Source organism: Serinus canaria, chromosome 4, assembly GCF_022539315.1.
Source record: "Serinus canaria isolate serCan28SL12 chromosome 4, serCan2020, whole genome shotgun sequence".
Classification (NCBI taxonomy): Eukaryota; Metazoa; Chordata; class Aves; order Passeriformes; family Fringillidae; genus Serinus; species Serinus canaria.
In genome coordinates, this window is record NC_066317.1 from 59711013 (window position 1) to 60847619 (window position 1136607).

Below are 1136607 nucleotides of genomic sequence, written 5' to 3' on the forward strand. Positions count from 1 at the left end.
AAACAAGTGCTGTCACCTACCATGCACACCCACATAGTTGTTCTCAGGGTGCAGGTTGTCACACAGAGGCAATAAAAAGGGTTCCCATAGAAAACTTCCATCTTTGATAGCACTTCAGAAAGCAAAAGCTTTGACTGCAGCTCACGTGCTCTATCCCTACAGCTTTTTGGAGGAAAAGTTCATTAGCTGCTTTGCATGCCAAGGGACCAGCTGTCCTTCAGCACATGGAGCTACTCTGATTGACCAGGAGGACAAGTGGGAAATAAGCTCACAGCAGTGCCAGCACGGCATATGGTCATGTACCAGCTGTTTCTCAAATGCTTGCCAAACGGAGATCAGAACTGGGTTGGTTGTTAGGAAAATAAAACCCAACAAAACCAACAAACAAACAAAAAAGTTCCACTGTCGGGATTCCTGAGATCTGACCACAAAACCAGAACTGTCAATTTGAAATGTCACACAGCAACTACGTGAATATTCAGAATAATCTGTCATTGGCCTCCATGCTCTGATTTGCTCCATTAGGAGAACACCAATGTTCTGAGCATCTGTTCCTTCTACAAACCTCCAGAGAAAAAAATGTTTAGAAAGGGTGAAATAGAGTGGATTCGTATTGATGATATACATTACTAATACATTGAGGATATGTGCAGAGGACCGCATGGAGATTGATTTAAATTGGTGCCAACTGTTACTACAGACAGATCCCAGGTGCCTCATATTTTAGTATATCTTATTCTACCTTGAAAAGGGGAATTCAAATTCTGAGCTCCTGAACAAAAGGAGGTTTGATTGTGATTGGTGCGAGTTGTGTTACAGTGGTGGTGAAACGCTTCTGATAAACCCGGGGAATGACTCAGCAGAAAACAGTCAGCAGGATTTTTCCCCCAAAGCTTTTCAGTTTCAGCTCTTCATAACAAGAAAATAACTTGAACAGTAATTAAATAGTTCAGAGAACAATTCTGTCCTTTTATCACACAGTTTAAAGCACTACTTTCTCTTTAGATTTCTCCCAAAATACTCCTGCAAGGTTTGGAGAAAGTAATTGATTAACTGCACGTTCATACAACATCAATTACTGCCTCAGCAACATTTAAGAGAATGCTGGTAGTTCACGTAGCTACACAATCTTGCATACTTTTGGCTAGCCTAAGTCAGATTTATGACTAAATTAAGTGGTAAGGATGTTCAAAATTGGCAAACCCTAACCAAAACAAAAATAAGAATAATGTTGCTCTGTATCAGGAAATGAGTATATAGGCTGGGAGGCAGTGTTTGCATTCATGCTTCTTATGAGATGTATTTTTTACATACAGACTTAACTTGTTGAAAGGCCTAAATGGGACCACATCCGGGACTGGGGATCATGTTTTTAAAGGCAATCTTGGTTCCATTGACTGAGAATGTTGTGCACAAAAGAAGCAGTGTGAGCCAATATGGATGACATACTGCATTTTGGAACTCTAGGAGCCACACGTTGAGCAGTAAACAAAAGGAAGAAAACCTCAGGATTACACAGATAGAAGACTTCTTTTGACGTCTTACACAATATTGACTTTCCTTAGGCCCGTATGTATTCATGTATTTGAGAAATGTGGGGTGGTAGTGTACACCTGAAAAGGGCATCATTATTTTCCCAATTAAGAAGCTTAATGAGTACTTTGGTGTGTCTTGTCATATTTTCAGCCTTACAGTGGCCCATTTTCACCCATCTACTATGCTAAAAATGTTGCCCTTTCATTACTCTACGGTTGTGTAAACAGTTGTGATTAAACTGGCATTTAATCAATTGGAACAAAATCCCCGCGGCTCCGAGGAGCTCACCTACTAAACCCGACTTTCAATGGCAACAATCTCCCAATAGACGACTTCCCTTACAGACGGGCTTTCCTTGCGCAGTAAAATAAACTTTTATTTGCTAACCTTGCTCTCGGAGTCGTTCAGGATTTCAAAAGGACCTCACATGACAAACACCGCTACGCTCCATCATTATCCCCTGCTCCCTCCCTCGCATTCCAGCGCCAGCCCTGCCTGGGTGTTCCCCTCCCGGCGGCACAGCCCTCCGGTCGGGCGCGGGTGCTTCCGGCCTCCGGCTCTCCCGCCTGAGCGGCGGCCCCGCGGCCCGGCGCCGCTCCCGCCGCCCGCCCGGTGACTTCCGAGCGCCTTGCCCGCCGCTTCCCTCCTCAGGCGGCCGGCAGGCAGGGCGGCGCTCTCCCGGCGGGCGGCAGGCTGTACAACCAGGGCAAAGGACACTTCCCCTCCTCCCCCCGCCCTTCCTGCGCTGCGGCCCCGACATGGAAGGCGGCTCGCCGGCGCCCGGGCCCTACAGCCGACTACAGAGATAGGGACAGGGATGAGTACGGAGCAGAGCAGAGCGGACCGGTCCCGTCATCTCCCGCCCACCGGCGCGATGGTAGCTAGCCCATTCCCACCCGCCCGGGGCAGCCCCACGGATCGGGATCACGGATCCGAGCCGCCCTCTGGGCGGAGGGATACGGGGCGGAGCCGGCGGCGCGGTCCGCCGGGGCGCTGAGTCCCGTTGCCGGGTGACGGAGCGGCCGGCCCGGCCCCCTCCCTCCCTCCTTCCCTCCCCGTGGCGCTGGAACCGCCGCCGCCGCCGGTTTACGTAACGCCTCCCGGGGCAGGTCCCGGCTCCGTCCCGCCCGCCTCACTCGGGGACGGCAGCAGCGGGACGGAGTCCGCTGCCTCCTCCGGCTGCCAGAGGCCCCAGGGCCCCGCTCTGCGCCACCACGGCAGGTAAATGCCCGCCGCGGGCCCGGGGAGCAGAGGGAGGGGCAGGGCTGAAGGGAGGGAGGAAGAGTGGCAGCCGCCCTGCCCGTGGAACGGGAGGACGGAGCCGGGAGGCGGCGGCGGGCGCCCTTCCCCTCCCCCGCTTCCTTCCCACCTCTGTGTTGGGACAGGCGGGCTGGACCCCCGGGAGCGCCGGGCCGGCGGCTCAGGGCCCGGCCGGGAAGGCCCGCGCATCCCTGCGCGCTCCGCTAACAGCCCGGGAAGAGGAGGAGTTGCGGGGCCGGGCCTGCTCCCGGTCCCGCCGGGAGGACGATTTCCCGGGACGGGGCGTCCCGCTCTTGGGTTGCGCCTGGCGCAGCGCGGCAGAAGCGTGCCGGGGGGCGCGGGAGGAAGGGGCCGGGGAGGGGGGTGACAGGAGCGCCGGGGGCCGGGCGGGGGGCGGCTGCCGGCCGGCGGCGGGCAGGGCTCGGGGGCGGGGCCGGGGGCCCGGCCGGGGTGCCCCGGTCCGAGCCCTGCCCGGGAGGGGAGCTAAGCCATCCCTGGCTGCCGCCGGCTCCGCGCTCTTCCATCCCGGCGGGACCCGGCGCCAGGTGAGCGGCTTGTGCCGCGGCCGGGAGGAAGGCGCCGGCCTGGAGCGGGAGCAGCGGCTCGGTGCCCTCGGGCTGGTTCACGCCCGGGAGCAGAGGAGGAGAAGGAGGGAGGGAAAGGCGGCACCCAGAACCCACCCGCCGCGGGTGCCGGCCCGCGCCGGTGTCATCTGGCGCCAGCAGACGGCAAAGCAGAGGATGCGGCGGTTCGGGGTTGGAGTAGGGAGATCCCGATCCGGGCAGCGCCTCGCCTGCCCCGCCTGACCCCGAGGTTGAGGTGACGGGGTTGTACCGCTGCCGGGCCCGGCTGCTGCTCACGCCGTGACCTTTCATCCTGTGCGGGCGTTCAGAGCGCAGCGGCGGCCGCGCACCGGGGAGGGGGAGCTGGGGACGGGCTGGGGCCGATGGAAACCGCCCCGACTGAGCCGCGGTGTTACCGCGCTGCCCTGGGGGCCGGTCTGGCGGGGCTCGCTCCCCCTTTTTTTTTTTTTTTTTTTAAATTTTTTCCCTTTTTTTCCCCTTCCAGCAGCATTGTCCTTTAGGGCCTATTGAAGGCAAAAGGCGGATAGGAGGGCTAGGGCTGCTGCTGTTGGAGGAGGCGGAGCTGGGCTGATGGGAGACTGACGGGAGCCGCATCCTATGGGCGCTGGGTGCCGGGCGCCGCTGGGGCGGGACCGCCGGCCGCGGCCTCTCGCGGGCGATGGGCGGGGTGGGGGACAAGGTTTGGCGAAGGTTACAGCTGAATGCAGAAGTGACACAAACTGACACTTCGCTCCAGCAAACTCGTTTCCATCTTCTCCTGGTGTCGTCTCGATTAAAAATATACACGTATTGAATCGTGTTATGAAACTTTAAGAAAGCCAAAGTGCGCTGCTTTTTTTCTGTCTTGTCTTTGTTTTAATTACTCATTGCAGTACCTGATACTGATCTGAAGGGTGAAAATAGTACGATTTGCTTGTCCTTCCTTTCAAATAAAACGCATTCCTGAAGTCTAATGTTTTCTGTGTATAAGTGATTTGGGCTGTAATTTATAAGCTTGGGATCAGAGGCCTCCGTGGTATGTGTAGTTGCTTTTCTTCATTCAAACCCTTTAAAATGTTTATGGTTTCTGTTGTACACCATATATTTCTTCTGTATTCCTGGAATGAAGTGGGAATTGCTGATTGACTTTGGTTTCTTAGCTGTCAGAAGTGAACTCGTGATGATTCAGTAGATAATTGTGTAAAACAAAGTACTTCACTGCAGTGCTTAAACCCTAGGTATTACAAATTCCTCACAATCCATGGTAGTCTGTAATTGACGTTTTCCTTTATTATTTAAGACAAACATATGCCTTACAAAAGTAAATGACATGGAACTTGACTGTTACTTGACATGTAACTGTACAGATCTTATTTTGTACTAATCCTCCATCTGCTGTTTCTTGTTAGTATGGATATGCTAAAATGGTAGTGTACAATCATTCTCTTCTAGTCAATAAAACATTTTAAATAGGTATCAAAATCTTCTCTTTTCATCATTGAGATATAAGAGGGGATGTAAGTGACTTGATAAAATGAGTAGTATGTTATATGTTCATAATGTTATTTATTTTCAAAGACTTGACAATTGTAGGGAAAATCCTGAGACAGGCCATTAAAAGCCTCAGCAGTGTATATCACCATCATGTTCTGCTTGGCAGATTTTAACACGTGTACAGTGAGAGAACTTTATCCATCTGTTTGGGGCACCATTGGGATTAAGACCCTTTGAGTCCACAGATTCTGCAAATATGGGTTGGGTATATGACCCTCCAGCTTTTCTGCTCATGAGCAGTGGAATCAAAGCAGTGGAAAGTAAGGGTCAAAGAGATCTATATGTGACCCAAGAAGAAACAATGGAGGCCCTGAACTTCTCTTACCTTATTATGCCTGTTTCATAGGCATATTTCAGCATTTCCCACTGCTTTTGTTGTTGCTATTTGTTATTCTTCCACATAAGAGAAATTCCATAGGGGTAAAATGATGTCAGCATTTTCCTTTGCTCATTTGCTGTGCCTTCTAGCAGGTATAGCATCAGAGGAAGATCTAGATACTGTTCAAAACTTCGTTATTTGTCCATCTTGAGCATCTTGTTTCTAGGCAAATAGGGGGAATAAAGCAACCTTTAACTTCACCTGTGCACAGGTGAATTTTCTTGAAGGATTTTTCTAGGTTTTAGGCATAGTGTTGTAGAGTCAGAATAGAGACTTTATATACTTTGCTCAAATCCTAGCAAAATCGTGTCTCAGTTTGCTGTTTCTTTAAGCAAGAGGTAATAACTGAAATTAACAATTTAGCGCTATAATAGGATAGGCAACAATGTCTGGTAAGGCTGAATGTGGTGAAGGCAGTAAGACTTAGAATTCCTGTAGAGTTGGAGAGTTAGCAGGAAATATTCCCATTATCTGCATTGCTAATGGAGCTTGGAATACAAATGATCTTGTAGAAGCTATTTAATATGTTCTGTTTATTGGGATAGTCTGTTTTTAGTATATTCTTCTGTCTCATGGAACAGAGATTGGAATCTTTCATTTTTGTCCAAGAAAAGTGGCAGGTTGGTTGGATAATTTGTAAATGGAATTGCAGAAATTAGTTGTGTTGTCCAGCCCCATAGTCCTGTCCAAGAATTTTTTTTCCAACTGAAGTCAATTAGATGATACAAAAGAAAAATGTTCAAACGAGTATTGATGTGCTTAGTTACGTTTCAATACACAGACAAAAGGAAAACTGTCTGATTAGAAGGAAAATAATGGGTTTTTTTTATTAATTTGGAAATAATTTACCAGATTTTTCTAGTCAGAAGTACCTTATAACTGCAGTACTGTCCAAGTGTTTTAGTAGAAAAAGATCAAGATGGGCTAGTTATAATATTTTTGCTAAAAAGCGTCTTGCTCTACTTTCCTGAAACTTGATTGGGTACGTTTTAAGGAATGTTAAGAGATTGAATATGTATTTTATTGGCCCACAGACGTGGTTGGGGGTGGGGGGAAGGGTTGAGTAGCTTAAACATTCAGTACAAAGATTATTCTTCAACAGACATCTTACTAGCAGCTATTTCTGTAGCTTTATTGGAACTACTGAGTATTTTAAATTTTTAATTATCTACTTCCTTTATATTTCATATGCAGGATGTTTGGATCTACCTGCATAATACTAGACATTGTTTGTTTTGTTTCTGCATCTAAATTCTGTTCATAACTTTGATACCAAAGAGAACATATGGAACGTATCTTTCCAAGAGTGTTATTTCTGAGGCAGTGGTGTGGAAATTTAAATAATGAAGTATTTCAATTCATTTTTTCCTCTTGTGATATTACATGTGATCTTTTAATTATATTAGTGTGGAAATATAAATTATGTATTTGAATTAATTTTTTCAGTTCTGATATTACATGTAAGTTTAATTATATCCTGCTAAGTCTGTGCTCAGGTTTCCTGTAGTGGTTTTCATTTTTACTGTAATTTGGGGAATGTTTAAATTTCTGGGTTTTGCTGTATTGAGGAAGTAATTTCAAATATGCAGTCCATGCTAATGTTAATTGTGTCTGTAACTTTCTAGGCCTTATTCTAGAAAGGATTGCATGTGAAAATTTATACTCTGTGCAAAAAGTTTTGTTAATAAATAAAAATACATTGTAACAGGGATGAAATCTGAATAATTTTGTGGAGTTTTTACAGCTTTTAAAAATCTTTCTCTAGCTACTTTTAAATTTACCAAAGGAACAAGGTCTGCTGGATAGAGTGCTTGGCTGGGATTGAGAAAAGAGACCTGCATGAAGTTTTCTATCAGCTGTACCACTGAGTGAATTCAAGTGAAATTTCATTTTCATGTGCTTGCGTTTAAGGTGCTGTGTGGAAAGCAGTAGCTGTTATCCCTTTTGTAGGTTGTTAAATTGTGTGAGTTTGTTTTAATGGTTTGGTTAGATGGACTAGCTTGCTTGTAGAAGAATTCTGAAGGGAGACATGATTGCCTTGCTGATGAGATTTTGCATGTATAGACTGTGGAAGAAAGTACAGAGAGACAGATAAGGGAGTAAGAGACTGGGGGTGGCTGAAGGCCAGAAAAAATAAAGCAACCTGACATAAGATGGTAGAGCTTTAACATCAGAGCAGCAGAGACGAGTTGCAAGATCTGTATCCTCTGCAGGGTTATTCCAGGTAGTGTTAGCATAGTCAGGGCTTGGATTGAGATAATAATCAACAACAGTAAAATGGGAAAACATGCTAAAACATACACAGATTGATTAAAGTTATTTTGTTCATTTAGTGTGTGTCATATGCACTTTTTAAGAAAAGAGTGTGTTTTATTAGCCTAAAGGAAAAGGTCTGCTTGTGGAATCACTAATGAAGAAATCAGTAAAGCCTATTGCTGTCACTGGATGAGTAATTAATTCTCACTAGGTCCTTGTGACACTGTAATGTGTTATAATGAACTTGAACCAAAATTGAAGACTGAGTGGATGTGCAACTTAAAAACATTGCATTGTATTTAGGACACTGGAATGTCCTGAAAGAAATGGAACCAGCTTCCAGTTATTTTTTGGGTTCGTATCTTTACTTTTTAGGGTACAGGAAAAGCTTTTACTGGTTCATGATATTTGATTCTGCTCTCTGAAGACTTTGAGCTAATTACTGCTACTAATTAGCTAAAGACTACTGTTCAGTGTATTCCTCTTCTGGTTCTGTTCTCTAAGGTAGAAGTTCAATCCACTGTGTATTCAAGTCCTGCATTTGACAGTGAAACTGAATTACCTTTAGTAATTTCTGGTTTATTGATGTTTTTATAGCAGTTTTGATGGAAGTCACATTGAATTTTGTGAGATGACACAAAACTTTTAAAATGCCTCTATAAGTTCAGATATTAGTTTATCATATGTAGATGATTTTTTCACCAGCTTCTCTGAACTGAATATCTTACTGACTTCAGGGAAACCTCAGAGTTCCAGTTTTTAGTAACTTTGTTCTTGAATTGTGAAAGAAATGCCTTGGTTAACAGTACAGTAACTTCCTTGAAGAGAATTAATGCAATACTGACCTGCTGTTTTTGTAAGAGGTTTTCTGGTTGTATTTTACTAAAACGACCTTTTCATCTGTCATTTGAAGTATCAAGCAGCAAATGTATTATTTTAAGAGTAATATTAAATTGTCCTACTTATTCAGTTAGTGAATTTTTTAAAATAAGTAATGTTTTTGAACAACATACTTAACCATAAAAGTGGAGATATGGTAACAAATATCATCAGTGTTTCTATGGAAAAAAACAGCCTGGCAGCCTTACAACATAAACTGAACAATAAATGCCTATGCAAATTCATTCAAATGCTAAAATATAAAATATTTCATGTTGACTTGCTATTCTCTTCAAAATTGCAAAGTATCCTACTTCGGATCTCAATTTTCTAAATAGAAGCTCATTTACTAATATTTTGGAATAAAAATCAGAGGTGGTAGAGGGGCAGGGGAAAAGTATTTAAAACTATTTCCTTTGTAGGCCTACCATATTTTATGTGCTGTAAATTCAGTATCTTCTCTGCTGGTTAAGTTGTAGAGCTTGCAAATTCAACTTGTCAGAACTCTTTGTGTTTACTGAGCTTCCTGTGGCTGACACATCCAGTAAGTTTTTACACTCTTATTAATGAAAGCATTGTCTATATATGATTTCCAACTGAATTTAGAGCAACTTATTTTTATTAAAATAACTGTTAAAAAGGCTATATAGTTAGGTGAAGTTATATTTGTTCTTAAACTCTTTATGAGTATATTTAAAGCTTTTCAGCAAGATAGTAATTAACTCCCTGAGCTGCAGACCAAGTGTAGAAAACATCAATAGTAAGTATTCAGAAAATACCTTCATACAAATTAAAGAAATTAATAAACCAGACTAAAATATATAGTGTGGTCTTTAACGAGTTTGCTGTTTATATACAGATGGATTATTAACCTTGCAAGTATAAATAGCAGGACAAATATTGTAGCTTTTAAATGAACCCTGGTGGTTGGATCTTTGGCATTCATAATTCATTCTCCTTTTCCTTGCCTGACTGAAAGATGCAGTGTGTGCCTGAGTGTAAATTGTATATTAATTGAAATAAATCTTGTATGGTTGCACTACAAGAGTGGCCACTGGATTGCAGCTGATATGAAGAGCACTGAATATTTTATCAGGGTGGTCCCACTGGTGGCCTGGCGGATGACTCCCCCTGGAGGTTGCCGTGCCTTGGAGGTGTCTGCAGCACACACTGGGGTACATGGGTGGGTGCCTGTGTCTCTCACTGAGCTGTTCACATCTGGGGTCACATCTGTTTTAATGCACACATGTGTAACTTGGTGCATGGGCCTCTAAGCATTAGCATCCCACTTGGGAATGGAGTTCAAAAAGAGGCAAGTACCTGTTGGTAGCAGATAGTTTGAACTGCTCTAAAAGTTAAGAATATTAATGACATCAGGAGGGCAGGAAAGAAAATGATCAAATAGTCAAGAGCATATATCTAGTCTTTCCATTACTTGGCTGCATCCTGTATTGTGTTTTTAAGTCCTGCATATATTCTAGGTGATGGTAAGGCTAGTAAATATAGTGAAATACAAGAAGTAGAAAGCTTACGGAGTTTACCTGCCCAAAAATCCTGAAGATAAATGTCTTGGTAAGCTCAAAAAATGTGCATCTGTGCGATCACAGTTCTATTTGGTTTTGTTGTCTGTTAACTCCATTAATGTTTCCCTAAATTTGAGGAAGTATTATTGAAGTATGATGATGGTAATCAGTGATGTGTAGTCTGTTGCTTGTGTACATAGTAAAAGTACTGCTTTTGATAAATAGTGTCCATGTGAAGATTCTCATGGCACTGAACAGAAAAGACTGTAGCTATCTCCTCCTTGAAGTTGCATCTAGAAAAGTATTTCTCCCCCAGGATTTCTCTGGTCCAGTAACAGCCCATCCAGGCAATCCCTGTGTAATAAACTGAGGTAAACAAGGGAGTACAAGATGCATGTCTCTGGCATTGCCCTGGTACACTGTTAAGATCTGCAAGTTCAAACTGAAAAACTTCAATCATACCACTGTCTTTAGTAGTAAAAGACATGTAGCACAAAAAATATGAAAGTTGATGTTAGTGGTTCTGAAATGACACTGATGATTGGAGGGTAACCTGTGAGGTGAGGCAATGCCTCAGTGTTTGAAGTCTGCACTACCACACATTCTCTTGGCTTCTCCACACTTGGGTGATCCATCCTATTCTCATTTAGTTACAGAGCAACACCTACCTCTCTCCCAGCAAATCTGAAGGAACCAGTAATTTCTTTGTTATCACCAGGCTACTGTTTGAGACTGAGTCTGCTGGATGTTACAAGTACAGGGTGTGGTTGCATGGGTGCCTAGTGAATTTCTCTAAAAATATTGGAAGTAAATATCATACCTATTGAAGTACCTGAATTGGCTTCCACACTTCATGTTCCTAAGAATAATCATTGTCTGAAAGATTTGGATTTGAATTAGCTAAAATGTAGCTTCTGCATTCTGCCTTCCCAATGTTTTCTTGTTATTCTTAAGTCGATCTAATAGTGGGTTGCCGCTGAAAGGGACAACCCCACTTCCTCTCTTATGCCACATGTAGAAATTCTGTGGCGAGAGGGCAAGTTGATCACTGATTTGTATTTTTTTAGGACTGGGTTACCAGAAATAAAATCTTTCCATTTGGAACACAAGACTGATACAGTTCATCTCTGCAATGGATGTGTTAAGTACAAGGACAGAAGGGTGGAAACATGGAGGGGACAACATGAGAGAAACAGTGGAATGTCTTGTCCTCTCTTGGTGGCAGTGTGTATGGTGGTGCAGTTCCTGTTACCCTAACTCACCTTCAAGTCATTCACAGAGGTTTCTCTGTCAAAGTGCTGCTGCTGTTGTTCTCTTGGAAGTTAATAACTACTGTTATAAAAATGATCACTTCTGGTTTTTGCAAACTGATTCTTGTGCTGGCAGCAGTAGTAATTCCTTTAAGTCTTTGTGTGACATTGTTTAAATTAATTTTTAATGTGAAAAATAGTTACCAAAATTCTTTGTCATTAGATGCTGATTTGTATTTTTAAAGTTCTAAAAAGTTATCGTACATCTAAGTTATGCGATATGTGTACATTTTTTCTTTTTCAGATAAGATTTAAAAATTAGTCATGTTTAAACAAAGTAAAATTTGGTTTTAAACACCAGTATAGACAGTAACAAACTAAATAGGAAAAAAAATTCCCATGTCAGTTTATGTTTGTTGTTTTTTAAAGATAGAATGGAATTATTAGTACTGTACTGGTAGCTAGATAACCTTTTGGAGAAATTCTTAAATAATGTAATTGTTGCCATTGTTAATGGCAGATGGGCATTTGATAATAGTGAGGCAGCATTTCACTTCTCTAGATTCAGGCAATTTACAGATATCTTCCTATTTCTTAAATCTGGTCAATGGAGGTATTTTTAATAGTTTCAAGTCCTTCTTAAATAGCAAAATTTTTGGAGATACAATTCTTTGGGTTGAGGTGGTTGCAGGTTAAGATGTGCCGTACTTAAACTTATCTGATGCAATTGCATAATCTGTGGTACCAGAGATTGTTTTGTCATGTTTTATTTTGTCAGAGATGCTCTGAGCTCCATCCTGTTTGTTGAAGTGGTATCTATGTGCTGCATAATGACATGCTTGCTTTTGGGTTTTTTAATGCAGCTTTCATATTGAGTTGACCTCCTGAAGCAGTTTCTTGAGTGATGCTATGAAATAAAAATGCTTCCATCTTGAAGATAAAATTTGCTTCCCAAATTATCAAGACTTCCATTGTACCATGATCTGCAAAACTTGCCAACTATTAGGCTTATTAATGATTTTTTTAAGTCGTATTATATATACTGAAGGATCACTTCATAAGTTTCCACTCTGCAGAGATGATTCTTTACAAGCCTGCTGTAATGAGGAACTTTCCAAAAGAGTCTTGCTTATGAAGACACATTCAAACCTTGCAATTCTATAAAATGATGAAGTTTTGGGGTGTACATAGTGTCTGCAGGATTTGTTATTAGGTCATGCTTTTCCCCTTTCTGTCTTGCCTTTTTTTCTTAGCTTTAAAGTTTTACATTTTCAAGCTTATACCCATATTTGTTTTGCAGAAGTAAAGAATACGCTGATGACAAGAATTTGGTGTCTTTGATATGCAACTGACCCCCTAGTGCAAGTGTCTCACCTGCAAATTCTTCTATCTGTTAACAGTTGTTTCCCATAGCTCAGTTTTTGCTCCCTGACAGGATTGATGTTTTGACATCTTTAAACAAAGTCCTGTGTACTAATAATGTGCAGCCCTGTGAGTGGATCAGCTTGTTGCACTCCTCCAGCAACTGTTTTTTGAAGTGTTGTTCTTGTATGATGGTAAACATAAATGTTTTATAAGAACAGCTGTACTGGTTAAGACAAAGGCTTTGACAATCCCTGCACTTGTCTGCAGCATGATCTCTGAAGGAGCAGTTAAGGACAAAAACAGAACAGGAAGAATGATACGTCCCCTAAATTCTCCTTTAGCCATACACTATTTTCAGCCTCGGGGATTTCCTGACTCTGATATGGTTTGTCTAGTTGAAAATTCTCAAGGGATCTCTCTTACTCCATTTCCATTGAAGGCCATCTTTTTACTTTTTTTACTTTTTTAACTTTTTTTACTTTTTTATTGCCCAGTCCCGTTTCATAACGGCCTTCTGTATTTTTTCAGTTGCTCTGAGGTCACTATTCCTGGTCACTTGCTTTCCTTTGGTGGCTTCTAAACTGTGTCACCCATCTCATCTTCCAGGCCACTTAGGAATTTATCAGGTAATACAGGTCCCAGAGCAGAATCTTTTAGAATTGTACTGGTGACTTCCCCTGGTGTCATCTTGATTATATCTGTTCTTTTTCTTTGCTAACCTAAATAACTAGGGCTTGCATGGTAGCTCTTGAATCCTTTGAGTAATCCATTAAGCTTTTATACAGGATTAGCAGCTTCAGATTTTCATTTGGATAAGTGTTATGAAAATAAGATTGCAGATTTGCAAGGGAAAAAATCTTGCAGTAACACCCAGGCACTGGCTTCTGTCTCCCCTGTGGGTTGACTTGAGTTACCCTAGAACCGTAAGCTCAGCCTCATTAGACATCAGTTCCCTATAAAGCATAAACCCATTACAAATAAGACTGTATCACTCTTGTACCTCTTGGTAATGCTTCTTAAGAAAGATGGTTTCTCATTGATGGTTTTATTAAAAGCAAACAATATTCTCTGTTTTTCCTGGCAGGACAATATTTCTGTAGTGTTTCAGTGCCTTGGTCATGAATCAAGCTGCTGCTCTTGCTGTTTGTTGTACAATAACATCAGCCGTCACTAGTGCATAAAAAAGCTGTCCTTGCTCTGAAGACTACACAGCCAAATTTCTTAGATTATCAAGGAATGTGGTTAAAAAATAACAACTTCTCTTACTTCTGAATTCACGTCTTTTATATACTGTGTGAAATTAAGCACTCAAATTCCATTGTTTGCTAGATTTTAAATAGGCTTTGGTTTTGGACTTTGACAGTGCTTTTCCCCATGTGTAGCTGCTTGGTTTGTCTATTAAGGATTTGTTCAGGGTTTTTGTGGAAAGAAACAAAAGAAATTAGGGTAAAATTGCAGAATCTTCCACAATATATAAGAACAATTTGGAATTCTATTGCCATCATATAATGTGGTCATGCTTTTGACTATCAGTTTTCTAAAGGGGACTAAAATTTACTGCACTGTGTATGTGATTTTAGTATGTTGTTGACCAAACTTTATAAAGTTTTTACATTTTTTAATATTAATTAGGATCTTCATAGTTTTTCCTTACCTGTAGTTGCCAGAGAGAAGACATATTGTTTGCTTTGAATAAAACCGTTCTGGGGAAAAACATTAGTTTGAAAAACATTGTCCTGGTCAAAAAATGTGGACTATCCACAAAAATGTGCTCTATCCACATTAAAAAAAAAAGCATATATATATATAAAATCTATTTTTTTTCCTCTATTCATTGAATAAATGAACAGTGTCAAAGTGGAGAAAAAAATTTCTGAAATGAGAGCTAATAAATTAAACTATGTAATGCATTGGTATATTTAAAAGAATAATAGAGGAAACTTTGTATAAAACAGCAGTTTTGGCTTAACTATTGTGTGAGAATATGTTTAGTCTAGTTATTAATATGTAGCAGGAGGCAGCAATGAAACACTGAAAACAGATGTTTTCACTTTTGAGAACTGAAGGAAGGAAAAGAAGTATCTGTGGATTATCAAAGAGATTGGCTTCTCTGTAGAAATGTATCAAAATGTGTGAGGAGTAAATTTGAGTTTTTAGGGACTCACTTGCAGGTTGTACAAGTAAACAGTGTATTAGTTTTTAACCTCTTTCAATATGTAATCCTTTTTTTTTTTTTTTTTTTTTTTTTTAAAGTGATGGTATAGACCCCAGAGTAGTGAATTTAAGCCTGCAAACGATTTGCTTCCTTTTCAAGTTATCTTTATGATCCCCAAGACATTTTCTGTGGACCTTTATTTTACCTGATAGGACAGTTGTAAGGGGTATAGTTTTCGCTTTCTTATTCCAATATCTTCTACTGTTTTAAAAGTTGATATTTAAGAAAACTTGAGTGTTAAATCATTATATTGTTTTGAGGTTTTTTAATGTACAAAAAATGTTGATTTGGGACCTTGCTGCATGGATACACAATTTTCAGAGGCCTCTTGGTGCTAATAAAATAGAGATTAGGTTACCTTAGATTAATTCAGTGGGTTTTGTGGTTTGGCTTTGGTTACTGTTTTCTAACAGTATGCAAGAGAATATGGAGAAAAAAAACTGTTAAAGACATGGAATTTTCTTGCTTGGCATGAACTTTTAGTTAATCTTTCTGTTGATAGTCCATACATTAGCACTTTCTTGGCGTGCTTGTATCAATCTTCATTGATGAGTGATTTAATTATTCCTTTCTTTTATTGCATTCTTTAGTAATCTCTGATTTTATGCTGTCATCCTGTATCCCGCAGACACAACTGCCACAAGAAGTTGTTTGTGTTACTTTGATTATTGTAGTACCGAGACTCTTAAAAAAAAAAGAGTTCTGTGTATTTGTTATGACAGTACCATATTCCAGTTATTTTATGGAGAAGACTAGATTACTTAGTCTTCAAAAAAGGTTATTTACCATGAAAGAGCAACTGTGTTGTAGGGAGCAAACCTGGAGAGCTCCAGCATCACTTTCCATATCATTGATCCTCCTTTCTGTTGCTTGCTATAGGTTATTTAAAGTTGTTGCTTTGCTATAGCTGGATATAAGGAGACTAAGGCTTAGTTATTTTCTTCTGCTGTCTATTGTAGATCAAAAGGGTATTTAGTGTCTATCACACAAAATAGAATTTTGAGAAATACATGTATTCTAAGACAGTCTGAGTTGAACAATTGGAGTGTTTATACATTATTGTGTTCTCAGTCCTTAGAAGACATTTCATAAATTGGCCCTGGTGCCTCTGCTGGTTAAGCTGCTGACAGTTTAACTAGTGTGACCTTCTTAAGGTCATTGATTAGTATTGCAAAAACTGAAGGTTACTTAAAAGGAAAAAATATACTAAGAAGTGGAGTAAGGAGAAATTATTTTGAAATAGTTTCAACATGTATTTTTTACTTTGTAAATAAAAAGTAGTTTTCAGAAAGTATTGATGCAGATGTTTAAATTTGTATTCGGTAATTCTTGTTATAAGGCATGTCCATCTGTCATATTTTATAGCTGGAAATGGAGAATTCTTTCTGACTTAGTTAAAATAACTAGGCTTCCACTAATTATTTAAGATGTAATGTGCTTCCTCTGTTCAGATTACCCCTGGCCTTGTGAGGATGGAAAAATTATTTTTAGTGAGACAGTGTGAAATAGATTTAAGAGGGATAATAACTTATTTGTCAGAAAGTGTTATTTCTAAAATCAAGCTTCACATCTATCAGCAGAAATGTTTGCTCTTTGAGTGACTTTTGTTAATTTGATATGGAAAATCTCTCTAGTACTGGGATAGAAAAATACTCTTTATGAAATTTTGTTAACTCTAAAACATAATGGAAATGCTTAAGACCATCTGTGAAATAAAGTACTTGAGAGTTGTAAAATGAGAACTCTTAAATAATTAATTCATTTGTTTAGATTTCCAGGTTTTATATCATAACTGAATGAGGTAAGAGAAAAAGGTAATAGAATATGATGTTCTAAAAAGCTGGAGTGCAAACCAAATAACAAAAATTTTGTTGTCTGATTTCATAATTCCTCTTATAATCTGTGTCTCTCTTGCTGCCTTTTCCCTCTCCTCCCCATCTAATAAAAGCAAGACACGCTTTAGCTGGTCAGCTGAAGTCAATCAGATTTTGTTAGTTTATGTCTTAAGAACTGAATTTCTCAAATGTCTCACTTAAATTAAGTGTTAAGATAGAAAAGAGAGGCCCCATTATCATCTCATTCATGGAAAAGCTGAAGCATAAACTCAGTCCTTACTAGGTTTAGCTAAGGAGCTAAACGATGTGTCAAAGTTTAGATTGAAGTGACTCAGTTTCCACAAGTTTTACCCATATAGAATCAGAGTGGTCTGAGTTGAAAGGAATCTTTCAAGATCATCAATGCTCACTTCTGTGGGTGGGGACATCTTTCATTAGATAAGGTTGCTCAAAGCCCTGCTCAGTCTGACCTTGAATACTTGGAACAGATCATGCACAGCCTCTCCGGACAACTTGTTCAGAGTCTCACCCCTTCAATGTAAAAATACCTTCCTAATGTCCAATCTAAATCTACCAGTTTTTAGTTTAAAACCCTGTTACTACAGACCCTTATAAAAAGTCTGTCCTCATTTTTCTTCCAAGCACCTTTTAAGTTCCCTCAGTATCTAGGGGTGCATTTCATCAGGTTCCATAGACTCATGTCCTTCAGGTTCCTTAGATGGTCTCAAATCTGACCTTGTGCTGCAGTGGGCAGTTCTTCATTCTCCCAGTCCCCACATTTGCCTCCAGGGACTGGGGCAGTGTGTCCAGAGCACTTGCTGGTGAAGACCAGGATAAAGAAGTCATTAAGTACCTCAGCCTTGTCCGTGTCCTGGGTCTCCTTTGAGATAGGGGCCCTTTATCACTGATGTACCTATAGAAGCTTTTTCTTGCATAGAGGCTTCATCAAGCTTGATGTCCCTGGCCAGATTTAATTCTATCACAGCTTTAGCTTTCTTATTCTGATTCCTGGCTGCTTGGGCAATTTCTCTGTATTCCTCCCAAGCTACCTGTCCTTGCTTCCACTCTCTGTAGGCTTCATTTTTCTGCTTGTGTTTGTCCAGGAGTTCCTTGTTCAACAATGCAGGTGGCTGGTGTTTTGCCCAACTTCCTTTGGTAGGCATGCATTGCTCCTGAGCCTGGAGGACGTGATCCTTCAATATTAACCAGTTTTCTTGGGCCCCTCTGCCAAGCAGATCCCCGAGAAGGCCAAACTGTGCTCTCCTGAAGTCCAGGACAATGAGTTTGCTGTGCACCCTTGCTGCCCTAAGGATCCTAAACTCTACTGTTTCATGGTCACTGCAGCCCAGGCTGCCCTTGAGCTTCACATTCCCCAGCAGCCCCCACATTTTGGTGAGAAGGAGACCCACCATAGCACCTCTCCTTGTGGGCTTCTCTAAGTCAGGGAAGGAAGGTATTACCATTATTACATTCCAGGCACCTCCTGGTCCTGGATTGCTTATGCTCTGCTGTGTCATCCCTCTAACAGATATGGGGGTGGTTGAAGTCCCCCGTGAGGACCAGGGCTTGTGAATGTGAGGCTGCTCTTATCTGTCTATAGAGGACTGCATAGTTCAGTATTCCTGGGTGGGGACCCTGTAGCAGACCCCCAGTATAACATGGCCTGTCCCTGCCCTCCCTTTCGTCTTGACCCATAACCTTTCAGTCAGCTCCTCTTCCGTTCCATGGCAGATCTCCGTGCATGCCAGGCAGTCACTGATAAAGAGGGTAACATCCCCTCCTTGTCTCCCATGCCTGTCCTTCCTAAACACCCTGTATCCTTCCATTCTAACACTCCAGTCATAGGAGGCATCCCATCATGTCTTAGTGATGCCAGCAAGATGATAGACACGTAGGCATGTGCATGTCTCTAACTTTTTTTTTATATTGTCTTTGCTTTCTGTGTTTCCATACAGGCATTTTAGCTGGGCTCCCAGTGGAGCCAGCTTGCTGTCTGGAGTGGCAGAAGTTCCTTTGTGCTGCTCCTGCTGACCTACGATCCCTTTCCAGGCTCTGAGCATCCTTTGGTGGCTCTAGCATCAAACTGGTAGCATAAGGATGGATTGAGGCTCCTGTTCCTTTGAACCTTTAGGTAGTTCTGCACCATGTCTCAAAAAAGAGAAATGAAAAGTGTCAGTTTTCCCATATCTATGAAATGTAGGATCTGGGGGGCCAACAAGGGCTGTGGCATTGACTTGGGGAGAACATTGATCACATGCTGTGCTGTGGAGAGCCAGCAGGACGGAACAGATTTTCTGGAATGTTGTTCTTCAACTATTAAGATAGTTGAAGAACAACATTCAGAAGAACAACATTCATTGAAGAACAACATGGAATTCTTAGGAGTTTTCACCTGTGGCTCTTGGATTTGGACTACCTTGGATCACAATGCTAGACTTTTCTTGTACTTTCTGTTCTCTAATTATGTGATGAAGCAGTAACCTCTAGTGCTTTGCAGCATATTTCTACCTACTGTTATTTGTGCTTACTTAAAATATTTTGACTAATTGAAACATGCTGTTGAGCAATATTGAATAATGTGTTATCCCTTTTCTCAAAATGAACACTGCCACCAGAGCAGTAAGGTCACTTTAGGAGAGGTAAAGGGTTTTGTAAACTCAGTAGCAACTGACGGTAATAGGTTTCTGTTTGGTGATGTTGCAATTGACTTAGAAAAATCTGGAATATACATTTGTACCTGCATGGTGGTGTAAAGAAAGCTCCTAAAAACTATCATCTTTTGTTGTATTGATGTGTATCGACTTTCAGTTTTGTTTGGCCACAGAACACGTGCTGCCCACATGAAATGCTGCCCCCAGTATCTAGTTCAGATAGTTGTATTAGGTGATGTCTGTCGTGTGCTGGTTACCTTGGGGTTGAAACAGAACAGATTTTGCTTAGTCACTTGAGTCTATTTTGTTTCCTTTCAGTGAAGGGATATTTCCTGCTTGGAGTTGAGCTTTGTTTTCTCATGCTAAGAAGCTGGAAAGGAGAAAGAAGGCCTACACAAATTGGCATGTGGTTGATAAGTAGACCAATCCAAAAATGCCTTTTTTGGGCTGACATTTTCTGTGTTCGAGAGCAGAATGCTGACGTGTGCGGTGCTTGCACCTTCTGCCCCTGGCTTATCAAGTTTGATTTGTGACTGTGGGTGGTATAAGTCTTGGGATAGTTTGTCTGTTTTAGGACATGGTTTAGAGTTTAAGCTCTCAGGTAGGACAGGTGTATGCGTTGTGTAAAGAGGGTTAAATGGTAATTTTTGGCACAGATAAATTATGCTCTGCTCAAATTTTTGAAGTTATTTCAGAGATTTACATTTTTATAAGGACAGATTTTGGATGATAAAATGTTTTACTGTCCTGGAGCAAGGGAAATAATTGAAACATTTTTTTCTTGTTTCAAAATAATTGAAACAAGGAAAAAACCCAAAAACCACCACCACCAAAAAACCTGAACCTGAAGGTAGTAGTACGTATTTAGTAGTAGGATTTATGAAACTCCTGATCAGATGGATTTCATTAATTCAGTGTTTTATAAACAAAACACTTCTATTCCAGAAATGGGTATCACTGCAAAACAGCAGGATTATACTGTCTATAGTGATGCAAAATATGCAGTCTTCATTCAAACTAACATAGATTTCTTTTTTCATGACAGTGGGTTTTTTTCAGCTGATAGTTAAAGTAATAAAATCTCAACTTTCCCGTAAAGCTAGGTCAGCCATATGTTTCAACTGACAGATTACTTGTGAAGTGTCTGATGAAAGTGTCTCTCTTCCTACAGTAAAAAGCACCTTTTCTAAAAGTCACCTTTAAACTTGTAATAATTCCTGTCACTCTTCAAAATGACACTGAGTAGTTTTACAATCTCTGTAGATGTTTGCAGTAAGCAGTATGTAAATGACTGCTTTCTACTTTGGGTGTTTTTTTTTCTCTGTTTAATATTATTCATGTATGGATACATATTGTCACAACTTATCATTTTTTCCTCTTTATAGGTCCTGCTGGGGACTTGCATCTGGCCTCAATGTGAAATTAAGGTAGAAAAACACATCTACATATGTGTTTGCTATTAGGATTTAGTTTATTCACTGGTCATGCCTGAAGAGTGATGTTCGTCTCTAGTCGGCTAACAGCCAGGAAATATAAATGATTGTCCTAGAAGTCAAGCCTCTCTCCTATTTACTGGAGTGAAAATCACCTCCAGATATCGACGGAAAATCAACTACAGAAAATGCTTCACGCTATAAGGATGCCAACCACCTAGATTCATGCGCCCTATCTGTACAGTTGTTGTGGATGGTTTGCCATCTGAAAGCTCCTCAAGCTCTTATCCAGGCCCTGTATCTGTTTCTGAAATGTCTCTGCTACATGCTTTGGGTCCAGTGCAGACCTGGCTGGGACAAGAGCTAGAGAAGTGTGGCATTGATGCCATGATTTATACTCGGTATGTCCTCAGTCTTCTGCTGCATGATAGCTATGACTACGACCTGCAGGAACAGGTATTTACATATTTTAGATGTTGTCCAGTGAAAGTGAGTTTTTGTACCAGTTATGTTTTGTGTATTATACCTGGGTATGCTTCAGTTGCGGGGGTGGTTGTCTTTAAGTGTGTGGGTGGAAGGAGGGTATAAACCACACAGGAGTCAGAACTGATGGGTGAACTGAGATTAAAGTAGTTAGGTTGCTGTATGGGCAATTACTTTAGATAATGTTTTCACATGGCTACAATTGATATCAGAATTGTTATCACTGGGATATCTGAGTCCTTAATGGAGAACATCACTACTCATGATTAGAAGTTTATTTAATATTGGACCATTAGTAAATGAATGTAATTCTTGTAAACTGTGTCAAATTGCTCATCTCCACAGTAGTTTGTAGACCCCCCCATCACTTCCCATGGATTTCATGTTGTGCTATTTTCAGTAAAGAATAAACACCCCCCAGATACCTTTTAGTCTTCAGGTATTTGAAATACATTATTATACATACATAATTGATTACTTCTAAAATAATGTTTGTGCTGAATGCTGATAAAAAGCATACAAGAGAGTTGTGACCCTAGAACATACTGTTCAGTCTCTATACCTTTTTTCTTTTTTTTTCTTTTTTATTTGTCTGCATCATGAACCTGTATAGAAATGTAGTAGTGGTGGAGTTACCAGATTCAGGACTCAGAGAAATTACAGTGTTTTCAGAAAAGGCTGATGATGCTGTTAAACATAGGCTTTGTCTTAGAAGGTGGCTGTGGTGACAGTGGGAAGGAAGAAAAGCAAATACCTATTATTTGATAGCTTAATTATTAGTCCTTTTTCATTACTGTTGTTTTGGTTATACTTCAAGCATTGCTGCCTAACTGCTTCAGAAATTCTATTGTCACCTAGTTTATATTTTTAAAAATCCAGCAAGAGCAGAGCAGGTTATTGTAAGATAGATGTAAGTGTAACTGAAGAACAAAAAATTAATGTCAGATGCTGTCAGTGTTTGAACTCTTAGCAACCATTACCATTTGTAAAAGCCTTCATGCTTCCCTTGTGCAAACCAGAAAACTTGTATCTGTAAATGTTTTTTTGTTTCTTTTTTTCAAAAGTGTATCTGGCACCAGTAGGTGACATCAGCAACAACCCCACAATTAACAATAATAATAATAATAATAATAATTTTAAAAACCCAGTGTAAGCACTTTCTGGAATGTGCCTTAACATGTACAGAACATGTTCATGTCTAACCTTGGTCAGACATGAATATCTGTGTTTTATAAGGGGGCAGAAAAAGGTTCCAAAACCTGTTTGAAAGAAGCATGTGGATGAGGACATTAAAAATGAAACCAATTGAAACCACAGGAGAACTTGAGGAGCTTTAGAGATAGGCCAGTGGCCTGGGGGAAATGAAGACGTGTTTCTTTTCAGTCCGTTTCAGACCACTGTCATAACTTTGAAGTTGCTACTGTGATATTTCAAATTACTGAAGTGCCAAAATTAGTTTTCTTTTTATCAGGCTTTGCAAAAAGCAGGGTAACTATATTATGAAAATCTCATTCAGTTTATTTCTCATTTTGATACTTTAACTGGATCCTTTGTGGGTTTGATAACAGAGCTTTTAGGAATGTGTCTGTTCTCTTTCCAAGTTGATTATCTGAACCTAATGAGCCAAAGGGAGAAGAATACCACATGCTGCCAGGGTAGCCAAAACCTGTGTTGCTGAGTGGGTGCTGTGGTACCAGTGTACAGGAGGTCTTCTGAACAACATTGGGCTTTGAAGCCGGAAGATTTTTTTCCCACCTCCTCCAAGTTGGTCCTGTTTATAACATACTTTTACTCTATTCGCCCTACTTCAAATAACTATTTTCCAAGTTTTGAGACCTAATATCAATTTAGTTTTGGGATTATGTTCTGTAGTAATGGTTAGATGCACCTGTTACGAAACATACTGCTCCCAAATTCCTTTCTCAAATAGCTTAGTCTGTAAAGCCTGCAAGTACAAATTTCTAACATAGAATTGAGGAAATATTTTAGTACGTGTGTTTTGTTATTTATTTATTACTGATTTGAATTTTTTTTCTTGTTACTTACTGGTTCTTTGTATCGCCTGACATTTGAAATTAGTTTTGTTTGGTGAAGTTATTCAGAAATAAGAAAATTTACTCTAAAACATGTATTTAGGTATAAGCAATTTCAATCCAATTTTGGGGATGTGTACAATATTAAGACAAAAGGGAAAAACGTATACTAGTGTTGCTTACAAGTAGAAGTCAAGGAAGAGAACAGGAATTAAATACCAAATGAGAAGTAATTTAGGAGTAAAATACTTAGAGTTGCTGAGCTTCTTTGACCCAGATTAATTCCCGTTGAAGATTTGGTCCTTGGCATCTCAGGAATTTTTTCTCCTATGTGATTCTTTTAATTCTTAAGAAAGATAAGAGAATATCCGTGGAAAGAGCTATTCTCAATAGTGGGCTTATTGCAATGTTTTCTCTCCAACTTAGAGGACAGCTACAAAAAGGACTGAAGCAATCTAATCACATGGAGAAGACAAGGGACAGTGGGTACATGTTGCATTGGGGGCAGTTTCATCTTGATATGAGAATTTTTTTCTTTTTCTGTTTTCTTGTAGTGAGAACAGTCATTCACTGGAACAACCTCCTCAGGAATGTGATAGAATCCCTGTTGCTGGAGGTTTTTGAGATGCAGTAGAGTGTTAGATAGTCTTGCCTAGTTTCCTTTTCCCTTGGAAGGCTAGACCACATGATTCTTGAGGTCCCTTCCAGCCTGAGCTGTAATGTGATTCTGTGATTCTTTGCTTTTAGAGCTCTGTTTTTGGGATAGTTAGTAGCCATCCCTTTCTCCTCAAAATCCAGCCGTGGTTTCTGTTTAGAGCAGGTTACAAGGAATGTATAGTCCCACAATTGGATTATGCATAGGAACAATCCATTGCAGTTTGCTTTTTGGTGGGGGTGGGAGTGAAGAGGACTAATTTAGGAAGTCTTAATCTTACAGATACTGTCATTTTCATTAGAAATGTTACAGACTGAAGTGAAGATGGTCATTAAGATCTTTCCACCTCAGGGTGTTGATGGTATCATTAGCACTGTTTTAGTTGCTTCAGGGAGCCTCCTTCAGTGCTTACTTTATGGTGTTCTAGTGTCATCAAGTGTAGCAGGGAAATGGAACTCTGAAGTCTGGACTGAGATTCTGTCAGGTAAGTACAAAAAAATTTAGTATCAAAAGTAAGTAAGAGAACCCATTCCCAACCTTACTAGGCATACACAGCTATTTAAGATATCACTGTTGTCACACTATCAGTCACCTCTGTTTACAGTTAAAATAAGAATTTCAAAGGAATATGGGAATCTTTATTGATTAGATCTTCAGGGTTATTTTTGCAGATAAGCAGGATGTTCCCTTCTGCTCTGTTAGTAATATTTAATATGTGGGTTTTGGTCTTGGTTCTGATGCAGTCTTCTCCAGTGTTACTCTGGTGCAGATTTGTGTGGCTTTCTCCAATATTATCTTTTTTTGTGCAATGAGCTAGTTTGATGTCTGCATAGAAGATAAGACTAAGGATGTGTTTGTGGGGGGGTTGTGTTGGTTTTCATTCCCCTTTATGTATGTGAGGGTAGGATTGTTTTGTTTGGGTTTTTCAGTGGTGTTACATCTGTGCCTTGCCCAATTAGAATGGTCTTTGTTGGGTATTGTTATATGGATTCAGGCTCAGTATCACAAAATGTTAGATTGGTAAGTCCTGAGTTTCCAGAGAGTTCATAGCAGATTTTTGCAAATACAGAAAAACATAGGTGGAAGTAAAACCCTAGTACACTGCAACCAAATTTACTGGAATGTTTGCAGTTTCTATTCTGGCTCATTGGCTTAAACTGAAATAGCTGTTAAAATATTGGGAAAATTTATAGGCCAGTATGTTTTGCCCAGCTGTATTTCAAAAGAATAGAGAATTTCAAAGAAAGCAGTCTTGTTTATGGTAAACTGTACTGTGGAATCAGGGTCTTCAGGACTGCTATGGTTATACATGTTATTCATACCTATCAAGAATTACTGTAAAATTCTCTAAATATACACACTTTAAATGCATGTTGGTTTGTTTTGAAATACTCGAGTACTGAAGGTAACTGAGTTATTGCTGGCACCTAGAGCACAATTCTTATCCAAGCTGTACTTGCTACTTTTGGAAGTGAGTCTGAGAGCTCAAGATGTAAAAGTTCTAAAGTACTTCATTCTGACTGTGTACTCTTTTTTCCTTTTTTTAATTTCCCTCTCCCCTCAGGTTTGTTTGGCAGCAATGATATTGCTGATGGGGGGGTTTAAGTGGGTGGAAGTAGGAGGCTCTTTGGGATTTTTTTCCCCCAGTATTGACTGATGGAGTAGAAAATACAAAGATATTGGCCTTGCACAATAGATGAATTGGTCTTGCACATTTTCCTTGATTCCTGTGATACAGTTCGTAGAAATAGTTTTGAGGGTTTTGTGGCTAGTTGAGGTTTGTCATATCAGAAGACAAGTAAGGATTTCAGTGGTAGACTTGCCTTTTTTTTTCCTACAACTGAAGATATTGCTTGTGTACCATCTTTCTAGAGAAGAATTCTCAAATTGATTTGCACTTATATTAGATGTCTACATGGCCTAAGATTACTAAAGAAATCTCTTGAACAATGCTATATAAGATGCTCATTATTTGGGGAGTGTGTTAGGGAGTTTACTTGGTTCAGTTTGGTTTGGTTTTTTTGGAGGCCTGTCAATGGTCTCTTCAAAATGTTTGTAAATCACTGGAATTTTGTGCTGAGATAGATGACTTTTTAGGCACTTTTGGTCCATTAAGGAAAACCTCATAAAATTCGTGTGGATTTACAGACTGTTTAATGTCAGTAAAGTGAGGAATGTTTCTGCCAAGTATACATTTGCATTTTATTACTGAATTCACTTACTTTGAATAAATTAAGCAGAAAATCATGAAATTGCTGTCAAGTTTTTAACTTTTGGAGAGCCACAGAAATGCTGTTGGTGGAGATCTGAACATTGTGAGACAGCCTTTTGACTTCACACTAGACTAATTTTTGATGAGAATATCTTGCTCTTAGTTTCCTAGTAGCAAACTAACTAGGTGCTTTTGAGATTTGATTGTTGTTTAAATGCTGATTAAAAATATATTTATAGATGAATGTGTTCTCAAACTAGTTTATGATACAGTAAATATTGCATTAAGATAATATAATCTGTGTGAAGCAGAAGGCATTGCCTAAAAATATACTTTGTGTGAAACATTATTTCATTGATCATTCTTTATACAGTATTAAAGTCAGTGTTCTGTGTTGTATCTTTCACATAGTAATTGTAAGCCTAACTGATTTTGAATATAACAAATTTATGCTTTAGAGCTATAGATTTGTTCCTGTGGACTGTTCTCCCTTATAGAGCCTTTATTTAAAAACCCCAAAACCTAACCCCAACAGCTAGACACTCTGTGAGATAAAGGCTTTGTTTGTAAGCCTTTGGTCGTGCAGCAGGAAGATTGAAATGCATTTGTTATGCAAACTTCCCATATCAAGTGTCTTCTGTTGCTTTTGATCTACTTCTTTCAACTTGTTTTTCGAAATTAACAGTTTTTTTTCTGAACCTTAAAAGTAAAAATACTTTTTTTTTCTTTTTAAGATGATGTTTTCCTAACTGTCAAAATTATTTGGCTATTGCACTGCAAGCTATGTACTTTTGTGACCAGGTTGAGATTTTTGCTTTTGATTTTTCAATTTTTAACAGATAAGCTTTTTTTGCAGGAAGATTAATTATTTGTAGACTGATTTGAAGTAGTTCCATTCAGATAATCTTTTATAGGGAGGCATAAAAAGTCTTCAGAATGATAGTTACACTTCTGCTGACTCTGATCAGAGTTTTTATTCTTGCTTTTTCATCATTGTCACTTATATTTTAAAGTCCAAAATGTAGTTTCCTTTTTTATATTAATAGAAAAAGAGCCATGGAAGGGACACCTCAGCCCATATGTGATATATTTGAGGGCTTGACCTTGTGGTTTTAAGTCCATAAATGATTTTGGCCGATCCCTCTGCCCTAGGATGGCGATATCATTGCCAACTTTAGTCTGTGTTTGGCTTGCATGTGCTAAGGACACAGGACACTTTGGTAACTGAACTTGGGATGCACTTGCTAGGTTCCCAGATCCAGTGGAATGTGCTGTTAGTGTTCCTGCCATCCCATATTAACCCAGTAGAGGGACCTGATGTCTGGATTTATATTCTAGTAATAGATACTAGTTTTTCCCATGTATATTTTGTGTGGAAGAGGATGTGGGGTTTTGTATGTGTTTAGTGTTTGTATATCTCATACATAACCTAAAGAGAGGAGGAGAAATGAAAATTTGGTCCTCTGCACTCCACGAGCCATGTGTTAAATGTTAATCTGGCTGGTATGCCTATTTCACAGCATTGTTATTTTCCTAAATAACAATGCTGCTTCTAGTATAATTACACCTTTTCTTTTATCATCCCTAAGAAATGCTTCTGGGTCAGGCAAACCCATTTTTTGATAAGGCATAAAATGGGCAGAGTGGGTTCAGCTACAGTAGGGAAATGCTGTGTGACTGCTGTACACAAGTGTCAGTAAATTTCAAAGTTCACCAGCAACATGTAGAAATAAATTTCTTGAATGCAAAGCATTTTCTGTTTAGTTTGTATTTGTGTTACTGCTTATTAAGCTGTATAAACTTAAGCTTATGCTTATACTGCTTATACTGCTTATGAAACAGTCCTGTAGGAACAATTTTTAAAATTTTCTGACCATAGTTTTTTAGTTAGTACCCCAACTAAATATGTAAATTTCAAACTGTGGGAATCAGTTTTTAAAGAAAAGAGTAGGTAGAAGGGGGAGCTGTGAGACCAAGACTTTTAGCTGTACCTTTTTATATGATTAATTTGAAATCCTTAGATTACTCAAATGTGTATGTTTACAGCAATGGGAATAACCCCCTTCTTCTTCCCATACATAAACATGTGAACTGAAGAAAGGACCAATTAATCATATTTAGAAACTGGTATTATATCTTGAAATTAATATGCCCATAAAGCTTATTAATTCAGAAGTTGAACCACTTTCTAAAAGCTCAGATAACTAAGTTTTAAAGTTTATAGAGGAAAACTTAGGTGTGGTACTGCCCTCAATCCCTTTCTAAGAAGGGGGTGCTATATCTGAGAGCTATGTAATTCAAATTTTGGGAAGTAATTTTTTGTGTGCTATATTAGTTTTTTGAGAAAAATTGGGTGGATATGGATTCTTCTTAAGCAATGGAAGATAGCTGAAATGTCTTTACTGTAAAAGCAGGAAACTTATTTATTGATTTTTAGTAGGCATTTGTCTTCTTAATTGTGCAGTAACTGAGCTGTTCTGTATTTCTCTGTCCAGTGACTGTTATGGGACAGATTTGGAGTATCATGGGCTGTGAGTTTGTATTCTCTATTCTGTTTTAGGGGTGGGAATTGTGGTGGCAGGGATTGGAGCTCAGCAGTAGGCTCGTGTAAACTGTATGGGTTCCAGGGCAGTCAGCTTCAGCTGGTGTGTAAGTGCAGAAGAAAAGCATTCATTCTCAAGGACTGTGCTTATCTGAGAAACTTTATTTCCACACTCTCTTCTGTGTTTGTATTGGTGTGAGTGATCATGTTGAGCTGCTCATTTCTTTTTTACAAGTTGTGACTGCTAATGTATTCTCACAAAGGCTTACATAATACAAAGCAGAGATGGAAGCTCAAGGGCCAGGTTAGTGAGTCCTCCTAACAGTCAAGGTTTCTTTGCAGCCATCTCTGTGCTATTTGGATTTCTGGGCATAATTGAGATACTTCCTTTGTTTTCTTTGGGTATATGTCATTGCATGACTGTACACTTGCCACATTTCTCCAAGCATAGACATGTCCTGCCTATATTCTCTGAAATCATCTTATTACAATGGTCTGTGATGCTTGACACACAACTTTATCTCTAAAGCCAAGAAAGCAACCATAAATGTTATGAAATAACTTCTCCAGTCATGACATGTCTCTTTTAGACACCTTGACTCTGTAGTGACAGTTTCTGTTGAGTTCCTGGCTTTCTTTTCTACAGTGTAAGTCAGACGTGTAAGTAAAATGATGCCTTTATAGCTCCAGCTATAGCCTTGCTAAATTTTCTTCTTTTCTGCTTTTACTTTAATAGGAAAAGTCTAAAGGCAGTCTGCTCAACAAACATAAGATTTTAACAGATGCAGCATTTGCATGTTCTCTCATTCTTTGGAGTGGGTGTGACAAATTTCTCCTCCTTAGTTTTAGCCTAGAAGTAATTTCTAATTAGTGAACATCACATAGACTGCCCTTTCAAACTGGTAGGGTTATAAACAAAAGTTTATAATTGACAGAAACTCAGACTAAGGATTTTATACTTGGATTGATTAGTTTTGATAAGGAGAATTCTTTCCTGCCTGCCCTCAGTCCCGAATGCCCTGAGGTCATAGCAGTGCATGTTGTGATCTGCTACATTATCAGCTGTTCTGTTACAGTCAGGCTCTGCAGGGTTATAATGTTCTGGTTGGGACATCTGGGAAAGAGGTGACTGTAGTGGCCAGATGGTTTCCTGGTTTTTCACTATGAGTCCAAGATGAATTCTTTCTATGATAATACCTGGATTTGGAGTTATTATTTAACATTAAAGGATGTTTCCCAGTCCTCTCTATTCTGTGTTTAGCAATGGGTTTTTGCTATGGAGAAAACTTTTGCTGTTCTCTGAAACGTACTCTTCATCTGCATTTCCTTTGGGGCATATTAGCTGAGTTTGAGCCAATGTTCTTGTATTTTTTCCTGAACTGTCTCACCTATGTATTATCTCTTTGTCTTTGTCTCAGTCTGAGGCAGTCTGTAAGGAATTTCTAAGCTGATCCAGGCCCACCAGACCTTTCTCAGTATTTATAATAAATTTCATTATGAAAAGGTATCCATCACTGTGGCTTTAAGCAATCTATGAGAGTTTTTCCTGAATCTCAGTTAAGTGGAAGCATTTTTTCAGGCAAGATCACTGAAGGTCCTTATACATTGTTAAATAACCAATTCCTTATCCACTGAGTGGTCCATCTGTCAAATCTATGTCTTTCAGAGGCAAGGACAGTGTCACAAGCTTTGCACAGGTCCAGGTAGTTGACATCATTTACTCTTCCCTTACCCAAAAAGCTTGTTATCCTGTCTTAGAAGGCCATGAAATTTGTCAGGCATGATCTTTTTCCCTCTTTATTTTCCATGTCCTTTAATACAGATTCCAGGAGGATCTGTGCCATGATCTTGCCAGGCACAGAAGTCACACTGAACTGGCCTGTAGTCCCCCAAGTCTTCCCTTTTTTCCCTTTTTAAAAACAGGTTATGTTTCCCTTTCTAATATTGCCATTTATGTGGATCATGAGCTTCATAATGTTTTTATTTCAGTCATATTGTGAGGTGTCACATTTGTTTTCTTACGGATAGTAGATATTTCTTTTTACAGAAAATGAAAGGAGAATCACTGTCAAACTTCCTTTCCTTTTTTTTTTTTTTTTTTTTGTGCTTCTTCAATTACTTGATAGTTTAGAGGGAAGTGGTGGAATTGCTGCTTCTGCTTTTGCATAATTGTATAGAATAAACCATTTCAAAATCTTTCTAAAATTTGTGCTTGTATCTCAATTTAAAATTGAACTAAGCACTCAAAATACTGGCTTTCTTGAGGCACTAGTGTGAAGAAACATGAAGAAAATGTTTTTTTAGCCATATTTATAGTTATTAAGTTATTTTTGTCAGGAAACTGCACTTTCAGTGTCTTCATTATTGAAAATCTCTAATGAAATTGTCTGGTTATGTAGTAGGTAGGGGATAGTAGGACTCTGAAGAGTAGATGTCTGAATGACAGTTTAGATATAGGAACTTAGGGTTTTTTCAGTATCCAGAGGGCATTGGCTTTCTCTTGATACCTCTTTAATATTGGATGGTCATCTCTTGAAATGGTAGTCTGGTTTAAATATTTAAAGTCTGTAAGCAAAATTTTAGTTTTTCTTCTGTATGCACACTTTTAAAATCTGTAAGTTCAGAGTGGCATTGCTGTTGTGAAAAGTTCAGCGACCAGTGTAGAGCTCTTGCATTAAAATGAGCATTACATTATAATCTCTAGTTCTGTTAGGAAACATGGTAAATGAAGGCATCTAGTAGGTGAAGAGATCAGAAGTCCTTGGTTATTCTTTCCACATGGAAGAAGTAGTTTACCTGTCTTCATGCATACAGAATGTTTTGCTGAGCTGCTTTCTTTTCTGTTTGTTATGGATTTGATACTTTTCAGTCTAAGGAGTAAACCTGCTAATAGGCTCCTGACTGCTGAAGACAGGGAGCAAAAGAGAGGAAAAAAATTAAGATACTTGTTTAACTAATTTAAACCATTGGGAACTACTGGGTTGTCTTTTTTTTTTCTTTTTCTTTTTCTTTTTTTTTTTTGACAACTTAGTCTCATAAAAGAAGAGGATCACCCTGTTTGTGTCTCATTGTTCTGCAAACTCACTCTACAGGGTGTATTACATTTCCTTGTTTCTCAGGCATTTTACTGTAATATTGTGCTTTGTAAAACCTTTTTGGTTTTGATCCAGAATGGTTCTGATACACAATAATTATGCTTAAGGGTTTTTTTTTTTTTTTCACTGTTCTGTAGGGTTTTATGGGTGTGGTGTTTGATTTGTGTACAGAAGGTGCAAGTCCTCAGTAACATAGGCTATATCCAATACATATATGGTGCTGATAAATACTGTAGTTTAGATGAAGATTTTAAACTGCAAAATTTATCATGGAATAGCTGTAATCCATGGTGTTTGCTAGTTTTGCTATAAAACTCATGAGTTTGTCTTGGAAAAAAAATCCAAACCCAAGTTTTAAACTTGGCAGCCAGGTGTGACTGAAAACCATGTCTCCAAATTTTTTTTTTTTTTTTTTTGTGTGTGTATCATATAAAGAAAACAAGAATTCTTTCAGAGCTATGTCTTCAATCACTGCATCCTGAAGGACAAGCCTGTTGTTCCCAGAGTGCTCAACAATCCACTCACACTGGAAGGAGGGATGAGACCATGATACCACAGCTCTGGGGTGGGGGCCTGAGAGAGAATTCCATTTAGCTTCCCCTCCCCCATTGAAAAAACTGCATATCTCTTAAAAGATTTTTCAGTTTTTAAAAGTTGAAAACTGTGAAAGTTTGTAGACAAGTGTCAGATATTTTTGAAATCACATGCGTGAAGGACTGAATGAAATGCTTTATAAATTTCTGTGATGAAGGTTCTTGCTGCACTGCTGACAGATAGTTGGTAAAGCTGTGATCTATCAGTACAAAGCAAACCTTTGTTAGCATGGAGAAAAACAGTAATACATAGCATTTTGGGAATGTTTTCCTACTGTCTTTGTGAACTTTCCACGTAAAATCAGAATAAATGAAGTTAACCCAGTGCAAATTTGCTGGTGTACCTGGATCTTCACCCACACAAATGGGTCTATATTTACTTATTTGCAGCTGTGCCCATGTGAATGAGCTGGAGGGGTTTTGGGAGCTGGTGGGGAGTAGGAGGTTCTCATCAATTTGTTTTCTTTCCCATGAATATTGGGAAGAGTAAGAGTGCTTTACAGCATTGTTGTATAAAGAAATATATAAACTGCAATTTTGGAAAAGACTTAAAAATTTATTTTTTCATAATGAATTGTAAATGGGCAGTCTTTTAAACCTATTCTCTGATTTTTTTTCTTATTCTTTTTTAATACTTCTTTTGTTATTCCTTCTAATAACAGTACAGTAGCCTGTTCAAATTTCTCATTTTCAGTGAATCACTGGCACTTTGCACAAGTGCTAGGAAAATCAGAGTGACTGGTAGCTTTTTGCTCTTTCAGCACTAAATGCGGTTCTCCAGTTTTGGTGCTCAAATAAGACTTTAAGCAGTAAATCCAGCAAATTGCTGTGCTCAAATGGCAGCTCTTTGGTGGCTGTTCTGAATATGATTGGTCTCTGTTGGCCCCCTTTTTTTTCCCATCTTGTTCTTTGCACAGGTACAATTATTTGCACTGACAACTTGTTTTGCTTTGTTTTAAAACCTTGGGGAATTAGGAATTCTTTTAAATGAGGGTAGTCCTTAGCCTACTGGTTTTCTTTGGAAGCAGTAACAGATACATTGAAAAGATTGAAACAGGTAGGCTGGAAAGTATCAGATGTTTGTGGATCTCTCTGGAGAAGATGATTTTAGACAAGCATACATTTTAATATGTTAAAGATTATCTTAACTGACAGCCAAAATACTTATTTCATGAGATGAATATAGCAAATCATGTATATGTACATGAACAGACAGTGAAGAACAAGCAAGTCTGGTAATAAATTTTGTAAATTCTGAAAAGCCATATAAAAGGGATGCAAAGGGATGCTGTATCTTCAGATGATTGCATATAATACAATAGCATTCTACTCTGATGTTATTGTTCTTCATTGTTCTTACATGTGTTAGAAGCCAACCCCACCTACTCACCCTCACTTCTCAATTACTTGAATTTTCTCCTGAAGTAGTTCAGGTTTATTTTATGATAGCTACTGCTATCTCTAGCTGTAATCATGTTCATTTTAACACTGAGTTGAAGGCTTCAGGATCTAACACAGCATTTTCTTCTTCTGGCTTGTATAATTTTCTCTTAAGTTTGATCTTAACTCTCTGAACTACTTGCTTTTCATTCTTATGATTTCAGAGATCAGTGAAACTAACATATTTTGTGTAAATTACAGTAATACATTCAACCATAAGTTGGCCATAAAATTGCCTTTGTGGATATACTTTGCAAAAATTGGAAAATATAACAGTGAAGTGTGAGTTGCCTCCATGTCCTGTGAAAGATGCATGTGCTTTTCTGAATTGTAAGTGCAAGTTGTATGTAATCAAACTAATCTTTAATTTGGCAAAAAGTAGTTTTTAGCAGATAGGAAGGGGTTGGTTTCATTTTGCTCAGTATGTTATTTGTAGCCCTGCTCTGCTATAGTACTTAGATATTAATGTATTTAAATAATGTAATTTCTTTATTTGATTTTAGGAGAATGACATCTTCCTGGGCTGGGAAAAGGGAGCTTACAAGAAATGGGGAAAGAGTAAGAAAAAGTGCTCTGATCTAACACTAGAGGAAATGAAAAAACAGGCTGCTGTCCAGTGTCTTCGCTCTGCTTCTGATGAAGTAAGTTTGGACTATTTAATAGATTCTTAAGGCTTGATGTCCTTCTTTGTGCTAGATATATTTTGCTTGTGATGCTTATATTTTAATTTGTGGCTTCTTAAAGTGCTAGTTTGCCAAGAGTTCTCCAAGAATTCTTTATTCCTATTCAGTAAATGATATCAGTGTATGGTAGAATGATTTCACAAGAGATTCTGTACTATGTGGTGTCATGTTTTCCTTTCTGTAAACCCTTTCCTATTCGTGTCAGGGGCACCAGTTTTGAGCTGAAATGAAATCACAAATCTTTGCATAAAGGTAATTTTAAAAATTCTAAGTTGACTTTGTGTTGTGTGTGGATAGAAAGGACTGGAATATGTCAGAAGTTATCTTGCTCTGTGCATACAACATGTGTAATCCAGAATTCCTAAATAAAAAACCATGTGTAGTAGCAAGTGTTCACTTTCCAGATGACATGATTGAGTGGCAGTGAAGTGCACTGACTAGAGCAGGTGAAGAGGGTGAAGGCAGCAGGTTGAAGGAAGATAGCAGAGGCAGCAGATATTTTGTAGTTGAGCAGAAAAGTGGACAAAGGGAGAGGCAGTTGAAGGCAATGTTTAAAAAGAAGGTATGATCTGTAGCACAAGTCAAAGGAAGCTCTCCAGGGAGATTTTTCAGACAGCAAAAATGAGAAACTGTTTTTTTTTAGTTTACAGAACTATAAATAGTCTGATCTGTCACTGCTGTAAGAAAAAACTACCCCACCTCTGCAGCCTGGTTGCGTTACTGCTCTCCACACCTTCCTAGTCATAGCTTGTGCTTGCACAAGCATTTGGGAGGTTATGTGGACAACTGGTTTAGGAAAGTGAATCAGTTTCCTGAGATTAACCTGGTTGGGGCAGAGGAAATGTTAACCCAGAGAGGTTTCCTGGTCAGATTTGTGGCACAGGCACTTGTGCCAACAAGGCTGTGGAAAAGTAATCAGGGAAGTAGGGAAGATGTGGTGGTTATTCCTGCCACCTTCAGCAGTATTACCATCACATTCTGCCTCATTGTGAAGCTACTTGAGTATTTGTTCAGTTACTAAATTGCTAATTGACTAACTGGGAGATTTCTGACCTTCCATTTTTCCATTACTTAGTATCCTAACAAAGGGATGCAAAGTAGAATTTTGCTGGTAATTTGCTCTGCTCTCAAAGTTACAGAATATTGAGGTCAGCACTCCAACTACTATAGAAGTTAATTTGAATATGAAGCAAATACAGAGAAATAATTGCAAGAAGCAATGTCTTTCTTGAGGATATGTTTGTCTTTGTATACTCATTTTATGAACAATAAAATGTAGGTCTCATATATAGACTGCAGGAATACTGATGGTTGATTCTTAACTTCAGAAGTTACACTCTTGATGCATCTCCACATAGCTGAAAATCAAGAATTATCACTTAGAACTAAATTTATGTTATATAAAATTTAGTTGCAGAGCAAAAGGAAGGAGATGAATTTATTAATAATCTTTAACAGAGAAGGAAAGAAACTATTCAGCTACAGTTTTGAAAGAACAGAAATACATGAGATCTGAAAGGTTGAAAAATAACTTCATCTTTGACTTCTGTTACCCTATTGGTGTTCAACATTAACATATAATCTGCAACCTGTAGATTTGAGTTATTTCAGAGCTATTTTGACTTCTGTTGCCTTCTCAGACAATTAAGCTTGCACATTTTTTGTCATTAATGAAATTGCAGGTCATAATTTTATAATGTATGTTCAAACACAGAATTGAACCTTTAAACCTTTTAAAAAAACTTCTTACTTAAAGCTGCTTTGTAGGTAGTTTAACACAAGCATTGCATGAAATAAATACAGACTTTTAATTTTTCCCCCAGAATTAAAGGGAGGGGTGATCCTACTTAAATGCTAGTAATACTTTAAAGTATTAAGTATTGTATTATTGTAAGATGTCTTTTATTTCTGATTTTTGTAACACATTTCTGATGCTGTTGTGTTTTTGTATTTAAGTTTGTGTGCTGATCTGATGGGAATAATGAATAGATTTTGGACTGTGAAGGATAATGTTAAAATAATATTTCTGCTGAGGCATTCAAGCTGTTCCATACAATGTTCATGGTTTTGTCTCTACAAAAAGATAAAAATACTCTGTGAACTGTAGTTGAAATGGTAGGTCAGTTGTGTGTAAGGAGTATTTATAAAAATTGTTGAGATACAAATAAATACTTTTTTCCAGTGCCACTTGAATTCTTTAAAATAGTTTTCTGAATCATCTGAGGAATGTTTATCTGTGATTTTTTTGTTGTTGTTGTCAGATGAGGTAGATGTGTTCATTAGGATGTTGTCTTTTTGCAAGTGGCCTGATAAATAGTCCACATGGGCAGTTATGGAGTTTTTTTATAGTTTTACTTACCTTCTGTGATCCCTTTTTCAAAGTAGGTGGATGCAGAAATGCCAGTCTGCTCACAAAGATAGGGAACACTTGCTCTTCTAGCCTAACCTCTTCTTTCAACCTTAGTATTGTTGTAAAACAAAAACAAGCAAGTTTGAGTCCCTTTATTGGGAGTAATTGGGAAAAAGTCTTAGTGGATTTCAACTTGAATATATTTAAATAAAATTATATTTAAGTGAAGTGATTGTAGTGTTTACCCTGTGTGTGTCTGTAGACAGTATGTATACACACATGTGTATAGGCACACACAAAAGAGCCAAAACAGGGTGACAATTCAGTGAAGAGTTTAGGATTTTTCAGCCTGATCATTTTAGAGAGAAAAGTGTGCAGAGGATGAAAAGGTAATGAGGGTCAGTAGTAACTTTTCTAACTCTCATAGGAAATTACAGACATATGGTTAGTGTAATTTTGATTTTTGTATTTAACTATTTAAACAAATAATGTGTTAAGAAATGGCAGACAGTCTGCCTCCTCCCCTACCAGTAACCAAAAGCCTTAAAATTGAGTGATCACTTCAAAAAAGTACTTGATGGAGAGAGGAAGTGGTAAAATAGATTATATGAAAATTTGCTTGATAGCAGTAAGCAGACTGCTTTTTTGTCAGACTTCCATTTAGTAGTTAAAACAAGTATTTTGGAATAACCTCTTGTGGATTTTCATTTCCACAGTATTCATTCTTAGAGTACTTAATTTATACATTTATACTTCATTTATATTTTATATTCACACTTAGGTGCTTCATTTGGTAGCTTAGTTTTGCTTCAATTCTGTTCTTCCTCATGTGCTAAAGAGTAATGCTGTAAAACACTAATCTGAGACAGAAATCCAGGGTTCTAGTTTTAATTTCACAGTGCTGTAAACAAAGATCTGACTTGAAGAAGCCCAAGTTTGGTGTTTATTTCTAAAACATTTCCTACATTGTAGAGAATGAAGAGTCAGAGAGGCTGCTCTGCCTCTCTGTGTCTTTGCCGTGGCAGAGCCTGTTGTGGACTGAGTGTGTTTGTGGGGGGAGGCCTGATTCTGACAGGCACCATCTAGTATATGTAAAAATGCAAATTGTTAATGGGTGTATGTTCTGAGGACAGTATTTTTGTGTGAGAAGCATTTTGGTGTCTCAAATTGTCTACATTTGTATGAATGAGTCTTTGGCTGCAGATGCTCTTGATGCAGTCAGGGGCAGAGGAAATGTAAATACATTGCAACTCTCCAGAAAATGGAAACAGAATGGTGGTGAGAAAGACTTGGAAGACAAGTACTTTACTGTAGCAATCAATTGCTATTCTTACTGTAGTTTTAAAGTTTACCTTTTCTGAAACACTTGAATAAAGAGCACTTTAAAGATGTGCTGAAGAATTGCTCAAATTTTAAAAAGCTTGTTAATATTGACTTTGAGTAGAGTTTTTTCCTTAATTTTTATCCTGCTAAAGTATGGAAGAAATTTTTAAAGATTGTTTTGCAATTAACTGCTCAAGTAGGGATAGCCATTCTAATGAAACATTGGGTAAAAAATCCTAATGTTTAGGACTGGGGAATATTTATATAAAAGTACTTTGATGAAAATAAGAAATATTATCCTGAAATTACTGCCTCAAATTTTAAGTAAAAATGGCTGATCTGTCAGCATTAAATAGCTTGGTGATTAGTTTTATTGTTGTTGTTTGTAGAAACATGATCAGTTTGTTCAGGTGCAAGTGGAGGTTCTTTTTTTTTTCTTTTTTTTTAAACCTCCTAATTCTGAAAGTACATTATTTTGTATTTGAATAATGAAACTTGTCATTACATGTCTTGTTACTGTAAAAAGACAGAAGGCAGTATCTTTAAGACTCAGAAATTTATTAAATAAATAAGAGTTTAGGAATTCACATGTCTTCCTTTTACAAGGTGGATACTGGGAGCAAGGTTGGAATTAGAGGTTACTTATGGAGACTGATACATGTAAGACTTTTCAATAAGTATATTTCCTAGTAATAATATTGAAATTACTTACGTGCCTGTCAATTGGTCACAAATCCAAGCTTTATTAGCTGGTACTTGACTACTTTTCTGCTAAAATTTGCATTGTTCAATAGATTGAGCAGGTCTCCAAGCTGTGTTGTTGCAGTTCAGACACCTGCAGTGTCACACGTGAAGCTGCACCCCAAGATGGTGCCAGAGTTTCAGTTCAACCAGTTGCTGAGTCCTTCTGCTGAAATGTGTGAGGACTTATTAAGAATGAGCAAAGAAGACAACTCCTGTGATCTTACTTTCTGCATGGATGGAACCTGTGCTCCAAGACTCTCCTTCTCCCCGTGTAGGGGGCAACTTTCCCTAAGCTGGTCCACAGCACATCCTGAGACATTCCTAGTGTCCAGTGCTGCTGATGTCCCAAGGCCTGCCATAATGGGCTTCAGGCAATGTGGTCCATTCTGAACTAACAAGCTCTCAAAATCTGCTAACATGAAACAGTGTGCAGCGTGTTAAAGCAAGAGCTAGTCTTGGTTGATAGATTCCGTGATGAATTTTGAGTGAGAACTACTCTAATATATTTGACAAGAACACACAGTGCCTTCCATCCCACTGTAAGAAATTACTGCTTGGAGATAACATAGAAACATAATTGGTGAAACTTTGTAACAGTAATTTATTTTAAATTACCCAGGTGTGGCACGCTAACAGCACAGAGCATTGGCTTTGCTTACTTTGAGTCATGATGGGGGAATATAATTCTTCTGATACTTGTGTTATCATATGGAACCACATAGAGGAACAAGTGTGGCTCTAGTGAACAGTTTTGTTAAAAATTTAAAATGATAATTTTATTCTCAAATGTGCCTTGCTTTCAGCACAGATTTGAGATGTGTCTAAAATAAGATTTTGTTAAAATTTTCTTAGTGTTTGTCATCTTTCTTACTTGAAGTGTAGAACTGTCAAACTTTCATGGCATCATAGAATCCTAGAATGGTTTGGTTTGGAACCTTAAAAACCTTAAGGACCTAAAGAGCCTTAAAGACCATCTCATTCCAACCTCCTGCCATGGGCAGGGACACCTCCCACTAGACCAGTTTGATTGGAGCCCCATCCAACCTGGCGTTCAACATTTGCAGAGGTGGGGCATGCATGCAGTTATTACAGTTCTGCACATAAACCTACTTTAAAGAAATAATCTGCTAGTCCAGACCAAATGAATAAATTGGTTATGATTGTACATCTGAGCATGTTTTTATTGATGGGTTACTTTGGTCAGCTATTGCTGCCTCCAGAGATTATGGTATCTGTGTGACATTTGGCCTAGGGCACTGTTGCATAATCTTCCTTACACTTTGCAATAGTGATAAAGAACTGAGAAAAAAGGACTTCTGGAATTTGTAGCAAGGGAACAGACTTTCTTTTCCTCTTAAGTAGAATGGCACCTTAACTAGATGATTTAAAATTAAATTTAATCACTGATTTATTCCTGCTCTTCCCTCCTTCTCTAACGTAAGCCAATATTAATTAGGTAATACACACAGACCACTACACTGGGATACCAGGGAATCAGTTGTAAACATCAGGTGGTTTCTTGAGTGATTTAAATGACACATTTTTGTATAAGTAGAAGTGACATGAATGAGAGTGTTAATGTAAAGATATGGGACATCACAAGAATGAATCAAGTTATGTAAAAGCCATCTTAACAAATCAGAAAAGTGAAGTGCATGTTGAAAATTTGAATTTTTTAAAGCAAAAAAAATGAAGTTTCCAAAAGAGCCTTAATGGTTCTTGAAGCATATGTGCTGTCTAACTCAGAAGTTAGCATTTCTGTGTGTCTGATTGTTCAGAGTCTTTTACTGGAAAATGCCAAAACACTTCACAAAGTCACTGAATATTATCTTTCTTCTGAGTTGTATCCAATTGCCCTTATTGAAAGGGATATACTAGCAGTTTCCAGAACATGCAGCATTATTTAGAAAAGAATTTTTAAAATAACTTTAGATACCATATAGGAAATGAAAGTCATTTGTCTTGCCAAGGTAACCATCACAGAATAGATTAATTACAATAAATCAATTTCTTTTTCTTTATGGCATTGAACAGATATTCAAAGTACCACATATCTGATTTGTTACTGAAGCCTTGTTGCTGTCTGTAATAGTAACATTAATTGAAGTTGACAAAACTTTTAATTATTCCAATTTTTGTATGCATTTTCTCAGTATAGAAAAGATACATATTGAACTGGTGAAATTCTTTGTGGGAGCTTAGTCTACACAAAAGTGGCTTCATAAGCATTATTTCCAATAGTACAGATGACTGTCTTGGAGGCTGAAAGTGTATGTTCGGTGTGATTGAAAGTTATTTCACCTTGTATGTGCTTCCAATGAAAACTGGAACAAACTGGGGCAAGGCAGATCTGTCCTCACACAGCTTCTCTTCTGAGCCTGGGACAGAAGCAAAGTTGGCATATGCATTTCTTGGAGGGAGGAGCAACACAGTCTTTCAGGCACAAAGGAGTGGCCAGGAAAATGCCAGAGGAGTTGGTTGCAGAGCTCTCCTGAGTAATGCCCTGTGTTCCCTCACAGAGCAGTGTTATTAGATTATCATTTTCCTTAATGCAGAACAACGATTTTCACCAAAAATTTGAGTTGGGGATCCATTATGAATTCTTATCATACACACAAGCAAACTTGAACAAATTTGGCAGAGCACCTGCTGGAGAAAATTCAAGTGTCCTTTCTGCAATTCCCTTGATGCAGAAAGAGCCTTTGCATAATTGGTGGGAACACACTTTACAAGTTTCTCCCATTTCATTGATAATACAGATAAGAACATTTTAGCATGGGCAAGCTGAAGTACTGTGATTAAATGAAATCTCAGCAGCACTGCTTGCAAGGATACCAAGTCTGTTGTGGCTTTGAAGTCAGCATGTTGGTTTATATGTGATGAATAATAATCAGAAAGAATAGCTTCTAGTGAGGAATTATGCTTTCTTGGGGGGATAACTTCTATTTCAGTGTGGCGTGACATGGGAGGGATCTAAAAGAATTAAGTTTTAAATAACAGAAGTCAGATTAGCTGCTCTAGTAACCTACATTTAGGGATAGCATGTTCATTTGAAGTTAATTTGAGGTGGCAGATGATCTCTTTTATCTAGAATTAGTAAATAACATGCGCTATTTATTATCTCTCTCTCTCTCTTTCTCTCCCTTAGAAGGTGTTGTGTGAAGTGGTGAATCATAGCTCTGAAATCTGAGCCTGATCCTAGCTATGTGCTAGATATGTAATTTACCTTTCCTAATGTTGTTTTAATACCAAAGACAGAATTAAGAGAGCTGTAGGGAAGCATTTTTATTTTCTTGTTGGAGAGCTATTGCTCTCTTATTTTTCAAAATAGCTTGGATTTTTGTGATATTAAGTCAGTTTGCTTGGAAATTGATATTCTGCGGTCACACGTTGATTGAAGATTACTTTGGATCAAGTATTCATGAGCTCCAAAAGGAGAAGTTAATAAATAGAATCTGTTTTTCTGACTGGTCCAATATCTTTGCTGTAACTCATTATGTATTCAAGTGAGTAGATAAAGATTTAATTGTGTTCTTGCTTCTAAAGGGTCAAAAAGGTTGTACATACTCTTAGATGCTTCTTAGTGTCATCCACCTTATTATGATGGAAAAAAATTCCATAAAGCAATCTGGAACCTTATTTTGTTCCTTTGAACTCCACCTGGGTTGAACACCCCAGAGAAGCTACTGTTTTAATGGATTTATTTATTTATTCATTCATATAGTGCTGATCTTCAGCCAAGATTTTTTTTAGTCTTTTTTTCAGTCTGTCTTGAGCACCTCTTTTGAGAGTACTTGTAATCAGATGAATTATACTGTGTCAGAATGTTAAAAAATGAAAACCTAGACTTTTAACTTTCTCTCATCATCCTACAAAATATAGAAATAGATGTGTGGTTGCAGTGAATCACATTTTGTGCCTTACTCAGTTCACGTGGCTTAACAGCTGATTCATATAGGAAAGCTGTCTAATCCTGCACTTGGAGACAGGAGACGTGCCAAGAAAACGGTCCTGGTTCAGTCACAGTGCCATCTTCTCTGGAGAGCCTATGGCCTGTTAAATCAATGACTTGAAACTATGAATATATTGATTTACTTTAATTTCTAGATTGCTTGAGCTTGTATTTTGTGAAAGGAGTGTCAGTGTTCTCTAGGTTATTCTCTTTCAGCAGGGATTTGGACTAGATGATCTCCAGAGGTACTTTCCAACCTAAACAAATTCTGTATGTTTGGGAAAAGGAAATAAGGATTTGTTTAGAAAGTGTAAGCTAGAAAGCTCTCAAAAGCCTAATAGCAAATGAGTGATTATTTTAATTGTTCAAGTAAAAGGAATTGTAATGCTTTTGCTTTTCAAAAAGATTGAAGAGGGGCAAGGACCTTTCCCGTACCTTACAGGCCTGAAGTACCAAACCATATTTAGTAAATATTTGCACAGCACAGTTCAAAGCTTCTGGAGAAAGCTTTTAACTTATGTTAGACTAGAGGCAAAAAAACTGAACATGCCAAAAAACCTAAAGCCAAACAGCATCTCCCTAAAACAACACTTGCCTTGGAGTTGTACAATATGACGGAATTTCTCAGTTTCTCTGTCTATATTCATGGTCTGTCAGATGTGGAAAATCTCCTTCTAAGTACTGCTTATCAGAAGTTTTGTTTTCCTTTGTTTGTCCAGAAGGGTTGGCTGTTATATATGTGCAAAGCTGCAGGACAAAGTATATGTTTGCATGGCATTTTTTTGTTGAAAATATGAAACCCATAACCAGATGATATTACTGGGTGATGGGAAGAGGTGAAATCTCAGTGAAAATGAAAAATTTTGTTGAACAATCCCCTTCTCAGTTCCATAGTATAGCTATGTGAAATAATAGTGGTGCTGTTTGTGATCAAATTCAGGAAAAACTTACTAAATTCTCTGGATGGTGACTGTGCTGTACTTGTTTGCAATATTCAGAAGGAACCTGCTAGTAGAGGTGATTATCAGTTGAGAATTCAAGTGATTAGTCGAGCATATGAGAGGAGCTGATGTTTCACAGCTCCTTACTCCAAACTGTGAACACAAAGAAGCCAGTGCCCACTGTTAACATAGGCAACAGTTTTTAGTGAATTTCAGTTTGGTGCATATAATACAGGATTTCTCCACGGTTCATGATAAAACTGAATATTTGAAATTTATAACAACTACATTCAGAAGTAACTGCACTTACAGATTTAATATCTTCTGGAGACATTTTCTGCAGCTATACAGAGGTGTGAATATATATACAAAAGCAATTGGACTGCTTTAGGCTAATAAGTTACCACTTGTCATCTCCGACTGCTTTACTTCCAAAGCAGAGTATGTTCAAAAGGTCTTTGATTTAATATTTGACTATATATATATATATATATATATGTGTGTGTGTGTGTGTGTGTGTGTGTGTGTGTGCTAGTGTGTTTAGGAAAAAAAAAAATCCAACCTCAAAAAGAAGTCAAATGTACCAAACGTATTTTGAAATATGTATAAAAATGTGTGTGATCTTTGCTCTTTTGTTTTCTTTTTTTTTTTTTTTAATTGGTGTTATTCTTCATTATGCAGAACTGCATTAATTAGGCTCTGAGTAGGGTCATGGTGGTCAGTAAGGAAGACAGTGGTTATTGTAGTCCTGTAACTCCAGCAGTTAGATTGACTGTTCCTGTTCATGCTGGGTGAGTTCAGAAGCTTAATTTATCTGTTAGCACCATCACTCCTATGCCAGTAACATAACACCTATCCTTTATGTAATCCTTCCCTTGCTGCAGCCAGCTGATAAAAAGCCAAAAAGAAAAACTTTTGGTGAAACTGGATGTATGTTAAAGTAGGGGAAGGAAAGAGAAATATGTTAAAAACAGTAGAAGACAATAAAATGTGTTAGGTGTGCAGGAAATATTGTTATGCAAAATGAAAAATAGTAATTAAAAATTATGCACTGTCCTTTGTAATTCAAATGAGAGAAATAGGTTGGTAGAAATCTGGGCCAGACAAATTCGAGATTTAAGCCTTTTGGGATGGAATTAAAAAAGCAATCATAATTGGGCACTAAAAACTTCCATGTTTCAAAATGTTTATAAGGTGCTCCAGTATTTGTACTGTATGGGGACTGCCTTTAAATTTGAACATAAGCAAAGTAATTCAAGCGGATCACCTAGCTTTGTTAGCTAGCTGTGTCCTATTGAACCAAGCCAGTGCCTGGAACGTGTTACTTTCAGGCCATGGGGTTGTTACAGCTACAACGCATTAAGGTAAACAAGAAAAAAAGTAACTAAATCTCATATTCTGAGAACACCAGTGTCATAAGTGAAATAACTGCCGTGGCATTTGTTATATGAAGTCTGCAGCACGTTTTGATGTGCTGCAGTGGGAAGTTGGGCAGGGGGTCTCTGGAGTCCTGGCGTTCTGCTCAGTGGGTCCCACCCCCGTTTTTTCCAAGCGAGCGCTGTCTCCTTCAGCGCCGTGCAGGACAGCGGGCGGCGCGTCAGCTGACTCAAGTATTAGTTTCATGGTCCAGGAGGAAATGAAACGTTTGATTCCAAAAGTTTTCACTTCTTCGGTGCAATGGTGAGCATATTGTTGCTGGTTTGGGGCATTTTTTGTGGCATGATGTTATATTAAGTTAAGGAAGTGAATCTGTATTCCTTGGAGTGTTTGCTACAGGTGTCTGTTCGATTAGACAGTTTGGGGAGCTCAGGAAAACCAAGGCCAGCTCCTCCTCTGTTGACCTTTTTGAGGGAGGAGGGGGGAGTCAAGAGTGATAAGGGCATAAAGTGACAAATTATTACAACTACATAGCTTAGTCCATATTACTGACCTGCCTGGTTCTTGCTGAATGAATAAATTTATACTGGTAAATGTACTGATATAGAAGATGCCTTCTGAAGTTTGATATTGCTAAGTCATCCTCAGTTAAGTATGCGGTGTAAAGGTTTATATTTAGCACTTCAGTGCAGCAATACAATTAGGAATAGAACATTGCTTTCTTTCTCACTTGACTGCAAATAATTAAAGCTTAGAGTTAGCATATAAGTCATTGCTTCAGTGTATGATTTTTTAAATGTGTTTTTCTGACAGTGAATTAAACAAGCTAGTCTGACTGAACAAATGAGTATTCTCTTTTTCCTAATATTTGCTTCTGCTTTAGCAATATATATTCACATTTCTCAGCAATTTCTGGACAGCAGTCAGGAGAGATGAGAAACTCTTAGATCTGGGGAAAATGAAATCTTGTATACCACCAGGGTGACAGAGCAAGTCAAACTCTTTTCTGTGCATTTCTGTAACTTGATACTTGATTGGCATTGCCTTTGGAGAGAAAACATATCCCATAACTATATGCACAATAAGACCATGTTAAATTCAGAAGATGAGACCATTTTCTTGGAGTTTGTGTAAGTTTCTCCAAGTATAATTGGAACTAGACTTCCAGCAATGGTGTTGATATTGAGGAAACTGTGCATGGGATACAATAAGCTGTATGGTCCTCCCTCCTTACCACTCCCAGCTGCAGGATGACATGCAGGGCACCTCTGGGATCTTCCTCACTAGTTCCACATTGCTGTGTTTAGCTATGATTCCAGCTCTGTTTGCTGTTATGGAAAGTGTGAAGTGCAATCTCTGAGCACAATTCCTGAACATCAAATAATGACAATGCAAATACCCACACAGTACCCACCTCACTTAGTTTTCCTTCCAACAGGACGGGTATTTCAGGCTCTAAGCTGGTGTTTAATATTTCACTGACTGGAATTCAAATTTTATTCCTTTGGAGTGACATGGGGTTTTCCTCTGTGGGTAATATATTGGACTGGTTTGTGTGTATGTTTATTATGTGGAGGAAGAAGGAAAAATAGAAACTTCTAGGAATAGGAAGAAGGTGTTTATTTTTCCCTCTCCCGTCCTGTGTTGTTAATAACACAATGTTTAAAAAGAAAAAAATACCTGGTCATTTTAATTTGGCCAGACTGTGTGGTGGGTTTTGCATACAGATGCTGTGGAAGCATTTCCTCTCCCTCTCTGCCACATATGTGGGTGTGCCTTCCTACTGTTCTCCTTTCCACCTTTGTGCCTGATTTTCTGTATCCTTTTAACAGTCCCATTCCCACAGGTGTAAATTGGGCAGCCAAAAGGATCAGGCCTAGCTGTTTGAAATGCATCTTAGTGATCAGTGGGTCATTGAACTTCTATCCTGAGACTCCAGGCTAAATCTGCAGCAATATGCAGCAATACCATGCAGTAAATGTGACATGCTGTGTTTGCAAAGCCTTGGATATCCAATGATGCAACAATGTGACCTGTAGTTTGAAACCTCTGTGTGAATGTGTCTTCGTGTTCCATGGAATCATTTTGACCTCTAACTAATGTATTTATAGGATTGGATTTATACTAGGAATAATTTTTGTTGATTTTTTCATATGTAGTTACTGTGCAAAAAGAACAGTATGTCTGCTGAGATATGTTTACTGAATTGGTATATTTCTATGACATTAAAATTCTTTTTAGTAAGTTATGTTTTTTGTTTTTTCTTTTCTTTTTTTCCCACGTGGTTTTGTTGTCGTGCAGAGCTCTGGGATTGAAACGTTAGTGGAGGAGCTTTGCTCCAAACTGAAAGACCTTCAGAGTAAGCAAGGTGAGGAAAAAAATGTTTAAACTTCTGAGGCCATGTATTGTATTAATCAACTCTGCAACATTCTGAGACAGGGGTGGGTGTAGGGGAGTAGGCTGTTTTTCAGTAGCTTTTAGTACAGGCCATGCAATTTTTAAATACATTTGAATAATTTAATTCAATTAATTTAAGCAATTTTGTGTTGGTATGCTTTATTTACTAAGAAATAGCCAGTCACAAATGGAGCTTTCTTCATGAAAAGCTATAACTATTCCTATCCAGCTGTGCCTGCTTTTTTAGTAAATATTCCAAATTCACCATCTCCCCTTCCTACCAAAAGTAATGAAAATAAAGTAGGCTTGATTCTACTCCTTTTGTGTATTGGTGCTTGCTAAGAGCAGGTTTGCCTCAAAATAATTATGTGGAAATTATTTGTGTGAAAAGCATCCAAATAACCACCACTACTTAAAATTTCTGGGCTATAAGGGAATGATAATGGGCACTTGATGATGTCAAGCTTAGAGGGAAGGGAGCATAATGTAAAGTTGTATTGTCTCCAGTGAAAGTTCATCAGACATAAATGTTTGCTCAGGCACACAGCAACAGCCTTGGACAGTTAGAGTCAAATTAATATGCTTATTATGTAGGATAAGTAGCTGTAATCAAGAGAAACATTTACCTGCTTAAAGCATGGTTTTAGCTGTTTCCATTCCCTGTTTTTTTTTTAACAGTAATCCTTGGTCAGCTGTTAGTATTTCATAATGCTGTGAATTTCTTCTTGAGCCAAGGTGATATTGACCATTTATTTTGAAAAAAAATAAAATTAAAAAATAGTATGTCTCACCTTTTTTTATATTTTAAATGTTTGAATATAAAGAATTAGAAAATCTTCAGTCACCTCTCACACAGGAAATATGACTTTACATCCATTCAATGCTCGAAAATTACTGCAAGGATATTTCCTTTTAGTGGAACACATGAGAAGTGTGTGACCAATGACAAAAACATTTAGTTAAATATTTGATTTTTAAGAAATATTTTTTGTGTCTGTAGCAATGCAAGAATGAGATAAGGATTTGGATATGGAACAATTAAATATTCAGCAGGAATCCTCCCAGTGGGGCATTGCTAGCCATGAGGTTGCATGGAGCTGCTGGCCAGTCGTGTTTGGTCAGATTTGCAGGACTGGACAACTGTGAAAAACTTGAATCTTGGGTGGTAATTCATAATTTCTTAATTTTATTTACAGTGTTGTATGGAAATTCAACTGCTAATAAGTTATACATCCTGGTGCTTTTTGTTAAATACTGTTATAAAGTACACTGGCTTTTTTGAATTTTTCTGTTAAGCATTTGGAATTTTCTTCCAAAACAGAGGAGAAGATTCACAAAAAGTTAGAAGGCTCTTTGACTCCTGAGACTGATTTATCTCCCACAGCAAAGGATCAAGTAGAAATGTATGCACTTTTTTCTTATTATTTTCTGAGATGCTTTTCTCTTTTTATTCACATATTTTAACACAGTGAAGGTAGCTTAGTGGGGAATCTGGAGTTTCGTGGATATTAAGAAATACATTTCTTTTCAAGCCATCTTCTTTTGTTAATCTTGTATATTTAAATATAAGCACTTGCTGCCATGGGCTAGTTTAATTTCTGTCAAAGCCCAGACTGCTTTCATTTGCCTATAAACAGAACTCAAACCATACTTTATTTGAGTTTCCTGAAGACTAAGTCAACCAGAGAAAAACCTTTAAAACAACATTAATTGGCATGGAGATTTACAAGGAGGGAATAATAATAATCTGTTTCCTGGATTCAGATCTCGCTGTCTTCTATTGCAGAAATGGCAAACAAACTCTCTTATAACCTTTAAACTCTTGATAACCAAAGTGATCTCCTAGTTAGCAAGTACCTGAGTCCAGTGTTACTGAACTACCCAGGAGTTTTGTCATTGACCTCTCTTGGAGATACAACTGCTTCTCTATCTCTTAATAGTAGCAACACCAACAGCCTAGTAGAAATGTTACTAAATGGATGATCTGTCTTCAGGGAACTGATTGTGCTAATGTGCATTTCATTTAACTGACTTCTAAAACTTTTTAATAAGTTTTTGTTGAAATTTATGTGATTCAGTAAAAAGCTCTCTACCACCAAGCACATACTACTGTAAATGTTACAGAAAACCATATTTTAATCTCATACCTCTTGCATAAAGCTGTTAAGCATCTTAAACTACTCAAAAACTAATCTTTTTTTAATAGCTTTTTCTTAATAACTGGATGATCTACATAGAACTTAACAGATAGGGTCTCATTTCATAAATGAGAATTTTAAAAACAGAAATTTAGGACTGAATTAACTGAAATTCAGGACTTCCTCATTTATAATCTAAATCAAACATTTAAGAAGACTGTAGTGAATTACCACATTATCTAATAAACCTGGAGCCACTGTTGTCAGCATCTACAATTTCTCTCTACAGTGATGTTTAGTAGTCTCTGAAAAGGAAACTGTTTTACTTGTATGCAGTATATTTCTAAACATAAATTAATATAAGTACTTTTAAAACTCATTTTAATTTTCCCTTTGATATCATTCAAATAGTGCAGTGAGTAGCATGTGCATATGTACTGCAAACTAGATTTTTAGTCATTAGTCTGGTAGTGTTTTTCTGTGTTTCTTGTGATGCTTTCTAATCTTATTGCTTATCTGAAGCTCTGCAATCCAAATGTTCCTTTTGTTTTGCTTTCAGGTACTATGAAGCATTTCCTCCTCTTTCTGAAAAGCCAGTTTGCCTGCAGGAAATTATGACTGTATGGAATAAATCCAAAGTATGCTCTTACTCTAGCTCCTCATCTTCATCCACTGTTCCACCAACTAGCACGGATACATCTTCTCCAAAGGACTGCAATAGTGAAGGTGAAGTAACTAAAGACAGAAGTAATAAAGTATCTGCCACTGTACAGGAAAGAACCCAGCAGAAGAAGAGTAAAAACGAGAAAGAAAACAAGTTCAGTAACAGCACCGTTGAAGAGAAGCCTGTTTTGTACAAAAAGCAAGTCCGACATAAGTCTGAAGGGAAGATGCGTCCCCGCTCCTGGTCATCGGGTTCCAGTGAGGCTGGCTCAAGTTCTAGTGGTAACCAAGGTGAATACAAGGCATCAATGAAATGTATTAAAGTAAGACACAAAACAAGAGAGGTTCGGAGTAAAAAAGGGCGGAATGGGCAGAGCAGGCTGTCAGTGAAATCGGGTGAAAAGGTTGATAGAAAAGTCCACAGCGGAAGCAGCAGCAGCAGCAGCAGCGGGTCCATCAAACAACTGTGCAAAAGAGGTAAAAGGCCATTAAAAGAAATTGGAAGAAAAGAAGCTGGCGGTAGTGATGGAAAAGATTTGTATTTAGACAGTAGAAATGAAAAGGAATATAAAGAAGAGCCCTTGTGGTATACTGAGCCGATTACGGAGTACTTTGTTCCTCTTAGCAGAAAAAGCAAGCTGGAGACAACGTACCGCAACAGAGAAGATATATGTGGAGTAACATCAGAGGCTGTAGAAGAGTTGTCTGAATCAGTGCATGGTCTTTGTATTAGCAACAATAATACTCATAAAACATACCTCGCAGCAGGTACTTTCATCGATGGTCACTTTGTAGAAATGCCTGCAGTTCTAAATGAGGATATTGACCTCGCTGGGACCTCAATATGTTCTCAACCAGAGGACGACAAGTATTTAGATGATGTTCATCTGTCAGAACTAACGCACTTCTATGAAGTGGATATTGATCAATCCATGTTGGATCCTGGTGCCTCAGATACGATGCAAGGGGAGAGTCGGATTTTAAATATGATTCGACAGAAGAGTAAAGAAAAAACTGATTTTGAGGCAGAATGTTGCATAGTGTTAGATGGAATGGAGTTGCAAGGGGAAAGTGCAATATGGACTGATTCGACCAGCTCTGTTGGTGCTGAAGGGTGGTTCTTGCAAGATCTTAGTAATTTAGCTCAATTTTGGGAGTGCTGTTCATCTTCTAGTTCTGGTGATGCAGATGGGGAAAGTTTTGGAGGAGATTCTCCGATCAGATTCTCCCCCATCCTAGACAGCACAATGCTTAATTCACACATGCTTGCTGGCAATCAAGAGCTCTTTTCAGATATTAATGAAGGGTCTGGTATAAACTCTTGTTTTTCAGTGTTTGAAGTGCAATGCAGTAACTCTGTTTTACCGTTTTCTTTTGAAACACTCAACTTGGGAAATGAAAATGCAGATTCTAGTAGCACTGCTAATATTCTTGGGAAAACACAGTCTAGATTGCTAATATGGACCAAAAATAGTGCCTTTGATGAAAATGAACACTGTTCTAATCTTTCAACAAGAACCTGTAGTCCATGGTCACACTCGGAAGAAACACGTTCAGACAATGAGACTATAAATATTCCATATGAAGAATCCACGCAATTTAATGCAGAAGATATTAATTATGTAGTTCCTAGAGTGTCTTCAAATTATGTAGATGAAGAAATTCTAGATTTTCTGCCAGAAGAAACTTGCCAGCAACAAGCTAGAAGTTTAGGAGAAATGCCCACTTTGATTTTCAAAAAGAAATCTAAGCTAGAATCTGTCTGTGGTATTCAGCTAGAACAAAAAGCAGAAAGTAAAGACTATGAAACTACACAAGGGTGTAGGGAAAGCAGTCCACATGGAGATGGCTACAGCTCAGGGGTTATTAAAGATATTTGGACAAATATGACAGACAGAAATTCTGCAGCAATGGTAGAAATAGAAGGAATAGAAGATGAATTGTTTTCAACTGATGTAAATAACTATTGCTGCTGTTTGGATACAGAAGCAAAAGTTGAAACCCTCCAGGAACCCAATAAAGCAGTGCAAAGATCAGAGTATCACCTTTGGGAAGGTCAAAAGGAGAATGTAGAGAAGAGAGCCTTTGTCTCAAATGATTTATCAAAAGTAGATGGTGGTGACTATACCACACCATCGAAACCCTGGGATGTTAACCAGGATAAAGAAAACTCATTTATACTTGGTGGTGTGTATGGGGAGCTCAAAACATTTAACAGTGATGGAGAATGGGCAGTGGTGCCACCTGGTCACTCAAAGGGGAGCTTACTGCAATGTGCAGCTTCCGATGTGGTGACAATAGCTGGCACAGATGTTTTTATGACTCCAGGTAATAGCTTTGCCCCTGGCCACAGGCAATTATGGAGGCCGTTTGTATCATTTGAACAGAACGAGCAATCAAAGAGCGGAGATAACGGATTAAATAAGGGTTTTTCTTTTATCTTCCATGAAGACTTACTGGGAGCTTGTGGTAACTTTCAAGTCGAAGAACCAGGGCTTGAATACTCATTCTCTTCCTTTGACCTGAACAATCCATTTTCACAAGTTCTTCATGTAGAGTGTTCGTTTGAGCCAGAAGGAATTGCATCTTTCAGCCCTAGTTTTAAACCTAAGTCGATTCTGTGCTCTGATTCAGACAGTGAGGTGTTACACCCCAGGATATGTGGTGTGGATCGAACGCAGTACAGGGCTATACGGATTTCTCCCAGGACTCACTTTCGCCCAATTTCTGCATCTGAACTTTCTCCAGGTGGTGGAAGCGAGTCAGAATTTGAGTCAGAAAAAGATGAGGGAGGTATTGCTGTCCCTCCCCAAGTAGATGTATTTGAGGATCCACAAGCAGATCTCAAACCTCTGGAAGAAGATGCAGAAAAAGAAGGGCATTATTACGGGAAATCAGAGCTTGAATCTGGAAAATTCCTTCCCAGATTAAAAAAGTCTGGAATGGAGAAGAGTGCACAGACATCATTGGATTCCCAAGAAGAGTCAGCCGGGATGTTGCCAGTAGGAAACCAAGATCCCTGTTTAGAATGCAGTATGAAAGAATCTCTAGAAGGGAGAGTGGTGGAGAGCTCTAAAGTAAACTGCAGAATAGTGGAGCCACGTGAGGAGACTGGCAGGTTTTGCAGTTGTAAAGCAGGGTGTCATTTCCCCACGTATGAGGATAATCCTGTTTCTTCAGGAGAGCATGAAGAGGTATGTGGATATATAAAATTACAGAATTTGCAGCTGGCAGCTGATAACCAGCAGTTTGTCATGTGACACAGTTCAGTTTAAATGTTTGTGGTTGTATAGATCTCTAGAAAATACAGTTTTGTAGAGAAACTGGAGGTTCCATCTGAACATAAGAATTAACTTGCTTATTGTAAGGGTGACCGAGTGCTGGCACTGGTTGCCCAGGAAGGCTGTAGAGTCTCCATCCTTGGAGATTTCAAAAGACATCTGGACAAGGTCCTGGGCAGCCTGCTCTACTGGGCCCAGCTTGAGCAGGGGGAGTTGGATGTGATGACCTCCAGAGTTCCTTTTGAACCTCAGTCGTTCTGTGATTCTGTGAAAAATTAGCCATCTTCAGGTATTTTGGTGTCATCTTGCATACCTTTAGAAATATATGCATGTGTACACTCATGTGACTTTAAAAATCTGTTTACCTTAGGTTTTTAGGTTATCTGATTTACATATAAAATGTTAAAATGTGCATAAATTTTGAGTAATGAAATATTACTGATTTTGATTCAAACATATTTTAAAATTCTGAAGAAAAAGATCTGAAGCCAGTCTTTTCAATATAGTTTCTTCCAAGTAGAAGAATTTGGAGTTGAACTACTGGATGTAAACTTCAGCAAAGAAAGACTTGCAAAAAGGCTTAATTGTCTGGAAATTAAAGCATCCTCTTGTCAGCATATAGCCAAAAAGAAATAAAACGTGGATGCAAAATATCCCTCACTACCACAGTACCATAAGAAAGCCTCAGCATGACTATGAGCTAAGCTCAGAGGTTTCTTTCTGGTAATTGTAGCCATAAGTTAAGTAATAATCAAGATAAAAAATCCTTTCTAGCCAAGAATACCCTGAGTTTTTCTAGCTGTGAGCTGCCTCTGTTCTTGAGTAGAAACATTTAACTATCAAAATGAATTAGATGTGTGGCCAGCCCAGAGATATTGTCTGGATAGCTATAAGTTACATCTTACATTTTCTTTTCCTTACTTTGTACATTTTCTTTTCCTCTTCAGCCTCCTCTTGCACATACTCAGCAATTGTAGTATTTACATTTGGAGGAAGTTTTTCCATTTTCAACTGAAGAGTTGCACCCAGCTTATGTTGTGCAATTGCATATTTCTCAATTATAAGTTTGAAACACTAACTCATACATAGGCAAGCTAACCTTTCTCTTGCTAAAACTAAAGCTCACCTTTTTGTTTAACAAAATCAGACTTTCTTATTTTCCTTCTTTCTTATTTGTTTCTTCTCTCATCCTCCTTTAAATTAATCACTTCTTTTCCCAGCATCAGTAAGTTGATATCTGCTGCTTGCACAAGAGAATCAAGTTTGTGACTTTTCCAGACCCTTTCTAGACATCTTGGTTCCTGCAGCTCTGTTAAGTTAACAGAGAAGTGGCTTCAAAAATCTTTACTGGAGTTTGGGAAGTTTCTGTATTTGTACCAGGCCTTGCAGAAAGAGTCATCAGAAAACTTAATGAACTCAGACTGTAAGTCAGAACAGATTCTGGAATTGCCTTTTACCAGGAGTAAGTGAAATCTTAACTTCATCATGCAGTAGGGCATAATGAATGAACAAGTGATTTTACAGTTATTTGTGACAGCAAGAGCCTGAAGTTCCTTCCAGCCTTTTTCAGATCTTCTTTCTGGATGTGTAGTGCTTTGTGAGGTTGCTTATTCTCATCTTCACTTCAACCACTTATCCATTCAAGAAACTAGTAAGTGGCTGGTATATACAGTGGTACCATAGCTTATGGTAGCTCTGAGGCTTGTAAATGGTCTTTTGGTAGTGAACAGTGCTCAGAAAGCCCCTGGTATTTCATTTTATTTGAGTTCCTTAGTGCAAGAGGAAAACTTACTGCTTGCCTTGCTCAGGTCACATGATTTTGTAGGCCTTTTCATAGCTTCAAAGTGATAAACCACTGAGAAGTACCCAGGGCCAACAACCCTCTCAGCAGTCTAGACTCCAGTTTGGTTTGCAGTTCAGCTCTTCCTGGGGGGCTTGGGGAGCTTGATTACCCCCTAAGCTCAGACAGCCTGGGTTAACTTGTCCCCCTCTGTCTGCCATGTCTCAAGAAGGTGTGTGCACTCTCCAGGCTTTTCTAAGCACCTGTAGTTGGAGTCTGAAGGTAATTGGCTTTTGGGCTCAAGAGCATTTATTTAAATTTCTTACTGTGTTTAAATGTCTGTAAAAGATGTGTGTGAGCTTTTTTCTTTTTAAGAGTGATATTATTTATTTTCGTGAGCATTAAGCTAAATCAATATAAAATACCTAGAATTAGGACAGTCTAGGAGCAACTTTCTTCATGGACACCCCACACATAAACGCATGGGGGAAAAGCAGGCACTATGGTGTGGATTTATTAGTATAGGTCAATATTTGTAAAGATTTTGTTTTTAATGAAACTTTCTGTGTTTCTGTGCTTGACTTTGAACAGAAATGAAAGTCATTGTTTAACTCAGTCATCTAATGTGAAGTTTGAGTTGTGTTCTGAGGTACTTACAGTATTTTTGCATAAATAATGGATGTGAAAATACAAATATAAATCACAGTGTAATAGTAACACATTCTGTTTTGCATCACTTAAACTTGAGTTATATATGTGCTCTGGAAACACACATCTCTGAATACCTCCTATTTATGAACAAGACTGTAGGAGAATGTGGTTCCGTTTCCTCCCTCTTACCTTCTATATTAGAGCACTTGTTTTAGAATTAGAGTGTATTTTGCAGCAGGAATTTGCAAATAGCTCCTGCAGAATTTTTTCAGACATGAATGATATTTATATATCTAGCCATAAGATTAAAAAACCTAAAATTAAAGCAACAACAAAATGAAACCAACAAAACAATTATAAAAAAGAAGTCCAAACCAAACAACCTCTACAAAAAAACACCAGCACATGCCACCCAAACAACTACATAAAACTCCACAAGCACAGCTCCCTTGCCCCCCCCCAAAATACAGTCCTTTTTCTTCTGAGTAAATGCTCCTACTGTTTAGCTGTGGAGTCATGGGTAAGTACACAGTCTGCACCAGTTAATGGCCTGTGAATATACCAACACTGCATCTCCTGTCAACAAATTTTATATGGGCTCCAGTCCAGCAGGTGTGCTCAAGGAATGCTCATACTGGTCTGGTCCTTGATATATATAAAGGGACCTCTAGGGTTTTAAGGTCTGAACATGCCTGAGGCACTGGTTTTGGGGATGAGGAAATTTTACTGACAAAAACTGTGTTTGTGTATCTCATGACTGAATTTGCCTTGAGATTTGGTGAGGTTCTGTGCTGGAGTGGAGTAATGCATAACCCCTTTAGAAGTGCATAACCCCTTTAGAAAGGGCTGTCAAGAGAGGAAGGGAAGAGGGGTGCTTTATAAACATTGGTTCTGAGGTCAGCAGGGTAGAAGGTAAGCTGTCATAAATCCAGGTAGTGGTAAGAGGGAGACAAAATTTGGAGGTGTCTACTGTGTGCCTTAAAATCAGGGAAATGAAGTGGAAAAAGAGCATGTAGAGTCATGATGTGCAAAGCAAAGGACTGACTGTAAATAGTGACTAATTTGGGTCCAGATAGTCCTTGACAAGTGCTGATCATGGCACGTGATGAAAACAACTACAAAGACTCTTAAGCTCTAACCTTCTAATTATGAGAACATTATTTTGCAGAGGTATTGAAGGGCTTGTATGAAAGGACTTTAAAAAGATAAGAGTTCATGATAACAGTTTAAAAATCCTGAGGGAAAACCCCCAAGGTTTAAACAAAGCAAATAAAAAAGATTTGGTAAACCTGAAAGTTCTAGGAGTAAATCAGAAACAGAAAGATGACAGAAAGATATTTGATAAACAGAACTAACAAGATTGGAAAGCTATGAAAATGTAATATCCAAAGTATTGATTGGTGCATCTATTGTCATTTTAATGAAAATACAGATATTACACTGTTTCAGTTAGTCACAGCAGTGTTAACCTGAGTATCAAGAGCACAACTAATTTGAGAAAAGCCTACTAGAATGTGTTTGAAAACACATGGAAGATAGAAAATATATAAAGAAGCAAATCTTGTTTTTAAAGAGGAAAATGGAACTCAGGGAAAATGGAACCAATGACCCTCTTCATCTGCCTAAACTGTACTCTAAACTGTAAATGGCCCAAATGTGTGAGTAACAGGAAGTTTCCAAGTATTAATTTAGGAGAAAGATTGCACTCTCAAAATAACAGTCAGTGGCTTACTAGAGGACAACAGAGATGATTATTTTTTTTAGTATGTGGCATGTTTATGAAAATCCCTGATAATAACAAACAGGGAAGGTCTGCAGTTACACTGGAAGACAGGATTAGAATCAAAAAGTTATTAAATCTGAACAGTGTCTGAAACATAAAATGCAATATTGCTGGGACAACTAAAATTTCTACAGAAAATAATAACCCTCTGTACAAACACTATGGGAGGAGTGACAGGTGAGGAAGTGATGTGAAACAGAAAAGCATTTTCAAATACATCATAGTTAAGAGTATATCAGGAATTATACACTGCAAAGGACAGCAACATGGAGATCCATGAACAGGAATACCCTTCTGTGAGAGTAGAGTTGCTCTGCTGGAGTACTGGGCTCCTTGTATCAAGAAGGATGTCTTGAGGAGAAAACAGGAAGGTCACTACTTAGGAAAACAATGAAGGAACTGGGGGTGTTTTTTCTCAAATAAGGGAGACTGAGCAGAGGCAGCAGTTTTGCAGAAGCCATGTTCATAGTTAGAGGAGATAAGGGAAAAACTGTGTTCTCTGTAGGCTCCAGTAAACACAAAGGAACTGGATATGATTACCTTAAATCACACTAAGTGAAATTGAGGAATAAGAATTGTAACCAGACAAGGAGCATACTGTAAAGCTCAGGTATTTCTTAGGGAAGAAGTGGAAATTCTGCCTTGATGAGACTGAACAAAGGAATAGTGCATTGTAATTGATTCCAGCTTCGTTCAAGAGTAGAGGCTAGATTATCTCATAGAATCCTTTCCACATATATTCTCAGTAAAATTCAATAATGAGGTTACTGCCAAGTAGATGTTAAGAATATAAAGTCTATACTCAGCTCCCTTTTTTCACTTGTGACTGGCTTCTTGAGCCAAGTGTATCTTCACTGGGTGGCTGATGAACTAAAATTAGGACCTGATCTTTTGGAATGGGAGTCAATGGGTTCATTGCTGCTTTGGCTTCTGAATTATTCATGTGTTGTATTCTTCCTGATAGTAAGGGCTTGCAGAGCAGGTTCAAAGAAATATTTGCTTACAGATTAATGTGATTTTTTCTGTCATTTGTAACACTTCTGATAATATTCATTTAGACCATACTGAGGCTTTAGTGCTTATTCTGTTCACATTCTTCAAGCCTCTTGTTACCTTGTCAGCAAGTGTTCTGAAGCAGTACAACTGTGATGGTGTTTCCAAATTAGTATCTGATAGTATGGGAGAAGCCTCAGTTACCCTATGCCTAGCTTTAAAACCAGAAAGGAAACCCATCAGTTTTCTCTCCAACCTGCAGCAAAACTGGGAGTGAAACAGCATTGCAGCTGGTTTTGCATTGCTGTCTATGAGTTTAACTAAAGAATAAAGTAAAATAAATATTAATAGTTTCAGAGAGGAGAGACTTCCAGTCACAATATTTAATATCAGGACTATTCTAAATAATAGCTATTTAGATGGTTAGGGGGAAAACTTAATAAAACTTTTCATAAAACACTGGAAGTGTATAGGAGTATGTGTGAGAGAGGAGGAAAAGGAGACATAAATTGAAAATCCTGTTTTAGAAGGGAAAGATTGCCAACAAAGGAAGGTAGACTCATGCTGTTTGGGAGTTGGTATTTTGTATTTCCTGATTGGGAGTGTCTCTTTAATTCACAAAAAAATTTCACAATGTGAGACAGCATTTCTAGGAAACACTTAAGCAACTGTAGGAAAAAACTACTTCTGCAAATGTATAAAATGGATATTAAAAGTGTCCTCTATCCCTCCCAAACAGAAATTCAGCAATGAGCTGGGAGCTCTCTGTGACCTGCCCCAGGTCTCCAGGTGTTGGGGCTGTGATGGAAGCACAGGGGGCTGAAGCAGCCAGTGCTGGTTCAGTCACGGAGCCATCCCAGAGCAGGGACTGAGCTCTGCTGGTGCCTCAGCCAGGGAAGCAAGGCTGCTGCAGCTTCTTGTGCCCTGCCAGACTCACACTGGCTTTGCCAGTACCTGCTGGGGTTCATCCAGCTTATCCCATGTGCAGGTGTGACAGCAGCAGGGGAGAGACTTTGAAGTTAATAATACATTGTGCCTGTGGAGTTTAGATGCCTCTATCTATAATCAGCACAGAGTGAGGCTTCCATGATTGAATGCATTTGTAAATGCACATATTTCTTACTATGCCCTGCTTATACCCTTCAGCTGCTTCTTTTTTTATCTTTTTTTTTTTTTGATGTTAAAAAAAGATACCAACCAATGGTTTAAGTTCCTAAGAATGTTTTTTTTCTGGAATTAAGGCTTTGAATTTTTGGAGGGTGGTTCCAAAAAGACTGTTCCTGGGTCTTATGACAGGAAACCAGCATGGATAAGTTCAAATAAGTTGAATCTAGGACATGTTTCTAAATACAGCACTCTTGAGTCACTCCTTTGGTTTGAGAGGGGCTTCTCTTTATTAAGGAATGAATGTTTGTCAGTTTAAGTTCTATGGGTGTGTAGTTCTACAGCAGGTTAAGGAGGAACCAAAGGGTACTTATTAATCTTCCATGTTTAAACATCCTTGCAAGTTTAAGAGGAGGAAGCTGGCTAGAAAGTCAGTGTTGAAGTTCATTTGTTAATGTTTGTTATAGGCATTTGCACTGTTGTTTGTTTTTTGAATCATTCTAATATCTATAGAGCATGTTACAATGTGGCATAATCTTTTGAAAGCTAATGGGGTTACCTGAGGTACAGCAGTGAAACTGGGGACATGTGTGTTGTGACAAGCCCTTGCTATTTTAGCCATGTCCATCAATGTCATGAGGAAAGGCCTCTGGTAAAATTAAACTAATTAAAATATGGGGAAAGGGAGAGAATTTTGGCAGTCTTAGTGAATCGATTGCTTCTATGATAAAGACAAATCATTGATCATCCTCATAACCTCTTTTTCCTCATGTTGACACATAATTCTCTGATTTTATGTTTTTCCATTGAGTAATGGTACTGCAAATTAATCCTCCCAAACTTTAAACGTGAAATTTTGCCACTTTTTGTTCACTGTCTTCTCTGTTTTGTGTTACACTGAACTGTTTGTCACGTTGGCTAACATTTCACTGTACTTCCATCTCTTGGGTAGCTCTCTCTAGATAGAAAGTGTAGGGCTGGAATTAAAATATTTTTTTCTGTATTTGTATAGCTCTGTATGGGCAAAGTCTGAGCCCCAGCATTGAGCTCATATTGGCTGTAAGAGTTCAGAGAATGGATGTTCTACTGTAGTTTGACAATCATTTCCCATTAATGTTACAACTTGAGCAGTGTGACCTGTAAGACTTAGGAAAATTCTTTGTAATACCAGAATTTCCTCCTTTACATGTAAGTATATTATTTATGGCAAAATGAAGTGTGATTACTGTCTAAACACTTTCCTATATTGAATACTAATCTGCAGAGAATGAGTGGCAGCCAGGAAAAGCAATGCTGGTGGGAAAAGGCGCTCTATTCTCCCCTTTTTCCTGCATCACAGTGTGAAGGTAAGCACCTCTGCCTGTTAGAACTAACTTGCTGTTGCACCCATTTTAGAATGAAATGCTCCTTGTTATGGATTAGAATTGCTGCAGATGAGTTGGATTTACTGTCTGTATTTAAAAAACCCACACCAGTAAGCTTCCACAAAAAAAAAAAATCTCTAATCCGAGAGAGAACTGGGATGCTTCAGTTGCACTTGTAGTAGACCTCTAGCATGATTTTAAATTGGTTTTAAAAGAAAGTGGTTTTAAAATAATCTTAACATTTACACATATTTACTTAATTCCAAAGCCTGAAATTAAATAAACAGGAAATATCTGGTTATGAAAACACTTTATTACATTTTTTAATGTTTCATCCTGAAAAATACTTCTTAGGTAGATAAGTCTAAAGAAATGTGAAAACATGATGATTACCTTTTATGGGTGTGCATAAATAACATGCCAGTTATTCAGTGAATGTGTGGAATCTCTCTGAGGCTGGGAAGGAGAGGGATTTGCCACTTGCCCACTCCTTTCACACTGACACTCTCGGAATTTTTCTGACCTGCACAGAGAGCAAGTCCAGTCTTAGTTGGCAGGCTGCTCGTGACCAGAAGCAGGTGTGCTTCCAGCACTCCCAGGAATCCGTAGCATCTGACAACTGACTCAAGCCCGGGTTTTCAGTGGACAGGCAAGAATCCCGGCAGCTTTTTTTGCCTGCATACCAATTCACCTTCTCTGTCTCAAAGGCAAGAAGCTGAACAAGACCATTCTGAATTAGTATCCTGAATTGACAGGATCTCTGGTGCTTTCTGTTGGTACATGCTCAGGGTGAGAAAGTTTTGATTTGAGACTTGGTTTCTTAATAATCTGAAAGTAGATTAGCCATTTATTATTTTTAAAGCACACCTTTAAGTGCAACCAACTAAGCTTTGTTCTTGGTTCCAGAACAGCCTTACTTTGGTGTTTAGGACAGTTTGGATGACTTCCAAGAACATCTTAACTTTTACTTCACTCCCAGCTATAGAGCCGTGCCCAGCGCAGGAGCAGATGGGCGCTCAGGGGCTGCCACATTGGCCAAAGCCGTCAGTCTTCCCAAAGCGGGGGATCGGGGTCCCCTGCAAAGCCGCGGGGCCGTGCCCGGCAACGGGGCCGGGGCTGCCCCCTGGCGGCCAGCGCGCGTCATTGCGGCAGCGCTTCCCCGAGCCCAGGCGCTGCTGATGCAGAGCCAGGGACAGCCCCATGTCTGTCAGGGACAACAGAGCCACGGTTTGCTCTGTGCGACTCAGTTTTTAAACAAGACCGGGACTTGATCCTCACAGCTGACGTTATTCTTCCACGAATCTTTTTGTGTATCCAGTTTTCAGTATGGGTACTTTTTATATGTGGGTGTTGATGCATGTGATCCATATGTATCTATCTACATGATAGATGTTGATAATATATATATAAGTTTACTCTGGTAAGTAGAAATCATAGCCATTCACATCAATTGGGGTTCTTGAGTTTCAGTGAGGAGCAGGCTACTGTTTCAGTCTATACAGTATGGATATAGAAATAGGAGTGATGTGGAACAAAATGCAATCTCAGAATTGAAAAATGTGCTGAGCCATTTATCATTAAAAAACAATTCTTGTTCTTTGGTATTTTAGGTGTTTTCATTAACTAAGTAGCTTCTTTTACTATTAGTTATCCAGGTAGGATCTGATGAAGTTTCTGTGAGGTATTATGGTGATTTCTTTATGGGTATCAGACCATAAAATGCCCCACAAGCACAGAGTTTATATGGCAGAGAGTGTGAATCCAAGAATACATCTCTGGATGCTTTCATTTATGGTAAATGTAAATAACAGTGTTCCTCAATTCTGTTTTTTCTTCCTTTGCATCTGAAACACCCCCACAAAAACAAAATAAGAGTGCTATACAAATGCCAAGGGAGAGAATGGTGTAGGAGAACTTGCAGATGTAAAGGAAGTATCCAATGATGATGAACATCTTTTAGATTTTAATATGGTAAGTTTGTCAATGGTTTGGGGGAAGAAGTTTTCTTCTTTTTTTATAAGGGTGGGCTACTGCATCTTTTCTTTCATCACAGTTCTCAGTCTACCCTCAAATGAAATTCCTGCAAAAACCTTCAAAAGCTTCTCTTCTCTTACTTTGTTTTTTAACCTCCTCTGCATCTTGAGCATCCTTCTGAGAGTTCCTCAGGGTGTTGTACTTTGGGGAGTACAACCCTTTGTACAAACAGCTGTACTTCTAGTAGATAAGCAAAACCAGTTTCCTTTGGGAGCACTTGCCGTTTGCTTGTCATGAGTGTTAAACATAAGTCTTCTTTTCCTTCAACTTCTAATTTCAGTAAGTGTAGAGTGAGCTGAAGTGCACTATGAGGGCAGAAAGGATCAGCAAATAAAGGCATAAAGATAGTATATGCTGAATACTGTGCTCATTACAAGCAAAAAAACTCTTTGTTTTTTTTCTCTAGGGAAAAAATTTCATGTATACATGTATTTATTGGTATACCTTTAAACTTCAGTGATGATAGTGCTTAGTTTAACATTGTGACATGCTTGCTATGGCTTTACTCATTCAGATGAAAATATATTTAAAATACGTTTGCTTGAAGTTTAGTCAGATCTGTGCTGCGTTTTCTTACTATTTAATACTTACTATCAAGTTTTGGAGATAACTTTTACAGTAATTTTTCTAACATGAACTGTGATAAAGATACATCCTGAGTTCACTTTTGAGTCTCTTGCTGTGTTGTGCAAATCCTAAAATTAAGGAATAGGAAAAAATAATAAAAGCACCACCTTTGTTCCCTGCTGTTCTGCAGTCCTTTCTACATAATAGACTAAGTCAGGAAAGAGGAGGACTTGCCCTGTAATCGTGGCATCTCTCTTGGACAGCTAAAAATCCATATACCTCCTAGCCCAGAGAAAAGCAAGCATGTTCTTTATTGTTCCCCATCAACACTGTCAGTTTAAATCCTTAGGTTTCTTCTGTTTATGAAGCAAGATGTGCAGATGATATAAATGCTGAAGCAAAACCAAATGGCTTCAGGAAGAAGATCTACTCCAGTGATAGCTCCAGCTCTGAAGACACAGCTTCAGAAGGTGGAAGCGAATGGGCTGATCCATGTGAGGAGGAGCTTTTTTCTCGAACTCAACTGTAAAAACTGCAGAGTAGAGCAGATGATTGAAAAGTAACATGAGATGGAAAACTATCTTTCTTGAGGGTCTGTAGCTCTAAAACAACAACTTGAGTTTCCTCTTCAGTTAATGGATTCAGATGTGTATTTATCTTTCTCTTCTTGCTTATTTTATAGATGAGGACACAGCTGTCCTGTTGAAGATTTTTTTTCCCAAAAAATACTGTTAAATTCTTGGCTATTTGAACTAGACTAGATTGTGTTGTCAAATCAAGAATGGATGTGCATGTGCTTGTCTTAGTAGTACCACTGCTTTTTTGCATCTTAATTGCAGTTATTTTCTTTCGTAACTGTAGCCCTACCACTATTACGATCTTCTTAGCATCGCAGTGTCTACAACTACTTCTGCTATTCAGAGACTTCAGCTTTCTGCACATTAGGCTTTGTTCTTTAAGAACTGGGAGATAAATACTTAACACTGTAATCTATCAGTGCCTTCCTGAATGCAGGAGAAAAGCATGAATGACTTGTCCAGTCTTCATTCAGTAAATCTCATAACTTTGAAGTAGGAACAACAGGGTTGTGCTTTAGAGACTTACAGAAACTGTGTTTTCTATCCTATGATTCCCCCCTCCCACAAACCAACACTGAGGATACCATGGTTTGTATTTTTGCTAACTGGAGAAGCCAAGGATTTTTTTTGTAGGTATGGAGGCAATGTGGGGTTTTTTTTTCCTTTTTTTCTTTTTTTTTTGTCCTTTTTAGCAATTTGCCAATGTGGGGCAGAAGTTCAAAAAGTAACACCAAAAATTATAAACCACTGGGGTGATGTGTGGATTGTTGTGAATTTTGTTAATGAGTAATGAGAATGTTGTCTTGTTGCAGATGAAGGCATTCATGTAACCTGCAAAAGCATCCTGTAACTGAACTTGAGCCTGAATGACTGAAACTCTCTAAAATGCTCAGTGTTCAATGTTTTAAATGCAAAGGGTCAGTGCTTCACTTGAAAGAAATCCTGTGGCTGCTACAGTTAGCTGCTGTTGTGGCTGTAATTTAGTAAATCTCGTAGTTCATTTTGTGTTTCTGAGAGAATGTGTGGGGCAAGTTATGTGTGTGGTGGGTGGGGGTAGGGAAGGTGATGACTTACAACATACATGTGTGATTGCAGTAGTGATTGTTGCTTTATGTGACTTGCTTTTAAATTTTCTTTTGTTAACTTAGAAAGTCAATACATTGTCAAGTTGCATCTGTACAAGACTATCAACTCCTTCTGCTTTTAACACATTATGCAAAATGTATAAGCCAGGAGGAGCAATATTTGCAAAACTAAACATTCTGAGTTTTTAAGAACTCCTAGTTTAAGAAATGACAACAACTAACTAGTCTACACGATCGCAGCATGTCTATAACACCAGGAAGTGCAGAAAGTCCAATACTGACTTGAAAAGCTTCACCATTATTTTTGACAGGCAATAAACCTCCCAAGAAACATAGCTGTTTGAAATGTGAGCTGAACTGCCTTTGAAATATGTTCTGCGCTAGAAATGCTTTCTGAGTAACTGGGTTTTGTTGCCTTTATTCAATTGACAGTGTAAGAATTGAAATACATGGTTGGGAAACCATGCCGGTCTTCGTGCAACGCTTTTGGTGAGATCCTTACTAAAACTGGCTTGGTTGACTTTATCCAAGGACTTTCTTTTGGTCCTCCTCTTAGACTATGTTTTAGGGTTTGTATTCATACAGCAAATCTTTTGACACTTTACAGTTTCTTTTCTTAATTTATTTGCAGACTTTGAATAGATTTTATATATTTTACTTTCTTCTGGAGCTTCCTTGAGAGGTTGTTTAGCACCTGCACTGAAACTAGTTAACTGTAACATGAAAAGAAAAAAGAACTTTACACGCAAATTCTTCAAATCACTACAGTGAAGAACGGCATAGAATTCATTTGAGAACAGGAAGTGACCAAGTGGACATATTTCAAACACAAACTTCAGCTCAGTTAATTCTGGCTAGAGCTTCTTTGTTGGTAAGAAAGGGCTCAAAAGTAACAAAGGTGTTGCTCATAGTTACACTGTGGCATGTAATGATTCCAGCACCTTTGGGGAAAATAAAATCCTATCTTGAGCTAGGGCAATAACAAATTGTCTTTACTCGTTTTCATAGTTTAATGGCTAAAGCTCTAAGGCTTTCAGTGAGAGTTGAAGTGTGGTTTTTAGTTTTTCTATATGGATAGAAACACACACCAACAACAATAACAAGAGCATTAAAGGTTGGCATACGCTGAACCGCACTGTGGGATGAAGCGCATTGCATATCCATAGCATTGAAGTATCAGTTTTCCATTCCTGGGCTGAAATTTGTTTCTACTTTTTGCTTCAAGTGGTTGTATTGTTCTGATTTCACGTACACCAGAGTAACTGATTTTGTTTTCTTGTGGAGTTACTTAACACCGAATAAAAATATAAAAGGACAGTTGGATGGTGTGTGTGTGTCTTCATTTTCTTCGGCTAATGTGTATAATATAGATACAACATGCAGTTAAGCATGAAATAGTCTGGAGAAATAGCATGAGATACCTAATTTGGGAGTGCTTTTCATTGCTGTAATTTTTTAAACTATTTTTAGGATGTAGGAAAATTAAATACATTGCATATGTTCTTTAAAAAAAGAAGACAAAATGACCCTTGTCCACACTTTATTTCTGTAGATATTAATTTATAATGACAAATTCATGTTTAGAAGACATGAGACCTTTTAAAAAAAAACTCAAACCCAAGCAAACCCAGACCCTCTCTCACATAACAGTTACAGAATTTGTATGTAATACAGGATCTAAAGCAGGAGATTTCTATTTCTGCTTTTAACTTGTGTTCAGCCATCAAGTAACCAGTATCTCACTAATTCCATGGCTGTATCTCCTTTCAGAGAAAGGAAAAAAGCCTCAACAGCTCACATTCTACTTGGTGGAGCCTTGTGCATTTTGTTGCTGTAAGTCTGCAGCCACAGTAACCTGGGATTCTGTGTAGAATGAATTGTGCTGAATTAGAAGTTCAGTGAAAACAACATGGAAACACACTGGGAAATAATGGAAGTCCCTCCGTAAGGTCCTTGGGTAAATGCTTTTCTTCAAACTTGGTAGCTGAAACTTTGAAAAGCATATGTTATTTTCAATTATTTCCTAAACACAGCAGAAGTAGTACCTTTTCATTGCATTTATAGAAGATACTTGGTAAAAGAACTACATTTCACCAGACAGGCTTTTCAATTCCTGTATTTGAATTAATATTAAATACACATAATGTAAATAATTAGTTTTCAGTGTAAACAGTGCTTCTGTCATGCAAAAACCAACTCTGTATAGCCCTAGAGCAAGTGCATCTGTCAATGGTAGGACAGGCTGGCTGTAAATGCATGTCACACTGTGCCTTCATGGGAGTGTCTGATGTGAAAATACATGAGAAGGCAGTGAACCTTCTAGAAAGACAGGATTCCTTCACAGTAACTCGTTCTTTCCCTGCCAGGACCAGCATAGTTAAGTATTATCCCCAATGAATTAGTCATTACCTTCCACACACAGCATCTCACATAATTTTCCTTTATTACCTGTGAAACTAATAGCAAAAGGACTCCAGAGGTTTGGGACAAAGGAGTCTTTACTGATACATTTTAGCTTCCTACTGTAAGACTTCTGTTCCATTGTTCAAGTACCTCTCAAAATTTAGTATTACATGCAGTATTACATACAAATGCTTAATGAATTTTATAGTCTGCCTCTGCTCCAATGGGATGATAATGGGATGAACAAGAAAAAACAGCTGACAGAGCTGACAGTGGGCCAACATGCTGCTGAGAAAAAGCCACTGAGTGACAAAACACTGGTGTCCCTGCCCTGCTGCATCCATGTATAACAACTTCACCTTCAAACAGTGAGGACAGAGGCTGAGCTGAGAGGCTGCCACGGATGCTGCCTTCTGCCTGACAGCCTTCTTGTAGGGCAAATGATTCTGGAAGGACAGTGTCTGTTGTTACTGTATTACTGTATTTGCAGCTAATCCAAGAACGAGGGGCTGCAAAAGCAGTACAAAGACTCTGTGTCCCTCTGTTAACAGCAGGAACAGCCATTTAATAGTGCTAGAACTGCTTGTCACATAAAGATTTCAGGATTTGCTGATGCAGGGTTAACTGCAATAATTTTTGCACAAGCCTTATTTTACTCACTGCAAGCAGAGATACAGGAGAAGCAGCAACTCTCCTTGTCTCATAAAACTAAGAACTCTCAAATTCTTGAATTTCTTCTAAAACCATTTTACTTCTAAGCAGTAAAAATACTGTTAAAAAGTTTTTTTTTTTTTTAGATTCATCTCTGCTTTCCTGTTGGTAGCCATGGAAATGCTTAAGCAAAGAACAGTACAGTACAGTAGCAGTACTGAAAGCAAGTACATAAGCACCACCTAAAAAAAGGGATGCCACTTCTACCGCTAGAGATTTTTAGGAACATATTAGACAAATGTGTGAAAAAAAGTCCAACTTGTGTGTTGTTTAGGCCTACTGTCTGAAGAATAATTTGCCTCATTAATCTCTACCTGCTATGATGGGCCAGCCTGATCCCTTACAGATACAGGACAGAAACTGGTGTTGAATTTTTCATTTTTGCAGTTACTTTATTTGTGCAATAAAAAAAATTAAGGACATCCTTTATGTTTCCAATACCCTTTCAGTAGGATTTTGCCTTTTTACTATTTTTCTTACATTTCATAACTTCTAATTTTCTCATTGCTATTTGGCTTCTAATGGTCCTCACTTTGCAATGGAGTTCTAGCCCTCAATCATTTGCCTTTGGAATCTATTTGACAACAAAGTCTTCTTCAGGCAGTCTGAGTTGTCATTCATTCACCATTTTTCCTGTTATTGTATTCAGTACAAAAATATAAAATTCCTCGAATCATTGCAGTTCTATGGAGACATAGTGATTTTGTTACCTGCCCAAACTGAATGTTACTTAGTTTCCTTCATCCCTCCTAGGTCTAGACAACAATTGAGTTTTAGTCCACTGATATTTTTTTTTCTTTGTAGGGAGTTCCAGTAGATGTTGCCATGTTGGCAACTGCTCCAGAATAGATCTGTTTTCCTTTGGAAATGTAATTTAAATAGTGCTTGCTTAAGAGAATAAATCTGTTTTAGAACTCCAGCTTTTCATTATGCAGCTGTGCATAATAACAACCATGTTTCCTTCTCTGGCATGATTTAGTGATGAGTGAAGATCTGTAACAGAGGTGCCATGGAGGCTTTGTGAGTGATTATTTATGGGCATTCAGGATTCTGCAATTCTGAGATATTATGCAAGGAGTAATGGTTTTAGTTGATATAGTTTTACTCCTTCACACCTTATTACTCATGTTGTCTTTCCTAAACAGCTTGTAGACAGCGATAGAAACAATCCTGTCACGCATCGTGTTTCAGTAATATCAGTTCAAACATGCTGGAAAGTCTCACACACTTTCCCCCTGTCTTTCCTGCTCTTCATTTTCTTGCTGTCTCATGGAGGGAAACCATCTCAGTCTGTTCTTACCCAGTGGTAACAGAAGTGATGGTAGCTATAGATCAAGCTTCCTCATCCTTTATCAGGTCTAAGTTCCTCTAGGAAGAGGCAGCCTTTTGGGATAATCAAATAGCATGTTCTCCAGCTGTTCCTGATACTATTAAAATGGCCTGGTGTACAGATAGTCTACCTCTAGTAGGAACGCCCATGCAGATGGTGGCCATGCTGAAAATGGACTGCTATCAAATACAGACAGGCAAAAATAGTTTTGTGTGAACAAAATTAATTTCTGATTAATCTGAAGTAGAAGAGCATAATATTCATTCCTCAAAAGCATCACCATTTGCTTCCAAGGTATTGAATTTTTCACAGAATTATTACCCTTTTCATTGCTATGAGTAGAAACCTGAATATATTCATTGTTCCCTTTTCTTGTGCCATATAACATGAATGGGATGGGTTATTTCACTATGCCTACAGGTAATTCTGTAAAGGAGGAAAAGGAGCAATGTCTTGCTCTCCTTGGGCTCCTGTCTTGCTAACATTTGCTTTTCAGAGAGAGCTTTTCTGTCATGGTCTGATGGATAACAACTGGGAGTGTCCAGCATTGCCACCCTTGGTACCTTTGCACTCAGGCTTGGGTGAGCTAGAACTGCCTTAAATCACAGCGATGGCAAGTGGAGGCAGGAGCTGTTGGTCAGCTAACAATGATGCACAACTGCTGTACATTCACAACATGCTAATCTTTTCTTTAAACTAAAGAAAAAAAAATTGTCCTCTAGCTTATGACAGAGAATTACTGACTTTGAAGAGCTGCATGGTGAATTCAAATGAAGCTCAAGTTTGGCTGGCTCTGAAAGCTGCTGGCATCACACTTGGCTTGTGATGAATTAAAATTCAATCTAGATGTTCTCATCTAGCTCTTAAAAAATAAATTTGAAGTTGTATCAATTGCAAAATTGCTGAAGCTTCAAAACAGAACTGAAAGCCTAAGCAGAGAATGCTTTCTCACATCTACAGGCATTAGAAGCATGACAGAAAATTGCATTTCTGTTTCTTGGCTCTAATGAAACAGAGGAAGGACTGGTATTTGATGTACTTTTATCATATGTTGCATATTTTAAAGAAATCACCAAGACAGAAGAGAGCAAAAACTATTCATGCTTTCTTGCAGAATAACCATAAACCTGGGATATGGAACTCTGCTGGCATTAAAATGAGTCAGCTTTTGAACAGAATGTTTAAAAAAAAAATAATTCTCTAGCACCAGGCTAATAATAGACATGTTGAAGTTTTTTTGCCCACTAGGTGAACATCAATTGCCAGTTTGAGGCTGCTCTATGTAACATTTCGTTTCTACACAACAGCTGCATGCAAGACACTTAAACAAGATTTTATTCCACAATTTTTTTTATAAAATTAAGTGTGCTGCAGGTTTATTGACCCTGAATCAGTGGCAAAAGACTGATATAACCATGCTGATTTTATATGCCACAATTAACTTCTTATCACATTACAACCCACGTGTTTAAACAGGAAGACTTGCTTTCTCTGTGGATTAAAATTTTGCACAGCTGCTGCAAAATAAAGGTGCTAAAGGTCCCCTTTACGCTGAGTTATGCTTTTAGACTTCCTGTACCTGGCAGTACCTGTTCTGTTTCCTTTCAGTAATTAGCACATGCCACACTTCATCACAGCTAGTGGTGTGACATTGTATTTAGTCACAATGTGAGCCCTTCAGCTTTTCCCCAAACAGAGAAGTAATAATACACAACATTTGCAGACAGAAATTTACCTTATCTGGGATGGAGGGGGCACAAACAAACTGCTACTAACTACTAATGCAAAACACCTTTTGGTAACAGCTCATGACTACCAGAAATGCTACTTTCCTTTCATATGAGTTACACAGCATTCATGTGCAATAGAGGGGTGGTTCTTTTATATTGACTAGGCTGCAATTTCTGTGACTTTCCACATGCTCAGCTACTGCTGAAAGATTTTCTGCAGCAGGTGTTTCTAATTGTTTCTTCAGCCTAAATTATATTAAGCTGGGAGCATCATTATTTCCTGTGCAGGTACTCTGCAGAATTAGGGAGTTCCTGTCTGTTTCCATTGTTTTATTTACCCTGGGAACCAAACAACTGACCTAGGTACACATCATGATAACAATACTCTCTTCTGGCTGCTCCAACAGAAGAATTGATTGATAATCTCCAACACAGAAGAGAAAAAATTAATACGGAAAAAGGAGTTAGTGTGAGTATATGCTCCAAAAATCTTATGCATATAAACGAGTTTATAGTGCCTCAAAATTGGTTTGCTTTTATTTACATTTAATATGGAAGCTCTCTTACAGAGACAGTAGTCATATTCAAAAGAAGATATAGAAAAATTAGTGCCAATCTTAAATAATTTTATGTTGAAACCGATCTTAGAAATACAGCAGACTAAGAACTGACCCAATCACAGAAACAAACTATCTGCAGAGGCATAATTTTTCATTCATGGTAGATTTTCAGAGCACTTTCATAACAATGTAATTCTTATCTTCGTAGTATGGAATTGGTGTCAACAGGGTCATGGTGGCAAGTACTTCTGTACAGGTCTGCCTCAGCCTCTTACGATTCATTCAAGTGTAACTTGCCCATATCAAAGCCTGAATAATCATGGGTTTGCACCACTTCTTAGCGAACCAACTACCCCAGCACAAGTTCAGATATTTCTGCGTCTGCTGCCCTCACACTTCCAGCTTCAGTGTAGACAGAAGTGTGAGGTGACAAGAGTGCTTAAATCCTCGGTTCAGATGGGGGACAGCTTTATCTTATCACCGTTTTAGAGACATTATCACCGACTCTAGGTGCAAAACATGTGACCTTTGCAGAAAACAAAAGCAGAGCCGAGTTTCACAGATGATAAGGAAACACGACAGCTCTGCTCCTGTCAGGTGCTGACTGCTTGGAAATCAGTGTGGGGGTAGAGCAGGGTGTGCACACACAGCTCCACCATGAGAACAGCAAAAGGGTCCACTTTGAGACGGAAGGTGCAGAGAGTGGAAAGATAAAAATCCAAAAATCGCAATTACCACCCTAGAGCTTCCACTTTTGGTATTACAGAGCATAATACCAAAGTTCCACTGAGCTAGGGACACACCTACACACGATGTCTCCACACGTTCCGCAGCCCACACTTGCAAACCCACTGAATTTTGTTTTCCCCCTAAACGCAGGCGGCAACGCGAGTAAAGCCCACCTGCTCCCCCCGGGGAATGCCAGAGCCGCACGCCAGCCCCGGCAGTAACGCGGGACGGGCTCCAGAGCCTGGCGGCCAAAAAGTGGCTCCCGCCAAGACCAGGGCTCCGTGGAACAAGCGCTCTCAGCCACAGCCCCTTTTCCCTCCGTTCCGGGGACTCCTCCGAACCAGCGCCCAAACCACAGCCCCGCTACCGGGGCGCCTCTGCTTCTGAACCGGGCCAGCACCACCACCCAGCCCGCCACGGCCACTGAGGCGATTCAAAATGGCGCCCGGCGGCGGACGCCCCTCGCCCCCCTCCGCGCAGGCGTTCCCTTTCCCGGCGGGCGGGGCTTCCCTCGGCGCGCCGGGCAGGGGGAGCGGAGGCGGGGCGGGAGGAGTCCGAGCTGCGGGGGTTGGAGCATCGCCGGAGGAGCCCGGCACCTGTCCCGCAGCCAGGTGTGCGCCGCCGGCGCCATGGGAGGCCCCGCGCCACGCCGAGGGGTTGCCCGGCGAGGGGTGGCTGCTCCGCCTCAGCCGCGCTGAACCGTGCGCTGCTCCGCGGGGACCGGAGAGCAGCGACATGGACTGCCCGCCGCAGCCGCCGGCCGCCTCCTAGTCCCGCAGCAGCGGCTGTGGGGCGCGTCGGGCATGGCCCAGCGTGACGAGAGCGACGGAGGGCAGCGCTACCCCGGTGAGGCGTCCGGGCTCCTCGGGGCTGTTCCTGCTCGGGCAGCGGCGCAGCCCTGCCGGTGCTGGGGGTGTTGGTGGTACCTGTTGGTGCGAGAGGCAGAGCCTGGGGCCGGGTGGGGCAGGCCGGAGGGGAGCAGCCTCAGCACCGAGGGGCCGCGCTGGCTGCCCTATACTGACTTGCCTGGCCGTGGCCACGTAAAAAAGTTAAAAGGAGCAGGTGGGCTGAGCCCTCGGAGTGTTCACCGAGTGGGTTGAAGACCGCAGAGAGCAGTGAGCGCTGCTTCCTCAAGGAAGGCTTTCGTTATGGCTCTTTTTTTTTTTTTTTTTCCGTTGTTTCAGTTTCTTTGGGTTGTTTTGTAAGCGAAGGCCGCTAGCTCGGAACCTTCGCAGGGCGAGTTGGGCTCAGCCCGTGAGAAGTAAGCAACTTTCATCTCGCTGCCTCTCTTCTAGTCGAGGTCTCCCAGGCAATTCCCAAAGACCAAACAAAACTACATCTCCCAGTAGCTGAAGTTCTCCTGACGTTGCTGCTAATTTAATGTGGTTCACAGAGTTTTCAGTAATAATGGTGTGGGGAGAGGAAAAGCACTGTAAAGCGCTTCTGGAGCAGAAGCTTTAGCAGAGCACTGTAACTTGTTTGTATTGTCTGCCTGACGAAGCAAAAACAGTGGGAAAGCGGTGAATGGCTTACTTATGATTACTCTCCGAGCACTCCGCTCGGAAGCCAGCTTTGTAATGCCACGCTTCTGAAGGGTCACCAGCTGAGAGTTAGATAATAGTCATGTTAATTAAAACAAAACAGAAAAATCCCTACTAGTTTATTTTCTTTTCGCCGGTAAAGTTTCGGCAGTACTTACATAGGTAGCCTTAATTGTTGTGTCCCATGTTTAGTTAAAAGGCAGACTTTTTCTAGTTTCAGGAATTCTCCACTGTTGGCAATGCTGTGGCTATTAGAACCTCCACACAAATGGAACAAAGAAATCTTTAATAAACAAAACTGAGTTTGATGCTCTTGTGCACCAAGGTCACCCAAAGCTGCCCTTGATAACGGCAATGTGTTTTTTGGTACATGCAACAAAAATAATATTAAAAGCATGACGAATATAAGCCATTAATTAAAAAAAAAAAACTTTTAAGAAGAAAAAAAAGTTCCAACTTTGTAATTGAAGAAATTCCTTGTTCTTAAACATTTGAGAAAAACTGGCAGAAGTAAGTGTTGAAGAGGTAATGTGTGATGTTAACTCTTTGAGAACTCAGCTGTGTATGCAGTCATTCCTCTTCTCATTCGAGCGAGGCAAGAAAGTATAAAGCCTTTTTTTGCAAGTGATTATCTTACCCTTGTTGCTTACCTAAACTGCATCATAACTCCCAGCAAACTTGGAATAACGGGCCTTGAGTTTGCATCTTTCTGGTTTTGTTTTACTCTAATGGTTTGGCATTGCTGTTATCTTTAATTTTTATATCAAAGTGGGTTGAAAAGCCATTTTATTGTAGATCTTAGAAATCATAATCAAATATGACTTGTTCCCTCTGTATGGTTGAGTTGTATGCAAAGCCAAAATGTGTTTTAAAGCCTCTGGTTATTGTCAGAACATGCCTTCTTGCATGCTGTGATCAGAATCTGGGGAATGTGAGGCGGTATAGACGGCCCTACTGAGACAGATGGAAACTCCACCTGTCAGAAAAAATTGTACCTAGGAGAGGGTCTGAAAGCAGAACTAATGTATGTTGATGTTTTCATGAAGGTCTGATGCTTGCGGTTTAGAGCCTTTCTGAGTTTCTCTTTGTTTAGGAATCATTAGTGATTTTGTATTCCCAAGTTTACATGTAAATTTCTTGCTTCCACAGTGTTCCCTGACAAAGAGTTGCCCAGGTTAGCTATCCTTTGTGTCAGTAGTTGTGTCCTGATGTTTGAATCTGGCTACAAAACTGTCTTAATCATTGTGCTCCTTAGCACTTAAGTTGGAGGTGTTAATGAGTAAATAACATCTACCTGCTCTCTCATTGCCACTTGTGACCTTGGCTGTATTTTCCTAACTCCCTTTTCCTTGTTATTTCTTGTGGGATGTTCTCTCTTATGAGATTGTGTTCTCTAGAACACATAGGATGTTAAGACTTTACAAATATTGATTTTTTTTCAATCTAATATATTTAAATAAACAATGGGGATTATAAATCTTGTGCAGACAAAATTACATACAATTTCTCAGTAGTTTATGGTACTCAAATGATAATGTTTCAACATTGTTATGTTAATAAGTGTTTTATGGAAAGAAGTTATCATTGGAGTACATGACAGAATATTTGACGTAAATTGTCAGATTTTGCACTTACCAGTGAGGCAGCTAAAACAGAGTATAAATATCACTCCATCCTTAAAAACAATCCTACAACAACTTAACTCAAAATGAATCAAGGGGTTCTCCTGTGTGTTCTTGAGAGCTGACTGCATCTCAAATTTTCATTTAAAACCCTTGATGAGTACACTTCAAAGCCTCCCACAGTTTTGCTGAACTATGTAAAACCTTTGTAACTTGCTGTTGCATAATTTGCTCCAGCAAGCTGTAGTGTTGTATACTTCTGCATTTCTTGCTTGCCCGTTTAAAGGATCTCTTCCTGTTAAATTTATTGCTTGAAAAAATACCAAGTCAAGTTAAAATTCCACACCGGGTACAGAAGCTATTTTCACTTCTTTTTCTTGTAATTCTTTTGTTTACAGTATTTGGCCTCTTGAGCTGCTTTAGTTACTGCCTCTGCCAAGGTCACTTGAATGCTTACCATTTGTAAGCTTGGTTGAGAAGAGCAGTGCAATTAAGCTAAGGACTGGCTGCTGCTTGGGAAAATCATTGAGCAGAAGTAAAGGCAGTCATGGGAGGAATTCATTATGGGAACATGCTTGTACTGTTTACCCAAACATCATCAAAGCTGCTCCTGACAGATTACAGTTGTGTTTTGTTTCCTGGACTGCACTTTCTAGATGCATCCAAAAGTTTGAATTCTTGTAAGTCAAACCCCTTGGCTACCCTGTTCTGGAGTGTATATGTGTATATGCTTTAGAGTAACAAAAGGGGTTGGGGTGGGCTGTGGGTTTGAAGAGCAATGTGAAGTATACGAAGGAATAAAGGTGAACACAGGAAGAAGAACAAAGTCAGGCTCATGTTAGAAAAACAAGTGAATTCAAGTAAGAAGGTCTGAGAACAGGAGATTACAGTATATACAAGAGTAGTTATGTAATGCTCCGTGTTTCATCTTATTTGTATGCTCAAGCTACCACTGGAGTTGACTCCTGGAGTATAGTTTGTTGCCTGCATTCAAGAATTGCTGTTTAGGGTTGTTTGTTTTTTTGTTGGCCCTTGCAATTTTAATTTAGTGAATAAAGAATTTATAACGTACACAGTTGGTATGCCAGCTATTTCAAAACATACTTTAATTGCAGGGAATGTAAACTTTTCAAACCATGGTAATATGAAAAAAAAAGTTGCTATAGCAACTCTTTTAAGTAAAGACTTCACACATCTTCCCAAGCTTTTTAGTCAAAACAATACACTTGAAACCTCACTTAGGCAGAGGATTAGGCAATTGATGCATTGATTGATTTGGATGGGTAGCATATAGTTAAAAAGTTCTGAAGAAATCTAAAAGATGAGGTATCCAGGGTTGTTGCTCCTTGACTTTTACCTGTACTTAGGAATGGATTGAACTGGAGTTTCATATCTGCTAGCAAATATTGTTTGGGTAGTAAGTTAAAGATTTAGTGTAGCATACAAAGTAGAGTTGGATTCCTGAACTTTCGACATGACTGAAAACTTACAGAAAAAAATATTCTGTTTGGACTTGTGAGATATGTTTGAAATTAGTTTTCTCTCACTCACAGCATGTTGGTATCACAATGCTAAACTGTATTGATGTCCTCAGATCTAAGAATGGACTGTGTGTCAAACCCTGGTGTTTGGCAGGGCTCAGGTGACATTAACCAGGGGTTTAGAACTGCTGTGAGATAGCAGTTTTCACTAATGTTTGAAATTGAGAAGTTTGGGTTTTCTTTTGGGGTATGTGTGTATTTGTTTTTAAAAACAGAATGTGAGGAGGACCTTCTAGAGAACAACCAGGATCTTTAATTGAGTGCTCTACTTGAGAGAGAATAGGAGACCAGGCTTCAGGAGCTGAAGAAAAATCTTTCTAGAAAGCAGTGTGTTTGCAAGATGGAATGAGTGTTCTTCACTCATTCACACTTACCCCAGAGTGTTTCAAAGAGAAGAAATTGAAGCAATATGTGCATATTTGTTCTGCCAACTGCTGCAGAGTAATTGCATTGCAAACTGCAGAAGAGCTGTAGACAATTTACTATTCATATGGAAAAAGAAGATCTGTGTAATATATAGTGTTATATAGCTCATATAGTATTTAAAGGGTCAGTAGCAGTTCTGGAAGCCAGGGCAGTATTCCTATTGGTGTTCCCAGTGTATAAAAGTTGCCATTAAGTTTGGTGCATCCAACCTGTATTCAGACTGGAAGTGGGGCACTGACTACATTAACTGACCTGCTGGCAGCCCCTGGGGAGACAGCATGGATGGAGGATCACAATCCCTGAGTGCAGTAAATACAACGTATTTGCAAACATCATTGCTACTGGATGTGCACAGATGAAGTGCATTGGTGTATTGTCAAAACATTGACTGCATGGATAGCTTTGTAGCTGTTCAGATTTTGCATCTCTTCCTTAATGCAACTATGATACATTATGCATTCTCTTCTGTGACAGCTTTATTATCAGTTTTATAGTTTCCAAAAGAATGCTGAGAAATTCTGTTTAAATGAACAATTACAAATCTGGTCTATGTGTATGGAAACAAGTTTTGTAGCTCTCTGACATCAGCAAATATGAATTTATGACTATAAAAATGAATCTCATATATTTGCCTCAGTATTGACATGGAACATTAAAATACTGCAGGTTTTATAGTACGTAATTTCACTTTCAGGAGGTGTGTAAGGAGCAAACATGGGCACACAAACTGCTTATGAAAAGCTTTTCATGCTTCACATTTGCTAGAAGCCTTATTTAAGTTGCCGTTGTCCTGGTTGTTCATGCTGGGGGAAGGAATAGTAATCATGTGCAAGAGAAGACAAATAATTTTTAATTAGAAGCCTAAATTAGGACAGGACTGAGTGCATTTAAAAAACAAACCAAGAAACAACCATGAAAAAAAACCCCAACCCTACAAAACAAACAGTCGAGAACAAACCACAGCCTTCCTGCAAACTCCTAATCTTTTGTTTCTTTTTAACCAGTTACCAGCTGGGCCAAGACAAGTGATTCAAATTTATCCAACTCTTTAAATGGTGTGACCTTCGTGGGAATTCTGGATGCAAGAGTGGGCAGCAGTATCCAGGGCCTTCAAAACTTGAACTCTGGGACCCCGAGAGATCTCTCATTGCCTGAGTATGGACCTGGCCTGCTGTCCAGTGCTTTAGAAGATTGTCATAGCCTTAAATCAGTGGATTCTGGTATTCCAACTCTAGAAATAGGAAATCCAGAGCCTGTTCACTGCCGTGTGTTGAATGTGAAGAGAAAGCAATCAGAACCTGAGCTTGTGCCTGACAGGGCTTTTCAGAGCGCGTGCACGCTGCCGCCGTATGTGCCTCCGCATTCGCTGACTGCTGAGCACGACCATACCGTGCGCAAATCCTCGACTTTCCCGAGAACTGGGTATGACACTGTCAAGCTTTATAGTCCAACCTCAAAAACTCTAAATCGAAGTGATGATATCTCTGTTTGTAGCGTGTCTAGTCTTAGCACAGAACTGTCAACAACTTTATCAGTTAGCAATGAAGACATTTTGGACTTTGTGGTCACAAGCAGTTCAAGTGCAATTGTGACTCTCGAGACTGATGAGGCGCACTTTTCAGATGTTACCCTGAATTCCTCTAGAGACAGCAATGACCAGAACCAGCAGCAGTATTGCCATGGGACAGATGTGGACAGTAAACGGAAAATACTGGGACCTTTTACAAACTTCTTTGCCAGGTAATGTTTCCATAAAATATATTTTAATGGATTATGTAAGATCTTAGGAGACAGGTCCTCTTTGATGTTGTACTTTGAAAGACATAATACCTTGGTGTTTTAATTTAGATTGGTATTAACATATTTTTTCTGTTATAAGTAAATAGGCAAATATTGCTGCATCCTATTCTATTTTTTGTTTATGGTGTATGGAAGCATCTTAACTCTTGGAACATTCCTTCTATGTTACAGTAAAAGGATTTCTGAACAAGGTCTTTTTTCTTCTGAACAGTGGCTTCTCTAGTGACACCTTTTGTGATTTTGGCCAAGGTCTTTAATCTTGTGTCACATAAATAGATTAATATAGGTAGAATCCATACCTGTATTAAAGAACTTTGACATCTGAAGATTCATAAGTAGTTCAGTAGTGATGGAATATTTTATTGATCATTCATGAAGTTTTAAATACAAATACTTTGCAAACACTTGGTACGACTACTCTGATCTTTCCAAATCTCAGTTACTGCTTTTTTTAGTATCTTTTTCCCTCATTTTTGTGTGGAATGAAAACATCTGACATTGTGTCACCCACTTGTTGAAATGATGGCACTGGCTACCCAAAGCAGTTTCTAAATGTGGCCTCTGTATGAATGATAAGGTTCTAAATGCAGAAACCCCAGGGAAGTGGGGAGTAAGGAAGAGAACTAATCTACTTTTGGGGGGTTGAGCTGTTTGCTAGTGGGTTCTTTTTTTAAAGTTATGTAAGGCCTTCATAATGTTTCTTACTTTTAAGTTATATCATCTGAAGTTTGAAATGTTTTAAATAAATTGTTCTAGAAAGAAATTTTAGACATCAAGTGGAGTTGGCTGTAAATAACCTGTTTTGCACATGGCTTCAGCTAGTATCTCTTTCTTCATGCGATTTTTCTTTTGCATGAGACAAGTAGGCTAATAAAATACATCAAGAATTAGCAAAAATCATTCTTTGAAAGGCTGCCTTATTTGCAAAGCTTAAGAAAATCAATTTGTTTAGACCTACTAGGCTGACTGAAGCCTTTGTTATTTTTATTCTTAGGTTAGAGTACTGTGCAGTAGAACTCCAGTCATCAGTCGTGTTTGAGGTGCTGATGCTTTTGTGGACCCTTGTCTGTTTGTTGCCATGGAACCAGACTTAATTCTGAAGCAGGAGGCTTCTCAGCACTTCAAAGCATAAACTTTTGTTACCCGTTCTGGTAGCACAGCTGCTAACTCAAACAAATGCTGTCCTTCAGCCTGGAAGGGAGCAGAGTGGAACAGGCACATTTAGACCCCACTCAGAGTAGGATATTTAACCACTTCTCGACTTTTCTTATCCAACACAGCAAAGCCACGTGTCCAAATTCTGTTCTAGTGTAGTCTGTGGTGGTTTTACCAGTGTTACACAAATTGTAGTACTCACTAGACAGCTTTTTCATCTGAATCTTTGCAGGTACATTGAATGCCAGGAAAAGGCTGTCATTACTGCCTTTTAAATGGGGAAGAGATAATCTTGGTCACTGGGTGATGTCATTGTAAGAATATGAGGATTAAGTTCAAACTAGGTGATCGGCTTTGAAGTTCCAGGTGCTCAGTCTGTAACCTGACCTTGAATATCCTCCTCTTTGGCATCCTCTTCCTGCTCTGTTTTGGAAACAAGACCTGCCCACTTTTTGTCTGTACTTGCACACCACACCCCCGTATTTTATGCACTGTCTCATGTCATGAGACCTGGTGGTGAGTTTCACAGGTATTGAACAAGCAGGGAGCCTTGGAGGCAGTTCTGTGCCACAGGGAGTACTATTTATATTTATACTGGCAGCATTGTAAGGGTTCAAAACACGCCGTTGCTAGTTTTTGTTGGTGTTTGTAATCTGCCATGGGTTTGAAAACTCCCTGTTCCCTGGAGTTCCTGTGGGCTCCTTGGATTCTCAGGATTTATACCAGTACTGAAGTAAATGAATCTGGGTCTTCCAGTGTTATGTTTTAAAGTAGCTGCTTTCTAGAGGCCTTCCTACCCAGCCCACCCTGTGCTCTGTACTCAGGTTTGTGTGCAGTGGGAGATGAAGAGGAGGCATTTTGAACAGTATTGTTAAAGACCAGCTTGCTGAGAGGGAGCTTCCTAACGCAGTTTGTTCCAAGTGCTACAGTGGTGGGTGTAAACCAAGTCCCAGAAAGGAGTGTGTTCTTAGCACCACACTCTGTGCTGAAAGTTGTGATTCAGTCTCACAGGTTGAGTGCATAAACTTCACTTCAGCAAGTGAACCATGGCAGGAGAAAGCCAAATTGTCTTTGCCTTGGCCAGTGGCTGGCACACGTGTGTACAACATGGAATAATGAGACCTGAGTGCTTTGTACACTACCTTCCAGCAGCCTGATGGTCATGGGGTAAGGCTGAAGTGCAGACACTCAACCTTAATCTCCAGGTTTAGCTCTTCGAGGGCTTCTCTGGGTAATAGGATACAGGTTTGAGCCACTGAGAGCAAAGATGAGTCAGCTTAATTTTTTGCACAGGTTGTTGATATTTGGTAAAAGGGAGAAACCTTGCTTCTTGAAATGGTGCCTCTGCTGGTATTGAACCCCATCTGGCCTCTGAGAATGTGCTAATTTCTCTGATCTTATCAGAGTAAACTTGGCCTTGACATGTCAGTTAAGATTTGTGGCTGCCTGTAGAGATAATACTGACAATAATTAGATGCCTCCACTGCCTGGTCACATGTGCTTAAGCTACTTACATATCAGCTAGGGATAAGTCTTTCGCAGTACCAAGAAAATGCTTAGAGAAGTAGTTGCTTTAGAATATAAAGTTATTTTTTGGCACACTGTACATTCATTTTTCCCTTTGAGACTGTATGCATATGTGCATGTGCACTGTGCACAAGGTCGTTTATTCCACGTCAGTTCTGTGGTGTGTTATGAACTTTTGGTTTGAGACTGCATTTACAAAATGAGTTGTAGAAGAGATTGAGATAAAAGAAAACACTGTTGGCTTATTTCCTTCAGTTCTGACACCTTCAAGATCAATTGGGAATGGAGTGCTCCTGCCCTGCCTCTTTGAGCACTATGGTGAAGAAAGTTTCCTGGACTGCTTCTCTGGCTGTTTGTGTCTTCAGCAGTTTGAGTATCCATAAGGTCTGGTTGTTTCCTCAGGCTGCTGGGTGCATCTTTGGGTGTGGCCTGGAAGATCAAAAGTGAGAAAGAGGTCGCTTTCTTGCTTACACACAGATTTCCTCTTGGAAGAGCTTAAGGCACCACAGGTACAGTGCTCTCATTAGGCTCCAGTTTGGCATATGAAAATTAATTACTGCTTCTGAAAGAAGCTGTAATGCTGACTGTTGACAAAAAACCCTGACATGTTGGTTGTTTTCAAATGTCACTTGTATCAGCTTTAAAAGCCCAGAGGTCTTTCATGTAACCCTGAGTTGGATTTAATTTCCTTCATTTGAATATATGCAGGAACTTGGGTTGAAAACTAGTGTGAGCAAATAACTGGGTGGGAGACTAAAGAGTCGGTGGCTTGTCTGCTCCTTTGCCTTACTGACCCAGAGTAGTGTGGGTTAATGAGTTTTACCTTTGGACTTTACTTCTGTACAGTACTGCTGAAACTTTTTAAATGTGTGGATCTTAAACAGCTTTGCTGAATCAGGACTGTAGTGATCTTACTGCAGAAATTGCCCTTTTCATTTATCATTTTCAATTATCATTTTGGAGACTGAGAATGAGGATTTTTGTGCTTATGTGGAGAGTGACCATAAAGGGGTCACTCTGTGTACAGTTAAATAATAAGCCATGCAGTTTGTTTCATTTTAATGGATTACAAGCAGCCTAAGTCTTTACTTAGTCCACTGCCATGGATATTGACTATTTTCCCAAGAATCTGTATCTTCTTTCTTTTCAGGCTACTCCTAGAAGTTTTTAATCCTAGTGTTCTAAGTATTTGGATGTCAGGAAGCCTCCAAGGAGCTTAGGGACTGCACATTAAATAAAGGGCTTTAAGAAGAACATTACATTTTACTATTTGCAAAGAATCTCTACATTTCTGGAAGAAAGCTTCTGGAGCAAGATTGGCATCCTATACCATACGTAGAAGCATGTACCAGTGACCTTACTTGTAATCTGATAAGAAAAAGGTCTTAAATTTCAAAATAGTAGCTACTGCTTTCAGTAACTGTTTTAAGTTTGAAATCATGTGACTTTAATATGTTTATATCACATATGTACACCCATGTTTTGAGATTACTGGTCACACATAATTTGGAGTTCTGAATTTAGGAATTAGGTCCATCAATGGCAAAAGTCAGTCATCTGTGTTAATGGATAGGACTCTTTCATAATGCGGTTTGTTGCTTTTAATGAGAGGACAGCTTACTGTACTTCTATAATTTTGGTATTAAAAGGAAGGTAGAATGACAAGGAGTACTGTAGTGCTGATTTCCCGCTTTCATGTCTCCAAAAATGGGAATTCAGTGACCAAAGGAGGGAAGAAAAATTGTGAAAATAATTGCAGGTGGCTAAGCTGAGATATTACTTATGATGCTGTCTCCTCTTCTATGCAAGTTTCTGTTCACTGAAGCCTGTTAGAGTACTGGCTGTTCAGGAGGAGACAGGCTGAGAACAGGACTGAAGTGTGTAGGCAGAGGAACAGAAAGAGCTGGATGCACTGTGAGGGCAGATGTAAGTTCAGTGCTTCTAACCACAAATGAGCAAAACCAACCTCAGCTGCAGGTGCAGTTGTCCAGAAGCTGATGGGAAGGACTCCAGAAACCAACCTGTGGTGGAGGGAACCTGCATGGCCAGCCAGCACAGGCTGCTTCCCTCCCCTGCTGTGGGCTGGGCTCCCAAGTGCTGCAGTTGCCTGGCCCCACAGAGTTCACTGCCCTGTTGGAGGGAAGAGAGTAACTGAGTGGCAGTTTTGTCCTTCCCTGCTGCTTTACCTGGCTGCATTTCTAGCAAATTGTTGCCAATAACCGGTGGCTGAAAGGGCGGGGAAGAGAGGAGGGCAAACAAGCTCATGCTTCCGTGGTGTGGGAAGCAGCATAGGCACTGAGGATCTGTTTAACACAGGATGCTGGCAGCAGTATTTCAGCAGCCCATGAGGCATTCAGGTGTGCTTCACCTTAAAAGGTGAAAGGTGCTTCAGTCTTAAAAGTGTGGTTTTGGATAGTTCTTCTTTGAAAGCCACTCTCTCTACTGGAACTGACAGACTAAAAGTCCTCTCCCCACCTACATTTACTACCACAGCTCTGTGTGGAACAGAAGAAATCAGCAGAATTTTCTGAAATAAGCATTCTCTCACAAAGCAAATCTTCCACTGTTGGAAAGTTGAAATTCTACAAAGGTAACAGCCTTTGCTTTTGATAAAGATTGAAAACTGTATTATACAGTTTTCAGAATTCCTGTCTTATCCAGAGAATGAAGTTTTGAACTTTGTCATGCGGCCTGTTCTCCACTAGGTGTTGAACTGAAACTGTCTAAATTAATTGCAATTCTTATTTTCCCTTTTTGTGTTGGACAATGTAACTCTTTACAATTACAGTTCTCTTAGTTCTACCTTAAACTTTTCACTGAATTTTGAGATGTGGCTCTTTAGTATAAAGACTAGTAGATTAACATCTTAGTTTTGCTGTTGAGTAACTGGAAACAGTTTTACACAAACAAGACTTCAAACAAGGAGGTTTGTTGAACTTATTTGTTCATTATAGAAACTAAATTAAATTAAAATCTGTTCAGTGACAGTTTGAGTTTTGGAGTTATTTTTAGTAACTGTACAAAACTATGCAGTAAGTGAGGACTTAATGTGGTCTAGTTATTACTTCAAAGCAGGTGACACGTGTCTGTTTCATTTCTAGTGGCTGGTGGGAAGCATTACAGAAGTCTGATATGGCTGGTGAATGAAATTTGGAACATAGATGGGTGTTGAATGTTGTTTGCAGCATTGAGCTGTAATGCTTCCTCCATCCTCCCTTCCCTTGCGGGGTCACAAGTCCTGCCAGCAAACCTGATCCAACATGGGCTCCTTGTTCCAAGGGGGCACAGGTGCTGCCAGGAGCCTGTTCCAGTTCTCACGGGGTCAGTGTCCTTGAGGCGCATCCACTTGCTCCATTTGGGGTCCTCCACAGGCTGCAGGTGGATCTCTGCTCCATCCTGGACCTCCATGGGCTGCAGGGGCACAACTGCCTCACCATGGGCTGCTCTAGGGGGCTGCAGGGGAACCTCTGCTCTGGCACTTGGAGCACCTCCTGCCCCTCCTTCTGCACTGACCTTGGTGTCTACAGGGCTATTCCTCCCACATGGTCTCATTCCTCTCTTTTGACTGCTGCTGCTGTTGTGCAGCAGATTTTTTTCCCCTCTGAACTGTTGTGCCAGGGAAGCAACCATTGTCCCCACTGGACTCAGCCTTGACCAATGGCAGGCTTGTCCTGGAGCCAGCTGGCTTTGGCTCTGTTGGACCTGGGGAAGCCTCCGACTGCTTTTTGCAGCAGCCACTCCTGTAGCCTCCTGCTACCAAAACTTGGCCAGGCAAACCCAATACAGCACTGCACACACTTGCTTTTGAATAGAAAGTGAGAACTACAAAAGTTTCTCACAGATGTGCATGAGACTTTAGGAGCTAATTCAGATTAATGAGGTTAAGCTCTGGTTTCATTCTGATTCACTGTCTCTATGAAGGTTTAATGAATGGGTGGGTTAGATGGTCTTTGTATCTTCATTTAATTTGCAAGAGCTTTACTGCTGTTTTCCTCTGTTAAAGGGAGCTGTGAGAAGTAGATGACTTGAGGAATGGAGAATATCAGCACAGTTACTGCTATGTGATGCTCTATCTCTCCATCTGATCAAAGTACTGTTTAATGTTCTGTGGTATTGTCCACAAGGGTTCCCAGGATGAGGGAAGAGACGAGACTCCATATATCAGAAGCTTGGTTTATTATTATATGATAGATAATATATTAAAACTATGCTAAAAGAATAGAGGAAAGGATTTCACTAGAAGGCTAAACTAAGAATAGAAAAGGAATGAATAACAAAGTCTTGTCTCAGACCGAGACCATCCGGCCAGGTGATCTGTGATTGGCCCTTAATTGGAAACAGCCGGATGAGGCCAATCACAGATTCCCCCTGTTGCATTCCACAGCAGCAGATAAGAATCGTTTACAGTTTGTTCCTGAGGCCTCTCAGCTTCTCAGGAGGGGAAAAATCCTAAGGAAAAGATTTTTCATAAAACATGTCGGTGACATCGTTCAGCTGACTTTTTCTTTCCTGAAAAATGCAGTGAGCAAGATGAAATTAGATGGAATAAATATAACTTTTGCTCCTTGATGCTTTGATTTATACAGTATCCCTGCCTGTGTTACATAATCTGTGAAAGAGTTGGAGACAATATTAACTTTGGCTTTAAATGCATTTTAAAAGGCTCAAACAAGAAACGGTCTCTTAAAGTTTTCATCCTTACACAGAGTTTTATTAACAGAACTGGTATATGGATACCATAAATTTTCTGAATCCATTCCTTATTTGTATTAAGTCTCTCTTTTTAGTCATTAAGTGCCTCCAAAGTTCTCCAGCTATATCATAAGAATAATAATAAAAAAAACCCTTCAGTAAATATTAGGGTCATTTACACTTTGAGCTGACAGAATAAACTCAAGAACTTGGCTGCAGTTGGAGGTAGGACAAGGCATGTACTTTGAGCAGGACTCCCCTTGGGGAGCAGGAGCCTCCTGTGAGTGTGGAATCCAGAGCAGCTCAGCTCAGGGGGATTTCAGGAGCTGTGCCTAAGCCTCTGCTCAGTGAGGGGCCTGCTTCAGCACCAGAGCGTGTTCCTTGGGACCCCGAGCAGTTATGAGTACATCCAAGCTTGGAGCTGACCTCCCTGGACTGCACAGTTCAGGATTTATATTCTGCCACTGTGGTGGTTTTTTTCCTCCCCTTTTATCCATTTCAAACATGCCTTGTAGCAGCTTGGGATTTTTTCCTCATTGCATCTCTGAGGATGGTCATCCAGGCTAAATGAAAATACCTTTGTCAGCATCCCTGCTTGTGTGGTGTAGGCCTCAGCACCCGGCCATCGTAGTTGTCATCCATTGGACTTCCTCCAGTTTTTTATTCTTTGTTGTAGTCCAGGAGCCCCTTACTAGATAAAGATATGGTCTTGTAGGTACCAGACAGAGCTTTTATTCACTTTTTCCTTTTAATCTTAATGCAGACAGGTCCATATTTAATTTCTATTGCTGCAAGGTCTTAGAGTTTACTTGGGTTCAGCTTTTTGCTTAGGATGACACTTCATGTATTCTATTTTTTTATTTGTGTGGTAATAGTGCTTCAAATCAATGAAGAAATCTACTTTGAAATTTTAGGAATTGAATTTCAATTACTCTGGTAATATGAGAGTAACTGGGAATTTGGCCAGCTAGAAAAGGATCATTAATTATAGCTGGTTGATGCTAATATATTAGTTTGAAGCTGGACCTGAGTGTTGATTTTGTGTGACAGTCCTTACTTGCTGAAACTCCAGTTTCTGAGAATTCTTCAGTGTTTGCATGGTAGACCAGCACTGTGCATTATCCATGTGCAAAACATGGCAAGTTCTTGGCTTGCTGCAGCCAGTTCTAAAGCTGAACTTACCAGGTTACTGCCTGATTTGTCTTTGCATGTCTTGGGTACTTCAGTGCAGTCAGCTTTGCTCCCTTGTAAAATGAGGGGAACCTGTAAGAAGATAGATGCAGAATACTGTAGTTTTGATAAATAGTTTATTAAACCCTGCTCTTTCCCCCAGAAATCTAGAGAAATTTCCAAGTTACCCTATTGCAAACAATCAGGTATCCTATACTGCTAACTTATATTGTATTACTGCTTCTCTCAGCTGTGAAGGTCTTTTTTTTTCCAGACCTGCAGGTATCTGTTACACTGTAAAGTGTTATTGGTTTTGATTCTTACTGAATGTACTGGAATGTTAGCGACTGGAAAACTTTGTTTATTAACTGTGGTAGGAATTTATAAAACATAGTTCTGTGATTAGTTACCTCTTTCATAGGCAGGTCAGCTTGTTGGCTGTCTGGCTTTATTTCTGTTGATTTGTTTATCCATAAACCAAGCATTATTCTTTCTTTAGTCTGACCTTTGGCAATCTTGCAGAGACAAAATTCTGCAAACCCTACTTTTGTATGTAATTTTGGAATCTTATTCAAAGCATAACTTCTGACTTGTTTATGGAGGTTCCTGACAGTAGCCAAAGTACTTGAACCTTTTTGATGGTGTTCTGTCTGTTGGTTGTTTTGATGTATAGGTTGACTGAGAGGTGATCTGGGTTTGAGAGGAGGGCATGTTAGAACTACATCTAGTGAATTATTTCTAGAAACCAGCATTACTGGGTCATGGGTACCAATTGTTGCTTTTCTCTTGGAGAGTGTAGATTTAGGGCATTTCAGGAGACTTTGGTGGGTCTCCTGACATCTGTGCCTTCTCAAGTCCATCAGTTCTCCAGTCATCATGATTTGTGTGTCAGTCTTGTTCCTCCACTAATCAGGTAACAAAAATTCCTTTGATAGAATATGTTGCTGATTTTTCAGGATTTATTTTCTCAGTCTCTGGAAATTGTTTAAGTGAGCAAATTAGAGTCTCACCTCTAGGTGTTCCTTTCTTCTGCTTTTTTGGTAAGTTAGTAGTACCAAACAGAAAGAGTCATTGGCAGATGAGAAGAAGATAATGTTGTTGTTGGGAATGTTTCCTAGATAGTGTTAATTAAATTAATACCACATCAGACAAGATGGCTGGACATTTTTTCTGACAATGCAGCAAATATTTAATAAAATTTATCTTAATGTATTTTTTGTTTAATAGGTGCTGTATGTTATTTAAAATGTCTTGTTTCAGTGTAGTTTTCTGGATGCCTTGTGGAGTAACAGCTGTGGAGACATGTCTTACATTGCCTGTGTGCTCAGTGTGGGTTTACCTGGTTCTTATGATTTATATCTGCTGACTTATCTAAATATACATGGACCTTAGCCTCAACCTGGCTCAAGGGTTCATGACCTTGGCGCTCTCTCCTTGTGCAATTTAGAGTTTTCAGGGGAGTTTCAGGGTCTTCCTTCAGAAGCAGCTGAAATGAACTTTGACTTGCCTCTGTTTCTTTCTTGCTTCTTAAGAACACATGCCAGACTGATACTCATTTGAAAAATTGTCTTTCAAGATAAAATTGTTCTACAAAACTGAACCTTTTGAACTTTCTCCACTGTCCTTATTTTGAGTCTGTTGTGCTCATGAGACTGGTAAGTTCTTCCAATAGTTAATTTGCATGACTGATCCACTTGTTTTGTCTTCTGAAAATAACCTTAATTGAAAGACAATTAAAATTTGGAGCATGCATCTTGAGAGCTGGAGGTGATGTGTGTATTTTTAAAACATGTAACAAAAATTTACTTGTATTTGCAAATCAGTGTTGGTTAAATGCAGATAAGAAATTGCATCAGTTTGCATGAGCTGGGTCACTTTCTAGACAATTTTCACACATGTTTCTGTACACCAACCATCTTTTTAAGAGTAAGGAACCCATTTACTTGGAAATGTTATCTCTGTGCTAGGTCAATGTATATCTATCAGAGAGCAGCACATGCCATCTCACTTTTGCTTGCAGTTGTGATTCTGTGCTGCATGCCAGTAGTTCATGTACTGCAGAATTTCATCTAAGAAGCCCTGGCAAAATAGTCACATCAGTAAACTTGAAATTCAGATTTTCTGAATAACCCAAATGCTCTAGTTGCAAAAACTCCTAAATCCTAAGCTCTTCTACCCTTTTGTTTCAGTAAACTGCTTATCTTGAACATTTTGGTAAAAAGATATTGTGTGTTGCCTGTAGTCCAGAGGGGGGTGTGTGTGCCTGCCTGACTCAGCTTCACCCTCTGACAGCTCCTGGGAGCCCATCCTTTTTTCCTGTTGTTTCAGTGACATGTGCCAGAGAAACAGTTCCTTGACTCTGGTGGTACCAAACTTCTGAGATATCTGAATGGGCTCAATGTTGGGCCTACCTGGCTTGAGAAGACTTTGAGGCTTTTCAGGAAGGAGCTTTGCAGGTGGCTTCAAGACTTGGAGTAAATTGGCAGCAGAAGCCATGGCAGCACTGTCTCTGCTGCTTTAGTGGGTAGGTTTGAGTGCTGAGCAGGGGGATGTGGTAGAAGGGAGTAACCTATTAAGAGGTGACTTCACAGAAGTGACTGACCTTGCATGGAACAAAGCACAGCTGAAATGTGGAAAAAATGAATAGCTGAGTGCTTGTGGAGCTGCTACTCTCAACTCCTCCCAGAGCAGTAATTGCTGGCAATTGTGTTGCAGACCTCCTGTCTTTTTGGAAAGAAAATTGGACAGAGCTAGATAAACTTTCTTTAGTGGTGATGCTGGATTTTTTTTTTAAAGCAAAAACTTAAAAATGCTCCAACAGATGCAGTATGGATAGGTTTGACTTGATTACTTGTTATTGATGTGGTTCTAACATCTTTAGAAACACATTTTTAAAATTTGATTGAGGCTTCAACCTGATCATGATAGCATACAAGGCTACATAAAGAGTAGCAATATACACATGTGCAGTGCATGTATTAGCAGCTATTTTATAAGTTTATTTTAGCAGTGCTTAGAGAACCAAAATGGAATTGTTTCTTAAGCTTTATTCAAAAATAAGGTTTTCCTGATGCTGCTAAACTTGCCTCTTGGTGTTAACTTCCTCTTTTTCCCCACAGAAAAGGCAGCTGGGCAGATCAGTATAGAGTGGTGATGCAATATCTGTGTGCTCAAGCAAAAGATTGTTCCACCTCTGTCCTGTACCACAGGATGTTCTTTGTATCTAAAAAATAACTCTGGAGTTAGAATTAAATTCTCTTCAGGTAGGTAATCCCTCTCCACAGCTCAATTAAAATAACATGGTTAAACAGCTGTTTGGTGCCAAGTACTGTTAGTAGGGGACTGTGAAAAAGAGTTTTCTAACTGAAATTTGATCTCAATTTAAATTCTGTGCATGGCTTTTCTGAAATAAGCAGCCACAGATGCTTAGTGTAAAATAGTGGCACCTACAACGGGAAATGCAGATGTAATCCATGACACTGTAATGACTCCACACTAATGAGACTGCAGACATCATACATCATGTCAGATGTTCTTGTTAATATTCCTATTATAAATCATAATGATGTTTTCTGATAGTTTTGAAGAGGACAGTGAAACTGATCTAATGATGAGCATGTAATCTTTTCTTTCAAGTCTTGTCAGCCCTTTTTTACAATCAGGATCTCAAATTTATTTTTGTTATCTTAAAACACTTGTAATGAAGCTTTGATGTTTTTTACCTTAGATTTTCTGGGCTCATCTTCAAAGTAAAGATCTGTTTGTTTAGGGTTTTGTTTTTTCAAATAAAGAAGTTTTGCTTCTTGTTAATATACATTTTCTGTTAGTAAGCTTTTCTTAAGTTACCTTTAGTGTGGATTTTTTCTAAGTGAATTTGCTCAGAAGCTAAATAGCTTAATGCTTTTCTTGAAAATCCAAGGGAGTTGTGTAGAAGTAGGAGAAAAATAATTCCTTTTGGTGCTGGAGCAGCAGAAAAATGAAAGGTTTTGCTATGAGTTATTTGCTCTGACATATATATCCTCCTAAGGCAGTTGCATATTTTAAGGGTTTACTTTCAGTTCCGGAATCTCAGGTAGGGGCTTTATCAGGACCCTGTGGTCTTGTCCTGATTTATTGCAAAGCTGTGTAGAAATTGAACCATAATTCCTTTTTGGTTGGTTGGTTTGTTTGTTTGTTTGTTTGGTTTGAACCAGGGTTTTTTATTTTTTTGTTTTTTGTTTGGGTGGCTTTTTTGGTTTTTTAATTATTCTTTTTTTGGTTTTTTTTTTTTCCCTTAAGTTTTCTCAGAATAGGTGCAAATTAGGTGGCATCTCTTCTGCTCCTTCCCTGCCATCCTGACATATATTATCTTTGCTGTTTTTCAGTCTGGGGCAGATCAGGGTTTAATGCTGTGTGTCCTCAGTCAAAGCAAGAACGCATTGTATTTTGCTCTTCTACATCTGCTTTGCTGATTTGTGGCTGCTGATAATGTTAAGCCTTTGGGGGATTTTGAGACTTTTTGGAGTTTGTAAAGAGTATGGACACCAGCCAAACACTGGGATTTAGGCCCAGACACAGGGTGGAGGGGAAGGACAGGAACAGAATGAAATTTGCCTGCTGCTTTCAGTTCAATTTATATATATATTTTAAATTAAAAGTGAACTGGAAATCCCTGACGTAGTACTAAGGGAGGAAGAGATGTCTGGTGCCCTAGAATGTAGGGATAGAGAAGAGTGAGCTGAACGAGTGCTGTTTCATCTTCTAGATAATCTGTAGAACAGGTTATTTATTATGATGCTGCTGCTAAAGTGTGGTTGCAATGGGACAGAGAGACAGAAACGGCAAGAGTTTCTCGTAGCGGCTTGTGAGAAGTTTTAGGGAGCTGGAAAGATGTGATTACTTGTTGACTGTAAACAATTTGCAGGTGGTGTTTTTCTACTTTATTTTTCTGTTCCTCTCTAGGACAGTGCGTGAGAAAGATGTTTCTGTTAGTTAGCCAATGGAATAGAATGTATTGTACCACTCTATAAAAACCGCATGGTTCTTTTGGTTGAAGCCTTCTTTGCCTTTCTGCGATCCTGCCTCTCACCTGTTCCTGTCCTGACCTCGGCACGGGAGTGACACGAAAGGGAAAGTAGATAGTTAGGATTGTGGAATTGAGTTGAGAGGAAGTGTGTGAGATTGGCTTTTCAGATTTGGTTCATTTTATGCAGGCACTTGCAGCAGAGAGCTGTTACAATTTATCATTCCAATTCATCTTTACTTTGCTCTGAGGATAAAGACCTACTGCTGTTCTTAAAATGCCTCAGAGGAGACTGAAGGAATTGTTGCTTGTATATATGCTTGTGCTAGGAACCTCTAATGTGGATAGAGAGAAAATTGCCTTTAATTTTTGTGTTATTGCAGTGCTAATGAAGTGTGATGAAAGCCTTTTACTTGCAAAAGGATTTGAATGTGCACAGAGCTCTCACAGAGATGTGCCTCCTTACAGGGCTCTTCCAGTGGCGCTGATGCTAGAAGTTCTTGTTTTCTCTAAGGATGGTTTGGAGTCTGGATTTTGCTTGCTTCTACAGTAGTAACAACCTGAAAAAAAACCTTTTGCGAGAGCTGCCAGTCTGTCTTGCATTGTGTATCCTATTTGCATGCAGTAGATTTTATTATGTTATTTTTGCCATGCTTTCCTTTTTATTCATAGATACATTTTAGAACTTGCTTGGTGCATCTTCTTGGGCTTTAGTGACCTTACAATCTCTGCGTAGCTGAAAGGGTTTGGAGAAGTTACTACTTAGCTTTGGCATCAGTTGTAATTGACTTGCATGGTTCATATACATAAACACTTTGTCCTTATCTTTTAATATGATAATCTGTTCTTAGTTTGAATTTCAAGGTAACTGTACCCTTGTGATATGGAAGCATGTGATAATTTGTATAAATATATGCATATTTAAGGATGGCAGTGCATACTATTAACCTTATAATATATTTCAGCACACTTTGATGTTACAAACTTAATTGTTTTTCACATATGAAGCATATCTCTTGTATTCCAGCAAGGTTATCTCTGTTGGTATAGCTATGGTCTTTTTTTATGGCAACTGATACAAAGTGACCAGGAAAGACAGCTTTTTAGTGCATAGATTGTTTCTGTTGCAGACATGTATTCAGCTCTTCTAGAATGTGAAACTCAAAATAGTTTTATTTCCCAAACAATCACACTTTTTATGTTAAGAAACAATGTGTACTTGATGGACCAACACACAGGGCATTAAGGTGGTAACTTTAAGGAAAAGCAGTAATGTCAGAATGGAAGCATCTGTGATTTGAAGGTGCTGAAGCTGCCTGCTGATTGCAGTAGGAAAAATGCTTTTTCTCAGTGGATTTATTTTTTCTTTTGATGAGGGAGCAGAAAACAATAGTAATTTTCCAGGAACATCTGCCTTGAGGTGAGTAAATAACAGAACTAACCTGGATGTATCTGAATATGTTAGAAACGGGACAGTAGGACAAAAGAAAATTTGTAACTTTAATAATGCAGGCATGCCATGGGGGTAGAATATCTGTGCTCTTGAAAGAGCTGACTGCTATCAAAATAATGAAGATTGGTCTGTACTGTTTCTCCAGTTTTGGAAAAAGTAGTTGTGGTGTGAATATGCAAGTCTGGCAAATTGCTTTATGATTAAAAACTAACAATGTCAATGAAACTAATCTAATTTTCAATGGCTTTATGTCTAGCTTTATAAACTGTTCCTACACTGTTTAAGCTAAATATTGGATGTTTCAAAGAGACTTCAGAATTAATGTGTTTTGATAGCTGCTTTTAAGCTTATTTAGAAAAATAATCTTTTGTGAAAGCAGATGAAATACAGTAAAGGGGTCTCCAAGGTTTTTGTGGTTTTTGGTAGTAATGTGTTATAACAGGTGGGTAAAGAATGTGCAGCATGAGGTTTAGTGTCCTAGTTGTTTTTTAAAAGAGTGGGGCTGAATGATCTCCAGGAATGCTAAAGAAAGGTGTCCACTTTTAGACAGTTGGAAAATTAACTTTTTTTATCTACTAAAAGCTATAATTTAACAAAGTCCATTGCCTGGTATGGTGATAATACTGTATGATGTACCTTTTGAAGCTGGGAAGCAGTGTCTATCAGCACAACCACAAGAGAAGTTGCAATATATCATTAGGATACATAAGGTTAGCAAATGTTCATCCTTCTTATTATAATTAATAAACCCTTATTCTTAATAAAACTTTTATTTTTTTTAGGAATTTGTTTACCAGAAAGCAGAGTGCAAGATTTGAAAAACAAAATGATGTGCGATGGAAGTTGTTTGGGAAAGTACCTCTTGGAGAAAACTTACAGAAAGACCCAAAGAAAATACAAAAGGTATTTGTTTAATTCTGTGTTAGGATTAGTGGTAAATGAAGAAGCCAGTTAATTTTATCATCTGTGTATAGGACTGTGCAGCCAGTTTGTTGGAGTTGCACACAATTTCAGTACCAGAAAAGGCTCTTCGTTGAAATTTTACTTCTGTTACAGTAGTGCTGTTCAGAAGAATGTGTTCCACTTGGTCATTACACTGAGTACATGAGGCATGAAAAGCCTCCCTTGGTGTGTCATAAGAGAATAAAAAACCTAAGTGAAACCTATTTTTTTCCAGCATTGTTGAAAGCAATATTTCAGAGAACTGGTTCTACTACAGATGAACCCAAGCTCTTGGCTAGTGAATCAAATGGTTTGTCTCTCCTGTGGGGAAATCTTGTGAAATCCAGCTGTGTGGTCAGTGGCTCATGAGCTGCTCTTTCAGTGACAGGAAAACAGCCTCTTTTGATCTGTCTGACTTGATCTGGGATTTTTGGATTGCATGTTGCCTTTTTATGTTTGGAGTTTTTCTGAATTTCAGTTGTCACTTCCTTGTTCATACAACTGTGGGAATAGTAATGCTTGCATGGAAAGAGACCATGTAGTGAAACTTTGAAACCAGCTACTGTGTGTGAAATGCAAATACTGATTTGAAGGATTATGCTGCTTAATTCAGGGTAAAATATTCTGGAAATCCACATGTCATGTGACTGTTCTTAACTGTAGTTGGGCTGTTAAGATGAAGCTGAGGTGGCTTTTTGAAATTGTCACTGTACTCAACCATTCAGACTTTATCTACAGCTTGTCTTGATGCAATTTGTGGTTTCTGAAGTGTCCACCAAAGATTTTTGATGACAAAATTGAAGAGGCTTAATAAGTGCAGTACCCTGACGTTTAGCAGTATATTTTATTTTCGTGCATGTTCTTTAATAAGGGTAAATAATTTACTGGCATTTTGTGATTGTTGCTGGTAGTGTGACTATTTTACATCCAAGCTCTCTTACATTACAGCTTTGAATGATTGTATTAAAATTGCTACAAAACAGTCACTATTAGTGTGGTATGGAATTCAACCATTAATAAGTTTCTGGCAAAATTGCAGCCTAAAACAATTGTCTCCAGTGCCTCTTGGGTAACAATAAGTAATCCTTCCTAAATGATTTGGTGCTTTTTTTGAAGTTATTTTTGACATGTAGACTTTGAGTCATGAGTAGTGCTGTAAGTCACTAATTGAGTCTCAGCAGCATCTAAAAACACAGCCTGATTTGGGTGACCCCTCACCAAACAATGGTCAGACAGGCTTTGTGAGTGCATGAGCCTTTCCTCAAGCCCTGTAAAAACTCTTCTGACAGCACTGTCTTGTTCAACCATGGTATATACAACATAGCATCATACTGTAATTTAACAATATAGGAATTAAAATCACTCCAGCTAAGATGTTGCTTGTCCTGTTTTTAATGCTGAAAATATATTTATTAGTCTTCTGATAGAGATGCAATACTGGTATATGCTCAGGCTGGGTTGCTTTACTGGGTCACTGAGAGCTTTTGTATAGTTTTTATCCAGTTAAATGTTTTAAAACTTAGAAGCTGTCAGGATGAGTAATCTTGGAGAAGCTGGAAGTGCATTTGCAATGGAGGCTTGCGTGATTAATTTTTTATATCAGTTCTCTTCAGGAATTCTGCTTGAGCAGAACTGGTTATGCCAGTTGCTTTTGCAGTTGGTGTTTGAAAATCACTAAGTCAGTCAGATGACAGAACTTCACCAAGAATAGCCACTGAAGTTTAGTTCTCTTCTCTCGCAGTAGACTATAGAACTGAACTAAGCTTTGCAGCCACTGTTTCTTTCAGAAACTCTTTTCAAGCCTGTCAAGCACAAAAGTATATGTAAATACTATTTATTTGCACCAACTTTTCTCCCCCCAGTTTTGTTAGTGAATGCTCTTCAAAAGAAATTCCTTTAAAAATTCAAGAAGAGGTAACCCTCTTATCATTTGATTGTCTCTCTCATGTGATCTGTCTTCACAGAACTTGTTTGCATGCAGCCAGTCAAGATTTTGTGTATTAAAAAAATAAATCATATAGAGGAAAGCCAGATTTGAGCTATATCGTAGAGACATGTTACATCTTTCATCCCCAGTGAAATTCAATTGCCTTTTTTTTTTTTTTTAATATAGTATAAGTCGGGGAATTTATTTTAATTTTCTCTAATAGGAAAATCAATTTTTATTCAGCAAACTTTGGAGTTTTTTTTTTTTTCCCTTCTAAGTGTGCTTTGACCCTATGAGGGTTGTACAATTTAGCTTTCAATATATGAATTCCTCTAAGAGCTCAATGGAATATCTTTATTTTTTTAAGTTTCAATATTGGTAAAATTCAGCACATATAACACTTGAGGCCTTTCAATTACAATCTTTACTCAAAAATTCAGTTCTGAATGTTTTATGATCTCATTTGCTGATATTCCATGTTAGAATATTAAAAAAATTTAATGGCAGTTCCTCAATAATTAAAAATAACTGTGATTTTTAAGTTGGGGATAGTAATTTTCCCAAATGTTTTTCTGTAATAATTAGGATATGGCTATATGTGGGGGGTCAACATTCCAGTCAATTAAAATCAGTTATACTGAAGGGGCTCACTCTGAGGCATATGATAAAGTGAAAATGAGCTCTTGAAATAGGAAAATAAATTGCTTGGCTCACGGGTTATGCTTTGTTATGGGATGAACAGTAAAGCTTATAATATTACTGTAGAAAAAACTTTGTAAGTTGAATTTGGTTAATTATAATTCAAATTTCACCTGATTTAAGCTATAATCCTGTTTGATGAAGTAAAGTGATTTTATCAAAGTCTGTTTTCTGGCTTGGATCTGTTAGATGGAAAAGTGTTTCACTGCAACAGCACCCAGCAAGACATATTGAAAGAATTTACTACAACCCATGCTTTAAGTGATAAACTCTCCTGTTACAAGCAGTGTGTTTTCTCCAGGTTAAAAAAAGCACAGAGCAGAGCAGAGTCCCCAGAGTGCTGATGTGTGGAGGTTCTCATGCAGCTCCGTGTGTGCGAGCGGCGCGGGTGGGAGCTGTGCAGCGTGGGGAGCTGCTGCGGTTGGAGCTGTGCAGCGTGGGGAGCTGCTGCCTCCTGTCCCGGTGGGAGCTGCGCAGCGTGGGGAGCTGCTGCCTCCTGTCCCGGTGGGAGCTGCGCAGCGTGGGGAGCTGCTGCCTCCTGTCCCGGTGGGAGCTGCGCAGCGTGGGGAGCTGCTGCGGTGGGAGCTGTGCAGCTTGGGGAGCTGCTCCGCCGTGGGAGCTGCGCAGCGTGGGGAGCTGCTGCCTCCTGTCCCGGTGGGAGCTGCGCAGCGTGGGGAGCTGCTGCCTCCTGTCCCGGTGGGAGCTGCGCAGCGTGGGGAGCTGCTGCCTCCTGTCCCGGTGGGAGCTGCGCAGCGTGGGGAGCTGATGCCTCCTGTTCCACATCCACATCTGCAGCCTCTGCTGATGGCCAGCAGTGCTAAAAATACAGAGCTTTTCTGAGCGCTTGCCTGAGCTGTGCTTTGCTACATTCCCGTGGCCCCTTCAGGGCTTTTGGAGGGGAAGTGGTTGGTTCAATCTGGCTGCTGGTTGTGGCAGGAGCCAGACCTACAGCTCTGGATAGAGCACTGTCTTCTATTGGTACAGAGTTTGGGTATCCTGGGTAAGTCATTGTGACTGATGGCTGTGGCTGCCAATAGGGTGTTTGTATATAGACTTCACTTTGAAGGTAGAAAATGTGTAGTCCCTATTTTGTGTTCTGCATGAGCAGTCCAAGGGTGAAAATGAGTCACTTCCCATGTTCTCCACTGTTGGGTTCATTTCTATTTGTCAGCCTTTAGAAAGGCAGGATTTAGATCTGAGTGGCAGAGTTCCTTTTTTTTTATAACAGGAAGCAAGTGCAGTATAAAAAGGTATAGTTAGAAGGTTAGTATAACCTATGCCTATTATTTATACATTCTCTGAAAATAAAGATGTAACTAACCTCATCACCTGATAATTATAACCCAAAACTTGGAAGTTGCCTTAATGCACAGCTCTTTGGTGTCTTTCCTTCTGATCCAGTTATGAATACCTTTATTTTATTGTAATCATATGTAAAGGGCATATAACTTTTGTGAAGGTAAATATAAATAAGTAAAAAAAAAAAAAAAAGACACCGATTATGTCAATGATGTCCCAAAAATATTTTCTTTTTCTCCAGCAAGAACAGTAATAAATAGATCATTCAGCACTTCCAATAGGCTGTATTAATCTACAAAGAGTGTGTTGCCCTTGTCCTGTCTTGAAAATCACCTGCCTAAAACAAAAATACTATCATATTTAAACAGAAAAAGCAAGAGTAGTAGCTTCCATTCACAGTAAATAAAAGCTATGTCAGGATGATTGTTCCTCAGTATTTTAATAATAAAAGCATTTAGTATGACTCAATCAGGTATCATAATCTAGCAGAGTGTAGCTGACAAAGTGCTGCTTTAGATGCTGTTGGAACTTCTTTCCATACGTTAACAACATGTGAAAGTACAAATTATGTTACAAGCATTAGACTAATAGAAAACAGTAAGGTTTGAGTATTGGTTTAAATAGCTATGACAAGCTACCAAGTGTTTTTGAAAGGAAGTGTGAGAGGGTTTTTTTTCTCCTTTTCCAGATTTAAAGCTTTTATTTTAGCTTTCTCATTTTCTAGAATGCCTTTTAAATTGTGGGGGTCAAAAGCCCTGGAAGATGGAGGGATCCTAAAGAGGTGTAGCAGGCAGTGTTGGAAGATAGGTATCTGCTTTCACAAAGATACTGAATAGAAGGATAAGCTTGGTTAGTTGGAACTGCAGTTACAGTGTCAGCTGCTGGTCTTTGCTGCAGGGTCTGTTTCAATGCTGGTGGCATGTTTTGGGGGAAGGGCCGGAACTTTGAAGTTTTTCTCTTTTCTCAATAGGGACAGTTACTTTGTAGCCTAGGTTGATAATTAGCATTAACTGGAATATGAATGCTGATAGTACAAGATTATTTTTAAATGCAGGAAGCCACAAATTCATGAATCAACTTTTGAGTATCAAATACATAATTCTTTCTCAGCCCAAAATTTCAATGCCAGAGATTATAACTATTCAGGACAGCTGATACATCAGTGGAAGTTTGTTCTCATTTGTGTTAAGTAAGAATCCATCATGCAGCTGGTATTTGTGTGGCTTCCAGTGGTAATAGAAATATACTTAAATGCTTACTTCTTTGTGTAGGCATTAAACTTTTTTCCATGTAGTAACCTTCCACTGGCAATACACAGGAGGCTTTCAGATTGCCCCCCTCCCCTCATGGGTTTCTGAATGAAAATAGATGTCTGTAGAGACCAAGCCTGGAAATAACCCCATGTGCCTTTGGCTGTTGCATTGCACAAACACTTGGCAAAGCATTGCTGTGAAGCAGAGCTGGCATTACATTTTTGAAAGCAGGTGTGTAGCCCCTAAATATTGTGTTGGAACTGCCTCTTCTAACTGGAGACTGGAACTTTCCCTTTGCTGACATGTAAAATTGAGAAAGCTTTGCTAGACTTCGTTGTGCTAATTGTGTGTTAGGCAGAAGCAAGCTCCCGAGAAGCTTGACCCAAAGGTTTTCTTTGTCTGTCTTCCAGTTTATACATCTCAAACTTCATCTATAATTAAAGAATGGAGATAGATACAGGTTTTGAAAGGGTAACTCTTACCACGCTCACTAGCAGCAATAAATAAAACTGATTTTCATTAGCTCTGCAAAATGAATGGAGGTGCTGTGTGTTACTGGAAACCCTGAACACGCAGTACCTGAAGATATGGATGTAAGGATTTTGAAAAGCCAGACTGGTGCTTTTTCCTGAAGTGTCTTTCTGAAGGAAGACTAGCCAATTTTATGTTCGCTTTCTCTCTCTGAGGATTCTTGGTCCTATTTTTTACCTTGATTTTATTACAAATTTTCATGCCTGTCAGTATTTTCAAATAATTTTCTTGTGCTCTATTGAGAACTTGTCACTTGAGCATGACAAAGTTCAGTGGAAACAGCTTCATGAATATTAAACCCTGAAAATAGTCATCACTTTAAGCCACACTACTTAAGGTATGTTGCCCTCCTTCATATATTATATTTGTGTGTACCTCTAAAAAAACTACAATTTCTTTTTGTCAAGACTGAACTTTAAGTTGTGAAGATGATTGTATTCAGGAATATTTACATTTTTATATGGGTGTTTTTTTTTGTAAAATAAAGAATACACAAGGATCTGGCCAAGAGATGAGAGAAAATATGGTGCACACTCAGTATGAGTACAAAATAAGCTTTTATTAAGCTTGTAAGAAATTGGCATCAGTAATGGCTTCTAAGGTAATTTCAGGGATCAGAGAAGCAAACATGGGTGGAGAAAACCACTCCGAGGTTTTAATGTAGTAGACTTATTTTTATTATTTTTCTGTAATTTCCAAGGGCAGACAAGCATTAAACTTGAAGAGGTCTGAGACCCTTAAAGATACCCAAGTCTTGATGAGGAAGCAGAAGGGAGATTAGCAGAGAGATTTAAAAACAGGGGAGAAGTAGAATATGGTTAAAAGATTTAAAAACAGGGGAGAAGTAGAATATGGTTAAAAGTATCAGGTGAAGTAACTTTCCCTACACTAATATGGTGTACGTGCTGGAGTCATGGAGCTAGATACAAGTGTGCACGTACTTACCTACAAAGACAACTGTTTGCAAAGAAAACAGTGACTGTGTGCTGTGGAGGGTCTCTGAACAGCGTAAAATACAAGTTGTTGTGCATTGCAAAGTAGGTGGCACTCATGGGGGACTTCTACACTGTGTTGAAGATTACAAGTATGGGTATTTGCAACTGATTTGAGAACTTGCAAGATGAAATGTGATATTCCTGTGACTCCTTTCCTCTATATCCTGGAGTTAATCTGGATTTTTGGCCATTTCAGAGTGGTGTTAGCATCAGGTTGATGTGGCGTGGAGAATCTTTATTTTAGTGTCTCTCAGAATGAGGGAGACAGTCCTGACATGGTCTTCATCCACAGTAAGAAGTGTTGAGACTAGATAGGAAAGGTTGGTTTTCTTCTGCAATATCAGCACTAATGTGAAATGTCAGAAGAAAAAGTTGCTGAGAGGTTATTTGGAAGGGTATGATGCTGAGACTACACAGATAATAAAGGTGGAGAGATCAGTGATGTTTTCACATGAAGTCCATATCCAGTGGAATTCCAGTCCCTGGAAGTAATGTTAATGGGATATGTTGAAAGCAGGTGTTTATAGTGTTTTATTCTGGCAGATGCTCACAAGAAAATAGCAGTAAAATAAAACAACCATTTAGCTTGTGTTTTCTTGCGCAGACATTTCCCAGATGCTTGTCCTGCTGGAGGCCTTTCTCGCAGATGTTTCCATTTGATTAATGCTGCAGTGTACCAGATAGTGTCAGTACCTGGGGAAAGTGTGCACACTTTTGTATGTGCAGATTAAATGGTGTCATTTGCAGGATTCTAAGCAGGAGGGTGTTGTTTTTTGTTGTTACAGTGACTCATGTTGGAGTCACTCATAACATTACACTGCACAGTCTGATTGAAGATCCCGCTTTTGACAGTAAAAAGCTGTTCTTAAGCAAAATGGTTCAGGGTATGCTTTGTCTCTCAGTACTTCAAATATTTTCCTTCCCTTTTTTTTTTTTTTTTTTAAATGAAGCATGTCACTCTATATAACCAAAACCCACTTAAATTATTAACGTATAGCACAAACGAAATGTGAACCCTGAGGGTGAGAACCACCTGATACATAATATGTTGAATGATTAGAGGCAACAGACTTCGAAACAGCAAGCTGTTATTCTTTCTTGGAAGAGCTTACCTGGCCTTGTCTATGCTTAGGTTTTAAATGTTCCTTAATTTAAATCTTGCTCAAAATATGATGTTATAAAAATATGTATATGGAAAAACTGTTAAAATAGTCCAGTGGCTGGAGCACAGGACTGCAATATAGAGTATGTGGCTTCTCACTCTTTTGCTTTACTTGTAACTTTCTGTAACATGTATGGATTACTTTATTCATTTAACTTTAGTGTGATTGTGCAGGATCACATCAGTTGCCAGCCCAGGTTGTGTATTCCCTGTAATCTGAAAGGAAAAGTAGCTGCTTCCCAGGGGAAAAGAGAAAAATTTCAGAGCACTTGAAATTATGCCTAAAAATAATGTGAGGTTTTCCTCACAGCCTGGCCATAGTATCTTATCTTCTACATTGCTTAGGCATTCCTAATTTTTAAAGTATGGAACAGGAGAATACTGTGGCACTAAAGATGAGAAAGATGTCCTGGTGGAAGATAAAACTTCATTCATATGTTATTACTGTCAAGTTCTGTCATGTCATTGCTATCTTCTGCTCATATCCTTTCTTTAATGTAAGAGGATTAAACATAAATGTATTCACATACAGAGAGCTGTGTAAAGCAAGTAGGGCTGATGGGTTGTGAACCATTAATTATTCATAGAGCTTGGCAGATCTCTAAAGTGTACAGGTTGAGAGTGCAATTCTGATTTCTCAGGTTGTTAGATCAGTAACTAATAAATTAATTGCATTACAGAATACTTCTGTACTAGTTTTAAAGGTATATGTGAAGATCCCTAAGAAATTGTTTGACAGTATAATATCTGAACTCAGAAGTGTTGTATTCTCTGTTAAGTTTTGAAGGATAGTCTCATAATCTGATCTTTGCCTGAAGTTTCAGTCTCCTTGATTATTGTATATATAAGGGTCTTTATTAAAATTATTAGTTTGTGGCCTGGTGCCATGTGAAGATTCAGATCTTAGTTTCCCAACCCAAAGATCATTACAAATTTCGTTATCTGGTAGTCCTGCTGCATATTCCTTTTCCTTTCCTTTTTCTTTCACGTTTACATTGCCCCACAGCAGGCATTGCAGAGTAACCAAAGGAATGGAACAGAACAAAAGGTATGATTTTGGTGGTGTCATTTCCCCAGTCCAGCATATTGCAAGTCACATGGCTGTATAATGGTGGCACAGAAATAGTGTGAGGGGCCAGAAGGGGAATGGGGAGAAGTGAAGTGCTGCTGAAGTGCAGCAGTGTGTGTACCAGCTGGAATTTGTCTGGCATACAGTTCCATGTAGAAAAGATAAGAGATTTCAGATAGAGATGTATTTGACAGTCATGAAACAATGGAAGAGAACATTGAAGTACTGTTGAGGTAGTGGTAAGACTTAAAAAACACGGAAAAAATGGGGGTTTTTTGCTCGTGCAATTCTGGCCCAGTTCTTACTTCATATGCTGGGTGAGGCCAGTGGAAAAAAAAATGTAATTAAATCTTGTACATAACCTGTTTATGTAGTCTCAGGTACTGTTGTAAATGCAGCAACCTAAAAATAGTGACTGCTACCAACTCTAACATGTGGCCAGCTGTGGTTTGAGTTACAGGGCATACTTCACTTTTTACCCTGTGTCAGCAGGCATCCCTCTCTCCCAGTCTGCTTTGCAGAAGAGCTGCAATATAATTCTATTTTGAGTGTGAAAGCACAGACATCTACTGCAGGAATACCACTGCCCTTCTTCCTCAGGAGCTGCTTTTTGCCTGGATTAATAGCTATAACTTTACATGAATGGTTTTTTGATATGTGTGATAATAGTCACACATATCAAAATAAAATCAAATTTTTTGATAGTTTCAGATAGTTCATGAGATAAAGCATTAGCACTGGAGCCTGTAGTATTTTTATGAGCTGTGCTGACTTTTGCTTTGACGTGAGATGTTTGGATGGCAGGTGCCTGCAACTAATTGGCATTGGTGGGAATGGGGCTGAGATACTTTTAAGCAGTGAGTTGTTCTGGATTTGGCATTGTATCACTGAATCTGTGAAACAGATGTGAAGTCACAGGTTGAAAGCAATAGCTGATATAACACCTAGCAGTTCTTAGAAAATAATTTAGCTTCTGGAAAGCCACCCTTTGAAAGCAGAATAATTAAGTCACTGCTTGTTTTCAGATCAGTCCTTGCTGATTGTTTTGGGATTGAGGGTCAGACTTTGATAAAAGATCATGAGCAATTCACCCTGGCAGCTGCAAACCACAGCCAGTGATAGTTGAGAATATGAAATCCTTAGTGCAGAGCTGAGAAAATGGCAAAACTTGCAGGTCAGTAGATAATATTTTAAAGTGCAAGTCTACCAAAGATAAAGCCACAGCAACTTGGGTGTCTCTACGGAGTTAAATGACAGAGCCTTTGGACAGATCAAAATTAAGATTGATATTCTACCTGGATTGAGGCAAAATATTTAGTAAGAGGTGATGTGGAAGTTGTCCGAACTGTAGAAGAGATACATATCTATCTCTTACAGCTGTCAGAGGTGGACAGAGCATGAGTGGTACTGAAAAGATGTTTATGCCGTAGGGAAGTATTGCAGCACAACGCTGCTGCTGTTCCTTCGGCAGTAATTTAGGGGTTGGTGAGTTTTAGCTGCTCTTGCACTTCGGACCGGTACCGAGGCTGTCTCACCAAGGCAGAGCGTGACTCGGTAAAAGCAAACGCCTGGCTTGGAGCCAAGGACGCGGGGACGGGAAGCGGCAGTGTGGGAAACCAGTGGAGAGAGGATGTCACTGTTAGAGGAATGCAGCTGCGTCCTAAACGCACCCGTAATGCTGAGCTGACAAAGACTGCGGCTAATGCAGACGAGCTTGTGTGAGGCTTGGGTTGTCCGTCATGGACCCGGATCTGCACCGGGCAGGGCAGGGCTGTCGGTGCGGCTCGGGAGGCGGGAAGCGTGTGCCAGGCGGTGCCGTGCGTGCCCAGGCAGCGCTGGGCGAGGCGGAGAGAAGCGATGGTGTGCGGCGGCTCCGCGGGTGATTAGCGCGGCTGGAGGGGCGGGGCGGCCCGGCCGGACCCACCCGCGGGAGGCGGCCCGGGCGGGGCGGGCGGCCCGCGAGGCCGTGCGGGCCCGGGCGGCGGGAGCCAGGCCCGCGGTGCGGGGCGGGCAATGGGGCTCCGGTGCCGCCGCCCGTGAGGGACCGCAGCGTTCATGGTGAGCGGAGCGTGGCAGCTGCGGGGCGCGGGGGTCGGGATGGGCGGGCGCGGACTTGAACGCTTGCGGGTGAACCCGGCCTCGTCCGCTTCTCAGTCGCCGCACCGAGTCCGGGGGAGAACCAGCTAACCGGGAAGGGGATTCTCTTTGTGCGAGGCGGGGCTCCGCCGGGATGGAAGGCGGCAGCGCAGCTCTGCCGGGTGTTCGGGGTGTCGGAACGTGGGGGCTGCCGGCTGGAGCCCGGCTGGAGCCCCGGCTATCCCTCCTGCCCTGCACTGCTGCCGCCCGTGGAGCCAGAGTCCCGCAGCCTGGCGTCTGCCGCTCCGGCACCCAGCATGAATATTTCATATTCGGCTCCGTCGGAAAGTGGCTGCCTTTAAACACGCAGGGCCAAAACAAGATGACCTTGATAGAGCAGTTTGTGTTATTGTAGGTTCAGTTCTGCCGTGCTGCTGGTGCCTGGGGAGGCTTGGGGCGTGTGGGAAGTCCCACAGCGTTCTCCCGGGTAGAGCAGTCTGTCTTTCGGCGCTTGCTCTGGGTTCTAGAGGGTTATTTGTGTCTCTTGGCAGAGATTGTTGAGGATCCCTTTGTAGGTTGGCTTTTCATTTTTGAAGAATCGCAGAGGATCACCACAGTCAGAGCTTCTTGTATCTTAACTGCAAAGCTGGCAGGTTCCACCCAGAATTAAACTTGGTTTCAGGAGGCGTGTTTCTGTGGGTTTTCTTTGTTTAGTTTGGATTATTTAAATCAGTGCTTTAATCTACAGCACGCTTTTAATAGAACATCTTCAAACCCTTGTTCAGCTCTTGTGAGCAGCTAAAGGTGAAACCTGGAAGAAAGCCTAAATGATCCTACTGATAAGGCTGTATTTTAAATCGTAAACGGTCAGCTCATCCTGAGTTGATCCTAAAATTAACTTGCAACCATATCAGGTAGTAATCCCTAATTGCAGCATAACATTTAAACAGATCCTGAATTATTTGTACCTGTGAGAGATTTGAGTCTGGTTTAAAAGAAAAAGCTTAAAATGAGCTATTGTGTAGCTCAGCCTATTGCAATATGCCTGTATGTGCAAATACTTGTACTTGCTCAGTCAGCAGATACTCTTAATATGAGTTTGTGGAGGCTTCAAGTGTGCTTCATTGCTGTATCATACATTGTGCTCTGAAATTGCATTTTCTTCTCACTGGATTAAAAGATAATTTTCATGAGCTTTTGTTTTCTGTGAATTTTGGGGTGTTAGGTTTTTGTGGGGTTTTTTGTGGGGGAACTGGGGTGGGAGGTTTTGGTTTTTTGGGTTGTTTTAAATTTTCCCTTAATAAAAAGCAGTCTTGTAGATAATATCACAAGAGGACATTTTTAGTCTTTTTTGGCTACCACTAAAAAGGATGAAATTGGTACAAAGGAATCATACTTGTAATCTGATCAAATGTGCCACTCCCATTTTTGTGCTGGTCTGGCTTTTTTACTGTAGGGTACTGCTGAGTAGAACACCAGTGAATACTTGCTGAAATGCAGGGTGGGCTTTGGCTCTTCTGAGAGGTTTGCGTAATTGTACTGATGTACTGATACTGTAACTAGCCATCCATATTTAGAAATAAAGCATTTTCTTAACCAAGAAATTCTTGTAAGGAGATGCATAGTGCTGATCTGGAGAACTTTGTGCTTAGCTGAAAGGGATTTCCAAATCAATTTGGGTGTTCAGAATAAAATTCCCATTGCAGTCCAGTGTGGACATTATTTTCTCACTTTCCAAAAGCAATTTTGCTCTCCAGTTGGCTTTCAGTGAAAGAAGACCCTGAATATAATTTTCATAAGTCAAAATTAAGCAGCTTTTCTGGAGCTTCTGCTGTAATAAACATTGAGTGCATATGTTTTAATGTCAGATTCTGAGATGCTTTAGAGAGTGAGAGAGGTTAATATTTGACTATGTTAATTTGTGAAAAAGGGCTCATTAAAAAATCACTCTCTTAATAGAAACTGGGAGAAAGAAAAGCCATTTGCTTCATTCCTATCAGCACAGTGGATTTATTTTGCATCTGGTGCAGCTAAAGCCCATTATGATGGTGCACTTACACACTGGTCACTCTCAATTGTTTGCTGGTGCCAGTGACCAGTGTTAAGCCTCTGCTTTCTGAGTATGCTCTCTATCTCAGTACCTTTTTTATCGTATTATTTTGCTTATTTTCTTTCTGGAGGTTTTTTTTAGCTAATGGCTTTGTCAGCATGAGCATTGTCCCTTTACTTGACAAAGCTAAGTACTAGTCCGTAATTTAAATGCATTTTCCTTGGTTCTTTTCCTTGTTTTCCAACTGATGTCATGCACAGCAGTATTCGCTGGTATTAATGAGCCAGACATTCCAAATTCATGACCATGTTTCCCATTACAGCAATGTAGTCATCATAGGATTGATTGTTGAGGCAGTGCCCAGTTAACAGACAAGGAAGAATAGGGATTTTCTGTGTCCTGAGGGCTGTGCAGACCTGGTGCCTATGAGTCCCATGGAAGTAGTTTGAACTAGGACTGAACTGTACAACACAGAGTGGAAGACCAAGGCTGTGTTGGTCCACATTCATTGCAACATGTCTTGTTTTTATCATCCCCTTTTTTAAGGTGTGATTTGAGACAGCCTTTCTGGAATGGATGGATCCCGTTTTAGTCGCTGAATGAACCTCACTGGTTGGAAATGCCGTATCTATTGCCCAAGGAAGTTTTGATGAAATGGAGAAGTTAGGTTGAGAGAAAGAAGGCAGAACCATCTGAGGAACTCTTTGTGCTAGCAGGAAAACGTCTATGGCTGGAGCACTCTTCATAGTGCTCATTGCTAGTGTACATTAGTGTTTTTCAATTTTTAGAAATGGTATAAAAAAGCTGTGCATTAAAGCTTTTGAGTTTTGGAAGTGGCAAGAATCATTACTAAGTTGAATGTAGAAGTAACTACATATAATGTGGATGTGATTTTTCCATAGGACTGTTTGACTGTGTTTGTTGTTTGTATGTCCTGATACTTTGCATATTTAATATTTGCTGTAATACTTCAAGCACCGAAGTACATGGAAGTTGTGTAAAGGTTGTTTTATCCCATTAGGTCATGGGTTTAGTATACTTTCTTTTAAACCAGTGTTTGTAGGAAAAGTAAAACTAAAATGCTACCTGAATGCCAAGTCCTCTCCTGTAGGTCAGGGTGGTGCAGTAATTAAGGGTAGAAGGACCCCGGGGGGTGAATTCTCCTCTCAGGACAGTTTACTTAAACCAGGTTCTCAGGGCTCATCCACCTGAGCTTTGAATGCTTTCAAGGTCAGGAGTTCTGTCCCATCTCAGGCAGCTTGTCCCAGTGCTCGCCTCCTCTCCCTACAAAGCTTTTTCCTCTGGAGGCTGAGCAAGCCTGGTTCTCTTGGCCTCTCTTCATACGGCACTTGCTCCATACCCTGACATCTCAATGCCTCTTGCTAGGCTTGCTCCAGTGTGTCAGTGTCTGATTACAGACACAGGTATGCTCTTCTGTGATTTAGGATTGTTCAAGACATTGTACAAATTGTGGTCTTTCTGTCTAACACTGATTTTAACCTTTTTTTCTCTCCCCATTGTTGAGCTGTTGGATATGAAAACAGCTTGTGTAGGAGAAATCTTACAATGAGATTTTAAGACATGGAGCTTGTGGTAATTTTTTACTTTATTTAAAAACTGTGTAAATAAAAAAAAAATTAAATAGGTTTTTTTTTTTTTTTTTTGTACCTCAGAAAATTTCTGCTGTTTGTAAACTCCTTCTTAGTAATACTTTGTAAAAGCTGGCTGTCAGCCAGAGGAACTTAAGATGTGTTTACAAACAGAAGGAATGGATAAAACCATCAAGATTCACTCCTGAACATAAATTCTGTCAGTGTTTTCAGTGTTGAGGTTACTCTAGTTGAAAAGCTTCAAAGGGACTGTAGTAGGGCTGAGATGTGAAAGCATTGTTTTGAAAACTTTTGTAGATTCCTTTTTAAATTCTCAAGTACATCATCTTGGTGCTCTCCACTTGTGTAAGTTTCCCTGTCTTTTTCTTCTCTAGGAATATGAAGAAAAAACTGGACGAGCTCAGAGACCACTCTCTCCTAAACAGAATGTGAGGAAGAATCTTGATTTTGAACCACTCTCCACTACAGCACTTATTTTAGAGGACCGACCAGCGTAAGTTTTGGAAGTGCCACAGTGAGGGTCTCTTTAAAGCCTAGCAAGTATTTTCTAACTCAGTGTATTTGCTTACTCTAACCTCAACAGATAATTTAAAATCTAAAGTAGATTTTTTTTTTTCAGACTAGTGAATATGAAATTGGGGTGATTATGAGAAAAATTATTCAAACAGAAAGAACTTTATTTTATAATAAAAGCAATGGCTTTTTGTGAAGGGAGTTAATTAGAATAGCAGAGCTTTAGTTTCGAGTAATTCTACCTTCTTAACATGATTAAGGGATTTTTATTTTCCAAGAGATAACCTAAGCATAACAACAAAGCTGGTATATGCTACAGAAATTGAGAAGCTAGAATACAATGTCCTGTTTACACAGAGAAAGGCCACACCTCCATAAATAATGAAACAGTATAGTGATTGCTCTGCAGGGAGTTCAGCATCATATTTTAAGGGTTGTCAAGCACTTGATGAGTTGTTTCATACCTTTTACTGCAAGGAGATTTTTGCATATGCAGAGTGACTCCAAAGCAATTTACTGACAGTTGCTTTACCGTGTTTTTCTCCTGAATTACACAAATTCAGTCATGCTTAGTCAGTTTATGATTATGAATGTGAGCTGGATTTATGGGCATGACATCTGCATTTTTAGTATAGCTGTGCATTGGTGTGAAGAACTGGCAAAGCATGGATTTTCATCAACAAACCTGTATGAAAAATACTCCCATCAAAGTAGTCTAATTGTAGGGTTACTTAAGGAACTTTCTGTCTTGGCTGATGGACTGTGTGGCAAGACATTGGGAGATGTAGAAAAATGTTAGAGTGATTATTTGTTATAGCAGGCTTTATTATGTCCAGCTGGAAACAAAGTGTACTGGGTTATCTGTGGTATTTAAAACTTGTCTGTTAAAAATCTCTTTTTTTGTGGGATAATCTGAGTAGTACAGTGTTCAGACAGATGAAGTTAGTGTTACATTAGAGGGAATGTTCAGATTTTGCTTTCTTTCCTACTGTTGATAGAGTGAGGAACTTGTAGCAGAAAGGTATTTTTAAAATTGAAGACAATTGAAGCATCATTTCTTTCATCTAATGGGAAAACTGCTCTGGACTGCAGTGCTGTTATCTGACTCTTACTGTGGAATCTTTTTTTAATTGTTTAGCTACACTTTTTTATGTTTACCTATTAGTCTTTGAGTAGTTTCCTTTTTAAGACTTCAGACAGAATAGTGGAGTGAGATGATTTTTTTTCAAAATACCCGCTCTTGATTTCACACTCATTTGTAGGGCTTAGGTAAAACTTCACAGTAAAAAATCAATAAATATTCCATAGTACCTCTAGCTTCAACTGGAAAAAGCACTAGTTGAATTTTGATAGATACTAAACACCATCTCACATGTTTCTTGGCAATGTTAAGACATAGAAGCAATAATTTCTGTGGTACAATTTAAGTTAGCAATACTTGACTTTTTTTGTCTGGTTTTCCTTTCCAAACTTCCCCTAACTTAAATAATTTCTAAACACTTGGATTTAAAAAAAGGATGCAGATCAATTTACCAAGGTGAATCTGGATAAAGAATAGATTGGTCTCTATGGTTAACAAATCAACATTTCAGCAAAGTGAAAATTTACTTTTGTTTTTCTACTAACAACCTTGATTTGGAAAAATACTCATGGGCCTGTATGACATACTTATGTGTACGTTACAGACACTGTGATTACATAAATAGTAATGCATGCTAACTGTTAATGGTGTTGGGGGTTGTCAGCTGCCTGATGTGTGACACCTTACAGGAACATGAAAGTGAATTTTTGCATAGCTTTTCTATTAACCAAAGATATAAACTGTTCTAGGAATAAAATACAGTGTTCTACAATACAGAAGAACAAAATAGTTAGTCATTTCCTGTTTTGATGTTTTGCTGATCCTGTAATTCTAAGAGATACGTATGGTTATGTTCATTACTAATATGATTAGCTGAAAGGTCGTGTGTTCTGACATACGAACACATGCATTTGTATGGCAGAGACTTAATCACAAATCAAAATGTTTTGTTAGTATTAATAAGTGAAGAATATTGAGGATGACTCCAGTGCTACTTGTTGCTCTAGAAGAGAGGGGAATGAGTCTTTAAAATAGAAATGTGGTTTCAGAGAGCAGAGGGGAAAAGGCTAGGTTAGGGAGTCATTACGTGTGGATGAAGAAAGTTGTGGATGTAACTCTTAAACAAGGTGAACAGTAAGAAAGAGTACAGTCCTGTATCTTACCAGCTCAAATCAAAACCAGCCAGCTTTGTATATTCCAGTGTATTCTCTTTATGAAGATCAGCCTGTAGGTTCAGTTGGTTTAATAATAAAAATGCTGAAATTACCAAACGTAAGGAAATTACTCAGCGTATTTTGTGTATAAACGTAGTCATAACTGGTCAGTGTTCTTCCCTTCTGCTGACTCTGGCAAAAGAAAAGATTCTTTCCAAGGATCTCTTGTTCTGCTCTTTGACTGGATATTTTGACAGGAAGCAGAGTGTGCTTTTCATTTAGAAGGGTCTAGAATTTTATTTAGACAGTCATGCCAACTGTAAATATTATTTCTTTTTTTAGGAACCTTCCTGCAAAACCAGCAGAAGAAGCTCAGAAACACAGGCAGCAGTACGAAGAAATGGTGGTTCAAGCAAAAAAAAGAGGTGATGGAATTTCTTGTCTTGAGAGTTGAAAAGTATAGGGATATTTCTAAACCTGGAATGTACTTGTGTCAGTCTGTTGCTCTGTAATGTGAGGGATCTCTGCTTCCTCAAAGAGGGATCACTTCCAAGAGAGAGGAACAAAGGTAGTTCAGTTGAAAAGCCCAGCCCCAAGCTGAAAAGAAAACGGTCCTAGAATCCAGCAGGAAATAATTTTTCAATCCATAACTCTTAAGTGAGTGATTGACAAACCCACTATTTGTGGATTTAAAAACTTAGTAATATATTGAAGTAGATCGTTGGTCAAATTAGTGAAGACTGGACTTGAAACTGCAGGATATTTGTCAGTTTCATGCTGGAAGCAACCTGTTTAGGCTGTACATAAACACATAATTTTCCACATAGGAAAATGTATACAGTTATGTTCATTTGATAATCTCTCACCTAAAATTTACACATTTCTCAAGGATTTACTCATAATTTCTTGCCTGATATTTTTTGCAGAAGTGTCTTAGTAACACTGTACCATGAATGTGAGGTAGAGGTGATGGTTGTGGTTTCTTTTGGCTGATATTTTTGACCATCTGGGTTTTCTAATTCAAAACAAGCATTGCAATATTGGAGATTTGGGACTTGGGTTTTGCATCTCATGGGAGCTACTGGAAATATATTTTTTCAGCTGGCCAGGCCCTTGAACCATATGAAACAGTGAAAAGGATATATGAACACAGGACTTAACTGCAGAATACAAGTGACACACTAATGGAAGTATCCTCTTGTGATCTTGAACATCATGCACCTACCAGTGAAGTTCTAACTTTGTGACTCTTGTTCAATATATCTGCTACTCTAGGTGTAGTCTAAAGGAGTTTCCTTGTTCTTTCTTTGCTTGTAGGGTGGGTGGATTGGGGAAAATGGGATGATTGTTAGGCGATGAATCAGGCATTGGACTGGAGTATGTCATTCTGTCCTGATAAATACCATGACAAACCCATTTTCCCTGAAGCTACTCCAGATGAACAGCTTTGCAGGGCAATACATTGTCAGGACGTCAGGAGATCAAAGACTGTAAACAGCCTCTTGTTGGTTAGAGAAAAATTGAAAGCCTTCATTTCAGTGGGCTTGCAAAGAGCTTGTGTCAGAGCTGAAACATTATGAGGCAGTTGCTATGGTTCTGCTCAGACATAGTTTCTGTGGGACTTTAAAGTGAATCCATCAGGTAAAATGTGTCCATTCCAAGGACCTTGCTCATGGTACTGCTGTTCTTCAGTGCGTTCTGCTTGCCAGGTGAGCACCCCCTCATACTGTAGATAGCACGTGAATGCACACCCATGTCCTGCTATAGAGAGTGCCTGCATTTGTTTAACAAATTTGCCAGTGGAAAAAGCAGTAATTGATAATGCAGGAAGAAATACCGAGTGATAATTCAGACTGCAAAATACATCTAAACTAAACATGAAATACGGGGTTTTTTCTTAGTAAACTCAAGGTTTCCATTTGGTATGTGTAACATTTAGATTATCCGTATGTGAAGTAGCATCAAAAATGTGGCTCTTGTGTTTTCTTGAAAGTATACCTGAATTGTAATAGAAGAATGAAAACAAAAATAATTTGTATTCATTTGGCCTGTAGTTTTGGGTCTGCCATAAAAGGGGTGGGGCTTTATTAGGAAATACTCTGACCTGTTCTACTAGGTGAGGCTGTTGACTGTCTGAGGTGTTAATTCAAAGTTAATAGTGTGGTTAGATTTGAAGAGTCAAAGAAGTCATACATTATCCAATTCCCATTGTTCAGTCTGTGGAAAATGAAGCCTATAGTTCCAGTTAATTCTTCCTTCACTTTTGCAATCACTGCTCAGCTTGCTGTGTGCTTGGGAAATTTTCAGAATTTGAACAGTCCACTGTACTTTAGGGTGAGCACAGTGGGCTTTACATGGTTGGTTAGCCATGACTAACTGAATATTTAGTTTCTGGTTTTATTAACTTAGAAAGGAAATTCCTTTTTTGCAGAGCTTAAAGAAGCCCAGAAGAGGAAGAAACAACTGGAAGAACGCTGTAAACTGGAAGACAGCATTGGCAATGCTGTTTTAACTTGGAACAATGAAATCTTACCCAACTGGGAAACTATGTAAGACAGTATGTTATACTGAGTTTTAATTAAAAATTGCAGTCTGTATCCTGAAGAGAAGTTACAAAGTTAGGAAGCATAAATTTTAAATGGTCTTGGAAGCTTTTGTTAGAAAATCATTCTTGAACAGCTACAAAAGAAATAAGCAACATCTTTATTTCTACAAGGTGGTTGGAAGTGTTGCTGTGCTGAGACTTATTTCTTGTCTTTAATGAAAGCTCAAGATAGTCAGAAGCTGTGAAGCGCTGAGGAGTGATCTGTGATAGAGAATGTAAAAGCATAAGGCATAGTACTTGAACGTTATCCATTTATCAGAAATGGAGCTTTCCTTGACTGAGCTGTTGATGTAATATCAATGTAGATTGAAGTATGTGAATGGTTTATGAAGCCTCTTTAATTCTAGAATGGTATGTATGATGGAAAAGAGAAATAGGGAAGAAGTTATTTATATTAAATGCTAGAAGATTTCCTTCAAAGACGTGGCACAGCCAGTTGATAAAATACCTTGCTGATCTTTGCTAGTTATCTTAAAAAAACAGCCCCCAGTGCTCCAAATACAACCAACACAACATAAACTGTAAACCAACAGAACTGCAATTTGCTTAACAATGGAATTCAGTTATCCTGAGAATATATATTAAAAAGATGGACAGAATTTATTGGAAAATGTGTTTCTGGAGAACTGAAGGGTAATAAATTAAGTCTAAACAAATTGTAGATTTACATGTTCGTCTTTAGTATTTGAATATGCATCTGTTATGGTTGCTGTAAAAATTAGGTCACCTTTTCCTTTATTGGTTTATAAATTGAGAAGTTCCCCAATGTATTCACTGTTTTATATTTTAGTTTTCAGAATCTGCTGAAGGATAAATGGATTGTTGTGGTTTTACCACTTTTCATTCGTGCTTAGGTGCGAATTTGTTTCTCCTCTTGGGCTCTCAGATTGCTGAACATCAGCTGCATCCATTTCAAAGCCTGTTTAAGACATTTAAAATGTCTTTCAAGCTCCCACCTAAAAGTTAATTCTTGTCACACCTTTGTGTGTTTTTCCAGAGGCACAGAATTGCAAAGAGAGGTGGGAAGCTGCTTGTCTTTGCACTGCAGGGTGATGGCAGAGGGTAGACTTTCATAACTTGTCCCTGTATTTAGTCTTGTATGGAGCTGTCCAGCCTTTGGCATAGGCAGTGACATAGGTGTGGACTTCCTTTCCATTTGTTTACTTTTCCCTATGATTTTTGCTAATCAAGTGTGGCTGCAGATTGAGTATTGTGATTGCTATGCTTCTGTCAATCTAAAGCCATTACATTAGAAGGAAGAAAGCTTTCTTTTGCCGTTCAAAGCAAAATAGTCCTTAAGAATGTGCAAGTTGTATTATATTTCTCAGGCCATTGATATTCATTTTGGTTTGAATCCCTTCAGCAGTGGTAGGATGATATATTTGCAATTCAGCTGGCAAGGAAATATTTCTTAGAATAACCTGTTTTACTTTAAACAGGTGTTGTTCACGGAAAGTCCGAGAGCTGTGGTGGCAGGGCATTCCGCCAAGTGTGAGAGGCAAAGTCTGGAGCTTGGCAATTGGGAACGAGTTAAACATCACCCACGGTGAGGCTGCTGTTTTGGAGACATTTCTCACAAAGTGAATTAGCAAGGGGACATTCTTGTATCTGTTGTGGTATGGGTGTGAGGAAATGTTATCTAGTTATGCTTTTTTTTGTGCTGCTTTGATGTGTTTTGTTCAAAAATACAGAGTCTTTTAATCTTGTAGCTGCTGTGAATTGTTTCTGAGTATTGCTGTCACTATATCTTGCTTTGATGTTGGATGGAGATGGTCAGAACTAATGACTCAATTTTTTAAATTTATTTTTTGAAACATGAAATTGTTGTTAATTTTGAAATGCCTATGAGTATGTGTATAGTGTGCTTTCTTTGATCTGAAGTAAGACAACAGGTTTGTAAGAGATTAACAGACCCTGGCAAGATTTGTACTTTGATTTGTGAGAATAGAAATCATCTATTACTTCTGAGTACAGAAAAATTCAGCTCTGAAGGACTACCTTATGTAATAAATTCCAACATGGAAATGTGATAGACTGCCTGTACTCCTGCTGTATTGTCCTGCTTTTCTGTGCATTGCTTGGTTATCTTGGGTATAGTTCTTACATAATTTACTAGACTTTCCTAATTATCCATTTGGACTGTCGTTTTGAGCACCAGTGTTCTGCAAGAAAAAGCAAATATTTGAATGTTAAATGCAGCTTAGATTGCCTTTCCTGTTCACTTAATATGAAGTTACAGGTAAGTAGAACCGGTCTTTCAAAACTGTAACCCAGTTAGAAGTTCTGCTGCTGTTAATGCCTAGGGCAGCATTGTCCATGTGGTAGGTAGTTAGTGGACATGAGCATGTACAAATAATGGACTTGGTTTTGTGTTTTACTTTTTCCAGAACTATATGATATTTGCCTGGCTCGTGCCAAAGAGAAGTGGCGATCACTTAGTACAGGAGGGCCTGAAGTAGAATGTGAAGGTATGCTTTTTGTAAATTATTTCTCCTGTGTTATAGAATAAGACATTTTGTAAACTAGTTCCTTAAAATCAAATCATGTATTTTAAACAAACAAACAAAATCAGCTATAAAGTTGTGTTCTGGTAAAAAGAAAATGTCTTTTGTGAAAGCCAGGAATAGCTGTATTTTTCTCAATGAAATTCTGGTGTTGTACAAAACACTTTGAGGTTGTTTTTAATAAGCAATCTCTGGGTACAGGCTTTATTTTGATGCACATTTGTAGGAAAACTAAAAATAGTAGTTTGGGGATTGTCATTTGAATTGCAACACAAAAATACTTTTCTGCATGTATACTTTTGGGATTGCAACTCAGGTTAGAGCAGAAAAATTGCATTTTAGTCCCTTATTGCAACTTAGAGCTCAAGTCATTGGTGTGTTTCAGAGAGCAGCAGGTTTTTTTTTTTTGCAAATGAAGTAGTTTGAGATTTACTAATTGGAAGAGATGAGGAAACTACATGCAAATGATTGAAATTGCCTTCAGTAAGTAATTATACTGAGCAGAGAAGAAAAAAAGGACAACATTACATACTGGCATTTATAATCAGAAAAATATTTTTTTATTGGGAATTCCCACTTTGTTCCCTTGAGATTGTTTATGTCTTAAATAAGATAACACATAGTATGTTTCCAGCTTCCTCTTGCACTTTATTTTCTGGAGTGTAGATGCTCATGTGATTGATGCTCATTGTCTGTTGACAGCTTGCTCAGTAAACAGTAGTAGGTAATTCCCATCTACACAGAACAGACAGAATACCAGTAAGACATCTTGTTACTAGAATGAAGACTAATGCTATAGAAATATACTTGATGCAGAATCTGTTTCAGTTATGGAGAGGTACTGATACTATACTGATGAAGTATCAGTTACATGCTCTACAAAGGCTAAATAAACATGAAGCTGAAAGGAGAGCTTTCACAGTAGCAGAGATAGGTGGCATCCATCACAGGCTGCCACTTTAGGACTTCCCTCTTCCACCACAGCTTTTTCACAAAGGCAGGTACTTCAGGATCCACTGGGAAGCCTTGGTGGTGAGGGGTCACAAGTTAACAGGCTTGTATCTGTCCAATGATTTGTCAGCAGATACAGAAAAAGTGCCTGACCTGCCTTGCCCTGTATCTTTTCCCACTTTGCTTCAAAACATATTGAGTGTCACTGGGCACTGTAGGCTTGCTGTAGGTCAGGACCTACTCTCTGCTTAGCCTGTCTGCTGAATGTGGGGAATTGTTTTGTCTGTAGCCTTATTCCCTAGCATTCACATCAAAATACATGAGCAGTGCAAAAGGTAAACCTTGCTGGAAAATAAAAACAAGAGCGAATGTTCACTGAATGTAATAACTTTGGCTTTTGCAGATGCTGGGTTTTCTGCAGCTGACAGAGAAGCAAGCTTGGAGTTAATAAAATTGGATATCTCGAGAACATTTCCTAGTCTCTGTATATTCCAGCAAGTAAGCAATGAACTTTTGTCTTGACATGTTGAGGAAATGAAGTTTACATATTCTGGCCTGTTCCTTAGTTGGGACAGGCTGTTGAGTTCTGAAGGAGCTATCCATCTTGAGAGGATAAAGTTCCTAGAGATTTTGGAAAACTTGAAATAATCTAGAGGAGAGTAACATCAAGGTACATACAAAACCCCTAACTGGTAATCACTGATTTATCTAACATAGTTTATGCTGGTTTCTGTCTGATGAAGTGATGCAGGTGACTGTTCCAAAGTCAGTGAAATCAACATTGCTGGTTATAAATTCACAGTGAGAGAAAATGGGACTGATTGGCCTTTTTTTGGTTTGATGCAAAACCAAATTAGCTTGATTTAGCTTGATTTAGCTAGTATGGTTTTAGTGTGCTTTAGTGACTCAGTTTAATCAGATTTTGTCCTTCTATGCACAGATTTCAGCAGCCTTGTAAAAGGTTTAGATTGTGATAAATCAACATTTTTAGGCAAAATCTTCTCCCTTTGGAAATTCTCAGTTATTTACAGTACACAGTGCAAGATATGGCAGCTGTAAATAGTCAGCAATATGGAATTCTTTTTAGCTGTACATGTCCTTCTCAGTATGCTCTTTCTGTGTTATGGCATATTGTTGTTTTGACTGTTTTCTTCATGATTTTGCCTCCAGTCTCAGAGACAATTATGTGGTTTGCATTATTGTTCTACTTCCTTGGCACTATTGCCAGAGTGCTGCTGAGCTGTAAAGAATCTCTTAGGCTTGCATTCCTATTGTATAAGTATTTAATATCTAATCAATGTATTGGATGAACTGTATGTATTTATAATAAATGGGGTTTGGATAGTTGTTTCATTCTGTTAAAGCTGAAATTATTTGGAATAGTTCAGCTGTTCTGAGCTACATTGGGAAAGAGTATTACTGCTACTTTGTCAGCAGTGGTAGAGACCATCTGTAGCACTGAGGGTTTTTTAACATGCTTGTTGTATAATCAGATGTATTGTGCTGTTTTTGTTTAATTATAGGGTGGTCCTTACCATGACACATTGCACAGTATTTTAGGAGCCTATACTTGTTACAGACCTGATGTAGGCTATGTAAGTAAAGAATTTATTTTTTCAGGGGTGGAGAGGGAGATGAAAAAAAAAAATTTATTTTTTAGGGGGGAAGAAGGATTTTATTAATTAGTCATTTTTAGACCTGTATTAAATGCTTTGGGGGGGTTTGTGTGTGCTTTTTTTCTATTCCAGTACATGCTTGAGAAGTGTGTATAACATTTATTTTGCTGGATTTAAGCTTTTTACAGGTTAAGTAATTGGAAAATCCATATTTGTACTGAAAAGTACATAATTTGAAAATTGGAGTCCAAGACAAGGTGTAGTTATGTCCTTGTCGTCAGTACCAGTCTTACTGAGACTGCTGTTGAATTGAAATGATTGTTATTTCTGTCCCTTAGCACTGTTTCTCCACCAGTCTCTAAAGCAATGCCCACTGAAGCTACATGAGCTCAGTCATAGTGTCTAAGTAGTGATTATGAGAGGGCTGAGTGGATTTCATGTAGTCTCTGTATGCAGAGCAGGATTATACAGAGAGGAGCAGTATATTTTTATTTTTTATACAGAGAGGAGCAGTATTTTTTACTGAGGAGCAGTCTTAGACAAGGCAGGTGTAGAGAGGGGACATTCCTACTTTGTAGGTAGCACATAATACTTGGCAAGAGCTGCTGAACATGACTGCTGGGAAATGAGACAAAGGGCAGATCAGCTGCTGTGCCTCATGTGGCACAGCAACAACCTGTTGTGTTGGGAAGGAGCTTGTTCCTCAGGTTTGCAGGAATGACAGTCACACCTTGCTCCACATGACTCGCAATGGCAGCGCTGCACCCTCTGGGTGAGAGAGGTTTGCCTGGATTCCACAACAGACTTTGTAGAGAAAGGGAACAGTTTCAATAAAACAAGAGTATGATCTTAGAATGGTTTTGTGTATCAAATGACTCAGTGCCGTTGTTTATAACTGCTGGTAATTTACTGAAAAACAAAAGTGCGGGCTTTGTCTCTAGGGTTCAAGTTCAGCTTTCCTCAAATAAGAATCTAGATGACCCATGCCTGGGAGAAAAGGGATTACTTCAAAACACCTGATTGTTTAAAAAAAAAAAAAAAAAAAAATCTCTATTCTGTATATTTGAAGGTGTTGTCAACCTAGCCTATCATAGGAGTTCAACTTGGAGCCTTTGAAAGAAGACAACATGGGAATTGTTAGCTTCCATGCACTGAACATGTGATATCAAGGGGCATGTGGGTTGAAAAGTCACACTTTTCTGAACATTTCTCAAGATGCAGCAGCTCAGTGAGGGCATCAAATACTAGTGAACACGAGGACAAAATGAGGCAATATAATAGAATTACTGCTAAAGAGTAACACTTCTCCTTTCTTCAGGTGCAGGGCATGTCGTTCATAGCAGCTGTATTGATCTTGAACTTGGATACTGCAGATGCCTTCATTGCTTTTTCTAACCTTTTAAATAAGCCCTGTCAGATGGCATTTTTCCGTGTGGACCATGGCCTTGTAAGTATGCAGAAAAACCTGTAATCAACATGCTGTGGATAATGTGTAGGAAAAGTTTTTTAAAAAAAAAAAAATTATGATTTCAGTGGCTTGGAAAAGAAGTCAGAATTTATTTTAAATCAACACACTTTATAAAAAAAACCAAAACCCAACACACATATGCAGAATGCCTCAAAGAAGTCAAACCAAAGATCACCCTGTCAACCTTTTTGAAAAAGACATGTGAATGAAATTGTCGAGTAGCGATTTTATGATGCTCAGAGAATAGTTATGAGAATATTACTGTGGGTGGTTTTGAACAGCTTCAGTTGAAAGCTGAAAGCACCTTAATGAAAGTATCTTGAAAGCACTTTTTATCACAGGCTAATGGGTTGCTAAAAACAGACTGTTGCAGGGAGGACCAGGTTTTCCATATCTTCCTGTAGGAGCTGATGTGTTTGAGTTCCACAGGCTTCTTTTCAGAGAAAGAAACCTCTCACCCCCCCTAAGTTTTCACTGGGAGTTGATTCTCTTATTTTCTCTAGAGTCTCTAAAATTACATGTCACCAGGTACACTAGCAAAATAAGGCACATCTCCTCAGATGTGAATTTAATTTATTTTAAAGGTATTTTTGTGTAAAGTATAAGGTATTCTGTATTTCTTTCTTGCCTCTTAGCACTATGAAAATAGGATCTGCCTCTTAAGAGTTCAAATGCAAGGGAATGAATGATGACAACAGTCACTGTTTTTGCTTAAAAAGTAGACACTAGAAATCCTATCAATATTCCTGCTGGAAAGGTATTCCCTGTTCAGTCCCTGAATTTCATCAGTTGTGAATACCATGGGACAATGTGCCACAGGGCAGACAGCATTGCTAGGAGCAGTATCAGCTATCTCCATTACAGTACTTGGAAAAGGAGGACATGTTCATGTATTCAGTGTGTAAATATGGTTTTTGTGAAGATGATTTTGGAATTGAATTGGATAGAATAAGATAAATATTTTTTTAGCTGAGCTAGTGGGGTTTGCAGTTCTTTCAGATAGTGCTGTGCAGCTCTGTTAGCCTGGCCAAATAGGGACTATGAGATAACTGTGTGCTTACAGAGGGCAGAGATGGTGGTCCATGAAATATTAATGTCATGAAATCAAGCCCATGATTTAACAACACAAAGAAAATGTCATCTAATATTTCAAAATGGCTTGTGACACTTGAGTAAGACAGTTTTTGCTTTCTGTGGTGAACTTACTAATCTGCAGTCTACCCTTATCTTTTTGTGTCAGCTTAATAAGCAAATGCTGATTTCTTTGTATAGTGAATGAATAAAAATTAATACCAGCGTATGTTAGTTGTGTGAATAATAGTAATTTATACAGGTTTATCCTGACTTCTTTTGTTGGTTAATTTTATTAAACAATATATTTTTTTTATTACCACTAAGGAAAAGTCTTGTTGAATGTTGATTTGATTAAAATACTACTTGTACTGCTGCCCACATTGCTATCAATAGAAATGACTGTAGCAGTTATGTGTAAGGTCCTGCCTCTGCAGTACTTTTGAAAGTGGGGACTTCAGTAGAATTGTCTTATAGTGGTGCCAGCAGCTTATTTTGAAAGTAGGACTGTCTAATGCATTACCTGCTTCTTTCTTTGTACTCATACGTCTTATAGGTGCTTGGAGTTCATGCATTTAAAAATCCACACTGGGGAGCTCTTTCAGGGGTATGGTTTTCTAAAGTGGGTTCCTGGATTTCTGGTGTCATGTTTGACCTGAAGCTGTTTTTCAGTAACTGACGGTTCAGAGATTTCAGTAACTTCAGTTATTTCTCTAGCATGCACCCATCTCTGATTGACTTAAAGCCTCATACTAACTACCAGGCTCAGTATTTGTCACTGTTAATGAAAGTAGTCCACCATCTGTCACTTCATTCAGAGGAAATGGGAAATACTTCTGTAAGGACATTAAAAAAGCCTGGGAGATAAACTTTTCATTCTTTAAAAGGATTTTACACAGAAGTTTCCAAAAAGATACCTTTTCCCTTTACTGTCATGATGTTTTGGGGGCAAGTATGCTGTTACAAGTCATACTTTGAAGAAATCATAGCCTTTCTTTATTGCTTTTATTGGGATTTGTATTAGTGAATCAGTCAAGGACTTTCCTTTACTTTCCTCCCTATAGTATTAGGGACAGTGATTAAATACTCTTTTGTTTTTGACTCTTGCTTGAATTGGAAGATATTTTTAACATGTTCTCTGTTAATAAATTTGACTAGATACTTGAATTCTAAAATAGCATTGAAGTCTCTGTGTTAAAAGCAATGAAGTTCAGGGGTTATGATGTCAGAGAGTTAAAAACTGTTTCTCTTGCATAGATGTTTTGTCCCAGACTTTGAATTTTTTGTGTGAAACTCTTATCTTCCTTTTTGCAAAAGAAATGCCTATTATCTAAATGTAGAATGTATGGTATTACATTGGTATTAGACTACTAGAATAGCTTTAGTATTAGATTGTGATTTATGACTGGAGTATACTGGACTCTTCACTGTTGCCGTGGAGTATTAACATTATTTTAGTTTTGTATTTCATTATGTTCCATTGGGTCTTGGATTTTATTCAGTATAATATTAAATTACTGCCACAAGCATAAAACACCATTCTGTTATAATTATTTTGAGAAATCAGCCAGAAACTTCCCTCCTGCTGGTATTTTTCTTTCCAAAGGAAGCTGGCCAAGACCCAAAGAAAATGTTACATTGTTTAGTATGAGAATCGTATATAGAGTGGATCTTAAACTCTTAGTGCTTGCAGATGCTGCCTTTTATGTAAATACTTAGCTCTTTATAGTATCATGTAATTAATTGATCTTATTTTTGAAGGGTGTTAATCCTACAACAGATAATACATTTAAGCTTATTAATAACACAGCTAACTGCTTGTTTTCTCCCCCTTATATTTTCCCAGATGTTGACTTACTTTGCTGCATTTGAGGTATTCTTTGAAGAAAATCTGCCAAAGTTATTTGCCCACTTCAAAAAAAATAACTTAACTCCAGACATCTATCTAATTGATTGGTAAGACATTGAAAAAGTAATTACTAATTTGTGTGACATACAGCTCCGTGTCAGTGTTCATGACAGAAATGGGAACTCTCTTACCTGGTTTAATTTTGTTCTAAGATATAAGTTTTATTTTTTGTTCAGTACTTGAGTTGTCAAGCCAAATCATTGTCACATACTTCTGTGATGTTTAACATTTGCCTAACCTTTATTACTGTACTTGTGTCAAGTTGGAAGCTTGTTTTGAAATAATGCTGACCTTCTGAGAAAATTTGTCTGTTGCATGTGCAGGTGTGTACCAGGGTTGTCTATTCAGAAAATATTTTCAGTCTTGCATTTGAAATATGTACTTTGTCCTGCACAGATCGGGAAAAGTGTAATTAAAACATTTGTTCATACAGCATAAAACTCAAAGCTACAGAAAAGCTATTCCACTTAGCAGATGGGCAATTAGAGTCTTTTTATTAGATGAAACTGTCTTTCCTTTAAGTTCTAGTATAATCAGAACATTTTCCTTAGAGAGGAAAAAAGACAAAGATCTTATTTGCACTTCTGCCAAATTTTAGTGAGGTATTATGCACTCCAAATTGAGCGCTTGCATTTGGGACCTTGGTTTGGGGTAGTTAAAAAGTTTTTTTTCAGAAAGGCTTCATTGTCGTTTTGGGATGACGTGAAAGATTGTGGTTTGCCCTTACATTGTTAACAATTTCCTCTATTCTCAGGTATGTGACAAATACCTTAAGTAAGAGAATAAATTCCCAGTGGTAACATTGGGATTTTTTTCCTGAGATTAATAAGTTGTTCTTCTGGAACAGCTTATTATTCTGGAAAATATTTGTAGTGTTAATGTGATTATACCTGAGCATCTTTGGCAGTACCCTGATCTTTAAGACCAGTCTTTTTTTTCCCTGCAGATGCAGGAAAGCCCTTCTTGTTGTCCTTAATGTCCTTTGGTTGATTCAGCTCCCAATGGACTTCTTGTACTGCCTTTGCTTGATTTGCATGGTTTGTATGTGCCTGTTGCACATACAACAGGTGGTGTAACCCTCTGTGCAATAGGCATATACAAACCATGGGCTTTGTGATTTGGCTGTTACCCTGGGATTAAATTTTAATGCATCATGTGTAGGGCAAGTGTTGGGGATTGTAATGAACAGGCTCATTTCTCCCAACATTTAATGGGAGAAATACCATGGGGAAGAATTTGTGATTGAAGGCTGACAATATTAAACTGAAGTAGATTTGTGCACAGAGAATAGAAAAAGTACTAGGATAAGGTAGAAGGGAAGAAAGAGAGCAGAGGCTGGTGTGTTCAGTGATAAGAGGAAAGATGTTGAAATTGTGTGCCTCAGTGTTGTGAAAGCCTGTGTGTAGAGAAAGCAATTGAATAAAAGGGACATCAGAATAAGATGACTGTAAACATACTTGTGGGAGAGTAAATGGATAGACAACCCTGAAATCACCAGGTTATTGTATTTTTAATGGACAACAATGTCAATAGCAGTCCAGAAATTATGTCAGCCTGTTACATGATGAGGATGGTCACCTTACCAGCAGGGACACAGACTAGCAGAGATATTTAATGCTGTCTTCACTTTGGTTTTTAACTATGGTGATGATGTGCTTTGGGAGTCCCAGAGCCCTGAGCTGGAAGACCATGGCTGTGAGGATGATAAACTTCCATTTGACTCTGAACTTGTGGGATTTGCTGCTCCAGCCTGATGGTCTGTGGGGCCTGATGGGATTCATCCAAGGGAGATATCATCATGACATCTCTCTCAATGATTTTTGAACAGTCTTGGGAATCTGTAGAGGTTCTGTTTTTCTGGAAGCTGGCAAACATTGTCCTGATTTTCAGGAAGGGTGTCTCTGGAAGCGAAAGGCCTGTACCAGTCACTACAGTGACTGGTAAAATTACAGAGCCTTAAGGTTATCTGGGACATACTGAGACACCTAGAGGATAGCACAGCCAGCACAGGTTCACGAGGTGAAAGCCCTGCTTCACAAACTTAATTTCCTTTGATGACAAGGTTTCCCACCTAGTTGGTTAGATGTGATATTTTTAGACTTCACTAAAAATACCATCTCACAGTAACCTCTCCAGATTCTGCAGCTGGGATGGAGCAATCCTGGATGTACAGACAGACTGGGACATGAGATGTTGGAAAGCAGCACCATAGAAAGGGTCCTGGGGGTCCTGGTCAGTGGCAAGTTGAATGTGAGTCAGCAGTGCCCTGGCAGCCAGGAGGGCCAGCCCTGTCCTGGGGGGCATCAGGCACAGCATTGTCAGCCAGGCAAGGGAGGGGATTGTCCTGCTCTGCTCTGCACTGGGGCAGCCTCACCTCAAGTCCTGAGGGCAGTTTGGGGCACCACAATATAAAAACCATAGTAAATTATTAGAGAGTGTGCAAAGAAGAGCACTAAGCACGGTGAATGGCTTTAAGAGGAAGCTCTGTGAGGAGTGGCTGAGGTCACTTGGTCTGTTCAGCCTGGAGGAGACTGAGGGGAAACCTCACTGCAGTTACAGCTTCCCTGTGAGGAGAAGAGCAGGGGCAGGCACTGATCTCTTCTCTGTGGCAACAGTGCATGAAGCTGTGAAATTCAAACTAAATATTAGAAAAAGATTCTTCTTCCCAGAGGGTGGCAGGGCACTGGCACAGGCGCTCCAGGAAGGTGGTCAGAGCACCAAGCCTGCCAGAGTTCAAGAAGCTTTCAGACAGTGCTCTCAGGCACATGATGTGATCCTCGAGGTGGCTCCTGTGCAGGACCTGCAACTGGACTCCATAATCTTTGTGGGTCCTTTCCAACTCAGGGTATTCTGTGATAACTATGGATCACTAATTAGATATGATGCTGTCATAAATAAGGCAATTGCTAGTAGGAGGAACTAAAATTGAGCATCCTCATGGTACAGGCATGTTAATATCATGCTGTTGTTTAACTTCACACTGTAAAGAAGAAATCCTGAGAAACAGTACCAGAAATTAGAAAAAAATAATACTGTTTTGACAGAAGATTGAAGGTTTACATTCCCTTCAGCAATTTTGCTTTGATAGAATACTCTTTATTTATATTTATATTTCTTGAGTAAACATTTATATGATTAGTTGTTTTCTCTTAGTACATATATAGGGAAAAAACCAAACACAAAACCAAAACAAACCAAAAAGAAAAATGACTGACTTGTTAGTGATACCTGTGTTAAAGTTTTATTGAAGTCTTGAGGCATATCAGGTCCCCTTTTGTTACCTCTGGGGGTGTTGTCAAGAGCACTTGAAAGAGAAGTCAATGAGGAGTGACTGTGGATGATGCTTCTCAAGGTCTTTGCATCAGTGAACTGACAATTAACATTTCTTGCTGACTACCTGCATCCATATTCAAGCTGTTTCTTTTAATTCCAATGACAATTTACTGTGTTCCTTCCCATCCCTAGAGAGTTACAGCACTGATCATGCACAGGAGTGTAGGCTTTTCGAGACAGACCTGCCCAATACTGGATTAAACTTTTCCACACTTGTCTTGAACTACACTGCTCTGTAACAAAATTAAGGACAGATACTGCTCTGTCCTTAATTTTGTTATACAACTGTAAAGGTTGTATGTATGTAAAACTTACATATTTTACTTAAATATATGTGTAAAGGTATTCATATGTGTGTGTGCATACATATGTATACTTTCTACTTCAAAATACTTTGATCCTGTAGGAAGCAGATTTAGAATTTTTTTTTCTTTAAATTGCCACTGAGAGTGTGACTACAGTGTATTTAAAGTCGGGGGAGAATATGGTACAGCATTGCTTTGAGTAGGCAGACCTTTTGCATGTAGGTAAAAATCTCTGTGAAACAGCCTTGCTCTAACATTACTTTAATTTAAATGAGCATTTGTTCAGAGCTCCAAAGGGATTCCTGCTGCTGTTAGAGTGGCTGGGGTGGTTACTGTGCAGGCACATGTGCAGTAAATCTTTGCTGGTACCAGCTCTGGGAGGCTCCAGTAGCCCGTGCTGCACAGACTAGTTGCTGGGAAACCTTCCTGCTCCTCCCACAATTAGAATGGAGACAACTAGTCTGCTTTGTGCTTCTTCCTGTCACCTGTGCTGCAGGGAACAGCAGTAAAATCGTTGTGCTTAAATCATTTTTGAAGGGCTATGTTCCAAGAAAAAGAAATGCTGTAGGTGGACCCAGCTGTGCAGTTTTTCTTGGAGCTGGTAGAGGACTTAGGGAGGAGAGCCTCCTGCCAGTTTAGTTCCATTGCTGCCTTCTGTGATGGGAAAACTCCAAGGACTGGATAGTTTAATTAAAGGTACTGTGACATGATTATTGGACGATACCTGCCACTGCTAAGGCATCTCATTTAAAAAGGACCCATGTGCTCTAAGCCTAAACTCCAACTGATAAATCTTATAGAAAGAATTCAAAAACTATACAGGGTTTTACTTTTTTTGGTGAATATAAAGGAGATCAAGTGTGAAAAAGCTGGAAAGAACAATGTGGAGTCAGGTTCACAAAGAGCAAAGGGGAAATAGTGTGTCTGAATAGCCCAGTTTTGGCCTCTCACTCTGTCAGCTGATGTTCTGCAGGCTCTTGTGAGCAGAGTGGAATGTGGATTTGCCAAGGACACATGCTGTCTATTTATGGCCTGCTGCTGCTATACAAACACCTCTTTATCCCTACTCAGGAAAATAATTTTGGCAATAATTATAGCTAAAGGCTGTGTTTGTACTGATGGATTGATCACTGGTTCTTTAGTATCACATGGAGTGTGATTGTGCTCTGTGAACACGAAGTTTCTATTCACACCGTGTGCTTTTTAGGATAAAGGTGCAAACCACTTTGTGTGGCCATTTTTACTGGGCACTTCCAGTAAAGTATATATAAGTTTGTTTCTGTTACTTTGAGAAAAGCATAGTCTGTGCCCCCCAGAAACAGGGCCAGGGTGGAGCAGGAGCATCTGGTGCTTCTTCTCTTCCTGTTCCACCCAGAGAAAGGCCAGGAGCCTGCATTGCTCTGACACTGGACATCTCTGTGTGAGTTAGCTGTGGTGTCTGCCCCTGTGACTTAGAGCGGGTTGCAAGAGAGCTGCAGACAGAAGTCACCCTGTGGTACAGTGACAGCAGGTCATGTGCAAGGACAGTGCCAGTACTGCTGAAAGATGCTGCTGGAACTGCCCCAGTCTGGCAGCTGCTTTATTGCTACGATAAATTCCAGCAGAGTTTCAGACCAGTAGCTCAGATGTCTAATAAAAAATGTCTTTCAGTAGGAAATGTTTGAAGGGATGAAATTCTGTATCTGTTCTAGGAATCTAAACAGTGATTCCTACTGGCCTTTCACTGCTTATTCTAGAGGGGCTAGTCTCTGCTGTTACATCTTGATGCATCAATTCCATGCAAATATTAATGAAAGTTAATTGTCTTGTTAAGTTCCTGTAAATAGCACTTCCTTCCAAATTATGAAGAGCTCATTGGCAAATACCTGACTTGATGTGACAGCTTTTTTGATGTGAGTAAATCCTTTCATACAAAAGAAGTGTTCTCATAAATAGTTCTGTCTTTTGACAGTTAATTTTCTGCATAGTTGGAGATTTAATACAAACGGGTTATTCAGGTTAGGTCTGAATTATTACAGAATAATGGCTTTTGTGAATAACAACAGGTCTATAAAGTTGGCATTGTTACTTATCTTTAACCAGGACTTGTTTCTGGCTGTAGTAGTGTTTCCCTGCTACTTGGTGACCAGGAAAGGACTCAGTTGAATTGCTTCCTATTACGCTGTTCCTTTTAAATTGAATGCCTGTTGCTGTTTCCTGTGTGTGTACAGACAGAAGTCTGTATTCTGCCATGTAGGTGTTCTGTGGCAGTACAGTTTTATATGGTCTGTGACTGCTCAGAAAGATTGAAAGAGTGTACAAAGTAAATGAAGTCTGCAGTGCAGGATCAGCCAGTAACCCAAAGAAAGAGCTTGTATTGTGCTCTTCTTACACCTTCATGTATGTGTGATGAACAAGTGTGGGAGTTCTTAATCTCAGACCTATACTTCTTGTTTATTTTATAATTCTAACTTAGCTTTTTGGAGAGAAAGATTTAAAATGCTTCCACTTGTTATAGGAAGATTGCAATGAGATGTAAAAGTAGGAAAACCAGTAAAATCCTAAGGATCTTAAACCTGCAATTCACTTGTCACCCGAATTTGTGCAAATGTTAGTTTCATCAGAATGTTAATCAAATGAATATATTTTCTCTTTTTTTCTAAAGTGTGGTGATTCACACAGAAGCTATATATTTAACAACACATAATTTAAATAAGTTTTTATATAGCAAAAAGCAGATAATGCAGAAAACCTTTGATTATTAGACTTTGCTGTGAAAATACATTACTTCATATTCTATACCCATATAGTGGGTGTATATATCTGTTTCATTTTATCTTTTTGATGTGAATCCAGATTTCCCAAATAAAAAATTAGAGGGGATAGAGGGTAGTTTTAAACACATGAAAACTACTGTTCAATTCAGCAAACGTGAAAAGGAGTTTTTTGTTAAAAGCTGTAGGAAGATTTGATTGAAGTTTGAGCCTTTGCTGACCTCTGCTGGGGAGAGAATTCTTTGCAGTTTTACAGAGATTTTTGTGCAGTGCATCTGCGGAAAAGTTATTTCTGAATTCTGAAGGATAAAACTACCATAATCCTTTCCCCTTGTATACTGTAAAATAATTCCAGGAAATGATTCTCATCACCTGCTGTTAGGTCATTTTTGGCAGCAATGCTCCTGCTCTGCTGTGCACCGAGATCACAGCATCACAGAATAATGAGATTGGAAGAGACCTCTAAGATCATAGAGTCCAACCTATGCCCTCTACTAGACTATTGCACCAAGTGTCATGTCCCGTCTTTTTTTAAACACATCCAGAGATGGTGATTCTACCCCTGGGAAGAGCATTCCAGTACTTTATTATTCTTTTGGTGAAAATTTTTTTCCTTATATCCAACCTGTACCTTCCTGGTATGTAGCTTGAGACTGTGTCCTCTGGTTCTGTCAGCTGCTGCCTGGTGGAAGAGACCTCCCTTCAGGAAGTTGTAGAGAGCAATAAGGACACCTCTAAGCCTCCTCTTCTCCAGGCTAAACAACCCCAGAGTGTTTGTGTTCCAAGCCCCTGACCAGCCTTGTTGCCCTCCTCTGGACGCTCTCAAGCATCTCAACATCCTTCCTAAACCAAGGGGCCCAGAACTGGACACAGTAATGAGATTTTGGATAAAGGAGAGAGGAGGGAACAACTTTTTGTTTCTGGCTTGCAAGGCTGTCAGCATCTTGGTGAAGGAAGAAATGTGCTCACGCTAGTTAATGAGAATAGAGTTTTAGCAACTGGGATGAGGCTGTTGCTTTTGCTATTACCCTTTCTCTTTGGAATCACATCTGTACAGGGACACTAAGCCACCATCTTATCACCACTATCTACACCTCTCTGGACATCCTGCCTTGCTTTTTTCTCTCAACTCAAGGGAGTTCAGGCTGATCCTTCCTCCAGAACTCATGCTAATATTACTTTGCCTGTCAATCAAGCCTGGAACACAAGAGTTAATTTTACTCATCTCCTTTATCTGAACCACAAAATGCCAATTGCAGTTTGTCTTCAAGTTCAGCTTTTTGAGTTTTTGCAACTAAAACTGTATCAATCCTCAGGTCTGAAGTGATGATTAAATAGGCCTTTGATTATAGCTGTGGTCATCACATGCCCATTGTAAAACCATGTATATTGTTTCTTCTGGTATGATGCAAGAAAATCAAATTTAAAGATCACGTCTTAATGGTTGTACAACTTTATATTGTTTCATGGATTGATGTGCTTGAACTAACAGACATACTTCTGAAATATAAAAATGTATAGTCAGTTACAAATATTTGAGAATCCTCAAACTTACTGATTGATGATTTGTGTGTGTACTTCTGTGAGTATCCAAGACTTCTTGTCCAATAACTGAAAATCTTGTTCTGTCTTTCAGGATATTCACATTGTACAGCAAATCTTTGCCACTAGACTTGGCTTGTCGTGTCTGGGATGTGTTCTGCCGTGATGGAGAAGAGTTCTTATTCCGTACAGCGCTGGGAATACTAAAACTTTTTGAAGATATTTTGACCAAAATGGACTTCATTCATATAGCTCAGTTTTTAACAAAGCTACCAGAGGACTTGCCTTCGGAAGAATTCTTCACATCTATTGCTGCCATTCAGATGCAAAGTAGAAATAAAAAATGGGCTCAGGTAAAGAGGATGTCAATGTTTGGTAACTGATAATTTTACTTTACTCATGAAAATGGGGTTTGGCAACATCTGGAAGAATGTTTTAGCAGAGCTAGTGCTTGATTTTATGGGTAGGTAGGACTGTGTAGCTCACTCCATGCTTTTAACATGCATTGAGATGAGTGGACTAGCTTAGCTTAATCTCCTCTGGAAAGGGAGAACTCCGTCAACATTCAAAATTGAAATATTGAGTGAAATTTATGAAGTAAAAAGTCAAGACAACTTGGAAATTTTTTTTAATTACAGGGGCTGCTAGCAACATTACAATTTGACACTTAAAAGCAGATATCCCCTCTTTGGGAGAAGTTGTCAGGACATGCTATCATTTTAATCTTCTTGAAGATCTCTACTCTGCCTAATTTTGGCCTCTACAGAAGTGATTGCATCTCTGACTTCTTTATTGTGATTTCAGAAATTGTTTCATCGCTGTAATTTCAACTAAATTTCAGTTTAAAGAAAAAAAGATGTGTCATCTGAATTTGGAAATCATTAAGTGGCTGTGGCAGCCATTCATGTTGGAGAGTTGAAACACACTTTTTTTTCCTTTGTTCAAAGCAGCAGTACAGCCCACTTTGTGAGCCATTCCTTAATAGAGCTCTGCCTATTTCATCCAAGTGCTTTTTTGCAGAGAAAATGAAAGGTGGTGTTAAACGTAGGGGTTGGGGCAATTCAGCTGCAACTGGGTGTTTCTAGTTCTCTCCTGGGGTAGCAGTGCCTGTAGAGGCTGGGGATTGCTGGTTTTCTCTTCAAGATGAGCATTTCTAACCTTCACTGCAGGAGTGACTCCACAGGTTGTTCAGTTGTCTCACCTTCCTTGAACATGTCATGTATGCATGAGGATTGCATTCCAAATAAATTGCCAGCCTGCTGCTGCGTCCCTGGTGGGGAAGGGGTCCTATAAGGGTCCTATTCTGCCAAGTACCCCAAATAACAGGCTTCAAAAGTGTGTGCTGGGGGAGATGGAGTTTAAATCTTCGTTACATCTGTTTCTATCCACCATGTCACAAGGACTTACGGGAGAGGTCTCTTGTCAGGGGAAAGGTTCTCTAAATTTAATTACATTAAACAGTTCAAGTAGTGTTGTTTGGACATAATTGGAAACTCTTCAGAATGAATTTTTTTTTTTTTTTTTTAATCTAATGCTTTTTCTTCTCTCTCATTTCCTGAAATGTCTAGATACTGGCTGCTCTGCAGAAAGATAACCGGGAAATGGAAAAAGGAAGCCCTTCACTGAAGCGTTAACGTTGGTTTGCCTCCAGTGACTCCCAGGAAAAGAGCTAAAGTGGCAAAAGTATTGATTACTGTTTGACATGTATGAGCCTGCAAATCAAAGTGTTAGTTCAGAGTTACATTTAGTAGTAGAATAGCCTTAAGGGGGGGAGAAGAAAATCGAGGAGGAGGAGTGAAAAAAAAAGAAGAAAGGAAATCAGGGGATACACCCCTTAAAAATTAAACCTAGGCTTAGCCTTAAACTTTAGTGGTATGCGCATATGCTGTTGAGAGCATTACACATTCTGTACTTCTGGTGAGGGCAGTAAAACAAAATAATATCAAGGGTTTGGGGGTTTTCTAAATTTTTTTCTTAGATGTTTTAAAAGACTGGACATTCAGCAATGTTGGTTGCTTTGACAGCTATTCCCGTTCCATTCTTAGGCAGGATATATTTCCAATACCTGTAACAGTAGCTGGATCTGGATTTTAGATAACTGGTGCTTGAATACTAAATGATGTAAGGACCATTTCTTTAGAAATGCTTCTGATTTTATAGGATATGGGTCCCATTTACCAAAGAAATCATGTAGACATAGAACTGCATTCCTTTCTTTAATAAGAAAAAGTTAAGTAGAAAGTAAGCTTGGAAGAGAAGTCAAACTAGCAGTGCATAACTAATTATTCTTCAAGATGCCTTGGAAATTTATTTTCCAATCTGGATGCATATGGAGGAAATTCATCAGACTGGATTCTAAACTCACCAAGAGGGTTCTGGTATTAAGGTGGCATAATTTCTCAATTGTGCTTTCTTTCCTCTGTTGAAAGCCAAGGTCACATACCACTGAATGCTTGTTTCCATGTGTCCCTCTCCTGGGGCACTGCTGTTTCATGATGTTCTTGCCTACCATCCACTTACTGTGTGCCATGTGTCCAGTCATGGAGATAAAACTGGACTTAGCAGATAAACTGAGGAATGGTAAAAGCAATTTTGGTAGCTACTTTAAACCAAGCTTTGCTCACTGGCAGAACTAAGGACGAAGGGTGGTAGGGGAGCTGTTAGCTCTTGCCGGTGTTGCTGCTGAAAAGCAAAGGTTTTGTGGAATCTCCTGAAGCTGCTGCCACAGTGGGAAAGTTATGTGGAGCAGATCCATAGAGCGACAAGTGAAAGAAGTTTATTGGGAAATGTGCCAGACACCATCAGGATAAGTAGAAGCTGTCATTTTTGAGCTTTATATCTGACCTCTAATACATGAGAGCAAGTTACAGCGGCAGCAAACAGCCATTACATAAACCCCTCATAGATTGTAGATCCTCTCTGCATTCAGGTGAATGTTGAAGGGCAAATCATGAGTGCCTCTGATTGACAAGAATGTTTATTGCATAGTGTGTAGTGTAAAACTTATTTTATGCTAATGATGATCATTGCAAAGGGAAAGGTAACTGAAGCAATATTTGTGTTAACTGTGAACAGGTGTTACTAAATCCTCTAGCTGTATGGTCAGCAGTTTCCCAGTGCTCTTCAGCTGCTTTATGCTGATTATTTTGGCATTGTCTGAATAAAACCAAGAAGAATAGTTGCACACTGCTCAACTCAACATACAGTGTAAAGGACTGTGGGACATAATCAAAGCACTGTCCTTTGGTACAGACGTTATTTGTGTGAGGTATACTTTGATTGTAATATTAAGAAGAGAACAAGATTCTCTGGTAAGTGAGGACTCATAATCACTTTGAAAGATGTGTAATGCAAATGCAGCCTGCAAGTCCGATACCTCATTGACCTCTTCTCCTGTCCACTTTGTGTAGCTGGTGTAATGGATGTGGTTTTTTGTTGGTCATCTTAATTCCACCACAAGACATCACTTCGGTCATCACTTACTGAAAATAGACATTAAGATGTGATAGGAAACATGTTAATTCTCTCAGAATTTGTACAGAATCTGTCCTCCAGTGACTGGTACTTGTATGCTCCATTGCTTTGAAGCGCAATAGAAAGCAGGAAGGTCAGTAAGTGTTTTTTAATATTCCTTTTTCTATTAGTACAACAAATATGCCTTTCCATGAAGAATACGAGAGGCCTACCATCCAAAACATTTGCACTATGCTTTTAAACGGTTTATGGAACACAGAGATCACTTTTTCCTCAATATACATGTTTAGGTGGTACTGTAACTGGCTTTGTGATTTAAGTCTTCATTGCAACTACATTTGTATTTTCTTTTAAAGCAAGTCTACAAGTGTGGCTCATTCATTTGGTTAAAAAAGCATTTTTTTCGCTACTAGGTATCTTGGCAGCCATTGACAGCCTGTTCTTTTTCTCTTCTCAATAAGATGTTGAATGTAACAGTGACAGTGGGCATAGTTGTGGGGAAAAGGCCTGCTGCAACACTTGTGCACTGTTTGTTACTTGCAATGTAATTACTTTGTGATTTGATCTGTTCTTAGAAGTTGTATATATTTTCTAAATGATTTCTTTGTGTATATAAGGTATGTTCTTTAATGAAGAAACAGCAATGCAATAAGGAGCTTTGCACAGTTTATTTTCAAACAAAATATATGTGAAAAAAATCACCTGCCTAAACATGCAATTATTTCAACTTCTCAATTACTTGATTTGAAGGTAATGCTTGAATTTTGATAAAAACAGAGCTGAGTAGTAATGGCATAGAATTTGTTGCCACTGAGCTTTTCAAGTTTCTTGTAGTATACCAAATCTCTTAATTAGCTAATACAGAAATCTTCTCTAGAGAAATTCAGGGAATTGCATTAAAAAATTGACAATTTTATTGTTCGGGTACTTGAAAGTATCTGTAACAAGATGCATGAGATTTTCTTTCATGGAGCAAATGTCCCCATCAAGCAAACTTCTTTTCTTCATGGGTGTAAAGAAAAATGAATCTGCTGCAATACATGAAAAGTACCACTGTATGTACAGCAGATCAGAGAAACCAGAAAACTCCAGCCAGCTTTGGGATTCTTTACAATCTGCACTTTATAATAAAGCAGTTTTGCAACTTTGATCTGCAGTCAATCAGTAATATTATTTCATTTAGTAAACAATTTCATTTGGGGAAAAAAGGTACCTTGTAACAGCTTATTTTTGAATGTTTTGAAACAAGAATGATACATAGAGAAGTGTTGGTACATCTCCTGTACATCATGTTTAAATTGGGTTACGTAGTTACCAGGTTTGTTTTGTTTAGATATGTGTATCAAACTGGAACTTTTTTCAACTGTAAATATATGGTTTTGTTAAATAAAGTCATGTAAAGTTATCTTAATCACCTATTGTCAGTGTAATTTAGATACTGAAAAATTCCAGTACTAGTCTTTTTCTTCACAAGTGGCTTTAGCAATTTTCTGGCTTTTATCTGAACTCCTCTACAAGTAGGGGTCAGCCCAGCATAGTGACATTTCTGCATTTCCAGCTGCCGACTCAGCAGCTCTGCAGAATTTTTCCTCAAAGTCCTGAAGTGGTATCTCAGTTCCAAGCACCCCACGTTTCTTGCTGCAGTTTCAGTTTTGTTTCTCCACAGGCTTTCAGGGTGTTTGTCTGGCCGGCTTTGCTTTGGTCGGGATTTAGCTCTCTGACACATTTCCATGCTGATCAGTTCAGCCTTTCTGCCTTGGCTTTCAGCTTCCATTAACTCCAGTTTTTCCATGAAGTGGCTGTTTATCCATGACGTGCATAGTCTTATGGACTGCGCTCGATACGTTCTTTTTGAGCTTCAGGATTTCATCCCAGCTGGTTGAGCTCTTTCTTCACGTGCTCGCAGTCCATGGAGCGCGGAGCAGTTCTCTCCGAGCAGTCACGGTGGCTCCGCAGTTTGGATTTCACATCTCAGCCTGATGTTTTCTGCGTGGGCTGACAGGAGTAGAGCTAAAAGAAGAAATTCTTTATTTCTTTAATCCTCACCTGCCCGGGGAAGGGCTGCTTCCGTTTGGAATGTCACACCGACAATGACAATGCCAAGGCTCCGCCCGCGAGGCCCGGCCCGGCCCCGCTTCCCCCGTTGCCGGGCACCCGCGAGGCCCCGCCCCTGCTCGTGCCTGGCCCCGCCCCCTGGCGGGCGGCCCCTGCGCGGCGGCTCCGCTCAGGGCGGCTCCTCCCATTGGCCGCGGGAAGGGCAGATGGGTCCGGCTCCGCCAATCGGAGCCGTCCCCTCGCGCTAACACCTCCCGCGCCCCCCAGCCCCAGCCCCATTGGCCGGTGCTGGCCGCGGCCCCGCCCCCCGAGCGCGCTGCCATTGGCGGCGCGGACGGCGGGGGCGCGGCCGCGCGCGCGCGCGGGCGGGGTAAGATGGCGGAACTGGGGAAGAAGTACTGCGTGTACTGCCTGGCCGAGGTGAGCCCGCTGCGCTTCCGCTGCACCGAGTGCGCCGACATCGAGCTCTGCCCCGAGTGCTTCTCGGCGGGCGCCGAGATCGGCCCGCACCGCCGATGGCACGGCTACCAGCTGGTGGACGGCGGCCGCTTCACCCTCTGGGGCGCCGAGGCCGAGGGCGGCTGGAGCAGCCGCGAGGAGCAGCTGCTGCTGGACGCCATCGAGCAGTTCGGCTTCGGCAACTGGGTAAGGGGCGAGGGACGGGGGCGGGGTTGATCCTTCTGCTCGGGCCGGCGGCCCTGACAGCAGCCCCGGGGGCGCGTCCTGCGCTGCGGAGCCCGGGCTGCCCCTCGCTCTCCGGGAGGGCTCCCCGCCGGTCCGGGGAGCGCACCCGCAGCTCGGAGCTGTCGCTGCTCGAAGTTCTGCGTTCGCCTCCCGCCAGCCCGTCCGTGTCACAGACCTGGCACCTGCCTCTGAGCCGTGCTCGGCCTTTGCCTCAGTGTGTCCCAGCTGCGGGCCGGCTGTTCGCCTTCAGCGTCACTGCACAGCCAGACGTGGGTTTAAAAGCAGCAGTAAGAAAGCATCTCACAGTCACAGAGTGGGTCAGGTCGGAAAGGACTCCAGTGGGTCATCCCGGAGTACATTGCACAGAACTGCATCCAGACGGTTCTTGGAGTTCTTGGCTATTTCCAGTGAGGGGGAATCCACAGCCTCTCTGGGCAGTGTGTCCCAGTGCTCGGCCACCTGCACAGTGAAGAAGTTCTTCCTCATGTACATGTGGGACTTCCTGTGCATCAGTTTCTGCTTGTTACATTTTGTCCTATTGCTTGGCACCACAGAGCAGAGTCTGGTCCATCTGACACCTCCCTTCAGAGATGGACTTTGGTGATGTCCCCTTTCAGTTGTCCCTTCTTGAGTCTGAACAAGCCCAATTCCCTCAGCCTGTCCTTGTAAGGGAGTTGCTCCAGTCCCCCAGTCATCCTCATTGCCCTCTGCTGGACCATTTGATTAATTTTTGATTGATTTGATTTTTTGTTACTTATGTTTTGCTTCATTAAATATAAAGACTGTTTCAAAAGTGTATAATCATTGCAGCTTGCTTAGTTCTTAAATAACTAGAAAAGAATAAAAATGGTTACTCTTTCAGTAAACACTGTTTGTTTATTTCCATGTTATTCCTCAGCAATATGATATAAACAAGCAAAACCTAATCCATACAGTGCTATTGGTGTTGGCTTGGGACTTGGAAAGCTTCCTGGTTATGGTGAGCTGGCTTTGTGGGAGTGCCATGGGTCCTCTGGAATCACCATGGGGTGCTGTTTTCATGGGTTACTTGCCTCCATGCACTGTAAACACTCATCCAGAGCTGAAATCATAGATCTGATAGAAATGGGACTAGAGAAGTATTGCTAGAGAAGTTTAGGTAACTGGGAGTTGGCTTTTGAGGAGCAAGGAGAAAGTCGTGCTCTTTCCTGAGTGCTCATTATGCTGGAGAAGTAATGGGAAATGTATTATTACCCCTCCTTTTTTTCTGTTTAGGAGGACATGGCTGCTCACGTGGGCGCATCCCGAACGCCTCAGGAGGTGATGGAACACTACGTGAGCATGTACATCCACGGCAACCTGGGCAAGGCCTGCATCCCTGACACCATTCCCAACAGGGTGACGGACCACACGTGTCCCAGTGGCGGCCCGCTGTCCCCCAGCCTGACGACGCCGCTGCCGCCGCTGGACATCTCGGTGGCCGAGCAGCAGCAGCTGGGCTACATGCCCCTGCGAGACGACTACGAGATCGAGTACGACCAGGACGCCGAGACGCTCATCAGCGGCCTCTCCGTCAACTACGACGACGACGACGTGGAGATCGAGCTGAAAAGGGCTCACGTGGACATGTACGTCAGGAAGCTCAAGGAGAGGCAGCGGCGGAAGAACATCGCGCGAGATTATAATTTGGTACCGGCCTTCCTGGGGAAGGATAAAAAGGACAAGGAGAAAGCTCCCAAACGGAAGATCACAAAAGAAGAGAAGGAGTTGAGGCTGAAACTGAGGCCTTTGTACCAGTTTATGTCCTGCAAGGAGTTTGAAGACTTCTTCGAGAACATGCACAAGGAGAGGATACTTCGAGCAAAGATTCGGGAGCTGCAGCGGTACCGGCGAAACGGGATCACCAAAATGGAGGAGTCGGCAGAGTACGAGGCGGCCCGGCACAAACGGGAAAAGAGGAAGGAGAACAAGAACATAGCTAGTTCAAAGAGAGGGAAGGAAGAGGGTAAAGAAGGTGAATTTGCTGCCATTGAAAACCTGCCTGGCTTTGAACTCTTGTCAGACAGGGAAAAGGTGCTCTGCAGCTCTCTGAACTTGAGTCCTGCACGTTATGTGACTGTAAAAACTATCATCATTAAAGACCATCTCCAAAAAAGACAAGGAATTCCTTCAAAGAGTCGCCTTCCCAGTTACTTAGATAAGGTACTGAAGAAAAGGATTTTAAACTTTCTGACAGAAAGTGGTTGGATATCCAGGGATGCTTCATGAAATTCAGCTGATCTGAAAAAACACACCAGAGGCCCATTAGAGCCTCAAGGACTCCGTTATTTTTTCCTTCCCTCCCCAAAGATACAGAAACCATGTCGCTTAAAAACACAAAAGAGCAAATACATAAACCTCCACAGTCATCATGATCCATGGTGGTTTAAGTAGACTTTTGCTTTGGATCATGAAAAATACTTAATTGTGAAACTTCTGCATTGGATTTCACTGCTTTTGGTACATTCTTAGAACAGATTTTTTCATATGAACTTACTCAAGTCCAGTAGTCCCAGAGTAGTTGCTTTAGTCCGTACTATTGGATAAACGAATATCAGTGCTTTTCTTTGAAGGTAGGAGATAGTTTCCACTGAATGAAACTTTCTTCACCCTTTGTTTTGGTTTTTTTTTGGCATAATGCTGGCAGCAAAGTGAAGCTTACAAAAGTCCTGTGCTCAGGAGGAGGTGAGCAGGGACTTTTGTGACCAGTGCTAAGCTTTCGGAACATTCTCCTTAGTAACTACAGCCGAGGTGTGGGGACGCTGGGATGAGAGTTCCTGTCAGGAGTACAGCAGGGCTCAGCCGTGGCAGGGAGTGGAAGGAAGGAAGGAAGGAAGGAAATGGGGTAGCTGAGATGCTTCCAGGGACTTGTGCTGTGGAGGGGGGTTCTTGAAGAGCTCCCAGCTGATCTGGGCATTGTTTTGACCTGAGTTTCCTGAAACAGACCCCTCTGAAGAGTTGAAGTTTCCTGCTTGCTACTGGAGTGTCAGGAATTCCCAGCAGCTGTTTTGCTCTGTTCCAGAGGAGGGGTCACCTACAGCAAGGTACCTGATTTGGGCCAGAAATGGCATGTGGGAGAATAGGCAGTGAGGTGTTTGGCAGAAGTTGAGAGCCTCAGGCAGTAAAATCACTTTTTCCTTACTGGGGGACCCTGCGTCTCCTCTTTTGGGGTCTTAACTGCTGAGCTCATAGAGGCTGAGGAGGTATAGCTGCCTCCTGAATTTCATTGGGAAGTCAGGGAAAGGGAGCAAGATTCTCAGATGGGGTGTGATCGCTGAGATTGGTCTTTAAAAACAAAAATAACAATTGATGCAGATTTGGTCAAAAGGCACAAAGCGTTCCTAAATTTGGAGAGCTTAATCCAGCCACTGTGGGGTTCTAATTGCACATACCTTGAAAGGTACCAGCCCAGGCACATTGAATCTGACTTTACTGACAGGGAGAAGAGCAGTGCACCTTGGGAGGGATCTCCTCCAGTTCTGACAGCTGCTGCCTGGAGTGCTGCTGGAGCCAGGCACCAGCTGGGATGTAACACAGTGGGAAACACAAATGCCCACCCCACAGTACTGTTCTAGTTAGATCTGTTGATTAAGGGAAAGATGTTGAAGGAGGATTAGAAAAAAAATTTTTGCCCATTTCATCCTTCAATTCCCTGCTGGTATTTAACCAAATGAATAAAAACCAGTGGTTGCCATGTGGAAGATGGAACAGTTACTTGTGCCTAAGCCTCTCTGCTGGTCATGTCTGGAGCAGGAAGCTGTGACTGGAGGCAAGCTGGGCAGGTTTTCTAGAGTGCAGGTGTACCAAACTTGGGTACTATATGACTGGCTTCTATATGAGTGCAAGACCTGGGAATGTCATCTTGCTTTGATGCTTTGGACTGTAGTCAGTGAGGATACCACAAAATCTTAAAACAGTATTAATTCTGCAGTTTGGCAGAGGTATTCTGATCAGAACTGGGTTTCATTTAATACATCCAGCATTACCAAACTAGTGTTACCAGTGAGTTAAGAATAAAAGGGGTACAATTACAAAGCCAGCATTTCTAAGGAAAAAAAAACCAAAATTCTAGTGCCTTTTTCTTTTGAGCTTATGTTATGTCCCTTCAAAAAAGGTAAGGGCTATGTCCTCTGGGATGTAATACTTCATTTGGCTTATCTGTAAGTGGTTTGTTGTGGCATACTTGAGACAAAACTGTCTCTTCTTGGCAGCGGTGGAGCTAACTGCAGTGTGCTGAGTAGCTTTAATAACCACTTCCACCCTATATGCATGTACAAGCAGCACACAAGTTCATAAGGTGTAAACCCTTGGTTATTTTCTCTGTCCTACTCCTTTCTTTTCAGCAATCTAGTTATGCAATTTGGTTCTTCTGTAACTTGTTACTTAACTGCCATAACATGCTGTTTTGAAGCCTCAATTCTGCATGTAGCTGGGAGTTTTAAGAGAATTGTTTTGGTTTTGGTTCTTCTGGGGTTTTTTCCCTCAAATCTGTGATTTTCATATTTCTATACTGTTTTGGCACATCTAAGTTAAACTGAAGCAATAGCATAAAGCCCATCTGAACAATAACTTAGGAAAAAATCTAGGCACCAATGAGTCATTTAAATGTTGAAGTGAATTCTGCATTTACACTTTGCAGCTTCTTAATTCCTCAATCCCTCCAAAATGTTTCTTTGGTGCTAGATGTAACTTATTGAACATCAAAATGAATGTAAAATAAAAGTATTTTTAATGTATGCAATATGGATATCAATATTTATTTTGTACTTGCAAGCTAACTCAAGGTGGTAAATGTTTGCTTTAGCAAATATTAGTCCCTTGGAACGGGCTTCCCTAGAAGCAATGTCTCATTTTCAGCTATGCTTTTAATTTTAAAGGTGACTTGCACTAGAGGATGCTGCTGTTCCATATTTCACATGGAACTAATTTAGTCTAAGCATTTCTTTGTTATGAGCTGCTGGTTTTCTGTTTGATTGCTTATAAATTGAGATGCAGTTAATGTTAATCCAGCAATTTACTACAGCTGTGCTGCTTCTCTTCTGTGGTGAAGGGGCTGAGGTGGCAAAGAGCTCTTTCAACTTGTATTTTGTGTTGATCTGGAAGTGCTTCCTGTACTGTACAAATAATCCAGCCTTCATGTTGCTAATGACAAGGTGTTTTATATGCTTAATGCTCTTGACTTTTCTAATTAAAGTTATTACTAATGATAGTATCTGTCTTAACACCATTGATGTAAGCCTGTGGAAAAGCAACACTCTAAGCTGTTGAAAATACTGATCTTGTGCTCTGGGTGGGGGCTGTGCTGTGTGTCCCATCCCAGTGCTGTGTTGGAGGGAGCCTCCATGTGCACTGCCCAGTGCTGGGCTCAGATGCCACAGTGCTCTGTCTCATTCCCTCCTGCCCCTGCTCCTGGCAGGCCCAGCAGGCAGTGAGAACAGTGTTTGTAGGTTTGCACTAGTCTGTGACCATGAACTGCCTTGGAAATCTCCCAAACTAAGCTCTGCCCTTGTCCTCTCCTGCAGCCGCTGCATTCGATCCCTTTGCAACTGGAACAGGTTTCAGGAACCTTCTGGTTTACTCTTCTCACAAAATGGTTTTGCCTGTGCCCCAGGCACTCCTCTAAGTGATGACACATTCAATACTGTGAAGCAAGATACCCCACGAGCATGTTCAGCTCATCAGCTTCTTTCTTCCTTAAAGGGAATGTTGCATTCATTTGAAGTTTACATTTGTAGCTGTGCCAGACACACAAATGCCTTTGCTGAAATCACACAAAGCCTACTGATGTTGTGCACACAGCCTTTTACTAGATTTCTGCATTGTGAATTGGTAAATAAACTCATATTAAAGTTTCTTTCCATGATTGATTTAACAATAATGTAGCTTGGGCAATGAGGAAAATGGCTTAAGTCTTTGCAATAACAATTGGAGCTGCAGTGTAGCTAAATGTGATGGGTGCAAATGTGGTGTATGAGATAGCTAGTACTGCTGGTAGCTTTGTTGGGTGCTTAAATTTCAGAACTACCTTCCTCTGTTCCTTGATTTCTTCAGTGCTCCTTCCTGGGCTATGGCAGACTGCAGAGGTGGCTGGAGCTCTCCACAGACTGACCCACTCCAGCCAAAGCCTTTCTGAGGGCAGGCCAGGGAAGGGGATTCACTTAAATGAGAGACACAGTTACCAGCTTTAAAGATTACTCTTGTGCTGAACATGAACAGGAGCTTGTGTTTGAGAACACCCCCAGCCCTAATGAATTGATGTAGCCCAAAAATGACAGTTTGTTTGAAGCTCATTAACATAACCTTCATCTGCTAGGGAACAATGTGTCCCTTTGTTTTAACTCTCTACTACAAAACCTTCTATACTAAGGACATTATTATTACATTTAGTTTAGATCCAGAGGGATTGGGGGGGGACATAACACATGACAGTTCTTTAAAGGTATATTAAATAGAACCTGGTCCCTTTTTGACATCAGTTATGAGAACAGGTCCCAATCAAAGTGCAACAAAACCATTTCTTCAATCCTTCAATCCTACTTCACACAAGTGCAGTGTGCTCTTAAACCCAGAGGAAGGAAAGATACATCCAAATTCAACTTCAGTATAGGAAATCCCCTTTCCCCCCCTCTATTTTGAAACTTGATCTTTGCGGTTTTTTTCCCTGTACTTGATTAGTTTAAAAAAAATTAACATTGTAGTTGTCTTCACACATCAGATAATTACTCTCCTTCCTCTGCCCAGTCCAAGCATTCTTTTGTAGAGTTGAGAAAGAATGAATCCTTAAATCTGATTAATATGAATAACCTCCAAACAGTTTTATGCACTTAGGCTGTTCCTGATTAACTGCTTGATTCCCATGAAGGAAACCATGTCTTAAGGAATGACCAATCACTTCACACCATGAGTAGGTCGTGTTCAGTAAGCTCTTGGTAACTCTATCTGAATCACAAAAAATATAATACTTGACTTTAAGGTAAGATGCTCCTTAATCCAAAATAACCAGAAACATGGCAAAAAATTCAGAATTACTTACTTTTTACAGGACCTAATAATTTCCCTAAGTTTGAAGATCCTGTCCTGTGTGTTAATAGTGTGGACTTTCAGAATACAAGAGAGCAGATCCTTTGTCAGTTGTGTCACTTGCCAGGTTCCACCCATTCCTATCCAGGTGACCAGACAAATGTCATTCAGGTAACCATGTGCTGTATTTTATGCTGATTCTGCAGGACTGTGAGCAGCAGGTGGAGTTAGACATGGCAAGAGCTGCATAGAGAAAAGTTCTGGTGCAACCTAATAACCAAACTGAGTAAATGTAAGAAATAAAGAAAATGAAACTAAGTTCACACTTTGGTTTGAGCACTTACATGCAATTATTTATATAAGTCTAAAAAGAAATCACATACCAAACTCTCAGCAACTCACTTCTTTGCCTGTTCTGGCTCTCATCAGGATTGTAACTACAGTTTGCATAACAAACTGATTGCAAAGCTGGAAGTTACAAGACTATAAAAATTATTTAAACCATCTTATACAACATTAAATTAAAAATCCAGAGATAGGATAAATTCTATTGGTTCTTCAATGCCATACAAGTATTAGATGGTTTTCCTGATTCAATGTTACTACAGGACAAAAAGGTTGAACAATTACAAAAGATATCTGATCTCCATTGCCATTTATTTACAGTTCAGAATTCACACAGGTTTCAGTTTCAGTTGTTGAGAGATTATTTTTGAATAGACAAAACAGGGCATTTACCCCATCAGTGTGTAAAAGCTGATGGGTGCTTGCAGAAGGCAGGTTATTTGTACTACATCACCCACTTCTGCAATGTGAGATTCTAAAAAACCAAAGGAAGTGTCTGAACCACTATCTGCATTTTCAATCTACACACAGTGATAAACTTGAAATTGCAACATTCTCGTGAGCGTTTCATTCTTTTCAATTTAATTCACCATCTCAGGAGCAATAGTTGTAAAAAACATTATCTAATCTAAAGCATTAGAGGGCTTAATGGCTCTCTTCACACTGAAGAAGAGCTTATGGGAACAGTGATGTTGAAGGCCACTAAGCAGGAGAATTTCATCGGTTACTTCATTTTCACTGGGACACCTCAACCAACTCATTTAAACCTCTCAGGGAGCAGAGGAACGAGGGAAGCATGGTGTGAGAGAAAAACCATCCAGCTGTTTAATAGGTGTATGGCATTTGAAACTCCAGCTGGAGCAGCTAAGCGTCCTTCACCACGCCCACCAGGGCGGGCCGCAGCGTGCGCCCGTGCAGCTTGTAGCCGATCTTGGAGACCATGGCGATGGTGCCGGGCTCCTGCCCCTCCACGGGCGTGTGGAACAGCGCCTCGTGCTCGTAGGGATCGAACTTGGCCCCCACAGGGTTCAGTCTGAGCAGGCCATGCTTTTTAAACACTTTCTGAATCTGCACTTCTGTCATGACAAGACCTTCGTACAAGCTCTTCAAGTGAGGATTTTCATCTTTAATTTCTTCTTTTGGAACACTTTCTGTTGCTTTCTCCAAAATATCTGCAACTTCTAGTAAGTCCTTACAGAAGCTCTGGATCCCTGAAAATGAATAAAGGAGGAGAGAATGGGATTAGTCCACTGAGGGAAACGAGTGTTAAAGTCCCCCAACCTCACAACCCCAAAAGCTACAGCAATAATCTGCACTCTTAGACTTTTAAGAATATATGAGATACTGTAATCATTTGGGGTAAAATATCCTTTCCAGTTCTGGATGATAATAAAGAGCTATTAGAGACACCTTGAAATCCACACCATCTCCTCTACTTCTATGGAGAAAAAAAAAAAAGTGATTTTAACTCAAAAGAGTAAAAGGCTGATGACCTAACAATAATAGAATTCTTACCAAAGCTACCGAACCTTCAGATGGTTTCAAGTAGTTTCCTCTTGTCTCCCTCATCACCCAACATTCAAAGCATTGTTGCCCTATTCCTACCTTTTAATGTGATGTCATAAAAACATTTGCAGAAGACAAGCATGTAATCAGACTCATGAGGATTTCAAGAGATGAACAATGATTCTTCCTTGAATGAAAAGAACTTGCACCTCTCCCTCCCTCTACAAACCTCTTTTACAGAACCAGCAGCTGTGCCTTGTAAATACTGAGCAATTTCCAAATTAATCACAGTCCCTGTCCTAAGGCTGTTCTCTGGCTCACACTAAAAGAATCTAGACTAATCTCACTTAAGGCATTAGCAATCAAGAAAAAATTAAAACAGTTCAATAAATTAACACATTTCTACATAGAGCTAAGCAAAGGACAAACAGTGCTGGGGTTTGGTTTGGTTCTTTTTTAAGCTGGATTCAGCCTTTTTAATTCTAGCTCATATTTTGGATGTTTTTTTTTTTCTTACCAAGAAGTGATATGACCATTACCAGAGGCTGATTTTTTGGTTTAAACAAAAAAAGCCCCACAATTGTAGAAGCATGTTACAAGATCTGTGGGAACCAGCTAGTTCTCAGGAACTGCACAGCTCTGTCAAGACTCAAGCTCCTTACAGAACAGTAACTAGCAATGTCCAAGTAGTTCCAAAAATCTGAAAAAAAACTGTCACAGTTTTAAACTAGAAACTAGAGCTGTGATTGGGGCTGAACTGTACCAAGTATAGACAGATCAGCTGTCTAGTTATCTGGATCAAACCAAATAACCAAACTCTTCAGAAGGTGGTTTGGTTCGGTTTTTTACTGCATACGTTATGTTTGCAAATATCTGACTGAAACTCAGAATTTATGCAAGTCTCAGAAATGAGTTTCTCCTTTTTCAACAGAACAAGCACTCATCCACAAGCAGTAAAACTTAAAGATTTAGTAAAACTTACAGATATAGTTTTCAAAATAAATTAGTTTCCATTGTAGCACCTCTGAGCTCAGACATGACTCCAAGTCCTTTGCAGTAAGTAGAACATTAGTGAAACAATGCTTATTGCAAATCAACCTCAGGATGAAGCAAACATCCATGAAAAAGAATGCAAGAGTACTATGTACTTTTTCTTAAAGTACACTTTAACTGAAGACCCTGTATTCAGGATTTAGAACTTGAATACTGAGAATTAAACTACAGCTGTGTATGGTGTACAAGAGCAACTCATTTTTCAAACACCAGGATAAAACAGCACTCTGCTGCTGCAGCACTTGCACACAACTTCTGTTTTACAGATTTGTGCTGGAAATGTCAAAAAGCTAAATCAGATGTTACTGGCCTGGCTCTTGAAAGAAGATGTGCTTCTAGCACTCTCACAGCCAGTGACTGTGCATTCCTACACTGAAAAGAATCCATTCATTCAGAGGTACTACTTCTATTTGAAAGCTGTCATCTTCAACAGAACAGTTATTCGACTGTAAGAGGCTAAAAAAACCCCACAAAAATATCCCAAAATCAAAAAAGAATCAAATTCAAAACGAACACTAGGAACAAAAAACAACAAAACCCCCCAAACAAAACAAACAAAAAAACCCCCAAAAAGCAAACAAAAACCCCTTAACCAACCCCAAAAAACTCCTGAAAAACCAACCAATGAACCCAACAAAAAAGCCCCCAAACAACCAAACACCCCCCCTTCCCCCCAAAAAACCAGAAGCAAAAAAAAAAAAAAAACCCAACCAGAAACCCAAACCAGAAGGCAAACCAATATTCTATTATTGTGTGCTCTTGATTAGATCTGAGACCAAAAATACGTGACAAAGGCAAACTTCAGGCTGCAAAACTTACTAAAAAATCTACAAATGCAGTGCACATTGTAGGAAACCAGATTCCCAATTTAGAGAAAATGTCAGCTGTCGACTTCAGCAGTTTAAGTCTTGCCCTTGGCTGGGGAGATGATCACAATTCTGATTCAAGTTGAGGAACTGTTCAAACCCCTCTGCCTCAAAAGCATTATTTAAGCAAGTAGTCAGAATCACTGGCAAGTACAACTTGTCAATACTGCAAGTCAGCTTCATTTTTCCAGGTTTTGCATTTCCTGGTCTCACTGAGTAAACACCAGAGAAGCCCCCACTGACCGTATAACTTTGCCTCTTCTACCAGTTTCTGGCTCCTTTGCCTCACGTTTTCTGCATCTGCCAAGGCACGCTTGTACTTCTCCTAAAGAAGAAAAACCAGTAACAGAAGTTATTCCTCCTAGTCAGGCAGCTGACAATAATCCAGCATATTCAGTATAAAACAGCATTTTAAACAGTTTCATACTCTAAATCTACCATTTAGGGTAATCTGAAAGATCATGTCAATTATCACATCATCTCTCCTAGCAAGACAAAAGTTTGCTTCGCTTCAGAAGGACAGAAATAAGGGAAAGGAAATTAGATAGTTTTCCAAACTCTTAGTATTTGTCAACAGATTAACTGGAAAAAAAAATTCACTCTACAGACATATAAAGTTCTATGAACCCAGTATTTCTGCTTATTCTGCTGTGTGCTCCCAGAAATCCTTCATCAGTCATGAGGTACATTGGCACTACAGCAAATCAGATTCAACCCAGCCATGGCTTTCAAACTATCCCTTCCCTCTCCATAAACACCACAGAGTGCCTTCAGTCTTCTCAGCCTTTACAAACTATAAAGCCTAACTCCTCTGTTGTTTAGGTCAAGTTTTGGTCTATTCCTAGAAATATGGCCATTTATCAGCAATGCACTATGATGTGAAATACAATAAAATTAGTAAAATAAAAATTCACGCTGAGTGCTTTACCAACTAACCCCAAATGGCTTCCACCCTGAACATGCTTGAGCTTTGTATGCCAGTGAAAAATCTCAAAACAGAATAAAAATAGTCAACAAGCTGGTCGAAGAGCTGCATTAAGCAACCAACAGCAAACTAAGATATTAAATGGCACCTCAAATCTTTCCTGTAGAGCTTTGGGAAAGGCAACAGAAAGCAAACTCAATCCACATATGATCCACAGGTGCTGGTTCTATAGAAGGTTCTGGGCTACCTCTTGAAGTCTCAAATGTCAGAAAGACATTTTATATAAAGCACTCATTAATATCTTAGCTTAATGCCCACCTCTCAGGGCATCCTTCAGCTGCTGCACAGGAGAGAAGGCAAGATAGGCCGCAAGGACACACAGCAGGGATGTGATGCTTCAGCCTCGAGTCTGAAGGGCTCTCCCACAGAGAAAGCTTGAAACTTCCTAACTACAGCCTAAGTACACTATTCTACAAAAGCTAAGCACCATTAACTCTGACCTTTGGTAAGTCAGCAGCTGTTTCCATGAAGTCTACTGTTAACACACACAAATGCACACACCAGAGACACAATCATACCCTTCCATGGCTCCCAGAAATTACTTCTTCATTGAGCAAAACCTATGTGAAAATCAGTAACAAGTTTTCTGGCAGGAAAAGGTCCAATTCCATCCAGAAACTGGAAATAAATTAACCAAGATCTTAATTTTTGACCAGGGATGCATTCCAGGTCTTGCAGGACATGTACTTAAAAGTTTAAAGAAATTAACAAATTGCGGATTTTACACAACTAAACAGGAGTCACATAACCATATTCAGACTGCACACTGAGAACCCACAGTGCAGGCTCTTGGGCACACAGCTTGTAACATGTGCAACCTAATAACCCAGGGGCACTTACAGTAACTTCTTTTAGTTGTTCTTCCAGTTTGGCCTTTTCTTCAGCTAGAAGTTTTTCAGCAGAGCTGGGTTCCACCTTGTGCTCATTTTGGCTCTGACTCTGGTCCTCTTCCAAGTTCTGGCCAGTATTTTTCTGCTGTGTTGCTGCACAAAGCAGTCGTGGCGATGTTCTAAGGCAAGAAGATGGGCATTATTATTCTGTTGCTAATTTTGCAAGATATCAGCACTTTCTAGATATAAAAGACACTTTGACACATAACATCCACGAAGTACTAATTCAAACAATTCTAAGTCTGTGAATATTGCGTGCAGAACCCGCCGTCAGAAGCAGCAGATCTCCGATCATTTAAACTGCAGTAAATAACTGCTACAAGATATCAGCTTGTAAGTGTCCACTACATTCAGTTTACAGCCACAGAACTTTTAAGGGGAGCACGCGTTTTCAGCCCTGTGCTCTATGAAGAAATTCCGTGATGCAATCGCCGGCAACCAGAAAACCCAGGCGCAGAGCCGGGCCCGGCCGCTGGAGCGGCACCCCCGTGCCTCCCGTCCCCGCCGTACAGCGACACCCCCGTGCCTCCCGTCCCCGCAGTAGAGCGGCAAGCCCGGGCCCGCCGGCACAAACAATGGCTCTTCATCGCTCCGCGGCGTTCCCGAGGCTGAGCGAGCTGAGCCACCCAAGGACGAGGCCGCTGGACCAGCGCCGCACTCACACACGGGCTCTATCCCGGCCCGCCGCACGGACACCCCGGCCCTGGAGTCTCCGGGCTCCCCGCAGTGCCGGCCCGAGCCGGGCCGCTCTCCCGGAGAAGGGCAAGGGAGAGGAGCGAAGAGCGGCGGGGGATGGAGGCAGCTCCGGGCCGTCCCGTCCCGACTGTCGGACGGGGCTTCCCAGGGCTTGGAACCCAGCGTGGCGGGACCGCGCGTCACTCTCCTCCCGGTGCGGCGGTGAGCGCGGCCCCGGCCCTAATACCCGGTGTGGGGCGAGAGGCGCGGCGCGGCCCCCTCACCTCAGTGCGACGCTCAGTAGCGGGAGGCGCGGGCGCAGCGCTCCCCGCACGCACTGGGCCACGGCCGCCATGGCGCTTTCCTGCCCGCCGGCCCCCTCGGCCCGCCCCCCGAGCCCCGCCAATCAGCGAGCGGGCGGGCCGGGAGTGACGCGGCCGAAAGCCAATCAGCAGGGTGGACGCGGCGCCCCGGGCCGAACGGGCGGCTATTCCGGGGCGAGGCGCGCGTGCCCCTCTGGGCGCTCCGCCGCGCCCCACCGTGACGCGCGGCGGGCGGGGCCGCGGGCGGGGCGCGAGCCGGTCGCCATTTTGTCTGATGGTGGGCACGGTTGCAGTCGGCGTCTTGTAGGCGCTGCTCCCGTGGTCATCCTGTCCCAGCTGTGACTGGAAAAATTTGAAGATTTTAGCTCATTTTAAGTGCTGGATATCCCGTTACCCATAATACCTTGTAGCACCCGCCAGTAATTTGCAAATCTCCACAGAGAGGTTTCGATCCACACATGCTTGCTGTAACTGCTGTGTATACTCGTGCTGGACAATAATTTCATTTAATAAAATCTTGAGCTTTCATTAAGTGGGATAATGTTGCTAATCCGCTAGTTCCAGATTGGGCCACCTGCTTTTGCAAGCTGTTTGTGCAAGTGTCCTGTGTAACTGGAGGCTGTGGGAGCCCTGCTCCGTGATGCTGGGGTTGCTGAACTCGGCAGTTCCTCAGTTGCTTTGTCAATATCTTGTTAAAGGGGAGGGGGAAATACATCAGGGTCACGTATTTATCGTAGAGCCATGAGGCTGAGTGCTAGATTATGCACAGATGCCTGAACACAAGCTGTTAGCCTGATTCCTGCATGCATTTGTGCACTCTCCTAATGAAAGCTGTAGGATAAAGATGCGAATTCCATAATGCAAATTTAGTAGTTGTTATACTTAAGTGAAAAATTAAACTGCATATTGAAAAAGAAGGTTCAGAAGACATTTTTGGCTTGCTGCTTGAGGATCCTGTAGGACCTTGCTCTGTACAGAGGAACTTAGCCAGGGCGCACCAAGGTTCCAACGTGGCCTTTATTCAGCAGTGGTTTGCTTGGCTTGGGCTGTGCCACAGCCTGTGCAGAAAGCAGGATAAGTGGTACAGGTCCGTGGCCTCATACCACAGCAAGTTTAGATCCCGCTGAGCCTTGTTTTGCCTGTGGCTGTTCTGTGATGTGACACTGGTACATTTCCATAACACAGCAAAGAGGAAGGTTGCGTGCCATGTCTTGTCCACATGGAGTGGTGGTAAATATCTGCTTTCCAGAAAGCCGATGAGCCACAAATTTCAAGCTGTATCCTCAGAAATACTGAAAGAAATAACTGATGAAATTTGTTAAGATAATGATGGGAAAGAATCATAGAGAACAAGGAGAAAACAAAGAGCAGCTATAAAGGATGATATCTACAGGAAGCCATGAACTTGAGACAGAGAAGACAATTGGATCTTTAGGTCTGATGTTTTTAAAATGTTTCCTGAAAAGATTATTCCTTGAAAAACCTAGACAAGGAGTGTGTCTGTCTCATAGTTCCTGTGGGTTGTTTTTCCCCACATCTTTGGATGTAGATTCCTGTTTCAGGCTTGTCTCCATTTCTTTGCTGCCCACCATCTTTGGAAGTTGTGCTTGACTAATGATTGATCGCAAAATCACAGAATTGATAACAAAAGACTGAGAAGAACCCACTGCCAACATATCCAATAACTGAGAATATATATTAGACTTTTTTTATATGTCTGTGGAAATATTCTGCTTGGATTAGAAGCCATTTACCCCAAATGACATTTCACTGGCCTTCTGTGTGTAACCTTTCAAGATAAGGGACAGTGAAAATGCATTTTGTTGTGAGTTGTGCAAATTGAACAGCTGTCGTGAAAAGCCTGGGCTTAGATGCTGATGGGTGAAGACCAAACAACATCTGCAGCTTCAGAAGAAAAACATGTGAGTTTACTGAAGCTTGTTTGCATCGTGGCTGATGTTGGCTGTAAGTACTGTCCCACTCAAGACTTTTTCATGTCTTGTTTTGACTCAGGCTGTTGCAGGTTCTTCTGAGTTTATTGCAGAGTCAGCTCAGGAGTTGGGTGTTTTTAAACTCAGTTACTGAGTATTCAGCATCTGTTGCTGGATCTGGTTGGCTGTCATAGTGTTCAGGAACAAGCAGTTTTTTCTCATCCAGTCTTCTCCCTATCAAGCAATGTTTATTTCTTCACATAAATACTTGGTTTGAATATGAATTGAAGACTAATAATGCTTATTCTGAATTCTAAACAGTCAACCATAATCCCTGTGTAGGCCATTCACTTGAGTTGGACTCAATGATTCTTGTGAGTCCCTTCCAACTCAGAAGATTCTGTGAACCAGCAGGCACTTTTCAACTTGTGGTTTGAAAGTGATTTTAACCTCTAATTTCTCTGAGCTAGTGATAGAATGAAATAGTCAGGATAGCATTCCCACTTCGTCTAGTGATTAACTTTGTGGTCTTGGGCAGTTACTTAACCTCAATTCTACATTTCTACAACTACAATTAAGGGCAGTAATCTTTCAGGACCTTACAAGAAGGTTGTGTAGCGAGCACGAGAGAATTTCTGTGATATTTTGAAAATTCAATTATTAATATTGCAGTTGCAGTAAAAAAACCCCCGCAATACTTCATGATGAACAACGCCACAAATATAAGATCTGTGCTTAAAAACTTAAATGAAAAATTAAGACATTTCTATTTCTCTAAAAAAAACCCCAAACCTTGTTCAGAGTCCAGATGCTGAGATGTAGTTTATTGATATTCAAGCAGCAAACAGAATGTCATTACATTTGTGTTTCAGATATGAACTTTCTTATTAGTGTTTTGAGGCTAAAGGAAAAAGGCTATTGTATCTTCTCCAGTCAAATGTTATATCCCAGCCAGAACCAAATATTGAGCTGTGGTGGGAGCAAGCTTGGGGTGGGGGGGAACCACCAAAAATATCTCTGTAAATATTCCAGCAGTGACCTTTCAGGCCAGTAACCAGGAAATACCTAAATCAAATTAAAAAATATTAATGTAGCTGTAAGCCTGTTACTGAACCATATAGCAGTGAAGACAAACACTCGTACCTCTGCCCTTTAGAAAAGATCACAGATCAGACAACACAGCCACAGTCTTCCATAGTATGCTCTGGGAAGATGCCTAGTGGCAAATTAAGGGACTGATCCTTGTGTATAAAATAATAGCAGTTTTTCTTCTGTAAGAGTTATCAAGACTGAGGATCAGATACTCCATGGGTCCATTTCAGACAGAGGACAGTAAAGTTAAAATCAGTACTTGAATTTCAGAAATTTTAATCCTGAAATGCAGGTTGGGATGTGCGTTTAGGGAGACAATCTTATTTGCTTTTAATGAGAGCAGTACTAAAATAGTTAATCTGTACATTCAGAATTTATAATTTTTAATGTAAACATTTTAAGAAAACTCTCCCAGGAGTGAATGTGTAATACTTTCATTCTGCCTGGTTTCTCCCTAGGCTGAAAATACAGAATCGTGCATCTTGCTCTGATTATAAAGAGTGCTTTTGAGTTCCCATAGCCTTTTGCTAACTAGTTTGAAGGGTGTATTTTGTAACCATCTTGTTGCCTGGAGAATGTTGTCGCTGTGTTGGAAAGCTAATAGCTATAGCCACAGGGCTCTGAAGAGCGCTAATTAGAGCAATTTAGAATAACAAAAGTTCTGTTCCTGGGAGGACACCGAAGTGTTCCTTCCCCAAAGCAGCATGCCACAATTTCAGAGGCAATTTATTGTAATATAATGCATAAGTCATCTGGTATCCCAAGGATTTACAAATCTGGCTATCTATTACAGTTCTCTTAGCCCTCATATTATTGTGGACACTAGTGTATGCTTCGTGGAGCATTCCTGGAGTGATAAAAATGGAAAAAACTCTGCCAGTCAGGCATTGTCTATCTTTCTTTATTTAGTTACCAGTCAGAACCAAGCTGTTTAAATGCACAGAAACAATTTACTGTCATGCTGATGTGGCTTTCCACCTTGAGACAATATTATTGAGCACTGAGAGAAGTGTTGTCAAATCTATTGTGATTCTGAGTGTGGTGTCATGGCTTTTCTTAAGATTTTTTTAAATAAAAATCAATTGTTGCCTCTCAGTTTACCAGAACAATTGGACAGAAGTGGAGATCAGCTCTCTGAATGATCACATTCAGATTTGCCAAGAAGATGGCAGTTGTTGGTCTCTATTTCTGCACATAGGCTAACAATGGAATGGTACTTTGACATTCAGATCTACATTTTCCTCTCTTAATTTTTCTTTAAGGTTTGATGAATTAGTTGCTGTGGGTTTGTTTCTGCTGCCTTTGTGTACAAGAGATTTGTATTAGTCAGAGCCAGATGCTGGCAAATAGGCTGCCAGTAGCACCACAAAAACCTGAAGTGGCTGTTTATTCCTCAGATGTAACTTTTTTCTTTGCTTATGACATATTTTTTTGGGATGACTGACAGGATGTTGAGCAGCAGGGTTGGTTGGGCTGGTGCACAAAGCTCTGTTTCATCACAATGTTTCAGGGCTCAGAATCCCAGTGTAGTGCCATAGGCTGTTCTCTGAGCTCCCTGGTGGTTGACAAGGGGGGATTCTCATTCTGCTGACATTGCAATGGTTTTGAAAAGCGATGAATGAAAGAAGTTTAAAGCAAAATTTAAAAATTTTATCTTCTGCTTTTATTTAACTCTAGAAAATGGCAAGATCTTTTAATTGTAATTCTATGCCTAATTATTGAGGGGGTGAACACTCCTGTGGGACCACTGCTGTGCTCCATTTAATCCTAATCCGGCTAAATAAATTTGACCAGAATGGGGACAAGGAGTTCAGCTAAAAGTAGCTCTAGTGGGAGGGAATAAAAAGCTTTCAAAATTTTGCCATATAAAGAAAATCTGCCTAACACATTTTTGGTGCTTTGGTGAAGATCACAGTCTCTGAAGCTGGATTTGAACCTGTCCCTAAAGTGAATGCTTTACACTTTGTTTGCTTTCCACAAGCATCTCTGAAGGTGCAACTTCAACCATGTTATAGAAGTTAATATCATCATTAAAGCTATGCCAATGACATTTAAGGCAACTGTGGTTTTTTTTGTCAGATTTCCCTCAAAATAATTTGGGTTCTGTCACTATGGTATATCTCCAAGTTTTGGATATAAAATTAGAATGCAAATCTCATGCCAGGCAGATACAGACAGAACTGAAGGAAAACACCTAATTACATCCGCAGTGTTTGCACCTTGTTCAGAAAGCAAGAATATGGCTGGTTTAAGTTTTTAAACAATTGTCACACTTCCACTTCTGTTCTAAAGGTCACCTCAGATTCATGAATCACCTCGGGTTAATGTGTTATTAATCATCAGAAACTGCGTGAAAATTACTGGTTCAGCATTGTGAATGCTCTTGTGCTAGATGTTTATAAAATAAAATACAACACCAAGAAGGAAATCTTGTTTAATGATTGGTGTTAAATAGGAATTCTTCTGCTGTAGCTGAAATTGTGTAGTCTTCCCTTCAGGCTCCATTTCCAGTTCCTGGTCTCTGCACTGTTTTCTGATCTGATCTGATGATCTGTTTCTCATTACCACTAAAACACATCTCTGGTCCTTGGCTTTTGTCCTTATGTTGTTCTTTCTCCTTCCTCTTCTTTCAACTTCTGCTGTTCGCTTTCCACCACCACATCTGCTGTGTTTAGAGTGGAAGAATCTCTTTAACACACTGCTTCCATCTCTGCTTACTCATTTCTGGGTTTTGCCAAAGCTGTGTTTCCTTTAGATCTCACTGTGATCAAGAACATCTTCAGGTTTTTGATACTGACTAGTGCTTCAAGAGCACTGTGTTCATCCCTAGAGATGGTGTGATCAGCACCTCCTGCTCTGCTCCATGGTGTTGCTGTTGGGTGGTAACTATGCCTGTGCTGTGAGAAAGCATCGAGGTGAAGAATCTCTGCTCCACCATGGCTTCTCTTTTAGTTCATCATAATTACCAAACAAAGCAGGCTCCTCCATTTCAAATAAATAGCTTTGCTTATGATGTCTGTATTCTTATTCTTTGCTTGTTTAATTTGTATTTTGATACTTTAAAAAACAAATATATATATATTTTTTTTTTTTTCTATTGTGTCTTTTTTCATGTGTGTATAACTTCTTTATGAGTCTCCAAGTGCTTTGGCTGGCATAGTCTTAATGAATAAAATTACTTTCATGTTACAGCTATAAAAATCTGGTCCCTCCTTGGAATGGGACATGCAAGTTTGAGGATGCTGAGGAAAGTAAGAATCATATAATCATAGAATTCTTGAAGTAAAATAGGAATGCACAGGAGAAATATTTGTAATATAATCGTGCAGTTACGAACTGTTGAAGCATTGGTCTTCCCCGTTCTGCATTGAGCACATATACTGAATGGTGTATTTGTGCTATTTTTACAGTGTTGGCTCTGTAGGACAGATCCACCCAGACTAACTTGGTGTAAGTCAAAAGCTGACAGTAGTCAGGAAGTACCAAAGAATTCTGTGCCAGCTAGAAAACCTGTTTAAGTGTCCTGGTACATTGTCGTGCTAATTAACTCTGAGCTGGTTGCGCTTTTGGAAAGCTGGAGTACCCCAGGCAACTTCTATCTCATTCAGCTCTACACTGCTCTGCAGATAAATTAGTAACTGTCTACACATTGATCTGACAGTTCTTCTGTTATTTGGGACAGAAGGAGCTGCTTGGGACTGTTGGTTGTTTTTCAATAACTATTATTAATACTTTGGTACAAACCCAAGAGAACAAAGTATGGATAAACACGAAGTTGAGGATTCAGAGATAACTCTGAGAGCTGTAAATAGATGCTATACTTTTCTGCCAGAAGACAGCATGACAAACTCAGAGGATCTGTTCTCATGGTCCTCTGCATTGCAAATAACTGTGTTTCAGAGCCAAGTTCTCCATAAACTCCAGCTAAACTATGTAGATCGTGTTAGCAGTTGGCCAGCACAGCTACAAGCAAGGTCAAGCAACAACATAGCACAGAAAATATTTATGCATTAATGGCAATTTTGTTATAACAGCTTATGGTTTGTTAGGAATAATTTCCCAACTGGGGGCAGTTCCAAGGCAGAAAGCAAATTTACCCAGCTTTTTACTTTTCAAATATTACCTGCCTTTGTAAGGGCTCTGCAGATCATGAAGTGCATGCAAAATGCTGATAAAAGTCAAGTGATGACTTCAAGTCGGTCTCAGCTTCTCCAGCAGAGCCAGTGCATGGCAGAGACAGGGTACATTTGTCTTCCTCTGGTGACACAATGTGATGGGTTCACCCTGGCCAGCAGCAAAGCACCCACCAGCCCCACTCTTACATCCTCCCACAGCAGGGACCAGGGAGAGAATTGGAAGGGCAAAAGCAAGAAAAACTTGTGGCTCAAGAAAAGGACAGTTTAGTAAATGAAGAAGAAAAGGCAATCACCTCTCCTCACCCACAGGCTCATGCCCAGGCAGTGCCTGAGCCGTCACTGCCTTGGAAAGATTCCTTCCCCAGCTTTATTGCTGAGCAAGGCATATGGCGTGGAATAACCTGGATAACTTGGGTCAGCTGTCCCAGCCATGTCTCCTCCCAGCCTCCTGTCTGACCCCAGCCAGTTTGCTGGGGGATAGATGGAAAACCAGAAGTGGCTTTGGCACTCTGTAAGCACTGCTCAGCTTTAGCTAAAAATGAGTGTGGTATTAACACTGTTTTAACCATGAATCTAAGACATGGCATCTCTTACAAGTTGTTGTGAAGAAAATTTACTCCATCCCAGCCCAGAGCCTGTACATAAAATAATAGGTAAGCCTGGCCTTGAAGTTAGGTTAACACCCTGCTAACTCTAAATATGACCTGATTCTATTTTCTCTTTTTTTTTAAATTTTCTTTAGTCCTTGTTAATGACATGTGTCCAGCTGTCATAAAGAAATACCAGTATTTAAACTTCTAATACATTTTATGAAAGCTATAAGCAAAAATTGCAAATGGAATAGCTAAAATTGTGCACCTGATCTTTACTTATGCACATAAATATTTTGGTCTTCAGACATGTTCTTCACTTAATAGTTCCAGAAAATTTGTGTTAGGCTTAATTTTACAGTGGTTGTGTATTCATTAGTTTTTATTTGCTTTTCATGACATATTTTCATTGTATTTAGGTGAAATTCTACTTAAGTAAATCTAAAACCTAGCTAAATATAAATCTCTGGTTTAGAGAAACTTTTTCCTGTAGAACTGTCTCAGTTTTTTTCTAGAAGAGCCTGTGGTGAAATATCACCTTGTTTAGGGACTTTCTGGAATTTAATTTAAAGCAATCCTCTATTTGACCTCTAAGCACTCCTAGTTTACTTGAACTCATGTTTTTATGTGAAATGAGTTACATTTATTTCTGCAATTGAGGACTACTTGAAGCACAGAAGCTGAGATGACATATAATGTGAGATAGAGGTGGTATTAGGCTGGAAACAGTAATATTTTCAAAACCAAGCAATGTTTTAACATACAAATGCCTAAAGGATAAGGGGACCATCAGGCTTCATTTTGTTTGTCCATTGAGACCACTGTGGAACTTCTGTGTCACTTGGGCTGACTGAGTTTTGTCTTTTCTACCACGTCAGTTACAAAGTAAGTGATGCAGGTGCTAAACCTGTGCAGTCCTGTTGTAGACAACTCATACCCACCTGGCCTCCAGCTGCTGTTCCAGAAGTGGAAGTCCTGTTCTATTTCCACCAGTCCTATACTGATATCTTTACATACCTGCTTTTAGGCACCCAAATGACTTTTCAAGTTCTGGTGGATAAGTCTACAGAAATCCTGTAAGCCACAGTTCTACGGGTGCCATATCAGCCATATCATTGGAGTTCCTGTACAGGCTCCTCTGCACATGTCAAAGAAGGGCCTCTCAAATGTATTTAAGACTCAGCAAGTTGCTCTCTGCCTTGCAGTTGTCACACAACTTTGCTTCATTTGGGTTTGTCTGCCTGTGCATCCCCTGTGTTTGTGTGTCTGCTTGGCTTTTGGCAAAATTATTGATGCCCTTTCCAGTCTGCCTTTCAGAATCATCCTGAGGCCTTTGTTTGGCTCAGTCCTCTGGTCTTCAGTCTGTTTTTCCTGGCTCTTCTCTCATCTGCTTCACAGCATTTCTTGTGACTCTGCCTCTTGTCAGTGGTTTACCCAGCTATTTCAGGAGGTGTTTTCAGTCTTGACTCTTCCATTTTGTGCTCTGTCTTGTGAGTTGGAAAGAAATGTGAGGCTCACCATAACTTGGATTTAAGTCATCTGAGTGCATCCTTTTGTCTCATGTTGAATTGCTAGATACTTTCCAGCATGTTCTTCTTGCTTTGAATGCTAAGACACATCAAAACACAGACTTCTAAATGAAACCATTGGCCTAAGAGGGCTTTGTATGCTTCTTAAGTTCCTCCTGTAGCTTTGGATAACTCTTCTTTCTAAGTGAAAAGGAAGTGAGATCAAATATTTGGTGCTTGGACCATATTGAAAATAAACCCCATTGCATTTCACAATAAATGCTGCCCCAAGTGCCACAGAGAAGCGGCAGCCAGCATACAGCAGATTGGAAAGACCTTCTGTTATTTTTCTGAAGTTCTGAAATGAAAATAACATGCCTGTGAATATATTTAAGCAATATATTCTTTTTATACTGCACTTTGGGTTCTGTAAATGCCCCTGAAAATCAATAAAAACAAATTGTACCTAATGTATTCTGTGTTTTGCAAAGAGACCAAGCCTTTCCTCCTGATTTATTAATGTTTGAAAAAAAGTTGTTGCACATAAAAATCTTATATTAAAAATAGTAATTCATGATGGTTTAATATCTTTTTCTCATAGTTAAAGAAAAGTAGGAAGTATAGGGGTATTTTTTTTTTGTTGCTCTGAAAATATTTCTATTTTTTGACAGTAACTGGCATCAAGCACAACAACAAAAACAATAAACCGTACTGAATATTTGTCCCCTGATGTTTTATGTCTACTCAGAAAAGATAAGGTACAGACAGTTGTTCACCTGCAGTAAAGTTCTCATTTTTATTGTGCAGAGCTAAATTTATCCTTGCTGTAATTTTTCTGAAATCAGCACAGTTATTTCTGCTAGGCAGGAGAGGGACCTGCTCTGATTGTGTTGCTGTTCCAGGAGGAGCTGCACTCCTGCAGAGCTCCTCCTCTTTGGTTTAATACACCTGTACAGGTAATTGTGCTTGCCTGTACAACTGCTTGTAGGATTGCAGCCAGCACAGGCAGGAGAGCACAGGGACTTGAATCTGAGCCTTTCAGGTGCAGGAGATGAGCTCCTGTTGTTCCAGGGGAAGGATGCTGCTCCTTATCACATGCTTCATCTGAAAAGATTTACCACAGACATGATTAGGCAGAAGCCTTCTTCAGAAAAATATTTGGGTTAGTACTTAGATGTCCAGGCTTGATATTTTCCAGAGAGTTTCCTGAAATCAGGGTGGGGAAAGCCTTGGTTTTTAAAATAAGCTTCTCGTGTTGTAGCAGAATATTTTGTGATTATTAAAAAAAAAAAAAACAGCAAAACCAAACAAACAGGTGAGACAAAAAAAACATAGGCCAAAATAGGAGTTCTTCTAAAGCTTCTATTTTAATAAGTATGTCAGAAAGGAATAGAGGAATACAAAGTTTAGACAAAAGTAGGATCAAACTGAGATTTTTACATCCAATTTCTATTTTGATATTATTCATTTTCTCCCTCTTAGAACTGTACAGACCCAAATTGGGGAAGTTCCCCACAAAATGAAGATTCATAATTGACTCCCAAGATTTCATGTTCCAGTCTCCTTTGCATTGATTTGAAAATCTGGACTTTTAATAGAGCTGATTAATTTTTTCATCTTCTTTGGAAGTATCATGTTTCCAGAAAGGAATATGGGTAATTTCTGTGCTTATTTTTATTTATTTTTAATGGGTTCTTTTACTCTCATCAGTAGCATATGTATGATACAGGTTGCCATGGTAAACAATGAATTTTTTATTAACATTGTAAATATTAATTTAAAACATGAGTAGCTGGTAACTGTGATGTTAACAGTGCTTTAGAGATTTTCCTGCTCTTGAGGTGACAGAAATTATATAAGGAGTTACAAATGTGAAAAGCAACGTGTCTTGGGAAGGAGGTTCTTTAGTGATAGTACAGCAGCCTAAGGGCACAGAAATGTAGGATATCTGGACTGTGAAGCAAAGACAATAGAAGATCAGACATAAGCTACTGAATGTTATTACTAGAGATGATATGGAACCAAGGCTGAAGTTGTAAATTCCTTCCTTACATTTCTGGGTCTCTTGCTGTCAGTTCTTTGCATCAGAGTGTGACCAAGTGGCTGAGCTGAATTGAGAATTAAAAAAAGAGTATAGAGTGTAAAGTGATGTGATCAGCTTCAGTGCAGGGATGGGCACAGCGTTGGCCCCCTGCTGTTTCATTTATGACGTTACATCTAACTTACTGCTCTAAACAAGTCATTTTAGGCACATTTTTGAGCACTCCTTACCCTCATTTCAGTTACCCTCATTTCACTGAGCTCAGTGGGACTGTCTGCTCGGACATTCTTGAAAATTCACTTTTCTACACATAGAATATCTCTTAAACTCATGTTCTTCATCCACTGTGAAATTAGTCCAATGCTTTCTTTCTTGGAAGATAAGAAAATAGAAGTATTTCTGGGTAGGAAGTTGTTTTGTCCAATGGCTTTTTTTGCATAACCTGTGGTTTCTCACCAGTTTCTATTCATCCATTAAGTCCTTGGTGACAGGGTGTTAATTTTTCACTGTACATTTGCTTTTGGAGCAGAAAGTTGCAAGGTGGTTGTTGTATTTCCTTGGGACTTTGACTCATATTTGATGCTGTCACTGAAGAGTGATTTTAGAAGAAGCTACATGATAAGAGGTACTATCTTTCAGTTGATATGTTAAATTGAGGTCGCTTCTGTCAATGGCCCTCTTAAAAATCACCTCTGTGTCTTGTCAGACATTCCATTTCCCAGTGAAATTAATTCTAAAAATCAAGGACTGTGTCTGAGATATTACAAAGCCCTTAATAGTGGCTCTGTTTGCCCCATCATCTTTGGCACTACTGGTATTTCACTTACTATTTTTGTCAGGACTTATATTAGAAAACTCAATTTTCCTCTGTTCTGTATCACAAAGCAGCATATGTCACCCTAACTCTACTGAGCAGAGTAAGATTACTACATGGAATCTTATATCATCCTGTGATATATACGTACACAGAAGATTACTCAGAAAATAACTTGTCACTATTGTAGACACTTCATGGTTGCTGGAAAGAACACTCCATGCTGAAGGTCACATGTGTATATACACTGATTTAACAGCTCTATTCACCCTTTGCAGAACAGTGCTGCTAGCAGAATGACAAGAGACCAGTAAAGCTTCATACTTCCAAGGAAAACTTTCTGTTTTAAGGGCTGAAGTTCATTATACTGGAAGGAAATAAAACTTATTCACTACTGTTTTGTAAAAGTAAAAGCACTTTCAACTCCATTTCACCTTGTACTCTATTATAATTGACTCCAAATATGTGACAAATGTTGCTATACAGAATACCTTATTGATTTCAGCATTAGATTTGACTTTCAGAGTGTTAATTAATTGATTTGAATAATGTTGGGGATTTTTTTTTTTTAAGTATTGATAAACAGTTTGGGTAGTTCAGTTTCTCTTTTACCTGAGATGTTATAAAGCACTGCTCCTTTCAGATTCCTTGTGGAGTGAAATCTTACAACCCATTCACAAGAATAGGACTTTGGAAAGCTGGTTGTGGTGCATCTCTCTCCTCCATACTTTTTTTACTGTCCAAAGGCAAGAAGACTTTCCTTCTGTTGGTCTCAGGAAAAGCCACATAGATTTTGCCATATTGTAACCTATTGAAATGTAAGATTTACTATTAGTGTCCTGTGCCTCTGAGCTGTCTCCCAAAAGTCTTTCTTTTGGTGTTTTGACTTGCTGTAGGTCTAGAACTAAAGTTTGTTTTGCCTATGTGATGCTGGTTGTCTTAAAACATTATACAAAACCACTAAATTTCTTTTACTTCTGTGGAATGTATTGGACAAGAAGCAAAACCATTTGGCGTTCTTATTTTGGCCACAAAAATTATGTTCTGAGTGATTTATTTGACCTCTAACAGACCCACACTCAGTTTCTTTCGCAAGGTTCTGTTCTGGCTTTGTGTTAATTGATTTTGTTCATGGTTCCAGTGATATCTTACAACAGAAGAATGTTAAATGTGACCCAGAATTGTTGTGTTCTTTGTAGGCCATGGAAGACCTGAAAAACTAAGCTCTAAAATCATTAGTTATAGATATAGGCAAAGGTGGTAGACACTCACTGTCAAATTTCTCTCCCTGTCCTATTTCCTAAAGAAAGAAATTATAAAACAGTGTAACATTTATGAAGTCTAGTGACAATGCTTATTTTTATACATAAATTAGACAGTACTTGTTGCATTTTGGAAATGCAATGGAAAAATTTCAGTGAGCAAAGTTTCTGACTTGTTTAATAAAAATGGAGGTCTCTTTCTGAATTATGTAACAACAACAACAAAATCCAGAAACATCATTGTGTTCACGGTCAGTATCTCTGTGTGGAACTACTTCTTGATTTTTAAATGGCAGCAGAGTCTCTTAGAACTTTTACAACAAGCAAGCTGGAACCTAAATTAATATTCTACCTCTTTCATATAAATTTTAGCAATTATATAAAATAAATAGATAGACACCTTTTGATATTTATTCAAGTGCTGAATGTTGAATTGAAATGCAGAACTTCCTAGTTATGTCAAATGCTGTCATGAAGAGTTCACTTGAAAGCAATTCAGCCATTTCAGTGGAGTATATGGCTTAGTCCGCTTATTTTTCTTTCATTTAACTTGAATTCTAATGTGAAATTGCTTTAAAAGCTTTGTTTCTTTTTTAAATGTTTTGTGGGCTTTCTTTCTCCACAGAAATTTTAGTTGTCATATTTAATTTCGCAATCTTTCCTTAATGAAATTTGTATTTATAAAAATTGGCAAGCTTGTAGGCAAAATGCTGTGTTTATTCTCAGGTCAGATATAGCGTAGACAAGAATGTAGTGCTGTGGCTAGCTGGGCATGGTAATTTGGGTCAAGCTGCAGTTTTGGGCACCACAATATAATAGGGGTCAGGTAGTGAGGAAAAGAGGGCCATGAGATGCTCTGGGGGGAAGTAGTATGAGGAGTGGCTGGGGGCAGTTGGTCTGTTCAGCCTCAGAGGACACTGAGGGAAGACCTCAGTGCAGTTACAGCTTCCTCCTGAGGGGAAGCAGAGGGGCAGGTCCCAGTCTCTTCACTTTTGTGACCAGTGACAAGAGTTGAGGAAGTGGCCTGAAGCTGAGTCGGGGGAAATTTAGGTTGGGCATCAGGAAAAGGTTCTTCACCCAGGGAGTGGTTGGGCACTGGAACAGCTCCCCAGGGAAGGGGTCACAGCACCAGCCTGACAGAGCTCAAGAAGCAGTTGGACAGTGCTCTCAGGCTCGTGGTGTGACTCTTGGGGATGTCCTGTGTAGGGCCAGGAGTTGCACTCAGTGATCCCTGTCAATCCAACTCAGTGTATTCTATGATTCTATAAATTAAAATCATCTAAAGTCATCCCTAGAGCCCTTGGTAATAGCAGCACTGTGTCCAGTGCTCTGCATTGTGCAGGTGCTCTCAAAGCATCTCCTGGAAAAGTCAGCTGAGACATCCAGCTTTGCATTGAAGGAAAGGAAGACCATCTGCTTGTTTCTTCTACTTGCAGAGGTTTGGGGGCAGCAGACTGTGGTGAGGGATAGGAACAACCCTCTGTAAATAATTGATAACTGAGACATTTTTCTGCAACCATGCATGTGAACCATTACCTGAACTTCCATTTCACTTATTCAGTGATACTTCAGGTCTTACTTTGAAGTAGAAGAACAACTTCCAGCATTACAGATGTGCTCATTTTGTTCTGCAGCTTTCCAGCATGGCTTGTGATGCAAATTGCCAGCACCAGTGTAATAGGAATGAAAAGCATTTTTGCTGTGAATTAATAATACTGAACACTTTTGCTTCATTTTACATAGCTGAAAATTATGTAGAGCTATGAGCTATATGTACACAGCCTGATTTTTCTATAGCAGACATAATTTTGTTTGTTTTTAAGGCAGTATTTACAAGTAATTATTGTTCTACTTTTTGAAACGTTAGCTTCTGCATAAGAACTGCGCTACCCACTTTTTTGTTTTTAATTTTATCATAAAGTTTTCTACCAAAACCTGCAATTTTGGTTTGAGCTAAAAGGGCACAGTTGAACTCCTGTTTGAGTCTCTCCTGAGCCTATGTAAATGCTGATGAAGTGTGGGTAGACCTGCTGCCCAGCAGGTGGGTAAAGGGAAAGACACACTCTTCAGCTGGAGGCTGGCACAGCTCTTGGAGAGCATTCAATTGCTAAGTGTGTGGTGTGGTGCAAAATCAGGCACTGTAGCCCCAGCCAAGACAGGCATGGTTTAAGGTAAGCTTTGACCTTGTCCTGGGGAAATGAGGACTCACATATTCTCACTTCCCTGCTCTAATGCAAAGAGAGTAATTTCAGCCAAGCAATGACAACATACAGCTCTAGGGCAGTGACACTGCCTAAGGCAATGTTAGGGCAGTAACTGCTCCAGACAGCTGCTAAAAATCTAGTTTTCATTTGTTAGTTTTACATACAAAAAATATACACGTTCCCATAAAAATATACATGTAAACTCCTAGAAACTCAAAGAAGCAGATGTAAACTACACAGGTGCTAACCAGATTAGATGTAGCACAAGAATGCCATAATATTCATGCATAATACTTCAAAATAGTATTCATTAATCCCATTCAAGTCACAAAGAGATTTGTGGGGAAGAAAAGATACTATATTACAAAGATTAAGCCCCACTGTCTAAATTAGCTTGAGCACTGAAAAGAATAAATGTCATGGAAAGTCAATAATATTTGGCTCCTGGGTGACCCATGTTATTTTAAATGTGATGCTCTGTACTAAATTGTGACTCATTTTGTGCATGTTACTGGATTTTTTTGGTTGTTTTGTTTTTTTGGTTTTTGGTTTTTTTTTTTTTTTTTTTTTTTTAGAAATTATCTACGTTAGGCAATTGTGAATTAGCCTGTGAAAGGAATAGTCACTCCCTGGCCATCCATTTCTGATTTTTTCATTCTTGAGTATTGATACCCCTGCAAAGGGTCTAAGAGAAGAATAAACTAAAGATGACTGAAATGCCTACTAAAGATCTGTAGCAAAGAAACAAAAATATCAAATACTGTGTGAATTCTCAGACAGAAGTGTTGTGTAGAGAGGCAGATACACTCACAGCTCTTAAGTGTAGTTTGGGTGTGAAAGAGGGTTTCTGCATGTACTTCAAATTTTCCAGAAAAATATTTCACTGAAGTTGTATTTATGCTAAAATAAACATCTTTAATTTATTGAGGTGAAAACTGTAGTGTTTTCCAGTTATTTCTCTCTGTAAACTGTGCTTAAGTGTCCTCCATGTAATACAGATGGTTTTGATTGTCAAATCGTTGTTAACTTTGAATTCCATGTTGTTTTCTAGAGGAAGGTTGTTTTTTCTGGCTCTCTCAGAACAACTTCAGATTGAATATATGCTGGTCTCTAGGCTTTCTTCATATTAGTCATGTACTCAGTGGCTTATCAAGTGGCAATCAATGGCTTCGTCTAACACATACTGAAAGCAGTAGGAGGTATTCTGTTGTTTAATAGGAGCTGGACTTCTGAAAGAAAAAAAATCATCCTCTGAGGTGAGATTCGAGTTTCCTTTGTGCAATTTTAAATATATTTCCTGACATTTTCTATGAACCTGAGAGAGATTTTAGAGAAGCATCTTTAAGTCTACAAGAGAAGTTGAATAAGCAGAAATACCTTGTCTTGTTTCTGTTCTAGCCAGATAAATGCTTGATTATAGTGTCCTCCTATACGACACCATTGAAAAGATTTGGCAGTTAATAGCTCTGTTTCAATAATTGTGTGCTTTGGCTTCAAATAGCATTCCATGTGGAAAATCTGCACAGCAGGTGTCTGCTCAGGATATTCAGAATTCTTCCTTCCTCTGCTGCTGCATCAGACACAGGAAACATTGTAAGGATTTTGTAGTTCCACTGGGCTGTTTTCCATTCTAATTGTGTCTATTTTGCATCCAATCAATTATTCCACAGCTTTATTAAATTAATGAGGTTCTAAAAAAATGCAAGCAGGGGCACTGTGTGAACCACAGGCTTGGTAGCATCTCTCAGTCCTTGAAGAAGTTGTGGAGGAAGTCATGTTGAAAGCTACTTCCCAGCTATTTGAAGAGCAGGAAGATGACTGAGAACAGCCCTGATTTACCAGGATACATGATGCCTGACCAAGTGATTGCTTTCTAGAATGAAATGAATGCTCTGTTGTAAAGGAATAGCTGTGAATGTTGTTTACCTTGACAAGGCTTCTGATGTGATCTCCCACACCATCTTTGGGGCTAAGTTGGTAAGACCTAAGTTGGGTAGTTTTGAAAAATTGGACTGTTTGCTCAAAGAGACTTCTGTATGGTTTGGACTAAAACTGGCAGGTAATCTTCCTCAGCAATCAGTATTGGGGCTGATACTGTTCAACATCTTCATAGGTTTATAGAATTACAGAATCATTTAGTTTGGGAAAGACTTGTAAGATCATCGTATCCTGCAGTTAAACCAGCACTGCCAAGTCCACCACTGAACCATGTTCCTAAGCACCACTTCTACATGTCTTTGAATACTTCTAGGGATGGTGACTTAACCCCTTCTCCAGGGCAGCCAGTTCCAATACATCAGCCTAAAGGTGCAACGTGCACCCTCAGCAAGTTCATGAATAATGCAAAATTGTGTGTGTGGAAGGAGAGCAGTTGATATGCTAGACTGGGTCAGAGCTTCCATACAGAGTGAACTCAACAAATGGTAGGGATGGGCTGGTAAATTCCTCATAATGTTCACAATACAAAGGCAGTGTTGTGCCAAGACAGATTTGTGCAGGTTGGGGGCCACCTGTCTAGAAAGTGATGCTGCAGACAGACCTGAGGGGTCCCAGTGCGCAGTAAGGTGATTAAAAGTCAGCAGGAACATGCTCAGGGCAATGAAAGCCAGTTGCATACTGGGCACCCTTGTCAAATCTGTAGCCAGCAGGTCAAGTGGTAATTCCCCTCTGCTCATTACTTATAATACCCCATGTAGAGAACTATGTTCAATTTAGACCTCCTGGGCAAGAAAAAGAGGAATAAACTGGAGCAGTCCAGCAGGGAGTAAGATGGTTGGAGAACTGCAGCGTAGGAAAATTGGGGTAGTGCAAGGAGAAGTTGAGAACACTGTGGTTGTTTATGCTGGACAAATTAAGGTTAAGGGAGGATCTAACTGCAGTCTTCCACTACCTCTAGGAGAGATAGAGAGAGAATAAAATTAGGAATGCACAGAAGAAGGGCTAGGTGTAATGAATACAAGTTTCTGCATAGGAATTCAAAGGCATTAGTCAAATTTTGTAGATATGATGTAGGTTTAATTTGCAGGGAGTGGACAGTATTTAAGTACTGGAATAGATTATCTGGAGAGGTTGTGGAGTCCCCATCCTTGCAGATACTGTAATTTGTTAAGTCCTTGGGCAACCCAGTTTCACTTTGGAATTCACCCTGTTTTGAGGAAGAGGTTGGTCTTAAGAGGTCTTTTTCAAACTGACTATTCCATAATTATCCCATCCTATAGCAAGTCTTTACCTCTGGACATGACATCCTTCTGAAATGCAGGACAGGTAAAATGGAGATGGGAAAGAAGTATGAGGTTTTTAAGTTATTCTATGCACTTTCACAGAAGATGTTTTAAATTTTAGGTTAGTCCTTGAGTCATCCTTCCCCCAGATTTCCATGGATGTATCTATCCTTAGAGGTGTCACAGAGCTCAGGTAGTGCCTGAATAACAGCATGGTCCCACATGGAAGTCTGAGCTGGCTTTGGACTTGACCATACTTCTGCCTTGATAATGTATAAAAGTCACTGGTTTGTTTTCCTCTGCCATTCTTTCCCTATTTAGACTGCAAACCTTTTGGCTCAGGAAGTGAATTTTAACTAGCTGTTTAGCATACAGCACACCAGGGCCTCATATTGGGTAAGCCTCGAAGTAAAACAGCATCCGAAAGTGAACAATACTGTAAAAATGCAAAATGTTATAGCTGGAATTTCTGTCTGACTACATTGGTTTTTAACGATGAGAGAAAATGAAAGTCCTAACTGTTGTATTGCTCCCAGAGAGAGACTTAAATTAACTTGTATTATAAATGGAAGTGCTAGCAATGGTGACTGGAAACTGGGATTGAATTAGAGTTATGTGGAGTAGAGAGGCTGGAGAGCCTTGTTACAGTTAATGGGGCAAGACAGGGGAGAAGAATCTATATTTGCTCATAAGACTCTGCTTGTATCTTGGCTCCCTTCCCTTCCCTCCTCCCAAAATAAAAATAAAACCACAGGGCTCTATTTGAGACTCAAATCCTTATGTTACTTGGTGGAAGACTTTCTGTGCCTTCTGTAGTGTTAATTCCTGAAGGGTACTGTGAACCCTTGACTTCCAATTAATGTTGATGTAAAGTGCTCACAGGATTTATGAGCCATAATTAAGAAAAATAACTGAAGTGGACTGCTGCTATAGTCTGTTGAGATACTTTTGCAGCCAACTTTGCTGCCACTAGAATTGTTTCTGGTGAAGTACTGCAGCTTCCTTTGCTTCCTTTTCCAAAACAAGGAAATGGCTGATCATATTTCCCTGCAGCTTCTTACAAAGGCAGCTGGAGCAACTGTTTAAATGAAGAGGTCAGAAACCAGCAAACAGTTCTAGTTGTGCTGCCAACAATGAGGCTATAGCAGAGCAACCACAATGCCCTCTCCATGGGCAGGGGCAGGTGAACTCGTGAAAGGGCACTGTTTTTACTTTCTCCTGATCTGTGCAGCTGTGGGTACCATCAGGACATGATGGGGTGCTTCAGCAGTGTTAAATGCCTGAAGAGCCTGTCCTGGGTCCTACCCACAATACTTGCCTCAGCAATATCTGACCATTGGGTAAGGGATGTGTGAACTGTTTGCTGATTTTTTTACTTTCCCAAACTGAAAGCCGACATCTGAGACAGCTCAAGATAGGCTGAAACTTTTAAAAATATTAGTTCCCAGCAATTCTTTTTCAGAATTTACCCTTCTCATTAAAAAACAACAAGGATTCTTACCTACTGAGAGTATAAGCTATGATTTAAATTACTCTGGAGATGATATTTTTAAAAAATACTATTTTTGGGTTTATATTAACTTATGCTTTGCTCAGTTTTGCTCTGATAGAACTCCTATGAACATACAACAGGTATGTTGAAACTGGGAAAGCTTTAAATTTTATTTTGTTACTCCCCCTGCTTGTCTCATATTCCTTGTGAAGTTCCAGGATGTGATCTCTAAGTTTTATATATATGTGATTACAAGTGATGTGTTATTATATGCAACTAATATGGTAATGTTGGTCTTACAGAAAATCACGGGACTTGATGACAGGAGATATGGGTTTTTTCAGCTTTGTTATCTTTGGGGCCTCCAGAAATTCACTGGATTTTGGTGTCTCATTGTACCTATCCACCTAAGTGGGCCCTGTCAAGTACAACAGAGACTCAGTATTTATGGTGAACTTGTAATGGACTGTTGAGTGAAAGTTATTTATATGATTTTTTTAAGTCTCGACCCAAAATTTAGAGCTCACCCAGGCAGCACATGTCTGGTGTAAGCATTGCTGTTCTCAGCTCTGTTCTTTGGAGGCTGGGTTAAAGTGTGTGCAAGGGAGGAGAGCCAGCAATGGTTCCTGAAGTCTATGAAGAGGCTGCACAGTGCAGCTTGTGTCCTTATGTGCAGCCTCATTGCTGTCCATAGTTACAGTGGCTGTGTGATGGAGCTGGAGCTTCAGAAGAGGAATTTACATCCTTCTGAAATTAATCGGCTAGAATTGAGTATCTTGACTAAATATGTAGGTGAGGAAAGGTCTCTTCCAATAGCAAATTTTCTGACAGAAAATTCTTGATCTGTGGTAATGCTGGGAAAAAATGATTTACGGTGTAATCCTGCACACAAAATAGATTAATAGATGGCCAGCAGAAACCTGATGACTAAAGATGACAGTCCTATTAGATTAAAGCTTTTTTTGGATGGTTTGTTTTGTTGTAGATTATGATAACTGTTGTGCTTGGTGATACCTGACAAATAGGTGAGTAAAGAGAGACCATTCTAAAGCATAATCTATATTCTTTAATTTTTTGTCGAAACACATTTGTGATCGTAGACTTGATTGTTTTGTTTGCTGAAAAGGAAATATCTTTGCACATAATTCTGTAAAATTCTGTTTGACTTCTATTACTTCTATATTTTTATATGATTAAGAGAGGGAGATAAAGTGATTAAAGAGCCAGAAAAACCTGTTGAACTATACTGATCTCAAACTGTGTGCTGGAGTCACAGGTCCATTTAACTGCAGTATGAAGAAGTCTGATTCCTGAATACATTTTCTTTGGTCTGATGATTTTTAAATAAATCTTTAAAATTTCTATATTTTTAAGGATTCAGTAGTTTTCTTTAAATTATGTAGGGCTAATGGATAGACTTGTAGCATAGAGAAGGCTGAATAAAATTTTTTCCTTAGGCTTATGATTCTGATACCTAGAAGCCTGTCCTTCCAGCTGATTAAAATTAGCATTGATAAAAATTTGATTTGAGAAAGGATACTAGCCTTGGTGTCCTTGACATACCTACACTCTACAAGGATAACATCTGACTCCTGTTTTTTGCAAGTGATCTAATTAATTTCAGTGGAACGTGTCACAAGAATCAAGAATTTTTATGGGTTTAGGGACTTTTAAATTGATTCCAAATTAGACAGTTAGATGAGTTCTGTTCTATGTTTTGGCATTAAAAGGCATAGCTCTGTGCTGCTGACTAGCTGCTGTGTTCCACTCCACTGTTTGTGATTCCTCTGTCTCCCTTTAATTGTTTGATTAACTGGGAGGTAATACTGGTGTCTGTCAAGGGCTTTGAAATCCACATATGAATGGTGGTGTAAAATTGAAAAGCCATTCTTTGGAAATGCCATAAAAACAGGCATTGCTTTGGATGTGGCCCTTGGAGTTATCCTCAGTCACTCCCTTATCATTACTTGGTTTTATGAAAAAATAAATAAAACAATGGGATATGACTGTGCTCATTAAAAACATATTTTATTATTAGGCATCTTATAAAGAACATACTGTAATATCAATTTTTGGCTTCAGCAGTTTGGGAAAAGGGAGCATCAAGGTGCATGAAAACCAATATGCACCAATGGTATAGTCATTGATTTTCATAGGACTATGGGAGTCAAAAATGGAAGTTGATATTGCAGTGATGACCTGGGTAATTGACCATTTAAGTGATTCAGGAGTAGTCCTGTAGGTAAGGGAAGTGATGCCCTTCTTTGCTGCCTGTTCCATATTAATGAGTTTTGTACTTAGTCTTTTCTGCTTGTTTCATTCACAGTAGAGCTCTAAGTACCCTATCTTGTCTTGAGAGTACTTGGCACCTTGCAGGATCAGGAACTGTGCTTGCTGAAGCTTGCTGCATTTAATTCAATTGTATCATTTTATTCACTGTTACTCACTCCATCTGTCCCAAAGGGAACATAGAGAAAGGAAAAGAGAAAGGAAAGAGTGCCAGTAAACTATAATAGCAGAAAGAAGGAACTAATTTTAAACTGCTTTGAAACATTTTTTCTGTAAGCAATGTTGTTCTCCCAAGTGACAAAGTGCTTAATATAGAGGAGAACTGCAATAAACTTTGGTTTCCTTCCAGCAGCACAACATAGTGTATTGATAACACCTGCTTATAAGCACTGTCTAAAATGGTTTTTTTTAGCCTTGGGAAATAAAATTGTCAAGTGGATAGGATGCAAAAAACCACAGAAATCCATGTTGTGGTCATAAGTTACAGTCAGGATCATACAGAGGGTCAATAAAAGACTTCATAGATAGTTAGGTAAAAGGAAGATCAGCCATTACAATCCAGTAGGTTGTTTATGATCATTGCCTTTAACTAGAGATTAAATCTTCTAATGATATTGTCAGCCTTAGTATGTAAATCTTATATCTAGAAATCTACACCATCTTTATAACATTATTCTCATTTAACCTTTAAAAACTATTTCTAAGTGGATCTTTATTGTAACTGCAGCACATATTTTGTGTTGTTGGTTTCCACCCTGCAGTATGCTGCGTGTTGTGCAGATCAATATTGTCTTGTGTGCAATACTGTGTATTCCCTCGTCTACCTATATGTAAAAAGAGGATTTTTTGCTTTTTTTTAGATTAGTATCCCTTTGCTCCTGTGGAACTGTGCAAATGTATTTAGTTACACAAACAAATATTGCAAATGGCTTCCAAGAGAGCAGTTCAGGAAATGTCAGAATGGATGTTACCTGTTCCAAAACAGGAACACGCAGCCTCGATGTGAAGGGCTCCCATCTCACAGTGGCTGAAATTAGGAGTTAAGCGACTGTGTGGTGTTGTACATGAAGCAGCGTTTCTTCCCTTCTTCCTATGCCTTGACATGGATGTGTCAGGACCAGCCTGATGGTCTGGGTGGAAGGAAGATCCAGGCTCCAGTGTGTCATTGGTGGTTCTCTGTCAGCCCAGATTGAAGCAGAAGAGTATTTTTGAAACAGATCTCCCAGTTGTCGACACTTACTATGCATTTCTTTCCATCATAGAGCAGTTGCAGTTCGCATGACCTAAATTGCTTCCAAAGGGAACTAAACCAGAAGATTTGCTGTGGGTATGTACCAAATTATCATTATCCCTAATGATGATGACTGAAACCATGAATTGTCCTCAGCACCTTGAAGTTCTCTAATATGAATCGAACACACACTGTGAAAAACCTCCTGGACATTTGGCACTTTGTGCTGCAGCCAACAAGCACCTCCTGTGTGCTCAGCCTGTCAGAGCATGGTGCTAAGAATGCCAGGGTCGTGGGATTGTGAATGACCCTGTGTGGGTCATTCACATGGGAGATGGACTCGAAGATCCTTGTGGGGCCCTTCCAACTCAGACAATTCTTTGACAAAGTCTGATATGGAAGGTATGCCTTGATGTTTGACTGCTGTTTATCACCTTGACATTTGCTCCATTTTTTTTTCTTTTCTGGGACTACTCCTTCTTCAATATTGCTTTTTCTTTTTTCCCCTTTATAAGCATTTTCTTGTCTTGCAGTCTCTCTTTGCTGAACCCTGGTCTCTTACACCATATCTCTCCTTTTTCCCAGCTTATTATTTTGGTCCACTCATGTCTTGCTGCTTCAGACTCACAGAAGGTCCAACAAGGTACATGCTGAGGCCCCAGGAATATGGTTATTTTTATTACCTTATACTGCATGAAAATGTGTTTCTTCTTTCTTGACCTGTGGAATAATGAAAAATCAATTCTAATAAGTTATTTATCAAGCTGGCTTGTAATGATAAAGTAAAACAGAAACCAAGTAATTTTAAATTATTTTAAAAATTTAAGCTAAAACTATTTTCTTTTGAAAATATATCTTAAAAAAGCCCTATGTTAAACATGAGAATATAATAAGTTATGTTTTTAGTAAAATATATTTCTGGTTACTTTTCAGTTATTTTTATTCCACAGAGGTTTATTATATTGACAATATTTTCAGTTGTCAAACCACTGCAGTCACTGAGTAAGTGTTTTAAACCATTGATTACTGAGGCTAGAATATAGGTTTAGTTTAGGGTGGGTTTTTTTTGTTTGTTTGTTTGTTTGTGGGTTTTTTGGGTTTTTGGGGGTTTTTTTGGGGTTTTTTTTTGTAATTACAAAAAATTCTGCCTTATTTTGGACTTTTCAAATAGTTCAGTTCAATAATTATATAACGTCAAGCTGAGAACTTAACCTGTGCTGAAAGAGCAGATAAAGTTGGTTTTCTCTCAAACTGTTGATAGGATGATCAGATCTACTAATTAAACACTTGGTGACAACAGGAATAAGAGAAAATCAGATTAGTTTGCTAATTTTAGATTAGGAAAGCCTTCCCTATCAATTAGGAAGTTTTGTAGAGAAAATATTAGTTGACATTTTTCTTCAGGTATACAGCAGACTGAGGATTTTTACTTTTCATAAATTAGCTTCAAATGCTGTATTACACATTTGGGATGAATCAGAATTTATAATTCTAATTCATTTTGACAGAAGTTACAAAGAGGCAGACATTTAACAAACAAGACAGATGCTATTCACAGGAGTCTGACTCTAAGACCCTGAAGAGTCCAAACAATTGTGTATTACTCAAATAAGTTCTTAATTTATTTTTGTCAGTAAAGAGAAAAGACCAATGCATAGCAACAATGAAAATGAACAAAGTAAAGAATACAATTGTAAAACAAAAGCAATGATTATTTAAGGTTTTCTACATGGTAATTCAAATTATCATTAAAATCTGTGGCATTCAGCAGAACTGCAAATTGTCAGTAGTTCAAAGGCAACAGCATAGCTTTCTTTACTTTTCAGACAGTCTCACTATTCAAAGATAGAAATTTCTGTGACAAAATGGGAAACAGGAGAAAGATTCAGTGGCAGTGGCCTGACGATTACATTTCCAGTAATTCCTTAGTGGCACAAGGAATTACTCAGCAGTTAAAGCTGAATTGAAATGTTCTTCCCTATATTGAAATGCTAAGTTACTCTGCTGGAAATCCCATCCACTGCAGCTTTGTGTTCAGTTGCATGGTGTTTGACTAGTCTGTGACTATGGATGGTCTCTTGCTTTTTTTTTGTATTTCTTTCTTCTTACTCCTGGTAACACCTTCACTGTATTTTTAACTATAAGTACATAAAATAAACTGATCACCATAAAGAAATTGAGCCAACAAAAGCAGCTCACCTTGGGTATGAACAACAACGAAGAAACAACAACAAAAGCCCTCAGGAGATCATTAATTTGGACTGAAAATGCTGAGCTGTGTTTTTAATTGAAGCAGTTTTAAATTCTGTGCTGTTACTTCAGGTTGTTTCACAATGGATTTAAAGGGTTTGTGATGAATAAAATATTGATTGGTGGTTTTGGATGACAGATGCTTCTAAATCTGAACAAACATAACTAATATGAAATTCAAATTCTGATCAAACAAAAAATTAATATGAATCTATTATTTTCTTGCTTTTAATAAGCACAGATGTCTTGCCAGTGGCTCAGGCACTTTCAAGCATCACTGCATCACTTTTTGTGGGCTCAGACATGAAGGTGTAGAGCTCTTTCTATGTATGTGCCTTGCATGCAGAATCAAACTGATGGATATTCAAGCATAACTGATGTTGCCTTTCTTGAAAGGAGACTTTGGTCCTCATGTAAAAATCCTGAAACCCTTTGCTTTTCAGGTACAGTATGTATTTAGTAATTTAAGACCAGAAGGGTCCTGCCTCATCAGTGAAACCTGTCCAGGTCTTGCAGGCAGTTTGAACATAGAATCCCATTAACAGGCTGACGCAGTTCTGGGCCTCTTACTGACTGACAATGGTTAAAAAAGATAAAATTGCTGATATTTGTTTTATCTTCTGCCGGGTTGCTGAAGATAACCAATGCCCTAGTCTAAATGAACTATCACTTTAGTCACCAATAAAGTGTATGAACACAAGAATTGCCATGTATGTCAAAATATCAAGAATTGCCATGTATGTCAAAATTGCCATGTATGTCAAAATATGTCTCTAGTCTGGTATCCCAGGTGTGACAATGGCCTGTTCCACAGTGAGGTTTGAGGAACCCTTTTCTAAAATCACACAGTGACCTTCCTCTGGGAGTGGCATTTTTGTAAGGGCTGTCAGTGAGAAATCCACCCAAATATGAAGTTAATTTTTTTTTTTGCTTCTGCTATAAAAATGGTGTGTTCATCCTGTTTATATAAACATTTAAGATTTGCTTTCAATACCTGATGGTGATGAATTTCAGAGGTTAACTGACAAATTTTTGTATTTAAAATCCTTCTGCCATTTACCTTCACTACTTCCCTGAGTGAAGGTATGCCAAACCTTGGCTGACAGTGGCTATACCATTGATTATATATGTCCATCATATGTCTTTTCTTGTTGACATCTTGCTGAAGCACTTATTTTCAAAGATAATAGAGGAAAGTAAGATTCTCAGAACTAAATGCACTATTTCAGCTGAAGACATACTAATAACTAAAATAATACTAAAATATATTTTTTACATCAATCCATTACAAAAAATAAATCTGAGAATCTCAAGAAATCATGTTTTCCCCTCCCATAATCCTATGCATTGTTTGCCTTTTTATTTGCAGTTGATCAGAAGCTTTTGTATTCAATCTGTTTACAGTAGTGCTCCTGTCTCTTTCCTGAAAGCTTCTAATTAATTTAGAATTTATCTGTGCCTAATTAATTCAGACAGGATTAATATATAGTGAACTGTGTCTGGATTAAAACCCTCACGTGTTGGATTGCTGAGTGGACTGGTGAAGGCCTTTCAGTTCTAAGGCATTTTTATATGGTAGTGAAAAAAAAAGCTTCCCCAATGGGAACAGAAGTTGTGGCAAGTTTTTCATAATTGGTATGTTTTTTGGAAATCTTCACCAAGAGGCCAAGGCTGATAACCAGAGCCTGTGCAGGTGTCTTTGAGTGGTGGGCTGGGAGTGAGGAAGCTGACACTGGTGCTCGCTCTGCATTATTGATACTCAGAAGGCCCTAGGGAAGGGCAGAGAAGTATCTTCTTTTTTTTTTTTTGTCAGCCAGTAAATTAAAGATATTTCTGTCCTTCCCAATGAGATGTCCTGACTGTGTTTTCACAGAAATTGTAGAATCCTAGAATGGTTTGTGTTGGAAGGAATGGTAAAGATCATCATTTACGACCCATGGGGAGGGACTCCTTCCACTAGACTGAGTTGCTCAGAGCCTCATCCTCCCTGGTTGCCTTGAACACTTTCAGGGGTGGGGCTTTCTCTGGGCAACCTGTGCCAGTGTCTCACCACCATCACAGTAAAGACTTCTTTCCTAATACCTAATCTAAGCTTTGTCTCTTTCTGCTCAAGACCATTTCCCCTTGTGCTATTACTTCATGCCCTTGTCAAAAATGGGACATTTTTGACAAGGGCATGAAGTAATAGCACAAGGGGAAACCCTCCACCTCTATTAAAGGCCCCCCTTGGGTACTGGAAGGTGCTGTAAGGTCTCCTTGGAACCTTATCTTCTCCAGGCTGAACAACCCCAACTTTCTTAGCCTGTCTTCACAACAGAGGTGCTCCAGCCCTCTGAACACCTTCATTGCCCTCCTCTGGACAGGCTCCAGGAGGTCCAGGGATGTGCCTTGGGTCAATGAGTCAAACAAAAATGTTACGTCATTCCTTTTACAGCCTGAGCAAACTCAGCTAAAGATGGGCTGGTGACTGCAGCCATGGCCAAAGGATCCAGCAGGGATATTACATCCTGATTGGGAAGCAACAGTGCCTGAGAATTGTAGCTTCATTATCTGCAATTAGCATGAATAAGCAACATGCTGAGATATGTTCAAGAGTGCAGGATGAGAAAAATATGAAGAAAATTACATCCTTTTTCCTCAAAACTTAAAATGGGCAAAAAATGTATGCCTGTGCAGGAGCAATACAGTGCATAGTCTATTTCCTGGTTGAGTCCTGATGTGCATATAGATATGAAAATCTCATTTCATGGCAAGAATGTACACAGTGTGTTCAAAGAGTAAAAGGATACAATACACTGGGTACACAAATTAACAATGTATGAGTAGTTACATATCATTTTAGAGTGACACAGAGAGTAGAAATGCAGTAGATTGATATATCTAGTATATGCACATTTATATTAGATACAGGAATAAAATAATTTTTTTTTTTTGCCTAGTAGTATACATGTGATATCTTATTAATTGCACACATTTAATCTAAACAGCTGGATGATGTGATGGAAAAAAAGAATTTATTGTTTCCAGAACTTTCAAGTGCACAGCAATTAAAAAATCTGAGGGTTTATGATATACTTTCTGTGGTTATAAAAGAATCTTCACCTAATGCATGAGTCAACATGTCATGATAGGTCTTACCACAGATCTTCAATTGTCACTTACAAATTATTCAGCATTCATCCCCAGTGTTCCCTCCTTGTAGGGAGGGAAGTGGGTCCATGCAAGGCTCACCTGAGATACACTGGAACAACATGGCTCTGTCTTGTACTGAGTTGTTCAGGACTCTGGCCCTGATCACCACTATCAGTGTCTGTCTTACTTGGAGGAGCTGCAGAGGACCAGGGCTTTTCTCTGTTAAATGCTACACGAGGCTGATAGCAAAGTGTCTGGCTTCTACAGTCTAAGGTTGAAGTGGAGAAACATAAAAACATCCAAAAGAAATGGCCATTCCACGTGTAGAGTATGCATGTTCATGTATCCAGGCACACATTCTTGCTAGAGTAAGTAAAAAACCCAACCATTTAGCTTAATTACATGTTAGCTCACTTCATCTAGGCATCTTGGCAGAGGTGGATAATGATAAAAATCTCTGTATCAGCTAAATAAATTCTAAAGTGCTAAACCACTGATAATGAAAGAGACCTGCTGAGGTTAGGAGTGTCATTCCTTTGTCCCAGTCTTTAGGCTTGAGTCCACAGAAGGACCTGGCTAAATTGGTCGTCCTCATACAACCCAAACTGGGATTTGTTCTTTCAGTGCTCATAACATCAGGTACCCTGTTCAACTTCTGTAGTATTTTCATAATTAATTATTTGCATATTAATTATGTAAAGCACAGGTGCCCAAACTGGTAATTCTTCATGACACTGAAAGACTGATTTACTATACTGAATAAGCAAAATCCAGCCCTCTTTCTGTTTTTCTCCTCCTCACATTGTTTCTGTAGCTGATGCATTATCAGCCAGCTAGAACAGTTTTGTTTGCCTTGTTTTTTGCCAGTTTGTCTTCAGATTAGGTCACAGCACAGCAAATGCTGCAGCTACAGTTTCTAGTGAGATATTTTAAAATTCTAATGCAGTCTTGCTGCTGCTCAATATGTCTGCAAACTGTCAGATTGTTCATAGCCTTCACATCACTCAGTGGTCCTCTGCGTAAGGACATGTTGCAGCCCTTGAGCAGCTTTCATGCTTTCAGACTACTCATTTCTGCTGATAAACATTTTGCATGGAACTCAAAATTCACCAGCATTTTTAGAAGGAGAAAATAAAAATATTGTGGGAAATTTATTTTTAAATCTGTTTTGTTTATTACATCTTATTTTGTGATTATAAATTACAGAATCCACTATTCCTTATATCAAGGAATGGGGATTTTAATAAGGGTCCACCTGAAGTTTATGGTAAAACATTTTTAATTTTAAATGCATTTTCAGTTGGGTTTTTTTGTTTGGTTGGGTTTTGGTAGTTTGTTTGATTTTGGTTTTGTGGTTTTTTGTTTGCTTGTTTGTTTGGTTGGTTGGTTGGTTTGTTTTTGTGGAACATGAATTATTTATTACTTGTCTTCTCCTTATCATGGATTATGAAGATCTCAAGATCTTATGGAGCTGTATTTCCACAGTGTACCTCCAGCAAAGCTGCTTTTGATTTCAGTAGGTATCATTGCAACAAGAATTGTCCCTCTGATTTTAAAACTGCTGAAAATAATTTGCTTTTATTCAGAGATTTGAAAGTGAGAATTCAAGAGAATGCTACAAATTGACCTAAGAAGAATGCCAGTGCCAGATGCAGTCATAATGTGAAAGAAGGGATGCTGCTGGATGCATCTGACCAGTAATATGTGCTCCTCCTGGCCCACTGCTTTCTTGGCACCCGCAGTACCTTTATGAAGTGTAGGGAAAGAGAATGGAGTGAAGCACCATGCCCTGACTTTCCTCCACAGCCACTCTCACAACAGCAAGAAGCTCCTTCCTTTAGGGTCAGATTCTGACATATTAGAAATAATCATTCCACCCCTGCTCCTTTCTGGTTTATTTCTTGCAGCTATGTCTACTCTATTTTTCTAGACAATGGTGTGTTCTTGCAGATGGATGTTCCACTTTTGATTTTAGTTTCCTTTGTCCTTTGAGCACCATCCAAAAGTTTTTTTGAGTTATTTAGTGACAATAAATAATAACAGCCTCTTTGCTAGGGAAAGACACAGCCAATAGTTATGCTTAAGTCACCAGAATTTGAAAGGGAATAGAAGTATAATATTCCTGCATGTTCCTGCATGTTTTCATGTTCCTGAATGAGAACAGGTTGACTGGTGAGGGAGGTGTAACCTTTTGTGTTGGAATAGCTTTGATTCAAATGTGTTCAGGCATCAGTGTCAATCCATCTTGAGTTTTTTAATGCTAGTAGTTGTTGAAATATATATTTTAAATCAGGAGAGCTCACTAAAAAACATGGTTTATTTTGATTTTTTTATAACTGGAAGGCTTTGTCTGAGAAAAACTGGATTTTCTGACACTTTTTTTGCAATTGCTTAAACTAGACAACCTTTTGAATATACAAGAAATACTTGTTAAAATTGTAAATGTTCTCAATGTCCTTAAAAACTATTGAAAAAAATTTCTAATTTATTTATTTGTAAGAGAGAGTTTCTACTGCAAGAAGCTGAAGGGGATATCTCAGCCTCCCTTATCACCTCCCACGTATTTTAAGAGCATACTTTTAGATATAACACTCAGATCCTTATGTTAGATCCATTTTTCAGACTCACAGAAATCAGATACATCATGATGCTTTCAGAATGTAAATATTTAATACAGACTTTTTGCAGGAGATGAAACCATATTGATCCTGTGTTCCTAATCTTTACAACTTTGTCATTTGTCTGACTGAAATTTGTCTGACTGAAATTTCTGGGGTTTGATGTGCTCTTTCCATTTCTGTTGAACAACTTGACAAAACCCCAACCATTAGGACTTTATTGCAATTCAGCTCCTCAGCTTTGTTGGAACAATGTGTTTTGATTCATTATTGAAATAGACTGCACTTCATAAATAAACTGTAAGCTGAGAGTCCAAGTGTGAATGAAAAATTCTGAATTTTATACTCAGAAGGTGTAATTGAAACAACAAAGCAGATATTTTTCAGAAGGAGTACTCATTAAACAGAGTAAAATCAAAGCTTCCAATACTATTTCTATGTTGAGATTGTAAGTTAGGATAATAAAAGTTTTACTAAAGAGAATTAATTAAATGAAGTTACATGCAGACCATAAGTAACAGAACATTCACTATGACTATGATGAGAGGGCACTTGATTTTAGTAGTATCTGCTCTCTTTTTATGAAATTAATTATATATGTTTTCCATGGCTTAGAGCTAGAATTTTAATAAGTAGCAACTACACCTTAATTCTATTCAGATTGATATTAATTATATGATAGAGACCATAATTATCTGTTGGTGACAAGGCTTTGCCCAATCAACCTGGAATAGACTTTGCACCTTATTATAATGCAAAGGGGCAAGTAGGTGCCATGTAATGTTTTAGGAGAATAGGTAATATAGAGAAGATTGGTGTGAGCAAAAACCCTAACACTGAAGTTGTCATCCTGCATGAGGCTAAAACTGAATGTTTAGAAACCTAATAGTTTGCAACTCCTTTTTCCTGGTGAACATTACTAGAATTTTACCATCGCTGTGCATTAGGAAGAGTTCAATAAATTTTAACCTAAATTGCTGCTGAAAATGTCTAGTAGCTGATAATAATCTATCCAGCAGATACAGATTTCTTTGTACAGATCTGTTTTTGCCATTATATCTTTAATCCTATTTGTCCAGAGCACATACTCCAGTCTACCCTCACAATTTCTGAGACATTAAATTATGTAATTTTCCTAAATTCCTCTGTGAGTAGATGATGATTTCTTACAATTCAGCAATCTTCCACCACTTCCTTCACTGAAATAACACATTCCTTAAGAGGGAGACTTCAAGCTTGGTGCTTTTGCAAGTTTCTTGGGCCACAGATGTTCACATGGCTGATTTACTTATTATCTTGCAAAAGTCAATTAAAGGTCATGAGATTAATACCATTTGGACAAGATTCTCGTAGTTGTCTGGCTAGTTTGATAATGCCATCATGTCAAAGCCATTGAATTTCACATGGCTTTGTTGTTGTTTAGTTACTATTGCTTTGTATCTGAGTGTACAAAGGGAGAGAAAGGTGTGCTTGCTGCTGTGCTCTCTTTTATAGTATAGCTACTTTGCATTTAAAAAATTAAACTGATGACACAAACAAAGCAGGGAGATATAAATAGAACACTTTCTCTCAATATCTAGTAACAGATGGTTGGAGAAAAATAAAGGAAACAGGGCAAATACTGGATAATCTTTCCCTGGTGCCATCCAGCCTTTCTGTAAATTGCAACTCATGGACTTTCAGACCTGGCTGGATGTTCCATCTGTATCATGATGCTCAAATGCCTTAATGTGCCATTACGTGTCTCTACTCTCTCTTTATACTTCTGCTTCTACAACATCTCATGTGGAGTGTAATTATACTAAGAAGTGTTCCTTTTAAAATGTTTTAGCCCTTTTGCATGCCAAATTCATGAGCTATTTTCTCCCTACCAATTATTTCATAGAATTATATTGTACTCCTCTTTAGTCATCCTTCAGCCAAGCTCAAGAATCTGACTAGCCTCTTCATATACATACCAGTGTTGCTCATACTTTCAATCATCCTTGCACCTTCCCTTCTCCAGGTTCTGTTACACCATTTGTGAAATCCAAGATCAGCACTGCACACAGAATTTCACAGACTCATAGAATGGTTTGGGTTGGAAAGGACTTTATCCACCATCCCCTGCCATGAGCAGGGACACCTTTCTCTAGAACAGATTGATCAGAGCCCCACCCAACCTGGCCTTGAACACTGCCAAGGATGGGGAATCCACAACTTCTCTGGGTAAAATATAAAGACAACACTGAGAGCTATGTTTGCATCTATGCCCAATTTCTTTTTTTAAAAAATGTGCCCGTACTAGGGGAAAATAATGTTTTCATATCTTGTCATGACATTTACAAGGTCTTTACTGGGCATTTACCTTACAATCAGCTGTGCAGTTCATCCAGGAAGATGAGAATTTACCCTTTTAATCTCATCCAATGCACCCTTTCCTACTTTTAAGAATTTTCAGAGCACCCAAATGGTGAAATTCTCTTCCCTGGATACAATGGGTTCTATAGGAGACACTTCTTTGATCTGTACTTCCTTTAGCCCTTTCACTTTTGAGTTCCACAGCTGCCTCTGGCTGCTTCTTTGGTGTCACTGCTGCTCCCTAGGTTGTGTATGCAAAAGTTCTCCCCAGATTATACATGCCAGTACCTGCCATGTATATGCCATATTCTGGTCTATGCAGTATGTGTATATATATGTGTGTATATATATATATATATATATATATATATATATATACACACATGCCCATATGTACTCTAAGTATATACATATACTGTATGTGCTCCTTCTCATTACTTTGTTTATCAAGTGATAACAATTACAATTGAGATGATATTTTTTTGTGCCTTAGACACATCTTCAAATGAAGATGTCAAAAACCCCGAGGTCTCTGCAGCTACAGTAATAAACATACTAAATAAATTGCTAAATACACAGTAAGGTTAATAACAAGCACTTCCTATCATAGTATTGGATTCATGGTTTTATGCACAGGAAGTCTTTTGTACTCATGACATGATAAAAAGTTATTATTGTTAGTTGAAACATCTGCTTAAAAAAGCTACAAAATATTCCATGACTAACAAACTTCTACCTAAGATACATTTTTCTCCTCGTAATCTTAGACCTGTATGTACAACATGTAAGGAGTTTTGAGAATAATCAATGAAAGTTGCTGTAGAAATAATACAAGAGTGGTTAAGAATGACTTTTAAATGGTTCGGTGAAGTAGATACTGGAAAAGCAATCTAAATTCTATCAGACAAGGTAATGGAGGGTAAAGAAGCTGGCAAGCAGAGTGACTGGAAAACTAAATGATAATATAAGCCTAAAGCATAGAAGAGCTTTGAAAATCTGTATGCAAATGGACCAGGAGACCAAGGAATACAAGAAGGACTGTAGCTTTAAAGGAGTTAAAGGAATACCTGGTTGGAAAGGGATAGAGAAAAAGCTGAGCCAAAGGTATTGCTCAGTACTTGTGCTCTTCTGGGGGCTAAATTCACATTTGTGGTGTTCTGGTTTAAAATAAAGCCTATGCACATGTAAAATATAGCTGGTAATGGCCATCTGGTGAACCTCTTGGCTCTGAACCAGGGTCAGCTGTACCTCAGCCATTCTCCAGAAATCCTTGTTCTACTCATGCTTTAAAAAGTGCACAGGGATCTGCAGTCACCAGAGGCATTCTCTTCCAGGTGTTGGCAATTCACCTTATGGAATGTTTCCTGATATCTAACCTTAACATTCCTTTTTGCATTTCAGACCCTTTACTTCCAGCCACCTCCTGAGCTGATGAGAATGAGATCTTGCTGTCCTATTAGCTTGAATCTCAAACTTCAGTTCTCTGCTCCCCAAATCATCCCTAATGTCTGTGTGATATGCTTGGGCTGTAGTCTGGAGTGATCTGACCACCTCTGGAGACAGGGAACATGTGTCATCAACAAAACAGGAGATGCTGCATTTCTTTCTAGTGTCGTTTACACAGAAATACTTGCATATTGACCTGATAGCTACATCTAGCTACTTCTTTGGCTGGATATCTAGTACCCAATTACAAATGAATGCATCATATTCATCCTGGAAGAAATGCCTGGCTTTAAAAGGAGAATGCTTCTTAGAGAAATCCATGGGAATACAACCTGGCGGGAAACATTCATGGCTGGTGAATTCTAATTTGAATATTTTTCATCAAAAGTGTTGTGACAATAGATTACTGATATTTTTTTTTTTTGAGAAATGCATACTAAAAACAGCAGAGAGACAAATTTAGTTCTCATATGAAAAAATTGCTGAGAAAGGTGTTCCCAGTGCTTTTCTAGAACTAGACAAGTATCCACAGGTTTCTTTAGCAATAAAAAGTGCTCTGATCAGAAGGCTCAGCACCACAGTCCAGCCACATGACAAGGTATCCTGAGTGAGTGAATCAGTGTATCACATGCCTATCACAGGAGGGTTCTGTGGGAGTTTCAGAGATTTGGTGTGTATTGATGGCCTTGCTGCTGTTGAATATAGTAAAATAACAGATGCTGTGTTGGAATTTTGTGTGAGGAGAGGACTATTTTTAAATATCTTATCCAGCATGGCTCCTTGAGGATTTGGAAAGAAGGATGTTCAGACAACATGCCAGATGAATGCCCTTTTTGTACTGGTCAGTCCTACAGCTGCATTCAGTCTATAACCAAGCCTATATTCAACCCATATGCTGTTTGGCACAATTAGCTCTGTTGACTTCAAAAGGGGTAAGAATTTGATGTAATTTTCTCTGTTTTTAGCCAGTTGGATAGTGCCACATATTATTTAGTTTTGATTAGCTTTGTGAATGCACAGAGCTAGTACATGTTAAACACTAAAATTAATCATGCAGCAGTGCCAGTTACCAACTCTCAGCATTCTGATGAGAAGAGCAGCCAGAAGTGCAGGTGTGCAGATGAGCCAAACCTTGTGCAGGTGTAGCATTAAGAGCCAAACCTTTCTGCCTCTTACACCTGCACATGTGTGGAAAATAAATAGAGCCAATGAAAGCTCTTCTAAAAGAATATTGTCCAGGGATTCCCTACCCAAACCCTTGTGACTCACATGTATTAAAGAAGCAGATGCTATTCTGAGAAGTGTAAAGCATGTTATTGCACAGAAGGTGATGTGATCTACTTATGCTCATCAGAACAGCAGGAGGTATTTGATTACCTGCAGAATCTGGCCCTGACTCAGTAGACTGGTGTATTGTTATCTAAAAAGCCTCCTCTTGCTCCCTATTAAACCAATGACAGTGTTCTCATCTTGTAGTCATTAGTGGGTCAACTCTTGGCAATATTTGATTGGCAAGATGAGATTTTATTCACATTCATGATCTTTCAACTCAAATCTTTGCAAATATCTTCTTTCTCGTTTATTTGTTTTAAGAGAGACACTTAAACTTTCCACCTGTCTTCTGTCTTTTTTTTTTTAATCTTATTGTAGGTTCATTTATTTAACACTCAGAATTAGAGGGTCAAACTAACTACAGAAGAAAGGGGTGTATTCATTGATTCAGTGATACATGCCTCCTTCACAATCTGCATGGCAATATCTGGTTTTTGTAAGAAAACTTACTCTGAAAACTGTTGCTCAACTTTTGAAAATGTTGATTCAGATTGTTTTAGAAATTGGCTCAAGTGAATTTGTGGAAACAATAAATCCCATGGGATAATATTCTCTGAAAGTTGCACAGGCCCTCATGAAAGTTCTGCTGCTGAAATGCAAGCTCCTCTTGTAATACAGGAAGCACAGATGCCTAATATGTATCTTCTGGAAGTCTGGAGGAGGTAAGAAGATAAAGAATGGTACAGAACATTCATAATCAGTAAACCTTTTATGATGAAAAGTCAGATCCTGACTTGCCACTCCAGGAAGCTCACTAAGGGAAAAAAAACCATGGATGTGAATCTCTGCCTGGTGTCCAATGAGATATCTCAGGGAGGAGTTGGTGCAGTCTCTGCTGGAGTTTCAGCTGGCTAAGTCAGCATAAGCCCAGCAGCCTGGGTCACAGCTGGGGCCAGCACACCTGAGCTTAAGCAGAGCTGGTTGGGTTGGCTCTTTCAACCCCATGTGTGCGTCTAGTTTAATAAGTCTAGTTTAATTACAAGATGACAATGATGAGGAATACTGACAGGATTCTTTAATAAAAAATAAACCCATGAAGAGAAAGAGTTAAACTTTTTGGAGAGATTGTAAGGATATCTAACTAACTGGAAATAATGGAACCTAGTGAACAAAAAAGTTAGGAAACATATCTTACTTGCATTGTGGCTCTAATGGAAACTTTCTTGCAACATTTTCTTCCACTTGAGCTTATGTAAGGCTTACATCCACTTGAAAAAGATCCCTGTATGTTTGGTTTGCATGTCAGTAAGGCTATCTAAGGGTTAACCCCAACATTTATAGTAGGAGAAGCAGGAAGTGGATGGCTGTAGCTATTAAGACATTATTTAAGTTGATGTATATGTCAGAGGTGGTAAGCTTCTGAATGGCCAGAGGCTGCGTTTATTCTCTGGTAGGTGTTTGGTGGCCAGAAGGAGCAGCAGTATTTCTGTTGCACTGCATGACCTGTCCTAGATTAGCATCCTCTGCAGAACCTATACACTGAAATAGCCTTTAATTTGCCTAGTCTGTTGACCTGATGGCATACTTGGGATCCAGGTGTCTCTAAGGTGTCATCCCTCTGGGACCTAAAAACCTTAGATTACTAAGTGGCCTCTCCCTTTGACTGTGCTGCAAATGGGTTTCCAACCTGGTTTAGGGGTCACAAATGGTTAGCATGAATAAGGCTAATAAGGTAAATAAAAGGTCCAGATGACCAATATGACAGCTTACACTGAGGTATCAGTAGTATGGGAAATACAACCATGAAGTGTATCCTTCTCTGAAATGCTAATGCTTAGTGGATGCAATGGACATGAAGTGAAGAGTTGCCCCATTTTAACCCTTTTAGAAAACTCATTGAAATGTTTTATTTCAACGCATGCAAAGGAAGATTCCTAGTGAAATCAGTGGATCCATTTGCATGACTTAAGTTAAATCAGTTAAATATCTGTTCAAGGTCTCTGCTGATTTGTGAGCCTTGGTAAGGATCTTCCTTTGCTGTTTTTTTTAATTTAATTTTTTTTTCAAATTGCAAAATCAATAATGTATTCAATACACTCTCCGTAATTTATAACCTAACAGTGACAAGCACTGTATCAAATGCTGCTGTGGTGACTGATTAAACTAATGAAGTCCAGGAGCCATATGCAATACTCCACAGCTGGACGAAGAATTAGACTGGTTTTGGAGATGGAAGGATACTTGGGCATGCACCTGATTCACAGGAATACTCATATCCCTAGGGATATGATATTACTACTAATACTGAGGTGGAAAAACTAGGAAATTAGGGTGCTTTGAAAATGAAGTGGTAGAAATAAACTAGAGATGTGAAAAATTTTGTAGCAAGATATCTACAACTGAATCTCTTCACCAATATTTTCTGCTGACAACAGAAACCCCAGGAGAAGTCTTTTTTTTAAATTTTTTTCTCCCAAATCAGAAGATTTGTATCCTTTCATGCAGTTCTATGCAGGCTGAAACTACAAGAGCTGGAACTGCTGCTGGAAAATTGCAGGAACAATGATTTATTCCTGTATCAAAAACTGAACAAGGGAAAACATATAAACACTGCACTATAGGCACAAAGGATGATTATCTTTGCCACATAAAACAGTTTTAAAATTCATGGGGAAAAGTAATTTTTGACAGTATGGTGTAGGTGGTTTCAGTCTTATAAAAATAGCTATGGATGGTTTATTTGCTTTTCAGGCTGCTATTTTTGCTCTGCCATTCAGGTATTTTTAATGGCTTTTCTTGAATAAGACTTACAGTAGTTAAGTTTATGGATGGATAAATTTATATGATTACAGCAGACTAAAACTGCAGAATCTTTACAATAGCAGAAACAAATCTGTGGGCTTACTGTATTTTTCTTGAGCAAGTTGTCTTTGAAGAAAAGATATGATCATTCTGTTTGATTGGTTTTTTTTTTAACACTCTATTTTAAGTATTTTGGTGGATAAATGTGCTACTTCTCTGGCTAGACTCTGAATCATATATGAAATTAGAGTGAGGTGTGGGACTTAAGCTGTAGTGTTGTCACTAAAATCAATATGAAAGTCATTCTCTGTTTCTTTGTCAATTTTTACAGTTTGGGTGATGCAAATTCAGATTTCAAATACTCTTTCATGAGCCCTAGGCTATTTGTTTTGTTAGGTGTTTCAAATGTAATTTTCCTCAGATTTTGTGTTCTGTCTTTTATAGTTCAGGGATACAGAATTATCAACCAAAGATGGAAAAAAAGAATTCTAGTTTAAGTTCCTTTTTCATAAAAAATTACTTCTCAAGGTGCGGCTGGATGGTGCTTTGAGCAATCTGATCTAGTGGAAGGTTCCCTGCCTGTGGCATCTAGTCAAAACTAGATGATCTTTAAGATCCCTTCCAACCCAAAGCTTTCTATCATTCGGTGATTCTAAATTTCATTTCAAAAGCAGAAGGAATCATCTCAAGTCCAGTAATGTGATAAACACCAAACGCTTTTGCAAGTTTAGTCAGGCAGAAGATGGTGAGAACATCATGCTAGACCCTTCTGCCACAGCACTGTGAAAGAAAAACTAAAATGTTGAAAAATCATGAGAATGTATTAAATAATGTAAAATTAAAATTAAGTTCTCGATCCCTCTTTCTTTGTTTTCCAGAATCCTGAGTGTAGAGAATTATTTTATTCTGTGTTTTCAGTCTTTCTTTGAAGACATGAGGACTGTCATACTTGCTAAAGCCAGCACTGAGACTTTTATGTAATCTCCTGATCTTACAGCTGGAGCTCTATGAAAAAATATTGTGACTCTATAAGCAGTTGTATAAACTTTATGTATTAGAATCACTGGATGGTTTGGGTTGGAAGGGACCTTAAACATCATCCAGTTCCACCCCCTGTCATGGGCAGGGAACCTTCCACCAGGTTACTCAGAGTCCCATTTAGGTTGGTCTTGAACACTTCCAGGGATGGAGAGTCCAAAGCCCCTCTGAGCAAGTGAATTGTTTCCTATGGACACACATTTGCTCTTCCTTACCTCTCACATGGTGCTTATTGCCAGGTTCAAAGTGAACAATGTACCAGGCATATGGAAAAACCACAGATGTTTGCCAGACTTCCCTGTTCTTGATAATTCTGAAGAAAACTGAAACAGCCACTAATGCCAAATTTCTAAATGCAAATTCATTTTCTAATGCATATGGGCTCATAGCTTCCATTGATCTTCCTAGAAATTAGGAACCAAGAGCATTGAAAATGTCTACCTGCATTTTTAGACATTCATACTCTTTCAAGATTCTGGGTGAAGAAAACTTCACAGTAGGCCACAAATGTTTGGGACTGGAGAAAAAATATCAGATAGAAAACAAAAAAGATAAATCTTTTATAGATAAAATCTTTTAAAGATAAACCTTTTCATCTTTTGTGTTTATATGAGGTACCAATGATAGGATTTATAGAGGGCTGTTCAAAACAGTATGATATTTATGTACCAGTTTGTTTTTTCTCAGGTTAGTTGGGTCATCCTGTATTCATAGGACAATGACAAAAGGTACCCTTTCTTTGGGAAGAGTAGTATAGTGTCTTGATATAAGTAACCTGGCTTGGTGCATAAAATAAGATTTTTAAGATGTTAAAAATATGGCAGGGTTTTGTTTAACTGGCTCAAACACAGAGCAAGAGTGACTTAAAGGAAATGAATTCTTAAGTGGAGAAATGGAATCGATAAGGGGTGCCTTGGAAAGTGTGAAGTGCTTTGTATTTCTCCACTTCGTGATTCCAAAGCCCTCCAGCCTTTTACTTCCATAAAACATCTGCCTCCAGCTGTTTTGCTTTTCAAAAACAATAGTTTGTAGGAGAGGAATTGGCACCAGTTGTCTATTATGTTTCTATTCATTTAATTTTCACTATTACTCATACAGCTTTTTTTTTTTTGTTTTTTTGAAAATGATCTTCTCCAAAATGTGTGGCAGTCAGGTTCCCTGGCATCTGATAGTACACATTTTTCACAGTGCTACGTTATTTCAGTAACTTCCTTTTTTGGGGAAAGACTTATCTCTATCTATTCACTGAGACCATGCAAATTTTTACAGCAAGCAAACAAGGAAAAAAAAGGAGATGAAAAAGAATAAGCCAGCTCAGACAAAAAAAAAAGTACCACCTAAACAAAATTCATGTACAGTTCTCTTAATTATTTAAGGAAGACGCTCCTGAAGGTTGTTACTTTAAGTAAATCTATTTCACAGCTTAAAAATAGTGTGGTTTTCTATGATGTTTTAGCTGAATATGTCTTCTGCAGAAAACCCTCTCATTTTTCTTGGTTTGGCTTTGAACCAGCCAGTGCTGTATCTGCAGACCTCAGCCATGAGACAAAATTTAGCACACTCCCTGGAAAACTCAGAGCAAAAGCCTTCCCCATCCCTGGGAACAGGCATGCAAGACCACACAGTTAGGTCCCAGTCCCACACCCACTTAAGCTTGCATGCAGTAGAAAGGATTTGCTCTATGGTCAAAACATCTGAACCATAAACTGGAGCCTACTCACATCTGCATTCCTTGCTAAGCTCTTTCCATGAAGAGTTCAAGGGGACTGAGGTAGCTGTAAACATGTCATACTGACTTCCCATTAAACATCTACCAGATGGGAACATCTAGAAAAATGGTGCCTTTATGTGGTCTCCAAATCTTACAGCTGGAGCTCTGGATACTTTGCAAAAGACTAAAACTGATTTAGAATGGTTTGGCTTTAGGTGAGCTTAATATTTATTTTTCTCACACCATTTTCTCAGAAATGCTGCTGTATTAGCAAGCTGTTTAATCAAATGACACTGATAAAAGTACTGTTAAGAGTAGATCAGGATTTAAGTGGTTGGTAGGACATTAATATTATATTTGAAATAAAAGGAACTTAATAGACAAATATGAAGATGAATCTAAACCTGAGGATTACATCCTTCACATCACATTGCGATTATCTAAATACCCAAATATTTCTCAGCTTTCCATATTTTGCCAAATAAGGTCCATGAAATTTTAGGGCAGAAAACACTCAAGTGAAAGCTATTCTGGGAAAACCAAGTTCCCACAGTCCAGGTGGCCACATAAACCAAAAATGTTTTGTTCTCTTGTGAGCTCTTAAGGTGTAGACAACTCCCATGTTTTCAGAACTCTGCTCATTAATTGTTGATGAGAAATTATGAAGGTTGCAGACAGATAATCTTACAGTAGCCACCACAACATAACATTTCACGTTTTATTTTCTGCTTCAGACTAAGCCACTTTGTGGCATAGCAAATGTGTACAGGTTAGCTGGGTTTTTTCTTTTGATTGATGGAAGATAAAACCTAAGGACATCAAGACAGCTTGAATTAATTGGCAGCCTGTTTTCTCAGTGACAGTGATTGTACAACTTGTTTTCTCTTTTATTTTATGAGCTAGAACTAAACAAGATTATAATGTATATTTACCTACTCACTAGTAAAAGTGCTGAGCTGCTCAATTTGATTGAATCAGTGACTGCCTACTTACAGGCTACTGGCCAAGGGGTGGTTATGTCAGTTTTTTCTGTGTACATGCTGTTTGCTATCTGGATACTGGTAAAATTGGAAGCTATTTAGTTTTTCCTTAAATCACTTAGAGCTCTTCCAAATTTTTTCTCCTAAGTGCATGCCAGCTAGTACACCCATACCTGGAGAGAGCTCTCTGTAATAATCAGAGATAATACACTATACTGAAATCCACTCTTTTATATTGTTCAAATTTGAACAGGATAATTGAACATGTACTTTGTAGCTTAGTCAGTTCTTCATAGAACAAAGGCAGTTACTCACTTTTTTTTTACTTCACAACTTCCCACAGCAGTAGAGGTTTTTTTTTCTTTGTGACAAGGAATGCTACCTATTAATTAAGCTTTCTTCTGTGGGCATCTGGACTGGCTGCTGACAGCAATGTATCAATTGCTGAATTGATGATAATGAGAATAAAACAACCTGAAACCTGCTTTGTTTTTTTTTCTGTCAACTACTGAGCAACTACTGAACAACTACTGAGAGAAGTGTTAAGACACATAGATTTGTTGACTAAAGAAATATTTTTTTGGTAGTTGCAGTATACAAATAAAAATTACTTTGGAATCTCAGAGGCATAGCTTAATAAAAGCTCTGCTGTTTGGCATAAGGGTATGGCATTAGATATAATAATTCTCATTAAGAAAAGAGGAAAGCATTTGGGTTTTGTTAATTGAGTAATGAGGAAGTAAAGCTTTGCTGTTTATTAAGTTGTTATCTAATTATATGGTCAGAATGAATCATAAGGTGTTTTGGAGTTGGGCATTTTGATGAATGTGTGAGAATAAATTGCTTTCAAGCACAAGCATTTTGTCAAAAAGCCTGCAGGTCCCTGTGCTTTTAGTGATGTGATCAACATAAACACAATGTAACTGGAAATTGTTTTGTATCTAATGAATAGAATAAGGTATCCTAAATGCACCTTGATACATTAATTTAATTCAACCTTTAAAAGAGGAGTACCTTTAAAAGAGGAGAACAATATATGAGGAGCATGCTTAAGTGGGTAATTCTTCTGAGATTTTTCACCATATTGTACATCTGCAGTCATCTTGATTTATCAAGCTAAGGCAGCTGTGAGGATGAGACATGTAACAAATTGTTAGCAATATTTTTATTTGCAAACAAAAGGAGTATTAGTATTGCATCTTAGTTTCTGCCTGAGCAGAATTTGAAGCTTTTTGTAATATTTCCAGTATTTGATCAGAAATAGATGTGGTAAAAATAAAGTGGGCTAACTGAAGCCTTTTAATCTAATATGACAGTCAGTAAAAATGTTAGAAAATGTTATTAGCATATCACTAATAATTTTGCCATTAACAGGAAGAAACTTGCCTTGGATTTTTGAGCCATTTCTATTTTGGGACTAGAGGAGCTTAGAGGTTTGTGATACTCAGTAATTTATCTTTTTGTCTGCCCCTGTGTATTTGCTGAGCCAGAGTTTAGAAGAGACATAAAAGATTGCAGACATTTAGGGAAGCCTCTTTGTTTTAGGAATTCTTAAACTAAATCTAAACCATCCTCTTGGCAACTCTTAAAAAGCTCCAGTTAAAGAAGATCTGAAACCGGGAGAGCTCCTCACTTATCAGAGTTGGTCTCTTACATTGCTTAGCTTGCTTGGGCTTTCTAGACAAAATGATATTTGCATGTCTGTCAGTTAGCTTCCTTCCTTTATTAGCAACCTTGATGCTAACAAACCCATGAAAATCAGTAGCACTTCTCTTGCGTTTGCATTTCACCTAGAATAGTCACAACAGAATAAGAAATAATTAAGTATTCTGTTCATGCTTTGGACTAGAAGTGTGTTGTTTTGATTGTCCTTTGCATAACCAAACATTGTGGATGGAAGCTGGATCAACCTTTGTTTCTCTTTTTGTACAGTACCTACCTAAGACAATTGGGCTCTGACCTGTGATGCAGTCACCTGACTTTGGACAAAATAAAGACATCATTTTATCTCTTAGGTGACTTAGCTACAGGACTTTGAATACATTAATGGGAGTTATATAATGAAGCTTCTTTTCCAGTTTTGCAAATCTTAGCATTTTCATCCAATCTGCTCCATACTTAGTAGGTATTTTGGAACTCTACTGTCATTAAGTGTGCACCACAGTGAAATAATACCATATAGGTATTGTTTCTACAGCATCCCTTGTCTAGAGATACATTTTATTACTGTGAATTACTGATATGTTAAATATGAAGTATTTATTGGATTGCAGTATTCAGAAAGTATGTATTAATCTTGTTGGTATAAACCCAGCTTCAACAGCCATTGAAGAAGCCAGGCAAAGTGTTTCACTAAGTGACAGAGACAAGAGATGGTGCAAAGATTTCATTGTGTTGCCCACACATCTGTCTTGGTTATGATAATCTCTAAAGAAAGGAAAATGGAGAAGTTACTTTTGGTTCCATTAAATCCTTGACCTCTTAAAAGCCTGCTACTAAGGGATTCAATTAGTGACAAGTATAGTTGTAGGTTGAGTGATTCATCCCCATGCATTCAAGTCTCACAATTCATACATAAGAATTACATCAATTTCTCTCAGCTTTAGCATTCTTTAGGTAAAATATTTAATTAACTTGCCTAAGAATAAAAGGCTTGATTAGTCCTTTTCAGTGACTGATTCATTGGGCTGTGGATTTGTCCATCCACCTTGGTCAGAGTCTTCTGAGCCCTTAATTTCAACTAAATTGGTAAACTGGGTGTGATTGCAAAAATAAATGGCAAGATTTGTGATTGGGCAGACAAGGAGAATTTTATTGGTGGGTTTTGCTAGGTTCCTGTGAAAATCATGGAAAAGATATTCAGACAGTGGGGAAAGATTTGAGCAGAACTTGCAGCTGACCACAAGGTGCAAGGCTGGAAGAAACCAGGCTTCATTAGTTTTGCAACAACTACTCGATTTTCTTTTCCTTTTTTAGTCTCATTATGGGAAGTGTCAGTAACTGACAGATACAGAGAGCTTGACTTTTAGGAATGTGGATGTTACCATCTCTTTGCTGCTGCTCTTGGGAGCCCAACCTGTCAAACACAGTGGTGAATGCAAAATGGATGAGCATGACAAAGTCCAGCCACATTTATTCAGATGAAGTATTAGGTTTTGCATGCCAGTTTTAACATGTAGGGACTTGGGCCCTTCCATCTCTTCCGAATACTTTCAGGTTATTCTACAAACTTTGGGTAATATCCACAGTTATAGAGGAGACAGGCCATGATGTAAGAATCAAAATTATTTTATTCCTAATAATGGGGAAATGACCCCTTCATGGTGGTTGATACACTTGTGATTGGTCAATGTTTTCTTAATAATTCTGCATGGCATTTTTTCTCTTGTTCCTCTTTGGCCAGAGGTGCAAAAGATGGCAGGTGACTGAGTATGGACCTGTTATTCCAACAGGAATCACTTTTTGCTGGTGTCTCTTCTGTGAACTGTTGAATCACTGCCCAGCTTCTGTGTCCCTAAAGAACATGCCCAAACAGCAGTGATTCAAACAAGTGTTGGACCACAGCTGTCGTTGAGACCAGTTTACAAGAGTCAAGAGGGTTTTGGAAAATTAACTTTCTGCTCACTTAAACCCAGGTGGTTTTTGCTTTACAAGAGTAGTGTTTCATAGGGATAAGATACTGTGGGAAACCTAAATGGATGCAAACTTGTCTCACGCTCCTGTTTCATCTTCCTTAGCTCCCTATAGCTTCTCCTTGGCCTTCTGAGCTTTTGATATTGTCTCCAGAATCAAGACATGAGACCAAAAATTAACTTTCTCTTTACACAAGATGTACTTCAGAAATGAATTTTATCCATGCCCCTTCAGGAGTCCCAGAGGCAGCTACTGGTGACCTGGGTCATGTGGTGCTGCCTACCTGAGTTTCTGTCACTGCCTGGGCTCCTGTTGACAGGGTGTTTGGAGCAGAATCTCCATACCTGGCATCAGGAGACTCCTAGATAAGGGGCAATATCTTCTTTTGGTTCAGACACTGTGCTGGAGGAACAAGGGGAAAGGCTGCATGGAGGTTGTTTTGAGATTGTGGGGCTGTGCTTGGAACTCTGAAAGAGGATTTTATTGGGAGCTGCAGAAAAAGCACATGTGATTTTTTAAAAAATACAGGTTTAACTTTTATTCTGCATTTCTTTTGAAATGGAGAGTCACCCTGAATTTGAAACTGCCTTCTAGTTCGAGCTCCTACAATAATAACAGTGAAGGTTACCATAGGTTTCCTAGCACTGAAGGTGTGCAGCTAATACATAGTCATATAGCTTGCTAAAAGTAGTTTTTACACGAATTTGGTATAATCAGGTCACTTTAGGTCACTGTGGTAGTCATCACAGGCCTGTAAATGGTACAGTTAAACCAGTGGATACTATTTTTTCTATTAATCTTCCTAGAAAAGCCTTTGTAATCCTAATTTTCTAGGCCATTAGGGTAAAGGCAGATTACAGCTAAAGCTGGTTTATTAACTTTACTCACCTTGGGTTTAACCAGCTCAGATCTCCTTTGTTGGGTGCCTATACCTGGAGTTATTACTTTTGTCAATGGTCTTCCAAACTTGTTTTCTTACATTTAGGCCTGAGTATCCTTATCTTACTGTGAAGTTAGATTGAGCTTCAGAGTTGGCCCTCAAGTGAGCAGCAGGTTGCACCAGGGCTTTCCCAGAGGTCCCTGCCAACCTCAGTTATTCTGGGTTTCTAACTTGTGCCCTTTTCACAGCATGTGAGGCAAACCGCTTCACGAGTCCCAATTTATTCACAGTTACACAGCACACTGCAGTGAAGCAGCAAGAGCATCCAAACTGTGGTGGCTGAATCTTCTTCTGCCACTTCACCTGTCAGCTGAGTGATGCCACCCTGCATAGGTGCAGTCATTGTCCCTCCTGGCCGTGCCTATGCCAGGAGAGCATTTCTTGGGGCTGCCATGGAACAATCCCAAATTGCAAGTCAAATGTCCCCACAGTGGGCAACAACGGATTAGCAGCTGGCTCTGGACAATGCAGGTGACCAGTCTGGTTCCTCCTACGAGCTGAGGGGCAGGAGAATGGACAGGATCCTTTTCCCCATGGAAGCGCTTGTCTTAATGACAGGAATTGTATTTTTGCACTGGCTTTATTTGCTCCTCAGCTCTCAGCTTCTGACCACAGACCTCTTCTGACTGTTTCACTGCAGCCTCCTGGGACGGACGGCCAAATCAAGGCCGTCCATCCCTCGTGTACAGAGAGGCAGCGGTGGCTGCTTGCCCCGCGCGCCCCTCGGGCTGCAGCGCACTCGCGCCGAGTGTCTGCGTGAATTTTGCTGGGGTCCTCCCGGGAAGCCTCTCCCTGGAGCTTTCGGTGAAAGTTCACAAGCGGCGGGGCTCCGCCAGACCCGTCCCGGCAGCGGCTCCCGCGGGGCGCGAGTGCCCGTGTCCGTGAGTGCCGGAGTCCGCCCGGCGTTTCGGCGCGGACCAGCAGATGGCGGCGCCGCCCCGGCTGGTCGCGCAGCCCCGCGCACGGCGCTGCCGCTGAGCCCCGCTCCGGTTACAGCCCTCCCCCGCCCCCGCCCTCCGCCGCGGTGTCTCCCTCCCTCCCCGCCACCTCCCCGCCTGTCACTACCACGCCGGAGAGCCACCATGGCGCACGGCGGGCCACGCGTGTCCGCCGCTGCCGCTCCGCGCGGGGCTGCCCGGCTGCCGCCGCCGCCGCTGCTGCTGCTGCTGCTGCTGCTGCCGCTACTGGGCGCCGCCGCCGCGCCGCGCTGCGCGGAGCCCTGCGGCCGCCCGCGCCCCGTAGCCCTGACCCGCGGGGCGCGCAGCCCGCCGGAGCCGCGGCGCGGCGGCGGAGCGGCGGCGGGGAACAGCCGCTCCAGGAGAGCATCCTTGGCCGGCCGGGAGCAGGTCTCCCTCATCAGCACCTCCTTCGTGCTGAAAGGGGACGCGTCTCACAACCAGGCGATGGTGCACTGGACGGGCGAGAACAGCAGCGTGAGTACGAGGGACAGTGCGGGCGGGGTTTGGGGTCCCTGCCCTTGCCTTTGCTTTGCTCTTCCAACTTGCGGGTAGCAACCTGCGCTCCGCCGGCCTCGGTGCGGCCGGAGCGCGCTGCTCCCGCCTCCCGCTGGCCGGCCCGGGGCGGGAGAGTCCCCGCGGGCAGCGCTCGGGGTGCTGCGGACGGTGAGGTGCCGCCGGGAGGCGAAGCGCCGCCGTTGTCGGGCCGACCCCGCGTACCACCCTCGCCACTTCCCCAGAAGTTTGGAAAGTTTGCGAGCGCGCATCTTGCAGAGGCGCCGGGTGCGCAGTGTGCGCCGCGCTGCGAGGAGGAGGAGGAGGAGGGCGGCTTAGCTCCGGACCGGCGAGACGGTGTTCGTGTGCGGTCGGGGTGCCCCCGGGTCTGTGCTAGGGTATCCGGGCAAAGGAGAGGCACGGACGAACTGCGGTGCGAGGATTATCTCCTCCAGCTCCGCATGAAGTCCCAGATTAAATTGTCGAGGCTTAATCGATTCACCGCGATTCAGTCATCCCCATGTAATCTCCCCCGCGCCGCGCTCTGCCTCCTCAAGCGCCGGGGACAGAAAAACCCGAAGCAAACGGAAAATGAAATAAAACGTAGCTCTGGGCTTGAGGTGATGCGAACAGCAGGAGTTAGAGAGCGGGACGGCCCCGCCGAGCGCCGCAGCTGCGGAGGGACGTCCCGCAAAGATCCGGAATAGCAGCAGCTCTCCGAGGGGGCTTTTACAGCCACATCGGTGCATAAAAACCTTGCGCTGGGACCAGTGATACTGCATTAGGGCATTAGTGTTCACAACTTTTCACAGTAAAAGCAATGTGTCTTGCCTTTATTATCTGTTTTAGATAGCAACTCTTACGGTGGAGGCCACTAATATTTTTCAAACTAATTTTCAGTTTCAGCTAGTCTTCACTTCTTTATGTATTAATCCATTAATGGTTGTGCATTCGCATGGGCGGTTTCAGGGATTTGCAGCTTCTAATTTATTCTTCATTGAAACATTATATCATAACAGTGGGTGTCACGGGTAAATATTACATAGCACCTTGCACTGTCTGTGTAAGTTCATAGTCAGGAAAACATCGTTGTGAAAGCTTAAGATGAACTTTCTCCTGGAGTATTTTAGTGTTTCTGGAAAACTCACGAGGATTTTAACTACATTCAGCTAAACTCTGATTCTGCTTGAACTTTGTGAATTTAGTATAAAGTTTACTTAAACTTGGCTCAGTTCAGAGTGTGTGTGTTATACTTCCCATAAGTGTGTGGGTTATCATCCTTTCTCTAGGACCTGAAGTTCTGGGTTTTTGCCTGTTTTGCTAGGGAGCCAGCCAGGATGTGGAGCTGCTAAGACTCCACTGATGAGGATGCAGTGATTCCCTGGAGCATGCTGAGCACTTATGTTAATGCTCTTGTATAATCGGGTGTCAGAGTCGAAGTCAGCATCATAAAGCTCGACACTTTCAAAGGCAGTTTTTGATTTGCTCAGGAAGGAAGTGTAAGATGATGGTCATTTTCTGTGAAAAGAACGTGTTGCAAATCAGCAGCATCAGCTATTCTGATTCTGTCCTTCCTCCATTTCTCTGCTATTAGACGGCTGCCATTTTTTGTGGACAGTGCTTGCAGGCTGTTAGGACAGCTTCCTTGAAGCATTCAGTATTAAAAAGTTGGCATAAGTTCATTTTTTGACATAGAAGGCAAGTAACAGTTTTCATGCAAAGCATTCTGCACTCTAAAATGAATACAGTAGAACCTTGCTAATCCACAGTTATGACTAGCGGTCTCGCCTCGCCTCTCTGCAAAGATTTAATAACAGATGCTGCAGTGAGGGCTTGTATTGCTAAAATGTTATTATTTTTTCACAGTATGCTACAGCTCCCTTACAAGAATACTACCATATAGTCTCTTCAAAAGCAAAGATAAATGGCAACTGTCAGAAGAAATGAAAGTGGTTACAGTCTTCGCTGCAACTTAGCTCTTTTTTTTGTTTGCTTAGTTGCTATCTACTAATTCAGTATTGCAGAAGGACACACTCATCATGAATGCCTGCAGACGGACTGTACATTATTTATACATTCAATAAAAAATACTTTTGCAAAGTTCCTTACAAATTATGATGCTTGCTCTGCCTGCCATCAGCTGATTACTGTCAAGCAAGATAGTATTTGAACAAGTGGCTTGTTAATAAAAGACTTTGCTGCCTTAACCCAAATGAAAGCAGCCAGTCTTTGCACTGGATATTTTACAATATGACTGTCAGCATTTTTTTAGCTTCCTTTCTTGTTAGTTAGCTTTGTTTTATTGCATGCTTCTAGAAGAAGGGCTGATTTTAACAAAGGCTTCCAGAAAAAAATGATTTGTAAAGACAGTTCATAGAATATTTTTTCTTTATTATTATTTCTTTTTTAAGGAGTGGAAGAAATACATTAAGCTCAAAGGAAAGAGGATGGCCCCCAGAGGACTGGAGAGAGTTTTGCTGCATGTCTGTATATTATATTCAAACAATTGAAAATAAGCACCTGATCGCAAACATATTTAAAGTAGTCTTGAATGTCTATTTCTTTAAGTAGATATGTATGAATTTATTTATATTACTCTGGGTTTTTGCAGGTAGGAACACTATGATCCAGTGCTTCTCAAACCTGCCACCTTATCCCGTGTTCTTAAATCTGTGCAAGGTTTTCCTTGTCTTGGAAGCACAGGCTTGATTCTCGAAGCTCTGTTCTGTCCCAGGCGCATTGCAGCGATGGGAAGGGCTGTCATTCCTGCAGTGGGGCTTTGGATCAGGCCCTTCGAACCTCAGGAAGCACTCAGCAATCTGAAAGTGTCACCACACACATTTGGCACCTCATTGGAGGTACTCAGCACTTTGTAAACCAAGGAGCTAAACTAGTTTCTTTACCCTTTACAGCTGTGGATGAAAATTTGACAGTGATGAGGTCCAGATGACCACATATCCTCTTAAACACCTCACCTAGTAAAATAAATGAAGAAGAAATATGCAATAGGATTTTTCCTTTGAGCTCCATGATGAAGAGATAAATAACTGTAAAAGCAGAGGGGCAGCTGCATTCCTCAGGGATGTTCACCTGCATGAACAGTTCATTGAAAGTGCTGTCATGGAGTGCTTGCGTGTGGATCAAGGGCAAATACATAAATGTGAGAGGGGCAGAGGTTAGGTTGGTGTGCACATGGAGTTTTAAAAAAATAATTTGCATTGTGTAAATCATCCTGTGCTGCAGTACTAGGAACATAAGATTTTTGGGTGCATGAGATTTCTTGAGAGAAACTAGGGAGGTTATAAATTAAATTGATCCTCTCTCTTTCCTCTTTTCTGTACTGTAGAAGTCTGATGTTTACTTATTACCCTCTTGTAATGCTGTTAGTTTGGTGAGCTAGAGAAATTGTGGCTTTGATGGCAAAGCAGAGGATGTTGTTGCATGGATTGTAAAGTGGGCTTGAATCACTGGGAAGATCAGGGTACAATTCCTTGCTTTGTCAAGAGAGAGCTGTATGAGGAGATAGGCAAATTGCTTCTGGCTTTGTGTCCTCGTTACTTTATTTTGTAGTCTAATAATGATTTACAAATCCTATGAACAAGAAGCATGTCCCCAACCTTTCTTTGCAGCGGGATGTTAAGTCAAAACCATCACTGGTGATGTAGGTCTTGCAAAGCCAGTACTTGTCACAGCAAGAATGTATCTGGTTAGTGAATTCCTGCAATTAGTATTTCTGCTCTCTGTCCCCTCTGCCCACAGAAAGCTGTTGTGTGGTCTTACTTTCAAACAAAGGCTCATGCAAGTGGAACTAATTGTCCTGCCAGTCTTAAAATATCATAAACTGAAGACATGGCAGGTGGGTGGTGCAACAGACCATTTACTGTGGGAAGGGCAAGTAATTGGCATCCATGTAACTGATAAATATCACAGAGAATTGGGACATATATAGGTAGCATGCTAAAAGAATAGCCCTTAGTGTGTTAAGCTAAATATGCGTGTGCGCAGATTTGCTAAAAATATGCAAGCCTTTCTGATTTGGGGGAAAAGTAGTCAACTCATGACAGCTTTTAAAAATCATACTTTTCCTTTGAAGAGACCTTAATCATCCCAGGAGCTTTTTTTTTGGTGCTAGATAAGCAACTTTGTTTGCAAAACGATATTCTTTTTGACTCTCTTGAAGAATTCCCGTTCTGCATTCATACTAGTCAATTAAAAAAAAAAAAAAATCAAAGCCAAAGCAGAAATAGGGGGAGAATGAGACTTGTATTCACAATTGATTTTGATTCAGGGACTGCTCTTCATGCTGTGTGCAGACTGCTAAAGTAATGCGAGCAGGACTTTGGCCAGCTGCTTCCAAGTCTGCAGTTTCATGGTGCGGGTATTTAATTTTTTTGTTTGTTGTCAAAATATTAAGTCCATGCAGGCACTTTTTTGTCCAGTAACTTGATGTCATGATCCCCCATAAAAATGTTTGTTATGGAAAATAAATATAAATATGCACATAATTTTTTTTTTTTGAGTCCTAAAATACAGTGGCTTACCAAAAAGAAAGACTTATTGCATGTCTACAGATATTGCTACACACAAAAACTTTAGCTGATACGGACTTGTTTATATTTGATATACAGTTACTTTGTTTAATTTAGAAACTTATTCTTTTTGATACAGTTTCACCCTTATGATTTATAGAGGCTAGTGATCCCTACATGTATTCTTCTGGCAAATATTTTATTTAATTGGTTTTCTGTTTTGTTCAGTTGCAATCAGTTGTGGGGAAGACTATAAAAAGCATTGAGTTCAACGTTACTGTAGCAGTACCTGTAATGGTAAATGTAGTTATCTATGCAAACATGGGCTAAAGTCCATTTCTGGTAAAGTTCGGGTGGTGTTTCTGCAGAGTAGTCAGACTACATTTTATGAAACAAAAGGGAGCATGAGGTCAAAAATCCTGACAGCTCAGACCTTTGATAAATGGCAGATATATTGCAAAGTGAAAAGTAGATTTCCCATTGGGAGGGTTTTTCTTAAAATTCCTGGAGATGATAGTGTGATTATAAAAACAAACAGAAACCAAACCCAATAATCATATTTGAATGGAACAGCAGAATCCCACATGGAAAGCAGAATGATTATAATCTGATTGAAGTAACTCAGGAGTTTAAAATTTCTTTTTCCTTTTTCTTTTTTATTGGTATAAAGTTTCTGGCTTACTTCATCTATTTGCTTCTACCAGCCTCTGTTTTCCCTCTTTTACCAGCCTTACATCTGGCTGTAAGTCATATTGCTGCCTGCTGAGCTCTATCCACATTTCAGCAAATTTCAACTGCTAAAGAAAAGATAGCACCTCTTCTCATCCCCTAAGTAGACACTTAAAATTGATATAAACTTTGATTAGTTAATGTGTATTTCAAACATGCTTCCACATCCTCCTCCATGAACCTTCAGCCATACCTGGTTTTACCTGGTTTGCTGGTTTGACTGGCATTTCCTGGCTTGCTTAGGAACAAGCTATTATAGCAAAACTACTGTGCTGCCACTGGGACAGGCTCAGTTTAAATCTAAGAGGGAAAATTGGCAATGTACATTCTACAGAGAGACCAGATTGAAATCCTCCCTGTGATACTGCTGATGTATTACACGTGCATGATAAACAAAGCAATCATAAGGGATGTGTTTAGGCTGGGGATAGCAGTTCACATATCCCTGTGGGAACATAACGAGTTCTTCCCAAGCTGATGGTCTGAGAAATCTACTGATATACATCTCTGGAGAAAGAATTGAGGACATCCCTTTTGACTTTATTAAAATTCAATAAGAGTAGAAGATCCTTTTTTAAAGAATGGAAAGGGGAAATTATGAGCTTTTCATAAAAACAGTAATTGTTCTGCTAAAATGGCAAGCTCTGTAAGGTATGGACCACCTTATGAATTTAAAACATGAAACTGCCCAGGTTATAGAAGCTTTTATGCCATGTCCTTTGCCTGTCCAAATATAATATTTTATGGTTGTGTCAGTTAAGACCAAAGGTTGTTCACATAAAGGAGAGAGAATTGGCAGTACAATGAAGTGGGATCCTTCTGTTGTTCTGAAAACTCAACTTCATTTATGCAAAAGCAGAAAGTATAGGTTGAAACTATTCTGCAGTGTATGACTTCTTGCTGTAGCTCAGAATGAAACTAGATAACCTGCAACGTCTTCAGAATTTTTATTCTCAAAGTCTCACATTCTGTACCAAACATTCCCATCCCCAACCCCCTGTCCCAGTAATAATAATTTAAAACTCTAACAAATCACCAATGACAAAAGCACTTTTAAAGAAATAATATGTAGGATCCTTTGCTGTGCTTTACTTCTGTAGGAAGGAGAAAATTCTCCACTGCAAGGGTGTTGAGACACTGTAAAGAGTTGCCTGGAGGAGCTGTGGATGTTCCACTCCTGGAGCTGTCCAAGGCCTGGATGGATGGGGCTTTGAGATACCTGATCTGGGGGAAGGTTTCCTGCCTCTGACAAGGGGGTTGGAACGAGATGAACTTTATGGTCCCTTCCAGACAAAACCATTTTGATTCTATGATTCAGCCATCAAGTCTAAGCTTGGACTTCTGCAGTAGGAAGGAGGTGGGGATGGTCTCTGGATTGACTCCTGACAATGTTAACATGCTTGAGAAAGCTGGGTACATCTGCTGGACTTGCTGACTTTAGTGTGATGAGTAGAGAAGTGCTGGGCTAACGAATCTTACTGGGTGTCACCAGCCCTGGGTGAGGCTGTTGTGGAAAGAGGGGAGAAGCTGAGGTGCTGCTGCCTTGCAGGACTGAGAGCCCTGGCAGAGCTGGTGATGCTCTCTGCAGCCCCATCACCACTTCTGTGAGCTCTAAGCAAGAATTGAGGTGCAGCTGATGCCTGGGGTAAATTTAAGGCTTGGCCAGACACAGAGCATGAGGTTCCAACAGCTGTTGGATTAAATTGAAGCTGAGTAGTAGTGCTAAAGAACTTCTGCCAGTTACCTCACCAGTATCTTCTGAAATACCACTTCCTTACATAGGTGATTTTGCAGTTTCCTACCTGCAAGGTGAGAATAATAGAACTTCTCCATCTCTTAGGATGGCTTTTGCCTTAAAATCAACTTTGCACTTTGATATTAAAGTTATGGTTATAACCTTAACACTAAAAAGAGGCAGGACTATCACAACTATGATTTCTTTGTTCCTCTGACAGTACAGCCCAGGAATTAGAGAAGAAAGGACTTTCACAAGTTATGCAAACTTGTCTGCTTGTTCTGATGTTTGTTTTGATCAGGGCTCCTTTTAATGTGTAGTCCAGGTTAATTTAAATGCCTAGACTCTGGCACTTCAAGATCATTGAACAGTCTTAAGATTCTGTGACTAAAAACAGTATCAGTGAAACTTAACCTGTATTTAATATGATTTTTCTGCCTTTGTTTGGCAGTTTATTCAAACAACTATGTTTCTTTCTCAGTCTTCATACTTTTTCTGCTCTTGTAGACTAATAATAGACTCTGTAGACTCTGAATAACATTTTTTTTACCTTTTAAGTTTTCTTTTGTAGCTTACTTTTGCTAGCTCTTTAATTGCACCATCTGGATAGGACAGTACCTAGATATAATAGTACCTATTGTGTATCTGACAGGCACATTTTTAGAAATGTTCTTGTACACAGAGATTTTTGTTAATTTCTGGCATCCTTCTAATCATCATCATGATTATCTGTTTTCCTAAAAAGAAAATCACAGAACAGTAAATAGTTTTGTGGTTATTTTTTTTAAGGGAAGTCATAAAAACACTTAATTTGTTCATTAGCAAAAAAAGCTGTTTTTTGTGCTTTTTGTGCAATAACATTATTAAATTTTTGTTCTAATAGATGAACTAGATGTATTTAATTTTTTTTCCCCATTCACTTTATGAACTTTGTTTCTTTGTCACTGGAGGCACGGTAAAGCTGCATGAGTGTTGCAGCATTGTATTTGGGAGCACCAACCCCTGTGATGTGTCCTTGCTCCTGTGGAGCAGCAGGCCCCATGTTTACTGGCCAGTGTGTTAAGTTTTAGCAGATGGCAAGCTACACTCTGTGAAAACACCTTTTTTTTTATCACAGTCACTGTCTATGGTTTGGTCCCTGGACTGAAAGTGCCCTGGGAAAGAGCAATCTTCCCTCTGCATCTGTATGAGCAAGATGTGTTCTGGGGTTCTGCTCTGAGTTGGTAACATGTAGGTGCTGTGTAATCCCAATAAATGATGATGATGATGATTGAGAATCAAGCTGTTCCACCTGTAAATTTTACCAATGTGCAGCTTGGCCTCCTTAACTCAGCTATGGTGGAGAAATGTTGCTTTTCTCAGGTGGTGAAGAAGAGCCTGTTTATGATTAATGCATTCCCCTGCTTCCCTCCACCAACAAATGTCACTGTAAGACAGGTGCCCAAGGGAATGGAGCTGGAGGCTGAGAGGAGTATGTTGGAATCACTCTTTGAGCTTTCAGCACTGTTTCACAGTGGTAAATGTGACTGATTCTGAAGAAATTGTTGTTTCTTCATTGAAAACACAATTGTATCAGTGGTAGTAGGGGTAGTAGGTTGCCATAAAATCCTCAAGGGGTGCAATAAGGTATTTTTCCTGTGTTTGCTAGCAGAAAGATACCTTGTAACTTGGTCTTTTCAGAGGATTGGAACTGTTTGTGACTGACACATCTAAATCTGCAGCAACACTCATTAAGTCTTGCCTTTTATGGAGAGCAGAACACTTCTCTCAGCTCTTGTTTTATGCTCCCAGCAATTGTTTTGGGTGTTCAGCCAAAGGAGACAACAGTGTTAACATAGTAGAAATAAGAGTATAACCCTGAGGGAACTCGTGAGCCCCTTTAGTATGGGCAGCTCTATTCTATGCATGACTTTTGAAGGGCTCCATGGGTGAGATCTAAAACCAGAAATAAACCAAACAAAAGCAGCATGGGCCAGGAACAGGTGGATTAGTGGATTTCATTCTCAGTGCAGAGATCTTTACTTCCATTACCACCACCAGTGGATGGGGGTCCAAATGGATGTCATGCACATATGCAGTGCTCTAACAATCAGACTGGTACAGAGCTCAAGAGGTGATTTCTGGGGAGATTTGTGGCAGCAAATGCCTGGAGATTCCCACAGACCTGGCTGGTGATGCTAGAGCACATTGGACTGCTGGAGCAGTTGGATGTCATAGAAAGACTGATGCTCTCATGCCCACCTCACCTCAGCCTGCAGTGATTTTCCCAGTGGAAAAGGAAGTCAGAATCAGATTATTAAGATCTGCTATGCATGTGTGTGTTTGTAGTTACAGGCTCTAATCTGGATGATTTTTAACTAAAGAAACCCCAATATCCTACTCCATAGCAGGTTGGAATCAATAAACTTCTATCTGTAAGTTGCCAGCTGGTTTTGAGAGGGCTCCCTCTCTTTCTGAGCACTTTGTGGGGCCCTGTTGAGAGCAGTGAGGGTTCACATTAGATGTGGCTGCCATGCACTGCTCTGCACATGTGCTAAGTGAACTTTATTCCTTCTGGCCTCTCATTTCACTCTTGTAAGCTGCATTCGTTTAATTGCTGTGCATAGGGCTTTGGAATCTTCAGTATTTTAAGAAGTTAGAGCATAGAAAAAGCTTTCTTCTCCTAAGCACAGATGCCTCCTTAGAGGCAGTAGGACTTCATCAAAGTTGCAGCTTTTGATGTAAAAGGCATTTCTTATTTTGCTAATTTATTTGGCTTTTAATCAGTGGTTTCCTGTGTTTCCCTGTCTGTTACCCAACCACAAAATGGCTAGTATGTGGAAAGGTCTCAGCTGCCTTGAGAACAGTCTTGAAACATGTTCTTTGCCCTGAGTGAGAAGTACAAGATGAACAGAAAGTATGCAAAACATTTATGCTGAGAGCTGTGTCCTGAGCACCAGTGACAGATTACAGGGGACTGACAGTGAACTCTCTGGTTGCCCTGAACTGTATTGGTCCTTGGGGTAAAAAATGGGGAAGCTGTTACTATTAGTGGTTCTGAGCTTTTCTTTCTTCCTGGGTGAGGGAGGCCAATGCTGGTGGAGTCAGCTGAGATCTGATCCCCTTCTTTTTGTAGTTTCCCAGCCTGATAGGAAAAACAAACATGAAAGAATCTAGAGTTTCTTCTTTCCTCTCTTGTGTGTGACATCCATCAAGGTGCTGCTGACCACATGCTAGAGAGAACAGGATGTGTGGATAGAGCAAAAGTGTCCATATTTTTTAAGCAAGCAGCCCACTTTCAATGTACTAAATTTCTCTCAGGTCACAGATACTATTATTTAACACTGTCAGAAACCACTGTAAAGAAGAGAAGCAAAAAAAAATGTTGCATGTCAGCTAAACAGCATTTTTGTAGCTCTGTGAAACCCACTTTCTGATTCACTGATTAAGTTGTTGGTTCCTGTCAGCTTCTGTGAAGTAAGATGCAGAAGGAACACATTCCCTGCATATAGGCTGAATCAGGCACCTTTGCTTAAAAATTATAGGATGTAGCTCAGTGAACACGTTTTCAGTTCTTAATGAAATACATGTTTTCATCTTCCTGCAGCATCTCTCAAGGGCTACTGGGCAGAGCACTGAGGGCTACTAACAAGATCTTCTTTTCCTTCCTTCCTTCCTTCCTTCCTTCCTTCCTTCCTTCCTTCCTTCCTTCCTTCCTTCCTTCCTTCCTTCCTTCCTTCCTTCCTCCTTCCTTCCTTCCTTCCTTCCTTCCTTCCTTTCCTCTTCCTTCCTTCCTCCTTCCTTCCTTCCCTTCCTTCCTTCCTTCCTTCCTTCCTTCCTTCCTTCCTTCCTTCCTTCCTTCCTTCCTTCCTTCCTCCTTCCTTCCTTCCTTCCTTCCTTCCTTCCTTCCTTCCTTCCTTCCTTCCTTCACTTCACTTCCTTCCACCACTTCCTTCCACCACTTCCTTCCTTCTTCCTACCACTTCCGCCACTTCCTTCCACCACTTCCTTCCTTCTGCCACTTCCTTCCTTCCGCCACTTCCTTCCTTCTCTTCCTTCTCTTCCTTCCTTACTTCTCTTCCAACTGCTTTAAACCAGATGGTTTTTTAATAAATTTGGCTTCATTTAGAAGGCTTTGAGCCTTTTAATAATCTCATTGCTCCTGGAAAACCCTATGAGAGAATTTTTAAAATTTATTATATAAGCACCTCGTGCCCTCTGTTCCATTTCTTGATTTAAAAACCCTTGGTAGGGAGATGACTGATATCAGATAACCATATATAATCCATATGAGAACTGGGTTGTTAGCTGGTAAATTATCAATATAATTTTTTTTTGTAGTTTAGTTAACTGCAGAAAGGCACTTCTTAAACTGATATGAACTGCTACAACATAAGAATTGAATAAAAGACAAGTTTCTTCGTCAGTGGGGGGACTTGGTTTAGTTTGATCAGTCTGCAAGCAATAGGAATGTTCAGGGTGCTTTTGTGTGTGTTGCTGAGGCAAGAGATGCTTTATGAACACTAGAGCTGCATGAAAAGAAGTGCCTCCACTTCCTGTTTGAGTCAATGTCCATCTGTTGGGAGGGATTACATCTTGGCTCTAATGTTCCTAACTGTGAAGAGACTGTTCCTGAAGATGGGAATGTAAAGCTACAGAGGGATGTAATTTTTATCCTGTTTGCAGAAACTGCCAGCAAGTCTGGTTATTGCATTGCTGTACTTTGTGAAGTACATCAAGGCTTCCCTGAGGGAGCAGAGCTCAGCCCAGTGTGATGTTTCACAGGGGTTGGTGGCTCAGAAGTTGAGCCCATTGAGATGAGAGCACTGAAATTCCCATTTAGGCATAGACTGTGCCAGGGAATAATATGAAGAGTTCATAGTCTTTGATCCACAGTCTGTTGTATGTGGATTTTGCACAAAATGGGCAAGCTTTTTATTTTTTGTAGCCACTAAATAGACTTGTATTCATTAAGTGAACCTAATTGTCACAGTCACTATCAGTGAGTCTGAAACTTTGCTCCCCTTCAGGCAAGTTCTGCAGCTGTCCTTTGTTTCTGTTACTTCCTCATCTGTTTTTTTTTTTTTTTTTTTAATGTCTCCTTCCTCCTTCCTTTGTCTCTGTGTGTCTTCTCTGTTATTCTCCCTTCATTCCCTTCTCAGTATTAAATCACCTTTCTCACCCCTGAGGGCCTGAATAGCATCACTTTCCCCATTCCATCTGAAAAAAAAAGATCTTGAAGGACATGGTTAGCTATGACACTGACATGTCATCAGTTTGGGAGTTGTCTTCCCTATGAAAATAGATGTTCACACTTGGTCACATGTTGTGTTAGAATTGGACACACTGCATGGCATTGCTTAAGGAAATCTTGTGTTCATGGCAGGACCTGTAGCTCTAGAGCACAGCAATAGCAGATTGTTTAAAAAACAATGTTTCCCAAAATACATCATCTTACTTGAAACTGGCCTGGGAGTGGTATATTTCACCTAATGCCCCAAACTGAAAGCAGTGAAGGGATCCCTTAAACTTACCTAGGGTTAGTTTTGGACTGGGGACATACTGCTTCTGTGTTAAGCTTCCAGGTGAGTTTAAATAATCATAATTAGAAATGAAATACTCGAAATTCTATTTCCAGTTCTGTGATCTGCAAATGCCATCTAATAAGAATTTGAAATGACTTGGTTGATCATCCAGGTGTAATTGAAAAATAATCATAATCTATTCAGTGTTAGATTTAATATATAAAAGAGGTACTGTGAGCAAAACACAGCTTCTGAAATGTCAGAAATGCTGTGGATTTTATTGTCTGGGTTAAGTTCAAATATTAGTGCATGTCATTCTCATACTTGGGTGATGTCATTCTGAGGTGGGACTTTGCCAAGTATGCCTCATTATTATTTTTTGCAGCTGATAGGCAATGAATTCTTTTTCCTTTAAATGAAATTAAATATTTACAAGCTGTTACTTATTGCAGGAATTTAAATTAAGGAAGCTTCTTTTGGAAACAAACACAATTTGAGGAAAGCAGGGACAGCAAATGAGTTTGAAGCTGTCACAAGAGGCAACTTTGAATCTCATATAGCCAAGCTGTCACTTCATCAGAGCCCTCAAAACATGGGAGTCAAAAGCAGAAACATGTAAGGTCTTAGTTTCTGGCATAGCTGATTTCTCTGATGCAAGTGCACTTGCTGTGTAGTCACTGAGATTCATGGACTGAAAGAAGATGAACAGAGTTAGAGTGCTTTTATCTAACATGAAATTGATACTGTCTTATGGGAATGACTTCTAAGAAGAACATGAGAATGTCTGTACTCGGCTAGACCTGTGGATATTTAGACTCAGATGAAAATTTTGTGATCCTTCACCAGACAGCTTTTCTGGCCAACAGCACTGTGTGGCTCAGAGGTAACTGTAAAAGCTTCTCAAGCTTTTACAAGGTGCAAGAAGCACCTTGTTTGTAAGCATGAAATGAGAGGGAAGATGAGCTCATGTACTTGATAGTACTGGATTTCTATTCTCCTTTCCATAAATATAAATGAGTTAAAATTTTGGGTTATATTCTCTGAGTAATTTAGATTTTGTGGATTTGTCTTTACATTTTAGAATTTTAAAACCCTTTATTGATTCTCATTGATTTAAATAGTATTTAAATTCAGAAAAATTATATGAAGTAACAAGTAGATCTATCAACACAATGTACAAATGATGTATTTTTTTCTATTGTAAGTTTCTCACCAATTTGGGTAATTTAAGGAGTGTTATTTATCTTGAGTGAATGTTGTTTCTGGAAAGAAAGATGCATGGCAAAAGCAGTTTTAGATGTCTTTTTGTTTCTATGGAATTTATTAAAGCATCCTTTTAGATCAGTGGATGATGGTGCTGTCACATGCAAAAAAGTACAAAGTATCCCACATGTTTTCCTTGGTTATTTGAAGCTGAATAACTGTTCATTAAATGGACAACCTCTTCTAAGCCAGGATTAATTTTAAATTCAAGCCATTATTTCTTTGGTAAATAACCAATACTTTGTATGTTCTTATCAACAAGTGAGTCTCATTTTTAATTTATGGAAGCTTACCTGAGAGTGTTCAAATGTCTCATCCTTTCCATGTATGAAAATATGCCTTTGATGTCTCAGCATTTGATTTTAAAACAGCTGATCTTCTGGTGTGCTGTATAATAAAGTTGTTTTGATACATACAAGAAATTCTGCTTGTTTGTTCCAAGTTTGCATGGCACAGTTAAGCTAGGTTTTTGTTCTGTAAGAATTGGTGATTCTTTTGAAATGGAAATCAGTCCTTTTCTCTTAAGTTGCTTAAAAGGTTTATTAAACAGGCATGATCAAGTTTCTTAGATTTTAAGAAGTGCTGAAGGTGAATTTTGAAAATTTTGCTCATTATTATTTACAAATAGCTCGTCATTTTTAGAGATTACTAGTGCTCTCTTTCAATTTTAAAAATTGTTTTGAAGGACATAAATTCAATTAAATAACATTCAATTACAGTGTTCTATCTATAGACTCTCTGGGAACCTAGGCTGTGATTGTATTTCTCAGCAATGTATGAAGCATCACCGTTTCATTGACTTAAATTTCATCCACTATGGAAGAATCCCTGGCTTTAATTTGTCTTACAGGTAATGGAATGTTAGCAGTAATGGGAAGAAAGAGGTGCAAGAGCCTATAAAATGGACAAAAGTAAACAGAAACAGAAACAAGTAATAACCCAAGAATTGTATTTTAATTGTTGAATTCCACATTGTTCTTTCTTACTGTTTTTCCTCTTCATTTTATTTTCTCTAAAATTCTATATTATTGCATTTATCTAGAAGAAACAAACCTCTTAGCACGAGATGAGGGTTGCTGGTTTTTGCTTTTCTTTGTCTTCTTACTCTCTCTTACTCCCCTACCTTCCTTTCTATGGATTGGTTAATTTAATCTTTCTAGCTGCTGCATGTTCACCATCACTAGGGTCAGCATGTTACATATGGAAGACACATCAGCTGAAGGAAACTAATATCCCAATCAACTTACTACCAGTGCAGATGGAAGGAAACCAGCTGGCATCAGTGAATTGATTTCTGCATCAATCTCCTTGCTCAGGCAATCAATTCAGCAGAGAGAAACGAGACCTGAGTCCTCAGCACTTCCCTGCAGCAGAAGGCTCCCTGTAGTGGAGTTTCATTGTCCTGGGCTCTCTGCTGCACTCACTGAGCTGTGAAAGCAGGGCTTCTCCATATGGTGTCACTGAGCCCAAAGGCTGTGCAAGGCCACAGCAGCTTCAGTGTGTTTTGGGTCAGATCCTTGGGCTAATGCTGCAACCACAGTAGTCACCCTGCTAGTTAACAGCTATTTAAGCTCCTAAAGCATTGGGTGGCTCTCATCTCTCTTTGCTAACAGCATGAGGCTCATCCTGACAATAAAAGCAGCACCACCTCTATTTGTAATTTTTTGTAGTTTCTGAATCACATGCTAATAATTCTGAGGAATGACACAGAAGTAGGCATCATTATTATATCTACATGGGGAAAAAATGGTTTTTTTCTTTAACTTTTTTTTTTGTTGAAGGAACAGTGATGCAGCAAACCAAGTCTGTTCAGTAGTAAAAATTTTCAGGGCATTATAGTGTGTAACTTAGGTAATTGCTTAAATAGTTAAGTTAAAGAGAAAATAATTAGAAGGCTAATTTGGATTCATCCTTCCCTATTACCACTTAAAGATGTTGACTATAGAGTTCTGTTACTGCTTCATTTAGCTTGACTATTGCAATGAACTAACTCCTTGCATGTCAGGCTGTCCTTGTTCAGAGGGGAGCTGTTGCAGGATCAAAGCATGTGGCACTTGTGGCATTCCTGGTACCACAGAATTGGGAGCAAATAGGCTGACATTGGTTTACACAAGGGAACAGACTTGCCCTGCTTTGGTCCCAAAGGTGTCATTGATTCTATTTACAGTACATGGTCAAATATTTGTCCATGGTATCAGAGAGGTTAACAAAAGGTTGTTGTAGGGCCGTGTTTGTCACAAATAGTGACAATAGGACAGTATAATGTCAGCATATTGTGGTGAAAATGTCATCATTTTGTGATGTGACAACTTGTCCCCAAGGACAGACTCTTTAAGAAATCCTAACAGATGCTGGAAAAATGAGTAAGTTTAGATTGATTTTATTTGTGTCATATTCAGGAACAATCAGAAGTTTAGAAAGCAAAGCTTGCAGCAATTTGTATCACTTTTCATTCTTGAAGGGTCTTTGCTAATGTCACAAACTTTGGTCAATATATACGTGATGCTTCCTTAGCAGGCAAATCTGTTGATCCATTGTGCTTCAAGGCAGCTCCAGAGATGACAATTTTTCAGTAATAAATATGTTTAATTGGACTGTTCTCCATTTATAGCAGACTAGATTTTCCTATTTTAACCACAAAATAGTAAGAGAATTTGGACAGTTTCTAATCTGTCAAAATTTAAGTGCAACAGGAAGTAAGATAATTTTGTTTGTATTTGTTCTGTCCTTCATTCAAACCTTGTTAGAGGCAACTGTGAGGCATACTAAGCAGTGCTGCTTATACTTTATCTTCAAGGCAAATTCAGCTGGGATGGCTATGCTGTGTTAACACAACTAAACCCAACCACATGTAATATTTGATATTGCAGTATATTCCTGGGTCCCTCCTGTGTATGCGTGACACATACTGTGAGAAACTGGAGGAGAAAATGTTCAGTAGTTTCCAGAAGACATTTTAAATGAAATTAACACATACAACTTACACTGAAATCAGGGCCTTTGGGAATGCTGACTGGGTTTCTTAAATATGAAGGAGATAATTCTGGTGAGAATGGAGGGCTGCAGCTTTTTCTGTGGAAATAGTAGATTTCCTATTGTGTAGAAATAGACTAGGTGGAAAATTTGTTTGTTCAAGCAAAAAATAATTGAATCATACATTTGCTCTTTAGGTGAGGTATTTCTGGATTAAGTAATGAAATGTAGTCTTAGACAGGCCTAGTCATTCTTCAGGGTGGTGGCAGCATGCAAGGCTGATTCTGTCAAACGTGGGTCAGAAAAGCAACATGTAACAGCACTAGCAGGCTGTATCTTGGCTCCTCTTGCTGAACAATTTGTGCTCATTCTAAACTGGACTTCAGGTCTTGTATGAAACTACCTCCCCATGGGTCCTTGCATGAAACTACCTTCCCATGGGTCCTGCTTCCATCTTGGAGGGGGCATGGCTGGGACACAGAGGTTATTCTATATCACCTCTTGTCATTGCTGGGGTGGGGGAAAGGGAATCCCTTCTGGGGAGAAAAGATTCCTTCTGTTCAAGAAACATAGTGGAGGGATCCGCCTGATATTGTCTATTATTGAGAGTTTTTATGTGTGAATAATTTATTTTCTTATACCTTTTGTTATTAATATAGTTGCTGTTATTATTATTTTTATTTTTTTTTCTCATTGCTATTTCCAGCAAATTGTTCTTACCTCAATGCCTGCCTCCATTTGGAGGGGGGAGGGGCATGTGGTTTTAGAGGAGTACTAAAATGGAGAACACCATTCCTAAACCACAACAGTCTTATTTGGCAACAAAAAGGATTGTCATGGTTTCACCTCAGCTGGCAACCAGCCCCCACACAGCCCTCACTCACCCACCAGTGGGACTGGGGGAGAATTGGAAGGGTAAAAGATAAAAACCTGGTGGGTTGAAGATAAAGACAGTTTGATAGGGAAAGCAAGATCCGCACACCCACACAAAGAAAACAAAATAATTAATCCCCTGCTTCCCATGTGCAGGCAGGTGTTCAGCTACCTCCAGGACAGCAGGACCTACCATGGTAACAGTGACTTGTGAAGACAAATGCCACCACTCCAAATATCCTACCCCTTCCTCCTTCTTCACCTCATTTTATATACTGAGCATGATGTCACATGGTGTGCATCATCCCATTTGTCAGTTTGGGTCACCTGTCCTGGCTGTGTCTCCTCCCAGCCTCCCATTCACCAACTTCCCTGCCGGAGTGGAGGGTGAAAAAGCAGAGAAGACCTTTGCTCTGTGTAAGCTCTGCTCAGCAATAACAAAAACATCTCTATGTTATCAACCCTGTGTTCAGCACAAATCCAAAACACAGCCCCACACCTGCCACTGGGAAGAAAATTACCCCAGCCAAAACCAGCACACACTAGATATGGAAGATCTGTTGAAATTTGTGCTTTCCAAGTCTGCATATGCTCAACTTTCTTTTCACACAGAAACACATTTTATGTAAAGCACTTACTCTGCCTATATAGTTCGTAGATTTAAAGTTTGAGCTGCTGTTCTTTGAAAACACAGATTGATGTAAGTAAAACATAGTATATTCTCTTAAGTGAGGCTGGGATGGGCAGTCCTTGGACAACTCCTCCCCAGGAGCTGGGGAAGCCTGTCCACTCATGTTTAGCTTTAACTTTGATGCTATTATCAAGAGAACTGTGCTCCTGTGAACTTTCTTGCTGTACTTGGCCAGTACTGAGCTAATTCTCTGAAATTACGCCTGGCTGTAACTTCCTGTTGAAGAAGAGAAATTGAATAAAGAAAAAACATAGTGTTTGATGGATATGAACAGTGTTGAACAAACTTTAAACAGCTTTCTAATCAAGATATTTGGACATTGGGCTCTTTTTTCAGGATATTTGGTCCAGAGCTGATGCACAGCCAATCTTTCTCCTCAGTCAGATCCTAAAGTAGGAAATTTTTGCTCAGATTGCCAACAGTGTAAGCCTTTGTTTCTGTAGTTTCTGTCTCAAAACCAAACTTGAGGTGAGTTGTGATTTCTCTACAGAGTACTGCCTGATTGCAACTTGATGTGTTCCTGCAGAAATGGCAAACAAGGTGGGTCCAGTTGTTTTTGAATCTCTTGGGCTTAAAAGCCAGTTTTGGTTTGCAGGGCTGCCAGAGGCTTTCTGTTCAACCTTGAGCAGGTAACTTGACTCTTTCTATATCTAAATGTCAAATGTGGAAGTCTTTTTGTTATAAGGACAACATCAAAGATCATTAAGTTGTTGGATATTTTGGAAATTTATCATGTTTCCATAGGTAAACAGAAAGGAAATAGTGGCAGTCTACACAGGGAAGTTATTTTTCTGATGTTAGTCTGATATAAGGGAATCTCATTTTACAGTCCCTTATCCAGAGCTTTTATGTGGCTTTACATCCTCCATGGTATTGCTTTTAAATGCTGTACTGTACAAACAGTAGAGCATTGTGAATGGTTTTTCATTTTCATATATTTTTAACATCTTATACTTGCATTAGTGAAAAATCCTTCTTATTATGCCTTTTAATTTTGATACATATTATTTTCTCTCATAATAACATATGTTTTAAAAATTCTTGGGAAATTTGAACTTCCTTAAGGAAAGGTTTGGTATTTTAAAAATTATTTTTCTCAGCTATATGTTTTTTTAAATTTTAGTTTGGTAAGAGTTATAAATTTATTAGAATCATTGCATACATAATAATTTGAAATGTGTCTGGCATTAGTTCTGTAAAAACAATCTGGATGTTCTCTGATCTGGATCTCCAGAGTCATAAAATATATATGGCACTTTATTAAGTTTTATAATGCTCATTACTTCACTGTTGTACCTGTTAGGTAGAAAATCACTGAAGCGAATGAAGAGTATTGCTCTTTGAGCAGCAGAAATATTGGAAGTGCTTTCACATGGCCCTTTCTAGAGATGAGTTTCACTGCAGGGTTCAGCAAAGAAATAATTAGTATTTAAACTGTTGGTGAAAGAATATGACTTCTTCTCACAAAGAAGAATTACAGATCAGTGAAGTGCTGCAGAAGTTTTATTTGAGCTAAAATAATTGCCACATGAGGTCTTCACGTTATAATGAGGGATATCTGTGGTCTAGGAGAGTGAGCTTATAACTCGTTATAGTAGGACCTTGTTTTGATTCCTGAATCTTTCACATGGCCATCATTGCAATTTGGGGTAATGCTTTTGTTGCTGTTCCACTTCCTAGAGCTTTATTAGTAATGTAATCTGTGTGTCTTTAATATTAACTGGTCCTTCGTATTTAGTTACTTTCAGGGTCAACTGCTGAGCTGCTTAGACAACAAATTTAACTTACCTGATTTGTAATCCTTGTAACTCTATTCTGGAAGGCCTGAGGGGTCTACATGTGTTGTACAACATTGACCATTGTACTCTAGCAATGAGGTTAAATATTTAGATAATGCTAGCCAACCTTCTGCCTATAGCTATAGCCTTCATAAAGTTCAGTAATTGTCTTGACAGCTTTTATTTTTGAAAGGGATTTTAATTTATGTTCTGTGGTAGATGTATTTATTTAATGAGGATTGCATTAGCATTGCTAATGGTCATAATACGTTTAGTTTCAAAAGATACTTGCTTTGAAATTTACTGCAAATAGTATAAGTGCAACCATTTGCTTGGGAGTTTCTAGGAGAAAGTCATGCTGGTATTTTAATTTTAGAATATGTCCTTGTAGCATTCCACTTTCATTACTGAAGAGCCAGTTATTTGTTCTCAGGAGAGCTGTATAGGGCATGAAACAGCCCTGAGAGCATGGTGGTGCAAAGCCATCAGAGAAAATGTAAGTTTGTGGTGGGTGTATAATCCCAGTGCAGTTCTGTGTGATGAGAGCTTGCACTCTAGGTCTTGGGTGTAAGCAGTTCCTGAGTGTCAAGCATGGCATGCAAGTCCCATTTATGTGAGTAGCTGAGGTTCACTTCTCTGTTGGTGGGTTTAAATGCTTTGCAGTATGTTGAGTTTGCGTTTTCCCTCTTAAAACAAACCCTCCAAACCCAAGGTTATTTTAAAGTGTGCTGGTGTTTGGTGCAGCTCTGCAGCCACTGTGCTGACACACCTAGATAGATCTGACACAGGCAAGGGGCAGAGAAAATTTGGCCAAAGCAATATGGGAACATGAATGTTGGGGGAGTAGCTTCACTGCTGAATCAGTGTGTTGTGAAGCAGATTCCTCGATGTACAGTTTGCTACCTGTTTGTCTGGGTAGCAGTGCTGCCTTAAGCAGCTACAGGGTATTTCCAAACTTATACAAACACTCCCAGCTGGTTCCACTGTAGTTGTTTGTGGAGAACTGAATTGGAGAGAATTTATTGTGATAACAAGAACCTGGACTGCTGAGTTAGACTATTTGCTTTAATGTCTGATTTAAATCTGCTTTGCTTCAGTTTACTTCTTTCCCTATCCACTCCATATGGAGAAAAGTTTATTTCCTGTCTGTTTTCATCAAGCTGTAATATCTCTGAAAGCCTTTATTAGACTTCTCCTATGTACTGTGTTCTTTAGATTTAATACCCTCAACTTTTTCATCCTTTCCTTGTTGCTTGCTTGGTGCTGCTTTTCTGGACTGCTCATCATTTTTACAGTCCTCTTCCAGGCTCTTTCCAATTAATCAGCATTAGTCCTGTGATGCTCTGGCAGGAACACACTCTTTTTTCCAACTGTGGTCTTCTAGGTAGCTTTGTTCATTTTATTGGTAAACTCCATATTTAATTCTTTTTCTTGCTGAATAAAATAATGTATAAGGAAATGAATCTTTTAGAAAAATAGGATTTTTTTGTATTTCTGTGGCTTTTACTTCTCATGGCAATCTCTGCTTTGAATTAGTGCATCTCCTTCAAGTTTTGCAGAGTGTCATTGGGTTTTGCATGCTGTTGCCTGGATGTTCTTTCTTTTTGGCATATGGGCACACAGCATATGTCCTCCCACATCTCCTTTTTGGTTTTTGGGTTTTTAAAATTTTTTTATTTCTTCTATTTAATCTTCTGGCACTGCTGGAATTTTGTTTCTATCCCCCTCTACATCCCTAATTTTTCAACCTACATGAGCTTCGTAATACATTTCTGGATTATAGACCTTTTTTTTTTTTGGTAAATTTTGTATAAGCAATGTACACAAGTAAAAAAAAGTTCTGTTAAAATTAGAACCTCTGTGTGCATGCAGAGATATACTTATTTATGTCTCACTTGAATTACTTTGTAGATAAACCTCTGCTTTATTTTCTTCACAGAAAATCATTGAAATGTTTACAAATAATGACCTCTGTTGCTTTGGTTTGATGTTCCCTTTTCTCTGTCACTTTTCCCATGTGGCCAGTGTGAAATCTGTGCTTCTCAAACAGTACCTTGTGCATGCCTTAGATTTTTGTTTTGCAGTAGGGCATATAGATGCTATGGTAAAGCAGGTAATAATATTCAGCAGCTGTTAATGCATTAAACATAGGAGTTCAGAGGCAGGATTCTCACTTTTATTATTATTACTGCACAGCTTTTAAGTGTCCCTGCATCTTCCTAGCCAGATATCTGGAATTTATTGAGTGAAGTAAATTCCCTCTGGGTGTTTACAAGAAAGTGACAAATGTGATTTGATAACACTGATGATTGGAAAATTCCCTTTCTGCTGATGAATTCAAAACATCTTCTGAGAGCAATATGAAATTAAGTGTTACCAAGACCAGACACAGAATTAAAGTAAAACCAAACGTTGGTTGAACCCTCATAGCAGCAGAATTTCTTGTGGAGATATTCAGAGAACAGAAGGAAAAAAAAACCCAGAATATTAAACTTTACATCTATAAGAATTAAACTGATTTTTTAGATAAATAGGAGTGCACAGCTTGCTGAACAGAACAAAGAAGCAGCATTGCTAGTGCTTCTACCAGGTCATTGCTACTGACAGGGCAAAGAAATTGTTGAGAAAAGTCTATTGAAGAATAACCAGTGAAACGTGGGACACCACTGAGCAGATTGTGTCTGCTCTGCACACAGGAGTGCTGTGGGAACTGCACACCACATTAGGTGAAGTTTCTGGTGCAGTTCATGTGTAGCAAAATGCCCCACTGTCTTCTTGCATGTTCTATATTGGAAGCTGAGGAGGTTTCACAGGCTGCTACTGGCATCACTTTAGGTACAAGATGACTGAAAACTACAGGGCTTGCCATGTAGTTTTGAGTTGTGAGGAAACTGAAATGCTGAAGGCATGGAACTGTGTGTTTCCCAAATATTTTTTCAGAGGTCAGTGCAGCTTTCTCAGCAGTTGTGTATGCTTTCCTGGGGGACCTGTGTTGTGAAGAAGGTGTTTGAGTTGTAATATGAGAATTACCTCTGGTAGGGTCCAAGACTTCATTAGCCAAGGACAGTACAAAGCCAAAGTGCTAAAGGAAAGCTTAGCATCCCAGAAGCAAGAGGTCTTGGATCTTCAAAAGACATTGTAAAAGATTTGGCATTAGGTAGTTTCACTGAATATTAAAGATTGCTCTGTATTTGACATTTTTACTGCTTGGACTGTTTTTTAATGCAGTCAGGAAGTTTTTGGAGCTCATGGTGTTCTTGTTGTAGGAAGAAACAAAGGTGAAATTTGTACATACCTAACAGAGGCTCTGAAAATAATTTGGGACCTGGAAACAAGGAGCAAAGGAGATTGGGCCAGTGAAAGTTCCTATTGCAATTTAAAGTCTGCTGCCTCTCTTGGGAGTCAGGGAGTTTAGCTCTGAGAAGGAATGTGGGCTCGTGTTGAATGGGTGGGTGTATTTAGAGATGTGGGAGTTTTGTGATGGGGAGTAGTGATACAGTTGTCTTCAGACTCAGTTTCCCACTTTAGCTCTACTACAGCTGGGTTGGATTTTTCAACCCTGAAATCAGTCTCTTTTGATTTGGATAATCTACGTTTTATTTTGATTTTGATGCCTTTAATCTCTCCAGACAAAACTTCAGGGAAAAAGCAGTTTCTTATCATGCATTTCTGTGGCACAAAGTGCAGAGGAATCCCAAATTTGACAGAGTTTTGAAGTTTTATAATGTGGAGTTCACCCAAAGCAGAGTCGATGCCCATTATTTTGCCTGCAGAACTGTAGCAGATCTTTAGAAAAAGTTTACAGAGGGAGCATTGGCTCCACTTGTCTAATAATCTCTGCTTCAGTAGTTTGTGATCCCACATATGTTCTGCTTCAGGCTACATAATTAGTGTTGCCAGTGGTTATCTCTTTCTGTGTAATAACTCCTATCTGTCCTGGGCTGCTGGATGAAAAGCTTCTGTGGCATCTAAGGGTTGCTGTGCATCCTCATGCCACTGTATATACAGTATGTAATCAGTAATAGTCTCTCTGGATTTTCTTGCTCTTCCTTTTCTGTGCCAGTGAGCATCTTTCAGGCTTTGAGAGAGAGACAGTGAGTGGGTGATACGTTGCACTGGGGAATGAGGACTGCTAAGAACAGGTCATACTATGGTATTTTGTTAACTTGGGCAGACAAGACATCCTTTCACCAGGGACCTTATTTTAAACTTTCAGGGTGAGAAAAAATGCCTGTGACTTTGCTTCCCGAGTGAGAGACATGTCATACAGGGCCATGCAGCATGTAGAGCTTAACAGGAATATTTAGCCATTGGTCTGTATCAGCACACATGAGATCAGCCTTTAGAGTTTCTGGTAGTGATGGCAGCTTGTGTAAAGATGGAACTCTCTGTGTCTGGACAGCACCAGTGGCTTGGAGCGGGCACAGGTTTGACTCTATGCTCCCAGTTTTCTTGGGAGAAATGCCACAGCATCCAGGAGAAATGGAGAAATGTCACAGCATCCAGTTATGACTAAGGAGTAGAGAAAAAAAGTAGGGAGCAGGAGACCATTGCCACAATTTCTAATTGTAATACTGCTTCAGTTAGTCATTACTCTGTACTGAATCTAAGTCAATAAGGAATAAGCAATGAGGAATAGGCAGAAGTTATGAGTGAGATGTACAGTGTAACTGAGTTCCAAAATGTTTACAAGATCACACTTTGATTCTTAAACAATTGCTTAGATAGTTTATTGATAGAAGGACATTTCTTGCATTTGAAAATGATTTACAGTTTATACAGTAATTGAAGTGGCAGTCACTTCATCACACTTAAGTTTATTGATTCCATTAGTACATTGACCTTCTTTCTGCTGAATCACCAGTTTGAATGTTTGTGCTGCGTGGGATAAATGAAAAGGAAAAGATGTCATTTTTCCCACTATGCAGGAGCCAGTTTTCTGCAATAAATAAGGAAATGAAAACAAGGAAACTAGTGGAAAATTAAACATTACAGGAGAAACAATGTTTTGAATCTCTCTAATATTTGATGGATTTTTGAAGTAACTTTGTATCCATCACAGAATGGGTTTTTGCAGGTCAGTCATGGGTGCTGCGTTAGCTTACTCTGTTACAGTGGCCAGCATCTGTATTCTGGCAGCTCAAATACACAGAATTCCAGAAGAATATGAAAACTATCATATGAATGGAGAACAAGGCCAGCTGGAAAATTATTTCTGTGTGATTCCACTTTGTATATTCTACATGTTAAATAACAGTTTCCATACTTTTATTTTTCCCCAGAAAGATTGCTCATAGTTGGGTGACACTCAAAGCTGCAAAAATAAAATTGGAGAGCATTGGCACATGTGAGCTGGAAGACAGAAATCACAGAAAGATAGAAATTGCAAAAAGACAGAAATCCCTCTTTGCTTATGTTCTGCTGGGGCAGCAACTCCCTCCTCCTCTGGCCTCTTTAAGAGCAAGCTGCCTTCTGCACTCTTGTTCAATCTTATCTCTCCTTTGGGAAGATAGTGGTTTTCTGCACCAAACTGCCTGTAAGAGCAGGAATTGCTACCTTGGCAGAAGCAGGGGATTCTTTGTCAGTCCTCCTTGGGTTCCTGGCATTGTTCAGCTTCTGGCAGTTCCCTGGGACAGAGTGCTGTGAAAGTTGCTGCTGCTCTGCCCTGACACTAAGTGCTCATCCAGCCCAAGCATAGCACTAAGGAGGGAACATTTTGGCTTGTGCTGTGTGTCCCTTAGATTTGATAGGTTTTCTCTTTCTCCCCTTAATCACTGATGAAAGTCAGCCAGACTGAAAGGACATGTTTTGCTCTTTGTAGCTGGGAAACAGAACAAAACAAGGTAAAGATTTGGCCCTTGGGATAACTGAAATGAGAATAACCCATCATTCTGTGTCTGTTGGAAGGATAGGTAATATTTTTACCATTGATAGTATATGCTGGGCTAATGGATTTAAAGCTTCAAAAGCTCCTGTAGGATATTATGGCCATTTAATAATGCAATTTTGAAAAATAAAAGACTTTGATTACAATCAAGTCTCCATATAACACTGTCAAGCTAATGTTCAATGTCTCAGTTGTACTTAGTTATGGTAGAAGAGATATTTAGCAAAGTCATCTTAGGAGTACAGTATTTTTAACAGTATGGTTTGTGCCTGGGTTACCACAAAGTGGGTTTTGACATGATTCCAAGAGCACCTTTTCATTGGACTTGGCCCAGGCATGCTGTGCTTTCACTGGAATAAGCCTGGAAAAGCTAAAGGGGAGAAAAAGAAATTGGGAGCTGTCATGCTCTTTCCAAAATTTTTTTCAAGCGGATTTGTTTTCATCCTATTGTATCCTATTGCAAGAGGGAAACTTTTGGATGCAGAGTCTGATTCAAAAGGATCACATATTCTTGCCTTTATTAAATTGTGATGTGAGTTGAGCCATATGGCACAGAAGTGGAACAGGGAGACTGTGAAGGGTTTTCTCCAGGGATCCAACTTTCTTTCTGACTGCAGTAGATTTATTGCCATTTTATGGTGCAGGCATGCTCAGGTGCTGTGCTGAGAAGTGCAATACAGGAATCTGAACTGAACTGAATTAATTTCTTCTGTATGACAACAAAATCTCCGGCCATATTTTGAGGTTGGCTGTATTAGTGTTGTTGCTCAGAAGTTTACAAGCTTTCTAACAGCCAAGTGGAAAGGGCATTTCTCATTATTCTACTGATGCATGAGACATTAAATGCTTGATGTTGTGTTCACAAATGAGTGTACAGATTTTTGGCAAAACCTTAGAGTCAGATTCAGTCATGCAGATTAAGGTCATATTGCAGTATCTCCAAGGGGGTTATATACACCCAGGTTGAACCACTGGGTCTTTCATGTGAAATAAGGAGTTGGCTTTTGCTAAATGATACCACTGACATAATATTTTATCAGACCTTTCTTTTTTTTTTTAATCCATTTGAATAAACAAGAAAATAGGATTTAATTTAATTTCTCTTCCTGCTCCCTGTAAAAATCTGTTTTACTCACAAATTAGAATTTCTGAAAATCTTATCAAGCAAATACTTTCCATCTGACAAGGCTGAAACTACAAAGTTGACAGGAAACCAAAAATCTAGTGAGATGTTAATTAGAGAAGATGGTCTGGCTTTTGCTTTTGCCATCTAACTCCATTTTTCTATCTTTGCATCATTTCCAAAGCTTAATAACTATTTTAGATTCAGTAGCCAGCTGATTGTCTTTTCTTTACTATTGCATAGCATGAATGAAAAAAGAATTCATTTGCAGAAGTATAATGCAATAGTTGTCTGTGCTACCTATGAAAATGCAGTATATTTTTCAGATTTTATGTGGCCTGTGCTTAAATGAGAAAAGGTGGAATAGTACCCAAAAAAGTGGCTAAGAACATATAAACTGCAAGAAAAGCCTTTAATAGGCTCATTGTTTACCTTTTATTAGAATGATGATGAGGAACCAATATGAATACTTTGAATACAGAAAGGTTGTGCTTTCCACCTTCTGATTTAAGGAGATACATGAGAATGAAATTAAAGCAGATACACCTGTAATTTACTGTGTTGTGTGCATTCAGCAAAGTTGCTCTTTGACAAGTATCCAGCTCTGTTCAGTGCCAGCTACTTCCTCACCAAGTAATAGATGAGGCTGGAAGGAGCTGCTCAGCATATTCTGGTTGAGTTTTGCTGCTGGGTAAAGAGGTTTAAGGGGGCCAGATGCAGAATAAGCAAGATGAGGCAGGATGCTATAGGAGCATGGATGCTGCTTCAGCTGCTTGTTGTATACTTTTTTATACTTTTTTTTCTTGAAGGATCATTGGTTGAAGTGCATAATAGGTGATATTAAAGCAGTGGATTTATTGTCTACAGTTGTTTTGTGTGTACTTGTGTCAAATGAAGTGATCTACCATCTCCCTGGCTAAGGATTGCAGGACTTTTGAGAATAGGTGATTTTTTGGATAGATCTATCTTGTCTTTGTTGCTAGCCTGAATATTAGTTACCTTTTTTTGACATTTAGTTTGCACTGTAGTGGCCTCTCAGCTTGTAAAATTTATAAACACCTGCTTTCAAAAATCCCAAACAACAAATTAAGAAGAAAATATGAATTTAAACTGAAGCTTCTTAAGTCCTGGTATCACAAGGACTGACCACATTAATTGATCCACAGTGTTGGATGTATTAGGACTGCATCTTCTTCAAAGAAAATTCAACCACATATTAGGGATGAGTTTTTACCATCCTGTAGAAATATTGCAGAATAGTGCAAGTTTAGACTGTGCTATAAAGTGTATCTATTTTTCCTGGAAGTATTTATATGTAATTTTTTGAGAATTTTGGTTAGAAGCTTGAGAATTTTGGTTAGAAGCTTTAATGGAATCCTTTAAGTCACAGTAATAGAGATTGCTTTGTGCTTGATGATGGATGTCATAGTCTTGGATCAACAGGAGCCAGATCAAAGTGACCAATCCTGGGATCTTGAGCTTCTGCTTTGACTCTCTAAAGTGAGAACAGCAATGGTTCCTTATGTACATATACTTACCCTGAAAATTAATTTATTAACCACCATCTGCTAGTGGTGGTGGTGTGGGTATTGAGTATAATTGCATACACACTATATCTATGGAATACACAGTAATATTTTTGAGGTTTTCTAAAGTTTGGTACATTGTAGTACACTGAGATGAGGTCAAAAGTGGAATCAGAAGTTCTTGTTTTCCTTGAAGACTACTCAGTTCTCGTGACTCTTCTTTGGAACCTGAGATTCTGTTCTTTCCAATCATGGTCCAGGTTAAAACAAAAGGAAAATAATGTTTTGCATTGTCTTCCAATAGGCATTGGACATGCATTGGATGTGTGCATGTGCCTTGATTATGTTATAAAATCATGTAATAGCAATAGGTCTGGTTTGTGTTAGAGAGCTGAGTCCTGCAGTGTGCTGGACGCTCTTGCCAGTTCTCACTGTCCTTGCCTTGGAGTGTTCAGTGTGCCCCTTAGGACTGTGTAACCAAGCAGAAACACAATGCATCCACAGTATTTATGTTTTCATTCTACTGTTTTTCTTTCTCTCTTAACTGTTTTCTTTGTCAGGCTTTGGGCTCTGAATATTCTCAGTTCCATGGATTGTTAACAAAGTTTTCCACTACCTGTCTACTTTGTATTCCCTAATGGGAACCCTGTAAGAGTAGAAACCTTCAATCTGTGAAGATCTGGTGAGCCAAGAAGACGTTTTTCAGCCAAATGAATTTTTAATGGTGTATTGATTCAGTGTTTAGCTGCTTACATGTCAGAGTGTATGAAAGTCACCCTTTGTCCCATCACTAATGCCTTTCCTTTGAGCAGTCACTCTTTGTGCATCTTTTTTGTTTTCATTTTTTAAATTCAGGACTTTGAAATGCTTTGGTGCTGCTTCGTTACCTTTTCTTGAGTAAGAGTGGATGTGTTGGCAGCCAGGGAATTGGTGAGGAGCTGGGAGTGCAGACTTTGGCATGCTGGTGCTGGTTGTCCTGCTGATCTGTTACTGCTGCTCCTTCCCAGAGTGTCTAAGCATCCCAGCCAGGGAGCTGACCGTCTTTGTTTTGTGTGTTCAATACACATAGCACAAAATGGGCCTTGGAGAACACTTTACAAATTTGTATGAATAAAATTAAATCTCTAAAATTCATGCTCCAGGTATTTAGATGAACTTGGCTGTTTGTTTGTTTCCAGAAGGGGTATTCTGCTTTTTTCATTCTTACATAGACCAAGGGCCTATCTCTTCCAGTAACAAAAAGAAGATAACAAAACCAAGGGTTTTAGAAGTGATTAATTATAATGATATATTTACAGCTATTTAATTATTTCAAATATTTAAGATTTTTGGATACCCATTTTGAGGGTTTTTTTAAAGGATCATTTGAAAGGACTGAGAACACAATACTTTCTAAAAATAAGATCTGCTTAAGGTTTCTTAAAGTGGAGATGAGTGCAAGTCAGTTCACCAGTCATTTTTGAAAATCTGCATCTATCTAACATTGAGGAGCCTAATTTAAGGTTCCTGTTTGGAAACAATGATGCCTTTTTTTTTCCTTGCTTCATTTAATCACTCTGTGCAGGGTATTAAAGAGATGTACTTCATCATATTCTTGTCAGAGTTAATACTTTTGAAAGATTCTGAATGCTTCCCAAATTACAGCTCTCAAGTATTACTTTACAAATTGTTGTGGCCCCTGATGGACACATACTTTGCCTATCTGTATCTCCCTAAAATGAGCATGATGGTATTTTTTGGTATTAATATTTTTTTTTCCTGTGGAGAATGAAAACCAGTTGACAGAGATAAGGAATTTTCATGAGCTCCCCCTTTTCAGGTTTTGAAGCTTAAGGGTTCCCTGTGCCACACTGCTAGCCCCTTAAACTGAAATTTTAAGCTATTTCCATCTCTTGTTTTGATGCCTACTTTGTAAAACATTCCTATTAATATCACATTTGTGTCCTGCATTATATCTGGTGCTGCTGTGTAGCTGAGAGATGCAGGCATTTCAACCCAGAGTGAGTTTGTGGCTTGTATTCATATTCAAATTTTGGTATCATCGATCTATGAAATTATTCATCAGATTCCTGTGTGAATGCTTTTAATGGTTTAATATGTTCAGCTGATAACAAACTGCATGCTCAAACCTAATGTTGCTCTTTTTAGACTTGATTAGACTCTATCCTTGATTGTGATTTAATGGCTGTTCACAAGCTTGTTCGCTCTTGCTGTTGCATATTAAGTACCAAAGTATCCAGCCAGGTCTGCCAAAGTCTTTCAAGAGACCACGGTTTCTCAAGGAGATGAAAAGCCCTAAGTAGGCTAACATTTTGATTCAGGATTTGGATTGTTCTTGATCACCAAAGATTTTGTCCATAAATCCCTCTGGAAATGTTTGAAGTGTTCAAAGACCTGTCTCAGTGCTTAATTTTACTCTCCTAAAATGCTATCTAAACAATCAAACAAAATCCTTTTAAAAGCAATTAGTACAAGCAATAGCAGTCAAAACAATTCCAAATACTAGTTTTATTCACTTCCTTTTCCCAAATGCCTATCTGAGCTATTGTGCCAGAAAAAGCAGTGTATGATTAGAAGTCAGCTCCTTCTCATATGCTTTGGGATCATTTCTAACATCTCATAGTTGTGTATCATGGGTACTTGCATGGACCTGGTTACCAGAATCTTTACCTTTTAGCAACTCAGATGTTTGATGTACTGACCTGGTGCCCCTCTGGCACTCTACAAGCACCATATCCTATTAATATGCATGGAATTGGCCTAATACTGGCCCTGGGAAGAATACATGTCTGTTTAGATCAGCTGGGTGTGGTACTATAAGGCATCTGAAATTTCGCTAAATACTTATTTTAATTCCAGTTTAAATGCCTGGAACTCTTCTGGCTCCATCTATGCACAGTTAGTTCACAGCTGGCTGCACACCTGTGCCTGGAAAAGATATCAAGCCACCAGCCTTTCATTAGGCAGAGATATGTACCTAGAAATTAAATGCAAAGTTTTGTACACGAAGGAATGATTTTGCAGTAATAAGTAATGTGGTAAATACCAGTTATAATGGAAAAGCCATAGGAAAGATGCAATTTCAAACCCTTGTGAGGTGCTATTGACTTTTGAGATTAATCTTACATGGAGGCAAGTTCTTCTATCCTTCTTTAAAATGCTTCCAAAGAGTAAAACCTTCAACATTCCTGTTCCCATCCAAGTGGCTCTTTTCTGCTTGCATTCAATCCCATGCCTTTGTCACTGCCTACTGAAGGTCTTTGATTCTTCTGTGGGGAAATAATCACCAGCTGAAGTGGATCAAGAATTACTTTTACATGGATCATACTCAGCAACAAGTTTAATTACAGTTGAAGTGGCAGATATTCCCCTTGTGACATATACTCCCTTTATTGGCACCAGAAGAAACATTTAGCAGTGGAGGAACTTCTAACTTCCAGGAGAATATTGTGCATTTCTGCTGCTCAGACCAAGTAGCTCTTAGAGCTGCCCATTTCAGCTTCCTTTCAGGAGAGAAGCAATATATATCTTGTATTTTATTGTGTACCCAGCACAAGGATGGGATATGGAATTTTGAAATCAGCAAAATACTCTTCATACTTTAATAACATGATAGTGTTTTATTAATGCAACAACTCTGATTTTTGCTAAGATGTAGTTAGACATTTAAATTTTTTTATCAAATCCCAGATATGTCAGGAACATGGTTTTGTTCCTACTTAATAATCCACTAAATGCAAATATTTGATCTCTTTAAACAAGCTAAATATTTTTCACTTGAGCTTGATGAAGCTGATTAAGAAATATCTGCAATAAGTTGTTTTAGTTCCAGTGTAAACTATTGGTTTAATAAAATAAATTACCACCTCATGAGAGTGAAAAGAGAAACAGTGGAACATACTAAGGGCAAGGTTTTCAGAAGGCACTTTGTAGTGGCTTAGCTCTGCTCTGTGAATTTTATCCTTCACTTCAAACAGAGCAAGGTGAGGGAAGTACCCAGTGTCCATCTTGCACAGAGTATGCATAAACATTTTTCTTCTGTGTTCTTTCTAAAATGTTCAGCATTGCTATGAAATCCTAGTTGTTTTGCTAAAATTAAAAGTCTTCTGCCAAAGGCAAGGACAGGTTAAACTAAGTGAGCTGAAAAACATCTGTTAAGCTCACTGGCAGTACTTTATTGTCTGTGTCTTGTTAGCTTTTTGTTGGATTTGGCTCAGTTCCTTGAGAAACAATCCCATCTCTTGAAGAAATAAACCTCATGTTACCACCTTAAAATAATATGAAAAGTACTTGATTCTTCTTGCTAAATTCCTCCCATCTTGTCTTTTTAAAGCTGTGTTGTTTGACCTTTTTAATGTCACATTCTTTCAGTACTGAACCCGATACCTGTAGTATTTTACATTGCTATGCTCTAAAAACTCAAGCATATCATAGAGCTTGCCAGGAGCCATTCTAGCAAAACACTACCAGATCATGAAATATTTTTAATTAACATGCACATACTTATGAGAAATAGGCAGTATTGAAGAGTGTTCAGCCAAACTAAGCATTGTGCTGTTGTTTTTATCCACAGATCTTTCCTCCTTTCCCTGAATCTCTGTTGAATGATAGCATTAAACTGCAGGTCCTTCAGAGGGTGATGGCTTTGGGTAGTTTGCCATGGGGCTGGGCCCCACCCTGCTTTCTGGAGCCTGGGAAATATTAGACCGTGCTAGGGAAACAATGTGGATCCAATTTGAAGTCCGAGAAGTGAGGATGTTCTGTGGCATATCAGAAATTCACAGCTTTTAACTCACTTTCTCAGGCTCTTGCCAACGTCCTTGAGAGCACGGCGATCCAACCTGACACACAAGAGCTCAACCTCAGCTAAACACACTGGAGTGGGAGTGGGCAGAGCTATGCTCTTCCCTTTGAATTTTCCATGGCTTGGCAATAGATGGAGCCTAGCTTGGTGTGGCTGCTGATTCACACATGCATACTGTGCATTCGGGAAGGGAAGGCACCAGGGCTTCCCTCATGCTCCAGGTGGCTCCGACCTCCTGGAGAGCAGCACAGGCTTGTCAGGCAGCAGCACTTTACAAGCTTAGGAACCAGCAGCTGTTCACAGCCACCTCCTTTGCAGAGCACCCAGATTGCAGGTTTATTAGTTGTTATTAATGTCCTTCTGGATGGTGATGAAATACAGAGTGAAAAATAAACTAAATGGTAGCTGCAGTTTCTTTTCTTTTGGACTCTGGTGTTGGATGCATCCTGTAATGTCAGTTGCACACCGTAGAAGTGTGGGGTGAATAAAGTGTCCACTGCAAGGTCATTGCTGGAGAAACTGGATGCAATTGCCTTTGGGAAGTGGATGTATTCATTTCAGGACCCTGCTTTATTAAGCTTCCATAGAGAAGGCAAAGGAGCTTTCTGTGCATGATTCTTTTCACACAGATTGTGGACACCTCTCTTCAGCTCTGTTCTTTAGTTCCGTGCTAGCTCACAGATAACTGCATTTGCACGCTGAGAAGGCTTTGGTTAGGCAGAGGCCTAAGTGAGGTCCTCTGGTTCCATGCCCAGTCCTTAAGCCTGACTGTCTTTGCAGACTTAAATAAATCATTTAGGCCAACATTTTTTGAATGTTGATATCTGAAGTTAGACATCCAAATTTGTAGTTAAGCATAAAGTAGGACTGCTCTGATTTTTATAGATGCTAACTCCCACTGTGTCTTTATGTGTTATAGTGTGTGGGGGTTTGCAGCATTACTGAAAAACTAAATGAGGATTTAGGAGTGTAACATAAGTCAGCCAAGTTTGAGAATGTCAGCCTTGACGTACTGGAATTTTTTGCTCCTCTGTTCAGCTAACCCAAAAAGGCTTACCTTGCTGAAGAGGAATGCAGAAAGACTAATGGACAGTGTTTTTGATCAATGAGTAACTGATATTTTCTAGTTTATAAATAAAGACAGTATTATTACAATATAAGGAGGGAGATTTCTTCAAACCTGTTGCCCAAACATAATGCAGTTGTCATGTGCAAATGTAGCCATCTAATACATTCCTGAATATCAAGACTGTGCTGTTAAACACAGCCTGGTTTGATCCACCCTCTACCAAAGCAGATGAACTGCAGTTTCTTAATGAGTAGTTAGACAGCTTCTTAGAGACATGTGCAATGTCATACTGATGAGATAAAGGCTTCTTTGTGGTACTTTGGATTCATAAGTATGCTGGCTTGATGGGCTGGAGCAGAATGTTGGAGCATTTGATTGAAAAAACCCATAATTTCCACTGTTTTGGTAGAGTTTTGGGGCCACATTCCAATCTCATTTTCTTGACATAACTCTGGCATAGAGAACAGAAGAGCTTACAGCTACACTGGGATCTAAATTCCTTTTCATCACATGGGGACCAAAGTGTAGAACTCTCCTTTTAAATTCTTCTAGTCAGGGTTTACAGTGGCAAGGCCTTGTTAATTTTGCGGTATATTAATATGAAGGGAGTGAGTTCTGTGGCACATTTTAAAGAACTAGATCTGATGGTAGCAGGTAAAGTTGTAGCTTTCAGCTTGTTGTAGTTATGCTCCAGAGTGTACATCTTAAAATAGAAGTTCCCAGTGAATATAGTATTGTTTGCAGGCAGAAGTGTCTTCAATTCTAGCATCCCACTCCCTTCCGTTTCGTGAGGGCTGTCACAACTCTGCCCCTTTTGGGGACAGACCAAAGTCTGATGCCAGTTTGTGTGGAACATGTATCAAAGCCTACTTTTGTCCTGCTGAATTCAATGGGAATTTTGTCTTTAAATGTAGTGGCAGCCTGACTGGATTTCTTCTGTTATAATTTATTCTTTAGGGAGTTTATGTCCAAAAGTACTGACTGCCTCTTGCTGTCAGAGACTTAAACATGAGCTGACTGCTCACTACTCTTGGAAGGTGTGGTTCTTCACTGCAGAAGATTCCAGTTTAAACAGACAGACATAATTGCTCAGAAACAAATTTTTTCTCTGCTTTGATGCAGAGGTGTGACAGTGCTTTTCCTGTAGTTGGGTAAACCCTGAAAGTTTTGTCTATTTTGACTATCATGGTACAATTTTTCCTTTAATAGGTGGAGAATAAATACAGAGACAGTATCATTCTGATTGCCAGAAAAACATTCTTCAAGAAAATAGTTTTATCACATACTTGATCAATCTTTTAAAATCCAGCTGTTGAGCAGAATCAGCACAGACAATTGTGTTTTTCATAGTTTAAATAATGTATCAGAAAGGACTTTGACTGTTAAGAAATGCACTGCCTGTGTTGTTTTCTCATTCTGAAGCGATGGAGCTGCTTTGCTCCAATTTGGATTCAAGTGTCTTGTGCAGCACAGGGCTGTGTGCAGTACACAACTGCTGGAATTGTTTCTTTTTTTAACTTAAGTGATTGGCAGCCACTTGGATGAGTCACAATTATGAGCCTAATTTTAGCTGGTATGTATGTGTTGGGAGAATCTACTGGAGACAGTTGCATCTGAAAGGTTGAGAGGGGTGAAGTCAATTTAGTTTTGGGCTTCTTAGAAATCAGCTTTTGTGTCTGAATTCTGTTTCTTCTCTTTTGGTTCTGTACAGTCATATCATATGACCTTTCTGGTGGAATACACCTAATTCCTTCACCTCCAAAGAATTTATCAGAAGGAGACAATTTAAAGTGACAACATCAATACTTCGATTGATGTTTGTTTGGTATGTGTTTGACTTGTGTTTGTGTTTTGAACATAATGAAGTGCAGGGTTTAAGCTGCCTGTAGTGTCCCATTTATTAATTTGTCCATATGCAGCCTCTGCTGGTTTCCTCCAGCTGACCTGGGAAATAGCATCCAGGCAGGTGTATGGAGTTTGAGAGGAGTTTAGTGTAGGCAGTCAGAGCCCTTCAGTCATGAGGGCTGCATTATCTGGCTGCCAGCACTTAAACACTGTTTAACAGCTGCTGCTGTTAGTTTAGGCAGTTCTGTTGAATCCTGCTTTTTGCTCTTTTGGTCCACCTGTATCAAAGTAATGCAACTTCTGGTAGGAGCTGGTTCCTATTGTGTCAGTCTGTCAGGAGAGCAATGTGCACAGTGATCCCTGCCCTTAAATGCTGTGTATGTAAGAAAAGAAAGGTGTGTGCTTTTCATGGCACCTTGCTGTTTCCTAATGCATTAGTCCTGTTTACTGTGAGGCAAAGGTGTCAGACTGGGTTGTGCAAGGAGATGGAAGCCAAGTTGTCATTTAGTGCCTGTTCTGAAAGCATTAGCAGTACCCAGGTCCCTCCTCTGCTTTGTGTTCTGCTCAGCCTCTGTGTGTGCCTAGGTAGTAAACTACCATATGTTGTTTATAGAGAATGCAGAGGCAGTGTATCATTCTCCACTTAATCAGGGGGTTCCTAATCGGGAAATTGCCCAGAGAACTAATAAAGCCAAATGCACTCAATAACCACTGTTTAAGAGACACAGTAATTCTGCTTAGCAGGAACATCCTCAGGTGATTTACAGGTACCTGGCCATGTCCCATTTTTAACTTGAATGTGGCCTCATTTCTCCTGGGAGAGCTTTTAACGTTTGTCTGAGTTATGATGCAAGGAGTTGTACAAACAACTTATCTCACTGTCTGATCAGTATTGAAACTCTATCTTTTCTAGACCAGGTGAGCAGAGTGTCCTCACAGTTGGTTCTGTGGCTGGGCAGCAAGCTGGGCTCTTGCCCTGGGCAGAGACACTTCTTTCATTGCCCTGGGGAGTCTCAGGCTGTGGGCTGCTGGTAGTGATGTGATGGTCCTGCTTAAGCTTTGCTTATGCTGAGCATAAACATGTCCTGGCCCTGGACACGTGTTCCTGATTTGTGCTGCTTCTTGTGTAGTCGTGGCAAACTATTTGTTCAGCTGTGCAGCAGCTAAATCTGCAGCACAGCTAAATCTGCATACTGATCTGGCTGAAAAATAACTTACAGAAAGGGGGGAGGAGAGAAGAGAGATGTCTCATCCAAATGGTTTTCTTGCCTGGTTCACGATGTGGCTACACAAACAGCTGTACAAGCACAAAGAAGGGAGTGGTGGGAATAAGTGGGCGAGGTCAGGGAGAAAGGAGGCTATTTAAACCAGTACTGCTGCCAAAACATTACTTGCCAAATTACTTTTCAGCTCCTCTGTTTTCTTGAACATTTCCTCACATCTGTTCTGTCACAGTAAACACTTATGGATGTTACCGCTTCTGCATAATAACAGCTGTACTGGTTCAGACAAAGCCTTCATCTAACCCAATATCCTGTCTCCAACAGTGGCCACAGTAAGTAGACCCAGGGGCAAAAAGGGGACAAGCCTGTCTGATGTTTCCATGAATGTTCTCTCAGCTTCAGATATTTAGCTCAGGGGATTTCTTGAACCTGATATGGTTCATTTACACAGTAACTGTCAGTGGATCTCTTATGTACCTGCCCAATTCATGTTGAACACCATGTAAATTTATGGTTTTTATGACATCTTTTGGAAGGGAGTCCCACAGGTTTCCTACTTGGAAGTGTAACCATGAAGTTCATAGGCAGGGCACACCTATAATTTTTATTAATATGTCTTAGAAATAATGTTGATTCACCTGTACAACAGAAAAACTATTTGAGAAAAGACTTCCCTGAAAAATTGGAAGAATCATGGGGTTGGTAGCACCTGCTTACTCCTGCTCAGTGATGGTGAAATGTTTTGGTTGTCTCAGTCCAGTATGGGAAAGAGAGATGTGAAAAGATGCTAAAGACGCTAGTGAAGGGTAATTAAGTTCTTGGTGTGCTAAGCCAAGATGACTGGAAAGGAGAATCAGGATGTGCATTTCTGCTCTGAGATGAATGAGTTGAGTTTATATCTAAAAACACACCAGTCAGTGGAAAAATGTACAGCCAGCATCAATTCTGTGAGCAAATGAAATTTTTTAACATTTTGATGCTTGCCTAATTCCATTTAGATTCATAATAGATTATAAAGTGGATAACTCAGAATGCCATCATTGTCTGTGCACATCTGTGCTTTGTGACAAAGTTAGTGAATTGCAGTGCTGCTTGGGAAGGGTGGAATCACTGAGAGAAGACTGAGCTGACAAACTTGGGCAAATTTTAAATGTTTTTTTGGGGATGTGTTTGCTGGAGATTGTAATTCTTCCTAGAACAGGCATACTCATTTACCAGGATGAGAGGGAAAATTATCCATCTTTTTCCCCTGGTGTTCATTGTGTTTCTCACAGTGACCAGGCCAGGGATGCAGTCCTGGTTGCTGCAGTGCTGCCTGAGCCACCTGAGTTGCTTTGTCAGTGATGAACACAGGGACAGAGAATGAAATTACCTGGTATCTATTTGCACAGTAAAATCTTTTTATGAATGGAATGTACATTCCTTTCTCTGTCCCCTTGGGATGTGATCCCCCCTCTGTAAGGTGCTCACCATTTATGTAAATGATTGTGATTGCCAAACTAATCAAACCAAGGACAAAAGCTATCACAAGCACTCATCTAGCATCTAGCTCCCACATTAGCTTCTACTTCATTAAAATATATATGACCCAATTCAAGAGCTAATTTGGACAAAACCATTAGGCTTCTGTCCTCATCACTGGTAGAAGTCTGAGGTTCATTTTCACACATGAGTGAGCAGTTGCAGCTTTAAGATGCATGAAGGTTATTGCTGTGTATGTGATGCACATGAAAGGGAGAGGGAAAGCAGCAGACAGTGGTCATACTCTTGATATCTTTGCATCATTTTATAAGGTCTTATTTGTGCTCCACCTGTGGAATTCTAGACAGGATATAAAAATATATGGCCAAGTTAAACACAGGAAAGGAAAATCGAGCCTCTGAGAAGGGAGAGTGACAAGATCATCATAGTGCATTGTGATTGTTGCGTACCCAATACAAAAATTGCTTGTGATCTCAATAGAGTCCCTGGGGGAAGATGTGTGGTTGGATCTCCAGAGGTGTTTGGACCAGGTACAGAGAATCTCTACAGACTCTTCAAAGTTGTTTGGATTTTTAGTTGCGTTTTTTTTTTTTTTTTTTTTTTTTTTTTTTTTTTTTTTTTTTTTCATATTAGGTAGCTCTTTTAAATGCCTGCACTTAAGCCCTTAGCAGAGAGAGGTTGTGAAAGTACCTTGAAAGTCCACAGATTCAGAATCTCATGATATTTTTTAATCCAGCAAATCTAAGTAATTTATCCCCATAATATCCTAGTCTTGGGAAGGATGCCATGCCTAGATTGCGTCACTAATATCTGCTGGCATGTGTGGCTGGCAGGGGTTGCTTTCCTGGAGCCACTATCTGGGGTATCAAATTGCTCTCCAGACTGATGGATGAGTCACCAGAATCTCTGTTTTGTTTGTGGGTTTTATCAGAACTCATCAGGTAGCCGTCAGTATGATTGACTAACTCTGTGCCAAGTGTCAGGCAAAAGGAGCTGAAGTGAAGTAACACAAGTGACAGCTGAAGAATAAGCAACAATCTGTCTTTTCAAATGAGTTGTTCTGTTGGCAATTTGACAAATTGTACGGTGTAACTGAAAGTTCTAGTTAATGTGTTGCATTACTTTATTTCAAAATATTCTGTTATGAATTGCTTACATTTAAATTCTGGCAGATAGAATGCTTAATGAAATCAGTACAAATATAGTAGAATTGACATAAAAATACTGAGACAGTTCATGACTTCTGAGATTTATTCCTAAATATACTTGCAAAGTCCTGCTTCAGCATTTTTAAAAATAATTTGACAATTTTGTCTTGTACCAAATAAAATGTTATGGGATAGTTCTCGAATATAAATGGACAAGAGGGAGAAAGGGTGGGATTAGAAACAATTTGTTTCCCTGTAGAAAACCTCCTGCAAACTTTAGCTCAGCAGATTTATTTGGGTGCCACACAACTGTTTGATCTAATTTATTTCCCCTGCATGGGTAATTCATGTTTTTCCCATTCTAAAAAAACATCTGACTTCCTTTTTTTAATTTAGTTTCATCAAAATTACTCTGATTCCATGATATTAGGAAGAAATTTTAATGGGACATGTAACTAAGGAGTATCATGTGAAATCCAGTTTTGTTGTACAAATATGTCAGGAATGTTAAAAGAATTTTCTCCCAAACGTTTGTTTTTCCTGTCTGGTAATGCTTTGGAAAAGTTCACAGCTCTTGTGAATGTCAGTGATCACCCATAGTTTTTTTTGAAATTACTCTCGTTGTATAAGAAAGTGTGAATCATGGTGGATTGAGCACTGGCTGCGTTATGACCGTGTTTCAAGGTCTTATAATTTATTTCTCACAGGCTGTCCAGTCCATGCTGTTTTTACATGGCCAGCTTGTAAAAAGATTTACTGGAAAAATTTAAGTGTGATTTTAAACAATTCCAGATTTACTGATATATGTCTCTATGGGGATATCTGTATTCTACAGTGATTTTTTTTTTAATTCCTTTTTTTTCCTAGACTGACAAAACAAATTTGTGACTAAATTGAAATAATCCCCTCTGATTCCAGAGGAAGCATCCCCACATGAAGAGCTGCTTGCAAGCAATCAAGTGGTCGTATGTTAAAAACTTGCTGTGAAAGGATTTTGTATATCTTTGTTTTATTTTGTAGTGGAAAGGACTGGGAGTGTACTTTGTCAGCTACCATGCTCGGCTGAGAGTGCTGAGTCTATCACTTGAACATTGGAAATGTTCATTAAATTGCTGATACTCCATTTTGGGCTAAGATTGTTTGGAGGTTTGCATCAGTTTGCAGTATCTAGGTGCTTTAGGTTGCCTGTCATGCCTGTTAGTCGTATACAGTGTGAAACACACTGCTTCTCTTGGCAGGAGTCTCCATGAGAGCAAGAGCAGAAACAGCTTTTCATAATGACCTTGCAGACAGCAGAGGTATTTTTTTTGCACACAGCCTTGCCTGAGTTTTAATCTTCCTCTTGATACTGCATGGTTGCAGGGAAGAAGCACAGAGTGCATTATCATCATTATGTTGGGGCTTGGGACTAATGCAGAAGACAAGGGAAATCTACTTCCTAGTTCCCCTGCTGAAAGCAAGGCAGCATCTTCTCTGTGTCAGTCTTGTGGGGCTGGTACTCTCCCTGCTGATGCAAAAGCTCTTCCTGATGTTTTGGTATGGTTTAAGCAAATTGGTATCAAAATGTGTGACTCTCTTCTAGTGTAGTGAGATGACAAGTTTCTTCCTCAAAATGTGTGATACTGGAGTTCAGATAGTGGCTAGGTGGTCATGGCCTAGCATAGATGAGAAGGAGGAGTGACCTTTTAAATAGAAGATTACCAACAAGTGATTGCAGAGAATATAACCACTACTTGCCCTGAAGATATTTATCTCTTTTCTAATAGCTGAATTTGCAACGACATTTTAATGCCTGTGGAAACTAGAGCCACAGGAACCTTTTCTTTCAGATACCAGCTTTGTACCTCAGCCTTTCAAAGGCAGAAGCTGGTGCAGTGTGTGCTGGAAGCAGTCAGGCTGAGCTAAGTTTGGCAGCCCCTGCTGCAGCTGCAGCCAGGATGGTCAGTGTCTGCCTGACTGGTGGCCCTCACTGCATCCTCTGCCTTGGGACTGCCTGCTCTGCTGCTGGGGAGGCAATTTCAGAGAGGGGAGGAAGAAAAGGGAGAGCTCTAAAACTTCCCTCTCCCCTAGTCAGCCTGTTTCTGTGCAAGGCTCTCTGATAAGAGGAAGGGTTTTTTGGAGGACATGTACCTGCCAGCATCATTCCAGAAGGACATGACAATGCTTTTGAGATCCATCACAGAGAGCTGTAGGTTGAATCTCTTGGCAAGAGTTTAAAAAAGAAAAAAAGACAATTGTACTAACCTTGCTTCTCTATCCCACTTAAAAAGAACTTGGATGTTGGCATTTTCTCTTCCATTTTCATGAGGATGAACACTAACCCAGAGGTGATGATGGTAATGATTGATGGGTTTACCTTTGTTATGGAGTGAGTGTTGTATTATCATTTTGTTCCATGACTAATGATTAAAAGTAAAACTGGTGATAGTTCTGAGAATGCAGGGGAGATTTGGCTAACATACATATCAAAATTTTAAAAAATTGGCCTGAAATAAAATTGCATTCTTTATTAGTGAAAATATTTCTTTCAGCCTAGTTTTTCCAAGGCTGATAATAAAATTATGTTATCTAAATTCAAACAATTATATTTAAAATATTTTATTACTTTGTTGGCTGCCTTTTTTATTATATATCCCAACTTTTGAAACAGAGGTCATCTTCCTTAAGAATCCCACCATTGCCTTAGTTTGAAAATTAGCTTCTTGAAATATCAGTTGTACATATCTTGCATTTAATAAATTAATATATTAAAGAAGCTAGAAATTGATAATTCAGTAACTGTGAATCAAACATCCTAGTATGTCAGATGAAGCATCAATAAAAATCTATTTCATCAGCATTTCTTAGCAGTGAACTAGCTGCTTAGGAACAAAGGAGAGCACACATACGCAAACCCCTGTCTCTAAATGTTTTCAGATATGACATGACTGAAACACAAATGTCCTGTGCAGTACATCTCTGTATAATCATAGGATTTGTTGTGTGTGAAATGCAATTTGCATTTCACTCCTGGAAGAAGGTTATATACATTTGTTTGTATTATGTATGTCTGAGTGAGAGATATGGATCCCACTAGCAAGAAACACATTGTAAAATCTACATGCAAAGAAGAGAATGTGTATTTAAACACTAAAACTATGCTGAGTACTGGCAACAGTCCAGAATCAAAACTGTTATGGTTTGTATGTGTCTGCCTGTTTCCTTCTTAAAGATTCTTAAATCTTTGCTTGAGAGCAGGCTCCTCCAGATAGTTCATAGAGAGTGCTGCCAAACACTTCTCATATAGAAGCCAAAGCCAGTCTTACTATGGACTGCATGAGAATGAAAATATATGTTTATTTTGAGGTGTGGACAATGGAATATGACGACCTTTAGCTTTCTGTTGTTCCACTTGGATTTTAAGCATGCAAGCACCAGGCCATTGCTTGCCATTGTAAATGTCTACAAAATAATGATTGTGCTGGGCAGTAGTGAAATTATTGCACTTTTGTTGGCATATTTGTTTAATAATCTGCTATTTGGATTTGCAATTTGGATTCTCCAGGCCAGGTTTTGTGTTCTTCTAGGTAAGTCTCAGTCCTCTGATCTTAGGCAAATGTTGACTGTAGTTTGTGTAGTGTGCTGAGATTAAGGTCATGCCAGTGCTCTTTTTCTAGTGGCTTCAGTAGAGTTCCTTCCCATTTACATCTGAATAACTAAGATCAGAGTCAGGTAATTGGTGTTTGGAGCCTTATTTTCTTTTCTTTCTGTGAGAAAATCCATCTAATGATATTCATCTGCTTGACGAGTTTTGAGGAAACCAAATTAAATATTGCTTTGTGCTATTGAAGTCTTTCCTATATTGGATAAATTTTATTTTGAAAATAAAATCATGCAAACTAATTCTAATGCATTTTGCAGAACTCTGCTTGTGATCTATGGTTTTGTTACTGGTATATTCTCTTCTAGCCTGAGATCTCCCAGATAGTCCTGGGAGATGTTATAAAAGTAGAAAAAACTTTATTCCTCTTTCTGTGAATCTGTAAAAACTATTACCACCACCACAAATCTATGCAGATGAAGGAAGCAAAGCAAGTTAAACTTCAGACAGATTATTGTCCTTCTTCAGCCAAGTATTTCAGCATGCATTTGACTACAGACATGGCTTTAATCCATTCTTAGTCAACAAGTCACTTCAGCACGTGACAAAGTCCCACTGCCTTCCCATGAGAGGTGAGTGTGGGTGTGTGTTCCTTGCTGGCTTGGAATCTCTTCCAGTGTAACTTCAGGAGTCTGATGGTGTCGTGTGTGTGACATTTGTGCCATGGCAGTTAGGTGTGAGGCCACAGACTAAGTGTGAATCATCAACATCACCACAGCAACACAGTTCTGAATTCTCAAAACCCTTCTCTCTTGTGAGACACAATCTCTTCCTACACAGCCTTGGGAGAACATTAAGGTGATTTTTATTGGATCAAGCTGAGCAGGAGGCTTGCATGTGTTGAAGTTCAACCACCAGCCCTGCTTTGCTTTGCACAGGACATCTCAGTAACTTCAAGTTCTGTAGTTGCCTTCTGGATACTGCCCCAGCACTCTCAAGCACTTGTTAAATCTGGGGTCATCCCCATGCTGATCATGCAAGGAGGAGAGCACTGGAGGCCCTGCTGCTCCCTGTGTTGCTTCTGCCTGCAATCCAGAAAGGATCAGATTTGGTTAAACTCACAAACAGTTGTGTATCAGCAGAAAGTGCATCTAACTGCACCACGTAGGGCCATACATGAAATTGAATTATTTAATATACCAGATTGTCAACTGGTGAGATGCGGTGCCTGAATTAATTACAACAATGTAAGCATGCCAAGGGGAGGACCCATCCTTCTTCCATTTGGGGAGTTTTCTCACTGAAGCAGACATCTGAAGTGTTGTTTTGGGCTTTTTTTAAAATAGAAGCATAAACTGATTATTTTGAGAGAATGCAAATGTTCAGAATGAACCATGTTTTTACCTGTTTTGGGATTTGAATGATTGTTCCAGAAACTGCGGCTGGTATCACTTCTAGTCTCCAGCAGGATTTGCACTTTTGTAGCATGAATCTGGTGTTGTCCTGCTCTCACAAGCTGGGGTACAAATGTTTCTGTGAGGACTCAAAGAGAAAAGATACTTTTTCAACTATTCCATCTCTTTTTCAACTTGATGCTTTAAAATTATTTAAAAACCATGATGAGTCAAATGTTTTTGAAGGATTTTTGGCTTCAGTATGCTTTTCTTGATATGGATGAAAGCAGTTGAAGCTGAATTTAAAGCAAGAGTCAGAAGAGTAGTTATGATGAAGTGACCATCATGGGAGTCCTTTTTTGCCCTTATAGTATTTATTTTGATAATAAAGCTCTTGATGGTGGCAGAGAAGAGATTCACGTCTGCTTGTGAGCAGAAAGGCATTGCAGGCATAGCAATGATGGGTACCCATTGGAAGAGTTGGCTGATATTTCATTTGTTGTGATAATTTGAGTTTTTTTTCTCTTCCTGAAAAACAGCAGAGAATATTAAAAACTATAGTGAAGACAGAATTATAGAACTGTAAAATGGTTTGGGTTGGAAGAGATTTTAAAGACCATCTCTTGTTACAACTCTCCTCCTGAAGACAGGTACACCTTCCACTAGACCAGATTTCCTGAAGCACCATCCAGCCTGGCAGTACTTGGATAGTGTGTTAAGCACATATTAGCTCTGAGCTTTAGTTCTGGGAACTCTTAAGGTTTGCTTACTGACTATATTTATAGTTGATATTTTGAATTTTTAAGTTCAACACTGGATGTGTTACACTGTGTGATGCTCATTATGATGAAATATTTGTAAAATCTGCTACCTATCATACTTAGTTTTTATCAGTTGAACAAAAAGATAACACTAATTCCTGAGAACAGTTGTTCTGTGTTAATGGATGAGATGAAAAGGGTAGAAAAGAGTGTATAGTATGAGTCTGTTAACACATGAAAGCACAGGAGATTTTGGAAACATGTAAGAGGACATTTTCCCCAGGTAATATGGACCCTCTAGATTGTTGCATTGCAAAGCAGGTGATGTGTTAAGTGTACAGCTCAAGAGACACACTTGCAGTGTAGTTTTTAATCACTTGAACTGCTCACAACCCTCATGACTTCTCAGTCGAAGAAAAAGATTACTTTTTTTTATCTTGAATTTACCATTACATATGTAGTTCAGCAATATTTAAATACTACATAAACTTGCAGAGCTTTCATATTTCTTTTGATGCACAGATTATAGTAATTTTTGGAGACAGAATAGTCCTTTCCAATCACAATGTAAGAGTTGCTGATTAGTTCACATTATTTCCTGAAATGTTTACATTTCTAGGTATATTCCTGGAGAGGAGGCAAATGTAACATAACATTATAGTTTTCTTTTCCATCCATGTGATTAATTTTTTTTCTCATGATCTGGATACAACCTAAGATTTATCTGTTTCAATTTATCAGGTCATAATGGCCTTCTCTCCAGATGTAATATATTGAGCTCAACAGACAGCAGCCTTTTAACATTTCTGTCTTTTAAATTGCTATTTATGTGGCGAAGATGAGTCAGTGGAATCAGCTGGAATCACATTTTCCCAAGTCTTCAGAATGGAAGACACAGAGGGAAAATAAACTTCTGAGTGCCTTCTGGGTCTAACTGGCAGAGGTGGATTATTCTCTGCCTGCACTAATATATCATAAGTTATTATTTGTGATCCACAAGCTAATAAATTGTACTGTGTGCTAGCAGGGAGTGTAAAATATGACCTAGAGAATTTGATATCCTTTTGTATTGGGGGCTAGATAAGACATGGATTCTTTATTTACCATGAAGATTCAGAAATAGTTTCATATTTAGTGGCAGCTATTGATTTACAAGGATTTGGAAAAAGGAGTTCTTTTGCTCATGCGTTAAGTCACAGCAAACAAAATTTTCAAATCCCAGACACGTCTAAAGGCATATCCCTAAATCAGCATAAATTGTTAGTCTTTGGATTCTTGTATTCCTCTGTCTTTCCTGGAGAGGAATCAGAGAAGATGGACTTTAGCTCCCCCTTGTACATGGAAAGGCACTCAGACGTGTCACTCCTGCATCAGCCTGGCCCATGAAAACCTCCCAACCCCAAATCTGGCATGTGTCGCCCATCTCATAGATGAGATTTCATCACTCCCTCTGAAATAACCAAGTGACCTGATCTGTATCACTGCTAAGCACTCATACCTTCTAATAACTTTAATTAAAGTTTCATGGTGTTCGTAATTTAGAAACCAGTTACTTTGATAAATTTTTTCCAGCTTTAGGATGAAGTTTTCAGTATTTCAGTCTCTATTTTAATGATTTAATCATAGGCTTCAGTGCTGTTTTCTGAATAGTCTTTTAGGTGCATCATCTCTTTGGCTGCTCTTATCTTCACTCCTTCCTTCTCCTGTCCCTCTCATCTGCAATCCCCTGAGCAGTTACAGCTGCTGTTCTTGCACTGCTCTGGGTCAGCTGTCATGGATTCTGCTGAGTGAACACAAAACCATCATTCCTTCCCACCAGGATATTATCCATTCTCTCATCCACAGCTGCCTCGAAGAGCAGGGATGATCTGAGCAGCCGTGTGTGGGTGCAGTTAAAGTGTCTGTCAGTGTTTGCCAGAGTTCTGGCAGCTCCAGGCTATTGTGGCTCTGCCTGTGTTCAGAGGTTGAGGAATTGCAGTAATGCTCATTTTGCAGCTTCACAATGCAGCAATGTCTTTGCTGGATGCTTCTGTTCATGACCAGTTGCTTGCTTGCATGACAACAGCACTTCAGATACTCTGGAGATTTCTGCTCGCAAGGACACCTTTCCATAGACAACCTCATCCATTCAGTCTTTTAAGGAAGGGAGCACAGGCTTTTTATATGTAAATTTGTTAATGAGGAATTTATATTGTACAAGTAATAGTGCAGTGATTCATTGAAGCAGGAGATTTTATTTGGTTTTTGTATTTACTAATGTTATTTATTGTCTTCTTGTCTTTTTATACATTCATGTGCAAGGTGACAAAGTAAGTTGAAAAAATGAATTTATATAAAGTATTATCGTTTGAGCAAATAATTGAAGGGACTAACTCATTTCCAAAAAAGGAATATTTGAAATACATTAAAGAAATTCTGTGCAAATTTTTCAAAACAAACTGTTGAATATCTTTCAGTGAGTGTTAATGTTTTCTCTAGCTTTGCTCAACTCATTGAAAGGATCTGCTTTGTGATATACCTGAACTCTATATACCTCACTGGGAATTTAATCCAATTGTAAACGACATTTGTATTTATTAGGTAGCCTGGTGTGTTCTTAGAAAGAAAACTTCAAGATGTGTGAGAAGGATTTGGTATGTATTGAGTGAGTACATGATTTGTATACTGCAGAAGGGGGAGAACTGATTTACCTTGTGATCTCTTGCCTATCCAAAAGCTTGCAATATGTTAACAAACTTTGGATATTGTTGCTACAAATACTGGAGGAAAGCCAAGCTACTCCTATTTGGATTCAAGTCTAGTAAGTAATTTTTAATGATTTTAATTAAAATATTCAGTTCATGTAATTCCATAATGCCTTGATAACACACAGGCCTGTCCTGCACACCTGCAATGTCAACTTCACATAATAGCTACTATTTGGGAGGAACATAATTGCAAGTAGTAGAATAAAAAAAAAAATAAACTTGTTGGTTTCACCTCTTGGTTACACCAGGAGTTTTACAGCATTCTTGTTCTCTAATACATGTTTCATGTATTCTGCCAACACCCTCAAATAAACATAACATTTTTGAAGAATAAATGATCAATTTCTACTTAAATAGCTCTTCGGGACATCTATTGTCTGGTTCCATGCTGGGGTGCTGACTGAACTTAAGGCAAGGCTGTAGCTGTTCCCCACAGCATTTCAGGACAGTGGTTTCTGGCATCTGGGATGTGGTACCATCCAAATGCAAAGGCATATGGCTAAAAATGAAACAATATTTGTAATACTAGTTTCAGAGCATAAGCATGAGTTCTCTTATTTCTTTTTTGTTCGGAAACATGGAGGTCTCTCAGTGATGCCTGTTGATTCAGAATAGCCCTATTCTTCAATGAACAGAATTCTGTAATTACCATAATGCCCCTGCTGGGTTTGCTGACAGGGCTGGTGTATCTGGAAGGGCTGTGCCTGGAATTGCAGCTGCTTCTGTCTTGGGCAAAGAAGAAAGGAATTGTATTTCTTAGTGGAGATAGTGCATGGCTGTTCTTTAAAGGGGGAATTTTTTAGAGAGTCATAGATATTAATGTAGATACAAACTTCTGATAGAGTACTACCCAATCAGACAGCCAGGCTGTTGCTTTCTAAGCTTAAGATACTTGCATTGTTGGACTGTAAATATAAAGCTGTAATCAATAGGCTGATCAGTTTTCTGCAAGCAAAGACAGCAATAGTGTATGCAATAATCACTTTGTGTGTATGTACCTTGTTGAAATGATTAGAAAAATGACGGCATCAGCCTTTTTATTGCAGCTGCTGGATTAGTTAGGGCTTTGGTTTGCAGTATTATCTCAGAGATAGCAAGGAGATAAAGCAGCTGTTAGGGAAGCTTTGCTTGTTTCCATTTACAAGGAGCTTGCACCTGTACTTGTTTGTTTTCCAGTGTGTGGGAAAAAATGCTGAGAGCATAAAGCCACTAAGTGGCCAGAAATGATACCAGTCCATTACAATTTTCATGGTTCATATTTTTTACTGTGCTATGCGTAATTAATCCAAGCCACCCATGGAAACACACATAAACCATGTGCCTCCCCTATAATAGAGTGTGGAAATACTACTGTTCCCTTAGTCTCTTGTGAGTGATGTATTCCTCCTTCTTCCATGTTTAACAGTCCTTCCTTAAATGTGATCCCAGCTCAGCAGGACCCTCTCTAGAAGTACAGCTTTGTGTGTAGGAGAAGCTGCTGAGTCAGGCTGTGATTTCTGTTTCAACTTCCCAGGTGCATGGATTTCTACTGCTTATTGATCAAAGGCAGTAGAAATAATTATACCCATGCCAGGACTAAGACATATAGATATCATGCAACCCTTCCTTTCTTTGATTGTATATGATTTGAAAGGTAGACTTTAAAGTTTATTTGGTTTTTGGGTGGGTGGGGTTTTTTCAAAATTGCTGCTTAAATCCTCCTGGACTTTGAAGTACACAGTTTGATTTTCAAAGCACTGAAAACAGAGTCACCTGACATCAGACACTAAATACTTTCAAAGATCTATAGATGAAGACTTAGAAACTCAATTTAGTTTCCATTTAGGTGTGAGTCTTAATATGTTTATTAAGCTTTATTAAAAAAAAAATAAGACTATCAGTATTCATTCCCATCAAGGCTCTTATTTCTCTGCATTCATGAGGATTCAAACATGCTTTTTTCCCCTTGTGGGGATGATTTTTATCAATGGTTTACCTAGAGAAAGGTTTCCCCAAAATGTAGTTTATGTTTGGAGTTAAATATCAGTCTTTGGCAAATTTCTTTTGACAGGGACTTTAATATTTGGCGTCCAGCCATTGAAAATACGTGGTCCTTGCTGCTTCACTGAAAGCTGCATTGTTTCTCAAGAGCAGAGCTATCCTGCAAGACTATGGAAAATGAGGGGATTGTAGAGGCAGCCTGGTTAAAGGATTTGCAAATTTAAGACAAGGCTTTAAAATATTTTTGAAATTAAAAAGAAGCATTCATGTGCTGCAGAGATGTGTTTGTGTAGGTTCCTATTTGCCACGTGTGTATCATCATAGTCATCTGCCTTGTCCCAAACACAGACAGATAGAACTGTATCAGATCTGTACAGAAACAATAGGCCACTGTTAAATCTGCTTCAATAAAAATGTCCTGCTGTTGATATTATTAATTAAAACTAGGAGGCTTCCTTTAACATTACAACACTCTGAAGAAGAAAGGCGATCTTAAAAATAGCTTGAACCTAACCTTTCATAGCTCAGCACCAAGATCCTGAGCTGTATTAGGCTTAACAGGGCAAATATATGGTCTGAAAAATTGTTGTGTTCCTTGTTGATGGCTGCTTTCTCCATTGCTTACAGCTTTTAAGTGATCCACAACTGCTCCATGTAAAAATCAATACAGTAATCCTGTCTGCAGGTCCCAAGGTGTAACAGCAGTGGCAATTATGTTTTGACAATAGACTCCTTGTGTGTGTGGGATGGCTTCATTACAGTGAATAACTTTAAATATACTGCCAGGTTTCTGATGCTACTCTGATCAGGGCTGAGCTGAGGTGGAGATCTTAAATCAGGACAGCTCTATCTAAGCAGTCCAAGCAAAAGGGTATTAATGGTGGCAGCTAGCATGGTATTGAAAATCCATTTGCTTGGTGTAGCACCTATTGCTTGGTGCAGCAGAGATGTCACAAAAGTTTGTCTTCAGATGAGTGGGGGCATTATGATTTGTTTAAGGCGGCCAGGACAGATGGTTAAAGAAAATTTCCCACCCTGCATTTCAGGGGAACAGGAAGATTTCATACTACTTTGTGCTGCCTTTGTTGCTTTTTTAAAATTGTAGACATTTGCGAAGATTACTTTAATGTGTACATAGCTATAGAGAAACTTGTAGTTTATGCAAAGAAGGAGTCTAACTTGCACATTTATCTGAGATACAGAAGATTTTAAAGCCATTAAGGAATTAAAAACATAATGATAGAAATACACCCATATGGACATGAAATGATTGTATTTGCTATTCTATTTACACCCTTTGAGTTGTAGTGTTTTGCTGTCTTTAATATAAAGATGTGGCCACTGACTCAGGTGGTCAGATTTGGAAGTTACTTAAATCAGAATTCAGTGTTGCCTGTTGAGACTTGCAGTTGTAGGGGACTGTACTTTCATCGATCAGATCAAGATGGATGGCTGCAAAATTGGATCTCCGGCCTCACTGAGCCACACTGGAGTGTGAAGGATGCAGGCAGAGGAATTATGCTCTGGCTTGGCCATACAGCTCCAGCTGTAGCCCAAGGGCTGCTGCTGCTGTTCCAGCAGTGCCTCTTTTGGCCAAACTGCCCCACCCTTGAGGAACTGAAGATAAAGGAATATGTGTTCTAGTATTAAAAAAAAAAAAAGTGTTTCTAGCTGTCAGTACAGTGTGTGTAGCAGGCCTTTTCTGCTCTAACTTCAGGTTCACATGGGAATTAAAAAGGTCAATCTCTTGCAAAGTAACTGACAAGACAAAGTTAAGTTGCTCAAACAGATATCCCTCTGTTTCTCTGAAGTGTAATCTGTCAATCAGTTCTCAGCCTCTTTCTTTGCTGTCATGAGATGATGGAAAATTAATTGTGTGTCTGAACATCAAACTTCTAAGTGCATCTATGGGCTCCTCTGCAAAAATGTGTTTCAAATGGCTTGGCAATTATAATTCTAGTGAACACTGTCCTTCACCCTTCACCTGTTATCGTTTTGAGTCTTTAGAAAATCATGAAGAAGAATTTAACCCAGTTTTAAAAATAATTAAAAATTTTTAGAAACTGGTGATTATTAACAGAGAAGGATGACTCCTAAGTGATCTTATCTGCAGAAAATGCAACCATCTCCCTAAGAACTGAAATCTCTTTGTTGCACAGATTTCTCAAGCAAGCTGTCCTTATCAATGGGGAGGAATTTTCCATGGAATTGATTCCCTTGACAGTGTGGCAGCGGTGCTTAAAATAAATCAAACTACAGTATTTCTGACCATTTTTGAAAGGGCAGCAGGCTCCTGTGAGTTTGTGTGCCTAGCTGCAGCAAATGGGGGTCTTGGCTGCCTGTGCATTTGCTGTAGGATTGACCTGCAGAGCCACATGAAAGGGTACAGATGTAGTTTCATGGGAAAGCAAGCCTTAAAAATCCCATTCTTTATTGCTTAAACTGATTAGAAAGACCAGCACCTTTTGCAGGGCATTTGTAAATCCTAGTTCTGTTAAGATAAATATCTAAGTCAGAAGCTAGAGGTGCCATCACCTGTTATTTCAAAGGTATGGTATGTTTGAAAACTCTTTAATAAAGTTGGATTGCTATAAGGAATACAGTGGGTTTCTAAAGGCCTCATTGAATTTAACCTGTAAAACTCGACTTCCAGCAGGTTAGCTGAGGATTGTCAGCTGATGCTTTCATCTTGGCTTAGCCTGACATGAAAATTTTGAGAAAAAGCAAAGAAAAAATTCAGTGTTCTCTTTATCCTATTCACATGCTTTTGGAGCTCTTCTCATTTAGTTCACTTCCTTCATTATGTTGCAAAATCGAGCTTACCTGTCTGTCATGAGCAGTGCAGGGCACTTAGCCCTGTGTCCCCATTCTGCTGCAGATGGGGGTAGCAGTGAGCACCGTGCTGACAGGCTGTGGCTGCTGGCACTGGGGACACCCAGCAGAGCAGGAGCTGCCAGCACAGCCAGGAGTTGTGTTCACTCCATGGGGCTGAGTCTGGATGGATGCAGCAGCTCTGCCTGGGTTGTGCAGAAACAGGACACCCAGTGTGTGCTGGTTAGGGCAGAGAATCTGTTATTCTGTCATTATATGAAATGAGCATCTTTGTCCTCCAGGACTTTTTGGGACTGTATGTACTTTGCTGGTGACAGTCCTTTTTTTTTTTTTTTTTTATGTTATGAAGTGGTACTTGTTACTTTGGAAGTCAATTTAGAGAATCAGCTGACTGTGACCTCTGCAGAAGATGCATTCTGCTGATATCAAAACACATGAATTCTTGTTTAGATATTTTTTTCTCTGACTTCAAGAAAAGAAGATTTTTAAGAGCATCTAGTTACTTAAATATTCAGACAGAGGCCTCATGAAATTTTAAAAACAAACCTGTTCTTAGCCTGCAGTTACTGCAGGTGCTTAAATGCCTTTAAAATTTGCCCCTGGCTTCTCTACTCTAGATAGTGCTTGAGTAAAATGAAAATAGAACCAGAATTAGTTCACTAATAGAAAGTGTGCGGCAGGTGTGCAGAGTGTTGAGGATAAAAACTAACTTCCAAGATATCAAGGAATCCAAGATATCCAAGAAATGTGAAATTCCCACAATGTGAGAATAAAACCAAAATGAAATAACAGGTCTGACATGGTGCAGGTAGTAGGAAGAGGAGGTTTTTTCACATACACTCTTAAGAAACAACACCCCCTTAATGGCAGAACTCTGGGGTCCTGATTTTCAGGAAGCAGACTGACAGTGTTTGTAGGTTAAGTGAAATGAATTAGAGAACGAGTAATTGTGTTTGCATGTAACTTTGTTAGGATAATATCCTGTCCATCAGACCTGTCATTTCAGACATATTTAATCTTTGTGAGGCATGGAGTGCTATATTGTGTTTGACACCTTCCAAAGGAAGAAGGACGAGAGCCTGTAATTGGAATGCTGCCATTGGATAATAATGAGGAGCACTTCTCATCCTCAAAGGGCTTTCAGTCTCCCCAGCTAATCCAGACATCCTGAGTTAGGAAGGTAAGTTTGATCTCTGTTTTACACATGGGGAAGATAAGATGGAAGGAGTCACTGCATTAGAACTTGAAGTGCCTAGGTGCTAGTCATCCTGTGTAATATCAATATTAATTTTATTTGTGAGCTCAAATGAAGTAAATGTGTTGTTTAGATTTGGATTACATGGACTACATTGATCATCCTGACATTTGACCTTTCAAATATAAAGCTGGTCTCAGCTGTACCAATGTAACAAGTGTTCTCTAGTATTCATATTACTGTTGAGTTCAATAATCTTTACCAGCAAAATGTGCAAAATTTCTGAATGTTTGCACTTGAAAGTGAAGATCTCTCTCTGAAAGCCTTCTGGATATAAAATCTGTTTTGTAATTCTGGAACTTCAGACTCTGAAAATTGTGAGAGTATCACCCATTGCACTGGCAAACCTTTCACTAGAGTGGGGAGCTTCCTGAGCAATTTTGGTTGTTGGATTTGATATGTTAAAGCAATTTGAGTTTATTGGTTATTCAAATGGCAAAACGAACTCAGTTGCTGAAATGGAATCTTCTTCTCCCAAAAATGATTGCTTTTGGTGTTAAACCACTAGTGGTTTAAAAGCAACATTTTCTTTTTAATTCTTTCCCTTACATGTAGAGTTACTTATGGTTCCTTAAAATGGAAAATGTTTTGAATGAATTTTGCCCACTACAGTTCATGCTTTGTATGACAATTTTTTTATATAAAAAAGAGGTAGGTCAGTTATCACACATATTATTTTCCTGTGGCACATTCCGTTGTCCGAACAGCTAGTGAGCATGAAATAAACATTAGAGATATTTACAGAAAGTTGTCATGAAAAAATAAATACTTGACTATTTTCTCCTCATTTTCAATTTAGTAAAACTTCCCTAATTTTATTGTACAGATAAGCCATAAACAAACATATTTTTGTTCCTTATTGGAACCGAGTGGATTAACTTAATTTCCATGTCTGGTGACCAGACATGGAAATATTCTGACTGATGACACTGGTAATTACTGCCTACCTGAAGAAAGCTTCACATATACAAAACCCACAAGCAAAATTTGCAACATTGAAAAACCTCATTAGTAAAACCCAAACCACTGCCTTTTCCTTTTTCTCATCATCTTCCTTCTCTATGCAACCATTCCTTTTTTTTCTTTACCTTATTTCTGCAGAAATTCCTACATGCACTTGTTAGTTCCCAAATAAAGGAAAACATTTTAGTCTTTACCTGAGTTCTATTGGCTGAAATGACAGCAGTGTTAAAAATCAATGTTTAGAAAGCTGGATCATTACTGAGGTTTCCCCTTGAACACTTCATAGATACAGAAAACTCAGGAAAACAGCCTGGGTACACTGCATCATGATTGATTTCAAGTACATCTGATGGAGTATAATTATCTACCCATTCATTTCTCTTCATTCTCCTCTCTACATGCTTCCTCTTTTGGGATCAGATAATCAGTAGCAATAATGAAAAGCAGTAAAAAAAAAAAAAAAGCCAAAAACCAAAAATCAAAAAAAAAAAACCCTGAAACCCCAACAACAAAACAAAAAAACCAACCCCCAAACCCCCAAATCCCCATAGAAATAATTGCCCATAAAGGATTTGGCTCCAAAACTAAATAGCAGTAGCTTTATATTTAATTTATTAATTCCCCTATTCCACTATAATACCATCACAATCTCTGGGAAAGCCCAGACTCCACTTTAGGTTAACTTAATAAAAATGCACACTTGGGTTTATGTTACTGGTTATGCTGTTAGGGGCATTGAGAGTAAATTTTCAAGCATGTTAACATCACCATCAACACCTTCTCCCTCTTAATTTCTTTTGTAATGTGGCAAGAAAATCAGTACTTTGAGAGTTTAGGATCCTGACATTTCTGGGTGGGTGCTTGTTTGTTTGTTTTGTTTTCCTGTGTTTTTTTTTTTTCCTTAATTTTTTCATTTATGAAAACATTTTTGGCTCTCAAAATGAAATCTCCAGTTCCAAGTCAGAATGTATGACTCTGAACAGAGCATTAATTGTGGAATATGCTCTGATACTTACACATTATAAAACCAGAGTATTGAATTTATATTAGTAAATTTCCTTCAAAAGGAGTCCAAATTAAAAGAAATTGAGATTTTTCTCATATTCCTTAACTTGTAAATTTACATGATAAAATTACATGGGCCACAAATCTGTTTAAAAAATTACACCCTGCTTAAAATATTATTCTAGAAATTATTTATGGGTTGGTATTCTTGTTTTCAGGCACAAGCAAATATTTTAAGGCAAAGTTTTAGTTTTCTAAGAAATATCTTATAATACTGCCATCTTACTTATGTATAGGTACAACAAACCTGAAAATTGCTGTTGCTGCACTGAAAGAATCTGTTGTCATGAATGCAGGAAGTTTTGGTTCCTCATGTACTTCTTGCTGTAACTGCTCTCATACCATTGAGGGTATTGTCTGGGCATTTCTTGACATTCTTTGCTCTAATGTTGGATGTTACTTTTGAGTTCTCTTTAGTTCTAAATTGCTCTCTCAAATAATACTTTTGTTGGTACATTCTTGGGTTCTATAGTTGCAACTTGTCAATATTTTAAGTATTAAGTTTACCAGTGAAAAACTTTCTTTTTTTTTTTTCTGCCAGACCCATAAACTCAATTTTGAAATGTGAAAATTAAGTTATGTTCCTTCTTTTTCTCTGTGTGTGCTTAAATCTATTTCTAGTAAGAGATAAGCTGCTTGTGGTAGGAGGTTCATTGACTTATCAGAAAAGAAAAATCTACTTTTTTTAGATTATGCCTTCAGTGATCTCACTCACTGAAGGTGATGGAGCTGTGCAGTGAGAACAAGGTTATGAGGAATGAAAGAAGTAATATTTTGTTTTGTTTAAGTGTCTTGAAAGGAGCAGATACTGTGGAAAATAAGGTGTCATTCTATTTTGAAGCTCTTCAGAACAAAACAATACTTTCAAGTATCTGAAGAGTCACATCTGCTGTCATTTTTACAGGGAGATCATTATACACTTTGTAGCTATTCAAATGGTTTCTCCTTTAGCACTAAATTTTGGGGGTACATAAATCCTCCCCTTCTTTCCTCTTTATTTTTCACCTAGTTAGTAATGAACTACATTGATGTTTCCTCCTCTCTTCTGCAGCTCATAGGTTTTCTTCCTTTGCAATTTGATTGTTGGTGAGCTCCTCCAGCACTGAGGACATTTTGTAACCCTCTGTGAGAGCTCTCCAGTTTAAAACACCTTTCAAATAATACAACACATAGAAGTGCTGGTTGAGCATCCAGAACTGTGTTAATACAGCCTGTTAAGAAGTGGCTTAAATGTTTTCAGCTGTGTTAATACCTTGATACAGCGAAATTTGACCAGTAAAATATTTGTGAATATTTCCAGTTCTGAATTACACAAACCTTTCTACATTTTCTTCCTATTGTTTTTTTTACTTCCTTTAGGGATTTCTATTTACTTTTGCCATTTTGGATGGGTTGTTATATCTGTTTATAAAAAGCATAAGATGAATTTATGGTAGAGAAGGGCCTATCCACACTGAGACCTTCAGAGATAGTGAAGTTTTAGAGAAAACAGCAATGAAATGTTTTCTGAAGAGAATTATAATTGCATGAATTAATTACTTAATTATATCAATTTTAGAATACAAGCTGACATTGTGTGTCTTTTCATTGTCTCAAAATGTGTTTTCATTTCAATTAAGCAAGATAGCATAAGGCATAACTCCTCTCCAGTTGAAAATAAAGGAAAACATTTGAGTCTACTCAAAAATGTGTAGATTGTGTGTTTGCTATCTACTTTCTTCTTGTATTCCCTTGCTTCTTGTTTTTCAGGGAAGTTCAGATGTATTGGTATAGTCCATGAAAAATGTTGAGCAAGGAAAATCTGTGGATTTTGACTCTGAGTTGAAGATAAAATTCCACACACAATTCTATTCCTATATTTAATGAGATTCCAGCCTATTTTTTATTTTATTTTATCATTATTAGTAAATAAATTATTATTAAAGTATAGAGGATTAAATTGCCTTGCTTTAGCTAATTAAAAAAGAGAAAACAAAAAAACCTCAAACCAAAAAATTCACTGTACGTCAGAAATAAACCTGGCATTGGAGAAGAGACTTTGAGGTGTGGTTCACAAAGTCGAAATTTTGGGCCATGATAAACCCCTTTAGTTACATATCCATAATCAAACAGACAGTTGAATTCCTGGGAGAAAGGTTCTTATAACAAATGCAACAGCTGATGTTGCTTGGTGTGACTAATTCATAGGTTTGTTCCAATTGCATATTAAAACACAGGAACAAACACTTCTGATTTCATCTGTTTCCAACCACAAAATTACACACTGTTCCTCATTAATACCATTCTTTTAAAATGTTAAAAATAGTACAAGGATGAAGACAAAACCTGGACTATCTCTAATAATGATATCCTGGAACATTAGAAATTCTACAAACTTCTGATCTTGATGTGAGCAAATGAAAACTGTCTGTGTGCCAAGAAGGCAGTGAAGTCTTCCTGAATACTCTTCTGTACTTTTTTGTTTTGGTGGATTTGGATCTACACCACTGTGGTTTAACTCTTGTCCAACATAATACATTAGTTTCTAATTACACTGCTCTTCAAAGCAATACAGCTCTCCAGGCTGTTTTTAGAGGTGATGGTTAACATATAATCATCTTATTATATAGATATTAACATAGATTATGAATCACAATAGTTGTTTGTTACTGGATATACAGAAGCTGTACTGTTCATAGAGAGGGAAGTCCACCTTGTGCCTCTGAAACTTGAGAGACTGAGACTTATTTCTTTATCTTCCACAAATTTCCTGTGCTATTATAGGCAAGTTTTTAGCCTCATAAAAGGACTTGGGTCCTAGCATTTGCTTCTTCTACTGCTTACTTTCCCTCTTACTTTTTTTTTTTAAATTTTCTTCTTTTTGAGTTGTAAATACCTAAATAGTCCCTTATATGGACAGTATAAGTGTTAGAAAATATCTCTGTTCCAATCTTTTTAATGGTCTGGCCATTAGAAGACCTTCTACCAAAGCTAGAGTGCATGTTTCATTGTAGGACCAGAATCTACTGGATAAGTGTTTTCTCCTTTGTATTAATAAATAGAATTTTGAGTAACTGAGAGTTGAGAATGACAGTAAATGCAAGTACCTGCATAACTGAATTCAGAATTAACCCCTTTGCCTGGAAGCTTTGCATTTTCCTTGTTGCTTTCAGTTATTTAAACTTCTCAAATGAAACTTGTTCTGTGACACTTCTGAAAAGAGGAAGAGGAATTGGTTTGAGCAAAAGTCTGTGCCATTGGGATGAAGTGCTGTCCTCAGAGTCCTTGAGAAAATGGTTTTGGGAAATCTCCCTTTTGACTGAGCCAAGAAGAAACTATAGAGGGGCCATAACAACAACGATAATATCAGAAGCAAACAGAAGGACATTTTGGAAAGTAATACAGGAAGACTGAAGAGCAAGATACTGGAGCAACCTGTCAGAACAATCATTCTCTTGCTGCCATTATGATGGTATGTACTAGACAGAGAGGTGAAAGACTAAAACTGAGTCACCTGTAATGGAGACAAAAAGGTGCAAATCTCTCTGGCAGGGACATCATAGCTGATATTTCTAAATTGATGCTTTCAGCTCTGAATACTGCAGAGCTGTCAGGGCAGTTGGCTAGGCTGAGACTAGCAAGACAGATCTTTGTAGGGGAAATATATGTGGTTCTTATAGCTGGGAAAGTGCTACTAAGAAAAATGCCTTCAAAAATGAAGCATCCCTCCTACAAAGCCACTATGATTGTCACCAGTTTTAGATTGCTCAAAACTACTGGATTTCCTCTTCAGTTCCTTTTTCAGTGCTTTGTTTTTTCCCTCTTTCTACCAAGGCTGTTTACATTTCACTGCTGTGTCTGGCTTGTAGGCTATTTAGTCTCTATAAAGGACCTGTAGTAGAAAAATGTCTAATAATGTGAGATGCTCAGTTCTTGTTAGTGCAGCTGCCAGTGGTGCTAAGGGAATTCTGCTTGGGTGGCTGTAGGTGTGAATTGAAAAAAATGGGGAGGTGTTGAAGAAATCGAAGGTGTTGTGAATGGGAATGGAAAAATTGGATTGTTGAACATTTCTTGTCCTTCAGCAAAAAACAATTATTGATGAAAATTTTACTCTGAAAAAAATCTGATTTCAGCTTTGTGCACATGAGTGTTTCTATTTGATGTGCAGATTTAAATGATGTGGAGAATGCAGTCTCTTTTAGAAAGTATCCACTGATGATAATGGCACTAACCTGGAATTTGTTTCTATTTCCTGTGAGTTTGGCAGAACTGGCTAGAAAAGCACTGAGCATCCTTTGCTATTCTCACAGTGAACAGGGCTGATCTTTCACACTGTGCTTTGGGTTCCTCCAACTCTGCCGAATAGATTATCTGTTGCTTTTTCAGGAAGAAGTTACAATAATTGTATTGATTGTCTTTCATTTGACTCTTGACTGAGAGGAATAAAAAGCTTCACGATTATTGATTTAGTTTGCACTCAAGTATGTTACTTTTGTTTTCACTTCCCACAGGACCTAATCCCAAGGCCATTTATGCAGTTGTGTAAGGCCTTAATGCAGTAGAGGCAATGCAGCTTGAATCAGCAGACATCCTGTGTGCCTATCTCCTTGCTCAGGCATTTATAACATCTCAAAATATACCTAAAATTGATTAAGAGAAGTTGAAACAGATGGATTTGTTTATTCTTTTTATGAACTTGTCTTTTCTCTTATGCACTCAAATGACTTCTAGGTAGATCTTTGTTGTATCTACCTACCAGAGGGGCAGGAACTCAGGGCTAGAGATTTTCAAGTGCCAAGCCTACCCTGATCTTATTGCTCCTAAAATGCTGTATCTGTCATACTAGAAATGGTCAGTGAATTGTGCTTTGGAACACACACTAGAAGGACTTGGGCAATGTTTTCACAGTCAGCACTGAAATTTTAGTGTTTAAATATTATTTTCTTCTCCTTACAGCCAATTCTGCATCCTCAAACAAAGCAGAGCTCAGAAAATACTGATCCAAATAATTCTGTAGGAAAAGCAGTTGAACTCCATGCGAGCTAGAAAGGAGATGCCCAGCTCAGAGGCTGGAAATGAGAATAATTTTTTCAGTCTCTCAGTGCTTCAGTGTTTGTCCAAAATTGTCTCGTGTAAATGTTTTGAATTTTATGCTTAGTACTGATTTCTCCAATTCTCTTATTTGGAAAACTCATTAACACATCTTCTTTATCTGGCAGCTTATGCACTGTGCCTATATAAATGTAGTGCCAGTATGTGCATTACTAAAATCACACAATCCTGTAATGATGCAAATTTGACTCAGGCTTCTTGGACACCTTTCTTCCATCACTTTCAAACTTTTTCACAGGAGTTACATTGGTGCTATACCCCTCTGCCACTTCATTTTCTTGATGTTGCAAGTAAGGTTTTCCTAAACACTAGGAAATCCTTTAGGGCAAAAGGTGTGTGTGTTTAAAATTATTTTATTATATTAATTCAGATTCCACTCCAATCTGAAATACTGCCTTATGCACATCAAAATTTTAGGAAGACGATTAAATATATTTAAACCCAAGTCAGATATGGTCACATGAACAAAGTCCTTTTTCCCAGGATGGCTGGTACCTAATAACACAGTCAGGTTTTCTAGTCTTAGTTTTCACTTAGTGTATGTCCTTGGCAAGTCTTTTCTATCTTGTCTTCATTTAAAGATAAGGAGGCAGAGATCCATTGTACAATCCTTTGTCATCTTTTGATGAAAAATGCCATTCCATTTCCAACTTTTTGTTGTTTTTGTTACCATTCAAGTGTAGTTGTTAGTATGGTGTTTCCTTGAGAACATTAAACCCTCTCCAACCTTTTTTTCTCCAAAAAATTGTGTGTATTTACCTTACGTCCATGAACCTCCTGGTGTTTTGGAAAGATTGGAGGATAGCATGTTCTCTGTTTTACAGATATAACCATGAGGAATCTGTAAGGAACAAGATTCTTCTTGAATAATTTACATCTTGCTCAGTGGTTATGTTCCTGTTTCCCAGCAGCTTTAATCGCTGGACAACTTTGCTACCCTTTGTAAGAGACAGAGGGAGAGGAAAAAGCCCATCTGCTGCTTGTGGTTGCTAGGGAGTCACATGCTGCCCTCAGGTTAGATTGAGCCACTTTCTCTCACATTTGTCTTGGTTTGGACCACTGCTCTGTACTGAGCTGAAGTTAATTTAGCTCTTGGTTTTTAACTCCCCTGCCCAGTAGGATGGCAGCTGGACTGTTCAGGGTGGGCTGCATGAATTTAAATGTATAAACTCTTAATACACACATGCAGAAAGGGAGAGCAAATGTAGATTTTGTAAAGTGTTGCTCTTCTACTTTGCCTGTTGTCTGAGGTATGCAGCATGGATGAGGAAGAAAACTGCTTTTACTGAAGAATTCTCTCACCCGAGACACTGGCAGAATACTGAGGTTTATAGAAATCTGTTCATTATGGCTCTGTGGGGAATTTCCAAATGTATTAGCATTTTTAGGTCCTCTTATCAGCACTTCAAAGATAAAGTGGCATGAGATGAACGGTTCTCCCTTTGTGTGCTGGGTTTTACATACACAGTGCACCCTAAATAGGTAGGAAAATCTAAAAGGGATTTATAAGCAGATGTTAAAAAATGCAGTGAATGATTTTTTTGGAGGGTTTTTAATTATGATTTGTCAGATGGCTTCTCATAGGAGCATAACCACCAGGCACATATTCACTGATGATTTATTTAAAGAAAAAAGAAGAGAAGGAAAGGCAGGCTGGGTAGTGTTTTTGTGAGGAACTGCTGTTGGGGGCTCTGTGTGTCTCCATAATGTTTATCTCCCTGCTCACTGTCGTCATGGAAGCTCAGAACCAACTGGAAGATCCTGCTCTGCATGGGACTGGATTACTGACCCTAACACATGGAAAATTGAATGTATTAAGAAGCAGCCGCATTTTCAACCCTAAGGACTTCACAAGGAATTTGAAACAAAAGGCCAGAGACCTCTGAGGAGATTTTCATCCCAGGGGGGAGTCTCATTTTTAAAAAAACAAATTAGCATCACCATAGAGAAGCAGCTTCCAATGACCAAAAATTAGAATACAAAATGAAAGATTTTTTTCATTCTCCTGGGTGTCGCTTTCTATCTTTTTTTGCAAGCTGAAGGAGCTCTCTTGTCTTAAATGTAGCTGAGGTGAGCTAAGCTCTGACCTCAATGCAGTCAGTTGCACTCATATTGGAAGTGGGAAAACTAGTGACATCAGAATGTCTTGCCAATCCATGGGTGAAAGATAAAAGAGACTCCTTCTTTTATAGAGAATGTTAACAACATTCTGTTAACAACAGCACTCTCTTTATTTATATGTATATAAACTCACTAAGGTCCATGAAAGAAGAAATCTACAGGAATTAATCTAGCAGGGACTGTTAGGTGGGTATTTTCCCTCCTTATCCTCCTTGTGGCAAATATCACAAATGCCTAATAAAAGACAGAATTCTGAAAAGATCTGTGAAAGAGAGCTCCTGAGCTGCAAAACTTGGCTTGCATGTACTACCAAGTGGAAAATGTGGATATCCTTCAGAACAGGGATAGCCAGGAGCTTTGGGAAAAGGGCTTAAAGGTTTGCCTTTGCAAGTGCAAAGGATGGAATTGCCAGATGTAAGGCATAGGCAATGACCACGTGTCTCCTGAATTGCAGTTTGCTGCTCAGCTGCACAGATTTGTGTTGCAACAACTTTCTGTTGAGGTGCACGGAGAGGTTAATGGCAGATCTGTGTCTGTGTGTGTGAAATGGAGGGCACAGCACAAACCTGAGAGGCTTGTTTTGCCATTTTGCCCCCTGAGGCAGTGGCAGGATAGCTTCTGCCAAGGAATTCTGTGGGGACTGTGTACTGAATTAATGCAAAATGCGTTTCACCTCCCTTTTTCCGTGACAGATGCTGTCCCCTGAGTTGATGGTATATGTTTTGAACTCCTCTAAGGAGCTGTTTTAGCCTTGTCGTAAATGGTAGATATTTATAAACTAACAAGCTTATACTGATGAGTATTTTCACCTTAGGCCTGGCTATCCAAATGTAATAATACTCTGCAGATTTCTCCCTGAAGGGTGCCTGTGTAGCCTGTCACTTTAGAGGTTGTGCATTAAGCCTGAAACAACACAAAGAATAAGCAGATTTTAATGATAGCTGTTGTCATATGAGATTTTGCAAGTGAAGCATGAATTTTTGGTGCTACCAAACCAAGACCAGACCCAGCAGTAGTCACTGTTTTCTGATTCTTTGCTGTAGAAAAATACTGAAAATATCTACAGCTCTTGGTTTTTATATGCAAAACACTTTACAATTATTAAACAACAAGTTCTCACAAAATATACACTCAAAGCCAAATTAGTAAGAAGGTCTCCTCAACTCTCAGATTGTTTCTTAGTTTCTGTCATCCCAGAGTTATTCATGCAGTGCTCTGTGTTGATTTGGTTTGGATGGGATAGTACTGTAGTATAGTAATGAAATAGATAACTGCAAAATTTACTTTAAAATATCATATGCTACAGCATCCTTCAGGATACTTGTGTACAAGTCTATGTGTGGGCATGTGTCTCTGTACAATTCACAATAGTGAACTGACACAGCAGTTTCACCACCAAAAGCTGTGGGTTTAGACACTCTGTAGGACATACTGAAATCTTTTATTGTAAAGGTGGCAGCAAAATATCCTTTTTTGGCTCTGTACACTGAACACTTAAAGGTCACAGTTGTCAGAAATAGCAACTTTATTTTTGCAGCATAAGTGAAGTGTTTTGTACTGGTTTAGGCATTTTACTCTGAGTGAGTGGTGGTGTTTCTAAAGTGACTTTGCACTGTTCAAATTCAGTGAGTGTTGGGTGACACACTGCACCCAATGGGGGCTCAGGCAGAGCAGCACCAAACACTCTGCTGTGATTTTGATAAAGAAAGATGCTGAATCATTGTCTACTCTGAAGAAATCTCTTCCAGCAGCACAGTTAAGATAAAAGGAGAGCAGCTTCTCAACTGTGATACTTAGTGTTTATTAGTATGGGCATGTAGTAATGGTAGGAAGTGGGATAACCAAAACATTGCACAGGGTAACATTGGAAAGAGTAAAGGTAAATCATGATAGGGGAAAAAATGGAACAGAGATCTTTTCTCCAGTGCCAAAGGAATATGGGAACATGGCAGGGGGGAGGGGGTGAGAAAGGATAAGAACACCCCCCCCCCCCCTCCAGAAAAAACCCAAACCAAATCCATAAACCAACAAACAAATAAAAAAAAAAAAAACAACAACAAGAAAGCAACAAAACTCAAAACACCAAACCCTCACTATGATTATCATGGCAAAAAAGCAGAGATGCTGGCATGCCTGTGTGTGAATGAGGAGAAGCCAGTGGTGACAAATGGACCCACGACAGCCCCCAAAACATTTGCAGCTGATTAGAAGCATGACAGACGAGCAGCTGTCATGCCAATGAAATATTACAGACTAGAAATGAACTTACAGCTGGTTGGGGTGACACCCCTGGTACTTCACTTTTATCACTACAGCTCCAGGCTCCTACTCTTTACCCAGTCAATGAGTCTATCTCCCTGCATGCATCCCATTTAATTAGGTTCACTTTAAATCAAAATGGGGCTCAATTCCAGCAAATATGTGTTTTCTGAGGTGGTGAGGTGTGGAGTAGACTCTAACTGTTCTCCTGGAGCACAGCTGAGATTGGGTAGGTTATCACTGGTACAAGAGTGCTGCTGATCAGGTAATAGCTGGGAAGGTTTGGAGACCACTAGCTTTCAAAAAATTCTGCTATCACTCTACTTTCTGCTCTTCATTTATCTTGTCCTTCTTTCCCATGATCTTTTTCCTCTAGCACTGCACAGAAATCTTGTTAATATTTTGTTCAGCTACCAGCTAACAGAATGAGGTTGCAAATAAGGGAGATACTTCTGAAGTAGCTGTATCCTTAAAAATATATGCCTATATACTTCAAATGCTGAGCTTTGGTGTAACATGTGTAAAATATATTTGCAGATCATTTAGTTCAAGCCATGGTGTGAAAGGTAAGTCTAATTGACTGCTGGGAAATAAGAAGTGTAGCCTCTCATTTTCTGCCTTCAGTGCTGAGCTATTCATGGAATCTGCAACTTTTTTTTTTTTATTTTTTCAGTCTTTATTATTTTCCAATATTCTCTAGATTTAGCAGCTTCTAAATCCAAAGGAATACTCTGGATTTAAAATATTGCCTCCAGGAACAGAAAATCTGTTTTCCTGTAGGATGGATGTTTTGCTCTTGAGTCTATTAATTATGGCCTTTTCTTTCAACAGGAATAATTGTGTTATTAATAGTCTTTTCATGAACAGAAGAAAGGCCTCTTTGGAAGGAGAATGCTTTTGCTTCACAAAAGGTTTCTGATAGCCTTAAGGTGGATTTATCTGGTAGAGCCTTGCCTAACCTTCATATTAAACAGACAGAAACAGTTTAGGGAATTTGGGGATGTGAAGCAAATTAGAAAATAAATTAAAAGCATTATAGCTCAATAGTATAAATTAATGCAGCTGCTGTAAGCTTCATCCTGAGAGAGTTGTCAATATCTGCAAAGCTCCTGCTATGGGGAAGAAAATTAATGTGTATTTTAACATTTGTGTTTTGCCCCACAAGAAGCAATTTGAAAGAGTCCCCTGTAGCTTTGATGGTTTTCCTTATCTTAACTCTTTCCACACCAGTGCCCTGGGTATCCCAGGGGACTGCAGAGGGAAGGGTCTGATAGCCCATCCCAGGCAAAGCATGTTGTGAGTAAAAGCTGTGCAAAACAGCTGCTGATGGCAACACTGATGCCCAGGCTTCCCTCTGCAGATGCTTCTCTGTGTAGGTTGTGGCAGGCTTAGTCCAGCAATTTCCCCATCTTGGAAATCATTATTTGTTGAGTCTGATGATTCTGCAGAGTGAAAATCTCTTCTGTTCTGCTAAGGTTTCATCAGTGCTGGTAGGGGAAGGGCACTAACCTCCCTCCCCCTCCTGCAGCCCAGCCCTCTGCAGTGCCATTCTCTCTCTAGCAGCTCTTTGTGTTTGCTCTTCCCAACAGAGATTTTACTGTTGTGGTTTTCCTCCCCAACTCCTGGGGACACCTGGGTGGAGGCTCTGCCAAGAGATCAGAGAGGGTTGTGGTGTGCCTTTTTTTACTTACAGGACAGAATGAGGAGTGCTGGACATCCTAAGGCTGCATAAGACAAACCTCAAAGCAGAAAAGAGCAATATAGCAGGAATTCTGTCTTCAGCATGGATGGAGTCATTCAGAGTGCTTACCTGAGAATTGAGGAGAATAGAAAATACATGCTCAATTGCTGATTGTAAAGATGATTTGTATGGTGTTTATTTTGTCTGGTACTCTTAATATGAACAGAAACAGAAAACTGGCTGTATTTATACTCTTGTACTGGGCATTCTTAGTCAGATCTGGTCCATAGTGCTCCAAACACATAGTGGTAAATGAGAAATTATGTTTCAGGGAGCTTGTCTTGATCAAAAGAAGATGTTTCAAAACTCATGAAGGGATGGAAAGTTGAGATGACAGCCATGATGTGGCCCATGGTTGGCTAGGCAAAAATCAGTCCCTAAGGGTAAGCAGAAGGAGGTGGTGTCTGGCCACAGTTAACTGCTAACCTCTAAGAGAAATAGATTTGACAGAGGAACCTTTTGAGCTGGTCCCAAGACAGTGTTTCTAGGGCTGGATGTGTCAGAGTGGTAGGTGACAGGACAAAAGGCTATTTGAGGTTGCTGTTACTGGTGTGTTCAAGCATACTGGAGTGAGACAAGCAGTGGAAATGTAGGCAGTGCAAAAGCTTTCTGCAGAGGCCAAGGAAGATGTCCTTGAATGAAAGCCAGTGGAGGGAGTTCAGTGGTAAGAATGATGTGTCAGAGCTTTGTGATGGTCCTCATGGGGATGAGATCAGTGCTGTGAAAATGTTGAGTTTGTATGCTGGGTGCATGCTCCTCCTCTGTGATGAGAAGGAGAAGGCAGTCTGTGGCAGAATATGTCAGCAACAGAGCTGTTGAAAATTTCATACATTTATCTCATTTGCTGATATCTGTGAGGAGATATCCTAGAGACACCACATTCCACAGTTGTAGATAACATAGAAGATGTTTTTCTGAATTTTAGCTTGCAGGGACTTTTTAGGGGTTTTTGTGTCCCTTAATTTTTAACAAAAAAGAATGACTTCTGTCTTTAATACATGCTGCTAGTCTTTGAGTTCTAGTCCTAGCACTGTGAAATAGATTATAGCCTGCTTCTGATGAAACATGACTTGCTTCCAGAGCAAACAAGGAAACTCATATCTTGAAAATCCGACCTTTGCTTAATTTCTGCCTACTTCTCTCTGTGTTTCTCCTGTAATTTTCTTTTTATTTAAACCACGAGAAAGGGTGAATATTGGCTTTGTCTTTCTGCCTTCTTGGAGGCACTCAGTGAACTTTAGATGACTTGTGACTTTCTGTGTAAGGAGAAGGATGTTCAAGGAAGACAAGGAATTGCACATATGAGGAGAAAGATGAAATAGAGTATTTGGAACAATGTTGGACTGAAAAATTCATGTTAAATGAAAGCTCACCTAGGCATAACTTTGCATCTGGTATGCAGCCTAAACTTCTTGCAGCCTCTACCCTAAACTAGAGAAATGCTGTCTGGGCAATTTGTGTGAGCTCCAAACAGTATGAATGGAGTAAGGAAGCTTCACACGTGACAGCAGGTGGTAATATCTTTATCCTGCTGCACCTGAAACCCTGACATTCCTCCTGTAATGCCTCTGAAAATGCAGGTCAATTAATAGGAGTAGAGTTCTTATTTTTGATCCTGTATTTAATTCCCTGAAGCTATTATTGCCTTGAGGGAGTGGGGAAAAAGTAGAGAAGATAATTATACTTGACCTTGTGCTATGGACCTGTGCAAACTCCTGGCTTAGCAATGAACACTGTCAAAGCTAGGTTAGGAAGCAGTGGGGGATATTACTCTTTGTAAAGCTTGTTGCTGAATATGCAAGTGACCAAAACTGAAATGGAGAGGACAAGAGGGAAGCAGAAAACAAATATTGAGGCAAACTCTGAAAGTGCAGTGCTGTCAGGAGTTAATGCCTTTTTCTTTCTTGTTGTCTGAACATCAGTGATAATCAGACAAAATGATACTTATGTAGAGCAACAATTAAGTTGGGCCTTCACAACCCAAGTGATTAAAAAAAGATAGGAATTACACTACAGGAATGTGTTAGAACAGAACCTGTGATGGCTAAGCAGCAGCTGTACATCAAATAGATGGAAGAGAGAATTGATTCTTATCACCTCTGCTTTTCTTTACCATGTACCACTGCACTTTCTCTCACATCATCCTACTATTAGCATTACCAGCTTCTATTTTGGTAAGGATTGCAATGTCTTGAATAAGCCTTTTTTGGGAACCATCTGGCCTCAGATGTCAAAGAACAGCTGTAGATAGAGCTGGCTTCTAATGTAGCTAAAGTTCACATCTCTCTGTAAAATAAAACAGAGCAGTGCCCACATTGATGCTGACATAGCAACACTGAGCCTTGGGGAGTTCCACTTCTTTTGGTTTTCTTTGCCTTCAGCCTCTTCCTCCACAAGGGATTCCCAGCCAAATCCTGTTCACCTTGCTTGTGTGAAAATAGTTTTTGTTAACAGTAGAATTATTCACTTGCATTTTTAGACCATACAACCTGTGCCCTAAATGTAGACATTGTTTATCAAAAACGGATGAAAGGAAAAGAAGGTGATATGAAACCCTGCATAGATTTAAAAATTTTGCTATGATTTATATTTTGCTAAATACTTTTTTTGGTTTGTCTGTGTTCTTGTGGCACATGCAATCCAAAATCAAAAGCAGTTCAGCAAATTGAACATACCAGAAAACACTTCAAAGAGTTGGGCTGGATTCTGTTCTCATTTCTTGTAGTGTAAATCTGGTGCATTGTGGACATCTCAGAGATTTATGCAGCTGTCACAAACTGTACCCAACCTAGGAAATGAATGTGATTATTGTTTTCAAGACTGGACTGTGTGCAGGAGGGAGAATTTGAGAACTTGACATGATTTATGAAAATGTAGTAATTTTCTGAATTCCTAGGACTTAGCAGTAGCATTACAGCTCAGCTGGAGCTTAATGTGAAGTTAGAAAATTTCAAAGGCAGAACTAACAGCCAGACTGCTTCCAAGAGTGGGCACGTGGTTGTTGCATTCCCTGTGCATGGCTCCATGGAAAGGAGAGCAGTGCCATGACCCTTTCCTTTCTTTCCTGCCCCTGGGGCTTGGCACAGTGAGTGATGCTGATCTGACCCAACCCACTGCAAAAGGATGCAGAGCAGAACATAAAAAGATATGTTGTCTCCATACCCTCTCCTGCTTGCTTTTGAGAATCAAATAGAATCTGGAAATGACCTGTCTTGCTGCTCATCCCTTTCTACTTCCATTTCAGTAAGTAAAAGTACCTGTGACTGCTGTGTACTGTGGAGCAAGCAGAATTGTATTTGTGTTATTGCTTTAATAATGGGCTGTGCTGTCAAAACAGAGCAAATGGGGACTGAGCAATGAGAGAGGAAAGTAATCCCCTGTTTATACCAAATCATTTTCCATAGCCCTCTCTGAAAGGAACAAAGAGAGAGTAAAGTCAAGGGAAGAGGGTGCTGCAAAAACATGTTTTGATTGCTTTATGAAGTATCTGTTAACATTTGTCTTTAAAATTCACTAAGTTTCATTGATTAACACTGCACTTAACATGGGCATCTTCCTCCAGTGCAGCTAGATTTCCCTACCCCTGACCTCTTTCCTTTGTTTGTTCTTTTATTTTTCAAGTGAATTTTTGATAAAAAACGGCAAAACAAAATGTGATTCACTGTTTTAAGTGCTCTCTTTACTTTTCTGTAGTCTTTGGCCATCGAAGTAATTGCTTGTAGAAGACAAGTATGTTCATGGTATGAAAATCACTCCCTATAAGTATAGTGTACATCTAAACTCTTGTCCTTAGCCTGATCAGAATTATTTTTTAGATAAAGGGCCCTTGCATATAGTCTCACATTTAACAAAGTGTCTTGACCAATAAATATTCCAGTGAACATTAAATGGAATAGGTATTGGGCTGGATGAGTTTTAATATTTTGTACTTCCTCCATGGAGTCCCTGAAAGTTAATCCAAACCCTGCTTCCCTTGGGCTGCCAAGTAATGAGCAACAGAAAAAATGGGAAAAAAAAAAAGAAGAAAAAAGCTTCAGCAAACTGCAGGGTAAAAGGCTATTACAGGATGAATTAAGTACTAAAAGGAGAGGTTAAAAACACTGCCCAGCCATACTGTAGGTTTATACCAGGATTACTTAATGAAAGCACACTGAGAGGAGCATGTATGGAAGTGTGATGTAAATGTAAATTATGTTATTATCATCCTACATCTAAAGACATAACAGTGCTTCAGATGAAAGTTTATATACAAGATATATTTTGATTAAGTACTATTGAATTATCTGAATTCAGGGGGCTTGGGTGATGTGCTGTAGCTCCTGGGCCAGATGTAGAGCTGAGATTAACTCTGAGTAACCTCAGAGCAAGGGACTGTGGTGTCCGGTGGATCTGAGAGCAGAGCTGGGATTGGAGTATCCATACATTAAATATCCATCAGGATAAAACTGCAGCTCCCACACAATGTTCTGTTCAATTAAGACTGAAAATAATCATCAACTGTTGAGGATTTTTTTCATTCTTTTCTGTTTCAGTTGTTCTGGCATTTCTCTGGGGACCTTTTTTTTGCTGTGAGATCTCTCTGTGTGTCTGTGGTGCTGTGGTTAGGCAGCAGTCAGTGTTCAAGATGTATTCATGATCTTACCTGGTGCTGAGAAGCCAGTTTTCACAATTGTTCACTTCGTTCAAAAAGAAACAGGTTGTGATTCTGAATTATCTTCTGTAGGCTTTTATCTTCTGGAGACTTTGTCATCCATGAATTTATTTAGAATTTACTTCTTTCCCCAGGCCATAATTGGCTTTGTAAGTGACCGTCCAGGAGTCCTGCCTGAAGACAAGGGAAGGATAGGTACTGCCTTAGCTATTTCATGTTCTTTTGCTGGTATCTAACCAATGACTTTCTGGGTTTGGGTTTTCTGGAATTGAGTCTCATTTTTCTTTGCACCATGGTTCTTCAGAAGATTCAAAGTCACCACAGGTGTTGTTAACCAGTAAATCAGCTGAGCCATGGTGAACTCCTGTGAGGGTGTGTTCATGAGGCTCATCCCTTAACTGTGCCCTGACTGCTCACAGAGATCTCCAGTGAGATGGCAGTGATTTGACTGGCTGCACTAGCTTGCTATCTGCTCTCCTTGTTTTTCAATGGTGTTTTAGTAATCCTAAATCAGAAAAATGATTGAAGTTTTCATTCATGCTAGTCTTTAAGAAAGCATATTTTTTATTCATCTTAAAATTCAGTTTACTGTCTTTTTTCCCCCCTTTCTTTTAAATCAGGATGTGTATTACTTGATAATTTGTACTCTTGGGCAACAAAGGCCAGCCAGTGCCTCATTGCATGTTGTGCCCTCTGGTTTGAATAGTAACAGCACATTTTCATGCTGAGTTTAGATGAATTGGCTCCTGCCTGTGTGTGCTGGGTAATGTCCTTTCATATTCTTGGCATTGGTAATGAATAGGATATTGAACACTGCTGTAGATGTTAAAGCTTTTTGTAGGAAAAATGCTCACAAAAACTCTAAGCTTCTAATAAGTGCCAAAAGCCAAAGAGGTTGTCAGAATTATGGTACTAATTCAGTTGCTATTGGTTGCTTACTTGATCTGTAATTGCCTGTACATGCACTTAAACTCATTTGCTGATAGGTGATTTCATTTTACAGTTCTCAGGGTTTTTTTCCTGCCCTTTTGACCATACATAAGAGAACTTTGTCAATCTGTTTGCTAATAGGTATGCATTCATTTTTAAAATCTCAAATATCTTCTTGAATCTTGGTAGTATTCTGGTATCTTAATTATAAAGAAGTTTGACCTGGGTTTTTTTGGGGAAAAAAAATAGCTCTTTTACTGATACCATGGTTTTCAGTAGGGTGAAAAAACCCCATCAAGAGCCATAACAAAAAACTGATAAACCCCCAAAACCCCAAGACCCTACTGAAATGTCTTTTGCCTGAAAATGGTCAGAGTATTTGCCACTGTGTGATTTATTGTTCAGAAAACAAGAAACTGTGAAAACTGTCCACTTCTTATTTAACAGAATGTATTTCTAAATAGTAACACAAATTATAAACAACTAACAAATAACAAATTCCCATTTTTGAGGAATTACTGTGATTTTAATATCCTATTTGATTTTACAGCAGAGTAATGCTATTGAAAAGCTGGATTTAACACAGACATTAAAGAGGGATTCTGTATGTTGAGGTTCTTTTTTTTTTTTATTGTGAGTTTGGGTTTTATTCCCCAGAGAGATGTTTATTTCAGCTGTGGATTTAATCCTTCCTTCAAAGAGAACTGGAGAATAAAGCGAGTGCCAGAGCAGCACTGTGGGTTCCTACTGTACTTTTGTTCTTTGCTACTGCACTGTTAAACAAGTTTCTGTTAATGTGGTCGTGCAGGTGAAAATGCTGGAACTTCATTAATGGTCCTGCTGATGAAGTGTGGGCCAGAATAAAATCCAGTTCCTCCTCTGTTCACTGAGTTAGATTTGCAGGATGAGCAGGGGCAGAAAGCAGCATGCCCTGCTCATGTTATTCCACTGAACAGATTTCCCTGAGACTCTACAGGGGCAGTAGAGTAAAACAAAAATAGCAATAAAAATGTGAAATCTTTATGTAGTCACATTTCTGAGTAAAACCAAACATCTGAGACCTTCCAAGTGAGACTTTGCAGGCAAATTACAATGGGTCATCTGTGCTGGAGCCAAAATACACTGAGGAAAATGACTGGAGAATGACACATTAACAAGGAAAAGGTAAGGAAATGAACACATCGTTTTACCTTGCAGTCTGTGTAATTCAGCAAAGTGTCAGAGAAGGGGCTCAGACTCTGACACAGGCATCTGTGCCTGATTTGGTACCTCCTTAACTCTAGCATGCATAAAATGGATGGTCTTGTGGCCACCATCCTCTCTAGGTCTTGGGAGTAAATCTGAATGAATAATAATGATCCTTCTAATTTACTGCTTTGAATGAATTTTAAAAAGTGGAAACCAAATAAAATGTTTTAAATTGGTTTAAAGCCACTGATTTTTTTTCTTCCTACCAATTGCTCCCCAGCTCTCATGTGAGAGTAAATTCAGAGCTCTGTATGTACTGTTGCAATGGATAGTTTTAAGAGACAGGCAGTGACAAAGAAAGTCCTGTCCAATTAAAGAAGCAGCAAGCTCATTGATGAATTACAGTAGATGCTAAAGGAAAACTTGGTTTTGTTCTGCTTTTCATCATCTTTCTGGTAGAGCTGTTTTCTAAACAATATTTTGCTTAAACCAATTTAACTCATGTTAAAGAGTGCCACAACATGTTTTTTAAGGGACATGAAGAAATAAAACATTTTTCAACAATTGGAGTGCATCTAACAATTTGCTGTTCCTAAGTATCACAATACAGAGGAAAATGAAAAATAGAAAATCACAGTCAGGTGAAGAGGGTAACAACAGAAATTCTTTAAAAGCCAGTGCTTCTGGTCTCTTGGTAATGCAATCAGTATATTCTCTAAAAGATTTAAGGCAGTAAGAGTTTCTTTAAATAGTAGAGTAGATTTGAAATTCCCTTTTATACCTGGGTAGAGCAACATTAAATCAAGAGGCAGCATCATCAAACTTGCTTTGACTGATGAAAGAAAAGGGGTATTGGTTTTTTTTTTTTCCTCCAAGAGATCTTGCTAGCTGAAAGTCATTTGTGACAAAAATCAGATTTTGTATCCCTATTAGCTCCCTAGGGAGATCTCTGCAGTTCTAACCAGTGCTTTGCCTTTCTCCCTAAAAATCACCAAAATCTTTCCTGTTTTTCCATCAGTCATGTATACTTTGCTTATTTCCCAGGGCACACTTCAGATGATGCATAAAACTGAGGTCATGAGCACTGGTGGTAATTAAAGATCTGTGGTATGTGTGTTCTAGGTTGTTAACTTGGGTATCTGGGCAAAATTCCAGTTTGGGTAATTATGTGCTGTCTCACTGACTTCTGTCATCAGCTGCCACTGATGGCAAGGTATTGCATTCAAGTCCTGTCCTACAGGAGTGTGTAATGTTACTGTGTGTTGGTGTATGAGATCCTCAACATGAGTTGGCCATGTGCTCTCACAGCCCAGAAAGCCAAAGTTGTCCTGGGCTGCATGCAAGGCAGTGTGGGCAGCAGGGCCAGGGAGGGGATTGTGCCCCTCTGCTCTGCTCTCCTGAGACCCCACCTGCAGGGCTGCCTCCAGCACAGGAAGGACATGGACCTGCTGGAGCAACTCCAGAGGAGGCCACAAGAAGGCTGGAGCATCTCTGCTGTGAAGACAGGCTGAGAGTGTTGGGTTGTTCAGCCTAGAGAAGAGAAGGAAGTCTCCAGGAAGACTTTCCAGTACCTAAAGGGGGCTACAAGAGAGGTATAGAAGGACTTTTGACATGGGCATGTAGTGACAGGACAAGGGCAAATGGCTTTTAGCTGGAAGAGGGCAGGTTTAGGTTAGATATTAGGAGGAAATTCTTTACAGGGAGGGTGATGAGACACTGGAGCAGGTTGCTCAGAGAAATTGTTGAAGCCACATCCCTGAGAGTGTTCAGAGCTGGGCTGGATGGGGCTTTGAGCAACCTGCTGTGCACTGGAAGTTGTCCCTGCCCATGGCAGGGGAACTGGAGCTAGATGACCTTGAAGGTCCCTTCCAGCCCAAAATATTCTATGATTTTGTGATTCTATTGGTTGCTCAGTCTCCTGGGCATGTGTTCTAGAACAAATTTACTCTTTGAAAAATCACTAATGACTTTATATGTCTGTCTTGTTGCCTCATAAAAACATCCTCCCTCATCAATTACTGAAAGACAAGTCTTTCAGTATTCCTTGTGAAATTAAGCATGTGAAATCATCAGTTATTTTGGAAAAAATAAGCTTTCATCAGAAATTCATCAATTTCTGAGCAGGTTTTGTTGACTCCTTTTTTCCCCCAAATATTTCCTCCTCTCCCCACAGTAACATTGAATTTATGAGAATACATGTATCTTAGTGTCAGAGAAGAGTCAAGGAGAACTGCAGTTCATGTTATCTTTATGGAAAAGAAGTCAATTAGTAGAAGAGAATTCTTATTGCTATTGTCTTAATGTATTTGTATATTCATAAATATTGACATTATGTTCCACTATCTTATCTGTATGTTAGTTGAAAGCTTTTGAATATCTAAATCATTAATGCTGTAATAGATTCTAGTTCAAGGAAAATAATGCCACTTTTTATTCCATCAGATACTTTGTGAGAACTGTATTTTGTCTTGTTCATGCTCTGCTAGCAATTACTGCTAAGTAGCAAATTCCTGAAGATATTGGAGGTGCAGTTATAACAGCATCTTATGCTGCTTGGAACAGAGGGCTAAATATATCTCTGGTCATTTTTATTTTTAGATTTGAGTTTTATCATAAGAATACACTTCAGTAAAGTATCCCAAGGGACTACTGTGATGAAGGTAATATAGCAGAGATTTTATGTTGTAACATCACCTGCAGCAAACTGTGCTGGAACCAAAAACATTCTGCCATTATGGAAATAACCTCCTCAGGCATTTTTTTTTTTTTTTTTTTGAATAACAGGAATGGAACTCCATAATGAAAATTTAAAAAAAAATCAGAGACTAGATATTAGTGTAATTATATATATATATATATATATATATATATATATATATATATATGCATTTATATATATATAAAATGCCTCAGAGAATAGGATACCCACAGACAGCCTCACCATCTGTAAGTCTGTTGCTGGGACTGTTGACTGCTTACACAGACTTTCCTTTCTGGTGTTGGAGACAATCATAGCAGTTAGTGTCATAGATTCTGAGATGTCAAAAAAAGCACTTTTTTTTTTTCCTTTTTCCCCCTTTTTTCAGCTGCATTTTTTCCTGTTAAAGAGGAGATAAAAATGGAGAGGATACAATATGTCATCAGATATGATTGGAAACTCTCTTTCCTATTGAGGTGCGACTAGCAGCAGTTCAGGAAAATTCTTGATTCTTTGCTTATGTTCTATAAAAAACATAAAAATATCATTAGATATTAGTATAAACTTTCCATGAAAGCCATTGGTAGTTAAGCACTACAACAGTTGTCCAGACATGTTGTGGGATCCTCACTGTTTCACTTGGTACAACCCACAACAGCCTGCTCTGACTTGGTAGTTGACCCTGCTTTCATCAGGGCATTGGATCTTATGACCTCCAGAAATCCTTTCCCTTATATTTTAGGATTCTAAATATGCATCTGGATATTTGGTTGTGAATTAAGTACTTATTTTTCTACTGGCTTCACTAAATTATAACTAAAAGATCTGTCCATGTGGCATTACAGCAGGTGGAGATGTTAATTTTAACTTCAGTTGGAATTAGTACATGTTCCAAGTCTCGGTAGTCCTGTTCTATTGCCCATTAAATCAGACCTTATGACTCTTACTCATTTCTTTAATTTCTCTAATCCATTTATATATGTGACATCTATAATAGTGTGTGGGAGGCAGTTCCACAGTATTACTGTATGAAAGAAACATTATTTTGTAGCCTTAAAGTTTAGCTGCTGTTTTATTTGCATTCTTTCCCATTGGCTTCCCTCTGAGGCTTGATACAAGTTTGTCAGGCCATTTAAATGAAGCAGAAACAGTAAGAAAAACATCTTGAATAAAAAAGCTTAGTACATAACACTGGATTGGGAACTGTCAACCATGACAAAAGATGAAAGTGTTGAAATTTAAATAAGCATCCTGGGCAGTGTATTTCTACCTCATCCTCAACACTAATATGCTGTGGCTGTGATGTTGAGACATTCTGCAGACAGAAGTTTCAGCCTTTGCTCAGAGCAGGACTGGTGTGCAATGGATTATTTCTCAGAACTCGCTGACTAGCAGTGAGGGCTTGGCTGGTTGATGAGCATCCTTCCATCCAGCTGAGGAGCAGCCTGCTAGTCTTGTTGCTTCTGAGAGGAGCCAGATTTGAGCTTGTGACCTGGAGGTGAAAAGCTCTGTATCCCATTAGCTTTTCTCTGGGGTATGTTCAGTCTTTCCATTTTTAAGTGTTTAAGGTTTGCTGGATTTTCTCTGATGGCTGCATTTGGCAGCAGTGAACCGTTGATAAGAAATGAGATCAGACCTGTTCCCTTGAGGTTTCCTCCCTCACCCTCTCGACTTGTAGCTCAACAGTTTGGATAGTGAAGAAATCAGTTATTTACCTACAATGTATAGTAATTGAGCAGGAAAATGTCCTCACATCTCTCTAAGAGTCTTTAGCTCCAAATCATGCAAGACACTGCTTGAAATGGCTGGAAATATGCATGACTGCAGCAGGACAAAAATGGTAATGGCTTTGTAACCAAGTCAAGGTGGCTGTTGGAACCTTCTCAAACTTGCCTGTAAGGCGATTTGCTGGTGGGAATGGGATCCATCATGTGTGTACCTACTTCCCAGACTGCTCTTTAAAGCACTAAGCCAATGGCAGGACCTCCCTGGGGGATGGGAGAATGTGGCATCTCTGTGTCTATGCAAGAGACAATTGAAACAAATAAAAATGTTGGCCATAATAAGAAAATATGGACTGTACCATGAGCCTAATTGTTTATTACTGGAGGGTTTATAGTAGAGGGAATTATTTCAGGCATTTTTGTCTTGAATGAATTGTGAAAATGAGTGGTCCTGCTTGAAAGAACATAAGATAAAAAATGAACAGTGATATGGGTACTTTTTTAACAAAGCAGCTGGTTAAATTTTTCTCAGGTGCTTCTCAGTACAGCCATATTCAGCAGCCTGTTATAAAGAAACCAAGGAAGATCTCTCATGCTATGTATGGAGAATCAATTTGAGCACATAACCTGGAATGTGGGAATCTGCCACTACAGCTGATATGCCACCACTGAAGCTGGGTGACATTCCTTGTGGAGCCTGACAGAAGGCCTCAGTGCAATGCAGCTCTGCCAGCTGTCTCTCTTCCATGGAGTGTAGCACAGCCCATTTAGATTCAATTTTGTTTTTATTCTTTGATGAGTGTTTAATAACCATTTCCAAATCTCTGCACAGTTGGGAAGTGACGTTGTCAACAACAGGCGCAGTCAGCTAAAACTGAGTGGTAATGCTTGTTGTAACAGCCTTGGGAAGATGTAAAGCAGAAAAGTTTTACTTCAATCAAGGCAGAGTTAGCTAAATGGAATTGAGTTATCCCAGGATAAAATAATTCCCCTCTTCCTTTGTCTCACTTTCCATCATGAGAAGAATGGGATGGGATTTTTTGTTAGGGATAAAAATTCATATATTCTCATCCCAGCTTTGAGATCAGCTTGCTGGATAACATTTGAAAAATCACATGGACAAAATTTTGAGTTTATTTTTCTGCAGCCAGGTGCTTATATAAGCCACCTAGTTTCTTAATGTAAGCCCACAACTCTCCTTTTCATTCTGGACACCCAACATTCCCAGCAGTTGCTATTTCTGTAATTAACTGTATGTTCATACAGACGTTCGTGACTGAATGTTTCAGCTTTATGTTTGCTGTAGGAACTCTCTGGGTTTCCAGGAAAATTAGTGGAATTTAGTGGAAGCATGCAGTATGTTCTGAAATCTTTTATTTCTTAGGTTTTTTTCCTGGTTAAATTTCAGACAATAATTCATACATCCTTGCACTGTTTTGAGGCTTTTAATCAGTTAGAGTTGGGTCCTGCAAGATCCTGAACGTTGTTGGCCCTGATGAATATTCATAGCTGATCATGAAGATCACCTGGTGCAAGAAGGAACCTTAATATTTGCAATTGCTCTGAGATCTTTGCTTTGAGATGCTTTTCAAGTGCTCAGGCTTATTAAGCTGTATCCTAATGGTAGGAAGACACTTCTCTGTCAGTGGGGATGACCTGTTTGTGGCAATGTTCTTTTATTCACTAAATGTTTTACTGCATTTTCTTTGAACTTTTCCACTGACTGTTTCATATAAATGCAATGGCAAACTCTGTGAGCACTCCAAAGCCTTCCTTCTTGCACCACTCCACTCTTCTGTTTTCTTTTTCAGATACCCCACCTTTTTGCTTTGCTTCTTCAGTACAGCAAAACAGCAGGCACAGAAATCTCTGTCCTTCAGAGCAAAAGGATTGCAGGGGTTAGATGTTGCAAAAGTGTGCATGGAATGAATAATTCCCATTAGAAAATCAGTTTGTTGACTAAGGGAAAGTAGCTGGGAAGGAAGGGAAGAAAAAGATTTACTCGAAATTATTGTTTCCTATTAAGTCTTTGTTAGTGTGAACAGCTGATGTCTGTGGGAACTCTCTAAACTCCTTGCCTTAACCATGAATCCCCTCTTCATTGCATTAACTCCCTGTTTGCCAGCAGAGGGGTTGCCTCAGTAGATGGCAGTCTCTTTCCTCAGTCAGGGCAGAGGCTGTGAGCTGGAGCTGCAGGGCACTCCCCTCTTTGGGAGAAGACACAAAGGCCACACCCCAGTGACTGGGCTCAATCATATGTGTGTTCCACCCCAGTGGCCTGTAGCTCCCATTAATTACATCTCATCTTTCCAAGTGAACAGCTGCTCTTTTTTATTGCACCATAAAGTTTGGAAGCAACAGGGACAGGAGATCCAAGCTCTGTCTCACTAACAGTAGCTTTGCCTGGCTGTTGAGCTTTGGAGCTGCTGCTCATTTACACAGAGGAAATGGAAGGTGTGTCAATCCCAAGCACATTTAGCAATGTGTTTGTCCAAAATGATGAGGAAAAAGCCCAAGGAGGAAAGTAATATGGGTAAAACCCTAAGGACAAATGATGTATGAGGAGGTGTTCTGCTCCCAAGCAAAGCTTCTCACACAGAGATAGATTGGAAGAGAAACTATTTTTTATTTCACTCACATTATGATAGTTGCAGCAAAAACTGCACCATTTTTAGTATATCAGAAAAAATAATTTACTTTGTAATTGTTAGTAATACTTAATTGAATGTTAATATTTTATTAAAATATTTTAGGAAGAAATAAAATCTGATATGCATTCCTTGGTAAAATATTAAAAACTTTCAGTACTAAATTAAGGCCTTATTTTTAAAAAGTCATTCATGAGAGTTAAAAAGAATACAAATTATACCTTGAAGTTGAGAATTTTTGGCTTCTGGGAGAGATTCGCCATGATTTTACTTAAATCCAAGAGAAATTCCAGTGATTTTAGACTGTGCTTTTGGTTTTCTTTATGTTAGCTTTACAAGGCAATTCATCTTCCCGTCCCAGACACCATCATACAATTGCAGAAACCCAATCCTGGAGATTCCAGTTGAGAGTCAAATAGTAGGATAGATTTGAAGATAAAAACTCTGGTGTTTTTGTTTTTGTTTTTGTTTTTTTTTTTTTTTTTGTTGGTTCTTTTTTTGTTGTTTTATTTTATTTTGTTTTGTTTTGTTTTTGGGTTTTTTTGGTTTTTTTTTTTTTACTTTCATCAACAAGTACAGTGTCCAGAGCACCAACGTGTCTGTGAGACAGCAAACCCATTACTAATTGGGCAGCTGCCTGTTACATCAGTTGGAGTCTGTTAGACCTCTCCAGCTTTCAGTCCCATGCACTGTGAGCTGCAGCAGTCAGGCTTGGAGGGCACAAATACATAAATGATCCTTGTCTCTCCTCCAATAGTACAGAAGGACATATAGGCCTGAATGGATTAGTTACACTCCAAAATGTCCTGGCTTATTATAATTTTTGCCCTTGGAGCTTGAAAAATAATTTAAAAACGTTACCAACTAAACAATCCTTCTAATTTTGGAGCCTCTGAATACATTTTAGTTAAGTATTTTGCACCCTGCATTTTGACATACTGTATGCTGTCACAGTGTTACTACAACACCTGCTTCAAATTCTTCTCTCTCCTACCTGTCAGTGCATCACTTCATGCTCCACTAAGTGGTGGAAATAGCAAACCCATCTGTTCATTACTCATGTAGCCATTGTGTGATATATGAATGAAACATCTCATGTCTGAAAGAGTCATTGACAACTGAGTCCAGCTGCTCTGGCTGTGTTCTGCTCAGAGTTTAGAGTCCAGTTGCTTCCTGCAGTTGTGCTTAGTCTCAACTCAGGACTATGCAAGCAAATGTCTAATCTGTTACTTAAAATCCTCTGTTTATTCACCTTCTCCCCCTTGAAGTGTACTTTGGGGTTGAGATCCTTGCTAGGAAATTACCTGTGGCATGAGGTCATTCTTTGATTTTAATCATTGTAGGCATAGATAAGTGAATAATGTATGTGTGTATGCTTACAAATGAGGGAAAGAGATGAACTTGTTATGTGCTACAGGAAGTTAATGAATGTTTTAAAGAGCCTGTTTTTCCTCCCACAGTATCTTTACTGAAATAAATTCCATTTGCATCAAAAGTTTTCTTGACCAGCTCTAGAGTTCCATTTCCATCAAAGCTATTTGTACCAATCAATGGTTTGGCAGAAGGAATTGTTCCTTGGGAAGCCATCATTGTCAGTACTACAGATCAGATGGCAATGGCTTCTAAAATAGCAGGTTAATATCCCTGTCTGACAGGATTAAATGCCTAACAGTGATTCTTGCTTTTACAGCTATCAGGGTAAGTGATGCCATATGCAATGATAAAGATGTGACATTGTTCAGCTTGTCTTTTGGAGAATGATTAAATGACATGCTTAAATCCTTTGTGGCCTTACAGTCTGCAGTGCAACAGAACAGCTAAACTGTATGTGAGGAACAATGGCTAAGTTACCTACCTAGAACTTTTTTTAACTTACAAGTTGCAGGAAGAAGGAACAGCCCACACTACTGTCATTTGTGACTTAACAAAAGAAAAATTGTAAAATCTGTCTCTGGTGCGATGTTCCCCACACTCCTCATGAAAGCACTCCTCTCTTTGGGTTGGAAAAATGTGGATGACAGTTAATTCAGTAAAACCTGAGCTTGCATCGTCCCTCTAGACCTTAAGGTGAGATTCTGCTTTTAAATTTAAATATATGTATAGAGTTGTCTACATGTGAAGGAAGCAACAGGCAAAAATTCTTTTACAAAGTCAGTAAAGATCTCATTGTAGCAGTCTAAAGTTATCCAGCCTGTGAAGTAACACAGTCTAGGGCTGTTCAGCATTCTGTGCTGGTTGCTGACATCAGATCTAAAAGCAGGTTTGGAGTGGTAGTTTGGTCTGCTTCTATAGTTTTTTTTTTTTCCTAGCATAGAATTAATAATTCATAATAAAATATTGCAGAAGATAGTGTTGGGAAAGAGAAATCTCAAGTGCCAAAATGGTCATCAAAACTCCAAAGTCAGGATTAGCTGTACCAGCATATTTGGAGAAAGCCTTGGAAGGGTGGACCACTGCTGATGGGTGCTTTGGAGCTTCACCCACCACTAACATGCTGATAATCCCATTAATGTGGATTCTGTTACAGGTGTTTGAGGAGCTTCTCTTCATGCTTAAATTTTTCTCCAGTATGGAGGTAGGAAAAAAGTTCTTTAACTTTGGTGTCTTTTGGTTGCTAGTTTGTAGTTTCTTAGTGTTCTTCTTTTGAGAATCACGTATTATTTCACATATAGAAATGACATCATTAACCAAAAATATTAGGAATTGAAGAATTTTTAAATTCAATTTTAATATAAGATTATGTGTTTCTTTTAAAATGAGAAGTATGTCTGGCATAAACCTTCTTTATCAAGAGCAAAACCTGTGATTCTTCAGTCTCTCTGTTGTCTGGCTTTAAGAGATCCCCCTAATGGTAAATTAACCCTTATATAATCAGGCAGCTAACAATTTTCAGCAGGATAAAATATTGCCTGCAGGATTGCATTATGTACAGTTTCCAGCCTTGTAGGACATGAGCAGTTTTGGGTCAGCCCTAATGCTAAAAAACGACTCAAAGTTCAGAAAGCTGGAAAGCTGATGGTGTTTGCTTTGCTTAATAAAGCAAACTGTAAGTCAAACATTTAATCACAGCACTCTGGTAACAGGGGCCCTGTTTTAATACAGCTCTTTTATTGGCCTCTTTGTACTTCAGGAGTAATAAAGGCAATCCTGACGGATAAGGTGTTTTCAGTGCAAGTCTCATGTGGAACTTTTATTTCCAGACACAGGCCTTGTATAACAATATGAATCACTGATGTGAGAGCTGTTCTGATCTATGGTGGTTTTTCCAGTAGGGAAATAACCTGCTGAGTTTATTAATGTTTGTCTAATTTACATCATTAGAGTAATTTTTTAAATAGCTCTGACTGTTTGCTTTATTGCTGGCACGTGTGTAGGGAGGAAGGATGCCAGAGTGAGAGGCTGCTCATTTCTGAGTGGGGTGGGAAGCTCAGCCTCACATCCTCCTGGGTGCTCCCTGAGCAGGGAAAATATTTGAGGCTTCAAGCTCTGAAGGCCTGCACATCCACACAGATGTTCATGTTTCAGTGTGGTTTTCCTGGTTCAACAGACATTTGTGGCATGGGGAGAAGAGCAGGGGCAGGAGAGGCAGGAGAATGGGGCTTGTGTGCTCAACAGGGAGAGACAGCACAACACCCATTTGAGATTCAATATTTTAAAGGGGAGTTGGTGACATTCCTCTTACAGGTGTTGCACATCTCAGCTGGCATAGGGGGATTTTTGCAGCTCTCTGTGTGCTGGTCATTGGCAGTGCCTGCAGACCTCAGCAGGATTGTTCTTGTACTGCTGTGCTGCAGAGGGGGCTCAGCAATGGCCCTGGGGAATGCTATGGTCTTTCTGAAAGGCTTGCCCAGCTCCCACCCTCTCCTCTCAGAGGTGGATGGCAGGAGACAGTACCACATCTGTTACTAACACTGTTAGCAGTAATACAGTTTTTTTTTTTCCTTTTTTGATGAAAAGACTTGATTTGCAGTTCAGACTGAAATTCTGGGGTTTTGTCCCTCCTTGTTTATTCTCAAAGGGAAATAAAGAAAGGAAAAGGAAATAGTACAGTTGGACTCTTGCATACCGAGTAGTCATCTTATTCTTAGTGAAAATTTGGAATCTCTCTTTGGTTTGCTAGTTACTCTGGATTTACTGCAAAGAGATAAGAATTTGATGAAGCTGCTGTAATTTCTGTGAACTGTTTGTTCTTGGTATCTGTCTCTCTATCTACACATGCATAGGCAATATATGGACAGTTGTCTGTACTTCACTAAAATTGTACTTCATGGTTGTAGTGGCAGAACTAATTCACTTCATCATTTCTGTGACTAAATCCTTTTTACCTGAGTGGGAAAACTTGAATGAATTCTCCAGTCTGAGCTGTAATGCCTGTTGAGTTGGCCCCCAAGAAGCAGTGAGGTGCTCTGCCCCATAGTGCATCTAGCCAGGCAGGTAAAGCAGAGGCTGAGAGTTGGAAAAATCCTGATCATCTCTGTTTCTGAGTTCTTTTTAAGCTTCTGAGTTAAATTTAACTCTCTCACTCGTACATTGTTATACAGATTGCTTGAAGAATTGTGTTTGAATGACTGACTCTCTTAGTGTAAATACATTGCAGATTTTAAGGTTTTGAGGTTATTTAGATTTTGGATAAAAAGGAACTCTGAAGGAGCTGTTTAATCAGGTACACTGGCTATACTTAGTTCTGTATTTGTAGACTGTAAGGAAGAAGTTACAGGCAACATATTTTCTTCTTTTTCCTGGGTAGGAAATTTTTTTCTTCACTTTGTGTGGACAGCTGCTCAGCTGCAGGTAAAAAATGTTATAGTTTATGGGACTGCCAGCTGGAGCCAATTAAAATCTAATGGCCCAGAGTTGGCACTAAAATATCTTATTCTGCCCTAGCAATGTAGAAGTTTGTTCTGCTGCTTACACGTGATTTAAAAGGTTTACAGTCTTGTTAAGGAACAAATTTGCTTACCATTTTGCAAACCAAATCATGTTTGAATTTAAAATCTGACACAGAAACATTATCATTTGGGTTCTTTAATGAGGTCATGGTTCTACTGAACATGAAGAGCTGGGATGGAGGGACTGTCCTTGCCTCACGTTCTCTCCTAAATATATGAGATGGAAGCAGAGAGCTGAAGGACTTGCTCTGGTCACACCAAGGGTCTGCTACATACCTAGGAAAAAATGTGGGTCTTAAAATAATCTGTGTTAGTTCTGACTGCCTCAAGCAAAAGAAACCTCGGAAAAGATGAGGAGATTGAGTTACAGTGCTGGAGAGCAAAAATCATCGTTATTGAGAGTAACACGGGCAAAGGGAGACATGGATCAGTTGTGCCAGAGGGACAGAACAGAGAGTTGGAGCTCAGCAAAAAGAATGGAGTTTTTGAAATAGAATTCAGTTCATTTGAACTGGAAGGAGCTGTTGCTTGTTCTTGAGAGTATGATTCAGACAAGGTTCTTTGTGCAAACCTGAATGCTTAAAAGGTATTTTTTGCCTCTTCAAAATGAAGTATTTTCAGAAATTGAATTGAAACTTTTTCAGTTATTTTAGAAGGTGAGGAGAACTTTTTTTTCAAAACATACAAAATTCACCAACAGTGTGTGAAAAATGGCTCATATAGGCAATCTTTCCATCTCAGAAAACTTTCAATTTCTTTACTTGGCGGTAGTTTACACTAATTTAATTTCATGTTTTCAGTGAGAACATTTCATCCAAGTTTTATGTGATAAGCAGGAACTCAATTCCATAGGATTGTTTCTCCATGTTCTAAAAGATTGCTCAGGGCACAAAAGATACCCTGACAACAAGAACATTGGCAATCCTGTAGATGCATGAAAAAGGAAAGAGATTATTTTTGGGGCCTAATCCTGGAGCATGTTGTCCCATGGTTTCTACAAATAAACAGTTTCTGCATTTGAAAGAATGAGAAATGTGAATAGTGGGCATTTGAAAGTGTCCAATTTCTCTGTTTTTCTATTCATGGGACAGATCTAAGCTGCTTTTAAGCATTTAGTCACTTATTCAAAGATTCATGTATTCAAAGATTGGTCAACCGTTGCCACTTTTAATCCTGAACTAACCATTTTTAACTCAGAAATGGGCTATTCCATGCCTGTGTTCTTCTGTGCTGAAGGTGGACAAGCTGCTCTAGAGGGCAGAGAAAAGAAGATTAGGAGGAAAATAAAAGAGCATGAGAAAAAAATGAGTTTAGAGACAATTGTGTGGAAAAACTTGTCTTTGGATGAAGTGCTTCAAAATGTCCAAAGAGAGTCACAAAACCTAGAGTGCATCTAGTGTAATGATATCTACAAACAGTTCTGTTTGTCTTGCTTTTACTTGTCACAGTGTTTCACTGCTTCCTGGGTGACCACTCTGCTTATGGATGAAATACCTTCTGCTCCTGTTGGGATACAGGCAGTTTCTTGATGTCTTGATGGAATGCCAGCCTTGGATGGGTTTGCATTGAGGAGCATTTATTGTTAGACCACTGTGAGGTGAAGATGTGGAGCTCAGAGAAAACTTTCCTTAGTGGAATGAGACTGGGATCAGGCCTAATTCAGTCTTAATTTTCATTGTTTTCCATAGCTTTCCTTTTTTTGTGAACCATTTCTAGGTATTTTTGAGACAATAAGTTAATCAAAATACAAATAATTTCTTAGAGCTTTGCACAGTTAAAACTAGGTGGTTTTCCTCCTTATGATATGTTCAGTTCCCCTCAATACTGAAACCAAGGATTCCAGGAGAGGAGATCACACAGGTACAGTTTGGTTCTCAGGCACAGGATTGAGACACTGTCACAAAACTATTGAAAATACTCCATAGATGCTATTACTGTGCCTCTATCAAAGCCAGAGCACTTCCTTCTCTGAACTTGTCAGTGTCACTTAAAATAGACATTAGTATTTGAAGAGACACAAAACTTCATTCATAACATTAATAACAGCTTCATAAGGTTAAAGAGAAATATATAACCTAATTGGGGGATGAATGTAGACTTTTTTGGCTGCTCTTCAGACAGGAGATTTATTAGAAACACTGTAGTGTTCTAATTCCTAACATCTCTTTTCCCTCAATTCACAGTAAGGTTCTCCATTCACCTCTCTTGAAATTGAATCTTTTTAGGTACCATTGTTTTAGTGAACGTTGTGGAGGAAAAGGAAGAAACCAATCCAAAGCAGAATATGGCTGATTCACAGTAAGAACTACTGAGGCTGTAAAAAACCCTGGTAGGGATTCTGACGAGTTGGCATATCTCCTTCCACATCGATAAATTTGTCACTGGTGAAGCTGTTTATTCCTTTGCAGTTGTATGATTTATGCTGGACCTTTTGTACTGCTTATGTGGACCTATAGCTCATCCTCAAACAGTAGAAGATGAACTCTGACTAATAGATCCCAGTGACTGTCCTAAAATTTATGCAGGATCAGTGTTTTAAAAGGGTAGTGTGCATGATTTAAGTAGGATTTGAGTATATAGCCATGGTTTGTCCTTTGCTGTCAGCAAAGCCATCCTAAGTTCATTTCTTTAAAGAAGCTCCAGGCCAAATGTCAGGAAAAATTAAATCAAGCAGTGATGTAGTCCCATAGGGAAAATGTATTTCAATTGTGAGGTATTCATGGGTATAATATGTCATCCTGTAGTCTGTGACTGTTGGGTGCACTTAGAGGCAATGTGGCTTGGTAATTGCTACTTGTTAAGAAATTTGGGTATGATAAAAAATGACCTGCCAGGGAGAGAGACAGTTTTGTTAATTTTATTTATGAGACTTTCATCAAAATTGGAATGATGTGTGTATGTAGCAGAAAATCCTCTTTGTAGCAGCTTCTTTTATTAAAGAACATAGTTTTTGTCTTCCAGCAAGGAGATACCATAATCTTTTAGAGCTTTGGTTTCTGCACTCTGAGAAACAATTTGGACACAAGCTCCTTATTTTGCTCAACCAACATTCTGATACACAATTTGCCCTTCCTGAGGGCAAGTGCAAGCAAATTTTCCATCCCCCCAACAGATGTGGGATAAAGCATGGCTTGTTGGATCAGCCTGAATCCAAACCTAGAAAGAATTAATTCTATTTTCTGTAGTTTTGTAGAAAGTTTCTTCTTTTTTCCTGGCATATTCTAAATAAATCAAGCCAGAACCTACAGTTCAGATTATTTTTTTATGTGGACATCTGACCCCAGGAGCAAGACTGAGGAGATCATAGTTGGAGGCCTGGTGAGCTGAGATGGAGCCACGAGCTGCCTGTCCATGAGACACTTCCCTGCCCATGCAGCTGTATCAGCTTATTCCCAGCTTTTCTGGGGGCGTAGGGGCTTGCAGTGGCTTTCTAGATCATCCTTAATTGCAGATAGGTAACTGTGCAGTATCAGTAACCATAAGCAGTCATGTGTAGCACTGAAGCATCTATGTCATTCTTAGCCCTGTTATTTGATTACTGTGAAGCATTGCATGTGGAGCACACATATAATTTAGAATCCTTTCAGATGCAAATGGATGTTTAAATCAGAAGAAGCTGATGCACATTTGACAGCAGCATCCTTCCAGAATGGAAAGTTTTATCACCTTTTAGATCCTTACAGAACAATAGACCTAATCTCTCAGCTGGATAAAATCATTGTATTGCTTTGGTCTTTAGCAACTCTCTGACATTAATGATCTAACCCAGTATTGCTCCCATATCTGAGGAAAAGGATGATGAAGACATATTTCACTGATTTATTTTAAGGATGTGAGAAGTGGAAGAGGCCAGATTCTGCTTCAACTTGTGTCACCCAAAGTCCAGAAGAGGTGAAATAAAGACCCAAAGTCATTTTAATCAGAGCACTCGTGTTATTCCACAGTAACACTTTCCTAGCCAGCAGCCTAAAACCAATGACAGAAAATGAATGAATCACAAGAGTTTCTGAATACTTTCATTGTGCTCTAACACAATGCATGAGATGTTCTGGGTAAGGAAATAGATTGCACAGAGTTTTGAATAGGAATAAATCCTGATGTAATTAACCCTTTAGAGTCTGCTGCAGGCAGGAAAATTAAAGATGGGCTATCATCAGACAGTTTCATCTGGCCATTGCATGTCTGGCAATCCAGTCCTTTTAGGGAGCATTTTATTATTCATGGCCTATTTAAAAAATAGTTATTTTCATATCAGACTCAGCTTTATTGCATTTTTTTTTGTTGTTGGTTATTTTTGTTGTTGTTCTTTGGCTTTTGCTGTTTTTTTTTTTTTTTTTTTTTTTTGTGTGTGGATTTTTTGAATTAAAAAACCCCTCTAAAGGAAGACAAAGTTTTTGCTGCATTCTTTAGTATTCATGTGTCTTAGAAGAACCATGAATTACTTTAGTTCTCTTAGAACTAAAGCATTTCAGGATACAGTTAACCAATGCCTCTTCACTGGAAAGGAGCTTGGTTCACAGATCAAAGTGCATCTTTTCCATAATAGTGAGCAAAAGATTTTAATCAAGCAGCCCTTATGACCATAAGGAGATGATGTCTTTCCCTGAGGAGTCAAGGCTGATTGTGAATTCATTGAATCTTTCCAGAGTGCATTTCATTACAGTGGCTTTCCTTTGTTGTATTGCTAGAATTTGTTGTATTGCTTGGATTTAGGATTTTTTCTCAGGTTGTTTCAGTGTCCAGCCTCAGTGACCCACAAACATCTGTTTTAACTGTTTAGCTTTCTAATAAAGCTGTTACATAAGCCATCGATTACAGGATGGTTTTTGTGTTACAACATGTTTGTAGGTTAGTTTCTTATATAAACACTTTTCTAAACAATGGTACTGTTTAGACCAAAACCTAATGTTCTCAGCTCTTGGGTTGAGTAAGCATTCATTACCATCCTTTCTTCCCCAGGGTCTCCTTTGTTCTGTTTCATAGCAGTTTGCCTGCCTTTGATATTGCTGCTTGCAGTATTTTTCTCCTTTGTTTTTTCTCCTTTCCAGTTATTTACCCCTTCCTTCTCTGGAACCAATATTACTAATTTTTTTCTAGATTATTGATTTTCTCAACTGTTTTTCCTAGTTCCCTCTTTTTTTTTTTTTAATATGTTCACTCTTGTTTTGTTTATGGAGATCTTCTTGCCTCCATCTTAATTATCTTTCATAGAGGTAGTTAAAATATATTTCCCCTTTTACCTTCATTATATTGGACATGAGATTGTGCTCACAGTAGCTGTTACCTCTTGTAGAGTTGATCAGCAACACCTGCAGGTATTTCCTTCCTTTTTAGAGACTCATTCATTGCTTAGTGACCCTGGCTGAGTTTCCTGAGAGATGGAAGCTCCCCCTGGAGCTATGAGAAAAGGTTTGTTAAGAGGCAAAGAGAGAGTATTCTCTAATTGGTAAATGAAGCAATCTCTGCTGGAGAAGATGGAAGACAATGCAGTTGTTAGTAATTGTGATTCCTAACTGTTCTCCTTTGACAAGCAATTCATGGAGGTGTAGAAAAGGATGTTCTAGTGATGATAGCACAGCCCAGAGCCCACCTGTGCTGCAGATGGCAGTGGGACTCAACCAGCTCCTCTCCCATCAGGGAGACTGAGCTGTCCAGGCCTGCAGCTTTCTATTTCTCTGCATTTAGCCTTTAAAAAGTGTGGTTACATTTTTCAGACTCATTTATGGAGTTTGGTGCCTAATGATAGATGTGCTTTTTTACAGAAGCCATTTGTAGCACAATGGTTGTGTTACACTGTTATTTCTAAAGACTTCAGGGATTCTTTTCGGGCCACATGACTCACAACTTTGAAGTCACTGAGCAAAGGGTCAAGCCCTTCCTCACTCAATAGATGCTTTCAGCTCCAAGTGCTACTAGTACATTCAGGGCTAGAACTCTTGTTATTGAAACAGCTGTAGCTTCCAAATGTCGTGAAGCTGCTCTAACGCTTCATTTCCTGCAGTGAATCATTTTACTTATGAAAGTATAAAAGCCAGGGACATTTAGGGGAAAAAAAAAAAAAGACAGAAACAGAAAGAAATAAACCTTCTGTGCTCTGAAATGGAGCTTTTTTTTCTGCCATTGGATAAGTTTGTCCTATCACAGCAGTAAAATGCAATGATATGGAATAATTATATGCTCCTAAGCCTTTCCAATTGATCTACTGTTGTGAAAATATATTCAGTAAATTCACCTAAGTGACTTTGGACAGCAAAACACAAGGACATTATGAATAAAAGAAACACTAATTTGGCTGATACAATGGAGTATTGTGACCACAGGAACATCATTGTCAACCTCTATTCTAGATTAGAGTAGGTTTGTTGTCAGAAAAATCAGTGTGGTTCAGAAGGTGACCTCAGTGATTACTTGTGGGCTTCCATATTTATTCCCTCCCTCTACTTTCTGTTCTTAAAATTTCATTTTGATTGGAAAATAGAGCTCACTTTTTCCTGTTACTGATAGCAGGAAAATGATTTTATTAATTAAGTAATCAATTAAATCAAGAATTTATTTATGCTTTTGGCAATTTTTCTGTGTGAGGAAACAGGAAAAATAAAGCCTAGATTTCGTCTCCTGATTGGCTTTCTGATGCTGCTCATATTTAAAGTATAATTTAGGTTTAAAAATACTCATATTTACGGGAGGACATAAAAAGAAGAAGGTACCATTATTAGTGATTTGCATCTCTCAGTAACTGCATTTTGAAGCAGCACTGTATTAGCACTGTGAACAATGAAAACAGAAAAATGCAATGTCATAGATAAGAAGGATACTCATTACTATTCCCCTGTTTTCCTGGAAGTATTCATCTTCTGCATTTGTCAGCCATACTTTAAAATATGAGGTAAAAATGGTTTAAATGTTTGTCAAATGGGGATGTAGGAGTTAGGAAATGCTGTAATGAGAAGTTATTTCAATACGTGAGATAATATATATGCTTTGTAATATACACAGTTTGATATTATTAAGACATTACTGCAGAATTAACAGATTTCAAAGGACACTATGTAACAGCCAATGAATATGATATATTGCAAATAAGGTCATCTTGTTATACAGCTAGAGGTAATAAATTTATAGTGCTCATGATTGTTTTTCTGTATACATTTATCCTTCAGTGGCATTTGAATGTTTTTCTTTGTGTCTTAAAACAGCAGAAGAACTTAGAGTCAAACATCAGAAGCAATGAAAATAGAAGGAAAATTAAGAAAAGAAAGGAGGCAAAGTGCATTTCAGAGGCTGAGCAGTAGAGGAGAATATGCCTTCAAAAATATATGTTTATGTACTTTAATTTCAAGAGTGTAATTTTAACAAGACACTGTAACTTGCCCAGATACAGAGCTGTTTTAACAAAGAGAAAAGCAACCCTTTTGTGCTCTGAGTTTTTTGTACTATTAAAAGTTTCAAAATTTCAATAGAAAGTTTTACATTTTTAGGTTTTAATTAAGTATTTGAATTTTAAATGCCATTTTCATCTGCCTCCTACTTTTTGATTTGACTACAAGAAATGAAAGGATCTGTGAAAAGAAGGAAAAAACCCAACTACAGAAAAAACTAAAAAAGGAGGCCATAAGTTTTTCAAAGCAAGTAACAAAATCTCCCAGCCTCTCTTCCAAAATTTTGGTCTTTTCCCCCCCTCTTTTTAATATGGAGAAGTCAATTTTTGTCTACAAACACCTACTTTGAAAAAGTAAAACCTGACTAGTTTTATTTGTTAAATTATTATGGTAGAAGTGAGCGTTTAGAAGGTTTTTGAATGGTGTGACAACTATAATTACCCACAGAGGGAATAATTTTTGAGAGTAGAGGGATCTTCAATCCTGTTGTCAAAGACATGGCAAGAACATTTGGCTAGAAAGCAAAGCATGACAAATTCAGAAGGTAAAAGCACAGGTTTTTAACTTGTGTGTGTGTGTGTGTTTTATCTAGATGAACTTCTGCAGAGCTAATATTTGAAGTAGCTGAAAAAGTGGGGAGATGGGAGAAGAATTTTGCTTGCTTTTTCTTGGCTCTGTATCACTTTGAATGCGGTGACAAGAAGCAGGGTAGTGTTACAGATTTGTGGACTAGGAGATGTAGTTCCCATTCACTGAATAACACAGATCATGGCTGTCCAGAGGATGAAGCAAAGTAATTTCAGGTTTGCAGTGTAAAGCAGGGAGATTGAGACAACAACATTTGACCAAGGCAGGGGACTTTTTTATGCTACAGTCAGCTGCAGTTGGCTCCAGCTCCTGCTTTGCCCAAACTTGAGCCTGGGTGATGGAGCAGGCAGGGCAACATGCTGTCTGCTGGGTTCCAAGTCTTCCCAAGGACAGGGGAAGGGCTTTTGAGTAGAGCTGAGGCTGTGACTCTGTGCCTGCTCAAGACTTTTGGGAGGAGACAGGAGACTGTTTAGTGAATTTTTTGCAATCCCAGTGGATGAGCGGGAAGCAGTATCAGGTTAACTTGCATGCTCCAAAAGAATTCATGAGTTGAATCGTGATAGATCAGAGGGTTTGTGCAGGATTAGTCAGCATTAGTACTGGGCCATTAGGAGTTAAATTGTTTTCCCACAGTCTCAGAAAGGAGTGGAATTGGAGCCAGCATTTGAAGCCAGGATTTGAAGCCAGGTCCTGTGGATGGACAATGAAGCTCGGCTCTTTTTTCATGGGGTACAGAGCAGCTGGGTAGAGACATTTGTAATATATGAATTCAGAATATCTCCACAATTAAATTGTAGCATCAATCCTTTTCCAGTTGCATTTGAGACCTCTGTGGACTAAGGAAGTAAGACTTTAGTAGTAGATTTAGTAGATTTTATATTTTCTAAATTGATATTGTAATCATGTTTTCACTATTTACAATTTTCCCCCTGAAACACCAACATTTGATATGCTTCCTCCATCTGTCTCTGTCCAGATTTGAATGGTTTGTGAGGTAAATTTAATCTCTCTGCTGCACCATTACATTCAACAGCTTCTCAGAATTTCCATCCTGAGCTGTGTTATGGAGGTCTTTGCAACTCAGCCGTGTACTGGTGAAATTGGACTTAAATAACTGAGATGTGAGTGGTTCCCCTCCCCCCGTTGCTTATAGGTAATTAAAATAAATTGGTAAGGAAAGTATCTTTAAATTTGAGGAAGACCTAATGTTTAGAGAGAGAATTGCTTAGGAGGTTGTCTTTTTGCTGCTTACACTTAGGTAACACCTGCCTCATTAGTGCAGATTGCAATTAATGTTAATTAGTCCATGCAAAACAAACCAAGGAGATTGCCTAATTCTTTTCTAAATCTCACCTTTTTTAAACTGGTGTTATTCCAGCTTCTGTTATAGGATTACTGCAGATTTACACCTAATGAGTACCATGACATCCTGAATAATGCTCTCCAAGTCAGATGTATTTCTTGTTTGGTAAAACCTGAACTGTCTAATCTTCAGTTGCACTGAGTAGTACCTCAGGTCAAACAAAGGTATAGCTCATTCCCTTGTGTAGTTCAGGCACCTCTGTTTTACTCCAGGCATTTACTGCTGTAAGCACTCTATGCCCAGAGGGTGCAGATTTACACAGCTGTGTGCCCTCTTAGATGCAATTCACTTAAGCTGTTTGCTGCCCTGACACATAGAAGTAAAGTGTTGACCCAGGGCTTGTGGCAGCATGATGTCTGAACTCTGGCTGGCACCTTACTCAAGGTATCCTCACTTGGAATAACTTCCAACTTTTGCTATGATCGACCTTATTTATCCATCTCATTAGTCTTTTGAAATCTAGGTATGCACAGTGTGTACCTTAAGGACATTAAATCAGCTTTTGAAGTCAGAGCTTAGCAATCCTGCCTTGTGTGTTCCGTGTGTTCCTTGGCATTATTAGTCCCTTGCTCTAACCAGCTGAGCTAGCTTACCAGGAATGAGCAGAACAGAGGTAAAGGATATGGAGACAAACAAACAACTATGGTAGTTTAAAATGTTTTGAAATCAATTGCTCCCTGATTAGGTATAGGTGGGAGAGATCTGTGGTGTGCTGAGATGGGCAGAACCTGGACCCATTGATGCAGACTGCACAGTATCTTGTACTATGCCTGACATCCAAGAGGCAATGAAGGACCATTAGAAATTAAAATCAGAAATTAAAAGTATAAGTAAAACTCTTTCTATGCTTCCATCCACAATATAGAAAGAAGACACCTAAAGAGAAATCTATTGCTTCTTACCAGAAGGATTTTAAATGAGAGTAGCAGTAATGAGGAATAACCCCCAAACATTTGTTGTGCTGAAGCAGGGGCCAGCCTGTAGCATTTGTGCTATTCTGCTGCAGCCAGTGTCTGTTTCACTGCTCTGGAGGGTCCTGCAGGCTCTGGAGGTTGATTGCCAGCAGTCCCATTTTGAAACTGCATTTCTTCAGTTGCTTTGTGCTGCTTGATGTTTGCTTGCAAAATAAATCTCCCACATTTAATGTTGGGTGAAATGTTGACTCATCTGAAATCACTTGAGCCAGGATTTCAAGGCAGGTCTTTCAAGCGTTTATGCTTTCTTCTGCTCTGAGAAGGACTGGGGATACTTCCAAGCCTCTGTACAAGAGCTGAAGATGAGCCCTCCCTTTCCACTCCAATTCCATGGGATGGTTATTTAGGAATAGTCCTGATATTGTCAGAAATATTTACTGTATATGTTTTGATTTTACGCAGGCATAAATAATAATTTTTTTCTTTTTTCGCTTGTCAGTCAGTTGTGTGCACATACTGTAATCCAATACTCAGAGAAGGAGGAAGTCTCCAAAGTGCTTTTGGCTTTTCAAGAATTTTAAGTATTGTGAATGAAGTAACTTTTGGCAGATGTCTAGTATGAAGGGAATTAGTAGAAAATAACAGTCATTTGTATCTACTGTCATTGTTTCTGTGTTTGTTCAGAGCTTGGCAGTAAGTAATGTTCCGGTTTGCGTTTTTTGGGTGGATATTTTGTTTATGGCACAGGCAAGAGTTGCAAAAGCACACTTGTTTCAAGTTTCAGAGGAGAGGTAGGAAAGGATACTTGTTGTAAAATGAGATTTAAAATGTGTGTAGGCTGGGACCACAAACCTTCTTGCTTAGACTGGTGCAGCCATTGCCTTGTGGGACTCGTAAGCACATGCACATCTCTTGGATCCATGACATTGCACTTGTGTACAAAACTGGGAAAGGGAAAGGGTGGTGGTGGTCTTCCAGATTTGCTGAAGTATTGATAAGTTTGTTTGCCAGAGTCCTTTTATTGAGCTCACTGAATTAATGTGCAGAATACAATGGGCTACATAGTTGCTTTGTGCTTGAATTGGTCTGTTTTATGAGGGAATAAAAACTAGGAGCTGAATTAAAACAACCAAACCTCTGAAGAGCTATTCAGTATCTTAAATTAAATTCAGTGGTTTTGTAGTGCAGGCCTGCCTTATGCTGCATATTTTTTCAGTCAAATGAGTGGCATCCTTGCACAATATTTAACAGGTAGAGCTGTGTGAAACAAGATGCTTCCTTAAAGCATAAAGCAGAGAAGCAGAAAACTGGTGGTGATGTATCAGTTCAGCTGTGTTCTCTCTGTACAGGCTGAGAAAGTTATTATGTGGCCTCCTGGTGAGAGAAGTTATCATTAAATAGTTAAATTCAGTATGGTTCAAATCAAAATAGAGATTTTATGCAGTAGTCACAGAGGGTCTTTGCTGCTGCTGCTATAAGTGTTTGTGACTAAATAGCTTTATATTTTAGATGACAACAAGTCCAACAGTTCAGGCAAAAAAAAAAAAACCGATATAGAAATACAAAACCTATGGATATGGTGTATTAATATTGACCAATATCTTATATTTAAGTAACTCAATTACAGCTTGTTTGTGTATCAACAGACTGGTGCCAAAAAACCCAAAGCTGCACAAGCTTATCATGGTTTCTTACTTGAATTGTTTTCCCTGTTTATCTTGAAAGCTGACACATTTTTGTCATCGATATCTCTGTATTACCAAAATATTTTAGATAACAAGTTCAAACTCAATTTGTGGAACTTGACTCGATTTCTTGGTTTTCTTGGTTTTGCCACTTTGTGTGAAGCTTAAACTGCAGATAGGCCAAAAATGAATTAAAGGGTATTAACTGTCCCTTAATATTAACCTTGCATATGGATATTACTGGGGAGTCCAGTGACAGCTGTGGCTCTAGGGACTTTTGGTGAAATAGAAAATTGAAACCAAGAGATTCTGTAATTTGGTTTAGCCTGAGGCAGTAAGCACTAGTATTTCTTAGGTCTGCTGGAGTGCTGCAGGAAATTGAAACTGGGCTCAGTGCAGCACTGAAAGGTGATGGGTGTCATTGTCCAAATCTTTCTTGCACTCTTAGGAGAAGTTTGAAAGAACCCAGAGAGTAAGTAAAGGACATGCCAATGGGGCAGTCATGGAAAGATGCTGCTTTCTCTCTATGCACTTTTAGCTGGTCCTATGTAATTTGTTGGTATCACTATTTTGATATGGTGGAACCATTCATTCAACTTTATTCAGCTTTTTCCAGGTATTTTATTTCCAAATGTGTGCTTTCTGTCTGTGACAAATGAAACAGTTTAGGAGCCTAAAGGAAGAGGTAGCAGGAAGTGGAGGAGTTAGGTAATGAAAATACAAGAATTTGTCTTCAGTGCAGAAAGAAAAAACAATAATTTCTTGATCACTGCATTTTTGTAACTGATTTGACGCAGGTCATTGGTGACTAGAGCCTACTAGAGCAATGTGGTCATTTCACACTGACAATCAATATATAAATACAAGACATGTAAGAGAGGCATGGTTTTCTTGGCTCCTTGGCTGTTTCTTGACAAGTGTAAAATGTAGTGGTCTGCGAGTGCCCTCCTTGCCATTTTTTCAGTGTGTGTGTATGGTGAGTGATACTGAGAGGTAAAAACAAACTGTTTAATTCCCCTCCTTACGCAGTTCTTTCTCATCTATTTTTATTTTATTAATTCTCCTTTCACTGTTATATGACATCAAGGAATGGCATTCACATTGGAGGCTGCCGGGAATTTAGTTAAAAAGATTAGGAGTTTGACATGGGGAATATGCAGACAGATGTGTTTGTGGCAGATATTTCTTCTTCTGCTGGTGAGTTTGGCTCCTGAGCTTTTGTATATATCAGAAATATAAACTTGATCTGACTTTGCAAAGAGCCCCTAGCTGTTGAGCAGCTGACTTAAAACCTCAGGACAGAAGTCTTCTTGGTTTCCTATCAGCTACAGCTTTGAAATGTAAATTAGGTCATATTGATTTTGTGGATTTGTGGGAATGTGTTCATACCTACATACTTCCTTCAACCTCCCCGCCCTCCCCCAAGTATTTTAGAATTCTCTTTTCTGTAATTTTCCTTTCCTTCTGTTTTGTCCAAGGCCACCCTGCCACTTCAATACATACAGGATGCTGTGGAATAAAAATCTGTGTAGAGGTAACACCTGTACTGGCAGTCAGCCCCTTGCCAGCTGTGTGGGCAGAGGCACAGACCATTTGAAGGCATTCTAGTTTGAAGACAAAGCCACTTTCAGAGGAAATATTATGTTTGAGAAATAAAACTCAACTTTCAAGGACTGGGGCACGGGTTGGATACCATTTTGATTTTTCTTCACCTTATTCTTTCTAAAATATTCTAGTTTTAGGTCAAAACCATGCTTCTTGCAGAAATCCAGCAACTTCAAAGTCATTCTGCTGACAAAAGTTTCACAGCTTGGGCTGAAGTTCCTGATATGATGGAAACTGCTGTGGGCTTTGAGACCTCATGGGGTGTTCTAGCCAAAATCTCTTGTCCATTAAAAATTGAAGCTAAGAGATGAAAGCAAACCATAGGAAAGAATATGTAATGTTTTTAAAAGACTATAGTTTTAAAATTAATGTATTTAATTCTGTTTTCTCAGTGTTAAAAAATGTCATGCAGCATTCAGAACAACCCATTTTACTATATCTGTAATTTGATTTTTTTATACTGGTGGCATCTACCTGTTCCACCATCAATTAATACCTTGTCTGTTCCAGAAATGAACCAAGAAACCATTGTGATTGAAAGGATTCACAGTCTAAACATACAAATATTAGCAGCAGACAAAGGAAACATTAGTATCTTCTTGTGTAATTGGGGTAAATGCACTGGGAAATTCAGTAATTTGGGTTTACAGAATCTGCTTCTACTCAAGACCTGGATCCCTAGTAACAGAGCCCACATTTTGCAAAATCTCTGAAGATATGAACCTGTTTTGTATGACTGGGTGTGCCACTGAACATGCCAGAATTATTTAAGAATCACATAGAAGGTGGCCTCCCCAGTGGAAGCTTCCCCACAATGTAATTTAACTGTGGGTCTTCTAAGCCCCATTTCACTGGAAGGAACTGACAGAGAAGTGAAACAGGTTTTCTATGGCATTCCCAAGGCCAGATATCCCAAAGAGGAGTTATAAGGCTAATGCAAGATTTTCCTTGCTTTCACAGTACTTCACCTGCTCAGCTTTCACCACTGAGATATGAGCAGAATCACAGTCTTCATTACTGAATGCCACTGATTAGTTAAAAGGCAGCTATGTGAAACAGTCTAATTTATGCTTATATATGATCAAAGCAACTATAAAATTCCACCACTATGCTGTATTTAAAAAAAATTAAAAGAAAACCAGTTGTATCTGTTAGTACTGAGTTTGTCCAGGTTCAGGAGTTTGAGTCCTATCTAGCCTTTTAGTTCTATGTAGAGCTAAACCATATAATATTGTAATATAATAAATACAACTTTACCTTGTAATTTTTTGGTATTTATTCTTATCTGCTTGCAAAAATCAATACTATTTTTTTCCTGTGAGGTCTGTTAATTGATCTGATCAAAATGATATAAAATCTGATCTCAGATTTTTATACAGTAGCTTCTGCTTCCTAATATTTCACTGAGTTGGTTTTGAGGCAAAATAAATTTACCTTTTTGAGAGCAGTTTTCCTTTTTTGTCAATCATCTTTGACTATATAGAAAGAATTGTCTGAATGCTATTTTTTGCACTAAATGTTTATTTCATTATATTTCTTATTATAAAAGCACTTTCTGTAACAGGATTTGCCTTTATTTCAACAGTACAAAAATGTTCTGTATCATTATCAAAGTAACCACCTGGAGTGCTGTAAGTAATGCACATACATGGAACAAAACTGTGCTTTGTTACAAATTTTCAAATGCAAAGTAGCTGCATGTCAATTTAAAGTAACTTTTAATTCAGTAGAGTTTCTCAAGATTTATACATGTGTAATTGAGAACAAAATGCAGCTTCATGTATACATCTAATTTTGGAGCAGCATTGCAGGACAAGTAAATCTAAACTTTATTGCTGTCTAATAAATTATCTGGTAAGCACTATAATTAAACTACAAACCAGTTCATTAGTTGCAGGCGACATCACTAAATTGGGCCTAATAGAAGCTATGTAGTTGCAGAATGTGAGTGTCTGATTGTGAATATTATTGCTGTGACAGCAACAGTTAATTCAAATAATGATGGAACTTTAATGAATGAGGTTGTGTGACAGAATTAGCAAAAGCAGATTTGCTGAATAATTGGTTCTTTCTTGGTACAGTAAGTCATTGATTTCTAGTCTCTTTCTTTTCCTCCTTCCTCTTACAGTTGTTATCATCAGTCTGGTCATATGTGCACAATGTCCTGAGACCTCAGCTACAGCTGCACAACAGTCTGGCACCTATCAGAACAGAACAGGCCTGGCAGAAGAAATGCCAGACCAAATCCAGCACCAAGCCTGCAGGCCTGTGGTGCCAGGGGGGCAGGTTGTGGAAGAAAGGGAGGGAAAGCTCTTGGGGGTGAGGAACAACCCCCCTGCTCTGCTCAGCCAGAGCTGGCACAACAATGGGGGTTCTGCTGCAAAGCTCTTCTACCTGTTCCTCATTGTTTTAAGAAATGAAGTTGCAGCCTAATGTAGTACTTTCCAAGTGATAAGTGATGTGTCTGCACTGCTGATCTGATGTATTTGTTTTCTTTGTTCACTTTTCCTTGATTTGATATGTTGCTATTTTGCTTACAGATCAAATACATTATCCTTTTCTCTTAGAGTGTGGGTACTCATCCATTTATATACACATGAGCCATGGCAGAGTGTGTGCTTGCAGAGGAGCTCAAGAATGTATACATCTATACATAGCACATGCTGCAGTGTTTGCAAAGCTATAATGTCACAGTTTCCCAGCAAATGCTTTCTGGGTGTGTAGAATCATCTAATACATAATCCTGTTTAATACATTTTTTTAATAGTACCAGACTATGACTTGTACTGCCAGATTTAAATTGAAAGAAGTTACTGTAATAGCCATATTAAGAAGAAATGAAAAATATGAGCTAAACCACTGGAGGCAGTTGGTTAAGATGTGGCTTGATAGGCAGGTGTCCAAAGGTCAGATGTAGCTCTAGACTCTGTATTAGAATGAGTCAATTTTCTAGTACATTTCATCTTTTCTTAACATTTCTCAGAAAGTTTAGATTTGGAGCTATATTTAGTCCCTCAAGGGCCCTGCTTTGATTTTGTTTTCACATGCTGCAGGCTTTGATTGGACCTGTGTGTTAAGTTGCCATCACTTGGAGGAAGTGTTACACAGACTCATCAGTACTCATCTTGCCGTGCCCTGACTCCCTGACGTGTTTGCAGCAGGCGGGTGGAATGACAGCTCCCTGCTGCTGATGCCACTGCAGCCTGTGCACTCCTCTCACACACAGAGTCTGGGTTTTAATGCCATATAACTGTCTTTAAGTGTTCAGAAATGTGGGACATCTACTTTGCAAACTCTGACAGTGCTGAAACAAGGCTCCTAAATAATTTGTGGAAATAACATTCTCCATAGGTCTCCACACATTGGAGTGACAGGTACAGGCTGTGCAGGCACAAAGAAAGCTGTTCCTTTTCTATGTGCTCTGTGTCATATCCTCACCAATATTATATGTTCTGGTATCACAGATGATTGCACATAGATTCTAGAATTCCTCTAATTTTGGGTTAACCTTTTGGCTTCTAATTTCATAGAATAATGAAATATTGACCCAACAAGGGATGTAAGCGTCCACAGAGCTGGAGGAGAGGTAGAAATGATTTAGGTAATACACACTTTTTTGGTTCCTCTGGTGGTAGCATGCAAAATTTTTACTGGATTCTGGAGACTTATCTTCTGTCTATAGGATTCTTGCAGATGCTTTGCAAATACTTTTGTACTCCAAGGGCTCTGGACTGACCTTCTGTCAAAATCCAGGAGGTGTTCTCCTGCTTTTTCTGATAAAGTAGACAGTCTTGTTTTGGTATTCTGTCAACTGGGATCAAAAGTAGCATAATGAAATTTGTGCTGCTGTATTATAATATTTAGTGATTACATTTTAAATTATTTTCAAATGGTAAACTCAGTTGCAGTTCATCACTATGGCCCCTAAAAGTATAGGATTAGGTACAACAGAGTAAAAGATCAAAACTTTGTTTAAATACTATAAAATCTGAAAACTTTCTACATCTGTAACTTTATGCTTTGATTCTGCAAAGAATTGGGCATATATTGTTTATATTGTGTTCAGACTTCTGTCATTTTTCCTTTCCATCTGAGTAAGGTTTTTAAATGACAATGATTTTTGTTTTGTAATAATTTGTAATATACCAAAGACAATCAGACATTTACCCTTTGGCAGCATTTAGATGCTACTAGAGAGCTTCAGCTTTGACTCTGGCCATTTGTGTTGATAAAGCATCAGTTGCTGTTTAAACAGATGCTCAATAGAAAACAGTTTTCATCTACTTCCTTATGGACCTTTTTTTACCAGGGCTCACTGCAGCATCCTGTTGAGGAGTGCTGCCAGGAACCACTGCCACTGTATTTTGATAGTCTGCATACAAGCATCAGACAGCTCTTCATCCCAAATTCTCTTCATGTTCCTAGTTTTGCAGCTAATAAAATAAATGAGCAGGTGTTCCCTTTTGAAGATCGTGGATTTACCAACATTTTCTCTAAGTTTAGTCTGTTCCTTCTGGAACAATAATAGATGTGAATTCACTAATGAGAAGATACCCGAATGAGGTTGTGGCCAGATGGGGATTGGTCCCTTTTCCCAGGCAGCAAGTGAGAGGACAAGAGGAAAAGGTCTCAAATTGCACAAGGGAGGTTTAGGTTAGATACTAGGAAAAGCTTTTTTACAAAAAAGTTGTCAAGCATTGGGACAGGGAGTTCAAAGAAGTGGTGAAATCACTATCCCTGGTGGGATTTAAAAAGCATGCACAACTGGGGCTTTGGGACATAGTTTAGTAGTGTTCAGCACCTGGATTAATTCTTGGACTTGATAATACTGAAGGTCTTTTCCAACCTAAATGATTCAGTAATTCCAAGAAATCACAGAATGGCATTATATATACATGGTTATATACATATATATATACTGTATATATATGGTATATACAAACTTTACAGCAATTCATTAATGGTAGCTCCTGAAGGATATTTAAATTTAATTCAACTTTTCCTTGCTAGATTAGCTCCCATCTTCTATATCAATATAATGAAGGTGTACCTATAAATTGTATATAAAATAGTATCATATAGTTGCTGTTTGAATCTTTGATAACTACTATTGTTGGTAATCCTTAAAGATCCAAAAAGCTATATGAAGCAGGTATTTTAGAGCTCTACTATCCAACATACTCTAACTATAGTCTAAAATTTACCTTCTTTAGAATGAGGAAAAAGACACAGATGTGTTTAAATGGATTCATAGTCTTCCATGCACAACTGTTTATTTCTTAAAAAAACAGTTACATGAGTTTAATTTGCATTTGAATGTTTACTTATGAAAATTAAACGTATCTGACTCGGATATATTTTTTAAGGGCAACTGGATGGTGTTCAACGATGCAGTTTGAAATTGCATTGTATATGGTACAGACACAACTGAGTGTGGAATGACTAATTGGAAGTTAAATTGATTTAAACCACCCCTAGGGATGCTTCTTATAAGTATCCACACAGAATGGCTGGTAAGTGCTAACTTCTTAAGGGATTGTAACTCCATGACTCTCAGCAACTGCTGGTATCTTCAGGAGAAACTTAGGGCTTAGACTTGTAATCAGTTTATTAAAGCTTAATAAATGACCTTGGATCAGCTGAGGTACAAGACTGAAAGCCCAACAACATAATCTACCTTAAATCTCAGTGTAAGAGGTTTGTGCTTCATGGGATTACCTGGCTGTGGGCTGAGAGAGTGCATAAGGATGTCAGAGTTGTGGTAAAGTGAAGTTGAGATGATAATGAAGTGTGTTGGGATAAGTGTTTGTGTTTTTCCTGGTGCATTAAAATACCTCAGTAGATTACAGCCACCAGTATGTAAATGAAGCATCTTTAGTAAGATTCTTCCAGTGGTACTGCTCAAGGCCTGTAAATTAATTACATAGGTATTTATTAGAATTTTCTTTGAAAATTCCAGTAAGCTTGTGTTTAGATGTTTAAATTATATACCTTACTGTTTTTCAAAAATCTTGAGCTTCAAAATCATTGCAAGTTGCTAAAGGTTCAGCACTTTGAAAACCAAGCCATGTGTTTAGGCTTTTAATAAAATAGGTGGGCCTGGTTTAAGCACCCTCAGGATATGATCCATAGTCTATTACATTAATAAGAAGCCTTCCATTTATCTTAAAAATATTAACTCAATCTATAATCGATTCTGATTACTGCATATTTAAAAATGATTTATTTTAAAGACTGTCTCATTCTGCAGTGGATGGATTTCTGGAGAAGTATTCATGTACAGTGATCACATCTGTGTAGCTGTACAAAACAAACCAGTGACTTGACTTAGAAAGAATAGTTCAGGGACTGAAGTCTGTACAATACAGGTCAGCAGGTGAAAATGCAGACTCAGTGTAATTGGTAGTGGGTTTGTTATTCACAGGTGTAATGTTTCCTCTGAATTGTTCTAAAAGATAAAAGATGTTGAAAGCCAATATTTTTTCTTGGATTCCTCTCTGTGAGGTGAAACAATGCTCCAAGCTCACCTGCTTCCCAGTAGTGTCAAAAAGGAGCCTGAAGTATGCTCCTTCACTAGTGCTTGATTTAAAAAAGGAAAAAAAGTCAGGATGTCAAGACTGTGGGCATTGTCCCATTGACTTGAGTCCAGTCATTTCAGTAATTACAACCCAAGCTGCTGTAGAGTACTGGTATTTTCCCTGTTGGATGGGTGGAAGGATGTAGGCATTAAGACCTGAGTATAGTTCTTCTTGCACAAGCATTTATCTTGCCCTACAAAGAAGTGGCAATGATGCTGCACCAGCTGCAGGAGCCAAACCCAACCCTCTTCTGTTGAACACCCTTAGGTGAGCTCAGAGGGTCGTGGTTGGGCATGCTTTGTTACACCTGCTTTTTTAATAGCCCAAGGACAGCAGGCCATCTCTGTCCATGTGGATCTCTGGTATCCTGACTATCTGGGTGATTGGGGAAGCAAGTAAGTCGAAATCTAAAGCACACTTTTGAGGCTTCATTCATTTAGGGCAACACTCAGGTTTTCTGTTTCTTTGATTAAACTTCTTTCCAAGTTTAAGTACTATGTGTTTTTAAAATTAAGATATATAAAATCAAGATGAAGTAGTAAGCTGGAATGATATTTTTTAGAAAATTAACCAAGTTAGAATCTTACTGTCATCTAGTATATTTTTAATAATGTATTGAAATTTTCAAATTGGATATGATCAATTAATGAGATTGATGCAAATTTCAATTCATTGTTACTGTAATCACCTTCATGTGCATTGTAATAACATCTGTGTACTGAGCTACTTCAAAAGGAACTCTGCCATAGAATGCAGTGATGAGCACAGTTGGGAAGAGTCTTGGAATGAGTCAGAATTGTGTATTTAACACTGAAAGATTTCTATGGTACTGTAGTGATCTGTAAACACTGAGCTTGAAACAGTAGCTCATTAATGAAAACCATGCTGTCTTATGAACAACAGTATAGATAACAACCCCAGACTGGATAAAGGATAGGTTTTGATTTCATTCTTTGTTTCTTTCCAGATTTCACTGTCTTCCATTAATTATTGAGCAGAAATATTAGGCTGAGAAAACTTCATTATTTTCTTCACCTTTTTCAGTGCTTAATATAATCTCAGGGAAAGAAATCCACATAACCAAATAAGACATTTCTTATTCTGAGGTCAGCAAATAACGAAGAGTTGATAGAATATGAAAGAACTAATAGTTTCTTATCAATCCCTTACTCAGTTTCTGTTCTCTTTTCAGTTATACAAATAATTTTTACTTGAGGAGCCACCATATGTATTTCACCTCTAGCTCACATCTTCTCTGGCCTTACTTTATAAGATAAATATATGCTTGCCTTTTCTTTTTGTTATAACCAATTTTTCTCCTCTTTCAAGGGATATGTTTTATATTAGCATTACAATCTGTAGGAGAAAGAGTCCAAGACACCACCTGAAAGTACAGGTTTAAGAGTATGTGCTGCAAATGTCATTATGTGACTGTTTGTTGATAGACAGTGTCTTTGTCATCCTTCCAAAAGGCTGTTTGGCTTATTTGGATATTATTTGAAATTAAATTGAGGTGGGAGGAAAAACCCATATAAGTGTTTGTACTGGAAGTGTGAAGGAACTCTTTCAGGACCCCACCTATGAATAACAGTGTCAGTGGAAAGAGAAATAGGACTGCTCCTGATGTGTTTCCTTTCACCATTTATTGTCCTGGATTGTCAGCAGCAAACTAGAGGCTGGAAGCTTCAGTGGCACTGTACGGTGCTGTGGCTCTCCTGATGAGCCTTTCCCAAAGTTATCCAGGTATGAAAAAGCCTTTGAACGCTTTCATAGATGTGGCTGAGTGTGACCTTTTCTGGTAATTCTATTCTGTGCTTGCTTACTCAGAAAGAGGGGCAGCTGCCTCTTTTCTAGGATCTGAAAGTGGGTAGTGTTCGTAGCTGTCTTTCATCATTCTGCTTGGAGGAAGAGGTCAGGACACTTCTCAATGATGAAGACTGATGTATCACGGACAGGGTCAGAAGCAGAATTTGCTTTATTCTCCTAGAATTACATTAACTCTTAAAGAGATGGATTTTGCTCCAACTTATATTCTGTAGGCAATATCTTCACTGATTTTTGTGGAACAGTTTACAGATAAAACATCTACTGTCAAGCTGAACAGTTCATCTTAATCATTGCTTATATAAATCTGTTTGTTCCCACCTATCATGACTTTGTGAACAGCTGTCTTGCATTTTCCTTCTCCAGAGCTTTAGAGCTTTTCAGTCTGCTTTAGTCACAGAGTTTCATAAAATGTTCTTCTTGTAGCCAAGGTAGGAATTACAAAATTCCACTGCATAAAGTTTCCTCCATGGCATAATGTGTCCATTTATACTGGCAAATTCAGTTGTGTGAAATACTGGCATGGAGTCTGTTTTAAATCTGCCACTGATAGGAGCTTTGTGAACAGGCCCTTAGTGAATCCTCAGTAGAGAGAAGTTGGCAAGGTCAGGATCACATAGTGACCATGGTAGACCAAATGCTTGGCTGAACCTGGATTTTGCTAGGAATTGTCAAGGTTTCAGGAGATTACTGCCGTATGATAGCTAAGCAGTAACCTATCTTACTGCTTCATTTTTTCAAGTCCCTTTGAAGCCAGTCCCTTGAAGAGCTGAGTCCTGTAATGCCCATTTGCAAGAGCAGGTTGAAACATTGCTGTTCCAAATACAGAAAGGCTGACATTGCTACAGTTTTCTCTACCAGTGCCATGGCTATTGAGTCCTTGTTGGTCTTTAATGTTGTTAATGTGTCATGTTTAATAAAAGTAATTACCTCTGCTCTGATTTAATATCTTGACCCAGATCTGACAATCTTGGAATCATCTATCACACAGGAGTTTCTCTGCTCCTTCTCTTGACAGGTTATGTGCTTTTGTTTCGGACAGAGTTGATCTCTGCTCTGATGCAAATACACAGCCACTTTCCAGACAGTATATCTTGTGAAAAAGATTTATTAATTCCAAAAGTCCCTTTCCTTGGTGACTCTCTTAACCAATTTGTACTAGCACCTTTCTTATTCATTTCCTACCTATCTTTCTTATCCATTTCCTTCTGGAAAGTTCATAAACCAGCAGTGTAGTTAAAGGTGAATTGACAATGAAAGGTGAGTCCATGCAGGTCCAGAGGTCCTAGTAGTGGCACAGTGTTCTTGTTGGAAAGATTTTGTTGTTGTTGAAATCCAGTAAATGAAACTTTCAAAGGGAATGTGGCTCCTACTTAGAACAGTTTAATCTTTTGTTTCCTCTAATAGGACAATGAAAGAGTATCGAAAGCTTGCTTGTTATGATCATACCCAGTTCATAATGAACCACAGTGCAGCAAATTTTGTGGGTCCATCTGAGGTGGGAATTTTCATGACTTCTGATCATGTTTTTATTGGAGATTCTTTCCCAGGGATTCAGAAATTATTCTTAATCCCTATATATGTAGGATTACATTTTCAAAACTGTCAGTATAGTCTGCTCCCATTGGTTGCAGTCAAGGGTAGTTTTACTTCTGACTTCAGTGATAGAATTATGTTCCTATTCTACATGCTTTTAACAGTCAAATTCCCTAGTTGTTTTAAATTTGGATGTACTTATTCCTGACAATTGTACTTTGCTTAATAAAATTCCTTCTGGACTTGGTTCTTGACCATATCCCATGACCAGTATAACCTTGCTAACAAGGAATTATAAACTTGTAGGTGGTTTCATCGGACCCAACTTTCCATGGCAGTGCCTTTATATTCTCACTGTTACTATTTGATAACCATTTTGTCTTCCTTGAGCAAAGACTTTTTGAAACATTTCAAGCCTTATAAGAAATTCAATGGCAAGGGATTTGAAAAAGGTTTCTTCTTGAACATCCCATTATCCAAAGAACACATGAAGGGAATAGTTATGGTACCATGAGGCTTCATATAGGAGTAATTGATTGGAAGGTAGTATTATAGTGTAGAGATTAGCGCTCTCTAAGAGACTTTACTGAGAATCACCTTGCACTGAATACACCATTAGGTGAGATCATCATTTAGGTGGTCACAGAAATGACAAGGAATATCTGTCTATTTCCTTGTTATTCTCTCCTTCATCCTCTGCTATTCTTTTCCTCTTGGTCTTCCCATTCAAATTCACCATGCAGAACAGCTGCCCTGGGCCAGCTCCTGCTGAGACAGGCTGGTGGGAGAGCACAGGTTTTTGTTACTTTTCTGTGCTAAGTTGTGGGTGAGTGTTGCACATAATAAACCCTGACAAAAAAGAAAAAAAAAAGAAAAAAATGTAAAAAGTACTAAAACTGAAACAGAGCCTGAGTGCTTTTGGGGAGGGTGGAATGGTGTTCTGGGAAAATGCAATTGCTGTGTATTGCATCTGTGCTGGCATCTGAGAGGAACGGTTATTAGAGCAGGACCCAGAGCATCACACCTGCAGTCCAGTCTCTGTGGGATCAGTAATTACATGTTAATTAACAAGTCTGGAATGAGTGAGAGTTTGCATGTCAGCAGATAATCTGTATAGTGACTAATAAACTGCAGAATGTTTTCAATTAGCAGGCTTGAAAAGGAAATCCCAGTGAGTGTTTTGCTTGGTTGGGAAAGGACGGAATGAATGCACTCTGTTGTTAGTTACCCTCCAAATAGGAAAGTGGCAGATTTAAAAACTACATCGTAAAGATTAAGATCTGAGAACAGAAATGCTTAAATTACTTGCTGCTACTGTGCATTGATGAAATCATACAGAGTAAACTTCAGTGAAATGAAATTTTTCACTTGATTAAATAAGAGCAAACATGGGAAAAGTCCATTCTTGCATAGATTCCTTCAAGCTTTAAGGTATAAAATGTATTTTTATTGCAAGTTTTTTAATGGAATGAAGTAGGGACAACTCCAGAACCTGTTCACCAGAGAAACAAATGTTGCATTCTTTCTTTGGCCCAAATTCTGGGAATCATTGACTATATTCCACCTCTCTTAGGCTTTTCATTGTGATCTCAAGGTGTTAGATTCCCTCCATTATATGTTTACATAGTAATGTAAGGAGAACTTATTTCTTGGTGACCTGGCTTTTCTGTTTTCACTTGACTTTATTTCTGGTCTGTCCTAGGTTGCACTCAGAGGCAGCATTTTAAAATGTAATTTCCAAAAGTGTTGGAGCAATTTTATAATTTTAAATTTTTTTTCTCCCTAGGATGATATTACAAGAGCAGGCAATTTGGGACCCTGCTTTTTAATTAGCTACAATTAAGGAGAGATTTTACAAGGGAAGAATGAGGAAAAATTTTTTTGGGATTTACAATTTATAGAAGTGAAATATAAAACTTTTTCATGAAGCACCTCAAGATATATAGTACATAATTTTGAACAACTTTCTAGCACTGCAGATGGATCAGAACCATTCAAATCAAACTGAAGTCATTGTTTTTAAGTTAATTCTTGATAAGTGAGTTAGAGGATGTATATAGTCATGGCCATCATGTATTTAGAATTACTGTTATGGAGATATACTCAAAATATGGATGCTTTTTGGCCTTGTGAATATCCAGAGCTACCTGTTTCTGGCTCTATGTTGTGCAGGTGCTTTTAACATTTTGTGCCAGAGAGGATGCTTTTGGGAAAGGAAAGCTGATACAGATCTGCTTTGTACACTCTTCAAGTGCATGGCTCATCTTCAGCTCCTCCCAAGCAGGATTGGAGCTGTGTGGAGCCCTGGCTGTGCTGAGCAACAGAAGCAGGATTACAAACTCCACTCCTGTGCTATTGCCACATCATATATCTCTGATAACGAACATTTGGCAGTAAGAGATTTTTTTTTTAAAATCTTGGAATAAGTGCAGCTTTGATATGAATAATGTCAACAGTTGGAGGTTTTCTTCTTAATAATCATCAGTCTTCAGGTTGGCAGTGAACTGTTGGCCTGTCTGAAGTACAGAGCATAGAATCCCCCTTTACATCCTGTGTGGTACATCTTACCCCATTTAGCCACTCAACTAGATGCGTTCAAAGCATGAGTTGCCCTTTCTGGACCTTCTGTCAACATCAATTTCCCTCCCTCACCCCCATGTCTCAGATTGCTGCTGCCACTCGAAGGGAAGCAAGGCAAAGGCACATGGAAAGGTGCTAGATCTCACATGGTGAGATGTAGCAGTGTTGGGTCAGTTACTTGAAAAGTCCGGATGCCGTGAGAAGTTTTCCCCAATTTCTCCTTTATGTTTTCCTGCAGATCCCTTCCTGGCTGCTACACTGAACTGATGCTGGATACAAGAGATCTCAATACAATCTAAGGGATCATTTCCTTCATTAGCTTTTAATTAATTTGTATGGTTCTCTGTAGCACCTGTTCAGAAATCAAACTGGATTTGGTCAAGCCCTTTGTAAGGCAGGCAGGCAGGTTTTCTGCCATTTCAGATAAACTATGATCCCTGACTTCAAGACTTTTCAGTTCTTACAGGGGCTTATCAGTGCTCACTTCCATCAAGTGCATGGTGGTAGGTTATTTGTAATCAAATTAATCTAGTTCACAGTCTTCCCCTCCTCCCTTCCTCTTTCCCCCTTCTTCCCTTCCTGTATTTCTGAAGGATATCTGACCTTGCATCTCACTCACATCAGCTTGCAGATTTTTTATTTTTCTCGTCGTGTTAATCCAGGGTTGGTTGGAACACAAGACATGGGTAATGTTTTTCACTCTGAAGACAGCATGCGTCTAGAATTATGTCCTCACAGGTAATTGAAGTTGCAGCTGTTGTATCAGCCACCTCTTTTCACACTGTCAGGGAAGAGGTACTGTGGAAGATTACTAGCACTTCAAAACAGCAGTTGGTGTCTCTAACACATGCAGACCTTCACATGTATTAACGTGACATTTGTATTTACAAACACTGAGGTTGAAATTTGAGGTTCCTTTGGATACAAGATGTTATTATGGTCATCTTATGTTATCCCTTGGGTTTTCCACCAGTCTGACAGTTGTCCATAACTCACTGCCCAGAATGTTTGTAAAGGGATAGCGAGTTATAGTTTTCCTCCCTTACATGATTAATTCTAGATTGAATTGATCTAATTTAATTATTTGTAAATTTTAATTTATCTCCTAATTTTGGGTACAGGTAGAAATGATGTACTTACTTGGGACTCCTTTTAGAAGTTTGCACTCTGATAGGTTGTACTACACAAAATGCTTAAATAAAAATATCAGTAGAAAATAACAGCAGGACAGGACTTTTCAATTGCTATGAAATAAAACCACATGGAAGTGGAGTGGAAAAGACTTGACTTAGGTTTTCAGATGTTCAGCCAACCTCATGGAAGTCATTTAACCCTCTGTACCTGTTTGTCTCTTGTTTGCCATCACCCATATGATTTACAGTTTCTAGAAATTCCTCTTCCAAGTGTCTCTAAAATGCTCTGAGACACCTGGATGCCAAACAACTATAAATATTAGCAACTAGTCATCCGCTCACATTGCTGCCTGAGCTGGGGTCACCACCAGAGCTTTAAAAACAGGCTTTCAAAGCATGCAGTCTCAAATTAGAAGTAGTTTTAAAAAGCTAACGCTTTTCCCAAGGTCTATAAAATCAGCTAATCCCAAAGAAAAGCTGATGTCCTTAATTCATCTTGCTTTAATTTCTGCCATGTTAATGCCTCTTGTCCAGGCTGTCAGTGTGGCTCCGCGGTGAATCCGTCTGTATCCTGTTTGCAGGGGCTGCTGGAAATGCTGTGGGATTCCTGAGCTGAGGGGCCTGGCCAAAATCCCGTCCTGCTGTCTGCTGTGGGAGAGTGCATTACCCCACCAGGCAGGGGGCCATGCTGAACCTGCTGGGTTTTTAACTAGGCATCATGAGTCAGACACTTTGCTGTTAAAAGTGCAGGGTTTGGGCTATTTAATTATTTGTTAGCCGTAAGAATCTGAGGACTCACGAACCGTCTCTTTTGAGGAATGCAGTGATTTCATCAGATAAATGTTTAAAGCAGGGCTAAGATAGCAGACAACCACAGCAGAAAAATATTTTTTCCTTTGAGATAACCTCTTAAATATATACATATTTAAAACCATTTTATCTTTTCTGTCTGATTCTAAGCACCCCTTCTGTCAGCAGCAGACAGAATTAAAAAGAGAAAACCCTCAGTGGATGCCTTTCTTTTTTTTGTGAAATGTGTCGGATGATAAGCAAAATGTAACTGGGTATTTATTCTACTTTTCATGTGCCCTGCAAACTGTGGAAGGCAGCAAGAGATAGAGCAGCAACAGCCTGATAAGCCTGGCTTTTCCCTTCTTGCTGCTTGCTATTTACTTTACTTCCTATGAGGGAACACTGGGCTAGAGACCAAATGTCTTTACTCATCTGGGAGATTTTAAAGCTGCTGGGAATAGACTGGTGCAAAAAGCAATGCCTTGATTACAAGATTTGTAGGTAAATGTTACCCTTGCAATAATCATCATTTCCCCTTCATCTCCTCTACAGCACATTCTGTTCTAGCAGTCTTTAACAAACAATAATAGCAAAAAATAAGCCATATTTTTTTTTACACTGGTTATTTTCTCTCTCCTTACTGAAAAGGACACATAATGGAATGAATCTGGTTTCCCATCTGTTGCTAGGTGCAATTCAAAGTGGCAGTTTTGACCTATAAAGATTTGGCTGTTTTGCGTCATGCGTACCCTAGAGACAGCCTCTCCCCTTTAATTTCCCTGTGTCTCCATTTTCCATCTGTGAAAAATCAGGATAACACCACTTTTCTACTTCACAGGGATTTTACAAGGACACATTTATTAGCAGGCACAGAGCATAGGCTTTGTATTAGACATCATGCAAAAAATCTATGTCTAAAAACTTGCTGCCACCCTCAGTCCCACAGAACCCAAGTTGATTGACCTTCATTGTTTGACAGAAGGTGATTTGTTGTCCTAGGCTGCATTATGTATGTCCATCTCTGAATCTTGTCATTTTAAAACACATTCATTATAAGATACTTGCAAGTAATCCAGCTGAGTTTGGTCTTTCCCATTACATAGTTGGGACATCCCAGGGGTAGGAAATTAACCCATCATTAGCCTATCATTAAGTGTGTTTATATGTTGCACTTGTGGGTCCCAAATAAAGAAAAGGCCAGCGGGAACCACAGACTATTGGACTGGAGGAGGTGTGTGTGAGATACATGCTCTGAGGAAACATTCCCAAATAGGTATCTCCAGAGCTGTGGTTGCCTGTTGTATTAGAAGGGAAGTAGTTCTTCAGTCAGCTCCATAAATCAGTAGTTCTCAGGTGCATTTTTGCAGTCACATGCAGGTCAGGTTTAAGCAGTTCAACATGCCTGTTTGAGAGAAGACATCTCCGGGGCATGTTGGTTGATCAAAGTGATATTTTAGACTTGTACTAAATTATGGACTTAGTACTGCCAGAGTTCAGGGGGTGGGTAGGGGTGTTTTGAGGAGCAGTGGCTTTACAGCAGCAATCCTTCAGTGCAGACTCAAGGTATTTCATACACCTCCTATTTCCAATGAGATTGTAGGAATGACAAAATTCAAGTTCAGCAGTGATAGTAGTTCTCTGACTGAACAGCAGACAGGGCAGCCGCTTTCCTTGTGGATGATTACAAGACATGGTCCATCAGCTAGATGAACTGTCTTGCTCATTTATATGGGCTCTGTGCCTACCAGCTCTTTATGACCCTTGGTAAAATCTTTGGAGTCTTATTTCCAGGCTGTGCTAAGCATGGCTGGCACATATGATGTTAGCCCCCAGTGGGGATATTGGTAGCTATTCCCAGTCTCACAGTGACAGAAAAGATGCAGGCTGTGCCAAAGTACCACATGGGAAACTGTTACAGGGTCTATTAAAGATCATTGCAGTGTTTTAAGTTTTTCACCATATTGCATCCAATATTACTCTATTTTTTCATAATATTATCTTTGTAACAGTAATGAAAATTGACCTTGTTTAATAAGAAACTCTTTATTAAAACTCCATTGCGTTCTGTGTGTATGCATACACAGGCTTTACAGAAGATGGAAAGTCTTCTGCAGAGAGCTCTAACAGCTTAAAAACAGGAAAATTGGAACTGCCACTTGACCTCTCTAACTCCCCTTAACTGTATTCTTTGCAGTTATAATAAATGTAGAATTTTATCCTTTTTAGGTTTAGCTACCTTTTAAGAATCTGTTTGAGAGAATTTAGAATGAACAGACAAAAGGAAACTGCAGCAGAGATTTCTTCAATCAACCTGTGTTTGGGAACGTTACCCTAAGTGCAAATAAGTGGTTAATTAAAATTTAGCTTAAAATGTATTCACTTTAGTTCACTAAACAAAACAGAAGCCCCTTCATGAGAACATCAACGATGTGGAAGCCAAAGTTTTGCGGTTTGGCGGTGACACAGCTTTTGAGAACTGGAAAAGAATATCAGGGAAAGATAGAGACAGGGCCTCATCCTGCAAGGCTTTACTGATTTGATAGCTCTTCTTATTTCCTTAGGGCATGTTTGCCTGTAGCACTGCATTCCAGTGGAAAGGCTCTTAATTTTGCTCAAAGGATGGGGTCAGGAGGAGGTGACATCTCCCTGCGTATGAGGGAGCAGGCAGGTCGAGCCTCCTCCCGCTCCTCCTGCTGCGGCAGGAGCAGCGCCTCGGCAGCACCATGTGAGCTATCTCACAGCACCTCGTTAGCATGGGATGATGGCTTTATTGGAGGAGCAAGTCATAAAAAAGTTTCCTTCGGTTAAAAATGAGCAGTTTTATTTTAGTGTGATGACAGCCTCATACTGAGGATTGAATTTTTGCATTGCAGCTAGTTTTGTCTGTGTGTGCAGGCAAGGGAAGGGAGCAGTGGGCATACATAGCTAAAAAGCAGGGGGTGAAATCCAAAGAAGAAAAACTGGCAGTGATTTTTGTATTTTTATTTTTTAAACTTCTGAGTTTTTCATGGTCCTGTCAGGTGAATGAATTTCTCTTTGAGTAGCAAACTGCTTGTGTGGAAGTCCTGGCTCTGGATCTCACTTAAAAGAGATCATTTGCAGCTATGGCTGAGATAACTACCAAGGATGAAGGTTTCAGATGTAGTTTTTTTACTGCTAGTTGTAAAGCAAACATTTAATTGAGGTATTGTGCCGTTCTGTATCTTGTCATCATGGAAACACAGTCTACAGAAAGATTCAGTGTTACCTGTTCCAGGGAAAAAAGCTACTGTACAAAAATGTGTCAAAAAACCTCCCACATAATGTAATACCAATGTTTAAAAATCCTCTCTTTAAAATTTTAAAATGCTCACCTTTCCTGTGAACATCTCAAAGTGCTTTTCAGGTGGAGAATCTGGAACCCAAATTAATGACACAGTACTTCTGGCACCCTATTAATTTATATTTATTTCATTTTTCTTTTGTTACTCAGGAAGGCCAAGCCTGGTTTTTGTTAAGGGATCACACCAGAGAAGTGCCCTCACCCTGCTCTGGAGGTCCCCAGGTGCTACTGCAGTGTAAAGAAAGCATGCCAGCAGTCATGGGCCAGGGCAGGGGCACAGCCAACAAAACCCAGGCTCCAGGACAAGTTTACCTGGACCCTCGACGAGATTGCCTCCCTAGTATTGGTTTTCATCACTGATATGAAGTCTAAGGAAAATGGCACAGAGAAGGAGCCAAGTATTTGCTGAAAACAGGGTCAGCAGGATTGTTACATTTAGGACACTACATGCCTAGCTCACCCCAAAATACACGTGAATATCTGCTGTCTGTCACGAGCTAATATGAATGTCACTGCATAAACTCAGACATGCGCCAGATTATGGAAATTCTTCAATAGGAGGAGGAGGAGGAGGACCGGCCTCTCCGCCTGCCGGGGCAGCGCGCTCCGCCGGAGCCGGGACGGGACCCGGCCCGACCTCCGGGCAGCGGCTCGTGGTTGGCGCGCTGGCCGCCAGCAGAGGGCGCCGGCAGACGCCAGTCCCGATCGGCGCCTTCCCGGAGCCCGAAGGAGCCTGCGCCCATCCCAGAGAAACCCGCGCCCATCCCAAATAAACCCTCCCCGATCCCAAAGGAGTCCGTGCCTATCGAAACTGGACGCCAGTAATGTGTTGCTTTTGCTGCCACGGTGCTTCACCCAGCAAGCGCTTAGGGCTGCTGGAGCTGCCGCAGGCAGATTTAGCTCTCGGCACTCACTGTAGACCTCGTGCTTCAGGTCAGGAGGTCTGCGTCTAACTCCACTGGCAAGCACAGCCGTAGTGCTTGTGATAGAGGATTTTCTGCTGAAATAGCAAATAATAGATGCAGATAATGAGTTGGGATATGCATGCATCTGTATTTTGAGTATCCAATGTAATATTCGTATTTAGAGAGTGGGTGGGGAAGGGGAGAAAGTGTTGCAGATCTTGTACAGTTCAACTGCCTTGATTGGAGATGAACCTAACTGGAAATACTCCATTTCTGCCCTCAGTGATTAAGGTTTTAGGTGCAGCTATTCTCTGTGATGCCCCTACTTGCCTGGATGGTGTGATGTACAACTAATATACATATATACTACCTGCAAGGGAGGAACTAATTTAAAAATTTTCTAATTTAAGAGGTGTTTAGAGTTGTGGGAAGATGAGTAAATAAACAGATCGATTGTATAGTCTGTAATTCTCATGCGAGATGCTGTGACCCTGGGGCTCTGGCCCGTTCTCTATCATATGTATTTATCTCTGTCCTATATATTTAATATATTTTTTCATGTGATGGTTCCATTTACCTCCCATTCTTTGTAAAATAACTAACACAGTAGTAGCCAGGTTATTATCATGTCATATCATACCCAGAAGCCCTGGATATTATCATGTCATGAATAACAGTAATGTCATTTCCATCTTTAAAGCCTGTCCTGACCTCATCATGTTCTTTTATAAATATCGATCTTTTAAATGGGGTTTATTGTTACTCTTCAGAAAAACTGAAAGAGGACCATCAGCTTGCCACAGAGAATGCTGAATCCTAGAGCACACGGATCAGTTATGACCATTTTGGGGTGTTTTGATGCCTTTGTATTCTTTGGGGTAAAGTGCTATATATTCTTAGTGCTGCTGACCTGATTTTAATCCTAGCTAATGTCTTGCAGCCACTGAATGGAATATATTGAGTAGAATAATGAATTCAGTCTTACAGAGTGATGCTATAAGAGCAGTTTAAAAAAGGTCAAAGATGGAATTTATTTTCTCTGTATTGTTGGAACTCCTGTGTTTGAGTGTTTAGAAACTTGATATGCCTTTCTAGCAAGTGAATAAATCAGAGAGAAGCCAAAGCCTTACATTGGCAGTTCCTGAGTAGCTTCTCCTTGGAGGTAAATCAGTGAAAGGTAAAAGGTGTTGAATGTCTTCACCTCTTTGTGGATATAGAAAAGATCAGAGCAGGATAGAATAGAATCCATCCATGAATTTAGTCACCACAAATGGTTTCCAGTCAACACACAGTTTCTGCACATACTAAAATAATAAAGAACAGGGGTGGCCATATCAGAGGTCAAAAGGAAAAGCTGAAGTGTGTTAAATGTTCATATCTATCAATCCTGTTCTTTTTAGGAGGGATGGAAAATAGCTCAAGAAATCATGATGCCTGTCCCAAATTACTCTGTGCATGCTATGGGAAGTCTCCAGGGATGGTATTTGATTCTGAACACAATATCTTTTCTCATCAGTCATCAAATTGGCATTGCATGTTGTTATCAACCTATTACCCAGTTTTCTGTGAAACACACAGAGTCTTCTCAACAAGATAAAGCTCTGGATGCAAATCTCCATGGGTCCCAAGAAACACTTCTTGAACAAAGCAAAATTCATACTCTGGTTTTCTTCTGATAATGTTCTGAGCCCTGTACATTTAATAAACAAACATAGCAGCAGTTGTAATCAAAATGAGAGTAAAGGAGAGCCTAAAGACATGAAAATATTTCATGAAACCTATTAATGAAAGTGAGGATTTTTTAGATTGCTCCCTGGAACTGTAAGATCCACTTACATGTGAGCACTCATATGTGATTCCTGTAACCTGACACGTGAAGCTTGGGCATGTGAAGATGTTCTTACAGGAGAAAGGAAAAGGCTTCCTAGAGGATTCAGTGTTGTTTCTTAAAAGAATTATTGGTGATTATAATTATTTTTTGAGAAATGGTTTTGACTCTACAGAAGTACTTAATCATTTGTGGATTTAAAGAAAATGCTGATGACTGAAGGTAAGTATTTTTATTATCTTGGAGACTGGAAAGACTAAAGGCTTAATACTATCTGTCAGATTTCCATTGACTATGGTGGTATAGGACAAAAAAATTTCTCTGTTTAAGGGGGAAACCACTTTGGCCTTTTTTCCAGTTCTTATGATGTTTAACTTACTAGACACACATTTGCTTTTTGTTTTGTAAATTAATATTTATCTTGTACTGTTTTTTGATCCAACTAAATAGACCTTTAGTTTTATCTGCTCTTCTCTCAAAGTTAAAGAGGAAGCTCATTTTAAAAATGGTATTTTTAATGGAATCTTAAAAAAAGTATCAAAATAGAAGTATCAGAAATACTCAAATTACACAAATTTTTAGAAAACCTTTGTTCTTTATTTTTTAGATAGTATGTCTTAATTCTAAAATTATGGCACTCATCACTCTTTAATATAGACATAGACAACATAGACACAGGGAAACACAGACAAGGAAGACAGATAAATGGTTCTATGTATTTAGTAAGTTTGTACACTGAAACATATGATTCATTCTTCTGGTGTTCAGTTTTCTACAGATGGTTTAGAGCATATATTAATGTACAGTGGAGGCACGTGTATGTAAGTCCTCAACATTTGGAAACAAACTTTACTATAATCTGTACAGAGTATTTAAAAAAGGACCAATTTCTCTTCCTTGCTGTTCAGTAGAAGTGGCTCTTTGCAACAGGACAACAGCATTTCTAGCAGAACTTTGCCAGATGTGTAGTAAGTAACGCCTTTGTTTCAATTTGAGAAGGCTTTAAAAATGGCATTTCTAATTCAGTATATTTTGATATTCAGTAATAGTTCAAAAGATTATGGATTAGAATTAATGCCTTTAATAAATGTATTTTAAATTCAATAGGATTAATTTTTTTTTTTTCTGCCTAGCTCCAAGTTGCCCATCAAGGCATAATTTTGGCTAGCTCCAGATTCTTCCCCATGTAAAGTCACAGGGGTCAGCAGAGTTAATATATGCAAATGTTTTTGCCCAATGTAATTTTTGGTAATTTATGCTTAATTGCTCCACATAATTACAAAGAGTACTTTATTGGTAGTTTATGAGAAATAATCTCAATGAACCATTGCTAACACCATGGCTCCACAAATGAAACATTTCATCACAGTCTGCTAGTTCTGGTACCAATTTCTGTGTTAAATAAATGAAAGGTGACATGAGTGGTTCAGCCTGCAAAAAAGAGTAACTTCCCCCATATCACATGAAGATTTCTTGCTCCTTGTATAAATTCCCTGCCCTGAGTGTAAGGGCTTCTGTACAAGCCATCTCTGCAGTCTGAGAACCTGTTCAGTTAGGCTGGTGTATTCCTGCTTGGTATCTCTGGGCTTTGGATGGGTTATAATAATGGCACAGTGCTGAGCACTGGTGTTATAATTGTATTGGAGAGTCTGCTGCTTATAAGTTCCACTTGTCCAGTGCCTGTTTTGCAGGGGGCTGTGTGTTTTAACTTGGGAAATAGCATCTATTATAAAAGATTGGGCTGGTTTAAATTGATACTGCAACTCAGAGCACCAAGGAGAATGACTCCACTAGTATAGCAATGCTGTGAAGGATGAAGGAGGAATGATGAATAGGACTCCATTGATATCAGAGGCTAATTAATTACTTTATTATACTATATTATTCTATACATCTAAAACTGAATCTGCCAATCACTTAACCCTGCACACAACCTCTCACACTGCACTGAATCTCGTGACTGTCACCTGACAGTCCCGACACACGCACACACAGACACACACACACACACACATGGTTGTGACAGGCCAAGGAAACAAAACACCATCACTTTGGGTAAACAATCTCCATATTGCATTCTACTTTTGTACAAACACAGGCACAGCAAATGATAAGAATTGTTTTCCTTTCTCTGAGGTTCAGAGAATGTGAATCCCAGAAATATTCTTGGGAAGAATTGTGCCTTTTTTTTCTCTGTGAAGATAAATGTGGGGCTACACACTAGCAGCTGTGGTGCAACTGATATCTATTTTGTAAGTTATCAAGATGTATTTCTAGATATAAAATAATACAGGTGTATAAATACATCTGTCTGTTAGGACATAAACTTGCAGTAGATATGTATTCTCTTTTCTTCAGTTAGTCACAATATTTTCCTTTGTTTCTCTGTATAGCATGACGATTTCTGAGGTTTCTTTTAAGCTATTTCCTTAAATATTTTATTTTATTATTATTATGTAAATACAAGGAATCTGGGGCAAGATTCTGGTCTGCTTTCATTTGCCAAGGTGTGGAGGAACTGCTCAGCTGAACTATTTTAGACTTGTGTGGCAAGGGAGGTCACGGTCTGGTCCCTACCGGAAAACGTGAATTGCAGTCTCCCACTTGGTTCATGTGCATTGCTCTCGTTATCCTTAATGGATGTTTTGGACATATATTAGGGGAATGGGCCCTATTAGAAACTGTCTAAGGAGTGAAATGAAAATGATAATCACTTTCTCTTGGATGAGGTATTGTATTTATTCTATGGGATTTTAAAGGCTATTTTAGTGTTTAAATTATCTGGTGCATTGTAGAATGGTTTAGATAGGTTTTGGTTAATTGACAGTGGTGGGTATGTTTTAGGAAATTATTATACACACTGGGACTTCCATTTTGCTGTGAATTATATTATTTTTGGAGATGTAAATTGCAGTCTCTCCCAGGAGACAGAAATAATGTGCTGCTTATTTGATTTTTAGCAATAATTAAAATGATGTGTTAAATTAGGCGCAGGTATTGTCATAGAACAGGACAAATCTACTTGTGTGGGGGAGTTCAGAATCCTTGACAAAGCCATGGCGTTTTTGTAGTAAAATAAACTGTGTACCTTGTGGTTTGTATCCTAGAAATTGTCCTTCTACATGTATATCATCACATAAGAAGGCCAAGTAGTCTGGCAGAGAGACAAGGCAACAGAGCTGTTTGCTGAGATGAAGGGTGGATGCACTCCAAATGGGAATTAAACTAATTGAAGTGGACTGGAGCTATTGCCTTGCCTGACACTTAGCTGACACAGAAGACTGTAATTTTGAATGCTGTTGATCCTTTAATTTTCATCCCTTGCCATTCAGATCAGACAAGGCTGTGACTGAAGCAGTAAGTACCTTTGTAAGGGCTTCGAGGGAGGATTCACTGCCAGCTGCACAGTGCAGAGATCTGCAGGTTACATCTCCCTTCCCAGATCACCAGGCTTTGTGCTAGGGCTGTAGGAGGGAACAAGGTAAAAGAAAAATAATTTTGTCTCCTTGTTATTTGGACTTCATGGCTCCCTACCAGCAGCCCCAATTTAGATAAGGTTGTTTTTCTCCCCCCAAGAGAAGAGAAATAAGGAACATTTGTTACAGCTGATGGGAAGCAAATTGAGTGCAGTGGAGTGGGTGATCTTTATTGAGAACTAGGTGGCAATGTCACATATCACCCTGTGTGCAGAACCTGCAAACATAAAGATCCTCTTTCCTTCCTAACCAGAGCAGGGGGGATCACGCTAGATGGATGGAGTGAATGTGTGAGGACTTGGAGAGTTCTTTTATGCTGTAATTGAGAAGAATCTTAGATAAACTGGTAATCTCCAAGGGACAGCAAAGAAAGTTTTATCAGCCAGCTGACAGCTTTGTTAAGAGAAAGAAAAAGACTTAAGTGTGAGTACTATCAGTGCAGAGTAAGTTGTTTCTAAAGAAGGCTATATGTGTCTGTGCACATCCTGCAATGCTCTAAGCCCAAGGTGTTCTTCTGAAGCACAGGTGTGGGATTTGGAACAGCATTCACATCATTTCCTAAATTCCAGCAAAGCCAAACCTATCATATAGATAGATATAGATATACCTATAGATAGATCCCTGGATCTATGGAATTAAGTCTTAAATTAGTTTCTGTTGTACAGCATTGTCTGCAGATGCTCTATTTATAGTGAAATGCTTTGCAATTTAACCATGCCACTTCTTAATGAGGTCATCCAGTGCTTTGAGACCACTTATTATTCAGATACTGCAAGGAACACTAAGAATGACTCTGAGTTTTTTCCCTTTTTTTGTCCTGGGCCTTAGCACAGAAGGCTTTTATTTAACTTTATTACAAATCACTTAATGTATTTTTAAAACATGTAAATGACAATGTGTACTCACAAGTTAGGATGTTGAAATTCAGCTGTGCTTGGAACCCACAGTCTCTGAGGTCTCACATTAGATTTCTCAGTGTTTGTGAAGCATAAGTTAGCAATGTGGTATTCAAATTTTGTTGAATTAAGGACTATCAACCTAGGCATCTCTCTAAGAAAACTCTGATTGCAACTGTCAACCAAACACAGGGAGAATGCAAAACTTGCAGTGTTGCATCAAAAGAACTGTAGAGACTCCTGTGGTCTCTACTGCTAGGAATCTCTACTTGATTTTTCCAAAGACAGGGATAGAAAGTGGCCAGTAAAATGTAAGTGCCAAATAAATATAAATTTCGGCATTACTGAGCCTTATCATATGCAGACTGAAAAAAGTAAGTAGTAGTATGTCCAAAACATTATTTATAATGTTTATGTATTGATTGGATATTCTCTCAACCATTGTTTTTATTGACTTTGTGTTCATTGCTGTTCATCATAGTACTTATTCCTTTTCTCATTCCTTTTCTTTTTAATACTTAAAGGCAAAAGTGTCATTTCATCTCAATAACAATAGGACTTGATGATTTTCACACTCAAAAAAATAAAAAAAGCTGGAGAGGTTCCACAAATCTTCCACTTTCTCAATTCATATTTTTCTCTGTCACTTTTCCCAGCTTCCTGTGCTTACATCTTGATGACTACTTCCTTGGCAAATCAAAAAGTCTTCTTGCTGTCAGAGAAACTCCTTATTTCTTCTATCCTTTGGAGCAATTTTTTCACATCTCTCCAGCTCATCAATTCACATTATTGACAGTCCTCTGTGCTTCACATTTTGTCTAAGAGTGTATCTTTCTCCCTTTTCTCTGTACCTTCATTTCTATGTCATTCTGCTCTGTATTGGTATTGCAGTCATTAAGTATATATTTTCAAGGTTTAAAAAAAAAGGAAAAAAGGGTAAATTTTGTTTGAAAAACTCAAAGTAAGATGAAATTTTATAATATTTCCTTTGTTCTGTCAATTCCCGAGGCTGCTCCCTGCAAAAATGTTCTGTAAATTTTCCCTATCAGTTCCCAGCTCTGTCATGCAAAGTTGCATCTTGATGTTGGTTTATCTGTGTTGCTTATGGCTGTGTAGAAAAAGAGGGTGAGCAGCATTATTTTCCTACAGTTTCTGTTAAACAAATGAGAATCATTCCTTCTCAAAACCTCAGGCAAATAATATGCAGCTATTTGCTGTGTGGCACATGTAAAAAAAAGCCATCAAATGAAAATATCTTGACCATGAAATATTGGTACCGTTTTTCTAGAGCTGAAGCTGTAAGACAGAATCACAGAATCATTTAGTTTGGAAAAGATGTCTGAGATCATAGAGTCCAACCTTTGACCGATCTCCACCTTGTCAGCTGCATGCCACATCCAGTTGTTTCTTGGACACCCCCAGGGACAGTGACTCCACCACCTCCCTGGACAGTCCATTCCAATGTTTAGCAATCCTTTCCATGAAGAATTTCCTCCTGCTGTCCAGTCTGAACATCTCCTGGCACAGCTTGAGGCTATAACCTCTTGTCCTGTCAGTAGTTGCCTGGGAGAAGAGACCAGTTCTCACCTGGCTACAATCTCCTTTCAGGTAGTTGTAAAGAGCAATAAGGTCTCCCCTGAGCCTCCATTTCCACCAGACTGTTTTCCAGCCACTCTGCCCCAGCCTGTAGCACTGCCTGGGGTTGTTATGACCCAAGCACAGGACCCAGCACTTGACCTTGTTGAGCCTCCTGCCATTGACTTCAGCCCACTGATCCCTCTGCAGAGCCTTCCTGCCCTCCAGCAGATCAACATTCTTGCCCAACTTGGTGTAGTCCATAAATTTGCTGAGGGTACACTCAAATCCCCTCATCCAGTTCATCAGAGCAGGACTGGGTCCTACATTGATCCCTGGGGAACACAACCAGGATGCTCACTGGATGTTTTCCAAAACAGCAAATTTAGAGCTGAAGGGAAATTTGAGCTGGAATAAATCCTGATGCTGTTTTTACCATAGTGAGAAGTGTTTTGTACAGTGCAACAGTAAATGGCCAAAGTAGCCAGAGACCAGGGTCTGCCCCAACCACACCTAAGCTTGCTGTGTCTGTTAGCACCCTCATCTGTCCTAAGTGCTCTGTAAATAAGAGCATTACTTGTCTGTTGCCCCAGATGGCTTTGTGTTAAGGAGCTGTGCTGTCCTGTGGGCAGGCTGCATTTTAGACAGTCTTGGCACAGAGGAACTGTCTGGTCTTGGGAGTGATGTTTTCCTCTGCTTTTGAGTGTATCATATGTTTTTCACAACAGAATTTCTCAGTCTGAATGTGATGCCATGGCACGTGGATCAATAGTGTTCCTCTGTGGCAAGGTGTACTGAATGCCAAATGTCTTTGGCCGTCTGTTATTCTGAGACAAGTCAGCAGAGCCAAGAAGCCTGCACCACCACTTTCATTAGGGGTAATTATCCCTGAGCAGCTGGGATAGGAGCTGGAGCCTGAATGGTAATTAGCTGCCATTGCTAGGAGATGCATTTGCAGGTTTCTGTACCATTTTACTCTCTGTTTAAAGAACAGACAGGGAATTGTGATAAATCTTCAGCCCTTGCTGTTGGAGAAGAGCTGCCTGCCTACAGATCAGCTTTAATTAGGATGTTCTTTGCATGCCCATCCATGTGGTCTCTCTAAAGTGAGATATCATCCTGCACTTGGATAGTTTGGGTCTTTGCAGCAGCATGAACATTTTCCTATATGTTTTCTCAACAGATTTGCTGCTTTATCAGGATTTTTAATGTTGTACTAAAGTGACAACTACTGCAAATCTGTTTCAGTTTTGTCAGAGGCAGAGGTATGTATGTATGTCACCTGTGAACAGAATCAACAGACTGGAAGAACCAAACAAACCTCAGTCCAATGTAAGATCAATGTGTCTCTATCCATCAGTATTTTCAAAATGTACATTTTCAGCAGAAATTTTGTGCTAGACTTAAACAGAAGAATAAGTTTAGAAAAACATTTTCTTCCCCACAACTATGTTTGGTATTGTGTTTTGGTATCAATAAATAGTATTGAGAGAATTTGACAAGTAGTATGTCCTTCCTGCAATATCTTTCCTTGATATGTAAGAATTTTTAGAGAGATGGGAAAGAATATGTAAAGCTTTTTTCATGCAGAACAAATCTATTTGACACTTGATGACCTCTGCTTTGTTCTTTGATAATAACAATAGTCATCCCTATCTACCAATGTTCATCTTCAAAACTTTTTACAAGTGTTAGTTAATGAATTTTTGCATCAGTATTTAACAAATAAAAAGAGGAGGTGCATGATGGAAAACTGAAGTAAAGATGTTAGGCAATACACACTTGTCCTGTATTGTATTGTTTTTCTGTGTAGGCAACACTTCTTATTAGACTGGAAGGAAAAAAAGCGACTGAGGGATTGTTTCTGTGCTTCACTAAGGAGCTCTGAAGAATTGTGTCAGTGAGAATAAGGGCATTCAGCATGACATTGCTAGATGCTGGGTATGGTAGGATTTGTCCTAAATGTACACTTGTGTTTTCTGGTTGCCAAATTAAATTTTCCAAGACTGGCATTTTTAGTGTAGTATGCAATTGTTGATTTCTGTTAACATTGCATATGAGAATAAACAATAACAATCTCTGTTTATTACAGATTTTTCTTTATACCCTTAGAAATACCTTTTATCCTGCAACTTCAAACATTTGAGTTTAGGTTTTTCTGCTTTCTGTGGGAAATCTAAGGCCAGGTTCATTTCCTCCTCCAGTTATAGCAGAATTTCAGTGTACAGTATTTATGACAGTATTGAGAATCAGTGATGCATTGCATTGGTGGGCATGGAGAGAACTTGCCAGAGACTGAAGTGTTTGAGGGGATAGACACAGGTTTGATTTTTCTCTGTGCCTTGAGGTGTGTTTTTCAGCTTTCTGAAAGCCTTTGTGGAAGCCTGCAGATCTCTGGAGGGGAGGCTGTGCTTGTCTATCTGTTAATCAGCAGCCACAGAATTCATTGCCAGGGACATTTCTTCCTTTGATATTTTTGCTCTGCAAACCACAAAGTCCAGCAGTTCATGTTCTGCTGTAAATGTGCTTTGTTAGTGCTGGTATTACTTTGGCTGCTGCCAATTTGTATAGAAAAGGATGTGGTATGAAGGCTTGGTTATAGTGAAGCCTAAAGGAGGAGAGCTCAGAGGATGGAGCAGAGACTTCCTGACTTTAAAATAATGATCCATTTATAAATAACAACATCTCTTCACATACCTTCCCTTGCAGCAAATCTTCTCCCTGCCTTCTTGCCTCTTTTTGGCTGGTCTTGGTGTCCAGAAGCTTATTGCTTGTTGGTCCTGTGAAGTTACAACTTAATAATTGAAATTTCCCTATTGTCGGCAACATATAGGCCCCCTGGTGCCTTGTTAAGTGCTCTGTTACCTGTGAATGTTCTTAATTATGTTAGGGAAGATGTTGTTCAAGTCACAAGTCATTTATTCAAGGTTTGGGCCCAGCAGGTTAAACATTTTCAAATTAATTTCAGTTGCTAAACAGAAACAACTTAGATCTCCTGAATGCTGATAACTTGCAGTTTCTACTGAATTCTGTGGGAGATTATTTTCTGTATTTTACAATCAGACTAATTGCTGGTTAAATGACAGGATAGGCTGGTTCTAGTCTCCCACTTTAGAATATGCTGAGTATGATTTTGCTAGAGAGAGGTGTCTATAAAGTCTCTGATTTGCATATTTAGAAGGGACATTATTATGTGCTATTGAAAACAGTCACCTATAAAGTTCTAGGAACAACTTCTGATCATAGATGACTAAACACAAAGCTTTGTTGTTCTTTATCTTACCAGTTTTACATGAAGTAAAACAGTAAAGCTGTCTAAGAATTTTGATCATTCCTTTGTGCATGCAGATATGTACTATAGCAAATGCTCTAAGCATGGTAGATACTAAAGGTATTTGTAGGTGAATTTTTTTAGATGATTTTATCTAAGGACATATCTGTTTTTATGGATCTTCACTTATATGTATTTTTTTTTCCTTTTGTTGGAAGTCATAGAATCTTTCTAATTTCCGTGATGTCATTATCATAATCAGCTTTGTCCTCTGCCCTTTTTAATTAATGAATGAAAGAAATTAGAAACTCAGACTCAGAAAAATTGCTACAGGATTGTGTGTAGCATGTAGGCCAGGGCAGACTTACATCTGGCCAAAACTAGATGCTGACAAATAATAGGGGAAAGTGCTCCCCTGCCTCCCATACTCAGTTGTAAATAAATCAATAAATAATGCTAGCAAGCAAGTAAACTAAAAGCCTCTGAACAGATATAGATCTTTAGCCAAGCTTAAATAATTTAATGAGTTTTTAGTAGAGAAGAGCATCACTATATCTTGCTGACCAAGAAGGGAATGTAAGGGTGGGAGTTTGTCCTGAACACGGCCTCAGTTTATGATGGAAATGTGCAACAATTATGATTATCCCTGAATTTCCATCATCATAATTTCAACACGTTTTGTTAGCAGAAGCATAGCTTGTATTAAATATTGTCATGGGTTTATGTAGCAAACTTCAACCTGGGCATATTATTATTTTTGTCTCTGGGATTGAGGATTCCTGTATCTTGAAGTACATGCAGTTTTGTTTTTTATTCACTCTTATGAATAAAAAGAGTTTTGTTTTTATTCCCTCTTGCTCTTGACAGCCTTTTCATCCTTGGGAAACCATATTAGCTGTTTTAATCTGAGCTAGTAGTGGTCAATATCAATACTTTCTAGTGCTGTACTTCAGTTTCCATCTGTGACTTTTTAAGTATAGAACTTCTGACTTCCAGCAAAGTGATTTTAATCATAGGAAGCATTGAGCTCCCAGAAAAACTGTCAGCCATAGAATTTAATATTATAAATAGCTGTAATGCTATACTTGTTAAGATTACTTTGGGAAAATACCACTTCAACACACATTCACATCCACCCACAGTGAAAAAGATTATATTTTTTTCTTTTTAGCTAGATAAAGCCAAAAAATTACTGTCAAATACTATTCAGGTTGTTCTGTCTGGGTTTATGAAGTAAAAGCTCTTTATATGTAAGTGAATTTATAATAAAAATTTGGATTTTCATCAGTGAATCTTACCTAAAATACTGTACATGGAGGGCAGGGATGGGAAACATCAGACCCTGTGAAATGTTTAAGAAATAGAGCCCCTGACTGACCTCTCCTGCAAACAAGTGGGAGAGTTGAGAGGCATCTGCCAAGAAAGCTGTATGTGGATGGAGTGCTTAGTCACTGGGAGGTGGGTGGCTCTAAAAATGGTTTTGTGAGACTGGTGGTGTGTATTGAGATCATACAGGTTGTTGGGTATTTGACAGCTGGGTGTTGGTGGAAACTCAGGGGCTGCTGCTGTTGATGATGGGGATTTGGGCTACTTCGGACAGAAAAGCAAGTAAGTGCTTAGGAAAAAAGGGTCCTGGGTTCTTGAGGAGTATAAGATACAGCTGGATTTGGAGGAACATGAGACTTATCAGTCAGCAGCAGGACCTTGAGCTGATGATTGTGCTGCCTCAGCCCTCTGGTCTCTGCTAGTAAGTACAAGGCAGCTGGAAGAGAGGTCTCTGCCCTTTCTCTAGATGTGGCTGTGGCTTGAAGCTCTGGCTGTGCACTTGCTGTGTTCAGCAGGACTTGAGCTATTGGTCAGAAGTGGTCTGAAGTGTGGTGAGGACTTCTGGTGAGTGGGCAGTGCACCAGATTTCCCCGAGTGAGTGGGCCAGAAGGACAGGGCTCCTGCTTCAGTACCTACAGGCACTTGGATACGTGGTTAAAATGAAAGAAATACCTCAGTAGAGCTGAAAGGAAAGGCAAAAGCTGCAGTCATTGTGGATGTAGTGGTTAAAACGCTTATGAAGGTGGAAACTGATTGCTTGATCCTTGTAATAGGGATTTCAGCCTCTTAATTTTTAACATATGGGACACTCTTCTTATTTCCATTTCCTCTGAGAACAGAGAGATAATGTGTCTCAGGTTCTTCTGCCCTGCCATCCTCCCAGGTCAATATAGATAAGAACTTCTTTCTTCTTCCCCAGCCACTGCTGAAATCTGTTTTATAAATAATCCCTCAAATATTTTCTTCCATCTGAAGTTCTGTTTGCTTCTGAGCAGCCTGCCATAATGGAGTTATTCCTGTGTGCCAGATGCCTTCCCCAGTTGTTTTGTCTCCAGAGAATTCCCACTCTTCCCTTTTGCATGGGATATGAAGTTGTGCCTCTGCCTTTCCTAAGTGACCTACATCAAAAGGGACAAAGTTGACGAGAGTTATGGTGGCTTTCTCTGCAGCATATTTGTCCAACTTGCCTGCTGATCTACACATGGTTTCCTCTTTTGCCACTCTTTTTTTAGTCACTTCAATGGGACAATGTCTCCTATAATATTCATACATTGATATCAAAGGGTTTATTGGAATTCAAGAAGCAGCAGTTGCTGCTATGTATCAGCAGTAATTAACATTCTTTAACTCCTCATCCATAACAATACAACATCAAAGACCTTGAAGATAAAGGAGCAGTAGCATCTAATGGTGCAGAGACTCTTTTCACCAGTTCATCTATCTGCATTTGAAAGCAAAACTAGAAGTTCTATTATTTTTATTAGTTAACAGAAATCCAAATCCAACAGAAGCCCATCACACGTGCAGAAGGTGTGTACATCTCCCCACTTGTATGAGGAAGAGCAAAGAGATCATGGGTAGATTGCAAAAAGCTTCTTGAAGACTTCCATGAGTTGAAGCTCTGGAGTTATTCTGCCAGTTCTTAATATCTGATACCCCACTGCTGTGAATGAAACATGCTGGGGAGTTACCATACTTTCCTCCCTACATCCCTGTGTCATGGTTCATCTCCTTCCTTTCAGAGAAACCTGAGATAGTTTTTGTTGTATGAACTCCTCCATGTTTTCAATCACCAAGAACAATCAAATTATCTTCCACAGAGCAACAACATACACCTGGTGGCCATTATCTGAATAACTGGAGATATGAGATCTGCACTGTATCTGCATGGTGCTCCTGTACCATGGAAACCCCCCTGGATTGGGATCACCTTCCTGAGAGCACAGTCCTGCAAAACCTGCAAACAAAGGCAAAATTGTTAGCTAGACCAGTAGGCTGAACTGCTATTGAACTATTCCAGGCTCAGCAGCATTGCTTTCCTTTGGCAGATATATTGATGAGCCAACACTAATTCCTCAGGCTGTTTATGTTGTCAGAACACCATCTAATGCTTTTTTACTCTCTTCTGGAGGCTGAGAGAATACTAAACTGCACTTTTCTTTCCAAGTTAGTATTACACTGGAAGACATGTATTTAGCTAGTTTCAGCTGCTCTCCTTGTGTTTCAATCTTCCCAGCTGTCCTTACTGATCACTTGCGCTAGTTTCCCTTGCTCAGCCTTTATCTTTGTCCACCTGGCATCAAAAATTGGTGAAAACAGCAGTCCCAGCTGGAGCTTTTCAACTTAAAAATGTGCATCTGTGTTTACTGCAACAATAGCCCGGGGGACAAGGCTTGATTAGGCTATATGGAACTTCAGTGAACCACCAAAGGAAGCATTTAATCACTTAGTAAACAACCAAAAAGTCTGAGAATGAAAGGTGACTGCTTTGGAGGGACATTGGATGGGATCACCTTCAACATCCCCTAAAAGTAAGTTTGCTCTGTCAATATGCTATGAAGTGATGAAGTCATGAAGGGTGAGCTTTATTTTTAGTACAGCAGTATTAGAAATACTGTTTCCAAAGTATGTGTGTATATACAGTGAGCAGAGACTTCTCATTCCATTGCAAGTAAATTTTTTCTTGTTGCAAAGGCTGGTGATGAATTATGGCTACTCCTTAATTTTTGGATAAGTAAAGGCAAAAAGTCTCCATTCATAGTTCAGGAGTTTTATCTCAGGTATGGAATTGCTTCAGGACCTTGTATCAGACCACACTGTGGTTCTGCAGCATCTCAGAATGCTCAGCCTCTCCATGTGTCTGTGTGCCAGATACCAGCAGGTACCAGGGCAGCATCTTGTGTAGGCTGCTCTCCCAATTGCTGCTGGTTACTCTTCTGCATCAGCCACTTCTCAGTTCTCTGGCACCACTTGACTCTGCAGTTCAATCTCTGGTGTTTGTTGACTTCATATTATTGTTAGATGTCAGCTGGTTGGGGACTTGCCTTGTAAATGATCTTTCTCATCTGATCCTCGTGATGCCAGTAACTAACATATGCATATATTGCATAACACTTGCATATGGACCTTTTCATTTTTTTTTATCCACTTCCCTAGCAGTTGTTCCTTGAATTGTTACATCTGGTGTGAAGTAGTTGCCCTGAGGCTAAGAATTAGAGCTGATATCTTTAGGAAAAACCCAGATTTGGAATCTACTTTATAGGTCTGCACACAGCACAGTCTGCAGCTTTGTGCAGTGTGTTTGCATTGCTCACCAGTGCATTAGGAAGCTCCCTTAGGAATTGTTTGCAAACTGACTTTCCACAGACGATGTCTTGTGTTTTACATCTGGGCACAGAACTCTGGCTGGGATGCCCTTGCTAGGCCTGGCACAGCTGGCTTCACTTCACTTGAGCTGTCTCTAAAGACAGCTGGCACGAGGAAAACTGCATGAGTGTATTAGCAGTGCATACAAATAGGCATTCTGAATTACTCCTCCTGTCTGCCTTCTGGCTTGCCATCCCTTTCAGTGTTTCAGAAAGCCAGTTTTAAATGCCTTCTCTCCTCCCTGGGAGAGCTGTAAGCTTGCACAGCTATCTCTAAGACTCACTGAGAAACCACAAGCAACAGGTTTTGGTATTGCTATTGAAAGTTCTGATAGATGCAATGCAATGCAGCTTTTTCTTTAGCATTTTCATATGTAGAAACAACAACTCCAAAATCTGAGAATAGAGATGCTTGCTTTGATCCATATGATCAGTAAGTTTACTCTCATGAAAATGCTTTTGCTGCTGTTGGCAGCACTTGTGATTATTTTGAAAGATCAGAATTTTTGGATGTGAAAATCTACAATTTCAGACATCGTTAGGATGCAACTATTTGTCATCTACTGTAATAGATAGCCACTGTCTTGTTATCCAGCTTTAACACTAAGATACAGATCTGGAAGGTTTTTTTGGCTGGGTTTTACCTGGCAAATGCAGCTGGCTTGCTGTTCTAGTTCACCCAGAAGTGATGCAGCAGATGAGACTGGTTATCACAGCCAATATGGCAGGGACAAGGTAAAGAATTTCAGGATGTAAAAGAAATAAGAGGGAAGAATAATAATCTTTTATAAAATATTTTAAAATATTTTATTTAAAAATGTGATCTATGTTGCAGAGGTGAAAATGTGAATTGTCTGTGTTGCAGAGGTGAAAAGGCAAAGGGCCAAATCATCTTGGTGCTCATGGTAGTGCAGTTTTGTGACAGAATAACAGTATTTCCTCATTATACAGAGAGGTCACAGCCCAGCTGCATCCTTATTATACTATCTATAACAATATAGAATTGGAAATGCTGGATTTTTGGTTCAGGAATGAGCAAAATAAATAAACCAGGAAAGGCAAGGATAGAACTATGTGTGTTGGTGGTAACTGCATCAATAGCAGTAATACCAATTGCCCAGGGCACTTGTCATGTCAGGCAGATGAGATGCATAAAGCAATTTTGTAACAAGAGATACATCACCTTTTACACTCCTAAAAACAAGCCAGCCATGGATGGAGTGTTATAGGGTAAAACTGCACCAGATGCTTGTGGGTTGTACTGAACCCCAGTGCAGAAAATGAGAAAATCAGAAGAGTTTCTGCACCTCAGCAAAGGCAAAATAGGTGTTTGGAGAGAAGGCTGATGGAGGTAACAAAATCACTGCAATATTCTGTCAGGTGCCATCATAATGTGGCTTGGTGCCAAGCCTGAATGAGCTTCCTGGCCCCATGTCCCCACACATGACTGTGGCCCCTGCTGCTTCAGGACCCAGCTTGTCTGCACAGCCTGCCAGCATCTCACTGCAGCAGTGGGCAGAGGTTGGCAGGCAGAGGCTTTCCACAGAACAATTTAGCCTTGAAAAGCTTCATCCTGCCTGCAGTAGTTCAGCTTTGGAGGGCAGAAGGTCTCTGGTTCAGGATGCATTGCCAGTGCACATGGCCTTGCACTTAGCTTAGCTTCCTGTTTGTGAGGAAAGCATCCTGCAAGCCTCATATATTCAGAGAAAATAAAAGCCCAAATGTGAGCATGGTTTCAGCAGTGCACATCTTGATGCAATCCCTCTCCTCCTAAGCTCTGAAGCTGGTCCCACTTTGGGGGGTTAGCACTGGAGGGAATGTGGGCAGTAGGAATTAGCAGAGGCCCAAACCACACCAATTGCATAGAAACTCTCCCTTGATGTAGTTTGCCAACATCTTCCCAAGGGGACCTGGCTCATGTGTTGAGAAAAACACATTGTTGTCCATACCCAATGATTTACAGTCTCTTGAAATGTTCTCTTTAAAGAGATCTTTCATGCAAGCAGAGGCCAGTGACTTGAAGCTGTCACAAGCTATGGGAGCACAGGACAGAGGTCCAAAGAGCCTGCCTGTTTACAGACACAAAGGAGCTGTTCAGGATTTTTTTTTCTTTGTTTTTTTTTTTTTTTTTTTTTTTTTTTTTAACTCATCACATGCTGTAGGTGCTAAATATATTTTTATTCCTTAGAACAATAGACTTCAAACATATTTCTTAGTATTGCATGGCCTGGAGTTCTAAGATACTTTTACAGAGTAATTAGGTAATTAAGGCACTTTTAAAATATGTGTAGAATTGAAAAGATTTTTGTTTTGTTCTTTTTGCTCGTAAGGCTTTTATATATATGTGTGTGTGTATATATGTATATATACACACAGAGGAAGAATCACTTAAAAATTCTGATTGCATTTTATTGACATGGAACTGTAATATTTGCAAGAACTTAGGTGAAATGGGAAGCTTTGAGAGGTTTTTTGGAAGTCTAAAGAGAGCTGCTATTATTTTTCCCTGGTTGGCTGAACACAGTGTTTCCTGCACATGCAATAAGACCTCCTCCTCCTGTTGGTTTTATTTTAGCAACTCAGTGCACTCAGCCTCTACACAAGGGATGGAGATCTTGACTCCTTTGAATAAGAAGTATTGAAATCATACAAACAGCTCGTGCACATTGATTTCTCCTATCATCCCAACTGGCCCAGGAGAGACAGCTTTTCCTGCTGGCCTTCAGTGCTTCTCATTTCAGCTGTGAAGTAAGATGCTCTGATGGGAATATCTGTAATGCAAGTTCCTCTCAAGTTCTTATCAACAGGGATCAAAGTTATTGGCATCCACTGCCTTTGAGGTGGAAAACAAATCTCATGATCTGGAACTCAAGGAAAACGTTTCTTGGTTTTTGCTTGAGAGCACTAATCCCTCTTTTTAATTGGGAGGCAAAACTTTAACAGGAGGATTTTATTAGGCTGCATGTTCCATGAAGTAAAAGAGCAATTTGTACAGCAGCGGCTTTGTATTCCACTGGTAGTGAAAGAAATATCTGAAATGAGCATAAAGGTTGGATAGAGATCCAGTTCAAGTGTGTTAAACATCTTTTATGAAAATGTTTCTGACATGCTGTGTTGTTGGTTTTGTGGGTTCTTTCTTAGGTTTTTGTGTGTTTGTTTTTGTTATTGTTGTTTTTTTGTTTTGTTTTGACTGTACCTTTGGGGGGAGGGGGGGAAGCAATATACCTGATATGAGTTTAAGGGCTGTTTATTCCCTCTTGCTGGCTTCTTCATGTTTTTACTTAAAGCCATAGAGCTTTCATATTCTGAGTGTATCTGGAGAAATTGCTGTGCAGATTTTTTTCTTATACGGAAGACCCCACCTCTTGAGGATTTTCATGGACAAAGAAGTTCAGTTGCTGGAAATTAAAGATAGTCATTGCAAAGACAAACCAGAGTAACTTTGTCATCTTACTGCCAAGGAGAACACTCTATTTTGGGTTGGATTAGTCTCAGTCTGCAGGTTGGAAGGGTTGACATGAACTTCTCAGAGTCCATGCTGTCAATAAGTATCCTGCTAAGGCTGGCCTTGTTTTTCCCCAATTTCCCTTCTTAATGCAGTTGTAGTGGGTTCTTAACTTTAGAGCTTGCAATCTTTCTGCCAAGTTTGCTGCAAAAGTGGTGAACTTTCAGCTGTGAAATTCTGAGTGAGGGGTACTGCAGAGACACAAAACCCTGAGGTAATTTCTCCTCATTTTTCTTCTTCCCCTGAAAAAAATGGATGAAAGTCTTATCTCATATTTCCAATGAATTGTCCAGATTCTGCATCTCCCACTACACCTTGCAATACAGAGTAAGCAGCTGGGACTGATTTTACTGTAGTAGGACATATCTGTGTTTCCAGGGGAAAGGAGGATCTTTAACTTACTTAAATTCCTTAGCAGCTCTATTCAAGTAATTCAAGACCTAGCACATCTCCTGTACATCTGATAGCTGAACCATGTGTCAGAGAAACACAATTAAATGTAATAAAATGTAGATTTGAATCATAGTTTGGCCTGAATGTAACCCTGGAGTATGTGCCTTATAGTAATATTTACAATAGATATAAATCATTGCAATTAGTAATAAACCTAATGAGACAGAAGCAAAATAGTAACCTTATTAAAATTCTCATTTCAGTAATGGAATGTGACTCAGACATTTGAAGTAAAAATGGATGCACGCTGATTAAATTTGAAAAATATTCTTTGAGTCTTTTTCTTAAAAAAATTCTTATTGCTTGATTGGTCACTAAGCTTTGCATTTACTTATAGTGAAAATGCAGAGCTCTGTTAAAGTAAATGGAAGTCATCCCTGGAAATGTTCAAGGTCAGTTTGGATGGGGCTCTGGGCAACCTGTTGTAGTGGGAGTTGGAATGAGATGACCTTTAAGATCTCTTCCAGCCCAAACCAGGCTGTGATTCTGTGATCAGGAGAAAGAATAGCTGGAAGGTCTAATCTTGCTGGAACAACTTTGATTATCATTTATCTCTGGGGTTAGGTGTCTTGCAAGTTAGACACCATTGCATAACCTAAAGTCCTTAGGGATTAGGAATATTTATGGGAATCCTAAAACTTGTGATCATGTTGTCAGATTTAGTCAGACATCAGGTGTGGTAAATATGTAGTGATCAAAATACTGGGTTTTCGATTACTTATCCTATTTTTATAATCAAAACAGCACTATAAAATTGAAGCACTTATTTCTTATTGCTCTTACAAATTTTCTGACAACTCAGACAGTAAAAGGGCAAATCCTTCTCACCACATCTTAACCAAGAAATGCATTTTTTAAAATAGATTCTGAGTACTTTCTGCAGCTTTCTGTGTTCTCCTGCCAGGAATCCCGGGTTTTGATAATGATTATTTTCAAGTTGCAGTCATGTTAGTCATAATGATATTAAAAGATACTTGGTGCTCTAAGGAAATACCATAAGCAAGAGAATAGAAAATTATTTCAGTGCTGTCTTGGGTTTCGAAAGCTTAACAATGTGATGTGTCTCATGGCTGCAATTTTTGCAAAAACTTTTTTCTCACAGATTCTTTCCCAGCTTTTGATTTTAGAGAGTCTCTCTGTCTTTTTTCCCCTCTTCATTTCAGACTTTCTTAATTGCTACAAAACCTAGCTCACAAAAGTCTCATCTGAATGCCTCATGCAAAACCTTCTTGGCAGTAGCTGAAATGTCTGCCCTGGTTTTGGGGGTTTTGTTTGTTTGTTTATTTTTAAAGCCCTTACTATATTAATTAAAGGCTTCCTTCTGTTAATATTTTAAGGGTTGCATACAAAGAAATTAATCAGCTTCTCTCTGTCAGCTGTAAACCTGTCTTTTCTCTTATGGAAAACATTTTCTGTAGCAGGAAATTCTGCTGTTGCCTGATCCTGTCAGCTTTCCACATTTGGTAAGCATGGAGAAGTACAGCTGGCAAAATTCTAGGTTAACTGGGATTTTTGAACCACTTCCTTGTACTCTTTGCTATGAAGAATCTTCATTATCCCTTGATTTTGGTGAGATTCTCTCTCTACCTCCCCATTCTGGTGTTTAGAGTCTTGGAGAATTTTTTTGTTCAGGTTTGCACTTTGGCTGGTCAAAATTCTGAGAGGGCCTGGTGAATGCTGCTTTTTCATGTCACATCTGGACTCAATATTTGATTTTGAGATTAGTCTTCTGGAAGAGGGCTTTGTTTTGTTCAGACCATTAGCATGCTGGATTAATTGCTTATAGAATGAGGAAGAAGTCTGTCATCAGTCTTTGGGTGCTCCTGTCTCATTTTGCCAATTGCATCCATAGATGTTTGTTATTCTCCATGTGCATTTACAGGTGGGTGGCTTCCCTGGGCCTGTGAATGCAGTGAGCAAGAGCTGCTGTGCCTTTGGTGCCTTTTTCATAGCCAGTATGGAAAGGTGGCCTTGGCACTTCAGCAGAAGTTGCTGTATCTGAAAAAGGGCACCTATTGACCAAGCAAAGACTGAGTGATTCCAAGTTATTTCTGCATATGTGAAATGAATTTCTTTTCCATGCTGCCTCAGTTCATGGGTTAGGCACTCTGGCTCTAGGGTCTTCTAGAATTGGTAAATCTGCTATATATACTCTTTATATGAGCTTGTCTAGACTTATCTTTGGGGTGGGGATCTTTTGGGCTTGGTGTTTGTGCAGCATCTTGAACTGTGGATTTAATAAGAGACCTATTGTGCAGTGTCATCATGAAAGCTAATGGTCTGGTAAAGCTCAGGGGACAGCTTAAACCAAGCTTGTACCAAACTTTAGTAGGTTCACTGTCCTCTCAGGAAATCTTTGCCTTTAAATAATTCCACTTAAATCAAAAGCAGAATGTACAGAACGACTACAGAGGAGATGCAGGTCTCCATACTCTGTTGGTCTGTTCACCAGACTAACCATTCTGACTGTCTTGCCTGGCATTCCTATTTATTTTCACATGCTTTCAGAAAGCTTTCATCCTTTCTCACAAATTGAAATTCAGTTTGGTTTTTTTTTTTTTTTTTCATTTGTCACAACACTTCTGAACTTCCAGCATGTTGTTAGAGCCTCATCATTGTTTTCTTGGATAGGACTTTTATTGCTAACTGGGAATTTGACAGGAGAAATGGTATCATTTTCTTGCCTCTCTCGCTGGTGGTTTGGAAGAGAAATTTATGACACACCCGTACATGCATCAGTCACACGAGAAGGGGCGTTTTCCTTGATGCTCAGTGTGGGGAGATTTCTTCAGTCCTTAGTTTTTGGTTTGTCAATGCCCCAGGAAAGCTGAGTCCCTTGTGGCCAGCCAGTCTGTTGGTGTCCCAATATCTCTATATGTCCCTTTCTACAAGGGCTGAGCTCGCTGCTGGAGCACAGGGGGGTTTGACTGATTTAGGGGCACTCCAACAGCAAAAGGGAGAACCCCTCAGTGGGTCCTCCACCTTATTTGGCTGTTGCCCACTGCTGGCATCTACTGATGCCCATGAAGGACTCACACCAACAGCTGATTAAATAACTCTTTATAAATATAAAATTGTGACAGGTTAAGCTTCAAGAATTGCTGGTGATAGTATCTGAATGCAAAAGCATTTTCAAAGTAATACACAGGCAAACTCTAACCCCCATTAAGAGTATTCTGCATCCACAGAGTATGGTTCTTAAACAATAGATGTCCCTGTGAGGGAGAGGAGAGTTCAGCCCATCAGATGATCCCAGCAGTTATGATGGAGTCTTCCCTGGCTTTTCCCCATTCTCAACTTACTTTTGTACTATTTTTTTGTTTAGGTGGAGCTCAAGTGACTCTAGTCATGCATACCTTTGTTACTGCTTGGTGTAAAGTTCTCTCACTCTGCTCCTCAAGTCAACAGTCAATAAATTCAGAGTGTATACTCAGTGCAAGGTGGTTTGTACCTTGGAGATGAGTAACTTTGGGATGGACATGTGTGTTAATATTACACTTATGTTTTAATGAACCAAGGTCATCTGAGGAGAGCAATTTCAGCCCTGACTTGCTGGCTCAGCAGCAGGACTTCTTCCCCTGGCTGACAGGTGCTGTGTGTTTATCTGGTACCATCAAGGTCCCCTCCCTGCAAGGAATTCAAAAGAGCCTGGCAGTGGTGCTTCTGCTCTGCTCCAGCCTGCATTCATCCTCCTTAGCAGGTGCTATGGTTGCAGGTTCTGTGTATGGGGGAGCATTGTGGCAGAGGTTTTGAGCTGCCAAATGCGTTCCATCCAGGGAGCAGCAGCTGCATTTTTTCCTATAATTTCTGTAGCATTGTAACTTTTGTTAGGATGTGAATACAACTTCTCAGTTTCTTCTAATTTTACCCCAAGCCATCTTTCCATACTCTCCCACTGGAGTTCCATATAAATTTGGTCTTATTACTGCAAGTTTTTGTTGCTTGATAGCTCCTGCAAGTCATTCCCTCATGGGAAATATTTTGGCATTTTAAATTTTATTTACATCTGGATATTGTGCCTGCAGACTTACCAAAGTAAGATGCTGACTGATTAAAAGTAGTCTTTTTGTATTCCTGTTAAAGACTTCACCATCTGTGAACTGTAATCAGACTTCTTACTAATTAGATATAACAAAACTGCATAATGCCAATTGTGAGGAAAAAATTATTAGAAATACAATGTACCATATGACTGATTTGTTTCTTTAAGTGCTTAACTGTAAATAAAATGTTCCTTTAATGTCCCAAACATCCAGTTTCTCACCCCTGTAGGCTTTAAAAATTCCTTTCAGCCATTCATGATACTGTGTTGGTTGCTATAGTGATACCAATTTCCTGTCTCAAATTATTGTACTTCAGAGGTACATGAGGCCTTTTAATCTTCTTTACTCATTTCCCCTATTTCTCTCTTTGATTTTACAGATGCTCTTACTCAAGGACTGGAATTCCTATAATGCTGGTCTATTTTTTTCCACTATGTGATGGAAACCAGAATAAATATATGCCTTTCCCCCATAGGACTAATGAAGATTCCTGCTGCCTTATTGGTACCCTCGCTGAATATTGCTCTAAATCAAAGCCTTACAAAATTTATGATAATTTTTTTTATGGATCACTAAGCTAGGCAAGCACAGGCTCTTCACCTTGACCAAATCAAGAACAGCTGCACCCAGCCAAGTGAAATTTAAACACTTAGGAAAACCAGCTTGTCAGCCATGATGCTACTGAAAACCAGTATGAGACATCCAGTTGGGCCAGGCTTCCATGAGGTGACTTAATGGGGAGTGAACCCTGGCTGAGACAGTTTGCTGTTCCTGTGATACATGTAATAGAAAAAAATCCTGAAACAGTGTTAGCTGATCAATATTCCCTTTATCTACCTATGACAAAGTTTGTGTGGTGGTTGAATTTTCTGTAAGGTTTAGGGTCTTTTGTGGGGGTTGTCACTGTGCTGCTCTATATTGCTTCCCCTTCTCAGTGTACATCCCTGTGAGGGCTGCTCTGATCAGACATGGGTGTCCATTTGACCCATTATCTTTTATTGCAGCATTCTTGTTGGTTATGACACCTCAGTCCCTCTAAATTTTGTTCTACCCATGGTATGCCATGGCCACTGTAACCTTGATCATAAGTGTATGCAGAATTTGGTACATTTTGTGAGATGTGCAGCCCCAAGTAGGCAGAGTTCAAAGGTGTGTATTGCTAAATGCCTTTCTGGTCAGAAGTCACTTGTACAGATGAATGATGTTGTTTCTGATAAAGATCACATCCTGAAAAATCTGTGGGACCAAGTAGAGACTGCTGGAGTTTCTAAGCAGCAAGAAAAAAGTCATTACTGCATAGATTCCAGATGAGATTGTTGGATATCCAAATGGACAAAACCATGTGGGGAAGGTGTGCATAGAAAACATTCAGGAAAGTCAGGAAGAGATCCATGTGGCTGGGAAGCAAGTGATGTATTTGTATTTTAGGAGATAATAAATGATAAACTGAAGGAGAAACAGGAAATGAACAAGATGGATGTGTGTGATCCTAGGATGAATGATGATCTCACAGAATTAAGCAGGTTGGCAATGGTGATTGTATAACTGACGGAATGTATAATAAGCTCTTTATGAATGTCTTTCTCATTTGTATATATGCTATTCTACCCCTTTTCTTTCTAATTTAGGTTCTCTTCTGATTTTTCTCCCTTGAGTGGCTCTCTAGTGTGGTGGATTTATGCTGTTTGCTCAGTAACATTCCTACTCTTCTGAATTCTGTCCCATGTGCATTTAGGATAATCTTGGTTTGCATTTCCCCTTTCCTGCTTGTTTAGCTTTTCCCCCCAGGCCATTAGTTCAGTTCTGTTTTCTTGTGGGGGAAAAAAATTTCTTTCTGTGGTAAAAGTAATTAAGTCTCCTATGCTAAAACTCTCTCCTCCAGGATACTCCAGATTTATTCTGTTATGATTCCCTTGAAATCCGTATATAATGTTTTGGATTGGTTATAGGAAAAACTTGACTTCTCCTGCTCCTTTTCCTTAGGAAGGAAGTTTTTGTGGCTGAGCTGGTTGGCAGCAGGTGGGTCCCAAAGCAGTACCTGCTCCACACCATTAACAGCTATTTGCTGTGGCTCCAGAAGCTTAGCCTGTGGTGTTGTCTTCTTTTTATTTGTGTTACAGTTCTCGGTTAGCAGCTGCTCACATCGCTATCTTTTTCAGCTGCCTGTGTGTGGGCATAAAATCCATACAAGGATCACTGTCCTGTGGTTGTAATAGCAGAAAATAGATGTATTTTAATATCTCAAAAGATCTTTAGATCTTTTCAAAGAGAAGTGAACTGTGATTGTGCAGGGTGAAAAGGGTCTTGTGCTTTTTAACTTCTATATGATGACACAAGGGACAACTGCATTTCTTTCTTCTTTTTCTGCTCTTTTTATTGATGCTGGGAATTCAAGGCTTGTTTGGCTCAGGGGAATCCACAGGATTTATCTTTTCTCTCTCTTTTGTACTTGTTTGACTTTTTGCCAATGATTTGTTTAAAAGTATTTCTATTAGCTTTTTAACATTAATTAAATGATGGTGCTGTTTCTCCGCCTCAGCTGCAAGTGTGTGCTGTAACCACCTCTCCAAAACTGGAAGAATATTGTTAAAGTATAAAGAGCAGGTCAGCCAGGGTCTGAAAATTTGTAAGCTTTTATATTTTTCTTGCTTTTTAAGTTTGATCTGGATTAAAAATTATGTAGAAAGAGCATTTTCCTAGTTGCAGGAAAGATATTGAGTCAGGTCCAAAGTAAAGCCAGGAGATCCAAGTAGGGTTCAGGAACATCAGAGGCAGGGATGGGGAGCAGGCACAGCCATGACACAGCTCGGGGCAGAACAAACAAACTGTCTGGGTTCAGAGCTGAAATGAAGATGGCAGGCTCTGCACTAGGAAGTGCGTGGACTGGGCTCCAAGGTGAGACTGAGCATGGCAAATAAAGGCTGGTGGTGCTTCTCAGGACTGACAAATACAGCTTGCTGAAAGCATTTACTGGGGGAATCTCAGGGCCAAAGTCACTGTGACAAACTAGAAGTGCCCAGTAGAGCTGAAAGGTGGATGATGCTGGCTGTGTTGAGAACGAGCATGAGAATCTCATGCTGGCTTTCAAATGGAGCAATGATAAGGAAACATGTAGAGGAGATAATGTCATTGCAGCATCAGGCTGGACAAAGCCACCAGGAACCTGTGATTCCAGTCCATGCTCTTTTGTAACAAGACTTCTTGTGCAGCAGAGGAAGAGGGAAGAGGACAACTACAATTCTAAGAACAGATGAAAAAGATGATAATTGCAACAGATTTACTCTGAAAATAATCAATGGACTTGCTACAAAAGCCCATCCTTCAAAAATATTTTTGTGCTTTTGATCTGTGAAAGCATCTGCAGGGGATACTCAGGTCATGTTCATATCAAAATACCTGGTTTCAGACAGAAATCTTCAGACTGTGGTAGTATCATTTTGGTAAAAGATATGGATGTAAAAAGAGATGACAGTGGAGAACCAAGGTCAAAAGTCAGACTCTTAATATTATCTGACTAATATTTGGTTTCCCAAGGCATTTGTCTTTTAAGTAGAAGACTCTTGTGGTAGGGGTATTTTCTACACAATGCAGTTGGCCTTCTGCCAGCATATGAGTGCTCCAGATGGATACTAATGAAAGAAATATTAATGCACTGTAGCATGTCAATTATCTTGAAAAGGTCTCCAGCAACCATTTATCACTTAAATTTCACATCTTATAGCTTGGTACCAAATTGTGTTACATGTTAGAATAGTTCTGCCAAATTTGATCCATCATTAACTTTCATTTGTTGATAATTTGAACATGAATTTTTATTTAAGTTATGCATCTTTGTCAACTTGATGGAAACATCCAGAGTTATCATGCTGTCATAGATAAGTAATGCTGTTTCCCAGCATCAGAGAAGGGACTGAGATTTGACTGTATTCTGAAAGGACTTTGAGGGCAAAAATCCTGAGGCCAGGGGCTTTTTGTTGTATTTGAGAGGAATGGGGTAGAGAGGGAAGGAGAGGGGAAAAAAGACACAAGGAGACAAATAGTTTTATGACTTTAGTTGTATACTCAGTTGCTGAATCACGCCCTGAAACTTATGGGTTCGGGTTTGTTTTTTTCTTTTTTTTTTTAATCTTATCAGAATGGTGGCTTTCATTGCTAGGGTTACCAGGCTACCAAGCAAGACAGAACAGTTATAAAGCAGAAAGGTAACAGCAGAGTAAAAATTATTTATCTAGGTGGGTTTTTTGGGTTGGGTGATGTCTCTCAGGTGCAAAAAAGCCAATGAACCCATTGCAGAGGATGTGATGCAGTTACACATTTAGGCAATAAGGAATATTAACATCAGTGGTCTCTGACTTCAGATGAAGGCAACAACCCAGAGAGCCAACCCAGAAGCATCTCTCCCCATTACATTGGGGAAAATCCTTTGGCTGAAGGACAGTGTTGGACCTGTGCAGTATGAGATGGCTACCCCTGCCTTCTAGTGTGAGACAGCATGTGGTAGGCTGTGGACATTTGGATCTTTTTGGGTAATATTTCTGTGCATATAGACCTCTGCAAAGCTCATCAGCTAATTTTGCCTACACCAGGCATGCCTCATCTGCTTGCCTTTTAAAAATCAAACACTGAGCAGGTTAGATTTGTGCTGTTTTATTAAAGCTCTTAAAATTCTTGGTGGTGTGCAGAATTCTGGCCAAGAGAAATCTTGGAGAAGGTTACATAGTATTTTTTAATCACTGCTTAGATTACTTCTCTAATGTGCTCAGATACTGTTTTCAGGAGTGTGGGCTCTGTTGAATAAACAGAATGAAAATCAAAGTGCCTAAGCAGCCAGCAAATAATTTTACAAGCTTTTAAGTTATATCAGATGATATAAATTAAATAATATATTTATGATTTAATATATCAATGTATACTTATATACAACATCAATATATATCAGATTATATAAATTAAAGTCAGCAAGAAAGGGATGACAGAGGGTTAAACAGAGACTGTAGCTGAATGCAGCACCTTGGAAATGGAAGCAAATTCTTGGAATTAGGAATATACATGTTTGGGTTTTTTTTCTGGAATTGCTGTATCAGATCAGTATTGTTGCCTGTGTCTAAATGGATAATGGAAATGAATTCTTCATGCAAAGCTCAGGATTGCTGCGTGTGTTATATTTGTGCCCGTGTATGATCTAATTTTCTCATCTGAGAAACTGTAGCACTTTAAAGGCCTCAGGTGGCCTTTCTCATCACTTGGTGTAGTGATTAGATCCTTGCATTGTAAGTCAAGAGATCATGCTTGTAGTCATTTCTCTATTACCCAGGGTATTGGGAGGTTGGTGTAGGCCTTGGATAATATGTGTCATCCAGAATAAGCTTGGAGTGAAGTTTAAAGACCCTTGAACCACTGTTCTAAGCCCCCAGGATTTTGGAAAGGCTAATTAGCTCCAGTTGTGAACATGAAATACCTCTGCTCTGCTTCTAGACAAAACCTAGGTGAGAAGCTGCAAAAATGAGTTGTTGCTGCATCTGAGCTAATAAACTTTAGTTTAGTGTGCTCTGTGTGGAGCTGCATCCATAACCCAGGACAGTTAATTGGCAGCTTAAATAGTCTGTCTGTGGCTGGGCACAAGTGACAGAGCTGTCAGCATTTTGCACATTTGTCACATGGACCTGACTTTGCAGTGACCAGCAGCTGTTTGTCACTGTGTGAGTTGTTCTGACCCCTCTGCAGCAGCCCTTGTGGGTAGGGTTGGGTTTTGCTTGAGTGGGTGAAGTCCTGGTGTGTGACAAAAACCCTTGTGCAGGTTAGAGAGTGAAGTTGGATTTCTCAGGCACCAGACTGAATGAAAACCTGACTGGTTTTGGTGATGTCTCTTTAGGGAATTTTGGTACTTCATGGGGGAGTTCTTTTCTGCTTTCCCCAGCTTCTAAAGCTGAAGGCAGTGTTGTTAGGGCAGACTGGGTTCAGAGGGACCACTGCTGAGACATAGGGGCAGGTTTGTGGCTGTCACAAATGCACAAATATCAGGTCCCCTCCATTACCTTGTGTTAACATCCCCTGAACACTTAATACATATGGTTTTAATTTTTTGTTTCTTTAAAAGTACCGTGATTCCTTAGTGGTACATGAAGAAAATCACTGAAGTTTGCTTGTTTTGCAGCAGGTTGAATAGTGCTATGACAATGAGAACATTTCTTTATCTAACAGTAGGTCAGAGATATCTGATACATTATTTCTTAGTGTAAGAAAACTTTCAAATTTTCTTAATAGTTTGGTTTTTTCTGGTTTGTGTCTACATTATTCTAGAGCTTATCTTACAATTTTCTAATATATTTTGTATATATTTGGTACATCTTTCTGGGTCTCTTGATATTTATAGTTTATTACTTCTTGGTGTTAGTATCTCATCTGCTTAATCACCTAATCTCATTTACATAATAACATTTAGAATTGTGCTTCTTGTTTAGGTTTGTTGGGGAAAAAACCAAATGTGGGCCATCAGAAGAATAATAACACACCAATCATGGTAAAACTGTTTTCCCCCCACTGAAAAAATTAAAAAGAAGAAAAATAAGCATTGACTGTGTATTGCAAGTCTCTGCAATTGTATATATAGTCTAAAGAAGGGGGATGCTCCTTTAGTTCATGTATGTCTTTGAAACAGGGAAGATTTGAGTCTGGCAATCACAGGAACAATTTTTAGAATTTTTTCTTCATAGTGATGATGCATATATTTCATTTAAAGTAAGTAGGGAAGATTTTGGTGAAGCTTATTTACTTGCTAGCAAAAAACTGTGTGAAAAACCAAAAAATGTGAAAAACTTCCTAGTAGGAGTAAGTCTTTATATTAACAAGCTACTTAGCTCATTAGTGCATTAATGTGACTTGGTCACCCTCCTTCTTGCTGTACCATGGAAAGCAGGTGGATGCAGAAACTTCTTGTTGGGGGAGAAGTCACGGGCAGTCACCTTAGCAGTGAGACATAGGGCAATTGTTGTGGAATTGATTTTACTCAAAATACTCTGTATAAGGGAATAACTTAAATTTCAGTTGTTATAAACTTTCTGCTTGTTGCCAGTGTTAATGGATTTTGCAACAAAATTGATCCTCAGGGAAGCAAGAGTGACAACAATCTCAGTTACACCAAACTTTTGCTTCCTATATCCCCTATGGAGCTTCTGCTGTCTCCCATTACACACATACATTGTTCATAGAAGTTTGTTATTGATTCAGCTTTGCTTTCCCTGCCCAGGAGGCTTTTAGAAAAAAGAAATTTAAATGTTAGGGATCTTTGTTATCAGCGTATAGTACCATTAAATTGGATTCAGGAATGAGATCCCAGACTGACGGTGTCTCAGTGTTTTCCACTATAGTATTTGCAGGGTGCCCCAATGAAGGAAGGAATGATGCATCTGACTCTATCTTATCAGAAAGCTAATTAATTACTTTATTATACGTATTATTCTATACCATATTACATCTATATTACATTACATTACATCTAAACTGGATCTGCCAAGCACTCAACTCTGCACACAACACTGAATCTCGTAACTGTCAGCTGACAGTCCCGACACACACACACACACACACACACACACACACACACTCTTAGCTCTGACAGGCCAAGGAAACAAAACCCCATCATTTTGGGCAAACAATCTCCATATTGCATTCTACTTTGGCACAACACAGGCACAGCAAATAAGATAAGAATTGTTTTTCCTTTCTCTGAGATTCAGAGAATGTGAATATCAGAAATATTCTTGGGAAGAATTGTGCCTTGCTTTTCTCTGGGAAGAGAAATGTGGCTTCATTCTACTGAATGGCAAATAACCTGGATGGCTCTGAAGCATTTTGCAGCACTGTGTGGCTCAGACTGGTCTGGTCAGAATTACACCTGTACAGCTCTGCTCAGCCAAGGATGGCTGGGGAGCAATTCACCCCCATCTGGGGCTGTGCAGTGTGGATCAGCTGCTGTGAGGCTGTTTCTTTGTGCCTGTGTCCACTTTAGGTAAGAGCAATCTGACTGCTGGAGTTGCAGAGCAGTGAATGAGCCCTGACAGCCTTCACTTCCTCGTGACTGAGGTTGTCTTGGTGCACAGCTGTGGGGGAAGGTTTTCCTGCAGGCTCTGGGCATGGCTGTGTGTGCTCTCCCCTCTGGTCCTGGGCTGTGTGATCCCACAGGCAGGAAGGTGCTGGTTCTCATGCTGTTCTTCTGTCCTCCCCAGGAGACTGTTGCTTCTCCCAGGCTGGTGTGAATCAGAAATAAGAGTCCAGCTCCATGATTGTTAATCCCAGACCAGGTGCTCCTTTATCATCCAGCAGACCAAGTGTGATCTGGAGCACTGCTGTCAAATTAGCCAGGCAGCGCAGCGTGAAATCCGTGCTGGCTCTGTGCCTGATGCTGGAAGACAGATGTTACCTGATCCATGGGGGTGATTGGAGTGGTGCAAGAGGATAATACCTGAGCCAACATAAAGCTTGACAATAGCAAATTAACTTTTCAGCATTTGCTTGTCAGATTTGAACTGTCAGGCTGAGTTAATACTGAAGCAGGGCTTTGGTGTTTTTTTAGGAGCCCGAGGGGTAGCTCTGCAGTAGAGTCAAACAACAGCCTCACTCCAATTCAACAGCTATTTATGTAAATCTGCTGGTGAAATGTTGAAAGAAAATGAGTGGTTGTGTTTCCTCAACTGCTTTGGAAACTTTACTGTGAGAGAGGCTTGAATGCAGTGAGCGCTGCAGCTCCTCCTGACCAGCAATCAGATTCTGCTCATCTTAATTTTAGATGTAAAATGAGCAGTCTGAGCCTGGCTACCTGTGTGCTGCCTGGGTGCAATGGCACTAAATGAAACCAACTGCAAACCAAGCACAAACAGGCATGGTGCTGAATACTTTTTATTTCTTATCTCTAAGTTTTTAAGGACATTTTACTATTATTTTGGGTTCTTCCTATTTTTTTTTTCCACGGCAGGAGCAGGAGATTAAAGTGAGTTTTTTCTTCACATTAGTAGCAACATGATTTGCTGTTTTAATGGTGATGTTTGTAGTTTAGCAGTGTGTCAGATATATAGGTTTCTCTGTGTTTCTGTGAAAGAAAGGAATGCTTTGAAATAAGTCTTTCCACCAAAATAAAGAATATCAGAGATGCATAATATACCAATTTATGAGGAAAAACTGATTGTAAATTCATGCAACTTATTTGTGCAATTTTAAGAGCTGTTTAGTGGTTTACAGCTAGTTAATACTCTCACTTTAAAATCCTGATCAGCTGCCACGAAGCATCATTTCAACAGATGATAATTTTGCAGTCTGAAGAAAAAGTTGCTGAAAAGTCTTCTTTTGGTGTTCTTACTGGTGCAGATAATTTGTGTAAATTTAAAGACTAATTCTTTGCAAAATTAGTTCATTTTCCAGAATAAAACTACACCAACTATCAGAGCATTGTCTTAAGGAAATACATGAGTCTTAAAAGATTAATAGAGGAAGGCTTCCTTTTAATGGTGCTATTTACTATTGCAAAGTTATCCTAAGGGGAGAATTCTTTCTTTAACATATCTGGCATTGTCCTGTTGGAAACAGGCTATTGTTCATTTTTTTTCTAATGTGCTTTGTAGTCACCAGATGTTTCAACAGTAAAATAAATAATATTATTTAGGTTTATTTTAAAATATAATCTATAGGTAACCTGAATGTTGTTTTAAAGTTTTATTTTCAAGCCGTCAACATTTTCTGTTTGAAGTGAAATAATTTGATTCAGCAAAAGAAATGCATCTTTAGCAAGGTATAGGTTTTTTTATTTATTCATGTATGATCTAAGGGGACTTACTCTGATGCATCACAATGGACTGTGTAAGTGGTCACATTCATGTGACAGGAGATATTCAAATAACACTGACTGAATCTGTAGAGAATGAAAACAATAAGAATCGGACCAGACAATTCTGATTTTGTGGAAATAATTTTATCCTAACTGCAAGTCATATCTTTCACCCTGACACGTTCCTGAAAGCAGAATTTCATTGGTCATAAGCAGACAGTCATCCTTGTGGCATGAGAGTTAGATGCTGAAATGAAGTGTTTGGTTTTGTTGGTTTTTTTTAATTTATTTTTTTAAATACAAGCCCATGAGACCACTGATACTTACAGAAACAATATTACAGCTTATCCAATTATATGTTAGTACTATAAATAGATTTGAAATATTTGGGGCTTCCAAGGTGCTACAGGTACCTAGGAGATCATAACAGAAATTCTTGTGTTGTACAAAACAAATCTTACTCCAGCATCAATAGAATAGCACTATTCTTTATTGCAATAAAATTCAGTCACATTCAAAGTATTTACTCTTACAGGAGAATTATCAGAATTTAAAAATAAACTAATAAAACCTCCACTTTTTGCAATGCATTTTTTCTTTAATTCTAAATTGCAGCTGATCAATGGCATTCTCTATCCCATTGTATGAATGGAATAAAAGTTGGGCTGGAACAAGTTGCTGCTTTCTAGGTCAGCAACATAGTTGTCCTTTAGAAAATGAGTGTTAGAAAGTTGAGCCCTTATTTGATGAATACTTGGTATGTGCCTGGGTGCACTGCTGAATCATGGTTTCTGTGCTGGAATTACAGCCTTGGCTCCTCCTAACTGAGTCCCCTTTGGGCTGTCTCAGAGTGTTGGCTGGCAGGGATTTAGATCCTGGGAATCCTGCACACTTAGAGCTTTTTTAGTTGAGGGAACGTCTTGTGCAGTAGGGAGCTGTGTGAGCTTGTCCCTTCCGTGGGACAACTGATATATTAAACTTCTCTTTTTAAATAGAAGTCTGTGTTTCCATGTTTCCTAAGGTCATTGATTCTGTCTCTTTCCAGCACCCTGCAGAGGGCGGTGGGGAAGGGTCATTTGAAGTTTATGATGAGTATTTGAGAAAGTCACCATTCAGGCTTGGAAAACGTTGCTCACACAACTGAACAAGTCCATGCTTGTTGCAATGAGCTGTGGCCATTTGCTGCAGCTGCACTGCTCTAATTTTTTTTTTTCCTTAAGTATGGGTCTTTCTGCTCTGAAAGGTTCTGAGTTCTTTTCTGTGTGTTTGTATGCAGTTTAACAATAAAAAGTACTTTTGTAGTGGCTTTTTATTTTTTTTTAAATTACCAGCACTGATTAATACAGCAGTTGTCAATTTGGCCATTAGCCTCCATTGTGGTTTTCACAATACATCATTATTTTGTTTCTTCTTCATAGTGGGCTACTAGCCTGGAACCCTTCCAGTTCTGCTGCAGTGACAGGATGGGCTTAACAGAAAGCTCTGGGCTCAATAAAAAAAGTGACTCATCTCCCCTTGCTCATCTGCTCATGTACATCTTATTAAAAATAAGTTTGTGTGATCATTTTCTTACTAACGTCAGGTAGAGATTCAGTCTTCTCTTTGCAGTCTGTTAAATTTTTCATTGAAACCAATGTGTTCAAAGGAGTTAATGCTATCTTAGAGGCAAGTGAGTGCTCAGGGCAGATCCTGTCACCCACGGCAGCCCCGCTGCCCGTTCTGGCTGCTGCACCTCTTTGCAGGAGAGATGTGAAAGAAATGCTTTGCAGCTACAGCCCTGGTCGCTCTGGGAAACCAGGCACCCTAGCTAAAAATAGGCTCCTCTAAGTTAGCAGCTTTGCTTGTGAATGCACAGCCAAGGGAAGCTGATTTGTGTAATAAATGATTTCCATGGACTGGGAACCAGAGCTAGTTGGGAAGAGACAGGCAGGAGAAAGAGTTGACAAAATGTAATAGTTTTAATCCTAGCTTTGGCTGTATATGGAGTGCTTGATATTTCATCCTTTAATTTTGCTAAGCACTGTGCATTTCCTGAAGATCTCAGTCAATGTCAGAGTTTGATCCCACTGAATGCTTTACTCACATGAGAAAAAGCGTTTGTCTTGGAGACTGCAAAGTTTAAGCAAATCAAGGCCTGTGTGAGGAAAACAAAGAATTATTGTGTCCATTCTCTGATCATGGGGAGTTAAGTGAAGGAGACTTCCTTGAGGCTGAAAATTCACCATCAGAGGAGCTTGATCTGAATTGTCTGTGTTCAGGATGTGTGCCTCCAGAGCAGTTTCCCTCTTCTCCTTATTCCTGCTTGGCTTGGCCTCACCCCTCCCTCTGCAGAGCTCTCTGTAACCCCTCTCCTTTTCAGTTGTGCAGCTGAACTGAGCTTGCCCTGCTGCTGGGGGTGATTCCTCTGCTGTAGGGTGAAGCTGTAGGCATCAGTGTTTCATTTGGTACTGTAAATGACTCAATTTATCAGCTAGGGAAGATTTTCAGCTAGCTAGTTTGTGATGCAAGGAGAAAAATAAAAATGAGGGTTGGGAAGTGCAATAGATAAAGTCTTAAGTGGTCACAATTTAAACCTTAAATTGCCAATTGCATGACTGGCTAAAGAAAGGAAATGTGAGCAGAAAAAGAAGGCAGTAAACACGATGATTAAATGGATCTTACTCAGAGTAAATTATAGCATTCCCAAATGAAAGTCTTCTCCTTTACAGAGAAATCATTAAATGTTAAACTCACACTATTATTTGCGTTTCATTGGGTAGACTTGCATGTGCAGAAATATCCATTTTAATTAGTGTTGAAAAGAAGTCTCGTGTACAGAGCAGTGCCTGGTAGGTATTTTTATACTCTCTCTCCGTGAACTCATTTTATATGATGATGATTTCTTCTAATTTTTAATTAACATGTCTAAGTTAGAGTTGGGGAAAATGATCAGTGTTTCATTAACTGCCTCACACTTGGAGATCTATGCAAACTTAATTGATGTGGTTGCTACAGGGTACTTTGTCAAATGAGCCATCCTGCCACTACTTTTTTCCCCTTGCTTTTCAGTTCTGTGAATTTGAGTGAAAGGCATACTGCAACAGCATATAGTTTTACCTCCAAAGTGACAGTGTATGATGTGATGTTATATTTCAGTGCAGTATTTCACCAAGAATATTTTGAAATATTTTGTAGACTGTGTATTGGAAGATCTGGTATATAGTGCCCCCCCTTAGCAAAGAGTGTACATAACAGTGTTTTGGAAAAGCACTGAGACTTTTTCTTGTTCCTTCTTTGGGGAAAATTATTAGCTCAACTCTGAACTAATTTTAAATATACTTGCTCATGTATAACAAACACCCCTGAATTAATAATGTTTAATATCACAAAATATTAAAGCTTGTTGTTATTTATTGATTTATTTAGCCATATATACAAATGAGCTATTAGTATTTCACTAGAAAAAAAACATTGAAATGTGTGAAGGCTGCATGGTCTAGTGGTAAAGGAGGTGTCCTTGGCTCTGGTCCCAGATCTGCCACCAACCTGTCCAACGACTGGCACCAAATCAGAGAATCTCAGAAGGAGTAAGGTTGGAAGGGACCCCAGTGGGATCATCTGATCCAACCTCAACTGAGTACTATTATTGGCATACTAGAGAAAATAATTTTTGTGGAGGAAGAGGCTGTTATTAATCATACTCCTTAGTAAGTGAATATGTTCCTACTTAGTATTATTCAATGGGTTTAGGTTATTGTAGCTGTAGTGTTACTGTTGCCATAATGTGATAATGTAAAAGGATAGGAAAACAGCAAAGGCAAAGAAGAGCTGAAACCCAGTGATGTACTCTGTACTCTGACCATGAGTTATGCCTAGAGACTGAGTTAGAGATTGTTAAGTCTGAGTAGCAATGCTATGTCTGAACTTGCTATATCTAAGAAAACCAATGCATTTTACTGTGTGCTTATCATAGTGATAACAGCTAACTGCAGCAGCAGGGAGAAAGTTGGTAAGTTATAAATTATTCAAATATTTTTTATGAAGTCATTATTAAAAGGATAGAAAAAATTGTTTTCCTTACAAAGTGAGGAAAGTGGTTATGATAATAAAATATACTTGGCTTCCTGTAAAGTTTTTGATTTAGAAATTTGATCAACACAACTCTTAAAATATTATATTCACATAATATATTAAGGCACATGAGATTCATTTTAAGCCATCCATGTGGCATGGAATTGCAGAGTAATTGAGGTTGGGAGGAACATCTGGAGGTCATCTGGCCCACCTTCTTGCTCAAGGTAGGGCTCCTATGAGAAGTGAGGTGAAGCTGTTAAGGGTCTGTCTGGTTCAGGTATAATTTGAGAACACCAGGGTTAGAGATTTGTCAGCCTCACTGGGTGACCTAGTCCCTAACTACTCTCAGGATGCAATTATTTTTCTTTTTATATCCCCATGGAATTTACCCTCCAGCTTGTGGTTTTATTTCTCTTGTTCTCAGACCCTGGGAAGAGTCTGTCTCACTCTTCTTTTTAGGTAGTGGAAGGTGCTGCCTTACTGTTCTCTTCACTAGAAAAATGGAGCTACCTTACTTTTCATTTTCTGACACGTGCTTCAGCTCTCTCATCATGGTCCTCAACTGGAGGTGACAGCTCCAGGCTGTCAGTCTGTTGCAGCAGGATCCCAAAGAGGGACACAGTATTCTGGATTGTGTGTGTTGCTGCTGTAGGGAATTACTGAATGATAAATATCAATGAGAGGATCCCCACACCTACCTGGATGTGAGGGGACATAGTTTATATGCCAGATTTGTCATGAGAATCTGAATGCAACCAGGAAGGATGAGTTACTTAGATCTTTGCCTTTGCATATTGTATTCCATTTCTGAGGGGAAAAACCAACCAAAACAGATAGGGAAGAACCCAGTTTGAAAGAAGAGTGTGCTCAGTTACAGTGCTGATATTAAGTACGAATTCTAAAGCTTCATTTTCCTGGAGACGTGATGAAGAAGCAAGTTGCAGAGAGATGAGTGAGAGTGTCTTTTGGCACATTGCTCACTGGAACACTGGAGCCACTTTAGTGCTAAGCATGATGTAATGCAGGGAACAGTTTCTGTTTTAACTGTTTCCAGTTCTGCAATTAGGAATGCAATGCATTGCGTTATGAGAATAAAATTTATTTTTCCTGGTAGGCTTTTTAGTGTTGGGTAAATATGACAGTTGAAACACATGGTGTTTCCTTAAAAGCTGTGAATTCAAATGATGGCTTAGTGTTGAAAAAAGGATATTGGGTGTTTACGATCCAAGGCAGGTCTGTCAGCTACAGAAGTCAGAGCATGTTTTCCACAAGCTGGAATAGTCCATTTGGGGCAAGTGCCAGGAAAGAGGGAAAAACTCCCTTGAGGAAGCAGTGGGGACATAATTCACAATTTTGTGAAAACTCATTAACTTAGTTTCTAAGCATTCATTCTGAATCCAGTGCCAGTCAGTATTTCCATATTTTCAATCACCAATATGGATAGTGACATGAATTTGCTGATAAGTTTGTAGATAGCACAAAAATTGCTAAAATAATGAATGTTGTTGCAAACATAATCTGAAATGGTTGATTAGATGAAATTTCAAAAATTCACTTTTATGGAGACAGATGGAGAGCTGTACCTGCAAAGATATAAGGCTTTCAGGATGGAAGGCTGCTTTGGGAATTAGCAACCCTCGAGTCAATGTAAGGTTTTTGGGGGTAGCTTCCTCAACGAGTAAATCAACTGAATTAATGGGAAAGAGAGCTCAAGAGGTTTGTTCTTGATGCTGATATTTTCCTATATATGTATTTGTGAACTGAACCTGGAAGATTTTGCTTTCATTTTTTTTCTCCTTGTCTCCTGCTGCAGACTCTTTTCTTGACAAACTTGCTTGCCCTTCTGCAGAAAATCAGTTGAATTCTGCTGGCAATTAGCCCAGGGAAGCACAGACTAGTTAGAATAATTATTGCTGGAGGTGTAGGTTTAGGTCTACAAAGCCTAAGGCTGAGCAAGAGGAGACAGATTAAAACCAGCTCTTTGGAGTCTGAGAGATGAATAATGTCTGGGCTTAGAAAGTTCTGGACTTCTCAGGGAGAACCTGGTGGAGTAGTTGAAAAAATGCTGATTATTTTTGTATGTATATGCATTCATTTAGTCCGTCCTCTGCATGGCCCGATTTTATTAGGCATTCTTGCCAAGTGAGCTTTAACTTTTAGGGAAAGAAGAACAAACTGTTTTAAGTTAGTTTTCCAATAGCAGCGCTATGCTGGCTTATCCCAGAATCACTGTTCCTGGAAACCTGTGGTGAGGTTCCTGTAAAGCTCTTTGTGGGTTGGCCATAAAGGGTATATCAAGAACAAGTAAGAAAATCAACTTGGCTTTGCCTTTGGTAGCTGCTGCTGCTCAGATCTGGTACTGTCACCTCAGAAATGTCCTCGGTTCTGGAGAATATATTCTGAAGATAAGGGGTGAGGAGTAGGAATAGGGAGATAGCCCCAAAAAATCATGCAGATGCTGAAAAGTAATCTTTATGAGGTGAATTGCAGGGAGGCCAGTCATTAATCTTAACAAAGAGAAAAGGTCAAAAAGCAATGTGATTACTGTGTGTAAGTACTTATTTATGGAAAATATATTTGTCAGAAGAGGTCTTTTAATCTTCTATAAAAGCACATGACATGATCCTGTAGATAAATATCGAAGGTAGATAAATTTACTCAAGGAATAAGTCATCGTTACTTGCTTGGCTGCATAAATAAATGTGGAACTCATTGCTAGAGGAAGAGGTAGGAGCAATATATTTTTTAAAGTGTAGATGGCTGCATTTTGTGTGATGTGCTTTAAGTATGTTTCTGATTTGTATGGATTTGGGTTTGGAAGTGTAGGAGGAGAGAAGAATGGGCAGAGAGGACCAAGGGATCCTTTCTAGCTTTGGATTTAGCATCTGAGCTGCCTTCAGCTTACTTCTTTCACTGGAGGGTTATTTGTGTTTCTAATGGCTGCAGATCTAAAGCAACATGATAATTACCTGACACCACAGAATATCAGTCTACAGGATGTCACAAAAGATCCCTTTTTCTCCTCCACATGTTCTTGGCTCCTGTTGCAGTTGCACCTACCCATGTGCACCCCTCAACAAACTTTTGTTCCTTCAGGGAGCTGAGGACAGCCACAGCCTGGGAGGAGGCAGTGCCTGAGGTAATGCACACAAAGATCTGGATTTCTGGCTTACCACCTCTTCTTAAAGGGAGCTTTTTTAGGAAATGTGATTGTGTATCATGCTTTTTGAGGGCCATTTCCACTGTTCAGAATTGTTCCTGCCTCATTGCTTTGAGAGACCATCTTCTCCTTAAGCCTGAGTCAAAGCAATCTTGATTATGGGAATTTTGTCCCTGTCTTCCCATCCCAATGTAAGAGCAAAATATCAAATTAATCAGTTGGAATAAATCAGAATGATTCTGACGCATAAACCTTCTGGAACAATCACCATATCTTACACAAAATACAAACAGTTTTAGGGTCAGTTAAACTACAGGTACATCTTAGGAGCTAGAACCTACAGTTTAGAGAATCTAGAAGCTAACCTACAACATGCCTTACAGGCTCTCTGAGATGTGCAGAAATCCTTCATTTTACAGGAAAAAGGAACCACTGTCAGGAAGCAAAAATACTTTTTTAGTTCAGGAAAGCATTACCTCCCCTGCCACCCTAGTAACACTTTGTAGCCTTTATCCTCTTGGATTCATTATGAATTTAGCCAGAAAACATTTGGCTTTGTGATCATTATCTCCCATTACCTGCTATGAGGACTGTTAAATTTCACTGTATTGAGCACTATTGGAATTAAGGTTATAGTTGCAGAAATATCTATTTCTACAGATTTCCAGCTCAATTCTAAGCAGGAAACATTTAGCTCCAGGCAGTTATTTAATTTTTTATTTCTGTCTTTTTCCTTTGGTGTTGAAAATAAAATTTTCATAATCTTTGAAACGAAAATAAACAAACTCTCATGGAAGCTTGCCAATTCCCACCTTCCCCCTCCTTTTGTCCATCCTCCTACCTCTCTTCTAGCTGCAGTGGGATGGACCCTTTTCTCTGGTTTATCAGTGTGAAATAACCATGAGAGTCACTGCAGAGCTGAAAGGTAATTAATAATTAAAGACAGATCCAGAGAAATGTATCTATAATGCATTGATTTGTGGGGGGAGGAATAGGTAAGTTGCTTTCTCCTTTTTAAGTAAAAGAAAGAATTGGCAACTAGTCTTCATTTTGGACATAAATCCATTTCGCAAAATTCAGATTACACTTCTTATTATCTTTCCATAATGCTGTTCCTGGGCAGTTGTGACTGAAGTTTGCAGATCTCTGTCTTTCATGCACAGCCACAGACAGTTAGTATTCTGTGCTCTCAGAAAATAAAAAAATAAAAAGAAGGGAAGGAGGGCCAACCAGGTACCAGGATGCTAAAACCAAAACAAAAATTTGGCTGAGCTGTGATCAGAGACCCTGCATGTTTCTCTCAGGTATTTTTCTTAAGGCACCGAGGAGTAAAAAATTCTTAGGGACTGTCAGATCTCCAAATAGCTTATCTCACTGAGAAAATAGGCACTGCTTTAGTTAAGATAGAAACCAAGAAACTGAATTTATGTGTTTGAGTGTCTGTTTCCCCCTTCCTGGCTGATACATTTCTCTGATAGCACATTTACTGCCTGTTTATTTTATTCGTGGAGGACTTGCATTATTTCCAGATATTGGATAATTTCTACTTATTCACTATAGTCCCCTGACCTTTATGTCCATAAAATGGATCTCTTCTTTCTTTTGGGAATTTTTTTTTGTTTTTGGATCATCATCTATTGGTAAGTTAGTTAATAAGCACAACTGGGTAAGAGGTGTACATATTATGCCTTGTTCCTGAGAAATGCACTTCAGGCTGTTTGTGTGGTGAATTGGGGAAGGGATAGATACACTGCAAAAAAAAAAAAAAATTCAGGTAAATTGCTGTCAATTTGTTGTCACAGAGATTAAAGGATTCTTTCACCTTCTCCAGACCAGGGAATATTGAGGAGACTTGATTTCTTTCCTTGCTGATTTGGAATCAATGCCCCAGAAATTGCTGAGGTGTCTGTGGGTAGTGCTCTGAGCTGGGCATTTTGTGATCACAGGTAGAAAATCCCTGGACTGAGCTAAAATCTCCCAGCACTGAATTTTAACATTTGTAATTTCTCTCTTCACATAGCAGTAATAAGGATACTCTATTAATGAACTAATGTGATTGTTATCCTTGCTCATTTTAAGTCTCAGAAAGAAAGCTTGACCCACTTTGCTCTGTGTTTTTCATGTATCATGCACAAACATTTTTGTTGGGGTACCATTCATACAACTGACTATTAAAAGTCAAATTTTAGCTTAAACAAACTTTAGTTTCCTTATTTTTAACACTGTGTTTCCTGAAGAAATGTCACTGGTCTTCCATTTGGAAAAAGACAATTCATGGAAGAATTGGCAGGGAAGATAGAAGTTTCTTTGGATTATTTTTTCCCTCCCCTAAACTTTGTCAGTTTTGACATGCTTCTGTCTTCAGGAGGTGGCTGAGTAGTCTTGAACAGATGTTTTATTTATTTTACTGTGTCTACAAAATAATCTTCAGCAGCTATTTCTTGGGCTGCATTGAAAGGTTCTTTTTCCTTCTATTTACTTCTGAAAAATACAGGCCTACTGACTTGTCTAAGAGGATGATGGGCTTGGGAGAGGTTTGAAAATAATTTCTACTGATGAAAAGCCATTTCTTCTTCCAAAGTGGGGAAATTAAAGGAATTGAATGTTGTTTTCGACATATGGGTGATGCATTTTTTCCTGTGGCCTCTAATCTTATAAAATTATTGCAAAATATAGTATTAAAAAAATAACAATGTGTGTAGTTGATCAGGGATTGACATAATAGGTCTGAGGTGATTTCCAGTAGTTACTTCTGCTTGCTTTCTCTTGTACATTGGGAGTGAACTTCAAGAAATGTCTATTTAGAGATACCTCTGGCAGTGTAAGTTCCCACTGTTTGGTGGAAAAGCTTGCATCTTTAAGTTTAGCTCTGGGTATTCTCTTGCAGTGGTCTCATGACCATTATAACTTGACATTTAAAGTCAGAAATTTGTGCAATTACATGCATTTAATGGAAAATACAATGTGGTTGTTTTTCCTGTGCACAGAATGTGTGAGACTTGCAAAAACATGTTTCATCAAAACTGGATCCTTCTCTTCATATAAGAAATTTCAAGATCTGATTTATTTTTCCTGTGTTTAGAATGGGCTTAATCCAGATTCTAATTGGTTCAGACTTTGGGTCAGACTGAGTAAATGCATGGGTATGGAAGGGGGAGGAGGAAGCAATGAAAACATCCATTTGCTAGTCAATATTGAGCTGAAAAGCTGCCACTGGTTTTGGACTGTAGCTTCTGAGCTCTGGCTATCACTGTCTTTCTGTCATGGCATCACTTAAACCCCTAGTTTGAGGAAAAACAATTTGCAAAGATTTAAAGGTTCCGATTTTTTTCTTTGTTTTGGGATAAGTTGATTTCCATAAGAAAAAGACTGTTGACTGGTAAATAGAGAAGACTATTCTCTTAAGTTTCAGAAATAAAATATAAATAGAGACAGGCATTTGGAATTAAAATATAGAAAAAACTCGTTAGGAAAAATGATTGGAAAATAAATAGCAGTTCCAGAAAGATGCTCAATATAATGGAGGACAACAGTAAATGTCATGTACACTTTACAAAAGTTTTAACTGTCTGATAGTATAAAGTTCTATTGTAAAGAACCTTGGAATTAATTATATGATAGTCATACCTACCATTTTGAAGAAAGTAAATATGTGGTTTTTTAGTAGTTGAAGAATTTAGTCTGCTGCACCTTCTGAGATGATATATAGAATTTTGCAAATTTCTTCAACTCTTTCCTTTTTTTTTTCTAGGAGGTAAGGGAAAAATTTTTTTTTCCATATTAAAGATGTTGCCTCTTTGGCACAGTTTCTCTTACATGTCAGGACATTGGTGTTACAGAGGCACATTACTGCAGACCTCCTGGCTCCATGTGTGGGTGTGTTGCTGTGTGTTGTGGGTAGGAGTGATGAGGGAAAGGGTCTTGGGATCCTGAAACCTTTTGGGAGCTGTGGGAGTTGGGTCTAGGAACATCATGGATCAGAAAAGAAGATCCTTGGGGTTAGGCATATGAAATTTAGATGTGTCTATTGATCCTGCTTCTCAGTTTCTTCTCACTTTATATGATGTTTTCTGCTCTGCCTGGACTTCTCCTGCAGCTTATTTAGACAGGGATTCATCCAATCTTTCTGAGAGGGTCAAGCTGGAAGTTTAGGTCCTAAGTATGATAAATCACTAGGAAACACAGTACTTCCAAAGAACTGTTACATCTAGATGGGCAAAACTGATCTCTAGAGGTATCTCTCTCCTTTCCTGTCCTAAAGTTGGGATAAAGCAGGGTAATAAACCAGGGTGATATATCCATCTCCATCTCTCAACTGTAAAATAAACATTATATTAAGGGCAAGAAGCCTGAAATTACCACATTTCTACAGAAAAGAGCCATGAGAAGGTGTAACTGTTCAGAAGAGTTCTAGGCATGAATTTAAAATATTTTCCTTCCACTTCTTGTGCTGCTAAACTATTGGATCTATCCTTAAATCCATGAAGACAGAAAACAGTAGTGCTCATAACACGAAGAAAAAAGTACTTAGCATATTTCTAAAATAATCTGTGATCATAGGGAGAGACCAACCATGAAAGACATCAGTCTTTAAGGGGGAGAATTTCACATTAAGGGTTTGTGAGTGAAACTGCTTTGCAGCTCTAGCTACAGCCAATTAAACGCTGACATGCAAAAACTGCCTCTAAAGAATCTGTTGAATACCTAAGTCTTTACTGGAGTAAAATAAAGAAATATAGATCTCGTTTATCAGGGCCTACAATCTTTCCCTGCTTGTATCAACTTGATCTGAGGGTCATTTAAAATGTATTAGAGGTTTAAGATTGGAATGCGAGGCTAATTTGAAACCTGGCTCTAAGATGACTGATTATGTTATTATACTTCATAGTGGTTCAACTAAAGCACAGTGTCTGTATGACGAGAGGGATCCAAAATGATGTGGTGAAAGAGCTGTTCCTTTTCACAGATAATGCTATATAATTCCACTTAGCTTTTTTATGTCCCCATGGCTCTTAAAGTAATGGACACCTAGGGCAGAGGCTGGGTGAGGAAACACAAAAAGCTGGCAAAAACTCAGTGCTCACAGATTGGAAATCTCCTGGTTTGGCTTCAGACTGAATCTGGAGAACTTTCCAGCACTCCCTCAGTCGCTTCCAATGTTTTCTTTGACGTATTTGGCCCCTGACCAATTTTCCCAACTGCTCCCAAGCCCTCTCTAATAGTCTCCTAACCTACTTGGATGTTCCCTCTGCTCCTTTACGCCCTTTCCATTGGCACGGATATGAAGTTCTGCTGCTTCAGGAATAATGCTGAAGATAAATGTGCTTTCATCCTTCTTCTCAAAGGGGTTCATTCCCAGTATTTTATAGTAGCTGAATTCTGTTAATGCCATTTGAGGTGTTCCAAATTTATTGTGAATGGGGCCACGGGGAGCAGGCAGGCTTGGCATTAGAGTGGGAATGGTTCCCTCTCACATTACGCTAGGGGCACTGTGTTGGTACTTCTGAAATTAATTATTTTAGCAAGATAAGTAAGATGAAACAGTTAAAATGAAAGGCAGTCCTAGAGAGACTGACTTCCACCCAGGAAAAGTGGGTGGTGTTGAGCCTTGTCTATCCCTGTGTGAAACTGCAGGGAGTATGATCCTTGTTTGGAGAGGCACCCAGGCACTCCTCACTGGAAAGGTGATCAAGCTGGGGGACTAGGGGACTTTTGTTAGACAGTACCTGGAGTATCAGCCCCAGATCTGTTTTGGGTTTTTTCTGTTTTACTAGGCAACATGAATTTTTTTTTCTTTCTATTTAATCCTTTTTTTTTTTTTTTTTTTTTTTTTGGTGTGTGTCATTTTTCAGCCTGATTTTGACTTTAGAATAAGCAAATTATCCCTGACCATGTAAATGCTGATTAGTACAACAGACACAGTCACATCACAAAAGGTGTGAAACAAGTTTTTCATCTGCCTCTGGTTTGTCTCTAGTCTTCTGACTGAAATATTAATCAGCATCACTCTTTCACTGTAACAGAACTGCCTCGGTCTTTAGCATGTTTGTCCTGGCAGAACTCCTTTCAGGCAGTGGTGTGCCCATGTTCCTCTCTCTAGACCATGTTCCTATGTTTATCTTTCTCATTCATACAGGACAAACTCAGGCACCTACAATATTCAGTTAATATAAATTTTAGTCCTTATTCATGATGAAGGAGGATATTAAACAGTATGGTTCTTTGACTGATCTTCATAAAGTATCAAAGTCCCTGCTTCTATGTACAGTGTTTATAAAGCCTTTTTATGATAGACAATTAGGTCTCATTTGAACACCATTAGCCATTTCAGAGATAATTAAATGTTATTTTGAGGTCATTGTAGGTTGATGAAACCTCTGGTAAATATGATGCTATTTGGTACAATGATACTTAATCCTGTGGTTCTGGTGAAGACGGAGCAGCTGTGAGGGAGAGTAACCAATATGAACACATCTGCCAAAAGCCCTGCGTCAAAGGAATGCTCTGCCCAGCTTGTGGTATCCTCCTCTATTGCTATTTCCATATGTCTTACATAATAATTTCATTTTTGAAATAAGAAGCATAGTTATTTATATATGTAAATGTTTTTTCTTTAAAAAAAAAAAAAACTCTGGCCTTGAGAAAGCATTTAGTGATGCAGATTAGAAGCTCAGTTTCAATTTTCTTAATTTACTATTGGGCTGTAACACTAAATGAGAGACTGGAAATATTTCACTAACTGCACTTAAAATCTCATTTTTCTTTTCTGGTGGTGAATAGCTATATAATAGTGATGATGGAGGTAAACAGCTTATTTATAATATTGAATTCCTGAAATATTTGGAAGAGACTAAAGATGCTTTACATATGGCATCTTTCAATGTTAGCTCTGCTTCCTCTTGAATTTTCATGGGAATGAAAAAGAATATTCACATAATAAGTTTGGTTCTGCAGGAAGGATTGCTAATTCAATTTAGAATACATTAGTAGGGAAGCAGCAAAGCTAGTCTGTATTTAAAAAAGAATCACAATTAGGGGACTAGAGAGACAGGAAAAAAATATCCTTGCTTCATGCTTTAGAAATTTATTCTCTTGGCATGTTTGCAAATGTGGTTTTAAGAACTTATCAAATGCTATGTTAAATATTTAAACCTAAGAATTCCTCTGGTTGTGTAGTAAAAGGCAATGACAGAAAACCGGAGATTTTTGTGTCAGAGGTGACATTGTTTGGGGCTGTTTGAAAAAGAACAGGAAGTTTAATTAAACAACTAGTTAAAATGTTAGGCAGTTTCCAAAGCTGCAGATTTGATTCTAATAATTCAGAATGAGCTCCCTCCTGTTTGCTTGAGCAAGCTCTGCATCTGCAGCATGCCCAGAAATCTTGGACCTGCACCTAATGGTTCTAGAAAGGAGCAGCAATGTGAATATGTTGAAGTAGCAGCAGTCCACATTGGCTGACCAGTTCTGCATAAGCTTTGATTTTTGGGGACTGATCATCAACAGTTACATAATAATAGTCTCTGTTCTTGTGTGGGTGAGTCAGGCAGTGCCACAGAGAAACCTGGGCTTATCCAGCAGCCAGTTGCTAACAACTGCACTGGCAGGCCAGCTGCCTGAGTTGCAAATTACTGAAGATAGGAAAATATATTTGGGAAGCATCTTTATTTATATGCCTTCCCCATTCTTATATTTTTTGTAGGTTTTTTTTTTTTTTTGTTTATTGCTGTTCTAGATGCATTTGTGCCATGGATTTGTGGTATAAACTGATATGGCTACTTCAGCCATATGGCTATCTACTTCTCTGTTAAATATGATTGAAATCAGTCAGTGGATTTAGAATTAATAAGTAGGGATGAGGAGCCAAACCCATACATATACAGTGTCATACATATGGAGTGGCATCACAGAAACATAATTTTCTTAGGACTTGCATTGAAAATCTGGCATGAGCTGATAAAGGTTGATGGTGATGGTGTTGAAGACTTCTTGTGTTCTTTGCTGGAGCTGTAGGCTCCTGAAGGCAGTAGGTTGTCTTTTTGTCCTGTGTTTGTACAGAGCTAACAGAGAATAATCCTGTTCTGTGCTAGACAGTGGATTAAATCTATTTGATATCTTAAAGCTACTTTTCTGTATGAATGTTTTCAGGGTCAATGTGTGAACTACTATGTTTAAAATGGTTTTGAATCTGGAAGCAATCACAACCACTGCTTTTAAGACTATGCACTTATTCAGCTCTTGTGGATGGAAATACCTCTTAGAGAACAGGAATTGAGTCATTATTGTGTCTTACTTTGAATTATGAATTAATTCACTGTATGGAATTATTACTAATGTTTAATACAAGTGCACTGGTATAGTCAGTGACTTCATACACAGTAAGTCCTCTCGTCTCCCAATACAATTTAGTTGGAAGAAATAGAAATCTAATTCTTTCAGTATTTCATATTAAATCATGTATTGCTTTTATGAACTTTATTACCAGAGAGGAGTAGAAGCTTATACAGTGAATTCTTAATACCTTAAGTAATGGTTTAAATGTTTGCTTTTTTTACCTTTTATCATAGTGCTGCAACAGAGTCAACCTAAATGCCCTTTTTCTGTTTAGTTTTCCTAGCATAATCAAATTATGAAGTAGTTATTAATAGTAGTATGTTAGTCTATATAATAGCCTTGTAGTAATGTACCTTCATATTCATAATTTCCTGAATTTTATTTTTCTCTTAAGAGTCTTTGTTTTAAATAAGAGATGTGAAAATTAACATTGCTCTTAGCATGATGATTGAAGAGCCTGCTGCTGCAAAAGTGGAAATGGCTTGAGGGATTTGAGCAGTAGGTGGTTGCCTATAATTTGTTAGGGAGTTTTTTGATTATTAGGTGTCAAAAAATTTGTGGAATTACAGGGAGTGGTAGTGAAAAATTAATAGGATGTGCCTAGAACCTCTTGATCTCCCCAAAATAGTTGTGGTGTACAGTGGAATAGTAAAATAGCTGAAAAGGTGAGTGAGGCTCTGTTCTTGAGCAAAACTGCAGCTTATGTTCCAGTCATACAGGGTATTAAGTGGCTCTCATAAACACTTCTTTGGATTTCAGTGGGTTCATTCACATGAATTAAATTAAGCAGATGCTAAAAGGTTTGCAGAAACTTGAATCTGTCTGAGGAGTTTATTTTCCTGGTAGCTCTGGCTGCCCAGAAGTACTTACAGCATGCTGTCACTGTCTAAAAACTTGAGAAAATACAAAACCTCGCAATCATAATTGTGCATTTGAAAGGATGAGATTTTTGCTATGAAACTTCTAAATAGATTTAAAAAAATCCCAAAACCTAAAATCACAAAATTCAGGGGTCAAATAAAACTTTATCAGTAACAATCTGCTTGTAGTTAGAAAAAGAGAGATCTTTGTAAAAAATGGGCCATGAAAAAAAATCATCATGGAGGGAGCATGGGGAAAAAAATAAAATAGTTTTCCAAAAGTTGATGGTTATCAAAAAAGGACCTTAGCAAATCCTCCACAGAAAGATAAAATATAAGCACCAGGAATGGTGATTGATCTAGAATTCATTCTTTTTTTTGCTTCTCAGCCCTCTTAGCTGACATGGTGATGAAAAGAGAGGATTAAAATGGGCTTCTTAAAGCCAAAATTTTATTAGGAAATTATTAAAAGCACATTGTGTCTTGTAAAGTGAAGTTGTGCTCTTTTCAGCCCAGCCTTGCTGCAAAGCATTTTCAGAGGAGAGCAACAGGAAAGGAGAGGGGATAAACATAGATCATTCTAACTTTCATTATTCACTGGTAATAATATCTGTGGAATTTTCCATTTGTTTTCCTGGTCTGTCATTCACTGAAAACCCAGTGCACCCCTGAAGACAGGTCTATATCCAGAAAGGATTTTGGATCAAACTGCTTCCAATCCTTTATTTGGAGAACAGTTTGGACCTGTGACTACTGAGAATTCACACAAGCAGGAATGAAGTTATGGAAGCAGGGGAATGATGTGGGAGAACCAAAGTTCCATCTGTGCACCCCACTGTCCCTCTCCCCACAAAAAAAGGAGGGGGAGGACAAGGTAGAGAAAATTCTGAAGGCCCAACACAGAGAAATTGCCTGAAGCGAGTTATTTCTTCTATGGAAAACTAACTTCTAATGCACAATGCATTTGATTCTTAGAATTCATAAGGGATTTATCTTCCATACCATGGCACACAGAGAGAAATACTGGCTTTATTGAGAGGCCTTTACCAAAGGCTTTGGTAAAGAAGCAGATAATAGAGTATCAATTTTGTGATAAAAGCTGAAAGTTTTCACTTTCTTTTTTTCTCTTTCAGTATTTTTGTCCAGAAGCACCATCAGGTGTTCATAGGTTCCTAAGCACACAACAGTAATCACTGTTGTCACCTCCATTGTCATACTCTGGGAGGGAACTGAAAGAATTGTGGGTGAATTTAAGTTTAAATGGTTTCACAAGTCTCTGGAAGTCTGAATGGAGTGGAGATTTCTAGATAAACCTATAAATCCAACTTAAAGTAAAAAATCTGATAAATCTTAATTCTCCTTCATTGCCTACATTTATTTTAGCTGTAGAATAATAACAGAAAAAAGTTAAATTTGTTGTAGCTGTCCATGACTGATGGTAGTATGAACTGGCTGAGATCATTGCTCAGTTGCTGCTGTGCCTCTCCCCAGCACAGGCCACCCAAGCACTTTCACCAGGAGAGCCATGTGTATGAACCTCTGGCTTCAATCCAGCCTGTAAAATGCTCGTAATTATGGAGTCTCATTAAGATTAAATCAGTGAAACAGGCTTCTGCTCTTAAAAATGATGGGTAGAATCCAGAGATCCTGAAGACCTTTATGCTTTCATTGTGAAATAATTCCTTCTGTTCTTTGGATCTATGTATTAATTTAGCAAAACTGCCTTTATGGTCAGCCTGGATCCTGTTTTCAGGATTACCTGAAAAGATGCCCACAGGCTAAAGGACTGTGCTGTGAAATCTGTTAAATAGCTGTCCTCCATTATTCAGGTACTGAGATGAAATCCACTGGCAAAGTTGACATGATGGTCAGCCCCTCAGCAGCTTCATTCTTCTTCAGGTGTGACACAAATCTGCTAATGTTGTTTGAGAGTTAAGAGATGGCTTCTTATGGCTTTGTTTTTCCTGCTAAGTCATTCTCTCCACTTCCAAAGTGCAAAATAAGGTATTTAAATTTTTACATGAGTTTCCCAGTCAGATTGGAAAGTACTGACATCTATTTTTCAGAGCTCTGACTCAGTTTAAAGCACCAATCCTGCAGCATCAAGATGTTTTACTGCTTATGGCTGCTCCCCACTGCAGTTTGCAGTTACCTGAAAGCCATTCAGTTGAAGTGTGAGGAACAGCAGTGCCTTTCTAGTTTGGTGTGTGCGTGCCCAGATGAACTGCAGCTAGCCAGCAGTACCATAAGCCTGGCTTTAACATTCCTGACAGGTGCTGAGCCACAAAAAATGGCTTTTCTGGAACATTCCTTGTTGGTGCATCCATACAGGTTATGCTCAAAGCAGGTAAACTGAGGGTGACCCCATAGGATTTTCTGTTTGTGATTTGAATCTGTTTAATTCAGGAATGGAACATTTGGCTTAGTCTGTGGCAGGATGGCTCCAATACACTTTGCTGAAAATTATCTGAATTTTAAAATTTCTAATTCTAGGATGTACAGGGATGAAGAAAGTTGGTTCACCAAGTTCAGGATTCAGCCTCCATTTCTGCATAAATGGAAGGAAAGAAAGTATAATCTCTTGTATTTTTAGGGATTTTCTTTTTTATTTTCATGTACCAAGTATGCATACTTGTATCTCTTAAAAAAAGAAATTCCAGGTCAGTTTTTGTGACTTAAGAGGGATTATACTTGTTTGGAGAGGCGCTGTCTGAAACTTTTCCCTTAATAATTGGAGCCAATAGATGCTCCCAGTAGTGAAGTTTCTTTCTTTTTCTTCTTAACTGCAAGCACCAGAAAAAGCTGTAGTTAAGACACTGATGATACAATAAATAGCCGACCTGGTAGAACGTGCTTGAGCTGTAGCCAGGAATCTCATCCACAGATACACTCTCCTTTGGGAAATGGTTCTTTCCCTTTGCTTTGTAAGTCTTGTAGTAACCTCTTTTTTTTCTTTTTTTAATCCAAACTTTTATTTTTATAAATAATCAAATTTTAAATAAAGTGATCTGGTAGATTGTGGCTCTTTTGAGAATAGGAGTGAATAATACTTGTGAATTATGGATTGTTTCCACTTTTGCTTTTATCAATATACATCCAGGAATATGTGTTGTGAGTTTATTAGGTTTGGCTAACCCTGGGTGAGACTGGTGTTATACCTCAGTTCTGTAAAACACTGCATTATTTCCATGTAATAACATCCTCAGTCTGTAATTCTGTTCTCTCACAATCTCCAGCATACAAGGAGTGCAGCATAAATGTATCATTGGCATATTTAATTATGTGAATAATCAAAGTGAACACCTACAGTTGCTGTTTGCTGTAGATTTCATCTGGTGGTCAGAGCAGAGCAGTGCCAGTTAAATAACAGCTTGCCCCAAACTGTTGGAGACTGGTGTAGACCCAACATTAAAGAAAGCCTCCAGCTGTGCAGGGGACCAGCCTGTTTTGCCTCTCTGGCCTTGCCGTGGGCATTTGGCTCGAAGAGCCACTTATATGGACTGGCAGCAAATGAAAGAAACCTGTAAAAGATCCAAACATAAACCATTGTATTGAGCTGGATACACTGGTTGTGGACTAGTGCTTCACATTATTTGACCAGTGAATTTGTCAATGTTGAGAAGATGGAAAATATTTCTTGCTTACTATTTTAATAGGATGAAGATGTTTTGTGGATAAAGTTTTCTTGTGTGTTTTGTTGCTTGTTGCTGATGTAGATGAGCAACTTATTGAGCACAGAGCTAGTTCATGAAGGGGGAAAAGTGATTTTTCAAGAAATGGAAAGTGATAGGTATGACAGTTGCATTGCTGATCTTGTAAGGAAGACCAGAGCTCTTTTCCTCCCTGATTTTTTAATCTGGATAATCAAAGTTAATCACCATTGTTTAACGCTTTGGATTAAAAAAATAATTGTGTCTGTAGAGTTGCCTTCTAAATTTAATCTAGCAACCAGGTTGGTTTTTCCTAATCAGAAAGTCATAAAGAATGCTTGAGGAATGTGATGTGGTGGTGGTATTTATGTGGCAATTCCAACTCCACTACTTATGTGAGATGGGCAATCTTTCACAGTCACCAGGTTTGCAGAAAACTTCAAGTGCTGAAATCACTCTTCCCAGAAAGAGAAATGAAAAATCCAGGCTCAAAAGCAAAACTCTTTAGAGTTAGGAATGAGGTCAAATGCTTTTCAGGTTTTCAGAAGCCTCACTTTTGTTTTTCCCAAAATCATGCTGCTTATGTCTGTTTCTGCTTTTTAGGTCAGTTTATATATTTAAATCTATTTATTCTCATTTTCTTTTAGGTGATCCTGATCCTTACCAAGTACTATCATACTGACATGGGGAAAGTTCTGGAGAGCTCTTTGTGGAGGTAAGTCCTCTGCTTTTTCTATAGTCTTCCCTCCTGCTGTTCTTGGAAAAGATCCATCCCTTCCTCTTCCAGACTGCTGCTGGGTTGTGTTGGTAACTGATTGATGCTGATTGATGTAGTAAGATTATCCAGGTTGTCTTCAGCTCCTACTCCTTCTCTTCCTTGAATGCATTTCCTGTTGTTGAATTAGAGTTGGTAATGAGTTTTAACAGTAGAAACAAAGAATGATGGAGAATATAAGGTAACCTCTTGATGCTACTTTGCAAGTTGCCATGTTTTTCCTTTTCCTAGAAATTCTGCATCAAACTTACTCAAAAAGTTTGAAATGCTTACTGTGTTGGGATGTGTCCTTTGGGAATTCTTGCAGCTTGAGTAGTGTACTGAGGTTAGTAAATAATCCTGCTTTGGAAGTAGTTAGGATTGTCTGGATGAAGTATACCAGCAGGGAAAGTTATATTATGTTTTATGACAACTGGGAATAAATAGTAATCCAAATAAATTTCTTAACTGATTCTCATTCCCATAATACTTGTGAATTAAGATGCTTGTTGCCTGTGTATGCAAAGATTGCACAAAATTTTCCATAATGAATTTTTGCTAGATCCATCATGTACATTTGGGAAGTAAAAGTATTTCACTGTTATCAATAAATGTGACTGTGCAGTATTTGCTCTGCTAGTTTTTCTGGTTATCTCTAGCAGTAGAAATAAATGACAGGATAGTTAAATTCAAATGTAGCTCATAAGCTTTGGGTCTAGAAACAAATAGTTTATCTAAAACCTCATGGCTTAGGTACTTACAAACTTCATGCTGTCCCAAGACTTGGCCTTCAGCTGTGAGTGTAACGACCTTTACAGAGACAATCCAAGAAAAGGACTGGGTGAGGGAATAGGGAGTGGGAAAAACAGGACGTGCTGCAAAACAGCCTTGTTACTTATTTTGAAAGAGGTGGCATTGTTTTAACTCTGTGGGGTTTCTCAGTGACAGTACTTCTGCAATAACTTGTTGTCATACCAGTGTCTGAGTAGTGCTCAGTCTGGCCAGGGCTAGTGGTCCATGCAGAATAAGGGTATTTCTAGTTATAAGAAGGAGGTATTCAGGAAAGAGAGTAAGATCAAATGGAGACTGCTTAGCATTGGCTCAAGATTGGCCTTTTTAGGGCTGGGACAGTTCATTTGTAACTATCCTTTAAACTTACACGATGAAAAATTTATTGCACATTTGTTTCTGTTTTAATTTTTGTCCAACATCTTGTGCAAATAAGACTACCAAATGACAGTTTGGGTACTCCCAACTGCGTAAGCACACACTGCTCTCCTGTTACTTGTCAGTGGCCCATACAACATATGCAATGTATTTCCAGTTTTCCAATTCATACTTCAGAGTATCTATCATAGTCTTTTAAGCATTTTCAGTTGGATTCTTCAAAATAAACTCTTTGGTCTTTTAAAATAAACAAAAACCAGGCTTCAGATAATGTTTCTTTCTTTGGAGAACATAAACACTTAAAACAAGGTCATCCAGTCCTTGCTGACAGCTGGTGTAAAGAACTGGTGTGAACTGCATTCAAATAAAATTGATACTAGCGTGCATCATCTGGAAATCATGCCTTTTTACTTACAAGGAACAGATGTACCAGATGCTTTGGTACTGGCACAGGTCAGGTCCTGCCCCAAGGGCTGGGCACAGATGTCTCCAGGGCTCTCTCTCAGTGGTGTCAGGCTTTGGGGATGTGCTGAGTGTCCAGGACTCCACTTAAGTGCAGCAGGGATGGGGCCTTGGAAGACTCTCCTTGGGTATGTCTTGCAATTTCACAGGACACAGCCCAGCCAGGGTCTGGGCATCAGTGTGCCTTGGGCTGTCCACTCTGTCAAGAGCACCCTTGGGAGCTCACTCCTTGATGTGATGGTGCCAGAACCTGCTGAGCCAGGGATGCAGATGGAGGCTGGGGCTTGTTGACCAGATGGGTTGGATGGGTTCTGAGTCACCTGGTCTAGTGGAAGGTTCCCTGCCCATGGCAGTGGGGTTGGAACTAGATGGTCTTTCAGGTCCCTTCCAACCCAAACCGAACCATTCCATGATTCCGTGGTTTCTAAAACCAGGGCTGAAAAGCTGAAAGGGAGTGAGTGCTTAAGATGAGCACTTGGGCCAGGGGTTGCTACCTGGGTCATGTGTGCTTGGATACGTTCTGGGCTCACCTCCTTCCTCCACCTCTGTCCTCTGGGACATAGTAGAGACACAGCTGTCAAACTGGAAGAGTTACAAAGTGCTCAGATCTGGAAAAGTGCAAATCAGACCAACTATTGCAAAAGCATCAAATAGTGCCCCTCTCTTTTGAGATGTAACTCACTATTTGTACTAAATAACTGAATGAAGCTGAGGTCCCTTTACAGTCAAGGGACTTCTGTGTTTCTCCCTGAGTAAAATGATTGGAGCTTCACCAGTTTTCATCCATGTTTGCAGATGGAACTGGGGTGTATTCACATTGGCAGCCTGCCCAGAATGCATAGTGTATATATTTTTCACCTTTTCTGTTTAATTCTCTTTTGCATTCTTCTTACTTGTATCAAACAAAAATGTGTAAAACAGGTGTGAAAAATGATAGAGGTTTTTTTTTTTTTTTTTTTTGTTAGCAGAGAAATGCCATTAATCTGTTTCTGTGCCCTATGCCCTAGTGGTAATAGACCCTCTCCAGTTATTTCCTGAAATGGCCCAATGTTTTTGTTCCTATGTTGCTTGGCTGGGTAATACCAGAAATCATATTGTCTAAGTCACTATGTGACTTAGTCACTAAGTGAAAATAAATTAGTTTTATGAACTGATCAATTCAAAGTGTAAGTTTTTAATGTTACTATCCCAATTTCTCTTTCTGGTGAGTAAATATTAACCTACCTTGGTGTTTATCAGTTATTTCGTTACTTGAAACTGTGTCTTTCCTCTTCAAAAGCATATTTCCACTTCATCTCTTTCCTTATCTCCCATCACTCAAAAGAATTTTTTCCCCTTGTTTAGTGGAACAAAGAATAAGAAAAGATGGTGTAGTGTTCCTTGTTTGTTCTTAGTGACCTTGGAGCTGCAGTCAGACTTTTAAGAGTGATGCAAATGGTGGTGGAAAACACCAGTCAGAGGTACATGCCTAGCTGGGGGTACTCTGTGTGAAGAAGATATGTGGGTGGATCTTGGTGATGCATTTTTTTACCTCTGCAGAGCATTGTCAGTTTGTGTAGGTAATTTATGCCTACCCACATAAGTCAGGTTACAGGCTTGGGAGACCTAAATTTGAGTTATCTTAGAATTTTTCCTTGTAGAAAAAAATAGGGAAAATAGTGCTGTGTAATTAAATTATTAACAGGGTTTTTACTTGTAACAGCTGTGTCTGGTTGCACTGAAGAGGTGAAGATAAAATGCTGATGGAAGTGTGCAGTTAAAAAATACCAGACTGTACTTCTTTAGTTAGCTATTTCTGATGCTTTCCTAATTGGCTTATTTAGTAATTGTCAAGGTATAAATTTTATAATTATTTTACTCAAAATAAGGGAGGGAAATAAATAGAGATAACATTGGTTGCCTCTTGAATATAAACTAAAGTAACTTTTTGAGAAGGAGCAGAGTATTGTTTTCAGGTCTACTTTTAGAGTTTCCAAACTGTGTTACATATTGGGAATACAGGTTGGTTGTCATGTTAGAGCTCATTAGCATACTGAAAAAACAGAATTCAAATACTAAAATTATTGCAACAATTTGGGTGTGCATAGAAGATACTTTACATACTAGAGCTGTTTGTGTCAGAGTTCACACACATATTTATCCAGCATATTTACAGTATTAAGGAGCAGAAACCAACCAACCATTTAGGTTGAGTGTGTGTTTTCATTTGCTTTATGGGCCCATTTGTGCACAAATATGTAGGTGTACATATTTTACAACCTCAGATAACTCCTTGCATCTGTTGAATGCCTGCAACTTTAGAGATAAACTATTTGATTGTAAAATTTAATACTTAACTTTGAATTAGTAACCACTATGAAATTAATGATAATACTTATCTAAGTTAATTATTCCTAATAATATTGGAAAAATAGATTATTATTATTATTCAGTTTTGTCCATGGAACAACTGAGATGGTAATATTGCTGAAGGTTGTGCAGTGGTGACTCAGCACTATATGGCCATGGAATTACCTTCCAACCCTGTGCTTAGACTGGCTCAGAGTCCTGTAACTGGTAGGCATACAGCCTTCCCTTTCTTAGCTTGATCTCAGCAATGAATAATAGATGCTGCTGATGATTGCTAATAACGTTTTGATTGCATATTATCAAGCTGTAATGATAGAGTAATGCTAAAGTGGCTGGCTGTGTAATTGCCATTGTTCCCAATGGCATCACCATGTTGTTACTGCTTCACCACAGCAAAACAAACGGCATTGCTTGATGTTAACTGCACTGTTGGATCCTCTGAGCTTTGCCTGCTGAGTGCTAGGTAGCCCTAGATGAATGCTAGGTAGCCCTGTTTTCAGAGATGCTGGGTTGTTTTGCCCCGTGTTATCACTAAAGAAATACTCAATGAAGAAACAGACTTCCCCACCTCCTTAAATATTTTTGGATGTCCCAGTGGAACCTTCTGGGAGTCCTTACTCCAAAAGCAGCCTGAGGGGGAAGAAAAGTTGAGTTGCTTAGGTTGAAAGTCTAGATCAGTGGTGGCAGGTAGAGGTGAGAACAGTCTGGGGAGCCTTACAGACAGCATTGTGCTTGCCAAATCCCAAGGAGCCAGGAATGTCCTGGCTGTGGTGGCACAGCTTTTTCTGTCTTCATCCGCAACAAACCACCTATTCAAGGACAAGGCTCACTTGTGCAAGCCTGCTGGCCATCAGGAGTTATTGGGGCACAGTGACTGCAGGGGGCTTTGAACATTTACAGAGTTCAGGCCTACACTAAAGCAAAAATCCAGACTACAAAGAGCTGGAGATTCTTTTAAGGTGGATAGAGTGAACAGCATAAGGCTCAGGAAAGTAAAATTTCCAGATGGCTCACAGAATGTGTGAAAATGAATATGGACATTTGTTTCCAAAATCTTTGGACTTGTAGGTGAAACTCATTTCAGCTGTTTCCTGAAATTAATTTTAAAAGGAAAACAAAAACCCCCAATATACAGTTCAGTGCCCCAGTGAAATTTTTGGTATGAAGTGCTGCTTAATAAATGAGCAACTGTATTCTACAACAACTTGCACTTCCAGATGGCCTTATATTGTGGCTCTGCTTTGAAAAGTGACTTTGTAGAAATGGCCCCAAGGGATGGAGTTACTGAGTCTGTGATTTTCATATCAAATTTTCTCCTTCCAAGTTAAAAAATAAAAAGAAATGGCTTTCTAATTATTAGCCCAGTGAACTCAGCTTGGGATCTAATGTCTAGCTGTGCTTCTCTAGCTAATGCATCATCATGAGTAATGCAAGTGCTGCAATCAAAATAGAGTGTTCTCAATTATACCTGTGCAGCTCTATTGTGCTTGTATTATATCCTTATTTACACCTGTTCCACTGAGCAAAGGTTTTGGGCAGCATTGAAGAGGCAGTCTTACAATTAGAATTTTTTTTCTCTTACTGAACAACAGATTTTTTTATGCTCTCTTTGATCATATTTCCATATTCATGTAATGGTATTACAAAGACTTTCATTGTCTTTGCAGCAACTTGCATTGTCTTGCGAATACTCAACTGTGTGCCATTATGAATCGAAATCCGCAGGAAAATCTTTATTTTAAATTTATTTTGGAAATATAAAATGTGCTGTAAAACCACAGTTAAAAGCTGGATATAGTGGGTTTCAGTATTTCAGCAATGTTTAATTATGGGTGTCATGAGGAAAAATATGTAGAAGGTAAAGGAAATTAAATAAACATATCTTGACAAACCTTGGAATGTGCAAGGAATTGAAGAGATGATTATTGGTGTTTTTAATGGGTAGTGGAATTGATTCAGGAGCACAGAGGGTGCTGCTGTGTGTGCCCTAATGGACCCATGATCTACCACTGACTTTCTGAGCCCAAGCCCAGCACAATGGGTTGGCAGTAACTTTGTTGGTGCCTTAGTGTTGCACTTATCCTGCCATGTTTTGGCTGTAGCTTTTTTTGGCCGTTCAACAGAGGAAAGATATTTGGCTGTGGATATTTGGGACTGTTCTCTGAGTTGTGACCTGTAGACTCCTCTGAAGGAGATGTCTTTTAAAAGGCTTCCCAGTACATGGGATTTAGCTGAAGCAGGTAATTTTTGGTTTGTGTTGCCATATTAGCATTTAAAAATTATTTTGATGTCTTAGTATGTATGAAGGTCCGAACTGAAAAAAATATATCCTACAAGCAAGTAAAAGCTACCAAGTAAGTCTATCCAAATTCCTTACTGAATATCTGTTGGTCACAGATGAGAGTGCTGTCACAACTACTTTTCCATGTCTTCAACAACTTGGTGGATGATGATTTTCAATGTTAACATGTTTCTGCACTAGCTTGTGATCACATAGAGAATATGTGACATGCAAATTAACATCCAGTTAGAAAGCTGTGATTTATGAAGTTAGTAAAGGGCTCTTGCAGTACACTTGTGCTTATTGAAGCTGATTGCAGCATGGCTGCTGAACATGTTAAATACATCTTGGAGCATGAGAATTTTGCTGCTTTACAGGTTCATTTCCACCCCCCCCCCCACCCCGTTAATCCTCCTTCTGGAAAATGAATTAAGTCATTGCAAGATATAACTCATAATGAGTGAGTCAATTTATTGAGAAAGAATAACCATTTATTTTAAATGGCTTAAGAATCCTTTTCTCTTGTTTGAGTAACTTGAGCCCAAGTAATAGAATTTCTGATTCCTTTAACTAGTGCAGCAGACTTTGTGGGAATTATACCACAGGTTCTTGTTTTAAGCAGACTCTGCTTGGCCAAGACTGATGGTAACAGAGTTGATCTTTCCTTCCCAAGACCCATGCAGGTTGGTAGCAGTAGGATGTTTAGGAAAGTTGCTTCGCTGGTGTTTTCTCAGTTTTGTCATGGTATTTTATTGAATAAGCCTCCCTACAAGAAATGATCCTCTTTCTTGCCAGCCTCAGCAGACAGTTTAAGGTGAGAAACAGGAAATGCTGTCTTTCTATGCATTAGACATCCATGGGGCTTGTGATTTCTTTTGCCCTCCCTCCCTGCATAAAAGAAGGAAGTTTTGCCCATGATCCACGCTTCTATGTGAGCAAACTGAGAACAGCAATCTTGGGGCTTTTATTGTGGCATGATTCCTCTGTCCTAAGTTCATATGAAAACAGTTGAGCCGCCAATTTTTTGGTAATCAGAGGTGCTTGCTGGATTATCATCCATTAACTGCCACTGTCAGCAGGCTGGCACAGCAGGGAGGCACAGGGCAGAAGGAATGACACCATTTCTTCCTCTCTCTCTCTGTGTCTCTCTATATACCTATATATATATGTATCAATGTTTCCACACTGTGAAATGAAATAAATGAGAAACCACAATCAAAGCAGCTAGTTTCCTTGCTCATTGCATTTTCATGATGATGAATGAGGTATAAAACCTGGGATGGGATAGTTTTTAAAATCTGAAGAGGGTGAAGTCATGGTGTCAGGGAGCTGGTGATAAGGTACATGTGACATTCCACTCAGCAGTCAGTGATGGTGCTGCTCCCACCTTCATCCCACCAGCCTATTGTGACCTTTTTTGAGAACCTGCCATTACACTTTTTCCTCACTTGGTCTTTTGTTTCTTGGAAATACAGGTAATTTGGAGAACTGATTGTGGGATTCCTAACAGTGCTGGGGCTGTAATACTGCATTAATACAAATAATAGGAAGGAGCTGTAATGATTATGGATGTTTATTGTTTGTGTCCTTAAAGCTTTTGGCTTGAGCCTGAGAAGGACAGGAGTCTATCAAAGAGCATGGACACACCATGAGGCTCACCTGAAAATACCTATATTTTCCCTGTGAGGCAGCTGATGGCACAGTGCCTTTTCATAGCTGATCTTTGAAAATACCATTTTGCACCCCCCTGTTGCATCTCTTAGAGTTGAGCACCTTGTGCACTGATGTGGTGTGTGGAATGTGAGCAGCTTCACTTGCTTCTGCAGTACGTGCAGTCTGCTCCAGAGCATCCACTGTGAACTGATTGCAAATTAATTTGGTTGTTGGGACTGAATAAATGAACAGCTGCATGGTTAATTATGCAGAATGGTATAGAAAACTGTAGTGTTAATGTTTTATACCCTCATTATCTCTGCAGTGTGGAATGTATTTTTCAGTGTGAAAATAACAAAGGCAATATTTCCCACATAATTTATTTATTAAGATCATCGTATTGTTAGGCAGCTTTCTCTGATTTAATTTGGTAAGAATTAGGAAAATTAAAAACTCAATACAGTTTCTAAAAGGTAAATATAATCTTACATGCTGAAAAATTTGAGGGTATGGGTAGATGACAAAAATGAAATACTTTTTACAGTAAGATTTAGATGTCTTGACTTTTTTTTTGGGGGGGGCTTTCTGAAATACAGAATGTTAGTTGAGGGCTTTTCCTCACTCTCCCTGCAGCCTCTCATTGTAAAGATGACTGATAATATGTCAATTAGTCAATTGAATCTTTGCTCCTGCTAATTTTTAAAAAAATTATTTGGGGGAGGTTTATATATAAGTTGAGTTTGTTCCCTCCTGCTTCTGCTCTCCCTGTTTCTTCCTTGGTGTGTTTTCCTTCTATTGCATATAGAACAGGGATAGCAAGTTACTGTGTTTTACCAAATACCTATTCTTGAGCTAACCTTCAAAAAGGATATTTCACTTTCTCACTGATTTTTCTCTCCTAGTGGCCTTTTTTGCTAGCCCTTACCCTCCCTCTGTCACAGAACTGGTTTATCTCTTCTGGGCCTGATTGCTTCAGTCCAGACTGGAGAAGCTGCTTTTTAGATAAGGTGTGAAGTAAGTTTTGGTATTTTGGCCTAATATATCAGCTCAAAACCTGTTTTTTGGAGGCTGTTCCAGAGCTGATATCCTTCTGATGGCAGGGCTTCCTCTTCATAGTTGCTTTGACAGACTGAAGGTATTTCAGTAACCTGTGAATACATTTTATCCCAACTTTCTATCATAGGATCTGTAATTGTCATTTTGGGCAGGAGTGGGGCAATACTTGTTATCACCTATTTATTGAATAGCATCTGTGTGAGTAAATTTTTTTTTTTTCTCAAATCTGGTATGTACTTTCTTGACCAAATGGATATAATTTTTCTTGAAGAGCCTGCATGCAGCTCAAATTACTCCCCTTGATAAAAATGCATCACAGTATCAATGAAATACAACCACCCCTGGGCAAAAGCTAGGGAAACAAGTAAAGCAAGTAAAGACATGTGATAAAACATTCTTAATAAAAAAAACACTTAACAATTGGGTTCAAAATCATCTATGTCATTCAGCCTTTTGATAGTCTGCCTTCCAAGCTTTCCTTTCTGGCAGGAAGGGGATGTATGGTTCTGCTTTCTGTATGATTTAGAATATATTTTCTGTAATGCTGATCTTTCCTTAGGATTGTTGGCTGTTCTGAAGACTTCAATGTAAAATTATTTTAAATTTTACTCTCCTCCAAGAATTTGGAAACTTATCATTGTTTTATCTTAATTCTTGCCATATGCTGTCCAGTCCCTAATTTTGCAATGTCTCTTTGAGATAGAATGTAGAAATTAAGTTGTGCTGTTCTGAAACACACTGACTACAGTTTGAGATTTCTCTCCCTTCACCCTACTACTATGCAGTTTCTATGCTAAATATTGATCTCTTATGTTTCATTAATTTTTCATTTTCTTCTGCCTGACAGGCAGAATTAGAAAAATAATAGTATTTTACTTTTTATCCCCATTTAAAAATATTTGAAAGCAAAATATACATGTGATGGAGTTTTGTATATATGATGATTTCAGGTGCATAATACTTAAGCTCTTGGTGCTATTTTGGTGCAGTTTTCAGTACAATTCAGGCTTCTCAGTGCTAGTGGGGAGGATGCACCAGTAAAAGATTAAACCTCTGCACTGTGAAAGTGCAGCACATTCTGGCACAGTGTGGAAGCCTACAGTGAAAACTCCCATGCCTCAACTTTCCATGTGGCCTCAGAGGAATATACAAATCTGTTGGTATTCCAGAGTGGAAAGCATCCAAGAATCATCTTTAAATAAAACTGAAGAAGGAAGTAGAGTTAATTATGTAAAGACCAGAAAAGTATGTTACAAATATGCTTCATAAAACACCATGACCTATCATAATGTTAACTTAACAGGTCCAATTAGAGGAGCTCTCTTAATGTGCCCAGGTATGAGAAAAGCAGGGTTGGAGCTCCTAGATCTTCTCCTATCTTCCTGATAATAGGACTTAGCTTCTCAAAAGCCTTGTAAACATTTTTAAGGTACATCAATAAATAAATATGAGTGAATATTGAAATATAAAATTATATTTGATTTCCATGCTAATGGGAAGTCTTGGTGCATCCAAATGCTTGAGTTCTTATGGTTTTGGTTTGTTTTAAAATTCATGTTTGGAATAGATACACAGTGCTGTTATTATAATAAGGATCATTATTTATTTTTTCTTTAGCATGTTTTTTAGGGCTGGGAATAGGACCTAAGTTTTCTGATACCCAGTTGGTCACTTATACCACTGCTTTACTGGCAAGTTTCTACTGTATTGCATCCATGCAGAGAATAATTTAGTTGCAAGGGAGTACAATGGAAATCAAGTACAACCCCTGCTCAAAGCAGGAGTGGCTGCAGAAGGTAATCGGGTCACTCATGGCCTCATCCTGCCTAGATCTGAAAAATGTCCAGGTCAGAAATCTCCCAGCTTTACTGGGCAATGCTTTGCTGCTGTCATTGTAAGGGGTTATGTCAACTGGCATTTCCCATCGTGCAGCTTGTGCTTGCCATCTATTGTCTTTTCACTGTCTACTCTGACCCTGTCTTATTCAAAACTTCCCTTTAGATGCTGAGTGAAATGAGATTCTCCATTAGCCTCATTTCCTAGAATGACCTAACCCAGATCCCTCAGCCATTCCTTGTATGTCGTGTGCTCCAGTACCCAGCATCTTAATGACCCTCCATTGGACTGGCTTCACATTGCTGAGCTCTTTCCTCTGTGAAGTGACACAGATTTTTTTATGTTTTTACTATTATTATTATTATTTTTTGCATTCCATTTGCAGAACTGGGATTGTCTGTTTTCTGGAGGTTCCTTCTGCTGCTCTCACACTATAAAATAGACTGTTCTATGGTGAATTGTTTAGAATAGTTACCTTATTTATCTGAATGCAAAGATCAGTGTGAAATGCTGAAATCATTAGCAGGGGAAATTCAATTCTTTAGAAATTGCTTAGACAGCCAAGTCACTTCATTACCTGTACAGAAAGATAACATTGGTCTTGTTTGCACTGAACCGCTCAGTGTAAGAACAGTGGGGATGCCAGCATTAACTTTTTGTCCTCACTTTTGTTATGTGCTATGAATTCTTGATAGGTTTTGATTTAGTTGCTGGTACATTATTTATGACATCTCTTGGCTGCAGCTGCTGTAATCCACAAACCAAAGCCAAGCCTATTATTTCTAGTAATAGAATTGTATTTTGTTGTAGAGCAACTCCCAGGTAATTAGGCAGGATGTGCTGTAATTGGTTGTAACATGGGCTCTTCTAAATAAAGCATTAGTCAGACTGAATGGCAGATTAAAGTATTTTTTTCTTTTGAAGATTTGTCTACCACAGGTAAACATTAATGTGACCACAAACATTAGGTTTTGCCAGGAAAGGAAGGAGAATTTTGTTTTAATGATCCTTCACTTGAAGAGTGTTGTGTCCATTGAGAATATTGAAAAGTGCAAAGCCGAATTTTTTGAGGGCTTTTGGGATGTAGGTAAATCTAAAGTCTTATTCAAAGAGTGGACTAGCAGGTTTTTTTGCCATTGGATTTGGGTTTTGGACAATTTTGAATTATATTTAGCTGGATCTATACTTTTGTATATGTATATTGTTAATTGAAAGTGCTTCAAGGGTCGATGTAGACACCTGAAATCTCTGGAGTAAATCTGCTGATTGCTTTAAAAGATGATGATAAGCTGAGAAGTAATTGTAAGAGGTGCGGTTTGGTGGGTTTCTTGTCTCTTGGCATCTTCCCATCACAGCTGGATTCTTTTGTGGACTATGTGATGAATTCAAGTTAGTTGGAAATAATTCAAAGCAATGGAATGAAATTCAACATTAACTTTGAAAGTCCAAATATACAGTAGCCTCCTCAGAACCTTTGAGAAGCTGATGGATTTACTTCAATTTATGTAACAAAATAGTGAAGCAGTCTTTGTCATGAGAACATTCAGAACAGGGGATGGGAAACAAAAGGGAGTCAGGTTGGACTTGTTCTGTTGGAAGTTGTTCCCTTGAACATGTTGTTTTCCCATAGTGTCTTGTTAAGAGAGAAATGAAAGAACAAACGGTCAAAACTTTTATGCGTTATGATTCAATCTTTTTTTGAATCAATATGTTCCATTTGGCTGGATAATGGGGAATGGTGTTTATGAAAAGGCTCTAGTCTGTTCTCTTGTGGGTAGTGAAGCAAAGTGAGTGACTGTGTTGCACATTACAAAGAAAATGTTGGGATGACACTGAGGCAGAGCCTAGACCACACAGGGTTTGTTCCAGTTTCCCTTTCAAAACTCCACACTGTGTTATAAATTCACAGTTTAATTTTCCTTTGCACTCTGTCTGTAAAATTCCCATGGGAAGTAGCAGCTGTTGGTGTTGCTGTGCTCACAGTGAGCAGGATTTCCCCTTCAGCAAGTCACAGGTTGATTACTGGAAAACAGCCTCTCCAGAAGAAGTGAACTGTGTGGTCTTACCCTTGGGGCCAAGCTAACCTGCATGGCCCTCCATCTTCTCTCCTGGAAAACAAACTGTGTTTTAGGGTACAAATGCATGGGGGACATGAGATTAAAGTGGCTGAATTGGCATAAATCACTCCAGCACCTTTGGAAGCACTGGGGCTCTATTGATTTGTATGGGTTACAAGTCAGGCCCTAAAATTGTACCAATTGTGGATTCTTTAGAACGAACATCTGTGCAGTGCGTTTCCTTTGTTATTTCTTCTGGAAGTAGTAATTATCTGTTCTTATTCCTTTTTCCCTCTTGGTGGCCTCTGAGGAGGCATTTTTTGGATCACTGGGGTATATGTTCCACAGATGAAGTCCTGCAGCACAAAAAGGGTTAAACTCGAGCTCAACAGCAGGAATTTTCTCATCTTGACAAAATTTGCTCAGCAATTTTGTTTTTTTGCATCATAAAGAATTTTCAGCTAGGCAGAAATTGGGTGATTTTCCTTGGGGTGGGAGAAAGGCAATATTGAATATGTATATGTTAGATTAATCCAAGTGAAAACTGTAGACTTGAAAGGCCTTGGGCTTCCTCTATGCATCTGACAATGAATGCATCAGTTTGGACCCCAAAAGGGAGAGAAATGGTGTGTTAGAACTAAGTCTGCTGATCCCCTTGTTCACATCTCCCTGATCTAGTCATTGCTCTGTCACAAGCAAGGATCTTTGTTGAGCCTCACACCTTATTACTCATTTTGTCACTTAGTGTAATGGGCAGAAGGAGGCACATTGGAGGCCAAGTGGCTTGAGTAGGTTCTTGGCTCCTCGTTTCCTTCTGCATTTGATAGGAAATGACAAGAGTCCCAGTGCTGAACTCAGTCTCTCCCATTAAGTTAACCAGGCTTAACTCAGTCCTGCCTGGACAGCTGAATGGCAGCAGGAGAGCCAGATGCAGAAAGGCAATAGTTTCTTTCAGTTTGCTCAAAACACCTCAGCTTAGCTCCATACTGGTAAGAAGCAAATGGATCAGTCCCACCTCTGCTGAAAGATCTGAATATCCAAATGTAAGTGTAAGAAAACTGCCTCCAGTTGTGTGGGACCACTGCTCAGAATTTGGTCAGTGGTAGGGTGCACATGAGGTATGGCTTCTGATGGTCTCAGTTATTCTCAAATCAGCATGTGATTCACCAAGAGTATTGGGAGACTCACCAAAGCTGTTAGCATGTGTGTTAAGTTTGTCACTGTCTTTGCTCAAGTGCTAAATCAATTAGCTAAACATTTCTATAAATGACAAGTACATCAGAGCATGTAGCAAAAGTGGGATAGAGTCATGGGAGCATTTGGAAGCTGGAGACAATGGCCTGATGTGAGGGATGCACAGCCTTCAGATGTCCAGCTTATCAAAGGGAAGTAAAGGGCTGTTAAATCTAACGTTCACTTTACAGGAGGGCTGGCTGTTTGCTCTGCTCAGCAAGCAGAATCTGTAGCCAGCAGAATTCAGGAAAGTGATGGATGTATTTATTAATTTGTTTTTTCTTGCTGATATTCCCCATCTTAGCTGGTTTGACCAAAAATACCTTTCTGACTTCTTGCTCCTTAGCCAGATTTCTCTGTAAATTATTTTTTGGTGAGTTTCTTTAAAAAAGAAAGGGAGGTAGTAATTGCTCAGTTGGATAGGTATGTTCATTTGCCAGTTGTTTTTCTACAGGGCAGGTGAAGGACCAAAGAGTAGTAGGCAAGTAAGATAATAAGTACATGGAAGACATTATCATAGTTCTTTACAAAAATATTTTTAACATTCTGACTTGACAATAATGCTTTTTAAAAAACATTACTTAGTTTATAAATTTAATCCAATTTATAAATTAATAGCACATAACACCAACTGTGCATTGGGAGAGTTGGTAATCTCCATCTGATTGCTCACAGCCAAGTTCTTAAAGTGGTCAGAAGCCCCAGGAGAGTCAATGATGATTTGTGTTCCAGTAGGGAGCTGCTGCAGAAGGACCAGGAAACTGATACGAATGCAGCTGTGAAATATGTTCTTCTCTTGGGATGTGGATGATTCAGACTGGAGCTTTGGCCATCAACAGAATGTTCAGTTTTATCTCTTTAAATGTTTAGTGTCATAGATAGTAAGTTTTGAAACTGTGAAATGTTGTTTGTCAATTATTTTAAAGACTGTGTGAAGTCAGAAGGCATTGTCAGAAGGCAATATCATTTGTGCAATAGGGAGGGAAGGAGGAAGGCATCCCAGGAAGCCTGGGAGTTCACTGAGAGCCTGATTAACTCGAGTGTCTTAGCAAAGTGTGTACAGACCAGGGCTGTGTGCCTTTGGGTACCTTTGCACTCTCAGGCTTTTGCATTTCTTTCTTAGAGCAGAAGCAAAGCTATTATTCCTGTTTTCTTTACACCTCATCCCTGTATCCTGTCTCTTTGAATGGGAAAGTTTTCCTCAGTGAGCACTAATTAAAAGGAAACAAGGTAGTTCAGATTGAAAGGTTATCAGCAAAAGCTGCATAAATGAAAACGTTAAATGAGTGAATCTTTCGTGTGTCTTCTGTGTCAGTTCTGCTTAGAGGAACAATTCTGAAAAAGAGACAAAATACCAATGCCTTAGATTGGTAGCATTTAACAATTCTAAATACTCAAATTACCCATGTACTCATTAGGAAAAGGGGTCAGTACTCAGAGGGAGAATGGATGATTTGCTGATGTATAGTGTTACTGAATCCTGTAAATGAAGGTTTTGTTTAACTTTAAATGGAGATGTTATGCAATGGTGTCAGACAGCTTGGATGTGAGGCATTTCTCTCACTGAAGATTGTATGGTTTTGGTAGATTTTAATGGTCAATTTGCATGGCATCTGTACTGGATAAGCAGTCTTGTATGATTTGAAAAATTGTTCAAGTTTTGTTCTGAAGTGCTCTATTAAATTTAGATGGATTGAACATTATTATGATTTTAAATAAATGGGTAGGAAGGGGAAAATTAAATCAAGATGAAATCTCAGTTGGAGAATATGGTTTTGCAAACGCCTCCTATAAATACCTTGTGCATGCAGAGGAAGCTGTTTTGGGGGTTATTGTTTTTTAGGAACTTTTTCCCTTACATATTCCCTTTGCCATTAATTTTTTCCTCCTGTTTTTTTCTATCAGATGACGAGTGAGGGAAAGTGACATTAAACTCATTGAGTATGGTAAGAGTCAGGATGATGTAGTGGAAAGCAATATCAAAGTTGTTCTCAGCTACAAATTCATAATTTTCTGCCCTGTATTCTTTGGTTTGGGATAAGAAAGTTCTTACAAGTCAGTTCTAAGCACCTTTAGAAGGAAGATTAAGAGTAAAAATAGATTCTTCAAATGACATAACCTCCATTTATATCCTGGGGAAGTTATATGAAAAGGAGACTCTCTCCCTGGAAAGCTTTTGCAATGTGAGAATTGAATTTAACAGGCTAAGCTTTCTGTGATAATAATTGCACAGCTAAGGATGATGCAAATTTAATGGCTCTAATCAGATGAGGTGAAAGAAAGCAAATATTAGGTTTATGCTTTAATTTGTGATTTTTTTCTACTCTTTTGATTCTTCCATGCAAGAAGAAAGGTGAGTTGTGTGTGCTGTTCTTTTTTCTTTCCTTTTTTTTTTTTCACCTTTGGAAAATATTATTCACATTGAGTAGTCTTCATGAACATGAATTGATTCCATCTTAAAATGATATATTTTTAAAATGTTTTAAATAAATATAGTTTCCTGTTTTAAACAAATATAGTTTCCTGAAAATAATTCAGAAAATGGGAATGACCATAGTTCACAACAGCACTGAGCTGGGCAGTCCTTTGTCTTTTCCAGTTGCTCACAGTAAACTGAACTGCCAGAAAAGGACAGAAGTCTGTACTGGAGTTTCAGAGAACCACATAATAATTGAGGGTGGAAGGAATCTCTCAAGATCATCTGGTCCAAGGTCCTTGTAACAGCACTGTCAACCCAGGACTGTGCTTAGCTGGTTTTTGAACAGCTTCAAGGATGGAGACTCTAAACCTGTCTGGGCCAGGAGCCTGCGCCAGTGTTTGACCCTCTTCACATTCAAAGGTGATATTTAGGTATTTACATGGAATTTCCTATGTCCCATCATTGCACACCACAGAAAAAAGTCTCTCAGCATCCTTAAACCTCCCCATTATGTATTTATGCATATGAATAAAGGGCCCCTGAGTATTTTCTTCTGAACGCTCCCAGCTCTCTGTCTCTCAGTCAGGGATGAAGGAGAGTTAAAGGTGCTTGTAGCTCCCTGGTTCCTGCTTTTAGCATCTCTATAAGATTGGGGGAAATTCGATGAAGGAGAGGTAGAGGTGCTTGTATCTCCCTGGTTCCTACTTTTAGCATCTCTATAAGATTGGGGGAAATTCATTCTTGCATGAACATTCCCATTGGCATTTTGAAAAATGTTGGAGCATCTTTTTCAAATTTCCCCCTCCCACAACTACAAGTTTTGAGGAAACACCTGCTCCACTTTATCTTGTAAGCTTTAGATTTTGTGGACACTACAGTTTCTGATCCTTGAAGAGGAGTAATTCCACTTCTTTGCTTGTCCTTGTTTCTCTTTGGTGTATTTCTTACACTTCCCTTGTGTCCTTGTTGGAGTTAAGTACAGCAGTGTTGAACGTGTTAAAATTAAAGGCACTGTGAAGGGGCTAATACAGTGCTGTAGTGGTGATTTCTAAGGAAAAACCTGTTACTGTTTTAAGTATTTCTGGGGTTGTGTTTTTTTGAATCACTGCTCAATGGCAGGTTGGTGTTTTCATGGTACTCTGGGTGATATAACTCAAGTACCTTCATGGTTTGTTCAAAAGCCTTCATTTTGTATGTCATGCCAGAACTTCCCTTTGTAATGACCAGTCACTCAGCATCATGAGGTTCATCTACAAACTTTCATATTTACTGTCTTGATATTTACTTGTCTTTGTTTTACTCCTTTGAATGATACAGTGCTATCAGCATACTTCTGTCACCATCTGCCTCATTCCTATAATTATGATAGGTTAAATAGGACTGATAAAGAACCTTGTGGGTCTCCTTGAGGACTTTTCTCAATAGCAAAAAATTAATCAAACCTAATGTTTCCTGATTTTAGAATAATTATTTCTCCAAATTAAGACCTGTCCTCCTATGCTCTAGCAATGCAGCTTCTTGAGCACATTTTGTAGGGGATCTTTTTCAGAAAGACTTGGAGAAGACAATTTGGTTCAGTTTTAACTTTATATATTCATTGATTCTGTCAAAAAAGTGAGGACATTAATGGGTCATGCATTCCCTTCCCAAAGTAATGTGGACTCTCACTCAGTACCTTTTATTTCTCTGTGAGTCAAATTACAGAGATGGAATGATTTTTACTATTTTGCAGACTTTAATGCCCTGAAGTGCCTCTCTGAATTGCTTTCGGAGACCTTAAGAAATTGGAACCCATATTGCAATGTTCATTTTTCTAATACAAACATTATTTTAAATGAGAAGACACTTTGCAATTAATGGCTTAGTGATTTCATCCTTGAGTTCCTTTAGAACATTTGGATGAATACCATCTGGTCTGGGCAGATGAGTAGCATTGATTTGTGTAAAATTTCTTTCACTGACACTTTATTATGAGACATTTCTTAATACAATGACAGCAAAGAGGAGCTCTGACATGAGAACCTTTCAAAGAAGCTTTGGGATGAGCAGAGATGCAAAGCATTAGTTTGCTTTCTCTGCTGTGGCTTTGTCTCTGGATGCTCTTTTCTCACCTTGCTCATGTATTGGATCCACAGATTGCTGTGGCAGACTTTGCATCTTTTGGGATGTTGACAGAAGATGTATTGTTACACTTTTGCAAGTTGTGTTTCAAAGGTTTTTATTTTGGCCTGTTGCATTATAGGGTTATGCTTCTGAGGATGTTTTTCCCCATTTACCCTCAGCAGGTCAAATTCAGCTCATTAAATTTGTGTGTCTTTCTTTGAGTTATGCTTCTTTTCAATCCTGCCTTTTGTTATCTTTGTTCCACTTTAGATGGTATGAACCTGCACTAAAATTCAGCCTTATGCCTTTGGAAAGATGTTTCTAAAATTTTACCTTTTGCATTCATTCCTTTAGTTTTTTGGGGTCTTTTCTCTCTCTCTCTCTCTTTTTTTTTTTTTTTTTTAAACTAACCTTCCTCCTTTTTGTGCACAACTCTTTCCTTGTGGATATTTTGGCTTCCTTACTTATGCACAGATGTTGAATCTGTGTCCGTGCTGCTCACGGTTGCAGTGACTCACTGACAGCCCTGCTGAGACCCAGTGAAGAGTTGCTTCCCCTCAGAGTTTCCTGGATAGCTGCTCATGAAGCTGCTCTGAAAATTTGCTTTTGGCACTGTGCCCTGATACAGCATTTAAGCAATCTACACGGGGTCGTTGAAATCTCCCATTAGTTCTGTGTTTCCTGCTCTGGTGCTGGTTGAGTTTGTGGAGCAGATCTCCCAGCTCCCATCAGGCCAGCCCAGTGGTGATATGCTAAATGCTGCCTGCCGTGCTCCCAGCCCTCTCTGGGATCACCTTCCAGTCCATGGGGATGCCATGTTACTTCCTACTCTTAACTCATTTATTAGATTTAGCTTTCAGATTTTTCTGATGGATAGTACCCTTGCTAGTTATTCTGGGTTTTTTTCTGTATTCCCCCTTTGTTTCTTTAATATCTAACACTTATATGTAGAAGGACATTGCTTTACTTATCCTTTGGTATACTTTTCTGCTTATTTCATGCTTGTTTAAATGGGAGGTTTTTTTTTTTTTTATCTGACTGCTTACAATGACCTGCAGTTTCAGTTTTAATGATCTCTCTCCTGTTCTTTGTTTAACATACAGTGTTTGCCTTCCTTCTTCAAAAGTTGCATGTCAAAATATGAATTCTTCTGTGCCTTTGAATATTTTTTTGCTCTATGTCTTTTCTTAATTTGCTTTCTCATAGCGTGGCAATCAATGTTATTGACTTCAAATGTAAGTAAGAAAGTAAATGGAATTTTCAGCATTATTATTTCTGTTAAAAAAAAATAGAAAGCAAGTGATGCTAAATAACATCACATATATACAATGTCTGTACTATCAATATATTTTTGGGAGTTCTTTTATTTTCGTCTTTTCCTATGGCTGTGAGTTTACACACTGGAAATGCCAAAAATGAGGCAGAACTGTTTCTTTTTAGGGAAGAGAGTCATTAACTCAAAAGAATAAAAGAATTTTTGTCTTTCTCCCTCACTCCAGTGGCTTCCCTGGGAAAATTCTCATTAAAGAGTGAGGAAGCCTTTGTAAAATCTGTGGCCATGTGTTTTTTGTACATTTGTCATCTGGCTGCCTTTTTTTTTTTTTTTTTTTTTTTTTTTGGTTTTACATATTTGCTATAAAAATAAGTTGAAACTAACCAGCATGCTTTGACTTTTCTGGTGAATCAAAACAGAGATAGTACACATGAATAAAACAGGCTTTGCATGTCTGCAGCAGCTTCCCACACTGCATCCACCAGGCAGCCAACACTTTCCTCTGGCTTTGCAATTAAACCTCAGTGCTTGGCCATCATTTGCATCATTTAAAATAAAACTGCTGTTTAATGCTTCGTGGACATTACCTCCAGAACATCATGATTTGTTATTTTTAGTGGCTGGAAACAGTTCAGTCATCTGGATTGTAGTTTCTCTCACTACTGCTTGTGCCTGTAGTAGATCCTGCCTGACAGTGATTTGAGCAGTGATGTTTGGGAGTCCCTTTTCACTGTCTGTGCCTCTTGCTTATGCCTTCCCCTTTGCAGGAAAACATCTGTCATCTGTGAAGAGATCTCTCTTCATGCTCTGCCACCAGTTTTTTCAGGGTGTTTTAAAATAAAAGCAGAAATGTTAGTAACAGGAGACCAGCATGTCTAAGAAAAATGATCAAGAATTGTATTTATTAAGGTCAATTATGGATTACATTTCCTAGGAATTTCATTAGGTTTCTCCGCCCTGCCAAATATGATTTCATATATTTTTAAGATAAGAACTTTAGTTTGTTTTTGTAGTAGTAAAGCTCTGCCTGTGACCTTCCTGTACAACACAAGGTCCTTTCCTTGGTAAGGAGCTGTTACAAGAACAAGTCATTATATCAGAGCTGCCAAGAAAAAAAAAGAGGAAGCCTTGTCCTCTTGTCCCTGCATTTCTTTTCTCTGGTCTATTCTATGTCTGAGAAAGAGGAGAGCATAGTAGGAGGGGAAAACCTGTAAAAAAGAAAAAGATGTGGAAGAAACTCCTAGGAGGGTATTTCAAACTTTCACTCTGTCTTTTGCAGAAAAAATCTAACGTGCAAATAAATGCTGCATAAAACGATTAATGCTTGTATTAAAAACTATTAATGATTAAACTCTTAATCATTGCTTTGTCAGCCTGTGTGGGTCAAATTGACTATTTAGGGGCATATCATTGCAGTGGAGCCTTAATCCTGGCTAGCTCAAACCCGGAGCAGGGAGAAGGAAGTGGGCATTGAGTGACTCATAGTGCTCAGATGATGAAAATTTATGTCAGTGCTGTTTCTTTGATAAAGTGCTAAATAAAATCATTATCTTTTATTATTAGCAAAGCAGTCTTTATAAAAAGAGAGGACTTAACGCTGTTATCCTGTACACATTTCAACTTCGACATGCACATTTTTGGACTTTGTAGAGGTGTTGCTCTCATGTAATGGGGATGTGATACTCTGTATTTGTGTGTTTCTGTAGGCACACATGTTGCCCATTGAGGAGAAATCCACTGTCCTCTCTAGCAGAGGAAGTATTGGAGAGCTCTAAACTCTAACAAGAAAAAGACATGAATAAAAGCAATGGCTGGGGATTTAAGAAAGACAAATTCAAATTAGAATTCAGGAACACATTTTTAATTAGAAGCATAATTGCATACTGAAACAAACCAGTCAGAGTAAGTGAAAGATTCTGCTGGGGCTGGGTGGCTTTTAGAAAGATGTGCATTGGTCAGAAGAGTTGCTGTCCTCTCCTCTAGCTGTATTGAGCAAAATGTGCTGGCCAGTTTTATTCAGCAGGTCAGGCTGGAAGCTCTAATGCATGCTCCAGATTAAAACCAAGTGAATTGAAAAACTTATAGTATTGCTGTAAAGCATATGTATTTAAAACTGGAAAACAGCAAGCAGTAAAATGTGGAGGGGAAAGTGTTTAAGGAAGGCACGTGTTAAATTCCTAGTTTAAATTTCTAATTTCTAGCTCTATATTATGATTTTTTTCCCCTTCTCATGGGCGTGAACTTTACATTCAATTTTTTGTCAAAACACGTAGGAAAACTTTACAAGTTAGGATCTAACTGGATTTCATATAGGACTTTAGTCATTGGTTTAACTGGGGGATACTGAGATACTTTCATTTTGCAATGAAGAGGAGAAAGCAGCAATTTAAAACAGAATTTCTCTTCATTCCTGTTTTTGGCACATTTGACCCTTTTAACATGTAGACATAGGAATAATTTTCTCAGTGCTTTTCCTGTTGTGCTGTGGGGACTGTATTATTCTATTTATTATTAGTTTGTGGTTTCTATGTCAATTAGAAGTGGGGAGTGAAAAATTGGACTTTCTATCAAACTCTGTATATGTGGGAGGTATGAAGAGAAGTAGGGTTTGAACTGGCATTTTGAACTGTTTTTCAATTCCTTCTTGTACCACTCACTGTTGTGCCCTGGCAGCCAGGGAATACTGGCATTCCCTGGAGAGGGAGGAGAAATCCTGCCTTGGTGTTACTTGGATATGATCAACTTTCAGCTGTTGCAGGATCTCAGCCACCCCAAGCTGCTCTTCTTAGTTTCAAAGATTTGCTTTTGAGTGCATTTCCTTAAGGATATAGAAAGACATTATATAGCTCTTACAATTGTATGCAAGATCTATGCAACAGTATGCTAGATTTTATATTTGTGATATTCTAAGAGACTAAGAAATGTAGAAGATTTTTTGGAGAGCAACTGTCTGTTTCTGGTTCTTTTTTAATTTTCTTTTTCTTTTTTCCCCCTGTGGTGTGCAAATTAAACAGGAAGTAAAAATACTCATTCAGCTGCTTTCCCAAATTTTAAATAGGTTTAGATATTCCCGTGAAGTCATCAGCCACCTAGTTACTACAAAAAAAATGTGCTCTTAAATGTAACAGGTTTCAGATTTCTGGCTGAGTTCCTCTTTGCCCCACAAACTACAGACAGCTGAAGTGAAACAGAAATAATCATTCCCTGGAAGTGCCTTTACTGTGTTTGGCAAGTGGACCACAGTTACTTAAATGCTTTTTAGGTTTTTCTGTGTATTTTTGTCAAGACTGTACACAATATTAAGGAGGTTATAAATTTTAAATTGCCCTTTTTGCTACTTTTCTTACAGTCGTGAGTAATTTGGAGTTGAGGAAATTATTAGCAAGGGCTTGAATCCATTTATTCTACCAAGCAGAAACTATCTAAAATATTTAGCAGTGCTACTAGAAACAAAGAGGAAAACAAGGAAAATACAGATACTTAAGTTTTAATAAGCAGAATTGTAACTAACTCCGTTTCCCTCTTTTCCTTGTAGTTTTATGTTTTTAAAGGAAGATCTCTTCTAAATTCACCAAGTGACTGTGAGCCCCAGATATTCCCATTAACTTAAATGCCTAAATTAAGTAGGTAGTTGCCTGAGGACATATGTGTTGCTAATGGAGATGAGTATATGTCTCCAGAGGATGATTGGGAAGATAGGGGTGCTGACCTGACCACGGCAGTTGCCTTTGTCTGTCCACTGATTTCTGGAAGGTGGATGTTAAGTGGGATGAATCTGGATCATAAGAGTCCCATTGGGAAAGATGGAGGGTTCAGCAGGTAGCAGCTCTCTCCAGTTCTCTTGGTGTGGATCTAATATACATTTAGGGGAAAAGAGGGAACAAAAATGCAGCACAAACAATTTTGGGTAGGTGGGATTGGTGAAGTTCAGCTTGGTGCCTCATTGAGCAAAAGCCTGTAATGAAGGTGGGAGGGATGCAGTAGGAGAATGACTGAGCCACAGAATGAGGAAAACAGGAGCAGATGAAATTGATCTTTTCCAAACTCCATTCAGATGATGCTTGTGTCTGGTTCACTTCTGTCACTCAGTCCATTCAGACAGTTCTGGAGTAGGGAAAGATTGCTGCTTGTGTGTTGGATACCCAGAGGTCTTCCTAGGTAGGTGATGGCAGCCATAGTTTTAGTGGTTTGGATGGAATAGGAATGTTGCTGCCATCACTTCCTGCCTTGTTCAGTGAGTTGCTAGACTTTTCCTTCTGAGAAGTATCCAAGAGAAATGGATGCTACAGTCCTCCTCAACTAATTCCTGGCTGGCTTGGTTAAAAGATGGGCAGGGAGATTCTCTTTTCTTACATAAAGAAACAGCTTACTGTGGCATCTTCATTTGCTGGTTGAAAGATTGGCAGCAAGGGTATCTGGACTGATTTCAGAAAAAAAGAATTAAAACATTTGAAAATAAAAGTAGGAAGGTAGCATAACATACAATTTACCCTTTATTGAAAAGTGGGATTTAATCAGCAAGAGATGAAAAATTACAGCCCTCCCTTGCATGACTTAAATAATATTTTATATTTTCATGGCAGGGATATAATTACATTGATTAATTGCATAAGATATTCCTGTTGGAATATAACTTGACTGATACAGACATATCTATATATTTATACTACTGAAAATATGATTAAATACACATCTTGGAGAAAGCATCATGATTGTTCTAAAATGCAACCTTGTGTAAATTAATTAATTATAAAAACTGTACATTTTACAAACTTTGTGTTTAGTTTCTGACAATGTGATAATTTCCTTGTTATCCTTAGAGTGTAAAATGACTTAATTGCCAATTAAAATGTTAATTCCACCTGAAGAAATCAATTACCTGAGTAGTTCTAGTAAATGTGCTCTGTTCTGTACAGAGCAGAGTGAAACTTTCATTTTTAAACTGTTGGTCATTTAAGTACTCTGTTGCTGCACTTCATCATTTGGATTGTGCTTGGAGGAGGAACTTAGGAAATGTATTTTCCTTTTGTGACTTTAGTACCTAAAATACTCAGAGTGGCATGCTGAGAACCTTCAGGGCAAAGGGGTTTCTTCTGTGTCCCAAAAATGGAGATGCACATTCAAGGCTTTCCTGAGGCAAACTAGAAACCTTAGGAAGGGTAGAGGTGAGCTCCATCAGCTGGTAAGTTTTCCTGGCAGAGTGACTAAAATATTGTCTTAACGAAATCCCGATCTGCCACTTTGAAATATCATCACTAAAAGGGGCATATTTACATATTTTAATTAGTGTGTGTATATTGCAAGTATGTTCCTGAAGTTTAACTTTTGGACTTTCAGTATAATGTTATATTTTTGTTGTTTCCCTGCTGTTGTTTTCATCTATAGGGAAAGAAAACAAAAGAAAATAACCTCAATCAAAAAAAAAAAATAAATCCCCAACCAACCAAAAGCTCCTTCTCTCTTTCCTTATTTTCTGGAAATATGATTACCTTTATATGCATTGATATTGATCTATCCATTTATTTAAATGTGGTTTTTCGGGTGTGTGTGTGCATGTGACTACACAGAGAGGCTGAGAGAGGCATGAATTCTGAGCTGTACATTTCAATGGAAAAACCAAAGTGATAGAAGAGCAATTACTGTCAACATCCTCTCGTGTCTGTGTTTGGAGTCATAGTTCTGCATCTGGATATCATAGTGACTTTTTGATGGGATGAACTGTGTGACTTAATTCTTTCTGAATTCATTGATTTGAAAGCACTGAGAGTCCTGTGGATTTCAAATGCAAACAACATATATTAACCACACAGCTGAGGACAGAATGTATTTTTTTTTTTTTAATAAAGAGCTAAATTAAAAAGTAAGTCAAAATAAAACAGTTGTGCTTTAGCATTTTGGAAAACACTTGAGGTAGAGGCCAAGCTTGCTCACTAAGTAATAACAAAATTAAAAAATTATTAATGTAGCTATAAATTCAAAATAAACCTTGTGCTTTGCTTTATGTACCTCCTCTTCTAGAGTGGCAGGAAATATACTTAGCATTATGTCATTGCAGCATGCAACATTAATAGTTTGGTATTACTAGAAAATATTTTCCTATTACATGAAACTTTTGTGAAGTGTTTGGATTTGAAACCACTGATGCTTAGTTTTCAATGTATTGCCTTTGAGAAGATCTTCTAGAAGAAGCAGGATGTGGGAAGGAATTGGTGTAAACCTGACCAGCTATTCATTTCTAATAAACCAGCTGTTTCTCATTAGAGTTTATTTCTCCAATCTTTGGTATTTTGTAAAGTGTGGCTGTCAAGGATATGAATCTAGAATCAGAAGGAATTGCACTTTTCATGAAGTCTCCTACATATCATTGTCTGATATACATCCTGTTACTCCACTTGAGTTTCTTTCCTTTGAGAGGAGACAGTTTTGCCTTCATAACAACTGTTTTATCTCAGTAAACACACCTTCAATTAAGAGAATATTTATATCTTAAAAAAACCCCAAAACAACCAAACAGCCCAAATAGAGTTTGAATAAGCATTAGCAGCTGTGCAACATTTCCATTTTGTCCTATTAGAATATGCAGTGCATACTCTGGCACTGCAGGCAGGAGACTATAATACATAAATGAGCTTTGAAGAGCAGTAGCAGTCAACCTTTCCAAAGAGAAGTTGATTGTATATTCCCTGATAATGTACCATGACTAAGAACATCAAAACCTGTTACTTGTTGCTGCCTGGACTGGTGGAAAATATTTTAGGAATGGTAAGGTCTGTGAATGTTAGGTCAATGGGCATATTAGTGGGGTTTTGTGCTAGCTCCCACTTCAGAGACACTGACTGATATTCCTTCTTCAGCCTTGCCTACAGGAAACTTCATTAAAAAATGAGAGCTTGTTGCATTGCCTCAAGATTTCAAATCCAAAAAGTGGAAAATATACTCAGAGGGATCTGAAAGGATGTGCTGGTATGCCTGCCACAGAAATGTCTGGGTTTGATGTTTTCCCTTAAAAGTAAAATTCATTCTTGCAATACCCCTCAGGCTTTTGAACTCTTAAGCCATTGTTCAAGATGAGATTATTTGAACAAATGACCCATATCTCTCTAGGCCCTTCCTACAGGGGTGATAACACTGGAGATTTTTTTTCCTTTGTCTTGGATTTGTTTCAAGTTTATATAGAGAGCTTTGGTGGTCAAAAAGAGGTTCACTGTATTTCATATACAATATACCAGGTGCTTTTTGTAAACCCTTTTGAAAGGGAAGAGCCCAAATCAGGATTGCAGCAGGAATTGCCCACTTGCATGGAATCTGCTGTCACCTTGATTGAGCAGGCCAGAGGTAGGATTCTCACCTTTGGAAATGGAGATTAGAATGAAACCTGAGCTCTGGGAATGAGAAGTTGCCAGGGGATAACTGTGTTACCTGGCTAAGTTGCAGAACTGATGTATATAGAGGAATGAAATTTCTGAATTTCTTTCTCTGTTCAATACCAGAAATGCATGTACAATTCTCAAATTTCTCTTCTTATTGCTGCCTTTCCTTGGAAAGAATTGTGTCCCTGCAGAACCATGTTTGAAACTGTCAGTGTTACATTTCCCCAAGCCAATCTTTGGGACTTGCACCTCCTACCAGATGAGAGAGAGACTTCTCTGTCCTCATGCCAGGGAGCACAGTGGAGGCAGCAGGGGCCAGGATGAAGCTGAACTAAAGGTGTCTCCCTGGCCCAATGTAGGTGCTTTAAGGGGAGATGGCACAGAAGTTTTATATCAGATGAATCTGAATTCCCTTTGTAGGCAGTAGAAACAGATTTGTTTGTTTGTGGTCTAGCCTCTGAGGCCTAATTACCCACAGTTTAAAGCTCACAGGGAGGGGTAAGAGAGCTGTAGAAGCAGGATCATAGAATCACAGGTGTGTTGGCTGGAAACGACTATTGGAGGTTGTGGTGCAGCCTCCTGTGATCTTTACACTGGGCAATTTCACCATCAGCAGCTGTGCAAACTGAGGTGAGGGATTATTGCTGATGCATCTTTGGGCTGGGTATTTACCTTATACATATCAATATGTTTTAACAATTACTTCTTTTGGTACTGTTTCTCCTTGTAATAAAGGAGAAAACCTTTGTAACCCTTACAAAATGTGCATGAGAGGGATCAAACCACTGAGGTGGACTCATATAAGTAAGAACCATTGGATGTTTGCATCCTTCCACCTTAGCTGCTTATTTAAACCACCTTAGTGCCCTAAACAAGAATTTCACAACTTGGCTCCAAGCATTTGACTTTGAATGCAACTGGATTTTGGGAGAGGTCTTTGTTTTGGACAATGGCAAAATTTCATCAACATGTTAGGTGAAGACAGGCTGGTTTTAGTTTGGCCATAGAAGTGCATATATGAAGTGATGAGGGAAATAATGTGGAAGGGCGAATCAGATTTTCATGGGGCACTCCAGAATTTATTCATTTCATAGACATACATACCTTACTATTATTTTGAAGATAGATTGTAGCTGGGAACTCCATCTTACTGTGTTTCAGAAATATCTTATGGCATCTAAAGCATAAATATTTAAGAAAAACCTTGTGCTTTTGAAACATGAATCATAGTGTTGGGAAGTAAGGACACCTTTTATCTTCAGAACAGGTTCAGTGAAGGTGATGGTAGGAGCTGTTTCTCAGCTCCATGCTCTGGAAGGTCCATCTTTAGCAGAGGGAGGGTGCAGCCTGTTGAATCACTACTGCTTGGTGTGTGATTGACAATTAGTGCTAACTGTGTCAGTAGCTTTTGTGACTCTAACTTTTTCAAACCTTTCATATTGTGTTCCTGGATCTTGCTGGAGTATTTAATGTTACCCACAGTCTGTAAGAAGGCAATTGTTGCACTGGTGCCAAATGAGATTGTTTAATGTCTCTACCTTGTTGAAAAGTGATGGGTGTGACTTAGAAATACCTGGGTGAAAATAAACACATCCAGGAATAATAATTTCGTTGTTAGCTGTGGGCTTTTGCACACCGGTGAGATACACAAGTATTAATAAGCCCATCTGCTCTTCCAGCATTTGCTCACCAACTAAAATAAGCCAATCTTATAAGCCAGTTGAGTCCCTGCCTTTAAAGATGTGCCTGTCTCCATCCACTCTGATGAGTTTTACTTCAATTTCTGTTTTGTAAGGGTTCGTCTGGGCATGGTATAAGGGGGGGGGGGGGGGTTGTTTGTGGTTTTGTACTTACTGCAATTAGGGACAAGGGCTGAGAAGGTAAAGGACAGCAAACTGAGATCCCAGACTGGGAGCAGCTGTTAGTCTTCAGATTCCTATAGTTCAAGATTTTTCCTGAGTATTGGAGGGATCCCCTCATTGACAGGAGCACTCAGCTGAGTGCTCTGGCATATTGCCATTTACTAACTTTCATGTGAGTCTAACCTGCAGAGTCATACTGATTTCTCAAGTAAATGTTTTAGTTGCAGAATTTTCTCACACTGGAGGAAACCCCAGGGAATCATCCATTTCCTCTTTCCTGCTACAACAGAGGAGATTGTTTCTGCCTCTTTCTTTCCATAGTATTTTTTCCAAGAGTATCTCTTGTCCCAAGCCATGCAGTAACCTGGGTCTCTGGCACTGCCAGTCAGAAGTGACCCAGGAACTCAGGGTACAAGCTGTAAGCAGAATGAAATATTTCCTACCCTTGGTAATAGAGTACTGGATGGAAAGAAAAGTGCTTTGCTTTAGAAAGTTGAACTTCTATGCTCCATAGATTACCATGCTGTGTATCCAGAACTCTATATATTCTGGCTTTATGTCCTCTATAGAATGAAGTGTAAAATTCTTATTCCATAAAAAGTTGTTACAGTAAGAAGTGAATAGCCTGTTTAGTTCATCATTGAGAAAAGGCATCATAGAAATATAAATACCCATTGGTGTAATTGGGATAATTTAAAAATTGATTAAGGAACTATAAAGCTGGTGAAGGTTTTGTTTGAACATGTTTTTCACAGAAGTTCCTGTAGTACTTGTTCTTTCTGAGTAGTGATCTATCCAAGATGAAGAATTTACCTGAGATGCAAATGCAATTTGTGAGCATCCTTTCTTATTCCTAAAAGTCAGCAACCTGATACCATGGCCTTAAAAATGTGGTGTTTAAGAACTGAGGCATGTTCAGAACATGAGCTTGAACCCAGAGAAGTGCTCCACTATTGTCAGACTTGACAACCTTTAAAATTCTGGGGTTTTGCCTTGGTTAAGTCTTCTGTTCTTGGACTTGAATACTGCTTTTGTGTTGGGGCAAAAGAAAGTTAAAAGAAATTTATTACTGAAATAAGTGAAGAAAATTAAATTCTTCTGGCTGCCACAAAAGAGTTATGGACAAAGAACACACAGACAATAATTACTTTTAAAGCCTCCCTGGAAAATATAAAATCTCTTGCTATTAGGTAAACTGCCTCTAAACCCAAAGAAGTCATGTGCAGGGCTTGCACAATTTATTTCTGTGTGTCCATGTGTGATTCTTTGAAGCCTTTTCATTTCAAGTCCACATTTGTAATATTCTTCCCTTTCCTTTCATTCCATTAAAGAACTTCTAATGCCTGTTTTGACACACAGGATCCAGAATTCCACTATCTGTTTTTTTTTATTTTTCACTTGACTATTTTGTTTTATTATAAAAATTGCATGGATATCTTGGTTAGCTAAATATATGTGTTGATTGATAAATTTACAGTGGGAGCATGTGTATTAATACAAGCAGTTCTTCCTTTGCAGAGCCTTTTCTGGTCGCTTACAGTCTATTTGTGCTTTCCTGGGTAATTCCCAGAGATGGGATTTGAGGAAGGAAATGGAGCAAATCTAGATTCAGACTTTGCTTTTGGATCTCTTCTCTCTAGAGGATCAGAACAAATCAGTGAATTTAATTAGGCACTCAAATGTGATGAAAATTTGGATATTAATCATCAGTGGGAACCTGTGTTCCATGCTCATTAAATAGCAAATTTTTGTGAGTGCTTCCAATTCCCTTATGAGTTACCAGAATTGCATGTATACACCAAGAAATGTCAGGTCATAATGCAAATTTTCTTGGAAGCTGAGCACTGCATATTGTATTAGTTATCAATAAAATCTCAGATTCCACTTTTACTCATGTAACTTCAACATCATAAATATGTAAAATTACTTTATCATATGCAATACAGCATTCTCATAACTTCTGTTAATGGAAGTCTGGACTATTTAGAAAGACCAGTTGTCAGAGTCAACGTGAGAATTAGACTGAGAATCACATTTCAAGAGTGGGGAATAATAATTCAAGTGGCATTAGAAATAAGTGAAGTCTTCTAACTTACTAGTGAAGTATATATTTTTAAAACTAATTGTATTTGCATACAAGAATAGAACATGTAGAAGTAAATACTTGGGGCCATGGATGACTTCAGGCAATTTAAATTCTGTACATCCAGAAACAGGCTTCAGTTACTGAACTGTGAGTTATTTTTGCTTATCTTCTTGAATTTTTTTTCTTTAGGGCTGGTATTTTTAAGGGTGTTTTTTTTTTTTTTTTCTGCTCTAGCAATGAACTGACATCTTTTTTTGCATTGCTTTACATAAAGGAAAAAAAGAAAGCCAGGATTTTTTTTGGTTATTACCTGTCTGAAAAGAAAGGCCACTTAAAAGAAAAAAAAAAAAATCTGAAGTCTCAGGATGATACTCAGATTTGTCATGAGATTTCACAGTATGAAAAAAAAGGATAGTTCCCATGGCTAGACCTGTATCTTGCCTGTTCCTAGAACAGGGTTCCCTTCTCTCTCTGATACTCTGCAGCTGGGGCCGTCAAGGTGTGTTGAGTTCTGGGGTCGGTATTTCCTGTGCCAGTGGGCTCTCTTGCAGCAGAGAGAGGTGTAGGAGGACACCTGCAATCCAGCTACAGCTTATGCCCCAGCTTGCTCTACCTGCTGCCATCCTCCTTGCTGACTGTCCCACAGATGGGACAGTCATTGCCAGTTTTAAGCCACGAGGGCTCCCATGGATGGTGGCACCGAGCGCTCCTGTGGGACTGCAGTGTCCAGGTGGGGGCTCTTCCACCTCGCAGGGTGTCAGAGCTTTTCATACTCAGCACGGGCAAGTGGAGCTCCCTCGAGTTGGTTTTGGTTCATGCTATAGGAAGCTGATGGAAAAATGATTCAAGAGCCCTGTGTAGCATCAGAAGGAAATAAAGCAAACAATAAAACAAGAACATGAGGGATTTTAGGCAATCGATATAGAGCACTTATGAGCAAAGCAAATCCTACAGTGAGTTTAAATTGCCTTCTCAAACCACTTTAAATATGGAAAAGCAGCATCTATACTGAGCCAAAAAAGGTAACTGAAGCTGTGTGACATCTGAAATTATTGAGTGCTGAGCTAAAGCTGAATTTTTAGTATACAAGTATGAACTCACAAACACATATGTTTTAAAACATGCAAAAAAACCCTAGATTGAGAAGAAGCAGATTGAGATTGAATTCATGCTGTTGGATTCCCTGAAAACTGTAAGGATCACATGGGTAGGGTTTTGCTTAGGGAGATCTGGGGCAGGATCTTATTCACCTGGCGAGTCTGCTCTTCCAGATTGACTACAGAGCACTTTCCCATCACAGCTGGTATTTGCATGCAAATACTATCTGCAGTCCCAAATGCAGAACCCAGAAAAATTATAAACCCCAGTAATTTTAGCTGTATTCTCATTCACTGTAGAAGTTTAAGTCCATGTTTATAAAGGTGAATTGTTCCAAATGTTAAAAAAAGGTTTAGTTAAAACAGCATATGCCAGTTTTAATACATATTCTTTACCAGCTAATATTATTTCAAAACATAATTTATATACATATAAGTTCTTTTTCTATTCATAGAACAAAAATTAACTTTAAAATTGATTATTTATTTAAAGATTAAATCCCATATTTGTACTTAATTATGTATTAGAACATTATGTATTAATACAACGTATGTTATTAATTAAGAATGATGCCTCAGAAGAGGTTTTAACTTCTCATTGTTTGTTACTGATCTTATGCAGTGGTACTTGAATATTCTTACTTCCCAATGATGAATGGGAAGAGGTGGAATGAAATAGCATTCATTCACTAGCAGCACTTTCTAATAGTTTGCATCTTTTGGCTCTTTTGATTTAAAAAAACAATGCTTGTTGAAGAAAGCTCTATTTTTATGTTTGTTGTGGGTGATGAGCACCTCTCCTTCTGAGACTGGTCCGAGCTTGCAAAACTGTCTAAACATTCTTATACTAATACATTTAATATTAGATTTTATATAGTCTGCTTAACAAAATCCAAATGGGAGTAGGCTATTCAAGATATCCTTCTAAATCCTGTTCTCTTGTGCAGTTTCCTACTGATTGATGCAATTATTAAATGTAATTACTTGCTCAGTTTGCATTCTTTCCTAAATGCCATCTTTCTGTTTACTTGGTTTGTGGGCAGGGGAGGGCTTGGGGAGACTGTGACCTTATTTATTCCAACCTTACAATAACAAATTTTAGTTTCCTTGTGTACATCAGCAAATGTATGCTCCATGCATTAAAGGAAAATATGAAACCTCTTTTTCTAGTAGAGTTGTTTTAGTTGAGTCTAGATTTAAAAACTGAGATCATCTGCCCTGTTAACCCATTTGTCTGTAATTTACTCACTACAAAAGGCTGTTATTTTCTTGTCCTTCCTGTCCTGACTGACTGGCTTGAATTTCAAGAGTAAATGAATTTGTGTGCAATGGTTTATTCCATTCTGGCTTTAAGGTTTAATGAGACTGTAATGCATCCAGGCTGAGGTTTCTGTTTGATCTCATAATAGTAGGAAATGGACAAGTAGATTGGACTAATCATTAGAGATTGCCCATGCATTTGTTCCTCCCTGCCCTGACAGAGTGGCCGTTGAAGGCGTGGGTTGGAGTTGGGCACATGGTAAAGCCAGGAGGGCTCTATTGTCTATTTTATGTAATGTCACTGGCAGAAAACACTCAGCTGCTTCTGGAGAAGGCTGGGCATCTTTCATGTCTTCTGTAGAAGCTGAAGATGGAAAGGTCAGTGCTGTTTTAAAGAGCAGATGATTTAACTGGGGACTTCCTCCTCCTGTGCTCTGCTCTGCAGGTGTGACAGCTGAACCTAATGCCAGTCAGGGAGTTGGACACCTGCAGTCATGCCCCATGGGAATTAATAACCCAGAGCATTGTGATGGAACTGGTGGCAAACTTGTGTGGCAAAAGAGCTCACCTTTAGTCTAGTGACTCTGGTGCTCTCTGAATTCATTTGGAGACTCAGTCCTTTTGTTCTCTCAGGAGTTGGAGTGAATTACCTGTTCTGAAAGAAAAGTCTGAAATGAACTTCCTTTAGGAAAATTGCAAAATTAAATTAAACTTTAAAGAAACCTCAGAATGCCTTTTGAATATTTAACACAAACCTTGACTTTTTTTTTTTCTTCCTCTCACTTGACCTGCCTTGGGACAGAATCAGATATGAGGGCTGGAAATGCAGAATGGGAGAGCAGCCCTGAGGTAGAAGTTGGGTTTTTGGATGGTGGCCCATCTTTGGAGAAAGCCAAACTGGAAAAATTGCAGAGGTGCTAAAGGCTCTGAGCCCACTAAGCTTGAAAAACTGCTGACCTGAAAAGGTAATACGAAACGTGTTGTAAAACTTCTGGATGGTGGAATAACATATGAGGTGAAATGAGAAACAATGTTGGCCTTTTCAGAAACATCTGGATATTCTGAGGGTTTTTTGTTGTTTTGTTTTCTCATTTTCCTTCATGTTAAATAGGACTTAAAGAATCTGCAATGTATGGGAGCTGCAAATTCTCGCCATGTGTTGCTGCTAAGTATAAGGATACATGGTAGTGCAACAAGTTCTGATTATTTATTTATTTAGCAAAGCATTGGTGTGAATTGGCTGCTTGCTTTGCTTTTCCTTCTATCTTAGTGAAGGATATCAGCTTGTGGCAGGTGAAATATTAAAGCCATTGCAGACAACAGCACGATGATCTGGAGATGGACACAGAACCTGCCTGAAGCAGAGGTCCTAAACAGAGGCTCCTCCCAGGAGCCTGAAGTTTCCAGCCTAACTTGCCAGCCCAGTTCACTTTCCACAGCCCCTGTCAGCAGCACTTATCTGTGGTGCTGATAAGTACTATAAAATGTCAGGGATGTTGTCTAGACCCAAATGCAGATGGTGTTGCATTAGATTTGATCTTGGGACTATACATTCTCTTAGAAACAGTTCTGATATTAAAAATAATCTTTCTTGCACCAGCAACTGGCTGGCAGCTCTATAGACACTTTACAGTAACAACACAGATGACTTTATTTGCTTTGGGAAGGTTTTGCTGCCTGAGTCGATGCTCCTTCTCTGCCTTTTCCCACCTGTTTTTTTTTCCTGAAACAGGATTAGATCAAGGCCCAGTGAGTTTTACAAGAAATCTTATGTGTTTTGAGGACAAAACAGATAAGGAAATCAGGTGTCTTTTTCTGCCATACAAACATTTGTTGGCTGAAAGAAACTGTGTGTGAGGCATATTCAAACACTTGGAGAGAAAAGAATGGCAGTGGCAGCTGGGCTGTGTTTTCTAACAATGATAAAGATAAAAACATTCTAGTGTGTTTTTGAACCTGAGAAAATTATTTACTTGAGAAAAAGAAAGGCATATTCTGGTGTAATTGAAGGAAGCCATATGCACCCTACACCTAAATTCTAATGCAATGATTTCAGGAAGCTGAGGAGCTGGGAGTGTTCTCCTTGCTATACCTTGCTCCCCAGTTGTGGAGCTGGACCTCACAGCCCAGGGAGGCTCTTGGGGATCTTAATGCCTTGTGATGTCTTTTTTTTAAAGGGCTCTCAAGCTTAGGTCATCTGCTTTTCAGTAGCAAGTACTTAACAATAGAATACCTCCTTTCACTGAAACTTTTTGGTGTTTGAAACACCAGGGTTACTTCATGTTCAGACTGTGTTATGCCCACCTTGGTGGCATGGTGAAAATATTAGGAGATGCCAGATGGATGATACAACACTGTGGACAGATGAGGGACTGTGGCTAAGACTTGTAGTCATCCAGACATAATGGAGACCATCAATAACAGATGCTGTATAATTTTTTAGTGCAAATGCAATGAATAATATGTCCCTGTAATTCACAGCATTCAAATCCTGTTGAGTAAGAAGATGGTTCTGGAAGCCACCAGATAATTAGCTATGTGTTGTATCTGTGACTCTTGCTCATAATGGTGGTTTATTAGTCTTAGAAACAAGGCACAAATTTTCTTTGTTGTTTCTTTTGAAAGATTAATTTGCATGTGATGGCTAAAATCTTTTTTTTTTGCCTGGAATTTTCACTGAGGGTTTTTTTTTGGTGTATCACAGGATTGTGTCTAGCCCTGAATAGCGAAGATTAATCATGTAAGAACAAAATGCAGTCTTTGTGCCATGTATTCTGGAACACAGAATAGATGGGGAATCTGGTTGAGGCATAAATCCTGGTTCTAGCCCTGCTATAAGCTTCATGCATGGTCCTCTCAGAGATTTTTCTAGGAGCTTTTCTAGGCATCTATAGGGCATCTTGGTGACAGGTTTTGTGCATTTAGGAAACATGAGGCTTCAGGGTCAATTGTGGCTCTGGGAATATGCCTCCCTGGGTTGGGAACTCAGCTTCTTTCACAGACAGACACATATACTGTGTTTCTCAAATCCCATGCAAAATGCACAATGCAATCCTATCTTTCTGGAGGTTTAGTCTTGGTTTCTAATTGTCATAATCTCAGTGCAATTACAATCTCAACCAGGGCTGCCTGAAACCTATTTTCACGTTATATCTTGGCATGCTGACAATCATCATGAAAACTGTGGAAAATACAAGCCTTACTTCACAGGGTTTCAGGCCCAAAGAAATCACTAGAGAATTTAGTTCTTATTTTCTTCCAAGAAAATGATAGATTTTTTTTTTTTTTTTAACTCAAATATCCCTTTATTCACATTAAAGCTCTTTTGTCTTCTGGAGATTATTCCAGAGAGCAGGAGAGATGACAAAACCTCCCAGCACCTGATACTCTTGGAATGACAGAGACTTTAGTAGGTATGATTACATGAGTTCATCAGAAAAGAAAGCTCATAGCACCATTTTCCTAGTTTCAAGTTTTGATTGTGTTTAATCTTTAATAAAGTAGAATAAGCTAAATAGAGTCCTTTCTCTTCTGCCTTTGGAGTAGGTCTAGTTAGCTGCATGAAGGGGAGAAGGCTTCCAAAGTGACCTCAGTGGGTGATTTTGGAAGCCCTAGAAGATGGTATTTAAGTAAAATCATCTTCTTAATGGAGAAGAGAATTAAATCTGACACTTTGCAGAGAAAGGAAACTGTGAGTGAAGACAAGAACCTGTGAATAAAGAGAAATGAGCAGACAAAGGGTTTGGAGTCTTTATAGTCTTTCTTCCTCTGGAAGTCAAAGCATGATCTTTCCTGTTCAGTCCAAAGTGTGCTTACTGCAGAGAATTTTTGCAGGGAAAAAAAGGAAGAGAAATATATTCTAGAAGGATGGAATAATTTTCCTTTAAAGACTTCAAGCAATGCAGAATCCCCTGGTAAAATATTTCAATTTGATTTTCCTGGCTGTGAAAGTAATCAAAAGCTTCTTTCAAGGTTTAACTTGCTAATGAGATCCAGTGACTGGAAGTTAGTTATGCTATTGTCTGCATGATTAACTATTTCCATCCTGTTATCAGTTAGCTTTTCGTGTGAAAATACCTATGTGGTGATGAAGTCAGCTTATAACCTTCTCTTTGATGATCTGAGTATGTTGCACTTCTTAAGTCTCAGATCATAAATCATGTTTTCTAGACTAGAGTAATTTTTGAGGTCCTCCTTTTAATGTTTTCCAGTATTTCCATTCCACATGTTTCTTAAATTGTGGATGTTATGCTGGTATTCTGTCAAGTGGGCTCACAAATATAAAATGGGGATGATTTCTGTTTGTCTAATCTTTATATAGTTATTTTTTCCCCTCAAGAATTTAATAGATGCTTTTCACTAAGAAAGTATTTCAAGAGCTTTTCCTGAAATTCTCATTCTTCTTTTCTTTAGGCTTTTTTTTTTTTTTTTTTTTAATCTCACTTCCACTGAAACTGTTCTCCAAGTTCCCAAAGTGGGTGGTTCTCATGGCAGTGACCAACTGATAACCTTCAGCCATACAACTCTGGAAGGGTCTATTTCTTTTCTGTAATTCTGTAGGAAGCACAGGCTCTTAATTTGGAAAATTTGACAAATTTCTAAACTAAATTCCTTAAGTAGGCAAGTCAAATACAATTCTAGACTTCCCATTCAGCACATAAAAACTCCATTCTGAATTTCCTTTGCATTGTCTTGCATTTGGTTGTATTGAAATGAATTTTGTTAGGTTCTCCATGTAGGCAGGAGACAAACTTATTTCTCAGGCACCCCATTTTCTTTCCTAATCCTGAGGAGCTGTCTCACCTACCACTGTGAATACAGTACATTTTATATTTTTTATAAAAATAACATCAGATGAAGAATGAATTCCTTGTCATTCCACTAGAGGAGGAGTTGTTGGTATCAAGAACATTTTGAGACCTGTGATTATACTACAGTTGGATCCAACTGAAGTACACTGTTAATTCCACGTCATCATTTTTTAATTGAGTTGTCATGTTGTACTAAGTCAAATGCCATGGAGAAATCAAGTGCACTATAGCATACAATTGCCTTTGTCAAGCAGACCTGTTATCTCTTCATGAAAAGACAATAGGTTTGTTTTACAAGACCAGCCTTCCATTAAACTAACTGATTGACATTAATTAGATTTTTAGCCTCTAATTCTTAGTTGATGAAATTTCAAATTAATGACTCCTTTTACTGAATGCTAAATAACTGTTCTAGAGGTCTGTGGCCCGTCTCTTTTATCCTTGTTTAAATATTAGGTCTCCTTCAGCAGTTCTTTTTCTTTGGAATGTCCCAATTTTTCAAAGGTTTGTTTAAAAATAATATTAGAAATTCAGGGAATCTCCTCAGCATGCCCTTTTAGCACTCAGGGGTATGTGTTATCCGGGCTTCTGATTTGAACATTGTTTAATTTTAGCAGATGTTGCTTAACATCCTTCTTTATCACATATGGCAGACTTCCTATTCCATCCACAACATTGCATGAGGTGAATACATCCTCCTGCTTCATTCTGAATACAGAACAGGGTAAAGAGCAGAGAATTTCTGTGTACTTTTTGTACTTTACATCATCTTTTGCAGTTTTGCCACTCACTTCTCGCAGATCTGCTGTATCTTTTTTGCCAATATTATTTTTATGCTCTTTCCCTAACCTTTCTTCAGCCTTCTATCTCTACATGCTCACTTTTATTTTCATATGTATTTTATATGTTCTAGTTTCTTTTCTGTTTTCATTGCAAATTCCATGTCACATTTTAGGCATGAAACTTTCATGGCTTGGTTTTTGTTTGAGTAATGATGACTTCTTGAGAATTTAGAAACTTTTACTTGTACAGGCATCCTTGTATTTTGTTAAAACTTACACTTCATATTTTTGTTTGTTTTCAGTTTTGATGCCAACTACTGCTTTAAATTTTGGAGAAGTGATTCTTTGGGGTTTTCCAATTTCCTGTAAAATACGTGCTTTGAATTTTAAAATAGACTTTTGTTTTATGAAAATGATTTGCTCAAGGTAAGCACAGTGAAGTCATCATCATCAATATTGCAGTCTGATGTTGAGCATATTTTTTAAAAGTGTTTCTCATTCAGATATGTGAAACAGATTGTGGGTGAAGGTTTTGAGGTTCTTATGCGTTGGTTTTGTGAATGTATGAAGTCAAATATTTGTCTTTGCAAGGACTTCCTTTACTTTTCTCAGCAGAGCTGAACAAATCAGCTGGTGCAGAGCCCATGGAAAGCTGAGCTGCTGTGCCAGCACAGAGACTCAGTGCCATGGGCGAATTCCAGCAGCCAGTATCTGCAAATATGACATACTTTTAATGATGCTCAGTGGTATTTGCACAGTAGTACAGTGAGAACATTCCATTCAGACCCTGTGGTATGTGAGCTGTTCTGCCATGTGCTACATCTCTTGCTTGCTCTCCCTTCTGTGTTACAACTGCAGCAGTATTACTGTGACTCCCTACTCCCCCAGTGTTTGAGGAGGTGTGGGTTTGGGTTTTATTAAACTGTATTGGTTCCCTATGGCATCTTCCATGTGCTGTTCTGGCACCCACTCAAAAACACACTTTCCTGCCCTCAAGGACACTTTCCTGCCCTCAAAAGTGTTTGGTGTTTTGGCAGCAAGGAGCTGTGTAACCCCACAGATTTACATGTACAGTTAGGAAATTCTGCAGAAGGAAAGCAACCCCCCAGAAGTGGTTGATGCCTGGTGTGAACCCAAGACAGGCGGTGTGGCCATCCTGGAACAGGTTCTGTTCGTGATGGGCTCTGGTGGCTCTTCTCTCCATCTCCTCTATTGTTCAGTGAGCTCAGATAGGCTCAGGGTGATGCCATGGGGACTAAGGGCTGTGGGAAGGAGGTTTTCTGAGACTGATGAGGAAATCTCCTCCGACAAAGAACATCAGTTGAGATTTTTTTTTTAGGAAGCAGAGAGAAGCGTAAAAACAGGGGCTGATAGTTGAAAGTAGAGGGCACAGGGTCGCTCATGTGCACATGAAAGCTCATCTTGCAAATACTCCTGTAACTTCCCAGCAGGGTTTTTTCCAGTATCTGAGTGCACATCTTTAATATCGATTTCAATTAGACGTGTCTCACATGTCTGTATGTTGCTGTTAGCCCCAAGAGAGGGATTGGGGTTAAAATCTAGAATTTGAAATGCAGAGACTTAAGACACTGCAGACTTGATGTCCTGAACATAATTGCATCTTTCAGAATTGGATGTGTTTAGCACAGCATTTTCTATACATATCATGCACCTCTTCAGATTTTGAGTCTAAGTCCTGTGCTTTATTCCCTTGCTCATTAGTACTCTGCAAATCTCAGAGCATCCTCATCTGCTTTGACTGCTGTGGTAAAGATAACTTTATTATGAATACAATTAAGAATGTTCTTTATGGTTTATTTGACCCTTTTTAATCACCTAAATCACTTTGCAGGCTGCTTTGTTTTGTAGCTGCCACTGAATGTGTGAAGACTAAATAACCTTGTACTTCAATCACATCTTCAATGTTTTTGTCTCTAATAGAAAAGTGATTGATCAACTAACTGATAAAACCCAGCTAGGAATTCCCTAAAGTACTTGTTGGCACCAAAGAGGTGAGGAAAAATGGAAAACCTATTTATTCTAATTAACTCAGTAAAAAACAAATTTATAAAACAATGCCTGCATCAGTGGTGTGGAAACCTACAGATACAGGCAAAACAGCTCTATATAGTGTTTCTCATTTTATTAAAAGTAGGTTTCTGATTTGCCAGAGAGAGTCATTTTTGCTCTACAAGTAAGGCAGAAGAAAAAAAATTAAAACTAGATTCCTGGAAGCTTGAATGTAAAATGTACTCACCAGTTGTCTACTTTCTTGTGGCCCGAAGCACAGAATATCTCCTGTGTTGTTTCATTTCTTTCCTCAATGGATATATTTGAAGTAAGCCTGACACTCAAAGTCAGTGGTAAAATTCAACACCTGAGACATGGGAGCAAAATGGAAAGGAGCTACGAGACATCAGGCTGCATGATTCTAAATCTGATTGATTTTTATCTCCTTCCTTGTCTGGTAGAGTTCAGGAGACGCTTTTGCCCCTGCCTCCTGTATTCTCTGTGAAAATGACACAAGGGTTGTGTTGGACTGTAAGTGCTTTGGTGTTGGAGTGCTTGTGCGTGGATGGATAATTGAGTCACTTTCTACAACTCTTTGTGCAACTCTTAATATGTTGCATTTTTATTCCTTGGGTTAAATCTAGTCCTGTGGCTAAGCTTTACTAAAGAAAAGCCCAAAACAAAGCATCACCACTATCACCAAGGAACATAAAACACCCTAAATCTATCAGCAGTAAAAAAGAAACCCAAAACAAATCAAGCTCCTCTATCTTCAGTAATTTCTTTTAGTTGTTAGAAGTGCAAACCAGCAACTCTGCTTCTCTGGTTTTTAAAGCCTTGCTGCAAGAATAGTCATTAAAGGGTGTAAATATTTATTTCACTGAGATGCCAAAATTAAAAAAAAAAAAAATCAAAATATATTTGCATGGATACCAGCTCTTTGAAGTTTAGTTAATTGTTTCATTGCCTAGATTAGAATGTGGAATAATTAACTAAATAATATGCTTGATTTTCCAACTCGGACAGTTTCCTCATGTACCTAAACTTCGCAGTATTTCCTCTCCATCTGTCACATTTTCTGTTTTCCCTATAGCCTTTCCTGACAGGATTTATAATGTCCTTCTCCATTTTCAGTGCAAAAGTTTATCCATGTTTCTATTTAAATCTTCAAAGCCATCAAAGTTATTCAAACATTTTACAAAATAAAATATGGAAGTAAATACAGACCAAATCATTTTAGTTCCCTGTAAAATTTTATTTTTCATTGTGCTACAAGACTTTCCCATAAATTGCCGTAAATCCCTGACTCTTATCTTTGAATTGAGGCCTTTTTCTCACAGCAGGTGCTGCTTGCATGCAGGAAGGAGATTCTCCATGTGCAGGGCTGGGGTGGGCAGCAGTGGACACTCACAAACTGGAGTTGCCATTCACTTCTACCCTAAACAAAATTATTGTTATCCCCCTTTGGCATCTTTAGCAGATGTACTTCATAGATGTGCTTATATAACTGAGGGGAATGTAGACATTTTTTTCCTAAAAATCTCTGATTTCTCCTCTCCTTTATGTAGAGGGCTGCTGCTGTTACTGCCTATACTGGACTGAGGGGCAAAGAAGGTTATTCAATTTACCTGCTGCCCATCTGAAAATGCATTAATGGCTCTCTGGTCTGCTTTGCAAATGCCTGGCTTTTGGAAAAAAAAGAGAATTGTACTGCTTTGACTAATCTTTACTTAAGAAAAGAGGAAAATCATAATTAAATTTAAAAAAATTACCAAAGTGTTTTGAATTTTCTACAAGAAGCATTTCTATATCTTATAGCTATATTACAAGTTTGAAACAGGATTAGGTTTAATACAGAGAGACTGTGATCTTATCAAAGAGTTTGCTTCATTATGCTTCTGTGTACCATGAGTTATATATTGTCAAGTGAGTCTATTGTGTTGTGGAAGGTACAAGTTCAGTTCAGGATGCCTTAGCTCAAATTGCTGCAGACTGAATGGTTCTGGTTCAAGGGTCTGATAAGCTCCTCAAGTCTGAATGTTCTAGCTCGAGATATTTATATCCCCTGCCTGTATGAAGGTCTGGGTAGTTTGTTTGTTCTGCAAAAATAACAGCTTGAGAGTGCTTTTCTTCTTTTCTTCTTACTCTATAATGTGCTAGTGGGTTTTGTTTTTTTTTTGAATTACACTTATTTCTCTAGGTTTTTCTTACTTTGTGCACTCACAATACTGTTAAATAAGCAAGTCACACATTCATGACTTCAGTAGGGGTGGAAAAAAACATACACAAACATCAAGAAGCTGAAACTAATTGAATATCCAACTCTAATTTGACCCAAGTTGTCTCTGCAGTCAGATAATGTGTCGCTTTATAGCATTGACTGCTTAGCATATATTTAAATCTGTAGTAATTCTAAATTAATTCTAAATCAATAGCTGTAAAAAGCTAAGATTGTCAGATACATCATACATTTGTCACAGGCTTTGAGAGCAATATAAATACAAGTCAGTTTGTGAAATGTTTATATTCTTTAAAGTTACATACTGCAGACTTAGGGCCTTTAAAATGGCATTCACTTCTTACAACTGAAAACCTCTCTGATATGAATATTTAATGTAGGAAATTTTATTTGATGTTTGGAATGCATTATGAATAGCTGATTATTTTAAGAAGGAAATTTCAAGTGATGCTCAGGTTAACCTTGGAAATTTGGTGTGAAGTTTGGAGAGTCAGGTGAATGCCAGTCCTCTGGGGGTTGTGAGATAGGAGCTCCTGCCCTGAGTTCAGAGTGTTTGCAGCCCACAGAAGAACTTTAACTCCTGGTGCAGAAAACATTGTCCATTTACAGCATCCAAAGAAAACTTTGTTTTTTTGGAAAGCCCCTTGTATGGCAGCAGTAATGGTGAAAGAGGAAAATGCTCTTCTGCATGAAAACTTTGCCTCAAGGAAAACCTCATCAAATGTGTGTCTCCTACAGCTCAGCATTTTCTGCCTTATTTGGGCATTTTGTGTTGCATCATTTACATGTGCTCATGGAATTAAGTTTACTGAATAAAGCTGACACATTTTCTTTCTTATTGGCTTTCTGATGCTGCTTTCCCTTCTTCCTCCCTATTCCATTAATAAAAAGAAATTAATGTTCTTGGGATTCAAACCCTAAAGGATGAAGTCAGTGTCATACCCTTGCACATTATCATTATGTATGCCCATATATAGATATAGATTTTTATTATGACTAAATCTTTCTGATGTTCCAGCATTGTCACTGAGAGCTTTTGCTTTAAAAGGAAGTAAAAGTAAAGGTGAAAATAGAAAGACAAAAGTTGGGCTTTGTCCTTTGATGTCTTACAAATAGGAAGAATGTATCTGGAAAATGACTGCCTTCTGAGGCCTCCCTCTGATACAACTAATCTTTTAAAATTGATGCTGATACTCACTTTTGTTCAAATCTGAGAATAAAACCTGTTCTTACAGTGACCTGTGATCTGCTTCTGTTTTTCTCTGCTCTTTTCTCTGCCTCCCCCCCTTCACAGAAAGTCTGCTTTTAGTGAAAAAAAGGTCAATGTGCTATACACAGCTAGTTTTGAAAAAAATGTAGTAAAAATGAGCAAACTTGCTTAAAGCTGCTCTATTTCTCCATTAATGCCATGCCAGCAACTTAGTTGCGGGTCCTTGTGTCGATGAGGGTCATACATTATTTTTTATCTTAGGTTTATGGGTTGGAAACATATGAATGATCTAGTGAATGCACACATATTATCTGTGACAAAATATGAATTGGACACAGATTAAGTGGAAATTTGTATATCTGAATTCTAGGCACAATTCTGAAGCATACACAGTTGTGTGCACAAATGAGCTCCAAGTGGTGGCTGCTATTGATTTTGATTCTTTGAGGTTTGTCTACATGGTTTTACAGCATTTCAGATGACAAAGTTAGTTGGTGTTTAATGTAGCTGATGAAGGGATCAGCAAGGATCATGGCAGACAGACCAAGGACTAAGGAATACAAGGCAACATGGCAACAATGCAAGGACTAAAAATACCCTCCAGTATAGTCCACAACCTGCATGAGTGTGTTGGTGAATAATTCCCTTTTACTGTATTAAATCTAAACAATTTTCTATAAGTAAGCCAAGCATTTAATGGAAAACTTGGCATTTTAAAGTGCAGACAAGGCAGAAAGACGTTATGTATTTAACAGAATTTAACACCCCCTATTTCCCCAAAATTCTGCTCATTTAACTCTTAGGATGTTATCCCTGTTTCTTTGAGAGCAGGGAGTCCTGAAGGAGGCCTGTGAGCAGTGTGAGCATGGTGGCCTTGCAAAGCAAATGTGTTGAAGCTTGTGGAGCTGTTTTCCTTTTCCTCCACTTACAGTTAGGAACACAGTGACCACTTGAGCAACACAGACAGACAGACTCTGCAATTCCTTAATGGATCAGTCTAGGGGACAATACTGAGAGAACTCATGGTCTGTGAAATTGCTTCCTGTGAAGCCAGAGTACAAATGGTTGGGTAGAAGTGGTTGGGTGTCAGTGGCTGGATGAATCCCTGGGAGGGGAAGATGAAATGCTGTAGGGCAGAATGCTCATTGAGGTAGGCTCCCACTTGTAGCCTTCCACAGGGAAAAAAAAAAAAAACAAACAAAAAAACTCGAATGAACAAAGCCAAACAAACAGAAACAAAAAAAATGTGTGTTTTGCATAGCTCAGAAGTAGCTGCCTTTGGTAGCAGCTGTTGAAGCAAGCAGAGAATGAGGGAGATGGGAAGATAGTGGCGATGAATTCCAGGAGGAAATTGCCTATGAGTGGAGCTGGGCATGTGAGAGCACAGTATCATCTAGGTTGGGAATAGATATTTTACATTCCATAGCTTTGCAAAAATGGTTTTGTTTCAGGAGTACCCATGCATGCTGTCAGCTCTGCAGGGAGGCGGACTTCAGTTAGAAAATTCAGCCAGATGTTAAGTTGAACAAAGGCAGATTATGACCTTGACATGTTTTTAGATGGATGTTTTGGCTTGTTATTTAGTGTGTTATTTAGGTGAGGTTCCAGATGATTGGGAGCTGGCCAATGTGACGCCCATTCACAAAAAGAGTGGGAAGGAGGATCCTAGTTAAGCCCGTTAGCCTGACCCCAGTACCTGGTTATGGAACAATTTATACTGTCATCACACAGCACTAACAGCATGGTCAGGGTATCAGACCCAGCCACCGTGAGTTTAGGGGGGTAGGTCGTGTTTGACCAACCTGGTCTCCTTTTATGATCAAGTGACCTGCCTGGTGGATGCAGGAAAGGCTGTGGATGTTGTGTACCTGGACTTCAGCAAGGCCTTTGACACTGTCTCCCACAGCATAATCCTGGAAAACCTGCAGCCCATGGTTGGGACAGGAGCACTCTGTGCTGGGTTAGGAATGGGCTGGATGGTCTAGAGGGTGGTGGTGAACAGTGCTGCATCCAGCTGGGGCCAGGCACCAGTGGTGTCTCTCAGGGGTCTGTGCTGGGACCAGTTCTGTTCAGTATTTTTATTGATGACATGGATGAGGGGATTGAGTCTTTTATTAGTAAATTTATGGATGACACTAAGCTGGGAGCATGTGTTGATCTGTTGGAAGGTAGGAGGGCTCTGGAGAGAGACCTAAAACAGATGGATGGATGGGAAGAGTCCAATAGGATGAAGTTTAACAAGTCCAAGTGCTGAGTCCTGCCTTTTGCCCACAATAACCCACTCCAGTGCTCTAGGCTGGGGATGGTGTGGCTGACAGTGAGCAGGTGGAAAGGGAGCTGGGGGTGCTGGTCGGCAGCCAACTGAACACGAGCCAGCAGTGTGCCCTGGTGGCCAAGAAGGCCAATGGCTACTGGCCTGGATCAGGAATAGTGTGGACAGCAGGAGCAGGGAGGTCATTCTCCCCCTGTACTTGGCACTGGTGAGGCCACACCTTGAGTGCTGTGTCCAGTTCTGGCCCCTCAGTTTGGGAAGGACGTTGAGATGCTCGAGCACATCCAGAGGAGGGCAGCAAGGCTGGTGAGGAGCTTAGAACCCAAACCCTGTGAGGAATGACTGAGGGAGCTGGGAGTGTTTAGCCTGGAGAAAAGGACAATGAGGGGTGACCTTATCACTCTCTACAACTTCCTGAAAGGTGGCTGTACTCAGGTGGGGTTATCTCTTTCACCAGGCAGCAACTGACAAAACCAGAGGACACAGTCTGAAGCTGCACCAAGGGAATTACAGGTTGGAGAGTAGGAAAAAGGTTTTTACAGAAAGAGTGATAAAGTACTGGAATGATCTGCCCAGGGTGGTCGTGGAGTCACCATCCTTGGATGTGTTTAAAAATAGACTGGATGTGGCACTGGGTGAAATGGTTTAGTTGAGGTGTTAGGGCATGGGTTGGACTCGATGATGTTGAAGGTCTCTTCCAGCTTAGTCATTCTGAGATTCTGTGTTTGTACAAACCCATAACATTTAGTATCATAGCATCTTCATTTCCCAACAGTTAAGACTTCTTGTATGCCACAGTCCTGATGCAGGAAGTGATAACTCTGGAACAAATACTTTCTGTGCTGCAGAAATTGCTCTTATGTCTCAAGGTAGCCTTTTCCCAGGAAAAAGAAATTTCAAAATCATGAGAAATTTCTCTTTCTTGGAGTCATTTGCCATACAGCTAGTGCTACTCTTGCAGAAGGTAATATTGAATAACTGCAGATATGGTCACAGCCCTTTCAACTTTGATCTTAAAAGGTGTCTTAAATTATTCTCAGCACTTTTTCTGGACTATAGTCTTGTTCCTTATAACAGAATTTTTGTCCTCATGATATTGTCCCCAGCTGCTCATAATACCTTAATGGTATCATATAGCAGAAATTGAGGTGGGCACAGTTTTGTTCCAGCAGTGTGCAAGAGAATTACAGTCTTTGTTTGAATTGTGCCCATTTCATTGGCAGTTTATTTTTACCAAACTAAGGCACAACAATTTTAAGTGACTGAAGAAACCTAAATCCTTGTAAAAACAGGAAAATGCTCAGCACATGGGTTTTTGAAGCCTGGTGTCTTCTTACTAGCAAGGAGTGACATAGGATACTTAGGACAGAGTATGAAAACACACAGATTGGAAATCTAGAGACATCTCCTGCCTCTGTCAGCATTCAAGGTTTCAGATTCATGGAACCACAGGTTACATCAGGATTACTGTAGCAATTCATGAGTTCTTCTTTGCTGATGAAATACTGAGGAAGATAACCTGCAAAGAGCCAGTAAGGTTGAAGTCTGCTCTATGCACATCCAGGATTACTCACTGGCGTAGGAATCTGCTGTCCATGCTATGAGCATATCTTTTGGAAAACTCTCCACCTTTTTTTATAACCTGCTTTGTTATCATCCTTTTCTCTGCATTCGAATTTTGCTGTACTGCCTCATTGAAAGCTCATCTTGCAAATCAAGGTTTTCAAGAGGATTTATCTTTTCTTTAAGGACAAAGGCTTGGCTCAAACAGTTGTATCCCAAGTACTTCATTCCCAACTCTGCCAATTATTTGCTTTGATTTAAGACAAGACTCTTTATCCATTTTTTGGAAGCAGGGGTAATATTTTTCTCTAGAGAGGAGTTTAAAGTTTTTTAATATTTAAAGATACTGCACTAGTAGGTCCACACTATATCATAATATTTTATTAATGAGCTGGACAAGTGAATGCAGCTTATAGTATACTGAGAGCATGAGGTATTGTTTAGGAGACAGCTTAAATTTACCAAGTGGTGAAAATTTGGTGCACAACTGAATATCTCTAGCATTTCAGAAATATATATCTGAAATATATTGATCATCTTCCTTAAACAAGATTTCATCATAGTTTTCTTTTATGTTGGTTTGTTTTTGGTTTTGGTTTCGTTTCTTTTTTTTTTTTTTTAGTAGAAGTATGGACAAGTTCTTTACATCCTAGTGGTACATGCAAAGAACTTGGCTCCTATGGAATGGTGGTTAAATATTCTCTGAATTTTCCTATGAGATGTCAGCTGCATTTTTTCAGGCTTTTCTCGCCATTCTTAAAATATAAAAAGCCCTTTGGTTCCACCAGTCTTCACTATCCACATTTGGCTGCTTACCCAACCTGGCATGCCAAAGTCAGTTTGCTGATTTCAGCTCTTCTAGAAATTGGTGAAAGAGCTAAGCTGTATTTTTGCCTCAGAACATATAAGAGAAATAGTGATTTATTGCATTTATTTCCAAGTGGAAGTACAGTGCAACAGGCTTGTTTTCATCTTGTTTTCTTCTGGTCTAAAGCACACACTAAAATGTGTGTGTGCTTGCAACGCAGAGAGAAAATTATTCCCATTAAGTGGTGTGACTGGCTACTTGCATGTGTGTAATACTGAGGAAATGCTTCTAAAATTAACTGCTTAAATGTAACAAGGAAAGCCACTGTCATGCCATAAGGTTCCCATAGGAATCCATTCTCCCTGATCTGAAATGTGGAAAGAATGTTATCACTCTATAACTGCTGCTGCTTCCACCTCACAGAGTGTTTCTCTTTTTTGATGAAAGCATTTATTTGAAGATTGTGAAAATATAGAATCAGAAAGGAAGGTCACTTGCTTGTCTGGATGTTTTTAAAGGGACATTTATCCTGTGTTGTGCTGTAAATTAACTGAAAAAAAGCTGTGTTATAAGTGAACAGACTGCTGTGGTAAATTAGTCAAGAAATATGTTGTTTTCTATGCATTATTCTAACGGATGTGTTCTATCCAATCGTATCCTCTCCTATTCTAGCCTGTTCTTTTTTTCTTTTTAATGATACTACATTCCTTAAATGATAAGAGTGAGTTTAAATGCAGCAAACAATGTGGTAGGAACAGTGCAAAGCTGGTGCTGGGCCAGTTCTCTGTGCCAACTCAGGGCTGAACCACTCTGAACTGAATAGCCTCTGTTCTCAAGTTCTCCATGAACAAAACTGAGAAATGTTTTAATTGTTGACCCTCAGAGTGAGGAAGCTCATCCATTAACTTATAATGTCTTCTACTATGCTGTGTTTATTGATTCATGGGGCCAGAAGTGTGGATAATAACAAACTGATGTGCTTTAACAGCAAATTACTATGATAATCATGATTGTTTGATGGCACCCCTTCCCCTTTTCATTCTCTTCTGCAGCACTGTCTCATCTTCTATACTATTGCTGCATAGGATCATCTGTCCTCCTCTGCAGTGTCTAATGCCAAATTTTAATTCTTCATTAGACAATCAAAGAATTTTGTGTGCGCCAGGACAAACCAGATTTTCATAGCATCTGCAGTTTTTCTCTGGGTTAAGTTCAATAGCAAAACAAAATACCTCCTGGATACCTCATTTTAAAAGTTGTTTTGTATCTTCAAAGCAGAAGAAATACCGTTTGTCTAAGAAATGAACAGCTGGCGTGGACTGTTAAACTGCCTCTCTTTTATTTACATCTTTGCTCCTGATTTTGGTCTTGGCAAGTTCAGAGCTCTGCAGGGGAAACTTCATAAATGCCCAACAAATCTTCAGTAAATTAGGCTGTAAGGAACATCAAAGTAGTGTTCAATCTCATTATCTAGAAAAGGCATGGCTTGCTGCAGAATTTATTGGTGATTGTTGAATTAGATAATGGGTTTTATGCTGGTTACTATAATCTCTGGTGATGTAGGTGGATAAGCTATTATTCAGCATGCAGCTTATAGAGATAGTAGATAGCTCAAACTTGCGTGGAGAAGTGCTGAAGATATTTGAGGGGGAGAGGGGAAAGAAGCTATTGATTAGTGAATACTTATGTTTGATGCATTTAATCTTTCTCATCATGTACATGGTATTAAATGGATCTGGCAGGTTTTACTTCGTAGGAAAAATGTTTAAAGAGAAGGATGCCCAATTCATTTAAGTACGAGGGGTCTAAACTCCCACTAACAGGATGTACAAATGCATGTGAACTAAAACCTTGAACACAAACACAACAGTGGGTGACTGCAGCTGCTGGAGGTGACTAAGTCACAGTAGAAAACTTCTGTAACTCTTTTTTTTAATAATTTCTCTTTGTTTTGCCTCTTTACGACTGCTGATTGAACCAGGTTTAAAGGGCATTTTTTTCCTGGTGTAGACAAATGCTTCTTTGGCTGGATTCGAAGCCAAGGCATTGGAGTGTCCTTCGTATCAATAATATTTAAAAAACCACAAAATTTTCTCTTCATTCCCTGACCTCTACAAGAAAAGATAAGGCAAAAAGCATCCATAGGTATGATAGGTTAAAGCAGACCTGTAAAGTAATTGAAAAGGTGATTTACTCACACATTCAAAGAAAACATGTGTTTCTATATGTATAATTTTAGGCAAAGTTTGATGAGTGATTTTGAAAACTGAACATTGGTGTCATGATAAGCTAATGAAGAATTTAATTCAGACAGTAAAGAATGAATTTGAATTACCAAATTTCTGGCTGATTATTCCAGCATTATACAATAGGTTTCTCTGCAGTGAAAGAGAGCATGTCTTGTTCAAGTATGATCGCTCATTACTTCTGGTGCACGTGGTTGATGTCAGGCTCTGGAAACTGTACATGGCCATTGTGTGCCCATGGAGATGGATAATAATGCTAAGCAGAGGTGAAATATGTTCCATCACCTGCTGGGCCCTAGTGCAATCTCACCAGCACAATATGGATTATGTTTCTAGTGTTGTGTGTAGCATGATTATGAATTGATTTGCAATGCGCCTGTGTCACTTCTTGGTTTCCAGATACAAAGATGGTCTGATATGGCTTCTGGATCAGTTTTTTTGCAGTTATTTTGTTGGCTTTTGAGTTATGCAGTGTACTGGAGGTGATCTTCATTTTCCATGCATTTCTGCAAAAGAAGGTAATATTTTAGGACAGCTGCACTACCTGTTAAATTCCTTGATTCCTAGTTTTGCAGACAGCAGAGAAGGAAGTTCTACTAATGGAAGTATTCTGATTCCTTCTTTTAAAGATTTAGTTAACTAAAGCTGTAATTGTCTGTGCTTGGTCTCCACCCAAAAGAGTGAGGCTTTAGTTGGTGTGAGGGGGATTTTTATCTACTTTCTAAATGCAAGCCAAAATGCTTTAGTCATTACACAGAAACATTGGAAAACGTAACAATTCAATTGTGTCTGCTGTCATCATGCAGAATTAGAAAAAAATTGAAAAGGCCATATTAAAAAGGGTGAAATCTAGAATTTGGGGTTGAAAAATCCTTTCCTTGGAAGAATAATGGTATATTAATTACTTTCAGCAGTGGGAAAATGTTCACTTTTATGTTGACTCATACTGCTGGCTTTAACCTCACTTCAATGTTCCTCATGAAATCTGGCATGTGCACATGCTTGAATATCATTCTCTGTGAGATATTGTGAATGTTTTGTGATGTACTTACTCCTGGTCATATTTTTTTTATGCATACAGAGAGTGTTTTTCTTAGATCAGGGGAAGAAAAATTAAAATGAAAACTTTTCCTTGGCTGTTTGCCTGAGTACAGGGCAATGACTTACTGTGTGTCTAGTTTTCCATGTCTTCTGTTCAGGATTGTGCTCAGGTGCACTTAGAAATATTCTTCATGGTCCTGGGGCAGCAGGCTTTCATTGGTATAAGGGTGATTCCTGAAGATCAGGTTGGAAGGTGGGCTCTGAAACATCTCAGCTCCTGCAGAGTCTGAAGAAGGGACTGTCCAGGGAGATTTGAATAACCTCTTTAGAACTAGAAGACATTAAGTCTGAAGATTACCTCTAGTATGGCAGGCTTCTGCAGCTTTTCAAAATGGCCAGAATGTAGTGGTTTTTTACAGTTAGTTCACTGAGGGCAACAGCCTTCTGATTGTCTCAGTAATTTGCCTAATGGACAAAATTGAGACTAAAAATTATCCAAAAGAAGACCAAAATCAAAACATGCTTTGCATTAGCCCAATATGTGTTTTCCTAACACAAAGCTTTGATTTTGGTGGAGGTCTGGGATGTTGTTTGCTTTGATTCTGCAGTTTGAGTTCAGTTTGAGAATAGTCAGTTATTGACCAAATGCTTGAGAGAATTTAGACTTAAAGCAACTTAGGAAGCCAAGGGATCATAAATAATAGTAGCCTAGTTTCTTCAAGCTTTTCACAAAATTTTTCAAAATATGTAATTGAAGTCTTCATTATATTATCCTTGTTCTCAAAATAATAATTTCCATTTTTAGTACTAGCCTGCAATTTTTACACTGTAACATTATGCTCCGGGTAGTATTTATGAAATGTTTTTAATTGGAGGAACTTGGAGCATTTCAGGAAGTATTAATAATCCCTGTAACTGCCTTCCTAAAGGAAATATTTGTAGCCCCATTTTTCATATAAAAGAAGATAAAGACATTGAGTCATTTGCCCTGGGTAACAGACAAGCCAGTAGCAGAGTGAAAGTGTAACCTGTGAGTCCTGATCTCTGAGAACTGAAATCAATCAAACACAGGCAAATGTTTTTCACTGCATGGGATTCCTTTTTATGAGCAAGGGGAATAGGTGGGGAATAGAAGGGTAGTTTTTATGAGTGAGTGCTTATGGAATTATGTACAAATGTTCTTTGACTCTTTCTCATAACTTTTTCTTCTGTTTCTTTTTGGAAGAGTAGAAATCATATTTGCAACTTAGTGCTAAGTAGGAATGCTTGTATTCAGTATGGTATTGCAAAAACCAGGAGTACATGCAGTGCTTTTGTGAGCATTTGAATTGTAGATTAATTTTTAACTGTTCAGTTGCAATGGTATCAAGCACTACCAAACAGGGCTCACATAAGTGATATGGAAATACAGAACAATGAAATTTTTGGATCTGTGAGGGGATTCAAATCATTAGACTGTGTAGAATAAAGCATGTTTGAACAGATATCAGCCATATGAGAATGGGCACTTTTGAGTCAAGCTTATTCCGTGAATATAAACATTCTTAATTTACATAACCAAAATTATGCTACTATAGCATTTCTTTCTGTGAGAAATTATCTGTATTTAGAGCTATAAAAATATGCAAGTTTAAATTACTGTTACAATTTTAGTAATTAACATTCTGTTGTAAATCAAGTGTATAGCTTAGTTTGATGTCTTTATATCAGTTTCTTAAATAACAGCTTATAAATTAAGCTTCATATCAGAAGAAAAGAAACTCTATATTAAAAAGGAAATAGCTATAATGAAGAGATTATGTGTCTGAAGTTTCCTTTTTCATTTAGCACAGGCCATCTTATTCTCAATTTTTACTCAAATAAAAAGATGATTACATTCTTTCCCATGGTCTGTGCTATATTAAAATAATACTGATGGCTTTTTGTGTTTTAGAAGATAAAATACTGATTGTTGGATCTTCTGCCTTCACTGTTGAAGGAAGGGAGTCTGATGCTGTAATGTTTTCTGACATAAATTCTTCACAAGTTCATGGCATTACATTTTATAATGATATAGCAGGAAACAAAGACTATCTTACAGCCCCTGTTGAGAAAATAGCCTTCTCTTCTCTTCAGGTCTTCAGACCTGTGCTAGCACTAATCTTTTTTCTGCTGCTAGTGATTTTGGAAAAATTACTTTGCACTACCGTGACGCTTTGTAAAAGAAAAAATACTGAATTTTTAAAAAAATAAATGTAATAATAAAAATATACTTAGTGATGACTTTGGTGTATATATGTAGGGTTGGGCACCTTAATGAAATGAACCTATTAAACATACCATAAGTGGTTCTGAGCTGATGAGAAATGAGTGGTTGGTATTACAATTTTCAAAATCAGTATTCTGTCTGCAGTGCTGCATGAAATTGTATAGATTGAATGTATTCTGAGCAAAGCTGTCAGATCTACTTCAGGAGAAGTAATTAATGCTAGTTGCAAGGCATGCTGTTGTCATGACAAAATCCAAACATTCAGTTGAACACACCTGTCCTCCTGATCACTGATCTTTGTGTATCACTTGGAGACTGTTGCATGTTTGTGGCCCACATCTCAATGGCAGCTGTTCTTAATGGGAAAAAGAACAAAACATTAAAAAATAAAAATAAAAATCACTTTTAGAGGTATACCTGGGAAGAAAAGTCAGCTGTTTAAGAGCAACAGATAAAGACTGTGGGTAAGCAGAAGGGGAGAATGTGAAAGGGCAAATTTTTCAACAGTGCCATTATATTGTCAGGTAACCAAATTACTTTGTCTTGCTGATATAAGAGAAATCTGTATGTTGATCTTCAAGCAGCAGATAGTTACTAGGGGACCAATGATGCAGTTAGTCCAGTGTATAACATCTGAGTACCAAATGCTTAAAAGAAAGTGCAGAACAGGTTGAGAGGTTTCTGAGGTATCTGAACTGGCTGAGACACTGAATAATTGGGTTCAGTAAGATTTTCAAAATGTCATGGAAAACTTGCCAGTAACTCTAGAAATTCCTATTTCTCTAAATATCATTCCATGAGCTAAATAGCATTCTTCTCTACTTGATTTCTTTATGATGTGACAGGGAATTCTATGCATCAGTTGCTCTAAAAAGATTATATTGCTTGATCAGTTTTGATTTGATACATTCTTTGTTTCATTCAGAATACCTTTGTCATGGTACTGCATTAAATAAAAGTGTTACAACAGCCCTCTGTAGCATGTGCTTTCATTATACAGCATGCTTATCATGTTTCCTCAGTTTTTATCTTTGTAAAATAATCTTTCAGCCTTTTAAGTCACTCTTTTTGAGGGAATACTGGTATCACTCTATATATTTCTGTCCCCAAACCCCTTTTAGATCTTTAATAAATGGATTTAGCACTTTGGATTAAGCATAAAGCAGACTTATTCAGCTAGAAATGGATTTAGACTTGTACTTTTATGTTTTGCTGAACCTTGGCCTAAAAGAATACATTGGTTAATTCAGAAGTCTTTCTTAATTAGGATGCAGACACTGGTGAATGAATATTAATTCCTTATTAGCTATTTTTGGATTAGGTTAATAAAATTACTGAGCATTTAGTGAAGGACTGTTTGTAACATTTTTACTCTTGTGCACTGCTATATAAGTGTGTGAAGATTTTTTGAGGTCCTAAATTTTCCTTTGCTCCATAATGGCTCTACACCACATTTCAGAAACACATTTGCATTTACCGTAGAACCCAAATAACACAGTGCTAAATTTTGGCATATAAAGGGTTCATGAGAATAAATCCACCACTTACCAAAGTCTAGAAAATAAACCTTGAATGACCTTTAACTTCAATGTCATAATTATGACTATATAGCATAGAACACCATATAGGATTTCAGGTGAAATTACTGAATTTATTTTAAAACAGTTATAGGACATTGGAACAAATCTGTTCCCTTTGATTCCAACAAGCCACATGCTGTAGCAGCTTTGTTCATCTTCCAATATATGTAAGGCACACCACAGTTTAAATCTTTGTGAGGGATAGGTACACATACACAAACAATAAAATGATTGTATGAATTAGGTGAAAAAATTTTATAACATGGATTTGTTAGGATTAGCTTCTTTCAAGGCCTGAGCTGTGGGAGTGCAGTGGGAAATGTTATATGGTTTGGCTGATGAGTCTCCTTCTCTCCCCCACCCCCTGCCCTTTTTCTTCTGTTTCCAGCCCGAAACCTGAAGCTTTCCCAAATCCATGTTCAATCCACAGGGATAAGGCGCTGGAACTCAGTTCCCTTCCAGTGAAATGTGCCTGGGCTGGGCACTGACAGCTGTGGCCGTGACCTTCCTGTGAACCCTCCAGCAAGTCTATTGCTGTTTTTCTGCATTTCATACAATATGCAGGGCAAAGATTCACTAATTGCATTTTCTGGGCTGTGCTACCTTTAAAACATTGCTTTTACAATGTCCTTTCCCCTCAATCACTGGTGGTTTTTGGCTTTTCTGCAGTATCTGGAGAGGATCAAACTGATAGTTGCAAACAAAATGTGAAATTTTGAAATCTAAATATTTGGAATATTGCTCATCTTTAATGGTGACAATAAGTGTAATATTGAGAAATATTAAAGGCAACCAGAGTGCTAATGATGTCACAGCTGGAAAATGATTATTCTATCATAAGAACATTTAATTTCCAAAAATTAAATTATGCATATTTTCCAGATTTGTAATAAAATAATTAGTGCCTACACTTTCTCATTATTGACTGATTTACTCCAATTTCTTTGTGTGAAAGGGGTTTTGTCATTGCGTGAGGAGTCATAATATAGTCAACTTTTACACATTTTATTGTCTCGACTTCAGCTCCAAGAATTACATGTGTACTTGGGAAATGAATTCACAGTACCACAGAGGCTGGCAAGTTTCCAGATTTTAATTGCTTACCAGTGAGGCTCAGGGCAGACTGTTCTTCCTAGGGTGGAAAAATGAAAAAGAAACAAACCTCAGTTGTGCTAAAGAAAATGGAAATTATCTTCCTAGGAAGAGTACTCACTGATATGTGAAAAAAAGAACTGCATCAAAGTTGCATATTGAGCTCAGTGGCTAAATTAACAAAATTGGAAAGCTAAGGAAAGCTGGAGCTGTCATGGTATTTAGCTAAGTCCTGGTTTTTTTGTAACTAAAATCTTTTAGGCAGACTGAAGCACCTGATAGGAAAAAGGAACTTTAGATCAAAATGCATGGGAAATGTTTACAGGAGGGATAGGCTGAAGAGCTCAGTTGTAGCAAACCAAAGTACGCTGAGCACATCTGCTATGGAAAGGTGCTGCATGAGGAGCTCAAATGATGAGATCCTGGTAGTGAAAGCCAACAAATCTGGATTCTGATCTCTGGCTCCACAAGAGGCTCCACTCAAGATGCTATTTCTGGTGTGCTCTGTCTGGAATAGGGAATAGTTTTTCACCTTTTGCCTAAAGATCTTTCTTTTTCAAAGGAGCATTTTCCATTGTAATGCTTCATGCCATTGCTTTCATATCTCCATCTTGTAAGTGTGCGAGCGTCAAGATGCCAAAAAACTAGTGAGAATAACAGAGTGAAGGAGTGAGGAAGGGTAACTATCTGAAGTGAAATAATAACTAAGTGTAACAAAATCTTTGCAATTTACAGCCATCAAGCTGTCTAGATATTGTCTATAGGTGTGATCTATTTAAAACAGCATAGGTACTTTGAGGAGGAGAATGATGTGTTTCACTTGCTGACCCTAGTGCAGCAGCTATATAAGACTGCAAAAGGGGAAAAAAAAGGAAAGAGAACAGTGTTGGATAGGCTCAAGCCTGAGCTCTGATAGGCAGATTGATTCTGATGTGAAATGATATTTGGGTTTGCTACAAAATGGGTAGAGAACTAGTGGAACTTTACTAGGAAGACTATTGTATTGTGCAGGAATAGGTGAAAAATAACATGCTTGAATTTGGATATGAGCAGCTTGGGATACTGTGGAGGAGGTGAGATGTGGTGGCCAACAGCTGTGGGCAAGCTGGGTGGCTGGATTGGTGTGGCTGTGCAGGTGTGTGTCTCTGTTCCAGTACTGATCCTTGGGGTGGGGGCAGCCTGGCATCTGATTGTCTTCTGATGGGACTTTGAGTCTCAACTTCATTGCTTCTCCTGAGCTTTCTTTTCATAACTGTTAATTGGCTTATACTAAAATTAGAGCAACCTTTGTATTTTCCATTGTTCTTTCCATTGCCAGCCTGGTAAAAAGACATGAATGTCAGTTTAGCTGCAGGAAATACATTTCCATGCAGTACAACGTGGACTCTAAAATATATTCACCAAACAAGAGGAAACTGCTTACATGACTTAAGTTCTCTTTATCTGTCAACAATTACATGCTCCAATAGATCTTGTTTATTCTCAAGATACTAATAATATGCATGCTAGGCAGAGTTCTAGTTATATTTGTCAGATCCAAAACTTTTTAAGCTTTCTATTCATTCACTGATGTTCACACTCACCAATGTTCATGCTTGTTAAATGTGGCACTCATTAAAAAGATATAATCCATATTCATCATTTTAGTTATCCATCACTAAATCAGATTAATAGATCACCATGCAATTTTACATTCTTTTTACAACTTAATGGAAATGATCCATTATTCAAATATTGAGTATTGCCCATCTGTGCTCTTGGTATTTTTTCCCTCCAGTTGAGTCACCCATTAATGGGTGATAAAATGCAAAAGGTTGACAAATGAGTTTGGATATCTTCAAGTTGTTTTTGCCAAGACCCCTTGCAGGGCTTGGTCAGCTTTCTGAGTCATTAGTCTCTGCTTCTGGCTTCTTGTGCATCCTCAGGTGGGTACTCCTGTTTTGGCAATGCCTCTGAAAGATGGCATCTCTGAGTGGATTAATGGATTCCCTTATTATGTTTGATGACTTTTCATATTTCTCATTTTAATTCATTTTTTAAAAATGGATTCATGTCTTGGTAGCTTCTTTCCCATGACAGGAGGTCTGTTTTAATCAGAACACTTATATAAAAGGGATTTTTTGGGGTAAATACTGCATTATTTTGCCAGTACTGCTATCTAAATAGATGCATCTTTGTGCATTTTAAAAATCTGTGTTTCTGGGGTAGGCAGGATATTTCGTGCCTTTGTATTCCAGTCTGTGATTTCTAAGTACACTAAGGAGGCAAAAGATAATGACATCATACTTAACTTCAATATTAATCATGACAATAACTAACTACAAGCACATCCCTCCCAGATCTGTTTCATCTGGATTTAGCTCAAGCAAAGCCTTCACTTTAAGGGATGTCTCCCTCAGGATTTCCTTACCTGTCTCTGTTATTAATTCTAATTGGTTTTGTCTTGAGCAACTCTTCCAGAGGAGGTGGCTGCAGAAAACCAGTATGTAGCAATTGTTCCTGAGTCTACAGCCTCTGTCTCTCAGACCTGTCACCATGAGCCTTGTGAATAGGGTCTGAAAGCTTCTGAAAGTGTTAGCAGCTTCTCAGCCACTGTCAGTGCTAAATGATGCAATTGCAGGAGAAACTCTTGGCAATATGTTCTGCTATTCTAAGCCAGCAGTCAGCTAGCAGATACACAGTGTGCCTCAGTTTCTGGACAGTTCATGTCCCTCAGTACTCAGAGATGAGTGATACTAACCAGGCTTAAGAGTTGCATGAGAGTTTCTAAGGGAGAGGGGTGGAGGAGAGGTAAAGCTGGTTTTGGTCATTGCAGAAAAAGATTTCTTTCCAACACCTGTGAAAGATTGTACAGCTCATGATGAGTTTTCTCTCTGTAATGTTTTTTTATGTGTTTATATAATTCCTTTGGAGAGGGACTGACAGGTAGAACACATGATATATTCTTTTAAAAAAGACAGTTTAGTAAATCCAGCACATTACCTTTTGTCTTCCTTTATCCCCAATTTTGCCTCAGAGCTGCTTGTTGAGGCTGCAGTTGGTAGGAATGCTGGGCAGGTGATGCACTGGGGGGGCAGTAGGAAACATCTTTTGTTTCTGGCCTTCCCTGGCTCAGCCAGTGCCCAGGAGTGCTCCCAGAAGCAGTGTGGTGCCCTCTTGAACCTGTTCCTTGCTGGGCTGCTGGCCTTGAAAGGCTGTGCACTGAGGCAGGTCTTTTCTGAACCTGCTCTTTTCCTCCCAGTTTTCCTTTTTCTTCCTTACATTGTTTTCCATGTCTGTTCTCTGCTTTTTCTCCCACGCTGCCTCCTGAGGTCTGCTGTTAAGGAGAGTGGGTGCAAGCTGGGCTTGCTCTCTGTGAAGTGTTTTCAGAGAAGAAACTTGTAAGAGGCTGAAAGGTGAGAATTTTTTTCTTTTTCCCCGGTAAATACTTGGGAAAAAAACCCAGATTTGGCAAGGAAATAAAACTTCAGAAGTGATACTAGAAGTAAAAGTGAAATTTTTTCACAGTGTAGGAAACATATCTTGCAATGTGTGTTTTAATTACAGGAAAACAATCAAAGAAACCTGTGAAGGCTGCAGTTTTTGTGATTTGATGATAGCAGCTTTGCTGAGAGAGAAGTGTTGCCACGCTGTGAAATCATCAGATTCCCCCATGCTTGCCCTATATCTGTAAGGCAAAACAAACTCCACTTTATGTGTTTATCTAAAGCTTAATTGCTGCTGCTGTAAGCTTCTTCACCAACCAAGCCTGGATCTAAGTTACTGATCACTCAAGAGATAAGTACTTTAATAAAATAAACAATGGTAGATCCTATCTCGAGACTTTAAACAATGCAAAATGTGTTCCATACATATCCTTTCCTAATCATGCAATTCACAGCAGATTTTTTGCATACAGATTCACTGCTGCAGGTTTTTTCACGTGTTGTGCAACAACATTCAATTTCACCTGTGTGTGTTTCCAGCTCAGGAAAAGTGACCAGATAACATGTACAGATAAGTTGTGAGCTTTGTCCCACAGCTAAAACATGATCAACCAAGTTGTACTGACCTTTCTAAGTATTTGAATAGGCTTTTAGCTTATGAACATTTTCTTCTAAGGTTCAGTGATTTGCTAAGATTAGTATTTGCATTTCCTGTTCCCATCTCTTGCCTGCTCTGCCTTTGTATTTCCTTCCCAAATATACTTTTCGTGTGTGTCCTCGTGTCCTTTTCTGTCTTTTTTTCCTGTCCTTTCTAACTTAAATTCCTTTGATATTTTTTCAGCATCAAATAACTGCATCCTTACCATGATTCTAAAAAGCATTTCAGGGCAGTCCTCCAATGAGATCCCCTAATGTTAGAAATTAAACAAAGCAACAGAAAAAAGAGCCCAGCTTAATGAATCTTGTTACATTTCAGTATTTAGCCAATATGTTTTGTTGGGGCTGTGTGCTTTGTTCATACAGTAGAGAAACTTCCTTGGAGAGCATAAAGGCTGAAAAGAACCACTGGAGAAAGCAGTTAGTTAAAGGGGTTGCTATCACATGCAAGCACAGCATGCTGGACAAAAAAACCCAAACTACTAGAAAAGAAATTTTGGGGGTTTTTTGGTGTGGTTTTTTGGTTTGGTTTCTTTTTTTTTTTAGTATAGTGTAAATGCCAGTAGGGGGTCTTCAGGAGGGATGTGAGCAATGAGAAATCTGAAGATGAATCATTTGCTTAACAGAGCTTCTCATGTGTAAAAGGGGCATTGGAAGGAGGAGTGGGAAGTCATGCTGTCAGTGCCAGTGGAGGAAAGAGGCAGGGGAGCAACTTTATGTGAGATCAGGACAGTTTCATGGACTTTGTGCTTCTAGTTCCAATGGAGCTCCAAACTGGAACAAAGCATTTTGGATGACAATCTGGCCTCTTCAAAAGATGAAGGGGTTGTATCCTCCTTAAATATTTAAAGAACACAGGGAGCACTTTGAAAAGACTAAAGTGTCAAACTAGGCAATTAAAAGAGAAAGGTTCTGCTGAGACCTTGTTTCTGAAGATGTAGTGATGAGGTAAAAAAGCAGTCCAAATGCTTAGTACACAGAAGACAGCAGGCTGTAATTGCTTAAGTAAATGTGTGCTGTAAAAAAGTAAGTGTACAATGCAAAAAAGACTGGTGTTCCCAATTTGCTGTTGAGAACCTGAGCACAATTGTGCCTTTTTGCAGTAGAAATCCATGCATTTGCCTGGGAGTGTGTAATACCCCTCTGTACTGCTGGAATTAGGAGCCTTCTGGTATCATCCATCCAGATGAAGATGAAGATTTCAAGGCTAGGTTGGATGGGGCTTTGAGCAGCATGGTGAAGTGGAAGATGTCCCTTCCCAGGGCAGAGGGTTTGGAACTGGATGTTCTTTAAGGACCCTTCTAACTAATACCATTCTATGAATCTGTGTTCTTTCTACTTGAAGTTATTTTATCCATCCTGCAATTGGGAACTGATGGAATATCCCAAGATACAGATGGTTTTGTAGACTTTTAAAAAAGAATGGATTTTTCATTACTAAAAATCTCTCCGGAGAAGTTAATTGTAAGATTTATCAATTAGCAAGAATCCTACCACCCCCAATCCCTGCTGCCACAAGGAATTTAATCCTGAATTAGGGGAATCTTCGATATTGCTAGTAGTACCTGTAATGTGCTTTAGAGAAGCATAAATGGGAAAGGCCCAAGTCGTTCCATAGTGAATATTCACAACTGAAGGAATCCTAGGAAAATAATTGGCTTCAGAAGACTTTTGATTTGTGATTAATTATTCACAACACTATTTCTCCTGCCTGTCTTGATCGTATACTTTAATCTCTTCAATTTGTCTGGCTTTCATTGGTTTTATTTGTAAGTTCATTAAAATTAATCTTTCTGAAAAAGAAGTCTGACTTTGAATATAATGTTGCTTATGCAATGAATGTGGGCATTTTGCTTTGTTACATGCATATGTATTTTATGGAGCTGCATATGAAAGGGTGGTCATGTGGGCTAGATGAATGTGAAATCAGTTATTTGAGCATAATATGTTACACAGCCTCTATTCTAGAGGATAGAGCATCTGCATGTCATGTACCACACAGCAGCTCTGGCTTCACACTGCTGTATGTTTTTTGAAAAAGATAAGAAACACCACTACAAATGCCTTGAAATTATCTTCAAGTGGACAGCAGGTGCAAGGCTTGGGGTATTGTGTTTGTGTGCTGGGTTGGGTTTCTTAGTCCTCCGTATGTCCAACATGTATGTATCTTAAGGCTGGAGTTGCACAGGCAGTTTAATGATCAGAAACTCCTCTGGTACAGAAAGGGCAGCTCCTTTCCTTCTCCTACCCCAGACAGAGGCCACCTATCCCCTGTCAGAGGCTGATGTTGGTGTGGCTGCAGGGAGGGAGGGCAGGGCGTGTCCTGGCTGACAGCCTTGGGCATGGGAGGAGGTGACAGCCAGGTGTTTTTGCTGCCCTTTCTGGCTCTGTCTCACTCCTCTTGCCCGGGGTTTTGCTATGAATGGGGGAGCCATGGCCTGTGTCAGGGGAGCAGGGCTAGGGACAGCCTGTGCATCTACTGAAGGCAGCAGCAAGCAGTTAGAGAGAAGCAGGAGACCAGGGTGGTTTGTCAAGGTTGACTGGAAGAGTGGAGAACAACAGCGTGGGACAGCATAAATGCTAACCAAGTTAGGTGCTCATAAAGATTGGAGTGTCATTTGCTGCAGTGGTGTTTTAAGGTGTTGGTTGACAGAAAAAATTGGTGAAATAATGCTTTAGCAAATTTGATAATCTCATTCCTACATCATTTCTGGTATATTTGGCTGCAAAGTGACGCAGGATCCCCTCTGATTTGGGTCTCTGTTTGTTTGAATTGGATGTGCTTTCTTTTGATCTCTTTAGAAGGGTTTCTGTACTCCTCAGCAGATACCTTCTTGGTCAGGTAATAGCATTTCATCTGAGCTCTTTTCAAAATTATAATGATGCCCTGCTAGTTCCTATTCCAGAAGGAGTAAGTATCACTTTGCTTTAGTCTTTATGAAATTATTACTTGGATTTTGTCCTCTGTATAGTTTTAAACAGGCTTCACAGCTCAGCTGAATACAGTTGAATTTGCTTAGCCCTCTTTTGTGAAAGAATAATAAGCCTGAACTAATATTTCTTAATTAGCCCTGCCTAGTCTTTGCTGGTCAAAGTCACTTTGAAATGAATCCAGCCAAGGTTGCTTTAGTGAGATACTCATTAGGTATTTCTGCCCATAAGACTGTTCTAGATGTTCCCTTGGGTTTTACTGCTGCTGTTTGGAATGATTGGTAGCAGATGGGAGGAGTTTGGGGAGTAAATCCTCAAAAGAGCAGATTTCCAGTTTTGCAATTGGCTAGTTTGGACCAGAAGCCATTGAAAATAATGCTTAAGTGCCATTTAAATCTGAGCTGAGATTTGAGGCCTTTTCCCAAAAGTGCTGTTCATCAATTTTTGCTGATAAATATCACTTGGAGTTTTACATCCAGAATGTAGCACATACATTCCTGCTTTTCCTGAAGTTAGTGTCAAAGTTTGTAGCACTTAGAGGCCGAGGAGGAAACCCAAACCTTAAACCCTCTAGAATTAGCCCAATATCTAACTCAGTGTTAATTCTTGATAATTGCAAATACCACCACAATCATATGGGACCACAGATTAATCCCAACATCTATTTAATTTCAGATTTTGATTTGATTGCTTAAATACTGACTGTGTCTGGAACACTGGCAAATTATTCCTAGTACTTTGTTTTAGCAAGAGTAGAAATATTACTTTTTCAGAGGTTTAGCTTAACTCTTAACTTCTTAGCATCCAAAAGCTTAGCTGAGCTAAAGTTTCAGAAGAGAGACATGCAACTATCAGGTAGTGAATTAGTTTGTTACAAAATATAGTTATCAATTCCATTATCCATTAGCATATTGCAAATGTAGTGTTCAGTGAATATTTAATTCCAGTCATACTTGCTTTGCCAACTGCCTTCATGGACAAACTTTTAAGCTGGTATATTAAGAATTTCATAAATTTGAGGGGTTTTAATTTTTTGGGGTTTTGTGTGGATATATATCGGACAAGGAGATTGCTTTACAAGACTGCAGTAGCCTCTGTCTGGACAGCTGAATCTGCTTTGTGTGTGACTATGTTTGCAGCATTTCCTTCTAATGGCATATTTGAAAAAAGATGGATACTGAAAATTCTTGACTATCCAAACATTAATTTTGCTGACACTTCAGCCTTTAGATAGTGGGTGGTAGAAGAATGGTGGCTGTTACTTTTCTGGTCGATGGCTTTGTGTCCACAAACAAGCTGCCTGTGAATTGCCTCTCACCATGTGTCCCAACCAATCCAGCCAATATCATCTCCTTCCAAATGGGCTGAAATTGGGCAGTCAAATGGAAACTCCTATTCACACTTTGCAATAAAAAAAACTAATGAAATGCTCCATTAATCATTTACTTTGCCCTTCGTTCGCATTGCACTGAAGACTGAGGAGCAACATTAGCCCACCTAAAAGGCTTTGAAGATTGATCTTGAATAGGATAAGACCATCAGTGATATGATACAGGATTACTAAAGGCTTAAATAAATAACTCATGTCTTAATGTTGTGTTAACATAACAATCAGTCATACATAGTACTTCTAGGTATTGTATTTAAATTTCATTATTGAAATGCCTCACTGCTGGGAGTTTTGTGTGCTTGCTGAGAAACTTGGTAAGGCTGCTTATTTCGGCTATTCCAGATTTTATTTCACTACTTGTAATGCTGTGAATGTTAATGGTGCTAAGTGAGGCAGGAATTACTGTTAATACCTGTGAAATAAAAACACTGCTGCTTTGTGAAGAGTTTCCTCAGTCAGTGTTAGCAGCAGTTTTCTCTTTATGCCAGATGATCCCAGATTGAAATCCTCCTTGGACACATGGAGATCAATTGTCTCAATGCCTTTACACGGGGGCCGGTGTTTTGTGTGAGATGCTGAGTCCTATCCGTGCTTGAAGTGCAAATTCTGAAATTACAGGCATGATCTGTGGAAACTGTAGAGGAATTTTGAGTACAGTGTAATTTTTTTTTCTTTTTAGTATACTTCTTTTACAACCCTTAAAATTAGGAGAGAGCACCTATGGAAACATGGATTGGTATTCAAAGGACTTTGCATTATAAGTGTCTCCATTAAGTAAATAAATGTAGGAGTCATAGCAAAGTAGTTTGTTGTTTAGCTGTATAAAACACCAGTGATTTGTGCTTATTGAATTTTAAAGCAGCACAAAAAAATTAGAGCAAAATTTAGGAAATAGCTATGCAGTTCTTGTTCACTGTTACAAAAAGTTGAGTGATGCATACAAATAGCACTAATTAATTTTTTAGTAGGGAACCAACACTTTTTGCATACTGATTTTACCAGCGCTGGCATGGAATTGGTTACACTATTGCTGTACTGGGATCAAGTGGTGCTGCTGCAGGGGATTAAGTGTGTAGAAAGGTGTTGTGCAATCAGCACTGCTTGGATCCATGGTCTCATTGACTGAAAGCATTACATGTGGGAGAACGTATCATTCTGGTTTTACCAGTTACTTACTTTGAAAATGTATGAAATTGAAATGCAATTTTTTGACTTTTTACTTTAGGTAAATTAGGCTATGATCAGTCTGTAACAAATGGAAGGATTACCGTGGTGCTTGAGTCAGGCTTGATGGCAAGCTCTAGGCAACACTAGTCTTTAAATGAGCTGAACTTGTTCCTTGTCAAGCAATATTTGTCAGTAGAGCAGGTTTAATGTAAGACTTTTAATAACAATAAGACGGTGCATTTGTAGAATGCTGTTTAAAGATCTGTGGAGTCTCTTTTCTTTTATTAATGAACAAGGCCAAATATTTTTTTTTCTTTTACCAGGTTGCAATATTCAAGATAACAAGCCTTTAAAAAATTTGAAAATCTGCAGATGTTAACACTATTCCTTTACATTCAACTTTTTCACAGGCAGTGAAAAGAAATGTTTGTGAAACTTCCATACAGGAGGAAGCTGAATGGAGAGAGTAGGAATAGGGAGAGTAAATTTTCTGGAATGTTTTTACAACAGAAAAATGTTTTAGAATAATAAATGGGTCATGCAAGCTAAAACTTTAGGCCATGGAGACAATGCCTCTGCATATCTGCATGGTCTTAGCCCATTTTCACCTTTGGATGAAGAAGTAAAGAAGGTGGAAATGCAGTTAGTGTCAGAGAGTATAAATGGTTGGTGTAGGACTTCTCATGGTCACAGTCACTTTGCACTTCCCTTTGATGTGATTCAACACACCTTTTGTAGGGCAGAAGTACAGTCTGCAGAATTAACAGATGAGGTTCTTGCCTTGCACCAAAGAAAATATTTCAGTGGCTTTTGTATTGAAAAAATGGTACTAATTTAGAGTGGGTATGTTGTGGCTTTATGAATCGACCATATCATGCTCAAATCTTTGCAAAATGTCTAAATTCTACAGTCCATGGCTTGGCTGCAGTCTCTGGGATGACTAGTCCAGACCTCAAATAACCAGAAAATTGTTTTTTTTCCCCTGCCCATGTCAGAGTCCTTTACTCTTCAAACTGTAACTCATGTTTCATAGAAAGGGGTACTTGCTGTTGGTATATACCACTGCAGACATTTGGCTCAAAGACTTAAGGATATTGAACAGTTCAACCACAGCACTACAAAATTTTGGGTACAAGAGAATTTTTATAAATTTCACTGTCCTTTAGAAATTTAGAGCATGATACAGTAACAGTGTTAACATTTTTACCAGTCTCTAAAAGAGCAGTGATTTCTAGCTCCCAGCCTTTCTCTATGACTTCTTTAGAAAGTTCCTTTAACCAGCTGATACAGAATGCTTTGGAATATTTTGAAAATTTCTTTTGCAATTGTCTCTGGCAACAGCAATTCCTTCTGCCAGGCAAAGGGCTTGAACATTGTCACCAAGCTAATATATTTGGAACATTTGTGAGTACAGTGCTTCTGTGAAGCTCTGGAAGCCTCAGGGTATTTCATTTCACAGCTCCGGTGCTCTAATGCATATCTGGGGCCATTTAAATAGGGAAAGACCTTTCTCCAGCTGGAAAATTTGAGCCAATCTGAGGATTATCAAAGTGTTTCTAATGATTTTTCAGCCCTACTTACTTTGTAACAAGACACCCAACTAACAGGCTTACTGGATAATATTGGATTTCTTGTTCTGCTCTAGCAAATGTTGGGTGTGTTACATGATTAAATGACTCATTCACTCTTTACTCAGAGTGCAAACTACAAACTGCTCTGTGCTGGTGGGGCACTTTCTCCTAATGTAAATAAGGACTGGGGGAAGAGCAAGATTTAAGTCCCACCTTGAAGAGACAACAAAACATTATTGTTACTTTGTGATTGGACTGCTTTAATATTAGAATGATACTAAGAGTGTAGCACAATTTTTTTCTGAAGGAGCAAAGGGAAAGCACTCCAGAAAACCCAAACAAAAATTCATTTTCAGATGATAAGAATGGGCTAAGGTAACGCTGTTGAAAGTGATATTTTATGGTTAATGCTAGAGCCTTAATAGTGTTATTGAACTTTAACTAATCTCAAGAATTCATATCTGTTTTATAAATACAATTTTATTTTCTCCCAAAGCTTTTGGTGAAGAAAATTATTACAGTCCGGTAAAGGGGTGTACCATTTGTGAGAGAGAGGCAGGTCTTGTCATTTCTCACTGTACCAGGCATGAAAGTATGCAGAGCAAAAGATTTATTACAAAAGAAGTGAATGTGGCCTGGTGGTTGCCCAGCTTCCCGCCCCTCCCTGATGGAGCCGTATTGGTATTTTTATGCCCCAGTACATTTTCTGATAGTAGGTTTTACACCTCCCCCACTCATGAAATCCTGCTGCTACCTGACAGGGTGTTCTATATGCTGCACAGATGAGTCTTTGTATAGAATGAATCCCTCTAATGCCTTTTGTGGCCAGCTTTTCCCCTCCTTTCACAACATGTCTTCTTTTATTGAGGATGGCACTGATTCAGACTGTCTGATCTGTTCCTTTCAGACTTTTGTCACTTAGATTCTTCTCCCTAGTGTCTTGTGGCAGATGATTACTAAGGTTATTCTTCCTTCTTTTTTTTATTTTTTTTTTTAATTGTAACCTAGGCTTTGTAGCTTGAATTTCTCTGTGAAGTGTAGTAGAATATCTGAAATACCTGTCTCACCATGTCTCTGTATTTTTAAGCCATTAACAATTTTGTTACTGCTTCTGTTCCTCTTAACTTTAGGTTTATATTATTAGTAATTTTAAAAATATTTTTTAGCTTACTTTAGATGTTGGTCATTTTTAGATTCAATCTGTTACTTCTTTTAGGTGTCTCTATCCCACTGTAAATAATCCCTTGCCAGAAGGAATTATTCTTGAAAGGTGTATTCTCACCTTTCCTGCCAGGTATAAACAAAGCATTTTCACTCCCTCACCTCTGGGCTTTATCTTTACAACCCATTCATTGTTTTGCTTGCCTACTTCAGATTTTCTCTAATTTATTAATGCCCTTTTTGTAATAAGTACCCAAACTGGCATGCAGTACTTTAAAGCACTGATATTAAATAATTTATTTTCTATGAATAATTCAGTCCATACTCTGTAATGAACGATCCTGCCTCCACAGAAGCATCCATTGTTCATAAGCATGTGCCAAATTGTTTGTGCAAACAAATGTCAGGTGATGTGATCCTGAAGCCTTCAGCTGTTTGATTTTGGTGCTATAAGACTATTAACATAAGGTCTTGTCTTAGCACAGTCTTCCTTAATTAAATGGGGGCCCTTAATTAAAGGGCTTACATCTTAGGAGGATGTAAACCTGCTCTGAATATTGGTAGTGTTACAGGTTCAGCTCATCAGCTCAATTTTTATCAATGAAATCTATGCTCTTAGTCCATCACACATGTGAAATGAGATTTTTGTCTCCCTTTTAGATAGGTTTATTCCAAGGCCCTGATTACAGCGGTTACTGCTCACAAGTTTTCAGCACATATATCTGTATTCTTGCTTGTGTGTCTAAACTTATTTTACCTTCAGTGTGTTCCTACACAGCTTCAGCTAAATTGAAATAAATACATGGCTTAAACTGGAATGAGAGCAGATACAAACACCTTGCAGAAGTGCAATGCAGTTATGCAATCTGGTCCTGTCCATGTGCCTGGATTCCAAGGGTGAAATTTGTCAGTGTAGGAAAATATAATTATAGAGTGCCATTCAGTTCAAAGAAACCAAGTTAGGCCTGCTAAGACACACAAATACACACAAATGAAGGCTGATACCAGAATCCTTCATCTCTTCCAATACTCATAATAGTAATTGTGTTTAAAGACCTAAACCAGAAACAATGTGTAACAACACAAGCACAGACTTTTGCAGATTGTCAAGAGTAAAATTTGGAGTGGTTTCATTCATGATTATGTCATTTTTAAAATCCAAGATTTAAAAATTATGTATCTGGGACCTCATCATTTGTCAGTGAAGGATAACAATGAAAGATAACAGTGCATTACACTTTCAGTTATTAATCTGCTTGCCAGAGTCTGTAGGACTGGAGACGGAATTTTGACAGGGACATTGAATCTTGTTACAAGAATATTCTAGGAAAGTATCACTTAAAATTATTTAACGAGCAATTTGTTATTTTGACTTCCTATTCAATAGCATAATTGCCTACACTGTAAGGCGTTGTGTCAAGACCATCATCCTCTTCTCTGCTCTGCTGTCTGCCTCAGGTTGAGGCATACAGATAATGCAGTGGCACAGATGCACAGTCATACTGGCATTCCATGTTAGTTTAGTTCTATGTTCATTTGTATTTTTTTAAATTCAGGCGCTCTTAAGAGATTTAAATATTAAAATATGCATTCAAAACAGTCCCACAGCGTGTAAGATTTCTGACTTTGGAGATAAAGATCTCTAATACTATATTCTGAGGGGAAAAAGCAGCAGACTTTGGTCCTGAATGTTAGATTTCAACTAGGCAAACCACTTGTATTCCTCTATCTGCAAATTGAAGCATTACTCTGGTCTTGGTTGCTACCACTGATTTTAGGATTTCTCAACTAAGGAGCCTATCTTATCATGGATTTCAAAAGTAGTAGAAAAATTCTATCCCATCCCTCATGAACTGTTATAGGAAATGGTATTTCTTTGACTGATGGGCTGATTTTGACTTCTAATAAAAAAATGGATTGCAGCCATAAGTATGAACTCTCTATTTCCAATTCCCATAAGTGCTCTTCATTGTATATTAAGGACATGAGATCTGAAAGTAGATTTAGGAAGGAGGGCTATAATTCAGAATTAATAGAGTATCTGGAGTTATATCAAAGTATTTGATTGGCCAGTGTACAACATTACTTCTCAAGAGTTCATTTAAAACACATTGCTTCAAAATAACCATATGTCCATCACATTTAATTCCTTTTATGACAGCAATAAAGTGAGTACAAATAGTTTTTGTAGAATCGATTGTCAGCAAAGGTTAAACATCCCAAGAAGTACCTTGTGACTCAATTATTGTGCTGAAAGAGGTGTGGATAGCTTAAAACTTTTTAAAAGTGTTGACAAGAACACAAAAGTCTGTTCTCATCTGTTAAGATGAAAAACCATATCAACAAGGGGAGGTGGGATGGAGCATAAAGAGCTATTCACGTTTGGAACAAGGAATAACTGAGAGCTGTTCTGCAAATAGTTCCTGGGAAACTTTAGGTCAGTGTAATGAAAAGCAAGCACATCAACACTGAATTTTAGCACAAAAGTCTATCTTGGCTTTATCATCATTTAGCAATTAGAGAAAAGCACAGAAAGTTGCACAAGAAAAAAGGATAAGCTTTAAAGGATTCAGAGATGTCAGAAGGAAAACAGAGAGCAACATAAAAACCCCAAAAGAACATTTTAAAGATTTGCTTTAGCATATATCTGGTGGCATGCAAATCCCAGCACACTAGAATTCAGCTTTTTTTTTTTTATTATTTTTTGTGTTTGGTGATGATAAAAATAGTTACTGTTAACGCCTAGATTTGTGAGGAGCCAAACTGGTAAAAGTGACAGCAAACTGGCTATTGTACTTGTGGCAAAGTTATTTTCTGTTTTTTGCCATTGGGCCCAATTCTGTAGTCCCTCTGGAGTGTAACTGATTCAGTGTCATTTGGGGAGTCTTTCAAGGCCAGTTGAACATGGACTTTCAAATGTGAAATGGAATTAATGCAAGATTTTCCTCTGATTAGAGATAGTATTTACCTAATACCCCATGATTATCTTTTAAAGGCCTATGGACATAAGGATTATTCTCAGAACAAAGTCTTAAAAATTTTGTACCAATTAGGCTAATAATGAATTGACAATAACAAATAGCATATTCAGTAGGAAAACACACATACCCTTTTTTCCCCTGAAAAGTAATATATTCTAAAAGCTAAGCAAACTGAATCCTCCAGATTAGATGGATGTTAAGAACCCAGCTCAGGAAAGCGTTCAGAAGAGCTTAGGCATGATCTCCTTAGTTTTCAGTGTTTTTAAATTCAAAATCAAACATCAGTGTTTTTAAATTCAAAATCAAACAGACAACAAACCCCATTGAATCCTCCTAAAATTGTGTACCCTGAAGGCACTGATGGGCTTTGGTGGCCATGTCCAAGCTCTTTGGGGATCATCATAGCCTGAGCCACACCATGGGTGCAGCTGTCTCCCGTTCTGCTACCACACCAGGTACCCCTGTCTGGCCATGTGCTCCATGGTCTGGACTCTGACATGAGCTTGATGTGGCTGGAGCTCAGACCTGGCTCATCACCAGGACATTGCCTTACCTTCTGGACTCATGGTTGGACCATCTCCAGCCTGCCCAGCTCTCTTCACTTGATGTGCTGCAATTAAACTGGTCAGTGAGGTTCTTGCCCTGGTGACCTTAGCATTTGGAGACCAGTCACCCCTTGTTGTACCTTGACAATTGAGGATAATTCCATCTATTTTGGAAACAGGAATATTACCTGTGCATGAATTCAAACACCACAGCCCAGTGCTTCAGTAGTTGCTTTAGGTTCATTCCATTATAAATCCTGATGAGGGAGGAAAGGAGACAAAATGCACAAATGTTATGCTCTGTTGCCTGCTTCTGAGAAACAATTTAAAAGGAATGTCCTGCATGAAAAGCCACTTTTCCTTTTACTGGTAAAAAAACTTCCTGCTGGGAAAAGTGGTGTGTGTCCTGTTGATTTTTGGAACACAAATGTGAGACCAAGGAGTGATCAACCCATCCAGGGAGAGAGAATCGGGGTTGAAGTCTTTCAGAAGATCATAGTCACCGACTTATTTTCCAATACTGAAACTGCAATAAGTACAAAATTGTATCTGTTATGTATACATACTGCCAGGGAGACTTGAAATTTTCTCCTTACAGGGTATTTTGCCTCTACAAATTACCTGGATGGATGAAGGGAGAGCTGTAGATAATGTGTACATTGACTTCAGCAAGGCTTTTGACACTGTCTCTTATGAAGTCCTTATAGGCAAACTCAAGAAGTGTGGGCTGGGTGACTGGACAGTGGGATGGTTTGAAAACTGGCTGAGTGGTAATCCCAAAGGGTTGTGATCAGTGGCACAGGGTCTAGATGTCCCCCAGGGTTCTCTAGGGGGCCAGTATTTTTAACTTGTTTGTCAATGCTGGAGGGGCAGATGTTTCCTGGGCAAGTTTGCTGAGGACACAAGGCTGGGAGCAGTGGCTGGTATCCCAGAGGGCTGTGCAGCCCTTCCCAGGGACCGTGATGGGCTTCAGAGATGGGCTGAGAGGAACATTCTGAAATTCAACAAGGACAAATGCAGGGTCCTGCACCTGGGGATGGATAACCCCAGGCCCAGGCTGGAGGCCTGCTGGAAGGCCTCTCTGCCAAGAAGGACCTTTCAAACCACGACATTGGTGGACAAGTTTTTCATGAGCCAGAAGTGCCCTTGTGGCCAAGAAGGCCAATGGAATCCTTGCTTTTACTCTTTGTTCTTATATTCCTGTTAAAAAAACCATGTGAAATTGGATACCCATGACACTGGCACAAGATGTGGTAAAGCTTTTCAGGGAGATGTGGCAACTCTTCCAGGCTGACTGTAGCTGCTGAACAACCTCGTGGTAGCAGCATACCTTAATCAGTATCTTCTCTCAGCTGGCTCATTGGTTCTCCATGTGTGAGAACAGTAATAGTTCTACAGCCCTAGTAATAACAATCATTGTTATTTTTCTAATGGAATTGTTTTACCGTTTGACTGGTTTTCCTTTTTTAGTCATAGCTGGGCACACAAACACCTTCTCAAGCACAGTAATGCCTGCCATGCAAGGGCAGGAATAAGTGTCTGGGACTGAGGAAGATTAGTTAAGCTGCTGTAGTCAGTACTGCTAGTGAGTGTGCAATTGCAGCCTAGCTCCCATAGGTTCAGCCCCTGTCACTTGTGCTTATAGAAATCTGAATCGTTGTGTACAACTCAGGAATAATTCCTATTGTAGACTTTGGAGTATTTGAGCTGAGTGCTTGGCATTTTTAAACTGAAATTCCTGACCTCTTTTTTGGTTTACTTATGTTTAAGTGACCCCCTGAGTTGACACTGACTTACTTCCTCTACCATGTGAAGACTGAGATGCGTCTGTAATTACTGGCTCACACAAATGTTTTGGAGGATCTGAGCTGTTGTAAACAATTGCATTAGATGAGCACTTGCCCAGCATGTGAAACCATGTGTAGTCACTTATCACAGCCTGCTCTCATTTCTCCACCTTGGAAGAACTGAGTTCTTGCAGATTACTGCTGCCTAACAATTCTCAATCGTCCTTTAGCTCCTTTGTCCCTGCTCCAGAGGGGCCATGATCCATAGTGTAAGATTACATTCTCATTCATGAACTGAATGTATGAAATGTGTAACCCAAAGTGAAATTGAAAAGAGGAATATGAATTTTGGAAAAGGGGAAAAAACCTTTCACAGTCATTTAATCTCTTTTGAACTTCATTATTATAAGAGACTACCTAGAAGAATATGTTTCTTTTATTAACCTGAAAACCATATTACTTGAACCTTACATTAAAAGTCATCCTCTTGCTTTCACTGGGCTATTTAAGAGAGTGACGTGAGTCAGTGTAATGTTGTTTAAATATTGCTGTATGTAATGCTTTAAACTGTATTTCCGAGGTGTTTTCCTTTTCATCTGACTTGGGCTGTTTTCTTTTGCATCTGACTTTGGCTGCCTCATGAACATTTTTTTTTTCTTTTTAATTAGAAATAAGCATTTAATGTGGTTTTCTGAAACAGCTGTGGAAGCTTGTCATGTGTCTGTGACTGACCCATAAGCAGGCTTGAGACCACAGTCTGAAAGTATGAGAGTACGTAAATAACTTTCCATGTTTTGTTCAGAAACTCAAGGTGGGATTACTTATAGTAAATATTTGAATATTGTTCTATGGTTTGCTTTATGATCTAAAAAAGTTAAGAAGCAATATCTCAGATATCTTCACCAAAGAAAAATACATTCATAGTCTCAAATGAATTCAGAGTTTGTTTGTTAATATAGAGTTTTTCCATCACTTGCTTGCTGTCCAGCGTGGGCAGAGGCTCTATCAGCCAGAAACAATTAGCTCTTGCCATTGCTAATTCAGCATATTTGTATTTGGAGCTAGATAATGTTTCAGTTCTCCTTTCTGCAATTTCTTTTAATTGTAAAAATCGTACGGAATAAACTTATTCTAGAGATGTCTGGGCCTTAAGGGACCCAGCCAATTCTTCATTATCACATGCTCTTACATTACCCTTAATGCCAATGAAATACATCTGTCAAGGCTTATCTTTCATTCTCTTTTAAATATACAGTTACACTTCAAAACATAGCACAGAGAGTTTCTCATGAGTCTGACTGGAGTGTGATGGCTCCCTGTTGACTCATGCAGGAGATGGTAATGGAAATCTTCACACTTTTGTCTTGAGCTTGGGCCAGGGCCTCCAGCCATAGCAGCGAGGGACTGAGGCAGTGCATACTGCCCAGTGAGTTAAACAAGCACTTTAAAACTAAATAAGACTCTTTCCAAGACTTAATAAAATCTGGAATTGATCCTAAATAAACATTAAAAAATTTGAAAGGGACATAGCCCAAAGATGTACTTTATGTTTATGAGCCACAGATTTCCATATGGGCCAGAAATAGATTTTGATTAAAGAAATGGCAGCAGTTCAGCTGGTGGTGTTAAGAAATACATTGGTGGCATGTAAGCAAATAAATATGATTAATAAGTGGTTTAGTTGCTACATAGTGTCCTTCAAGGCTTTAAATCAGTTATTGACAGAAATGTTTCATGCCTCCAGGATATTTTTTCCTTCAGCTGGAAATGTATTTATTTGTGATCTAGTAATTAGGTATGCTGAAGTTGTCACATATATTTTGTCATTTTGAGGGGACATAATGTATGTGTGAAGGAAAACAGTTGTTACGTTGTTGTAGAGAGGTAGACAAGTTCTTTAACTCTTATTTCTATAAAAATATTTTATGGGGCTTACAGCTGAAAGCCAGTCTCCACTGCTACTATGGAGTGATAGTTCCTCTGTAATAAACTTATGATGCTGTCACAGGATGAAATAGATGTGGGCACACAGTTGTGTTGTTATTATTTGATTCTGTGTTTTTTCAAAGACTCACAGCCTGAATTACAGGCTATATTGAATTTCTTTGCAGATTGTATGAGAGCAAGTTGATTCCACGTTGTACAAAAAAACCCAAAAAGCAGCTCTGAAGGAGAAAAGAGAGTGACTGAATATCAAGCACAGAAAGGTTTATAGCAAGCAGTAAAAGGAAGACAAGCAAAAAAAAAAAAAAAATTAAGATAGGGAGCTTGTGATAGTCACTCCATCAAACACTGGACCAGACTTGTTCTCCTCCAGCATGCCTGCTCAGTCTGTGCTGTTTCAGGCTACTGAATCCCCTACTCTGTCAAACTCCCAAGGTCTTTGGTTCATCTGTTCTTTTTTTTTTTTTTTTTTTGGTTGCCATTCACAGTAAAGAAATCTTCTCCAGAGGACCATTGTGATAAATGAATAAAAATGGGGGCATCCATCTTAGTTATAATTATGACCTTGCAACTTTTAAGGAGTATTGGAGAGATTTCATGCCCTAAAATTCCCCAGGTGCTGGTTTTTCGTAGTAACAGCGTTATAAATGAAACTGGCAATGAACTCTTTATAACAGAAGGTCAGAGAATCATCTAATACTACTCAAGTGTGGAAAAAGGTATACTCTAATGTAGATGATGTTAGCATTTTACTAGTTTATATTTGTAAACATGGCATTGGATGCCCAATATCCTCTGTGGATTATCATTTAATCTAATGAATCTAATTTATCTTCCCTCATATTTCTGTCTTTATATTAGTCATGGTTAATATTGTCACCCAATATTGGAAGGCTGACTAGGGCTGTGCAATACTGAAAGAGACTGAATCCCTTTATGGTGCCTGGGCATGCAGAAAATTTTGCTTTAGAATTGTGTGATGCTGTATTACAGCAGGAGGCATTTCTACAGGGAAGTTACATCCCTCTTGCTGTGCAGGAGCAGCCAAAGGGCAGCCTTAGGTCCAGCTGCATCCCCAGCACATTTCAGTGTCTCCAGTGCCTTCAGGGGTGCCTCTGAGTGGTGTTTCTGGGAGCTCCTGTTCCAATGCATGCTCCAGCCTGTGTAACCCTGTGCAGCCTGGCAGTCCCCTGTGGCCCTGACACACATACAAGAAACCTTCCTGTGGTTCTTCTTAACTGACCACTAAGTTTATTTGCCAAAAATGTAGCTGAATTTCAACAGTAGGAGGGGTTCAGGCTGTCCATATAGGAAATGGGGAAGGATGACGCAAGCCTGAGAACAGGAATAGCCTGGGCACCTCTAGTGGGGCCAGAGGCTTTAATGAAATAGGAACAACAATAACAAAGAAGGAATTGGTCCAGGCCTTGGAGTATAGAGGAAATACACAAAGGTTCAAGCTAGGCTATTGCTCTTCAGTTATTTCTTTTTTTTTTTTTAATTTTCAACATGATGTCTCCTGTGGATATCCACATCCACCTCTCTCCATCTCTCTGCCTTTGTAGCTTCTCCCCAGGTGTATTGTCTCCAATAGTTCTTCTCTGTATTCTTCAGTGGAGCTGCCTCTATTATTTGAACTACTTCTGGTCAAATATATTTGTCCAGATAAGGGAATTACTTCATGCCTCAAACCCTAAAGAAGTAATAAAAAAGGAGTACTGGAGAGGGAAATCAATCTTTTCCCTTACTCATCATATCTCCTAACTCTTCTCCAAGTCATCTTTTCTTTGTTGGCATAGTCCTATATTGGACTAACTGCCAGCAAGAAAAAAAAAGGAAAGCAGGAAAAATCCCCCAAATTAAAAAATCCAAGCAGAACAACACACAAAACCTTCCTGCTACTGATAAAAGCATCTCCAGATATATGGCATGAGTCTGACTAAACAGTACAAATATAGGTAGTAGCACAAGAGTGAGAAAGCAAAGTGTGGTAGCAGCTGTATCTTGCACAGAAGCAAGCAAAGGTCACATCACCTACCTTCCCTGCAGTCATTCCAGTAGCAGTAGGGCTGGCTTGGCTAATATGGCAACAATTCCTAAGTGTGCAAGGATACAAGGACAGAGAAGAGAAACTTGATAAGAAAACACATCTCTTAATTGAGCTGGGACTGCTGAAAGTAAAGGAGTTTTTATGAAAAAAACCTCTTATTATCTCAGCATCAGGTACAAAAAGTGACCTGGAGCGCTTTCTTTTAGAAACATTTTCCACTGTTAGCATAAGCAAAGCAAACAACAGCACAGAAGTCTGGCTACAAATGCATTGGCAGTATATGCAAATGCTCTAAAAAGAGGCTTCCATTTATTTATATACACATTCCCACTGTGGTGGGAATTGAAACTAGTAACATCTCAGTTGTGTAGTTGTTTTCTAGGTAAATGAAAAGCATCAAATGTAGAAACTTGATAATATATATATGAGTGTTTTAGATGGGGCAATTTTGAATTGGTTTTAGGTCTTGTATTCTAGAAGGTGCTTTGCCACTGAAGACACTTGTTCTGTTCTCTGAAGAATTGTCATGCTAAACGAGGCTCTGTTTGTTGAGATGTTGTAATTTCTGTACTAGAATATGGGGTGTTCCTTTTCCAGGTACTTGAAAGCTTTTTCTCTAAGAAAGGGTGTCCATTACTCAGGTTAGCTGTCCCATTTCCGGCAATGTTTTCTCAATCTGAGAACAAGTCTTGAATTTTCAGGACAGAAAAAAAGAAGGATTGATGCAGCTCAAGCAAGACAAGAAGGAATTAAAGCTTGGCTGCTTTGAAAGATGGATGCCTCCCAGCAGGAGCTCAGAGAAGAATTGCCTGTAAGAATAGAAACTGGGGACAGGTTGCTGGGAAACAGATTAATGAGCTGGAAGATAAATTGAGAGGAGAAATTAAACAGCAGATAGACCCTGCTTTTGGTGTCACAAAGACTGATGTCCAGTTCCATGTAAGAGAAGAAGCTGGGAGTAAAACTGCCATGTTGGACCCTCTGGTTTGCAGACCAAAATGTTTCTGTGATCCCCTCTGTTGGCGAGGCAAGTTGGGGTCTGTTGCCCTGCATGTGTATACTCCTGCCTGCTCACAGGGGCTTCACGGGCTGCTGTATTGCTTGGGCGGTGGCTCTGATTGAATTACATGGGAGAAAGGCCAAACTGGGCCCCAAAACTGCCAAGGGTGCTCTGTTAAATCACTTTTGTGCGCATGGACCTTACTTCTCTTGAGCCGAGGAGAAACTGTAATGTTTTCTGACATGTTTTTGAGGAGGGAAAAATGCTTCCTTACTTGATTTAATAGTTGGTCTCTAAAAATGAACAGAAGACCTAAGTGATTGCCTTTAAAAACAGATTATTAAGGTGCCTGATGTGCATTCATTGGTACAGAATCAATTTATCATCATTTTACAGTCTACACATTTGCATCTGAGGCTGAGTCAGCCTTAGATCAGTAGGGACACCTTTTACTGTCACAAAAGTCCTTTGTATTTGGTAGAATAATGGTGCTTGTATGTCATTATGAACGAGCCAGTGATGGAGCTTGGAAGAGAGAGTGAACATTTTGGATATGCATGGGAGACCTGCTGCAGATTCTCAGAGAAATGAACATATCCCATTCAGAGAGACAACAGTGGAAAGAGCAGATTATGGAAATGGGTCATGCTCTGCAACAAACTGCAATGCCTGAGGGAATATCCAAGAAGCATCCAAGAGCTGGAAATGTAATGACAAGGTTATGGATGAAGCAGCTCTGTTCATCCATTGGAGCAGAAAGCAAATACATCACTTTTCCAGAGCAAGTGAAGACAGGTGCAACAAGAACTGAAGAGAATTATAAGTTACACACTGTGTTAGGCTCTCTCTCCTGTGCTAAGACCATAGTGTTGAGTCCATTTCCCAAAATATAAATTGAATGGAGTTTTTGGGTAAAATCTTAAAGGTCTGGATTATGCTTTCAGTTAAAATTAGCCTCATCCTGTTTAGCTTGACACAAATTTAGCCTCATCCTGTTTAGCTTGGTAGAGTAACTTGGAGTTTTTAATAAGGCAATGAAGCAAAGTCTGGCCCCAGTGGATTTAACGCATTTGAATGCTGGAGAGAGTGTGAAATGATGCTCTTGTTAGAGCTTGAGAACAAGAATGTTAACAGGAAAGAGGTTGTCCTTCTAAGTTTATACAATTGCATTAAATTGCATTTTCTAAAATTTTGGTCTTTAAAGCGTGCTAAGACTAGCACAGGACTGAATTTCATTGGCAACCCATCTGAAAATAGGTTGAGATGACGGTGTACAGAATAATCTTACTGGGTTTTGGCATAAATTGGGTTACACTGATATCACTGTTTCAGTGTCTAGCCTACAGGAGGCTAGAGGTGGAAATAGTATGAAAAGTCTGGCAACAGCTAAGTTGTCAAGTATTTAGGCCATATGGATCCAGTAGCCAAGGAAAAACAAAACAAAGAGAGGGAAGCAATACCTGAAGTATAGCATTTTTAGACAACTTGAAATATTTTACCGCTCTATTTGTACATCTGAGAGAAGAAGGGAAAATATGGGGAGTTAATTTTATATATTAATCCTACATATATAAATTGCAATTTTAGGTTTTTGTGATGCTTTGCCACTTGTCAAAATCTGTAGATGAGCCCTGATTGTTCTCCTTGTTCTGATGGTTGATTTACACCACAATAGCAGCCAAAGGTGGGTGATGCAAAAAAAGATTGGCTTTGAAAACAGAAAGGCAAAACCATCTTTGGTATTTCAGCTCTCCCAGCCTACTTCTGGAGTACAGCAAAAGACTGAAGATAGCATCAACTTTTACAGGGTGCTTTCAGATTTCTACATTCTCATAATGTCTGCTAAGTTATCACAGTCATATGCCTGGTGAAGCATCTGGTTAATCTTTAATTCTGTAGCGAATAAATTCTCCTGCCTTTAGCACTGATGTGAAATAATGGATCTGACCTTTAATTTCAGACCCTTGTCTTGTGGGATAAAGAGAAGCATAAAGCTTTTTTCACAGCTCCAGGAGGTTCCCAGTTTAATATTGGAAGATGTATAGTAGGATCTCGTGTCTCCTTATCAGTGGCCAGTTTTAGGGATTTTAGTAGAAGTATTTAGAACAATAACAAGAGTTCCCCTTTGCAGAAACTTGTGTGCATAATCCTGATAATACTTTTCAACAGAGGCTCCTTATAAAGTGTCTCAATGCCTATTATTAGGGAGGTACCTGTCTGGTAACTGCACCACTTTTTCCTCACTATATCACATGTAAAAGTCTAAAGCACCCCTACTGCTCTTCATATGTTTCTGTTTCTATATTTTTTAAATTAATAAAATGATTAATAAAATATTCACCTTGGATTAGATGTAATTGAGAAGTTAAGATTAATGTAAATTGACAGACGTAATTCAGAGTTCTGAGTTCCCAGATCTCTTATTATCAAGATTAAATTCCCCTAGTGCCATACCAGGAAGTAAGGTATTAGGAAAAATTTGAAGAATATGAGATAAATGCTCAAAGGAAGTACCACTGTACTAGGACAGTAAGAGGAAGCACTATCAATGGATAAGAAACATAGCCTATAAACTTGCTTTTGAACCTGTAATTATCTTAACAAGCTTCAAAAATGTGAGGCGTTAAGAAACTTTTTCAAAAACTTCAGACTGCAGAGAATTTAAGTATAAACTTGTTGTGCCTCCATTGTACTGTTAGGCAAGAAAGCTTTCAGTCCTACTAATCTGTATAGGTAGAACTTTTAAAATTTTTCTCATAATAAATTTTTAGTTTTTAAAAATTAAAATTTTAAAAATATTTTCTCATCTGATTCACATTTTCACATTGACAGTTTCATGTTTTTGCTGTTGTGTAGCTTACTACCTGTTAAAAATGCAGTCATTTTCAGTAATGCTCATACTGGTAATGTAAATCTCAAGTGTAGCCTAATGTACTGATAAAATATCTTCATCTCTACATCTCTGCTGTTAAGAAGTCACATTGCAATTATGTCTATACCTTCTAGTGTTTGTGAAGGCTTCTTTTGTTTTCTGAAATCGCTATTAGGGATCAAATTAAAGAAACACTGACAGTGCCCAACCCTGATTCTGTATTTCAAACACAGTGGTTATGGGAAAAGACCACTTTCTTTCACTTGTGTTTTTAGCAGTAGCTTCCCCCTTTTTTGATGTCACACAATATACCCTTCAATTACCTCAAAATACTTGAGGTTTTTTAGTTGGCTAGATGTATAAAAAATATAACTACCTTATATATATATATTTCCTATTCTATTGGAGTTTGCTGTAGAAGGTGATCATAATTGCAAAAGTGTCATTGCTTTGAAGGATGCCAAAATGTCATGTTTGGGAAAACATATAGGACCCAACAGAGAAAGGTGTCTCAAAATATTTTGTTTTCTTTTCTTCTGTTTTAAATGGCTGCTAAATAGAATTTTCAGTTTCCACTTTAGGAAAAGGTGTGAGAAGTGGAAATTTGTGAAGAAAATAAAACCTTAGAGGATTTCTTCCCTGGAAAGCTGTTTTAGTATGTGTAATCCATGAACATGGATAGAGGTGTATGATCCTCTTTCATAATCCTCCAAATGTCCATTATGAATGGAAGTTTAAATACCACAGTTATAATAATTTAGTAAGAAACATTGTTATTTCCCATTAATTTGAATGTAATTTCAAAAGAATTCCTATCAGTCAGTATATTGGTAAAGCTTTGAAAATTGATTATTTTGTTTTCAATTACACTTCATCTCATTTAAGGACATTCCCATTTGTTTGACTGCTGAAATGGTGGGAGATGTAGTTTTTAAAATGCCTTGAAGTCTATAATGTATCTGTCTTTTTTAGAAGCTAAAAGAGATTTCTCATTAGTTTCAATAGGAATCAGATTGATGTAAAAATTAGTTTGCTTTAAGGCTAATTTCCACTTTCTTTTAAGTAACACATATCATGAGCTGAACATTTTTTTCATACCCCTCTCTCATTAAAAACCTCACATTGTTTGGAGAGAGAAGGTCTAATCATTGTGTGGTTGGAAGACAGGAATTCTGCTTTTCAGCTCTTAGAAAGAAAAATTTCTGTCTGAAGAGACTCATTTGTCACCTGGGATGACATTTCAGCTTTGTCACATTCAATAGTTTCAGTTAATATTGTTCATTCTATTGAATTTGTATTTCTTTTCAAGAAAGGAAGGATAACTGTGGGATGCATAAAAAGATGAGCTAGAACACAAAAAACTGAGAGAACAGCTCTAGAGTGTTAGGGGAGGACTGGGGTAGACATTTAGAATTTTGGGTCCTTTTAAAAATATATAACCAGTTTACTGATTTCTGACTTTATAGTTTCTGAATGGGAAAATGATTGTTCTCTACAGGAGTCTACTTGCCTTAATCTAATTTGCACATGGGTTTAGAGTCACAACGTTCAAATTTCAAATGAATACATAAATTGAACTAAAATCATATCTGTCTTTTAAACAATGAAAATAAAAATCAAATTCACTCTGCCTTGAAAGAAGGGAAGAGTCCACAAAATGTGGGTGGTCAAAAGTCTGTGCAACAGACAAGAGGCAGGGGTCATGATTTTAAGGAATAAATATTTATAATCCCAGATGAGAAAAGGTTTTAGAAAATAATTTCACAGTCCTGAGATTGTCACTCAGAGAAGAATTACTTTCTTATGGACATATCTTTAGTTATAATTCAGTTAAATATGTATATGTACACAAGTAATAATTTAACAAATTCCTTCTGTTGTGTCTCACTATGATGAAGAAAGGCTTTAATTGATCAGTGAACTCTCTATTTTCCCACCTCCATTGGTTCTTCCAGCTGTCTGCTATAGATACCATAAAATGATAAAAGGATTAAGGTTTTAAGCCATCTGTTGATGTAAGTCTTGCTAGAATTAGGAGTCCTAATTACACATCTCCATGTAGCACACATTTTCAAGGCTCCCTTTATTCCATTATCAATGGTAGGATCTTTTAAGGCACAGTTTTACTCTTTTCTCCATTTGGGAGATCAAGCAAGATTTCAGTATCTTGGTTATTTGGCAACCAAATTTATATAATATTTTCATTGACGTGTCCTTACAAATAGTGGAATATTTCTCCTATCCTTTTAGTTTTAGGTGTGAAGCATATTAATTTGTTTCATATTTTAGATTCATTAACAGCATTTTAGGTTATCTGTCTCTATACTAAAACATCTAAGGTTCTGAATATTTTACTGCACCCCTTTGGGATCTCAGCATGATTCACTGCAAGGTCCATAGAGCTTGTGCAGTACAGTGTGATGGAAATGAAATGAGAGTTAAGCTTCTTACACTGCACTTTGTACAGTTGCTTTAATACACAAAATGCTCTCAGTATAACTGAATCAGGCAGCTCACAAGTGGCTGAGAATTGTAATTGTAAAATTATCCAGTCCTTCAAGATGGATCTTCATTGCAACAGTTTCTGAGTGAGGAAGTGCCTGTGGAAGGACCCTGGAGAGTTTGTGAACATGTACCATGTTCCTGTGGCTCACTGTCAGCACTCAGGCACAGCTCCCACCTGACTTTCAGAATGGTGAAATATCTTATGGGTTGTAGTGGTGTAGAAAGACATTGCAGGCACAGGAAGTTTCTAAACATGAAATGCTCCAAGATATTCAAAGTCATGTTTTCATTTGTTTTTTTTTTTTTTTTTTTTAACTTCAGCTAATGAATTAACAAAAGTAGGAATCAGTTGGCCAAATATTGGCCAAAACCTGCTTTTTGGCAGAGAACTTTTGCCCTAAGAAACACATTCATAATAGAAGTGGGATTGACCTGCATGAAATTCAACTACAGCTGGAACTCCTAAAGTTAAGAACATGTTGTGGGTAAAACCCAGATACAGACGAGTTTCTGGAGGACCTTTATAAAAGAAATGGCTTGTAGGTTTTCCTTGCTTTACTACAGCTAGTGCACCATGTAATGTCAGTTGCTGCATTCTGTACCTTCTGGCTCCATCTGACTTTTTTTTAAAACTCATGAAGTCCTAACCTGAAGCACCTGAAGTCAATCAACAGTGTATTTTCATCTCTTCTTTTAAAATCAAGTGAAACCATTATACTGTTAGTCACATGAAACTCTTCCCCCCTTTATTAATGAACTTCAGCCAGGTTCTTGGTTTTGGAAGGCTGACTTTTTCTTACCTAAGTTGTTCTCATTTGTTCAGTATCTTTTTCTACCCTAAGGATTTTAATCAGAAGCCTCTCTTTTCATTTTCAGCTTTAGAATATAATTCATTCCAAATTAATGAAAGTGCTGTAATTAGGAAAACAGGGTTTGGGGCTGGGATTTACATTAGGTGTCTGCCTCTGTTGAATCCTGTCAAAGAGATTTTCAATCTCTTTGAAAGAGATATGTTTGAAATCTCTTTCTTTTGTGAAGGGGAAAAAAATTTAAAGCACACCTGCTCAACTCTTAAAGAGTAAGTCACTTCAGGACTTTCTCTAGGCTTAACACCCAAAAAGGAGGACCCCTGCATAGGGTCTGTTAATAGTAGGAGTTTAATATAACACTAAAATTTCAGAAAACATGTTATAAAAAGCAATATTGGAAAAATGAATGACTTTTTAATTTGTGCATTTTTCCAATTTCTAGCTCAGCTGATTCTGTGCCCTATGATGTTTGTTTCTTAAGCTCCCTTTTATAGCTGGAGAATTTGTGTTCATTCATTAACAGTAACCTGGGATAGAGCTTGGTATCTGCTTTCTTGGCCTTGAGTTTGCTTTTCTTTTGAATACCTCTACTTTTTAAGGATTTGCACATAATCTGATCGATTTCAGTAAATTGCAAGATCACTAGCAAGGCATTGGCCAATTCCTCTGCCTCCTAATAAATCTGGAGTTTAACAAACTCAGAGCAGCCTTTCTCTTCAAAGCGTGTATTCTTTTTTCTTTGCTCAGGATGTTCTGATTTTGCCCAAGAAAGAACAGAGCAACTGCTGCTGTGGTCAGGGCAAGGGTCCTGCCAGCCCAGTTTCCTTTCTCCAGGAAAGAGCAGTACCTTATGGAGAAATAGAAAAGATGTGACATTGAAAAGAATCTTTAGAATATATTAATTTGTTGAATTTATTCTGGCCACTGATCCAACCAATATAATTCTCCCTTAGCAAATAGTATTCTCATATGTGAAATGGACTTTTTCATAGCAGCCTTGCACAGTCAATAGCTGTTTTATGTGCAAGTGCAATAGGTACTTACTAATTTTCTTGCTGGACTTATATGCATTTCTGTATGAAATATAAAATTTTGATAAAAATGCAAATAGCACCTACACACTCCTCTATTCATGGTTTTTAATTTATTGGGCCTGTGTACAATAAATCTTAATCTACTCTGTGTGCTACATACAGAAAATATTCTCCAGCTGTTGAAAACAAGCGTAAATAATGTCAGAGAAAGCAGAAGCTGACATGGATTAAGTGACCTTTCTAATAAAAGGAGCAATAACTGTAAATTAAAGTTTCAATTACCCAACATACCTATGGATCAATATTTACAGATGTTTCTTATGTTGAGGCAATAAATACTGAAGGAAAGGACCTGCATACAAAAAGATTTTATTTTTAAGTATCTTCCTTCAGCCTCTGGGATTTTTTTTTAACCTGTAGCTTCTTCTATAAAATTATCTTTCTGTCCTCCAAACTAGAGTTTCTTTTCCTTATTTTAATTTCTTTGGATGTGCCTTGACCTCTCTGGTTATTGTCCTTCCTGCTGCCCTCCCCAGTGCTCACTTTCTTTTTCCCTGGATTTCTTTGCCAGCAAAACTAATGTCATCCATTTATATGCTGCTCTCTGATGCTGTTTACATTTCTGAATTTCTCACCTTCCATTTCCTTAGCATGCTCTTCATATTCAATCATTTATTTTTGGGTCAGTTATTTTTTTTTATCCAGTCTGAACTTTGATCTCTTATTTACACCTGGATGATTTTCCCCATTCAGGGAGGAAATAACTCTCTTCTACCCTTTTCTGAGAATTCATCTCCTATGTGTGATTGATTCTGATAGGTCATACAAATGATTTTAGGTCTTCTTAAAATGATTTACAGTTTAAGATAAAGTTGTCTTCAGCTCTGAGATGTCTTATGTGCCTGTCTTGTGTGTGCTTATAGCTGCCTTGGGGCAGCATTCCTGTCTTCTTTCTTCTGCATGCAGCTCTGAGCATGTTCCTGTCACTAAACAAGTCATGTTATTACTGACTAATAGATGGGGTGTTACACTTCTCTGTTTTCTTAATTTGAACCTTTGTGGAACATGATTCCCCTTTTTAAACATTTAAAACCTACCTTACAACTTCTTTTATTCTCAGTCCAATGGAAACAAACTGGGTATTTTCTCAGCAGAAGCATCTTAGTAAAATGTACTGTTGGAACAACTCCTAAATCTTGATTTAGAAGATTTTAAAACAGAAATTTTGAATGATTTATAAATGAAATGCAGGGACTGATGTGTTGTGTTTGCTTCAGAGATTGACTGACATGTAATCTAAAATTTCTTCACAGTTATGTAATTACTACTTTTGACTTTAATGGGAAATTCAAGTCTCCTCTATCAATTTGAATAATGGAGTAATACAACTTGTGACATTAAAAAAAGTTAAATGTTGATAAAGATAGGAGTTTCCTAAAAATTGAAAATATATTCTAGTTGTTGCTGAAGAGTTACAAAGTCTGGTCACTTGAAAATGTTAGCATGATTTTTAATGTTAGAACTTTAAATAATACTTGTCATCTGAATATTTGTGCTGTTCTTCATTCCATAAAACTTTATGCTGAAATCTTACTCTCAGCAGGGATTAAAAACTTTGTTACATAAACTAATTGGTTTTGAAAAAAGGAAAAGAGCATAAATTGCCAAATGAATAAGAAGAAATGCCACTCTTTGAAATAAACAAAGTAGAAAATTCTCAAAAAATTACATCTGCAACAAAAACATACGAAAAAGTGTGTTGGCCTTTTTAACATTTAATTTTCTTTTTGTGTAATATTTCAGTATGTGGCATTTTGATTATTTTTTACAAGTGTGATAACACAAAATATTGTCCATTTATATAATCAAGCACACTATTTTCTGTACAGGTAAAGTAAGAATGCAATACAGAGAGAGAGAGTAGTGGCCATATATAATTAATTAATTTGATATTCTTTTAGTTGTGTAGTAGAGTAGAACTATAATCTGAGAAAAACAGTTCTGTTAGCTGTGAAAATAATGTTGATTGCCACATGCCAAGTCATTATCTTAGTTAATATTTCTTGGGATACATGAAGCTCTCCTGGGAGCTTCTCTCTGGAGACAGAGTCCTCTACCAGAGTGTGTAGGTGTGTGCAAGTATTATGTGTGTGTGTCTGTGTACAACTCTGATTTTGTGTTCTCACCGGGTCATGAGGAGTTTTGTTTTGGAAAAACCAAAATTTTACCCCCATTTACAGCTGAAAAGCTGGAAAATGGAGAAATTAAACAATTTGGGACTACAGAACTATGCTCTAATGACAGAACTAGGACCTGCTGAACCCTAAACTTTCCTCCATAGCAGGAGGAAAAATGCTGTCATTTTTCCAGCTCTCCACTTTTAGAAGACTAATCTTGTCCAAGACACACACCACAGGGTTATTAAGATTCATAACACAAAATACTTCAGCAAACCTTTTAGCAAACACCATTGTCCTCAGTTCTGCCATCTTGCCTCCCATCTCTTCAAGGACTTGATTAATCTAAGCCTCTCTTTAAAATTAGTATTCCTTACAGATTTTCTGGTTTTAATTACCCTTGGTTTAGGGAAGATTGGCTTGTTGTTTCAGTAATCATGTAAATTCTTAATGGAAAATAAGGAGCCTCAAATGGCATAGATTATGTGTTTTATCATCCATTTTCTTCAAATAAATTGACAGTTTCAGACCCTTAAATACTTACAGCCCTACTCTCTGTTAAGACTGTGAGCAGGCCCAAAGGGATTGATGACTATTTTTGAACACTAAAATATTACACAGAATGAAAACAGAAAATGTAATTAGCCCCACACTGTTATTAAAATGTTGATGCACCAGAGACATTCAACACTGTGGCTAAAAAGGGCTTTGAGAGAAAAGGAGGATAGGAACAGCTATGAATGAAGCTTGAAAAGGAGAAAAAGTATAACCTGAAAAGAGTAGATTTAACATACTTCTTGCAGAAGGAAAGTTTCATCCCTCCCCTTCTCCCCATTGGTATTTTGCTCTCATGTTTTTAGAAATAAGCAGTGACAAGTTATCACTTTACACTAATTAACATTTTCTCTATAGAAGACATTAAAGTTTCTGCATTCTTGAGGAAATCTAAATTGCATGGTAAAATATTAAAATGGCGTTTTTAAAATTCTGTCATTGTCTCCTGCTTGTAACAAATGAGAACCCATTTGCTTCTGTATTTTCAGTCATTGGCTGTCAGTTCCCAGGCCTGGCAAACTTAGAGGGCTTTCATGTGATGTTTTGAATATGGACTAGTCATATCAGCCCCTAAAGCCAAAAGATTTTCCAAGGTTGAAGCAAAGATGTTGCATTCATTTAAATAATATTTTTTCTGTCTGTAAAATCACAATTCAGTGTCCCCTGAGGTGGATTCCCATCTTCTTGGTCCTGTATAAGAATTTCTCTGAGACCAATAAGTCTAGAATCTGTACCCAGATAAAATCCATTCTTCAGAGAAGCTGTCAGTGAACTGACTGATGCCATGTGTATGTTCATTTCCACATGCTCTCTGTACTTATGTCCTGAAATACAAAAGTTTTCTTCATTATATAGATAAAATCAGGAACAGAGATATGTGGAAATATATTGCTTTTCTGGGTGTATATTATTCTAGTATAATGAATATTTATTTTTGAGTTCGCTGTACTAGCAGCTAGTGATAAAAAAGTAAAAAATAAAGTTGAGCACAAGTATCTTTTAACATAGCAGTGAATGAGGTTCTACTACTGTATCTCTGTATCTAAATGATTTCTTCTTCCTATTTCTATTCTTGATGTTCTGCATTTTAATGTCCAGATGAACCAGTTTTATGGTTGAGAGGTTATTTTCTAAAGCAAATGATGAATGTAGCTTTACACAAGAATTTTAATGCAACAGATGCATTCACTTATAGAATAACATCAAAGACTCTTTGACAGCAAATGAAAATATATTAGTTTGTCATTAAAGGAATTTTGAATTTCTTACTAACTTAGATAAATGCAACAAAATATATTTTTGACATCTCATTATTTAAGTTGATTCCAGTAGAGTCATTCTCTGTTAAACATTATAAAACATAATATTAAGACCCTTTACTGGAAAATACCATACAGAACAAGCTGGAATTGATTTGATTTGTGGTTTTTTTTCTGCACCTTCATTTTACATGTGGTTCCCAAGAACCAGGGAATTTGAGTGTTGATTTTAAAGAGATGGTCTGTTAACAAGTATGGTAATACCAAATCTTTGTCTGACAGACAAGAAATAATAAGGTAAGCAGATAGAGCACTTTTAGCAGGAAAAAAAGAGGAGAGCAGTGGAAATTACTTGCTTGTCCCAGAACCCCATTTATTCACATACTGTGTTTTTACACCTATGAATTTGCCTAACATTTATTTTACCTTCACCTATTACTGTGTTTTTGAAACAGTTTTACATCTATGCAGATGATTTCAGCTTGCACCTTTCCAGTCAGCTCTCTGTCTACCCAGTAGTTTTATCAGAAGGATCAAGGAAGAATTAGTTCTTCTTTGGGTCTCCTTGTAAAAGATGTGCTGGGTTTATTCTGAGATTGGTACAATCAAATATTCCATGTCAATTTCTGTTTGTAAATATAGAGGGCAACAGTTTGAACTGTTCTATGTGAATATATGAGCACATTGACAATGTGTGGCTATTAATATTTTACATTTTAGCTTCTTGCTAAAGGTAAACTGAGAATAGGTCCATCTCCAGAAAATGCTGCTTGTACTCCTCATGATCAGATATTTCTAGGCTCAGTTTTGTTTTAAATCCCAAGACACCCAATATCTGTTCCTTAATAATTTCTGGTAATGTTATCCCCTGAACATCTTTTCCCTTATTCATAAAAATTGGTTAGGGAAGAGGTTGGTACATTCTCTCTTTCCTAGGGTGACCATACCACTGGGCATGATTGCTTGGACAGGTTCCTGAAGATCTGGCAGATTGGTGTGTGATGGATGTTGTCTCCTGGGAGCTGGCTTTCTCCAGGGACAGCTCAGGGCAATCAAAACTTAGGACCTCAGGACCACATTGTACAAATGCATCTATACTTTTTACTTTTGGAGAGGGGGATCACTCCAGAACATGATGGATGGACATGATACCTGACTTCAAACTAGTCAAAGATGGATCAGAAACTGCATCTCAATCCTGGCCATACTGTCAGGAAGAATCCCTTGTGTCTGCCCCACATCCCTCACCTGGGGCCTTTGACAGGGCTCCTTCTTGCCCTTTGTGAAGCCCTCCCTTTGTGATGCATGAGCCAAAAGTCATGAAGCTGAGACTTACCCAGGTCCTCAGTGAGAGTTTCTGTGCTCCCATTTCTGGGAGGGTTCCCATTTGCTCACTGTGCCTATGGTAATGCAATGCAAACACCTGAGCCAAGCTGCCTTCCTACAGACAGGTGCATTTATTACAGGAATGAGTCAAACCTCCCACAGTGTCTGATTATTTGGGGCCTTGCCCTTCTGGGGAGTGTCCCAGTCCCCTTCTTTGCCTTAGATGATAATTGACTCATTGAAAGGTTCTACTCTCATGCTAGAATAGGGACTCTTTCAGAGGTGATAAAAGCAATTACTGATGGTGGCATTGAATTTTTTTTTTCCATTAAAACCTTGAGAGACGGGTAATGTGGTCAAGGAGGATATTTGTGTGTGTAGATACATTTTTCTTTCATTAAGAATATGTGGGGGACAAATTGCAAAAGATGGTGTTGAAATGTTGTTTGATAGGATTCAGTCTTTTCAGTCCAGGCAAGACTGAATGCTGCTCCAAGTACCTTGTTGAATCTTCCCAAGATGACATAATGTTCAGCTAGTCTTACTCATTATGTGTAAAATCAGAAAATGTGCAGAATTACTGAAATATCCATTGCTGAAACAGAGTGTGACTCAGGGGCACGAGTAAAATGCAGATCAGTCCAAATTATGTAGAAGTACTAAATTTATTTTTATTCTTGTGCAGTTAACCCTCAATATAGTTAACAATGTGTGCAGGAGCATGGATGTAGTTCCCTATAACACAATTCAATGATTGTATAGCTGATGTTATCCTTTTTTAAAAATATATATATATATATTTTTTTTTCTAGAAATTAGAAAAATGAAGAAATTTAAAATGGCTCAGTCAAAAAATTGACCAAAACAAATAAATCAAGCAAAGTAGAAGTGCATAAGGCTGCAGAAAGACAGGATGGACACCACTATAGCAGTGACAAGTTTATGGCAAGAGAGATAATGAGGAGGAAGAAATGAGGCAGCTAAATGATAAGGTGGAGAAAAGTAGATGTGGAAAGACGGATGCAAAAAAAGTATGCTGTTTGGCAAGAGAGGAATTACATGATGGTCTATGAAATTAGAGAGTAAAGAAAGATAAGATGAAGTGAAATTGGATTTAATGAGGTAGAAGAAAGGTGATTAGGGATAGAAAAAAATAGAATTTAGTGATGAGAAAATCCTATTAAATTATCCAATAAATCTTCTTTCCACTCAAGCATTTCCCTTTCTCCTCCTTCTCTCCAGGATAATTTCCAGGATGGTTGTATCAATATCTAACCATAGAGTAAATGCCCTTTTCACCATCTCTCCACAGAACCAGGAAAATTATATAAGTGTGCTCCTGGCATGTAGTCCTAGTCTCCAGGCTTGTAGTTGACATAGTGTGTTAGCTCTTTTCCAAGACCATGGTTAAGAAACTGGTATCACTTTTTCAAGGGCTCTCTTGTTTAGGGTGGGCTTTGTTTGGCATTTTATCCATTCATTATATGGGATACTTTGTATGCTATAACCACCTTTCCCTTTTTTTAATAATCTCCAGTGCATTAGTTAAATCTCTGGAGTTTGTGCCATTTACTTCTTTTTAGTATTGTTTAGTTCTCTATTACAGCTTATTTAAATCAAAGTATAGCAGATAGGAGCAGCAATACATGGAGCTCATGTGTCATGGTTTAACCCAGGCAGCAGCCAAGTGCTGCACTGCTGATTTCTCACACCTGCCACCTTCCCCTCCCATGGAAGGATGGGGAGGACAATCAGAGAAAAAAACCAAACAAGTAAAACCTGTGGTTTGAGATAAGCTCTTAGAATTGGAATAAAATATTTGTAATTGAAATAAAATCTAATAATGATAATTATGATGAAAAGGTGGACAACAAAAAGAGAGAGAAATAAATCCAAGGAAGAACAAGTACAGCACACTGCAGCTGCTCACCATCTGCTGCCAACTGCCCAGTGAGTCCCTCAGCAGTGCCTGGCACCTCCAAGACAACTCCCTGAGCATGAAGCTCTGTGTGTGGGACATCCCTTTGGGCCTTACAGGTTGGGTGTCTTGCTATGCTCCCTGCTGGCACCTTCCTGCTGCAGCTCCTCACTGGCAGAGCATGAGCCACTGAAGAGTCCTTGACTTAGGGTGAGCACTGCTGAGCAGCAGCCAAAACATCAGAGTGTGATCAACACTATTCTCATCCCAAATCCAATACACAGCACTGTGCCATCTTCCAAGGAGAAAATTAACACTACCCCAGCCAAAACCAGGACAGTACAGAAAATAGCTTTCCATTAATTTAACTGAATTATATTCAGAAGATGAGGTTCACCGATTTTAGGCAGTTTCCTTGTTTGCTTTTTTTTTTTTTTTTTTTTTTTTTTTTTTTTTTTTTTTTTAAATGGATAAAGAGGAAAATTCAAAACTTCATGCCTCCTGAGACAATCCATTAAAACAACAATTGCCCCTATTGCATTCTTAATGTGTCACTTTTCTGTCTTGGTGTCATGTCACTGGGACCTTGTTTGGCATTGAAATTTAACTGGTTTTGAAATTTGGTCTCTTTGGACAGTAGGATGGAAATGACAGCAAAATACTTATTTGCCCCAAAAAGTGGTCTAACAAAACAACCCCAGACAATTCACAGTTTGCTGTTCTGAAAAAGGGCTCTTTTCAAGTCCATGAGCTCATAGAGTTGGAGGACCTCTCTGAAAAAGCAGAACAACTAAACTGCAAAGTAATTAAAAAGTACTTTTACTTGCACATAGAAAGCTTTCCTGTGCAGGTATGGTAGATCTGATGCCCCGGCTAAGCTTCAGTCTTTAAATGCTGTGTTTTACAGAGTGGAAGGTAACTGAATTGAGCAGGACTTTTGGAGATCTGATGTTTTAGTGATGACTAAAACATGTCACCTGTTCTTAAGCTTTTTGCTTTTTGTTTTCTTTGAAGACTATTTTACAGAAAAAAGAATAAATAGAGGAACTAAAGTTAATGCAGTTGTCATAAAAAAAAACCCAAATTGGTTTAGTCAAATCATAAAACTACAGGAAGTGTACTGTTATGCCTTTCCTACAAGCTGGGAATGCAGAGTGCAAATGAGTCCACCACCTCTGTATCCTTCATGGGAAAACATTCTGAGTGCTGCACTTTCACAAGTCTATTTGTTCAGCTTGAAGTACATTTCAAAACTGTTCTGGTCAATTAGATAAGCCTGATGGTTGCTCAGCAAAGTTTTTAATTTTTAGTGCTGTGAAGTTGCAAGGAAGTTCTCTTAAGTGGTAGTCCCCTTGACATGGGAGGTGCTGAAACCCAACCTGAGCAAGCTGCTTTCCTTTCCTGTAGTCTCTGGCTGATCACCCTGACTCCATGAATTTGTGTTAAATACCCATTGCCAGCTAAAGCTGCAGCTGGCAGTATTTTAGTGATATAGAATTGTTTCCCTCTTTTAAGAGAAGCAATATCCAAACAAAGCCTATGTACCAGGGTTTTAGAAGTCTGTGCAAACATGAAAGTAAGAGCATTCCTAATGACTATGAAAAAGAGAAAAATGCTCAAGTAATCACAAAATTTAACAAGCAAAATAAGTGTATACTTTTAGCTCTGTGCTGTATCTATTTCTTAAATACTTGTTATTAACAGTTAGGACTCTGCATATTAATCCTAAAACCTCTCTTTCCGGGGTAGATGATGCACACAGCTGTTTTTCCACCCATATCAGTACAGTCTGTGTTTTAGTCATGGACCAAACATCCATTCTTTTACTGGTGATTCTTGCATCAGGCTCTGAGCAGGTTCCTGCTGTGTGCACCAGAGTCAAATTGTTTGTGAAGTGAAATTTGAAAGGAAGACAGCATGAAAGAATTTCATAAGGAATATAAAATAAAACAAGATAGCTGTTGAAAGCCACAGGAAGCTTGAACTGGCAAGAAAAGAGGAAGTATTCTAAATTTATAATGAAAATTAATTATGCATTCATTGCATTTGAAGAGGTCAGACATGATGAATTTAAATAGTACATGAGAATGAAGGCCATCTTTTATATTAAAGGCAGTACAGCAGGGTGATGTGAGGAGAGGGAAAGAAATAAAGGAAGCAAATGGGGAAAATTTCAAGAATGAGGCAGTAAGGAACAAGAACATTTAATCAAACAGATCTGCTTTGTGACTAAATTTATTCATGATTTTTAGAAAATTCAAAATAATGATAATTTATTAGCCATAAAATTATACTGAGAAATGCATAAAGCTGTTGGGAAAGTTAATAAAATAAGAAATTTCAAAGTGGATTCTCTCCATCTTGCAAAAACCTTTAAAACTTATACAGAGTGGAGTAATTTTTTCTTAAAATTTTATTCCTTATATATAGTTGCTATATATGCTTCTTGTTCTTGTGGAGGGAATGCTAAATTTTTTCTGGTTTTTTGCTATCTCCTGTCACATCTATCATGTTTCCCCTACCCCATTTCATTTGTGAATGTAGTATCCAAGCAAAGGGATTCAACAGAAGCCTGAGTAAATGCTGTAATTGCTGTGTGGGCTGACTGGCTGTAGGGCTAAAGCAGAGGATGTTGCTCCACTTTCTGGGTTACTGGAGCAGAGAGTTATTCTTAGCAGGGATAGACTGTGCTGAATAACATGGGCAGAAATTCAGCAGAACCTTTCTGCTTAACACTGCCTAATGCTTGTGTTCTGGGATGTATGAAGATACCACATTGCTCAGCCACCTTTCTGTTAGATAGTCAGATAATTTGAAGCTGGGGACCGTATAAGTTTCATATGAACTTGGATAGTATTTATATTGATAGCTAAACACTGCTGTCAGACCCAATGGTTTAGTTTGAGCAAGGTATTGCTATGGAGCTTGAGCATACATAAATAGTTTGGATTTTGGAGTGTGACTAGGAAGCCAGAATCTTGCTCTGGTTTTTCTGGCAAAGGCATACCTTTAATCATGGAAATTCCAGGTGAAACTAGTCCTTAAGAGTTTAATTTCTATGGCCCTGAGCTAATCATCATTAATAGCAAATGAAATCAGACAGGCTTGGTTCCTAAGAAGGGTGAAAAAAATTTGGAACAGAAAATAGTAAATTGCCATCTGAGTCTTTTACATAACAACACAGAAGAGAAGTAAAGAGTTTTTCCCAGGGGGTGGTTTCATGTACCTTGTTGTCCATGGGGTGCAAGGTTACCAGAGCAGGAAAGTGTGCTGGGTAATTCCCTTATGGCAGTTTTTATGATTCACTGGTTTTAACAGTGTCCCCAGCTTTACTTGAGGGAATTCTCCAGGCAAGCTCCTAAAGCACCACATGGAACCTAATAGCTTTATTGTTTTTATTTTTTATCACAGGCATATTCTTCATTTACTTATCGTCTGCACTGAAAATGGCACCATAATTCCTCTAGCCACAATTAGATAACCACAGTTAGGTTTAATCAATACTTATTCTTCTGAAGAATATTATACTGACATTGTGGAGTATATCTCTCTCTGTCCTGACAAATACAATTACCACTGGAACAGCAGTCTAAAGTCCCCCTAATTAATGTAATTGGTTATTTCCAATTAAATATTTAACACATGTGTGCTGTCCTCATAATTGAGACTCCTAGAAGTTCAGTGTGATTATCTATTAATGACTAGTTATTGCACTGTGTTTGGTGAAAATCCTAACAATGCTGGTGGTGGGCTTTTAGTGAATAGGATTTTTGACTTTTAAGGTGTGTTGGGTTTTCATGTTGTATTTCCTTTTCCCTTGTGTTTTCCTTATTCTTCACCCTAGAAATGAGTGTAGTTGTATGATGGTTTTATGATATTTCTTCTTACCCTCACCTCGCCTGGGGTTACTGAGCATTTGCCCCATGAACAAACTTTGGGGCAGTGAATCACCAAATTGGAGATAATTCTCTCTCTTCTCCATGAAACTCACAAGTATTAGATAGTTCTGGGAAAAGCTTGTAGACATCCATGAGAAAGACACACTAGCAAGAATATGGTGGGCTATCAGCACACCAGATCAAGCAGAAGTTTGTTTCTTAGAGGAGCAATAGATAAAACAGGGCAATCACCTCCTGTTTTCAAATTACCATTTTAATGATCTCATACCAGTCATTACTTAAATTTTGCATTAAATTTAAAATTAAAATTGTATGCTTTTAAAACTTTGGAATATTAAAGCGTTTCAAAATAATTTCATTTGTTTCACTACCTCTGTCCTAAACCAAAAAGGCACAGCAGGGAAAAATCCTTCCCTGCTAGGATCTAGTCCTCATCAGTTTTCCTTATCAGTTAGGTTGACAGCAGGTTTAGTGCATTTATTAATTATGATTGCAATTTGTTAGAACAAACAATATTCCAACCCTTTAGGAGGCCTACCTAGATTATAAATAAATAAAAACCCTGGAAAAATTCTTAAAGGAGAGAGGTAAGCAAAGAAAAAGAAGGGATTCTACTCTTAGACAACTCCAGTTGAGCGGTGAGTTACCAATATGGTGGTGATAAGTTATCAATATCTTAATGGTCTTAAAAGTGTGTGTGTGTATATATATGTGTATATATATGGTATATATATATATATGTATGTATGTATGTATATTTGCTTGCTAGAAGCTCATCAAAACTAAATGTTTCATGAACTTGTATATGAATCTCCTTGTGAAAATCTATCTTCAGGACTGGCAGTTGTTCTCCTTGTGAGTCTGGTTGTATTTCCGGCTTTGGGGCACCTTGATTTTATCTACTACTCAGCAGATAAAATTCTGCAACAACAGTGATTACTGTGTATTGTGAGTTGGCACATGTACCCCTTCTTTTTCAAGAGAATGAATGCTTGCCAGGTCCTTAAAGGGATCTCTGGAGGTCATCGATCTAGTCAAACTCCCTGCTCAAGAAATTCAACCACCTTCAAAATTACCATCCAACCAAATTAGGCAAAAGAGAAGGTTAATTTTCAGACATCATTTTCCATGTGGCATTTGTTACCTAGCAGACTTCTTCTTGAGCAGAGCCCAAATACTAATCCTGGGGCATAGTTGTTGTAAATTACTACAAGAGCTGCTCTTTGTGTGCCAACAGATACAAGGGATTTAGATGATTGTCAGCCATCATGGTCAACTGCTGTATTTAGAAAATCTAAACGGTTTTGTGTTAGAGGCAGGCAGTGTGGCAGTTTAGTTGGGTAGCACTAAGATTATTGATTTCAGATTTTGAGGGGCTTGTTAAATATATTGTGAAGGCCAGTATTCATTCATTTATTTTTTATGAATGGCTATCAACACTGAAACCTCAAAAGTTGAGTGTATTGTAGTGATATGAATAAACCTCATGCTAATGTCTTCAAAAGAAGCAAATAGCTGTTTATAACAAGCAAAGTTATATTTCCTGTGCTGACCTGGCTCATGTTTCCCTATTTACCCACACTTATGATTTTCATGATTTCCAGTTTTCTATACCTCAGGCAGTGAACAGGGCTGTAGTCACTCCCTTCCCTGGTACAAAACCAGTATTAGCAGTTGTGTCTTGTGTCACTGCCTTGGGATCAGTATTTCTGAATTTTCTTCTATGGCAGGGATTTACATCCAATAATTTACATGCCTCTATCCATTATTGTACATTTGTCCATGAGAAGCAGAAAGTAATATAATGCAATCAAATAATCTGCTCATTACTGCACTAGAACTTCAGAAATGAAAATGTTTTTCATAACTGACTTGGATGAAAGAAGTGTAAGAGCACTTTTTGAAAGAAGTGTAAGGGCTCTTCTGTTGTGAACTGGACTCACCTCTTTGCTACACTGATGATAAAAAGGGTTCTTTGGTTGCACTTCTGGGGCAGTTCCAGTGAAAATCAGGGATCTAGTCCAGCTAAACACATTGTAAAACAGAGCTGGATTTGAGTCATTAACATGTTTTTCTTCAGATGTAAGATTTGGTTTCACCAATGTGCTGCTATAGTGGGTTGCTTTTATAACTACATTTGTCTTTTGAAGTTGCAAATATGACAAAGATGTGTTGTCAAGGTATGTCAGACCCACAGAAGTCTATGAAAGAGTCAGGAGAAGGATATTGTGGGCTGTGAGAGTGTCTGTGACCCAGAAAGTAGCACAGAAGTGCATTTACTCTGTGTGCTGATGACATACTCACTTAGTTTTTTCAAGAACTCAGTTACTCCTTTTCCCACTCTTTTATGTTTGTTGGACAAGTGCCACATAGTTCATGATCAGCAGAAAACTGAGGTCACACCATTAACATTTTTTGGCACTCATAGCTAGACATTTTTCCCCTTTTAGGAGAACACAACTTTGAAATAAATAAATTTTAAAACCTGAAAGCTAATTGTAGTACCTTGTAGATCAATGAGTTGGTTTTCCAAAAAATGGTGCTGCCTGACAATACCTGTTGGCAACTTTTCAGTCATTCTGAGAATCAAAGCATTTGATTAGGTACAGCACTGTAAATACCACTGTCTGATTTAAGTGTTCTGTGTTATTTGGCTCAGTCTTTTTCCAAATTTTTAATATGCTTGTAGTGTGTTTTCCTTGACAAAGAAGTTAACAGCCAAAGAAAACAGAATTGAAAGAGGCTCAGATTGTGGACATTTAATATCTGAGCTGATCATCTTTGTACATCTGGGAAGTTGCTGCTTTGATCCAAAGGTCTGTGGGATCAGTTGTAAGGCTGATACTTATGGCACTGTTTTAAAGCCCTAAATGCTTTGTGCAGCCACTCCTGATTTTTCAGTAAGATCTATTCTCTTTCTGAATATTTCTATCAAAATTCCTGAAGGATCACATGGTACAGGATTCACTTGATGATTGACTTTCAGGTTGAGCTTGGACTTAATAATGGGATTTCAGTTCTGGTTTAGCTGTGACCATGTGTGGCTTTATCCCACCCCCAATTTCTCCCCCTCTGGCCTCTTCTTGCTTTCCAAGGCACTTGTACTGACTTGACTTGGGAAGGAGATTGCTCCACAGTTGGGTGATTGCAGCTTTTATTTTGGGTGTGCAGGCCAGGTGTGACCCTTTCCAGCTATAAATGATTGCTCCCCTCTGTCACTGACCCCTCACATGGGCTGTGCTTCAGGATGTGCCTCAGTCTGTACCAGGAGCTGCTCACTTTCATTACCTTTTCTCTCATTATGCCTCAAAGCAGAAATGCTTTTAATTTCAGCTGCTGTCTGCCCCTGGCTTCAGACAGTATGGCTCAAGGAAGGTTTCACAAGATTCTTCTGTGCACAGCTGTATTTAATGAATATCTCCTGAGGATTTTGAACAACACTGTATCTAAAATTACCAAAATTCAGTCCTTACAAATGATTTTGTTAACATTTCATAGCCATGCCCAAACTATTCTCCATGTTTTGTGCAGACAAGGAGAAATTATTTCAAAGGAAACATTGCATGCCATTATGGATGACATCCTGCTGCTCCCAACCATTTTTTTGTTTGCCTTTTTTTTTCCCCTCCCTGCTCCATCATATATTAATTCTGTCTCTTCCTCCTTCAGAGACAGATGGTGAGCTGGTGGTACTAATGAGCTCCCTGCTGCCCAGGGAAGGCGGATTGAAATGCTTTGTGTTCTGAGAACTAACAGGCTGAGCACCCTCAGTGAGGATGGAACACATGTGATGAAAGGTTTGATGCACAAATACTGTAGCAGACTTTTTTTCATGGGCACCTATGAACCATGTTTCCCCAAGAGAAAAACTTCCCAAAACAGCCTTCCCAATAGTCCAATCCTTACTGTGTTTATCGGAGTATTGCTCTGAATGATACACTAATCTCTCTCTTTTATGGAGCTGGAGAGAGCATTAGGTTGTGGACACATGGCAATTGAATGCCCTGCTTCTCTGGCATGAGCGCACTGAGAAATAAAAACAAAGAGCACCTGCTGTTCCTCAGAATGAGTCTTTGAACATTTTAAAAACTTTCTTGGCAGAAAGCCATTCTCTTCCAGGCTGACTTTAAAAGGAATGCAATTAATTATAGGAGCCACAGACCTCTAAGGTAACAAAATGTAATTATCCAGGGATTCTTGATGGATTCTGTTATGTCTTGTTTAAAATGTTACAGGATTGTCAGAAGTGACTTGTACTGAGGATGCAATTAAAGACAGATCCAGTTGGCTGGGAAGTCTAATGGCTGTAGTCATGTGAGCAATTCAAGTCTGCCTGTAAATTTGGGAATGGTGGTTATGTGGATTCAGCATGTTCATGATGAGTATTTAAAAACCTAATGAATTAGGATTCTGAGAACTTTTTTAATAAATTCATTAAATGTGCTCTCTCCAGCAGAGACCAGAAAGATGGACCCTTTCCCCATACTCAGCAGAAAAATTTCACTGAGACAGCATTTCTAATTGAGTGAATTTGAAACATTCAGTTTTTTGTATTTAAAACCAAATGCATATTAATATCAGAGTACCTTTCTTTTTACATGAGATGTCTCCTTAAGAGAGACCATTTTACAACTAAAATGGAGAACATTAAAAAAAATCAAGGCTTTCTTTTAAATTAATACATAGAGATAGATCACATATGTTGAGGGGATGGATAGTAAGTCTAGTAAACCTGAGCAGCTATTATAGCTGATAAAGAGGTGTGTGAGTCTTATCAAAGCAGGTGCTTTGATATCTGTTGATTCAGGATAGTACCCAGTCCACATTTAAGTTAATTACTCTATACTAGCAAGTAACAGATGTGCTACAGATGGCTAGGGTGATTAAAATAAAAAAGCTCATAAATTAAGATTTTACAGGTTTGGAAGCTAACAATAAATACACTAGTTAAAAAGGACTATATTAAAACTAAAATATTTTTGTAATTGAACTAAAACTATATTCATTTATTTCTTATCAGTCAGTTGCTGTGAATAGGATTAAAACAGAATATTGAGTTACACACTCATTCCCATTTGACTTTACTTCTACTCTGCCAACAGTCACTCTGGGATAAAGTGTGTACTCTCCTCCTGGTTCTGTGCTTTCCCCAGCTTTCATTAAGTGCATAAAATGAGGGTCAGTCTGAAAGTGGCTTGGTTTTTTTTGGTTTTTTTTTTGTTTGTTTTTTTTTGGTTTTTTTTTTTTTTTTAATGTACATTTACATTTATGGAAATAAAGCTTCTTACAGACCAGTACTGGTTTCACCAAGAATCCTTTCACCAAAATTTCTAGTTTGTGGCTGGGAGTTCTATGGAGCCAAACATATACAAACACCTGTCTCAGAAGCTGAACCAAGGGTTCCCACGGGACTAGTGGATATATTGATAAAGTCTTTTGGTTTGTTGTTCTTTTACCCTTATTTTCATCCTAAGTCAAACCATAGCAATATGGAGTCTCAAAGATTTTATGACAAGAAAATGGTTTCCTGCCCAGCTGTGAAGGGAGGAATCATTGTAAGGTGAGAAAGAGGAAATGTTAGTCGAGGAAATGATACAATCTCAGTAATACCAGTGTGTATGGATAGACTTACCCAAATTCCAAATAAATAATAAAAATGTGTAACACCCCATACATATTTTTGTGTGTGTAGATACATATATATATTTTATTTGCCAAAAGGTGTTGATCTGAGCATTGTTGTGTCATGTGAGAAGATTAGCATAAGATGCACTGCAGATACATTTCCTCCTCTCATGTATTAAATTTGCTTCATATTAATGCTTTCTATTCGTTTTGACTTTTGAATATGGCAGAAAATTATAAACTATAATGCAATACTGTTCAGACATGTTTTAGGTTTGCCTTGTCACAGACACACCCTTAAAGAATTAGACAGGAAGAAATAATGTTCCTTTTACCTGGATTTGCATTGTGAAGCACCTTCTTAGAAATCACTTTTAAATTTCTGTCATGTCATATGAAAAAGTCCTTTCCATTTAATTGTGAGAAAAGAGACAAATACCCCCCTGCTCACTCAGACATAAGCTGAAGAAGTATTTAGAATTGATTAAATTTTCTCATTTCAGCATGTGCTTCTGGCTCTGGGGAAACCTGGGAAATTCTCTCAGCAAAGATAAATTGAGAGGAAATGCCTTTTCAGTGCTGAATAAACCACCTCTGCTTTAAGTATGGAGAAGCTTGGTTATTTTGCATCCAATGAAACCTAAACATATTGATATTAGAGGCTGTTTCTTTTTGTTAAACTATAGTTTAGTTGTCATACTATACTGGCTGTCATTGTTAAATTGCTAAATTTACCCTGCCAAAATCCTCTGCAACTTGTTGTTTCCCATGCTATATGGATTCAGCTCTTCAGGTCTGTCTTCATATTAGGTTATTCTGTTTTTCTTTTAGGATAAACTTTACCTGTTCTCTTTTATTTTTTCAAAATGTCTTGCTATTTCTTCTTTTACCCATCCTACAGGCATTGATATAGACAAATTATTGTGGGCAGTTCTTTTGAATTTAGCACAAGAAAAGTGATGTATTTGGAATGTGAGCAGTGGAAGTCTATCACAAGTACATACTCTACTGCATTCAGATCATGTTCAAAACTGGCTTCTGAATGTCCAACACTGTAATTCTTTTGGCCAGGGACACAAGGCAGTCATGCATATGGATCTGGATTTCTCTGCAGCCCCAAATCTGAAATCTCCTGACTTTGCACTGTAGGGGATTATACCTGTTACAAATGACAACTCTATAATCCACTCTCAGATTTCTCCACCAAACATAGTTCTAGTCACAAGACCCACTCAAGTTAGTGTCTAAAAGCAATATTTTATCCCCTACTGCTCTAGTTTTAATTTTTCTTTCTGTGAGTAGCATGGAAAGGACTACAGTAAATTATCTCCTTTGCTGTTGTATACCACATCTCACTTGTAAGTACTGGAATTGTGATGTGAATTTTTAATATTTCAGTGCTGAGCCTGGAAGTTGATGGAAATCTGGCATGGAGGATGATGGGATTATCAGTGTGAGTTCAGTAAAAGGCATCTACATTTTATTGCTTTTATTGGTCACTTTCCATAAAGTACTTTTAGAGTATCCAGTTCTTTATTTTTGTCCAAACATTTTGATGGTCTCATGGAAAGCAAACCAGTATCTAGGGGTGAATAGCAGAATGAAGCTGCTACAGAGAAGGTGGAGAAGGGGTATAAAGACTTCTTCACAGTCAGATTCCCTGGAAAAACAGAAAAGTGAGTTGAAGGAGATTCTCCTGACAACTCTGTGTTTGGAGTCAATCCATCTTTATTACTGATCTGCTGGATGGAATAGACAGTGTATATATTTTATCTGTATATCTTGCAATCTGAAACATTTCTAAGTGTTGTTGGAAGACAGAACTGGGATTCAATATGATGTTGGCAAACAGGAAATGATGGGAAAACCAGAGGAGATTAATTAATAGGTCTAAGGGCAAACTTTTCCACTTCAGCAGGAATTGACAGCTTCACAGCTACCAATTAACTGGGAATTTTACAGAAATAAAGCTTGAGTTTAAAATTAACCACAAACTGAACTTCAGTACTGTCTTTGTGATGCAGAAAAGTCAAACCTCACACTGGAATCTATGTATATTTTATGTGTGAAAGACACAGATTAGTCCTTCTGGTCAATTTGGTTTTGTAGGGCATCAGATGGGAGCGAGCCTAAAGAGAAGCAGGGGTGAAGGAAAATCTAACAATTGACCTGTGACAAAGACCAGAAGAATGTGGGGGGTTTATTTTAAAGAATAGCAGTCAGCAGGCAATGGGTTAATCAAATATGGTAAAAAATACCAGCAAAGAGGAGGCAGTCTCTAAATGAATAATGCTAGGTGGTGGATAGAAGGCTTAAATGTCAGCAAAGAAAACACAAGTTAGAAAATAGGAAAAACTTAACAGTGTTCTACTATTTGGATTGTTTGCCTGAGAAAGTTTTTACATCTTCGTTACTGGAGGGTAATAAATGTACAAACAAACATCTGTTAGGGATAAAGTATAATTTACCTGCCCTGGGAGTGATGGAAATTAAGTAGGCATCTTTTGAAAAAAACTTGCAGCCCTGATGTCTGTGCATTTCTCTGTGAATTTTTTTGTTTGTTTGCTTTGATTCGAAGGGAAAATTGATATTTTCAGAAAAGAAATTTTGGGCTTTAGGACTACTTACTGCTTTGTGTACTTAAAGCCTGAAAAATTTCACCTACAGGTAATATTGCTTAAATTTACATTGTTAGAGTTTCTTATGTTAGGCAGATCCATACTGTTACATTGATCAATAATTATTAAATGTACCTGTAATAGGGTAAAATCAGATGTTCTTATCCCTCCAGTATGTGGTGAATTGTCTCTTCCTTCTGAAAAGCTTCCTTTATGACCATGCCTAAAATAAACACTTTTATCTGCTCTGACGTCTTGGGGTAAATGAAACATATTTTTAGTATTTTGGCTTTTTAAAAAAGTGTCAGAGTTATTCTGATAACTGTTGTGACCTTCTGAAAGTGGTAATTTTGAAAGCACATTTAGAAAGTTAATAGACTCCAGTGGCACATTGCCCTGTGTGGCATTAGGTTTTGTTACCACCTTCCATAGCAATGGTGCAATAAAGCAAAATTTGCCTCCATTCCTTGGGTCTCATTGTTACTCTATGCTGTTCTATGTGGCATGATACTGTCATTTAAAGAGGCATAAACTCAGACTGAAAAGCAGTGAGACACCTTTATCACAGAGAGGAACAGCCTACAGCAGGAGCTGATGGGAATTTGAGAGAGGCAAAGGATTCTTGTATCACTGTAATTGCCTTTGCCAAGGTGGAGGTGGGCGAGGCAGAGCAGGCAGGGTGCCCTGGGGTGTTTGAGGTGGATGGGACACCTGAAGGAATCCTTTCTAGAGGTGAGTGGTTCACCAGTAATCCAGCAGTTGGCAGCTTTTCTGCCTGCCACCAGGATGTTTCATTTCTCATAGAGGAAACATGTTTTTAATCCTGAGAGGTGCTTCTGTCAATGTGGATTACAGGTATGCAGGAAATGTGTCTTTAGATCTACTGTTCAGTAATGGAAGGATTGAGGACTGAAACACTTTTGCTGAGTTGAAAGTTATTTTTACAGTACTTGTATACAAAAAATTTATATAGTATACAAATTTTAATATTTTTAGGCGCTGTGGCAAGAAATTGGAATTTGCTAATTATGACTTATGCTCAAATCAAGAAAATTCCTTTAGCTTTTTAATGCTTTGCATATGTTCACATTTCTGCCCTAATGCATTTTCAGTTCCCTGTTATCTGAAATACCTTTCAGATCAGGAAGAAGGAACAATTTCTATCAGGCTTGTTTGTTCCAAGCTGCAGCATTTCCTCGTGGGTTTATGCTTTCAAATACAAAAAACAGCCCTGTTAGCTCTCCTGGATTCTCATGAAAAGTTCATAGAATCATAGAATGCCTTGGGTTGGAACAGACCTTAAAAATAATCTAGTTCCCAGCCCTGTGCCATGGGCCAAGTTATAAATGAATTTGCTATTGTACACAGATGTCAGCTCTATAATAAAGGCAGAACACTGGAATCAGATCCCTTTATTGCTTGATTCAATATCCATTTAAAAAAGAAAGGAAAATCCATTGATGTCTTTGCTGTGAGGAGTAGCCCCCTGTTACTGATGATGTGAGCAGTGTCCATGGCAGTACCTGCAGGGCTTTAGCTGGAGGTTGGTTTATGACTGTTACGTGGTACAGCCCTTTCCACCTGCACACATTTTCAGACAAATATGAACACTCACCAAATGTAGGTGAAGAAGAGGAGCTAAGAAATGTCTGTGCTACTAACTGATGGCATTTTGGCTTTTCCATAGTGAAATCAAATCTTTATGAAAGCTGAAGTATTCCAAAACACGTTAACCAAGTAATTCCAAGGTTGATATTGAAAGAGGGATGTTTTCTAGTGGCAAAACACTGCCAGAAAGGAAGATGTGCAGACCAGCTAAAGAAGCTCTTGTTCTGTGAATAGGTTTGTTGCGACAGGTATGGTGATTGTTCTGCATCTCCATGCAGCAGAGATCACTTTTGTTTTACAGTTCTGTTCAGTCAAATTACCTCTTATACTTCTGTTCAGTCACTATTAGTTCCAAAGAGAGGAGCAGTGTGTCTGGGGAGTGCTCAGGCAAGAGAGTATTATTGAAGGCATATGCAGTACACAAAGAATAATTGAGAGACTTGTTCAAGGTTATGAAGTTCTGTTACAAGTGGTTCATGAAGTGAACAAAAAAACTCTCTTGAAGTGCTCCCCCTGCACACTTCTGTTGAGATGGTCTCAAGCTGGGGAGGAGAAACAGCGATTTTGATTATGGAAATAACTTTTGCTTTGGGTGGGAACATGTTCTCAACTGAAATGATTTTTAACCGCTTGGATAAGCAGATTTCAAGATGAAATCATGTATTTCTAAATGCTTGTCTGTAGTGAAGGGCAGTAGGAAATCAACATTTACTTTATGAAGGACTCCTTAAAGAATGAATAGTTAAGTTAGAAAGTGTTGTTGTTCTGCATCAGCAGGGATAGTGGCAGTGAAATGGAGCAATAATGCTGGAATAGTTACTTGCCTCTGGATGAGCAGGTGATTTTCCTCGTGAGCACAAGGTGACCAGGAGCTCTGGCTCCTGTTAAAAACCTCCACAACTGAGAAGGGCAGCTGTCATTAGATCTTGTCTTCTGCAAGTTCTTCCAAGCTCCTGGGTGTATTTGGGAGCTTCGGTGTGGCATATAAACAGAATCAGCCCTGATAGGAATTGTTACCATGAACTTCATGGCATGTAGACCCAATTCCATTTTTCATATCACTCTTTTTCTAAATTGACTGTTGTTCTCTAGGAGCAGACTGGACCCAGTGTAGGTCCTCTGCTTTGGTCTGCAGGTTTTTATTCTGAGGTTAGGAGCCGGCATTGTTTTGTTCTGTGGATGCAATTTGGTGGACAGCATGGTAACATTACTCCCACAGTGAGGATTAACTGGCAAGGCAATACCATCATGGAATCAGAGAAGCTGCAACCCAGGGGAAGATTGTGGCAGTTAATTTTCCCTCAGAACTCTTCTCTGTATTCGAGTGTGTTTGAGGTTGCAGTTGAGTTTGGTTTCAAACAGGAAGCATATGGCAGCAGGCTGGGGAGCCAAGTCTTGTGCTAGGATACAGGACATCAAATAAGCCACATGCCTAATTGAATCTCTTGTTCTGCTTGAATCAAGCAACAGAATATTGTTTTCTGTGAATATTAGCTCATATTTGAGAATTAATTTATTTCAGTCCTGTCTAGACATGTCTTTTGTTCATCTTCTACAAAGACTTCAGCAAATGGCAAAAGGATTTTCCAAGTCAATAGATTTTAACTACACATTAGAGAATTCTTGAGGATGGCAGTCAGAATTTGTAATCACAAGTGCTAAAGGCAGAACTCTGGTTCTCTACGTGTCAGGTTGATCAGGCAAAACTAAATTTACCTGACCTCTGCCAGGGCATAAGGTAACATTTCATTTTTTTCCAAACAAGATACAGGTCAAGAATTACTTTACAAATATTCTGAAGCAACTCTCATTGATACTTTGTAAGCAGTGATTTGTCTGAATAACATATTAACAGTGTTCTGTGGTATACTGGTGTATTGAGATGAATTTATTGTTCATATACATAGAAATCACAGAGCTTGATTCCAAGTGGTTTACTTAGGTTGGTGCCATTTTAAAGGGGGTCTTAAAGGATGAACTGGTTTTTTGGCTCCTAGCACCTCTTCCCTTCCTGTATACATCTCTGCAGAATATTTACCTTTTCCAGGAAGTGCAAATTGTTTCACCATTCTCAGTTTCACCTTTTCTCAGTTATAATGGAAACTAGGGTGGTGAGAGTGGCAAGTGAGGTCTGCAAGCCCATGGGCCAGTGCTTCACAGCTGAGCTGTGGAACTGCCCTGCAGGTGTGTTGTTTTCAATTGGCAGTGTATGGTGATATTTGAAATATTCTGACAGAAAGCCCCTTATTTAACATTTTTGGAACCAGTTGCCTGCAGACATTATACCTGATATTTAAAGAATTTGTCTTCTCTTTTCTGAGACAGGACAGTAAATTGACACCAAGTGTTCTTAGGCTAAAAGAGAAGATAATAAAAAATTCCAAGGCAAATGCAAATAGGCCTTCTCAGCTTTGTCCAGGGATGCCTGACATTGCTATCAGTGCTGTTAGTGATGCTGTACTGGCAATTTAGATTAAATCAGTGCCTAGCATGTCCAGTTTTCAAAGTAAGGACTAATGCATTTCTCTCTCCTTTCTCTGCTACACACTGAGTCTTGTGTAATCACTACCAAGAGATAAGAATGAAATGGGAAGAAAAAGTAGCAAAAAACAATGCTACTGTCATGGGGAAGGCAAAGAAAAGATAGGTAGAAAAGAAAGATTGTATGTGCAATTAGTGCTGTGATAATAATTGGAAATGCAGTTACTAAAGGTCAACCATCTCCAAAGGCAAATTTTGCTTTCCTGCTCATAGACTTTGAAGTGGAAGTAGGGGTAGGGTGGGCAGCAGAGGATAACAGATCATGTTTCCCTCCTCAGGACCTTAGGTCTTCTAATGATGAGGTCACATCTTTAGTAATTGTATGCCTTGCAGTATTGCTTTTTCACTACAAGCAAGGAAGATGCTTCTCTCTTCCTATTTCATTATACTCTGCCTTTGTGTGTCTGCTGCTCAAGGGACTGAGGAACAGCAGATCTAATTCCCTCCCACATTCTTTGCCTTTTGACACATTTACTAAAAAACACAAGGTATTTTTTTCCCCAAATCTGTACCTAAAGATTTGAAGAGACAATCACAGAGCAGAAAACTAAAGCCTCGAAAATCTACCTACTATATGCATAACCCAATCTGTATTTTCTTTAAGACATTTCATTAAAAATCTTACATAAACATTCTTCTTTTCTCTCCTTTTATACTTGACAGTATGTGTGTAAAGATGTGAGAGCCTGAATGTTGTGTTACTTATTGTTGTTATTTAGTAAAGGCAGAGAGCTGAAATGAAAAGTAATCCAAACCTCATAATAATAACTAGACATGACTCACAGATTACTTCTAAAGTATTTGTTCCATTAATCCAAATCTACTGTGTGGTTTGAAAGTAATTACATTTTGAATATCAGCGTGAATAACTTAAAGATTTGGGATCACTTGAAGTTTCTTATCAATTATCAGCTAATTCTCCTTACTTGTAATTTGCATTTTTAACAGAATAAGTGACTCAAAGCTACTTCTTATTTTACCTATTTTTATAATTATTTACAACTTTCTTTGATTGTATGGTAATATTCTTCACATTTACATCCTTTAGTGTCTTAGAGGCTGCAAGTATCAGTTTGTTCAATTTTAATGCTTTATTGAGACAAATCCGAATGTTTCTCTGACCTTTTGTAATATTTGAGGGAATAAGAAGCATCTGAAGCTCAGTTGTTTTAAATGCATATTTATTTATCTATGTAAAATATGCAAAATATTAGAAGAATCTGAGACAGATGCAAAAACTATAACAAAGAAAATAATTATCAACTTTGAGTGCTAATTCTAAATGCTATCCACACATAGCTGCTGATAGGCCATATGTGGCCAATGCAAATAGGGACGTGATGTGACTGTTCCTTGTTATGCTAGATTAGTCAGTTCCTGAAGACACAGTACTGATATGGAGGACAATTTCTGTGGGATTTGATGGGTCATCTGATTAACATATTTTGTATTATTCTTACTAATCTCATGCAGTAGAAGAGATGAATTTCTGAGCAGGTAAATAAAGAGAGTGTAACTATATTCACTTGCAGAATATTCTTATATTTTATAATATATTCTTATTCTTATTCTCCCCTTGGAAGGGGGCCAAAAGGATCATCAAGTTCAACTCTTAAGTGAGTGGCCCATACAGGGGTCACAGCCACAACTTTGGCATCCTTAGGACTCAGCTCTAAATTGGAACAAAATATCACTTTTCTTTCTGAGACAATTATGCAGTTATGCAGCAATGCAAATATTTAGGAAACACAAAAGAAAAATATTTCCATATGTAATTTTTTAATGTAATAATGCTAATGAAGAAAGGAAAGCATTAGCACTTGAAAATATTTCCATCCTCTTTCGCACTCCTTTTTGTGACTTGAAGTGCAGGAATGCTGGCTCATGTTAGTGACAAAAGGAAAAATTCAGTTCTATACATGGTAGATCATGATGAAAGAGCAAATCAGCTTTGAGGCTGCTTCTCAAACTTGCCCAGAGCTTGTTCAGTGAGAGGTAAGAAAAAGCTTTTTAAGTTCTGTAACTGCTTCTGGAAAGTATTTTGCATCTGTCTTCATCTCATGTAATGTGGCCTGTCTTGGTCTCAAAAAATAATGTTCCTCAGTCGAAAAAACCAAAACCAAACCAATAAAAAACCACAGCGTAGTTTAAGAATGGTTTTACTTGTCTTTAACTATAAAATGGAAGAATGAAATTTGTCTCTCTTTCTTTAAGTACGTTGCAGTACTGTCCAAACTAATTTATTATTGTTTTAAGATCTTTTCAAACTTGAGATGTGCTGACATCCTGTCTTTAATGCTCTTGTAAATTCTGAAGTAAACAAATTTCAAAGACACTTGACTGTTACTGTAAAGACAAGGTCAAAGAGTTGAATGACACATTCTCCTCGTACAATAAGACTACCTATCAATCAGTTTTACTAGCAAATTCTTAACAAAGAAGAGAGATCAGAACATGACAAAAGTGTATATTGGAAGATATATGTGCATGATGTCCATTTTGGTGTCCTTGGAATAGTAGCTAATGATGAACAACCATTACATATGACCTGGAAATATGGTTGTCTCCTGTAGGACACAGTATTCTGCAGTTTATTACTTGTGAAAATTAGAAAGAGCAAAAATCTATTATGTTAAAGTGGTCTCAACTTTTTAAGTAACTAAACTTAAACGTGTACTGAACACATTTAAGTACTAAAGAAGCAAGAAAGTTAAATTTAATTTAAGAATTATCATGTTTTAGTGTTGATAATTCATGGATGGTAATTTACAGGCATTAAAAAATTATTTATTTCAACTATTGCATTCACTGACGATGCATTTGGAAAATACAGGCTCGGAAGTTAGGTAATTTTTGTCTTTCAATATACTGACAGATTTTGGCATTTTTTTAGCATGCCTTGTTCTGTCATAATCTTTCATTTCCCTATATTTACTGTAGAACTTTTTCTGCAGAGTTAGATGTTAGACATGGGGTACTAAATGGTAATGTTAAATACAGCCAGTCTCCCACTTTAATAGAGTACACAGTCTAAAGTTAGACAGATGGCTCTGGAAGAAAGAAATTCCCTTTACCTACAAAGTAAATATATAGAAACAGCAAAATTGTGACTTAATGTCTCATTGTTATTAGCAAGAATATTAAAAATCAGAAAAAATATAAAATGCCTGTAAAGATAAAGCACTTCAGGTGATTCAGCAATCAAGGAATTATATGTGTCTTTAAGATATATAAATGATTATTATGAGAATTTGTCTCAGTAAAAAGAAAACAATTCATACCTGGAGATCCAGTCTGATCCAGTCTGCATTCAAGATACATTTACATATAAATTTACACATATTTATATGTGTACTTAAATTATGCATATTTCTATATGTAAATGTATATCATGTGGTGAATTTGGCATTGCTGGGTTAATGGTTCATTGGTTGATAATCTTAGGGGTCCTTTCCAACCTAAATGATTCTATGATTTTATGAGAAGAGGAGCAGATAGCACTCTGTGGTTTTCCATGGGGTATTCCACAAATGTAGGGCAGTAGGCACTGAGTGACTCCTGACCACCTTACTGTTGTTTTTCTCAATGATAGCTGGAATCTGGAATTCTTTGAAAAAACTCTCCTAGAGTGGAAATTATTTGGAAATAAGAACAGCAAATGTATCTTAATCTCTTCCCAAATGCTGGCATGTTGGGTTTTAATTTACTCGTGTAAAATCAAGCTGGTTTCCAAGTAATGTGTAAAAGGTATTTAATAAAACATGTTTGGTGGGACTAGTGGCTAGAATTTGGAGTCTGTGCATTTATTTGTAGAGTAGTTTTGTCATGCTGAACTTTCCCTGTGAACTGTAGGCCTGACCCCATATACCAAAAGGTTTGCCAAAGCTTTCATAGGGTAAATTCCCTGAAGTGGCAGTTTAGAGTGGAACCAACAACAGAAAAGGATAAGAGAAAGCTTTCCTTGGGCAAATCTGTTTTTTTCTCTTTATTTTAGCTTGACTGCTTTGGGCAGTTGAATGAGCTAGCTAGCTCAGAGACTGAGCTATATGACTGCAAAATGACATTTAGATAAAATGCTTTTGTGCCACTTCAAATGTAGAGTTTGGGATACAACTATGATTTCAGACTTCACATCCAAAGATTATGCAAGCTCTGTGTTGTAAGCACTTTTCTTGTCAGTAAATGTGAAGGTTGCTTTTGTTGGCTTAATCCACAGTGCTGCCAGTTAGGAACTTCTTCGGAACAAGCACACTCCAAGCACAATTCAGTTCCACTGAACTTAAAGTGAAATAACAAAGCTTTTGGTTTTGGTTTGTGAAATTGTGGATTCCCCAGTAAATATACAGTGAATTCCTCCTAGGACTTGGTGATGCTTTAACTGTGTTGGTTGTCAACAGAAAATTACTTTTGATGCACAGGATCTTCAGCAAAGTCAAATAATCTAATTTAACTTTCAGTAACTGCAGAATCACAAGTTGAGTGACATTGGAAGGGAGCTCTTTGACATCATTGAATCCAGCCCCCTTGATCAAAGCACAGTGATCTAGATCTTGTCCAGTTGACTTCTGAGTATCTCTAAGGATGGAGATGCCACAAGTTCCCTAGGCAGCCTGTTCCACTGTTCAGCCACCCTACGGAGAAAAAAAAAAAAAAAAAAATTCTTCTGTTGACATGGAGTTTGATGTATTTCAGTTTCTGTCCATTGCCTCTTAGCTTGTCACTGAGCACTGCCAAGAAGAGTCTGGCTCCATCTTTATACACTCACATCACAGTTATTTATATACATTGACAAGGTCTCTTCTGAGCCTTCTCCAGGCTGACCAGCCCCAGTTCTCTCAGCCTTGCTCTTTGTGATCGGTGCTCCAGTCTCTAATCATCCCTGTGGCTTTTTGCTGGGTGTACTCCAGTATGTCTGTGCCTCTCCTTCTAAAGGGCCACATCACTGCAGCTGTATCTCAGCACTGCTGAGTGGGAAGGTTTCACCTCCCTTGGCTGGCTGGAAATGCTCTTCCTGAGTCAGCTTGAGACACTGTCCGCTGCCTTTGCTGCAATGGCACTTTGTTGGCTTGGGTTTGATTTGATGGTCCACCAGGACCTCCAGGGCTTTTTCTGCCAAGCTGCCTTCCAGCCTGTTCCCCTCCAGTACATACTGATGCATGGGGTTATTTCTTCCCAGATGTAGTACTTTCTACCTCACTTTGTTGTGCTTTATGAAATTCCTGTTTGCCTGTGTCTCCACAACATGTATTACTGATATATCAGCCACTCCTCACATTTTTGTTTCATCTATAAACTTGCTGCCATCATCACGGATCTCTTTCCCATCTTTTTGGACACTGAAATTTGCTGGCCTCCATCTGCAGCTGTTCTCTTTGTGACCTTCAAACACCACAAGGCTCGTGCAAGGAAGGAGCCCATCCCCTGCTGTCCCAGCCTCAGTGAGAAAGCCCAGACACCCCAACAGCCTCAGAGCTACATCTGCTACTGGCATCTCCATCTGAGCTTGAGTACTAGGTGACAGGGGAAGCAGGAGAACATGTAATAACCTTCATTTCTACAAAAGAACTCCTTTTTAGACACTGGGTCACTTTTTTTCTCTTCCTAGTCTCCTTTAATGTCAGACAAGAATGTGATTGAAGTTTTCAGCTCCTTCAGTGCTTTGAGTTATTTTGGATGCTGAGAACTATTCTTATTCTGTGGGGGTTGTTTTAACTTGCATCTGAAATTACATGTCAGTAATTTACAGTGGACTAGGCTTCTGTTAGGGGCAGTTAGTCATCACCAAGTGAATGGATGTATTAGCACGTCACCCTGGTATATATCAACCTCCTCTCCCATAATGCACAGTGGCAGCTGTAAATACACTCTTAGTGCAGTTTTCTTTAAAGAAAATAGATCTAGCAAGGCATGTATTCAGAAGATCCCTTCTACCAAGGATTGTTGCCTTACTGTTTTATTTTTGGAATGTTCATGGTGTGGAAGTGCCATAGATCCATGTGGAGGGTGTTAATGGCCATGAAATTGGCTGCTTCCTGTACTTGTTGCTCTGAAGTGTGATCTTAATTTGGAAACTCCTGTGTAAATGTGTGTATTTGTCTTAGGATCCTGTTTCCTAGCAAGCCGTGACACAGTGCAAAATGTGCTGCATTTGCTGTGGCTGGCCCTCTTAACCTGTCAGCATAATTTATAGGAACACTTCCTGACACCTTCTGCTGCTAATGGTCTCTCAGAGTCCTGCAGAAAAGCCTAGTTCTGCCTCCTAATTTTAAGAGCCATGATGGTGGCACTGCTTGTCTCTTTTCTGGATCTATTTTGGATTTATGTCTGGCCAAGGGTTTGAAAGAGCTGCTATTAAAGCAGAAACATCTGCTGGGGCTTTATGTGCTGCTGGCTTGCCAAGTTCGACAGCAGGCCAAACTACTGCTGATGGGCTCAGCCCTCCACAGGTGTCACTGCAGTCACAGGAGAATGACTGTAAGGGAAATTTGGACTGCTGAAAACTCTAAACAAAATAAATAAATAAATAAAACCCCTTCAGCAGCTATAGAATGCTGTTAGAGATTATGGTTGGGGTCATTAGCAAATAGCAGAATCAAACCTTGCTGAAGTGGTTGTGAGTACTGGAATTCCCAGGTGTCCCTGGCTACTGCAGCACCCTGAGATGGGAGGAATGCCTCCTCCCATTCCTACCTGCTCCCCATCGTGTTCTGCATGCTGCCAGCTCAGGCAGCACACACACTCAGTGATTTTAGGAAAACCTGATTTTGTTTAACCATCTGAATGTTTTTATGATTCAGACAGATCATGGCAATTGTTTGTGGGCAGACATGGGTGAGGCAGATGATTATTTTGACATGGACTGTTTTTAAAGGAGAGGGATTCAAAACAATGCTTTAAAATTCCTTGTAAAGGTTAATTCAGATGCAATTTTAATAACTTGAAATAATCACTCCTTTGACACTGGGAACATGGGAACTCACATCTTGGATGAACTTGAGCTGCCTCCATCTCTGATGTGTACTTGCAGTTTCAGAGAAGCATTCCAGAAAACTCACAATGGGCAACAGTGGGTCTCTGATAACGTTTCCAGAGTCTATTTTTCTGTATTTACTTGTTTAGGATTTTTATTTGTTTTAAAAATGTCCAGTTACTCCTTTAGTTTTGCCAAGCATTTGGATTCAGGTGCAGAATACCACACTCAAATTACTGACAAAACATTGACTTCATTTACCTTTTACAAAGTGCTACACCTGGCCATATAGTTCATTTTCCCTCTCACCTCCCCCACAGCAATCATAAAATAGAGATCATCACATCAGCAGCAAAAGCTAAAACTGCTGCAAATGGAGTTAAAGAAGATCTTGTGCTTACTGAAGAGTGAGTAGAAGACTGTTATAGTTGGCAGAGCCCATTGCTAGAGGAATAGATAATTGCATGTGAATGTGGATATGCAATTTATTAAATTATTATCAGTTCTTTTTTATTTTAATAAATGTTCCCATTTCAACCACTTCTATCCAGTGATTACAAGAAAATTTGCTGTTCTGGTCAGAAAGCACTGGGCCAAATTCTCTCATATATCCCAACATGTTTCTTTCCTTCCAAGAAGCTGCCTGACTGAGAATAAAGTTGTTTCAGAAATATTTCAGCTGTGTTCGGTGGTTTAAATAAAAAGCTATGGGAAATGCCTAGCATTTTTCCATGGTGGAAAATTTTAATGTTCCTTGCAAACCTCAAGAAAATATTCTTAAACCATCTCCTTTCCCCGAAGAACACAAGTATGTGAGATAAGAAATAATTCCTTTGTAATTACTCATTTCCCTTCACAACACTCATAAAGGAGAAATCATACTGGAAGTGATATATGTATGTTTCCACTTTTGGCAATATAGTTAGTAAGCATAATTTTGGAAAATCGCATTTTAGCAACAAAAGCCTCCTTTTTCCTTAACTAAAAAAAACCCAAACAAAAAATACCCCACCAAAACTAAACCCAACCAGTTTTTTTTTTCCAAAAATGGTTGTCTAAATAGGTGAAAGGAAGCCAATATTACATAGGAAGTATTAATTTTGAAGGTAATAATTGAATAGCTCATTGCATAGTTAATTAAATAGTTAAGTCTCTCAATAGCAAACCTCCCAAATGCTCCATAATACACTCCATTCCTTGGTAATGCAGTGCTGGACTTGCAGCTGCTGAAACTGAATCTACCCAGGGCTGTTTCTTATGAGAAATGTCTGCATACTAACTGTGAGTTACACAACACATTGAATTCAGTAAAGAAAGTGTGGTAAGAAATTGATCTTCCTATTTCCCAAAATTTCATTTTTGTTTTTTACTCCCTCATGTAGGTCGCTGGAACTGTTTGTGGGAAGGAACTGTAAACAGCATTACTGAAATGGTCCAAAAGCAGGACTTCAACACTGTTAATCTGACTGTGAATTGTTTCAATAAGTTTGTTTTTAACAGGAACAAATGACTGGGATTGAATGATTGTGGGGGAATTTTTAATTTTCCCCCCAAGCAAATTAAAAATTCCCTGTGTCCCTTGAGGGCAGCGTGATCCAGCGCATGCCCCAGCTCTTCCATAGCCGCAAAGCTAAAGAAGAAATAACCCAGAGCTTTTACTTTTTTGCAAAAGTAAGACATAACCCTGTCTTGCTGGCGGTGTCTTGTCTGCTTTGTCGCTGTGACACTGCTTGTTTCATGCTTGAGTGGATTCATCACAAGTATCTGTGTAGTGCAAGCGTGGCTACAGGCTGTACCTTCTGAGACGTACTGTCAGCAAGTGCTGTTGTTGGTGATGGAATTAATGCACCAAGGCAGTAGTTTCAGAAGAGGTGTCTAACCTAAACTAACACTTTCTGAGAGGATAGGAGATGGCTGCAACTAATAGAAGCTAATGTGATGTTTTGTCAGCCTGTAGAATATAAAGGCTAATTGTTGCAGCTGTGCAGCAAAGTGATGAGGAGCTTGGAAATGTAACTGATAAGCAGAGTGATTATAGGCTAATGAGCAGGATGTTTGTGGTATATTGAAGGACTAATGAAGGGCTGCAAAAGATAACTGTGATGTTATACAGCGAGATATGCAGAGTAGGAATGTTTAAATACAGCACAGAAAGATATGTAGTAGATACTAAAGACACAATGCTGCTAACTGTTGGGGTTTGGGCATGGGTGTGTGTGTGTAACCAAAACCAGAACCTGATAGATGTGTGACAGAAGATACTAGTAAGGGGAAAAAAATGATACTGTACATAAATATGTATTGTATAATTCACATATCCCCATCAAGTGACACCCCCATCTGTACAAAGAGCTCTGTTTATCATCCTCCATGTTCTCTCATAAGGAAATGTGAATGGTTCCTGTATGAAGCATTGGGTCCAGACAGCTCTGAGACAGGATAGTTCCTGGAAAATGTGGACTTAAACCACTTTCTCCAAAGGTAATTGCAACATCAAGGTAGAAGACTGTAGCCTGGCATGCCAGTCTGGGGCCCAGTCAGACTTGGTACTGTGTGGTGTCAGAGGACCTGGCTGTGTGCATTGTGAAATAAGGTCACGTCTTATTTGTCACTCTGATGTTAGCAGCCAGAGCTCCTGAGGAGAGATCTGGCTCCCTAAAGTCACCTGCCATGGTAATCCTGGCTTTTATTGTTGGCTACAGAGGACTGGTTTTCCTTCTACTGTGGCCAGTTGAACTAGATAAGTTCAATGCTTTGAATAAAACCCCAGTCTAGAATGTGCAATGTTTATGATCCTCCTTGAGTCTTCACTTGACACAAATGGAATCTTTTGGGTTCTTTAACTTTTTTCCCCTGTGGAATTTTTAGGTCAGCAATTTATAATCATTAATACCTGTAATTATTGGAAGGAGTCTCTATAACCGTATGCATGCAAAGTTGCACCCTGTACTCAGCAGGGCATTACAGAGCAGGTTGCTACAACTAAAAAGACAGTTGGGATTGCCAACAGCTCTTAAAAAATCTGTGTTATCATATATAAGATCAATATATGAAATAAATAACTGATAAGTGAAAACAGAATATGTTTGGGGAAAAATAGGTAAACCCTCTATTGCCTAAATACGAAGTTACTAAAATATTTTATGTAACCTCTAGCCTATGCCATTGATTCTTTAGTGTAAGACTGGATTAAGGAAGAAGCATTTCTATATTTTTGGTTTTGGGAGGAAAAATGTGTAATTTCCAAAAGGCTTAATTTTCTGGAAAGTAGAGAGAGAGAGGTATTTCCAAAAAGTACTCCAGCAAAGCTGATAGCTGATTATTAATCTGTTAATTGGATTGCTGGGTGTTAATTGGATTGCTAGGAGTCCTATACTTCTACAGTCTTTGAAGAAACTTTCGTTCACATGAATTCCTCAATATATGAATTGGGTGTTGGAATTCAATGTTACAATGTGTTTGTTCTCCAAAGAAAGGCTTTGGGGCTTTTGAGGTTTTTGGTTTTGTTTGAAAGGATTTTATGAGGCTAACCAAAGCCTCTGCAATTTCCACATTGGACATGTAAAAACCTTTGAAGGCTTCTCTGCAGTTTAAGTGAAGATGATGAGTTAATTTTCCACTTCTTTAATGATGTTCCTCTTGTTTCTTCCTTTTCAGTAGGCTTGTCCTGGTATTTGTTGCTGGAACCTGTGATGTATCTGTTTTAGATACTCCATCAGCCAATTCTTCATTACTCTGCTGTAGTTATCTATTTTCCTTACATACATTTGAGGTGTAGTCGACAGTGGTGTCTCTATTATTCAGGTGAGGGGCCAGAGTACAAAGGAAATCCTACTGTTAGATGTAAGTCTGCCACAGAGCAAGAATCTAAAAGAGTTTTTCCTGTATTTTAAAAGTTCATGCTGTAAATCTTGGACTGTTCTGCTGACTGAAAGGAGGGGAAGGTGGGAAGACAACATTTGCAATAGAGTCTGGAGAAAATTAAGTGGGAAGCAGTCGAGTGAGTTTTATGTACAGATCCACTCTTCCTTGATTCTCTAATGTGCATCTCAATTGAATCTTTTTTTCAACAATTTCCCAATTATCTAAACCAGAGGATCTTTTGTATTCTTGTCATTAAAAGACCTTTTTTTTTTAGTTTCAGCAGTTAAGTGGTCCAAGAGTCATTTGAAATGTCTTCATTGTTTTCTTCCAGAATTTTAAGTTAATGGAGCTTGTGCAACATGACTCATTTGACTAGAATGAATCTTGAGTTAGTCTTCAAGAAGAAAAAATAGAGGAAATCTGATGAACATGTGTGCTGAGTATTCCAACCATTCTATTTTGAGTGTGTCTTTTCATTAAAAAAAAAAAGGAAGGAAGCATTTTTTTTTAAGTTGATGTGTTCTTTGAGTATTGCATTTGATTTGGGAATGCAATTTTCATCTCTAAGAATCTTCATTAACATTTTACTATATTAATTTTTAATTTTTCTTATATATTTTTAAATATCTACTTGTAAATAAAACCTGGAAAACCAACTAACAATGAGCAATGTTGAATCATAGGTGTGAGTCACCAGGGGAGAGCTTTATAATGATAGTGAAGTTCAGAAAAGCAAACATTTGGTTCATGTCTCTTTTGGTATCTGCTAAATTTCTTCTTCTTCTTCCTCAAAATTTCTGTTGGGAGATATCCACATCCATTGTTTAGGTACAGCTCCAATTTATGTTAGACATGGGTTTATTTTACCTCAAATCTAAAAAGTTACATTTTTGAGGATGAGACCTAAATTTGCACAGAGCTTGGGGGCTTTGGGAGTTGTATTTCATGAGGGTACATTTCTATACCACTTGGACGTTTTCACACCTATTTTTTCGAGCTCACAATATTAAGCTAAAAATTATGTCTGTGCTGTAATCATTGTCTGATTTTGAGGACTCTTACCTGAACATGCTGTTCTTACAGTGAGAACTGATTTTTTCCATAGAGGGGAGAAAAAAAAAAAGAAGACTAACACATATTACAGCAGAATTAGGTACATGACTTCAAAAAAGCCACAAACAATCTGGCTCAGATTGTGTGATGTCTGTATCAGTATGTGAGTAATCATGTTGTCCCACCATCTAATGGTTCTGTCACCTGAGTACTGGAAGATGTTTATCCTGTGAATCCTCCGCTGAGTTTTTCTCAATGAAGAAGCATCCTTGTAATCTGTAGCCTGCAGTGCACAGGTGGATACACAGCAGCAGGAAGCAGCCTGAGTATAGCTTGCTGTTTCCCATGCAATGTGTTACATAAAGCCAAAATTCTAATTAATTGTGTCCAGATCACTTAGAACTGCAGGTCAGACCCTTCTTTACAAAGGCAGTCTGTACTCGTCTTGCTTCAGTTTATGGAGTTCTGCTGTTGTGCTGCCACTTCAAATAAACCATGGTATAGGAAAAAAGTTTTACTCTTCTCATCAGGTACATGTGTATCCCCTTTCCATTATAACTTCAAGAAGCTTTTTATGATTTTTAGGGAGGAAAGAGAATATGTTTATCCTGATAAAAACAGATTACTCATGTGAGGTTTTTCCATCTCCTTAATACTCTTGACAGAGCATGCGTGGGGTACCTAACATGAAAAAAAAAAGTCTTAAAGAGACTCCAAAACCATAAAGGGCTCCTCCTCTCCTTAATTTTATGCAAGTACAAATATATGTTGAAATATATATTGAAATAGGCGCGCACTGGTATCGTAGAATTCATTCTCCCAGCTGTCTGTAGCTTAGTAGTGCAATTAAAGGATATTCTGTTCTAGCTGCATACTTCAAAATGTTAGTTCTTTATATATGCAGAGTCAGGAACTTTGAAGTTATATTTTAAGTGCAAAAGTTGAGGTGACCTGTTTTCTCTGGATTATAGTAGATTTGGAAAACCAATTATTTTGCACAGTGCCTCCCTTGAATGATGTCCTTGAACTATGTCCTCTTGTGCATGAATGTCTCAAAGAATAGCTGACATTCCTGGGCTCTCTCAAATCTGGGCTATAGGAAAAAAGATTTGGAAGTCTTTGGAAGTCTGACTCAATAGATCCACAGATCTTCTTCCAATCATGTTCTTCCTGTTTAGGCATGGTGTACTTTTCAGGAGATATAGTTGCTTATTTTCTCAGGCTGGAACTGGATATTTTTTTTCCCTTGAGATTGCTAATTATTACCTAATTTTTTTTGACTGTATAGTATTATTACAGTTGTCTGAAAATACTGTAGTTATCTTAGTGTTCTCATCTTGTTAAAACCTTGTTCATTTTTTGCATTGCTCTCTATAAGTCATAAGAATTAGAAGGGAAAGTTTTGGACTAGAACTTTTTATCTTGGAACTTACTTATCTTGGGCTTCCTGCCTGTACTCTTTTCACACATTGGCTGAGTTGCCATGGTGTCCTTCACATGGTGTCACTCTCCAGTGGTCCCATTGTATTAATCCTGGAACTGCCTCTTCAAAGTAAATTGAATCATCTTTAAGGTTCAGAGAATTATTTCAGGATGTTATTACTGGGCTAGCCACCAACCTGATATTCTTCCCTCAAAGAGAATAGACTAGGTTATGTTTCTATTATACACACTTGTTCTGCATGGTTTCAGTACATCTGTCTGAAGTTGATATTTTAAGTCTTTGCTTTAATTTCTTTCTGTCAAATACCACTGGCAAATGAGGTTTAGCACTGTCCATCTTATTCCCCTTAGAATTTTAATTTGAACACCCACTTGTACTGTAGTTTTATGTGTTTGGTATCTACATGTTTATTTGTCAAAATGGAATTGCTATGATTCAGTTAATTCTCTAATCCATTGCTGTGTATCTGCAGAGAAAGCAACATTGTGGGGGAAAAAAGTCCTATAAATTCTATTCAGATAACTCTATAAAATGGTTAAACTCTCAGCTTTAGGCTGGAGGATGGCCTGAGTGTCATAGTGTTATGACCAGTTGGGTTTTTTTAACTGGTGGAGAAAGAAGAAAATCAAGGTAAACATGAACCTTTCTAGGTATTTCTCAGGACCTGTTCCAGGCATATCACTGTTTTGTGATGTCTTTGGCATCACTGATGCCAAAGACATAGAAAGCTGCTCCAGGGCAGCAGCTGAAAGTTCCTGTACCTTGTGGAAAGCTGGATTGGTGAAAACACAGAAGACATCTCTGGCTTCATACAACATGCCCTCCAACTTCAGTGACATTCTGGGTGGCACTGGGACATAGGTGGGATGCTTATGGTGGCCTTCTGTGGGCATCAGCCCTTCAGGGAATAACCTGCATCACGTGGCTTGGAGGACACCTCAGGCAGTGGGCTACTTCTCAATGTGTACACACTCAGCCAGAGATTTGGTTCTTCACTGTTCTCTCTCATTGTACTCAGTCGTGCTCCCACAAACTTCAGCAGTGACTGCCCTGGGTGAGGGGCATGAGGCAGCAGAGCCTGCTGGGGAGCAATGAACATGGTAGAAAGGGACTGTAGGGCAGAAATCACTGCACAGGCAGTGCAGTGTCACACTGGGAGGAAGAGCCTTGTCTCAGTTCTCTTGGACATGAGAGCTTTTGAGCGCTCCCAGCTGTTTGAGTGATGCAGAGTTAGGGCAGGGTACTTTCAGCCCTGTTTGTTATTCCAGGGAGAGAAAACGGTGTATAGAGTGGAAGTTCTCACACCAACTCTCTGTCCTAGGGAGTGCTTCTTGGTGAAGAAGGGACAAGAGCCTTAGATGTGTCTGAATCCCTTTCCAAATGCAAAATGAATAACTGTAAATATGGAGAGTGCATATGGTACAATGTGATCCTAAACAGAATAAGCAAGGTTTCATCCAAAGTGATTTAAATTTGGGTGTGACTTGCTTTGAATTTCTCTAACTTTTCTTTATATTAACATTTTAATTGTCTATTCTTTTTATAATTGAAATTGGCAATACAGCTGCAGAGCATGGATGCCATTTTTCACTGCCGGCTTTCCAGAAATATGGAAAAAATTCTGCAGAGCGCCCACATTTGAAATACTCGTAGAGATGACTGTGTGATGTACTGATGGCCAAATACTGACTTTCCTTTTTTAATTCAAAACTTAGTGATCCTCTGAAAAAGAGCTGGAGGAGTGGATGGGATACCTTTATTCAATACTAATTATGCTAGAGGTCTAATGTGAATCTTCTAGATCTTGGGCCAAATTCTTCTCTTATGGAACAGCAAGCTCTGAAGTCAAATCTTCTTTTTCTGCATAGCTGAGGAGATGCTGTTGCCAATGAGCCTGTGCTCTTCATAGCTCTTTTTTTCCATCACCCACCTTGTGGGTGGTGATGGAAAGGTGTACATGTCAGGCTTCTGTCACTGCACAGAAAAAAATAAACTAGCACTGCAGAGAAAGTCAAAGTACAGACAGAACTAGCCAGTTTTTTCAAGCCTAGCATACAGTTTTCTTCATAGTAGTGGATTTCTTTTAGTAGCTAATGAACACTGAAAAGAGCAAAAGGATGGCAGAGAAGCATTGAAAATGGACAGTTGGTGCACAGTGAGGGATTTTCTTTGCAGGGTTTCAATGCTGAAGCCTTTAAAAAAGAGCACTTACAGATGTTTGATTTCTTTCAGGTCTTCAGATTTTGGGACATTATACACAAAGTTGAATCTGCAGCCTGGGATTGCCACTGTTATTGACAATTTCTACATTTGTTCCACCAACAAAAAGAAGGTATGTGGCAAAGAACCATTTTTGTAGTGCAGGTGAGATTCTGCAACAATGTAAAGAGTGTTTTACAGGTTTTCACAGTGTAGGAAACTGATTTTCAAGATGGTGAAGATCCCCTTTGGTGCATTTGTGACATACAGAAGTGGGATGTTATTGTTCCTGAATAGTAACACCAGAAAAAAAACTACCTTGATGGACATGGAAACCTTATGAGATCATTGATTTATATTACTCCTGGAAATCAATCTTTCATTGTGTTTTCCATGCAAATGAAAAAGGAAATTCTGTAGGTTTTCACACATCCCAATGGATTCTGGGACTAACATTGAAACTCTTAATCTTTAATGCACAAGTTCTTTGCACGTTCCTTAATATAAAGTATAGGGATTGGGCAGGCTGTCATTGATAATGATGTTTATCCCGTGTAGAACCTTAATTAAATAAATTTTATAAACCACTCTCCTTGAAGCTTTCTTAAGAAATGTTCCTGCATCATTACAAAGAAACAAAACAATTTTCCTGGAACCTAAAAAGGTTAAGTGGGCTTTATAAGTGAGAGCAAAATCAACCCTGTGTGTGTATTTACAATGGATGTTATATTAGAAGCAAAGGAACAATGATTATGGGGGGAAAAAATCACAGTAACAGCCCTTCTATGTCTTCAGAGTGCCTGTGATTTAAATAGCAAGAATTGTGAAGTACAATGTAAAACATAAGCACAGTGGGCCTTTCATGAAATAAGAATTTTCTCTTGATAAGGGCCTTTTAAATCCAGTGTAATACAGAAACACTGATTTCCAGTAGAGGTCTCTGATTGGAAGAACAATGTTTGTTGTGTTTTTCTGTCTGTTTTGCTTAATCAAAAATCAGTGGAACTTCATAAGGCTGCCTCAATGATTAAGTACATATTGTATTTCCCTTGAAATTGTCACTGGAATTTTGTGCCCAAAATGTGCTATCTCTGAGATTGGTAATATATTTTTAATCTGTTGCAAAGCCACAAAGTATTATTTTGTTTCTTGAGGTGGAACTGCCAATAGGCACAAAGTTTCTTCAGATTGTGTATCTCAGATATACGATCTACTGGTGGTTTCAAGTCCAAAAGATTAAACCCAAAAATCTTTACCCATCTCAGTTTCTGAAATAAAAGCTTGAAGAGTGAGATGGATGAGAGCCCCGTGGAGGATCTTTCCCAGCTCAATCAGCTACAATATCAAAGCCTGCCCAAGCACCAGGGTTCAGTGACAATATGATTGTGCCAGTTGTGTGAGAAAATAAACAGCAGTAAGATCTCTGCTTTATTTCAGGCCTGAAAGACAGACCAGTGTTCACAAGAACCCTCATCTTAATCCTGTCTAAGAAAAATCTATATTCTACTGAATTTCACAAGTTGAAGTTCTTAGAGATACAAACCCCACTTAGTAAACTATTATGATATTGAAAGCCACCTGATACAGAAAATCCCTTTGATTTCTGGGGCCTTTAAATGATGCCAGAGGGAGATATATTAATACATGGAAATATACATGCATATGTGGTACAAAAAATGATGAAAGCAGTGGGGTTGCATCCTTTAGCCAACAGCTTCACACTGTTATTGGAGGTTTTACAGTCACCTGTGGAAGGTAAGAGGGAAGTCTTCATGTTTTAAGAGCTTCATGTTGTAAGTTTATTGTGATGAGAAATTTTAGGTGCTGGACCTTTGATTAGGGCATTAAGAGCAAGACTAAGTTGATCTCACACAGGTTATTTGGGATGATGGAGGAACATATCTCCCTGTCTGTCTCTTTCAGCACAGTTGCCTTGGGTGGAATAGAATATTTAGAAATCTGACTCCCTTTTTCATAGCTGAGCAGAAGCTTCAGGGTTTTACTTGTTTTTGATGTTACTTCAGATCATTATGGTGTGAGTTTTCTTCAACCAGTTCACATCTTTTAAAATGCACTGAAAATGGAAACTGGAGTGCTGACTGCATATACTGGAACTGAGTGTGCACTTTAAATTCAAAGCATAAGTGGTCCCAAGCTACCACTTAGTATTTAGTGACTGGGAAAATACATGAAAGCAGAGATAAAATACATTTATAGGGATTTTTAGTACTTCACATAGTAAAAAGTGTTCTATGATTTCATTTCATTTAGCCATTGTAGTCCTCATCTGTGGAAGAACAGATACTACCCATTTAAAGCTCATCATTCCCACCTCAGTGTCATCAGAGCATTAACCACATCTGATTTAAGTTCTTTAGAATTAGGTATCTGGTCAAGCTCTCTCCCTGGATAATAAGAAAAAACCTAAACCAAAACCAACCAACCAAGCAACCAACCAAAAAAACCCAAAAAACAAAACAATAAAAACCCCAAAACCAAAAAACCCAAACAAACAAACAAACAAAAAACCCACCGAAAAACCCCAAAGGAGAAATATGGGTATCTCCAGGCAGTTCATACTGTTAAATCATAGTTCTTTGTGAGAGTTCAATGAGAATAAGGTGGTCTCTGTAACTGACTTTGTGACTTTTGTGGGGTTGAACAGAATCAAACTGTGGCTTCCTACAGACACACAAAGACACACAAAGAGATGGGTCATGGTTTAACCCCAGCTGGCAATTAAGTATCACAGAGCCCTTGGCTCATTTCATCCACCAGTTCCCTCAGGGCCTGTGGATTCCTCTTATCAAGTCCCATGGACCTGTGCACCTTCATGTTCCTGAGATGGTCTCAAACCTGTTCTCCTCTACCATGGCAAGTTCTTCATTCTCCCAGTCCCAGCCTTTGCCTTCTTTGATTTGGGCGGTGTGACTAGAGCTCTCATGGGCCAAGAAACAAACACAAGTGGGAGATTGTTTGTTTGTTTGTTTGTTTGTTTGTTTGTTTTGAAATGCAATTAAATAAAATATCTGCTAGAAGGTTCCAGTCTAGTTCTTGGGCTGACATAATTTTTACAGTTCATAGCTTCCAGTATACCAGCTCCTGGATTGGCTTGGACTTTCACTCAACTTGCTTCCACTCTGTGAGTTGCAATCATACCAGACAGAGCAATGGAATTTTAAGTGAGCTTTCTACAGTAAATGTGAAATTGTTCTGGAAATTATCTGTGAATTACTCTAATTTTAATTTTCTTAAGATGTATTGAAAATAATGCAGTTGATGAAGAAGTGCATTAGCAAAAAAGTACAACAGCATCCTTTTAGCATAGTACTATATGGAAAAAGGATTGTATAAAAAACCCCACAAGGTTATAAGGTAAAATATAGGAATGTTGGGAACTGAATAAACTGGAGGAAGTATGGAAATAATCTATAAACCCCAGGATATTCATTCAAAAAGTGGCACATTCCATTTTGCTTTGAAAATGTGCCACAGCCTTCTATGAACAAGTTGTGGTGAGTACTGTTCATAGGCCTAAGTTAAGAATCTGGAAGGAGTTGTATCAAGGTCATGTCTACACAATCTTTTGACAGTTCAGGTAAATTCATTCACTCTGAGTCTTTTTCTGGCTGAAGGCAGCAGAACTCAAATGCAGAAATTGTGTTGCTGCAGTTACCAGAGGACTCAAGCTATGAAACCCAGTTTTGACAAGAAATGATGGCAAATCTCTGAGGACAGAGCTTTAGAGGGCTTTGTTTGTTGCTCTGAATGGACATTTCTGATGAAATGGTGGGATGGAGGTGTGAACTGTGGCTGTATTATTTGTGAGGCAGAGTTGAATTGCAGTCAGCAGCTGCACAAGTAGAAAACACTTTGACCTACCTGCAAATGACTAAGTAGGATCATAGATCATCACCCTAAATGCCATGAAACAGAAGAGTAATAGGCAAGGTCACACTCTAATTAAGAGTTTATGCTTCCTCAGGAGGCATTAATACTTGGTTTGCATTCTGTCTGGTTTTAGTGTAGTATAAACCCACAGCTAAAGACACTAATATGGATTTGGAAAGCTGTAGACTAGTGAAGGGGAGTTCTGCTATGTAAGCTCTCTGATGCTAACTTCTCCATTTGAAGCACTTTTTCATTGATCTGTGTTATAAAATAGCCTTTCCCTATGCAGTCTTGAAGGGTTGTGCAGTGATAAGGGATGTCCCTGCACTTTAAACAACAGAATTTGTGTAATTAGTTCTTTTTCAGTAATTAGCACATGCTGATAGTGTCAAATGGTGCAGGAAATCCATCATGTACTATGTGCAGGAAATAATTTGCTTTCTTTCTCTGTTTTCCAAACCAACATTTTAATTGTGACTTGGAAGTGTGATGTGTGTGTGGTTTATAGAGTATGGGATTAAGGCTTCCATAGTGTCAATCTGGAATCAGGTGAACAAAGTAAATTCTTTCTACAGAAGAAAAAAGTTAGCAGAATTTAATTTAACTAAGCTAAATTATCAATAAAATATTTAAATTTTTTGGGGCATATATGCTGTTGGATGTAGAAATTACATATTTGATTTTATGTAGTGTTGCTGGGGAGGAGTGGAATGAACACACTGATTTTTTTCCCTCACATTCAGTGCATATTTTAATTTTAACTCCTGCTAATGTAATTGGTGCATCCCTCCTTCTGTTTATATGCTTTTGGAAAACATGCAGCTAAGCAGTTTATATTCAGGCTTTTGATATTAAGAGAAAATAAGTATTGATTGTGATACACTAACTTATTAGTTAAATGAGTTGAACACTTACATTTCCCAGCTGTCACAATAACCAGTAGCATGTTTTTTCCAAACTGAAAGAAAAGGTGACGAATATATTCTTGCTTGCCAAGCAAGGCAGAACACTTAAGATAATAATAAGGATATAGGCTTTTTTATACACTATTTTAATTCCTGATAATTTAAATAGTATGAGTTACACTTTACAGAAGAGTATTTGCCAGACCTACAGTTGTTTTGAGCAACATTTGTAAGCATTTACAGGTAAATGCAGCCCTACATAATTTTGACATTTGTCTTTCAGAGCAGAACAATTGGTTGTGGAATTTGTCAAAGTGCAGTGTGACTACATTCACTTGTAAGGAATAATTCTTCTCAAGTATCAGTTTCCTTAGAGACCATACCAGAACATCTTCAAATATAGAGAGCAAAATTATCTTACACTTTTACTAGTAGTCAGGTAAGGGATATTCCTTTCAATAAGATGAGTAGTTACTTGAGGAACATTTCCCTGTGAAATTACAGAATAGGAGTTTGTATGTTGAGACCTCTGCCATGATGTGTTCTTGCCTTATAAGCAGTGTCACCATTCCATTTTATTCCAGTGATGCACCATCAGAGCACTAATGTGACCTGACTGCATCATCTTGCTTAAGGCTTAAGTCCATGACTGTTCAGTTTGTCTTCAGGTATTCTAGATACTACCAGAAATATGCCAAATAATTGACTTTTTTTTTTCCCCCACCCACACTTTGCTAGTTGGTAGATTGCTGTGAGAGGCAATCCTGGGCAGAAATCCCAGCTTTTATTCACACACAATTGATGAGCAGTTGCTTCGTTGACAACCAGGAAGCTGCTAAATGCAAGTGGAACCCAATAGGTTAAAACAGTCAGAGCTTTCATTGAGCTGTTAGCTGAAGTCACAGTCCACAGCAGAGGTTCATCCAGCACTACCAAGCCCATGACATATATAGGGAGGATTTGATGGATGCTGTTTGATGGGGTGTGACTATGTATATGTGGAAGAAATAGGATAAAGCTTTGAGAAACAGAGTGGAACTGTTGAAAATTAAAGCTGTGGATGAAACAATGGCTTGGGATCTGGCTATTAAAGAAGTATTTGAGTTATTTACTGGCTAAATGGAGGGTAGGAGCCATAGCTTTCCAGCTGGACTGATTTCTGCTATGGTTGAGAAAACAGGGCTTTTTCACAATTTGTATGTAAACAGGGCTGCATAAAAAAAAGTGTAACTCCTGTGTCATTGTCATATTCTAACTCCTTGTAACCCTTTCAATAAGTGGAAGGTAGGAGCAGTGTTACTGCTTTATTTGAGAATACTCTTTGTCCTAACGAGGAGATAATGAATGCATTTTCCTACAGTGTGACAGAGAAAGGTTTAGTTTTGTTTCCATCAAAACTCTTTCTGTGCATTTCTCCATCCTGTTCTTGTATGTGCACAGCTAGAAGGAATCCCCAGATCTTGTTCATCATGGTTTGATCTTGTTGATCTTTTTGATCATCACAGGTTTGTCTTTGAATACCCTTTTGAATGCATGTCTACTAAAACATTGATCCATGCAAGCTGAAGGTGCCTCTGAAATTTTTGTGTCAATTCCACTCTCTTGGAACAAATAATATTCTACAGTCCAGTACCTGAAGTACACTGTCTTTAAAGGCTGCAATTGATATTAAAAAAAAAAGAAAGAAAGCAACCCACAAAAATCAGGCAAGCCAACAAACCTGACTAACAATACAAGTGACCAGCAGAATGCCATGACCAGCACACAGGTTTCCCACAGTATGTAGGTATGCAGGATAATTGCTCATCAAGGTAGAAGGTGTGTGAGCTAAATGGCTGCATGCCTGAACATTCTTGTTATTATTCTATCCTAGAATTCATTTGATGCTTAGAGATCTCAATTTAAGTTTTTGAGACTGACCTTCCACTGTGATTTTGTAGCCTAATGTGCAACTTTTGCAATCTTTTGTGCTCAGGCATACAATTATTCTGAGGAAAAATAGGCCTGTCTTTACAGTGTGCTCATTATAGATGCTTTTGTTCTGTTTTTATGAATATCCTGTCTAAAACTCATTAGTCATAAAAGCACACCAACAACTACCAAAAAGACGTAATGTTAAATTAAGTTTACTGTAGTGAAGCCAAAAATAAAATGACTAGTTGGTGGGAGTACAACATAAAAAAGATTTATGTGAAAATGGAAAAGACCTCCGAGCAACTGTTAAGAGACCATTGTGCATATGATTCAGCACTTGAGAGACATCTATTTCCCTCCTAGTGATTCTGGAAAGAGAAGGATTCCAAGCATCGTATTTTCAGCAAGGTTTTATTTGCTATTATGATGAGCAGGGGTCATTGCTTGGAGAAATAGGAACAGTCAATCAAGAGCATGCAGTAGAAAGCAGGTCTGAAGCTACCCTCAGTACCTGGGGGAGGGTGTGCTGCTGAGGGGTGGCTGGTCAGAGGAAATGGAAATGCACAATATTCCATGCCAGGGGGGTTTAAGATCTGGGATTTTGATTTTCTATGTCTAAAAATAAGGGTAATTTTGCAAACTTTAGACTTGGTTGTTATTTCAAGCTCATTATTTTAAAATGTAGATACTTAGGCCCAACTCTAAATTTGAGCCATATGCCAGAGAAAAATATAGAGGGGGTGGGAGGTGTGGATTTGCTGTGCAGGATACCAGCCAAGCTGTGTGTTTCCCTTGTCCAGCTTGGCCAGGTCCTCATTGACCTGAAAGCACTTTTGAAATCCTTCTCTTCTTGAGATAACAACTAAGGCAAAAAACAAACTGAAACAATCAACCATAACTATCTGCAGTAGATCTCTAGACCTGAGTGAGAACTGAATGAGGCTTTTCTCCATCATAGCAGAGACTTTAATGTGTCCTAGCAAAAGCTACAAAAGTCTTCTAATCAATAATTATGAGGATCATGCACATCTTTTTTTTTAAGACTATACATTTCCAAGCAAATATCATCCTGTAAGACTTTCTGATGTAATATGGAACTTGCAGAATTAAATGTAATAAGGAGGCAAATCATAATATATGGGATAGTGTCCAAAGGAGAAGGTGTCCATATGAAGAGAGAGTAGAAAGTTACTCAATCTGCCTGAATTCTGTCACAGTTAAAACAAAAAAGGAAGATGTGCTGCATTAGTGATGCTGAACCTTAGCAAGATGAAACAGGAGAAAAGAGAGAAAAGATAACTAAAAAGAGGAAATGGTAAAGGATTAGTAACAAGTCTCTTACTTGACTCAATAAGTATTTAGTTGGTCACCAAATCTGCTTGGATGAAATGGGTACAAGTAACTCTATAGAACAGAGTCAGGTTTCTATTGAACTGGCATAGCCAAGATGGCATAGGCAAGCTTTTAAATAATTTAGATTATTTATATAAATTTCAATTATCCTGTATATTAAGATTACTTTTGTCTAATTATTTACTGAGCATCCCAACATGCCAAGAGGCTGTACCATGTTCCCCACGTTGCAGAAGAGAAGAAGTTTGTAACTCTTTCATCTTGATTCAGAGTCTAATGGCAGGAACCAGGAGGTCCGTGCTAAGGAGACGATGTGAAAACTGCTAAAGTGTATTTGGCAAGAGATGAGTACCATTCAGGAGATCTGCAAGGACTGTGAGCAGTAGGTGTATTCCCCTGACAGCCCCAAGAAAATAGTGGTGTAGAGTGTTTGAAGCATATCCATCATGCTTGCTGATGGATGGTCTGCAGCTCCTGGAGCCCTGTGTGTTTCCTTCTCATTTCCCCAGGGATGGAACAGTGGACGAGTCCCAACATCCACACCTCTCACTCTGCCAGCATTGTCCAATCTACTGATGTGTCAAATCCTGCTTCTCTTCACCACCACTGTTCAACTTCCCTTGTGCTGACCACTCGTGCTTCCCTGGCTCTCTCAGTAGCAGAGATGCAGCAGGATTTATCCCCAGGGTTGGCATGGAAGCACAGTGGAAATGAGCAGGGTTTAAATGGTGCCCATGGCCATTTTGCAGGGCTGGCAGTGTGCTCAGCCCCCTGAGAATCCCTGGGGCTGCTGCCCTCCTGATCTGCCAGGAATAAAACTGATGTTAAACCAATCAACTTCTACAATCAGCCTGTCACGCCACAAGCAGGACTTCTGAACTATTGTGGAAATTAGGTATTCCAGTGGCTTTGTTTGTTCCACTCTCTTTTTGGCATTTACTAGAAGGGGTGAATGTAGCTGTTTGCTTACCTGTTTCTAATTCTGAAATGAGTCCTGACTCCCAGCAGACCCAGCACCCTGCAGCAGCAGCAAATGTCTACTGAAAAAGCAGGATCTGTATGGCAAATATGTTCTAATGCAGCCTGCACCCATGCGTTTGAGCACAGTCAGCAAAATTTCTTGCAAAAATAAAACAGGATTTTAATTTTTTTTTTCTTCACACTATGTGTTTCTGTCAGAGGAAGATTCTTCCTCCTGGAAACTGGAATCTCATATTCAACTAAGCCACCTCTGAAGCCTTCTTGATGTGGTCTCTTTGAGGCTTGTACTAGAGACAGATTCTTTCCATCTGTGGGAGTAATGCACTAGGTTGATGCCATCCCTTCATAGCAGAAGATTGCTATGAAATGAATGGTGGATTCTCCTGAATATTGCCTGTTTGCTTTTGAGGAGGGATTTTCTGCAATTTTGTTTAAGCTTGTGACTAGCAGGTATTTCTTTCTTTGCTGTTCTTTTGGGTTTTGGTTTTTTGTTTTTTTTTTTTTTTTTTTGGGTTTTTTTTTTTTATTGTAACCTTTCATCACCTCTTTCTGCTTTTCCATTTCCTAATCTCTTTCCAAAACTCTTTCTGCTTTTATTTTTTTCCATTTTTGAGCATTGCTTCTTCCTACAGCTCACACATAAATTGTGGACCAAATTAAAGCTTTTTCTTTCATGGTTACAATTACTGAAGAAAAATATTATTTAGAAGAATGTAGCTAATGATTTATGTTTCTATTCAAAAATCACAGTATTCTTGGGATAATAATAATAAATCTTCTGGCACATCCTTAACTATCATTCATTAAACAAATCTCTTCAACAGTGGTGGTTGCATGATTCAGTCAGGGAGCTGTAAGCCAGGAGACCTGACATCAGTTTCTATGACCTTGAGTAAGCCTGAGCCTCCTTGAAGCCTGACTTCCTATTGCCTCATACCTTGTAATTGCATTTTCCTGGTGCAAAACCACTGGTACATGACATGATTTGACACCCTACCTTGAGATCAGTTTGCAAGGTAAGGTTTTGCACAAAGTACAGAATTAGTCTGGCTTAGTTTCTTTTTTATAAACCTAAGATCATAATACTGAAGTCTCTAGATCACCTATGATCCCTAAATAAGTGCCAAGTATTTTTATGGACCCATTTCAAGACAAATACACATTTATCAGGTATTTTTGGTGCCACACCCCTGCAGTATTCAACAGCATTTTAAGATTTGCAGCATGCTGGAAATAATTTTTTTAAATGTGCTCCTGTACTTTTTAAGATGGTTCAGCTTTTATCAGTCATGGCTGGTCTGTACATAGGTAATAATTTGAACATGATGGTAATATCTTTATTTTCACTGAAATGAGAAAAGTCAGCTTTTTGCCCCAAATAGAACAGGATTAATTTTTGCTGCAATTTACAGATATATTATTTTATTCTCAGTCCTCTAAACAAAATTAGCAGACTGGGTCTTAAATTGGCTTTCAGATTTGACTAAGATGTTCTCATTCTTTTAGAAGGCACAAATCTGTGCAGGGAGGGTGTGGGATGGAAGTGTGTCAGGTAGCACTGGGGGATTGTGGGTGTTTATCTTGAAAAATCAGTGCCAAAACCAGACAACTGCAAGTTGCATAAAAGCTGTGCTTTCAGTGTAACTATGACTACAGAAATCAGCCTGGGATCCATGGGAATAATCAAACATCTCATATCAATTTAGGATAGTAAATGCAGTAGAGTAGTTTTTTAGTGCTGATCTATGTCCTGGTTTTTTTTATTTAGCCATACTCATGAACAAATTTTTTTACAGATTGCATCACTCTGTGTTTAAATGCTTTTACAGTTTGTTAGGGATGCAGTGCTGGCAGGCATAAATTAGTGGGGTTTGGCTAAAGGTTCCAGTCTGTCCATGAGAATAATAGAGTCTCACATTTTGTTCTTTCTGTGGGCTCCAGGAGAGGCAATGATTCTCTTACCTGCTGCTGCTGAGGATTTCAGAAATGCTTCTCTGCTCTGCAAAGTGCTCTAGCACAGGAGCAGGAAGTCTGGGTCTGGATCTATCTTATTCTTTTTACATATTTACTATGTAAGACTCAGGGATACAGGATTTGGGCTGGCCTTTGGGATTGCAAAGCAAAGGCTCCTCAGAAACTCTTATGTGCTGTATATTATTGCAAGGCCCAGCTGTAACTTTTCACTTGACTTAGGCTGACAAAGTCTATAAAAGCGTCTGTTCTGGACTAAAAATTCCATTCAGGAGGTACTAATGTATTGCTTGGTATATTGCAGGACCATATTAAAACCACTTGTGTGCTGTACTCTGCCATAAGATCTCAGAATTTTATGTGCATGTGGAAGCCTTGGCGTCTCCCCTTAATAACTTTGGGAATTCCGGAGAGGTTGTAAGATTTCCCTTTCACAGAAGTGGAAACAGAAAGATGTAAATTACTTGCATGGGAAAGAAATTAGAGAAATTTAATAATAAGCCACACTTCTAAGCCAACCTCTCAGCTTGAAGACTAGTCTTGAAAACTAGTCTTTTCCATCCCAACAAAGCATTTGATTAATTAAATAATATAAATTATTACCAGCTTACAGGGGAGTTTGGGCTTGTGGAAGGTCTATCAATACCATAAATATCAGTAGTCAAAAATAGATGAAAGTATATTTTGATGACCAAAAAAAAATCAGAAAGTTCATTATTTCCACAATCAAAGACTAAAATTTAGGAAGTATTTTTAATGGTAAGATCATAATTAGCTTTAAGACGGATCAAGTAGATTTTTACACTTTGTGTTGTTTTTTTTAGAAAGATTAAATAGGTGAATACACATAATTTGATTAAATCTTCATCTATATGTTATCTAGGATAAAATATGTCTAAGATGAAAGATGTGACTTCTGAGCCAAACTTCTTAACTTTGTAGAAAGCTACTTCATGAAGATAATGAAAGTTTTAAAGCTTTTCTAAAGTGTTTGAGGCAATTTGAACTATATATTTAAAAAGTTATATTCAGAAATGAAGAAGGCAGTTGAATTCACACCTAGGACCTTAATTCTAGATACTCAGTTGGAAAACATTGCCCCTGTGTTTCTGCACAGTTCACAGAATTCACACTTTTTACACTTCTAAGATTTTATTAGCACTTCTTTAAGCCATTTACCAGGTCAAGTACCATTATCACATGGCTGTATTAGGATAAGATCAGAAATTTTTACCAAGACTGAAAAGTTCTGAAAAAAAATATATATCTTGACTTCCAAATTAAAATAACATGCTTGCAAAAGTGTTGATGGTGCTAAGATAAGAAAAACCAATGAGATAAAGTGGAATATTTTGTTTAGGTTGTCACCCTTTTAAATGTAGTGCTTTAAAATGATGTCAAGGTTTGCTTATAAAAATAGTAAATTTTCCTAATTAAAATTAGCATTTGGCTTGGGAAACTAGTCAGAATTAAAACGTGCATTGTAAACATTGCCTTTGCTACTTCAGCATTTTCTGGCCAAAATTTATTTTTTTCTGAAAGTGCTTTGACATTTTAATAGCCTGGTAAGTGCCAGAAGCTTAAACATTTTTTAGTCTGATAGCTGGTAAATTTTTGACTTACATAATATTTATAACTCTGAGTTTACTTCCAAGCTACAAGGGATACTGCTTTGCTTATGTATTTTTCCTGTTATTTGATTGATCAGTAAGGGCATTATCCTCTTCCCCTGTTTTTTTAAACCAAGATCTTAAGAGGCAAATTCATTAGGCTGATGCTCACAGTCTACAGGTGACACTGCTCTGGTTTTCTATCTTGTGTTCAGTGGTCCATGATTTAGGTAATAGCCAGTTATTTATCTCTTTTGAACATTTTGATAGCACGCTGGGTTTTGTTTGTGGTGGTTTTTTACCATCTCTCTTGTCTGCTCTCTGACTAAAGAAACTACTGCAGCTTGCCAGTGTTTGAGGTTGGAACTTTGCTGCTCCTTAACACTGCTCTGTCACCTGCCACAGCATTTAGGCCATGTTCAGAATATCATCCAGGAAAAAAAAGAGACAAAGTCTAAGTCTCTCAGTGTTCATGATAGCAAAAAAGTTTATTTAAAAATCAACAAATGATGTAGAGGCAGAATGCCAGAGTCCCCCTTCCTGCCTTCCTGCAGCTTCAGCTAACAAAATTACCCCAGAGAGCATTACAGCTGTAAACTGGCAGTGACATCTACTGTGGCTTTTACCAGAAATCTCCAAAAAAGGTCTGTTCTCAAGGTTGCAGTCATTTTTGGTAGATCTTAGGAAAATTAAGAATAATGTAAGAATGCACAGTAAATTTTCAGTTTACTTTTAAATCCAGTAAATATATGTTGATCGCTGCACACTAAGATGATTGAAGTTTCCAGCTTATTTTCATTTCTTAAGGAATTGTAAACATCAGGAGGAAACCTTCAATTTAGGCTTGCCCTGCTCTGTGGCAGTATGTTATATGGTAATCAGATGTTCTCCAGTTTGACGACCTCTCATCTAGGGTTGTTGTTAAGCAGTGCACAGTGCTGCAATCTGGCCTTTCATGTGTTTTGAGTATTGATTTTTCAGATAGCAAGGACTGGAAGAGTAACCTGGGGAGGTATGGCATCACTCTGACCTGTTTGCTTTTATTCCTTGTGACTCTAGTCAGCTTCTGGGAGCAGTGGGTTGATGGAAATGGCACATCTCTCCCCACTTTCTTTTTGTGAAAGCTCCCAAAAAAGTGTTTCCCTAGTGTCTCTTCCTCAGTCTTTCCATTCCAGCTTATTTTCATCCCAATTCTCTTTTAGTCTTCCCACCCTTCCAGTTGCAGATTGACCTGGAGGGGGCTTTTCCTGGCACACCAGGAGCAGCAGCAGCATTCAGCTCAGCCTGTATGGCTGGGCAGCCTTGCATGGACACTGCTAACTACTGCAGCACTGAAAGCTGAGGGAGTTGTACCTCAGATAAAAAATTACACATCAGATGCAGTTTTAGTCAAGAATCACCTCAAACTCTGCTTTCAGAGTGTCTTATCTCCTTCCTTTGTTCAAAAAATGTCCTGGCATTATTTTGTTCAAACCTCTATGTAAACTCCTTCCCTTTCTAAAAGCTCCAGGGTATGAATCCCCAGTTCACACTGGGGTACCATAAAATCACAGAATTATTTATACTGGAAAAGACCTTTAAGGTTATCAAGACCAACCATAAGCCTAACACTGCCAATGCCACCACTAACCCATGTCCTAAGTGCCAGGGACATGACTCCCATGAAGGGGTCCTGAGGGCAGGACCTGGCACCTTCACATTGTTCAACATCATAGAGGTTCCTTGGCCCATCACTCCAGACTGTCCAGATTACTCTGCAGAGCCTTCCAGACCTCTGGCAGATCAGCATTCTAGCCCAGCTTGGTGTTATCTGTGAACTTACTGGAAGTGCACTCTTTTCCAAGACTAGTTTGATCAGGTGATTCTAGAGGTCCTGGCCAACCTTGTGTTCTATGATTCAGGGATCCCCCCATCCAGATCACTGATGAAGATGTTAATGATCAGGATGATGGAAGTGAGTGCACCATAGTGATGAGTGGCTTCCAAATTAAATAAGAGTGATGATGGTTGCTGTGAGACTAGTTCTGTGTGAAGAGCCCATTATCTGGATGAAATGCTCTTCCTGCCTAGGGAATGAGAGTACGAGCTGTGGTGTCACAAGGGGCTCAGATGGTGGCTGCTGTCAGTTCTCACAGTTTTTGAAACAGTGTCACCAGACCTCCCTGTAATCTTGGGTATACTTTCTCAATCTTAAAATCTCTTCCTAAATGGAGTTGTCTTATGGGAATGAGGTTACTTACTGACCATTTCAGAATACAGTCTATTGTCAATGTTTATTCATCACATGTAATGGTGGGTATGCAATATTTATAGTCTTTCCATAAGGACTGCTGTTGGGAATAGCAACTGATTACCTCAGCTGCTGCCTATGGAAGCCAGCTGAATTATCATACCTTGATTGCAATAATCTAGCCCTGTGTTAGAAGTATATTACCCAGTAAATACACTGCAGTTGATGCCTTTTTGCAGAGACCTCACTCATTTCAGAAGTCTCAGGAGAAAAAATAATTTTTTTCTGTGGCTGATCCACTGAACAAAAGAGAAGCTGTTTATTATCTGAAGTAACAGGACAGCATATGTTTCACTGCAGTGTGGCTGGCAGCCTAGAGCTTTGAAAAATGTGTTCCTGTCTTCAGGGGAGCATAGACATCAACTTTGTGCATCTCAAGAGGTGTTAAAGCAACATCTGATGAGTCAAGTTGCAATCAAATGAACCTTGCTAGGGAAGAGCAGGCAACATAGTTAAGGTTTTGGCAACTGCCATTTTATCTTTGCCTTTTATATTCAAATAAAATCTACTGTGATTTCTTTTAAATTTTCTTGAGCTTTACAATAAAGAAAGATCTCCTGAGCTATTCTCTCTATCACCCTAATTTCAACTATCTTGAAATTTTAAACTCAGAAGTGAAAACAAAAATTAAAGTACAGTTTGTATTTCAGCTTCTATTCCCATTTGTATTTTAGCTTCAATTCCCTTATCTATTAAAAATTATTGAATCTGTCATCTAAGACTTTCCTGTGAAAACTGTCTTTATTGTGGAAGAATAAATTGCAAATTTTCCTTTTTAGCATTTTTGGAAACACTTTGACTGCCAAACAATTATCTCGAAATGCCAGTTCTGCAGATTTATGTAGTCCTCAATTTGTTGTGTTTGTGTTCAGATATGTCATTCCATCTGTCTTTACGATTATAAGATAGGTGGCTATTTGGGCACTTTAAACTTTGTATTTTCTGGTAGAAGACAAATGATGGCCACATTTTTAGCACACTCACACTAGTAAACAAGGAAAATACGGTTATCATTAAAGGATTTTTGCACCCAACAGCTTGCAAAGCCTTTGAAAAATAGTCCTTGTACAAGATAAAGTTGAAAGGTGTGTGAAAAGGTTTTCAAAGTCTGTATGTTTCTAGAAGGTCGGGCAAAAAGGAGGGACTTCATTTGCTGCTGATGAAATCAGCCCCAAACAAAAGAAAAAACAGTCAAGTCTGTGGAGGCGTTACATGCTTTAGCTGGATCTGTAATTCCATTATGCTGAGTAAAAGGAGTTCCACAGAAGAGCCTGAAGCACTGATTCTTTGAAAGAACAGGGAGAGAGAAACCATATTCTGCCCAGATCTGTCAGGCTGAAGATGGAAGGACAACTTCCTCCAGCTGGAAGTTGTGGGTGGTTCCACAACATCTAACTATGGATGATGCACTCAAAGAGCCTCAGGTGGGACCACGACACATAAATTAACAGAGAAATCCATAACCATATCAAAGGCTCAAACTCTTCTGCTCTTCTGGAGTAACTAACAGCTTCATCACTTTACCTTGTCCACCTAGTACAGTTGTAAACCAACCAATCCTTACCATGGTGCCATGCATGGTCTATCCACTTGCAAAGGGTCGATAACTTGGAGACTTGATCTTTACATTTTGCTTGTTCTCAGTCAAAACTGTTGTGCTTAGTTTCCTACCCTATCCTTTGCACTAATTTTGAATTACTGGTTCTATTTGCTGAACAGGCTGTAAGCAAATGGGGAGACATGCCTTGGGTGTAAGGTCTCTCATTTCTGTTTATTTTTTACCTCTGAATTCCTCTTTCCTCACAGAAATTGTGTTTATAATGGAAATTAGAAAGGATCTAAGTAAATCTTTTCATCTTCTCTCTGGTTGCCATGTTAAGGAATTATCACCAAAAGTAGAAACACTGACCTTCTCCCTATTCAGAAATAATAGAGAAAATTAATTCAACCAGTAAAGATTATTTCAGTACATGTAGGACAAAACTACTTTGTTGTGCTATATCTATTACATCCTAGGGGAATTGTCACATTAGGATGGCTAATAATTGCCTTGCTGAATGATCTTTTATTTTGTTGGCAAACCCGATGCTGTTGCATGTTTATTGCAGGGTAACAGAGAGAAAAATTCACATGACATTGAATTCTTTTGCCATCTTCATGTTCTCAGAACCAGTGGTTTCACTGGTTCATGGGTGATGGTGATTAGTAGATAAAACAGCATAAACAAATCTTTTCAATACTCTTACTCCTTTATTTTTTTGATTTCTCCATGGCTGTGAGCAATATGGAAGAGCATGACAGGCAGTGTGTTGCTCGCAAAGGTGCTAGAGGATCTAACCTAAGTTTGATAAAATGTAAATTAGCTGAATTTACTCCTGAGGATGTAAGTGAAGGGGCATTTATCAAAATATTGTACAAAACTTCTGCTACATTTCTTGTGCCACCTCATTTGTCATCAGCCTTCTTGGAGCATCAACCTTTAGTCTGGCATTAGAACTGGAGTGTTGAAAATAGTTCATAATTGTTCTATGCACTATGACTTTATTTATTAGCAGATTATATTCTTATGACACAGGTTATAGTTGGAGGTACATGATATACAATATAAATATAGTAAGAAGTCACTAAAGCTCATCCTTGATTAAGATTTTATTTTACTCTCCTCTTAACTAGGATTGACTGGATCACAGGCCATTTCATTTAAGAGGCTGTATGTGAGAGCTTTGTTGATTTTTAATTTTCCTCCATTGATTTTCAGCATCCAGAGAGCACTTGTTCTCTAATGGCTCTCTGTGTTGGTGTTTGCTTGCAAATTGAAGCAAAAGATAAATGGCTTTCAGGGTAATACCTCTCCAAGGGCTTCCACTTCAGGGCTGGTGGCTGTTAGCAGAGCTGCATTATGTTTAGAAAAGTTCTGTGCTCAAACAAAAGCATTCTTGAGCCTCTTAAGTGAGGTAAAATTGTTTTAAGTCTGGTGTAACAACAGTCTCTAGATGATCTATAAATCATTGCAAGGAATAGCCCATTTGTCCACATTTTTCTAAGTAAAATTCTCTGCACTTTTTTTTTTTTAATAGGAATTTAAATATGTTTCTTACTCATGTTTTTCCCTCAGCAAACAATTGATTTTTCAGTAAAAGAGAGGAATAAGTATTGCTGGTATTTGCTTGGTTTTTGACAAGTATTTGTGCTAAAATGCTAAGTTGAAAGTTTTGGCCTGCCTATTGAGCAACAATATTTTTGAAATGGCTATAAATTGACTTTTCAATATCTTTGCTTGCTTAGCAATGTTAACCTCATCAATAGCATAAGTTGCTTTATATTTGTCTATTTCAAGCCTTCTTGTACACTGTCACTGTGATACATCATTGCATTGAGTAATAATGTTCTGTCTTATAACCACTGCTAATGAAAGGGTCCTACCCCTTGCCCATCGCCTCCTCAGACCAAGCTTTATTATTTAGAAAACACATATCCTTTTTGTAGGCTTGTGTTAGAAAGCCGTGGAAAAAGAATTTTGAGGAGCTCCAGGGAGATGATCCAATGGCAGATCCATCATCCTCTCTAGAAATGGCTGCTATTTATTGCCTCAGAAAGTCCTGTTTTGGTGTCAGGTAGCTTAGTACATACAGCTTGTACACAGAGACTGCAGTATGTGTTGTCGTGCAAATTTCAAAATTGGCCTAATAAAATTTTGTAAGAGAGTTTTTAGCTGTTAAACATATACTGCTTATATAGAATCCATGCATGTCTTCTTAATTAGGGTTTGGCTCTTAAGTGTCCTGTACAATCAGTGAGGACTTGGATTAAGGGACTTGTAATACACATTTGTTACTCTGTGTTTTTCATGCTACTTGTCAAGCTTAATTCAAGCAGCTTTCAGCAACGATCTAAAGATTCATATTCAAATGTCTTGATCAGGAAACAGCTTGAATCAGCTTAACAAACTAGTCCATTAGTATATGGGTCTGAGAAATTAAAGACTCAGTCTGGAACAGAGAAGCTACAAATCCTGGGCTCTTTTCCCTGCTCTGCTGCTGTGTTACTTTGTATCTCTAAGCTGAGCATTGGAGCTGCCTCAGCAGTCCCCTCGCCCTGTGGAGCATGGGTCACAGTTTCATCTAAAACATGGATTTCAGCTTGGTTTCTGTGCTCTGCTACAGCTGGAGTTTAATCTGGTCATGTTTGGCACTAAGCAAGTGGATGATGCTATTGACTTCTGTGCAGTGCTTAAGGTTAAGCATTTGCACAATTGCATTTGGGAGCTGGGGAATAAGATGGAATGTACAAAAATTAGTCTTTAGTAGAGGAGTGAGACAGGAACCTCTCCATATCTTAATTTATAAATGGGAAGAGTAGCTTTTTTTTCCCAAGCAAATCAAGTCTCTGTTTTACAGCAAAATGCAATTTATCTGAAGCCTTCTCTTAGCTCCTTTTTTTTTAAAGTTATAAATTGCTGATGGCTGTGTGTGTCACAGGGCACACAGAAATCTTTTGCTGGAGGCTTTGTTTCAAGCTTGTGGGGCTTTTCCTTCTCAGTAGTTAGACACATTACATCAGACATGCTTTTGTTTTGTTTCTTCAATGCAGCTTTGAGGGTGACCTCTGCTGAGATAAAAGGACTAAAACCACTGTGGTTTTTCCTGGAGCAACACCTTCCACAGTTCATTGCCTTGACAGCTTTTACACACTTCCAAAAAGAAACCAAACCCCAGACCAAGAGCAGACCTGGTAGAGCCACTGCCTTTATGTTCCCTCTTGCTGGTGAATCAGAGCAATGTTAAATCTTGAAATACAGGAGTATATGTAATGACCATAGTAATGATTGAGGAATTAAAGGAGTATCACATTGCTGCTACGTTTCTGGTTGGCTCTTCATTGGAGGTTCTTCTGGAAGAGCTGGAAATTTGGGCTACATCTTCACTGCATGGTTCAGTGCTGTTTAAACTCAGGCAAATGTAGTGTGAAGGGGTTTGAAATTCTGCCAATAGTAAGAGTTGGATTTAAGCTACTGTTATGGAAAGCACCACCAAAACAGGGAAGACGTCCAGGTTTAGACCATGCAGAGGTGACACAGCTGCTGGTTTGTATTGCAGGGAATGTGCTGGGGATCTGTCCCAGAGCCTCGTTTCCCAGTGTGTGAGATTAAATATGATTTTAGGCCAACAACACTCCCTCTCCTTCCCTCCCAAAAAGGGAGTGCAGCAGGTTGGCCTTCAAGGAGCTCTTCTGACAAAGGCAAAGTTATAACCCCCAAATGACTGAAGGAGAAAGACAGCCAAGGGGTTTAAGTGACATGAGTCCTGATGATTTTTCTGTTTGTCTTTCAAATAGAATCTGATGCAGCAGCCTTCCTGCAGGAGAGGCTTGTCACCCAGGACACTGTGGAGCAGGCTGGTTGCTCTGCTCATGCTCTAGGAGCTCCTGCTCTGTAGGGATGTAGCAGTTTCTGATGAGAGTGTAGGGTTGGGAGTGTTTACCTTTGTGGAGCTGTCAGTGGCTAACTTGAAAGTCAGGGAGTAGAGAAATGAAGCCTCCATCTCTTGTGGAAGTGGAAAATAATCTCTGTTGTGAAGGTGACTCGGTTTCCTCTCATTGCAGTAGAAAGTAGGAGATTTTGTAAGTGGTATTAAACCATATCACAATCCATAAATCAATCCATGTTCTTTGAAATGGAGTGTGGGATGTGAGGTGTGTGCATGTGTGTGTTAATCAGCAATGGAAGCCCTAGAGCATTTAATGGGAAACAGCTAAAAGTGATATCAGGGAATAGTCCTGGAATAAGTCTCAAATGAATAAAACTGTGAATATTTTTCATGATACTTGTTTTTAATCAGATGCCTAGCAAGGGAGTTGAAGGAGGGCACTGGAGTGGTTTGAAGCTGAAAATCAAGCATTTTTATGGAAATAGACTCATTAAAACTGCCTGTTACAGAAGGGCAACTTTTTTTCTGTGAACATGATATTTGTTCAATAATTGAAATATGTTCCTAAAAAGGAGCTATTCTTTTCAGTTTTCTTTTTTTTTTTTTTTTTTTTTTTTTTTTGGTTATGTGATTAATGAATGCCATTTATAGGTAGACTAGATACCTTGCCCCAGAATACCTCTAACATATCTACCTGCTTTTTACTGAACTGGTAAAAACCCAACCTGCAAAATAAAGCTTTATTTCATTACCTATAGATAAATTACTAATTTGGATCAATAAGTAGTGATGTGGTTCTACATCACAGCATGCATTGTCTGATGTTGATGAAGTAAACTGAAGTAGCTTGAAGTTATTTCCATTATTTAAAATACTTCATATGATCCAGTACCTTTTTTACTATATCTTTAAAAATATTTTTAAATCAGTTCTTTCACTGGTCAGCTTGAGCAGCGGTCTGGAGTGGATACCTCCTCAGGTCTGCCGGATTTCTGGGATGACTGAGTGCCCCACACATTCAGAATTCAGTTTCATGTGTCTTCCAGTCAGAGTATGATTTAATTCATGTGTATTTATTTTTAAGTTGTTTAACTTAAATTCAAAACTGCATAGGACTCTTTCTCATACAAGATGAGCAGTGTGAGTCAGCTCATTTATATATATATATATAATCTGGTTTTATATTGCAGAGTCAAAGACACCATGAGAAAGGAAAATGCTGTGCAACCTGCAGTATAAATCCTTAAAATAGATCTCTGAGTCTTGAAGTCACCAATTTCACACAGCTCACTGTAGAAAAATATGTTGGTTCAATCCAGTTGGCCAGAATACCCATTTTAAACATTTATTTATAATTTCCTTGACATCCTTTCCCTTTTGTAGGTACCTGAACTAGACCTTTCAAGCTTGTAGCATTTCCTCCCTCCTTCTCTGATGGGAGAAAAAGATTGTTCCTGTCATGCCTCTGGAGCCTAAGTGAGACAAGAATCAGTGCCTTGTTAGGCTGAGAGCATCCCGATTTCTCCAGGATGGAAAGCCATGCTGTTGAAAGCAAGATGACCCAAGTTCACTTGGTTTGGTTGCATTATGTATGTTGATATTGGTTCTTTTGTCACTTGGATAACTTTTTACTTAACAGCCTTCCTGTTTTGGTCTAGCAGCAGGCTGGAGACAGCTGAACCTGAGAGGCCCTGGTGATCTGCTGTGTGGGAGTTAAGGGTGCCTGAAGCTGTGGTTGCAATTCAGTAAATGCTGTGGCAGATGCCTTTAGTTATGGCTTCCCTTTAGGCAAAAGCTTTGCCAGCTCCTTTTGTAGAAAGTTCACTGGTGAAAGAGAAGGGCACAGTGTGCACAGGGAGTATTCACCCCCCTCCAGAGCCACCCACTCTTCTGCAGATTTTTTTTCTTTTTCTATACATTGCATTATTTGCTGTTTATTGATGGGGGTTTTTTTCCACCTTTTCAATCTCGTTTTGTTTACAATGTGTCTATGTAGGCAAACTCTTTTACACCTTTCACTTCAAGTGAAGTCAGACAAATTTGTGTAACTCATGGCCAAATTGCATATGAGTTGCTGGAATGTAATTTTTCATGGAAAAAGATCCAGAGAAAGCTAGACACCGTTGAGGTGGGTCACAGTTTGTGTGTGACAGCATCAGGGATTGCTTTCAGAGTGCTGCTTGCCAGCCAATTACCTGGCAGTGTTCTCAATGTGTAGTTTCCTAGGCATATATCCTCACTGTTAGTGTGTGAGCTTCTGGGATTTTACTGGACTTGTTTGTGAAGTCTTTTTAAAACCAACAATGTATGAGAATCTGCACCATGCCTATAGACAAAGTATGTTCTGCACAGAACATCTGGTGACCCCTTTCAGCTCTCCCCATAAACTGTAGAGCACCTGTTGGTGGCCTTTTTGTTGGCATTTTCATCAGGTTTCTGAAGAGGCAACATTGCTGGCTCAATCTGATGACAAAATTCTCTTTTCCCAAGAAAAGAGCTGTAATTGCTCAGTTTTCTTTATCTTCTAGCAGCTATATCCTACCACACCTGTCAGTTTGCATGTGGCACAGGAAAGGATTCAGATCACTTCAGATCTCTTCTGTGTCCCCCGCTGTTGTGGGCTGGTGGACTTTCTCTGGCAGAAAAGCAGAAATATGGTTTTAGGATCTGAGCCTGTCACTGCAGACTTCAGAGCAGTGACCATAATGTGAAACAATTGTTTTGAGATTTTCAGAGGGCACATCCTTAAAGCTGAGTATGCTACTTTAAAAAAGAGAACTGTCTCAACATAGCATACCAAACCTACAAATCAATAACAATTCCTAATAATGAAATTATTATAGTGTGTATAACTGACCTAATATCACTGATTTTAGTATTGTTTCTAAATACAAACATAGTTTTTGTTGTTTTGAAGACTATGCTTGGAACTCTAAGTTCCATTATGTATTATTACCTCTTTAAATGTGTACCTGTTCTTTTCTTGTACATTGACAGACATGTAAGTCTCAAGTTTTGGGAATTTTAAGTCTCCAGTGCGTGTTAAAACTCAAGGCTCACTGTGAGTGTAGGGCCTCTTGAGCAAACTCTATACCAGTCAAGAGAAAGCAGTAGTTAATCAAGCCTACCTGGATATCTGTAAACCTCTGTGCTCCATGTTGATGGGCAAGTCTCTCAAAATGCCTTTTTCTCCCTGGGTTTGGTAAAGCAGTTATTTTTCTCGTTGAAAATGAAGGTCTTCTACTGCTTGGGAAATATGTGCTAAATAACACAAAATAGTTAGATGAGACCTACCATTCCTGTAATCACATTTTCCCCAGGCTTGCTCTTGCTTTTTAGTAATGTGTTTACTGCTAGAAGAGTGCTGCAATTACTGGACCCAGGCGTACTTGCTGAAGGACTTTCTAAGTAGCTCTGTTAGAGATATGTTATTTTTCAATTTGGCTTCCTGCTAAGGAATTACAGCCACTCTCTCTCTGTTTCTTTTCTTCTGGTACACAGATTCTCTACTGACATGAACAAAATTTCATTGATAACAACACTAGATTTTGAGCCCTTTTTTCCTCTATACCCTCTCCCAATGATATTGCTACAAGAAACTGTTCTCATCAGCTTGCATGATTTGTTTTGGTAAATATAATGGCTTGGCCATCCCTCTTGCTGGGGGTGAAAGCCTGAATGTTGATGGAAAATCCATGCAAAAAGAAGAGAAGGATTCAGTGAGGGTGAACAGATGGAATTGACTTCTCTTATGTCTTTTTTTCCTAAAGAATTTTGATACTCAAGGGCTTGAGGATCTGTTGTCCTGAAACTGATTTACTGACTTGAAACTGTGGGGAGAAGCTAAAGGCACACGACTGTGGCAATGCAAAATGGAGGCAACAGGGAAAACAGGGCTGGTTTTCCACTGCAAGCAGAAAGGATTTGAGGAACCTCATACAAGAGTTAACAAATGCTCTTGAGGGAAGGAGCAGCCTGAGTTTACTAATGAGTATTTTATTGTATTTCAGGCAACCGTTTCACCAAAATTATCATCTTTGTTTTCTTTGAAAACAGACTGACCTGCAGCTGAAGTGTGCTGAGAAGTTTTAACAGAATTACACCAGCTATTAATAGTTAGCAAAACCCTGTGCTAGACTCACAGCTGGTGCAACCTGATGCAATTACATTGTGTTCAGGGGACCTCTGCTTGTCACATCAGCCCGAGGGTCTGCTGTTCAGGGTTTTTCTGAGGCTGATGGGCAGCATGTGACTGCTGCTTTTCTTACATGCTGTGCTGTTTGGCTTACTGTGAGGTGGAGAAAATATCTAGGTTTAGTCTTAGAGATTCCTTGCTCAGACTTTGAAGAGACCTTTTACCACCTCTGATGTTTCCCAGCTCTCAAAGATTTTCCTAGCTGGGATTGGCCATCACTGGTTTGGAACCTCCTTAATGCTGGCAAAAACACGTGTGAGACTTTCTTTCACAGTACAGTGCAAAAGTGCTTAAAGGAGATCCAATTTTCAAGGAGAAACTGTGGTGTTGAAGGTATTCCCATGTGAGCTGTATCTGCATTGCAGTCTTAGCCACTGGTTTGCAAAGAGGTGGAAGTAAGGGGATGAAATTGGTGGGCTCATCTTTTCCTGGTTTTCTGTTCCTTAGGAAAACTGTAAATAAGAACAACTATAACTAAAGCTTTGTCCTTTATACAGATTCATCTCCTCTAGAAGTTGATTGGTTTTTCAATATCAGATAAAAGTTTTAATTATTTGCTTAATCTCTTAATCTCTTTCAGTAGTTCTCTTGTAGTGTTGTTAAATTACACAATTCCTAGGAGATGGGTGCTATTTAAGTCCAGAGGAACCCAAAAGAATGCTAAGCTGGTTTTGTCCAGAGCTGCTTAATCTGGTAATTGTTTACATTAATGCAGTGTCTGTGATGAAATGAGGTTTTTCTCTAGTAATTTTGACACCATAACATAATAGCTCTATAATATAGGTGTTGTTTAGTAGCTCTTGCTTACTCCTATGTCTTCAAAACAAGTAAAGGTAAATAAATATATGGTGAAGACATTTGAAACATCTTTCCTTATTTTGATGTTTAAAGAGATACTTTTTTCCATATGATTACTGCTTGCCATTTTCCAAAGCAGGGGATTGTCTCCAAGTGAATGTGCTGGGATGAGATATCAAATCCACTGTGTCTTTGCTCCCTAGGTAGCCTGATACAGCTTGAGGGAAGGGCAGCCAAATGTTAAATTGTATATCTCAGGCCATAGATTCTAACTTCAGAGAGAGCATTAAAACAGTGAAAACAATTAGCAATCTTCCTTGGGCTCTTAGCTTTCAATGGGGTAAAATAAACGCCTCTAAAAAATCCCCCATTGTAATGCTTCTATTTTTATTTTTTTCTTGTACCTCCTTTAAATTCACAATAACCTAAGTTTATTCCCTCTCCCTCTATAAAGTATTTCTTATGACCAAAGGTTCATGCACATCCTTTATGTGTAAGATGTATGGATTTGAATTTCTAGCCTGTTTTAATTTGATTTAGCAGGTGGAAGAGGGAGCAGAATTTCTCTCAGGTGGGCAGGTACTCCGCAGTGTAGCAGCAGCAGGTGAACTGCTGGCCCCTAGTGGTGAATGGGAAGTAATTGGAGAGTCTGAGTATCCCTTGCTCAAAGATTATATTTTATGATGTTATGTCATGGAAGTTGCACCAAGATTTAATGTATAACTGAGACCATGGCTGTGATTTAGTTTCAGTTACATGAATTATTTAGTATGATTCAGATAATCTTGAAATTAAATACTTTTCATTTTAACTAAAGGAAAGAAAAGTCAACCTGTGTGTGCGCACTGGAAGAATAAGATTTGTGTATTAAGGGCCAAGGGTCATTTTAAGGGAACAAGCAGTCTGTTTTATAACAGATATATAGTGTGTCAAGCTGGTTGTGACAGACAAATGGATGTCATTGTAAAACATAATCATCTGAAGGTAATTATTTATTTTCCAAGTGAATCCATAAAGAGATACAGCTCTCCCTGGGATATATGGGCAGATAATGAGGAAAATAATATAAAGACCAGGCCTACAGGTAACTGTGGTGTTACTGGGCTGATCTCTGCCTACCTGGGACAGCCGAAGCCACACAGGAGGCAAATGCAACATTCTCATTTCTAATACATCACTGAACTGTGCTTCAGTCCAGCAAGTGTTTCAGTGCTGCTCGAGAAATGAAATTTATTTGTTGTCACTGGGAAATCACAGCCAAAATGTGCTGCATCTATCCAGAAGTCTCCAGGAGAAATGTTCATTATGGCAATACCTTAGAGGGATTCAAAGAAGGGAGGAAAATGCAAACCTTTCAGGACAGTTGAGAGGAGAAAAGCCTCCTTTATCAACCCAAGAAACAATTACTGTGAGAAGTGAGACATTTAGTCTAACTAATTTGTGTGTTGCCAGATGCTTTTACATTGCTTTATTTTCTTTGATTAATGTGTCTGAATTAAAACCTGCCCGTTGCTCAACTTGTATTTATACTAGACATAGTTACTCTCAGCTTAGTGCAGTCTTTTTTTTAAAGGCCAAAAATAATGGCCCTGAGTCCTAATCACAGAAACTGGTGTAATTCAGAGGTTGAAGCAAAAGATCTGTGCCAAGATAAAACGAGAATGGAATTTGATTTCCTTGCTCTGAATGGGGAGAGACTTTGGCATTGAGGTTCAGCTACTGTTTTCTGGTTAGCCCAGACTAAATGCCATTTCTGCACAGATATTCCCTTCTGTAAGACCTCCTTCAGCCTCACCCCTTTTTCCTCTGAAGTGACAGAAAGGATCTGCTTACGCTTATGTGCACCTCAATAACAGTATTTCCCAAATGTTCCCTGGCAGGACATTTTGTAGTGACTAATAGTTTCTCTTTGTGTATCTATTTGCTCCCTTTCCCCTTGCCCCATCCCCCCTTCCCTCCCCAGGACCAAGGCTGTAGAACCCAGCTTCTTCCTGCCTGCTTGCAGGCTGGCTGGTGGTGTTGGGGTTGTTAGGACCTGAATGAAGAAAGAAATTTAAAAAGCCATAAATTGCAAGAAGAGCAGCCAGGTGTTGTTTACTCAGTAGAGCCTCCCTGAAGTTTTTAGCACTGTAGAGATTTTCATGTTTAAGATTTGTCTCTGAAAGCGTCAATATTTCAGCAGCTACAGAGTCTTTGGAGCTTTTCCCTGGGTGTCCCCACCTTGGAAGAATGTATTGCTTTACTGTAACTGCTGGAAATCAGGCTTTGTGTTTGGTTCTTGTTACTGTTCCCCTCATTCACAGGGAGCACTGGCTTGGAAGAAAAGACTGATGCCCCTTCTGGCATTCATAATAGGATTTCCTTCCATTTACAGGGCCTTAACATTACTTACTCAGCTGTGCAGGGGTTGATGTCAGTGAATAGCTGCCTGAGTCATTTTTGAGTTATTTAACATGTTGAAAATAAGCCTGAAGCTGTCAGACAAGTAACATCTACATAGGCTTTTTCTAGCTGCAGCCATTCTCAATTTCTGTGCTATATTAGAGCTAAGCTAATAATAGTACTTTGGGTGATAGTTTGATGGGAAGCTTTGTTAATGCACTTGTGAGGACTAAAGAGACCAGTTAAGTCAGTGCTAGAAATGTGAGAGAGGCAATGAAGCTGAACTGGAGATTGAAGGAATAGATGGAGCAGCTAGTTGTTTTGCTAAAGCAGACAAAATATCTGTGCAGGCCTTTGCAGCACATTAACTAGAGAGTAGGTACAATAGCTACGTTGTCATGGTTAGAGTTTTCTTCCTTTTTGTTTGTTAAAAGTGAGGCTAATTTTATAAATATGTGTACAGGTATTCAGTTCCTTGTTACATGTTTGCAGTCATTCCCACACTGAATCTTTTTTTCTGCACTGGCCTGTAATTCAGCCCAAGTCAATTAGGAAGAAGGTGAGTGGTACATCTTTTTTGAGCTGTCAGCAGATGATGTACAGAAGGCACCCAGGTCTGCAGTACCGTGCAGCAAAGTAAAGTGCAGCCATCTGCAAGATCATTTGGTGACTGGAAGGTCAAGAAGAGTGGTGTTAGTGAGAGCTGCATCTGAGGAGAGCAGGGGATGCTGGTGAGGATGCTGTTGTGGCAGGGTTTTGTGTCTGGTGGGCCAGACCCCTGCTTGGTAGCATTGATAGAGTCAGTGGAACATTTTGACTTGCTGGCTTTGAGATTTTTCTCTCAAATGACACTTCTGTGGGCTTAAAAGTGTGAATTAGCTGACATCCACCACTGTCTAATCTGAGTAAGACATCCTGGTTAAGGAATTAAGATTAAAATATCCAATAATAAACACAGTAGTCACTGCAAGACTGTAGCCTTATAGAAATCATAGATTTTTTCCATTTAAATTAAGTTCAGAAAAACATATGCTTTCTTAAAATCAATGGTTTTATACTTGTATCAGTAAGGTGGTAATAACTACAGTATAATATATGCTGGCTTCAGTGGCTGTGTTTTTCCTTCTGTGTGGGAGGAATTGTAGGGTGAGATCTAAGCATATCCTGCCAGAGCTTTTTTGTTTACTTCCTTGGATTGTCTTACCCTTTTCTCTCTCCCTGTGGAATAACTGTAATGTATTAGATAAATTCTGTTCATTTTATAAAATTGTATAGATAGCTTGAAAACTATTTAAAAAAATACTAGATTCTGTGGATTGGGTTTTATTTCCTTTGTTCATATTGAATAAGGCTCTAGAGGAAGAATTATATGGTGTTGTTTGATGTTAGTAATAATGGCAGAAGACAGCTTTATCTGTTTGAGTACAATTTCCTTATCTAAGTCTGTGAAAGCATCAAGGACAGCACAAAGGAACAGGACAGGGGAAGAGTAGAAAACATGCTGAAAAAGATGGTGAAACATGAAAATACAGTGAAATAAAGAAACTGAGCTTGGGACAGCCTTTGTTGCTTTCTCCATAAATGCTCACCTTTAAGGGGTGAGCCAGCATGTGAAGTCCTGTGGCAGGAAAACCACTGCACATGTACTTGCTGCTGCTTGCCACTGTCAGCTTGTCTTTATTACTTCCCAGCAGAGAATTTTGGTACAATTTTCAAACATTATGCAGGGGAACTGCCAGCCAGCCAGGTATTGCAGGCTGGTCTGGGGCTGTCCAGTGATGCAAAGCTGCTGCAGAACACAGCCTGTGGGAAGCTTTCTTCTGTCTTCCCCTGCATGGCTCAGTGTGGCAGCTTTGTGATGGGAACCACAGCACGTTTGACTTTCAGCTGCATGTGTTTTGATTGCAGAAAGCTGGTCAGTGTAGGGTCACAAAAATTCCTGTAAATTACCTCCATAGAGAGTTGTGGAGGCCACCAGTGCATGTTACACTGTGGGAGATACTGTCTGTAATCTGTGTATAATATAAAAAGGGAGCAGAGCCAAATCTTCCACTTAGGAATGGCAATTTTCTGTCCAGATTGAACCCTGCTTTGGATGTAAGGAAGATAATGGGGTCAATGTTTTGTGTATCCCCCTTTTCTCCAAGTGTGCAGTTTGCTATCAGCATGCATCAGCAAATGTGCTCCTTTCTTGTATTCCCTTTGTTATTTCTTGGCATGCTTTGCTTTTCCCCCCATCTCTTCCTACTTGAACCAAGTGATAAACCTTGAAAGCAAACATGCAAGAATAAACAGATTGTCCACTCTCTGTATCCCTTACAGACAATGCAGACTTTGAAATGCTTTTTGTTTCGGGTAGAAATGTCAAAATAATCAGAGGCTGGAAAGCTACTGCTTTGCATTAAGGGAGAATGTTGACACCATTTTCACTAGCATCTAGCCCCTTAATGAGCAATTGTTAAGGAAGAGAGGACAATACAATACAAGTAATTGTATTTCTCTTTGGGATTACCCTGTCAGCTACAGTTCTTTTAAGAAAAGCAGAATAGTATTTTTATGCTAATTAGAAATGTAATATATATTGAGGACTGAGACTCTCTTTTTATACCTGGAATATGAAGCTTCCAATCATCCTGCAAAATTGAATAACCATTTCTGCCACTGTGTGTTGAGAGCACTCTTGCAGATGTGATGTGAGTCAATGGTAGATCATTGCCCTAACCTTGTCTTGGTTTCTGAGGCATTTATAGATGAAGTGTGAATATCTTTGGATGGTGTAATTGGATAGGGTGCCTCTTCTTGAGATTTTTAAAAATCACTTGGTCTCTTGCCTGGTACAGATATGCTTGCACGGACAATGGAACAGGGACCTTTTTAGCAGTTAAAGCATTGAGAAATGGAAACCAAGGGAAGTAGTTCTGCTTTGTGGGATTTGAGCATGCAAAGGCTATTAATACCAATGGTGCTAATGCTTTTAAATTCTGCTAGTATTCAAATGTAAAAAAATATGCAAGTTCGTGCAAAATATGCATCTTTTTTTAACCAGGATTGTCTGAATACTGACATATTGCTGTTCTACATTTTACTGAAATTACTTTTATGAAGAAATAGAGCAATCAAAGCTTTATTAAATGGAGGTCACCACTTACTGGTTTCTGTACTGTGTAGCTGTGATGCTTTGTGCTTTCTCTGGTGATTCCACTGTCACTGTTTCAGGTGCAAAGGCTGTTCATGTGGGATCTGTAAACAAAGTGAAGCATATTTTTTTAAATACAAAGTGCTTTATGAGATAGTTCTGTATAAGATTTGGTTTAATACTGGGCCAAAGTCAAAAGAGAATGCCAAAGTTCAGGTTCCTAAAGACTTCAAAATTTGGCAGGGGAACTAGCTTAAAGATCTTTTTTTTCCCTGACCAAAGAAAAAATTGTGAATTAAGTATTAGAAGCAATATTTGTTGTTATAATGGGGTTTTTTTGTCACTGTTAGTATAGAAGCAGATTTTTATGTTCAACCAGAGCTGATACTTTAAGAACACAAATAAAATGTCAAGGGGCTGAATTAAAAACTCAAACATTACTTTCTCTGTATTCTCTCATTACTCTTCATCTACTTCCTAAGTGATACTTCCTACTTATACAGTGACTTTAAAGTACTATCAACTTGTCAAAATGTGAAAAATTGATTTGCTTATACACATCTGAAATATTTACTTTTTTTTTGTTGTTAAAGATTTTGAATTTATTTTGCTTTGTATTCATATTATTGCTGAGGGCCTAATTCTGACTGCTATCATTTTAACTGGGTTTATATTTTCATTGGAGCCTTACCTCTAAAAATTAGATTTAAACTTCATATTAGATTTAAACCTCATATCAATAATAAGGACTGGCTTGTTTGCTCCTGAATGCTTTGATTTTATGTCCTCATCTCTAGAAGGTCACAAGTTTTGGCTGTCCCTCAGATTTCAAACAAAATGAGATCCTTTAGATGCATTTTGTGTTGCAGCCTAACAAATAATATTTGGTTATGTACTTAATGAGAAAGATTGCTGGTGGATGCTCTTGTGCTACTTTTAGTTGTTCTCTGTGCCCATTGATCCATGACAGCGGTTTAATTACACGAAAAATGAATGTCGATGGATGGAGAAAGAAATAAATCTTTTAAATCTGTGCAGCATAGTTCAGTGAAATTACTGATTTTACTGCACTTCCTCAGACTACCTTTAAGAAAGGTTGAAATGGAGCTATAATGTACTGTGTGTCTGCATCCTTCAGCACCGTGTTTAACCTGTCTCTCACTGCTTTTAGAATGAAGGCCTGGAACAATAAGCTGATTTATAGAGGACAGGTTTGTAGACTTCAGATGATCTGTCTTTATGTGATATCTCATGTTTATATTGGGTTGATTTGCTGTGGATTTATTTCAGCCACACTTAGAATGGCAAGAATTAACTATGAAAGGGTAGAAAGCAGGCTTAACTCTTACCCAGATAACATATCAAAAAGAGCTATTGACTGAGCTTAGCTTTGTCTCTTAGCTGTCGAAATGGCAACATTTTAGTTGAGTGGAAAATACAGACTTCATTCTGTTTTGCTGCAAGGAAGTGTGTTCTGGAGACTTTTTTTGAATATAGCATATTGTTCAGCCATCATGAGCTGTGTACAGGTCAGTATCTGTTAATGCTCTCTGAAAATAACACAGTAGTTGTATGAACTGGTTGTTGCTAATCTCTGTTCCTAGTCTAAAAATTGTTTAAGATTTTTGGCTGCATTTTCTGTCAGTCTACTGAATTGCTGGGTGAAAATACAGTAATATAGAACAATTCAAATTTCTTTAACTCTGTTTTGTAAGTGAATTTCCCAAAGGGTTTGATAAAGCCTTTAATTACAGAGCAGCCATGGACTAAATATCCATAGGACAATGCAGGTACCATTTAAAGCTCAGCTACATCACCTTTATGGCAATCATGCTTAATGTCAACTAATGAGTGTGGAGCTGATGAGAGAGTAGATATTGGCAGGATAACACACACCTTGCTGCAACTACAAAAGGTCATTGGATTTTTAAGCTTTCAGTTAGCAAACAGCTACTTAAATGGGCAGGAACCAGGACCAGTATTTCAGCCATGGTCACAGTAAAGACAAATAAATAAATAAAAGCAGTGAAAATCTGACAGCTTCCACCTCCATGGCAGTAGGAAGAAAGCAGACCTGACCTTGGTGGCTCTTACCTACCTTCTCTGCATTGAGTGCAAGGCAAGCACTGCTCCAAGTGGTTCATGTTTGTTCCCAACCCATGCACTCATCAACTTCAGACATTGAATCACAGATTCAACTATCCCTTCATTTCAAACAAACCCCCAAATTTTTATATGAAGTAGTAATCAAACCATTTAGAGACTTTTTTTTTATCTGCCTCTCTCTTGATGTTATGGTGCTCACTTTTGAAACTGAGACTGATTTCCCTGAAATCAGATAGAGGCTACAGTGTGGGAAAAGAAGTTATAATTTGAGTCTCCTGGCACTGATTTGATATTTTGTCCCTTGGGATATGTATTTTATATGAGTAGTGTGTGGCCAGTGTTTCCAGCTTGCTCCTGTATTTGATTTTTATAGTCACAGTAATGAATATTGCTCATCTTGGCTCTGGCTAAACCATTTATTGTATTAAAATCTGCATACTGTATTATCCTCAAGTTGAACTCAAGGGTTGGTATATAACAATTCAGTGTTTATGGCTAATTTAATATTGCAGTTTTTAAACAGTTTTTCATACTCCTTTGTCCTTTATTAAGAATTGCTGCAAGGACTGAGTGTCCTAACTGAGCAAGTGTATTGCACAAAGAAGTAGCTTGCAAAATATTAAAGAAAAGATGTATGTGGAAAAGGAAAAGTTGTTTGTTTAACTGTACTTCTGGTTCCTCATGATTTATGAAAAGGAGAAATTCTTCAACTGTATATAATTTCTCTTTTAAAGAATGGCCTCTCCCCCCTCATAATTCTTCAATCCTGTGACTTTTAAAAAGAACATATAAAAGGACCGCTGCTGTAGTTTTGTAGTCTTGTGTAGTGTTGGCCAGACCCAGAAATTATACAAATGTTGGTAATAATTACTAGTGATCTAGTAGGGAGGGAGGTCTCACTTCCTTTCACTGTAGCAATCCAAAAACACAGGCATTTAGTACATTTTAGTTGTCAAATTAATAAAAAGCCAATAACATCTCACCAGGAAAAGTCATAAAACTGGAGTGAGAGATGAAATATATCATTGATTGGCTATAACAAGATTTGTTTAGAGTCTGAGGAAATGTACACCAAGAGACAGATTTTTAGAGATAGCCAGTAAAGGTTTAGAATTTGGCCTTTCATTGTCATTATTGACTTCCTCTTTGTGTGTGTTTGCTGTTAAAACCTTAAGCATCTAATCCTGTGTTAAGTTTGCATTTCTAAATCAATACTAGAAAAAGAAACTTTTGTTTGGAGAGTTTTTTCTATCCTGACACAACAAATGAAAACTGTTAATGCGGAAATCCTAATTTCCATCTGCATTTATGCCATGCATTATGAAATGACCTGAAACTGTAGATAGGTGTTATTGGTTGCTCAGTCATTCATGTCTTCTGGTATGAACTGCTGTTATTATTGCTGTTAAGAAAATGTTAGATGGGTGGCTGGGGTCTGTTGCTGTTGGTACCACTCTTTGCACGAGGGGAATTGTTGAGCATCTCCCAAAGCAATAAAATGTGACTTCTGAACCTGTGGAACTGTGATGCAGGCTGTAAATTGGTGTAATTAGAGTGCAACTGTACAGAAAAATAGGTGAACTGGAGGGGTCCTTTCTGCAAGACCACAGGATGCCTTGAGATAAACAGAGTGAGCTGGGGATACCTCTTCTAACTTGGAGTTTGTTAATAGCTGATCTCCTTACAATCCAGATCTTTTGTCTTTGGAAAAGCTATGTTCTTTCTCAATTGTGTGTGCACTGTTAACCTTCAGGAAGAAATTAAATTCAGAATAATATACACACATGACAGATTTGAGCTCCATCTCTGCTGAAGTGTCTTTTCACTCCTACTAATAATAACTTGGTTGAGGTTATTTTGAAAAATGTAATAGAAAATACTCAACTAGGTGTGTGACACCATTTTAGATAGTTTTCAATGTCCATGGCCATTTCCCATTGGTTACTTGGGCATAAAAGTGTTTGCAGTGTGTTGCCTCAGATGGGCTCTACTGAAGTACAATAGGGGTCTTTCTCAAGACAACAGCTGTATTAATATCAGGCAGGTTTTCCTATAGACATGGAAAACAGGGGATGATAACAGTTTTGTGTCTAATGTTACTCAAATAGAGATGGTAAAAATGAATAGGCAGAGGGTCTCCTTATAAAGGTAATTTTGTAGATTAAAACCACTTGCAGGTCATTTTGAACAAACAATTTGTGGTGGGCATTGTTTTAGGAGGGTATAATGAGAAAAGTGGTAGTTCTGACAGGAAACAAGGATCAATAAAGTATGATTGAAGTAACTAAATTCCTTTAGAATTAGCCATGAATAAAAGTTGCAGTGTGATAATAAAGAAAGGAAGTATTTATTAAGTTAAATTTTAATATTAATAATGCATAGGATGTACTGAAAATTATTGATGTGTTTGTAGAACTTGAGCATCTTTCTCAGTTGCAAGCCAATACATGCTTCCTGAAATATATAATCAGTGAACTATTTCAGTGTGGTACCACTCAGATTCAGCAGCAGATGTGAATATCATCTCCCTTCTGAAGCAAGTTAATTGTCATTTGTTCAATTTAACACAGGTATTTTCTGCTAAAGGGGAAATATCAGTGTGCTACCTGCTGGATGAGGATATTTAAATTCCATGGCTCTTTTAGTAAAGCTGGAATTTTTTTTGCATTCATTGAGAACGTGACCTGCTGAAATCTGTAATTGTTAGGCATGTTCTTTAGCTGTCAGCTGTCACTCTGTTGTAGAAGCTTCATTGTCCCTATATGTGACTTAGAAACCTTCTGGGGTGAGCAGAACTGCTGTGTTAAAGAATTACTTATAAAAATGTAAAGTAGCAAAAGACACATTATCCAGGGAAATTCAGATCTGCAGAATGTGCAGATCTAGATGGTGAAACTTTGTGAGGAGCAGCAGCAATAGAAAGTTGGGTATCAAGACAAGCAACGTTGGCTTTTGACTCTTAAAAGTGTCACAGATGGCAGGGAGGCAAATTAACAATTCTTTGAGAAAACATTTGTGTGTGTTACCAGGCTTTTGACAGATGGGTTTCTGCAGTAAGGCCTGCAAGCTCTACTTTCCACTGCTGCTGTTGACTTATGAATTCAGGGGCGTTAGTGTTGGATCAATAGGGATTTCTGAAGCCTTCAAGCTTGTACAGGGAGGTGAGTGAGTGAGTGATATCCTTGGATATTCCAGAGGTTACTTGGTAATGAGTCAGGCAAAGATATGAGTTTCTGCAACAGTGATATGAAAGAATTAACTTTTTTATTTGAAAGATATTAATTTTTCTCTCTTCAAGAAATGTGCACATGATTGATATTCAAGTTGGTTGAGTTTGGTAAATGGATCAGCAGTTTCTGTGGTGGAGACTGACCACTGGACATGCTGATTATAAAAGCAGAGTTTTGTTATTCCTCCTAAGAGCCTCAAACAAAATCCCTTTCTTGCAGTTTTCCTTGAGGTGGCTGAGCCTATCGGTGATGCCCCTCTGGATCTGCGGGAGCAGCATCTCATGGATCTGCCCTGTGACACAAACTTTAAACCACCTGGGCTCCTGGAGTGGGGAAGGAGTAAAGGCCTTAGGAAGAAACAAATTGCTATTGATTGGTTACAAAATAAATCAGAATGGATCTAAATCTAAATATTTGATAAAAGCTAGAGAGTCAGACTAGGGCAGGGTTGTGGTGTATACTGATATTGTTACATCTTAAGCTTCTTTTATCAGATATCTTCAAGTATCTTCCAAAAGGAAAAAAAAAAAGGGCTGGATTAAACTGACCTCAGATCTGCTACACAGTCACACTTAACACAGAGGAAAAGCAGGTGTTAAAGAGAATTAAGAGTGTTATCTGGGTAGTTGTAGAAATTTTTGTCATTTTGGATAAGAGCCAATGTGCAGAAATGAAGAATTAGGAAGCAAGGAAAGGCCTAGTGCAAATAGGCTTCACCCAGAGGGTGGCTGGGCACTGGAACCAGCTCCTCAGAGCAGTGGTCACAGCACCAAGGCTGACAGAATTCAGGAAGTGTTTGTACAATACTTTTGTGCACACTGAGTGACTCTTGGGGATGGTGCTGTGCAGGGCCAGGAGCTGGACTCAAAGATCCTTGTGAGTCGCTTTCAACTCAGGATAGTCTATTATTCCGTAAGAAAAAACCACTGGGATTTATTGGAGTCAGAGATTTCAGTAAAAGGCATGTGTCACTTCAGCAGGCATGGAGAGGATTCCATGGAGAGGTATTTGGTGGGCATTTCCTGTAGGATTTGAAGTAATAGAGCAAATACAAGCCACCTGATAGGAGTTTCAATGTGAAGAAAAAAAAAATTTTAAAATCCTTTTGCTAAGGGAAGAAGAGCAAATGGGGGGCACAGCAAAGTGGTCAGTGTACCTGTATGTAGCAGGTACCACTGTATCTCTTTTCTAGATCACATTAAGTGGCCAGAACTTCTCATTTATCAAATAAGTAACCCAATATTAACCTTTGAAAAATCTTCCCCAAAGTCTCAGTAACACAAGATGGGAAGGCAGATCTATTGGACAGCAGTGATTTTGTGCATTAGTGAATGACTGTGTTGAATTTGGGAATCCCCAGTGTTAAATTTTAACTGAACTCTAATTGCATCTGGACCACTATATAAATCTGCTCCAAAATACAAATGCATTAATTCTAATCTTAATAAAAGCAGCAGCTGCAGATGGCATTAAGATCTTCAGGGTAAAAGCTTAAAGAATCACTGTAGGTGAATTTTCATATTTTAAAATTATTGAATATTTAAGTAAGGTTCCAAAGATTCTTAATTCTTCTTATTGCACTAGATCATCAGCAGAATGTTTAATGCCAGGGAAGTAATGCTTCTGACAGGCTGAAGGAGAGAGGAGAAACTTAGAATTCCTTCAGACTAAGAAGAAAGACAATTCATTGCTGATAGTACTTTAGGAAATGTTGGGAAGAGCCTGTCAGGTGCATGGGTGAGAGCATCTTCTAGGCATACTGATAGACAAGGCTAATAAAGCCAGGGCTAAAGAACATGAAAGAAGGAGTGTTTGGCAGGAAGCCATAAGGAAAAAAAAAATTCATCTCTGTATTTAAAAATGAGCAGAACTGCAATTGAAAGGAGGTGGAAAAAAGCAAGGCTAGATGTGTAAAGAGCAGAAGCAGAGTACTGGTGCTATTTGCACAGGAAACTGAGGCTGGTGAGCTGGGGTAGGATTCTGTCCCAGTTACTAAATCTCATGTGAACATGGACAAGACAAAACCACAATTTAAAAATTGTTTTGTTTTCACTGCTACAACATCAGGTCTTCTTATTTTGGTTATCATCTGTCATATCCTAACATATATACAGCATTGAAATTGAACATTTCTCTTTCATTGCATCTTTTCCTTGTTAGGTAAGAACAGTTTGCTCTTGCTGAACAGATTGAGCTTGGAGGCCTTACATGGTAAAGCTGGCTTTTCAGCTCTTAGAGCATTTCTATGCCTTATTTTTTCCTTACAGATTTATGGCATTATAAAATTTTACATTTGAGAAAATTTTTTTGCTAACTACTCTGCCCTACCTACCTAATATTCTGTATTGATTTTTTTTCTGTATGATCATTGATGGTGACAAATTTCTGGGAGATTAGGAGCCCCGAATGCTGCTTCACTTATATAAGCTCTAATTGGAGCAGCTGGCTACTTCTTGAGTTGCTTACAAAATGTGTAATTGTAATTGGGGGTGAGGTTGGCTAGTCGAAGGCTGCTCTGCTGGCTTCCTGCTGGAGATCATAGCATTCTTCACTTCTTAGCCTGTGGGAGCAAAGCTAAGCAATGAGAGCTTTAGAAAGTCCCACCCTACAATTACAACCAAAAATAATTTCCTAGCAAGTGGTTGTCACTGCTTCCTTTTATTTTAAAGCTGAGCCACCTGCTGGGAGTTTGATTTTCTAGGACTCTGAAGATGATTTGAAGGCGGGGGAATTCAACCTAAAAATTATTTAGAGGAGCTCTTCAATGCCTTAACAAAGACACAGTTGTAGGCCTGTCATTTCTGGGCATTCAGGACTAAGAAATAAGTATTGGATCCTTTGGAAAAGGAGTATTTGCTTCTAAACATATGCCCGTGTTCTTTGTACATGTTCATAGAAACTCAGAAACTGTCAATTTTTGCCCTGCTTGGATTGATTTAGAAGTGCATATTGAAGAATCTGGATTACTCTCTTTTTTTTCATCCTTATTACCTAATTTTTAAAGATGTAGAACCCAAAGGACTACAATTATTTAAGACTATGGTTAGCTAAATTGTTAAAAATCTTTCAGTTACAGCTGATAAAACAGTGAGACTGTTGGTATTAGCAAATGAATCTCTTTCAGCAGAACTGCAGAAAAGCTGGATCTTCAGAAGGAATCTGAGGTGCTGCTTTGTAAATAGAGCAGCAAATGTGGGACCCTGTTGTGCTCAGCACTTACACCAGAGGCAGTCCTGATCAACTCCTCTAAAGTTACCAAATCCATGCCAACTTCATGGTGAGAGCAGAATATAAACTGTGGTTTCCCCTGGCTTGCTTTACTCCTGGGTGAATTACCAAGGTTCAGCACTCAGGCAGTTGCTGACTTGTGACCCCCAGCAGTGCATCTCCCCTTGCTGCACCCTGGCTGCAGCATTGCAGGAGGCTGATGGAATTGTCACTTGGGAAGGAGGTACCCGAATTTCTGTGTGTAAAAAACAACTGATTTTTTTCCGCCTAGGAGACTGAATTTGTTGGTTGCTTTCTCTTTTCAGAGTCTATATGAAAGTGTGCAGAAAAGGTTTTTTTTTCTGCATTTGATGTAAACAATCTGGGAATATAATATTTTGGCTTTTCAGAGTGGTTGTTGTTGGTCCTGCAGTGCAAATGGATTGGGATTTCTGCAGTGCTCTGCTAATGTTCTGCTGGAAAAGTAAATTGAAAACCAGAAACATTGCTGATCCTTTCTAAGTTCTTCCACAATGATTTAGTATTCCCTCATTTGTTCTGAAGCGTGATTTTTGCATTTATTTTACTCTGAGCCTCCAGTGACACCCATCAAGCCTGATTATACAAAGGGTTTGCAGTCAGACACTACTCAAGAAGGAAGGATATAAACATTACTGCTTGCCTCATAAAGAAACATATTAATCTCACTCTGCCAGGCCTTTGTGAACCTTTGCAGTGGATAAATGATACTACAGTTCTTCAAGCATGTAGGGAAGGCAAAGCTGGTTACTTGACTTGTGCTGTCAGCTATCATTGGAAACATGAAGTCTGTGTTTCTACAACTGCTGACAGTTTGTAGAAGTAGTGAATAAAAATATGCATTTTTAGTCAAATTGTGCTGCCTAACCAGAATATGCTGTTAGCCTGATATCATATTTTTTGGGTGAAATGTACTATATTTGATAGAATAATTCTATTGTGAGTTTAGTATTTCATCTTTCTGTCTGGATTTCCAAGACAATAAATAAATTCATGAGATCATTTTGACATTATCTTACAATAAATATCTATGGTAATTCCTGGATAAGAGATAAGAATTATTTTGTTATTTTTATCAATCTATACTTACATATATTCATCGTTATAATATTTTAGTCATCTTTTAAAAACTTACAGTTGTACTCCTAAGACTATAATTTCAAGAAATGTCCTTTCTAGTAGTCAGTGTTAACTGGTGCTTTGAAAGGTAGATTTAAAAAAGGATTCTATTATTGTATTCTTGGGGTCATAAATAGAATAATAAATAAAACACCATAATGCAAACTCTAATTCCTATTTCTGTGTAATTATAGAAAACACAAGTGGCTATTTGTCCTCTGCAATTTTCTGGCTGCATTTCCTGTAAATGCCAGCTCCACCATTTTTTCTATATATTTTCATTTTGTTAGCTGAAGGAAAATGTCATTTCCCAGTAGACAGAATCAGAATCCTCTGTAAATAGAGTAAAATCAGAAATGTAAAATGTCAGCAACTGTTTTCATTTAAAGAAGGCCATTTTCTTTGTGTGTTTGCATGCAGTGAATAGGGAAAAGAAGGGGGGTTTTTTCACCAGTATTGCCAATAAAGATGATATTTCAAGCAGCATTTTTAATTTGTTCTTCTCCGGGGGCTGACAATGAATTATTAACAGCTTTTAAGAGCGATGCTGCCAGTTTACAGTGTCTGTAGTCTGGGGTTGAGTCCTATCCTCCTTGAAGGAACAATACTTGGTTCTGTGAATTCAGTGCAATTTCAGCTGGGGTCACATGGCCTTCAAGAAATACCTGTAGTGGGCTGAGATGGTATCATCCCTGACTTGCTCAACCCTTCCATTAGAAGTTTTGCCAGAAGACAGCTGAGGTAGCACAACAAATCATCCAAGTGCTTTTCAGCATTTCTTGTGCAAAATCACAATCTCTGTTTAATGAAGGCTCAGTAGCTATCCAAGTCAAGACACCCAAGTCTGTGCTGAGGAAGAGGGATCCTTATACAATCAATTCCTCAGTCAACAGCAGGAGGGGTGGACTTCAGCCAAAGAATTAGCCAGCAGCTTATATGAGGAAAAGGCTTATGGCTTGTAGAAACATGGAGCCATTGGAGCTGCCAGCTTTCAGGTTTTTCTTGGTTTATTTTAATCATAAAGAAAAAAGTTTGGGAGGCTGAGATTAGTACATTGGGTTCCAGCTTAATTCCAAAAACTGCATAGCTATCTTTGATTTACCTTCCTAACCTCAGTCTAAGTCTTGCCTTGTGGAAGGGGCATTGCCTTTGGAAGGTGCATTTCCTTCCATCTAGCATGTGACTAGCCCAGTGGGAACCTTTCCTCACTGCAGAAGGACCAAAAACCATGTCATACACATAGGTTAAGTATTACCCTTGGGTGTCTGCAGTTGGGAGGGATGAATTTGGTGCTAGCACCTCAAATGCCCAATCATGTCTGACAAAGTCATGTAAGTTGTCTCTAACCCTGTGTATTAGGCTGTAGTGCATTAATTTGTGTTTATTGTGGTCTAAGTCTGTATGCATTGACGGTTGCCATGGGCCAGGTAATATTTGTTAGCTGAATAAACTATAATAACTGGATTTGGAATCTAATCCCTGCCTGAATGTGTGCGTGGACTATTGTTATTGCACTTCTTTATTAGAGTATTTGTGTGCTAAGAAACCAACATTAATAGATGGGAATCTAAGGTAGATAGATTTGATCTGCTTAGTTTAATATCCTGTCTCAAAGAGAAATTTGTTTAGGATAACAATGTCTCATAACAAGGAGTAAAGAGGAAAGAGTTAATGTTTCCTTTTTTATAAAGTATACCACTAGTCACTTTGTGGAATGACTCTTCTGTCATGAGACAGAGAGCTAAAGTTCCCTCTCAATATAACTCATTATTTTTGATACATTAATTATGAATCTTCTTGTTTATTTCCCTTCTGGGATAAACACTCTCAATGTTTTCAAATCCAACTTCAAAGGAAGAAGCTCTGTTTACAAAGAATTCCTAAAAACATGGTTAATCTTAAAAGCATGTTCCAAATACAAAGTCTTTGTTATCATAGTGATGTTATATTTATTAAAGCAGCATAGAAAAGGATGGAGTCAGAAAATAATGCCCTCTCTGTCCATTGGCCTGACACAATTGTCTTTACACTGAAGATAGCTGGAGCTAGTAGAGAAAATGTCTTGTCCTGTTTTGGAGGATAAGGACAGTACAACATAGTTCTTATAAAATCTACAAATTGTGTATTTGAGGTTTTGAATGAAAGAGCTGCCCAATTCCACAGCAGTGACTTAGAAATGGGTAACAAAGGGAAGCATAAACCAGGCAGTGCAGTCATTGGATGCAGAGATAGAGATAGAGATAGAGATAATCTACATATTTATGTGAATAAATAAGAACTACTACTTTTTGTTGTCTCAGTTGCTTCTTCCAATTATAGCATCCCTTTTTATCTGTCTTAATGTTTTTCTTAATTAATACTGGGGAAGTCATACTCATCTATGTTGTCTAGACATTTTTTATATGTAAACATATTCATTATTTTAAAAATCATGTTTCTTATGACCCCAGCATACTCTGAAATGGTCTGAATATTCCTAGTATCATTTGGCTGAGGCTGTATTTTGTGTACTGAAGACCTGTAAGGTAGATATGGGTTCAGGCATTGGAATGAACTGCCCAGGGAGATGGTGGTGTTTAGGAAAGTTCCCTGTCCAACCATCCAGGAGTCACTCTGGCAGTCACACCCACACCACCTGAGCTGGGACTGAGGCCACCCCACAGCAACACCCTCCACACTCACCCAGCCAGACCAGGACTCCTACAGCACAGTCTCAGATGTCTCAATTGTTAAAATAACTTAATCTTGGTGCAATAACAAAATAATCTCTCCAGCTGGTGCCTCCAAAGAGGGATCTTGAACAAAGACCTCTCACAGTCTGAGCACAAAGTGTCTGTGAGTCCTTGGCTCCTGCCCTACGTGTCCTGTCCTCTGGCTGGTGCCACAGGTCCCTGAGCCTTTTGTTTTTCATAGGGTGGCATTTCGTGGCCTTTTGCCTGGGGCTCAACCTGCAGCTCCCCCTGGAGCTGCTCACTGAGCTACCTGCACTGAATGAGCTCCTCAGCAGTGGAATCACCATCCCTGGAGCTGCTCAAGGGAGGGCTGGATGGGACACTTAGTGCCATGGCCGAGTGAGTGCACAAGGTGCTGATCAAAGGTTGTACCCAATGGTCTTGGAGGTCTTTTCCACCTTAATGGTTCTGTGATACTCTGGATTGGAGGACTGGAGTTAGAACCCAAGTTTCCTATGTCATGAGCAGTGAGAGCTGTGTGATCTTGACTGTAGATGAAGGGGTGAGTTTATATGTATATATAAAACTAGAACACAAAAAGTCTCTGTAAAGACTTTTTCACATCTCAAAGCTTTCACTTTTCAATTAGAAGTTGCTTATCCCAATGGCAGCCTTTCAGAAGAGTTTTGTTATTTCCTCGAGCACTAGCTCTCAATTTATTATTGCAGATGAAAAAGAACATTCAGGAGCATTGAAATGCATATCAGGATGTTCTTCAAACCAAAAGATTGGTTTTGTTTGCCATTGCACAGGCACAATGATATTATGAAAGGACCAAGACATTAGAGTAATTTTAAATTAGGTTTTACAGCTTTATATATTTCTTACATAGTGATAGATGACTTGTTTTACAATACAAATAAGGTATTTGGAATTAGTTGAGGGATATAAAGGTAAATATAAACTTGCTGATTCCTTGCACAATTGTAGTCCAACAATTATTATAAGTACATCTCAAAACTTATTTTTTAATTTTGGGAGATAGATCTGAACTGTCTGAGTACTTGATGAAGCATATTTTATATAAAAACTGAAAAAAACAGGTTTGATGGGATCAGTTTTTTTTCCATGTATCAGCATTCATTAAAAAAAAAAGAGGCCTTCTGATTGTCAATTTCTGTGTAATTAAATCTTAGTCAAAATGTGGTAGCTGTTATGAAAAGACAGCTCAGAAAGAGGCAACTCATGCCTAGCCCAGGGGCAAGTCAAAAGTTGTTAATACCTCTGTCTATAAATTGCTTAATTGTTGTTCTTCAAGGAGTCAGGAGATGCTGTGGGGGGATGTTAATAGCTGATGTTTCTGCTGCCATCCCATAACTGCATACAGGACAGACTGCACATACCTTGTCTGAGGAGTCTTTACATAGTCAAGAGGGCAAAGGACTCAATTTTTACTGTCTTTGAGTATAAACTCCCACCTTAATGAGCAATGGGTTGCTTTTGATACTGGTAGAATTACAATAGAGGTTGCTTGAATTTTTTATTAGGACAGAGAAATTCAGGTTGAATGGGTGCAAATTAGACCCTGTTTAAACTTATGTTCTGTTAATACAATTCAATTTTTAACATGTGTTTTGTAGACTTTTTGTAATGGTTATATTTATTAATATTGTCTTGCTGCAAGAAAATAATTATTGAAGGATTATTAGAGGGCTTTCTCATCTGTCAGGGAAAATAAAAACATATTCAAAATAATTTTGATGTGAAAGTACAAAATATGTGTCCTTCATTTTATACATAAGAGCCAATTGCCAATTTTGCATGTTCCTTATTAATTCCAACTTAACAAATATTCATTTACTAAATCACGCACTCCCTTGCTTATTGATATTGTGAATAGGTGTGTGAAATATGTATTTTAATTTGTACAATTATTTTACAATTGTACAAATAATTTAATCCTTAGCCATTTTGAGGTTGTCCATTATTTGGGAAAGAAACCTTGGCAGTCTGCATCCATATTGGTTCACATGTTTGGGCCCAGGATTTGGGATGACAGAGGTGATGTCTGGCTGCCATTTAAATTGAAGGCTTGGTGTAACATTTTTTCATTTGAATATGAGCAATAATTGCTATTAAGATCCCAAGGACAACAAAACAGCTTTTCAAGGGTTCTAGTTCCTGTTAGTGTTGGAGAAATAATTTCAGCTCCAAAGGTTTCCCTTGGTTGTCTGAGATTTTGTAACAGTTCTCTCAACTGCTCATTTACTTAGTGTTTTTAAAGACACTAAAGCTGTGTGGAAATGCTTATTACATTAAGTAACATTGATAGTAGGAGAATTCACTTTTAAGTTTTTTAATAAAGAATGTATTTTACATAATTCAGGATGGTAGTAGTTAGGATATCTACGGATGTAATTCTCAGCTTTTTTTATTTTTATTTTTAATATTCTCCTAAGACTTCTCCACTCTTAACCAGCAGCTACAAGAATTGAAACCTTGGTAATAATTTCTGTAATATTCATACAGGGAGAAAACAGAGGGGTTTTGTTTGTTTGTTTGTTTGTTTGTTTGTTTAAGAAAATGAAGAAAGGCAACAGTGATTGGTTCAGCTTAGAGGAGTTTTCTCCACAGCTAGACAATTTTAAAGTGTCTGAATCAGTTTCTTCTAGTAAAGACCAGGTGAAGAGAGACCAGATCAACAATGCAATCTGAATATGAAAAGCCTAAACGTGCTTTAAGCAGACAGTACCTGTTAACCCCACAACAGGCTGCTGTTTTCTGTCACTCTACTCACAAATCTCCTGTGTATATGAAGTATTGATTCCTTCATCAAAATTCTCGGTAAGAAGAACAAATACCTTTAAATCTTGGTAATATTTGGCTACTTTTGTTTCCCCTTTCTGGATTACATTTCCATTTTGGTTGCATTAGCTTGTACTTGAGATGATGCACTTGAAGGCCTTCTTTTTGCTGAACTTGATCAACAAGATATTTGGGATTGCAGTAGATGTTTGTTGTATTTTAGTGCATTTTGCTGACCATATTCTGCTATTCATTCTACTCTAGAAGTAACTGCAGGCATGGTTCCATGAAATCACTATTTGGCAGCAAGGGCTAGTGACAAGACCAACCTCCCAACCAGGTCTTCTGAGCATCTCCTTGCTGCAGGCTGATGCAGACCTGTGAGTTAGAAAAGAGCTGTGTCTGTTGTGAGAGGTGTTTGACTGAGGGGTGGCTTTTGGAGCTGGGAGCTGAAATGGGCAGCGTGCTGCCTGCTGCTTTCACATATCCAAAGGTGTTATATCACAGACCATAAATGTGACCATTGACTGTACATCACAATTATGTCATGTCAGTGCAGCTGGAAGAACATTTTTCTGCCATTAAACCAAACAGCTCAACTCTTTCAGACAGCAGCACACACATAACAGTTTCAGATCGTTCATCCATCTAGGCTTTGATATACTGTGAAAGGAAATGCCAGAATTTATGCACATGGCCATGCTGCTGACAGATTCCTCAGGATGCTTTGAAGAAATCTGACAGCTCCAATTTAAGTTTACTAATGTGATAAAGTGTTTTTTAAAGGGTATAAACATTTTATATGGGAAGCTGCAGTCTTGCCAGTGAAAGTGTTTGGCTTTACAAAAGCATAAAGAAAACAAATGCCCCTCCATAAAATAACATGGCTTTGCAGTAATATCATTAGAGAAATTTATATAGTTAAATCTGCAGAAAGAAGTAAAGGATTCCATAGGCCATTGGATTTCTGGGGCAAAATCTTGAAAGATCATAAATGTTTTCACAGAAGTAAGGTTACATTGTGAGATTAAAAACCCAAAACAAAGTAACTTCTGGTTTTCTTTTTTTCCTTTTTTTTTTTTTTTTTTTTTAATTTGATCCTCTAAATTTGACTTCATTCTTTATGGAAACACCTTTATGAAAGCAAATCAAGTTGTTTCATCTTTTTAAATAATAGTCCTTCACTGATATGAAAGTTTGGACCAATTTCCCTAATGCTTTTAACCTAGCATGGATGAAATAAATTCTGAACTTGAGCTTGTGAAGAACTTAATTGCTGTTCAGGATAATTACTTGTTTTCTGCTATACTGTACTGCATAATGTTCTTTTTGCAGTAAAATCACATCTTGGAGTGAGAACACTTAAATAGCAATTACTCTGACTTTATAGCCATCAAAGGAAGGTAAGCACCTTGTTGTTCCTCACTTCAGAGTTGCACAGGGAAGATAATCAATTGGTTTGATAGTGTCAGGTGTAAATTTGAAATGAGAAAGACAGTGGAATAAATTTCTACTGTGTGCATTGAGTCAAGGGTTCCTCCTACCATCATTCTCGTTCACAGGGAACATCTGAAGTGACAGTAGAGGAGATATTAAAATGTATTGCCAGAGGCTATTGGTAATTACCTAGGAGGGAAAAGGAATTTAGGGATGAAATAGCTCTGCCTTGTACCAGTTGATAAAATCTGATGTGCCACGAGAGCACTAGAATGTAAAGATGTGTGATCTGTGAAATGACCCAGAAAGCTCAAGATTCATAACTAATCATTAGAAACAATTTTAAACAATAAAAATAATAAATAAAATGTATATTAAGTAGTTTCTGAATATTGGAAATATGTCAGGGATGTTTTTGAGGAACCAACTAATACTTGAAAGAGAAGGATTTGTTTGATAGTCTATCTGGATTTTTTGGTGGACCTACTTTCCTTCTTCTACAGCTGTTTTGTGTGTTTCACTGTTGGCACATGAGTCTGTGGATGCTTAACATTTGCAGTGGTTTAAAGATGGATTAAGAAATTCATGGAAGAAAAGCATCCTTATGCTCTTAAACATAAAGCTGCCACTCTTGTTTTGAAAAGTACTGAACTGTGAATCGTTGGAAGATTGCAGTGCAGAAAAACTGTAGGGCAAAAAGTGTGGAGCAGAGATTACCTTTTCTATGGTAGGTTTTTTCAGAATCTATTCCTCTCCTGTCATGAGGAAATGACATTGATGTGAACCCTCTGTCATCACTAGTGTGGTTAATCATATGAATATCTGAAGAGCATAAAATTGCAAAAGCCCTGTTAAGCATCTGCATCTTCCTCTGGCCAGTGCTTCCTGTGACTATATTATTTTTAAAAAATATTAAATGCTAAATTCACCCAGTATATTTTAAAGTTTAATATTGTTCTCTGAATAGATTACTATTGAATATTTGCTCTTCTATAACTGAATATTCTTAATTTAAAACTGCTTCAGTAGTATGATGTGTATCACATAATAAATTATCCTGTTCAGAAGGAGATGTACAAGAATATATCTGGATGCTCCTGGAATGATTCAATGTACTCTTTCTCAGCCTTCAAATGGAATTCCCTTATAGCTTTTTCATGTGATTTTTGCTATATATTGTCTTTGTTAAATGATGGATTCAATGGATGAACATGATATTGGGTGCTAAACTTTCTCATCACTTTCTAAATCTTCTCATTTCTTTCAGCAGATAGGTGTGGACACACTCTGTGACTGTGACACCCCTCTCTCCCAGCTGCTCATTCCTATGTTGCCTCTCACAGCACACTCATCATTTTCACTTAAGCCTAGCTCAAAATTTAGCACCTAAGTACAATTTTGATGGAATCAAAGTGCAGGACAATAATCCTGAGAATGTCACTGAGTGAGCTGCAAACCCTGGAGGTCCAGCTCTTTTCACTAGTGGAGTTGAGGTGCCTTTTACTGCCATGAGAGCCCAGAGATGGCTCAGGCTCAGCTGAGCTGGGTGTCCTGGCTCGTGCCTGGTGCCAGAGGCTGTGTGGATCATGCAGCTGCACTGACTGCTCAATCTCCCAAGCAAATACTGTAGCAGGTGTGTTTAGCACGTGTCTAACAGGTGGTGACAGTGCTGCAAAGCAGTGGCTGCTAGAGCTGTCACAAATGGGTGTTATTCCTGTATGCCTGTGGGTAAGTGATAAGAGCATCTGTCCAGGCAATGTAATACCAGGATGACAGGACTGCTTTGAACTAAAGGGAATCCAGACCAGAGCTTGTGATTTTCACAGAAATCTCCATTCCTCTAGGAGGGTTTCTGCTTTCTACTCAGTGATCAGTAGGTATAAAGGTACTTCTAAACCAAATTCAGGATTTTGCCCTCCCAGATGATTTCTGGAAGAGGGGATGTAGAGACAGGTCCTATCACTGGCCCTTCTTGCCTTTCTAAATCTTTTCTTGCTGACCCAATGAACAAGTATTAGTGTATGTCCTTGTCCAATTTGGCTTTAAGCTGGTAAACTATATCTTTAACCTTGAGTGTAGCTGATCATATAGTGCACTAAATAACAATTCCCATACTCCTTCCTCCAGCTTAAAAGCCCCCTAATACTACCTGTGTCACTTATGTCCATACAAAGTGGAGTACTTAATTTGAGAGGAAGCTGACAATTCCAGTCTTCTTTCAGTATCAAGCTTTTTTTGCTCAGTGTACAATCTCTAGGAGGAGGTGGTATTTTTCATCATTTTATGTCATTTACATGGGGTGCACTCTTGATCCTCTGCCCATTTCAGTGTACCAACAGGAGTTGTATTCCACTCTATATGCCTCAGTCTTTACATTCAGAATAGGGAGTGGATTAAAACAAGAAATAATAATAACAATCATTAAAAAGTACCAAAAATTTAATACAGACCCAAGGGAAACCAAGTAGAAGCAAGTTAACTGTTTTTGCCCCTGCAATCAATATGTCTGTACTGGCATGACAGGCAAGAGTGTCTTTTCATCATGCTTCTGCTTACAGGCATGACTCAGGGAGCCCTGTCAGACCAGTTGGTTAGACAAACTTTTATGCATCTAAAAAAGCAGGGTTGTTTACTCTGCTTTGGCAAGTAGGTGTCTTGACTTCCCCTGTGGATGTGACCAGAGGAGAGTGTTGATAATTATGCAGAAATCCAATACAGGTTTTCATTCCCTCCTGCATTTCTAGCCTTTTCTCTCCTGCATTCCCAAGCCTTTACTATAAGGAAACTAAATTCAGCTGTGGAAGTTTTAGAAGTAATTACACTGAAAATGCCATGTAGTGGGAAGCAGATTTGAAAACATGGTTCAATATTTTGTTTTAAATGGATTTATAATTACATAAGGGAATTCTTTCCTTCCCCAGTCCTGAATGGGACAGGCGGAGAAGAATGACAGCATGCGTGGGAGTATTGATTTTAAATAACTAGACTATTAAATGATAGCAAAAAATGTATCACTCAGTAGATACCTCTAAGGATGAAATCACTTTCATCTGTCACTGTGCAATGGAAATAAGTTTTAGACTTCAGCTTTTGATATAGACTTTATGGACTTTTTTGCCTGTATAATTGGATTAGAATTGCTGCACTTGTAACCTTTTTAGTGACTACTCATTCAAGTATTGACACACCTGTGTGTTTTATCAGTATCGCTCTTGTGGCTCAAAGGCTTGGTCTACAAACGAGTATCTGTCTCTCAAGATATGTCTCTCAATTACTGCAAACTTCTAGAAAACATCTAATTTATAATAATATTGATTTTCATTTTTTTCCCCCTAACTTGAATGTAGCAACATCTCTTCAGGCTGACAGTGCTGGCTGTAGCAAAAACCCTTTGAGTTCAGATGGAACCATAGTTCAGTCTCCCTGGATGATACTTTAATCATGTTAATCTCTCTGCAAAGTGTTTTATGATTGTTAGTAGAGTTGAGAGGCATTAAGTTGCCTGTAATAGCTGTATTCAGTGAAAAATGCAGAAATTCACTTAATAAAGCTACTTTCAAATTTATCTTGCATTAATATCATTAATACACAAGAGGTTTAAAAAAGTGGTTATGATGTTGTAAGGTATTGGCTTTTTAAATTTAAATTTACCTTTAATGAGAAAGTGGGAAAATGCTTTGGGGAAGTGATTTTGTTAAAGACAGTTTCTAATCCTTTTTTTTCCTTAAATGTTTGAAAATAAGGGAATCTTGTCTTAGAACCTTTTTGTTCATCAACTTCTAAATCTTTCTAATTTGGAAATTCAGTAATTTTTTATTAGGAATAGCATCACAGAGATACAAAGCCCAGTGGAACTGGAGAGCAGACACATATTTCATCTGGAAACATGATGAGAGATAGTCTGAATTTTCATGTGGATGCAGTATGTATTTGAGTTCCAAAAGCAAATGCAAACCTTTTACCCCAAATGCTTAACTTATATAAGAGTAATGTTGATCCAAAGGTAGCCTTTGTGATCTCAGAGTAATTTCTCTATGCACAACATGTAATAATCAGAATTTTTTTCTTTTTTTCTTTTTATTTTTTTTCTTTTTCTTTTTATTTTTTTGTGTGCAGAAAACCATATAGCTGTGCTGTATTACAAGCATCAGAACTTACATTATGTACAATGCCAACAATATGAATGTGTTAACTTGAAGAACAATTTTTATTCTAAACTTTTATTAGAATTTTATTCTAATTTTATTTTAATTTTAAATCAAACTTGCTTTCCAGCCATAGGGGTTTTTTTATGTTTTGCTGAAAATACCTGTGCTCAGCTGGGGAAACCATATCCATGTGAGCAGTCCTATTAACATCAAAATTTAGGGTTAATTGTGCTGCAGATTAATTGAACAGTGGTACAGACTCTTTCTCAGGGGGTTCTTTAGGGGTGGGACTCTGATTTTCCCCTCTTTGCTCCATCCACTGCTGTTTCTAGTGGCTTTTGATGGTTGGTTTGGTTTGGGGTGGGGGAGAGATAGTTTTCAGCCTTTCTTTAACCTCTAAATATGTTTCCTTTTTGTATAAATGGAGCTTTGCACACATGAATAATCTTTTTTTAATTCAGTGGGGAGTAACTGTAGTTTTAAACTGCAGATTGTCTTCATTCTTTGGAGCAGGGATTACTTCTCATGAAGTGCAGAGCATATTCTCAGCACTCAAAACAAGTAAACTACAGAAAAAATGTGAGGGTAAGATTGATGAGTGTGCAGAAAAGTACAGAAATTTAGTGAAAGATACCACTGCTTTCTCTGTCATGCTTGAATACTCAAAACAGGCTAAGTAAACCTTTCTTAAACTTTCCAAAGTATTTTCTTTTGGAAGGAAGACCAGGCAGGATAAAGATCTTACCAGATGTACACTTTGAGGAGGTATATATGATGGAAAAGGCCCAGGTAGAAGTAAAAGAGATGCTCTTCCAACCTGACCTTTAATATCCATCCCCAGATGATGTTCTGTGAACAGCTCTAGTGGGTTTTACTTTAAAAATCTTGGTTTCCCCTAGTACCTGGCATGCTGAGGCTCCCTGCAGTCCACATTCTCCTGGCTGATACATTCCTGATAAAACAGGCTTTGGATAAAAATAAGCTGGCAGAAATTCTGGCGGCCGTGCTAGCAATCTGTATTTGCAATGGGAGAGTCAGGTTGTGCTTTTCTAGTGGAGAGCAGAGGTCATTCACCCGGGAAATGTGGATGAAGTGGGGCTGCATTTGTCCTTTTTGTCTGTTTATCAGCATGTCTAAGGTGTGCATCTCTCTCACGGGGATGAATCCATGCTGTGCACAAACCAGAAATGACCTCTCAGTGAATCCAAGGCAGGCTATCTCCTCAATAACCACAATCTTTATACCCTAAAAATGCTTTTTTGAAACAAGGCAAGTAGGCAACAAACAGATGTTTTGTGGATCCTGATTGTTGTTCAGGGGGAGATTTAGTGCCCTGAACTTTCAGCTGCTGCTTTGGGACCCTGTGGATACAAACTTGTTTGGATTTCTTAAAGCGCGTGGTGATGGTGGGAACAAGCACCACCCACCTCCCTTTTCCTCTCCTTCCTGGTAGCATTCCCAGATTATATACACCTGCAAACTTGGCAGTGTTGGCTGAAGAAGCTCATGTTAATCATTTAGGACATTCATGGGATTTGGAATCTTTCTCTTGAATTTGTTTTCAGGTTACAGAAGGTTGCAGCAAGAGGCAGATTGGGAGGTCAGCAGCAGATGATGCTGCTGCAAAAGGGGCTGAGGACATTAAATGGGGATAAACAGAAAAATAAGCTGCAAGTCCTTTTTGAAAGCTTTTGACGCCATAATCCATCTGTACTGTAGGTTTTTGTGGTCTTTAGAAACCCATGTCAAGGCAGCTTTTTTGGCTTCAGATACTGGTGATGGCATAAGGCTAAATTAAAAAAAGTGTGAAGTTGTAGTAACTCTAGTAGCAGAAAAAGTTGAAGCCACAGGGGTGAACAGCAGCTAAGATATCAAAGTGTAAAGTATGTTTTATCTCAGTTCTCAGTCCTTTTGTAAGATATTAATGGTTTATTTGAAATGCAAATGAGAAAGGATGGAATTTTATTGCAAAACCATATTCCACATCAAACTTTGATGTTTCATTATACAGAAAGCGCTTCTAAATTTTTGTGTAGTTTTAAAAATCATCTCAACATATTTTTAAAGTGCCTGCATTAAAGAAAAAAGATTTGGTAAGCAAACAGCAGTTGCTGTTTTAAGTGCACATTCCTATTCTCCAAAGCATCAAGCAGGGGAATCATTAAGTCTCCTTTGTTTAAATGGAGTTGAAGGAGAGGGTGGAAGGTGAGTAAAGACATTGTGGTAATTTTCTCAGAGACTGTTTTATACAGCCCTTTTGTACCACCTGACTGGGAATCAATGGTACTTTATTGGAAAACAAGCAAGCAAAATGAAAGCCCAGGACAGCTCTTGAGCACAGCTGCTGTCATTGCCATTAGGAAACAAAATCTTCCTCTAGCTTTCAACATTTGCACAAAATGACAATGATGCTGTTGGAGTTTTACCTTAAATTTGAGTTCTTTTCAGGACCTTTCTAAGATGTTGGTTTGGGGTTTTTTTTAAAGAAAGCACTGAGTGCTATTTTGTGGAATATAAGTCCTGTATTCTTGTATGTGCTGTACCAATAGAGCAGTTCAGTCTTTCTACTGGGAAAGACTGAGCTTTTCTTTTCTTTCTTTTTTTTTAAGTCAGCTCCATGTTTTGCTTTCTTCCCTCTTTTCTTCTTCTGCTTCCATCCCCAACTTCACTTCTCTACAATGACATAAATAGGAATGAAATTTCAAAGAAGTGGAGAAGGGAATTCTTAACTGACATTGTCTCAGAGAAACTCGATCGATTTGGTTTGCACTTTGAGTGTCTTACTTGTGTGCCCTCTTGAAATCTGACCATGGAACCACCTCAACAAAGTAGCAGAGAATCCAACTCTGTCATTCAAGCTGGAATTTGTCAGATGAAATGGAAGTTTTTTAATTAAGAAGAGAAAGAAAAAAATGGTTTGACAATTCTTTAGAAAAATGTGATGAAACTGTGAGAATTATGAATGGAACAACATTGATTTTGAAATATTGTCTTCAAGAAAAACATTGTTGATGCATTCTGGTAGTCCTTTGCTTCTTTGATTTGGTAATGATCATTTTACAAAACTGGCTTCAGGTCTGGGAGGAAAATCTCCTAAAATAATTATTGATATTTTTTTTCTTTCTTAGGCTTTATGGTTCCCTTTTTTTTTCTTTTTTTCTCCTTTTTTTTTTAATGTATTAAAAAGTATGAATGGATGGAATTGTAAAAATGAAAGATGGTTGATTTGGTAGCATTCCTCAGGCCTAAGGTGTAGATCTCAGTTAATTGTAATTGGTGGAAGAAACTGCATTTTTAGGATGTAGTTCAATTCATAGAATGCATGTCTGAATTTGTGCCTTAAAGTGCCTATTTCTCTTCATTACATAGAGAAGCTTGGGTAACTATTTCAGATCTAGATATTCATGCATATGTTTAAATTTAGAAATTAATTTTATGCTCTAACTTGGCAACACCCAATCAAAAATAAATGTTGGCATCAGTGTAGACAGTTACATTCAGACTTCTATGTGCAACAGCTGCCAAGGAATAAAAAAATATTCAAAAGTTGTGACAATGAGGGGGAGGGAAACGCTGAGAACACTATGACTATGATTTTATTAAACACCCTAGAAAAATCAGTGCTTTGCCCTCACCTGAGATTCTGTATTTGGTTCCAATTGCTGCATCAGAAAGACACTGGAGAGAGACAGAGAAGAGTTTAGAGGGAAGATGAGGATTAGGTGTTTATGGAAAAAATTTATCATATGAAGAACCTGAAATGCCTTAGACTATTTAAGGAGAGATGAAAAAGAGAGAAACAGTAAAATTAGCCAAAGTAATGATTACAGTAAAGAAAGTCAGGATGTGAATTTGTATTTTATTTTTAAAGCTTGAATAGAAGAACAAGGAAACACTGATTGAAACTGGAAGGGGGAAATAAAAAAAGGACTTGAGAAAAGATTTATTCACACATTGTATAATTAGCCCATGCAGTCATTTCCTTAAGATGGTATTGAGACTAGTGTTTTACCAGCCTTGGAAAAAATAACTGGAAATATATTTATGGGAACAAGTGAAGCATCTACAGGTATGATAATGTGCAACATCCCCCCTCAAAAACAAGAGTAGCTTTGTGTATTTTCAAAGTAATTTCAGAACTCCTGGACCAGCATGGCTTCGGGATGATTTCAGATTTCACCACTTTTGAGCCAAGTATAAAGTAAATGGTTTGGCGGAACTTCTTTCCAAAAGTTAATTTGTTTATGCAAAATAGATGTACTGTTTGAAATCATGAGATTGGATCTTGCTTGGTTATCATCTGCTCTCATTTATTCAACTTTATGCAAAATCCATTGTGGCCCTCTGTCAGAATGAAGGCGTATTTTTGTTTGTGATATATTAGGAGCAAAATAGCAGTGATATTTCAAAAAGAGTGGGCTAAATCAGTTTCAGTATATTGTCTGACTGGGAGATGAGCTCAAAGGAATCTCAAAGCAATTCAAGCAGGTTGCAGCCTTTAAATGCTAATTGGGTTTGTCTGCAATGTTATTGATAGAGCCTCTAAGGAAGAGAATGAGAATTCATTATTCTTATATGAATAACCAAAGGAAGAGGAAGTGAATTAAAGGGAGATGTACTTTTTCTTCCTGAATTCCAGATCTATCAAACCAATTTCACTCACTTCAATCTTGTGTCTTGTGGCCAATGTAATGTTTTAGATTTAGTTCTGTTTATAGGTCATTAAATATCTGTTGCAAATATCAGTGAGGTTTTTTTTTTACTTCAGCAGCTAGCAAATATGAGAGCTCCTGTTATTGCTCCAGCTGTGGGATGAAATGTGGCAATGCAGTCTGCTTCTCTGTCAGCTTTGGTCTGTTACACAGGGTTTTGAATAGATATTAGGGGGAAAAATCATGAAAAAGGTTTTAAAGCATTGGAACAGACTGCTTAGGGGAAGTGTTGGAGTCATGATTCCTGAAAGTGCTAATGGAGCATGTGGCTATGCCACTTGATAATCTGTTCAGTGGTGAGTGGTGGTGGTGCTATGTTGATGCCTGGACTTGTTGATCTGAAAGGTCTTTTCCAACCTCAACAATTCTATGGTCCTCTGATTGCATGAAGTCCTATTTCTCTGAGTTAAAAACTAAGTTTTCTGAAAGCCCAAGGATTGTTTTAACTAGGATGTGCAATTGAGGGGCTCCTTGAACCCTTTTAAGTTCCTTTGTGCTTTTTTTTTTAACCAAGGAGATCTGGAATTGCTGTTCTTGCCTCATTGCCCCCTTCTCTTGGTGACATTGCATTCTGCTGTGGGATTCCCTGATTCTCACTTAAGCTGGGATGGGGTTTGGGCTGTAGAGGATTGGTGTGCAGAGAGACCAGAGCAGCTTTCTGCATTCATTTGTGGTTCATGGGGATAAAGAATGTGGAGACTATTGCCAGATGGGTATGACAAATATGTATGAGGTAGAGCTCTGATTAGAGGTGGTGGAAAGCAGCTAGAAAGGAGCTGCCTGGAATTAAACCATGGTGGTTTTTTGCTTCCTAATCAGGAATGACATTCTGGCTGTGTGCATGTCTCTCCCCTATCTCAGAGCAGTTTACTGTGGTCCAACCCTTACCATTATTGCCAACGGAAAATTTCCAAGAATCTGCTTCTGCTGTGAGTGTCAAATTGGGTTAGAATAGGACTTAAGAATGAGCAAGAGGGAGTTTAAAGCTGGGAGCCATGGGGCTGTATTCATTAGTGCATACCAGCTGCTCTGTTTTGATGTGAAGGGTATAAAAACATCTTCAAATCAGGAGATTAAACTGTTTATGGCTGCATTCTCTTACTTTCAAAGAGACTGCCATACTGGTGATTCCCTGTAATTTTGAGACTGGTTTGAAAAAAGGCCATTCATCTTTTAGATTTATTTTGTCTAACCCTGGGAAAATGGATGTCCTTGAGAGGACTGTTATTTTTCATAGACTTGCAGTAAAATCTGGAGAGCACCTGTAAAGTCTGTGTTGGATACTGTATACATGTACCATGGATAACTGTGCCCCCAAGCATCTTAGGAAACATTTGTTGAAATTAATTTTGTCTTCCCCCCACCAAGTAAAGCAATGATCTTTCTATTCACTTGTGGTTTTGAGTTTTTTTAAACAGATTTAAAACAGAGACTTTGCAAATTATCAGATACTCACTGATGAAGTGTGTTAATTTTTTTTAGCATTCTTTGTTTTACTGTGGCGCTGGAATAAGCAATATAATTATGCTGTCCTAAACCAACTCTAAGATGATTTTCTTGTAGTTGGGCAAAATTTAATGACCTTCTCCAGGGCACTGTGGACCAGAGCCCATAGGCATTTCTTGGCATACTCTCTTAAACTTAAATTTAAAACAGAAGAAGTAGAAGAAAAGTTATAGTAGTACAGATTTTTTTGCCTGAAATTATTCTGGTTTCCTCCTTGTCAGAGCCCCTCCCAGTTGCTTTTCTGGGGTCTTCCTAGCAATTCTGTGCATATTTCTTTCTTGTATGTTTTCATACTGTTGATAAAAGGTATAGTGGTGCCTTCCATTGAAAATCCATCCAGCACAATGGCTCTTTATCTCTGTGCATTACAAACCTGTCATTTGGGGCCTTGAGTTAAATTCCTTAAATTCTTTTGTGGGGTGGGTGCACAGCAAATAAAGCCTGGATTTGCAAGGGTCCTGAAGAGGTCTTGTTTCTGAGGACTTCCATGGCTTGTAAGGCAGGTTATCTCCACTGAAAATCAGTCCTTGTCTTTCCAAGCCATAATGCATATCTGTTAAACTTAGTGGGAATTTCTGCTTGAAGTTTCTTAACCTTCTTGCCACCAGGTGCATGTTTTCTAAGGTGGAAATAATATAATAATATTAAGAAGAAAAAGAGGAAGAAGAAGAATAAGAAAAATATTCTCTTAACTTATCCATTCTCACAGCAATATGTATTTAATGTGCTTTTGTCTATTATGCTGCCATTGTTAAGTACTAAACCTATGTCATTATTAAGTGAGGAATGATAGTTTAGGGTAACAAAATGCAAAAAAATTAAGTATATCTGCATTCACATCCCAAGTGGTGGATATTTAAATATAATTGCTATGTAAGATGTGATATTTATTTTCTAGCTGACAAATGAAAGAAGAGTGGATACATATTTAAACTGAACTTGGTTAGTGCAGGCACTGAGCTCAAACAGCCAGGTTCATTGCAGCTCTTTGTGTTACAGTTTCTGAGGAGAAAGTGTGCTTAGATGAAGGAGGAAAGAAAGATGGTTATAGGGTAGGGTCACAACTCTGTATGAAACCAAGCTCTCTAACTAATCAGGATACTTGACCAGGTTTTTTCTGTACCAAAGTATAGGCACATATTAATAGTGGATCAATTCTGTCCAACAGGCATGCAGAAGTCATCTATAATCACTGTGTTTGTATGTATATAAATCTATAAAATATTTAAAATTTACGTCTGTAGCAGAAGAAATGTTCCAGAATGAAGACTGAGGAGACAAATATTTCTAAATGAAAGTTGAGTAGAAGTGAAATAAAAAAACAACCCTGTGTAATAACCTGTGCTTTGCCATAGGTGTGCTGAGAGGGAAGTGTGCTGTGGCAAATGTAAGGAATGAGGAGATGCTGGGTAGCCTGCTTCTCTTCAATTGTTGGTGCTCCTTTTGTACCACAGTGACTGGCAGGCTGGGCTGTACAGCCAGCACAGCATCTGCCTCTCTCTTTTCAAATGCTTGTTACTAATTGCTCTAGAACTGAGCCCTGGCACAGAGTTTTTCAGAGGGGTTTTTGGCCCACTTAACATTGAAGCTTTTGTTTACTATCTGCCTGCTTCATGGATGTTTTTTAGAGTTCCTTTGGTTCAGTTCACCAGCCACTGGACTTACAGAGCATGCAAAATGCATTTTTTTTTCTTGTTTTTGATGCTGTTCTAAATAGTAAATGATATTAATGAAGATTCAATGAGGAAGCAGAATATTTCTGTATCAACTTAGTGCCCAGTGTGCCAAGAGGTGCAAACTGAATGAGAGTCTCTTTTAATATGAATTTAAGGTAAAATGAACCATATTTTGTTGTCACCAGTGGAGTACCAGTGATTGTAGCTCTAAATTTGTATTAATTTCCTTTAAAAAATAACATTTTTTTTTTTTTTTTAATAATTCATCTTAGGAGTGAAAGTATCATAAAAAAACCTTTGCTTTCTGTAATAATTAGGTCTCAAAAATCAGCAGAAATATTTATAGATATGTTTATGGTGGCATTAATGAAAATTTTAAAATTATTGTTTACTCTCTTTGAAATAGAAAAAGCTTTCCTTTACCACCTTTGGCTTTGTCTGCAAGGGAGATAATTTTTTTTCATTGCTTTCCAAAGGAGACATCACAAACTGGCAACATTAGGAGAGAGGTTCATTAAATGAGAATATGATGGTGTTTCAAGGCGTTCAGAATTAGCTGTGCACACATAAAGTCACTATCTGCTCTCTGGTATGAACCATATACTGCAATTAATTGTGTGGCCTTTGAGAATATTTTCAGCCATCTGGATGTCTACTAAATGGTGGAAGAGCTTTATATCTTCAGGTTAAAAAAAAAGGTAAACTAGATCTTAATATCATTTAGGGCTTTAGCAGCTGTTTCTAGAACTAATAGTCCACAAACATCAGAAATCTCTGTATCAGATGTTAAAGGTTGGAACATTTCTGGGTTTTTGTTTGCAGTATAAATATTATTCATCCTGTCCTAAAATAAAAGTCTAAGATGACTGGTAAAAGTTGCCCTTTCAAGGTGTCTGCCTCTGTGCCACAACGTTAGAGAGAAATGGATTTTTTTGTCTGTCTAGATTGCTGGGGTAAAATCAGGTTAGTTCCAATGTAACTACCAAATTGCAGTTTATTTAAAAAAAAAAGAAAATAAAACAAATAAAAGGTAGTGTGAAGTGGCAATGAATATCTCATGTCATGTATAAGTCAATCAACCTGACTTTGGAATTACTGTGCACAGGGAAGGGGCAGAGGAACAGGTGTTTGGAACTAGTTAAATTAGACAAACAGTTATAACTAGAATGCTACATTCTTAGGTGTGTTTGGTTTCTTTCACTTGCTCCATTTAGGTCTGGACCCCAGTGAGCCATACAGGAGGGACTATCTTGGCTGTGTAAATTGAACAGTTTTTAGACTGATTTTTTACAGCTCCTCAAGCATAGATGCTGATGATTCTGTGCTGCAGGGGTAATTACCATTTTCTCACCTTAAGAGAACTTTCTCTAAATAAATTAGAACACTTCTATATCCATGCTTTTTTCTCAGTGATCTACCATATCCCCAGTGCATTTGAATTGTTTATTAACCAGATGCTACCTAGATTAGAAAGGAAAAGGTAATCTACCATACAACGTGACCCAATATTGGCTTAAAAATGAACTAAATTCATTCCAAACCATGGCAAACAGCACAGGCTTGTCCCTTGAGCTTTGCATGGAAAATTTCACACAGAGCTTATAAATGTCATCTCTGTGTCCCTATGCAGTTTGTACACATGCTGGCTTGTATAATGAGGTTTCTTGTCAATCTTGGACAAAGTTGAGATAATGTTGTAGGGACAACCTGCAGCAATTTCCTTCCTTCCCTTTTTTTCTTTTTCTTTTTTTTTTTTTTTTCCCCTTTATCATAGCATTAATGAGGAATCAAATAAATAGTTCAATAGAAATTCTGGAATAAGATCTGGCTCCCTTCTGCATAGATCTCTTATGTGTTTAAGATTTCATGAAGCTTTAAGGTCACGTGAATAGAACTGCAGACCCTGATTAAGGTTTATAAAGAAGTTTAGGGACCAGAGGAAGCAGGCAGACTTTTTGTAGAATTTGCATAAATGTTTAAACAACTTAGTGATTAAAACCAAAATTTAGCTTAATGATTGTGGGCATTGCTGGAGCTCATTTTAAGCACATATTTGTATTTGAGTGCTCTCAGTATCTTCATAAATCTGACTACAAGAGCTAAAACCTGCAATAAGTGTATAGTTTTTGGGATTTTTAAATTAAATTATTTTCATTTGCAGTCCACAAGTGCATGCAAACCACTGAAAATGCTTAGGAAATAATGGTTGCTAGGTCAGGAACCAAGACTCACATGTTTACTTGTGTTAGAATTTTAAATTCCTATGGTACCATATGAAGTATTTCAACTTTATGCCACAGAAGCTACAGGAAAAGACCCAGTCCCCACCTGAGTAGTGTGCAACATATCCAAAAAATGCAAATGAAATATAACTACTATAGGTTTTGTGTGAGGACAGTACTACTAGTAACATAGTTGTAACACACTACAGACCCGAGATACCCACTTGGAATTTGTGTGACATTTAAAAAAAAAATGTATGTACCCTTTGTGCCTGTGTTCTTGTTAAATCTAGCTGCAAGAACTGAACTGTTTTGTTCTTATTGCCCAGTGTTACTCCTAATGTTTCAGATATTTCCTTTGATCTCTCCTCCTCTCTCTTACAAAGCAAGTAAGGTCTTGTTGTCTTCAGGATCAAACCAACACGATGGAGAGGACTCAAATTTGGTGGAGAGCATTCACTTGTTCTCAACAAAGATAGAAAATAGGATGATAGTTGTTATTTTTAAAGCTGCAGTATGTATATATCAGGCTGAAGTATTCTGTAATTTTATGAATATTAAGTATTATAAAGCAATGCTTTTTTTCCTTGTCAACATGCTTTTGTGATGTTATAGGCTTGTGTGTTTTTTCCTGTGGAAACCTAACATGGGTTTCTTTTCAATTTTTTTATTCACAAAGGTGTTCAATTATTTATGTGCTACTTTGCTTCCCTTCATAAAACTACTCAGTGAACAGATTATGAAGGCTTTTGAGTTTGTGGAACAGAATTCTGTTCAGTTTTTCTGTTCTTTTATCTCAAGCCTCTCTTCTCTCATCTGTCCTTCTACTGCTGCTTCTCCTGTGTGTTGCTCACACCTTTCTGACCACCATTTTCTGTCCTCTGCTATTTCTCCTCTTTTCTGTTCTCAAAATTTCTTCTGATCTTTCACAGCCTAATAATGGTTTTCACATTTAATTTTGAAGAATTTACAAAAAAACCAGCAAATTTTCACCCACAGAAATGGAGAAAGGTAGAAGTAAAATTTTTGTTCTCCATATAACATAATTCCAGATATTCATTCCCTCTTGACCCCTGTGCTGAGTAGCTGGCCATTCACTTGTATTCTCTCTTTAGAACTGGTGTTTCTTTGCTGCTGGTAGTTTTAGGCAAAGTTTCTTTATTTTCTTGGCAGCATGAAATACTTCAATTCATACATTTCTGTATTATTTATTTTCTTACTACAGTTTGACAGACTAACACTCAAGAATTTCCATTGAAGAAATTAAATGTCTTAGAAGGCTCTGCTGACCTCAAAATTAATGAAGTAACACCATTGATTTTACTGGGGATAGTGCCATGCCAATTAACAAATAAATTACTTTGTTATATAGATAATCTGAGGATGGTGAGAAGATCTGAAAGAAAAACACAAGTTGGTAATTTCTTTCTCAGATCAGGGTGAATACCAGTACCTACTAATCAGCACATGAAATTTTTATCCTACTGCAGTACATTGATGCAGACACTATGTTGAAATATTTATAATTGTAACTTAATTTTTGTTAAAATATGAACGTCAGGAAGGTTCTATTTGTGGCTATCTAGAATCTATGTGATCTTGATATTTAGAATCTATTTGATTCTAAAATGTGCCAATGTACACTCACCAATGAGAATTTCCTTTTAAATGTGTTAAATGAACATGAGACTCTCTACTATATCTGAGTGTGTGAGATAATTTCAATAAGGTACCATTGATATTCTGTTGGCTTTTATTAGTGATCCATAGGAAAGGTTCACACCATCACATATTAGCAAATGGGTTTGCTTTGGTTTTCCTTGTATTGAGAAAATCACAGTTTGATCTAAACCCCATAAATTGTTGACAAGTTTTCCCTGTTCTTATGAGAGTTAATTAATCAAGACTAATCTTGTCAGACCAGTGTTACTGGTTAGAATATTTTCTGAGTGTGATGGTTTGTTGGGTTTTTCCCCCCAAAGACATTTGCAAAATAAGATTGGCTAGTTGGAATTGGGAGCAGATATCTCAGCAGCCACAGAATGGTGAAAGTTGAGCTAACGGAAGGAAAAAGGAATCTACAGTAATGGTTTGACAATGTAATATATTGAACAGAATTGAATCATTTGAGAGGAGAGTCATGTCATAACAGTGCCTCCAAAATGCAGATGCAGGATAGAAAGGTGCCTTAGAGAAAAGCTGAGTGTGAACCAGGATAATCCAGTGTCATCTTCTAATCCAGAAGCTCTAAAATTGCTGACTTGAAATTCTATTTAATAAGATAGATATTTTACTAAATAAACCTGTTACTTAAGTGAGAGCTTAGTTGTGTTAAGCATGTATACAGTTGAGATTTCTAACAAATTAATGAGATCAATTTGAAATTGATTCAAGTTAAACCAGTTCAATTTCTCATGCCAATTGAATTTCAGATGGGTCACCTACTGGAACAAGGGATTAGGACAGAATTTTTACACAAAGAGAATTTCCAGATAGTTGGCAGTTTGGAAAATCAAGCTTCATGTTGGTGGTTAAATTAAAGGTACAAACTTTGTTCTCTTTTTCTCTCTTCATCTTAGTGACTTGCCCAGGGTCATTCTGTGAGTCAATGTCTGAGCTGGAAATAAAACTGAAGAGTTATTACTCCCAGTCACAGGCACTAACCACAAGACAATCTTTCTCCTCATTTCCCTTTTAATGGACTACACTTGCATTGAGCATTCCACACCAGTCAACAGGGGAAAATTATTGGCTATAGTTAGACAAGCGTACTAAAGAGTACCTTGGAGTTTATGGATGAAAACAACTATAAAAATGCTGAGTTTTATTATTATTATTTATTGTTTGCAAACATGGAGATTCAATAAAAGTTTACAGATAAAGGAGGCCCAGTGCAGGACTTAAGTTTCCCATTATTTCTCTTTTGTTCAGAAAGCAATATGCATTAAATATTTAGTTGAAAGAGGTTGTTGGCAAGATTTTTTTTACAATTATTTTTGGAAAAAAATAATAAAATATGGAAGAAATCATTATGAAAAATAATCTTAAATTATCCTGTTTCCATTCTTAGCTTCTCCTCTTCACCTATTAATGTTACATGGTTCTCTGCTAACAATATAAAACAGGACCTTTTAGTGAAATTAAGAGTACCTGTAGTCTTGAAAAACTCTGTGAAGGGTTTTCTTTCATTGCCAGATCATTTTCTTTTGTCAGAATGCCAGCTCAGTTCTCCACACTGAGGTTAGTTCCCCAGTTTTTTAGCTGATTTGCCTTCCTGTTGTTGCAGATCAGTAGGAATGAGTGGTCCAAATGAGCTGTATTATCAAGTACCACTCAACATGGGCAACTCATAAAAAGTAATGGCCATGTTTTTCTTTTGGGCATTCCATTAATTTAAATGTGAATCATATTTGACAGCAAACATTTACACTGTGAGTTGAAATTATTTGGAATGGAGATGAAAAGCTAAGGTTACTAGATTATGTTCCTCAGAGTCTTACTGCACAAGTTCAGCATGGATGTCAGAGCATGGCCAGCACTCTGGGCACACACACAACGGGTGAGACAGAAGAGAAGAGCCATCTGCTTGAAGGCATAGTCACAAAATAAATGGGTCTGCATATCTGGAGGAGCCTGGCACAGGTTTAGGGCTGCAGCAAAAGCAGCTGAACACCAGGCAGCAAAGCAGGGCTTGGTTTGCATATCAGCTGCCAGTCCTGCAAAGGAGCTGCAGAGGAGGGGGGAGAGGGAGAGGAGAATAACCTTCAGGAGGTGTGTGATGATGAGGCTTGAGGGCAGCCCATCATGCTCAGGAATTACAAAAGAGTTCCATGAGGGGACCTACCCCCATGCATTCAGGGTGCTAGAAGAGCACAGAAGTTATTAGAGATGTGACAGAGAACATCTACTAAGTTGCAAAACAAGGTGGCAGTGATATAAAATACTGATGCTTCCAAGGGCCACATGTCCCTGCAGAAGCCAGTGTGTATCTTTTGATTCAGAATCTCAGTACCTTTGTGGAAGCACCTATGAGTGAGCCCAGGGTGGTGAAAAGGGAAGTTAGTGCTGATAACAAATAAGATGCTGGTGCTGCTAAGAGGTAAATAAATTAGCATGAGCAAGCAGTCCAGCAGTGCCACTGCAAAAAAAGAGACAGGTACTGTTGAATGCTCCCCTATGCTATTCCTGCAAAAAGGGGCCAAAGTTGCAGTTTTGTGAAGAACTGTACAAGTGTGTTTCTTGCCTGGAACTATGTGGAACTTCTTGTCTTCCATCATATCCGCCCTCTGTTTTTTTTCATCTTTAAGGATTGTCTTCTCTTTCTGTTTATTTATTTATTACAAAAGGATTAAAAGTATAATTGAGCTCAGCTGGCCAAGAAACAGGAATTTTAAAGCCTTCTCCTCTTGGGTCATTAGTGTGACTCATATACTTAAGTTTTGTTTATTCTTAAATGCTAAATCCCAGTGGAATGAGGAAAAAGGCTAGCCTCAGAACCTAACACAGACTACAGACAACAAGTAACAGAATCCAATAGCAAATTTCAGGCTTCACTTGTCTTGACTACAAATTAATTCTGCATTCTAACTGTGCTCATTGGTTCATTAACATTCCAGTTTCTTTTGTGTTTTCTGAGCATTGCATTTAACTCTAACACATCCCTGTTTCTTTCTGCATAACCTCATTCCACCACAACATTCCAGGGACAGGCACCAGACTTAAAGAACTGCAGCTTTTTTTTCTCCCTTCTATTTCTTATCTTCCAATATATTTCTCACCAAAGCAGTAAGGGAGTTTTGCCATCACCTTCCATAAAGCAGTATTTCACCAATCCTGCATTAAAAATAAGGATAAAGAGTGTAAGTAAAAAATAGCTTTTCCCCCCCTCCACTCCATTAAAAAAAATAATTTTATTTTATTTGCAAGCCATTTGATTTTTTCTCTTAAAAGTCATTAATATTGTTATGGTACTCTCTAGTTTCAGTGAAGAGATCTAGCCTATTAAATAGACAGAAGGGGTGAGGAGACGCCTTCAGGATGGCAGGAAAACCAAGCTTGTTTTGCAAGATTCACCCTTTCCACCCCTTAGAAAGGCTTAGTTCATAACAAGTAATCTGAAAATAACATGAAGAATTTTTTTTATGTGAAAATGAGTACAGTAAAATTTATTGAATATGAAACCATCATGCACACTTTAAATATAAAGTACAAATTATGTAAAGTGTTGAGCTTTGGTTTTGCAAGATGATCAGCTGGAGTTATAGAAATCTCCTAATCTCCAGGTGCATGAGGTTTTATGCATCCCTCTAAAGCATTAAATCACAGCTGGAAACAGATGAGTATGATATGTGGCATTTTGTGTAGCAATTTCAAAAAAACCCCCAAACATTTAACATTTGCAGCTATGAGATGAGTACATTTATTTATTAGATTTCTGGTTTTTCCTTGGACACATGGTGTTTCACAAATGAAATGTGTGTCTGATTGCAATATAAAGTGTGATCCAGTTTTTGTGTGTGGAGAGGGTTTTTTGGTTATCCTTTAATAAAAGGTGAGGGCTGCAGGGTAATTCTTCCACTCTGTTCTCCTGCATGCACCTCAGTCACAAATGTATAACAGGAATGTGGTGTCTCCTTTGCAAGTTGCTCCACAGCCAAATGCCAGGGAACTCAGACCTGACTTCAGAGCCCTGCTCTGGGCATTTTCTGTTTTCATTGGGTGGCTGTAAAATGTACAATGCATAAACCAAACAGGGTGCATAACCCAGTTTCTCCCACTTCCCACTGAGTACTCTGAGTATGAGGCCACAGAAACAGCTCACTCTGCCTGCAAATACTCTGCTCTAATGTGCAGCCATGAACATCTTCACCAGACTCTCCTGTAGGCTGTGGACAGGCACTCTAACTTGTGCTCCTCCCAGTAAATTCTAGATGCTTAATTGAAATGCCCTGAGGTGTTCAGGTTCTTACCTCAATAATGAATGGAAAGAGAGAAGCAGTTGTTCACTGTTGTAATAAGTCAGCCAAGACTCCATTTTCTTCATGCAGAAAAGGTAAACCTTTACAGTATAGGTCATATTTTATAGGATTATCAGAAGACACTGTGTCAGATCTCATTGCCTGACAATATACTCACACTTAGTTCATTGGTCAGTACATGGTATTTTGCATATAAACTTGTGTATTTTTAGTCAGTTTACATACTTTTTCTTCTGATTCTCATGAGACAGATCCCTTATTATTAAAGATTCTATTACTAGGTTGTTTTTCACCTAGAAATAGTTTGTTGTGTTAATGAACTCTCACTCTTCAGATTGCTTTGCTTGGGAACTTGCAAGCTGTTGTTAGCTTAGCTGAACTAGCAGGGCCTAATCCATATTTTATAAGACTTTTCTTTTATAACATCTTTTATCTGTCTGCAACAGTTCACCAACATATTTACAGGTAATTTGCCCATGGGATGTAAACACCCATCTATTCTCTCTCAACCTAGAGAGATATGCAGTGAATTCTCTCCAAATTTAGGAAAGCACTTGAAATTAGATGGAAGAAGACTTGCCTCTCTGAGGGACCTGACAGGTTGAGTCTTTTTCTACCCAAGGAAAGATTCTGACCCCACCTCTTCCATTCCTGGCTATATGTGTTAACCTGCAGGGCACAGTGTAAGTTGTTCTTGTCACCCACAGTCAGACGTGGCTTTTAGGTAAGTCCTGCCTCTGGCACCTGCATCTCAAGTGGAGGGAGCCACAAAGCCCCTCCTCAGATACCTGAGCTTCAGAATATGGCAAGAATTTATAGACAACCCTCTTATCATGCTGTAGCTCCTTGTTAGCTTTGGAGCTTCCTAGGTAGTTTTTTGGTTCATCTTTTGATGCTGGTATTTTTAATAATTAATTTTTATGTGGGGATACAGAGATCTTGTTTATCAAAAAAAACAAGTGTATGTTCCTGTCTCTGTCTCTGAACTGCCTTTTGTCTCAGCCTTTGCTGGATTAGGCAGGTTTCTGACACATCCCAGACCCCTTCAGGTCTTTGGCTCCGTTAAAGCTGTTCTCCCTCCTACTCTGCAGGATAATGGGTAACACTCTTTTCACTCCTCCTTCCTGTTTTGGATGAAGGGAGTGAGGGCTGATTGCACCCACAGGAGATTACTAAGCACCTCTGGCAGCTTGGTATTAATGTACCCATCACAGCATCAAATCCTCGTGCTGCGAAAAGGAAATGCATCTTCCTAAAGCGCTTAGCCGGGAAAACACAATTTCGTCACGAATAGGGATATTTCTGCTAAAAATATAATCTCCTTTGCCTGGTTTTGCACTGAAGACAGTCAGCTAGCAGCTTTTATTTGCAGTTGTAAGTCTGTAGTAAACTGTGTGACTTAAGCATGTTATGTATCAATTCAATACATTAGTCATGGTCAATAGAAAATAAACCAGATCTTTGCATATATAAAAATGTTACTCAAGTGAGCAGAAAGGTCATGCCTTCATGGTCTTTTTTCCTCCCAGTGTAGACATTGAAGACTAAGGGAAATGGCAGTTGTGGATAAGCAGTTATGCCATTTCATAGTGTGTCACTTGTGTGCCAAGGTCAGGACAGGAACAGGTGAGAGGCAGGATCGCAGAAAGGCAAAGAAGGCTTCAGCCAAAAGAACCATGCGGTTTTTATAGAGTGGTACAATACATTCTATTCCATTGGCTAACTAACAGAAACATCTTTCTCACGCACTGTCCTTGAGAGGAACAGAAAATAAAGTAGAAAAACACCACCTGCAAATTGTTTATAGTCAACAAGTTATCACATCTTTCCAGCTCCCTAAAACTTCTCACAAGCCACGGTGAGAACGCTTGCCATTTCTCTCTCCCTGTCCCATGGCATCCACAATAGTGTTAAAATTTTCAGGGTCAGGCTAATTGAGCAAGTTCTCCAGAATTATTTTTTTTTCTTCACCTGAAGATGTGATGGGAATTTAATAGGAAAAGAAGTTGAAGGAGGGTTTTGGTCAATGTAGTATGAGGTGCCTTCAGTAAATTGCAGTAGAGTGTGTTAAACATTCTCGGTCAAGCAGGCAGTCAGGGCTTGCTGAGCAAGGATTTCCTAAGGTTAGGAAAATGAAAACTGTTTCTTCTCGTGATGTCCCTAGTTTTGTTTCTTAAACATGTAAGGAATGGGTGTTTTGCTTTGTTTTTAAGTAATATGGAAGAACATTTTTGAGTAACAAAACCACATTTTATAGTGACAAAATTCTGCTGATATCAGCTTAGTACATTAGGATATCTTTTAAATAAAGTAAGGTGAGCACTGTCTCTCTCTCTTAAGTGGTTACAGCTAATGCAAAGAATCACCTGAGCTGCCTCTTACTTCTGTTCAAAGCCATGGTGTGATAACAGCTGTTGGGTCTCCTGTAGGGCAGAAAATACATGTGCGCTCCCTTGTCCTTTGTACTAGGGCTTCAAAGACTGTCCTGAGTTTTGTAAAAACTACAGTAATTTAAAACTCAGTAAAATCAAACCATTATTCAATTCAAAAATGATTGGCTACAGCATGCTGAAACCTGTGTCACTGAACACTGAGTAGGTTTTTGAGTGTTATGTTTGTATTATACTTAAATAAGTGAAATATTTGAATAAGGTCATTTTCTCCCAACTCTTGAAAGGTCACAACTGTATTTTTAAGAAGAAAATATTCTGATATTAGGAAGCCTAGGTATTTTAGGTTGCATGGAATTTGAATCAAATAAGCTTTTAAAAGTGTTATTTCTTTTAAATTAATAGCTTCTACATTCACTCTACTCAGTACTTCAGCTTTTCAGTGAGATTTTTTACGTGCTTTACTTCAATTACTGGAAAAATACTGGAAGAAGTCACTCAAGGTACCTGTAAGCACCTAGAAAAATAAAGGAGATAAAGGATGGTAAACATACATTTGCCAAGAACAAAATGTGTCAAACCAATTTGATGTTCATCTTGTGTAGAATAACAGGCCTTGTGGGTAAGGAACAGGCAGTAGGTGTCATGTTTTGACTTCAACAGAAGATATTATTGTAGTTGGATAAAAAACTGTTGAAAAAGCTATATTAGGGGAATGTTATTAATATTTCACTGTCAAAAGAAAAAGCCTTTGTGTCAAGAATGTACTTATTAAATCTATAGATGACACCAACCTAAGGAGTACTGTAAGCATTTAGAAAATAGTGAAGCAGAAGATCAGGAAAAAAGCTTGTGATTAAATGTTATTAAACAGAGAGAGGTACCTAGAAAATGTAATGATTTTGCAGTGAGTGGGAATGTCTCAGCTTTGCTAAAGTTTAAAATAAATTGTTGCTGAGCACAAAGCATGGCATTTGCTATTTTTCTTGATGATTGCAATTGAAAAATATTTCATTTTCTGCCTTCATTTTATCCCCTGAGGTGTTATATTTCCAACTAATGTAGTGGGTGAAAGAGTCCATGCAAATAAAAAGGGACATAATATTTGTTTCAGAAAGTTGTAGATTTTTATATGAAACTTTACAGCTATTTCATATCACAGCTGCCTAAAACTTCCATTTCAGCATTGCAGCTGCTCTACCCAACCATAAGCCTTTTCTTATACTGACTCATGTTTTATCATTTAAGTGGAAATACTAGAATTTGTTTGATCATTTGGAAATATCAGAATCAAAATGCTGTGATGAGGCAACTTTTATCTCTGTGTAACAATGAGAAAACAAATACTCTTGGTAATATTAGTGTAGTGTCATATTTGAATTTTGTTCTTAAAAGGATTTTGTCTCTTTCAGTTACTTTGTTTTTATACCCTATGTTGCTTCTGATAGAAGTATTTTAACATCCATATAAATGTCCTAATACAATACCTTGACCTACATCCCTATATGCATACTAATTTTTATTGAGAGTCTTACATTTTTCAAAATCTTTTCCTTAAACCTTCTTTTAGAAAGCTACTATTAGTTTAAGAAAATAATTTACTTACGTTCACAAAAGAAATACAAGACTGGAACTCAAATCCCCATTCCCTTAATACCATAGTGTTAACTTCATTAAAGAAATTGTGCACTGTGGGGTTAAGCAAAGGCTTGCCAAACAGTTTATTTACATCATATAAAATTATTGGTCCTAAGTGATCAAGTGTCAGAAAAATAAATGCTTTCAAAGTTGGTTTAACTTAAAAATAGCTGGGGAGAATATTTTTTAATAGTTTAGTTATCATGTTAGCATTTCATTTGTGGTGCTTCTAGACAATAAGTTTTTAAGATTAATCCCATTAATAAGTTTTAACATCTATTTCTTATTTTATCTTCACTGAAATCATTATATTTTCTTTAATAAGATGAACATTTAATGTGCTCTTGGCATGAATTAATTTTAATAAACCATTCATAAGTCAGATCTGTATGGATTTCTTTCCCCTGAAAAATCAAGCCTCTTCTAGCATGGAGTTTTTAATAGATTCTGACATTTGAATTTATTGTAGTGTTTTCAACATTATTCATAATAAGAAGAAAGGAAAATTTCTGGTTAGTCAGGCTGTAGATGATACATTTTTTTTCCCATTTGATGCACTTATTAAACAGTGTAAAAATTCTGTTGCTAGAGAAGCTAGGATATTATACCATGTGTTCTAATTTCCTAGCAGAAATTAGTAAAATTGGACATTTCACCTACTTACCCCCTGTAAAAATGTTTGTGTCCTACTCAATTCACTCTTTAACTGGTTAATGAGTCTTGGTGATAGTTTTTGCATTGATGCTTCAAAGATCTGAGTTGCAGAACTGACATGGTCTGAGTATGGAAACAGGAATTCCAATTAGAACTTGAAAAGCTACCTTGGTAAACCACAGCCTTAGGCTTCTCTGTGCTTTCCAAGACTTACAAAAGAGACAAATATATTGGCAGTTGATCAATGTTTTGTTGCACAGACCATAAAGCTGCAAAAAGTTGGGCAAGCTTTTGGAATATTGTCTTCCAAACAGAACTGGGTAAACTTTAAAGACAATGGTCATCCAGTATTTAGAAATGTTGATGCCAGCTATACCATTTGGGAGAAGATAATCTGGTAATGGAGAAGACTCAGATGTTCTGTCCAAGAAGAAGGAGGTCAAGACTATAGGAATGTAAAATATTCTTTTGAAAGAAAGGTACTTCTGTGCTAAATTCAGGGAATCTGTCAGTGAGCTGTATTTGCTCACAAGTACTCGACACTGCTACCAGAGGTATCTTGTTGTTCTCCAGTGGGTTACTGCCCCTACCTGAAGTCAGTGATTTTCTCCATTCAGTGGAAGTTGGAGTTATAGCTCTGTAACCTTTTGCACATAGTCTTTTGTTTCTCCTCTTTTCTGAGAGGAAAACATAAAGTCCTTGAGTGGAAGGCTTCTCTTGGATCTTTTTGTGCAGCTGGGGTTCTGTTTCAATATGAAGTTGATGCAAGTCTTGATGGTGTTTGCTTAAAACTTACGAAAACTTAGTTTGCCTTGAATATTAGATTCTGAAGAGTTTTAGACTATTGAGAAAAGTGAGTATAAAACCAGTTGGTTGAGATCTGCCCTAAGGGAAGAGCTGCCATTGGTTCTGCTTGTACACAATTTCTTTAAATGGTATTTGTGGGGCACTGAGGTTTCTCTGGCACAGCATCAAGTCATCAGCTCAACTCCAACTGTGCTCCCAGATCCCATCAGTTGGTTGGGGCTACTGCCACCTTCTACTGGAGCCCTGAGTGTGCCCCACCACATCAGGCTATCCATAAACAAGGATTCATCTACTTTTCTATTCCCAAGATCTCTTATTTTCCCCACAAATAACTGTGTTTTATTAATGAAAGGGTGGTGAACCTGAAATAACTTCAGCATTTTAAACAAACTCCAGTATTTTGGGGGAACTGCAGTGTAGGCATTTCTCTTTTCTGCAAAACAGGTGTGGTCATTTCTTCTTCCATTAAATTATGGAGACAATGTTTTTGTTAAAAAGTTAGTTTTAAACTTTTTCCTGTGATCAGAAGTGTTGCTCTGTGCCTCAGTTTCAGAACAGGATATGTTCCCATGCTATTGTTCATTTTGGTTGTGTTTTGGAGGTGTTCTCAGCCTAATCCATTGATTTAACAGGAGACTTTACTTTTGTTGAATTGGAATAAAAAGTTTTTAGAATAGACTTCCATGAGGAATGGATGAAACAGCCTAAAGAACGTATAATTGTCCTGGACTTATAAATTATGTAGTTATTTATATGTTGTGGTTACTTCCAGAAAACTTGTCAGCTTTTTGCTGCAAGGGTTTACAGTTCAAATAAGCCTGTAAACATGCAAATGTTAGCAAGATAAGACCTTGCTAACACTAAAGACCAATTGATCAGCTGGAATGACAAAGGAGGGCATGCAGGGCTAAACCAAAGTCTGGAGAGGATTCTTATTGCTTTATTTGTATTCATTTTCTTTGCTGCTAAATCCCACATGTATAAGAGGAACACCCACAGGCATTTCCATTTTATATGGTTCTATAATAACAATGATCATGTGTTTTGCAAGCATCTTTTCTAAGCTTTGTACCTTATAATAAAGTAGTTTCTATTATTTTCTAACTTAGCTACAGTACATTTCTATGTTTATGTTGCCTATTTTCCTTGCTGTACCTGTACTATTTCTGTCCATCCTAAAGTAAGGAATAATGAATAGCTTCCATATACTTTTGTTTTGATAAGTGTAATCTTCTAGTTTTGATTGTAGTGGGTTTTTTTTTGTTTGGTTGGTTAGTTTTTTGTTTGTTTGTTTTTTCTTTTAAAATTTAAACCAATCCAGCATAGAGGATGATTATGGTGATCCAAAATTTGTGATATGCTAAATGTGGGGGTTTTGTCACTGTTTGGAAGCAAATTAAAAGTATGATCAAAAGATATCATTAAAAAATATTTTTGTTGGGGGAAGGAATTATCTTCTTTTTTTGACATTTAACTACTTCTCAAGCTATGGTTTCTGAAGTTGATCACTGCTTACTATGTATGGGTGCATTGAGATAGGCATTTTTATGTAATAGGAAATTAATATTGTATTTTTCTTATAGTGAATATAAGGAGTGAGTAAGCATTCTTGCAGAGATATTTTCAGGCACACAGAGTATGTCACTACTTTTAAGTGCATGGCCTCAATCAGTGTTTTTCTAGTGAGGTGAGTTCAGTTTTGCTGATGTAAATAAATTCAATACACTGGGGTGAAACTGAAAATACTGTTCTAACGGGATTTGCTAAATATTAGGATTGACTTTTAGAATATCTGTGCATAATGATTGATGCTTTTAAATATTGTCAATAATAGCAATTTGGACAAACCACATAATGTGTTGAACCTTATTAGGTGCACTCTAGGAAGATGGCATTAGTCTTTCAGCTGCAGTTTGGTGGGGACTTGTGAAGATATTAAAGTCCTGTGTTAGTGGAATATTTGCTTAGGAGGTGAAATGGACTGGTTCAGTGCTGTCATCAGCATGATGGGCTCTGACTGTCCTGTCCTGCTGAAACTGTTCCCTTGTGGCCTGTAAGGCACAAGAAGTGAGAAAGGAAGAATACAGAGGGGGGATGTGGATTCTTATGACTCAGCTTCTGCACTAAGCAAAGACTGCTATAAAATACAGGAGTGCTGTTGTAAGAAGGGCTGCAAGGCTTCATAATCCCTGTTCCTCCCTGCTGCACCCTTCTGAGAGGTAATTTCATATCTAGAGCTGCTTTGATAGGAGACATAGTCTGGAATCATTCCAGGCAGAGGAAAACGATGGACTTCAAACTTCTACTCTGCCACTACTGCATTTTGTGCAGGTCTTTATGCTGGTAGTAAATGTTTCTCATACTTTGAAAAACCCTGCCAGACTGAGGGTCTGTAGGCATATAGGCAAGAAATACTCCAGGGTTTTTTTTAAACTGGCTGGCCTTCAGTGGCATGATAGTTTTTAAGCCAAACCTGGTTGAAAAGGGCAAACATAATGCCATCTGTAAAAGAAGGGAAGGAGGGAGAATCTTGGCATTACAAGTTTGGCAATTTAACTAATTTTTTTAGAAAAGCATTGGAATAAATAAATTATTTTATTAGCAACTAGAAGATTATAATTATGCATAATAACTGTAATCAAGAAACCAAGGTTAATCAAGAAAAGAAAAAAAATGTTGTAAATTCACTTCTCTATTCTGACAGCTTGAGTTTTGATAGATAGGAGAGAAGTTGTAGATGTCTATATAGTTATGCATTAGAAAATCTGTCAGAACAGACAGATATATCAAATGGGATTTTTTAGGAGCCCAGTTGGTATTCTATGTTTTCATTAAATACTTTGAATGAAGGACAGAGACTGCTTATTCATTCTTCAGGTCATGACAAAAACATTATAAAACATACAAGGATGTTTAGAAGACAAAGTGTGAATCCTGTGAATATAAAATTATTTTAGCCATTTTGTTACTGAAACACTATGGGAAAAATAAAATAAGCTTAGCTGTGTAGAAAGGACAGATTTCAGCTTCTATATTTAGACTGGAATAATTAACTGTACAAGCAGAGAGTGGGTAATGATTCCATAGGACTCAACCATACAAGAAGTGTGAGCTAATAGTCAATTTTAACTTGAACTTAGGTAAACAATCTCTTGTCAGTGGTGTCAAACACCATCTGGAGTATGTGAGAGGAACACAGGAATATTGTGTTAAACATCAGAAGGAATTCTTTAGTCCTTGATTCTCCTGGGGTCAAAAAGGATATGGACCAATTTAGGAGAGCTCAGCAAAAAAACAAGAGCCCTCAAAAGTCTGTTAAGAAAAAACAAAACCCTAAGAAGAAAAAGTTGAAGGAATTGGATTTCATATATATGTATATATGATACAGAGAGGATAGGACTACAATGTTATGATACAGCTTTCAAATATATAAAAGGCTGTTACAAAGAGGTAGAGAATGCATCCCTGGTCTTTTACAGAGAGATCAGTGAGAAAAAGGCTTGAATTGCAGCAAGGAAGATTTAGGTTATACATCAGAAAAAAACTAGCAATAAGGAGGGTGAAGCCTTGAAGCAGGTAGCCTAGAGATAAATTGAGGCTTCCACTGTTTGAGATTTCAAGAACAAGTGTCTGTACTTGGTGTTGGGGAAATAGAGGGAGCAGGGAGAGCTCTTTGACCTAAGGTAATAGATGCATATGCATTTAGTAACATCTACTATCTTTATATTGGATTCTTGGAAACAACATATTTGTATTTGAACAGTTGTTGTATGTTACTGGTACATGAAAATATGAGGATGTAATGTAGTTAAATATGCATTGAACTTGGAAGAGGAGCAAACTTCATTCCTGGGTCTCTCATTCTGGATCTCTCTGAGCAAAACCATTTCTACATTCTAGTCTATCAAAGGTGAAAAAGAGAACAAATTTTCTTACAGATTCTTTTCCTCCCAAAATGCTGTTTCAGCACTCAGCAGCTCAGAGCTCAACACTTCCACTGGAGAGTTGTAGTTCAGTCCTAACCCAGTCCTAATGGCCCTGCTGGGCTCCTGCTTCTTGGCCAGGGCTGGTTACTGACTTTGATTTTGCAGGACCTGACAGCAAAGGTCCTCCAAATTTCAGCCTTGTTATTGCCTTGTTTCTATGTCACAATTTCTTCAGTGGCATTTCTCTTGAGCATCTTTTTTAATTTTTTTATTTTTCTTTCCCCTCCTCTTGCTAATGTTTCCCTGTTTGGGATGGTTTCAGAAGCTGGTCTTAAACATCAGGTCCAAAGCCATCTCTGCTTTGTTCTGCTTTTGTTGGGAAAAGAGATCTTTTCTGGTTTTGTTTTTAAACAGCAAAGGACTTTACTTCAGGTCAGACTGTTTATCTGAAAGGCACTTCACAGATAAAAAGAAGAATTGCTGTATTTATCTTGCAGTAACAGCAATATTCAGCAAATAATGCTGCCATCTCCCTTGGCCCTGGTGCCTGGGACACAAACAAACCCTCTATAGAAAGCAGCCCATGTTGCTGTAGACTCTCAATGTAAGCACTATTAAAGAACTTCTACATTGCCAAATTCTTCTGGTTTGCCTCCCTTAGGAGGAAGAAAGGCCCAGCTGTTTTTCAGTGAAAAAGGTTCTCAGTCCCAACAGATGGGAAGAGCTGCCATCTCTCTTCTCCTGAAGTGGAAAAAGGACATTCATCAGTTCTTGGAACTGGGTGCAAAAATCAATAGCTCCTATGTTGTTAAGGCCATTCAAAGCTGTAGTTTCAGCATATTTGTAAAACAGCTTAAAGCAGTGAATAAAAAAAGAAAAAGACATCACAGTAGGAAAACCTCACTAATTTCAGTATTAGCCAGAATATTTGCTATTAGCCTACTTAAATATTAGTATAGAACCAAACTCTCAGGTTTTTTTCTCCTAATCCAAAACAGACTTAATTTTAAAACCCAGAAGGAGCTTCTCACATTTCTTATCTTCTAAATACATACTTACTTCAAAATTCAATTTGTCACCAGCTTAGCTAGTGCTGTGTGCATCATAAGCTGTGGAGGAATTGCTGGTACAGCCCGGGTTGTTCAGAAGCGACTCAAAGGCAAGAAGAGCTGAATGGGAGCTGCTTCACTGACTTTCTGATTTTGAATGGATCTGTAGGATGTAGTTGAGCCTCTCCTGCAGTATCCTCCAAAGGTAACATTTCAAGGTACTGGAATTAGTCTAGGATAAATACACCAAGACTTTGGCAAATACAAACTTTCGTTTCTTAGGCAAGGTGAGAACACCTGGTCACACTCAGCAAGAAGGTATTGCCTGATGGTCAGAGGACACCTCCTGTGTCTCAGTGTGTAATCATTTCCTCTGGTTATGTCAGTGTAAATATCCTGGCTGATAAGATCTCCCTGAGCCTTCTTCCCTCCAGACTAGTTTGTCCTGTTTATAGCATCACTCTCACACTGTGTCACACTAAATTTTACTATATTCATGAAAACTCATTAACGTTTCTGTTTATATGTCAGATTATTTACAGACCTGAAAGAAGTTGCACTTCTAAAAATCTATTGAAAGCAGGTGTTTTGGCATCTTAGTAAAACCAGGGTTGAGTACTATGTGTTTGAATAAATATAAAATTATTGAATACATGACGCTGTATTTCTGGTTGTGACAAACTTCTGGGCAGTTCAGCTTGGCTTTGATCTCCCATATGGAGTGAAGGACCAGTAAAGGCCTGTGAAAATTCTCAGAAGGAGAATGTAATCTACAGTGATATTTTGCAATCATATTTATAATGCAAATTTCACTAAATTTGTGTACTTCAGGATTAGCAGGGATGATCTTTCTTTGTTCAGACAGATTTATCCTGTGCTGCAGGGAAATCCCTTTATCTTATCACAGGCTTTCTTCTGTGGTAACAAGGTATTATCAGTCTCATTACAGTGACATCAGATTTTGTTTTCTACTGGAGAACAAATGCAGTTGCAGTAGCAGACCTCATTCAGTGCATTGTTTCAAGGCAAAGCCTTGATATTCTCCTTGTATGAGAAACCTGGAATCCTTAGATCTCATAATTGCTTAGGTCTAGTGGAAGTTGTGTTAAAATTCAGTAGTGTTAATGAAAATGGTTAATTGGTTAAAGAATTCACTCTTGTAGCTATAACATCTCAAGAATTGCACCTTTTTCTTGTGACTTTAAAGAATAAAGGTGACTTGTTAGAAGTCAATTTCACAGAAAGCTTTGAAGAAAATCCTGGTCCACTATTCAAGGAAGACACAAAGCTGTAATTCTTTCTTTGATGAAGTCCACCACTGTGAGATTTGACACTCAAATCCCCCATTGTATTTTGTATGTATGTGATGGATTTCTGATAGTAAGTGCTGCTTTCTCATCTGGCTCTATGTGTGTTTACGTGTGAGTATTTCAGAGAACATCTCTATCCATTTTTGTTGTCAGTGTTCTCAGAATAAGTAACAGAAGATCTTCTAAAAGTTTTATTGTATAAATTAAATTCTAGAGAAAAGATTATTTTTGTGGCTTTTTACTTGAGAAAAATGTATTTTTTTAAGTGGCAGTAGTATTTAGAAATATGCATCCATAGTCTCCTCATAATTTTACAAAATTTTCCTCAATGTAGATTTTCCTCTCTTCTTTAATACTTTTTACTAAACAAGCAGAATTCAGTTCTGAGTACTTGATATGTGGTGATTAAACATAAAAAATAACTGAATGTAGCTTAGATTCTTCATAAGATCATTAAGAATGTTTTTCTGCAGAGTGGACAAAATCTGATAACGCTTATCATGAATTTGCCTTACATTAGCAATGTTACTGGTGAGGATCAATCTCTTCAACTGAAGAATTTTTTTACTGTGGCTTCTGCATCATTTAAGAAATGAAAAAGTAAGTTTAAAAAGGCAGTTCTCTGAGACCAGTGTGTTAAATGATCCTTTTGTGGCATGTACTTAAAAATGCCAGAGCGTGGTATTGTGCTTTTGGCTTATATTAATGTTTTCTTCTTTCAGACACATTGACAGGTATTTTATTTCCTCTCCTCTCTTAACAACTCTTTCCTACTGGCAGAAAGTCCAGCTTCAATTAAAAGGAGTGTGTTGGAGAGAAGTCAGAAGAGTTACAATTCCTTATGGGCATGAGAATAACTCAGCATGTATGACATCACATCTGCAAAAGGTGTGCAGGAATTTGGATGCTATGTGATTTGATTTCTTGGAGTCTGGATCCATGATGATAGGTTAATATATCAGGTTAATATCCTATAATTAACCTTTATATCTTTAGCTGGATTCAAGACATATCATACTGAACATTGACCATTTTTACAGATTGATTAGAAAAATGGAAAAATGTATCACTATGCTGGGGGGGATATTTTACACTTGACTGTTGATTGATTTTCTGTTGGGAATTTGATAAGAGAAGAGGGGTGAGAGAAGGTGAGAGAAGACAGATGGGAACAGCAGGAAGAGTCAGAACCTGAGCATAGCCAAATCATTCATCAGGAAAATAAGAACTGAATGGGAAGCTGGGTGGTAGGTGTGTGACAGCTGCAGCTCTGAGGCTGTGGGAGATGCAGAGAGGAGGAAAGATGCTAGAGATGTGCCATATGTGTGCTTGGAAAGTCCAACACAAGTTAAGAAGGCAGTTGAGGATGAAGTGCTTCAGTCCTGTCGGGTTAACCCTCTCCCCTGTATTTTCAAGTGCATTTTGTGAGTTGTTATTGGAATTTCTAGGCATGTGCCCTCATTCACAGATGCACTTATCCATCCTGGTGATGGCTTCTCAACAAATAGCAGTGCTCTAAAACCTTATTTAATGCCAACAATTAAGGTTGTACCCAATTTGCCCTTCTCCTAAAACCAAAACTTTTTTTTTTTCTTTCAAATCCGGGAGAGATTTTCATATCTTTATTTCGTTTAACTAAGACAGCCAGACAAGAGAGGTACCTAGACTGAATGCCAGAATTTTTTCTTTAATTGTAGAGGTAGTCCTCTCAAATGAGTAAAAATCACCAGTAATCTCCAGTAGTATTTAATGGATTTTTCATTTAGATGACTTTTTTCAGTTACCTGTGGTTCACCCTGCAGCTCCTGAGTTCATGCAGGGCTGGATCCTTCTCCAGCATAGTAAAGAAATCCAAATTGTGACAAATTAGGTGACTTTTTTTACTGAAAGCTGCGTATTTGGCGGAGTTGTACGTATATATGTTTTAAAGAATTTTAAGTACTGCAAGTACTTTTGTTTTTCAAAAGAAATACTAAGATATCATGTGACTGTAGTGTGACTACAATTTATGTATATGGTAAGAGGAGGTATTTTTCCAGAAATGCTCAGCCAGGCAATTTAAACTTCATACTGCATGCAAATTTTAATGGGCTGTGACATTCACCTCTTGAGGCACCTGGTTTGAAACTATAGATTTATTCTATAATGTGGAAAATACTGTAGACTAGCTGAATAAATAGCTGAATTTGTGAATAGTGAGTGGTATCACATAGTCCTAACTGTGCTGATTCCAGGCTAGGAATGGTGATGATCCTTTCCATTACAAATCTGTGAATTGGTGATTCCCCAAGTAATAAAAAGAGCTCTGGGAAAACTAAGTTAATACTTATGTCTCAAATTCTTATTAAAATTAAATTGGCAAAGTTAGACCAAAAAATGTCAGTAAACTTTGTTAGCAGAATTAAAACCTCTTTTGGTAGATGTGGAAAAATGGAGAACTTGAAAATCATGAACTTTTGTTGGTACCTTGGCAGTTACATCTGGCTTGTCCTATGCTTTGCATCAGAAACTGAATCAGCAGTTGGAACATGATCTTTGTTACATCACTTGAAGCCGTCTGTGTCACCACTACTGGACATTTTCCCAAACTTTGTGTCCAGTTCTTTAGAACTGACTGAACATTGTGCTTTCACTTTCAGTTCTTTAGTTCTAATGGTAGAACTATCTTCTCCCTTACTCTTCATTTGTTTCTTTCTCAGATTTTACCAACTCTGTCTTAAATAGGTGGCTGAAAATTTGTCTGAATTACCACTTTTAGAAAGTTTTTTCTTCTCAATATTTTATGAGGGAAGAATAATGTTAAGACTTGATTGTGTAACAGCACGGCTGTCACTCTCACCCCTAGATGTTGGACCTGATCTCTTCCTCTGGGCTTAACTTTCCTTTTTCTTTCCTTATTCTAGAATAGTCCAGTCAAACCATTCAGTTTTGGCCATTTTCTGCTATTCATTTGTGTTTCTTCAAATTGATCACCCAAAGCAGGGATATTTCTCCAGTATTGTAATACTGTTGTGATTTATTAGTTGCCTGCTAATTTGTAAATGGTTTTGAACACAGTCTTTACTGTCAACCCAATCTAATGCTTTTCACACCTTTGGGAGGATTTGTTTTCATTTGTAAAGGTTAAGAGAAGTGATATTAAGTGAATGGTAAGAGCAGAATATCCCTGGAGATAACAGACATAAAGGAAATTTCATACGAGAGTACTTGTGTCTAAGAGAAAAAGCTATTCAAGGAATGGAGTTAAGTGACATCCACTCAATAAAGATATCAAGAGAAAGGGAGAAGGGTTCCCTACCATTTTCATGCTGTGTATTTAAAAAAAACAAAAACAACCTTATGAAGTGTGACAGAATTGTCTCTTCTTTTCTTTGGAGGAAGACAACTTTTGACCACTAGAATTCACCAAGTTATCAAGTCACACTTAAACCACTTTGGGGTAGAGGCAGCTACTCATGGTCAGTGATGAGTTAGAGACCTAGAATTATAGAATTATAGAATCATTAGGGTTGGAAAAGTTCTTTAAAATCATCCATAAACCATCCATTGACCCACCTTTATCCAGTTAAAAACCTACCACTGCCAAGTTCACCACTCAACCATGTCCCTGAGCATCACATCTACACATTCAAATGTTTCCAGGGACAGTCATTCCCCCACTTCCCTAGGCCACATGTTCCAATGCTTGATAACCCTTTCAGAGATGAAACTTTTCATATTATCTGATCTAAACCTTCCCTGGTGCATTTTGAGGCCATGTCCTCTTCTTCTGTCCCTTGTTACCTGGGGGAAGAGACTGATGATCGCTGCCCTGGTCCTGCTGGCCACACTAGTCCTGCTCCAGGCCAGGTGCCATTAGCCATCTTGACCACCTGGGCACAGCTGGCTCATGTTCAGCCACCCTCAACCAGAGCCCCCAGGTCCTTTTCTGCTGGGCCTTTCCAGCCACTCTGCCCCAGCCTTGGGTTGGTGCTGCCTGGGGTTGTTGTGATCCAAGGACAGGAGCCAACACTTGGCCCTGTTGAATCTCCTAAAATTGACCTTGTCCCATCAGTCCAGATCCTTCAAACTTGAAAGAGTTTGGAGTAAGCTCCAAACTGCTGTTGTGCTGCTTTGTAAGGGAAGTGCATAAATTAATAAATCTTAGGCCTGAAGGTCAATTGAACTTCTCTGTAGAATACAAATCACAGACTGACATCAGTGTGATGAGCTGAAGAGAGCTTGTCTGAAGCCTGTAGGCAAAATAAACTGTTTGCAAGATGCCTTGAGTATTATTAAAATATTAGATTATTAAATCAGAAAATTCTTACAAAAATGTCTGATTCATGAGGCACATAATATCTAAAATGTAAAAGTACTTTGGATAGTACATAGAAAGGTTATAAGACATCTGCTATAGCATGAAACAATAACAATAGCAGCTATTCTTCAGTAAGGGACATTTCCTGCTCATTGCAGGCATTTTGTTTAGGTTTTAAAATAATTTATTTTAATGTTTAAATATAATTTTATTATAGAGATTTCAGTAACTCAGCATATCTATAATTTGAATGGAAAAGAATAAGTCAGTGATAACCAAACAAGAAAGTACTTATTAAAGTGATTTCCTGGTACTGCTAGGCTGTTATGTCTGGAAATTGTCTATTTTGGGACAAAATCAAGTATTAAGCTATACATCTGTACCAAGACATTTTGTGTTTTGGTTGTTTGCTGTTTGACTTTGTACCAAATCAGTGCTGCTCCCTCTCAGTGCCTGACAACTTCTCATTTATTCTTTTTCCCCTTCATCATTGCAGTGCATGGCATTGACACTCCTTTAGGGAATAAGGATGCAACCTGTAACTTTATGCAAAAGCTTTCTTTCCAACTGCTTGTCATTCTTGACAAGGCTGAGGAGTCTATTTCTACCTAGTTGTGGTTGGTTTTAGAAATAGTCTCCATCATTTTTACACAACAGTAGAACCCAAAATACCTTCATGTTGTGCATTATCTTTGTAAACAAGCAGGTGAATTGTGAAGGTGTGTTGCTGTGTATTTGTCAGTGAGATATTCAAAATACAGCTCAGAAACAGTCCCTTTGCAACTCTGCTGTTCTTCAAGGGGAAATATTTCTATGAGAAATATTGTCAATATGTTTGCTAAAGTATATAATTCCTGATTCCCAAGTTCTTAGTTTCAGCTGGGCTCAGGGTTTTATTCATTGTGACTCACTTGGGAGGTTTAAATAATCATGGGTTCATCTCCCCACCTGTCCTGTCTGGCCCTTTCCTCAGACTAATCAGGGACTCAGATGTTTTGATTTCCTTGAGTTTTGTCATCATGGTGACTCCTCTGGAGACAGCGCTGAGTTCAGATAATCCATTTCAATTCTGAGCTCCAGACAAGAGCAGAGAAAGACAGCAGGGAGTGATTGAAAATGGCATTTGGAGGAATAGAAAATAAGCAGTAAATTTTTAAAACCTGAATGTTGAAGAAGTGGGGAACACACAGGAAAAGAAATAGCAGCAAAAATATTTCCAGAAGTAGGACACCTTTTCAAGTCCTGGACTGAGACACAGTGGGTCATATTATGTTGTCCTAAATTCTTGATTCACCTTTCAAAGAGACACTGCACACATGGCTTCTAAAAAGGCACTGCAGTGTTAGGTAGGTAAATTCTTAATTATAGTGATTTCTTTTTGATAAGCAAACATCCATTGCTACCACATTAGTGACATTTCACTGGAAAGCTCATGAATTCAGTACAATCAAAGCTGCAAACTACAATATTTTCCTCTACTCAGCTTATTAGTGCACCATAGTTTGCACCAATTGAAATTTTCACAGTGATTTCTAAAGAAATATAGTGATTTAGCTAGTTGGCACTTCTGACTTCTCAAGATTGCACTTGTATCTTCCAGCAGTGTACAGTATACATAATTTATAAAATCAAAATTTCAGGAATGTGCTCAGCCTTGTAGTAGGTAGTTGTAGGATGGTGTTGCAAGGTGAGCTCAGATGACATGTCACCTCCAATTTTCTTCAAGATCTGAGACGGTTTTAAACCGTTGTGGGTGGGTTTTTTGATTTTGTTTGTTTATTTTTGTTGGTTTTGTTGGCTTTGTTTTTGTTTGGGTGTGGGAGTTTTTTGGGGGGGGAAGAAAGTTTGGCAGTTGTGTTGGCTTTTTTTTTTGTTTTTTTTTTTGCTTTCCCAGATTAATTGGATGAATCACAAAGAAAAGTTGTCTAAGGTCACCCAGAAAAGTTCATAGTTCAGTGTCTAATTTTCCCTAGGCTATTTAGTATCTGCTTTAGGTATCTAACTGCATGGTGACAAGAACATATAGACATCCCATAAGAAAAAACTGCTGCAATTTGGAAAGTTACAGTGACCAAATGGTAACTTTTAACATTAAACAGAGGTGCAGGGGCTTTCCAACACTTTTATTTCAGGAGGATGTAACTGGTAATAGGGAAACGATTGCTCAGTACTCAAAGTGATAAAAGCAGTTGTAAGACATAGCAAAGTGCCTTTCAAACAGTTACATAGTGGAGGATCTCTGAAATACAGACTCTGCCTTCCCTCTAGGATTACCACTACAGCAGTGCCTTGAAGAAAGCAAAAATTTATTATGATGTTTTGATTTTAAAATGAAGAAGTTACTTAGTGGCAGAGTACATAAACGTAATGTACTTCATACATAAACACAGTGGACATATGCAAATACTTCCAACCAGAAAAAACTCAGCTATGACAGGCTTTGTACTCAAAGCTTCAGAAGCATGAAAATAATTAAGAGTAAAGGTCATCTTTTGGTAATCAAGGTGATGGGACCCATCATGGTTTTGGGCGTTTCATGTATTTGTGAACATGAAAATATCATATATTTCCTTCCAGTTTCATTTTTGGCGCAGAGACCCAACTCCTTATTGTAGCTGGTTTCTTCTGTACTGAGAGGGGCAAAAATTATGTGTGTGTTTGTCTGAGAGCCTGATCAGCCACTGTTGAGGTCAATATCAAATTCCTTGCTCAAAGAAACTGTTGTCACTACAGTTCTTCCTATTGAGTGCTGTAAATTCTGGACCAGTCCAGTGAAAATGGGAGCAGGTCCCTGGCAGAAGAAAAGCAAAAAGCAGAAAAGCAATTTTCATTTTAATTTAAACAAGTTTTAAATGCCTAAAAGGGCAGTGAGGCATCCTCACCCTCATTCCCTCAAAGCCTTTTGAGGGAATGAAGCCTTTTGAGAGCATGAGACTTTTGTATCACCCAGCAGGTCTGAAGGTGACCTGGGAGAGGATTTGCTACACTGCTGTACATCATCAGTTCTTTGAATATCCAGCTCCAGGAATGGATCCCACAATCCCACCTTGCAGCATGTGCTCTTTATAAAACAGATGAGGACTGTCAGGTGTGCAAGATGTGAAATATGCTGGACTGTCTGGCCAGCTCAAAGCAGGAGCCAGTTGCCTGGGGCTGCAGGACATTATACAAAGGTGTAGCAGCAGCTGCAGACTGTCAGCAGTGTCATGAGGAAGTCAGGAGAGAGAGTGAGATCCCTGAAGAAACATGGTTTGGGAGACGAGAAAGGAAGAGATCTTCAACCATCTGCAGCTTAAATAGCTCTGATCCTGGTCCCTCAGAGCCAGCTCTTCCAAATCAGGCAGATCCCAGTACCTCCATTCTGCTTCTAGCCTTTCACACACCCTTGAAATGCTGATAACCTGCTCCTGCCCCTTCTGCACTTCCCCCCATTGGTGGTGCCACTACAAAACTGAATTGTGCTTAATGCCATTGAAGCCTGGAAATGCCTTAGAGCCATCTGTCAGGAAAATGTGAACAAAGACAGCATGCAAAAATGTGTCTGTGGCCTGCCTGAAGGGTTCCTGGGATGGACATTTGTCTGTCAGGAGAGAGCACAGCTCAGAAATCCTGCTGCAGCTTCTGACTTACTCTGCTTTATGCATTTTATATTCCTGTTCTTCTACAATAGTAAATAAATAGTTTTCAGGAGAAGATGTAGTATTGGGTCTTGCACTTCCCAGGCAGGGTGTTCAGCCATCACATGCTATTGGGAAAATGTGAGCAATGCTGCTGTCTTCTGCTTTTAGTTTTCCATCTTTTTGAGCTTCTTGCTGTTCATGCTTGGAGACAAGCATGAACAGCAAGTAGCTGAGTATATCTCCCACATTAGTAGACACAGATTTTAGAGCCATAGATGTCTGACTTTGGCTTTGTGAGTCTGAGCTAGAGCTGGCATGCTCTTACAGACAGAGCTGAGGAAAGTCCTCAAGTGTGCAACAGCAAACTCAAAACATCCCAGGTTTTTTTTTTTTTTCCAGGAGAAAGCAGAAGTTCTCAGGAACCATTAAATATGGGAGGTGTTACAGTGAAAATTATTTTGTAGCTCTCATGTTTGGACTCTGCTTAAATTTTGAATGATTTGAGTTTTGGGTGCCTGAGTACTTTTTAACCTTCCTAAATATGGACAGATGAAATAATTCTGTGGAAACTTGGGGAAACCATCATTAGTACTTTTACATTGCAATAGAATGTTTAATGTTAGAAATTTCTTCTCATATCTACAAATGAATTGGGTTTTTCACTTTTGATTTCATTAATAGGGAATTAGAATAGAAAGGAGTTAATGATCTAAAGATGTAATGGACACTGAATTTTGAAAATTAGTGAATATACAAATTCAATTTCTTATGAAAGAAAAGATAATGCAACTCAAAATGTATTCTAGGTCTTTATTTGACAAATGTTTAATTCAGTAGAATACTACTGAATTAAAGGCTGCCTAGACTACTAATAAATACTATTTGATAAATTTAAATAATGCTGGAGATTCATACGGTAATGTACAATTATAAATACAATAAACTTTAAATCTCATTATGTTTGTCTTTAGAAATCCTTTCTGAGAAGAAAATAGGTGATAATTATAATGCAAATTGTGGTGTGCAAACTAAATATTATCTAATAAAGGTGCTATTTTGTTTAGATTTTATGATTCTTGTTTCCTCAGATAGGTAAGTCTACTGAATTCATTTTAAAAATAAATAGTGTTATTGAGTTTCTGTGCCTATTGTAGATTAGGTTAAAGAGCTAAGTATTTTGTTTGTTTGTTTGTTTTAGTTTGTTGTTTGGTATGATATCATTTAGATGTGGAAATGCAGGAGAGTGCTGTCCTGCACTCTTTCCTCCTGCTTTGAAATCTTTATTTTTTGCAGTGATTGCTTACTCTGGAGAAGTGGGAGGAAAGGTGATTTGATCTGGTATGATGTGGCTTTCTGGGTTCTCTGGCACCTCCTGTGACCTTCATTTCATTAGATCAGTCATGGCTTTCCTCTTGAGCTGTTGTCCCATTTCTTGCCAAGCTGCTGATGCTCTCAACTGTTCTGGCATCCCCTTGTGACAGAGCAGTTTCAGAATTGTAACTTTTCCTTGGCCTATGCAGCACAGAATGGAACTGTCTTCATGTCCAGGGTGGATCCCCATGGCAACAGCAATGTGCTTGTGGGCAGGTTAATTACAGCCAGGTTGGTAAATGAAGAGCTCCAGGGGCTGTGTGGTAACTAATGCCATCTACCTGTGCCTGTCAATGAGGAGATGCTTAGCTTGGGAGAGGATATAATTCCCTATGGTTTTGAATTATGCAGCCCATGAAGCAACACTTTTTGCAACACTCAGGGCAGAGGAAATTTTGTCAGTGTTATTTCAATCAGATTTGGACTAAGGCCACAGTACAAGATGCTGCCCCACTGACCTGTGGTCCTACAGGCCTGGAGGCAGTGGTGCCCTTGAAGCACTTCATGGGATATTTTCCTTGGCCAGCTTGGGAACCTGACAGCAAAAGTTTTTCAATTTTCACTCAATATTTATTGTGAAGGTTCCCTCTGATTTCATTAGTGCAGTAATGTAATGTCAAAATTTATGACTATTCTCAAAAATAGATGGACAGGGAGGCAACAGCCCGAGGTTTATGCACAGCCAATGCGTTATCCCTTCCTCCCTGGCTGACCCCATCACAAGGAGACTGCAAGGAACTGGGACACAGAGTGAAAATTTCAGACCAAATCCTTAGAGACTTACCAGAATCCATGTTATTAGTATCTGACAACAGATATGAGAAAGTGTAATCTTCGTTTTAGCCCTGCGAAGGTATCAATGCACGATGAATATATTGAGAGAAAACTCTGAAACCCCTTGGAGGGAAATCTACAGCTGTCATCTTCAAGCTGTAACTAAACTTTTCAAGGACAAAAGGGATTGAACTGTCAGATGAAGTTTAATAAATGCATCTTTCAGTTAGTTACTTTTTCCATTTTTACTTGTTGAGTCTTAGATGATGTCTCATCCATAAGGATTGTGGAGTCCAACTCCCTGCTCCTTGCAGGACTACCTGTATCCAAAGTGTTTGTTACACTGCTCACCATAGTGAATTTCTACAGTTCTTTTGTGGAAGCACAAACAAATTCAGTGATTTTTTATTTTTTTATTTTATTTTTATAATGTAAAGTGTAGGTAAAATCCTTAGCCATGTAGGAAATAAAAGAGAAGGGTTTTTGAGGCAGGAGGCAGCCTGGGAATGTATTCAGATAAGGCCCTGGGATACTGTTCCACCATTTAGTCTCAGCATGGATGATACCAGAGAGGAGTGTATATTGCAGGGTTGTACACATTGCTGCCTACCTTTTATCAGGCTGTGACTTTATTTACAAAGAAATGTGGAAAGCAAAGCAAATAGAGTTGAGACAACAAAATGTGTACTGAGCTCAGGAATGCTTTTATCCATTCTCTTTGTATTTCTTTACCTACTTTGATTTTATGCCTTTCAGAATGGCATCCATCTGTCTGTAGGAAGTGCATTACTGTTTCTTTCTGACACTGTGCAAGTGATAAATACTAACAATATTTCCTCTGACCTGCAATGAGAGTCAAGAACATTTAGAGAAATGTACTTAGCGAAGCAGAAAAGGCCTCATATGATGATTGGAATTTTAGCCTCTGGAAGACTGTAATCACAATTTGCAAATGCATTTGCAAATTTCCTTGTGAAATAATTGAGAGGATGCAGAATGTTAAATTGGATGTACAGAAATGTTTGATTTTTCTTTTTTTGGTTTCTGTGTTTTGTTTCATTTTTTTTTACAAGGAAATCTGTTTTATGAAGATCATCTTTTAAATATATCTACTATTAAATGAGATGTCACAGTGGTTATTTCTTAGTCTAGGCTTAGATCATTCCATTGATGGATGCAGAATAATTAGATATCCTATTTCTTGTCTGATGGAGCCTTGTGAGATGGGATAGCTGTTCATCAGCAGGGATAGCCTGTAAAATGTTTGAAGGACATGACAGAGGTCACTTTCTAAAAAATCTGTCTACATTCTGTCATTTTTGTGTATCCACTTAGTTTATGCTGCAGCATTTAAGTTTGCTTTGTCTAAAAATTTTTTAAAAAGAAAGAAAAAAAGAAAAAAAAGTCATATAATTAATAAGAGGTAGATATAAGGGGTTTTTTCCTAATTTTATTTTATTTTCCCAATACCATGTAGAAGACCACAGAAATATCCATGACCTGGGTGGGCAGTCACTATTTTACTGCAAAAATCTAATTTAGTCCTATTGCAGATAAATGTCTTGGCAGGATGGTCTCATCCCTTGTGAATGGAGTCATTCTGATCTTTGGGGGGACAAGGGGGTGAACAGTAATAAATACAGCATCTGCATGTGAATAAAACCTGTGAATGGAATAATACCATTCCCCAGCTTTAATCTGGTACCTGGAGAACAAATGTGAATGCTGTGTTGAAACAACCTGGGCAGGGCACGCCATGGGTTACTGCTTTGTGTGGATAGTGTAGATGCAGTGCTGAAGTAATGCTTTTGGACAGCTAAACCAGTATGTAAAAAAATTGTGTATGCTCTGTCTAACAGTAATTTTATTTCCAAAAGCCTTGAAAGTTTCCTTGGGGGGACAGGAAATGTCCAGTGGGGAAACAAGCACTATAGCTGTATGCTGTTATGATAATAGGGAGTGACTTCAAAGGCAGGGACCCTCATCAGTAGGTTTTACCCAAAGCTCCACTTGCCCTTAGTCAGGTTTAGTCTCCAGATTTCTATATAAAGGCTAGAAAAGCACATATGTTTATGCAAAAGACATGAATATTGGCTGCTAAGTAAGTGCCTGGCCTGCTGCCATCTTTGGGAAATCTACTACAATAGCGTATGTTGGCGAGAAAACATGTTTATGTAAATGACCAATTTGTCGACAAGGAATGCTGAGTGGGATTTGTCTCTCTGAGCATGCCTGAGGTTAGGAGACTGGAAGATTAGCCTCGTCAATAGTAATTACCCTGTCTTCTTCCAGCCCTTGCAGGGAAAGAATGATACCCCGAGCTCTTCACTGCTCACTACCTGCTGCCATGTGATAATTGCTTTGGCTCAATCAAACCTTAATTAAAATGTTATTGATAATTTGTCTGGAAAAGCAACACTTGCTCACATTTCTTAATGGGAGGTCAAGTCATGTCATCCTTTACCTTAATCAGCTAAAAGTTCAACAGAAATGAATTTAAATTTACTGTGGTCTTTTTGCTTTCCTGTGGGGATGTTGGTCAGTGACAAAGGGTACAGGACAATATACAAGGACATGCAGGGATGGCATGGAGGAAAGATGTGTATGTATACAAAAAACACTTTTCAAGCAGGATAACATAACAGTTGATTAGCAGCTATAGCTGAGATCAGCTAGTTCAGTGATTTTAATTCTTTTACATGTCTTTCAATAATTACTCTTAGTTTTTGGTTCTGAAGTTTAACAATTAAAAACTTTTTTGTAATGTTCCACTAGGAAAAGAAACCCCATCCCTATAGTAAAACTCAAAACTGCTCAACTTACCTGAGTTTGCACAAAATACATATTTAAAGGGATTTTAAAGAAAAATCACTGAGGTTGACTTCATTCAGGTTGCTTCATGAACAAAGGTTTTCTAAATCATAGCATGTTCCTAATATGTCGTCCTCTGTTTGGACCTTACAATTTGTAGAGTTGATTAAATAATGTGTTGTGTTTCAGGTTCATTTTGATTTACTGAAAATTGTAGATAAAATTTGTGTTGGAGAAGTAGATAAATTTCATATGATTTCAAATTTGGATGCCATGTTAGACCCCAACAACCATTTGCATGTTTTTAAATCAGTAGTAGATGCATGTAGATGTTATAGATGCAAGTAGCAGTAGAAATCTTACTGCTTTCCACCCTGGCAGCTCTGAGTCCCATGTCAGAGGACATCAACATTTGGGTCAGCTCTGTACTTGAAGGAAACATACCTTGGCCAAAAGATCAGTGTGTGCAATGGTGACAGTGTAAAACAAGGTTTTTGTAGTAGCTATGACTATTGCATAAAGTGTTTTGATTTCTGGTTGAAAAAAACCTTTTGGAGAAAATCTGTCATTGGCAATGCTCAGTCTATCTTTTGTGGAATCTTTCAGCAAATACATCATCAACTGTCTTTACTGGATATATTTTGGTAAACTGTGACTAGTTTTTGTCCAGCATGTACAGGTCTTTGAATAAGCATCCTGCAAGTTTATAGGACATTGTCTGCCCCTGCCTTTTCTGTGCATTTTCACATTAAATGCTAATTTGAAGATTTATGTAGTGTGGTATTTTTTTTCTGAGGCTAGAAACAAGCTTGTATTATAAATAGCCAAGAAAGAGCAGTAGCTTCATTATGATCTTGATGGAACTGGTGAGTTTGGTTTTGTAAAAAGTGGAGAAGTAGTATCTGACTAGCAAAATACTGATGCTGCAAGATAATACTGTAAGCACACTCTTAAATTTCTTCTAATACTTGTCCATGGAGGATTGATTCAGATAACCACAGTTGTCCACAGGTACGTCCTGATATGTGTATTTATTTTTAATTTTTTTTAAATTAACTTCAAATTAAGTTTATTCAAAGCATATAAGCACTTTCAAAAGCTTAATGATTGTGCCCAGGAAAAGCATTGGCTAGGTTCTGGTCTGAGACACCTTTATCAATCATTCATTCTGTATTGATTTTAGAACTTTTTCCAGCTGTTATTTAAGAAGGCATGTTTTTTTAATTTGTAGAGTGATTTTCATCTTAAGCCTCCATCTTCACATCAAAGTCTTAGCATTCTGCTTGGTTTCATGATTGAGGCAAATCTCTCTGGGAAATTTATCCCAGTATATATCTATCAGACAGGGTGGGGATTTTCTTTGCTCTCATAAGTAGATTATGTAAAAGGCCTGAATTGAGTCTCATTAGTGATGGGTATTGGAAGGCCAGTTTCCTCATTCTCTCTGCACCACTAATTAGCAATAAATAAGCTCCAATATGCTTTTGTGATCTATTTTTTGTAGCTGACATAACTGAAAGACACTTTACACTTAAATGTTGCTCCCCATTATATCAGTGTGTTTTATAAATCATTTAGAGCCCTTATCATTCCCCTTTATTTTTGTGATTTGAAAGGTGTTATCACCGTCATCATCACAGAGCAGTGCAATAGACAGGAAAGTGAAAAAGCTTCTTCATTGTGATTCCCTGGCAGAGTCAGCCCCAGATAATGACAGCTCCTGGAGCAGGATGGGTGGTCACTGGGGTGCAGTTTGTACTGCTGAAACGTGCTGCCTTGCTGGGAAGAGAGGGAAGAAAGGCTTTAATAAGAATTGCTCAGTGGCCAGAGGCAGCTGCTTTAGGAAATGGGGCAGCATTTATTGCTACATGCATATAGCTGTTGTATTTTCTTGCCAAGGAAGTGACAGCATCAACATTCAGCCAGATTTCTATTTATTTGTATGCAGTTAAGGGGACTATGCAATCTGTTTGGGGCTAAATCTCTGTGAACAGTGGCCATTTTTAGTTGCAAGACTGCTGCCTTCTCCATCATATTTCTGTAATTCCTCATTGCACTAGGCCTACTTTTCTGCTTTGAATCCACCTAGTAGATGACCAGTTTCCAGACATATTTTTGTTGGAAGTGATTTTGTTTCAGCTATAGTGAGACCCACCTTTTAGGTAAGAAATCTGTTTGCATGTTAAACATAGTTTGTGACCCCAGTGAAATCCTGCTTCAGCATTTCTTCCGATATTCACTTCAGTATTGTCACTGATATTTGAAGAAATAGAGGAGTGAACACTAATGGTATAGCAAAGTCAGGCACTAGAAGTTGATTAAAAAATTAAACATTTGTTTTTATCCCTTCCTGGAATCTTCATTTTGGATATAGTGCATTTTAGTTTTTAATGACTTACATTTCTAGTCTCACTAATATAAAGCAATTACTCCTCTTTGAAAGAAGCACTGTTGCATCTTCTCCTTTACTCTGCTGAGGACTGTAGCCTTGGTAGCTCATGTTCATTTGCTCTCTTGTCTGTTTTCAGACTTAAGCCCACTTAATGCCATCTAGCCAGATTGCAAAAGTTTTTTCTCATTAGTTGTATGATCTAAACTATTTAACATTTGAAATGTGAAGCACATGTAGTGTGCCTTGGGCTCATCTGGTGTAATTTGTATTTCTTTGTGATCTTCTTTTTCCAGCTAAAACCAGATGAGGAGAAAACCTCAATGTCGTGTGTGTCATTGAACTGGAAAATGAAAATGGAATCCAGAACTGATGTCCCCTTTTAGCTTCAGCACAAATCAAGCCCAGGCTAAGATAAAAATGACCAACCCTAAAGGGTTGGGGGTTTTGCCATTATTACCATATCCTATTTATATCAACTACACTAGCTATAAAGAAAAATATATTATGTAAATGATAGCTTAGCATAAATGCTTTCCATTTAGCCTGTTACTTTGAGATTCTGTATTATTAGTCTGACACTTTTGTGTCCCATCATAGTCTGACCAATGTGACATAAAAGTATTAGCAAATGTCTTGAAGCTGCATAATGTGTTTTTCTGTAAAAGATAAGCCTCTCAAGTGAGTATGATATTAATAGAGAAGATCTGAAGGAGAATATAAAGCTATGCATGGTGTTTTGGATTCCAGTAGATGAAAAGACCTAAGCACTTTGTGTAGTGAAATTTTATCATCAAAAAAAGTTATCCAGCTGAAATTATTCACAATACCCATATACCACGTAGCTGTAGCTGTCAGATAATACAGCAACTATCTAGTTCACTCCTTAACAAGCTTGGATGCCTGAGAAAATTCAAAATAAAGTAAATTTAATCAAGTGGAACCTCCTACCCTGGGAGGTTTTATAATTCTGTAGTTTTAAGTCAAAACTGTTGCCTAAAATTGCAGTCCTGTGTTTGTGCCAGGACAGCTTCTCACACTGTGAGTCAAGGTCATCCGATCTGCCAAAGCTCTGTTACAGTCAAATTAATAATTTTCTTCATGACAGTATGAAATCTTAAACCAGGATTTGCAGGGGGACATCAATCTATTTATTCAAGTACTAATCATATTTGTTTTTACCAGCTGCTCAGGGTTGGAAGTTGCCTTTATTGGTATTTGTGATACAGTGTTTGGCTTGTAGATGATGTATAGAAGTTTTTCAATAATTCCTGTTATACTTTATAGTCAGCTTTTTTGTGCTCCTTCTAATAGGCACGTTCTTTCTAGTGAGTCAGAAATACAGATCTTCCAATAGAAGGATTTTTACTGCAATGTTCTCCTGCCTAAGACCCTTAACTGTTGTACAACTGTCTACTGAAGAAATTTCAAAATTTCCCAAAACACTGAACAATAAAGGAATGAAAAATTGTTGAAATAAAAGAGAGTAGTAGAAAGAATGTGCAGAAACAAACTTTTTTTTGGCTCTTCTTGCAAAGGTTTTTATGTTCCTCCAAATATTTGTTTCTTTTTCAAACCTGGACTCTAGGCGAAAGTCTTATTTTACATAATTGATTTTTTTAGCAGGGAAACCCTAGATAACATGGCTTATGTTTACTGGAAGACTCTGTTTGTTAGTAAGTTCTGATAGAACAGTTTAAAGCATTTCAGCTACCAGGTGGCTGGAAGGGTTTTCTAGAGAACTTTTTTTTTTTTTTTTGGAACCTGGACTCAGGTTCTCTCAGTCCTATTGTTATGGCTCATGAATTCTGAAACAAGCTTTGGTACACAAGGACAATACTACTTAGTTCAAAGCACATACTAATTGAAGTTTTCCTGTTTCTATATACTAATATTTAAAGGAAAGAGTCACAGTGGTCCATTTCAGAATGGGTTGGGTCCTTCATGATTTTTGATGTTTGTGGACATTGTTTGGTCATTTGGGAAATAAATGCTGAATTTACAAACTGAATCTGAAGAATGTAACTATGTTTGGCGTAAAGTGATTCTGCCTTAGCAAGCAGAATCAATGTTATATCTTTGTGCCCTTCAAGAAAAGGCTGTAGTTTAACTGGGTTTTTAATTTAAGGGTATTCTTTTTATGTTAAGGATTTCTGACATTGGTTACTTACAAAAAACCCCAAATGCAAACCCAAATCTCAACACCAAATATGGCAGCAATATAAGTTTGATCACAGAATTATAGAATGATTTGGGTTAGAAGGGACCCTTCAAACCATATAATTTCAACCCCTCTACCATAGGCAGGGACACCTTCCAGTAGACCAGGTGGCTCAAAGACCCATTCAAACCTGCTTTTAACACTTCCAGTTATGTTATTCCTTTTGTAAGTTATTAACTTATCATAGCTACAAAGAAAAAAGCCTTTATATTAAGAGTTAATTAATTTAACTATTAAGTTCATTTTGAGTTTTAAAAGCTTCTTTAAATAATCACAGTAGAAATTGCAGAGTCACACTTGTTGATTTTTCTATTGCTCATAATTAGCCATAGAGAGGATAATTTTTAAGGTGACTAAATTACTTACAAGAATATGTATCAATGGAAAAGGTATGCTTAGATACCTTAGAAAAATATTATATCCTGTGACAATCACAAACTTTAGAAATGCATAGGCTAAGGCATGCTGCAATCAAACCAAACACCCTGGTCCATTCAGTAATGATTCAGATAAAATCTTCATTTCTCAGAGCATAAGCATTGCTTTAAAAATATTAAAAATGGTTAGATGAAACCACAAGTTCATGAAACTTGAACATTTTGTCCTCTCTGTGAGATTTGCTGTAACACTCTGGCTGTTGTAAGCAGAACCAGAAGTAACAGGAATGTTTTAAACAGCCAGAGGAGTTGGAACATCCGTAAATAATTGAGAGGATGGAACTGACCTTGACTGAAGTTTGGGTTGTTATGTAGTCTTAAGTTAAACAGAATCTTATGTTTTTGCTTTACTTCTATGTGAGCCTGATTCACAGCTGAGTCTTCCCATATCCTCCAGTGGGATTTGAATAGGTTTCAGATGAATCTCCTATGGCTCTTACGAAGGTTAATAAGTTAATGTTCATGCAGTGCATAGAAAATGTGAGGTAATCCCTACCCCATGAATATATTGAATTTAGACACAGCTGTAGTCCCAAGTGTGGATGGACAGAAGGGAGGGGGAAAGGTTGAGGCAAGTTACATATCTACACAATGATGACCCTGTCCTATGAAGCACAAATATATACTGCTGTGTCTAGTGGTAATTGAGAAGCAATGGCCTCCTCAATCTTCCCTATCCAAGAAATCTATCTTGTCTGAAATAAGCCTTCCAAAAAATTTAATGAGCAGCAGCCTCTAAGTAGACAACTGTTTCATGCTCCTTGTACCACATGAGTAGGGTCTTCTATTCTTTAATAAGAATGAACTGCAGCTTTGGTGAAGAAGTAACTCTCTGAAAAAATATATAGATAAGATATTCTTGGATTATGCTAAATATTAGAGATTCAAGGTGAATGCTTCAATTTTGGGGCTTTTTTTATCTGCATCTAGGCTAATATGATGCTAGCATGTGGATTTTGTCTTACCTAAGCTATTCCAGACTTGCAAAAATTTTATTATTTGTCAAAAGACCAGCTGTATGAGTAAGGTCACATCATGGAATGAGATAAGTTTGGGTAAGTTCTTTGAAAAGGCTGTTTACTTCCTAAGTCAAATAAAAGCAATCCCATTGCATTTGGGTTCCCAGTTGTAATATGCCACCTTTGAATCTGAAGGATTCCATTTAGGGGAGGAAGCCAAGAAGGAAGGATGATGGAGATGACAAATGGCTGGGCTTAGAGACTATTCAGAAGAAATTTGTGCTTTCACATGCTGATTTTGTGTTTGTAATAGTGAGACCTGTTAATATTCTTGACTGATAGAACAGTCCCTATGGGTATGTTAAAAGAGGAAAAAAGCCTCACATTAATTTTCACTTAGTGAGTTCCTTTAAAGGAACTTGCTTTCTCTGACCCTTCCATGTAGAGAGTACCTTAAGAATATGTAGCATCAGAAAATTCGTTGTTTAAACAAATTATTAATATGCTTTTGCCTGGAAGCAGACATACTGTTAAATTTTTCACTAAGCTATGAAGTTCTTCATTTTTGTTGTGAATTTTTTTAAAAACAGAATGTTGTTTCCAAAGGGTTGTTTCCTTGTTTTATAACCTGACATTTCCTGGCCTCAGTTTTTCAGCGAAGTTACAATTGAGATCAAGGAGGGTAGTGAACTTTAGAAGTAAAAATCAGGGACAGCTGCAAGGTATGCTTTACAGCCAAAGAGGATCACTCATCATCTCTGCTTCTAAAAGCCATGGGGTAGCTTCTGTCCTATACATGTCTTTGAAGAAAAATGTAAAGATAGCCAAAGATGCTGAGAAACAGTCTTTTAATCCTGCCTTTTCCACCAGCTATTGAACAGAAGAGCTTAGGGAATGTACTGAAGTGCTGCAATAAATAAACATTTTTGGCAGTGGATAAAGTCGGCTGGACACATCTCCCTCCAGATATGAGTAATACAGCCCTGCGTGCAGCCAAGGGGGCCAGTTGAAAATGATCTGAGCTGTTTGGAGCCCCTGGAAGATATTAACAATTGCCTTTAATGCTTATGTAGCACTTTCCTAATATTTAACTGGATTACTGGAGGCTTGTAACTTAAAGGCTTCTGGTGACTTAAAACACAAGAATAGCTGAAATCCATTGAAATAAAAAATGCCCACAAAGTAGCACAGTGCTCCCTGCCTCAGCCTCCAGCTCTGCATTAAGAACATGATAAAGAACAAATATAACCAGAGGGCAGAAAGCTCCTCCTCCCTTTGGACACTTCTTAGGGCGAGAGCACTCAAACAGGAGCAAAAGAGGAAATAGATCTTCTCGAATTTCAGCTTCACCAAATGTGATGGTGGTTACATACAGAGAGTCCAACAGGTCATATACTAAGCAATCAAAAAAAAAAACCCCAGAGATAACATCATATTGATGATAGATAAAAATATCATAGCAATCTATGACGATAGATAAAAATATCATAGCAATCATAGATATCTATCATTGCAATGATAGATAAAAAAATTTAAAAAATAAAAAAATTAATTAATTAAACTCAAGTTCTTTTTTATTAAAAATGTAATCTGACCCTAACATGTTTATATAAAGGGCCAATAGGGAAGACATAAAATAAGGCTGAAATAAAACCAGTCAATTTGAAAGAAGAAATATGTCATAGTCTGTAAAGCTGGGAAGAGCAGACAAAAAATTTCTTTTCTGTTAAGTGGAAGCGAAGAAGTTGGTAAAGGATTTTGGTGGTACAAAGTAAGAATCCTCTCCCTGGGTTCCCTGCACACTGATGGAGCTAAGAACTGTATAGTACAAAACACTGAGCAACAGATCCTAAATAAACCTCTGGCAATATGGGGAACAGACAAGACAGCAGGGGTTTAAAGCAAATCATATCAGACATCTTTTGTAACACATTAATAGCAATACATAGCAGATCCCATGGCAATAGAAAATGAAATGCACAGATAGCAAAAGTATGGGATCGTGCTGCATGTGCTGTCAAAGGGATGATCCAAGTATTTGTGATTGCTATTAAAGTTCTCTAATATTTCCTAATGTGGGACTTTTCAGTTGCTTATGGTTCTGGCTGGCTTTTAGTAAAATTTACACTCAATTTTTATTTTCCATATCTGCTACTGGATTGTTTTAATATTAGGTAGTAAACAGTCTTTGAAGGTTAGGTATCAATCTTTTGCCAGGCAGTGAAGAAGGTATGTGGGACTATATGCAAGAACAAAGGAACACATGCTCAAAGACTAATTTGAGATGAATGCCTGAGATGCTGAGCCAAGGCTTCACAAGAAACTTCAGTGTAAGTTTTGGCAATTACAGCTCCAGCATTTCTGGTCCATATCTCTGGGATAGGAGTGCTGGAATGTTAGGAGCTGAGTAACACATCTGTGAAAATGAGAGGGATTTTACTGTGAACAAAGAAATTGGAGCCCAGTTTCAGTGACTTTACTTGTTGTGTACATTAGCATCTAGCTGCAGGAGGAAACCTCCTGGGTTCATTGGATCTGCTCATACAGCAAGAGGTCTCTCACTGTGAGTGGATGCAGAGAAGGGATTCTCTAGCACTAGACCAGACAGAAGATCTGGCAATAAGAAAAATTAATGTTTTCATTATTTCTTTCTGATTTTGAGTTCCAGCAAGTTCTGCTTAAGATAGCAGGAAATCACAGAAATATGGAGGGAATAAATACTGAGGTAGCACATCAAGATTTGGTTTCTTTTGATAATGTAATAAAGACATATTGTGGTGCTAAGAGCACACTGCAAATACAGCCACACATAAACCATGTGAGCAGGTATGTGCATGCTCAGTCAACCTGGTTAAATGGTGACACATTATGTGTTTCTTTCCAGCAAGGCATGATGTGTGGTTTCATCATACACGTCATGTTTTACATGGCTTGGTAGTCAACATAAAAGTGCTTTTGGTAGAGGAAATCAAGAGTTCTGCTGTAAATACTAAGGAAAATATATTGTATCTTTATTTCTTTTTGATATTTGTGCATCTGCTTTTCTATAAGATAAAATATAATACATTTAATAACCATAAAATTGGTATCCAATCAAATGTGCATTGAAATTTTATTTTAATTTTAGCCTTCACCATTCTATTCCATGTAACTTGATTTCTTAGCTTTTCTTCCAAGCATGAAGACAGAAGGTTATACTTTGTTTCCAGCAGCAGTCTTGAGTGGCTTTATTCATATGTTTGGAACATGTATGTATAGAAGTGTATAGATCTCTGTAAGCACAAAACTCTAACCTATGCCCATAGTGGTGATAAAAATTCAGTTTCTGCTTCAGTAAACCTGTACATGAGATGCAGTCCATGTCTGCATCTTGCATGTGTAATTATGCATGCAACTTCTTAAAAATTAAGTCATTCATTATGGTTACTCTGTCACTGACAAAATGGTCATTCATCTTAATGTTTCAAGAGCCTGCTTGGCAGTATGTCCATTAGTATAATAGAGTTAGCAAGTTTATGATTACAGAAACTCTTCAATCCCCAGGTCGTTGGGAGAGCTGATAAATTGTAGATAATGCAGGCAACACTGAAAGCATGAGCACCTGAGCCTTTCTGGGCTGATTTCCACTGCTGGAAGCTTATCTGTCCTTTGGAGAACGGCCATTTGCTTAGTTTTGGGGTTTGGAGGTTTTTGTTATTAAAAAAGTGCAGAAAAATAACATTTCCATGCCATAGTCCATAATCAAACTGAGAAAAAGGCTAGAATTCTCTCGGATTCTCTTTTTACCTAGAGGATTTTATTAAAAGGATTAAGATAACCAACATTTTCGAAGTGTCTTTTTTTTTCACTGAAAAACTTTCCTATGCTATAAATCAGCAATCTCCAAGACTTGTATTTGCATCATTTTCTAAGCAAAGTAATTTGGCTCAAACATCACACAGAGATATTTCTACACTGCTGAGAGAACCTTGTAATATTTTGGATTTGAATCATACTATACATTCAAGATGCAAATATTCTTCTTTTTTAATATGTAGGGTACTGAATTCAATGCTGAAGTTCCTCATATTAAAATATTCATAATAGTGTTATGATTGAGTCCTTACAGCCAGGTATCTTAGTTGCCTCTCTGTATTGCTGCTGTGTATCAGGATAATAGACTGCAGATTTCTTTTTCCAGTGATTTTTCAGTCTGTTTATGAATATTTTGAAGCATTTTGCATGCTATGCAGTCCAATTGTTTTCTTCTGAACTAGTCATTATACAAATCCAATGTGAAGTTCACTATCTGCAAGGTTTTTAATTGATGCTATTTCTCAGCTTGGGTGGTGTCAGATATGTTACTGAGTGTGGTCTTTGAAGAAAACTATATTACAACATAATTAGAAATTAATAAGAGAAACAAAAAGTGTACAAATGCCCAGTGACTTGGTGGAGGGTGTGCCAAAATTATACTTTTTGTGACTTTTTCTAGTAAAAGCTTGTATTCAATGGTGAAGTCTCCTAGCAGATCTCACTGGAAAGAGGTTGGGTGTCCTTCGTATTGTACCGTGAGTCTGAGGGGTTGTCCTGTCTATTGCCAATTCCTTTTTCCCTTACTACTAAAAAATGGTGTTAAAATTAAGGATGATCTCAGTTGATTGCAGATTGATCTCAAGCCCTGTGAAGAGCCTGTCAAATGATGAGTTTTTCTTTGGAATTTTGGTGGAAAAAATGTGGCTTAAAAGTTTTTAATTTGTTTCAGATACAGCCTTCAGGCAAACATCATGCTTCTCTTCCATCCTCCTAATACCTGCTGAGATGGAACCTTATTTTTATTTCTTCTGTGGTTCTTTTTCTGCCACCTTGATTAAAATTATGAAGTAGCAGTGAATTCTTTCAGAATGTATCTGCACAATGTTTGGTAGTAATCATGTAATCTGCCTGATTCCAGAGGCTGATTACAAAAGCAGGTGCTCTGACTGATTACATCAAACAGCTTCCCTTCTGCAAATAACTGTCATTAAGGAGCAAATTGTGCAAATTGTGCTCCATGCTAGTTTAATTCCAAAGTCATTCCATTAAAATTAATGGAACATTTTTGGATTTCAACCAAAAATGCAAGGAAGCAATAAGTTGTTTAGTGAACAGTTCAGATGGAGAACTGACAGCCATACATATTTGTGATCTTGTATTTTTTTTCCTCCAGCTGTTGTCCTAAAGCCAGAGAGAATGTTTTGGTTGCAAAGAGTTCATTTTCTGAGACACAGACTAAAGAGAGGAGCTGTGTAAAGTGGGAATTTTATTTGTTTGCTTTAAAGAGTGGGTATTTCAATTCTGGTATAAACAAAGTATTTCACTTTGTTGATGTAATTGATGGCACTGAAAAATTGCTTGAAAATTGGCTTCAGGCAAAAAATACAGCCCATGGACCTGTGAGTACTTTGTGAGCCAAATGTATTTGCCACCACTGCCTCTGCAATTCCTAATGTGGTTAATGCTCTTCCTTGACAGCTGATGACCTTTCTTTAGCTGAAATAGGATTCCATTAATGCAGAAATAAATGGAGGCTACTTGGATATTAATGGTGTCCCAATATCTTCTGTTAAAACCTGAAGTATTCATACACCACCCTCCCCCCTCCAAGGTGGATTTGTTTGACATGATGTTGAGTAGGATGGGGTTAGAATGACTCCCCACAGTCCCTCTTGATCTTTGGACTGTTCTGCTTTTTGACTTAAACTACATTTTACAGCAAAAGGGGACATGCAGTGAACTCTATAAAGGAAATAAAGTTGCCCCATTTTGAAGGTTTAGATCACTGTAGATTTATGTATTGCAAGTATAGGCAGCATAATATTAAAGAGGTAATTAAATCTGGGGGAAATCCAGCAACCCAGCAAAATTATGCCAGTGTGAAAGTGATGCTAGAAATTTACATTAGTATCACATGCAGTTTCAACAGTGTTGCTCCCATGAGAGACTGTTGTAGTGGCCTTTTCTAGACTTAAAAGGTATGAAACTGTGAGGCTTTTATGGTCAGGAAAAATACAGCAATTGCTCTGCCTTTTTATGGTAATTGACTGCTTAAAATTTTTTGGTGTCAGTAGTTTAATGTATAACTGATTCAGCTGTTTACATGTGTGTTGCGGGCTGCCTTTTAGATCAATTCCTCCAACAAATGAAAGCCTCATAATATCTGTATTTGAGCACTATCAGGTGCTCAGAGTTAATACTAAGACACGCAGCAAAACTTTCCATAATTTTTTATAGGGTTTTATTGTCTTTTTTTATGTCACAGATGAAATAAAAGGTTTTTCAGTTACCTGGCCTTCTGAAGCATGCCCTGCATTTGAACAGGAGCACAGCTTAATGCTATCACATCCCCAGTTCACTGCACTGAGGCCAACACTGTCATGCTTTGAGCACAGCTGAGTGTCTTCTGTTTTCTGATCTGTAAGTTCACAACCTGCTGTACAAGTGGTGGCTTATCAAAACTTGATTAAGAGGTAGAAGCTGGAGAGGAAGGATAGGAATCTCAAGTGTTACAGCTTTTGAACTCCCCTGAAACCCCTGGTGGCAAATATCTGATAGCAGAGGGTTGCTATCACAAAGCCTTGGACAGGTCCCTAAAGGTCAGTGGTGCACATCTGTGTCAGCTGTGTATCTGTAGTGATACCTGCCTCAATTAAACTTATCTCTGAAGTTTCACAGGTACACACCACCTTCACAAAGCTCACTAAGCTAGAATGTGCCATGCACAGAGCTCAGTAAAAAGCTGACTGTCTTGCATTATGCTGTGTTGGAAAGTTACTGATGGAGGATCTGTAAAGGTGGGGCTGTGAAGAGAAAAACACTTTAATAAATCTGCTTGACTCTAATGAATGTTGATTGACTGTGTAACTTTTAGGTAGGTTTGAGTTGGAGTAAATGTCAAATATAATTCAGTTCACACAGCAGTGTTGAAAGGACTGTTACTTTCCTTGGAGAAAACCTGACAGCCCAACTTTCTTAAAGGGCTTTTCTGTCTTGCTCATTCTTTCTCTCTTCTTAATGAAGCCTTTCACAGTTGACACTTCCCTAACAAAAGGTAACACAGGTCGTTCTATTAAACAGAATATTCTTCCATCAGCAACATCCCAGCTGTAATCTGAGATCAGAAACTGTTACTTCTTTTTTATCTGATAGAAAGGATGAGTTGTTACTCACAGGATTAGTATGGTGTTCTGAGGTAATGTCTCTGTGCTACAGGTGCTTGGTATTAATGACACACATTGAGAACAGGCATATAGCTGCCATAAAATGTATACATGTAGGAAACTAAGAAATGTGTATTCTTATATTGAGTATCAAGTTTATGTATTAAGTTTTTGAGTGAAACAGAAAATGCACTGCCTTAATACCCGGTTCTGCAACAGACTTCACAGTTATGGAATGATTTTGGGAACAGATTTGGGGGATGGTAGGCAAGGACAGAAAGGATCAAAATTGCTTAGTGCTAAGATTAAGACCAGATTTTTAAGGGCTTAGAGTAACAAGTTTTGACATAATTGGAAAATTCATGGTGTCACAAAAGGAATTGCTTTATTCCCGGTGTTTTTCCATGTCTTTGTTTACATACTGTAGTAAGAGGTTTCTTTAAAGCTGATCTTTGTTTTTCTCCATCAGTTCACAAAATGGAGAGTAATGGTAATATTTTTCCTTTGTCCTTCAGTCTGTTTGCTTTTTTACAGTAGAACTTATAGAATCTCTTTGCTTCTCTGTGTTCACATTTCTGAGCTGCTGTGGCTTGTAAAGAGCTATAGAAGTATTCAGAAATCCTTCAGATACGGCTCTGGTACTTTAGCCTTCTGGGACAGGATCACAGAATCACAGAATGGGTCAGGTTGGAAGGGACCACACTGGGCAAACCTCCCTGCTCAAGCAGGGCCATCCCAGAGAACATGGAACAGGTTTGTGCCCAGACAGTTCTTAAATATCTCCTGTGAGGGAGACTCCACATACTCTCTGGACAGTTCCAGTGTTTCCTCATCCAAACATTAAAGAAGTTCTTCCCATTATTCAGGTGGAATTTCTTGTGCACCAGTTTCTCCCCACTGCCTCTTGACCTAGTGGTTGGCACCACCGAGCAGAGTCTGGCTCCATTCTCTTGACTCCTTCCCTTCAAATACTTATATACAGGATCAAACTGCTTTTAATTGTGGCTATTTCTGAGCAGACAGCTGATTCAGTTGTGTTGGATCAAGGCACCTGAAATGTTTGATAATCAAAGTTAGAAGGAGCAGGACTGTCAGGTTTGTACCTAACAGGCAAGGACCAAGCCAAGTGGGATTGAAAAAAGATGAGTATCCCTCCAGGGGAAATCAAGACTGGTGCAAGAGCAGGGAGAAAAAGGAAGAGCAGCAGCAGAAAGTTGTAGGAACTGCAGATTGCTTTTGACAAGGAAGAGGTTTTGATTCAGGAAGCAATGTCATGTCAATAATTCAGTTGTGTTGGATCAAGGCACCTGAAGTGCTGCTCCTTGTTGAATGCTGGGATATGTGTTAATTCAACACTGTAATGAGGATAAAGAAATAAATGTGTCTGGATAGCAGGGAGCTGAGTTGAATTACTAAGAGCCACTATTGAAATGGAAAATGGTTTGTCCCTGTAAAATGCAGCAAGTTCTGCTGTAAATGTAATTTGATAATCAAGACTGAGAGTAAAGAGATGATGAACAAGGAATAAAGTACCTGTATTGTTCTCATTTAAGACTGACTGTATCTATAATAATTACTGAAAGCAAGGCAAATGGAGGTCCAGTTTGGTCAAAATGGAGTTGTTTATGTATAGAGTATGAATTGGGAAGAAAAATTTTGTCTTTTACTGACATGGTCTTTTTTATGCATCTCTCAAGGTGATAAAAATAATTTTGGTAGCCCAGTAAGATACATTTTCACATTTTCCAATAATTCCTTAATTGCAGCTGTTTGTGACTGAGGAGTAGCTAGTGATGTGGTGTGAGCAATGCTTGTATTCCAGTGATTATTCAGAAGGTGGCATGACTTTTGAGACTTCCTGCAGTTTTTGTCTGCATGGATTGTACAAATGCCACATTTTAATGGCTTTTTAATATTTTTCAAGCAGCCAAACACTGTTCTTCAAAGGTTCTTAAAATTACTCTAGTAAATACATTTGCTCTGTAAATAGAAAGAAAATAATTTAAATCTTAGGATTATTTGACATATTTATCTGCAGTGGTATATATTTACTCTTGTATAGGAACACACTAGAACTGCTTTGATGCAAGAGTCATACTTGATTTTCATACATTTTATCTATTTGTATTTTTACAAGATTAAAGTTTCAGGTTGGAAATCTATGTTACATACATATTGTTTTCCAAACTGCTATTCAGAATTTAAAGGATAGTGGGAAGAAAATATATTCTAATCGTTCAGTAATAGTTGTAAATTCTGTATTTATTAATTTATTTATTTATTTCCACTGGGGCTCTGTGAGTATTGCAGTTCTGCTTTCCTTTTACTCCCTAACTCAATGAGGAAGGCTGTCCTTGCAGAATACAAACCTTTCTTGGGGTTTGGTCTAAGGGAATGCTAACAACTGCCAGCAACCTCCAGGCCTTCTCTGCCATCTGTCCCAGGCACTCATGGCCTTGTATTCTGCAGACTACACAACTGTGTTTATTTTCATAAAACATCAGATCCAGACTGTACACAAATGTTTCCTTGAAAAATATTTTTAAGAATCTTTCTGTGATCAGACTGTATCTAGTCTGTGTTCCATTAATTCCAATAAACTGACCCAGAACTCAGCATCCAGAAGCACTGGTAACTCTCAATGCAGATGGAGTGACCTTAACTTTTGATTCCTTTCACTGAGCTGTTCAAGTACAGTCCATTCATATGTTGTATAGAATGGTGAGTGTTGTGATCCAGGTCTTTCTTCAGAGTGGTGAGAATCTGATCAGTGGTAATTACTAGAGCTAGAAATAGGTATATTGGCAAACTTTCAGGTCAGAACAGGTAGGGTGGGGGAAATGCAGTGCTAGTACAAGGGTTAACTTCTCACACTGAACCGAGTGCTTCTTGATAATATGAAAGTCGCAGAGTGCTGGTGTGCTATGGAGGATAAACCAGCTCAAAGGTCTGAATTCTCACACCTCTGAAAAACAAGATGCTCATCACAAATTGTTTTAGTTCAACAGATGGTCATGGCAGACCTGATTTTGCAGCCTTGCCTTACATAAGGAATGATTAGTTATTTCTCTAAAATCCCTCCTTTGTTAAAGAGAAGGACTGTATAGACCTCCCACACTGTTTTTTTGAAAGGTCAAAATACATCTGGACTTCATTGTTTTAGCCACAATTTTTACACTGGGAAATGTGATTAAAAGAGATATTATAGCAAGAAATTTCATTTCTGAGGGTAAAGATTTGCATCTGTTAGACTGAGCTTCAGCAGGTTTAACAGTCTTCATATTTGGTTCTGTCATTTCCACAGGGAACTATGAGGTTGAATGAGTAGAAGATTCACTTATTTATGGCAAATCTGCTTTTGAGACTCCTTTGAACAGTACGGATGTTTATTTTTCTTCACAATAGTTTTGGTCTTCTTGTTCAGTGGTTACTATTTTGATGTAGACTATGCACATTGGAACAAAATTTTTGCATTAAATGGTCAAAATGCCAGCAGAGAAAATAAGAAAAATCCCAGAGAAGATGAAACCTGTGTTCTTATTTTTTTGAGAAATATAAGTAGGGATATTCTGGAGTATTTATAGCAAAGGACAGTTCAATATTAAGGCATATTTTTATTCCATCACATTGGAATCCTGTGTGCATTGCAATCCTGCAATGCACATAAGCATTTACCTACATTATGTTGATGGATATTATAAAGCACAGAGAGGTGAGGGAAACACTCCCCCAAGTCTTAGACTGAATAGCTGAGAGGATATCAAATACAGCCTGGCTCTCTAATGCCTTGTTTTGCTGCCTGTCCATCACAGCACATCTTTGTTGGGCTTCGAGAATCATACCCAGGTGAATCTTCTTTAAGCTTGATAAAGCAGTTTATCATAATATTCTGGTCTATGACCAGGCAGGGCTCTTTACTTACTGCTCCTTTTCTAAAGTGTAGCCTTCAGCAGAGAGGTTGCAGAGTCTCATCTCAACATACAGTAGAGTTGGCATAGATTTAGGGTCTTGTGCTGAGAGGGAAGGCTTTGTAAGAATGTAATTTTATTACAAATCTGCTATTGAGGAAAAGCTGTGTGGTGTTTGCTGCTGTGATGTGTTTGCAGAGTGCAGTGTGCTTTGGGAAACAGTTATTGTACCTTGTCAGCTTCCATTATGTTACACCATCCACAACAAATTGGTTTTTACTATAACTACATTGCAAGAAGTACCCTGAAACTTTTGAAGGTGTTTTTTTCCCCTTATATTTAGCATAGTGAGTATGGATTAACAAAGGTCACAGTTGGATGTTTTGATTAAAAATAGTGGAGGATTTGGGAATAGATTAAAATAAATCTTAAATAATTCCTAAATTCTGAAGGCAAGTGTAGGCGGAATATTGACATGGAGCCAAACCATTTTTCATGGGAAGTTATAATATCACAGGATCACCCATTGCTGTCGAGCTACATGATGGGAACTACAGACAATCAATGCTTCCCTGGGAGGCCCAGATATGCTAAAGATACAGGGCAGCAAGAAATCACTTTAACTGCAACTTTTGATGGAGATGCATATTTAAATTACCTATAACCTACACTGCTCCTTCTCCTTCTCCTTCAGTAATAGTTTGTCAACTTTCGGTTTCACATGAATAATGGAGAGAAATCAAAAGATGTACCTGGGGGTTGGAGGAGCAAAATATATAAATTCCCAGCCTGAGCAGGGGAAATCTTGGACACTAGTGACAATACAAACTTGAAATTGTGATTGTGATCTGGATCTCATGAATGTTTCCCAAGCTCTGCAGACATGTAAAGACTGTTCATTTTACTGGTAGAAACCAGAGATAACCAAATTCTGGGTCATAAGTTATAGTATGAATGTGGGGCTAGCCTGCAGAATTTAGCTTTTGCCTGTTTCTGAAAAGTGTCTCAGTATAAGACAGCCTTTTTTTTTTTTTCAGTAGGAAGTTACTTTATTCTAGAACAAGTCTTAGTAGGAAACCAAATCTGCCCTACCTTGAACCTTGTGGTCCCAGTTCCCTGCAAAGTTTCTTTCTGCAGTAGATGTAGGTTGCATGATCTGTAAGAATCTATGGCCTAAATCTGAATTCACAAATTGAATTCTCAAAACTGAAAGACTGAATATATGCACTCACTGTAAATTTGAATGTGAATAAGAAAAAAGTAAACAATTGTTTTGAACTAGAAAAACATTGGCATCATGCTGTAGCTGCCCTACCTGGTTGGATTTCTGTAGAATCCTGTGCCCTGCTCAGCAGAGGGACCTGACAGCCCCTCAGTGTCACTGAGAGAGAGACAAGGGAACCAGATGAACACATCTTAGCTGAGGTTTGACAGGTTGGGTATTTTGGTATTGAGAGTTTGCAAGAATTTAGCATTCTGCAGAAATTATATAGGCCACTCCAAAAACATAACTTCAGCTTCTTGTTTCATCCTGTTTCAACTAGTTGTTGTCAATCTGACATTTCTCTGTCACAGCATGTTTTCCAGGGGAGCAGTTCAGCTTCTCAATTGCTTGCAGTGATTATTGTCTGTTAGCGTGGTGCCACTTCAGGTTCTTGGGGCATGAACCTGTGTTGTTCTCTTTTGCTTTCTCCTTGTCTGCAGCTACTCTAACAGCCCAGATCACAGTGAGCCTTTCATTAATACCCACAGCCAGGGCTGTTTGTAAAGTCCTTTGTAGCTCGGGGATACTGAAAACCCTTCCTAGTGATAAACCTTGGAAAAGATGCTCAGAATAGGAGGCTAAGCAGACCCAGGCTTCTCTGTAGGCATAGATTTAAATTCTCTAAAAATTGTGGGAAGCATAAACCATGCTGCAGCTGGGAATTTCTGATGCTGAGCAGTTTGCAAATCACACCACTAGTACAGTGAATGAAATTAGTGGAGCTGCTTTCTGAATATGACAGAGGAAGTGATAGTGTGTAGCTTATTTGAATTAATTTGCCATAAATAATTATTGTTTCTTTAAAAATCACCAAGTTCTCATTTGGGGTTAAATAAAAATGCTTCAAAAAACACTCAGCTGCTTTTAGCTCTGGGTGTGACCAGTCTGGTTTTTGCAGCTGGATTTGTTTACTTTTATCATTATTGCACCTACAGGCAAAGGTATGATTGAGCTCGGCACTGTCCAGATGGCAAACAGGGAGAGAGTCTTGCCCTGGGCAACTGGTAATCAGGCTGCCAGAAAAATGGATGTGCTGAAGCCCTTTGAAAACCTAGCTGGGACTACAGGCATGCTGAGCACATTTTAGATGGTGGGGTCTTCTTGCTGCTTTGTTTATGAATGCTAGCCTTGGTGTTATTTCTTCATGCCAAATCACCACCGGGATTTATGCACTTAAAACTCAAGAAATTTTTGTTAATTTTCCTGAAACATTTTTATTAGGATCCTTTGTGTAAAAATACAATATATTGTTTAGTTATCCAAGGCAAATTATTTCACAGATCATGAAGGTCTGTTTGGAGGCAATTTGGGAAAACTAGCCATCCCCCTGGGCAATCTTGCTTCTTGAATGAGGCTTATCTTTTCTCTTGGTTTTTGGGAGAGGTTGGTTGGGTGGGATTTTGGTTTTTTGTTTTCATTTTGGGGGAGGGAGGCAGGTTGAGGGTTTTTTTGTGTTTTTTTTTTTTTTTAATATGCCATCTTTGATACCTTTTGAGTTCTATAAGCCCTTTTATTTTCAGTAACAATAAATAGCTTATAGTCTATTTTTCTACAAACTTTTTCTTGTCCACTTATTAATTCTCTCAAAGAAATGCCTAGGAACAAGATGATGAAGTGAAATAGATTTGAGTATGAGACACTGTCAGGCAAGAGAATAAATAAGTTTTTTTCCCTCCTTTTTTTCTCTTGCATGTCATTGAACTGTTTAACTTGCAATAAGTTATCAAGAGCTGTTAGTAAATTAGTATGCCCCCTGGGACAGGCTGTTGATTATTTTGTGATTTCTGTTTACTTTTCTGGAATGGACTGCAGTCTCTCAGATGAGTGCTTCTTTCAGGAAACTCACTTGAAGAAATGACAAAAGGCCATTTTTTCTGGATAGAGATTGTACTGGGAGTTTTTAATTAACTTTTAATTATGTGAAAGAGGCTCTTTATATATCCCAGTGTTTCATTTTTTATGTCTCATCCTTTATGGCTTGCTCACGCTGGCCTCCACCCAGTTAGTTGTGTTGTATTATGGTGATTTGATGGTGCTTACAAGTTTTTAGGAGCATTATCTCAAATGCAATCAATAAAAAAGTCTGTAAGTATTCTTACATTTTTTAGCAATGTCAAGCTGTTGTCCTAGGCTGCAGTGGCTTAAAGTATAAGAGATGGCAAGGATTTTATACAAATAAGAAAGTTATTTACAGGGCTAATACCAACAGGAAAAAAACCCAACAATCACAACAAAAAAGTCTCAAACAAAACAACAAAAAATGCAACCCAAAACGCCCAAGAAAAGCCACCAAAACCATTTTTTTTTAATGACATTAGGCAAATTAAGTTCTTGCTGGGCTTTGGCCCTTTCAGTTTTCTCCCTTCTTAACCTCGTGATGATCTTCTTCCAAATGCCATAAATGCTTCTCCAAGAACAGCAAACTTAATAATTTTGTGATCACAGCAGTCTCCCTGCTCCTAAACAGGAGGTCCAGCAGGGCATGTTCCCTAGCTGGGTCCCTCTCAGCTGTGTTGGGAAGTTATCACAGGCAGACACCCATCCTTTAGCACCACTCTAAGGACACTTATTTTTATTCCCATCTTGTTGGTATTGATGGGAAATGTAGGGAAACTGTGATAAATGTAAAGTCTCATAAGACATTCGTGTTACAGCCTCAAGAACCACTGCAAAAATCTTGTAAGGGCAAAAGCAGCGCTAAGGCTGATGTTTTGTTTGGATTCTGCTTTAAATGGCATCAGTCCCAGGGTCTGCAAAATGGTCACTTAGCAGAGTTCTATCTGACTGGGATCAGAATTGTAACTTCAAGACTAACCTTGGTCTCATGTTTTTAGAGCTCTCTGTAGTTGCTTGTCTAAGAAAGGAAAAGAAAAATATTGCCTGAATTTTCTTTTTCCATATTGGTTACAATTTTTAGCTGAATCTCTAGAAATGTTCTTGGCAGGAGAGAAAGCTCCTGAAATCTTCCTATGCTGTCTCTAAACACACTTGTAGGAGCCAAGCTCCTCAACTTTCCATTTCCAGTAAAATACTATGTTAAAACCAAACACAATACCAAGCAAACAAATGCCTGTTTTAATTACAAGCTTTTAAGGAGGATTAAATGTTAGTAAAAGGAGAAAAGGCTATTTGTAGAAATGTTTGTTCATTCATTTATTAAAGTCTGTATTCACTTTCAAACTTCTCATTAAAATGTGGTAGAAAAGAGTCAAAATAGCATTCTTAGGAACAAAGGTAGAAACAGTAACACCTGCCCCTAAATTTTTCCAATGTAGCAAATGAGCAAGAGCATGTTATTTCTATTTCTGAGCTGGTGTGGGTGATGTGCAGCCTTTTCTCTCTCATATGTGTGAGAATATGTACAGAATTGCCTAAGGTTTAGTAATAATAGCATTCACCTGGGATGAGGCCAGGACTTGTTCCTGCAACCACACATATGAGTGCTCTAAAAACTAATGAACAAAGACAGTATCTCTGCCCCAACAAATATTTTCTAACCATGTGCATAAGGTGGAGCATCTCCAGAGGGAGCTGTTCTCTCCCCCCAAGTCCCTCATGGGCCCTAGGAATCATACTTGTAAATTTTATGTAAGTTTTCAGCAATACATTTCAGCTATGGAAAAAAAGTATGCTTTTCAATAGAAAAAATATTTAAAACATCCTCTTCCAAAAGTACCAGTCAACACCACTCCCAAGTACACCCAGAGAAAACTAGGACAGCAGCTACCAGGTATGTGTATTTACTGAAATCCTACCTCAATATCAAATGGGTATTTTATAACTCTAAAAAATCTAAGCCCCAGTGGAGAAAGGTTTATTATCTGCAGTGCTGCTACAATCAGGCACAGCAGTACTGTATGCTTCTGAATATAAAAGCTCTATTCTTCAGTGAAGTCCTTTTTCTATTAATGAGATTCACCCTAATGGGACCAAAAATTACTTTAAAAGACATTTCTTTCTGCTTTTCAAGGGTTTTTTTCCAGTCCATTTGGACTGGATATCAAAGATAAGGGGAAATATTTCAATAGCAGAGCTTTTATAATTAAGCTTTGTAGCCTACATAATGGAGATATGGCCAAATTCAAGTGAAAAATAATTACTGTTTTTCCAGCATTTGCCTCTGCTGCTCTCCATTTTTTCTGTCTCCCATTTTTGCCTTGAAAGCCACATAATCTGTTGTGACTTAAGTATAAAAGACTTGCTCAGAGCAGCTCTTTCCCCCCGGGTTTCTGCTTTCCTTCCCGGTGTAGAAGAAGACCTGTTCAATCTTTAACTATACCCAGAGCTCCTTTCAGTGCCTACACTTTTCAAAAGGGATCAGGAGCTTCCTGAAGGATAAGGACTTCAACAGCTCATTTCCTAGTGCCAGATACCCCTTTAGGTATGGAAATGGGCAAAAGCAAAGAACATGTGAGACCTGTGATACACATCTGAAGCACTTTGTAGATGATGCTAAGACAGATATGATGTTTATTGTTTTCCAGTCTTCAGGAGCTCCCAGTCACTGAGCCTTTCAAAGCTCTCAGTGATGACAGTCAGCAGCTTCAGCAGCTTTGGAAGTAGCCCATCTGGTTGCTTGTGTTGTGTTTGCAAATATGTATATTCACACATACACACACACACACATATTTCTTACCTACAATTTTGGAAAATGCTACTTATTCTTCATAACTTCTGTCAGAGTCATCAATAACCTTGATCTCCATAAGAAATGCTCTGTAAAACTGGGAGAGAGAGGAATAGATGTGCTTGAAGTTGATGCCTCAGCTGGTGTTAGGAATGTCTTGGGTGCATTATGGGAAGGCCTTTGCCTGTGAAAACACCTGATGAGTATTTGGGATTGGAGGGGAAAAATTTTGCAAAGTGAGATTCCCAGAGCAATGTTTTGAGAGCTCATTTTTGTAGTCTTCCCAGAAAATTCTTATGTAGCCTTATTACAGAGATGAGATTCATAGTAAAGGACCAAAAGTCATACCTTTACTATTTTTAAGACAGAAAACTGTTTATCTATTACGGAAGATGCTGAAGTCCTGGTCAATCCTATAGGAGTGATCATTTTAGCCCCCACAACTGCCTTTTTTCCTTCATGTTTTCTCCCTGTCACTAATTACCATCCACGTAATTTCTCTTTGAGCTTAGTGCAGATTTTGCTGTTGACAAATTAATGGCTGGTGGCTAGGAACTGTTTGAGCTGTTTCTTCATTAATTTAGATCAAATCACATACTGCAGTCATTTGTTGTGCATCCATTATCCTGTTTGGAAAGCATTGTTTTATGTTTTTGCTCTGTAATGTATTGAGGCAGAAAATATTTGCAGTTTAGTTGGAGGTCTACAAAATAAGCTCTTGAATTAGATTAATCTGTGAATGCCTAAGCTAAAAAGGTCAGTGTGTGCCTGTTTTTTCCAGTAAATACTAATGTTTGTGGAAATATTGGTGGGAAAGAGTGAAACTTGCCCATTTCTGCTTTTAATACTATTCCTTTTTTTTTTTCTTTCCCTCTGAGACACAAAAAATGTTCTTGTTTCATGGGCAATATAAAACCAGGTTAGGGAACATTCCCCTGCTGTGACAAGAATTGGTGCTATGCCTTTCCCAGTGCTATTTCCCTCTCAAACTGCTGATTTAGAGCATACTGGAAAAGACCATCTGATTTAGATCTTGGTACACTGGAGTGCATTGATTTAAACCCAAACTTTTGAATATGTGAACAAACCAATACAGGGACCAGCCCTCAAAGCATCTCAACATTAAGTTCTGCCCACTTTGGATGTAGGAATCTACAAGGGGTACATCAAATGATCACTTTTGCTGAAGAATTAGCACTAGCTAGGCTGACACTGGACTTTGCAAGAAGATCAGAGGACTCTTCTGTTTTTACTGTGACCTTTGGCATATTCATGCCTTTCTCAGTATATTGCAGAAATTCCTAATGTGTGCCAGTGTGTTTGAATTCTCAGGCTGGCAGCATGAGGTACTGCTCTGAAATGTTTATGAAGACAGCATTTCTCAAGGAAATTTGCACTCTCATGGTAGTCAAGTGGCAATGATGTTTTGGTTCTAGCAGGTTACAGGTGCATGAGGTTTGTTCCTGTGGAGGAATTGGGATCAGCTTGTGTATCCTTACCCTCCTCTAAGAGCAGAGACTGATGAATTGAGTTGTAATTGGTGTCCCCTAGAGACTTGGCATCATCAGCCCCTTTGAGGTGTTTAGTTCAAAAGATCTGGCTGATTTAGGCAGATACAGGTTGCCAACAGGGCAGAATTGTAGCCTGTTCATCAACATCACTCAGAACATCCATAGCTGTTTCTCTTCATTATTATGATATGTAAGCACCCTTACACTTGATTTCACTATGGTGAATGCCCTAAAGGAAAGCCAACTAATTCAAAGCTATTTTCTTTTATGATCTGATTATATTATTTCAGGCTTGCTTAGGTGCAGTGAAAGCCAACTGGGTTCTGTCCAGTTACTCTGAACACATTTTTCTGGTAGGCTGCTAACTCTGATGTTCACTCCCTCTTCAGTATGTCTTATATATTACCAACTGCTCCAGTTGCTAACCAGCTTATTTTAAGATCCTGACCTCTAAATATTCATTCCACATCCTAAAGTGCCTAATATGTTGCTGATACTAGACAAAAAAATTGTACCTTCTGTTGTGATATTCCAAATGATTAATGAGCTGACCACAACCCAGGGGAGAAGAAACTGTGATACATGCTTTCCATTAGCTCCACCAGGATTGCTTCAGATGGGCTTTGATTGTGTCCTGAGATTATGTGATTAGTGTAGCAAATAATCCTCAGGAATCATGTTTAATATTCCCATTTTCCCCTCCCTTATGGTGGTTCTCCTAGAGACTAGCTGCTGTTTTGAAATGCTTCTGTGTAACAGCTTAAAAGGGACTCTTCAAGAGAAAGTAACAATTCTAGAGGAAGCTGTGAATTTTAACCTAAAAAGTAAAATACTGTTCTGGGGTGTATGTAAATTCCTTTCTATATGTATTTCACCCAATTCAGTTGGACACAGAAGCAGACTTATTAGCTCCACCTATAACTTAATATTTGTGAAGAGTGATTTTGTAATGTAATCTTCCAGGGAAAATCTACAAGATTAAGTTGCTATCTGGGAGACATTTTATTTTACTCTCTGCTTGGAATGACCTTGGGCTGATTTTTTAGGTATTGTTTTTCACCACTCTGAGAGTAAAGGGACTATATTTCACTCTCACTTAGACACTCTTGACTTATCAGGTCTCTCATACCATCCAAAATAAAAATCATAACCCTTTGCAGTCCACTTTGTGTGTTTTATGAATGCTGCCTGAGAAGCAACATCTCATTTACAAGTGGGACCAGAAGCTTTAGTAATCTTTCTCTCAGCCAAGTGTATCTAATAACACATGAATAACGTAAATTGTAAACCCAAGAAAAATAGATGAGTTAATTAGACTTAAAAATGTTGAGGGTGTGACTGCAGTGCTGTGAAGCTCTGTGAATATTGCCCTGAGATTGGCAGTACTGGCTCAAAGGCCACTTCCCATCAGAGCTGTGATGGTGTCACCACCCACAGAGGTTTCTGTGGTGGTGTCACCAGGAGATGCCCTGTGCTCAGCAGCCTTGTCTCCAGTTTAGCTAAGCACCTTCATCCAGGCTTTAGCACTGCATGTTCTTCATGGCTTTAAGGTGAAGGAGGGCAGATTTAGGTTGGAAGAAGTCCTTTACTGTGAGGGTGATGAGATGCTGGACACATGTTGTTCAGAGTAGTTGAACTGAAAGTGTTCTGTTAAATTATTTGACCTCAGTAAGGATGGCTTATATATTCACATAATATGTTCACATCACTAAGGGGTTTTTCCCTGGAGTGGGTCCAGCATTCTTTAGGGCTGTATCCCCCGTGTCCAGTGGGAGTTCAGCCTACTGGGGTGGCTGAGAAAGGATAGGTTCTTCCTGGCCATGCTTGGCTTCTCAGTGCATGTTTGCTGGGTGCTTAAATGAAGAGTCTCTGTATTGTTTTTCATTTCTTGCTCTGCCCAGTGGAGGTTTCTTCCTTCAGGGTCAGCATGGAGTGCTGAGGAGTGTCTTGATTTCTGACCTTATGGAGGATTATAGAATTAAAAAATAGTGTCTCGTCTCTCACCACTTACTGCAGAACTCTCCTAGAGCAAGTCAGATGCTGTGAGTGTAAAAATTTATTAATCATAGGCATTTTTACTTTTTAATTTTTTCCTTTTTAATACTAGGGAAATAGAAAGGAAAATAAAAGCTACAATTAAAATTAGGATCAGTTGCTGCAGTTGAAAGAGACAGCACAATTGTAATCTGTTAGAAAATTGCCTTGTTTTAGAGAAAGTGCTGATTAAGATCAAATTTGTCTTGAGTTTAAATTTTGATTGGACATAAACTGAGGGGAGGGGGGTTATATTTCAGACACAGTGCAAATGATGCATGTTAATATCCTCTGTTTATTGCCACTTGAAACTGCAGCATAGCTTTGAATTGCTGCCAAATCTACAGTTAAGACTCCCGAGTAATCACTATGATTATTCCAAATCTTCATGGAAAAAGTGAAAGAAAAAGTCTGATCTGCAAAGAACTGTAGCCTAAGCCATCAGAATCTTTTCATTCTTTGGGGCTCAGATTGTGATTCCACTCATAGTAGAATGGTTAGACAGGCATATTGGCCAATCAGTCTTGAAAGGGAGATTAAACAAATGGAGTTAATTATGTTATTTTCAGATTTGTTTGGTTTTTCTGTTAACTCCTGACTCACTGACTTTTCCTGTAATGAGGAAAAGGATGACTTTTTTTTTAGTTTTGGAATGGTTTAATTCCTATATTGGCATGGTGTGGTATTTTTCTTTTTTATTGGATTTTTTTCCCTTTCCCTTTGTTCATCTATAACAGGTACTATTTTTACTCTTTGTCTTTACAGTCCATAGGGCTGTTTATCTCCTTGAAATATTTTTTTTTTTTTTTTACTTTTGTGTTGCTACTGGCAGTTATAGACTTACATAAGACCTGAATGTATACATGTGTTATTGTGGTTTATTTAGCTGGATGGAGATTAAGTACTGATGTCTGAGACAAACAACATAATATAAAGCTACAATTTAAAAAAATACTAGAAGAATCTCACAGGAGTGACAAATTACATGGAAAATGTTTCTAAAGAGCTCAAGTTTATCTGTGCTTAAAATCTGTTCTTTTTTTTAAATACACAGTTATTCAAGGAAGAAGTTTTTTTTGAGGTAAAGCCATCACTGCTAGTTGGCTCTCTAGATAGTATGTCCCAGTTGCATCCCTTCATCAGTTGCTTGCAGGAGGGTTTTGCTACTTGTGCCACTTACAAAGTAAATAAAACTTCTTATGGAAAGCATCTAATGTGGGTACAGTATTTATTCTGGAGCATTTTCCTAAATAACTAGTGTTAGCCAGCAGGCAAGTCTGAGCACCCAGTGTGTTAGCTGTGGGAGGAAATCTGTATGTCTGACACATAATGATCAGTTTAAACTATTGAAATATAAATCACAACACTGAGTGAAATTCAAAAATGTTTATTTAAATGAATTATGATGTGCGTGAATAAAAGCATAGTTAGCAACCCTGCCATATATGCTTGCAAGTCTACAATCTTTAGGCTATTTTTTAAAATAGATTTAACTCCAAAAGAATCATAATATTTTTGAAAGACAGCATTAACAAATATCACAGTGTGTTTGTGTTACATTATAACAAGCATTTTTCTTATGATTTCAGTGCTGTTGAGTCCACATTGTGAAACTTAGCCATGCATATATTTAAGCCTCATTAACAGTGAAAACCACTCCCTATTTTATAAATCTCATTCCTTTATTATTTTGAAGCCATAATTTTGATATTTTTGGAAGTGTGAGATTCATAGGGTCAGAAAAAAAAAAGCAAGACAGTATTTCTGTAGTCCAGAGATTTCTGCTGTGTACAAGTGCAGTTCATGCCTTTTGTGGGGACCAGGTCCTTCTCTCTATGTTCTGGTCATGAACCAACAGGAATGAGCACTATGTACCTCACTCAGCAGGAAAATAGTTTGAATTTCTTTATTTCCAAGAGAAAACAGATATTTTAAGCCTAAGTCACAGACGGGAGTCTGGCAAGAAAGTACAGATGTCTGTGCTTGGCATGAGCACTTCTTCACTCCCCCTTGAGATGCAGGCACAGGGACAGGGCAGCACATGGCAGCCACATTCAATTTAAGGTTCATGCCATGCCTGCTGCAGAAAACCTAATAAATGAGTGTGTTACAAGAATCTCTCAATGCTGTATCTAGACCACCAGCAGCTACTGGTGGAGTGTAGATAGTAATGAATTAAACAGACACTGTTTGAAGGCACAAAAAGCCCAAGAGACAGAAAGCCATTGGATACAGTAGAAATAAGAGAAGGCATTTGGGAAGGTGTCATTTACAGAGGCTTTCCAATAAAAATGTCATTTTCTTTCTCTTGGGTAAATTATATCATTAAAAAATACCAGATTTAAACAATATAATGGGTTATTATTTTGCTCTTCTTACTGACCTAGTCACGCAGCTAATGGAATAGATTTGCCTTAATAGATGCTTTAGTGTGGGATTTCAGCATGCACCATGAACCCTGAAGTATCTGCAGTTGTCTCTCTTGTTCAACAGTGTACTCCAATAAGTGCCCTATTTGAGGTATATGAAAGCCCTCGAAATTAGTGCCACTGTGTATGTGCTTCAAGGAAAAGTGCACATGCTTAAGTTGCTTGTCAAATTGGAGCACCTATAAATGTTGAATTTATAGTTTTCCCCCCAAGACCAATTGCAGTAAAAGCTCAGCCCAGCTGTCCTATCTGTATAATTCATTAGAGGTTTCAAAATTTTAACTTCAGCTCTGCTCTAAAAAAGTGACTACATTAAAACTGTACTGTTTTTGTTAATCTCTCTCCTTCTCTGTATTCACATTATTATAATTCTGTTTGCATAACTCATTGCCATTTATCTCTGTAAGCAATTTACAGTCACTGTATCACAGTGATCAGTATTCTGTGGTGTTTTCTGCACCGTTAGCTGAATATTTTAAATACATTTTGAATTAAGGATTTTTTAAAATTGTTTTTGAGGTGTGAGCTAGAGAGAGCCCTGCTGGACTTTGAAAATCCAGTTTGTTTGCAGGCTATCAGTTGAGAAAGGCAGATTTTTGAATGGCAACTGGACTTTTTTGATCTGGAAAAACAATCAAAATGGATCCTCACATTGGCAGTTTTAGAACCATGATGTTATAGCAAAAGGTGAAGAAGTTGAAATAAGGGAAATTCTTACTAAATTACGTGGGGAGAATTTCTTGGTTGCTTTAAGCTTAACACAAAGATCACACAGCGAGACAGCTCAAGATATTATCTTGAGTCAAGGCTTTGTTTGGACCTGAGAAAGAAAATGCAGATAACTTGTTGGCATATTCTTCTGCATCAAAGTGAATTACCTTTTTATTCAAAATATATTAGGAAAAATAGAATGGTGAAACAATGGAGAGATGTTATAAAGAAGTTATTTCTCTCCAGTCATTCTTCTGCTATTGCAATGATTATTTTTACATTTAGTAGCCTGACTAGATATAGAGATGTATTTATATGGACATGTTAAAATAAGTCATTACTGGTAGTATTTTTCTTTTATTTTTTCATTAGTCTGGGGATTTTATCATGTGGCCTCATGAACCTTGTACAAGCACCAAAACCCAAGGCAGTCATTCTGAGCAGAGATGAGAAGCATAATCAGTTTGGTGTGGATTCCAAAGTCATAGAATGTAACATTGACAGGTTTGGTCAGGGAAGAATAATAAAATCTTGCAATCCTTAACTCTTAGGTGATTTGAGTTTCTTGTCTGCAGAATTTTGATATATAGGTAAGGTGTGTACAAAATCTGACATTAACACCAAAAAAAAAAAAAAATAAGGCTCTATTTTCTGTTACAGAGAAATCAGGCTTCTGAAAGTATGTTGTTGTTTTTGTCTTTTAGATAATTCTTGTAAGTTCTTCCCATAATGACCGTGACCAAAGCCTTTTCATAAGCACAGATGAAGGAGCCACTTTCCAGAAACAACCCATTGCTTTCTATGTGGAAACTCTCCTTTTTCACCCAAAAGAGGAAGATAAAGTACTTGCTTATACTAAGGAAGGCAAGGTAAGGCTTGAAGATACAGAATTTCTTTGAAATTTAGGAATTGCTCTATTAAATAATGTAATTTTGACATGCTGATTAGTGTTGGGTTTTATGAAATAACAATTGCCCAGAAGGGAATCATATAGTGGTTTTGAGATTTATTTAAATATTTATCTTATTGATGTCCAAATCTTTGTGGTTATGGTAGTTTCAATCCTGACATTTTCAGTTGATATTGATATTGGGAATATTTATCCTTCTGCATAATACAGTTTAATAATAATGAAACATGCTCCTCCCTGGAAAGTGACCATAAACAATTTATAGTACAGTAGCAAGTTAATGAAGTTGAAATATTGCCTCCAAAGGCTGTTCACAGGATGTAAAATAAACTCACAAAACAAACTGCACACTCATATAGCAAAATAGGATTTGTGGAATCAGTGATTCTGTACAAATGTACAATAATTATCTCCCTTATAGTGGCTTTATACCACTTTCAGATTCAGGAGCTGCTCATGTTTGTTAATTTTTACCCTCTTTCAGATTTCTTGTGGTTAAACTGTGAAGTCAATTTTCTGGGTGGGTTGGGCTAAAGCCTGATGAGTGTTCACACCATCTCTAAGTGTGTAGCTCATCTCTTTTTCACAGTGCCAAAACTGCAACTGCAAACTCACTGTCATTCCAGTCCTGGTAGCAGCCTTGACTCACCTCTACCATTACTCCAGTTTTAAACTTAAATTGGTAAACTCTTGTCCATTTTACCCTCATCATACCTCACAGAAACTGATTATTTAGGTGGTGAGATTAGTCAGAGAAGTTGCACATACTGCAGCCGAATACTGCAGTGATTCCAGTGATGTTTTACCATGTCACCCTTTTGGACATGTTTTTGAATATATAAGTTAACAGCTGATCCCAAACCAATTCATGTTTACAGCAATTTGCAAATAAGGCTAGAACCAGAATAAAAAACATAGCAAACCAAACTAAGTCACAAATTACACCAAATATTTTACTTTGCTTTGGTTTGAAATCCTAGCACAATTACAAATAATTTCAATGCATGTTATGCAAATAAAATACAGGGAAGCCTGAAGTAATGAAAAGCCTTTGTTCTGAAAATATATATTTTTTATTTGACTTTTGTTCCTGACAGTAGATATAATTATTGAATTTTTTATAGTTACAGAGTGGCAGAATCATGAAGTATAAGAGCCCAAAGTATGAAAATGTCCAGCCCACCACAAGTGGGTAGAAGTATTTGTCAGAACAGAGCAGGAGGAAGAAGTACAAAGTGACGCAGTTGGTTTGTTTTGATCAATTAAGCATGTTAGGAAGATTTTCAGGCATTTTATAATTGGATAAACTCCCAAAAGGATTGATGCTACTTTTGCCATGCTTAAAATGTGACTGGACAAAAAAAAAAAAAAAAAAAAAAAAGGAACTATAAAAATTATTCAGTAAGGAATAATGGAATAGTTCTGCAGGAATAGCTGGAAGGGTTAGATAATCTGATGGACTTTCTCAGGCTTTCAATGACACAAAAAAGTCAACCATAAAGACTTCCTTGACAAGTCCTACATCTTTACCTTGGCTGTGTAGGAATGAAGCATACCTTTCACTATAAGTGGGTCAGTAACCTGCTTATGTTTTGTATGAAATCTGATCTATTTGGTCTAGAAGGGAGAGAAAGATAAAGTGATGCTTGCAGAGGAGGAGTTGAAAATCAGAATTGCAATGTGACACAAGAAAAGGTCACTGTACTAAAATCAATGATCTTGAGAGATAGTGTTGATCTGAAATTGCCCTGAGGAGTCAGGACACTCTAGGTTTTTGAGTTAAGTAACTTTACCTTCTCTAAAAAAAAGGTAGTATCAGAATGTAATATGATCTAAAACTCTAAAATGGAGAAACCATTAGCTTCTGTTACTCATGTAATTTCTTACAAAGGCACTTTGTAAGAGACTGCAAGGAGACTGCAAGGAATGCAAGGAATCAGGTCCTTCATAAATAGCAGTCAGCAAGGCTTCTTTGTCTACTGGAGCATCTTGGCCTTTTTCATGATTTTGGATTCGATTTAGGGCTTATTTCATGTTGCAAAATATGTGTTGTTCTTTCATTCAGAACCCTAGATTCTGTTTAAATAAATCTCTAGCCTCTAGCTGACACCATAAATGAATGCAAATCCAGTCAATGTGGTTGGATTAACCCATTTAGCACCTCAAATCTATACACTCTTTTTCTGGCAACCCCTCAGTTATAATGAATAACAATCATCTATTTGCTGAGCCTACATAAATGCTTCTAGATTTTTTTTAAAAAAATGTCAAGAATGCAATAGATTTTAATTGTTCATTTGGAATAGGAAAGGATGAAATAATGGCAAAACAGAAAAATATTTTCAATATTTTTAAAAAGCTTTTCAACACAATTATTGCACAAGTGAGCATAAGCAAAATTATAAGACCTATTAGATCTGCTTGCTTCAGCCAGAGACTTTAGCTGTCTACTAAAATAACTGTTTTCACATCCTATCTAATCTCATTTAATAGTTTTATCATAAGTGCCTGTTGAAAAACAAAATAATATGGATCACTTGGGTTTTTTAATTGCAGAAAGTTCAATGTGTATGTAAGTTAATTACATGTTATTTTTATCTATTTCATATACTGTGTCAGTTAAAATTTCATTTGAATTTGAATATGCCTTGTTAGTCCTACTTCACTCTCCCTAACAGTAAGATTGCAGGGGCTTCTTGCCTCTGCAGGAAGCCAAACTGTACACTCATGAGCTCCCACACTTTGATCTTAAATGTGTGTGTGTGAGCAGTTAGTTTGGGTTTGGGGAAGTGGGGGTGGATTTGCTTTGGCCTTTGGCTTCTCTTGTACAGGTGCCACTGTTCAAAGAGCAAGAATCTTTCATTTTCTGAGATTCGTTGATGACAAAAATACAGCCCTTTGTTCATGTGCCAGTGTTGTCCCTTAGCCTAAACAGTTCTCTTCCCTCTTGCTGGGAACATCTGAATTCTTGGCTTTCTTTGCATCTTAGACAACAGGGTAAGGATAGTGCCTTAAATGATCATCTCTCCCAGGTTTAAGCAGTCCACTGAGGGAGGTTACTCAGCGAGCAGAGACTGTTCAGAAAAATGGTAAACCCAAGTGTCATCTTCTCTGCAATGCCTCTGGTCACAGGTGTTTGAAGAAGTAAGCAGCTCAGGTTCTTCACCCTGCTCAGTCCAGTCCTTTCACAGCCACATCCATCCCCCCAAGGAGGTTGCTCAGAGCAGGATGTTATAAAACACCCTGGCTGCAGCAAATCCTAAGCCACATAAAATTAATAGCAGAAATTTAGCAGGCAAATCAGGAGCCTGGCTCTGCAGCCCCATCATTTAGCTCTGAGGATGAAGAATTTTTGATCCCAAATAATTTCTCTCTGTGCTTTGACTGGGTCAATAAGCAGTCTGAGTCCTCATGGTAGTTTCCTGCTCTGTGGTCTGTCTACTTTAATCAAGTGTGCAATGGAAGCAAGCCCAGTTATTGTGAAGTGCAGAGTAACTGGAAATTCTCTCTCTAATTCAAACTTCAGTAAATTTACCCATAGAGTTTATGCTACTTTACCTCAACCTTTATCTTTACATATTAATATTGCTGTTTTTCTATGATAGAACATAATACACAACTGTGGGGGCTTTTTATCTTTTGTCATTGTACCTATCATTTTAAAACATAAACATTCCTGACTACTCTTTATAAGATACTTTCCTGCAGAACACTCAGTTACTGAATTGGTGAATTCTACATCTGAGAACAGTTTTACTTGCCTTTTTATCCTCCTTATTAGAGATATCAAGAGAAACCCCATCTTATGTAAATTGGATCAAATCAGAAATGCATGCAGACAGCGGGGGGCTTTAAATCTGTCTTTTAGAAGTCTGATAGAAACTTCCTATTTTAACTAGAGGAAACACATTTTGAAGGCAAATGCTAAAGGAAGGAGATTTGTTAAGAGCTATTTTCGATCCCACATTATTCTGGGGGAGAACATCTTTCATCTGCACTTTTGATATCCATCCATATCATTAGCATTTGTTTTTTTGCCAGAGGAGAACTGCTCATGGAGAAGTTAGAGCAGGAATCTTTCTCCTCCAGGCCATCTTGTGCCTCTGTGCTGAAGGCCCACTTCTCATGGGTTACAAATTAGTGTCTGTGGAGCAAGCCCATAGATCCATCTCTCATCAAATCTATTAAGCATTTCTGTAACATATTTTGGCCCTATTTTAGCAGTTTTAAATCCATTGTCTTCCTGGCTGAAGTTCTTTTGATGGCATTGAGGCTTGAAGCATAAAGGAAAACATTTGTGCTTCTTTGGCCAATGAATGGGAAGAAGAATGCCCTTTTACCATCCCTTTTGTGTAACCACACTGAGGTAAAAAAAATCTTACCCCAAATGAATTGTGTTTTCACAGTAAACAAAAAGTCATTGTTGCAGCATTTTCTTTATTATAGATGATATTTTACTTTCTCTTTGAAAGGCTGTTACTCTGGAAAACAAGGTACTGAGCTCCTGGTAATGTGTTTTTGGGCTTGTTTCATTTTTTTTTCTTTTAATTTGTGTATAATTTGTCTTTCTAATAGTGATACAGGGCCTGTCTTTGAAGATGTACAGTATTATCAGTTTCCTGTAATATAATTTTTCACCTTCTTTTCTGCTTTTCTAGATTTATGTATCTATTGACTTGGGGAAAAAATGGAATCTTCTGCAGGAACGAGTTTCTAAAGATCATTTTTTTTGGTAAGAAGTCTGTTATTTTTGACATAATAAAATGAGCATAAAAAGTATTTCATTCTAATCCAGAAGGTGTTCACAGAGGTATGGATGGGAACTGTGTGAGCCTTGGCATCCTTTGCAGGTGATGGCAATGTTTCTGTATCCTCTGTTGCAAGGACATCCTCATGCCAGGGATCATACTGAGTATCAGCCCATGGAAGGGTCAGAGGTCTGAATCTGTAAGGCCCAAGAGTTAAAGAAAGCTGCAATGTTGAATGAAATTGCTCTCCATTTTACTGGTGAAATTGATCTTTAGAAAGGAGAGGAGTATTTTTGCAGAGAAAGATCTATAAAATTTTTTAAGAGAGGCTGGATCATACCTACTAACTGGAGTCATATATACAGTTGCACTACTGAGGAAACTGGTGAAAATGGGACTTTATTGAGAACATATATATCTAATTATTTCATTTTCAGCTCAAGTATTGTGCAGGTATCTCACATTGTACATGTGTCTCACAAAGTATTTAAGAAGTGATTTAAACAGGTTGACAAAATGTTTGAAACATTATTTGTTATTGTCCTTATTTTAACAAATAAAACTATCTTGAAAATGGTATAGCTTCTTTAAAACCAAAATTAACTTTTTGATAATGCTTTGATTAATTTTATTTTTTAAATTGGTCAGTTTCCCACTCCCACCTTTCACATCTAATTTCGGTGTGTAAGTATGTATTTTTTTATTACAGGTTCAAGTCATACTACACTAAACACGTGTGTTCCCTGAATGGCTAATAATTTCTAAGTGGACTCTGATCCTTGTCAGTTGTGCAAAGCATAATTTTCCACATGTCTGTGGAAACATATCTGGCTTTCAGTGGTAATTTTGTGGTGTGCTGGGGGTGGTGCCAGTTTTGCAATAGATGCCTGATCTTGGTTCCATCTGTGACCCTCCCAGTTTTTCATGGATTGTTTCACTCTTGTGTTGCAATAAATACTCATCCTGGCTCCACCTGGGGTAAAACAAAGCAACAGAACAAGGCCTGCACAAACTGACTACAAAGCACACAGAGGTGTTGTGGTGCCTACAGATACATGGCCACTGCCAAAGCATCATTTGGTGAGCCAAGGGTGTGCTGCACATGTGCTGCTGCAGCCAGGCAGGGGGAAGGTTGAGTCTGGGGCAGAGACAGAGGGACAGTTCAAACCCTTTCTGAAAGAGCTGGGAGCACAAGACCTAACCTGCCCTGCTGCCCTGTTGGGCTCGTTAGCTCTGGGCACAACACACACAAGCTTTTCCACACTTCCAAGGGCCTCATTTCCAATCTGCAGCCTACTTACTGCCCATTTTAGAAAAGTAGCCTATGGTTGGGTTGTAGAACATTCATCTGATTTATTCCAGTTTGCCTCAGCTTCATCTGCTGAAACAGCTGAGTTGAGCAGACACTTTCTGCTAACTTGCTCCTGCAAAGTATAGATTTGGACAGCTATTGAACAGCTTATTTCTACACAGCAGATGGAGTTTCATAGGCCAGACACTTTGCAGGTCTTTTAAGTGCCCTGTGGAAAGGTATGATTGTTTTTAAGTAGCACTGTGTGTCAGAAATGTCATATCTGCCTTATAACCAATTCTTCCCCAGCGAGATTATATGGGATGTAAATCATGAGGGCATGTGGTTATGACTTTAATAAAAATATTTTAAAATGCATGAAGTCTGGAAACTGTCCAAGTCACTAACAGGTAAGAAATAAGAGTGGGAACCTCACTCTCACAGACTTTTTTTACTGGAGTTTTTTGCTTATCTGACACTTAGCACTCTTAAGTTATGAAAAATGCAGAAAGCCACTGAAATGTGCCTCAGTTCTGCTCCAACCCAAATAATTTGTCACTGTTTTCTGTATGAAAGGATTTAAGCCCATGAGGACATGTTTAATATTGTCTGTATTTTGCTGTGTTTCAGAATCCTTATGTTTCCTTATATCATTTGATAGGAATAACTCCAATGTAGTACTTCAAAGCCATGGTTGTTCATAAATGTCATATTCCTCACAAACAAGAATTATAAATTTGAAGAGTCTGTACATTTATAACCAGTAGAAATATTTTCTAGGGGGTTGTGTTTTCCTCTTTTCTATATCACCAGAGTGATTTCTCTCAAAAACTGTATCAGCCAGCAACAGCAAGGGTTTGGAAGCAGATGTTCAGTGCATCAGTACCAAATTATCCTTCTCATAAACTTACACAGAATATAGATCTATATTTTAGTTCTATTTCATATGGAAATTTGCAATGTATAAAGAGTGAGCTGTGAGTGGAGAGTTGGACATGATGGCTTTCCAGTGGGAGTTTGTCTGTCATGAGAGACTTTCCAATATTTTATGACCTTTGTCACCCAAATTATCTGAGTGATAGATAGAAACAAGTGTTTGTGTCATTTTCAACAGAATTAAGCATTGGGCTCTGTAATAGTTTGACTGTAAGGACAAGTCTAGTGTTGTTTTCCTGTCAGTGTACATCTGATGTGTTAAAAATATTGTGCCAAACTAATTGTACATCTCATGATAAATGAGGGCATGTCTCTTGCTGATCGTGGCTGGCTGTGCCAAGAACATTTCACTGGGCAGATCTTTAGCAGATGTTTCCTCTTTGATTCCAATTTGATCTTTGCCACTGAGGTTAATAATATAGCCTAAGATTTTTATTTCAGTCTGGTAACTACAAATATTATCAGTCATAATATTTTCCTGTGTTTTGTAGAAACCATTTTTTTCTGTGCCTCCAGAAGCAGCCAGATCTTCATGTATTTCCCAAATAAGCTTTTCTTTTTGTTTTCAAAAATAAATGAAAATCTAAATACAATTAATTTGATAAAATGTGTTATGTATTTATATTAAGGGAAGGTCAGTAAAGACTGAGTATTCTAAATATGTTCAGATGCATATTATGGATTTATAAGCAATATATTAATATCACCTTCAAGGGTTTATTTGCTTCCCAAGAGCTCTTGATCCTTCCTTAAACATCCTTTCAGATTTTATGTGTGGAATTTAATATTTCATTGTAGTGGAACTAATGAAAATATTGTTGGCATCAGTGGAAAGTGTATACAACCATCTCTAATTCGGGAGCACAGAATATTTTCTTTCTTCTGTGATACAGTGTGATCATTTCTCACACACTCCTATCTGATTTTCCTGTTTGTTTCATTTATTCTTTTGGAAAAGAAAGCTGGATAAGCCTTCATAAGAGCTTGTTTTCTCCTAGCATTTTAGGAGGTAAAGGAAGTTTACCAGAGAGTTGGGTGATTCCCCAGGCCTGTCAGTGTTTAAGAGACATTTGGGCAATGCCATCAACCACTTCCTTTAAATTTTGGTCAGTGTTAAATCCTGTGGACAGTGGGACAGGAGGGTTGCTGTTGGTACCTTCCAGCTGCAATAGTTTATTCTACCCTATTCTAAAACCAAAAGAGCTATAAAGCAAAAGCATGAAAGGCAGATTTGAAACTAACAAAAAATACTAAGTAACACTGTAATTAAAAAAAAAATTGTATCAACATATAGAACATAAATATTTCATTTCTGTATAAATGCTAAGTAGCCATTTAGAAAAATTTTGAGCAACTTCTTTTTCTTAAAATTAAGAGGCTTCACTTGCTTTGACCAGTTTTACTTCTGCCTACAAACTGCACTTGCCCCAGTGTGATGATTTCTGTTTAGGAGATGTTATAGCACCCATCCTTTATAAGTGCTTTTTTTCCAGTTCTTGGTGCATTTGTAGCATGGAATGCAAAGAAATGAGCTATCCCAGCCAAACATCAAACACTCACCCATTAGATGGTATGTAACTGCTTCTGTCTATGAAGCCCATTTCAAAAAGTGTTGCATTTTTATGTGGTAATCCTTGAGAAGAAGAAAGAGTAGTGGAGTTTGGGATTTCTCTAGGTCTGCTGCTATTCTTCTCAGTCCCCAAGGCTTATACAGCATTAAGAAATCCTTTTGATTTCTCAAAATAGTTCCTAACAAAGAATAGATTGTGAATCATCTGTCTACACCAGCACAAATATACCCTGGGATGGTAAGAAATGAATTGGTAATTACCAGAGAATTAGGCTCAACACATTTCTTTATGACTATCTAGAGCCTTAGGAATTCTTTATCCTTGACTCACTTGGATATTTGGACCCTGTGCTATGGGGTTCTGTTGCTCTTATTTTTAGCTACAGGTCTTCCATTTTCTTGAGAGGTAAGAACATAAAAATAAAAAATGATGAGTTTATTTTGATAATCAGTTGTTCTCCAGGGACAAAGTTTAGTTCTCACCATGAAATTCCATACAGATACTCAGTCACAGCTGTACCCATTTGTGTCAAATGTAGTGGGTGCTTGGCTATTCGAGTGTCAGGTGAAAGAGAGGTTTCAGCCATGTTATGTCCTGAAGGAGAGAAATGCAAAGAGGATTTCATTGAGCCTTTGTCACTGAATTTTTCACTTGTGTGTAAAGCTAGGAATCTGTGTGGGCAGCTATTCTTATGTTTGACTTAATCACTTGAAAAAGGTTTTGTTTCTGTGTGATGAGGTGTGTGACTGGTTCCTGTGGCAAGGTTTGATAGCAGGAGTTCAGAGCTGCTGTGGCATGAGATCAGGAGCTGCCCTCGTGTCAGACAGAGCCAGTTCTGGCCAGCCCCAAGGAAAACCCTCTGCTGGCCAAAGGGAGCCTGTGAGTGATGCTGGTGGTGCCTCTGTGATAAGAGATTAAAGAAAGGGTTAAAAGTGCACAACAGGTGTGAGGGAAAGGGGTGAGAATATGTGAGAGGAACAGCCCTGCAGACACCAAGGTCAGTGCAGAAGGAGGGGGAAGAGGTGCTCCAGGTGCCAGGGCAGAGACACCCCTGCAGCCTGTGCTGAAGGCCATGGTGAGGCATTATTCTACCCTGTTATTCATTAGCAATAAATTAAATTAATCTTCCCCAAGTCAAGTCTGTTTCACCTGTGATAGCAATTTGTGAGTGAAATCCCTGCCTTTATCTCCATTCTTGAACTTTTTGTTATGTTTTCTCTCTCTGTCCTGCTAAGATGGGGCAGGGAGAGAGTACCTTGTGAGCACCTTGGGCCAGCCAAGGTGAACCCAAGCCAGGGAAAAACCACAGTAGCTCACAGTAGTAGTTTGGACAAACATGGCAGGAGAAACACTGTTGTTAAAAAGCATTTAGGCATAGGAAATAATAACAGAACATGCTGGCTGTGTAAGGCATTGGCTGAATCTTTAAAGGTGTGTCTTTTGAAGTGGATGGGAAGGCAGCAAGGCCTGAAACACAAATAAGTCATGAATCAAACCATAGTTTTTTCTAATGACCAGCTTGCCAAGAGTCAATGCCATTTTAAACTACTTAGTGAAAACATTGATGTATTTGTGATCTGCTTTCTAAGCAGGGCAGTGCCCTTAAACCAATTGCTAGAAATCAGTCAGTATCAATGAGGAATATGTTACTTTTGGGATAAATTTTATATTCAGTGATTATGAGAGGGGCAGATTAAGGAACCCAGCAAGTTTTCAGATGGCCTTTGATTGGAGGCTCCTGCACATCAGTGAGCGTATTTGTCTGGATTTGATTTTGTTTTCAGATGTCCTGTTTGTCTGTTCATTAATATTCACCCAAATGAACTGCATCAAATGCTTAAAAATTATGGGATCCTCTGGAGGTAGGGAAGATATTTGTCCAGAGCAGGCCATACTTGATTAGTGTCTGCAGAAATTGTTCTCCTACAAAATGAGCCTGAACTAATGGAAACAAAAGGTTTCCTGCTTGGGGTAAAATTGTATCATAATTATCATAGAAGGGACTCATGCTTATGATTCAGATCTTGAGATGTGTGCTATTGCCTGCCAGTGGTAATTAACTGTATCATGGTATTCATGATAATAATAGTGAATATTGCATAACTGAAATTTCAGATGACTATTGGTGTTTTCCTGATGCTGCACTGAACTAGAGGAAGAAAATATTGGTGCATTTAGGGAAAAATATAGGTAGCTATATAAAATAAAAACTTTATTAAAATAATACCAAAAGTCTCTCATAAAACTTTTAACAGAAAATTCTAAATTCTTAGAATTTCAGTATAGTTATTTAAAACTACAAAATATCTAATGGTTGTACCATGAAATATACATTTATACACCTACTAAGACAAACACAAAGAACTTTGCAGTCACCTCCTTTGCACATTTTCATGCTGATATAATGCTGTTCAGGTCAGTGAAATTACCTGGTGAAGCACTAATGCAAAAATTATGGAGAAGTGGGTCATACAATAGCTAATCTTTCAGGAGAACTCCTGTAAAGTGCAAAAAGCTCGTATGCATAAGAAAAATAATTCCTCAAAAAAATTTCTAAAATTACATTCTGCAGAGCTATTCTTCCCAAGAGGCTCAACATGGTGTCAGACAAGCTCAAGGGAGATAATGGGAGTTTATGTTCACAGGAAAGGGAAGAAGCATATTGAGGCTGCTTTTATTTACACCACCCTGCAGTCAAGTTGGAATATTTTAATTCTGAAGTGTTGTAACCACCCTGTTATGTGATCTGAAGTGTTGGTGTGTTGCACTTGCTTTATCCCACATGGCACACTTGGTCAAGAAATACTTCTTTTCCTAGAGGAAGACATGTCTGATCTGAAAGTTAGTCTGAATTTCATTGGAAAACTCAGCAGTTGAATGTAAAACATTAAAAAGTCAACCAAGGAGCCCTGAGTTTACCTCAGTAAATTTACTAAACAAACAAGACTGCTGAGGTGAGAACATTTTAATTGCAAAGTACTCTGAGAAGAGTGGGGGAATTTTAACCAAACCAAAAGTAACCAGTACTGAAATTGAGAAAAACAGATATTCATAAGAAAATGCTTGTTCTATTTGGAGGGAAAAAATATTAGAATTTATTCTGAACTGTCAGCCAAAAAGAAAGAAGCTGTCAGATTATCAGGGTCCATTGCATCTGTGCCTCATAAGACAGAAGAGGTCCTATCCCAAAGCCAGCTGGGGAACAGTAAGCTGTCCTTGTGAATGGATGTGTGGACACAATGCTCACACTGGGACAGTGCACTTATGTTGTGGTAGTAGTAAGTTTGTAAATGAAATTGCAAAAAAAACCTGACTTTGTTTTACATTTCTCCCTCAAAATGGAAAAGCATGCAACTGAGATTTCCTTTTCAGAGGACAAATAAGGTTTGTGTTCCTGTATGCATCTTGTTTGCCTGGGATTTTCAGGAGCTCAGCAGAGGGTTCTGCTCTGTGTTTAGCCTGCAGAGCATCACACAACTTTTCCTCTGCTTCATGATTTAAGCACAAGTGAAATAACAATATTATCTTTTAAGTACTGTTGGCAGAAGAGTCCACTGAAATAAGATTAGTTTATTCTTCAGGGACAGAGCTTCAAATTCTCTATATTAGTTATACTCTCTTCTAGAGATTTTCTTAGCAGCTGTAAAAGGTCTTTTTTCAATAAAAGAAGAAAGGACTGTTCCTAAGTGTTTGCAAAGCTGGGTAAAGGGACTTTGGAGTTCAGAAACTCTGGCCTGTATCTGACATTCAAAAGTAGACTTTGAGGGTGTAACATCTTCATTGAATAAACAGTGTCTGCTGCTAGAGTTCATCAGTACAGTTGAAGTAGTAAAAAACACAAATAATATTTTTGAAATATTCTGTGTAATTTATAGGTAATTAAATAATTATAATTTATAAAAGTCTAAAGGAAAAAAGTAGTCTGGGGAGGAAAGTTTCATCCTGCAGTGTTCATTAAAACAGATGAGTTACATCTTCTTTCACTGAAAAATTACACTGGAAAAAAGATTTGAGTCTACATGTGTCAGCTGCCACTGTTAGGAGGAGCATGATAGAAGTGAGATCATTGTGATTCTGAGCTGCTGAAATAAAGATGAGAAGGTAAAGATATTGACAAATACCTCAAACTTATATGCTTATGAAATCATGTGTGATAAATTATAGATACAAGAAGTCATTTCAGAAGTACCCAAAAACTTTCTTTGCATTATTGATGTGTTTTAGCATGTCAGGCTCAGAAAATTCAACCCAAAAGTTGCTCTGGTTCAGCTGCCTGAGGTCCAACACTAAAAGTAAAATATTCAGCAAACATTTTCTTCCCTCAAATTGCTGACTACAGAGTTATAACAGGTTTGATTTTGTATTGTGGCTATCTAGAAACATAGATAACAGCACACACAGCACAAAAGTTCACAAGTCCCTTCCCTCTGCTCATATATATTTCCAACAGACCTCAGTGGATCTAAAATCTTCTCTAACCTATCGTATTGCCTTCAAAATGCTAAAAGAGTTTGTGTTTGAGAGATCAATTTCTTAATAAATACAAGATTTTTCCATGTACTTGCTAAAAAAAAATCCCACTAAGTTTCTCTGACATCTTATAGCTTGGAGGGGGCTCATCTCTCCCCCTCCCTTTCCTCCTTTGGACTGATCATTTATCTTGTGAGGGAAAAAGGAAAAACAGCATATGTGATTATTTCTGGTTGTTATGCAGCAGTGGAAATCATCCAGGTTCTTCCCCCTGGCCTGTGTTCCCGAGGAGCCCCCAATTACTGAGTCTGAATTTTCACCACTCCTCATAAATCACTGCTACTGAAATCATTAAACAATGATATAATTTCAGTCCAAAGTACAGCTCTATTGCATTTGATTGTTAATAATTGTATCAAAATGATAATTTTCTCTTAAGTATCTTAATGGACCTTTTTAATATCTGCATCCAGCTGCTCTTTATCACTCAGTGGATCTTTGCATGTCTCCAGCTCACTTTTTCTGACTGGATGGCTCTTGCCCTGCCAGGGAAGGGCCTTGAGAAGAGTGATGTGTCTGTGGGAGTGGGGCTGGATTCTGCTTCACCTTGTGACAGCCCAGCTGCCAGCCCAAAGCTGTCTCTGCAGAATCTGCCTGACTAATGACAATAGAAGGGCCAGAAAAAAGCACAGTTGGGGCTGCCATTCCCAGGCTGGGATGGAAGCCCTGAGGGCAGAAAACTCATCTTTTGGCTGAGCATATTTGACATGAGAGATATTGGGAGAAAATCATCCTGTATTCCCATTACACCTTTACAAAGTTAAACTGTGCCTTGATCAACTCTTACTGAATTTCCTTCTCAAGATATTTTTCTCAAAATTATTCTTCCCTTTCTTTGTCAAAGCAGAATGTACTCTTCTCCTGAATATGCTAACCAAAGATATATCAATTTGTTATGGAAACCATGTGTCAGGTTTAAGATATCTCTAATAAGAAAGGAATCTAACTCTTTTTTTTTGCATTAAATCTGCTTTATAGTCTCAAATGTTAAACATAATTGTAAAAAGATGCTCTAGCACTTGCCAATGCATGTGAGTGTCTGCATATCTGTGTGTGTGTGTGTGTGTATCAATTTATAATTCTGAAGGTTTTTTCCTAGTTTCATGCATATTTCTATTCTTTTTTTTTCAATTGATTCTATTTGTATGCAATTTTTAGTAGAAGATATTCTAAAGAAATTTAAGGAAAACATAATGTAAAGTAGGAAAAAATAAAAAGTTTTTATAGATGTTAGTAATAGGACATTATAAATGGAGTTTATTTTATTCCCAGCTAGAATTCTAAAGCTGGTTGGTATGAAATCCTCTCTTTTCTTCCATCCACATGATTACTATTCTGTAGCTGGCTCTGCATAACTTGATTATATTATGTTCTCAGGGCTGTTGCTGGAGTTGACGGGGACCTTGATTTAGTTCATATGGAAATCCAGGACCCCAGTGGAGGTATGCAAATGAAAATGTTATCAATTGATACACTGGGATATAGTTATTTCTCTTTGGTTTAGAGTTACTTTTTGGACTGTTTTTAAAACTAGCCAGAAGAGAAAATGTGCAAGTCAGATTCTTTCTCTGTTTATTTGTAGTCAGCAAAACTGTCCAGTTATAAAAAAAAAAAATAGGTGTAATTTAAAATCTACTTGTTTTTTACTATAAGAGGAATTGATGTCAGGATGCTAAACTCTGTTGATAATGTCCATTAATAGTGCAATTTATCCTGGCATTTGAACATTGAACAGTTTTTCCTGATTTGCAAATAAAACTGGCAATGCAGTGTTAGTGCTGGGTAAGTGTCTGTTAATGTGAATCATTGCACATGTCAGGTCTAGTGCAACAGCCACCATCTCAGAATTTCCTCTTGGTATAGTATCCAGTATACTTTGAAACTTCAAAAGGAAAATAAATGGAAAAGCAGATTAGTAGTCAGAATGTGCCTAAAGAGTCACCATGATTCCAAAAGCCTGCATAGTTTCTGTTACCTATCATAGTCTTGAAAGATAATTTAATTCCTTGAAGCTGATCATCTAAGTTCCTGTGCAGTCTAAAAGTGAGCCATAAAGAATCCACAATTTGACTTGCTCTGTTCCCATAGCTTTTCCTAATTATAGCCCTATTAAAAAATCAAAGTTATCATGTTAAAAGCTGAATGAAAAAAAGTCAAAATCTTTTAGCAGTGAGATTTATGAGACATGGTGACAGCTCCATCAGCTGTTTTCTTTAGAGACAATGTAAGATGATTCTTCAGGGCCTGAATGTAAAGGGGTTTTTGGTTGGTGGTGGATTTTGGGAGGTTTTGGGGCTTTTTTTGTTTGGTTGGTTTTGGTTTAGGGTGGCTTTTTTTGGAGGGAATGTGGTTAGTTGGTTGGTTGGTTGGTTAGTTGGTAAGTTGGTTAGTTGGTTGGTTGGTTATTGGGGTTTTTTTAGTTGGTTATTTGCTTGCTTTTTTCTTTGTTTGTTCCGTTTTGGTGGGGTTCTGTTTTGGTTTTTTTGGTCTGTCATTCTTTTTTTCTTTGTGAAATATTATTATTATTATTATTATTATTATATTATTATTATTATTATTATTATTATTATTATTATTATTATTATTATTATTATTATTGTTGTTGTTATTGTTATTGTTATTGTTATGTTATTGTTATTGTTATTATTTAATAAATAGCAGAGAAAGAAAAACTCTCATGAAATATCTCCTGGCAAGATTCTCAGCAAACTGACTTTGTGCAATTAGGGTCAATACCAGCATAGCCATTGATTTTAGTGGAAATAGCATCTTTGCACTACCTATATGACAAAGAACTGTAATTTTTGTGTTGTGAACTGTGAACACCTGCAAGACTTTAGATGGTCCATTGCTTCACCAAATGTCCTTGTGGTGATGATTTGGAGATAAGCTGGAGAACTTGGATTGGCTCTAACTACCTCTTAAACAGATCCAGATTTTAAAACAAATAATTGTATCCAGTATGCTGGTTTGTTCTTCTCTAATAAAAAGTCATTAAATGTGGGATTCATTTAATGACTCACACTGCAAAAGTATATTGAGGGACATGGGAATACATTATTTGCTCTTTCATACTGTACCTGGATCATGGATAACATTGTGATCTGCGCAAGATTGTGTAAATGAGATTTTCCTCACTGTGTTTGGGCAAGTCACTCGACTACTTTGTGCTCAGAAGCTTGTGACAAAGGATGAGCTGTGCAAGAGCTTAGGGAAGGTCTTTAAGAGTCCCAGGGAAGGTCTTGAAGTCACAGCTGGTATAAGACAGTGATTGTTGGCTCTGCTGTCTCTGATAAGAGCAGATTGTATCAAAGATGCAGTGGTGCTGTTCTAAGAATCCAGGGAGAGAAGCTAGTCCTTGCTAACTGGAGAGAAAGAGAAAGGCCATAGCCTCCTCTGATTATAAATCAGTCTAAGCTTTTTCAGCAAGGTATTAACTCTGAATATAGAAATCCTGCCCCAACAGACCAGTTCCAATAGTGTGCTAATAGTGTGTCTGAACATTCTTACAGAGCTTTGAAAATAGGCTTTAAAATCCTGCATGCTGTCTATTAAATGGAGCCTGATTCTTTTCTCATTCATCACAATTTTATGCTGGGGTTGATCTATTGATTTCAGTTATGTTGTGTCAGGCTGCCATATCTCCAAGTGAATAATTCAGCTCTGTGCATAGGTTAAGTGAGAAAAGAGGCTCCTTCTATTATCCCCTCCCATGAATGGCTCATTCATCTAACCCCTAATCTCTCTGGACCAGCAAAATTTGGATAATAACAGGCTGCCTCCAGGGAACGATCTGAACTGTAAGCAGTTAATATATTCTCAGTACTTTGGAGATTGAAAAAGTCTTATAGGAGAGTTTAATATAATAATTCTACAACTAACTCACCTGGCAAAGGCAGCCTTTTTCCTACATGAATAGCATTTAGTACTGCTTGCTTCTTTTTCCCTTGATAGCCCTGTCATATGTTTCTGTCTCTCTTCCCTCAGGTTATCGCTACATCACTTGCCAGATTCAAAATTGTTCTGATAAGACAATGACAGTCCCATTTGCTGGCAGCACTGATCGGGATTCCCTGACTGTGCAGGATGACTACATATTTCTGCAGGTATATAAGTACTTCATATTTCTCTGCCAATTTTGGGAGAGACAGCTCATTTTGGAATTCAAAAATAAAGTTCTAAACAGTGCAGCAACATGGTAAGGAGCAGGGAGGAATTAATGAATGATGATTTATGATTTTTTACATGGAAAAAAGCATTTCTTTATCAGTCCAAACAAAAAAGAAATTTTAAAAAAAGCATCTTTTGTTTGTGTAACCAGTTGCCCTTTAACTATATGAAAATTTTCAAGTGGATTGATTTACCTTTTATAAATGCTCTTGTGTGTTAGGTGAAATGCAAACCTTGTGTTCCTATGATTACAAACTCTTCTAGGTCCTTTCCAGGACAAAACACAAAAATGTTCCCTGGGAAGAACATCCAAGGACAACCACTGACAGAGTAGTTGCACAGCTTTTTCACATGGATTCTCCTCTGAAGACGTTTTGCCAGAAAAGAACTGCTAACATGGCTGTGCTTAGGAAGCAAAATGGCCATAGCTGGGGAGCTTGGAGCAAATTAACATGGAATCATAGGATGATTTAGTTTGGAAAAGACCCTTAAAATATAGTCCAGCCACACACCTAACCCTGCCAAGTCCATCACTAAACCATGTCCCTAAGTGCCAGGTCTACAGCTCATGGTGGTCCAAATTACAGTGGGGTTATTTCATTCCCAAATTACAAGACCTGCCTGCAGAAATATGGGCTGGAACTCTGTCAGCTGTGTGGCACCAGTACAGCTCAGGCACACTTGTAAGTATTGTTTTAAGTGCTTGGCACTGGTTGTGGCTTGAATCTTTCAGAGCTGTAAACTTCTCAAGGAGCAGTTATGTCCTTTTTGTTTTATTGGATTTTACTAGGGAAGTTGCTTGTGCTTTCCTTAGTGCTCAGCTATCATGTTTCTCTTACTTTGATGAGATTTGTTTGCTGCAAGGCTTATCTATTTACTGACTTTTGCAGGAAAGCTATCTTGTGGCAATGGATATGCCTCCCCACCAGTGCCTCAGTGTGCAGCAGATTGGTTCTGTTCCAGCTTTCCCCCCTTGAGTCTGTTTCTTCTGCAAGGACCTGTAAATTAGCAGGGTCACAATAGATCTGTTCTCTTCTTGTTGAGCATAGTGGTTTTAAGTACCTGAATGGCTTAGAAGAATTAACACCAAAAAAAACCCCAAAAAAACCTCCAATCAAACAAAAAAAACCTCAAAAGAAAAAAAACCCAACAAAAACCCATGCACCAACCAAAAAAAACAAAAAAAAACCAAAACAACAAACAAACAAAAAAAACCCAAAAAAAAAAAAAAAAAAAAAACCACAAAAAGCCCCCAAAGCCAAAACCCAAACTGGTATTGGGAAAGAACTTTTGGACTAAAGTAGCCTTTTTCAGATAAGATCTAGCACTCATAGCACACATTTTGCTCAAAGCTGTTATCATCTGTGGCTCTCCCAGTCACAGACTAAAAATCCATTTCATAGTGTGTAGATGCTGAGAACTGCTTCTCACCATGCTAACTTCCCAACTGCTGTGCTCAGCAAAACACTGGCTGCCTCCTCACCAAGCATTTTGCTTTGCTGGGTGCCGTGTACAATGGCATCCTGAGCTGTTACTCCCTTTCATGACCCACGTGAGAAGACACAAATTTGAAGTGCAAGGTGGAAATGTTCACATAAGTAATAGACAGTTACTCCTTAATTATGCCTTTGGTAATTTGGTCTCTCTAGATCTGAGACATGTCAGTGGCAGTAGATGAGATGTTCATGTGTTCCACATAAAGGGGAGCATCTCTAGTGTTTTTCCTTTGGACTTTCCTGCAGTAAACCACAGTATGTAATGTATGTCTTATTGCTAAATTGGTTTGTTGGTTTGCAGTTAGCCATATCTGTATTACTGAAGGATAGAAGGTGACCCTGGGATCCTGTAGTCACATCTGAAGCACAGCACCCCAGAGTTGTGAGGGATGACAGCATTTACCTGTTCCAGTGGAACCACACCTCAGCTGCACATCTGAGAAACAGCATACTTCTGAAACCATGTGGAAATTCTTTTATCACTACACAAAAAACTGAATTATAATTAGACCAAGGACTCCTGATGATATCACAGCAATGCCTGTCAGAAAGAGGATGGGACAGAATCTTCTGTGCAAAAAGACAGGAGAGTTTGAGACTTTCTCCCTGCCCCTGGCATTGTTCATATTCCCTGAGCTGTACACATGTGAATCACAGTGTTGCAGCCTTCATTGGCCCAAATCTATTTTGGAGATTTTTTTACCATCTTAGAGGAAGATCTCAGCCACATTTCTTTAGTATGTCTATATCCACAAAGATCAGAAACTTTCTAATACTCATTTTTTTCCCCAATTTGCACTGACAGTCAGAGAGTTTCAGAGGTGATTTTAATAGGAGGATTAAAGTTTCTACACTGTTCTTAAGCACAGACCAGCCTTTAATACCAGTGAGGCTTGACATGACTAGCTTCAAGTCCAATTTTCCTCTGCCTTGCATCATCTCCAGTCATGTAAATAAATGATGTTAAAACATGCATTTAAATAAAAGCCCATGAACAGATGGGTAAGACTGCCATTTAGCACTAGTTAAGCAAATGATGAGGTTTTTGGTTTGATCCATCATCATTTAACAAATCACATTCCCAAAGGAATCACATTCTTTATAGCACAAAAAAATGCATACAATATTAAATACTTTGTTACCTTTAAAATATTCAGGCATGTGGACCTACTGTCATATATCAACTTTATTTTTACCAAGCCAAATCAAGTTTTCATGTTTCAGGATAGGCTGTCTTTCGAATCATATTCCCTTTTTGAGCACAAAAATTTAGGAGAAAAATAGTGGGATTGGGGTAGTATTTTAAATGGATTTCCCAAGTCGAAGAAAGAAGATGAGTCTCAATGTGAAAAAAAAGTGAAATATTGCCAAAGGCTGAGTTTTATTTACTGATATCATCTGGTGGTGCCCAAAGGTTTAGTTGGAATTATGGCAATTTATATACCAGCATGTTGGTGTTACATCTCTGATTAGAAAATCCAGGAGAGGTTGCAAGTTGACAATTTTCACTGGTGTTTATTTGGAATATTCCTTTTGGTACTTTGGAACATTGCATTAAAAGTAATGACTACATATTTCAGTTACAGCCTAAATGCAAAACAGTCTTCCATCCCAGGTTCTTTAGATTTAACATAAGCTGTCAGATTCTGTTTCTCCTTTCTGTAGACAACATCAGCAAACAGGACCAAGTATTACGTGTCGTACCGTCGAAATGGCTTTGTTCAGATGAAGTTGCCAAAATATGCATTGCCAAAAGTAAGTGTGCATGCTTTTCTTTCTCTTTTTGCATTTGTCATCTCCTCTTTCTAACTAAACTAGTTTTCTTCTGCTCTTTTTCAAACCTCGTTATTCTGAGTTCAAAATTTCTCCTTGTAAGGAACTTTGAAACCTTATTTTTATTTTGAATACGACTTTTATTTTTATTCCATTGTAGTACTCATAAACCATAGAGGGGAATAATAAACAACAGCTTATTTGTCATCAGTTACTGCAACAGTTTTTGAGCTTTGCTTCCATGTGGCAGTGCTATACCCCAATGGCAATGGAAAGATATAGAGCAAGTGTTCTTTCAAGAATCAATTACATTTTAATTCCACATGGTGTTGTCTGGTATAAGCATTAATACTAATAGAAGAGAATTTTGCTACTTGGTATTTCTCTATTTCATTAAAGAATCCCAGTTCTGACTTTGACTGCTCAATGAAATTCCAAGACTTGGTGAGAGGTTCCTTCAGTCTACCATATCTTCCTAGTGATGGGGTTTCTGTATTTCCATAGCAAATCAGCAATTAAGCACAGAAATTTAAATATGGTCTAACTGATGCAGGTGAATTTTTTGTGCTCCACACAGTGTATTTACTAACTTTTCAGCTGGAAGGCTTCTGCAATTCTGAAGAAAAATAACTTGGAAGTTTGAAAGATCCAGCTGGATAAAACCCTCAGTAACAAGCTCTGACCTTACAGTTCACCCTGCTCCCAGCAGGAGGCTGATCTGGAGGTCTCATGAGGTTCCTGCTTTTTCATGTGATTCTCTGTGATTCTACCATTTACTTAGCAGGGAACTTCTTTTCTTTGCATGCCTGGAATTGTAGTAGTTTAATTAATTGTTCATCTGAGGACGGACATTAGAGTACAATTTACTTCCTTTTGGTGTTATTGTTATAAAGCAAACATTCCAATATTAGATTTTTTTTCATCTTAGATTTTTTTAATGCCGGTATAAATGGTAGTCTGAAGTAATTTTGAATTACTTCATATTACCAGAATCTCAGATCAAATCCTCAGGTATTAGTTGAGCAAGAATCTGAAACTTGGATATGTTTCTAGTAACACTACAGAAATATCTGTCTCTCTATCTCTCTATGTCTCTATCTTGTCAAGAGATGTATAGTCAAAGACAGGTATATAGACCCACAGTAACACAAAGTTATTTCTGTGTTTTTCAGGCCTTCAAGGCAGCCTTTATGCTTTCTTGGGGGAAATTGTAGTCAGGAAAACAGCAGGAGAATACCCAGGTTTTGAAGGTTAAAATATGCCAAACATGGAAACCTGAAGGGACTGCAGCCCGTTGAACCCTGCACTGGGACTCAAATAAGCAATTAAGGAGCAAGGCAGGGAAGCAGAGTGTAAACAAGGAGCTTCTGACACATTCAGTGTCAGAAGCACATATAAAGTGTCAGCCACAATTCCCTGGCATTTCTGTCATATGGAGTCTGGATTGTTTGAAATAGTGCTGCATGCTCAATTCTTTGCCTTGGAAAATATGGCTTTTGTTTATTTTTCTTTTTTGTTTTCTTGGTAAGTGGATTACCCCAGGCCTCACTGAATAAATAAATTAGAAGTTAATTGTTTCATTTTGGATAGAGTCTATAGCTACCTAGGAACAGGTTGATTATGTAATTTTGAAAGGGATGTTTTTCTGCTCTTCCCAGTTCAGGCAATACCCAAGAAGAGGAATAAAGTAAATATTATCACTTCAGCATTTTGACAATGCTTCCAGGAGATGGGTCTTTGGTATCTGCACAAAACAGAGTTGAAAATTTCAGGAAGAGAGCCTGGAAGCCAGACATACATTTAGAATAGTGGTGAATATGAAAGATTTTAACCTTTTCTGAGAAAGACTTTTTTAAGTGATTTGGTGCCTTCACATTACAACAGAAATTTTACATACTGAAGTAAATAAGAACACAACTCTGAAATTTTTCACAGTGCTATATTTCAGTGAGAATTATCCAAATGCAGTAGAATTGGAACTTTGCAAAGACACAGGATATCAGCAAAGACACTGGCACATTAAATGTACATTTAGAACATGTGGCTCCTTTTATTGTGGCAGGAGATAAACAGAATGGACGAATTTACAAAGGATGTTTTTTAAGTTTGATTAAAACCAATAGCTTTTGAAAGATCTGAGTTTCAGAGAGTTTTAAATATTATATTTTTGCCTAACCAGGAGATGAAGCATGATTATAACAGTCTATATTTAATTTCTCTCAAAAGCATGACATGAGGTGTCCAAAAAATCTCTTTCCAAGTGGTCTCTGTACAGAATTTTTGAGCAGTGATTGTATACAGGGAAGGAAAACTGCTGTAGGCTGGTCAAGGTTGTGTCTAACATCAGGAGAGCTGTGCCAAAATGCAACCTCTAGCCTCATGGAACTGGGCTGGGTTCTCCAGATGTTATTCTTTTGCTGCATAGATTCCTTTCATGATGATTTTGATATAGAGGTAGAATGAGCAGTTTCAGACTGAAAAGTTAGAAAATGTTTCTGATGTCTCATTTTCCTTTCAAAATGAAAAGGTTGGAAATCTTCAAAGAAGTTATTATCTTTTTTTATATTGTTTACATTTTCATTTCTGTTTGTGTTTGTCCAAATGCACCCCCAAAGAGAAACCTAGAAATGAATAGTGTGTCTTTGGACATATCTGCAGTCCTCCTTACCTGTGAATAAAAGGCTGCTAAAAGCAGCTTCCAGCCAAGCTTTACCTCTGTTAAGTTTCTGGGCTCCAGCTCCACAGTGCCACTGAGACCACCTCTTTGTAACACATCATAGCTCTGTGTGTGTACAGACAGCAGGGCCATTGGGGGCCATCTGAATTCAGATGATTTTTTTAACCTTTCTTCTGTGCTGTTGAGAGATCTTTTTCTTTTTTTAACACTGTGTTTGATACTGACATTGCATGGAATCCCACAGCTGTCTGTTGCATTTGACAAGTGCTGGCTGCTGCCAGGAAAGGTGGTAGCAAAGGCTGGTGAGACCATATCAAAGGTTGCTTGTATGCTCCCCAAAACAGAAGAGGAATTTTCAAACTACTGTTTTCAAACTGTTGTTTTAAAATTAAACTGTTTTTTATACTGTATTCCATTTTACCAAGATAGCTTGTTCTTTGCTGCTAAAACTAGATCAGAAGTTAGGAACTCGTAGGAAGTGAATTCCAAAATCAAGCCAAGAGCAGCAGGACAGCATTTGTGTGCCAGCTTGGCTGGTTGAGCATCCAGGAGTGTCCCAGGGGAATCCAGCAATCTGCCCTGGGCTGTTTTCAGCCTGGAGCAGAGGTTCAGCTGCCACTGCTGGAAGGGTAAGTCTGCCCAGGGGCACAGGCTAAAGCCCCATGCAGACTGTCAGCACACTTGTATTGCACAATTCCTGCAGCTCTGATTGCCCTCTCCTTGAGAAGTGCAATTTGAGGAGGGAGAGAGGGAGCAGTACATTGGGTCTGGTCCTTGTTCAGGTATTTGAGTCATGCTCTCATGTGGGTAACAATAAAACTGGGAACTAGTGCATTCAGAGAGTTTAAGCAAAAAACATTGTTAACAAAATTTTTGACCAAACCAAGGAAACTGCTACAAATTATGGCAATTTTACTATTGCAATTTGGAATAATTTAATTATTCTGAGTCCTCTTCCCATCTCTTAAATAAATTCCATCGATAACGCTCTCCCTTTAAGAACTGATACAAGGCATTGATTGACCCTGCATTCATTCATGACTCCTACAAAAATTTAATGATGCAAGAGCTCTATTGTTTGTTGTATCCTGCTGCAATTCAGAAAGTTTAGTTCTGAAAATATATGGCATGGAAAAAGCTTTTTTCATCTTTTTAATCTCAGTATCTATTTCCTATCTTGTGAAATATGCAATAGTGTAAAATTTTTTAGGTAACCAAAATAAATGGAAAGTATAGGGGAAGAGTGAACAAAAACAAAAAAAAAGAAAAAATCCAGTTGCCTTAGAAATAGTTTGAAGTCTGTACTTTATTCATGGCAATATGAATCTCCTATGGATGCCTTTTATGAGATCCATGTATTCTTTTGATTTGATTATCACCTAGTCACCTCAAAGCAGGTCCACCTCTTTCTGGCCTCGGTCTGAATACACATCACTGTTTTAATCATAGACTTTTGAAATTGTCTGTATCATTCAATAATAGATCTAAGACAATCCTTAAATGGGTCTAGCTATTGACAGCAGAAATGGTAGAGGATTCCTGCAACCCTTTTGTGTGATGTTCTCTAAGGATTTGGCTGCCTGATGGTTGCATTGCAAACTGCTGAGTCTATGACAGCTCATTTAGCAAGGCCTTTAGTCTCCCAATAATTTTTGTTCTACTTGGGAAGCCCCTTCACCACCTCTGCCACTCACCACCCTGGAAGGCTGTGGCTGAGGTTATTCCCCTGTACCAGTCAGAAGAGCAGTTTTTAGTGGCAGCTCCATTCTTCTGAAAGTCCACTGGAATGACTGTTGAGCAAAGAACAAGAGGGAAGAAAGTAGAAATGCAGGTGGCAGTGGCATTTGATGCAGGGGAAATATTCCTTTCCCAGGCAGTGTCACCACAGCAGCCAGTGAACCTGAGCTATTGCAGTTGTCTGACTTGCTGGGTGTACAAATCCATCTGAGGAGGATTCAAGGAACTGTTCTTTTCTTCACTGTGCAGCTTATTGATTTCTCTCCATGAACTTCTTTTACTCAGCCAGGCAAGGAAGATTAGGAGGATTATCTTTGGGATATGTGCCATCCAGTTACCTTGATTGTGCTTGAGAGATTACAGGAGTATAAATGTGGTACATCTGGAGGTCAAGATGAGACTACAGAGCCTTGAGTCCTTACATCTGTTCCACTACTGATGCATTGACTCCTCACCATTCTCTGTTTAATACATTGCTTATTTCATGTTAACATTTTGCTCAACCACAGCATCAAAAGATTGCAAAGGGGCAGAATTCTGGCATCTGACAAAAAGTTGTTAGATTAAACCCCAAGAATTTTGAATGATACTTTCTATGTTATCAGCACATTGTAGACAAAGGAGCACTGGCAGGCTGTACAGTCTTTGTCATCCTTTCTAGCCTTCTTTCTTCAGGCTGTAACTGTACTTATTTGTGTCATAGAGTTTTATCACAGTGAGTAATATGGTAAACCATACTGAGCATTTCTTGAATATAAAATTCTGTAAAGTATTTGCAGACTTACAGGCTGGTCAGTTACTGAATGTAGATGGTATGTGTCTGTATACAATGAAAACAACTCATTTCTCTTCCCTTCCTCCTTTAAACCTCTTTTCTTCTTTCCTGCTATCCACAAGTGCCCCATATCCCAACTCTGTTTAATAGCTTTAGGCTTTTTGGACCAACTTTTGATTGGGTGTTGATTCAGCTCAGATTTGACTACATTAAAAACAGGTAATTAATTATGGAAAGACTGTTGGTATCTCTGTGTTAGAAGTAAAGAAATAATTTTTAAGCAGTGTTTTCAGGAAGAAATATTTGATTGTGTCTGTATACTTGTTGGAAGAGTTCTTGGGTGCCTGTGCTCCAGGTTGTGGCTGAACATGCCCAGTTCTTTCAATACCTTGTGTACACCCATACTCATTGATTTAACAGACCGTGTCTGTTCCATGTGATAATGGAGTTTCTTTGAAGTGGTGCTCATCTTTTGGCAGAAGTTGGCCTTCTGCAAATGCCTAATTATTTTGGGTATCACTTTGAAACTCTTTTTGTGTTATTTGTTTGTTAATTATGTTCTCTGCTATTGATGTAGTGAAAACATAGCAGCTTACAAGTCCTGAGAGAGCAGGAATGACATGACCTGTCACTGGATGCCTAACATAATTATGCCAAATTTTAACATGAAGTCTTTGATCAGGATTCATTTAGCATTTTTTGTAGAAAAAGTAATTCTGATTCAACAGATCTCCAGCTGTCCTTAATTCTAATTCCATGGGCTGGTTCACTGCTTTGGACAATTGAGTAGTTGCACAGATTTTTATTGATAAATATACAGATTTCTGTGCATAGTGTGGTCTAGCATGTCCCATTGAAGAGGGAAGGATGAGGGAAAATTGTGACAAAGGAATTTGCAAAATACAGTGCACAAGAAGCACCTTAGTAAACAATACAGAAAAATTTCATGGGGGCTTAGAGGTTTTTAAAAAAAAAACAAAACAACTCGAAGTTTTGGACAATTCAGCTCATAGAACCTCAGAACTGTGCAAAACCTTACAACCTAAGAAGAGATAAAGGGAGAATATTGGTATTTGGGAATTAGAGTCTGTGGCTGACACCAACTGACATTTGCAAGCTTTGCAAAAGCAAAGAGAAAGAGGAAAGTGAAAATGGCAAGAGCACAGTTACTTGAGTCAGTAAGAAATAGAGCAGAGGAGGCATAGCAGACCTGAGGGGACAAAAGTAAAGTAGCAGAGATAAGAGAAGGGATGCCCATGGAGAAATTAACATACCACAGAGGAAACATTGTGGTTGCTATGGCAAACTGGGGAGAAGGTTCTACCTTGGGACATCTGGAAAGGCTTGGGTTCTCATTTCAGCATGGAAGTGAAAGAAAATCACAAGATCTTGAATACTCAATGTATATGAAAATGCAGCCTGGAGATACCAAAAATCTGAATAGAGACAATAAGGAATTTTCCAAACTCTGAAGATCTCTTACATCAGTAAAGAAGGTCTTTATAAATTAATTTGGATAAATTGTGTCTGAATAGCATAATTAGAGAAAGATGAGATGATCAGTGGCACTTTGAGCAGCTTGCAGAATGTAGAGAGGGAAAGCAGCAGGTCCAGCAAAAGGCAATTGCCGTAGTCCAAGCGTGAAATCATAAAAGAATAAATGCTTTCCTTAAAGGATCTGCTGAGATTACAGCCTAAGGTTGTAACTGTGTCCATGACTTAGATAAAGCAGTAAAAACATGCATTCTCTCCATCAAGGTTTTTTTTTTCCTCAGCCATCCTTTCTAGTTAACTCTTAGGTGACAGACAGTAGGTACTGCCTAGCAATATTTGCTGATGTCCCCTCTCCATGTGCTTCTCACCTCAGTGAGGGGTAGCTGGGATGAAAGAATGGAACCCATCCCCCGTATCTGCCAGTCAATTTCTTCTTTTTAAATCCTCATTTCAGTATGGGAATAGTAGGAGAGTGACATGACAGTTTACCTTTGTTTTAACTAGATTTTCAGCACTTTGTGTCATCTGGGATTTTGAAAGATAAGTTGAAAAATTTGGCATGAAATTTGCAGTTTTCCTCACGTTGTCAATTACTTTTCCCAGAAGATTGTATCAAAAAGCAGGAAATGCTGCCCAGGATTGTTGCAAGGTAGTATAGCTGAAGGGCTGCTTTGTTTCTTGAGAGAAAAGAAATCACTGTGAAAGGAAAATAGCTGTAAGGCTGAACTGGAAATCTGAAAGCATAAATTCTGAAAGGAAGGAACGAAGTTCAAGGCAGTGCAAGGGTAATTTCACTTGCTAAGACCAGGGTCTGTTAAACTCTTGCCTCAGCAAAGTTGCCAACCAGCAGCCTGAGAGGACAAACATCTTTATTAGTAGCAGCCACTGCCAAGAGGAAAGTGAACTCTGATTTGCTGAGTAAACTTTTGCATCCAACCTCTCTTTCTCTCACGTGACCCTCACAGTCTGCTCAAAGTTAATCTCCCTGTCCTTGGGCACTGCACATTTTGGCTCTTTGCTTCTGATGGCTCAGCTGCTCCTACCCCACCCTGGGATGGGAGACCCAGAGCTGAGCCTGGCCCCAGCTCTTACCTCTGCCACCAAGGGCCACCCAAGCAACCACTGCCACCTCACCAGGGAAAGCATGGAGTGGGACAGCATTGGGGCAGGGAAGGTCTTGCCTACATTCCCTGGAGGTTTGCATTTCTGTGGCACTGTATAAAAGTTTTATTGTAATAATGTAGTCGTTAATTTTGCAGAAAGCTCCTGGCTTCATGGATGATTAAAGGATTCCTAGAGGTTTTCACATTAAAAAAAATTATTTCTTTATTCTTTTTGACTCTGCTTTGCTTTCATCCTTATTATCAGATATTATCAGATGGGAACTTCCATGTAGTATAATGTGAGCTACCAATCCTCACATTGCCCTGGTTTAAGGCAGGAAATGAAACATTCTATACATTAAAGATGTATAGACTTTTAAAAGAACCTGTTGTGATCAGTTGAAGTTTTTCTGGCATTTCTGGCAGACTCTCTGCTTGGAGTAATTTGGCAGTACCAAAAAAAAAAAAAAAAAGAAAAAGGAAAAAAAGAACTATTCCTGGGATGCTTAGCAAAAATCTACTTTCCTACAAAGTTCAAATGAGAGTCTTTGGAAACAGCATTGAGCTGATAGGAATTGATAGGAATCTTCACTTAGATTCCTTTGTGTTGAGATGTGTCACATATGCAAAAATACTTAAACTAAACTATTAGTATTTAATAACCCTCCTCTATTCATAGTAAAAATTTTTCCTTTGCATTATTTTACTTCTATACATGTTTTTTAATCTGAGTGTCTCAGTCACTGTGCATATTGCCTACAGTGTGACTGCCATGCTTTGCTGAGTACTCAGTGTTCCTCTGTTACTCATTCTTTCTTCAGTCTTAACTGGATTTTTATGAATTTGGTTTGTCTCCTTGAGTTCTACAAAGTTGTTTTCTTGATAGCTTTTTTTTTTTTTTTTTTTAAGTGAATTCATCCTAAATTCATATTGTCTTGACATTCTGGTAACTTTATTTCATATTCACTCTATTGCCTTAGTACTTTTCCAGTAATAAGGGGACCAGAACTGAATGCAGTATCCCAGTTAAGTCCAAGGTCATGAAGAGTTTACAAGCTTCCAGTCTCTGTGACTTGATGTCATTTCTTACATAGCCCCAACATCTGCCTTTGTGCTCCCAAACCATGTTGCCAACTCATGTCCCTTTATTCTCTTTCCTAAGCTTAGTTCAGTGTTGCTACTTCCTGATTTATTTCTTCTGTGTAATATTAGTGTGAAATTATTTTCCCCAGCTGTGCATGTTTCTTTTGTCTGAGGCATTTGGAGTGAAGAAGCTGGGAAAACTGAAAGCAAGCTGTAGCAATATCCATGCCTGAAATTCTTGGGAAATGAATGCAGAATGTTGACTTTCCTGTTATTACTGTGGAATATTTAAGTGGTTGTGTAGACACAGACAGACAAATTAATGTGATCTACAAAAATGCACATGAGCTGTGTGCATGATAAGTACTATATCCTATGTGAACTGCTGGACAATGTATCTGATCTTCTTTATTCTATGCTATTTTTTTACCTAATTTTCATTTCTCTATTACTTGAAGATTATTTTTCTAGATTAACTTTGTTAATGTTGTTTCATTCTTTCATTGACTCTTATCCAGATTTTAGAAAGTCAGCAACTTAGTTTTTTTTTTTCCTTTTCCTATTTTTCCTTTCAAAAAATCATTTCCTGCTGAAATCAAAGCAGAATACAGATATTGCACATTCATATTTTTTTCTTCATTAAGGTGGTTTGCACTGAAAAGGCAGTGAGGAGCCACTTTGGATCACTGGGATGGCATGCTGATTAGTATTATTTTGGGAGGTTATTCTTTTTAAACATTCAGATGTTTCGCCTCCCCCCAGTATTAAACGCTCCTGACAAACTCACTGTTTGTAAAATAGGAATTGTGTAAAAAAATTAGCCATTATATATCTTATTTTCCTACAGGATTTACAGATAATCAGCACAGATGAAAACCAGGTGTTTGTGGCTGTTCAGGAGTGGTACCAGACAGACACATACAACCTGTACCAGTCTGACCCACAAGGTGTTTACTACTCCATCTTGCTGGAGAACGTCCGGAGCACAAAGCAGCCAGAAGAGAATGTCCTGATAGATATTCTGGAGGTGGGCCTTTATATTTTCCATTATGTGTAGTCTGTGGGGAGGAGTTTTTTTTTTTTTTTTTTTTTGAGTAGAATTAATTTTAAGTAATGTATACTCACAGTTATATTTAAATAGAAAGTCTAGGATTTCTGTCTTATTTATAGCACATTGTTACTACTTACATGTTTCCCTCTTGCCCTACTAATGTGTTGCATACTCTAACTAGATTCTTGGGTTGGGGTTCTATGGATATGCAAATCCAAAACTAAGGTTTTTTTAAGATATTGAAAAGTGAATCTGGCAGCACAATTTATTATTGAAGAAGTTATGCAGCTGTCTATGTACAGCTTTTTTCTTCTAGGTGACTCAGTGGTGCTTTTCCTGACTTCAGAGCAGGACATCTTTTAGCCAGTAGGGTTTTAAATAGTAATCCTGCAAGCCTTGTGCTAGGTTGTGTCAGCTTTGAAAGGCTAAAAGCCAACAAAATTAGACATTGGACAACAAATTCACTTGTTTTCAGTACATGTCTTGTGCCAACAGCATTTTCTATGAGACCAACTGGGCTGTAAACAAATCTATCTTGTATATTAACATCAGCTCACTTGGCAAAATAAAAGTCTGTAGTGTTTTGGAAGAGTATCAGAGGCTGTTATCAATTCCACTCCTGTTTGGGGACTGGAATTTCAGTGTAACAAATTTCAATGTAATAAGGTGTACATTTGCTCTGGTTCTGTTCTTTCTGGCCATCATCAGAACATTAAACTGGCTTTGGTCTGACTCAGTTTGTTCCATTACACGTAATTTGCCTGGTGTTAATTTAAAAAAAAAGGAAAAAACTTTAAAGCTGCACCAGACTTCTTTGGCAAAGGTTTGTAGTAATTCTGGATACAAGGCACACACTGACAAAACTGTTAAATGGCTGTAATTAGACTCTTCTTGGTGGGGGAAAATGATAGCGTTTTCTTCCTTCTTATCTCTTCCATCTTTCTTTAGCTTTTTCTTTCTAAATGGTTGTGGTAAAACAAAAAGGTCTCTCATTACCAGTGATTATTTTCTAGACTCTATCTTTTTAGAAATGAGGCTTCCTAATGAGTGAAGCTACATTGTTGAAGCCACATTCCCACAGAGTAATTTATTGATAGCATTAATTTGCAGCGTTTTACTCTTGGGCACCTCTGTGACCAAGCAAAGCTAGAAGGCAGTCAGGTGCAGTCTCTACTCCTTGCATCACCTGTAGCATGTAATTTCAGATAAGTTGTACAGAGATGCTACCCCTGGCTATCCTTTTGTCTACAAGAATTATTAACTTAATTCAGTTACACTGATTGTTTAATAATTTCCCAATGTTACCGAGGGCATATTAGATAATGCAATTGTAGTTTATTGTGTGCTGGATCAATTTGTAGGGTTACATTTAAAAGGAAATGTACACATGATAAGGACAATACACGTGGAGACATACAATTCAATTTTTTGAAGCTATTTTTGAAATTGAGTTCCTTTATAGGAGAGCACTGATGGCTTCTAGATAGCTTGCATGATTAATAATTAGTGCTCATCTTGTTTACTAGAATGGGATGAAGTGCTCATAATGTGTGGGTTGTTTACTCAGTTTAAAATTGCTAATAAATAAAACACATATTGCAGCCCTTGAGGATGGGATTTTTTTTTTAAATCTTATCTAAGTTTTCTTTTTCGGGCATTTTAATCCAAGTATCCCATCTTGGGAACGGGAACCTTCAGTGCAGCACAGAGACAGTCCTCAGTGGTGGAAAATTTCTCTTTCTGCCAGTGTATCATTCTCCTTAAAATTTGTACTGTTCATCTTGGTTATCTTCTGACTGCACTTAATCGTTTACTTGTACATCTGTCATAAAATTTTTAATAGGTATCTGCCTGTCTGTATTAATTTTCTTTTCTATGCTTTATCTTTTTTTTGCACCATATTTCTTCTCATGTTTCACATGTAAAAGGGAACAATTTACAAATACTTGTTTAAAGAAGAGAAGAAAAAAGAAAATACTGAATGGCTGTCCAAAAGGAGCACACCCTTGAATAATGTGACTGTACACAAGGAGCATGTCCTTGAAATTGTTTCAAGTGCTGCCAGTGTGAAGGAGTCACAAATTTGACATAGGCATACTTGCAGAATGGGCAGACTAATGCAATAGCTCTGCATTGGTTCCTGCTGTGACTCCTCATGTAGATAAGAGCTACATGAGTTGCAGTACACTTTCTTCATGCCTTTTTTCCCAAACAAAAATTTGCATATATTTCAATTTTAGTCACAAACATATGTGATGTAACAGTAATTTCTACATTTCAGTAACTGCTGGTAAAAAACACTCTGGGACCATCTGAACTGTGCTTCTTGCTACCAACTAAACAGAATATTGTTGGGATGGAATATCAGAAATGTAACCAGGAGCAATTCATAAGTCACAGCAGAAAGTCTCAGAAAATAATTTTAAAAGGTACAAAATGCTTTTCTAAGAGTACTGGGGAACAGCTATCCTCTGAACTGTTTAATAAAATAGGTACTCTGAGAACTGAGCTCGAAGTTCAAAAAAGTCAGCAGAAAGATGCTTTGAATTTCCTCATGTTCAGCTGTCTTGAGCGGCTCCTGGACTGTTCATCAGAGTAACTGAGCACTGCACAATGTTGAAGTGTTTTCTTTCCCAAAGCAACTTACTATTAATGTGAATCTTTTCCTTTCTTGATAAAAAGATACTTATCTTGCAATTTTAGGTTAGGGAACTAAGTCAAGGAGTAGAATGTACAGAAAAATTTGGGTGCCTTGGCATCACAGTCTAATCCAGGAGCTAGATTAGACACACTTCATTTCCATTATTTCCAGTCAGGTGTGTATTTGTATAGGCCACAGGACAAATGAAATGGAAAATGCTACAGCAGGGGTGGGATGGCTTAAAGATGCCATTTTTTACACACCATAATTTTGTGTTAGTTATTGGGCTTTAGGCTAATGCACCACTCTGAGCATGATATTTCTGAACTTGCTCTGAAGATAGATGCCTGAAACCTATTTATTATTTCAAGCAGGGTTTATGCCTTTCATTCAGAGTGCAACTGCTGCAAAGGGCTAGTTGGCTTTTATCTTTTAAAGCAGCAGTGAGGGAAGTTAACTGAGACACTGGAAGAAATGTTTTCATAACCTTTCAATGTTTGATAGATTCAAACACTTATGTCCCATATTCTAGAGAGAAGTTATCCTAGAACTTGGGTAGATTAGGGATGGGAGTGGCATTGGAGAAAAATTTGATGATTATATGGAATTATTAAATATTCATTAAATGAGTGGGTGGGGAAGGGAAAGAGAGGAGAAACAAAAATAATCATAGTGCAGCACTGGTTTTGCCATCCACAGATGAAGAAGGAAACCTCAGTTGCAGTCTCTGATCTAATTATTGCTTAAATATTTAATATTGTGTTCACTGGAAGGAAGACATGCCCAGAAATTTTACCCCAAGTCTGCCTTCCCACGTAAATATTTGAACTGCCAGCCTTTTCATGGCTGAGCTGTCTCTTGAAGGTAGACTATGAAAAAAATCCCCAGCAAGACTAAAATGCTTTGAAAGTAAAGAAAACAGGTTCATAATTTCTTCTCTTCCTTTCCTTTTCTCACCTGCACTGCAAATAGTTGACTTTTACGGTATGTTTGACTTGGAGGTGGTTCTGAACTTTCAGCATCCTGGATAATGAACCCAATCACATATGCATAGAGTTTAAGAAAGAAGGAGCCTGTGAGAGAGTAGAGTATTTAAATGTTTATACAGATTTTTTCTCATATATAAACTTATATATATTTCCAAGTTGTAGGCTGTTACCATAACCAGCAGAACATTTTTTTTCTCTGTAGGTTTGGATCAGTTTCTTCCTGTATTTATAAACAGTGAGTATCAAGTCTGAAGCCTGCTGGTAGGGATGCCTTCTTTTCAGCTTCAATGCAGACTTCTGCTAAACGAATGTTAAATGGAGTTAAGAACTGGCAGTTGGAAAAAGAAAGGAATAATAAATATTTAAAATGAAAAATAGAAGTTCAGAAGAGCATCATGTTATCAGGAGGCAAATATTCCTGATCATTCAAAATGCTGGCTGTCTTGTGCATTTATTTGTAATGAATGGTTCATTTTTGTTAAGTCAGCACCCAAGGAGATGAGCAAGCTGCACTGTGCTTGAAATGTATATCAGTTTATATATGTGGTCCAGAATTTTTCAAAAATTCAGAAAGTTTCATAAATAATGGCAAGGGAACCAAGAGCACTCTTGAGGAAACCTTCACTTTTATTAAAAGACCTTATCTCATGCCCATGGGTGGAATATACATTAATATGTTAATAATTTAAATGTTAGGGTTAGAACCAAACATATTAAGTTATAATTACTGTCAGGCTGCTTCTAAAATTATACCCATTAACTCTGACACTTTGAGTTGTAGTTATTTTCTAATACAGGTTGTTTTGAAATAAAATAACAACCCAAGAGAAGAGGTCAGTTTTTGTTATTATTTTTTCTCCAGAGGTTAAACTGGTGGAGGGTGGAGTGTGGAAGCATTTCAGACGCTTGAGAGGGTGATTCAGTCCTCTATGTGTCTTCCTCAGATGATCTGCCTGTATTTATTTCCTGCAAAGGACAAGAGTACTTCCCAAATCAGTGTTATTTTAAAGGATATGATACTGTGTTGTGTTATTGTAACCTATTTGTGTGATATAGGCACAGAAATTCAGGTTAAAAGTTAGATGGTTGTTAAAAATTGCTTGCATCATTTGTAGAATAGCATTTTAAAGATGTCCATATTTAAAGAAAATGCAGCGGGGAAATTTTATTGGTGAGCCCATGCTATCATCATTTTTATGTTTTGCTATAAAAACGATTGGGTTTTGCTATATTGAGCATGTATTTTAATTAGCCTTCTGACATGGAGAGAACTGTAGATGCTTTTAAAATACATTTAGAAATAAAAATCAATTTGTTATTGTCCTTGCATTCTGCCTTTCTCCCTTTCCTCTTATATTTTTGCCTTCCTCATATTTTTTTTAAGGTATCATCCACTTTCCTTTCAGTTCCCAGGAGAAACTCCCTGAGATACACAGTTCAGAACCACAAAAGAGCAGCTAATCAGGGATAATCCATGTTGAAAAAAACGTGTATGTGCTGGATATTAGCTTTTCTTCTCTGTGCTTCAGGTCAGAGGTGTAAAAGGAGTCTTTTTGGCCAACCAGAAAATTGATGGGAAAGTTACAACGCTGATAACCTACAACAAAGGCCGTGACTGGGATTTTCTAAACCCTCCAGACGTCGATATGAACGGCAAGCCCACCAACTGCAAACCTGTAAGTGGCTCTCTTTGGAGTATCCTCCCTCTAAAGTGTGCAAGAATTACCTGCATGGTAGGATGTGCAGAAGTTCCAACAGCCCAAGATCTTTGTGCTGAGTTTAGCAGCCAAACTAGCAGGCAAATGGACTTGCATTGCATGAGCTGGGGCTCCACAGGCTCTTAGTCTCATCATGTAGAATGAGTAGTCAGGGCTTTCTGTGTACTGCATTTCTTATTTGAGATCACTTTGACACAAAGAGGGCACATTTCTTGTGTGTCAACCACACAACTCAGTTCAGAGTAATCATGGCAGTCATTTGTGTCTGGATATATGGGGCACAACATGAGTCAAACAGAGATTACCAATAATTTTTCTCTCTCCATTTCTTCATTTTTTTGTTTCATAATAAACCAAGGTTCCCTGTTAAAGGGAACTCCTGGCAGTTGTTTGAAAATGAATACCATGGTAACTTGCATAAAATATTTCTTTCTCTTTGTAAGATATTATTTCTGTTTGTTTAGATGTCCCACGTGCCCATAGTATTTTATTATTTGCAAGGCTGCACTGAAAGTCTTATATTTTTCTCACTGACTCTCTGCTCCTGGGGACTCAAAGCTCTGCATTGGTGATGAAAATAAATGTTTGCAGTCCTGCCACTGCCAGAGCTTTACTCCCTCTCCCCATGGCAGAAGTGGAGGGCTGGAGCTGCTGGTTCCCTTTTGGAGAGTCCAAGGGTTCCAGCCTGCAGGGTTTGGTGCAGATCAATCTGAGATGAGTGGGACAATGGCAGTGGCAGCAGCTCCCAGGCAGAGCTGGCAGCTGGCTCCTGGTAAAGCTCCTGGTCACATTGCTGTGAACAATCTGACCTTTGAGTGCACTGCACAAAGGGCAAAAAGCAGTAAGTTGCTTAGCAAGGAGACATGATGTGTCCTAAAGCCACTATGCTATTTTTCATACCACTTTTTTACTTAAAAAGGCATTTCAGCCCAAACAGTTGTTTTTAATAATTTTACCATTTACCTGGGACCAGAAAACATGCAATGCTTGTTGCTATTAACATTTTTAAGCAATTATTCTGTCAGAATGGGGGTTTATATAATAATGCTGACTTCCTTGAATTTGAAAATCTTTTTGTTGAGACAGTGGCACGCTATGCAGACATCACCAGAGACTCTTGATATAAAGTGTAGACTGAATCTTCAGACTGGAATTTGGCTCCATGGGAAGCAGCCATTCTTTTTCTTTATGAAGACATACATTGCTGAGGCTGCTCCCTGTCTGGGCTTTCATTTATTCTAGGAGCATAACTGGTAGCAGTGATTTTTAAAACCTGTTCTCTGCTTCTTCCCCCACAAGCCTGATTGTTACCTCCACCTGCACCTGAGGTGGGCAGACAACCCCTATGTGTCAGGCACAGTGCACACCAAGGACACTGCACCAGGGCTCATCATGGGGGCAGGTAAGTGCATGGCATCACTTTTGAGACCTGAAATGTGGCAGGGGGTCTTTGTAGATCTAGTCTTTGGATTTGTAAGAATACCATGCTGCAAAGATTGCCAAAATAAGGCTTTCCTGCAGAATAATCCTTTATAGAATTTTTGATCAAGCAATTCAATGTATGAGTTCATGGAAAGCCCAGAGTTTGTCTTCTCAGACAGATCTGTATCATCACCTGGGTACATCATTGTCCTGGTTTAGGGCAAATTTGAGAGAGAATCCCCAAAAAGGGCTTCTCCAAAAGCAAACCCACACGGCCTCTCCCCCAGCTGGTTCGGGAAGAATTCCTTGGAGAGAGGTGGAAAGAACCTGTTTATTTGACAAGCACAGCACCCCCCAGCACACACAATGAACAATAGCGGATGACACCACTCTTCCACTGCTCTGAGAAAGATGACAAATTCAGAAAAGTCTCTCCTGGGGGTTTGCTGTTATCAGTCCCTCCGGCGCTGAGGCAGCTGCTGCAGTCACAAGGTGTAACCTCTCTCTCTCGGTGTTCTGAATCCCAGTCCGGAGCAGTCAGCAAATCCAACGGGGTGGGGGGAACAGTCCAGAAAGGAATTTGGACTGTTTAGCTAAAGTAACTAATGAGAAGGGGGGAAAAAAGCAAGAGCAAGCAAAGCAGAAGGAAGAGCGAAAGCAAAAAGCAGAAAAGCCGTAACATGCACTGGTGCTATCTGGATGTCCCACCTAGTGGCTGATAAGAGGCCCAAAACAAAACTCTCACTCTGCCAGTCTTAAAGGCACAGAACATAATATCCAGCATAAATTCCATACACACGAATGGGGATAACAGTCACCCTAGGACAATCATGCTCTGCTCTGCTGTGCAGGTCCTCCTTCACCATTAATGTGAAGTGGAGATGTGGTGGTGGCTGAAGGACATGTCCTGCATTCTTTTTCTCTGGAAGTGATGTGCAGGCCCTCCAGCATCAGGAATAACCCAGAAAAACTAATGGAAACAGTGGTCAATCCTTTGTTCATTAAGCCTGGATACAGATAATTTGTCTTGTAATTTTTATTAATTCCTTTCTCTCTAAAGAGAGAGGAATTGAAAGAGGATGTGTTGGGAACAATGCTGTTGTGGCTTCTCCATTATAACTTAAATATGGAGTTATGTCACTATGAAGTGGAATTTATTAAAGGAAATTCCATTGCAGTGTTGAACACTCATCAAGAGAAATATTCACATAACTCAGTTTTGCTTTGTATCTTTATAATCCATCTATTAATTTTATTTAATCTTCTGTTTCTTTGTTTCAAAATTATCTAAATGTAATGATACTAAGAGCTTTTTAAAATCCTATTATTTTAGTCTTATGTTATGGATAATGTTTAGGTGAAATGCACACATGTAGGCTTCCCTTTTCGTAAAAGGGCAACTGCTTTTAATGAATAATGGCTTCTACTTTATCTTACACTAGTCTCTGTCAAACAGCTTACCAAGTTGAAAGTTTCCTTAGAAAGTCAAGGTGAGAATGTTTGGTGCTTAAAGAGAATGACAGCTGCCAGTACTGGTAATTTTTTAATGTAACTGAAGACTTCAAGTTTTTCTGTAATTTAAAGTGAGTTCAAAGTATTTTACAGGAGACAGATCTACCTGGTAAAATGCTGCTATGTTTTTATTGGTACAAATGAGCCTAAGAATTTGTGCAATGCCCTTGTAGATAGATTCCTAATATGTGTTCAAGTCAAACTTTATTAATTCAAATGTTTAAAAAAATATCTTCCATCTCAAATGTCTTCTTTTTTTCACGAAAGCACTCAAAATGTAGGTTCTTAATTTTAGCCTCATCATATCATGCTTAAATGCCTTACAGTAGCTAATTAATCAGTGAGATTTAATAAGTCCATTATTCCCATTTCATTTTTCTTTCTCTTTGCCCTGTAATCTGATGTGTTGAACAGATATTTGTTGAGATGTTGGGTTGTGTTCTTTTGTTTGGGGTTTATAGATGTTTTTAAGTGCACCATTCTCTGAGATCACATTAGGGTTGTAGAAGAGTATTTTGCCCTTAATTCCTTTCTAGAATGGGGTGACATTTATCACTGTGACATTGTCTTACTCTGGTGGGTAGAGAACTTGTCAACAGCTTTCCTCAACATGATCAGGAGGGAGTGGTTTTGATAACATCCTGATATCATGAAGAACTGAACTATGTCAAATTTGACTTGCCTGTGAAGCAACCAGTAATATAATGGGAATAGTAGAAGGCACCCTTGCTTAGTTGCTGTTAGCACCTTGAGAGGGGTGATATGAAAGTGGGAAAAATTTGAGTGCAAGAGAGTGCAGTGTGTCCATTTTCTGGTAGAAGAAAAACTTCTGTAGCTGAAAAGAGAGCAAAGGGATCTGTCTTAGAGCCTTAAAATACTACAGAGCAACTGCATCCCCTTGCCAAAAGATGACCTGAATCAACTCTGATTTTTGACTTGCATTTACATTATTTGGATGCCCAGGTCATCTGGATTCAGTGCATGTGTCCAGTCTTATCTGGCAAACCTGATACCCTTGTAAACTTACACTTTTTATCAGAAATGCTTTACATAGAGTGAGCTTGAATTTCCTTTTGCCTGATCCTTGAAACTGATAATCCTACATGTTGGTTCAGAATCTTGAATAAACATAAGTATTAGGTTCTTAGTAGATCCAGGAATCAGATTATTTGGGCCACATCACACACTATTGGAATTTTACTGTTAGATTTAGGGAGATCACATCTTTTGGAAATGACTGAAGATGATAAAATCCGTGAATGTCAGTTATCACAGCATGTTAGGAATCATCAGTGCCTTGTGCTGTAAAAAGCAAAATTATTCTTGGTGTGAAATAGGTAAATAATTGCCAACACAGAGAGGGAGTTATTAATACTCTGGCAAAATACTGTACAGTGACATTATTAATATGACTGTGTACAATTCTGATAATCAATTTTCTGGACCAGTGAGCAGGTGCTAAGAAGGTCTCTTTGGCAGTTGATGGAAATAGAGAATATTTACAAGAAAACCCCCATTAGCTGAAAAACTAAAGGACAATAAAGATTTTTTTTTTCCTGGCAGTGTAACCACGGGGTAGAAACAAACAAGAGATGCAAACAAGTGGCTAAGAACTGCAAATATGGTTCCTAAGCATAAGAACCCTATTAATCAAAAAGGAAAAAAAAATTGCTTTTAAAAAGTGGATTTAGGCTTCTGTCTGGAAAGCTTATACAACACAGCTGCTTTTGGTAATGGAAAAGCTATTCTATGACTTAAGTACTGTTTTGATATAGAAAACAGAGATCAGAGACTACTGAGTATTGTTTTAATTTTAAAAAAGGAATAATTAACTGGTGAACTGCATTTAACACCTAGAAAATTGGGAAAATTTAGCATCTTTAATAAAATGATAAAATTGCATCCTTTTAAACTCATGTTTGCAAATAAAAACCCCACTCTGTTAAACTTGCATAAATATTTCTCAGGAACTCATATTTTTAGCCTGTGTCTATATAAAAATTGTTCAGACAGAATATTAAATTTTGTAGCTCCATACGAAAGTGGTATTTTAAATAACTTCTTTGCTCTCTTTAAGAAATGCAATAGGATTTTGCATTTACATTTGATTTTTGTGCATTTTAATCTTGGCAATGACTTCTATTTTTCACAGCATCAGCTATGAAATGTGTGTCAATTGATGTGTAAATTTTTACTATAAACATGCTGAGGACTTTTCTATGAAAAATGTTTAGAGAAGTGTAGCTTTTTCAGGTGCTAGTTCACAATAATTGCCTGCTTAGCCTCCAATCCAGATGGCAAATCAAGCAAGCAGTAAATTCTGCACATTCACATAAATTGAGGAAGTGCTGGAGAAGTTCTGTTTACTTTTTGTCATATCAGGGCCAAATATAATTGCATATATTGTGGTGAATTTCTATCATTTTTCACAGAAGTAGCACATTAGGATGCCTCTATCAAAAAGGATAAGGGAACAGGGAGATGATTGAGCATTTTCCAATACATTTTGGAGTGAACATCCTGAAATTCCTTTAAATTTTTGTTACATTCCTCAATTCTGATTCCCCCCCACTCCCTCATCTGAAGACATCTTCAGCTTGCCAGTCAAAACTGTGTATCTGGGAGATTTAAATACACATTGATTGTATGTTTGTTCTATACTGAGACTGCAAACCATGAAATTTTAACTCATTGTGCATGGCCCAAGGCCATGTTACAACTGCATTAATTACCAGGAATCCAGGCAAGGCACATCTCTCTTTTTGGAGTAGGTGTCTGCCTGTATGCTAAACTTAAATGATTGGAAAAGATTTTCCATAATAGAAGGATTATCTAAGCATTGCACATGGAGATTATTTCTTCTTACTGTAAACATGTCCTAAGTCACATATAAAAATATGGGTAAACACAGTGGTAACTAGCACTTGAAACATGTAAATTGATGGTAAATGTTTAATGAAGTAATCTTCCATATTTTTTGTGATCCAGTAAGAACCTGCCAAAATGCCCAACTCTCTTGAGATCTGTATTGAGAGCTGTGTTTCTCACAGCTGTACCACCTTTCCAGAGAACTTTGCTGGCCATCACACATCACTGAAAAACATTGATTTCTTTTACGTCCCTGTGCTACCAACTGCTAAACTGCCATGTGCAGAGCTACAGAAAGCTTGGAGAAAAGCTGTGCTGGACAGTAGTTAGTGCCCCTGAAGTCTAGGTTTTGGTACTGCCACCCTGGAAGGATGGAACACGTGATTTTATGAAGTTACTTAAAATCAGCTTTTACTCAGGACAAGTGAAAAAGCAAAAGAAGATTTCATGTATCCCAAAACACAGCTTAAAAAGGTTTCTAAGAATGCAAGTAACAGAAATGAAAAACTACTGTTCTTAATCAAAAACTGGTAAAGGCAGGCCAAAATATTTCCTTTTGCTTCCTGAATAGAAGCAGTGTCAGAAGATAACAGCAGAGCAAAACTGACTCAGGCAGAGTCCATCTAGCAGAGTGTCCTGGCTGTGTTGGTGGCAAAAGCCTTTGGGGGAGTGTTTAAGGACCATTCAGGTGTGTATCATCCCCCAGGCATTGGAGAAGACACACAAATGAGTGATTTAGTTACAAAAAGAATAGAAAATATTGTAAGACAAATTTGAGAAATTTCTGTATTACAGACAAAACTTGCTGAAACTGGATGGGAAACACTCTGTGTCATTTGACAGAGGAGTTTTCAGGGCACTCAGATCAGAAGTCATGTTAGAAAGGTACCATTTATACCTGTGGCTAATAAACCCTTGGCATGGTGTAAATCCAGGCAGCAACTAAGCATCACACAGCTCCTTGCTCACATCCCCTCCAGGAGGATGGGGGGAAGAGAACTGGGAGGGTAAAAGTGAGGAAACTCATGGATTAAAATAGGAGCAGCTTAAATAACTGAAATAAATAATAATAATAAATTAAAATTAAAAGAAAAATGAGAGAGACAGAAATGAAATCCAGGAAAGAGAAGTGATGTAAATGAAAACAGTTGCTCACCTCCAACCACCTGGTTCCCAGCCTGTCCCTGAGCAATGCCCCTGCACCATCCTCTCCCCCAGTTTATTGCTGAACATGCTGACACATGGCCTGGAATATCCCCAGGCCAGCTGGGCTCATTTGTCCTAGCTGTGCCCATTTCCAACTCCTTGAGCATCCTCTGCCTCCTCACTGCTGGAGTGGGGTGAGGAGCAGAAAAGGCCTTGGCCCTGTGTGAGCACTGCAGTACTGAAAACACCTTTGTATTGTCATCAACACCTTCTCAGTACAGCTCCAAACCACAGCCCTGCACCAGGTGCTGTGAAGAAAATTAACTCTACCACAGCACAAAACAGCAGATGCCTGCAGCTGAGTTCCCATTCCAGTTGCAGTTACTTTTTCAGGGTGAAATGAGTTGCCTTCAGTGTATGAGATTACATTTACTTGTTCCCCCAGATGGATTTGGAGATCTAACCCACTAACATGACAGAAAAGTATTTTTGCTGTGGTGGCACACCTGAGGAGTTACTGCAGGTATTTACAGCTGAATAAGAAGCACAGATTTTGGTGTGGCCCACCAGGCAAAGTAGCACACTGATATTTGGGGGGTGTGGTACAGGCAAACACTTCAGGACATGGTGGGAATTGTACTTAAACATTGTTGTCTTCCAGTCTTGGACGGGGCACAATTGTTTCTTTCTCACCTTCTTGTGTCGCTTGGTCACAACAATAACAGTTGTGCTCACCTGTTATTGTGTGCCACACTTACCACAAATATGTTTTATAATTCTCCTCAGGTATGCCATGGAAAGGTTCAGAATTTCTAAGTTCTACTTTGAGTGCTGCTGTGGCTTTGCAGTTGTTTGTTTGCAGTGTTATTACTGTCAGGATGTTTTTGCATTTCATTTGATGTGAATTGGAGCTGTTGGGAAGGAGTTTATGGGGTGCCATTACACGCACTGTGGGAAGTTAGCTGGCTTCTCCAGTAACACAACACTCTGCAAGGTAGCTAGAGCCTAAAGTTATGCACTTCATTTTAAATCTCAAAAAGAAAAAAAATGCTCCAAATCTTTGAAGGTTTTTTATTAGCAGATTTAAAAATAAAGTTAAAACAATGTAACTTTTTAGCTAGAGAAAACTCCTAACTCTTGTGTCACATATGTTAAATTGAAAGGTTTGCTAATAAAAGTGGGGGGAGTTCTCTTGGATCTTTGAAGGACTTGGTTTTATCCCAGTTCTACTTTTTCAGGCTAACAGCTTTCAGAGTAGCTTTTCTGTGGCTTATAATACTTATGCATCATTATGTGTTCCTGTGGAATTTTCCTTCTGTCTGTCACATGTCAGATTTGGCTGCATGGGTGCTTCCTTCTGCACTTCTGCCTGTCTCCCGTGGTGCTGTAGCTTTCCTTCTTTTGGCCTTGCCTGCTTTTTCTTTCTCAATCCACTGATGCTCTTTTTCAGCAGGCCATGGTCTATGGTACCCACAGAGAAAACTCCAACTGCACTGAGAAGTTTTATCCTTCCTTACAGAAAAGTGTTTTATGTGGGTTTTTTTTTTTTTTTTCTGCTTGAAGACTTCATTTTGCAAAGTTTGCAAAATTATGTCATGTAATTGTTGTCCTAAAAGATCTGGAAGTAGGGAAAGTTGCAGCCTTCATTAATGACACAATTAAACATTGTGTCAACAATCAGCAGGTCCTGCATGCACCACTTCTGGATTTCCACCCTTGGTCCATGGATGGACTCTTTTCAAAGGTCAAACATCACTGAAGTCTTTTTTCCCAAAGCAGTGTCCCAGATTCTGTTCCTGTTGGCATCAGCTGTGGTTTAGGCAGAATGAAAAGTCTCTGGAATTATAACTGAGCCCACCAAGTCCTTTTTGTCTTTTACCAAGAAAAGACAGTAGAGGTAAAATCAAAACTAGAAGTCATGTCTGTCTTTTAACAGAGCTGCAAGTACAATGCTGTTGCTAATGTCATCACTAAATCAGCTGGATAGAACAGGCTTTGTAATGAAGCACAGGTAGAGGCTGTTTAGTTTACAGACTAATTTTCCATTAGCAAAGCAATTTACCATTGAATTCTTTATAGTCCAGATCCCTAGCAATGCTCAAAATAAAGACCTACTCATCCAAGTAGAATTCAGTAAGTGGTGGAAAGAGGTAGAATAAACAGCATTTATTCAGGGGCAAAACTAACACTGCATTCATTAAAGTTATCTGAGTTAAGAAGAGTGTAGACTGACAGCAGTATGTTAGATTCTAGCAAGCAAATAAATATTTCTGTTTTCAGCTGTCCTATAGAAAACATTCTGTGATTTAACTTCAGGAGCACAGGATTATGTCCATCTGCAGGTGATATAGCAGTGAAAAGTATAACAGAGGAAAATAAGAATAGCAAAAGAAATGTATTTTGTATATGCAGTTTATCAAATCTTCCTTCTCTTCCTTCAGCCCTGAGAAGATGATTTCTCATTCATATCTCCTTCTAGTGATCAGATTAATCTTAAAGCTGTATTTGGGGAGAAAATATAAATGAATTAATGTGTGCAGCTTTCCTTTTGGAACTATTTCCTTTGGTTGTATTCATGGGAGGCCTAGCTTACATATCAGGAAAAGGCTTTTCACCCAAATGGGGATTGAGCTTTGGAACAGGCTCCCCAGAGAAAGGGTCACAGCATCGAGCCTGCATGAGTTCAAGAAGCATTTGGACAATGCTCTCAGGCACATGGTGTGATTCTTGGGCTCTCCTGTGCAGGGCCAGGAGTTGGATCCAATGATCTTTATGGGTCCCTTCCAACTCAATATATTCTATGATTCTATGAGCAACTAAGTCTTTGCTAAATTATTGGATAAATGAGAGAATGTGCAGTGTCTTGGAAAGATGAAAACCCAAGAAAAGCCCAAGAATGGGAAGTGGCATCTTCTGAACCATTAGATGCAATTTAAAGGAATTAAAAGACTCCTATAAATTCCCAGATTCAATATTAGTATTCCAGTCCTGTCTGGGATGGATTTAGGATTAAATGAGGTAGAGTTATCTTATTAAAGAGTGGGTGCACATGCACCCTTGATATCTAAACAGAATGTGTATTTTAGGCAGTGGGTGCTGTCATTCCTCTTGGGAACCTTTCAGCACCAGTAAGCACACTCTGAATAAACAGATCTGGTTTAGTGGTTAAAAACCAGCTATTTATATAACACACAAGTGAAATTTCATAGTGCTGTTCTAATCTCAAGTGTTTTCTTTCATGAGCTCTTCTGCTTAAGAGAATCTGATAATTTTCATCTTATTTCTACTGTGAAAACATTCAAACCATATATTTAAGTCTAAATCCCCAGGAGGATATCATTTAGAAGGAATATTGTGCCATGAATGATTCTCCCCTAGAACATTAAGCTGCCTGATGGTTTAATAATTTGCTATTTGAAGTACTGCATGTTCAAAGATGCAGATCTCTGTATTTGGGACTGCATCTGTTATCATCTTCCCCAAGTTTAACACTTCTGTTAACTTTGAATTCACTGAACTGAATTCTCCTCAGTGCTATTTGTCAATATATTCAGTAACTATCTGCTTAATATTTAGGCAAATCAAATAATTCTGTTTTCAATTCTTTTGTATTTACTCTTTTTCAAAAAGCCCTGTCCCCTCTTGTCACGGTGCGTATTTCACCAGATTCTAGACTAGCTACCACTTAATCAAATTTTAAAGATAAAATATTTCATTTTACCAGTTTGAGTTCAATGTGAATAACTTTACAGAATATTATTAAGGTTAAAGCTTCTGAGTTTATAGGTGTGTTTCATACTGACATCTTAAATACATGTAGTTTCATAATGAATTTTCAGCATGCAGCAACAAAAATGTTGGTCTGACTTCTGCCTTTTGGGATTAGAATCAAGCCTCATTGCTTCCACCTATGGACAACCTAGCAATGGGAAGGAAGACTTTGAGATTATGCACATATGTGTTTTTAAAGGATTTTGCTGGTTCTGCCAGAAATGCCACTACTCCACTGTGCTCTGACCTGGAAAGTTCTTACTCAGACTGGCATCAATCTCTCTAGATCCAATCTCTCTTGCTCATGTGGATGCAATCCTTGTTTTTTCCTCTTTTGTGGCAGGTAACCTGGGGTCCCAGCTGGTTGAGTACAAAGAAGAGATGTACATAACATCTGACTGTGGCAACACGTGGCGGCAGGTAGGAGGCATAAATCATCAAAGGGACCTGGAAATAATTGTAATGTACCAAATGTGATGAATTATGCAATACTTAACTAATCTTTAGGTACTCACTCTTTTGAAGGAGGTGGTATTATTATCTCCAGTTTGCTTGGAAACTAAGAGATTAAGGTGATTTCTGACCAGGCTGTCAGGTTCTGCTGAAGTTCAAATATTTTGGTCTCTTTAAAGAGCCTGTAAGTACCTTATGCAAAAAACATAGTGTCTGTTTAGGTTTTTAATAATTTAAGTAATCTTCCTATGCTAATGATGAAGTGGACTCGGACTAGATCTTGCAGTACAAACATTCTAAGCTAAGAGACATAGCTTAGCTACAAGGGCAAAAATTCATCTGCTTCATAGTCTGAAAGATCTTACTAAATCATAAACTTTTTCTTCATTGAAACTGAGACAGTGAAAATATATTTTCAAAAAATAAAAAAATTTAAGTCTTTTGGCATGATTTAATAAATTCAGGGACTACAAATAGCAAAGTGTTAAAAAGAGAACAGTGATATCATAATGCTACTTGAGTTCTGGATGGCTTTTTCTTCCACTGTCTAGTGTCAGTTCAAGCATTTCACCTTCCTCATGTATTGTTTCCTAAGCTGCTCTTTCTCAGTGTGGTGGGTCTGCCCTGGCTAGGTGCCAGGTGCCCACCATTCTCTCTCTGTCACTGCTCTCCTCAGCTGGACAAGGGAGGGAGAATATAACAAAAAGCTCATGGGTTGAGATAAGAACAGAGAGAAGTTGGTCACCAATTACCATCACAGGCAAAACAGACCCAGCCTGGGGGGTATTTATTTGATTGCCAATCAATAGCAGAGTAGGAGAGTGAGAAATAAACCCAAATCTTACAACAGCTTCCCCCTACCTCTTCCTTCATCATGGGCTCAACTTTACTCACTAATTCTCTACCTCCTCACCCTGAGCTACACAGGGGATGTGGAATGGGGGCTGTGGTCAGTTCAATACACATATCTCTGCTCCTCTTTCCTCCTCACAGGGAGGACTCCTCACACTCTTCCCCTGCTCCGGTGTGGGGTCCCTCCCATAGGAGACAGCTTTCAATGAACTTCTCCAATATGAGTCCTTTCCATGGGCTGTAGTTCCCCATGAATTCTCCAGAGTGGGTGCTTCCCATGGACTGCAGCCCCTCAGGAGCTGTTCCAGCCTGGGTCCCCTCTGGGATCCTAAGTCCTACCAGCAAACCTGCTCCAACATTGGCTTTCTCTGGAGCCAGAGCCTCCTTCAGGCATCCACCTGCTCCACTTGGGGTCCTCCACAGGCTGCAGGTGGATCTCTGCTCCATCCTGGACCTCCATGCGCTGCAGGGGCACAACTGCCTCACCATGGGCTGCTCTAGGGGGCTGCAGGGGAACCTCTGCTCTGGCACTTGGAGCACCTCCTGCCCCTCCTTCTGCACTGACCGTGGTGGCTGCAGGGCTGTTCCCCTCTCATATCCCCTCTCATAACCTCTTCACTCCTGCTGTAGTTGCTGTTGTGCACTTCTTGAACACATAATCCCAAAGGTGCTACTGCTGTCGCTGATTGACTCAACCTTGAGCAGTGGCATGTCCATCTTGAAGCTGGCTGGTGTTGGCTGTAGGATGTGGGAAAGTTTCTCTAGAAGTCTCTCAAAGAAGCCACCCCAGTGCACTAACCTGCTACCAAAACCTTGCTGTGCAAACCCAATGCACTCAGCACAGGGCTATTTTCTTTCTCTATATATGTACATAGCAACAATACACAATATCATATAGATTCTACTTACAATAGATAACCAGGATAAAAAAAAACACCCTCAAAGGACCTAAGTGTTTTCAAAAACTAATTTACTTTCAGTTAAAGCAGTGTTGTAGTATTCAGCTGAAATAAAATTTTGTTATTTTTTTAGAACCATTAAGTGTGAAAATGTTCTCAGTAGTGTTACTGACTGAGCATGGGGAATTTGAGGCTAAAAGAGAAAAATACAGTTTCTTATATTGCTATTGTAGGGTTCCATTAGTACTCCACAGAGTACTTTAAAAAGAATTGGGTTGTTTTTGTAATGATAATGTCCTTTGATGTATATAAGATAAAATTTTATACCAAATTCCATCTTGAAATCTAGCTTAGCATAAATAGGTGTGTAAATGCAAAAGCCTTCCAGGATTTACAGTGGATACTGTGTTGTTTAATACTTCTTAGAGTTTTATAGTTTTTCTGGGGTGAAAAATAAGAAGAAAAGTGGAATGAGATCAAATTAATATTTTCACTGCTTTTTATTTGTAGAGACACACAGGTAAATGATATGTGTTGCAACTTGACCCTAAGGTCCCTAATTATGCTGTAAAATCAACCACAAACCAATCCCTCATTGTAGCAGTCAAAATGGCAAACATCATTGCTAGCTTTATTTCAATTGAAACTCCTATGAAGACCTTGAAAGAGCTTATTAAATTCTAATATTTGTGATCAGAATGAAACTGTAGATTATTTTTTGTCTTTCATGGCCTCACTGTGCACAATTAAACAATTCTTCTAGAGGACAGCAGCACATTTCCTTTCTCTGCTGGAGTTCTTACAACAAAAGAGAAGGCTTCAGTCAGGTGATACAGGAATTTAGATAATTCAGTAAATTGCAGGTCTTGTGAGCTGGTGAAATCCTGTGCTTTGGCACGACACTTTGAGTTTAAGTCTCTGCCTTGGAGACTTTGTGGCTGCCATTATGAGGGCCTGGCACCTTTCTCACAAGCTCACATGATGTTGCTGAGCTGTGTACAGAGGAGAAGAGGAGCAGCCTGTGCTTGTATAGAGATAGAGAATGAAGAAATGCAAACATGAGAGACCTTGGGGAAAATGTAGTGCAAGGAATTAATTAAATCTTTATTGACATAATATCAGTATTGGTTCATAGGACTGTGGATTATAGTACTGTGGGGAAGGTCAAAGATCCTGTAATTCAATGGTGTGCTCTGAGACAGCACCTAAACTTCCATAGCTTGCATTTGATGTGGTCATATAAGGGTTCAGGAAGACTTACCTATAAACACAGCCAGAGTTCATAGACAGAAATGAATGCTTAAATAAGAGGTTTTGAAATTAAGTAAATTCTGATGATAAATAGAAATATCCAGAAAAAAAAAAATCAGAAGGCTGGTGAGGAGGACTGTAAACACAGTCAAGTGATGTGCAGGTGTCAAAACCCACATATATCATATTATTAATTTTTTTGGACCTCTGTGTTGGACAAGTCAAACATTTGTGTTTAGATTACACAGACCTGTGATAGAGGCACAGTATCAAACATGCTTGATATCCCTGCCCTGCTGCTGCAAAGACCAAAGCAGAGTGGTAAATTATGTCTGTGCAAACCCCTGCAGTACAGTAGGCTGGGGATCTTCTGGCATGGACTGAGCTCTGCAGTGTCTGTATCCCCACTGGTATGTCTTTGCCCAGGTGCTGCTTCAGGGCTCCCCTGGTTGGCCAGGTAATGAGGATAAATTTATTATTGTATTCCATCCTTGGTTTTGTGGTAGTTGCTGCATCCTGCCTGTGTCAGCTCACACAAGAAGCAAAACCAGGAATTGTTATTATAAATAACCACAATACCACTTGTGCTAGTTGTTCTTGTACCTTTCTGTTGCATAGCTGAGCTGCTTGTTGATATATCTTGAAACCATCACTTTTTGTTTGAGGAAAACTGAAAATTGTGGCTATGTACTGTACAACATTGCACTGTAGATAGCAGTAGTGCTTAGGGGCTGATTGGCAAGCAGCTTAAATATCCATGCCATGAACTGGGCTGTAAAAGAAAGGAATCTCACCTTGATATTATCATGAAATATGTGGGCTTAGAATCATAGAATCATTTAAGTTAGAAAAGACACTTAAGATCACTAAGTCCACTTAAAGTGCCAAATGGACCATGAAGATGTGGCCTAAGGTGAATCATGATTGTATGAAAGATTTCTCTGTCTATTATACCAGGAGAACAATATAATAAAATGTGTTAATGAACATTAAATATTAGGATACGCTGTTAAGTGCTAAGGATTACCTTATGTATACATATGAGTGGTTTTATTTTATTATAATACTGATTCCTGTTCACAAGTCTGGTTGCCACTGTTATGTTAACAGCATCTGTTACAACACTGTACTTGAAATACAGCAAAGTATTTATTCAACAAAGAGTAAGAGAAAGGTCTGGATTTCAAAGAAAATGGCATAAATAAAAGAAAGAAGTCAGTAATAATAAACCTTTCACATTTGATCTGCTACCAGAGCAGCTCTTGCAGCAACAAACTGTTCAGTGAAGCTAATGAGGTTGCAGAGAAATCCTTTTGGATACCTAGGAACTAAATCTAGATCTCTGGAGCTTTAGTTTGGTGGTTTTTTGTTGGAGTATTATTTATCTGTGTCAAATCCTTGTGTACCAAAGCAACTTGAAAAACCTTCAGTTAAGTGAGAATGCATGTTTTCCTGCAGGCATCTTAGGAGATAGATGGTAACACTTCTAAGCACAACAAAATAAGATGTAATTCAAGACTTTCAACCCTGAGAATGTCCAACTGGCTCATTCTGTTTCCAGATTTAAGTTTAGTCCTGGATATCACTTGATGAAATAAAAAAGTAATCTCAGGATTTTTTGTTTATTCTTGCAACTTCTGTAATGCAAAGTAAATTGTATGGCATCTATTTCTCTAGGACCACTTAAATATGCTCTCACTGATTTCATGGAGCTGTCCAAATTTCTTCCAACAGAAATTTTGGCCTGAAATAGCTGCTGAAGTGTTGGGACAGACGTAGGAAGAAAAGCATTTACAGCAAAAAGAAGAGGATAGAATAGGAGGTGATATTGTGATTATAAAGCACAAAACGTGCACAAAAAATTACAGAAATAGGTTATAAAAATCTTTTTCTGTAGTGGCTGGCTAGTAGTAAGGATCAGAATAGATTTATTGCCTGCTTTATTTAGTGGAGAGATGTATATCAGAATTTGTGGCCTGCTGTGAACTCACATATCTCATCTTCATAGGTCTGAACTTCATCTCTCACACTGGGACCACCTTTGCCTCGATCCTTTGCAAACTGTTTGTCTTGGGTTTTTTTACCAGAAAGTAGAGATAAATATTTACTTTTGTGATAAACAGGCATGAAACTGTTCATTCTTTTCAATGTATTGAAGATGAAGAATTATTTTCATAGGGCTTTCATACATTTTGTTTATAAAAAGTTTGAAGTGTGTGCAAGAAGAGGATGAAATAATAACTGCATTAATATGCCTGTAACGTGTCCTCTGTGCTTTATAGTGTGCTAAAGCAGGGTTATTTAAATGCTATGTGAAGACCTACCATGGTGCTTTTCTGGGAAAGGCTGATTTGCATTAAGTGGTGCAGGTATCAGCTTCCTTTATCTTTGGTGCTGAAGCTATGGGAGACTTGGTGTCCCAGCACATCCTGTTGCATTTTGGTTTGAGGGAAAGGTCAAACAAAGTTTAGAGGAGGATCAAATCTCTGCTTGCTTATCTGACTCCAGCTGATCTCATCCTTTTGAAGTGCATCTAAAATTAATGTCTGTCCTTTACTGAGTTCTCTTCTAAAACACACAGCTGGGGGAATGAGTAGCTTGGACTATCAATGCCTCATTTCAGGGTTTGCCTGTAAACTGGCAACACTGAAAAACTGATCAGACACTTGAAGCCCTAGGATTCCCATTAAATATGTTCTTACTAGATGAGAGGAAGACTGAGTTCTCAACCCAAATTAAATACTTCCTATTTTTGAAGTAATTGTGAGTGTGCTGTAAGATATTTTCACCCCAGCTCCAGCTCAGTCTTTCTGAAAAATCCTCTAAATGTAGCAAATTTTTTTGCCAAAAAAAGAAAGTAATTTAATATTGTCAGTATTTTATTTCATTTACAAGGCAAAGTAAAGCTAACCTTTATTGTTTTCACCATTGCTTTGTCAAAACATAGGGGGGACTGCAAGTTTTTCTCTAAAGGCTAAGTGTGTATAATTCTCATGTATCACTTGGTTTTGTGTTTAATGAACTACAGAGGTTAATAAGAAAATTAAATCCTGTCTTAAAACAGATTTTAGATGTAAAACAGGGAAGGTGCTTTTATTTTAGCACTGCTGATAACCTCTAGATAAGGAATTAAAACAATTTATGATGTTTTTTATCCTTCATACCATTAAATCAATATTACATGTGTATTGGTTCCAAACTCACAGTGGTCTCCATGGGACTTCACATAATGTTTGAACTTAAACTCTCTGACTCTGGAAATGCAGAAAACATGCTTGCACCAATTATTTCACATTCTGTAGGTTCTGGGGAATACGTGAGAAAGTCACAGACAGCAGTACTTTTCCTTTTTTTTTCTTAGATTTGGACTACAAAGCATTTTATTCTGCAGGATACACAGAATATGGCAAACACCAAAGTAAGGTGATGGGTCACTTGGTGATATATAACAGGAAGGAATGTAGAATGCATGCTATGAGAACTATAAGCTTGGGCTAAAATCACTTTAGTCAGTTTAATCTGACTGTGATTTGAACCTGAACATTTTCTGATTCACCTACTTAACTTTCTTTTCTTTTACAGCTGGGAGAAATATAAGACTTGATATGACTTTTATGTTCTTTTCAGTTTGAATTGTGGACATTATAAAACATAAATCTCTTAATTCTTGTTTGCTTGTTCATTTTATTTCAGCTGCTTTGTACATTTGCTTAGCTGGCCTTTCTTTGTCTGACTTGTAGGTCTTTGAAGAAGAGCACCACATCTTGTACTTGGACCATGGTGGAGTTATTGTGGCTATCAAAGACACCTCTATTCCTCTGAAAATACTCAAGTAATTCTACAGTCAATTAGAATAGAGCTGTTGTGTATTCAAGACCTCAGGCAAAGTTCAGAGTTTAAGATAAATATTTCATTGTGATCATGTATGAAGCACAGGTGGAGTCAACTTAATTTAACATTCATTGAGTCAACAAAAAAGCAGTTGGATGTTTACTTTAAGATTACTTCATGATGCTGAAGATACCATGGCATCATGCATTAATCATAATAAAATTTTCTTGCTTCAGTGTAGGCATTTTTTGCTTTAAAGACTGTTCTGGAAGTTCAAAGACTTCTTCTGGAAGCAGAAGCTGTGTTCAGCATAATTGTTTATCTGCTACTGGCTGGCACCAGCAGTGTGTGTCAGTGATGCTCAGCCTGTGCTGCATATGTGGCTTAGGTGGGCAGTCAGGAGAGTTCATTGGTACTATAAAGTCTCTGTCCTCTCCAAGGGCCATTGGGAAATTGGAGAATAGCCCTGAGTTTCTCTGGCAAGAGCAATTTATGGTAGAGCTTGGGAGCCAACAGGTGAAGGACTTATTTGAGCTAATGTGCTGTGTAATTTGGTGTGCCAGAATCACAGCTCATCTGAGATATTCATGCACAAAGTAACTGCAGTGTGCATAGATCTTCTCATAGGTGACAGTGCAGCAAATGGCCTGCTCAGCCTGTTTGAGGCAGGAAAGGTTGGTTGCAAAGCAGTTTGGTATAGAGTATCAAGGTTTAGACTGCATGATAGTGCAGAAAAACATGGTAACTTTTTGTAATGGCACACAGAACTATAATCTTCAGCATAAAAAAACTGGAAGACATCTTTATCACTTGTGAACTGGCTCATTTTTGCAGAACTGTGTTATATACAAGAATAGGGACTAGGCTCTGTACCTGGTTATCTGGACTGAAAGCCATCATTAATCTACTGTCCAAAAGACCTGAAGGAAATGTACAGAATAAAAGAGACTTTGACTTATAAGTTTTGGGATGCACATTTGAAATATGTTTTGGGATGCACATTTGAAATATGTTTTGCTGATTTAAATGTTTAAGTGGATGGTTGCAGCCATGAAGGGGCACCCTCATACTGGTGCCTGGAGTTAGTGCAGCTCCCATGTTTTAGCAGTTGGCCTCTCATGTTTCACTGGCCTCTGCTCAACAGGTCTACAGCTCAGAGACTACTAGAAAGAATGAAATGTGAATTAATTAGCTTTTGAATCTTCAAGGTACAAGATAATTTGTTGACAGAGCTCAGTTTTTAATCGACCCGAGGAATTTTATTTTTGTGGAAAATTTATTACACCTTCTCATAAAAATGTGAATCTCTGGATAAGTTGCTGAGAAGATCACATTAATATCATGCACTGTCTAGGCACACTATTTTGTGATTGAAAATCCTAAGTTTTAGTAGTGAGAGGATTTTTAAAGTGCATTCTGCTGTGTAAATATTTACAACTATACCAATAGTTGTAAATAAAAGCTTTTTCTGCTTTTTCACAGGTTCAGCATAGATGAAGGCCAGACCTGGAGCACACATAATTTTACCAGCACTTCTGTCTTTGTGGATGGACTACTTAGTGAACCTGGAGATGAGACACTGGTCATGACGTAAGGTTTTGGTTTCACCTCTGTTTTCAGGGCTCTCTCTGTGTATGCATTTGCAAAGATTTTCACCTGTGCATGTTTGAGATGGTCCTTGAGTCAGTGGCTTTTGCTTCTCACAGTCACATAGACACTTACAGTAATGTCTGAACCTCCCTGGTATGTAACCTGTCTCTGAAATCATCTGACTGCAGTATTTCAGATTTTAAACATTATGTTCAAATGAAATATTGCAAAGTTACCACTGGAGAGAGTGGAATAATAGGACTACTTTACAATTCTGAAAGATGCAGGGGAAAAAATAACCACTTCCTCTTGGGTTTTTTTTTTTTTGTTTTCAACAGATTTTTAGTCAGACATCAAAAATGTTAAACATCTATTGTCTTCACTGTATAAATAACTATAGTGTTGTCTTAGTAAATAGCACTGCAGTACTTGATGTAACCAAGCACTGTGCTATCAAATATTTGTTTTTATTCTGTGCAGTGACAGAGGGAGTTGCTGTGAATAGAGTTAAAAATAGCAAATTCTGCGACTCAGAATTGTTTAGCCTGTTTGTCTGTCTTTTTCCAAAGGATCAGGGACATCTGGATCTGAGCTGCACATTTTGCACCATCTCTAGGATAAATGCTAGTATTTTAGAGTGTCTGAGAGTTAAAAACACTGTCCAGTAAGGGAGAAAGGCATATGCTGCCTGCAGCCAGAGAGGGGAGTGCACTCAGGGCGATGCACACAGGTTGTTGTGTGTGCTCCCATTGCAACAGTTTGTGTGATTCTTTACATGGAGCTCAGTGTGCTTGTGACAAGCTTTTTCTCCCAGGAGTTACAAACAGAGCTGCCTTTGACATGTACCAGTAGCATTTTCCCCAGGGAAAAATAAATTAATAGCCCAGTGTATAAAGGACCCTCAGCAAAGCAGAAATCCTACCCAATGTCCTTCCAAGGGTTGTGCCAAGTTCTTAGCACTGTGCAGATGTGGGGTTTGGGCTGTTGGTTGTTTCTCTCTTTCTTCACTGCCCCATTTATCCTCCATTATGCATCTATAACCTGAGAAGAACAGTATTATCCCATCATCTTCCTCTTCTGTCAAATACAAGTTTATTTATGATATAATATATGCCACATGGAGACACTTATGCCTCTGAATGAGGGATTTCCATTTATTTCAGTAAAAGTAGATGGATCAAAAGCTTATCCCAAACTGTACTTACTGGCAGGTAAAATGATGAGTGGTGACTGTATGCTCTGGGCTTGGGTTTTTTTTCCTTATTAAGTATCATTAAAAACAGTGATTCTGTGAGGATGTGCTTAAATATCTGGCTGAATGGGCTGAAGAGCTCTGGTAAAACATGATGCCTTTCTAAAATCATCCATCTAAAATACACAGAGCTGCAGCTTGATTTGGTACATGAGCCCAAACTGACAACAAAAGCATCATGTGACTTGTCTATTTCTAAAGGCACAGCAAGAGTCTGACTCTAGTGTGTAATGCCAGGCTTGTAGCATCTTACTTTTTAGCTAGTTTTACTGAGCATGGAGGGCATCAAACATTTAATAGCACAAACTGGCCCTGAAGATACATGCAGATTTCCTACCAGATTCTAAAGACAATGAGAGGAATAAATCTTCAGGATGTGTTTCATTGTTGCCATTGTATCTTTGTCATTGTTGCCATTGCCATTGTATGCCATTGTATGCCATTGTTGCCTTGTCACTCCCACTGCTTTTGACTGTTTTACCTTCAGGGTGATGCTGTCAGCCCAGTGGTGCTCTGTCTGACTTTGTGTCAAGACCTTTTGTGGTTCTGTCTCACTTAGTTCCCTTTTTCTGAAAACCTATTCTTGTACTAAGTTATTGTGCCTAACTTAATCTACAGTGATTTGTTGCTTTTGAGAAATACACATTCCCTGGGGAAAAAAAAACAAAAAACCAAAATATGCCATCTTTTCATTTTGTTAGATGGAATTTTCTTCCAAGTAGAACATGGTAAGATAAACTTGTAAATGGTAATGGCAATAAATTAGTAGTGTCTTTCACTTTGAGGAATCCCCAAATCCATTGCCAAGGACCTAGCCTGATATATTTTCCTAGTACGGGAATTTGATTTTTTCCTTTGGTATGGATTGAACTTGAAAAAAGACTTTGAATAAAAAGTGTGATGTCAAAATCTGCATAACTTAGTAGAGATAGCATAATTCTGAAGTGGGAAGGTAATAGCTGAAAAAATGTGCAGCAAAATTAAGGAATAGACAGTATTTCATTTAAAGCTTCTAGAATAAACTCATTAAAGAGTCAAAGAATATTTGACGTGTCCTGAAATTGACTGTTAAGGTAAAATCCTGGTTCCACTGATGTCAGTCTGTGTGTAAGAGACTTCTCATTCTCCAGCATGGTGCCTGGGGTATTGACTGGACTTGTAAGTGGCTTGCATTTGAATTCCAGTTCTGTCCTAATTTATCCAGATTCATAAAATCACTGAATGGTTTGGGTTGGAAGTGCCTTTCAAGACATTTAGAGAGACCCCTCCTCTCATGGGCAGGGACACTTATTCTAGTAGGTGTCCCTCCTCTAGGCAGAGACACCTACTAGAATAAGTTGCTCAAAAGCCCCATCCAGCCTTGCCTTGAACATTTCCAGGGATGGAATATTCACAGCTTCTCTGGACACGGTCCAATGCCTCCACATCCTTCTTGTGTTGGGGACCCCAGAGCTGGATGCAGCACTATAGGTGGGGTCTCATGAGAGTGGACAGAGTGGCAGAATCCTCTCTCTTGCCTTGTGGCATGCAGTGCTTTGGATGCATTCCAGGATGAATTTGGTGTTCTGGGCTGTGAGCACACGCTGCTGGCTCATATTGAACTTCTTGTCAACCAACACTCCCCACTCCTTCTCATCAGGGCTGTTTTTAATTCATTCTTCCCCCCAGCTTGTATTTGTGCTTGGGGTTGACTCAAACCAGGTGCAGGACCTTGAATTTGGCCTTGTTGAACTTCATGAGGTTCACACAGGCCCACCTCTCAAGCCTTCAAGGTCCCTCTGGATGGCATCCCTTCCTTCCTGTGTGCCAACCACACCACACAGTTTGGTGTCATTGGCAGATTTTCTGAGGGAGGACTTGATGCCACTGTCCATGTTCCAGCAAAGGTGTTAAACAGCACTAGTCCCAATACTGACCCCTCAGGAATGTCACTCATGGCTGTTTTCCATGATGAAAATGGAAAATGAAGCGGTCTAGTAAGCTTTACTGAAGAAACAGGAAAATATGAACCTGGTTGCCTCAATTCTTCATTTTAGAAAGTTTTGTGTTTTAACCAAAACCGAGAGGAAAGCCAAATGTTGACTTGTCAAAACTTTTCATAAAACTCAGTTGTCATCTGTCAGTCAACATTAATCTAAATCATTCATCGAAATCCCCTGCAGTATTCAAGATATGTACATACAAATGCTAAGGAAAAAATATTTTTTTCCATTGTGCTCTGCAAAAGACCTAGTTAAGATTTTTAGGAGTTTTAGTGGTAAAGTACTCCAAAACTTTAGGAAACTCATTCTGTTTTCAATCTTTCTAGATTTTCATTTCTAAAGAGACCTAGTTAGGAGTTTAGGAAAGAAAAGCAATAAAGTATTCATAAATTTTAGGAAACTTAATCTGTGTAAAAATCAACTTCTAAATGAGGAGCTCAAATCCAGTATTTATTGCTAAATGAATAAGTAAGGTTTGCTAAGAAATTTTCTCAACTAGTATATTTTCATCATGGACAAACAGGTTTTGTTTTGTTCTAAATTTGTAAGAATGAAAGTTACTGCAACCCAATTGAACAATACTGAACAATATTTTATAGCTGGGAAAAATTACTTGCTAATACTGGATTGAGTAATGGCCTAACTCAGTGCAAAAGGAAGAATTTTTGTGTGTCTGAAATATTGATGTTCCTCTCCAGAGGAAATAGTTAATGTAATGAAAGTTTCAAACCTTTTGAAAATGCTTCTAAATCACATCTCAGCTTCTGGGAGTGCTTCCCAAACCAGGTTATTTAGATTGCAGTGTAAACCCAGTAGGCACAATAACATATGGTACCACAGACCATAGCTCCTTTTAAAAGGCCAATAAGAGGTTACATAAAAGAACTGCTTCTTTTTATGTCAGGCAGAATCAAAATCTTCCTTGTGGGTAATTGTATTTTTTCCAGAGGGCTATTTTTTTGTATTGTCTCATAGAATAACAACTTTGGGTGCTGCTGGGAACTTTATGGCATCTCTGAACTCCTGCACACATGTTTTGCTGTCTTGAATGTCCATTGTGTTCCTTTTGGGTTCCTGGGTGATCATGGAAACAGTCTAATTTTAACTTACTTAAAAACTAGGTAAATATTAATAGATGTAAGATATTAGGTAGAGCTGTCTGGATTTTTGTAACTGTTGATTCTACTAGGAATGTCAGCCTCACCTTTAAAAACATCAATAGCAGTCAACATTACATGTACTTTGTAGAGCTTATTGTCGCATGTGGCAGGACTTTGCTTTTCCTGTCCTCTGAGTATCTTACTAGGTGAAGGTAACTTCTCTGTGTTTTGAATTCTTCTCTACTGACTTCCTCATACTGCCACACTTGTAAAAGGTAGATAAAGTCTCATTATGATGGAGAATAGCTGATTTCTGAAGGCAAATTCTACATTTTCTTCTCAGCTAGTTAATGACTTGAATGAGAATCATTGCTGTTATGAAATGGTTCTTCTGCACTCTGCATGAGAAGGAACATATCTGAGAGTAGATAGAGGAAATGTGGTGAAAAAAGTATTGGAAAAGCAAACTGCTTCTTCTATTCCAGTCTAATCTAGATTAGATTGGAATGCAATCCAGCTAATGCAGATGAACAGATCTCTGTTTACAGCAAGCCTAATGCTTTTGCTGTCATCTCTGTGGACACAGATGTTAGCAGAGCAAGCCAAAGCATTGCAGTGTCACCACCAGCTTGTGACTTTGGAGTCAAAACCTGGTACTGCCCCAGTCTCTCACTCTGCTCAAAAGAAGTTTAGTGGATAAAGTTTGTTCTTTAAATTTCTTTCCTTACAGTTTCTTATTGTAGACAGAATTACAGGAATGGAATGCTTTCAGTGTCACTTTAAAGCCCGTATTTAATACATTTTTAGGACAGATCTGTTAATATATTTGAGTAAGAGGAACTGAAAAATAAGGAATCTGTGCTCTGTAAGAATCTGTTATCACCTTGTTCCTATTTAAAGGAGGAGAGGACAGAAAATGGTGATGTGACTTTTTCATTTAGAATAGGCTTTGTGTAATTTTAAGCCCTTGTCACAGAGAGAGCCTGAAGCTTTGATCCTCTAACTATGCTTCCCTTTTGGTTTCTATTTCAAATAAATAACTAACTTAGACAACAACTAAATTTTTTGAACACTTTATTTACTTTTGGTTGGGGCCTTGAACTATATTTTGCTCTCAAAATGAAGGAACCACAATTTAGATGACTGTAGTCTATTAACTCTAGCTCTGCTAGGTGAAGTCTGAATTAAGAATTTCTAATTGTGATGAGACTTGGTTTTTAAATATATGAGTAAGAAAGAGAGTATTAGCTCAAGAATTGTAAAATCTTGCAAGTATCCCAGATTAATTTGATCTTTAAGTAAGATGAAAACAGAGAGTTGAATTATGTAAAAGCTATTCCTCTACAGTGACATGTTTTTCTTTAAACAATTTTGTTCACTGTCCACCTTGTATTTACTTCTGCAAAAGACATTAGGCTAGGCACTAAATCTGCAATGTTTTCCAAACAGCATATGTGTTAAAAGGTTGTTCTTGGACAGGAATTTATCAAATAGATGGGAAAAAATGTTGGATGTAACTCACAAATATCATGGAGCCACTGAACTCCTGGATGAAGTGGAAACACCCTCATTCTGCTTCTCCCCAGCACTTCTCAGAACCTAAGCATTCATTTCCGTTCTTTTTCCCCAAAAGAGCTAAAACCAAGATGTTTTGGCATTAAAGAATGAATGGCAATTATTAGCTTATGGGAACAGGAAACAATGAAAAAACATATTTTGGTTCAATTTCAACTAAATTGTTTCCTCCCTTCATTTTTCACTTTGGCAGCCAAAAAAAAAAACAACAACAAACCCAACCAAAACCCAGAAAAGCAGCCCAGCCCAGAAACCCTACTCTCCTCTTCAGTGTATTAAGTATATGCATGTGTTTGTAGTTTAAGGCATTTAAATCATAAATGTCTCAGCATATTTGCACATGATCTCCTGTATACACAAGCACTTTCTGTGTGCAGTTGCTTTATGTAGGCAGGTGTCTACTTTTGCACATGGAAGCATTCATCATTTCTGTAGTTGCAATTTAGGAAGGCCACTGAAATGTGACCTCTTTTATGTTATGTTCTTTTGGAGAATTAGAAAAATATGCTGAATTATAATCTTGATGTGTAACAGACTGCAGCTTGAATCTCACATTACTTTCATCCATTTTACCAGAAGGAACCCTCTAACTTTTCTAGGTTTTTGTTGATTTTACAACAGTGTAATGGAAGCAAAGACAACTGTTAGATGGAAAGCTTATTTAATAAAGATTCACTTGCCATTTTCTCCTTTGAAAATAGTAGGTTTTAAATGTCACTGTAGGACATATTCATGGCTGTCTCTGCCAACCCATATCCCCTCGGAAAAATCTTTCAATAATAATATTATTCCTGTGAGTTAACAAGAGCACTACCTGTTGGCAGTGGCTATACTGAAGTGCAACCTTCCCTGCCACCATCTCATCACTTTCCTTCTCAGCTAGGTAATTTCTACACAGATTTTGGCATGTCTTGCTGTATGGTCAAAGACACTGTAATGATATGAACCACAACAGGCAGAACAAAAAGAAGATTGTCACATTTATTTGCTCTTTCAGGGAAATTGTCATCCTTTGTAGTAAAGGTCTACGTGAAGCAAAGGACTCAGCTCTTTGAACTCTCCATAAATTGACAAGAGACTTCTAACAAATCCTTTTATGCAGACGACGACTGAGAAAGATGCTGGTTTTTTAATGTAAATGGTCTTTGATATCTAGTGAACTGTAAGGTAGATTGAATATTTAATCTGAAATTGCAGTTGTCTTATAAAAATTAGCAGAGAAGTCTGAGAGTTAAAAAAAAAATATAAAACATGAGAGTTAAAAAATACACAAAACAATAAGTTCACTGACCATTCTATTTCCTTCTTATATGATTTACTGCTGGAAAGGAGACTTCATATTCAGAACAAGGTATAAATATAATTTTTGACAAAGCTCTGTGACTATATCCATTTAAAAGGAGACAGAAAGAATTGTTAAAACAATTAACTGGCATCTCTTATAGTGTGGTTTCCTTTCACCACTTGACCATATACTTACTGTTAGCTACTGAGGTTTAGATCTGTAAAGAATTTTGGGTATATGCTTGGACAGCTTTGCTTAGGTGCTCTCCAGAGGAATTTAGACATATTATCCAAGAGAGAGCCTTGAGATTGTCCATCTCACCTGTATGTGGGGCCCTCAACTGATCCTGATTCAAATCCTAGGTTTGACTGTCAGTAACTCTATACTTTTGAAGTCTCTTTCAAAAAAACTAGAGGCCACCCCCAAGTGGCATATGAAGTTAGCAGAGTATGCCAACAGGGCACTCATCACTGTGCAGACACTCTGCTGCAGTGTCCTGTTCTGAACATCACAGCTGATGGCAAATTCCTACAGAGGAGAGCAAAAGCCAGTGCAGCACTTGGAGATTAAGGCAGTGAGTCTAGAATGAAAGAGGCTTCTGATTTCAAACAAAGCGACTGTGCATCACACAACTGGCATCGCTAGTCCTCAGTACAACTGCAAAACTTGCACAGTTTTAGTTGCTACATTAAACATCTGAATAAATTCCCCACATGACCTTTGTGACCTTGGTGGGAAAATCCTGCAGCATCACTCCCACCGCTCTGAGGTCCTTGAGTGTTCTCAGGTATTCATGACTAAAGCAAAGCACAAGACAGGAGATGACACAGCTACTACTGCTCACCTGAGCAAGGAGTCTCTATTGAATAGGTCTTGTCTATTGAACAAGAATTTACTGGAAAAGAGTATTATTTCTGGAAAAGAGCATATAATTTCTGTTAAATTAACTCTGCCTGATTATGAGCTTTATCAGGAACAGAAATAACCAGCAATCCTCCAGCAAATAGCTTAAATGAGTTAGCTTAAAAACTGCATTAAACTGTCTTATCTATCAAATGATGCAATCAAATTAAAAAATTATGTGCTCATAAATGAACTAGGAACAAATGTACAAAGTTGTTATGGCAACTGAAACACTGAAGTTAAAATTATGGATCCTAAATCCTTGCAAATAAAAGTAAATTAATTTCCAAGGTAATTGGAATTTCTTCCAAAAATTATTTATCACAGCATCATCTTTTATAATTTCAACAGAATTGATTTGATGGCTTTCTAATGAAATATAGTTAATCAAGAGGAAGGTTTTAGTAGCTTATTAATTGCTATCATCTTGACATATAACTTCTAGTCATCAGTTATACTTGCTCCACCATTCCAGTTTTTTCATTCATATGATTTTATTCAGCATATATGTTATATATTTTGCACCTGAGTAATTATATTGTGATTGCTGTTATGTATTGCTTTATAGTAGCTCATATTTTTGTCTAATCCATTGAATCCTACTTAATACCTATCTTAGTTACTTTGAAAAATACTTCTTTTTTATTCTAGTTATCTTTAGCAGTACATTTAAATATGCTCATGTGAGGGGTCTGCAACACATGCTACTGCAGCAACAGCATTAATAATCATTAGGACTTTTTTTTCAAACAGTTTGCTAAAGTGGATGTGTGTAAAATGCTTCATTCCTTGGAAAATTTACCCTAGGAATGACAAAGCTGTATGTCTGCATTTTTATTTGAGTTTGTGGCTGTACTGGGACACTTTCCTAAATCTTTGGGATTTTATTTAAGCCAGAGAATGCTGGGAGCACTGGTGTCATTACTGTGCTCTGTGAGAATGTGGTCTTCAGTCTGTAGAATCAGAGCAGCTATAATGGAAATGAGTTTTGGGGGGTTTGCGTTGGTTTCCTTTTTTTTTTTCCATGAGGCAGGACCAACATGCAGAAATATTATTTCAGTCTTCTGCTAAAAATCCACAGAAGAGAATGTTACAGTTCACCCCCTGAAACAGTGACTTTGCTGTTTGCACATATGGTTTGTACATAGCTGCCATGTTATCCCAGTAGAATTTGCATAATTTCCAGAGTAATTTCTATAGTTTTTATATCATTACAGGGTGTGGAACTGGGCAATATTTATCTAAGCTCTGTCTATAACCCTGATATTTTCTAATTTCTCACTCTAATGAGGCAGAATTAACAACTTCAACATTTTGAATCATTACTTTTTCGGAATTCTAGAGTCATAAAATCGTTGAGGTCAGAAGTGACCTCTGGAGATGATCTGGCCAAACCCCTTTGCTCACACACACTCACCCAGAGCCAATGACACAGAGCTATTCCGACGTGGATTTTGAATATCTCCAAGGGTGGAGACTCACAGCCTCTCTGGGCCCCTGTAACAGTGCACCCTCACAGCAGAAATGTTGATTCCTGATGTACAGAGAAGATTCCCTGTGTTTCATTTGGAACAGGACTCTCGCCTCTGGTCCTGTCACTGGGCACCACTGAAGACCTGGCTCCAATCCTAGCAAAGAATCTTCTTTGTACCTTCTCTCCAGGTATTAATAGACATTTATTTCCCCTGAGCCTTCTCTTCTCTGGGCTGAACAGTCCCACTTCTCTCAGCCTCTCCTCTTACAAGAGCTGCTCCAGCCCCTTCATCCCTTCACAGCCTTTTGCTGGACTCCCTCCTGTCATTCCATTTCTCTCTTGTACAGGGGAGCGCAGAACTGGACCTAGTACTTCACATGAAAACTCACCAGTACTGAGAATTAGAGAATAATGTGGCATTATCTTTTAAATTTATCCTTGTCCTTTGTCTTTCTTGCCCCTCCTCCAGGTCTCTTTGAAGACAGCTCTTTACTCTGTAGCAAGACTGCAAACATTTTGTTGTACTTCTCAGCTTGATCTATTCCAGTTAAAAACCCAATTCTTTCAATCATTCTTCATTGGTTACATTTTCTAAGCAGCTTATGAGTCATTTTGCCCCTTTTCAGATTCAATTTTAGTGGGTCTGTAAATATGCATAAAAAATCCAAAATTAGACACAATATTCTTCCAGAGGCTTTACCAGTGCCAAGTTTATCAAAATAATTACCTCCATGTCTTCTGTTTTTGAGTTCTGAATACAACGTAGAATTAGTCTTTCCTATTTTGCAGCAACACTTCATTCTTGTTTTAATTCCACAGAATTACCCAAGTCTTTTATTTGATATTTGAAAGTTATGTTCCATTTTGGTTTCCACCTTTGATAAGGGTTTGGGTATCTTTTTTCCCAAGGAGAACTTTTTGCTTGGTTTTGGAGTATGTCATCATATTGATTTCTGAACATTGCTTCCATCAGCATCCACTCCCTTCTTTGTGTGTTACTGGTAAATTTTTTTGTCTTTCTTATTTGACCAAAATTGTTAATGAAAATATTGACTCTGGACCCATCATATCTTTGTGGTACATATCTCAAAATATTCTTTTTTTGATAACTACCTTTTGAAAATGGATTCTTCTAATTCAATATGTATTTCCATTCCTCTTCACAGTGATTTTATCTGCACTGTTTTCTTTCTTACATTGAGACAATGTCAGGTAGAAATGTGTAACAGTTTTAACAAAGGTCAAAAGATGCTACATTTTTTTTCTTTCCTTTATCCACTAAGCCAGTTACCCTGTAAAAGAAGAAAATTACATTAGTTTGACATGATTTGGTTTTGATAAATCTGTAGTAGCTGTTTGTTATCATTTTAATTATCTCCAATGTGCTTAGAAGTGGATAGCTCAATAATTTGTTTGGTATCTCTGTGGATATCAAAATTAATTCTCTAACTCTCTGAGCTCTGTTTTGCTCTTTTATATCTCTGGTTCTATATACACACATAAATGTGTATGTGTGGTTGTGTGTACGTATTTATATGTATAAGCAACATCTTTCCCTTGCCATAGTTCTTTGGAATCACCCTCATGAGATTTCAAAGATCATTAATAATAGTTTAGAGATTATGTTTTAAGGAGAATGTCAGTATTCTGTTCTGCCTTGAACTCAAAACATCATCTCCTTTCTTCCTCTTTCCTTGACTAATCTGCCTGAGATAGCTAACACGAATGGAGAAAATTTCATTTGTTCTGTAGAAAATACTTTTCTTGAGGCAGGACTGATGCTTTAACAAGACTTGGCCACTTGCACTTGAATGTATATTTTTATGAATGAGTTAATAAAAAAAATGTAGTAAATTTGTGAAGTTTTGTGATGTCTGGAGCAGCAATCACTGAGGTAGGTAGTTGCATAAGCACATGGTGAAGTATGCCTTATGTTAGTACCTTGTATGAAGAAACAAAGATTTTAGAAAAAAGGTACAGGTATTTTGCATACAAAAGGCACATCATGTCTGTCAGCAAACCCAGTCATATTGAAACAGGCATTGTGGTAAAAGCAAGAGACCACCTAAGCAGACACTTTATTGAGTATGTAACTACCAGTGAATAGGATTATATGGTGACAGCTGCTCTTAGGATCCAGCTGAACCAGAAAAAAGAACCAAACCCTTAGGCTCAATGAGAGAAATGGGACCACACACCTATGTGCACAAACAGCCAGAGGACTGAGCCACATTTTTTAGTTTGTGTGCATTGCTTCTACTTCTGAGCCATAAGTACATTAAGAAGGAAAAGAATTAGATGATGCGAGTCCTTTAATCTCAAAGCCTTACAAGAAAAGAGTAAGAAATACAAACTAAATGCATATGTTTGTGTTTAATTAACTGCACTGCTTGATGTGTGGTTTCATGTGAGCATGGGTTGTCCAGTCATTATAATGGGAGCAGTGTGAGCAATAACCTATTGATATCTACATCTCTCTGCTGTGGAGGAGAAGCAAAGAAAGCAGAAAGGAAAGGGGGAAATCACTGTACTCCTTTGGTCTCTGTGAACTATTTTTCAGCCTTTTTGGTAGATTTCAGAGTTGTAAGCCATTTACCAGGGAGCATGCTTTGTGTCAATGAATCAATGACTTCTGGTCTACTCCAGTTCCAATCTGAACCTGGAATTCAGGACAAGAAAAATGACTGGGCACTGCAGGATGCTTCTAGTAAAACTGTACCATTCCTGCTGTGCCTGGATTTGGACAAAACTGAGGGCAAAACAAAAGGAATTAATTACTTTGGACAACGATACTAAAGCTTGGAATATGAACTCTGTGCAGTATGAACTGCACAGAAATTGTTGGCTTCAGAATTAACCTTAAATTCTTTGGCAAGTAAGTCACATAAGCCTGATACAAACCACAAATACATTCTTACTTTTGCCCAAAAAGAATCTTTATCCTTTCTAATTTGTTGTTGAATGTCATATGTACCCATTTTGTTTTGGAAATAAAGATTCTGGCTTAAAAAATGTTGTCTGCTTTGAAAGTGCAGCTTGTTTTTTAAAGCAATGAGATTTCCTTTTTTTTCTTCCCCCCCCCCCAAAAAAAAAAAATTATACCATTTGTGGATGTTTTTTCTTATACATTGAACTATCTGAAATGAAGAAGAGACTCTGAGTTCTCCAGCACACTGCGAAGACATAATGTATTCCTTAGAAATTAATAAAATATCATGATAATGCTGTGAGTTTAACAATAGCACATTGCCATCTGAAGACAGTAGAAATTAACACAAAATCCCACAAGAAAAACAACTGAAGAAATTGCAAATGGCAAGGAATGAGCGACAGAGCTGGAAACTGACTCTGGTGATCTGAGTTTCTGCTTCCTGATCTGAGCTTCCTGTCAAAATCTGGGAGCTCTCTCTGTTTCACGTAGCAAGATAACAGAGAAAAAAATTTATTCCAAATTAGAAAACATCATTCCCTAATAAATTTTTTGGTAGTTTGCTAGGGAAAAAACCTTTAACATATGGGTTATATGTCTTCATTGTAAAGTTTCAAACAGTTGATAGTTGTTTCCTACCTAGACTCATTGTACATAGAAGAGGAATAAAAGCGGAAGAAAAATTAACCTGGGACCTTTTAGCAGAGAACTATGACTGTTGATAAGAAAAGATAAGACTGAAATTTTCAATCTCAGCTGTATGGTATTTCTTTGAAATAAGTTTCCTTTTGGTCTTTTGTTCAGAGTCTTTGGACATATCAGCTACCGTTCGGACTGGGAACTGGTGAAGGTGGACTTCAGACCATCCTTCCCCAGGGAGTGCACTGATGAAGACTATGAGTCTTGGGAGCTCACAAATCTTCAGGTATTCATGGTTTTATGTCAACTGACAAAATTTTTCCATAGCTTTCAGATTCATAAAGAGCTGTGTGCTGAGAAAATGTTTCCAAATTGAATTTGGATGCTACACCCCCAGCTTAGTCTCCTTATGCTGATTTTGCATAGGTTTATGAGTTTAAAGTCAGAGAGGATTTTATGTTCCCTTTGGTTGTGTGATCTGTGTCCCAAAAAAGGCAGAAGTATATCTGGGGGGCTGCCATAATAATAGGTGGTCCTGCTGGGTTGGGAAGCATGTCCCATAAAGTGAAGTGTGTAATATTGATTGAAACAATTTTAACATGCAGTCATGTTCTGCCAACTTCCTGACCACATACCATACTCATATACAAATTGCCATAAGTAAAGTCCATTCCAGAAGTAATTTAGGCTCTCAGTGGACCAATCATGTAATGGAGTTCAGTTGTTTTGGGCAATACCCTTTCTGCAGTACTGCACTAAGGCTGTGCTAATCATGATACTCTGGCCAAATCCACTTTCCGGAAGCTAAATTCTCTGTACAATGTACTGATTAAAGAGACCAATATGTGGTGGGATTTTTTATTAAATGGAACACATCATATTTATTCATAATCATTTTGATTTTTATGTCTTGCTTCTTCCACCAGGGTTGGGGTTTTTTCTGCATACTACTCAGTGTTACTCCAGCTCTTATTTCCTAGTTCTCATGCCTAATTTTACATCTCCTGTTTAGGACTGCTGTGTGTATACAAAGAATGTTACACAGATCTGAGCCCAAAGAGTAACAGTATCTTGGGGTATTGGCACTGAAATGTCTTTAAGAAATTAGAAACTACTAAAATGACTTTGACAAAGTACTTGCAGCTGCCCATTTACCAGTGGAGTGTGTATGGAGAGAGTTCATTCTGTGTCCTCATGGCTGGTGCTTCAAATGGACAGCCAACCTGAGATATGATGATTTAGAGAAATTCAGCTATCTGCATCCAGATTAAATTTTTAAATGGCCATTCTGTGCTTTGCATACAGGTTGGACACTCATGAAACATAAATTGCATTTGCATTTTCATGTGCATCTTCAGATTTGTGTCCTGAAAATATAGCCTATGTTACAGCTCTGTAATGACCTCTTAGTGAACAGCAGTGGGCTGTATAAAAGCAGAGGGCTTTTTATACCTATATATCTGAGGATCAGAGGGTCGATAAGATTTATAGTCTTGGCAGCAAGACCAGCCTCTCTCAGGAAAATACAAGGTCTGTTTGTGGAGGTTCTGTTGCAGTAAGTCTGGTGCTTTGCTATTCAGGGTGATCGTTGCATCATGGGCCAGCAGAGAAGCTTTCGTAAGAGGAAGATTTCATCATGGTGCATTAAAGGGAAAAGTTTCACATCAGCTCTCACATCCAAAGTTTGTGAATGTGTGAACACTGATTTCTTATGGTGAGTCTGTCTGTGGACCTTTTGACTTATTTCTAATAAATATTTACATAAAGTTTGAGATGGGTTTATTTTCCTCCTTTTGCCCCTGTTCCCATAGCCATGTATAAGCAAATAAAAAACCTGTTATTGAATAAGGGGTTTCTTTTACATTTGCATTTGTTTAAAAATGTTGCCATGTTTAAGTATTTATTTCACCTGACTGAACAGAGCGTGCTGTTTTTCTCTATTGATCAAGACTTGAAAAATGACCATTGAATTAATTTTAAAGGAAAGAGAAAAGAAAAGAAAAGAAAAGAAAAGAAAAGAAAAGAAAAGAAAAGAAAAGAAAAGAAAAGAAAAGAAAAGAAAAGAAAAGAAAAGAAAAGAAAAGAAAAGAAAAGAAAAGAAAAGAAAAGAAAAGAAAAGAAAAAAAGAAAAAAAAGAAAAAAAGAAAAGATAAGATATAGTTGGTCTGAGTGTCAAAGGAAACCTTTAAAAAAATCGTTTTTTACCAAGGGAGGTAATTTTGCAGAACTGACAAAGTAATTGCAACCAGTTTTTCCCCCAAGTGTACACAAATCCCACTGAAATTAGAACAGAATTGGTTTCATCAACTTGTATGTTCATCTAGTAGAATAACACTGAAAAAATATATTGACTTTGAAAAATGTAGTCTCATTCACCCCAAACTGGATTACAGAGTGAAGTAGTTAAATGTTTGTTGTTGATGTTTTTCAGTGATTATGGGTTTGAGCGCTCTGCACCTTTGAAGCTGGAGTCGAGCAAATGCTTTGCTGACTTTTGGTTTAACCCAGAAGCACCTCCTGAAGACTGTGTGTTGGGGCAGGCATACACCAGCAGCACTGGGTGAGCTGATTTTGCATTCCATGGGCTTGATGAGGCTTCCAGAGAGGGGTAGAATATTTCAATCAGCAGCCTCAAATGTGGTTTGAAAGAAACCCATATTTAAATACTTAAATGGAGTCTACGAGAGAGCTGGAGAGGGGCTTTACACAAGGATACCTAGTGACAAGACAAGGGGAAATGGCCTTAAACTGAAGGATTAGATAATAGGAAAAAATTCTTTGCTGTAAGAGTGGTGAGACACTAGCCCAGGTTGCCCAGAGAAGCTGTGGATTCCTCATCACTGGAAGTGTTGAAGGCTAGGTTGGATGGGGCTTTGAGAAATCTGATCTAGTGGAAGGTGTCTCTGTCCATGACAGGAGGGTCAATAGAGATAATCTTTAAGGTCTCTTCCAACCCGAACCAGTCTATGATTCTATGAAATGTAAATTAGGCAAACTGTAAAAACAGCGAAATGGAAAAGTTCTGATTCTGACACAGAGCATGAGCAGAAAGTTCCTACAGATTAAGGAAAGGAAAATAATGCCTTGTGTGTTCACAGCAGTTTAAAGACTAATCCATTTGAGAAGAGGGTGAGCCATCTTTTCAAAATTTCAATTTTTTTGGTAATATTTTGTATCTAATATTACACTTCTGATAGGAATGTTCATGAACCTTTTAGCTCATTTCTTGGGCTCAGAGTAATTTTCAGTTTGGATCCAATGAATTACTCTGAGGAACTGACAGCATCTCCCAGAATTTCCAAGTTTCTCACTTCCGTAAGGGTAAGGAGTTCTGTGGGGAATAGATTCTTTTCCTGACCATATGGGATACTCAGAATCAAAGGAAAGCTTTAGTAACTATAAACAATACTGCATAGAATATGCACTACAATGTAGTCTGACGTCTGTGCTGAGAATAACTTGCAGCTGGCATCTATTCTGGCTTATCATAACACCATCACAGTCGGTTGTGGAGATGAGAACCAAATGCTGAAATGTCCAATCTGGCAATAGAACCACAGACTCTGTGTATATTTACCTTAGAGAGGAAAATGCTGCCTTTTGGGCTGCAGCTGACAGCTGGGATATACAGAGTGGGAATTCAAAAGAATGAAATGTAACTCTGATTGTAAAGGATGTTTAAAAATAACATACCTGTGTGAAAGTGATCTGTAAATAATTACAGTACACATCCGACCATTTCATTATTAGCACTTTAAAAGTGTGAGTCCTTTCACTCTTTTATATGCTTGTATTACACAAATGCTTTAAGTGTTTTAAGAAACAAATAGATTTGGAAGCAGCAGTTAAGCAATTAGTTCTGGGTTAATGTAAAAGCTTGGTCTAATTTCTTCCTGATCTTTGGGATTTGAACCAAGACCTCTAGAGTATTGAAGACTCGGATGCTAGAAAAGGGGATGACAGAAAGGACAGCAGACTGTCTAGGTCCCCGAGGGCGAGTCAGGCATGTTTCTAAGTTGGAAAACACAGACTCTTCCAATGCATGCAAGTGAAATTCTCATCCATGCTCCACACCCTCTTTCTTCAGCAGTAAAGGCAATGAAAGTACCCCCAATAAAAATAGTTGCGTTGTTAGTTGGCTTTGATCATTTGCAATCTTCTTTTTCTCTGCATAGGAAAATGCAGTAGCCTCAATCACACATGCATTTGGTGCCTTTTCTGGCATTCTTTGGCTTACATCCAATTCACTGTGCCCACTCTTTACTGTTTTTGCAGGTACAGGAAAGTTGTTTCTAATGTGTGTGAAGGTGGAGTAGACCTGCAGCAGAACTTAGCACACCATATGTGTCCATTGATTGCTCCCAAAGGACTTCAGATCAGCATCAGAGAAGAAAGTCTGGCTGTAAGGCCTGGGGAAGACATCACCTTCATTGTCCAACAAGAGCAGGTAGTAGTAAACATTGGCTGCATGGAAGTTAAATCACTGATTTTAGGATTAGTTTCATTTCTACCTGTTTTGCAGCTGAATGAAGATTAATTTGTGCTTGAGACAAAGATTAACAGCTTTCTAAATACTGAAACTTGATTTCAAGTGAATAAGATGAGCCAGTAAACTCAGTGAACTTTCAAATTCTACCCGCAGAACAGGATTTGTCTCCTCAGCAGAAAAGGCACTGGTTTCTTGGAAAGTCAGAGTAACTGGATTACCAAAGTCTTCTTGGACTGAAAATTTCAAGTACTGTATCAGAGAGGAACAAAAATGGAGAGAACATTTAATGCTTGGGTTTAGGTGTTTTTGAGAATCAGCCTTTCAAAAGGAATGAGGCAAAGCCTTACAGAAATCAGAAAATAGCTCAGCATAAGAATATTTTTATATATTAGTTGTTTTGCCAAAGATACAGGGTTTTTTTCTGTTTATTGAGAGACAATTCCCTAAGGCCCTGACCAACAGCAGTGAGTAACTCTTGGATGAATTGTTTGCCATGGGTTTGTTTTCTCATGCTTGTTTTTCAGCATTAAGCTATAACTGCTCTGCTCAGGTTACCAGAGTATTGTAATCCTGGCTAACCCCACTGGTTTGCAAGAACTTGAAGAAAGTTCACACATTTTGGCAAACCTGTGCTGTATAAATCGAGCACTTGGGATTTATTTCTGTAATAGAATCAAGAAGGTTACGTGCAGAACACTGGGCTGCTTAATGCTTTGCAGGCTCAGTCCCAGTGCATGCAGTGCCCCAACAGTTTGTGTGGCAAGTCCTGCTGCCTTCTCTTTTTAGAGTTTGTTTGGAAATGTTTATTGTGAGCCTAGAGCATTTGGTTACAATTTGGACTCTAATGATTTTGATTGGCAGCTTGACTTTCTTCCTACTGAAGCTTTAATGAATCTCTGTGGCAATATGAAAAACATTTAAAATTATTCAAAAATCCCCAGAAATAAGGCATCTTGAAGAGAATCCCTTGCTGTGTCTTTTGGTGAAGTCTTTGCTCCCTACATCAAAGAGGAAGATAGATTTAGAAGAAATATAGCAGTTTGGTGCCCTCTATGGCTAAGAATAATATTTAAACTCAAATGTTCTGAGCACTGCTTAGGACTTAATCTGAATGACAAAGTCTAATGAGAATTCGTAACAATTACTGAGTTTAAAAATCAGCTCTACTACAACAAACCAAAATATACTACTTTATCTGGTGAACAAAATTATTTTGCTAGTTTCTGTGAATGCTTGTTGGTAGGTACAGGAATACCAAATATCAGAGAGGAAGGAAGCAGGCCTCTGGTATATTTGGGCAGTTTGCAACTGTCCTTAGAAATAATAAGAAATAAATAAGTCATAATTTTTCCTAAATGGTCATATTTTTTCCCAAATTTTGTTGGCTGAATATATGAATAAATAATGTCATTACAATCTCCTATTTTTTATGGAAGTGGATGCCCCAGTTCCATATAGATTTATCTGCATTTCCCCTTCATTACTGTTTTGCTATCTCTTCATACTCTGTCTTTACTGGTCAGGAAATAGAAATACCATGGTGTTTTGAAGAAAGCACCCTCATCTTTACACTAGGGAAATTATTAGAATAAAATGTTAAGAGAACCTTCCTCTACTGTCTTTCAATGCTGGTTTCTGTCTCACCTGGAAAAAATATGCATGTACACTTGTTAGTATTAGATAGAGTGAAAAAGAATTGTATGCAAGCTAATGTCATCTAAAGAGATTCCACTTAGTACCACACTGCTGGCAAGGAGATAACTCTTCTGCTTTAAACTTTAATAACATATTATCTCCTCTGCAAAATTCTACTCTTCTGTTGTCAAAACAAAAATGCTATTTGGGAAAAAAACTATTCACAGTGAAGAAGCTTTCACAGTGCTTTATGGGTCTTGAAATATTGTGCTTAGGTATTTGATAATCCTAGAGGTTCCTTATTATGGGTATTTTTTGACTTTATAAGTGAAGGTGTTACATGTGATAAAACATGGAAGAAAATCATCCCCACTACAAAATAATAAAAGGAGGAAATAATAGTATGTTTTCCTTCCTCTTGTAATGGCAGGATATGTTGTTCTAGGCATGGTACCTCCTTTGATTTTCAAATAATCATGGAAATATAGACTGACAGTTGGAAGGGACCTCAAGGATCATCTGGTCCAACCTCTCTTGTAAAAAGCATAGGGCTGGACTAGATGCCTGGCACCTGTCCTGCTAAATCAATAGAATAGAATAGAATAGAATAGAATAGAATAGAATAGAATAGAATAGAATAGAATAGAATAGAATAGAATAGAATAGAATAGAATTCTGGATAATGCACCAGTTTCCTGGGGAGATTATTGCAATCACTGATCATTGTCATCATGAAATGAATTACATTCGTGCTGCCTTTTAGGATTAAATTTTGAAATAAAGCAATTTCAGAGAGTGGCTTTTGGACAGATGAAGTGATTTTTGAATACTTTAATGTCAATACTTTTCTGCTTTGATGACATTTCATGTCACTTGACCAGCATACGGGTGTATACGTTCCTTTCCTAGAGGAAAGATAGTTTTGGAAATCTATACTTGTGTTTCCACAACAAAGAGGCTTTTCTATGAAGCCTGGCCCTGAAGCCAGCCATGATCTCTGGGAAGCAAACAGGAACATCCACACTGCTGGAGGTTAAGGAGTCAGGGCCCCTTTCTCAAGCAGTGCTGTCAGTAGTATTGAGAAAGTGTTGCTGCTCACAGCTAAAACAAATTTTCCTTTGACTGCATCCAAATGACCAGTCCATGTGGCACAGGCCTGATTTCTTTCTTGAGCAGCTCTGCCATGACCACATGAGTGATGGGCATGTTTGTCCTCTGACAGTGGTATCAGCCTTGTGGTACTTTAGGCCTAAATTAAGGAACACAGTGTCACTTAAAAGAGCACTTAACAGAAGTATCATGAATTATAAATTCCATGAGCTATTTGACATGACAGAATTTTTTGATTGGACTTTTAAACAATTTCCCAAACTCAGCTTTATTAAGCATGCATCTCATTTTGCACCAGAGCATGTCAGTTCTTGGTATGTTGGTAGCTCAGTGTAACACTCTACAACTGTGTGAAGATTCCAGCTTGGGTCTTAAAGGCCACATGGTTGACAGTGAGAAGGTATGGTTGGAAAGTGCTGTGAAGAACGTCTAAGTCAATTAATTTTACTTTATAATTACAAAGGCTAGAAGCTTTTGTGATGAGTAAGACATTGCTAAAATAGCAATCTTCAGTTGCTTACAATCACAAGAGCATCACTTTTGAACCTGGGGCTGCCCTGCACCTTTATTTTACATAACGTCCAGCTGCATTAATAGAAGAGTGATGGTTTCTGTGCCTTACAACTTGGTTAGTGGTCTGGGGTATATAATTTTAAGGCAGCACCTTGCTCTGTAACCATGGTATTTTCTCTGTTAGTGCACACAGCATCTGTTGCACTAATGTAATTGCCATGGTTTTACTGCAGCTGTTGCAGTTGGGTCAAGATGTCTGGCTGGGGCTGAAATCGCTGTTGTGGTTCCGTAGAAGGTTATGAACATGTGTCCTGTCTATTTTGGTCGTGGCCATTGCAGATATCTTCGATGTGTTTTCCTTTTAGGGTGATGTACTGAGTACCAAATACCAGGTAGATCTTGGGGATGGCTTTAAGGCGATATACGTGAACCTGACGATGACTGGAGAGCCCATCCGTCACCGCTACGAGAACCCCGGGATTTACCGCGTCTCCGTGAAGGCTGAGAACGTGGCTGGGCATGACGAGGCTGTGGTGTTCGTCCAAGTCAACTGTATATCAGCTCTTTGGTTTTCTTACTTTGGCCACTGTGTGCAAACCTCGTGTCAGCTTTGAAGGAGGAAAGAAAATTGCTAGTCGCAATTAGGAAAGACCGTATTTTTCAATATCCTCATGCAGCTCTGCAGTGTTGTGTGCTGTTAATGCTGAGGCTTGTAACCTAATCCAGTAGGAGGTCAGAAGTAGTTTTGTTTGGATTTGGCAGAAGGATGGTCTATTAATCTTTTAAATAACAAGCATGTCTCAGTATGAATTTCAGGATTAATCCATCTTCCTGATTCAACACCCCTTGTCAGCCTTAGCAGCTAAAATTTAATACTTTGAGCTATGTCTCTGTAGAGCTTCCAGGTGCAAGTTAACAAACATGAGTTCTAGTATGATTTTAAAAATTAGTCAAAATCTCAGTGGTTCTAAATCTAATTTTAAGGTAGTTAATTCTCACAGAGTTTCAAATGGTGCTTGGATATAACTTCATGTTTGCAGGCAGTATTACTTGACTTGTGCTTCTCTTCCTCTCCTTAATTAAGACTGAAAAAACACAATCAAACAGATATAAAATAAAGGATAGCATGGCCCAGGGAATATCATGCACCATTGCAAGCTTAATGTACCTCAGTCATCTCATAACTGAAATGAAGAAGGAAACTCAAAAGTGGAACTGATTTCTCCTCTTCCTTTGAGATTCAAGACAGCTATTGCCTGTTTTCAGATGCGTCAAAAAAATTCAGAAACAAGTTACATCAAAGGGAAAGATACTCATCTTGCATTCTCCAGGTGTCTGTTTCCCTCTGTTGTGAGTGGTGTGTCTTCCATCCTAATCCCAAAGCAATGGAAATCACTGGAGCCATATACCAGGTGGTGCACAGAGCCATCTGCTTTATGTCAGCTTGTCTAGTGACTGCTGATATTTTTGCATTTTGCTAGTGTGTCCTTGAGTTCAGAGTTTCCAGTTCTTCTTTGAGTAGCTGACAAAGCCAAACACATTCGTGATAAAGACCAGTCTCCTGATAATATCAAGCAGAAAGAATCAGAATCAAATTTTACAACTCAGTTTCATTATCTGTTTCTTTGTTGTGTTTGTTTTTTAAATCATTTGACAACTCCAGAGAGCTCAGATAAATTACTTAGGGCTTCACTGTTACATTTGAGAAGCTTCTAGGTGCTGAGAAGTGGAGTAGGCAAAGAAATAGTAGATCTATACAAGCAATGAACAGGAAAAAGCTGTGTGATGTTCTTCTCTCCAAGAATAACTTCTAACCCTTCAGAGAATGACAAGCAGTAGCAAGGCCTGATGGAAAGCAGAAGACTTTCTCAAAGTGTGCTTTTAACATGCCCTGTGTTAGAATAAACAGTAAAACTGAAAGATGTTGATTCCCTTTTATGCAGCAGATTTTAAAATTGCAGAGAGCAGAGTTGTTTTACACAAGTGAATGGCTGGTGCATTCGGGGGACTTTGGTGCTGAAGTGCAGAGACAGCAGGGCACTGAGGCAGATGTGATCCCTTCCTAAGCCTGCCCCTGGATGCTGCACAAAGACTGGCAGACTCATGGAAGTGTGTTACACAGCCTGCTTGAGTAAATGCTTTCCACATGATGTGCTCTGTTTAATTCTTTTAGGTAAATTGCAAGATTTGAGGAAATTAGTTGGCACTAATTAAACTGCAATTTCTAAATTCTAGTGAGACACTGATAGCCATTAAGGGACATTTTTCACTGTGGAATAACATGAAAACAGGGGTCTCTGTAGAATTCTTCTTTCAGGAGTCAGCAGTCTCCAATTGATGTATTATTCCCAGGGAATTTTTTCAGAGGCAAATGGTAGAGGAAGTAATTTCCCTTCTGCCACATTGCTATGGGATACTCTGTAATGCAGGACAATTACAAGAATTTTTTTCTGTCATACAAATCATACTTTCTGATCCAGATTAAACAATCTACAACTTTCTAATGAACTACAAGAGAAATTACAAATTAGAAATTAGAATTAGCATAAATGTGAGTAGGCAACTGTAGAGGCCCAAGAACTCAGAATAAAAAGAACTAAAGAACTGCATACATAGATTAATACATATGCTGCATGCATTTTATTTTTCATGGAACCGTGACAAGTATAGTGTGGAACTTTGGAAACTATGGAATTCTTAACTTAGTTAAATATAAATCATGTAACTTCAGTCTTAATTGTACACACCTAAGGGTGCCATGAAGCTTGTTCAAATGCATTATGGAATTGTGTAACAGAGACAAGCAGAAGCATTTGCAGTAATTATTCTCATCTCTTTAATATATAGAAACAGTAAACTTGAAATTGCAGCAATCATCCAAGTACCAAACAATTTGGCCTCTAAAAATTTTGGAAAAGAAAATAATCTTCTTCAGGAACAAAGCCATATCTCAAAGTAATCAGTTTCCTCTGTGAAAGCACGAATTTATGGCAGAAGCAAAAATGTTTCTCAGATCCTTCAAGAAGGAAAATCTATTTCTAGTAGGAACAAATTTAATGAAATTCCTAACATTTCTGAATTTTCTTCAAGACACTGTCACTGGAGAAGAATTTTTACTCCTCCGGCAGCTACTGAAGAAATTTTGTTTGTTAAAGCACCCAACATTTTTTGAATTCATGTAGGTGGTAAAAGAGTTGTTGGAGAAAATGCAGAGTAAAATGGAGCCTTACATTCGGATGAAGCACCACACAGACCAAGTGAAGTGAGGTGGAAAAGGGCTTTGGACAACTTGCTCTCAGAAATTCAGTCAGTTTAGTCAAAGTGAAATTAGAAGCGAACCAGCAGTGATTCAGTCCCTGATACAAAATATGAGAAATGCTTTAGAGCAGTTTTAATGACCATTAAGTTTGCACTGAGATGAAAAACCTTTGAATGAGTTAAAAGATATTTAGAATGGAACAGAAATGGGTGGGTTGATATTAATTCTGTGTAATGAACAAATGTTGATCTATACAGTGGTTTCATATCCCAGGTAGCTGGTGCAGGTGAAGTTAAATTCTGGTTATCATATTGTACTGTTAAAAAGCTTTTACCTTCAGACATTCTGATAAAGATATACCGGGAAACCTCTGAGGGAAAGACTTTCTTTCAACACAGTTATTGTACTGTGAAACAACACAACACTAATAAACATAACACAAGCAGATAAAACTGTTTTAATGATGCATTTCTTTTAAACAAATAGTAATGTTTAGGGTTTTAGTAGTTCAGAAAAGAAATAAACTTACTCTAAGGCACATTTTGGAGTCCAGAGGTTATCTATTTTGATTTGCAAATAAATGATCCCCTGATGTACAGATCTAAAGCATGAATTAATGAGATTTTTTGCATGAGCTTAACAGCTGATATTTTATAATGAAAATGAGTAGTCAGCAGCATTCTTTTTCAGTTTTCTGATTTTCCCTTAGCAATTTGAGACTTGTTAGATTTCTATTCATTTGATCTTTTGTTACTGAGTTTAAAAAAAGAAAAAAAATTAGAGCTGAGATTGCCTTTTCCAGTTTTTAACTGGAGTATTTGTTTATGTGTTCTCAAATTGGACATGAATGAAAAGGATGGGCATGAGAGAAGCCCATTTTGTTGATCTGTCTTATTGCTTTAAGAGTTTGAGGGGTTTGGGGATCATCTGGGGGATGTTTTTTTCAAATGAGGTCTTTCCAATTATGTCCATAGCTTTCAACATGGATGTAAAAAAGGGAGGAAAGGAGGGAGGGAAAAATAAATTCAGGACCTTATGGTGAACAGGTGGGAGGCTTCTGGGGAAGGACATGTTAATAAACTGATGGATTCTTGTTCAATGATATTTTTTGAACTTTGTTCAGCTCCACTGCAGGCTTTAAATTTAGAAGTGGTTCCGGTCATTGGGAGAAACCAGGAGGTGAACCTGACAGCCATCATCCTGCCTAAGAACCCTAATTTGACAGTTTTCTACTGGTGGATAGGAAACAATCTTCAGGTACACAAATTGTTTTGATTATTTCAAGAGATTATTTCAAACTCTTTCCAATAAATGTTGTCCCTTTCTTTCAATTTCTAAACTGTTTGCTTGTGGGGGAAAACAACAATTTATTCTACTTCATTACCTGTGAAAAAACCCCCAGCTTTTAGAGGGGAATGGATTTGGGATCATAACTGGTGAATGATGAAACTTAGATTTATGCTCTTCCAAGCTAATAACAGGAGTGATGTAAATTGAAGAGCTGAACAAATATAGATATATAAGTTGTTTGGGTTTTTTTTCATTGTATAGATAAATGTTTTATGTGACTCTAAAAGAACTGTCATATCAAAAATAAATGTGTTATCTTAAAGGATATCAAAACATTGAGAGCATTCAAACAATCTAGAGTTATTCATTTGGTGAACAAAATCCATATAAACACGTCCTAGAGCATTAAATATCCAAGTATTTCTGTCGGGGAATATTTATTGTATAGCTGGGTAATTTCTTTTAAGGTAATTTTTCCAATAACAGATAAGATACTTTCTTTATGAGGCAGACTAAGTGTGACAGAGGAATGCTTCAAATAAGTGCAGTGAACTTTCTTCTTGTGAATGTGCTGTCTACCCAAATCCCAGCCTGTTTCTGTTCATCATTATTGACTTTGCCATTGCAAGAAGAGGCACTGAGGGTCTTGTGAAAGGTTTTGTCATTCTTAAGGATATGGTAAGGGAACAGAGTATCTCAGCTCCACCTTAGAGGTGACTGTGGTCTGGTGCTCTGAGCTGACATCATTAATCCTTTTGACCCTGACATACCCTAGATTTTTTGAGGCAAATGAGTTGCTTCATATGATCTTGTAGAGATTGTTGAGTCTCACTCAGACTCCATTTATTTCAGTGGGATCTGACTGAAAATATAATGCTTGACTGATTATTCTAAAAGAAATGTTTTCCTCATCTGGCTGCTATTCTGATTGTATAGGATCCTTTTAGGGAAAGAAAAATTCTATATTGAAAATTGTTATTGATCAATCTGATAAAATACTGGAAAATATAAATTTGATGTGAAATTTTTTTAGTGTTGTTTTTAACAACAGTCTCTTCCAGCACTGTTCTCATGGTTCTTGCTGAAATTCTGCTTTCAACTGTTCTTTGTTTTTTTTAAAGCCACTGCTTACATTGGAGAGTTTTCTGGTGACAAAGTTTGCTGAGACAGGTGATGTCAGAGTTACAGTGCAAGTTTCCTGTGGGAGCTCTATGCTTCAGGACTCAAAAGTTGTCCATGTTTTTGGTAAGAAACTAGTATTTTTCCTTTTGTTGTTTCATACATATTGTTATTGGACCTCTAAAACCACCCCTACCACAAGTGAGCCTATTGTAAAATTAAATCTAATGCCTAAAATTGTTAAAATTAGAAGCATGAACAGTCACTAAATAACTCCACAAAGCTGAACAGTGGGATTCTATGGGAAGTTAAAACATTTGGTTTCCTTTGCTTATTTTAAATGTTACTCTGGTTCCCAGATGCTATATGTGTTTAAATGATATTTTGGTCTGTGATAGAAAGTTTCCCAAAATTTGTAAGTAAAGTAGTCTAAATACCTCTGAAAAAAAAAAAAAAAAAGAAAATGCTCTCATCATTGAAAACCATGTCAAATAATTGCCTTTCATCACAATATGTCCCTGTTACCTTGATGTTTATCTGAGATTTTGGATCAAATATGGCTCTGCTGTAATTATTAAATAACCCTTCAGCTCTTGTTCCATACTGCGTCCTGGTGTGGATTTTTTGTGTTTTATAATGTGGTGACAAAGCAGAATATACTGTGAAAAATGCAGTGCTGGGAAATTATTTACATTTGTATTTGTGCTGTCACATGTGGGAATTTTGATAAGTATAAAAGCTTTTATTTTAATGCAGAGCTAAAAGCCTTCAGATATCGTGCAATACAAGATGTGATACATCTCTGTTTTCTGTACAAGATTCTGTTATTTTTGCTTTTAGTATCCTTACTAATTTGAAATAATGGCAAAACCCCCACTTATGCTAAATGGAGCTTTTGTGAACCTTCTCATTTTCAAAGATAAATAGATATAATATTTATATTACCACTTATAAATGCATCAGCTTTTTAAGAAATCTTTAGAAGTATAACCTTCTTAGTGTGACTACATCAATGGCTCTGTCATTCCAGAGCATGAAAGTACTGGCCATCAGGAAAGTAAAGAAAATTTTGAAAAAGAAAGCCATATTAAAATAAAATTCTGTTGGAAATACTGAGGGGAAGCAAGTCTGACTTGTGCATTCCAGAGGTTCTCCATCTTTACTTTGCATTAAGTTCCCTAAGTTTTCATCCAAGGATCCTGCAGGGAGAAAGGGAAGATTTCAGAGACTTTTTTCTGAGGTTCATCCCATTTCTAGTATTTCAGGTATTTTTGACAATATCCAGAGAAATATTGTGGATGTACCTTTGCTTTATTTTTTCTTCAAAGAAGGAAGTAGTTAGCCTTTGTAATATAATTTCTGTTCTTATTTTCATATCTAATTTATGGAGTAGGGTATTCATTTTATACAGAAAACAGAAACATCTCGTGGAAAAAGCCCCACATACTTATGATTCAGTGAGAATAAAATCCATTGGTACATTATCATTCCAAATAAAAGAAACCAATGACTTTTTTTAATACTCCCTTATTGAGCTTGGGGAAAATTATTTGGAACATTATGACCCTAGAGCATTTATGTAAATCTGCTTTGTTTCCTTTTCTTCCTCCTTTATTTTTCTTTGGGCACAATTTTGATGATGTTGATGAAAATACAGAAAGAATTGAACGCCTGACAACAGAGAGCAGCAGGGGTCCTAGATACTGCAGTGCTGCACGGCACAGAGCGCTAAACAGAGACTTTTAGTGCTATCAAACCCCTTTTGCAATCTGGTTTATTTCTTGCTATTTCTTTTTGTTTTTCTAGATCATTTTCATGTTCTTCCTCTGAAGTTTTCTAAGGACCTGGACATGTACAACCCCGACATACCAGAGTGGAGGGAAGACATTGGGCGGGTGGTGACGCGACTTCTTGCCAAGGTGCTCCTTCAGATTGGTCATAAAATGTTCCCTCACCAGTTGTAAAGCTTGAAGGTTGAGTTAATACCTTCTCATTTAGAAGGTATTTTGAAATGGAGGCAGAGAAAAATAATAAAGTAAACCTCATGAGCCACATTTCATGCAGGTTTGAGCCTAGTGTCACTTTTAAGTGCAAGCTGTCGATGATGATGTTGTAACAAAGACAGTTTAGGTCTAACATAGCCTTATTGGCAATTAATGCTAAATATTGCTCTCTGGGGTTAGGGATAGACATATCAGCAAACACTGCTGACTCCAAAGCAGGAAGAGTTAAGTAGCTTAAATGTGATAGATTTAGAAGCTAAGCAGTGTGTAATATAATCGTGTAAAAGCAGAGCAGAAAGAAAGAATTTCCTATGCTTGCTCTGTAACTTTGGAAATTATGTATCATATATGGCACACAAATTGTACAGTTATTTTTCAGAGCATGTTCACAAAAGAAATCTGGATTTGGAACAGCTGAATCCTGTAGGTTAGATCAAATACAAACTATGCAACAGTGCTGTGGCATTATATCACCTCATGGAAACTTTGGGCTTGAGAGCTTTACAGGCACCCTGCCAGCAACTGAGGGTGCACACACTGGCTTTCATGAGAGCAGTAGCACTGAGGTACAGCTTGACATTCTTTATAAAATATTTCAATTTTAAATCATTTTACTCATCCTGGATTTGCAATCGTGCAAATCAGGTTCTAAACTTTTTTGACTTTATAGAGTTTCTCACTTTTTTTTCTTTGAGATTCTTATCAAATGTCCAACTAATTTCCTGCTTTTATCAACTTCAACTTATTCCATAATGAGTTCCAATAGTGCCAGTGAAAAAATATTTTATTCCCCTATAAAATAACTCTTGCATTTTAATAATTACTATAACATTTGCCAAAGTATACGAACAATTTAATGGAGTTTCAGAATCTGTTTGAGGAAGGCCAAGGAAAGTGCCCAGGGTATGGTCACTAAAACTGTGTGGCTGCATTGTACAAACATGGAGAAATTTGGGAATAAAAGACAAATTTGCACAAACCATGTTACAAAGAGATGCACTTGATTTTCAGCAGGGGAATCAAGGTATTCACTACCATTTCAGGAGCTGAACCTGAGTGTTCTTAGTCTCACATTGAAGGACTTCTCTCTGTCCATTAAGCACCTTCCTAAGCAACCTTCAGAAGCTAAAGTTAGCTGTAATGAATATGCACTTCCAAGTCTACACTGTGTCTGAATGGCCCACAAAGGATCCTAAACCACTAGGGATTTTTTTTTGTGTGTTACCTCAGAAGTGCTCAGCCATTGCAGAGTTCTGATAAAACCTAAAAACCTCTTCATTTTGCTTCTTTTCTTGATGCCACTGAATTGCTTTAATGTGATGACAACACTTAGGTCTTCCAATATTCACAGAGAAACTCACATTTCAGTACATTTATGTTTGGCTTTGTTCATGTTTCAGCTTCTAGTGGAATTCCTTTAGATATTAAAGATCTGAACAATGAAATCTAAAAGCCATATGTGGAGTTACATATGTAATTTATATAAGACCAAAGTGTGCCTGTGTTGTCTTCACAGGAGACCAGTATACCTGAAGAAACACTCATGACAGTTGTGAAACCTGGTCTGCCCACAGCTGCTGACTTGCATGTGCTACTACCAGCAAATCAGCCAAAAAAGAAGAGAAGCATAACAAGTGATAAGGTAACCAGAGCAATTCCCATCTGCCTAGGACAGCCTTCATCTGTTTTGCAATAAATGGCTGTACTCTCATTGCCTTTATATGAAATTAAGAGGTGATCCCTGCCTATGTAAAGATCTCACTCCCATCTGACAGGATACATGTGAATGCTACAGCAGCTATGTCTGCTGTGTTTGGCAGTGTCCAGACCAGCAAAATCTACTTATTTCTGGTATTAGTGTGTTTCTCAAGAATATTTAATATTGGTCTGCCTTCTAAACAGATGCATGTCATTCTTTGACGATCCAATAGAGCAAAGTCTCTGCACTGTCTTCAGAAGGAAATTCGATTTCAGGTCCAAACAAACACAAACCCTTTGTCATTGACCCATAATGTAAAGAACATCAAGCAAGTATTTTCTGCCCTTGTAAGAAAATGTCATTTTCAATTGGAACAAAACAAATTTAGTGAACACAGGATTGAAAATTGGACATTAGTTTCTTCCCACTTGCTTTTCAAACAATGTTTCCTCTATAGTAAAAGACTTCATGCCGGTTGAAAACAGAAGACTGTTTGTCACTTACAATTTATTATATTTGTCCTTTTGCTGTGATAGAGAAGAAACAGATCCTAGCTCTGTGCCTGTACCTTGCAGTTCATGTCCTGCCAGTTACAAAGAATCAGTGTAAGGTACCCTTAACTTTGAAGGGCATTTTGCAGCTTTTTAAGACAAGGTCACAGTCTCCAAAGAGCTGGAGAAGTAGGTAAGACAAGGCTCTTCCTATTAACATTGACCCAATAGATTGTGTTTGGAGTTCATGAGCTATACTTTGGAAGGTCCAAAGTAGTATGTTGAAGTTGTCCAAGTACTTGAACAGGTGTCTATCATTACAGTGTGTGAGTTCACAAAGCTTTCTACTTTTTTGACAGACACCCTTACTGTTCTCCCATGTAATCACAGTGAGAATTCCTGGGAGTCTGAATTCCTGATTATGTTGCAGGAAATAGTTAATTTTTGCAGGTTTTTTCTTTTGTAGAGACCCATTCATGAACTAAGGCTTTCAGCCAGGGGAATATTACCGCTTCAAAATTATTTGAAAATTTACATTTCTTGAGGAAGCAAGGTGAAGTTTCTAAGGAAATTCCTTATTCTGAGCCTGTGGGGAATGGATATGTTCAATAATTTAAGGAAACTAATGGTGATAGATTCTTTTGGTTGTACAAACATTTTACTTCAGTTCAAAGTGTTATATATATTAGTTCCCTTTAAATCTCAATTTCTATATTAGTGCTGTGCTTCAAGGCAGCTTAAAGAGTATCAGTTAAAATCAATTCTGTCTCAAGGTTTTTCTCATGTTTGTGTATGAAACATCATGTGAGTTACTTTAAAGCATAAAGAGGAGCAATCCCATGCTGCAAGTGATTTGGACAAGCTTCCATTCAGTGGGGCTATGGGGATGTCCCAGCAGTGTTGCAGGACACAGTTTTGTAATTAGTTCTCCAGTAAGATCTTGCAAAGGTTTTCTGGAACTAGAGTAGCAAGGGAAGGGGAAAGAATTGTATAATCTGGAGAATATGTGTACATTTCTGACATGGTTAGATGAACATTACAGAATATACATTTCTGACATGGTTAGGATGAACATTACAGAATATACATTTCTGACATTGTTAGGATGAACCAGGTCAGACCCATGGCTGGAGCAGGAACAAGGGAGACAGGAGCAATTCCAGCAGCCTTTGCTGTAGTAGGATGATAAGTCAGGTAGACCAGTCTCACATCTCAACAATGATTGCTTTGTAGAGTACAGTGCTGTAGAGATGTTCAGCCAGTCTTGTGACAGCTACCTACATTTCTGGTTTTATATTGTGACTTGAGAAATATCCTGAAAATATACCCTGTATGAATAAACTTTGAAGCAAAAGCTTCTGGTAAGTCAGCAAGAAAATACTCATGCTGTCATATGTTTAAAAATTCCTTACATTCCCTTCTGTTACTAAAAGAGAATCTTGAAGATTTTTATCATGAATCAGTGGAAAGATGTGCTTTGTCACACTGCACAAGCCAGTTCTCAAAGTCAGAGTTGTGCCACTTTTGTGAGGACTCAGCAATGCAGAATGTTTCCTGCACATTTGGAGGAGGTGTCCCTGATACCCTTAACTTAGGCAGAGTCATAAAATGTCATTTCTTAAAGAGAACCTCTTTGTTCCTGGCTGAAAACCTTTTAGATTTGGGAATATTACATTATTTCAGAAAGATTAAAGGCAATAATTTCTTGCTCAGGCAGGGAACAGCTGCTTGCTGGAGTTTTTATGGGTGCTTTACATGGAGTGTTGGGATGTGATACTGTTTATTGGGTTAGTCATGTAGAATATGAATCATTACTGATAAAAGCCATCAATAACAAAGATGGTAAGTAAGCTGTCAGTGCAGCAGGAGGAGCCCTTTGGAAACTCTGAAATTTTATTTCACTCTGACAAGAGCCCTTTTTGTTTCAAATGTATGCAGGGAGAAATAAAAGCTGACTGTGATTTAACCTGCTTTCAAGAACAGAGAAATGTCAATTTCCATTCTAATTGTTGACTCCAGAGAAGACTTGGTTGCTTAATTTATGCACATCTACTGCATGTCTAATGTCAGGTGGGATGAGTCCAGTTGAAAGAGTCAATTGAAATGTAATTAAACTATAATCTGGAAGGCAGGGGCTCTGAGGAAGATTTCTATCCAGACAAACTACTTCACGAAAATTCCCAGTGAGTTGCTTTGGCAAAAAGGGAAAGTCAGACCCCAAGATGTAGAAGTGGGTAAGAGTTTGAACAGAGTCATTATTTTCCATTCTTTTACATTCTTACAATGCAGGAGCCATTGTGTTCACATGTTCAAATATTGTCATTGTAAAGGATGTAGAACAAAAAGATGGAAAATTCAAATGCTGGTATATGAACCTTAAGTTAGGAAGTCTAGAGAGGAGCTCAGTAAATACCATGGGGCAGAAAAAAAACCCAACCCATGAGCACTGAAAAAAACATCAGTCTGTCAGTGAAATAAGTGAGCCAGAACCTTTGGCTGGATTCACATGAGATTCAATTTTTTTGACCCGAGGACCTGAGGACATGTTGTTCATATAGATTTGGGTATGAATCCAGCAGTGGGGAGTTAAATTACAAACAAGTCTTAATCACTTAAGCAAAAACCACACCAAATGCTGGGTTCCTTGTGAACCTGCCAGGAAAATATGAGGAATCAAAAGTTATGGAGCTCAGAAATTTCATTCACTGGCTGTAAGTCAGTTAACCTAAAGTAGTTGTCTCTCTGGCACTGTACACCATGAACTCAGGAATGACCCTGGATTGATACAAAGAAACTTTATTCATTCATAGCAGCATCACTTTAAAGCCTCCTAATTCTAAGGAGGAGTTGCTCCTAACTCCTAAGTGGAGTTGTCATCTCCATTTTCTTTTCATGCTTTAGGCAACAAGATAAATACTTAGGAGCTATCTGCTGTAATTGTCTTGTGAAATAACTGAAGCCATGCTCACTTCACCCTTACGTTGAGTCATTCCCACATAAAAAACATTTAGTAAAGTCAGTGGCATACCTTCAGAAGTTAGAGATTCTTCAAAAAGAATGATGATATTTGAACTTTTGTATAGTTTCTGTCCATAGTATGAGAGGGACTACAGGGATTTTTATCCATTATACTTCAAAAGCTTGTCAGAGATGAGCACCATAATTGATAATATCGTAAAAGGAGTTACTTGTGAAGGTTTCATGGATATAAAGCAAATTTCTAATTTGGCATCCTCTGGGAAGTCATGTCCCAAATCATGAGGCATAGAGTATAAAACTAGCTTTGATCTTTTAGAAAATTGACCATGTTGAAGACACAAGCAAGTAGAAAGTATAATTCAGACAATTTGTCATCCGGGGTTAGGATGTGAGGGTATATTTAATGGTTCTGCTCCATAAAAATATGAAAGACCATATTTCACTTTGCTCTATCCACTGGAGGAAAATGGGAGGAATACTGATTTTTTTTTCCACATGAATGAATGTATCTATTTCTATGGAGTATTGTTAAAAAATAGCTATGAATGGAATTTATTCCATTATAGGTAAGGAGGAAAGGTAAATTATGACATGCAGTTCATTGTTAAATAGTAGTTAATTTTCATGGCAAAAAATCCAAAGTGACATCACAGATTTTCTTCTGATAGGTCAGAAGAATTGGGGCTTTTATATGGATTATGCATTGTGTGAGTTATGACCCAAGTAAACCCAATAGCACGTGCAAATTGCTTGCTGTCTGTCTCATGGTGGGTAAATGTAAAGACTTGGGTAATCAAAAAGAAAGATTTTGCTATAAGATTGTGATGTTTTCAGCTTTTATGTCTTCTGGAGTTTTGCTTGATTTTTAAATATTGAATTTCTTTTAGATTTCAGCTCATCATTGAGAAGTGCTTTCACCATTTAAAGAACCAGAGGTTTTCCTTTTTAAAACATTGAGTGGCTCAAAGTGGAACAGAGCACAAGACATCTGACATTCTCTCTGTTGTATTTGCAGAGAATAGCAGCTATAAAGCAGGCCCTGAATGCACACAACATCAGCTTCTTTCTGAGGGGAGGATACTGGGTCTTAGTGACTTTAGCTGACTCCAGTTCAGGTAAATATATTAAAAAACCTATCAATAGACCAACTTTTGGATGCCTGTTCAATTTCTAATCATTTAAGGAGAAAATCTTGATATCAGTATGTATGTGTACATATAACACATATATTTACTTGGTACCTGTTACATATAAATAAACATATATGCATATATGATTTTATATATATATGGTATATATATATATATTTATATATATATATATATATATACACACACACACACACGCACACACACACATTTTCATTTGGTCATTATTAACAATCACAACCAAATAAATTTTTTTTGATGTTTCCATTTTGTATCACATGCTTCTTGCTTTTTCTGTGTGACCACAACATAAATACCTCCATTGTACTAAATAGTGCTCTGAAGGAAGAGCCAAAAAGGCTTCAAAAACTCATCTGGGGATCTAAAAGCACGTTAGGTTGCACTGGCTGCTAAGAAAGCAGAACTTCTTTGCCCTCACATCAGCCATTAACTCTGCTGCTGTGACTGCATGGGTCTAACACAAGGCTTGCTGCATCCCTGCCATGGATCTCTGATCTTCTGCTCAGCTACAGGGAAGGTTGCTGTAGGGTCCCCACATTACTAATCCTGTCCTGAGATAAAATGTGTTTTTTCTCTGTTTAAAACGAATGGAAATGCGGTGGGGGCAAGAGGAATTGGCATTTCCTGCCTCTCTGGATTCACTGTTGTTGGAAAGTGGTTGAAGAAAGTCTGTGTGTATTTTTAACACAGAGGTGTTAAAATGTTTTAACCATAAAGTCCAGCTTTGACTTGAATCTTTTATGAGAATGTCCTGTAATTTTTGTTTGTGCATTATCTCCCATAATATATCCTTTTTTATTAATTTCAGTGTGTTGTGGGAGAACAGCTTTAGCCAGCCACTATCAATTTTTGTAAATTAAGGTGTGATATTTTTTCTGTCATCTTTCTGTAGAAAACAAAGCTCTTTTATCTAGTTTCTAATGTAGAATTGTGCTACAGTCTCACTGTGGTACCTTGTCTGGTGTAAAGGGTTGACATTTGTTTGCCAGAACAAAAGTAATCCATGTTCATTCCATCCTTTACCAATGCATTACCTTGGTGAGTTCATTTGCTGTTCAGAGCCTTAGTTTCTCCATCTGTGAAATTAATACAGCCCTGCTTTTGCAAAGCAAATACTTAGGGTGTGTGATCATTTACTATGATAACTTTTGATTCCCTGAAAAAAACCCAAACAACCACTGAGTACACAAATAATTAAATCTTCAGGATCTTGGGTTTTGCTGTTTGTTGCTTTCTGTTTTTTTAAATGGGTCCTCTGTTCTTCACCAACTAATTCTGTGGTTTTGCCTTTCTGAAGAAGCCAGATGGAGTGAAAAGAAGAGGTTGCAAAAACAACAACCAATGTTTTTGACCTGGCAATTAAATAGAAAAGGATGCTCAAGAATGTGAATGATGTGGAAGGGGACAGTCAAAGCTGTTCTTTTATTTTGTGTTTCAGACTCTCAGAGGATTGGAGGAGGCAGTGGCTACTGGGCTATTGTGGTTCTCTTTGTTGTTTGTCTAGTTGCAGTTGGGGCTTTCATCCTCTACAAGTTCAAAAGGCAAGTAAACCTTAATCAATAGATGTATTTTAATAATTAGATTTATCCATAGATTAGCAAGACAGAGTTTGTAAGTTATAAAGATTTCTTGAAGAATTGCAAGAAGTGCACCACTTTCAAAATCATATTTTTCTGAACTTTTCAGACATCAAGGTACTGAATTGCTGCTTGTTTCACTTGCTGTGATCCAAGATAAATATCAACAATATAGGCACTATGGAGAGTTTGCTCAGTTTCTCTAAATAATACCATCAAGAATCATAGCTGAACTAAAATATCATTCCTGAATAATTCCCTTCTCATTACTCCTAACAGTTATGAATAAGCTAAAACTATTGGGACAGGGAGTGCATCTGCAATGCTGATTTGCTTAAAAAAGTAGTTTTATCAAAGCATGTAATGCTCTGGGGCTTCTCTTTGCACACATTACATTTTAATTGCTGAGGCAATGCCATGGAAAATGACTGACAGAAAGAAATTAGAGTTAACTTGGCACTAGAGTGTGTGGAGGAAAGAAATATTTCTGCAAGAAACATTTCTTCTGTGGAGGAAATTCTCAAAACTGAGCAATGCCAGCCTTGGACAGTCTGATATGTCTTTAGTCTGTGATTAATTTTAATCTGAGCTGCTGTGCAATTTAAATAATTTGTTCTTGTTCGTGGGACAGTGTTATCCTTGTCTATCCTGCTGGCATTTCTGTATCTGTGGGGCATTCAGAAGCTGCTGGGTTTGAGCATACTGGAAACAAGCCTGCATCTTCATCATCATCATCATCACTAACTCCTGTTGTCCTTCCTCAGTGAGGATTCTCACTGATTTGTCTCATTTTTTTTTAGGGGGTGATTTTTATTTAAAATAAATGCAAGTTTATAAAACTACTATCAGCATTAAGTTTGTGACAGCAGTAAATGAAGCTAGCATTAAGTAAGAGTTTGTTTATCTAAAGGATTATTATGTCAATAGAGAAAAACCCATTTTTCTTCAAGAACCTGAGTTTTTTTAGAGTTCATAGTGACTGATTGCTTTAAAAGACAAAGCACAGAATATTGTATCAGACTGTCTACAATGGAATAAAAATCCATTTTGTTCTTTAAGGTGCCTGAAGCAATGAAAACACATTAAAATGGTTGATGTGATTAATCATATTATTTCAATAGCAATACAATGGAGGATTTCTGTTTGTGTTTTGATCATAAAGCTTCCTTGTGATATCTTTTAAAAGCTATCTGATTTATATATTTTATTAGCTCTTAAATGAGAGCAATTAAATAACAGTCACAATTACTTCATGGTAGAAGAAGTATAAAATATTCAAGAAAGGAATAGAAACATATTCCTCCTTGAGTCTTTCTAAAATGCTCTCTGAACCATTGCTTTACAAGTAGAGCTTTTATTAAGGAAAAAAATACAGTACAATTTCCAAACTGTGATCTTTAATGTTTTTTGCACTTTTATATATGATTCGTGAAAATCATTTGCATTTTCACTTGGGGGCTGGTGGTAATTTAAATGCAAGTGAGAATTATTGTGAGATATATTCAAAAGTTTGCCCGTAGCCTAAAAACTGCTGTTGGCATTGATGAATGACCATGCAGTAGTTTTCAATTTTAGTCTGTCTCTTATCTGTTTCTGAGATATTTGAAAGAATCCTTTTAAAATAATACCGCTAAGCTTTTCAAAATTGACAATTTTTTGGTTGCATCTTTCTTTTGCAATTTCTTCTTCAAATAATATTAAGCACCTAATCAGTGCTATGTTTCAAAAATCACTTTTTCCTCATGGGCTCCCTGTGAACTCCTGTCCCACCAAAATCTTTAGTCCTTTTTAAAAAGTCTTTCCTGAGTTGATGGAGATGGTTGGTGCATTGCTGGATCTCCAGGGAGTTGTTGGGAGTGCAGTCCCTTTAAAGTCAGCACAGTGAGTATCTAAGTTTACAAACTGGTCCACAGGGACTGAGGCTATGAAATGAGTGTGCTTTATAGATATAAAAGTTGCAAGCTATAATACATTAAGGAGACTTTTTGCTATTATATGCCTAGGTATTAAAAATTAATTTGCTGAAAGAATGCCATAGGCAATAAAAAATGTTCAATTTTAGGTGATAATTTCAGAATTACTGTGGCCTATGGTAACTCAGATAACTTGGGGAAATAGAAATATTATTTAATTCCACAGAGAAATTACAGATGTGTAAAGTGTTGAAATGATAATACTGTCCATAATTATGATGTATGATTTACAAACCTAAGGAGGAGATGGAAGACATTTGGTGGTGCTTTCCCTTCATTCATGTAGATTAAAAGAAGGGTTAAAACTCTTTTTTCCCTACCTCAGTGAAAGTTTTTTGGATGCTAGTTTTATCACTACACTGACTGGGTCTGCAGGACCTGCAGCTGGCACTGGAGCCCATGCAGAGCAGGTGGTTTGCAGGAGACTGCATGAACATGTCTTGGACTGCTTTCTTTCTCTTTGCTGGCTCGAAGTTTGATACCTGCAAAGATGCAAAATGGAAAAACTGGCTTGCAAAATAAGATGGTAACTGGATTGGCAGGGAGGTTACAGCTTCATACATGAGAGCATGTCATTTATTTGCAGTGACAGAGTTCAGGACGTGATGAAAAAAGCAGAGAAAATATCAGGCTTTTGTGCAGACCTACAGCTTTGATAGAAAATGGCAAAACATGGCCAAACTGCCCCATGGATTCTGAGTGCTGAAACATCTTGTACCCAAGCATGGCCACCTGCCCAAATTATTCCTGAAGTCTGTAGTTTATGATCTGCTGGAAAACCAGAGCTGTTAGAGCTGTCTAGCTAATGATTGGATGACTGCAGGTGACATTTATATTCCCTAATCCCAAATACTTATCATTGACTAGGAAGACTGCTGCCCTCTGTTATTACATGCTGTAAAATTGCAAGTGTTTATCCTTTCATGTCCTCATTCCTGAAATTCATGCACCCCCCACTTTATCTGATGGTTTCTTTGTGCATCCCACCACTTCCAGAAGAACTGGTGCTGGAGTCCCCAGAGCTCAGGAAGTGACTCCTGGCAATCCCAAGCCATTGTTTAACCAAAGGGGAAAAAAAAGTAAGAATCCAAAATGTTTTGAGAAACAGAGAGGTTTGATCCTTTGTGATGAGAGTAGATAAGGACTTCAGATTAGGGATATTAGGGCAAGTAAATTTTAAATGATAAATGTGATGGGTTTTTAAAATTAATTGCAATGGTGTTCAACAAATGAGCTGTTTGGTTTTCCTGAGGTATTGGTTTAGATAGTTTAGGGGAGGAATTTTGAGCATGGCACCAAGGAGCAAGGGGTCCTTCCCTGCAGGTGAACCAACCTTGCCTGTGCAGAAGGAGCAGAGCTGTCAGCAGGTGTGGGTGGTGGGCAAGCCATGAGTGAAGCACCTTTGCCCTGCTCTGCTCTCACTTCCTGACTATGGAAAGCACCACAGAGTGGGTGCCTCAAGCAAACAACATGTTGCAATAGTCACTAATATGCTCCAGTTGTTTAAGCATCCAGGTAAAATGGACTGCAGCTGCTTCTTTTGCCCACAACAATATGAAGCAGCTGGATAATAATTTGGAAAAATCCAGGGCTATTTCTTAATGTGGATCTGGGATCTGCATATATTTTTTTATACCATGCCATCTTTACTAGATTTGGTTCAGTAAAAACACATTTCTTCCATTCTCTTTGAAACAATGTTTGTATTTTTTTGTGGTTTTCAAGCTGCCATCCAGAAAAGATTTCTTCATCCTCTCAGATGAAGCTTTATGGTGTGGGATCCTGGGCAACAGTATAGAGAAGGGAAATAGCACTGTCTGCACCAGGCAAAGTGGAGGAAAGGAAAATTATATTTTGGCCACATCAAAGCTGTCATGTAATCATCATGCTACTAGCAGAAGATCTGAAATCATCATTTTCTTATTTTTCATTTCTGTATAATAGCAGGATATTAGAGTAGCCAAACCAGAGCAAATAGCTGGCTTTTGTGTTTATGTATTTTACCTGGCTAATTGCAGGAAATTCAATTTTCTGAAAGAGTATGAAAATCTTTACCTTTTAATTTGTATGCAAACTACTTTAGTACTTAAAGCTGCATGCGTTGTTTTCACAAATCACCATGAATCATCTTCACCCAGATTTATACCATCTTGTGTGTATTCCTTTTTTGTCTGCTACTATCAAGTAGCAATTTTGGTAAATGAACCCCCTCTTGGGTCATTTCCACAATCTGGAGCAGAACTGTGTTATCTTTCTGCCTCATTGACTTACTATCTCATTTTCAGTCTCTGAAGAAAAGCTATCTTTTTTCCCCACCTTGCTTATACTACTTTTATGTTCCATGAGAGAAAGCTTAGTCCCAATCCATGCCTTTTAGTGATAAAAAAACAGGCACTAATTCAGTGTTCCATAATATTTTGTAAACACATCCTCAGAAATCAAAGTAATAGCATGCAGAAAAGATTTCAGAAATGAAAGAGGCAAGTATATCAGGAATGCCTTAAAGCACAAAGAAATCAGTCATCTGAACATTTATCCAAACATAATAAAGCCAACACCACAATGAAGTATTCTATTTAATGGATTGTTATTTTTGTTATTTTTATTTAAGTTCCAAGAAAATACTACATTATTCCATACTCTTTGCCATGTGAATATGTTCATATTTTTTATAGTAGCCTGAATTTTAATCAAGCCTCTGCAAAATAAATGAAGTTTCATAAAGGCAAATGAATTTTTTTTTTTTTTTTTTCACAAAGAAGGAATTGAAGCCAAATAAACTAGAGCTTAAATGAGTAGGAATCAATATCACATCCCCCTCCTGCTGATTCTTCCTGCTGGACATTTTAAAGTGCTAACAGTTTGGGGTATGAATTGATTAGAATTTGTGAATAAAGGAAGGAAAACAAAGTACTTCCTGGAATATCTTCTAAAAGGTGTGGAACATGGAGAGCTTGGTGAAAGTCATGTGCTGTGATGTTCTTTAGTAGTGGTGTGCAGAATTACATCTCTAGCTCGTATTTTTATGGTCCTCAAAGCAGGCATAATATTTCTTCTTTTTCATGATTGAAATAAAATGCTACAGGAAAAACAAAGGGAACTAAAAATGTAAACCATGGAATGCTGTTCAGAAGAGGTAATTGTCTCCAGTGATGGATGTGAAGCACATGCATTTTGCAGATGAGTTAAACCCCCAAAGAAACTATTGCATGATCTTCTTGTCTGTTCTTCTAAATGTGCTTTCAATTTTCATATTGCTGATACAAATCTCTTGGGTCAAATTTCGTGTCTTGTCATGTTTTCACAGTAGTCTTTTATGTAGACCCAAGAATTGCAGCTCTGCCTGCTTCAGACAGTTACACTGGACTCAAAATTAACTGCTTCTTGAGGAAGAGCAAAGCACATCAGGGTACACTAGAGTTTTACTCTATGTAAGTAGGGGTGGCAGCCTCCATCCTGCATGTTCAAGCAGTAAGAAGCAAATTTGCCAGAATCAGGCCCATCTTTAGTGAGGCTCCAGTATCCACATCCTATTTCATCCCCCAGTGTGGTCGTCCCTCATAAACAGAATATCCGGCTCATGTGCTAAAAATGCCTCTTGGGAAGGCTTGGACTATCATTTCCTTCAGGGTGGTTGAGTAAAGCTGAACCACTATGAAACACAGAGAGATCTCTGTAGTGGATAAAAGCTCTAATGCCTACAGTACATGTCTTCTCAAGGCCTGTGATATTCTCCTTCCTCCAATCCATTCAATGTTACAGTCTTTTCCATGCAAGTGTGAGAAGCAAAGGAAAGTGTGGAAGTACTGAGTACCTTAGCTTTATACCTTCCCCAAAGGATCTGCACTTAGCAGAATTGGCCAGGATAAGGTGAGTGAGAAATAACAGCTCACCTTTTTTTTTTTTTCTCCTTTTATTTCTAAACTATAAGGAAATGATCTTAGCAACCATACATTTAATGGCTGGTTGTGAATTTGAGAGATTTCTTCATTCTTCCTGAACATCTTTACTAGTATGTGTTCTGCTCATGGTTATCTCTTACTAGGAAGAGATAACACTATGCAGGAGCTGTGAGTTGTAGCCTCAGGATTTACACTAAAGGACACACTTTGTTAACCTGGTTTCATAGGCAGTAGTCACACTAGCAGCTCTTCTCCCTTTACTTAACTGCAAGGGTCTGATGTACCATATGGATTTGAGATTTTTAACATTTTTATGATGTCAAAATTGTTTTGATAATGCCAATGATGCTTCTCCAATCTGTCAGAAATAGTTCAGAGAAGGTTATTATAATTATTGTAGAAACATATGTGCTAATTCTGCAGATGTGTTACAGAGACATTCTTCTGGGTTTGGTCTCCCTTAGGCTTTTGATGATGGACTGAAAGTGAGCAGTTTGACAGGTTTGATGCAGGTCTGATTGAGAGAATAGTTTTCCACATGACCAGTTTCATTACCAGAAACATTAAAAACAGTCTGGAGTTACTGGCCCTAGAGAAAAAAAATCAAAATTAATTACCTAATGTATTTGTTTTGGTAATGAGGAATGTCCTTCCCTCTTGCAAAATGGCTTTTTTTATCCATATAATGAAAGGAGAGTGATGCAGGGCTTGGCTTTATGTGCATGTTTTTGTTGGAGGAGCCCACAGACCTGTTGAAGTGATAATAACACTTTGAGCAGCATTTTGTCATCAAACCTTCTTTCCATCCTTGTCCTTCTCCTTTTGGTTTTGTACTGCTTATAAATCATGGGATAAAATACCTCATTTTTATTTAGAGATATAATTGTGTGTCTGTGTGTGTGTGTACATATACCTATAAAGAAATGTGTGTTTGTGTAGATATCTAGGGCTCAATTTATCTTTTGGATTGCTCAGATTCAAGGGACAATATTATCTTCAGTTATCTTTAATTTTTTAGTAAGTTCCCTTTGCTTTCATTACTTTGATGTAATGGAAGTTGTTTTTTAGAATCATTTGTTGCAGTTACTTTTTATCTCAAATTAAAACAGTGCCCCTTGCTAAAGCCACCCTCTTGTGAAACGGCATTTAAAAAGGATCTTCTTCAAAAGCCTAGAGAAAATAGAATAATCTGTATATTTATTCAGCCTTTAAAATGCTGCTGTAATTTGGAGCAGGAGATGGTTGCTTTTAGAGAGATGCCTAAAAATCAGTGTCACTTTTTCTATTCTCTCACTGTCTAAAGAGGCTCAACAGAAACCACAGCTGTTCAACCCTATTTTTTTTTCATTTCTTCTCATTGTTTTTCTTTTTTGCCCATTGTAATAATCTGCCTTTAAGCACAGAGTTTGACAGCCATGATCTGCTTCATGCTGCTCAAGCTGTCAAGCAGCTTCTGGCACTGTAGGTAATGGAGCTTAGAGCCTGCAGCTCCCTAATCTGAAGTGTCTGCTTGGTGCTTGGGAAAGGATGTCCCCATGTGCCTAGGCAGACTGCAGGTGAACACAGCTACAGCACAAAGGGTATGGCTCTTGAGGAATCTTTAAACCATAAAATCTGTAGCAAAGCTAGCAGTCTCTGATTTTTCCCTTTGAGTTGACAAAGTCTAATTTAAATTAATCTAGTTAAGAACCCCTTACCATTATTAAGTCTTAAGCCTCCCAGTCTCAGCCAGGATGATTATTTAATAAAATGCTTTTTGTTTCTCTAGATTCCAGTCAGAGTGAGTGAATTATTGTCTCTTGTGGAGTTTTTCTAATTCATCAATTCCCAGTCCAAACTTTATACTCTGTCTCCTCCAGTGCTGCCTGCTAAACTTAACCAGCCTCCCCCGTCTTGTGCTCTTACTGATGCCTGTTTATGTTCTTACTCCTTCCCCCTTGGTCATGGCCTCCTGGCTCTTCAGTCTCTGCTCCTCTCCCCTGCCTGTCTCCTGGACTTCTCTTGACTTTTTCTCCCTGACCCTGATTGACTAGGAATGCCATCTGATGCCATGACACTTCAGTGTCAGCCCACATGTTCAGGGAGATGTGATGATGACTGCAGCCCAGCTTAACGTATGTGAAGGCACCTAAGACCAAGAATGAGCACCCACTGGGCCCTCTCATTGCTTGAATTCTTAAAATAGGTTTTCTGTGGCTTTAGTAATTTTTTTCAACATTCTTCATTGTCTGCCAATCTTAGAAATGGATGCTTAAATATTATGTGAGTCTGGAGATCCTGATTAGGTGGTTATATAAAACTGTGACAGAGAACAAAGAGTTGGTAAGTTTAGGTTATAATCACACAATTAAGGAAGGATGGGATTGGTGATGATTTTTTGTTCTGGAACAGCTTTGTCCTGCTGGAGCTCTGCTCTGATGCCCGTGTGTGTGTGACACAAAAGAATTCCATCCCAAAATTTTTTTCTTCTTGTCCCATTTAGGAAACTGCCAGGCAGAAATGTCTACGCCCAGATGCACAATGAAAAAGAGCAGGAGATGACAAGCCCTGTTAATCACAGTGAGGACACCCAGAACATCATCCAGGGTGAGGAGTTTATTGATGATGATCTGGACTCTCAAACACTAGGTAACGCAAGAGGTAACTTCGTTTTTAGCTTATAAATTTTCATAAGTAGTTGATTTTAAATTGATGTTTGTTTTCATTTTAGTTCTTTTTCATTTTCTGTTCAGTCTCAAAAAGATGCAAATGGTAACACCAGTAACAAGGGATTATCTCAATCACCTTTTGGCTTGCTCGAGATACAGGCTAATGTATGGATGATGTGCTATACAGAGCATGAGTACAGACATAGTTTAATGTCAGGAGACTGACTTGGACAATTTTAGATAAATTATATTGGGTAGAATGGGATATAATCTGCAACAGTTGAATTCACTCAATAATCCCCTAAATTAGTGAAAAATTGAGTTCAGGCCAGAAGGATTTGTAGAGTCAATGCTTCTGTGATTTCAGATGGATTGTGTGGAGATCCATTGCTTTATTTGCCTTCATATTCCAATGGCATTTAAAGTTTTTGTTATTAGAAACGTTAAATTTATTAATGTATTAAAAGTATCATAAGTCTTCCTTAATTTAGCTGTTGATTTTCTAGTATTCATGAGGTGGTTATAAAGAATCCATGAGGGAAACTTTCTGTCAGTATCTCAGTGCAAATGATTTCAGTGTCAGGTGGAAGTGTATTTCCTGGCACCCTGTGGTTAGTTTTAATGCAACATGGAGTTCTGATCTATATTACATTGTCTTCAGACTGCTTTCAGGTCACAGTCTGAAAATTGTAGGACAATGTAAATAACACCCAGTTCCATTTCTGGAAATTGGTGAAAATAAATCAGATGATCCAAAGCTTTTGGGATTTGTAGCAGTAGATTGATGGTAAGAAAGGCAATTGTAACATCTTTGTGAACCCCAAGGAAGAAGATGTCTTTTAGCTGCACCTGAGGTAGCCTGGGCAAGATAGAACCTGGGCTGAGGAGAGATTTCTTTATTTTGGGTTTCACCTTTTCTGTTTGTTGTCGATGTCTTTATTTTTATTTGCAGAACTGTTGCTGCTTCTAGGTTCTTGGAGGTGTTAGCTTTGAACACAAGGGAAGAATCCAGCCTCTTGCTTTGCTTTGTGTATTTCTATCTCTTCTCTGGCAACCTTGTGTATGAGTATCACTGCTTTCATTCTAATTTTGCAAGAAGACCTTTGCTGCTCCCCTGACTTTACCGGAGTTAGTTCCAAAAACAAACCTGGAAAAACAAAGTCTATGTTAAATTTGTTTGGTCATCTCGTCTCCAGGGTTTTTAGAGGAGAAGCTGAATGCTAATAAGGTCCTTGCAAACATAGCCATTAAAGTGGAGCATTCAAACACCTGTAGTACAAAAGCATAACTTCTTTTAATGGTAGAAAATCCCTCATGGCTTATTTAAAAGAAGGCAGCTTGGGATGCTACAATAAAGAAATGCTATCCTGATTTGTAACACATATAGAATTAATCTCTGCTTGCCTTGCACTTGTTACTCAGAGAAAACAAAAATCTTCTATCTGAGCAGAGCATTATTTTTGGGCTGAAGAGTACAAGATCATGATGTTCTGATGACATAAGAACATGAATGTGATTTTGAGGTGATTTGTGCTTCAGCCAAGCTGTCTGCAGCAGCAGACTTTCCAGGAGAGTGTAAAAAGCTCATTTTGGTGGATCATAATCATTTGTATATTTCAGCTACTGTAGAGCTTTTAGACAGAAGATGTTATTTAATACATAAAACTACACTCCTGCTCGCTCTACTGTTTTGTTATTTGCAATACTTTCCACTAGCTCCGGTATTGCTCAGTACTGCCAAGTAAATATTCCCGTTAATGATACTCTATTTTATCTGGTTTAGACTATGAGACATGTTATAATCCCTGCTTTATATTAAATTCTGGTTTACTACATTATTTGCAGAAGGTTCCTATGCTATGGAGATCCCTCCTAGTTCTGGTGATCTTTCTCCCTCCCTCTTGGGAGATGTCAGTAGCTGCCTCCGCTCCATGCGCAGCAGGGAGTTACAGGCCTGGGTTTCTGTTTGTTCTCTCTCTTCTCATAACTTTTGAATTTCCACAGTACAGTATTTCCAGACTCACCCATCCACTTTTTTTGTTTTCTATATATTTTATGTTGCCTACTTTATCGCAACCCCCACCTTGGGACTCCTCAACACCATTACCTTGCAGTGACTCCTTCTGGGAGAAGTGGCAACTTGAACAGCTACAGAGTTCCCTTATTGCTGATGCCGGTCAGTGTCCAGTCCCAGGTCAGTGGCATGTCGAATGGACGCCTCAGGTTCCATTCTCCTCCCTCACCTGCACCCCTCGAGACAACTACACCTTTATAAGCCACAAAGAGAACCAACCTATGCTGTCACTGGGATAGAAACCCTAGGAATTCACCACAAATCCACCACCATGAGCAAAAGCTTTGTGCAAAAGTGTGCTGTAGGTACATGGAGCTGTTGCACCAACCTTCACCTGACCTGTTGTTTGATAAAGACACTCTCTTATGCAATTTACTTGTCTCTGCAATAAAAGGGGGATTTATTGTGGAGTGCCTGAAATGCACTAATGTTGGCCTTTTGTTTCTGTATCTCCCTAGGCAATCACTCAGGCGTGGTTTTGAGCATCAACTCCAGAGAGATGCACAGTTACCTGGTTAGCTGATACTTGCAGCTGAACACAAAAACCGAAAGACTCTTCACTGTACCGTTTTATTTTTCCCTGGTGATGTCCCAAAATTGCAAACATGGCTGTAAATGCTGATGGAGAGGAGGTTTCTTATCCGTCCTGTGGAAAAAAGCATCCATCATCAGTTACCAAGGGTGAAGGATTACATGTCTTGTGTTACTCTATGGCCTGGGAACTCATTTCGACTGAAACTCAAACTATGGTAGCAAATTTGTAGCCCTAGGCACCTTCAATGCCACCTTGTTTCTTTTCTGTATATGCTCTATTTCTTTATGTTTATTTTTTAGAATGATTGACTGTAACTTTTTAATTATATTTTTAATTGAGGTATGCAGTGGAAGGCTGGGAGTCTTCAGCCTGAAAAGGTGATTTTTACACTAGTGACTAGACCAGAAAAGATGGTTGATCACAATGACAATTTTTTTAGTAAGCCAAGTGTTTCTGTACTGGGAAAGGACTGAGGGAGAGACAAATGCACTCCTAGCTGAGACCAGCTCTTAAACATGTGTGAGACAATCTAACAAATTTTGGCTTAGGCCCTTCTGAGGATTAAAGGAAGTAAAATATTAATTAGGATTCCTTGTAATATACAATAATGCTCTTGTAAGTGTAGCAAGTCCTGAAAAACTATCAGCAGCAGTATCTCCCCCCATCCCATCACATGTGAAAGAAAAACACCAGCTTGATGCTATTTCCAGACCAGGTGCCTTCACTTGCAGACAGTCATTTTAGTTGCTCTTTTTTTTTTTTTTTTTTCCTGAGTGAGCCCCTCTAGGATGATGGCAGCTGCCAGATGAGTTCTCCTGTTAAACCCTAGGCTGGTGGCCTGTCTCTTTTTAATTTTCCAGAGAGTGTAAATACCTATTTACACAGTTTTCTTTGTATGGTTATTTTTTTAACACTTCCTATAAGGGCAGCTGTGCCAGGTGGGTCAGAGTTCTGCTCTGGGAAGGGCTGGGTAGCGCTGCCATCTCCTTCCCACAGCATCCCTGCTTGGGATTTCCCCTGGCACTTGCCCTTGCTGGTGGGAGTGGGCAAACCCCAACCTGACCTTTTCCACTGGGGTTGGTTTAACAATCCAAAGGGTCACGGGGATGATGGGAAGGGATTTAGGGCTTCCTGTTTCCTTCCCATCACCACAGGGTGTCTCTCAGTCCCTACCACCACTGGCCCCTTTTTCTGCAGGGACAGCAGGGGAAGGGCTTCTGGAGGAGCTGCCTGCAGAAAGGTTTGTGAGTCAGGTCCTTGTTTCCTAATCCCAACTTTGTCACTTGGGTCAGAGTTTCCTAGTCTTGACCTCTGCATGCCTAGGAAATGGTGATGCAGTGAATCCACACTCCTCCAGTCTTTTCTCTGCAGTTTACTTTAGCCATGTAGGAAAACAAGTGTGGTGTGGTGAGTTTAAATGTCTGGCATCCTGTGTGTCACAGCTGCCTGGGATTAGGATGCTTCTCTCAGAAACCCATATAATCTCTTCACTTTTTGCCTTTGATAGAGAATAAATAACTCTGTACTCACTGAATGTCATACTGATGCTAGCGACAGGCTTGCACACCACCTTGTTTAAGAAGGATACAGACAGGGCATCATCTGGAAATGCTAACAGAAAATAATGAAGGTTAGTCAAATAGAAAAGAACTGTCTTAAAATCAGTGTATGCATTGGAATCATTCTTCCATGTAGCTGTGAATACAGAGCATATTATCATCAAATGCAGTGGACTGGGAGGTAGTAACTCAGTGTAGTACTGTAGGCTCTCATGAACCCCATAGGATGTATAAGTAAAGCACAAGAAAATCTAGATTATAAATTTACTGTAAGGAACTAGGTGGAGAAGTCTGAGTGAAGACTCTGAAAAGCACTTGCAAACTGCTCAGGAAAACAATTACAAAAATTGTTCTAAGATTTCTGCCTATTTAGTTGTATAGTGCCATGTAAACCTATTAACAGAGAAGCAATGCCCTGGCTGACTGTTGTATGCCAGACTATGGAAATCCAAAGTTTTAAATGTATCTGAGTCTGGCTTCCTTGAAGAGAAGTGCATATACAAATCATGCTGTGAATTGGAAACTCTTGGAATCATTGCACCAGGGGCTTTCTCTCCTCACCAGCTCTTCTTGCTTTTTCTAGTAGAAACGAGCTGGAGCAGAGAATAAAATAACATTGCAACTATCTTACATCATCCTGTGGAATAAATCTGAAATCGGTTGTCTGTATAGGGCAGGTGAGTGGCAAACCAGCTTCATAGACAAGGAAAGGGATGGAAGCTCCAGCTTGGGGATGTTCTCCCATGGTTGGAACTAGGTCACACATCTAATTTATGCTTTAACAGCTACTTTTATACATTTAATTCAGGATGATTTGTGTCTCTGATCACAGGAGTCTTTTGGAACTTAGAATATTTAACTGCTTGGTACTCTAATTAACACTTAGCACAGTGTAGTGCCTGTAATATTTTTTTCCAATGCTTATTAATTTGATTCATACAGCATTCCTGTGAGGTTGGTTTGTCATGTCTTAAAAACAGTTTTCTACACACATGTTGGTATTGCCATAACTGTATTAATAATACCCAGCAGATAATAAAGGAAGCCTTTGATTTCCTTGCAAGAATAATTTTTAAATGAATTATTTTAAAACTGAGAAAGTATTATCATTTTCTCATTCCTGGTGTCTTGGTTTATCTGTAAATGAAAAGACTCACTAGTGCTAGTTCTCAAATCTTTAGATACACATAAAGAATAAATACCTTTTTATTCTTTATATGTATCTAAAATCCTGATACATGACTATTCAGAAACACAGAACTGCTTCTATGCACAAGTGCTAGTCACACATGTGTGCATGCACACATGCAGTATTTGTACATATTTTAGTTATGTTTTTTAGTGGGAAGGGTGATGTGGTGGCTAAGAAACAGAGGATGACTGTCAGATACCTGGATTCTGTACCCAGACTTTGAGCAAGTTACTTCCCTTGTATGTGCTCTGGTTTCCCCACCTGTAAAATGGGGCTGATAGTAATTACCTACCTCACAGGGATATTGTGAGGCTAAATTCATTATTGTTTGTTAAGGATCATCAGAGCAAAAGAATTTTGTGAGCATAAATTCATGGTTTAACTTTCTTTGTTTCACTTGTAATTATTATTGTTCTTAAAAGTTCTCTACTGAAACCAGCTGCAATTCTGTATAAATGTAAAAAATGCATAATTCAGAAAAGGTGCATCACTGGTAAAAAAGAAAAAAAATGGTAGTTTTATTTCAACACTGCTATTGGAACATACTGTTATGTGGTAGCACTGCAACATTGGCTGTGAATTTGCTGTTGCACACTAGTATTGTGAACTCACATCTCTGCATTGTTATTTGATTGAAAACCTTATAAAAATGGATACAGTAATATTTATCAGCACTGATATTGAACTATGCTGAATTTAAAAACTGGCAGTGTACTGGCCTCATTGGCCTCTTTTGGCCTTCTTAAAATCTGATGTATTTGCAATTTCAATAACACTCTGTACTTTTCAGAGTGCTCCAAGCAGTATGATCTGAAGCATTCCAACAGAACCATCAAGATTTACAGCTGTTATCTTTGCTTTCTCTTTTGACATTAAATGTTTTATGTGGCTTTGGAACAGCCCATCCATATAAAATGCTCAGAAATGCTCAGAGGACATTTAGGGAAAATGCACACAGTGTTAATTAATTTTTCAATAATATAAGCAATATAAACTAGTGTATATTTTTATACTCTGTTGAAGAGGGTGGTGGAAATGGCTGTGAAGAAACAGATGGCCTGAGGCGAGATGTTGTTGTTTTCCACAATTCACATCCAATTTCTTGGAACTCTTTTATGATATTCTCATTGAATTAAATCCTTCTTGATGCATTTTCTTCTTTCAATGACTGGTGTAATGAGGAGTAAGCTGTTTATTCATATAAAGTAGATGATTTGTTAACTGTCCTGTAGAGAAAGACAAAACATTGCTTTGCCATGAGTAGTTCCTAGTGCAAAGCAGGTTTCATCTGACATGATTACCATGGTTAGCTGAGTTTTCAGTCCAATGAGACCTTCCCTTAGTGGGAAGACTCTACTACTGTAAGCTGTATCTTTAATAGAGATTAATAGAATGGAAGTGCAGTCATTTCCATCCTCCTTACACACATACATGCTAAAAATAATGTGTGAGAAAAAGAAGGTCCTTGTAAGAAATTAAATACATGCAGTAGCTTTTTGATGATGAACCAGAGGTTCTGATAAGTTTTGAATTTCTAGTGTTATTTCAAGTCAATATTTCTAAGTAGATAGAATCGATGACAATTTCAGTCATAGATTTTTTTCTATGTTTCCTATTAAAATGTTTTGTAATTTTTTCATTAATGAGACTTCAGGGGAATAGAGAGACTAAACATTTTTTTTCATTGCACAGTCCCTGCCAGTTGGAGTTATTGTAGTTGTTTTATTGTATATTGACTGATACCACTACATTGCTTCCATATTCATTTTTATTTCAGCATTTTAGATGAAAGTAAGTGCCCATTTCTCTCAAAATATTGGATTTCCACCAGGACAAAATTTATAAGCATTTACCTTCATATATCTTGATTTTTGAGATGCAAAAGTTTGTTTTATCTTTTAAGTCCAGCCAAAAAGCTGCTTGCTGGCTCATTTTCTCTGTTTTAGTCCCAGCTGCATACTGCTTTTACAACTTTCTTCAAGAGACTGGCACATAGCCAGTACTAGTCTGAGAAAACCTAAAACCTTCATTAGAATGGTATTTCATTGACTATAAGTAAGGTCTGCTCAGACAATTATCTTAATGTTAAGTTTGTATTTTCGTGTTCTGTATTTCCTGTCAGCTTCTTAGCATTTGCCCTCTCAGTGCCATTTAAATGCATTTTTATTCCTGTAATGGTTTTGACTTATTTTTAGACTATAATCATCAAAGTGACAAATAACTCAGACCCCTGGTTAGCTTTTGCAATTAATAGCCTAACCCTGCAGTCTTTGGGAAATGGCAAGCTGTGCCCTCTCAAATTCATAGTCCCAAGCCAGCCCTTGTCCCCAGCTGATCACCTCAGCAGCATTGCCTCCAGCTCTCTGTGCCTGCTCGGACTGGAGGGGGTGCAGAAGGGTTGCTCCATGTTGAGACAGCCTAGAACAGCCCATTTCCCAAATCTGGATGGGAATGTCATGCAGAAAAGGTTCTTATTTGTTCCTTCTTTTCAAGTGTGTTGCATAAGCAGAGAGAGTGCAGGTTATTGGGGAAAGAAGAACCTGTAATGATACTTCAGGCTGCTCTGGAGGGTAAAGAATGCATCCTCTTGGAATATTTTCCCATTGAAATTGATATGTACAGCAAGTTAGTTTCATGATTTTTAATATGAGATCTCATTTCTGTAAATCTTCAGTCCCAGCTTTTTTCCTCCTGTTAAATGGAGTAGCAAATTACTTTAACTGTGAATTGTGGAGCCATGTATGACTTCCATTCTTTTCATACCTATTTTTTTTCATATGTGAAGCTTGTCAGCATTACTGTTTCCAGCTAGTTTATATGCTGGTAGCTGAGATGATCTTCTGTAAAATAGTTTTTAACATAAGAAATACTGGAAGGCTTAGAAATATGCATTCTGCAATACAAGGACATAGCTGTGTGAAAAAATCCTTATCAAAGAGCTGTTATGATTTGCATTAAATACTTCTTAGTAGTATCTCTAAAAATACATACTCTTATTTGCCAACTCTTTGCCTCTCTTCCTTCCAGATTGATTTTCTTTCAGAACATTTACTAGCCCTGACAGAGTGCATTCTTTCCCTTACACAAGTAATTTTGCTTAATATTTTTTCTTTGCAACACTTGCATTTCACACAAGCTTTGTCTGTTTTGATCAGCCTTGATTTCTGAGTTTCTGTAAAATTTGCATCTTTACACTGATTACTTGCAATACAGTGGACACAAAGCCCTGTTAAGCAGCAATAATACAAGCAGCAGTACCTGGCACTGCTTAAATAATATGCCTTTTTTGCACATTTTTTAATGATATAATGAGTATATTAATCACCAGGAAGGCCAGGCATTCCAAATAACTTTCTTAACATGTCTTAAAATTTCTATGTTATTTGTTGCTAATTTTAGCCAGCTTTTGATACTTATATTTAGTTCTTACTGACAGTGTCTGCTCTTGCAGATCAAAGCAAATGAATTGGCTTATTCGCTTTTTAGAAAAAGCATTAATTCACACTGCTTATTGATTAAAAGAGGTTAAAAATGAAATCTTTCTGAAATGGTGAAAGAGATCCTTTTAATGAGGACAGCTCATACAGGAGAACAGCAGGCTTATATCCATGTGGCTTTTGAGATATTCTTGTTATGGATTTTGAATAGAAAGGACTGTGCAGAGGAAGCGTGACCTCAAACAGCAGTAACAGGCACGTTGGCAGCTTGCAAATGGTAAAACTTGTCCAAATATTGTAATACACCACATCTATGCTTCAGGTTCACATTAGGGCTTTTAAATGGTTAAAATTACAGAATATCTTCACAAACAAACTGCCCAGTGAATTGCCAAATTCATTGGCTCCATTTACTTGTAAAAACACTCCTCTCTTTGGGGTTAATCTTCTGAGATGCTGAAATAGCAAAGTAACTGTTCATGAAGTCACCTGCATGGTTTAATGCTTCCAAATCTTTGCAAGTAGCTTCTAAATCTAGGGGGAAAAAAAAGGCCAAATTTCCTCTCTTTTCTGTTTCTCCTCCTTCCCCCCCACCCCTGTTTTGTCGTCCTTTTGTTCTCTTTCATTATTGCTGCTGTTTGTGGCTCTGCCTTGCCTGGCTTCTCCAGATGACAGTTTTCTACAGTTCACTTTTTCTTCCTTGCTGTTTGTTCTCCTTTATGTTACTGTCTGTGTTTCTATTTGGATATGCACCCTACTGTGTCCCAACTGATAGCAAGAAGAATCACAATCTTCCCCATCCCTGCTTCTCCTCCAAGCTCTGCTGTATTGTGTGAGTAGATGAGGGTCCCTGTGCTTTGTGTCACTGCAGTCCATCCTTCCTGTTTCTTTCCCACTTCAGTATCTTTTAATCCTTTAAGCTCTAATTTTGGCTTTCATTTTTGCTGAACCTTTCTGGAATTCTTATCTTTTACTTTTCAAGAACTTCTCTCAGAAATTCATCCCACAGAGCACATGCTTCTGGTTTGAGATGTGGATGAGTATTATACTCCCTGAAAGAATAAAAACCAGCATTTCCTCTCTCACCAGTGTATATATTGGTTTTGCCATTGGTCTGTAGTAAAATTATGTATTTAATTGGCAAAGATGGTTATCTGTTATCTCCCAGATATCTTCCTCTGCCTCCTTTTGGGTTAATGGCTGAGACATGGTGTTCCCATGAGTTTCCTGGAGCACAGCAAGGGCTGGCTTTCTTTGCCAGCCTTGCAGTCTGGCAGGTACAGAATTGCAGCAGGGGTAGAGCACCTTGCCAGACCACTGGGCTGCATTTGTATTTCAGTATGGGAAATACTGAGACCCAAGCTGAGACACAGCCTTTTAGAGAAATTTTTACAACCCAAAGCTGAAGAATAGGTGAAGTAAAGAGAAATCTTTGTTAATAGAGGGTCAGGAGCAATTCGACTTGACAGGTTTATGGTTCTGTATGAAAACTTTCCTAGAGGGTGGGGAAAATGGCTTGGATTCAAGTTCCATAAAATACAAATTTAAACAAAGTCACCAGATATATTTGGCAGAATGAGCTGGAGGAGCTTGGAGAATGTAATGGGAGTAAGATCATTGAAAAGCCCAGCGGTACCTTGGAAGGGTACAGCCTGTCTTAGGGAATGTAAGTGAGAGAGATGTGGGAGGGAGGGGAGAACAGGACTAAATAGGACAAGGAAAAGCAGGGGGAAAGTCAGAGTTACCAGTGTGTTTGGTTTTTCCACGTTGTTTATTTTGTTTAGGTTAAGTCTTGAAGCTTACTTTGCTTTGTAATGGCAACTATTTTGTTTTGTTGGTTGCATGCAGAGGCTTTAAACCATGAGTCTAAATTGCAGCACGAGGAACATGCCAAATTATCACCATCTCTACATATAATTTAAGACAGATCTGACTTGCAGCAACATCCCATCTGAGGTGCATGGAAAAGATGTTGCTTTCAGAGCTGAGATATGTGTGTTCCAGATGAGTGGGGGTCATTTGCTAATGGTGCTCCTCCCTAGCACAGCACTGAGCTAGGAGACAAGGGAAAAGAATTATTTTATAGAGTCTGTCTCTTGCATTTATACTGTTAAAATGTAATTTGCTAAAATGCCTGTATGAGTTGTAATTTTATAATGTTTAAAGAGGATGAATGGAGCTGGTGTAGTATTCCTGAGGGTAAACACCAGTGATTGGAGTTTACTGAACATGTGACTAGAAATTTTAATTTTAGGAACAGAGAGTTCCTCCATTTCATATACACACCAGGCCTTTGAGTACAGATCCTTTTTTTCATTTGTCACTGACAGGCTGTGATTTATTTCCTCATGGGTGTAAAGTCATGGGTTGTGCTTGCTACAGTGCAGAAGGCTCTGAAGGGAAAACATAATCAAATGGAGAAGTATACTTGAGTTCTCCTCTCTTGATCCCAGTCTTCTCTGAGTTGTTTTTCTCTGATTGTCATTCTGTCAAAAAACTGGGTTGATGTTAAAAGGTGATTAACTAATTTTCATCCTCTTCCCTATGGCTGAGGAAAAATAAATATCAGAAGTTTGCAGAGGAATAGCAGGTTGGAAGAGGGTGGGGAACTTGATCATCTGGCAGAGTGCTTTGGGAAGCTTCCACTTTTTTTGTTTTACCTCCCACTTATTTTAACAAGTATGTACAGCACCTGTGATTTATCTTTCCATTAAGCTTTGATAGGTTTCTTTGTAGAAGGTGATTTTAAAGAATACCACCCTAGAGCATTGCAAGTGTAGATTTAGGAGGCATCAGGTATTGCCCTTCCTCACCTAAATGAAATTAACTTGTTGTATTAACTTGTTGTATTTATGAAGCAGCACTAGGAATATTGCTTCATCCTAGATTGGAGGAATATTTGGAGAGATGAGAGTTGGAATGGGAGAATTTTCCTTTTTCATAGCAAAGTATGGAAGCCAGTTTATTTACAGTGCATCTGTGGCTGTCCCAGCACAGGCGGGTGCAAAGTCTCTTAATCCAGGAGCGGACAGATAAATATAGATTTTGCTGACATTACCCATGAAAACAAAACAGGAAAAAATGGTAATTAAACCAAGCCTAAATAATATTTTGTGGCTATTTTTTGCTGCAGCTCTTGGTAAGTATATGAAAGGCTGTAAAATAAAAACTAGACTTGACATATGTCTCGTGAAGATTCACAAAGCATGTCTCGCTACCCTGTTGTTAATGTGAAACATCATTTGTTTGGCATTGCAGGGCCAAATTCTACCCTAATTTATGTCCTTGCAGTTCCACAGACATTATCAGTTCAGCTTTGTGTTACAGAAGAATTTCATCCACGGTGAATTTGGAAAGCAACTGCAGGTTAAAATTGGTCTTCTCAATGCACCTGTTACTCACAGGTTACTCATTGATTTTAGCCATAATTTTCTTTCCCATTGCTAGCATGAGAGTTCTTGGATAGGTGTAAGCTAATTACAACCAAGGTGGAACTGAATTTTATGACTGCTTGATCAGCAAATGCTTAATATTTGACCAGAGGGTTATTCCACTCCATGTGAAGGTTCTTAGCAGTTACCAGTATGCTATAACCCCTACCTTTAACACACCTGGCTACACAGCCCTCTTCTTCTGCCTTTGCACATTTGTGAAAACAGAACATGCCTTCTCCTAATTTTGTTTCAGGTGACCTTGACTTTAAGCAGGTTTCTTTGTATACAGTAACAGGGCTCAAGTGAAGAATGAAATAAATCCATAATTGGTGCATTGTCAAACATGGGGAAAAGTGTTATTTGTATATTTTTGTAAATATGTAACATTTAATGGCAGTTTTGTAGTGACGTGCTGTTTTTGAGAAAAGGAAACAAATATATGTTTGAATATGCTTGACGTAACACTTAACTGTGATTCAATTGCACAAGTAATAGCTTAATCAAAAAGTCTTGTGCAATATGTAGTGCACACACATAACCAAGTATCTGTTAGCAATCCACAAGCAAATTTTTGGCAACTTTTACCAATGGAGATGAACTGTGCAGTACAGATTATCACGGTCTCTTTCAGCTTCCAAACATGTAGCAGGCAAACTACTGTATACGTACCTGTGTACTCCACTGCATCCAAAGGTATGCATTTGTCCTGAGAACCTGCACTCCAGGTTGTTCTTTAATAAAATTTGGTTCTAAACTATCGATTGCTTTGTTTTTCTTTTGAAGCTTCTCATGGGGTTTTTTGGAGGGGAAACAGTTTAACCAGTCCCCAGGGTTTGTGTGTCTGTATTTAGCAGCAAACGACTCAATTCTGCCACACTGAGCTCAAAAGCTGCAGCAAACCTTCATTCTCCTCCTCTTTAGCCGCTCCACTTCGTCCTACACTGCAGCTCGCCTCCATTCCTAGGGAAAGAGGGAAAAGTCCTTTTTCCTTTCCCTGGGAGGTGTCTGCAGTGTAGCTGGCGGAGGGTGACATCCCGTGGTCAGACGGAAACCCTGCAGCGGCTCTTCCCTAAGAGTTTCTGTCCTGCCAAAGAATTCCGCAGGTCTCAGCCTTCATCTCCCTGTGACAGAGAGCCATCAACAGAACAAAGGTGTGTGTGCTCTGCCCCTCCCGTGCCTTTATTCCAATCTCTTCTCTTCTTTTTATTAATTGCCCTTCCTTTATCTCACTCTTTTCCTAAGGAATTGCCTGTGCTGGAGAAGCTGCATTCTCTTTGCAAAATTGAGGGGTCTGCAAGTCAAACTTAGCCCTTAAGCTGGATGTAGCTGTGTTTATTTTGTTGACTCAAAATAAAACTGAGCTACAAGCTATATTCAATCATTTACAAAGCCAGGAAAACCAAAATCCTCAGACTCAGGCCCACTGGACATGCCCGGCTTCTATGTATAATATTTATTTCATCTGCCTACAGTCTTTGGAAATGAAATGCAAAATTATAGTGTATTTTTATAAAGTCTTGACCTGAATGTCCTAAAGATTTTCTCCTACTGGTCCTGGCAAGTGCTCTCTGTCTTTGCAAAGGTCCCTGAATTGCTGAAGTCAGAAAATGCCTTGCATCCCTACAGACTGGGCATTCCTTCCTGCTTCAAAGTTTAGAGATGAGCTGCTTTTGGTGTAGCTCCTGTTTTCAGCCTGGATGGTTTCCTGAGAGCTGCTTGCTGCTGTGTAGCTTGGTACCTTCCCAAGGAAAGTCTGACACTGGTAGAACAAACACTTGCTGGCTCTTTCCACTGCCTGTTGCCCACAACAGGGAAGAACAGAGGTGTTGCTCATTGTTGTGGATGTGCAATGTGAAGTTTATTAAACCTCACACTGGGCTAAAGCAGCACCATGAATTATTACTTACCAATTTTTTAACTACCCATACACATTTTATAGACTGCAATGAAGTTTTAATAGGATCACAAATGGATTATTTATTCACAGAGTGGATATATTTGGAGGATCTAAAGATGGATAATTAAAAAGAAAAATAATTCAGACCAGATGAAACTGAATTTTCTCAGTCTGCCCTAGTTCAGCACTTTCTCAGGGTGCCTGCTGAAGCAGCTGGCAGCTGGAGGAGCACTGTGGTGTGGGCAGTGGCACACCATGCTAAATGTGTGGCTGGATGCAGGAATGAAGCTTGAGGCTTCCCCTGCTTGAACACTGCAATTTGTTATTTTAGGTTCACTAATCCTATACTGTGCCTAGCTGAGGCTTTAACTGCAGTTTATCTCTACAAAAGAAGACTGCTGGATCTCAAATGACATCTCATTTTCCAAATTTAGCGCTCTGATATAAATAAAAGCAAAACTCAAAGAAATGCTAGTTATTTTTAATGATGTTCCAATAGTTCTTTCCAAGGAAAGCTCCTGATTTGGAAGGTCAGGAGTGAGAACAGACACAGCCAAGCTGTTCCCATAAATGAGGCAACAAATAAAATTTGCTAATGTCTAACCTAAAGGGCTACTTTACTTCAGAAACTGATTTCCATGGGAAAAAAAAAGACTAATTGCTTCACTTCTGTTTCCTTTGCTATTGTCATCAAAGTCATATTAATTGCTATCCTATTTTGAAGCTTAACTGGTTTCAATATCATCATAAGTCATGTCTGTCTAATAAAACTTCTGAGGCATAAACAACAGGCAATATTTTTTCCTGTTTTCCATTAAGACACTGATTTCTTTTCAATTTTTTTTTTTGGTGTGATTTATGCCTTGAAAGATATTTTGTTTTCTTTTGGATCCAGCTGCTGTAGAGAAAATGCACTGTACTCTGACCTTCATGGTTTTCAAAAGCTGAAGCAAAATAGTACAAATGCTGCACAGTGTATTTTGAAAGTGGTAAAAGGATCCATTCCTGCCATTACAGCACCATACCAAAACCTGACTTCAGAAAAAATTCAAAATCAGTGATACATGCCAAAAACAGGCTAAATAAATAAAAATTCTAAGGAAAAACTCAGTGAGAGCAATTAACAATCTATTTAAAAATTTGTAATTAAACCAGGAATTAAGCTTATGGTCAGCTCAGGACCATGTAACTGCAACTCTTACAAAATCTAATATGAAAATTGTTCCCTTGTAATCAGATTACCCTTGATAAGATTTAAATTTTTTTGTTATCTAATAAATTGTGAAGGAATACTTTTGCATTACCTTATCTTAAAAGAGAGATTCTTGCTTTAGAAGTCAAATTGAAAAGAATATGATACACAGCTTTATAGAAGGGAATGTTTTTGTGACTGCTGGTGTGAAAAAAGAAAAGCATTTTTCTGTGCAAGAGAACAGCTTCATTTATCAGCAGTAATATGTCAGGAGAGCAGGGGGAAGCACACAAGGACACTTAAAGAGAACACATTTCCAGCCTCCCTGGAGCTGGACTTTTCTGTTTTGAAGCAGGGAGCTTTGTGTTTGATAGGTTTAAGTAATTATCTTCTACCACAAAATTTGTTTATTGTTTATGGGCCCATAAAAGCTTTTAGCATCCATAAAATTCTGTGACAAGTTCTGTAGCTGAATTGGGCAGTTATTTTGAACCTGATAATTGATTTTGATACCCTCAGTGTTTGTACTATTAGTGGCAGGGACTATTTTGTTTTCCCATTTTTATAACCTGTTAACACAGTCCCCTCCTCATGATTTTTTTTTCCCACCAGAATGACCTTATTTTTGTTTTTCCCTTGAACTTCACTGTAGTATGAACAGGATTTTTCCTTGTCTGGAGGGATGCTTGTACCATCTCCCATAGGGTTTATCTATGTATGGCAGTCAGAGCCATTTGGATAATGTTGTACAGATACACAGGCAGGAGACTGAGACACCAGCAATGCAGGTGGTTTTCTTTTTCTTTCCATTTGCTTCTGCAAGTCTTGTGAATCAGACAGAGACCAGAGATACTTGCTGCCTTTTAGACCACAGCATTATGAAAGGTTTATTTTTTGTTGTTGCTGTTTTTCCTGTTGTGTTTTTAGGTTAATTTTTGTTTGTTTTCATTTATTTTTTGTCTTTAATTGTTATTATGCAGTACATGGACCTACCTATTAAAACTCCACTCTGATCTTGGAGGCTGTAACTGCAGAAAAAAACCCAATTAACTATTCTAGAATATTGCTTCCCTCAGTTTGGGAAAATGAAATGTATGCTTAAGCCTTCTACTTTATAAATTTGGTAATAATTGTGGTGTAACAGGAGCAAGAGCAAAATCTAAGAAAAGCAGCAAGGAGTAATTACAGCTAAACACTTCTCAATCTCATCTGTCAGTCATCTGTAAGAAATTGCTACATTCATCTTTAAGTAGCCTGGTAATCAGCTCAGTTCAATTTTAATCCACTTTCATTTCTTAGAGGTAATTTTTAATGTTTTACATATTGCATAATTTAGTTGTGGAGTTGCCATCTAAGCAAACTGGTGCAGAGGCAACAGGCAAGCAGGAAGTGCTGCTGTGAGCACTAAATACATCAAATTCCACATTTCCACTGCCAAGAGAGTCCTTGGGCTGCACTCAAGTTGCAGGAGGTCACTGCTCAGATAAATGAGGTACAACTGATACCAAAAAATACTCATGATAATGTCCAGACACTTTTCAACTGACTGGCACAGGAGAATGAATGGATCTCAGCTGAGTCTGTATTGGGAGAGCTGCTCAGGTGCCATCTCAGCACCTGAAGGTGCTCCTGGAACTGACAAACACCAAGGAACAACACTGCAACTGCTTCTTCTGACAGGTAACTTTATTAATAATGGTCTCGGATCTGTCGCACCAACAGGTGCCAGTCTTTGTTCACACTTTGCAAGACTTTCTGAAGAATAAACTAGAAAGGCATAAAGTTAGTTGAAGCTACTAAGACACACATTTGAAGGTGGGTCTATTTTGGACTTTTGTTTTTTGTTTTTTTTTTTTTAACAGAAGTGTCCATGAATGTGTGTCAGAAAGAACTTAAATACACTGAGAAATACAGTAGAAAGGCTATATTTACAGTCAGTTATAATGGGCACTGCCAACATATCCAATAACAAAAATAAAACAAAACCTTTTCTCATGTTTCTATCGTGCTTTTTTTCACAGAGATTTTTTTTAAATATGATTTTGTTTTTTAAAAAATACAATCAGGAAATAATTACATTCTTATGAGAACATTATCATACAACACACATCCTTGGCCAATTAATTTGAAAGTGTCTAACAAAACTTGATACTAAATTAATAATCTCCATTTGAAAAATCAAATTGCCACAATCATCTCATTAAAAAAAAAAGCCCTTGATCCCCTAAAGTTACGATCTGGGTTTTTTATAAAAAAAAGCATCACCCATTAAAAAAAACCAAACAAAACAAACAATTTTAAAAAAGCACCTGGTACAGTAACAGGCATTTGGTGAGGAAGCATAAGTGTAACATTTTCTTAGAAGACATAGAAATGGTTCAAAATACAAGAGTTTTCCTTAAAAACAAAAGTCATGCTGCTCTATGGCTGAGTTTGCCTGGTGATCCTGGAATCTAAAAACAGTGAAAAATACAAGTTCTGTTGCTCTTTATAAAAAATTGTGCAGCAATAGTGCTATTCAAGGCAACAGAGTACATTTCACAGCACTGAGAGTGGTCTACAGAGAGGTTATTTCCCAAACTTTTTGATTTTCCTCCTTTCAGAATCCTGGCTGTTACACAGAATAGACTGAAGTGGTGGTGGTGGCTCTGTGGAGCCTTTGCTGGAGGAAGAGTGAAGGATGTTTAGGTCAGGGGCAGCCCCTGTGCAGCAGGCACCATAGGGGCCCTGAGTGCTGCAGGTGCTGGGGGAGACCTGCACCTGCAGCAGAGCTGAAGGAAGGCTGCACCACACCATTTCCATAGATTAAAACCTGTCCTTGCCAAGGAATTTATCTTTTTTTTAATTTTATTTTAAGCATGGGATAAGGGGGTGGAAAGAGACAATGCCAATATTGGGTAAACAAGACAAGTGATCTGGCTTTTGACTACTCTGCATTACTTCATGTGGGACCACTTCTTAATGGCAACTGTTACATCACTGCTAACCTTGACTAGAAGCCTAATTTGCATTATAAATATGTACAGATATAAATTAAATATTTATTGAAATATACAAATAAATAACTTAATTTGAAATAAAAAGCCTAAATGAACTCACTTTTGCTTCCAATTTGTTTCTGCTATTATTTATGGGGATTTGATGCTGTTTAGTCCATAGTCACACAGTACAGAATGTGCCCTCAAGTTAGAGAGTTAGTAAGTGACCTAAACTACTATTAAAAAATTGTGTTTTCAATGCAAACCACACTGACACTTGCTTTCCTACTGTGTCTGCATTCCTGTGGCCCTTTGTGCCAAGGACAGCCACAAGAAGCAAAGAGCCTTTTCTCATGCTGGGCCCCATTTCTTTCCTCTGTGAAGGTCAGTGGGTCCCTGGCCCTAAATGCATCTGGGAACAGGACACAGCCCCATCTCCTGTCAGCTGCCAGGTCTCTTGGACAGATCTGTGCCTTCAAATCCCACAAGCTCCTGCAGGATGTCCTCTGGCATCCAGCTCAGCTGAGAATCCCAGTGTACCCTCCAGGAGATGCACACAGCCATTCCTAAAGGTCAGAGATAATCTGCAGGCTTGGCCAGAAAGGGATGGGATCCTTGATAAATGCTCTCTTGCCAACTTCTGTGATTTTAATTGCAGTCTTAACTAATTATCAAGACTCCAGCCCTAACATCTGTGATTAAAACTCTACTCATATTTTGAGGTAATTTTTAAAATTAATTTCCTACTCCTCACAGTTGAGGAGGAAAAAAATCTTGAGAGTATGATTGAAAGCTCTCCAAAGGCCTAAAAAAAACAAAAGAGAAAACTTAAAAGAAGCCATCTGATTTATACATTCTCCCCCCAACCCCCTTCTGACTTTTTACAACCAATCTTGAGATTTTGAAGGGCTTCAGTGGCAATTTACTGCATGTAATTTCTTGGGAATGGACATGGATGGAGACAAAGAAAAAAAGATTTTTGTAATTTTACAGACTAAAATGCAAGATGCTGTTTTCTAGTAATCAGAAATGGAGTCTGTTTGAGAAAATCCCCAATTATTTGTTAAGCTGTTTATAAAAGAGTCTGAAAATTATTACCTTTTCAGTCATTTTCCACAAAAATAATAGCTGAGGTCTGAAAACAGACAAAGGAAACTAAGTACAGCAGTGTTCTATATCTCAAGTTTAACAATACTATATTATAAAAAACAAAACAAGACTGACTGCATAAGTCATTCTGAGTTGCCATTATCTGTTGAGGACTAAGTTCAATTGTTTTCTTTTTCTTCTTTAAAATGTATAGAAAAGAAGCAGTATCTAAAAATACCTGTTTGCCTTTTAAAAAAATCAGGAACAAGTCATAGTGTAAGAACATGACCTTTGAAAATGACTGGTGCTACAGAACAGCAATAAAGAGAACCTACAAAAACATCTGTCTCCAAGTTTGGCAGCTTTTTATCTCCCCATGACAAAAGCATCTGTCTGAAAAGTATCCCAAAAACGCTTCACCAATGAGTCCTTGTGGCCCTGCAGAGCTGCTGGGCTGAGCAGGCACTGCTGCTTCTGCCAGCACATTTCCTCAGGTTTGTTTGCCATGTGAGCAGCCACCAGCAAAGCCTCTGCTGATGAGCCAGACCTGCTGTGTGGCAGAGTTCCAAAGGCAGTTTTAACCTGCAGGAGTCAGGATTTCACACCAGTCTTCAGCATTGCTGGTTCTTTGCTGCTTCAGCAAAGTGAACTTTCAACTGTGACTTTATGCTCCTTTTTAGTTCCTATGGTTGGGGTTTTTTTGTTTTTCGTTTTCTCTACCAGCGAAGTTGGAAACAAGGAGTTACAGCTAATAAAAAGGGGCACACGGAGTTACACAGCAATACAGTAGAGGGAATACAGGCAAATTAGAGCCAAGCTACCATTAACTTAACAGAGTTAAAAAACTTCTCATGTTTCATCACTTGATGTGACCTTCCAGGTGAGTCCTTTGCAGCCTAAGTCTTGGTCTGTAGTAGGTAAGGCCTTTATGGAAAGTGAGTGGCTTTCTTTTGTTTATGTTCCATTTTTCATCTCCCATTCCTGGAAAGAGAAAAAAAAAAAAGAATACAGAAAATGTTAAAAGAAATCAGGATATTTCACTGATGTCATCATATCTGCTAAGCCACAAGTGGGGTCAATAACAGTTTTTTCATTAACTTTGCTGGATTCAGCCCTGGATCCACCCTTCTACAACTATATACAGCAACAGTGCAGGGTAAATAAGCCATGTCTGTATTCTGCAGAGGGGACTTCTGGAGCTACTGACACCCCACGGCTGGTGTAAAGCACTCAGCTCTCCCTGAGTGAGGGAGAGGCTGATTTCAGCACACAAGGCTCTCTAAATGACTCCTTTGAGACAGCAGGAAACCCTCAATATCTCTCAGAGCTGACACCAAGTTATTGTTTTACTGTTCTTCAATTTTTTTATTAAAAGACTCATGGCAAACACATAAATTTATGACTAAAAAGAGCAACTTAGCAGAGAGACAAGTCAGTTTGCATTGCATTTGTCTCCCTTATAGATAACCAGCTATTGCCTGGCAAGCTAAAGAAATTGCTTTGACCTTCTGTGCCTCAGTTTCCTCACCTGTGAGCTGAGGACAAGGAGACCATCCACAGCAAAACATGAAATCTACAATGCTTTTGGTCATTTGTCTCAGAGCAAGGTATTGCCATTTCTTCTGCCACACGAGTGAAAACCATGAGATTGCTACAGCTGAACCCCAGGTCAGTAAAACTTGGGGCTATTAAAGGTCACCCTCAGCATCTCCTACCAGTACACACCAGCAGAAGGGCTGAAGCAGGATGGGCTCACCTTAGGACATGCACACTGTACCCCTCCCTGAATCCCACCCTTTCAGCCTCAGGAACTACTGAAGATCCACAGGAGGTGGATCTGGCTCCAGCAATCCCCTTGGAGCAACTGCCCAGCTGCTCCTCACCAGGCACTGGGGGCTGCAGATTCCTCTCTGACCCACCAGAGAGAGACACTCTGCAGGCAGCCTGCTGACTTGGCTTCCCACCTCAATTCCTGAATTTAACCCCCATTCCACAACATTTAAGAGCTCTGACTGAAATCCATTACTTATGCACGTAGATAGCTGTTCCTGCTGCTGAAAGCAGAAAGAGCATTCGTTTGGCTCAACAGCTGTAAGACCAGGACACCTCTTCAGCTGTTCTAAAATAACAGCAATGGTCACAGTTGATGGCTGATTTAGCCATGTAAGAAAAAAAACCAAACCCTTGGGTTTAAAGGCAGACAATGATTTACTTTGTTTCTAAACTTGTGTTTGTTTGTTTTTATTTAAATGGTACTTTTACTAAAATTGAGTTTATTTTAAATATTCAGTATTCCTCTTCAAATTATGGTAATTCTAAAGTTATAACACAGTACTGGTAGAAATTAGGTTACTTTAAAAACTCTATTAAATCTGTGTTCTCTACAGATATGCTACCAAAGCTATAAAGGAAGACCTTGGTTAAGCAACTGGGAGGAGATTTTCTTTGAAGTGTTAAATAAGGCTTGAAAGCAGAAGAAGCTTCTTTTGCAGGTGCAAAAGGAACTTTTTGTTTCTTTCCACTGCTCCTGCAGGTCCACACCAAGGAAAGAATGTCTCAGACAACACTGACAGCCTGACTGGGAGCTGGGAAACTGGGACAGCTCCTTTTCTTCTCCAGTCCTTGAACAAAGCAAGATGTAAGATGCTGACATTCACCAGCCCACTAATTTCAAAAACAAATCAGAAATACTAATTTCAGTTTTCTTGCTGCACATAACAGTTTGGCTTTAGAAACTTATTTGATATTTAAATTAATATTTGAAATGCTGAAATAATTGCTGTGCAGCAAGGATATTTGAATCTTCTTACTTTTCAAGGACTACTGATGCACAATATTGTTTTCCATATTTTAATTGGAGTCTCCATTTCTTGCCAAGTACAGATTAGACAAAATTGCAATTAAAATGCCTTCTGGCTTCTTAAAAATATGCATAATTACTTTCTAAAAACAAAATTTAAAGATAGTTGTAAAAAAGAAAAGTTAAAAATTCAAATGTATGTATGCATATGTATGTGTATGTATAATGTGTGTCCTGAACAGCCAATCCCCAAAGCTTTCTTAACACTAGATCTGTCTTATTGCTTCTCTCTGTATTTCCTTCTAATGCTAGTGCATCTGAGAGGAGAAAGCTTTTTGTGGCAGAGCTTCCCAACCTGCTGTCCCAGCTGTGCAGGGCACAGAGCAGCAGCTGCCCCAGCGCTGCTGCCTGGTGAGCCCGCTGTGACACAAGGCTGGCTGTGACACGAGGCTGGCAGGTGACAGGCTCAGCATCCTCCACACAAGGAAAAGGCCAAGAAGGGAGGTATGCAGTGCATTCAAATACACACCAGGGGGAAAAACCATATTCTGACATTTTGAACGTTTACACAACTCCCTCTTAGCGTTGGGAGATGTGCCAGCTGCTGGAGATGCGAGCGCGAGCACAGATGTGGGATCAGTTTCACTCCCACAAACTGCACTGACATCCACGCCTGGAGAGCCAAGCCCTGCTCTGGGACACTCACGTGTGACGCCCTTTCCTGAGCCACAGCTACAAGGCCTGGGCTCACTCACAACTGCAAAAGGCCAAAAGAATTTGAGAGCCAAATTCCACCCCCGCACACGTACAGCGACCCCCGAGTGTGGGGCGTGCTGCAGATGTGCACCTGATGGCAGCTGTGGCTGCCAATGGGCTGGGAACAGATTGGGTTGCACTATCTAATTCAGCAAAATTTCACTCTTAATATTTAGTGCATGAGGTTTTAGGGAAAAAGCTGTTAAAGCTGAATTGGATACTCTGAGTTGTTTTTCCCAGCATGGGAAAAATATGCTTAGTTGCTCCGTATCCTTTTTGATTAGACTAATCCCATATCCAAGACTCCTCTGCTAAAAAGCTTGACCAACTTATTGTGCCATCCAAAGCACACCGACACCAAACACAGCAGGGCTTTTCCTGTATGGTATGTGTTGAGCATAAAAAAATGTACTACAGGAAAGTAGTCTTTACACCAAAAATGTTTAGGTTTTTATAATGCCCTGGTTTCTCCAGCTGTAACGATTAGATGTCTGGATTTAATGTGCCTGTCCAGCACAAATCCATGCTCCCATTTGCAAGCACTGTGCTCTGCTAGACCACACTCCCTGAGTATGGCTGAGCTACCATCCACATCTAAGACAAAGTGTACAGTTAGAGATGATATCGTTATGGCACAAATTAGGCTATAATTGGAAAACACAGATAAGCTTTAGAGCACATAAATCCTTCCTCAGGTTTGAAACACAATCTGCAGACTTCAAAGTTGATTAGAACTGAAACCTATTATGCTGAGTGTAATTATTCTTAGTTGGATTTAAATGAATCAGGCTAAGTGGCAGGAAAAAGCAGTTGATGTCCATGCAAAGGGGGAGAAGAAGGGTGAGAAAGCTGTCTCAAATCGTATATCAGGAAAAATAATTCTATTATGATAATTTAATAATAAAATAAATTTTTGAGCTGCTGATTTTTCAGTATCTACTACATTTAGGTCCCAGGCTTATACTCAGACACTGGAAATGTATATAATAAATGAATACATGTAACAAAAGTTACTTGAAGAATCGGGCATTCATGAACGACAAGTGTTTATGATTATTGCTGTTTATAATTACAGCTAGCAGTGCACTACTAAATAAACAAAAGCTTGGGCCCAATGCTATTACTGCCACCCTTGGTTATGTGTTGCCCACATGTTTATGATGCCAGAAAATTTAGCCCAAAAGACTGGTCATACAAATCCCATTTAAACTAAACCACAAAAATTAGAAAACTGTAGCAACACAAGAAGACAGCAAATCTCAGCCTGGTACTTGCACGACAAAATTGAAGTAATTCAGCTTTTACTTTAAATGTACATTGAGCAGTTACTTGCACAACACATTGTCTTTAATTATAAAGTACATTCTGTTTTTGCAGTGGCTGGAAAAGATCAGACCCAATCTCTGTGCCATTTCTAATCACTTAAGTGGTTAAAGAGCAGTGCTCTTTTAACCACTTCTCTGCTACACAGAGTAGTGGACACATGGACTGTCTACACCACAGACTACTTACCTTGCAAATTAGATCTAAAAAGCAACAGAGAATCAGAGTAGAGTCAAATCTGTTTCCCAAACTTACTTAGCAACTCTTCTGCAGAAGGATCCCCAAACCAGTAGTATTTATGTAGTAATGTGAATAATTTAGATATTCTCTTCTTAAGGCTAAATAAGACTTTGTAAGAAAGTATGAAAAAGCACAGGAGAAGTTAATTAGGACACCAATGCTCCCACCTTTGCTTTTCGAAGGACATGGCCTCGACATGGAGAGTTGTTTGATGAGGGAGGTCTCTTCAGAGCTGCTGCACTGTTCACAGGGATGGAGCACTCAGTATCACTGGTATCACAGCTGGAGATTGGAGAGTTTTCCAAAGTTCGGTGCTTGAAAATTGGAGACTAATAAAGAGTGAAAAGCCTATATTGAGTTTCCTCCAGGTAGTCACACATGTGCAATATTTTCTACTTTAGATTCAGAACTGCAGAACTTTTCTTTAAAGAAACTATAGTCATAATAATGATGAATAAATGAAAAGGAGATGTGAACAAAAAAAACCCCAAAACAATGTGCATGCGTGTTCTGTGATGAAAATTGAAGTTTCTTTTCTGTTAAACAACTATGGGTCTGATTAAACAACTATGGATAATCCAGAGGAATTGATTATAATTACAGCTAGCAGATCTTACCTCTGATCTTTCTGTGATGGCTGCTTCAGACACAGATCTGTAGCACAAGCTCCACCCTGAAGGTGTTAGATGCAGCCCTTGCAGAGTGTGACACAACTGACAAGCACCAGTGCAAGCAGGGCTTTATCACTGCATGATGACTTGGTGCATTTACATCTCCCTGGGCTGGAGCAATGTCTTGGTTCCTGCACTTATACAACCACTCAGGACAAGGTGTTGGCTTTTTGCACATTATCCTAACATATCCTGCCTGTGATTCCCATGTCTAACTGCTCCCTGCTGCAGCAGGAAATGTAAATAACCCAGAAAGGCATTTAGTTCTGCTCTTATTTCTCAGGCTTAAAAAACCATTATGCAACTCTCAGTTCCTACTCATTTTTGCTGGAGCTGGGAAGGCTGAGCACTCCCAGCCCATGGTACTGGGGTTTGCATGTTCCATGGCTTTGCATACCTGTGGACTTGATGTTCCTGATTTGGGTTCAATAGCCAAGCCCAGTGTGATGCCTCCAGCCAAGGCTTTCTTAAGGCTCTCCTTCACCTCAGTCAGCTCCAGCTCCAGATTTACACGCTCAGCCTCCTTCTGCTTACACTCCTCTTCCAGCTTCTTTAACTTGTCTTCAAGAATCACTTGGGTCTTCCTGCCTGTCATTCATAGCAATTTTTTTATTTCAATATTAATGTTAAATTGACACTTAGAGAAATTTTCTTTCTAAACAGTAAGGAAACAAGGTTTCTACAAGGTATCAGTGACATGAAAAAAAAATTGGGTACTTTACATAAAACACTTTTTTCATGTAAAAAGTTTAGTAGCATAAATCAAATGCCTTCTATCAAGTGACATTCCTAGAAATCTGGTTTCAAATCAGTATTGCTTTCTTTATTTTTCTGTATCATGAAATTATAATTAGCTAGTGACAAAAAAACTATTCCCATGGTCTGCTTATCTGAAGTTCTCACCAGTGTAATTCCTTAGGTATGTGTATACATACACATGCATATATAAAATAAGGACATACAGTTACACATATGTATTTTTATCTTATACATTTTGTATCTATATAGAAAGCAAATATAGACATTACAGAGTATTGCTCAGCATCAAAACCTAACCTTGTTTAGGGTGACATTCAGCACAGAATACAAAGCTGTTTGGATAGCTAAGGCTATTCTCAGGTGAGGATTCAGCACAAAAAGCACCTCCTACCAGCATTGACTTCAATGGCAGCTCGCAGATCTTTTCTTTCTTTCCGGAGCTGCGCCAGCCTGTTCCGAAGGGCTTCTTTTTTCTTCAGCAGCTCCTCCTCTTTGCTTTGTAACTTCTTTGCATCTGCCTCCACACGATTCTTGCCATATTTGTACTGCTCTGCATCTGCATGTATCAGATTGTGGTTAAATAGGGTTCAAACTAACAGCACAACCCTGAACTGGTCCCTGAGACTAAACATGACATGAAGCATGTCACAGCTCCCCACAGCTGGGGTGTTGCAACTGGATGATCTTCAAGGCTCCCTTCCAACCCAAACCATTCTACAATTCTATGGTTTGAGCAAAAGTTTTGGCCTTCCTCTTCCACTGGCTCTTTCTCAAGGCCCATGATTTCTGCCAAGTTCTGCAGCACAGCTACGACAGTGATATGGGATAGAGTTTGTTCTTTATATTTACATGAGGAAAATGAGAAATAGCAGTTACTTTATAGCACACTGGTTTTGAAAAATGGCCTTGCCTTTCTCTGTAGTTCAGAAGATGGAAAGGAGGCTCCTCTCTAGCTATGAACCCTTCATTTCTAATTGGAAGGGTCAGAGGAAAAACCACCTGCTTGGCCTTTTGCCTGGCTTTCATTCCTACTTCAAGTGCACATCTTTTCTCACCTTACATAAGAGAATAAAAAGATGTTCACACTTCTTTGACGCTTGGCAGCTTTCTTTTTCTTTTCTCATTTCCCATACAAATGCTTTCATTCTGTGGCTCAGATATATTTGTGGTCTAATTCATATCACAGCCCCCTCTATAGCTCTGCTCCAGTTGCAGGCTCAAAGAAGATAAGTCAGCCAAGAGATCGCTTTGTCACATATCTGAAGGCATACTCTATTATATGAAATCATTCCTGACAAAGAATTGTCAAGCCAGTTTTAGCCAGTTAGAAGCTATTTACTGTTGTTCTAAAGTCTAACACCAATTCCTCTTGCTGCCATTAAATCCATGGCTTCTTAAATAAGACTTCATTAGTAAGTCCACTTTTGAGCAACGCAACGTTGTTATGTCTATACCAGCTCCTCATCCTCCTTTTCCAACAGGAAGATAGAATTCCTCTCTGCTCCAAATGAGGAATCATTATCCTTCTTTCTTCCCTGCTGCCCTCATGACTTTGCAGCAGCCCTGGGGCCACATTTCATATTTATCATTCTCCCATATGACAGGCACCCTTTTCTCATGTGGTGTGGCTGGAGTTAAGTCACCAAGGTATCTCCTGTTCAGTCTTGGCATCTCCTCCTCAGCCTCTAGCTCTCAAAATCCACACTGGTTCTGCACCTTGCCTGCTAAGACAGAAGCCTTCAGGGCACCCTCCTGGCCCCCCTCCCCAGTGAGGCAGCAGAGAGGACAGACACTTACTGGATGCAGTGCGCTTCACACAGGAAACCGTTTCAGATTTCTTTGGCTGGCTATTTAAAGTCCTTGCTTTTCCAGTGATCCCATTAGCAGTCACAGGAGGCTTCTTGCCTTTAAACTGTTTGAAAACAAAAGTACAGATGGGCTCCAGCTATTCCCGTGCCACTGGCATTACTTTCACCCTTTCATCAAGGGCAGAGCTTGACAGAAAGCTGCTTGCTACATCAGAGAGCTTTAATAGCGCACATTGATTGAGCCGGAGACGGCGCTTCCTCCAGAGATGCCTCTGGGAGCTGCCTGCTCAGCGGGAGCCATGCCAGCAATCACAGGATAACAAGGGGATGAACTCCCTGCTTCTGGTGGCATCATGCTTTCCAAGGCATTTAGAACCCTGGCATTTACAGTATTAAGAAAGCCACTGCAAGGCAGAAAAATAACTGTGCCTTTGAAAAATGTTTTACAGTAAAGACTCTTGAAACACAACTTTTTCAGAGTTAATTTCACACAGTAAAACCTACCAGGGCTTGCCACACAAAAATTCAACATTCTTTCTTTATATGACCTTGTGGATTTTATTTTTTGAAACAATATTATTATTACATATTTTTAAGTGCTAGGCGTTAACATATTGTTTTCCCCTTATACAACTTCTAGCTGCTACTTAAAAGCTTTTCTTACTTAAAGAAAGCCTCTCATAATGGCCAGACAGGCTCACCAGATTACCAGGAACAGAGCATCTCACGTTCAAGGCATTTCCATTTAGAGGACTCACAGCAATTAACTGAACTCTGGAAAGACAACCCTGTCCTGACCTACTCATAGTGCCTCCACGGAGGCTCCAGCCAAGGACAGGGCACATCTGTGCCATTCTCTGTTCTCCTGCTTCCAAAGGTTTGTGAGGACTAAACTGGGAGTGCATCGAGAAGCTTGCTGCTGCAGTAATTTACTGCTTATGTCCACCTCCAATTATGCAACTGCACTGAATTCCAATATTCCAATATGAAGTTTCTGAAAGGGTTAAGTGAGTTAACACACAATATGATAGGTACCTTACACAAGGGAAACATTTCTCTTAACCGTTCCATGTCAGATTAGATTGAAAACCACACATCACTGTGAGATATTCACACTGTGATACATTGGTTAAGGCCAATGACCACCGTTCAGGGACCAGCTAAGGGCTCTGAGAAGGCTCCTGGCATAGCTGTGAGCAAGGCTTGCTCTGCTCCCCTGCTGGGCTGTGCCCATCTGCAACAATGCTGAGCTCACAGGACTTCATCTGCTCTCTAGGTTCATGTTTGAGGTGCAAAAGCCTGCAGCCACCCTCAGAAAGCAGCAGAGAAATAGCCTCATTATTTTTATGGGGAAGAAAATAACAGGCAGTAATATAAAGATGGCATATATGAATATATACAATATAATTTACTAAGTATATGGCATCAAGTTATGATATATATGCATATTCACCAAATATATAACCAAAATATACATGATATATAGACTAGTACAATTCTAAAGAGCCAAATTTGCTGTCACAGTCAGGTCACATGTCACCTGTTTTTTGTTTATTTTTTTCTAAGACATCTCTGCCTGAGGAGCCAAAAGGCAGCCAGACATGCACTCAGGTTTAGTGTGGAAGGTCACATTGATTTTTTTTTCCCCTCATTATTCACTATCTGTAAATCATCCAGAACATGGTGGCAAAGCCTTTTCCATGTACCACTACTTCCACATTGGAATTTATACCTTTGCAAACCTGCTTCATTTGCAGTGGGCTCATAACTAAACTCCAGGCCCATCAGTGCCAACACTAAGGGACTCTAAGAGTCCCTTCAGATAACAAGCAGATAAACAGAACCAATAAAAAGCTTTGTTAAGTATTAAACAGTACAGTACCTGTGAGCCAGATCCCCTCCCCACAGCAGAGGTGTTAGTGACAGACTGAGCAGGAGACAGACTGGATGAGACAGGGTGTTTGTAATGGTTAGAGGAGAGTTTGTCAGTAGATAACCTATTGGCTTTCCTGTCAGCTGGCGGATAGCGCGCAAAGATTTTTGGAGACGGCAAGTTATCGTACAGGCCTGCGTTATCATAAAGCATTTCTTCTCCAATGTTCCTGCTACGAGAAGGAGGAAAGCCATCTTCTGGTTCCCACTGCAACACACACACCTCGGCAGTTAGTGAACAATGCACCATGCAGAACCTCCTAAGTGAAATTAAAACATTAGTGATGCTTGGGATTCCATAAGCCCCCAGTGCTTAGTGAGCAGACACTTACCACTGACACCCTTTAGAAAAGTGGGGGGAGGACACTGGGTGGAAAGCAAGCATGGCATTCCATGGCTCACAGCCTCAGCCCTGGGTACAAGCAAACCTAACACCCTGACTGTGCCTTCAGCTGGCAGCTCGAGCACCAAGGGGGCAGAGGCAGACTGTGTCAGCAGGGGGATGCTTGCAGTTTGCACAGATGAATCCATGGGATTACATCTGGTACATGAGTTGTTAAAAGTAATATGGCCTAGCAGTTATCAGAAGCCAAGTTTTTTCTAGCTTGTTTTTTTTTAATTTCTTCAGGCTACATGTCTTTCCCATGAATATCAGCTGCTGGTATGCTAGCACATTTTATTTGATGGAGATTTATTATTCTGAGCTACAAGAACTAAAATAGCTCTTTTTTTTTTTTTAACTTTTAGAAAAATGGAAAGCTCAACAATAGTACTCCAGTGGTTCATCTGATTAACATTAAAAGAAACCAACCTGACTGCTAAATATCCTTCCTTAACCCATCCTGGCCATGGCAGTACACTACTCAAACAAAGGCATGAGCACATCCAAGAACTATGCCAAGACTGCTCTCCACACAAGTGATCATGCACTGTTCCCAAGAGGGGATTTCTAACATCTTTCAGGCATTACTGACATATTGGAGGACTGAATGTCCAGTCTATTTCACAGTTTGAAACTATTAATTTCTCTTGAGTTCGCCCTTAGTGGGACCTTCACACAAGAGCCCAAATTAGGAGCTGACATAGGCTGTAGCTCCCCTGCAAACCTTCCTGAGGACCCCATATTGCTATTGGTGAGCATCCACTAGATGTTAAATCCTCTCACACATCTGCCTACAATCAGCTCTGCAATTTAAGAAGATGGAAGTGACCACTGTGGTTCTCCTTTGGGACGAGCAGCACCTGCAATCCTCAGGAACGCAGTCACAGGGACTGAGAAGTGTTTGGTACTGGTGTTTTTTCAAAAGTCATCAAAAAGTGCCTGGTGTAATTGAGTCCTTAATTTTGCCCTTTCCAGTGGGATCTAAAAAAATACCTCCTCAAGAATTATATTCAAGGACTTGGCAACAAATCATCAACAGGCAACGGCTTTCTAAATGCACACTGGCTCACATGCAGGTTAACGTAAACAATATGTCCCATGCCCTTATATTCTATAGGTGTGAGAGGAGTTTGCAACCCCCAATCAAAAAAACATGAGTTCATCTGGAAACTGCCCAGTGAGGATCTTTAGATAATATAATTTTCAGACGTCCAGGCACTGAACACATGCAAAGCATTTGCTGTGTGCAGGCTGAGCTCTCACCGATCCGTTGATGCAGGGAACATCGTCGTAGTGAAGCGCCATCCCGCTGGGGCAGGCGTAGCCGTTGGCAGCGCTCCCCCGGTACGGACTCGCAGACACAACCCGCCTGTTCATGAAACTGAACAATGCAAAGGGAAAACAATAAAAACCAGAGCTTAAACCTAAGCCTAAGGGATGATACAGTGGTAAATTCCCCATGCCTGATTATGCAGCCTGGAAGCACGGAGCTTCTCACTTTCTGCAGGGCAGTTTTGTTTTTTTGCTACTCACACATTGCTGCTACAGCCAGTAACACAACATATGTTCCTGTTCTCCATTCTTGCAGTGGGGATGGGGCTGTGTGAAGGCCAGGAGGGCAACAGCTGTAATTGCTCACTGGCATGTTTACATAGGAACCTGCTGGTCTCTGTTACACACCAGCCTGACAGGGTCCCAGAAACGCTCCCTTGTTGTCTGCACTGGGGAGAAGCAGGTGTTTCTCTGTGCATGCATGCCCAAGGGGCTGCAAACTTAGGAAATGAGAGAACTAAGAACATAAAACAGCAAAAATTTTAAAACACCCAAATAATTTCAATGAAATCCAAGTTAACATATCTATAAAAAAATTCCTGAATAATTACTTTCTCAAAACCTGGCAATTCATCTCTGTATCAGGACTTTTGGCTGGCTATGGCACTATGCTTCCGAACTCTCTATGGGTAATTGCACATGCAAATATTCTATATGCTCATTCTTGCTCTGCTACACATGGTGGACCTGAGTCTTCTGGAAACTTCAAAAGGGATATACATATATAAAATATATTTTAATTTCCCCCCCACCCTTATCCTGTTCCGATCAATACTGTTGCTTAATAATAATGACTCCAAGGGTGAGTCTTCCTTTGTAGCAACTGCTGGAATTGAATAAGGTATAGAGTGAGATCCTAAATAATTCCATTCCTACAGTTTCAGGTGTACATAAATGGGAAAACAATGTTTTCCATCCCAAACAATGGAACTATTCAGAGTCTGTGCTGACATTCATAAAATATGATAAAGCACTGCTAAAGCAGAGAGGGTCTTCTGTAGTGCTGGCAGGAGCTCAGGAATGCTGTGGTTTTAACAGTTGCTTTCTTTTGGCTTTGGAAGCACATGGAGTCCATTGAGTTTCTCATTCAGAGGGAGAACTGGGGCTCACCTGAGCCACGGGAAACCTGGACTCACAGGAGGGATGAACCTGCTCATTGTGAACCCTTCAGGGCAGTGTGGGGATGGAAAAAATACCAGACAGAAGCTTTTCTTACTTCAAGCAAACTAACAGCAAAAAGCCCAGGAAAACCCCATGACAAAAATGTTTTTAATCTTATCATAACTCATACCTTGTTAGACATTATTAGAGGGCTGCATTTGTTTACTGTTCTTAAAGAAGAGCATTACACAAATGCTTCTGGTTGGTGTGAAGAACTGAGTCTGGAGTTGATGCTCAGTTTCTTTCTAGTTAAGTCTCCAATTACAGCAATATACAATAACCATGTCTCAAAACTGGGATATTCATTAGTGGCATCTGATGCACCTGTAGTAACTATTTCTGCCACCAAAGGAAGGCAGCATTTATCTCAGTCGTTGCAAACAATTCATAATCATTAATTCAATAATCCTCATTAATCATGTTTTCAGGTGCATCCATGCAAGTTAATTATATTCAGAAACTGCTAGAAGGAAAATGGAGAAACTTGCCTGGAAGCAAATTTCCATAGCTTTTCCTCCATACCTAATGATTTAGGTGAAGGAAATTGATGGGACTGTTAATGAGGAGCTGATAGTTTTGCAAAGCATCGGTCTTAATAAGTGCATAACCAATAATCTAAAGTGACTGAGTGATAAACTAAGCTTTAATGATAACTGCATTTAACTTGGAATACTGATATTCATTCTATAAAGGGCAAATGTAGTAGTTCGTTAACATTTAAGGACCACTATAATTTCTCCTCATTTTCTAGCAGTAGTTGAAAATCAGCAGACAGCTACTCTATTGCTTATCAGCAAGCCCTCACAGGCTCTTAAAGACACCCAATGAATTTTAATTAATTCTTAACAGGGAAATTCTGCTATTTTGCAAGTTGTTTGACATTGCTTTCTAACATGTGGTCTAGTTGCATATGTTTGTTCACTTGGCTCCAATTAGTACCACATTTGTGCAGAAAAGGAAAGCCATGCAGAATTCAGGGGGGAAAAGGTTACCATTCTATTTCTCCTAAATGTGGTTATTGCTAGATGCTGACTGAAGCAAAAATTCATGTCAGCACAGGAGAAACTTTTTGAGCCCTACTGACTTCTAAACAAATATTAATATAAGTCTGAATGCTAAGTGCATTTTAATTCTATCAAAATTATTTGGTTTTCACAAAATTGGGCTTGTGTTAACACTGAGTCACTTTCATTTCCATCAGAAGTCATTCAAACTGGACTCTGACTGAAGCTGGGCATTTTCCCTTGTTAACTTCTCTCGGAAGCTTGCTAATGGCAATAGGATCTTTCTTTGGAAAATTCCAAAACTTTTTTCCTTTTTTTTCCCCCCCCTTCATTTTCTATCTGTTCAAAGTCATGATGGGCAGATGGGTTGTGATTCTCTAATGTATTAAGTCACACAAATTCCAAATTAGTCTAGGGAGTGTCATCTTGCAGCGGGATGAGGGATGATGACTTTGCCATCTGTCTTCTCAGGCCACCCACTTCCTGACCACAGGGAACAACTGCAGCAGGGCATCCTCCTGTCCCCACTGTTTCTTCACTCCTGTTTCTAAAAACCTCACCTAGCCAAGGAAAAATGATGGTTTTTCCCACCAAGGATTGCTTTAGTGCCTCAAATGAACTGAACATGTAAGTCACTATATCTGCTAAGTATGCATTTCTTCTTTTAGCACGGGATCAGTAATGGGGAATTCACTCTATTGATCTGCAATTTAAACAGTTTCCAGGCTGCATCCTCTAGGCACTTTCTCAATATCCACCTCCCACATTAAACCCCAGAAATTAATTGAACGGGGGTGAGCTTGATGAAGCTTTTAATTAATCAGAAAGAACTTGAGAAGGAAACACTGATTATGTGACTGTCCAAAATTTAAACTTGCTATACACTGTGAGTGTATATATATGTATATATATATATATATATATATATATATATATATGCAGCCTATAATATACAATATGCTGCAAATTTCTCTACATGTACAGCAAATACAGCCAATAAATGTCAATTACGTAGCTGCGTATTTCAGAGTATTTGTTCTTTTCCAGGAACAGCTCTAAGACCTTAGGTAAAACAGAAGATTAAAACATAGTATTTGATAAGGGGACTTACTGAAAAAAATCAGTAAAGATTTGAGTAAAGCTGCATAGTGCCCTGCATCTCTTGCAGAACTTAGCAGGGCTCCAACACAATAATCACAAACACATCTAACATGCTGCAATGCTGAACCACTTCAGGAGTTGAGTATGTGGCAAAGGGGGAGGTGGACTGTGATAAGCAGTGCTGGCAGTGGAGCTAACACATGGCTGTGAATTCCCAGAGCCCTGGGAGCAGCCCTGGGAATGTGCTCACCAGAAGGTCTGCTTGGCAGCCTGGATGACGCTCGCCGTCATTTCCACGTCGATGTAGTCGTAGTGCAGAGCTCCAGGGTCTGTAGAAGACCCCGTTTCTGCCAGCAAAATTCCAATCCATCTGCCCATGTCTTCTGAGGAGGAGGCCTGTGAGGAGAGGGCAAGAACACAGGTCAGGTCCATGCTCTGCCACTGGGCTGAGCATGATTGCAAAATGCACATTCTTCTTGGTTGACAAATTGCTACCACATGGTAGGAGAGGCTCTGGTTTCATTCTGCTGAACTCTTAAAAACCCCAGGATTTCATATTAAATCTGCTTTGCTAGAAGGAGGGCACTTTAACTAAGCCATGTGCTCATCAGCTATGATGTAATACAAAGTGGGCAATCCACTAAAAAGATGAAAAAATAATCATTTAAGGCCAGTGGATTTAGATTCAAGTAATGCTTATTTTAGACTTCAGAATATTGAAAGCTTTAACATAATTATTTTCTTATGTTAGGCTGGAGGATTTTTGGATAGCATGACTACTGAGAAGAAAGTGTTACTGTTGAACAGAAACAACAGGGAAGAGGGAACAAAATAGTGAAGAGATTTTATTGTTACTTTTTGAAAAATTTTGCTACATTTGCCTAAATGATGGCATCCATCTTCCTGATGATGATACAAGTAAAAGCATTAATACTATTAAAATTATTGAAGTTTTTTTCATATTTTGCTTCAAGTGACCAATTCAGAAGTAAATATTGGATAGAAATAGTGGGGGAAAGGTAACAATTTGTCATTAACAAATATAGCGGTTTCTAAATTTCTTATTTTTACATATTTCACTGCTTTTCACAGTTCCTTGAGCTGTTTTCTATTTTCAAATTCTCTGAACTGCTGTCGTATAACAGGCCTGGTTGCAAGGACAGCAGCCTTGATGTAGAGTCAGAAACCCAACGTAGTCAAAGTGCCTGTCCTGCCACTGACAGTAGAAGGTTGCCTACTGCTCATTACACTTGCCTTTAAGTGTCTTCTCATTTTAGGTTTTACAAGATGATGAATAAAGTCCCCATAGAAAGCCTGACCCACCTAACACAGACAAAGGTGTGGGCATGTGAGGAGAGTCAAGAGACACACCAGGCTGCTGGCACACTGCATTTTCTGAAATGCAAATTGTATTAATACAGACACAGACTGAGCAAAAGGAGTTCCCATAAATAGCAGACAAATGAAAGTGAGGAGTTTTAGAGCTCTCATCAACAGTGATCCATTATTTATTTCTTGCTAAGTTATTTACCCAAAGTGATCATATCCCTGATACAAAGGTGTGCCTAGAGATGGAGCAGGGATAATTCTAGCACAAGGTCAAGGGGAGGTCAGTGAAGAGAAAGGTATTTTACTGAGAAGATTTCTGAACTACATTTAATCTCAGTTCTTTCTTTGTCTACAACACTTACAACTTCTTTCCTCCTTCCAACATTTATTGTTCAGCTCTGCAATAATAATATTCCAAAGATTTTTTTTTGAATGGACAGACACAGATTGTATGAAAGTTCTTTAATTCACCTTGTGGGAGCTGCTAAAAGTCACAGCCTTTGTACCTCAAGCACAGCGATGTCCTGCCTGTTCTGGCACAAATTTTTTGTCTACAACACTTACAACTTCTTTCCTCCTTCCAACATTTATTGTTCAGCTCTGCAATATTATTCCAAAGATTTTTTTGAATGGACAGACACAGGTTGTATGGAAGTGCTTCTCTAATTCACCTTGTGGGAGGGAGCTGCTAAAAGTCTCAGCTTTTGTACCTCAAGCACAGCGACCTCCTGCCCGTTCCGGAGCAGGCGGAAGGTCAGGGGATGCTTCGAATCCAGCCCCAGGATGACTTCACAGCCACGGAGGGGGATGGAAACAATGTGTGTCTTCAGATCTGTCCTGTCCTTGTGGAAAATGAGTTTATTGTCCTTCACTCTGCACCAGCGCTCGCGCCAGCGGTTATTAGAGAGCACGTTGAGATATCCTGCAATAAAATGAAATGTGAGATATTTTACTCCTCACTTTTTCTGAAAAGGAAGAAAAAAGAAATTCGCTTCTCAATGTAATGCTAGCCTTTAAATAACTTGTTCCTCTTCTAATAGAAAGTCCAGATGGATTTTAGGAAGACAAGTAAATGACCCTGCCCCACTCCTTTTAATGAAAACTTTCACTGTGCCAATAACCAAGAAAAAGCATAGAAATATGTGATCCAGCTCATGTGCAAATGGCTGTTCTGTGTCAGTCCTGCAGCAGCTGCATGTGTAGGAGCACACAGGTCCCCAGGACTTCAGTAAGAATGGGAGAGGGACACTGATGAAAACAGTTACATACACAGCCAGTGTGCTCACTCTGCCTTTCCGTGGGTAATGACTTTGGTAACTGTGCCTGACCAACTTTTTCTGGGAAAATCACAGCTCCTATTATGTAAGTATGTATTGAGCTACCTTGTGTAACATCCAAAAGCAGTGTTTAAACGACCTAGGAAGTGTTGATGCTCTATGTTCTAATTACATTTAGAAAGAAAAATGCACATCTGGTTTGCAGCACTTGCAAACCAGAACTTAAAAGATTGTTACCTTTGCACATAGAAATAAAATTCATATTGGTTTAAAATTCAGGAAGTAATTATGATACAGTATCCTTACATATTAAAATGTCATTAAAAATTTTCTTTTAAAACCACCCACTTTTCTTACCATGCTCTATATCAATATAGTGTGCAGGCATATAATATCATTAAACAGGCAGAGTTTTGTGGTTTTCCTTCTCTGTACCATAGCAACAATCATTCCAGACTCAAGCATTACAGTCAGAGCAATGCCCTTTTTTCCTGCCTTAGTACAGTTTGGAAATAGAAAAAAAAAAACCTTTTACTTTTGCTTCCACATTACAAATGGTACATGAATTCAGCATGTTGCTGCTTCCAAACAGGCTATGAGGAGGGAAATAAATGGTATCTTGCAAAAGCCAGAAGTGAGGTTAAAAAGCTGTCTTCTATCTCAGACATGATTTTCATTTAATCCTGTTGGAGAGCTCTCTCTTTGGTTTTCATTAAAACTATGACTTATTATTCATTTTTCTAGGTTTTTCTTCCAACATTATGGTTCCAATGTCAAAGTGTGATCCAACAGGATATAGCAGATCAGGATTGTGCACATCTTGGAAGGTGCTATAAAAAATGAGGATGTGCATAATCCTCTGGTTTTGGCTCCTTGTGATAATCACACTCTCCAGCTCTCCTCCCTCCTCCTGTAACAAAACCCTGTATCACTCTGCATTGCACTACAATCCCTATAAATGAAAAAAACCTTCCCATGCAAGCCAGATACAGCTTGTTTTGGAGTGAGAGTCCTTTTTTTTCAGGCAGTTTTTCCCCTCTGCTCCCAGGGCACCTCTCAGAAAAGCTCTTGCAGAACTTCCAGCTTCAGAGTAGAACTACACAGGATCCCACTCTCTCCCCACATCTCTGCTTAAACCTTCACAAGCTGACATGACCAAAATGCCTCGAGTGTGCTCCCCTTTGGGGCACGAGCACTTCAGCCTAGTGCAGGCACTCCAGGAGCAGTGCTGCTGTAGGCAAGAGCTCTGCCACGACTGCAAGTGCAGGTGGCTTTCAGTTTCCACACCAGCTGGGTGACACCTGCAGCCCTGCTGGGATTTTCCCTTTCTTCATAGGAGGTAAAGCCTTCTAAAGTGTGAAAACCTTCAACTATGGAGCAGCCTCCCAGAGGGCACTGAACTGAGCCAAACTGCTGGTGGTGAGAAACTCCTTCTAGCCAAGACTTCCTGCAATGACCAAAGCCTAGACTTTTATATATTTTCCTTCAAAATCTGCAAGTGGTATTGAGTAGAGCCAAATGCAGGCAAATAGTAATGGCTGAATCTGTATTTGTGTCCATATCGAAACTAATGCTAGAAATATGAGGAATGAGATTGTACAGCAGTGGTTAAATTCTCACATACTGCAGAATAATCAATGGAGTATGAGAGCCCGGAAGTCTGAGCCCTTATGGAGACCAGATGCTTTGGACAATGCATCTGGCTGGACACAGCTTTCCCCAGCTGCTCTTTTGGTCAATAAATCACATCTGTACTTAGCTGATGTACAGACACATATACATGCACTTACTTAATCAAAGTTTGCTGATGTGAATGGTGCCCAAAGCGTGGCCTGAAAGCCACCTGTCATCGATGAAGTTCTCTCTGGTGGTCCCTGGACCTGCTGCCATCACCTTGGGCAGGCATCTAACACACTTCATGCTCCAGTGAGTTCTGCCAGCTGCTCCTTAATCAGACTTCTGGGTTTCCCTACGTTTTTCTAGTCAATTAAAGGGTAAAACCCAAACTCAGAATCTGCTGCAACTGCTTCAAAGCTTTCCAAGGACATTTATCTTTTGAAGGGACTGGAGGAAGGGTGAGTTCAGTCTTATTGATGTATAAGTGTTACCTAATACTGGAGCACCAAGAGATAAACTGGAGAACGTAAGTACACTGCATTGTTTTAAAATAGCAGAGCTGTGAGGACATCAGCTAAGTGCACTGCACAATGTCTTAAACTGTGAGCAAATCTTAACAGCTACAATACAAAACACAAGTATTTTCTGCCTGCCTTTTTATACACTTCCTTGTGCACTACAGCTGTCATATGGAATGGGCAAAATTAAGAGTTAAAATAGCTTACTAGAAATTTGTTACTTCATTTTGTCCAATATGTACCACTTTAGGAACCCATAATTAAACTCAAATCATCTTGGTTGAGGCCAGTTGACTGCTGTCTGCTATTCCATAAAACCTTAACCACAATCTACTATAAAAGACCTGATCACTTTCCAAGAATCTTCCACTTTGTAGCCTCAATTTATTTCATAGTTCAGCCTATATTAATTTTATAACCATCTGCTTGAGAACAGCACTTGTTTCTTTATGCTTCTTGTTCACATTTCTCTTCTTCCTCACTCCTGCAAAGAGCAGTAATATCTGAGCCTGTCTTACCATTTTATTTAAAGAGTCAAATTATTTTAGTCTCTTTGCAAATGACAAACTCTTGATTACTCCTCTTGCAGTCTGGGTGCATCCTTCCAATGTTGGGGGAAGAATTACTGCAGTAAAAGCAATCTTAGAGAAATTCCTAGGCTAGAATGCTATAAAATTTTAATAGCAACGTGCATTTAGGACTGAAGGATAAAAACTCTTACCACATGTTGGAACATCTTCTTCAGCTGATGAGGTCTGTTCATCTGTTGATGGCTTTTTCTTTCCTAAACCAATGATCTTTGTTATTTTTTTCCCTGTTACTTTAGTCACAGTGCCCTTGGCTTCTGTTTTCGAACTTTTTTTCCTCTTCACTATTAAGAAAGCAGAAGTGTGTATTTAGTAGTGTGTGTACACCAACCAATAGAGAGAACCTGAATAAAAACAGAAGTTCAGACAAAAATATCCTGTGCAAGACATAAGGAAGAGCAAAGACAAACAATTGCACAAAGGTTGCAGATTTCAACTAGACAAATATATTCCCTAATAATCTCTGTGTTCTAAAAATCATGGCATTCTGAAGGATAATACAAACAAAACCAATCAATCTTCCAACTTTATTTAATCTAATCAAGCTTCAAGTCTCTTTCCACAGCAGTCTTCATCTAATTCAGGAGTATGACTGAAGTACCTGTATATAAATTCAGCTCATATACACAGCAATAAAAATCCAGTCAGACACTTCTTCAGTGTTTTCTTCAAGGTTCCTGAACACTTTCTCAAAACACTTTAATAATTAAGTACACAAAAAAGATAGAATGTACTTGCTTAGTGAAATGACCTCTTCTGTGTACAATTAGGTTAAGAGATCTTATCACAATCATGAAACATTGGACATTTTAGAAAGGCAAGACTTATGAACTAACTGATAGGAAATTAGTGGGATCAGTATGAATATTCAATAGCTATAAGTTGGCCATTTTTGTGACCATTGGAAAGAAAACCTCTGCTGAAAAGAGGTATTTTGCTAACATCCAGTCCATGCTTTCAAACTTCATTTGATACTAGGAATATTACCACTCTGAGAACTGAAGCAGGTTCAGCTGCTGAATGCAATATGGAAAGGACTATGGATATGGTGTTTAGAAGTGCCTACCTGATTAAAATCCTAATACTTTTTTTTTAAAGAACATTTTCTAAGAGAAAACAGATCCAGAAAAAAACAAGATTTTCTTTGCAAAACCAGAACAAATAAAATAAACTTCAAAAACTGCATTCAGTGGCCTAAACTGGATTCTAGCAACAGAGCAAAAGTCTCTGCTAACTGACAGGGCAGCAAAAATTCCATCAACTTGCCCTGGTATGTGATTTTAATGAACACTTAATTTTAAATAGTTACTAATTGAGCTGCTCTGTCTTTATCCCCAACATATCTATTATTTTTGCAACAGGGAACACTTAGTGGTTATGGACTTGCACAAACTGAGGGAAAAATTGGACAAAATGTTCACATGAGAAATGACTGTGTGAGCTGATGAGCTGGGAAGAAGAATGCACAGCAAATAGAGAAGCAGCTTGGGACTCACCATGGGATAATTTATCATTTAGTTTAATTGTTAGCAATCATGGAACATTATTTAGGAATTGTATCTGTGGCCAAGACTGTACAAATCTGCCAGTGCTGAGGGGGAAAGGCAGCTCTGCAAGTGCTGCCCCACACCAGCTCCACCACATCCAGGTCTAATTATCTTTTTCAAGGGAAGGGTGCTCACAACTTACACTGCTCTCTCTAAACATGCACAAGGCTCCCCTGTTGGAGGGAGGAAGCCACCCATCCCACCAGCTCATGACCCCCTTCCTGGGGGCACAGCACCTGCCCTCAGACAGGTTTCCATCCCACACAGCAGCAGCCAAAGGCTGACTGTGGCTACTGAGGGGCAGATGAAAAGCATTGAAAAAAGCCAGAGACAGAAAATATCATTTCTCTGAGACAGAAGCCAAAAGGATTCATTCCCACAAGCATGAACAGACAGTGGAATAAGCCCATTCTAGTGTTTGTTTTCCTGTCCTGTCTTCTCTTTACATTGCTGATTTTTTTCCCTGCAGAACTGAGAGGCAGCAGAAATAAAGCCTTCATGACTCAATCTTTTTGAGTCTAAGAATATACTAATTGCCCAATTGTCAGTGATTTTTTTCACAGAAGCCTTTTATTCTCATTTCCTTCCCCACAGCAAAGCAAGCAGCTTTAGAGCAGAGCAGAGGCTGGTGGCTGGTGCCAGCTGGAGATGATCATTCACTGAAGCCTCCCTTCCCATGTACTCCCTTCAACACTTGCAATCCATTTTAAAAAGGCAAGGCATAACTTCACCAAAGACACCTCAGTCTTCTTGCAGTCATTAATGCCCATAATTTCTCTTACTATGTATTGAAAGCCAATTTTCAAAAGACACTGGTCTTTTAAATGACCCTCCTTGAGGCACCTAAGCTGGGCAGCTTTTCCAGCTGCATCATCACACCTTCTGCAGGGCACCTGGGCCACCAGGTATTTCTGGACATCGTGGCCAACACAGGTGTTGGGTCACAGGTGATTCTCCAGGTTTCAGAGTTTTATGAAAGCTTAATAAAAGATTTTAAAATGTTAAAAAAAAAAAAAAAATAAAAATGTACCACGACTTTCAGGAACCCACAAACCATGACATTGTCCCATACTGCTCAGAGACCTGAATGGCCAGGAAATGCTAAAAATGACCCAGGCAGGAGATAAGGGACAAGATCAAAAGGTGAGACAGTGCTGGCACCAAGGCCAGCATTGACACTGTGCTCACCCAGCTCACGTTACCCTTCCCTAACAGCAGCAGGAAAATGCTTTATCTAACAGCAAGCTAAGCAAGGCACAGAATTTCTCCTGCTTTGTGGAGGAGGGAAGGGGATGGGGAAGACACCATGAGGATTGAGTGTATTAGAAATAACTTGGCCAGAACTCCCTCTGGATTTGGGATTTACCTTTGTTAGATTATAAGCACTACAGAAAATGCAAAATTATACAAACACATATGTACTCAAAAACTCACTGATACTGCATGACTGTATTTTTAATATAAATAATCATATGTAATATGATAGTTTATATATGAAGGTGTCTGTGCACACACACACATATATTATATATATAAATGCATGGTTCTCTCCTTCCAGTATTTAATGATAGTTTATTTGCTTAGAAGCTTTACACCACTATTTATATTGCCACTATACAGTTACTAAAAAAACTGTTATTTGCCTAGAGTGGCCGCCCAAGTTCTGAAAATCTGTACTTTTAAACACAGAAAAGGCCAAATCATAATTTCTATATTCTGTTTCCTTATACTAATTATATTGATTTTACCTGCACAATAACATCAAATATTGCTGCCAAAATTGAAGGAATCCTCCTTGACATAGCGCAGCTTTCAAGTTAGACTGAATCCTAATAAAAACATTCAAAAACTTTACTTTTTTGGAAAGGTAAAAGTGAGGTATTCCCCTTTCTCTTAGCACACATTACTTACACCAGACATACCTTGTTCTTTACCATTGCACACAGTAGTGATGCCATTTTCCACAGCACCTTCCCCATCTGAGCTTGGCCTCTCAAATGACAACTTCTGCAGGGGCAAAGAGATCAGCTGACACACAATGTTTGCATCTTCATAAAATCAAATGTCATGAGTCCCTTCAAAAATAGACTTACTATGAAATAAAGCACACTTTCAAGCTCTCATCCACTTGGAAGAGAATTAGGAGTTAGTGAAAACTTCAGTTTTAGAGGCCTTAGAAAATCACAGAAACAATAGTATATATTTGAAAGTGTATTAAAAATCAGTGAAATATTCATAATTCACCATATGTATTTCTAAACTCTAAATGTTGCAATAAAGAATTACATGTACCTGATATGAGTAGGGTAAAAGCTTTATCTTTAAAAATGCTTCATACATGCATTTGCAATTACAACTTATCAGAATATAGTGTAATCCTACCAGGTCCTCCAGTATTTTCAGTATGTGCAAGAAAGGCTTTTGAAATAAATTTTTAGCACTGACTATTCTGTGATGGTTAGGCATGAGGTCTGGGCTGATGTAGACAGAGCTTATGACAGCCCAGTTTTGATGACCACATCACTCAGAAGTGGTGAAGCCATGAAGGAGATGTGTAGATTATCACAAGAAAGAATGGATGACCAGATAAACTACACCTTTTCATGGCATGCATTTTAGAAAAAAAACCCCTATTTTCCAAAAACTTTAGGTTGATTTTTCAATATTGTGCAGGTGGGTGCAAACATGCAAACACAACAGCTTCTGGCTGTGAAACCAGGGCTGTCCTGGAACAGCTCCCAGGACCAAAGCAACACCCCCACAGGCAGTGGCACTTCCACCACAGGCAGGGGTGGCACTTGCCATCAGGAACTGGGTGATGAAGCCAGTGGGATTTTTTAGCAGGGACTGCAGGGAGATTTGCTCATATGGATGCCTTAAAGGAGCAGGGGCTTAAACTGGCGCTGGTAATGCACCAATGATTCACTGCAAAGCTGCTCACTTCCCTAATTCCTGCTCTCACATCCTGCTGAGTCAAGGCACTGGAGTAGCCAAGTACCACGTGTGAGTAGCCAAGTTTCTCTACTGAGACACAAATGCTTGGAAGAGTCTGCCAAAACAGTGACCTCAGCATGCCCAGGGAGCTTTTGAGGACTCAATTCCCCAAAATAAGAGACTTTCCCTTAAAACCCTCATCTATTCTTCCCCAGGAGTGACACCCCTGCTTGCTGTTTGCATTTGTTGCAGACCATCTCTGCACCTCAGCACATGCACCAGACCCATTAATCTGCACCCTGCTGTGGCTGGGGAGAGGCTGGACCCAAGCCAGCCTGCTCCTTGTTCAAGGCCAAACAAACTGCCATGGCAGAACCCTCAACTCTGCAGGATGTGTGCACAAATCCAAACAGACCAACACAACACAGGCACTGTGTGCCTGAAACAGCAACACAAGGCAGCAAGGATTTACATCCAGTGTCTCTCTGAGTAATCATAAGGAATTTTGCAGTCACCATTTTGTTAACTTTACCTTTTCCAGCTCCACTTTGTGTACTGGAGAACTAGACAATGGCCCATCAGAGTCTACAGCTCCTGTACAGTTGCTGCACACATCTTTTATAACCTTAGGAGACAAGGCAAAACTTATTAATTATTCATAAAACACAGATCAGAGAGATTAGAAATTATATACAGATGTGAAAGGAGGTGGGAAGGAGAGCCACACTGACATTTACTAGGCTGGCAGGTGTCAGGCAGGCTGACACTACAACTTCTCCATGCTCTCTCCCGAAGTCATTTCATGTATGACCTGAAGGAGACATAAAGTCTAGAGGTGCAGGTTTCAGTTTCTAAGCAGACTATGCTCCAAGGCTCTCCTAAGAGAAGAAACCAACAGCACTGCTGATTTCCATGAGCTAATTTTGCCATATGAACTCAGCTGACACCACCATACTAATTTCATTACAATGATGAGAAAATGGGATCCAAGGTACCTCAAGCCAATAGACAAGAGTTTTATATAATACAAAACTCGTGTACAAAATACACAGATGCTCTTTTTTTGCTATCAGAGAGCTAATGAATTGCTGGTTAGCTCAGAGTTAACATTGCACAGTGGTATTTTTGGGCATTTTTGTATTATAACTGCACATTAACTCAAGAGTTAAAGGTCAAAGTAACTGTAAATATGTTTGTAGCAAACGGAAATGGCACTTTCTGTTCCAAAAATTTCAAGAAAAATCTTGAACCAGGAATTTGCTGGTATTTTGATGGAATTTGAAGAACTTAAAAACCTGAAATTACATCAATGCAAGAATACACAATGAGTAAAGATGTTTGATGATTCCCCATGGCCATGGCTAAGGGTTTTACCCCTTGTTAGGTTACCACCAGCCCATTATCATCCTGAAACTGCTTGTGCTGATGAGAACAGGCTCTCGATCCAAGCTCATGCTGTGTTTCAAACTGAACAATTTTGATGAGGAAACTACTAAAAAACAAAGGATGACACCAAACAGTCCTTTTCCAGCATTTAAGCTCTCTTTAAGGGTGAAGCTAAGACATATCAAATGTTTATGGGCTTACAAAAACCCTTATGCTACTGAGGAGCACATAATAGATTACAGCCATTATACACCATAAAGAAAGGAAGAGCACCAGCCCCATTTTACAGAGGAAGAACCCAGGAACAAAAGAATGATGTCAATGACACACAAAAAGACCTAAGCAAAGCTGGGAGATGAACCTACATTTTTATTTCTGAGCTAGAATCTCAAAACACTTCAGCATGCTTCCCTGACTTTCTGACCTACCCTACATTTTGTTCCAAAAACAAGACCAGCATTTCATGGCATGTGGTGTCCTTTGTAACACAAAATGTAGATGGATCTGCAGCAGAGCACCTCAGAGTTAAAAAAAGCCCTGAACACCCCAAAAATCATAAGATTTTTTCATGTGTCTGTTTTTTTTTTTTTTCCAATCACTGGTCCTCAGTATGGTGTAAATACACTGCTGCTTTCTTCCTAGGGAAATGTGACTGTACAGTTTCTGGGAACATTCATTTCTGTCTCCTGCATGACCCTGATTCAATGGCTTATGTTTTCAGCATCTGCTCACACCACACAGTTAGTTAATTTTGGCAAAGGCAGATTGTAATGGGAGTTACAGACAGAACAGAGGGAAATGATTTGGCAGCACTAGCTCAATAGTATGTGCTAAGTCATGCACTCAAGTAAATCCGGTTCTTATCATACCCCACATATTTAAGGAGAAGCTGAAGTGCTTAATTGGGCTGTAATTAAATTTTGATTTAAAAAATGACACATTGTCAAAAGGGAGCTGGTGGCAGGATCTAAAGTAAATGCATATTCAAGGGTCCAACACTTCATTTGGGTTCAAAAGGTTCACTGGCAAAGACTTGCTCATCACCTTCTGTGTGCACTCTAATTGTGTTCAATGCACAGCACAAAACTCATTCTCCTCCACCTCACCAGGGTGAAATGTCTTTAACATACAATGGTTGCCTGCATGCACTCTCTGTAATTACCTTTGCAGACAGCTGCCATTAAAAATCTGGTTTTCACATGCATATAGCTTTAGCTCAAAATTTTAAGGATAAAACATTCCACCAGTATTGCCAACTTGCATAATTTCAATCACAAGACTCAGAAGTTTTTCTCAGCTTTTTTTATGTTCCATCTTCTGGAGCCATACGAAAACAAAAGATTACCATTTTCATTAAAAAGTAATTGTGAGTGAGAGTGAGGAATGGAGTTCAGCAAACTTTTATCCATTGCAATGAAATGCCTAAAAATATGAATAAATGTATCTCAGTAGATCCAAAAACAGAAAGGGGGAAAAAAGGAATCCCCAAAAGTGTTATTTTTAATAAAATGGCATCATGTGGAAGGGTGCACTGAGAATACCTTTTAAGGGCAAGTATTCCATTATTAGCTTAAGCCTTCTCACACATTAGGGAAAGGAAATAACTCCCTTTTTTTCACCACAAATGCCTTTGTAGATTACATGTACACACACACACAAGTGTGATCTGCCAGGAAAATCAAACTGACATCATAAACAGACTATCTATTCAAATATTTAAAATATAAGAGCAAATGTAATCAGAAAACTGAAGACCCTGTATTTCTTTGGATAGCCTCAAAACCAAATGCATTTAAAATAATCTTTTGTTATTCCACTGCAAGAATCTGAAGTACCACAATTATCATTACCATGTTACCATTAGCAGACCTGGAAAAAGCTTCTGCAACCTGAACTGTATTATTATTCCTTATTTATAGAATTATAGAATCATTTAGTTGGAAAAGACCCCTAAGATAGAGTCCAACTGTTAACCCAGCAGTGCCAAATACATCACTCAACCATGTCCCTAAGTGCCACATCTACACAGTATTTTAAATATCTCCAGGGACTGACTCCACCACTTTCCTTGGCAGCCTGTTCCTTTCAGTGAAGGAATTTTTCCTAATATCCAATCTAAACCTGCTCTGGAGAGACTTGAGATCGTTTTCTCTTTTCCTGTCACATGTTACCTGGGAGAAGAGACTGATCCCCACCTGGCTACAGCCTCCTTTCAGGGAGCAGCAGAGAACACAAAGGTGCCCTTGAATCTCCTTTTCTCCAGGTTAAACAGCCCTAGCTCCCTGAGCTGCTCCTCGTCAGACCTGGGCTTTAAACCTTGAATCCTCAGGTGGATGAGGATATAGATCAGAGTAGGGCATTGAGTGCAGTGACATAAGGTACAGAGGAGAAATATTTGTAGGTAGGAAGCTGGAAAGATTCCCTGCCCTGAGCCATGGGTGAAGTCAGTGGAATTTCTGCCCCATGGTGTGTCTGGAATATTTCTTTCTTTAAAACTATCTTACTACAGAAGCACTAATATTTACTATTAAAAAGTCCATACCTGCATACACCTATAAATTTCTATAATTCTTTTATCTTATTTTAAAAGATACACCAGGACTGGAGGCAAAATACTTGCCCAACATTTATTCTACATGTGAAGTCAGAAAAAGTAAATTAGATTCTTCTGGCTACTTTAAAGTTCCAGGCTCCAGATAAAAAGCCCTGGCTCTGCAATAAAACCAGGCTGCTTGTCAGCCAGCCCCTGCCACACAGAAACCAAACAAATTCTGAGTAAAAGTACATTTGTAGATAGTTCCTTATGGCTGATCTCTCTGGGACCTGTTAAGGACTAAGACTCAAAGTTGTCCTGTGCTTGAGGAGCTTGCAGAGCTCACTCCTGGTGGATACCATGGATGAGCTCAAGCTACAGCCTCCCTACCACAGGGATGTGATTACAGCATTTTTTATCCTCTTGTGTCCTCATGGAACTCCCATGAGAAGCTCTCACTGTTAATATGCTCGAGTTCAAGACAGAAAGCTCACAGCCTGACTGCACATTTGCTTTACTTTATGTAATCAGGGTAAAAATCCAGCCAGTCACCCACCCACTTGTCCCCCTCTGCCCACGTTTTGCAAATACTGGAATTGCTGGGAATGGGATGGGCTGTGTCCCTTGGCTCTGCCACTTAACTCTGGAAATAGGAATATGGCAAAGCTGAAATCTGCTAAAGTACAACACAGCACAGGGAAAGGGTTTGGCTCCAGCTGTAAGTCAGTATTTCCCATTCCTGAAACACTCCTTTTTCACTGCTGGAAGACTACTGCTTTTCTGAGGCTCTCTGTCATTTTGGCAGGACTAAATCCCCATTTTCTCCTTCTTGTGGACCGTTTCATGCGTTAGTGTCAATACCCTCCTCCTTAGGAGAGCAGCAAAACTCCTGTTAGTGTTTTGCAAAGAAGAAATGCCCCAAGGAGTTCACCTAGAGGAAGATCTTAGGCAGGAAAGGCAGAAATTATTCCCATCACAGCCTGTGCTTTAAGCCTCAAAATGAAACTCCCTTTACCTTCTGTACTGGAAAGCATTATTTATCCCTTAGCCTGGAGAGATTAATCTTTCTGCCTTACTGCCATTAGTCTGAGCAAAGGGAGGATGAGACTCTGGCAGCCAAGCAGTCAGTAAGCCTGTCCTTAGTGCCTGTGCATCCCCTTAGAAACACTGTTCTGACTTACTCACCCAAGACAAGCCCTGCATCATTTCTCCTGTGTTATTGCCATGAAGTCCATTGCCATTTATGGCTGCTGGACCAGGCAGAGCCCAGGGAGGAGGCACCCAGAGGCTGGCAGGAGGGTGGCAGGAGGCACTGCTGCTCCAAGGGCAGAGGTGCCCTGTGCCAGGGCAGCTGCACCCCCAGCCTGGGTGCTGAGGAGATGCACATGGCACTTTAGGCTGTGAGCCTGAGCTAGGTGGGATTTAAATGATTTTCCATCCAAAGCTGTGAGTAGGAGAGAGGAGGAATCATATCTAGTGGTGAAAGTCCCAGCCCTCCTGGGTTCTGCTCTGACTGGGACAGCTTGCATTTGTGATTTTAGCCAGGAAACCCCCAAAACAATTATCACTGAGAAAACAAGTAAATAGGATGTTTGTGGTTCTGTATTCGTGGGTGGTTTGCTGGGTTTTTTAACTTTACATATACATCTGGTTCTTTTAAATAATGCATTGTTTTCCATGGTGCTGGTCACACACACAGACTCTGGCTCACAGCCAAGCTGGGATCCCCAGCTCTGCCCACTGGCAGAGTCCTGCAGACTGGTCAAAACTCCCATGTGCAGTTTGGTCTGTCCCCTCTGCAGGTGATGCCCTAAATAGCTCTTATGCAAACTCACTGACCTTGCTGTGACTTGAACTGAGGTATTTCAAACCATCTGATGGAGATAACAGGGGTGTAATTCCTGAGAGGTTTCATTCAGTCTGCTCAGCCTTCAGGGGTAGTGATGATGGGCAGTGGAGAAAGAACCTGGCCTAACTGCCTTGGGTCACAGTACATTCTTTAAGTTTCTTACAAATTAACAAACACTGCACGGAAATCACTAGTACTAAGTATACAACCCCAAAAAACACTTTTCTTAGTCAGTTTTAGGGCTTGACCATTCAGCACTTGATTCTACCCAGCTACAAAATGCAGATAATAACCTTTTTGGGGAGTATTACATAAGCCAAGAAAGAAATGCTTGAAGTGTTGAAGATCTCTAGCTGGAGATTCCCATAGAAAGCAAAAGCAGCCACACCGTGTTTACAGTTACAAGCTCAATTTTATGCTGATATAAACTGGCTAAAGAACAGCTCTGTCAGTAGTTTACTCTTCAGTAAAACTGTCCACATAAAGACTGGAGGCCAGAAGTTACTTGATTACCTTCACTAAACTCAGGACAGTGAAAAAAAAAGAGATGTTTCCATAGACTTTCATAAGAGATAACATGCAGTTAATCAGAGAGAAAAACTGGGTAGGTGAACCAGCTAAACAGCCCAACAAGGAATGCTGCAGAGCCTCTGGATGACTGGATACAGTCACAACCATGATTTTATTCTCTCTTCAGGGCAAAATATCCTCCTTATGATGACAAGTTCAGAACTGGCTGAGCATTGTCAAAATGACAGATGAAGCAATGTCTCCTTATGGCTGGAAGATTCACTGCTCAATTACAGACCCTCAGTTGGAGAGATTGCTGCACAGTGGCAGAGCACCACAAAATGAAGAGAAGTTAACTAAGGGTGCCTGATGGTAGGGAAAAATGAAAATCAAGGCCAGTACTTCAGAATGATAGATTACACCTCATGCATGATAAATCAGAAATACATTTTTGCAGGAGGAATGTTAGGAGGAAGAGAAGACCTTGGGACTGTGACCACTTCCTTCTTCTACCAGTTTTCTCCAACAAGTTACCTCAACTGAATTTCTTTGGCATCCATGTACTTCTAATAAGGAGTGCAGTTTTCTGTGGCCTGGTCTGAGCCTTCTGCACACAGAGCACATTCATCTGTACAAACTAATCCACTGAACAAGCACCTTCTTGTAAGGTCATCTTACCAGCCCTTTTATTTTTAATGCAGCATTTCCCAGGGATGCTGACAAATAAGTGTAGCTTTTCCACTCTGTTGGATGTGCTGAGACAAACAGGAAAGTTTCAGACCTTACTTGACCACAAAAGGGTGCACAGATGCACACATACTCAAGCACACATGGAAAAAGATCATTTTTGGGTCAGAGTGTGTGACTGCACACATTTTTTTCATGTACATTTTTGTGGGAACATTTTAGGACTCAAGTCTGGAAAATTCCACCCCTTTTTGTTGCCCACCATATTACAGAGATGATCTCAGCTCTAGCCTGAATTTATACTAGCTTTGTTCCTTCCTCTGAAATCTTGACAGGCTCTTTGGTGACATCAGCTATCTGTTTTCATCAAGCATTTGTTAGCTGGTAAATCTGAAACTCCCTTTGTGGTTTCCAGTCTAGACTTCAATTTGCACTATGTTTATCAGTTGGGGCTTTCTTGGTGTCATCTTTACAAAAAAAAGGGTCCAAAGTATTCTACATCAGTGACCTCTTTCATAGTGTAAGAATGTCCTACACAAAGCCACACGTGATTTTCAGAAGCTAATTTTGAGTAAGGCTTGAATGATCTAAACATAATTGCCTATATAATATTAAAAAAAAATCTTAAATATTGGTGTATTTTAAAAAATACAGAAAGCAATGCTTATTTTATTTCTCCAAACGCCATAGTTCTTCTGGAAAACACTGGAGCTGCTGCAAGAGCTGCAGAGATCATTTCTGGTTAGCTGTGGGAAAGGCAATTTCTGCAGAAGCAAAGGGCTGAAGCAGCACTGAGGACTTGGAAGTTGAGTACAGTAACACTGCCATGTACTTGAAAGATTTCATGAATAGAGAGCTCTGCAGCATGAAGGAGCTAAATAAAGTGCTGTCAGACTGCCTCCAAATGCTTTGCAGACACACAGAATACACAACTGTGTGAACATGAACTGCACAAAATCCCTCTTTTTCTTCTCATTTTGAAGCAGCAGGAATGCATCTGGGATATGGAAAAATCTAGTACTGCTCTGCCTGCCTGTGTGGGGATGCTTTATATACAATTTAAAAAAATAAAACCCTTTTTATGAAAGAACGTCTGATAGATGCCAGTGAATTCAGCATTACTAAATCCAGAACACAGGAAATAAGGGTGCAGCTCCTATGATCTAATTACAGCGGAATTCCCTTGCAAGGGAACATGACTTATGAACTTCTCTTCATTCCAATCAGTGGTTTTGAACTGCTAGCTGAACTAGTGGGACACTTGCATGACTTTAAAACTTAGGACAAGATACTGCTGTTAGAAGAAGCCTAACAAATACATGGCTGGGATTAGTTGCCATTAGAACGACAAGAGAGCATTTTCTAAGCTAGGATACAAAGCCACAGTCAAAACCAAACACACATAAACCTCAAACCCCCAAAAGGTATATTCAAATATTGCAAAATAGGAAATTACAGATTAACTTTCCATTTAGTGCATTAGCCCACAGCAGAATTTATACCACTTAAGCTGCATTTTATGTCTCCCTCTTCTGCAGAAAAACTATCTGCCATCAGGAAATTCCTATGTGTTTAATTCAATTGTATTTGGGGAAATACAATTTATTCTTAGAAAAATAAGTACCATATAAGGTTAGATCAGAGCACAGCATGAAGAATGCCTGATGGGTCTGATGCATTCAGACTTATACATGTATTTAAAAGGCTGGATTTCAAGGTCTTAAAACAGTTGCTACTGCAACTGCAGTGATAGTTTCCCACACTACTTGACTGACCTCCACCTCTGAGACTGGCAAAGTCCAACATAAATAATCTGGTTAGGATCTGTATCTGCAGCCCTTGCCTTGGGATTTTCCATGTTTGCAGACATTGAACAGAAAGGAATGGAAGATGACAAAATCCCATTTTCTCCAAAGTCTGCATTCGCAGGACAAACCATAACAGATGATACCTTGCTAAACCAGAATTAGGAAACTTGAATGTCCTTCAGGAAGCTGCAGGATTTTTCTCCAGCCAGAGCATTTCAAACAGGTATCTCCTCAGAGAATCTTCTTTTTAAAAAGGTGACACTATGCCAAAAATAGTATCGGTACCAGCTGCCTCCACCTGAGGGAATGTGAACCTTCCACACCTTAGGTGTGCCCTAACAACCAAATCTTTCTGGAAAATGAATTGGAGAAGAAGATGGAGGGGAATTTGCCACCTCTCCTCTCTGTGCCAGATTATTGTGCTCTCAGTAGTGAAAACCATCACAGCAGCAGCACTGGGTTAACCCTGAGGAATTGCTTCGAGGCCTGAACCTAAAGTCTGTATTTCTGCAGTCCCAAAGTAGATGGGATTTAAGTGGTCTGGGTTTGTGTGGAAGTTGTTATCTGTGTCTCAGTTTGCACACAGCAACTGAGCAATGTGAACACTGTGGGTAGTTTAAAAACTCCTGGTCAGAAAAGGTCCCTTACCTTTAGCCACTGTTCTGCCTGCTCTTTGCTCTGCACTGCCAGAACCAGGGCATCTGCTCCTTGGTGAGAGATTTTCAGCTCATGCTTCTTCTTTTTGCTGTCTTTGGGAATGTAGGTGATACTGCAGTCATTCAGGAACAGCTCCATCTGGGGCTGCTGGTCCTTGGAGCTTTTGTAACACTAAATAAACATAAGGGAAGTCCCAGAGTTAGATATTATATTTCTGAATCTTGGGGGCAAACTCTTATCATGTAGAAATGCTATATTTTTAATTCCTAAAATTTTGAATATATTTGACACATACCACAGAGTTCAGCCAGAGCAAACTCATCCACTCTGTAGAGCAAAATTACTTCCAGACTGACAATAAAGATGCCTCTTATTGCAGGACAGGTACAACATATGGAGAGCATCAAGAGCATTGTCCTTATGACTCAACCTTGACCTTGGTCAGGTAGGAAGAGGGTGATTTAGGATATCTGTTCACATATAGCAGCACAATAAACTTGTAACTTAACAACTTTAAATCCCAGATTTTACCTTGCCCTCCAGTGACAGGCCACCATATGAAGGCAAATCTACATCAGTGCCTACACACTGCAACTGCAAGGTCACTGGCACATGCCTTACTGACCTGATCATTTTCTTGAGATAAGTAAAAAAAACCTTACACTTTTTCAGTTAATACAAATAGTCTCTGCAGAAATTTCCATGCTACTTCACTTTGTAAGCTCCTGGCTACAATGCTGTACTTACATTACTTCCCTCATCAGTAACAGCCATTTCCTGCTGGGTCACTGATGGCCTGTTCTCTGCTGGAACTGGTGATCTGAAGACAGAGGGCTCCCTTTTTACATCACTTGTCCTACAGACCCAATCTCCATTCCCACCTTCCAACCCACCAGAACAGCTGAGGCTCCCAAAGACTGCAGAACAATGTGTAACTTTCCATATGAATGTACAGTTATTTTATATACTTATGTTAACTGTGCTTTCACTCATACAAATAAGCACTAAGGCTGAAAAGACATCTGGTAATAAAGGGGTGTCTGACAATCAAGAAGACTAACTAGTATCTGCATACAAAGAACAGCTGGGCATTTATGTGAATAGAGAAAAGCACATGAACTTCTGCATGTCTGCAGCAGCATTCATGCCAGGATGCAACTGGCTGGAAGAAAATTGATAAAAGTATGCTATAAACACTACAAGTTAGGCTGAGCCAATACAGCCAACTCTAAACCAGTTTCTCCAGATCACTGACAAGCCTTCCCTCTCCAAAGCCCATTACACCAAAGTTTCTCCAATTTGGTCACAGATTTTTCATTTGCAACATTTAAAAAATAATAAGCTTTCAAGCCATGAAATCTTGAAGATATACAACATTATTCATTTTAAGAACCAATAAACAGCTTGTAATTCCTTTTATATTAATCTAAATATTTTATTTAAAATTATACATTGCTAAAACTGAAGCATGTATATATTCTTTTAGTGAAAACTGAGACTTTAAGTGAAAAATGAGTCCCTAACAGACTTTAGGTGAAAAGTAATTCCCTACTAAAAGTTATTTCTAATGTCTAATTCTAATTAAAATAATTTTGTTTTATGATGACAGCTGCATTTGTGACTAATCTCTGAGAACACATATTTGTTTTACTTGCATATCTCATAAGTTAACTGTCCAAGCCCTCCTTCAAACAATAAACCAATCTTGTGTAACTTGGTCGTCAGACTCCTATTGTGACTTCTATTTTCTTAATCCCCATTATAGAATTACTGAAAGATGATCCCTATAAGGAAAAAAAAAAGCTTTTTGGACCACACATGTGGGTAAAGGAAATGAAAATATAAAAAATAACATATTTCTATATGGAACAATAAATGTAATTGTAGAACAAATGCTGTATGACTTCAGGGAAAAAGTTGTTTCTCTGTCTCTTCCCTTCCTTTCTCCAAGCTGTTATCAGATGGTCCTGAAATCTGATATGATACTGATATACAGTGATAAAAATGTGCATTAAAGATAATGGCATTATAAGAATATAATAACAGCTGAATCAGAATGAACTTTTTTTTAACATTTAAATACAGGAGGATACAAATATTAAAGCTACTACAAACTAGCAAATTCATTCCAACTGTACTTTCAGGAATCTCTTACCTCTATGTCACATCCTGCTACTTTCTATACTGCCATAAGCACAAATGTACTTGGAAAGTGAACACACCCAAACTACACCGTACCACTGTAGAGCAGAGGTTCTACAGAAAATGTTCTATAACTTGTTAATCAGCTTTTAACATTTGGGATAGTGCAGTAATTGTTATGTAATTAGGTACAATGGCTGGAAGCACCGTATCAGAAGGCAGGAGCACCAAGGACCCCAACTTATTGATTAATTTAAGCATTAGTTTGCTCATAACAACACACAGTAAATGCTTCCCTCAATTAAGGTCTCTTTTAATAAAACAAAAATACATCTGTGAGCGGGTAATTCATGGAATCTTTCACTGGTGCCTCCAATCAGAAAGAAGCATAACAGATTTGCTTAAGGAATAAATCCATCCACTTGTTTCTGTCCCTTTTATAATGCAGCTGTGCATAATGTGAATACTGCATCATAATTGCTGCAGAACAGATGGCAAAGGTTTAGTTTAAAGTGTGTACATCACCACAGCATATGCTGCCAAGTGAATTCTCAGTCCAACAAGGGACTTTTCTCTCCAGCAGTCTGATCCAACAGTTCACACACAGAGCTCCCTATGAGATTTTTTTGTCCGCAGGGAATGAAAGACTGGATTTACAGTTTCAGCAACTATTTTTTTCCAAATTAAATATTTTAGAAGATAATGGGCCAGATGTTCTTTCCAATATGAGAGAACTGCTGGGGTTCAAGCTTAAGTGAAATAAAAATCAAAGTTCTAAGTGGTGAAATGATACACTTATAATTTCAGTGCTTTTCTGCTTCTCCGGTAAATCATGACCGAACTCTTTGGTAAGGTTACTGCAGACTTGGCCACTGTTTGCAGAACATATTCCAAAAATCAGATTCCTGTAAAAATAAATACAACATTTAAAAGGTATAATGAAAATATAGCTAGCTAAAAATAAGAATTACCAGTAGTTTGTTTTCTTTGATAACACACAGTAGTTTGGTCCATTGCCCAAATCGTTTTTTTCTAAGAAGGAAGGCACAGATTTTGGCATCCTTCACCAGATCCATAGAGGCTTCCTCAGAAGGCCACTGATGTCTCATTTTCTTCCCCTTTCCATCCTCCTCTTCTTCATCATAGGATTCGTAAGAGCTGCTCATGGCATCTGAGTCATAATCTTTAATAAAAATGTAAAAGTGTTAGGTTAAAACACTTAGCCATGAAGCATACTGAAATAACTGAAAACCTCAAGAAGGTTCATTTTAAGTGAAAGCTTTTGAAAGTCAGCCATGAGCAAGTTACTGTTTCAGTGCTCAGTAATATCAGTGCATTAAATTAATTAACCATAAGATTCTTTGCCAAGACCCATACAGACACCTTGTGAATTTTAATGAAACAGGAAGCTGGGAATACATAGCTAGAATTTTAGGTAGTGTTTCACCATCTTCAAAATATTATTTGACAGATAGCTTCATTTTCTGTAATTCTTTCACAGAGAACCATCTCCATCTTGCTTTAGTACATCACATCGAGAAACAAACACCCCATATGGAAAAGGTCATAAGAACACATTATGGGGCAGGATCTCCCCACCATAACATTTCATGTAATTCCCAAATACAGACAAGTAAGTCATACACACTCTTGTTTTCATCCACATGCAAGCACTTATTTACAAGCCAATCAGAGGGACTTGGGAAGGTTAGAGATATTTCATTTTCATGACTATGTTCTGCAATTTTCTTCAGTGCTTGTTTATTTTTACAGGTAAGACACATGGTATGTAAGTCTCCTTGCTATTAATGACATTACAAAAATATTCCATGGGAATGTTTACTTAAAATAATTATATCTATCCCAATTGCTGCATTCTTGCACTTCTTCTACTTCAAGCACTTTTTTTTATTTTCTTCTCCATCTCAAATACTCCAAACAGCTAAGGTTTTATCTTTGAATGTACTTTGGTACCTGATTTGAATTACCACAGAAATGTATTTAGTGGACATTTTGCATGAGTGAAGATGTATTACTAATTGCACAATTGAATTTAAAAACAAATTCATTAACAGTGACCAGAGGAATTCTTTTAACACAATTTTTAAGATATGATAAAGCTCAGAACATAAGAAAATATAATAAAATCTCAGCAAGTGAGATGCTAACAGAGCTTTAAATGTCTGGAGATATATATATATTTTTAAATTATTGAATTATTATTGAACTTTTAAGGCTGATATCCTAATTATTTTTATGCATTTAAATGGTTAAGTACAATAAGAAATCAGCTTCATACTTTGTCTTGTTTTTCCCTAGGTGATATTTAGCAGTGCTATTAATATTTTTCTGCCTGAGCACAGCTCTTGTTTAACAACAAAACCCAAGTCAGAAGCTCACTGGGTTACAGGGAATAGCAGGACCACCCTGCAGAATTTCAAGGGAGGAAATGAAGAAAAGAGTGATTCTGCTGCTCTTCTAAGTCCATATGTTCTTTCATTTGCTTTCCAGCACATGAAACTCTTTCTTACCTTGAATTTCTTAGGTTAATTAAAAGCTGCTAGATAACATCAGTTTGTGCAGTATACAGATGAACAGTATTTTAGTTTTAAGGTGACTCCTATGCATGTTTTAAGAATAGAGAGATAATTTAAAATAATTAAAATGGCTATAAAACAAGGGAAGATACGCCTTTAATCTTTGGACCACAGAAAATAATGATTAGTGATAAATCAGCCCTACACAAGTAATAAATTACTCCAGCCAATAAAAAAAGCAGCAAAAAGATGGTACACAAATGACCCTGTGTAAAGGTCACAGCAGTCACTGCAGTGTTTCATCAGGGTGCTCTCAGCACAGCTCCACTGAAGTGCACAGCTCTTTGGGGAAGTCTTTGGGTGTGAAAAAGAACATTTGGGTGTTGCAGAAGGACATTCTGGTAGACAGCCAGAGGTAGCCCTCTGCCTACTGCTCTGAATGAGTGGTCACAAAACTACTGCCATGGGCATCACACATGACTTCTGGGAGCTGCTGTGACAAATCCATCCCTTTCCACAATGTGTCATCAGAAATGCTGCAAATCACATCTTTCCAACAGTTCCTTTTTTTTTCCTTCCTTTTTTATTTGTCTATTTTAGTAAGCAATTCAGTGCAATAGAGGCACAGCAGGCAGATGTGCAGGTCAGTACCTGTTTCTGAGACCTCCACATTCACAGTGTGATCAATTTAGAGGGGCTTACTCTGGGCAGTAGCTAACTCTGGACTCCTGGTCCAGTGTGCCCATTGTCTCATTGTCTGTGGTTCAAAGCAGTCTAAAAGGTTAAGGTCTAATTTGGACCCTCTGTCTGCAATAGGTGCTGAAACCTGTTTATGTGCTCCTCCCTTGAGTACTAAGTTTAGTTTTCTGTAAAAGGAGCCTGGTTTGAGCACACCAAAACAGTTCTGCAAACCAATCCAATGCACACCAAAACAGTTCTACAAACCAATCCAATGCACACCAAAACAGTTCTGTAAACCAACCCAAGGCACACCAAAACAGTTCTGTAAACCAATCCAATGCACACCAAAACAGTTCTGCAAACCAATCCAATGCACAAGACATCTGCAAACCAAAAGGCACACAAACAGTTGAAACCATCCAGGCACCCAAACAGTTGCACCAGCCAAGGCATGGCCAGCAAGGATAACCAGAATGGCCCAAAATGTCAAAGTGACTCTTATGACACATCACCACAGCACCAAGAGAGGTGGAGCATTGAGCACTGGAGTTACCAACTGCTCAGAAACTGCCTAGAAATATCTTACTCACTGGAAGTGATGTACTCAGGAGCCTTCCCAGGACTAAGTGGCACTGCCTCTTCATAGTAGCCTTCAGGAAGGGAGGATGTTGGCAGTGGTGGAGGCCCATTATCTGGTGGCTAAATGAACAGGAAAAAAAAAAAAAAAAAGAAAAAGTGATTACAGACCAAGAAGGTGTTAAATTAAACATGGACAGAACATCTGCTCATGATCAGTGCCAATGCAACCAGCTTCATAAACCCTGCTCTTCTGGCTATTTCTTACATTAACTATCTCTAAAGGCAAGGCTCTGGAGGGCTCATTTAGATGCTCTGCAAGGTAGCATCTTTTAGATGAGAAGAAAGCCCAAATCTCAAGTTCCTCCCTCATATGTTATTATAATTAAACAATAATAAGTAAAGATTGAGATATGAAGCAGTAAAGCAACTTAATTATGCTTCATAACACACTGACACATTTTTAAATGTATCATTATTATCCAGACCTTTACCTCCACTCATGATAAGGAAACAAAACCTTCTTACACATCCTCCAACTGAGTCCTTTGGAGATGACAAACACTGTAGACTCCTTCTTGTCATTGCTAAGGATGGCAAGATCAATACTACAGCTACATTAAAAGAGTTTTTCTTTACAACAGCATTAAGTGGTAAAAATGCTGAAAAGATATAGTTGTCCATTTAAATCTAATGGGTCTATGTAGGAAAGAGATTTCTATGCACAAAATACTTTACGGTGTTAAGGTTATTTTTTAGCATTTTACACCTAAAATAATTCACATTAGGGCAGCAAACAGCAATTTGGTTGGACACTGTAGGAAAGTTAAACAGCAGGGGCTGGCAGAGACTAAGGACAGAAAATTGAACCATATTTTCATGATAGGTGTTTCTTCAGTGGCAAATCAATTCTTAATATACATATTAATGTTTATAATGCTATTTCTACATAGTGAAAAGTGATCCACAAACCAGGAACAGTTTGAAAAATCAATAAACAATTACATGATAAAATAAATATGTCAAATAATAGGTCAAATTCTAAAATGCTTCCTTTAAATATAAACCTGCTTTTAATTTAAAACTGACCAACTGGTGGTACGTTGATATAATAACAAAGTAAATTTAGTACTCTGTGACTTCTTCCATATGACTTTACTGTTCTATTTCCTTAACAAGTACCAAAACAACTCTATTTTATGGAACCCATACATATTTGCCCCAGGTTTTTAGTTTCGTATTTATGTGTTAGAGAAAATACTGAAGCCTTTTTCAGCACCAGTGGCTTATTTCATGATTACAAAAATTTAACTTGCAAGCAGAGTTGTATTTCTGCAGTAACAGTTTTTCAATATATTTTTTTTATGGAATGACAGAGATGCAATGGTGTTTGTCTGCACTGGACTGATCTGGGGTAAACTAAGGGAATAAAGGGAGATGCTGAAGTGAGAACCTGGTCAGATACAGAGGTACAGACACTTTTGGGCTGTACCTCAGGTGGGCTGACCTGTCTAGCAGAGCCTTCTTCCACATCACACCAAGGAGGCCACAGGGACTGTGCTCCTCTTTTGCTACAGACCTGAAGTTACCTGGGAGGAGCCTGAGCTTTAATAACATGTGCCATTACCTGCAGTGAAATTACTTCTGTGGGCACTTTCAGGGCTGGATTCACCTTTGAATATTTCAAAGCTAGACATCTCCAAATCTCATTGCTGATTACACTCCCACACCAGTCCCCCAGTTCTTGACACTATCACTAAATGAGTCCCAGCCTTAGAGTGCTCTGTAGTCCAATTCCCAGCAAGGAGGTTCTTCCACCTTGCAGGTAAGTGCTTGTGCATTCCCAGAGTGCAGGAAGGCAAGGAGCTAGTGACTAACCCTGCCCTTCAGCTCATCCAGCATGGACTTACCCTTGCACACCAAGGAAAATGAAAAACTTTTCATAAACAATGAACTGATTCACAACTGAACACAGAAATCCCTGGTCTGACTGAAATTTACACCAATATTACTTCTATTATCAAATGATACAGCCAACTTCTTATGTCACAATCAATTACCAAATTACAGTTGGCAATTACTGTTACCTATGATGTGAACCAAATGAGATTCCCTCACAGACCAGATTTCCTAGAGAAATTATCTGTCAAAGCAAAATACAGAAAAAATATGGCTTTTAGTATAGTGATCCCATAATTTTGCTGAAAAAAAAATCCAATTGACAACCTGCACATCATGACAAAATAAATGAGTCTTTCAAGGTTAGCTGCTGCTGCACAACAGCCATAAGGGACATTAAAAATTATTACATGTTCATTACTGTTGGAAAATTGACAGCAATTAATTTGCTCTACACATATCACCTCTGTGTAGCCTGAAGTGCTAAACACAAGGCAGAACTGCCTCCAAAGAGTTGATTTCCCCCTTCACACAAGTGGGTGAACCTTGTTCTCATTAACTGGGGTCACAGTTTGTTCCTGGGGCAGTATACATTCATATCACCCTTTTCATTAGACAAATTAATTTCTTGGTCTAGCCTTAGACCATTTTTTCCATCAGGTGCATACAATATATGAAATTCCTATCATTATTGAACCTCATTCACCCAGGAAATACATGTCCTGAGTCATTCCAATTCTGACTTGACACAGCACCAAGGTTTCAAAGCTGTATTTTATCCCAGGACAAATGAGAAGTTCCAATAAAGATCAGGAGGGGAAAAAAAAAATCCTTGTTTTTAGACAAAATGTTATTCAGAAAGAAAGAAAAAAGGAAATGAAACACAAATGGTGCTTGTCTGATTTCAACCCTGCTGGAGCACCAGTTACTTCATACAGCTGAGGAGGGCTGGGCTCTGCAGCCAAGGTCAACACAGATGGAATCCATTGCTGAATTAACTGGGCCCTCCTCTCTGAAATGCATTTTGCAGTGCTTGCCATAACAAAGTTGAAAACAATTATAAAAAATTATTTTTTTAAAAGGGAGAAACAGAAACATCCAGCATTAAATACTTTCTGATAAAAGTGGGGCTGCTTTAATATTGAAAAAACCCGCAATTGATTAAATACAAAATAAAATCTCACTCAAATCTGTACCATAAACAACTACATCTTTTGGCAGCTATGGAGTTTATGAGTTTGACCACCAAGATATGTAAAAAACATATATGTGTGCATTCTGGTATTAGTTACTTAAATTATAGTTCTTTAATGTTTTTACTATTGCTTGTTGTATTGTTTCATTCTTTCCACTCAGCAATTTTTAGTGGAAGAATTTTGATGAAGTTATGAATCATGAATGAAGTCTTTATTCAATAAATTTTCTATAGTTTACCTGAAAATATAAAAAGGCCATAAACCCCAAAAAATTATTTACATATTCTGTAAAAAGATTAAATTTTAAAAAAAGACCAGAACATGTGTAGCTTGAGTGGTATCAGGAGGAAAGACCTGGCAACCTGCAAGGAAGGCATCAGCATGAATTTCTCCTTTTTTGTTTGTTTTGTTCTGCTTTAAAGAGAGGCAACAGAGAAAAAGCCTAGAGAATGCTGTCTCTCTAGCTAAACCACCTCTCTCAGTCACAGAAATAAGAACAGAGAAAAGAAATTGACATTACTTTTATCTCCTTGGAGGAAACAGGACAAAGATGTAATATGTTGTTGCCCAGAACAATAACAGCAATAATGAAACAGCACTGATGAAGATGTTTGTCAGGTCCTGGGTTTGAGACCAACTGAGAGCTGCTTTAATTGAAACCAAGCAGCAGATGAGGTGATCATTACACTACAGAGCTGAGATCTCTGATGGAATTAGAGACTGGATTGTGCACAGGATGCCCAATTCCAGCTGACAGGATTGATTGTTAAGAGAGAGAAACAAAATGGTAAAATTTGTTATCCTACTGACTCTGAAACAGACTTGTATGGACTTTTTAATTTATTGGCATATTATGATCTTCACCTGCCCACCTGTGTTCCACAGACCACAAATAAACTCTTTCTTCCTTTATCCTAAGAGATACACTACTTTTTCCCCCCTTTCTGTCCAAGGGTACTGAGCAAGGTAGTAACTTTATCTTACAGGTGGTCTGATAATCTGGTGACAATATGGAAAGCGGTCTCAGTGACAAAGGAAAATAAATGTCAGTGTATAGAGGCCTGAGGATATAAAATCACCTCATACCCCAGTGAAGTCTTACACTCTGCAGAAAATAGAAAGAAACACCTTCCTTTATGCAGTGATTTGGGATGTGGAGATTCCAGTGCAAAGCAGTGAGCTCAGCAGAGCCCGTCAGTAACCTGTGCTGCAGGCAAACACTGCCAGCAACTCAAGTGCCACACTTAGAGCTGTGCTACTACAGCAAGCACCAGTTTGGATCCAGCTCACACACAGCCCCTCAGTGCTGCAGGCAGCAACACGAGAACAGGAAAGGGGTCACACACTGGGGATGTCCAAGAAAGCTGCTCAGGGGCCAGCAGGCAAATTTGGGCTGTCAGGAACAAACTTTGAGACAGGCACATGTCATTTGCTCTGGAGCAAGCTTAGACCTGACCTCTGCACAATCCCACTGCACCTTCAGCCTGGAGGCAGGGGGAGGAGTATGCACACATCTATGATCCCTAACTACACATGTGCAGAACTGGAGGTCCACAAAGCAAGATGAACCAACAAACTGGGTAAAACACAATTCACAAAATTATTGAGCATTCATTTCAATCAGGCTTTTTCTGTAACACTCTAAGGGTTAGAAACTGGGCATTAGTACTTGTCAAGCACTTGGTAGGACAGCCCTTAAATAAATTCAAAATTCTGCTCAAGAGAATTCACTATTTATTTTCAGCAGTTGAGGACCTGGATGGACCTTGGATTTCTTCTGGACAAAAGTGCTGACTTTGTGGGACATTAAGATCACTTTAAGCTGTGCAATATTAGCCTGAGGGTATACAAGGAAAAGCTGAGAAATATTCTTCATTTGACCTCTGCTTCTTATTCTAAGTTTATTATTTCTGAGTTTGTCAGTTGGAGACCACAAAACTGGGAGCCAAATAATGTGAAGGAAGTCTAACAACTTCCCAGCTTCTGAGGACAAAAGGCAACAAAACCAGACAGACAGCTGCAAAGCTCAACTTTTTGGAATGGAGTAACCCTGTCAGTCCCACCAGAAGGGGGGTAACAGGGACACTTGATGGTGTAGTCCCTCCTGACCATCTCTGACTGAAGATGCATTCATCTGCAGATGCACACACCTCTACAATGCCAGTGCTACCAGGAAAAACCAGAAGGAATTCCCTGAGAAATCAACAACCAGGGTGTGACATGATGGGAGGCCCAGCAATATGAATCCCATTAATAGCAGACCTGGTCACCCACCAGCTCCTGCAGTGCTGAAGAGATGAGAGCAAGGGGGAAAGAAGTGGAAGTGATCACCAGGCAGAGGATGAGTGCAAGCTCAAGTGGAGCTTCTCCTCAGGGGGTGATCCTGAGCAGGGATTTGAGCAGGTTTAAGGTTAAGAACAGAAGGCACACACTTGGCACCCTGTCCTCCAGGGAGTGGAGGAACATCTGACACAGCCTGAGAGCGTGTCTGCAGACTCGGGGGTGAATGCCTAATTAAAGGTATCACTGGAAAAGTGCTTAGACAGTGACTACAAACAGATCACAGCCTCAGAGAGCACAGCCTGATGATGGGAAAGAGATCTGAACAGGCTTGCTCACATTAAGGAATGAATCAGGGCGTCCTATGGCTCCACAGTTTGATCTGAAGATTGTCTGGAGAGCATTTTCACCTGTACCTCACCAGGAGCTGAGCTACTGTTTCACAAGGTAAAACACATCTGCTCAGGTACCTGAATAACCCCTTCAGCTAAGAAACAGGAAGGCAAAGGTGACAATGAAGAGGACCAACAGTAACAGAACAACACAGTATATTGACAAAGTAGAAAACTGAGTTGGTTCTTGCACCTCTGATGGCACTGTCAGTCTGTCAGACACATAAATTATCTCAGTTCTTGCTGCTGTATGTAATTACATACATATTATTTGAGATAGCAAATAAAACCAAAAAGACTGGAGCATGGAATGCACCACTGAAAGGACAGGGAGCTGGAAAGAGTTACACCCAAACTCTGTGGACAATGGGAGTGAAAATAAACTCCTGACTCAATGGAAGGAACAGAAGATCTAACAAAATAATTAGAAGTGAAAGCAAATGAGCCAGAAACAATGAGCCAGAAACAAAAACAAGGTATTTCTGTATCATTCATAATTTATAATAAGAGATTATTACACAGCCAGTTGGAAGCATCACTCAGACAAAACAACAGACTCGAGTCATGTCAAGCAAAGGGTCTGTGTGTACCAAGAAATGAAATGGGCCTTAATTAATGCTAGGGAACACTGTCATACATATTACATGAGAAGGATTAATCTGAATTTTAAGCAGCATGGGGCTCTCAGCCAGAGTTGTTTATTCTGACTGTGCTCAAAGAAGTGTCTGTACTCCCCAGAAAAGACAAAATCACCTTTCTCTTCCAGAAGTAAATAAACTCATCCAAGTGTGTGACTTGACAGTGAGGACAAAGCAGTTCAGTGATAAAAGTGTAGGCAATGCCATTTCCACTGGAACAATATTGTCTAAGGGCCTGAGCACTGCATCAAATTAAAACAAGAGGAGACTTGGTCCTTACTGGCCTAATTTCTTCCCCATGTATTTGTGCACAGAACATTAATGAGCATGATCAGGAAAGCAAAAAAAAAAAATGGTCCCTATCAGCACAGGGATGGGATTTTATGGACAGGTATAGCATAGAAACAAGAAATTAAAAACCTGAGGTGAGAAGTGTGAGCATTCTACAATAAATGGTGGAACAATACCCTACGAAATCTGTGACATTAATAACTTAATAACTTAAGAAGGTCAAAGATCATCAGTATTTAAAAAAAGACAAAAGGGCAAACATCTTCATAATGATCATAAAAAGAATCTGGTAAAAGAGTTCCACTCTACTCTAACTCATGCAGTTTAAATGTAAATTCCAACCTAAGGCAGCTGAGAACAGCTCATTCTGGCAGCTCAGACATGAGGAAAGTTTTGAAATACGGTGAGGTGGATTGCTGTAAAGGTATACTATAAATTAACTAAGAAGGTAATTGCTTTAGCTAAAACTTTTCTGTGGTTCCATTTGCAAACATGAAATAAATCATCAACAATAATTCACCAGCCTCAACCATGGAAAACAGAAATGGCAACTAGAGTGTCCTGCAAGACATTGCTAACCCAAAAAAGAGGTGGCATTAATTTCTTCATCCTTATTCCTTATGCAATGACATATTATATTCCACAATCCCAGCGTGCCCAGGTGGCCAAGAAGGCCAATGGCACCTGGCCTGGATCAGCAATAGTGTGGCAGGACCAGGGCAGTGACTGTCACCCTGGTGAGGTCACACCTCAAATCCTTTTGGACCCCAAGACACTGAGGTGCTGGAGTGAGTCCAGAGAAGGACAACAGAGCTGGGAAAGGGTCTGGAACACAAGTCTTAGAGGCTGAGGGAGCTGGGGGTGTTTAGCCTGGAGAAAAGGCGGCTCAGGAGAGACCCTACCCCTCACCTGAAAGGAGGCTGCAGGCAGGTGGGGGCAGTCTCTTCCCCCAAGTGACAAGCAACAGGACAAATGTCACAGCCTCAAGTCATGCCAGGGGAGGTTCAGATATTGGGAGAGAAGTATTCACCAGAAGGGTGGTCAAGCACTGAACAGGCTGCCCAGGGAAGCAGTGAAGTCACCACCACTGGAGCCATTTAAATTCATGTAGATGTGGCACGTGGGGACACAGTTTGGTGGGAGCTTTAGGCAAACAGCTGGACTCAAGGACCTGAAGGGTCTTTTCCAACCTCAATGATTCCATGCTCATTCTATGTTCATACTGCTGTTCTGGTCACCTGTGATCAAAGTAGATGATCCTTATAGCAGGTGCCCAGGAGAAATACTGACATCATTCACTAGCACAAAACCATAGCTCAGAATGAAACTGAAAGAGCCTTTCTTATACACAGTGGAATGAAATGAAACCTGAGGGGAAATTTGATTGGGATTACAAAGGGTATCTGAAGCACACACACCATGGTGAGGGGAAAAGACCTACTTAAACACACAGACAAAGACTGGGAACACTGGGATGGTGGAACAACTTTAAAACTGAAATAGTGGGCTAAAGAAACCTAAATGCTAGTGAATAGATTTTGGCTGGTTTCTGAAAGGGTTAATATTTTATCATTGCCTGCTGTAAGAGTAACTGCACTGATAATTTAAAAAGGCCTCTTTACTTCTTCCTTCATTATGGAAGAACTTGCTCAGACCTGTTCAAACAGAAAGAATAGCCAGCTCTGAGTGAAACAAATGAATATTTGTTAAATTTATTTTTGTGGCTTTCAACTCTACTTTTGACTCTGCTCCAGGAAGGAAAGAACCTGAAAATTAATACTGTCTTAAGATCATCTTTAAAGAAAAATGAAGAATAATAACTGGTTTTCAGTGTTAGAAAAAAAAGGTAGATGAAACAGAGATTCCCAAATATCCACACGACACATGGACCTATGCTTCTGTTATGGCACTTTTCTCAAGGCATACTTTAGAAAAAACTCAAAAACTGGCACTTTTTTTGTTTGCTATGCAAAAAATGATTAATATAGTTAGTGGTGAATCACCTAAAGAATCTTTTCGATTTCCAGGTGATTTTTCTTCTTCTCCAAGGGCACTGTCTCATTTCAGCATTTTCTAATAAATATCTCAGAGTTTACCTGACAGGCAGCCAGATAAAGGGAGGCTGTCAAATTATTTCCCCACAACAGGAAAGCCATTTATATGAAGCACTCCTACAGAGTGAATGTGCATTGTGCAGGAGTGGGGTGGAGGAAGATGACCCATTCTTCTGATTCATATCTGCAGGGTTCTGGAATTTTGCTGAACATTTGCTGCAGTTAAATAATTATTAAATTGTCGATATTCCAACAAAAACAAAACATACACTTGATTTCAATGTGAAAATCATGCAAAATAGCAAAGTGTGCTGCTTGTGTTTGGTTTTGTTGGACAGCACAGTGCAATGAAATCACCAACTGTCAGAAGCAATATGACAACCAAATGCTTGGAGGCTACAAGTACTCTGTCACTGTCATGCTGTGGATAATTGATGCCAGGAATCCTCAGGCACATCTGAGCAGCGGGACACACAGGACATTATCCCACTGCCTCAGTGGAAAATGTACTTCAAGGCAACTTGGTGATGGTGCAGTGATGGGATCCCAGGTGTTAAACCACCAGCAGCACTCTGAAGCATGCACAGAGCCTTGGCTCTGTTATTCCTCCAAACCCATCTTTGAGCACTGCTTCATGCCTGTGAGGAGCAGGGCAAAGCCAAAAAAGCAGCTGCTGATGGAGAGGTGGGTGAGGCAAGCTGAAGACAAGCCCTGGCAGTGAGCAGGCTCAGGAAGGAAGAAGAGACAGGACTCCATCTCAAACACAGTGACCTCCTGCCCTGCAGCTGACCCAAACAAAGCTTCAGAGCTGGCACTGCATCCCTGCTGGCAAGCCGAGAGTAAGGGACCCAGACAAGTGGTGCCTCAGCTCTCTAGAGGGACTCAGCACTGCCCTTAAGCCTCACATCCTTTATCTGCAGCATTTAATTTGCCAGACACCTAAAGGAGCTGCACACACAGACTAAAGCAGGAGGGGATTGGGGCTTTCTGTGCCTGACAGAAAGTCTGCTAGACCAGATGCAGCCAAGGAAATGTATACAAAAGAGAATTACTAAGAGACTGTGTAGTGATTTTCTTAATTGGAGTATACCTAAGGCCCAGCTTTGTCCCTCAACTTCGTCCCTTCAAAGCTCACTGAGTCCAGGAAAACTCTCCAGGCTCTAATGTGTTTTAATAACTTGAGACTCCATTTAAACAATTAACAGTATGTCTCAATAAAATGAATTTTATACTCCTAGTTCATGGGCTGATGAATAATGAAACTGATAAAAGATCTGGCCTGAGCAAATATGCAGGTCTATTTACAGATTTACAAAGGAAACCTTGCACAGCACCTGCCCACACATAATTCTGGCTCCTGGCACTACTTTAAGGAGTATTGAATTCCTTCCCACCCACACATCTTTACATAAGTAGAAACTTAAACACCAATTCAGACTAAACATTTTTGAATGCAGAAATCCTTGAGTGACATAAAGAGAAACAGTGGTGTAAATGAACCTTTAATTTTCATCACATTCAATAACTGATGGGCTAAACCCAGAGATTTTAAAACAGTGTAGTTTATTTGAAGTTATTGATTCTCACTTCCAGTAAATTCCTATGCTCCCTCAGCACAATGTGTTTTCATTGGAGGCTGAGACCATCACTAGATGCTACTGAGCAAGTGGAAAAGACTTTCTGTCCTGAATAGCTGTCAGAAAGAGAGAATGACTTGCAACTTGCCATGTGAAGAAGGGCAACCAGCAGCAGCATATTCCAGCCTCTGGTGGGCCCAGGGAATTCTTTCCACTCAGCTATGGAAACACAGACTATGAAGAGTGGCTAGGAAAGGTAGCTCAGTATTTATATCACTGCAATTATGCACAGTTTTCATAGAGTTTGGCATCAGCTACAAATTTTTAGGACTCGGTTGATTCAGGGTGCATTGAAAATTACCACGCAAGAGCAGTAATGGATGAGAGAATTAGATCCTGGCCACTGGCACTAATGTCCTGTGTATGAAAAGAAAGATGACAGACTCTGAACATGTCAGTAATAACAAGGGTTTAACAAAGAGACACCTAATAGTGAAAGGTTTCCAAGAAATGGTCAATGATATAATGATCAATTCCATTATATCAATGTGACTTCAGGAGAAGAATTCAAAGTAAGACTGGGGTCTGAGCTTACCATAGTGTTCAAAGGACAAAAAGCTGCTGGTTTTGTCTTTTTGTTCAGATTCCTCCTGGTCTTTTGCAGAACAGCAGCAGTCTGTTATCATTTTCACAAATTACAATGTGCTACCATATTAAAATATCACCACTTGTAACCTGTATTTGGTACTGCAAGACAATGAGAGGCTTGGGACACTTCCTGGCTCATCTCATAGTGGCACTGAAAGGGAAGTGAAATTCACCACTGCAGCAACAGAATTACAGAAACACTGGCACAAAATCAGCTTCTAACACTATGGAAAAACTTGATGAATTCACTGAGGTGAAAACATCCACAGTGTTACAGGCAAATCACAAGGGAGGGCCATGTTCAAACTCCACTTTGCCAGGCTCAACATGGGAAGACCACACTGCAGCCAGCTCTAACCGTGTCAACTTCCATGGTAATTCCCACAGTATCCCAGAGAAATATTTTTGTTATTAAAAATCCCAAATTAACTACTGCAAAAACCAGCGCTGACCTCCTGGACCCAATTCATACTTCACACCATTTAACTTGCTGCAGCTGTACCAACTTTAGGGGAATTTACACATTAGTGTATGAGAAAGGAAAAGGAGATGGGTTGTTCTAAGAAAAACAACTTGAATCTTCAGAGCCAAACTGAACCCACACAAATATAAAAGAATGAGGATCTTAGTTGGCTTCAGTTTATGAAACCTGAAGTACCTGAAGTCTACATTTCAAAGGCATGTTCATTTTGCATAATTTTCCTGCCTCTTCTGAACCCTTTCCCTTGTAATTTATGCTGCTTGTATTTTGAATTAAATAAAAATAATCAGTTTCTGGCACTGTTAACCATGAAATGGATTCTCTAAGTTTCACTGAATATTAACAACACTTCTTTTGCATCCATTAAATATATGCATAATTAATCTACTGTCACAAACCTTAAAGCTGGCATTGCTTAGAAAGAAAGTAAGATTAAGGTATTCCATACAATACATGTTTGCTGTGGTTTTTTTTTTATTTTATTCTTCAGTCCATAGCATTTTATAAAAGGCTGGCCAGGAGTTCCATTTCATACATTAGTTCTTATGTTCATAAGATGCTACTGGCTTATATTTCCCTCAGGCCCAGGCTTAAATGTCATAACAAAATACCACACTAAAATGAGGCAGAACATCAGCCATGCAGTTACTCTGGCCCTGAAAGCTGCATCTGTGCTTCCTGAGTCAATGAACATGGGTCTTCATGGATGGCCCTTATTGCAGTGCACAAAATCTTCCGACCAAGAATAAAGAGATGGATACTTTATCAGTACCAGTTATTCAACCTTCAACAGGCTAAACCACAATATGCTGACACTTCTCCAAAAAAAATGTTGAAAATGTTTTCTTCATCATATCTACTGTAAAGTTACTATGACAGAAGCACTGAAACTTGTTTACAGTTTTTTTCTATAACAAGACAGCTGCTCCCAACTGGATGGAATTACAGATCTCAATCAGTATCTTTGCTCTAAACACCTCTAAGAATCAGTGCATCTGCTTGATCTGAAGGGAATTTCCTACCCAGAGACTGGGCAGGAAAGGCACTAAAAACTTTATTTATAAAAAGAAAGTACTTTCCTTCATTTTAAAACACTGCATCTTCATTTTTCAGCTACTGAAAGGAGTCTTCTCGTTAGGCTTGCTCCAGGAAATGTTACCAACAAAAGTGTAAGAAACTGTTGGGGACCTGTGAGCTTGGCTAGGCCAACCTCCAACACAGGACAGGTCAACCTTTGAAATTAAGGTTATGCTGCTCAGACTTCTGTCTGAATTCTGAAAATCTCCAAGGATTGCCATTCCACAGCCTCTGCAGGTGACCTATTCCCAGGCTTATTTCACCACAGGGAATTTTATATTGTCTCTTCTGCAGGCTGAACTGAATTCCCTCAACCAAAGCAGAAGTGAGAGGAATAATTATTTCCCTGGACCTGCAGGCTCTTCTCCCTTGTAACCATTTCTTTCAGGACTTACCATAAATACATTCTCTCTTGTATACATGTATATAATTAAATATAACACTCACCAGCCACTGCTGAGGTATTTCTGGCAGAGGCATTTGAGGAGGTGCCGGCAAACTGTTGGCAACTTCTTGCTTCTGGGCATGTTCTTTTATTTCTAAACCTGTGGAAGAGCAACAAACATCACTTAATACCTTGGTGGATGCAAATGGGGTATTTTTTCCACATGTGGCTCCCATGTCTGACTGTCACACACAGAAATCTGGCATGCAGTTCTGATCACAGCCCACCTCCCAAGCGCAGTTACTGTGGCAGGACTGGAAGAATGCTGGGAATTCAGGAATTTAATCAAGCAGAACAAACACATACTTGCTCTATATGATAATGACATATATGCTGTTTGGATCAACAAATACCAGACATTGAAAAAAATTACAGGAAATCATTCTGAACTGCCCATCCATCTCAAACTCAGACTTAACATTCAAACATGCTGCCAGGTGCCTGCCAGATAAAAACATTTACTGGGGGAATATGCCACATTTGAAAACATCCCACTGGCACCATACAGTGAATAAAACACAGCCTGTGGGCAGTACATGAGCAGCTGCCTTTTTTCAGTGGAGATGATCAACAGTTGTTCCTGTGACACATTTTGGATGGGCAAGGCCATCACGGAGAAACAAGCCCCAAACCATCTTTCATGCCAAAAGAATGGAGAAGAGGGTGGAAGTAAAGCCCCAGCCTGCCTGTTTTCTGGAAGTGATGGTGGCAGCTCCTTGGCCAAGCCCACAGTGCCCATGTTCCCTGGGACCCAGCTGCCAGCACCACCTCAGATCATGGAGCTGTGGTGAGTCTACATCCCAGGGAGCAGGATGCTGTGAGACCCCAGCATGGAGCACTGCTGAGGGACACTGCCCTGAGCAATTCACCATTAACAGAAATGCACACTGAGCAGATTTTCCCACCATGTCCTTCTTACTAATTTTTTGTTGCAATAACCTTGTAGTTTTCCAGGTGAATTTGATAAGGGAAAAGAATGAATGTAAAAGCTGCTTTGAGGGTCCTTTGTGCCATTGTTGCATCTCCCTCACAGGAGAAAAGAGGAAGGCCCAACTCACTCTGTGTTTTTGGCACAATAATTTGAATCGCAGTTGAATTCCCTTCATAGAAACAGGATATTGTTTATTCTTCTAAATATCAAAAGAAGATTAGGGTGCATCTCCTCAATGTTCTGGCAAAAATTCAGTCCATGGCTTGGACTCTGTTTAACCCTAGATGGAATTTAGTTCCTAGTGTTTAGTTGCCTTTTTAAAATATGTATTTACACAGTAAAATGGATGCCTTTCAGACAAGATCATATAATTCTCAAAAATGTAATCAATGATGAAACGTTTCTTGTCATAAGATCCCAGTCCTACTGGCTGTGAAGTCATGGGTTGAAAAACAACACTGATATATTAAACTGTCTCCAAAGACTACAGACTCTTCTTTCTTCCTACAAATTAAGAGAGTGATTAGTCTTGGGAAACATTTCTTTTATTATTTTTTTCCAGTATAACTTTCACTCGTTGCTCTTTATATAGGACAAGTGGTTGAGTCCACATTATGACTGCCATCCATGTCTAAGTCTCCCATGCTTTCCATAACAACCAGAAGTCATATATAAAGGGATTTTTACTGAAAAAATCCCAAACTATTCCAAGTAAATACTATGGACTCCATAAAACTATTTTCCCCAGTTTTCATCTATGTGTATGTTAACAAGAACCTGCTCTAACATTTAATTTCTTCTACCATCTTGCACTGCAAACGGAGGACAACAAATTTAGGGCATCAGGTCCTGTTAAGGAAAACAGGCAGTGTTGACAGTCATATTAAATGACTAAATCCAGCAACAGTTCTTACTCCAAAATAAACTCTTTGTGTCTTTCTTTTTTAGAAAAAAGTCTTGAGTTTTAGAATGAAATGCCAAGTGTTTTCTTCAGAACTACACTCCACTGGGCATGCCAAGGCTCAGGAAGAAAAATAAGGTTTATTATAGTTTTGCCAGCTATTCAGAGTAACTACTAGTTTGGATGCAGGGCAGGTTGAGGCCAAGCAGCTATGACCTGAAGAACACATCTGCCTGGCCCAGTTCTCTCTGCTTGATAGATGTTAGATGAAGAAAACAGTGTGCATTTAGGGGAGATGGAACAAAACAAGGCAAAAGATTTCTAAAGAATTCCCCAAGTAACAACTCACTCAGTTTGAAGTGTTTTACTGAAACCCAACCAGCCCATCACTATAATTTCCACACCTTTACAAAGAAAAACATAATTGTTCATTTCCAGACGTTCTAACAAAGCCAGCCAGTTCCCAATTTCCCAGATCCATCATCACCATTCCCCATTGATCCTACATGGTTTCTCCAGCAATGAAAAAATCCTGTTGGATTCACCCTGTTGATTTGTGCAAATGCAACTAAAGAGCTTGAACTCAGCACAGTCCTCAAGCCTCTTAAACTGTGCCAGCAACCCAAGAGCTCTCGTGGAGTTGTGTGGGTGGAGTAAAACAACAATCTGAAAAACAGACTCCAAATGATAGTTCATCTTAGTTACACAGTACTGTGGGTTTATGCATCTTTTATTGCTTTTAATTTTAATGAAGAGATGAATAGTTTCAAAGGGATGGGAGTACTGAATGTTATGGCTGATAAAAAAAGCAGCAGGGTCGGCTCCAGGAAAGTACATGACTCCCTGGGTAGTTTCACACACACTCAAGGCCAGGATGTGATGGCAGAGCTCCCAAGGAGGCAGTTCCTCTCCTTCCCTGCCTTGTTCCTGTCCCTGCACCAACCTCTCCTCTGAGCCAGCATCAGCATGTGTGTGGCCTCAGGTTGAACCAGACCAGGGAAGTGACACTGGTTAGGACTAAACCAGCAAAAAAAAAGCAAATAATGTTTGTGGATCAGAAAGGAAGAGGCAACACATGAGTAGCCTGGGGAGAGAAACTGGATGCTTTGTTAGAGGCCATGCTGGCTTAAATTCCACTCAATTACATAAACTAAAGTTTATAGATATATAAAGCATAGACCTATGATCTCTTACTTAACTGAACTATGGGGGGTTTCCTTAAGTCTGGCTTGAACCAGAGCATATCTTTTAGCAAAATATTCCAACTTGATAAGATGCCAGCAATGGCATGCAGAACTTGCTAAGTTCTTCCATTAGTTCATAGCTTCAATGCTCAAAACGTGTTTTATTTCCACTCTGAAACAAACATTCAGCCATTGCACTTACTCTTGTGTAAGGCTAGGAGCTTGTTCTCAGTCACTCCTTTTCCACATAAAGATTAATTATGACACCTCATTTTGGTTAATTTGAAGGCATATTTCTGGATCCTTTAATCACTTTTACAACTTACATTTGATCTCCTTGAACAAAGGCACTAGAGGTGAGTAAAGTGTTCCAGTAACACCTGGACTGAGCAAAGCCCTACCACTTAATACATGGATCTCATAGGGATCTTGGTGATGGATGGATCCTGTAACTGGATGATATGGATCTTGTTACAGAGCCTGACAGGCTCTAAAACCTAAATGGTAGGTGCTGAATAGTGGAAAGCTATGGCTCTGGGGTCTTCTTATCTGTCACCACACATAGAGACAGAGACTGGACACACCCAGGAAGGTGCCCTGGCACACAGCAAGACCTCTCACCCTCAGGGTGATTTTGAACTGTCTGTAGGGATCAGATCTTTGCCCAAGCCATCTCCCACATCATGCCTAGGAACTGATGGAGGACACAAGTCTGGTCAGGCCAAACTAATGCAAGGACCACTCCACAATTTAACAGCATAAATAATTGAGCTATAGAGTCCAGAAACATGCTCAGCACTGTGAATGGAGGGTTTTCCTCCTGGAACACCATCCCCAAGCCCAAAAGAATGAATGTGACAATCCTTCCCCATGTTTTCAAAGATGACAACAGAATGACACCTGACTAGAAAAAGTCACATGTTTTTCTTAATAAATCTAGTTGTAAAGATTGCAAGAAGAACATGCAGTGTCAGCTCAGCATTGCTGAGGTTATTTTGAATACCAGTAAAATACAGCTGTTTCTAAACATAAATTGCAGGTTCACCCCTACAGATTTTTGGGGAGTTTGGTGTATTTTGATGAGCTTTTGGAGCATGAAGACTCCTTCCACAATATGAAAAATTGATATCTACCTTGTTCTCTCAATGTAAGGTAGAAATAGTGGTCAGTCTTTAAGAATGTCAAAATGGAAAAGAGGACAATCATTACTTTAAAGATCTTCTGGGACTTGAATCCCACAGCAAAAACTATTTCTTTAATAGATGGGGGCAACACTGCATCAAACAAGACCACATTTTTCTAGCACCAGAAAAGAAACAAATGGAGAGAAATACAGCTGCTCACAATGTGGCACTTTTCTTCAACAAACTCTGGTATTTCTCAAAAATCTAAACTGGGGGTTTACACTGGCAGTACTTCTGTCAGATGTAATGGAGACAGAGGTCTTAGGGCCCAGATGTCACTGCATACAGAAAAGTGTGGTAAAAAGTATATGGGTACTGTTAGAAAAAATAGTGAGGAATGTTCTTCACCAAAGCTCTGTGGAAAGGTTCCTGTACACAGTGAATCACTTATGTTGCAGTCAGTTCCATAATCTTGATGGAGACAAGAAGTTGTGCAATAAAAATGGTTTTAGATAGGAAGAAAACAAGAAAGTGAGTCTAACTGCAGAATGCAATCCAAACATTCTGACAACCATTTCCTATCTCTGGCTTGGCACTCCTCTATCAGTTATGCACCAGACTCCACCTCAGTATCAGGCCTTTTGATGGATTTGGGTCATTTGACACAGATTAAACTGCTGTGGCCAGCACTCCCTGGCATCAAAACTCACAAACAGCATTACTGGCACAAATTAAATGAAGCAGCCCCTCTACCAGCAGAAGTGAAAACATTCTACCTAGGCAATAGTTCTGTGGCTGGGTTCACCCAACATACTCCTAAGTGTGCCTTTTGCTGTATTTCACTGCTGGACACAAAGCAAAGCATTCAGGAAAGTTACACTTTGGCTTCACCCTGTCTTTCTGTCTTGCTTCAATTTAGGGCTTGTCTTCAGCTCTTAAAGTTATTTCACTGAGCACAGACTTATTCTGTGCCTTCTGCAAGAGAGAAAACACACCCCTGCACTGACCTTTTGATGACTGTATCCTCAGGAGAATGTTAGTTATTACTGCCTTCTTCTCCCTGACAGTGGAAGTTAGATATTCATGGTCCAGAAGTTCAAGAAACAGGCGCAGCTCAACTATTAACTCTTCCATGGCTGAAAGACAAAAGAATAGAATTACTTTTTCTGAAAAGTCCCGTTGGAAAAAAAATTAATTCTCATTTATCTACATTCATAGTTATTTTGTAGTATTTCTTAAAAATGTATGGTCCTCCCTGATGAAAAGAGACTTTAACATTATTATACATTAAAGAACCAACAGAATAATCCATTAGTGAGCACTGCTGGCATTTATAACATTTATTTCCAAACTGAAAGACATATCTTTTCGCATGCCACAGGATGAAACCAGCACCAGACAAGTTATGTGCAGGAATGGTGACCCCTGGCTTTTCTATCTCTGCCACTATGGTTCCCCTCCCATTAACAAACTGCAAAATTTCCAACAGCAGAACAAATTTAAGGCTTGGTTAAGCTTCCAGACACCACTGGTATTTTAATGAATCCTTCCTTCATCTTTTTTCTTCTGTTTGCTGTGGTAAGACCAGGTACTCTTTTCTTTGCAGTGATTTTTCTTTTTTATGATCTCCAAAAACAAGCCCCCAACCTCTCACATGTTTTCTTATCATCCCCAGATTACACGTGCTGCATTTCACATTTCATCCTATTCTGTTATTCCAGATCTCAAAGCTTTCCAACTCTAGAAAAAATTACATTCCTTCTCTCTACTCCCAGTGCTTCTCATTTTTTTTATCAAGGAATTTCATAAGCACAGTTCTACTTTTTTTCCTTTTGAGTTATCCCTAAAGTCTTGCATCATCCTAAGAACTGCAGTAGCTCAGACCATAATGCCTTTGTTAGCCTGATCATATGATCTCTTCAGAAAGTTTCTGAGGAAACCCATGGTATTGAACCCCATTTTCATGCTTCAGTTCTCTCATAATTCTGAGATTCTCTGGTCCCTTTGCTTAAGGGGATGTCCTATTTATAGGTTTGTATCTTCATTACAGAATGCCTCCACTTAAATTTTTCTCTACTTAATCACATTTGCTTTTATAGTCTTTTCCAGACCTAACTGGCAAGGGCTGCTAAGCCCCCTCAGACCTCTAAAATGTTCATTCTTTGCTGCTCACTCCCTTACCAGCTCTTCCCTGCTCCTAAACCCTTGTGATACAATTGTTTACCCAAGTGAACCCGGAATCCTTTCTTCCATTTCTGAGAACGTGTCAGGATGTTTAAGCAACCTTTGTTTGAGGTACATTTGCTTTATCCCACAGATGTCAGCTACACTCCTGCAAGGGACTCCTGGCCTATTTTTGTCTCCAAGAAATGCAGATTTTCCCGTGCATTTGGAGACTGTACCAATGCTCTGACTGCTCTGGCAAAGCCAGCAAACTCCTGGCAAGTGCAGAAGATGTGCCAGTCAGCAATACCAGGGCACCAAAACATCTTAACAGAGAAATCCCTGAAGAAGTATGCTTGGGCAAGTATTTTCACTGAATCATTTAGGCTGTAGAAGACATTTAAGATAATCAAGTCCAACCACAGCACTGTCAAGTGCACCACTAGACCATGTCCCTAAGCACCACATCCACATTTTCCAAGGACAGTGACTTCACCACTTTCCTGGGCAGCCTGTTCAATGTCTGACCATCTTTTCACAGAAGACAATTATCAGAACATCCAACCTAAACATCCCCTGGTGCAAACTGAGGGCATTTCCTCTTGACCTGGGGTAAAACACCGGCACCCACCTCGCTACAACCTCTTTGCAGGTAGTTCTAGACAATGGCCAACCTGAATCCCATTTTCTCCAGTCTAAACAATCTCAGTTTCCTTAGCTACTGCTCCTTAAGACTAGTGCTCCAGACCCTCAACCCTTAATTTTCTCAATATAATTCCATCCTGCTAATTCTATCCTGCCCAAGTTCTTCTTGGTGATGATATTCTTCTATTCCACTGAGCAGCAGTACTGCCATTACACAAACTGTCCACATATTCATGAACTATGTTTCCCAAAGATTTTCACAATATATTGGCAGAAAAGGGGTTTTTAAAACAACAGGAAAACTGTCTGTGTTGCTTCAGAATGTAGCTCATGAAAAACAACCCATGGCTACAATGGTAATTTTTTTTTGCCATCATATTTGTAGCTGTCTAAGCTCTCTAGAAATCTGTCAGAAATCCAAAGTATTTCACAACAACCCTATTACTTCCAGAGTGGTTCAAATTATGAAACAATATATACACAGCATACAGCTTTCTGAAGCACAAAGGCATAGGTTCAGATTTGCAAAGTGATCATGAGACTCTAGGAGAAATAAAAAGTCCATACGACCAAAATACTAAAAAAAGGTAATGCCCAAATAATCAGCTCTTATCTTTTTCTCAAATTATAAGCTTAGAGATAAAATGTGTATTCCATTCTGTATATAGTGGTCTCCAGCTTTTAAGCATGCTTTGAATATAAAATGCATTAATACTGTTCATTTTAGTTACAGAATATATGAATATTTTAATAGTTACTTGATATGATACATGCTTTCAAAAGCTATCATTATCATACAATCTAGGCAATCATTGTGAAACCTCATCAGTATGCAGTGCAAGAAATGTGTATTTTTTTATGTAGCTCTACAGCCATATTTATTGTTAGTAATTGCAATTACTGTTAGTAATTGCATATTTTACTGCACTAATATTTCTTTGCAATGCCATGTTTCCTGATTTCTTTAGGGCGAGGGACTGTAAACAGGCTGAAAGGGAGCTCTGCCTTCACCTCCTCACCAAAGAACACTGTATGCCACAGTCACCTCATTTCTTTGCTGAGAACCTTCACTTCTAGGAAGGGAAAAGGAAGAAAGCATCAGATACCTTTGATATGCAAAGTGTACACAACTGTGATGGTTATTAAAAATTATCAGATCCTTCGTCTCAGGATCTTATAATCTAATATAAACAGATGGATTGCACAATGAGAAACAAAAACAGAGCAAGAGGGAGTTACCAGGGAAGGAGACAGGGAAGCAAGAGGACAAGAGATAGGAAACCACAACTGGAGAGACTTCTGGGAGCTGCACCAGCCCAGATCTCTCCTGGTTGTGCCATAGGTGGTACCAAATATGTGGCTTTTCTCTATGGCTTGGAGGAAATCTGCATTGCAGTCCCTGGTGACCCCTTCCCATTGACCTACAGTGACCAGCCCACCAAAGGTACTGGTGTGAGAAATAGCAAAGGTAAGAAGACATTCAGCAATTTAACTGCCCCAGCAGAGGGCTTTACAAACAAAGCTTTGGTTAGGGTGGATAAGAGGATGGGAAGATGAACCTGATACCAGTGAGGTGGCAATACCTGAAAGCATGCCAAAGCACAGCCTGAGCAGTGACACTCACTGCATGCGCCCTGGGCATGCTGTCCCGAGGCTCAGAGCTCCAGCAGTGCCAGGAACACAGAGCAAGGCCAGATTGCTGCTCCTGCCTGGCCAGGCTCCCAGGTGTGACACTGACTTCAGGCAGGCAGCCAAAAATGCTAATTCACAATTCTAGTGTGACAACACAAGGAAACTGTTGGCAGCTTTTAAAGAACGTGAGAGGTGAACACTTGGACATTGTTTCTACCAGGACTAAATGAGGGATGTATTTTCTTTTGTGGGAGTTAACAGTATCATAAATATCAAAGAGAGAAGGAAGAAAGTTCTGAATTTCACTTCACATATGCATTGATGTCAAACATCTGAAAAGAAAGAAGGGAAACACTCTTCCCAGCTAGCAAGGAAAACTCCACATATCCTAAGGCAAACTTTCCTCTGCTAGTACTTTTGTTGCTTAAGGAAAGAGCAGAAATACAGCCATGGAGTGTATTGAAATAAAGTACTGAAAACTCTTTTTTCCAAGATGAACTTGTATGTTCAGTGGAAGAAACAAGTTTCCCTGTTGTCAATCCTTGGCTGATTTTCTGGATTAAAAAGTCTTATTTTCTCCTTCCTAGAAATGTGGAGATGTGCTCACAAAAAGAAAAAAAAAATTGGAACTGAGTAACAGAAAATCTACATATTTTCAGTAAGCAATCATTTCTTAAGTGGAGACTGCAAAAGTGCGGGTGATGCAAGCACCAAAGAAAAACATACTCCTCCAGTGAGAGATTACCCTTGGAAATCTGACATCACCACAAAGGAAGAATAATAATCAGAAGAAGGCTCTCAAAAAGGGGCCAATTTATTTGACAGTTTTGGCTGAACTCTCATTGCCAAAGGAATTACTGGTAAGTGGCAGGTGGTGAAAGGCAGGGTGGAGCCCAGGGATGGTAATCACAACAGTAAACTGATTTTAGCTGGACTGAGAAACAAAATCACATTCCACATTAAATGATGAGAAGTCCATTCTATGCTCAGTAGGAATTATAGGCCCCTAATGGGCTGCTGTAATTGCCATGCACAAATAAAAAAACAATGATACATCCAGAAGGGTTTCCAAGACCAGCTCTCAAGAGTTTTAAAGTTTTTCAAATGGCAGCACATAAAAACTATAGACACCAGCCAGCAACAGAATACACCAAGGCAAAAATAATCAGAAGAAGGCAATTACATCACACTGCAGATTTTGTTCCAAACCAGAACTAAAACCAAATGGAAATAAAAATGCATAATGATGCAATTATTCCAAATCTATGTTTACAGATACTAGCTTATAACCATTTTTAAAAAGAATATAGTTTTCACTTCCAGTTGATTTGAAAAAAAAATGTAGGGACAGTTCTGTATCACACACATGATATCAACGTTGCTTAAACCAGAAGAAATTACAAGAATGAGCTCATTAGAAAAATGGTCAGATTGTTTTTGGTCAGTCCTAGCAATTACAGTATTTCTTAACCTTGTCATAGCACAAATCACCTGAAAGTGTTTTTCACTTGACTAATACACACAAGTGAACTTTTAAAGAAAAAGAACTGCAAGTCCAGGAAGGAGGACAGGAAGTATGCTTATTAATTACTGTCTTGACCATACAGCACAAACCTCCCACACTGAGTAACTTCACTTCCATGCTTGCATGTCTGTTATAAATGCATTTATGAAAATACACAAGTATGCAAATCTATCACAGCAACATGGATTTTAACTGAGCCTCAATTTTCTAGAAGATCCTATTGATCACTTCCTTGAACATTGCTGAATGAAATTTCTCTGTGTTTATGTTTTCTGTTCTCTGTTTAGTTGGTCATTTGCAGAAGTTGAAGGCTAGAACAGAGACCCACTACAAGAAATCACCTAATCTGACTTTTTACACAATACAGGTCAGAGATTTTCACCTTGCTACCTCTCTGTTTGTGGACAGAGGTGTATTTATGTGAAGTGCATCTTCCAGGAAAGCAAAAAATCTATGCCAGCATCTTGAGCCCCAGTTTCATGGGGTGTGATCCTACTTGACTTCCCTAAACAAATATGATTGGATTAATGGGTAATATTGAGGTCAACCTTCAACCTATAAAAAAACTTCTTGAAACACAGAGACTCTCCCAATCCTTCAAAAAAACCTCCCTGGAATTTGGGTACACAAGCAACACAGTGGAAACCAGACATATGTTCTCATTTAAAATAAAAAGCAGAATGTGAACTTCAGGCTTATATCCATTTCTCTTGAAATAGTGTTACCATCCTTAGTTTTGGATGCTGTAATTTGAATATTTTATTAAAAAGCTCATAACAGACTACTGCTGAGGAAACCATGGCTGTTTTTTATAAAGCTATAAATATCAGGGACACTGCAATGAATGCAGAGCCACAAGGAGACAAAAATCTTTATGAAGAAAAATACAAAATCCCTTTGACACACTTTCACTCAACATATAGTGCAGTTATAGATGCCCTGTATCCAGCAATTAATAGAAAAGCTCCTTTCATGACTATTTTATCATTATCCAGGGAAAGGTTTTGACACAGAAGAACACCAAAACTGAAAGCAGGCAGTAGAAGCATATTTAGCAGCAGGAGAAGTTTTTTAATTTTTTCAATATGCTACCAGAAACTAGCTGACATTCTGAAAATTGTATTGGAATCCCCTGCCCCATGAAATAAAGAGTCTTGCTGCTTGAGAAATTCCCAGTGAGGAGACAAGACTTGTCACTTGATGAGCTTTCTCTTGGCTGCACTCACCCTTCTCTGCTGCCCCATAATGTACACAATGAGAGCCACAGTGCACAAGGTGTGATGGACTCTACCTGATAAACATGCCAGATCCTGCTTCAGAAAATGAAGATGATCAGCTTGGGGACACATGGCATTAGAGCAAAGAATGGTACTGTGTTAAAAAGGGGGGAACCCTAAACAGTAAATGAAGCCCTAGAGAGGAAGAACTAGCATGAAGCAAGCAAAATGTATATAAGGATTTCCATTAGAGTGTTTTAGCATAAAAATAATTACACTCCTCTAAAAAATGGCAAAAAATCATATTTTGTTTAAAATATGGCACTCCCCAGCCTGTCACAAAGATTCTCTCCAGACAGCTTGGGGCAAGAGAGGCAAAACAAATCGACTAAAAACTCCTCCTATCTCATGCATATTTATGATCATCCTCAAGGGATCACTTCACCCACAACCCACATGTATTCCTCTTTCTCCTTCTTTTCTCTGCTTCAGCTCCCAAGGAAACGGCTTCTACAAAACCAGCTTTCCAAAAAAGCTATCAGTTCTCCAAATGCTACTGTTACAATACCTGGGTGATAAACCAGAGGTGGGAAGGCATTAAGGAATGTTTGGACAAGAAGCAAGCTGCCAAAAGTCCTGCACCATCACAGGATCCTACAGCCACGCCAAAAATCCTACAGCCATGCAATGAGTGACAGCAATGCTGGGGTGTAATCCATTAGCATAGGGTGGATGGATAAAGCATTTATTTTTTAGAGTGCAGACCAGTGTTTAAGCAATGCCACAGGCTTTGGAGAGGAACCTCTGCTTTTAAGCAAATTCACAGATTAATAGAAAAAAAAACCCTAAAAATAAAACAGAGAAGGAAAAATGAAAAAAGGAGAAATAAAAAGGGGAAAAATAAATGAGAAACAAAAGAAGAACCAAAAAAAGAAGAAAAAAATAATTAGTGTCCAAGGCATTTATTTTTATTTAAGTACCAATTATCTTCATGGAACCCATAATATGCTAGCCAAAAACAGGAAAAAATGCTGATAACTAACTAAATAAACTTACAGTGGACTTTTATAAAGCTGTTCAAGACTTTATCTAAAAGTATGTTTTCCATATGAGATCTCTTTTGTTCCCAACATAAATGTAACACACTTTATAAAGCACATGAACATGGATTTCACCCTCAGTGGATGCTCAGCAGGCTGAGAAAGTCCCACCCTCCTGCCTCTGTGGGCACTCAGGTTCAGGTTTATGTTTGGACTCCCATTATCCCTCTGCAGCAGGAAACTGGAATTTCTTGCATTTCACCACCTCCAAAAGTATCAGCTGCCATCATCCCATCAGGACAAGACATTCCAGGTCCTGCCTGCTGGCTCCTGCATTATCTCACCTCCTCCCTCTCTCCAAACCACCAAAGATAGGCAGCCACGACAGAATTAATGAACAGGCTCCAAATCCACAAAAGAAAAGCAGTTCCCTCTGATGAAGAAGACAGAAAATCTGTGGTAGGAGGTGAAAGTCTGTGCCTGTCTCCAAATCCCAGGGGAAATGGGGCTCAGATAAGGCTGAGACACACAGACACAAGAGACCTGTGGCAGTAAAACCAAAGAGAAGCACTGCAGCACCCCCCCAGGAGCTCCTCACTTGTGTGCCCAGCTGAACACAGACACCTTCTTATGATAGAACTTCCATCAAAGTTATGAATAATTACATATCCAGAAGAAATGTGAGACAGTAAATTAAGGAAGTTAATGGAAGGGAGAAACAGAATAGCAAAACAATGACAAAGAAACACAAATACGACAATGGTAGGAATTGGACATTATATTTTGGTATGTCTGCATTGAGCAACACAATTTTATTATCCACATCAAATAGCAAACTTTTAAATTGTTCAAGTCCAGAGTCTGTTCATGTCATCCATATGAGCAGTCCAGCTGAAGAACAGTTTTCACTTTGTGAATTTGGAGCTCCAGACTTTCAGTGTGCAGCTAAATTATGAGCCAGAAATGAGATAATACTGCATTTTATAAGAATAGATCCATAAGCTCTGGCATTTGGATGTGAAGATGGAAAAGAACTCCTTTTTTTCTGTCCTACAACACTTTTTATATGACAGTTCTCATTGCTGGGTTCATTATGCAATGAGTAACTTCTGCCATACATTGATTATTGTCTGATGCTTTCCCCAAGGAGAGAAGCATGTTCTGCTTTTTCTGTCAGGCTTTTGAAAATGTCTATTAATAGATGTACACATCGATACAGATGACACACATGATCCATAAATGCATGAAATATATTCTCTATTGAAAACAGCAAAATATGCCTTTCAACAGTGGATTCAGCTAGCTGTGATAAAGTAGGAAAGCTGTACTTCTAAAATGGGGAATTTCAATTCCCACTACCCCTCAGGTGGAATACACCAATGCCTCTCTGATTTTTCCTCCTTCTGGTTCTCCTTCAAGGTTACTAGGAAGACAGGAAAATCAAGTAAACTTTTAATTTTATAGCTTCTGAAACTAAATAAAAAATAAATGTAAAAAAAAAAATGAGCTCAGCTAGCCTGAGGCAAATGACTCCTTTCAGTTCCTGCCCCCAGCACACCTCTGCAGCATGGCAAGGAGACAGACCAAGGCTCCCCATGGAACCCTGCCATGGCCAGCACAGGAGTGCTGGGAGCCTGGATTCCATCCAGGTGCCTCTGGGCTCGGACAGAGCTGCTACAAGGGAGGGCAACACCAACCACCCTGAGCAGAGGGAAGGGACCAGCCAGGAGTGGGACCCACACCTGCTAATGGAGCTCCACAGAGCAACCTTCAAGGCCCCTTCTTCCTCTCCATTGTTACTAACTGATCAAAGGTTATTCTCTAAAAGAAAGTCAGAAAGTACATTTCAGAAAACTATGAAAACCTAGGTCCCTGAAACTAAGTTATATTTTCTTACAACAAGAGAATCAGAATTCAAACAAGTGCACTTTCATGTATTTGTTAGGAAAGAAGAGGTGCTAAAGAATATACTAATAATGAGTTGGTCCAATAAGTCAACTGAAATGGTGCCACTTGAAGGACTGTACTGGAATTCAAAAAGCTATTTTGTCACAAAATCTCATTTTCCCACCTTTAAAATATACAGAAACCTCATCATTTAAATATTCTAGCATGGAATGCTGGAAGTGACAGTGGGAATTTTAAATGGCAGCAATACATGAGAGGCTCATTGCCCTGGCAGGACATGGGCAGTGCTACAGTGATGGGACCTGAAACTGAGCATGCTGAAGAGAGCAGCACAAACATTCTGGCACAATTTTTGTGACCAGATTGAGACCCCACAAGTCTCATGTAAGAAGTTGTCACCGTGTCACCAACGTACCATGTGAAACACACTAACTGGAAAGCTGAATTATTTTCAACATCCATGGGGATTTTCATCTGTGGGTACTGATCAGCCAGAAAACAAGACATATTCATAGGATAAAAAAACAAAACAAAACAAAAAACAAAAGCAAACCAAAAAAATTTCTCCTCGCAACAAAAAAAATGAAAGAAAAAACCCCTTTTATTCAAAACTTTTTTTATCTGGCACACTACATGCAGTTTCACTAAAGCCCAACTAATTCTCTGCAACCTAGAACATGCAGCAAATATTTGTATTTTACAGAGATTTCATTTTAATTATGGCCAAGCTCTAAATTTATCATGAAACCAGAAAACACATGTTTAAGAAACAGTAATAAACTGCTGTCAACACCTTTCTCTCAGGCTGCTTCAGCCACCTTTCCTCTTCTATTCAATCAGCCCTGCACCTCTTTGGAATACAGACTGTGCTAGACAGACTTACTACAAGGAAAATTTACCTCCATGACTTGCATAATTTTCTGTTTTCTGGACATTATCTGTTTTTTTTACATCTGGTCACACTGCCCCATAAGTTTGGAACAGCCTCCCTTTTCCCTGCCAGGCAGCCTCCCTCTCTGCCAGGAAATCCCTCTTTCTTGCAGCATTCCCTTCAGCAGTAATCCTCACATCCCCCTTGACCAACCATTGCACCACGTCTCCTCATGCAGCTGGGTTTTTTATCTACCTTTGGGTCAGACCCTGCAAATGTTTTCCCATGGTAAAAAAAAACCTCCCAAATCCTTCTGATCAGTTTCACTAACCAAAGCAGCAGGATGGGTTCAGAGAGAGACCAAAAAAAAGTGTTTTAGTTATTAACATCTAAAAGGCACTAAGTTCATTCCAATGCAGAAGGAGCAAAGCAGACAAACAGTCAGATGTCTGTTCCTCCTGCCAGCAGTGGGAGAATGCAGCTCTGAGCATGGGAGACCAGGGCAGCTGCCAGAACATATCCTGGCACCAGCAGGGGCAGTGCCTGGCCAGCTGTGCCAGCTCCATCCTCCCCCTCACACCTGGCCCTTTCCAACACAGAGGTGGTATTTACAAAAAGCAATATTATTATTCCACAGTCCAAGAATAATTCTAAGCTCTGAGGATGTATGTCCAAAATGTTACCAGTGGCTCTCACTCACTCTGAGTCTTGGCTGTGTTTCTTCAGGTCAAGGACATGATTTATTGTTTGTAAAAAGTGCTGGGACTGAACAGCACAAGCAACATCAGCTCCTCACTGTTCCAGAATTTAAAAACTTCCTACTAAGCCTGAGGAGAGAAGAAGAAAAGCACTTTACCTACATCCTTAGCATATTCTCTCTGTGACTGCCCACTTGTATCAGCTGATGGATACCATAAAGGTAAAAATGAACCATTGGGTTCAGAACAAAACCCTATATTCAAACTACACAGCAAGCACAAATTACCTCTGAGCACACTTCAGCAGTATCACTTGGGCAGGGAAGTCACATTTTATGACTGAGGTTCACTGCATGTCCATTCATCCTCACCAAACTTCTGTCACAGCTGAGGGGATGCCCTGATCAACATGAGCTTCACCAAGGCTGGGAGTGCCATCAATCCAATGCCTTGTTTGTCTGGATGAGATCCTGGATGGTTTCCTAGCCACATTTGCCAAAAGGTGTTCCCCAGCTTTTCCCATATTCCTGAGTAACAAAGAAGATGCATTGCCAAATGTCCTCCCACTGAGATCTCAAAGGCAAAACCCAGCACCCCCCTCAAGATAAAAAGCAGAACAGCAATGATCAGAGTTTACAGCAAGTTTGCACATTTTCCTGAGTTTCTGTGCTTTGTTTTTCCCAGACTCATAACCTAACTAGGAAACCACAGCCTGATGCATCTGCTGGTCTCGGTTATTATCAAAACTGTGCTGACTCTCTATAAAAGTTATCCCATTGCATCCCAGCACAAAGAGGCAGGGTCAGGCTCTGGGCCCTGTGGGGATCCCTCCCAGCCAGGCTGGCACTGACCAGCTGGGCTGGCCAGGCAGTGGCTGAGCCCTGCCCCTGCACAGACACAAAAGCTCTCCATGGCAAGCATTTGCATCCTTGCCTCATCTCACCATCTGCTGCTGCTGCTCACTTGAAAATGATTACAGTGGCTGCTTGAACCAGAAGCTAATGCTACATCTGTCCTTAGATCATTATTAGACCACACATGCAACCCTCTTCACAACTCAGATGGGGTGACAGTGGCCTCCAATCTGACAGCATCTGTCCTCCATCAAGAGAGACCAAACTAGACCCTGAAACAAGCTGGACTCAATTTTCCTCCTAGTCTGTGCTCTTTTACTTTCCCCTTCTCCTCCCCCCATACATTTTCATCAGAGTTAAAAAAGTTAATAAAGTGTACATCTCTTTCAAAGAACATAAGAAGGTCTTTCCCAAGCAAAAGTACAGAAAACTCAGGACTGGTCTTGCTTGTATAAATTACATTTTCCCTGTCCAGTTTCTAGGGGCTGTTCATGGCTGGTAAGGAAACAAGTGAAATTGCATTTTATCATCTTGATCATTTATTCCTAATGATTTCCTATTTGCATCTGATTTGCACTGCATGAAGAAAAGCAAAATGTGAGAAGAATCACGCATATTGAAGTTAAATTCTCATACTAATCTTACTTCTGTGGCCTTTAGAAAGAGAAAGTCTCAGAGAGACATTTCCTATGCATAAATTGCAACATACTGACTCTAGAGAAGAACTAAATCCACAGGCTCCAGGGGCAATAATCTGAGGTGGAAATCTGCTCTCTTCTTTTCCATGGAAGACACACTAAAAACTTCTTACAGGAACAGAATCATCAAATTGAGCATTTTAAAATGCTCCTAGTAAAATGCATTTTACCCTACATGTATTTTTCATCATTCAATTTAGAAATTATTTACAGTAAGAAAGCGAGCAGTCAAATCCACTTTAGCAGGCTTTGGGGGAATTTAACAAAATGTATGTATCTACAAAAAACCAAAGCCCAAACCATTCCCCTTCTGTTTAAAGCACTTTGAAAATGAAGTGAAGAAACTGCTAAAATGAATGTTTGCAACCATTTTTTTCTTAAGCTACAATTTGAGAAGCATGGCTATAGCTAATAAAGTTCTAAAACTAAAAATAAAAAACCCCAAACCCCAAACCCAAACAACATTAGAAAGGATAAAATGTTCCATCATGTCCTAGTCCTTTCTAGATCTGTCCCCATATTTGTAGGGGCTGAGGACAGATTAGCAATAAAATAATGCTAGGTGACTTTGTTCACCTCCTAGAAGCACGAAATTGACAGGCAGTTGGCAAAACACAGAAAAGACCAGGAAAAAAATATAAACTATTTAAATAAGCCCTTGTTTTGGAGCACTTGAGAATGGCAGAAAGATGCTTCAAAAAGGCCAGGTGGTCCTGATGAAATGGAAGGAACACAAGAAGAAAAACAAGAGGAAGATGGGTCATTCACAATCCATGAACCTTTACAGCATTCTTTGAAGAAAAACAGAAAGGTTTATCTCAGTTAAATAGCTTGTTTATAGGAAAAATGAAAATGTGTGCTTGGGGTAAGGCTTTTTGTCTTCTTTGCTTATTTAATCTGTTTTCCCATGATTACACTTTTTTTAAACCACAAGTTTCCTTAAGAGAAATAAGAAGAAAGGCAGAATCTGCTTACACTTCCTTCTCATTCCAGATGGCAAAGTGATGAAATCTGACTAACAGCTAAATCAAGAAGTCATTATGATGAAGGCATGGATTCTAAAAAAAGCCTTTGCAATTTTTCAAGTCAGAGAAACAGGAGAGAAAATATCTCCTAACTTTTAGAAAGCCATGCTCATTCCCAGGGCACTGGAGCCTACTCCATTTTCCAACCATCCTTTTGGATTACAAAGCAGCACTCTGTGGTTTACAGATGGGAAACTGAGGCAGGCTTAGTACCAGAAAAACTGTCACAGAGCATAAGTTGGCACTGCCACCAAGAGAAGCAGCTATGGGCACCTTTCCCAAACCACAGCTCTTCCCAAAGCCAGGCTGTCTTTCTGCCTCTTCTCTGGGCTGGCATGTGTGCTTGTGCAGCCACAGGATGGACTGAAGCAGGGCTTGGATAAAGTTTTTAAGAGCAATACCCAGTCATGCTGGAGTAACTTTACGGTGGAACATGGCCACAAACACACTTGTACCTAAATTAATGGTCCATGAAGCTTGTAGGGCTGCAGTCACAAACTCAGGCTGTTTTGAAATTCCTTTTATCCTCGGATCAGACAATACTGGGATAATGAAAGAATCATGTTGTCATCTGAGTCCTGAGGACACATTGAGGGCTGGTGTCCCAACCACACTGCATGCTAGGGCAGCTCTGTGCATGCCCTGGTACTTCCCTCAGGGGGAGACCAGTGAAAAATGGGAAAAGTTTCGTGTTCTGCAGTTCTCTGAATCCACAAATTTGGTCTCAATGTAACTGCTGTGCTGCTAAACCAAATTAGCTCTAGAGACCAAATATATACATGTTGAATGTGTACATACACTGAATGTTTGAGATGGAATCTCAGATCCAAAAAGCCTTTTCCAGTGATTCCCATTAATGGTAAAGTTCTCCCAGTGTCAACGGCTGCTGAGATAATCTAACTCTTAGCACATCTGAAAATCCAAATCAAGCTGTGGCCCTCTCCAGATAATATGACTAATTTTATCCTTTTTTGACAGTGTTGCTTATTTTTGTCTTTGGCTTTGTAATGAAAATTTGGATCTAAATAATGTGACCTGAATGCAGTGGAAAGTTCTTATTGAAGAAGAGAAATGTTTTGTTAAATCTAAAAAAGCCCAAACTCCTATATAGTAAATCATTAAATATTTGCATTAGAAAATTATTAAATAAACTGTTAAAACCGTACAGAATTTACTATTATATAAACTTTTATAACATTAAATTTTATTAAGAAGTTTCAACCCAGCTGTGCAGGTTTCCCTGCCTCTGCAGGACTGTCCCAGCGCTGTGAATGGAGGCAGATCCCACTGGCAGGAGCTGCCTCTGCACAAGCCACAGCAGGGCCTGACCAGATGTGCAGATGTTAATAAATAATAACAACGATGATGATGATGATGGCAGAACCATGTAAGCATTCATGACTTTCTAGTTTCCAGCCTCTCCTCCATCTCCAATGCCAAAGCTGCTCAGTTGGCTGGCGAGGAGTCAGGGGCTGAGAGCCATCCTGGCAGTGCTCATGGCCCCCGGGGCCCCTCACCTCATTATCCTGACACGGAGCTGAAGGATGCTGAGCCACTGCCAAGAAGGAGTTGCAGGCTCAGAGGGACACCCAGTCTCCCCAGCCCAAGGAGTCTGGCCTGGAAGGACAATCACAGGTCACCTTGGGCCCCAGACTCACATTCCTGGCTTGCACCAGCCTGCAGGCAAATGGATTACCTAGGCTCAGGAGCAGGGAGGAAGAGGACTGGACTGCAAGCCAAGCCAGAGATTATATGCAGCATGAATTAATTAGAACTACTTGGATTCCTTTTTTAACCTCTCATACTGAGAAAGGATAAATGCTTCAGAATAAAAATACTCAACCATGCCAACACATCTCCCCCACCGGTGGCTGCAGATGCCAGGGCACAGTCTTGTGTCACCCTCTGACACAATGACATTAGCAAAAAATTCTATCACAGGCTACAGTTAAACTGTATCCCACTAGAACAGCTCATCCTAAATGCCTGAAACAAGAAGAAAATGGAGAAATAAAACAATAGGTGAAAATTATCATCATATGCAAGCACAACTCTGAAATGTTCATTATTAAATTCCAATGGTCTCAGTTCCACAGCCCTGAGAGACTATATATTGAAATAATGAAAGAGCAAGGGTGGAAGGGGGCTTAGAATACAAAGTCAGCAGGTGTAATTATTATTTGGAAAATTCTTAGGTACTTACTCTTCAGAGCACTGCATGAATATTCATTAAGCCTCCCAGCTTAGGAGGCTTCAGGTTTGAGTGTTGGTATCTTCCCTTTATGGATTAAAAAAACAAAGCATAAAAGCCCAGTATCAAACATCTACATGGGACTTGAGGATTGCTCTTTCTCCATATCTCATCAAGTCTTTTAACAATTATCTTTCTCTAAGGTTAAAAGAGCAACAACTAAGTGACTGTGGAGAAAAGCAATTGCCCAAGACCACTACAAAAATAAATGGCAAAAACAGAGGTGAATTCAGAACTCTGAAAACTCAGTCCAGTACCCGGCTCCTTTGGGAGCACTACTTAAGTGTAGCAAATCGTGAGCTAATAATATCACTCTTTGGAGCTCTGGTAACAGCTTCCCAAGGCTTGCTCTGTGAGGCCACAGCTCAGTGATCCATGGAGCAGATCAATGGAGCAGTGCTGTCAGCAGGGCTTCAAATTAAAAGCTAAAAGAAAAGGGTTCATTGAGCTCTTGACATAAATTTTAGGTTCAGCAGCGGGGCCTTAAAAACACTGCTCTTTGGCAATCATCACAGTCAGATGGCATTTTCCAGAATATATATCAGCTTTGGAAAACATTTTGTCAGGGAGTGTCTGTATGTTCTGATTTGCAGAATGTGCAGCTGAGGATGAGCACAGCAAACCCCTCCTGGCACATTAGTTAGACACGGGCACCTATGCAGGGGGAAGCTACAGAAGCCTCAGCCACACACCAGGGCAACAGTTTCACCTCAAGAGGCTTCAATCCCATCTCAGAAACCTGTCTGGAGAATAAACAATCCTGGCTACAAAGCCTGCATGGAAAGCCTAGGAAACAGATAATAGCTGTGCCCCAACACCTCGGCTCCTCCAGAAGGAGAAGGCTAGAAGAAAGAACCCAGAGGACTAAGCATGGACCCATGAGGTGCACTGAAGGAAACAATACCTCCTCTGGGGATTTTTATGGCCTCGTCATTGGAGATAAAAATAATATTGCTTTTGTCTTTTATAACACATATAGGAAAGCAACAAAAGCATTCTTGTCTATGGCATCCAACTGTTAAGTGGTTTCTCAGCTACAGAAATATGAAAGCATGACAAGAAGTAAAATGTAAGCAGAGTATGATGCCAAAGGTCTGCCAGCAAGCAATCCAGCCCTTCTGTCTAATTTGTTCAGTCATTTCTAGCTTTCCCTGCATAAGACAATAAAGAATTGTTATTTATCCTTATTTATAGTATACACTTTGGAGTAAAGGACACAGGACAGGTCACTGGTGCCTTGGCAAGGTTTAATCTTCTAGGTGGTCTAAGTAATGGTGAAGTTTTTCCAAATTAACAAATAAACATCTATCTTCTAGTCTTTCTCACTTAAACATTAGGAAGCTAAATAACATAAGAAGTTTGAAGACAGTAAACACAATTCAAAGAAAACTGATATTATACATTTGTATTATAGTAAAAACTTGAAAAATGCAACTGAAAAATATAAATAGAACATATCAACAAGGGTGCAAAGAATGTATCTTTTGCTAATAATTCTGCAGGGTAGGACACAGACCAGACAGGATTTCTCAGGGGTAAATAAGAAACTTCCCAGAAGTCTGGTTATACCAAGGTGACCAAAATGATGGGATGGGGCACGCTTTTTTTGTGCATTTGCTAGAAAGCTGGATCTCTGGCAACAGTGCACTCAGACATGGACAGAGAGGAGAAAAGCACTGCATCTGCTTTGGCAGGATTTCAGCAATATTTGATTCCATCATCACAAATTGTCCCTGGTTTTGCCCCTACACTGGAGCATGTCTCGGTGCCAGTGAATCAGCAGAAAGGTCAAGGGCAAAGCTGAGTTCAAGGAATAGTCTGGGTCATAGTTTACTAGCTTATTATTTTGGGTTTCACTTAATTGCATGAAATTCTTTTCTAATTTACATGTTTTCCAAGGGCATTGAAGCTTAATGTTTTCTTACAGGTTCAGCACCTCATAATGAGCCTCTCTGCTGCCTTTCAGCTTTGGACAGGCTGCAGCCTTATCTGTCTTCTCAAAATTTTATTTATTGTCTTTGCAAAACCTTATTTATTGTGGGACACTGGTGTTGAGATCAGCCTCCTTACAACACAAGTGTGTATACACAGCCCAAACCACTGTAGAGTTTACAGTCCAAACATTCACTCAGCACAAAATCCTCATTAGCTCTGTTTCATCTCTGTCTCCTACCCCCTATTTATTTTGGCATTCTACAAGAACATGCTGAATTCCTGAAAACAGAAGTCTCCTTTATAGGAGGATTTAGGTACACTAAAGCAGGTAAAGCATAATTTTGATGAACATTAATGTAATAGTCTGGTGGGAATACAGCTATCCAGCTGTGCTTTTCACAAAAAGATACTGAACTGTGTGCTAAAGCCACCAGCTCCACCATGGCAGCAAGAGAGGGGGAAGCAAAGGAGATCCCATCCTAGAATTATGAATTTTCCCTGATTGTAACATCACATAGTTGCTAACTGAGCAGTTGTGAGAGCCTCCAGAGAAAGGAAGTTTATGGAACACACAGATCACTGCCAAGGTTCAGCTCTGATGGAGTTATGTCTTGGTGTACTGACTAGAGGCAGTGAAGGGTTACATGGCCATTTCCCCAGCAAGGACCAAATGCTACAAGGAAGATCCAGTGCTCTTCTGCACCTCCTCAACCATTCCTCTCTCTTCTCCTCAAGACCAGGAGAAACTGCCACACCAAGAGGTGAGATTTGCAAAATGCCAGCACAAACCCCATGTGAGAGATCCTCTCTGAGAACCAAAGACTGTTCAGAAGTCTTTGATCAAGAAGAAATCTAAGTGTCCCACCAACCTGAGCTACTGAGATAAGGTCCTCTCACTTACAGCCAGTGCTTCAGAGCCATTTTCTAATGCTTTAAAAGCACAAGAACATTTTATTACACCTCAGAATAACACAGTGTTTCATGTTAGAAAAAGATGCTCTGGAAACTTACCATGAAAATTACCGGCCAATATCCACTTCTTGGCAGCCTTGTGTATTTGGAGAGGTCTTTTATTTAGTTTTAAAAAAAATAAATTACTAAATAAACATACACGTTATTACTCACATCCAGGAGGAAGTGTGACTTTTCAGGAAAAATGAACTTTCTGCTCAGGCAGTTTCCAATAAGAGCTCAGAAGAATGAGTATAATACAAGTCAGATTTATTAGAAGTAAATTAAAATCATCTGTAAAAGGAAACTTCTTTTTTCCTCCTCTAAACTTTTGTTCTGAAGCAGGAATAAATTCCAATTCTATTCAAAATGAGGTAAATAAAAGCTTTTGTAACTTGCACTATCTTCTCAATTCTAGTATTTATCATGAACACAAGGTATTTATTTTTGGAGGGAAAAAATAAACATTCTGCTATTATTTTAGTCTATTTTGTGCCATTAGAATTCCTTAAAGTAATTTTCTTAACAGAAGGACACTTAAGTCTATGTCTTTACATCATTATTTTACATACTTTCCTAAACATGAATTTTGTTAATTAATTCCTAAAATCCCACAAAAACTCAAAATTTTCAGCACTTTTGAGAGAACTGGCCCTTATTATCAGTTAAAATATCATTATATAGTAACCTGCTTGGAAACCAGAGCCTCTTCACTTAATCATAAACACTACAGCTAAAATCTGACCTAAGTAATCTGCCAAATGCTGTGCAGGAGCTGGTGCCAGTTAGGATGACAATCTAATTCTCTTTTTCCAGAGCTGGATTTTATCCAGGGGACGATTTTTTTCTTTATATTGTTTCTAACCTAATTTGTGGCATTTTGCCTTTGGCTTGGAACATTTTCTAAATAATACGAAAACACCAATTTGAACACAGTGTCAATGCCACAATGCAATCCCTGTTACATCAGCGACAATTGTAACAAAAGAAACAGTCCCAAAACACCTTCTTGCTTTCAGGCATGTGGGAAATGTCACTCTAAGCAGGCCTGCAGAACCTACAGCAAACACAAAGTTAACTTGGATCCTTTTCCTCTGGCACATCTGGCTAGAAAATGCAATTGCTTGCTCCTAACCCAGTGTGATTGCTGATGGTTGGGAAAGGGTGGAGCTGCTCTATCCCCACTTTTTGCAGTGGGTTTCTGGCTTTTCCCCCATCAAGAACTAGACTCAGCAGTGAGTTCACTACCCCTCAGCTGAGTGCACAAGGAAAGATTCCTTTTCCTTGAGTAAGAGCCATCTCACCCTGCAGCTGCACAACTGCTAGATCTGGTGCATTCATCATGAATCCAACCAAGTCCCTGGTAAAACAATCCAGCCAGGTGCTGTCATCTGCAGGGCTGCTGACTTTAATTTTAAAATTACTATGGAGCAACTCAATTTCCAACTGTTTTTTGTTCTTCTTGCTAATGCCTTACTCTGAGGTTGAAAATGCAATCTTTCAATAGTCAGGTTTAATCACAAAATCCATTTATATGTTCAACAAGACACTCCTATTTCAAGAGAATGCTTTGTTAACATTAAGATACAGAAAATTCAGAGCTGTGTCCACGAAAGTGACTTCTAGATTTTCATTAAATACTTCCTGCTGGTGCTTTTATATTAGGCCACTCTCTCTGGGCACTACAGACCTAATGATGGCACAGGGTCACATTTCCTGAGGCACAAAAAAAACAACTCTGCTGGAAGCTGAGCCTCTCTCCTACAGACCCTTCTGAGCACTTCATGCACAAAGGCACAGACATGCCTTGGAACCTCCCTTTGTGCTGCAGGGCCAGTGCTTGCCTTTGTTTTTTGGTTTTTTTGGGGGGGTTTTTTTGGTTGTTTTTTTTTTTTTTTTTTGGTTTTTTTTTTTTTTTTTTGGTCATGAAGTTGCTAAGGAAAATAAAGAAAAAAAATATTTCTCAAAGTGAAAAGCATTGTTTCAAAAGAGTAAAAGAATTAGATCTGAGAGGTTCTGGAAGAGACTTGCTGCAGGGTAGATGACACCTGGGGAACCTTCATCCTTATCAGCTGTTAAGGTTTGCTCCTTACTAGATACTAAGCAAAATACCCCAGTCACAGCCATAATAACCTGAATTCATGTGGCTAGTCACTTTTTTGGGAACACACTCCTTCTGGACTCAGCTACTCAGAGATTCAGACCTTCTCTGGGGTCCTCAGAAGGCTGGTACATGTTCTGGCAGGAAGGTATTCTTTCATCCACACAGCATGACACATACTGACAGATTCATTCCCATCCTTTTCTGGAATCACCCTGTCTGCTTCTCCTCACTCCAGGAGGCAGAGCTTGATGCTCTGCATGAAGGTTTTCCCCATCTCCTTCAGTCTTAGTGGCTGAAAAGTGACCTGAGACTCTGACATCCTTCTGGCACAGAACCATAGAATGGTTGGGGTTGGAAGAGACCTCTGGAGATCCTCTGGTCCAACTGCCCTGCTGAAGGAGCTTCACCTAGAGCAGGTTGCACAGGGCTGCATCCAGGCAGGTTGTGCCTATCTCCAAGGAGACCACAACCTGTTCCAGTCCTCTTTCAGCCTCAAAGTAAAGAAGATTTCCCACACGTTCAGATGGAATTTCCTGTGCTCAGTCTGTGCCTGCTGCCCCCACCCTGTCTCTGGGCACCACTGAACCACCATGACACCTGCCCTTAAGGTATTTGTATGCACCTTTAAGATTCCCCTCAGTATCCTCAAGGCTGATCAGCCCCAGCTCCCTCAGCCTTTCCTCAAAAGGGAAATGCTCCATGCTCCAGGGAGATCATCTATGGCTGTAAAAGACCCCACCCTGCTGAATGACTTAAATTTCTAAAAACATTTAATTCTACAATTTTTTGCATCTCCAATGGCAAATGTGTGGGGTGTTTTTAAGCTTAATACATTTAAGTTCATTTAACTGAATTATAAAGAGAGAACTTTCTGCAGAAGGCCCACATCTGCAGAACAAGTCTTTTGATGACAGTTATAACATACTGACAACACTTTTACTATTTTCATTGTACTAATACCCAGAAGATAGCAAAATTGTGTGAAATGAACTGAGGCTTTACTACAGCTACAAAGACAGTACCACTATTTGCAGGACTGGATGCTCAGGTTGGTTTTTCCACATTTAATCTCACCTGCCTCTAGGATTTATCTTAATGTTAGGAGAGACACAGTTCTTACATCCCTTCCATTCTGGATCAAAGCTAAACTCATCTCAAAGTTTCATCCATACACAGACATTATAATTATACTGAAGTTATTCTACTGTGTCTGAAATACATCTCAGTCATGAAAACTGAAATCCTGTTTCCAAAAGCCCAGCAGGCATAGCACAGTAATGTAAGGGAGAACTCCAAAAGATACTCTCTGCTAGAAGACCTCAAACAATTATTCAGACAACTTTTTTTCTAGGTAAAACAACTTTTTACATCCTAGGAAAGCAAAGTTTGTTATTGATATACTTAATTATACCCACTACATATATATTTTCTGCATCAGTTGCAGCAAAAGCATTTTATTATAGATGCCTATTAACAGATAAGACTTCCAGCTCATTTCACACTAGCTAGAAACAGCCTCAGTCATGTTAATGACTTTGAGGTTGGCTGAATTTCAACTAATAGCCTAAAGATGAATAGATGTACACATCTAATTACTTTGTCCCTTTAAATGAACACTAACAGAATACTTATGTTTGTATTCAGAGAGGAAAAGGGGGAAAAAATGAGTCAGGTTGGCAGAAGCCATTTATTTGGCATATGTCTGAACTAAATAGTAGATTTATTAGTTTAAAGAATAGTCTAAAAATTAGAATTGCCATGAAGTTGAACACCCATAAACTTGTAATCCTATTCGAAATTTCTAATATAATCTTTGAAATTACATGCTTGAGTCAACTATCAAATTTTAAAAGTCCAGGAAAGGCTTGGTGGTCAATCAAAAAGATATTTAGTCAAAGCAAGCTGTTCTACAGCATAATAATCCTAACAAATGCCAATGATGACTGTGCGGCCCAACTTTCTTTTGCTTCAGCATCTACTGAAAAAGTACACAAACTATTTCACATTCTGCATTGAAACAGGGGAATAATTAATGAGTAAACAGCTTTTAAGAGAAAAAAAAAAGTATTTGGTAAATATGAAAAACCTGCAAAGATTGTTAATGATGTGACTGCTAGTTAAAATAACTGCTGATTTTATGGCACTGAAAGTGGAGAAATCAAACCTAAAAATACAACAAAAATGAACAGATTATGAACTACTAATATATATTTTAAATGACAAATTTTGGAGTAAATACAGCTTTCTTCAAACACTAATGATAATCTAAGATTGTTGGCTCTTCTGTTTTCCCTAACTTAATTTGTTTCAAATTCATGAAAGTCTTGCTGTTTCCAGATGTATTCCCTTCCTAATGCTCCAGTGAGAAACAAGCTACCTATCCTATGTGAAGATACAGAAGAGTACAAAATGGTGAATAATTAATAATTTATCATCATAACTGGACTGAAGGCATTAACAATTTATGACAATATAAGAATATGCTGTTTCTGCTGTCCCTCAAACCAATGAGCAAAGTGTTTGTCCCTAGAGTTCTGTTACTTTGAAAAAACCCAAAAGAGAAACAACATCTCTGTTGTGCATAATTGTACCCATATGCATTCACTGCCCATGAAACCTCTGCCTGAGGTCCCTGCTGCCTCTGCTGTCCCTGGCAGATGGGACACCTGCTCTGCAGACCAGAGTTACAGGTGCATTTTAATCCCAGTAGCACATGGGAAGGTATATCCAGCCCCAAAGGCATCCCACATGCGTCCCAGTGGCACACATATCAGACAGATACCACGTAACAAGAAAATCAGAATCTCCAGGTTTTTGTTCAAGCTCAAGGTGAAAGAGAGCCAAAGAAGGATCATTTCTCTGCTGGTAGCCAAGGAGTGACCCTCAGTGACAAGAACTCAGTGTAACTCCAGCTCTGTAAGCTGATGCAAAGATGGGATAACCTTGCTGAGTTCCTGGTGGTTTTCAAGCTTCATTCCTCTGTAAATCAGGAACCAGTGGCTTCAATAATCAGATAAGGGAGGCTGGAAATTTAGATTGCAACATTTTAGTCTCAGGTTCTTCAAGTTCTTCTAGTACAGCCAATCTTGACTTTATGTAAGGTCTCTCACAACTGGGACGCACTGACACCTTCTTTTCCCAAGTGTTGCAATAAGGTGAAGTCTTCTGATTACTGATGGAAATGGTCAGACTCCCAACATGCCTCTTCCAACCATCACATCAAGGACTTAACACAGCCTGATTCTCAGGAAGGACACCAGAGCCAAACCACTGAGAATGTAACTTCTGCACAAACAAAGTGATCCAACAACTCCTGTTCAAATAGGCCCTCATGTGCCATGGTAGCTGACATAATGGAATAAATACACCAACACTGAAGACCCTGATTTTAACCATGTAGTATTCTGTTAACTTTCATAGATTTACTCCTTATTTTACTCTGATTTACATCAGAGAAGATCCAGCTATATTCCTAAAATACTTAATACTGTGGCAGCAAGAAACCAGTTCCTTAACCCTTTGCACTTATTCCTCGTCCCAGTCCTTGTGGAAAAGTGCAGCATCAGTGACAAGATTCTATTTGTTAGGAACTGTTAATGCTTACTGCCAAAAACCACACACATATTTTGCTAGGCAGCAAACATAATAGAAAAAACATGTTATTTATGTCAGAATCATGTTGCCCACATTAAACATTTTGACATGGTGGTTCATTGACATTTAAATATTTAAGAAAGAGGGGTGAGATTTTTTTTTGATGTTATTACACTCTCATAATTTCCAGGTAGCACTAGGTACCTTCTTGGCCCTTGTGTTAGACATAAAAACTCTATCCCCTACATCGTCTTTCTGTTACTTCCCAGAAAAACTAACCTTGATATTGGAAAACCAGTATGGATTTATAACTGTTTTTTTAATTTCATAAGGAAAGAGACCAGAATTTTTTGCAATTATTTCTAAACAAGTTTATCTAAATAAATCTATTAACAAAACAGGGCAGTCCATTTCTTCATATCAAATCAAAACATTCATCTCCATGCAAATGCAGAAAAAAGTCAGAAAGTTCCCCATGGATGACTCCTTCCTTATAAAGAATCTACCATCTGAAAGACAAAACCTACAGGAATCTCTGAGAGAGTGAACATTCTCTAACTATTCAAATAAAAATTAGAATCCCACTTTTTGCAACAAAGAAAAATTTATTACTTTTACCTCATTATTACTAAGACATTAGTATGGCTTTTTCAAAACATTCCAGTGGCCTTCTGAACTGCAAAACCTGCCAAATTCTTTGACTCAGTTGCCATAAAACATTTCTAAATTGCTGGAACCGGATCCAAATTTTGTTTTATAAAAGTATAAAAAGGATATGAGTAAAACTGTGAGTTGATTCATTGTGAATGTAACATATGTTAAAGGGTTTCCGGGTCCTGTTACTCATTAGGAGAAAACAGCAATCCAGATATGCAGATACACTATGGTGGCTCCACAGATTTAGTCTCATCCTATTGTTTTTGGTAGTTTTCCCTTTCATCTAATCATCTGCATCTGGATTTTCCCTAAGCAAACCCACGTATTCCAAAACCAAGTAAATGAAAGCAGTTCCATCAATAAAAGTGTGTATTTTCTCTAGTAATACTAACCACACGCTTTTCTCTTTGTCAGTGGAGCAAATTGGACCACAGAGAAAACAAACCTTTGGAATTCTCAACAATTCAGCTATATTACCATGAAATCTGGAGTATTTTTATCATTTGAGAAGACAATAATGTAACTTACAATTTAATTTATACCTAGGTTGTACAAAGAGCTGGAAAAGATTCTCAAGGGTTTTTTTAATATTATCCAGAATTTTTCCGTTTCCTGTGACTTTTACAGCTTAGTAAATATTTACAGGCTGTTCAGTAGTTAATACCTTCCATATAATCAACCAAGCAACCACCATGATACTCATACTTAAATATTTGATAAAACATATCTTGTGCTTCAGGAACATCTGCAGCACTGCTGAGTGGACTAACCCAGTTCAGGAGTGGGATTTCTATCACATACACATAACTCCTGCCTTTCCAGATGGGCTTTGCAAGAGCTTCTGGGAGCACATCTCCATAGGTTCACTGTCTGCCCGCAGGCACACGTAGGAAATTCTGGGAATGCACAGGTAGAGCCACAACTCTGCAGCTCAGCCCCATCCTCGCTGGGAGCAGCCAGAACAGCAGCCCCCACCCATGACCCCTCTCAGCTCTTCCCCTAGCTGCTCACATGGAGCTCCTTGCCTGCCCTGAGAGCAGCTCCAAGCTCTGTTCAGAGGGTTTTGGGAAGTGAACTAGACAATACCTGGGCAAGTGTAGGAGAGAAGCCTGCAAAAGGATCAGCAGCTAATTCATGTTCATCTGCCCTTCCTGGAGTCTCAGTAGTCCCAGAGCTGCAGCTTAATGGAAGGCAACACATAGCTTAATATTGTCTGGCACAGTTGGGGATTTTTCGGTTTTGGGTTTTCTTGGTTTTTTGGGGGGAGCAGGGGGTTGCTTGGTTTTTAAAGGTTTTTTTCAAACTAAAGGCTGGAATTACAGACAAGTATGAAACAAGTTGAATTCTTACTACAGCCTGTGATGTTGATGCAAAGTACGACTGCGTTTTCTGAATCTCAGGAAGAGCCTTCCAAGACTGGGCAGTGCTGAGGGACTGAAAGCTCTTTTGACCTCACTTGTACAGAACAACATTTCCATGCTTTTACTGTCAGTTTCAAAAAAGCATGGGGCAGTTGTTTGTTGTTGGGGTTTTGTTTTGTTTTGTTTTTCTGGTTAATATTTTTAACTTTCAAACAAAGCGGAAAGTGATCCATTGCTTTGGAGCACTGTGTGGGAGGGAGGAATTGCTCAAAAATATCCTAAGAGTCTCCTCAAAACAAACCCAGCAATCTCTTCTGCCCCACCACTTGTGCATTTGTTTTTGCCAACACAGTGGCTTTTTTAAAATGATTTTTTAGTTTCTTTTTTTCCTATTTGACTAATGTAGAATAAATATTTACTCTCAAACAGAAACATAAAGCCAGTGCATTCTTTGAATTGTTTTGCTGACTCCAGTCCTTCCTCAACACAGTTTGGTTTTAATGCTCACCACCCATATCAAGCTGCTTCTAGGCAGCAGCACAAGAAACTTCAGTATTTCACTTTATATTCAGTATTCCTGTCCTTAAGGAATGGTGGTGTCATATTTCAGCTTTTGCTTTGTATTTCCCATTGTCATGTGTCTCTGTGTGTTTTTTTAAGGCACAATTTAGGCAGAATATATTTCTGTGGGGCTCAGAGTAGCAAAAAATGTGCTTTTAGTGAACAGAAAAGGATGACAACAGGGAAAAATGAATGGAAGAACCAAAAAGGTTCTAGGAAGCGGGGTGTGATTGTCACTCCAAATTCTCATTTCCAGCCTAAAATGTTTATAAAAAGTGGAATCTTAGCAATTATATCTGGGTGTTTTTGTTTTTGTAGCTAAGTGATTCTATTTGACACAGCTTGAAGCCAGTTACGTTTATACAAGTGCGTGGGTTTAAGATGGAGAACCGAAGTTTGCCAAAAGCAATTGAACCGTAAAAGTCACTGGAAGTTTTAATATTACAACAGAAGAGGAGAAACACAGATACTGGTGCTGTGCTATAAGCAGACAGCTGAAAAAGAAAGCTGGGATTTTGCTGGTCATATTTTCTTAGAAACGGCATTTGCACAATACTTCAAAGAAAACCCTTTTTGTACTAAAGCCACTTCTAAAGCAGCAGCCATCAGAGGAAGCAGGATGAGACAACAGAAGCAGGCGGGAGGAAGGACAGACCACAGTGCCAGAAGATGCCTGCTCTGTCAGAGCCTCTCCAACATTCCCTCCTTTAAACACTCAGTTGGAGATTTTCCTCCTGAGGACTTTACTAGGACAGAGCTGTACACCACCCTGCCTCCTGCAAGCCCTGTCCCTGGCGGGGCGGCTCTCAGGAGTGTGGAGCTGACTCAGGACAGGGATGTGCTCTCATCAGCGAGGGAGAGGTGCCAGCAACTAAAAACTGAAAGGAAACAGAAAGCACGTCCCAGCCTGACAGCAGATGGTTTTCAAATTCTGGCCATTTGAGAAGCAAAGGGGAGGGAGAGAAAGGAAAGGTATTGCTGCTGAGAAGAGGTGACAAAGCAGCCAATCCTGCAGCTGCTTCCAAGGGTCAATAGGTGAAGGACATGGCAATTTTGCTATGACTGTAGAATTGAATTTCAACACAACAAAAGAAGAAAAAGAACAGAATAATTCCAAATACAAAGTTCTATGGAAGAGCAGCTTTGGGTGAACATGAAACAGTGATTTGAGAAGAACTATTAACATGATAAGTGAAGCAATGGTATTTTAGCATTTAAAGCTTCCAAGAGGTCAAAACTATTTTTCACTAGTTATTTACTGTATGACCATCATACTGTACTTAAGATGGGGAAACAAGCTGTCAGGTCACTGAAGAGGGCAGCCAGGAAATCCAAGCTACCCTCATGAAAAATGTCCTTTACTATTGTTTAAGTTTACTTTGCTTAGACATCATTAAGCATGAGGAAAGATCAATCTTTTCCATGGGAAAGGGTTAAAAAACCAGGAGAATGCAGCACACAACAGGAATAGTTTGTGCTCATTCAAAGAATATAGCTGAAAGCAACATTGAGGAAGTGATGCTGTTTATTATTCTCATCCTAGGTAGACCAGCTATCTCATTCCTCAGGGAAATCAGTCCAACCTTTTACCTGGCAATCAAACCCAACCTTCAAACTATTAACCTAATAGTTTGCCATCAGTCCTTCAGCCTTGGCCAAAATGTGGCCACCACTTCTCACACCTTGGGAGTGTTTACAGTTCATTGATTATTGAATGCAGTTATTTGATGATTGCTGTAGGTAATGCAACCACCACATTTAAGGTTCTCACTTTCACCTTTAATTACTTCTGTTACTTAAACATGGGTAAGGGAGGCCAGGGATGACATTTTATAATGTTACTGGCCTTCAACCTCTGCATAAGCAAAAAAAAAAAAAAACATTATTTAAAAACTCTTCAGGGTTTCATCACCAAATTTATCATACCAAAGATGAAAAACAAGTGAGGAACATTCACTCTAATTGCATAGAATAATAAATCTTTCTGTCATCTGGGCATGAGACAAGATGACAAAAAAGCTGCAAACATCCCAGCTGGTGGCAGTCTGAAGAAACTGCTTTGCTGCAGGTTGAGAGACCCCTGCCCACAAGCCAAGACACAGCAGAGGGCTTGCCAACTCTCCCTGATGTTCTAGCAGTCAGTTTTATGAAAAGCAGAATGATGAGAAGGGAAGGATTTGCAAGCAGATGATACAAATGATGTGCTTAGGAGTCCAGGAACAACCCTCAGTTGCTCAAGCACTGCTTGAGTAATGGGGGGAAAAACATGAAATAATCCAACACCTCCTGATATTGCTGCACATCACTTTAATCAGAGAAAAAGCTGTGTCTGCCTGAAGTATTAGCAGAGACAATATATATATAGTTCAGCTGACCTTATCCTTTCATGATTAAAAAAAGTTGTGATGAGGAAACACAGCTCTGCTAACATGACAAACCAGGAGGTTGTAAAGAAGTGGCCACAACAAAGCCTAACTGTGGAGCAGCAATAATGGCTTATTGGCCCCTCTCTGTCAGCCCTGAATTGTTACATAAGTTCAGGCAGGAGACAAAAAGAAGGAAGGGACACTATAGAGGCCCTTCACCATCAGCTCATCTCAACAGAATGACACAGATCTCTCAGGGTTTGGACACAGCTTGGCCAAGGAATTCCCTCTCCCTCCTCCCCATGCATGGGAGCTGAACCAGTCTTATTCCATCTGCTGAGCCATTGTGCCTGGAAGAGCCAAGTTAATGCAAAAGATCCCTGTTTCTTGTTAGTATGTGAATGCCAAGCAGTTCAGCAGCTGAATCATAAGTAGCTCAGCCATGCAGGGGTAGAATTAACTTCAGCTGGCCAAGAAACAGAAGTTAAGTCTTCCAGAGCTCTTAACCAAGGGTTTGACAGGCTTAGCAGTAAAGAAGTCTGTGCAGAGCTTGTCCTAAGATCCTCCTTTTCTTTCTTCTTACTTTTCACAGAAAATGTGATACATATAAAATTATACAATACAATTTTCAATATAAACAAAATACAATTTTCACAGAAAATAAGTGACCCTCATTAAACTCTTAGATCTAATAATGTTGAGTTTTCCACTTAAATTTAAGTGGAAAAAAAATCAAGTTCTTAAAGAATCTCTTTGATGCATGTCAAGGAGTAGCAGTTTAATTTAGGGAGTAGCTGTAACATATCATCCAAATAACAAAAAACCTGGAAAATTCAGGACAAAAGATAATTCTAACATTGTTAAGAGTTTAAATTCCAAAGGTATTCACCCTACTTCTCTTTTTAGACTGACATGAGATAAAATCATATATTCTGTGAGAGGACAAGATGTACAATTGAATGTAAATAAAAAGCTTCTGCTGATGCCCTCTCTACTTCCCCAACTCCAAGATGCTTGCAGGGTGCTTTCATCTTAACAATTTCCTGATTAGAGAACTTGCTGTCCCTCAGGACAGGCTGGATGCTCTCCATGAAACAAGTCACCAACACTAAGAAAACAATAACTGGAGAGTGACTTTCTGGGATACTGAGATGACTTTCAGTGCAGTCTGTACAAGTGAAAGAAGGTATTTCAAATCAGATGGTTATTTCTGGGTTTCCTTTTTCATCCCTGCCTTTCCTGAAAGCTGTGGTTTTACAAAAAGTTAAAGTTAACTCAGGCTGCTGCTGAGAGGGACTGATGTCACCCCTGATCCTTCATTTCCATGACCTCCTTTGGGCCAAAATTAGCATTTTTGGGCCACGTGTGAGCCGGGAGGGCATGGAGCCAGCTCACCATGTGCCAGTGAGAGCTTCTGCAGGGCAAGAGCAAGGAAGGGAGAATGAGCTGGGTCATATCTTGGAGTAGCAACCAACATTTAGATTAAAATTCACTGTGAAACAGCAGTGCCTGGTGTAGATGTCACAGAATGGTAACACTGCACATGGTCTAGTCCTACAAATGTGTGTGTATAAAAATGTACACATAACTATATATATCTATATCTATATCTATATATCTATATATCTATATATATCTCTCTCCACACAGCTGCAGATGTACACAGGTGACTGTCCCCATGTTGCTGTGGGTGGAAGCATGACAGCTACCAGAGGACACGTGCTGGGAGAAAACATCTCTGTCTCCTGGGTGTCCCAGGCACTCAGAGAACAGCCCCTGCTCCTGAGGGGGTTCCCTTGTTTTCCTGAAGGACTCAGTAGCTACGTGGGAGCAGAAACAAGGCTGGTTTTATTCTCAGTGTGCTCAGCTTCTTGGAGCACGTGTGATTCAGACAGAGAAATTTGGGGCTGCATAAGAATACCAGAAGGAAAAACACCTGAAGGAAAAAATGGTAATTATTAAAAACATATGCAAAATACTTCTGTGTATTACATGTGAAACAGACTCAGGCACTCTAACCTGCTGGGATTATCAGAGGCAATGTCACCAGCAGCCTAAATGTCATAATTATTTTCAAATGAAACAAAAGCTGCAGGTAGGCTCACCTTTAGCTTTCTCCCCCCTGGAGCAGTGCATTCCTAGCAGGGGTGTTATCCTGCAGCTCTGTGGAAAGCATTATCTTCTCTGGTAACACTGCAGCCCTGTGCTCTTAAAGACTACAAGGCAACCGTGCAAGAAGTGGGAAAGTTCATTCTGAATAATTCTGCAAGAATTAAACAGTCCTGTAGTCTTTCTTGTGTTACATTAGGGACATTGTTTATTTGGCCTTCTGAAATTTGGTTTAAGGTCAATAAATACAACATCAGTAGAGACTATATTTGCTTACATAAATAATGATCCAATGGGCTATCATAACTACCATTTCCTTTTTATAGTTTTGGATTTGTGCTCCTACCTGATAATTAAATAGAATAGAGTGCAACTGGAAAGGCAAAGGTTTTAACAGAGGAATGCACACAGTTCTCCACATCTCACATTCCAATGGGAATTATTTAATTTTTGATGCATTTTAACCCTCAGGACATTGCTCTCCAGGTGAAACTGAATACATTACAATTCCTACTACAGTCTCTTTTCCTAGAAAGTAGATTCAAGCATATTATTCAACCCTTACAGAAGCAGACTACATACATACACTCACACTGTTAAATGATTTTAATAAAGATATTTATTGGAAAAATAGTTGGCAAGTATTTTGATCTGTGCTGATGTGTGACAACCAAGAGGATTGACCAATTTTAAAAATACCTTCTGGCAAGGTTTTGAAATCCACAAGCAGTATGGCAAATGAAAGCATCAAACAAAAACAAAACAAAACCAAACCCCCACCATCACCACAAAAAACCCAAAACAATAAATCCCCAACACTCAAACAAACAGAAAGAACCCATACTCTTTAAGGATGGAGTATGGAAAGGCATTTGGGGATTCCAGTTTATGAGAAAAATGGAAATGCATCTGAAGCACAGGAAGAAATCTCCCTTGAAGGCTTTTACAATTGCCCTGCAATGGGTTAATATTTCTATATATTGTATCTATAATACATGTATAAATGCATGTGCTGTATTTATATATGACCTGTTGACCAGAACACAGTTTAAGTTCCTGTATCTTTTCTACCCACAGCTCACACTCAGCTAAACCAATTCAGCAGTGGAAGCACTACCTAGCTTACTTAGTGCTTCTATTTCTGCAGCAAAATCTAACAGCTCAGGAAAAGCTGAAAATCCTCACCAGGGCCCAGGAAAAGTGGGCAAGCTTCCCTAAATCAAGCAGAGAAGCCTCAGGTCCCCTGATGAGACCCAGGGGTGTGTGTCACACAGGACTCTCACTGCCAGGGATGAGGCAGTCCAGGGAGACATAGGTTTGAGTGTCCTTTCATGGCATGGCTTCTCTCAGACATCCTCCACTGACACAAGAACAACCAGTACATACCTTTTTTATATTTATATATACATACACAGGGAGAGAGATAAATACAAGCATATTCTGCAGAATATCACAATAGCAACAAAAGGACTGATGGGCACCAGCTAGTTATCTTTAAAGAAGCTGGGGTCAGTTCTCCCCAGATCTGTTTGTGATCAGCAAATGAGGTTGCTTGAATTTAACAATTTGGAAGTTTCCACCATTTTGCAACTGAGAGCCTCTCTCAATTGTAGGCTTGTTGAACAATATGTGGTTTTATTCCAGAACTACACTTGCAATACATTTCACTAGATTAGGTCAGATCTCACTACTTTGCAGGGGAAAAGGCTAGCTAGAAATTAGTTTTAAGTCAAGAAATCCTACCCAATATTGTATTTGTTAATACCCTAGTGAAGAGGTATAAGCACCTATGTGCAATATGGTTGCCAGTAGAAAACAATTTCTTCTAAACTGAGGTCAGTAGTGAAAGGGAGGCATCTCCAGAGGGTACTTCCTTGCACTTAAAATCCTTAATCCCCGCCCAGTCCTTTACATTTTGTTGCATTTACAGGCTTTAACTGTCAAAGAAATCAGCAATTCTCTGGACAGAAAGGTAAGGAGAGCTGTGTAAATATATTTACAACTGATCCCTTCCTACCAACACCTGCAGCACCTTGTGGTATTTTGCTAGGGATCTTGGATACAGTTTTGAAGAAAGCATAGAAGTATTTACCAAGGCTCTCATTTAGCTCCACCTTGCCTCTCTGGTTAATATAAAAAGCTAACAAAAACTCCAGCTGCTCAATGTATCACAAGCCCTTGTAAAGAACACATAAATGGACACTTGCCCAAATCAAACAGCAACCACGTGGTGGTCCGCACTGAGTGAATGTGATGTGTTTATGAACAGCGCTTTCTAAAATACACTCTACCTCTCCAACTTCTAATAATATTTAACTTATCTCTTTCTTTCAACAAAAACTATTTAGGTAAAACAGGAATAATCATCCTGTTCCAAACACTAATGAATCTTTCTGGGAGGTCACCTACCATACAAGCATCATGTAGCCACCCAACAATTACTTAGCCTGCAGCAGTGATGAAGACCTACATTCCTTACAAAAATAGCTTAAGCTTATTATTAAGTCTTTGAACTATTTTTAAGACTTAAAAAGCAACAAGAAGTCAGACAAAGGCTGATACCAGCAAACAAATATCAACAAGAAATAGAGAACATGGGTTGTGTGCACTGTCTGCCTTGGGGGTAAATGAAGGAGCTTCACAAGGTGCTCTGCATCTTCAGAGCTCTGCAGCTCCACTGGGACTTTTGGCATGGAAATAGACATAATTAACTCTCTGAACTTTTCCACTGGCTTCAATGCAAGCACACGTGTGTAACGAACTGTGCCTGATTGCATCTCATGGGCAAACCCATTTTTACAGGTGTTCATTTCCCACTGGAGTCATTTGAGTGCTGTCCCAGGTTTACAGTTTCCAGTCATCTCCACTTAAATTTCTTCTACATTCTACGGAAATTATTGCTCTATTACATTACTTCAGAATGATAAATATATAAAATGTATTAAATACGTAAATGATAAGAGTATGTAATAAAAAACCAAAACAACTGAGTTTGATTAAAAAACAAAACCAAAAACCAAAAAAAGCAGCATTTAAGGAGATTGCCTTACAATACAATATTTCATATAGAGACTTCTGCTCTGAAGAAATCTCTATAAGAAACATTTCTCCATTATCTAAATCTGTACTTCCTGGCCAAACCTGAAATATACTTATAAAAGAATCAGGTTTTGGAAATAAATCAAAGCCACTGGTTCTCCCTGGCCTTCCTATCAAAATCCCAAATTCCTGATATTATTTAAATGTAAGATTCATCTTTAAACAGATTAGTAAATTATCAGTTAAACCAAAACACTTCAACTTCCCAGAAATCACCATCTCTAGTGTGCACCTCTTTCAAAGACACAAGGAAAAATATTTCCCAAATTCTATCTGTAGTTTCCCATGTGATGACTTCCAAGCCACTACACAATCAGTTTCTTTTCCTGTCTTGAGAACCTTTAATTTGATGGCACTTTTATTTGTTGTTTTAAAACTTTAAACAGTGGCAATAAAACTAATTATTTTTAGTTTATTGAAGATTAAGAACTTCAGTTACTCAAATGCACATCTTAATTAGTTAGGCATGGAGAGCAGCAGCCCAAATAAAAATCTCACAGCTGAATGAACTCACATTTGGTATGCAAATAATTTTCTATGTGACCAAAATGGCAAACTACTCATAAATCCAAAAACTAAAATTATACAGCAATGCCCAGAAGAACACCACTAAGAATTTTACATCATAAACCTCACTTACTGAGAAACTGTCTCTGTCATCCTTCCTGCATTCCCAGTCTCTTTCCAAAGATGTTTTCCCTGAATACCATAAGCCCTAAAAGCTCTGAAACAGCCATGCAAAGATGTTGGAACAGACCTTTTTGTAAGCACTAACTAAACCCAAAGTAGGAGTACACTACATGCAAATGCAAAGAATGATTATCTTGTTTTAATCCTCCAGAATAAATTCCTTTAATTCAGAAGAATTACTCCTTTTATAGGGTTGAAAGGTGAGGCAGGCCATTTGAGCTTTAGCAGTGCCATTGCCAGTGCTTACAAAGCAGTCATCTGTATCTCAGCTCGCTGCCCTAGGCTCAATGCAGTCACTGGAGAAATTCAGTCTTCCTAAAATAGATGTCTAGAATAGATCAGATTAATCACATCCTGGAGAAGCCAATTTGCAAGCCCTGATTGTACAGAGGGTCTGCTGGGAAGGAGCTCAGCTGTAGACCTGCTCTGCCATGTGTGCCTCAAGTCAGGCAGAATGCATCCCACTCTAAGTGCCTATCAGCTTTCACATGCCTTTCATTTGGAAATCTGATCCCACCTTTACTAAAATGAAAGTGAAAAAGAGCTTTTTCATTACAGTAACATATTGATATATAGGTAGAAAGTTGTGTAGTGATACATTATACTCACATATATTTACTGTGCTAGTATTATTTATTATTTTCATATCATCTTTTAACAGCGCTTAACCAGTTTTGCTGAGAACAGGGGTGAGAGAAATATCTAGATGTGCATTTTCTGAACCAGTTTTGCTGAGAACAGGAGTGAGAGAAATATCTAGACATGCATTTTCTGAAGAACCTATTAAGTGGCACCACAGAGCCACTGGAGATCCCACAGAGCCTCCTCAGTTTCAGACTCAGCATTCACATGAGGCTGCTCTTAAAGCACCAGGGACAGGAAGGATTTGTGAACATACAATGACAGTTTCACATTCCCATTTTCTCAACAGATGGTCTGAGTGAGTGCTTTTCTTAGTGCCTTGAAAGTACCAATGGCTGAGTCCTAATTTAGATATGAATAGATTAAAACAAACTGTTTATCCTCAGCTAAGAAGCGCATTTCCAATGCTAATCTTCACAATCAGTAAATGTAACATAACTTCATAAAAATACATTCTCATTTCGCTTTAACTTTGGCTTCCTCCTGTCACAGACTCATCATGGTCTTTTTCTCCATGCCTCAAAACATGAAAAACATAACAGATGTGGTGGATAAATGAAAGATTTCATCCCAGTGTCCTAAAAAAAGGGAGGATGGAAAGAAAGCACTCTTGGCTCATAGCTGACACCCATCTATCAAGAACAGCAAACCTGACAGGCTGCCACAAACACAGTGAAAATGGTTTTAACAAACAGCAAGCCTATTCCCTCAAGTCCCACAGATAGGCAGGGCTTGCACTGCACTCAGTACCTTTGCTTTTCCTAACCTACCAACGCCAGTTCAGCTGTAGCAATTTAGTTCCAGCCCCAGAGTACACTGAATAATGCAGTTAAATATCCCTTTAGTACACCTCTGGATCCCACTACTGCTCTTCTACACCTGATTTAGATAGGCATCTTATTTTACAAATCTTATTACTATTTGCAGTCATTTATATCTTTAATCAATGTCCAAGTTGCTTGTCTTCTATTTCACATTGCCTTTGGTTGTACATGTCAAGTTGCATTCTGTCGTTGAGGGACAGTGATTGAAAGTAATTCGAAATGAAATCCCCTACAGAACTTCTACCCATGGTCTTCTGATAAGAAAGGAGACCCAAACAAGTTCCCATCAGCAACATTCTGTATTGAGGGACTGAAAATCTCCATGATGGAGCACTCTGGTCTCATTTCTTACAATGGGGACACTTGGTCACCATTTGTCTTTTAGAGCAATTTGTCAGGATGCCGACCCTATCCGAAACTCATCACAAATGAAAATTAACAACAGACACAGGTACTCAAAGAGTAAAGCAAGGCTAAAAAAAAAGGATGGCAAAAGTCATATATAGAGGATAGGGTACCATTCAGATGTGGACCCAAAATACCTCCAGTGTGGGGCAGACTGCTGCTTAAGAACAAACATAAGCATAAACAATAACTAATATGGTTGTTTTGGGGTGGGATATTTTCAAGTGAAGAGTGCAGACAAACCAGTTTAATGTTTTTCAAGTCCAGCAGATAAATTGTCATCTTTGGACTTGCAGCTAGATTAAGGTCATTCTATGTTGCTAAGTGCCCTGCAAGAGTAGATGCTGACAGATATCATTTAGAAAAGCAGCTATCAGTCACAATCAATACATCATTCTAAATCTTCCCTTCAGAAGTGACTATTTTTAATCTGGAAAATGACACCAATCTGACCTAACAAGTAAAAATCCTATAATAACTATATGGCAGAAGAGGAGTGGCACATTTTTTATACAGGATACAGTTCTTGCATTGAGAGATTCTGAAAATGAATGCACATATGAAGAGGGTAGGAGAAAACCCTCTGGAGGATAAAGAAGCTAGGGCAACAGGAAACTACCCAAATGAATCCACTTGCTAGTCTTAATACACATTTTACAGTTGTTTTGCTAGGTTGGTAATGCTATTTCTTAGCCCTCACACTGAGCAGAAGGGATGCAGCCCTCTGATCCTTAAATTAGAAATCATGCAACTTTATGCTGACAAAATGTTTAATCATATGTTTAATCATCCAGGACACAAATTCTACCACCACCATAATTTTAATTCTGTGACATAATTCCATGGTGTGATCAGATAAAAAAAGGAAAGCAATGGGATTTTCAAAAGCCCAGATTCTAGTAATCTTTTTCACTAGTAACAAGCTGGCAGACAAGCAGAATGTAAAACAAGATAATGGCAGCAGACAGTGAAAATTCTCAATTCTCTCCACTCAAAGGCTTCTCTGCTGGTGATCAGTGTTTCCCAGCAGTCCTACTATTAGGGTCCCAGGTCCCTGATCTTTCTGGTATTAGTCAATTGTAGCAGTGTGAGATCTCAATGACAAAAATTCACTTGCTTACAGGCAGACAAAGAGTTACTGTAGACAAGAATGTTAATTCTGAAGCACAGGAAGGAAGAGGCAGCAGCTGGTTATAACACCAAATTAAAAACGGAATAAAATTATTTAATTCTGTATTGCGTTTACTACAGTATAAATAATAATTCCAGAAGAAAATGCACTTTACACGTGAAATCAGCAACCAATAAACATTTATTTTTCCAGGTGGCCTTTATTAATTCTGTACTTAACAGTTTGAAATGGCATTTTCCCCTTCTGCTTTGGACAACTTTTCTCCTTACAAAAATCTCACCAGGAAGAAATTCTCGCTTTATAAAGAAAAAGTGGCAAAAGGAGTTAAATATTTTCCTAGGTAGGCTTACTTCAGATGGTCCAACAACTAGAATTTTGAAGAATTATGCCTCTAATAACAATTTCTTCAATCCAAGCAAAAACCTTCTTGCCAAGCCCTTTGTCTGCTTTTATGTAGTTATGCCCTGGCAACTCTCACCACAAGGTGCACTTGCTCAATATTACTTTTATATTACCAAACTATACAAAAATGCTCTTTATTACTAATTATAACAAAACAGCCCAGTGAAGTGTTTGGTACACACAGAGCCATGCTTCATCCCACCCCTCCTAGAGCTGGTAAGAGCCCTCTGGAATTATACACATACTTTGTGTTCTGCATGCAGCTGAACTGAACAGGGGAAGGATTATCTTGGCATGAGCTGCAGTGATCCAGGATGGTCAGCTCTTCCAGCTGACCCTGGTGAAGGCAATCAAAGAGAAGGGCAGGTACACGTGGACGGACTCAGCATGTCCCAAGTCAGTGAGAAAACCTGCACAGCTTTTCTCTGCAGGCTCACTGGGAGGAGGGCACAGGCTGTAATTGCAATGGCAAACAGCAGAGCACTGAGTGGCACCACTCATGCAAACAGTGTCAAACAGCAGGTGAGATGTTTGCTGCAGGCTGCCTGGCACAAGGGGCAGGTGAGGTAACCCCTGCAAAGCACAGTTCAAAGGTGCTGTGGCAAAAGGGCTTAGGGATGTAACACCTGGCATTGTGTCAGAAAGGTTTCCAGGTAAAAGCTTGTTTATCCCAGAATTTAGGAGTGTTCCTAAACTCATTAGCATTGCAAGAGTTAAACAGAAAGCTTAAAAAGCAGGGGTGGCAACACAAACAAATGGAAAAGATGCTAAAGGATTCTTACATGCTTCTCTCCCTTCCTTGCACTTCATTAGAGAAGATTGTGGGTTTGTACTGAAACCTCAGGAGTGCTGAGGCACTAGCAGGGCTGATGAGAGAGGTGACCAGTGTACCAAAACCTTTACAACTTTATTATGCTTAAAAAGCAGGGGTGGCAACACAAATAAATGGAAAAGATGCTAAAGGATTCCTACATGCTTCCCTCCCTTCCCTTTGCACCTTGAACATCTGCCATTTCCAGTTCCTACTGCTTGTCCAATTTCATGAAGTCATTAGATTTTAATGAGTTATTAACATATAAAGAGCTGCTCTAAGGTACCAAGTGCTTTATAAGTCACTGATGACAACTTGCTAGAAGGGCCCTGCTTCTTTTGCTCTCTGCACATGGCTCAAACTACAGCTTGGGAAAGGGCACATTCCTGCTGTGCTGTCTCCTTTGGTCCTGGCTGAGGATGGGCCATCCAGGTGATGCCTCCTGGCCAAGAGCTGCTCCACAATCACACCATGGAGAGCAGCATCGTTTCATGTGTCTTTATTTTCACAGTATTTACATGTAGGTCTTGCTCTGGGTTGTTCAGATCCTATCTCACAGAGGGAAACACTTAGACCTTAGTAGGAAACAGCCCTTCCCTACAGCAGTGTGCAGGGAAAGGCCTGGACTCGCTCACAAATGCTTCCAAGTTACCTCCCTGAAGCAGAACTTCACTGGTGTCAGTGCAAAGACTGAGACTACTTAAAGCACACTCAAACCAAGCTAAGGTTAGATCCCTATTTGGCAGGGTCCTGTTTCATCATTTAGTTGTTTTTCTTTAAAGCTGGTAGAAACCCCAGAACAGCAGGGTTTTTTGTAAGAGCTGGTATGTCAGGAAACCTTGCCCAAATGACCCCAGATCTTGAAGATGGATTTCACCCTTTGCTCCCATAAAGTACAATAAACTTCAGGGCAATCTGAGTTTGCACTTATATCCTAGAGCCTGTGGGTGTGCTGATCATAAACCAGACTGGAATTCCAAGTGCAAGAACAGCAGAGCCAGTTCCATAATGCCTTAAAAGACATTATTGTGGTAGAAAAAAAAAATTTTGAAGGATTTAAAAAGGGTTGAGGAAGTCTAGAAATCCCCAAACATCACACCTCTTCGAGGCAACTTCTGCCTTCCTCTGAAACTAATCAGTATTTTAGTCCCTTCTTTGGAACAGTCACTTGGGCTTTCCACACACATACCTACTAGCCCTTGGGGTGTAGAGAGAGCTACTGTTTACAGACAAGCCTTCACTACAATTTATTTTTTATACTCAAGCCACTTTTAAAAGTTACATAGTTGGACTATAAGCAAGAAGACATAAAAATGAGAGATCTGAAAAGAATGAGGTCAAAGGGGGGGCAGCTTTCAGCAAGATTTTCCACATATGCAAAATCTAGACTCAGTGTTTTGCAAACAACAATAAAGAGGAAGATCCAAAGGGATGTGAAGGAAATTGCTGTGTTGAGAGGCTGTGAGGCTCAGTCATTGCAGACAGACAGGAACAGTAGTCAACTGGAGACTAATGGAAAGTTGAGTCAGACTAAAATTAATTGTTGCATTTTTTGGGGCTTGTTGAATAGAGTTTGCTCTGGAATAATGCTCAGGATGTTGCTGTCACAAGGGGAAAGGTGTCTTGATGGCCACAAGCTGCAGGGGTAGAGGCTAGTGCATGCTGAGTGGCACTCAATCCCACTGCCCCTGTCACTGACAAAAAGTTAAACAAGTCTGGTCCCAAAACCAGCCCCTGAGGAACAGCACTCGTCATTCATTTACTTAAAGTCTAGTGCTTGCATAAACACTTTTCTAGGCTCCAGGGAAAGAAGACCAAGAAGCTGAAAAAAGCAAACCAAGGGACAGCAGAAAGTCCCAGAGAAGACGAAAAGTTCACAAGCCACAGGAACAGACAAATTTTCCCAGAGAGGGAACAACTCTTCCTTTCCCCAGAGGACACTTGTTTTGTTTATCTGAGGTTTTTGGTGTGTGCTTTCAGCTGTCTACATGTTTGGAGGCTTGTTTTCATTAATGTCTAAAGTGAGAGACTTTTAGATTTTTTGATTTGGGTTTGTTTTTTTAAGGTCCCCAACTGTGTTTTTTTTCCTTTTAAATGAAACTGTACTTGTTAAATATCCCCTTTTTCAGCAGAAATAGCTAACCTTGGAAATGGGATTGTTTTTGTAACCAGGTGGGGTCCCACCCATCTGCACTCAGCATTATTCATACTGGCCCTCATCCAGAATTTTCCCCAAGACTCTTCAGGGTGGATTTCATTCCTGTTCAGCTCAAAACAAAACGCTGTGGCCTGACCTAGCCCCTTGTCTCTTCTCAGCTCTCCTGGTTCTTCCTGAAGGACCCACCATGCACCCATCACTCCCCCTCTAAGGAGACTCTCAGCTGTTCATGGTGCTAATGACAAACACATGGTGCAGACAGAGGGCTCAGGCAAGGAGAAGAGTTCTGGATATTCTCAGAAGCTCTTCACTCTGAATATTTTTCCTCCTTCCAAGAACCAGATCTTTTCATTTTCCAACAGGTATTCTTTTGATAATGCCGTGTGTTAAAGCTTAGAATCACTGAGCTTCCTAACATTTTCAGACATTTACTTTCTGCAGCCTGATCTCTTACAGCCACTGACAAATCCAGTATTTCCCTCTCTTCCCCACCATGGACTGCATTACACAAATAAATCCCACTCTCCAAGGGGCAATTCCTTTCTGTTTGATCTATGCTAAGATGCAGCAGCAGAACAGCATCAGAGTGGCCCCTCTGCAGCTCAGCTCCCAACCCCCACTGCCCTGGTGACCCCCAGCAGCCCTGCTCCTTAACTCATCCCTCTGCCTTCTGCATTTCCTCCTATTTTAACTCCTGACATTTTATTACTTCCTCATTACTGCCCACCTTGTTTTCAGAGCTGAAACCATGACTTTTGGTTTGGCCTGACCTGCAGCAGGCAGCCAGCTGGTTTGCTGCATCCTCCCACAGCATGAGCCCCCAAACAATGACACAGGACTCAGCATCTCAGACCAATCCCCGCTGGCAGCTTTTCCCTCTCCTCATCCTGCTGCTGAAATAGGACTGCTCATGGCTTTGGACTCTTAAAACCTCTCTACCAAGGGTTTGTGCATGGTGCCTGGCTGCTGGAAGCAGAAGATGGAGAACAGGCAGTACAATTTGGGCAGGCTCCTTGCCCCTCAGGTTCGCTGGTCTGCAGGAGGGGACCGAGCACTGCAGCCACTGCCCTGCCCAGAGCAGCAGCTGGGGCTATAAAACCTGTCAAAATGACACAGCAAACACTGAGGAAAAACACAAAATTAATTATTTCCATACCCAGCTAGCCACTTCACGTGATTTCTTTTTTCCTGACACAACAGATAACCTTTTGCTAAGTGCATTTCACATTTTATGCGCATTTTCCTTGCACCTGCTCATTTCATACAGCATTTCAAACCTCCTTGCCCAGATCTGCTACCAAGATGGCCTCAGCCAAGAACTGGCTGGCTAAAAACCACAGAAATTACAGATCACACCCTGCTGTTGGCCATCAACATCTGCAGTATGAAGCTCAAGGCCTTAATCTTTTACTCAAAAGTGTAACAGTACATTTATTTATCTATTAGTCATTGTTCTCAAAAAACCTGTGTGACAAAGGCAGCTCGAACATGTCACCTACACATCCTTACTTATCTACATACATGTACATCTTCATTTGTATATATCACATGCACACACAAACATTTCACCATGAAGGCAGCTAGAATTACACATACAGTGGCAATTCTGCCTGTCCCCATTGCTTCCTGCTCTCCCACCTAGCTGTCAGCAAGGACTGTGCCTGCAAGCAAGTCAGGCACGAGGTGACAGCCTGTCAAACTGTCACTGTACTGAGCACAGGAAAGGAAAGCAAGGAAGTTTTATCTATTGCAGAGAGCAAGAAAAGAAGAGCAAAGGAATTTGAAAATGGCAGTGAACTTGGTGTAACAATGAAAAAATGTAAGAACACAAAATGTTTTAAATTTTAGTAAAACTCCATAATCAGACAAAGGTAAATACGGAAAAGCAACCAACCAACCAGAAAACAAACCAGCCACTTACAGGGTGTTAATAATGTTTTGTGTGCTGAAAAGGGAGATGCTGCAGCTGATCTGCTGAGCTAGGCTGCTACATTATAAACTTGCCTCTGGAAGAGACCTAGAGTAGCCTGCAAAGGCACACATGATCCCACAAAAAAAAAATAAAATATATATATATATATATATATATATAAAACACCTAATCTGAGAAAGCTATGTTACTTCATATAAGAATCAGAGAGGTCTGAAAATACTTATTTATTTTGTAACATTTACCTGTGTAGAAAACACCTGAATTAATCTAACTGCATAAATACCTTTGTAAAAATAATGCTGAGGGCTAGAATGGGACTGAAGAGCATCTCCTGAGAAATGCTGAAGCTGCAATTCACATACTTGTCAATGAGTTGCCAGTGCCATTGAAATGTAGCGAAAATCTCTTCCACTGCTTTACAATCATCATCTTTTATTAATCAGCCCACGGCAAAACCAGATATCTGCCTACAAAGCTGGCACATATGGGAAAAACTCACTCCTGGTTGTTTTATTTTAAACAAACCCTACAGTAGCTCCCATTGTTTGTTTGTTTTTCCCCCTAGACTAGACAGCATGTGGCTTATGAGCCACACTGATAGATGTGATAAAGCTCCTGCCAGATCTGATTGATGATGGTACTAGGAAGTGCTGTGAAGGTCACGGTGTAATTCTCCCTTTGCAGCTGCTCCTGGCAAAAAATGGTACAGGAAAATAAAATCTGGATCTGCTAATTGCTAATAACAGGGAAGTTCTGTCCTCGCCTCGCCTTCTCCTCTCTTCCAGTTTCTAACAGGAATGCCATAAGCACGTGTAACTGATGAGAGACCAGATAAGTTTCAAAGACACACTTAAACATCCTTTAATGGACCAAAAAAAAAAAAAAATCTATCCACAGCAACTGGCCAAATATTGAGCCTTTACACTTTGAAGACAGTGCAGAGTAGTTTAGCATGAAAGCTACGCATGAAAGAGCTTTTACTATTTGCTCTTCTGCAGAACTGAGATAACATACCACTACATATTCCCTGTGAGGGAGTGCTATCTCTGATGATGGGAATATATGAGCTAAGCTCCTTTCCCAAAGTCTGTTCATTCTATATGAACAAGGCAAGCATGCTCACTAGAAGGGGCTACTAGCAGAGCAGAGCATCAGTCAGTCAAGTGGGACACCAAAATCATCTTTTCCATAGATGTTGAGATGTCATGAGGACACCGATATGAGACTTTGGGGAATTCACAAGCATGATATAATGACAGTCCCCTAATGAATAATATATATTCAGCATAAGTCATAGCAATTACCTCACATACAGTGTTGTATTTCTTGGGAGTAAGATGTTGTTATCTTTGAGACATCAGCTAAATTACAGATTAAATTTGAAACCACTTGTGTACTCTTTTCTGGCACTCACTATTAATGCATGGAAATATTTTTATACAGCATTTTGTACTCACAAAGATTTTGGAACAGTAAGGCCATTACCAACATCTGTCTTAGAGAAAGACAGTCTTTATCACTCAGCTCAAAACTAGATAATGGCAGAGAGATCTTGGCAGCAGGATTCCTCCAGATAGTTAAAAAACCCCACTACTATGTCACCATAAGAGGAATAATACATTGATTTTTTTTTTTCTTTTTCCAGTTGAGGAAAGAGATTTAGAAAAGATGGGTCTATCAGTTTGCTCCTTTTACTGCCAATCATACACAATCAATTTTTAAAATACCAATACGAGTAAAAACCAGTATCTATACAAGATCCAACTGATAAAAAAATACTCAGGAGTTTCTTTCCTAGGTTTCTTGATGAACACTGGCAAAATATAAAAGAGATATTGATTTATCCTTTTCACAGACTCCTGTAATCTCCAAGGCATACTCTAAGAGAGGTAACCACCAGCAGCTCATTTGGACATTGCTGCGTTAAGGGTGCTCAGCACCTTTGGCAGTCAAACCTTACTATGCACACTGACTCATGGCTGGATGGCAAAGGGGAAACTGACGGCAGTGCTGCCATTCAGGTTTTAACTACTTGCCATTTCTCTGGAAAATAGAGATTATGTCCCAAAAGACTGTTACCTGCTATGAGATATCCCCCACTGCACAAACCCAAGTTATGTTCCTGCAACACTATTGATTACCATTACTCACAGCAGCATGTCTTTTATGACCTGGAGAGTCAAGAGTTAACTTCTGATCACAGAGTCTCATAGAAGTTTGGGTTTGGAGGGACCTGAAAGATCACCTAGTAGAGTAAGAGCAATTGAATCTACACAAAGTGTTTTAGAGCACTGATGCACTACAAAAGACAGCGACCTTCATGTGTGCATGGACAGGTTGGTGCAGTGAGACAGCTGTGCTGGTGTAACCCCTGCACCCTGGGCTCAGGGTCACTGCCATTGCAGCTACATGCCTTCCTACCTGCTCATTCTGTGCTGACGGACTGCTCTCAGGAGGGCTTCATGCAGACACTCCCCAAAAAGACATCTGGTATGGTCTTGGAAACTTAATTTGCTCTAAGGTCAGCTTGGGGTGCTTCATAGTAGGAAAACTAACACCTAAAACTAATTCCTCCTAGACAACCCTTACAGATGGAGGAGTACTTTCAAGATCTGGCTTTTTCAGTCCTTTACTAAAAGCTCAGAGTTCACAGTACCTGTAGTTCTCAGGCTGACTTCCACATTTCTATTAATTTTGTTGGGCTTGACTATTAGGAGTTCAACTGTGAGCCTGAGAACACTTTACATTAGAAGCACATTGATCTGGAATAATACATACTGAGTGTGTAACCCAGTCACCTGCCCAGCTCAGACAGACAGTTTCTATACCAGATGAAACACTATTTGTCAATGAGGTGATGAGTCAGGGAAGACAGAACCATACCAGTAGCTAGGTGTCATTCACACCTAAAACCAGTTGAACTGCATAGCTGGAAGGCATGCATAATTTTTTTGAAAAATTGCCACAGTACGCTTTACTGTGACTAACCCATCACAGTACACAGTAGACTGTAGCTGTACAGGGGTTTGGAGGTGCAAGTCCTTGCATCCCACCCTCCCACTTCAGCAGGAGATCTGCAAATGAATATAAAGTACATCCCTTCCTCTTCCTCCTCCTCTTCCTCAGGAAACAAAGAGCACAGCTTTGAACAAAGCAGTTAACCAGGCAGGCTCCTGGATACCACACTCCCCCTGACTGAGCTATCAGACACAAAACTTTAGAAAATGCATGGAAATTAAATCAGTCAACTCTAGATAGCATCAACCAACCCTGAACCCCTGGCTCTTTGTCCTGAGGCAATGTCACAAGGGAGACTGCAGCAAGCAGCAGGGCAATACAATTCCTGGCCTTACAGCAAGTTGTCTTTGCACCACTGAAAGGAATAGCACAATTTGTCATACATGTACCAAATACAGCCTGTCCCACTGAGACTTCAGTATTTGCTTTTGGGTTTTATGTCTCAGACAGTATCTCTTCAACTCTGAGAACTTCAGGAGAGAAAAACGAAAATCATCCTTCACTAAGACTGTAAAATTTTAAAATTGTGTGATCTAGGTTGATCTATTGAAGTCTTTCTTGCATTTTACCCTGTCCTTGTTGGCACTGCTTCAATACTTCAGTTTCAACCCCACAGAAATCCCTTCATGTGAAAATCTATCCAAGCCACAGGAACACAACACAACACTTTGACTTTTGATGACAAATTTCCTAGGAAACACATATCACCCCAGAGGCAGTGAGTATCTGCTCATTGTTCTGTTTGCCGGCTTGTCACTGCAATCACTGGCTGACACACAAAGAAAACTGTAGGTCCTTCTTTTTCAAATCCATTTCAAATTCTTCTTAAACCCATGTGGGGCCCTATAGCCCCAGAAAGACAGGATGCTCTTCCTCTTGCTCTAATGTAGCATTTGCTCTTATTTTACAACAATTCTAAAAGGAAAAATGGTTTGCTCAAAACAAGAAAGTAATTGTGCAGTTCTTCCCATGGAAACCACCAGGAGGCATACGGGATGAGGGAAAGGCACCAAGTGCCCATACCCGAGAGCACTGATGGATAGATCCATCTGGCTGCCAAGCTGCTCCCTTGTGCCCCTGCACCGACCATTCTCAGAAAGGAACACAAAAAAAGGTTCACAATACTATTGTTTTCATGAACGGAAAAGAGTGGCCCTGTAACACTTGGAGCAAACAGTAGCAGAACACCTGCAAGGGTGAGACACTAGTTATGGAATAATCATTAATTGTTATGGATACCTCTGAGAACTGAACCAAGCTGTGCCATGACATTTTTTTTCCCTATGGAACAAAACAAAGAGCTGCACAAAGAACAGCAGAATCAGTCGCCTTAAGAAGCCCTAGACTGAAGTACATGATTTAATTGGAGCTCTCTGGTTTTGAGATTTATCATTTCATAGTTGGACCTCAGCCGCAAACTTCAGTAATACAATAAACAGAACAGGCACAGGCACACCAAGTGTTTGCATCAAAATGATCATAAAGGATCCAAAGAGGAAATGAGCTAAATACTTCTCTGTCTTCTCATGTGCCTTGTCTTGCCTTTCAGAGCGTGCATTTACTCAGCTGCACTATCCTTTAGGGCAGGTGAATGCCTGCGTTGCCGAGGGATGCCTGCCTGAATCCACTCACCTCCTGCCACTCCAGAGCTTTTAGCTTATGGAGCGACTCCGCTTTTGGCAGTTTATCTGGCTCTTTTGCCGCCCATTATTTTCCTACCGCCTAAATCTTTGGCAAGTTTCCTCTAAGCCCTCCACACAAGGCACATACCGCGCGTCGGACCGACAAACTCGAGTTTCCAAAAAACCTCTCAGTGGAAGAAATCGAAGCACGTCGCTGTGACCGGTCCCCCCAGCCTCCAATGGCAGGCTGCTGCTCAGCTCGAACCTCCGTGCAACAGGAAATCAAGGAGGGGGTCGGCCCGGGAAGCCGAGGGGATGGATCTGGAAAGATGGTTCTGTTCGCCTTTGGCCTGACTGACTCCAGGACTGTAACATGATGCAATCTCTCGGCTGTGATGAAACAGATCAAACGGCCAAGCCTGCGGGGAGACCACCTCTGCCCGCCCCAAGGCAGAAAATAAGGAAGCTCGCAGCGGTACAAAGCAGCAGCGCGGCTGCGGGGCCGGCGCCTTTCCCGGGAAGGGATGCGAGTTTCGGGATGGCGGACAGAGGCTGCGCTCCGGAGGACCTCGGCCGGGTTCCTGCCCTTCCACAGCCCGGGCAGGGGCCGCCACCGCCCGATAACCGGGTTTCCTCCCCGCTCTTTCCATGTGCTGCTCCCGGCCAAGACAACGAGCGAGACTTTGGGGTTTTTTCTTATTTTTTCAGCTTTTTTTTTTCCCCAGTAAACCCACAGCTTTCCTAGCACGGGGCTGCCGGGAGCAGCAGCGGAGCTGCGGCTGAAAAAGCCCATTTCTGAATCCAGCCCTTCCCCTCCTTCTTCTTCCCTCCCGTGCTCCCTCTCCGCCCGCGGAGCTCGGCAGGGATGCTGCCCGGGGCGGGCGGGGAGCGAGCGGGGCCGGAGCCCTCCTACCTTTGCGGCCGTCCTGCGGCGGCTGCCGGCACAAAGCGGCCGAGCGCGGCTCCTCCCGCGGCTCCTCCCGCAGCCCCGCTCTGCCGCGGAGCGCAGCCAGCGCCGCGCCGGCAGGGGACAGCGGGGAGGGGACAGCGGGGCGGGAGCAGCCGCCCGCTCCCACCGCCCCCGGGCCGGGCCCGCCCCGCAGGGAGGGGACAGCGCCGAGGCGGAGCCAGCGGAACAAAGGCGGGGGGGGCGCGCAGCAGCCCCCGAGTGAGGGGCAGGATAGGGCAGGTGTGAGCAGTAGCCCCCGGGTGCGGGCAGGATGGGGCAGGTGTGAGCAGCAGCCCCCGGGTGCGGGGCAGGATGGGGCAGGAGTGCTTAGTAGCCCCCGGGCAGGGGCAGGATGGGGCAGGTGATCCAAGTGCTCCTTGCGAGGCAGATGCTGGCCGATCAAACCTGGGCTTCTTGCCCCCAAGTAAAGCCTCCCAGGAGCCGTAGGCTTGTTCCCCGAGTAAATGCGGGAATACTGAGATGTCACAGCGGGAGCCTCAGTGCAGCCCATGCCCTCCCCGTTCCTGCCCAGGAGATGCTGTGACCTGAGCGCTGAGCAGTGGAGGAATAACATGGATTTGGGGCATAACCAGCATGTCTGCATTTATCTAAAATTTAAGTTCTTTTGTTGAAATGGTGTAAAATCGTGCACAAGCCCAACACCTGGGTTCGTCATCTTAGTTTAGCTCAATATAAGCCATATTTAAATCAAAGTGAGACTAAGGTTTATATTGATTGAACCTGCAGTCTTCTGTTTGTAACAAAATCGCTGAACCAGGGCAAGCTCACATAGGGGCAACCTGGGTAAACATTCCAATCTTGAGAAATCCATTTATTTTCCTCCCTGTCCATACAGAAACTGAAAATCTGAGGTCACAGAAGAATGTCACTAAAGGAAAAACGTTAGTTAAGGCAAGTCTGTCTTTAGTCCAGCTGGGTGTCAGAACTCCTCCTATTCTTTAACTTCAGCTAGATGCACGTGCTCCTGTGAGAAATATTTGGGGAGCATTGGACATGCAAGTGCATAATTCTGTACAAGCTTGTAGCTTACTTTGTGCCATAGAGTATGCAACTTGTTAAACACCTTAAATTTTGATTAATAAAATTTGGGTTGTTCTGGCCAGGTTTAATGTGCTCTTCTGTCCTGTTTCATCATCCTCAGTCATTCCAAGAAGGTCATACCAAAGGTAACAGGTTTGACCAGGGAAAATTCTCTTTAGTCAGCATGAACACTGTGTGGCCACTTAGGATATGCATGAGATCTCTGTAGCCCAAAACAGGAGAGCTGAATTCACAGCCCAACCTTTACAACAAGTATTACTTAGCCTGAAATCTCACTTTCAGCTGTTCTGTTTCTTGTATGCCCTTGGGTATGGGCAGGGAAGGACTTGCCTGCTGGATGAGCTATTACAGCAGCAGCCTGCTCCTACCTGCCTTTTTGTATTCTGCTTGTTGAGAGTTGGCAGGGGGAGCTTTGGAGTACTTAGAAGTAGTGATTTTTCAGGCAATAGTAAAGTGCTTAGCTGGTCTTGAAAAAATTAAACCACAGCTCCTCTTCTCCATGGTTCAATTGCTTGCAGCTATTGCTCTCTTTGAGCTATTTAATTTGTATCATGACCTGTAAAATATGATCTCTAGGGAGAACAATCCAGTACTTTGCTGTAAAAGCACAGCCCTTGGCTGCTGTGGCACATGCAGTGCCATTGATTTGTATGCTTGCAGTGAGCACTTCCATTATTTGCTGGCTTTACTGACTCTAGTTTTTTTGGGGTTATTATTTTTAATTCACACATCACACTAAAAAACACTTCAGCCTCTGCCTGCCCTAAGACACTCTGTGGTCTGTAAACAGGGCGCTTGGTTCCAGCAACACTTCAGAGTATTTCTTCCACAGAAATGTCCTGAAGAAGTTAGGAAGCTGATAGCAGAGAAACACAGATGAGAGAGAGTCATCACAAGACCAGCAAGAAAATAAGCACTTTGTGCCCTTTGTCAGATATGAAAGTGAGATAAGGGTTTGTCCTTAGGCTGTTGGAGAGAGTGGTAAAGACTTCATGTCTTGTGGTGGTAACTCCATAGGGACTAAATAATGGGCCATCTATCATAAAGACAATCATCAGACAGCACAAGCTGTTCCTCATGGACAAGCTCTCAGGCTGAAGGGCTCAAAAGGCCTTTTTTCTTATTTGAATTTTTAGTTTTCACAATGCTACACTTCAAAATGGCATTCCTCCCCCACTTTTTCATTTGTACATATGCATTCTATAAGCTACTTCAGCTGCAAAATACAATTTAATGATTCATTGTATTTCTTTCCCATGAATCTTTAATGACACTACTTAAATACAAATTCTATTGTATAGAATTAAAAAGAACAGCATATAACTTACCTAGAACACAATATCATCAAAATAAATCAAGTGATTCCTAAGGAATTGCTTGCAGGGAAACTGAAGTCACATCATTAATAGGAAATCTGAGGTCCACAGTAACTGTACGTCATACTTTGCACCCAATAAACTTCCTAAACTAATCATCTTTTAACACAAAGCAGCAGAAAGCAAATCTGTGTAAATGTCCCTATTTGAAATACATGTCCTCCAGCTTGAAAAAGCACTTTTTAGCTTTAAAACCAAATGTTCATGTAGTGTTCCAAACTGTCTTTATTCTCAATAATTGATCACAAAGTTCTACTCTATCAAGGATAACTTCATTACTGTAGAAATAATCTTCACAAGCTTTAGGCAGGACTTGGTGAAGCTTAGTCATAAGGATCCCCTATCTTCCTATAATCTTCTTAGCACTGGTTATCACAAAAGAAAAGAAAATAATCAGGGCAAAGAAAAATAAAACAATCAAGTAGTCCCAGCAGTAACATATCCAAATAGACTTGTTTACAAAACTGGGACTTTAACCATCAGATAATCTGTAGTGTGTTGAAACAGAGAAGTCATGACAATGACAGACCATATTTATTATATTTAGGATGTGCTTAAAAGAGTTATTTATGCATATTTTAAGTTTTGGGTTTTTTTCCCCCTTGGAAAATCGACATTGAATGAAATCTGAGAAACACAGGCATGAGAAAAAAAATCTCCAAGCATTTGTTGAGATTTATGTCTTGTAAGGTACTCCAAGCAATTTGGATTTGGCTCACTTAAGTAATGTAAAAAAGGCAGGAAAAAAGTACTTTAGGCATTTAGAAGTATGGGTCAGTTTTTAAAGATACACTCAATTCCACTTCAAATCTGCCTTGGACTGAGTCCATAACCTGACAACTCACTAATTAAAGAGGCCCCAAAACCTCAGCAACATCCAATTGAGAAAATAAGTGTGAGAAAACCTATTGGATGCTCTAAGTGATGACTGGTATTCCCTGAAAGTCTGCTCAATACTTTTCAGCAAGACCTTTCAGGGTGCCTGTACAAGATTATATTCTTTATTTTCAGTACTTTGAAGTGAAATCATAACTGTAAGGAAAAGCCTGTGTGTTCTTCATATTTGGTATCAGAAAGACTGTAAAATAATTTGCCTCTTTGGATTGTTTTTTTCTTTTTCTTGGAAGGGAGGTTGAGCAGACAAAAAAAAAAAAGCCTAGAATTGGCAAAATGTTGACTTCATGTGAGACCCCACACTGCCCTGTGTCAGGCAGGGGAGATCAGGCTCCCTGGAGGAAGCATCAGCTGCCTCCTGATGTGTCCCACCTCCTGCCCTCATTTTGTATTGCCAGGATGGTCTCAGGGAAGAGTGAAAAGCAGGAAAAAATACTGTGCAATCTGGGCTGCCAAGAGATGGAGTGACACTGCAGCAATTGCCACTCTCTTCAGTAAAACATATTGATGGCAGGATTTCAAAAGCAGGAGACAAGTTATGCCTTTTTAGAACAGAAATCTTCTGTTACTTTGAAACCATAATTTTTCAGTAAGGAAAACATCACTGTTTCTGAAGTTGTCTTAGACACTCAAGGCATTCACAGCCTAGGAATAAATGTATTTTACAAACAGAAAAAAAGCTCTTGACAAAGATAGGGTCTTTTCCCCTTTCTTATCCTATGCTGTGATCCTGTTACAGCAGAATCTGTTGTTATTAAGAACCTAATAGCATCTTTTTGGTTTTTTAAAAGAGTATCATGAGTTATTTCTTCTTGGGTCCCACATGATTTCCAGGTCCACTGGGGGAATAAGTAATTATATTTTAGATATACTTGAAAAATTTGTTTCAGGGACCTTATAGTGCTGAGTACATATATGTCCCAAAAGGGCTTATACAGCAGAAATGCCATTCACCTCCGTGCAAAAAGGAAATTTGAAAAAGTGGGCATTATAGACACTTCAAGAGCAGGGATTATGCTGCTTTGGTGCAATGCACAGGCTTCTCCTTACTCTTCACACAGGTAGGTCATCTGTGTAACAAAACTATCTGCAAGTAAATTCACAGAGATGTAAATACCTTAAATTAGCTTCTTGATTTTGAATCAGGACAAAGGAAGGAATATATAAAAAAGGAGAATATACATTTCACAGACCTTATTGTGCAGGTAAAAATAGTTCCTTTCCACCTATATTCTTCTGTTTGAACTAAACACAGGCAAACAATCCTTCCTTATGATTTCAGTTTTGGAAGAAATTCTGTATAACCCGACCTTTGCGCTCTGGTGCAGGTTCGAACGCCAGTGGTTTCAGTGGGATTAGCATTTCGTTACTGACATTTTCAAAATACTATGCTAACATCCTTTTATTAAATGCATATTAAACCCTCAGAATCACTGAAAAGTAGCTCTGCCTTTGGGTATTACTAACTTGAAAAAAAAAATCCTATTCTTGTAATTTTACTTCTGATAAATTTAGATTTTATATTAAAGTTGAATACAATAGGGGAAGATTTCCTCTAAGTCTTGCCTCTTGCCCCGGTTTTCTTTGAATTCAAGCAACCTTGGGCCAAAAATGGAATCTAATTGAAAGATAAATTTTAGCTTCTATTCTTTATTTGTCTCCAATGCCATTTAAAGTGGAGTAAATTATTTCAGTAGTCTTTGAGTATTGTATTATTTTTTATTGCACTATAAAAAAATCAGTTATCATACTGAAAAAAGAGATTAAGACAAAGAAATGCAATTTGAAGAATTTCATCCTTATACAGCAACTCATACAGTCCTCCTGGCACTTCCATCTGTCAAAAAATGATTGTCAGATGAAAAATGTCTAGTATAAAATTGGGAAAAACTGGGGAGCTCAAAGTGTTTATGCTCCACATCCATAACTTGAGAGAATTTTTTTTTTTTTTAAATCTGACTAGCAAAATTTTCAAATGACATAAAGAGTTTTAACCCTGTTCCTCAAATGAATTATTCCAGGTCAGAGCACGGAAAGGAAGTTCAGACAGACCATTAACAATCTCAGTTGTTTAATTTGCTATCAATCATGGTGCTTTCTTCATTATCAGTTAATAGAAAAAAATTTATAGCAGTAGGAATAACAATGATTCATGTCAGAGTTCAGAACCATGTCCACTTGTATGGAAAAAAAACTCAGCAATTTGCAAGAGTGAGGTTAGGTCAAGCAAGGAATCAGCATAATGTAGGTTTGTAATAAAAAAAAGTCAAAGACATTCTCAGTTTTCTTCTTCCCCAACTTCCCCCACCCTCCAAAAAAAAAAAAAAAAAAGATATAGTTCTTGACATAACATTGCAAATAGGAAGCCTTTATTCTGTCAGACCATTCTGGAACACAAGGTACAATGGGCTGAGAGAAATTTGCAGAAGAACTATCCCTGGCAAAGAAAGGTTTTAATCTCAAAAGAAATAAAAGATATTGCAATATTTAGTAGAGAGACAAGATAGAAGATGTAATAAAAGAATGTATCATAGCAAATGGAAAAAACAGATCAACAGCAAATCATCCATGACACAAATGTAACCAGATTGAAAAGCAGAAATCAGCGCTATCCAGACTTGTAACAAAAGGCAAATACATAATAGCTGGGACACTAATGCCCAAATTGGGATACATTTACCTCTGTGGGACACCATGCTTTTGCCTGATTTTGGTTTCCTCCTAATCCCTCTGGAGCTGCTTGTCCAGACTGGCAGGGAAGGACTGGCTGGTCCCAACAGCCTGGGTGCTGCAGACGACTGTCCAAGCATTACAAACATGGAACCTACCTACTCACCTGTGGGCACAGATGGCAAACACTGAGGGGAAGGAAGAAAATGTCCTAAATCATGAAAAGTAGCAGCATTTAGAACTATCTCCTCTGAGCTGTAACTCACAGAGATGGTGGTTGTGAGGAGGGAGTAACAAGCTGCTGCAATAACACAACAAACCACAATTTGCTGAGGGTGCTTCATCACCCGTGAGTTAAACTACTGAGATCTTGCTTTTCATGGCCACGTACTTTTACTGAGTACCACCTTTTCTAATATGGCTTTGCATAGACTAGAAAAAGTGAGAAGGGATACAAAGACTCAAAAAGCCTGAGCCAGCACCTCCTATGAGCTTTTAAGGATTTACCCATACCTCAGAGGCAGCTTGGATATGATGAGGGGATGCAAGCCTCAGTATAAATTTACATGTACAAGAGAATCACATCTGTCATTCTGATATTAATAACAGACTTTTTTTTTTTTAGATACTCAAGATATATGAAAAAGCCACAGCTGTGACCTATCAAGTAATCACACTGGTCAAAGGTCAGCTAAGGTCTTAGGAAGCTTATAAAATGATCCTGTCCTTTTTCTCACACAAATCAAAGGGGCAGGAGAATATGAATATAAGGACACTCTAAAGCTTATGCACCAGAGTTGAGTGCCAGCCAGACAGAAGTGCCTGGGATCTCATCCAGCTCATCTGCAAATAACAGAACAGCATTTTCCTGCAGATATGTGAAAAGGTTAGTAAAATAATTTGGTCTGTCTTAGTCACACATGGGAAATGTCAAATAGATGGCTTCTCAAAATCAAAATGTGGAATGCAAGACTAGGCATCTCTCTTGGTCTGAACCATATCTTTTTGCCCATGTAAAATTAGCCTTGTCTCAGAGGGTTATTAGATTCCAGGTACTATCTCACAACTATGTATTTTCTTGTTTCTGCAATTACAGGTTCCAGAGTTCTCCCCTAAACCATGAGGAAAAGAAACAGCAGAAGGTCAGACAAAAATGTGCAGCCTTTTCAGACAGCTATAATGGTAACCTGGCATGCCTGGTTCCCTAGCTGGAATTGTTGGTAAGATATTCCTTCTGCAACCACAAAACCCCACATATTCCTTTGTCTCAAAGACTGTGATGATGAAATGCTGTCTCTTTCATTGCTGAGTTTGAGACATGTCTTCTTTAAAATACATGAGGTGAGAATTAGGTCATACATAGGGCTGACATGAGCAGCTGAGACATCCAGCTCAGATCCAAGAATGAAAATGAAGTCTCTGACAGAATTCCCCTGCTTCTTGTATACATATCAAAATAAGTTTCTCCAAGAGCTATATTGATCCTTTTGAGCTGCATATCCATATCCATACTAACAAAAATGCTGAAAGGCAGCATGTCCTTGAAAACAAGACTATGGAACAGTAACTTAACAACTCTAAAGAGCATTATCTGAAAAACAGCCTATGATTTGTTGAGACTCAGTTTTTTACTGCCAACACCAGACCACACTATCAGATGGAACATTCTGGCAAAGTCTTATCTCATTACTCTGAATGCCTTTTCCATTTCATAATCCTACATAAGATTAGCATATGGAACCCTAATAAAATAAACCTGAATATTTACTACCCACATGTCAGTCTATCCCCATTTAATTAGACATTCAGAGTTCCTGAAAAAAACCCAACATGCCTGAAATTCCAATTTGCAATTTTTAAACAGGGAAAACATGATAGATTTTAGAAGCAGGAATCTTGTATTCTTTGGTATACCACGGTTTGTGGAGTTTAGGTGATGTACAGACAATTTAGCAGTGAAGTAAATTAAAATGCTACTCACTTTATGGTCCTTTTACACTGGTACATTTAGCTGGTGCCAGATCCAGCACACAATATCATACTGTAAATGTGAATTTAGTTAGGCTGGAGAGCATAACTGAATAGGTCACTGCACCATATGATGCTTTAAATATAGGGTGATACACTGGCATGTATCACGTGAAAAAACTAACAGCTTCCTGAGCTGTGCCACCTTTGCACGGAACAGACGTCTACAGACCATTTCAAACTTCATGGAAATGAAAAAAGGACACACAAGAGTACTTGTTCATCTAAAGTCAGCAAAGGTTTTGTGCATGGAAGCCAAAATTCCTTTTTGGTTTTGGCTGGTAGTAGGAACGCCAGTTGATAAACTGACTGTCTTCTAAAACATTTTTGCGTGTTTGGCATTGAATGTATGCCTGTTTAGTGAATAGTATAATGAGCATAAAAAATTACTGTGTTAGGGAGTTTTGTGAGATCTGTGCAACTCAAAGTACTTTCCTGATTGCTTGAGAGTGATTCGGTAGCATGGTCTAGGAGCTGCCAGTGGTTTTAAGATTGGTATTCTACCAATTGGCAAAAACTGGCTTATTTCCATCAATAGACTGTAGGCATAGAATTAATTTCATCCAAGATTAGGTAGCCTGCAATGTGTACTTCTGCAGAGGCCTTCTTTATATTCAGTGGACAGGAATATGATTGGGGCAATTCATCTTGCATTTTGAACATTAGGATGTGAATGAAGCTTTTCTTCTCTTCACTGACCATAAAAGGAACCACAGAATGATAAAAGCATTTGTCTGCAAACATAGAAAGAAGAAGAGGTACAACTCCTAGCAGAGTTGGGCATTGTGGTAAGAACTGATGCTCGCGAGCCAAAAATTCTAGATGGGGGTTTGTAAAGCAAGAGCTGTACCTGATTTAGCTCAGGTGGGACAAGGACCTTCAAGAGACACTTTAAAGGCTTGACATTATTAGAGGTGAACTGTCTCTAAACAGTGGAAACGGGTCAAACAGCTCACACGAGCTCACCATCCTCACTTGCCATCAGCCACACATCTGCTGGTGCATAAAACAATAGAGCAACACAGAGATGTTGATTGCCCAACTTTACAGTAACTTGATATTCAGAGGTGCCCTCAATGATCTCCTCAGTGAGCAAATTTAATGCAAATTAGGTATTATTTACATTAATATAACGGGAAGACCCTATCCAGAGCAGAAATATGATCTAAAAAATTATACACACATTAGCAAAGTCATTCAGTTATGTCTTTGTTTTAATGAACTTTTTTAAACATTTGTATCATCAGACAAAACATTTAGGTAATGAGAAAATATTTATTTCCAACAGCATGGACTTTGAAAGTTAGTTGGAAGAAGGCATGTTCAATGCTATGATTTTTCCAATGCTGGGTCAGTTGAAATAGTGTGTTGTAGTGCATATATTAACCAGTTACCTTAAGGAAATGCAAAAAGACATAGTGAACTAGGAGGTGAGTACAAACATCCAAGGCAGTAAAAATGCAGAATACTGACACATGGCTGAAAAATGTACTTTTTGTAATGCTCATTTAGTATCACAAAAAAACTAGCAACTCACTTTAAAACATTCTTTGTCAGCAACCACACCTCTGACCAAATGAAACTATTAAATTTAATACAGTCTTTCAGCTGGAAGAGATATTAAGGTCTAACACTTATATCAAATGCTTAGATTTTGTTAGCTTTGCTTGTTATTCAAGATAGTTTCAAGGTACTGCACCAGTATCACACAGTTTGTTGTTTTTTTTCAATTTGACTTGTACAGAAACATGCAAATAGTAATGCATGAGGGTTTTATGGATTTGATTCTAATTGTCTGTATTACTGATAGAGCACACCAAGCTTTTTTTGTTACATTTTATGCTGAACTGTTCCATTTCCACATCTGCCAAATGCCATCAGAGTTCTCATGGCTTACTGTGTAAAGCTGGAAAGTTGAGAAAGTAAGAATGCCTTCACTTAGGACATATATTAATGAAAATAATTCTTTTATAGATAGAGATTTCTATCTACATAGTAATTAAGATTACATGGTATTTTATCAGCATGAAATGTAAAAAAACCATTCTTCAAACACCCCAAGCTAATAGGAAAACACAGTCAACTGGCACAATACACTCTTCAACCAGTTTTGTATAAGGCTTCAGTTTTCCTGATGAATGGAACTAAATCTTAGTAGGTCTGTATACATTTTAGTAATTATAACCATTTTATGTCACAATATATTCTTAATAAAATAAAAACTCTGGTGTTGTAATTAAAGATAGCTAGTTACCTTCTAGACAAATATGATCTTTTAAAGAGTATGCTGTGTTTAAATATAAGAAGTTAAGGTGCTTCCATATTTCTGCTTTCATTCTTAAAAAGTACCACAGATAAACAATTGCTTGCAGATATGCTTTTCTTTGGCTTTTACCATATTTTTAACAGCGTCTGATCCCCCGCTGGAAAATTTCTATAATAATTACTTACTTGGTTTTTGTAAAAATTGCATTATAAAACTGAATGGAACAAAATGTTGGATGCATTTCCTGTGTACAGCTACACTTTTTTCTCTTCCTTTCAGAATTTCCATTTGCATCAAGCAACAAATGCAAGCAACAATAAATTTAAAGCTAGATTTTTTTGCACATTGTAAACTGGGTAGGACCAGGAGTTACTGACAAAACCAGCTGGAAATGCAAGATTAGCAAATTCTCTGTATCCCAACACATTACCATCTAATCTGTCTTGTTTCCCCGACACATACTAACACAATGAAGCTGGACAATGGTTCAACAGCAAGTGCATGTGATAGTTCTGGCAAGACTATTTTTGTTTTGATTAAGCACATATTTTATCCGGGAGGGTTTAGAAAAGCAGGGCCTTTTTCTTCAGGTCATTCCGCTTCCAAAGTGCCAGACGATCAAATTCCTCAATACTCATTTTGAAGACTTCCTGGAACTCTTCAGGGGACAAATGCCTCTTGAAAATGAAAATACAAAAGATATCATTAAGCTTGTCTGTGCACAGGAATACTTCTGCCCTAAGTTTTAAAACACACCACAAAATAATGCATTAGGGTTTGCATTTAGATTCCAAAATGGTTTCTGGAAAAGACTGCATCAAAACCAAAGGAGCTCAGAGTAGCTGGGAAATGAAATTGATGGCAGTAGTGACTTTAAAAAAAAAGTAATCTTTCCAATACAGTTCTAGTTCTACACTTCTAAACAGAAGCTATGGTTTTTGGGAGAAAATATGTTTATCCATGGTGCCTGATGACAGAGCAAACCAAGACAAATTCAAGTTATTCCAGGACTTTAAAGAGATTGATAACAGTGTAATTTCAGAGTTGGATTTGTTTTGCCTTGATCTTTAATGAGAGCACTGGACACCACACTGGTCCACTGAGAGCAACCTTGTTACAAAGGAGAGAGCAAACTGCTCAATTCTGAAATCCAAAATGTGCTTATCCATGGGGAGAGGCTCTAGTCAGAAGTTCAGGCTGGATAAAGTAAGGGGTTTTTAAATGTCAAGAAATATGCTCCTATTTGATATTTTCATGCTTTAATATTTAAAAAATACATAAAAAAGAGATGAGAAAAAGGGAAGAAATCCAACATAAAGAACTGGAAGGAGGTAGGATAACAATTCCCTAGCAATTATTAGCATCCACACAGAAAAGGTGGAAAAGGTAAATGTGTAAACGAATTTGGAAGTAAAATTTCACTTTCTATTTATTAACAAAGATTTTATCTTTGTAATGTAATTTACCCTAGAAAACTAAAGAATTTTTTTAAGAAGTCATTATATATAATTACTTTGAATAGTTATCATGGGTTCTTGTTTCTTAAGAAAGGACAGACTTGTTTTTTTTAAACAGGACTTGTTTTTTTCCCTTGAGATTCCACATATTCAGAACAACAGTGACTAAGATCTTGGAACTGAGCCTTCACTTTTCATTTGACAAATGACAGCAACCCACCATAAGCACTGCTCATAGCATGGAACAAACACACCATGCATATTTAGCAAAGGAGATCATTTTTCACATGAAAATGAGCAACATCTGACAATGTATTCTAGAAACAATCTCTCACTGACAGAATTTAATTAATTCTATTGGGCTCAGAAAGAAAAAGTAACTTCTCTCTGCATTGTTTTTTTTAGAATATTTTCTTGGTAATCCAGTGGACAAATGCAAGTAAGTTTAACTTTTGCAACTTCCCACAGCAAGGAACATGTCTGTAGGCTGTAGGATTGAAAATGAAGTCTGGATGAGCAAAGTGTGCAATATTTTATTTTATATTATTTTCTAGGTTGTGGATAAGACTTGAGACGTCTCCTCACTGAGGAGAAAGCAGTGGCAAACCATAGCTCTTACTCAGAAAATGAGAAAGCTTATATACCATTGCAGGTAAAGCTACCTTGCCAATCTTCCAAAACCATAAAAAATTACATAAAACTTTAAAAGGACTATGTTTTCACCATTTTTCTTTTCCTAAGGTCATTTACACCATGTATTATGAGAAACTGCTGTGGTCTCATTGGATCTGTTCCAGTACTGAAGGTCAGTGGAGGAAAACTCAAGAAGCCCTAAATCACCCCTTTCCTCCAGAGTGCCAAACATTTGCTTCATCTCCCCCTCCTAATGAAGCTGCCACCCATCTCAGCACAAGCTGTGCAATTCCCCCTTCCCTCTCCCATGCTGTACTTTGCCATTTATCCTTTTGCTTTGCCCTCAGGCTTAGTGAGCTCTCCATCCACATGCAGCCATCCAAGCCAGAATTAATTAGCTGTGCACTGTGCTCCTCTGCCTCTGCACACACGACATCACCTTCATTCTTTGCATACACTCATCTTCTATCTCTTAAGTTTTGTTTTATACCAGCACCATTTTCCCCTCCTCACAGAAGGTCTCATTTGGTGCTGCCTGGTCCAAAACCAGGTGACAGCTTCCAGCCCAGGGACAAAGTGACTGAGATGGGGAAAGCATAAGCTCACCTATTTCCACATCCATTCAATTAGAGTGGTTTTTTTTGCTTCTGATTTTCTTCCACATATGCCCTCACCTCAAGGACTAACAAACTGACTTCCATCTTAGCAGTTTCTATCAATGCTGTGCAATTCTGGTGCAAAAATAATTCAGGTAGAAGGGAACATTTTCCCTTAGGTCTGAACTCTCTCTGAGAATGCCAGTCTGTCCCCAGTGTAACCTATTTCCTGCTGCTATCCCTGCATCTTAGAAGATTTTACCATACCTTTCTTAAGCACCATGGACTTTAGATTTGGGACTGACCCTAGAAGCAGCAATGACTAAAGTTCTGTCTTAAATTTGGAATAAAACCTTGGTCCCAGAAAGATGTCATCCAACTGGCAAAGCTTCAGATAAAAGCAATGAAAGTAATCATGGGTTGCAGTTTGATTTATGAGGAAACCCTAAAAAGCCTAAGTATGTCTAAGCTCAGCCAAATGATGACTAAGGTAAAATATGGTAATATCTACAAATATTTGAAGGGTCTAAACACCAGGGGAATACACCAGTGTCAGAAGTTTATGGTCACACTTTTCTATGTATATGTGATGCTACATTTTGCCTCCACTATTGTTGGGACTTTCCTAACAGCTTTCCTTCAAGCTTTAAAACCTAGAGCTCTTCCCAAACCTAAAGGCAGAAAAAATGCACCAGTAAGAAATCCTGATTAATCTTTCTTCTCAGCTATTGGAATATTAATTTGCCTTAACTGAAGCGTTACCTTCTCTCATTAGAGAAACAAAAGAAGGGAAATTGAAAACTATGAGCAGGGAATATGAAAGATATTCATCTTGAGGTATGAGAGAATATGGGTGAAGCTATGCTGTACAAGGCCAAGAACATAATTTCTTTTTTCTTTTTTCAGTAATGGATCAGCTTAAAAAAATCCAGCTATGTTAATAATGCATCACTGGGCTATTAAAGGAAGGAATGGCCAAACTTACTAGTAAAAGCAACATTCATTCTTTTTTTTTTTTTACTAGAGTTGGCCTTGTTTACATAGGAAGTCTGGGTGTTTTACAGGGTGCTAGTAAGTGATTCCTAATTCCCTTGTGACAGTTTGGCCATATTCAGGCAGCTTAACTCAATCTCCTTCTCTGCTCTGCATCAACAGCAAGGCTGGGCATGTTGCAGACACTGAGGAGAGAGGACTTACCAAGGTCCTGTTCTGCCCACACTCTGAACTCAGTGTATTTAAGTGAGGTCATTTTGGAAGCTACATAATGCTGTTAACATGATGCTACCTGAAAACCTTGCTGAAAGATAAGGTAAGCAATTTAAAGATGATTCTTCACTATGATGACTGCTGTACTGGACCCATCAGAGTATCAGCATTTGTGATAGAGTTAAGTGTGATATTGCTACAGTAGAAAGGACTATGGCATCATGTTGTTTTGATAACATTGGATTAATCTGAGGCTTTTATTAGGACACACAGAACTCAGCAAGGGCTGAGCTAAACCTCTCCACTGCATTGCAACCACTAGAACAGAAAATCCTCATCCTCTGTGAAACACAAACATGAAAAAGAGCAGTACAGACATGACCTCACTTTTTACTCTCTCAGAACAAAAGTAATTAATTGCACATTCAAATACTTGCTCCACAGTGTTATCTCAGAAAGAAGTGGTGCTTTTCACTATAAATTAATGAGGCTTGTCTCTATTTCTGTGGTCTGCTAAAAAGCCAGTAATAATTCTAAATAGAGTTATCATCTTTATTTAATTCAATGAGATTTCTTTTTCCCAAGAATAATTTAGCTCTCAATGAAATTCAGAGATGCTCAAAACCAATACATAGTGTCAGGGTTTCACTGCAGCTGGAAACCCACACAGCCATTCACTTACTCCCCCACTAGTGGGATCAAGGAAAGAATTGGAAGGGTGAAAGCTGGAAAACTCATGTGTTGAGATAAAGACAGCTTAATAGGGAAAGAAAAAGACACACACACAAGGAAAGCAAAACAAGGAATTAATTCACTGCTTCCCATGGGCAGGCAGGTGCTCAGTCATCTCCAAGAGAGCAGGGCCCATCATGCATAGCAGTTACTCAGGAAAACAAAAACTCCAAATGTTCCCCCTTCCTTCCACCCCCACTTTATATACTGAGCATGATGTCACATGGTGTGCATTATCCCATTTGTCAGTTTGGGTCACCTGTCCTGGCTGTGTCTCCTCCCAGCCTCCCATTCACCTCCAACTTCCCTGCCGGAGTGGAGGGTGAAAAAGCAGAGAAGACCTTGGCTCTGTGTAAGCTCTGCTCAGCAATAACAAAAACATCTCTATGTTATCAACCCTGTGTTCAGCACAAATCCAAAACACAGCCCCACACCTGCCACTGGGAAGAAAATGACCCCAGCCAAAAGCACCACTTAGGAATGTGGCATTAGTATGAATGAGTCACAGGAAGATAAAATTGCAGCTCACCTGCAGCCATCCTGCAGTACAAGGTGACCAGGGGGTGCTTCACAAGCATCCCTGTTCTGAGTCAGTAATTGGATGGGAGTCCTCATGTGCAAACCTGCTGATGTAGGAAGCTCAGAGGACATCCTACTTCCTCATGAAGTAACAAAAAAATTGAACCAATGAAAGAGCTCAGTGGATGGCAGCAGGTGATGAGTTGAAGATGAGAAAAATCAAGGTCCTAATTCCCAGAGAAATTTAAAACCTCAGTTTTGTTCTCTTTTGCTCTGTTTTGCTGCATTCATGGGAAATGACAGCTGAGCACCACACTGCCTTTGCTTGAATCTGTGGTGACTCTTCCAGCCAGTCTCTCTGAGGCACTACTGTGCACTCTGTTTTATAAAGTGAAATTTTGAGTAGCTGTCTACTTCAATTCGTTTTTATTCAAAATCCTTGCAACACTTCCAACTTCTGATTCATGTAATCCAGAAATAAAAGCCACAGGATCTCCTCCAGAGATTTCAGCCTGAGAAATACTCAAAATAAGCAGGGATTTATTGAGAAAGGTTTATTCACTGGAAAGTGAGCATTCATGTAAATAACCAAGCCTTAGCTCTTCAAATTGGTGCACAAGCTTTTCCTGCAGTAAGACTCAGGACTGTAGAAGTATTTCAACACTTAGAAGATAATAGCTTCTTCCCCTCTCCAGTTTTTCTCTCCTTCACTGCCCTTCCACTCCCTTCTCTCATGCCTCTCAAGGTTAGCCCAAATAAAACCCTCAGATGGCCAATACAAATTTGCTGGAAATTTTTTTCTATTGACTTTTGAATCCTTATTTTGCTTTCACAAGGTTTGCACTCTTCACCCCTCTTTCTGTTTCACTGCTGGGGCTCAGCAGGCTTTTCAGAGGTTTCTTCTAAGCCTGCTGCATGGCTAATTACAAAGCTGTAATTAGCCATGTGCCACATTCCCTGGGGAGTATTGAATGTTATGCTCATCTACAGCCTAATTAAGCTTCATGCTCAATAAATATTTGAAACTATTAAGTAATTATGTGACTGGGAAGGGAAAGTTAAGAAATGGAATTAATTGCCCCTAATGAACTTTAAAAGGTATCAAAAGATCACCAGGGCAGCTCTGCTGATCAGAGGACAAGGCAGCAGGCACCTGCAGTTACCCCAGCTAAGGGCAATTAGTGGCAACACAAAGAGTGAGAGCCCCTGTGCAGCCAAGCCTTGCAGGAGCTCAGATCCCCCTCCACGCAGCAATGGGTGCCCAGAGGGCTTCCCAGGGAAAGCAGTGCAATAGGAGCAGGGAGCAAAGGAGTCTGAGACCCTTCCCCATGCCCATATCACCCCAAGCACCTCTACAAGGCTCCTGGATCTGGGGCTTTACCTCATTCAGTATGTCAGGGTATCATGAAGCCTCCCAGAGAAGCTGCATTCCACTCAGCACTAGCACTGCAGGGTGCTGCCAATCTAACCTCCTGGGAAACATCACAAGGCACACAGAAAATCTGTAGGAGCGCTGTGCAGCCAGGAGTTTGCCCAGCTGAGTCATCCATAAAGGTACAGAAAGCTGGGACAGTGTATTTCTCTCAGGTATATGAACATATTATCTAAATAGCACACACAGAGAAGATCTCTGATGATAATCTGTGCTACCATCCTATCATTCAAATGAGCTTTTTCATTACTGGCATTGACGTAAGTCATTGCCTCCAGCTGATGGCTGCTAAAAATTCTGTATAATTAGGAAAATAATTCATAAATAAATTTAAAAAACTTGGAACCCATAATAAATTGTGAAAATATAAAGAAGAAAATGAGTTTCAAAAATTTCATTTGTTTTAGGCACAAAATACTTATTCTTAAAGCAGATTTTCCAGCTTCCCTTAGTTTGGACTTTAATGCACCTGTAAGGTAAGTGTTCCACATCTAATCTCTGTTCCCTCCTACAGTGTTTCCACTCACACAGAAATCACTTTTCACATCATATCCCATCAATTCTAACGCGTATTTTCGTTTTATAATGGCTCCTTTTGTAAAAGGCTTTGAAATCTGATATAAACATGCATCACTGATCACAACACAAGCACATGCCTAGAATGAGAAACACCACACATGTATTTTTCAAGTTAAACAGTGTGAAATAGCTCTGCTGAAATCAGTGACCCACACTTTTTCACCCAGGTTATGAGCTTTAGTGTGAAGTCAGCCTGTAACCTCAAACCCAGCCCCAAACTGCAAATTGTAAAACACACAGAGTCCAGTCTTGCTCTCCTTTTCTCCATCTGAGCTCCAGAGGAGGTGGGACACACAGTGCTACTTCTATGAATGACATCCAGGAGCTTGGGCTCTTAAAAATTCAGCCTCAGTTACTGGAAACAAGTCCTAAAATTGCTGAAGCCCAAATGGCTGGAACCCAGGGCGACTGCTGAATGAAAAGAAGTGGAAAAAATGTTATCCTAAAGCAAATCCAGACAAGCAGTTCCAGGAGGAACAGCATGTTTGACTTAAAGTGAGTGCTCTGTTCAAATAAGACCACACCCATGTTTAAATCTCTCAATTCTGTTTACAGGAGAACAAGGTGGCAAATGAAAGTCTGCTACTTGACATTCCAGAGTACTTTTTCCTTAGCAATTGTTAAACAAACAGTTAAACAAAGAAGGAACAGGCTCAAACAAAAAGTGGAATAATTTACTTTCTACTGCATTTGATAGGCATGAATGGATAATGCTTTTAAGCCTTGACATTCAAAAGAAACTGCTAAAAAAACCCTAAGATACATTAAGATAAGGAAATCAAATGAAAACACTAAAACATGGTTTCCAAATGGAAGATCCTAACTATATTGGCTTTCAAAACTACCAGCCTGTGACCACAAAAGAAATCTTATACTCTGTTATAAAAACAACGGCAGAAGGAAAAAAAATATAAATCCATGCAGTTGGGCATGAACTACCAATATGAATGTGCAATGAACCACACTGTTGTGACTGAAGAACAGGCAAAAAATATCCAATCTAAGATAAAAGTATCAAATGCATGCTTCTAGGAGCACAAGGCTCAAATGATCAAGGTATTCAAGTACTTAAAAGAGATTGCAAAATATTTGAAAGTGTCTGTAAGCCCAACTTCTTTTGAGAAGCATCAGGTAAGGAACGTGCCAATGTGCACCATGCAAAGGTCATGTCTTAGTCCTGAAAACTCAGGACTTAAGTTGTCCAAAATGGGAAAGTTTGGTTGAGATCATTTATATTATAACTGTTGCATTAAAAAAAAGAAGAAAAAAAAAAAAAAGGATAAAAAGTTCAGAGATGATAGACCAGATTTGCTATATTTATTCAAATGCTATTGCAGCAAAGTCACCAAATAATCCCATTTTGTAATTATACTCTATCTAGGCAAATTAGAGACTCACAGAGGTCTTCAAAGCAGGGCCAAATTTAAAGACCATGAAGACTCTAAAGACAAAACAGACCATGTTCCTCAAGGCCTTTTCCAGCTGTGTTCTGTGTGCCTTCAGGGGTAGAGACTCCACAGCCTCTTGGGCAACCTGTTCACTGCACTACTCTCCCAGTGAGGAACATTCCCCTTATATCCAATTGTAATTTTCTTTCCTGCCTCTTGGCTTTCTAGTGCCACCCTCTGGGAAGGGTATGATCTGCCCTAACCCCTTTACTACAAAGGTGAGCTGCTGGTTCATCCTTAGCTTGTTCTCCATCAGCATCACCAGGTTCCTTTCCTCAGAGCTGCTCCCCCCATCTCGTCCTGATGAATAGTGTTACTTGGTCCCAAGGGCAAGGATGTGGATTTATCTTCACTGAATTCCATGCTGTGTCTGTCAGTCACTCCTGCAGCCTGGCAGGTCCCTCTGAACGAGAATCTGCTCACCTAAGCATCAGCTGCAGTTCCCTCAAGCTCATGTCACCTGCAGACATGGGGAGGGTGCAATTCCTCCTCTCTCCCCAGGTTGTATAATCCACCCGTGTTAGTGCTTTGCTGTTCTGCAATGTTATGTGAGTGAACTTGTTCCTCACCATTCCCTGTTAGAATAGCTCATGGGAATGCTGCTCTGTTCATCTAACATTACAATAAACAGCACTGTGGTAGAGAGAAACTCCTAAAAAAATTCCTTGGCCAAATCCTTATCTACTGTAAATTCCTTGCATTTCTAATCAGCTTATACAAAAGTGAGATCCAGGCTATTTATTCAAAAACCAAAGTGCCAGTAAGGTATTTAAAAATCAGCAGGCTGCTCATTATAACCAATTCTTGGTACTGCACATATTAGTTCACTGTTGGCATAAACATCTCCTTGGAAGAGCACGAGGAACTGGGTACTTCTGTCTCACTGCTGAGTTAAGACAAGCAAACAAAAACATGCTGAGTGTTTCTCTGCTTAGTTACGTGTACTTTTGAGGAAAGAATGACTATTACTTGAATGCATTTATTACCAGTTGAGCCATCCTAATCTCTAGATACCTCTTGGGCTTAGAAAAATACGCATTTTTACAGGAAAATATTTTTTATAATCCTTACAAAAAATTTCTTGCACAGCAGTGTAATCTAAAAAATACTCACAATGGGAGTGAAGTTAGGAAAACACAACCACCCATTAAACCCCCACCCTCCTGTGGTCCTTGAACATTAGCCAAGGTTTTGTTGTAGCCTCCCTTAATTTGACCCCAGGAGCTAATATCATTGACTTGAGTTCACTTCTCCTGATAGGAACACTCAGTGGAGGAGACTTTGCTTGGAAGAGTGAATCATAGACAAACAATAATGCCCCTTCCATGACATCCAGGATGGATCATTCAAAGTTCACAACAAACTCTTTCACAAAGAGGAGGCTGCTTCAAGTCAAATTGTGAGATGGCTCTTAAATAAATCTACCTCTTGCAAACTTGGTCAACCTTATTGCTCCTAAGTGGACCAGGAAATCAAAAACATAACGAGTAAGAGAGAGATATTCTGCTGATACCAGACACAGTAAGACTGTTTTCAGGCTTGACAGCTGATATGAAGCACAGAAGCTCCAGGTCTCCTTTCACAGACACCACCTGTACCCTATCACACCCAGGAACCTGCTCTGCTTTGCAGCAGCAACAGTGAGCTGAGGCTTCAGGCCACGCAAATAATCAGAATAAACTGGTGTATTAGAACATGGATTTTTTCCTTAGGAGATTTTCCTAGATATATCACTTTACAGCTTGGATAACCATTTCTGTAGGTGAAATCCAGCCCTTTCACAAGTGACATTGGATGTGCAGGATGAAAACAGAACATCAGCTGGAAACCAATGCAGATTGGAAACAGCACTTGCCTCTTAGAGATCCCTAGCACTGAATCATACCATCTAGCAAGTGTCAAATGGATCTCAAGAAAGGGTGAAATATAACCCTAGTACATGCTTTCAGTATTCCCACTGCTGTCCTCAAAAGCTTGAAGGTACCAAGATATGTGAAGTGAGCCCTCTACTAACAGACAGTAGTCTGTATCCACATTTCTAAGCCTGGTCTGCTTCTATGCAAACCTAAAAACCCACATAGTCCTGGACTCCCTGAGTCCTGGGTCCTGCTCAAGCCTGAAATCTGCTGAGTGTACAAGTCAATAATTCAGTTATTATCTTCTTCTTCTGCCACAAAAGGGAAATAATGATAGGCTGCTTTTTCTGTGCAAATCTACTTATTTGCAGGAATTCTGTAATACAAAAGAAAGGGTCAGGAATGAGGGGAGAGGCTGACAGGGAAGGCAATGGTTTGTGCCTGTCACTCAACTCTGCATATGGTTTAAATGTGTAGATGAGCACTGCCTCTGCTCTTACAGTAGTTACAGTGCTATTAAAACTCTGCTCATTTAATTGTTAAAAAAACTACCAATGCCTATTAAATGTAAGACAGTCTACAAAGGAGTCCTTCCTGCAGACACATGTGTTTAGCATAGAGCAGCAATCAGCAGGATTGGCCTGGTCCCCTCACTGCTCTTCTGGTGCAGGTTTGAAGCAGATTTTGTTTATTGTTCTTTTTTGCAAACCTCTGTGAGATCTTTGAAGTGGTTGGGCTCCTTGAGCCAACAGGCCCTGTGCTGCACCTGGTGTGAGGCAGACTGAGCAGCTCTAAAGTTAAACAAACAGCAGTCCCAGCTGAGGATGGTGTATGAGTTACAGATAATGGCAGCCAGGGCAGGCATGATCCATCCAAAGCAAACTCTGTGTTGTCTTGACAAAGCCATTTAAAGCTGCATTTGCTATTCAGACCAGTCTGCTGTGTGTAAACAGAGACTCTATTCTTTAACACATACACAGATGTGTGTAAATATATACATATGAAAGAGTCCTTTACAGGATATGTCCAGAGGAGCATCCCTCCAACTCCCTGCTCCTTTTTCCAGACTCATCATGCTTTTTAGTATTGCTATCATGCCTTGCTAGAAACCAGACTTAAAACAGCACATAACTGAGGCTCTCTTCTCTTTACAATCAAATCAACACTACTTGTTAAAATCAAGTGACAAGCACATTCAACTATGCAACAGAATAGCACCAATTTCAAAACATAGTCCATGTATGCAAATTTGGTCAATTATTGTTTTTAAAAACTGATCTTTAATGAGGAACTTTCTGCTCCTTCAGAGTTTTTCTTCTTTTCTTGTTTCAAAAGTAAGTTTTCTTTCTTCTTTTCTTGTCATATTATCAAGTTCAAATCCAGTAAATTTATTAAAATATAAATCTCCCTAAAAGTTCAATATTGTTATCACATATTTTTTTATTAAGCTATCTCTTCTTCTTAATAGTAGTTTATAGAAAGATAAGTTAGTGAAGGTGTGTCTTTATTCAGATCAGTCAAAAAAATCAACCTTGGGAATTTTGCTTGAATGTCAACTTCAGGATTTGATCTTTGGAAACTCAGCTTTCTGTTATGATAAATTATATCTACTATATATCTATTACATATATAAATTATATCTACTATTATATCTATTTCTCTATCTCAAGCAAGATGTGGATGGTACAGCAAAGCTGTAGTAGAGTAACCACAGGTCACACAGCCAAAGGAGGCTGAATAAGACAATGGACCAAGCAGAGGTCCATGTGTTTTCAGGATAAATTGAGTCTTTTTGTAATATTTAAGTTATTCTACGAGGATGTTTTTATATGAATTCAAACCAAAGAAACCCCACATTTTCCCACTTCCCACCTAAAATTCCAATACCATGTAAAATCATCCAGAACTGATGGGTTTCATCAGTATCTTTGTAAAACACCATTTGGTCAGGCATTTGCCAGGTTTTTGGCAATTTTTTTAGTTAAATTGCCTACATACTGACTTTTTTGAGAAAAAAAATACAATACATAATGTCATTCTTCTCTTCTCTCTTCTTTGTTGCTATTACTGAGGCACAGGGTTATCCAGGGTAGGAAGCAAACAGGAGAAGTGCTTGCAAAACTGTTGAGCAAACATTCCTACCTCCAGCCTGGTCCTGTCCACATCCTTGGGCAATTTCACACGAACTCGGTTTGTTACAATAAGTGTTTCATAGGGATAAATCTGTTAAAAAGACAAGAGAATATGAACTCCAGCTGAATCCAATTCTGAGGCATGGAAATGGTGGTATGAGGAACTTACTAAAAAATGGTACATACTTGCATCCTGATTTGACAAATATTTCACTGGGACCAAAATTAAAAAAAGGAAATAAAAGAAAGGAACCCATGTAACCTTGCTAGGAAGTGCTGAATCTGATTGTTCTTCCAGTGCTGGAAAAGCCCTTCTTACCTTGTATTCTGCAAAAGAATGAGAACAGGTTCACAGTTTAGAATTTATAGCCATTTTCTGGGGTCACCACAATGAACATTTAGGTACATCACAAATGTGCTATGCTACTACATTTCTCTCTTCTCAGTAGCTGTTGGATAACTGCATGCATAGTAAGAATTTGACCCCCATGCCCTGAATGCCTGTAACACTGTCTATTACCAAAGCAATTGTCCTGGAAATCAAAGGCTTATTACAGAAAATCCATCTCCCGATGCCATTGGGTTACACGGTGAGTATGTCTGGCAAAATTGGGTATCTCTTTTTACAGGAGGCTTATGTGCAGAGTTAAGTCAGTCTGTCATCCAAAACTCCTGCCCTTATTGTTCTTTACTGAAAATAGTTAAAATATATGGATTAATAAAGGCATGTCAGTTTGGAAACACAGATGAAAACCACTGAGATAATACGGTATTACAAGATGCTGACATCCTGCACTTGGGCTGACTGCAGTGGGAATAACAACAGGGAAGAAGAGATGATTTGGGGATGTGGTAACAGTGACTCCTGCATCTACACTAGCACAAGGGAATTTAGGTCAGTGTATGACTATATGTGATATAACTACACAATGTTATCTATTCACAATGGTGATTAAACGCAACCAGGAGAGCCAAAAGGTTTTCACAGACCTCTTTATGGTCTGAAATTAAATCAGAGATTGAGTCTACTTTTCCAAACCTGTACTTTAAGCTATTCAAACATAGAGACAAAGATTCTTATCAACACAGAATTATGAAGTGAGGCATTAGAATAAGATTTTTAAAATGAGTTAAAGTGTCTTGGAAATAAAATTTTTCAGCTCCTTAGAAAATTCCATCCCAAGTTCCATATTAAGTGCACAGTCCACTTAAAACTGCAATAAAAGAAAATACTGCAAATAAATTCTGCATTTTGAACCCTGCACTTTTTAAGCACACTGCAGCACAACCAAGAAGCACAATGGCCTTTTTCCAACTAGACGTGAAGGAATGACTATCTTAAATTTCCTCCTGTCTTTGATATGAGACCAACACAACAAGGCTGTTGCCACATATCAAGGATTGTGCTGTTGACTCAGCCTGGTTACACCACCCTATGATGCAAGACTTCTGTCAAGCCTTTAAGTTGGGGTAGGCAAAAAGAATATTCTCTGTGATAAACATGATACTGAGCTGTGTCTCTGGCTAGTCAGTATTATGTGATCTACAGCAGGAGCTCAGAATAGTAACCTTTATGGCAATATGTTAATTAAAATCCTCCAAGGGTGAAAACACAAGGGGAAATGATATTGCAAAAAAGCTGTACCTTTCATCCCCCAGCTTGCATCCTGATCCGTTTCATATTGGCCCATAGTTTCAGGCTGACAGAGAAAGAAAGAAGCAATGTAATAGCAAAATACACAAAAACCCCACTCTGAAGATTGTTTAGAGAAAAAACAAACACATAGAACCAAAATGCAGATCCTTGTGTGAGAGAAAGAGAAATGTCTCATTCAAATTTGACCTAATTGCTCAAGTAAGCAAGGTAACACTGAAACTGTCCCATGCTGATGTGTTACTACCATCATCACAAATCACTTCTGCTGCATTGCAACTTTCCTCCTTCTGCTTCACACTGCTGAGGCCACTGACCAGGGAGTCAGTGTGCTGCATGTACCATATATGTGCCTTGTTTGAACCACTGCCTTCTTCCTTTGCTGACAAATGTTATGATGAAAAACAGTACAGGAAATCAGAAAAGCACTATTATGTGATTTTTTTTCCCCCCAAGTCTCATTTTTGCCTGCTAGGGTATCAATGGTGTGCACAGCTATGCCCACAATAACCTGCAAGGCTCCTTGTTGTTTGCTTTTGGGGTTTTATTTATGCAGCACTAGGATGGCTGATTAAAAACAACAAACCACAAAAGCTGGTATGAACCTACAATCCGAACAGAGGACATCCATTCTGAGAGGAATTTTGGCCTCCAGGATTTGACCATGAGCAACCTTTTCAACTCTCATCCAGGTTTAGGATTCTTTACATGAGACAGATGCTGCCATCTGCTGCTTTCCCATCACACTGCAAGGCATCCTGAGTGCTTTGGCCTCGGGAAGCCTTGGGAAGGCTTTGCTGCCTCACCACCAGCGCACTAGCTGGGCCCTTGCTCCCTTCAGATTACTGGCAACACCTGTTCTGAATAGTCAGAAAAGCCTCTTGACTCATAGGTGAGATAAGTTTTATATGGACCCTTTTAAATTTCTAAATATTATTTGACAAAATTTCAGTGTCATTCCTTTCTTCAGAGAAGAATTCAAGAAACCAGGTATTGAAGCAACACAGACATAATTAGTCCTGTAATATTAACTCAAAGGGATGGACATTTCAGCAGCTAAATGGAAAAATCCATTTAGCTACTCCTTAATAATTTCTTTCTTGTAGTTCTTTCTAAATGACTCTCAGTTTGACTCTTGTCACTGGGGAAGTTTAATCCTCCTCATATGATTTTCCAGGTTTCACATCTTCCTTTGGAGAAAGAAAGGAATTTGAACAAGGTGCTCTCCATGCAATCTAGACACAGATAAATTCTTCAAAAGGTAGGTGCACATGCATCTATGTTTTGCTCATTACTATAAACCACAGTGGGTTTTCACCTAATAGTATGAGCCATGAACTGAGAATCCATAATGCTAGATGCCAGAGAGGCCACACTGTCAAACCTTCATTTTTATTTAAGATTAATAAAAGTTGCAAAGAAGCATTAAAAAAAAATTCCTTGTCTGTTCTGATCATAATTTTGTTAGACAATTTTCTTTCTAGATTGCTGCTTGTCATTCAATCTTCATTGAGCCCTCCCTGCCCTAAAAGTGCAATGGCTGTATGTGAATACACACACACCCCACACAGACACACATTCATACTAGAAAAAACAGAACAGATGGTTCAAGGAATGCAAAGGATGTGGGCTGTTCCACCTTTGCTCTGAGATCATTACTTGCCTAATTACAGGCCTGTCTCTATCATTAATTCAAGCTATCCTATGACTAATATGTGCAGCCTGTACATTTTAGATCTTTGTTTGTTTTGGGAGGAGAATCAAGATTCCCAATGCTCACAATGCACACAATTAAAAGGAGAAGCTCAGTCAGTCTCACTCTTGCAGAAAGACAAACTGTAACCCACTTAGAAAATGAATCTGTCAGACAGGGCTGACAGCCAAAACACCTTTCAAGTGTTATTACTGTGTAGATTTTCAACTAGTTACTGAGCTGTCTATTATTCCCTGGAGAATGTATTTAAATGTGTACCTACCTGATGTAAGCCATTCTTTCCATAGCCAGGTAGAGACGCAGATTTAGAATATGGAAATCCTGTAAAAGACATAATATACAGCTAAATCTTTCACAGCCTTTTAAAACAGGGAATCCAAGAAAACATCCAGAAACAGCAATTACAAGATTAATGCAAATATTCATTCAATGAGATGAGATATAACTGACCTATGCTCATCTTTTCTCCATATTTCATGCACATGAACATGTGTAGTAATGTCTAGAAACAGCAGCATGCCAGGGGCACAATGTGGAGAAAGTTGTGGGACTCACATTATGGAAGCCTCCTGCACCTACATGATGCAAAGCTTGTGAATTGAGAGATTGTGAAATCTCTGCCTTCCAGATTGGTGCTAAATCATAACTTGAATTTGGGATTAAAGGGATTTAGATCATCACTTCTGAATGTGCTATATGAGTTCTGGGTTTGGGCTTTGTTTCTTAATAAAGATGGGTTGATACCTTACCCCTTAAAAAAATAAAAACTTTTTTTTCCTGTAAAACATCTCTTGGAAAAAAGCAAAAATGAAGATACAGCAGTGGATCAAGTAAATCAGCCAGAGTATATACACCCAAGTGAAAGAAAGTTTTAAGATGGAGAAAATTGGCAAAGAGGTATTATCATGAATAAATGATGTAATACAGTGTTAAAACTGAGTGTGCTCATTATGAGACAACTGAATTTTAGTATTAAGACTTTAATAAGAAAGTTCAAAAGTTAAACAATAGAAGAATAAACACATGTGTAATAAACATTCCTAATTCTAGTACATTATGTAAAACTGGTGCAAAGAGTTACTGAAGTCAGATAGCTCAAAGACCTGAATGTACAATACTTCTTTCTGTCAAAACTGTTAGCAGCCTGTGTCCAAGGAGGAATGCAGGAAGGGAATCCAGACCCCACTGGATTAATAAATACCCTAAGGAGATTATTAGGAATAAGCATGCAGAAAGAAAAAGCAAAAGATGGATCAGCAGAGAGCTCAAAATGTGCTGAGATAAACTGAAAACTGCCAGAAGTCAAGCTGAGTTAAACACTGAAAATGATATTAAAACAAATAGCAAAAGTTTCTCCAGCTATCCAAATAAAAAGAGAACAAGGCAAGAAGAAATGGGATCACTGGGAGTTGCACTGTGTCAGTACTCAGCACTCAGCAAAGGTGAAAGCCAGTCCAGGTAGGGCTTGAGCACTGAAGGAATATTTCATCCAGGGAACAGAAAGTGCAGTACTGATCACGGATGAAAAGCTAAAGGAGTGAGGGTAGGACAGTGAATCACTGCATGATGGAAAAAAAAATTCAAAGCACTGAATGTACTTAAACAGGGAGCAACAGGCTCACATTGAGTTGCAAACCAAATACCTCCTACCGTTAGAGAAGGGCAACTACAGATTTTATACTTAAGAGAGGAAAAAATAACAAATCATTATGTGAATGGTAGTGCCAGCAGAGAGCAATGAGTAAAATAATACCTGTGCAACAGAATGCCTGTATCTGCAACAAAGCTGTCATCGCTGCTCCTGCCTGGAAAAAACTGCTATGTTGGACATCAGCGTGCAGATCAATCTTTTGGCTACAGAGAAGATGGGCGAGTGAGGTTTGTTCTGTCGCTAAATAACCCTCGGTCACCGAGGAACATTGCCCCAAGGTAAAGAGGCGTTGGCAGCAGAGCCAGGCGGGCCCGGAGCTGTCCCGGAGCCGTCCCGGAGCTGTCCCGGAGCCGCCGGGCTGAGCCGCAGCCGCGGCGCCGGCGACACCGCGCGGCCGCCTGGAGAAGCGGAGCGCAGCGCTGAGAGCCGCTGGTGCAGCTCCTCTCCTCTGTGATTAGACACTGTCTGAACATCAGCTACCCTCGGCAGGGGTATGGCTCCTGCTTCGTCCGGTACGACATTCACTCCAGTCTGAAGCTTCATAAGTATGGCATAGGTGTGAAGCTGCCTCTCAGCACATCATGGACACATCAACGGCAAGGGAGGGTTACATTGCCAAAATTCCCACAGCAAGGGTTACATTTACCATAATTCATGTAATACATTACATGAATTATGGTAAATGATTAGCTATTACACATCTACATATACAGAAACAAGACCCATTTTCACAGGTGGATGTAAGGAGATACTTGATTGTTCCAGCCTCACACTGATGTGCTGTTAGTTGTGTTCTTCTGGGCATTTAAGTAATGTAATGTGGTAAAATTTCTTCTAGAGCAAAACAAACCTTCTGCAGTTTGCTCAGAGGCTGGACAGAAAAATGAAGAGCTTTTTGCTCAGTATATCTGGAAACATTACTACCAATTCACAGCCTGCTAAGTCCCTCCACTCTGCACATAACCACTTGGCACCAAACCTATACCTAACAGGTTTCTTATCTCTGATAGTCACTGACTGTGCCACAGGGATGGGGCTGAGAGCCAGAATTCTCAAGCAGAAGTGCAAGAGGTAGAGATGCTACTCTTCTGTGGTCAATGGGAGGCACATATGAATATTCAGAACTAAATAGGGAAACACTGAATAGACAAGGAATTACATAGGATGTCCACAGGTATTAAAACAGTCAGGTAAGTGAATAAAAGCATAAGGAAAGAAAAAGTGTAAATTTCAGGAAGATAAAACTTCCTCAAATGTCATTTCTGTGTAGCTGCTAACTGGGTAATGGAGTAAACTTTCATACAGGACAGAGAAATGATGATAAAAAGCAATGGAAAATGAAATACACAACCTGTATTGGCATAAATGTGATATTGACCCTGACACAGAGGTGTGAATTATCTATTGCATTTCTAGTTCCACATTCCCAAGATATCAAAAATATGAAAGAAGTGCTAGTATAGCAGAGCGACAGATATAGCAACATTCTCAGGGGAAAAATGAACACCATATATGTTCCTATATAACAGCTCTTGGTGTGCTACATACTTCTCCCTGCTCAAAATCTGCACTTAAGGACTGGTCTCTCAAAACACGTGTAGAAGAGCATCAGATCTACTCCATAAAGCTTCCAGACATACCCCATGTGTGTGTGACCATGAAAGGTTTCAAAGGTGCTCCTTCATGGGCTATCATTTACAGATGTTAAGTGTGTGAGATGGTCAGACTTGGTTCCCCTGCACAAGGAATCCTGCAGTGCACCTTGTGCACATGTTTGTGATTTCTACTAAGTATTAAGTTATCAAATTCCTTTAAGCTAGACCAGGGAGACTGATGATAATCTAAAATAAGTTTTCTTCTTCATCTTGTTACAGCCTTGTGACAGACTTTGTAGCATCTGTTTTCCCTCTTCCTTGCATAGCTAAGCCATAATTTCCTTAATATAAGTTGATGGAGCCAACTATCACATTACCAAAATGCCCACAACACTGACATCCTAGCCCTGCTGCCAGACATGCCTTGCATTGGGTGCATTCTTTTGGAAAACTGCTTCCCCAGCTTGTTCACCCTGGATGACCTGCTACTTCAACATGGGGTAAAGTGGAGGAGGCAAGGAGGAACATCCCAGTTATTTCTTAAAATTCATTAAACTTATTTTCTGTCATGTCTGTAACTTAAAAGTAAAATTCAGGCCCAATAGTAATGCTTCTGACTTGCTGAAATGTGTAATAAGAAACGTGTAGAAATGCTTTTGGTACTGACAGCTAGCATGGGCATATGGTCTCCAGGCCAGTATTCAATTACAAAATTATTCCCTTTCCCACCTGGAATATTTCTGTGACCATGTAACTGTGAGTGATAACAAAAAAAAATTGCCTAAGTTAATCTCTGGAGCAAGGAAATCTTTATGAATATCATGATAGAGAAGGAATAGGTCCATCAATATTCAAAATACATAGTTTGTGTCAAGGACTAATTAGCACAAATGAAAAATCTGCTTGATACTGCCATCCTGTCTACTGAAAATAGGTATCATATAATAAATGGGAACTTTTTTGAGGAGTGGGTGTTTTTGGTAAGAAATCTTTTCTCTCCAAAGAAACAACAGTTCATTTACACAGGCAATGCAGTGTCACTGACATATTTTATGAAAAACCCCTTTGCCAGGATCTTTTCTCCTGAGAAGCTGGGAGGCTTCAGCTTCTCCATGTTTTGCTACTTTGGAATGTGATTTGGAGAATTGTTTACCCAGCATGTGAATTGTTTTTACTTGATGACCAATGACAGCCAGCTGTGTCGAGGCTGTGAGCAGTCACAAGATTTATTATTCATTCCTTTCTTTGCTAGCCTTCTGATGTCTACTTTTTCTTTCTTTAGTACAGTTTTAGTATACCATTTTCTTTCAATATAATATATTTAATGAAATAGTAAATTAGCCTTCTGAAATGTGGAGTCAAGATTCACATCTCTTCCCTCGTCCTGGGAACTTGAACACCATCACAATGCTGCTCCTTTCACTAATACAAAACTACAAATAGTTTATATAAACCATAAAAAGTCTGGAAGCACTGAACGCTTCCAAGCCATCAGACAGAGGGGTGTAGTTATGGCAGAGATCGGGTACAAAGGCAGTGGGGCTGGCTGCAGCAGAGCCAGGGAGCAGTGGGGCTGGGTGCAGCCCAGCCAGGGAGCAGTGGGGCTGGCTGCAGCAGAGCCAGGGAGCAGTGGGGCTGGGTGCAGCCCAGCCAGGGAGCAGTGGGGCTGGCTGCAGCACAGCAGGGAGCAGTGGGGCTGGCTGCAGCCCAGCCGGGGAGCAGTGGGGCTGGCTGCAGCCCAGCAGGGAGCAGTGGGGCTGGCTGCAGCAGGAGCCCTCGGTGCCCCGGCACTCACGGCAGTACGGCGCGGCCGTGCCCTCCTGCGCCCGGTCGCTGCCGGCGGTGAGCGACAGCGAGCGCGTCTCCGAATCCGGGGAGTTGGTTCTGGTCTCCAGATCCCCTTTCAGGATCAGCCAGCTGCTCTTCAGCTGCAGAGAGGAAAAGGCTGTTATAAGATCCAGGATTTAACACCTGCAGGCAGTTCTGCCTTGGCTGTCTCACATGCCCTGTGAACTGTGTGTCTGTTAATGCTCGCTGCCGCTTCTACCATCCTTTATCAAATTACAAAAGCTGACTATATGGTGAATTAGACATCACAGCTACCAGAAACTTTTAATTTTTAGCTGGGCTGAGGGCAGTTTCTCTCTTCATGAAGCTGCCTACCGTGCTCCACTTTAGAAGATGCCCTATGTCAAGAGCAGATTAATTATAAGAAAATGACATTTTTCTTCTAGGTTGATGTGCACCCTGTGTCAGCAGGATTAGCTGAATCACCAGTGCAGATATTGAGACCCAGTGAAAATCCATAGTTTATTGCTCTCAATCTGAATATCCCTGCTTCTCTTTACTAAACCCTTTGGGTGAGAGATTAAGCTTTTCTACGTCTTTTTGGAAAGACCTAAAAGTAGTAATGATTATTTCAATTATTTAAAATAATACCTTTACATCTGAATTTATTTTAAAAACCAGTTGCTTCAAGAATGATCAATACTTCCTTTTGTTCTTTCTGATCATTACCTTCTTATTGTCCTGATCCAAGCTTCCATCCTCCCCTTCTGATCTTCTTGCTGCTGTAAGATTAAATGAATTTAAAAAATTTGAACAGAATGCATCTTATTTTTTGTCTTCTGTTTTGAATGTAGTTATGTTCTGAATTTTTTTAAGAGGGAGAGTAAAATCAATTAAAAAATAGAGTTTGACAGAAAATTTAATGTATAGAGCTATGGTTTCACATAATTAACTGAAATAATTTTGCAAGTATTACAGTATTCCTCATCCTTATTGTATACAGTGAATTTAGAGAATCTATTCCTGCTGGATTTTGAACCTGCATTTTCAGGAAGAGACTACTTTTGGGGAATGACTGGTGGGAAAAAGAATTGTACATCATAACTTAGGGACAAATTTCTACAGCCACCACTCACAGGGAAGCCACTTCCCCCTTCTGTGTAACAGTGACCATAAAAATACGAATAGTCACACAGATATTTTGTAGTCAGCACATCTGGATCTCCTGGAATCCCAAAGAGGGCAGACAATCATGGTAAAGAAAATTATGAACAAACTTGGCATTGCCTCTTTATAAAGTATGCATGAGAGATTGTGTAAGACTCTAAAATTCAAAATTCTTGACCAACCAATTTTTGTGAATGTATTTTCCTCTTCTGCCCATATTGTCCTGTTAAAGAATGCTTCCCAAAAAAAGCTGCTGATGTTTTACCATTGGGTTATTTCCTTTTAAATTTCCAACTTGCTGAGAAGAAAACTGAAACCTCAAAGCCCTTCATTAGATAACTCCCAACCCTTGAATGTGTTTTCCCTTGTCTTTCATTTCCCAGGGTATTGTTCCAGACACCTAGTTACACTCGAGAATCTTACAGAAATTTCACACAATTTGCCAAATTTCACACAATTTCAGGTAAGTTCTTAAAATTTCCTACTTGCCTTTGTATCCCTCTGGATAGTTTGGGGAGAGTTTTAATGGTGCAGAACTGGAATAATGGAAGGACATAGCATAACTTTAGGCCCATGAAGAATGAATGTGACAAAGGGGTTGTCTGCAATGCCTGAGAAAAATGGCCCTGTGCAATGTGATGTAGCCAGAAAAAGTAATTATTATTAAGAAAAAGGGTACAATAATACAACAGTAAAGCTCAGATGAGATTCTTTGAGATGGAGAAGAGATTAAATTGCACCATTACAAGTGCTGGAAAAGTCCCAGCAAGTTGGGAAAAACTCTGCCCTCTCCAGTTCCCCAGCCATCATGTCTGCAGAGGATCCGCCCTGTGTCTAAACAACACAGGTGAAAGGCCACTACCCAAAACATTTCAGTGTTATTCTGATGCAATTTCTGGTGCCATTGCACAGCTCACATCCAGACCTTAACTGGTTTTGCTGAGGAGGTGGTAGCTAAAAAATGAAAAATTGCCATAAGGAAAATATCTGTAGGTTGGAGGTGAAAGTCTGGAGCTGTAGAGGGTTTGGCTGCTTCCCCCCATTTCAATCCAATTCAAGTGTGGGGGAAAAAAAGCTGGGTTACAAAATGTGAACAGCATTACAAAAAAGGTTTTCACAGTTATCTCACAGCCTCCTGACAAGGGTATTTCCCCATGATGGCAAGATGCTTCTCTGAGGAATAAAATAGGAAGGAATATTTAAATATGACAGATGATGAAAAAAGCCCCTACGCTGCAAGAAGGACCTAAACCTGGTTCACAGGTACTTTGGGAGCACACCCCAAACTGTAAGTCAAGAAGTTATTCCAGGTTATGTGTACAGATCTTGCTCTCATTAAATCAGAAATCCTTATAGAGCATCTGATGCATTTTTGGAAATTTTTATTTTTGTTTCAAGACATTGATGTTTTCAAAGGAAAAACACCCCATGCTTGATTCAAGGTTTCTGTTCAGAAATTTCAAGAAAGTTCCACAAGATCTGACTTCAAAGAGAGGCAGAGGATTTAGAGCCAAAATCGGTGCGGGCCTTGAAGGCCAGCCCCTCCCAAGTTCCTGAGAAGGCTTCATATAACACATTGCTGGCAGATAAAACCAAGTGCCCTGAATTTCATCAGTACTGAGCATTAGCCTCACCACTACAAGGGATACTCTGTTCTGCCATGAATCCCAACGTGATTTCAAAACTTTTTTAGTAACTTTGAATGATGTTCAAATATTTCTAAAACACACACACACACACACACACACACACACACACACACACACACACACACACACACAATCATGCAGGCTCTTACACTCTTCACTCTCCAAGCCTAGCTCTGAGCCTGATCTCTTGCATGTTCCATTCTTACACCACCTTTTTCTTATTCTGAAGTTGGTTGTTTATAATAGAAACACAGGAGCTGAGCCTATAGCAAATCTGGTGGGTGCTGATGTAACTAAAACCTTTTAAACCAAATGTTTTGCAAGAGCTTCTTGCACTTCTTGTTTTAAAGAACATTTTTGTGCTTGTTTGTTCAAACTTGGTCTCTTCAACAAAGGAATGTTCCCTGGCTCCTTTTCAGTATGAATTAGCTCAGTGTCCCATTAGCTTGAGGAGCTGAATCATCAGCTGCTCATGTGTTCATGCTTTAGCTGGCAGTTCTTCCAGAACAAAAAATAATTTTTTTTAGAATTTGATATTCATTTGTATTATTTTTATTGGAAGGAAAGTTTATTGATTTTTGTTGTTGTTGCTGTTTCTGGATTTTATGGGTTTGGGGATTTTTTAGTTAGAGTCAATTATGTTTTGCCCTCTGGTAGGGAAAAAAATGTATTTCCAACACAATCTTTCAGAAAGTCTATAATCTAGAAAAGAAAGTTTAAGACATATATTTTTGTTAACCTATTGAGATTGCTGACTTGCTGCTTTAACTCTCTGCTAACTTCAGTGATTACAGGGACAACTCCATACAGCAGTGCAAAACTGACATAATCCAGACTTCAACAGACAGCAAACTGATATAAAAATGCCCAGCATGCAAATATAAAGCTGTTGCTTAGAATCCTCTTTGCAAACCAAAAGTATCTATAAAATTAAATTAAACAGCAGGATACAGGATATCAGAGTCCTACCATCAGCTTCTGTAAATGAGTGAAACTATGCTGACTTACACTAGCTTATTGTTACTTTGCATTTGTTCATGATTTTTCCAAACACCATTATAATATTCAACTTTTTTAGTTGTCTGTCTTTTTTTTTTTTTTTTTTCTCAGCCTGAGAAGTTACATCTAATGATTGATATTGAGGAGCAGGCACAGAGGGGCAGGAGAGGGCAAACAGGGCGTGGAGCAGCAGTCAGGGCACAGCACAGCACTTTATGTGGCATTCAGTATCAGCTCTGAATCATCACAACATATCAAAACACCAGTATCCCACTGCTGGAGAACTTACTGTATCCCTGGACATCACGTTATACCAAGCGCTATTTAATTTTCATGTCACTTTTTCTCCTTTTCTATTTGAGGCTATAGGGACATAATGAAATGCTACAGCAAACAAATTTGGGAGTGAATACACATTTTTTGCAAAGACACATAGATAAAACTGCAACAGAGAAAAGCAGACAGTACCATGCTGTTTGTAGATAGGAGGTTTCCTATAGATGTTGTCTTTTGCGCCAGTGTCTGAGGAAGAGGAAAGAGAAAGGAAAGAATGAAAGAGTAAGCAAGCAGTTCAGACCACACTGCTCTTGTCTCCTCTCAGCAACAGTAACAATGCAAAAACTTCAGCAAAAACTCTGCATTCATTCAGTGGTTTGCCATTCACTGGTTATTAAAAGAGAATGGAACTTTATCCATCATATGCTGAAAACCTTTATACCTACCTGTGCAACATAACCCCTCCAAGTCCCTAAAAATGCTCTAAGACAACTTGAGTGCCATCCATGTGGTGGTATGTAGGTGGTTTCATCTGCACTACCAGAATATACTTCATAATCAGCAAAAAAGAAACTGGCACACTTGCCACTATTGAAAACTCATATAGGAGTACAACTGTCACACTAGGAAAAGGATTTTCTCCATTATTTATAAATAAAGTGTACATGTTCAGGTATGAAGGTTTATACTGTAAATACCAACAATTCTTTTAAGAAATCCTATAATTTGTCTTTACTTTGAATTGTATAGCCAACCTGGCCTTCCAGGAATTTTCTGGAAGCACTCAGAGCCACAGTCTAGGGTTCCCATATCACATTGTACAGACATCAGATTTACTCAGTACTGTGGGCCTGAGCAGACAGAATCCCTAATTGTGGTCTGTTTACAGAAACATTACCACAGAAGCTAAATGTGACTAAACAAAGGATTTCAGTGAGGAGGTAGATGTGTTCAGCAGTCAAAAAGCTAGATGGTGTGGATGTAAGTTTAATGTGCTTGTTGACTGAACTTGAAAACAGTACAGCACATATACAAAGATTCCACAATGAGCCTCCTGCATTCTGAAGCCTTCCAGCTTCTTTTAAAGTTTATGTTACTATTACTTAAATCCAGATAAGAGACTGATAAGAAGAAAAAAAAACCAAACAACAAAAACCCCTTCAGTCATTCCTCCTGCACACAAATTCAATACATCTATGCAGTTATGGCACTATAAACCATAGGATCTTAGAAACATTAAGGCTGTAAAAGACATCTAAGATCATCTAGTTCAGCCACTAACACAGTGCTGCAACTTTGTACTGTTGGTAACATTTTTCATTCTGTTCCTTCTGTAAAGCAATTTTTTTTGAACATATAGGTACATGAGCACACAATTTCTTTTATTTTTGAGATGAAGTTTAACAACAGATATTCACTTAGTAGCCATTTTCTCTTTCTGCACTTTGAAATTCACAAATCAATGCCAAAAAAACCCCCAAAATTACATTCAGAAGAGAACAAACAGGTGCTAGAAACTGAAGATCAAAAGCTAAGCAGTTAATGCCTACCTGGAATATGGAAATGCCTAGGAGCCTGCTGATAGACAGAAGGAGAAGATTTGCTGTCAGAGTACATGGATAAGCTTGGAGTGCTCCGACCACTTTCACTGCCTCCAAGGGGAAGAGCAAAGAAAGCAGATAAAAGAAAAATGGAAAGCAAAGTAGAGTATTTCAAGCATAAAAGCTTGTTTAGAATGACTTGTTAATCCAACAGTTTTAAATACATGTTTTTGTAAAACCCATTCTTTTTCAACATAGTATATTGGCTCAGACTCCTAACACCTCATCAAAAATTACTATCTGATGGATGTCAGATTAAAATGCTCTACTTTGAAGTGAAAACTTCTCTTTTAATGATGCTTTAAGAAGAAAATCAAAGGATAAGAACATCCAGAATCTTTCAATACATTTTGCACAGCCTTAATGGAATAATCTATTGATCAAGTGTTTTAAATGCTATGGCTGGTAGCCTGCCCCTGAAACTAGTAATACACAGTTCAATAGTGTTTAAACTATCTCAAAGCAGGACCAGACCAAAATATAAACATTATGGTTAAGTCAAAAAATGCTGCATATATCAGTGACAAAAAGAGATGCTGAAATTTGGCTTTCAATTGCAAACCTTTCCCACAGGTAACATGCCACAGCATTTTTATGCAAACAAGGTTGGATTATCAAGTCATGGATCTATAATGCCATAGTCACTTCACCAGATTTCAAGATATCCATAGGATTTTTCCACTTGTTTTTTCAAATGCTTATTAGGTGCCATTCATCTCCTCTTGGCTTATTTCCCTGAAGCACACTCTATGGCATTATAGTGCTGCTTGGCAAACAAAAAAGTAAAGCTCTACTTTTTTGGGACTTGTAAAATCCTTTTAGTTTACAGCACTGTTAAGCAACTGGAAGCAAACATGACATTTATTCTCACATCAAATGATTGTTAATTTGCTGTTATTGTTTTAGTGTGGATGAAGCACAAATTTAATGGCTGGTAATAATGATGTTGTAGCAAGTTTTCTGGGGTAAAGAAAGTGCAGCAGCTCAGGGCATTAGATCTGCAACTGAGTTTTGCCTTCATGAAGGGGATGTTCCATACCCACAGAGCTGCTGGGTTCCCAGAGCTGCCAAGGCCATGCCTGTGGGGGTGGTCTCTGCTGACACACAGTGGGTTCATGGCCACCCCACTGCCACCAAAGCCAGCCTTGCCATGCACCACTGAGGTCAAGGGGACAGTGCCACCGAGCTCAGTGGGAGCAGAGACAGGACAGACAAGGTCAGAAGAGCGTGCTGTGTTATCTCATGACAATACACCAACTAATCCACCCTACATTTTGTGTCTGCTGTGCTCACAGGAGACCAAAAATTAAAAATCAAAAGCTGTTCAGCTGTGACCACTCAGTGATTTCTTGTTGGAAAGGTGTAATCTGGGACACTGAGAGATTGAAATCCCAGCTACAGGTGCTGAGAGCCTATGGTCCTTCCAAAATGTTAAGAAAAAATTAAGGAGTTACTGAGAGTCTGGTGCATCACCATGAGCTTGCAGGCAAGTAGTCCTCAGACAAGAAACAAGTCAGTTATTCAGTTTCTTGACTCCCACTTTGACCTTGGAAGGAAAAAAGCGGGGACAGGTTTTCACTCCACATTTATGAATTCCCCTCTTTCTTTGCTGCTTGCTGCCCAGATTCCTGCCTATCCCTATTAAATAGAAGAACCCTCAATGTCACTGGAAGATACTTACTAAAATAACATCACACCTCCAAAATTCTTAAAAATTTTGTAATGTCCTTCACTCAAGTTAAATATTGTTATTGGAATTTTCTAATTTAAACAGAAAATGAAAGTTCTCAAGCAATTTCCACAGTGAACTGATTTCTCATTTACTTAAAAATTAGCATATTATTAGAATGCCTATTCATATATGATCTGCATGAATAATCACTTCACTGAGCAGTGACTCAAGGTGCTGGTATTGTACACACACAGAGAGTCATTCTTCAGACAGCGTAGAGTGTCAGCAAGGAATCAGGAGGAAGCATTAATTAAGAGGAATAAGCTTGTAGGAACACAAGATGTAAGTGCAAGTACCAGGGGACAGGGAATCTAAAAATTGCTCAGTGCAAGGATCATCTGTGTGGAGCAGTTTGCAAAGCCATCACCTCTAACTTGCTCAAAATGGAAGAATTAAGGATGAAATTATGGAAAAGGTTCTTCTTAGACTCCACTCATAAAAACTGATGCACATTTGAACTTTCATTCTGCCACTGATTCAGATAAACATGTGAGTAGTTGTATTTCACATTTTGCATACCAAAGTAAGTGTTTAATAATAAAGCAAACTGAAGACCCATGTAGAAAGTTAATGAGGAGGAACTACAGACAGTCACTTAAGCAAGGCTATAATTTCAATCTCTAAAATGAGACTTTGCCAATAAACTATCTCTTTCAAGGTTTGCTTAGTACAGACTGAAGAAGAACTTCAAATAAATTCTCAGAGAAAAGACAACTACCAGAGAGAGCAATTTTTCAAACTTTTGGTTTTGCCTTCTGCTGTAAGCAGCCACAGGCTGTGATCTTCCCTACTGATCAGTGAAGAGCAAAAAACCAGAATCTTGAACTCTTCCCTGGATGTTGTTTAACTTGGAAAGAATCTGGGAAGGCTTACTTTGAACTTGAGTGTAAACCACAAAAACTTCCTTGTGTCTTCTGGTTGCTGACAGGGCAGGCTGTACTTTTAACCCTGTGTGTGTAGAGCCAACTGACCAGGGCTCAGACCATGCTCCATTTTCAAGGCAAAGGATAATATTGCTTATATCTCCTACTTACTCAGCTTTTATCTTATCTGTGAGAATGGGCAATTTTATAGTAAGTTACAGCAAGAGCTGTCTAAGTTCAGGACTGAAAGAACAAACAGATGCCACTGGTTGAATGAGGGAGCCATCCAAGCCTACTCACAAAACTGGACCCTTTAATATTTCTGCCCATGGTGCATTAAGTTAAAAGAAGTTTTCTGAAGTTTGATGACTAATTATTTTCAAGTGTTCAAAGCCAAAAAAAAAAAAAGGGCTTTGGAAGCTGTGCTCCTGCACTACAAAGTCAAAATAATTTCCACTATGTTTTAAGCAAACATTTTTTCAGCAGGGCTCAGCACAAAGACTCCATCACCTCAAGAGGAACTACTACACCAAGCCCAGGTGCTTGGAATATCACACCTACCACTTGCAGTGGCATGGACTCTGAAGCTTTCTTGAAGTGGGGTTGTCACAGAACTTATTTTGATGACAAAAATCCTTAAAAGAGTGCAACCAAATCATCTGCCTTCATGATAAATAGCAGCTCATCCCATGACACTTCATGGGAGCTGGACTGCAGAACACTGATGGAAGCACAGGAACTTAGTAATCATATTTGTCATTGGAAAAAATTATGAACCCTGTCATTCTCAGGAAGAACATGATGCAACCTCAGTGAAACCAGAAGGAAGATTTTGCTTTTCTTAATTTCCCTGGGGTAGTAATGTATCTGTCTACTGGAAGTGTAAATAAATTTCTTTTATGTCATTTGTGGAGTGCTGGTTTTAAAAATATTACTTCTAGTATAGTAAAGCAGTGTATTATTTTTGGATCTTATAATTTTTTTTTTTTTAAATAAGCAAGATTTCACTTTCTTAAAACTGAAGTGGCAACATCAAGGTTGATCTGGATACAAACCAACTATTGCTACATTCCCTCTCTTCCACACTAACCACTTTGAAGAGAAAAAAGAGCACATCCACACCATCAAAAGGCTCCTTAAGATAAGGAAAAAACCACATTCTGCAACTCTGAATTTAGAGACCTTGAAGAGGATGAAGCGAATCTTTGGAATGATTTTGGACAGAGACATTAACTCAGTGTAAGTCAGTGAATAACCTGTTCAACCCTGGCAGGGCCCAGGACTACCTACTTAGGAAAATTATAAAAAGGTTCACCTGCCTCAAAGGAACACTGTGAAGCACTGTAAGGTACTGCCTGCAAAATATTTTAGCTCCTTGATAAAAAAGTGCCTCAGAATTGCAAAATATTATAATTTTGATCACATTACTAATAATTATTTGGGTACAAGTAGGTACCACTTAACGATTCCTTCATCCAAACAGCAGCACTGAATAATTGCTGCTGCTCTGAGAAACAGCAGGTAGCACTGAGCAGAAACGCATTTGCACAGAGTGCTGCCAAGCAGCTGCCAACAGGACTTTGAGGAAAGGCTTTCCATACACTGAAATCCTGTGCTGCAGCACACTAAAGAAGTTTCTCTTACTCAGTACATCAGGTTGGATAATACCATCCAAAATGAGAGGACAGATACAAAAACAGTTCAAGCAGTGCCTCAGAGAATACCAGGGATTGTGCCAGCCTTTCCAGAAATATGTGGGAGGCTGACTGCTTCTGGTTGTGGAAAGGAGATTTGCAGGTAGCCTCTAAAACAACAACAAACAGTTTAATCTCATCAGCTCTTTGCTCCAAAATTTTCTCTCAAGGATCATATTTGGATGTCTCCAGCTTGATTCTGTTCCTGTTTATCCCAGTGAAATTCAGCTGACTTTGGGCATCACCAGGGCCCAAAAGAAGATGCATTAGTTATTATTCCAATGGCAATAGAATATTAACCTACTATTCACTTGAATGTGCAAATCTGTCTCCTGCAGAGGGTCATTCCCTTTTCTCTACTGGTTACAACCTCAAGAACAACAGTTTTACTTTATTAAATCAGAGAGTATATGAGAGTCAAGGAACAGGCATTGAAAGTGTTTGCCATTCATGTGGCCTCACAGTTCCTACTGTCACTAGAGAAGACAGACTCAGGGGAAGGCAAATGTGGTAGGTGAATGCCTTCTCTTTCAGACATTTACCAACTGACTAAAACAAAGCCTTTGCCTCAAAGGTTCTTGGCATTTCTCAGCACTGTCTCATCCACAACATGGAGGTTGCTAGAAGTTACATCCACTGCAAAAAAACTAATGGCAAGGGGAACAGATTCAGTTACTATTTTGTGAGATACAGCACAGACTAATTGAGAGTCAGTGCAGCTGCGCTGATGTAACCAGCTATCATAATTTTTGGCAATGCTACAAATAATATGAAGAATATCTAAATGTAGGTTGGAAGGTTAGATAACTGATCATCCTATGTTGTATCAAATGTGTAAGCTTATTATACTATTTAGCATCACCAGAAAGGCTAAAGGTATTTTAGAACTAACAGACTTTTAAATATTTTCCTTCCTCAGCTTCATTATAAAAGCTATTTCCTTCCCTCTATCCCTTTGAAAGACACTGAACACTTACTGAAAAAGCAAAAATAAAACACCCCATACCCACTCAGTTTGTAAAACTTACACAGTACATCAAGAAAGCATTTGCACAAAATTAAGACAAATTTTATCCAAGTGGAAGCCATGCTTGCACAGACATAAAAGTGAAACACAGCTGAATAAATCTACATTATCACAGCACGGTTTTGCATTCCTGGACCTTACCTTTGAAGAAAGGGATGTAATGATGTCTGAATGTAGATGTAAGGCTTGGGTGTTGGGGCAGGGAGATGCAGCTACTGGTACCAAGACTGTGAGTACCAGCTGGGGGCAACAGAGAGTAAGTGAAAATAAACTATTTAGTTCACTTACTGAAAGCCACAAATTACAATGCCATCCTTTTTTTTTCAGGAACATTTTCCTCCTGATGCTTAGAAAACATACAGTTTACATTTCAGTCTTCCTCTCTCTCTGGTTATTGCTAAAAACATGCCAGTGGCCACACTGTGGGGTCGGCCAAGGGACAGGGCCTTTCTGCAGACAGCAAGGGCATCACCCAAACCGCTGCAACGCATCAGAAAATATTCCAGAAAAGGCACCACAAAAGGCATGGCTGCACTCAGGGGAAAACCTGCATATTAAAAAGCTGCAAGAGGGAATGAGAAATGCTCATAATGGGTCTCATGAAATGAAATGGGAAGAGCTTCTCTGTCTCTGCAGAGAACTGTGCCAGGAGTGGGTCCAGTTCTCACTGTCGGCGCTGCACACTGCCATGATTTAGTTCACAATGCACAGGGCACTCTAGTGCATGGCTAATTTAAATACTTGAAGAAACATCCTGAAGTTATTTGAGCTCTGAAAGTTAGATATGTGATTAAGTACCTTGAAAAATACTCTCAAGTCATCTCAGCTTTGCTGCAATAACATCCTGATACACAGTTTGGAGGCAATTATTAAAAATGGTTATTATGAAGATTATCTTCTAAATTTTAAAGCATTCAATTTTTTTTTGGAATTCCTTTTGTCTTTCCTTCTTGCTTTAACATTGTGCTACTAAGATGAGGTGTGACAGCTACCAGACCTTCAGCAGAGATTATTGTCACTCTCAAGGATTTTTTTATACTCCACCTCATTTCCATTTTGTCAAAGACTTTGTGTAGTACAAATATTCAAATCCTGTAAAAACTGTTTCTGTTACCTCTAAAATCTTCATTTTCTCTGGAAAGATTAAGAACTTGCGTATTTCCAAACTAGTTTAGAATTATAATGTATCCCTAATGAAATTAAAAGACAACCAAAAAAATATAAATGCTCTGTGTTCTTCACCTAAATGATGGAGTAGAGAAAAAAATACGATTAATTTTGAGTAATATCACCAATTATTTTCAAGGATAAAACCCTGTACCGAGCCCAAATACGAATGGGGTTTTGTAAAGTATTCCCATGCAAAGGTCAAAAGGAGATGATCCCTCCTGTCTGCGGGACAAGAGCACCAACACAGCTGCTGCTACAGCCCAAAGCTGCAAAAAACTGTCTTTAAACTTCTCAACTAAAGCAACTTGGCCTTCAAAACTCAGCCATCAGAATTAGTCATTCCTCCAGCTCTTGCCCTGTGGAGAAGGGACATGAACCACGACCCTGTGGTACAAGAATGTAACACAAGGTCACTCGATCACCTCTTGGCTTTGTGTGCACTCACTGCTACTGTGCCACCCCTTGAAGAACTGTGGAATGAGTGTGCACCTTCAGGCAGGATGAGACCAGGATTAAGTCCCTTAAACCCTCCTACCTTGTGTCTACACAGAATCATTTTTTGTAAATGCCTGGTTTTGTTTTCTTGGATGCACATTCCTGAAGCATTTGTTTCCTTTCTCCCCATGGAACTCGCTTTTCACCATAAATAAATCCCTACAATGAACTGCTATTCCACTGACTGCTGAAGTCAATTCTACTTACAATATAACACAAAGTAATGGAAAAATCTAGGGAATAAGTAAGGCTGATTTTGGATTACCTGGTCTGCTGTAATGCTGAGGAGAGTGGGAGGTGGGGGTGTACCGACCATAGCCCAGGGAGCCAGCAGAGCTAGGACTTGATGTCCTGTACTGCTTGAAAGATCTGTCATCTTGGTCACCCTTAGAGGAAGAGAGAAAACACATGTTATTAGGGAAGAGAAGCAACTCCTCCAACAGGCAGAATCTTCCATCTCATGTGTTTCTGTGCTGTGTAGATGGGAGTCAATGCTGTCCTAAGATTCCATGCAATCCTAATGAAATTAGGTGGCTTTCAGCACCTCCACCTGCAGAGTGACTGAAAGAGCTGTGCCAAGTACCAGAGAGGGGTCATGTTGCCAGGAAAGTCAGCACAGACATAAATTTAAAATTATAATTCAATTTGAAAAGAACTGTAAAAGTGTTTCAGGACAGTGTAATTTCCTGAACAAATGAAAGTGAGTGGATGATGAGCTCAGATCAGCATGACAGCATTATGGTCACTTTGTACCCACACGAATAGATGCATAAAGGCTGCAGACAACACAAAAATCAGCATTTGCTGGTTTCACTACACCATGAAACTGACTGTGTATAAACTGCAGTGTAACTGCAGTAATACCCAGTGTGCCACATGGTGTAACATGGTCATTACCCTACAAAACCCAATATTAACAGATCAGCATTAATGCACCATTGTGCAGAGCCATTTATACAATCCAATTCCCACTAAACCCTTGGCTTCAACCAGTCAAAACCATGTACACATGCTCCAAGCCTCTGATTTTCAACAGCTAGTTAAACTGCAACTGCAACTTGAAAGTAGGGTTTTCTTAACAGTAAAAGCACTGCTGAGTGAAATAGATGGGAAAGTGACTTTGTGTAAGGTTGCTATAAAAGCAAACTCAAATTTCTTCTTTTTTAAGGCACGTGAGGTGAAGTTCATATTGGAACAAATCAATGTAACCTGCAGATGCTCTTTTATGAAAAGTCATACTTAAAAATTGCTTCCCCTCTCCTGTTCCAGTAGAAAAGCATGAAGATATCCTACACTGTATCAAGTGTCAGTCACTTATCATGAATATGGGGATGCCTTTAGGCATCTGTGTGATTCCCAATGGGTCATTCATCATTTAAATAAACCATACATCCTATTAGCCCTACCATCATCTCCCAAATTCTTATCAGAACAACCTAATTATGTCCATACATTCATCTTTAGATGAATTTGGCTTCTCTGGGACTATCCTTGACTCTACAAAGATGTACAATATTCTCACGTTGCTCCGTCCCTTCAACGTCACCCCAGACCTACCAGCTACATTTTCAAAAGTGGAAAATCAGTTTAGTGTAGTGGCCAGCAGCATTATTGCTTTAACATCAAGTTCAGAAGCAGTTTTACAAAAAAGCAGAGAACTACTGAAGCCTTCCCAAGCGTGCAGTGTTCTGTAGGCACTCGGCCACCAGCTCCTCTCAACATCCAGCTCAAGGTGTTTCCTTCCCACTCTAACCTTTGGGAAGAGAATTACAAGCAGTATTGCAATGGCTCTACAAAGTCTTGGAATGATATTTAAATATCATATGAGTGTCAGCTAATGCTCTGTGATGTGTCCAATTGTATGACACAGTGGAACTCTCCTCCAACAAAAAATCCCCGCAATAAAACAGAGACAGCAAGCACAGAGAAGCTGGATACCATGGGAGTATACACAAATCATGGCAGTCCCAACCTCCACACCAGTATCCCTTCTGGAACTTCACGTTGGCAGTTTGGTGACTGAATTTAAAGGATATTGTTATAATCTTACAAAACATCAATTTTTCATATTGTTTCAGACCTTACCTTTGTGTACCTTGTGTCTCTGCAAGGAACAATCAACCTAGTCCACGTCACCAAACATTACATGAAATATGCTTTTATTTTTAAATTAGCAAAAAAATTACATCTATACTGGTTAACTTCTCTGTTAACCAGTTCTTAAAGTCCTTAATTCTCCATGATTACCATATTTTTGCAGTGCATAAAATTGGAATGATGGAGAAAATAGCCAGACCAATGATATGGAATTGAGTTACTATCTGTGAAAATACATTAAATGCTTTCACTGCTTCCAAAGTGATGTTTCTTGAAACAATGACTAACTCAATTAATGCACATCAAAATACACAGACCTAGAAGTTCAGGTATGTGCAAATGATTTAAAAGTAGGTGCACACAAATAGTATAAGTAGTTTAACTATTTGTGGAATAAAAAAAATGAGAAGAGTAAAAGAAGAGAAATCTATGCCGAGCACTAATTTGAATCAGCTCACATTGGCAGCTTTAAATGTGAACATAAATCATATTTCCCAATATAATTTATTCAGTAGAGCTTGAAGAAGTGACCACCATACAACTTTTATTTTGGAAAGCAGAGACATGGATGACAGTGGAGACAGATGCATACAGATGACAATCCAGAAGCAGAGCACACGTTGAAGACAACTAACACTCTGAAAATCATAAATTATAAACCCCATGCACTGTAGAGGCAAGGGGCAAACCCCACATTTCAGACACTGCTGGTTATTAATATGACCAGGTTAATGCATCACAAAATTGGTCAGAAGAGGAGAACAAAGGCACTGGGGATTACCTCAGTAGGTGTTGGAGAGAGCAACTGAGGTGACTGCAAACAGCAACACACAACAAATTAGTGATACAAATTCATGCATGATGTTACTCATGAGAAGAATTACTCTTAAAATATCACTATCCATACATGATACAGTTGGGAAATACACCTGTCAATTAAGTTAGGGCAATTTTTTTACTATCTGTTTTGAATTAAGTGCATAAGAACTATTATATAACTAACTTCATATTTGTCTTTGAGCGATTTCTGTACTACAGAATCCTGGGGTCTGGTGAGGCCAGTCCTGTGGCACAGAGAAGGGTAATAGGGAACTCCCAGTTAAAGCAATGCCTACACACAAGCCCTAATTAAATCTGCATTGAAGGACCTCCAAAATCAGGACTAGAACTGACAGTTTTAAGGGAAAGAAAAATGCCTGCACTATTTATTTTCAATTAAACATCATGTAATTTGACAATCTGCTGCTCATTTTCCTTTCCAAATCAAACACTATGTTTGGTTGGTTGAGCAGCACCAACAAATTTTGACTTAAAAAGAAAGTGATTATGCTCCACAGGTTCAGGGTGAGGTAACAGCTTTTGATTTTGTGAAATCAGAAACCTGAATACCATTTAAACCCTTTACCCAATACAATCTAATTATTTCTGAATACTTTACAATCGAGCTATCATGGTTCAGCACTGTGCAGAGAGGGCTTGGAAGAAAGCCTGCAAAACCTAAGATATGCACTGCCCTTCACCTGACAGTGGCACTGAGACCTCAGTGGAACTGATTCAGTGTAAAAGGTGCAAGTGAAAGCATGACTAGGGCTTTTATAAATATCATGACCATTATTTATAGCATTTATTTCTGCTCATTCACTGACACCTGGAGAAAACAAAGCAGACTTCCATGCTACACTGTATGTATATTGCTCATATCCAGCATATTGTAAAGATTTAATTTATAAAAATTTAGCTAGAACTATAAAAGCAAGCAGAAAGTCAAATGAAATGCAGGTATGTTCAGAGAAGAAAAGCTAACTTGCATGACAGGAGTTATACACAAGTATGTTTCACAAAGCCCAGAATTAGTATTAGTTATTACTATGTTAGTACAGTGTTAAATTAGATTTCATTAGCACAAACTGTATCATATTAGCCCTGCATATGAAAAGGCTGAAGTGCATGCATGACATGAGGATGAAGTTAAGTAAGGAACAGTTGAAAGAAATTTGTACACAGGAAAGTGAACCATTTTTTTGTTACCAAAATAACATGGTACACTTTGATTAAAAAAAAATCATGAAAGACATTTGGCTTTGCTTCTCATTTTTGCATTATAATTAGCAATGGCTCTTGTTTCCTACCACATGCAGAACTACTCCCATGGAAAAGCATTTTAATTGCATGTCATCTCTTTAAAAAATGGTCACAGAAAGCAATGTTTTAATTTCAAAAACTAAAAAAATGAAAATAACAGAAATTAACATCTTGGGTTTGGTTGTTCCCTTTTTTTTTCTAAGTCATTGGGAATGAATGGATGACATGACTCAATTAAAATTAACTAGAGCTACAAATGTTACATTTTTTAAAAAAAAGTTATGCACATGTGAATAGTCTTTGGCAACATGTTCAATGATGCACATAAAACCTGAAACTCAGAGTAAAAAAAACACCCATGTTTCAGTACCTCCCCGTAACTATGCCTGTCATCTGAAGAGTAACTGATATATGGAGAATAGGAGATCATATCTGGGCGGTCAATGTTATAGATGGCTTTATTTTTAGGAAGAGCAGCCAAGTCCCTGTAGTCAAGAATTTCATCTCCAAGCTTTGCCTAAGAAAAGGAGGAAAGAGAGCAGTGAGAATAAGAAAGAATATGAGCAGGATGCAATCAGACAAGGAAAGATAAATGTAGGTAGAAAACTCATAATCATAATAAACCACTTTTTAAATTTTGTTTGTGAACATTTAAATCTCTTGTATTTACTACACTATGCTAAATATTAATGCTGTTTTCTTTTATATACTGTTGTCTTCTACCTTGTCACTGGCATTTGGCTAACATGGCATCATTTCAATTCCCTGATTATACCCACTTACTCCTGGATGCACAGATATAGGGGACAGATACCGTAGTCTTTATCAGACAAAACACACTGAATTTTGAAGTGGTTTTGGTGTGCAGAATTCCCCTGCTGTAAGCAGTAGTGAATAAACAAATATATATTTCCAGCATATTCTCTCCAGATGCTGAAAAGCATTAATCAGCTCTTTGATCTTTCCCATTCAGTTGTGTCCCACAGCTTCACCTCCTTGCCTATGTCTGAACAGCCCTTAACTATGGGTCACAAACCAGCAGGTGATGGATTTGCACCATGTGGGAAGATCACAGATGCCACTCAAGTAAAGCTCAAATCCTCTCATGAGATTCACACAACCAACAGAAAGAAAGGACTGTGCTGGTCCCTGTTCTCCTCCTAAACACATATTCCAAAGAGTAACTTATTACCAAGCTGCCACATTTGCACAGAGTACCCTTAGGATAATTGCACCAAACTGTATCCAGCACATACTGTGTTGCAGATATGATGACAAGTTGGCCACACTGAGAGTGAAGAAATGGGCAGCATAATGGTCTCATTCCCACTTCTGGTTTTACAGAAGGATAAACTCTTTGTTGGCAAAAAAAATGATGTGTGAATCTTGCTGTGCTCTGAAAATCTCAGTGTGATCAGCTATAAAACTGTAATAATGTTTTCCATATGCAAAAATACAAATTATCCAGGATTTATGTGTGCAGTAATTCTGGTTTTTTTTGTAGAATGAGCTAAGAAAAGTTCAACAGATTTTTCAGGGGAGTTTTCTACCAGATCAATAATCCAGGAAAAATTTAGTCTGACAACTTCCAGTTACCCCTTTTTCTAAAACAATGCATGAATTTGTGCAAGCATAAATGGCATGAAAAGAAGGAAGATTACTCTTAAATAGAAAAGTAGAGCCAAGGTGCCATAACCATCACATATTCCCATCCTCAAAACTTAAGAAAAAGTGTGTTTCAACCAAGAATGTGATTCTTCAGCCATCTACAGATTTCACTTTCTTTGCAGCTCCTTTAAGAAGCTAAATATGCCCTTAGTGAAGGTAAATCCCTCCCTGCTGAGAAAGCAGCAGAGAGCTCTGATGCAGAGAGAGATAATGCAAAGGTAAAGAATCTGTCTGTCCCATCTGCCCCAGAAATACTTTGGGCAGCATTATACCTACAAGGAAGGCCAAAAAGGCTGTGATTTAAGTTAAGGTATGCAGGGTTTTTTGCCATTATTCTAGTGAATCCAAAGTAGTTCAGAATTGGGAATATTTATATGTGAATTATAATAATTTTGGCTCTCCATCTAGATGTGCAACTTCCCATTAGATTTCAGATGTCAGAGGAGTAAAACTTAACTTGTTATGTAATTCCTTTCAGTTCAGATATAAAAATGTGGGCAAATATGGATGAAGAAACACCTTAGGGATACAGCTGCTTTCTAAACACTCAATCCTTCAAACATTGAGTCTACACTGTATTTTTATTTTATTTGTTTCACCTACATTCCATTATGTGAATGGAGTTCAAATCAGCTCAGGAAAGCTCAAATTACAGCTAAGAGGCTTTAAGCCATTTCTTCAGTAATTTGGTATTTAGGGTTCTGGTAAAACCATGCTCTAAGTATAGAGTATCTGTTTCATTTGGAATATGTAATTTTACAAACATATAATTGTGAATATGATCTGTATAAAAATACAGTGTGATTTCTATTCCTTGTATGAGAGCACACATAACACAGCTATAGAAACTAAGGTAAGCCTTCCAGCTGGGTATATTAGGTTGGAGCACCTAATTCTGCCATAATAAAATTAAGCAAAGTATAAAGCAGGACTTTTATTTAAACCTTATTTAATGGCATAATTTAGAAATCAACAACTTTTTAATTAGGAACTCTGAAGGGCTGCCAGCACTAGGGCAAATTTCAGTCTGGATATAATGAAGTCATCCCTACAGGTCATGAAAAGATGCCCATTGCCTTCAAAAGGCAATGTGCCCTTTCTCAGTGGAAGAAGGCACCAAATTCTGTTATCAGCAGCTGAAGAACAAGTGGTATGGCTTTAGTGAACCATCTGTATGAGGCACGTTCACATTTATGTCAAAAAACCCCTTTTTTCACCTTTCCCTATGTGACCACAGCACCATGGCCCAGAAGCACAGCTCCCTGCCATGGGGTGCTGCCCATGATGATGTTTAGCACTGCTCTGACTCGATGGCTTTGCAAGTGTCAGCACCACAAACTCACAGTTGCTAAGATGGAACTGTTTTCTCTAAACTCTTCTGTCCACGAAACACTCCACAGAGCTGGTAAGGTACAATTTTACTACAACATTAATGACTGGATCTATGCTGCTGCTGAAAACTGCTGCCCTCTGTGCACCATCCCACCCTGTTCTACCTTCTACATTAGCTTTAGAAGTCATAGTAGAAGACAGCTTGGTTTTTTTTTGGTTTTTTTTGTTTTGTTTTGTTTTGTTTTTTTTTTTTTTTTTTTTTTTTTTTTTTTTTTTTTTTTTTTTTTTTTTTTTGCCTCTTTGGTTGTCTGGAGGTTTTTCCTGAGTTATTGTTTAGCTCAGTCTGGCCTCAAATTTGACTGCATGTCTCTGTGTATACACTAGTATTAAGAGCAAAGAGGAGATGGAAAGGCATAGCCAGAGAGGGACAGGGCCACATGTGGGTGGGACCTTCCTTTCAGTGGCAGCAAGAATTTAGGTTTGGCAGAAACAGCCACAAAAGCACACAAGACAGGTCTTGAGCATGTCTGTATGTCATAACACTCCTGTAACAGAAAACACATGTAAAAACAGATAGCCAAGGGACCATTGTGATAATACAGAAGTCAGTAACACATTTTTAATTCTTTTTACTTTCCTGTTTGTGAAAGCCAAAATAGGATTGATTCAATCAATCAAAATCAAGTTTTGACAATTAAGCATTGAGAGATGGGACAGATAGAACAAGAACTTGCACTCCTCTGGGGAATCTTTTTTTCTGACTGACTCATATTGCTAGACAACTTTACTCTTTCCCAGTCTCAGCTGTATATTGCAGTAAAAAACATCAGGGTCATGTGCCTTTAAAACAAACAAACAAACAAACAAACAAACAAAAACAGAAAAGGAGAATGGAGGTTCATCCTTGACTTTTAACAGCCAGTGAAGCATGTTTAAAGTTGTAACACAAACATCAATAAAAAGAGTGCCATCCTGCAGTTAAATAAATGTCTCTAAAAACATATAAATCTTAGGAGAATTCTCATGCTTAAAAACACAATGAGATGGTGCATGCCTGAAAAAAAGAGCTCATCTGGCCAAAGAAAGTGCTTACATGATAATAGGCTCCCAGCATAATGAACTGTCTTCACAATGACATTTCTTGGCTGGTAATGTACTGGTTTCAGCAGCACTCAGAATCACTGATAAGCATCTAGAAAAGGGGCACTTGCTCCACTGCAAGTTTAATCTTACTCAGATAAAGCCCATATAACTTTTATTTGAGGAAAAAAAAACAAGTTTAGATCCAAAGCACTCTTTTGCTTGTCTCTATGGTGGAGATAAAAGCCCTTAATATTTGTATAATAACCTCTCTGGAAGTCAATTGCATCTCCAGCAAGTTTCTCACTACATGGCTCTGACTGATGATGAACCTGAAGGATACATGGCTGGGAGAAAGAAAAGCCCTGGAAATGCTGAAGCCCTGCAAGAGATATCTGTATGGATCATAGCACACTTGCATTTTTTATCAATGGTAGCCTTGAGAACTTGGCCATGAACTCTACACTACAGCAATTTTGATCTTGTATTGAAAAAAAAAAAAAGTCCTAAAAGTTTTTTGTACTTGTTATTTTAAATTCTCTCCATGAGCTTTTCAGAGTGTTTTGTAAACTATAAACACATCAAAGGTCCTCTGAGCAAGGCACTGGCATTTGGCATGGGCAGAGTCCTGCAATCACACACATGAGAGATTCCATAAGCAATCTGATGCAGGCTCAGGAGCTCAATTTAAACAAGTTGTGTTCAAATCCAAGCTTGTAATCTACCTGTGGGCTGTACTGTTTACTTAAACTTTTCTTTGCAGAAAGAACTGTGGTGTTGTGCATGCTTTGGTATAAGCCAGCTCTAGCTGTAGTGTAAGTGCTACAAATACACCACAAAATATAGGAGGGAAATGCCAGAATTCTGTAACAGCAAATGCAATACTCAAGTATTTTAAACTTGAGAAAATAATTCCATTTTAAAGGAATCACCAACTGCAGTGGTTTAGAAACACTAACTTTCCATATAATGTGCTAAATTGTAGGGGGAAGCACAAGGTTTTCCCATCCCACAGAACAAATTTCACTGGGAAATACTCACATAGATCACACGGCTTGGGGAACCTGATGTACTTGAAGCAGGTACAGAAATAATACTCTCAGAGGAAGTCCTAGTTTCCTATGGCAGGAGAAGTGAAATGGATATGAAATACAGGAGAGTCAAAGATAATATAACAGTTATTTCAAAGACATTTAATTTAATTCAATCTCTACCACTCAAAAAATGACATATTATAGAGAGTTCAAAACATGGAGTTAACAATAAAACAACACTTGCAGACAATCAATTTAACCTTTTAAAAGTGCAGGAATTCTTTTACACATGGCTTTCTTATCCCTGCTCTTCAGAAAAAAATGTCCCAGAGCAGCCTTTGGGCGCTATCAGAGACAGTTACAAGACAATACAGTGGCAACATTTTTACTCCAAAGTTATGCCATCAAGCCATTTACATTGTGACTGAAACATGTCACACTGCCATGCCATTCACCCACAGTGAACACAACATGGAAAATGATCATTTAAGACAGACAGTCTAATTAAACACCTCTTCTGCATAATTAAAGCACTTTTCAGTTTTCCAGAACTTGTGTAAATGACATGAAAGTGTCACTGATACACTGATGTCATGTACAAACCATATTTCTCTTTCATGAGGTCCTTACAGGACACTCAATACAAAAGAGAAGAATAACTTTAGAAAATTATGTTATTCCAATGTTTTGAACCCTGTTGAAGTCAAATGACAGTTTTGGATTAAGCTCAGGATTCCCAGATAAAGCCCAAGGCAGGCAAGCTGGAGCAGAGGGGTTGGACAAGATGACCTCCAGAGGTTCCCTTGGAGCTCTGGGTCTTTCCAAGGGCACACAAGGGGTGAGTCCTGTTTTCCTGACACCCCCTTGGAAGAGGCCAATCACAGCTCTCCCTTGGCACCAAGGTCACTGGAGTTCCCAGCATGAGCCTTGCACATTTCCAGTAACCTCTCTGAACTGCCCAAGTGGAAACCAGTAACAGGTGGTGGTCTTCAAGGGTCCTTGCAGGGAGCAGGAATGGTTAATATCTCCCTCCATGACCCAGACACGGGGACTGAGCACATCCTTGGCAGACCTAGAGATGGCAGTCAGCCGTGTGGTGGGGGCAACACGCTGGAGGGAAGGGATGCCATCCACAGGGATCCTGATAAGCTTGGGAAGTGGGGCCATGCAAACCTCATGAAACCCAGCAAGGCCAAGTGCAAGGTCCTGCACCTGGGTCAGGCAATCTCCAGTACCACCTCCACAAACTGGGCGCTGAAGGGAGGAGGAGTTGGAGGATACTGGTGGCTAAGGAATTGGATATGAGACAGCCCACATCTCACACATGCTCTTTATTCTCTTCATGATCCATTAACCCTTTTAGCATCCCTATCCACACCTGCTCCACATCATCTCCCAGCTTTTTCAATAAAACCACACACCTTTGTTGACTCTATTGCCTCTGTTAGTTCATTTTCTGTACTACACATTTTTCTTCTTCTTCCACCTGCCTCTTTTCCCTATATGCCTTTTTATAAACCTTACTTTCCCTTGCTGCTTTGATTTCTCCCGTCTTTTCCAGCGTCCTCCCTTCTGCTTAAAATCTCACTCTCCCATCATCTTTCTTTATGCTGTCACTCTCTTTCACAACTTCTTTTTCCACTCCACTCCATCTCCAAAGTTTTAGAGCATGCTGCCACTTTCTCCTTTTGCCTTTGTCACCTACTTTAATTACATGCTGTTCATACATCTATATATAGGAAGATAACTTAAAAACAACAAACTGCAAGGTCTAAGAGTAAATTTCTCAAGCAGTAGATCTCATTCCAGACTTTACAAGTTATCTTGAAAAGTTCATTTTTTCTCTCTTAAAAATGGCATCCTTCCTTCTGGTTTTATTTTTTCAATAATGAACATAAAGATTAGAAAATAGGAAAAACTCCAGGAAAAAGAAAAAACTGCTAGGCTCAGGAAAATTATTTGATATTCAGAACTTGTCATAAACAACACCAAGCAATCACTTTCCAAACACATGGGTACAAAAACTACAGCCAAGATCCTTTAGGGTAAAGCCCAAACAAATTTTTTTTTTTCAAGCTGTAATTTAGTCAAAGTTGGACTTTCTGACACACCAGATTTAACAATCTTTTTATGGATGCTGCCTGCTGTTCTGACTTGTCCCATGTGCCTTCCTGCAAGCCTTGAACCAAAGCAGAGCTTTTCTGAACCAAGGGTACCAAGGGTATCACTTGGGGCATCAGAGAACATCCGAAGGGAAAAACCCACTCTTGGCCTCTACATTAAATGAGATAGTTGTAATTCATTCCCCCCACAGAAGGATCATTAATTCTTCATGTCCTAGGGACAGCTTATTTATCTGCTAATCTGCCAGAATTCCCCCCCTTCTCCCCTTGCACACAGAGAGGTGCACAATCATCCAACTTAAGGAGATACTTAAAGCCAGAGACTAAATTAAATTGTGGCTGGCTCGCCAACATTTTATAAACAAATAGTAAAACAGAAACTCCAAGGAATTTTTTTTTGTAAAAACAAATAAAGTGAAAGTCCTCTGATCTTTTAAGTTCAGAGCCACATGAGAAGAGGTCATGAATTGATAACATCATAATCAGACAGAAGTTAAAAATTAACTTTTTTTTCTTATGCATATTTTTACATTTTTACTTATTCAGCTTATAATATATATAGAAAACTCTTAGGTCAACATCCTCTTTTATCTATAGCTTTAATCACTGATTAAAAACAGAGTATTTATATTACATGATTACATTTCATTAGCCAACTGGATTCCTATAATTTAAAATTTAAAATTGCAAATCCTTCCATCCATGCCTGCTGCAAAAAAAAAAAAAAAAAAAAAAAAGAGAATAATATGGCAATCAAATGATATTGGGTAAGAAATACAGGTTTTTTTACCTTGTTTTTTTCTTCAGCCTTTGCAGCCTGTCTACAAACTGGATGCCAAATGGATGTTCCTGCAAAGTAAATTTAAAGTTCTGCTTAATTCAGTTCCACAATAAGAACCTTCAAAAATTTGAAAATAAGAACCTTCTTAAACCCTCCCATACAGTTTTATAAGACGTAGGTTGCTGACTACTTCCCCTGCTAGTGCAGGATACTTTCAGAGGTCAAGGCCTCTCAATCCCTGTGAGCCTGATCACAGACATTTATAAGACTTCAGAAAGCTCCATGTGCCTCAATATGGCAGTCAGCATCAAAAGCTGAGTCCTAAGAAGGATGATATGGGATCTCTGGAGCTCCACCAGTCCAATCTGCTCAGGGAGGTCCCATTAGAGCAGGCAGGTCTGTGTCCAGCTGGGCTTTGCCTCTGTTTCATGGTACCTTTTTTCTTTAGATAGAGTTGGAATTTCCTACACTCCTGCAATGCATACTCATGCAGCAGTCAGGCTTGGCTCACACGCAGCAGCATGCCATGGTGGGATGGAATTGTACACAGCCCTGTGCCATGTAACCCCAGCTGAACATCCAGCCTGTCTACCATTCATTCACTGTTCCAATCCTGCACTTCCCACATGTTTGTCTCTTCTAAGTCAGCTGCTAAGGAACTGCATAAACTCAGGGGAATGTCCATGTGGAGGAAGCAGGGGATACCAAATGAACCAATTCTCTCTTGCATACAGGAACTGAAACGAGGATCTTAACGAGATGTAAGTAACCAATGAGTGTGACGGCAGAAACTTGAAAAGTTTTGCACTAGTCACAATTTTTCAAAAAGTTGAACATGATATTTGAAATAGTAGAAGTGGAATGTGCATAATGATATAAAATAAAATAGTTATTTGCAAGTCTTAACAGTAAGAAGAAACCTTTATGATTTTGCCAGTCTGAGTTCAGACATGCCACAGATTAAAGCTCCAGAGGTAAACAATGTGAGGGCACTACAACTTCTGCCTGACTAAACTGGAATCTGAGAACCTCTGCATAATAAATACTTAATTTTTGGACTGGGTGGGGAGTATCAAGAAGAGTTATTGGAAATGCTTTGTTTTCACAGCAGTTTGATAGTTTTCTAACTAGTGGATTTTGGAAACAAGATAGAAGCAGAGTCTATTTCCCAGAAGACAGATGGAGATCATTAGGATTTATTTCACAAAAATAACCCAGATGAACCCAGACTCTTGCAGTAAGAGTAGCAATAAGAACAGACTAGATAAATTATGTTTACTAAGTTACTGGGTTTTTCTGTTACTGAAAGACTAAGAAACATTTTTATAGCACCTTTAAATTTAATGTTAAGTTCTCTTCCACTTACAAGTGGATTTGAGCTTCCCCATTTGTCCCATAAATTGCTTCAAATTATCCCAATGGATTTAAGAAGTATTTAGATTACTATTTTTTCTTTTTTAACTACCCCTGTCTATAACCAAGCAACACTGTCTGGGAAACTTTTTCACACTGAATAAAAAACATCCTTTCACTCAAAAGCTGCCTGTTGGATGACCACTGAAGATTTCTGCTAAGGAACATACAACATCTAAAGTAACTTTACAGTAGTTTATTAAGAGGATGAAGAACACATTATAAAACCTTGGGCTCCAACATTCTTTATAATTTAACAGTTTATGCAGTCCAAATAACTGATCATTGATCTTCCCTGGTGTTAACACCAGTTTCTAATGGAAACTGCTCTCCATGTGAAGACAAAAAGGGTATGACAGGAAGCTGGTGTAAACACTCTATCCATCAGAAAATACAGTAAAATGGATCCAAATTAAGAGATCCTGAGCATACCTTGCTATTATTAGAACTAATAATCAGAACAAAACCTAACAAATATCCACCCTTACAACAAATGGAACTTAAAAAGAAGGTTGACTTGCAAAAAAGTTTCAGAAGATTTGAAATCTAGAAACAAATTTGTAGTCTGATGTACTTTTTTAAAGCATTGATTAATTATGGGGTTTTAGCACAGCTAAGACCCTTTTCAAGTGGAAGAACTGCAGCATTTTATGGCTCCAGAGGGAAAATTCATGAGCACAGACAAGAATCACTATGTCCTTTAATGAGCTAGTTCTTGTTGCAAACCAAAGTGACAATAAAATTGTCATTTAAAATAAAGTACTAAACCATAATTAGATCTTACTGAGACCACTGCTGTGTTCTAAATAAAGTCTAACTTTCCCAGCTTAAGGAAAAATTTCCAAGTACACTCACAGAAAACCATGGACAATTGAGAAGCTGTAAACACAGATCTGGGCAGGCATATGATTTTAGGATAATACACCAGCCGTGCAGTTCCCACATCCTACTGAGCTTCTCTTTTCTGTTTTCCTTTGAAAAGATATTGCCAGTCAAAGACATAAACAAAAACCTTTATTTTCTTGAGTGTTTTCCCCTGTATTTAACTCTGTAAGCAGTTCTTGATCAGTTTAGCAGAGCTAGAAGTTGCTACCTATGAAGGATTTCAGCTCATATTTATGTTAAATGACTTTTTTCCCCATTGCATACTTTATTCCACAAGTCATTCTGTAACACTGAATTTCTCCTGTGCAAGCCTATGGCGTGGGCAAGAGAGCCAAGTGTAACTGTTTTATTTTTTTTGTTTGTTTGATTTACCTTGCAGATACATTTCTTCTCCTTCTGCAAACATCTGATTGCACCTGACACATCGTGCGCAGGTTGGGTGATAATGCTTCTCTCCTGCCTGATCAGAAAGAAAGTACAGATAATTAATATTGATCAATTTTGCAGTTTTTCTTTCATTCTCTTGAATATGAATAATTTAATTAGTTAATGACATTAGTTCAACAGTCTCCTACAACCATAGTGCTCATCTGTCATTCTAGACAATTCATGCTTTAAAATGTAATTATGGTTCTGCCTAACACAAAGTAAAAAATGTTCATGTGCAAAAGTTAAGTCTCTGAATTTACAGGACAGAAACAAATTTATGCAATGAACACATTTTCCTGTAAACCAAGTGCAGGGTAGCTTAGGACTTACCTGCATGAGGAATTTAGGAGGTCATAACCCTGAGCACAGATTTGCAACTCATATGTTCATCATGCATCAACTGAATGCATAATCTTAATGCTCAACAAAAACCATTCTGTGCTTGAATGTTTGCAGCTGCTTTGAAAGTGTCTTGCAGGTAAATTGTACAAAAGAGTTCCATGAGGAATGAGTGCAGCCTGCCTATAGGACAGTAAGTCCAGAGCAGGCACCTCTGGGTACTGTGCACCCACACTCTCACAAGGACAGGCCAAGAGTTTTGCCTTCTGTTCAGAGATTAATCCACATAATTTAATACCACCATTTTCACTGACTGGAAAGAGAACAGGACTGAGCCCTCAATTTGCTCAGAACTTAGCAATTTTCATATATTTAAATTCTCAATTACCTGCAACATTGGCTTGAGCCAGTGACAAAAATAGCACTCATGGAGTTGTGCTCTGCTGGGTGAGAAAGATGGGCCAGTCCCTCCAAACTGCACTCCCATTCCATCTTTCAGATGGCACTCACAAAACCGAGTTCAAAGTCTCAAAGACAGCTCTTGCACTTGTTCCCAGCATTCCTCACTCTTCAAAATCCCTATGGAACTGAAAGCCAGATCTTGGCATCTCCTGTCTCCTCTTTGACTCCACACTCTTCCATGCTTGACAGAATTGCCCATAGTTTAAATGGCTTAAGTCAATGCCATCTCCACCAGGAACAAAAACCAGGAGACCAAGTAACTCTACAGTTTAGAGCTAAAGTAAACTAGGTTTATTTTAAGATTAAGCTAAGCCTGAGTTTAGTAGAAATTCTCCTGAAGTTAAAAAAATGCAAATGTTGGTCCATGTAGAACGTCTCATAACCTGCTCACCTGAAAAACACTGAAAGTGCTACTAGCATTGGGGATGCTCTCAAGAAACTGCTATCAACTATTGCCCCACTGCCTTCAGCATGTAAATAGGCTCTCACAGCTCTGCAAATCCCCTTCTGTCAATCTAGAAATTTAGCCCTGTTACTACAAAGGTGACTTTTCTAACTCTTATTCACTGAATTTCAAAGCTTTCAGAGGCATTTACATTAAAGAATGTAATCTCTGTGTGTGGGATATCTTGCCACTCACAGTACCAATGCAGTAAATCTACATTAAAGAATCTCCTGTTCCATTGCATCAGTGTAAACTTGATTCACTCCTGAAAACTGCTGCAGCATTTCAGGGTGGCAATAAAGAGCAACACATCACATCAGAATTGCCATTTTGAAAACAGCTCTGCTCCAGCTCACTCTTTTTATGCTGTCATTTGTGCAGATTTCAGAGTGATTTTTGCAATTTTAGACATGGAAGATGGTCAATAGTATCTGTGATAACACCTTTAAAGTACCAGACCACAAAGTATCAGCACTGAGCTTAAACTTCTGGTTTAAAATTGCTTGCCTTTGTTTGGCATATCAAATTAAAAAGAAATACAATTTCCCTTGGAACTGCACAAGCATTGCTAATGGAATGCATAACCTAAATAACTCAACTGATTTAGCACAGATTATTATTCTTTAAAGGATTAAATTACTTCTTTGCTAAAATAAACTGCCAGGACAAATTCTCAGATAACCTGGATGCATCACAGAACAAAGTCTATTTCCCCAAATTTAACAGTAGAACCAAATATATAATTTTAATTTACTTAGTAAATTCACTTGCATAGTCAGTAATATCAACAAGGTATAGGATGGCACAGAAATACCTCTTTTATGACATAGACACAACTGTAAGAGAAAAATCAGGGGAGGAAAGTATAGTGATCCTTTTGCTGATGATCACACCAGGAGAACTCCAATGGATTTTGCATAAGTATCACTGAATTAAAATGGCACAAACTCAAAAATTTCCATATAAGTCTAAGTGCTGACAGTGACTTTTGTTGCCCCTTTTAATTTTTTTTTTATTTTGTCCTTCTTCCAATCAAAGCACAGAAGACAAGACATAGCAGACACTTCAACACTTTGAAGTATTTAAATAAGGCCACACCATATTTCTAAATGAGAGGTGATAGCTGAACCTGAGGCTAGGCAGCTAATGCAGGAATTAACTAATACTAGTTATTAATATGTATATGCAGTTACCCTGATTAGATATCATAAAATTATATCTAAACCTAGGACCTGAGTCTGAATCACAGAGTCCCCGAGGTAAATCCCAAGGAGGCTTTCACCAGTGCCCCCTTTTCCTGTCCTTTCAATTTCAGGGTCTTGGTCTCACAGATGAACAACTGGTTTCAGCAGAACCCAGCTATTTTATAAACTTAGGGCAGCAAATATTGTATGGTTTTGGTTCAGTTGTAATAAAGGCCTCATCATTTTTTCTCTTCTTGCTTATACTGATGTGAGGTAGTTCAAGGCGGCAAACAAATTGCTAACCATATGGTTACTTCTTCTTTGCACAGTTTGAAAGCTTGGTTTGACAGATTGTTGTCTCAGTGTTTAATAAAACACCAACACACTCAGAGCACAGAAGAAGTAACATTCATCACTGAGACACCTCTTACAGTTCAAGTGATAGTTTCCAAAAAACCTCCTCAATATCCTACACTGGCTTCAAGACTGCACCAGGTCTTTGTGCCCAGGAATCCAGATGTGAAGATACTATTATTGTGAAGCTGAACTTGAAGACTAATTTTCAGCTGAGATTACCTCAAACCTGAATAGCAAAGTGTGTCCTTAGTAATAATACAGTACATATACCAACAATTTAATTTTTCTTCAACTGACCATGAACCAGCTTCCCACAATCACCAAGCTGCACTCTTAGAGTGCAATTTAAGTGGAGTCAAAACAGTCCTCAACACCCTGAGACAAAGTATTATGAGTTACCTCTTTCCCTTTAGGTATTAGAGACCCCTTTGAATGTGAAGTCTCCTCTGCAGGAGGAACCTTCTGGGCTGATCAACATGAGGAATGATGGGCTGATCAACACAGACCTGCTGCAGTCCTTGCCCTGAGCACAGGGACCATCTCAGCATTGCTACCTGTCCCACAGTACACTGACAGACAAACCCATGCTTCACTTAAAGCCAGACCAGAGAGCTCTGCAACAGAGTACATACAACCACCTTTTCTCATTTCTCATAACTTGAGGGCTTGAACTAAGTAAAAGGAGAATTAAGCTGATGTGACAAATGTGAATTGCGTCATTCAAAGCACAATTTGGAGACAGTAAGGGGTGTTACTCAAAAGTATTCAGAACAGTATGATCACCAGGCCTGGAAAACATGCAGCACCAGCAAAACTAGAGTAGTTCATTCCAAAAGGAATAACCTTAAGTAGCTAAGTTTGAGTTTTAAATTAGCTGTCATCACCCAGAAAGAGTATACTGCATTACTGCAGACAGCTCAGCAAAAAACTCTGCTCATTTTCTGGCTATGGCTGCCATAAGTGATGAAGTGGTAGAATATATAAAAGATGATATGCACAATAACTGTAACTCTACCACAATGACATTGCTTGTCTGATGTCTCATGCTGTTTCTAGAAGTGTGACTGATATAATTTTTTACTGCAGCTGATGAGCGACAATTGACACACAAGTAACTGAGAAGCCTAAAGCTCAGAGTGTGAGCTGAGTCCTGGAAGGAAGACTCAAGATTTCTGACGTCTGATTCATCACTGAAGTCTAAATACATCCTCATTGCATTACTCAATGCAATTAGTAAAGGGAAGACAGAAAGTAGAGAAAATAATTTCACATACTAGATAACTTACAACTATCTGATTCTTTTCCTGAGAATTAAAAGCTATCAGCAAACTTTTTCCTGTAAAAATGAAAAATAATAACAATAAAAAAAAATCTATCTTGTTATCAAAATGCATAGGGGTAATTGACATCTTTTATTGCAGGGAGCAAAGAGTTTGTGGAAGTGACAAAAGGTTAGATTGCTGCAATGATTCCATCATATCAAAGCATATTTTCCGTTTTGAGTGTATAATACAATATAGTTGCTATAATAGTTCCTCATTACCACTAAGTGTTGTCTGCTGAAGCAGATCCAAATCCTGCCAACCTCATATTCTAAAATCCCCAAGTCAAGTCCTAACTGTACCCTACCCTGAATAGAAATAATGAAAAACAGCTGATGGGTATGCCAAGGCACAATGCAGCTGCCTGACCCACAAACAAAGCCCACAGAAGACTGGTATAAAGCATTCTTAGTTAAAAGCTTTTCACATGGAACTAATTTGTTGGAGAGTTGTGTCATCACCAGACAGCCACCTGTCCAAGCAAAGGGAAACAGAATGAAGCACAAAACCACTGACAGCCACTAAGCCTTCCCATCAGGCAGCTCCTCAACCTGAAATGAAGTATTAGAGATCCTATAGAAGACATATGCCTTGACTTCTGCTGCTTTTTTAAGTGGAGGGAAGTTACTGTTTGTATGGGATGGGAAGGGGAAAAATACTTAGGCAATGCAGGGATGGGTGAAAGCGTAAAATGTTGATTACACACTAAATTATTCTGTTTTGTATATTTTGTCTCCATTTCCCATTTGTTCATTAAAGGACACTGATGTTCCTTCAGGTAAACTTCACAGTACAGGCAACAGAAAAAGAATTCAGTTTAAAGCCAGGAAATGTGCAAGTGATCACAGAATGACAGAGCAATTCATCTAATCCAACCTCCTGCTCAAAGCAGGGTTGATACTCAATTCAGATCAGTCTGCCCATGAATTTTTTCAGATGAATACTGAAAACCTTCAAGGATGGACACTGCACAACCTCAGAGAATATTGCTCCAACAGACAGTAGTTATTCTTAGTTATTCACAGTGATTTTTTTTTTCTTTTTTATCCAGTCAGAACCTCCCTACTTTAAATTTATGACATTGTCCCTGCCCTCCCACCATGTGCCTCAGTAAGGTGCTTGTCTCCACATATTCAAGGGTCTCCTCATAGCTATGGGAACACCACAGTTAGGTCCCATTAAAGCCATCACTTTCCTAGGCTGAACAAGTTCAGCTCCCTGAGCATCTCCTCAGGATGTGGAGATGCTCAGGATGTGCTTCAACCCCTCAACTATCAGGGTTGTCCTCCACCAAAATCACATTGCTAGTTCTTGCACTCAGTGGAAGACTTCCTTAAACTCTGCTGGCTCTGTTCTGCTCCCATTATCTATTATTTTGTACTTGCTTCATTATCTATCATTTTAAACTCAACACTGAGGAGCATGTACTTTCACTGGGAATATTTTTTTGTCAGAGTATATAAATAAAAAAGGGAGAAAGTCACTGAACTCCTTTAATGGAAATTTAATTCATCCTGTTTATACTTCTTCATTCATTGCCCAAATGATTGTTTTTACTCAGATATTAGGCCATTATGTGAATGAATTGTGCTTTTTCTTAGGTGCCAGGAATCTACAGGAAACTGATAATGAAGCACAGATATAAAAAGGAACTCCACATATTTATCTTTATGAAATTTAATAAAGTTTTTGAATGAGATACAGCATTTGGTTGTTAAATAGCCCAAACAGTCACTGCATTGATTTATAAAGGCAAATTCCCAATTTCTCTAAGTAAATGCAGTTCCCTGACTTTGGCTGAGATAAGGTTTTAATTCCTGCTCCCAGAACTACATTAGATATCTAATAACTCTCTGACCTAACAGCACAGAACTGGCTTAGAAAATTTTCCTATCAAGTTATTGCACCAATTAGGCAAAGCCAATCAGGAGTTGCTCTTCCTTACTCCCACATGTTAATATAACCCTCCTTCTCTTGGCCAGTGCTTCAACCCACATTGCACAGTGTGCATTTAATCCAAAAGGCTGTGTAAAATCTAGGGCTCAGATGTTTGTCCTGTCTTTCTCTCAGGACTACCACGAAGAAGGTGCACAGCACTGCACCATCAAGTGTAATCAATGGATGCACACACTGACAACTCTGCCACTGCATCCACCCTGTGGCACATTACAGGGACTATACTGGCTTCCATCAACTGAATTCTGAGGGGTGTATTCAAATTAGAGTGATGCTATTCAGAACTGGGATATATATATATATTGGAATATAACACTCTGCTCAGTGAACAGCTTTAAGTGGAATCACATAAAACCTCCACTCACATTTCTAGCAGAGCCAGAGTTTTGCATATGCAACAGAAGGACTCGAAGAATTACTCAGTAATAGTTGTACACAGTAATGGCAAAGTCAGTAAACAGCTGTCATATCATCTCCTAGGTTTGAAGGGACAGGCAACATTGTAAAGGCAGAGGTGTTTGGCAAAATGTCTTTTGTTTAAGTCATACAACAGTGTTGAGCAGAAAAAAGTGTGAGAGCCAGAAGTTAAAGACAGAATTCTGTGGAGAAAAACTCTCACTAATTCTCTTAGTCACAGTGGACCTGACTCACCACTGACTCACTTCAACAGCGTGCCAGGGCAAATGAACCATTTTCATCAGGATTTAAACCACTGTAAATGCAGTGTAATGTTTTATATCAATCACTCTCCTCATCTTCCCCATACTGGATTCATTTACCATCCTGCTGGATGCCAAGAAACAGTCACATGAAATGTTCACTACACACACCTGCAGCATTACCCACAGCTTCAGCAATCTCACATGTACAGTTATTTCATGTTGTCTTGGTTCTGGCTCATCCTGCTGTGCTTTACAGAGCCTTGAGAATTCCCACCCACATTTGAGTCATTTTAATTGCTTCCCACACACTCCTTTATTCTTCCAGGTATAAGGTGCAAATCAAATGTTTCTGTACCAACAGAAACATTTATCTCAGAATGATAACAACTTACTACAAAATTGGACTTGCAGAAGAAGAAGTTTCTAATGGTTGTGGGAGAAAATGAAATAAAAGTAATTAAAAAACCATAAAGGGGATAATTGAGAAAAAATAAATAATAGAAGGAAAACTAGCAATATTACATCTGTAATCTCATTCTGTGACTTCTCCAAACAAATTCTGGCTCAGGAGCAAATTCAGCCCTGCCAAAATCAGATAAAATCTGGAAAAGGACAACAGTGCATTTTTTTCAACAGATTTTGGTAAATGCTCTTGTAAATCAAAATGGTCTGTCATACCTAAAACCACTGATTTTGCACTCAGTTGTTTTTGTTATGGAGTGACTGATCTGCCTCTTTTGTCTTTTTCTTCTCAGCTTTGTAATTTTTCTTGCCACCCACTGAGACTGGAAGAGGCTTCTGTTTTCCATCTGCTCAACAAATCTCCTTTATTTCTTTTCCACTTTCCTTTCCCACTCCTTAAAACCCACCTAGGGGCCAAGACAAGCTGCAGCTGGCTCTCACTTATGCCAGCTCTTGATAGGAGAGAGGGAGTGAGGAAGCAGAAAGATGACTTGCAGACATATTCCCCTTAATTTTCAACTTTGCAGCTGTGTATTTAGCACACCTATTTCAGATGGGAAGAATGAAGCTCAACCAGCACTGAACAGCCCTGGAGAAACAACCCAAGTTATCAGAGGAAGCCAGCACAGCTCTTTTCAAGCTGACTGTGGTGAGCTGGGCTGTAAACATCTAAGAACAGAAGCTGTCTCTCATTCTGTGCCTGAGTGAGGACTGCTGTTCTGGGTCACTAGATTTACCTGGGAGTGGAAATGCTGCTGTCACATGCAGAACTGACATTAACAATCTTTCCTGAAAGTAGCTACTTTCTACTTTCAGACCTCATCTACATATTTCCAGTTCAATGTACCCTTCAGCAGTTCTTACTTTGGGGGGGGAAGAAATGTGAAAAAGCGCAAAAAATGCCGAAGGTTAGCAGGATGAAAATAATCCTAAAGCTACAAGAAATGAGTCACAGGCTGCTCTCCTGCTATTAGCTGACATGTTGGACTGTTTTCACATGGGCCAGAGCATCCTGGAGATACTTTATCAATTGTCACTGAGTGCAGTCACTGCTGCACCACTGCCATGGTTACAGGACAGAGCTGGAGGCAGGGCTTGTGCTGCTGACTGGGTCAGGGGAGCTCCGGGGCTTTGCAGAGCTGGGCAACAACAGCATTCCCCTGATCAGGGTCAGAGGACCACCAGGAATGAGAGAACACATGAAATAATTGGGTGAGAGACTGAAGATATCCATGAGGTGCAACATTTCACATTGAGAGAACACCCAAATGGCAAATGGCACTGGATGTTAATGCATCACCACAGCAGCACATGGCTTAGAGAGGCAGGGCAGCTGCAGACTGTGCTGCTGGGTCTGAGGCTCAGCAGTATCAGGGTGACTACTGGAATCACTCCTTTGATCCTTCAGCCAGTCAGTGCAGATAATTTGAGAGAGTTAACTGGTACTACATTTTTGTGTGAGGAAAGGCAATGGGCACCACAAGTCTGCCAGGCTCAAAAATCAAACTGTGCACTAAAACTAACATGTACAAACCCACACAAGCACAAATGCACAGCAGCACTACTGAGGACTTTTCCCACACATGTGGGAGGAATTCTCAACAGAAAAGCAAATAAGCAGCTGAGAAAAGAAATAAAAACCCCTCACAAAACCTGGAACAGTCATTCTTTCTTCTCTATCAATCAGTTTCCCTCAAACCCTAAACTTTTCTATGTTATTCAGAAATACCCCTTGCTCTGGTAAAAATAAAAGTCTTAAGCTATCATCAAATGGCACTCAGTGCTCTTCAATAAACCTAACAAATTAATTACAGGTAAAAGCTATGCAATGACTTTGGTGTAATGTATAGTTTTCTCCTGACACATTAACAATTTGGGAGTTTGTAGGAGTTCAGACAATAAAAACAGGCACAGATCTGTATTTCTGGAGAGAAGAGGTGGCTAAAAACAGAAAGGCTGAAAGTGGGAGAAAGATGAAGTAAATTCATCTAGACCAATATAACTGTGCTACAGAAAAAGCTAAAAGATAAAGAAAAAGAGCATTTGCACTGCTATTTATCTGCTTGTTGATAGTATTTTTAATGATGCCCATTTTAAAGCAGAAAGTCCAGGTCAACTGTCAACACTCACCCAGCCAAGTTCAGATACAATGCACTGATGATTAACCTGCCTTTGCAAGCCAGCAGCCCCAGATAAACCCAAGTGGCACCAAACCAGAGACCATTCCCAAGCTGCAGAATGCCTTGCACCTCAGCAAACATTATGCACTGAAAGGGCTAGTTAAGGTTTCCTACCTTGGATGGTCTCCTTTTGCAAAAGCTAATGCTGATTTATTTAGATTTGTCTTTCCAACAGTTTTCTTTCTTCTCTGTTGAAGGGAGAGAAGCGCAGAGAGCAGTTTCTAACGAAGGCAGCACTGACACTTGGATCCTTCTGCTGCTCTGACAGCCCTCCCGAGGCTGCCCATGCACAGGGAACCCTTCACTCCTTCAGACAGAGCTGCCTTTATTGCATGTTTCACTATTAATGCCTATATAATAAGCTGCTCAAACACCTTTCACACATCAGAAGTCCTGTTGTTAATGAAACAGCAGGGCACCAGACATTGCAGAGCAAACCATTCTTCCACACTGCGGGCAGAAATCCGTACTCCCTGCTGTAAAGAATTAGTATCGTCTCTCTGCTACACTGAGACTCTTGCAAAGGGAAAGGCAATCGATTTACAAAGTAGATATGGCTGCAAAAAAAATCAGCTCAACCCCAGGGCACGGCAAAACACAAACTATGAAAAAGAAGATTCATGTTTTAATTAGTAAGTCACTGTGACTTTGTCATAAGTGACATTTAATTGACATATAAATTACTGACATTTCTGCTCTCATTCCTGCCTAGTGCCCACTGCATTTGTTCCCTTATTTCAAAATAACATATGGTTGTGATTAACAGATTTTAAGAACATATATTGATTATGTTTTTCCAGACATTTACACAAACACGTAAACAAGTAAAATGCTAACTCTCTCCTCCCCCACATAACCTGAGTGCCATGCTGCTGTGTTAGGATGCCACATACTAAAGATGGTTCCAACTGCTGTGATTTCCAACAGCACTTGTAAGCCAAATTTACACCAGAGTCATGTAGTTGTGAATCATGGGACAGCTGTAGATAAAACTGAGTGCTGAAAATACCCCTGAGGGGTATTTTGGGCACTGATGGGACACAGTTGCCTATCCAAGCAAATGTGACCCCCTCACAGCCCATACTGTGTTTGCCATTAAAACATCCCCAGAAGGTTACCTTTGGATATGGAGGCTTCCTCTAACAATGGAGGAAACCACCAGCTGAAAAAGCAGATGAAGAGAACCCCTCCCCACAAAGTAATGTCTCGATATCTCGCCATGGGCTGCCTTAGTTCCATGTTCGGGAACTCACACAAGAAAAACCCACCAGTGTGGGATGCACCAGGAAAGCACTTTCTTTAGGGATGGTGTTACTATCACTGCACAAGATAGAGCTGAGGCATTGTCTGGAATACAGTGTTCATCCATGCTGAGAGAAGGTGGCTTCAGTCAGGAACCCACAGTGAGAAGGTCCAGCATCACCAGAAAAGCCTAGAGCTGATTTTACCAGCAGAGGAGAACTGGGTTCACTCAGTTTTGTAAAATAAAAGTTGACAGGAACTAAGACTACTCTCTTGAAATTCTCCTTAGAGTTCATCACTTGGAGGGGAAAACAAATAAAGCTAAAAATCAATCTTATTCGAAGTATTTTTAACTCTTTTAATGCAGAACACTTTAAAATAGAGAGATGCTGGAATTGAGATGATGTTTGTAAGTATCAGATATTAAGGAAACCCAGAAATGCCTCCCAGGAGAGGACATGGAGAAGTCATTGGCTGTCACACAGCTTTGTCATGAACCTCAACAGCTTTCCAAACCTTTTACACAAACCTGCTATGTGGGAAGGACCGAGAGACAGACTATACATCTCTGCCTCCCCCAGCAAAATGCAGCTAAAAGACTCATTAAAAGTGAGGAAAGAAATGGACAGTGTTTTTGTGAATGAAAGGGGTTTAAAGCAGGCTCTGTATTATCATAAGATATACAGTAATTAAAAAAAAAAGACAATTTTTTTAGGATATGCTCATTAGCACAAGTTGAAATTTCAACTAATAAATTACTGCTTGTAATAGAAAAAAAGGGAAAAATATTTTTAGTGCTAAGTGCAGAGAAATGGATTGCAACATGACAAAAGGGAAATGGCTGGTCATAAAAATCAATGGCTTTGTTATTTTAAGATGTGTGCTATTGCATGATGCTAACTATTGCAGGTTTGGCAGCAGAGATACAGCATGAGCACTGAAGCAAACCTTTTCTCTCCCTAGAGGTTTTCAGTCACAGTGCATTTTAAGTCAAACTACAAAAGTAAACTCCAGCAACTTCCTGCTCCTCACTTGAGTTGGCAGGTTTATCAATATATATGGTCAGGGATAAAAGAACACAACTTCTGGGAGGGGACTGATTTGCATTTAAGAGCATTCTGTATGCATCACAAACAAAGCAAATCTTGCCCATAAATGCACTGGTGGGTAGGGTTTAAAAAAAAAATAAACAAAATAATTTCTTTTAAAAGTAGTAAAATTTATGATTTCCATAAATCAACCTCTTTTATAGCTTTTCCAGTACAAGTTCCTTGGGAGAGTGGGTGCAAGCCAAGGTGGACTGGAGGGGAAGAAAGAAACTAGAAAGGAATTATAAACAAAGCTATCCTGTGTCTAAGCCCATTTACTACATCAAATTAATCTGGTCTTCAGAAAATGGGCTGAGAGAAGAATGTAGGTAACTAAATCATCATTGCATTTGGCTGAGGACCTACAAAAACAGCCATATTTTATAACTTATCAGTAACTCACACTAGTTGACACTCCCTTCCTTTCTGCTGAATAAACACTTAAAATGAACAAGTGTTGGAAAGGGAGACAATATTAAAAAATCTGGTCACAGAATAACATTGGAAGCAGCTGTCCTCCTGACATTATCATAGCAATCAGAGATGGAAAAAATCCTATTAGGTCATATAGTCCCTCCCTTTGTCATTGCAGGACTGTTCCCTAACATAGATTTTCCAGTGCCTTGTCCAATCTTGTTACAAGACTTTCAAAGTGATAGTTTCCAGCAGCTCCCTTGGGAGAGCATTCCCCTGCCTAATAAGTATTGCTGTCAAGATTTACCCCCAGTTTAAGAACAATTTGCCCTATTATTTCTGTGTTTCTCCAGATAATATTCAAGATGGTAAAAAGAAATACTGATGTTTTGAAAAATGTGTCAATATTCCAGACAACTCCACTAATAATAAATCCTACAACAAAGAACAGGCACTGCTACCCTGTATCTTCTCTGTCCTCCTGACCAGGCCATACACAAACATATCAATTAGCCTGATAGTGACAGAAATGGAGTTTGATACCAGAAACGGAGAGAGAGAGAAAAGATCAGCCCAGTTCTGAGCCTTTAGAACAAGCCCATCTGCTGCACACAACCAGCAAATGCCTTAACCACGTTAGCTATGGGCACGCTCTCTGCATCCTTTCAAATCTGTTTGCTCAGACTGTGACTTTTTGTCTGGCTTCCTACTGAAACAAGGTGAGTGCATGGCCTCCTCACCCAGCTGCTCTCCATGGTCCACACTCAATGGCTGGTTTAAGTGATCCTTTACAGAGCTCCAAAGAGTCATGGAAATCCAGGCTGATCCCCATGGGAGAAGGCTCACAGTGTGAGTCACTCCTTGTGAACAGGCAGCAGGAATGCACAGAAAGCTCTTGAGATGTGTCATGGAAAAACAGAGGGGATGGGAGCAGATATCCTGGGAGATGTCATGGTAACAGGACCTCCTGTGACAGCAGAATGCTAGGACATGTGACATGTAACACGTTCAAGCTTCGTTAGCTTTGTTGCCCACAAATCAACAAACTGTTTTGTACAATTCTATAGAAAAAAAAAATTACAGATCATAAAAATTTTCAGGTTGTTCCAACAAGTGACCAGACATTAGATGTCATTGTAACCATTCAGATCCCTTTCCTGCTCCATTCCAACCTCAACCTATGTTTCCTGTTTCACAATGATACTATCTGTGCTTTTACAGATGCTGAAAGTCCTTTCTCCTCATCTATTTATTTTTTTAAAGGTTTTGGTATCTTGCATCTGTATTTTTCCACAGTTAAATGCCACAGACCAATGAATGTAGCTCCCAGCCTGAACCAGTACCAAAGCAAGATGAGGATCAGTGGTACAGAGCTGTCCTTAGAGCAATACTGGGAAATGGAGAGGAGAGGGACACGCACACACACTCTGACCAAAACCATCATGTGTAATCTGTCATGGTAGAATTCCTAAAATAGCTTTCAAAAATTATCTTTTCCCAAGTTTGTTACAGCCCCATCTACCATCAAAACAAGGAACTGTCTTCCTGTTCAGTACACTCTCACCAAGCAGTCAGTAGAATCAACTACAGTCACATGTGCTCTCAGGTCCCACAAATCACACTTGGTAATGCTACTTTGCAGATCTTTAAGGGTTTTTTTTTTTTCATTTTAACACCCACAGAGACAGTAAGGACCCAGTTCTTAATCACATCACACCACATGCTATTGTTTAACCATACTGCAGGTAAAATATTACCACATTAAAAGAGCATTCTTGCACATATTTCAAGGCAAGAACCAGGACAGTAAAACACAATATTGTGAAGCCAAGAGTCAGTACAGAAACTGGAGCTTCTGTTCTTCTCCTATCTCAGTATTAATCACTCCTTGTAAACTGCTCGGAGTAAGTGCACTCCAAATTTGCCACAGCTTTAACTCTTCTCTCTGCATTCACCTCTCTTAATTACCTTCACTTTCAAATCTCACCCTTTTACTCCATTTAATTCAGTGTCAATGCTTAACACCTCTGAAAACATGCAACAGCTTCCATCATCACCTTTTACATTTTTGAAGGTTTTAAGATGTTTTCTTTTGTTTTGCCTCTTTCAGTTGAGACAAATGTGTGCAAAAAAAGTAAGAAAACTGTCTTTATACTTTTTCAAATTCCCTTTTAGAAATCTTTTTTCAGAGAGGTCTGTAAAAACATTTTTTAATGGAAAATTCTCTCATGCCTATGTTAGCACCATATCATCCCATCCAATACAGATTCCCATCTAGTATGGATACTTGCTCATCAGTTCCTAACAAGTTATAACTGTCCTCCACCTGGACAGTTAAGTCTTTGTGTGACTCCAAGCAGATCTTTCTCTGGTGGAAGCCCTTTGGGATTTCTCCAGGCTTTCTAGATGATGAAGAGAAAAGAGTGAACAGAGTAACTCTTCCTAACTCCAGTACTGCTTGGACTTCACAGGGAAAAGCAGAAAGAAAAAGTAGATAATTGATGACACTGACAGGGTAACAAAATACTTAGATCCAAGGATAAATTTTATTCTGATCAGAGGAATATATTCATTTTGTGACACTGGGTCGGTGATATGGAAATTTTTGCATGATACATAAACATACTCCTAAGAAGCATTCCGGCTTCTTAGAACAAGTGCAAGAAAATCTCTGCCACACAGTTCGTTTCTTGTTGCAAAAACACAGTTCAAATAACTCATTTTACTTATCAACAGCTTCATCCTATCTTTGGAGAACATATAAGAGAATCAAAAAAAGCAGAAATTACAAATGAATTTAATGCACGTTTTAAAATGTGCCTGATAACACATTCATTTATTACTTCTGCTGCCTGAACATTCTCTAGTACCATAAATACCCAGTTAGGGAGTTTGTGTATCACCAATCATTAACAAAAGAAACAAAAAACCCCATTACAGACAAAGTTCCTGGTATTCAATAAGAGCAACATTAAGCTGTTGCATTAACACTCATTTGTGAGCCCAGGACTAAACCAAAAAGAGTTTAGTACACTTTTGTACACTTTGAGATGTGCTTGAAAGACAGGTTCTCCTTACCTCGAGCACTCTTCCTGTGATGTACTTTTCACAGTTGTCACACCTGATCCCAAACTTGGCGTGGTAGTCTGTTTCACAGTAGGGAACCCCATCCCTAGGGAAGAACCACAGGCTGTACAGATGCTGCTTTATGTAAGCTTACAGCTCACTGGGAGATTATGCACTTGAAATTTGTCAATGTTTCAACACTTCACAGGGTATTTATGGGCTTTCCTGCCTCGTAGTCATTAATATTGTAAAAAGTTGACTAGTAATGAACAACTATTTTGGACCACTTTTCTCCTTTGTTGCTAAACTCAGCCATCAGCCCTGTAAAAACACTCAGTCTCTGAGACCCTCACACCACCTGTTTAATCATGTTAACCATTAACATCTTTCATGTGCTTCCCCCTCTCTGGAAAGACAGTAATTTCTACACATTACTCTTCCCCTCTTATCATCTAATCCATCCAACTGATGTATCATCTGATATATGTGTTACCTAAGCCTTTAGCTGAGACTGCAGAGAGTAATTTCTCAAATATCTGGTCTGTAAACCAAGTTTTGATAAACATTTAAATCTACTGGCACTCTTGACTGGAGTTGCTTAAAGACAGTCACGGATCAAACAACTTGGGAATTGCTGCACAGAAGGCAGCAATGACTAGAAGAATTCAGGCTGAGCAGCAGTGTGTTCATGCATTATGTAACCACCTATTTCACCACCACCAGTGAGTTAAGATACAATTTAGAGATTTGAAGGAAAAAACCCCTGGAGTCTCAACTTTTATTTTCAAGCGCCAAGGCCAGAATATTTGGACTATTGCCCTGACAAGAACCTGCTAATTTTACATTTTTACAAAATTGTACATGTAGACCATTAAACTGATGAATGAAAACAAATTGCTCTAAGAAGAAATTGGAGACTCTTCTCGTGCTTCAAAGTTCAAGTTAAACACAGTCAAATATGTTTTGTTTGTTATACTAAAACAGCCCATGATCAGACAGAGTTATTAGCAGAGGCATAATTTTATCAGACATTTCCCTGGAGAAACATAGATATTAATTTTATAGCCTGGAAGTTGGATTTCTTGGAGGCTAACCTAGAAGTTATCACAATAATTAATTGAATTAATTAAAGACAGGATGTTTTTTCCCTTGAGTTATTTTGTTTGGCATTTAGCCTTTTTAAAAAGATGATTTTGCAGTAATTATATCTTTACAATTTATGGGGGGGGGTATATTCAATAACAAGCAAAAAAAGCACTGTACTAAAATACAGATTAGCCCAACATTGAGACAATGCAAAACCTTGTTTAAAAACACCCTTTTAATAAATATTTTTCTCCAGTGCAAGCTGTGAAATTAAATGTTGTGTTTGTATTAATCGAAATCCAAAGAACTGTGAAAGTCAGGGGAACATAGGCTCTGAAACTCCATCATCTCTGGGCACTGGTGACTGAGTTACTTTGCTGCTTAAGAAAATTTCAACATAACACACTTCTCTGAAGCAGAAATTAATCCCAGGTGCCTTGGCCAGTGAAGGGCCTGCATGTCACTGCCTGATCAAAGTGCTGACATGGGACATGGTCTGGGTGTGTGCTTTGTGCTCCTTCTCAGTGCTGTCATCACATTCAGTCCAAATCTGACAGCATGAGGGTCTGGAGCTACACAAAATCATGGCATGTACATCCTTCATGAACTTCTGGCCAACACTTCTTCTTATGTAATGTGTATAGAAAGAGCAGTACCTGCTTGTTTACATTACAGCATCACAGAGAGCAAAACCATGGGTAACTAAGGGCATACATTTGGGTCCTGGAAACACATTCCACCTGCTGCCTCTCTGCAGCATAGCTGCTTTGTCAAGTCCCATTCCAGGTAAATGGAAAAATGTTACTCCTACTTTTCTCCATTTCATTTTTCAAAATACAATTTAGGTAATAATATAGACAATAATATATACTATCTTATATATTTCTGAATATATATATATATATATATATAAAGGTAATGCAATATGCATTTATATATTACTTAATTATATTATTGTCATATATATATTTCTATACTATACATTGCCTTTAAACCTTAACAATGCAAATTAATGCAACGATAAATTAATTATTTGGCATGAAAAGAATGATTAAAAGAGGTGAAAATACTCCTCTACTTACTTGCTGATATACTCTGCATTCAGTAGCTTGCCACATGTATTGCACTTAAAACAGCCCAAATGCCAGTGTTTGTCCAAGGCCACCAAGGACTGACCATTTTTTATTTCTGAACCACAGCCCCCACAATCTGCAAGAGAGAAACCCAAATGAGTGACTCATATTCTTTAGGTGGTCATGCAGCAGTTGGTTACAGCAGCTCAAGGATCCATCAGTGTCCCAGTAACAGCTCAGGAGAGCTCCACTGCCCACTCCACTGCTCACTGATGGATGGCAAGTGTTGCTGCCCTTAGAAAGCTCTGAAATTGCTACAAGACATGCATCATTCAAAGAAAAGATCTGATGACTTCAGTTTCCTAGTGACTTAGACTTTATTTTAATTCATTTATGCTGTGTTTAAAAAAAAATGAAGTTTTGCTGATTAATTTTTCAAGCACCACAAATCAGCCTGATAAAAGCAATAAAAAAGACAAAGAGTAAAACAAATTCTTCATATTAGCCTTTGCCTTTGGATCTGCAAGCTCTACTTATTTCAAAATTCTTTTTGAAACCATGAAAAAAATCCAAGCTGAAATTCTGGTATAAAATGTCCTGTAACTATTAAAAACACACCAATGCTTAACAGGTATTAGTGACATTTCAATATGTGGAAGTGATGGCTGGCTATGTATTTATTCTCTATGAAAACTCATTTATATAAAGTTTCAAGAGGTGCTAACAAAAAATACATGTAAAACATGCAATACCTGGTAACAGAGGTTGTCAATGTTGGTTAAACAGGCTGTGGGTGAACTAGCTATGCTCCCCAGAAAGAGGAACTGAGAACAAAACTGTCTGGGGGTTGGGTTGCCTTTCTTTTTAACAATGGAAGATTTTGACTAAGCTAGAAAAAGCCAAACCTACAAAGTTTCAGCCTTTTCAGAGATGCTACGAGACATGGGATTTGGATCTGGTTCTCTAGAACCCAAATGAACCCTTCAATACCCTACAAGGTCCATCTCTCATTCACTCTTCACTCTATAGATTTCCTGTCTGTGGATGATTTTCTTACTAAATGTTAAAATAGTAAAATATGGGGGGGAAAGGGTTAAATGGCAGTGATAAATTGATTCTAGTAGCAATATCTCAGTAATCCTCCAAATCCTCCATAAAATATCCGTCATCTCATGTGGAAAAATACATATTATTTTTAGGAATTCTTCAGGTATACCAATAATTTTCTAGAGAAAAGACAAAACCTGAAAGACACTTAATCATTCAGAAATGCCAGGAAAGAAAACAAACCCATAACAATGTCTCACATGGAAGACAAAGCTATGCAAAAGCATTAGAAAGATTTATCTAGTTATTAAGAAGGTACTCTCAACCTAGGATCTCATTAAAACATTTAAACAGTCTTCTCAAAAACTTTCTGATTTAAGGCTGTATTTCATTGGTTACATGACCCTAATGAGACAGTGTTAGTGAAATTGTAAATGTTTCACTTCTGAGCACACAAAGATAAAGCATAGTTTGTGTTTTCTTTTAGTGGATTTGGAATGTACTGAGGGAGCAATAACGTGTCTCTTTAATGTTACCCTCTAGAGCACCAATACCTGGAAACAAGCCTAGCACAAAAGCATGTGCACTACAGATCAGAACATTTGAGTTCTGCTAATAATAAAGAACATTTGGGTGTGTGCCTGGTTTTAGTCCCTGCAGATTCTACAGTATCTGTTGTTCAACTGCAATCAGAAATTTGTTGTGATCTCCCCTGTACTGGGGATTCATCTGGAAATCTAATTTAATCCGACTGCTTGAGGGCTTATTTCACAAACTGAACACAACATCATGTGCTCAAATGTCATTCACCTTTCATCTGGTTTAAGCTTGGGTGGGCAGAAATGCAGCATTTTGTGAGCTACTTCTTTTTATTCCCAACTGCTGTTTTCTCTGTAAAGTGCCAGATAATTACAAACAAATATTGTGGTTGCTATGCCAACAGTGCCTACTGATGCATGTCCTTGTCTTCCCGTCTTGGATGCAGCATCCTTTGGTGACTCAACTAATTTCAAGCAATAACTCTGCAGAACACATCAATTTGCTGCTCCATGTTAATATTCTTCCTTGAGCACTCTCTCAAAATCAACACTGTCACAAGAGGTTTTCAGAGCTATTGTTTTATAAAACAAAACAAAACAGAGAGGTAGGTACTTATATAATAAAAAATTCAAGGACTCAGGCAGAAAGCAAGTATTTTACATTCTTCATTTCTTCCAAATGGAATGCATGAAGGAGGTTAGGAGCAAAAGGGGAGGATGAAAATAGAAGGACTTGTCAGAGGAGGCAGTGCTGCTGGGAGCTCAGTGAGTCCCCAGGAGATGTTCTGAATGCACTGCAGAGATAAACAGGCTGGGGAGCAGCACACATGGTGCACATCAGACAGTTCTGAGACAGCAACAAACCCAATGTAACAGTGGGTCAATGTACTACTCCTTCCTTGGGAAAGTTTGCCTGAGGTCATGTTTTTGCGCACTGCTAACAAGAGTTGTTCATTTAAAGCATTAAGGTCTTTTCCAAGAAAGTTCTTGTCAGATCCACCATTCACTGCCCTACGCAATGTGGGGAAAAGGCAAACTTCTATTTTCCAGGGTCAGGTTTTCCACAGAGATGTGCTTGCTCCCAGTGCTGTTTCCCTCTGAGGCAAGTGGTTTGCTGATGTTTGCAGGTATCTGTGCTCTGGGAAGGCTCAGTGCTGAGGAAAGAGAGCTGAGGAAATGCAATGACAAGAAAAACTCTCCACGGTGAGAGTGTGTGTGTAAAGACATTAAAGGATTCTGTACCACAGCTAATCAAATGAACTTGTCCTGTCAGTACTCAACCAGGCTAATAATGTCCATTGGAGTCAAAGGCACTTCTCACATATGACAAGGAGACAGCAAAGATGGCCAAGGAGGATCCATCTCCAGAATAAGTGACAAGAGAGAGCACCTAACAGAGAGGGCCAACCTATCCCCAAAAGAGAATGGCATTAGCAAGAGGAATCAATAGAGCATCTCACAGGGCATTCACACAGCAGGCTTGGCTGATGAACTGTAGAAATAAGATGGTGAAAACTTCTGTGAAGAAAGGTGGCAGAGGGGGGAAAGAAAACAGAAAAAAGGAGAGATTTCTCCCAGAAGTGGGCTAGATTTCTTATGCAGGAAGATGAGCACTCCATGGGGCACCTCCTCAGCCATGCTGAATCCAGCTTGATGTAACAGTCATTAAAAATTGTCTTTGCTGTTTAATTGAATTGCTGCTGCTGTTTAATTACATAAAATTAGTGGTGGACTCTTAAAGCATGGCAGCACTTTATGAGCAAAACAGCAGAGGAACAGAGCCCAGGGCAACACCATCCCTTTATGATTTACTGCAAAGAAGTTGGTGAAAAAAGACCACATTTCTTACCCATAGTGTTTGTATCTTCTGATAGTGCACAATAGTCTGAGATCAAGGTGAATTCCCCCCACTGACATTTCCCACATTAAACCCCTTGCTGTGTAGTATTTAGCCATGCAGTCCTGCCACTGATATTTTCTGAAGCTGGAACTGGAACACTTAAAAATCATTAAATCTCACCCTGGCTTTTATTCCATATGGACTTGGACTAAATCCTCAAAAATATTAGCATCTATATTATATTTTTCTCCAAATAATTTGGTTTAGTTCATTTGAATCAAATCTTTGAGAGGTTCAATGCATTGTTAATCCTATAATAGCATCATCTGTGCCTCTTTTTAATATCAGCCTTTATTGAAAAATCACCCTATACTTTTTCACGTGGCTACCTCAAATTTCATGACACCTCTTATGCAGCAGAGTAGTAGAAGTTCCAATAGTACACAGTGGTGTAAAATTATGTGTTTGAAACCGGTGCAGACTAAGAAGTGAAAAGAGCAGAAATCTGACTGAAAAGAGCAGAAATCTGTACTTACTTCTCAGGTTCTGTACAGGGAAGGAGCCAGTGCTGCTGGAAGGGGGCAGGGAACATTTCTGGCAGATGCATTCCTTCCCATTGAAAGTCACCCGGTCACCTGCAGGGAAAGGCAACCTGCAACAGCAGAAACAAAAGCACACTGGTTACAGTCTTATGCCTTTATCAAAATTAAATATCTTCCCATAAAGGAACTGATTATACTCTGGCTTCTTTTCTCTGCTTGCACAGTTCTCATTCAGTTTTCCAGCCACTTAGAGGCTTAAGTATCAAAGGGGCACATCAAGCAGACACCTTCAAATGCAGATGGTTACAGCTTCTTAAGAAAAATAATAATATTAAAGATACAAAACCACAGTGAGCACTCAAGTCCAAACTGTTGTGTATCTAAGAAATGTAGTATCAGCCAGAGCTCATCACCAACAGGATCAGTTACAGAATGGAAATAAAATTGGCATTACAGGGAGTTAAGTACAGGCAAATGCAGCTGCTTTTATGTTGTTAAATAGCTGCATGAGAGTGATGACTTTTATATATTAAAAATCAGCACTTGTCCTCACAACTTTTATCACATCAAGGTCTTTCTCCTAATCTATGTGCTCAGAAAGCAAATGTTATTGAACTCTCAAAGGCAAAAATCTATCCCAGTTATAAAACCCACAGTGCCTACATTATTTGTTTTCCCTACCCAACAACAGCTCTCCTTACACTTAATTATATCATTCCTTTTTATCAATGTTCTTAAAACAAAAGCTCTGCTGTGCACTTCCTTGTCTGGGCACAGAAACCACTGAGGCTTTTCCTCTGAGAGAACCAGATGGACAAATCACTTCATATGCAGCAAAGGATGGTGAGGATTTAGAAACACATTTCACTCCACCCAAAGCTCATGTCCAACTAAATCCCTATCCAAGCTATCAAAATATGGCTTAATGGGGCACAAACATAACACACACCTTCTGCTTCATGGTGAAGTCCATCTGACCACACTATTTCATTAACATTTCATTAAAACTCATGGCATTCTCCCACAAATTCTATCAAATTCATACCAATTGTGAGGTTGTCTTCACTACAAACACTACATAGATACACTCTGCTAAACTTAAACGTTATTTTGCTCCCAAAACTGCCTCAGAGATGCTTATTCTACACTTGAATTACGATTAAAAGAAGGTTTTTTATAATTAGAAAAAGAACAGAAGCAATGCTGTTCTTTGTTTCTATATAATGTTACTAAAATATATTTGAAACCAGCTAAGTGCCATCCATTTTGGACCACTGGTGATAAATTAAAAAATCATGAGGACACATGGAATGTAAATATTATTATCTTTTTTGATATCTGATCATGATTTCCGTATTTCCCCTTTTTTTTCTCTTTCTCAAGTTTTTATAGTCAAAAAAACTTCCTACCCTGTCATTCAAAGTTACAATAAGTAAAAATATTTTATGGGAACAGCATTTAATATTGCCTTACCCTCTGACCCAACTCAATGATCCGTTCACAACTCTGGTACAACAAGGTCCAACACCATGTTATTATAGATTCAGGAGGCCTAAATTTCCATCTGTTCCAAAGAGGATTTTTGTACCATTTTTTCTCAATGACCTAACTAGAAGACAGCACTGTTTCTAGTGTGACAGGCAGGATGTGGTGGAGCTGCACTCCAGTGAGCAAACCTGTCATGCCCTGCAGCAGTGCAGCAGCAGTGAGCTTCTGTGTTACACATTCAAAAAAACTCCCAACACTATCTTCTTATCTGCTGTCTGCAACAGATTTTGGTTTAAAGTCAGAGATATTTCTATGGAATAATAAAAGAGCTTTATGAACTCACAGAAGAGTTGAGGCTAGAAAGGACCTCTGAAGGTCATCTGGACTAACCCAAAGCTTATTCAAATGAACATACATACATTTAAATAAAAATCAGTAAATGTGACAGACTTCTATGTAGATAATAAAAATTCATTACTAATTACCAAAAACTGTCTCAAAAGTGGAGTGAGACAATTCAAATGCTGTCCTAGTTTTCTACTGCAAATATGAAAGAAATCATTTAATCATGTTTTCATTTAAAAAAAATTTACAAAATGAAGCCTAGAACTTAGCACTTGTAATTAACCTGGAAAGACACAAGCCAAGGGATTTCAACCATTCTAGAACTGAGAGAGGAACTTGTATCCAATCTCCTGCATGTTTTCAGGTAGACATCTCATCTTGACTTACAGATACACACAGACTTATTATAACCACTGGTAATCTGCCCCAAATTAACCCCTCACAAAAGCAGCACCCTGCTGCACTGACACCATCACACAACCACCCTGGCATCTCTCACTCCTATGCACAGCTGCATGCCCTGGGCAGGACAGTACCTTCAGCTGTGTTTTGCCATGGGAACCAAGGCTGGGCTCAGCTCCTGACCCAGCAGGGCTCTCAGGAGATGTCTCAGTTGAACAGCAGGGTTTGCACCATAAATCATCCCAGGGATGGTGGCACGCTGGAGCTGTGAGCAATTCACTGCTCTGAAGAATGACTGTGACTACTGAACAATCTTGTGCCCAGTATATAAGGAGCAGCAGGGAGAGGTGAAGTGTATCTCATAATTACATCTTCCTGACTCAGGGATATACCTAATAAAGATCCAGCTGATCTTCCAACTGAGCACTGAAGACCCTCTCAAACAGATCCACCAAGCAGCAGCTAATATAGAAGTAGGGAGTGCCCACTTTGAAGTGGCTCACCTCATCATTGTCTGAGCAATCAGACAATCTAAAAGGAAACAAGTTAAAACTGGAGGAGAAGAAGAGGAATATTCACCTTCTATGGCACAAAGCCAGAACCAGGCAGATGACACCTCCAAACATGCCAAAGCTCACAGGCACCAGAGGAAGTCACAGAGCCTCCTTAGATGTCAGGGCACTTAGGGGGTTTCCTAGCCCATAAAAATACTGTACTTGGTTTATTTCTCATGGTTCAGCAGCTAATCACTATGCCTTTCCATTCCAATGGGAGAAGGCAACAATTTTGATTCTGTATTGTTCTCCAAATCTGCGAGACATCTTGTTCTAAAAAAAAAAAAACCCAGGGAAATATTCCTTGGAGCTGTCCACCTCAAGGTACAGACAGAAACTTCCTCCCTTCACAGGTCTTCCAAACCTATAAGTAAGTTTCAAAGTTTGTTTCACTGTCTTGTTCACTGGGAATTCATACCCAACACATTTGTCAGTTTTCCTGTACCAGCTGACCTCTCCCTTTCACAAGCAGCTCTGCTCAAGCATTTCAGTGCCAGTATGAGTGAAGGCACAACAGAAGGTGGTAACAGCCAATTAACAAGGTTTCAGTTTCTGAGCTCTCTAAGTTGTGAGCAGGACTATATATAGAATTTTAGGCTAAGAGCAGCATATCTGCCTTCAAATACAATGATATCTCACCACCAGTCACCCACTGAACACTGCTAGGTATTGCAAAAACCAGGACAGGGTTTTAATTAGCTACTTATCCTTTAATAAATATTCAGTGAGATTTTCACAGTTGGATAATCTATTTTTAAAATGAGAATTAAGAGCATTTTTAAAACAGCCCTCTCAAATTACTTGGAGAATTTTAATACATCTATGATTCATTTCCCAACAAATTTTGTTTTATCCACCTGCCTACAATATTTGCAAACCCAGAAAAAAAATCTGGAGGTGACCAACAAAACTATATTGTAAAACACTGAATCACCATCAGTCTAATCCAGGGTAACTGTGTGTGCTGATACCAAAGGTCTTGTCTTTCTCTGCACCACACTTCAATCTATGCAGCTGTGGGCAAGTCATTCAAGCTTTCTGAGAGGCAAAAAATAATTCATTTTGTTTTCCCCCTACAGCAGATAGATGCCCATCTCTTCTTTAAATTGCTGATCTGACTCTTTGGCTGAACAGTCAACTAAATTTGATATATGAAAATTAAGAGAAACCAGTGGTCAGGCTGTTGAGAGAGCAAAGCTCTTCATGCCAGTTGGTGGCTGCAGTTACATCAGGTCAGGTGTGATGTCAGACAGCAATCTAAGGACCAGCAGGATCAAATTCTGCTCTAACTTGGACCTGGTACAATCACACCCTTCAAGGTGCTCCACAAGGATGAATCCCTGTGGATTAAAATGATTATACCATCTACACAAACTTCAGTGAGGGAATATAAATCCTACAGGAGGTGAGGAACAGCTCCATGCACCAGTGCACCACAGGGGTTAATCAACTGGAAAGCATAAGAAGATGAGGGGTCCCAGTGGACACAAAGTTGGACATGAGTCAGCAGCGTGTCCCCACAGCAACTGGCCAGCCACCTCTTGGGAGGCACTAGTGCAGCCAGCAGACACAGGGATGGGACCTTCCCTGCTGCTCATCATTTAGGAGACTGCAGCAGGCACCATCCTGGGCTCCTGAGGACAAGATTTACTAGAGGGAGATGAGGGAAGGTGGTCAGGTCCAGAGTGCAGCACAGGACACGTGGGCAGGCAGGGGCTGCAGCAGATGTACCTGCTCAGGGGAGAGTGTGTGGCTGTCTAAAATTACCTGATGACATGCACACAAAACTGGAACCACGCTCTTCTCAGAGGTGGAGTGAAAGGACAAGAGGCAGCAGACATAAGCTGGAACATGGGAAATGTCAACTCAATAAAAGGAAAAAAAATTACCATGAGCTTGTTGAATGCTGGAACACACTGTTCAGAGAGTCTGCTGGAAATATGTCAAAGGATGCCATCAGCTGCCTGCTCAAACTGGACTTGCTTTGAGCCAGGAGCTGGACCACAGGACCACCAAAATCCCTTCCATCCTACATTATTCTAGGGCATAGAGATGCTCCATATTGAACCAAAGAATCCTAAAAATCACTAAGGCTGCAACAGACCTCCCAGATCATCAAGTCCAATCTTTGACCAAACTCCACCATGCTCATGTCACCACCCAGTGCCATGCCTACTGATTTCGTGAATACTGCCAGAGATGGTGACCCCATCACCTCCCTGGGCACCCAGCTCCAATGCTGAACCCCCTTTTCAGCAACCTTTTCCCAATGAACCTTTTCCCAATATCCAATCTGAACCTCCTCTGGCACAACATAAAGATATTTCTCCTTGTCCTATTGCTGGTTGCCTGGGAGAATAAACTGACCCCAGCAACCTCTCTACAACCTCCTTTCAGGCAGTTGTAGAGAGCAATAAGTACCTCCTGAGCTTCTCCAGATAAACAACTCCAGTACCCTCAGCTGCTCCTCACAGGACTTGCACTCCAGACCCTTCCTTTAAGGAGCAGAAGACCTAAGAGCAACCTGAAGAGCAGCACACCACTATCCCTTCGCTCAGGAAGAACCACATATTGGTAAATACATTTGGTTTAGAATCAAACTGCCAAGAACACTCAGGCTGATTTCAAAATCCTGGGCTCAACACCTTGTAGGTTTCTACAATATCCAGCAGTGTTCAGTGGGTGACTGGTGGAGAGATGGAGACCACTTCATGAGATGCCTTAAGAAGCACCAGGTACTGCTTAAGTGGAAACCAAACCCTTTCCAAATTCGATAGCATGAAAAAAAGTGAGGAAATAAAAATGTTTAGCATATTCATAATGTCTGTCATGACTGCTATGCTTAAGAAGAAACTGAATTTGAACTTTTAATTTTCAGTATTATCCTAATTTCTTAAGACACACATACACAAAAGATGTCAGTTCTTTCTAGAAGTAGCAGTGTTATATATGCAGGACTACACAATCTTCTGCTGAAAAAAAAAAAAGAATTTAAACTTTCTGATTTTTTATATTCAACTGCCTAGCCCAAGTGAATTACCTTCTTGAAGACAGTAAAAATACAAATGGGTTGAAAGAGGTTTTATAGCTAGATTTGGCAGGCAACCCTTTGAAGAAAATATATCTGCCTCTTTCCCCTCCACGTACTATTCACCTCTACATGGCACACATTCAGCTTCTGTCAAGATGCTGTTTTAAAAGAAAACGTCCTGAGCTCATAAAAAATTAAATATAAAAATTCTGTAAAGCAAACACAATCTTGGTTCTTTATTAATCTGAGATGTATGTGCTAATCTATTTGTCCTCTCTTTATCATTTACATGCCACAATTTTTTTCCAACTTTTAAGTACAAGAATACTGAAACTAAAGGGGTAACTATTACATACACTCCTCCAAGTGGATACATAAACACCAAACCCCCAACTTTACTAACTACTAATTACACCCATAAAATCAAATCCCTATTTTTAGTATTCCGTGAACACACAGCCCACAAGTAACAGAAATTGTACTCCAGGTACCACATTAGACAGACCATAAATCTTATATATGCTTACTAAGTCTACAGGACTTGTTAACACACTAAGACATCTCCTGGAAATTCCATTTTCAAAGTATTATCACAGGTATGAGAACCCATTTCTTTCTGAAAGACTCAATGTCCTGCCCTTTCCCATCCTACATAAGAGCCAAACTGTCCTGACTATGAAAGCCATGTAAGAAATATGTGCACAATTTTAATAAAATTAAGCTTCTACTGCTACAGCCAGCCTCAATTTTCCTCTTTCTATTTCACTTTTACAAACACATGAAGCTTTTGAAGGAAATGTCTTTGGCAGTCCTCTGGAGGACACAGCTCCTTCCAAATAATGAAGCTATAAGAAGATTGCTCAGCCACTTCCTGGGAATTCAGAGTAAGCATTTAATCTGCAACAGTTTTCAATCTATGTTGTTATTCTTCCACTCATTCCTAGTTTTAGGCATTATCATCAGAAAACACCATAGCAGAAAAAAGGTTTCACTAGACTATGAACAGCACTGGAAGAAGGAGGGATTAAGTCCTTAATCTTTACTCCAGCAGAGAAAACACGCAACTGAAACCTGATTTTTTTTTTTTTAAGAGCTGCTTGGTTAACACAAGATGGAGAGAAACAATCAAATAGGATGGCACAATATATTGTATTTCTACCAATTTTTCTCTGAATACCAATTTATTTTTTTTTTTTAAGGCTTTAGCTTGTGGCAGCCCTGGGCAGTAGCATCTGATTCCCAGGAGATGCCCAGGGATGAGCTGGGTTCCTGACACTCCAGCTTTATCACAGAGCAGGGCAGCAGGTTACAAATGTAGTGCAGAGGGTACAAGGAATAGAGCTCCCTGTGACACTGGGCCATGTGGCATCCAACAGTAGTAATACCAGGAGACAGCTGGGCTGGGATTGGTGACATTTTCCCACTGCTCCTCCTAGCTAGGTTTTCCCACTGCTGCTACCAGACACTTCCCACATGTTTCTATTCAAACCTTATCTCCTCTGAAAATAAGGGGAAAAAAAAAGACTTGCTACTGACACTGGTTTACTATGCAATGTAGAAACAGTTCAGAAGTGTTACTTCAGCAGCTACAGAAATAGGGATTGCAGAAGTGCACATTTAAAAGAATTTAAGGATCCTGCAGCATTCTGGAGAAATGTGTCATGAGTGCAAAATGCCTTCTGCTGCCAGTGTTTTCATGCTGAAGATGGTAAGAGCCTGGCTTGGCTTCCATGAGAGCAGGATCAGCCCCACTGGCAGGCAGACACCACCTCTCAAATTCTCACCATTCTGGAGGTTAGATTTCTAACACAGCTCCCACATTAAAGTCTGGCTCCAAAAGGTAATGCCAAATGCAGTTGGCATCATCCGCCAACTACTACTGACAGTGTGCCTTGGTGCAGTATTTAAGGTTTCTGCCCATCTGTAAAAAACGAGGGCACAAATGGTTCTCCTGACTCTTCCCACTAAGGGAAATACCAAGGTAGAGAGCTTTACACCATTTCTCCCCCTCTTTTATCATTACAGTTTCTTAAAAAACAAACAAGCTCCTTCTTTTGGCTTAAACAACATGTCTTTACTACCTTATTTTTACTGAGGATATCACTCAATAAAATAAATGCTGATGATGTTTAGATAGGACACCCTTCCCCATGAAAAACACAGGTTATGTCTGGCTTGCAATGACAGGGATAATTGAAGCTGATTTAAAGCATATAAACACATGACAGGATTCTTCTGCTGCTCTGCACCACAAATCAGTGTTACAACCCCCCTGGGAGACACTAATTGAACACAGCCAGTCAGCAGGGCATTAGCTGGCTTTAATGAAGACAATATGAATTTGTGTGCCCTTCCAAGACAAGCAACAGAAGCAGATCTGGGTCTCTCTACTGAACAACTAGAAACAGCAAAATGGCATTTAATACAACTATTTAGTTGTATTAAATATATAAATAAAATATACAGAAGCTTAGGGAACACCTCTGATTTTTTAAATACGATGTATTATTGTATCAGGAACTTCATTTTTAAAAGCCTTACCACACCTTCATCACAAATCGTATTTGCAGCATGAATAATTTCACAGTGCTGCAATTTAACTCATCTGAATTGTTAGATACTTAAAAATAAATTTTTGTCACAAGGAAAATTATTCCAAATTTCCAGGGAGACAAAATAAACTGTATCACCAAGCTCTAAGCTATGATTGACTAAATAAAGCAGGAGTTGGTGTTTCCAATGGCCTGAAACCCAAGATAGGTAGTTTCTAAGCACAGTAATACACAGTTAAATACAATTCTGCTAAACTCTAGTGGTGTGACCAAGGATACAAGCATGATTAGCCAGAAAAATGTAATCAACCAGTTTTTTGATTTTTCTTACCTCACTTTACAGAAGGTACAAGTGCTGAGAATAACTGTACCAAAAATTAGCTCTGCTTATCTCTGGAAGAGCTGTGATACTGCCAGGCTGCAGGCCAATAGCATGTTCAGCCAGCAGTTAATTAATGAGATACATTTGAAGTAATTTTCCTTTACTATTAAAAGAAAAAAAAATACAAAAAGAATTTTAGGATCTTTCTTATCTCAACTCTCCACATGTGTTTTCCAAAAGGAAAAGCTGCCTATTAAACAGATCAGAACTTAGAATTTAATTTAATAAAGGCTTGTCCATCTCAGAGTCTCCTCTCTATCACAGCTATTATTATTATTATTACTTGTGCAATTGCTTTATTTAATTGAGATTCTGTCAGGAGCCACAGCTGCTCTGGAATTTGACATCCTGCTCCTGCATCAGCACAGGAGTATCTCTGAGCTCCATGGGCAGGGCAGGCTGGGCTGGCAGACAGCCACAGTGGCATGGCCATGCTGGTTTGGCACTGCACGAGGCACCAGCACACAGAGCATCTGAACTGTGCTGCACCAGTGCCTCCTTGGGCTCTGAAACCCTGTCAGAGTGGGGTCGCTTCCCTTGTACTCCTCAAAGCTCAAGTTTAGCCAGAGAAACTATGGCAGCATTTCCACTTGCTCCAAACTGCAAGAACAGTGTGTTTTCTGAAGGTTTAGTGCACTTCAAGCTTCTCCATGAAGTCCTCAATAGGACTTCATGGAGAAGTCCTATTGAGGACTTCTTTTGACCTGCATCTTAATCCTCTTGTGCTATTTCTACACAAGAGGATTAAGATGCAGGTCAAAATGCCATCATTTCCTTTGTATTGCTGAGTTTGGGACACATGTGGGAAATGATCCCACTGAACTACACTGGGCTCTAGTAGTAGCCTGCTGAGGATTCAGCTACAGGCACTGGAATTCTTTGTACCTTCAGGCCAAAAAATGACAAAACAGCAGACACCAGAGAAATTAAGCAACACTTGGGGCAAAAGATACGAGAAGAAAGACAGTGGAAGTTTCTAAAGTACTTTGAAAACATCACACATAAGATAACATAAAAAAGAAAAACACATTTGGAAAAAAGGGAGGCACTCAAAATTACAAATTTTCTTTTTAATTCTGCAATTTTTTAAGGAGAGAGTAAAGGAAAACCCTATCTCTAGGCAATAGGTTTGAAAGCCTGGCATTCAGGGCATTCTGGCATCAGAAACACAATTTCATGTAGAAAACCTACCTGCAGACAGCACACACAAAACAGTCTGGGTGATAGGTTTTGCCCAGGGCTGAGACCACTTCTCCCTCAATGAATTCATCACAACTGAAGCATCGTGTGCCATAGAGTCTCTGGTAGTCCAAAGTACAGATGTAGTCTCCCTGTCTCACAAAAAATCCTCCTTGAGCCAGGTCACATCCACAAGCTGCAGAGAAAGAAAAGGCAGACTCAGAAGGCAAGAAACAAATGCTCTAAATTAGGCTGATTTTTCACCTGTGATCTGAATGGTTCATAGTGGAGTATTTATTCACTTCAATGTATGGGCTTATGATCTCACAGCAGATGTGCATCTGAAAGACACTACTCTTACAGTAAATTACATCAGTCATGTATTTTGGACACTAATAGCCTGGACTTATTTAATGTAAATTCACAGTGCAGCAGCTGTGAGCAGTACAAAGGTAAAGTCTGTAGGAGTTGAGTTCAGGGTTACCATATACAACATCTAACACATGTAACAGGTTAAAAGGAATGCATAAAGGATATAAATCTCTAAAACCTAAAGCACCAGTTTTGCAAAGAAACATCTCTGACAGATTACAGGTGTTTGATATTTCTCCTTGACACAAAAGGGTTAACTAGTGCTATCTCTAAACACAGGGGCTTATGCTCATGGCAACTGCTGCAAGTTCTCACAAGTTACATCAGCTTAAACAGCTCTCATGTTTACCTGATGAACATCACTCACCACCTATGAACTTTTTTGCCAAAAGTAAGGTTTTAATCCTAAATATCAATTTCTATTTCTTATTTTAAACCTGTAGGAAAGGCTTACAGTTGATTTACCAAAGGCTTGTGAGTCTGTTCAGGAGTTTTCTTCCTTGCACCAGGGGTGCAGCTAGGCTGGAATTTTGAGACAGTCTAAGATGGGAAAGGAGAGATACAATGGTCTGGTGAAGTCACACAGAAAGGGCAGATATGTAGAACACAACCATCATCCACACTGGCCAGGATCTTTGAAAACAGACTGGACTTGATTTAAAGAGAACTGGATTTCAAAGTGGTGATTCTGCTGCTGTGTTGACTACTCCTTTAGTGCAAGTCACAGCACCACACTTGTTACTACATGCTTCTGCTCCTGGGGATGTTCATGTGGGAATGTGTTCCCATCAGCAAATGGTGTTTACAGTCAGATGGTGCTGAACCACAGCAGTGTCGCTACTCACATACAGCCCACAGAAAAGGAGTGGGAATGTTGCTTATTAAATTTGGGTTGCATGTACAAAACATTGCAGAGTTGCTCAGTGCCTTGGTCCCAAAATAGCAGAAGTATCCATGCTCCTAAAATTCCAGACTGAGATTTACACTCAGGTACCTGAGAGCCCACAGGCACTTTGGTTTCTAAATGTAAACCTGGCAACTCACACCCAAGGCTGTTTGCAGCGTCAGAATCAGTCATCTTGCACCTAAACTACAAGAAAAGAGTCCAACAGAGGTGCCCAAGGCTCAAAGCAACATATACAGCATAGAAACCCCAAGAAAGCAGAAGATCCAGATCATTCATTCAAAATTACATCCAATCACCCTCCCTTTTTTATAGTCTTTGTTAAGTGTAGCACAGGAGACCTGGGCCCAAGGCTCTCCTTGAGCCTTCTGAGGGCTCATCCCTGCGTGGGATTTCAGTGCTCATCATTCTCCCTGGAGATGGCCCTGAATGCTAAGAGAAAACAACAATCATGCTAGAACTCTATTAGCGCATGCTCAAGAACTGAAGAGCTATGGGTTCTAATCTTTCCTATAATTCAAAATAAATCAAATAATTCCAATTATTATTACTGCATGGATTAGATGATTTATATTTGAATACATTGTTCATGTTCTCTATCTCACAGGCTTAACACATTTGCTTTAGCATTTCTCTTTCTCACCTGTGCTCTCATTTTTATCAAGGACAGGCTTTTTGATCAGACTTTCCAAAAATCTGGCACTACTTGCTGGATATCATGAGTTTCTTTCAGCCTATGTATTTCAGGTACCTACTGGTGCCACAGAAGCAGAGCTCAGCTATGGATCCAGGATGATGCTGAGCAGCATGCTGAGCTGATACTGATGCCCCAGAGCAGTTCTACACTGCATCATACAGTGTCTGAAGTGTAAGGTGGATCATAAGAGAAAAGAGTTAAAAGGACATAACTGCATTTGTGAAAAGAGGAGAGAGGGGTTATGTCCTTAAATATGTTTCTTTATCCTGGTAGTGGCACACCTGACTGCAGGCACCTGGACAAAGGCACCAAGAGCCACCTGGAGCTACTGGCTAACACATTCTCTGTGCACCATCACAGAGGGACTTGCAGCTGGGCTTCCATCACCAGAGGAAGATGACTTGATAGCACAGCCACAAATTATTTTCCACTGCTCTGTTGTGCACTTTTGTCCCTGTTCACCTGCTACAGTGAGAGATGAGCACAAGCAAATCTATATTTATAGTCCAAATGGAAGCCAGGCAGGCTCTGTCTCACTGCAGCTAAGAGAAGCCTGGTGCAAGGTTTGGGGCACGTGGGGTCAGCAGCAGTTGTGCCACTGGCATTTGGTGGCACTCTGTCTCACCCTGAGGGTAGTGGCCTCTCTCTGTTCTGTCACTAAAGCAGTCTGCACTAATGCACTTAATCCTGGCTTCTCAGGAAACCCTGCAGTGAAACTGCTCTCCTAAAGAGAGACAGAAAAACAAGTCATTGGGACTTCTAAATAAAAGTGAGCTCAGCATCCTCTCAGCAGGTCCTTTCTGCACCACCATCACTTCAGCCTCCCTCTATGCAAAGAGTGGCTGAATGAACACCACCACAACTCAGCTCCACAGGCCATACCTTGAGTCACAAACTCTTGCCTGCTCCTCCACTCTCTAAACCATCTGATCCAGTTTAACTGGACACCCAGGCTGACCAGAGAAAAACAAAATGATTCCAGGTAAATACTGGCTTGGTTATTAAAAATAGTCATGCTTTAAAGCTGAGAAGAGCAGCTCTGAAAAGAGACCCATTGGCCTTTCCTCAGGTGAGATGCTGTGACCCTTTCTGGCTGCTTATGTGGACACAGACACTGCCCATCTGAGATGATGCTGCAGAGAGAACAAACTAGGAAAGGAAAGCTGAAGGAAGTCTAGGGAGAATATCTGAAGGCAGCTACCAGATCTTACTCTCCTAGGACAGGAAATTAGCATTATGTCACATCCACTCCCACCTAGCATTTGTCTTCCAAAAAGGAATATCTGGAGGAAGGGTTATTTTTAACCTAGAAACAGTTTTCAACAGTTTCTGGAGCATATCTTGGTGATGAGAAAAGCACTGAAAACAGTAATTATATTAATGAAGACACTAACACAGAGTAATTCATCTTCTTTTCTCGGTATTAACTTGCATACAAGTCAGAGAAAACTGCCTTTTCCTGAGCAGTTGTACGCTTCAGGAGGAATTTTAAAGTAGTGAATAACTGTTTGTCTCTTATGATACTTAGATGCAAACCAGTACCTGGATGTGCTATGGGACTTGAGAGGGACAATATCCACACCATTTTTAGGGAGGGTATCTCAGGGTGGCTTCTCTTACAGCTGGATAATTCCACTTTTCATGGTGGTTTGCAGTTACCTGACACCAAAATACCTCATATATAGATGTGAGGGGTTCCCCTACAGGTTTAGAAACTGAGTACTTTTTTCCCTAGCACAGTGTCTGCAACAGCACCTGAAGCACTGGAATTTATGCAGTGTGTAATGGTTTTAAGCTAAAATAGGTGCAATTCAGACAGGATAAATGGAAGACCTTTTTTCAAGTGAGGCTGGTGAGACACTGGAACAGGTTGTCCAGAGAGATGGTAGATGGTCCATCTCTGGAAACATTTAAAGTCAGGTTGGACACAGCCCTGAGCAAACTGATTTGGCTGAAGATTTGCTGCTCTTTCCAGGGGAGTTTGGACTAGATGACCTTTAAATGTCCCTTCCATTATGCTATGATTTTATAAAAATAAATAGCAGTAAATCAATTAATCAATGCACTTTAAGCACATTGCTATTCCCCTACTGTATGCCATCAGTATTCCATTTGCAGTGTACAAATATAAAATTCATCTGTTTTCTGTGCTGGCAAATGAGTCTACTGAAATTAGATTAACTTTTTGGCTGCATGCTGGGTCTAAAAACCAGCTGTGTCCTGAGCTGCTTGGAGGATGCCACGCTCTCTGTGCTGCTGCACATTGCAGCAGGCTGCAGCAGCAGCAGGCACTGCAGGTCTGGTCAGCCCAGCAGTGCTGTTCTGCTGTCAGTGTGCCAGACAATCAAGTGGTTTGCTTACATCCAACTGCACATATCAAGTCTATATTCCCCCCCCCACCCCATTTTCTGCCTGATGCAAGTTAAATAACATTTTTCTTCCTCAGCACTGTGGTTTTATGTCCACTTTGGTATTTTCCTCCAACCATGAGACGGATGCCGCTGGCTGACCACGATCCCAAGAATGACACTGCTGATATTACTCTCTTTTGGCAGCTAAATTGTATGTATTCGTACACCACCAATTAAGTCTGGGATCCCATTCTCCAAAAGCCCATGATCATATGGGGAACATTTCTCCTGACCACAGTGCCTGTGAGAAGGAATCAGAACCACCTGGCAAACTTCTACTGCTACAGCTTTGACTGAGGTTCAGACTGAACTGCAATTAATCTGAAGCAGTCTAAGCTCATTTCCAGCAGATGGCTGTGACTCTGATACTCCTCCTTGCATGGTCTGGTGTGGTAAGTCCAGATAAGCTTTTCACAAAGCTTTTGGAGAAGTCTTTCCCAGCTCCAAGTTTGCTGGCCATACAAATACTGGCATGGGGATATCACCTCTTAGTTAATTCACAGCTCAACCTTCAGTCTATAGGTAAGCAGCACTAAGACAGAGGGAACCTTGCAATGGGGTATATAAACCATACAACTCAATCACTCTTCTATGCTCAAGTGATTGTATGAACTGTCTTTCCTAACACATCTGTGAAATCATGAATACTCAAGCCTGTCAGTCATTGGCAGTGTATTAGCAATAATATCTAAAATATCATCTATTATCTCAAGGACTTGAATGACACCTCATTTCTTTTACTATCCAGGGCAAACAAAAGCAGCATGCAACCCCAGAAAAGTCTTGGACAGACCTGCTGGTCTCTTCTCCAGCTCCTAACCAGGAAATGCAGGAAATCAGACAGGTCTGATGGAAGAAAACCAGCAACTTTCGGGAGCAGAAAAGATACAGAGAACTGTGGGGATCCATCATATCCTGCAACACTTCACCATGCATGTGTAGCTCTGATAAAGCTATCAAGGATACAGAGTTCAGCACCCACACAAGCTCCCTGGCTACACTGGCCATGATGCTCACAAATTAATTTGTGGAGTAAACACTTCAGTGCAGGAAAACCCTTTGAGATTCAGAATTACTCTTATGAGACTGATGAAATATTAGAGTGTACCAATTAAAATGAAGGAGAGTTTGAGGAAGTTTCTTGTGCCTTGACTCTTATAATAAATGGGAACGACACATTGAGTAATTTTTTATTAGAAAGTTTGTTTCCATTTTCCTTCTGGAGAGCATAGTTTCCAAGTAGCTTAGAGACAGTGCTGCTGCACTATAAACGCTCTCCCATAGCCTTAGAGATGAGCAAGGTCCTCATAGCATTATATATGTGGCTGTTTCAAACTGCCAAAATAATCCCCAGGAAAACTGGAAAAAATGTCTCGTTTATACTAATTTCTTATTTTAAGGACTCAATTTGGTTATTTAAAATTTACAAGTATGCTAAAAAAATTTAAGAAACAGGGTAATGTACTTTAACCCAATTTAAACCTAATAACATTTAAAGTGTCTGTCATAAAATACTGCTGTCATTAGCCAGACTAATTAAAACAGGTTTTTAAAAACAATATAATACAATAAAAGCCACAACCCAAAAGAAACCCCAACATGCAAAGCAACAACACCAAATATTTTCAGATTTTTTTTAACAGTGCTTTGGGTGCCAGTTCCAGGTTTGCAAATGAAGTCCCTGCTCTATTCACAGATATGGCAGATGGCCTCGTGTTAATGAGTTGCAGCAAGTGGGAGGTGGAATAACACCACTGTGGCAGTGATGAATTTTAGGCACCAACTCTCTCTGGGTCTCAATACAGGCATCACATCACCTCAGTGCACTGAAATGCCCAGTAGCTACTCCAGAGTGCTGCTGTATCCCTGCTGTGTCCTCAAGGGAAAGAGCATCACACAGTCTGCAAGTCCCCTGCAGGAAGACATCCTGGCACTGACTTTTTTTTTTGCACAGGGAAAACCTTGCCCTAAAAGAGAACCTGAGTAATTAAAAAGACTGATGGAATTTTTTTAATAATAATATTAATTCTGTGACATTATCTAATGATCTAATGTGGGCTGAAACTATGTATGTTCAAAACTTCTTTATATGAATAGTATCTTTAGTGCCTGCAAAGCTTACATAGATTTGAAAATCCTATCCTCTAATGAGCACTTACCTTTCTACTATAACTTCTCATTTAAGTGCTCTAATGAGCACTTCTACTAGAACTATAATGGACTAGAAGGACGCAAATAAGGAGTAAATAAATTGGAAAACAGAGGAAACAGAAGTTTGGCTTCCTTTGGTGGGTAGTTAGCTACCTTCTATTGAATGTTATTAAGATATTCCTTTACCAGTACTTGTAACCATGATTCCTCCCATTTCACCATTCTTTACTACTATTATGTATTTAATAAATTAGTGAAAGATACTCTTAAAAAAAAGATTCATCAGACTCTGGTTGAAACAAATATGCCATGTTGCTTGAGTGCTGGTGTGATGGGTGTATGGCCAGGATATGAGGGGCTGCAGAAAGTTCTTAATGAATGCAAAGAAAGGTTGCAACAAGACCATGATTATTAAAAAAGGAAAATTATCCATTACTTTGTGATAGTGCAAGTTAGCCAACTGACCAAAATTTGTTTGTGCTTTAATTATTGAGTTGTTTTTAGAAAATCAGTGATTAAAAATTTTAAAGTTCAGGTTTTAAAACCACAACACAGAACCATTTGCTGATACATCAAATTACTTTCACACCAGCAAAAGTGATCATTGTTATCATCATCACAATTTCAGTGAAATAAAAAAATTACAAGTGAATAAATTACAGTGAAATAAAAAAATGACATTGGTAAGGCAGCCCTAAACCTACCACACTCTGCAACCTTGGTGAACATTTCACTGGAAACAGATTTTCCTGTTATACTGAGTTAATATAATCAGGGACTGCAAACTCCTGAAGGACTCAGGAAGTGTTGGACATGTTGTGAGAGTGCCTGATGAACAAGAGTCCCTACACTAATCCCCAGTGCCCATGACAGCAGAAATACCAGAAATTGCTACTGCCTGGCAAAATCTGGGACTGGGAAATCTTACAAATGAGCTTCCCATAAGTGACTCCCATTTTGAAACATGAACCCCCGTAGCTATGCTCAAATGTGAGCCCCTCAGATTACTCAGTGTAGCTTAGAACTTATTTATATCCTAGCTGATGCATTTGATCTTACAAAGAAATAACTCCTATTGCCAAGTTACTCCATGTTTTTAATAATTTCACTGAATATTTTGTCTTAGCCCTTCTCATTAATAGGACTTCCCAATAAATGATACAACTCTGGGTTCTGCTGCATGTTCTACTGAGAAAATGGTATAGAAGTGATATATGCAGACCTGGGATTTTCACAATTCCCAGGACACTGCAGGGTCACAGAAACACTAATCCCCAGAACCACATACCCCATTCTAAGGTGAAGATGTGCTAAATTCTAGCAGATTAATTTTAAAAAACCATGGAAATTAATGGGAGAACAAGTATACTTGCAACTGCAAGCTGTGCCAGCAGGGAAGGCTGCATGTGCTGCATCCACAACAGGCCAGCAATCAGGAGAATTTTGCTGAGGGGTAAAACAAGATCCATACAAGATACAATGCAGCAGGTATAGCACATAGGTCATGTTTTCACCTCTGTGGCTCAGACTGGAAGTTTACTTCCTTTCATCAAGACAGCCCAGGAAAGGACACAGTTGTGAGTTATAGCTCTCACACATGTACAAAGAACACTCTTTAGCAGGATGTAATGGGTTCTCCTTTTCAAATTGGTCACTGCAACTCAGAAAATATTAGGATACTATCAAAACACAGAAAATTAAATACTAATAAAACAGGGTAATTTCTATCCTTAACAATGATCTAAGAGGCTAGCCAAGATAATATAATTACAGCACCTACATCTTCCTCTCTACCATTCTATGTTCACCTGTCTCTCTACTGGGTCTACTAAATCACAGCTGTAAACAAGCTCCAAGTTAATATTTGTCTAATACCATCCACTCCATTAAATGCAGTTCTGACCTAGCAGACACCCTCAGAATAGTTTATACTCAACCCATTTTTTTTTAGCTTGACAGTCTAAGTCATAAATATGTTATTATAATGCTTTTTATTACAGTCCTTGACATTTTTATTACAGTGGCAACAAATAAAAAAATTAGCAAACATGGGAACCAAAGCCCTTGAAGTCTGATGAAACTTTGCCTTGATATCAAAGATATCAGCTTCATTAGAACAGTACTTCTATAAAACCTGATTAAAATGGGATATATTTTAAACTAAAAATTAAGTTAAAAATTGAAGTGAGGTTAGATGGCATGTTCCCTGCAGAATTTTATTAGCAGATTAGATGTGCAGCTGAACAGGAAATAACACATATGAATAGATATGAGTAAAAACCTTATTTATAATGCCTATTTACCTCCCTAGGTCCTGCTATACTTTGATACTGAGCAAAACTAGCAGAGGCTCCCAGTACTGCTGTTAATTTTTTTAATCTGGATGTGTCTCAGTGTTGAATAATAAAGGAGCTGTTGACCTTCTAAAAACTTTGAATTGTTTAGAATCATTATCTAGGGAATGCAAGAACTGGATGGGAATGAAAGAAGAACTGCATGGGAATTAGTGACTTTATACTAACCTTCCTTGGTTATGTAATTTAATTTGAATACAAAAGGCATCTATATAGTTGCTGTTGCCATTCTGAAATTCACAAGGTGGCCCAGAAAAGTTGTGGCTGCCCCACCCCTGGAAGTGCCCAAGGCTGGATGGGGCTTTGAGCATCCTGGTCTAGTTCAGGGTGCCCTTCCTCATGGCAGGGAGGTTGGAACGAGGTGATCTTTAAGGTTCTTTCCAACCCAAACCATTCTATGAATAATCAGACAGCAGTATGGCAATACACAAAACTACCTTTCAACCCAAAAAAAAAAATAGTAGAAATACAGAATTTAATGTATTCGACCCTCTGAAACCTTTTAATTTATCCAAAACTATCAAAGAATTAGTTTCAAATTTCACACACATTCACAAAGGCGTAACTTCTTCCAGTGTAAGATCACATCTGTCACTGATGAGGTCATTCAAACAGACCTCAAATACCCCTAGACATCACACCATGGTCATTTGTCATTCTTATCAGTTTCCATTTTTCACCACTGTACAGACATAAATTCTGAGAGAGGAACAAAAATTTCCTGCAGCTTTATAAATATTGCATGTTTTCTGATGCAGGCTGCAAGATGGTTTAATACAGAGGCAGTCAACCAAGCAGGCAGGCACCTTAGCAGGGCAATGCAGCCAGCCCACACATGGGATTATCTGTCCTGGACAGCCCTGCATGCTGGACACACAGCCTCGTTCCATGTGCTATCTTTGGTGCATGAGGTGAGACAGCACAAGTTGCATTGCTGAGCAGCATCAAAATAAATGCACCACAGGGAGGAATCAACAATAAGATAAATACATTCCCAGAATCATCACCCTGCCCGTGCACAGCAGAGGTCATGGCACAAAACTCTCCTCCAAGGCTGAAAGCAGACTGACTGATCAGAACTGAATACCTTTTTTTTTTTTTTCTAAATCCTAACACATCAACTGTATTCTTTGATCCATTAATTTAAAAATCAAAGTCACATTTGCCTAACCTGCTTTTTCTCCTTTTATGTAGCTAGTGAAATGTATATTCAGTGCTCTGCATGTTCCAAAGCTCTTCTCACCTAACAATATGGCAAATCCATATTACAAAGCAACTTATGCTTCTTAAGTAACAAATAAAGCCCAGAAACAAAACAAAAACAGATACCAGAAGAATGCCAGAAAAATTGATGGAAACCCATGAAAGATGATAAAAGAAATTAAGGCATTTAAATAATGAGAGAAAACCCTCAAACCAATCATGTGGGCAAACTTAGCAAAATGATTAGTAAGGAGGAGCCCAAGAGCCTTGACACCTAGCAGCAGTCTCACCACACCTCTGACACTCTCCTGTGCCAGCTGAGAGTGACAGGTGGCTGACAGATGCTACCCTGCTACCTTGTTAACACTGTAATTTTTTCCTCATTTTATCCAAGATCTGCCAGAAGCAGAACAAACTCCTTCTTATCTCTTACAGACAGATAGGGGCAATGCATTTCTGCAGTGCATTCATCATCTTCCTCTGCATGGGGGTGGGGAAAAACCCTCTGCACAGCCTAAATTTGGGTTCAGTGAATCAGTTCAGTGACCACATGCTGCATTTGCAGGTGACCTGGCATCATCTGAATGGAGATGGCCTATAAAACCAAAAATTGGATTTACAATTCTGTCTTACTCCCTCTGCAGAATTTGTCCTTTCTCCTAGCAAATCTATTAAAAATAAAGGGGCTTGGACTTCATAAAGATAATCATATGGAGTAAGTATCAGAATGTTACTGGTTCATGTAGGTGACAGGACTCCTGAACAACAGATCAGCTGCTCTTTTCCTGAGCTAGGTCAGAAAAACTGATTTAATAGTGAAATTTGCCATAAGAAAGCTGGCTTTAAAAGAACTTATAAGATGAATGTATGGGCTGTGTTCTGCTTTAAATGCTAATCTCTTCTGAATAGATGACCAAAATATTTTTGCTGTTTAGGAAAGTGCAGTATGTTTATTTTGCTTGCTGTGCAATTTTGCAAAGAACACAATTACTGAGCTGAACATTTATTCCTGTCTGTTCAACTTATTAAAGATTACCTCAGTTTTTTATAGTTTGTAGTCAATCTCCATGGATTTTAAAAAATATCAGTATAGCTAACAGATAGTGACAGTTTTCTTTCTACTATTTCCTCTAAAGTGGAGTAGAAGTAGTTCCAGTAACACATCCAGAACCAGAGACATGCTCATATTTCTAGACTGAGCTACAAGGATTAATCAATGTCATTTGAAGCACTGGTTAATAATGGAGTAAGCAGGTTGTTCAGTCAACATCAGTTAACTTCTATGTACCTGTACATTTAAAACAAATTAGATCTTAGCAGCTTCCAGACAGGTTTTTAAAACAAGCAAGTATCTACAGAAGGGGTGAGGTATCAGATAATTCCCTTCTCCTGTGACCATCCCTCTGCTATTCAAGTGACAATATTAGATCACCAGGCACCAACCTGGAGCAAACCAACTGATTCCCCCCAAAAATGGAAAAGCACAGAGGGTCACACAGGAATTTAAAGATCACAGTCCAACACAAGAGAACCTGGACAGATGTGGCCATGGTGCACCCTGCAGCATGCATTAGAGAGCTGGGAGAGAAAAAACCTCTGAGTTTCTGTGCAAATGCTCATCCTCTCCTAGCCCTGCCCTGTCCTCCCAAAGTGCTCTTCCTCCTGACATCCCAGATCTATACTCAACTCCAGTGTGGATATAAACAGCTTTATATCCACTGGAAACATTCCCCAGTTTTGAGACTTAGGATGTTTATTACCTCACAGCAAGGAGTCAGGGATTTCTCAGTAAATCATGTCAGGCATGGACTGGATGGTAAAATATGCTTGTGAAGTTTGCAGGACCATTAAGTCACACACCATTGCTAAAGCCCTACTCATGGAAGCAGCAGTCTCACTTACCTTTGCAAACAAAGCATTTAATATGGAAATATTTGTTCTGAACTCTCAAAACTTCCCCTTTGCATGGTTTTCCACAGGTATTGCAGAGAATTGCAGTACTGGATGGCTTCTCCAGCTGGCTATGTACAGCCTGTGGTTGTGAAACTGCAGGAGAAAACAAAAAGTAGAGCATTTTAAAGGCCATAGATGCATCTTCTCTAAGAGCTACAAGCAATGACAACTAACACCTAGGACAAATCAGCTCAAGCAGACTAAAATTTTAACTTCTGGGATTGGCCAGCACAGGAGAAAAGATCTGCCAAAAGGAGTTGAGCCAAGCCAACTCTGTTATTTCATAACTTTGAAAGCTTTTGACTGAATACACTTCAAACATAGATCAGAATTCCTTTTAGAAGAATGAATCCACGTGAACAAGTCTTGAGAGCCTCCCCCTGAATTTCAAAAACTGCTTTGTCATATTTTCTCTACAAAAAAATCAAAGAATGTAGACAAAAGCCACAGTTTTTATTCAAAATATCTTTAATGGTACTTGGTAACTCTTACACTGTGAGCTACTGGTCTTTAAAGTTCATAGTAAATGCCTTTTCTACTGATTCTAAGGCAGTAATACAGCTCTGTAAATATTTTGAATACTTCTGAAACACTGACATCCCTGTAAATAGCACACATATCTGAGCATTAACCAAAGTTTTCTGTCATTTTGTAAGGAAACCACAATTTCAAGAGGTTAGGTTCATCTAGGTTAGTGAAAATTAAGTGAATTAAAAATTTGCTGCCATCTTGTGATGTAAATTAGAAATTGCATTTATTGTGCTGTGGATAACATGAGCTAAGTTGGCATCTCAACGTGTTATGTTGAACAGGTGAGATGTGACCTTATTCTTGCAGGTCTGCTGCAGCACTTGCATCAATATTTCATCAGTGTCCTGAGGAGTCCAGAGAGGAAACATCAAGGCAGTTAATTATAAAGGAGCTGTACTGTAACTCAACACATCTGGCTTTTTCCCTGTGTGAAATACTAATAACAGGAAAGCATATAAAGCATTTCAAGTAAATGACATATTTAATGACATTTTCTTCTGTAATCTGACATGCTTACTCAAAGGCTGGATTGTTTATTTCAAAATGATTTTGTTTACATTTTAGCTACAAAATAAACTCACCAACCAACCAGTCAAGATGGAGCAACCTCTCCTACACCAACATGCTTAAGAACAAAAGGCCTTTCCAAATCCACTGAGTTGAAGGAGTTAGTAAGATGTTAAGCTTCCCTCCCACACATCTTCCAGGGGACTTGCTGCAAGTTTTACCCAAAACAGCACTTTCTACTCCTGCAACTGAAGTGCTTTGGGGTTTTTTTTCACCCAGAAGATAACATGGGCTTGAGCTTCTCATGACATTATTCACCACCCACTAGCATTCTGCCCTGTCTGCTAAAATAACACGTTCTGTGATGGTCAAAAACTCCTGCTCAAGGCATTGTGAACTTTGGAGCAATTACTGAAGGCCTGGTTATAATTAAGGACATTTCCAATAAAAACAATATAAGCATGACAGGCAACTGGAAGTTTGTAGAAAGGCAGATGCTCAAACTTACACAGAGCAAGCAGTACAGATCATTCAGACTAATATGAGGGTCTGATTTATTCCTCAAAGAAAAACAGAGGAAACTCTGAACTTTGCAATACTCAACTTTTGACACAAGAATCTCTCTGTACTGTAACCTGCCCAAAACAAACGACCCACCCTGAAAAAGAATCAACCCTGTAAGAAACCCAAACAAAGTATTTTCCTGAGTTAGTTACGAGAGTAGCAGCTAAAAGTGCAAATATAAATAAAGGTTTGCTCTCTCCAGATTTGCTAACAAGCATCAAATCTGTAGCATATAACTCAGGAAAGACTTGACTTAAAAGGAGCTGACCACAGCCACAACATTTGGGCCTAAACAGTCGCATTTGAAATATAAAATTCTGATTGGAACAATTAAACAGCTGACTTTTCCCCACACTCAACTATTCCCCCGTTTCAGCCTTTCAGAACAGCATCTCTCCAGAGGCATCTGTGCCTGGCCAGAGCTGAAAGCTGCCAGCTCATGCTGTGCTGAGTGCCACAGGCAGAGAAAGCCAGCTCAGGAATTCCAGCCCAGTGCAGAGCAGGGCCAGGAGGAAGCCAGAGCCCTGCCAGAGGCTGCCCACCCCTCCAAACATCCCCCTTCCTAAAGTGACAGCAGCTCCCACTTCCAGAGAAACATTGCTTTTCTCTTTGCTTTCTTGCCCCTGGGAGTCCAAAGCTGCACTTCTTGCAAAGCAGCAGAACACTGAAAACCGTTGTTTTGGTTTCTAGCACTGGTTGCAAGCTGAAAACGTGACAAAAACCAGAAAAAAATTTGTTTCCCATGATGTATTTGGTATTTGATGTCCTGCCCTGTAACTCTGGACTCAGTGTCCAGAGTTACAGGACAGGACTTCACACATTTCCTTTCCTTTCTGTCTCTAAATTAAGGTTTGGAATTAAAAACTCAGTAACTCAGCTATAAAAGAAATTTAAAAAGGAAAATATTTAGGTTTGGGGTTTTTTAAAATTCTTCTTTGAAATTTCTTCTGGATTTTTTTCTATTAATTTAGAAGTAAAACAAAGCATATTTAAAATATACACTGCAGACAAAGAAGTAATTATTTTTCTTTTCTCAGTTCAGAACTGAGCTACTAAGTATTTCACACAAAACCCCAGTGGGAATACAGTACCTCTGAGATCATTACAAAGAGGTCCAGAGACAGTTTGAAACACTTACTCTTCCATCTAGCACTACAAAATCATATAATTAATCAAATATTAATTGTATTTTAAGACATTCACACATAATATGGTTTAGATTGAAATTTCAACTGCTGACAATTCTGAGAAACTAATTCCATTAGGGAACCTCACATTTTAGCTTACATTTCAAACCATATTTAAGGAGGTAAGTTTACATGGTAATTTTCAGCACTCTTACCTTTATGCATCAAAATCAGCCTTCAAAGCAGCAGAAGAAAAAATCAACATATTTAATAAGTGAAATAATGAATTACTGATGGAATGTAGTGATCTGAGAGACTACTCATCAGATCATAACTAATTAAAGAGTTCATTAAAAATTAGATGCTTCCATTTTACCCCAGCTTGTAGAAATTTCCTTCTTAATTTTAAGCTACTTTTTCGAAACCAAAATACAGCTGAATACCAGATTCTCTAAATTTGCCTTTCTCCCAGACTACATTCTGCTCCAGCAGAGGTATCCTCATTAATCCTTAAACCCTAAAAGGATCTGACTGCACTCACTTTTTGACAAGGACAAAAACTGGCAAGGAATGAACAAGCACTTTGCACAGGACTTCTTTGTGCAAGCCTTGTCTGCTGGGGACATCACTGCCAATACTCTTGCCAACTGTCCAGTGCTCACACATCTCTGATGTCAAGACTCAGCCTGTCCCCACCAGGCTACACAGCAGATAATTCTGCTTAGCTCTGGACCAAGTGGGGCACATTAACCAGCAACAATTTGCAGAAGAATTGTCAGATAAGGTGAACTCCTCAGGCTCACTTCTATACTGCTTACTCCAGACGTGCACTTGCTGCATGTACCACAGGGAAGGAGGGACAGTGGCATTGCTTATTACTAAGCTGCATTACACATCTTATGGCTGCTGTAAAGTGATGCTTTCAGGGTGCTTACAACCCCTGCAGATTCACAGAATATCCTGAGTTGGAAAGGACTGACAGGGATCATCAAGTGCAACTCTTGGCCCTACACAGGACCATCCCTAAGAATCATAATATTTGCCTGAGAGCTTTGCCAAACTTTACCCCTTCACATGAACATTACTTGCATTTGATGACCTCAAACCCATTTCTTCAGGGAAAATTTCAGATGAAATGTTTAAGCTTTTTATAAAGGTGAAAAAAGGTTAGTATACAATATATTGGTTTTCAACATGAAAAAGAAAGCAGAGCAGCTTGCTTTTGGAAGTATTTGGATCAAAGGCTGCAGCCTGACCTTGGTGAACACTGTGACAGGTACACTGGATCCAAAATCCACAGTCTGTGGTAAAAAACCCATCCCTTTGACTAAGCCCAGCTCCTTTGTCATTGCTAGACTAAGCAGGATTTAACAGCTCTGGGGACCAGGATAAAGTGGCAGAGGTAAGGAAAAGATTTGGGTGAGACAGGAACACTTTGGAAGAAGAGCAAGACAAGCTGATGGCAGTGACAGAAGGGAGAGGATTCACAAGTCCCTGGTCATGCTCTGCTCAAGAGCCTGGGATAGAAAATGTCACCTCCTCTCTGCTGTGAGCAAACTGCCAAGGGAAACCAAACTCTTGGCAAAAGAGCCAGTCTAGGACTGGCCTCTGCAGAAGACAATAAACACCTTTGCTATCAGGCTCTCCAACAGCTAAATGAGAATCCTTCATGGCAGATTACAGACCTGGTGAAGAAAAGTGTCCAGAAACTGCAGAACTCGACACAGCCCTAATGCTTTTTTCAGTTTGTTGTGTTTTGTTTCAGCTCTGCACAGGAACCTACAGAAGCCATTTCTGAGCTTGGAAATCAAGAACTGAAAATTAAGAAGTGTAATGCTTAAGAATGCACATTTAATCTGAAATCAAACCTCAACTATAAAGACTTCCACCTTCTTTGTTTACTATACAGACATAATTAAGGCCACATAACTCATTTGGGTCACATTATTTAACTCTGATCTAAAAAAGCAGTTTAATAGATTTACTGCTCTTGGTGATTAAAGAAGCCCAAAATGATGGAGGGCCAAATGACACCATTTGATAGAATAATCTCAGAATCCTTGAATGATCTGGGCTGGAAGGGACTTTAAAGGTCACCTAGTTCCAACCCTCCTGCATTGGCAGGGACACCTTTCTCTACACCACGTTGCTCAAAGCCCCATCCAACCTGTCCTTCTGTGATGCTGACATTTTAAAGAGTGCTGTGATCTAAAGAGAGATGTAATTTGAGTGGAGAGTCATGAGAAAAGGAATTTTATTCCTAATATTTGCAATCCCCCTCAAATGCAGGGAAGGTTCCTGGAAGGATAGTGCAGAAACTGAGCCTAAAGGCAACAATGAAAGGAAAAACAAAGGGCCTGGGGGGTGAGGGGGCACATTCCCTGTCCTTTCTGTGGGTGGTTCTGGGACTTTTATTATTGTGTTCTGGAGGTTGGGATAAAAAAAGTACAAGCCTTTCATCTCAGGCTCATACAAATAAAGTATCATTGGCCTGCAACATCAACCCTCCATCAGCAGAAAAGATACAACAATTTTCTTTAGCAACTGTCAGGCTCCTCTATAAATCCAACACCTTTTGCTTTGTGAGATGAAAACATATTTTTGAGTGGAAAAAATATTAGACATCAATACTTAAAACTGTAATTATAAGCTGTTTAGTTCATAATAATGTTCAGCTTTTTCAAACATGTTTCAGCTTTTTCATAATAATGTTTCAGCTTTTTCAAAGGCAAAGGCCACATTCCAACTCTGAACCAAAACCACACAGCACTGGTAAGGGATGTTATTCTGCAAGAAGGAATTACCAGCAAATTATCTTTGCATTGACACTGAAAATTTATCTCTATAGCTACAGGTGGCTACTGAAAATCAAAATAAACAAATATGGGACTCAAATTCCATTTACTCACTAAGTATTTGAGAAACAGGACAAAATTATTGATTGCTCTTATGCTGCATCAAGTGACTTGGGGAGGGTGAGGTTCACAGCAGCCCAGAGGGGAATTAAATTTGCAATCTTCCTGGAGCAGGATTAAAGAAGACACACTCAAGTACTGCTGGAATTAAAACTGAAGTTTAAATTGTTGTTTTAACAAACCCTTCTTGCAGCAACTGAGTCAAAACACTCAGGGCTGAATTTAAAAACATATGGATGTTTTTAAGGATCTGGTAGATTTTTCTTAAAGGAAAGATGCCTCTAAATATCCCTGTGAAGCATTATTCCCACTGCATACCTGGCCTCTGCTCTCTCCCTGTCTTGTGTCTGTGTTTAAAATCCAGTGACAAGGAGCTGTGCTGATGTGAGGATAACAGAGAAATACATTATACAGTAATACATGCAGTGATCAGAGTGAGTGTCAGCTGTACATTCAGTTTAGAAAAGGGTTTGGTTTGTTTTTATTTTCCCTTAAGAACCAGTGATTCATTATGGAGCCTTCTGGGGGCCTGAGACCCCATCAGTCCTTTCCACAGAAAAGATGAGAAATTGTGTCATGGGAACTCCACAAGCTCTTCCCATCCATCCTGCCAGCCCCACTCAGCCAGAGCAATTCCCTGGCCCAGCCCTGCCTCAGGAGTGGACATGTTAAATGTTCTGGAACAGATCATTAAGTAACTGGTGGTAACCTGGCTTACCCTGTTTCTCAATTAGTCCCTTGTGTTAAGTGACTTTACAAATGTGTTTCCCTGCTTTATGGTGCCTTCTCAGTATGTCTCACGAGAAACCAGAAGATCAGGAGGATAAAGGGAAAAAAAGTTTTCCTGTCCATGTCCATATAACATGGTCCCTCAAGCCCTCCAGCTGGCCACACAGAGGGCTGAAGTGTCCCCAGGCCAGCACACAAACTCACTCCCTTTCCCAAGAGTGCTTCTCTGCACCAAGAGGGTCTGGACACCACCCCAGAAGTGCTCACTGCTATTTCCAAGACCTCTGTGGTGGCTCCTACAGCAAAGCACTGCTACTTCTCTCTTTAGTTCCTGTATTATAAGAAAAATATTCATCAAAATCGACAAATCTCTGTGTCAATATATCTCAATTTAGTTCTTTCACACTGTCCAAAAATACAAAGTTAAATGCTCCAAGAACTGTGTGCCTTTTTGAATTGTGTACCTGCTTCTACTACATAAAAGCAACCACTCCTACAGTGCCTTTCCAAGGGATGCCTTTTCCAGCACTTCCTACTCATCCTCATCAAAACAGAAACCCACAGCTGATACAGGGCAGGCACACAGCACAACTGAGCTGACCTCTGCTTTTACCACCAATTACAGAGTTTCTGGGACCAGAGGCAAAAGAGAGGTGTTATCCAACAGGATGTGAATAAACCATGCACAACAGGTGCAACACAGCTCGAGTATTTACATGAGAGTTTAAAATCTCACCATATGCTCTGTGCTAAAGTCATATGACATAAACAAACCTAGCATAAGCTAACCTCCTGCCCTCATTATTATAACAAAATATTTACTGAATTCAAACACAGCTCATAAAAATCTCTGCTGAGTTTGAATAACTGCTACTGCAATATTGTAAAGGCTATTTTTGACAGGTTTAGGCAGATTGCAATGAGACTGGATATAGAAACAATACTCCAAGATATCTGCATAAAGAAATAGGGGCTTTTTTTGCGTTATAGTCTAATATAAACTCCGAAGTCAATTTCAATTTTAAAAACTGAGGAAAGTTTTCAAATTGAGCTGTCAGCAACTACCAGAATCGTTATCATTTCCAAATCATCATTCATACAATTAAAAGAACACAAAGCACAATTTACAATAAACATTTAACCATCTTTCACCACTCTGCTGTGTTTCTACATAAAAACCCAGTTGTTATTCTCACGACAGCATCAGTGATTGAGTTACCACAGCCCCGGGTGAAAAACGAGCCATTTCAGGTCTAGGCTGACCAGAACGCGGAGTCACCACACTGTACCTGCATCTTCGGGCATTGCTGCCTTAATTCCCGCCCAGAGGGGCAGTTCCCGCAGGAGCTGCTGCTGCTCCTGCCGCGGGGAGCGGGATCCGCAGCGAGCGCTGCCACCGCTGTCGCCACTGCTGTCACCACCGCTCTGTCACCGCTACCTCCACTGTCACTGCCACCACCGGTGTCGCCCAGCGCAGCCGGGGTCAGGTGGCGCCTGCCGCACCCCCGCACAGGCGGGAGCGGGGCCAACCTCGCCGTCACCGCCGGGCAAAAATAGCGACCTCCAGAAGGCGAAATATTGTCACGTCCATGGGGGGTGGCACCACTGTCCCGGAGGGAGCGGATGCGGGACGTGCCAGCGAGGGGTGAGTTTGTATCAGGTGATGCCACAGCCGCTTCAGGGAGGCGCTGGGCAGCTGGGGAGAAAGGCTAAAAGAACTAAAACCGGCAAACTCCTTGTTGTAAATTATAAATACAGGCTGAGATAGCAGGGAAACCCCTTTAGACACCCCAAACACAGCGGTCCCTTCCCCCAGTGCAGGAGGGCACACAGCTCTGATGGCAGAAGGAGATGATGAAAGATGTGAGATGCTCCCACTGTGCGATACCTGGCAGCCAAAAATCTCTCCCCTGCTTGCTCATATGGAGTTGGAACGTGTAGCACTGGAATAACAGTGATGTGTTGAGCTATTTAAAGCACTACATGGGAACAGAACGAGCACTTCTATAAGTACTCCAACTTCAGGAATCTATATGGTGAGGACACTGCTGCCCTGGGCCATGCCAGGCGTGATCTATAACCTTAAATAGCCCTCAGCTGACATGGCCTGAGACCCAGAGCACAGATTTGAAGATCCCAGGTTCTATACACTGAACCAGAACTAGGAACAACTCAATTTTAAAAAATCTTCTCTATGCATTATCTTGCAGCAACTACCTTTTGACACGAGACTCCTATGTCAGCTTTTTGTTTTCTCCAATATTGTTCTGCTGCCTGCGTGAAGCCAAATCCATCCTCACACTTTTTGGATCACCATCAGCCACCCTGGCTGAGCTCTCCAGATATTTGCAGGATTTGGCCTATTTAGTTTTTCCCAGCGGCTACTTCAGCTTGGCAGAAACACAAAAGGCACTTTGGTAAATGGCAGCACTCTGAAGGCACGTAAATTAATAGGCAGGAAAAGTGAAAGGGCTTTCACTCTAACACAGCCTTTCCCTCTGCTTGCCAAGCTCCCAAGGCTAAACACTTGGTACCTTGCATTTTACCGTTGTATGATCACAATGCAGTCACACAGTGCACTGATTTGTATTTACAATTTGAGGTGTGATCCCTGAGCCGCCCCTGCAGTCTCACCACTTGGCTACAGCAAAGGAGGAGCTCAGAAAGAGGGGTATCGTGGTGTTTCTGAGAAACTCCACCACCACTCATGGGCTTCACAGGCACAAAACACGAGGCCATTGCCATTCATTAGCATGATGGGCTGACTCATGATGAGCATGACAAGGGACAGCAGTGGCAGCAGCACAGGCAGAGATCAGAGACCTCCTGCTGCAAATGATCCAAAAAACCGTGTAGCTTTAACCTGATTTCTCAAATCAACACAGACCAAACACCTGTAACTTCACTGTTTTAACAGTAATAAAAGCACACTGCCCTTGCTACAGGACATCTGGCTCCTCTTAAAATCTCAAGTGAAGTCCTGGTGGCCACAGCAGTGCTCTCGCCCATCCTCTGATCCAGGTTTGCTTTTCCAAGGTTTCATCACCCAGGTGTCACCAACATCTTTGCAAACAGCAACCAGACAGCAACGAATTTAGGCCACTCTGAAATGGATGAGCTGGCTGCAAAATCTTTATAACCTGTGGTACCGTGAATTATAAAGGACTTAAAAAGATTTCAGACCTGTTCCTAATTAACTCACACTTTTTTCCTGTACTCCCTGCCCTCTTCCCAAGTGTAAGCTGAAGTGAAGGTCAGCAGTGACTGGACAGGGTATAGTTTAGCTTTAGGTAGTTTCTGCAAGGAACAAGAGTTAGACCTGATGATCCTCGTGGGTCCCTTTCAGTGTGAGGTATTCCAATAGGATTCTGGGAATATGACTCAAGGAAGATGACAACACACAGTCTAACCCCATTCCTCTTCTTCACTGCATTTCACTAGGCCCATTTTGAGCTTTTTTCACAGTCTGTCTCTGAAAATGTTTTGCAACAATTACTTTATTAAATGTAGAAGAATGCAGAGTTTGTTCTGCATTCTTCTGTTCAAAATATGGAAGTATATTCTAACTAAGATTTTTTTTAAAAATCAGTATTATAACACCCCTGAGACTCAGGACTTTGCAATATACAACAGGTATGAACCCGTTAGCTTGCAGCAACTCTTAAATTGCTTGGGATTGGCATATTGGTTACAATTTTAGGTTACCCTCTGTGGAGTCATGAGCTGGACTCAACAATCCCCATGGGTCCCTTGCAACACTGGAGCCTTTATGATCTTATAAAACTAAGTCCCTGGACTTTAAATTGCTCAACAATTTTCTACCCAATCGTATATATGTCTGTTTAATGGCAAATGGGGACTATAGAGTCCAGTCTAGATACAGATTAGGATATTAACTTCTCATAAATAATCCCTAATTAATGAATTTTACTTTGAAAATGCTGGAAAATACAAGAAATCATATTTCACAGATTTTTCTCAACACATTATAAGATGTATTTTCTTCTAAGTTGCTAAAACTGATTGCAGTGCTGCTTCATGTTATTTTTTCTTCATGTTATTTTTGCTCTTTTGGTAGTTTTGATCCAGGTTAGTGATAATTTGGATTTTCTACTGGGTATAATATGATTACAAACAAAGAGAAGCATTGCTCTTTTCTCTGTGGTGACAGTGACAGGACCCCAGGGAATGGCCTAAGTTGTGTCAGGGGAGGTTTAGATTGGATATCAGGAAAAGGTTCTTCCTCCAGAAGGTGGCTGGAGGGAAGGGGGAAGGGGTCACAGCACCAGCCTGACGGAGCTCAAGAAGTGTTTGAACAACACTTCTAGGGCACATGGTGTGACTCCTGGGGATGGTGCTGTGCAGGGCTAAGACTTTCAACTTTGAGGATCCTTTCCAACTCAGGATACTCTATTATATGAAAAACACAATAAAATTAAATATTCCTCTATATACAATGGTACATATTTTGGTAATATATTATCACTAGGACAAAAATAAAAATAAGTAACAGATGTTTCCCATGTCCCCAAGCATTCATGACAGAAACAAAAAAGGACAAACCCATGGCAGAAGTGAAAATAAGCACAAAAAGGGTAAATGAGTTGGGTAAATGGTGCCTCTACAGCAAAACTAATGTCTTCTAACTTTCTGCCCAGCCTTTCTTGCATTAATCCCATTTCTGCTGGGAATGGACTTGCAAACCCACCCAACTCTGCCCCCAGTGAACTGCTGCACACCACAGCAACCTGTCCTGCTCAGAGCCAGCCTGAGTTTAAACAGCTGGCTCTCAAACACCTCCATCCTCAAGGCCATGCATGAGATAACACTTCTCATAAACTGCACAGCAACAAGCCACGTGCACTCACCTTTACCTGAAACACGTGCAAGCAGGGCAGAGACAGTGGGCTCTTGTACAAGGCACTGAAGGAAAGAACCTGCTCTAGCAGGGATCCTGGACTAGATGAACTCCAGAGGCCCCTTCCAACCTCAACCACTCTGTGATTCTGTGAATCCTGCATGTTTATGAAGCAGGAAAAATCAGACTGAGGATTCACTCTGAGCTCTGAAAGGGAGCAGGAAGCTGTGTTTGCTCCAGAGGTAACTGGGTCATGAGTCCTGCTCTGCTCCTTGCCATCTCTTGGAAATAAAGAGCTTCTTCAGCCCTGAAATCCATGATGACAGGCCTTAACTGCTAGCCAGCAAGTTGGATAAACAAAAGCAGAACTTTCCACTCCCAGCTCCTTTTTCCAGGGGGGACCTCTCTATGGCAGACCTAGATCCAGACCAAGCTGGCATTAGCCCCCTGTGCTCCCCCAGCTAGAATGGAAGCACCACCTAATAGTCTTCAGAAAACTGTGCACCCAAAAGAGTGAGCAGAAATCAAACATAAACCCTACAAAACCTTTAGTAGAGATTTTATAAGGGGAAAAATGGAGTATCAAACCTAAAAACAGGGTGCAAGAAAAGCTTAGAGAACTGAAAAAACCAAACACTGCCCCATAATGAAGTGAGAGGACGTCCAGAATGCAAAAGTGACCCAGGTCAGAGGACAAAGGGATAGGGTCTGGTTAGCAGCAGAGAGACAGTGAGAGGCACAGCGATGGTCCTGCAGGTCACACACCTTCAGGACTCTGCTGACCTTATGAAACTCACAGGGACTGCCAGTAAAATGGAGCAGACCTCAGACAAGGAAAGATCGGCTGAAGTAGAGGTCGTAGACTACAATTCAGCTCAGAGAAAATCTGTCATGTAATAAGGATGAGGCAAGCAATTAACAAAAGGTTAATAAAAGGTTTCTAAAAGGCACTACAAGGGACTTTTCACAGAAAGGACTTCAGAAAGCAGGAGAGAAACTGTACACCCAGTGGTGAGCTAGGATAATGGGATGTATTGTATTAAGGGAAGGCATCCTGGCTGCAACAGAAAAGGTAATGTAACAAGAACCACCCAGGAAAAAAACTCTAATCTTATGGGAGGGAAATCAAAGAAGCAGAACAAGGCAATAAACATCAGCTGGTGTGGCCAAAAATGGCAAATGGTAGGCATGAGAATTAGAAAAACTCATTTATATCTTTGAATACGGGAGGATTTAAACTACAGTGTGATTTTGGCATTTAGGAGATCATGAGTGGTGCAAGAAAGATGGCACTGCAAAGATGCCAAGATAATTTTTTGGTATTTCTTTTGGGACTAAATGAATGCATGGAGAAGGTTTTAAAGGAAAGATTCTCCTGTGTGGGATGATGCTACATGCACACAAAGAAAGCAAACAATTACTACATTTCAATTTATCGTTTGTTTATATATAAAATTATCATTTAAATTGTCTGGATTTTTATCAATGGAAATTTAAAGTGTTTAATTAGAGAGTAAACAGAAGTATTACCTAAAGAATTAGACAGACTTAAAGGACCTTCATTGCACTGCTCTCTTCTGAAAAGTTATACAGACATTGCCATAGTTCTTCAATCACCAGCTACCTATCCTACAAAATTATCAAATGATGATGGGGTTGTGTGCTATCCCAAAAAAAAAATTCAACTTCTCATGTGTTTCATTTGGAATCAATAAATTTAACTCTAAAGGTTTCTTACAAAAAAAAAAAAAAAAAAAAAAAAAAGAAAAAAGAAAGAAAAAAGGCACCCCCATGATGCCCCCCAAAATAGGGTATTCTGAGAGTTAAGAGGCTCAGATCTATGTCTAACAGAACTCATGGGCCTGAAATGGCCACACACATCAGCCCAAAGCTGCAAGGCTGGAAACCCATCCTCAGCACATCCAAAGGCAGGGCAAGCTGATTTTTCACTTCCTACTACCCAGCTGTGGGAAAGCACACTTGGCTTCCACATGTCATGGAAACAGCTGTGAGTGCTTGTTTGTGCTCGTGTCCTTTGTGGGTGTGAGCACCGAGGGCTTTACTCAGTGTCACCCAGCAGATCTGAGCAGTTTCCACCTTCCTTGTTTTCCAAGAAACAACTCTGTGACCATAGAGACCTCTCTGAATCCAAGTCACATTTGTTGGACACACTCATCCCACAAGCCTGGGATGCCTTTCCACAACCCCTGCAGCTCAGTCCAGCTATGGTGATGGCACACCCAGGACAGTTTAGAGATGGCCATGCAGAGACAGAGACCACCCTGTGCAAAAAAATCTGACTATCATCTTCAGACTGGGGCCACCTGACCAAGTGGCAATGTGAGTTTTATACCAACAGAACCAACAAGGACCCATGGGTCCAAATTCCTCTTCCTCAGAGGCTCAAGCAGCTGCAAGTCTAACCCTGGTGTTTGCACAGATAGCTCTGCTCAGGTTTACAAAGGAGAGAGACACTGAAGATCATATTTAGGATCTGGAATTCAAATCCCAAGTGAAAAGCCCTGAAGAAGCAATCTGCCCCAGAGGGGAGTGGGGATTTCAGACACATCCTCATCTGCAGCACTCTGGGTCCTGCTCACACACACAGCTCCCAGCACTTTAATCCTTGCCTTCAGCCCACAGGGACCATGCCAGAGAACATTTTTCTGCCTGCTTTCCAAATCCCATTCTCTGTGAAGGGATGTAGCTGCAAAGCAGCAAGTCACATCCAAATCCTACTTAAATGCATTCATTTTGGTTGATGATCACTGAGGAATTTGTCAACAATGTGCAGTGCTGTTTTGAAAGTAAAAAAGAAGCCACCACTGGAAATGTGATGCTGTTACGCTTAACACTGTTCCCAGTAAAGTCCACCAGTAAAACCATTATTGATCTGGCTGAAAGACTTTCATCAGCATTAATTTCCTTATTCTGTCAAGTTTTGATCTTAGCAGTTGGCTCATCACAACCAGAAAGCTCAGCCTTTCCCCTGCTTGCCTGAGGTTACAATTTCCCATCAGTAACATACAAAATGCAATTATGTCTCTGAGCTCACTTTAATACCAAGAAACAAAGCAGATTTTTTTTTCTTGGAGTGTGTCTAAATTAATGGATATTCTTTATTGCTCAGTTCCACCCTAAGCAGCTCCAAAATCTAAAGAATCAACTAAAAAAAAAAAAAAAAAAATCACTGGACCCTATTACTGTTCTGCACCTCCCTGGCTGCCTGATGATCACTTTCCAGCACCTCCACCAGTTACCCAAACCATATTCCTGCCAGACCACTCATCTTGAAGGCATTCTTTTTTGGAGAGCTGACCCAATACCAGGAACTGTGACTGTGGTGCTATTTCCTGCCCCCAGGTCTGCAGCACCTGCTGGGTGCACCCCTGCTCTGCATCACTCTTCACACTGGCATCTGCTCCATCTGCATCCTCCAAGGGGGGAGAGGGACAAGCACATTCCCTGGCTTGGAAATGAGCAAGTGTTTGCAACTGGGGAAAAACAGTGTACAAGGAATTTCCACGGCTCATTTGTCTTTCCATTCCCTGGTACAAACAGAGCAATACTAACAACAGTGATGGCTGTTTGTTACAGCAACACCAAAAAGCAAAAGCAAGATAAAATAATTCAGAAAGCAATAGTTCATTTTGCTAGCCAAGCCACAATATATCACCCCCAATCATTAATGAATAAATTTACTAACTTTCCACTAGCACTATATGAAATGTATTTCTAAAAGAATTACAATTAATCACTTAGGGATCTTTGCAAAGGCTTTTTCCTTTTTATGTTGTAGTCTACAGCATAAAAAATAATTACTGTGAAATATAAAAATTGAACTCCTGCTTTTATTTGCTCTGCTTAATTTGGCATTAGAAAGGGATTAGTTCTTGTTTTATTGCAATCATAGAGTTAATTAAGATATACATAGACATTGATGTTACTGAAGTTCTGGTGCTAAAGTCACACTACCTCACACAGTACAAATTAGTTATCTTTGGTGAATTTTTCACAGTGTAAGAATTTCTTCTTAGATTCAGTTACACCCATACAAATCTAATTCTGCTTCATCCCCATCAGACAAACCAACCCTGTTGCCTCCCTTTTCACATTCAGGCTACACAATTTCTGCAATTATCTCCCAACACTGCATTCATAGCAGAAATGTGTTACATTCACACCAACACGACCCCAGAGCCTTCAGCTACAGCACTACTTCTTGCACAGTTCTGCAATTAACACTTCTATTATCAACAGGAACATTTTTGAGGTATCTATACAACTTGCTTTTAGACTAAGTTTTGAGTTGCTTAATTTGCAAACCACCACCTCATTCAGACAGCAAATGGGTTTCAGTTCAAAATAAATATTTTGTTCTGAAACTTTATATTCACCTTTTACAGACAGAAGGGGAAGCAGCAACATCATCTGATAAAACCATGTCTTATGTGTAAAAAGAAAGATATTGTACAGCATTTTTCCCAGGTAATTTACAGAAATGCATTCCAGTGAAGGACAGATGAAAATCCAATGGCAAATTCCACACAAACCTCTCTCCCTTGATTTCAACAGGGTTGAAACACAACAGGGTTGAAACACAAAGTGTCTTTATTGCGTCAAGTGACAGCAGCGTGGTCAGGAGATCCTGAAGCACACTACTCCCCATCCAGCCACTGAAGCTGGTCAATGCCTCACACTCTGCACAAAACATACAATTAATCTAAAATTGTAACCAAGGCCTGGTGAACACGGAGAACTTTATTCCCTCTGTCTCAAGAGAAGCCTTTATCTCTGTCCCTAACAGAGAAAAGCCTAGCAAGCCACTGCAATGTGGGGCTTGGCAGCCCCCTGGGCAGATGTAGGTCACTCCTCCCCCTCACAAGGGCAAGGAAACCAGGAGTTTCATCTGGCTGCAAGCTGCTCCAATTGCCAATAATCCCCCCAATTTGGGTCTTTAATAACAACCTGCTAAGACGGCAGTGACGCAGGGCACTGTCCCCTGACCTACATGCCACCGGAGCCAGACTTGGGCTGCTGGGCCATCACAGGCACGGCTCTTCAAGGACCCAGCTCGGGCCATGACACGTTCCAGCACTCCCCTCCTTGCTGCCTGCCTGGCTCTGAGGCTGTTTGCCCTCACAGCACTCCCACCTCAAGCACTTCAGGCTCCCTTCCACTCCCCCCACGGTTGCTCGCATACGGGTTTGGTCTTCGCACCGATGGCTGCTCTTGGGGCTGGTGGCTTTGTGTAGAAGCAGGACCAATTGTGCATAGCCAAATCTGGGGGACCATGGGGTGCAGGGACGTGTCCACACACAGCCAGCAAGGAGCCCAATAAGCACCATGCAGCCCCACCAAACCCACACACTGTTTAAAAGCAGAGGACAAGCTATGGCCATGAAAGGATGGGCTCACCCAGAGCAGGACAATACCCAATGACCAATTTACTTGCAACCATTTACTTCTAATTTAGCTCTGTTTTCCCACAAATGCTCCTCCCTGACTGCCCCTAGCATCTCATTTTCCCAACTTTAATCCTTCTCCTGGACATCTCCCTTCTCCTGGGCACACATTTTCTTCAAATATTCCTTCCACCGTGTTGCTGGAGGATGTGAGTCTCCCTTACTGTTTCCCAGGGCTGCAACACCTGGGAGCTCTGTTCACCCTTCCTCACTGCTGACCATGTAGCAAAGGAGCATCAGAGCACAGTCTGGCACTGCTCTGCTCCCAGAGCAGAAAAAATAATGGTTTTAATTAAAGAGAAGCCAAATTTTAGTTTAATGAAACACACAGAAAAAACAAGTGATCCATGCTACCACAACACATTTCCAGCATTTATTTCCAAACAAAGAGTCAGTCCAGATACTCCTGAAGTAAACGATGACTCAGATGGTAAATACCCTTTCTACCACATCCCACTTCTCTCTATCATTTGGAGTGACAGCCCTGCTCACACTGAATTAAAGAAGACAATTCTGCTTTGTAATGAATGAAATCAACATTCTCTCCTGTATGACTTGTTTTTCTGCATTGCTAAGCACTATCATTATTGGACTGTAAAACTCCTTCATTTCAATAGTGTTTCTGTAGAAACAGGCCTGAATTTCAACAAGTTATTTTGCTTTTCAAGGTGCTCTCTTAAAATACAGATGTGATTGCAGCACCGAGTGAGGTACCTGAGAAAATCACAGCCTAATAAAATTACACTGATCAAGCTGGAAGCAGTGAGTATTAATTTTATATTCAAAGCACAATATGCAACTCCATGAAAAGACTGATGGGTTCCTCAGGGTGTGAAAATGATATGATGCACTTGAATTTTCTCAGCAATAGAGTTTCTTACATACTAGCTAGGAAAAGGACATAGTAAGGGCTAACCTGTTAAACAAGCAGAGTACTAGGAACAATTCCTTAATGCAATCCAATCCTTACCACTGTAATAATTTTAGCTACAACTGTCACTGGGGCTGTGGAAAATGTGACATCTTATGGAAATGCTTCTCTCTACTGACAACCAACGAGCTCACCCAACCAATGAGACCTTAGGTGCCAAAAGCAGAAAACTCTGAATTAGCCACCATGACTTGCAGAAATCCTTAATTTGACCTAGCTTCCAGATTCAAGTCATTCTGACAACATTTTCCCTGCTGTCAATCACAAATCAGTTCCAACTCTTTGTGAGTCTATTAGTAACATTTGCTGTGTCACTCAGCATTAGAAATTCTGCTATCTCAATTTCAGTCCCTCTTCCAATGCTGAGCTGACACGGAGTTGAAAACTCAGGTGTGAATTTCAGTCTGGCACAGAACAACAAACTTCCACTTATGCTCCAAGCCATACAAGCTTGATGACCCCCAACATGTCACAGGTTCCCTGTCTGACACCCTGCTAGAGCCCAGGGCAGACAGGTTTCAATACCCAGCATTGCACCACGGAGCTGATAACAGCAATGCTTTTAGGCACATTCATATTTCCAGAGCACTGTGAGTAAGTCTAACACGGCTTCTTTTCCAATGGCAGCTGTACTCTTCAAAGGAACACGATTTCAGTTCTTCCCTCTATGTAAACATGAGCTTTATACAAAAAGAGAGAACAGGGAACACTCCAGCCTTCCATTGTTTGCTAAAGTTTCCTGAAATGCTACTGCCAACAGCAATGCAAATTTTATCAGAAGAGTTAGTAACTCCCAAACAAAATCACTCACTGAGAACACTTTATATGAAACAATGTGCAAATATATTTTATTCAAAGCAAAGATATAATATTTAATGGTTTAAGCATTTCTCTTGGGCAAAAATTAACAATGTGTGGTATTGCATAATAAAAATGAAACATCTTTAATCTCTAGCTTTAAAATTAGGCACTGGAAGAAGAAATTCTCTTTCTGATTATTTTCAAAATGTTACAAACTCTTACTTCCAGATGCTGATTATGCAAGCTCAGGATATAACGAAATATTAAATAAATATGCAAACTGTATCTTTAATGTAGATTTACATCAAAACTTTACAGACGAAGTGTAAAACAAAGGAAGAAGAAGAAAAACAAAGAAAAAAGAACAAAGCTGCCTCTTTTAGGGGAAGATTTGTAAAACAATAGAAAACCCCTGCATACAAATACCTGGCAACTGATGGCCAATACAGATGTGGTCCTGAGGAAAGAAAAGAACCAGGGGAAATGTAAACCCCAGCAACTACTTTTTTTAATAATAAGAGAACAACAGCAGGTTCTCTAGAGAGGAGAAATCTTGGTCCCTGCTATTCACACAAAACAGGCCTTTCTTCGTATTATTTTCTGGAGAAAATGATTTTTAAAGGAATACCTGCTGTCAATTCTTTGTCTTAACCAAAATAATCAAAAGTGCCCCAATGACAAGCTAACCATTTGGAAAAAAAAAAAAAAAAGAGTAATACTGTGTCATTCTACAACTGTCATCTAAAACTACAGGATTTTTTGGGTAAATATTCTTTTTTCAAGATAGTGTCAGGGAGGTTTTCTATACACACAGCAATAATATTATCTTGACTTAGAAATACACCAATAACACAAGGCCATTCAGTATGCCTCTTCAGAAAGCAGCAGAATCCCTGCACCTCTAATTCAAGAATATTTTCTGCTGCACTTGAAAATTTGCTTCTTTTAAACCTCTATTGAACTTTCTTTCCAACTGCAGGTCAAATCTGCCAGATAATTCCTGCCCTCAGCCCCATTACTGACAGTCTGCTAGGGTTATATCCATCCAGGTGTAATCAACACTCATTTAAAAATTGTTTAGGTTAATTTCAGCTCTGAGTTCCACTTAGCATCAGTAAGGGTAAAGGAAAATTGCTGGAAGTCATCTTTTTGTCCTGCAGACAGCCTAATTGTCCAACTCTCCAGCACTACAGCAGCAGCCCCCAAAGATGCTCCAGCAGACTGACAGATCTCCCACTTCCATATGTGGTCTGTTAATAATTACCAGAAACTGGAAAAAGACAGAAAATAAACTCATTGTTATCCCTCTGAGATGGAGTTCTCCATTCATTTTGTATGTTCTCTTTTCAACCAGTGAGATTACATTGGCACAAAGGTAGAATTATAACAATCACTTTAAAGTTAATTATTCTACTCACACAGTAAGATTTAATTTATTTTATGTAAAGCACAAATCAAACACACTCAGACCTACTCAAAAGCCTTAATACTTATATGTAAAACCTCAACTTTGGCACATTTCAATCCCTTTATTGGTTGTATGATTAGTTATGGACATAATTAGAAAATGTAATAAAATTTGCTTTTTTAAACTTTAAATTCCTCTATCTTAAATAAAAGCTCCTTTTTCTCATTATGTTTTGCTATCATTTTACAGACAGTTTTATACTACTGAGATTATACCTCTCCTATCTAGGAATTTCTTATATTTCTGACATTCACTCAAAAAGAAACTAACAGTCTCAAGACTCAACTTTAAATCAAGACACCATCTCAAAATTGTTCTAGTTGTACTAACAGCATATTAAATTATAATGAGAAGCTGTATACTCTGCAGTGCAGCAAATCCACAGACTATAAGAAATTTATTCTCAGGTCAGCTGTACAAGAGATTAGATCTTTTAATTATCTGTCACAGAAGGGGAGTTAGGAGCCTCGAATCCATTCAGCTGTTCAGTTTGTGACCTGCAGAAATAAATCTGACCTCTTACAAAGCACATGTAAGCACCACACCCACTCTGAGGCACAGCTATGGTTTTAAAATCAGCATATAACTCTGGTATAACACTGTGCTTCAGAATAACTGAGCTTCCCCTGGAAATGTATGTGAGCCTGTGTTTTTTGGACGTGCTGCACAAGAGTCCCAGCAGCATTGTCTTGCTGTCCTGCTTTAGCTTTAAATGTCATTTTAATCATGCCAAAGTTAAGTTTAGCACTCCCACGTGCTATATTTAGAATCAGAATAATTTAGGTTGGAAGGCACCTCTGGAGGTCACTTAGTCCAGCCTCCTCCTCAGCACAGATCCCACTAGATCAGGTTGCCCAGGGCCTCGTCCTGTCCAAATCTCAAACCTCCAAGGATGTAAGGCTGCCACTTTCCCTGCTCCAGTGCTTTACAGTCTTCCTGGGAATTTTGATTCCTCTTCTGTTTAATCAGAACTTGCCATGTTGCAAGCTGCCATGGGGTTGAGCCCTGTCCTTCTGCCACACACCTCTGAGCAGAGCCTGGGTCCATCCTCTCTCCAGGCCAGCATGAGGACACTGATGCTCTCCCTCAGCCTCCCAAAGGAGCCTGGCTCCTGCAGACCCTCCTTGTACATCCAGCCTCTGCCCATCCAGCCTGTCCACAGCCCTGCTCCCCTTCCTCCACTGCCAGGACCCTGCCATGACAGCAGAGCAGAGTTCTCTGAAATCCCTCTCTAACATAAACACCATCACAGCTGAGTGAGGACACAAATTTAAAGCAGGGTGATTAAAATTAGCCTTCCAAACTCATATTTTGTATCATTTGAAAGCTGACCCAGTGTTCAGCTCTCCTGAACACCTTTAACTCACAGCCAATCCAGGTTTTTTTTTTACACAACCACCTTGCACCATAGTGTCATGTATCCTAAGTAACAAACCAAAACTCTTCTTTCTGGAACTGCCATAAAGGAGCTTGGAATGCCCTGAGGGGGTGCCAACATTTCTCATCTGGACATATAGCTTTAGACCACTGGATTCTAGAATAATAGAAACTAATATTATGCTTAAATGGCTAAATAAATGCCTTTCTGTTAGATATAAATGTCATCATTAATTTATTGTCCCACAGTGTTACCAGTCACAACAAATATGCAGATTTGCAGCAGCCTAACCCGAGGACTGACCCTACAGACCAAATACTAGATATACAGAGACATCAATGATCCCACCACCAAAAATTCACAGCAGAAGTAGAGCAGCCAAACAGTTTTTAAATCTATGCATGGAATAAACATATAAAGAAACCAAGGCAGCTCACAAAGTTACACATTTGACATTGCAATTCACCTTAGAAGTAGAGATTTTGTTGAGACAATAAATACCAATCCCACCTAACATATATCCTCAGGATCCCAGGCATTACTGCACAGGTATCCAGTTTCCAGCCTCTACACCCTGCCCAGGCTCCTTGCAATTTAAAGAACATGCAATGTGATTAACACTGCTAATCTGGCTGCACTGTGAATTTTGGCTGACTCTTCCATATGGGAGCCCTGGGAGTTTTGACTGCAATAGAAGAAGTATTGTTAAGCCCTCAAAGTTCTGCCACAGCCTTGAAATACTTGTTGTTTTAAATTAAGTACCATCCCTCAGAGATATGTGACTGCACAGCAATCTGTTCTTTAGTTTTTATTAGATTAATTTGGTTCTAGTTGTCATAGTTGCAGAAAAAGGTTAGAAGTTTTTAACATTCTATAAAGTCTTCTCATCCCTTTCCAGTATGAACAACATAAACAAAATGCAAATGGTAAAAATGAGGCTCCAATTTCTGTTCTATCTTATGATTCTGGATGCCACTGCTTGTGATTTTTCCCTCAACGTTCTTGAGCATGAACATGGCCTAATTTATAGATCTCAGGAATATGCATAAGATTTTGGTTTCTGCTTGCATGCTCTCTAAATTTATACTATAGTATTTCTTAAAAATATATGTATTTATTTATTTTAAGTCCTAGAGATATACTATGATACCTTGCTTTGGAGAAAAAACACCAACCACATGAGTTTTGAAGGGACCTTCCCAGGGTGTTGGGAAGAGCTGATGGGACAGTTTCACTCACCGGTGTAGCCCCAAGGAAAGGAAAAAACATTCAGGGGAAAAAAAAAAAAAAAAAAAAAAAAGAGAGAGAAAAAATAGTTCCACAACAAGTGATATTCCTCTTGCAAACAGCAGGAATGGCTCTTTGTCCCACTCCCTGATTTAATGGCTGTGGTGGGGGAAATGGGACTGTGGTGACAATGCCCACAGCTGAGCACCTTGTACCCAACCAAGGCAGGGGCCAAAGGCAGCTCACCAACATGGCTGGTGCAAGGGACCCAGAACTGGCCCCAAGCCCTCCAGCACTCAGAGCAAATCCCGAGCTGCTGGATCCATCTGTGGATCTTTTGCTATAATACTTCATTTTCCAGCCCGTAGGCAACTGACAGAGCAGATGTCGCTGAAATGACTTAACGTATTAAGCTGCTATTTGTTTAATTCTGATGTGGAAAATGTGTCACACTCTAAATAGTTTAGTATGTTAATGTACCACTGCAGCAACCTAAAGCAATCTTTATTCATTTTATTTTAGACTTATTGGCTATTATTTTACTTTAAATCATAATTAAAACCTGTTTTCTTGCTTCCTTTCAAGTGTACTTACTCTTAGCTTCACTTCCAGTTTCCTCAAACTGAACAAACAGAACTATTATCACAAATAAACATTTCATGTCCTAGGATATTTTATCTACAAGTAATTTGCATTAAATTATATAAGACAGATGCAGATAAAACTTCCAGTATAATATATTCCGTTAATAATCTGCAGCACAATAATTCATAAATGATGGGGATCTGGGAGTTTAACTTTAGGGCATAATAGCTTGATTTCTGTGTCTGCATAAGAAAGCTGACCAAAGCTGTATTTGCAAAGGGCCTCTGAATAATAGTATTAAAATCTGAGATCTAAATATTCTTACTTGAATCAAACTTTTTCAGAAAATATTCTTCAAAATTTTAATTCTAAGGTCAGAGCAGATTTTAATAACTACAGAATGAAATTTTATTTCTTATATAAATACATAGTTCCTTATGCTTCAATGGGATTATACATGGCAGTACAGCTAGTCTCGAACCTGAAGATTATTCATCTCAAAAACTTTTAAGGAATCAATTTTAGAATAATTTTTAAAACATTACGATGAGCAGTACAAATGAGGAATTCCAAGCTGTAAAGATGAACGCTGCACCTTTCAAACTGAAGGAGCAATATGAAGTCTACTGAACATTCAGTGCATTCACAAGAGATGGTGCAGAGCCTTATTAGCCTGACAAACTCTAAGCATGTATTAGTAAAAATAATCCTCTTGCATGTAGCTGCAGCCCTTTGATAAGTCAGCACCCCTTGCATTAGCACTTCTGGTTTCTCGAGGCACAAGTAAGCCACATTTAGCTTGCCAGGGCTTCACCCTGGTGATTTGGGCTAGGCATTGTGACTGTGACAGGCCTTTCCTACAGGCACTGCAGGGCACTTCAGCAGCAGGGTCATGTCAACAGCTCTGCAAAGAACCCCCATAACCTCTTAAACTGTAATGTACAATCAAAATTGTTGAGTGCACTTTTAAAAACACAGCTTCTGAAACATGTTTCTGTGCTTGTGAACCCAGTTAAAGGATAATACTGTATGACACTGAGGAATTCCTGCAAAGAAACACTCGTCTGCACTTTTCTGTACAGCAGGCTCATCTGACTTGGTGGGCAGACAGCCACTCCTCACTGGGACTGCAGTGGCTCATTGCACAACGGGTGCAGGCACAACCCACTGTGAGACACCTCTGCCACACAGGCCAGAGGTGCCAAAAGGCTTCTGACAACAAAAAGCTGGAAGGAGTGTGTTCAGCAGCAGTTCTTCACAACCACCCTGTGCTGGTCCCCAGCAGGCACCTCCAGCGTGGCCTGTCTGCTCCACCTCTGCCTGGAACAGTTCCCATCATGCATATGCCTTTCCCCCAACCATTAAATTATACCAGCAGTGACAGTGACAATGATGAAATGATCAAAGCCTGCTGACAAACAGAGATGAACAAAGGAATCTGATGCTTCCAAACAGAGGGCAACAGGACACAACCAACGTAGTGCACTCTGGCCAGATCTTTTTAGGATGGCCTCAGTTGTCTCAATGTCTTTTGAAGAGGAGTGCCAGGAGTGGCTTGGAGCAGGTAACTTTTATCTAGACAATCATACTCAGCAAAGAAGCTTGACTCAGTACCAGCCCTCAGAGCTGAAATAATCCTCACCCCAACGACTCAGCTTTCAGGTCACAGAGGGATACAAAAGCTGAAACGTGCTATTAGTGTGACTGGGAACAGATCACAGATATTTCCAAAACTACCTATTGAATCCATGTGATTGTAACTGATGAAAGCTGCAGAAATTGAAAAACTGGAAAGTTGCCTCAAACCCCAGCTTCCCTACCTGGCTGGGAAAGGGAGATGGGTGAGCACAGAGAAACCTGGAGCTTTTCCACTTTGCTGTGCTTATCCATAACAATGGCCTTTGGGGGGATATTAACTTAAGCCTGTCTCTAGGGGAGAAAGCTGCACGTTATCTCTTTGCCACGTTATGCCACCTTTAAAGAGCTTTAAAGAACTGGCAAGTGACAGTGACAGCTGCTGGCAGGGGAGTGCTGGGACAAGCTGCACAGATTCCTTGGTGGGGCTGCACGCTCAAGGCTTGGGTGCCAGAACAGCCTGCCTTTTCCTACCATGTAAAAATAAAAATAAAATTTAAAAAATTAAATTCCAGGGTTAGGTTCTAAGGATTTTTTTTAAAGTATTTTACATTTGAAGTTTTTTCTGATGACATCAGCTGCAATCTTGGTTGTTTTTTGAAATGAAATCTCCTCATGGATATGATCCAGAGAGAAACAAAAATCAAGGGCAGGAATATTTAGGCTGCCAGGGGCATGGAGTTAGCAGCAGGAAACTGGATTTCTTACAGTTAGTCTTCTCAAGCCCAACTCTTTCCTCCCTTCTTGAGCTACTAGACAAGCTAAGGACCAGGTATTATTTTCAAAACTTAGGGGAAGATGGCAAACAAATTAACCTTTCAATTTCCACTCTTACATCTATAGACAAATGTCAGCCACTCAAACCAATGCCAAAAATAACCCAAAATGTATTAAGTCTTACACATGTAAAGTCAGAGTGACCTAACAGAAGGAACATTTAATTCAGACTTTGGTATTTCAGACTCTTCTTCTCTTGACTAATCCTACCCAACACAAGTCACAAATCTCTTCTCAGTTCTGCGTGCACAAGCAAATCCCCTCCTCCTGTGAGAGCTTTGCAGTCAATTGACAAAAAACACTATTAGAAATCTAAACATCTTTACAAAAATATGAGCACCAACATACCATAATGAAATTCTACCAAAAAGAAACTCTAACATCAGAGAACGTCATACATCCTACCAAAAAAGGAAGGGGTTCCTGAAAAATATGGCAAATTTTTCCTAAAGATGTTATCTTTTAGTTTGGGATTAAAAATAGTATAACTGTTTACCTATGACACAAAGCCAGAGACAACATCTCCTCCCAACAGTTTACAAACTATATAAACTGCAGTCAGAAAAAAATACAGGGAATATTAATATAACAGCAATTATTTTAATAATGACATTATTTGTATTTAAAAGTTTTCCAGTCATTTATTGCATTATTGCTTTTTTTAAGCCATACCATCTCAGGATGCTTACAAAGAAGGATGCAATAGAAGTTGAAATAAATTGATGAAAAGAGATTTTAACACTGACAGTGAGATTGAAGAGCCATGTTGGGAGCAGCTTAGAGACAGGAAGGAGTGGAACACAAAGGTGATTTTTTTATGTGTTTGTGATTTGTTTAAACCATTTTGTCCAATGGCTTTGTGGATGTGCAGCTCCTACTGCCCACCCAAATTGCTCCCTCTCCACTGCTCCAGAGCTGCCAAGATGAAATGCCAGGTAGCTTGTGACCAGTCTGGCTCTTTAGTAAGCATTCATTCTTCATGGTACCATAATATCAGTGCAGTGGAAATAATGTCCATGTAATACTTTTTTCCCACAACACAGTTACAATGATTTCCCTAGAAAATTCAGAGGGGTTATCTAAATTTCAGTCCTTTGCCTTCCAGCACAGGAGACATGATCTGCCTTCCAGATCCACAGCACAGAGCCACAAGGCAAGCTAAGGGTAGGAATCTTCCTTGAAAATGTCAAGGTTTGTTGTTTACCCACTGCTAAGGTCTCTCTAAGCAACAATGGATGTGCAACTCCTTAAAACAGATTCACAAGTTCACATAGGGAAAAAAGAATTTTTTTTTTTAATTACAAAAACATAAACCAGTACAGCATTTTCTAAGCATGCAGTGTAACTGGCACAGAAATGGACTATCAGGAGAAGTGATATGTTCAATACCTTTTATTGTCTTGAAAGAACACACTTCTGTTTTTGCAAGCAACTCACTATTGGGATATATGAGTGAAAACAGACACTCATAGAGAAAAGTAGGAGAGGATGAGATGGTTTAGCAACTGAATTTGACCCATAATTTAGGCAGTGTCTCAAAAATAGTTTATGCAAGTAACTAGAATTAAAGATGGAATGCAGAACTGAAATATTTGTGCTTTTTGATGCCCATGGTGCAAGCAGCTATACTGAAAGCATCCATCACTGTAATAAATACATAATCAATGACCATACAAAACACATATATGATGGCAAAATTACCAGGATGGAAAGTGGGACTGCCTCCAATATACAGGATTTCTATATATTTCCAAAAATACTATTTACCCTTGTATTTAGAAAGGGCCTGAGAAGCTTCATCTTTCTAATTCTTAGCAGGACAGGTAAATCGAGCATCCAACCAACATTGTGGCAGCTTCTGACAGCTTCAGTTTAACAGCCAGGCTTCTCCTGCCAACTTAAATTTGCAGCTCGTGCTGCTTTCTGAAACAGGCACGGCTATGGCACACTTCTAGATCTATGTAGACCTTATGTGCTTCAGAGACAAGACACAGAAAGCTCAGCCGAGCATCTCCTCAGAGCTGGCAGCACTCCCCTAACATCAATCTCATCAACTTCACAGGACACAGCCTGAGTTGTTCCCATCAAAAGTCAGCTTTGACCTTGGGAAAAAACTCAGGCGTATCACAAGTTAAAATTATAGATCCGTGGAAAGAAATGCAAAACGTGCCCATTGTTTCAGCAGCTTTTCTGAAAATGTATCACATGACTTCAGAGCAGAAATTTGATTTAACCCCAAAGTTTAGCAGTAACAGAAGTTAAGAGTTCCCAGCACAACCTAGGCTTTAGTCTTAGGTCAAATCCTATTAATAATATAGACAACCAAATCTGCAGCAGTGTCAGTGGGTGGCTCTGTTAAGTTATAAATAGAACTTTGTTAAGCTGGCTTTATGCATTTAATGAAATTTAGGCCACACGACCAAAAAGAAGCTAAAATTCATCATCTGATGCGATGATCCCTTAGTACCATCTTGAAAAACATACAAGACCAAGATGGACTCAGCCACTGTCATCGTTAGCTCCCAGGTCAGGACAATGGGCACAGCTGGAAACAAGCCACTGGGCCACACAAGCACTCAATCCAAGCTGGACAGCCTAATGATCTGAACTAATGACAATAAATGTCAGCAAACTGAAACACATTCTATTGTGTTTTATCATTACTAAAAGTCCCACGGCTCATACAGGCGTAAAGAAGATGCTAGAAAAACTTTGGTTATGCTCTCACTGACAACACATTGAGGCAATCTGTGAGATGCTTGTCACCTCAGTTTGGTACCTTGAAAACCTGTGGCTGTTAGAACAAAGATGCTGAAACGATTGCACCTAATTCTGTACAAAGGCACATAAATAAATGCCCTAGTTTCAGAGATAAAACACTGCAGTTCACAGTGATGGGTGATGATAATTAAAACTTCCCAAAGTCTCAGCAGTGGAGAAGCCAGATTTTCACACCGAATTCCATGTCCCACTTGAGAGGCTCTGCAGCTGCACATACATAACCCCAGGACAAGTCTGCATCTTTAGGCAATTGCTCAAGAGCTTTGTGATACATAAACCCTGTTTCTCCACGGGGGCTGCTACAGGAAAGCTTACCAGTGTTCATACACGCAGCTGACACTAACTTTTCTCCAATTTTCCAAGGCAGGAATGAGGCATCAAAACAAGTCCAGGAAGATTGGTTGGTAAATGGCCACACAAAACATTCAAGATTAATCTGCCTGTGGATCTCTGTAGCAGCACAACAGATGCTCAGCAGTCATGGTTAAGGACAGTTTCAAATACCCACCAAAAACTTCAGACTTGATGCCCAGAGATCCAGATCACTGCAGGCCCATCTTCAGTTTGGCAAGTGCTGGAGCAACCTGGCCTATTAAATTTTGAAAATCTCAGAGGCTGGAGATTTCACAGCCCCTCTGCTACCTTTCTTGGCTCCCTCCTGGGTTCAAGCACTATCACTGGGATTTCATTTTTCCTTACAACCAGCATGAACTCCTCCTGCTACTCCTGACTGTTGCTTCTTGCCCTTTTTCTGCATCTTTATGAGAGAAGTTTGGCTTCATCTCCCCTTCACCCACCCATCAAGGGGGCTGAAAAACATCAATTCAATTCCCCTCTGTCTTGTCTTCTCTTCTGCAGGTGGATCAAGAGCAGAGCTCTCTGTGCCCTCTCCCTGGCTGCCACACTCTTAAGGGAAGCACACAGCAGCTTTCCCCATCATGCTCACTGCACCAGTCCTGGTAGGTCCATTCTGCTGACCAAGTGGGTGGGAACATCACAGCTCAGTTACACCATTAGTCATGGAAAGGTCAGTGCAAAACAACTCTCCTCCCTCCTCACCAGTACTTACCCATCACCTGCACCCAGGAATGTTTCTGTCGCTGCCTGAAGCCAGCAGCAGAGCACAGGGTTGAGTTTGGTCTGAGCAGGGCCAGAGCTGCCGAGCAAACCCAGGCTCAGAGCACAGGCAAAGCCCTGGCTTGGCAAGCCTGACTTGCAGCCAGGTTGACAGACAGCAGAACAGAGAGCATATGTGCAAGTCACAGGGGTGAGGAGCCAGGGCCAGTGCCAGACACCCACGGCACAGACATACGCAGTCCCAGCTGTTCCTGTGCGTGTCCCAGCTAAGGCCTTTGGCTGCAAAGCCTCTTCCATTCCCATCTTCCTCTCATCAAGGGCAATATTGGCAACACAGCCCTTTCTATGGTTTTCTTTGGTATCAGTACACAATTGTATATGTGACCTTAAAGATTAGATCCTCTGCATATGTGTTGCATCTAAAACTGTAACCAGGTGATTGCCTTCATGCTGCTGGTATTGCAAAGCCAAAGGAAACACCACAGAAAACCCTACAAGACCCCATAAAGCCAAACTTCCCAGCTGAACTCAGTCAAATATCCCCAGTGGGGCCTTACAAGGTAAAGAACAGAAAAGACTATTTGACTTGCAGGTCCCAGTTGAGTTTGCAATACCAACAACAGCAACAGGAAAAGAGAGGGGACGAACTTGTAAACAGAGCAAGGCAAATGAGGGTAACTGAGACAAAAACAAATAGGAAAATGTAAAAGTATTTTTCGTGACTTCTAGGGCATTCACATTATTTTAAACTTCAACATTTACAGCAGTCTAGGATTTATAAATGTACCTCAGTAAAATCTCTTGACAGAGGTAAAAATAAGTCAAGAAAAAAACAAAGTGGTCTCTGATGAAGAACTCTCCAAATGAATCCTTGCATACAAGGCTGCCCATTCATTCAGTCCCACTCAGAGTTGCTCAGCAGAGAAGATCCCAGTATATATTTAGACATCAACTAGTAAACTGCCTTATGAATCACTTCTGAAATTCCCTTTATCCTAAGTCACATACTCTATGTCATATAATCTCTAAGTCATATACTTAGGAGAAGGAAGTATATGACCTATTTTTTAAAGTGACAAAAGCTCTTGCCTGACACTTAAGCAGAACAGGTTCTGTGGCTTGTTCTTCATATGATATGCATCAAACTTTAACTCTTACTTCACCATGAATATTACCATGTAAGCAGAATGACAGCAATTCAATCTTACTTTGCCACTGCCTGAAATAGACTTGAAGGAACACAACTACTGCAGGCTTAGTGCTCCCTTTTGTACACCATACCCAGCTATTTCACTCCATAAACCAGTTCAGGTGAGGGATATTTTTCCCCACTGAAGCACAAATGAACTTGGAAAAGGGAAGAGGAAGAACCACATTTCATCCTCCTCTAAAGTATCACAGTGCCTCATGCTAGAAATGAACTGACAGAAGAGATACTTGAAAACTTCCCAAGGAACTGGATGCTGTATTTGTGAGCAGCTACTATGCAGTAACAACCAAGATTACACATTTGCTCTTCATATCCACCATGAGGAGCAACTGCAATCTGTTACTGTTTTACAATGACAGCATTACTTAAACCTAAAAATAACAGTTTCTAAGTCGGAAAAAACCAACCTGCAATTAAGAACAGTAAAGTATTTTCAAAACATCACTAGTGATCTCCTGCAATTCAGGAATTTGTATTTTTCACGGCCAACTGCATTTAGACTTTGTTTTCTTTCATCTACAGATCAAGAAACTTGTCCTATAAGATCAGGAGATTCTTCAAAATATAGTTAATGATCAATTTAACTAATGCCAGTAGAAGGATTTAATTTTAAAGAGAAAAAAAATGGCTCCTAAAGCTACAGAAATATTCACTGCACAAAGTTTTTATTCATCTCACATTTCTTATCTGAAATGGAAAAATAAGTAACCACGCTTCATGCAAAACAATACTCCATCTAGATTTCAGAGCACGAACATCAACTAAAAAGCTGTGAAAAAAAACATTCCAGCCTTTCAGATGGGAACAGTTATGGACCTTGACACACTGCTAATGGATCTTGACACAGGGAATAATATAAATTCAGCAATGTTTGCCTTAAGGATATATTTAAGGTTGCAGAGAGCAAGCCAGCAAATTGTCCAATAATCTCCAAGGCCCATGCACCACCCTCCATGTGATGCTGGGCCTGTGCAGAGACCCAGCTGTGCTGCCTGGGCCTCCTTTCATCCTGGCACTTACAGAGCTCTCTTTCTAACAGCCACATGCAGCACAAGCCCTTTTAGCACAACTATGTTTAATTCTTTATTGTGAGTGCTGGGTGCTAGGTTGGAAAACCCAAGGTCCAAAGGTGAGTTTATGGTACCAGCAAACCCCCTCAGGACTGGAAGATGCAGCAGTGAGCTTCCAATTAACAGTAGTCAGGAAAGAGGAGTTTCCACTGCTAAAGCCATAATTTGTAGACAGGAATTGTTTTTCAAATCGAGCAAAACTAAAATTAGGATTTCTTCACTCCTCCTTGAATGCTGGCCATCCTATTGCACAGAAGAAGAGAGATAAAAGCAGCCCTGCTTGTATTCCTCAATTTTCTCTACATTTCTTAGACCTCTGTGTTTTTATGTCAAAGATAACTCTTGGTGATTAAGTGCATAAGCAATAATGGGCTGAGGAACGAAAGTGAAAGCATACTGCTTGTACATGGTACTGCAGGGGCAGCCAGAAGTGAACAGATACCAGCCCAGAAGGGTGCTCAGTACTGGGCAGGTGCTGCACTGAAAACAGGCAAGTGAGCAAGAAGAAAACCTCACTCAGAAAGCCAAATGTCTGGATTTTGTTAAGCAGAACTATCCACCTTTCCAGAGATGGCTGCAGCACTTGGGCAGCATGTGAAGGCCACCAGGAGACAGGATGTCCTGCAGTCAGGAGTTACCAGCTGATGTGACATCACCTGAGAATCTCTTCTGACCTACTTCACCCTCTCCTAACTGGGCTATGTGTTTCCACCATCCAAGAACATGCTGCCATTTAAAAGATACATGCACTGTGATGAAATAATTTTCTTAAGAGCTGTAAAGAATGCTCCAAAACCTTAACAAATCCCAAGATACAGTTTTCTGATTTTTACAGTCTAAGAAATTAAATAGTGTCTTTGCAATTCAACCTCAGAGGAAGAAAATACCATCAGGCAATACAGGTTGTTGGGGTTTTTTTCAGGGAAACCTGGCTAAAATGGTAGTGAAATTAAGAAGTTCTACTCTTGTTTAATTATGAAACATGTAGGATTGCATTTAATAAAGTGAACACGTTCATTAGCAGGCAAACTCCAAAGCAAGCTGACCTCCTGGTGCTCCTGTCTAGTAATTCAATGCTTTTTTACCAGTGCTCAGAACAAAGGGCTGAAAGAAAAATGCTGTATCTAAGTACAAAATATAGCACAGTCTGAAACAACCATAACTTTTGTCTCTAGAGAGGATTCTTATCAGCATAGTTGCATGTGAACTCTGAAAAGGAATTAATCATCTCCAAGCTGAGCTGGACCCTGTGTGACCAACCTGAGTAGCCTCTTTTGTAACCAGAGCCACTACATTCCTGCTCCATTTGGGCTGTGACACTCCATTAGCTGTTCTCTGATCCATGCAATCAAATTGCCCCTTTAATATAATAGTTTAAAGACTAAATAGCTGTGTGAATTTGTGTCATGACATTTAATTTAATCTAATCTAAGATAACTCACCTAGTATGTAATTAGCTCTGTGATTCTCTTTTTGCACTTAAATAATAGACATCATGTTACCCTATTTCTGGGAATTGAGGAGAACCTCATTTTCACAATCTCAAATGTTTAACCTATTCTGTTCTTCTTGCTATGGTTTCAAGATGGTAACGAACTTAATTATTAGACTGAAAACCAAAACCATATTATAAATTCTTAAAAGTACCTTTAGTATCCTAAAAGCACAACCATTTCATGCAAATCTCCTAGGTATAAAAAGTAGTGAATAGGCTTTTTCTTAGAAATAGTTTCAGCCAAGACCAATGATAAGTGTATAGAAGGCAGCTGAGGAAAATCATGTGTGGAAAAATCTAATTACAACACATGTAACAATGCATCTGAGCTGTGTCTTACTATACCAGATGATCATATGCTTTCTAGATTTAAAATTATAGCCTGAGTCTGCATCTCATTCTTCAGGACAATGGCCTGTACAGGACATGTACTATTGAACCATTTTAAATTGTATTACCTTTATCAATATCTTACAAACTACATCACCTTTACCAAATATAAGCATTTTGCTAATTAATGCCAAATGTTATGGTTGAAGTGGCAAAGCAGTGTCACAGCACTGCCTGAAACCCTCTTGATGTGCTGCCTTGGTGCAAGAGAGGACACAGACTGAGCAAACGTTTCTGGAGTAATAAGGCAGATCCACAACTGTTTGCTCCATCTCAAGAGTAAAAGAAATATTGGGAATTTCTCCTAGATTACCAAACCATGCAGCAATTCACTGGAGCTTGTGTGGGGCTGATTTTAACACCCCACTGCACCCTTGATTTCTTTGCAGAGCCAGAAATATATTTCTGTTAGAGTAAGCAGCAAACTTTGAATTAAAGCTTTTCCATAGTAATTTTGGTGGAAATCTTTTGGGAACAGCAATTTTAAACAAACCGTGGCACTGAAATTGTTGTACAATACTTGACCCATCAATGTTAATGGAAAATTTCCATTGATTTCACTGAGTAGATATGGGCACCTCACATTTAATTTATCATGAGAATTGATTGCAGGTTGTTTACATAGCCCACACAGGCACAAAAAATCAAAATCTGGAAAGATCAAAGCTAACCCTATACTTAAAACCAAAACTCCTAAAACTGCCAGTTATTCTTTCAAATGAGACCTAAGAACTCTCAGGGTTTTTTTCCACTCTCTTTTTTCCCAGGATGTTATTTTTATCTTGGCACTGTTCTTTTTTGCTATTTAATTTACACCGTGTTTGGAGCAATTACTAAGATAGAATTGTGTCAAGTCTCCTCTGCACTAACTTTACTAGTGGGTTTATAACTTTGGAATCTATTTAATTGACATTTAAAATATTATAGAGAAAAAAATTTAGACTCTAATAGTTCCTCCACCAGGCTCACTTCTACCACAACAGAATTTAAACATTTTTTAGTACTTCATGTTCTTCAGTTCAACATTACAGCCAGGCGACCGAGGAGAGGATTCTGTCCTGGCATTTTCACCAGCCAAAGGAGATGTTACCATCCCTGTTAACTATCCCGATGCTCTTTAAAGACAGGAAATGGACTTGGGATTTCTATCGTAGTTCAAACACCCTGCAACGCATGCTTTACTCTCTCCTGCACACCTGCCTTGGCCTGGGCACTTCCACAGAGAGGACCAGCAGTACATGTTTCACCCACAGACATGAGAGGACGTTGACAATCAGCACACATGAAAGCACTTACACCACCAACAAACATGAGGAAATGCCAGACTAGGCTTTGAGCTGCAATGTGCAGCAGGTGCCTGACCCCAGGTCACTCACTGTCCTGACCTGTCGTTCTCCTCTCGGTTTGCTCTCCTTTGGCTCGGTGCGAGGATGTGGTATGATTAAGCATGTTGACATACAGAGTCACCACATAATTGTAGCTATTCAGCCTCTCCCTGTTGTTGTGGTAGAGCGTATATTTAGCACTACAGTTACCCTCACAAACGAAATATACAACCACCTCCCACAGTCCCCTCTCCTCTGTGCACAACCCTGCATTTGCCTTAAGGACTGTAATATTTTGCAATCAGCTGTGCTCTGAAGTAACCATCCCCCGCCGACACACAACGCAGATGAATGCTGAATCGCTTAAAATACAGATCCAAGTCAGTTCTCAAATTCTGTACGTATCACAAGATAAATTAGTTTTGTATTGCCCTAAGCAACTGGATTCCTCCGGGCGGCAATCCTAGCTTGGGCTCCGTGGCACATCCCTAATATCCACCTTCTCTACCACCACAATATCTCGGCCAGCAAAAAAGGCCGGCTTTTAATCCAAATATCTCCGTTTGAAAAGCTGCTGCTTCCACCCGGCATGCCGGGGCACCAGCTGATGCCGCCCGCACCGCACCTCGGCTGCGGGGCCGCGGCGAGACGCCCGAGCCGCTGGGTACCAGCAGGGGATGGAGCCAGGGCGGCCCGACCGCGGCCGCTCCAGCCCGTCCTGCGGGCTCCGGCCGGAGCTGCGGGGGACGCCCGGGGCGGGGGCGGCTCCGCCGGAGCCCCGCGCTGGGTCCCGCCGCCCGCACCGCGCCGGATCCGCAGCCCCTCCCGGCCGACAGCGCCCGAGGCTGCGGCAGCTCCCCCCGCGACAGGCGCACACACAGATTCTCGTATTTTCGGGTGGCTCTAGGTGAGCGATTTTTATCCGGCTGCCGCCGCCCGCATCCCGTGCTGCAATGAGACGGACCCGAGCTGGGCAGTGGCAAAGATGCCCCGAAACATCGGGGGTCCCCGCCGCCCCCCGCGCCCGCCTACCTGTGCCGGTGCTCATGGCGCTCCCGCCGCCGCCGCTGCCGCCCGTCACCGCGCCCCGCTGGCGGCTCCGGCTACAGCTCCGTCCCCGCCCGCCGCGCAGCGGGGCCGCGCCGCGCTCCGCCCCCGCCGCCAGGTGCCGGCACCCGCAGTCCCGGCGCGGCTCGGCTCGGCACGGCACGAAACGGCACGGCACGGCACGGCGGCACCTTGGGAAGTGTAGGCAGCCCCGCGCCGCCGCCCGCGGACTACATCCCCCTCCGTGCCTTGCTGCGGCCGGGGGCGGCTCCGGCCCCGCCGCTGCTGCGGGCAGAGCCGCTGCAGCACCCCCGCCCCGCAGAAACTTCACCCCAGGTCTCGGCCGGAGCCGCAGCCCGCTCCCACCTGCCGGCAGCCACCGCTCCGTCCGGCCTCCCTCGCCCTGCGGCTGAGATCTTCCTCTGCATTTTCTTGTCCCCCTGGTGCTGGGCTCGTACGATGAGGAGCACGGGTGCTCTGGCGTGTCCCCGAGGCGCCCGGGCAGTGACCGTGAGGATGCTTGCGCTGTTCCCCGGCGCAGCCGAGACTCTCACGCAGCGCTGCACCGCACGGAAGGTGTTGGCAGCAGGTCTGCGCGTTCAGCAGGGTAAAGCAGTGCTTTCTGGATCAGGTGAACTTTCACTGATCCTTTGGATTTGAAAGTACGAGAGCACACAATTACTATTAAAGCCATTTGTTTATTAAATACCACTTTATTCAGTATTTCATCCATCTGAAAATCTATTTTATTTCAGTGAGAATTAATGGGATCTTTTTTTATAAAACAAACATCTGTTTTGACAAATACAAAAGCAGCCAGCGTGGTTGCATAAGCGTGCTGAACTGCACAGCTGCTCTGATGCTGATTTCAGACTGTGCTTGGGGTTACAGTAACAGCATGAGGAAATAGGGATGTGAAGACTTGCTTTGCATTAGTATCAGTCTGCTCTGTTCCACTGACAGTTGCCTAAAAGTTATAACTTAATTAGCAGTTGTAAGCATAAAACCCACACAGCTTTCCCAACCTACACCTGAAACTGAAGAGATGAGCTCTGTAGCAGTGCTTACACGTCACACTTTGATAGAGAATCATGGTCCTTGGCCCCGTGTAAGAATGGTAGTACCTTATGATTCTCATGTCACTTGTCTGATGTGCATGGGGAAACCCTGGACATAATCACTGCCATCAGGAAGAATGTGGACCTGCAATCTGAGCAGCCACAGCATCAGACAAACCAAACAAGTAACATCCCATTCCTGACAGCACCATCAGTGGGTATCTGCCGAGGGGATTTCCCGAGCCAGATGTGTGTTCTTTGTTTAGAAGAACCTTCTGTGGATTTTCTTCTGTTGTCTTGTCCAGTTGTAGCTGGAACCCAGGCATGCTTCAAACAACTACAGCCTCATGTGCAGGGAATTTCACAGCTGAACTGTCTGCTGTGAAGAACTGTCTGCTGTTGTTTTGAACCTACTATTTGCTATTTTTACTTGATACCTGCTCATTCTTGTAATAGAAGAGATAGCAAACATACATTTCCCTGTTCACTTTCTCTGCGCCACTTAGGAGTTTACACTGCTCTATCAGATTCCACCCTTCACTCCTACTGTAGTTAGTCATTCCTGAAAATGGGTGACTTGTAACTTCAGTACCATGCTGCTGTCGCTTTCTGTCATTTGTTCTGGAGTTTTATTGCTTGATTACCAACTTTGGTTTTAATAATGAAGTGTCTTTGCATAAAAGAATCATCATGAGTTCAAGGCAGTCTCTGAGTGATGTTAGTAACCCTGTGCCTATGCATAAGTGTTGCTTTAAAAGCTAAATTAGACAGAACTCTTGTGTTGGATATGGTGGGTGTACAATCCATATTGGAAGTAATGAAGAGGAAACTGGCTTGGGCTTGAAGGCTGCTAAAAGAAAGTTTGACCCTTCTGCTGGGTGGCAGTGCAAAAGAAGAATGCATGCTATAGCCTTTCATAATTCATTGCAGTGAGAACCTCAGGGCCACAAGAGGTTTTTGGAAATTTTTCCTACAAATCATAGAGACAAAGGTTGACATTACTGCACAAATGCTCAAAGTGCCCTCACAGTGCCAGATCTTGGGGAACACTGTGAGAAACAGGCCATGGGCTTCAAATTTTCCCTTGTTTAGGGTAATGCCACCTGCCACAAGCTTGATTTAAAGCTCCTGTGAACCCCTGGAAAAATCATGGTCTGCTTCTGGTAAGATCCCATTACTCCAACCAATGAAAAAGAGAGTAATCAGCACTTCAAAGGTCTACTGTCTAAAACAGACCTTCTCCAAGCTTATCCAGAAAAAAAACCTGCTTCAATAATTTTTGGAGATAGTTCAGTATTATGGATGACACAGATGACACAAGCATTACTTGGGAAGAGGTCACAGTTCAGTGCATGATTGCTCTATGGCAAAAATAGTTGCCAGAGTTTATTCTGAATTCTGTTGGATTGGATGTTATCCTTGCTCTCCAGAAAAAAAATTGTCTCCTTCTCTGAGAAGTTGGCCTGGAAAGGGTTGATAGCAAAAGTGTGGTGAAATTGTTGGTTTCACAGACAAAGTGAAACCATCCAGAAAGGGTTGCCAAGAAGTCTTATACTAAACAATTTAAACTGAGTACCAAGTCACAGAATAAACAGCTTAAATCTTTCAGGACTATGATCTGTCCTGAGAATAGGCAATTACACTCTTTGGGGCACTGTAATATTCAGGCTCTTGTTACCAATCTCAGGCTAGTGGGCAGTCATCTCTTGATTTTCATTTTTGAAAGCAATCAGCTTGTTCAGGTAGGATGAAGAAGGCTGAAAAGTCAGCCTTTGACCTGTCAGCACTTTGCACCACTTCTGTCATTGCTGGGAATTCAACTGGCACCTGACAAATCTGATGATCCTGTCTCTCCCTTCATGTTCTCAGTGTTATCCTGGATTCTTCTAAGAGCACTGATTTTGAAAATGCTTGAAAAATGCTGTGCAAGACAAATTTACTTTCTAGCATAGAAGTGTTTCCTAAAATTTCTCTACTAGTATTATTTGGACAATGTTATGGAAGAACTTTACATTTTACTGTCCATGTGCATTTAAATTCTGTGTCTTTCTTAAGTACATCTTTGTGTCCTGCTCTATTGTATTAGCTGTATCAGGACAATAAAATATTCACTACCTACTGAATTTGTAACCATCCCAGTTATCAGAAATGCATCCTCCTCACAAAGGGAATATATATTTATCTATCTTCCCTCAAGTAAGGGAACATATTTTCATGTAAATAATAAAAAAAAAAAAAAAAAAGAGCACTGTAAATGTAAATGAAAAAAAAATCAATGTAGTGTGTCTTCAGTTATAAAAGATCCAGCTGAAGCAAGAAAAAAAGGATTTTTTCTTATATTTCTGAAGTTTCCAACTTCAGGGCGGTCATGGTCTTCCAGGACAATAAAATTATTACTTTTATTTGATGGTTTGTCTGAAAGTTTTTTTAGATCATTGCCATATGAGAGGGGTCATATTTTAAAAGCACCCCAATGACAGAGGGTCCAGCAACAGAGAGAGAGGAACTAGAACTTCTGCACTGGGAATGAAGCAGAACCTTTATCTCTTCCAAAAAACCCCAACAAAACAAACAAACCCAAATAAACAAACCAACCGACCACCACCAACAACAAACAAACAAAGCAAAACAAAACAAAACCAACCTGTGAAAATAGCCATTATCCATCCAGTTGCCAGAAGTGATTTACATGCTAATCCAGACTATAGAAAACTACAAATCCAAGCAGCTGTTTAACCTGGTTAAATTTTCCCTTGGCTTTATGTTCAAGGCTGATACAGTATCACAAGATTTTCAGGTCAAATACCAACTTGGAGTGAAATTTAAAAGAACAATTACTTCATGCCAGCTATGCTATTAGTTGTTTAAACCCTTCTGAAGTTGTCCTAAATAGATATCTCATGGAAAAAAAATCAGAAAAAAATTGCATAAATTAGACCTGATTTTGTGAATCTTACTGTGCAGCTCTGTATTTCATGCCATTAAGTTCTATTGTATAGTCCTGAAAACTGAATTTAAGCTCCTAAGAATCTACAGTAATTTTTACTTTTTAACCTGAAATCTACTTTATGAGCTGATTTTCAATCTGAGCTGCTGTCTTTTGACAGGTGTTAAATTTTCTGGAAGACAAAAGAAATCTTGCAATTTACAGTAATGTATTTTGAAGTGCTTATGTTTTGAATGACAAATTATCCTTCAATCGTGTTCTATAAATTTAGAGAAATATGTCATTTTCCTATTAATTCAAAAATAGAAATTCTTTTGTATGACAGAATATTAAGAACCTGACATGACATGCTGTCATGACCCCTCTTTTGTTTTTTACTGGTTCTCTTTTGTGTGACGAAAGCTCCCTAAACATTTCTGTGTTAAAAACATTTCTGCTTTATTTTTTCTGGTGTCATATACCTCTTAGGAATTCAGGGCTGGCCTACTTTGCCTGGGTTACAGTAACTAGACTTGAACTTCTGTAATTTTATTTCTAATTTCATATTGAGTTATGAGGTTTTCGACATTAAAATTACTGTATCACAGAATTACTGGTACTGGGGCAGTTGCCAAAATAAGCCATCCTTGTGTGTGCAACCAGTGACAGCAGTTACCTCTCCACCACCTTGCTCTGTTTGTTGTATTGGAATGACATTGGTAGTAAATAAAATATAAGGGAAGTCTGAAGTTCCAGAAGAGTAACAAACTGGGATCTTGAAATGAGATTCTGGGTATGGGAATGAATTGCCAGCTACTCACTGAGCCAGAAGCACACATGTTTATAAATAATGAATTAGTGTGAAGCAGCAGTAATGAAATAATAACGTGGCACTATATTAAGATGTCTGAGTTGCACTATCAAGATGTCAGCAATAACTTTTATACAAAGCTCCTCTCACACCGTGGGAAGAATATAAGCCCTGCATCAGCAACTGTAACTTAGATATCCATTACCCATTACAAACCTAAATGCATTATGATCAGTAGGTCAAATAAAACTCCCAGGCAAACTTTGAAAACAGCAAGCATGAAATAACATCAAAGGGAGCAATGGCTGAGGATGAAAGAAATCTTTGTCACAGTGAGACAATCAAAGACTGTTCTCTCATGTCAGCGGTCAGCTTTTGGAAAGTTGGTCAGAACAAATAAATTTTAGTATTGCAGGCTGCTGCACGTGGCAGGAAGTCTAGCAGGTAATGATGAACATCCATATAGAATCATCCACAAGGATGACAAGCTCCAAGGTCACAGCAATGAAATGGGCAGAAATACAAATGCAAAAGTTTTGGGGAAGAGCCAAAACAAAGCATGAATAATATAAAAGTCACTACACTTGCAAAAAACATTTGGCATAAATTTAATTTTAATTTGGGAATGGCAGGTGACGCTTGCAAGGATTTCAGTGCCATGTCACACAGTGTGTAACCACTGATGTCAATACTTCCATCAGTAAACATGTAAATAATGTTGTACTTTCTGTGGTAAACAAGAAGGATAATGAGGTCCCTTTTGTTGCAGAGAGGTTAACACTTATTAAGTATATTGTGATCCCTTGCAAATGGGACTCCTTGGAAAACCACTTTTTATGTGAAGTTACAGCTTCTCCCTTGGAGTAGATGATATTACAATTCATGGCCCTGAGTCAATTTAACTCTGTCTTTTAGCCCTGTGCTGATTTCCCATTCCATATCCTACACTGCATAGCTAACACTGCTCTTATGTAAAGAAAAAGAACCATACAACACAGCCTTGTGCCTGCAGAATATAAACTCTTCAGAGTTTAAGTTTAAAATTCTCATGTAGCACTGTCTGTAAGTGAGGCTTTGCCTGGGAAGATGTGTGACAGTTTGCAGGCACTTTCAGCCCACTCTGGCAGTGAACATTCCTGAGACACCAGGCCCTAGAAAAATGCAGCTGTGACTGATACTTCTCTCTGTGTCCTCAGCTGCAACAAAGCCATCCTGGACTAGCAGTGCTGCTTTCCAGGCTTCACTAGGGGAAGGTCTCACTCTGTGTGAAATGGCCTGGACCAAGCTTACCTAAATGAGAACTGAAAGTTTACATGGGGATTGTGGATGATGTATGCACAGATGTCAACTAGGAAAAAAAGAAGGAATGGAAACATAATATTTTTTCTTTTTTCAAACATGGGAAAAAGTGGAAAAAATGTCACTGAATATAATTAATGTACTTAAACATGCTGTGCATTTAATGGAGTGAGTCCAAAATATGTTCATGCTTATTAAAATTTTTCTGTTTATCTGTATAGCCTTAAACTCAGGAATCTTTTTATACCATCCCCCCACACATTCACACCTTAACACCATTATTGTCTGTGGTGACCATTGCAAGAACAGTTGATTTAATCAAAAGTCCATATATGGAATTGTGAGATGGTCCCAAGGCCAAATTCCAGACAGGAAGCATCTACAGTTTTCATGATTTTCAGATCTGTATTGACAAAAGTTCCACTGTCTCAGATTTTCCCTGATAATTAGAAATCTTTCCTCATATTTCTCAAGACTGAGGGTTGTACTATACCTTTTAAAGATTTAATTCTTCTTACTTAAACAGAAAATGTTGTGCTTGTTATGTTTATAAACACCTTTTAATATACTTAGTTCTGGTACCTGTGGCCAAATGGTCTAAAAAATAAAAGTGATAAATGTGAGAGGAAAGATGCAACTAGAAATTATAACTTAGATCTAAGATAAAGCTGCAAAAAATGGACACATAAACCCTTCTTCAGGTCTCAACTAGAGGGCAGCAGTAATTTGGAAAACTTCCAATTATTTTGTTAGTTTTATGTGAAGACAGACTTTTATAGTTATTTGTTGAAGTCAAAAGTATCACAATAGGATTTTCGGAAATGCTAATCCCAAACTATAGGAAGACTATTTTTGGGCTACCTTGGTCAAAGGGAAAACTACTAGCAGTAAACCAAGTTGCACTCAGTGAATGGAACAGAGCTTATAGGATGATACATTGAAATTCTGTGATTGTTTCTATCCTGATGGCTATCTGTTGGTTTTAGTCTTCCAGATACTCCTTCAGGCATGTTCTTCCACAGAGCATTAGGAGAACCAAAAGCAAAATTTCATTTCTACTCACTCCATATCAAAATATCTTTTCTCCAATTTTTGAATGCCTAAGGAAGAAAAAATTTACTTTCTCAATGCCAAAACTAGCAGAGGAGATATCTGTATTCCACATATATTCAAGCTCCTATAAATAAATTTCCATGGCCCTGCACTTTTTAGCTCTAAGCAGAATCACCAAACAGATGGGTAAAATTTCAGTTCTGCAAATTAAGTGTTTCAGTGTATGGTTGAGGATTGTAAGTGCTTCTTTCTTCAAAGTCTTTTTATCCATTCCAGAATGCTAGTAAAGAAAAGAGTTGAATATGTACATAGAAATATAAAAATACATTTCAAATAGTACACATTTATGTAAATCCTAGGAAGAGAGAAGGAATTGAAGCAGAACTAAATATTCATTGCGGCTGCTCCTCCCCTTTCTTTTTTAAGATCAAGGAGCTGTGGCTTTCTACTCCACTCCTCAGAATAAACACTTTTAGATATACTGACATAGTTTTCTCTGCTTTAAAGGACAGCAGAAAAGCTGTGACAACCTCAGCAAGAAATCTTATTCCAGGAAAAAGCCTTGAGTGGTGCCTTTTTCTAAATGCTTAACTTGGGACTAGATGCTCTTGAAGGTCTCTTCAAACCTTGATGCTTACGTGACCCTGTGGAAAGAGTCTTCTGAAAGAAAAGAGCTATCAAATCCATTTGAACAGCATAACAAATAATCTCTACACAATATATGATTGTGATATATAATTATTTCCTGGCTACCTATAAGAAGGTTTCTACTTGCAAATTTCAAGCAGCTGAAAATAGTTAACCTTTAATTAAAAATCACTTCACCTAATTATAAAAGGAAGTACCTGGGTTTTTTTTTGTTAATTCTCCTGTAATGCTGCAAAAGGTGAGGATTTAGCTTGTCAAGGGGAAAATTTTTTTTTTTAAAAAAGACCTTCTGTGGGAGTTTAAGTATAAAGTGTCTGGAATACTGAGGAGTTTGTTTTTTTTTTTTTTCTTCCTCCTTTTAATAATTAGAGGTTTTTAGATGAACAGACTTATTGTTTCCCTGTCAACATATATTTCCTGATTTCTTTGTACTGGGATGTTTTAGAGGCTCTATTTGCCAAGTGGTTTGTTAATTTCAGAAGATAAGAGGAATTTAATCCTACTTGCAAGATGAAAGCAAAATAGGGAAAACTCATTTCCTATGCTGAAGCTTGTGAATATAAACTCTCAGTGTGCTTGCTTTGGGGTGATTGAGAAGTAATGTGCTTTCTGTGCTGCACAGGACTGCAAAGTTTGTGCTTCATTCAGGGAGGCTGGTCTTCCTATGGAGCAGGCAATAAATCCTGCTCAGCCATAAAGTATATAAATGAAATTATTATTTTAAGGATTAATGATTCTAAGTGGTAAGTTATAATTACAATTTTTATTCTGAGCTGATGAGACTCTTCTAGAAGTTTTTTCCTTGTCTGCTGTGGGAAGGCCTATGATCCATGCCATGGCTGAGATGGATTGTGAATCCAATCATGAATGCCTCCCCTTTTGCCTGCTGAGATTTCAATATGGGCTTCCTTGGTTAGGAGAATGTTGGCTTTTTGGTCTGCAGATAAAAGTGTTTTCAAGAGAGTAGCAGCAGCACTTGGGAAATGCTGAACTTGGGAGGAAACTCTGTCAGTACCATGGTCCTTCTTGGGCTTGGGAATAACCAGTTCAGTAACATCTATTATTAGCATTTTAATTATTTAATTTAATATTATTTAGTATTTATTATTTTGATATAATTAATTTTATATTATGGTCTATTAAATATATAATATGTATTTAATATTATATAATATTAATTTAATATAAATTGAGTATTATTACCATTAGCATGGTAATTGTAAGCAAACTTAGCCATTTTTTGGTGGGCTGTGTCCATAGCTCAGGAGCTGTGGAAGTGGTGGCACAGCTGGATGCTTTGACTCAGCATTTTGCTGCAGACTAGAAGGCGACAGCATTTCCGTACAGATGGGGGACAGTGTATTTTTCTGTTCATGTTTTCCCTTTTCCCTTTCTGAACCTGGCTATGGAGCTGGGGTGGTGTTTTTTTCAAGAGCTGGGGGAAGTAAAGCTATCTGATTTTCAAGCAGGCAGATGCAAAGATGACAGGAGATCAGAAGAAAGCACTTTAGCTAGTTCTATATGCAGTTGCTGGGGAGAGATAACATGCTAATCCAAAGGAAACATATGGCCAAACCTATTTCTGTGGAAGTTGTGTGTAATCATAGCATGCACATAACACAGCTAATATCCATGCATGCTGATAATCTGGCTAGAATTAATACAGTTGGGTAAGTTTGCTAAAATGTTACCACTGTGAGTTAGTATTTCAAGCTGAATGTTTTTATATCTAGGGGCTGAATTGGTATTTCTTTTTGAACTTTGCAATACAGATTGTATAATACTACATTTCTTTTGAGTGGGTGTACCTCAGTTACTAGTTTAAAGATGAATCAGCAGATACTTATTTAGCCAAGACAGCAGTTAGTATCTTGTGTGATTTCAAATTTGCCATGCTAGATGTACTAGATGTTACTAGATGTAACTAGTGGAGAATGCCAGTGTCAGGAAAACATGGAACAAACAGGATTTTTTTATGATGGGTTCTAGCAAGGGACAATATACTTATTACCTTTTATTGGACTTGTGATGAAAGAAATCAGACAGGGATTTAGTAAAATCTGTGTAAATATCCCTTCTCACCTAAAACTGGTATTTCAGTCACTTAGCAGTAAATAGTAAATAATCAAATAAGTTATGCCTCTCAATATTTTTACAAGTTTGAGTTGCTCATTTACAAGTTGGAGTTACTTTGGCAGTGGACTGTTCCTTCATAGGTATTTCCCTGACTGTGATGGAAAATACTGGAAGGTATAAGTCAGCCTTAAAATTAAAATGTGTTGTTTTCCCTGAAACAAGCTGCTGAAGTGAAAAAATGGTCAGACAAACAAGCAGCTGAAGAAGGGCAGACAAACAGGATGATACAAAGCAATGCCTGAGAGAGACAATTAGAGGAAGTGTTTTGTATCAACACCCAATGTCCTCCCCAGCCTCCTGTCAGCTTCTTTTAATAATTCTGAAGAGATTAGGGACAACCCAACACATACAGGATGATCAAGTCTTCATGTAATCTTATTAGTTTAAGAATTGACTAGAAGAAACAACTTTGAAGCCTATTTTTAGCAACAGGAAACCTGAAACAGGTAGCACAATTCATACTAATTAGAATGTAGTATAAGGGATGTGATTACTAATGTGGAAACCAATCTGTGCTACCTCTGTTTTTTTCCTGTTTGCTGCAATATATTGGTCTCTGGGGTTATTTCATGAGAGCAGCTGTCCAATATGGTTATTCACCTAGAGTTCTCTAATGCAGATTAGTACTGTTCCAACAAGACAACAGGTAGTCCAGGGCCAACTTTTGATGTCATTACCTTAAAACTGAAAACTTTGTTTTTCTTGTTTCCACCTAAACTCCATGTCTGTGTACATCACCAAGAATTGAAGTACTGGCTGTGGTGGGATGAAATACCATGGAGCATGAATAAAAAGAAGCTGAAATTTCTGATCTAGTTGAAGATTGCAGGGAGGAGTTGGATGAGACAACTTTCAAAGGTCCCTTCTAACCCAAACTATTTTGTGATAGTATGGAAAAGGGAGCTGAGGAGCCTGGAGTTCAGCTGGTGCTATTTTATGTGTTTCTTGAAGTGAGTTGCATCTCTCCTAATTTCAGTACTCTAAAATAAAAGTTAGTTGTATCTTTTAAGATTTTAGGGACATACTAATCAGTGCTAGATTCTGCAATGACTGGGACTCAGAAATAGGGATTGAAAGATTATTATCCATTGGGAAAAATATAGGCTTAGATGACTCTTTGAGGTTTTTTTTCAAAACTACTTTGAGTCATATAAAAAAATAGGAATACCAGTGTAGACGTAATGAAATAAAATGTAACCAAATATTATCTGTAAATATACGTATAAAATAAATTTGATGGAAAGACTTAGACATTTATGAAACTCATAAAAAATTAATCAGTAAAGTGGTGACAGAAATGTGATATTTCATGCTCTTGGCATAGTTACTACATAAATTAATTACTCCTGAAGTGGTATGCTTTATGTACTGCATTATAGTTCAATATCAAATTCCCTCTGGAATGATTGGTTGGTAGTGATTTACACAATCACTTGAGTACCTTCCAAATGAGTATTATCTGGGAAGATGGAGAGTTCCCAAGCTCACTGCAGGAACAGACTGCCCTGTCAGTGTGAAGAAGCATTCCTAATTCCAGTTTATGTGGGGTGATGGGATGAAGTAAGGTAAATGAGAGCGTGATTTATAATGAATACCTGATTTCTAATGTTTTAAAACAACCCTCAAGAGCATGTTCCTTGAGATGGGCTGACAGGAGTCATAACTAAGGTCTCAAAGGCATCTGAAGGGTCAGGTTTTGGTACTCCTGCTGGTAAGAGCTGTAGGGTGGCAGCAGAGCAGTGGGGACAGCCCATCAACTTGAACCCACTGCTTTTGTGGGTCATTTGGGATATGGCACATGGATCAGTCTTGTTACACAGCAGATAAACTCTGTGTGCTTCCACAACAGTCTTGCTCAACTCCCCAAACTGATATTTAATGCTGCATAGTGCATCACAGATCTGCTAAATAATAGACTTCTGCATTTAAGCCTGAGCATATTGGCATAAATTTTTTGTCAAAAAATTTTTCATCAGTGTTTTTTTGCTGCTGTAATGATAGCAAGAAATCTAATTTTGCAATCAAAAGCAAAAGGGTGACAAAGTCCTGTGCTTTATCTGAAGGACTATTTGTAACTTTTTTCTGAACAATGCTTTTTTTTAACACAATGGCCTGGATGTCTCCCTTGGAGCTTTTAGCTACCAATGCAAAATGCCACAATGAATTATTGCTTTGAAAAGCTGGAGTGTGTGAATGAACCTACCAGCACACTGGATACATTTCTGCTTTGCATAATGAACTTTAGTAGCTCAACTCCTTTCTCAGGAATGTTTCTTTTTTTTAAAAAAAAAGAAAAAAAAGTTTTGGAATTAACAGTATTGGTTAATAGACAACTTTCTGTACTGGCCACATCCAAGCCAGGCTGTGCAATCAACAGGAAAGATAAGAAGGTCAAACAGGAAGAGCTGTGCTGGAGTCAGTTTGGAGCAGAGCTGAGGAAGGCAGAGATCTGCCTGCTCTTTACCAGCATGTTACACTGGATCAGACCTGGAAAAGGTAGGGGAAATCCTGGGCTCTGTGTCTACATCTCCTTTTTTTGCTCTACTTTAGGTACTTGTGGTCTGGTATTTGACTGTGTTATTGTCAATGTGTTGGAATTGCAGCCAGTTCAATGGGTAATTTTGGTAGTGTTCTGTTCTTTGGTGTGCCCATAATGAAATCACTGGAAAATATGTGCAAATGTGATCTGTCACAGTTATGAGAACCTGCTGGGGTTTTCTGTGCTGCTCTGTTTCCCTCTTCTAGGTAATGTGGTGTCAGCTGAGCTGTGATTCAGTAGCAACAGCTCCTACTTTATTCCTCTGCATTATCTGCCACAGGCCAAGTTCTGTCACATCTTGCACTCAGAATGAAGTACTGAGATTCACAGATGCCTTTTATAGTTTTCTAACAGTGATCTGATTTTTATTTTAAAGCATCTCTAGAGTGTATGGTTATTTTTAAGCACTTATGAGATTGTGGATTTTATTCTCCAATTTTCCATTTCTAAACTTGGAGATGTTGGTGCTTTTAGAGCTGTATTGAGGATGGAAAATATATTTCAGTGCTTCTGAGATATAAAGAAAATTAATCATAGAGAGGGCTAAAGCTTTGAAAGGCATCTATTGGATCTCTGAAGTTTGCTTGGGCTTTTTTGTTTGTAGACCAGCTGGGAACAATGATACCTATTGCAACATTGTTTACTGAGAATTGCTAACTAAACTCAAGTTACTTCTGTGATAAAGGAGTCAATCTTCCATTTCTGGAAAGCACTCAGATTCCTAAGTTTGTTTACCCTGATTATAGATTTGCTTACCTTTATGTGGAATACCTAAAAATTGCTGCCTATACAGAACCTAATAAGGATTTTTTTTTTCTTACATTCATGCCTCTGACTGAATTTCATAGAGATCAAGTCTGTGATTTACTCTCTAAGGCAAAAGTTTGTAATGATCTTGGCTTTAAGATGTTTGTAGCCTAATACAGAAGATGTGAAATGTTAACTGGAACTGGAAGGAGGGAATAAAATAACTACTTTAGTGTCAGTTTGGGAAAATGACCTAGATTAACTTAGGGCAGTACATTTGCAAGACAGGTCCTTAGTAAGTCATTAGTACATTTTCCTGAGGCTCCTAGAGGGAAGATGATGAATGAAAAAAATATTGTATTGCATACAGGTTTTAGGCAGCTGGTTTGAATAAAGCCCATTTTTGTATACCAAGTCCTATTCTCAGAAATATATCTTTAGAGAGAGAGAATCTGGTTCGGTGAATGTTATTGGTTTTCTCCTTCAACACCCTTTAAATGGGAAGGAATTGATATTCCTGTCATCCACAATGCATCTTAAAATAATAAAAAAAAAGGCAGGGAGAAAAACAACCCTCAGCCTACATGGAAAATCTCAAGCTATATGTTTTTCTTCTGATTAGCTGGGCTTTGAAAACACTCAGCAAAAAGGAAGCAACAACACACAGAAAGGCACGATAAAGGAGGAAAAATAGTGTCTCACTTCCCCCTAATGTCCAACAGCTGTTGGATATTGGCCTTTCCTGCCTGCTGTCCCTGAGAAGGGACAGGGAAGGTGGAGTGACCTTCTCTGCCTCGCAAGCCTGGACAGGGCTGTGGGGCAGCACACAGAGCCCTTGGACATTTCCAGTGTCCAGAGCCCCCAGGGTCACGGCCGGGGGGGGGACACCAGAGCCCCCAGGGTCACGGCCGGGGGGGGGACACCAGAGCCCCCAGGGTCACGGCCGGGGGGGGACACCAGAGCCCCCAGGAGCACCCAAGGCGTTGAGCTGTCCAGCATCTGCTGCTCCTCCCTCTGCTGCCTTGGAAACTGAGCCTCCCCCTGAGCAGTGGGGAGAGCCACATCTTGGCTGCATGGCTTTTATTTTGAGTAGAGGTTGGCACTGGGTTCAGAAGAAAAGGAAGATCAGTAAATTTTATGGCTAAGATTCTGCACCAAATATGAATTTTTTTGGTCAAGCCTCAGAGAGCATAAGAAAAATAGTTTTACCTAAATTATAAATAAAATGCTTACTTTGCACATAAATGTAGATTTTAAGAACTAGTTAGAGATGACAAACTTTATATGGTGAGTGCTAGATCTTTACTCTTGAAGATCTTAATCTTGTATTTGTTGCTATCAACAAATGGTTAGTTGCTAATTTCCCATTATACTTACTAGCATGACAGGTTTATGAAGAAATCTCTAATAATGAGAGTGACTCAAGCACTGAGGTTTAGTATTCTCTAAAGCTGTTTTATATTAGATGAATGTTTTTCTCTGGTTCTGTGCCATTAAATCAGCTTTAATTTGCTGTGGAACAATTTAATTGAGAAAGTATCAGCATAATAAATAGGATAATTATGCTATAGCTTTGCTTATGTGTCTTGGGGTACTTACATGATAGTTAAAGGCAAATAATAAAAGTACAGGGATTTAATGTAAATTTCTATGAAATCTTTGTCACTTGGGACCAAATTTGTGTCCATTAGGATACATTTAGATGCCAGATAAACATTCAAAATGGCCTAGGTAGACAAGGGGCCTAGTTATGGGGAAGTTTACTATTTTGTTCTCAGTACTTATACAAGGCCACATGGGTTGACATTTGGTGGTAAGGGAAACAGTAAAAATGAAAAAAAAATCTGTAGAGGAGAACATGACTGCTAAAAATATTTAAGGTTTGAGTTTTTCTTTTATGCATCTTGGAAGAACCCAGAGAAATATACATATGGACATACCTGTTTTGCTTTTCTTTCACTCATTCTGATTTTTTCCCTTGGCTTAGGCTCTATGACTGAATCTTCTTAAACAGATTATATCCATTTTGATTTGTTCAGATGTCCCTTTTGCTTTTATAGCACCAAGCTTTCCAAGTTCATTCAACGACTTGCATATATGTAACTCGTACCAACAGAAGCCGATGCAAAAGAGATGAAAAATTTTATCAGTATCTCTTCTCCAATTCAAGTGAATTCTAATAATTCCAGTCACAGTATATTTTCTTCCTAAATTTTTTGCAGGATATTTTTGCTTGTGGATAGGAGCTTATGGAAAAAATGAATAACCTGAACATTGAATTTCATTTCTGGGATTAAGGGTAATCCTGATCTAAAAATAACAACTGGCTTTGGATTCATAGAACAATGTAATTTAAACAACTTCCTTAGGAACCAAATTTTCATTAATACCAAAATATTTACATCTTTAGCAACAGGACATACAATTATTTACAAAATATATGCAGAAAAGGATTTAATTTCTAAGTGTGAAACTTGGGATGCATTACATATAATCTTGGTACAGTAATGACAAGAATGGTGTTAGCTACTGTCATTACTTCAAGGAAAAGATCAGCTACATAAATGGAAAAACAGATCCCTGGCAAAGTGAGTTTGGCCTTTCGCAGGCCTGTATTTTAATCATTTATAACTAGGTCATCAAGTCTGATAGGCAGTTTTTCAGTGTCAGCCAAATATATAATTCAACTGTTCTTTTGTGAGAGAAGGGATAAAAATTACTTGTGTTTGAGTTACCACCTGTATTTTGTAGGTGCATATATTAATTTTTACACATAGCTTTATATAGAGAACTGTGATGCAGCACCAGAAGCATCTTTTGAAAGTCAGCTTCAGCACTCTGATAGGCACTTTTGAATAAATGGCAAAATGGGACACTGAAAACATTAAAGCAAAATCCAGCCTAGATTTCTTCATACTTCATTAACTTGTGGTAGATCTGGTTATGATTGACTTCTCTGAGCTGGTCATACAACCTGTAACTATACCTCATTAATTTTCTATAATTGCATAACTTGCCTAGGTCTATAAATAGTTCACTGTTTTTTCAAGAAGTGCTCATTTGGGGCAAAGGTTTCAATGACTGTAAAGGAGGCGGAAAGTTGTGCAGACAGATCCTGCCTTGTCCTGTGTACCTGCTTACCCTGACAGGCTGCTGGCAGCTGTTGTGCTGCTCATGTTGGTACTTGGTTTGCTCGGGGTTAGGGGTCTGTCATGTGAAACTTGGAGAGCAAGAAGTGTAGGAAGGCAGAGTTGTGAAGAAAAAAGCCAGAACCATGTGCTTTGGGACACCCCATGGCATGGTAAATGGACAAGTGAGACACTGCTTGACCAGACCGAAGGCAGATCATAAGTGGATCCTAGGTGACCAGGTACTGGTGTGAGGCTTTAGCAGAGCAGAAGTGCATCTTTCATCTACAGTTTCAGATTTAAATAATTTCTGCTGGAAAACAGAAATTATGACATTTCCCAAAGGTTACAACCTTGGACACTCATCATGAATGTAATGAGAATGGCTGGAGTAAACACAGAGGATTTCAGATTTAATCCAAATGACAGGACTAAAGCAAAATCTATCCTGTGCCTTTATGAAATCACTTAGACACATGTGAAAGCCCACTGAGGAAAAGGGTGTAAATATCAGTGGCCATGTTCTGGCCAGAAGTCACATCCTTTGCAGATGCTTTGGCTGGTGGTCTGGCTGCATCTTCCTGACCCTGAAGTAGCTCGTGCCCAAGAAATGGGATTGCAGGATGCCTCACCTCACTGACTGTAGGGAGCATTGAAGCTTACAGCCACTTGATCTCTACTTCCATTTCTATTCCTTTTTCCTGATCATGCCAAATGGAGTCTTGCTACCAGACTCAGCTTCTGGCTTCAGTAGGGCTTCATTTTTCTGTTTGCTGCAAATACTTGGCTCTTTGGATGCCTGTCTTCCTGCACAGTGGGTTCCTGTGGAGGATTCATTCTTTAGCTGAATTTATATAAACCTTCTTTGTTGTTTGAATTCAGCATGCAGTACTTGTTCCATTCTTGTCACCTTTAGAAAATGATGTTTTTCCCCTGCAATTCCTCTGTCAATGTGAATGATGTTATCCCTGGGAGGCTCTGCTTTATGGCTGGCCAAGAACAAATAATTAGCAGTGGGCACAAGTACATTTCACATCACGCCTTGGATTGTTGCTGTTAGCCAAGTCTGTTGCTTTGTTCCTAAAGCAGTGATGCCACCTCATTGCAGGAGCTTTTACTGGGATAAATTTGGGTCTTACACAATAGTTCCTCTGAAAAAAGCCAATACCAAAATTCTTTAATCCATATTACAATTAAAAATAACTCCTGCAGAAGAGGCCCAGCTCTTGAACATGTTAATATTTTCTGATGCTTTTAAAAAAAAAATATAATTTTTTCCCCTTTCAGGTTGTTGATAATGTTAATTGTGTCACTGTGAGGACCTTCAAATTATGGAGAGTTTGGCAGGTGACACATCTATGCTCAGCACTAACACCATTGTCCCTGCTCTGGAGGGAGAGCAAGACAGGAACTTGGAGATGGAAGAAACAGAGCAGGAAATGTGCAAGTGTGACTGCAAACATGTGGAGAGCAATGCTGCCATCAGCACCCTCAGGGATGGAGTTGGGATGGACACATTGCAAGAACAAATGGGTAAGACCTCAAACAATACATCCTGGTGTCTCTGCTCCTGGTATCTCCTTGTGCTTGAATTAAGCAAAGATTGTGTTTTTTAAATGGTGCACAAGCTGAGAACTCTCCTGTGTTTTCCACAGAATCACAGAACCCAGATGGGCTTCTATTGGAATTCAAAAAGCAGCTATGTTTCCTCCATAGAAACACTGCATAGATTGGACTATTGAACAACCTACACTGAAATTCACTTAGGGCAGGCAAATAGATTGTATCTTAGTAAGATAAGAGGAGATGAAAATTATCAGAACTCTAGAGCCAGGGCATTGAAATATAAGTTCTTTTTCTAGCACTTTTTGTTATATCTGTAGGATTCAGAAGGTAAGTTTCTGTTTTAATTTTTTCAAGTTCATTTTTCATCTGAGTTGTAGTACTGCCTTTGAGCAAAAGAAAATCTATTTTGTGGTCACTTGCTTGTGACCATGCAAGTCAGAAGGACCTTTTGGGTAGAGGTGTGGAGGGACATAGGTAGGTGGCAATGGCCAGGCTCTTAGTTTACAAGAGTGTTCTTAATGCGAAAATAATTCCAAAAATCATGGACAAAACCCTGTTCAATTTAAAAGTATAAGTCCTGTGACTTGCACAATATCTTTCTGTTCACAACTGCAACACTTCTGACATCAAAGACCAGATACAAGCATCCCAGGGCAGTATAAAGTTGCTCTTTAGCTTTCCAGGAAGTATGCAAGACATTCCACCAAGTAGGAGTTAATATTAATGTTAATATTATAACCTAATTATAGTACTTGAAAAAATTTAAACATAATATAAATACAGTTTGAATAACCCTTACCCTTTCACTCAAATTTAACAGCAAACTATTATTTTAAACTGATGAGTAATTCAAATGCTTGCGGATAGCCTTTGCCTTTTCCTAAAAGTCACAGAAATGGATGTTAATGTCTTGATAACTACCTCTCAAGGAAATTTATAGTTTATAATATCAAAATAATAGTGATAATAGTTCACATATCAAAACTATATGCTAATTTATTGTTCTTGTCAACTATTAAATTATTATAAAAATAATAGCATGTTGTCAAAGTTTCGACACCTTCTGTTTGTAATTATGACTAAAACCAGAAAAAGCAGAACTACAGGTAAATCTGGCACCAGAAGCTCTAGGGACTTAAATTTAGAATGTTTCCTAAACACAGTCAGCCTGCACTGTGGTGAGCTTACTATCAAATTTCTAGTTAAAAACAAACATCATATAGTCTATATTAAGAAAAAAAAAACAAACGCCAACCCCAAAGTTTCTGTCAAACACTCAACCAAGACCCTACAAAGCTAAAGCGTTTGGGCAATTCAATTTCTAGTTTGAGTATCTGCTAGTAATAGGCCTTAAAGACAATGTTTTTGTGCTTCCTTTCTTTGTGAGGTGGGAAAACTCTTTTATGTATCCTTATTTATTTGCATGACTTTATTCATGTAACATTCATAGATACACTTGAGGGAAGATGCAAAAGACTTGGAAATTACCATGCCCTACTATATTACAGGGTTCATTTTAAAAGCAGAACTTCATAGGATAATGTCTTGGGATACATGAAAATTGCCTCAGAAATTTTCTAGAAAAAAATCAAAGATCTACTTCTCTTTTATTCTTAGAAATATGAAGCCTTGTCTTCATTTCCCTTGCCCAGGAAACCTTGAGAGAATGGAAATGGTTGTTTTATTTGCACAAAAATATCATTCTCCAAAGCAGAGGAAGAAATAGGGGTTAAAAGAAAAAAAGCAGATTACTATTAATACAAAACATACCTTATTTGTGATATTTTCCGAAAACTTCAAATCACTTGAGTTTACAGTACCCTCTCACAAGTATTACATACACATATAACAGATGAAGAGTTATTTTTCTCCATGTATTAATTGGTACAAGGCACAGCAATGTATACCACTGAAGCATCAGTGGGAGCCATTTTTACTGTAGGTGCAAGGGAAGAGAAACTTAGGTCTGACCCTTGCTCTCTCCCAAATGAGAATTCTGTTTCCTGAGAATCTTTCTTTCCACCAATTCCTCATCTTGAGATTTCACATCAAAATGATGCAATAAAGATTTAACTTCCCCCTCCAGCCAAGGAGGAAAGAAATATTCTGAGGATACTTTTTGTGGAGTTCGGGAATTATATAGCAGGAAGGGGAAAATATAGTTATTCTGTCTTAGAAATTATCTGATGCATCAAAGGCTTTGAAAGCATGGGGTATTTTTTGGGGTTTTTTTCCAGGGTATTTTATATGACTTAGAAAAGGCACATAATTTATCATTATCATTTATCACTTTCATTTATCATAACAGAATGTTCTCCAAGTGAAAAATGCATGAATGTCAGTTCAAGGACTCTTCCCAGTCAGGCAGAGAATTTTCCAACTGGTAAGGCATTTTTTCTCCCATCCCATCTTTATCCTATATTTTGATTATTTTCTCACAGTTTACTTTTTATTTTTGAGACAACTCAACTATGTCAACATTTGCAGTCACCACTCCTGTAAGTTTTACAATGTATTTCATGGCAGCTGTGAAGTGACCAACTTATGCATAAGATTTGTTGAGAATTTCTTATAAAAAGAGGAAGCAACTGATATAAAAACCAGAAATAATTTATGTTCTATATTATACTGGTTACAAAAAACCCATAAAGATAAGCAAATAAAAAGTTCATAGCTTATTTTACATATGCCTCCTTCAAATGTCTTATCTTTTAAAGTTTGTGGCCTTTTCCAGTATCTATTTTATTGTTTTTTATGCTGTATTTTCAGGGAAGTGTCAATTGAATGCAGTTCTTCAGTAAGTGGGTTCAGGAGGCTTCACCTCTGGAGGGCTCGTGGCAGGCACAGTGAATTGAGGGTCTTGGCACATTTCCCTTCTTGTGCCACCAAAACCAGCACAGAGAGTTCCCTGCTCTCTGGCTTGACCTGACAAATCACATCAGTGGCAGGCAGTCTTCCCCTAGCATCTGGTTATTTCCACTCAAATTATTTGTGCTTTAGGTACCTGCTTGTCTTGCTGTGTACAGAATTTGGGTTCTTTGTAACTGGAGTCAGGGCTCACAGAAGTAGACAGGAGATTATAATGGGGTTTTAGACCATATTTCATCTCTATAAGGCATTATTATAGGGGATTTTGACAGAACTAGCTGTATTTGTTTCAATTCAATGTAATAATTATTTCATTAACATTAACTTTCAATAAAAGTTAGATTGTCTACTATTATTTATATATATATTCTACCTCAGAAAAAATTTGATTAAGTAAAATGTATATATACATTTTTAAGTCAGCCTTCTCTGTGCCAGTATGTTTTATGTTTTTATGTTTTCAGGTAAAATGAAAAGGTCAGTAATTCTACTCTAGGAGTTATCTGAACAAAATTCAGAGACTATTTTGTATTCTTTCTACTAAAAATTGACTATATGACCACAGCTTAAAGGGAGAGGCCTTATAATTCAGTAACACAGGTTTATATTTCTGAGCCACCCTTCTTGACCTTAAAGTAATGAGTAATTTATGCAAGTCATGGTAAAACTCCTGGAGACATGCATAGGAAGCCCTCTGAAAACAGATCAAGATACAGCATATTAGACTAGAATGTGAAAGCCATTTATTTTACCAGATTAATATGTAAAACTCAGAGGAGGTGGAATATTTTAGTATGCACAACAGTCCCATATTGCTGGAAATGTAACCTATTTACATACTTTGCAATTGGAATTTTTCCTGACTGGGTATTATTGGCTTATATGTGCCCATCTGGGTGTCTGAAAATTTATGATTTACTATTATTGAGATAAATTAACAAATTAATGTGGAATAAAAGCAGCTTTATCAACAGTCCTCTTTATGTGAGAGAAGCTGGCTGGAGCTGTACCCTTAGCTGTAGTAAAAACTTCTCATAAACAGATGCCAAGAGCTTGGAAATAGATATCTAGCTGCTTTCAGATGTTCTGGGAAAATCATCTAAGTGAGCTTTCAGTTGGGCCATTTAACTTGGTTGGTACTGTTCAACCAGCTTTTCTGAGAAATAGCTTTTACAATATTTGCTATATAAAAGCCTTCTGAAGCAGAGGGGGTGACATATCAGATAGCTATGAATTTAAGATTAGCATGAAGGGTTGTAACATGCAGAACTATTTGTTGTTGTTCAAGTTTGGTTGTTTGTTTTTTTGGGGGATGGCAGTATCTATTTGCTTTGATTTCTGATATGCATGGAATATTTGGAAATCTGAGCATGCTTCCAATGCCCAGAGCTGTCTAATTTGACAAATTACCAACCTACTTGCTTTTTTCTTTTTTTTTCTTCTCCATCCAAACATATCAGTTGTCTCTCAAAATTGTTTCATGCTAGGCTCCTATATCTACAGGATAACAAAAGTGTAAAAGAACATGCAGTAGATCAGGGTACTGTGTGCCTGTCTCTGAAGCTGAAAAAATATATCTTAATGTGTATTCTAAGATTTGGAAGTTTTTTCTGGTTCTCCAAAGCTGATTCACAAAGCTTGTAGTACTGAAAATGGATATTCTCCTCCAGATATCTCCTTGAAGTTAACAATGGTAAAAAGAAAGAGTGGATGTCCTGATCCCAGGCTCCAAAGACAGCTCAGAGGGCGGCTCCGTCTTCTGGAAAATGACAGCAAGGAGGTGATGACTGTCTTCAGTGTAAGTCAATTGCTTGGAAATTGTTTAATGTATTCAGCTAATACCCCTTGTGCTGCTGAAATAGTCTGCAAGGTGTTTGGGTCCTATTGCCATCTACATGCTGGGTGTTTGAATTTGAGTAACCAGTTTTCTGTGGCCCAGAAACATTTAGGGGCTTTAGAAATATTGAATTATTGAAAAAGACTGGAACACCAAATTGATATAAAATAAATAAAAAACCTCACCTTAATTAGTAATTGAAGGAGTTTATTTTTAAAATTTTCTGCTTTCATTTACATCAAGGGAAATAATGGGGCTTTGATTTATTTTAATTTGCCCTTGCATTGACTCATCACTTCAGCTTCTAAACACCTGGAGTTATTTTGCATGCTAATTTCCTGGGAAGCTCACTGCTAAGCCAAAGAGGAAGTCTGAAAGAGAATAGCCTAAGCATTGGACTTCCTAGGGCTAAATGGCCATAACTTTAAATAGCATACAATTTCTGGCCAAATTTAATTACTCTCTTAAATTATTTTTGTATATGGGAAACCTGTCCGCTACCAGTGAGGTTTACTTTCAGTAAAGGTTAGTCTCCTACTTCCTCTTGAAGAAAAAAAAATTATACCATTTAACCTCTGGTGTGTCTTTGTGCTGTGGGTTCATGAGCAAACCAAACTACTGAAATCTTAATTAGTTCTGTTTTTTTGGCTAATGCAGATACATGTGTCTACACCACTTTCTTTTCATGTGTTGTGACCACCCCACCATCAGGCTGACCTTGTGGCTGTGCAAACAGTCTGTATTTCTGCTTCTCTGCTCTGGATTGTGTTTAGAGGGAGGAAGAGGAAAGGAGATGGGATAGGAAGGAAAGGAAAAGAGCAAAAAATTGGACTAGATTTGGGGCCTCACTAGAAACAGACTGGAAAAGGCTTTGAAGGAAAAGAGATTGATAATGTAAAGTTTCGTTAGAATGTTGTTTTGATATTCGGCAGTGCATGAAGCCCCTGAGGCTGACATACTTTGGCATGTGTTGGCAATTTATTAATAGATTTCAGGCTCTCATTAATATGTAATCTGGTGTAGAAAGGTGCATATAGAAGATCAAAGCAGTGATGAGACGTGCCTGATGAAGAAGTCTAGGTTGGACTTTTATATTTTAATGTGTTCAGACTGTGTGAATTGAAAATATGGATGTTAAACAAAATTAATTCAGATATTTTTAAAATTGTTCTGTAACAGTCATAAAATCAGTTAATCAGCTCCATTTTACTCAGAATATAGAAAAGGTCTGGGGGACAATTTCCTCCCTGCTGCCTTGAGTTAGAATCAATTTCTTGATCAGTCCTTCAATTTTTGTGTTGTATTTCAATTTTAACCTGATGGTAGTAAGGGTATTCTCTGAGATAGTGATTCAGATACTTGTCTCATAAATTGCATAGTTCTTTGTATTTCCCTGAAAGGCAATGGCAACACTGGGGAGCCCTGTTTTTAAGCTACAAACTGGAATGCAACCAGGCTCTATATTAGCTCTCTCTGTCTAAAATCCATCAAAATGTTTTTCTTTCACTTATTTTAAGGTTTGTTGTTGTCCCTTTTAGCATTTCTAGAATAACTTAAAATCCATCATCACCACTTACAACAAACATTGCTTGTCTTTGTTAAAAGTGTAATTTAATGCCATTCTAGCAATGTGAACCAGTACAAATGAGGATTAAAAAAACCTTACTGTATCTTTAAAAAAAGAAATATAATACTTCATTATATTTGTTTTAACCAAAAAAGTGTGAACTTGGAAATAATTATTCAATATCTTTTCTGGAAAAAAACTGACTATACAGGGAAGCAGGTTCAAAGGTGCATCAAAGGAGCGGAATTTTTATGTGTGTACAGAGCTCTGAGGGTAATCTATATCAGGAATTTGTAGAAACTAAAAATTTACAGTGATGAAGTGAGAAATTTCAAGTTAAAAAAGCCCCAAATTAGCTCCTTTCCACTATTTAATATTAATGCCCACACATCTGGCAAAGGCAGTTCCCAAGCTGTAAAGCACTCTGTGTAGAGGATATTCTTGGAAAGAACTACATAGATACCTTTGACTATGCATATGGTTATACACAGACATTTCTGAACTAGAAAACGTTCAGTCCCACTCAGTGTGATCTTTATTTCCTCTTCGAATTAACCTCACAAACTGTCAGTACAACTGCTAAGCAGGAGTCAGATTAAAATTTGGCTCCCTGTATGTTGTAGGTGTAAAGAACAGATAACTCTTACAGATAAAATTCTGGGTTCTTATTTTTTGAATCCTAAGTGTTACCTAGTGAGAAAATGTTCTTAAATCTGATGTAATTGTAATTAATGTATTTGTTTGGATTTTTAGGAACTTTCTGCCAGACTCCTGTCTATTCACAGTGATCAAGATTTAATAGTGGTGACATTTAAAACTTTTGAAGAAATATGGAAGTTTCTAACCTACCACTCACTGGGTAAAGTTGTTTCACCATACAATAGCTCAGTATATTAATTTGTACTCAGTTGCACACAACTTTTGGGAATTTGTTGAACATAATTTTGTGATTTATAAACTGCATTAAGTAATAATGGAGTAGTCTCTAACTCTCTGAAAGTTTGTATTTTTGTGTAATACTGTAAAATGGCAAATAAAACAAATTGGATTTTCTTTTTTCTAGGTTTTATAAATCATTGCATGGAGAATTTATTCCTAGACCAGTCTTTCTGGCTTTATTCCCAAGAGGAGGAAGATACAGGCATTGAAGTCTGTATAAATGAAAAATCATTATATTTGATGTACAGAAGTCTGCTACTACAGGAAGGTAAGTAAGACTGTACATGCTAAGGATAAGTTCAGGGAAGCATCTTTATTTAAGATCTATAAATCAGACATTAAGACCTATTCAAATACTTAATGGAGTTGAAGTTTAAATTTACTCTCTCCAAATGCACATTGTAAAGAGAAAAGAAAGAGCAAACACAGATTAGGTTCAGTGAGATCATGAAGGGATTGAAGAAATTCATGTGCAGCTGGTGCATAAATGGATACCAAAAGGATTAGGGAGTGCTGTATATTCCAACTTACTTAATATTATTGCAGGTTCTGGAGATGCACAGGAGAAAGATTATAAACAGTTTCCGGTGCTTCTCCTAAAGACTATCACCTGCTGGTACTGCCAGAGACAGGATGACAGGATAGGTGGATGATTTGTTTCTGCAATAGGAATATGCAGAATTGGAGCAGAGGGCTCTGTGCTTCATCTCTGCCTTTTTTTTTTTTCCCCTACTGAAAGACACACTAGACAGAAATATATGAATATCTGACAATCAGCAAGAAAATTCTTGACAAAGATCAGATTTTCAATTTCTAAATGAATATTACTGATGCTCTTGAAGCCAGTTTTAGGGCTTATATGACACTAAAATGTTACATAAAATGACATCTGCTCAACTGCTTTTATTTTAGGATCTTTTTTTGTTTTATATCCTGATAATACGATAAGAAAGATGATGGTTACAGACAATGAAACAACTTCTTTTGAGACTGGGGCTTTTACTGAAGATGTGACAGGATCTGTGGATAGTGACATGCCCATGTGGTCTAATTCTTCCCTGGAGCCACTGGAGCCTTTCCATCAGTAGGTACCTGACTCTACCTATTCCATATACATCTGATTCACATATGCACATCTGCTTAGAGATGCCTCTACCTGGGGCAGGGAAAAATAGCAAGACTTTCTCAGTTTGGTTTGCTTTCCTAAAGTAGCAGTATTTTTAATATTAATGAAACCATAAATGGGTCTGAAGTGTATGGGCAGTGCTGAAATTGAAAGCTAATTGTGGGAGGGATACATCAGTTTTCATATGTATTTTAAATATGACTGTCTCAACATTTAGTGAGGTGTTCTATACATTAACTTCAATTTCTTTTCCTGCTTTCAGGTGGTTTCTTAAAGGGTATTCTAATCCTGTTGATTTTCCATATAAAAATGAATCTAAATCTATCCAAAAAGTTGGTAAGAAACTTCATTCAAACATCAACATTAGAATAACCCCAAACTTACTCTATGCTTTTGCTAGGACAGACTCTAAAAAGTTCAGTAACTTTTTATCAATTGTATTAGAGTGGGGAAACAGCTTCCAAAATTAGTTTACAGTAAAATTACTGAGACTATAAATTTTTCTAATGTTAAACTCTAAAAAAGTCAAGCTCTAAAGTCTTGTCTTTCCCCTTTTTCCTCCTAAATACTACAGAAGGTAGTACAGAGTGACTGAGTTGAAGATGCCCCAGTAAATGCACCAATGTAATTGTGGATCTTTGATATGTGTGCTGCTTTTATTCATACTGCCAGAGAAATTAAACTTATACAGATGGTTTGAGGTTAGAGAGCAAATATGGCCTATTTTCTTCCATGATTTCTGTTTTAATATTGTACTGACTGGTATATATCCATATTTATCCCATAGGGATTGTTTCACTTGGTTCAAGTGCTTTGCTCTGGCCCAAGTTCAGAGCCCTTTATAAGAGGGAAAGTAAGGACTTAAAACATTTATTTTTGCTGCTCCATTACAAAGTCTGATAGAATAGTAAGAATATTCTAAGCTTTGCTTTCTAAAAGGAAATGAGGATTTTTGTGCTATTTACAGATCTAATTATCAAACCAATGAAGTTTGGAGGCTTTAAATCTTGTCACAGGAGATATTCAACTCACAGGTTCCAGGAACGTCTTTTGTTAAATATTTTCTGCTTAGTTGCTGTTCTATTAAGTGTATTTCTATTGTTAAATGACTTTATCTGCAAATATTTATCTCCTTATTACACAGCAATGGGATCTTGTCTAGCTGTGATGAGTTATGAAAGTATTGTGTCAGAAGAGCTGAGTTTCCAGGAAGGGGACAAAATTGAGATCCTTGGCTTCTTCATTGAATGCATGGAATGGTTTCTTGGAAGACATGTGTTTACTGGCCAAATAGGTTTTGTAAAGACAGGTCATGTTAAACTGGACTTATCTAGAAATGAGTGAGTAATACATATTTATGTCTCATAAACAAAAATAAACTAGTCTTCTATTCTCAGTTTTGAAATGCTGAACATTAAATTTAGGGTGTGGTTTTGGTGTGAGGGTTTTTTGGTTTGGGTTTTTTTTGGGGGGGGGTGTTTTGTTTTATTTTTTTGTTGTTGTTGTTTTGTGTTGTTGTTTTAGTGTGAATTGCCATAGCATGTATCAGTCAAAACTGCAAAGGGATTGGAATATGAAGTCTGCTTAAACATTATAAAATATTATTAGATTATAGCTGAGTTTCTTCCTAGGAAAAGAGGTTGCTGGACTTATATTGGTTCAGTTTCTATTCTTTGGCTCACAAGATCCAGGCAGCTTTACCCTTGCGGAACATTCTCTTGCTGGTCTCTCAATATCTAAGTTAAAGTACCCAAGTTCTGTTTTTTTCCCAGTACCCTCAGTTATATGCCTTAACTTGCTTCTAATAGGACCTTTGCAAGCAGTTGCTAATGATGAAGACTGATACCTCTAAAAGGGTGTATTTCATCATGCATTGGCACCATGTAAATAGGCTGCTCTTATTAATATGCCTGAACGGTTTGCATGCTGAAACAAGAAGTCCTTAAATGTTGCTTGAATGTCCATTTCATATGTAACTTAAAGTTTACTTTAGAAAATCAATACCATAAAGTCCTTCAAGACTCATGTTTCTAATAAATACTCTCATAAAATGCTATCCAATGACACTGACATAAAGCTTACTCTGATATGGCAGATACTGTTAGTTGTAAGCATAGTTACTGTCAGTTTATTTGCATATTTTATACATTGACTGAAACTAATTTTGAACACAGCACGACCAATAATGTAAAGATTGTATTAGCTTCTCTAACAAGCTCATATGTGACTGATGCAGTGAGCTCCTTAAGCCAAATCTATTTCAGGCACCTTCTGAGTTACTCCTTTCCTTGCTAGATCACAAGATCTGGATTTTCTTGAAGCAGAAGAGCTATCTTTTTTTTCAAAAGAAAAAAATTTGGAAGAAGTAGTACATTTCTTGAAACAAACCTCCATCACAGATGTTTGCTCTGTGTACAGAATAGGTAAGTATGAATTTTACTCCTTTTTACTGTACAAGATACATGGGTAGTTCCTATACCCCGGTTATTAAATTATTTCTTCAATGATATCCCAGCATTTACACATATTTTGAAATATCTTAGTTATCAGTTGGATCTTTGATATGGCGTGTAAAAATACTTTATATCATTTTTACTATTTTTCTGCTGTTTCAAGGCTTTTTCCAGCAGAGGATTTGGAAACCTTTTGTCTTTTTTTGCTTTTTCCTGAGTGAATGTAAACAACAGGCTTTTAAAAACTCTCTTAATGTGCTGTACAGATCTCCAAGATTTTGCATGACTGAATTACAAATTATAATTTCACATGGCTGCCTTGTTAAAAGCAGTATGTTCACCCAAACACTGCTGACTTTTTGTCTTGGGAAAGGTAGCACAGCCTAATAGTTATTGACAGCTCATGCAAACACACACCTCTTCATGCTTGATTTAATTTTCAAAGGTATAGAAAAGCAGCAAACTCTAGTAATAGTAACATAATGTCTGAAACAGCTGTTATTTCTCTGTGCTGTGCATAAGCAATTGGGGTAACTGGGGTTTCACCTTCATAGACTTACTGAAAGGCAGGGTGATGTAATGATGCCTTCTGAAGGCCAACCTAGACAGAGACTAGATGGAGCTAAAGAGTAGTACATGTCTATTAGGAGGCCTCAGCAGATTCACCTTGGGCAGCACAAGAGCCCAGCCAGGGTTACTCCCCAGGTGAACCCAAAATGGTCCCCAAAATGGACAACCAGCCACGGGGTCTCACACTTTTATAAGTTTTGGTCTGGCATATTTGAGTTAATTGTCCAATTACAGCTCCAGCCCATGAAGTCCCATCCCTCTTGTTTTTCTCTTCAGTCCACTATTGTTTATGCTCTTGGGCCTGAGATCTGGATGGGTTGTCCTTGGTCCCCAGCTAGAGAAGGAATTGTTTTGTCTCTCTACTGTCTGAAGAGAGCTTGCTATCCCTTAATATGAAGCCCAGACCCACACACTAAAGCAGTACAGAATCTGGAAAATATAAAAGCTAAAACCTGAGGCATCAGAAATAGTCTTGCTGAACTGAGGAGAGGCAGTGTTTTCTTATTCCACCACAGGCTGTTGGTGATGCATTTGCTTGTCCAATACCTAAGGAAGTTTTATCTCCATTAGTGCCATCCTGAGAGGCAGGCCTGTAGGCTTCAGGTTGAAAGGAGCTGCTGTGTAGGTTGGAGTCAGGCATGTTGGTTTAATTCTGCAAATCAGCAGGGTGTGTGTGTGAGTGTGAACAATAACTAGGGTGTGTCAGACCTGCCCTGGCAATGTGCGAATGCCTGCGCATCTCCCCTCCTGCGCTCTAATGAAAAGCCTGGGAACAAAAGCTCAAACCTCTAAGGTACTAAAGCATGTCATGGGCTTAATGGACATACTGCTACTTTGCTGGTGCACATTTTTCAGTACATCTCCTCCCTAGTCTTTGTAAGTATCACCTTCTTTTGCATCTTCCCAAGCTCATAGTGCCATCTCTACCACTTTTCTCTTAAACAGCTCAATTGATTCTCATAACTTAAGTTATCCAGAGCAATAATTTTCAATATTCGCTTGATATTTTGTTGTGTGATGTGACTAAATGGATTTTCAATTCTTCTATCTACATCAATCTACTGAGAAGTGTTTACTTATGAGCACTTCCCTGATTAAATATTTAGAGTATTAAGTTACAACTACTGTAAACATCTGTGGCTTTCATCCACCAAAGTCAGAAAAGCATTTATAAAAAGGACTGCCAGAAGTAAACAGTCAGTGAGAGGTCATTCTCAAAGGCTCAAAGTAAAGTAGCTTTCCTCCAGCTTAAATAGGTCTGTGAGCCTCTGCTTTTGTAAATATCTTTCATACCCTCAGTGCCACTTCTATTGCATCAAGCACATGAAAAGCAGTGAAAATATTCCTAAAATGCAGCATGACAACTTATATGCCTTAAGAAACATCTGCTACTCAAAATAGTAATTCTTAAATTCTCTACAGCTGTGCTATGTTTAAATGTAAAACTAGATCTATAGTTATAATGTCTACATAATTAGGCAAAAATTTAAAAATAAGAGTGATTTTTTTTTTCACTCACCTGCTATTAGAATGGCTACAAAAGTCTGACACTCATCTACACAAACAACCCTAAATAACTTCCCTTCCCACCTCTCTTCCCATTACCCTGGGAGTGACACTAAAAATATTAAGGGCTCCTTGCTACCTCATTTTACAAGCAGGCTGTGCAGAATGGTCATATCTTTGCTGCCCCCTTGTATTTTAAAGCAGCAGAAATGCCACCCTCCTGCAGCACAGGTTGGCTTTTATTCTGACTGTCACGTGCTCCCCACCTTACTGAGCAGAGGCAGCTACTTGATGATGGCCATGCAGAAGCAGTGAATTGTGTCAGCAGGAGGGTAAGTCTCTGTTAGTTTTGGGTCAGACTTAATATTTATTTTCTTCTAAATTTCCAGGATCTATCAAATTCTTCTGACTTAAAGAATTATCAACTAAATAGAGTCTTATTTTAGGAGATTTGAAACTGAAAAATGACCAAGATAGTATAGCTAATATGATTTATTTTCTTTCTTACAGATGAATTAGAAGAACCTGAATTTCAGAAAGCCCATGAATGTGGTAATACTTCATACACATACAATTTTTTACATAAAATTAATGAGACTTCTTATATTTTTGGTGTCTTTGCCCACTATTCTCCTTCTAATGTCTCTTCATTTATTAATTTCCTTGTCTCATTGTTTTCTTTCTGAGATTTTGCTTTAACCCCTTCTTACTAGGGTTTCTGTGGGTTTTCACTTATAGCAAATATCTTTCTTGGGACTTGCTATCCAGCTGTAAATTCTATGACTGACTTTCACTGATGTGACACACATTCACCCCCTCCCAGCCCCTCCACATTGTTTATCAAGGCAAAATACTGCTTATGGGGCACCTGGCAACTGCTGAGTTTGAATTCCAGCAGATTTTTTTTTTTTTGCTGGAAAACTTTGTCCCAGAAATAGATTTCCCAAAGGAGATATTTTGTTGAGAATGCAGAATTATTTCCCTTTGGCATTTTGTTGCTAAGCTGTCACTATCATTTCTCATATTGTACAACATTTTCCTAAACAACAATTTTTATATTTGTGATTCTGCTGCAGTTTCAGAATTGAGATTCTAAGGGAATTGAGCTCTAAATCTGTGACTTCAACAAGCTCCTATTGATCTGCAGCTGTAAATTTAAGAACTGACTATGACTGAATACTGCACCTCTAATCCCTGCCCTAGTAACAGGCTTGGAAAACAGTGGGAGGATTAAGAATTGATGGCATATCTGCCTTTATTATGTTTGTAGGTATTCAAGGATATTGTCACTAGGAGAATTTTGATCAATGGCCAATTTGTTGCCACAAATTGGTAATTTTGTGAAAGATAATGAGTGCCAGCAGAGAATCAGGGCTGATATTTGATTGATAGAAGAAATCCTATTACACAAGACACAGACCTGGCTGGCCAGGGCAGGACAGGAGAACAAAACCTTTGCAGGCACCCCCAAGCACAGTGAGACTTGACCAGCTCAAATAGCACAGCCCTACTCCCTGCCCTGGCTGACCTGCCTGAGCAAGCTGTCAGGACACAGGCATACCCTTACTGTACTTGAATGGTTTCCCATTTCCTTCACACCTTAAATCCAGCTATGTCCTGAGCCTGGGCCCCTTATCCAGCCTCCACTTCAGACCTTGGATCTTCTTAGATTTCCTTCTGCTTACCAGCTAGTCTGAATTGTATTTCTTTGTCAGGTCTCTTGCTCACATACACATGGAGAGAACAGAGAATATACACTGACTGTACTTTCTGAGTATACACAGACAAAAGGCAGTTTAAATTAATGCTGGACTTGAGTTGGATTAGTGTTGGATCAGGCCCAGGGCCTGGCTAGACAAGTGTACTGATCACTAACCTGCTTACATGAGACACATTCTGTTTGTTACCACTCCTCCAGTCTCCCACACGTCTTCATCTTCCTTGCTATCTTTTTACACCTTTGGCTTTTCTCCTAGACATTCTGTTAAGAAATCATGTTATGTTTACATAATGTTTTCCTAACAGCATCTTCACTGACAAATGTTTTAGTTGGTCTATCAAAGGCCTTTGTGTGCATGCATACAAGAAGTTGTGATCTGTAATTTATTTTTAAATTTCAGAAATTGCACCCTCACCTGCTAGCCCAGGATCCACTAGCAAGAATGGCAAGATAGAAGAATTGCTGAAGAACTTCAAGAATTTGGAGGCCACTCAAGCTGAAGAGCCAACTGCTGAAGGGAAGGAATCTGCTGGGTCTTCAAAGACTGAAATATTTCCTCTACCTGAAGGGCCTTGCTTCCGCATTTGTCAAGAAGATACTCAAGCATCTGACATCTTTCAACCATTGTTACTCTTCTTAAATAGGAAAGACTATGAGAGCAACTTCAAAAGCCTGTATGATTTCCCTTATTCATTTATGAGTAGCACGTTTTATGGATTTTCAGAAGAAGAAGAACTGGTTAATTTTTTAAGATTAGCAAGGGAAGCAGCAAAGAAAGCAGGTCTGTCCTGGGCACTAGCAAGGCTATGCTTTCTCTTAGGCAGGCTCAGTGCCAAAAAGCTGAAGTTTTCCCAAGCTCGTGTGTATTTTGAGGAAGCATTGAGAGCAGTAGCTGGAGGGTTTAGTGATTTGTACTTTGTGATTGCTCTTTATACAAATCTAACAGTCATCTACTTGACCCAGAAGAACAAAGAAAAGTGTACTCATATTTTTGACAAGGCTGCATCTCTTCTCATGGGAATTCCCAACTACATTTGCAGTGCTGACCTGGAGTCAGATATACTGAAGTATGCTCTGAAGAGGACAATTCTGAGCCAGAATAAACATGCAGAGGCAAGGGCATGCTTTCTGCTGGCAAAACATTACAGTGCACGCAAACAGCACCAAGAGGCACTGCCATTCTTGGAAAGGTTTCAGCTCTTGCTCAATGACCTGGGTTTACAAAACAGTTTATCCAACCACTGTTACTTCAAACTGGCAGAGTCCTACCATGAAAAGTGTTTGCCACACATTGTATTAAGTTGCATAAAGGTTACCTCTCCCCAGAGCTCCAGTACCTTAATGGATTCCCTGAAAAGGATTGATTTAGTCATCAAAAATGCTCCCAAACTATATGGCCTGAGAAAACGCAGACAGATATTCCCATCCCAAATTGCACCTTACCTCATAGAAGCACTTTCTTCTGTCTTTACCAATGAGGAGGAAGGACTGTGCAGCACTCTCTATCTCAGCTTAGCAAAGCTGTACAGACACCACAAACAGTATGGAAAAGCCATCGCTTACATGATGAAAGCACTGGACTCTGCTTCTGCTAAGCCAGAGGAAACAATCAACTATTTGGTTTCACTTGCTTGGCTCTACATTCTTTACAAGCAGTATGATGTGGCTTTAGCCATTTTAAATGCTGTTGTAGGCTCTGCATGGAGCAGTCCTCAGCAGCTTGGCATTGCTTACAACATGCTTGCCATTGCTTTGAAAAGGACAAACAACACAAAAGAAGCTGCTGAGGGCTACTACAAAGCACTGTGTCTTTCAGAAGAGACTGGGATGACCCATAACCAAGCCATAGCCCTGGCTAATTTTGGGGCACTCTGCCTGCAAGCAGCAGCCAGCAAGCTGGCAGAACATTATTTTATCAGGGCAGTTAAGCTATTCTCCAAGCTTCCAATTGTGGACTGTGGTCAAGATTTTATCCAAGTCCTCCTTCAGCTGGGACGTTATTATGTTGGTGGAACCGAAAGAGAGAAAGGAAGGTTTTACTATGAATGGGCTTTTTTAGTTGCAATGGAGACAAGTCATCTGGAGAGTAAGTATAAGTCTTTTATAAGTCACAAAATGTACCCTGTTTGGGAATGTTAGTTATACATGTATGTTACATTGTATTTAGAAGATTCATATATTACTTTGCTATTTTTCCTGCCATAATTGAGGCAGCTAATGCAGGTAAGGTGACTCCATTACAATTTTATTTTGGAAATGAAGTTTGAAGTAACCTCTAGCCTTTGTTAACTTTGGGGGTGAATGAAATGGCAGTGTAATGAAATTCTTGTAATGCATTCTATATTTTTCATCATCTGTTCTATAATTTTTGAAGCAGTGAAAATGAACAATTTTAAAGTTAATTTTCATTTTAAAACAGAGATTCATGTTCATATTTCCAACCTATTCTCCTAGGTCAGCTGCAAGCAATTAAACTGCTGTGTCATTTCTACAGTACAGTTTCTCCCAATGAGACTCAGTGTGTCATCTACAATGAATATCAACTATCTTTAGCCAGAAAGATGTCCAACAAAGTTCTGGAGGGACAAATTTTGGAAACCATTAGTCAGCTCTATTTGTCTTTAGGAACAGAAAGGTAAGACATGCTGAATGACTTTTCTTTCATTCTGATTTTAACTTTTTCATCCTGCAAAGGATCTCAATTTTTCTGCAAAAGCTGAATATTACTGGTTTTTTTTTTCCCTCTCTCTCTGCTTTGGTAATACACTTTATCAGAATTCAAAAGTCCAGTGCTAATGGAGAATTTTCTTGTTTCTTTTTAAGTAACTGTAATCTCTCAAGGGAGACAAGATGTTCTGCAGGGATTAGCACTACTTCAAAAACCAATTTATTTTAAAAATCTACATAAATACATTTTAAACCTATTGTATGTTATGCAGCACTTGATGATTACTCTATCAGGTGATTTGTTTTCAAGAATTTTTGCAAGACTCTTTTTTTTAAGGCACCAAAGGACATATTCTAAACAGGTCAGGCATTAAATTGCCTCTATGTAAGTGTTCCTCTTTGAGGAAGGGCTTTTTTCAAAACTTACATAAGTACAAAGCCCAGGTGGAAACCTGTATAGTTTTGCTCTTCTGCAACTTCTATACTGCTCTTATTTTCCAAATACCAATTTTTTGCTCTGATCTATTGAAATAACAAACTGCACAAGTTATATTATAGTAGCAAGTGCTCAGGAAACTTTGTTTTCTCTAAGAACATTTGGAGTGTTTTTTAAGGCTGCTTTGTCTGATTTGTTTTTTTTTCTTGCTGTATTTCAAGGAGTTACTTTTGATTCAGATATTTTCAAGCTTGCCTCAGTAAAGATGCAAAAAATATTCTCAGTCATGGAAAGAGAGCAGATGCCTATTTTAGCTTTAAGTGACTGTAGGCTGAGCATCTAATGTGCTTAGTAGGTCACTCAATTTATTTTGCTTTGTTAAGGCTTTTTAGTGATAGAGTTGGTGACCATCCTTTGGAGAGACTGAAGACAAAGGAGTTGGTTAAGACTTCAAGCTGCCTGGAATTTGCAGAGACTTCACTAGCTGTAGAAGCTGCTGCTTTGTGTGCTTGTAGTAGATGGATTTTGTATCTCCCAGTAGCCTGGCTCCCAGATGTTGACTGTGTAACCTTAGCATGCCACCATATGATAGCAGAAACTCAAGATGGTGTTAGACCACAGTATCCCAGTATTCCTTGTGTTAGCTGCCCTGAGTAACAAGGAAACTCAGCTCTTCCAACACCACAACTGTGCAGGTCCTGTTCCATTTTAATATGTTTGTGTCTTGTGCTCAGATGAAAATACATTGCGTCAAGGTGATGGGAGTCTAGCACAAGATGGAGAAATATTTAAATTTCTGGGGTTTCTACGTCTTGTATAAAGGCCCACAACATCAATAAATCTGGTAATTTAAGTGCTTCTAGAACTGATCATGAGAATGGTAGGGCAAAGGAGAATAGGACATTCTCCTCTGTCAGTTTCTTGGGTTTTTTTTCAACAATTAGTCTCAATTGCACATAAGTCAGTTGAATAGATGATTTTAAAAATAAGGTGATTTCTTTGACATTTTTAGTAAAAATCCATAAATGATAGAAGAGTTAAGGATGACTAAAGACTTTTCTACTTCTCACAAGTTTGAGGTAGAGCAAGGACACATAAACCATCTTGAAATAATATAACAGGAAAAATGTATGAATAACATAATATAATAATATATATACCATTATATATAGATATATAACATATTTATAGAATATATAACAATATAATAATAATCTAACAGGAAATGTAGATGGGATGAAAGAGGAAAAAGTTTTTTAGTTACCAGTGTAATATGGCTGAGAAATTTTAATTGTGCCCTAAATAGGGGAAACAGAATGTCTTACAGCAACATTTCTTGTTATGAAGAAAACTATTTGCAATTCTGAAGAACCCTACTGTGATGAGTACTTTTCCCTGTTTCAGGGCCTACAGGTCAGCTCTGGAATATACCAAAAGAAGCCTTGGAATATTTATAGATCTCCAGAAAAAAGAGAAGGAGGCATATGCTTGGCTCCGGGCAGGAAAGATATATTATGTTCTGAGGCAGAATGAGCTTGTGGATCTTTATATTCAGGTACATTGTCAACACTTACAGGCATGCACATGGTATCAATGTTGCACAGGTGGCATGGTAAGAGTAAGTAATTAGATATAAAAATTCCATACATTTTGCCAGTTGATGTTCAGATCATTTAGTGCCATCCTTCATGTAATGCTCAGCAGGGGAAGGGAAAGTCTCAGCATTTTCCTCTGCTAATCCATTTTAATCTGTTGCTTGACTCTGGAAGGATTTTGGGCAGTGACATTTCTTAGTTCCTGTTAATTCTGTGTGTTCCTTCAACACCATTTACCAGCTCTACAGCACCACAGCAATTATATGACACAGGCATGCTACATGCTGGTGGGTAACAGAGAATAATCACTTAAGCATGCTGGCTTGTGGGCCAGATTCCCAGGAAAACAGAGTAGCTTCTTTAGGAAACATTTCCATAGCATCTGAATTTTTCCTGCTGTGGCCATGCCTTGCATGACCTAGGGCCAACTGGACTTGCTGTTGGCTTTTCAGGTGTGAGAGCAGAGGCACATGTCTTGCACACCTCTGTGCTCGAGTAGAAAGGAGGACTTGTATTAACTGGATGCAATTTGAAAACTAAGGAAGACAAATCCACAGCAGGATTTTTAGCCTTGCCTTACGTAAAAGGCACATTTTTCATTACTATTTTCTCTGTCAATAACTGAGAATCCTGGTATTTTTGCTTTGTGTGCTCTGTCATTAAATCCTTTTAGCTAACAAGACATGTCTTTATCTATGAGAACAGAATAGTGGACCTGCATTTATTTACAGAAATCAGTTCACAGGTTTTTAAATCTGCAGTTAGCAATATCTTACTTGCAATTTGAATTTATTTCTATTATATGTTTGATCTAATTGAAATTTACTATGTGGCAGCTATCAAATATACTTAGAATGTTCTGTGAATGTTCTTAGAATGTTATGTGCTGACAATAGCAGGATACTATTGCCAGAAAAAGGTAACAAGGTTTTATTTCTTCTTTAGCACCTGCCTCTGGCTTGTACAAAGACAGGGTACCAAAAAGGAGTATGTTCACATCAAATATAGCCTTTCTCCTTGTCATAATACGAAATAAAATTATATTTTTAAAATTATTAATACTTGATTATTATTATTTTTATGAATTTTATTATTACAATTTTTTAAAACCATGGAGTAAACAAGATTTAATTTCTTTCTTTCCTTCTCCATTCCTCTTTTACGTTTCAGGTTGCTCAGGATGCTGCTCTTTGCACAGGAGATCCAAATTTAGGAATGGAATTGTTTGAAGCTGCTGGAGACATATTTTTCAATGGTACTTGGGAAAAGGAGAAAGCAGTGACTTTCTACAGGGTTCGTGCAGTTTTTCTGCTGCATTGATAGTTATGTACCTCCCACCATAGCAGGTATTCTATAAAAGCTGAACCAAAAGCTGACCCTCTCAAACTATTCCAGTGAGTATACTTGTCATGGTGTTAGTAGATATCACCTGTTTCAAATCACTTCTGGTTGCAAGAGCTGTTCTAAGCAAAGAGCAAAACAAAACCAGAAATTACTTGATTTGGCATAAATGAGAGCCAGTCAGTGCACATCTTGGGGTTCAGCTGTACCTAAGATGCTGTTGTGTGTTTCAGGACAGGGCTCTTCCACTTGCTGTTCAGACTGGCAACAAAACCACTGAACTCAGATTATGCAATAAATTGGTGGAATTGCTGATGAATCTGAAGGCTTATGAGGAAAGTCTGGAATATGCAAGAGTAGCTCTTGTCCTCAGTGTAAAATTAGGTAAGAACAATTTCCATTATAGCTGATTATGAGTGATACCTCTAAAAATACAACAGAACTCTAAATTTCAAGTTTTCTTCCCTTGCATTCCTGGCGTTTCTTGCCAGGATTTCATAACACTACTATAATTGCTAATTTTTGCTTCTAATTGAAGAATGAGCAATTTAGTGCTTACTCTTCAACTTAGGATCAAATGGAAAACCTGTGGTAGAGCACAGAATCAAACCTGGAGTTTTATGTCCAAACTGAGTGTGTTTCTAAGAGCTAAGATACAATACGCATGAATAAAATAGTCCTAAAAGGATTTTGAGAGTACTTTCAGATTTGCCCAAAGCTCTGATTATGGGCCAACATAAGATAGAAAAAATGAAAATTATGAGTCTTGTTTAAAAATGACTGTTCTTCAAATTTGGTAGCTGTTCAACTGATTAAGAACCTTCTTAACCCTCTGTACAAGCACAAACTGGTCATTTTGATCAGTCTAAAAATAATCTTTTGTGAATTTTCATGTAAAATATATTTTGGAATGGTCAAGGGAGTCTTTATTCCCATTAAATTTCTTTCATGATAATTCATTGTATTCTTTGTGAGTATGCATATTGTGTATGTGTGTGTATATATATTATAATACATGCATGAGAGATGAATGTAGTTATTTCTTAAAATCCCAGGCACTGTCAAATCATATGGAAGAAAGTTCAGAAATTCCATAGGATTTTTCTTGAAGGGAAGGTTTTCATTATGCATCTCTTAAGCAAATGTGTTTGTTTCTTTTTTTTTTTTTCAATAGAAGCTCAGCAAATTCAATATGATTTTTTTAAAGTAGTATAGATTTAAGTAGTCTATCTCTTTGATCATATCCTGACTCCTATGTTATCTCCATAGGAAATCAGCTAAATGAAAGAATAGCTTACCATCGCCTGGCAGCCATCCATCACCATTTGGGTCACTGTGAACTAGCTGAACACTTCTATTTAAAAGCCTTGTCCCTCTGTTCCTCTCCTCTGGAGTTTGAGGAGGAAACACTCTATTATGTCAAGGTGTACTCAATCTTAGGAGATATTATATTCTATGACCTTAAGGTAAGAAATTTTAATAACTTGTGTAGCAAATTTTTATATTGAGTAATATTTCATAGAATCAGATTTTTGCCATTTTCTGGTTTTGTGTGTTTGGAATGTAAAGTGGGAAAACCTCAAAAGCTCAGAATCCATATTATTTTTATTAGATACTTATAAACCTGAGCTCTGCAGTCCTCTTGCACTGGTTGTACTATCTTTGAGCCTCTTATTTCAGGACCCCTTTGATGCAGCTGGCTATTACCACTTGGCACTCGCTGCTGCCATGGACCTGGGCAATAAAAAAGCTCAGCTGAAGATTTACACCAGACTTGCTGTGATCTACCACAACTTCCTCATGGATCGGGAAATGTCTCTCTTCTTCTACCAAAAGGCAAGAACCTTTGCAACAGAGCTGAATGTAAGGAGAATAAATTTAGCTCCTGATCAGTGTTACAAGAGTTCATAAACATTTTAGGAAAATGCAGCCTAACTACTGCAGAAGTACCTAAGGAAATACTGCACTGGCTTTGTAGGAGGATGCAGGCTGCATTCAATGACTCATTATCTGTGTGCTGTAAGGTGGAGCTCCTCATCCCAGACTAAATTAACAGTTTATATGACATTGAATTACATTTCATTGCCTTTCAGATACACAGTGCTGTACTTGTTTAGGATCAGTCTGTGAACTAAAACCAAATACCAACAGTATTTTTTTAAAAACTGCAATTTTCTTTGCTGTATCTTTCTGCCTTGATGGATATTAGAAAATGATTAATGCATAGATGCAATGAAAAATATTTAATAAAGTATTACAGCAGAAAACACACTCAAAATGAATTGTGGTTTCCTTTGCCTGACAGCTTTATTACATTTTTTGACATCAAGTAAATGCATCTGCACAGGCATGTTAGGTGGGCTTGAGAATTGGTTTGACCCAGTTCCCCGGACACCACTCCTCATTTTCTGTCAATTTCATCTACTGCAATACTTATGGGAACTAGCTTTATCTTCTAATTCAAGAAAACTTACATATATACTGCACTAAAAACTAACTGGTTTGTAGAACTGAAGGCTCTCATAATGTGAGTAGTAGTTTTGTGATTCAGTGATCATGTGAAGGCCTCCTCCCCTATTTTCAAAGACAACTTAAGTGCCCTTTTCAGAACTGTCACTATTGCCTGCAATGACTTATTACAGCTTTTCCTACTGTCTTACATACAACTAAATATTTTTCAGAAAAATTTATTATTTCACTTTAGTTACAAAAGAAGTCCATTTTGAGATGATGCCTCTTTATTCTCTCAAGAACTCTCTACAGAAACTGCTGATTTATTTTATATTTAAGGGATACTACAAAGAAAGGAAGTATGGATGTGTTTTGGAAGTTGCATGTACAGTCTCAGAAACCAGATGGGGCTGTTGGCTACATATTATGTTTGTTTATATTGTCAAGTCTGGGGAAAGGTAAAAAACACACTTTTGTGGTTTTTTTTCCAGAACTCTATAGCTATGTAATCTCATTGCCTTTTTTTGCCTAAGAATCTTTCTTTTCCTAAAATCTTTCATTCAGAGCATGCTCTGAATGATTTCTTTATGTACATTCAGGTATTTAATTTTTGTCATCTTTTTGACCTTTAGAATTGTCAGTTTTATGTATTTCCTACAGGGAGAGAATATATATGTGTGTGTATGTATTATATGTATATTAAATATTTATCCCTGTATATATAGATCGAGATATAATTGAGATACTTTCCAGGGAAAGGGGAAGCGCATCTTTTTCCTTGGTCTTCCCATGGTCTGTATAACGGATAATTGCCACTATCATGATAACTGTGACCTTTTAATTACCTTGAAGCAGTGTGATGACTAGTCAAGCAAGGTGGCATTTGAGATTAAAGACTTAGTATTTGCTATTTCTAGAAGGCTCTTTACACAAAGAGCATTTTGTTTGCTTGTTTTCTCTTCTGACATAGAAAATTTGAAAGTTTTAGTGTAATCGTGTCTTAGGAATGACCTGATGACAGATTCATGCTGGTGTCATACTGTCCCATTAAGCATGGGAAATGAATTATCCCACATGCTTCTGTCCTGAAAACTCAACAGAAGGTTCTGTATGATCTCTTCAGAGTTGTGAAAATATTAGATGCTGCTCTCATTCATTCACTTGCTCTTCAGTGCTTGACATTCTATCTTCCATTTCATTTGGTTTTCAGACTAGCTAAATTTAACCTCTCGCTGATTCTGATTGCTGCAATCATAGGCTGTCTCTATTCTGGGAAGGGAAGCTGCACTTTATCTGGAATTCAATTCTGCTGATAAGGCCTATCTTCTTTCTTGCACAGCTACTTCATCTTGTTGCCTTGATTCCACAGAATTTTTGCTTTCATAGCAATCTTTTTCTACATTATTAATTTACTCTTTACTGTTAAATTGTGCTTAAGCAGTACATGGAATTTCTTAACCATTTCCTTGAAACCAGTAGAGCAGTATATTAATATGTATCTGGTTTCTGGAAAGGCAGGATCTGAATTCTCTCCTTGCTCTGGTGACATGGGAATTACGTTTTGCTACTGCATATGGTTAAGTACATCACAGGCAGAGGATTTCAAAGAACTGCATTTCTATTAGATATATAAGGGGCATGTTTAATTTTTAAAAGCTGCTCCAAAACCTGTTTGATCTTTAAATACATCTTTTCCTCCACGGAGCACAATATCATTTTATGATTCTGAGATAACAAATGCAACTAATGCACTTGAACAGCAAATCTGGAATTTGAGTTCTGTGAGGAACTGCATTTGGCTAGAAGGATTACACTGAAAAGTCCTGTTCATCCAGTGAGGAGTGGTAGGATTCATCTTCCCTGCAGGAGACACCTGTTAAGTGGCCCTAGTCTCTTTAGCACCAGAGAATGGTTTGCAATGTGCAATTCCAGAGGTATGGGAGATGAATCTTACCTGATGAACTTCCTGGTGCAAGTGTTTATTGAACAGAAATCTGATTCTTATAAAACTGTTTTCCCATAGCTGTTATGTAAATGATCAGTTTTGGGCAGATAACTGGTAGAACATTCTTCCAGCCTAGTGAAGCCAATGGCTGAACAGCCTGGAGTCTAGATACCTCCTAGATAGGGTATAGAATCCTATCTCTGCGGAGTCTGTTTGTTAGAAAAGACAGTGAGGAATGGGATATTTTGAGTGATAAATGAAAAACAGACATAGGAAGTGCATGAAGATTTAGAGGGCTTCCACCCAGAATGAGTTATGTAGCTGATCAGTATCAAATTTTTGTGCTCTTAATGAGCCAAAAAGTGCTGCTGAGCTGTTAAAAGCTCTGCAGGAACTGACACACTGTAGGTATTTCTGCTTGATTTGAAATAACAATGTTTTGCTTCCTAAACTGCCACAAACTGGTGCTTGTGAGCAGCTCCATGTGTAGAACCTTTTCAGATATAGAGCCAGATGCTTGTGGTGCTTTCTCATCCAGAAATGACATGTTCCCAAGTGTCACCCCTTCATTTTTAAAATGGGATTGCAGAGAAGGAAACTGTAGTGTTGGTACTATGGTACAGAGTACTTAATTACTGGAAAGGATGTCTTCCTGTAGAAGCTAATGTTTCCAAAGAGGGAAACACAAAGTACTGCACTCAGGCAGTGAGGGGCCTATCCTCTCCCTCTCTCCTGGTTCAATAAAAAGACACTCCAAACTCTGCAGGTTCTGTGCATGTCTCTGCAAGGGAGGGCAGTCCTGTCCCCTCTCATGGACAAACAGTTCATTTTGGAGTAATAAATGTCAGGGCTATAGATGTCCCCATTTTTTGCAGCTTTGGCCTGCTTGGAGGAATTGAGCCCCCTTCGCGTTTTCCCAGGACCCTGAGGCTCTAATTTGGTCTGAGCACTCGGCGCTTTGCGGCCCCAGCCCCAGCGCCGGCCAGCCGAGCGCCTCTGGCCACGGGGTGGCAATGTCTAGCTTCGCATCAATGCCTTCCCGCCCGCCTGATAACAAAGGCATCCACGAACTTGGAAAAGCGTCCCACTTTCTCCGATACCCTTCCCATCCAGCTAAAATTTCTTAAAACAAACAAAAAACCAGCCCTAACAACCCCATGACTCGCTCAAACCCTCTAGAAACGGATGAGCTAAAACTCTTCAAGACCTTTACCAGGGCAAGCAAAACTTTCACCAGTCAGCATCTATTGCAAGGGAAATACACTCTAAGAAAGCAAAAGAGCATTTGCAGGGAGTAAAAAAAAAAAAAAAAAAAGGAAGATAATAATTCCAATCTAGTTTGAAAGGCCTTTAACTGATTTATCCACAATCTACAGAAAGTTGGCTGCTCTGAGGTTCTATGCAGATTTATTTTGTAACAGGCAAACTGCTGTGCAAGTGTGGGGTACTGTGGTAGAGAAGAAACCCGATGAATGAGGTTGGATGCAGGTACATGTTCATAACTCCCAGTATTATTTTTAAGTAAGGTCAGCTTTTGACATCCACTTGTTTTTTAAAGAGAAATGCTCCGTGAATTCTTTGTATGAGCCTGGTGCAAAGGCAGTGACATTCAAAATACCTTACCTAAGGAACCAAGAACTTTTTCTGAAGCTTTACCAAAAATTTTGGTACATAATAGTATTATTGGTATAAGTAGCTGCTTTCCAGTTAATACAACTTGCTTGGCTGGTGTTATTCTCTGCTGAGTGCTCAGGAAATGTTCCTTTAAATATTTTGCTCCTTTTGCTGCCTTCATTTGGCCATTTCAGACAATGAAGGTAAGAGAAATGTTTAATTTCACAAATATCTGTCTAGCTCTTTTAAACACTGGGTGGCAGATTAAATTGCCTTTGCAGTGACATACTAAAGGGATTGTATCTTTCTATGAAAAGGCAAATTAAACACAATTCCTCTGACTAACAATATTATGTAAACTTGTATGCCACTTAGATGCTGAATTACTCTAGAGAGTTATGTGCTGGGAAACTCTCAAAAATTGTCAGCAGGTGTTTTTCCTGATGTAGCAGATGTACAAAATCTGTTCAAAGTAGCCTTTCTTTGCCAAGTCAACAGAAGGAAATTTCACCATTGCATTGAAAATACCTATTTTTTTTTTAAATTGGAATGAGCATAATAAATGGAGCATTTTTGCTTTTTGACATATAACCCTGGTTCTTTCTGAATCTTTCCTGAAGTATTTTTAACACTGTGGGCTAGTATTAGATACTTTTGTTCTATCAGTCAAGTTATACACTGACAGAGAGAAAAACTTCTCAGGAACCAATCCATTCCCAAGCTGGGGAAAGACTTTACAAAGAATCATGGACCATTATCCTCCTGTTTGCATTTTGCTTAAAATGAAGACACATTTTTGTGTGCCTGCCTTTGCTAATATATGCCATGGGTGCATATTTGAGGTTCAACACAGCTGTTTCTTTCTCTCCCTCAAGAAGAAGATTTAACCTATTGCCAGTATAACAGTGTGGATTTTGTAATATCAAAAAGCAAGAGAGAAAGAGCAGATGGGTATTAGGAGGTGCAAGTGAACACACAAGAAATGACTAAAACTGAATGTGAAGCCTAATGTTGGTTCCTTTTCTGGAGTTCTTGTGCACTTTGACCTTTGGTCATGAATGGGTGGGGGTGGGTTTTTTAGGAGAATTGGGGACTTAGGGGGTTACTGTATCACTAGACCTAAGTTATTTTCTATATTTTTCTGTAATTTCTCTTAGCAATTCTTATCCATATAATAACATAGAAAACCATCCAGATACACTGTTCTTCAGGGGCAATGCAGCAAAACATCTTTATTTCCTTAAAATTCAAGGGTAAATTAATCACTTTTAGTCTACAATCCTTTAAAAAGTATCTTTAGTCTTCAACAACCTGTTGTTTATTGAGGGAAATTCACTCCCAATTCACAGAATTGGTAGGATTGGAAGGGAGCTTTGGAGATCAGGAGTCCAACCCCCTGCCAGACAGGGTCACTTAGAACAGGTGTCTAGGTTTGGAATGTCTCCAGAAAGAGACACTCCATGAGCTCCCTGGGCAGCTGTTCCAGAGCTCTGCCATCCTCAGTGTAGAGAAGTTCTCCCTTGTGTTCTTGTGTTTTATTTCATGCTCATTGTTCTTCATCCTGTCACTGGGCACCACTGAAAAGAGTCTGACACCATCCTCTTGGCACTTGCCTTTGAGATATTTATATGCATTGATCAGATCCCTTTTCAGTCTTCCATTATTTAATTTAGACCTAAATTTTAGCATAAATGTAAAATGTGGTTAGGATTTGTCTTATGTTTTCAGAGTTGATATTCATATAATCACAGAATGGTTGAGGTTGGAGATTGGGCATCTGGCTCAACCTCCCTGCACAAGCAGAGTCAGTTGAGAGCATATTGCACAGGATTGTGTCCAGACAGTTCTTGAATATCTCCAGTGAGGGAGACTCCACATCCTCCACTGAGCAACCTATTCCAGTGCTCTGTCACCTGCACAGTAAAGGAACTTTCCCTCATATTGAGTGGAGTTTCCTGTAAAATTAGTACTAACCCTAGAGAAACACCCAAATTGTAGACACAGAACAGTGAAATAAATACATCCACATATCCATGAAGCTATTCCCCAGAAATTATTTCTTCTTGACTTTTTAATTCTTGGCATAAATCTGTAGCTATTTCCTTGGTAGACTAAAGTGATATGCACTGCAAATTCCTTTAAATCTTGAATCTGTCTCATATTGGTCAAGACTTATGTTGTATAAAGACATAGTTAAAATCATGCATTCTGGTACTGATGAATTGAACTCAAGAGAAAACACTTATAAATTGCTTACTAAGTAATCTGAAAACTGTTTTTCTTTTATGCTCTGCTGTAGGTCTGTCAATTATACACTGTATAAAAGTTCTTTTTTCTGTTCTTCCTGCATACCAGAGATAACAGCAGTCCTACATGCAAACATACAGCTGAGTAAATAAGTTGTTCGGCATAAAATGATGATAATTAGATGATTATTATTCTTTCTTTATTGTCCAAGATATCCCATTTATTTTAACTTATTGATAACTACAGGTTTCTTAAAAGTTTGAAATATTTGCAACTGCAGGAAATTTCAAGAAAATTGAGGCATGTGTCAATAAGCAACTTAGCCTAAAAATCTGTCCTTTACTAATGAATTTTAATTGAAGTCTTTGTTTCTGACACAGTTTTTCTTCTTTCACAGTGGAATTTTTGTGTAGAATCACTTTGCTGTTTTGTATTTCCTTTTTCTGCCGACCAGTTGATCAATCTATATAAAGTTGCATCTGTGATTTTCTGGGTCATTAAAAAGATAACACATTTTCTTACTAAATCAGAAAAAAGTTGTTCTTATTGCATCTTTTGCCAGTTAATGTTTGCTCTATTGCTTTCCTTTTTTAGACATCGTTTTTACTTTTCTGCCTGCCAGGCTTTTCATTGCTCTTGCTGGTTTCTGGGTGTCTGCCACATACCAGTTAAGGTTGGAAAAAAATCAATCTTATTTCTAAGAATGAGTCTAGAGAAAAGTGTACTAATTGGTCAATGTTTATTTTAGACTGTGAAAAGTCTGGTTACCTGTTCACTATTAAGCTTTAGTGACCAGGAACACTGATTTGCCAGGAAAGCCAGGGTTTTTTTTAACACTGTGCTTTCTCCTATTGAAAATTATTCCTGTCAGAAGCTTTTAAAAAATTTTAACTTGCACAGGAAAGATGCATTGAAGCATGCTACCAAAATTCTGTGCCTGCTGAGCAAGCTTCATCTACTTGAATCTTGCAGGGGTGAGCAGGCTCTGCTATGTGTACACTCTGTGCCCTGAAAAGGGTGAAGCAAAGAAACCAACAAGACTTCCAAGAGAAAGTAAGAGAAAAGCTATGATGTATGAACAAGGTTTATCCTCTGCTCAAAATGAGGAAAAAATGCCATGGGAACTACTTTTGAAGACTACACAATATCCAGTCTCCCACAGTCACAGCAATTATACGGATTCAGAATGCTTTCCTGCTTTTTGTTATACACATCCTTTCTGATTGGCAAGGGCTAAAATTTAAAAGCAGTGCACTGAGCACATTTCTTTATGATTTTATTCTTTGTTAATTTGCAAATATCTGCAGTTTTGCAAACCGTTTTTTTAGTGCTCATCAACTTTACTTTAGAATCTATACCATGATTACCCAAATGTATTTGTTGATCTTTTCTGAACTGTGTTCTATTTAAATTTTTTTTAAGTAAAATAATCCTGTATTAAATATGCTGGGTATGGTTTATAGCAAGTTAAATCTAATATAAACTTTGAGCATTTAAAAATATTTATATTGCTGCCTTTGGACCTCTGTGTTCACAAGTTAAGGTTTTATTTTACTCAGCTGCTGAGACATGGAATTCTGATTTGGACAATAAGCCACATTCTCAGTTCACATAAATCAGCCAAGCTCCATTAAATTAAAGCTGTAGATCTGGGTCAAATTAAGAATTTGAGATTGGCTCAAGGTCTATATCTAGCACAACATTCCCTTGCCATGGGAGACAAAAGCTGAATGCTGAGGTCCTGCAGAAAGGCTCAAGTTGAATGGAATCATGGAAACAGTGAATGTGGGCTGAGAGACTGGACCTTCCTCCCATCTGGGAGCAGCTCTGGTGTGTGTTTTCTCATGTGAGAGTCTGGAGAAGTGGGTTACGTGGGCAGGGATGAACGGGAGAGATTTCCTCATCGTTGTGTTTGCACTAAACCGTGAGGAGCACTTCTCCACAGGATGTAAAAGTTTTGGTAAATTCCTACACATCCTTCTTGCTTGTCCTTTCAGTGAACTTCCCCTCTCCTTTACTGCTCTACAAAGTATTAAAGTTCTACTGGAAAGTGGGCTGCAGAGTGGGACACATTTTACAGGATTTGGTTTATAAGACCCATTAGAGAGGTCTGATTTTGGAAGAAGATCACAAGTGCATGCTTTAAAATCAGTCTCGCACTTTCCCTATAGTTCAAGACCTTACAGGATTTTTTTCTCATCTGAAAAAATACATTATCCTTTATTGGCTAATTCATATTTCTGTAACTAGAGTCTTCTCCCATTCCACAGTTCCTAAGCCAAGTTACTGACTGCTTTGTTTACACTTCCATGAAGCTAATATTTGGATGATTTCACTGGAATAGAAGTTTGACAATTTCTGCTTGGATTCTTCCTTAATTTGTCATCTTGTGCATAAACCTTCCACAGTTAGTCTATCAGTTATACTGCATGAGAGACTATCAAAGACAGGATAATTTTATTCTTCATTTAATTTTCAGTACTGGGGAGTCAGGAAATTTTAAAACTAAGCCTTCAGTTTTCCTGAATTACAGGAAAATATAAGGGAAACTGAATGATTTTTATTTCTCAAAAGTTGCATCGAGCCATATTTTCCCTCATTCTTTGGTAATTTCAGAAATTTTAACTTAAAGCTGAAACATCTCAATGTAAAGGTTTTGATTAGGCAAGCACATGTATGTTCAATATCATTCAGATAATTTAAAATTCTCTGGAAAGATCTAACTTAATATGCATCTAGGCTTTAATTACACTACCAATGCATGTGGGATATTCTCCACTATGGTCAAAGTAGTTTGGAGAATTCCAACATAGCAGAACCAGTCTCATGATACTTGTAGATCCTCTTTTTTAGCATTATTTTTTATCTAATACTGTGTTACTACACTTCTTTTAATGACTTTATTTCTATACTGCAAAAAACCCAGCCATAATCTCTAGAATAAATTATGCATCCAATTCAGTTCTTTCAGAGAACAAAAGAAAAAAAAAAAAAAAAAAAAAAAGAAAAAAATCTGTGCATTGGACAAGCACAAGATATCAATGAATTTTTAATATCTTCACTGCATCTTCAAAATTTGTATTTTCTGTCATGTTATTGATTAGTTATGCCACAGCAACTAAAGATAAAGCCATTAAACTCACTCCTGAGCTACTGGTAACAGTTTAAGCAGAGACTCAAATTGGTAACAGAAGATGTGCATGCCAATAAGATACTATAATTCATTGGCTGCATTTCCATAGGAAGTCTTCGGTAATAAACGTACACGAAAAGTACCTAAAGAATTACAAAAAGATGGAATATTACAGAATTAAAATTATGTATAATATGCCTGTTTCCATTTCTTAGGTACCTTTATTACTTTACTGCCGATCAGAAATTCTTCAAGTTTTTATTTTTCTGCAAATGTACAATTCTGGCTAAGATTTTAGCCCTGTTTTTATTTTGCTTGAGTTGACTGAAAAATTTATTTTCATACAACGCAAGGAAGATTGGGACACTATGGAAGATACATGAAACAAACATAATCACTTGTTAGACCTCATGGAATAAGGCACCAAAGAAAACCTTTGAGTTCCCCAGATCCATAGGTTCAGTGAGCTGAGTATAAATATCTCAGATATGTTCACAATCTTGGCAAATGTCTGAATTCAGGCATAAGAAAGAATAATCTGTTGCTTTTTACTGTCACGTTTTGTTTCTGTGTCCTGTATTACAGGGTATGGTGGAATATCAATGCTTGAAATAATCCATATCTCGAGGCAATACTTCTGAGTAAATGGTGGAAAACAAAATGGTTAAATTCAGGGTTTGTTTTTCTTTTTTTTTTTTTTTTTGGAGGGGGGGGGGCTTCAATTTTAAAGAATGTCGAAAACCAGCTTTTCTTCCTTTCAAATTCTCAGATTCTCAGTCTACTGAGGGGAGGTGTAGCTCTTTGCAGGGTGGAGTAAAGTATAATTTTTCATTTGGTCCATACTCTTCTGCACATTAAAATCATGTTCATTCTTTAAATTAATCCTTCATGAATGAAAACAAACTAAAAAACTCTCTGGAATAAAGCACCATGCAAATAAATTTTCATTATTGTTGAGGCTTAAATCATGACTTAGAAGGAGGTTTATGTATTTATAATTGAACTTATTAAAAGAAAAGATCTTGTAACAAATTTATTTCACACATCCTTTTCCAAAGAACATATAAATTTGGTTCAATCCCAAGAACCTACTCTTGGATGGAATTCTTTATTATTATAGAGTCCAGCAGAAAAGCACAACGTCTCTGCAGTTTAGATTTGACAACAATTTTGCAATTCTTGTATTGCCATTATCTTTATAGCTTGAGAAACCTGTAGCAGCAAAGGATCTCAGAAGATTTAATAAAACAAAGGCATAACATCTGCCACTGGCAATAGGAAGCCCCAAGATGATGGTAAAGTGTCCTTGAGCTCACACATCAGAGCTTCCCAGGATAAGTGTTTTAATGGGACAGTGGATGAAGATGAAGGCATAAATGACAAATTTTGTAACACAGTGTCACTGCATACATCCTCTTTTACAGGAATACATGATGTAAATATGTGATTTATAAAGAATTTGAAAACAAGCAGCTGGGACTTCACACTATCAAAATAGAAAGGGTTTCAAATATCTACCTTCTTCTCAATAAATCTAGATGTATATAATTTGCCTTTAATGGCAAACTGATAGGGGCTAAATGCACTGCTGAGGGCAGGATCAGAATTCAAATCTCTTTGAGAAAGGAAACTTGTGTTAAAGGCCTGTGCTATGGATAATAGATGTGACTGGATGACAGGCGGATGGGGATTGTGATGGGTGGCAAGCCAGACATTAACATTTTGGCTGCAGTACAAAAATGGCAAGCTTCAAATCAGTAGAAGTGTCATGGACAACATAGATAAATTTATTCTTTGTCCAGTGAGATCTTGGGACTGTATCTAGTTTAGGCGCAACTCAACAGAAGAAACATGTTGACAAATTAGAGCACAAAGAGGAACAATAAAACAGATAAGTTTAGAAAATATGAACTTTGTGGAAGGAGCAATGTTTGTTTAGTCTAGAACAGACTGAGGGCAGATATAACAGGCTTGACAATGTAAAAGCCTTTTACAAAGAGGATAGCTCCTCTCATCTGCAGGGGAAAGGAAAACAATTTATACTGTATATTTTCATTATAGAAGGAGTACTTCATTATAATACCAAGATCTATCACATACAGAAGGTCACATTCATTGCACTTTTAAAAAACAAATTAGATAAATATTTTTTTTAATATTTGATGTCCTGGCTGTAGGTATTCTGCCTCAGGGCACCAGGGTTGCACGAGATCTCCAGGGATTCATCTGATCCTTTGCATTTGCATGCTTTCAGGATTTAATTTGACAAAACACACCAGCTTTAGCTGGAGCGATCAAAAGCCTTCCATCTGTAAATGTCCCAGACTACAGTGGATAGAAGCCAAAGGAGATGGTGATTCAGACTCTTTCATGTCTAGTTGTCCAACCACTAAATAAAAATGCATTATTTCACTTGACTGTGCTCTGTAGGAATAAACCATGCATTCATCACTAGAGCAAGAGATAGTGGAAACCTGTTTTCTTTCAGATTTTTTAGGCTATAGCCATATCTTTGGCACTGTCAGTGCTAATGTGCTTCTGATCAGCGACAAAGCTGTAAGTGTCATGGGATTAAATCAGGTTGAAGAGATCAGGAGAGATTTTGAATGGTGGTTATACCAAAACACTGGATAGATGCTTAGTAAGGAATGACGTATACTACAGTGACTGCATGGGCTTTAGTAAACCCAAGCTAAACAATAAAGAAATCTTTTTGGAAGATTTAACTTTTCCATTGTATTATTCTTGTGCTCAGACAAGCTTAGTGCTTGTGAATGAAAGTAGGTATGACAGCAAAAGAGACAGACATAATTTCTTTATCTGTACAGGCACAGCATGAAACACATGATGCTAAAAGGCTTTCTCAGTTTATGGGAGGATAGTTTAGTCTCCAGGCTGATGCAGAAACAGTTACTTACTAAGACTGATGATTCTGCTATGGATGCCTGTCCACTGGGAAATGAGATTGAGAGGAGTGTAGGCTAATGAACAGCTGTCACTGACATTTTGGACTATAAACCCATAATTTAGAACAGAAATGTTACATCAATCACATGTTTCTGTCTGCTCAGAAATTCATTTCCACTACTAAAACATTTTTATAGGCAGAATTGTTTCATATTCAGATTTTTATTTCAGCTCAATGTAAGACTTCCTAATGGTAATTGAAAAATTTAACTACTTGCAAAATTTTACAACATTTATCAGGAAGAATCAGATGTGATAGTGGGTGAAGCATGACACAATATTTTCCAGTAATTCTTCTTGTCATTTGTTTCTTCTGGCTTACATCACTTTTCTGTCCACTGCCCTCAATGAAAATACTTTGAAGTACTATTGTGTGAGCTAGACAGATGAGTGGTCAGATGTTACGTCGTTTTCTGGGGTTCCAGGATGAGGGAAGAGACGACAAAGTTGACTCCATGTATCAGAAGGCTTGCTTTATTATTATATGATATATAAGATATAAAAACTATACTAAAAGAATAAAGAGAAGGATTTCACTACAAGGCTAAGCTAAGAATAGAATAGGAATCTCAAAACAAATGTCTTCTCCCAGACCGAGACCGGCTGGACAGGTGAACTGTGATAGGCTCTTAATTGCAAACAGCATGAGGAGGCCAATCAGAGATTTTCTCTGTTGCATTCCACAGCAGCAGATAAGAATTGTTTACAGTTTGTTCCTGAGGCTTCTCAGCTCTCAGGAGAGGAAAAAATCCTAAGTAAAGGATTTTTCATAAAACATGTCGGTGACAGATATTCAGCACCTGACACCAAAGCTCCAGGACTCCAAACTCATGCTTATCAACTGCTTAAAGCAATCTGAAACAAATAGACACTTATAATTTTGGCTATTGGATTCTCCTGACTGATGTTCTTCCTGTGATATAACCTTAGTTTCTATATCGTGAATAGCTCAATCCTCAAATCTAAGTTCCATCAGAATCTGCTAACAAGATATTCCTTTGTTTATTTTGATTGACATCTCAATCCAGAAAGCAGTTTCAAACTTCCTTAATAAATCAGTCTTTTAAAAAGAGTAATAGCAACAGGTTGCCCTCCCTAATTATCAGGCACTGTTAATTTTGGGGAGGAGGTAATAGAAAATGGAGGAAGTTGTAACAGAATGTTCCAAACAGGTCAGTAAGACTGTGGAATCACACAGGGCCTCTGGCTTTGTGGCTTCCCACAAACTGATAGATACCCTTACAGAATATTTTAGTATTTATCCAAAGGTCCCAGATAATCATATGTGAGCTTTGCAGTTCCAAATGCAGGTCCTTATTGAAATAAAAGTTTTATTTTTGGAAGAAGAAGTCCAACCTGTAAAACAGTGGGGCAATTTCAATATACCTGCTTTTGCTGGGTCTCCGTTGTGTGTGAAGCACAATGATCCCAGTGTTGGAAACTTCCATTACACATCCAATTGACTTTGTTGATTGTCCTATATTGGCCTTTGGGCACTGTGGTTTGAAGCTGATGAAAACTCAGGCAAGCACCCTGAAGACTAAAGCACAACCGCTTTTCCAGTGACTACAGTATTTCTCCAGTAACACTGTAAAAGTTATAAAGGTGCACATAACCATTCCATGGTATCAAATCAGTAATATGTGCAATAAATTATTTGTATCACTACGTGACTCCAAAAATCTAGATTAATGAGAGCCTTCTCATGGTTAATTGGCAGAGCTCATGCTACTGTGCTAATTTTGTCACCTGAGAGATTTGTTGTAATTGAGTTTGGTGTCCTATTTCAGGTATAGACCAAGAAATATACTCTAGAAAGTAGACCATTTTCAGCCACTCAGTTTATCACTTTCATCGCCAAGGATAATATTTTCAAAATTGAAAAACATGCAGGCTTTCTTCTCATACTTGCTGAAAAAAAAAATTTCCACTGCTGCACAAACACAAACACACCAGTGAGCACAAATCCTCAGTGAGGTAATGGCAAAGCTCAGAACCAAGTCTGCAAGAACTGAGACTTGCTTATGTGAACAAAAAAGGTTAAATTTATAGGCTGGGTGCTGACTGCTGTCTTCCACAGGTGCTAGACATAATTTAGCAATAGAATTTTTTTTAATGACAGCATACATTTTTTATTTTTCTTTGCTGTTACTTATAGAATATGCCTGTCACAAGACCTTGATCCTAATTACTATCTTCTGATTACTCTTGCTGAACTACTTTAATTTCAATGGATAGCCATATTTTTGCTTGAGACTAGTGGACTGAAAAGACAACTCTAAGGCTGTGGTTTCCAACCTTCATGTTTGCCCTAATGTGCCATAAGGCAGAATGTGGTCCTGGTTCTGTTATTAAGAATAACCAGCCCATTACTATAAGCAGTACAGATTGGAAATTATTCTTAAAATATTATTTTTTAAATTAAAAATTATTTTCCTTTTGGTGAAAAGTAAAGTATATAAAATCTGGGAAAATGAAATATTTAGTATAATTTTAAGCTTAGAAACGTGCAGAGTTTTTCTTCTTTTATAGGACCAGCAACTTAGTGAGAAAAGAAGAGTGAGATCAGTAAGTTATGTTTTTATTAAATTTTTAATTGAAAATTCAATGATTCCAAATGTACCTCAAGGCAAAATGGCTATTACTATGCATATAAAAGGAGATGACTTCAAGAATATTTTGTCTGTGGCTCTCATAAAAATGGATTTCTGAGGTAAATTTATCTCTCACAAATGGAAAATTTCTGTGGATTTATGAGCCATTTTGAGTTATGAAATGATACCAGTGCTGATTGTATTTGTCCATGGAAAATCTTGACCTATGTCATGAGGCCCAAGGGAAAGCAAAACAAATCCCATTTTTTTGTAGGAGATAATTATGAAGCTGGTTGGGAGAATACCAGCTTGTGTAAATGAGTTTCTAACCTCTCATATAAACAGCTTCTGGGATCTCTACCAGTGTTACCCAAAGTGTAACAGAGCAGACACCACAGAGAACATATCCTCAAAGCCTGTAAAGAGAACCAAAAATGGCTCCCAGAGGTCTGAAAAGAAATTCCTTCACACATATGTCTATATACTCTCATGTGTGTAGACAAAATTATCTCTGTAGAATGAAGACCATAATCCTCTTCCCTAAAATGTTATAGTCTAATAGAAAAGGTGACAGAACTACTAAGAATTAGAAACAATAACTAGTGATAGATGTAGGCCACAGAAAAAAATCACACCATACTGAAGCTTCTAAATGAGTACAAAATCACATAATTAAAAAACCCCAAGCAAACAAACCAAAATAAAACCCCATAAAATGATCATCGTAAGTACCATGGAAGTAGCATGAAAGCATAGCACTATTTCACAGAAATTTTCTGGCCACAGAAATTCAGTGTTTTTCTGTCTTTCCATTCAACAGTCTGGACATCTTTGACCCAAGTTATGCACAAATATTTTTTTCAGGAACTCTTTGGGGAGGAAGCCAAAGACTCTTTCCCTGTGACCTTACACAGTGATGTCCTAAAAATGCTTCCTGTGAAGAAAGCTGTTACCCTATGGTTCTTTGGGAAATGTGATATCCTACATTGTAAGAGTCTGGGGTGTATTGCCATGTAACCCTGTCTCACTGGTTTTCTATCTGCAGGAAAACAAGATATATATTGACTTAGATATGTGTTGAATTAAAGGTTACACCCTCCTAAGCCCAGCTGAGCCCTGCTTTGTCAGTCTCTGAGAAATGAAGGACATGTTGCCACTGAGTTAGGGATAATGTAGTTCAAATTTTTTTAAGATAATCTCTGCCTTCCTATGAAATCTACAGATATCACTGAAGTGAGTTATAATGAGACTAACATTAAAAAAATAGAAAACATACTGAAAAACAGCTGCTTGAACTTATTTCAAACAATGTATACAATCAAAAAATGGTAACAATTTATCTGTCTATAGCATGTCAGATAATTTCTAGGTCAAAACCAAAATGAAAGACTAGAATTCCTACTACAGCAAAATTTTCCGCTATGCTCCACTGTAGCATGGTAATTTCTTTGAATTATTATTGCATAGAATATTCTCCTATCTATGAGTGTTTCAAACTCATCATTGAAGAGGCCTGACCCAATGCCAAATGGAAGCAGTGTAAAAAGTACAACAAACTTGAGTGAGTTCTTGAAAAAGGAAGTCTGTTGTGAACAAAGTTGCTTCCTTATGGTATGGCTTCCCTTGAACAGAAGAGCATTTCCACAATTTGAAGTTTTCATTAACTTCTACAAGCCTTAATGAAGCAGACAAGCTGAAGGTCCTATATTACCTTCTTTGCTGTGTAGCAAAAGCATGGTTGCTAAATCTCATGTAATCTGCTGATAACTACTTCCTGAAGGATTTTTTGTAACATTCTTGAAAGAAACAGTGAGAAAAGAAACAACAAATATTTAGAATGAAAATGTGTATCAATGGATAACACAGTGAGGGTATTAAAGAGAAAGTTGGCAAAAATAATGCAAATCTTGCTTGTGTTTTCTACAGGAGAGAGATCAGAACGGTTCAAGGTCCTTAATTTCATATACATACACTGACATAATTTTAGGTTCTTCATTTCTGAAATGATACTTTCTTCCATCCCACAATCCGACTGGTATCATCAGTTTGATGCTGGTGCAGTGGAATGGAATTGATGATACAGAAGGATCCTTGCCCAACCCGAATGAGTCTATGCAATCAATTTTTAGCTAACACATATTTTTCTGCCTCTCTGCTAATCCTTGCTATGCAGGATATGTTCCATTCTTAAAGGAAGGGATATTCCTTACATTTTAAAAAATGCAACCCTTTGAATGCAAATAAAATGACTAATGCTTCTTAAGCTCACAGTGGTTCCATGCAGAAACTTAAATGAGAGGCTGTTAGTTCATCTGTGACTGAAAACCAAAACCAGACTAGCTTGTTAGAGTTCTCACAACACATAGCTAAGAGTTATGATCATGGTGGGGAATATATTTCTTTTTCAGTTGCCTTCTTTTAAGCTTCTCTTTCAGCTGTTTCATTATATTGGGATTTTAAAAAATGGTTGCATCTAATCTCTTTCTAAAAAGACTTACTGAAAAAGAGGGAAGGAGCAGATGTTATTTTCAAATGTGAAAATCTAGCTGAAAAGATGAAATACAAGTTTGCTAGTGACAATTCATAAACCCCACACGTTCTTCTACTCCTTCTGCTGTCTAAGGGAAGCCAAATTTGAAAAACAGTTACAACACGAAAAAGAGATATTAGTCTCCTTCTAAAAGCATATCCTTCAAGTCTTTGAATGAATTTAGAATAAATGAATTAATGTAAGATGCCTGCTGGTCACTGTTCTCTGTGTGTACATGAAATGCCTAGTGAAACAAACTCATCAAAAGAATTTGGCATAAAGATACCAACAGTATGGATGGTCATGGGCTCTTTTAGAGAACAGGCAGCTCAATATCCAGCTTGGTCAGGACAGGACAACTGCATGCAAGCCAAGAAGCAAAGCTTTATATGTGTAAGGAAGTTTTCACAGGAAAATGATATGTATTGTATTTCAACTCATAAATGCACAGTTTTGTTTTGTAAAGAGCTTCTGCTCTGAGAGTTCTGGCAGCAGAAGTGTGCTTTGAGTCCCCCTCCTGTTGATGGTGGAGTCAGCAGGAATACCTCTACTGCTATGAGAGAGTGGATATGCTGGATTGTCCAGCATGCTTTAGGAATGCTCTAGACCTCTCTCCAATTTCTTTGAATCTGGTAAGCAGTGTGGATGTTCAATGTCTGATAGAAATTCCTGAAAATGTTAATCAGAACCCATCACAGCAACATCTTTTCACTGTACAACATTTCTCCACTGCAACTTCTGTGGGGACTGCCCTGTCCCAACCCTCAGCTGTCAGTTGCCAGACCTGCTTTTCCTTTACTGGGACTACAAAGTAACTTCCCACTACTGAGCTCTGGAGCGTGAACTGAATCAAACTTCATTGGCAGTAGTATAAAATCTGGGTCTTGGATACATATCTTGAATCCACTATACCAGTTTTATCAGGGATGCAGATATCAATCTACAGGACTGAGATAAAAACCAGCCATTCGATAAGCATAAGTTTTGATTCTGACCAGCTTTGCTTTTATTTGAAATGAAATAATGCAGTCTGGATAGTGTCAGTTTGGAGGGCTATTCAGTCTCTTTACTTTATATTGCTTACCTGATTCCCATTTAAACAAAGGAAAAGATTGAGGGTGCCTTCTGTGAAAGGTGAGCTAAATCCTGTTCAAGCTCTCAAATGAAACAAGACACAATGCATGTGATTCCTCTCCCCTAACTTCAAGGCCTGAATTCAACTTTCTAAGTATCAGTGCAGATTGTGATTTTTTAGCACTTTAATATATTCAAGATGTTTGCAAGGCTGCCAGGAAAAATGGGGTGTATAAGAGAGCTATGCTCTTCTGCAGTGCCAGTGCCCTTTTGCAGGCCAGACAGAATGCAGCTCAGGTGGCAATAGATCCATATGTGTGCAACTAGACTGAGCCATAAGTAGTTGCAAAGGACATGTCTACATGTAACTCAAGTATCCAGGCTAATCTTAATATTAATGGCAATAAAATACACGGAATTATTTCTCTAATCTAAAAGTATACACCCATATTTGATGAAATCAATTGTATCTTGAATTCAACTGATATTCATGAAATGAACTAAATGTTCTGCTTATCTTGAACTAAAGATTCTGATTTTCTATAACTCAAAGTCCATAACAATAAAAAAGTTAAAGAGCCTCTGTCTTTTTGATAACCAACACTGAGCTGAAGTTTACATTTTTCTGCCAGAGCCTCCAGGTTGATCCATAAGGATTTTCTCTCCTCAGAGAACTGTAATGGCTCTCCAGATCATATAATTTTCTATATTTCCTGCAAATTTTGTGAAACTGTTTCATTGTGACTATAGACTTAGGCATCTAAGAAGGAGCATTCAGACTGAAGAGACAGACTTTCTAATATGACATCTAAGTTACCCATACATTTTTACCTTTTCACTAGCTAACTCAGTTTGATCTATCTAGTTGTGTCTTGAAAGCTGTACTTGTATTCTGGAAGTTGTGTGCATTTTGGAAATTTTAGCCTGCCTGCACAGTAAAGAACCTACTTATCAGCCATTGATTTAAAGGTTTCTGAAATTGTGAGGCGCTTTCAACTCAGACACTACACAAACTTAGGTTATCATCTCTCCAGATTTTGTAGAGCAATGCAGGCTCAGAGTGGCTAAAATATGGATGGCAGCTGTGATCTCAAAGAACAGCTGGATGGTGCAGTGAAAAGGTGGTAGTGATCTAGAAGACAGCAGTCTTCCCACCAAATGCCCAATGTGCTTCAAGAAGGCCCTGTACTGCTGAGAAAGATAAACCTGACCCTTGGTGGCCTGTGGCCAATCAAAGATCTTATTGAACATTTCACAAGGGAAAAGACACTGACCTCAGGGTCTCGGACAGGTTATATAACACTAGTAAAACCAAGTCCAGAACATTGTGGATCTAGTTTTGTGTTCCTCACTCAGTGTTAAGTGCCAGGTTTTCTCCTGGTGTGCCCTGGATTCAAATGAGCTCTATAAACCAAAGCTGCAGTACACTTGGCCCCAAGTTCAGCTCCCTTCTAGATCTGCTGTCAGCTGTGCATTGGGAAATTCACCCACAGCAGATGGGCTTTTGTTCTGGCTTGGTTTTGATGCTGTCAGGTGAGTGGGCGTTATTTAAACTCCAAAGACTGAAGCGGAAGTCAAAAAGCAACAAGAATCCCAAGTGATCCTGCCCATGAGCAGATGTTTTTAGACCACAGCCATCAAAAAGCATGTATAAGAAAATATTAACTACAATAGAAAAACAGATCATTGGCACTTTGTGCATGTCAAGAAAAGAGAGTTACAAAAATGGGGAAAAAACATTTTGGTATTGCTAAATCATACTTATTTACTAAATATTGATACCAGATGACTTCCTATTTCTTGATAAAAACATTTCAACATGACAAATGCTTTCATCTAAAGGTTTTTTTGAAACATATTATAAGATGAGGAACACTTAACAGGAGAAAAACAATACGAAGGGCAGGTTGGTTTAAATAAGAACAAGCAAAATGCTGAGCACGATATGTAGGACAACCATCATTACAATTCACTGGGTTAGTTATACCCTGTGGATACAACAAACAGGCTCGGTTGCATTCCCAATCCAAATACAGGTCGGAAGGAGAATGGATTGAGAGCAGCTCTGGGGGAAAAGATTTGGGGGTGTTGATGGGTGAAAAGGGACCTCTATAACTTGATAAATTATATAATTTATGTGAGCTAAGTTCATCACATCCAAATCAGATCTCTGGTGTAAGCATCACCTCTTTAAATGTGGGAGGTGAATGGGACAGGGGATGAATGGAAGAAACAAGGAGAGAGATTCTTCAAGAAGCTGGATGAGGGATAAAGGTAACATTAAACAAGGTAGTTCTGATGAGACAACCTCTCCAGAACTTGGGGAAGTCACTAGTGACAGGTTAGATGGAGAGCCAGGAGGAGCTCCTCTCACCCTCTGGGTGAGAACAGAACACAGCTCCTTTCCTTGCTTTCAGGATGAGTTCTCCAGTCCTTATACTGCTGTATAAAATATGACTAAATCTTCATCTCCTTCAGATCTTCTGAAGAGAAGATTTAGGCCAATGTACAGTCAGGGATTATACAACTCAGTGCAGAAGCTATTTCAACCCTGGGTTTGTTTCCCTGCAGTGACTCCCACCTGGCAATGTCATACTTGGCCTGTTTTGGGGATTTTCAGCCACCTGGTTGAGAGGAATTCCATCCTCCTTTAGTTGCTCATGCCTTTGTAGCACTGTGTAGCACCAAACACCTCATCTACTGCCATGGAAAACTAAAGCTCATCATAATCCTACTAAGGGCGCAGCGCCTTCTCTAAGGACAGCAGGAACGGCTGGGGAGAGTGGGACTGGAACTTTGAGGCTCTCTGACCTGACTGAATGGCACTCCAATGGAGAAAAGTGCATTTGGGACCTGAGTGGTTCACTGCTGCTGTTCCTGAACACCAAGAAACTGGCAGAACCGTAAAAGAACCGTCCTTGCAACTCAACCTGCCAAAAATGTTCAGTGTTAAAAGATTTGTCTGTGGAAAAGCTTTATGAGTCTGTGCACCAATAGAGAGGGAATTTTTGAATCCCTGTTCTTCATTGCAACAACGAACATCACATTACTTGCTTATTTTCAGATTTAATCTCAACCAAAAATACTGATAGATTCATTTTGTTCTCTTCCATATGTAGTCACTGCTGTTTCCTAACAACTCTGAAATGCAGCTGCTTGACAGTAAAGGATGAGAAAACAGGCATGCATGACTCCTTGACTAGTAAAATTTTCCAAAATCTGGGCCAGCAGCACACAGAAGTCCTGGGGATAGCAGTAATTATACATTCCCTTGGGTTCTTTGGAGTGGAGAGAAGACAAGCATCTCCTCTTTTTCCTCTCTTACATTCAAAAATATCCTTAAAATGTGTATGTTTCCAAACATATTTTATGCTCCAATTTCACTGTAGCAATATGATTCAGTAATTTCATTATGCAAATTCTTCTAATTTAGAGTGCCTATTATTTATTCTTCTTTTATCCAGTCATCACCAAAAAAAGCCATGATAGTTTTAGCTTATTTGGATGAAGCACACTGATAAAAGAGTTTGTGAGAATACTGATTAACCCCATTATTTTTTTCAGCATGAAACATTGTGGGAGATTTCCTGTACAAGGCAGCTCTTGGCTCCAAATGGAAGAGGAGTGTGAAGCAGACATGAAAAAGGTACAGCTCCCATCTGTCTTTCAGTGGGGCTTTGATAACAATACACAGAATTTCAACAGGCCTCTATGTGGAGGGGGTGGCAAGCAGAAAGCTTTGTTGTGAGTTTTCACAGATAGTCATCCACGGAGACAAACCAGAGAGAAGTGATTAATGAGCTGGAATAACATGATCTTGAGGAGTACTATAGTTTGTGCTACAATGTTTCTTCACACTGCACACATCTGTCACAAACAGGCTCATGAAATCATTTGCTGTTCCCTTTATCTGCAGAAACATTCTTTGTGTGCTGACATCACACCAAACGTGCCAGGGTAAGCAAATGCAGCCCTGTGGCAAACAGCTTGGACCACCAGTAACACCTGTCCTCTTAACTTGCTCTGGCCAATCATTTCACAGGGCTGAGCTAATAAAAATGCCCATAGCTTGGGTGAGAAGGTGTAACAACCACCTCTGCAATCAGCCCTTTCGCTCACAGCTATTCTGGCTCACGTGGTTGGGCTGAGAGCTCCAGTTTTCAACAGTAATGGCAGGATGTGAGAAACCTGCTACTTCCAAATCAGCAGCACCCTCTACCATGGAAGTGCCACTTTCCTTACTTTTTTCCAAGGACCTGTTTTAAGTCACCATAAATGAGAAGACACTGGCCCTTTGGACTGACCTTATCTTCTCCCCACTTGTTCCCTCATCCTATCAATCTCCCTACACTGGCTTTTGGGTTCTGCTAGCTCCTCTCTTTTGCCATCATTCTGTCTTCACAGGGAAAACTGAGGCTGCTTTATAATTTTCCTCATTGTGCTTATGTTGTTTTTTCTTAAATTCCTCTAAGTAGTTCTACTTACCTTTAAGTTTTAGACCTCTGACTTAACCCAAAATTTCCAACTCTTATAATTTTATGGCAAATCTTGAAATTTGTGGTATTTTTCTTCAAACATTAACTACAGCAGTAATTTGAGACTTTCCATTCCATAATAAAACAATTTTCCAGTTCTCATTTCACAGAGGGAAGCTCAAAAACACAACTCTCAGGCTCTCCCCGCCCCCCCCCCCAAATGCAGGCTATTAATTTTTAAATTCATAACTAGGAAAAGGCTCAGGAGTTTAAAAACTTGAGGTTGGAAAGGCTCTTAAACACACCTTTTTTCAGCAATCTTCCTTTGGACTGATAGTTTAATTAGAAAAATTTGATGAGAAAAGCATCATATACTCTAGGAAAGCACCATTTTTATGGTAAATCTCCTAACCTTTCCAAGTTAAATTGAACTATTTGTGCTTTTATGAATTAAAGGGAAGAAAGGTTTCTTCATAAATTTAAACTTTTAACTTGGATTTCTAGAATTAATTCTATATTTGTTTCTCTAATTAATTCTAAAATTCTGTTTCAGTCTTCCAATCCCCATCCCTCTTGGCACCCACGCTGCAGACCCTCTCACAGAAAGACTGGCTGACATCCAGTGACATCCATACCATCCTTCCACAAAGCCAAGCCACCATAAAAAGATTCATAAAATCTGCAGGCCCCTGAACCTTGTTACTCTGCCAAAAAGGAAAAAAAGTCACATAAAATAGGATGGTATCAAGGAAAAAAAAAACATTAGGGAAGAAATGGAAAACAGAAGAAGGTTGATTTTGGGATGTTTTAGAAAATATGCATAGTTATGTACCAAATACAGAGTGATACTAATAATTATAGTACAAAGGGAGCAAGTTGGGTTAATACATGGAATCTGCATTTCTAAAAGAGTAACTAATTTACTCTTTTAAAAAGGAGTCTTTTCTTACTTGCTGAACATAATTTAATGTAATACAGTTAGTATACTCTATTCACAGTATATCCTCCTCTTGGCAAGATTCTCTAATCTTGCCAATCCTTCCAGGAGATAATATATGCCATCTGGAGGAAATGTTTCTCTTTCCCCCACCCTCCCATCTGTTATATATTTCTCTTAGATCCCCCCACCCTCAGCACTTTATCCTCTGATCATCCCTAGACCTCAGACTCTAGCTGTACAACCATTTTCACTTTCAGTCTCACCGTATTTCTTTTTGGTTTTTGCTTTGTGGTTTTATCACACTACCAAAACTCCTAGTCTGCCATGAATCCCCCGTCATCCCTAATTCCAATCTGTCTCTTTTTTTCTTTAATCTTGAAAATGTGAATGGGCTCCCTGAACTCATTTAAGGACTTCTGCTATTCAATCATATACCCTTTAATCAGGCTGATTGCCTGCATTATGGTTACACAATCAGAAATAAAAAAGGCTGGGAGTCCAAGATTCTACCTTTCCAAAACACGATTTGCTCTTTCTTGAGTAATTTCTGAACAAAAACTATATAAGCTTTCTTATAAACAAGGTCTTTAAAAATATTGTCCACAAACTCAGTTCCAGTTCGTTGCTATCTTTATATTTAAAAATACACTTTACACTGAAGACAATCTTTGCAGTACCAGTCCTAAAATTCCCTAGCAACATTTTGAGTCTTTTTCTTCTTGAGCTATCCCAGTGAATACAAATTAGAGATTGTTACTCTCTTTCAGCAACCTTTTACATATTTGAATACTCTTATCATGTCCCTTTTCTGTCTTCTTTTGTCCTAGACTAAACAATTTCAGGTCTCTAAAGCTTAGCTTGAAGTCATATTTCTAAAGGTCTAATGATTTTACACTCTTGTGGATTTTCTCCAACTGATTAATGTACTACTTTTTAAGCAACAAATGCAAATCTAGGCACTGAATTCCAACTGAGACCTTACAAGCAGTGAGGAAAGAGGAAACAGGAGAGGTGAGGTGTTGGGGTCTCTCACAAGCTTGCAAACTTACATGGGAACTGTACTGAGCCAGTCAGTTTCACTACTGGATTGCTTGTTATTTGTGCTAAGTGTAGCACTCTGCAGTTGCTCTTATTGAATTGCATCTTATTTACCAGAAACACTCCTCCATTTAAAGAAATAATTGTAAATTTCAATTTTGCTATTCCTTTGTCTTGCACTCAGCTGAAGGAACCATAACAACAGTGTTCAAGATGTGTTCCTATGGAAACATCCAACATAATTTGTGATGGACTTTGAAGGACTGATTATTTGGACAGCAGAATTCCAAGAAGCTGTGCATTGTGCAGTTTTACCCAGATGTTAATTTCACTGTTTGCTTACAAAAATATGATCAAAGATATTAGTAATATTAGTATGTAATTATATGACACCCACAGCTTTTACACAGTCTACAATACCTATTATTCTATTGTAGATGGAATTAGGCTTGTGAGACAAAGTATGTTCTTAATCACAATATCTGTTTATTACTTTATGGTCTTCTGAAGGCTTATAAAATGATTTTATTTTCACTGTACTGCGAACTGCTCTTCTAGATTGATTTTGGCAGTTCATTAAGAGCATCCTAAGGTCAAACATATTGGTCCAGCCAAGTAGAAAATCTCTAAAAGTGACTCCTTTAACTCATTCCTTAGAAATTAAGTCCCCTTTAATGCACTGTATCCTTTTTGATGAGCAGGATTTTGCAGGACATGTATATTCACAGGGATACATCAGCTGGGATTAAGTTATTTGAAGTTCTAGGCAGTTGGTAACAGCAAGGCAGCACATGGAGCAGAAATAAGCAAAATCCCATTTATGTTTGTGCTTTCCTTCAATTCACAGTAACCATTTATGACAAGAGTAAGGAGTTTCCATGACTCACAACCATTTCCATGTGGCTGCTAGTTCCACAAATTCGAATCACACACACACAAATCAATGAGCTAGAGCAGATGCAGCATAGGCCTGGCAACATCTTGTCTGAGGAGCCCACAAAAGTTTGACTTGAAGGAGATTCCTCTTTCTTTCAGATAGCCCTTTCCATACTGAACTGATTGATAGTAGCTGGTGTCATCACTTTGCCTTAGGAGGCCAGCAGGAGATAAGGATCAATAGGTGAGTATTTTTAAAGAACTATAAAATTCAGTATTTTGCTGAGCAGTGACTCTGCCTTAGGTCTGCTGAGCCCCCTCAAGCCCCCTCAGCAGGCACCCCAGCTTTCACAGAGCAGCAAAGAGAGGGGGCTGCAAAGCTGGAAACCTGCACTCCTAGGTGGCTTTGATCTTTCCTGTCTTTTTGCTTCTGCAAAAAACCAAATGTTTCCAAAACTATATAAGAAATGGAGTTTCCAGGGTAAATAGAATATTTACCTGCAACACCAAAACACCAAAGCCAAGTCCTTGTTCTTGACCAGAAAGATCAGAGAATTGAAATAGTCTCCTACAGCTCAGGAAAAAAGCTTGAAATTTTGCTACTTGGATTTCATGGGGGGAAAAAACAAAGGGGTCTTTTCTTTCCTTCTCCATTCCTCCCTGTTCAAACACATATTTTGACCTACCCTTGTCTCTTTATAAACACCCTCACACATCAAACAGCTCTTCAAAACACAAATCCTATTGCTTTCTTCCTCTGGACACCTTTCATTTTTATGAATCAGTATTTTCCAATAAAAACTAGATTCTTATTTTGTTCCTAAGCACCTGCTTAAAAATACACTTATCTTTTGACTGCAGAACAACTTAACAATAAAATTTGAGATACGATTCCCCCTTCCACAACTACAAAAAAGCCTGTTAAGACTGTGGCAAAATTTATAGCCTATGATTTCTAGGCCAATTCTGTTATTAACAGTCTCAATTTCCTCTCCTTAAACATACTAACACAAACTGTTCTTTTGGCTGGAAAGTGAGTGAAGTGAGCAGGCTGTGGCATTTCCTTCAGATTATCATGTCTCTGTGCCAAAAGCCTACCTTTTTTATCCGGCAACAAATGCAACTAGTTCAGAATAGCTGAATACATGTTAGAGAAGAAAAAGCTCTGGATTTTTAACTTTAATTTCAGTATACTTTCAAAGCATTTCTTGAATAGACTTTTGGATTCATTAACATTTCCAAAGATTATTTATTGGCATCAGTTTCAGGCGGAACAGAAAAAATAAAAATGACCTCTGCTTTTCAATTAGTATTAGGGGATGGAGGAAAGAGCAAGAAATTTTCCTTAAAAGTATATTTCTAGGGCACAACTTTCCCCGCTTATGCAGACAGCTGAGAAAGTTCTCACTTTGTTTCAACTGATGTGTTTGTGAAAGACTTATTTCTCCTCCTACCTTTTCTTTTCTTCTGCAGTGTCCAGGCTTGAAAACAAACTGACAGATGTTCTCTTGGATCAGCTTGTAAGACTTGCAATGTCAGGAGTGCAAACAGACTTTTGCTGTTTAGTCCAGGATATGAGATGCAGACAATCTGATAAATAAACAGTGTTCATTACTCCAGTTTAAAGTGTGCTTTGGATTTCTTTTCAAAATACTCCTACGAGGAAGTGAGGATGAATATTAAACATGTGCTCCTAATTTAGAGACCTCAAAGGCAAGGTCAGAGGGTCTTTAACTTACACAATTTGTATAGTTAGGTTATAACAGCAGTGAGTGTTTCTGATCTTTAACCATATTAAAGAAACAACAAAAAATTTGAATTACGTAGAAATTCACTCCAAAGAAAGTTATAAGACTTATGAATACACCGAGATTAATTAGAATAATAGAATTTAGGACTGTGTGTGAATTGGAATGCATTGTGACTTTTATAACTAAGAGACACATAGAGATTCACAGAGATGGCACATAATTACCCAGTATGGATTGGGACAAGACAGAGTGGAAAATATTCTTCTACTTGAGCAGTTAAGTATGCATTTTAATGGTTATGGGCTCATAAATTTAGATTTAGATATCATTCAAATGGCACTTCCATTATCAGCAGCATCTAGATCCCCAGAACAGCACTAGAGCATCATTTAACTTTTAATTCTGTGTAATGTCAAGTGCCACCCTATTTCTCTGTCATGGCTATGTGACCTACACAGCACAGAAGAGCCCAGCATCCATGGCTCTGATGACACATATGCTGCCAGGCACAAGTAGGAACAGCCAAGGACCTGCCCTGCACGTATGCCAGGAGATGCAAACAAGCAAGCACAAAAGGACAATTAACTTCATAAAAGGGCAACAAGATTTTCTTTCCTATTGTGAGAAGGAAAAGAGGAGAGTTCAGAATGCAGTAGGTGAGTTTTGGAGCTAACTACTGATATTCTGTTAAGGACATGGTGACTGCATGCTCTGCTCTCCTTTGGGCTTGCAAAAACACAATCTGGCCCTCAAGAGAGAAAACAGAGACCCATTGAGTCACCAGTAACATTTGCTGCATTGCTTTGGATTTGTCTTGAGGCACCTCCCTTCCCTTCCAGCTCTGCAGTAAAGCATCATTTCCACCAGACAGAGGTGATTCAGAACCCATGAAATGCTCATTTTTCCAAGTCATGGAGAACTGTTACTGAATGAGTTATCATTTAAACAGCTTTTAGTGCCACATTTGAATTCTGAATGAATTCAAATTCTAGTGAAAGGTGTTCAACAAGTGTCATTGAGCCAAGAAACTTTACTCACTGTTCCCAAGAGGAACACACCCAATACTTGTGAGTTTCATTTTTATTCCTAACCTTACTCTCTGCATCACTCTCTTTTTTTTGGAATAATGAGTTTTGGGGAGGAAAGTATACCTATGCTTATCTGAGACAAATAATTTTATCTGTTCTATTTTGGCTACAAGACATCAGTTAGCAGAAAACACCTTTCAGATTTATTTTATTTTTTTTAATCCTAAATGATCAAGATGCAGACTGATAAGCCAATTATGAAAGATTCTGTGAAACTCTTTACACTCATTTGATATACCAAACTCTCTCCAATTAGGGTGGCTGTATTTACCTATTGATACTCACCCTTTTTTCTGATATAGTGTTTGCAGTCTCCAAGTGTGACTACAGAGATAACAACAGGAATCCAACAGAATTGTGAAATAGTCTGTAGTCCAGCACTAGTAACACCTCACAGACTGTTTTGTATTTACTACTTTTTAATTTAAGACATTTAAGCCTCTTCCATGTAACTGTCATTGTAAATAACAAAAATATTCACCTTACCTACACACAGTGCTCTTGTTTCCTTTGGTCCATGTTTCCAAACAATTTTCACTATTATTAGTCTGTTTCCTTAAAGGACAGGTACATCAAAACACCAACATTTTTCATATTTATTTCATACTTTATTGCACTATAAAGTCATTTAGGTAAACCTTACCTTTTCAAAGTGTGGAAAAACGCATGCTACAGCAAAATCTTACAGTTTTCTTATCAAAAGACGCGCCACATCTTTAGCTATGATGTATACCTTTTTTTGTCATAAGTGAGACTGCTGCTGCTTGGAAAATCCAGGCTTAGACCAACTCTGCCCCCATAACAAAGGGAACAACAAAACACTTACTCTCTAACTGTAGTGGGGGGTTCTGGTTTCTGTCTACTGCATTCAAGAGGTCCTTAATTAGAACACAGTATGGTGATTCCAACCCGATGCCCTGATGCAGCTCAGTGAATTGTGCCTACCTAATCCTAGCTCACAGGATCCCATCAGAAGGCCTGAGACAGTGCCTTACAGAACTTCATGAGTTTTATCCCTTACGTGAAAAAGAGGGAAAGGGGAACTGCAGGCAGAGTCAAGGCTGGATGTGTCATATCCAGGAAGTAAGACTTCCAAAGTTTGGTATAGGCTCTGGGTGAGCTATGTCAGACATCCTTTTTCTGAAGTCAGCTTAACTTTTTTGAAAGCCAGCTCAACCCATACTTGGATTAATTAATTTGAAAGTTATGTCTAGTAAAAGTTGTGATTACCTAAGAGCAAAAGTGAGTATTTTCTTGATAAATCTTGCACGGGCAAGATTTACTCTGCAAGTTCTGAAGATTGTGGAGGTGACTAGTTGAGAGCTCAACAGACATACTCTTCCACCTGATAGTCTTACTCAATACAGTTTAACAGTAGATTAAAACCCTCAAACCTCAAATACTGAGGCTTTGACAATACTTCCAACTACTATTATAGAGAAGCTGCCAAATCTTTTGTTGAAGCACATGACGGTGGGGAGCCCAGCAGATCCCCTTTTGCAGTGTCTCATACAACGTGCCATGCAGAACGGGTGGCTGCAAGGACTGTGTTCAGCTACTTGTGTCTCTGCTCCGACACCTGCAAAGAAGGATTCGTGCCCAAAAGCGTGTTTAACATTACAGCGGAGACCAAGCTAAGAGAGGCCAAACTTTATTCCCGTTCGGTGGCAGTGGCGACAAACGCCCTTATTACTGCTGACATTACAGACAAGCGTGAGGGAAGGCAAAGCAGCTGGCGGCTTTCTGCCCCTGCACTCACAGAGCTCACAGCCGCCCAGAAGTAACAGATTCGCCTTTGTTTATGCCACGTCGGGCACCCACAGCCCCTGGTGTCCAGCGGGTGGCACAGCCCGCCTCACGCCGGGCTCTCCCCGTTCGGGGCGGTGATTTACCAGGAGGAGGGAGGCTCTGCTCCGCGGCGCCCAGATGAGGGGTGCTGGCCCTCCCCGCTCCCTCCGTCCGTCCCGCCCGGGGTGGAGCCTGCCCGCCCGGGGCTGCCGGTGCTGCGGGAGGCGGCGGGCCCGTCCCTCATATAACCCTGCAGCGGTACCACTGCCTCCCGCTCCGCCTGCCCTCGGCGCTCCGTGCCATGGCTCGGCGCCTCAGCCCGGCCAGCTGAGTCCTGGGAGCCGCCGCGTACTGCGGGGACCGAGCCGGCCGTGACTCCGCGGCCCTGTCTCCGGCCTGCTGCCCTCCGCCGTCCCGCTCGGCCCGCAGAAGCGCTGCCCGGGGCAGAAGGCACTGTCCTGCCCGAGTGTGCATAAAGCCCGCCTTCCCCTTCCCTCGCCGCGATCGCACCTTCCCGTCTCCTGCCCCGGGGCCTGCCTGGCTCGCACCCCGCGCTCCGCCGCCGCTGTCCCCGCCGAGGATGCGGGTGTCGCTGCTGAGCCCGCTGCTCCTGCTGTCCCTCAGCGCCGGCCCGCACGCCGCGGAGCTCCCGCTCGGCCGCGCCAAGTGCCCGGCCCGCTGCGATGTCTCCACGTGCCCCAGCCCCAGCTGCCCCAGCGGGTACGTCCCCGACCGCTGCGGCTGCTGCCTCATCTGCGCCGCGGGCGAGGGGGACTCCTGCGGCCGCAAGGAGGACCCGCCCTGCGGGGACAGCCTCGACTGCCGCTACCCCATGGGCAAGCGCTTCGCCAAGGGCGTCTGCCAGTGCAAGCTCAGCGCCCAGGTGTGCGGCAGCGACGGGCGGACCTACGACAACATCTGCCAGCTGAAGGCGGTGAGCCGCAAGGCGCTGCAGCACGGGCTGCCCGCCGTCGCCCAGGTCCAGAAGGGAGCCTGTGAATCGGGTAGGAGCATGGTGGGACCTGCCGCTGGGCGGGGGGTTGGAAAGCTGACTTCCAGCATAAAGAAAGTCATGATTCAGTGGCCTGGGAAGACTGGGTGGCTTAGGGACTCTAAAAACCTCCAAGGATGTGGCGCCTCACCTAGCTGCTAATGACACCTGTGGTATGCGGAATGGATGCTCAGGCGCTTTCTGACCAGCAGAACTCCTGGATGCTCAGGGTGGGCTTGGGCTGCAGTTTGGGAAGGGTTCCCCCAAACCAGCAGCACGGCTGTGGATGATGCCTCGCTGAGGTGCAGGTTGCCGCCGCAGTGCTCCTGGGACAAGAGGCGGGCGCGCTTGCCAGATGGAAGCGAGGTGAGTGGAGGTGGCTCGGCTGCCAGGCCAGGGCAGCGGTACAAGCTTTTCTGGAGGCAGGGCAGCGTCACCAGCCCGCTCCCGTCCGGCCTGTGCCACCTTCGCTCACCGCGCCGGCTGCGGTGTCGGCCGTGCTGTTGGGCGGCATCCCCCGTGCAGGGCACAGCCCGCACAAACAGAGCGGGACCCGGGAGCACCTGAGCTCCGGGACCGTCCGTGGAGGATTTTGGGCTGTTAACCGTATTTACCCGACAGGCGAATCAGAAAACGCCTCTAAATGCCCATCAGGGCAGAAAAAGCACTGAGTATTAGATCAGCCACCTGAAATATAGTCTTTTGCCTGGTTTGCTTTCCTCACCAAAAGATTTTGTAGTCTTGTAGAGCCTCAAGTAGGGGAAAAAAAGCCTGAAAAGCTCCTTTATAGTGTAACATATTGGTACTCAGGCTATCAAATGGTCTTATGGTTGTAGTAAAGTGTCGAGGCCTTTGCTCAGAGCCTGTGATCAGGCTTGGTGATTTAACTTTGGAAAGTTTAGTAATCTCTTAAGCTAGTAATTTCCTTTTAGTATTAAAATGTGTCTCTTTATGGAAGCGTTAATGCTGTCAGTATCTTTCCACATACTTACTGATATATTATTTTAAGGGTTTGCTTCTGCTACATTTCCCATAGAGTTCCTGAAAAGAGAGAAGTGCTACACTTAATGGAGTTGTAAAACATGCATTAGTGTTTCCATTATGTCAGGTAAACCACTAACCATCCTATTTATTCATAGCAAGCTGGCCAAAATGATTGGAAGGTTCAGAAGGAATAGATGTACTGTTTTAGCCTTTCTGTGAATATAGGGGGCCTTTCATAAATATCCTGATCATTGGAAAGGGTAAACCAGTTCAGAGCAGGAGGATATTCAAATGATATTCCTGGAACTCCTTTCAGAGTATCTTGTCAGAGCCAAGAATTGTTTCAGATGCCCGCCTGAAGCTGCAGTGTTCCATCTCTCCAGTATTTTGTAGTTATAAATTGTTTTCTGCCTGTACCTTTTCACATCAGCAAATGTTAACTTTAGTACTCCTAAAACTTGGTTGAAACTGATCCATGTGAAATAATCAAAATGTTTAACCAAAATGAGTGATCTAGCCTGCATCTGAGAGCTTGCTGAGTGCTTGGCATTTGGTATATGTGACATTTTCTTTAAGGAATCCTCTTGAATCTAATGCTAATAGGCTTAGGAATTTAGAGCTGTGAGGCAGAAGAGATTTTTTTTTCAAGCAACTATTTTAGTGTTCACTTTATTTTGGCTTTATTTTTTTTTTTGTCTCAGAAAACCTCAGCTTAGATGAAGCATCTGGTTTTCTGTTGAGATTTTTTTTTTTATTTTTTTTGTCCAGTTCTACAGCTGCACAAACTGAAGCTCAAAGAAACTGAGTGTCTTGCCCAAGGTCAGGCTGAGTTGGTAGTTGAGCCAGGAATAGAACTCAATTATGGTTTTTTTTTGTTTGTTTTGGGTTTTTTTTTAACAATAACATGCAATGGCTGTAATGAGAGGCTTGGAAGAAAGTTGACAGTTTAGAATTGCTGTCAAAATTTCTTTTTCTCCTGTTTTTGCCTGGCCTCAGATGACTCAGAATTTGAAGGGATAAGCTAGTTATGAAGTAAATGCAGTTTTACTTAACCATCCATATATTAAAATAAACTCAGATAGAAGGTTCACATAGTATGACTAAGTCCCTATTTAGAACATGTACAGACCCAGAGTGGCTCCTGAAATGTCTGCTCCTCTCCTTTTTCAGTTGCTTGTGTTGATGCTGAGTTGGATTCTGGCTGTCATAAACCCAGACAGACTGAGAAACTTAGCTGTGGTTTCCTGGTGACAGCAGTCTGGTGAATAGGGATGCATGAAACAAGGATGCAGGCAGAAAGGGAGGAAGGAGGTGTCCAGGGTTACTGAGTGATAATTGAAAAGTTAGCAGAATTGAAAATGGTTTTTTTCTTGTTAAAGTCCTGGATTGGGTTGACAAGCACCATGCCAAATTGCAGGTTCTACACACAGTGGACTAAAGGGAGTGTGCACTGCAAGGAGGTCCAGGATCTCCATTACTGATCCTCTGCAATGTACCAGTGACCAGGGGCTTCTCAGAGATACTAATGGGAGCAGTCTGCAGAAATCCTGAGCAAAGTTGAACTCCCTGCTACAAATACTGGGGGTTTTTAAAACTTTTTTTAACAGTATATACCTTTTTATATGGGAATATATTGTGAAACAGCTAGGTTTTTTCCTTGCCTTTTTTCACTTACTGTGATAACAACAAGCTATTACAAGCTAGCATGTAAGCAGTGGAAGAAATACTTTTGGAGGACAACCTCTGCAATCAAAGATCTATTCTTACAGAGCCCTGTTTCTCAGGGTAGCAAGTGTAACTTTTTAAGAATGCTACATATCAATCTACTAAGATGTCAGACATCTCACTCAAAGGATTCACTTGGTCACCTGCCTTCTACAGTCAATCTACTTGTTTCTTGAAAAAAGGACTGGTTTTGATCTCTCAGTACAGCTTAGTACAGTTAAATTCGCTGCAAGGTTATTTTGCAAATACCTTCTGTGAAGAGAGTTTGTGTCAAAAGACTTGTATTTTCTTACCTAAGACATGGAAGCAAAAAAAATTTTTTTTTAAGTACAGGTGCTTTTCTGTCAATGGAACTAGGAAAATTAAAAGATTAATTAGGAAACCTTTGAGGCTGGACTTGCCACTCACTATCTAGTGTCCTCTGCACTGTTAACCTGAATTCACTCTCAGAAAGGAGTCATGATGTTACGACTCACCCAAGTCAGTCATATCTTTGCAAGATATGAGTTCATATTCCTAACAGAATGTTTGAAACACAGTTTATTCATAAGTCATTGCACACAGGTGTTTGGAGTGTGCCTGTATGTAACCTTGAAGATACAGAGGAAGAACTGAGTGTATGACTATGTGCTTTTCTGAGAAGTTGGCCCAGTGAGGGATAGAAGTCTCCTGCTGGTGTCATTGCCATCAAAGCCTCAAAGCTGCCTGCAGCTGTATTTAAGGAAATGTACTGCAAGGTATTAGCTGGAAACACAAACTTTGGTCACATTCCTGTGCTGCTTGTTTTCCTTACGCCTGAGTTGCTTTGTGTTACTGCAGGTGAGGATGGATAGTGTACAGGATTTGGTATACAGTTCAGAGCAGAGCACTTCACTGCTTTGTACAGGATAGGTATCAGGAAAAGGATACTATTGCTGTATCTCCTCACCAGGGTTGCTTGGAAGGGAGGGATACCAAGCATACAAAGTCAGTGTGGTGTCTGTGCTAGAAGGCTTGTGCCAGTCTGTCTCTGTCTGGCCCTTGTGATTGCTGCATTGCACAAGAAAGCCACTTTGGTGTTGGTTCACCAAATTGTTTTCATCTGTGCACGGTAGACATCCGTTGTATAAACAAGTTGCCTGAACCATAATGTGGCATTAAACTCACCAAGGCTTTATGGTCACTGCACAGCTATGCAACTTGATCTTAATGCTGAATTCATCAGAAAAGCTGCCCATGAACCTATGTTTCCAGCAGATGTTTCTGTTTTTTAAGCAGAGACATTATAATCTTTTATTTGTCTTTCATTTCTTTCCATGAAAGCACGGTAGGGACAGTGTTTATCCCTGGTGATCAGATCTGCCAGGTTGCAGTCCTCCCTTAGACATAATAATTTTGCTGAATGCACAGATCTTTTCTGAAGCTGGTTTTAAAAGGGGGATGGGGAAACAACCTTAAAAGAATGAGTTTTCCAGGCTCACAAATTCTTAATGAATATAAAAATGTGGATTTTAATACAATGTGTTGTCTTTAAGAAAGCAGTGAATGTGATTTGATGTAATTCTACAGGGACTAAGTTGGCAGATATTCAGAAATGTTCAGTCTTTTGCAAATGTAAATTGGTCTGGTTTTATTGTCTTCAGTGGGATTATAATTATTATTTCTGCTGATTTTTTCCCAGTTCTCTTCATTCTAGGTTAACTCTATAGATTTGTTGGCATTGATCCTGGTTTACAGCCATGTTAATGAGATTGGAGTGGATCTATTGTCTCTGCAAGAAAGTAAATAAGCCACTATTAAGTGGACCCATAGCCTGTAGATGACATCACTATCCAGGAAAAATCTTAAACTGATAATAAGGCTACTCCTACCCAAAAGGCACTCAGCTTTGGCCATTTAAATTCAGTGTAGTTGGAGCCCATAAAATTGGAAACATAAGATCACACTTTAGAAAACAGGCTGAAAATCTTTAGCTCCATGTACTTAAATTGAAATCTGAATTTTGTGTGTTCTGCAAGGGGAGCCTGGAGACCTGAAGATCTAATCACTTAGTTGAAATTATAGGCTCAAAGTTCAAGGCTGCTGAAAATCTGGTTGATTTGTGGCTATGGAGCAGATTGGGGAAATCTAGTTTTTTTTGGCTAAGAAAAGCATAGAAAGCTAAAGGCTCATACAGCATAAATTTGGTTTTGTTTCAGATGCTACCTGGTTGCAGCACCTTTGAATTCTGTTATGCAACACTTGGCTAATCGGCTTAAATTATGGTTTTTTGCCAAGATAAATTAGATTTTGTTAGTGTGAGATGATTTTGAACACTCAGTAATAATGTGGAAAAAAATGCATGTTATTGAGAGACCCTTGAAAAACTATGTGGCAAATCTCAGAGGGTCAGTGGGTCTACAAAGGTGCTGTGGGTTCAGAGTTGTTACATGCTCAGGGCAGCAGAGATCTGAAGGCTGTGTGGGGCTCCAGAAAGCAGAAATATGGAGGAGGGAGATACATATTTAACTTTCTCTTTTGGTAAGGACAGTGGCAGTAGCTAGTGTCTACCAACTAATGCAAATTGAAGGATAGATTCTACCTCTACAGTTATAACACTTGTATTCAGTGTGACATTATACAGTATACTTAGTGCTGGATGTTGCTTCCTTCTTCAGTTTCCCAGGCTTCAGTTCTTCCTATTTGAAGTATATTGAGGACTTCTGATGAACCATCAGCACTAAAATACTGTTAATAATAACCAATACTTCTGTTCCCTTAAATAGTACTGAGTGAATGCAAGTGTGCAGTTACACCTTCTACATCTGTAGTCTGAGTTCCTGGCACATATTATATAAGATGTGTTTAAAGGTTCTCATCACTGCCAGCTTGCAGAAAATTATTCAAGAAAGATCAGCTTTGTGAGTCAGTTTTCACCAGTGTTTTGTCCTCACCAGACAAGAGAAAAAACAGCTCATCTCTGATCAGCCCAGGTCTTCAGACACACCTTTCATACAAAGCCTGAGTGTCTGTTATTCTTGATCCTCCTCTGTTTCAGATTTCTCTTTAATATTGGTGCAGATATAGATTTTCTTTCAGGTTTGATCATTCTTGTCTTCTAACCCCAGCAGGGAGGTTCTGGGCATGTTTTTACTGTTGTATGAAAAGAAGATAAACATGGTTTCAGTTTTAGCCTCCTCTCTGTATTGCTGCATTTTATTTTCCTCACCTTTTTTCATGTTGCATTCACTACCTCTTTCAGATACTTTCTCTCTGCCTCCCCCAAATCCTACCTGGAAAGCCACTGCCACCCATGATGTTTGCCTGGTGGCTAGGCAGGAGTTAGATTTTTGAACAAGCATCTTCCTGTGCTTGTGGTTGTCTACAGTGCTGTATCCATTTGGTCTGGGCAGAACAGTTGAGCACTTAGATGATGCAAATGGATTTAGTTGCCCTGAGTCACACAGAGCTGTGCTGATTTACACCAACTGAAAGGCTGCATTCATCCCCAGGTTTTCCCCAGTTCTGTGCAGTTCATCAGCTGCCTTTCCCTGATGCATGGTCATGTCTATTAAGATAAATGTGATGGCAATGTTATATCCTGTCAGTGAGCACTTGCTGTGTAGGCAAGTGTTCAAAGTCATGTCAGTAGACTTCAAAGGATATACTGCATAATCAGGCAAGCTGCTTGGGAACTGAAGGTAAAATAACTCTTCAGTGGCCTTGTAAGCAAAATAAATAACAGTATATTGTGCTTACATTTGACTGTCCGCTGTGATTCCTGTTTGCTGTGTCTCTTTTAAACTAAGCACTAAAACAAGCATATTCAATTGGCTGGAGGGATTCTTCAGAGTGTGTGAGAATGTACATAGAAATAATAGACTGAACCTAGTCCTGCCAAGCTTTTCCATTTGTTTATTCAGTATCACATGAATCTAACTTGATAAATTTAAGCAGGGTTTCTTTTCATTCAGAACTAAATACTGTGTCCAGTAACAAGATAAAGAACTTGCAGACTTCTGTGAAGAAATTCCTAATCTTCTTGATCTGGTTTCTTCAACTCATTTGCTCCCTTTGGTAGATCCCATAGTTAATTTTAAAGCTTCAGGCTGTGATCACAAAAGATTGTTATTTGAATTTGGTGATACATCCCCTATTATGTGCTTTGCATGTGTGGTGATATGGCTCTGTGCATCAGGGACTGCAGAGAATATGACATTTAGAACAAGCAGTGCTATTCCTTTGAGATATTGTGATGCTAGAATCCAGGATGCTGTGTCATTAGAAGCCAAGATGCTGTGGGCTTTCCCCCTTCTTTAAGAGCTCGATTTCACACTATTGTATTCACTCTTAATGAATGCTGTGTGTAGTGCTGTTTAATGTGGTACCCTACAGGCTTTTGTCAGACATTTCAGTAATCTATTGCTAGGCCCAGCTGCATGTGATAGCTAAAATGTGAATTTGCAAAAAGTTTTAAGTGGAAAGGCTGTAAGTTAAAGCAGGTTTCTAATGTGTCTACTTAAAAAAAATTAGAACTTAAGTTTGAATTGTGACTCCCAAATTCTGCAGCTGTGGCACTCAGCACTTGTCAGACCACATCTGGAATACTACATCCAGTTTTGGATCTCTCAGTACACAAGAAAGGCATTGACAAGCTTGAGTGAGTTCAGAAGGTCATGAGGATGTTTGGGGGGAACTGAACATATCTCCTGTGGGGAGAAACTGAGGGTACTGAGCTTGTTCAGCCTCAGGAAGAGAAAGCTTCAGGGGGAGCTGAGAGCAGCTTCCCTGTGTTCCAGATCCATACAGAGGTGCATAATGGGAGGAGAGACAAGGGGTATGAGTTGGAGCATGAGCTCAACAAGTTCAGGATTGATGTAAGAAAAACCTAAGCATCATGGGGGACGGTGAAGCAGTGGGATAAGTTTCCCAGGCGATGTCTGGAATGTCCATCCTTGGAGTTTTGGAAGTCCCAACTCTGTTTCCCTTTGTAGCTGATGCAGCTTTGAGCAGGAGGAATAACTAGATACCTCCTAAGGTCCTTTCCAGCCTGACCTGTCTGATGATCCGCTGTGTCTTGGATAATAACAAGTAGTTGTCCTCAGAAATGCTCAAGACAGAGCTTATAGACTTCCAAAGAAAAGAACATAGAGCTAAGTGAGACTGATGTTTAATTTTCTCAGGATCACATAGAATACTAAGTAAGTTTTGATCTTTATGACTTCGATTCCTTTTCCAGTACTGTTTGGAAACTGTTCTAGTGGGAGAAACAGACCAAGTCAGGTTCACCTTGCCTACTTGATAAAAAATGTATTGTCTTATTAACATATCCAATTCTTTCTGCTAGTATAGGTCACCTACAGTCCAGCAGCCCAAGATACAAATTCAACTTCATAGCTGATGTGGTGGAAAAGATTGCACCTGCAGTTGTGCACATTGAACTTTTCCTCAGGTAACACTTTCAATTCTTTGTTTTAGTTACATTGTTTAACAAAGATCTACAGTGTAGTAACTTTCCTCTTGAATTTGAGATTCACAAAATGTTCTAAAGCATTACAGCAGACCCATTTCTCCAGAGAACCACCCATTTGTGTGTTTTGTTCCTGTTCAGTAGATCTATTCTAATGGGTTTACAGTGCTATAAAATATATACTATCTACACTAAAATAAGTCTATCTCATGTTTGGAGGTATTTTCAGCCTTCACTAAAATGTTCTGCTTTTTGGATTGCATTTGTTATCTCAGTTCAAATGCATACATATATATGTACACAGATATATATGCATATTTATATTTGTGTGTGTGTATATTCAGACACGAAGCTGGAAAAAAATGGCTTGTTGTTACTTTTTCAACTTTGAATGAGAGGTGATTTTATTTTTGCAGGAAGAACATTAAGAGGTAAAATGTTGAGGAGATGTAGCCTATCCAAACACAGAAATGACTCCTGATAGGAAAGAAATTTACTAAATTTTTTGACCAGAACCTCACCAATATTCAGGATGCTGAAGCTGAACCTAATGTGGCAAGATCAACACAGGGTGTCAAAGCAACCTGAGAGGTTTAAATATGAGTCCTCAGAACTCCCTGCTGTCAGAACAAATTACTATAAATATTGCATGCAGTCCATTATGTGAATACCTTTCTTCCTAGAGTCCTCTCAATTTCCACAGATATAAGAATTTCTTTGAGAATTTTGTAGGCTTTTTTTTGTAGGCTTTATCTTGATTTTACAAAATCAAGATAATCAAGTGTATCAGGAGACACAGTTTTATGCACATGGTGATTGGTCCTTTGAGAGGATGTTACAGCTGAAGATCCTTAAAATCTTTGCATATGTAGTTAAGATTGTTTGTTCTTTCCCTACAAGTAAATGTTTGCCCAGCAGCTTTCTGGGTGACTATTTTGATATTACTTTTTCCTGGGATGGGCTCCAATTGTTTACTGCTGAATAGTCCAGAATTTTCAAATAACGTCCTAACCAGGACCATGTCTTGGAAGAAAGACTTTGTGGGCCTTTTCTTATATTCTGCTATGCAGACACTTTATGTTCCCCTGGCATAAGGTCATTACGGCAAAAATGAAAATTTGTAATGCCTTGAACAGTTTGTAAAATCTTTTACCTGTTGTTTCCCACCAAGTTTTACCCATTGTAGGTGTTTTTCATTTTTTCTTTCACATTCCTAGTCACTGGTTTCCAGACATGCTTTCCAGTCTGCACTTGGGCTTCATGATCCCCTTAGACCTCATCTCTTTCTTTATGCCTCTGTCCAGCTGCAAGGTTCCTTCTTCCCCTTTTCCCATTAGATGATCAGTTAATTTTTTAGCTTTATTATTTTCCTCTTTCAGTATGTAATCAATAATCAGTGGGATCAGATGGGCTCCTTCTCCTTCCTTTTTTGTCACCTACCCTCTCTGCAAGGAAGTTTATAAAGACAGAATTGGAAACCCAAGGAAAAGGATCCTGCTGATTGTCTGTAAACCTCAGTTCCTATCTCCCTGACTGACTAAAACCAGTCACAATTTTCAGGAAGGGATCCTTTCTCTTTAATTTTTAAAAAAAAATTGATTCTCAGGGTGAAAAGTGGTAAGTGATGTCTAATATAATCTTTTCTTAAGTTGGTTTTGCTTATGACACAAAATTTCTTGCTTTTTTACAGGCACCCTCTCTTTGGTCGAAATGTCCCCCTTTCCAGTGGATCTGGGTTTATTATGTCTGATTCTGGTTTAATTGTGACCAATGCCCACGTGGTGTCAAGCACAAATGCAATATCAGGGAGACAACAACTGAAGGTACAGCTCCAGAATGGAGATACTTATGAAGCAACCATCAAAGACATTGATAAGAAATCTGACATTGCAACAATAAAGATTCACCCAAAGGTGAGTGGCATAAACAGGAGAATGCCTTCATTTGGGCAGTTTCAGTTTCACTTAGTACAAAGTGATTGACTAGAATATATGTTTAAGGATTCCTTAGAAAGATCTGTGGAAAACAATGTACTGAAATACAGGCCTGGAAACTTTTCATATCTTGGAATTAAATTACTTTGTCTTCTGTGCAAGGAACTGTAAAAAAATTAATAGGAAAAAAAATATTTTAATTAATTTCATTTGTGGCAAAAACTCATTTAATATGTGGTAATATCATGCTATCTTTACCTAAATACCCAGGCTAATCTTTCTGAGCTTTGTGCCAGTATGTATGGACTGCAAGGTGGGCTTAATGCAGAGAGAGTGGCATTCTACAACTGGTTAACAGTTGGTTTGTATGCTGTTTCTAGGAGGAGGCAACAATCTGCTGGAAAACAGGGAAATTTTGAAGCCCTTCTTTTATCAGTGAAATTGCAAAGAACTGCAGATAGCTGTTTGTTTTTGAAGATGGTTTGAAACAGCATAAGTTTTGGGTATAGGATAGTGACTGGCTCTTTCATTAATGTAAAGGAAAGTGTTTGTGCCTAACTTTTTGCTGGTTTTTGATCTTTGCAATCAGGTTATTTTCAACTATGAACTAATGCTTATTTCGTTCTCTCTCTGTTTACTTAAGAAAAAACTACCAGTATTGTTACTGGGACACTCAGCTGATCTGAGGCCAGGAGAATTTGTGGTGGCAATTGGAAGCCCATTTGCCTTACAGAACACTGTGACCACAGGTATTGTCAGCACTGCTCAGCGAGATGGCAAAGAGCTGGGCCTGCGGGACTCGGACATGGATTACATCCAGACAGATGCCATTATTAATGTAAGCACGAGGTGTGGGATGGGTTCCACTTCAGTCTGTCCCCCCTGTGCAGCATGGAAGTGCCTGCTCTGAGAGATGAATACAACAGCTTTGTTTAACACCAGTGAAAGTCTTTTTCAAAACTCTATGCAGTCTGTAAGGTGTGTTCAGACAGTGTTGTGAAGGGAATGATAAATAAAAGTTCTCCCACTGAGGTTGTCTGTGAGGATGCTGCATAGGTCAGATGCTTTTAATTCTGTAAATCTCATGCAGCAACATGGTTGTATCAACCAGCAGTAAATTAAAACATTTCTCTCTCTGCCTGCTGAGTTGCTCTGGTCAAGGAAGCTGTAGAAGAGAGCCAAAATTTCTTTCATCTCCATCCATTAGAAGCAGATGGAGTAGTCAAATTGAGAGTATGTGCTTCAGTTTAATGACAGGACACCCATGTAAGAACATAAGGAGATGACTGGGGCTTTTTGTTGCTGTTCTTATTTTCCCTTTGCACATCACATAATCAGAACAAGAATCAAGGTGGAAAATAACAGGAAGTTTGAGGTACGGTTTGGAGCTAAGGGTCCTAGCATTGCATGTTGTATAGAAATACATTAAAGTAATGTTCCTTCAGAGCATCTTGGAGTGATCCAAAGAGATTAAATGAAGTGCTTGGGTGTGTGTTTAGTTTGTACTGCTTCTAAAATAAGTGCTGCACACATATCTGAGGTGGAAAATGGCCTGAAATTTTATACCTTAAATCTGTTACACATTGAAAGGAAAATATTTACAGGATTTGTTAGTTGGACTTTATTGTCACATTTGACATAACAAGAAATAATAGTGTTTTTACACACACAGAGTGCTTCACAAATCATTGTCACAGATTTGTTGAAAGAAATTGTGTAGGGAGGAAAAAAAGAAAAAAAAAAGAGGAAATTTATTTTTTGTGCTAACATATGACATAAAAGTGAGCTTTTTCAAAAAGTTTTTGTGCGATGCAGGAGCTGAACTTCTCTAGACATTTAATTGGAATTACTCTCTTCAGCTGTGCAAGGAGAATAAGGAAAGCTTAGGCAAGGAAAGCTTAGGCAAGATGGGTTACTTGGGAGTACACACTGAATTGGTGGTGGAGACAGAATTGGAACATGGGATTCTTGACTTCTTGCCTAAACACATTTTTCAAGCTCAGACTCCTTCCTTGTGTATCTACTTAGACATTTGCTGCCTTCCAAAGCTAATGAGCAGGTTTAGACAAGGATAGCAGAGTGTGTCAGATAATGCTGGACCAAAAGAAGAGTGATAGCAGATGAGGTGAGGAAAATGACACTAAGTTTGAATTGCTTTGCCATCTGGGACCACAAAACATGAAGATGGTCCCTGCCATAAGGATGCTTTGTGCTTAGCTAATGCACTCGTTTTCTCCTGAGAGAGGGAGGAGTTTAAGAGTTGGTCTGTTCAGAGCATTCCTGTGGTTCAGCCAAGACTTTTCTGCAGGAATGTGCATGCAGCTGCCTTTTGAGGAATGCTGGGACAGCAGTAACATAGGGCAGTACAAAACAGGGCCATAAGGTTCTAAATGGAGCTGTATTGCATGTGCTGAAGGTCTTTCACATCCTTCAAGCAGAAGACAAGTGAATGAAAGACTATGTGCTGAGCAAGGCTGAAAAATAATTATTTTGGTTTCTTTGTGCCAGTCAGACATAACAATCACGTGTGCAGCCTCTGGTCACTGGAGAGATAGAATATAAGGAACTTATCTATTTGTTTAATTTGAACTTTGAAGCTGTTTTAAAAATTTTTATGTCTGTTTTATTCTCCAAAGAATCAATAAGGCTTGCCCAGTACTATATAAGTGTAAACAGTTTGTGTCTTACTTCTCTGTCATACATCATTTAGCTTTTGTTTCTTTTGAGTGGTAAGTTGCTGCTCTTGGCTGTTTTGCAAACCTACTCTAAAACTCTGGCCTCACTCAAAAACAAATTGTTGAGCCAGCTTGAAGATGAACAAGCAACTTCCCCAACTCTCATTTCCTGTGGTCCTGTTGCATGTTTCCTTTAAAGGCCATTAGGTATTAGGTAATTTTGGGCTGTTCAGAGCTGCTCTATCCCTTCCCTAGAGAGGCATATGTGTCTGTGGTTACTAAATCAATCCTTATGTAGTAGCTACCTCGTAGCAATATGCTGTGATTAAATATGCAAACCACTGTATTCTGCTCCAGTGGAGAATGAGAGACTGACAGTGTTACAAACCAAAGTGATGAGTGAAACAAAAATTGTACAAGCACTTCACTGAAGTATAACTTTAAGTAACTATTAATTATTTCAAAACCTTGTTCTGACAGGCTTTAGAAGAATCAAAATACTAGTTTTAGCTATTCAATGTCTTAGACTAATTGGAGTGGCTCCTAACTTAATTCCTGTTTCTGAAAAAAAAAAAAAAAAGGCATGAGAGGGATGGAAGGGTAGAGTAAGACCTACTTGTAATCTTCTGTGATTGATATTGTATCTGTCAGTGCTGCCTAAGAAATTACCTCCTCTCTGTCATTTACTTATGAAAACAGTACTGTTTGTAATGAGAATTGCATTTCCAACAGTGAAGTAATAATTTATTGTTCCCTTTTATCATTTTTACAGTATGGCAACTCTGGAGGACCTCTAGTTAATCTGGTAAGTCTACGTGACTTGGTTTGGTTGGTTGGTTTTGTTTCAAGAGCTAGTTTCAAGTGGGAGAATGTTCTTTTGGAAAGATTCATAGGTCATTCCAGCTTCCATTCATTTAGCTAATTGGTGGACAGATAGCCTGTAGATAATGCAGAATATGCAAATTAGGTCTCAGTTCACACATTATAGGAGAACATTTCCCCATTGAGCACAGAAAAATTTACATAGCAGTGAGGAATATTGGATCTGGAGGGAGCAGATATACTTGTTATTCATGCTGTGAAATCTGGGATGCACAACAGAGATAGGACCTGGCAACCCCACACAACTCTTTGAAAGTAGATTGCTTTAAGTCAGCACTGGTTTTGCAGGGCAGTGGTTGTAGTGGTAGTAGTGACTCCACTGCCCACTTGGCAGAGGGAATGTCTTGCTGAGTGTTGGGATGGACCTTGGATGAACACACTGTACTGTAATCTCTCTGGCCATCACAGTTAAATATGAGATGGATCATGAATCAAAGCCCAGATCCTCCCTTATAAGTAGTGTTTATTTCTTAAGCGATTACAACACTCTAAAATTTCTTACACCAGCTTTTAACATGAAATGCTAGGCAGGGAGCTGGATCCTGTACTTAGGAACAAATTTAATTGGATGTTGTCTCCCAACAGGATGGTGAAGTGATTGGGATTAACACCTTGAAGGTCACAGCTGGAATTTCTTTTGCGATTCCTTCAGATCGTATCACTCAGTTTCTCACAGAGTCACATGACAAACAAAGTAAAGGTAAGGTCTGCAAGAAACAGTGGCAGCTTCCAAATATTATCCTGATCCTGGTGAAGTGCCAAATGACACAGGTGTGGGATCCTATTACTGAAAGGGGCAGCATCCTTCTCCATTATAGAGCATCACAGACTGGGCAATAGAAAACAGTCTCACAGAAGTGGGAGAGGCTTTTTATTACTCACACCCCCAAAGAGCAGACAGTGTGTGTATAAATATGGGAAATAGGGCCTCTGAGAATAGTGAGGACACAGATGAATCATCACTGTCTCAAATGATCTTGAGAACAGATGATCACTTGTTTAAGGAGTTTTATTGTCCTCTTTTCATTTATTGTCCAAGCAAAAAGATGAGGGTATACTGTAGAAAATAAGGTAAATACCTTTTAAAGCACCTGTCCACAGGTGGGGTGTAGTCCATAGAACCTGACCTATATTTTATCATGGTCATGTATGTCAGTGCAATATAATCACATATTGTGACAGACTCTCAGGTCCTGGTGGAAGAAAGGCTGTTATTAATTTGTGAAATAATACGTGGGAAGATGGGAGAGAGGCAGAAAGAAAGGTCTCGGCACTGGACAGCATATAAATCTAAATATATTGGCAGTGACAACTGCAGTACTTTAGACTTTTTTTACATGCCTGCACCATATCTGTCACCCTGTTCTAGATGTCATACTATAGGCTGCACAGCCAAATCTGAACTAGTAATGCTGCATCCAGGCCAAACCTTCCTTACTCTTTCTCTTGCCAATATATCTGTCCGCACCCTACTACTAATCTTTTACCATGAGTGTTGGCTGCTGCTGCTTCTCTTGAATCTTTTTGTTATTAATCTTTTCTTCTCCTGAGTTCATCCAGTTCCTGATGCCAGGGTTGTTTCCCTGCTCCACTGTCCTCTCAGATACTGTTATTTTGGAAACTTCCCTTAGTCAGTGGTTTCAAAGTGTTGCATCTGCTTGTATGAGAGCATCATAAACCTGATGGGTCCCCTCATCTGTGCTCTGTTGAATTCCACAAACCATATTGTTTTCACTGTTGATTTGGGGGGAGAAGGAGGAGTAGTTGAAAAAAAGTTGCTAATTATATGCTGAGAAGTGCATTTTAAAGTAGCTGACATAATTTTGTTTCAGTCAATATGTCAAAAAGCTGTACTTATTTGCCCTGGTTACTAACTTTTTGTTGGTGTCTGAAACAAACAGGTGTCCCATTAGTGATGTTATTCTTTAGAGCCAAACTGCTCATCCCAGTCCAAGGAGGAGCAATGACTCAGCCTGCAGGCCTGGCCTAGAGGCATGAACTCAAGCCTTGTGCAGAACTCACTATCTCCTGGTAATTGGGGCTGGAAAGTCAGTGAAGCTTAGAGATGTCACCACTGAAATCAGTCACCTTGCTCCTTCAGTTACCTTTGCCTCCACAGAATGATGAGCTCAGCTATGGGCCCAGAGGCAGCTTTTCCCATGGAGGAGCTGTAGGAAAAAACTATGAAAGATTCAGGTTTATACCGGGATTGTAAGATTTTTATTTTTAATCATATCACATAATTCCCTAATCAAAAGGATTTACACTTTCTCTTAGTGTCACTTTGCCTGTCACTGCTCCAAAAACCCTGGGGCACAGGAAATTTTATTATTTATCAATTTTTTTTTTGCTTTTGCTTCTCTGAAGTACATCTTGTAATTTTACTGTAGCAGAACAGTCATTTACAGCCCTTAATGCATAGAGAGATTCTAGGAGATATTTTCACCACATATTTGGGACTTAGTTTTTATTTTTTAGGCCTTCAGTAACAGTTCTCAGGTTTATTATATAGTCACTATTTTTTGGCATAATGAATTTATGTAAGCAGAATTTTAGGGATGTTTTTATCATGTTTTCTTTTCTTCCAGTTATGTTTCAGTAGTTTCAGTGGGATCCTCCCTTATGCTACAATTAGGTCATAGAAAGACATTTATGGGTATTACTATTTTGCTTTTAATATCATATTGCCTGAAGATGATAACATTCCCTTAGGATACCACTCTTTCCAGATTTTTTCTGGCATAGTAGATACTCAGTTGTTTAATAAGCTGGACAGTAGTCCTTTGAATCTCTGTTGATCAGATAACTGTTTTATATAGAAGGCATATAATTTTTTTAAATCTCATCTATTATATATAATTTCAAATATCTGCTCTATTGAAGAGCAGGAGTGGAGAGAGAAGAAAAAGTAGAGGATGTAATTTGAATGAAGAATTTGTTATCTGTACATTCAATATTACCTAATGCATTGGTAATATATAATATTACACCTAATCTATTTTTAACCAAAGATTTGCCACAGCCTTCACAGAGGTGTTTGTCTGTTGAACGGTCTGAAAGCCTTTGCTAATTTTGGGGTTACCCAGTAATAAGGTTAATGTCCTTTTATAGTTAGGAAGTCTTAAATTGCTACATAAAGTTAAGTGTCTCCATCTGTATCTCAGTTTTAACCAGCTGTGTATTCTGTGTTATGTCTAAAAGTTAACTACGTACTTAAGCATTGATTGATTTTATTTTTTTAGGAATTTCTCCTTTTTGGACTGGGTTTTATCTATTCCTAGTTTAGACTTGAGCAAAACAGTAAAACTAGGAAGTCTTTTAGATGCTGTAAGATAGAAGTCAGTAAGTCAGAAATTTGAAAAAAATATTAAAGGGAAAATCCATCGTAAAAGGTTAGCTTAGCCTCCAAAAGTGTCAGTGGAAAAGTGAATAAACCTTGTTTCAGATGGGCAAGGGGAAATGGGGGAGTTCTGCATTGGCCACACCCAGCATGAATCCTCATATTACATTCCCAGGACCTTGTATTAGTTGTGTTGAATCAATATTCTCACCTTTGTATTTGAATGATTATTACCCATAATAATTAGTACAAATCATGAGCACAGGAGCCTTGCTGAGTGTAGGTTCAGACCACTGTTAAATTCAGCTATGCAGTTTATATGAAAGGGACACTGCACACAGTCCAGCATTATAGGCTTGAGCTGTTTGCATGTTTTCTATTTGGCAGTAGAATATCTTTCTTAAATGCTTTCAGGGCTGTTCATGTAGTCTGCAGGATGTGCTAGGTGAAAAAGGAATTATCAGAAAAGTAGAAGTTGGCACTTGAATAAGAACTGCAGGATCCATTTGTTCACTTGGAAGTCCTGGTGATATCCTAGTCCCACTGAAATCAGCTGCATTGGGTATAATTTTGTACCACAGTTACTCAAGCCCATAGAAGTTTGAGTCTATGTCCTCTTAATTTGGATTTATCAGTTCTTTTTACATTTTGTAAATCATAAACATTTCTGCCTTCAGTTGGTGTTTCTCTGTCTGATTTTTATCTCTATTGTTGCAAGCATCAATAAGTAAAGTTTAAGAGTAAGGCAAGTGCTTTCCTTATTGTGAAACAGAAATTTCTGGGAATAGTGAACTGCTTCTAGATACTTGGGGTCAGCTGCTTGTCTATTAACAATAAGCAGATTTAAGTTTAAACTTGTGGTTGAGGTTGGTTTTCTTGGCTTTGTACCTCTGGAATCGGTGTTTAATCTGGCCTGGTATTTACAAAAATGAGATTTGGGTCTTTCTCTTCTGTGCTGTGCTGCAGCTTCAGGCCACAATGGTTTCACATTTGCTAAGCCTGATTCTTCTAACATATGTTAACTACTGCTGGGACTGCACCCTTGTGATGTTCTCCTTAGATTTATGACATCACTTTATTCCAGTTCTCCTAAATATTTTTTCTTTCATCTCATAATTGCACAAATTTCCAGAATGACAGGTTTTGAGATTTTCTATTCACAGAGCAGATGTAATAGGACAATGGTAGATCCAGGTGCCACATGCTGTTCTGCATCACCGTGCCTATACTTTGGGAATGATAAAACATTACTACTGGTTGTCTGTGCCTGTTCAGTCTCTGCTGATACTTCAAACAAGATGGACAGTAAAATTCCCATTAATCACTGTTAAAAACTGTGGTTTTTGTTGAAGGTTAAATTCAATGGAATGGACTCTTGTGAAGCAAAAGGACTGAATTTTTTTTTTTACTTGTATTCTCACACACAAAATGTCCAGAGAGGGGAAAGAGAGTAATGTATACTCTGCTGCTAAAGTAATCTGTAGCTCGTAGTTTTTAGTTTTACTTTATGCAATAAATAACCTGCTACTCCTATAGTATGAATTGCTGTTTTCAGTTTGGCAAACATACTGCAGAGAGAGGGCTGAAGGCCTTTCTGAAATTCAGTGCATGAACAGGAGTGAAGTAATACTTTGACCTGCCCAAAGTTGAAGGTAGAATTAGAATTTTGGTTAAGAGTAAGTCTGTAGTTGCAAGACTTATTTTTTTTTTCTTAAAGCTTTATGTTTACATATATCTTTAGCCACTGGAGAAATAATTCCTTTTATCACTAGTGTAATTTCTCCTGTGATTTTTCATTCTTGCAGTTCTGTTTCTTCCAAGTCAATTTTTTTTCTCTTCTTTCATTTTCATTTTTCATCATGTAAACAACTCTAACTCAGGCTCCAGAGTATCTTCGTGTTTCTGCAAATTTCTGCCTCACAAGTGATGACCAGCATCAAAATGTTTAATGCAAATGGAAAACTGTCATCACAGATGCTGTCACTGATCTTATGAAGGGAATTTCATTATTTAAGTGTCTACATTGCATGGACAAGGAGATTGTTTTTAGGGGGGGAAATTTTCATGTCTGAATATTTTTGAAAAATGAAAAATTACATTTCTGCCATGGCGAGTGGAGGAGCGCCATGAGCTAGTTCATGGTCATGCCCAAAGCTCTTCAGACTTCAAATCTGAGCAATTGAACTTCTTGATATTCTTACTATAGCTGATTTTGATCTTGCTAGTTTTACTTTAAAATAGAGGAGAGCCAAGCATTCCAGGGCAAAGTAGGATTGGCAGTTATGGATGCCAGATTTTTCAGAGTGTAGTAAATCCAATGTTTAGTAGTCAACATTTTCAGTGACCCCAATGGGAATATTTGGCATGTGTAATATTCAGGACTAAGTCCTTTACTTGGGAGTATTTTTCTTGGAAAGAATAAGAGCTAGAGAAGACTGTGTGCATCTCCTTTTTCCTCATATGAGAACCTGGAGAAACTCAAAGATCTTGTGAAGTCGTTGTTCTGGAACAAGTAAGGGGAAATATTGTTTCATGCTGGATATAACTGAGTACTGCAACACTCACTGCAGGAAGTCATCAAACTGCATTTTTTTCATAAGCCAGCTGTGCAATATCTTGGCTTAGTAAAAGCCAACTTCAGAAATGTGGTGTTCTTCCTAAGGGAGTGATTTTTCACAATTTAAAATTCCACAGAGTCCTAGTGAATTATAAAATAGTTTCTATTGGAAGGGACCTTTAAAGTTCATCTAGTCCAACCCCTCTGCAGTGATCAGGAACACCTTTCATTGCATCCAACCCGACCTTGAGTATTGGCAGCTGGGGCATCTAACCACTTCTCTGGGCAGCATGTTCCAATGTGTTACTACTCTCCTAATAAAAAATTCTTCCTGATACCTACTGCCAATCTACCCTCTTTTAGTTTGAAGCCATTACCTTTTGTCCTGTCTTATAAGCCCTCTTTAAATACTGGAAGACCTCATTAAGGTGTCCCTGGAGCCTTCTTTTCTTTAGCTTGAACAACCCCAACTCTGTCGGCCCATCTTCATAGCAGAGGTGCTGCAGCCCCCTGAGTATTTTTGTGATCATTTTGGCAAAGGTCTACATGTTTTTTTGGTATTTTTTTTAACTTGCTTTTTATTCTTTGGGGTAGGAATAACAAGCCATTTGCATTATAATCAGTGTGAATCTTTTGATTGCCCTTTCTCTGAAAAGGGGAAATTTAGATTTGTTTAGATTCCATTTCTACATTTTAATGAGAACATCTTATGATGAAATTGTCTTGACCAGTTTCAGATTAAATGGTAGTTGGTTATGAAATTTTCCATTTACTGAATTCTTGTGATACTAAATCACAATAAATTCCCGAATTTCCTGGAGGAAGAACTCTTACAGAGTGTAAATGAACTTTCTATTACCTTTAGTTGCAGGTAGAGGGATTGTCATTCTGTACACTAAAGCTAATTTAAAAATAATAAAAACCCTTCAGTACAGATGTGTGTGATTTTGTTTAGTTTTGTTCAAATCTGATACATTCTGTTTTAATTTTCAGGTATTTTGGGTCATCAGAGCAGTTATTTTTTGTCAGTGTTTACCTACATTTCTTAAATATCCTCTGTGTTCCTTTCAGATGGGAAGAAACGTTTCATTGGCATCAGAATGCTGACAATAACACCTGCGTAAGTGTCTTAGAGAGGTAACTGCATGTTCATGCACACAAGATGGGGTCAGCAGTGCTTCAGAAATTCATTAATCTTTCTCTACCAATCTCCAGAGATCCAGAAGTGGGCATTTGCTTCCAGGAAATCTGCAGGCATTTAAATGACATAGGTGAAATCTATGTTCTGAGACCTGGAAATTCTTTAAATACTGATAGTAGTGGATGTCCTGCTGATGGCTGAGGGAAAATAGGAAGAGCCTAAACTCAGATTTTGGTTCTTGACAAGGACACCAGGAGTTACACCAGGTTTTAGATGGCATTTAAACAAAATGGTGCTTTCAGGTGACTCTGAGTGCCAATGACAGATCAGCTGATGGAGGGTTTGGTGGTGTTTTATCAGTGCCAGTGGAGGCTCTATGGTGTGACTTTTGTGCCTAACCATTAACTAGAAAGAGCTGCTAAAGTGCCAAACTAAAGCTTTGTGCCTCCATGTTAACAAAGCCAGAAATGGACACCCTCCTCTGGCTCTTTACTGCCTTTTCCCTCTTACATTGCTTTGTGTCTTGCTGTTGCCCAGATATACTCTTGGATAATAAATGAGTGCTCTTTTGCTGATGTTCTTTCCCAGCAGTAGGCATGTTTCCAATGTGGCAGTAGACTGCAAAATTAAACAAGACAATTTCCAGCTGGGGTTGTAGTAAAGCCATCTTTTTTTCTTGAGTTACTCTCCTGCAGTCCTCCCTGAAGGGTCAGATCCTCAGCTGGAATGAATCAGTGTAATGGCATTAACATCACTGATGGAGAGACACTCAGGATGTTTCTCTGCATAATCGTGAACGTGATGTGAGATTTTACTGCTTTTGGAACATCTAAGTAAGCCATGTAAGATGTCTGCAGGCCTGTCTTCAGAAAAAGACCACTTCCCTTTTTGTGTTTGCTTTAATTATTCAATTGTTAGCTTCCTCAGTACTAAATCAAGTAAAGAGAAGCTGTGTAGCCATTTTGGCTTGTTTTCCTTCTGTGGGACCCCAGTTTTTCATGGCAGCAGCCCAGTGATCCATCCTTGGCTTAAAATCTGTCTTTCCAGAAATGGGTTTTAACCCACATTGTACACAGACCTGAAATGATGTAATCATCTCTGAAATGAGGGGATGTTTCTAGAGGCTCTATTTTGCAGGGTGTTCCTGTCTTCTTTCTTTAGAAAGTGATCCACAAAAATTGCTGATGGCAATTTGAGGAAACTGAAGTTTCCAGCTCTGATCTGTCTTTTTTCCGGAGTTATCAAAAATTCTATTGTTCTAGATAAACACAATTAAGAATGACTTGCAAAATTAAAGAAACTAGAAAAGTTAGCAAATTTCTGCCCTGTCACCAGCATTAATTCTTTGGGCTGAAAAACCTTTTGTCCCTGAGAGTGCTCCTGTTCTTGTGCTCAAACAAGGCCCTCTGTGTTACTGCTACTAAGAACCAAAGGCAGATTCTTGCAGGAGATTTGCAAGACCATTAGGTTTAGCATGATTTGCTCAGGTAAGGATTTTACCTCTTTTAAAATCTATGTAATTTGTTTTAATCCAAGTTCAAATCCCCTACATTTTCATCACAAACAACAGGCAAATTATTAATTGTTGTCTTTTACTTTTTGTCACAAAAAGTTTTAAATAAGAATATTTATATGCTTTTGTAGTGAAATCAAATTCTGTATAACTTGGTTCTTGTTTTAGCTTGGTGGAGGAGCTGAAGCACAGTAATGCTGATTTTCCTGATGTCAGAAGTGGAATTTATGTACATGAAGTTGTTCCAAACTCACCTTCTCATAGGTAGGTAGAGCACATTATATACTTCACCACAAATAAGCCTCCAAAGGGATACTAAAATGTAATATTTCATTTTATATTCAAGTATTTCCTCATAGCAGGCTTGATCGGTATTTAAACAATTAAAAATTGTGCCTTTAGGTTTAAAATATTTGTGCTAAGATTCTGCTCACCTCTACAAAAATGAAGCATTTCAGAACTATTTAAATAATGGAATTGTTTATGTTGGAAATTGCCCTTAAGATCATCAAGTCAAACCAAGAACCCAGAACTGACAAGGCCACCAGTAAACTGTCCCTTAGTGCCACTTGTACCCATCTTTTAAATTCCTCCAGGGATGGTGACACCACCACTTTGCTCGGCAACCACTTGCAGTGTTTGAAAACCCCTTCTGTGAAGGAATTTTTCCTATTATCCAATCTAAACTTCCCCTTGGACAACTTAAGGTCATTTCTTCTTGTCCTGTCACTTGTTACTTGGGAAAAGAGACAGCCACCCACCTCACTAAAACTTTCACTGTTATGAAGCACTAACAGTGTGCAATAAAAAGAACATCCCAAATACAATGAACTAATTTGAGGAGTTTTGTGAAGTATGTTGAATATTAATAAACAGAAACTTGGATTAAGTTTTAGCAGGAAACAGAATAATGTTCACCTAAGGCACCATCAGAGCTGTTATCTGAGACAGTGCTTATTCTTAAAGGAAGAAGCTGTTCTACAAAACAGTTGCAAAAAAATTAAAATATTTCTAAAAATGATTTTAGGAAGATCAAAAGCAAAAGTAATAAAAGCAGCTATTCAGGATTACATTTAAGCATCAAGAGAGAAATAATTTCCCAGTACTTTAGCTGGTATACTTTACTTGTCTTGAAATTTTGCAGTTTTAATTTTCAATTCTTGAAATAAATACTGGTGGCATAGAAGCATGGTCTTGCAAATGGACTTAGTCAATCCATAATAGATAAAAGCCTTTTTTTCTTTCTCATTTGCTGTACTTTTGTAAAAGACATGAGAAAATTGTTTTTGTTTTTTAAGAAAAAATCCTCAGGGAAATAACCTGAGCCTTATTTTGCATTTAGCAAGTGCCACCTGTTATTATTTCACGGTCAGGAGGCTGGAATTTCCCTTCAGTGGAGACTAAAGCAAATCAAAATTTATTGCATTTGCAAAAGAGGTGGTGAATACTCTTTGTACTTTTCCTCTGCATCGAATGCATCCTTAGTGCCTTTTTCTTGCCTTTGCAGAGGAGGGATCCAGGATGGAGATATCATTGTGAAAGTCAATGGGCGTCCTTTGGTGACTTCCAGTGACCTGCAGGAGGCTGTGATGAATGAATCACCTCTACTACTTGAAGTTCGAAGAGGAAATGATGACTTGCTATTTAACATTGAGCCTGAAGTTGTCATGTAAATAGAATTGAGGGAGCTCTCACCATAAGTAAACTCACTTATTCTGGAACACTAGATACCTCCTTTACAGCTACAGTAATTATACTTCCTCTTGACTAATGACAAGGTGGACTAACTTAATTGCCTGAGCCATTTCTGTACATAGTAGCTAGAATGACTTCAAGGATGCCATTTATAGAAGATTTAAATTTCAAAGAAACTTAAGAACTGTGTTCTGGGGAGGAGGAGAAAAACTGATTTTGGGTAGCTTGTAGAAATGGGTCCCACTTCCTGTAGATGCAAATGCAGAGCAGATTCAGTTCTGCATATGGAGAGATCCAAATACTACTGGAAGTGAGGAAGTATATAAAAGAGGGAATTATTCTTAAACTACAGTCATGGCTGCAGCAGATCCAATGCAAAATTGAGCTTTTTTTTTTTTTTTTCCTTTTATGTAACTTTTTCAATGTGAACCTATTACTGGCAAAGCTTGTTCTTAGTGCTTCTGTGCTCCATGTCAATGCAGGTAGATGAAATCTGTAAATATTGAAAGGAGCAAAAATGGTGTCAGGCTATAGAGTGTTACACCTAGGTCATGCAATTTTTGGAATATAGTAAATGATTCTTATAGAATTAATGCCTTATATATAAATCAAAACGATGTGCTGAACAAAGTAAGTTTGAGAAAGTGCACAATTTTTTAAAAATTTGATACAAACTTTTGCATTTTTACTGGTAAGCTTTGCTGTAAAATTGTTACACTACTTTTGGCTTTGACTGTGTATGTTTCTACTGTAAGGAGATTAAAGTTTACACAAATAATCTGTTGATGTAAACCTCTTTTTAAACAAATGTCTCCTCTGCTTCTTCTGTCTCACTGGAATAAGCTCTCCCAAGAGAAAATTTTCTTACAGAAAATTTGGCCCTGATGTTATGAAAACCCTTTGAATCCCTATGATATAATTATGCTGCCCTTATTTAGACTATGTTTAGAAATGCTTTGCACACAAGTAATTTATTTACACTGTGTTTTTCCATATTTATGAATTGTGCTTTGATGTCAGTTAGAGAGTATCAAGTTGGGGTCCTGTTGTCCTCAGTTCCCTCTGTATGTGATGAGAAGCAGAAGGGAAGCACACCAGTAACCCTGTTTCACAGCTAGAGCATGTGGGACTTCTGTGTAATAAACCCAGGAGAGAAATTGCTAAGAGCTAAACCCAGATCTCCTAGGTACCCTGAACCCAAACAAGTATCTTAGTGAATATTTCTTCATTTCCCAAAGAGGCAGAGGAGTGTTTCTATCTGGAGCACTTTGCACATCAAGCTGTGCTTTCCAGACCTGTTTCTTGTGTCTTTGTTACCCTGATGCAAAAAGGAATTAAGCTTTGGGCAGTTCCCTTGAGTTTGCCATCATGCCTAGACTTTCTGGTTATACCAACTCGCTCGTGTGACAAGCCTTGCTTGACAATCTTCAGGTTTGTACCGTGCCAGACATGGAAAAGCACAATCTGTTCCGTCCTTGCTGGCTGACTGGGACTGCAGCTCTAAAGTTCAGAGGTGCATGGGGTACCTTCCTCTTAAATATGAACAGTCTTTCCATCACAGAAATGTGATGTGCCTGTAATGGTGGCTACACCCCCCTGCTGTCCCTAAACAAAGAGCTGTTTTCAGAACACAGACAAAAGATGGCCAGTTGTACCTGTTGAATATTCCAATTCCTTTATGTTAAGATACAGCCTTAGCATCCAGACTTGCAAAAAGCTTTCTTGTGTTCTGAACTTAGGGTAGCTGTGGCATGCAGAAGGATGCTCTCATGGCTATATTTAAGCCTATCCATCTGTGTATACCATGTTAGTACCAACCTTTTGCAGTTTGTGAGGAGTGTCTGTTTGTAGCTGTTGATTAATACAAAAGAAATTAAGTATTTCTGAATTTGTTGCCAGTTTTTCAGGTTTTGGCCAAGGAATTGTTTGCTAAAGAAGACCCTAGAGAGTGATTAGCTTCTTTTACTGTAAAATAAGCTTTTTGTCTTCCAGTTAACAAATTGCTGATTTTGAAATAAATTGCATAAAAACTCCTAATACAGCAAGATTGGATAGACACTGGAAGTGACACAGCAGTATTAAAAATTGAAAATGTTGTTGTTGGTGCTTGCCAAATGTCTTGGCCTTTTAATCAAGTCACTGTGTGGGGAGAGACAGGCTATTTCCTTATTCATCAAAAAATATTGCATTCTACCAGCAGTTCTTAGGTTTTGTAAACTGTCTCTGAAAACTTTGATGAACTCACACATCACATCCAGTGTTCTGCAAGTGCTGCTGCACTGTCACAGATCTCCCTCCAAGGTAACAAAGGCCAGCTGATGTTCTTTAGAAAGAAAGCATTGTCATTCCCTTTGGCTGCAGGAGCATCTGTGTCATTTCTGCTGTGGTGTGACCCTTATCTGCTGAAATAGGAGTAGACTTTATTAATTTCCACTTGTCCCCCTGACATCAGCCAGAACTGCAAAGGGTAATTACTCAAAGATAGGATCAGCATCTTCTGATGCCAGCAGTTAGCATCAAGTTTATGACCCAAACTTGATATCTCTGTTTCTTGGATAAAAGGAAGTAAAATGGCAGGTGGTGCCTCTTTAAAGCAAAAATTTTGGCAGTCTTTCTGTTGTAAGCAGTTGCTGGCTGTGTCTCTTAGGAAAAAAAAAAGTAAGTGATCTTGATTTCTCAAAAGAACTGGACTGGCAGCTACAACTTTTTCAAGTCAAAGTGGTCATTGACCTCATTATTTCTGCAAGGCCTAATCAGCAAAAAAAGGAAAGGGAGAGATCACCAGTTGCTGTAAGAAAGACATGAGTATTTCAGGACAGTTCAATGCTGCAGCTCAGCAAGGTCATCTGTGGTTGCTGCTCAGCCCTACCCTAGCTAAGCCCTGTGGGAGAGCTCCCTCTCACCTGTCCTGCTCATGTGTGCCCAGTGGGCAGCTGAGCAAGGCAATGACAGCTTTTCAGGCTCACTGTTTGGTACAAAACAGGAATGAGGACACACCATGCACAATAAAATTCCATCCATAAATAGAGGTTGTGGCTGTAAGGAAGATCAGGTATGGGTGGAGCAGGGAACAAGAAAACAACACACAAAAAACAAAGAAAACAACCATATCTTGAGGAAAGAAAAAAAGAAAGGAAAGTGTGTCTGTTCCTTTCCTTCCTATAAGTAGATGGGAATGACACTGGGCCAGACTGCTGTACAGCTGCCAGGTACTTGAAGGCCCCTTTCTGCAGGATGGCACTTTATAACTCTCTACCCTCAGTAGAGGGTTGTAATATCCCAGAACATCAGTGACTCTCCCCAAGAGGAACCAGTGATGGGGAGAGAGCCTTTAGGCTGTAGTCAATGTGCCACACACTTTGTCATCTTCCCTGAGTCCCACAGAGCTGCTCCAATGCCTGGTTATTTATGGCTCTCTGTTCCCCCACTAAATGAGTGCTCTAACACATTTGTACCTCTGATATCAGCTAAAGAACATCACTGGAAGGGGAGAGAGAGGCACTTTGTGTATGCAAACAAGGGAAAACAAGGGAATCCAGCACCTGTCAAGGAACTGTACAGGACTCAAGATGTGCATGAGCCTCGGGGTTTGCCAAGCTTTACACTTGCTCATGTGTAACAGCAAGCTCATGATTTGTAGGCTGGGGCTACTGCATTGTCCAGAGCACTCTCATGGTCCAGCAGTTGTATCTGCTGCCACTCCAGGAATTTTGGCCTGTGCAGAGCTGAAAAGGCTTGAAAAGGCAGCAGAAATACGAATTACTGGGGAACCCCAGTGTTCACACAGAAAATCAGTGCAAGTCAGCTCTCCTGCACAGCCTGCTCTCTGTGTGCTGTTGTGTACATTCTGCACAACCACACCCCAGCCAACAGTGCCTCCTTTCTCTACATGTCCCGGGGCTGCCTCTGCATCAGTTATTCTGTGCAAAGCTCTTCCCCACAGCATCTGCCACAGGGCTTTCACACCTCTGCATTTTGCCCTCTGCAGCAGCAGCTCTGTTTGCCCTTCTCCCTTTGCACAGCTATTCCATACCTCCATATATCCCAGGGAGCAGCCTCACACTCTTTAAAGTTGGTTTGGACTGCTTGTTTCTTGCTTGAGGCTTTGTTGTTTTAACAGAAATAAGGAAGAAGGAGGAATTTTTATTTCTTTCTTTCCAGGCTCTGGAGTCTGGAGTGCTGAGTCCATAGCAAAATACTCAGGCACTGGGTTGATGAGAAGCTTATTTAACCACAAGACACTGCAGGATACGGGAGATGCTGCCTCTGTTTAGGCTCCACCAGGCAGGAATTGGTGTTTGTAGACATACAAGGCTGAGGGTGTACCCCAGTGTGTATGGGCAGTATGGGTGTGCTTTCTGTGCCCACACACAGGACTAAAGTCTGAAGATTGCTTTGAAGTAGGAAGAAAACTTAAAAAGGGAAGGAAAAGAGTGTTTAGCATATTTTTTTAAAATTTTATTCCCTTTATTTACTTGGCTAGCTATAATCTTCATTTCATTGGACATGCCCAGGGAAGGCCTCCAGGTCTGTGTTTACTCTGATCCTTATTCCAACAGTAGCAGGTTACTTTTGCAACTTTGGTGTTCTGTAAGTAGTAGGTTTGGTCTTTCATCCAGGCTTTCCCTATGTTAATGTCAGCAGAACAACTTCCTGGACCTTTGCTATAGAAGAATTTGCAGGTGATGCCATGGGCTGTAAAACGAGGCAGAAAACACCTCTGTCACTTAAAGTGCAGTTGCTTAGGAGACCTTGTTGGTTGATCCAATTCTCTATCTTCTGTCAAACATTAGAGAAAATACTTTATTGTATTTTTATACTCAAAAATGGAGATTATACTTACTAGCAGTGAACTAATGCTCAGGGAGAAGAGAACATGGATACAGGAGAGGAACTTCAGTCTGCAACAATCACAAACAACAACAAAAAAAGAAAATATATATTTGGGTTTTTCCTCTTTTGATTTTTATCCTCTGGGGAGAAAGATCAGACAGTGCTCCCCATCCCCCCTTCCTCTTCCCCTCCCTTTCCCTCTCCCCCAGAGACTGTGAGAATAAGTCAATATTAAACAGCATTTTCCCTATAAAGATCTCTGGAGAATAACAGAAGCAACTTCTTGCTCTTTCTTTGTTCAACAAACACCAGCCAGGCCTTCACAAACAGCCAACTGAAGCATAGTCAGGAAAAAACAAGTTCTTAAAGGCAGCAGTAGCCAAGGAAAATAACTGGGCAGTGTGAGGGTTTTGGTGACGCAGCTGCACAGCTGCTGAGTTCAATGACTCTCAATTGCCTCCATCTGAAGTTGTGCTCTTAAAATGACTTTTACCTCCATTGCTATAAATAGCAGGGCAGGATGCTTTGCTGCTTACAACCCCTGAAGCAGCTTGGGTAAAAAAACAAAACCACAACCAAACTCTTAAAAACTGAACCAACACACAACAGGAAAATAAAAAGCCTTCAAGTGTTTTCTGAGTAAGATCCTAAATGTCAAAGAGAGATCATGAAGTTATAGAGTGCAGTGCTAATGCTTTTGATGATGATTTTATGACATCTTTGTTGGTCAAGAAGATGATCAGCACTACAAGGGTAGTGCCAACTGCTCTGTTCTCCTTCTGTAGGGAGAAGTCCCCCTCAGGGGGGGACTTCAAGTCCCCTACTTCAAGTCCCCCTCAGGCTTGGTGTCACATAGACTGCTGGCCATTTCATCTGAGCTACCTGTCTGGATGCCCCTTAGCATCAAGGGAAAGAAACAGTGGCTTTCCTCTTCTCAGAAAGTAGAGGTTCAAAAGTAGCCCAAAAGTTTTTATCCTAAAATACATATTTATAAATACATATATAAATACATATAATTACTATAAAGCCTCCTTCCTCTGAAGAGGCCTCAGATAACCCAAAGTGATGTACATGACTGCACTGTACAAATCCCAAGTAAGATGAGATGACTTTCAATGGATATAAATAACCTTTTAATTGTAAGATGGATCCAGAATAATGAAGATTTCACCTGTAATTACTAGTTTAAGTTCAATCCTGGTTTTGAAAGAGTGAAAAAAAAAAAAAAATCTCAGTTTTTTTCCTTGTCCAGCAGAAGTAAGCCATTAAGTTTTGTGACAAGAGGAGAAATGTACTTCTTTCTGAGTGTAGTAATATGTGATAATTCATGGTATTGTGTAGGTTTATCTACAAGAGCAATGGAGAAGGTTTTTCTACGGCAGGTAGCGAAATATTGATTCCTGACTTGTTGGGATTTTAAGCTCACTCCCCCATGACATGCCCACCTACCTAAAGTTATCTGATCTGTGTTTGAAATGCAATATTTACACTTGCCTTTCTAGTTGTTTTACCACCAAAGCTGTTTCTTTCCTGTCTATAAATCCAGGTGCAAGGAACATAGGAAAATACACCTCAACCAGCAGAAATGCTCCCAAAACCCTTTTCTAGGTACATAAAAGTATCTGAGCTTGGAAGTCTGTAATTTTGGTAGTCCTTGTGGCTGGACACAGTGCTCTGTTTGCCCCTGCATGTCACCCACTGCCAGGTGTGCATCCTGCTGGAAAATGAGCTACTGCTCCCATTAAGGGCATAAAGCTGCCAGTTGTGCCTCTGCAGAAAGACTTCAACATCTGAAATATGTTACTCCTCTGGGGTTAAATATTGCCATTCTGGCCCATAAATCTTACAGTGACATTCCCCTTTTAGAGAAAAGCAGAGAAACTCTTGCAGCAGGTTAAGGGAGTTCTGATGTTTTTAAAAACTCTTTGCAGTTTCTCAGTGGTTTGGGATGTCAGATGTTATATGAAGAGGAAGGTCAGTGGGCAAAATCTGAGAAAGTGGTGAGAGGAGCAATGATGAATGTATACCATTGTTTTGCATGTTTTTCCCCCAGAATGTGTGTGCACATGCTCTCTGGTTTTGTTTTAGTTTTGAAGTAAATTTTCTGAATGCTTCTGAGATTTTTTAAGGAGAAGTTATGAGTTCTTGCTGATCAATGTTATGTGATCAATCTTATTGGTATAAGGCCAAAACCAGGAACTGAACATTATATGGAAGAGCTGCAATTTTTTTTTGAGGGGGGCTTAGTTGTTTTGTTCTGAGGGTTTTTTGTGTGTTCTGTTTGTTTGTTTTTGCTTCACAGACATTTGTATCATCAGCTGCAGAAAAAGACACGAGAGTAAATTCTGGCAAATTGAAAAAGAGCAGCCTCTGAAGGCAGCCTGGCAAATTTCTCTGTATCACCACTACTTCCTAGAATAAAGCAAGCTTTACTACAGCTTATTTATGCCGTTTGAACAATTTAATGTTTGTGTTAAAAATAAAAATACTAATCTTTACACAGTTTGCTCTGGTTGGCATTACAAATTTTCCTTTACCTGGAACAATATTTGAAAAACTTTTAAAATGATTTTGCTTTGAAACATGGTAGGTAATTAAATAAAATCAGTATTTTCTTCAGAGAGAGGTGAACCTTGTCCACGATAACTTTTCTAATGGGCAGTGTTTTCATAACACAACATTTATTTTACACATTACTGAGGAAATTTCATCCAGCAGAGAAAATTGCTAATGCTGACAACCCTAATGGCATGGAGTCAGATTCTGGGATGAAAGACTAAGACAGAAAGACCCTGTAAAATATACCTGGAAGTTACTTTGTCAGCTAACAAAGGCCTGCCATGGAATTTGGGTGGGTTTCTGTAATTCTGCTGACTGCTGCAGGCCAGGCATACATTTGTCTCTTTATGTAACTGTAAGAGTTTGCAGCAATTGCTATTAATTACAACAGCTGGGCAGAAATTATATCCCCCCCCAGCTTGCTGATCCCCACCTCCATCAGTTTGAGAACATAACTCTGCAGGTGATAAACTGTATAAAATATAGTTTTCTTTTCTCCTGAAAACTGATTCCTGTTTACATTTACTTCTAATATACCAAAAAATTGCTGAAGTTATCATCTTGTTTAGGTCCATGAGATTTGGGGGGTAAATGCAAAGGGATTCTTAAGCTTAAAGTGCTCAGTGAGTAGAAAGTTATGCAGTTTAAAAAATCACAGATTTTGACCAGCTCTTGGCACATTTTCATTTGCATGTGCAGTGTGGGCTTACAGTGATAGATATACCCTCTGTGGTCTTTTCTATTTTTAGAGAAAAACAAGAATGGGAATGTCAAAGAGTGAAAAATGAGATCCCACCATCCTGCTTTCATTATTAGCATGGAGGAAAAGGAAGGAAAAGAGAAAAGCAATGCTGGCCTGAAGCTCAGCTTGCTCTTGCTGTGGTTCAGAGTGGTTGGATGATACAGAGGTTTATTTAACTGTGACTTTACACAGTCCCATTCCCATGGGATTTGAGGTCCAGGTTCTCCAGAAGATGTTGGTGGTATTTCATGAATACCTTATAGATTACATGATTCACTGTGGGTGGTATTTTATTTCCTAGAGACTGGCCATAAGACAAAATTTATATGAGTGTGGCAGTATCTAACACCACAGCACTGGTTTGTGTCCTGATTTAAGGGAGAAAGCACCACAATGTAAACATCTTTATTGGAGGAAAGACTCCCCTCAGGTTCATCTTGATGCTTCTAATTACAGAGGCACATTTTGAGGTTCATTTATCTCCCTACAAACACATCAACAGCTCAGACAGAAAGAAAGTAAAATAAATTACATCACATAAACTGTCCAGAAGAAGGCAAGAAGAAGGAAATTTTTCAGACTTTTAATGACAGCTGTATATAACTAATTTTAAAAATGTGGGTTTTGCTCCATATTAAACATCTTTAGCTAAAATCACACCATTTTGAGAAACTACTTCATGTTCAGCATTTAAATTTATACAAAATAGGAAATATCTGCATGCCATTAAGGCTTATGCTTAGTGATGTGTAGCAGCCGCTCATTTTCACTGATAATTCCCCCCCCTCTAATTGTGCCAACCTCAACAAATAGAAAGTCATATTGATAATAATGTACTACACAGGATGGATCTGGTTTAGATTGAAATTTTCCCCTAAAAACAGAAAAGAAAAACCAAGTCACTGTAGGTCATTTAACTTTTGTGTGTGTGCAGAGATTAGGAGAATTAGAGAAGGGGGTGTTAGTGGCATAGGAGGTGTTCTGGGTTAAACCCAAGACCTAATCCCATGGCTCTATTTTGAAAAATCTTTTTTCAGCTGCTATGGTAAATGTTTCTGAAAACAGAGATATTCATAGTCTGTTACTCTGCTCATTTTTCATGCTAAGTCTCAATAGCCTTGGTAAACACTGAAACAGGAGAGTGACAATGGAAGGAAACTAAAATCCTGCAAGAGAAAACAGGTAGATTAATTATCTCTGAAGTTCATGCACTTCTGCTCCTCGGTCCAAGGAACAGGAGCTTTGTCTGCTTAACAAATATTCTGTCTGTGGATCCAGTACAAATACACCACAGAATCCCAGGGCCTGATCCTAAAATCTGGGGAAAAAAACATGATCTTGATGTTGACCACATGATTAATATATTGGTGAACACTGAAATCTGGTCCATGCTGGAATTTTCATATTTCCAGTATTAAAATTTCCCTCCAAATCTCTGCAAGTGAGTAATCATGAGAAACCAGTGTTTCATCTGCCATAGGTAGCAAGTTCACAGCAGCCCTGATTTTCTGAGAGATGAAGACCCACTTCTAATGAGTTCCAGGTTATCTACACAACAAAATATACATGGTGCATTCATGTTGTGTGTGCATATGCAGTCTATGCAAAATAAGAAACAAAAAAGTAGAAATTAATAGAAAAGAGAATATAAAAACTGTAGAAGTATTCACCAGGGAAATCATAGATGAATTTTGTGGCTAGCAGCCATTAAAAAAATCTGCCCAAGAATGAGAATCTCCCAGGAATGAGAATCTTGTGGCAGGAAGAGGGCAAGGAAGGAGGTGGCTGTGGTAAATAAGGCCTGAATTTATAGAGATAACAAGGTTTCTGAAACTTGAAAAGTAGTGGGGTTGCAGTTTAAATCTACTCCAGACTGTGATCTGTGGAGGACTGGTTCTTTAACTCCTCTTCTGCTTCATTTCCTGCATCTAGTAGATGTAACTGGGAGCACTGCTAACACAAAGCATTCTGAAAACTCAGGAAAATAAGAATATGCTATCAAATTACAAATTCTGTCTCTGTGTGATTTAATATAACACAACTCAATGGGCCTGTGTGGTCTGCAAGAAGACAGATGTCTAAATGGACACTGGCTCCTCTCTGATATTCAGTCTCTTCACTGAAACCTCAGCTCATGGCTGTGGACATGAGCTTTTATAGATGTCTGAATTCAGTGTCTGAGCAGGCTAAAGACAACACGGCCAGTTAGTCAGGGTGCTGTCTCTGGGCATCAGAAAGTTTCATTTGGACTGATTTTTAAGCTGACAGTTTATATTTTAATAATTTTTAAATCCTGATAAGTCACCACATATTCTCTAACACATTTTTCTGGGTAAAGTCATACTCTCTTTTCCCTTTATCAGAAAGAGTCAGTGCTGGTGCTTTTTTGTTTTTGTTTTCTTTTTGATTTTTATATATATTTTCTTTGTGTGTCAAGTCTCAACTAGAACATTCTCTTAGGGTATTAAGCTTCTTGTGTCTAATAAAAGACAGAATAGTAAATATGAAGTTAAACTATCCCTTAGCTAATTTCTTATTTGTCCTTCATAAGTTAGGGCCACACTTCATACCATAGGAAAAACTCAAAGCTAATATGATAGATCCTGCCTTGCCAGCTCTTCCACTTGCTTTTACCTACTGAGAGGAAGTGACTGGTGCTTGGGTCAAAACCCAGAGAAGTTAAAGCACAAGGATGCTCTCCAGTTTTTATAGGGATTGGAGGAAAAAACCTCAAATGTTAAAATTGTGCCTGTGCTGGCAGATCCTACCTGCACAACCACAGCAAACATTTGTCTGAAAGGGTCAGATTCTTTTGGAGGCAGCCTCCATTATCACCCCCCTACAAATTAACATTACAACAAGGAGGAGCAGGAAAAATCCCCATCACCATCTTTGTGCATTAACAATGTGTTTGGTTCTGGAAGGTCTGAAATATCTGGGAGCCTTTGGGTGTTTGAACATGAAAACCAGCTGAGGTTTTAGAGGTGTTCTAGAAGTGGCAAACTACAAGTTACCTGTCAGTCTCCTTGTAAATCTGTTAGAAAGCAGAATATGCACAGGCTGTCTGATTTGCCCTATTTTTAGGCATGGAATAATATAGTAGTAGGTAATTTTGAAGTAAGTCAAGTAATCTGTGCACTTTATACAGTATAAACTCATAAGGCAGCTATTTGGATACTGGCAAGGCTTCTGAGAAAGCCAGTTCTGAGGGGGAAATAGAAGACAAGATTTATTCCATATCCTTTGATACCTCAAGATGCAAGAAAGCATCCAGCCTTGCTGCTGCTAAAACCTTCAGAAGACCCTTTAGGGATCATGCAAGAGCTGTGTGTTCTGTGCTTCACCACTAAGGTCAGGGTGTCAATTTAAATAACCTCTATCTCTTTTATCCCTGTCTTTCTACTCCCAGCCTTTGCTGTTTGCCAAGCTGACTTTTCCAAAAAAGAGAGCAGACAAACTTTGAATATCAAGCAAAGAAAAGGAGGATTTATGAACAGAAAAATAAAAAAAATGTTAATTTTAACAAGAATAGCTACATTTTTATTATCCATATGAAATATTCTAAATCCCAGGACGGACATGTAGTGAGGCAAGATTTATTCATTAGCTTATCATGAAATGCAGGTAAATAAAAAAGTTTCTTTACATGATGAAAACCAGTATTTTTCTAAAAATAAGCTTTTACTTTTTGGGGAAAACCCCATTATCTGATAAATATTGCTGGAGTTCATTTTCAGTTGTGACACTGAGAAGCAACATAAAAAAGGCAAGGAGTAAATCCAGACACCAGTCAATCCCCTCTATATTTTTTGCAAGTACAAACAAAGTACTAGTCTTGGTGGTAAGTTACAAGCTGCTAAGACCTGGTCTAAGATCAACAAAGTCCTTTTGCATCTGTCATGAAATAGCTATAATTTTGTGTTAAGGGGTGACCTGGATTTGAGCCAAGTGGCCAAGTTGAAAATATACTGCCAGTTTTAGGATCTGAATAAATTACTAAGGTGACTTCTTCTGAAGAAACAAAGCTAAAAGTGTTCAGATCCCTTTGAAACACTGCAATAATCAAATTACTAATACATATCAGATATAAATATACCAAATCAAATGGAGGACAACCTTGTTCTGGCCTTGCCTGGCCTGGCTTGGCCTCTCCTATTCAATGCTATCCTATTCTATTTTATGTTTTTCTGTTCTGTCCTCACCTGACTTGACCTTACTGTGGTAATAAGTAAAAATGTGACTATGCAGTCACTGGGTGTTATTCTCTAATGCTCTTCTCAAGGAATGCATGCAGTTGGTAAAAATAATAGGATTATGTAATGGTCTGCACTTTTTAGCTAAAGAAAACAGAGTAAGTTTAACATCTAAGAAAATGTTGTCCTCATATCAGAGTTTTAGACCAGCTTAGGTGTACCCTGAATTTTAATCATAGATTCAAAGAATCACTAAGGTTGGAAAAGTCCTCCAAGATCCATGAGTCCAGCTCTTAACCCAGCACTGCCAGGGCCATGAGTGTCACATCTACATTTTTTAAGTACCTCCAGGGATGGTGACTCCCTGGGTAGCCACTTCCAGTGCTTGATAACCCTTTCCATGATGATTTTTTTCCTAATATACAATCTGAACATCCTGTGGCATCACTTAAGGCTGTTTGCTCTTGTCCTGTTATCTGGGAGAAGGGGCTGAACCCCCCTGGCTACAGCCTCCTTCCAGTGGTTTTAGTGAGCAATAGGGTCCCTCCTGAGCCTCCTTTTCTCCAGGCTGAAAGCCCCCAGGTCCCTCAGCTGCTCCTCATCAGAATTCTGCTCCAGACCCTTCCCCAGCCACATCGTCCTTCTCTGGCCACTCTCCAGCCCCCCAGTGCCTTTCTTGTTGAGAGGGTTCCAAAACAGAACACAGAACTTGAGCTGTGACCTCACCTGTGCTGAGTGTGGGGGGCTAGCATTTACCAAAGAGTGAAGGCTTTTAGACTACAGGGCCAATGCTGCTGCTGAAGTGAGAAATATAAAGCCACAAGTAACTGCAGTTAGTGGAAAGAGAAAACAGAGCCCACAGTCCCACAGAAACAGCCCAGATGTCATAGGACTTTTTTCTTAGGTTAATGGAGGGGTATCTCAAGAATGGAAATAATAACCTTCAATTCAAAATACCAGATCCAATGTATTATTAAAATGAAATGCAACAGAAAAAGCTTGTTGCAGTCTCTGATACTGTAAGAGTTTGTCAGTCTACCTCTGATATATAAACACAGAACTAACAAAACCATATTTTCAAAGCTGATGCAGCAGTAAGATAAAATTTAATCACACCAAAGCCAGTTTCATAACATTTATTTTGGAGCTGGGTGTACTGATAGAAACACTCAACTTCAGTGTTGCCCCTTGCCTCTTATAGCCTGGAGACACATTTTTTCATACACAAATAATTCTTGTGACATCTCTTGCAACACTATCCCATTGTTCAAACAGGAATTGAATATGAAACAGATATCTCTTTTTAACTCTACAAATTGTGGCAACTGTTTTGTTACAGCAGATATTTTGTTCCTCTGGGAGAATCTCCCAATTAGTGGTGGCCTTTTGTAAGAATGCCTTCTAAAATATTTGGCTGAAAACTGAAAAAGTAACCCATAACATCATAGCCTTGAATCTTGAGCCTGTACTTACTTCTGCAATTAGATCAGATCTTTTTCCAGTTACTTTCCTAAATCCATTTATGGTGATACAGAAGGTAGTATGACCAATAATGGAAGTTTTAGAAGACTCCAATAGAATAACTTTAATACAATTCTCAATAGCAAGTAATAAAATTCTATCCTTTAGTAAAGAGTTATCAGATCTCACAAAATAACCTTTACAACCCTACTTTCCAGTTCCAAATAAAGTAGATGTAGTTCAGATAAGACTATTATTAGGATTTTCCTTTCTGGGGCATAAATGAATTCAAATTCCCTTTAGAAAACTAAACATTTACTGCTTCATGTTCCACAGTGAATTGGGTCTCCTTTCCTACTGTGGACTGGAAGTGCTTCAGAGCAACAACTGACTCCTCTCTGTGTGTGCACAGCCTGTAGCCCAGCCACTACTGAGCTGTAAATGAGAGCATTGACTCACACACTCACTCTGACTTAGCCTGGGTTTGTGGTTTGATGGATTTCCCAAAAATTTTAGTCTGAGATTTTTCTGCCTGCCTGGCACACGGCTTAGTGCACAAGCAAGAGTGCTGGAATACACATTTTAAACTACTCCCTCATCAATAGTAAAAGACTTCACCTGTGAAATTTTCTAACAGGCTGGAGTGCAAGAGAGGAGCCACAGCAGAGGTCAGTGAACGTGGGTAGCCATGGCCTGAGCAGTTCTGGGGTCAGGGCTATGGCTTGCACAGAAACCCTCACCTCCACCTCAGCTTCCCTGACCTAATGAAGGCCTTATCCCAGAGTGGGCTCTGAGCAGTGCCTGTCAGACCAGCCCATCCTGCAGATGTGCTGCACTCACCCATGTGCTTACTCATTAAGAAGAAGAAGGGACAGCAGTTGCTTCACTTTTGCACTTACTGGAACTTGGACACTATGGAAAGGTTCAGGTTTTTTTGGTTGGTTTATTGGTTGTTTTTTCCATGTCTTCTATTTCTTCCTTTGCACACAGGGCAAGAATTTAGTTCCATTCAGACCAGTTGACCTTTAAGTTCTGAACTGATTCCTTTCATAAATTATAACAAATACATTGTCTAATTGTACAGAAAGTAAGAATTGGGAGAACTGGATTTTCTTACTCAGTGTTCTGTGAGTTCTGTATGATTCCTGCCCCAAGGGAAAAAGCCAGAAACCAGACTGGATTATGAGCACTGGGGTCTGAGACGCTCTCTGAAATAAGTCTTAACTGAGATTAGATACAGGGTCCAGTATTGCAATATTGAAATGCTTCTCAAGTGCCATCAATCCTGAGAATCATCCCAACTTCAACCCACAGCTGCCTCTCTGCTCTATCCAATGTCAATGCAGCTGTGATAAGATTAGGACAAAAGGTCTCTAATTGTCAGCTTTAGAGCTCTTTTCCCTCCACTCAACTTTATTTTTATTTGTCTTTAGTTACTGGCCACTTTCAGAGAGCTTTCACTAAGAGCAGTGCAAGTGAGCCCCGAGTGGAAGAAAGTCTTAAATCAATGTGAAAGGCTTTCAGAGAGAGGTGGTATATACATGTCCTTTCTTCTTTGTGGGTGGCTCCAGAGAATAATGAGCCTACTTTTTATACAGAGGCAAAAGGGCAAGGCAGGGGAGAAAGTTTGACCCAACTGTAAGCATCACTGTAAGCAGCTCAGGGGGAGGAGGGTAATGCAAACACAGCTCCACAAGATGGAAGGCACTTTATTGAAAGCAGCTGGCAAGCAGAGAAACGGGATATTTTGGCACCATCAGAAACTTTATCAAGACTTAGCCATGTAAGGTTGCATTGATTGTTATTTATAGCATCAGCTTAGAGGGGGTATGGAAATTATACCAGGAACCTCATTAGTATCAGCATGAGAGCTGTGTCCAATCTTTCTGCTCCAGTGATTGTATTCATTCCATAGCATGGAGCCAGGGAGAAATCTTCTCAGTGGCTTTCAGCCTGATTATGGAGGAAAAATGTAAAAATGGAGGGCAACTGAAATACTGACCAGACAAGATTTTCCTGTATTCTTCTAGAGTCCCACAGGTATGCCACCACCCCACCTGCCTTCCTCTGCAGTGGAAAGCAGAGTTCTGTTTACTGCACAAATTAAACCATTGGAAAACAGAAAGTTTATAGAGATAAATCTTTAAAAAATTGTTCTTATTTTTATCAGAAGAGAGTATATAATAGACTGAAACCATCAAAGAATGACATATGCCATTCACAGATATGCAAGTTATCTACTCTGTGGCAAAATCTGCCATAATTCAAATTAACAAGATGTTTAAATTGCAAAACATCTTGTTAATTTGAGAATTTTTCAGTCTTCCAGGATTGTATTTTCTTTAACTGTGTCACCTGATAGTGAGCCAAGTCAAAGAGCTTGCTGATTGATTGTTTCAACCAAGATGCTGCCAGTTGCTAATACTGCCTGTATAATACAAATACCACTACAGGTGTCACAGCTCTGATTTATTCCTAATTTTCAGGCAGTCTGTATGTGCTGCAGTCTCATTTTGAATATTTTTATACTCATCTTTTTTGTTTCACAAAGCCCTTTTTCAGGTCTGAGCAGCTGGTGTGTCTGTCCCACTAGATCTTGTCAAGGAAAAGCTGAAAGAGGCTTTGCTTTCAAAGGCTTGGAAGGCCTGGAATGTATATTTGAGGGCTTTGGTACTTAGCTGGTTTGCAGACAGTATCATCAGAGAATTGCAGAACGGGGCAGATGGAACTTGAGGAGTCTCAGTTTATATAAAGAGCAGAGCTGCAAAAACGTTATTGAAAAGAAAAATCATGACTTGAAATATAGAATTTTCCCTGTGTGCTTACTACTGCTTATTGTCTGCATTTAATAACAAAACCAGATTTTAAAAATTCGGACTCACTTGCAATGTGCCCTTATTATACTAGTTTTATATCAGGTAGATCAAGTGGAAAAAGAGATGCTATAGCACTGTATTTTGAAATTCTGCGTTCCTGTGGGAGTCTGTTAATTTTCAAACATTGCAGTTCAGGCTCTAACTGAATGACTGGGATAGAAGTTAACAGTCTGATGTTTTTCAGTATTAAGGCTTAGCTGAATTGGATTTAAAGTTGTTGAATTTCTTATATCCAGGTTTATTTTGCATTCTGTACTGTCCCTAATACTTTCATTTACTTATTGATAGTAAACTAAGTGATAAAGCACACGTGACATACAGCCCTGTCAGTAATTTAAACATCTGATTTAACTCATCTCTCCAATTTGGTGCAGGTATTCCTAATTACTTTACCTTTAAATTTTTTTCTTCTCTGCAAATTTAATTACTCAGGAAAACTTATCCTGACAGCCTCACTCATATCTGGAATTCTATTGTGTTCAATCAGTGCATCCATCCAAATTTTTTGTTTCAGACTAAATGATATTTTAGTACTTTTTCTTGTCTTCTGCTTTGGCTGTTACAGGAAAATCCAGAATGTCTGGGTTGTGAATATGTTATTTTCAGGTAAGATTTTATATGCAAATTCGTTTTCTCCTTCTTGATTAAGTTCTGATCTGATCTACCATTCCCTTCAAGTCTTTACGAGGGCTAATTAGATCTACTACAGCTTATTTATTTATGTACATTTGAATTGGCACTTTGAAATTTATTCTTCTTAATTCTTTCCCTTTGCTGTTAAAACTCAAGTAGACTATGATCATATATATATATATATTTTCAAATGGTGTCTTTTTTCTCATTGCTACTGCAGAGATCCCTCTGCATCATTTATGTCCAACACTGCTTCCTCTCCTGGACTTTATTACATTTGCAGACAAACTTGAGGATTCCTGGTAGGCACTTTTACTGAGAAACTACCTGCAATGTGCATTTTCCTCTAACTCTGAAAGAATGCCTTTTATTCCCTAGCAGTGTTTTATGGTGTTTCATTTAAGATTGGGCTTCTTCAGTCAGAAATGTCCAACCCCACAAAGACCTTTTAAACTTACTTTTTTGTAAGCTGTCAAGAAGGGACTGAAGTTGTGTAATCTTGCACTTTCTGGGCCACAACTGTTGAAAGCAGAATCAGGCTGCTATTCTCAAGTGACCTATTAAATAATGATAGAGGATTGCATGGTTTCTGGTGACTGCACTAGAAGTGTAGCAGACAGACATTAAACATCCTGTGCCTCCCATTTGCATAAACATTGGTTTGGAAATCACTGGGGTCAGTAGTCTTCAAAATGCCCAGTAACCACCTGGCTACCATTAGGGATTAAGCATTCAAGGCCAGCTTCAGGGCACGAGTGAGATGTGGGCTCAGGATCGTGCCCAGGCTGTGACCAACACCTGCCCATCACACAGCACTGGCTAAGGGCAGAGGGAGGGGAGCAGGATATCAAAAGGACCAATAACATGGATCAACAGCAGTGTTTTTGTGCCAGTCATCACTCCTCCTATTCCACAGAAACTTAGGTGGAACACACAACCATTACAGAGGTTTCTGCTTTCCTTGAAGAAATTATGTTTCCTGCATGAATGCTTCTAGAGCCTCTGTCACATATTTAGAATTGTTTAAGGACATTCCCTATGCCTAACTTTGGTACCTGTACCAAAATTAGATAAAACAGCATTCTCCACTGACTTCTTGGGAAATGAGAGCTTCCTAAGAAAGATTCCAGTGGCTGAGATATGAAAATCTCCCTTTGTAACTGTTGTTGGGTACTCATACAAAAGTGACCAGGGAGAGAGCAGCATTCTGTGTTAACCTCTGAGCTCTGAACTAGGAGTTAGAGATATGAAATAATTTTAAATATTTGTAGAGATACTCACAGAGATAATGACAATCAAGGAGAGAATTTGATAAAGTAGGAAGGGGAGAAAATGCTGCTAAGCAAGTTGGAACTCTGGGTAATGTGGTGAAAAGAGACAGGCCGAAGAATAGAGGAGTGTCTGGCAAATGTTATATAACTGAAATTATTCTGGCCAGCTTTGGGTAGAAAAGAGCCAAAACCCAGAGCAGGGTCTGGTAAGGACCGCCCAGAATGAAGAATTGGAATGGAAAAAACTTGTGAAGCACTTTCCAACTGTCCCAAATTCCTTTGTCAGTGATGTGAAGTGCTCTTTACGAATTGCCTTGGATGGGGCTGGAGGTGGTGAGGTAGTGTCTAAGCTTCAGCTTGTACCTTGCAGCTTCCACGCATCAGCAAGCTGAATTGGAGGAATGTTGAGTTCCCCAATATTTCTGCAGAGGGGAAAAAGAAATTCCATTCAATTGCTGACTTTTCCTCAGTTTGCCCACCAGCACTAAACCATTGTTAGAACACTCAGCTCATTTTGTCCAGAAAATATGCTACCAGCAGAGCAGCTGTGGTGTTTCAGTGAAGCATCTAAAATTAAATCACATGAAGCCATCTAATTCCTTATTTTCCCATTCCAGTAAATTCTGTTTTCTCGTTCAAAAACATCTTGAGTGCCCTCAGCTTTTTATGACCTACATTCCATGCATTAGATACTCTCACCCCACCCCCTCCACAAGTGACAGACACCCAAGGACAAAATGTCAATAATATTTTCCCAGAAATGGTGATGATACATGTCTGAATCAGGGAGAGAAAAACCATGGGTATATAAACAATACAAGCACAGAAAGATGAAAATGATGCAAGAGAATCTGACAGATTTTTTTGTGTTGATAGTTTTTCATAAACACTCAGTATATTCACTACTGAAGCAGTGTTATTTTCCTTTCAAAGTGCTGGAGGTGAAATAATTGTTGTTTCACCACTTTAAAGGTGTTAGACACTTTTTTTCTTTCCTATAATTCTCTGCTGTATAAAAGGGAAATTATTTTTAACTTGTATAACTCAACTGTGTGATGATGCAATTCTAATTTTTTACCTGGATGCTTATTAATGACATCTATTGGCATGACATATGTTAGATACATATTCCTTAAATATTTCTAAGTAGTAGTATTACTTCTGAAGTTTTGAAGAAGAATGTTGAAGCACAGTGAGATCTGAAGACAATCCAGAGCAACCAGAACAACCCACAATGTAGAAGGTTGAAGCTGGTGGGAGCCCAAAAATACGTAGCCTTCATGAATGTCTAAGCCTCCTTTTGTTTCTTGATCCATTTGAATAAGGTTTCATACTTTGGAACATGTAACTTATTGATAGTATGAGATTAAAGATTGTGATACAAATGGATTTGGTGGTAGTGGGTAAATTGTTGGTTTTCAGAACAAAAAGGCAGATCATAAAATGCATCATAGAATGACTTGAGTTGGATGGGACAGTAAAGATCTTCTATTTCCAACCCCCCCTGCCACAGACAGCGATGCCTTTCACTAGACCAGGTTGCTCAAAGCTCTGAAGTGTCCTTGAACACTTCCAGGGATGGGGCATCCACATCTTCTCTGAGCAATCTATCCCAGTGTCTCACCACCATCACGGAAAAGTTCTTCCAAACACCTGAACTTAACCTCCTCTCCTGCAGCCTCAAGCCATTCTCCCTGGTCTGTCACTGCAGGCTCCTGTAGCCTCTCTCAGTCCTCCTTGTAGGCACCCTTCAGGCACCAGAAGGCCACAATTAGCTCACCCTGATGCCTGCTCTTCTCCAGGCTGAACAATCCCAAATGTCTTAGCCTTTCCTCATAGCCAGCAGGTAAATAATGGACTTTAGATGGCCCAGAAAGAGCAAATATCTGTTTAGCAAAGTATTCTGTACTTTTGACTAGCCAGTTATATCATAAATAGGGTAGGAAAAGGGCAAATAATCAGTAATATATAGTCCTTGTATTATTCTACCAGGAAAATATTCCCATATGACTTGGGGAACTTGAGATTCAGGCTATAACCTTCTACCATTCAGTGATAACTGATGTGGTTGAGGGAATCCTAAGAGAAATTTCATTTCTTGTTTCATTTCTTGGCATTAGCAACACATTGGACAATAACTGGAAAATGTCAATGTGTGTGATAGTATTTGTCTCTGTAATCTCATTCACACTAAGGAGAAGTGAGTACAGACTGAGCTGAATTCTTCCACTTATCTTGGCAAATCACTTGCACAGATTTCATCAGAATATGCTGGGTGGCTTCAGTGGCTGGATGAAAAAGCATTAATTTGGAATCACAACGTGCAACAGTCCAGCCAGTGCTTTTCCATGACTCTTTTATACAGAGTCTTTACATCTCCATTTCTGTATCCAAAAAAATCAGTGTTTTGATTCTGTAATGTGTTTTGTAAACATTCTGCTTGTTATCACACTATAAATTGTTTTTCTCTTTTGAGGGTAAGATTTTGGTGTCTGGCTGTTTCAAATAGGCCAAGTAAATTGAGATAGCAAATTTTGTTACATACACAGAAAAGAAATTTAATTATATGGACCTAGCCCATAGGTTGTTTTCCTGAAAGAACTTTGATGCACCAGCATTTTTAATTCACTGACCCTCTGAGTGCAAAGAATAGGTTTATATGAAAGTACATGGGCTCCCTTTGAAGAGCAGGGGGAAAACTGAACATCTTGGAAAATACATAACACATGTATTAAGCAAGGAGAAGCTTAAAGCTAACCAATAGGAAAAGAATGGGGGTTTTATGTGTTATGAATACTATCCCTCTCCAGAGCATAGACTCTGGACTCAAGCCTACAGAATGATGTATCCATACATTTTAGAGTTTAGAGGGTCTTCTGTGGCTAGAGATTTACATCTGGTTTTTGAAAGAATAATGCTTCATGGTTTCCTTTAAAAACAGTACTCCTCAAGACAAAAGTGATTCCCTAGTTTTGGGAGTCTTGTGCTTTAAGCTCTTACCAGGCAAGGAGCTGGGCCAGGCAGGCACTGAATGAGGGGCATTCAGCTGTGCTTTCATGCCAGATAGCAGAGCTCTGGCCTCCTGGGCTGGGGAGAACTGGAGCTCTCCCTCTCCACTAAGCCAACAGGAATCCAAGGTCCAAGAGGGAACAAAGCCAGAAGGAGTGTGCAACTTGTGGCTGGTGTGGAGGAGGGAGTCTTGTGTTTTGGTCCACTCAGCACAGATAAAATCTGTACTGAATTTTTTTTTAAGAGACTATGGGAGGAAAGCTTATACTACATACACAAACAGTATTCTTTGTTCTTCAGGATTAGCAATCTCTCTAAAGTGCACCTCTGGGCAAAGCTGGAGGAATGGCTCCTGCCTGTATCCCAGATAGGCACAGGGCAGGAAACATCCAGCCTGAGACATCTGGGCATTGGTATCTGTGTTCTTCCAAAGTCCTCTGTTCAGAGCCTAAGCTCCTCACTGGCTGTAGCTGTCAGAGACCTAAATCTGCTCTAATTAAACCAGGGACTGAATCCAGATCTCCTCAGTCTGGCTTTACCACAAATCCAGTAAGATATATCTCAAAGCCATTGCTTTAAGATGCAGCCTGAGGACTCCTGTTTGGGAACCATTTTTTCTTCTGAAAATTGATCTCCCCAGATTTCCTCTATTTCAGAAAGGTGAAAAGATTTTCTAAGAAAATCCTAAACTAGCAGTGCTTGATCAGAATTCTAACAAGTCACCTCTCTGTCAACCTTGCTTTAGGAAGCCCTGGAGAGTGCAGACAAAATATACCATGCTTTAGCTCAAGTAAGCTTCAACCTTTCTGCTGTGAGAAGAAGGAAGAATTTAATGTCATGGAGTGGAGTTTTCAGTGTTTGATGCTGAGAGAAATGGGAAGCTTTGCTGGCACTGGTGTGACACAGAGTGACTGTACAAAGTCAGAGGCCAAACTAAACTATGGAAAAAACTGTGACTGACTCTTCCTAACCTCAACAGTAGGTGAAATAGAACTGCAATGGCACCTTAGGTTTTTCCAACCACAAACAAATATCTGTGCTTTTTGGTTCAGTCTACCAAATTCAGAAAAATATCCAGAATGGTTCTTAATTTTCTTCCTTGGTTTCAAAAATAAAGAACTGAACACTGAACTGAACTATGGGTCATATAAATTCTGGTATCCAGAATAAAACTCCTTAGATCAGGAACTAAAATAAGGAAGTCTCATGTGATAAAAAAGAAAGTATATAAGGAAAATTTCATATTTTAAGGAATTTTATGTGGCAGCACATGATGAATCTTTTAAAATGCTGCAGGCAAATTTAGAAACTAAAATCAGGCACTGAAATCTTAAGAAACCAATCTTTGAGCACAAGCATTTGCCTTCCATTGATGTCAAGTAGCATTTTACACAAACCCACTGTATCATTATTGTACTAAATAAATTAACAAAAGTCTGCCTATTTGTTGTTTTTCTACCAAATAATGATTTTTTGGCTGTGAAGCATTCAAATTCTTTTATTGTGTTTTAGGCCATGTCCTAGCTAGAGATTACTGTAATTATGAGTTAGGTGACCAGATTGAGCAAATGCTCTTTGTCAAGTTCAGTGCAACATCAGTCAGATCTGAGCATTTTCAGCAAAACCTCTCCAGAATTCACACTGAATATGGAAGAGACATTTTCAGGCTTCATTTAGAGATGATGGAGCCATTGGTACAGTTAAACCACCAGAGGAAATCAAACTTCTGGTTTAGATGGTCATCTTTAGATGGTCATCACAGTACCCATTTCTGACCAGGCCTGATTTCATATTTCTTGCAAAAGAAATAGAAGTATTTCACCATATATCATTGCTGAGCACAGCAGGGTGCTGTGAGCAGTTAAATAATTTATAGCAGAAATACATGGACATAATTTATAGAGACCAGCTGTGAAGAAGAAAAATGATTCTACATCACCAATGGGTTTCACAGCCACTCTCTGGCAGCAGCAAGGGATGAGGCTTAGGAAGCTGGGTATCAATTGCAGGCTAAAAAAAGTATGTTATGACTCTCAACTTGTCACTTCATGTCTCGCCTTGTCCAACGTGTTCCTATGAACTGCATTGATTCTTCTGGGCCTCTTCTCCCAAGTAATTCATCCAGGCTCACTTTCCATCCTCCAGAAAAGATTTAAATCTTCGTTCGCTCATTTTCAGTGTCCTTCCCTTCCCTCGTCTGTCTTTGCCCCCTCTCCAATTCTTAGTAGACCATTTCTCCTCTGTGCTTCCTCCCATCCAAGTTCATGTTTCAGCTTGATTTTTATTGCCTAGTTTCTACACCAAGAAATCTGTCCCCAAAGAGAGGAAATCTGGAAGATGCCCCGTTTCCAACTCTGTGAGACCTGCACTGCAGGAGATGTGAGAAGATGAAGACTGTTCACTGAGGACAGAACTGGTGCTGTTTAGCTTTTAAAACAGAAGCTGTTTCTGCTGAGCCCATTTAATCTATGGTATCATAGAAGTTTATCTTGTAAAACTTTGTCTAGATTTGGTGGAAAGAAGTGAAAATGTGCTTCATGTAAGAAAGTATAATTTTCACTGTGTTTCCAAGGTGTCTTGTAGCATACTCTTCCAACTTCTCCAAGAAAATGTCTGTGTACTTTTAACATTGCAAAAGATATTTAATTTTTTCAGTTTTGTTCTTGAAGAAAGCTGGACAGTTGTGCAGTTTTGGCTGACACTTGCCAATAAAATTCAGCCTAAGGCTGTATTTTCTGAGCTACATGTAAAACTGCAGCCCAAACCATTCAGGTCTGGCAAAGCTATATGTTGTTAAATACAGAGCCTTGTAAGTGGAAGTGTTAGTAATGTTTAATAGTAGGCAGTGCTACCAACTCCACCTCTAGGATATCTTAAGTCTACTATTAGGTCTATAAATAAGACCACGCTAAAAGTAATATTAAAAGAGTGACAAACATGTTTTTATCAAACTTGAAGTGTCATGAAAGGTTTTACAGCCTTAAGCTGATATACAAATGCAGGTTCTGATCTCGCAGTATATCCTAAGAGGAGGCAGAAGTCAACACTTTTCAGTTGTGGTGTCAGTATTCCCACAAGACCCTGTTGGCTGGGCTTCACTGCCTTGATCTGCTACATAAAATTTCTGTGGGGGTTCCTGTGCTCTGCAGTTCATGACCTGAAATCTCTGCTCCCACTGAAGTCAAGTTTCCCTGAGAGAGTATTGAGCAATAGCTAGATAAGGACCTCTGTGGGTAGAAACGTTTTTGCAGTAATGCTGCCTCTGTGGTGTAATTTTCTGTGTTTTTATGATGAAGGAGTGCACACATGGCGGGGGGAGTAGGCAAGCAGTGTAATAATTAACATCTAGCAGACCTAAATTCTTTCTAGGTTGCTGGAAAGCAGCTGTTAAAAGGATTAAAACAAAGAAGAAGAGAGCACCGTTGTTAAAGACCAAGAGGTGCACTAATGTCTTCCAAAGTTTATGTAGAATTTGAGGTAAGCAAGAAAAATGGAGAATGGAAGGAAATGTCAGGGATCCAAATGGGTTTCACGGGCAGAGAAAGTTCCTTTTTTTATTGTAGCCCTCGTTTTTTGCATTTCTCAGGGGTTTGGGGGGAAGCAGCAATGGAAAAACCCCATGGGGCAAACAGAGTTAAATCTTGAAATGCTCGTAATTGTAATTCAACTCCCATAGCTACACCACCTTCCTCTTTACACTACAGGATCAGTAAAGATACCCTTCCACTTCTCTGTGCCCAGGCCCAAAGAAACCATATGAAATTGCTTTATCAATTTCAGCTAATCCCCAACCCTCTCATTAGGAATTCCTTAGGAGTTCCTAATGTCATGTTTTTTCTCACATGCATTTTCCCTTTCCACCTTATGTTTCTGTGTAACAATTTTGGTTGCTTTAAATGAATTTATTTTGTCTCCTCAAGCTCCTGTATTGTTTTTGTTCTTACTGCACAGACACAGCTGTAAGCACCAGCCACAAGGTCACAGCAGAAGAATCAGTTTGTTGGACCAAAGTGTGTCTGATGAGATTTTGAGCATGAGATGCCCTAGAGGGAGATGGAAACTAGGGGTTAGCAACTGAGGCTGCTGCTTTTGACTTCTTGCCAGTGTTGGGGGTTAATTCTACAGAATCAAAGTTAGAAAATTAACAAACTCCCCAGCCTCAAGCTTTGCTGATAATTAATTTCCTTCCTGAAGAAATTGTAGACTGTATTTTACACCACCTAAAAGTCTCTCAGTGTGTTTATCCTGTGCAACAATGCTCACAGGGACAGAGGGAAGAAGAAATAAACATCATTAAATAAAAGATTTGCTAGATAATTTTTTGCTACTCTTACTTATATTCCTTATTATATTTAAGAAATTATGAGAGATTTCTAATTGCATTTTGTGTAAATAATTTCTGTCCCTGCCTTGCTCTTCAGGTGTTGTTTTGTGGGGTGATGGGTTGTTTGCCTCAGAGGAGGCTTTGCCTCCTTCAGATTCAGAACTCTTGCCTCTATGAATCAGATTTTCAGTTGCCTCCACTCGTCTTATCAGTAAAGACAAAGGTGGAAAGAAATGAAGGAGAAATGAATTTTCAGCAATGGAGAAGCCTAACTACCCCTTTGGCTGATGATTACAGAGTGAGACCTCTGAGGACAAACCTTATTTTAAAAAAAGATTTTGAAAAAGAACAGGTTTTAGTCCCTAGAACACAATAGAACTGTATTGAACACATCAGGGGTGATTGTACTAAACCAATTCCCCCACCGAATGCCAACTTTCCTGAAGGTATTTAGCAGATAAATAACAATAGAAATGAACTTTTTTTCTATTAACGCAGATGAATGGAACCCATGCTTATGAATTCTTGAGGAAAATGAGTAAAGACAATTCCATGCTGGCTCCTTGGCATAATGATAAAACAGAAGGTCTCTGAAATTGATATGACTATTCCTGAAATCCAGAGTCATCTCTTCAACCTGTCAGACCTGTTTTCCCTATTCTAGCTGCGCTGGGAATGGTCATTCTCAACATTGCCTGGGCTTTGTGCTCTCCTCGAAGTGACATCTCTGGTTAAATGGAGTGGCAGGATTAATACACAGTTGGAATTCAGAATATTTGCTGAATCTGGACTTTATAATAGCATGGCATGGAATCTCATTTCAGAAATGAATTAAAAAGGAGTAGGATAACTACACTTTCAAGTAGGCTGGCAAGCAGACAGGGGACCATAAATCAAGGTTAATGATAATGGCTATGTTCCAGTTTGGAAGGGAAGATGAACATAAGAAGAATTACAAGAATTGGTGCTAGGCCCAGCTTTACTAAAAGCCATTATTTATCATGTTAATGGAAACTAAGAAACACTGAAGTCAGACCTTACCAAAATCTACAGGAGAGGGAGAAGACACCTAGCCTAGCTTCATCTGTCTGAGTCCTACTTGCTGAGAATGCATTAGTTTTCTAAATTTTCTTGGGAAAAAAAAAAGAAACTAACAACATACCTCAAAAAGAGACAAAGTTAAGAGGAAGGATGTACTGTCTAGAAGATTCAGGAAAAGTCCAGATGACCATAGCAGTCACATTACTGAAGTACTTTCAATGATGAATAAATGCTATTAAATATGGAAAAAGGTTAAATTATGTTCTCCACCAGATTTTCTTTGGAATGAGATATATAGCTGGAGAAAGATGTTTTGAAATCTTGGTGTCAATAAAGAAGTTTTAACACAAATCAAGAAGTAAGAAAACATCTTTTAACGTTGAAGAGTTCCAGAATCAAGTGGTTTTGTGCTTCATGGGAAAATTTCAGATAGGTATTGAATAATTTAATTAAAATGAAGAAAGGCATATTAAATTTGAAGAGTTAACAGTATTGAATGAGAAATCAATGAGTTAGTATAAAAAAAAATTGGAAGATCAAAAAAGGGTTTTTTTGCCAAATTATGACTAAGAGAGAGAAGAAAACCTGCTAAAAGCATTTATTAAAGATGGAAACAGCAAGAGGAGTGATAGCCCAAGGGGCATTAAAACTATTGCTTGATACTAAAGGCATTTAGACTCAGAATTTGGTTTTGCCAAAAGAAGATGGAAACCAAACAACATCAGAGTTGTGCTTTTAAAGTTGTTGGTTTTGTTATTTTTAACTGGTTTTACAAAACAATGAGTGCACACTGTGGAGTGTGTTCCTATGCTACCGATGTTGTGGGGAAATCAGAAATGAAGTGAAATACAAATGTGTCCCACTAAACTGAGAATAAAAGATTTTCTATCAATGTGACTATTAAGTTTTGATCACACCCAAGCAAAAATGAATGAGACAGAAGAAGCAATGAAATCAACACCCTAATTTGGGGGTTGGGTTGTTTCTCTGAAAGCTGAAAACACACTCCTCTAATTTTACTGCATTTAGGAGTTATGCATCCTATTTCTACAGTATCCATAGTAATTGGACAAGATATATAAACAGGCCTTACAGCAAGGACTGGAACATGAGTCTGCCCTCATAAAGGAATACTTTAAACTGAAAATAGAAGGATTATCTCTTGGCCTAGTGAATCTTTTATAACTCCAGTGAACGCTGGCTGTCTAGAAGGGTGCATGAAGTCATCCTCCAACACTTCAATGTTTAGATCCCATTCCTAGGACGTGTAAATTTGATATTCCTTAGGCTAAGAAAACAACTAGAAATAGGTGTTTCACAGGCTGCATCAGCGCTCTGCCCACTGCATTAAGAAATGATGAAAAAAACACTACAAACTGCCAAAACCTTTGCTGCTGTTTCCATGAAGAATCTCACTCAGTAGACATGCTGAAAAAGCCTGTAATATAAGTAATAAGAGAGGTAGGAGAATAGTCAGAGTCTTCTGATGATGTGCTGGGCTTTTCTGTGTTGTCAGAGCTAGGGCTTACGTGGCTGGTGCTGACTGGGTGCATAAGTTGCTGGTGAAAATGAGGACACTGAGGGGCTACCATTTTGCAGTTACACAGCCCAGGTCACACATCTGACTTTTTATTGTCCATTCTGAGAAACAATGTGCTGACAGCAGCATCTGCCTGGGAATTCGCTGGAAAAGAATGGTCACACAGACAATAAAATCTCCAGAGCTGATCTTCAGGAAGCAGGAGTGGAGGACTGGTGTCCCTGCAGGCTGCCTATTTGCACTACATCACCTGTGTTATTAATCCTGAAAACCTTGTCACTGTCTGGAACCTATTTGCTTTGACTACGTTCAGGGCTTCTGGACCCCATTTCTACCTGGCCCAAAGCAATTCCCTGCACTGCAGGTAGTCCATTAAACACCACACAATTCCTGTTTAGGGTTTAAAAAAAATAGCCTTTTGCTTTTTGCAGCTCTATTTGGGTTTTTATTGACTGACTGTAGTAGACTATTATGTCACTTGCTCTGCAAAAATGCACAAGGCATGAATGACATCAGTGTCAGAGATAAAATGGAAAGGCCAGGGTCTGCAAAGGAGCTTAAGGTACTCAAATCTAAGGCATAGATCCTTGGATTTTTTCATACCTTTCAAAGAAATGGAATTCCCATCAGTGAACATGTCTAGATGTCTACATTTCTGGTGTTGGAAATATGGATTTCTTTCAAAATCTTGAGAGCAGATCAGTATTTAAGTCCTCTCAGGGTTCCTAGCTCCAAACATTTTGTCAGTCTTCCTCATGACACCCTATCCCCTGAGGCACACTCTCAGGATGTGTTCCAGTTCTGCCTGGAGAAAAGCTGGGAGAACAAGGTAAAATCTCTAGTCTTGGACAATGCAATGTTGAAGAGACTCCGTGCACAATTTTTTTTCCCTTTTCTAGCTTGGCCCAGATGTTTTTCCTGGATTTTGTTTTTCCTATAGGTTAGGGAAGCCTCTCCTGTCTGTAGCTCCCCTGAGCCTTTAGTGAGCACCTTCCACAGAAGAATAAGGGCAAGGCTGAGTGCCCACTGCTCTCTCAGGAGGGGATCCAAACCAAGGGGTTGTTGGTGCTCAGGCTGACTTTTGTTCTCTTGAGGTTTTCCAATGGATAATTTCACTGTGCAGAAGCTGCTGAATAATCACTGGGTAGTGGAGGAAAATGGTGAAAAGTCTTTTAATTTTCACTAGTAAGGTACTGTGCCCAGTTTATGGGCAATACAAACTTGGCTCTTCTGCCTGCATGAGTGCTGCAATTGTGTTGATGTTTGGTGGTGAGGGAGATTTGTATCTTCACTTTGTGAGAAAACTGCTGGGTTAAGATGGGGCCTTGTTCAAGGCAAAAGTCATCCTGGGTCTTAAGAAAGGGTAACAAACCCTTGCATTTTCAGAGATGTGACAAGCAATACACAGAGCACTGATGGAATGGAAAGCAGAAGATCTGGCCTAGGTTCTCTAAAACTTGGGAAGTTTTAGATCATGGCACTGAGCAGGAGCCCCTAACCACCTGCACAGTATCTGGTGGTGCAGAAAAATACTGAGCTCTCAGCAGGCTCAGATAGGCCATGGCTTTAGGGATCACAAAAAATGGATGCCTGGGTGGTAAACACATGAAAACCATCTGGAACATCATCAAAAGAGTTTTCTTGTTTCTTGGCTAGCTATACTGTTACCTGTATCACAGGTCAGTCCAAGATGAATGTTTAAAAAGCTCTTAAAAGGCTCAGATTGCACTTGATAGCTTCAAAACTCAGCAAGCAGCCCTGCCATTGTCTGCAGGGTGTGTTCAAAGTGGGGCTGAAGAACTGGGAATAGAAACAGCATTCTTGGGGTGGGTGGATCCTTGTCACCAGCTTTTGGCAAGGTAGCTGCTGTGTCAAGGCTGTGCCTGCCTTCAGGTCTGCATTTTGAGACACTGTGCTCTTGTCTCAGATCTTCAGATATCCCTGATGTTTCATGTCGTTACTAATGGCAAAAAATATCTGTGCCTTTTATTTCTATTAAAAACCTGCTGTCTGGCTCAAACCAGATCCCTGAGTTTTTGAACACATTCTAGTATCTACCTGGACTACTGCTAAAATGAAAATCCATTTGCTTCTCTTTAAGTAACACACTCAAATATGGTCTCTGCAAAATGCAATTTCCATCTAATGCTGGAACTAGACCTCATGAAATAAGATGCTGAGAAAGATTTACGAGTCACTGAAGCTCAAGCTAATGTGCTGATAGCTGTGGAATTTCAGATGTTTAAATAAAAATACTCACAGCTGCAGCAGGAGTTTCCTAATTTGCCAAAAACCCTTAGAAAATAACCCTCCAAAATGGTAAGTACAGGTTTACACTAAATATGCACACTTAATTTCTATACAATTTTAAATGGTCCTTGCAAACAATTAAAAATCATAGCAGAATCATCTTTATCCGAAAAAATACTTCTGAGGGTGAAACAAGCAAGCAAGAGGGAGACAAACCTTTCTGTCAGCTCTGCCCCGGGAATGCTCCTAAATGCACACACCTGATGGCACCTTCTCTGCAGAATAGCTGCTAAAACCTCCAGAGCCCTCTGGGAAGGCTCTCACTGACTTACCCTCCACTGAGACTTTCCTTGGCTTCTAAGCACAGCATAAAGAGCATAACAGACCAGCTCCTGCCTTGAATAATCATTTAGAAGACTCAGGATGTTAAGTGAATGTTTTACTTAGCTAAAGGCTGCAACACCGATTTCATTATTAAAAATAATGGAGGATTTGATGCAATGGAAAGCTGATTTACAAATATGTCACATGCCAAATCCAACTTTCAGGTTTCTTGGTTCACTTAATGCTATTTCAAGATGTCAAATGGGCCATACATTACATTTTCTGCAGGAAAGATAGACTGCAATCCACTTTTATATGTTTCATCCTTTTAGCAAGTGTTTAGAAGAAGGATAAAAGCCATTTGAGAAGACAAGGCAGGGCCTATAATCATGTAGCTGGGATTGTTTAAGAGTATTATTATTTTTCCAGTGTATATATATGTTGGCATAATGCTTTTTTGGATACAGTTATGAATGTATATTAATAAAAACTTTTCTACCAGTATAATTCCTTGCCTGGCCAAAATCAGCTACACAAGTATAAGCATATGTGTTTAAGCACAACTGTGTTTATACCATTACCAGCTGCACTTGAAGCCTCTTATACAGGCAAACCCAAGCCCTTCAACTCTTCAGAATACACAAATGGCACCAGCCTTGATGTTTAGAGGTTTGACCCTCTTTTGTAAACAAATTATAAATCACTTTACTCCTTTGTGTTTGGGGAATAGTCCCTAAGTGAACATGTTTAAAGAGATGTCGTGCTTCCAACTGAGGCATTGGAAACATTTGATTTTTTTTTCTGCAGTGTCTTTTAAAAGCCAGTTGAGTCAAGCATGCCAAGTGTTTGATGTTGGTTTTCTGACAGGAGACCTTACAAATGTATTGTTTGGGCTGATTTTGGATAACAGAAATGTTTCCATGCTTTGATGAATCCTTGATGTTGTAGTACTTTAGAGGAAAGATGACAACAACATCAAACTTCAGTCAAGGCCCTTCTATTATATTTCAGTTATGTATAGTCAGAAATCCAGCTTCAGGGTAATCATAGACTCCTAGAACGGTTTGGGTTGGAAGGCACCTCAAAGATTAACTAGTTCCAAACCCTTGCCATGGATAGGGATGCCTCCTGCTAGGTCAGGTTACTCAGAGCCCCATCCAGCCTGGTCATGAACATATCCAGGGATGGGGAGCCCACAGCCTCTCTGGGCAACCTGTTCCAGTGTCTCACCACCCTCACAGTGAAGAATTCCTTCCTTTTATACAATCCAATCCAATCCATTGTCATCTTATTGCAAAAGCTCCCATACTTTCTCAGTGGTTTCTCGTGGGCAGCTCCTCAGAGCACAGCCAACAAAATAACCTCAGCTCTCTCCTCACCCAGCTAACCCACTCTTTTGTAGCACTTGTCTTTTATTGGACACAGCTGTGGCCTACAAAGGGCAGGTCTGTTCCTAACCTTTGGTGATTGTACAGCTGCAACTCCTCAGGTGTGAGACTACCTTCTGCACTACCTTCTTACATTATATCCCCCCAATCCAATCCAATCCAATCCAATCCAATCCAATCCAATCCAATCCAATCCAATCCAATCCAATCCAATCCAATCCAATCCAATCCAATCCAATCCAATCCAATCCCCTTTTCAGTTTAAAGCCATCCCAATTGTCTTATCCCTACATGCCCTTGCCACAAGCCCCTCTCCAGCTCTCCTTTATCCCTTTGAGGCACTGGAAGCTGCCCTAAGGTCTCCCTGGAGCCTTCCCCTCTCTGGGATGAACAATTCCAGCTCTCTCAGACTGTCTTCACAGGAGACATGCTCCAGCCCTCTGATCACAACCTGGATGTGCACTGGCTCTGGCACACCTGGGCTCTTGGAGAGCATGTCCTATGAGAGAGCATTGTAACCCCAGAGCTACTTCTGCACTAACAGGAGTTATCTTCTGGAGTTAATTTAGGACCAGAAGTGACAGTTTCATGCCCAAATTATTAAAAATACACAGGGAAGAGATGCAAGACAGAGATATTTCTCAACTATCTGTGGATTGAGCTGGTTGCCTGTTCATCCATGACATTATTCTCAACTCAGATAATCCATTATTAGTTAGGGGAAGCTGGCTGTGAATGCATTTAGTGGTGAAGAAAAACATCTTTTAAAGCAGTGGGAATTTCACTAGAAATAGAAATTGATCTTACTTCTGCTCATAGAAGCGGACATAAGTTAGATGTAAATCAAATTAATTGTTTTTTAATTTGTTGGTCATTGGAGAAGGCAGTGCTTTTCAAGGCTTGACCCACAGTTCATTGAAGTCTGCAGATGCTGATCTGCTGTTTTTCATGGGCTGTTTTTCCAACCTCTGTATTTGCAATGCCTCAGCTTCCATGATTCATTACATTGCTCAGACTTCACACTCTGAGATAGCCTGAATGTGTGATATCAGTTTAAGGAGAATAGAAATCACTGGAGAATTGTTCCAAGGACATTTGGGACCACCTAGCACTGAATGAGGTTATGCATTTTCAGTTCATCTTTCTGCAGCCAGTCTGCGCCTGTCATTCCGAGAAGACACAGCTGAGTTAGGATGATTTCCAGATCACTGTAGGTTTTTGGGAATTTGCTGCAACAAATGAATACTCAGTCTCTCCTAGGAGAAGGAACCTACTAGAGATCACTGGGTGTGGGAAACAAATATCTTCCAAGGGATCAGCAGCATCAGATGCTCATAAAACAGGACACAGGCAGTTCAGAACAGGCAGCAAATTTTTTCCTTAGTAAAATGAATGTCTTTGCAAAAGTGAATTCAACATTAAATCAAAGCTTGTGGTCACAAGAAAGTTGTCAGTTTTGTTTTCCCTTATTCCTTCTTTTTTTTGTGTGTGTGAGTTGGTTTTATTGTCTTTGATGTTTCCTAGAAACTCTTCTCATTTTTTGCTATTTCAAAGAGTTATGCTGCTGCAAAAGTATTGCTGTGCAAAGTGCTCCAGTGTCAAACCTCTCATTGTTTTCAATGTTTAAAAAATAGTTCTGTATTTAAATATTCTCTAGCATTGAAGAGAATAACTGAGCCATTTTCTTTATGGTGCATATTGAACCATATGTATGTCACACAGTGCTGTATGGGACTTCATATTTTATTCATTAATTTAGTTTGAGAGAGTAGCTGTTTGATGTGCAGCTATTTCAAGCCAATTCTACTTTCAAAAATCCCTCTAATCAAATTGGATAATCTCCTGATATAAATATTTAATTTTAAAAATCCTCACACTTGTGATAATTTTTTTTTCTGCATTGTAGCTTTCAAACTTCCATGCATGAAGAAACTGAAGTTGCTCTCATTATAAACACAAAGACTTGAACATTTATCTCTACCTTCTCGTCAGCTTGTGTAAACATACTTCAGTAAAATTAACTAATTTAATGTTTGGGAGTGAGTTTGGACGTATGCCAATGCTGTGTCTGCTCCTGTCAGTAGCTCTTGCTAGAGTAGCTAATCTGAGGCACAAATTGCAGATTTTATCATGAATTTAGCACACTTTGGCCATAGCAAGGAGGGAAGGGTGGCATTGCCTGGCTCTGAGGGGCTGGGCTGCAGCCTCTGGGGACCCCAGCTGTGCAGGCATCACTCTGTCAGCTCAGGACATCACCCTTGTGTCCAGGACAGTGCTGGGGGTGCCCAGGGTTGGGCTGGCACCACAGCGGGAGCTCGTGGTGGGTGACAGGGTGCCAGTGTCACAGCCAGGCTCCAACAACCAATATCTGCAGTCCCCACACACAGCCTGGCTTGGCAGCTGCACCAGGGACACTGGGGCCAGCTCTCATCCCATCCAGGGGCCTCAGCTGGACCTGTGTCCTCAGCACAGACACCTTTCAAAGGTCAACTCAGAGATGGCATCTGAAGGATACGTGGAGGGAAAGAAGGCTGAGGCAGAACTGGCCTTTTATGTCATATCCTAATGATTACAAATTGAGCTAAAAAAATGAGAGAATTGGGTGATTTCCTCTTTTCTTTTTTTCTTTTTTTTTTCTTCCTCTTTTTATTTTTTTTTCAAATTATTGTGGGGATTTTGCATTATTCCTGCAGCCTAGGAGGGCTCCTGGCTGGGCTTTGCCTCATGCCATTGCATTGAGGCAAGCATGGATGTGAAAATGGGAGGCTTTACAGAGAAAGTGAGCAACCAGTCAAATGTAGCTTCTTCCAGGATTTACAGCAGCTAAATCTGAATTTTCCACATCACACTTAAAAACTTAGATTACTATTCAATTATAGCTGACTTTTGGAGTTAGCCTTTAACCCCTCTGCCTGTCTTTTTCCCTCTATTGAGAATATATACCTCCCTCCTTGTACCTCAAAGAAGAGTTTAATATCTGTCTTATATTACCTCATCCCTTCCATCTTTCCACCAGTAGATGATTGCTCCTGGGAGAAGTACTTAGGATTTTGTGTGGTCCAGTTTTGAAAGACTTTGGACACAAGAAACAGCCTCTTTCCTTATGGCATGGCTTCACATCCTGCTTCATTCCAGTGGTGTAAATTGTATTCCAGTTTAGATTTTCCCTTTTCCTTACTTCATGCTGTGAGAGCCCATTTAATTAAACCTAGCAGCTAAGCCAATTCTCATTCAGCCAAATTGGTGTTGGCTTAGTCTCACTCCCCTTGAGCTTGGAAAAGCACCATGCATGTGACAGAGTGGTAAAGCAAAGAATTTCCCCTAACAGTGTCCAGTGGGTTTGCTGAGACCTGACCCCTCACACCTTGGCATGAGCCTGAGGGTGAACAGCCTGGCCCCACATCTCCACTGCCCATCCAGATTTTCCATCAGTTTGATTTCTTTTTTCTACAACCTGCTAAAAATGATGATTTTTCTATTTAAAATAAAATAAACCCCTCTATTTTTTCAGCCCATTGTTTTTTACCACAAGTGGGACTGAATCATGTTTCTGCATTTCCCCTCCCTTTTTCACTTACAGGATCCAGACTACTGGCAAATTTGAAATGCTCTGTGGCAGACAGCAGGGCACAATGAACATATACTGAACATTTTGAAGAAATTTAGCATTTATTAGAAGATGGAAACACTTTTGTTTCTAATGTGCTACTAGGGAATTACAAATCTTTCAAGAAAATCCAAATAGTCAGGATAAAAAATTCCAACAGCCTAATACCCCTAGTAACATCCAGACCTGGCATTTAAATTAAGGATCTCTCTCTTTCAAGGAGTGATCCATGGCCACAAAACAACATTTAATGCCATTTGCACACTTGGAAAATCCACTCCTTCTGCTCTAGCAAAGATTCATGCACCCTTTTCTCCTACCCTTCCCCAAAGCAGGGAAAGGGCTGCTTTAGAACTGACACTTTGTAATACAGAGAAGTTGTTTAACAGGAGTTGGGCAAGTTTGGATTTTTTCCAGAGCAATTCCTAGTGCAGCAGCTGTGAGGGTCCTGTCAAAACATCAGCCTAAATCATTTACTTGCTGTCCTTTGCCATTCCTCTATTTGTGAGCAAACTAAAAATAGAGATGAATTATGGGGCTCCAAGTAACTACATTGAGTGTAGCATTTGAGATGAGGGTGTGTATTTAACAAGAAATGTTTTATAATTGAAACAGAAATAGTAGGAGCTAAATATAGATTTCTAAATTCATTTGGACTCTGGAGTTGGCAGTTTTGTCTTTGTGGTATTTGTATGATTTCCTTATTTGAACCACCAACATGAAGAGGTTTTGTTTTTTATTTTTCAGACTGCAAATATTTAGATGACCCAACATTTTTGGTACACATCAGCATGGAATATCTGGCAAGTACAAGCCAAATTTTAAAATCTGATTTTTTTTCCCTTAGAAAAAGTTCCTGTGGTGAAATCAAACTGGGCAGTAGTGAACCCCTCAAAGGGTGACAGAGGGAAAAAATTATGTTTTTTGCCAAATCTATTATTTCTGTTTAATTTTGATTAACAAGCCTGGGGTGGTGACTATTTCACTCTATTTGTAGAGAGACATGAGTTACTTCCTCCCACACTGATGCCAAGCCAGAAGTGCTCAGAAACAACTGTGCACAATTTATTGTTGCCATGCCAAGCTAGAACATCCTCTTCTGTGATTTCCCCCTTGAAAAGCTCCTGAAGAAATCACTGCACCACACTGTGGATGGTCCCTAAATTCTCCTGGGCAGGTGGGAAGCTGTCTCCTTTCCTTTAGGGCAGATGTTGCCAGTCAATGAAAAGCAAAAGCACATTGGGTTGTCATTGCCCATGGGTACCTGGCTGCTGTGGGCAGTACAGGGTGTGGCAGGGAAGAAACTGGGGTAATAAAAAGCAGAACACCAGGGATTCTTAGTCCTTAAATTGCCCAGTAAATGGGCAGTAAAACATCATGAGTGGTCCTCTCAGCCAGCTGTAGCTGCCTACAAGGCAGGAGCTGGCTGTCAGCTAATTGCTCCCTCTAAGACTGGGAGAAGGAGGATTAATCCCATCCTGACATAGGATTAGTGCTGCCCATTGGAAGTGTGCCACTCTAATGGATACTGGAAAAGCCTTGGTGCAGTTCAGAGGCAGAGAATCCTATTCAAAGAACAAAATTACCCAGAAAAACTTGAAGATCAATATGGGCTAATAAATAACTTGAAAGTGTTCCTGTAGAAGAGATTTTATACAACTTTTTATTTCCATAACCAACTACTTGACTAAAGATACCAACACTGCTTCAGTTCAATCTCAATAGAAATAAACAAAATACATTTTTCATTAAAAACAGCAATTACTGGATAGCAGGATATAACTTCCCACCACATGCTATTTCTAGCTGCAGGCCTTTTGAAAATGCACCAGCATCCCAGTGGCAGGAGGGACATTGTGGGCTGAGCTCTCTGATGACAGAGCTTTCCAACAACAGCAAGGCTCATCTTCACCTCTCCATCAGGGCTGCCAGGGGGTGAGTTCAGAATTAAGTCAGGAGGGGCAAAGACATCACTGCATCATCTTTCAGCCCTTCAAAAAAAACAAAGAGCACATACTTGGCAGCACTCTAATTTCTATGGTTACTTATGAATAACAGCACAGCTGGGGAACTGTTGCTACAACCCACTAGCAGAGATCATTTGAGAGGTCACACTTAAGCAGATCCATTAAAAAAACACTGTTTTTTTGAGAGATAATAACTCAAGGAGTGTAGGTTGTGCTCTTTATGTTGCTATCAAGTGGACTATCCTGCTAGTCATAAATTTGCCCTCATTGTTCTCAAAGCAATAGGAGGAAGGATGGCTCTTTATTTAGGACACAACGAGGACTGATGATTTCTGGACAAAATCTTGACCAGGAACATGATTCACTTGGATTTTTTCAGTCACAGATGTTGATGTGTCCCATGCTAATGCAGGCCAGTGCCTCTTGCAGCTTGGAGAGGCTTTCTGGCTGGGGAGACCTGCATCAGGGCTTCCCTTTCTACCAAGGGGACAGTAACACAATTTTCCAGCAAAGTCCAGAAAAAATAATTGAGCAACCCTGAATCAGAATGATTTGGGAGCTCTGACACAGACTTCCTGCACAACCTGGGTGAAGTGGCTGGTTTGTGCTTTCAGTTTTAATCTTTATTTTGTTTCTTAGTTATCAGGGCAACAGTCATGGAGCCCTGGTAACTTCATTGCAATAAAATATATCTTTAATTGGTGGAACAGACTTTAAAAGCCTTTTGGCCAAGGAAAGGTTATTGCTTTGTGTTTCACAGTGTTCCAGTCTGGAGGGGAGTGAAGGCAAAATTCACCCTTATTTTGTCTGCCATGTGCTTACTGTGGTCTCCTCTGAAGTAAATTAATTCCTGAATAGCTGGAATTCCTGAATAGTTGAGTATTTATTTTACTTTTACAAATTCAAAAAGGCAACATGTCAGCAGGGAATGGAAAACCTGTTATTTTACATGTTTGTGGGTAGAATTTTAAAGCACAGGATTACAATATAAAATAATTATTAAACTTAGAATCAGAGAATCATAAATCATAGAATAGTTTGGTTTGGGAGGGACCTTTAACATTTTCTTGTCCCACCCCCCACCATGGGCAGGGATGTCACCCAGTGGATGAGGTCCCTGCATTAGTGCACTGGGCCTGTGAGTGGGCCCACAGAAATGCACTGCTGCATAATGCAAATGTTGTGTTTTGACATTGTATTCACTGCAAGGCAGGATTAGTATCAGAAAAGACAAATGAAACCCATGCAAGTCCTTTTTCAAGACTCTTCTTTTTACACACTGTCCCTACACGCACTGGGATAAGCACATCAGCCCAAATAAAGCCACTGACATCACTAGAGCTTCACCTGGGACAGATTTGGCTTCCTTTTGCTAATTGCATCACTACCTCAGGCTACACTGAACAATTCATTAGTGGCAGACAGCTGAATTTCTAAACGTGTGTGTAACCTAACTCTAACCAACAGCACAGTAGAAACTACTCTCAGTAGCTCCTCTGGGCAACCAAGGACACCACGAAATTTTATAAATAAATATAAACAAAGAACGTTTTTCAATCTGTTTCCCATCTGCAGTACTGGCTATTTTTCCAGCTCTTAAGCTGAGGCACCTTTGCACTCTAAGACTACCCTTTACGTTTTGCCATCTCTGATGACCTAAGTGAATTTAAGAATGTTTCTATAAATTAGAAATTTCCCTTTCCAGCACTTCTAAAGAATAAGCCAATCTGCCATCTGTTGCTAAATTTTGAAAATTCCTGCCTAATTATTTTTGTGTGTGTTATTGTCTGAGGGAAAGGTCAAAGTATGATTTTGGATTTTATTCATTCTTCCTAAATCTTTCTTGCCTATTTTCACCTACGTGTTAAATTCCTACAAATACTGAGGCACTGCTGGGCATGGCTCCTGGCTGAGTGGGGCTGAGCTGCCAGAGCAGTGGCAGGGCTGGGGTGACAGGGACAGCCTGGAGGACAGCTGAGCTCAGTGGCAGAGCTTGCCCTGTGCCTGCTGCCCTGGGTGCCTTTCTGAACCTGCCTAATTTACCAGCAGAGGCTTAACCTCAGGGTCTGCCATGGCACCTTTCACTGGCAGGTATAAGCTGTGGTCCTTCTCTTTTGTCTCTAACAGCACTTAAAGAGGAGCAGCATTGCTTCATCCCTCTTGTTAGACTCTGCATAAACAGGATGCTTCCTACAGAACTTGCAGTTGGACTGATGTGTCTAATACCCAGTGTAGGTCTTAAATAAATATCCCCCATCCAAACAATCTTAGTTGTTGGCTAAAGTTTCATTTCTTGAGACACAGAAAATTACCTAATCTAAAATGTCATGGTTCTTGTCCTCCTTCTCCCTCTCTTACCCATGGTCATGCTTCTCAGTAACCTTCTGTTTCTCCTACATGTCTCTCTCCACCCCTATGTATTCAGCACCCGTTGGCCAATGTCCAGCCTGCAGACTGAGCCTTAAGTTTTCCTTGCAGCCTGTCTGACTTGTATTTTGGGAAGACCTACATGTTCCAGTCCCAGAATCAGCATTTTCAAGTTGTTCAAGAGCTGAGGTTGTGCCCAGAGAGGTTCACTGGGGACTGCCTTTGTGAATATTCCTGGTAGATGCTGACTAATGTGCACCTGCTGCTCAAACAGGTCCCTGCCAGCATCCTGGCTGTGGTCTGGTTTTCTGTTGTCTCAGAAGTGCTGACTCATCAGAGCTTCTCCCATTATATGCTGGAGCAGTCTCCCCCTTTATCCTAGAGTTTCTCCAGGCCTTATCACCTCTAATAGCACAGGATTCCCAGGAAAACAAATCATCCTTCATGAATGACCTCGTAAGACAAGCATTTAATTGTCCTCCACCTCTGGTGAGCTACAAAAGTTCTATGTAAATGAAGGAGCTGAATAATCTTTTTCACAAATGTTTCACTTGACCCAGCCTATAAAAAAGCATAAGAGTAAAAAAAGATTTTTATAAACATACTGTACATTTCCAATTTGTTCTGCTTTAGCAAAATGTAACTAAGAAGCAGAGAGGTGTCAACCAGTACTTGGTAGAAAGCTTGTTCCTTATCTATCTATCTATCTATCTATCTATCTATCTATCTATCTATCTATCTATCTATCTATCTATCTATCTGTCTACCTATCTATCTGTCTATCTATCTATCTATCTCAGTGTGTTCCTGTTTCTTTATATCTACAAGGCTGGTCAAACAATTAAGTTTTGTAATAAAGAAAAGTCCATTAAGGCCTAAATTAAGCACTCTAAAATTTAGTTGAGACCATGAGCAAGTAAGTTTAAAGGCAGCTACTGCACAGCCAAGTGCTGTAAATCCCGAGCAAAAATCCCTAACAAACTCCCTGGTGCAACTTTATCACCAAATGTTGTGTCTTCATTTAATTAGTGGAGTAAATTAAAAGTAGAAATTTATTTGTCTCTTTATTTCTCTACTTCTTTATTTCTTTCCTTTAGCTCTCTAAAGAATAAGATTGCTTGTGCAAAAGAAAAGCAGTGGCAGTTTCTTAGTTCCTATGATTCCAGGATAAAGAAAACAACCTCTGATGCTTCACCTCCTGCCTGTCCATTCAAACCAGCTGGTGCAAGTCCAGCCCTTTTAATCCTTACCAGCATTTAATCCCTCTTTGCTAATTTAAGCTCTCAAGCAGCGATTAAGGTGATTAATGAAATGGACAACCCAATATCAGACTAGATTTCCTTTTGAGCCCAGAAAGTGTCCAGTGTGGTGAATATAAACTTATCATATAAACTGTCAGCTGCAGAAACTGCTGAGGCCCTGGTCAGAAGCCCTGGTCACTGAGGATGTGGTGCAGCTGACCACACTCCTCCTCCTCAGCTTCAGCCAAGGACATCACAGAAGTTTTGGGGCTGGGAACAGAAGGAGCTGGGAACCATGTACCAAACCTAAACTTCTGCTGCTGAGCTTTGCTTTGCTTCTGACACCTCAGGATGCATCCAGGCCTGGTTTCCACTTGCTTCATTCAGGAGTGAGTGGTGAAGTAGTTCCCAGGGAAGTGCAGGTCATGCTGAGAAGGGAGCTGGGTGCTGCCCTTGCCTCCTCTGGAGCAGTCACCTCCTTGCTGGCAGCATGGTTATAAAGGCTCAGCCTTCCCCACAGAGGGGGGCTGTGGGTTCTGCACTCTCCTGGGTGTTCATCACCATCCTGAATTGGGTCAGGAGCTGCAGAGAGGAGCAGGGCTCCAGATGCACCTGCCTGCAGTGTGCCTCCTGCCACCAAGTCCTGCACCTCTCTTGTTCACTATATAAACACCTGCTTATTCTTGTGCTCTTGCATTTTCAACCCATAGCTATGCCATGAAGTTTTGAGTAATGTGATTGCAGTGAGTTTGTTTAGCACTTCAAAAATAAAGTAAAAATTAATATTGGTACGTTTTAGAAGTGCACTGGACAGTTTGGACAGCCAACCATTTGCTGTCCTACTTTAAACAGATTTCTTGCTGTAATTATTTAATGAAAAGAAGTTTAATTTGTTGTGTGAAATAGCTAAATAGTTTAGGGACCATTTAACAATTATGTACAATCCAAGCAGATAAGTAGAACAGAAACACAGCTTTTCAAATCTCAAGGAATCATAGCATGCAACAATGGTAATTTGACACAGAGCTTACACAATACATTTCATTTTTTCTTAACTGAACAATAATTGAAAACTGACATAGCCCCTTAAATAAACCAGTGACAGCTGGGAAAATCAGCAGATTGGCCCTTTGTGCATGTTTATAGTAGATTTTGGCAGCAAGATAGTTAATGCAGTCTCTATAGGACACAGCTATTATATCTTCCAGATGTGCTTGACCTTTATCTTGGACAAAAAGCATCTTGCCATAGAAAGTATCAATTTATGTACTCTTAGCCCAAGTCATCAGCTCCTTTAAGATGCTGAAAAACCCCTCTTGTGATGGTGATGCTTCCACTGCCATTCAGTAAAACATCTAACTTGTGAGTGCCTGGATTTTTCAAACATGAGTGCATATTTTAAATCAATGAGCCTGTAGAACTTCCAGTATGAGGAAGATCTGGAACGGGATAAGGATCTGTAAGAGGTTGCTCAGTGCTTGCAGAAGGACATTGGGAGGTCCTTCCTTTGCTAGCTGCTCACAGTGGGTGGAAGTAGGAAGAAAAATGACAATGGCTTCTTCACAGGTTGCATTATTGTTTATTTATTTAAGTGTACAGGGTGGTGGTGCCATTGTCTTTAATGCTTTTAGGCACATCAAACACAGTGCCCAGGGAAGACTAAACTGCAGACAGCTCAATGCTCACCTGCCAGGCAGTGGGGAAGGGCACAGGCCACCTCACACCCTCTGACTCAAGGGGACAATGTTGGCACCCCTGTGGCAATGTTAATTGTCCCATTGGCAAAACCCCAGGGCCAGGAAAGGAAAAAAAAAAAGCATCTGGCTGCAAATGCACTTGAGTCAAAGGAGAATTTGAAGTATTTTAATTTGATTCAAATTTTGTGTCAAAACCTGCAGCAGCACTCAGAGTGGCGCAAGAAGTGAGGGAATGTCAGACATCAGTGCTCATGGGGAGGAGAACAGGGGACATAGTGGAGCAGAGGAAAATAGGGAAAACAGGTTGTGAGACAAGAGGAAACATGTGGGAGCCCTGGGCTTGGCTTGGAGGCACAGAGCAGAGGTTGAGAGCATCACATCATCTTGAAAAGAGGGCTTGTTTTGATGGAAAATAAAGCAAGATGATGTCAAGTGTGTTGTACTTGCTGTCACACACCTCTGGGCTAGTAGTTGAAGAGTGTGACCACCTGCCTGCCAACTGTTTTGTGGCATCTGCTAACCCTGTGGTGACTGAATTTCTTGCTTTTCTATTTCATACAGGTCAGGCATGGGAACTGCTGAAACAGAACACGGGTTCAGTACAGGAATCCAGGCTGACACACTCAGAGGGATCTCTGTTCTGATCAGTGCATCTCAGAAAACCTCAGTGCAGAATTGCAAACCTTCTGTGATGGCCTTTCATCACCACATGATGTGATTTCTTGGTCCCCTGTGACTAGGCAGGCCCATAGTTGTGCTTGTGACCTGCTCTGAGGCTTAGTGCTCCCACCTCATTATGTGACTTTGCATGCAAATGCCTTGTATTGGGAATTTTTAGGTTTGAAGTGGGGTGTGACAGGATGGATTAAGTCTCCAGTAGAAGAAACCTTGCTGCAAGAAAGACTAGAGCCAAGCTGCATGGGCCTGTGGCTCACCAGAATGGGCTACAGACAATGATGGATACAGCTCTGCCCTCTACATTGCTGTGGGACAGGAAGATGAGCTAACAGAAAGATGGGAGTATGCAAGTGATGAAGGGAAGAGAGGGGCTGATCAGCATTCTCTTCTGTCCACATTTCACCTGGATGTAAAACCTTTGAGGTCCTCTGACACAACAGTAAGGCAGTTTTGAAGGAGCAGGAGGATTCTGCAATGCAGTTTCTAGAATACCATGTAGCACTGTTTCTGCAGCTGATCTTCTGAGGAATTTTTGTGGGAAATCAAAAAAAAAAAAACAAAAACACAAAACCAAACCAAACCAAAACAAAAACAAAAAAAACCCAAAAAAACCCACAAAAAACCAAACCCACAGTAACTGCTCAAATTGGATCTAAATTGAGCACAGATCAAAACTCTTGATTTTCAGCCTTTTTGTCTGTCTTCTAGCTCTTCTACTGAGTCAAAAAAAAATTGCCAGCTGGCAACAGATGGATTGCACTTTCTGAGATGTTGTTTCCTGGAGATGGGAATATTTTTAAGAGAGGTGGTAGGCAAGGCAGGACTTTGCTTCATCATACTGGTGTAATGTTGTTGGAGGACATTGCTTAGTTTTGCAAAGTGGCAGCTCTAAGCAGAGCTTTCTTCCTGTGTTCTGCAGAGCTTCCTGAAAAGGACATATTCCACCTATAAATCCCTGCTGAGGAAGATGTCATGGTACATATGCCAACTCATCCACATTTGGGCCATAAATCATTTCACTGCATCTTTAAATCTTGAGGCAAAACAGGGGAGGCAGTAAAGCAATATGGTAGAATGAATTTCATCAAAATAACCAAAATGTTGAAATAGCAAAAAGATAAAAAATGAATTTGACTGGTAGGAGGAGGAAACAGCTGTGTCAGTTGTTACTTTGCTGTGTAAACAATTGAAAGCAATTATAAATATGCTTCTGGTCACACTGTGTTGTAAATAAAAAGGTTTTTCACATGCACTGTTCCTCTGCTTTCAGCTAAGTCCTGCTGCTGAGGCCCAGGCTGTCTTGGCAGTTTGGTGAGCTGTGTTTGTGGAGTCACATGCAGATGTTTCAGCTGGAGCCTGGGCAGATGCTCTGCTTGTCTGCACGGCTGGGGCAGGGCAGGTGCTGCCAAACCCAGGGCTGGGGAGCTGGGTTCAGGCCATGCCTTACACCTGGGCTTGGTGCCAGGCTGGAGCACAGCCCATCCTCTCAGTGCTCCCCTCCTGACTTCCAAAATGCTGCTCAGGTTTGACCCATACCTGTGATCTTCGACAGAATTAATCAGTTTAGCTCAGACTCCTGATGACATTTCAAGACAAAGCAGCAAGACTCTTCCCAAACTGCAAGTCCAGGTGACTGACCAGCATGGCCTGTCCTATGCTATGGCCCAGCTAGGGGACTGCCAGCTGCTTCTTCTCTCAGCTTCATGAGCTGAAACTCCCTGGCTCAGGGGCCACTGCTTGCTGCTGGCTATTCACTATTGGGTTTGGGTTTTTGTGGTGTGGATTAGCCCCTGACTTACTTGCTGTGCCATGGACACACACCCTAACCTGCATGAGACATGGCAGAGTTTGCAGAGATCACAAATTCAAGGAATAGGTTTAGGCAGAGTTTGGCTTTGAGGGGTGGAAACAGTACAATGAAATAATTTAAAACACATTTCATTGCCTCAGTAATCAGAGAGGGTGTATGTATGCGTTGACATGGAGTTTGCATGAAACCTTCAAGCTTTTCTAACCATTTATAGTTTACATAGCTATATGTTCATCCACAGACAATCTATAGCTCTCAATAGCCCCATAGCAACCACAGATCAACACATGATTTCCCTGGGCTCTTAGGCATACCACTGCCATTAGGTCCTCTGATTTTTAATTAAGAGGAAATGTCTCTAAACATCTTGAGGTAATTAAAGTGGTAATATCTTCTGTAAGATGCATTTGATAAAATAACAGAAATTCCCCTCTGTGACTCAAAAATATAGCTGCAACTTCATTACAAAAATTAGATTTACCAACTTTTTTTTTTGGAGGAACTTAAAATGTTAAGTATGCTCACAGTTCTGCTGTAATTCTTGAATGTAATAGGAGAATTCCCTCTCTCACATTTTACAGTGTAACTCTTGATATAATGATCTTATTAACTTTTATTATGATTCTAATTAATATGCCATATTAAAAATAGCTCCTTATTATCTCTTTGCCATTCATTACAGTTTCATAAGGAGGTGATCACTGTGATAATGCTATGACTCTTAAAAAATATATATCCTAACCTACATTTAGACAATTAGTTTTGGTTGAATTCTGGCAGAAAGAAGTAGCACTCAGAAAGAGAATGATTTGCATAAGCATCCTTATAATTGTTTATTTTTGCTTCTGAGCACACTCACGTGGGTTGAGTTTTGTAAATAAGTGTGTGTCTGAGTGTGTATGTAATCTGTATCTGGAAATGTTGCAACATGTTGCAATGAACCGCTGCATTTTAGAAGTTTTTAGAAAATAATATTATTCCAGGTGTTGCCTAGATACATGTGGAAGCAAAAAAATAACTGAACAAAAATTTTAACAGATGTAATTGCTTAAAGCAGTGGTTTAAGGAGAGATTGCCAATGTGGATGAAAGCTCACTATCAGCCAGCCTTATTCTTATGTCCAAACTATCTCAAAACTTTAAAACTCTTTTGAGTTCTCTGTAGAAACTATTGACTTCCCTCTCAACAGCCAAACATACTTATAGAAGTATGTACCCATTATTTCTTTTTCTCTATCCTTGGAAAATGCACCCCTGTCCTTATCATTTCCATGCCAATATGAGACATTATTTGCACTTTCTCTCAGCACAGGACTTGGCACTGCCCCTCGCTTTCTTTGTCTCTCCACTGACTTCACTTTAAGTGTAAACCCTTGGTCTTCACTCGCAGAACTCCTCAGAGTGCAATCCCAATTTTGAACTCTTTTATTTACTCCAGACTCCATGGTGCCATTCTGGATGCTGAGCACTGGTGACCATTTTCCACGTAAAGCTTCTTTTCCAAAGTAGGAAGGTCTCAGAAAATTTTGGCTAAAAAAGGTAAATGGAGCATTGAGATTGCTGCACATAGTGCTAGCCAGTACTGACATATTGATTTGTTCAAAGTGCATAATCTCTTGTCTTCTCTCTAAATTGCAGTGTTTTGGAGAACTGTTTGTGTACAGCACTTAGGATGGTGGGACCCTGGGATGCGATTTCCTCTCTCACAAGCCCACCAAGAATCTACAAAAATATGTGATGAAAAAGTGTGAGATTTCTAACACAAGATCTATGCCTGCCTGTTCCAAGAAGTTAATTACAATTTAACATTGGATCTGCATTGAAGAAAATGAGAGATTTCAGGACTAACACAGCTACTATTAATCTTGTCTTGAAGAACAGCACTTGACCATATGACTCTTGAGTTGCTTCAGTTCCTGTGATGTGGGAACATCTATGAGTGAGTCTTTATTGGACCTGCTAATTGTTTATCTTGGTTGCATCCCTGGATGGGAATTTGAATACCCATGAGGGAATGTCTCTGCTAGTTCAGAGGTGAAATGATGGTTCTGAGAAGTGGTGAGACACACCTCACTACTAATGATGATGCCACCATATTCCTCCCCACTAAAACAAGCTGTAATCAATCATGTTGCAGAATGACCTTCTAAGGAATGTGCCTTTCTGTTTAAGTTTTTTGCTCTCTACCTAATTAAAACAAAATTCAATATGAGCCTTTTGACTCTGAGATTTTTTAGGTCAAAATGAAAAAAAAAAATGAAGAAAATATTTTTTTTCTTTAAACATCTAAAATCCTGTCTTGTGAGATTAGGGGGTGAATCAAGATTTGAATAATATTATTATGGGAGAAGTCAAGCAAACAGAAAGATGACTCAAACCGTTTACTGCCAGAACTATTTCTTAACACAGAGGAAAATCATATCTGGTTGCATATGGAATCCTCCCACAATGAACAGAGAGCCTGGCAACAGAAATAAATCTGCAAATACTCCAACTTTTGCTGTTGAACTGTCCTCACAACTGAAGTGTAATGAGAAGAGACCAGAAGTTTGTACACTGAAGGAGGAGAAATCATAACATTGCTAAGCAATTCTGTGCCTAATGCCTTTTTTATTGTCAAAACAGAAAACCTGGTCATTAGAAAGGTAAAATTTTCTTTAATTCTCCCTCCCCATCAAAAGAACCAAAATTAAACCCAAAGCAAAAAGTGATCCAAACAGATAGAGGGAAAAATCCTTGAAGACATGTTCTCTCTGTACCCACCATGGGTTGTGCAGGCTGAGAACCTGATCCTTCTGCTCCAGTAGGATAGAGCAGGACAGCCCTGCACCACCTCCCAAGGATCACCTGGTGACAGCCACAGGGAGCAGAGCCCAGCAGGGAGAGCAGAGAGTGGCTCTGGCTGGGTCTGTGCCCATGGGCTGTGCCTTGGATGAGCAGCACCGGGGGCAGCTGATGGCTGTGAAAAACATACAGGGTTTTCATCTGCCCTAGAGCATGGTGCAACCAGGCAAATATTTATGTGTTGAGCAAAGAACTGGGCTGCTGCTTGCTGAGTGTCTGAGGCACTGGTGTGTTTGTCCCACTGCCCCACACTTCTGGCTGCAGGAGTCACCCACAGATTTAGGACTGGAACAGGATATGCAGTTCTGCAGGGCTGGAAGACATCCCTTTAATAACAGTTTGTAAGGAGATCAAAACAAGCACAGAAACCCAATTCCATCCTATATGTGTCAAAAATAAATTTACAGCTGGGAATACTCCCCAGGAGATATGTTTTTCCTGGCTTCTCCCTCACACTAGTGAAACACAGCCAGTGCTCAGTTCTGGACTTTGCAAACACTCATCATTGATAAACTGGATGGAAAAAGCCAAGTGTTTGTGTGGGCTTAGAAAAAAAATCATTATTTAATGACACTGAGACAAGTATGTTTTTGAAGGGCAGTTCATATGGCACCAGCTGTTCTGATTTAAAGGATCTTGGTACAGCATGTAACAAAACCATAGACCATGCTTTGGTCATCCCAAAGAAAGTGTATATGCACAAACCTTCCTTCAAAGGAAACCATACCCTTAAACCTCTCCCCAGTGATCAGACACAAATTATATTTGTTTTGACATACAACATTTTGCTCCACTTTGGAAGAGCCTATCATACTGCAATTGCTCCAAATTTTAAGCTCCTCTTTGACATGCTAAACACTGAGTTTGTTCAGTTTCCTGTTGTACCACACCTTTCTCTGGCTTTGGATTCAGTATTTTTGCTCCTTTCTGTTACTTTGTACCCTGTAAGGAAAGCAGGAGTTTGGTATATGGTTTCTGCAAGCACAGAGGAACACTCACACACAATACAGTTTCCATTTTCCAGGCAGGCTGGCATTTGGAGCTGGCCTTTTTAACATGAGAACTGGACAAGAATCAATTCTCTGATCATATTAAGGCTACAATGATCTTGCATTTTCTTACTCTTCCTGAGACACTCCTGGATCATTTAGAAAAATTTCAACCCTCTCCCAAATGCATCAGAGAGAAAAACACTCACCTTCCCTCAGCTCTGTCTGGCCTAGATGACAAAATCTCTCTTTATCTTTTTTGAAGGAGATTTTGAACACTTGGGTCAGCAAAACCAATCTGGTTTAAACTTATTAAGCATTTTAGATTATATCTGTTCTGTCCAAATTTACCAGTCCACCAATTCTGCACATTTTAATAGAAGAGATTTTAAAATTATTTTCAGCTTGCTGAGGAAAATAATAAGCAGTGGCAGGTCTAGGATTATCCTTAACAACATCCCTAAAGCACAGAGAATGATTTCTCCACTGATGGCTTCCTGAGTGTGTTTACTGATAGACAGAATGCTGATTTTCTTCATCTCAGTGTCATGAGACACTAAATGTGGTGTGTTAGGGGTAAATGTCTGTGTTGTATG

General features: G+C 39.0%; 9 protein-coding genes across 20 annotated transcripts; 6 read left to right on the forward strand and 3 right to left on the reverse strand.

Moving 5' to 3' along the window:
- Positions 1–2554: 2554 nt before the first annotated feature.
- On the forward strand, positions 2555–66857 carry KIAA0232 (KIAA0232 ortholog). Of its 6 annotated transcripts, none has more exons than XM_050973335.1 (10): positions 2563–2757; positions 20652–21155; positions 34256–34393; positions 47424–47490; positions 48841–48922; positions 50217–53514; positions 61177–61258; positions 63150–63247; positions 64227–64371; positions 65268–66857. In XM_050973335.1, the coding sequence occupies exons 2-10, from the start codon at positions 20925–20927 to the stop codon at positions 65303–65305; spliced, it is 4179 nt and encodes a 1392-aa protein (XP_050829292.1). In that variant the 5' UTR covers positions 2563–2757; positions 20652–20924; the 3' UTR covers positions 65306–66857. The 6 variants fall into 6 exon arrangements, with proteins under 6 accessions (XP_030094581.1, XP_050829292.1, XP_050829293.1 ...); XM_050973337.1 differs by lacking the exon at positions 2563–2757 and adding an exon at positions 24298–24354 and having other exon boundaries at positions 21007–21155; XM_050973336.1 differs by lacking the exon at positions 64227–64371.
- Positions 66858–73552: 6695 nt separating this feature from the next.
- Positions 73553–138235, forward strand: TBC1D14 (TBC1 domain family member 14). Of its 3 annotated transcripts, none has more exons than XM_030238992.2 (14): positions 73553–73849; positions 79138–79873; positions 95715–95835; positions 110920–111038; positions 113636–113718; positions 115725–115842; positions 117338–117444; positions 118286–118366; positions 119757–119851; positions 120877–120948; positions 122288–122416; positions 125355–125464; positions 133445–133703; positions 134919–138235. In XM_030238992.2, exons 1-14 carry the CDS (start codon positions 73807–73809, stop codon positions 134982–134984), a joined length of 2139 nt encoding a protein of 712 aa, XP_030094852.2. In that variant the 5' UTR covers positions 73553–73806; the 3' UTR covers positions 134985–138235. The 3 variants fall into 3 exon arrangements, with proteins under 3 accessions (XP_030094852.2, XP_050829296.1, XP_030094853.2); XM_050973339.1 differs by lacking the exon at positions 73553–73849 and adding an exon at positions 76699–76846; XM_030238993.2 differs by lacking the exons at positions 73553–73849; positions 79138–79873; positions 95715–95835 and adding an exon at positions 106751–106867.
- A 980-nt stretch (positions 138236–139215) lies between these two features.
- Positions 139216–144790, forward strand: TADA2B (transcriptional adaptor 2B). Its single transcript, XM_009099264.4, has 2 exons — positions 139216–139524; positions 140818–144790. Exons 1-2 carry the CDS (start codon positions 139255–139257, stop codon positions 141808–141810), a joined length of 1263 nt encoding a protein of 420 aa, XP_009097512.1. The 5' UTR covers positions 139216–139254; the 3' UTR covers positions 141811–144790.
- Positions 144791–147239: 2449 nt separating this feature from the next.
- GRPEL1 (GrpE like 1, mitochondrial) lies at positions 147240–153366 on the reverse strand. The gene is made up of 4 exons (XM_050973348.1): positions 153206–153366; positions 152197–152365; positions 150615–150696; positions 147240–148157 (listed from the first exon to the last, which is right to left on the reverse strand). Exons 1-4 carry the CDS (start codon positions 153274–153276, stop codon positions 147811–147813), a joined length of 669 nt encoding a protein of 222 aa, XP_050829305.1. The 5' UTR covers positions 153277–153366; the 3' UTR covers positions 147240–147810.
- Positions 153367–202558: 49192 nt separating this feature from the next.
- Positions 202559–738585, forward strand: SORCS2 (sortilin related VPS10 domain containing receptor 2). The gene is made up of 28 exons (XM_030239088.2): positions 202559–202650; positions 375828–375895; positions 502319–502418; positions 625017–625181; positions 629881–629954; positions 639676–639740; positions 642286–642404; positions 645630–645719; positions 655454–655633; positions 660817–660963; positions 662305–662407; positions 672068–672144; positions 678920–679011; positions 680493–680600; positions 693905–694025; positions 695320–695453; positions 696171–696299; positions 698015–698186; positions 701852–702038; positions 705869–706002; positions 707157–707280; positions 708961–709073; positions 710674–710799; positions 715342–715441; positions 716934–717036; positions 725430–725575; positions 727710–727789; positions 728128–738585. The coding sequence occupies exons 1-28, from the start codon at positions 202621–202623 to the stop codon at positions 728149–728151; spliced, it is 3111 nt and encodes a 1036-aa protein (XP_030094948.1). The 5' UTR covers positions 202559–202620; the 3' UTR covers positions 728152–738585.
- Positions 738586–745324: 6739 nt separating this feature from the next.
- Positions 745325–852438, reverse strand: AFAP1 (actin filament associated protein 1). Of its 2 annotated transcripts, XM_050973342.1 has the most exons (18): positions 852359–852438; positions 803552–803680; positions 798407–798504; positions 785441–785549; positions 782604–782815; positions 779482–779661; positions 770593–770685; positions 769049–769133; positions 765714–765863; positions 762291–762502; positions 760502–760647; positions 756917–757034; positions 755222–755479; positions 753329–753443; positions 751923–752087; positions 751170–751360; positions 750269–750430; positions 745325–745963 (listed from the first exon to the last, which is right to left on the reverse strand). In XM_050973342.1, the coding sequence occupies exons 2-18, from the start codon at positions 803676–803678 to the stop codon at positions 745937–745939; spliced, it is 2448 nt and encodes an 815-aa protein (XP_050829299.1). In that variant the 5' UTR covers positions 803679–803680; positions 852359–852438; the 3' UTR covers positions 745325–745936. The 2 variants fall into 2 exon arrangements, with proteins under 2 accessions (XP_050829299.1, XP_050829298.1); XM_050973341.1 differs by lacking the exon at positions 755222–755479 and having other exon boundaries at positions 852359–852432.
- Positions 852439–861685: 9247 nt separating this feature from the next.
- On the reverse strand, positions 861686–990517 carry ABLIM2 (actin binding LIM protein family member 2). Of its 4 annotated transcripts, XM_050973343.1 has the most exons (19): positions 990442–990517; positions 954513–954656; positions 942531–942714; positions 932580–932695; positions 928627–928753; positions 926471–926564; positions 911223–911310; positions 908562–908620; positions 905656–905733; positions 900905–901051; positions 896621–896741; positions 887966–888019; positions 884412–884464; positions 883690–883822; positions 878911–878969; positions 876926–876980; positions 875543–875607; positions 875291–875371; positions 861686–863367 (listed from the first exon to the last, which is right to left on the reverse strand). In XM_050973343.1, the coding sequence occupies exons 1-19, from the start codon at positions 990455–990457 to the stop codon at positions 863254–863256; spliced, it is 1788 nt and encodes a 595-aa protein (XP_050829300.1). In that variant the 5' UTR covers positions 990458–990517; the 3' UTR covers positions 861686–863253. The 4 variants fall into 4 exon arrangements, with proteins under 4 accessions (XP_050829300.1, XP_050829301.1, XP_030094760.1 ...); XM_050973344.1 differs by lacking the exon at positions 900905–901051; XM_030238900.2 differs by lacking the exon at positions 887966–888019.
- A 12267-nt stretch (positions 990518–1002784) lies between these two features.
- On the forward strand, positions 1002785–1031263 carry SH3TC1 (SH3 domain and tetratricopeptide repeats 1). The gene is made up of 18 exons (XM_009099224.4): positions 1002785–1002883; positions 1008089–1008334; positions 1010676–1010750; positions 1012906–1013033; positions 1015393–1015498; positions 1015703–1015846; positions 1016491–1016662; positions 1016967–1017040; positions 1017849–1018044; positions 1019000–1019127; positions 1021744–1021785; positions 1023354–1025039; positions 1025408–1025588; positions 1027461–1027611; positions 1028822–1028944; positions 1029226–1029376; positions 1030262–1030458; positions 1030673–1031263. The coding sequence occupies exons 2-18, from the start codon at positions 1008133–1008135 to the stop codon at positions 1030901–1030903; spliced, it is 3987 nt and encodes a 1328-aa protein (XP_009097472.3). The 5' UTR covers positions 1002785–1002883; positions 1008089–1008132; the 3' UTR covers positions 1030904–1031263.
- A 30808-nt stretch (positions 1031264–1062071) lies between these two features.
- HTRA3 (HtrA serine peptidase 3) lies at positions 1062072–1087146 on the forward strand. The gene is made up of 9 exons (XM_018924642.3): positions 1062072–1062507; positions 1070514–1070613; positions 1072322–1072544; positions 1073209–1073403; positions 1076013–1076045; positions 1076708–1076822; positions 1083091–1083139; positions 1084842–1084937; positions 1086181–1087146. Exons 1-9 carry the CDS (start codon positions 1062084–1062086, stop codon positions 1086344–1086346), a joined length of 1401 nt encoding a protein of 466 aa, XP_018780187.1. The 5' UTR covers positions 1062072–1062083; the 3' UTR covers positions 1086347–1087146.
- Positions 1087147–1136607: the final 49461 nt, after the last annotated feature.

What these genes read in the sequence shown, in the direction of transcription:
- KIAA0232 (XM_030238721.2), top strand. Translation starts at nt 20,925, where the DNA reads ATGCGCCCTATCTGTACAGTTGTTGTGGATGGTTTGCCATCTGAAAGC. An exon ending in ACTACGACCTGCAGGAACAG is followed by an intron (nt 21,156 to 34,255) that starts GTATTTACATAT and finishes ATTTGATTTTAG; the next exon opens with GAGAATGACATCTTCCTGGG. An exon ending in CTTCAGGAGAGCATGAAGAG is followed by an intron (nt 53,515 to 61,176) that starts GTATGTGGATAT and finishes ACTAATCTGCAG; the next exon opens with AGAATGAGTGGCAGCCAGGA.
- TBC1D14 (XM_050973339.1), top strand. Translation starts at nt 76,714, where the DNA reads ATGGGAGGAATTCATTATGGGAACATGCTTGTACTGTTTACCCAAACA. An exon ending in GGTTCAAGCAAAAAAAAGAG is followed by an intron (nt 113,719 to 115,724) that starts GTGATGGAATTT and finishes CCTTTTTTGCAG; the next exon opens with AGCTTAAAGAAGCCCAGAAG. An exon ending in ACAGACCTGATGTAGGCTAT is followed by an intron (nt 120,949 to 122,287) that starts GTAAGTAAAGAA and finishes TCCTTTCTTCAG; the next exon opens with GTGCAGGGCATGTCGTTCAT.
- TADA2B (XM_009099264.4), top strand. Translation starts at nt 139,255, where the DNA reads ATGGCGGAACTGGGGAAGAAGTACTGCGTGTACTGCCTGGCCGAGGTG. An exon ending in AGTTCGGCTTCGGCAACTGG is followed by an intron (nt 139,525 to 140,817) that starts GTAAGGGGCGAG and finishes TTTTCTGTTTAG; the next exon opens with GAGGACATGGCTGCTCACGT.
- GRPEL1 (XM_050973348.1), bottom strand. Translation starts at nt 153,276, where the DNA reads ATGGCGGCCGTGGCCCAGTGCGTGCGGGGAGCGCTGCGCCCGCGCCTC. An exon ending in CTACTGAGCGTCGCACTGAG is followed by an intron (nt 152,366 to 153,205) that starts GTGAGGGGGCCG and finishes TTCTTGCCTTAG; the next exon opens with AACATCGCCACGACTGCTTT. An exon ending in AACAACTAAAAGAAGTTACT is followed by an intron (nt 150,697 to 152,196) that starts GTAAGTGCCCCT and finishes TTTCTTCTTTAG; the next exon opens with GAGAAGTACAAGCGTGCCTT.
- SORCS2 (XM_030239088.2), top strand. Translation starts at nt 202,621, where the DNA reads ATGGTGCACTGGACGGGCGAGAACAGCAGC. An exon ending in CAAAATATGCATTGCCAAAA is followed by an intron (nt 645,720 to 655,453) that starts GTAAGTGTGCAT and finishes ATTTTCCTACAG; the next exon opens with GATTTACAGATAATCAGCAC. An exon ending in GATGAGACACTGGTCATGAC is followed by an intron (nt 680,601 to 693,904) that starts GTAAGGTTTTGG and finishes TCTTTTGTTCAG; the next exon opens with AGTCTTTGGACATATCAGCT.
- AFAP1 (XM_050973342.1), bottom strand. Translation starts at nt 803,678, where the DNA reads ATGGAAGAGTTAATAGTTGAGCTGCGCCTGTTTCTTGAACTTCTGGAC. An exon ending in GCTGCCAAGCAGACCTTCTG is followed by an intron (nt 757,035 to 760,501) that starts GTGAGCACATTC and finishes TGCATTGTTCAG; the next exon opens with TTTCATGAACAGGCGGGTTG. An exon ending in TTCCCTGCATCAACGGATCG is followed by an intron (nt 755,480 to 756,916) that starts GTGAGAGCTCAG and finishes TGTGTGTTGCAG; the next exon opens with TGGGAACCAGAAGATGGCTT.
- ABLIM2 (XM_050973343.1), bottom strand. An exon ending in TCCTATCTACAAACAGCATG is followed by an intron (nt 884,465 to 887,965) that starts GTACTGTCTGCT and finishes TTAATCTTACAG; the next exon opens with CAGCAAGAAGATCAGAAGGG. An exon ending in ATTCAGCACTTCCTAGCAAG is followed by an intron (nt 875,372 to 875,542) that starts GTTACATGGGTT and finishes TCTTTTTAACAG; the next exon opens with ATTTATCCCTATGAAACACT.
- SH3TC1 (XM_009099224.4), top strand. Translation starts at nt 1,008,133, where the DNA reads ATGGAGAGTTTGGCAGGTGACACATCTATGCTCAGCACTAACACCATT. An exon ending in TCTAACCTACCACTCACTGG is followed by an intron (nt 1,015,499 to 1,015,702) that starts GTAAAGTTGTTT and finishes TCTTTTTTCTAG; the next exon opens with GTTTTATAAATCATTGCATG. An exon ending in CCACTGGAGCCTTTCCATCA is followed by an intron (nt 1,016,663 to 1,016,966) that starts GTAGGTACCTGA and finishes TCCTGCTTTCAG; the next exon opens with GTGGTTTCTTAAAGGGTATT.
- HTRA3 (XM_018924642.3), top strand. Translation starts at nt 1,062,084, where the DNA reads ATGCGGGTGTCGCTGCTGAGCCCGCTGCTCCTGCTGTCCCTCAGCGCC. An exon ending in CAATAAAGATTCACCCAAAG is followed by an intron (nt 1,072,545 to 1,073,208) that starts GTGAGTGGCATA and finishes TGTTTACTTAAG; the next exon opens with AAAAAACTACCAGTATTGTT. An exon ending in ACATGACAAACAAAGTAAAG is followed by an intron (nt 1,076,823 to 1,083,090) that starts GTAAGGTCTGCA and finishes TGTTCCTTTCAG; the next exon opens with ATGGGAAGAAACGTTTCATT.